This window comes from Bos mutus, chromosome 10 (assembly GCF_027580195.1).
Source record: "Bos mutus isolate GX-2022 chromosome 10, NWIPB_WYAK_1.1, whole genome shotgun sequence".
In the NCBI taxonomy this organism is placed as follows: domain Eukaryota; kingdom Metazoa; phylum Chordata; class Mammalia; order Artiodactyla; family Bovidae; genus Bos; species Bos mutus.
Window position 1 is genome coordinate 58,350,781 of NC_091626.1, and position 1,013,720 is coordinate 59,364,500.

Here is a 1,013,720-nt window from a genome sequence, read left to right on the forward strand (position 1 = left end):
ACAAACCGGTACAGCCACGGTGAAAGACATTTTGGTAGTTTCTCACAAAACTAAACATAGCCTTACCACCTGACTCAGCAATTGTATTCCTAAGAATTGTGTTCCAAGACGGCATCATCGATTCGATGGACACTGTCAAAAACTGGAAGTAACCAACATGTCCCTTAATAGATGAAAGGATAAATAAACTGCGCTACCTCCACACAATGAAGCATTCCTCATTTGATTAAAACAAACAAACAATCAAGTCATTGAAAAATATGGATTTATCTTAAGTGCATATCACTAAATGAAAGAAGTCAGTTTGGGAGAGCTGCCTACTATATGGTACCAAATATATAACATTCAGGACAGGAAAAAATATAAACCCGATAAACATATCACTGGCTGCCAGGAGTTGAGGGGGGAGGTGAGGTTGAGGAGGTGATGTGCAGAGGATTTGGGGGGGAAGGTAATTCTGTGTGATACTGTAAAGCAGATGCAAACTAGGGAAAAAAATTATTTAGAAGATTACAGAATGGAACAAAAAGTATGATGACCCAACTGTTAGGTCCACAAATCAAGGCAAATTGGAAGTGGTCAAACAGGAGATGGCAAGAGTGAAAGTTGATATTCTAGGAATCAGCAAAATAAACTGGACCAGAATGGGTGAATTTAACTCAGATGACCATTATATCTACTACTGTGGGCAAGAATCCCTTTGAGGAAATGGAGTAGCCCTCATAGTCAACAAAAGAGTCCAAAATGCAGTACTTGGATGGATGCAATCTCAAAAATGACAGAGTGATCTCTGTTCGTTTCCAAGGCAAACCATTCAATATCACGGTAATCCAAGTCTATATCCTGACCAGTAATGCTGAAGAAGCTGAAGTTGAATGGTTCTGTGAAGACCAACAAGACCTTTTAGAACTAACACTCAAAAAAGATATCCTTTTCATTATAAGGGACTGGAATACAAAAGTAGGAAGTCAAGAAACACCTGGAGTAACAGGCAAGTTTGGCCTTGGAGTATAGAATGAACCAGGGCAAAGGCTAATAGAGTTTTGCCAAGAGAACACACTGGTCATAGCAAACACCCTCTTCCAACAAGAAAAGACTCTACACATGGACATCACCAGATGGTCAACACCAAAATCAGATATTCTTTGCAGCCAGAGATGGAGAAGCTCTATACAGTCAACAAAAGACCAGGAGCTGACTGTGGCTCAGATCATGAACTCCTTATTGCCAAATTCAGACTGAAATTAAAGAAAGTAGGGAAAACCACTAGACCATTCAGGTATGACCTAATCAAATCCCTTACGATTATACAGTGGAAGTGAGAAACAGATTTAAGGGACTAGATTTGATAGAGTGCCTGATGAACTATGGACAGAGGTTCATGACACTGTACAGGAGACAGGTATCAAGACCATCCCCAAGAAAAAGAAATGTGAAAAAGCAAAATGGCTGTCTGAGGAGGCCTTACAAATAGCTGTGAAAAGAAGAGAAGTAAAAAGCAAAGGAGAAAAGGAAAGGTATATCCATTTGAATGCAGAGTTCCAAAAGAATAGCAAGGAGGGATAAGAAAGCCTTCCTCAGTGATCAGTGCAAAGAAATAGAAGAAAATGATAGAATGGGAAAGACTACAGATCTCTTCAAGAAAATTCAAGATACCAAGGGAACATTTCATGCAAAGATGGGCTCAATAAAGGACAGCAATGGTATGGATCTAACAGAAGCAGAAGATATTAAGAAGAGGTGGCAGAAGAACTATACAAAAAAGATCTTCACAGCCAAGATAATCATGATGGTATGATCACTCACCTAGAGCCAAACATCCTGGAATGTTAAGTCAAGTGGGCCTTAGGAAGCATCACTATGAACAAAGCTGGTGGAGGTGATGGAATTCCAGCTGAGCTATTTCAAATCCTAAAAGATGATGCTATAAAAGTGCTGCACTCAATATGCCAGCAAATTTGGAAGACTCAGCAGTGGCCACAGGACTGGAAAAGGTCAGTGTTCATTCCAATCCCCAAAGGCAATGCCAAAGAATGTTCAAACCACCACACAATTGCACTCATCTCACATGCTAGCAAAGTAATGTTCAAAATTCTCCAAGCCAGGCTTCAACAGTACATGAACTGTGAACTTCCAGATGTTCAAGCTGGTTTTAGAAAGGGCAGAGGAACCAGAGATGGGACTGCCAACATTCGCTGGATCATCAAAAAAGCAAGAGAGTTCCAGAAAAACATCTATTTCTGCTTTTTTGACTGTGTGGATCACAAGTGGAACTGTGGAAATTCTTAAAGAGATGGGAATATCAGACCACCTGACCTGCCTCTTGAGAAATCTGTATGCACATCAAAAAGCAACAATTAGAACTGGACATGGAACAACAGATTGGTTCCAAAAGGAAAAGAAGTATGTCACCCTGCTTATTTAACTTATATGCAGAGTACATCATGAGAAATGCTGGGCTGGATGAAGCACAAGCTGGAATCAAGATTTCTGGGAGAAATATCAATAACCTCAGATATGCAGACGACACCACCCCTATGGCAGAAAGTGAAGAACTAAAGAGCCTCTTGATGCAAGTGAAAGAGGAGAGTGAAAAAGTTGGCTTAAAGTTCAATGCTCAGAAAACGAAGATCATGGCATCTGGTCCCATCACTTCATGGCAAATAGATGGGGAAACAGTGGAAACAGTGGCAGACTTTATTTTGGGGGGCTCCAAGATCACTGCAGATGGTGACTACAGCCATGAAATTAAAAGACGCTTACTCCTTGGAAGAAAAGTTATGACCAATCTAGACAGCATATTAAAAAGCAGAGACATTACTTTGCCAACAAAGATCCATCTACTCAAGGCTATGGTTTTTCCAGTGGTCAGGTATGGATGTGAGAGTTGGACTATAAAGAAGGCTGAGCACCAAAGAATCGATGCTTTTGAACTGTGGTGTTGGAGAAGACTCTTGAGAGTCCCTTGGACTACAAGGAGATCCAACCAGTCCATCCTAAAGGAAATCAGTCCTGAATATTCATTGGAAGGACTGATGTTGAAGCTGAAATTCCAATACTTTGGCCACCTGATACAAAGAGCTGACTCATTTGAAAAGACCCTGATGCTGGGAAAAATTGAAGGCAGGAGGAGAAGGGGACGACAGAGGATGAGACAGTTGGATGGCATCACCAGCTCAATGGAGATGAGTTTGAGTAAACTCCGGGAGTTGGTGACGGACAGGGAGGCCTGGAGTGCTGCAATCCTTGGAGTCACAAAGAGTCAGACACGACTGAATGACTGATCTGATCTGAACCCAACTGTGTCACAAATGTATGAAACAACTTTATTATAATAAACAGGCCGGCGGGGGTGGGGGGAATAATGCTAATCCTGGTAACTCTGAAAATTAGTAGAATCTGTAACACCAAAGGAAATAGGAACTGCACACAGCACTGTACTCTAGTCAATAAAGACTCTTCCTTGGGGACACGGGTTAATAATTCTGATATCTATACACATATACTGAAATTGAACAACTAAGTTAAAGGATGGCAGATGGCAGGAACCAGATTTCTCATTGTTGGAGTATGAATTTACAGATAAAGAAGGGGAGATGGCTAGAATGAGCCACGCAGTGGTGGACTGGAGCTGGTGATATTAGTATGCACTCATACTTAGCTTAATACACATACAGATGGACATATACAGAAAATTTTATAGGCATGTGTATATACACAGATAGGGCTTCCCTCACAGCTCAGTTGGTAAAGAATGTGCCTGTGCTACAGGAGACCCTGGTTTGATTCCCGGGTCAGGAAGATCCCCTGGAGAAGGGAAAGGCTACCCACTCCAGTATTCTTGGGCTTCCCTTGTGGCTCAGCTGGTAAAAGAATCTGCCTGCAATGTGGGAGACCTGGGTTCCATCCCTGGGTCGGGAAGATCCCCTGGAGAAGGGAACGGCTACCCACTTCAGTTTTCTGGCCTGGAGAACTCCATGGACTGTATAGTCCATGGGGTTGCAAAGAGTCGGACATGACTGAGCCACTTTCACATATACACAGATTAGTATACCCACATATATTTCCTTGCTCTTTCGGCTGAGAGGACCTAGAAGCAATGCATCCCCACAGCAGTGAGCATACCTAATGCCCAGATCCTGGTTTCTAATACTATTCTCCATGAAAGGAACCAGGGCTGCTTGGAGAAGTGGTAGATTCAAGGACTGGAGCAGGAAATATACAAGATGAGTTTGGAACATATTGTAGCTCCAAGAAATAAAGAACTGCTGAAAAAAATTGATGTGTCACAGGGACACAGTGTTGTGGGAAACACACTGACTGAATCATCAGCATGAGTTATTTTATGACAGGAAGCTCTGGTAAGGAACACAGAATTAACAAGCCACCACCAACCAGAAGAATCCAGGTCAAAGGTCAAAAGGAGACGCCACGTATCTTACCACCTCCTAGAATCCTTCTTGCTGGCATCCACTTTGGCTGAGCAATGCATGCACCATGAGGAAGGGCCCTGAGTCAGAGAGACTGGCCGAACACAGCCCAAAAACTAACCCTATGACCATAAAACCCGAGACTGCGAGCCATGTGGCAGAGGAGTCCTCCTGGGTTCCCTTACTCTCCTGTTCTTGGCCCAGGTGCCCCTCCCCAATAAAGTCTCTTGCTTTGTCAGCACATGTGCTGAATGTGCTGAATTCTTTTTAGACAATTCATTTCTGAGTATTAGAGAAGAGCCTCCTTTCAAGCCCCAGAAGGGGTCCCCTTTCCTGCAACAATAGGAGTCAACTGAAAGAGCTCCTTATGGCCAAAATGGGAACAATTAGAGCAAGAAAATTAAGTGGTGTTGGATTACAACCTAAAACATGAAATAAGTATCCATGAGGCCATACTGATATAAACTACTAATTAAATTAATGAAAAAGGAAAGGAGACAAATCCACTCTGCAGAATTCCAAATAACTTAAACAGATACTCCATCCTCAAAGAGACGGCATGTAACCCCGCACTTCTTAAGTCACTTCCTTCCACAGAGGACAGCATGGAAACAGGAGGAAGGAGTAAGACAGCAACCTAAGACAGGTGATCAACGTTAACATCTAAGTGATGTTACAGTGATGGGAGGACCTTTGGTACAAGATGAGGAAGATGGCATCTTATCTCTGTAGACTTCCTCCAAAAATATACTAATCTAATCATGAGGAGAACATCAGACCAAATTCCAACTGAGGAACATTCTACAATATATCTGACCAGCAATCCTCAAAACTGCCAAAGTTACCCAAAACAAGAAAAGTTTGAGTAACAACCATATAAAAGAGCCTGAGAAGACACTACTACATATCATATCGTGGGTGGGATCATGGAACAGAAAAAGGACGTAAGGGGAAAACTCAATAAACTATGGATTTAAATTAATAACAATATATCGATGCTGGTTTATTCATTGTAACAAACATATCACACTCTCATGTTTTTAAAAAGGGAACACTGGATGTGGGAATACAGGTACTCTTTTACTATCTTCACAGTAATTTTGTAAATCTTAAACTATTCTAAGATTAAAAGCTTGCTATAAAGAAGTGTTAACAGTTTTTTCCCATTTCACACACATGCACACACACAAAATTAATGAACAGATTTTTCTTCCATTTTTATTAAAATTCTGCTGCAGAGGCAGTGGATAAGTTAATTATCAACTCTGTTTGAGTAAGAGAATAAGAGATTTGGGTTCCACTTCTTACCGGCCATAAGATTTTGGGAAAGTCGACCTTGCTGAGCCTCAGTTCTCTCGTCAGTCAAATGGGCTCATGATACCTATTTCCAGGCATGCTGGCGGAATTAAACATCATAATCTACGTTAAACACATAACACAGCACTTGACACAGAGTAAGCGCAAGAGATTGCTGCTGTTACAAGCTAGCCAGTGTGGACTGATTGATAAAACAAACGTCCTGGTAGTATATAGATTTAAACAGAAAAACTCAGAATGTATAAAATCTCTATACTGGGTTCCTTATTGTGAAGGAGGGAATAACAGTTTTTCTCTTAACCCATCAAACATCAATATCAGTGCCCGAAAAATATTCAATAGGTACTTACTCCAGGTTCAAGCAATACAATCTAATTCATAGAGAGCCAGGTTCAAGCAATACAGTCTAATTCAGAGAGAGCCAACCTCTATGGGAGAGATACGGGTTTTTTCCTTCTCTAATCAGCTCAGTCTGTCTCCTGCGCTCAGCCCACACTAACGGATCTTTAGTCTCTGGCTCTGTGGGTGCAGCCTGAAAAAGGTGCTTCCTCCCCGTTCCCTGTGCCTTCTTTTCTCTGCCTCTCCTCTTGCTCCTTCACTCCCTCTTCTCCCCAAACCTCCCTCCCATGCCTATCGGCAGAGACCCATCTCTGCTTCACGGTCAAGTCCAGAGACTAAAACCCTACACCCAGCAATGACTCATGCCCACTAGCAAGCCTCCTTATATGCTACGAAACTCAGCGGGGACATTTATAAAGCTTTCATAACAATGTGGGGAAATGCTTATGTTTTATGGTCTCATATTTAGTGAAGGCAGGTCCCCAAATTTAATATACCTTGTGTTCTCTAATATCTTTAAACATGCATGGGGATTTAAAAAAAAAAAAAAAAGCTATACTAGACCTAAATGTTAACAATGGTTTTCACTGGATACCTGTTATTTTTACATGTTTTTCTTCATAATTAAAAAAACATTTTTCATGTTTTCTACATCATGTTACTATTATAGTCAGGAAAAAAACTTACAGCTGTGGAGCCCACTGTAACAATTGCTTCTATTTGTCTAAAACAGAAAGGTTATTTTTTAGGTTATGCTGTATATGTGACAGTCAAGTTGATTTTATATGATTAAACTGTTTTTAAAAAAGAAAGAAAGAAAAAGCAGTAGCTCACAGGGGACTTTCATTGTAAAAGGCCTGCTTCTACTCCTTGGCCCCAGCAAGGCAGGCTGCAGAACAGGAGGAGAGAACGGTTCAGGAAGAACCACCATATACACTTCATTTCCTAGAAACATTTTACACACATATTTGTGAGGCATGGAAACTCTACATACATGATTATAAAATTCCCCATCCATAAACCTACTTCTCACTTATATAACACATTCTGTGATGTCCCCAGAAGTGACTCCTAAGGGCCTGGCCCCAGGAACAAGAGTGAAAGCACTGCCTGGAGCTAAGACTCACCACGCTGGTTTAACACTTCCATCTGAAATAGACACCACACACTGCGGGCTTCTGGCCTTTTCCGTGTTTGCCGATCTTGTGGGACCAAAACTCCCCTGAATCTAGGCGGCCTGCTAGTCCCTACAGTTTCTATGATTATCTTTAACTTCAGCCATCTGACTTACAGCAGCAGACCTGGATCTAGACACAGGCTACCCACTGGGCACCCCCAAATCTGTGTTCTTTGTTGGGGTGGTGGTAGAAAATGACTGATTATTTAACTCACCTCTGAAAAGGGAGCCCTCATAAACCTTTGATATCTAAGCCAAAGTTTCATCCTAAAATATAGCAAGGCAGGTTTGAATGGCAGTTTGAACTGTGCTTACAGGTAGGTTTTTTCCAACATAAACAGTACGTGTGTTTTCACTATATAGATCTTTAATTAAGTGTGAGGTAAAGTGTGCATTCAATTAGAGATCACGCTATGCGGGATCCAAAGAACTAGGCCTTGAATATGGAAAAAAATGAAGGCAGGAGGTGAAGGGGACAGCACGAGATGGCTGGATAGCATCATCGACTCAATGGACATGAGTCTGAGCAAACTCCGAGAGACAGCGAAAGACAGGGAAGCCTGGCGTGCTGCAGGCAGTCCATGGGGGTCGCAGAGAGTCGACTGAACAACAACGAGGGCTTGAATTCGGATTCTATCTAAATTCTTTAAGCTTCCAGCTCTCAGGTGAATCGTGTACCAATTCCTTTGTTTTCAAGACAGCGATAGAGCATGAAGGATTTCCATTCCATGGGAGGTCAGCTCCCCTAACCCGCGCGTCGTTCAAGGGTCAAATGACCTATCTTACCTGGCTCTTCCAGTTAAACGTCTAGAATTTAGTTTCCAGTAACGCTGCCTATTGAGTTATCCTCAGGCCCAGAGCAAAATTTCCCCGCCAGGCTGCTGGGATGGCGAGCGGCCCACAGGACGCCGAGCGTGCAGGACTAAGGAGAGTTGTGATGAGTCTCACCTGCGGGAGGGCAGCCGTGGGCACTTGCACGTGGCGTGGGCGGAGCCACTCGCACCCTCACCCCCACCCGACTCCTTGGCAACCTGGGGCGTGCTCCGCTCGCTCTCCGCCCACCTCCCGTGTGCTTCAGGCCCCAGCCCAGCGCTCTAGGCAAGGTTGCCTAGGGGACCGAGGGGCGCGTCCCGCCCACCTAGCTTCTCCTGCACCTGCCCGCTCACCAGCAAGTGTGGTTCCTCCAGGGGAAGATAGGAGGCTTTCTACTTGGAATATCTTGAGGGTTGCGGCTGCAAAACGCATTTCACCAGAGAAGACTGAAACCAGAGAGCGCTCATCAGCCAGTGTGGGAAATCAGTGCTCAAGAGCAGCTAGGGTGCTGATGTTGAGCTAAATATCAGTGCTAAACATCAGCTAAGGACCACGGCAGCTCATATACAGTCCTGTTCCTCCACCTTGAAGGTACCTACCAAGCCCTCCAGTGCCAGTTCCTCGCCACCTGCGCCTGATCACGCCCTGCTGAGTGTCTGGCGTGGGCCTCTCAGGCCGGCACGGCCCACCTGCACTACAGATGGATTCCGGGCGAGACAGCCCCATGTGGCTGATATTCGCTCCTGCTTCCAAGAAGCAACAGGCTTCATTGGGTCTGAGAAAAGGGAGGCAAGGGCCCAGTCCACTGTGAGGCAGGGATCTGGCATTAGCCAGCCCTCTGCATTGCTCACTTCTTGGAGACCAGCAGTTCCACCTGAAGGAGGCCTTCGATCACAGTAACAGAGGAGAACTGCAGTCTCCCCCGAAGTTGGCTTCCTGGGCCAGCCCTGCAGTGTGAACCTGAGACCCTATATCCCACGATCTTCTCCCGGCTCCCTGCTGCCTGGAGGACACAGCTGGCTCTTCGTGTAAAGCCCATGTGCAGACACTGAGCCCTGATGCACAGGGTTCCTACTGCACATTCCCTACCCCACCCAGTGGGCACCAGTGCCCACCTCCTGGACAGTCCCAGAGCTTAGCAGGAGCCCCATGGCTACAGCCCCATCCTGCTAAAAATGGGATGGGGAACCAGCCCAGCCCCAAGAATAGCTGTGGTTGATATTTAAACTGATGGACATTTCATCCCTGTGCAGTACTGAACTCACTGTACAGGCTGCCTCAGTGGGAGAGAGTGGCCACGAGGCTTGCAAACGTCAAACTGACCTAGAGGTTAGGTTCTCAGAGGGAAGAAAGGTCAAGTCGTTTCAAGAGAACAGCCTGTGCTGACCAACCACTGTTCTTCCAGAGCCCCTGCCCTCTCAGGATTGCCCATTCCTTGAAGCTCAAAATTTGCCTTTCCATTTCAAGTACAAGGCAATAAATACTTACATTCACGTGGGAGAAAGCAGTTGCTAGACCAGGAGAAAAGACAGTTACAAAGCCAACTGATTTTGTAGGAAGCATGATTTCCACCTTATTTTGTTAACTTTGGTTGTCTCAGTCTCTGTCGCTTCAGGGTGTAAGCTGATCACCATCTAGTCAGGAAAGCAACCTGCAGGGTTTGTGGGGACATGATATACAAGCTGAGGGAGCCCTTTGCACCCAGGAGAGGCAGGTTCTCTCAAAGGGAGGGCTCTGGGGTGAAAGGAGGAAGCAGTCTCTTCCCGGAAGAGCTGAGCCACGTGAGACTGAGTGGGATAGTGCTAAGTGGAAGACAAGGCTGGTGAAATATTCCATGCTCAGGCCAGCAAAGGCCTGGATTTCTATGTGCAGATTTGGAGGTCTTGGCCAAGGGAATAAACAAAGGATACAGAGGCTAGGAATAAGGCTGATGTGCATTCTCTGCATCTGTTCATATTAGAAACTAGATGTGAACTATGCAGAAAGCTCACATTAAAATAGAACTGGCAGTTATCGCACTGAAGAGCTGAGAAGTTTTGCTTCCACCTCCTCCTCTGTTTCATCTATGCTCTGAAATAATTTTCTATGGTTTGTTTTCCCAGCAATTTGGAATACACTATCCAGAGAGCATCCGTCACCTTCCTACTCTTGCTTGAAGATTCTAAATGGAACCTCTAACTTAGGCTCTTCAAAGCACAAAGTTAGATCTCAATCATGGAGCTCTGAAGTATCTGGAATACTTAGGATTTATATGGAACAAATATTGTAAATTATAAAATTTCAGAAGAGAAAGAAGTCAGGAGGTACACATAAAAAGATTCCCTTCCAGCAGTTCATCCTGGCATGGGGGCTGTCCTGGTGACTGAGGGAAGAAATGGTATAGAATCAGAGCAAGACTGGAAAATAGATTTTACCATTAGGCAGGGCCTTATTCCCCCATCCACTACACCAGTCACTAAGCTGTTCCCAGATAGAACCAGTACTGTGGTGGGCAAGTTTTTAATTCCCTGCAAACATCCAGGCTCCCCGTCAGAGGTCAGGACACTCCAGACGCTGTGTGGAGGTTGGTACCGTTCCTCATCCCTGGGCACTGCCGTGTTCAGTCTCTGAAGCCCGCTGTCCCACGGCCAGGCTACTTGCTAAAGGCTTGCTGCTTCTTCCTTTACTCCAGAACCCTTCCCTGGAAGACAATACAGGTGTATACATCTTCTTGAACAGGACTTTGGAAACTCAAAAGCTGCCTAAATCTTCCATGAAGCAAGGGGAGCCTGATTTTTACTGCCTGAACCTCGGTCTTCCCTTGTCAGGATGGGGAAGGAAACCTGCCTCTCGCTCTATCCTATGAACTTACTGCCAAGGAAACAAGACCTCATTCTCAAAAGGTTGTCCTGCCAAAATGTTAACAGTGTGATTAGTTCCAGTTGGAGTTCCAGTTGATTCAGATTTTCTCCTTTATACTTTTCTGTAGTTTTGAACTTCCTATAGTGACTCTGCTGTCTTCTTCCTGTATGTCAGGGAAAAAGTACAAAAATAATAAAATTCCTGTTTTAAGGATTGTTGTTGTTGTTCATTTGCTAAGTTGTATCCAACTCTGTGACCCCATGAACTGCAGCACTCCAGACTCCCCTGTCCTTCACTATCTCCTGGATTTTGCTCAAACTCATGTCCACTGAGTTGGTGATGCCATCCAACCATCTCATCCCTGCCTCACTCTTCTCCTTTTGCCTTCATTCTTTCCCAGCATCAGGGCCTTTCCCACTGAGTTGGCTCTTCACATCAGGTGGCCAGTTTCAGCATCAGTCCTTCCAGTGAATATTCAGTGTTGATTTGCTCTAAGATTGCCTGGTTTGATCTCCTTGCAGTCCAAGGGACTCTCAAGAGTCTTCTCCAGCACCACAATTCAAAGGCTTTAAGGACTACCTCTTACAAAACCCTTCCAGATGTTTTATCCCAGGTGAGAATCAGCTACTGTGGACCACCAAGTACCTTACCTGTGCCTCCATCCTAGCCTTTATCACTCTATATGGTCAGCACTGCCTTGTTCTTCCAATTCTCAGTGATTAGTTCAGTCACCAGCATATAGCAGGCTTTCTACTGAATATGTTAATAAGTCAATAAATGAATAAGTGAATGACTGACAGATCCTGTATTACCTGCTCAACTCTGGACTTTAAAATGTTTCTTAGTCATAGATGAGTTCATATCTATTAGTCATAGATGAGTTCATATCTATCTATTAGTTCATATCTATTAGTTCATTTTAGGACAAAGGTGATCCTTTAAGACCAAGATGGTTTTCCCAAGCTCAGAAATCCAAGAAATATGGCAATTTTGCTGATATAGAAACCTAAAACCTGTTTGAAATATTTATGTATTCCTGATCCAAACTCCTTGCTAATCCTGGTATTAATTAATCTTTTACAATTATTAATTATCTTTAATAATTAATTAATCATACTTGGAAGTATGATAGTCTTGGGCTCTAATGAATTACAGCTAGGAAAGTTCTAATTGTCCTTACCTACTACTTGAAAAGGACAGTCACCTCCACAGCCAGGTTCCATTGACATAACATCTTTTATGGTTTGTTTCTTATTAATAGAAAACTGATGGTTCTATTACCGAACAACAAGGGTTGCAGGGAAGGGCTAGTGACCATTCTAAATACTCAGCCCACTTCTCTATTGTGATTTCAGGGGTTTAAGAATGCCCTCTTGAACCCCAGCCATTCTCCTTTTCTTCACTAACTCCTTTTGTTTCCATGATATGGGAAAAAAGCCTTCATTCCAAGATAAAGCCTCCCCTATAAACTTACCTTCAAGAAAGACACATGGCTAACAACACTGTCAAGATTTCACCAGCATCCTACAGACACTGAAAGGAGAGAGAGGCCCTGCAGAGACCAAGCAGGGGAGTTTGGAGAACTTAAGTCTATCCTTAATCAGTCCCAGTTTTGCCCAGAGCTTACCTAGCTTTCAGACTAGACATAGGCTATTTAATGGTAGAATCTTTGGGTTGGGATTTCTCTAAAGCCTATATAACGTGGCTTCTGGTTCACTCTCCCTTTACCCTATACTGTGGAGAACAAGACTAAGCAGGATGATTAGGGACGCAGAGCTGGTAACAGCACAAATGCAAAAGAGGACTTGCAAAGGGGGAAGTGTGTTTTTTTCTGTTTTAAGAAACCTGCTGACATAGGGAATGCTCCCATTTTTCTGCAGAAATGCCGCCTTCAGTGGACAAAATTCAGCCACAATCAAGCTAATTGAATGCACAAATGTAATATTTTTCCAGGGCACCTCCAATTTAATGCTTGATGAAATCGTGTCTTTCGCATATATTTACAAAAGCTTTTCTTCATCCAGAAATGTCCGTTAAAATTGCTTATAGATGCTGAGATAGCAAATCACTCTTCTAATGTAATGAGATAAGTCATCTCTATAAACTTTGCTTGCTCAAATGTACTCGCATAAAAGAAATCAGGCTACAGGCTTTTTTCAATAAATAGAATGAACAACTAGAACTTGATGGCTATAGCATGTTCTGCCTCATTGCTAAGAGATGTTTAAAATTGCTCCCTCTCTCTCTCTCGAGCAGCGCAGTTTTCATTTTGGTAGTTGATGGAAAAAGGAGGTCAGATAAACTGATGTGGATAAGAAGCCAAAGCCGTTTGTCAAAATGTGGGGAGAGGCCTGGAGATTGGAGTCATTTTAAAAACTAAAAATTGATTTAAAAGATTTCTGTCCTCAAATCATTTTTCTTGCTAAATGTAGCCACTTTGTGAGCCTGGTTTCCTCTGCTCCAGTTATCTTTACCAATAATTTCTGCCAAGGGAATTTCACCTACTGGGAAGAATTGTATGTACAATCATTGGTGCATATCCTGGTAAGACAGGTCCAAAGATCAGAGTCCATGGTAAAGATGAGGCCTTGAGAGCTTTAGCCATCTGTTTCTTAAGATTTGTCTTCCAACTCTAATCTGGAAGCCAACAATGTGACACAAAGGTTTAGTAGGCCATCTCACACACCCCCAGGGTCACCGTATAGGGCTGGTACGTATGGCTGCTCAGGCCATGCACTGTGTAACTCTGAGGGGACACACCATTCACATAGGCTGCAATGTGAAGGGTGTCATCTGGAGCTGTGCAATGTAACAGTCCTGTCCAGCCCCACCATGCGAGTCAGGGGAGAAAAAAAAAAAATCATATCTTCTCATTCATAGTTTAATTAGTTTAATAAGTTCCCATGGCTACACTGCATGAATTTATCTTTAACTTCTCCAAGAATACAATCAGAGTTCTTATTATCAGCTGCCAAAGTATGAAAGCCTGCCTGGTGCCCTTTTCCTTCCTTTACAAAGTGAAATTGGGAGAAAAGTCAAATCCCCAGATGGTTCTTTACTTCAAGAAACAGTTTGGACAGTGGACTGTGGAGGACACGCTGGAATCCAGAATATGAGACCGAATTCCACGTGCTGTTTTTGTTGGTTTTGGAAAACACTAGGCAGCCACTGGTCCATTCAGAGGAGATAGCAGGCAGTGTCTGGAATGGTTCTCTGGGGGCCTTCCTTTTGCCAGTCTGTCTTTCATACCTGGTGGGGGGTGTGGACCACCCAGACCAGGGGCTGGGAGCGCCTGCCCAGCCCTGCCTTCTCCCTCCACTTTTCTGTCTGCTGGTCAAACTGTGTGATGGGAAGAAACAAAGCCTAAATACTGCTCAGCCCCATCCCTTCTGAGGTCAACACCAGACTATGGGGGGGAAGCAGAAAGTCTCCACTTTGTAGGCAGTTCTTTGAACTTTGCCCTCAAGCACATGAAAAAGTCTATTTTGGGATGAGAGGAATCAAATCTAATATGCATAGGAGGAGACATTTGAGAAAAACCCCTATTTTTAGCCTAACTTGCATTATTCTTTTCTTTTTATTTTTTATTGAAGGATAATTGCTTTACAAAATTTTGTTTTCTGTCAAACCTCCACATGAATCAGCCATAGGTATACATATATCCCCTCCCTTTTGAACCTCCCTCCCATCTCCCGCCCCATCCCACCCCTCTAGGTTGATACAGAGCCTGTTGGAGTTTCCTGAGCCATACAGCAAATTCCTGTTGGCTATCTATTTTATATATGGTAATGTAAGTTTCCATGTTACTCTTTCCATACATCTCACCCTCTCCTCCCCTCTCCCCATGTCCATAAGTCTATTTTCTATGTCTGTTTCTCCATGGTTGCCCTGTAAATAAATTCTTCAGTACCATCTTTCTAGATTCTATATATATATGTTGGAATATGATACATATCTTTCTCTTTCTGACTCACTTCACTGTAGAATAGGTTCTAGGTTCATCCACCTCATCAGAACTGACTCAAATGTATTCCTTTTTATGGCTGAGTAAGAGTTGACTCATTGGAAAAGACCCTGATGCTGGGAGGGATTGGGGGCAGGAGGAGAAGGGGATGACAGATGAGATGGCTGGATGGCATCACCAACTCGACGATGGACATGAGTTTGGGTAAACTCCAGGAGTTGGTCATGGACAGGGTGGCCTGGCGTGCTGTGATTCATGGGGTCGCAAAGAGTGGGACACAACTGAGTGACTGAACTGAACTGAATATTCCATTATGTATATGTACCACAACTTCTTTATCCATTCATCTGTTGATGGACATCTAGGTTGCTTCCATGTTCTAGCTATTGTAAATAGTGATGCAATAAACATTGGGATACATGTGTCTTTTTCAATTTTGGTTTCCTCAGGGTATATGCCTAGGAGTGTGATTGCTGGGTCATAAGTTGGTTTTATTCCTAGTTTTTAAGGAATCTCCATACTGTCTTCTATAGTGGCTGTTCAATTTACATTCCCAACAGTGCAAGAGCGTTCCCTTTTCTCCACACCCTCTCCAGCATTTATTGTTTGTAGACTTTTTATAATGGCCATTCTGACTGGTGTGAGGTGATATCTCATTGTAGTTTTGATTTGCATTTCTCCAGTAATAAGCAATGTTGAGCATCTTTTCATGTGTTCGTTAGCCATCTGTATGTCTTCTTTGGAGAAATGTCTGTTTAGGTCTTTTTCCCACTTTTTTATTGGGTTGTTTGTTTTTCTGGTATTGAGTTGTATGAGCTGTTTGTATATTTTAGAAATTAATCCTTTGTCAGTTGTTTCATTTGTCATTATTTTCTCCCATTCTGAGGGTTGTCCTTTCACCTTGCTTATAGTTTTCTTTGCTCTGCAAAAGCTTTTAAGTTTAATCAGCTCCCGCCTGTTTACTTTTGTTTTTATTTCCATTACTCTAGGACGTGGGTCATAGAGGATCTTGCTTTATCGAGTGTTCTGCCTATGTTTTTCTCTAAGAGTTTTATAGTTTCTGGTCTTACATTTAGGTCTTTAATCCATTTTGCATTTATCTTTGTGTATGGTGTTAGGAAGTGTCCTCATTTCATTGTTTTACATGTAGCTGTCCAGTTTTCCCAGCACCACTTATTGAAGAGGCTGTCTTTGCCCCATTGTATCTTCTTGCCTCTTTTGTCAAAAACAAGGTACCCATAAGTGCATGGGCTTATTTCTGGGCTTTCTGTCTTGTTTCAGTGGTCTGTATTTCTGTTTTTGTGCCAGTACCATACTGAACTGATGACTATAGCTTTGTAGTATAATCTGAAGTCAGGAAGATTGATTCCTCCAGCTCCATTCTTTTTTCTCAAGACTGCTTTGGCTATTCTGGGTCTTCTGTGTTTCCATATGAATTGTGAAATTTTTTGTTCTAGCTCTGTGAAAAATGCCATTGGTAATTTCATAGGGATTGCATTGAATCTATTTCTACCATTTTATCTTCCAGCTCACTAATTTGTTCTTCTGCTTCAGATATTCTGTTGATTCCTTCTAGAGTATTTGTAATTTCAATAATTATGTTGCTTGTCTCTGTATGTTCATTCTTTAATTCTTCTAGATCTTTGTTAATTGATTCTTGCATTTTCTCCATTTTGTTTTCAAGGTTTTTGATCATCTTTACTATCATTATTCTGAATTATTTTTCAGGTAGTTTGCCTATTTCCTCTTCATTTTTTGGACTTCTGTGTTTCTAGTTTGTTCCTTCATTTGTGTAGTATTTCTCTGTCTTTTCATTATTCTTTTTTTAACTTATTGTGTTTGAGGTCTCCTTTTCCCAGGCTTCAAGGTTGAATTCTTTCCTCCTTTTGGTTTCTGCACTCCTAAGGTTGGTCCAGTGGTTTGGTTAAGCTTCCTATAGGGTGAGATTTGTGCTGAGTTTTTGTTTGTTTATTTGTTTTTCCTCTGATGGGCAAGGCTGAGTGAGGTGGTAATCCTGTCTGCTGATGATTGGGCTTGTATTTTTGTTTTGCTTGTTGTTTAGATGAGGTGTCCTGCACAGGGTGCTACTGGTGGTTGGTGATGCTGGTTTTGTATTCAAGTGGTTTCCTTTGTGTGAGTTCTCACTATTTGATTCTCCCTAGGGTTAGTTCTCTGGTAGTCTAGGGTCTTAGAGTCAGTGCTCCCACTCCAAAGGCTCATCAGGGGTTTATCTCTGGTCAGGAACGAAGATTCCACAAGTGGTTTGTTATGGAATTAAGTGAGATTAAAACAAATATCCAAAAACAAGAAACCAAAGATGAACCCCAGAATAATGGCAGTTCCAAAATCAGGCAAATAATAATTAAAATAATGGAATATACACATATACACCCATGCTGCTGCTGTTGCTGCTAAGTCACTTCAGTCTTGTCTGACTCTGTGCCACCCCATAGACGGCAGCCCACCAGGCTCCCCCATCCCTGAGATTCTCTAGGCAAGAACACTGGAGTGGGTTGCCATTTCCTTCTCTAATTCATGAAAGTGAAAAGTGAAAGTGAAGTCACTCAGTCGTGTCCGACTCCTAGCAACCCCATGGACTGCAGCCTACCAGGCTCCTCCATCCACGGGATTTTCCAGGCAAGAGTACTGGAGTGGGGTGCCATCGCCTTCTCTGATACACCCATGAGCAAAGTCAAAACAGTCCAACAAAAATAGAGTACAGTAGATTGACCTGGCAAACAAAGGAAACCAAAAATTATATTTACCAGTTAAGAATGAAACTAATTAAAGCACAAATTGGAAAACAAAATTAAAGCAAGGTGCCAAGTGGGGAATAAAGCAATGAAAGCAAAACTAACAAATATGTTGAGAGGAAAGGAAAGAAAGAAAGAATAGATATGCAAAGTTAAATAGAGGTAGATGAAGAAGATTTTCATACATTAAAGATTAACTGCAAGGGGAAAAGAACAGTAGGAAAGGCAAACAAAGGAATACATGTAGAAACATATAATAGGTTTAAAAATTAAAAATATAAAAAAGAGAAAAGAAAAAAACGGAAGAAGAAAGAAAATAAGGAAAAGGAAAATTCCACAGAACTGCAAAAGCCCAATGTAGAGGCAGAGGTTTATAACAATAAAAAAATGTGACTGAGGGGCAAAAAAAACTCAAAAGCTTAACTGGATTTCATATTGCCAATAAAATCAACAAGTAAAACAGAGGGGGAGGGGGAGAAAAAAAATCCAAAAGATTCTACAGAACAAGTCAAAAAGTAAGAATAATGTTTTTACTGAGTCATTGCTGTCAAGAGTCCTTTCCCACAGTGGGAGTCAAAGTCCACCTTCCTTCCCTAGGATGCCCTCCATCGCTGTGCTGATCTCTGGACCTGCTGTGGGGGCAACTCTAATCTGGTCCTATTCCTGTGCGTTCTTGCCTTCAATGTCCACAGTTATCAGCACTAGTGCGTTTTCTTTTGTGGGAGCTCTCAATGGCTTTTTATATATTCCATAGACATAGAGGCTGTCTAGTTGACCGTGTGGATTTAATCTGCAGCTTGTACAGCTGGTGGGAAGGTTTTGGGTCTTCTTCCTTAGACACACTGTCCCTGGGTTTCAATTGTGGTTTTATTTCCACCTCTGCTTGTGCATCATCCGCTGGGCTTTGCTCCTGAGGCTGCCCTGGAGGACTTGGGTTTGCCCCTGTGAGGCACAGGTGTGGAGGTGGTGCAGCTGCTTGGGTCGCAGGGATTCTGGCAGCACCAGGTACTCAGGGGAGTTGGCGGCTAGGGCAGCAGGAAATATAGTGCTCTAGAAGGGCATGGCAACCAGTATTGGCCAATACACTCAAGTATTCTTGCCTGGAGAACCCCGCTCCCTGACAGAGAAGCCTGGCAGGCCACAGTCTACAGGGTTGCAAAGAGTCAGCCACGACCGAAGCGACCCTGCACGCACAGACAGAAGACTTTTTTTGCCTGTGGCAGCTCGGCCCCAGTAAGAGTTGAGCGTGAAGGTGGCGCAGCTGCTTGGCTTATAGGGACCCTGGCGGTGCCAACTGTGCAGAGACATGGACTGCCTTCGCCACAGGAGTTATGGCCCTATCAGTCTTTGTTCCAGCTTCTTGTAGCTGGCGCTCAGGCCTCTTTGGCCAGTCTTTCTCCACAGCTCCGCCGGTTCAGGCACTTAAAGGGTTCCCTTGCCTGGGGTCCTTCTCTGTTGTTTGGTGCATCAGGCACATAGAGGAGCCCCCTGGCTGGGATCCTACTCTGTGGATCGGAGTAGCAGGCACTTAAAGGGGCACCCTGGGTGGGGTCCTATTCTGTAGTCTAGTGCCTCAGGCACTTGCTGGGCCAGCCTCTCTATTGTTCAGCTGCCAATGCTGGCCTGTGTGGGGAGAGAGGCTACGGTGATGGTTCCACCCCCTATGCTGGACTCAGTGGTATCGCCTTGCTTCCACGGCTGCTGGGCTTTCCTCCACAGACATTTCCCCCCACAATCTCTTCCCTCACATCCCCTCGATCTGTCTCTTCACAGTCAACAGCAGCCCTCACCCTGGGATTGCTCCACAATCCCTAAACTCCAGCTCCTAGCCGCTGCACCTTCCAGGGAACCAGCGTTCCTGTCTGGGGTATATATGGCTGTGGCAAGGACTGTCTGATTCTCATTCCATTTAGGGTGCCACAGATCAGTTGTTTCACTCTCAGCCTTAAATGTTTTTCCTCTGCCTCAGACAATTGCCCTGATGTGGGGATCGGACTCCTGCTTCAGTTCCCTGACTCATCGAGAGCTGGTCCAGTCCCACTAACACTCCTGTTTTTCCCCCTGGTTCCTTCGTCCTACCAACGGACGTGGTTCTCTATATTCTTTTCCACTGGTCAGGTACTCCTGTTCACTCTCAAATGGTATTCTGCATGCATTTCTGTGTCTGAAGATGTATTCCTGATGTATCCATGGAGAGAGATGTACTCCAGGTCCACCTACTCCTCTGCCATCTTGTTTCCCCCCTAATTTGCATTTTAAAGAATATCTCATTGGATTTACAGGCACTTCTCAGACCACTTAGGGACTCAAAGAGTTACGTTCCATCTGAGTTTCTACCTAAAGTTTGCCAAAGGTCAAAACAGCAAATCAGTCAGCTCACAGATGTCTCATCATGTGCTTAATGTGGTGGTGTTTTCACCAGATCTGAGAGCTGCAAAGTGGGGCAGAGGTTCTCCAGATTCCCCTCTCTGTCCAACCAGCCCATTTCACACCTGCATTTCCATTACTGCCTAGACCCTGCAGGCCACTGAGTGCACTGGACATTAGCCAGAAGTCAAGAATTAGCAACTAGCAGAGCATCCTCTACAAACAGGAAATGTAAGAATTTAAGGATAGTTATCAACACTGCCCCAGCCCTACCCCCAGCTGAGGGGAGATACCTGTATGAGTAAGCTGTCCGCAGGGTCCTGGGCTAGAAGCCTAAGAACAGCGTCTTCACCTGGTGAATGGAGACAGATACATCAACACACATACCTGTTTAGCTCGCAGCCTAGCCTATCCATGGAAGGAAGGACCAGAGACCACGTGACTCTAGGAAGGCACCTGGCTGGTTGGGAGGAGAGTAAGAGGGAGATGTGATTCTCACTGCACTGACCCTTTGTGCCTTTTGAAATGTGAACCAGGTGTAAGGATTAGCTCTCCTCCATGATCAAGACCGTGTGAAGTGTGTGGAGAGCTTCCTCCCAGCTGTAACACTCTCCCTTAGATTTCAGGGTGAGGTTGAAATGTTTCCTTCTCTGGGTCATCCTTCTCAATCCTCCCAGGCAACACCGCTTTCTTCTCGGTGCACCTGTCCACTTGTGTTACACTGCCTGGACAAGAATGCTGTAGCCTGACTCACTGACATGTGAGCCCTAGAGGTTGGGACAGGATGTTGTTTATTCCTCTGACTCTTATGGGAACATTTGCAGTATTTGCTGAAAACACCATCCCACCCTCTTCCCAGTTTGAGGCCCCTGCAGATGCTGGTTTTCACCTGTATAAAGATGAGCAGAGATGAAGGGGTCATTCTGGGATTTCTCCCAAAGAAATTTCTTGGTTTATCCCTTGGGTAAACAGAGATGCCCAATACAATCTTCTGTTTATAACGAAAGGTGAACCCATCCACTCTTGATATGCTGCCTGTGCTGTTCCAATACACTAGGTGCTAACCACGTATGGACATTGATTATTTGAAATGTCAATAGCATGACTGTGGAATTAACATTTTAAATTATTTCATTTAAATAAATGTAAATGTAAACAGCCACATCTGGATAGTAGCTACCATATTGGACAGCTCCTTTCAAGAGCTTTCTTCCTCGAGGGGGCAGCCTTACCAGCTGAACAAGACCACCCTGAAGCCTGTCTTGATTTTGAAACAATTAACTCAGAGCAAGGTCCACAAGTACCTGTTCCAACAGTAAAAATTCAGTTTATTCATCTGTTTATGACACAGTACTCGAGAGGCAAAGTGTTTCACATCATAGATTTCACTTCCAAATCCTTGGAATGTTCATTTCTTTGGCTATAAAGAGGGACTAGCCGGGAAAGCCAGGTAATGCGTAGGAAACTAAACTAACAAAAGAGCGGGTGGGGTGGGCAGCGCTAATGTCATCCTCCCGGGGACGGGCACAGGGGGCTGTTAGCCGCGAGCTGACTGCGGAGAACTGTTAGCTGGAGCACGGAGCAGCCGTCCTCGATGCTTGGGCTGTCGCGGGGCTTCAGTCATCCCCACCACACAGGTACAGCAGCGCTTTCTGGTAGTCGCCCTTGGTGTCTTGCTACAAATGGCCGAGAAAAAAAGAAATTCTAGGTCAGGAGACAGATCCAAATTCTGCAGGAACAGAGAAGCAGGCCCACGGCACATGGAGGCCCTCTGGGACCTGCCCAGATGCCCCCACACCATCAGAGGATCCTCAGAGAACGGTCCAGGGGGGTTACTGCCACAAGCGTAGAAAACAGGGGGTTCTGGGATTAACATGGTAAGTGACCAGAGGACAGAACCTGGTCTGCTCCTCCTGCACTGAGGTCCTGCAGACACCACCCTCTTTCTCCCCGGCCTGCACCGTTCCAGAGAAGACACACGAGGCCCCTTCCTGTCTCCCTGTGTTGTTTTGTGGACCTGTAACGTCACGTGGGAATAAGCTGATGGATTAAGGAAATAATTACTTAGAGTCTAAATGGCCCCAGAATTTTAAACATATGCCCTATGAAACCTAGTTGCAGTGAACTCAGCTCTGAATTCATCCCTGGTGACCACTGACATGCCTTTGACATTTTCAGGATCTTTCAGAAAAAGGGGTTTGCAACATACGTCTGAAATAAACACAGTGGGGGGACCACGGTGACTGCAATCAGTGCTTATAAAAGGATGCTCCATCCCTCCCAAACAGGGACAGGCTACACCAGGGGAAGAGACGGGGGTTCCGAGTGAGGAAATGCTGCCCAGGCTTATCACAGAGGAGTTTCAAGAAATGCAAATATAATAAAATGCAGTTTGAATTGCCTGAAGTCTTTTCAGGATGTTAGCAAGTCTTACAGGATCACTGTCATGAACACCAACTATCACTGTAGAATAGGTATGGGAAATATAAAATATTTGCCTGATTCTTTAACTTTCCAGGACACGTCGTAATAGCACTTTGAGAATAAACCCCTGATATTTGATGAGTAGCATCTCTCCCCTGGCGAGTTAGGAAACAGAAAACCACCAATGGCAGAAAACCGCCATTGTTCTGACGGACACCCGCCTGGGACCCCCAGCCCTCTGATGGCCAGGTGGGGCCTTACCTGAATATAGTAGTACAGGGACTTGCCGTACTTTTTCTTGAATTCAGATCTAATTTTCAACATGTCCACTTCACTGCGCGAGACCATGATTCTAATCAGGACCTTGTCGCGAGTGCCCTTGCCCTGAAAATCAAATTCATACTCCCAGTTACAATTCACTGACAATGTTAATCATTAAAAAGGAGTCTAGCGGGGACTTGGTGATCCAGCAGGGTAAGACGCCAAGTTCCCAACTCAGGGGGCAGGGGTTCAATCCCTGATTGGGGCACTAAGATCCTTAATAAAAACTAAAAAAATAATAATTAAAAAAAAAGTCTGGTCGGTTCTCTTGCACATGGAACTGATCTAGGTTCTTGATGCTGCCCTAAGAGATTACAATGATTAACATTGAAACTGCTGCCTAAAGAACAATGCGCATCTTAGAATTCCAAACACACAAGGGGCACAAACCCCTGCACACCATGCATTTAACAAATGTGAACTGAGCACTAACTACTGCAAGGCTCAGAGTTAAAGCCAGCGAGTTCACCCACGTAACACAAAGCTCCTGGCTCTTGGGGGTTCGGGGAGCACACGTAACCATGTTCACCACAGCTCCGTGCCATCATGAATGGAACAAACAGTAAGGACCACTGAGTTTACTTCCGGAACCTTACACCAGAGAACAGGTCAAACGTGACATGGAACCTAAGGGGAAAGGGAAGTGAGGCCGTGTGGATCAGAGGGTGGCCCAGGAAGAGGCGGCAAGGGCTCAGAAGCACAAGGCACATGTGACAAGTGGAAAAGGGGATGGGACTGTGGGAAGAGACGGCCACTGAAGGGAAAATCGCAGGGCTGGCTTTGGACTCACACAGACTCAAGTTCAAGTCTGGCTTGCAACCTCAAGCAAGCCGCAAGCTTTCCAAGCTCCATTCTCCTCCTCTAGAAAGAAGACGGCCACACAAGCCCCGTAGGTTTTTCAGTAATGATTTACGATGAGGTCAGCAGCACAATGCCTCCTGCACAGTGGTTGCTCAGTAGCCTCTCTCCTCCTTGCCCATCCTCACCCTGGGGCACCAGGGGGGAATCACTGAGAAAGCTGAGCAGGAATCTAACGTGATCACCATCTGGCATTTTCCGTCTTGTGGCACTCTGTTTTCTGCCTGTCCACAAAAACGCACTGAAGTAGCTGGGAGAAGCCGAAGACTGAAAACCACTGGATTGCGGGCTTCCCTCTGTCGGGTGCAAGCACAGCTGACCAGTGTGGCCACCCAGACAATGGGGTCTCTTCCGCCATCCATTAGTTAAGGAGACTTAGTGTGGGGCACAAAGAAAGAAAAGCCTAGTGCGGAAACATGGACCTCTCGGCAGGCTGCTCTTACCTTCATGGAGTCATACAGTCTGTCAGCAAAATACAGGGGCTTATTCTGAATGCACTGAACTGCGGGGAGAAGAAAGGGTCAGCAAATGGGCTGCACAATGGGAAATGCTCAGGGAAGACCGGGGATCCTCTGAAGCCCCGAGGGCTTTCAAATCAGGGGAGTCTGAGGGCCACAGAAACTGACGCATATATGTGTGTTGCCCCCAAGGAGACAGCCCTTTCCCTGGTTATCTTATTCTGCCTGGGCAGCTCTCCATTCTACCAACATAAGCCCTTCTTCAGTCCCACATCTTAAATTCATACGGTGAAGATTATGAAACTACCCACAACATGTAAAGAAGTCACACTTCCCAAAGCCACCTGAATTATCAGGATGGTCATTCGTTACTGCTCTGCTTCAGCACAGTGGACTGAAAGCTGATTCCACTGGGACGGGGCAGTGGCGGGGGCGGGGTGTGCGTGTGTGTTTGAGTGTGTGTGTGTGTGTGTGCACTTGCTTACCCAGATTCAGAAAGGCATTTTCCAGGTCTCCTTTGACCTCCTTCTTGATGCTCTCCAGCATGTCGTAAGGGCTGTAGCTCTTGTACCTTTCAAATACTAAAGAAAAGCAACAAACAATTATTGTAACAGAGCCACTAAGAGAGCTGTCAGTGGTCACCCACAGAGTTACACGTCACACACACATGGATGATCACAGCATCCTGGGGTCAGGGACTGCCTTGTGAGCCAGGGCCAGCACTGCACCAGTTGCCCTGGGACAGCCCTCCCATGCATCCGTCCTGAATGGCACAGCTCAGGGCATGTATTTTGACCATCTTCATCTCTATAGAGTGGAACCCTTTTTATCTAAGCTACAAGAAACAGTACATAGCACCCAGCCAAGTCCATTATTTCAAAAAATTTGGCAAGATAAAATGACCTAGACAAGAAGAGGCAGCCCACCAAACAGGCACCAAACATGGAAAACATTTAGGACAAAAATAAAGCATCCAAAATGGGAGAGAAGGTTGAATGGACTTGGTGAGGAAAAATGCATGAGATTACAAGGTATAGAGTAGAGAAAGAACTCTGTTCTGGCAGACCCGAGCCCCAGCACAGACACCTGCTGGCAATGACCCAACTGAGAGGGCCCTTCATTCAGGCCCCGGACTCTAAGACCTCCCCAGAGCAGCACCCACCTTTCTGGAGGTGGCACACGCTCCGCTCGGTCATGATGCTGATCCACTTGGGAACATCAGTTCCTTTCCTCTTCACACCAGCATCATAGAGATCCTATGAGCACAACCAGCCAGGAAAGTTAACCCCACAATCCAGAGAGCAAGGTCGTTAAAAACACATCATGCAAAAAAAAAACAAAAAAAATCTATGAGTTCAAAATGCCAAATGAGAAAGGAGGATGGCACTGCAGGCACAGGAAAAATGTGCTATTTTCTTGATCAATGTCAAAGTCTTGATTAAGAGCAGGCTTCCCAAGGCACAGACATGCAGTATGAGACTAGTCTGTGCATGAAGCTGATGCTGAACCAGTCTTCCCTGAACGCCAAGGGAAGAACCAAGAGCTCATCTACAGAAGGACAAGCCAATGCTCACTAGTGCCTCCAGCTCACCTCCATGTGGCCCTTCCATCTACTGAAGACAGCTGCAGGCCAGGTACCTACCCTGGGCTTCTTAGAAACTGAGAAAATGATGTAGCTGGGAAAAAAGCTGCTTCAACCACGTCCTCAGTTTCTAGAAAATTTAGGGGCTACAAGTAATGCTAAGACTGTCAAGGAAGGAGGGAGAAAGGCTTACGCAGGAGCCAATGCTCATTGAGTGACCGTCCACTATCTGGGCGCTGCAAAGCCTAACTTCCATTTCTTTATTAAAACGCTTTTTCTACCTTCTGCTAAAAGTACTCTGTGAAATATACTGAATTTTAAAACTAAAACGAATAACCTTGTTCTTCAGCTCCTCTGAAATACACTGAGACATCTGTCGACCCTCTGGGAAAGGCAGGCAGTTCACAGTGATCTGAATCAGCTTCCCAACCAGTTCTCAGTGATTATGGGATGAGAAGCAGCAGGAGTTCCATTTGGCCAGAAAGGAAGGAAGGACCTCTGCCGCCCTCGTCTTCTCCCCACGACCCGGGGCGGTGAGCTTGCCCGCCCCTGGCCCCGCCCCTACCACCGTCTTCCACTGCTGTGTGCTGTATATACTGTGTTAGGGTTCATTTGCAGCAACTGCACACCAGTGCGCACAGCTGTAGCACACCCTGCGGAAACTGGTTCCTCCATACAAGCAAAGCCTGAACGAGCAAATGTGAGTCAGATGCTGATCCTGTAACTAACACCGGCATTATAAGGTCGTATAACTATGGCTCCCAGAAAGTGAAGATGAAGCCCACAGGTTCTTTGACGTTTCTCCCTCCCAAACACGGAGCCTACCTCCTCTCCTGCTGTCTGGAGGCCAGACCTAGGGCCTTGCCTCTAAAGAACAGAGTGTGACAGAAGTGACAGCATGTGGCTCTTGAGATCACATCCTAAATGGCATCTGGCTTCCTCCTGACAGTCTCTCTCGGATCACTCTCTCTGGGAGAGCCTGCTGTCACGCTGTGGGATCACTCAGACAGCCCCTTAGCGAGGCCCATGTGGAAAGGGACTAAGGCCTCCTGTCAACAGTCACGTGGGTGGGCCATCCGGGAAGCCTCCTGATGCAGTCAGGCCCTCAGAGGATGTAGCCCTGGTCAAAAATTTGTCTCCAACCTCAGGAGAAGCCCTGAGCCAGAACCACCCAGCCAAGCCACTTCCCATTGCCTGACCCACACACACTGAGGGGTAATACATGCTTGTGGTTCTAAGCCACTGAGTTTCAACGTAATTTGTTACACAGGACAGATGACTACATAGACGATCCAGAGACTAGGAAACAAAATATCAAACCAAGAAGCTTGGCACTGACCCTGGCATCCTGGTCAATCAGTTCATAATCAATGACAGAGCCATCCTCTGCTCTCCGACCCTAAAAGAAAAAAAGAGAAAGAACATCAAATTTATATCTTTGTACATTTTAAAACTGAAAATGTTGATTTCTCCCAACTCATGTAAGCCACTATTTACTGAATGGACACCCTCTGAAAATTTTTCTTCACTTAAAAGTCTAGGCAAGACCAAGGATTGCTACAATAATTGAGGCAGTGAAGTGGGGCGCTATACCCTCTGTGGTACCCATTCCTGGGCTAAGCACCTTACAGAATCCACCCTCTGTCCACCCCCCAAAAAGGTAATGATATTTAAATTCCTTCCCTCGGAGAGCACACAATCCCAAAGGAGAAATAAGGATGGGATAAATGGTAAAGCAACACAGTATCTGTGGCTCTAAGCAGATGAGAAATGCAAAAAAAGGAAGAAATCCATCAAGTAGTATCATCAGCAAAGTCTATGGACAACGGGGTGCAGCTGAGGTAAACCCAAAGGATGTGTCAGATGAGGGTGGTACAGGGGAACGGGAGAAAGCCCCTCCACACAAGAGGAAAGTCTCAGAGGACTGAGGTGAGCAGGGGGAAAGCCTGGGGAGGAAGATTAAGGGAGGGCCGGCGGACAGAGGATGCCTGAAGGCAGTTGAGAGTTTGTATTTGATACAGCAGAAATGAGTTTTGATCAGGGTACGAGTAAAACGATACAAGTGGATTTCAAAATGATGGGTAGGTGGCCACACTCAGGGCAGGTGGTAGAGAAGGGAGCTAGGGAGGGCGGAATGGAGCTGTGACAGCAATGGAGGTGTGGGTGGAGTGTCCCCACTTGTCTTCAGGGTTCCTGGATGAAATTCCTCTTCCCTCGCAGAGTCATTAATCTGCACGTGGGTCAGACCTCAGACTTAGACGGAAGTGCCTTTCAGCTACATTAATGTGTTAACCTTGGCAAACAAGCAAAGACCTCCTCTCCAGGCAAACCACTACCTGGACAAACTATCCCTTAAGAAGCGATAACAGGTGAAAGAAACAAGAGGGTCACTTCCCACTGGGTCCTAAGTGATGACAGAGGCAAAATGACTTTCCCCGAGTCACAAGGCTGGCACACAAATCCAGGCCAGGAGCTAAGAGCTGCCTCTTCCTCCTCTGGCCCCAAAGTCCACCTGACCATACGGTTTTGCAGGATAAGAAATCCTATTATACAAAAATGACAACTCTGCAGTTGAGAGTGCAAACCCACTGTCAAAATACAGCTGGAATTTCTGAGGCAGGCCCAGAGGACTGAGTTAATTTGCTCCTGAGTATAAAAGGAGGTATGCAGCTTGCATTGGGAGGAAGCAAGGACAAAGCAACGAACTGGAAACCAACCTTTGCGAGGGCGACCATCAGCTTGCGGAAGTCGCCAGATGTGTCGGAAACGATGTCCTTCTCCAGATCGGTCTTGTACACTTGGAAAACAACACATCTAGTTTAACACTTCCTGCCTACACAGCCAGCCACCCCACCCAGCCCCTGCCCACTAAGCCTCTGAAAAGCAGAAATCTGTGGCAGCGTGGATGTACCCCTAAAAATGAGGGTGGATTCTCAAGAAGGAATTTTACCCTCATAAAATCAGAACTAGTATTACTGTATTTTTATCAGTGATAAGGGATACACAGAGCAGGATCAGACAGGGGATCCTCAAGCTCAGCTTTGATCAGGGACCTCCTGTCTAGCTAAAATACTATTTCCCAAACTTCTTGATTACACTTATTTAGAACATCAAACAAACTGGAGGATACATACACAAACACACACAAAACTGTGCTTTATATCTACTGATTGAGAAAATGCACAATGGTAAAAAACTAGTAAGAATTAAAGGGTACTTTTGAATGAATGTGTTTTACTACTCAAAATAACACCTATGTTGAAATGAAGTACCACATATCAGGTACGCTGCATCATTTACTCCACCTCTGGCCTCCTATACTGCTTGGTGCACATGGGTTCTTTTGTCTCCTGAAACAATGATCCACAGTCAAGTCTGGGAATCTTCTCAGCAGACACTGGACAGCACTCAGTACATGAAATCCATGGGGGATACTTTCTACTTCTCCCCATCAGATCTCTTTTGTTTCATAGTCTCTGCTTTCCCTCCCATATATTCTTCTGAACTAGTTCTAGGGGGATGTAGTCACAAAGCCCAGGCCATCAGGAGATGGAGGAGAGTGACCTGGTCACAGCAAACCCCTGGACAGTCCAGATGGCAGGTGTTTATACACACGGAATCCAGGGATCCTATCCTGAACACCAGACCAGGGGGCCAGGATAGTGGTCCCGGAAACAAGGTGGAATGGGCGCACCATGGAACTGGGGCTACTCACTTTCCTTGTAGACTCTGTTGATTTCCTGCAGCTCCTGGTTGGTCCTTGAGCAGATGATCTCAATGAGAGAGTCCTCATCAGTCCCCAGCCCCTGGGAACCAGGCAGCAGAGACATTAGCAGGGAAACCCCTCCCGGCCACTAGCCCACTTCTCTGAACTCAATCAGGTAAATTGCACACACAGGTTCGGTCTACAGTGCACCCCTTTCTGCATTCCTCCAGAGGGATCTGTACTGATTCCTTGGCACAAGGTGATGTTATATTCTATTCCTTTAAAAAAAAAAAAAAAGCTTCACTAGAATAAAGGATGGTTTAACTGGCATGTTTTTTTAGCTCAACTATATATATATATATATATATATATATATATATAAAATAAATATAAATTTCCTTACTATATATACACATATAGTGAAATGGGAAGAGACAGTAATGGAATACACTAAAATGTTAAAATATAGCCCTTTTTGGCAATGGGTTTATAAAATGAATAACTTCATCTTCTCCTTATGTTTCTTTATTTTTCAACTCCTCTAATAATCAGCCATTATTTTCATAGAAAAGAAATCATTTTCTTTATTACACAATTCTGCTCATTAATTTAAAATAAAGGAATATAGAAATTTTGAGCTGTCATTGGAGGTCAGCATTGTTAGATTGAAATAAGTCTTTGACGAGGGAAAGGTATAGATAAAATTTTTAGCTTTCCCTCTTTGAAATGTAAAACTGGGTTAATGTTAAAAATTTCATTCTTGTACTTCCATTTTTGCTTGATTACTATGCACTCTTCAGGCATTTTAGAGAAGCAAAAGGAAATAATGAAGTGCCAAATAAACCTAGACACCAACACTTTATTAAGGAATGAGAATTTGATGGGTGATGTATTCAAATTTAATATATACACTTTTGAGCTGGCGTGCCAGATAGCTTGAAAGGACTCAATGAAACATGTATTTCAAAGCTGGCTTCATGATCAAAGTCAAGATTTAATAATCAGGATTCTCTAATACTCATCTTTCCGAATATGGAAATATCACTTTGAACTAAGCAGAATTACAACTGTTTAAAATGTAAATCAATTATAAGGTGTTAATACAATAAGAAACTTACTTATCCACATGAGAAGTGTGTCAGCTATTAATTAAACTTATTAGAGTTTATATGCCCCTAAAAAAGTAGTTTGTATAATATGAGCTAAGCCTCAGGTTAATAGTTAATTCTGAATTTTATTCCTCAATCTAATCTATGAGCCAAGGCCTCTTCTCCCAGAGTTTTTAATCATGGTTTGTAGAGGTGCTTGCAAAACCAAAATTTCTTCCCTTAGCAAAAGGTCTACACAACATTCTATACAAATATTACACAGAGACTACGAAGCATCTTCAGATATTTTAAGGGGCAGTTTGTCAATCTCGAGGATGTAAAAATAGTCTAAAAAATAACTCATGCATTGGAAGAAATGTTATTTCTTAACATTGTTGAAATATAAAATAGGTATAGCAACATAGATTTGTTTTCTTGCATCAGTGATATGCCCATTTTAATATAGGAAAATTCTGACAGTGTTTTTTCTCTATATTTAAAAGTGACCTTGGCGATTTCAAACTTGGCCCAAGCTCTCCACAGACTGTCCACAGTTCCCATCACAAGGGCAATGTCTACTGTAACATATGGCAGATACTGCCAGTGGTACTGCCAGAAGTCAAAACAGATATTTTTTTAAGCATTGTTCAGTTAATGTCACTTGGAGCTTTATGGATTTCAGAAGGGTACTCAGCTGTGATAGCTAATGGACGAGCTGGCCCAAGGTCAAAGATCCAGCAGGCAAAGTACGTTTCATTGGGCCCAGTTACAGAGATTACAATGGCGATGGACAGCTCTTACAGGTCTGTTTCAGGTCACTTATACCTAATAACAGATTCAAGTAAAACTGCACAAATCGCAACTAAATGAATTCTTGGAGAAAATAAGATAGACTGATCTGAAGTGATGATGGTCAGAAGAAACCCAGGAGAGGCTGGTTCATCCACGGCTCCAAAGGTCCCAAGACTGAGTGTTTTCAGTGTTCTTTTTATCAAGCAGAATCTTTAAGTGTTGTTGACATCTTATCATTCTTAATTATACCTTCCCTCCAACATAGTCTACTTAGATAACTCAGAGCAAGTCTGCTCAAATAAACTGAGCACAACTTAGGCTTAAGCCAGAAAACTGATTTCAGAGCAAATAGCAGCCCTGAGCTATCAACTTCTGGGCCCTGAAAATGCCTGGCTGGGAAGCTGCCTCCCTTTCGAAGTGTTCTATGGGAGAAGTGATGACAACTGAACTGTAACATTAGCTAGTGACAGGCTTACAGGTCTGTCTCTCCGTTAATTCAGAAATGGCGGCATCACAGAAAACACACTCGGACTTAGAACTGCAGCTTTTCCCTCTATACTGAGGCTTTACCCAGCTTTACCAGCAGAGGGCAGTGACACATTATTCAAAGTGTCACAGGCACCTTAGGAAAAGGATTCTATGCTTTGCTGTAACATGTGTTTATGTTTCTGTATCTATTGCATTTATGTAACACTTGATGTTTTAGGTACACACAAAATACAGGGGCACTTGAAACCTGGAATTTTTACTCTCTACTTTAACCTTAAAATCCATGTTCAAAATAACTGCAAAAATACAAACACCACTCAGCAGTATATGCTTTGAAAACACAGGAGCCATTCATGATCTGAAATCTCCCTTAATATCCACAGTGATATTCTGATTTTGCCCGAAATTTGAATCAAACAATGGGACCAGCAAGGAGAAGGTCAGAAGAAGAAACAACCAAAAGAGCATCAGCAGATTTCTGTTAAGCTTCACTTAACAAAAGCTATGAGTTTTACTTTTGCCTTAATGTCATAACAAATCTTTTTTAAGGAGGAAGTGTAATCAAGGAAGTAGTTTTTCCAAATGGTATTCCAATTGCCCAGGTGCCAAGCAGTAGCAGCTGGTAACTGACTTCTCTGCATCATGAAATTTCTTTACAGTCTTAAAAAAAGTAATTGAAATATTTTTGGTACAAATCCTGAGACTTAAAGCTTCAGTTCATTCCCCCAAAATGACTCCAAATGAGAATTCAACAAAACTGAAAATCACCTAATTATACTCAGAAAGCTGTAATTCACAAATATTAATGGCAGATTTGACAGAGATTGCATTTTACACGTTTACCTTCATGGACGCTTTCAGCTCAGAAGCATCATACTGAGCAGGTGTTTTCAATAGGCCCAAAATCACTGTCTCCAGGTGGCCAGACAAGGCTGACTTCAGTGCTGATGCAAGTTCCTTCAGAAAAACGGGCGAGAACATGGAAAAGTTGATTAGTAACTGATAGTCCCTTTAAAACTAATAAGACAAAAATAGAGGCCTGTGTTTGTAAAGCAGGTTGTGATTCTTTGACAACTCTGGGGTGTTGGGTCAAAGTATTCTTCAACAGCATTCCCTTTGGCCAGACCCAAAGGTCAGAAACTGGAAGATCAGACCTTGCTCTGATAAAATCCAAGCTGATTCTGCCTTCTCCCCCATAAATAAAATGAAACCAGAGCGGCACACAAAGCCTCAAAAAGCTATGAGTGAATGCCTTTCACAACTTGCTTACACTTACCCGTGATGCAGCCTACAGGGGGCAGGGCCCTTTCCAGGGTCAAGGGCCTTGCTAAGAAGGAGGTGGTCAGAGTGGAGAGCTGCCAGGGAAGCAGAGCCCTCAAGGCCTGCTGATAACTTCCTGTAAAAGACTTTGTGCAACTGTGCCAGAGGTGGTTCCAGAAAGTCTCCAGTTGAAACCAGAGGCTGCCACGTGGCTGAAAGTAGGCTCATGAAGTTTTCCTATGCAAAACACTTCACCTATTGAGAGAACCTCTGTTTTCCATGCCAAGTTGGAATGGTGTTGACAGAGGTAGTGAGGATAAAGTCCCCCCATTCACTCCTTAACTTCCCCATTGTGTACTGTTTCTTAAAGGTTCCACTGTCACCATAAAAAATCCACTGACTGATTTCAAGTCAGAGGCCTGAGTCAGCAACACATATGCAGACAGATATCCCAATTCAATGTGGCTTTTACAGATGCTTCCTCGGGGATTAAACCTCCTACAAACCATGAGCACTGAGTGATGGCTGAACTCTCTTGTTACAATAATTTTTCTTCTTTCTTTTCACTTTTTCCCTCTTCTTCTGTCCCTTCTTTCTTCCTTCCCTGCTCTCTAGCAGCACCATGGCATCTATGATGTTTAGCCTCTAGAGGTGTGTGCAGGCTTTAAGAGGTGATGTGCAGCCTGCTTCAGAGAATCTTCTCAAATCATTCACAAATGTCGAGAACTGAGATGGGTCTCAGAGATAGTCTGGACCAACCCTCTCATCACCTACTTTCTCCGGCTTCCCCAAGTCCTAGTAACACCTAGCACTTAGGAGGGGACTTTCAAAGCTACCCCTTCCAATTATAGCACCACTTTTCCAACTTGAAACTTTGAGGTTAGGTAATTCCAAATTTAGTCTACTCTTGACACTTCCCTCCATCCATTCTCTGTTCAGATCGCAAATAGCATCTGGGCACCTACTGACTCCTTCCACTTCTATAATAAACTTCTCATGGGCGGTCAACTTCCTGCTTCTCACACTGTCAAGCACAGGGCTTTATACCCTGCAGAAACTCCAGATATGTTTGACAAATAAAATACGACCATTCCTTATACAGAGAAACCTGGCATCTGCTCGAACATGAAAGAAACATTAAACTCAATCCTCTGCCCCAGCACCTGTCCACTTCTACTAGCTGTGCCCATGGTTCCTCTTACCCAGGCAGCCTTGGGCCCTATTGTTAAAGACTCTACAATACAGGGCTTTTCCCACTATTATGCAAACAATAAGGTTTTGCTTTGAGGATTTCCTTCAGAAAGTATCTCAAGGGACTTCCCTGATGGTCCAGTGGTTAAGACTCCATGCTCCCAATGCAGGGGGCACAGATTCGGGGAACTAAGTTTCCACATGTCACACAGTGTGGGCAAAATAAAATAAAAACAAGTGTGCAAAAAGTTATCTTAAGTATTTTATGTATCTCAATTTAAAATATAACAACTCTCCTTAGTCCAAGGCTGACAGACATCAAGAAGCAGTAGGACAGTGAGCTGACCCCAGCCCACAGCAAAGCCTATGAAGTCACCAAATCCAGCATGATTCTGCAGTATATTCCCTCCAGCAGGGTATGCAAAAGCTTGGTTCTCTATCTATCTCATATGAAATTGAGATCCAGGCTTCTATGATTCAATGTACACTTGTGTGTCCACACCCAACTGTGTTCGAAGACCACGCCCTGTAAGTGACAGCTGAAGGGGCAAGTACAGGCGTTTTGTCCAAGGAGGTGGGCCTTCTGCTCCAACTGAACTCAGCTCTACCAGCTTACAGATCCTTTTGGGAAAGGAGAGAAATAAACACTCCCTTCCATGCCTCACTACAGTAGGTTAGTAAAAGTCTAGCTGGAAGAATGGAGAAGGCAGTGGCACCCCACTCCAGTACTCTTGCCTGGAAAATCCCATGGACGGAGGAGCCTGGTAGGCTGCACTCCATGGGGTCGCTATGAGTCGGATGCGACTGAGCGACTTCACTTTCACTTTTCACTTTCACATAATGGAGAAGGAAATGGCAACCCACTCCAGTGTTCTTGCCTGGAGAATCCCAGGGACGGCGGAGCCTGGTGGGCTGCCGTCTATGGGGTTGCACAGAGTCGGACACGACTGACTCAACTTAGCAGCAGCAGCAGCAGCAGCTGGAAGAAGAGCTTTATTGCATATGAGAGGAAAGAAACCACATGCTTTCCTATTTATGTCCTTTCCAACTGTTTGAGAGGTTGGGCTTGGGCTTGACCTGCAAATCCCTGGACCCTGGGGGTCATGCCACCCCAAGTGTAGAAACATCTTTTCTAGAATCCTTCCAGCTTACCTCCACTGTGACTACCATCTTTTCTAGAATCCTTTCAGCTCACCTCCACTGTGACTATGAGTGAAAACTAAAACAGAAGCTGCAGGAAGCCATGCTTACGGCACTGTCCAAGAATAAATCAAACGCTTTTAATAGCAAGAAGTTAAAAATAAAGCAGCTTGTCCTTAAAAATAAAATTTCCTAACACCGTGACAAAATAAAGGATGAACAAGTGCTAGGCTGATCTTTAACCGCTAGCAGACAAGTAAGTGAAAAAAAACAGAGAAGACCCTTTCAGCAATGGCAGCATGGCACATTGAAGATGGCCTGGAGACCAAATAAACTACACTAACTAAACCCCGGTGGTTCCAGAGGTCTTAAGAACTCAAGTGAATTTTTTTTTTTTTACTTTAATGAGAGGTGCATGTCAGGATCAATACTCAATAGAGGTTAGTGTCCTAAGATTAAATTAAAAACGTTTTATCAAGAGCCAGCAGAACTCCTGAAGGTGAAATGAGTGGCTACATGTAGAGAAGCGCATGCCCACCACAAAGTAAGCATTCAGTAAATGATACCTGCTGCTGTTGTTCCCCAGACTTTCTATTTCTATTTCCAGAACTGCTGCCTCTACATGCTCTGGCTTGGAAGAGGTTGTGGTCTTTATGGAATGACCTCCAAGCACCCCAGGGGCCACACATGTGTGAGCTGTGACTCTTACAAGGATGGAAGGGGGAAACCTTGGCTCCCCTACGGTTCCAGAAGGCGCTTGCTGGTAAGAGAATTCATGAAACGAAAAACTAATGGCTGAGGACCTGAAATTCAACAAGCAGTGCCCTACAGCCCTGCGCCTGCTGTACCTTCTTGGTCCTTCTCTGGTAGGCGAAGGCAATATCCTGTCTCTGTTCATTGCTGCGGTTGGTCAGGATGTTGACGATGGTGACCTCATCCACACCTACGGAGATACAAGTTGTGAAGTTACTCAACCATATACTCTAGTCCTTTGGGTTTACAAAGAAGGGTTTAAGCATTTTTTCTCAACCTGATATATATATATAGTTCTCTAAACTGAAATATCAAGACATTAAGGTTTGTTCTCTTTCTTTTTGTCAGCACCCTCAACTCAACATGTACATCCTCTTTTTTTTTTTCCTGACAACCTCAAACCTCAAGCCCAATTGGACCTCTAAAATATCTGTATTTAAAAAAAAAAACTACTTTATTCATAAATTGCTTTCTGGAATCAACAGTAGGAGGTGCATTTGTGGGCTTCAGCAGTCAAATGAACAACAAAGATTTAGAGGGATTTGAAATGAAGGTCCCGAATTGCCATTTAACTGGGGATTTAACAGACAGTAACTGCAACCTGAATTAATAGAGACAATTATTTATATTTATTGCAGGATTATAGCTATATAAGCAGCTAGGTATAATTTCTATAATTATAGAAACTGTCATGACAAATGAGTCAGATTTAATATGGCAGTTGTATTTTAATAGCGTAATTGATTAATACAATTCTACTTACCGAAGACTAAATTGTTTTGTAAGGAAAATAAACGTTCCACTGCTTTTAATCTTCAATAGGCAATTTTAATAATCAATTTTATAACTTTATTAAAAAGAGTAAGTGTTTTAATCTAAATTAAATCTAAATTGGGAGCTTTGAAGTGCCACCAAAATATTTTAGTACCTATTTTAATTTGGATTTACAAAGATAAGCAATGCCTTCTGGTATCTGAAAGTTTCCAATTTTACATCAGAAATACTCCTAACATGCCATTTAACTGAAGAAAGCACAATTTTTAAAATTCAGAAAGTGAAAGGTCTCTCTCCTGACTGATGATGACTTTGTTTAATAAAAGGAAGAGCCTTTGCCATAATAGGATAGGTAATTTCTGAGTGAGAGAGAGCACAGTGGTGAAGCCTACAGGGTCATACATGAATTGCAAACAGCCTGGCCTAAAGGAAATCAGGAGTTGCCAAAGTCAGAACTGTCGTGCTCTGAGGCAGAGGTCATGAGCAGACTGACAGAGAAGATACTTTAAACTCTCAAGTGTGTTAGAAAGATCAAAAGCAGAAAGTTAGAATTTCTGGGTATAAAAATAAATAAAATTTATTTTTGTATTTATATACTCATTTCTAAGTGATTTTATACCAATGTTAGGGCTTCCCAGGTGGCTCAGCAATAAAGAATCTGCCTGCCAATACTGGAGACACGGGTCCTATTCCCGTGTCAGGAAGATGCCCTGGAGAAGGAAATGGCAACCCTCTCTGGTATTCCTGCCTGGGAAATCCCAAGGACAGAGGAGCCTGGGGGGCTATAGTCCATGGGGTGGCAAAAGTTGGGACGCAACTTAGCAACTAAACAACATACCAATGTTAGTCAGTTACCTTAACTGCATTTATACCTTCAGCCAGTGTTAATGTTGACACCCAACTGCTGAATATGAAATTATTTCCAAGATGCTTATTTCAGCACTGCATATAATAAGTAAACAGTGAAATGTCTAATAACTGATTAAATGTTTTTGTTCATATAATGGGGTACTATATAGACATTTTAAATGATGGTATTAACTGACATGAAAAAATGTTCACAATATACTGTTAAGGAAAAAAATGGGTTGCAAACCATATGCCTAATCTACCCTGATTTTTGTAAAATGAATGCTCATGTGTGAGAAAACACAAAAACCTCTTTATACCAAAAATAAATTTTTAAAATTTCTATTAAGAGTATAGCTGATTTACGGTGTTGTTAGTTTACACCAAAATTTTAATAGTGATCATCTGAGTGGTAGGATTATAGATAATTTCAAGTTTTCATCCTTTCAATTATCTAGAGTTTCCAAATTCACCGTGATGAGCATCAAAAGGGTATTGTGAAAAAATATATACACTGTGAATGGCATATAACCACTGATTAAGAGTCAACTAGTGATTTCACCTCATGAGACTCCTAGTGTAGTTCTAAATACTTTGGTTAGAATAAAACATGATATGCATGATAGCCAGGAACTGTATCTGTATCATTCTCTTTGGTTTCTAAGACATCCTAATGCAAACCATCTTACGTAACCTTCACGACAACAACGTGGCAGGGTGGCTATTTCTCTTCCTAGTTTATAGTTGGGGAAGCTGAAGCTGAAGCTGCTGTTACCCATGGAAACATCTGCCCTCCTGGGGTCCTGGTCTCTACACCAGGATAAGGGATCTGAACCATGACCTCCAGTTCTGCTTCCACAAAACACTAACACATAAAATTGAACTTGATCTTACATTTAGTCTCAATTAGGTCCAAGCCTGATAGATTTCTTCACAGACTCATCAAGGCTTTTGGGACTACTTTAGGGTATGTCTGGGCACGTGGGTATGCATGGCTACCCACACAAGTGTGTTCACAGGTGCTCTCTCTCAATAGTCTATACCTCTAACTTTATATTTAAAAAAATGCTTGTTTATAAATGTCTTTTTATTTGACACTTAACTTTCTTACCCAAATCTGAAAATGCTGGGAAATAACAAAATACAATTATATCCTCTAACCTCTAATAGTTCTGAAACCAACTGGGGTTGCTGACCTGAATTCAGGCCAAGAAAACTGACCCATAAAAAATTATTCTTCCCTGGAAACAAATACAAGGTTGTGTTTGTGTCAGAATAGGTCCTGAGCCCACCTGAATGACAGTCACGTGAAGCTTTTATTAAAAACACAACACCCTGGGCCCCATCCTGAGATCTGATTAAAGACGCTTGGGGACACGGGACCTGGGAAGCACCATTTCAACCAGCTCCCTGGTATTCTTTTAGAATCACCACTAGAGGTGGAAAAGCATGTGTAGGGATTGGAAAGGCTGCTGGCAATCTGTCTTGTGTATATTAAATTGCTTCTACCACCTGCTTCATACCATTTCTGTCCTTTATTGAGCCCATCTTTGCATGAGATATTCCCTTGGGATCTCTTATTTTCTTGAAGAGATCTCTAATCTTTCCCATTCTATTGTTTTCCTTTATTTCTTTGCATTGATCAATGAGGAAGGCTTTCTTATCTCTCCTTGCTGTTCTTTGGAGCTCTGCATTCAAATGGGTATACCTTTACTTTTCTCCCTTGCTTTTCACTTCTCTTCTTTTCACAGCTATTTGTAAGGCTTCCCCAGACGGCCGTTTTGCTTTTTTGCATTTCTTTTTCTTGGTGATGGTCTCAATCCCTGTCTCCTGTACAATGCCACGAACCTCCATCCATAGTTCATCAGGCACTCTGTCTTTCAAATCTAGTCCCTTAAATCTATTTCTCACTTCTACTGTATAATCATAAGGGATTTGATTTAGGTCATATCTGAATGGTCTAGTTGTTTCCTCTACTTTCTTCAATTTAAGTCTGAATTTGACAATAAGGAGTTCATGATCTGAGCCACAGTCAGCTCTCGGACTTGTTTTTGCTGACTGTATATGCTTCTCCATCTTTGGCTGCAAAGAATATAATCAATCTAACTTCAGTGTTGACCATCTGGTGATGTCCATGTGCAGAGTCTTCTTTTGTGTTGTTGGAAGAGGGTGTTTGTTATGACCAGAGCGTTCTCTTGGCAAAACTCTTATTAGTCTTTGCCCTGCTTCATTCTGTACTCTAAGGCCAAACTTGCCTGTTACTCCAGAAGTTTCTTGACTTCCTACTTTTGCATTCCAGTCCCCTATAATGAAAAAGACATCTTTTGGGGGTATTTGTTCTAGAAGGTCTTGTTCAATTTCAGCTTCTTCAGCATTAGTGGTTGGGGCATAGACTTGGATTACTGTGATATTGAATGGTTGGCCTTGGAGACGAACAGAGATCATTCTGTCACTTTTGAGATTGTATCCAAGTACTGCATTTTGGATTCTTTTATTGACTATGAGGGCTACTCCATTTTTTCTAAGGGATTCTTGCCCACAGTAGTAGATATAATGGTCATCTGAATTAAATTTGCCCATTCCAGTCTATTTTGGTTCGCTGATTCCTAAAATGTTGATGTTCACTCTTGCCATCTCCTGTTTGACCACTTCCAATTTTCCTTGAATTATGGACCTAACATTCCAGGTTCCTATGCAATATTGCTCTTTACAGCATTGGACCTTGCTTCTATTACCAGTCACACCCACAACTGGGTGTTGTTTTTGCATATCAATAACCTCAGATATGCATATGACACCACCCTTATGACAGAAAGTAGAGAACTAAAGAGCCTCTAGATGAAAGTGAAACAGGAAAGTGAAAAATTTGGCTTAAAGCTCAACCATCACTTCATAGCAAATAGATGGGGAAACAGTGCAAACAGTGACAGACTTTAATTCTTTGGGCTCCAAAATCACTGCAGATGGTGACTGCAGCCATGAAATTAAAAGACGCTTACTCCTTGGAAGAAAAGTTATGACCAACCTAGACAGCGTATTAAAAAGCAGAGACATTACTTTGTCAACAAAGGTCCGTCTAGTCAAGGCTATGGTTTTTCCAGTAGTCATGTATGTATGTGAGACTTGGATTATAAAAAAAGCTGAGTGCCAAAGAATTTATGCTTTTGAACTGTGGTACTGGAGAAGACTCTTGAGAGTCCCTTGGACTGCAAGGAGATGCAACCAGTCCATTCTAAAGGAAAGCAGTCCTGAATGTTCATTGTAAGGACTGATGCTGAAGCTGAAACTCCAAAACTTCGGCCACCTGATGTGAAGAACGGACTCATTTGAAAAGACCCTGATACTGGGAAAGATTGAAGGCGGGAGGAGAAGGGGATGACAGAGGATGAGATGGTTGGATGGCATCACCGACTCAATGGACATGAGTTTGAGTGAACTTTGGGAGTTGGTGATGGACAGGGAGGCCTGGTGTGCTGCAGTCCATGGGGTCGCAAAGAGTCTGACACGACTGAGCAACTGAAATGAATTGAACTGACTGAACTGACGAACTGCTTCTGTGAGGTGCAGGGTCAGCTACAATCTTAGGGAAAGAAATGCCTACCTTTGTTCAAAACCCAAGTAAGAAATAACACCTGAAGAAAGTTCACTCCACAAACTTCAGTGCAGTCCCATGCTCTTGATCAATGAAACCTCTCTTAGCAATCAAACAATCAAACACAGCAGTTTAGCGTTTAGCCAAGAGTCAGAATCCAATCCAATTATTGAAACTCCCCATAAAGAGCCTGCGTGGTTAACCTGAATCTCACCTGGGAGGCAGCAACGGCTATAGTCTGAAGGCATCTCAGTGTATTTAACTAAATTATTCATCACGCAAACAGCCTGCTGTGATGCAGTATCTAGCATGCTGGGACCCCTGACCAGTGAAGGATCTGATACATTACACAAATGCTAATACCAGCAACTACAGAGACAACTGAAAATGATCTACCAGTAGAAGCCCCTCCTCCTTCTGAAAGCCTCACCTACATCAGCTGTTTCTCCCCTACCTTTGTCTTCAAGTTTCAAATCGAACTAGAAAGAGGAAAAAAAAATCACTGGGCCCAGGATCAATGGTTGAGTCAAAGCCACTTAAGGCATATCCTACGTTGGAACAGTAGGATGCACACATCTCCCAGTGGGATTTAACCATCTTATCTTCAGAACACCGCTGCTTCCTCTCAACCTGCTATCGTAATTGGTGAGACGGTAATTCCTGCGGAAAATGGTTCAGTCCAGGTTGAAGCTGCAAGGGTCATCCGGTGACTCATCACTTCTGCCCAGGATGCAGCTGAAGGATGATGGCCGAACACTCAGCTGCCTATGTCAGCACAATCACCGTCAAAAAATACACAGCGAGTACCAGCGCTCCAGGAAACCTCTACACTGAACAAAGTTAATCCCGGCGCGGGTGCCTCTGCCACTCTGGATCTGTACTCTCTGCTCTTTTGTGCCCGTATGAAGGGTAGTGTTTGCTGAGAGAAGAAGCCTAGCTTGAAAATAAACTGTGTGAGTGAAGCAAAAGCATAAAGAAAACAACAAACTTGAATAACGCCTCTTTCCTCTTCCCATTCTTCTTGTGTTGGATATGGACGGTCACAAAGTAATGTGAGCAAAGCCTCAGCCTGGGAGACAGTGACACGGATGGGCGATCCCACAGAATGTGGGTGCAAACACAGTAAATTCTGTGATTCAGACAGATTTTTTTAAATGTTTTTTCAATGTAGTTTTTATTTTATATTGGAATATAGGTGATTTACAATGTTGTGTTAGTTTCGCTGTACAGCAAAGTGATTCAGTTATACATGTCCATAAATCTACTCTTTTTCAGATTCTTTCTCCATATAGGTTATTACAGAATACTGAATTGAGTTCCCTGTGCTATACAGTAGGTCCTTCTTGGTTATCTATTTTATATATAGTAGTGTGTATATGTTAATCCTAGCCTCCTAATTTATCGCTCCCTCCAACCCTTCCCCTTTGCTAACTGTAGTTTTATTTTTGAAATCTGTCAAGTCTGTTTTGCAAATAAATTCATTTGTATCATACTTTCAGATTCCACATATAAGTGATATCATATGGTGTTTGTCCTTCTCTGACTTACTTTACTTGGTACGATGATCTCTAGATCCATCAATGCCACAAATGGCATTATTTAATTCTTTATTACGGCTGAGTAATATCCTGTCATATATGTGTATCACATCTACTTTATCCAGTCCTCTGCCAACTGACATCAAATGTCTTTTCAGCACGAAGAGAAGTTAAAATTTTCAAGACTGATGAGGATCTAAGACACACATTTATTTGGCCCCTGAGAGAAAACAGCACAAAAGGTTTTAAGCATTTATTCCTTGAATGAAAATGGCTGGCCAATCTTCTCAGCTAACTATACAAATAGTCCACTCTGAGCTAGGGCATCTGGAAAATCAGTCTCTGATCTAAGTGCCAGTCACCTGAAGCCACAGTTCTGGCAAGAGATACCACAGGAAGGCACCATTGACAAGTAGGGTTCACACAGAAAACTCCGGGGTCGTGGGTCTCTTAAAACAAAGAACACTTGCAGTCTAAAATAATGGCTGAATCCAAACCCACAAAATGGGCCTCCTGGAGTCTCCTCCTCTCTGCGGGTGGAACCCCAGGCCTGCTCCACACGTGGCATTCCATGGAAAATGTGCATCCTTACTGACCATGGCAAGGAACCAAGAGGCCATTCTGAACAGGATGCTGACTCACATCTGCCAAGACACTCTGGTTGCACAGAGAAAATAGATTTCATTATGCTTGATAAAGGACTCAGGAGGCCCTCAGGGCAGGGCTGACTGGTTAGAAAATAAAGGAAAACTGCCCAGATCTGCTCCTTATCTAGATCAGAGGAAAAACCAGGACTTGGCTTAGATTACTGGGCATATATCAAAGCTCGGAAACCACCTTTGCAATAAGGTCAAAGGAAGGCCATGAGAGAAAGACTCATGGGTTTTATTAAAACAGTATCAACTATTCACTGAATACCTACAATTTACCAGACATTTTACGAGGTACTTTGTACAAACAAATCTCTATTGCAATTGTCACCATGTCTGTGTGTGAGGGGTGTTATGGTCACCTCCACTGTACCCAGTGAGGAAACCAATGCTCACAAGGCAAGGGCTCACCCAAGGTCACACAAGTAAGTCACCTGCAGAGCTGGGATTCAAGTCAGGATTAAAGACCTGCATTGGGCTGTTCTGCTTCCTGTTAGAGAAAACTAACCAAAACTAAAACATGAGGCAAGAGGAAGGGAACATGTCCTCTGAGTGCAGCTAACTGCCCTCCAAGACTTTCTCCAGGGCTCACTCTCACTCGACTGGCTACTCACCACTGATTACAGCACAGGCTCTATGGCTTAGGGTTTCACTTGTAGATTTTGGTCCAGTAGAAAGGACAGTTCCCAAGATTATGGCTTCAGTGCTCTCAAATTCATGAATGGTCTTGTATCCAGCCCAGTAAACTTCTCTCATTCTTTTCTCAGTGCTTATAAACAACCGGCCTCTCAAATTTCCTTTGAACCAGCCCCATCTCAATGAATTAATGTTTGACATGTGTTTATCCTGTATCCATGAATATCCTGTATACTCTTATGAGTCACGTTTGTACCTTTCTGGAATTATACTGTGGTGCTTTTTTACATGACACTCCTCCATCTTGTTCCTAAAAATCATCTGACACAGTAATGCATCTGTTTGTCTATAGAACTGGATTTACTATTCAGAACATACAAATGTACAACCATCAAATAATCTTTAGATAACATTTGCCACACAGTAACAATGCACAGCCACTGATGAGATAACCCCACTGAGGTTTCTTTAGGAGAAAGAGCTAGAAGACCCTCTTCTGAAAATAGCCACTCGTAACTCAGCAGGAACCTAAAGTGCCAACAAGAGTGGTTTTAGGGACAGGGAAGCACGTGCATGCACACACACACACACACACACACGCACACCATTGCCCAAAGTATCCTTCCTCCCATCTGACACGGTGCTACCTGGCCTGATTCAGAGAAAGCACAGTTTAGCTAACTACCTCTAAGAAGAAGGTTCGGCTGAGAAATTAAATTTCTTCTATTTCCATTCTGCTCTGGTCTCACCTCAGCTGAGTCCCTTAGAAAGGATTTAAGCATCATCTCTTTGGTAATCCCACTGGATTCTTTAATAATCTAGAACCCTGTCGGCCTTCTGTGCATAATCACATTTCTGCGATACTACAGGACCAGCAGAAAAACACAAGGGCCACTGCTCAAGATCCAAATCAAATAAAACTGCAAACGAAGGATCGTGCATAAAATGCAAGCAGCAATTTGTGCCCTGTCGCTCTATCAGCCTCCTGAGTCAGAAAGTAAAACATCCGAACAGATGCAAGAGAAACTGCCACACTCACCCTGAGCTCAGCTGACAGAGAAGTTACTATTTATTGCCCCAGCACTGCAGACACCAGATAAGAATGTGGTGACTTCCATGGTCCCAGGGTGTCACCGGTATTTGATTTCCTCAATGGACAAGAGGTAACGGTTTTTTACAAAAGAAAGAACTGAGAGGCAGGCAACAACAGCCAATGCCTACAATGAGAAAGGCACCAGGGACTCCTTTACCCAGGTTGCACAGGCTCCTTAGCTTGAGTGTGGCATCTACATACCTGAGTAGACAATGATCTTCTTGAAGAAAATCAGAAAATCTGTGCCCGCAATAAAGGTGGCTATGACTCAGCACTGGTCACTTTGTTCCCAGCAGTGCTGTAAGATGAGAACTCAGTCTAGAGTAAACTTGAACACAAAAGAGAAAGTCTTCAACGGGAAGGTTGTGTTCCCTTCTATTCAACTTCCAGGATGGTGAGAAGGCCCTGGGCTATGTGAGTCACAAAGGCCGTTCCCACAAGCGGGCTAGCACCCAAACTTGGGGGTTCTTGGTTTGGGCTCTCACCTCCAAAGCCCCTCCCAGAGGAGAGAAGCTACTTTTCCCAGCCAATCTGCCTCCCAGCATCTTCAAGAAAATACATTCCTAATTGCTGTCTCAACTGAATAAATATACCTCTAGGTATGCAGGTGAAATGCAAAACACACATCCAGACTTGCTTCCCACTGCCATGGGATGTTAGTCTCCTAGCCATGCTTGAAAACTTAAGCAGTTCCATTTTAAAAGTATAAGAAAAAAAAAGTGCAAAAACTTGCAGCATTTATGCTTCTATACTTGTGCTAATAAGAAGTGGGGGAAAAACACCCGCTATTGCAACCCTTCCGGAGAACACAAATACAGCTAAAATCAAAACTGGCAATAATAATAGGGCAACTCATTACCCTCCCCTTCCAGAGAAAGAGAGACCAAAGCTGTACCAATTTATTGGCACTTACTCTTACTCTCGGGTTGTGCTGCTTCTAATTACAATCTATTTTATGGAGTCTAGATTCATCCTTTTCTAATTTAGCTGACTTTCCTTTCTAGTTATTTGGACCCATATGGTAAACCACTCACAGCTGTGTTGTACACTCCACAGTATATATTTAACCCAAGGCCAATCTAGACCAAGAGACTCCTACAGATTTAAGTCTCAGCAACCTCTTGTTAATTAAGCAATATTACTACTTTTGCACGGCTTTATTCAGTTTCTAACTAGACATTAATTGAGGTAAGTAATTGCAGAGTCTACCTCAAGCCAGAACATACACAAAACAATCATGCCTTTGGTTGAGGTGAGATACACGAAATACTGAGACCCCTTAAAACCAGAAACAAAGCAGACTTTCAAGGCATGAGCTAAATTCACTTTGGAAAAAGGGACCCAACCTCACTAGGGGACTGTTAATCCTTTGTGGATATGGTCCGGATTCCGGATCTGTCTTTTGCTGCCTTATTTTGCCAGCCACGTGTCCACACTCACCTTTAAGCTCTGGTATCTGTGTACATTTTCACTACTATACAGGTTAACTATGTACCTTCTCACATGATCCCAGTGGCCTGGGTGTTAGAAAAGGTTAATGAAATGAAGCCCTCACCCTCAATGAACTCACATTCTAGTAGGAGGAGACAAATCCGTAGATAAATAACTTTAACACAATGTGACAAGAGCTATAAATGAGATGAAAAGTATTATGAGACACAGTCAAGGAATAATTGATTCTGCCTTCCTGCTAAGAGAAGGCTTGGAGAAGAGGCTGTGCATTGGCTCAAGAGACGAGTGAGGGGACTTCACTGCCGGTCTAGTAGTTAACACTCCACGCTTCAAATCAGGGGATGGTGGGGAGGAAGGTTCAATTCCTGGTTGGGAAACTAAGATCCCACAAGCCATGTGGCATGGCCAAAAAAAGTTTACCAAAAGAGAGAGAGGGATAAGTGGGAACTGCCCAGATGTTAGAAGTGGGATAACACTCCCACTAGAGGAGGGCTGCACACTCCTGAGAGAGCAAAGGCTCTGTGTGGGGCATGAAATAGCCTGGAGATGAGGCTAGACAGAGACTCTGTCACAGATGAGGCAAGGAGGCTCTTTAGAAATAAAGACAGATGCCCTCGCAGCCCAGATGAGAGATTTTAAGGGCAGAGGGCAAGGGAGGGATGAGAGCTACTTTGAGGCCTTCTGACCAGTCTATGCAGCACCACCCTACAGATCTCAGCCAGGTCTGCCCCTGCTCACACTCCCCACTGCAGGCTTGCCCCAGTTCACAGTTCTCGTGTTTCACAGCAATGAGTAACCCTCAGGCACAGGTGACCTGCTCGCAGCCCTTCTTCCTTAGAGCACTCAGATGACAGGACAGTCGATGTACGTTAGGCAGTATAAGTAATGCCCAGCATGCTCTACATTTGGCACACGCATAAACACGTATGCACACACACCTGGGCTACACCATCTGAGAGGGAGGCCACAGAGAGGCACCTTTTCATGGCCCTTTGGCTTTTGTTTGTATCAGCATTTGAGCTTTACCCTTTGTTTCCTTTGATATCAAGGAAGCACCAATTATTTGCATTGTGTTCTGGAAAAGGGTTTGAGGTGGAAGCTGGGTAAGGTGTGGCACAAGCTTCCTAATTACACTTAAAGTGAAAGGCATTCTAAAAGGGAAGGTAAGATCTCAATTAGCTTTTTTTTTTTTTTTAAGTAGTGTTAATATCTTAAAAGATCAAGAAGGAGAAAAAAAAACAAAAAGGGATGTGACTTTCTCAACTATAGCTGACCCTTGAACAACTCAGGGATTTAGGATGCTGACCCTCCCCACAGTGGAAAATCCACATATAACTTATAATCCACATATAAGTCAACCCTCCACATAACTGATTTCATACCCATGCATCTAACCAACCTCTAACTGTGTAGTACTATAGAACTCACTATTGAAAAATATCCATGTAAGTGTAGTTCAAACCCATGTTGTTCAGGAGTCAATTGTAATCACTTCATTTGTTTTTAATTTGGTTTATTGCTTCCCGTTACAAAGGTAATATATGTCATCATGGAGAATTTGGAAAATACAGAATATATTGAAATTATATATGTATATATATGTATATACACACACACACAGAACAATGCTTTATCTTTCTGACATAAAAAAATTGTTGTGGTGTGATCACACTGTATATACTATTTTAGGAAGAGAGAGCTTAACCGTGAGGCTCGTGAGATCTTAGTTCCCTGACCAGGGGTTGAACTCAAGCCCCTGGACCACCAGGGAATTCCCTGTATATACTATTTTATGTCCATTTTTTTACGCAATTGACAAATCTAAGGTGAAATTTATGTTAAAATGAGTGTGCCAAAAGTTGCACAAATCTGTGAATATACTAGGGAAAAAAACAAACATTGAATTGTACATTTTCTATAGGTGAATTGTATGGGATATGAATTTTATCTCAATAGCAATGTAAAACAACTGTTTATAAACTTTACTTTTCATATTGTGGTGACAGTCTACAGATATTCTGTGTAATATAAATAGAGCTATCATAATTTACTAAGTCACTCCCCAGCTAGAAGAGAGACCTGGATTTGTCACCATCATGACCAATACTGACAGTAACATCTTTGCTACAACACTGAGCTCTGTATGGGTATCACAGTCTTTCCTCTCAAGAGTATCTTAGAAGAATTTAAGGTTCTAAATATACCAAAAATCTAGAAATTATTTTTAAGGGTCAACAGATTTAAGAAAATTCAGTTACTCTTTAAAACCACCAGGCACCAAAAATAAGTAAATAAAAAGCAGTCCTAAGTGGGACTCACTGGGCATTACGTTTGGGAAAGAAGACAACAGGGGGCCAAAAGCTGGACCTACAAATATGACATATATCTGATATCTCTAAAATCACAGATAGAAAACGTTCTCATGCCTGAACACAACTTATGGCAAAGTAAGAAGTCTGGTCCTGCCAAGTGGGTGGCGAAATGTTAGGGTGCGTGAGAACACAGCCCTGGGGCTGGACCGAGTCACATTCAAATCCCAGTCTGAACCACTGTCAAGAGACCTGGAGCATGTTAATCCTAAATTGTGTCCTCCATATATTGGGGATGATAGCACCTAGCATGAGAGGATTAATCTGAAGTTTACCTAGGAACAATGTTCCTGAAGTGCTTGGTGCCATGCCAGCCCATGACGAGCAGCACTCAATAAGGAGCTCCTGCAACCCTGATAACGGTGATGTCAGCTGCATTTGACCAAACGGGAATGTAGGAATCCAAATCTTAGCTTTCCAGACGTTTCTGCTTAGAAACTTGAGTATTTTTCTACTAACTCAGAAAGGGCCTGAAGGTATTTTTATTACCCTGGGAGTTTCAGCTGTTACCAGAGTTCACTTGCGCAATCTTTACATTCCAGTGCGCTAAAAGCTTTCTCATGCAGGGATAAAGGCAGCCTTTGTCTCAAGCTTGTAAAAGGCACCATCTTTGTTAGATGAGTGAGCTGTTAAACTTCGATTGTATCTCTACAATGGCTTGTTGGGAAACCCTAGGAATATAGGCACATCCAAATAGTGAGAAGGGGTGAGTTTAGAGGAGAGCAGACTGTGTGTGCGTGTGTTAAGGTAACATACTCTGAGTTGTCTATATGGCAGGCACCACGCTACATGCTTCATACTTCACAACAACCCTGTGAGGTGGGAACTTTTATTAGCTCCCCCTTTATAGTAAGGAAGTTCAGGCTTAAGGAAGCGAAATGTTTTCCCAGAGTCTGCAGTTAGTAAATTAGTGGCAGAGCTAGGATTTGAAGCCACAAACACACATGCTCTCATCCACCAGGTTCCACCAAGTAGAACTGACTGCAGGGAGATAAGACCTGCAGATTTTAGTCTCACTTCCTGATTAGTGACTTCCTGACTTCCCAGGCTGGCCTTTGACAAGTATGGTCATTTAAAAGCACCAAAAGAGATGGCTTTTTGAAGGTTAGTTAGTCATCCAGGCCAGACGTGCCCACAGTGTCCTCATGGAAACTAAGGTTGCTTTGAGGCTGATGACGCAAGCCTATGTCGCATCAGAACCACAGGACCTAAAGGATCTTTCTACATTCCTTCTTATCCCCGGAAACACAGTATCCAGTTTCTCCAAGGGTTTTAGGAAAGGTGACTATGCAATTTATCCTGCAAAATATGACAGTTCTGAGGGTGCAAGGGGGCACAATCAGTAAATATGCAGGCATAACGGGGATATATGGTGATCCCAGTTTTAGGCCCCCCAGGTTACCCTGACTGAGGTCAGGTCTCCAGTCTGCAGTGACCTGTATGTGAACTGTTGGGGTGTGTCAACAAGCAAAAACACTCTATTATCCTAATGTCCTTCGGCTCATCAGCAGGGGATGAACCAGCAGTCAGAACAGCTGCTGGATCACATCTGTGTCTCTCAAGCTTTGCATGTAAAGAAGTGCTTTCTCCAAAGGGGGGAAAAGAGTGTGGTGAATCACAAGCATCACCACAATCATCACAGTGTTTCCAGGGAGCCAAGGATGGAGCAACCCCAGAGGTACATGCTTCATCAACAGAAGCCTGGAAGTCTGGTCACAGGCTTTTGTAGATACAGAAAACAGCATGATGACCTGAACAGGTCCTTGCTCAACTCTACCCGCAAAATGCTTTATCTGCTTTATTTCAGAACGGAAGCTTTTATGCCTCCTGGTCCTCTCTTACTCATCCTGGAACTCTAAGAAATACAGTCATCCCGACAGCTCTTTAAATCTAAGCTCTAGGCCCAAGGAGTGACATAACTTGTGGAGTTAAAAAAAAAAAAAAAAAGCCTGGATTTTTTGCTCATTAGATCAATCTAAGAGCAAAGCAGCAAAATGTATCCAGCAGTTTTCCAACAAAAGTGATGAAATTCAAGGGGACTTAGGACCACAAAGAGGCCCTTAGGGATCACCATGACCAATCTCTTCCTTACAGAAGGGGTACTGAGGCCTCTGAGCTCAAAGCACACACCCAGGGCATCAGGCCTCCTGGCCCTGAAATATAAGCTTATATCCATGTCACTATGCCATTCGGTTAACTTCTCATCTTTAAATCTTCTCTCTCCAAGGGGAGGAGAGAGGGAGGAAGCTGGAAAGAAGAAGGGAAGGATGGGATGGAGTAGGTTTGGATCACTTCATTAAAGCTCAATGACAATTTCAAATGACCAATGTATGAAAATGAAAGACAGAGACTAATAACATTTTGGTGAGAGTCTGACAAGATGATAAACATATGGCTTACCTTTGGTCTTGATGGCTGTTTCAATGTTCAGAGCATCCCGCTCAGCATCAAAGTTAGTGTACGCTTTGACTGACCCGTATGCACTTGGAGGTGTGGAGTGCTGAGGTTAAAAGACAAACACACTGAAGTCATACACATTTAGAATCTTTTTGTTGAAATGTCAATTACTAAAATTTTTTATCCTATTGTTTTGTTTTTTAGCAATTCACATCATTCTTAGGCCAGGGAACTTGTAAGTATTCTTTGTTTCCAATGAGAATTCTTCAAAGCCTCAACTAGTTAAGAATTTGATAAATCTATTTTTACTTTTCATCTTAATTTTTGTGCAAGCTCAAAGTGGACAACACAAAGCTGGGTACTTGAAACCACCTGTTTCTCTGGGGAAGGCTTTGAAGAGCACAAAACCGGGCTGGCAACAATTTGAAACAAGCTGGAAATGTGGAAATGCCTGAATGACAAGTGTGTTTTGCCAAGTTTTTGCTACAGGCACATGAATTTCCACTGGGCCTGTATCACAGTTCTTTAAAAAGCAAATGCAGAGTGCCTGTCTGCTTTTCTCTATCAGATAAGTGAGGGAAGTGTCTTCCTCCTACCCCTACTTTGGCCACAGCCGTGGCACCAAGGTGGTCAGGCCACATGGCCCACATCCTCTACATACTGGCCAAGTCCCGCCTCTTTTCTCTCCTCTCTCTACCCTCCCTTCTGCTGTCTTTTTTTTTTTTTAACTTTTTACTTTATATTGGGTGTATAGCCAAGTAACAATGTTATGATAGTTGCAGGTCCACAGCAAAGCAACTCAGCCACACATGACATGTATCCACTCTCCTCCAAATTCCCCTCCTATCCAGGCTCACTGAGCTCTACTCAATGCCACATAACATTGAGCAGAGCTCCCAACGTATACATATTTCTCCAGACAAGACATACAGGTGGCCAAGAGGCACATGAAAAGATGTTCAACATTGCTAATTATTAGAGAAATACAAATCAAAACTCCAATGAGATATCACTTCACACCAGTCAGAATGGCCATCATCATAAAACCCCTCTGCTGTCTTTCACACAACCCCTTCCACCAACTACTCTTCCTAGAATTTTGTTTTTCTGTCTTTTAAACCATGCACTCACTCTTGCTTTCCAGTGCTTTTCAAGGCCCTGGAAAGCTGTTCTTGATACTGTTCTTGATCTGAGGGCCCCACCCTAGACTGAGGTAATAGCACAGTTTTACATCAGTTCTCCTTTCCAAAGTGTTAACTCTTCTCCTTTGAAATGCTCTTACAGCTTTATTCCCCCTTGCTATCCAGTCCGAAAGCAAAGGACAGACTAAACAGCACTGGCAATGTTCTTTAGGCTGGCTGAAGGGCGGTGGAGCTATCCACCACCTTCAGCACCAAGGCTCCCCCATCCTGCCTCCCCCTAGAACATACGTCCCATCATACATGACTTTGTCATGGCTCGGTTTCTGGAAAGAGTAAGAGACTGAGTCACCCTGACCTACCTTTCCACACACACACATCACATTACAAGGCATCCCAGCATTTACTATTAATAGCAGGGAGGTTGAACAGGTAAACAACTAAGATGCCATCCTTTCAAATGGCTCCCAGGACAAACCCATGAATCTAAGTTCATGACTGGACAGAATATTTTAAACTAACTTGTGATCATCTTGGCTAAACAGTAAATCCAGTTAATATATATAACTGAAACCCAGTGGATTATCAAGGTGTTTTTCATTATAATTTCACTAAACTTTTCAGTAATTAACTCAATGGAAATAGAGCAGACAATCAAGAAAAGGTAAGGACAGAGTATTATTCTGAAATACTGACTAGATATGTTAGAGTGGCTACAAAACAAGTAAAGAAATCTATGGGAACACATTTTCCTATTTATTAACAATTCCAACCATTATTTACAAAGGCAGGCAGTCTAGTCATTGAGCCATATGAAATGTGGCTTCGTATAGCAGGTGCTATGTCATCTCATTTCAAAAACAACGGTGAGTAGGGAAACGTTTTGCATATTTTTATATCTCTGGAAATAGAATTAAATGGGCAATTGAAGCAATTACCTATAAAATTCATTTACCCGAAATTCAAATTAAGAAGGAAAAAGTAATGTTTTTCTTCTCTCAATGTGCTAGAGAATACATGACATTTTCTGCTGCAGTCCCATCTCTGCACACCAAGAAACACATCATACCTGAGGAATTTCAAAGGCCACATGAAAAGCGCTCTTATGAAACCTGATACTAAAAACGAATTAATGATCTACTCCATTAAGAAAAAAATTATTTAGACTTGTCTGGACCTCAGTGTGCCACTTGTATGGTTGCCAGCAACAGTATGCACAAGGTCCAAGAGGAAAGATGAAAATGAGGGAGGCTGTATACGCCATACGACTTGTGCTTGCACCAATGACATCATCGGAACATTTTATTGGTAAACATCAGGGGCAAAGGATTCTGTTCCTCGTGACCCAGGCTGCTGGTGACCCACTTGAGTGCTTTGTATTTTAATTTCAGTGACAGCATATTTTGAAATATCTCTAAGATATGCCTACAGACCAGTGTCACTGCGGAGTTTCTGTAAAAGCCAGTTCTGCTAAGATGACCTGGAAGATGTATGGTATTACTAGGTAATTTACACATTCACAACTTTATATTCTACTTTATTCTAAAAGCATTTGCAATGACTTATAATTTTGAATATAGCTTTCAAAATTTTTGACTGTAAAACGAAACAAAAAAACCAAATGCATCAGAATGTCTAGGTTCCTGTGAAAGACAAATACAATTCTGAGCTCCCTGGAAGCCAAAGCAAAAAAAGCATCACAATGAATTAGAATATAGAATACTTTTATTATTTAGTTAAAAAAAATTCTAGCGGTTTTAGAGAAAAGCTTTTCCAAAACATGCAGGATCATTTTCAATATGGCTGCAGCTTGATGCAGCCATTAATAAAATCTGAGGGCGTGATGCTACAAGTTCTGTGTCATCATAACAAGTACTATCACTGGCACGTTAAGTATATAGCAGGATAAAGTTCCAGGCACATCAGTGTCACCAGTGCATGCCCAATTTTGATCTGACACCAAAACAGTTTCTGGAGCCATAACATTTCTTTCAAACTGAACTACCAGGAACAGCTAAAGTAATGGGGAAGACAGGAACCAAGAGGGGAACGAGTATCTTAATTCCGTCCTCATTTTCTTTAGATGGACAAGAAAAGAAGGGGCACAGTTACCCAGAGATGCCCAACTATCAAAAATTACACAAAATGAAAACGATATACTTACATCACCCTCCAAACTGAGCTTGCACAGAATTTCATGAACGGTAGACATTTTGAAAGAAGCTGGAAAAAAAGTACAACAAAAAGTCCTTATTATGAAGAGACTTTCCCTTCCCCTGAAGCACAGCAATTCATTATACTAATCTCTGCTTCTTGGACCATTTCATCTGGTGATACTAGAGTAATATTTGCAAATAGATGCAATTCTCATCTTGTGACTCAGAAAATTAAAGCTGAGAGATTGTTTGCATTGTTTGGGATGGACTACAGAACTATCTAGTTTTGTTCCTGCTCTGCTCAAAGAGAACTTGGGATGACTGACTTGTAAATACAAAAATCAAAATGCTTCCCAACAGCAGTGCAACTTGTCCAAACAGGATGAGGCTGAATCTTTTGGTTCTCCTAAAAAACAGTAATCTTGGCAAACTAGCCATTACTTCAGTATTTTTCACCAGTAATTTAATATATGGAAAAGGGTCTGCAAACTATGGATGTGAATTGAAATCAACAGCATTTCATGGTGGCTCATTCCTAAATAGAGCCCTTTATTACTATCCCTAATTATTCTCTTAGCTCACCAATGATGAGAGGTATTAGAAGACATTAAACTGTTGATGAGAATGACAATGGACATATCTTCTGATGTTAACTCATCCTATGAAAGAGTAATAATCCTTGTATTTAAGATTCAAAATGGCTGAAATGATGTCATCTTCCAGTTAATACACTTAACCCGGCAGTGATACCACAGCCTGATGAATTGGCTTTCCAGCTTTGTGATCACAGTTCTCGGAATTGATGCACCAACCCCTGCCAAAAAAAGTGCTCAACTGGCAAGAAATTTACCTCAGCCGAGACAAGACAGATCATTCAGCAGCAGCCTCCCCAAAATAAAGAAAATAGAGCAAAGCTGTGTCCTCAAATAGTGGAAATGACCTCTGAACTACAGCAACTCCTGTTTTGCTCTTTTATTATTATTTTTATGTTTTTATATATTTGCACCAGGTCCTAGTCATGGCATGTGGGATCCCTGATCCTGGGGAATGCAGGATCTTCAGCTGTAGCATATGAAATCTAGTTCACTGAACAGGGCGAGAACCTGGGCCCCCTGCATTGGGAGTGCAGAGTCTTTGCCACTGGACCACCCAGGAAGTCCCTGCTCTTTTTGCTTAATGTTCTCTGATCAAGGAAATAGTTTCCATGCAATTCAGCTTTCTGTTTTCTTCCAATAGTTGGCTTAGTTTACATGTTTTCATACAACTGGCTTGGAGGGAGTATTTTGACACAGACATTTTCTCATTTATCAGAAGGCTCTGAACTAGGCAGATTCCAGGCTCTGTGGGGAGTGAGTTATAAGAATGTAAGAGAAGAGGATTTGCCTTTATTTGTGGTTATGGAAATATTTCTGCAAGACTTTCACAATGAACTTTGTCCTACACCAACTCTTCTCTCTCGACTGATGCTTATAGAAACTTTTTGAGCATGGCAAAAAAGAAAGTCACAGGTATTCCAACTCCTCCATTCCCACAACTCTCAGACACTATCACATACACTCCCAATCCCTGCAATATACCCCACCACTGGGATATAATCTTAATTTGTAAAGTTGTCCTCCATAAATAAACTGTGGTACATCCAGACAATGTAGTATTATTTAGCACTAAAAAGAAATGAGCTATCAAGTCATGAACAGACACAGAGATAACAAATGCATATTACTAAGTGAAAAAATCAGTGTGAAAAGGCTACATATTGTATGATTCCAATTATATGACATTCATGAAAAGGCACAACCATGGAGACAGTAAAAGGCTCAGTGGTTGCCAGGGATTAGAGGGTAAGGAGGGAGGGAAGAACTGGCGGAGCATAGAAGATTTTTAGGGCTGTGATACTATAACAGTGGATACATATTATTATACGTCTGTGAAAACCCATAGAATTTACAACACCAAGAGTGAAGCCTAATATAAACTATGGGATTTGAGTGATAATGATGTGTCAATGTAGGTTCAGCAATTAAAACAAATGCACTGCTCTGGTGGGGGATCTTGAGAGTTAAGGAGGCTGTGTGTGTAGAGGGGATGCTGGAAATACACACTCTGTACTTCGCACTCAATTTTTCTGTGAACCTAAAACAGCCCTCAAAAGTCTACTTTCTTTAAGAGTAGCCAGACTGTCCAGGGGCTTCCCCTGTAGCTCAGTTTGGTAAAGAATCTGCCTGCAATGCGGGGAGACCTGGGTTCAATCCCTGGGTTGGGAAGATCCCCTGGAGTAGGAAAATGAATACCCATTCCAGTATTCTTGCCTGGAGAACCCCTATAGACAGAGGAGCCTGGTGGGCTGCAGTCCATGGGGTCGCAGAGTCGGAAACAACCGAGTGACTAAGCACAGCACATCGCACAGACTGTCCACTAGCCACCAGCCACACGGCAACCAGACAGCCACCAGCTATCAGACACTGAAAGGTGCTCAGTCCAAACTGAGATGTGCTCAAGGAAGTGTAACATACACACCAGATTTGGAAGACTTAGCGTGAGAAGGAGACTGTAAAATCTAATAATTCCGAACTTCACCTTGGGCCAAGAAACATTTTATAGGGTCACCGTAGTATCCTGCTGAGATTCACCAAAGCGGAGGTGGATTCCTAGGACATGGACCACCTAGCCTTGACTCTCACTCATGGGGCTCAGTCAGAACTGGACTAAGTCTGCAGTGAGGGATAAACTGTTATCCTCTGCCTTGTGGAATTCTAGGCCTCATTATAAGCAGCTAAGAAATAAAAACGCCAAAACAAAAAGACCAGTAAATCACAACTGTTTCTGGATGGATTTATTAGACCAGGTACTTCACATCAGTTCTCATATTTAGGAATCCGCAGCCACAGAGGCAGGTGAGGTTCTGCCAGGGAGTTCTTTCAAGTTGCCTTTCCAGCTCTGAGCACCAGCCTGGGAGACAGCTGTCTCACCGTGCCCTAGATAGATCCCTTGGTGCTGTACAAACCACAGAACATGAGATTTAATAATCCTTCTCACACCCACAACACACTAACACAGAAAATCAGATTTTAAAAACCAGATTTCCCTTCCCATTAACTATTTTGGCTCTTTCATGCCACTATCAACTACATTCCTCTATTTTATCTTGTCACAACAGTTCATTATCCAGCCTTCTGCAATGTTCTCTTACTCCAGCTCCATCCAGCCCTCTATCTATTCCCAGCAAAAGTGGACTTGAGGGACTTCCCTGGTAGTCCAATAGTTTCTTAAGAACCCACCTTTCAATGCAGCAGTTGTGGGTTCGATCCCTGGTCAGGGAACTAAGATCCTACACGTCGGAGGGCATCTCAGCACACACACCCCAACTAGAGAAGACCACAAGCTGCAACTATTGAAGCCTGCGTGCCACAAGGAAGAATCGGCACAGCCCCCTCAAAAAGAAGAAACAACAAAGTGGACTTGAGCCAAAGTGTCCCTTGCTTCTCCTCAAACATACTGTAACCACTCTAATCCACAGCATCTTGACTCGTGTCTCCTGTCTCTTTGTCTTCCCCTCATCTTCTCCTAGTTACAGACTCTGCCCATTTCTCAAGTCACTAGCACTTTGGCATATGCTTTAATAGAGTGGCTGCGGCCCCCTCCCCGCAACACCGTCTCCCACCTTTCAGTATCAGAAATACTTTCTGATACCACTCAACTTACTTGCCGTGAAACAGTATCCATGTAATCAAATGGCAACTACATAGCACAATTCAACAAAACGGTCATCTGCTGGACAGAGTCCCAGTTCCCCAACAGATTTAAGAAGCCTCTTCACACTTCAGGTGCTAAAGAAACTTTCAGAAACAGCAAATTGATATTTTGCATAATTAACATTGATATGTTACTATTTACAAGCATTCTGCAGAAAAATAATATCACAATAACCAAAAAACAAGATCCACGAAGCTTGCTATTTCTCCATGCAAGTGTCTTCTGCATCCATATAAATACTTCCTACTTCATGCAAGCTTAATGGCAAAGACATTTTCACCTTAGAAATAAACATGGTCCTAGTTCTTCACTACGGCCAATCCATTTATTTCTTCACTATATCCTGGTCTCCTCACTATATCCAAGATCCTGGCAATGCAAAGTCATTTTGCAGATGACTAATTAATCTCCAGAAGAAACAGTCGGCTTTGCCACTCATAATATTTGTTAAAACATTAGCTTAATATAGTGCTTTTGATTAATGAAAAGATGTCAGGGTGCTGCTACCCTTGAAAGTGGAAAGAGGAAGTCTTGGCAGGGCTACTGTAGGTTACAAACACTGGTGACACCCAGGAAATCAATCAACAAGCCCCTAACACACACACACACACACACACACACATTCTCTCTCCCCTTCTCAGCCTGCCCCTCATTAAAAGCTGAGACAGACACACACAAAACTATGTAACACCGACTTCACTTCTGCAGGACCTTCCAGCTCTCTTCCTTTCTCGGCCCAGGAAGACAAGACCAGGTCACCCAGCTAATGACGAAGGGAGGCAGGGGCCCAGGTCCAGGTCCTCAGACTCAAGGGCCCTTTCAACTTCACCACAGTGGGTCTTCATTCCAAGAGGTTAAAAGAGAAGAGAAAGATAAAAGCATGCATGAGGCTGGCTAAATACCTAAGAGGTGACATACTGACTAGTTTGAGAAGGGCAGTCACTCACTCTGGAAGGCTCAAGCCAGAACAACAGAGGAAGGTCGGAGGAGATGAGACGCGTGTGAATGTTCCGGGGGTGTGAAGACACAAGGCCAGGTTTAAAACCAGCCACATCTAATGGGGTAGCATGTGGGGGCCTGAGAGGTAAGTTTCTGGATGGTGCGTATTTAAGTGTGGCTGTGGAAAGGGATTTGACCCCAATACTCACAGTATCCATTCACAGTATTTGCTCTGGAGGCTGAATTTTCTTACTGAAACAATAGCTTTGCCTTGGTGTACCTATTGTTAGGACAGTAACTGTCCATACCATCGGGGACAATTCCACCCCTACTGACCACTCAGCACAATGAAAAATTCATAAGCCCATTATAAGCAGAACCACCACTTCTTTTCTGGCAGATCTCTCTATGGAACATGAAAATGCCATCACTGGTTCCAACAATGCAACCTCACCCAGATCTCCAACTGGTTTCAACTTGCAGGAAAGAAAAACACAAAAATCAGCAAATTCAATCTGTTGATGAGTACCTCCACATAACTGAGAAGGGCTGGGTGACTAGACAAGGCTGTTAAAATTACCTTTATCAGGTAAAGTTCTTTAAGAAAATAACCAGAGGGGTACAAGGAGACTGACTGAAAGAGCCACACCCATTTCAAACTGGCTTGAAATAACTCACCACTGGGAAGGGAACTCAGACACCCCACCCTAATGAAAGGAACAGACGGTTTCCTCTGGCCTTGAAAATATTAATAAATGAGGCTGTTAATTGCCTGACTACCAAAGATTTTAGAGTGCAAAGCTAGACATTAAAGAAAGCTGTGCAGCTGCTGGAAAACAGGCAACTTACATCGAACATAAAGACTATCTTAAGGATCACTTAAGAGTTTATCTTAAAAAAAAGATTATACTGTACTTCAATGCTTCACTTCCACAACACAGTTACAAGTCGTACAAGTAAAACAGCCTTAAACTCTCCGCTAACCCCCACCCAGTAAAAAGTAAAACAAAGTTTGCAAAAAGGTGGAAAACAAAAAGTAAACCCAGAAGTTAGCATTTCAAATAATAAAAACAAGTTCTACTGAGAACCAGATCCAGAAAGCCCAAATAGCAATTTGTACAAACAAACAAAAACACACTGCAACAGGCTCATCTGCACAGCAGAACCTGAGTATAACCCAGCAGTTTCGTGGTCACACCCACTTTCAAAATGTGGAGTGTTGATGTGTTACCACAAAACACATCCCTAGCAACCATGATGAATTAATCAGGAACTGGATGATACAAAGGATTTTTAAAACCAAAAAAAAAAAAAAATGGGTGAGGGTGTGGGGGTGGAGGGCTGGGATTCCCCACCAAGCCCTTGTTTGCAGTCCTGTGTCTACAGAACCAGACTGAAATTTTAAACCAAAAGCAAGGAAAAAAAAAAATGCATGAGTCGGGGGGAAGAGGTGGAGCTCCCACTATACTCCACTCTCCACCCCTTCCCCAAACCATTTTTATTTAACAGAACCTTTCTGAAAGCACCCAGTTTTCCCCTTGGTTTTTATGGTCTTGATTAATGTCTGAGTCACAGGCGCAAGTCATTCCCGAGAAATCCTGGAATTCTGCCCAGTGGCCTTGCTCAAACAGAGCAGGATGGACACAGCAGCACTTGCTCTGGCCTGTCCCTTTTGCTGCCTGATCTGAATCAATATTTGTTTGCTAACTTCAGACACAATGCAGCCCCGAGCTCTCAGAGCCTCTCAGTCAATCTCCTGATGCAGGGTTAGAGTAGGCGGAAAGAGACAAGCAGAAGAATGATGTCACTTGGCTCCAAGCACTCTCAGGGTTGAGAAATCAAGGTCTTCCCATCTACAACTCAATTTCAGTGTTTTATGGCCCACATATTACATTTCCAGTGGGGCCCTGCTGCTTACAGCAAGAAGTCCACACAGCATTCAAGATTCTCCACACTCTGGACTCTACCCACTTTTTCTTAAATAAAGCACATGCATACACACACACATACACACACACATGTAAAAACACTCAGCACTGAAGTCGGATTGGATTGGTAATTCTCCAAACACACTCACTGCTATTCTGTGACCTCCATGTCTGGGTTTTTCAAGTCCCCAGTACTGGGAATGCTCAATGTGGATCAGCTGACATCCTCATGCAACTTCAGGGTACAAAAATTACTGTTAACTTTTCTCCTGCACCTCTCCCTGCTCCGGGTTCCTGTCTCTTGGCGTGTCTGTGAAGTATCAGAGCTGAGAGCATAAAGTCAGTCTTCTACTCTGTTCACCCCCAGGGTTCCCGTCTTAATCATCGCCATTTCCCCATAGGTCTGAGCACAGTGCTCAGCAAACTGGAGGTATTCACTGACATTTTGGTGTGTTTTACACACACTGAGTCTTTCCACATTCTGTCCTTTCTCCCTTCTTTTCCAATACACTCTCCTTTCTCAATTTTCTTTCTCTTCCTCAGACTGAATCTCTCAAACGCAGTTCTAGTTCCACACATACAGAGCTGGAGGCGTCAATTCCCAGCCTCTATTCACATCTTTGTAATGTCTGGTAGATCCATTCAGGGGACAGACTCTTTATCGTGATCTGCAGCTCTTCCCAACTCCCACAGCCCCTCATTTATACCACCTTTATATCATCAGGGCCCCCTGGGTCCTAGCTCTGTCCACAGGACAATGTGGAAAAGTAACCTCCATCTGCCATGGCAAGCAAAGTGGGAAAGGAGGCAGGAGGGAGTAAGGGTTTGCAAGTGGCCTTGGGACTCCGATTTCCTCTGAGCTGGGAGTGTGGAGACGGATGTGGCAGGTAGACACAGGGCAGGGAGTCCATGTGACAGACACTCCCTTGACTCAGAACTTTCGGCACCAAGCCTGGGAGGATAACTCAGACCACTTGTATGCTACTGACTTCTCTCTGACAAGACTAAACTAAGATGGTTTAAAAACCTTCAGGCTGTGCCCTAAAAGAGAGCTTTGGGGGTCATCTCAGTGGACCCACTGAGAAGGGCGAGCCTGGGCACCTCCTGACCCCTTCTGCTGACCTGCTCCCCAGCTAAGTAGACGGGGACCACATCTGGCAACTGGAGGAGGAAAAAGAGACCCGACAGTGAATGAGTCGGGTAGGGGGAATCTTTTATTCAGAGACTGCTGTCCTCTGAGGTAGCCTACAATGAGAATAGGGTGTGGCACCAGGGGAGGAAAAAAAAAGGAGTTGGATTCCAGTAAGCAAAAAAAAAAAAAGAGTATTCCATTTCTGTTCTTACAGTCAAATCCAGAAGGCAGGTTAAGTCATGATAACAAGCAACAATACTTTGCCTAGCAGGTTTTAAACATGAAGCTCAGGTCTGTGGAATAGCTGGATTAAAGGGGAAATGAGCCCCAATCAAGTTCGGAAGCTAATATTAATTTGGGAAAACGTAAAGTTTACAATCAATTACTGCCTATACAATTCACTCATTTTTGTTTTTCTCCTCACTAGATTTAAAACCTAAAGAGCAGAGTGGTGCTTTTTTTTTTTTTTTGGTCTGTTTTGTTCACTGCTGTATCCCTAAGTGCTTATACTAGTGAGTGGAACATGAAGTGAAAATGAGGTGTTAGTTTCTCAGTCATGTGCAACTCTTTGCGACCCGATGGACTGTAGCCCACCAGGCTCCTCTGTCCATGGGATTCTTCAGGCAAGAATACTGGAGTGGGTTGTCATTTCCTTCTCCAGGGGATCTTCCTGACCCAGGGATTGAACCCAGTTCTCCTGCATTGCAGGCAGAGTCTTTACCATCTGAGCCACCAGGGAAGCCATAGTGGAACATAGTAGATGGAATATCTGAGTGGAACATAGTAGATGCTTAATAAATACTGTCGAATGTAGAGATGTTTAAGGCAGCCCAGGAGAGCCTGGGATATTCATCTGGCATACACACACCCTCAGTTTGTAAGATATGCCTCAGCAGGCCCACAGCCCCACACAAAGGAAGGACAAAGGCCAGATTCTAGGTGCATCGGTGCAGGAAGAGCCTACAAACCCCCAAATCAATAACAATTGTAGGAGGATATCTACCTTGCCAGGAAAAATACTTAAATTAGAAATCAGTCAGGAAACTAATGGCCACGACTGCAGACGTATCAATCGATACAGTATTTTTAATAGCTCAAAGGATGTTAAATATTGACACCCCAGTCCCAAACCAAGTTCATGATCAAAGCCAGTGAGTCAGCAGTATTTCCTGGGCATTTACAACAGGCAAGCCATTTCGCACTACAGGAAATCACAAAATCTAGGCAGTTTCCCAATCATAAAACTCCAACTAAAAAAATTTAGCTTGATGGTCACACCCTTCCATGGCAGTTGCAATTTATTTCTGGGGAAAGCCTTGACTTAAGCTTTGAGATAACACATGGAGTTAGGGAGGCGAGTTCCACAGGCAGTGATCTTAACGCCCCTGACCAATAAGGATACCGAACCTGGCCTCATCTGAGATCTTCCTTCACGCTGCCTGGATGTTATATGGCTCTCTGATTCCATAGCCTCAAATGTTATAAATTGCAATGTTTAGGTTCAAAAAGGTGCCTTGCTATTTTTTAAATAACACAACTCCCCTGAGTTGCTAAGGATTTTAGGACCACCAACATTCCTAATACTGAATATTAACATATATTGATTCAATCTGCTACTCTCCAGCGGGGTATAAGAACAATGAAGGAGGAATGGGAGGAATGCATCAGAACTGGATAAGCATGGTCGGGCTTTTGCAATATGTCAGGGAGGAGGATCTCCAAGGAGGCAGGAGGAATACAGAGAAAAGTAGAGATGGTGATAAGGACATAATTACAATTACAATAATGTGATCAAGGCCAGCATTAAAACTAAGAAGACTTCCAGTAAAATATTTCAGTGATTTTTTTCTTCTTACCTACACATCTTCCCTCCCACTTCCCACCACTCCCAACCCCCAAGCTGGGCCTGTTCTATCAGTACTTTCTATGGAAATGCCTTCTACAACATTGCTTCAGTGCGACAGTGCCTTCTACATTCCAAATGACCAAGTTCGGGACAGGCAAAGTATGATACATTTTGGATAGAACCTATCAAAACAATCAGTATGAGCTCAAGGGTCCAGAACCCTGGACTCCATGACCTTAGGGTTCTGGATAAAGACCCAGTAAGTCCCTATGAGGGTACTCCTCTTTTATACACAAATTGAGAATACCTTCCAACAGCTTTAAAATGGCAAACCTTAATACAAAAAGAATGATACTGCTTTGGTACGACACAACGCTTTCAGGGTGCTTTACAAATTTATTTTTGAATGAACATGTTTTGGAACCTTTGATAGTAACCCTCAGGGGCAATTCTTAAACTTTCACCGATAAGGAAATACATGCCCACTTCCCACCGTCTTAACAGCGCCTTGATGGAAAACAGCCCTCCACACCAGGCGCTAGGACCGACCTCACAGAGCTACAGGGAGAGGCCTAGGGGGCCACGCCCTGTTCTGTACCCTCTGTCTTTGACTCATTGTCGCATCAGCACCAGTAAGTCAGTGACAACTCTGCCCACATAACCACGGGGGACACTTCCTTCCTGAAGCAAAAGTGGTCGAGCAAATTGGAAACTCTTCAGATACACGGAAATCAGAAGTGCTCTCCTACAGGATAATCTAGACAAAGGAGAAGTAGCTGAGGTTCTTTCGTTCTGTTCCGTTCTATAGGGGCAGGAGGTCGCTGCTAAAAACCCCTACCCCTTATCGTCCGACCAGTTGCTTCCCTCTTGCCGGTTGGCACAATTTCCACAAATGCACATTTGTTTCAAGTCAACTTGCAACAGATGGGGATCACTTTCTAGACGGTCGTAAGGCTCGTGTTTAATGTGGAGGGTGTCGCACCCTCTGCTCTCCTCCCGACCCGGGGCTCCTAGGGTGGCCACACCCAGCCCCCCGCATCGCCTGGCGCGTCTGGAATGTGGTGCCTCCCTCTGGCCCCCTCCCCGGCGCCACCTCGTCTGGCTTCCTAAGTACACTCAGGAGGGATGCCCGACCCCTCCTTCTGCCTTGCATCCCCCATGCCAAAGCACACCCGGCGCCCCTCACTCCTGTCCAAATCTCCTCGCCACTGGGCACCGCCCCCCCCCGCCCCTCCCCCGAGCCCCTAGTGCAGACGATCCCTCCGGCCCTCTCCCGGGTCCCCGTCGCCGAAGCTTCTCTTTGCAAGGCTGACTCCTTCCCTGCCTCTCCGCACCCCACCCCTCCACCCCGCTAGCTCTGCGGCCTCGGGCTGTAGCGGATGGGCGGGCGGGGCGTCCCGCTTACCTGGGCCGGGCGCAGTGCGCTTTGAGCTTCCCCAGAATCTGAACGGAGCCGGCTGGCCTGGGTGGGGCTTTTATAGTCACCACATCCTCGCGGTGCACTGGAGGCCTGCCCTGCCCCGCCTTCCCTTGCTCGAAACCGGACTTGGGGGTGACTCACCCTTCCCGCCCCGCGCGCCGGCCAGGGCCGCCTCGCCCTGGAACATTCCCTGGGCCGCGCCAGTGGGAGTGGCCCCGCGCCCACTGCCGTACCCTCCGGTAAAGCGCCGCTGGGACCTCCCTGAGGCCTATCAGCGGCCTCTTTTTCCTCCCTTTCTCTGCTTCTCCAGCGCCACGTCGAGTTCTCAGCCCTGCCTCAGGTTCATATCAGTACAGTTGCAAGACTTTATAGTAGACTATGAGGTTGTTTTTTTTTTTTTTTTTTTTAAGGCGTCGATGCAATGGAAGGAAGAACAGTTCCAAGAAACATAAATCGTGATTCCCCTGAGCTGGGCCGTTGGCATCCAGTCCTCGGTTACCGTCTGCAAACATATTAGCTTAACCTCTGACCAGCCATTCCCGGGAGGAGCGCTGGGAGGAAGAGTTCCGCAGTGTCCTGGCTGGCAAAGGATTCCTCCGCCTTGGGGCACGCTGGTACACAGGGAGCCACTATGGCTGTTGGTTAGTGGGTGGGAGGCTAAAGCCAGGAGCAAGATCCCACCCTCCAGGCCGGGGAGGCGCCCGTTCCCCAAACCTCCCGAGACGCCGGGCCTCCCGCGTGTCGGGCAGCTGTGCGTGTCCTCGTGGCAGGCAGTCCCAGGCTGGGTGGGGACCAGTGGCTTTGAACCTTGAGTTCCAACAAAGAAGTTCCTCCCTTCCTTCTTTCCTAACTGGCTTTTTTTTTTTTTCCTCTCAACCTCAGCTCCCTGGCTTAGTTTTGCTATTTCTCGCTTTTTTTTTCTCTGCTTCTATGAACCACCGTGGCAACAAGCACGCAAATGTGATTTTGTGTGTGATTGTGAAAATACTGTACTTCAAAGTAGCTGGAAAGTTTTGCTAAGAATCCCAAAAATCTCGCTCTGCACCTCTGAATTCTTTCCTTTCACACACCTCACGTAGTAGCTCTTTCTCCTGATGCTTCTATGTTTTAATCTCCTGTCTCGCTTAACGTCTGTTTTTACTTTCCAGTTGAGCGTCATTTCATTCCTGGGAATTAAGAAATGGCGAGGCCAAGACATCATTGCCAAGCTCACAGTAAGTCCAGACCACAAATGAGGTCTCTAAACACTCAGCCCAGAGCTCACTGTTACCCGTTTCTTCCACTCATAATGAAACATGATAGACACCGTCAGAAGGACAAATAGAAAACAAAGCAATTCTGTTGATACAATCTCTGATTTACATTTGCGTTCAGTTGCTAAGTCGTGTCTGCCTCTTTACCACCCCACGAACTGTAGTCCACCAGGCTCCTCTGTTCATGGGATTTTTAAGCAAGAATACTGGAGTGGGTTGCCATTTCCTTCTCCAGGGGTTCTTCCCCCCCAAAGATCAAACCTGCCTCTCCTTAATTGGCAGGCAGATTCTTTACCACTGAACCATCAGGGAAGCCCATTTACCTTTCAGTTCAGTTCAGTTCAGTCGCTCAGTTGTGTCTGACTCTTTGCAACCCCATGAATTGCAGCATGCCAGGCCTCCCTTTCCATCACCAATTCCCAGAGTTTACCCAAACTCATGTCCCTATGGGGTCACACAGAGCTGGACATGACTGAAGTGACTTAGCAGCAGCAGCAGCATGTCCATTGAGTTGGTGATGCCTTCCAACCATCTCATCCTCTGTCGTGCCCTTCTCCTCCTGTCCCCAGTCCTTCCCAGCATCAGGGTCTTTTCAAATGAGTCAACTCTTCGCATGAGGTGGACAAAGTATTGGAGTTTCAGCTTCAAAATCAGTCCTTCCAATGAACACCCAGGACTGATCTCCTTTATGATGGACTGGTTGGATCTCCTTGCAGTCCAAGGGACTCTCAAGAGTCTTCTCCAACACCATAGTTCAAAAGCATCAATTCTTCGGTGCTCAGCTTTCTTCACAGTCCAACTCTCACATCCATACATAACTACTGGAAAAACCATAGCCTTGACTAGACGGACCTTTGTTGGCAAAGTAATGTCTCTGCTTTTGAATATGCTATCTAGGTTGGTCATAACTTTCCTTCCAAGGAGTAAGCGTCTTTTAATTTCATGACTGCAGTCACCATCTGCAGTGATTTGGGAGCCCAAAAAAATAAAGTCTGACACTGTTTCCACTGTTTCTCTATTTCCCATGAAATGATGGGACCAGATGCCATGATCTTAGTTTTCTGAATGTTGAGCTTTAAGCCAACTTTTTCACTCTCCTCTTATAGCTCCTCAATTCAGGCTGAAATCTTTACAACCAGAAATTGTGTTTTTCTGCCTACTCCCTGAATATTTTGGAACAGAAGGAGACCATAGACTGACAATAATGGTGGGCTGGATTCTGTCTCCGTTCTGTTCTCCCGGCTGGTTGCACAGCCTCTGATTCCCAGTTGTGCTGTGATAGGCACTCTACAGAAGATAAGATTTAATTCAAATCATGTGGAATACCTAGGAGCCAAGTATCCAAAAGAATGCTTTTGCTTATCTAGGGCATCTAGCAAATCCAAACATACAGATCTGTTCAATAGCCAGAGTCGGCTTCATATGCAGAACTTCACATTGGTGTTTTCATAAAGAGGAAACTGTTGCAGGTCATGGATTGCTCTTTCTGAGGAATGTGGGGCCAGTTCTGCCAGTTGAAATGAGCTTTTGAAACTCTGTGCAAAGATCCTTTTTTCTTTCTTTCCCGCCATGGTTGGAAGAATGTTTACAACAACAAATCTCAGATTATGTCTCTGCTGCTGTGCATTGTCCTCCAAAGCCTTGACTTTATTTTGTTCACGCTTCATCTGCTGTACTTCAGCACTACTAATTGTGCCGAGCTAGCTCCAGTACTTTTGGCTGGAAAATCCCATGGACGGAGGAGCCTGGTAGGCTGCAGTCCATGGGGTCACTGAGTCGGACACGACTGAGTGACTTCACTTTCACTTTTCACTCTCATGCATTGGAGAAGGAAATGGCAACCCACTCCAGTGTTCTTGCCTGGAGAATCCCAGGGATGGGGGAGCCTGGTAGGCTGCCATCTATCAGGTTGCACATAGTCGGACATGACTGACGTGACTTAGCAGCAGCAGCAGCAGTGATAAGATGGAGAAGGCAGTGGCACCCCACTCCAGTACTTTTGCCTGGAAAATACCATGTACAGAGGAGCCTGGTGGGCTGCAGTCCATGGGGTTGCTAAGAGTCAGACACGACTGAGCGACTTCACTTTCACTTTTCACTTTCATGCATTGGAGAAGGAAATGGCAACTCACTCCAGTGTTCTTGCCTGGAGAATCCCAGGGACGGGGGAGCCTGGTGGGCTGCCGTCTGTGGGGTCGCACAGAGTCGGACACGACTGAAGCGACTTAGCAGCAGCAACAGCAGCAGCAGTGATAGGCACTCACTAAAACTTAGCAAACGATAGAACTATTCACCCAATAATAGAATGTTAGAGCAGAGAGGGGCCATAACAGGCTACTTATCCAGTCCTTGATTTTTATAGATGTAGAAACTGGAGCCCGAATAAAGTCTCCTGCCCAGTCCAGAGATGGAAGAATGCACTCAAGTTACTTATTGCAGTTTAACAAATTACCACCAAAACTTAGTGGTTCAAACATAAATAAAACCGTTTGCTCATGATTTTGCAATGTGGACAGGACTCAGGGGACAGCTAGTCTCTTCTCTAATGTTGGGTGGGGCTGCTCAACCGGGGCTGCAAGATGGAAAGGCATTTCACTCATTTGTCTGGTGCCTCCACTGGGGCTGTTGGAATGCCTGGGAGCAGGCTAGATTTCTCTGTCCCTTGGACTGTCATCTGCCAGGTCCTCCTCTACACCGGGATAGTAACAGCAGCCGGCTCTCAAGAAGCAAAAGCTGGAGCTGCCAGGCCTCAGCTTGTGGGCTACCCTAAAACAGGCTGGATTGGTTTTGTGGGCTGTAGTTTGCTGATCTTCACTTTAATCTGTCATCTGATCAGTCTTTGGCTTTGCCTTCTGGCCTCTTGATTCCACTCTCTGAGATGTCTTTCCTTTTCCTTAAGAATGGTCCATATTTGTTCCCGAGTAGTTCTCTCAATCTGCGTCATGCTAGTAGAGACTCGAAGGCCCAGAAACTTCTTTTCATTTTTGAACTGTTTCTGTGTCCAACCTGGCAGTCCTTTCATTAATATAATTATCTTTAAAATTCTGTGGGCTTTCTATACATCTTATTGAGGTTCCTTCTGTGCTCCAAAATTTATATCCGATGGAATTTTTCTCAAAACTTTTGAGGAATTTCTGTAAATTTTAATGAGGCTTAACATCCAAATGCTCTAAAATTCACATTGATTATTCATATTGATTATCCTTTTTAAAAAAGATCTCTCTGAGTTTGTCAAGCTGGAACAATGCACTTAAGATTCTTAGAAGCCCTGAGATGGCCTTCAAAGTACCACATTAAATCTTTCTGGAATCTTAAAAATAAATAAAAGGGGACTTTTCTGGTGGCGCAGTGGATGGGAATCTGCCTGCCAATGCAAGGAATCTGGGTTCCATCCCTGTTCTGGGAAGATCCTTCATGCCTGGAGCAGCTAAGCCTGTGCACCATAACTCCTTAGCTTGCACTCTAGAGCCCGAGCCACAACTACTGAGCCTGCAAACCACAACTATTGAAGCCTGTGCTCTGCAACAAGAGAAGCCACTGCAATGAAAAGCTCATGCACTGCAACAAAAAGAAGCCCCCACTTGTCAAAACTAGGGAAAGACTGTGCAAAGCAACAAAGATCCAGTGAAATAAAAAATAAATAAATTTTTTTGGAAAAAAAAAAAAAAAGATTTTGCAACCACACGATTTGATCTTTATCCTGGGGCCATTTCTTATTTTCCAAATCTTTCTTTGGCTAGAATTCTGCTTAAAAGCCAAACATATGCTTACTTAGTACTTTTTTTTTTTTTCTTTTTACTTTATCATACACAGCTAAAAGAACACCACTGGCATTTTCAGCATTCTGCCTGGAAATCTCCTTGGCTAGATTCATAAGTTCATTAGGCACATTTTCTATCACTTGTGTTACCACAGGCAACAGTAACATTAAACATTCTGCCAACACATAACCTGGGCTGCCTTTTTTCCAATCTTCCATGGCAATTTCCTTACCACTTTTCCAAGCTCCAGTAACAGTCTTCTCTCTAGTTACAGTCTGGAAGTAAAGTCCATGTCACATATTTTAGGTTTTTCTTTCAGCAACACTTCATGTCCACATTCTAATTTCTGTTTCAGTCTCCCGTTACTAGGAAATAAGCCTACTTCCAAATATTAGAAACTTAGAACAGCAACAAATGTATTTGTTCTGATTCTATAAAGGGCAGAGTTCATGGAATCAGCTCGTCTATGGTCTATTTAGCGTTGTTTCAGTTCAGTTGCTCAGTCGTGTCCGACTCTTTGCGACCCCATGAATTGCAGCACGCCAGGCCTCCCTGTCCATCACCAACTCCTGGAGTTCACTCAGACTCACGTCCATCGTCAGTGATGCCATCCAGCCATCTCATCCTCTGTCGTCCCCTTCTCCTCCTGCCCCCAATCCCTCCCAGCATCAGAGTCTTTTCCAATGAGTCAACTCTTCGCATGAGGTGGTTAGGGAGACTCAAATGAGGCTGGAAGATCCATAAAGGCCTCCTTCCAGCAGAGTAGTTATTGACCTTCAAAGGACTGAAAGTGGAAGCTACCAGGCCCAGAAGTGAAACAGTGGCACTTCCCTGCATCCCATTGATCAAGGGAAGTGATATAACCCAGATTCAAGGGAAGGGGAAATAATTTCCTTTTCATAAAGGGAGTGATATATGTCTACATGAGTGGAAGGAATTGTTGGCAACCACTTTTGCATACAATCCACCACAATCCTTAAACTAGTAAGTGGCAGAACTAAATCCACTGCTTTTTCCATCACACCATCTCTCTCACACACCACCACTGCTTCAGTAAGAAGCAGGCTGTCTCTAAGTCCTCTACATTATATGGTTTAGAGTTTCACTAACCATAAAGCTGTTCTTACCTTGAAACTTGTTATACACAATCAGTATATAATAATGTATTATATTTGAAGACATGGCCAGAAGAGGAAAAATACCTATTTGGAAAACCTGATATCCAGAATATCAGAATATTCAGATATCAGATATATCACATATCAGAATATCAGAGTAATAGAAAGAAAAATAGGGAAAATGAAGGGGAGAACATCACCAAAAAATAACTGAAGACAATTTTCTAGAACTGAAGGCTATGAGGCTTTAGATTGGAAAAACCACAAGTAATGGAAAAACAAACCTAAGACACATTATCGTGAAATTTCAGAACACTGAGCGGGGCCAGGGGAAAGATCCTAAAAGATTTCAGAGAGATTTAAAAAACAACTCATTTATGAAGGGTAAGAACAAGACTGGCATGATACTCAAGACTCAGATCTTAGTTTCCAAATACTATTCCCAGTAAATAAACCAGTTCTTAAAGCAATGGCTGGATCCAGAGATGGAACAGAGAAAATCCATGGTGAGCTTTGTGCTAAATGACTGATGGTAAAAAATCAAAAAGACAAAAGAGACAATTTAAAGGAGTTCTCACTGGTTAAAACTGAGGGTTATTTGAGCATCATACTGAATAGTGATAGGAACTGATGATACACATTGAATAGTAGTAAAATAGAAAATACAGGAGTGGACAGCAGAAGTTCTTAATTAGAGAAGAATGCTAACTTATAAATGTATCAGGAAAGATAAATACAAAAAAAAATCATTATTTTGCAACTAGAATTCCATACCCAGGCAAACTATAAATCAAGAATGGACTTCCCTGGTGGCACAGGTGGATAAGAATCCACCTGCCAATGTAGGCAACATAAGTTAGATCCCTGGTGTAGGAAGATTACAAATGTGATGGAACAACTAATCCCATGTACCACAGCTAATGAAGCCCATGTGCCTGGAGTCCATGCTTCACAACAAGAGAAGCTACTGCAATGAGAAGTCTGAGCACCGCAACAAAGAGTAGCCCCAGCTCACCACAACTAAGAAAGCGTGCACACAGCAACGAAGACCTAGCATAACCAAAAATAAATTAATTTTAAAAAGAACGCATGCATCATTAACATTTTTCAAAAATATTGTTTATGCCTACGTGCCCTATGTTAATTTCCTAACACTGCCGTGAACAAATTGCAACAAGCCTGGTGGCTTAAAAGAACAGAAAAGTACTCTCTTGCAGTTCTGGAAGCCAGAAGTGTGAAACTGAGGTAGCTGCAGGGCCACACTCCCTCCAGAGGCTCTAAAGCAGAACTCTTCTCTCTTCCAGTTTCTGGTGGCTCCAGTCATTCCTTCTGGCTGCATCACTCTAATCTCTTCCTCCTACTTCTCAAGGCCCTCTTTTCTCTTCCCGTGTTTTCTCCTCTTCTGTCTTTCAGAAGAACACTTCTCATTGGATTTAGGATCAATCTAGATTCAGTTCAGTTCAGTCGCTCAGTCGTGTCTGACTCTTTGCGACCCCATGGACTGCAGCATGCCAGGCCTCCCTGTCCATCACCCACTCCCAGAGTTTACTCAAACTCATGTCCACTGAGTCAGTGATGCCCTTCAACCATCTCATCCTCTGTCGTCCCCTTCTCTTCCCGCCTTCAATCTTTCTCAGCATCAGGGTCTTTTCCAATGAGTCAGCTCTTTGCATCAGGTGACCAAAGTATTGGAGTTTCAGCTTCAAAATCAGTTCTTCCGATGAACATTCAGGACTGATTTCCTTCAGGATGGGCTGGTTGGATCTCCTTGCAGTCCAAGGGACTCTCAAGAGTCTTCTCCAACACCACAGTTCAAAAGCATCAATTCTTCAGTACTCAGCTTTCTTTGTAGTCCAACTCTCACATCCAAACATGACTACTGGAAAACCCATAGCCTTGACTAGACAGACCTTTGTTGGCAAAGTAATGTCTCTGCTTTTTAATATGCTGTCTAGATAACTGAGGATAATCTTTCTTCATATCTGTAACTTATCTTCAGATCTGTAACTTAATTATATCTGCAAAGACTCTTTTTCTCAACAAGGAAATATTCACAGATTCTAAGACTGAGGATGTAGACATAGCTTTAGGGCACCACCATTCATCCCACTATACACCCTCATCTCAGGAGACTTCTGAATGGTGTACTTCACCAGAACAAGAGAATAAAGCAAAATTAGGAAGCAGTGGATTCAGAAAACAAGGGATTCAATGCAAAAATAAGTGAACAGAATTCCCAGAATGATGGGGAGGAGAGAACTTGGAATGAGAGCTGTGCAGCAGGCATTCAGGGCAACCAGTGTAGCTTGGAGAAGGGGACTAATGGCTCTAGCACACGTGCCTCGGAAACAGTAGGAGGAAGCAATTACCACAGGGGTTTCAAGTTACTGAGAAGAAATTAACAGCTCCATTGAGCATGATAAGGAAAACTATCAATGAAAAGCTCTGGGAAAACTAAAACTTGCTGCAGCATGCTATAAACTGAATGTTTATATCCCATCCATGATTCATATCTTGAAATCTAACCCTCTACATGAGGGTATTTAGAAATGGGGCTTTTGGGAAGTGAATAGGTCATGAAAGCAGAACACTCATATGAGATTAGTACTTTTATAAAAAAGTCCAGGGAATTCCCTGTTGGTCCGGTGGTTAGGACTCTCTGTTGTTACTGCTGAGGGTCTGGGTTCAAAATCCCAGCTCAGGAAACTAAAATCCCAAAAGCCACGTGGGTCCTCATCAGATCTTGATCTTGGACTTACCTACCTCCAGAGCTATGAGAATTTGTGGCAGTTTGCTGTGGCAGCCCAAATGGACTAAGACACACATATTATATTCTCCAAAGATGACCCATCCCAGATGCTCCGCTACAATTCTACCACTTTTCCCTCAAGAGGAGGAGGATATGCCCAGTTCCCTTGAATCTCATGACCTGTTGTGAATTATTTGACCAACAGAACACAGCATAAGTCATGCTGTGTGCCTTCTGAGGCTAGATCATGATTGCATTTCTACTTTGTTTACTTGAGACATTTGCCTTGGAATCCAGTCACCATTCTATGAGGAAGCACAAGCAGCCTATGGAGAGGTTCCAAAGTCTACGGCTGACAGGCAGGACCAACCTGACATAAAGCCATCTTAAAAGTGGGCCATGCCAGAAGCAGGGCACTCAAAAGCTGGGGCTTTGGAACAACCCAGAGGGATGGGGTGGGGAGGGAAGTGGAAGGGGGGGACACATGTTCACCCATGGCTGATTCATGTCAATGTATGGCAAAACCCATCAATTATCCTCCAATTAAAATAAATTAATTTTTTTTAAAAAAGTGGACCATGCCAACTGAAGTTGAGTAGAGACAAACCTCTTCCACCAAGCTCTGTCCAAATTGCAAATGAGTAAGCAAAACAAATGACTGTTTTAAGAAACTGAATTTGGAGGTGGTTAGTTATTAATATACAGCCAAAAGGAGTTGCCATGAGAAGATAATGAAAACATAACACATTATGTTATGCTTAGGTTATGTTTCTGTAATTTTAATTCTATAAACAACATTAGAGAAAAATAATGTAATCATTTGTATGTATAACATAGGTAAGGAGTAAAATATCTCTTTTCATTAAAACATAATAAATGCTACTTAAAACTGAAAAATTAAGAAACAGTGGAATGTTATTCAGAAATAAATTGGTGAAACTCCACAAGAAATAGCTGCAAGTGCTGAAAATATTTGGCTTCTTGGAGCAGAAATTGTGAGTACTGTGGATGAGGGTGAGTAATTTCTCTCTGTGTGTGTGTGTGTGTATGCTGTCACGGAAGATCCAAATTCCTGACTTCATTCTGATTATTTTCTTTAGCAACCTTTTTCTTCAAAGTGGGCAGCAATATACTCAGCTAAAAGATTACAATTTTCAGCTTCAAGAAAAGCTCCTTAAAAAGAAAACAGCAGTTGACATGGTGTTTTGGTTTGTTTGGTCTGGTTAGTAACTTTTACCTGAAATCCCCTTTCCTCCCTACTTCCTTTGCCTAATACTTGCTGTGATATCTGGAGCTCTTGCAGTTACTGTGGGCACTGAGAAAAACTAGACGATGGAAACTAGGCACAAAAGATGGAGAACAAAAACCTTGAGCATGAAAACAAAAAAGCATAGGGCAAAAAGTCAAGAGGAGACTGTTTTCCTGATGATTGTTAAGCCATGAGTTCAATCCTGGACTGCTTTCCTCCAGACTTCTTTTACATGAAAGAAAAAAAATTAATTTGTACCTTAAAGTACTTACATTCAGTCTCTGTTACTAACAAATAAGCTGAACACTAACTTACATAGAATTATATAGAAATCTTGTATAAATATGTGCCTTGTACAACTATTCTCTTGTATAACTTAGCTGAAGATAAAAATTAGAAGAGGAGGGAAGATGAAAGGAAGAGGGAGAGGGAGAAAGGGAAGGAAGGAAAGAGGAAGGAAAGAAAGAGGAGAATCAGAGAGAATGAGTCAGTAAACAAGAATGGGGCTTGGAGTGAACCCAGTCCTGGGGTCTTATTCTGTGTCTGCTTCTTTGACAACCTCAGTTTTCTCACTTGTGATACTGCAAGACAAATGTAAAGATTAGACAAAGTATTAAAAAGTGCCTAATGTATTGTACTGTTGCCAAAAAAAAAAAAAAAAGGGGGTATTTCATTGGCTTTTTGAGTTCTTCCAGCATCTAGCCCTGTTGAACTCATGGTAAGTCTTCAAGAAACTTGTGTTGAATTAAGGTGCTTTCGGTGTGGACAAACCACAATTTGAGATATTTTTCAGGGAAATGTATGCCTCTTTTTCCCAGTTGTAACATATACTTTTGGTCTCAGCTCATTCTATACAAGGCATCCAGAAAAGCTTTCCAAGAAATAGTTCTGATTACATGACCCCTCTCTGGAAATCCTTCTCGCTCCCCACATCTTTCCCTTCACTCCCACTTTGCACCCCTGCCAATCACACTCATGCCTCCACAGGCCTTTCTTCAGATTGTTTCCCTGCCAGGAATGCCCCTTTCCACTTTCCTCGATAGTGAGTTTCTTTCCCCCCAAGCCTCAGAGCAAGTATTTTCTCATGAAGGAAAACCTTTCCCAAGCTCTTCAGGTAGACCTGGCTCTAATCTGTTTCTCTTGATATTTTTGTGTCCCTCTCCTCTCTATCATTTTGTATTCTTATTCTTTTATTTGTTGGTCTCGGCAACTAGCCAGGAGCTCCTTGAGGACAGGTCTTTGGTTGTGCTGACACTGTTTTTACCCAGTACCTGCTGTTATTGTATTTCTCTCCACAAACACATTACTTTGTCCTTATTCAAACTTAAACATACCTGTTAAATATTAATGGGCTGTTAGTATCCAGAGTGGCTGGAAATGGCTGAAATAGGAATTCCTAAATGTTATCAGTGAGAAGACAATTTAGGAGTATCTATCAATATTAAAAATGTTAATACTAGGGAATTCCCTTGTGGCCCAGTGGTTAAGACTCTGTGCTTCCAATGCAGGGGGCACGGGTCTGATTCAGGTGCTGTGGCCAAAAATAAATACAATTTTAAAATTAAAAAAAAAAAAGTCTTGGGGGCCCAGTGGTTAAGAATCTGCCTTGCAATGCAGGGGACACAGATTCATTCCCTGATCAGAAACTAAGATCCCACATGCCACAGAGCTACTGAGCTCACACACCACAACTTAAGAGTCTGCACGCAGCAACAGAAGATCCCGCATGAAGCAATGAAGATCCCGCATGCCACAACTAAGACCCGACGCAGCCAAATAAATATTTTTTTAAATGTTCATACACTTTGACTGAGTGATCTTGCTGCAAGAAAGCTATCCCGAAAAGGGTGTATCTTATATGATCACAACATATGTGTGTAAGGATTTTTATTGTAGCGTTAAAAGACTAATATACCCTAAATGCTTATCAGTGAGCCTAAATTAAAATGATAAAATATCTGTATTATCAACTGAAGCTGGAATAGATCAATACGGACAGTTTTCAAAAATACAGAGTAGGGACTTCCCTGGTGGCCCTACTCTAGGCTAAAGCTAGCCTACTCAGTGGCTAAAGCTCCCTGCTCCCACTGCTGGGGGCCTGGGTTCAATCCCTAGTCAGGGAACTAGATCCTGCTTGCAGCAGCAAAGATCAAAGATCCTGCATGCGTCAACTAAGATCCGGTGCAGCCAAATAAATAAAATTTTCTAAAAAATTTAAAAAATATAGAGTAAAACAAGAGAAAGCAGAATGTCAGTGTAGCCTGTGTCTTGTTGGCATGCTAAGTTACAATACTAATATATAAAACATTATAAAAACAGATTTGGCTACAAATATCCACCCTATTGTGATGATTCTTACATTAAATTGCTGAGATATTGGGATGCTTCCTGAGCCATCATAGTGGCATCTTAGTTCTTACCTCAGCACATTTTGCTGCATTTTTATGGTTTGGCAAGTAAGAGGATAAATATTTCAAATTCTCCCAGCCTCTATCATTCCTTCAAGCAGTATTTTCCACAGATGTTGTACAACATATATACAAGTATTTGGTGCCAAGTGTCTGGAATGATCTTAATTCTATAATAAAAAATGTATCTTTTAGTCATAAGAGTTTGCTCAAAACAGTATTCATCATAAAATAAAATGTTTAGTGAGTATAAAAACACATAGAGATAGCTACACCTTGAACATTTTCATCTTTATTAAATATCTACTAGATACTTTTTTGAGTGTTTTGACTATTTTTAAACTTTAAAGACCTTATGATTTGTGAGTTAAAAAGTCAATTAGACTAATAATACTAATTTTGAGTATTTATATTGTTATATATGTATATTTATATTTACATATGTGTGTAAGTGTATACATATATTGGAGGGATATACACCAAGCTGATACTGGCTAGCTCTTGGGAAAGAAGAAGATTGGTGTATATGTGTAAAGGAGAATGCTCACCTTTTATTTTATACACTTCTTTATATTACTTGATTTTTGTTAACAATGAATATATGTTACTTCTTTAATTGTAAACATGGTTTACATAGAAAAAATAAATATAGCTAGTGAAAAGAGGGCTTCCTTCTTTAAAGGAAGATTATGATTATGACATATTAAGATTATGACAGTCTGTGCCAGGCTTTGGGGAAAACTTCCATCTTCTTGATGGTATTTTTCAAATATATTTAAGAAAATACAATTAAAAAATAATAGAGTAAAAGTTATATCACAGCACCCTCTGTGAAAAACTCAATCTGTGAGAAAACCATCTAGTAAAATTTCATTTGATTTTGATTCTTCTGATCATAATTTATGATAATACAACCTATGCAGGGCCAACGCTTACACAGTTCATATACTATACAGAAATAAAAAGGTTTGCTATACAAACTGATATAATAAATAAGATATATTGTGGCATAAGGTTTGTGGAAGGGTAGATTAGACTTCTTTATTCAGATAACCTTTGTCTTACTTGTAGTATTTTATTTCAGGGCACCATAACTGCTTATGTATCAAGCTGTACCATCCGACTGGGAGCTCCCTATTCATCTTTGCAACTCCAGCACCTGACCCAGTGTGGGCACATGATAGGCTCGTCATCTTTCAAGGTCTGACTTTGCCGGACTCTTCTCTATTGCTGAGTCCTGTGCTAATCATCATCAACCTCAGGAGGAAGAGGTTCTGGTCCTAGTTCTGATCCTAATTGAGTTTACTTGAACAAATCATCCAGGATCTATGATTCTGTTTCTTACCTGGAAAACAAAATGAGGCACTTTGACTAGAAAATCTTCAAATTATCTTTTAACTCTAAAACTCAATCTTTAATATGCAAATATGACTGATTTAGGCACATTAAAGTATATAAGCACATGGATGTTACTAAACAGAAACAGGTCTTATCTATTCATTAAAACAGACCCAACAGGATTTCTAAATGGATATATTTTGAACAACAAAATTACATCTCTTTACAGGGAGATCAATAGATCATTTTTTATTGAATACAATTGGCCACCTTCTTTCTCTGCATTCCATTTATGTCCAGATTAGGAAGTGTACTCCTTGTGCAACTGAATATATTCATATAAAGTTGTTTTAATTCAGATCTTTGAGTCATGAGACCCCAGCATGTTTTTCATCCCTAAGTTATTCAAATGCATAGCTGTGACTGAGAAACATCAATTTAAAGTGAAATAAAGCTGTTGGGATATTATCAAAATAAAATGAACTAACAGGCAACTGTTGAATCTCTCTCATGTTGCAAAGGACTTTAGATTTTTAATAACCTGAACCTGTGATAACATACTTAGGTAACTAGATACGGGACATTATGCTGGGCATATTCAGATGCTATCAGCATTGATTAGGTTCAGAGTCCTCCCCATTTTGTAAGGGGACATTGGCAAAGAGCAAGCAGTATGAAGCTGGTTTTGCAACCTAAGAGGCCAAAGCTGGTGCAGGGATGCTATAGAAGGATGTTGGAAGCTAGGAGAGAACTAAGCTAGGCATCAAGGGAAGAGCTAAGGACATTATGATCTTTTAAAAATTTTAAAGGACAAAAAGCAAAGATGAAATCAAGGTTATGTAGCTGGAAAAACACAGAAGCAAACAGAAGGAGAGAAGGAGCCTAGCAGACGAGCTCCAGGTGAGCTGACGTGGCGTCTTGCCACACTTGCCTCTGTGGCCAACGGACAGTGATACCTGGTGGCCAGGCTTGGTTGATGTGAAGAGCAGACATAGACGCTGAATCATCTCTCCCACTGCTTCAACCAACAATGCAAAAAAAGAAGACAAAAAGGAGAGGAGAGGAAGAAGATGACGGTGGAGGAGAGCACTGTGAGGGAGGATACTGTGACACGGGGGAAAGGGCTGAGAGTCAGCACTCCTGACCTTGACATACCTGCCACCGCTCACCAGCTCCACCTGAGTCTCTGCACCCAGGGACTAGGCATTTTAGCCCAGATCTTCAGTGAGGCTCTCGCTAGCTCTTAAATTTGTAAGACCTAGTTAAAAACAGAGTTTAAAATTCTTTAAGACTCCATTAAAACAATCAGTGAAAGATTCATCATCTGACTTTATTACTCAAGCAGCAGGATTTTAGTTTGACTCCTTAACACTTTGGCAACTGGTTGTCCATGGGCCCTTGATAAGAATTCCTGATTGCTTTCTAACAGGGTGGATCTCAGGACTGTGTTAGAAGCAAAAGGCAAACAGATGGGTGGGCTGCTCTAAACAGCTCTGGTTGCACTTTTTTTCCTTTTCTTTTTTCAAATGAGAAGTTAGTCTTCCCCAAATCCCAATGCTCCACTCCCTAATTTGGAGATGAACCAGATGATTTCACTGGTCTTTCCCTTCTCTGGTTTCTGTGACTCATCAACTATAGCAACCAGGGTGGGGTTAAAATAAACAACGCTAATGCTCAGGTTATGCTGTAGCTCAAAAGGAAGGAATCTGAGAAAAACTGTTAAGATAGTCAAAGAATGAAAAAAAAATAGGACTCATAGTACTCCTAACTCATTCATCTTTCCCAGGAGGTCATCCTATATCCAGTGCCCCCATTTTTCTTCTTTAATTAACAACTACATGAATGTTTTGTTTATTGATGTGTATATTTTTCTATGAAAACTGGTAAAATGGTTAATGTAGTATAGAGAGAAGCCTACTTGATTTTGATCACTCACATCCCCGAAAAAGCTCCAGAATCTATCTGACTATAGAAATCAAGGCAAATTCATTCCATTTAACCAACATGAAGTATCCACTATATGCCAGGTACTAACTAGGGCAAGATTCTATATAGCAGATGCATGACAGGAAAAAACACAGTAACTCCAATTTCAAGATCTGGTGGAGGTAAATGAATAATTGTAATTTCACAAATGTATCAGAAATGAAATCAAAGTGCTAGGGAAGCCCAGGAGCAGTTAACCTTAGAGAAAGGAATGAGATAGTTCCTCTTGACCAATGCATTCAAGGTTACTCATAGCTATTAATACTTGAAGTCATTGTGAAAGCATAAAAGAGGAAATGTAACACATACCAAAGTATTCCATATCCATGTGAAGGATCAAAGTACAGAGACATAGCTGTTAATTCTTAAAAAAAATCATTCCATTACAAAAAAAGGCACAGAGGATTAGTCACTGGAGAAGGTGTGTCTACTTATTTAATGACACTATTGTGAAAACTGTGGAAATATTTTTGAAAATTTTTCACTTAAGTGTTTCCCTCAGAGCCCAAGGCAAATCCTGGTCACTTGAGAGTTTTCAGGAACAACTTTGAGACAAGGCTCATGACTCAGAGAGTAAAGGGAGCAGAAGATACTGCCAACAGGGGTTAAAAATGCATGAAGGGGTGATCAGGTCCTCGTTGGATCACGTTGTTCAATGGATGAGTAGTATCTTTTTTTTTTTCTAGTTTTAAGGAAATTGATTGTTCTGATATGAGGTCTGAAGTCAGCCCAATGAGGTTTTCAGAGTTTTTGAGATACTAAATATTCACAGTTATGTAATGCTATTTAAAAGTGGTTTCTTCCTTTTTTTTTTTTTTTAGTGAAAATGTCCAAAAATATAGTGGACTGAAATGGAATCTTCAATAATGACATAAATGAGGATTGAGGTATTTATATACCAACAAAAATTCTCAAAAACCCAATACTCCCACGGGCAAGGGAATGGTCAGGTTTGCTGCTGTTTCCAATGAATGACATCAGCTACCTGTAAGTCTCCATCAAAATGAATTCAGTTAATACTGTTAATTTCTTTTCCCTTCCAGAGCCTGTGGTATTCATGTGGGCATTCCGGAGAGCTGCAGCAAACTTAAGACGGAAACCCAGACAGCTGAAGAGGAAAGGGATAAGGCACAGAGTTACTGATCAGCCCAGAGACCTCCACCAGTCAGGCCTTACAAAGGATGACTACTCGCCTGGAGCTGCAATTATTCATCCTTCATAAACAGAGATCGCTTCTCAGAATTGTTAACATTGCTTCTGTTAGTCTTTAAACAAAGCGGTCTGTTTATAAGTTAGGAACATTAAAAAAAAAAGTCATCCACCTTGTATTGTTTAAAAAAAAAAAAAAAAGAAGAAGTCTGCACACACTCGATACCAAACTGAAAAGGAATGGAGAAGAGATGGAGGCATAGCCTGAGACCCACATGGGTTTTTAACTGGCTAAGTTCAATTTTCTCTTTCAAGGCTGTAGTAGCCATTTTAAATATTTAAACATTAACATAAATACCACACAAACATCAAAGCGTTCTGGGGAGGAGGTCATGCCATTATTTACCCAAATGCTCAAGTCTCTGAGGGAGGGCACCTTGGGTTTCAGCTTGGGCTCAGGTGCTGGGCTCACTTTCTCTTTTTTTATCTTCTAGACGCCAGAGTCCAAGCATTAAAAGGTAAGGAGAGTCCAGCAAGATAAAAGAGTTAACCCTTCTTTTTTAAGTGACCTTCTTGGGAGGATACCAACTTTTCCGCCCCCCAGATTTAGAATCCACTTCCAAATGATACAACTGGAATTTAATTCCCCAAAAGAACAACTTTTGCAAAGGAACCTTTATCCCATTTAGTATAGCTTTGAGCTCTAGAGGAAGGCGAGCCATCTGACTTACCCTGCATGAGGATCTGTAGTACTGATTACCACCAGTTCTGATATGTCCAACTCCAGTAGACTTAAGATCTGCATCGTCCATATCATTGACTTGGCCACCTCGTTACATATGTGGGGGCAGGCGTATTTGGTACCGCAGAAACAAAGGTGAACAGATTGCCAGTAAGACTGATCACTATAGCCTCAAGTTTAGGCTGAAAAAATAGCCTCCCTTGATTTCTCTGCCCTCAGATTGCCCTAGTTTCCATTCCGCCTCCCAATCTAGCTGACATATTTCAGCCACAGTTTCCATTATAGAAGTTTAATCATGTGGCCCACCTCTACTGCCAGCCTCATTAAAAAGCTTTTGATTATTCCCCATCTCAAGACAAAGGCTTCTGTCTCTAAGAAGGCACGTGGGGCTTTTTATTGACAACTGCTCCCCACCACATTTTCTTAGGTATCTTTCGGTTCCTTCCCCATAAATACCCATGGCCAGGTCTTAGGCACCCTGGAAGGCCTGCCATTCCAACAAGCGGTGCATGTTTCTACCTCTGCAGCATGGATTTTACTGTCCCTCAGCCTGAAATTTCCCTTCCCATCTGACAAACTCCTTTCAAACTTCAGCTCAAACGATACCTCTCATTGATGTGATCTGACAATACTTCACATTTATACAGTGACTTACAGTTTAAAAATAACTTTTATATACATATATATATATGTATTATTTATTGGAAGGCCACTAGAGCCTGTAGAAAATGATGGGAAGGCATCAAATTCTGGATTTCACAGATGAAAAGACACAGGCTCAAAAGGGGAGAGATACTGCCTTAGCAAATGGTACAACTGAGACTCATTCAGTGCTCTCTGCTTCCCACTCATCGCTTGCTTCTTCCAACAAACTCTGTACTGGTTACTTCTAAGATGCAGCCTCTCAAACCTCTCCAAGTTACAGCTGACAATTCCCCAACTGCTGGATGTGAATTAACTTTAGCAGGGGCTCCTGAGAGGTGGAAGGCTTGGCTGACAGCAAACTCAGCACTCCCTGATATGCAAAATGACATTTTGGCCTTAGGCACTTAGTAAGTTACACAGTCCTTGCTCCTTAGGAGTAAAAGTTTTCAGGCACTAGAGTGTAGCATTAAAAAAAAGCCAAACTGAATTAGGAACTGACCTACCACTTTATTAGCTTCCCAACATGCATACATATAGAGACATTCAAGCCTGATGCACTGTGATTTCAGTCTCCCTTATCCTCTTCCTGAACTCAAAAGAACTCATTGTGCAATTCTATGAGGTTGCATGTTGGAATTGGACAGAGATTACTTCCCGCTGCCCACTGTGGCACTCGGGAAATTATAATTTGCATCACTTTTGGTGGGGCAGAGAGCAGATATACTTGGGAAATACATTCAATTATTTATTTTTCACATTAGTAAAACACTGTTTGCATATTGTTGGAACCCAAGACTAGTTAAAAATAAAAAACAAACTCCATAAAATACATTCCATTTCTTATTTGTATAGAAATTGTTTACTTTCTCATTCAATTAAACAAAGATTGTAATCACTTTATTTTGGACTCATTTCTCACTTTCAGTTGAAAACTTCAGGAGTAAATTTAAATATTGTCTCATGGAAGATTATGCAGTCAGTTAAGACTGTTCCTGGACACAACATGCTATTTATTCGGAGTCTCATCTAACAGGTTAAAATTTAAAAAAAACCTTACAGTTTAGTGTCTGCAGTCTAAGTTCGGTAGAAGTTTGTTGAAAAGCCAGTTTGCAGAGTGGGGAGGAATTGAGTTTACTTGACATTGGAGAACATCCCTGGAGCTGGAGTGGCTTCCAGAGTTGTGTGAAAGAGTAGGTTTCTTTTCAGCATGCCAGTGACTTGTACATGGGTGGACATGGGTATCTCTCTGATAAGCTTTTTTTTTTTTTCTGTCACAGAAAGAATCACAGGTTACATATTCATGGCCAAACAAGTTTTGGGTGCTAGAAAGAATGTTTTTAAGAGGTTTTAAACACTGTATCTTCCAACTATTAAATCTAACCTGAATTTGAACTTACCTTGTCGCTCTTAAATGAGATATAGTAACATTAAATGAGTTAGTATTATAAAACTGTATCCAAAACACGGAACTTCAGTGTTTTTTGAGAGGTAGGTGACTGGTATGGCCTTTATTAAACATGAATTTTTATTAAATTTTTTTTTCTTTTTTTTGGGGGGGTGGGTAGGGGTGGGCCTCATGGGATCTTAGTTCCACAACCAGATATCGAACTCTGGCTCTCAGCAGTGAAAGTGTAGAGTTCTAACCACTGGTCTGACAGGGAATTCCCTAAATACAAGTTTTTAAACTTCTTTTCTGTGCAGGGTTCATAGCTGCCCATAGACTTGCCCTTGTGAGTAAGGGATCTAAGACTGAGTTACAGACAATTTAGCTACATGCTGGAATATGGGGAGGGTCTTATCAGCACAATTTAATAGGTGTTGATGGTGTATCTGGAGGCTGGCTAGTCCTGAGTTTGGTCTTGGGTTAGACATACATGTATACAAACGTAATTGTTGCCTCCAAGGAGCATCTGTTTACAAAATACTTGAAAGAGAATAATGGAGGTAAACAGCTGAAATTCAAAATTGTGGTATTATAATAGGCAGAGTAGGAATTTAAAGCAGAAAAATTTTGTTTTTAGGGTGTTCAATTGTAAGGAATTTTCATGTCTGGGACTCTAAAAACATGAGCCCCTAATTCTCTTACCCTTGCCGTTTCATTTAGGCACTTCTATTGCCTGATTGATTATTAAATCTAATTAGCCTTTTCCCCTCAGTCGTCATCCTTCTTGACTTTCCTATAATATCTGACGCTGGAACAATACATTTTTAATAAACTATCTCTAAAATAATCTCAAATTTATAAAGAAGCTGTAGAAATAGTACATACAGCTCCTGTACACCTTTCACCAAGACTCCCTGTTAACGTTTCTCTGCCCAAGTCCCTCCAATCTGAGGCTAAGTTGTAGACATGATGTCTCATTACCATATTATACTTCAGTGTCTATTTCCTAAGTACAGGGCATGCTCTGACATAACCACATCGAAGGAAATGAACAAAGATGCATTCAGTTTAGTTCAGTTCAGTTCAGTTGCTCAGTCGTGTCCAACTCTGCGACTCCATGAATCGCAGCACGCCAGGCCTCCCTGTCCATCACCAACTCCTGGAGTTCACTCAGACTCACGTCCATCGAGTCAGTGATGCCATCCAGCCATCTCATCCTCTGTACTACCATGTAATCTACAAACTCCATTCAAATTTTGCCAACTGTTCTAATAATGTCCTTCACTGGACTATACAAACCAGGATTATGAGTCCCATTCAGTCAGTCTTTAAGTAGAACAGTCCTCCAGTGTTTCTCTTTCTTTCACAATCATGACATTTTTTAAGATTACTGACCAATTACTTTACAGACTATGCCTTTGGGTTTCCCTGGTATTTCCTTATAATTTATTTGGCAAGAACATATCACAAAAATGATGTGTTTTAGGTGCACACCTAGAAACACACATTGCTGATTTGTCTCATTACTGGTGATATCAACTTTAAGCACTTGGTTTAAAGTTTCTGCAAGGTTTAAGCATTAAGTAAACTAATAAGCATGTTATGCTTATTATTAATATCTGAGTGTGAGATTCTTTATGATTACTCAAATATTCTCATCTGCTATCAAGTTTTCACCCATTGCATTTAGCATTCTTTGATGGTTTTTAGCTTATTATTATTGTAATGGTTGCAAATTCGTGAGCTAATTCCATCATTCTCTCTAGTATATTGATATTCTACTACAGAATATTCCCTTTTGCCCCATTTTTAATTCATTCATATAAGTATGAACTTGTAGACTACTATTTTACTCAAAGGATTTCAATCTGTTACTATCATTAATTCCTGCTCAAATGTCACCAGACTTGGGAACTCCTTTAAGCTAGCTCCTGTATTCTCTTGACATGGAACCATCATTCTGTGAGCACATCCACACTTGCTAGTACAAGCTGATGTTCCAGGTTCATCTTCTTCTTTTTTTAATAATTTATTTTTGGCTGTGTTGTCTTCATTGCTGCACGGGGTTTCTCTAGTTGTGGCGAGCGGGAGCTACTCTCTAGTTGCAGTACACAGGCTTCTCTCATGGAGCAGGGGCTCTAGGGTGTCTGGACTTCAGTAGTTGTGGCACATGGGCTCTGCAGTTTCAGTTCTTGGGCTATAGCGCACAGGCTCAACAGTGGTGGTGCAGTATGTAGAATCTCCTGTATTGATAGGCAGGCTCCTCAACTACTCAACCACCAGGGAAGCCCTCCAGGTTCATCTTATAGTTTCCCTTCCCCATTCTCAGAACTAGTAATTTCTCCAAGGAGCATCAGTTTTAGTGATGAATGGGACTTAGAAACCAAGGTCTGGATACCGGTGCTAGGTATGTTCATTACTACCAGAGGGCTGTTGCTTCCAGAGCCTATCAGCAGAATTAGGCAGTATGGATGCATATGTACACAAACACACATCTATTTCACCATCTCTCTATTAAGTACCATGAATTCATTTCCAATTCCAAATCAATACCACAGGGTTTATTCTTGCTTTCCTCTTTCCCATTATTCTTGGTGTATTTGCTTGCTCAGTTAATTTGGTATATAACTAAACTCCCAGCCACTTGACCCAAAAAAAGGGGGAAGTGGAGGAAAGAAAAGAAAAAAGGCCACCTTGGTTCCAGACATGTCCCAGTTTCTTAGTATGTCAGCCCAAAGGTGGGCCCCTAACTTTCCTGTTTCTCTCTCCTAAGTTGCAGACCACATCTTCAGTCTATAGGTTCTGAAGGATATCACCTGAATCATAATGCCGACATTTGGTTGAAAACATATCTAGTTGTCTTTTCACCCCATCTATATTCTCCCTCTAATATTTTCATAATATAAAATAATATGAAGTCTTTTTCCTTTCTGAATAAACCATTATATTATAACTCTTACAAATGATGTCATTTTGCTTAAAAAGCCTTCAATATCTCTTTACTTTATAAATTTATTATTTTGGCCATGCTGCACAGCTTGTGGGATCTTAGTACTGCCCCTAGCAGCGAAGGTGCAGAGTTCTAACCACTGGACTGCCAGGGAATTCCCTCTTCACTGCCTTTAGAATCAAACCAAACTATCTGGGAACAATAGTCAATCCCTTCCACTACCAAGCTTTAACTTAACTTCATCCTCCATTTATCATCCTTTGTTGTTGTTCAGCTGCTAAGTTGTGTCCAACTCTGTCACCCCATGGACTGCAACACACCAGGTTTCCCTGTCCTTCATTATCTCCCAGTTTGCCCAAATTCATATCCATTGAGTCAGTGAGGCTATCTCATCCTCTGCTGCCCTCTTCTTGTTTTGTCTTCAATCTTACCCAGCATCAGGGCCTTTTCCAATGAGTCGGCTCTACGTGAGGTGGCTAAAGTGTTGGAGCTTCAGCATCAGTCCTTCCAATAAATATTATTTAGGGTTGATTTCCTTTAGGATTAACTGGTTTGATCTCTGCTGTCCAAGGGACCCTCAAGAATCTTCTCCAACATCACAATTTCAAAGCATCAATTCTTTGGCTTTCAGCCTTTTTTATGGTCCAACTCTCACATCCATATATGACTACTGGAAAAACCATAGCTTTGACTATGCTGCTGCTGCTAAGTCGCTTCGGTTGTGTCCGACTCTGTGCGATACCATAGACGGAAGCCCACAGACAGAAGCCCACCAGGCTACCATCCCCGGGATTCTCCAGGCAAGAACACTGGAGTGGGTTGCCACTTCCCTCTCCAATGCATGAAAGAGAAAAGTGAAAGTGAAGTCGCTCAGTCGTGTCCGACTCTTAGCGACCCCATGGACTGCAGCCTACCAGGCTGCTCCATCCATGGGATTTTCCAGGCAAGAGTACTGGAGTGGGGTGCCATTGCCTTCTCCACTATAGGGACCTTTATCATGCTTTACCCTTACGCTTATTAAATGAGCATCTTAGCTACTTCCTAAAATCAGTTCTTTTCATAAAAATTTCTCTCACGCTCTAATGCTTTGCTTCCTCTTTATCCACATTAGTATTTTATTTGTTTTTCAAACATAGCTTAAAGGTCATTCCTACCATGAGTTTGCCTTACTTCTAATTATCCCCTCATTCCTGTCACTATTGTGCTACTTGAATATCCTTCTCCGTGTTATAGCTAATCGTGTATACTTATCTCCCCAACTAGATTAGGAAATTCCCTTAAGGCAGAAACCAGTATTATCTTTAAATCTCAAGAGACTGGTATAGTATACCCAAATGATGCTCAAATCTGCACTATCAATTAAAGAGAGGACAAAGTTTTGACAGGTGTTAATAAATGCAAGAAGATATAGCTTTACATGGTAAAAACATGCAGGTAGGGACAAGAAAGGCTAATCTGTGTGTTGGTAAAGCCGGGATGGAGCAGATGTTGCCTTAATGCAGGGTTTGGGAGAGATCTGAGACCCGTGGCAATGGTGTGGCACTGCCATACTGGAGTGTGCTTCTTGAAGTTAACATGCACACACTCTCCTGTGCTGTATACTTTTGAGTAAGCAAAACCTGGGATAGGGAATATGAAAAGATTAACTTTTCCCCTCTAAGAAATGCGTTTTCAAGAAAGGGGAAGGAGTGATTCAACTCACTAACCACAGAGTCTTTAGGTGTCTTCACTTTCAAAACATCAATTAAGTCACACTCATATTCCCTCTTCCCAACCCCAGCTCCTCAGAGGATTGACAAGGTTATACCACGCATGTACAACAATAAAAACCAACCCTTCGTAGGTCCTTGCTTGATCACTTCTAGCAGTAGCTCATATATAGAAAGCAAACATATATGCCAAGGTAACTGAATCTTCCTATTTGTTGAGATAACCTGGAGACCCATCCTAGAAATATGTCTGGGCCTCGACACTTTGAGTAAGCTTTGCTCAGCAGATCACCCTCAATCTCCAGATAGATGTGTATGTGTCTGTCCTTATGTACTCTGATAAGAAGTCTGCACACTAGCCAAGGGAACACGACAGTGGAAGTGGAAGGATCAATGAAATGCATAGCCTTTATTTCTACATCTCAATGATAAGCTCAATAAATCCTGACATAAAATATTCTAAGGCTTGATTAAAAAGTACCTGCATATATCTATAAACATGAAAAACTGTCTTAATATCTCTACCTGCATGTACATCAAGAACTTCAACTTGGGAGCAAAATATTAAAAAGTGTTCCCTCTCTACCCTAAACATGTGCCTCCTTCTGATGTCTTTAAAATGTGCATGGTATCTAAACAGAGAATCCAAAAGAAATGAAAAGAAATAGGTTAACCTCCTTTGTAGTTGAAAAAGTAGATCCAAACAGAACTATTTCCAAGTTTTGCAATGAAGATTTTCATTGTTTCCACCTCAGTTTCTTATTCTTTAACAATTATAAATCTGACTTCCATACTGGCCACTTTAATAAAATCCTCCTGTTACTAAAGTTCTATGGTTTTCCTGGGGCCGCATTCACGGTCCATTCCTCATTCATTCTTGCTATGCCTTTCTTTGCTCTGATTTCAATCACCACAGATACACCAAATCTGCACTTGAGTTTAAAACTCAAATGATCAACTATCTTTGACACTATCTATCCCTATCTCAGATTTAATATGTTGGTAATAAGACATTAAAAAAAAAAAAGTGTCCTTTCTTTTCTCTCTACCCTAAACCTAATCTTTCTATATGCCTAAAGTCTTCAATGGCATTGTGGAGGTTTAAAAATAGGCTCACTAAATCTTTCTATACTCCTCCCTTGTGAATCCTCAGTGTGGACTTGGTAACTTATTTCTAACAAGGAAAGTACGGCATAATTGACTGTACTTGACTTCTTGGACTGAGCCATAAAATACACTGCGGCTTCCTTCTTGCTCTGTCTTGGACTGCTCACTCTGAGATAAGCCATCTGCTATGTCATGAGGACACTCAAATAGACCTGTGGAGAGGCACATGTGGTGAGGATGCGTTACAGCTGACAACCAGTGAGAGACTGAGGAGGCCCACCATGACCACGGTGAGCTTTCCTGGAAGCAGATGTTCCAGCCCCATGCAAGCCTTCAGACGACTGCAGCCCCAGCCAACAGCTTGATGAGACCCTGAGCCTGAGGCACCCAGGCAAGCTGCATCTGAACTCCTGACCCACAGAAAGTCTGAGATAATTATTTATGGACTTGCCTGGTGGTAGAGTGGATAGGAATCCACCTGTCAATGCAGGGGACACGGGCTCAATCCCTGGTCTGGGAAGATTCCACATGCCAAGGAGCAACTAAGCCTTTGCACCACAACTACTGAGCCCACATGCTGCAACTACTGAAGCCCATGAGCCTAGAGCCTGTGGTCCACAACAAGAGAAGCCACTGCAATGAGAAGCTCCTGCACTGCCACAGAGTAGCCCTGGCTCTCTGCAACTAGAGAAAGCCTATGTGCAGCAATGAAGACCCAGCAGGGCCAAAAATAAATAAATTTTTAAAGAGAGTCTTAAAACATACCTACTCTTTAAAAAAATAATAATAATTTGTGGTTTTAACTAGCTAAGTTTTGGGCTAATTTTTTTTTTTTTTTTTTTTTGTTCCCTGTGCTATACAGTAGGAATGTATTGGTTATCCACTTTGAACACTCTGATTGTTAAAGTTTATTTATTATTATTTTTTTTATTTTATTTTTTTTTTTTATAGCTAATGTAAGTGGAAGCCAGGATTTGAAACCATGTCTTCCTTTTTCTAACCCCTTTCTCCAAATTAGACTAATCTTTCATTTGATTATGCCTCAAGTTCAATATTTATTAGTTACATTATAATGATTTTCTATCTCCTATACTATAGTTACAAGGACATGTTTTCAATGGAAGAAAGAGACATTTTAAATGAAAAACATTTATCATGTTTCAGTAATTATCCTCAAACTCAGAGGAAACAATGAAATGTTAAGAACAGTAATAGGCTTGAGTGATAATTTCTGCCAATTCATAATTAGCCCCTAAATCTATGACCTTAGCCAAGCCACTTATAGTCTCTGGGCAGTAGTGTATATATGTGAATGCTCTCCTATATTCCAGGATTGTTATGGAAGTCAAACAAGTGTGAAAGCAGTGGCCATCTTCCCCAAATCCCTTATTTCCCTCTATTTTTTCACATCATTTAACATCTTATTCCAAAACCATGTCATATGATGTAAATATGTAAGTTCCGTAATTAAACCAGTTTGTAAACTCTGCATGGGCAGAGAGGCAGATAACTAGTTTTTAATGACATATCACAAACTTCTAAATTAGGTGTGGTAGGGAGTAGAAAATCACTTTTCTGGAAATATTATATACCATGGGCTTCACAGGTGGTGCAGTGGTAAAGAATGTATCTGCAATTGGAGGATAATTGTTTTACAATATTGTGTTAGTTTCTGCCATATATCAACATGAATTAGCCATAGGGATACATTATATCCTCTCCATCTTAAAATTCCCTACTTCCCACCCCATCCCACCCATCTAGGTGTCACAAAGGACTGGATTTGATCTCCCTGTGTCATATAGCAAATTCCCACTGGCTATCTATTTTACACATGGTAACATATGTTTCACTGTGACTCTCTCAATTCATCTCATCCTCTCCTTCCCCCATTGTGTCCATAAGTCTTTTCTTTATATCTGCATCTCCTTTGTTGCCCTGCAATTAGGTTTGTCAGTATCATCTTTCTAGATTTGGGTTAATATAAAGTATTTTTCTCTTTCTGACTTACTTTACTCTGTATAATAGGCTCTAGGTTCATCCACTTCGTTAGAATTGACTCATAGATGTTCCTTTTTATAGCTGAGTAATACTCTGTTGTGTATATGAACCACAGCTTGTCTGTTCAGCTGTCAGTGGGCATCTGTTGCTTCTGTGTCCTAGCTAGTGTGGGATAGTACTAGTTTCTTATATAGTAATAATAGCACATCCAGCCCAGAATTCAAGGGATACAAGTGATGAAAGGAAATGAACGTGTTAAGCAAGCCCTCCTCTTGCTCTAGTCACACTCTTCATCCTTTCTAAGTAGTGTATTTACAAAGTATCCCATGAGGAACCTGGAAGCCATATTTTACTCCCCCTACAAACTATATCACCAAGTTGTCAGTTTTTTCTCTTATCACTTGAGCCTGGCCCTATTTTTATTACTTTAATTCATTTTTCAATTATTATAACATAACTTTGCAACTTTTCTACTTCCCTACAGTCTTTCCCAGCTCCATTCCATTCTCTACACTAATGCCAACAAGAACTTTTTCAAAATTATACCTGATCATGTTATTTATTTTTATTAAAAAATCACTACTTGTTCCCACACTGCAGAGGACAGAATTCAAATGCCATAGCATCGCACGCCTGTCCCTGTCCTATAGCTCCTTCTCTCTCTCCCATGCTCACAGCCTACACTCTGGCTGGCGGTCACCTCTGCATATGCTGCTTTCTTTTTGTGTGGAAGACCTTTCATTCTTTCCTTGTAACTCTTACTTATTTTTAAAGGCGCAGCTCAAGGTTTATCCAGACCTTCCTCCTTAATTATCAGGTCCTGGTTAGATGACTTCCTTACTTTACTTTCTTGGGGTACTTACCACAAAGATCAGTATTGTGTCTGCCACTAGAAGGTTAGCTCATGGGAAGACCAAAATCTATCTTTGATACTGAGATATTCATCTATTCATATATTCAAGTTCTATCTACTGAGCGACTTATGTATTACGTATGTTATACACAAATGAACAAAACATATATGCCCCGCCTTGGCATAGCTTGTAATCTATTTAAGAAGAAAGACAGTAATAAGTACAATAAACAAATATTCTGATACATGAGTAAGAATTTTATGAGAGTAAACATGGGGACCAATTTTAGGTTGTGTGGCACACAGGTACACTCAAACATTTACTGAATGAAATGTTTATACCTTCACCACAGAGATTATGTAGGCCAGGCTCATTATATCCTTGCCAATACTGACTGTTTTTGTTTTTTTAAAAACATCTTTGCTCGTACTGTCAATGTCACTTTCTTGCTTATACATTCTCAGTACTAAAAATCAATAAAAAGAACACAAATTCAAATATACATTAAAAAAAAGAAGCTTGATTAAGCACAAGTGGAAAACAAAAACTAGCTTTATATATATTATCAGAGTTACTCTAATAGATGGCTAAGATAATTTTAAAATAATCTCTTATAAGATCACACATTTTATTGAGTAAAAACTAAAACTAAAAAAATGAAAGTCATGTCTTTCTGGTATTCAGAAGTCTAAAGTAATCATTGCTTAGCTTTTCTAAAAGAGAAAATTACTAGGGAATCCCTGCCTCTCCCATGGTTCACTGCCAAATGATTCACAAGTAGAGTATTTCAGGAAATATGGGTATGTGACAAAAGTTAAAAAAAAAAATCATGACTATTGAAACAAAGCTTAATATTTTAAAAAGGGAATGGCAGGATGAGGAAACTATATATTAAAATATATAAGACAATTTCATTAATAACTAGTCATTAATTTAAAATATTATATAACCAACCAAAAAACTCAAAACAAAACTTGGTAGTAAAAAGAATATTTAAATGCTACTTACAACAGCTGAGAAGGTCACTGGGGCTAATTTCCTATATTAATATAAAATGCATAAAAAAATTCCAAAACCAAATTTTGCCTTGGATTATAAAGCTTGTATTTTATAAATTAAATGAGTTCATCCCTTCATAAATACAAATAGTTGGCTATAATAACATTAAATGATTGGCCCTTTCCTAAATTCACCTTCATGGTCCTGAAAATTTTAAATTAATTAGTATAGATGAGGAAAAAGAGCTTCTGTTTTACATGTTAGTCTTTCTAGTTGAAATATGAGATTTCTCTGGAAAATACACTCATCTGTTTGTTTTTAGTAGTGTATTTCAACACCTAGCCAGGATTTGTGCCAAGGGACAGAGGCAGTCACCGAACCTGTTACACCACAAGCTTTTTTTTTTTTAAACAAATTGATGATTGCCCAACAAAAAACTGTTAACTTTCTTGTGAATTTACATAGGCAGAGAGCTTTTTATTTTTCTTTTTGGCTTCTGCAATGGAATTTCACCAGTTTTTAAAGGTATTAACTTTGTAACCTGCAACAATCATCATTTTAAATCAGTATAGAAAAACTGTCAGATAGGTCAGAAATAGGGTTTACGTAAGTCAAAATTATCTCTGACAGTAGCAAGATTTAACCTTCTGAGCAAACCCCAATAGACCAGCATTACAACTGAAATGATTAACCTAATGTGTAGTTGCTAAGTCATGTCTGACTTTTTGAGACCCCATGGACTGTAGCCTGCCAGGTTCTCCTGTCTATGGGATTCTCCAGGCAAGAATACTGGAATGGGTTGCTATTTCCTCCTCCAGGATTAATCTAATACATAATGATAAATATTGCTCTTGAAAGAGCAAATTATTTTCCTACTTTTTTTTTTGCTAAAGGTCTAGTATAAAAATATTTTCTTCTCTCTGTATTTCCCTGCCACGATAATGCTAAAACATATCTATAGTCTCCTCAAACCTCAGGTGTTAAGGGCATATTAGCCTGTTTGAGTTGGAACACTGCTTCACATAGTCCAAGCGTTTTTTTAAGGCACTCTAAGAACTCTCAAGGACAGTAAAACAAAAACATTCCTGTTGCCTACAGATCTTTCAGGTATATTTTCCCTCAAATTTTTCTAAACTAAATGTTGTGATAACTGGTTTTTCTTTGTTTTCCATGGTACAGTCTTTAAGTTATTTTTCTTTTACTCGAAGCCACTCCTTCATTTTCAACTTGCTGAGCAGGCAGGCTTTTCGTTTCCACGGAAACTGAATTCCTGTGGCTTCGGGTAGGCATTCTTGTCCCACCAATCTAGGAGAAGCAGCAAAGAACAGGACAGTTTAACATGTTTACAATACAGTCAACTCTATTGTTTACACATGAAATAATTACCCTTCAAATTGTCCTTTATATATTTTTAGCCTCTAGCCACTTAACTGCCTCTATGCAAGCTTTAATCTGACAGTTTTAAAGTACGACAATTTCAAATAACAATCAGGGAAGCAGACAGATCAGGGTAAACTGAGAGAAGTAAAGAGGAAAATCACTCTTTTGTGATTTTTTTAAATTTGGAAAAGTTTGAAATGTTAAATGAGGAAATGAAGGAATGACAGACCTTTAGAGCAATGTGCTTACAATAATGAAACTGAAGGGCAGTGGAAAAGAAGAAATGAAAACTAAGAAGGGAGGGAAAGGAACTATAAGAAGGTCAGCGATGGTAAAGACAGAGAAGAAATTATGAATTCGAGAAACAGACAAAGAGTAAGAAAAACATAAGAGTCCAAAAGAGAAGAAAGATACAAAGAATAAATGTGAAAGGAAGAGAAAATAAGACTCCTGTTTGAAACGAAAACTGAAAAATACCCAACAAAAACTGTAGCTAAAATGACTTAAAATACTGATAACTCATTCTGTCTATTCTTTCACTTGTTCCAACTAATTAACCACATTTATGTATTTTCTTGGCCAAAGTTAACAATGTACAAGAAGTTGTCATTTCTAAAAGGATTCTCTCAATAATAAGAGTGGAGAATTGAAAAATATAAACAACCTTTGTAAACCATAAAACCACTGTAAATTACAAAATAATCCTCAGTATCTGCATTCTAGCTATTTCTCCAAAGGAATTGTGGACATTTGCAGATTAATACAGAAAGAAAAAAAAACAGGAAATATCTACATGATATACAAGCGATAGATGTTGTGGAGTGAAATATTGAGAAGAATAGAGGACTCAATAATTTTTGACTCAAAGATTTTTGGCAGCAGGAAAGGAAAAGTCAGATTCACTCACAGAGAAGAAAAGTTTTCCTTCAACTAAACTCGAACTGGAACTTCTTACATGATACAAAGAATGGGCTACATGGTAAACAGTATCTCTAACAATGGTTTTACAAAAGTTTCTGAGAAATATCATTCAACTGTTATTTCTAGGAAGGATGCTATAAAGAGTATAACATTAATTATAACTAAAATATTGAGTTATAAAAAATACTTAGCATTAAAACACAATTTACTTAACATTTTATTGTACTTTTAATAAGGCACTGCAGTCACTAATTACTAACACTTGTTTTTATATTTTTCCATATCCTACTTATCAATTTTTAATTGCATCACCATAATTTTATTCTATGTATTCTTCTGCAAATTGCCTCAAATATTTAATGAAATAAAAAAGTATACATAAAAACTGAAAAAAAATTATAACTCTGCTTTTCATAGGAACATAGGGATTTAACTATGTGGTTGCCTTGCTCATGCCCTCACTGGGCAGGCTAATAGAATTTTCTTTAGTTGACTATAAACCTAACAAAAAACAGAAAGTTTTGCTAAAATGATGGGTTCACAAGAGCATACAACTTTACCTATCGTTCCAATAAACACTGTTTTTAGAATGGTGTTGTGATTAACATGGCAAATATGGACACCAGGTTGAAATGCATAGCGAAACAGATTAATAATAAACAACCTAGTGGAACATTTTATTTCAGAAAAGATCCTACCTTTTGTTGCGCTGTGGGACCCAGTGACTTAGGTGGAAAAGTACAAGGTATTCTTCCGTGATGGATATGATATGGTAACAAGAGACTGGGATCTAAAGGGACCCAGGGAACCGAGAGGCTGGAAGGCACACCAGGAAGGCCACAATGTGTTTTATGCAAGTTGTACGCTGTCCTAGTAACTTTTCCATCAGAGGTTTTGTAGATCAGGAGCGAAGAATCTTCTGCGGCGTGAGACAACAAGTAGGAACCCTCCTGCAAGCTAAATTCACACAGTAAAACTCAACTCACTGATTCACTGTGTCAATTTCAATAGCATTTTCTTAATCATGACCTATTAATAAAATAAAAAAACAATTAGGGGAATGGGACATCATCTCTAAAAACACTCTGTTGATCAAATAAGATTTAAGAATCTTCTAATCTATTTTCATGCCTTTTTAGCAACTAGTTTTAGTTCTTATTCCAAGTTCAGGATATATAATTATTTTCTTTTCATTGTTATGTCAGTCAATTTGGAAGTTTTCAATAATTTAATGGGAGACAAATAGTCTGCCTAATTCTCTAATTCCTGGACAACACATAACGAAAAGTACACAGACATATGAGTATGTAAGAACACATACATACCGTTTCTATACACAACATTTAATTAAACAAGCACTGTAACTACTTTCTATCTACTAACAGGTGAACAGAGATAGAAAGGTGAATGTGACACACTACACTGAAAAGTTTAAAATAAAGCGGCAGAAACAGTTAACAGAACAATCACAATATGAGGGGCCCTGAGAATAATAGCAACCTAAGCAGTTAATAGGTACTGAATGTTTATCATGAACTAACTGTTGCACTGTTTATGTCCTTTTTGTCATTAAATCCTACACAACAACAACAACAACAACAACAAATCCTACACAACAAATCTTGAAGGGATAAAATTAGTAACTCCATATTAGAGACAAACAAAAATTAGACATATTAAGTAATTTGCCCAAGTTCTGAGTGCAGGACCTGCATATAAACCCAGGCAATCAAACACCAAAAAAAACCCATACCCTTTATTGTGATCCTCTACTATCACAATAAGAAGTTCTGTCAAATTTGCATTAAACCCTTTCTCTTTAGAAAGCTTTAAGGAATTCAGTGTACCAACATGAAGAGGTAAAAGGATATGATTGACATCCTGTGTGTTCCTTTTTTGTTGTTGTTTTTACACTCTTCCAGTGCAAAGGTACTATGGAGGATATCAGTTCTTCCTCACAATCTATCATTAAAAACAAGGATTAATCATACTTATAAGTCATTCTTCTCTAGAATTTGTGAACATTACCCATCAATGGCTTGTAAATGTGATTAAGGACACAATGTAACAACAAAAGCAAAAATGTGAATAATGTACTTTGGAGATGGAGTAAGGGACTACAATCTAAGAAATATAGGTATTTTTCCAAAGAAGGCATCAGATCAGATCAGATCAGTCGCTCAGTCGTGTCCGACTCTTTGCGACCCCATGAATCGCAGCACGCCAGCCTCCCTGTCCATTACCAACTCCCGGAGTTCACTCAGACTCACGTCCATCAAGTCAGTGATGCCATCTAGCCATCTCATCCTCTGTCGTCCCCTTCTCCTCCTGCCCCCAATCCCTCCCAGCATCAGAGTCTTTTCCAATGAGTCAACTCTTCGCATGAGCTGGCCAAGTACTGGAGTTTCAGCTTTAGCATCATTCCTTTCAAAGAAATCCCAGGGCTGATCTCCTTCAGAATGGACTGGTTGGATGGCCAATACCATTAATCATCAGGGAAATGCAAATCAAAACCACAATGATATACCACCTCACTCCTGTCAGAATGGCTATCACCAATAAGACAATAAATAAGTGTTGGCAAGGATGTGGAGAAAAAGGAATCCTTGTACACTACTGGTGGGATTATAAATTATGCAGCCACTATGGGAAAGAGTAGGGAGGTACCTCAAAAAATTGAAAATTGAACTGTCATATGATCCAGCAATTCTACTCTTGGGTATTCATCATATATCAAAAGATATATAAACACCAATGTTCACTGCAGTATTATTTATAAAAGCCAAGATAGAGAAGCAAGTTAAGTGTCTACTGATGAACAGATAAATAAGATGTGATAAAAGTACAATGGAATACTGCTGCTGCTGCTAAGTCGCTTCAGTCGTGTCCGACTCTGTGCGACCCCATGGACTGCAGCCCACCAGGCTCCTCCGTCCATGGGATTTTCCAGGCAAGAGTGCTGGAGTGGGACGCCATTGCCTTCTCCGACAATGGAATACTACTCAGTCATAAAAAATGAAATCTTGCATTTGCAGCAACATGGCTGTATCTAGAAGTTATTGTGCCATGTGAAACAAGTCAGAGAAAGACAAATACCATACGACCTTACGTATATATGGAATCTGAAAAGCAAAAGAAACAAAAGTAAGATAGACTTACAGACACATAAACAAAAGGGTGGTTGCTGACTGAGGATAGTATGTGTGTGGAGAAACAGGCACAGGGGGCTGAGGAGGTACAAACCTCCAATTATAAATAAGTCACAAGGATGTAACACACAGCATAAAGAATATAATTGTAACAACTTTGTATGGAGATATATGGTTATTAGACTTATTGCAATCACTTCATAATGTATGAAAATATCAAATCACTATCTAGTATACCTGAAACTAACATAATATTGTACACTAACTATATTTCAATTAAAAAAGAAAAGAAATACAAGCAGCCACTAGAAGCTGAAAATTAGGCAAGGAAACAACTGATTCCTAAGAGCCTCCAGAAGGGGCCAGCCCTGCTGACACAAGTTTAGTCCATTGAAGAGAATTTCAGATCTTTGAGCTGCAGAACTACAAGAGAATAAATTTGAGTTGTCTGAAGCCATTAAGTTTGTGATAATTTGTTACAGTGGCAATAGGAAGCCATTATAATATCTGTACAGAAAAAAATGTTTAACTGTAAGCTCAGTAAAGCCAGATGTTATTATATTTCCTTCCTATTTATATTTTCACAATTCCACTTTGACACAACAGAATAAATTTTGTATTTCTAGGTTATTTTCTGTCTATTCCTAACAAGATGTATTCAAAGTTTTTTCACCCAAGAAAATTAGACATACCAATGAAAAACGCCTCCAGAGTACTTACCTACTTAATTTTCTTAGAATGTGTTGGAGGATGTTAAATAAACTTGAAATCCTATTAAACAGAAGAAATCCAAATAAAATTAAGGAACAAAAAAACTTACTCTTAACAACTGTAACTCCTTGGGAAAAGAAATGTCTCAATAACAAAACAACAGATGAAATAATGTAAAACAAATATCTAAATGTATTTCTAACTTGACTGAATTTTAGTATTTACTTCATTTTTGCCATTTTCTGATTTCCCTTAAAAATCATAAAGTATTTTGGCTTGTGTCAGTCAGAGCAGTGATGAGTAAAGAGATCACTATTTTAAGCTATGATTTTTTTTTAAAGAATGTATTTCCCTTTGAGTTCGTGTTTTTTAAAAAAATGTTTTTGTTTTTATGGCTATACCACGCAGCATATGGGATCCTAGTTCCCCCACCAGGCATCAACCCCCCTGCACTGGTTCATGGAGTCTTAACCACTGGACTGACAGGAAAGTCTCTCAAACTATAAATGTTTTAATAAGTTTCTAAGTTTAAAATTTTTGAAGTTTAAAACGTCTTTAGCAGAATTAATCTGCAGAGGAGTTTGCCTTTTAGAGATGGTGGTGGTGAATTTCAAAGAAATTGAGAGGTACTTTAAATGAATAAGAGGAAATGAAATATAAGATATTGATTTAAATATCCCTTCTAGACCTACATTCATTCCCTTGATTATTTATTTAAAAAATGGTTTTCATTGGGAGAGGTAGAGCAGGCAGTGCATAAATGTACGGAAAAGCTTTTCTATTCACATATGTAAATAAAAAGTTACCCATCAAAAGAAGTAATACTTATAACAGATGTTTAAGTATAAGCAAGGAAGTCAAACTTGAATCTACAGCCTTCAAAAACTATGACAAGCCCCAAAGCTGGAACTACAGAACTAATATAAGTCAGGGCAATTTCCCATCCTTTCAGATGAATCAAACATATTAACTACCAACTGTCATCCTAGCTCAGCAGTGTGCTCTGGGGAAAGTCACTCCAAGTTCCAGTTTCCTCATGTATAAAATGTAGATTAAAGGTACCACCAGTTCTTCCTGGAAAGTTGTGAGATGCAAATTAAATTAATTTCAATCTGATGTACAGTAACAGTTGGTAGAAGAACAAATTTTTAGAAGTTAGAATACCTGAATGAGTGTATATATCCCTGAGCTCAAAGTCTGACTGGCCTATTTATTCCCACCTCTGGAAAGAAGTGAAATATGTTTGCCCATACTTCACCAAGATGGAAGACTCCTCTATTGTTTTAGCCTCCTTTGTCTTAAGTAGAAATACTGGTGCCACTAGAACATTTAATTTGGAGATGGAAATGATTAATGTAAAATGGATCACAAACTGGGTCAAGGAAAGCCTCAATTTATAAAAGGATGAAAGTCTTGAAAATAAATAATTTAAACCAATATTTAGTGATAAAGGAAAATTAATGATCACGTTAACAAGCTTTTAAATTCCTACCACAAAATTTCTTACTTGAGTGCTGAAAGTTTTTCTTTCAATTCTTCTGAGGTAATTTCTTCAAGCAGGAAAAGCTTTGATGTAAATGCATCAATATGTCCTAAAATAAAAGATCAAACTTAAAAAGAACAATTGCTGTATTTAAAAATCAAAAAAGCTAAGTTATCCAATCTTTTTAAAGATGTTTTTACACAATTGTCATAATTATAAAGGAACTTTATATTCTAAAAAGAGAAATAGACATTTTATTAAGTTTATTAAGTAAAGCTGTACTTTAAAATAATACCAGAAGTCAGATTATAAAGGAATATGTATTAATTCTAAAATATTTGCTGAACATAGAAAAGTTTATACATGTCCACATCAAAAAAATCATCTCTAAGTCTACAATTTAAGAACTGTTGAAACAGTGGTTTCTAATTTCTAGTAAAACTTTCATTTTTATGGAAATTAAATTTTTAGAGAGCTTCCCAGGTGGTGCTGGGGTTCCCAGTGGTTCAGCAGTAAAGAATCTGCCTGGAATGCAGGCACCATAGGAGATGTGGGTTTGATCCCTGGGTCAGGAACATCCCCTGGAGCAGAGCATGGCAACCCACTCCAGTATTCTTGCCTGGAGAATGCCATGGACAGAAGAACCTGGTGGCCTACAGTCCACAGTGTTGCAAAGAGCCATGACTGAAGCAACTTAGCATTCATGTATGCATGTACCATAATATTATAAAAGCAAGCAGATAAAATATAGTTTGGGTATGATAAATACATTACTCAGACAAACTTGGTTAAGGTAAAAACTTGGCTTAATTATTCACAATAGCCAAGATGTGCATAACCTAAGTGTCCACCAACAGATGAAAGGATAAAGGTGTGATACACACACAAATAATGGAATATTATTCATCCATGAATTGGATGCTAAGTGAAATAAGTCAGAAAGAGAAAGATATATACTGCATGATAACTTATATGAGGAATCCGGGGGAATAAAAGTCAAACTCAAAGAAAGAAGTAGAAAAGTGGTTCTCAGGGGTTGGGGGCTAAAAGGGCACAAACCTTCAGCTACAAGATGAATAAGGTCTGAGGATCTAATGTATAACACAGTGACTCTAGCTGATAATAGTAGATTATATAACTGATATTTGCTAAGAGAGTACAACTCAAATGTTCTCATCCAAAAAAAAAAAAATACCTGGAGATGATGGATTTGTTAATTCAACTAGATGAGAGGAATTCTTTTACAATGTATACATACATCAAATCATTATGATGTATGATTTAAATATCTTAAAATGTTATTAGTTATACCTCAATAAACCTTAAAAAAATCTAGCTTATTTTTTAATTAAAGCACATGATAAGATTTCCTACGATTAAAAAAAAAAAAATCAAAATAGTCTGCTCCAAGTCTTACTTTCTTATAAACATGACCTAATTCTAGAATTCAAAGAAACAAAACAGCAAACTCTCATGATTACACTTGCACATGTTCTCCCACAAAACAGGTTGAGACACAACACTGAGGCCTGGGAATGTGCCAGGGAAGTGATACAAAAAATGGCGTTTAGTTAAATGTTATATAATCACATTCATACAAAACCCATGTTATTGCACCAGTCAAAAACATCAATCGCTAAGAGTATAATATTCACTAATGCTGAAAATAGTATCACTTTAATTTTTTTAGCTTCCAAAATTTGGTTATCAGAACACATGACCTGGATAGTTGACATCAATCATAATACAAAAAACCTGCAAATAATTTAGTATCTCATTTCTTGTCTTGCCCCCTTTCATTTCATCTGCTTTGTGCTCATAAAAAAGAATTAGAAATATTTTTACCAGATACTTTTCTTCTAAGACAACAAATCTTTTCCCATGCCTACTTATTCTTTCCTGTGCCAAGTTTCGGTTTCACCTCTGCATTTCTAACACTCATTACACAGTGACGTTTCTAATAAAAAGGACACAGTTTAATGGTTTAAAGACTGTCAAAAGGCAATAAATATTAAGCACAATAAAACAGTTTAGACATTTACTAAATGTGTCTTTGAGGAAACTCACAGGTCTTACCTTTTTAAAGCAATCTCAATGAAAAGTATGTATTATAGTATATGTCAAATACAGTTAGTCTAAAATATACAGAGAATACTGTACTAAGTTCCATGAGGGCTTCAATTCTCTCAACATTGGAACATTTTAACCAGTGGGCCTCAAATGAGTTCAGATGTTTATTTCCTCAGTCCTTGGGGCAACTGCACAAGACTTGGGATGGCAACAGCTTTCTGGCCTCGTAGACTCTTGCATATCACAGTATGCTATCCAAATACTTTTTTAAGTGTGTCAAGGTTGGAAAGGTTAGTTAATACAAATCAGGGCTTTACATACATGCATGAATTCATACATATATATATACACACACACACACACACATACATGTATATAGGCAGTCCCTATTCTACATGTAGTAGGGGATGATAAAAATAATCATGCATAAGTCAAAATTATGCAAGCGATTTTAATAATCAATGGGAAAAATTACAATTGCTCCATTACCTTTAAGATTTTTTGATCAAAACATTATAAATTCCCCATCAGTAATAAATGCATGGAGAAATGAAGACAGTAAAAACTAATCTTTATTTAGTAGACTATAAATTGCAAACACTGAGATTTAAAGTATTATTTCATTATAAAACTCATTAATAGTAGTCTGAATAGTGCTTGTCACTTTCTCCTGTTACAACTTATGATAGGGAGCAAGCACCTTTTCTATGCTGTGGAGGGGTTTCACACTTGCTGATTATTGTTGGATCAGCTCCCAACGTTATACCCTTTGCACTTTTAAGGTCATGAAATATCTCAAAGTGTTTCTTCAATGTAAAATACTGTGCCAGGGTCATTTCTTCATCCTTTATGCCACAAGCACTTTCCTTATTTATGTGAGTCAGTTCACTTTCACTAAGTTCCTCTGGTGGCTCATCTTGTCTCTTGAACCTCAGCAGTGTCAACATTTCTACTGTCAGTTATTTCTTCTATAACTCCATTTATATTCAATTCAAATTCCATTTGCAGCAGTATGGTCTTTTGTTTCTTTGCTGTGCTTTAATCTTTGTTGGCCAATTCCCTCTTCTGATTATCCACTTTTACAAAACATCATGTGAGTTTATCACTGGGAGACAAGGAGGGAACACAACTAGACATTTTGCTTTCTATGCATGATCTCAGTAACAGGTACACAGCGACCAAAAACACTGACAGACTCTTAAAGGAGTGATATGATTGGTGACTGGTCATGACGCAAGTCTGTTATTTATGTAGTGATCTGTGAACTGAAGAGTCAGCAGTAAAGTTGGTAGTTTACACAATTACAGTTAATATGCCTTTGTAACTGACATTTGTGGATATCAGAATAGCACAAAGGAAGGACTGCTTGTATGTCGACTGCAGAATTGATATACATTAGATAACTGAAAAGTAGATACAGAAGTTGTGGTAAGATGACTTTTGGAATTTTCTTTAGGGAGTACATATTAGTGTTTGGGGCAAGAGGGAAAAAATAACACAGCAATCTAAAGGAAGAGAAGAACATGTTCATAGCAAAGCAGGGAAAAAAAAACAAGTATTTTTATTCTACCTAAAAAGGAGACTAGGAGCTACAGGAAAGGTATTCAAGGTATGGTCCCTGGACTACCAGCATTAGCACCACCTGAGAACATGCTACAAACGCTAAAGTCTTAGGTTCCAATTCAGACCTATCGAATCAGACACTCCTAGGGTCAGGGCCAATAATCTTCAATCTAACAAGCTCTACAAACGACTGCGACACACAGTCAGTTTAGATAACTGCTGAACTGGAGTCCTATAAATCAATACACTCTTCAGTTCAGTAAGTGACATTTTGTATCTCTTGTGTTTTGTATGATACGCTGTATCTGAATCTCTCAATCACACATGTAAACTCTACTCTCACTTTTCTCTCCAAAAGATGTAATGTCAAAAAAAACAAAGAAAGCAAGCTCTAACGCACTGGTCCCCGGCTTTGATTTCTGAGAAGAAACTGTCTTAAATTTCTTTGAAATTTTGAGATCATAGAGCTGGGCAGGGAAAACTAACAATGAAATGCCACAGTTAAATGGAGGAGCGGCTAGCAAAGGTTGAGTGAGGAAAACACAGGTCACAACTTAGAAAGGACGAGGGTGCATGATTGCATGGGAAAGAAATAGGAGCACGTGGAAATTTTCTGGTTAAGATTTTATCCCAGTTTCTAAGACACAATGAATTATTTGTATTCAGTCACACTGATTAACATTGTTATACACACAGTGAGTGCTTCATTTTTGTTACCTCTGACCTCCTCCCTCCCCGTTTTTTCCTAGCCCTGTTTAAGGTTTACAGCAAAGTTATAAACACTTAAAAATTGTGACCAGGACTTCCCTGGTGGCACAGTGAATGAGGATCTGCCTGCCAATACAGGGGACACAGGTTTGATCCCTGGTCAGGGAGGATTCAAAATACTGCAAAGTAGCTAAAGCCCGTGCACCACAACTACTGCACCTGCATGCTGCAACTACTGGAGCCCACGTGCTTAGAGTCTGTGCTCCACAACAGGAGACGCTACTTAATGAGAAGCCCGTGCACTGCAATGAAGAGATGCCCCTGCTCGCTGCAACCAGAAAAGTCCAGCAACAAAGACCCAGCAAAACCAAAAATAAATAAATAAATACTTGAAAAAAACTGACTAAATTCTGATCCTGCCACTGGTGGACTCTGTGGCATATATGAGGGTTTCTTTTTGTTCTTGTTGTTGCTGTTTTAAATAAGCAGCATCTTTCATTTTCAACAACAAAGTCATCCTTAATAAACCTGAGGATTCTATACAGCACAACTCTGAGGATGACCATTCATATGGAATGGACTGGGCACACTGTTTCTTGGACGGTGTACAATGTGGAGATAATAAAAATATTTTCTATTTTATATGTAACAGAACTCTACAACAACATTCAAAGGAGAGGACCACCTGTCACTCCACTTACTTAACATGAATAATGTTTAGTTTTTAATTTCTTTAGAGAAAAAGTAAAAGCTATAATATTTTCTTCTTGTATTCCAATGGCTTGTCTTACACACATCTAGGAAAAGTAAAATGAATAAAGTATATAAATTCTGTGGTTTGTTATCTACCATTTCCCTTCTCCTTGACTTTTTACTGTTCCTTCAACCAATTATGCAAGCCAACTTCACTCTCTAAAAAATACTTATTGAGCACCTCTGTGTGTCAGATACTGTTCCAGGTGCTTATGATGTATCAATAAACAAAACAGACAGAGACAGGCCATAAATACTATGAGTGATTAAATTACATAATTTGTTAGTGGTTACCAGAAAAAGGGAATGGGACTATATTCAGAGCCAAAAAACCAGAAGAAGAAACACACTTGGAGATGTGAGTCTGGCACTGAGGGCTGCTTCTCTCTTAGGAGCACCTGTTAATCTGGAGAAAGCAACTGAGACCTAAGAGATGAACCAGAGTTTTCAATAATCTCTCAGGATTAGAAGAACAAAAACTGCTCTATGAATTACATAAACAAATGTTCTGAGTTGGGACACAGGCTCAGTGCTTCTCTACAAGGACTTATAGCTTCAACATACAGTGGCACACATGGATAAGATTTATTATAGCAAAAGGATACAAATAAAAGGAGAATCCAAAAAAGGCAAAGAAGTGTGGGATAAAGTTCAGAGAAAATGAGATGCTATCTTCAAAAGTCCTTTGTTGGCTTTCTATTCGGGATGATAAAAAAGCTCTGGAAATGGACAGTGATGATGGTTACATGGCACTATGAATGTACTTAATCACAGTAAATCATGCACTAAAATCATACAGTAGGACCTCCCTAGCAAGCCAGTGGCTAAGACACTGTGCTTCCAGTGCAGGGGGCATGAGTTAGATCCCCGATCGGGGAACGACGAGCCCACATTCCGTGACCATAAAATAAACAGATAGTTTTTAAAAAATGTGTAGTAAATTGTACCCTGGAATTGTTAAAATGGTACATTTTATGCTACAAACATTTTTCTACAATTAAAAAAAAAAAGGCCTTTCTCACTGGAGCCACACAAGATCCACTTAATTCCTCCAGCAACATCTTTTTGTACCAGATAAACTTAATGAAGACTCAGCATTCAATGCTTTTATTGGGGGATGCATCATGCAGGCAACCCTCTGCCTAACACATACCAAAATTCCAGACACTCAGCAAGCAGATGTTCAGAATAAGCCATAGTATTTATACAAACAGTGTAGGTACAATGAGCCCTCCTTATCAGCTAATGGACGTTTTACATCAGCGTAGGAAACTGTTTACTAGCCAAGTTCCCAGATGCTAGCAGACAGCCAGCCTTGCAAGCAGGTTTTTCCAAAGACTGGCAATGTCAGACCATGAATGGCAATATCCCAGCAGTAAGTGGGAAACATACTGGGCTTTCTAGGGTGCAAAGCCAAGCTTCAAACTACCTAACTCCCTGTAATTGGATTACAGTGAATCCAGATTGCTAGTGTAGTCAAGAGTAATACAGGAAGACAACACTGTAGCTTTGACATCAAGTCCAGAATTTTTCATATACAATTTTCTGGCCCCTGATAAAGAATATTCTGACATACAATGAAGAAACATGGAATAAACAAGAAGAGAGAAAAACAACATGGCACGGAATGAAGTGTCCCTGTAAAAAGATATGCTGAAACCCTAAATTCCTACTCCCTCAGAAAGTGACTTTCTTTGGAAATAGAATTGTTGTAGATGTAATTAGCTATGATGGGTGGACCTTTAATTCAATATGAATGGTGTCCTTATAGGAAAAGGACAGAGACATACAGGAAAAAAGATCCTGCATGATGACAGAGGCAGAGATGAAAATGATATATCTACAAACCAGTAATGCCAAGGATTGCTGGCAAACACCAGAAGGAAAAAGGGGCAACAAAGGATTCTCTCTTATAGGTCTCAGAAGGAGCATGGCCTTTTAAAACCTTCATTTTAAACTTCCAGCCTTCAGAATTGTGAAACAAGAAGTATCTATCGTGTTAAGCTATCCAGTTTGTGGTACTTTGTTATGGAAGCCTTATAAAACTAACACACACACAAATAATAGAAAAGACTTGCAAAGACTCTAGATAACAGAGGTATTAGATACAGACTTTAAAGCAATTCTGCCTAATACACCTAAGATGGATTCACTGTGCCTAAGACATAATGCTTTTGAACTGTGGTGTTGGAGAAGACTCTTGAGAGTCCCTTGGACTGCAAGGAGATCCAACCAGTCCATCCTAAAGGACATCAGTCCTGGGATTTCTTTGGAAGGAATGAAGCTAAAGCTGAAACTCCAGTACTTTGGCCACCTCATGAGAAGAGCTGACTCATTGGAAAAGACTCTGATGCTGGGAGGGATTGGGGGCAGGAGGAGAGGGGGACGACAGAGGATGAGATGGCTGGATGGCATCACTGACTCGATGGACGTGAGTCTGAGTGAACTCTGGGAGTTGGTGATGGACAGGGAGGCCTGGTGTGCTGCGATTCACGGGGTGGCAAAGAGTCGGACACGACTGAGTAACTGAACTGAACTGAAGACATAATTGAGACTTTTTATAGCAATTATACAAAAGAATTTCTACAGAAATGTATAAAAAGAACCAAATGAAAAGTCTAGAACTAAAAAAATACAGTAAATGAAATTAAGGACTCAGGTGATGGGTGAAATAGTGTATTAGGGATAGTTGAAGAGGAAATTAGTAAACTAGAAGAAAATACTGAGAATCATGCATGAGGAGTCAAAAGGAGGGTAAATACAGAAGAGCATGTAAGGGATGTTCAGAACACAGTAAGATGTAACATAATACAACCTAGATCCAGAAGAGAAAGCAAATGAGCAGGAAGTGATGTCTGGTGAAGATAGTGACTGAGAATTCTCCCAAACTGGTAAAGGTCATCAAATCACATACCAAGGAGCAATATGTTATAAAATGAACATGTACAAAGGAATATTTACAACAACAAAAGACTAACATAGGTACAACGTAGGACAATTGTTGAAAGGGGGAGAGATAAAATTTAAAGTCTGATAAAGAAAAGAAACATATTACTTGCAAAGCAGCATAAATGGATAAACAGCTGACTTTTCAACAGAAACAAAGCCAGGAAACATGGAGTGGGGGAGGGGCAGGTTGGGAGTCTGAGGTTAGCAGATGTAAATTACTATATACAGGATGGATAAACAACAAGGTCTTACTGTATAGCACAAGGAATTATATTCAATATCCCATGATTAAAATATAATGGAAAATAATATAAAAAGAACATGTGTATATATATATATATACACACACATACACGTATATATGTAGTGTAACTGAATCATCTTGCTCTACAACAGATATCAACGCAACACTGTAAATCAACTATACTTCAATTTAAAAACAGCAAACATTGAACTGATAATTAGAAACTCCTCTAAAAGAAAGCTCTAGGCCCGCAGGCTTCACACGTCAATTTTACCAAACATTTAATTAAGAAATAACACTGATTTTTACAGAAATTCTACCAGATAACAGAAAAAGAGGAAACAGATCCCAAATCACTTTAAGACATAAACTTAATCTTAATACCAATACCTCACAAGGAAACTTACAGGTCAATCTCACTTATAAACACAAATGGCAAGATAAATATTAATAAAATGAATCTACCAATTGTTGGACAGAGGCATGGGGTCGCAAAGAATTGGACATGACTGAGTGACTGACAATTTCACCAATATTTAAAAAGAGTAATATATCATGAGCAAGCCGGAATTATGGCAGGAACACAAGTTTGGATTAGCATTTTAAAATTAATTAATATGATTCATCACATTAGTAGAATAAAAAGGTTATACCATCATATAATCTCAATAAATACAGAGAAAATATCTGAAAATTTCTTTTTTTACCCATTCATTATTAAAATTCTTAACTAGGCATAGAAAGGAACTTCTTTCTTCAAACAAAAGGCATACACAAACACCCATACAAAACACTACATAAAATGGTGAAATGTTGAAAATCTCCTCCTTTAAGATTAAAGACAGACAAAGACGCCCATTATTTATCTTCTATTTGAATTCTAGGCAAAGGGAGCAAGGAATAAACAGGTATAATGATTGTAAAGAAGAAGTAAGATGGTCATTATTTGCCAAGAACATAATTGTTTAACTTGAAAATATAAATTATTAGAATGAGCTTAGCCAAGTTACTAAGATACAAGATCAACATACAAAATTAATATGCAAATAAATCCTGTATTATCAGTAACAGCCTAATAAGAAAATAAAATTTCAGAAATATCATTTATAATAACATATCAGCCAACAACAAAAATATTTAACAAAAGATGTGCAAGAACTTTACAAAGAAAATCATAAAGATATTAATAGAAATTGAAGATATAAATAGAAGAATATCTAAAGTTCACAGATTGACGGATTTGTTATTATAAAGCTGTTAATCTGTTCCACATTGACTGAGTCAATGCACTTCCTAACAAAAAGCCCAATCTTCCTGTTGCTGTTGGCTGAAACTGACAAGCTGATTCCCAAATCTGTAAATGCAAAGAGCCAAGAATAGCCAAGAAATTCTTGAAGAAAAACAAGCTGACACGGAACTACTCCATACTCTGTAATGACCTATATGGGAAAAGAATCTTAAAAAGAGTGGATATATGTGCCTGTATAACTGATTCACTATGCTGCACACCTGAAACTAACACAACATTGCAAATCAAATATACTCCAATAAAAATTAATTAAAAATAAAAAGTTGACAAGATTTGCTTCATCAAACAGTAAAAGATTTTATAAAACTAATGCAATTAAGACAGTGCTAACTGTCTAGCTAGAGTAATTACTCTAACTAGAGTAATTAAAACAGGATAAAGAAATAGGGAGTCCAGCTTAGACTCATATATATAACTCAAGTAAAATGGGACAGCAGAGAATGGATAGTCTTTTTCAATAAACGGTGCTGAAAACTGGAAAAAAAAAACAACTTAATATTCCAGGCAAAAATAAATACCACATAAACTATGTGTCTGGAAAATAGAAAATAATTTTAGGAAGGTTTCCAGAAGATGTTATATTCATGATGCTGCTGTAAGGAAGACTTGTTAAACCAGGCAAAAAAACACTAATCATAAAGAAAATGGCTAAATATTGGTCTTTATTAAATCCAAAAGATACCATTAAGAGACTGAAAAGGCAAGAGCAGGAGAAAATTACTTGTAACATTTAAAACCAACAAAGAACTAACAAGCAAATAAACAAAAACTTGACAACAGTGAAAGAGGTTTGAAAAGGCAATTCACAAAAGTGAATATCCAAATGATTATTAATCATATGAAAAAGTGTCCAACCAAGGAAAAGCAAATTAAAACAATAATGAGAGGGGGGAGGGAGAGAGAAAAAAAATAATAATGAGATGTTAATAATACATACCCACCAGCGTGACAAATTAAATTGATAATGCCAAGTTTGGGCAAGGATGTGGAGAAGATATAACCCTCACATGCTGCTAATATAAGTGTATACTGGTATAATCATTTTGGAAAGCTTTCTGGAATTATCTAACTGAAGATAATGTAGCTTAAGCTATTACCCAGTAATTCCACTCTCAGGTATGTGCCCAATAGCAATACATACACATTGCTCTAACAGACACTTATGTTCATAGCTGCATTAACAGACACAACCGAAACAGGCTCCCAAAGTTAAATGCATAAATAAATGGTGGTATATTCTTAAAAAGGAAAATGTGAAAAAGAAAAATATTGTTACATACAACATAAACTTGAAAAACTATTAAGCAAAAGAAGGTATAAATGAAAGAACTTTATAATTCCATCCGTACAGAGCTGGCGAAACCCAAATGATTACGTTAGAAGGCGGGACACTGGTTATTAGTGGAGAAGAAGAAGGCTATATAGGCAAGTGGCAAAAGGTGGGTCTCTGGCAGTTTTCAGCTTCTTGATCTGGGTGTGAGTTACAGAGGTGCAGACTTTGTTATGTAATTCCTTGAGCTGTACATTTTTCACTTTTCTCCTGCATTGGCAGGTGCGTTCTTTACCACCTGGGAGGTCCTTTTCTTTTCACTTTTCTGAATGTATGTTATACTTAAAAAATAACATATATGAAAGAAAAATATTATCAAAGCAAAGGTATATGTTACAACTGACAGTATTTTAGGACAGAAGTAGTACTACGTAGATCTTTTTGAAAATTATGCATAAATATAGAGAAGTTCTTAGTTTTTTGCTGTTGTTTTAGCCTGCTTTTAATCTTTGGTTAAGAAATCCTTTTTTACTCTCATATTTTGATCTAAATTTTAGGTTAATAGCCATTTTTTCTCAGTACAAAAATATACAAAGTATAACTTCATTGTCTTGTGGTATTTATTTTCATTAAGGAGAAGTGTACTTTTAGGGCATTATATTACATAATATAATATAGAGAAGGACAGGGAAGTCTGGCATGCTGCAGTCCATGGGGTCGCAAAGAGTCAGACATGACTGAGTGATTGAATAACAAGAAAAATTACATAATCATTGTAAGAAAAAGGATTTGTGTAAAGAGGCCCTGAGGTAGATTCAACAAAATGTTACTATTATTACTATTTTGACTGCACCCTGTGGCTTGCGGTATCTTTTCCTCAGTCAGGGATTGGACACAGGGCCATAGCAGTGAAAGAACTGAGCTGTAACCACTGGAATGCCAGAGAATTCCTTGAACAAAATATTATTATGTCCATTACCCACAGATGAAAAAGCTGCAGACTCAAAAGCTTAAATGATTTTGCCCAAAGTAAAAAGAAAACTGTAAAGTATGAAGTACTCATACACATATCTTCTGACTCACACATTCAGCATGATTTTTAAATTCCATTATAAATGAAAAGCACAGGCTGTGGAATCAGAAAACACATGGATACAAATCCCAGATTTCCCACAAACTGTAATCTTGAGCAATAAACTCTATGAGCCTCAGTTTCCTCATCTGTAAAACAAAGACAGACAACACTTATTTTACAGAATAGTGAGGATTAGTAACAATGGATATACAGTCCTTGACCTACATCACATACTTCATTAATGACAGTTAGAAATACTGCTGCATTACTTTATATATAGAAAAATACACATATATATGTATATATACACACACACATACAGTTTCTGAGGAAAATTTTGGAGTATTTCAAGTGTATTATATTATAATTTGGTTTGAGAGTGGTACATACATAAGGAAGCAAAAGGAGAGAACAAAACAAAACACACAGCAATACCCTAAGAGCTGTTATATTGGGAGCCTAAGAGGAGCAGAAGCTAAAAGGACAAGAATAGTACAGGGAGGAAGACTGACACACAGAATCAAAAAACAGAATACTTGAAAAGAAAGACATTACTAATTTCAAGTGTACTGTTCAGTTGCTAAGCCGAGTCCAACTCTTTGTGACCCCATGAACTGCAGCATGCCAGGCTTCCTCGTCCTTCACTATCTGCTGGAGTTTGCGCAAACTCATGTCCATTGAATCAGTGATGCCATCCAACCATATCCTCCTCTGTCACCCTCTTCTCTTGTCCTCAATCTTTTCAGCATCAGTCCTTCCAATGAATATTCAGGGTTGATTTCCTTGAGGATTGACTGGTTTGATCTCCTTGCAGTCCAAGGGACTCTCCAGAGTCTTTTTTGACATCACAGTTCAAAGCATCAATTCTTCAGCACTCAGCCTTTTTTATGATCCAACTCTCACACATGTACATGACTACTAGAAAAACTGTAGCTTTGACTATAAAGACCTTTGTTGACAAAGTGATGTCTCTGCTTTTTATTATGCTGTCTAGGTTTGTCATAGCTTTTCTTCCAAGGAGCAAGCATCTTTCAATTTTGTGGCAGAAGTCACCATCTGCAGTGATTTGGGAGCCCAAGAAAATGAAATCTGTCACTGCTTTCATTTTTTCCCCATCTATTTGCCATGAAGTGTACACTATAACTCATATCTAGCAAAGCATCATACAGGTAAAAACAATTAGCCTTTATTTAGATGTCAAAGGGAAATAATAAATACTTTTGAAGACAGATGTACCAAATAATATTTTGTATACATCTTTTACCTCTTGACCATCTGTAGATAGGCACTCTTCTTTAAAACTAAAACCACTTAGTCTACACAATGTAAGGTAGAACTACAAAATACAGAGACTAAGTAATGAGTCACACATGCTACTTTAGAGTCATATCTGATATATAACTTATTTTAATTATATTGTCATACCAGACACCACGAGGACAAACTATTACTGTTTTTATCTTATTTCCTGAATGCAACTGTAGCAAAAACTTATTTAGGAGTCTATTCTCCTAAACTCCCTTCCTGTTGCAACATTTCTCTTAAATTAAAAGAGTAATAAAATAAAATTGTAAAAAACCTCAAAACTCACAGATGTTTTTAAAATAGTATTTTGAAACATTCACCCCATATAAAAAAAAAAAAAACCCAAACAAAGCAAACACATCATATAAGAATACATAAGTTTCTCACCAAACAGTTGTCAAAGACACTAAAAACACCACCTCATTACATCAAAATGAATGGCTTATCAGGATTCACTGATGATAAACAGCATGTAAGGCAATGATTACTTATGACTTTACAGAGTACAGTAGTCCCCCCTTATCCACAGGTGATACAATCTAAGAGCCCCCAGTAGATGCCTAAAACTGATAGTACCAAACTTTACATATACTGTTTTTTTCTACACATACATACCTATAATAAAGTTTAATGTATAAATTAGGCACAGTAAGAGTTTAACAGGGCTTCCCTGGTGGCTCAGATGGTAAAGCGTCTGCCTGCAATGCATGAGACTGGGGTTCGATTCCTGGGTCGGGAAGATCCCCTGGAGAAGGAAATGGCAATCCACTCCAGCACTCTTGCCTGGAAAATCCATGGACGGAGGAGCCTGATAGGCTACAGTCCATGGGGTTGTAAAGAGTCGGACACGACTGAGCGACTTCACTTTCACGAGTTCAACAACAGTAACTAATTATAAGATAGACCAATTTTAACAATATACTATAATAAAAGATTTCTGAATGTGGTGTGTTTTTCCCTTCCTCTCAAAATATCTTACAAACTGAATGCCTTTTCCATTTAAATTAATACTTATCTGCTCTGTGACAATAACCTTGCAGTATGAGGTTTGTTTTGCAGTTTGACAGCAAAACAAACATGAATTCTTTATCCTTCATAACTTCAAGACAGAAGATTCATTCTGACCACAGATCTTTGCCACACTGCATATAAATTTTCTTTCCTAATTAAGAAAAGAAAGCTGAAAACTTTCACCTTTTCACTTAAAGGAAGCACTCTGCAGTTTCTCCTAAGCATATCTAAATTCCCAGTATCACATACTCTTGCACTTTGGGGCTGTTAAGTTAAAAAAGGGTTGCCTGAAGATAAGCACTGATAACTGGGATACTACAAAGTGACTAATGGACTGGAGAAACTAGAAAAGGGGTGATTCACATCCCAGGCACTATACAAAATGGTGTGCTTTTTAAAACTTACAATTTGCTTATTTCTGGAATCTTTCATTTACTATTTCAGACCACAGTTGACTAGTTGAAGATAACTGAAACCACAGAGTGAAACTGCAATTAAGGGGTGACTATTGTAGTTTTGATGAAGTAAATCATATAGATATAAATGACGGTAGTTTTATTTGTTAAACTTTACATTAAAAAAAAAACTTAAATGTTTAAGTCAAGAATGTCTATTCTCTGTTAGTACTTTAAAAAGGATTTCAATAGTGAGTTTTTGCTCGGTCCCCTCCTAACACAGACATGGCTGACAATTGTTTTCAAATAGTTTACATGAAGACTGTTGGTGGGTTTCATGGCAACAGGTCTTTGGAGGAACACTGTAACTGTGGTTGTTGACTGAAAACTACAACAACAAACTTCTGGCAGTGTATATGAAGAGGCAGGAAGAGGCTAGAGCACCACCAATCTTTAGCTACTTCCTTTTGGGGTTAAGTAGAGAGAGGGTGGTCATGTATGATGTGAGAGTTGGACTGTGATGAAAGCTGAGTGCCAAAGAATTGATGCTTTTGAACTGTGGTGTTGGAGAAGACTCTTGAGAGTCCCTTGGACTGCAAGAAGATCCCACCAGTCTATCCTAAAGGAGATCAGTCCTGGGTGTTCATTGGAAGGACTGATGCTGAGGCTGAAACTCCAGTACTTTGGCCACCTCATGTGAAGAGTTGACTCATTGGAAAAGACTCTGATGCTGGGAGGGATTAGGGGCAGGAGGAGAAGGGGACGACAGAGGATGAGATGGCTGGATGGCATCACCGACTCGATGCACATGAGTTTGGGTGAACTCCAGGAGTTGGTGATGGACAGGGAGGCCTGGCGTGCTGCGATTCATGGGGTTGCAAAGAGTCAGACACGACTGAGCGACTGAACTGAACTGAAGAGAGAGTGAATCGATGATCTTATTAATACTCTCATAAAACATGAAGACAAAATATTGATTAACCAAAATACAGAAAAGGTTTTCAAGTGAGTGACCTATTTTTGGATCAACCAAGAAAAGCACACTTATAAACACTTAATTACATACCAGAAATTATGCTAAGTACTACAAGAATATAAAGTTTCATCAGACTCTGACTTTAAACCAGTTATTGTCTACTGGGAAGATAGTGAAGTGAAAGTTGCTCAGTCGTGTCTGACTCTTTGTGACCCCATGGACTATACAGTCCATGGTATTCTCCAGGCCAGAATACTGGAGTGGGTAGCTTTTCTCTTCTCCAGGGGATCTTCCCAACCCAGGGATCGAACCCAGGTGTCCCGCATTGCAGGTGGGTTCTTTACCAGCTGAACCACAAGAGAAGCCCAATGGGAAGATAGGACAGGCTTTAAAAAAACAATTAAGTAAAAAAAAAAAAAAAATTAAGTAGAAAGCAACAAACCGTAAAAGTGGTTAAAAAAAGGCAATGCATTGAGATATCAAAGGAAGGAAATCACATGAAGGAAGGGCAGCTTGAGAAGTCTGGCATGCAGTGAAATATAAGGGATGAATTGAGAAGTATAGGAGTAAGGATTCCAATGGAATGGAACAACATCAGTAATGATTATCAAGTAATCCTTTGTGTGAAGTATGTTAACTGTATATGAACCCAGCCAACACAAATTAAGATCCTGCCTAACTATTCCCCTAACAAAAAACAAAACAAAGTAAATAAACTCTTTCATCAAGATAATATGTGAGATTTAAAAAATAATGGCATAAATTTAAGAAAATTTCAAAAAATATATTTTAAAACCAATTATATAGTACTTTTAAAAGAAGCTTGTTAGAAAACACATGTATATTTTTTCATTACACTCCTATTTTTTTTATTTTTTAACTTTACAATATTGTATTGGTTTTGCCATATATCAACATGAATCTGCCACAGGTATACACGTGTTCCCCATCCTGAACCCTCCTCCCTCCCTGTACCATCCCTCTGGGTCCTAAATATCTTAAAAATAAAATGATTACATTGACATTCATATGCAACTAATAAAGAAGTAGCAGAGAAATCAAAACATATGATAATCACTACTCACACTCTGCTATTTAACTCTGCAGTAGAAATGTTTTAATAGAAAGAAATACTAATACAATCAGAAAAGTGAAAATTAAAAGTATAGAATTTACAGATGAATTGAACTGTGTATATTTACAAAGGAATTAAAAAGGAGAACAAAGCCTCTTGTTTAACTTACCAACATAAAATGAGGAGTTGGAATGCAATAAACTTTCAGTCCATAAGCGACAGAGTTCACTTTCAGTCAGAGCTTCAACTCCATAACAAGCTTGATACTCCACTTTTGGTAGTACATAAACTGGAAATTGCTGCAATTCAAGGTTATACTCTTATAAGGCTTTATTAATTTACTATTAACAGTAAATACGTTTGCCTATATAACTTTGCCACTTTTCAAAATGCTTTCAGGTAATCTTATTTCATCCTTTCAAATACAGTTGGATGCAGGCAGAAATATGGATAGAACCCTTAGTAGACATGGGCAGTGGTGGATAAAAAAGAGATCGTGAACCAAGAGCCTCCCCTACTGCTGCTAAGTTGCTTCAGTCATGTCCGACTCTTAGCGACCCCATGGACCGCAGCCCACCAGGCTCCTTCGCCCCTGGGATTTTCCAGGCAAGAGTACTGGAGTGGGCTGCCATCGCCTTCTCCGTCCTCCCCTACCCCCAACCACAATCAACATAGCTCTCCATACATAAGCATATTTTCTTTCTGTCACTGAACATGACTGACAGGATACTTGGAATAAAGCCTGGGTTACATAATTGCCCAAAGGTTCAAAACTAGAAGCTGGGAAGCCATGACTGTAATACATACTAATCATTCTCAAGAGGGTTAAAAAAAAGTATGATTTTTTTTGCCCGTTTAAACCATTAGTCACATCATCTCAGGCTTAAATACTCTGAGCAGCTTGTTTTCATTCTACGAATGTGTGAGCACTAGTACTTACATTAATACACATGGATGTTGCTCTCTTCATTAATACAAAAGACTTTATTCCAGACACTACGTACTTGACAAATTAGCCATTTAGCGTTTATTGGTCAGGACTGTACAGATTAAGCAAAATGACTATACCTACGACTAGTCTAAATGAGATGTAAGAAAATCCATGCCTGTAAAATAATATAATGCTAGTCATGTTCACTGTGCTCATATTAACTCATTTCTGTCAAAGAAAATTCTAATATTAATAGCAGTCGCTTCATTTCTAGCTGCAGAGGGAAAAACACATGATTTAAGGAACTTAAAGTTATATACCCAGTTAGTACTTGTGAGATTGGGCTTCCCTGGGGCTTCCCAGGTGGCTCAGTGGTAAGAATCTGCCTGTCAACACAGGAGATGCAGGTACTGCACGTTTGATTCCTGGGTCAGGAAGATTCCCTGGAGGAGGAAATGGCAACCCACTCCAATATTTTTGCTTGGGAAATCCTATGGATAGAAGAGCCTGGTGGGCTACAGTCCATGGGGTTGCAGAGAATCAGACATGACTTAGTGACTGAACAACTTCTGAAATTATACTAAGCTGTCATTCACTTTTGTACTTGAAACTACTTCATAAATGTTTCAGAATGACTGATTTTCATAACTGGCGAATTTAGTGGGCCTAAAAAAAGATCTTCACGATCCAGATAATCACGATGGTGTGATCACTGACCTAGAGCCAGACATCCTGGAATGTGAAGTCAAGTGGGCCTTAGAAAGCATCACTACGAACAAAGTTAGTGGAGGTGATAGAATTCCAGTTGAGCTATTCCAAATCCTGAAAGATGATGCTGTGAAAGTGCTGCACTCAATATGCCAGCAAATTTGGAAAACTCAGCAGTGGCCACAGGACTGGAAAAGGTCAGTTTTCATTCCAATCCCAAAGATAGGCAATGCCAAAGAATGCTCAAACTACCACACAATTGCATTCATCCCACACGCTAGTAAAGTAATGCTCAAAATTCTCCAAGCCAGGCTTCAGCAGTATGTGAACCGTGAACTTCCTGACGTTCAAGCTGGTTTTAGAAAAGGCAGAGGAACCAGAGATCAAATTGCCGACATCCGCTGGATCATGGAAAAAGCAAGAGAGTTCCAGAAAAACATATATTTCTGCCTTATTGACTATGCCAAAGCCTTTGACTGTGTGGATCACAATAAACTGTGGAAAATTCTGAAAGAGATGGGAATACCAGACCACCTGACCTGCCTCTTGAGAAATTTGTATGCAGGTCAGGAAGCAACAGTTAGAACTGGACATGGAACAAGAGACTGGTTCCAAATAGGAAAAGGAGTATGTCAAGGCTGTATATTGTCACCCTGTTTATTTAACTTTTATGCAGAGTACATCATGAGAAATGCTGGACTGGAAGAAACACAAGCTGGAAACAAGATTGCCAGGAGAAATATCAATAACCTCAGATATGCAGATGACACTACCCTTATGGCAGAAAGTGAAGAGGAACTCAAAAGCCTCTTGATGAAAGTGAAAGTGGAGAGTGAAAAAGTTGGCTTAAAGCTCAACATTCAGAAAACGAAGATCATGGCATCCGGTCCCATCACTTCATGGGAAATAGATGGGGAAACAGTGCAAACAGTGTCAGACTTTATTTTTGGGGGCTCCAAAATCACTGCAGATGGTGACTGCAGCCATGAAATTAAAAGACGCTTACTCCTTGGAAGGAAAGTTATGACCAACCTAGAGAGCATATTCAAAAGCAGAGACATTACTTTGCCAACAAAGGTTCATCTAGTCAAGGCTATGGTTTTTCCTGTGGTCATGTATGGATGTGAGAGTTGGACTGTGAAGAAGGCTGAGCATCGAAGAATTGATGCTTTTGAACTATGGTGTTGGAGAAGACTCTTGAGAGTCCCTAGGACTGCAAGGAGATCCAACCAGTCCATTCTGAAGGAGATCAGCCCTGGGTTTTCTTTGGAAGGAATGATGCTAAAGCTGAGACTCCAGTACTTTGGCCACCTCATGTGAAGAGTTGACTCATTGGAAAAGACTCTGATGCTGGGAGGGATTGGGGGCAGGAGGAGAAGGGGACGACAGAGGATGAGATGGCTGGATGGCATCACTGATTCGATGGACGTGAGTCTGAGTGAACTCCGGGAGTTGGTGATGGACAGGGAGGCCTGGCGTGCTGCGATTCATGGGGTTGCAAAGAGTCGGACGCGACTGAGTGACTGATCTGATCTGATCTGAACATAATGGTGGTGTAAAGAATAATTCAAATCCAGTAAAACTTCTGTGAACAATAACTTTGGTTCATTATTACCTTTGAATATTGTAAAATTCAACAGCAGTGCTTCTTAAATTTCAATGTGCATGTGAATAACTATTTTAAAATAAATGTGGAATCTGAGGTGAAAATGAAGTCTCTACACGTGTAAAAAGCTGTTGTTCCTGGGGCCAAAGTCTGAGTAGTAAGTTCCCTACAGTGTCTCTGTAATTTAAAAAAAAATTATGATTAGGATAATATTATTGCTGTGTGCTAAGTCGCTTCAGTTGTGACTGACTTTTTGTGGCCCTATAGATTCTAGCCTGCTACGCTCCTGTGTCCATGGGATTCTCCAGGCAAGAATATTGGAGTAGACTGCCTTGCTAAAATCACTTAATTGTATAATACTTCTTCAGTAATTGGTAATCTGCATTTAAGGTTGCTTATAGTTGCAAATAAAACCCAGAGATAAAGAAATGAAGGCTCAAAGGGTTAAGATACGTGCTCAAGGACACATAACCAGTTCACAGCAGAGTTGGAAAACGAATAATTGAGAAAGAAGATCCTCTTTTGGATCATGAATAGGTAATAGAATTAATTCAAGATTTCTTTTCAAATTAAAAAACATTACTCTTTCTGAAGAAAGTACTCTGGGGGATTTTCTTTGATAATACTGTCATATCTACAAAACTAAGTCTTGAATCTGGTATTAATTTATGTATTCTACTGCCATCTCCAGGAAGCCAAGGGAAGGAAAAGTCTGAATATTTTATGTCAGTACTCCAAAATTAAAGTGAAATTTTAAGTACAAAGTTCTACAATTATATAAATTAAACTTACTGTTTTCTTTATCCCTTAATTGTTCACTTCTAAGTGAAAGCTTCTCTTGGTTTTCTACCTTCCAATTTATCACATAAACCTTCCAAACTTTTACATACATTCCGAAATATTTCATGGCTAGTATCCTGTCACTAGGATAGTGACATAGGTAGTATCCCAATAGGCACATTTCTGTTGTTTCCTAAGATTCAAGCACCTTCAGGATACTTTTCTCTGGACCGACAATGCCAATATAAACTTCAAGATAACTAGATCTAAGTTTTTTAATCCCTTCAGAATATCACTCTTAGGACATCTGGTTAACCAAGACAGACAATAATATAATAATAAATCATTCAGAGGTATTTGGTCTGGATTTCACAACTACATGTAGAACTCAGTAAGTTCTAGCTTCATCTTGTGTTCCAAATTAGCCTCTTTTTCATCAATTGAGAGTGGCTGCTGTTCTAGGTTCCCCTCTGTTGTACAAGATTAAGCAGAATCTTGATGAGAAAAAATAAATGATACTGGAAACTAAAATCTCAACTACAGTAACAGAGAATTGAAGAAACAAAGGGAAAACAAAAAAGAAGAAATGAGGTTCTTGAATAGCAGAAGTTGAAGAGACTTCTGAGTGTTTTAAAACTTGGTCTAAACCAGTTGGTTTTTAAGAAGGAAATGTTAATGAGGATGCATTTTTACCTAACTGGAGTTCAAATACTACCACTTCAAAATTTTAACTAGTGCCTCAATTTCCCTTCCCTAACACCCTCCTCTGTCCTCATGTCTCAATTTTTTCTCACTTATTCAATATTTGTTTATTGAATTTCTATGGAACAAAACATTTGAGAAAAACAGATGACTAGGATATGATTCCGAAGGGAACACATTCTACTAAGGAATTTATAATATGTATACTAAACTATTACATATAATGATATATAAAATAAGTATTTGCTGAAAATTTTAAAATTATACTCAGGGTTTGACATAATGAGAAACAGAAGGCTTCTATTTAGCTATTCTTTGGTGGTTTTGATATATTTTGATGAAGAGTGAATACTCTCCTATAAGGTTTTACAAATTTCACTTTGGTCAAGTGAATGACAATGTCCTTAACAGGTTATCTCACTGTTATAAGCTGGTAGGTCAGTGCAGAGTGGTATGGGCTCACAGAAATGATGTTAGCCTCCAAATAATCAGATAGCAGGTAAGAACGAATGAAATAAAATCTTGAAAATACAATCCAAAGCACTGACGCTGGATGTATTCAACATGTGCATGCTATGGCTATTAACTTCATCACAGTTAAGTACAGATGAGACAGGAAAAAAATTACTAAATAAAATCTTTTAATACAGAGGATACTTGTATTTATAGAAAAGGAGACTAAAATCAGACCTATAGCATTTTGTCGTTCCCTATGTTCTCTTTTAAAAAACTCTCCACCATACATTTAATTCAAAACCAGCTGGTTTCTAAAATTTCAAGTCTGAACCAGTGATGAGTACCAATTATGAGAACTTCTCTTTTCCTCTTCTTTTTTAAAATTCAGTTACACCTTAATATGATAAAAGTAGTAGTCAGAGACTTGATCCACAAGGGTCAATGCTGGAACATCACAGTTCCTTAACCCCAAACACACTGACATTCTACAGTGATCACTCAGCATTCTTAATGGGTGGCAGGTTAAATAGCAAGAAACAGATTATCAAAAAAGGAAGGAACTGGGACTTCCAATGTAGGAGGTGTGGGTTCAATCCCTAGTTGGGGAACTAACATCCCACATGCCTCATAGGATGGCCAAAAACATTAAAAAAAAAAAATACAATAAAAAGAAAAGGAGGAAGAGAGGGAAAAAAAGAAGGAAGAAAGGAAAGCAGGAGGAGGAAAGAAGAGGGGAAGGTAAGAAGGAAGGATGGAAGAAGAAAGGAAAACGAAGGAAGAAAAAGTGAACTATGATAAAATGGACACACCAGAAAAAGTCTTATTAAGAAACAAAGGAGAGACTTCATTATTTCTTACATAATCATTTATACCATAAAAACTCCTCTTTACCTAAATTCATTGGTTACATACACAAAAATCGAACTAACCTGAAAGAGAACTTAAAATATCAAATATAACAAACTGCCAAAAGAATCAACTACTCAAAGTGTAGCAAAAACTTTAAGAAAAATATTTATACCAAATCCCCAAAGAAACAATAGGGGAAAAAGAAAAGACATTTAGTCTTCTATCAAGCCTGGGAAGACATCCTCAAATGTTCATGAACGCCCACCTTTCAAAATGTAAACTTCTAAAATAACTCAAAAAGATTCTTAAAGAAAGAAAGAAAGGGGCCAATAAAGGAAAATCCAAAATCACAGAGAAAGCTGGAACATATGAGCCAGTCTAGGTCAAGTCTATAATGGTGCTGTTTTTCACAAAGTTTATATATAGTCCACACAAGTTATCAGCATTCATGATTATTACATTCAACTAAACTTTATTAAAAGTGTTTTTAGTATTTTACTAAAAAAATCTCAACCTGAAAAAACTACTCTAAGAAAGATCAATAACTTAAAATCAAACTTCATCACAATGGCATGTTCAATATTTGCTGCCCACCTACTTATGCTACGATATCCCAACTCCCCAGGTAACAACTTACTCTTCTGATTTTCTTCCGTTTTTTAGAACGTGGTCTGGTCTCTATCCTCTGGACGCTGCATCGCACAAGTAACAACAGGTCTTGCAGGCTAAACAGCTTATAAACAAAATTTCCTTCCTGAGGAGCTACATATTCTGATGTATCTTCAACATAGTCCTGAAGTTCATATGGCAATCCTTTAAAAATAATTATATTCATCATTTTTATTTTAAACTACATTAGCCCTTTATCCATCATAATCCAAGATAAAACAATTGAACTACCAGCTTTCTATTTCCTCTGACCATTACACTATTAGCATTTCTGTTTACTTCAACTGTAACTCCAGCAAGAGCTGAAATCAAAGCTTTAAGGTTCTCTTCCTTTTATTCTACTACCCTCACAAATATATCAGTGAGACAATGTCTGAAGTAAAAAAGTTTTAAAAAGTAAAAGTTTTAAAAACTAGTGTTATTCATAATAGAGACAGACCTGAGGTGCAGCCATGTATCTATTTTACAAAATGAAAAAGTACAAAACTGCATTATAACATCAAGAATAAGTAAATTTAGATTAATACACATTTATCGTGATTTTTGACACACTTCCCCTTCATCATTCGGCAAACCACATTATCTATAGCTTACTGGCCATTGTAAATGTTGAATAAACACAGGTTACAAAAAGCCATACAACTGTGGGTGTGTTTTTGGAGTGAAGGTTTTTACACAGTCAATGATAGTCCATTTTCCAATCAAAATGAACCATCAATGACTATGTAAAGATCATAAACTTTATTACAAAGAGAAGGGAGGGGAATGAGGGGGAAAAAACCTAAGGACAAGGAACAGGCAAAACAGTTACTATAAAATTCTTTGTAAATATTTACTTACGTCCTTTTGGCTTCTGAAAGGCAGAAGGCCAGATAGACTTTGGCCAGCTACAGGCATCTGATGGAGCAGAAGGCTGCTCAGAAATAGGAGGCTGTTTAGAGTTTTCCGAATTCATTAAGGGCAATTCAGGTATTTTTCTGGAAATTGGTTTTAAGAGTTCATCCTGCATTTTTAAAATTTCTCCAACTGGATCAAACTTTTTATATACTCGTTTGATAGGTTTTTTTAAAACACATGACTCTTCAGGACAAGTACTATTGGTCTGGTTTCCTGTAGAAGTCTGTCCTGAGGAAGAATTTAGGCTAGCTGGTTTAGAACTTAAATTAGAACCCACTTCAGCTGTCTTTCCATGACTATTACTTTGACACTCCATATCAATGATTAAACAGTCTTCATCTGTATCACTACTGTCAAGAACTACATCTTCAGTGTTCGCTGCTTCTGATGTAACAGTCTTTTCCTTTGAATTAGTGTCTGTGTTCTCTAGAACATTTACTCTTTCATCAACACTCTCCATTTCAGTGGCCATATCATTTTTACTAGAGGTTTCAATTTCCATAGAACTTTCTAATTGTAAGGGATCAGATGTTTTCAAGTCACTATCTTGCACCAAAGGCTTGTCAGAATTTGATACCTTTTCACCACATGGTATAAATCTCTGATCATCTTTATTTTTGGACTCTTCAGGGCCACTGTCTATCATACCAGTCACCAGCTGTTTCTCCTTCTGCAACTGTTCCATCAGAATCTGAGATAAGCTTCTAGAATGAGCAGAAATGTCTGGTGAAGTTGGTGCCTCAGATGTGTCTGCTATGCTGGGGGCTGTGAGTGTATCTGTCATGGGGGCTACTGTGGAGGTACTTGCTGGACTTGGTGACTTTGATGGTTTGGTGGTGGTTGCTCCAAAAGTTTCAAGTTCTGTGACATCATCATCAAACTCCAGATCCAAATTTTCTAGGGTCTCAATTTTTCGGCACTCGTTAACTTCATAAGATATCTTAAGAAAATATATTGGCAAACTATTAGCAACAATTCTAGGCCACCCCTCACCTATCAGTGACCCATCACAGACATAGTTCATACTCTTTAAAAGGAGAAAGAAAAGTCGAATGGTTTTGAAAAGTTCTTGCTTTGACAGAGTATTGGCAACTATTACCCTTATCCTCCCAATGAAATGTTGACAAAACACAGAAAAAATTTCCAAGTTGCTATACCACAGGAAACGGGAAATACTTGTGAACTACTACATCTCAAGAGGTATTCCCACTAATCAAAAACAGGTAGGACCTCAAAGAAGAAATGTGAGGCCAAACAGGAAGGCAGTGGATTTCCCTTCACACACACTTTATATGCTCTCGCAGGGACTTAGGTGACCAGGAAGAAAGCCTCTTGCCACTCTAAGGAAACTGCAACTGTGGAAGAGTCACCAGCCTCTAACATCAATCAGTACCTTTTTTCACACATCCACTCAGGGAAAACAACTCTCAGCAGTATGAGGAAAAATGGATAGGAAATGGTTTTACTGTATCTTGGGACATGAGGCCATTGAAGGTTATAGTTTTTACGTACTGTTTTAGTCGTGGAAGAACTCCAGACAGTTTTAATTTATTCAGGAATAAACTGTCTTGTCAAGTAGCAAAATTTCTCCTTAGTCTGGCAGAGTATTTTGGATAAACACCATGAAATTGTCTTACAGCTTAGGATTTGAGAGAAAAATACTCTGACAGCCTCAGGCAGTGAGTAAGATCTATCTGTGTAAATCACCTCTCTGAAACTCAATTTCCTCATCAGTAAAATAATGATAATAGGGTCATCATCTTAGGTTTGTTCTAAGCATTAAAAGTGCAATTATATATAGAAAATTTCTTGGTATAGTCAATCATAGTAGTTTCTCATTAAACAATACCACATTTAGTAAAAAAAATAAAATAAAGCTATACACTGTTTACGTGAGGCATTCTTACACAAACAGGGTTAAGGAGAAACAATGGGACATGACATCAAGAAATAAAGGATTAACAATATTAAGTGTTAGAGAAAAGTCAATGCAAAAAGCATTGGATAGAAAAAGGAATCCTATGTTGAACAAAAGATGAAGTCCAGGAAATTCCTAGACAGTCCAGGGGTTAGGACTCTGTACTACCATTGTCAAGGGCATGGGTTCAATCCCTGGTCAGGGAACTAACATTCCACAAGCCACAAGCCACATGGCTTGACTGAATTAAAAAAAAAAAAAAAAACCTAAAAGGAAAAAGATGAAATCCATGATGAATAGATTGATTTGTGACATGCCAAATAACATTAAAATTGTCAAAACTGAAAAATAAAAGAAAAATTTGAAAGAAACAACTGTACTTGGTCAATGATACACTATTTCTAAGTAAAGAAAGGGATGTAGAAAATATGAATATTTAATAACTGAAACAAAGATACATGAATGACTGAAAACATACACATAGACTACAAAGATATACCTTTTCCCGCCCAAGGATCGAAGGGGTATTTCCAAAGACGGACTACAAATTAATACACAAAGAAAATATCAATAAAGTACAAAGCAGAATCTACTAAGGTCTGACTGTTTAGAAGGAAATAAAATTAGAAATCATTAAGCAAAAAGTCAACAAACAATAATAAATGCAAGCACTTGGAAATTTAAAACTGCCCAAACTGTTGGATAAAAGAAGAAATTAGAGAGATAATTACTGATTATTTAAAAAGCAACAAAAATGAGAACAATTATTAAAAATCAGAAATATCATTCATAGCCTTTTCAAGAAATAGGTGAAGGATAATATATTCAAAATAATGAAATTTCATAAATATAAAACCAAAATTAATGAACTGAAAAACAATGCTATCATTCCTGACAGAACAAATTTGGGTAAAATTAAAAATGGTATTTATCTATAAATATGTGCTTATAAAAGAATTCTGTTAAACATATTAATTATATCAATAAAATTAACACTTCCTTAATGTCATGAAATACCTAATCGGTGTTAAAATTTTCTAGTCTGATACATTTCTTTTTACAACTGTTTATTGGAATAAGGATCCCACCAAGATCCTGACTCTACATTTGGTCGATGTCTCTCAATTTTCTTTGTCAACAACTCTCCCTTCAGTTCAATTCAGTTCAGTCGCTCAGTCACACCTCTCCCTTACTCTCTGCCAATTCCGATATCCACCAGATATTTGTAGAAGAAACTAGATCAGTTATCCTGTGGAATTTTCCACATTCTGGATTTTGCATCCCCATGATATCATTGAACACATGCTTCCCCTACATTTCCTATTAAATGATCTAGTAGCTTAATCAGATTCAGGCACATTTTTAAAAAATCTTCATATGTTGTATGTGGTAAAGTATACCTCCCACTTCAATCAGGAGGCTAATGATGTTTGGTTATCTTTCTTCTTGTGATACTACAATTGTTCTGTTGCTTCATCAACTGTCAACAACCTATTCTATCAAAATTCCTTACTGATCTTTTAATGATTTTAGCAGTCATTGATGATGATCACTGCCTAGATTAACTATCTCATTAGGAGTTGCAAGGTCTTCTCTGGTGGCTCAGAAGGTAAAGAATATGCCTGCAATACAGGAGACCAGGGTTCAATCCCTGGGTCAGGAAGATCCCCTGGAGAAGGGAATGACTACCCACTCCAGTATTCTTTCCTAGAGAATGCCACAGACAGAATTCTGGTGGGCTACGGCCCATGGGATTGCAAAGAGTCGAACTCGACTGACTGACTAATGTTTTCACAATCACCTAGAAGCTGCAAAATGGTAACAGTAAAATTCTAGCATTACCGTGAAATACAGTTTGTACTGGAAAAGACAGATATTTGAAATTTTAAAAGTTTTCAGAATAATGATACACTAGCATCCTCTGAAGGTGACTAACACTCTTTTAAAAAGATATTATTTTAAATTCATGGATTTTAACATATTTCATATGTTTCCAGCTACTGCAGAGTTGTTTTTTGTGACAGTCAAGCTAACACATCTCGGGTCAACGGGAAAACCTTCAAGCATCTTTTTTACACAATTGCAGTTTTATTATAAGATTTTTGCTTCTTTGATTGGCATTTGTACCTCCTATGCTACAATTCTTGGTATCTAATACAAACATAAGTACTTGTGTGTTTTATCATACTATCTAATACGTTCAAAGTAAGAACAGCAATATCATTACTAACAATGTGATTGTTAAATGAAATTTAAGATTTTTTGGCAATTCTTTCTGAACATGATATAAATTTTTGGTCACTAAATTATCTGAATGACCATTTTCACTTAATATATATTGGATATCACATTATAGTTGCATACCTAGAGCTTTCTGATTCTTTTTATAGGCATACTTTGGAGATATTGTATATTTCAGTTCTAAACCTCCCCAATAAAGCAAATATCACCAAAAAAGTGACTCACACAATTTTTTGTTTGTTTCCCAGGGTATATAAAGATATATTTACATTATAGTCTATTAAGTGTGCAATGACTTTATGTCTTTAAAAGTATATACATCTTAATCAAGAAATACTTCACTGCTAAAAAGTGCTAACAATCATCTGAGCCTTCAGCAAGTTGTAACAGTAACGTCAAAAATCACAGATCACCATAACAAATATAATTATTTTGAAATATTCAAGAATTACCAAAATGTATCACAGTGACATGAAGTGAGAAAATGCTGTTGGAAAACGGCAATGAGTGACCTACCTGATGCAGGGTTACCAGAAACCTTCCATTTGTAAAAACCCAAAACAGCATCTCTGAAGTGCAGTAAAGCAATGTGTGCCTATAATTGTTGCATAGTAGGCTACTGAAGATGTACAGTTTATTTAATTAATACCCTATTAAGGGACATGAGGACTGTTTCCAATAAATACCTTAGAGCTGATATGAATATCCTGCACAAACATTTCATTCTTTTCCTAGTGCACCTTTGAGCTACATTTCTAGAAGTGAGAATTCTAGAACAAAGGATGAACATATTAGCTTTCCTCTGTTCTGTTGGTACATCTTTTTCTTACTATTTCTGACTGTAGAAATGTTACAGCAATCATCTTTTTTTCCTCTAATAACTTTGTAAGAACTTCCATCAACAATCCTCTTTCGCTTCTCATGTTTAATTGAGATGGGTTTATCTGTTTAGATTGTTACCTGTAGGATAACAATCCTGTGTGGGACTGTCCCAGGACAGCATTCATAGACTCATGGCTCTAAGCCCATGTTTCATTGTTACCACTAGATATGTATCTGTGTATGAAGGTTGGTTTTTGTTCGTGTGTGCATATAAAATCTTTAGTACATTCTACTATCTGCTTCCTCTTTTCCCCTCTACCACAACTGTCTGAAAACTTATTTTTCCTTTACCTTTAATGTCTTGTTCTGCTCAATAGAGACTTTACCACTAATGATTTTTCCCGAGTGAAGGCTTCTGTCTCGGAAGGAACTTTTGTTTGTTAGTTTCTCGAGTTCTTAGGGCCCACGTCATCTCAAAACTACGTTGAGATCCTGAGTGTCCCTGCACTCACCTACAAATTAGAGTCCATCCACATTATCTTCATTTATTTTCACATCTTTCACTATCCTCTTTCCATCTGAGATTATTTTCCTTGTGCTTAAAGAATATCCAGGCTTCCCTGGTGGCTTAGTGGTAAAGAATCTGCCTGCCAATGTAGCAGATGTGAGTTCGATCCCTGGGTTGGGAAGATCCCCCAGAGAAAGAAATGGAAACCCACTCTAGTATTCTTACTTGGGAAATCACATGGACAGAGGAGCCTTGAGGGCTACAGTTCAGAGGGCTGCAAAGAGTTGGACATGACTTAGCAACTAACCACCACAACAAAGAACATCCATTAGTGGGGGTTTGCGAGTAGCAAATGCAGCTTTTATTAATACCTGAAAATATCTTTACTTAATTTTTTATTATTTAAGGATATTTCACTGGCTATTTTCTCCCACCACAATATACTGTCCCCACAAGTCTCCTGGCTTCCATTGTTGTTTAGAAGTTATTTGCCAGTCAAACTCTCAGTCCTTTACAGGCAATGTGCCTTTTGGTTCTTTGGTGGCTTTTAAGAGTAGTTTTTGTCTCCAAGTATGGTTTTGTCCCTTTCTCTCTTTCATACCTTCCTTTTGGGTCAAAGTATACTGATGTTGGACATTCTCACTATATTCTCTATACCTTGTGCCCTATTCTCCATATTTTCTTTTCGTTGTTTGTGTTTCATTAAAAACAGTTATTTCAGACCCAACTTCAGTTTATTAATTCTCTTATCAGTTTTACCTAATGTGCTAATAACCATCTTTACAGAATTCTTAACTGTACTTGATATATTTTTCACTAAAATTTTTTTAACTTAGGTCTTTTTCAAATCATTGTTTGTGATGGTTCTTGCTCAGAGCATCCAGTCTCCTTCAGTGTCTAGTTATCTTTAAATGCTTTCTGGATGCTATATTTGAAAGTTATTTGTAGAAATAATATGGAGCTCAAAATGTCATTCTGTCCCTCTAAGAATTATTTTCACTTGCTTTTGCTAGGTATCTGGAGATACCAGCAATCCAAAAGCATCTGAACCCAAGTTCAAGGCCTGAAAACCCAGGATACAATCTATGAGAAAGCCAATTTATTTCTGGTTCATCCTTATTCCTGGGGTACAGCCCTGCAGGGTCCAAGCTCATGGTGGAAAAGTGACTGGTCCTGTGATGCTGCCAAAAAGCACATTTTCTGTTGCCTCTTTAGAACTGGCAAATATCATTAGGGCAAAAATTACCCTACGTGACAGGCTTACCAACCTGGATTCCAGTTTTCTTTACTATCTCAGTCCTATATGTTCCCCTTATCTTGTTAGGTCTTTGATGATTCTAAGAAATAAATTTATATAATAAGTACAGTGTTTTTCAATTGACATCAGTAATGGATGGTCCAAATTATCTGGCCTGCCATTACTGAAAGAAGTTACTCCGTCATTTTTTATCCCTCTTAACCTACTTCATTTTTTTCATAGTACTTGTTACTGACATTCATCTCATACCAATGTAAGTTTTAGGTAGATTTTAAAATGTAAAACAAAACAGAAAACAACCTATAAAAACTTAAGAAAGGTTGGAAGTGCTTTATGACATACACATCATAAAAACATTGAAAGGCAAATAGTAAACCAAAAAATACATAGGCCAATGTGAAAAACAAAAGGTCAATATTCTTAAAATAGTATGAGTTCTTATGTGTAAATAAGAACTACATTTTCCTATTTTATTTTCTAATCTGGCTTGCTCTCTCATTTTATTCAAGTCTTTTTTCATATTTCCTGTCCTTGGAAAAGTGTTCCTGATCATGAATCCTATTCTCATCTCTTTTCCCTAACCTGCTCCATTTTTATGCATAGCATTTATTAATATTTGTTTTTGATACAGTTTTAATTATGTGTCCTGACACTGATGTAAATTCTGAGAAAAAAGAGGCTTCATTTTTATTTACTGTTGTATCAGTGCATGCAATAGTATCTGCTCAATAAATATTTGCGGGATAAATAAATAAAAGTTTTGTAAAATAGAATGTCTTACTCTAATAATCATGGGAAAATATTTTACAATACACAAAATAATAAAGGTTAGTATTTATGAAATGCCAAGCACTGTTCTAAATGCTTTAGATGCATTAACTCATTTAATCTCAAATAATTCTACAAGTTAGGTTATCATTATGCATGCCTACATGCTCAGTTGTGTCTGATTCTTTGTGACACCATAGACTGTAGCCCACCAGGCTCCTCTGTTCATGGGATTATCCTGGGAAGAATATTGGAGTGGGATGCCATTTTCCTCCTCCAGAGGATCTTTCCTGCTCAGGGATCGAACCTGTGTCTTCTGCAGCGGCAGGCAGATTCTTTATCACTGAGTCACCTGGGAAGCCCAGGTTATCATGATATCCATCTTATAGATAAGCAAACTAGACACAGATTATATAGTTTGCCTAAGGTCACATAGATAATAAGTATATACTAATAAGGATTAACAATTCTGCTAAATACTTTCTGCATCAAACTCATCTGATCCTTTTCATACCTAAAAACTATTGAATACTAATGAAACCAATTAAATAAAACCATTACCACACTGACCGCCATTACTGAGTTCTTAGTATATAAATACTACTAAAGGCTGTGCTCAACATTTTATGTATAAATATCAAATTTAATCCTGACAGTAATTTTATGAAGCAGTAATTTTTATCATCCTTCTTCCATAATAGAAGAAAACTGAGGCTGAAGGAGGTTAAATAGCTGTCTAAAGTCTAGATCCACCAGGGGTTCAACTTTAACTTTTAATCTAACGTTTATATTTTTAATTACCAGATTTAGAGACTTGTAGTAAAACATTACACTTTAAAAGGATAAACAAGTACATTCTCTTAAGGAAAAAAAAAATAAAGTGTTACATACATCCATTTCAGATATATATTCTTCTGGTTTGTCCATAAATACTGCAGACACTGGAACAGATGTATTTTTGGACATCATGAATTTTAAAGGAACTTCATGGAAGATTTGATTTCTCTCTCTCATTGTCATTTTCTTTTGGGGAAGTGGTGAATTAATATAAATTACTTTAATTGGTTTTGAACCTTAAAACAGAAAAAGAATAGGAGTGATTAATTTGTAGTAGTCATAAAAAAATAAAACAATATAGGATGTACAACAGAAGAATTACTAAACAGAGAGACACAGGATAGGAAAGTGGAAGCACATGTCCCATACATGTGCCTTGAACATGAAGAAATTCAAAGACTCTTAGAGATGTAAAGGCAAGAAATTCTTACTGGCAAAAAAATATGTTCTGTTTCTAATAAGTTTTTAGAGGATTTTCTGTTATTATTAATATTATGCTTTTACTGTCATTATTACTCAGTTACTCTTGAGTTATACTTTCAAAAAGTGATAAAATGGTTACCAGAGAATATTTCATATTTAACCCTAACTTGTAGTTTTATTTTTAGACACAGTCCTTCATTTACTAGAACTGTGCTATTACATATAAGAATATTAATTCTAGAAGATACAAAAATCTATTACATATGAACAAAAACAGAAAGGAAAAAATATTTTATACAGAATTCATGTGTAAATATTAATTTTACCATCAAGAGAGAGACTATGTTTATAAGTATAGACTTACTTTAAATCTGAATTCCAATAATAGGTAAGTAAACAAGCCCTAGAAACCAATCCATTTGAGACTGTCTAATAAAATATTACATTCCTTTCATTTCAGTGAAAGACAGAAGAACCTTTCCCATTTCATATGCTTCTGGCCACCCTAAACTATAATTTTTTTCTCTACTTCTCACAAACCTAGCATGCATACAGGTCCTAGAGATCTAATAACTCACTTATGAGAGTCAATTCTAGAGCAGCACTATGTAATAAAAAGTTCTCCTGAACATAATTGTCAAATTTATATCAACCTTAAATCAAAACTTAAGCTTTTTGTATTTGACAAATGACCACCTGTATTTAGAGAGCTTAAAAACAACTGTTTGAACTCCTCTTTTGAAAGCATTACTTGATGTGGCAAATCACACACCTGCAACAGGTATTACTTGAATACACACTGGAATTTCCCACTGTTCCTTGTAGCTTGGTCCGTGATTATTTAATAAGGTAAATAATGACTGACTAGTTAAAGCTATCTGAGGGTGGTATCTTGCAACAAGCTTCTCTGCATTTGGGTCTTCACTAATGTCCTGAAAAACAACGTAAGACTTGTTACTTGATTATACTTTTGGAAACTTTGACTAAGTAATGAGAAGAAGGGAGAAATTAAGAAAGGATACTTTAGAACAATCAGTTTACATGTACTTTATGAGGTAAAAAAGATTACCTCATAAAGTTTTAAGGAAGATCCCAAACCATCTTACTACTTACATAATGCATAGCTGCAGCTATTTGTTCTGGTGTTTCAATGGCTGGTATGGTATCTTTTGACAGCTGCAACTTTGCAGGCATTGAGGGAAATACTGTTTTCACATATTTTACACTTCCCTAAATAAGAAAAAAATGAATGTTTTATAGAAAAATCGTGATGTATTTTTTTCCTGAAGTATCGTTTCATTAAACTTAAAATTCTTCATTCTACTAAATGCAAATTATCAAATTTAGAGCCTTCTTAAGACAAGACTTTCATGTTTTTACTTGACAATCACCATATATGTGTTTTAAAAAAAGGATCCAAGATAAGGATGCCATGGAATTTTCTCTGTCACTTTAAATTCTAACCTCTCATTTTATTCAGTACAAGTCAAAACCTGGTGTAAGAGAAGATATCTTCTCCACACACATACTTCCAATATGATTGTGAGTAAAATCCTTTAAAGAGGCTTTTTGCTTGTATTCAGGAACATTAAAAAAGGTAGAAACTAAGAAAATCAAGAAATAAAGTTGGTAGTAATAATTTTTAAAACATCAAATACTTGTAGCCATACAATAAAAGGGGACACATATGTATCGCATACTTTAAAAATTACATCTTGCTACTGCTCAAAATTTAAGCATAAATACTGAAATATATTTAAATTATGTTTCTATGTGAAATATAAATATTTCAGACAAAAATATGTTTATTTTTATTTTCATATGGCAAAACTTACCAATGCGAGAAGAGTTTTTTCTAACTTGAATCCCATCTCTATTCTGAATGGGAAGAATCCCATTAAGCTGGTGACCTCATGGAGAGTATAGAATTCTGGATACTTTTTCACTTGTTCAATACAAGCTTTTAAAATTTGCTAAACATTAAAAATTAAGAGAAATTCATTTTTACTGTACTTCTCTAACAATGCAACAAAAATAATTTAGTTACATATGATTATATAATTGTTTATTTCAAGTATGAGCCTCATTCATTAACTGAACTTCTAATAACTCAGGCATACTGTACATTCTTTATTTGATTCAAACTCTTATTTTTCATAACAATTCTTTTTAGCTTAATTTCTTAAAAAAAATGATGTTTAATAATCCTAAAAGTAGCAATTGTATTAGAATTCTCCAGGCCAGAATACTGGCATGGGTAGCTTTTCCCTTCTCCAGGGGATCTTCCCAACCCAGAGATCAAACCCAGGTCTCTTGCACTGCAGGTAGATTCTTTACCAGCTGAGCCACAAGAGAAGCTCAAGAATATTGGAGTGGGTAGCCTATCCCTTCTTCAGTGGATTTTCCCAACCCAGGAATTGAACCGGGGTCTCTGGCATTGTAGGCATATTCTCTAACAACTGAGCTACCAAGGAAGCCCTAGAATTTAAAGTTAGAGAAGACATATTTTCTATGCTACTTAAGAAACTGTCAAAGAAATAGAGACATGTGAAAATTTTAACACACTTTGTGGCAATAAAATCAGCTACATGAATGATTAGAAATAAGTTTAATACCCTAAAAATATTCCCAAGCACAATGAATTAATGAAGTAGTTATCTTACAGGTTATTCTAATCTTCAATCTAAAAACTAAATGAGGAAGGTTATAACTAATTTGTATTTTCTTCTCTCTAAAATGTTCTCAAAATATTAATGACTTACAAGGAAATGTAATGAGGAAGGAAAATTCACTGTTTCACCCAAACAGAATATATTCCACTTGTGATGACACGTAAATAACTCAAAGAAGCACAGCAATTTTGGAGGGGGTAGGGGAGTTAATAATGTAAAACCATACACACTACATTATCATCTAAGATACAATTGTCTCTCGGTATCTCTGGAATCTTCCATGGACACCAAAATCTGAGGATGCTCAAATGGCTCACATAAAATGGTATATAGTACCATCAGCCATCCATATTGACTGACACAGAACTGGCAGACATGGAGGACCAAATGGATGTGTTTTTTCTTCATCTCTCAATAAACTTTAATCTGAACCTTTTAGAATATAGAGTATCACAAAAGCTTTCAGCAATAAGTATACTTTTATATTTTATATCCCCTTTCCCTTCAGACATTTATAAAATGTGTCATTACAAATCAGTATCATTACTCTAATACCTTTTCAAATATAATTTCATATCATCTTCTCCTCTTCTTTAATCTTCTCTCCCTGCTATCTTTCACAGTTTTCCCCTCAATTCTATGCTTTTTAATAATGACTCTGATATTTAATTCAGGATATTATTTGCAACTGGGCTTCACCGGTGGCTCAGATGGTAAAGAATATGCCTACAACGCACAAGACATGGCTTTGAGCCCTGGGTTGGGAAGATCTCCTGAAGAAGGGAATGGCTACCCACTCCAGTATTTCTGCCTGGAAAATTCCAGGGACAGAGGAGCCGGACAGGCTCCGGTCCATGGGGTAGCAAGAGTTGGATGTGACTGAGCAATTAACACACACATACACACACATATTACTTGCAGTTAAGGCATATGTAGGATAATATGGAGAATCTGTTTGATTAGATATTTATCTAAACATCTTTCTTGGTAAAACTCTGTTGAGTGTCACAGTCTTTAAGTAAGTTTACTCAGTAATCATGGCAAAAGAAAAATTCAGTGTAAATCTATGACAGTTTTATACCTATACTCAGGGGCTGGAATCAAGATTGCCGGGAGAAATATCAATAACCTCAGATATGCAGATGACACCACGCTTATGGCAGAAAGTGAAGAAAAAGAACTAAAGAGCCTCTTGATGAAAGTGAAAGAGGAGAGTGAAAAAGTTGGCTTAAAGCTCAACATTCAGAAAAGTAAGATCATGGCATCCGGTCCCATCATTTCATGGCAAATAGATGGGGAAACAGTGGAAACAGTGGCTCACTTTATTTTCTGGGCTCCAAAAATCACTGCAGATGGTGATTGCAGCCATGAAATTAAAAGGAAGGAAAGTTACTCCTTGGAAGGAAAGCTATGACCAACCTAGACAGCATATTAAAAAGCAAAGATAATACTTTGTCAACAAAGGTCCCTCTAGTCAAGGCTATGGTTTCTCCAGTGGTCACATATGGATGTGAGAGTTGGACTATAAAGAAAGCTGAGCGCAGAATTGATGCTTTTGAACTGTGGTGTTGAAGAAGACTCTTGAGAGGCCCTTGAACTACATATAAGGAGATCCAACCAGTCCATCCTAAAGGAGATCAGTCCTGGGTATTCATTGGAAGGACTGATGTTGAAGCTGAAACTCCAATACTTTGGCCACCTGATGCGAAGAGCTGACTCATTTGAAAAGACCCTGATGCTGGGAAAGATTGAGGGCAGGAGGAGAAGGGAACGACAGAGGATGAGATAGTTGGATGGCATCACTGACTCAATGGACATGGGTTTGGGTGGACTCCAGGAGTTGGTGATGGACAGGGAGACCTGGTATTTTGTGATTAATGGGGTCGCAAAGAGTCAGACACGGCTGAGTGACTGAACTGAACAGATATATTATATAGTATTAAAGGTATTTCACAGCTGGTAGGTATTAAGTAACTAAAAGATCTTAAAATATTTAATTTAAAAATTTTAATTAATAATTTACTTACGTTGGAAAAACAACTAAGTGAACAAATGAGGTTAAGAGATTCAGGCTGATCCCCATCACCCACCCACGAATATTATTTAACACTCAAAGTATCCTGAAAATTAAAAACACCAAAAACATATACATGTACACATCATTACGAAGAAAGATGAAAATGATTATGCTCCAGAAAGAGAAAATACATTTTCATACATGTTTCAAGCTTAACATTTAACAGACACTACTTCTGGCAATATGCTAAAGTAGTATCTTGAACAGCACTCCTATCCAAATAACACAGATGCTGGCTAGGTTACAACTAGCAATTTTCATGCATTGCTGGGCTTGGTAAAAGCGAGAAGAATCTCCAAGAATCATAACTAAATAAACTCCAAATACCTATAATGAGGAAAAACAGGAGCAGTGAGCAGTAAGAAACACATGAAGTGGCTTGAGAGCAAATGTCTCAACTAGTTCTAAGATTAGGTAGGGAGATGAACATCAGAGTGCTACATTTAATGCTTGAGAAGCAGAGATCTTAATAGATATATATATACCCACATTCACAGCAGCATTATTCAAAACAGAAGCAAATCAAGTGTCTATCAATGGATAAACAAAATGTCCATATACATACAATGGAATATTCACCCTTAGAAAGGAAGTTCTGCCACACACTACAGCTGGATGAATCTTGAGGACATTATGGTAAGTAAAGTAAGTCAATCACAAAAAGACAAATACTTTATGATTCCACTTATATGGGGGTATCTACTTTGGCCACCTCATGCAAAGAGTTGACTCATTGGAAAAGACTCTGATGCTGGGAGGGATTGGGGGCAGGAGGAGAAGGGGATGACAGAGGATGAGATGGCTGGATGGCATCACTGACTTGATGGACGTTTGAGTGAACTCCGGGAGTTGGTGATGGACAGGGAGGCCTGGCGTGCTGGGATTCATGGGGTTGCAAAGAGTCGGACATGACTGAGTGACTGAACTAAACAGCAGACAAATTTAGAGACAGAAAATAAATGGTGTGTGATACAGTAAGAACTAGTTTGTGTTTGTTCCTTATTCCTGACACATAGCTCCTAAAGCTCTTGGAATCTCCTAAGTGATAAGAATGTCTTCTTTATGCTAATAAGATGACAAAAGGCCCATAGGCAGCTAGTCACAAGTAGCCAACGATTTGATCAAGCATACCACTAAGTAATCCCCACAGAAGCCCCCCCTCAACAATCTCAAGAATGGGATCCAGAGAGCTTCTGGGTTGAAGACACGGAGGTTTGGGAGGGTAGTGTGCTTGGAAAGGGCATGGAAGCTCCGTGCCTCTTCCCTCACAACTTGCGTTATGCATCTTTCTCTTCCATTTGGCTGTTCCTCAGTTGTATTCTTTATATTAAACTGGAAATAGCAGGTAAAATACTTTCCTGTGTTCTCTAAGCCATTCTACCTAATTAATGAACTCAAGGCAGGGGTGAGTCATGGAGACTCTAGGCTCAGTGTCTCAAGAGTTGGAGAATCGATTGGTATGAGGGAAAAATCCCACATAAATGGTTTCAGAAGTGTTGTGAATAGAAACAGTTCAGAGACAGGGATAGTTTCAGTTTTACAGGATGAAAAGAGTTCTGGAGATTGGCCATACAAAAATATGAATGTAGTTAATACTATAGAACTGCACATTTAAAAAATGATTAAGCCAGTAAATTTAATGTTATATGTATTTTACCATAATTAAAATGAATTTTTTAAAAAAGGTAAGGAAATTCTGACACAAGCTACAACATGGTTGAATTCTGAAGGCATTATGCTAAGTAAAATAAACCAATCACAAAAGGACAAACACTGTAATGACCCACTTTTATAAGGTACCTCGTGAAGTTAAATTCATAGAAATAAAAAGTAGAATGGTGGTTGTAAGGGACTGTGGAGGGCAAATGATGAGTTATTTAATGAATATAGTTTCAGTTTGAGAAGATGGAATAGTTTGGGAATAAAGGATGAAAATCTATTCACAACAGTGTTCAAGTATTTAATGCTACTGAACGATCCTTAAAAATGGTTAAAATGGTAAATTTTGTTATATATTTTACCACACCAAAAAAAGAGAAATATAAGACAGACTGAAACCTAATAAGTTTGGGAATCCCAAAAAAAGACTTGAGAAAATGAAAAAGAAGCAATTAATTGAAAATGGCTGAAGGAGGTGGGAGGGGAGTTCAGGATGGGGAACACGTGTATACCCATGGTGGATTCATGTTGATGTATGGCAAAACCAATACAATATTGTAAAGTTTAAAAAAAAAAAGAAAATGGCTGAGAATTTTAAAGAATTGATTATGAATTTAAATATACAGATAAAGAGACACAATGAACCAAGTAGAATTTTCTTTTTATAAAGTACATTGTAATGACACTGTAATATATCAAAAATAAAAAGCAATCAGAGAGAAAAGACAAATTCCGTAAAAGAAATTGACAATTAAACAATACATTTTTCAATAATACATGAGCCAGAAACAGGAGAATTATATCATCAAACACTGAGAAATAAAACAAACTGTCAACTTAGAACCATGTATGGACTAAAGCTATCTTATTAAAATGAGAACAAAGTAAAAATATTTCCAGGTAAATAAAAAAGAAGATGGTTCACCACCAGGAGATTTTCACGAAAGGAACATCTAGAACATAAAGCATTTTAGGAATAATGAAGAGGATCTCAGAATGTATATTTGAAAAAAGGAGAGGGAAAGGCAAAAAAAGGTCCAAATTTGTAGTTAAATGAAGACAAATATTGCCCACATAAAATAATAATGCAGGTTGGTTTAAAAAAGAGACAGGATTATCATATGACCCTACAATCACATTCCTGGGCATATATCCAGAGAAAATACACTGTTTGAAAGGGATAGGGGTCAGTTAGGTAGTTCGGTATGGTCATGTACACACCGACATATTTAAAATGGATAAGCAACAAGAACATGCACGTGGAACTCTGCTCAACGTTAGGTGGCAGCCTGGATGAGAGAGGAGTTTGGGGGAGAATGGATACATGTACATGGATGGTTGAGTCCCTTCGCTGTTCACCTGAGACTTCACAACATTGTTAATGGGCTATAAATCAATACAAAATAAAAAGTTTTAAAAACTTTTATTTATTTGGCTATGCTGGGTCTTAGTTGTGGCATGGGGTTCCTTCATTAGGGATTGAACCCAGGCCCCCTGCATTGGGAGCATGGAATCTTAGCAAGTGGACCACCAGGTAAGTCCATTTTTTTCTTTAAAACATACTTTTTCTAGCTCCATAAACTGAAATATTCTCAGAAGCACTGATCAATGTAGGTGCAGTGAGCATCCCCAGTGCCCAGACTGTAGTCTTGAAATACCACTAGAAACTAAGGCTCTAGGAGCTTCCTGATTCCAGGGCTCAGTTAGGTATTGTACAAAACAAGCTTCAAAGACTTCTAGAATGACTCGAAGCCAGTATGAAGAACCCATCACTGTTCAAAGCTGGTATTATCTGAGTTTCAAAAAGGATAATTGTAGTGGACTAAAACCCATCAAATATACTTATCTTCATGATTTAATAATATTTTTAAAAAAACAGTGATCACCATTGTAAAGTAAGAAGGGGCCAATTATGTTTTTGAAAACTGATAAAGAATCTAGCAGTTTTTCTTCTACATGAAAAGGGAAGCCAAACAGTAGATGAGGAAAAATATCTTCATAAAATTATTCCAACTAACGAATAAAAATAAATGATGCAAATAGAATCTTATAATTTTGCAGACCAAGTGAATCAATGAATCCAGGCATTAAACATCAATAGCTCCTAACATCTCAAAATCAGACATTATATGTCAACTGATTAAAGAATACACCACCATCTAAATATGTTCAATCCCTTTGGCAAGACTATAATTCTGATCAAGTTTTGGATCCAGTTGACAATTTCTAAGAAATACAGAGCAAAGAGGAACATGTTGAGGATTATTATGAATATGTAATTATCAAAATCTAGACTATAGGAAAGTCTACAGGTCAAATGATCCAGGTTCTTGATTAGATAGCTAAAGGGAAAAAAAAATATGGGGGGTAACTGGTAGATTAAAAGAAACTGTTTTATCAGGTAAAGGAAAAAACATCCAATGTATACAGTAGTTTCCTTTATCCAAGAGGGATATACTCTAAGACCCTCAGTGGATGTCTGAAATCATGGGTAAAACCAAATATTATTTCCTATCCATATATATCTATGATAAATTTAAAAATTAGGCACAGTAAGAGACTAAAAAAAAATAAAAACAGAATTACAGTGATATTGTAATAAGTTATATGCATGTGGCCTTGGCCCTCAAAATATCTTACAAAATCAAGGTCTCTTCAGTCTTAACTAAGCACTGCAGCTGTAACTTTGGCAGTTTGAGGTGGGGCAACAAAACACAAATTTCTTTTTCCTTCATTATAATTTCATGGATAGAAGATTTGTTTCTGATGTAAATTTTAGCAACTTCAGCATATGATTTTTGTTCTTTCCTTACTAAATTGAGAACTTTCGCCTTTTTACTTAAAGGAAACACTCTGTGGCTTCTTTATGACATACCCAAATTGCCAGCGTCACTACAGTGGCATTACTGGGCTATTATCAAGCAAAGTAAGGGTGACTTGAACACAAGCACTGTGTTACCTCAACGGTCATCTGATAACCGAGGTGGTTACTAAGAGACTCATGGGTGGGAGATGCTAGACAAAAGGATGATTCACATTCCAGGTGGGCTGAAGCAGGATGCTGAGAGTTCATCATGCTACTCAAAATGATATGTGATGAATTATTTCTGCAATTTTCCACTCATGGATAACTGAAACTGAGGAAAGTGAAACTGAGTTGAAGGAGGGACTACTATTCAAGCCATAAAACTTCCGTATTTACAATATTCAAAAAACTCCCACAGATTAGTAACAAAAAGGGAAAATACAATAGAATAAAGGGAAAAACCTGAACAATCAATTCATAAGAAATGACCAAAAGACACGTGAAAAGATATACAGTCTTTTGTACAGAGCACTCTATCCTCTAGCTTGATTAAAACTAACATGACTAAGTATCAATTTGTTGAGAATGTGGAGTGAAAACTTCTCAAAACCTGATAGGTAGAATGTAAAGTAGCGTAACCAGTTTGGAAAACAGTCTAACATTATCTACTGAAGTTGAAGATGTGCCTATGCTATGCCCACAATTTCATTCCTAATCACATATCCAGCAGAAATGTGTGCACATGTGCAAAGAGACATGTATTGACAATTTTCACAGGGGCACTGCCTTGAATAGCTCAAATCTAGAAACAGTCCCAATTTTTAAAAATTTATTTATTTTTTAATTGAAGGATAATTGCTTTACAGAATTTTGTTGTTTTCTGGCAAACCTCAATATGAATCAGCCATAGGTATACATATATCCCCTGCCTTTTGAGCCTCCCTCCTATCTCCCTCCCTATCCCACCCATCTAGGTTGATACAGAGTCCCTGTTTGAGTTTCCTGAGCCACAGAGCAAATTCCTGTTGGCTATCTATTTTACATATGGTAATGTAAGTTTCCATGTTACTCTTTCCATACATCTCACGCTCTCCTCCCCTCTCCCCAAGTCTGTAAGTCTATTCTCTGTACAAACAGCCCAAATGTTGATCAACAGAATATACTATTTATGTGCATTCGTAAATGTACAGAAATGAAAATGAATGAAATACAACCACACACATATATATACGTGAAACTCACTAACATACTATTGAGTAAAGCAAGAATTTTGTTCACATAGTACAAAAGGGGGGACTCCCCAGGTGGTCCACTGGTTAAGAAAACACCTTGCAACGCAGGGTATGTGAGTTTGATCGCTAGTCAGAGAACTAAGACCCTACAGGCCATGGAGAAACCAAGCCTACATGCCACAAGTACAGAGGTCAGCACACTCTGGAGCCTATGTACCACAACTAGAGAGTCTGTGCCCTGCCATGAAAGATCCCACATGACACAACAGAGATCCCATGTGCCACAACTAAGACTCAATGCAGCCAGATAAGTAAATACATAAATATTAAAAAATAATAATTCACATAAAATTTAAAAACAGACAAAAGAAAGCCTGAACGACCAAAAAAAATTTTTTTTAAGGCATGGAAATTATCAAAGAAGTCACTTGGCACAGTGATTATTTCTTCAACAAGGGAAAACACTATTTAGGAGGGATATACAGAGGGCTTTCAGGTTAATGGTAACATTTTATTTCTTGACTTGGAAGAGTCACAAAGGTGTTCACTATATAATTATTTGTTGGAAAGCTATATATATTTGTTCTAAATACTTTCCCATAGGTACATTTCATACCATAAAATTAAAATTTGAAAACAATAAAAAATTAGTTAAATATCAGTGAGTCTTTGGGGTGAGATATAAAACGTAACAAGACAATGTGCTGCCAAGTCAATCTGGGTAAAAAGACTTAAAGCTGATTGCTAGCTATCAAATAATGTACTTTGTTAATAAACATGTTTATTTTATAAAAGTGGTAAAATACCCTTAAAATCTACATCTTAACCATTTTTAAGTGTAGATTTCAATACTATTAAGTGTATCACATTGATTTGTACAGAGACTAGTTTTAAAGGCTTAAAAATAATTCAGACTAGGGTTGATATGTTTAGATGAATACTACAACTCTAAATTTTTACTGTGTCCACTAAATGATGGGAGGTTGCAAGGCAGAGCGATTTCCATGCATTTTTTATTTTTGCTAATATATCTGCATGAATAATTTAAATATAATAATAAAAAATTATCTGATGAAATTTATCATCTGGTGGCTGTTTACCATGAGGATAGTGAACACAAATTTATGATTCAGTTCTAAAGGATCATTCAGATTTTTAAGGACTAAGATAACCCCTTAAACCCCATTCTCTCCTAAGGCAAATCAGTTCATCACATTAAATCATCCATATGAGTAAAATACAACTCAAATACAGTAGCTAGATCATTAAAAGAAAATATATGAATATACTGTAGTGTCTGATTTTGAGGTGTTATTATTTCTAGTATTTCCATCACTTAAATACATGATGAATAAAAGACCTATATACAATTTGGTCTCTAATTTGACAACATTAATATATACTTTTGGAAAATCATCACACATTTTAAAATGCTGCTATTGCCTATCACTTGGCAGCTTAAATAAATGTGACTTTTCTTTACCTCTGTGACGAGACAAGCATCGTCAGAAAGCATATTATAATCCTGGGCACATTTCTTTGCAGAATTCTGCAAAAATTTTAGGAATTCTGTAACTTCTTCATTCACATGTTTTTTCATTTCCTGATTTTGAAAAAAGAAATAGACACATCTTGGAATAAGATGCCTAGTTAAAAACAATCACTTCTCAATCAATGCATTAATAATTTGAACTTAAATTATCATATCCAAAGCAGAAATCACAAAACAGTTAACTGTGCAAAAAGAGAAAAGCTGATGACTAACACTACAATCAGAAATTACATTAATACAGAATTACAGAAATACATTAATTTTAAATAATTTCAGAAATACATTAATTTAATAAAATGTTCTGAATTAACATAAAAAGGGACAAACACTCAAATGGAAAAATAAGCACACATATGAATAGGCAAGTTACAAAACAAGAATTAGAAATGGCTTATAAACACATGCAAAGTGTTTATTTTCATTAGTAACCACTATAATATAAAGCAAGAGATTGCCATTTTTTCCCCATATGTTCAGTATTAGTGAAGATATTCTGGAAAAACCTTTGTACAATAGTGGTATATACAAATTGGTTTAAAATTATTGCAGAACGATTTGCTCATGTATAACTGCAGCTCAAAGCCTTAAGAACATGTATAGTTTTTCATCTTGTAATTATATTTCTAAGAATTTATCTCAAGGAAATGATCACAGATATGAACAATGAGTTTGCAACAGTGATGTTCAACACAGCAACACATAACTGAGAATTCGGAAACTACTTAACTAAAGTAATGATTACACAAAAATTTTAAAGTGATTCAAGGTAAAGTTCTACTACTAGTACTTAACGTGAACTAGGGTGAAATATACTCAGAACTAGAGCAAAATGCCTTAACTATAATAGAATAAAGAACAGAATTAAAGCATTAATATTCTGTCAATTAAATTCCTTTTATTTTTAATTTTTATTAATAATATTTATTGTACCTAAAAACAAATTTAAAATACTTCCTAACTTTTAAATATTTTTTATGGAAGTTGAAGAACAGAATACGTACCAAGTATTGCAAGTAGTCATTTTTATTTATTCCAACAGTTTTGGAATTTGGAGGGACTTTTGCATATTTAACCAATAAATCCACATAATTTCTCTGTTCTCTCTGTGAGAAACGAGAGAAACGAGGATAAGGAACTCTTGGTTTTGGAAGAAGAACCATTCCAACTGTGGTTTTAACTTTTTCCTTTGCTTGAGCTGCTGAATTAACTGTCGGCTCATTTTCTACAGAACCTGCTGAGGCATTCAAATTTTCTCCTATACGTCTGGAAAAAAAAAATACAGTTTACAAATATGTGCTTTTCATAAGAAGATTACTATCATGAAACTTCATGATTCTCAATCACCAGGGAGAATATAGAGTGATTAACAGACTAAATTCTGGATTATTATCTAACTCTGCCACCTGCATTTTGATATTTAGCCATTTAGTATAAATTAAGTATTCTGTAGGATAGGATCATATCACAAGTCTACCTTCAATTATCTGATGGAGAGGAAGAGGCATATCCTGAAACAAGTTATTCAGTTTGGAAGTTTCTCCCCTTTATTGAAGAGGGGTTAGTTAATCACTCTTGCCAATTACATATGCAGGTATTTTGGATTTACATTTTATTACAATGCAAGTTGCTTTTTAATACTTAAATTCTTCAATAAGATATATCAGTTAATGTAGTGAACAAAAGCCAAGAGGAACAGGATAGGATGAGGTCACAAACTTGCAGTTCACAAATTCATTGAGATTCTAAATTTTCTGGTTTCCTCTGCATTTATTATCTCAAGAATTAAAAAGAAAGTCTGAACACTATGTGGATATATTCTATGGAAGCAATAGTTGTTTGAAAAAAGTTGTATAATCCTCTATCACTCATGCATGTGGCTGAGTCGATAGAAATGTCTTGTATAAATACAGGAAATCTTGGCGTGCTGCTGCTGCTGCTGCTAAGTTGCTTCAGTCGTGTCCAACTCTGTGCAACTCCATAGACGGCAGCCCACCAGGCTCCCCCGTCCCTGGGATTCTCCAGGCAAGAACACTGGAGTGGGTTGCCATTTCCCTCTCCAATGCATGAAAGTGAAAAGTGAAAGTGAAGTCGCTCGGTCTTGTCCAACTCTTAGCGACCCCATGGACTGAGGCCCACCAGGTTCCTACGTCCATGGGATTTTCCAGGCATGAGTGCTGGAGTGGGGTGCCATTGCCTTCTCCAGAGAACCTGTTACCATATTTATTTCTAAAATGCTACCCCCAATTAAAAAAAAAAATCACCTTATTAACCCAGTTAAGGTTCATGAACACAAATTTCTTACCTGGTACATATTCTGTCTCTGTTATTGCTATTCAGTGTTATAATCTACATTTTTCATAAGAGTCTTAAATTACACACACAAAACTACATTTTCTTAGCCTCTGCAACTTTAATTTCCACCACAGTAACTGTACCCTACCTATGATTTGGTTCCAAACTAAACAACAATAACCAAAAGGAAGGGAAACTAATGATAGGATGAATGTCTGCTGATTCATTCTTCATTCCTCCATTCATTAGTACTTATTTTGAGTGACTACCACACGCCAGCCCTATGCTGGGTAGTAGACATACAACCATACAACCAACACTGAGTGCGATAAGTCTCTACTCTCTAGGATTTTATAATCAAGTGGATCAGGCAAATGGATGGGGAAGAAAGAGAAGTAAATACGTACATCAATACAATGTGACTATGGAGACCTTGGGTTTCCAAACTGAACATATTGACTAGGTGACTGGGGAGAATCCTAAGGATATGGAAATCAGGGATTAAGAGGAAGAAAGGGGAGGGGAAAGAAAGATCCAGAGCAATGATTTTCAATCTAACAGTATTAACCCTCAGAGCATTCTGAAATCCTGTGCATGTATCTGGGTTGTCCCAAAATAGAAGAATAGAAGGCATTTAGAGGTCAGGAATACTAGATTTTTATAATGTGTGGTAGTGTCCTGCACAACATTCAGAGGTCATTTCAAACTTTCCCTTCTCATATACAAATAAGTGTGGTCTGTTATTATTATTGTATTGTTATTTATCCAGCAATAAATTTTACTTTTATTATGATTTTTTTTTGTGATACAGTTTATCTTAAATCCAATTTTATTCATGTCAGCTGGTGCATCTGACTACTTCATTAAATCTTCTACTGCAGTAGCATCTACTATAGTACATGATAAAAATGATTTTCCTTTTATTTCATATAAGGCATTATTTTAAAGTATTATGTCTGTGGCTACTAATATCTATGAATTTCAATTCATAGCAAAGAGGTGTCTTATTTCTTATTAACATTTGTCACACAAAGTAGGAGAGTTTCAGCCTCGTAAGTCTGAGAATTACCAATATCAGTGTCTGGATGAAGGGTGAGACAAACCCCATCTAAAACTACCACTAATGTGTTTTAGATCACCTTTAAAATACTAGAATAAATATGGTAAAAATTTCAAAATTCTTAAAAAAAAAAAAAAAAACTTAAGAGTCCCCCCAGTAAGCAAAGTATTCAAGACTACTCTTTTAGAACTAAACTGTATGGAAAACTAATCAAGAGAGCAGGTTAGTGAACAGAAAAAGAATATTGGAAATTAAAATAAGGATGCTTAGATTGGCTCTGAAAATAATAGAGGTGAAGACATACTTAGCTACTAAAGTTTCTCCAATAACTGTATAAAAATAAGCATATTTTAGGTTAACAAAATGAATATTAACTGCTGATCTTGGGAGAAATGTATTACAGAAAATTGATTTCTCACTAGAAAATGTCTTGAGAGCTATTCAAACCTAACAGTATTGTGTCCGCAACTCTTAACAATACTGCTTCACAGCTGTCTCTCTGAATATGAGAACATGTCTGTCCTTGTGGCACCAACTGGCAAATTTAATTAAGCTGCTGCAGCAACAAGATGCTGACTCAGATATGCCAGCATAGAAATGTCAAGAAATTCTAGCAGTTTAAATTGGCTACATTCAGCAAAGAATGAAATGGCAGTGCATCAAGATCATTTCTGTGTGCACTGCTGTCAAAATCTTCATCAGGGCGCAAGCCAAAAGCATCTGACAGGGTTTCTCTATCCACATTTACAGCATTATATTTAATTTAAGTTGATAGTTTGAAGTTTTCTTCCTTCATTTTGTCAACTACCCATTCTCCTTTTTTACCTTAAGTTTCCATGAAAAAAAGGCAGAATTCAAAACTTTTTGCTTCCTATGCTTTAAAGTCTCCTGGTTTGGGTAGCTTCTTTAAGTAGCATTTGGAAATGGTACTTCTAGCTCCCATCTCAAGTCTACCTGTACCCACTGAATTTGATTTACTTATGTACATTAAACATGGTAAAATTTTTTCTTCTTTTTTTGTATTTGAAGCTACTTTCCCTTTTGCTGCCTTAAAACTCAGTTATAAATATCTATAACCAGAAACTAATTTTTTTAAAGGCAAATTTTTACCTTTTAGTGGAGGGAGAAGTGTTGAATAAAAACCTCATGTTGTTAAAAGTAGCATAAACAGAGGTATCACTATTTTCCCAAATATGTTATTTATAGAACATAAAAATTGCAAAATTAGGACTAATAAATTTACATTCTTTCTAGTTTTTTTCCATCAAGAAAACTGGTAATTAAATATAGTCTGAAAGTTCATTCTTACTATAAGAAAAAAAGATTTTAGGAGTTAAGTGTACTCAGCTTCCAGTAATATGTCCTCTCCTTTACATATTTCAGACTATAACCCACACTTGGGATATGCTGAACAGAACCAGATTGACAAAGAATCATAAAATATTTAAGAAGCAGAATGAATAAGACTAGTACTGGAAATTTTTAGTCTCGAAAGATGAGGCTGAGATAAAAATTAATAAAAGTGAGTTTTTTTTTATGAGTAAAGATATATGTGCACTAAATCTCAGGACATGAGTATTGGTAGGCATTCTTAGATTCAAATAAACAAAGGCAATTGTTTAACTGGTAATAAGTTTTAAGAAGTTAGTTATCTCCAAGAAGTGGTACAAGTTGGATAACAGAAATAGCTTCTGAAAAATATTCATAGATGCACACTGATAAGGAATTTACAGTCTTAACCTTTTGTAGTTGACACTTGCAAAGACAATAATTTCTTGCACTTTGGCAAGAAATGTTGCTCCTGAAACTGCCTCTTTAACGCAATTCTGAAAACGTCTTATTAATACAATTTCTGCTTGCCTTTATTTGAACTTATCTATTTATCTGATGGAATCAAAAAAGGACTTGTTTAATGTTTTTAATGGCAATCTGGCAATATCTATAAAAATTAAAATCACACACGCCTCTTCCTTTCATAGGAACTTATCCTTATAGCAGCATGTATATAAAAAGGATGCTGTTTGTAATAGTAAAGGAATGAAAACAGCCTAAATGAACATCAGTGGTAGTAATGAATTGATCCCACTAAGAAATACCACAGTCACCAGAAAACTAGAAGGAAAATTAGAGAGTGAGATATCTCCATAGAAAATAGCTCATTATCTTTAGAGGAGTAGTTTTAACAGCCTAGTGAGGGTAGGAGACAGATCGTAGTGAGATGTTTAGTGAAAGCAAGTGCAATGGGATGTGCAGTAAAGGGAAGTTGTTCTCCCCGCCACCCCCGCCCCATTCTGTTTCTCAAACAGATGCTCCAAATCTGTCTTTTGGCTGAAGCATTTAATCCATTTAAAGTAATTTTTGGTAATGCTATCTTGTTAACTGTTTTCTGTAGGTCTTACAGCTTTTTTGTCCCTCATGTCCTCCCAGCAAGCATATACAAGTACAAAGAAGTCTAAGTACAAATGAGAGAAGAGGTAACAAACTAACTAGGAGGGAACGTGAAATTCAGGGATTGAGACAGGACAAACTTGTGCATGCTTAAATACTGATCAAGAGAGAAGAAAGAGGGAACAAAGACCTGATGGTCTAGTGGTTAGGACTGAGCTTCCACTGTAGGGGGCATTGGTTTGATCCCTGGTTGAAGAACTAAGATCCTGCAAGTTTGCACCACTTGACCAAAGTATCCCCCACCCAAAAACAAAAGAGAGAAGTGGGAGTAACAGGGGATGCTAATTGACAGGATATTGAAAAAGTAGAAAAGATGGGGTCCCATTCCATGCAGAGAGTGGAAATATGTTTCCTCCATTGCAAAAGGAGTGGAGAAAGATGAAAGTAGACATTGAGCTCTCCTAAGGGAGCTCCCCAATTCTTCATCTGGCATATTATCACTTCTTTCTAGTAAACTTCATGACTCAACTTTAAGATTCATCCACAATAGAGTAGAAGCAGCCAATCACAAAGGAAAGAAGAGCTGTTATAGGCAGGTAAGCAGTGAGAAGGGGAAATTATTATTGTCACAATACACATTTTCATACCAGAAATTTGGACGTATGACATCTATGGCAATTTGGTGGTATCTATTAAAATACAAAATGTTTATAGTATCCGCCCAAATAATTCAATTTCTATAAATTTATCTTATAGAAATAATTACAAGAAATTTATAAATGTTACTGTTTAAAACTGCACAAACATTTTACAATGTAAAACTAACTAAAAGAATTAAAAGTATCTCTGTAAAGTAATATGTAGCCATAAGAAGACTGAGGTAATATAGGGGCACAAAATACCTGAAGTATTATGTTAAATGAAAAAAACAAATTGCAAAAGTTTTATAGTGTTTATAGTATTTATAGTGTGATTTCCACCCCCACTCCCCCTCTTTTTTGGGCCACATACTGCATGGCTTGTTCCCTGACAAGGGATTGAACCCAGGCCCTCAGCAGCAAAAGCATGGAATCCTAATCACTGGATATCCAGGGAACTCTCCCCATTTTAATATGCATCTGTTCACGTGTAGAGAAAGGTCTTAAAAGATGTTACATATGTACACCAAAGAGTGGTCTTTTGAGGATACTAAGTTCTTCTATTTTCTAATTTTTACATTCCTATAATTCAAATGTTTCATAGTGGATATAGACAGATATAAAACTTCAAGTATCAGAAAAATATCAAATATGGATATAAATAACCAAATAAATAAGCATATTACCTGCTAGATAAAATACATAGTTCTTTTAAACTTGGAGCCATGGACTGATCTTTATAATTTTCTCGAGAAAAAAACGTCTTAAGACCATTTTTTGGTGAAACATCCCTGAAAAACAAAGTAATTTACTTGGATTTGACAACTGAAATATCAGGCTAGATTAACAAGCAATTACAACTGCAATTTAAAACTACATGTCCCTGACCTCTCCTTTCCCAGAAAATCACCTCTTAATATTTTAACTTCATGCAGCCATGAAATTAAAAGAAGCTTACTCCTTGGAAGGAAAGTTATGACCAACCTAGATAGCATATTCAAAAGCAGAGACATTACTTTGCCAACCAAGGTCCGTCTAGTCAAGGCTATGGTTTTTCCAGTGGTCATGTATGGATGTGAGAGTTGGACTGTGAAGAAAGCTGAGCGCCGAAGAATTGATGCTTTTGAACTGTGGTGTTGGAGAAGACTCTTGCGAGTCCCTTGGATTGCAAGGAGATCCAACCAGTTCATGCTAAAGGAGATCAGTCCTGGGTGTTCTTTGGAAGGACTGATGCTGAGGCTGAAACTTCAATACGTTGGCCACCTCATGCAAAGAGTTGACTCATTGGAAAGACCCTGATGCTTGGGAGGGATTGGGGGCAGGAGGAGAAGGGGACGACAGAGGATGAGATGGCTGGATGGCATCACCGACTCGATGGACATGAGTTTGAGTGAACTCCGGGAGTTGGTGATGGACAGGGAGGCCTGGCATGCTGTGATTCGTGGGGTCGCAAAGAGTCGGACATGACTGAGCGACTGAACTGAACTGAACCAGATGTATGAGTTTAGATGTTTTATTTCTTGTACAGTTTTTAAGCTAGGCCCATTTTGAAATTCTCCAATTTCAATAATCAGCTTTGTTTTTTCTTTTAGTACTCATCTTAGGCTCTGTGGCATAACATTAAGCTGTTTGATTGCTCAAAGAAAATGCTTCTCAACTTATTTTTGTCTCATTCACTATTGTGCTCGGCCAAAAAACACTACAAAGACTGATTATCCAACTATTTTTGTTTATTTGGCAAATGTGATCAATAGTGTGCCTCTACTAAAACCACCTGTAAGGTCATATATGATTTTCCATATTGTAAATAACTTACAGACTAACATACTGTTGTCAAGGCTTTCCATCTAGTAAGCATCAAATAAATGCTGGTTGAAGGAAACAATTTAAAAATTAAATACACTGAGACCCATTAATCTAGGGATGCCAAAAATTAGTAGGATTCTATAGAAAAGGACAGTTCCAAGGTCTATAATGCAATGCAAAGGCAATGCAAAGGCCCTGAACCACACTTGGTTTCACCATGTCAACGGTATAGAAGAGCATCTGTGTTGCATTTGAACATATTTTATAGCAAGAAACATAAACGAGCATATCTCTAGGAACTTACAACAGAACAATCTAATCAAATAGCACCTGCAGCTGGCCATTCCTAAAATGGGAAATTCTAGCATATTTGTACCATATTCATTTCTATTTTTAAAGGTGTTTATCTAAAAAACAATGATTAACATACAAACAACAAAATTAAAAAATCTTATTTGGTATACACCAGGGTAGTTTCTTATTACTTGCTATGGTACTGTATTTGTGACATCTCATTAAATTCTAAAATTTTTGCATAACATACAAAACAAAGTCACAGGCCCCAGGGATTGTGAGCTCCTTGGAGGAAGGGAGCACTGTTTGCAGTAAGCAAGTACTTATTAAGCACATACTGATTTTATTTGATAAATTTGACATGTTACATTTTGTAAATTGAAGGTGTATAGCATGTTACTTCAATGACATTTCTATATTGTAATATGATTGCCAGTGAAGCAATATGAATTATATTACATCATTATACACAATATCATCATCTACATTATACTAGAATACATACTGATTGAATCTTTGAGTCAGGTGCTATCTTAGCTATCTTTGTTATCTCTTATATTCTCCTCTGCTAGCAAACTCCTTCACTAGTACAGATGCTCAGTTAATGTGTGTCAAATTGACCTAAAGCAGCACATACATTAGATTTCTAGAGTCCTTTATTTGGGATGGTCTCATACACTTCTAAAATAGTCTATGCATCTACATTATCACTTGATATAGAGTCCAATATAAAAAAAAGCTTGTCAGTTCTTAAAGAAGTTCTATTACTTGTACAGATATGGGCTAGGTTCTTGAATACAAGAATATTCCAGTATTTCTCCTTCACTAAGACCAACAATAAATACAAGATGGACTTATATATAGAAACAATCTACGTGCTTTGGGAGAGGAAGTACAGTCAAAGATAACTCAAAACTGCTCAGTAGGTGTAGACGAGAATCGTGAACTCTTAAGCCATTGAATTTGTCCTCTTGTTTCCTCCAGATGTCTTCAGGCCAGATACCCTCCTTTCCTAACCTAGTCACCAGACCCACTCAATCTTTGTTGTGTAGGTGCCTAGTCAGTCCCTCAGTTGTGTCCGACTCTTTAAGACCGCCATGGACTGCAGCCTGCCAATCTCCTCTGTCCCTGGAATTTTCCAGGTAAGAATACTGGAGCAGGTTGCCATTTCCTTCTCCAGGGAATCTTCCTGACCCAGGGACTGCACCTGTGTCTCCTGAATTGGTAGGTGAATTCTTTACAGCGGAGCCACCTGGAAAGCCCCTCAATCCACTTTAGGGAATTACAAACAGATGTAACTCACCAGTTCAACCTTGGTTCACCCATGGCCATCATGGAAGTCATATTCCTAGATTTCTCCTTCACTCTAGTTCACAATTCTGCTGCCTGGCAGTGCAGGCTCTTAAAGGAAGAGGATTTCTCCAGAATTTGCACTCAACTGAGGAAAAACCAAAGATCAAAAACAAAATCAGGTGATTGGCGGGCCAGATACTGTTAACTCAGATGAGGCAAGAACCTGTTCCTAACACCTACCCTCACCCGACACAGACACTTAAAAAAAAAAAAAAGAGCAGACAGATGAATATTTCCAAGGTCTTTGAGGAAGAACCGCGAAGCTGACACAGGATCAGTCCTTCTCCATTTAACTTATTCCAGGAACTTCGCGAAAATAAAGATGGAAACAGATTGGCATTCTCATTGTTCACATATTAAATCCCATTAGGGCACGGGATGTATGTCTTGACTCAGCCCCCTGCCCCGACTCCCTTACTGCCAAAATAAATCATGCTTCCACCTTCCCAAAGATAATTATGGGGCAAATTCTGGCGAGCGATGAAGGGCAGAAGCTCTGGATATCAAGAATCTTTCAAAGAGAACCTCCCTTTTGCGAAGACTGAGGTCTAGATAACTTAAGTGGCATTTAACGGGATCAAGAAGAGGAATCACTAGCACTACAAATCTGGTCTGAACATCAACATTCCAAGTTCAGTGCATCTCCTGTCACCCTGTGCGTACAGATAAGAGTTTGTGAGCAACGCAGTCAAATGCTAGTCTCTCAGTAACGGACGGGCCTCACCTGTTCCTACTGAACCCACCTTCCACACTTTTGCCCAGAGAGGGGCTGGGGCAAGAGAGCCGAGGAAGACACAAAGAAGGCTGAGGGAAAGGGAACTAAAGGAGAAACAAGGTTCCAGGGAGGTAAGAAATCTGCCAGCAAAGCCGGAGAACAGGTCTGCGCTAGCATCAGCTGTGTGCAGGGTCCCGGCACGGCCGCCATGTTCCCGCCTCCCGACTCTCACGAGCGCGCCCTCCCCACCGCGTCTCCGTCACGAAGCTGCCTTGCCGCCCACCTCGTGGTCCGCGGCGGCTCTGGCCCAGACCGCGACCCCACGGAACAAAAACACACTCCCCAACCGTCTCCTTTCTCTCGTGCGTGCGCGACCTAGGAAGGCCTTATTTAAAGGAGGCGGTGGCGCCGCCTCGACCCTGCGTGATGGCGTCAGCAATGACGCAGTGGGCGGGACCCTCTCCGGGTCCCCAGACTCCTGGCAGTCTGCCCTGGAAGCTGAGAGAGGATTTGCTGGATACTCGCTTGAGGGGCTGCCGCTGCTAAGTCGCTTCAGTCCTGTCCAACTCTGTGCGACCCCATAGACGGCAGCCCACCAGGCTCCTCTGTCCCTGGGATTCTCCAGGCAAGAATACTGGAGTGGGTTGCCATTTCCTTCTCCGGGCTGCATGTTGTCCTAGAAAGTCCTCCACCTTGAGGGTATGGTAAATTGGAAGGACAGGTGACAAGTACAGTACTGGAAATACCCAGACTTTATTGTGACTTTACTCAAGTGTCTTAACTGACTCATCAATAAAAGAGATATTGTGAGCACGTGTGTGTAAGCGTGGAGCACCTATTCAGTAGTTTTTTGAGAGGATTAAATGCATTTTCCTATACTTAGAAAAGCATTACAACCATTAAGCTGTCTATTTCTCTTGACTAGCAGTAACCTTTTACCAAGAAGGTTTGCTTGGTTACATCTCCCTTCCAGAATATCACATGTATACTGACCTGTCCCCTTACCTCTTTGGTTCCTTAGAGCTAAGAGGCAGTCTCTTGGATTATACTCTTCAGTAAGTCCTTAAATAAAATTGAAACTCACAGCTCTCATGTTGTGTTTAACATTACAGATACTATGGGAACCCAATGAGGAGGGAACTCATTCTGACTGAGACAATTTAGAGACTACTTCAGAGAAGAAGTTTCATTTATCTGGGTCTTGAAGGACTACCTCTTGAGAAATTTGTATGCAGGTCAGGAAGCAACTTAGAACTGGACATGGAACAACAGACTGGTTCCAAATAGGAAAAGGAGTATGTCAAGGCTGTATATTCTCACCCTGCTTATTTAACTTATATGCAAAGTACATCATGAGAAACGCTGGACTGGAAGAAACACAAGCTGGAATCAAGATTGCCAGGAGAAATATCAATAACCTCAGATATGCAGATGACACCACTGTTATGGCAGAGAGCAAAGAGGAACTAAAGAGCCTCTTTATCAAAGTGAAAGAGGAGAATGAAAAAACTGGCTTAAAACTCAACATTCAAAAAACCAAGATCATGGCATCTGGTCTCATCACTTCATGGAAAATAGATGGGGAAACAGCGGAAACAGTGTCAGATTTTATTTTTGGGGGCTCCAAAATTACTGCAGATGGTGACTGCAGCCATGAAATTAAAAGACACTCTTTGGAAGAAAAGTTATGACCAACCTAGACAGCATATTCAAAAGCAGAGACATTACTTTGCCAACAAAGGTCCGTCTAGTCAAGGCTATGGTTTTTCCAGTGGTCATGTATGGATGTGAGTTGGACTGTGAAGAAAGCTGAGTGCCAAAGAATTGATGCTTTTGAACTGTGGTGTTGGAGAAGATGCTTGAGAGTCCCTTAGACTGCAAGGAGATCCAACCAGTCCATTCTGGAGATCAGCCCTAGGATTTCTTTGGAAGGAATGATGCTAAAGCTGAAACTCCAGTACTTTGGCCACCTCATGTGAAGAGTTGACTCATTGGAAAAGACTCTGATGCTGGGAGGGATTGGGGGCAGGAGGAGAAGGGGACGACAGAGGATGAGATGGCTGGATGGCATCACTGACTCGATGGACGTGTCTGAGTGAACTCTGGGAGTTGGTGATGGACAGGGAGGCCTTGTGTGCTGGGATTCATGGGGTTGCAAAGGGTCGGACATGACTGAGCGACTGAACTGAACTAAACTGAAGGACTACTAGGAGTTCACTGGATAAAGGGGCTGTGGTTTTGGGGGTGTGAAAAGCACAGAAGTATGAAACAGTGTGCATGCTATGGGGAGAACAGCTACTGTATCACTGTGTTGGGCAAGGTGAAGGCCCTTAGACCAGGGAAAAGGGAGGGGCCTAAGAGGGTTTTTAAGGCGTGCTAAAGAATTTAGAACTTTGGACTTATTCTTTGAGTTATAGGGAAAACACGGTGTGTGTGTGTGTGTGTGTGTGTGTGTGTGAGAAACAGTTTTTAATTGAGGTGTAATCCATGTTCCATAAAATTTACTTCAGTTATGCACTGATTTTTAGTTAAGTTCACAGCTATGCAGCTATCAACACTACCAAGTTTTAGAACATCTCCATCACCCTGAGAAATCCTGTGTGCTCCTTTTCAGTTAAGGAGCCCTGAGAAATCCTGTGTGCTCTCTCTTCCCACCTCTGCTGCTGCTACTGCTGCTAAGTCGCTTCAGTCGTGTCTGACTCTGTGCGACCCCATAGAGGGCAGCCCACAAGGCTCCCCCGTCCCTGGGATTCTCCAGGCAAGAACACTGGAATGGGTTGCCATTTCCTTCTCCAATGCATGAAAGTGAAAAGTGAAAGTGAAGTCGCTCAGTCGTGTCTGACTCTTAGCGACCCCATGGACTACAGCCCAGCAGGCCCTCCATCCATGGGATTTTCCAGGCAAGAGTACTGGAGTGGGGTGCCATTGCCTTCTCCACTTCCCACCTCTATCTCTGGCCAAACACTAAGCAGCTTCATAATTCGACAGAGTTGCCTTTTCTGGATGCTTCAGATAAACAGAATTATACAGTATATAGTCTTTTGCATCTGGATTCTTTTCTCCTAGTAGATCATCCATTTTTGAAGATCATCCATGTTGTAGCAAGTATTAGTAATTGTTTTGTTGCTAAATGGTAGCACATTTATGTATATACCCATTTTGTTTATCCTGTCGACACAATGAATGTTAGATGGTTCCCACTTTCTGGCTATTATGAGTTATCTTGGTATGAACGATTGTATACAAGTCTTTGTGTGAAATTTGTGTTTTCATTTCCCTTGGGCAGATACATAGGAATAGAATTGTTGGATTGTATGGTAAATTTGTGTTTGACTTTTTAAAAACACTGCCAAATATTTTTCAAAGTGATTGTTCCATTTTATTCTGTGGATATTCAAGCAGAAGAAAGATTTTATTTCATTTTTGCTAAACTGAGAAATAAACTCGTAAGTTGTACAAGAAGCCAATTTCATTTTGAAAGAATTTACAAGAGTAGTTACTCATTTTGAGTTTATAAAATGGTTCAGTGGACCACAATTTCAAAAAGAACTTTGATTGCAAATGCAAGTACCTGGCTAAGTGAAGTTATCAGACTTGTTATGTGTATTTCTTCTCGTCAACCAAATCAAGATAGAGAAATGTGCAAGATCATCTGTTTTTTTTTTTTAAATCAGTACCACGTTATTTTCCTACCCCTCAGCTAACAAGCTTCCTTTTTTGCTTTATCTGAGATGAACTTGGCCATGAAGTGAAGCTGGTAACTACTTCACTCAGGGAATTTCTTGAATTTACAATCATCCATAAGGTATTTTCAAAGTGAGAATCCAGAAATAGCCCCCTAGCAAAGACGTTTCAATCTAGTAATTGATTCAGAAACTAATGGGAGAAATATTGTTGCCAATAGTAGTTTGTTCTAATTAGGCTTTTCAGCAATAAATGATACTTCAAGTGAGGAGGAATTATCATTACTCCCGAAAAGCCAGAGAAATGCTAGCTATGCTGTCAGAACAGAATGACTTAAGTATTCAAATTTTTCTATTCAGAATATAATAGTTTTGAAGTATATTTTATTGGATTCTGTATAAGATGGTCTCTGGGCTAAAATAAGACCCCGAATTAACTGTTCATTTGAATACCAATCTTTTTTTTCTTTTAATTTTTAAAATTTGAAGTATAGTTGATTTAAAATGTTGTGTTACTTTCTAGGTTATCACAGGATTTTGAATATATTTCTCTGTTCTATTCCATAGTACCCTGCTGTTTATTTATTGATACACATTAATAGTTTTTAACTGCTAATCCTAAACTCCTAATTTATTCCTCCCTATCCCCTTTCCTTTTTGGTAACCATAAGTTCGTTCTCTATGACTGTGAGCCTGTCTACATTTTGTAAATAAGGTCATTTGTATATTTTAGATTCATCATTTAAGCGTTACATATGGTATCTGTTTTTCTCTGACTTATTTCACTTAATACAATAATCTCTAGGTTCATCCATGTTGCTCCAAATGGCATTCTTTCATTCTCTTTTTTTTAATGGCTGAGTCCACTGTATGTATGTACCACATCATTCTTATCCATTCCTCTGACAAAGAAGAGAAATTTAGGTTGCTTCCAAGTCTTGGCTATTGTAAATAGTGCTGCTATCTTTTTAAATTAGAGTTTCCTCTGGATATTTGCCCAAGAGTGAGATTGCTGAATCACATGGAAACTGTTTTTCCATTTTTAGATTTTTTTTTTTTTTCAACCCCCATACTGTTTTCCACAGTGGTTGCACCAATTTCTCAGCAGTTTTTTTCCCCCTCCACATTCACTCCATGAATGCTAGTTATTTATAGGTAGCCCCTAACTATCCCACAGAGAGAAAGTAATGATAGCTAAAATAATTCCAAGTAGGATAACTAAATAAGTATCTGTCTTTAGAATACAATGTGTATTTTATGGAAACAGTAAAGAAAGAATGGTAGAAGATAGATGTGAGACTTGTTAGGGGGTGACTATTGTAATTAACTGTGAGGGAGGCTAAAATTAATTTTTGTTCTGTAAGCAAAGAACAAGTCACAGTTGAAGCATCTTCTCCCCTACAAATAAATCATTCTGGAATTTTAAATATTGTTTGAGAAATCTATCAGGCAGATAAATAACAAATGGATTACTGAGACATGACTATATCTTACTAGAGTCAATATTTCCCCTCTAAAGGAGAAAAAAATCCAGAATCATAGTAAACACACAAAGACTTTTGTTAGCTCCTTAATCATAGATAAATGACATTAAGAAAACAAGCTCACAACTGATGGTACAGGAAAAGGATAAAGTGGCTGTTAATCTAGCAAGAGGCTTCTGCCACTCTTGGATGTTTAGGTTTGCGTCCAGACAAACTGGGGATCCATCAGTGTGATTCATGATGTTTGTTATATGCAATGACTTTGGGGATCATTTCAAATATTTATTTTACTAAGTGCAAGAGACGCTTAGGAATGTGGGTGGAGGAAAAGCCCAACTCAGTTGCGTTTAGTCTGACTTCAGTCTGACTTCCAAATATTTTATAATGTCAATGTCCTTGAGATTACTTTGAAAATAATTTATGATGAGGCTTTGCATCATTAAAATCATGTGATATTTAGCTGAAGTTAACTCTATTGGTTTACTCCTATCTGATCTACTCAAGAGAAGGGGCCAGGCTGGGATGGTACAATGATAGCCCAGGTAAAGTCAGATTTTTAAAAAGTCTTTTGCATCTTTAAAGCCTTTGGCATCATTTTGACATTCTCCTTTAATGATTTCTAAAGCAAAGATGACAAAGTGTGGTGTGAGTTCAGGTTTTCTCCCCTCCTACATTCAGGGTAGATATCACCGATCAGTCATGGCACTCCTTTGAGAATCCTCATTTCTGCAATTCTGGCAGCTACTATCAATCAATAGATGTTTCCTCACAAGTTGAAATTTCCTTCTTTGCCTTTTCTGATCAAAGGGTAGCTCGATCCTTGTATATGTTTTGTTCCCTGCAAAATAGAGACAAATTATATTTTTTAAAGTACTACCTTATAGACCAGTGCTTCTCAAACGTTAATATGCAAACCAATCACCTGGGGATTTTGTGAAAATGCACATCCTGTTTTAGTAGGTCTGGGATGGTGCCTAGGTTTTTGCATTTCTGACAAGGTCAAGGTCATGAGTGATGCCACTGCCACAGGTCTATGGACCCACTTTGAGTAGCAAGGTTGTCCTACTCCATTCTATGGAGACAAGGTAGAAAACTGTACATGCAATTCAAGAACCAAGTAAAAGAAAGAAAAATGAGGCAAGTGTTCCATTAGAAGCTGAAATTTTATTATAGGATAACAGTACATAAAGCACATCTAAAATTGATGTGTTCAATGCACTTTTAATAAAGGTAATGTAATATTAAAGGTACAGTTTCTAAGTACAATATAACAACATTCATATTAGAATGAAAATCGGAGTATTTAAAAGACAACATTAAATCTCTCTTTTTTACAGCTTGTATTTACAAAATGAATCAAAATATTTTTTTTTAAATTGAGGACTCAATAAAATAACAAACGGCTGGAAATAAGCAGACTACTGTAAGAGTGAATTGAAAAGAAAACCCAATGTCAGTGAAAAGTTGGATGATCCTCTAATAAAGATCATTAGCAAAGTTTTAGTACAATACTATTTTTTAGGATTCCCATAAATGGCTTGCATTTTTAGTGTGGCAGAAAAGGAGTTTTTACATACTGTACACAAAACAGACAGCGCATATTTATAGGTACAGTATTACTGTTTCCGAACTTGCATGTATATTTACAGAAGGCTGAGTTTGTTACTCACAGAGTTTTGTGAAATTTGTGTGCTTAATCCTCAAGACCTACACACAATTAGAATCAGCATTTCATGTGGTCTTTGAAAATGTGGCTTTAAAACTTGGTTGTAGAAGAAAGTATTAACCATAAGGCTTGGCATACTTTATAAATTTACCAAAACAACCCAGGAAAAAAGGTGGAATTGGGGCACACTTGTTGTTATTTAACAATTATCAAATGCTGACATGTGCTGGCCACTGTGCAGACACAAAGAGATACTATCTCTATCCTTAGGAACCTTAGGATATGAAATGGTGCTAAAAAAAAAGTTTCAATCCCTTTCTAAGCGAAGCAATAAGGAATGAAATAATTTGTATTCAAAGAGATTTCTCCCTAAACTGTAGCCAATTCACTTTAAAAGGTTAACTATAAGCATTAGCTCTCATTAACCACATGATTGCATTTATAATTAAGGTAACAGCAACTCTTCCATAAAAATGGAAAATGTCTAGAATTGTGGGTAAATATTCAGTGCATGGAAGCCAATAGCCATGGCTTGAGAATTTATCACCTTCAATTACAAAAAGTGCAGTAAACAGAAACATTTGCTTTCTATTTATAAATTGCTCAAAAATCTTTGCTAAAGATCTTACAAATTCAGTAATATTACAGAACAATTCTAATCAATATTTAATAAGGTTAACTACATCCTTAGTTAGATATTTGATATACGTGGATTTTTCTTTTTTAAGAAAGCCGATAGGTCTTGGGAGAACAGGTGAAAGAATTAACTAAGCTCATTATTAAATGACTTTTAAATGAAGGTCCTTCACTCAGTTCATGGAACTGGTTGAGGTCAAGTTAACACAGAACATCCCTTGTCAAAGCTGCTTTATGGCCCATGTTCTGCCATGATAGCGGATGTCTCTATACTTCTCATGGCTCAGGTAGGAGGGGAAAGGTTTATTCTGCCATCAAGCCAACAAGGATATTTTATATAAATGTGTATTATCTATTATAGGAGCTAAGTACACAACTCTGTCAGGTGCCAATAATAAGGTGCCTTAGTAAGGAAAAAATAATACTCCATTAAACTAGAGTGTTTCTTTAGGATCTTGAAGGCCTGGCAAATTATTTTTCAGCTTAGGAGATATGGTATAAAGCCAAGTAGCAAACATAAAGTAAATGCTAATACATTTTCATATATCCATATTTATAAACAAATTCACCCTATAGATGTCAAATATCCATACTAAGGAAGTAATTTTATCCTAATTAAATACACTCTAGAATAATTTATATCATGATATTATGTATTTAAAGAGAAAAGCATGTCCCAAATCCAGCACTCTGATACAGCTGCCAGTTGGGCACAGGTAGATATATATATATGTATATATATACAAATATATAGTTATACTCAGTGAAATTAACAAGACCCAAAGGTGGTATTGTCTAGGAATAAAAGGGTTTTTTTTTGTTGTTCACAAAAGTAACTTATCTAGCACCACACATCAGAAAAACACAAAAATAGCACACTCTAGTTCTAAACAGCTATGTCTAAAATAGATTATATAGTAAAACCAGTATTATACAGCATATTGTGGATTTGATAAACAGATAAATATTTGCACTGAGTAGGCTGTTTATAATATAACATTTTCTTATCTATACAGAATGAAAGCCAAAAAGTTAACTGTATAGAGATGTGCAGAACAACATTAAATATTATGACTCAAAAGCAGGGACGAAGGTAAATTTGAAAGAAGAGTAAGAGAGAAAATGTTTACAGGCCATTACAAGTTCTTAAGTTAATAGTAAATAAGGAATCAATTGCTCAAGTTGAAGAAAGCAGTAAACAAGAGATTGCATTTACATGCAGATGTCTAAAATTTGTATTTTTTTAAGTCTATGCACAAAAGTCATTTGTTTTATTGCTTGACATTCAGTTATGGCTAGATTATTTAACCTATTTTTTTTTTTTTTTTTTTGTACTTTGGAAACAAGAATATTGTTAAAGGTGCCATAAAAATGGACAACATTGAAAACGGTTTGCAAATAAACCACCTAACACTGCAGTTCTTTATACATATTAAAAGCCTTGTCTGGGGTTTGTCGTATGTTAAATATATTTAAACTGGGAAAATATGTTGTTGCTTGAAGCCTCCCATTGGCCCAAACATCCAATACAAAAACACATCTCCACAAAAGGAGCAGGCAGACAATACAGGTACATTTAAAGAAGCAGCCAGCTAATGTCCTAATGTTTAAAAATTTACCACTGTTTTATATGAGATTTCAAACCATTGTGGCTAAGAAGAGAGTTTTAGATTCAGGAAGATGTGTACAGTACATACAGATTTGTGTGTGTGTGTGAAATCATATTCACTATATTGCTCAAGAACTATCTGCATTTACATATGCAATCTGTTCAATGATAACCAAGTTCATAGGAATACTATTCATCCATGTTGAAGTAATGAGGAGAAAGGAATCACACACGAACACTGCAAAGAACTTAGTTGCTCTTGGAGAACAACATAATGGCACACGCAGCATGTCAAAGCTAATAGGAAGCTATCTTTCATCAGTTCTTAGAAGGGAAAGAGAAAAAGAGGTGTGAAGTTTGTTGTGGCAAACACTAAATGTCAACAGTAAATATGGGTTTTCTAGGCATCTCCTTAAAATTCTCATATTCACCTTCTTAACACAAGCCTCCACGTTATGTTGCATTGCTGAAAAGACATTGTTTCTATTTGGACTGAATATTCTATCATTCATTTATAAATAAATAAATGACTGAATGTATTTATTGCTCTAAGTTCTGAGGGTCTGGTTAAACATGGAGATCCCCTCCATCTACAATATCTCCTTAGTATGAAGCCAGCCTTCCGGATTATTTTAAAAACTGTACTGAGAGCCTGACAAAAATGAGCTCACTTACACAAACAAACAAGCAAACAGACCCAGAAGTGAAACCAACTACTTTGTAAAGATAGTGCTTGCCAGCCTTATCTTAAGAATAAACAATAATAGGAAGGTCTCTTTCATCAAATCTGGTGGAACCTCTATAACAATACTAGTGTTTTGGGAATACAATGAAGACGTGTATCACAGACTGTAATAGATGATTTACTGTTGCAACTGCATTTACGGGCATATACTCTGATCTATAGGATAAAGTTGTTTGTATGGGCTTCTGCTGTGTCATACGGAGAAGGCAATGGCAATCCACTCCAGTACTCTTGCCTGGAAAATCCCATGGGCAGAGGAGCCTGGTAGGCTGCAGTCCATGGGGTCGCTAAGAGTCGGACACGACTGAGCGACTTCACTTTCACTTTTCACTTTCATGCATTGGAGAAGGAAATGGCAACCCACTCCAGTACTCTTGCCTGGAGAATCCCAGGGACGAGGGAGCCTGGTGGGCTGCCGTCTATGGGGTCACACAGAGTCGGACACGACTGAAGTGACTTAGCAGCAGCAGCTGTGTCATATCTTTGTAAGAACGAGAACTAAATGGTATAATATGTATGTCAATAACTTCTGTGTGTGTACATGTATGTGTGTATATACATACATATATATATATATATATGTATATGGAGAGAGAGAGATTTATGCCAGTTTTCACAGTCTTTATCATCAAAACAAGGTGACGGTTTCTTTTTTATCTAAACAACATGGAAAGTTATCCTAAATTTTGCTTTTCCATGGGGTAAGAAAATATGTAAATCTTCTTGTAAAAATGTACTCTAGGTGTGGAAGAATCAAAGCGAACAATTACACTGAGGTTCACTGAGGTTATGGAAAGTAGCATATTGAAATAATTACTTTCAAAATGTTTCAAAAACATAAAATGTTACCCTAAAAGCTAGCTCATGTTGCTGTTACATTGGTGGGTTTTGTTTGTCTTTATAGCCATTTGCTCTTATATTAACTCAACAGATTACAAATGTGGAAGTAAAAGACAGTTAAAATCCCCCAAAGGAATTTTTTTGTTTGTTTGTTTCTAGAGGAGAACACAGTGAAAATAGGAGTTACTTGCTGGTATTTGAAAAGAAAAAAAAAGGTTTCATCTTTTACCTCTCTCACTGCACTGACAGGCAGGGCTCTTATCTCATGACTGCTTCTAAAAATTGTTATCCATACTATATAGAATTTGAAATACCTTTTAATATATAATGATATAAATAAAATATATCAAGAATATTTTAATTATTAGAGAAACGGTGAGTAAAGTACGCAGGACTGTACTTTGAATGATGCTCTTGGTTGATTATGACCTATTAGTTTATCTTTTGAACATACTGGCATCACTTTATACTGCTCTGGAAGTTATTCAATGTTTTTAAGCACATAAGACTGAAGAACATATACATTTTGAACAAAACAAAATGAACAATAGTGAGGTTTACACACACGCAGTTCTACACAGTTCACTTGTGCCTTGGAGGGATAGTATTATCATAATTATTAACAATACAAAACACAATTTTGTCCCAGTAGTACTGGCCACCCTGTTTTAAGAGTTTTAGAAGATCCCTGAGCACATTGTTTGTTTCTTATAACCCGAACTCCAAAATGATAGGGCTTCTATTATTGATATCAAGATGGATTGTCATTCACAGTAAGTCAATCGTAAGGTGCTTATTTACCCTTTCTTTTTTCCACCAATCAGCACAAAGAACTGTCAGAAAATAATGTTTTATTATTATTATCTTCAAATAATAGCATTGGAAGGACACATGATTTAAACAATCAATGTTGGAAACAGTGGCTTTAGGATTATTATCTGGCTGCCCCTCAACAATAACAAGTGATTCAATCGACATTCCTTAGCCAAAAACAAAAGAAAAAAAAAAAAAAAACCAAGAAACAAAACCAAAAAAACTGTACAAATATGTAATTTTCCCTGAGGGATCAAAGTACACCTGGAAGTGCTCTATGTACATATTGCACTAGAGAGGAATGAAGAACATGTGCAAAAAAGCAACAATGAGAGAAGCTTACCTCCTACTTAGACCTTTTCATTAAAGATTCTACTAGGCTGTTTTGCATTTTGGAATGTCGGAACACAAACAGCTATTCCTTAAGTCTAAAACTAAAAACACGTATTTCTACTATGGCACATTCAATGAAATAAAAAGTTCTCCAAAGACAGATAGACAAATTCCATCAAGAAAATAATACAAAGTTTGTTTGTTTGTATTTCTTTTTTTAGAAAATTACATTACTTTCTTTCTTTGTTTCACATTACAAAATCTTTTTTTTCTTTACACAAATCACATTTTATTGCAGGAATATTTCAAGTGCCATCAAATATTTATAGAAGGGTTAAAAAAATAGAAGTCTCTCTAAAGTGGTCCAGACAAGGCTTTGTATAGAATAAATCTTTTTTTTTCCATCTTCTAGTTTTGATTTAAGTATTTTGAATACATTTTCTTTTCCATTGACACTTAGTAGCCTAGAAGCGGTCCGACACATACACATCATACATACAAAAACCACACACACGCGCGCGCACACACACACACACACACACACTCCCTCCTCACCTGACCCTCAGCCCATCCCCATACGCTCACAGAGATCTGAATATCCACACTATAAAGAACAACCAAACTTAGAAGCAGTGTCTTAAGTAATGTTTTCTTTAAGTTAGAAAGGGTGAATTAGGATGCTGAAGACTTAAAAAAAAATCCACACCTTTAAAGCAAATTAGGATGCTGAACACTTAAAAAAAAAAATCCATAGCTTTAACCACAATTTGCAAACTGCCCCCAAAAGCACTTTCATCTGCACTTTTGATTTTTGTGACCAAGGCCAGTTTCTTCACTACACAGTGCAACCATTTGGACACCACTGTAACCCAAGGTATTCAGGCTTTGTGCAAAAGCCTTATTTACCAGACGTTTAAAAATTGTATAAGAGGCATCACAGCAGTCAGGATAACAATGATGTGATTCCAATCTTTAAAAGACTATTGGACATTTGAGTTTAGGCAATTTTAATTACAAGAACGATTAAGAATAATTGTTCTATATCAGCAAGTATTTTGTGTCATCACACAGGTATTTCTATAATAAGGAAGAAAATAAAAATACAAAGTTTTTCACATCCTTCTCTGCACTTCATATTTTTTCAACAAAAACTGTTTAACTTCAGATCCCAACTTCAATCCGTATAATAGTTGTTCCCTCATTTCACCGAGCGCGCCTCTACTACTCTGTTCCTACACTGTCGATGTACTTCGTCTTAAAGTCCACACCCTGTTTTCTTTCACAAAGACCTGGTAGCAGCATCATGTCAATGTATCTTGGTTTACTCCAAAAGCAACGTCACCATGGAGTGACTTACTGAGATTAGAGCATCATTTTTTGTTTTTTTTTTTTTTTTTTTTTTTGCATTAGGTACATGCAAAATCCTTTCTGGGAAAAGAAATTTATGTTCAACATTGTATTCTCTCTCACCCTCAGAGAAGTCCAATTAGCTCTCATCATTTCACAAATGGACACTGGAATTAGGTTTAGTTGCTCTTTAATGCGCTAGCACCTGAGGCTGGTCATATTCAGAAAGCTTTGGTTAAAAAGAAGTTAATAGACTTTAACAAAATCATCCCCAAATTTAGTGAATCAAAATGACAAAGAAACAAAAACAAACCCAAACCCAAACAAAACACACTGTTTCTTCCCAACAGGAGAAACAACAGGGGGAAAAAAAAAGGATGAATAAATAACTGAACTAAAGTTGGTACTCTATTCAGAGTATAAATACTATTGATTTTTCAAGGAACTATATTTATTTAAATTAAAAATTTGATTTAACCCTTCTTGCCCAAATATAAATACTATATGCTGGTAGTTACCTCTCTATATAAAGTCACATAAAGTTTTATATGCTTGTAAGAAATTTAAGTAAATACTATTCTCATCTTCTACTCACGCTTATACCCTTACTGTATTTTTTAAAAAAAACTTTTTTAAAAAGATGTTATTTAGGCTTCATACACACTTCTGTGTGAATAGTTCCTTCCCCTTTTCCAAGTCCCTCAGGAAACAAGTCAGAACGTCAGTGGAGTTAAAAACAGAGTGGAGGGCTCTGGGTGACCCAGCAGGAGTTGAATTCCTGCAGAAGATTGGAGGACGGGGGAAGAAACCCTGGTGGTAGAGGAGATCCTTTCTTCCCTGTAAAAGGGTGCTAGGAAATGTTCACCTTTACACTATGGGAAGATGTTCTCTCTTTTCTATAGACATGGTCTTTGATGTCAGGCCAGAGGTTTGAATCCCACTTCAAGTGTGACTAAAATCTTCTAAACGCCTACATTCCCAAAGGTCACTTATTTTAGAATATGCACACTTGTCTTATCAGACTGTTCCTTTCCCCTTCCCCACTACTGGGAATTATGTAAAAAACAAAAGACACACACATACACAAAATTAAACAAAAACAACTCAATATTTCTCACCTGAATCCAAAAGCCAAACTGTCTTCTAAAGATTTAATAAAATAAATTACAGTCCACAGTTTTCTAGTGAAGATAAATACAAAAGAAAATGTTTGCAGCTTGCATCGACTTCACTTTAAAGACTTAACAATAGTTAACATTTAAATAAGAGAAACTGGTTCAACATTGTATGTTTCCTTTGCCTTCCTGTCCATTGACTGTGACATATGGAGAAGAGTGTTCTAGAATGACACCATGGAGAGGCAGTTAGTCTAGAAACCATTCACTCTGAAAGTCTCAGGGTTCCTAGATGATACCAAGAACATAAACATTCACGAAGTAAATGCTTCATGTCTTCACACATGGGGAGTGTGCGTTTGCTCCAGACAAACTCTTTGGGTCCTTCTTCTACTAAAAGCTAGATTCTGATAAATATTCTGGTTACTGATCTGTTCTTAAAGCCTAAGAATTCCAAGTTGAGACTGAGTCTACTCAACTGTGTGGAATGAGCACCCCCCACTCCCCAAGCTCCATGAGGTGGCATGCTCAAAAGCTTTGGATAAATACTATGCACGAGGGCGTAAATCCACCCTAATCAATCACTCAACTTTGTATGAAGCATAAACACATCTATCCTTAAACTCATCCAAAAAGCAAAGGACAATTTAGGGAGAGTTCTGTGTCTAATTCCAAATTCACGTGTAAAAAAAAAAAATGAATCCAACAGCATGATTTCTAGATATGACCAGCCAGTCTTTTAAAAATAATTGTGTAAACAGCAGCATAAATACCTCCCGACGTACCTTCCAAGCCTTCTCAGTTAAACTTGTGTTTCTGGTGCACATGCGACACGACAGTGAACACGCTAGCATTTAATTTAAAGAAAAAAGGTGCAAAATGAAAGTGCCTTATCAATTCAACAGGAAAAGCTACTCCAGTAACTACATTTTATATTAATTAAAACAATATATAAACAATATCTCTTTTTAGCTATATATAGTCTTCATGCCCATTTACCCTGTAATATATTATAATGCTATTGTTGCTAGTGCCATGGACCCTTTTCGTGCCGTCCTGCTGACTGGCAATAATCGGTGAAAAAAATAAAAACTTCCTTCATGAGACAAAGAGCAAGTTGTGCAAAGTAATGCCGCAACCTCCGCTATGCACACCAGTCACCGATTAGTGCTGGACCCTCTGTGGTTACCGACAGATGGGTGATTCTGTAGAAAGTCTGTGGGCAGTGAGCTACAAGAAAAGGACATCTTCCAACTTTAGTACCCGCCTTCTGTTGTAAACAGAGGTCAACGATCAAGAAGTCGAGACAGAAAAAGGGTCCATATCTGTAGGCATAATGGAAATCATATGCATGAGAAAAACAAGTTCAACTTTTATTTGTTTTCATTGTTTCCCCTCCTTTGCCTGACCCCGATCACCAAAGGATGTGCAGCGTGTTGGCGCTCCAGGTCTGTGCAGGGCCATATAAAGTGTCTCGGTTAATTGATTTGTTTGTTTGCTTTTCATTGTTTGGACTTCAGACATTCTAGAAGTGCTTAGATGATACATTTACCCATCAATCTGCATGGCTGGCTCAAATTCTGAAGTGAACAACTCCTTGTATAATGGAGGAAAATGAAGTCGCACAATGTCTGGGTATATTGCTTTAAACGCCATGAGCTTTTCTGTATGCCGTCCACATAAGGCTCTTAATGTAGACACCTTGCATATTAACTGTAAGTGGAAGAAAGGACATGGGGTCAGGACAGAAGAGATGCCAGAATCAAAAATCAGGGAATCTGGACGATCGTCACAACACTGTTTACAATGATGAAACACACTTGAAACAGCTTAAACATCTAGTAATAGAGGGATGGTAAAAATAAATGATATAGAATACCAGGTATATGTTAAATATGATTTTGAAGACAAATATTGTCTTCAATAATTTGTAACCCGAAAAGATGCTCATAAACAAAAGAACTCAAGTCTCTTACTTACTCCTCCTATTCCAACATGCTTTCTGCTCTGTCATCCTGAACCCTGCCTTTTACCACTGGGGAAAAGGAAGAGATGTGGTGACAGAGAACAGAGAAGTGGGCAAAGGGGCAGCCACGGGTAGATAAAGTCACTGCTACTACAGGCAAAGCCATCTGTTACATATTTTATGCAAAAGGAATACTGGCTCACTCCAATGACAACAAGTTTCTTCTCTAGAAAGAGCTCTGCCTAGAACAAAGCAATTCTGGGTCTGAGCAAAAGGTCCTGGTTTGGGGGAAAAAAAAAAGGTTAACAGGACTGGTGGAGTCTCAGCATGGACTGTTTACCTGCTGAGGACAGTAGCATGACTTGCACAAATGCTTTTTAAACTCTAAAGCACTGTGCAGCACAGAATATTCAACTCAGAACAATTCACCAGAGCATCAGTCTTGACTCTGTGTTATGTTAGGTGCTCTCTATAATCAAAGACCCGGATGGTATCCTGGCATTGGGGCCAGAAGATGGAGAAGAGGTCTTCTTCCATTTCCCATTCTGGCCTCAGTGTCTCATTTAATAGATGCAAAATCAAAAACAAACTGCAATTAACCCCCAACTTCTTTCTGACCTTGCCTAGCTATCAGGAGGAAAGAATGAAAGTAAACAGGAAGAAAATCCCAAAACTTTCAAATCATGGTCTGGAACAATAAAACAAATAATCCAAGAAAGAACGGGGCTGATTTTTCTAAGACTACATACATACTGCTAGCACCAGCACCAAAGGATATTAACCTATTTTAAATTGCCATCCTAATTATATCTTTACTGTGAAAGATAATAAGCACAAAAGAAATCTTATGTTTTGCATACAGGGTAGTAATGAGAAACTGATGAAGAAAATACAAAAGCCATTTATTGTTGATTAAATAGAATGAAAATTAAAATGGATGGTTACTCTGGATGCTTTAGTCCTTCATCACTTCCTTCTTCTAAATTCCAAGATTTAAATTCTAAGTTCTCTAGTTTATATCAGTATGGGACATTAACTCTGCTTTCTGCCCATCTCTTATGGAACAGGGCGGGGGGTGGTTTCAGAATGATTAATAGTTGAAAAAAAATTCTATCATTGCTCCGTTATTCCAATAGAACTTAACCTGAATTTTGGCACAAGAGAATTTTTTGAAATGGAGATACTTCTTTCTTTTCAGTAGCTTGTCGCTTACTGAGAATTCTGGGGTCTGGTGGGATGACTTACAAACATGATTGGTGTGATCATTGGCAAGGGATAAGCCAGCTGTGTCAACTGGAAACCTTTAGCTCTCACCTTTGTTAGTATTCCATCTTCTCGGTGATTCTTCTGTAGGACATGTTGAAGAGCTAGCTGAATTTTCTGTTGCAGCTTTTCAATTTTTACCTTTTCCTGCAGCCATGAGCGATCTAAATGTGAAAAACCAGACTCCTTAGTATTCTTCTAACATTCTGTCAGAAAACCCAATTCCTCCTGACTCTTAGATATAGATTATTATACCACAATACAGAGTCAGGGACTATTAGGCCACCTTCACCCCTCATTCAAAATTTGCTCCTAAAGAAGAAGAAAACTAATCTATGACACAAAACAGAGTGCTAAGCCTTTCCATTTTTACTAACATCTGAAGGAAAGGAGGGTCCTCCTCTTCCAAAAAGATAGTCATTTAAATCTAAAACCATGCTCAAACAAGTGCAAATGAAACCACCACAGCCCCTCAACACTTTCTAAAAGTTACGTTTCTGAATGAAATACTCATATCAATTCACCTAGCCATTACAAAAAATATGAAAATTGTCTTATAATTACAAGGCAACTAAACTTGTCAAGAGAATGCCAAATTAATTAAGGTTGTTAGTTTAGGATAGAATCTTTATGACTAAGAAGTCCAAAAAGAAGATAGCAAATTTTCAAAAGTAGTTATCACCAAGAGGCAGTACTGGTTAAAAATAGAGATTAAATTTAGATAAACTTGTGGATGACATCCAAATGGACTTTAAGAAAAAGGAGAAGGTTTTAAACACCACGTTATCTTGGAGATTGGTGTTAAGGAGGGCAAGCCTACTCTACCACAGCGTTTCTCTTGTTATCAGAGGTTAATTGTAGACAGGATTTTATTCAATTCTCATCTCTTAAGGGTTTATCAGAATAGCATGAGGTCTTCTTAAAATAGGACATGTATAAATGTGTGTAGCAGAGGGATTGTTACCTGAAAAACTGAAAATTAGATTTTAACAAGGATGGCAGTCTCTCTTGGTATCCCCCTGAATATCCTATAGCCATTATAAGTTGTGTACTTGTAAAAATTCTTTACCTGGACAATTGAAAAACCATTAGATTTGGTTATCTTACCTGCTGACATCAGGACAAATGCAGAAAATAATGCAATTTCATCTTCAGTCAGGTGCATAGAACATAAACTCTTTCCAAATTCAAATACAAAGCTAATAAAGTCTTCACAACCTGCCAAAATTAAAGACAGGTTAGGATTTTAGTTATTATCCTAGGAAAAAAAGATGGAAAAAAGTGAAGAGAGATCTACTAGTTGAAGATCAGGGAGAATACCAATAACATTTCTTGTAGTTTAATACTTTCAAACCTTAAAAGAAAAAATCAGTTTAGCTACCATCACCATTACTACCATCATTCACAGAGGGAACTTTAAAAAATATTGTAATTTAAGATATATACATGTATTCTTTTATTGATCACACCACATGGCACGTGGGATCTTAGTTCCCTGACCACGGATTTAATCAGTATCCCCTGCAGAGGAAGCACAGAGTGTTAACGACTGAATTGCCAGGGAAGTACCATTGGCAGTAAACTTTTATTAGGTGATTACTATGTCAGGTGCTGCTCTGAGAGGATTCTTTGAGCATTCTATCAATACTACAACAGCCCTATGAAGAAAGTATTATTGTTACTACCCCACTGTAAAGGCGAGGAAACAAACTTGGGAAGAAAAGGAATGTACTCAAGATTTCACAGGTAGGAAGTAACAGCCTGAGATTCAAAGCTAGATGCCTAACTTCAGAGCCCACACTCTTAACCAACAGTCTAACAGCTATAGTCTGAGATGCTAATTTCACTCATTTTTTGTTTTCCTTAAAACAAACAAGAGTGTTAACATGCTTAAAAATGAAAACAAATGACACTTTATGGCAGTAAAACCATTATAATTATTATAGAAGTGAAAACACAGAATGAGAAAGTCCCATAAAATAAAAATCCACCCCCCAAAACTGGTTAAGTTTGGTGTCTGTTCTTTCAGATTTTCATATTATGTGCATATAGTTAAATGTCAATGGGCTATTCTCAAGTATATATACCTCTCAAATATATATTCTCAAGTATATATGCCATTTAATTGTTTTTGAAATCATTTAACAACATATTTTGGATACTATCCCAATCTTAGTGACTTTATCTCACTTTATTTATAGACATCTAAAATAATTTATTTCTAAGGTATATGCCACAGTTTCACTTAACTATACTTTCTTTCCCTGATATCTCATTAACATTGTTATTTGAGGGGTATGGAAGGGCAGACTTTCAGGTCTTTGCTTGATTTTATGTAGCAAATCATATCTTCCAGTTTACTGAATAACATCCCTGCAAACCTCGTTCTTAAAATTTGGAAGGGAACTGGAAGAATATATAACATACATTTCTTTGATGACCAAATAGATAAAATCAAACTCTAGACCTTTACATGTCATATGGACACAAAGCATTTGAGCTGTGTAAATTTTCTATGGTAATTAATCAGAAAGTATTATTAACACAGGTATGCATTAGTATATAACATCCTTTAACTCTTATATCCAAAAACCCCACGATTTCCATTTTGTTTAAGAGTTATCACCCAAAAAAAAAAAAAAAAAAAAAAAAAAGCTATCACCCAACTCCAATTTTTTCCCCTAGCCCTGATCTGAAGACCAAGCACCCAGAGGTTTTCTTACCTAAGGATTTGAAGACATCGGGGCTAGCATATTTCCCATCGAAGTACACGGTATTGTTCTGAGAGTCAAAGGCACGGCACATTCTGATAAATACCACCTCTAGAGAACCTAAGCAAAGGCAGAAACGGAATGGGTTATTCTGTCTTGGTGAGTTGATTTTGACCTTAGAGACCCCCTTCTGAGTCAACAGGGCTGGGCTTAGCCCATGGGCACTCAGTTACTTATCTCTCTTTTTTTTTTTAATTTTATTTTTAAACTTTACATAATTGTATTAGTTTTGCCAAATATCAAAATGAATCCACCACCGGTATACATGTGTTCCCCATCCTGAACCCTCCTCCCTCCCCATACCATCCCTCTGGGTCGTCCCAGTGCTCTAGCCCCAAGCATCCAGTATCGTGCATCGAATCTGGACTGGCATCTCGTTTCATACATGATATTTTACATGTTTCAATGCCATTTTCCCAAATCTTCCCACCCTCTCCCTCTCCCATAGAGTCCATAAGACTGTTCTATACATCAGTGTCTCTTTTGCTGTCTCGTACACAGGGTTATTGTTACCATCTTTCTAAATTCCATATATATGCATTAGTATACTGTATTGGTGTTTTTCCTTCTGGCTTACTTCACTCTGTATAATAGGCTCCAGTTTCATCCACCTCATTAGAACTGATTCAAATGTATTCTTTTTAAGGGCTGAGTAATACTCCATTGTGTATATGTACCATAGCTTTCTTATCCATTCATCTGCTGATGGACATCTACGTTGCTTCCATGCCCTGGCTATTATAAACAGTGCTGCGATGAACACTGGGGTACACATGTCTCTTTCCCTTCTGGTTTCCTCGAATAGTCAAAGCAATCTTGAGAAAGAAGAATGGAACTGGAGGAATCAACCTACCTGACTTCAGGCTCTACTACAAAGCCACAGTTATCAAGACAGTATGGTACTGGCACAAAGACAGAAATATAGATCAATGGAACAAAATAGAAAGCCCAGAGATAAATCCACGCACATATGGACACCTTATCTTTGACAAAGGAGGCAAGAATATACAATGGATTAAAGACAATCTCTTTAACAAGTGGTGCTGGGAAATCTGGTCAACCACTTGTAAAAGAATGAAACTAGAACACTTTCTAACACCATACACAAAAATAAACTCAAAATGGATTAAAGATCTCAACGTAAGACCAGCAACTATAAAACTCCTAGAGGAGAACATAGGCAAAACACTCTCTGATATACATCACAGCAGGATCCTCTATGACCCACCTCCCAGAATATTGGAAATAAAAACAAAAATAAACAAATGGGACCTAATTAACCTTAAAAGCTTCTGCACATCAAAGGAAACTATTAGCAAGGTGAAAAGACAGCCTTCAGAATGGGAGAAAATAATAGCAAATGAAGCAACTGACAAACAACTAATCTCAAAAATATACAAGCAACTCCTACAGCTCAACTCCAGAAAAATAAATGACTCAATCAAAAAATGGGCCAAAGAACTAAATAGACATTTCTCCAAAGAAGACATACAGATGGCTAACAAACACATGAAAAGATGCTCAACATCACTCGTTATCAGAGAAATGCAAATCAAAACCTTTTGAGGTACCATTTCACACCAGTCAGAATGGCTGCGATCCAAAAGTCTACAAATAATAAATGCTGGAGAGGGTGTGGAGAAAAGGGAACCCTCTTACACTGTTGGTGGGAATGCAAACTAGTACAGCCACTATGGAGAACAGTGTGGAGATTCCTTAAAAAACGAAATAGAACTGCCTTATGATCCAGCAATCCCACTGCTGGGCATACACACTGAGGAAACTTATCTCTTTATTTAAAAGGGCAGAGTTCACTAGGGTAATTAAAGACTTCTGCCTAAGCTAAAGCCTGTATTACTTAAGAGAAATTGTGTCCTGCAAAAATACAGTCTTGGAGTTGCTAGAAACACATGTGTGCGTGCGTGCTCAGTTGTGTCTGACTCTTTGCAACCCCATGGACTGCAGCCCTCCAGGCTCCTCTGTCCATGGAATGTTTCAGGCAAGACTACTGGAACAGGTTGTCATTTTCATACTTCAGGGGATCTTCCTGACCCAGGAATGGAACCAGCGACTACTGGGTCTCCTACACTGACATGCAGATTCTTTATCACTGAGCCACCTGGGAAGCCCAGAAACACATAGAGTCCTGTTATTAAAACAAACAAACAAAAAGTCAGGGCTATCTCTCTGAATTCCATAAACAGCCATCTTCCTAACAACTTATCAAAACATCCTGAGGACCTGGGGCACAGAAACAAAACACAAGTGATGGTTAGGACTGGGGAATGCAGTGTGTCTTTCAAATTAATCTTTTCACAGAGAGAAGAAGCAAAATGGAGGGAATGTTTCCTTCAAATAACTCAAACATTAAAAAAAAAAATTCCTTAGTTTCTGCAAGTGAAACCTGAGCTATTATCATTTGGAGAAAAACTGTTCCCGACACCTTCCTTACCAAGCATTTCTTTAATAAGCTGGTGAAAGCAGGTTAGGAAGAGATCTCAAAATTCACTTGCAAAGCACATACCTGCTTTGAGAAGCACAATTTGATCGTTTTGACATAGTTCCATAAATCCATCAATGCGTTTGGCAAACTCCACCACATACTGTATAGCTTCTGTAATTTTGATGGCACACAATTGCCACATCACCTCCCGCTGCTGTTGAAGAGGGAAATACATTAACATCCACGGTTACCCATATCTTTGACTCAGCTGTTTTAAGTTTTCCTATTGTGTACAATCCTTCTTTGGAAATAGATTCCCAAAAGCTAGAGGATTTAAGAATAAACAGTTGGGCAGTTACTTGGGTTACAATGATTGCTCCCAAGTTCTTTCTCATCTTCTTCAATTTCTCTCTTGCCATGTTGTTAGCAAAGGGCAGGGGGGAGATGTTATGGTCATAAAGGCAGCGGAAGATGAAAGCCCATGTGAGGAAAGTCACGCATGCCGCTGCTTTAACCCTGGGCCACAGAGAGCGGGAAAGTAGAATCTCCTTTTAAGCAATTACCTGGCCTTGGGGAATTTCATACCACTTTACTTGAGGAAGAGAAGAAAGGGGAGTCAGTTACATTTCCTGTGCGCCTGCTATGAGCTGGGTGTTTTCTGACATCCTTGTCTCATTTCACTTTCACAAGAACGTTTTCTCATTTGCCATAAATGAACACAAACACTCAAAGAGGTTTCACAGCTAGGGGGTACTGGAGCTGGGATTTAAACCCCCGCATTTCTGGCTCTGAATCCTGTTTTGCACACCCTGTGGCTGTTTAATGCTTTCCTGCTTCCCATTGTAACTGTGGCTGCTGGTGCTACCTCAAAGGCAAGCAAGGTGATGTGCTGCTATTTCCCAACCTGTCGTGCTTAATGCCTTTTTATACAGCCACTCTCCAGTTTAGTTACAGGCTAACCTGGGTCCGTCTTGCTGCTCACTTACTTTCCCAATCGTAGTTTAAGGCTGTTTCCACCAATATAAGGGGGTGGGAGAAATACTCAATCAGGAGCCAGGGCTCATGGTCTAGTCCTGATGTTTTCAACCTCCAGCCGTAAGCTAAGGGATGTTAGTTTCCTTGTACGTTAAATGAAGAGGATTAACCTAAATAATCTCCACGGCACTTCCTAAACCAGCATTTCCATGATTTGGAGGGGAAATTGAAGCATTTTCTTTTCCTAAGGGCAGAATGGATAATTAAGTGTCCCCCTTCTCCAGCCCTGCCTTCCCATTTGAGTAATCTGTTGAGCAGTGTGTTTTATAGAAAAAAAATGAGTAGCAGCTGCACTACTTCTCAGTCTCATATTGCTAGATTCAGACTGGAGTTAGGATCATAGCTTCCAGATCTTTTTTTTTTAAACACATATTCTCTAAACTCCTTCTTTTTAACCTCTGAAACCATGAGGCTAAGATTATTTTACATCGACTTCCAGACCGTGAAATCTCCCATTGTGATATCGGGAAAACTCCCAACTCATTGAGGCTTTTGCAAGCAGCTTAATCTAGCCCCCTGTAGATAAATGATGGGACAAACATGTACAGTTATCAGAACAACAGAATCTCTGTGCTATTTCTGAAATTTTGCATAGTGACATTTCAGTAAGGTGACAAAGCCCCAGGAACATAATCAGCTCTGGAAGAAAGATTATTAAATAGAAATCTTGTATCTGATGAAAGACATTCATTTTTTGGTCTGTTTGTATTCAAATCTTTTACATTTCCCAGCATTGCCTCAATCTTAGGTAAAACTGTTCAGAGTCTACCTTGTTTTGATAATTCTCAATCTCCTCCTGCAGAAAGGTCTGCCACGTTATCTGCTGGAGCTCTTCTCTCAAGTATTGGCAAGTTTCCAGATGTGATTTAGATATATTCTGTGCAAGGTGTTCTAAGGAGAAAAACAGGAGATCACGACATGAAAAGCCATTCTTCTTTGGATAACCAGTGTTTTCCCTACTCAATTATTCAATTTAAAATGTAACAAGTATAAAGCAACAGGCTGAACCAGGTTTAATTATCTTGACATATTTAAGTAAGTAATCTGGAACGATTCTGTGTTTTAGAGCAGGAAGAAGGACAGGCAAAGCCAACATTTAACAATAAGACGGCATGCCTTCAAAGACCCTGCTAATCTTGACCTTCTGTGCCTTTACACTAGTGTCTGGGAGTAAGCAAATATCGACCTAGAAAAGTTGTGAAAAATGACTGACACAATCTCTACTTGGCATTTTTATGAAGACACATCTGCCACATACATTTATGGGGAGGGATTACTCTTGAAAAATTGGGAAATGGTATTTTGTATGACAACAATTATGTGTGGTATTTGTTTTTCCTGCAAAATTCAGAACAAGCATTGCTGAAAGCCTACCCAGTCGTTATATATATAGTGTGGTGGTTAAGAGCTGGACTTTGCAGCCAGATTGACTAGGTTGGAATCTCAGCTCTGCTATTTAGTAGTTCTGTGATTTTAGGTAAGTTACTTAACCTCTCTGTGCTTCAGTCTCCTGATATGTAAAATGAGAAAAATAGTACCTATTTCATAGAGCTTCTGTGAGAATTAAATGAGTTGAGCACTCAAAATAGAGAGGATAACACAGCATCTGTTACATAAAACATTTGTTCTCATACTGAAGTGTAAGGATTTTGGAGATATTAAAGAAATAGAAGCCAAACAAGCTTCTCAAGGAACTTATAATCTGGTGAACATGTACAGACATGCGGAAAGGACAATTCAAGACATTAGACAATAAAGCGTGAGGTTGAATTATATCAGAAGAGAAAGAAAAACAAAGGTAGTAGGTGCTATCAGGGAAGGGAGAGATGAGGAAAATTAGGCGATGCTTCTTGGCAGAAGAGGAACATTTGGACTGGATCCTGAAGAATGGGGAGGGTTTGGTAGGCAGAGGCCAGTGGTGTGAGGCAGTGGGCCAGTTCCACATTCGAGGGATGGTAATTGAAAGAACAAATATGGCATTTGTAGGAGATAGGAAGATGTGATAGAATGATGATTCAAAACAGGAATATTGGTAGGTAAGAGTCCAAATCCTGAAGGATCTGAATGTGGAGACTGAGAGTATGGACTTGACTGACAAGAGGAGTCAGTGGGATTCTCAAGGGGGAGCTCACATAAAGAACATTGTACTGGGAAACAGAACATGTAGTTCTGCCACCGGGGGACTGAAGGATGGAGAGCCTGGAGGACCAATTAGAAGGCTGCTGAAATCCAGACGTAAGGGACTAACAGCTTGAAATACGTTGCTAATAACTGTTACGGAAGGGAAGGACAATTAAAGACGTATTTTAAGGAAATCCCCCGGTGGTCCAGTGGTTAGGATTCCAGGCTTCCACTGCCGCAGGTGTGGATTCAATCCCCGGCTGGGGAACTAAGATCCTGCAAGCTGTGGGTGTGGCTATAAAAAGAAGTATTCTAAAGAAAAATTGATAAGATTCCAAGAATACAAAATCATACCCCAGAGTGATCCCCTCCTTGCATCTTGAATATAGAATAAGAAAGTTATTTAGAACAATGGTGCCGAGCGCAAACTTAGGAACTAATAAGACTATTTATTTAGAAATTTGTTACTGCCTTTCTCAAACAGAATCAGACTTGTTTGTGTGAAAACAGAGCCAGGATCACGTAAATGAAGCTTGAAACTAGAATCTCCTTAGAGAAACTGAAACACAGTAAACTCAACAACCCTACTTGGCAACACACAGACATGAAAACAACATAAGTAAACATCATAAACAATAAAACACAGATGCAAGGAAAAAATACAGGAAAGAGACAGAAACTGAGAGGGGAAAGACGGAGAAACCAGCAAATTATTTGTCTTAGAATCAGTGATGCTTGTGAAGAGAAGTGGGGAGTAAAGACAAAAATAATGGGGAAGCATAAACAAGAAAATAAATGTGTAAACAGTAAACCAATTTTTATAAATAGGGGGGAAAAATGATGTAGATGAAGGGTTCACAGGGAAGCTGGGAGAATCCTGGAAGGGGAAGAATGGGAAGAGGCTCTCGGTATTATCTTCCAGATCCTGCTTTTCTCTAGTTAACATGGTCAAGCATCTTCCTGTTTCATTTCATCCTAAAAATTGTCGCCCCTACCTGTTTGAGTCCAGCTTTTAGAAGCAATAACAAATGATGCAATGTTCCATGACCAGTAGAGGGCAGTGGCTGCATTCTCACCAGCTGCCTTTGATCGAAATTCATACTTGATTTGGCAAGTGTAAGATTTTAGACACTTTCCTATTTTTAAGTCTCCATTTCAGCAAAGAAGAAAATTCTCAGATGGAGTAAAAGCTAAGGAGTTAGTGCAGTCTCTCAGACAAACAGTCTGGTATAGTGAAATACCTTGGAACTAAGAGTTGCTGCTACTGCTGCTGCTGCTGCTAAGTCGCGTTAGTTGTGTCCGACTCTGTGCGACCCCATAGATGGCAGCCCACCAGGCTCCCCCATCCCTGGGATTCTCCAGGCAAGAACACTGGAGTGGGTTGCCATTTCCTTCTCCAATGCATGAAAGTGAAAAGTGAAAGGGAAGGCGCTCAGTCATGTCCGACTCCTAGCGACCCCATGGACTGCAGCCTACCAGGCTCCTCTGTCCATGGGATTTTCCAGGCAAAAGTACTGGAGTGGGGTGCCATTGCCTTCTCCGTGGAACTAAGAGTTAGGAGACCTCTTTTCTGGTCTGAGCTCAGTTGGGTAACTCATTTTGTGACAAGCAAATCAGTTCACTTCCTCAACCATGACTGTGCATCAGTAGAGCCAAGGTCTAGATACTTCAGATAGAAAATCCTGTCTTCTAAGTCACAGATTTTCATAGTGGGATGGAACTTTAGATATTATCTGGTCCAAATCCTCCTCACTTTGTAGGTAATAACATTAACAATGATGATGAAAGATGACACTGAGGTAGAGTTTACTATGTGCTATGTGCACATATACACACACACATACATATACACGTACACAGTCATACACACACACACAGACACACACACACACATTTTATCCTTAGTCTTTATGACAACAAATCTAGGGAGAAAGATACTAATGACAATTGTACTAATTATCCCCATTTTACAGATGAAAAAACCAAGCCACAGTGAGGTTAAGTGACTTTCAAGGTGTCATAGCTGGCAAGCGGACAGTGATTCAAACATATACAAAAGCTCCAGAATCCATGCTCTGAATCTTTACATTCCATGGGTAGGGAGATTGCAGCTTACAGAGATAACGTGACTTATACTAGGTTGTACAACCTACAGCAAAGCTAGAATCACTCACATAAGCTGACTTCTTGTCTCATGCTTTGCCCAGCTGTCTCTCATAGAAGGCTTTAGTAATTATAGTAATAACTGCAATTAGCTGTTTTATTTTTTATTTCTTTTTCTTTCTTTTTTTTACTACACCACTTGGCTTGCTGGATCTTGGTTCCCTAGCCAGATCTGTTTGTGTGAAAACAGAGCCAGGATCACCTAAATGAAACTTGAAACTAGATCCTCTAACCAGGGATGGAACCAAGGACCCATGGCAGTGAAAGCACCATGTCCTAACCGCTGGCACGCCAGTGAATTCCTGAGTCAACTTTTTAAAAAAATGAACATAGATTGTTTATCTGGAGTATGTAACTCAGGTACTAAGTGTATTGGGTGGGCCAAAAAGTTTGTTTGGGCTTTTCCATAAGACGTTACAGAAAAACCCCAACAAACTTTTTGGCCCACCCAATACATAAAGGGCAAAATTTCACAGCCAGAAAGTCAGATATATTTCACTAAAAGTAATGGAGTGTAGATACTATTACGGAAAGAATTGATCTTAGGATATGTTAATTTACAATTTTTTCCAATTGCACAAGTGGTTTCATTTGTTTCAAATCTAATGACAAAATTTAGCCTAAAATGAAGTTTTTAGTTAAAGAAAGAGCAGGGACTTAAACCCTAAAGGAAATGTCAGGGAATTTTTGGAGAGCTTTATTTTGGAGAGCATTAGCAAAGTCTTTGACCACTTTTAAGCCACTCTTAACCCCTCAAACAATTTTACACATGTAAATGGGACAGAAAATCAGAACCCCATTACACCCTTTTTCCAGTTAAATTCTTGTTTAGTTTTGGGTTTGCAGAAAATCCTGATGATGACTTAATTTTATTCATTGTGGGAAATGCCACAATACATGTGAACAATCCCTAGTTTAGGAGAAAGTGGAGAATGGAGGAAAGCACAGGGCTCCCAGGCTCACTGGAGGTGACAGCTATGGAAGAGGAAAGAGCTTGGTCAGGGAAGAGGGGCTGGGGAGGCTGAGTGCACTTTCAGCCCAAGTGCCACGTTCAGGAGCCACACACAGGCCAAGCTGTGTGGGTTACCTCCGGGTTGAACATCCGACAAGCAAACAGGAGAGATTCACTCGTATTTCTCATCAAGTGGAAGCACACCTAAAGTGAGTCAGGTCATCTTTCATGATATCATGTCAGCTTTCAATCAAATCCTTATTCATTTCTGAAAAATTTACTTTCATTACAGCTCTGCTTAAGGTTCAGCCAACCAAGATCTCATGACAAAAACGGAAGGTTTTTGTTCTAGTTCAAGAAAAAAAAAAAAAAATCAAACCTACCTCTGCTCAGCTTGGCTTCTAGTTCAGAGGTTTCTCTGTTAATCAAAAGAGCTGTGCTACACCTTTAATGCTGTGCAGTGGTTAAAGACCAGGCTTAAAATGTCCCTGCTCTTGAGGATTTAAATTTAGACCCATAAAAAGGTGCTTGTGTAAAAACCGTAAAGAACATTCAATTTGTTATATTTGGAGAAAGATTTTACTGGAAATATAAATTTCACTTAAAAACTGTTTTGTGGGGTACAGAGGTAGAGGAAACCATCTAAAGAACACAACCGTTATTTCTGTGAACCAAGGACATCTGTGCTCAAGTCAGAACCTGCTGGTTCTTTTCCATGTTCAGTCTTCCTTCTCTCCTGGTCTTCACTTAGTCACCCCCACAGCAACTAATTGAAATATCCCAGAGGATTATAACCTTGTATGAGGAACCACGGGGTGAAACAGATCAATTTCGCAAACAGCAAAGGTCCTTATCAAAGTTTCTCTAATAATAGTGCTGTACTTAAAAATCGATTAAATATAACAGAGGATGTTATAACACGACTCCCTTGAAATGAAAAGCTTTCTATTGTCTGTGCTAACATTTCTAGGTCACATCTCCCAAGAAGCACCAATGTCACAGGAATGAGGAAATGACAGTTTTTTTTTTTTTTTGCATGGTGAGTCTTCTATGGAATATATCAGTTTTGTCATTAACATCCATCACCAAAATTTTGGAAAGTAAAGAAGCCAATTTCCCTTTACTGTTTATAGACTACATCACAGTTGCAAAGGTGAGATGCATACAGGGACTGGGAAGTGATATAAATGCCGAGTGGGATGGACCCATGGAAAGGTGGGAGGCCTTGACTGGTACCAGTTGGTTGTTGACATTTACAAATACTGACCCAGTGTAATCAGATCATTTTTCTCCCCTCCCACAAGAAACTGAAAATCTGAACTTTCAGATGGAATCCTCCAGGTTTAAATTTTTAGCAACTAATTCAAAAATTGAAAAGCTCTGCACTGGTTAAAAAACCATGTCTATGGGCCAGGTTAAGTTGGTGGGTTGCCATTTTTATAACTTTCAGTATAAATCAAAACTTAGAATATAATGAAAGCAAAGGAGTTGGTGGGGCCATTCCCTGAGCTTATAGTTTTCTATGGAATTTAAGACTGCTTTAAGTTCATGTTGTCTCAGCTCTGAAGCTGAGAGGTCAGTCAGTTTCTTGGACATGTGATGGGAGACAGTGGATAGACAAAAGCAAGGGGAAAGGTAGAATTATGAAGTGCTTCCAAGGGAGACTACCCTGCTGGCTCAGATGGTACAGAATCCTCCTGCAATGCAGAAGACCTGGGTTTGATCCCTGGGTTAGGAAGATCCCCTGGGGAAGGGAATGGCTACCCACTCCAGTGTTCTTACCTGGGTACTTCCACGGGCAAAGGAGCCTGGAGGGCTATGGTCCATGCGGTCACAAAGAGTTGGACATGACTGAGCAACTATCACTTTCACTTTCCCAATGGTAAAGGTGACTTGCCCTTCTGCTGCTGCTGCTGCTAAGTTGCTTCAGTCATGTCTGATTCTGTGCGACCCCATAGACGGCAGCCCACCAGGCTCCCCCGTCCCTGGGATTCTCCAGGCAAGAACACTGGAGTGGGTTGCCATTTCCTTCTCCAATGCATGAAAGGGAAAAGTGAAAGTGAAGTCGCTCAGTTCTGTCCGACCCTCAGCGACCCTATGGACTGCAGCCTACCAGGCTCCTCCATCCATGGGATTTTCCAGGCAAGAGTACTGGAGGGGGGTGCCATCGCCTTCTCCAGAATTGCCCTTCTAAATGCATGTTTTTTGTTTTTTTTTTCTGTGGGGCATGTGGGATCTTAGTTCCCTGACCAAGCATTGGAAGCGCAGTCTTAACCAATGGACAACCAGGGAAGTCCCTAGACGCATCATTTTAATATCATAACTTAGAGGAAAGTCAGACATATCCCATTTCCTTCAAAGGCATCAGTAGTACATCCCAATGGAAACACAGAAGCCATTACCTAGTTCTGCCATGGACACAGTTGGGGAAGTCTCTCCATTGGTGAAAGAGCAGTAGGGGAAGAAGCCTGATGCTGGTGTGTAGTCACATATGGGTTCTGGTTTGATTCCATTGATATCAAGACCTGACTGGTCCGGGGAAGGCTGTATGTCCAGGTAGAAGCTGCTGACGGCAGAGTCTGCCTTGCTGCCCTCGGGGGTGTGCCCGTCAATGTAGTTGCTGAGGTCATCGTGAAGCTCCGTGAGCCCGTTGGCCGAGATGTTATAGGTGGGAGTCAGCGGCTCGGCCTCTCCAGGCTGCTGTTGGTGGTCTCGCTGCTGCTGCTGCATCCGGTGCTTCTGTACTTCTGCATACAAGCTGTCTCTCTGCTTTTTCGACATGCGGCCAAATTTTACAGCTGGAAGAAAAAAGCCAAGCCACACCATATACAATATGTTTTTCTCCATGATCCTCTCTGGTATGCTTTAGGACTTCCTTTGAAGTTGCAGATAATTTTAATCAAAAACCACATAACCACCAAATAAGGACATGATCCAGAGGTGAAAACGGTCCTACCTCACATAGGCTTGCTCCACATCCCTGACAGCAAAGATACATCCTGGAGGAGCTAAGTTTCAGAAACAGACCCAGGGCTGGTAGAAGAGACCTAGAGCAATGATCAGCTTGGTTTTCATGCTGTCACATAACCCTATGCTCAGTGGGAGCTACTGGACTGCGGTTTGATGGGTTTGTTCCCTCTCGACCCAGGCAGTTGGTCTAGACACTTCTTTTCTTAGTGTTCAGACTCGAGCACAGGGATGCACAAACTGACCGGTCTACATCAGGGCACAAGCAGTCAAATCTCCACATGCATTCATTTCACTAATCCGTACACTTAGATGAGTTTCTTTCTGATCAAATAGCCAAATCTGGGGCTTCCGGAGCAAGCTCAACAGACTGCATGAAGCATTTGCAATTCCCTGGGTTACACCTCTGAGTGTACCCCTCGCCTGCTCCTGGGTCATGTGGCCCCTTTGAAACCCTTGGACCCATCTTAAAAGGATACGTTCTGCTATTCTCATTGAGCCTCAAGTGAAAAAGAATATTAGGATTTTGGAAGTGGTAGGCATGGACAGAGGGGCCTGGTACGCTGCAGTCCATGGGGTCGCTAAGAGTCGGACACAACTGAGCGACTTCCCTTTCACTTTTTACTTTCATGCATTGGAGAAGGAAATGGCAACCCACTCCAGTGTTCTTGCCTGGAGAATCCGAGGGACAGGGGAGCCTGGTGGGCTGCCGTCTATGGGGTCGCACACAGTCAGACACGACTGAGTGACTTAGCAGCAGCAGCAACTGCAGCTCTGGGGAAGATCCCTGCCAGGAGAATTTGTGTTCGCAGCCCTTCTCTGTGCCATGTGTCCCCACGTTTAAAGTGGAACAGTGACTGGAGTAACTTTCCAGTTCACTTAGCATTTCAAATGATTTCTCTTGAAACATCGAGATAACTGAGAAAAAAAAAAAACCTGTGATTTCCTGGTCTGAACTCCCCCACTAACCCATTTATTTCTCAGCCTAAGTAGGTATAGATAAAGCCTCTGGCGGAGGGACTAAGATCTCCTGATTATGGTTAAATTTACACCCGACTGGGTAGATGAATTCACACATTTGACCATCAACAAAATTCTGTGAGTCTTGGGGCAAGAGGCAGGGTAGATGGAAGTGAAGTTGGGAATCAGTGCCCAGCCCAACTTGTGGGATCCTTTTCCTGCTAAGGAGGATGTGGTTTCCTTTTGCCTAGAGGAAACAAGTGAGCAGGATTCTGGGCAACTTCCAGTATCCATGGCTCAGGTGACAAATTGGGTGGGACTTGTTAGATAGCAGTCAGGCTGATGTGGGCTATGAATTTCAGGCCTAAAACTGTCGTCGTTTAGTCGCTAAGTCACGTCCGACTCTTTTGCGACCCCGTGGACTATAGCCTGCCAGCCTCCTCTGTACATGAGATTTCCCAGGCAAGAATACTGGAGTGGGTTGCCATTTCCTCCTCCAAGGGATCCTCTGCAACCAGGGGTTGAATCACGTCTCCTGCATTGGCAGGTGGATGCTTTGCTGCTAAGCCACCAGGGAGGCCCTGTCTAAAATTGTATAAGCCCCCAAATTCACTCCAAGCCCACAATAACATGAGCTGTCACTTATATACAAAATCTTCACAAGGCATACTGAAGGTACTTAATTCTTTTTGAAAAGAATAGTCTAGAATCCCCAAAGGGATTAATACCTCTAATTAATAGGGGGAAACTGGTTCTGCCATGACTCTGAATTGTGTTCTCTTTTCTTAATGTTAAAAACAGTAATCACACTATCCCCTAAGTGAAATAAATGGATCAGGTTTTTGTTTTTTGTTTTTTGGCCACAGCACACAGCTTGTGGGATCTGAGTTCCCTGACCAGGGATCAAACCCATGGCCCTTGTAGTGGAAGCATGAAGTCCTTACCACTGGACCACCAGGGAATTCCCTGGATTAGGTTTTGAGAAAATGCACACCCATCTGTGATTTTTTAACTTACAGACTCATAAGAGATAAACCTAGTTGTGTGAGTTCAGGGCCACTGGAAGTTGAAATCTGTAGAGTTGCATATCACAGGAATTTCAGAGGATATGGTGTAAGTTTTATGACTTGCATCTTCTGATCCGCAAAACTTCCCTTTGCTTCTACAAATTCTAAGAGGCAATCCTGTGTACAACTTGTGCCTGGGTAGGTCCACAGGCCCGAGAACTTCTGATTCTAGGGAAAGCAGACACTCAGAACACCTGTCTAGCAGCCTGAAAGGTTTTTCAGACCCTTATTTTTCCAGGGTCTGAAACTCCACTGGAAGTGATGTTTCCTTCAGAGGGATCTCTCACGGTAGCCAACCAGCCAGTATATTCAGTAAAGTCCTTAAATGTATCTACTGTGCTATCAGCCCAATTTTCTTATATAAGAATAGTCTTGAAATCTGGTGTTGATTATTTAGTGCACTGAAGACAATTTTCCAGGAAGATCCTAAACTGTTTTGCAACTGTTAAAATAGCTTGTTTTAATGAAAAGAACATTTGTCATTGAGGCCTGCTTTGCACTATTTCCACACATACTGGATGTACAAATATTTGACTTTGGATCCAGTTAGCAATAACAGCTAATGCGTCCCAACTGCCAATAAGCTGACTAGTATAAAGCACATAACAATTAGCTCTGCCTTGTGTTTTCTATGAGAAAAAAAAAAATGCTTCTAGAAGGTATCCTTTTTCAGATCCTCAGGTGACACCTGAACCTCCCATCAATTCATCCACCTGCAATGACTTAAACATCAAAAATCTGAAGGTGTTCTGACCACATAGACATTTCTTCTCCATGCCCCCCATCCTGCCCTGCATCAGCCAGTGAGCTGACTGGATGGTTTATGGACGAGAAAGTAACTGCTGTGATACCCACAGGGATGCCAGAGGAGGGAAGACTGGAGGGGGTGGTGAGGGACAGAGGGGACATATTCTGGCAGACTTGGGTCCAGGCTTCAGAAGGTACTTTCACAACCCTGTGCTATTATGCAACATAGGCTGCGAGAGCTCACCATCTCGAGACATCCCCACGGCAAGGCATTTCTGTAATCGACAGTGCTGGCAGCGGTTTCTACTGGTTCGATCAATCAAACAGTTCTTTTGACGAGGACAGGAGTAGGTGGCATTGCTTTGCTGACTTCTCCTGAAAAAGCCCTGTGATTCAGTTATGAAATAGAAAACAGGTTAGTGTCAGCTTGAGCTGAATGATACTAAAGGCAGGAAAGGAAGCGCCCGTCGGCATGAATATTTAATGGAGAATTAAAGTTGTAGCACAATCATCCTGGAAACCATTAATGAAATTAAAGTCACTTCTTTTTCCTTGAGTAAAATGGGTCCCCAGAGCCCAATCCTCTGTCCCTTACACATGCAAAACTTTCTTTAATTGCAATAGACATTTGCTTATGTAGAAGGAAGAGGACCAGGCCCTGTTCTTGGCTTCTAATGATTGAAAGCTATATGCTTAATAACAGTGGCACAAAGGCACTCATCTTTAACCTTCACCTCCAACACATTTTTAGTAGAATAAACAGAATGCTTCTCCGTATGCCCAGAGACGAGAAAGTGCTAACCTAAGCGGACACTGTGGCAGTCTCAACTAGACCAAATAAATCCACCACTCTTTAGGTATCTTTCATTCCCCAAGTCAGAATCTACTGCTCCAAGAAGTTAAATGACACGTGGGTGGATTATCTTGGCAGATCAATCAGACTGGGAATACTCTACCCTTGAGAGTTTGGAAAAACCATCTTTTCAGAATCACGGACTTTCAGATTGAACAAATCTGAGCTGATGTTCATCAAGTCCCACGTTATTTGTTAAGCACTGTTTTGTAAATAAGAAGGTGTAATAAGATGCATAAGGAGTACTGACCTCAAGGATTCCATTCATTTACTCATTTATTTATTGATTCATTCATTTTTGCTAACTCCTTGAGCTAGATTCTTTCTAGCTCATTAATGTTCATTGCTTAGTCTTTTCTTAAAGCTGTCAGTGTTCCTTTTAGTTACATTTTGGTAGCAATCCGTGAGTTTTGGTATATAGTATTTTCATGATTATTCAATATGAAACACATTCTAGTTTTCAATAGATCTCTTTTTTAATCCATATGTTATTTAGAAGCACATTTTAAAAAGCTAAAGTAAGGTTGATTTACAATGTTGCATTAGCTTCTGGTGTACAGCAAAGTAACTCAATTAGATATACTCTTTTTCAGATTCTTTTCCATCATAGGTTATTACAAGGTATTGAATATAGTTTCCTGGGCTATATAATAGAAACTTGTTATTTATACAAGCACATTCCTTATTTTACAAATATATGTGGGGTTTGTTTCTGGTTATTGCTTGATAGTTGACTTATGTCTCATTGGTTTTGAAAACTAGGAATGTATTCTGGAAAAAAAAAAAAAAAAAAGGTAACCAGAGCCATTTCTATGAAGCAGAACCATGAAGGTTACAAAAGTCTGTTATCATCTTTAAATCTTTAATGGCAAAGATAGTTGACCATGACCAAGGGGACACCAGTACCAAAGGGTAAGGTAAAACCCTGAAGAACGGATAGAATGACAGAGTGCTGGGCAAACTGATAAGAGTGCTCTCTCACCAGAAGATTTTTCTGAGGCCAACTTGGCAGTTATACTAAAATCCTTTAAAAACATGCCTATCCACTGAACTAGAAATTATTCTTTAAGGAATATATTTTAAAGGCATGATAAGAAAGGTACAAGGATTTACCTACTTGGATGTTCATCACAGCACTATCTGTAAGGTAAGACACATTTATAAACATGCTAAATGTCCAACAGTAGTGAACTGGAAGAGTCATGTTGGATATCTGTATATTCAGCAACCACTAAAAATGGTATTTCAGAAGTACAATTATTGACATACGGTGGTGACAGAAATGTACTACTTAATAAAAAAAAAAACAGCTAAAGAACTAAACACAATATAATCCAATATTGGAGGGAAAATCCATATATTTAACACAGAAGAAACCTTTGGAAAATTATGCCCTCAAATGAAAACAAATGCTGATCTTTTTTTTTTTTTTTTTTTGGTTTGTTTATCTGTGCTTTTTGATTTTTCTATACTATGTGAGTGGAAAGGTATTCGAGCTACGCAAGAAGAACTATTCACTACATCTGCTTTTTTCCCTGACAGCTGGGGACTCTGTGGATTAAGTCATGGTTCTGATGGATATAACCTCGGTTTCCAGTTTTTTCCTTTTGGAGACCAACCTAGGATGGGAGGGGCAGGCACTGACCTTTTACCAACTCTCTGATGTCTACCAAGCTATTCACTAACCAACGTGGGCAAGGTTAGGGGCCCAGGATCTCAATCTGTCTCTCTACTATACTTCAAATTTTCCTGATATCAAGTCTGATCTCTACTGTGAGGCAATCCCTCTTTTCTCAAAATATCTAAAGCTGTTTTTCTTTTTTTTCCTTAATGTGTTTCCTTTCTCTGTGACAAGAAAGTGAGAAGTAAAACTTTCTTTGGCACTTAATAGACTTCAAGAAAATATAAATGGTAACAGAGGCAGACGATCCTTAAAAAGAGATACCAAGAGGTCACCTGTCTATGTATTCGGTCGAGTCAGGGACATATAATCTCTGCCAAGGCTGAAAGGTATTTCGTTCTTTCTTGAGACTATACCACTCCATGTTTGCTGTCACTGCAGGGGCTTGTTTGTTTGATCAGTTGCTCAGTCACATCCGACCCTTTGTGACCCCACGGACTGCAGCACGCCAGGCTTCCCTGCCCTTCACCATCTCCCAGAGCTTGCTCTAACTCAGGTGATTGAGTAGGTATTGCCATCTAACCATCTCGTCCTCTGTCGTCCCCTTCTCCTCCTGCCTTCAATCTTTCTCAGCATCAGAGTCTTTGCAATGAGTTGGCTCTTTGCATCAGATGGCCAAAGTATGGGAGTTTCAGTTTCAGGATCAGTCCTTCCAATGAATATTCAGGATTGATTGGTTTCATCTCCTTGCAGTCCAGGGGACTCTCAAGAGTCTTCTCCAACACCACAGTTCAAAAGCATCAATTCTTCGGCGCTCAGCCTTCTTTATGGAAGTGGAAGTGACAAACAGATTCAAGGGATTAGACCTGATAGAGAGCTTGAAGAACTATGTACAGAGGTTCACAACATTGTACAGCAGGCAGTGATCGAAACCATCCCCAAGAAAAAGAAATGCAAAATGGTTGTCTGAGGAGGGCTTACAAACAGCTGAGAAAAGAAGTGAAAGGCAAAGGAGAAAAGGAAAGACATACCCATCTGAATGCAGAGTTCCAAAGAACAGCAAGGAGAGATAAGAAAGCCTTCCTAAATGCACGATGCAAAGATAAGAGGAAAACAATAGAATGGGAAAGACTAGAGATCTCTTCAAAAATGAGAGATACCAAGGGAACATTTCATGCAAAGATGGGCACAATAAAGGACAGAAACGGTATGGACCTAACAGAAGCAGAAGATATTAAGAAGAATACACAGAACATCTATACAAAAAAGATATTAATGACCTGGATAACCATGATGGTGTGACCACTCACCTACAGACAGACATCTTGGAGTACGAAGTCAAGTGGATCTGAGGAAGCATCACTACAAACAAAGCTAGTGGAGGTGATGGAATTCCAGCTGAGCTATTTCAAATCCTAAAAGATGATGCTGTGAAAGTGCTGCACTCAACATGCCAGCAAATTTGGAAAACTCAGCAGAGGCCACAGGACTGGAAAAGGTCAGTTTTCACTCCAATCTCAAAGAATGTTCAAACTACCACATAACTGTACGCATCTCACATGCTAGCAAAGTAATGCTCAAAATACTCTAAGTTAGGCTTCAACAGAACGTGAACTGAGAACTTCCAGATGTGCAAGTTGGTTTTACAAATGACAGAGGAGCCAGAGATCAAATTGCCAACATCTGCTGGGTCAGAGAAAAATCAAGAGAATTCCAGAAAAAAACATCTACTTCTGCTTCATTGACTATGTTAAAGCCTTTCACTGTGTAGATCACAACAAACTGGAAAATCCTTCAAGAGCTGGGAATATCAGACAACCTTACCTGCCTCCTACAAAACCTGTATCCTTGTCAAGAAGCAATAGTTAGAACTGGACATGGAACAACGTACTGGTTCCAAATTGGGAAAGGAGTACGTCCTGTATATCATCACCCTGCTTATTTAACTTATATGCAGAGTACATCATGTAAAATGCCGGGCTGGATAAAGCACAAGCTGGAATCAAGATTGCTGGGAGAAATATCAATAACCTCAAATACGCAGATGATACCAGCCTAATGGCGGAAAGTGAAGAGGAACTAAAGAACCTCTTGATGAAGGTAAAAGAGGAGAGTGAGAAAGCTGGCTTAAAACTCAATATTCAAAAAACAAAGATCATGGCATCTGGTCTCATCACTTCATGGCAAATAGATGGGGAAACAATGGAAACAGTGAGAAACTTTATGGTCTTGGGCTCCAAAATCACTGTGGATGGTTACTGTAGCCATGAAATAAAAAGACATTCCTTGAAAGAAAAGCTATGACAGACCTAGAGAGCATATTAAAAAGCAGAGACATTACTTGCTGACAAAGGTCCATTAGTCAAAGCTATGGTTTTTTCGGTAGTCATATATAGATGTGAGTTCGACCTAAGCAGGGGTTTAGTTTGTGTTTCCTTTTGCTGATAAAAGGGAAAAAAAGGGTCTGTGTCACAAGGATTCTGTTCCATTTTGTTCTCTAATCACTGAATATGAAGAATGTCTACACGATCTCTCTTTTTTTCTTTAAATGGAGCCAGTATATGCAGACTGCACCATTATCTCCCAGGACCTCGTCTATAGACCAAATCACAGTATGTGCCACCTTTCTTTCCAGGTTCTTTTGTACCTTTAGTATTCTTAGGATCCTTTACAATGTCTCCACTTTCTTAAAAACTAAGAAATCCATGTCTAGACACCACTCTTGAATAATGCTTGGGTCATTATCAAAGGGAAAAAAGGTTACTCTTTAGGTTTTACACATTAAACTTAAGTGAACATCAAACCACCACTAATCAAGTTCCAAAATGTTAGCACAGAAGCCATATACAACCACCAGTTTGCTCTGCTAAAAGGGAACCGTGAGGGAATAATGATAATGATACTGGTGAAGATACGATGGAAGGAGAGATCTTAATGAATGCATTATTTTAAATATATTTTTTAATGTGGACCATTTGTAAAGTCTTTACTGCATTTGTTACAATATTGCTTCTGTTGTTCGTGTTCTGTTTTTTTGGCCATGAGGCATGTGGGGTCTTAGCGGATTGAACTCACATTCCTTGCATTGGAAGGTGGAGTCTTAACCACTGGTCTGCCACGGAAGTTTTCTAATCATATCTATTTATACTGTATTTTCAATGCTTTCACATCTTGAGGTCTTGCTAACTCAGAGTCGATTACACTTCCCAGGGCTACCTAGCTTCTAGAAATAGCAAACAACTTGCCTGGAAGCATACAAGCAACCAATCCGGAGACTAGACCGGTCACCGCCTCCCAGGTTTTCCTCGCCCTCTCTCTGCCTCTGACTGACACGGCTTCTCACTGTGGTCCCCTGTGTGGCATGCTATGCCTCCTATTTCTGCTGCTGCTAAGTCACTTCAGTCATGTCAGACTCTGTGCGACCCCAGAGATGGCAGCCCACCAGGCTCCCCCGTCCCTGGGATTCTCCAGGCAAGAACACTGGAGTGGGTTGCCATGTCCTTCTCCAATGCATGAAAGTGAGAAGTGAAAGTGAAGTCGCTCAGTTGTGTCGGACTCTTCGCAACCCCATGGACCGCAGCCTACCAGGCTCCTCCGTCCATGGGGTTTTCCAGGCAAGAGTACTGGAGTGGGGTGCCATTGCCTTCTCCAATTTCTAGGGACTTATGTTATAACCAATTTCTCTCCCTTCATGGCAGTCATGTTTGTGTCTTAGGTGTCTTACCATATCTGATTAACACCAATCCCAGGTAGCATTAAAGCGTGCTGATTATTTGCTCATCACCCTGTGCTTTATATGGATTCCATCACTTAATTTTTTTAAATTATTGGAGGATAATTGCTTTATAACGTTGTGTTGGTTTCTGCTGTACAACAACACTAATCAGCCTATATCAGCCTATGGACCAGTATACATGCGTCCCCTCCCTCTGAAGCCTCCCTCGCCCTGCCATCCCACCCCTCCAGGTCATCACAGAGTGCCGGGCTGGGCTCCCCGTGTTCTGCAGCAGCTTCCCAGCAGCTAGCTGTTTCACAGATGGGAGTGTGTACATGTCAGCGCTGCTCTCTCAGTCCGTGCCCCTACTCCTTCCCCCGCCGTGTCCAAGTCCGTTCTCCACGTCTGGGTCTCCATTCCCGCCCTGCAAGTAGGCTCATCAGTACCATTTTTTAGGTTCCATATATATGATTAATATATGACATTTGTTTTTCTCTTCCTGACTTACTTCATTCTGTGTAAGAGGCTTTAATTTTGACAAGGGCAGCCTGAGGCAGGCACTATCATTTTCCTGGTTTTTAGGTCAAAGAACCTGAGGCTTAGAGAGGCACTAGCTCAGAACCCAAACCCCCCCTCTCCCCCCCCCCCCCCCCCCAGCGTGGGATAAAGTCAGGATCTGAATTCAGGTGGTTTAATTCCAGAACTCACACTTTTATCCCTTTTGTTGTTCTTCTGCTTCTTTTTGTGTGTCAAAAAGGATTCCCACTTGGGGGTTCTTACAGAAGGTGACCATTAAAGGAAGCAGTGTCAAGACACAAGGTATGCATGATCAAGGAGCAAGACTGATCTGTTCTGAAATTAGTTTTCCTCCCGGTTAACCCCTTTAGCTGGCCATGTTGTCACTGCCCAGGCATTTAATAAATTCCTCTTCTATAGCCACCTCCTGATGTGGGTTATTCACACAAGAAAGTCAGTTTCACAATTTCATGATTTTTCCCTCATTTATCACCAGGAGGGTTATGTCCTCTTTAATTCACCCTAGTTATTTCTAGATTACTTTGGCTCATTTAGAAAACAAAACAATAACAACAACAAACTGAATCCAAGGCGCAGTCACTATCTTTAAAGATGTCTGAGAAATTGTACCACCTATTTGCAAGACAAATCCATGAGGCTTTCCACATGCTCTTGGAGCAATGGTGCTGAGGCCGGAACCAATACGTGAAAAAGGACTCCACTTCTTTAGCTGTCTCAGTTCCGAAGGGCTTGGGGAAAGCAAACGTGCAAATAGACACACCTTACTCTTTACAATCCCATTTACTTCTCACTGAGTCATTTGAGCAAGTGCCTGTGGAAAGTTCAGGGAGTGGCAGCACTAAGAACCACAGAAAAAACCTTTCTTTTGGACTAAGTTGACAGCCCACAAGGCTAGCTATCAAATACCAAAGGGGAGGGGTCAGGCAGGTTTATAAGGTGAGAGCCATGGAGGGAGGGAAAGGGTAAGCCTAGGTGAATCAGACACACCAAACTCTGCCTTTCAGATAGAACGAGGGCTTGGTGTTCCTTTCCTGCCCCTTGTCTCCCCTTAAAACAACAACAACAAAACTCCACAACCCTACAGGGATTTCCCTGGTGGTACAGTGGTTAAGATTCTGAACTTTCAATGCAGGGCACATGGGTTCAATCCTTGATCAGGGAACAAGAATGCCACGTGTCACAAGGCACGGCCAATAAACAAAAAAATAAAAACTCTTCATTTCAGTATATTCTTGGGGTTTCTCAGAGGATTTGGGCAGTTAAACTGATGAAGTATTTAAAACGAATGAGTATATACGAGGAGAAGGATTAGAAGGGCAGAAAGGAAGAAAGGGAGAACGTATGGTAGGTATCTTCTTTCATAAAGCGAGAAGCCTGCTCATAAATGGAGAAGCCAGATCTTGACTGATGTGGGACCTGGAGAGGGTCCCACTGATAAACGAGTAGGCTGGGATCCCGGTCCTAGGGGTGGGGAAGCTGGCGGCCACACAGAGAGCAGTGACAGCGCAAGGCAGAGCTTGGAGTTTTTGGGAGGAACTGAGGAGGTATGGGTAGAGAAGAAAGCGCGGAAGCTGCGAGTCAGCTGGGACAGATGTTAAATATACAATGGTGGAGTTTCACTTCTAAAAGCTGAGCTGATGAATGACTTCTTTGGCTTTCTGAAAAGTTCACTTTTTATGGCTGTCCAGGTACATGGAGATGTGCCATTACAAACACGGTGGGCTTGAGCAGGGGGCCACCATGATGACATTCAGGATACTGGTATTTGGTGCGACTGTGGCACACTACCACCACCTAGTGGCAGCAGACTCACATGCAGTTATTGCAAACAGTACGTTAGAATATGCAAACAGCCTTTAGAGATGAAAGGAAGTTGAGATTACTTGACTCAGTAGTTCTCCAACTGAATGTGTATCAGAATCACCGGTGGAACTTTTAAAAAATACACCTAAGATCTTCTGAACCAGAACATCTGAGGGTATATTCGCTGACATACATGCTCGTTTGAACAATGTGAAAGTGCCATTTTTGTAGGTCAAAAAAGACAACGCGTCATTCTGTATGGTAAACATTTTAACAAAGCTTCCTGAAGACTCTGCTGCTTTCCCTTTGTTAAGAATCAGGGATCTACTCTAGCTCTCTGATTTTGCAGATAACAAAAATGAAGCTGAGAAAGCTGAGTGACATGTCCAAGGCTTCCCCGTGGCTTCATGTCATTGCTGGGACTTGAACTCCAGCATCCTAATTTTAAGTGTAGTGCCTCCCACATAAGCATCTCTCCTGCAGTGTTGGGCTAACAAAACCCATGTTACTCAGTCTTGATTTCCTCACATTCATCAACCTTCCACCTCCATTTCCACTGCCTCAAAGAGAATTTGCCAGTGTTTCCTGCCTTATTTCACCAAGCCTTTCAAAGTGCCTTCTGTTGAGTTTTATTTCTAACTTCTGCCTCTGTTCTTTGGAAAATTCTATTGCCTAGTTAAAAAAAAAATTATTTGGCCATGCTAGATCTTAGCTGTTGCATGCAAGATCTTCTATCTTCACCGTGGGATCTTTAGGTGTTTCATTGTGGGATATAGTTCCCTGACTAGGGATCAAACCTGGGTCCCCTGCATTAGGAGTGCAGAGTCTTAGCCAGGGAAGACTCTACTGCTATATAAAAAAAAAATCTGGCTGTATACTCTGAAAATTTTCATTGATCCCATTAGATTGGCGTTTCCTAGGATGGGGACAGAGGCCATGGGTATGGGAGAAGGCTGATACTGGGTTGCAAGAGCTGAATGTCAAAATTTCAGAAATTTTGTGAACCAATTGTTAAACATAACCATTATTAAACATTAACTTGACATATACATACTACTATATATAAAATGGGCTTCCCAGGTGGCTCAGTGATAAGAATCTACCTGCCAAGCAGGAGATGTGGGTTCAATCCCTGGGTCGCAAGATCCCCTGAAGAGGGAAATGGCTACTCACTCCAGAATTTGTGCCTGGGAAATCCCATTGACAGAGGAGTTTGGTGGGCTGCAGTCCATGGGGTTGCAAAGAATCAGACACGACTTAGTGACTAAACCACCACCACCATATATAAAATAGATAACCAACAAGGACCTACTGTACAGCACAGGAAACTATACTCAATATTCTGTAATAATCCATATAAGGTAAAGAATCTGAAAAAGAATGAATATATGTATATGTGTAACTTAATCACTTTGCTGTACATCTGAAACTAACACAACCTTGTAAATGAATTATATTTCAATAAATTTTTTTTAAAAAGTGATGAAGAGAATGATAACAATGCAGGTTCAATTTAAAAGTATGTCATGTCTATAGCCATCACATTGTGAAGGGCACAAAAAATGTGAAGATCGATCCTTCCAATTTTTAAAAACTATTATCTGATTCAGAAAGTAGTTGCTCACATCATCACTGACAAATGAGAGAAGTTCCAACACATGCTTTTCCTTGTTTCACTTTCCTCTTATTATTGTAAATGAAAAATCACATTGACGCTATAGTCTTTCATCAACCACAACCACAAGTGTGGATGTAAGAGTTCAGCAAAAATCAATGAGTGTATTCAATGAGAATCATCTGTCTACACACATATTATACATCATATATATAATATCTACTATATATTATATGGGTGGCTCAGATGGTAAAGAACCTGCCTATAATGTAGGAGACCTGGGTTCGATCCCTGGGATGGGAAGATCCCGTGGAAAAGGGAATGGCTACCCACTACATTATTCTTGCCTGGGAAATCCCATGGAGGGAGGAGATTGGCGGGCTACAGTCCAAGGGGTCGCAAAGAGTCGGACACGACTGAGTCCAACACTTTCACTTTCGTTTCATATATTATATATTCCGTTTATAATAATGTATTGTCAATTGCACTACTTGTAAATTGTATGTAATTGTATCAGTGACATACATACTACAGTTATGTACATATATATAGACACTGTTTTCCAGAGAGTTGATTGTTAAAAACTGACCAGCGGGTGACTGGACTGAGCCCAGTCCTTGCTGGATGCTCGGCTTTCCAACAGGCTGTCTAAGTGGCTCCTCTCTATTTTGGATAGGCACATACCCAGAGTTGTGGCTTGGCCTTCTACAGCCCCATCATCCCCACCACCAACACACACATATACAAACATTCTCCAGAAACTTTAGCTGGATGGCTTTATCTTTTTAAAAAATTAAACTATAGCTGGTTTACAATATGCCAATTTCCTCTGTACAGCAAAGTGATTCAGTTATATATGCCTTCTTTTTTATATTATTTTCTACTATGTTTATCATGGGATATATTTAAAAAATATATTTATTTATTTATTTTTGGCTGTGCTGGGTCTTCACTGCTGGGTGGGCTTTTCTCTAGCTGTGGCAAGCAGGGGTCACTCTCTAGTTGTGGCGTGTGGGCTTTTCACTGCAGTGGCTTCTCCTGTTGTGCAGCACAGTCTCCAGGGTGTGTGGGCTTCAGTAGTTGTGGCTGCTGGGCTCCAGAGCTCAGGCTCGAGAGTTGTGGCGCACAGGCTTAGTTGCTCTGTGGCATGTGGGATCTTCCTGGATCAGGGACTGAACCCATGCCCTGTGTTGGCGGATGGATTCTTTACCACTGAGACACCAGGGAAGACCCTATCATAGGATACTGAATATAGATTTCCTTTGTGCTATACAGTAGGACCTTATTGTTTATCCATTCAATACATACTGAATGGCTTTATCTTTATTCCGAACAGAACACTTCCAGACCCACTGATTATTTTCCCAGTCTCTTTTCCTCCAGTGTTTCCTTGCTCAGGCAAGGGTACCACCCTTAACCCAGATATTCAAAGCAGAAAGATGGGCCTCCCTGCTCCCTCCCCATCCACATGCATGCAGTTACTAAATTAGGCTGTTTCTGGTCATCTTCATATTCCTCAAATCCATCTACTTTTCTCTATCTTCACTGCAATTTTCTCAGGTCCCCACACCTGCCATCTTCTGAATGGGTTATTACACAGCCTAGGACTTGGAGCAGTCAACAAACACTTGCGGAATGAAAGACCAGAGGAAAAATGATGCCATGATAAAAACCTGTGGTGACAATCACATGGTGAGCTCCTATTCTATACCAAGCACCGGGGAGCACGCTTCACAAACATGATTCACACGCAATTCACAGCTTTACAAAGCAGGTATTTTTATGTCTATTTACAAATAAGAAAATTCCAGTTCAGAGAGGTTAAACCATCTTTTCAAAGTCACACAGCAGTTGAAGGAGAGGCGCCAAGATTTGAATTCTTGAAATCTGGGTACATCTTAACCCAAAGGCCAGAGAGTTCTTAATATACTACCCAGAAGACATGCATACAAAGATACGGGGCAGACCAAACAAAAACAGATAAACAACAAACAGGTAAAAAAGCCTCACTTTTCAGTTGTACAAAGTTCCATATAATGGTTCAGACATAAGCTGAGGGAGATGGCATTTTATAGGGTATCAAATACTAGGTTTATACAAGTAGGAAAACAACTTTCCTTTGCTAGGTCTTTTTAATAAAAGGCTTTGAAATAGACGTGACATTTCCTATTGGGGTTATTAATGTCTTCGCCCCCAAGTGGGCCTTAGCGGCAGAGACCTGTAAGTGTGGCTGGGAAGGTGTTGGGGTGGGGTTCTGGCTCTCAGGGGCTCCCCTCCTGCTCGGGGCTCCTTCCCAGGGAGGCACAGGCTGAAATGCTGATCTGATGTTTGGTCTTTTGACAATTTTCACTTAATGAATTGATTCCTACAGTTCATTAACATACCCACTTCCACTTCTGTATACACATATGTCTTAATTAGCTGCTCATTGGCTGTTTAATTACAAGAAAACAGCTGACAGCTGCCTTGCTGAATTCTAATGGCAGACGCGTTGGAACGGCTACACATTTGCTTTTGACAACCGAGATTTATTCATAACTCTATGATTTATTGTGAATGCTCATATGCCTGAGTGGATTATTGTATTTTCCAAGCCAACTGAAATGTTGGGATCTGGGAGACTATGGAAGTGGGAATCCCTCTCATTTCACTCCCGAGGCTGAGAAGAGCAGAGAATCCTAGCTGGAAAGGTATGAACTCAATTTCAGTTTTATTTATTTTTGGAACTTCCTGTTGGAATGTTCAGAAGTATGGGGGAGAGAAAAAAGACGTATCTTTGGATAAACGTGGGCTTGAAAGTTAAGGATTTAAAGTTAAAAAAGAATATAACTGGCAACTTAATTTTACTGAGGGGGAAAGAGGGCATGCATAAATTAAAATCAAAGAAAGGAAGAGGCAAAAGAAATGATAAAATTAAAGTCGGGGGAGGCAGGAATAACATTCCAAAAGGAAGCAAAAGAAAAGGGAAATTTGTTCTTTAGGAAAAAAAACAAAACAAAACAGGAAACATCATTTGCCAAAGTGAGCTGGTATGGCCCCACACTCAGGCAGCTGGTAGCAATAAATCATGGCAAGATGGATCTTCTCAACCACTTTTCCGTTCAATAGTGACTGAACTCCCCGTAGAATTGTACGTGCAAATGCTCTCTGATTAAAGCTGACCTCATGTGTTGTATTTGGTAAGAGATGTCTGTTTTGCCATACATCTGGTGGTCTGCCATGCTCAGATCCAATCCTGGTGACACATTCAGCAACAGTGATTCCCAAGCAGGCATGAGAGGCCTTACTCTGAGCCAGACACCACGGTACACCCTATGCACCACAAGCTCACAAGCCCAGCATTTTCTATGAGCAGAGGCATGATTAAGATCAAACCAAAGGAAAAAAAAAAAAAACCAAAAAAACTAAAAACAAAAAACCCCCTCAAATACCCAAATCATCTTGATGCAAATTGGGGTTTAACACATCCAACCACTTGTGCATTTATTTCATCACAGGCCTGGAATATGTTGCTAAATAAAAAATTTGTTCTTACCACCTGTCTAAAACAGAAATGAAATTCTGATGTCACAGGATGTAATAACAGCCAAATATAATTTTCATTTTAAATGGCTAGCTCTAATACTGGGGCCAAGTGCTATAAAGTGCTGAAGTAAAAATGTTGAGCATAAATGTACTAATGCTGAAAAGTGGACAAGATTGACCCAGGGTGAGTGAAATTTTACAACTGAAATGAAAATATTAGAACCCTTAAAAAAGAAAAAAAATTTGGGCCTAAAAGGAACATTTGTGGATATGTGTTTTTAACCTAAAACATAAGCAACTCCAGAAAATGCTTTAACTCTTTAACAGAAAAAAAAAAAAAGTACTGATTTATATGTTCTGGGATATCTCTGAAAAGACTTGCTAATTTCAGAGAGAATATTTGTTAATGCAAAAAAAAAAAAAAAAATCCAAGTTCTCCCTTTCCTGGGTGGAAGAGGAAGCTTTTCATAAGACATCATCTTAAATGTATTAATTGATGAATAAATATTTGACACATTCTTAGACTTATCACAAGGTAAAGGGTCTTAAGTGTAATCAGAAATCAATTTACTAACTTCAGTACTCAACTGTACATTATTATTTAAGAAGTCAGGGACCTCCCTGGCAGTGCAGTGGTTAAGACTCCATGCTTCCACTGTAAGGACCATGGGTTTTAAACACTGGTTGGGGGAACTAAGATTCTGCATGCCGCGTGGCATGGCCAAAAACTAAATAAAAATTAAAACTGGCACGCAAAAAAAAATCTATGATGGACAAAAGCGATCAAAATTTAAAAAAGAAGTCATAGTTGAATGATAATTATAGTTAACACTACCATATGATATGTAAGAAAGTTGATATGAGAATAAATCCTAAGAGTTTTCATCACAAGGAGAAAAAATTTTCCCTTTCTTTTTTTTTTTTTTTTATTGTATCTGCAGTTAACCTTTGAACAATGCAAGGGTTAGGGGTTGTAAACCCTCATTTAGTAAAAAATCCAAGTTTAACTTTTGACTCCCTGCAAACTGAACTACTAATAACATAAATAGTTAACAAAAATTTTGTATGTTGTATGAGCTATATAATGTATTCTTACAATAAAATAAGCCAGAGAAAAGAAAATGTTATTTAAAAATCACAGGGAGGAGAAAATATACTGACAGTCCTCTGTTGTATTTATCAATACCATAAGTTTATGTCCTTTGTTTTCAAGATGAATTGTCTGTCAGTATCTACATCCATATTGTCATATACAATACAGGAGATGTTATATGCATTACCAACAGTAGACATCAAATATGAAAAGATAACATTAAAAAGAAATTCATATTTATTTACAATTTCTCCTCAGTATTATTTATTGAAAAAAATCTGTGTGAGTATAACTCAGTGGACCCATGCAGTTCAAACTCAAGTTGTTCAAGCATCATATGTGTATGAGAAAATGAATGTTAGCTGAAATTATTTTGATAACCATTTCACAACATATGTAAATCATACCATCATGCTGAATGACTTACTTATACAGTAACGTATGCCAATTATTTCCCAACAAAACTGGGGGAAAAAGTTATGATAGAGCCCCAAAGACTGAGAGAATATGGATGAAAAACTGTGTGTGTGTGTTTTAATCTTGAGATAAATGTTTCATCATTATCCTCTAAGCAGCCACTGTATCTAATACTGAAGGTAGGAACTGAAGTCGGATGATAAACAGAACCATGGCTCAAAAGAAAAGTGAAAAGGAAAGTGAAAGTCACTCAGTCATGTCTGACTCTTTGCAACCACATGGACTGTATCCATGGACTTCTCCAGGCCAGAATACTGGAATGGGCAGCCTTTCCCTTCTCCAGGGTATCTTCCCAACCCAGGGATCGACCCCTGGTCTCCCCCATTGCGGGGGGATTCTTTACCAGCTGAGCCACCAGGAAAGCCAAGAATAATGAAGCAGTAGCCTATCCCTTCTCCAGTGGATCTTCCCGACTCAGGAATTACACCAGATCTCCTGCATTGCAGGCAGATTCTTTAAAAACTGAGCTACCAGGGAAACCATATCTCAAAAGAAAGCCTCAACCATAAACACTTCAGCATTTGTATTCACTTTGAAGAGCCAACCTGAACCCTGAAAAGCAGCCTCTCATTTTATTTCTGGCCTTCTCCTCTGTCTCCATGCTCCAAGGCCCAGCCCCTCCTCCCTGGCAAGCATGCCCAGCCTACATGACACCCTCTGCTAGTGCTCACCCAGGGCTGGGACTACTTTCTGTTCCAAAAGCTCAGAAACATCTTTTCTCACAGAGCTAAGCCCTTCTAGGCCTGGATTCAACAGTCTTCTGAAATGCAATATTCAGGGCTCGCCCAATGCTAATACATTGTTTCTTCATCATTTCCAAAGAACAAGGGCAATATTTTTATAATAAAAACCTTGGCATAACAGAGCTCTTAAAAATTTGGGATGGCATACTGTCTAACCTTATCTTCCACTGTAGAGAGAGTAACCCGCTGCTGCTGCTGCTAAGTCGCTTCAGTTGTGTCTGACTCTGTGAGACCCCAGAGACGGCAGCCCACCAGGCTCCCCCGTCCCTGGGATTCTCCAGGCAAGAACACTGGAGTGGGTTGCCATTTCCTCCTCCAATGCATGAAAGGGAAAAGTGAAAGTGAAGTCGCTCAGTTGTGTCCAACTCCTAGGGATCCCATGGACTGCAGCCTACCAGCCTCTTCTGTCTATGGGATTTGCCAGGCAAGAGTACTGGAGTGGGCTGCCATTGCCTTCTCTGAAGTAACCCGCTGCTCTTGTTAAACCAGGCTACTACATCTTGTCCCTAGAATACAACTAAGACTTGCCCATTTTTAGGCTCTGGATGCCTAGTGGATGTGTGCTTCGTGGGTCACATCTCAGACTGTGGCCTCACCCTAGTATTGCATTCTTCATATGCTACAAATGTCTCATCTCCACAAGTAGACTGTGAGCTGCATGAAGGAAGGATTCGGTCATCTTTTTTTTGGTTTGTTTTTGGCTGTGCTGCATCTTTGCTGTGGCAGGTGGGATTTCTATAGTTTTGCCACTCAGGGGCTTTCCCAGTTGCAGAGCATGGCCTCTTGAGTGCAGAGCCTCAGCAGTTGGGCTTGTTTGCCATGCGGCATGTGGGACCTTAGTTCCCCAACCAGGGATCGAACCCGAGTCCTCTGCAATGGAAGAGCGGAATCTTAATCACTGAACTGCCATGTCTATAGCCACACCACCCTGAATGCACCCAATCTCGTCTTCTGTGTCTTTAGATTCCTTATAGCATTTATAAAGCACCCAAGGGGGTGCTCGTATTTTCGTTGTTTATATTGGCAGAGCTACATATCAAATTATGAATGGTCACAAAATCAAGACTGGACCCACAGATGTCCTGGAAATAGTGTCTGACTATACAGAGCACATTGCTCAGGCTTGCCCAAGAATAACGACCAGAACCAGTACTCAGTGAGTGCTTCTTACACTAGCACTCTTGTGAGTGCTTCACCTAAACGTGTGCAACAACAGAGGCACAGAGAGGTTGGGTGGCTGCTCAAACTGGTAAACAGCAGAACTCTGACTTGAACCCAGGCAGTCTGGCTCAAGAACCAGAACATAAGTCTGACACTGTGCTGTCTCTCTGCACACAGCCAAAGGGATATAGAGAGAGTGAGCTGGGAATACTCAGGAACCAGAAAAAGAGCTACCAAAACACCCACTTGTGCTGTTCATGTGTAATGCTTACCTGAGCAAGTATGTGGTGAAGACAGAATCATTTCAGTGACTATATATAGGTCCTATGATTTCTTGTGGCTTCAGGTTGTTTTTAAAATGCAATTCAAAATACATTCACAAAGTGATTTTTTTCAGACAAAGACTGAGTCACTTTTTTTTCTCTTATTAGATATCTATTTATATATCTAATCAGAAAAGTGAAAGTGAAGTTGTTCAGTCGTGTCCGATTCTTTGTGACCCCATGGAATGTAGCCTACCACACTCTTCTGTCTATGGGATTTTCCAGGCAAGAGTATTGGAGTGGGTTGCCATTTCCTTCTCCAGAGGATTTTCCCGACTCAGATCGAACCCAAGTCTCCTACATTGTAGGCAGACGCTTTACCATCTGAGCCACCAGGGAAGTCTAATCAGAAATTTTCCTTAAATCTGATGATTCTATCACAGAGATAAATTATCGACAATCTGTCATCATACAACCATCTCCATCTGGTTAGAATATGATAAATCATTAACACCACTGGCAAAAGTAGAAATCTCTTGACTTCACTCCTACTAGAGATAAAAATGTTAGTTGTCATGTACATACCACCATATATAAAACAGATAACCAACAAAGACCTACTGTATAGACTAGGGGATTATACTCGGATATTAAAGAATCTGCCTGCAATGTGGGGGACCCAGGTCAATCCCTGGGTTGGGCAGATCCCCTGGATAAGGAAATGGCAACCAACTCCAGTATTATGGACAGTATTATGCACATCCCATGGACAAAGGAGCTTGGTGGGCTACAGTCCATAGGGCTGCAAAGAGTTGGACATGACTGAGCAACTAACACACACATAAGGGAAAATAATCTGGACAAGATTCTGAATAACTGTGCTGTACACCTGAAACTACCATGACATTGTAAATCAACTATACGTCAATTAAAAAAAAAGTTAATTGAGGCAGAAACTATGGTACAGAACAAATACTACATTCATCAAATATAAACACATACCACTGTATAGATCCTAGACTGGGCATAGGCCCAATCTGTTAATGAAATTAAGTTTTAATTGTTTTTGATATTTCCATTGTATAAAGTCAATAGTGATGAAAAACAGAACTGCAGACAACCAAAACCACGTTGGCACTGAGGCTGCACAAGACCTGGAAGGGAATCTAGGAAAATGACAACAGGGAAATAATAGCTGCCCTTTGCTTTCTTATCACTTTCATTTTTGTCATAAATAAACAAAGAAAACACACATCGTTCCTGCCTCTGTAAACAGTGGTACTCAGGGAATCAATTCAAATCTTTCTGAATAGCATGTTGTTAATCTTCAGAACTGCTGGGGTGTTTCCTATGAAGTAGCCTGTGCCCTCTCCCTGGCCCTGCCAGGTTCTGTATTCAATTCAATTTGCCACATTAAACTATGTGCGGCATTACTGAGAGACACAGACGGAGTGAGCAGCTTTGTCTGCTTGGGACCTGTCCACTTCAGAAAACACCTAGGTGACAGGCAATGCACAAAAGTCAAGTCTGCTTGGAACTCCTGGTAGAGGAGCACTGCTGGCAATTATCCTCCAATTAAAAACAGGAAAAAAAAAGAGAAAAAAAGAGGCTATGCCATCCCCTACAAGGGACAAGAAGGTGCAAACACAGAGTGAGTGAGGATGATGTGTGACAACTGTCCAGTCACATCAGCCAAATTAACCTCAAAAATCAATGAAATGACAGCTGTCATAGATCCCTCTCTTCCTTACAGCTTGGGGTAACATAGGCCAGGCAGCTGATTTCATTTGTTTTAATTTTAATTTAGTAACTAATTTGGAGGGAGGGCAAATTGAGGAAATAATTTATTTTCCTTGCTAATACAGAAGCTTGAGGTCTTGAGGGTTACCAGAGAGATGAATAATTCAGTTTCCTTTGAGTAGAAAGTTCTCTATTTCTAAAGATGAGTGAATTAAAAAAAAAAAAAAGTATGTAGTTGGTGTGCGGAAATCTCAAGCTTCCCCAAGATGAGATCGATATGAAGCATTTGTACACTTACAAAGTGGTAAATGTTACGATGAATGATTAACAGTAAAACAAGACATAAGGATGCTATGAGGGAAATTTCTCTTAAGTCTCTTCAGTAGTTACTTGTGTGTGAAGGTGGTTTTGCATTTTATGACATTGTATTTTCTGATTTCACTAAAGGAAAGCTAACCAAATATGTGGATTTTATTTTTTTCCTTCAGCATCCAAATGCTTTCGGGCTAATCCAGGCCTGGTTCAGTAGCAAGCAACTGTCTCAGAGGCCTCCTGCGTGTCTAAATAGCTTCTCTCCTGTTTATCTTGCACTGTTTTATCCTGTAAGCAAGCTGTCTCAAGGCCCTTCCAAGATAAGCAGGAGGATTTAAATCTTAATAAATTGAAATTTGAATAACAGAGGCAATCTAGGTGCAGGGGTCTTGAATGATTAGGAGAAACGTCTCTATTTTCCATTCCCACATTATGCGTGTGCTGTCCATGTTGCCCTGTGATCAGCATCAGTAATGATTAAAATAGTAACAACAGCAAGAAGACTATTAGATTTAAATAGCACTTTTCAGCTTATAAGGACTAAGTATAGTTTTTACTTCTATTCTTGGAACAGTTCTAAAAGACAGGAAGGATGTCACTTTATGGATGAAGAAACAGAGTCACTAAAAGAGGCAGACGTGCCTAAAACAATAGAACAAGTGGCGGCCCTGGGACCAGAACTCAGTTCTTCCCAAAAACCTTGCCACAGTTTGACCAGATGTATCAACATCTGTGTGCCAACAATAAGATTTTCAATCGCATTCCCATTAAACTTATCGGAAACACCTTCTTATAAAGCTTATAACAGGGACATTACGGAAGTCTAGAGTCATCTCTTTTTTGAAAGAAGATAACCAGAGAGATACCAATGCTGGGATTGGAAGTGACAAATGAGCCACACTCAAACGCTTCTCTCCAGCCTCCCATTATTTTGATGGGAGGTGTTTTATATGTGTGTGTGCCTGTGTGTATACACACATATATCTATATATAAAACTTCCTTCACTGTAATGAACACCCAATGCTTATTTCGTCCTGTTGTTTCTCGTCACTCAAAATGCCAAGGGGTTGAATTTTTAGGCATCGTAGAAGTAAAAAATAAAAGTCACAAAGATACCCCCACCCTGAACATTAATAGAAACAACAACAACAATTGAAAAGGCTTACCTTGCAGCCTTCACATGTAATGACACCATAATGGATTCCTGATGATTTGTCTCCACAGATCTTGCATGGAATAATTTCAATTTGAGCTGCAACAGAAGCACGCAACCAGTTAATTACATTTTCTTTTAAACACCTTATAAAAGCGTTCCCTGATCAGCATTTGTATCGTGAAAACTAATAACCTGCTAAACATTATACTGCATTAACTATTCATTGCTGAACTGTGAGGGTCCCCCTAGAGCCCTGGACTAAATTATGGCTGCTCGTTATATAATAGCTTTCAGGTTATTAAAATGGGTCATTTGAGAAGGTGTTTAAGAACCCACAAGAAGACTGGAATCAGCATTTCAAAGCCTTCAAGAACTGGAGAGTTCGCAGTTTAGGCCTCAGAGCAAAGCAGATACTAAAATGTTTCCTCCGATCTCATTTTCCATCATTATTTTTAAAAGGTCATAAATCTGTGTTGGCTAGAGCATTGTAGCTTGGCAGGTGAAGAAAAATAGACTCCAAAAAGTTAAGACTACTTAGGAAAACGATTCAATTCAAGATATTAATAAGTTACATATGTTGGTAAGAATTCCTTACTCATCTTTTTTTAATTAATGGACTTGCCATGTGTTAAAAATTAGTCCATTTGTGTATGATCAAAACCTTTCAACCATAACGTTAATATCCTATCAGAATTTAACAGTGATGAATCTGGACAAATAGAATATGTAGCTTCTGAGTTATTTATGCTGAAAATTGATTTTCTGGTATAGCATGCATGTATTTCTATCTAACTGATTACTTAAAGATGTCTCATACTGGAGGAATAACCAAATAATTAATATATATTACACCAAAGTTCCCAAATATGATAAAGCACATTTCTAAGCAAACATACTTTATCTTGAGCAGAGTTGGAAAGAGCATAATTAAGGATCAAAAAATAACTTAAGGAATAGAATAATTAGGCAAAACAAAGTACTTGGACCACCTCTTAAATATAATTTATGTGTGAAATAAAGAATCGACACTAGGCTAAATATACAGGATGGTAACATTCACCAGTTTACCTGAAACACGCCATTACACTAAATTTATTTCCATGGTTTTCACTACTGGATATGTTAGATTATCTACTAAGTCACACACATAAACACAAATTGCAAGTGCCCAAGTATACTTCATTTTCATAAAGACCCTACCTAGTGCTATGCCTCACACAAAGCAATGACTGGTCTAAGGAATGTATCGATATTGCATGATGTAACTAACACACGTACACAGAGTCCAATGTCATATTGAGCCCAATTTCTTCCAATGTCATATCACATCATATCCAGGGGTAATTTCCACAACCACTTACTCTAGATCTGATGTAATGTCATATTCGATACTTTGAAAGAGCACGCATTACTGGACTTAACCTCATTACACATGATGTGTTCCCGTTAACTTCCTTCCAAGGGGACTACAAGTACTGCAGGGTCTTTTAGTGAGTCCTTTTCCTATCAATCACTTTTAGTGTTGACTTACTTAGTTTCATGGTCCAGAGCTAGACACTGTTCAAAATCTCACATCCAATAAACGTGCCATAAACCCAAAGCCTTCTAATACCCCAATAATGGTGTCTTTGTACATGAATGTCTATTTGGAATTATGCAGCTTAATATGTTATAAGATCACACTCAACAAAAAGATCTTCGAGTTGGTCTCCTCATCTTAGAGACTAGCTTGATTTCTTCAAGGAGAATTCATTGTTAAATCTAAACTCTAGTAATGTTACACACTTTTGGCTCCTCCAATATTTTTGATATATGGTAGAGGCACAGTTTTATGCCATACATTGTTTGCAGCTCTAGAGAGAGAAGATTTTGCCCAGTGTTTTTTTAGAGACAAAAGCCAAGTGGTAATAGAAAAAGCCTGAAAGGTGGTATCAACTGAAAGTTACTGCCTGGATTCTCCTATGTGGATGAACTAGTCTGTAATGAGAACCAGCCTCCCCCATCCCAAACCTTCAGGAAGAGAATAAATAGACAACACAAAGTACTTGAAAGTGTTCATCATTCAGTCATGTCTGACTTTTTGCGACCCCATGGACTGTAGCCCACCAGGCTCCTCTCACAATGGCATTCTCCAGGCAAGAATATTGGAGTGGGTTGCTATTTCCCCCTCCAGGGGATGCGATCAAACCTGGGTCTCCTGCATTGCAGGCAAATTGTTTACCATCTGAGCCACCATGGAAGCCCCATCTATTAAATTCAACTGATATAAGAAATAAGGAAGACAGAGCTGCTTCTGCTTATACCTCACCTCAAACTGTATTAAGAAAAATTAGACAAATCTTGTTAGGCTTTATAGTTTAAGTCAGCATCAAAGTGAAAAGCAATATTAGCACTAAACTTGGGCCTTTCAAGAGTTATTTTCTTTAAAAAAATGTTTATTTATCTATCTTTGACGGCACTGGGTCTTCATGGCTTTGTGCTGGCTTTCTCTAGCAATGGGTCTCCATTGCTGTGAGCTGCATTGTGGTGATAGGGGCTGTTTTCCATTTTGGTGTGTGGCTTTCCATTGTGATGGCTTCTTTTGTTGCGGAGCATGGGCTTCAGTAGTTGCAGCACATGGGCTCAGTAGTTGTAGTGCATGGGCTTAGCTGCCTGGAGTCATGTGGGATCTTCCCGGGCCAGGGATTGAACCCATATCCCCTGCATTGGCAAGGGAATTCTTAACCACTGACCACCAAGGAAGCCTAAAGGTTATTTTCATTTCATCTTAGCAATGGGGAGGTCAAGCATACCTATTTAGTCCTCTATAAGATAGGAAAAGCACGAGGCAGGCCAGATAGGGAGCACTGAGTAGAACTATATGTATCTGGATCAAATGGAAAATGGTGTACAGTTGTTCACTGCCTGGATTGCTAGTGGATGATCCAAGAGAAGTGCCATGATGATGTTTAAGGCAGTGACCAAACTGCCTACTAATGGCTCCTGGAATCTTGAAAGTGGTCTGGAAGCCTGGTAAGGAAGGGTTTACTCATGATGGGGGTGCCCCTGGGATTGACACCCCAACCCAGAACTTCTACCCTTGGGATGGCTCTCAACCAGGCTGGGAAGAGGTTGGGAGTCAGGGTGGGAAAGTCACTGTGGTATAAATCCAGGGTTTGGTGTTACTACCACAAAGGACCATTGGCTTACGTCAGGCTCCCAAACTCCTGCTGAATCTTCAGTCTTGCTGTAGCTCTGGAGGGCACTCTAGCTGAGACATATTTTACAAGTCTTTATGGAAGCCAGATGCTTCCTATGAATGGACTCACTGTAGACTAGCCTGCACTGTCCAGCGAGGGGCGAACTGCCTAGACCTTTGGTCCCTGTGCTGTGTTTGTGCCTGGCTCCAGTGGGCAGTGTTGGCCAAAGATTCCAGGTTAGAACAAGCTTCCCTACGAATCTCGTGGTGAGGTGATGGGAGGGTTCGCCAAAGCCAGGTTCTGATATTTTAATTCATCGGGTTAAACTATTCTTCTAGCCTACCTCTTTGGGTGGCTCTCTTAGCTCAGAAGACAATTTCAAACACAAGCGCTCTTTAGGAAATGACTAAAATCCACTTGCCCCCAAAAGCAAATTCTCTGAAAGTGATCTGATCACATGTGTTGATCTTTCCAGAAAGCAAACATTTGCAGATCAGAGCAGGGCACTTACTCAATCTTCCATTCAATCCAACAATGCACAAAAAACCACCTCCTTCTATCTTTTTCAGTCAAGGTACAGAATTCAGACATATCAAAGAGGGAAAAAAAATAGTCAATGCCTCACAAATTTTTCAAAAGGAAAGCAGTTCAGCTCCACAAATTGGCGTTTTCAGACCAATAAGAGGGAACAGGACAAAAATCTCCCTGCCCTTCGCTTTCCATCCCTCAGGCTTTTCCATTTTCTAACAGGCAGTGTTGTGTCTTTTCAAAATAATCTTCTTGTAACAAAAATTATGAGTCTTGGCCCATATATATACTGCAGATATTAACTCAGCCAGTATTTCAAAGGATGAAATCTGTCAGACACCACTACTGTCACAAGTATATTGATTAAATTAGTCCACATCCATATTCATTGCAGCAAAGAGAGTTTATTGTGTAGCGCGGAATAGCTGAAGCAAGACGCACACATATAATCATGAATTGGCTTAACAATGAACAATCTTGCTATGAAAAATTCTAATTTGCCCACATTTTCAGCTCTATTGCCTAAATAATTTGCTCTTTCATGCACCCTAAATAATTCAAGCAGCTCTCCACACCTGCACAGGCAAATTTCTGCAGTTTTCAAGGAGCTAACAACAAGTGGCAATGGGGCGTCAGGAAATTCTGGAATGCAGGTGTGCTAATTAGCCAAGTGGTCCTTAGGCTGGGCTGTCATTTAGCACTGCACCTCTGAAAGAAGTTTGCTTTCTACTTTTCATTATAGAAGATAACAAGACGTTGGTGTTCTCAACCCCTGACTTGTTTCTCAGACTTATTTCTGGTGTTATCTTGGTCCAGAGAAAAATGCCCATTCTTCCCAAGAATTAAAAAATACAAAAAATTTTTACAAATGTAATTGCACAAGAGTTGTATCCATCACTTTAATCTGTGGGTGAAGAGCGATCTCTCAACAATAATCTAAATGGATAGATAGTAATCAAAAGAAAGAAAAAGAAAGTTGCTCAGTCGTGTCTGACTCTTTGCCAACACCATGGACTGTAGCCTACCAGGCTCTTCCATCCACAGGATTTTCCAGGCAAGAATACTGGAGTGGGTTGCCATTTCCTTCTTCAGGGGATCTTCCTGACCCAGGGATTGAACCCCAGTCTCCCGCATTGTAGGCAGACGCTTTACCATCTGAGCCACCAGGGAAGTCCAGATAGTAATCAATAATATCTCAAATATTCAGGCTTATAACATGTCAGGCGTTATCTAATCTGCTGTTCTAACAACCCTACAATGTAGGTGGTATCATTGTGATCATCATCTGTATTTTTTTAGATGACAAAACTGAAGCTCAGAGAGGCTAGATAAGTTGCCCAGTGTCAGAGAGCTAGGAAAAGGTAAGGCTGGAAGGTGGACACATTTTGTCTTTTTCTCTAGCTCAAAGTCTTGCACCCCTTTGGTCCTGCCTCTTCCTCATACTGCACAGTCAAGTTGAATGTCTCCAATACCTTCAAACATCAGGACAAACTGCTCCCGGTAAGAAATCATTAACCGAGGATCAAAAGACATCCCATAGGTAATCGAGTTAAACTTAATACTACTGAGAACTGATGTCAAGATGTCTTTCTAGTTTATAACTGGAAATAATCATCAACCTTCTGAGACCATTCTTCTCAATTTTATAAAATACCAAGTTTGGGGACCTTAGGGTGACCAGTACCAATGCTGAACACTTCTTAAGACCAGGAAAGTTACTTCACCTACCTCTCAGTCTCAGTTTCCTATTTGAAGAGTCAATGATATAATGTCTAAATGACATAGCACATACGGCCATTTTATATATGTATTCTATATATATGCACACCACACAATTCTTAGAAAGAGTTGGCACTCAAAACACAGTTATTATTATTGTTATTGTTGATAAGAAATCCTGCCTTATAGCGAAATGAAATTCTTTTCTGCGGACTTTAAGCTCTTTCCAAAGTGAGAATAGAGAAAAGCAGCTTATCCTCCAAATAATATGACAGGCAGTTCATACCAGCTACCACAGCAATCCTTTACAACGTTGGCACTTAACTGTTTGGTACAGCACAGCACATGTTACAATCAATGTGGGATGTGTCATAAGGCATTCATTGCTAATAATAGCAAAAAAAAAAAAAAATTAAAGATTTTAATGGCTCATATAAAAAATAAACTAATACAGACCTAAGCTTATCCCAATAATATCTTTCACTCTAGCTCACTTGCATAACCATATACTTTCTTGAATTGGGCTGAACAGGGTGGGATTACTGCTAGACTTGCTAGGAAATGGGCAAGCCCTGGGTACATCCATGACAGTATGTCACATGTATGAATGCCAAGCAATTGTGTGTGTTTTGCAAAAACTGTCAAGAACTGCTGCTTAAAAAAAAAGTAGTTTTACACCGATCTGTTGGCAGCATTTTTCCTGGAAGGCTGAGAATATGGAGGACTTTTCACCTGCTATGTTACATATTCCTCTAAAGTTTGAATTTTTTTTACTACCAACATGCATTACTTTTGTAAGCAGAAAAACCAATAAAGATTAAAAAGAAAAACCCTAAGGCATTTGATTTTATTTTCAGCAAAAATGGCTTGAGTCCTTTATGGATTAGTCACTTTATTTTATCCCCTGTTTAAAACTGCTGGGGTATTAAAGGCTTCAGCAGCTGCCTGGATGGCGGTCTGGCTTGCGTGTCAAGGCCAGCTGTGGGGGGAACAGGGAGTCTTCACCTGGTTCCCTGGAGGGACTTTGGTGACTCCTGACTTCCACAGTTTTGTAGCCCCTCTGGTCTGGCATCACTAGTTTCAGGGTCTCCAAGGACTCTGATGGTGCCCTGCTGAGGGGGCAGAAGTTGGGGCTGAAATTCACCTGCTTGTGAGCCCTGCTGCAGAGTGGCTGGGGTAGCCTGGAGGAAGGGAGCCTTTTTCTCTCTCCACGCTCTGACTGTTGTTGCCCAGGGCCCCAGGCCACCATCAGGGTTTGCAGAGAGCTCACAATGCAGCTTCATGGTGGGAGAGAACAGACTGTGGGCTTCGAACAGTCTGGCATATTCTGTCACCCTGGGCCTAAGGCTTGGAGTATAGCATGCATTTGTTTCCCAGGCCAGGCATGGTCAATAGTCCTCCTGGGTGAGGAGGACCAAGTTCCAATTACATACCCTGCAAACTAATAATCAACTTGTTCTGCCATTTTGTCTACTAAATATATACTAAATATAATACTGGTATGTGTTCCTGGTATAGTCTTTTCTTCCACTGACTTTTGGATTTTCTTCATTATAGTACTTGATCCTAGTTGAACATGACCAAAGCAATGACTCCCCTAATAGAAAAGTCCTACCCCTTTGGTCGAGCTGTCTTGTGGTCATTTCTGGCAGCAACGGTAATGCTTGATATTTGCAGAGTTCTGTAACAGTTTTTAAAGTTTTTGTCCTCATTGGCTTCTTTTGGTTTTGGTGTTCACAACAACTCTGAAGTAGGCAGATGGGTCTTATTAAGCCCCATTCTGCACATGTGGAAAATGAACCTCAGGAGGGTTAAATGGCTTCTTCTCTATGTCTAGATTCTCAGGGTTTAATTGTAGAGGCAGCCACCAAAGAGGGGAAAAAAAAAAACAATAAAGCTTGGTGTCTCTTTCTTCCTCAGAATTATCTGATGCCTTTAGGTTTATGTCATCGTCAATCTGGGGCTCTCAAGGGGAAATGCCATGAAAAAGTAAGAGGTGGAGGCTGACCCAGCTCAGAAATGGAATTGGCAATCCTCCTGCATTTCCCTGTGACCCTCAACTCCCTGGGTGGCCTCAAGCAAGTCGCTTACATCTCTACTTCCTCCATCTATAAAATGGGAATAACTCCTACCTCCCAGGCAGGTGGTGGTAAATGAATGCTCACAAAACTCTTTGAAGATGAAAAGACCTATATAAATGGGAAGCTTTAGGAAGCTTGGCATATCATCCTTGGCAAGGACCAGGACGCGGTTCCCTCACTACCCACAACAGGCTCTGCCACAAAGAGAGTAAAGAAAAACCCAAAGAACTGTAATTTTCATCTGCTAACTAGACTCAAAGTTTTTCTTTGTTAGTTTCCAAAATGCCTTCCTGAGGGACTGTGTGTGTGCATGTAAGTTGCTTCAGTTGTGTCAGATTCTTTGTGACCCTATGGACTGTAGTCCACCAGGCTCCTCTGTCCATGGGGATTCTCCAGGCAAGAATACTGGAGTGGGCTGCCATGCCCTCCTCCAGAATCTTCTGGACCCAGGGATTGAACCCACATCCCCTTAAGTCTTCTGCATTGGCAGGCAGGTTCTTTACCACTAGCGCCACCTGGGAAGCCCCGAGGTGACTAATGAATTCAAATGTCATTATCTTTGTCTCAGCTTGACAGACACATAGATGGAGAAGTCACTTCTAACAGTGTCACAAGCAAAGTCACTGAACTAAGCCTTTCACCAGGACTTGGGCTGTCTTGCAGAGGGATCATGGAAATGGCATGATTTCTATATTTTATACACAATAAACACGTTACCCTCTGGCATTCGAATCCTCGGTATTAAGTTTATGTCTGACTCAAGTGTTAGTCGCTCAGTCCTGTCCAGCTCTTTGCAACCCCATGGACTGTAGCCTGCCAGGCTCCTCTGTCTATGGAATTCTCCAGGCAAGAATACTGGAGTGGGTAGCCATTCCCTTCTCCAAGGGATCTTCCTAACCCAGGGATTGCACCCAGGTGTCCTTCATTGCACGCAGATTCTTTACCATCTAAGCCACTAGGGAAGTCTGACTCAAAGGACCCTGTTAAATTACAGCCACGCAAAAAAAAAAAAAGTCCTGTACCTTACTTCGCCTTCCCCCACCCCACCGAAGGTCTATGCCTTTTGTACTATTGAAAGCCACCTCTTAAAAGCTTTAACTTGATTGTGGTTTCTGCTGAAAATGTAACAGCTTTTTAAAAATCATTTTTAAAAATAAAACTGTTACATATACTTGCCAAATACTTACACATAAACATACTTCAAACTCTCCAACAGATCAAGCATTTGCAAAGGAAATCTAAAATACGACAAAATCAGAGTTTTGAGACAGTAACTCTTTCCTTCAGTCTTTAGCAAGTAAAACTTAGGCACTTAAGAGTTAAAACTCTGGGCCAGAAGGCCCCATATGAATTCAGAGAAAGCTGAGCCGTGTATGCAGGAAATCTCTGAAGAATGAAGAAGATAGGCACATGCTGTCATGTGGCTTTCTGTGAATATGCAGGTAGTTCTGACAACGGGAACTGAGTATTAATCCTTTGTGATATGTTTCTATCTCTGCTGGATTAAGCTTTCCAGAGAAACTGACTCGCATTCCCTGATGCACATGTGTCTTTGCTAAAAGCCAAATCCAAAAGGGTACTTTTATCCCTAGACAGGGAAATTATGTCAAATTGGAGAAGAAACAGATTTTTCATACAGAAGATCAGTGGATGGTTTTGATTTTTAGATCAAGTTCTCTTTCTTGAATTTTCCTACTACACAGCCATGCACAGAAGACCTCAATTTAAGGCAGCATACTCTTTATTTTTTTTTGGTAATTATTGGTGACCAGCTAAAACTTAGGACAAAATAATTGAACAGTAAGAGAAATTGCTTCCTAATTTTACTTATCCAGGAGGTCAAATGCTGAATAAATTCTCACCCAACAAAAGATGATGCTGTTAAAATCAGCAACACAAATACTTTTCTCTTTTTTGGGGTCTTTCCTAATCTAACCTCCATCACTTTTGTGAACAATGGGAATATACTTGTTTTTGAGGATTCGTGGGGTTATGTGAAATCAACGATGAAGACAAGGGTAACTGGCCATTCAGCTAATTATTCTCAGTTGGGATAAGCCCCCTCAGTGAAAACAGTGTCAGACTTTATTTTTTTCGGCTCCAAAATCACGGCAGATGGTGATTGCAGCCATGATATTAAAAGACGCTTACTCCTTGGAAGGAAAGTTATGACCAACCTAGATAGCATATTCAAAAGCAGAGACATTACTTTGCCAACAAAGGTTTGTCTAGTCAAGGCTATGGTTCTTCCTGTGGTCATGTATGGATGTGAGAGTTGGACTGTGAAGAAGGCTGAGCGCCGAAGAATTGATGCTTTTGAACTGTGGTGTTGGAGAAGACTCTTGAGAGTTCCCTTGGACTGCAAGGAGATCCAACCAGTCCATTCTAAAGGAGATCAGTCCTGGGTGTTCTTTGGAAGGACTGATGCTAAAGCTGAAATTACTTTGGCCACCTCATGCGAAGAGTTGACTCATTCGAAAAGACCCTGATGCTGGGAGGGATTGGGGTCAGGAGGAGAAGGGGACGACAGAGGATGAGATGGCTGGAAGGCATCACCAACTCGATGGACATGAGTTTGAGTGAACCCCAGGAGTTGGTGATGGACAGGGAGGCCTGGTGTGCTGCGATTCATGGGGTCGCAAAGAGTCGGACACGACTGAGTAACTGAACTGAACTGAACTGAAGATTCTAGAATTAACTACGTTTTTTCAAAATAAAGTTCTTAAGAGATTTTCTAGGACCTTGAGATCAGATATGTCTAACCAAAATCCTTCTCTTAAGTTTCTCAGTGTGGGTTAAGTCATTTAATATCAGCAAGAAAAAGAATCCATCTTATCTTACTAACAGGTTAGACTATGATCAAGAGAATTTCTTAAAACCTTTTATTCCGACAATAGACATATGTCCCTTATATAATTCTGGATAATACTAGACCAAAAAAAAAAAGTGTCATCTGACTCACAGAACTGCAGCTAATCTTTTCTAGCGATCAACCTCACTCTAGATACCCATTCCTTTTTTCCCCTTAACAAGAGCAATTGTGCCACATTTAGGTTACGTCTTCCTTTGCTCACAGTTGAGAGCAATGGGGTCAGCTCTTTGCTTTCATCATTCAAGGTCTGTTTTTGACAACAACAGAAAAGAACATCTTTAAAACCAAAGCAAATCTGTAGATCTTATCTAGTTTCTGCTTTACCAAAAACATCAAAATTACTCTAACTGCGTTTTATGAAATGACCTTACTTTACACCATTACCTCAAAATTCTCACACCCAAGCCCAAGAGATAAGCACTCTATTTTACAGCCCTCTTAACTGTGTACCTGCCTATGCACACCTCAAATTATAGTCATTCTATGATCTTGGTAATTCAATTTACAAGATTTTATTTTCCAATGGATACTTGAAATGTTACAAAAATGAACAAACCTGGTGATTCAATTACCAGTCCAAAGACAGAAAAATCCATTGACACAGTATGTGTGTGCTAAGTTGCTTCAGTTGTGTCAGACTCTTTATGACTCCGTGGACTGTAGCCCACCAGGCTTCTCTCTCCATGGGATTCTCCAAGCAAGAATACTAGAGTGGGTTGCCATTTCCTCCTCTAGGGGGAATCTTCCCAACCCAGGGATCAAACATGCGTCTCTTCTGCCTCCTACATTACAGGTAGATTCTTTACCACCAGACTAACCTGGGAAACCCCATAGAAATCTATTTGTTCTATATGATTTCTTATGAGTCTGGTCCCTTGCATGCTTAGCATAGAGCATCACAGTTCCCTGAATAAATCAATCAAAACATTCTGTTTGTCTCAGAATCCTCTTTAAAGGGCCAAAGTCTCCTGCCTAAAAAGTCAGCAACTGAGTGCAAACTCCAACTGCACAATTTCTCTGACTTCTTAACAGTGCTATAACCTGCTGAAGATGTGCAGAAGTAGGTCAGAATAACAAGAATCCAGGTTAAGCCATCATACCTCATCAGGCAAAGGAACCTATTGTTTCTTTCCATTAGCTTGGTTTTCGTGAAGATCAATTACTGTTCACTGGATATTAGATCATATTGTTTAAGAAATATTCCCTAACCAAATTGTTTGGATTCATGCCGGAAAAAAAAAAAAAAAGAAAATAACTTGTAACTTTAAACCTTGAAAATACATTTGCTTTCCTCTATATTAAGCCATTGAAGGCTAAGATGATAACACATGCATAGCCACAGAAACACAGATCGGTGACACCAAAAATGTCGTGCTCTACAGATCATTTCAGGGGGTGACGATGGTTAAGACGATTGCCTCACAGCCCAGACCCCTACTCTACCTTCGCACTATTTCCCACTTTACAAAGTCACCGTAGAATTAACAGGAAGAATGGAGTTCTGGGCAAGAGATCAAGGAAGGCTCTGGTCTTTATTAAAAATCATAAGCAAATTATTTAGACTTGCCAGAAGCAGAAGTGTAGATGTTGTCATACTAATCATTTTAAGACTTTAGGATCTTGAAGGATTAGTGACCAATTCCTAGAAGACAAATTCCACCAGGTTTCCACCTCTAATTTCCAGAACCTACCCAGTAACATCTAAGCAACAGATACCGCAAGTTCTAAGCCTCTGAATACAACAGTGCTGTATTTCTGGATTACAGGCCAACGGTAATTTTTCTTTAAAAAAATTCTCTTTTATAATGTTTCTCTAAGATAATCCACTCAGCCAGACATAAGAATGATCAGCAAAGATCCCAAGGAATTTTTTTCTGACTATCTAAATGCGTGTTCTTTAAACGTGCTTATTAAAGAAACATTTCCATTCTTAGTTACAATATATAACATCAATTAGACAATAGATAACAATATGCATTGATAGCTGAAGCACAGTTGTTTCTTTTGTCTGTTCCCAAGGGCAGAAAGCAGGAGCGAGTAGCTCTTTCCTCATTGGAAAGGGAAATACAAAAAAAGGCAGCAGAGCCTTGAGGATATTAAGCGGTCGTGAGACAGAAGGAGAATGGAGGCTCCAGACCAAGCTTAGAGATCATCAGATTTATTTTAAGAAGGTCTGACATCTAAGCATCAATTCCCAGACCATAACACCTAATAAATGTCACGTTTCTGTGCAAGAAAAAAAAAATGTATATCTTGGGGGTTTATCTTGAAACTATTTTTATGTAAGTCATACACTAGGGGTGGGGTAAGAATGCCACAGCCGTGAGAAGATAGCAAGATAAGGTTCACAGCACTGTCCTTCCTATTCCATTTTCAGTTTCTGCTCCTCTAATCCAAGGAGCTTCTTTTGCCTGCAGACAAACATTTCAGATGACATTTTATGACTGTCCTGCACAGACTCCTATCAGCTAGCCAGCACTTAGCAATGTGTGTCTCTGTCATTTAAGAGAGCCTGAGTGAGCATGACACTATGGTTGGCATATGTGAATCTTTCTAATTTGCAGTAAAAATGCACCATTCACACACTTTGGTACTTTGGTACGGCGAGGTTTTGAAATCTACTTCACAAGCAATGGCAGCACATTTCACATCAGATAGAAACACACTCTGATTGCTAACAGCTGCTACAGGCACATCTTACTGTCAGAGCGAGAGCTCAGAATAGCAGGTCCTTTTTAATGCCATTGGCTGCTACCATCTTAAATCATCATAACACATACACACACGTCCCACACGCTCACACATGGGGGGTCTCTCCAGCTATAAGTCTCACCATCACTAGCTGGGAACCTGCACCACCAGGCATGCCAAGAGGGTACATAGAAGCCACAAGCACACTTCATCTTGTTACATCAGCTTTCCTGTATGTGAATTAAAGATGACAGTTAACCCCCCCTCCTTTTTTTTTAAGGGAGAAAAAAGAAAAGTCCAACCTTGAAAGTGAAGAGGAGAGGCTCACTTTGCAAACTCTAGAGGATGGGATTGAATTCCTGCCCCGTTACCTACTAGCTTTGTGAACCTGGGTGGCTTTTTAAAATTTCTCTGTGCTTTATTTTCCTCACCTTTAAAATGATCCCTACCTCCTTACTGGGTTTCCCTGATGGCTCAGCAGCAAAGTATACGCCTGCAATGCAGGAGATACAGGTTCGATCCCGGGTTGGGAAGATTCCCTGGAGAAAGAAATGGCAACCAGCTCCAGTATTCTTGCCTGGGAAATCCCATGCACAGAGGAGCTGGATGGGCTATAGTCCATGGGGTCGCAAAGAGTCAGATACACTGAGCACAGCATGCATACACACACATCCTTATTATAGGGTACCCAAGTGCTTGTAGAATAAGTGCATAGTACACGTGTGCTTAGTCGCTCAGTTGCGTCTGACTCTTTGTGACCCCATGGACTGTAGCCCACCAGGTTCCTCTGTCCATGGGAATTCTCCAGGCAAGAATACTGGAGTGGGTTGCCATGCCCTCCTCCAGGGGATCTTCCCAACCCAGGGATCAAACCCAGGTCTCCTGTGTTGAATGTGGATTCTTCATCATCTGAGCCACCAGGGAAGCCCATGAATACTGGAGTGGGTAGTCTATCCATTCTCCAGGGGATCTTCCTGACCTAGGAATTGAAACGGGTCTCCTGCCTTGCAGGCCGATTCTTTACCAGCCGAGCTACCAGCGAAGACCAAGTGCATAGTGTAACATAGTAAGTGCTTAAAAAATATTAGCTATCAACATCATCATCATCACCTATCTTTCAAGGACAGTAGCATTTGGCAGGGGCTGCTACTGGAATTGCAGGAATGAGCAGAAGAGAGAGAGGTCATTATATTCCTTTTCAGATACAGTGAGTTCAGCAGCACTATTTCTGCTGCAGAGGCCTTGTATGAGATGTAACACCAAGCAGGTACAAAATGTGATGGAAAGAAACCATTGGGGATCAAGCAGCTCCCCCACCTTCTAGGTAAAGCCCACAGCAAGGCTGGCATCACGAAGAGATGGTAAGCAGAGGAAGTGGGAGCAAGGCTTCTAAGCACTGTGTGGTGAAGCAGGGAAAGAACACAGCTACTGGGTTAGGAGGCTGCGAAATTTACCAGATACTCGTGAAATTTTGTGAACCTCTTTCTCCAGGGCTCAGCTTCTCTCTTAGGGAACAGTATAGATATTCCCTGCCCCAAGGTGCAGTGTTGCACTGGATAATCTTCCAGATTCCGTCCTGCTATATTTCATAGCAATATGATGATTTAGAGTGAGTTGAACCCTTGTTTCCCCAACAGTTTGGACATCTTAAATGGCAAAACCCAGCAGGTGTCATCTAAGGTGTCAGGAAAAGTAGATACAGAATGTGGAAGAGAACTCCATCTGGAAACCAGTTTGTCCATGTTAATGGCATTTGGTCCAGGAAAGGGAATGCAATGAAATGTTCTCACCAAGGTCCAGAGTAAAAGCTCTGGTAGAATACCCACAGGAGCTAGAACACGCTGTTTCTATACACCTGCTCCTCTTTTTTAGGCCTTATTATTTATTTTTTAATAAGGTTTATTACTATCAATCAAAGAGAATTCCTTTCAATATCATACCTGTCATGAAGAAGAGACAGGACAACAAAATGCAAACACGATGTGGATGGAAAATATTTTTTTCCCTTCAAGGTAAACAATTTCATTGAATGTCGTAGGGGAGAATTAGGATGCTTTAATTTTTCTCTCTCTTTCATTGTTGTTGTTCAGTAGCTAAGTTAACATCCGACTCTTTGTGACTCCATGGACTGCAGCACACCAGGCTTCCCTGTCCTTCATTATCTCCCAGAGTTTGCTCAACCTCAAGTCCATTGAATTGGTGACGCCATCCAACCATCTCATCCTCTGTCATCCCCTTCTTCTGCCTTCAATCTTTTCCAGTATCAGGGTCTTTTTCAGTGAGTTGGCTCTGTATCAGGTGGCCAAAGTATTGGAGCTTCAGCTTCAGCATCAGTCCTAGTGAATATTTGGGGTTGATTTCCTTTAGGACTGACTGGTTTGTTCTCCTTTTATGGAAGGCCACAATAGGTGTGCTTTTGCTTTAAATCCTTAGAGGCAAAGACTATATCACATCAGTGTTCTTGTCTGGAGAGTCCCAGGGACGGGGGAACCTGGTGGGCTGCCATCTATGGGGTTGCACAGAGGCGGACACGACTGAAGTGACTTAGCAGCAGCAATGCAAATCTACTTCCCATTGTTACTTGTTTTTCAAAACAAAACTATCTCTATCAGTGAAGCATTTTAGGACCTCAAGCTACATAGTTCCCAGCAATAATTTTCTTAGTCAAGGACTAAGTCCGAGGCCGTGTCGGGGACCATCAGGACATAGAGAAGTAACTTCGGAAGCAAGGTCTGGTGGTATCATCAAAATGTACTCATCAAACAAAAAGAGACTTTCCTGTGAGATGTTGTGGAAACCAATGCCCAGAGGGGTGACTGGAGTCAGTCTGCTGCTGCTGCTGCTAAGTCGCTTCAGTCGTGTCCGACTCTGTGCGACCCCATAGATGGCAGCCCACCAGGCTCCCCCGTCCCTGGGATTCTCCAGGCAAGAACACTGGAGTCAGTCTAGTGCTCCAGGAAAATTAACCTAACTACTTTCCATTTCCTGCCCTGATCTTGCCTTTCCTGTTATTTAAAGGGACCGAAAGCAGCCACAGGCTTCCCTGGTGGCTCACCGGCACAGAATCCTGCCAGCACAGGAGACGCGGGCTCGATCCCTGGGTTGAGAAGATCCCCGGAAGGAGGAGATGGCAACCCCCTCAAGTAGTCTTGCCTGGGAAATTCCATGGACAGAGGAGCCTGGTGGGCTGTAGTCTATGAGGCTGCAAAAGGGTCGGACATGACTTAGCGACTAAACAACAAAACAGTTACTGAAAGCAATTCCCCAAAAAATAGAGCTCAAAAAAATTAAGGCTTAGAAAAAAAAATCATTTGCATAAGTGTACAGATGTTCAAATTGAAATTCTGAATGGGACGGGATTTTTTCAGGTGCGTATCCTTGGTAACTTTGTTTAAAAAATCAGTCATACCTCAAACACAACCACCAATAATCAGAAAGATGGCTAGCACTTATGAGGAATTATTATTTGTTTAAAATAAATTTTGAAAATATGTCACAAGTATAAGCTTGACCAGGTCCTTACCCATCCCCACCCTCTAAAATAAACAAATAGCTTTTCTATTAAAGCCAATTTTCTGTTCTTGGAATTAGCTTTTTGAGTTGTCAGTTAGACAAGATGAACTGATAATTTACCAAAGCAGGTAACTCTACCAGAGAAATATCCAAATGTTTCTTTAGAGTGAATTACTTCATCTATGAAAGAGCAATCCTTTCCCATCTTTTGGTCTATTAAGCTAAATGGTGCTCAAGAGAGAACACTTCATTGCCCAATTAGACAGGACAGTTCATTTTAAAGTGAATTTATTATTTTCCTTTCTTTCCTCATTCCTTTCCTTCTTGACTTCTGTACATTACTAATTCATTTCAAAGAATGTTTTCTCAGGGCATAATTTTACAAATATTCTTTGAGAACCTATATCAAAGTTCTGGGCACTCTGCAAAAACATAATGCTATCTGTAAGGCAGGGAGTTCTCAGGCATAGTGAGTGAGAACAATGATTTTAAAAGGTCTGAGTGACTTTTATGTCGTGTCCTTCCAGGGGCTTTCCTTAAAGGGGCTTTCAGGAAGAGATTAAAATGGGGAAAATCAAACCCTGAAAGCGGTCTTTCAAACTCTGAAAGACCCAAGGCTGCCTTTGGTCTAACCTATGTCAAAGGGTCCAAGGGTTAGGGAACTCTCAGCCCCATCGGATACCATGTTTCTTCACTCCTCTCCTAACCTGATTAATAGCTATGTTGCTTCTCTAGCCCTACTGACTACCAGGCCCATGTCCTATTCAGCTAAAACCGAGAGATGGGAGGTAAGAAAGGATGATATAGGAAAATGCTGAAAACCCTGAAGGTCAACTAATGAACTCCCTAAACTCATGATGTATTTTATTTTACCTCTTTTTTTTAAACATTTTTCAGCAGAACATTTTTGTTTTTTATTTTAACTGTAACCAAAGGCTCTTCGGATATCTTGATATCAGTGATATCAATGAATTCAAAGAAACAAATTCTATCAGTTTTTTTCAAGATTCAGATCATTAGTGCCTAATACACTGAACACACCCAAGATCTGTACATTTCCAATGTGCTTTCTCTGACCCACTCCTATCTGCACTGTAGCTTGGTTCTTTGCCCTCTTAATCTACAGGCCCCCATTTCAACTGCTTTTAAAGGCACAAGTTAAAAGAGGCAACAAAATGATGTATTTTAACATTCTACGGATTTAAATTTGTATTCATTGTTATTTGAATTAATGTTTAGGCAGTCTATGGAGAGAATAATTGCTAAATGGGGGTGGAGGTCGGGAGATGAGCCACAAAGACTTTAGCAATGGGCTTAGAGGGCCGAAGGGTCTGAGATCACGAAGGGTAGATTTAAGAATGAACACTTGGTCTAGCATTGCTGCCGCTATTTCATGCCCCTGTAGCTATTTTCCTCCATCTGCAACAAGTCAAAACAATCCCTGGGAGAAAGGCACAGGGACAAGAAAATTAGTAACAGTTTTACATATTATCCAGTAAGTGGCATTTGAGAAACCTTACAAAAAAGAAACTTTAAGAAAGTCCATTTTTATACTCTCAAACACACTGAATTGTGAAACAAGACAAAACATGGGTAGGACTTCTCATGGAGAAAACGTCAACGCCATACCTCACATTTCCCGTCAACTTTTTTTAGGGTGCTCTCGTCTCGAACCCCGTGCTGAGTAAGGAGGTGAGGTTCGCCCAGCCCGGAACCAGGGAGCTCTGCACTGTCTAGCACTAAGAGCACCAAGCGGCTCCACAGTGCTTTAGAACCTAACTCTGTCCTCTTAGAGACTTCTCAACCGGTGCTGCAGTCAGAATTCTCCTGTGATCACCATCGGGTTATGACAGTGAAAATCATCATTCTGTGGTCTTCCCAGGCAGGAGTGTCCCTTCTGTTTTGCCTCCATTTGGCTTCCCACCCTTGCTGCTTGCTGTACAGCTGTGTTAGTCAGTGGAACAGTAATTCTGACATGAAAACATGTGCGATTGAGATGGTTGTCTGGACAGTGGACACATACTGGGTGTGTGGAGGTGCTCCTGTGCTGTGACAGAGGATGGCTTCTGACCATCCTTCATTTCTGTTGTAACCATCATGCGTGCGTGCTCAGTGGTGCATGACTCTTGTGACCCCACGGACTGTAGCCCACAAAGCTCCTCTGTCCATGGGATTTTTCAGGCAAGAATACTGCAGTGGGTTGGCATTTCCTACTCCAGGGGATCTTCCTGACCCAGGGACTGAACCCCCATCTCCTGTGTCTCCTGTATTGGCAGGCGGATTCTTTACCATTGAACCACATAGGAAGCCCCTTTTGACCATTATCTACATATTAATTTTCTGGAAGAAGACAATTAGCTGCCAATATTTTCTTCCAGCAAAATCACTGGCACCAGCCTCTACCCTAGAATGAGGACTGATCTTCAAAGTATGATGCTATCATTACCACAGGCCACTTTGAACTCCTCCTTTGGCAACTGCTCTTAGTGCCAACGGGATGAGAAAGACAACTTGTCACTTAAGAGTCGCTTTTTTTTTTTTTTTTAAAGGTGCACAGCCTGGCTTGGTCTCTTTATTCATCCCAGTAACGACTGGCTGTTTTCAAAAATGAAATGTGCTTTTTCAGAGGAACAATGGTCACTATGGAGAATATTCAAACTTTGCCAGAGGAATGGAAAGTGGTTCCAGAAAAGAAATCACGTATTAGTTTTTGGCCGTGACAGTGCTTTTGGCACAGAGGTTTAGCCTCCCCGGTTGACTGCTTTAAAGGGGCAAAGTTCACGTGGAAGCATACCTTCTAGTACATTTGTTAAAATAAAATCAGCCTCATTACCTAATAATCTAAATGACTTTGGGAGGAACTTCTGAGTCACCTATTTCCTCCTCCTTAAGTTACTGTTCAATTCGTGTGGACTTTGTGGAAATTCTGATTTCATGACCCATCACTGCTGCATTAAAATATGCTTTCTGATGTCATGTTCTGAAATAAACTAAGTTGTTTGTGACAACTACCTACACACAAATTAGAAAATTATATGACAAGGAGTTCAATACAGCCTGCAGCAGGGACCCAGGTTATTACTGGAAGTCGCCATTGGCATAGTTTCTGGTTTCACAGTAAAAGAAGACGACTTGAAAGTACTCGGTGGTTTTGATGCTCTTCTGAAATGAAAACATTCAGTGAGTGCATAGCACTGGGTTGTCATTAATGTCAGCCATGCGAAAACACTGTCTCCATGAACACAACAGTCACTCCCCATCCAGACCATGGCTTTCCACTCTCTGGTATTTTGGACATTGTGCTGGTACTTTTCCAAAAGAGAATCTTTGGGCAATCCAGTCTAGGTACTCGAACAATATAACACTCTTCAGTGAACAAGTGGCCTGAATTTGCTGAAGTTACTCAATAATTTCCATGAGAGAACATGTTCCTTTCTGAGAAATACTGCAACTGAGTGATGAAATCCTCAAACTTTGAAAGGCAAGAAGTATAAATACTACATTTAAAGGTGCACAGGATGGGAATTCATTGTCAGTCCAGTGGTTAGGACTCCATGCTTCCACTGCAAGGGGCACAGATTTGATCTCTAGTTGGGGAAATAAGATCCCACAAGCTGTGCAGTGCACAAAAAAAAAAAAAAAAAAAAGAAGGTACGTAGGGTTGGTTCAAAATAATTTAGTGGATAAAAATCAGATTTTATCAAATACCAGGATATCAGAGTAGCTTTACATTGTTCCCATTGAACTTCTTAGTAAATATGGTTGCACAGTCTTATTGATCATAGCAGAAAACTCTGGCATTCTTGCTATCGTTGATGATGTATAGTATCTTTTATGTACAGTGTCTGTTGCCTGACTATACTGTAAATAAGCAACAAAACATGATACTTCATCTCAAAGTTATGAGGAATGAGAAATTAAGAATGTTGTATAGGGGGGATTTAACAGAACATTAAAAAACAGTTGCCATTTTTTTTTTTTTTTTTTTGCTCTATGCAATCAAGTTGGGCACAAGAGAGAAGAAAATAAACTTATTTTCTGAGGTTTGAGAGTGTTAGGAAGTGGTATCTGCTATCATATCATCAGTGTATTTTGCTTTTGTTATTCCCACCCCTCCATGCATTGCCCATGAATTAATTTAAGAAACAAGGAAGGCATCATGGAATAGGCAAAATTTATAATCTGTGTATCAATAGTTTCTTCCTTTAGTGCTCACCAAAAAGACATAAAAATTTGTTTTTGGCTATAGAATCATATCTGGAAAATATCAATAGATGTGTTCTCAGTTATCAATTCTCTTCATCTGGACATTAAGGAGATTAAAGTTACTGGAGGCATATAATAAACTTTCACTGCAAAAGAATCTTTCTTGACATCATTTGTTTTCCTTAAGGATGGTCAGAAAAAAGATGTATATGGAAGTATATATTGTCATGTAAATGGTGACTCTCAAAAGAGATGAAGGAATCTAAATAGCACTGTCTTCATTCTGAAACAATAACAGTTCAATGGCTGAATTCACACCTTAATATTATACCAAACGCAGGCTTATAAAAATAAGTTTTCAGTTATGTGAAATCATTACCACACTTACAGAAAACAAGAGGAGCACTGTGCAGAACCACAATGGTTTTGGTGCTCTTTCTGCTAATTTAATTTGTGTGAAAGACGTGCTGTGTGGACCACTTATTCTATATCACACCAAACCAACACCTTTAGAAGAACATAAGACAGCTATGAATCAAGTCACATCTTTTCATCTTTCAGATTTCTACAAGATGTCTCAGGGTTCCATAGTGATGTCGACTGAGGGACACGATAGCTACGCAAGGCCTGTGCAAACATTAATACACCCGTGTGGAAGAGACGGACGCACATTTATCTTCAGCACTTGGAAATTGCTGGTAAGAGTGATTCAGTGCCCTTGCCTCTTGTCTTGATAATCTCGTATCTTTTAAGCAAAAGGAAACAAATACTGCATAAGAGCCTTACCACACTGACCTCAATGTGGAGTAAAATGACAGATACCAAGGAAGTAGAAGCCAGGCGTTCACACAAGTGATTCTGATGGTTTGGCTCCTTCTGGTCTCTGCTCAGTTCCTACATCTTGGTCAGCAGATGTGACAGACTTAATTAAAACCTGCTATTTCTAAGGTTTAAGCTATTAAAGATGGTTTGGGTGTATGAAAAGCCATCTCTGTTCTCATTTCATTAACAGTCTCCATAAGAGGCCATCATACTAACTGTCCATACTAACATTTCCTTCCTCTGGAAGGAAAGTTAGAAAACCCTGAATAATTTCTCTTGCTGCCCTTGTAATGACACCTCACCAGCAACCTTCCTTGTCTGAAACTCTTTCTCTGGATTAGACAATAAAAGTATGATTCTCCTCTTGTGAATCATAGTTTTTGTTTTGTTTAGTGTGCTCTAAGGAATTAAATTTAACCTTCAGACAGAATTCCAGGTCTGTAAAGACCTCTGAGATCACCCAATCACACCTCTGACATTTTAGCTAAGACAACCTGGGCTCAGAGAGGTACAGCGACTGTCCCAAGATTTCCAAGTTGGTGGGAGACACAAGAGAGAGTTCCTACCCACATCTTCTCAGTCTCCAGCCATCCTTCCCACTAGGTTGACCCTTACCTCCTCATTTCACAGATGAAAAAAACAGAAGCGGTATCAACAGAAATCACTCACTTGGGAGGAGTGAGCAGAGGTTAATTTATCAGAGTGGCTAGTGGAGGTCTTGGCAGCCACAGTGGGCCTGACCTTGATGACATGAAACACAGGACAGTTCATGGGTCACGGCGGTGGTGGAAGGGAGATGCAGAGAGCTTTGGAATCACAGGCACAACAGCAGGCAGCTGGGGGTGGAGAGAGTTATCAAGGGGGAGAAGGTCCTGGCAGACTGAAAAAAATTATACTGTTACCAAAGAGGAAAATGATATTGAAAGAAAACTGTTCACTGGACATTTTCTCCCAGTCTCAGTCCTGGCCACCATGCACTGCAGATGTACCTCCTGCTGCTGCTGCTAAGTCGCTTCAGTCGTGTCCGACTCTGTGCGATCCCACAGATGGCAGCCCACTAGGGTCCTCCGTCCCTGGGATTCTCCAGGCAAGAACACTGGAGTGGGTTGTCATTTCCTTCTCCAAAGCATGAAAGTGAAAAGTGAAAGTGAAGCCGCTCAGTCGTGTCCAACTCTTAGCGACCCCATGGACTGCAGCCTACCAGGCTCCTCCGTCCATGGGATTTTCCAGGCAAGAGTACTGGAGTGGGGCGCCATTGCCTTCTCCGGTAGACGTACCTAGAGATACAGAAACTTGACTCGCCTTTACCACTTCCTGGAAGGCTAGATAATTATTAGCTGTCTCTACTCTCCACATGTTGAGAATGAAAGGTATATAGAACAGGGACCAGTCTTTCCTCCTCATCCAGTATCCCTAGTGCCTAGGTTCATGCATGACACACAAGAATGAACAGATTAGAGAATTTCATCGCCTGCTTCTAGAGGGAATGAAAGGGTTGTTGAAGCTATCCTAGACAGTTCTAGGCATTTCCTTCGTGGAAACCATGAAGAGAACCAAAATAAATGAAAGAATTCCTAATTTATCATAAAAACAAAACAAACATAAATCACTTGGGTAAAGCAAGTGATTCTTTTCTGAACTACATTTACTACATTTGCCACCCAAAGTTGTCAAAGGAACTTACAGGATTGAAAAAAAAAGAAAAAAAGGCCAGGGTTAGGGGTGGGGAGGCAAGGAGGACTCTAAGGATGAGAATTGTAGTAATACTCTTCTAACATCGTGGGCTGATTCACAGGTGGTCAGCACGTGGATGGCCTGTGTGGGCTGTCAGATGGCAAGAAGTAGCTTTAGAGATAGAAATCTGGACCCAAAAGCTGAGCAGGCCACTTATTAACTCAGTGACCACAGGCAAGTTATTTAACCTCCCATCCTCCATTGTGTAATTTGTACCTCAGAGGTAGTAGTAATGACTTCACAAGGTTGTTAGAAGGCTCAATGTCTCAATGTAAGAAGATATATAAATGACTATCTCAATGCCTGGTACAAACTGGTAGCCCTGTGATTACATGAGCTATTGGTCTTTTTATCTGATCTCAGATAATACTCAATAATCAAAGTCAATCTCCATCTGCTTTTCTGAATCAGGTGTTACTGCTTTATCCTGAGATTACTATAAGGTCACGGTGGCAAGTGGGTTTCAGCTCATTTTCCCAAGTCAGATGGATTTCTAGTGGATGCTTAGGATGTTGGTTGTGATGAACCGTGCTCTGGTTGATTGTGATGTCTGCCAAAGGTGTGGGACCAGGCTCGTTGGTGCTAATATTAGAAGTGGTAAGCCTCTTCTAGTGTCACAGAGTAGCAGCTACATTAATATTATATAACAAAGCATAAAGAAACAGAAAGAAGGGGTTAAGAGTCAGGTGGTCTGGGTTCTAACTCTAGCTCTGTAACTAGCTAAAATGATTTTGTTCCAGTCATTGCTTCTCCATGAAATCACTTTCTATTCAAATTCTGTGATTTACCAATCTTGATTTTTAAAATGCAGGCAAAAAAAAAAATACATAAGGCAGGGCCTGGCCTCCAGGAAGTCCTTGATGGTTATCTGTTGAGATCATTTGAACAAAAAATAAAAGCCCAAGTTTGTCACACAGAAGTGTAACAGTTAAGTATTTTCTGTCCTCATTCAAAAAGTTTGACTCTTCCTACCAATGAAGAATAAATTTGAAAGGAGAAAAAAGTTACCATATTTTTGGCACTAAAAAAAAGAAAGATCAGCTAGTGCTTAGGGATGCTCTAAGAAACACAAGGCTGTTGAGAATATGGCAGCTCTTTAATAACCAAGGCACCATTTAAAAATAGCTGAAATTAATTACAGAGCTAATGACCCATTGAAAGGCCGATTTAAATACCAAAGACAGCACTGAACGATCATGGAAAATATGTTTTAAAAGGGTTTTAGAGAACAGAAACCAGGAACAGCAATTGAAACAAAAACCGCATTATCCAAGGACACTAGCTACTTTGGTGAGAAACATTCAGGATGTGAACATCTCAGGGGAGTTTTCAGACTGGGTAAGAGAAGCCACTGGGATCCAGAGAAAGACAAGCAGATGTCACAGACAGTACCTGGTTGGAAAAGAAAGGCCTCTATTGAGCATTCACCCTTAACAAACAGCTCCCTCCATCCCCCAGACTTTTCCCCATCCCCGTCCTGGCCCCACCCCTACTTTCCTGATATCCTTACCCATCTTTACAGTGCCATAGGATAAAATGAAAATTTCCACAGAGAGGAAAACAGATACTTTAATAAGTCTCTGTGGCTATTTTAGAGCTGTATTGTCTCCGTGAGTTTCCTGCGTCTCGGTCCTCTGTGCCTTGCATCCACACCACCATTGGCCAAAGGAGAGGTGATAATCTTCTTCGGTGTGCCCTACTTGCCAGCAAAAGCGACACGGCTGCACTTTTGTAGCTTCTCTCTGTACCAAAATGGCCTTTCTGCATGTGAGTACCCGGGGAGCACACCGGGTGGCCAGAGCTGGAAGAGTTTCATTGCTTCATTCATGCCCATTTATTAAGTACATCACTCCTACCCCTGTTTACTGCAGCCCAGACGTGCCTTGCAGTTGCCTCACTGAGTTAAAAGTGCAATGGAATCAAAAGGTTCCAAAGCCCTTGAGATCTCAAGGTGGAGAGGTGGGGGTGGTGGTGAGGCACTCTTGACGTATATTGGTTTCAAGGAGCAAATATAAATTTTAGTATAAATTGCTGCTCACAATAACGCTTTTAAACCCACAATTATTTATACTGTACTACTCGAGGAACCCTATAATTATTCCAAAAGCGCTTGCCAACGTCTGCCCTGTTTCATAATTGCCAGCACAGCCTTGTTGAAAAGAATGAGTGGCTATGTTTAAATTCTGTTTGGTATTAGGTTCTTGTTTGAAACGAGAAGTGATTGCACGATGGACGTTGTGATCTTCAAGCAGAATGGGGCCAGTAAAGGAAAAAAGAATTGTGTTCACAGGTGGGAAGAGAGGGAAGACCAGAGAACACTCAGATCACTTGACATTTTCTTCTACTGCTTTTCTAAGAAAGACTGTCATCTGTTGAGCAAAATGACTTTGAAGAAACTTAAAACAAAATGTTTCAAGCAATAGTTACTTGAAAGAAAAATGATAAACCCTCTTTTCCATCTTCCCCTCTTCTACCTGTCCAGAGAACATCTTTCCACTTCCGGCCTTTACTTTCAGTGAATCTGGGTAGTGACTGTGGAACCACAGCTTACACATCTCGAAACACCCATCTGTAGGTCACTTGACTTTGTTGACCTATTTTCTGCTCTTTCTGTTACACAAATCTCCCCCACTTGAAACAGGAGGTTGTCTACATTCCCAAGAAGCAGGAGGGTTTCCCATTAACTGTAATGGATGCTTTTAGAGCATCTGGCATCTCAGATGAGTATTTAGGGGAAAAAAATGGGATACCTCTTGGGTGCTTCTTGTCTTTATTTCATGCTCTCTCTCCTTCAGACCCATCCAATTGTTTGTGGGTGGCAGGGTGGGGTGGGTGGTATTCCCTCTGTGTGTGTGTATATATGCACGCTAAGTCGATTTAGTTGTGCCCCACTCTTCGCAGCCCCATGGACTGTTGTCCACCAGGTTCCTTGGTCGATGGGATTCTCCAGGCAAGGATACTGTAGTGGATTGCCATGTCCTCCTCCAGGGGATCTTCCCGATCCAGGGGTTGAACCCACATCTCTTACATCTCCTTCATTGGCAGGCAGGTTCTTTACCACTAATGCCACCTACATTCCCTAGTCATCTCCAAATGAAACCTATCCTCAAAGCTGAAGGCTCTCTCAGTTTGTTCCATCCTCAACTTGGTGCTATGTAATGACTAAAGGGGTGGGATGGGGGGTGGGAGGGAGGCTCAAGAGAGAAGGGATATATGTATACATGTGACTGATCTACTTTGTTTTACAGCAGAAACTAAGACCACATTGTAAAGCAACTATACTAAACAAACAAACAGAACTGAGGGTGCTGGGGATAGGTTTATGAATAGGAACAGGGAGAAAAAAATCTGGCCTAAGTGATAACTTTGGATTTTAAACCAGTGATTCTTACCTTATCCCATGCCCCTTCTCTTTCACAAGCCCATCATAGAAACATAGAGAACTAAGGTAGTTATCTGAAAACAAGTTTTGTAAAACTCACCTAAATATTTCAGGGAAACTTTTTCCTACTCTGAGGATCCAGGCTATCTCCCTAGTTCTGTTTATTCTGTAGGTGAAGAGAGTACCATTGACTACTCCTCACACTCTGAGAAGGTAGGGCAGGTGAAAGTGCTGCGAGCCCATCAAAGTCAGCAGCCACGAATCCACTGGCCACTCACAGAGGTCCTCTACACCTGGGACTTCATGCTTTCCCTTTGCTAGCCATCATTCCAGGTTCTACTGGAGATTCCATGTTTGATTCAAACTGTACTTCCTCCAAAAAGCCTTCTAAAATGAAGAAACCTTGCACACAAAACAGATGTTTCCCTCCACCATTCATGGATCCAGTGTGAACTTCCTTATCTTCCTTTTATGAATATGTTACCTTCCCATCTTCCCTCCAGGAACATTTGTATGTCCACACTAATTCAACGATAAATGACAAGGAACAGATTTATTGGAGCATGTATTTCCTTCCTTTTTTTTTTTAATTTCCTTCCTTTTTTTTAAAGTAAGAAGTGGATTTATTTAGAGAGAATCACACCCCACAGACAGTGTGGGCCATCACAGAAGACAAGAGGCCCTGAAATATGGTGTGGTTAGTTTTTATGGTCTAGGTAATTTCACAGGCTAACAAATGGCAGGATTATTTCAACTATTTTGGAGAAGCAGTGGACATTTTCAGGAATTGGGCCACTGCCCACTTTTCACCTTTTATGGTTGGCTTCAGAACTGTCATGCTGCTGGTGGGTGTTTCATTCAGCCTATGCTAAGGTATTACAATGAGTGTGTAATGAAGCTCAAGGTTTACTGGAAATTGAATCTTCTCTCATCTTAGACCTAGTTTGTTCTAACCGGTTTTTGTCATGTTGAAACATAATTTCTGCAACATCTCCAAATGTCTGAACATCCCCAAATGCTTGAACAGCAATAAACACCCCACAGTAGTCCTTTAAACAGTCAACTCCAACTTTCTGATTTTATTTTCTTGGGCTCCAAAATCCCTGCAGATGGTGACTGCAGCCATAAATTAAAAGACGTTTGCTCCTTGGAAGAAAAGCCATGACAAACCTGAACAGCATATTAAAAAGCAGAGATATTACTTTGCCAACAAAGGTCCATATATATTTTCCTGTAGTCATGTATGGATGTGAGAGTTGGACTATAAAGAATTGATGCTTTTGAAGTGTGGTGTTGGAGAAGACTCTTGAGAGTCCCTTGGACTGCAAGGAGATTCAACCAGTCCATTCTGAAGGAGATCAGCCCTGGGATTTCTTTGGAAGGAATGATGCTAAAGCTGAAACTCCAATACTTTGGCCACCTGATGTGAAGAACTGACTCATTGGAAAAGACCCTGATGCTGGGAAAGATTGAAGGTGGGAGGAGAAGGGGACAACAGAGAATGAGATGGTTGGATGGCATCACCAACTCGATGGATATGAGTTTGAGTAAACTCCGGGAGTTGGTGGTGGACAGGGAAGCCTGGCATGATGCAGTTCATGGGATCGCAGAGTCGGACACGACTGACTGAACTGAACTGAACTTTCTGATTTAATTCCACTGTCACCGGATGTCCTTTTCTCCTTTTGTACTAATGAAATTCCTCCTCCTTCTTGCTGGCGGGAAAATTTTTCTGCTACTTGTATTCTTTCTGGCCAGTACTCTGATTCTGTGAAGGCTAAACTTCAAGTTGTTGTGGAAGAATCTGCCTTATTCCTCTACAGTCATACCTAAAATTAACCCACTTCCTTAAGTAAGATCTAAATTGCACACAACAGTTATGGTTACCTGGGAACTAGAGAGTGGGGCTTTTTGGCCCTAGAAGAGGATGTGTAAGATGTGGTTTGGCCTTCATTTGGAAGCAGCAAACATCACAGAGGTCGTGGTTACATGACAGGAAGGGCCAGGATGGTGAACACTGTGTTTTGGCTAAGTTACTTTGTACTATTATGTAATGAAGTACAAGCTCAGCCTTGCTTGAGTTTAAATAACCAGAGTCAACTGTTACAAGCTCTGGGATGGGAGGATAAACACAGGAAATTCTGTCCTCCGTCCTCCCGTGTGTCAAGCCCACCATTCATCGGGAACATATTCCTTTGGGCTACGAGAGAAACATCTTACAAATCGGAAACAAACAGAAGTCGTTTTCTAGATAGTTCTAAGAATGCGATGAAGTAAATTCTCCTAACTGCGGAAAACTTTGTGAACATTATGTATTTTAGAGCATCACCAGAGCAAACAGCAATGAATCTCAGCTGATTAGAGCCTTACTGAGTAATTTGGGATAGTTAAATTTTCTAATAGTTGCAGTTTTATCCAAGCAAGCACATAAAAACAAAGGGGGTAGTTATTCTAAATCTTTGTTATGAAATATTTCTAAAATCATGAGATATGTCTCTTCTTAGATTATTTAGAATATAATTTGCTCTTTCCTGATGATGAAGTATCATTACAAAACTTATTTTCAAATTTACTAGAAACTTTTCAAAACAGTACAAAATTATATGCTGTAATACTCTTAAGACCATTTATATGACATTTTGCCCCAAAGCTAAATGCCTTAGTCTCTTGTCCCTTTTATAATTTTTCCCTCTTTATCAGTTTTTTTTTCTTCCATCCATAGACATATGCTAGGTGTTATGAGGCCTTCCTTTTACTTATAATTAATATTTTCTCTTAAATTAGCTATGTGCTTGGAACCCTACCAGATAATCAAACTTGTCAGAGGACTCATATAAAAACCAGTTATAAATAGGATGTATTGGGTCTACAGAGATTTCCTCTGAGTCAAGCTCATGAGCTGTCATACTTGAACTTTGGGACTCTGTTTTGGCAACCAAAAGGCCTGTTTGCTTACTGCCTAAGTCCTCACATAGTTCCTGATAGATGAGGTTGCAAAAGGACAGATTTATCATAGGTGAAGTACTGTTATAGCAGAAAGGCAAACAAAGTTATTGTAAGACCATGTTCTACAAGCTACCCAGAGAAAGTGTGTGCAGAGAATATAACAATCACCTTCTGTTACTGGCATTAGGGCCTGATAATTATAGAAAGCTCATTCAGTTTATGAAAGTTTTTCAGACACTTCTCAATGCCTTCAAGTAGATATGTTTTAAGGAACAGCAAATTGATTTGATATTACTTTAGCAAGATGAATTTTATGCTCTCCCCAAATATTCCAAATATATAGACTTTATAAATTCTGGCAACTGTCTTTTTTCCTTTGTTATAGATAGCATCACTGACTCAATGGACATGAATCTGAGCAAACTCCAGGAGATAATGAAGGACAGGGAAGCCTGGCATGTTGCTGTCCATGGGTGGCAAAGAGTCAGACACAACTTACTGACTGAACAATAACAACAGTGTAGTCAAAAGCTACTATTGTTGATATTTTTAAAGGGCTCATTTAAATTATAACAAGAAGTCTATGAATGATTTGAGTGTGTGGTTTGATTTCATTTTGAACCATGTCAACCAATCATCTGTCATTCATATACAGCAAAGCAAGAAGTTTATCAGAAACAAGTCATTATGTTTCCTATGAGACTATATTAAATTTAAATCTCTCTAGAGAATCTGACTCACTTCTGAAGGAGATTTAGGTTGAAAATGATTATGCTGTTCAGTTGCTCAGTCAAGTCCAACTCTTTGAGACCTCAAGAACCACAGCATGATAGGCTTCCCTGTCCTTCACTATCTCCTGGAGTCTGCTCAAAATCATGTCCATTGAGTTGATGATGCCATCCAAGCATCTCATTCCCTGTCGCCCCTTCTCCTCTGTTAAAATCTACATCACTTAAAAACGCAGAGTAACAGGAGTACTGAAAAAACTGTTTTTCTTTTCTTTGGGTTTCTTTTTGTTTTCAACAGTGCTTTCTGAAACAATCAAAAATCATGTGCTCTAACCAGGGTCAAGTTGCCCGAGTCACACCCTTAATATTTTATGAACACAGAAACTGAGCTGCCATTTCATTTTTTAAATGTTTATGCTTAATAACTGTATTCAAGTAGTTATCTTCCCTCTAATGTGGCTGCTTGGGCAATTTGTGGATTTGCCCTTAGCAGCAGCTGCTAATATTTAACTGTAATTTTAGACTAAATCTTTTTTCCTATTTAAAATTTACACAGGCTTACTGAACAGAATTTAGAAAATAAAGTATAAAAGAATGTTTTCACAGTCTTCACTCCTAGAGATAATCAAGGTTTTAAACATGTGTATGCCTTTATGCATATATCTTCACATATACATTGCAATGGTGATATTTTAACATATGAGTGCTTCCATACACAAAATTTTAATTTGAACTTTTTGAATATTAGAAAACACAAATATTTATAAACAATTGACACAATTGCAATTCTGATAATAAGTGATAAAGAATATTTTAAACTCTTTAACTTTGAAATGAATACAATAATTTCACACAGTGTTGTCGATCCAGGAAAACTTAAGGAAGGTGCTTTAACCACAAGATGGTTCCCAAGGTTTTGGACTTCCTTCCATAGATTCCAAAGTGTAAAATACCAAAGCATTTTTTTTTAAAGGGTCAAGTAAAACAGAAGGAAAGTAAATATAAATCCAAAACTATATCCATAGAAGTTGAAATTCTCCCAAAATGAACACAGAGCCAGTCTACCAAAGCAAATCCAAAATGAGGCGCGTATTCAAATATTCAGACAAAATTCCATTACTGAAAAAACCCACAACACTTGCTAAACACCTACTATGTGCAAGATGCTGACTATGCAAATACCAGATGTGCCAGACAACTTCCCAGCCCTTTTTGCTTCTCTGCCTAAATGGATACACCCACCATTTTCCATGTGGGATTACACTCCCTGTATTTTGGCTTAAGTGTACATTTATTCTAATGGACAGAAGATACTAAACGGGCTTTGATTTAGAAGGTATCTCATTTCACTTCAAAATAAAGTCTGCTTTCTATGGTGACCTAAATGGGAAGGAAATCCAAAAAAGATGGGACAGATGTAAGCATATAGCTGATTTACTTTGCTGTACAGCAGAAACGAACACAACATTGTAAAGCAACTATATTTCATTAAAAAAAAATGAAATCTACCTTATGAGTTTGATAGGAAAGTTTCATGAGATTTTATTTTAGCCCCTGTGTATATTTTCCATCTATGGTAGTGCTGAAGATCACAGGATTTCTGTTTTGCCACTTATATAAATAGATCTTAGGAAAATTTCCTTAAGCTTCGGTTTCTTCATATGTAGCATGGGGATTTTTTTTTTTTTTTTGACAACACCTTTAATTCATGTTTTGCAAAGAATGATGCAGATGAAAAGTATTACCAATATTCAAGGTTTTTCTTAAAAATTCTTTGTAAATACAAATAGCACATCATAAAGAGAGTTTTTTAATTGATATTTTCATACATTTTTTTTCCTCTTTACCATATCCCATAGCCTAGGGGAAAATGTAGACAAAGTGGAAAAGTAAAAAAGAAAAATGAAGAAATCAAGAGGGATATAGCCTGCAGAGCTTTTTTTTTTTTTAAGTTTTAAAAATTTGACTTATAGGGGTCTTACCACTCCCTTCATTTCATGGTGTTCTAAAAACAAAATGAGATAGTACAGTGCCTGTGGGACAAAGGACTCTGAGTAAATGTAGGAAACTGGCTTTCCAGGAGTTCAAATCATGGCTTTTCCTGTGTAGCAACATCACAGACATTGCTTATCAGAGAATGTGGGTTCTAATTCACTGTGGTTCACTCTGAGTTGTCACTGGGAAATTGGTTCCAATATGGTGGATACACACATCGGTAAAGTGAAAAGTGTTAGTCACGCAGTTGTGTCCCACTCTTTGAGACCCCGACATGGACTGTAGCCCACCAAGCTCCTCTGTCCATGGGATTTCACAGGCAAGAATACTGGAATGGGCAGCCATTCCCTTCTCCAGGGGATCTTTCCAAACCAGGGATTGAACTCAGGTGTCCTGCATTGCAGGCAGATTCTTTACCATCTGAGCCACCAGAGAAGCCACACACACATTTATAACAGTGGCCTATATATTTATTCAACAGGGATCATGGCCCTCAGGACTGGGTGAAATGCTCTCATGGTATTTCATGGCCTTGGATCCAGCCTTCACTTGTCTTCTCACGTGCAACCCCCCACCAGCCTTCTAACTTAAGCCTGCTTGTCACCACACACTTCATTCCTTTAGCCTGTGAATTACATGTCCAGACAATGACTCTGACTGTTGAGAAATGTGTATGCTTACAATCAGTTCACAGCATGGCTATGGAGACATGGTTGAGGGGCTTATTAGGGGTCAGACATCCTAATGCAAATCCCAGTTCACAAATCCCTTGCACTGTGTGGCCTCATGCGAATCACTCTGTCCTCTCCAATCCTCAGCTCCCCTTATCTGTAAGAGGGAAGTAACTACAGTTCCTACGTAGGGAGCTATTAAAAGTGGAATGTAACCAGGCACGTGGACTACTAAGGCCAGGGCCTGGAAGATAGAAAAGATGCAATAAATGACAGCTTGTGTTGTTACTGTTGCTGACTTTATCCTAACGTAGTATCACAGCTGGCCCTCCGACTAGGATCTTCTTCCGGAGCTGGTTTTTAACTTGCAGGGGTGATAACTTGCAGAGAAGCTGCCACACTCTCTCATCCAGTTTCTTTTACTTCCACTTAGGAGAGAGCTTGCTAGGGTTAGGAGTACAATGGAGGCCTGCAAACAAATTGCTTTCTTGTGTTTGAAGTCTCCTGGGCTGTCATAAATCTGATCTTTTGGTCTCATTAGAACAATCCTCTAACCATGAAAGATAGGGGCCCACGGGAGAAAGTTATCTTCCACTTGCTGAACTTTCAACAGATGTACTGTTCAAATGTATGTGGGAGAATGGGAACCAGAGAGGATTCTAGATTAAATAGTTTTCTCAAAGTAAAATAATGACTACTCTCAGGAAGTTATAGCAGAGCCTACAAATACTGATATTTAAATCACTTGATATCCGAATGACACCTGAGTTAAAACCCTACAACCAGGGCAATAATAGCATCATTATACATTTTTGTTTCAGTCTTTGGGGCTTTTAATTTCAGTGCCACAACCAATTGCTTACAGACTGCTATGGGCAAGCAGCGCCCTCACCGTGAGCTCAGTGAATATTATCTATTGTGTTCTACCAGTATCTTAGCAAAGAGACCAAGTGTTCCCAGAAACCTTAGTCTCTGCATTCATCCACCAGAGCTCTGAAGAACACCGTCTTCTTCCCATGTGGACTGATTTCAAGGGGTAACAGAGGTTGCACAGAGGACACTACAATCAAAGTTAGATAAACTGGTGGATTCCCAAGAATTCTTCCATAAAGGTAAATTCCACAGAAAAGACACTGATCTGTTTTTTCTTTTTAAAGGAGCTGTTTCTTATAACCAGAAGCTCAGGAACTGTTGCTATTCAAACAGGGTTGGTTTCAGACAGTGGTAGAAGTGGCAAAAGTAATTTTGCAAATGTGACTCACAGTGTACATGCTATATGCAAATCTATTTTTATGTATTCATTAGGCATTTGGAATACCTCACTGCTGAATAATGAAATATACTGCATTTGTCCAATATCTTCCCATTTGTACCATATTTATATTTAGCCTTGAGCCTGAGCCTATGTTATTCAACAAACAACTCTGTCTCCTTCATAATGGATATTCTCCAAATGAATCTGTTTCATGTTAAAATTAATAATAAAGGTAGTTTTTTAAAGCAATAGGCAGCAAGCGACAGCAACTTCTGAAAGCATAACCAAATGCGGATGACTTAATTATTAGCTCTACCATCTACACAGAACCAGGATTGTAATAAAACTCAATTTGGCTCAAACACATATACCTATCATTCCTGTTTTTAAACAAAAATTTGCTAATTGTGATGTGACCTGAATTGAGAAAGTCAACACATCCCTTTGAACAATCACTCAAACACTTAAAGAAAATAAATTGTCCTTGAATTCAGGCCAGGTATTTGATCTATTTATAAACACCACTTGCCTTCTGGCTTGAAAACAGAAGTTAAGACTGATATAAGTTTCTTGCCCACCTATCCCCTTGATGTTGGTAAACTGTTAAGTAAGCATTTGGGTAATATAATGCAAAGTTAATAACAGAGGTCTATAATTAACATATGCTCCTATATGCACTCTAAAAATAGGGTACCAATGAAAGTCTTCTTATTAGGCAATACGATCAAGAATTAATTGGTTAATGTCTATATAGCCCAACTATATATAAATAAACTGTATGATTATTATAATTATGAAGAGTACAGTTCAAAATCCACTTCAAGTTCAAAGAATAGTAATTTATATGTCTAAGTACAGACGCAAATACTTAACTATGTAAAAACACTATTTTAATGCTATTTCAAATGTTTAATAAGTATTACTCATCTCTGAAGTTTTATATTTTTTTCTCTTAATAAAAGGTCTTAGATGATGCAAAATTTTCACAATTCCCTTATTGCCATTAATAACATTATCTGAATGTTATTTTAATTTGGGGGGAAAGCTGGTCATAGGAAGGGATGAGAGAAAGTTTGCCAGTTTGAAAGAAACTGCTGTATTAGTCACAATGCGTACTGGTGGATAGTTAAGGGGAAGGTGATTTAAATTTACTGAAAGCTGAGTTTACATGCAGGAGAGAACAATAAGTAAAGTTGGGTTCCTAGTCTCCAAGTCTTATATATTTCTTGAAATGGAGAGATGACTAGATGAATACGTGGTAAGTTGTAAAGATCATAATAACATAAAACACCAAACCAGATTTTTTTTTGAGAGAATTCAGGAAGCTTCTTTGTCATTTGATCTGGGCAATGAGTAGTGAATATCACAGTTCAACAGACAACGAAAGTTGAGATGGGAGTGAGGGAAAATGCCAGGTTGAGGTCCCCACATATGCATGTGTGGTATGTTCTAAGAAAGGGTGGAGAGAAGCTAATGTCTGGAAATTAGGTAGCCAGGTTGGTGAGACCTAATCTTAAGGAAGCTTGAACACTTTGCAAAAGAATGTGAACTTATTTTCTGAGTCACTGAGAGTTTTCGAATGGAGCAAGTGGGCAGCCTCTTCAGATCCATGACTTTTGTCTCATCTGCTCTATGTTCAATGGCATAAAGTGTATGAGTTTTAAAATTCGTTTTTAAAAGTTAATAGCCAGGGAATTTCAATAAAAGCCCAGGTCTCCAGTTTTTCTTGAAAAAAGCAAAAGACCTGGTGATGGTGGACTAGTTATTCTAAATGGTGACAGGTGGTCAGAGCCAAGGGAGGTGGCTTGCTCCAGATGGCACATGTGCTGTCCAGTAGCCCAGGTGCCTCTTCTCTCTGCCACCCTCACATCACCTGCCCAGGGGCACTGAGCATTTGAGTCTGTGCCTTCCTTTTAAAGAGATGTCCTCTTTCAACAGCACATGTCTTTCTACCACTGCAAGCAGCATGAATTAACTTTAATGAGTTAATTTACATTGATGATCTCTGAGTTCTTTGGGGCTCCTCCTGCCAGTGAGGTTTTCCATTTATACCTTTATTTAAAAGGGAAGATAAATACTTTAAAATAAAAAGTACTTGGGTTGAAAAGGCAGATGTCATGTGTGAGGGGCCCACAGTGAACACAGGGTAAAGGACATGCTCTGTGGCAGGATTTCTCAACCTCAGCACTATTGACATTTAGGGCTGGATAATTATTTATTTTGGGAAGCTGCCCTGGACACTGTGGAATGTTTAGCAGCATCCCTGGCCTCCACCCACTGGATGCTAGTAGTACTCTCCAGTTGTGATAATCAAACGAGTCTCCAGACATTGATAAATGTCCCCAAGGAGTTAGAATCGCTCCCTGCTGAAAACTGTTGCTCTATACGGAGAAGGGTTTCCAGGAAAACAGGCTCTGGATATAGGAGTTGGGAAGATCTCCTGGAGGAGGGTATGGAAACCCACTCCAGTTTCTAGAGAAACCCATGGACAGAGGAGCCTGATGAGCTACAGTCCATAGGGTCGCTCAGCATCTGACATGGTTGAAGCAACTCAGAACACACCCACAGAGGAATAGCGCTCTGCTGGAAAAGGGATAGGATGATGCCCTGTACCTCCTGCTGCTGCTTCTGCCTCTGTGCACCCTTCCGTTCTGCAGAGATAAAGCTTACCCCAACCACTGGGAAGCAGAACAGCCAGGCAGCCTCAGCGAGTGATGCCAAAATTGGCCCCTAAGGCCCCACCTACCTGTGAGAACCTTCAAACATCTCCAGGAGGTGGTGCGGCAGCGAGGGTTCCTCTTTCTATGCTCTTTGTTACTGGGATAGTTAAGGGAAAGAAGACAGGAACTGACATGATTTACTCTCAAGACCCAAACCTCTCCATTCATATACCCTGGCCAAGTGTTAGAAAGCCTCTGAGGACAGAGGACGCCTCTTCACCCCAACAAGGTAGTGGCGAGTCCACACTGGGTGTGACCAGGGAGGGCAGAGCTTGCTGCGTTAACTCTTGGGAGAGGCCAGGTACAATCTTGGAACACATTTGACCACTTCCAGGGCCTCCCTGTCTTCCAAATCTAAGGCCTCCGACACAGAGCTCACTTATCTGAGATCACCTTCGTTTTTCTGGGAATATAAGTTTATCTTGCATCTAAGCCTTATCCTCCTATCAGCAACCTGTCAGGGTGATTTTGCATGCTTCCCCAGTATACATAAAAAAGAAGAGCTTCTTTTGCATGGTGGAAGAGTGGGCAACTTTTGAATGACAAAGCCAAGAAGTAGGTAAAAGTTGATGGGAGAGTTTTTATATTTTTCACATGGATTTCCCAGGTGGTGCTACTGGTGGAGAACCTGTTTGCCAATGCAGGAGACATAAGGGATGAGGGTTCAATCCCTGGTTTGGAAAGAACCCTGGAGGAGGGCATGGCAACCCATTCCAGTATTCTTGCCTGGGAAATCCCATAGACAGAGGAGCCTGGCGGGCTGCGGTCCACAGAGTTACAAAGAGTCAGACACGACTTAAATGACTTAGCATGCACGCATGCATAGATTTCAGGTTAGATTGGTTCTGAACTAAGAAAAAAAAAATACTAAGGTTATGACATTTCCTGGATTATAAAATAGAGTGTAAAATAAGCTGATGATATGACTTACAAAATCAAATTTTTGTGGTTAGTGCTTTTCACACTTCCTTCTTTTGGCATATAGAGTCTAATCTAATTTCTCTCAGGGGAGAGGTATTATACAGAGAAAATTGGTTGAATTAAATTAGTCAATGAAAGTGGCTTGCTCATTGTGCCCTCCTTCTCAAAAGAAACCAAAGGCTCCATATTTTACATAATTCAAGTCTTCCCTTTAGCAAATAGGGAGTAGATACTCAATATGGTTTAACTCATGACAACAAGGATTCTGGTCCTCATGATAATTTGGGGAGGGGTGATGGGTAAAAGTAAAAACTGGACAACAGCAAAGAAAAATGACAGTTGGTCTTCTCATTCAGTAAATAATAAGTAAATGAAATCCCAGGCACCTCCGCAAACAGATATTGTGTTGATAGTAATGACAGTCCAAAAGGATGAGCCAGCTTGAACAGGAGGAGGATGAACAATACAGGGGTAACAGAGGGACAAGGACAAGGAGGGTTTTGAGTAAGTTAAACCTACTGGTGACAAAGAAGGGACAGAGAGCAGGGCTGGCCAGCTGAAGCATCCTTTTATGCACAAATCAATAGAAGCTATTCAATCCAATATGGTTTGATTTAGCAGATATTAACTGCAGCTAAAGTGATGCAAATACGTCAGTGAGTGGAGAGTAAGAGAAACAGGAGAAACCCACATTGACTAGAAAGGAAGAGAACAGAGACTGACATTTAGAGACTAGATTAAAAGGACAGGAAAATGTAGAGGACAGCGAGACGATGTGAGCATGACATCCTTAGACAGAAGGGAGGTGAAGTGGACAGATCCAGTGATCCCCTTCCAAGAAGAGAGAGAAGATAAGTGAGTCTGGACCACAGGTCACACAAATACAGCACAGGCACTCAGTAAGTATTTGTTGCATAACCAGACACGAAAAGTTCCTTCCTTTCTGGATCTGATGACAGCTTACGGTTTTAAGCAATATCAAATTAACAGGTTTTTGCCCTTTGGAGATGATTTTAAAACATCTATCTATTTAGAGAAATTTCTACGAGCCTCATCTTGTACCCCTGACACCACTCCTGTCATGGATTCAATTAGGGGGTCATGCTACAGTTGCTGGAACACTGGACTGACAGGCAGGAGACCAGGGTTCCAAAATTGGCTTTGCTGTGAAGTGTATGAGGCTGGGGCAGCCACTTAACCTTTTCGAGTTTCTGTTTCCTCTGGAGTAACAGGAGCGGCCCAGATCAGATAATGCTCAGGACCCTCTTGTGATCCTACGCATGCGATGATGTACATTACCATGTTAATCACGTCTTTTGCTCTGTTTCACTCCTGCCTCCTAAGCCCAGAGTTGAATGGCAGATAAAAGTCATCTTTTCCACTCTCTCCTCATTTTGCCTGCTCGTGGCTTGTCAACAGTATTTTATATAATCAATGCTGGAAATGTTTACCCATCTGTATTATCTGAGGGTTGTTATTTACTGTTCCTGCTATTATTTTTTTCCCCCTTGGGGAGGAATTTCGATGTGCCCCTTGCCAGGAGACCACAGCAAACAATGAGGATAGATTTTCACAATACTCAGCAGGAAGGGACAGAGTTCTGCTGGCTTCTCTGACACAGTCTGAACTCATTGTGATGGTGTATTTGAAGCGGTTTCCTGTGTTTTTCTGTGTTTTAAAAAACTAAATGAAAGCCCAGGGCTTCTCTGTGATGCTGCTGTTAGCTGGAATAAATTTTTGTTCCTTTCCTATGAAAATACAAATAATGACGCAAACGGGCGTTTTGATAAAAATGAATGGCCTTCTTACTAAAGAGTTAAACAGACCCATCGCATCACTCATACAGCCCTTTCTGATATAACATTATTTCCAGTAAACTCTTTGCAGATCTCTTAATGAAACACAATCAGTGAAAACAATTCTAGAAGAAAAGTAAGGAGATGCTGAGTCTACTTAACCTGCCACTAGCTTATCCTGGGCAGGGCATTTCATGTCCCAAGGACTTGCTGTGTACAGATTGGACTAGATGATTTTTGAAGTTGCTATCTGTCAAATATCCTATAAAATGCCCGACTAGCCAAGGGACTGTTGTTTTTAGCTATGTCACTTTCCATGATCAGAATTCTGCTTCCATCTGGGGAGTTATCAAAACTCATCAGAACACTATGCCAACTCCTAAACTGACCTCACTGCTTTTCTCATTAAACTGTAATAATCCATGCAAAATGGCAGAGTGTGAGTTATATAAACAGAATAATGCCCTAACTTACATATACCAGAGCATGCTGCACGGGTCATAAATTCCAGCACTCTGAGATGGGGAGAAGGAGGCTTCAGCTCTAAGTTCCATGCATTAGATTCCATAGATTCTGCAGAAAAGATGCTGAGTGTACTCTCCTCTGTTTCTCAGTACCCATAATCTGAATTTGGGAGTTTACTTAAAATGACATAACAAAGTTGAGTAGCCTTAAATGTAGAAAGCAACTCAGTATAAAGTGGGTTTAAAGTGGATTCACTGGTTGGAGAAGATGCTGGCCTGCATTTCACATGGCTCATACAGGGCAAGCGGGGAGAATGACTTTGAAATCTGTATGGTGAGTGGAAGAACCCACGAGAAACCAATAACAAAATGGGCGTGATACCTCACATTTGCAGATTCTACCATGGCTTTCCCAAACACTTGGATAATGTGAGCATATTATCTAACCACCAGAAATGCAGGAAGCCTAGCTCAAAGAATTTAATAAGCCAATGGCTATTACAGATACTGGACTATTCTGCCTTTATCAATGGTAGCCAGAAAAAAAAAAGGGTGGCATGTAAGTCATACTCCTGCCCATTGTTTAAGAAAATCTATAAAGAATAAAATTAAATTACATTAGGGATGAACAACAAGGTCCTATGGTATAGCACAGGGAACTGTATTGAATATCCTGAGATAAAAACCATTGCATCTGCGTTCAGTTGTGTCCGACTCTTCGTGACCCCGTGGACTGTAGCCTGCAAGGCTCCTCTGTCCATGGAATTTTTCAAGCGAGAATACTGGACTGGGTTGCCACTTCCTACTCCAGGGGGTCTTCATGAGCCAGGGATCAAACCCACATCCCTTGTGCCTCCTGCATTGGTAGGTGGATTCTTTACTGCTGGCACCAGCTAAACAATAATGGATAAGAAGAGTACTTTTAAAAAAGGATATACATATAAGTGAATCACTTTGCTATAGAGCAGACATCGACATAACATTGCAAATCAACTATATGTCAATAAATATATACATTGGGTCACCTTAAAGAGACACTATATTATGAAGCACTCAGTGATGGGCCAAGCACCAGAAAGGTATTATCTCATTTAGTCCTCAAAACAATCCACTGAGGGGGAAGTTATTATTAGCCCCACTGGCAGATGAGAGCTGAGAGAGGTCAGTAACCCGTTTTCAGGTCAGGGAGTCAAATTCCTCTCTTCTGGATATGTCTGCTCAGTGCCAAGTGTTGATCTTGAATCCGTGAAGGAGAACCAACCTGAGAGGCAGCTGGCAATGGTATTTACTGCTTCACAGTTTGGGCCTAAGTCCTGACTAACACGGATTCGATTACCAAGTGTATCTTTAAATAAACGTGTGCTCCAGCCTCCTGAATTCAAACAGCAGGCGTCCATGGCATAATTACGCTGGCTGTGACACGAGCCTAGCTGAGAGTGGATTTTTATTTTAACAAGCTTGAGTAGGTGCACGCGTGTGGGCTGGGCTTTTTGCTTGCTAGTCAATACTTGAAAGCGGGCTCCAACCTTTAATTTAAGCATTCGCTTGTAGCACCAACAGGGCTACAGGGTTTCCAGTATCAAAGACATGCTCCTCCATCCTTTCATGGCCCTGCTTCTGTAAGCAGCGTGATTGAACTGCAGCACCACAGAACCTTGTTTTCCCTCCTCCCGGCAGCGCAAACACTGCTGCCCCATTCATCTTGGCGACATCATAATGAAGTCCCCGAATCAATTTCTAACAAGCAAAGCGCAAAAATCCACCGAAGGAGTCTTGTGGCAGATGCCTTTCATATATCAACAGCTCATGAGAGGTGAAGTGCCTGCACAGAAACCCAAATTGTACCATAGAAGTGTCTTTTGCTACATCTGAAAAGTGTTTTTTTTTTTTCTCCCCTTCACTGAAATGATTAAGAGAAAGGAAGATACTGAGAACATCTGATTGTTCCTAGTGATTCCATGTGCCTTAAAAATGCTGGGTGACCTCCCTCTGTGGTTTACCATCACCTGTTTTAAGAGAACAACCCCCTTAGAGTGACAGCTGGGGCCTTTCATGGTCTGAACCCCACCACCTCCTCTAGCTGCTTCGGCTCCTGCAGTCCCTGCAGGCCACTCAAGTACCTGATGCCCCCAAACTCACCTCCCTTGCTGTATTGCCTTTGAGAATTTTCACAAGCTCTACCCTTTGTTGGAAATATCTTCCTTCGCTTTACAGCTCAGCTAAGCCTTGGCCTCCTATAGAAAGCTGCTCCTGACTCAGTCTGATTCTGGCTGCTCCTGTGTGCTTCCAATAACCTGCCCCCTATTACTCCAATCTGGCAATTACACTGTATCACGATTTTATTTCCACCTTGGGTTCTCACTGGCTTGTGAGCTCCTTGAAGGCAGGGACTCCATCATCCCTTCTCTCTGCTTCTAGCGCTTTGTACTGCCACACAATAGACGCTCAATGAATACCTGTGCAAATTTTGCCTACCTGCCATTCCACCAAAGTGCTCTGAAGGAGCTCACAACCCCAGTTTGCTGGCAACCCAAGTCCAGAGTCTGGAACCATGTATCTCTGTGAGACCCCCTTGGTGCTGTGCTGTTGGGTCAGAGTAGCAAGGAGGTTCAATGCATGGGCTCAGGAGTCAGACAGGCTTGACCTCCAAAGGCTGCTATGTGCTAGCTCCGTGGTTGTAGGTAGGTTGCCCTGCCTCCAAGGGGGCATGAAAGGCTCACAGGGGCATGAAATGTGGGGATCCATTTCACACAGCTTGGCACAGAGGAATCACTTTAAAAAATGACAGTCCGAGGACATGTATTACTGTTCACCGTGGCAGGGCTTGGTTGGTGTAGAATTAAGAACCTCTTAGGCTGTATGATGAGAAATACCATCAGAGTTTGACTTCCATCAGCCCCTATCTGACCAGCTCACATAACTCATGTCTTTGGGCACAAGCAAAGGCCTTGGTAAAATGCCAGCGAGCGTCAGCTGAGATCAGACGGGATGAAGTCATTACCCTGACTTTAAGTTTGTGTACACGGTGTGTCCTATTCCCCCATGTGACATGATGCGGATGGCATTATTTACCATAATGTTTGTTCACTGCCTACGATGGGCCAAGCACCTCTTACAGTGAAACATTGTAGAAAGCACCTTGGATGTGTTACTGTCTACTTTCCAAAACACATGAGGTTCACGTTATTATTTTTTAATTTTACAGTTGATATAATTGAGGTATATGTGTAAAATAGAGAGCTAATGGGAAGCTGCGATATAACCCAGTGAGCCCAGTCTGGAACTCTGTAACGATCCAGAGGGGTGGGGATGGGAGGGAGGCTCAAGAGGGAGGGGGTATATACATATACGTATGCTGATTCATGCTGTTGTATGGCATAAACCAACACAACGCTGTAAAGCAACCATCTGCCAGCTTTAAAAAAACAACAACAACTGAGGTTTAGAGATGTTACATGATTTGCCTAAGATCTTTCAGCTGGCATGGCATGCAGTATTACTGGGACTTAAACTTTCTACTTGGAAAAATTTCCAAATCCATCCATGCTCTTATACTTATGCCAAATTTCTCATATTCCTTCTCTATTCGTTTCCCTCATATCACCTGGAAGATCTGGGAGAGAATGGGATACAAGATGGAAACACTGAGTTTAAGGAGAGGGAAGAGGAGGTGGTCTGGAAAGAGGCACCACTGGTCTTTAAGTGCTGGAGGGCAGGGGCAACTTTGCCCTTGGCTGCTAAGCTAGGTGACCACTGGGAGCACTGAGAAAATAGATGATACACTTTGAAAACACAGCCAGTGGGCTCAGCCCATCCTTTCCTAAAACCAGACCCTTTAGGGAAGAGCTAACGATACTAACCGTCTCAACTGATTCACTTTCTCCTCCTATCTTCCTCCTGGATCATTCAAAAGCCAACATTAGAAAAAAAGAAAAGGAAAGAACAATGCAGAGGTGGCTACTGTGAGACAGTTATGACTCTGCACACATATTTGAAGTCTACAATGCCATTAGTTCTCCTTGCATCAGGTCACAGACTCAGTCTTGTTTACGAAGTGGTGGTATGAAGGAATTGAGAATAAACAAAATGTGTGTTAAATGAGAATGAAAAATTCCAAAGCTTAGAGTACAGAGAATATTTTCAGTACTGTGAGCGTTTTATTTACAAAAGGGTACTAGAATGCCCCCACCTTTTAGTAAGCTTGTTATCGAAGTGCAACATACACAGAAATAGGCCCAACTCACAAATGTAAGCTTGATGAATTTTCACAGTAAACACTCTCAGATCAAGAAAAAAAAAATGCCTTTTGGGGTTTTTAGTTTTTCTATGCTTGGGTCAAAACTACTGACTAATGCAAAACTAAACATATAAAATTCATGATTTTAAGTTAAGTTAGCAGGAAAATGTTAGAAATTGAATAAAATACAATGTCTATGAAGGGCCATTTTACTTCAGAGAGAATTAATTATCTCAGAGATTTGGAGGCAATTTTGTTTTCTCTGTAACTACGAGTAGGCCTGCAGTTGAATCTCTAACCCTTCTGACAGAGGTGAGGACTTGGCCTTCCCCACAGCTTTTCTAAGGAAGACAGGATGCTACCTTCATTTCCTTCCTCTCCACTCCCATCCTTCCCTCACGTTATCACTGTGTGTTGTTCCGAAGCGAGGTCACCTTACTCTCCTGCTCTCCTCAGCCCTCCTGATTTTGAGCAGATCCAAGAGGAAATGAGGTGATCTTTCTCCTGGCCAGGCTCGCTCTGGACCACTGCAGAACCTCTATTTACACATGTTTCAGCTTAACCTTTAATTGGTTAATAAAACTACGATGGGAGTGAGGGGTCCTGATTACTCCGACACTGAGCTGGCTCTAGGGGCACCAATTCCTCTCTAAGCTGCAGGAATGAGAAGAAAGACCCTGGCAATGCAGATCTGTCAAAATGCCTTTGCTCCCAGTCAACTGACCATCTGCTGAAAGGAAACCAAATGGAGCCAAGACCTGTTTGCCCCTTATTTGATAACAACAAAGAGGCCGATGGCCCAGCAACAAAGGCCATGATTATAAAATTAAGAACAAGCATTTGGGCATTGCTTTCTAATTATTTTTCACAAGAAGTTTCAGGGAAGGTCGGACTTTCCTGTAGTTCATCAGTATAATGGAACTAATTCTGTCAAGCGCATCTGAAGTCAGTTGAAGGCTCAGCCTTCTTGTCACTTTCTAGGTGCCAATGGCTATCTGGGCAGAACTCTTCTCTCTTGGAGGGGATCTATGGGACTGGTGAACCTCAAAGGAAGGTACACATCACTTGAGGGGTGGCAGAATCTTGTGAGTTTTCCACCTCTACACACAGCAATAAAATTCTCCAAAGCATTCATATTAATGACAAACATCTCACATCTACCAGGACTTGAGATCCTTCTGAAGTTGTACTCATTGTACAAAATGTTTTTCGCATATTTTTTATTAAAACAAAAGAGAGAGAGAACAAAACGGCCACCATAAGCAATGGCTGTCCACAACCAATAAAGAGAAAAATATTATAAAGAAATGGGGATTAGTTCTTGAATTTACATTTGAAAGTGCTTTGTTTGGTATATAATCTGGGGTTTGTCTGCTAAATTCTGCCTAAATATAAAGTGCATCTCTATTGTTACTTTGTGCTTTGTCACAAAATCTTTTATGCCTCTTAAACTGTAGAGAACAGTTTTCAAACTCTGGCTGTCTGGATCATTTCATGCTCTTATAACAGCTTTTGTGTATTTGGGCTAAATATCAATACCATATAAGAAATTAAAACTGAAAACACTGAACAATATGTATCTATAATTAATTTGAAAATAACAATAATAAACTCATTACACATTGACACAAGGTATTTTTATGAAAAATAGATATTTACCAAACAAAAGGTTAGTAAAAAATGCCATTATTTTTGCATCTTTAATTTCTGGCTTAAATAACCCAGGTATATTCTCATACCTGCTTCTGCATTGGATTTGTTGTGTTCTTTTGGTTGAAGTAGATGAAGAAAATCTGCCCTCACACAGATATGAAGGTGGAAAAGGGAGGAGCATTTTAATAGTCTTTTCAGGTAACTCTGGATTTTCTGCTTTGATACTATACCAAAACTCAACAAGTGGCAGTTTCTTAAAGGTTAGTTGAAATATGAAACCTGAAACTATATCAATAATTTTCTACACCCTCTATTAAATTCAAATATATTGGTATATTTTGTACTTTGAATGATCTTTTATATCCATCCATATTTTTATACTAGCATGCATTGGTCCTTTGGATTCTTTACCATCTGAGCCACCAGGGAAGCCTGTGAAAGTATTGGTATTAGATAAATGAGTTACATAACTCTTTTAGAGGCTGACATGTTACATCACCTAATTTCATTATCAAATGGGAATTATATTCAATAATCACATTTATTGATATCACCACCTACATTAACAAAAACCTCTACGTTATCAGGATACTGTCAAGTTCATGGTGTTGGATAAAGGTGTTCCAAAATTTGAATATGTGCCTGAAAGTATCTGGGCAGATATCTACTAGTAACAGATACTGTCAACTTTTTCTTGAGGGCTTCCCTTGGTGGTTCAGTGGTAAAGAATCTGCCTGCCAATGTAAGAGATGTGGGTTTGATCCCTGGGTCGGGAAGATGCCCTGGAAGAGGAACTGGCAACCCACTCCAGTATTCTTGCCTGGAAAATCCCATGGACACAGGAGCCAAGTGGGTTACAGGCCATGGAATCACAAGAGTCAGACATAACTTAAAGACTAAACAACAAACATTTTTTTTGAAATGATGGGCTTACTTGATCCATTTTTGAGAAAATGTAGGATGTGTATGTAAGTCAGAGAACTGTAGTCAGTTGTTCTAATAAGAAAATGGCCCGGGGTTGCCTGCATTGCAGGCGGATTCTTTACCAACTGAGCTATCAGGGAAGCCCTTAAGAAAATGGCATTCCACCAAAAAAGCACTGAGTTTAGCTTTTCTTTTTTTAAAAATCTTTTGGCCATGCCAAAATGGCATGTGGGATCCTAGTTCCTGGACCAGAGATTGAACCCGATCTCCTGGCATTGGCGAGGTAGAGTCTTAACCACTGGACCACCAGGGAAGTCCAAACTCAGCTCTTAACTCAAACAGTGGCAGAAGTACTTTTCCCTGGAGAACAACATCCTTCTTTGGTGAGGAGCAGAAATGCTCTCTGTGCTTTCTGTGCACTTCCCATTTCGTCAAAAAGACTTGTACTCAAGGGTCAAAATTTAATAAGCTTAATAATTTTTACTGCTTCATCAGGACAGCCTCAAGTGAACTTGGTAATGTTTTTTTTTTTACCAGAGAGTCCACATTAATAGTGAAAATGACTACTGCCTTGATTCCTGCAAAGGCACCAAGAGTTTTACCTGCCTTGGCACTATCAATGCAAATGGTCAGTACAGTCAAAAGGGCAAATAATGTCTTAGTGTTATTATGCAAAGAGTTTTAATCTCTTGGAGCCTCTGAAAAAACCTTGGGGACCCCCAGGGGTACCCAGATCATCACACGTAGAGGACCACTGCTGTAGAGGATAGCATTGGTATAAATCCACTCTCTAATCTGCTCAATGCTCATGTCCTTGTGGGGTTCACAGAAAGAAGATTTAAAAGGTTTATTTCTGTCTCCACATTCCTGTGCTCCCCGCTTAAAAAAAATTCCATTGTGGCAATCCAACATAAATTGTGTGTATAGAACAAAGAAACAGCAGTACTCTTGAGTTCATCAGCATTTTTCTCCCTGACAAAGAAAGCTACTCTAACAAGCTACTGGGAAAACTATGGTGAGTTATAGGAAATATGACATCCTCAGTCCCCCTCTATCCCATGTAAGTCCCAAACCACCCAAACCTTTCACTTCGGGGATATTTTGGATGAGCTCTTCATAGTGTCCTCAGAAATAATTGGGTGTCCTAATTCAGCCACATGCAAATTAATGCTCCCCTAAAGAGGCCTTATTATAATTTCCAACCCTTGATGTCTACATAATCCCCTATAGTTCTTTAACTTCTTGCTTTCTAACTTCTGTTTACCGATGCACTACTTTTGTCAGCTCGGTATAGCATCAATTAGTAACACAGCTGTGTTTATTAGGTCTCCCTAGAGCCTTGAGAAAGCCGCTTTGTATTTATTAATGATTACACAGAGCACTACTATTTTTCAATAGCATTTAAAAATGAGTAAATTACTGAAGATGAACGATAAAAGAACTCCAGATTTCAAAGGCAGGGGAAAAAAAAGCATATTATTTCAAAATACCCATAATGCTTGCATAGTTAATTTTATTTTCAATTTAATAACAAGGAGGGGGGGAATCAAATCTAGACTCTTCTTCCTGTTCTACTTTTGGTATTCTTGAGGACACACCATTGGCTTTAGAGATTGAAGTACAGATCTGGTGATTAATGAAGAGCCGGTTTAACAGGTCTGAATTTCATTATCACACACACCTGTTAGGTAACACACACCTGATTCAGCAAAAATCCACCCACAAGGCGAATGTTGAAAAAATTTAAAAGAGAGAACTCCAGAAACTTAGGTCCAGCTTTTTGTCAAGCATAATTCAAAACAACCAACCTGAAATGTATCCAATTTGTACTCTCTTATCTTGTGCCTAATTCCCCGGACCCTATTAGGTGAAGTCAGAGCTGCCCATGTCGGTATGGAATTTGCTCTTTAAGGAAACCAGAGGGACCAATCTCTCCAGCGATGAGTTTCTCCTAACCAAACTTAGAGTGATGGGGAGCAATTACAACGCTCATTTGCCCTCCTTTCATATTCCTGGTCATTTATGAGATGAAAACTATGATCGGCAAAAAAAAATCACTTTGCATTCAAGAGAGGAGCTCTGGGAGCTCCCCGTGAGCATCTGGCTACCAGGCAGAAACATACCTCTGTGCACTGCCTTTGTCTTGCGCTCCCTCTTTGATGTGCAAGTCACTGGTGGAGTAAGCTGTGATCGCTTTGATGTTGAACTTCTAGACTTTATTGTTACTAGCATGCCTACAAGGAGAGCTGTCAGTCATGTCTTACATCTGAACAACCATGTTTCTTTACGGCACCTCTTTACAAGCATCAATCCTTAAGTACATGTTTTCCCATTTCTGCTGATTACCACACTATCTTTGTTGGGGGAGGGCTGTGCTCAAATATAACTACAGCACCCACATTTTCTGTAAACACCCTGAGGCGTCATCAGATGGCTGGTAACCAACCTTCTTCAACAAGAGAAGCCTGAGTGCAAAACATATTTCTAGCAAATGAAAACATTCTGAAAACACTCAAGCCATCTTAACAGTCAAAATGAGGAGTTTAGCCAATATTTCCCCTAAGCAGCCATTGAAATCGCATGGAAACTTCTAAAAGAGATTCTGAAAGCAACAGCAGCAGGGGGCTTAGAAAGTCTGCCAAAACTTTGAGACATCTTAACTCATATTAAACGACTTTGTTTCTCTGCAGTGGTGGAAACAAAAACACTTCTGTTCTACATGATTATGCTTGTGATAGAAACATTGCTTTTGAAATAAATTTCTGCCAATTATTTTGTTACATGGTATCATTTTTCAGAAGGTGCTTGCTATTACGGATACAACTTCAGTTACAGGAAGATGGTGTTCCATAATTTTCTGTTTTAGGAGAATAAATGGATGTATATCATGTGTGTCCAATTTCTGAAATACATACATGCAAAACAGGCAATGTGCTTATTCTAAAAAAAACAAACAAACAAAACTCTGTTGAAAAAGACACAGCTCTAATTTCATGTGCCAGCTCCTATGAGATTTACTTTTCAAACTCTGTTATCACTTCTGGAACTGCCTAATATTATCAAACCCTGCTGGGAGATTCCACACAAAAAGGAAATAAAGTTAAGGTGCTTACATATCATGCTGGTTTATAATGAACTGCTATCTTTCTGAATAAATGTTTCAATGAAACCCAAGTTCTTAGAGATACATGGTCACAGATGAGGAAGTACAATGATATTTTTCAATGACAGACTTCAGTTCCATAGTTCTCTTTTATAAGCTGGCAACACATGAGATACACTGTTTCTGCTTGTTTTTTTAAAAAAGAAAATGCAAATAATATACGGAGAAGACTCAGTGTCTTTGGATTTCTGGCCTGGAATATTTGGTAACAAATAAAATTTCTGTGGTGTGCAATGGTTAAGACTATTCCAGGGTTTCCATTTTTAAGCAGTCTCTCTACCCCAACCTCCTCGGTTTTAACTCAACCATCAAAAATGGAAAAGGTTTTTGGCTAGAATTTGATAATATATGACTGTAATTTACCAGAACTAAGTCTGGGCCTTAATATTAATGAAAATTTGTTCATTCTTAAACTTAGTTAAATAATTGGCAAAAAGTAATCACCTTTTTCTACCTTAAATTTTCACTTCCCGAAGGAGCTGATCAGCTGATGGAGGCACCCCTAGCAATGAGGAGATAAGACAAGGAATAAGGAAACTAGAAGGGAATTGTTATGGACAATAAACGTGGCCCTTTTCTTATTTTAGGAAACATTTCCACAGAATGGGAGAGGTGGAAAGCTCTTGATGGCTACAAGTTTCCCCAACTTTACAAAAGGGGAAAGCCAGCAGTTGAGGGGGTCTGACAAGTACTGAGTAGCTGACTTGGGAAGAGAATCCATGTGTCTGCCCGAACCCTATGGGGTGGGGGTGGTGGTTTCCACTACCCAACGCTGCTGCCCTGACTGGGACGGATGACTCACACGTTAAGTAAGGGTGTTGGACCTTGGAGGTTTCTCCACCGCAGTCATCTGGACAGTTTTTTTTTTACACATTATCAGTACTTGAGACCCACCTCAGACCAATAAAATCAAGAGCTTCCACGAGTGGAGCCTGGGCTCATATTCTTCATAAAGCTTTCTAGCCAAGTCTAATGGGCAGACAAGGCTGAGCACTAAGAGAACAGATGACCTCTAAATTCCCTCCTGGGTTATGGCAGAACGTTCACCACCTGTTAGAAAAAAAAATCTCGGATTTTGTTCCCTCCTGTTCATCCACGAGGCCGTAAGCAATTCTAAGCCATTCCACTTTCTGTGTTGGCCATGCTCTTGCCACTATCTGTATTTCTCTAGTTCACTTATGTTTACTTAGGTATCATCTGGGCTTCCCTCATAGCTCAGGTAAAGGATCTGCCTGCAATGCAGGAGACCTGGGTTTGATTTCTGGGTCAAGAAGATCCCCTGGAGAAGGAAATGGCAACCCACTCCAGTATTCTTGCCTGGAGAATCCCATGGACAGAGGAGCCTGGCAGGCTACATACAGTCCATGGGGTTGCAAGAGTCGGAAACGACTTAGCGACTAAAGAGAGAGAGGTATCATCTGCCTCTTTCCGTCAGAACATACACTCACAAGACCACAGATGAACGTTGCTGTGCTCGGCGTCGCTCCCACAGCATCATGTCTGCCACATGACGGGCTATGGCGCCTATATTTTCCAAGGAAGGAGGGGGCTGGAGTTGGTGCGGAAGGGGGTCGGCCTTCCCCTGCTCACCCAGCACAGTTCCACTTGTATCTGTTTCACCAGACTAGAATCTAAGTTGCACGAAGGCAAGATTGTGTCTGTGACATTCAGATTTTGCCATTCTAAAGCCTGGGCACTGGCAGATACAAGCAGGGTGCTCAGGGCTTCAGAAACACCATCTTGTAAATAGGAAACATTTGCAAGCTTTCAGGGCTCTAAAACCTGTACTTTGTTGCTGGAAAAAAAGCAACATAGAAAAAAGTCATCACTGTTTCCACTGGAGTCGGCCTTGACTTCTGCAGCACAATCCTCAGCCTGCCCCCACTGAGTGGTCACCATGGTGGTGAGACCCAGCCCAGTGGCTCACTGAGGGCTAGAAAGCCAGAGAAACTGGCTTTCTGATAGAAACCCTGAGCAAGATTTCTGCAGAAGAGGAATATGGTCCTCTCCCGTTTGGGCCACTTCAGGTAACAGACTCGGAGTCTGACCACTTGTTCCTACCCACTAGTTGATAGAAAAGCCAGAAATAAGACTATCTCAAATGTGTCTATAACATGCACAATACGGCAGAAATTACTCATAGTGGGCACCTCTTCCACTTTGAAAGGAGACTTCAGTGGCCTCAAAAAGAAAGTGTCTGCTTACCTTAATATCCCTGACCTTCTAAGTATCCTTACCTCACGGGGACCAGGAGAGGGTGAGACCAGAGCAGCAGTTTTCAAACATGTCAGATCCTCAGTCCCCAAGGGGGGCTTTTACAGGTTCACATTCCTTGGCCTCAGCCCAGACTATCAGAATCAGAACCAGGCAGGTAGGGATGGAGACTGGGCATTTGTTTTTCAAATGTTTCTCAGCTAACTGTGAAGATTGATGATATTTGAGAACCACTGAAGGGTTGGAGGACTCCACTGCCCAACTGTGCTCTGATAGCAAGAGGGAAGTTTTGCAAAGTGAGCGAGAACCATCTGAATTGGCAACACCTGAGACACCTTTTAAATACTCACCTTCCCGGCTGAGACCAGGCTGACGGAATCAGGGTCTCCCCAGGAATCTGCCTTTGTAACTCTCCGGGTTATGGGTAGCTGTCCAAAGTTTCGGAGCCACTGCTGAGGCAGGATTTTAGAGCTACTCTGTGGCTTATTTGGAAGGAAATCATGTTCACATGTAAACTGAAGGACTAACTTTATCCAATTACATTAATGTTTCATTGCATGTTGCAAAGTCTTTGTTTTAAATGGCGTGGAGCTCAGAAACTACAGACCTATAAGCTCAGTAGTCTTGGAGCAGCTTTCCCTGGTTAAGCACGGCTGCCAGTTTCTCAGTACAGGTCTTTAAATGCTGATTCATGGCTTAAGATGGGGAGGGAGGTGTGTTTGTTCTGTTATGAAATCACAAGGGTGGCACCTGAATAACGCAGCACACAGTAGGCACTTCATAAATATTTGTTGAGACAAATTCAGTTTGTTATTTATATCCAGAGTTCTACTGAAGATATGACATGAGATAGAGAAAAGATAAAAATAAAAACCCCAATGACTGAAAAATGAAAATAACATTCTGTGAAAAAAAGGATATTTCTCATGTGGTGAAAGAATCACACTTCTGGGTGGCGCAGTTTGAAAAACGGTCTGCTTCAAGACCAGATCTGAGACTTAACCACAAGTCTTCACTGCTGAACCACTACCTTATTTCTATGATGAAAAAGTTTAAACAGTATGTTTTCCTGGCTTTTAAAAAAAAATTCCCTTCCTTCTTTTTCACGTAAAGATGAAATTTCATCTTTCCAGTAGGAACAAGCCAGCACTGTCATCCTTTAAAATCCTGGTGATTATCTGTTACTGCGATCACCCTGGTTATCACGGCTCAGCTCACAAACCTCAACTACTTGAGCAATGCAAAATTCATGTAAACCTGCATTCTCCTCTCTTCCCATAGCACCAGTGGCAAATGACATTTAAGGAAATAGAAAAATCAATACTTATTTCTTCGATTCCAATACAGAAACCAGATTGTTTCATAACTGTTTCACACTCAACAGACCACAGAAATCTAAGCACACATTTCATTTGTATTATTTATCCTAAAAATGACACAAATGAATGCTTACCTCTACTTCGTGCAGTGTTTTAAAGCATATGTGATATGTTATATAAACCTGGGTCATACATTGCTCTATTTCTTTGGCAAATTGTGTATACTGAGGTGAGCAGGATGCTATAGCACTAAATCTTCAGAAACAAAACAGGTTAATAGATTTGCATCCACTGATAAACTGTTTTATTGCCAAAAAGAGCTATAGTAGTTTACTTCTAAGTGTCTCCCTTTTTGGAAAACAAAAAACTCCCAAAACTTTAGATTTAAAAAAGGAAAATTCTGGATTTCTCTGATCAAGATGGCTGAAAATCTCTATTTAAAAAAAAAATATTTAATGGTTGGGGAATAGAATTAAGGTTGAAATTCTTTTTTTTTTTTTTAAAAAAGGATTACCACAAAAGTCATAATAATTGTTTACTCACAAACCAAATATCACTTAAATATTTACATTTAATATGGAGCCAAATGAAATTTTATAAATCATCTTTAATCTATCTTAAGTTTTAAAAAAATATTATTTTCTTCAAGAAAACTTTAAAAAATTTATTACCTCTACTACAGATACATTTCTATTAACCATGCACAACGATAAATTACACTTTTGAATCTGATGTAGAACGCCCCACAGCAATGGAGAAAGTAACTTCAACCTTTGACCTTCTCCACTAGCCTGATGGGAAATTCATTGGCACCATTACCGCTTTCAGCGTTCCATGGGAAAGTACCCACTAGAGGGCAGCCTTATCTCAGCTCTGACACTGGAGAAAAACGCCTCAGAAATGCTCCAAATGTTCCTTTATTTTTTCAATATCCTTGATTTTCTTGGATATTTAATATCAACTTCAGTTCATCTAAAAGTCCTTCTAAGTAGGTCAAAAGTCCACTTCCAAAAATTACAGTGGCATCACAAAGGCCATTCATGACATGGTCAAAAGATACAGCCTAGGTCATGTATCTCAAAGAAATTAAAACAAAATTTAAAATCTTTATGCTTTACTACCTAGTGGGTTAAGTGCTGAGTCAGTCATATCACAACTAGGACTATGGTTGTGGTACAAAAATTTGGTATAAAAATTTTAAGAAATTCTAGACAAACTGAAATGTGTTTGAGGAAGAAGCTAACCAAGGATGCTGGAAGGCTGACTGTGAATAGAATGGAGTGGATAGGGAAAGCAGAGACTGAGAATGTAGTGTGGGTATGTTTCATACTCAGTCTTCAAATAACTGACAATCTTTCTTTCATATGAAAGATGGATTAAATGTGTTGTGATTACCCCCAAAGAAAGAAACAGAATAGAATCAAAGGATTAAAAGTACAAAAGAGACCGCTACGCTTGATATAAAAAGAATTTTCATATTCAAGATGGAATAAGCTTCCTCTAATGATAGTGAGCTCCCCATCACAGGAGGTGTTCAAGCAAAACCAGACAATTCTTGGCAGGAAGGCTGCAGAGAGAAACCGAATGCCAGTAGGGTGTGTATCGAAATGACATTTTAGGTTTCTGCTCTTCCTAGGACTCTATGAGATGATGCTTGTTTGCTTTCAGGCAGACAGCTCAATCCAGTTGCCAGAGAAATAAACCCCAATCAAGTGAGAAATGAGCTTTTGCAGATCTATCTGCTCGGAAACTTTGACTCTGGTTTCCTAAAAGACAACAGATTTCTCAAGATTACATCCATGATCATGCCCTTTAACTGTCACGGAAACAACCAGGACAGCACTCACAAGCCCAAGGAATCAAGAGCTTTCTACTCCATAAAGGGATATTAAAGATGTATCTGTGAATGCTTCCTTTGCCTAAAGATATGTGGATGTATAGATAAATCTCCAGCTTGATTCTACCATGATGGAGATAGGTTACACAGGTTAGCTATGTATCATAGTATTCCATATTCTTTAGGAAAATAATGCTTGCATTTCACCCAGATCCTCTTATAACATGCAGACTTAATGAAAATCGTGGATGAAGAGAACTAATGGTAAGCAAATAAGAATAACCCCATTTGTACCAAATTGATTTTATTAAATAGTAATTTAAAGATATTAAGCTCAGCAAAGCATTACATAATTGAATCTTTTTCCTTATAAATGCCAGAGTTATAATTTCTACTAACTAGGGACAAAGTTATATCCAGGACATTTTCACAGCTTCCTCCAAGAGAGGCAGCGTGAAGACAGCAGAAATTAGGGCTCTAGTCCTTGCTTCACCATTTACCAGCTGGAAGAGTTTGACTATAACAAATAACCTTTGTTAGCCTCAGTTTCTTCAACTAAAAACCAGGACAGAGTCAATGACTTTTTAGGGAGGATTAAATGAGACAAGAATGTAAGCCATAAAGCAAAAACCAAATATAGATTAACATCCTCCCTGTATTTATGAAATGCCTCATAAATTTCAGAGGCAATGAAATCAAAAGCAAAAAATCAAATTGCTGGCAAACCTAGGGAATAAGTTTGATATTACTTTTTTAAAAAATTTATCTATTTTTCAATTGAAGGATAATTTAATTATCCTTTTGTTGTTTTCTATCAAACCTCAACATGAATCAGCCATAGGTATACATATGTCCCTCCCTTTTGAACCTCCCTCCCATCTCCCTCCACACCCCACCCAACATTACTTCTTATACAAAGATTTTAAAGTTATTGGGTTACTTCCTTATAATATGATCAGAGCTAACAAATGTCACTTAAAAAAAAGAAAATCTAGAAACCAAGGATTTCAACTGCTTTCTTGTATTAATATTTTGCCTGTTGGCTAATTTACCCTATTGTCTGTCAGTTTAGACCTCTTATCTCTAGATATAGCGTTCGGACAATGAAAAACCATGTTCCATCATGTTACAGACGATATGACAGATACAGAAAGCTCTGACTGCAAATCTCTAAGTCCATGCCTCAAAGGCTGGTGTGAAAGGGAGGTACCCTTAGTGGAGGAGCTAGAAGTGGGAGAAAGGAGTAGATCATTCATCAGTGGGTCAATATGTGGTCTCTGAGATAATATCAAATGTGAATTCACACCTGTCTTGTCACTGGTGGGCCTCTCCAAATTATTATTTTTAAAGCAGAGAAATATAAATACAGTGTAGCTGCTAACTCTGAGCATCTAATTATGATTTATAAAATTAATAAATATAAAATATATCGGTTAAGGTAGGCTTGATTTCTTATTAATAAACACTGAAAATTTAGAATCCATGCAGAAAACATTTCTACAATGAAAAGTATTTATAGATATGTTCCACTCATGTTTTTTATTTTATAAATAATGTTACTTTTATTATTTTTTATTCTTGTTTAAAATTGGAATACAGTTGTTTTACAAAGTTGTGGTAGTTTCTGCTGTATAGCAAAGTGAATCAGCTATATGTTTACATATATCCCCTCTTTTTTGGATTTCCTTCCCATTTAGGTCAGGGCAGAGCACTGAGTAGAGTTCCCTGTGCTATACAGTAGGTTCTTGCTAGTTATCTATATTATACATAGTATCAATAGTATGTGTAGATATATATATATATATCTCAACCCTAATCTCCCAAATCATCCCACCTTCCTTTTCCCCAAGGGGTTTTATTGATCACTAAAATAACTTCAGAAAAATTTTAAGACAACTGAACTCTACCTCTGCAGATCTATCTATCCATTCAGTAACTTTTTCTCCCATAAAAGGTCATTTGTAAATGTTATTTTTTTAGGTGCCCCAGAACAAATTACAAATAGCTGGGTGCTATTGCAGATGCTCTGCAATTATCTACTTGCTGATCTCACCCATTTTATTGTGATTCACTTGACTGGGAGGGAAAGGTGGGAGAAAGAGAAGTCTGGTAAGAACTATTCATATATTTACCTATATATTTACTAGATAGTAAAAAACCCTAACATTTAAATTACATATGTATTTAAATATATATGTACATAGACATATTCAAAGGACTAAGTCTATTAAAGACTATCATTTTATAACTGGGCAGCATTAAATAAATTATACAGTACTCAATTCAAATCGAGGGCAAAGTGGTTTACTTGAGTATGATATTGCTTTGCATTTCAAGTGATGTGACTGAAATATATAAAATCAAGAGACTGCTCATGCAAACAGTGCTTCTAAAATATTTTCAACTTCATAGATGGTCTGAACTCCCTCTATCACCCATGGGCAAATGAATTCAGAGACCTTCCTTGTCTATAAAAGAAGTGACCTCTCCTTGCCTGCTAAGCACTCTGCTCACTGGAATAGCCATTTGGGATTTCTCTTTCCAAGATCCAGACATTACTCTCTCCCAATCCTACCCATCAAAGGTCATGAAAGTGGAACCAAAGTCCCAGCTGAGGAATACTACTGACACAGTGCTTAAAATAAGATGAGGGATAAATTCAAACTTCATTTGGGAAAGAGAAAGTCCACACTCTTCAAAACTATAAAATCACATTTATTAGACTTGGAAACACCCCTAATCACTTACATATTCAGTATTTTCAAAGTAGTATCATGCCTTGTGTTTGCGCACAGACTGTGCACACGGAACAATCTATTATGGGACAGACATTCCCCTTAAGCCTCCCTTCACTCTCCTAACTCCATTTACATGAACACTGGCTGAGGGCTCCTAGGAAGCAAAGGGGGCATAATCTACTGAAACTGATGAGGCACTCGCATTTCCTTTCAGCACTGGCTGCCGCCTGACATTTGGCCAAAGCACTTTTGTGATGAGCAGAACAAGTGCTCCCCTGATTATAAATGTTATCGCTGGCTCTCTCCGTTTGCCCAAGAAGCCATCCAAATGGTATTGGAATTCTGTTGTTAATTAAACAAAAACAAAACTGAAAGATGAGACTAGAGTTGCTCCAATGAAGATTTATTACTTCTAAGCATGAATCCACTTTAAGCCTAAACTTATTTGACAACGAACGCAGAGGAAGGATTTTCTTCTTTCGTGAGTTCAAAAGGCCTGATTTAATGATGTTTAAAAAACATCAGTAAATCACCAACAAAGCGAATGTTTCTCTTTTATGGTGGCTTGTTCTACCCTCCCCCTGCTACATGCATATACATACTGAAAAGCTATATTGTAAAGAGTGTTTCTGTTTCATATGAAAAAAATCTAATTATACAAACTCCCTTCCATATGGAACCAATTTAACTATTAAAACTGAGAGGCAGCAGGGAAGTATTTAATATGATTCTGGGCCAGTTTCCGCCCCCCTCTTCACTCCCCCGGCACCTTAAATCTGATATGGAAATATTTACAGCATTCCTTATTTTACCAGAAACTATTTTTCTTCAGTTTAAATATGCATCAGAGCAAGATAACCCTATTAAGACACAGGATATTATGATCCTTGGAATGAAATATTCTAATTGTCTAGATGCATCGCCCCCTTTCCCCGGCCTCCCCTCCTCCAGCTGAGCTTATAGAAAAACTGCATTGCCAGTGTATCTGAGCCACTTTTCCCAAAGCACAATACTCTGAATCTATTATCTTCTGGCAGCCAGAGGTCACTCCAAGACAAATGTGTGGGCTAGAGCTCTGGGGGGTGGGATACGGTGGTGGTGTGATTCCCCTGATAATAATCACCAAGTGATAGTATGGAACTTCGTTTTGTACTAGAACTACAAAAGCAAAAGCCTAAGTACTTAGAAACATCAAAATTAAGTTAAAATCTTAAAACGCACTTTCCTTATTGTTTGGTGGTTACTGTTCATTAGGGGAAATTGTCTCTGCTTCTTACCCTTCCCCAATCGACACCAATTATATCAAATAAAATAGATAAGGACTAGGATTAACACCTCCCCAAATCTATTTCAAGCCGTAAAAGAAAAAAAAAAAAAAAAAGGAGGAAAATGTCTTAACTACAAAGGCTGTCTGAATCGTTTTACAGGATTAATGAACTGCAGGAAATAGCATAAAAGTTTTTTTGAGAGGGAGGGGAGGAGCATACACTTCTACAAAAAAAGTCGGTAAGAAAATCTTAAAATCATTTTGGGAAGGAAAAAAAACAACTTCAGGCTTAAGAACGTGGATCACAGGGAGGTCTCCTCCCTTTTCCTTTATCTGATGCATATTCTAAAAATGATTAAATTCCATTTCCCTCAAACCACCGGGGAAAGGACAAAAATTTTGCTCTGGGCACGTCGGATAAGCAGATTTCATCTCAAGCAGCTCATCTTAGCGTCCAGTACGTTTCGGCCTGTTAATAATTAATAAAAGAGATGCCACCCAATCTCTAGTGAAGAAAGGCAAAGCTCGGTGATCCGAAAGTAAACCTAGGCCAGATACCGAACCTGTTTCCTTCATCCAGGATTGCAACAAAACCTCCACCTTAGCAAACGTTTAACGAGCGCCCCGCGCCCGCTCTGATGGGCAGACCCCGCAGGACTGTCTAGGTCTGAGAAACTGCGGCGCGTTAAGGGAGCCCGGTCCGCGGCAAACAGATGGGGCTCTAAATCCCCGCTCCCAACGGCCGGGTCTGCGAAGCCACTCGGGCAGATTAACCACCCCGAAGAACCTGCTGGCGCACAAGCGGGCGGCGGGGTGCGAGCTGAGTTTCTCTCGGGCTGTTGGCTTGTCTCGGCTTCTCCCGACCGCGCAGGCGACTTCCTGCACACCTCCAAACTTTGGCTTTCTCATTAGAAACTTCCCTGACTTGCCACGGTTTCTTTCCTCCTCACCTAGGGGGACCTGAAGCCAGTCCGGTCTCCAGCTAGTCCCCCCTGCCATCCGGCCACCAGCCCGGCTAAGGACTTCTGATTAGGGCCGGCGGCCGGGCGAGGAGGCTCGACGGAGTCTTGACCACGACTTAATCTGCGCCCGCCGGCTCCTCGCCGCCGTCTAACCTCCACTACTGCCCGCGAATCCTGTGGGGGGTGAAGTTGCTTCCCCACATCCATTCACAACCCAAAAGTATCAAGTCGGGGTGCGCTGCGGCTGCGGGCGGCCCCCGAGGGAACCTTGGCACGTTCCAGAAGCCCGTCTCGCTAGGGCCTGGGCGCTTTCGGAAGTGGCCGGGGCGGGCACGCAGCGCAGACCGGCCGCATGTTCCCCCCGGCGGCCGCCGGGCGCTCGCGGCTGCCGGGCCGCAGAGGAGGGGAGGGCCCAAGGCCCGGGGCGCTGACCAGTCCCCAGGGATGACACCGCACCCGCGCGCACGCTCGGCCGGGCCTGGCCGCGGCGCTTTCCCTACGCAGGCCAGAGCTGTCCGGGGTGCGGGCCCTGGGGACCCGTCGCGGGCGCCCCCGGCTTCCTCCTAGCTCCTCAGACCCTCCCCTCCCTGCCAGAAGCGCGGCGACTCCCAGCAAACTTTCTTCCGGGAGCCCCGCCGGGTGCCAGGAGGACCCGGGCGACTGACAGGAGCCAGAGGGGACAGAAGTTGGGGGGAGGGGGCGTCCAGCCCCTGCGCCTTTGCCCCGACAGGAGGCAGGCAGATCCCGTGACCCGGCTCAGGGGGCGCCGCTGCAGGGGCCCAAAAAACCCTGGCGGGGTTCCCGCGGCCAGCCCCGGGCAGTACGTGCGCTCGAGCAGGCGCGCCCACCCCTCCCCCTGCACGCCCGCCTCCCCGCCCCCCGGAGCAGCCAGCCCACCCGGCCCCGGTGGGGCGCCCGGGCTCACCTTTCATCGCTGCGATCACAAAATACATCATTTAAGCCGCGGTGAGGAGAGCGCAGGGAGAGCGGATGGTCCGACCCCGGAGCCCCCTCTGCCGCCGCCGCGCCGCCGCCGCCCGAGCCACAGCAGCAGCTGCAGCAGCTGCCCGCCCGCCGAGAGCCATCCCGAGCCATAAGAGGCTCCATGTGACCGGCTGACATCACGGCCGCCGCTCTGTTTACACCGCGCCCCTCCGCTTCCTCCCCGGGCGGGAGGCGGGTGGCGGGAGGCGGCGCGCCCCAGCACCGCGCCCCGCCCCGCCCCCGCGGGCAGGTGAGCGGCCGCGGCTCCTGAGCGCACCCGGGCTGGCGTTGCCCTCTGGCACCCCCGGCCCGCATCCGGACCCCCAGCCTTGTGCCCGCTTCCCAGGGCACCTGTGGCCTCCCGGGCGCTCTGTGCGCTCAGCGCCCTTCTGATCGCGCATCTACTTTCTCCTTCGACCCCTTGGGCAAGAAGGGCGCAACCTGACACTACTTTCCCGCTCCCTTCCCGGCCCTCCCAGGGGTGACAAAAGCCCCAACTCGTTGGCGGAAAAGCAGGGTATGTTCGGTCTGGCGGGGGGCGAGGGGTGGGCTACAGTCTCTCTAACTTCCAACTTCCCAGATCACCCCAGTTTTATTCGGAAGGTAGAGCCCCCTCCGGGGCGGTGGGGAACGGAGTCACCCAGGCAGTTCCAGGAGTAATGGTTTCCTCAGTCTTTCCTGGGAGACTCGGCCTGCGAAAAGGCAATTCCGCCCACCTAGACATTGATATTTCTCATCCTGCCAACATTTAAGGTCCTGGTTTACACCTCTCCCTTCCTGCAGGACCACTGAAACCTGGAAGGAGAACAGACAACTGTGTGTGAATCACCTAAATGTACTCCAGTTGCCAGCCGATTTGAGCCACTAATTTCCCAGGCTCTTCCATATCCACCATTCTCTCTAGAGAACCCATCTACAAGTGGAAAAGGTTCTAGGTTTCACACCCTAAAAGTGAGATGTTTCGGTACTTTAGACAGGAAAAAAAAAATCACCACCACCACCACCAAATAACCAAGCAACCTCTAAAGGTCAACTTTGTGAATTTTAACTTGCAACTAAGGCTTAATTCCCTCCAAACTTTGAAGCTTAATCCTTTTAACTGGCCTTGTAGAAACTCAAACCATGATATTATTATCAGATGAATTTCTTTACTATGAACTTCAGATGCTACATACCCAGAGACCAAATTATTTAAAATTTCAGCATTCTTTTCCACAGTATTGAGCATAGCAGAAAAAATTATCAAAAGCCAAGTTTGTTACCTACTACTGTTTCTTTACACAATTTCAACTCTGCTTTCTTTTCTGATGGTCTATGTTTCCATTTACAACTCAGATATTAGATGGTTATTAGTTGTTGCATTCATGGTAATTAAGCAAGAAGAGTCCTAACATTTTTTCCCATATAACTGAGTTGTCCTTGCCGCTGAGTTGGGACTCAATTTAAAACACATGCAGACAATCAGCACTGCAAAAACTAAGATTTATACTCTCCCACCCTCCGAGCCCCCTTCAAGGTAAAATTTACAGAGTGCTCTAATTTAGAAGGCTAAAAAAAATTCATGGTACCTTAAATCAAGCCATACCTTTATAAAAGTTTGATTTCAGCTAAAGTTATCCTAACAGTTTTTTTCCCCTAATAAAGCCCCCAAATCGGAAATCATAACAGTGTGAAGCCAAGACCTACCCATGTTAACTCAGCTGTCCAGCCATGGCGAAGTGGACAAGAATTTCAAATGAATCAACCATACCCACTCTGATGTTTACAGTGATGAAATTAAATCACACCACGTTCCCATGATGCAACTACATCTCCCAGTGAGGCAACGCCCCTCAGTTACACGGACACTATCCTTCATATGTGGTTCTTGATTTCCCTTGTCCTACCGACTTTAATAAGGACAGGTAATGCCGAGCTGTCCTATTGGTAGGTTCTGGGTACAGTTTTCTTTCCTTTGTATTGTTAAAGGATGGAAAAACATCAGAGACTGCATGCTCCTAGGGGTGCTTTTCCATACCCACTGCAAATGAATCCAGATAAACGACTCTGAAAATTCAGCGTTACTTTAAAACAGCATCCTGCTTTAGAAAATAATGCTTTGAAAATGACCAAATCCATTAGCTCCAGCCTGCCTGTCAGACATCTGACTCCAAGGTAAATAGTCTTACATTACTAGTAATCGGTATTTATTTCCAGACCATTTCAAATGAAATCAGTAATCGGGAATGACATGTAACATGACATATGCTCCTGCAATTACAAGGAGAAGAATCATTCATCCTATACATATGTCCCCAATAGAAATATAATCTCATAATACTTAAACTTGAAATATTTATACTTTTATTCAACAAAGACATTTCCATGATAATGTAACACTGACCTTGCCCTTTAGAAATGTATTTCATTCTCACCATACAACTAATGAGCAACAGAATTTCAGATATTAAATCACAGTAACCTTCCTGTGTGGCTAGATGCTATTTGTAATACATGCCTCTATTAAATGCATTTTTTCATTTTCAACACAGCTTTTAACCCAGAGTATATTAGTGTTTATATCAACACAAAACTCTCATGAAACTTCAAAGGTAAATATGAGAGGTTTTCTTTAAAAACTCTCTTGAAATACAACTTTTCCACAGAGTTATAAGTCCTCAACCAAGTAAATTAGTCAGGAATGAAAGGATCTGTATTTCCCTTCAGTACTTCCACATTGAAGCCAAAAAGGAAGCACATTTCGGTGCAAACTTTTACCAGCTAAATATTAAAATACAGGAATAATTATTTGGTTTCTATAAAACACACACTCCTGGAGTACCAACTATGGGGGTAAAACAGTGTTAAGTAGTTTACTCTTTCCATTTGAAAAAATTTTACCAAGTGTTCTGAAGGAAAAAAAAAGCATAAAAAAATTGATTACAGGAAGGTAATTAAACAAGATGAGAACTCTTTACCATGAATGGGATTATATCATACATTAATTCTCAAGTCAAATAGTTCTGTTGGCTAATCTCAGAAAAAGAAGGCATACTACATACTGAAAAAAACATGTAATTCAACTCAGAATCCTCTACAGACAGCTCCACGTGGTGTCCCTATGTACTGGGTTTCACATTGGATCTGTCACTTAGCAAGGAAGTGGAGGGACATGACTGATGGCAAGTTATCCCAAAATGCCCATGAGGAAAGCTTGCTGGATTTCTGCAGGAGTCTAGACTGGAGTATAATCAGTAAATTAGTGCCTATCTTCCCATTTTCAGAAGTTAAATAAGGAAATGATACTTGACTTTAGAAAAGTACATTTGACTTTCTGCCAAACAGAATCTGATCTCATGGTATACACCACACTGATTCACACCTGGAGTGCTACTGGGGAGAATGGCAAAATGACCGGCTGACAAACTTATCCAGAATCAAGTGGCTCCCCATGCAATGTTTTCAAAGTTGGCTGATGCACATGAGAGGGAAGCTACATTTTGACTCTGAGGTTCTCTCTCGCCCGGGTCCTGGTTCTCTCTCTCCAGTATGTGGCAGCTTGCTAATTCAATTAACTTCTTTCTAGCTGAACAAGAAAGGGATCAGTGAAAGGTTAATATGGTCCTGGGCAGCTTGATTCAGCTGAATCCTTAGCTTCCATGGCACTGTGATCTGTAGGAGCTGAGCCGTTTGGGCCAACATAAATCTAGGGGACCAGGTCTCCTACTTACAAACAGGGTCTGAGAGGTAGTTTGAGACCCTGGTGTCTAGGTCTGAGACCTAGAGAGTTCTAAGTAAGATTACTTGGGAAGCTAAAGAGTAGATACAAACTTGCCTACAAATGATTACAGCCTTGCTTAGTTTTGAGTCTGAAAGTGTCTCATAAAGAAACATTTATAAATGGAATAATGCTGTTAAGACCTGGACACCAAGGTGGAAGAGGGGTCTCTTTCTTTACGTGTGTTAATGAAGAGGGGTGATCAGATTAATATAACCTGTTTTATTCATGATTTTAAAGCAAATATAGATGCCAGATTTAAATGTACATGTATGTGTGCACATACATAGTCCATGAAAATAGTGAAATTGATGGTATTTTGATGGCAAGAGACATCTTCAATTTTATAAACACACACACACACATATATATTTCTTATATTTCACATCATCAAGCACATTTACTGAATATTTATTATATGGCTGGCCCTCTATTGGAGAATCAAATAAGAATCAAGATTTATTCTTGAGAAGCTTCCTAATCAGGTGGCCTGGGCTCTGAAAACTCTATGCAGAAGTCAGTTCCCTGAGTTGGAACTTCCCTAAAGAAAGGCAGTGTCTGGCCATCTGCTGAAAAGATGTTTGCACAGTGTTTCACCTCTCACAGTTGATGAGTGGCTGTAAGTCATTAGTGCGGCGGTTAGGATAATAGGATGTTGGAAGTGAAGGATCTGGCTGAATTGAGACAACGGTGAAGGGATTCTGAGATTCTCGGAACCACGTGTCTCACATATCTATTAGGAAATTCAAGAACTGACAGATGTTTTGTAACCATCACAAGGAGGGAAAGGATAAAGTTCACAGGCGTTCAGACCTAAGCAACCTCCACAGAGTAGGTAGGTGGCGGGTGCCTCGCTACACACACACCTGCTAAGGGCAGCGAGGAAGATGACTCATATCGCAAGCCAGAGGGACTGCATAACTGTGTTCCCAAGGGATATCTTCCCCCTGCTCCTACAGCTGGCAGCGGAACAGGAAATGACGAGTCTGTTTAAAAAATTATTTTATTAAAGTATAGTTGATTTACAGCACGTTAACTTCTCCTATACAGCAAAGTGACACAGTTTATATATATATATATATATATATATATATATATGTGTGTGTGTGTGTACTCTTTTTCATACTTTTTTCTATTTGGTTTATTATAGGATATTGAATATAGCTCCCTGTGCTATACAGTAGGGCCCTGTTGTTTATCTTCTATGTATAATAGTTTGTATCTGCTAATCCCAAACTCCCAATCCATCCCTCCACGCTCCCCTGCCCCTTGGCAACCACACATCTGTTCTCTACATCTGTGAGTCTTCCAGTTTCATAGATAAGTTCATCTGTTTCATATTTTAGATTCCACATATAAGTGATATTGTATGATATTTGTCTTTCTCTGTCTGATTTACTTCACTTAGTATGATAATCTCTAGGCCCATCCATGTTGCTGCAGATGGCATTATTTCATTCTTTTTTATGGCTGAGTAGTATTCCATTATATATATGTGCCATGTCATCTTTATCCATTCATTTGTCGATGGACAATCAGGTTGTTTCCGTGTCTTAGCTATTGTAAGGAGTGCAGAAACTTAAGATTTTTCTTTTAGTTAAAGGAATATAGGTAGTAGAAGCAAACTCAGAACTTGGAGCTCTGGGTTCAAGTTTCACACTTGTCACTTAGTGTTCTATGTCACCCTGGGCAAGTCATCTCTCTTCTCAGGCTGTCGGGCCCCTGAATGTAGAATGAAGGAATAGGAAAGACTTCAAGGGGCTCCTGCAACTCAAATATCCCATGACTACTTTCAGGACCATGTCCTAGCCCCTCCTCAGAAACACCTTCATCCCTTTCTCTCTACTGCGCCATGTTGACTTCCTTCTCCAAGGAGCCTTCCTTGTTTCACTGAACCCCGAAGAACGATACCATGAGCTCTGGCATTAGATTAAACTGGGCCCCAAACCAACCTTTATCCTACTCACTAGCTGAGTGAGCTTGAGCAAACCTTTGTTTCCTCATATGTGAAATAGGATAGTTGAGCCTTATAGGGACACTGGAAGGAGTAAATGAAACAATTTAAAGAAAGGACAAAGTGATTATCTCTTAGCAGGGTTACAAGAGGAAATACTATCACCACCCCATATTGTTATACACACAGACCATGTGCCTGGTAAAAAATTATTGACCTTAATAAGGATATACGGAAATGATTATCAGCAAGCACTTTTGATAAGCTTAGAAATGTGTGTGTGTGTGAATGCACATGTGTGTAATAAGTATTTATTATGCACCTGCTAAGTATTGGGAATATAAAGATGAATAAAAATTAAGTTAGCCCTTTGCATAAGGGACCTCTTTTTATGCACTATTTTCTATAAGACTGCAAGCTTTTTTTTATGTCTTGCTTCTTATAAGAATGCAAGTTCCCATCCAATGAACAACGATAAACATCTGTGCATTACATTGTGCTGGGACATGGAGAGGAAAGGAAAAAAGATTAAAATGTCAGACCTTTCCTCAAGGAGCTTGCAATCTAGTAGGAAAATGAATGCAATGCTCATATTGTAAGGCAGAAGATGTGACACATAGTCTAAGCCAGGTGCTATGTGGGTCAAGAGTAAAAGAGGTTACTTTGTGCAGGGTTAATCTTAAACTTTATGAGCAGAAGGACTTCATGGAGGAGGTACCACTTAAACTAGACTTTGAAGACTAATCAGATTTTAGTAGACAAAAAAAGGAATAAAGGCCCTCTAAGAAGGAGAGCAGAACACACCTAGGAGCACACATAAGAGCACAGACAGAAATCACGCATGTTTTACTTAAGAAAACGTGATGGTTTAGAGTAACACGAAGTACATATAGATAAGGAGGGGAAGAAAGCTCAAAATATAGGCTGTAGGTGTTCCTTTTGCTTTCCTTCAAAGTGCCTAGTACAGAGCTTTGCAAACTATACTTTATACATTCAGAGAACAAGTTCTGAAAAAAGAATTGAGGGCAGAAGACAGGAATCGCACTTTCAAAAATAAATCTCTTTACGGCTTGCCTATTTCATAGTCTTATTCTAAGGATTAATAGTTGGTTTGATAGTCATAAAGTTAAATTACACTTAATAAAACACATAGAGCAAAAGAGTTCCACATCACAGCACACTGGGGAAGAATAAAACTGGAAATGGGTGTTATTTCATCAGAGCGAAAAGCTAAGCAGAGCATTTTAAGAGGAACAAGATAAATTGAATGTTATTTGATTTCATATCTCATCCATTTCAGTTCTGAAAATGATCTGAGACAGTTCTATTAATACAGATGCTTCGTGTAGAGGCCATATTTTTAAAGGACTCTCTTAAATATAGATATATATATATATTTCAAATAATGGAGAGAAGATAAGCAGTTACAGATGGTTTTCCCTATTTTTGTCATGCATGATCAAGGACCACAGTGTAACGTGGGCTTCCCTGGGAAATCTGAGTCTCGCAGCTAGGAATGTTCCAGGAGCAAAGGCTGGCATTATTTTGCTTTCACAGAGAAAATATGTTCCTGTTCAGTCAAGCAAAGTAATCAATTATTCTGCATTATGAAATACTCATTTTATAACTATTGACATTTCAGACAGTTTTGCCACATGTCAATAGTGGTTTGGAGGCTCACATTTGAGCTGCAGTTCACAGGATGGAATTTACTGGGCTGGCAATGTCGGGTCAGGAGTCTGTTTGCTGCCCTCAGAAGTACACTTATTATTTATCTCTAGTCCTGCACAGTGGAAGTACGCTGTGAGGACTGAAACAAGAACAGACTTGAGGGTGTTTCTCTGCTTTCATTGAAAAAAAATATTAACTCTTCTAAATATGTTAGATTCATATTAAAATTCTATACTTTTCTCTTGAGTTAAAAAAAAAAAGATTCCTACATTTTGTAAGGTGGAGGTTGACTAAATTAGGTATTCCATTCAGAGGTTCCAAAATTCACATGAGATTTTGAGTATCCAGTTAAAGCTTGTGCCCCCCAAAGATGATTTTCTGAAATCAAAAAGGCTTTCCAATAATTATATCACACTGAAGCTCTTGCTTTTACCTCACCTGTTGGTTCACAATTCTTTGGAACGCATTCTTTAGCAGGCACTTTTTCATATTGAATTCACTCAAAACTCTCTTTTGAGGAAACTGACAGATAAGTAACTTGTCCAAGAACACAAGGAACCATAAAAAGTGGAATCTGGGGTGTGTACTCTTAACCAATACGTTACGACTCTCAAACATTTTCTGAATTTTCCTTTAATTGTGCACTACTCAGTATTTTGAAAAAGGCAAGCTGACTTCTTCAGAAATTAAAATTGACTAATAAAATGTAGGCATATGTGCAAGAACTTCCTTTATCCCTAGCTCCTGTAATTGAGCAGGGTTAGCGTGTGCCATTATGAATTATTGCACAATTTAGTAAATTATTTAATTACTTACTAATGAAGAAACATACTGTACATGGTTGCAATTATCCTGTTTGAAAACAATGTTGTCATTTGTCCATTTAAGAAACACTTGCTACACATTAAATTAACTCATGAGGGGAATTCTTCCTCTTTTGGAAAAATTAAACCACTCTAAATATTGGCAATGGAATGGGACACAGGAACAGAAGAAAACTAACAACTTAAAAAAGCCTAAGTTGGCATTTCCAAAAGACTTCAGACAAAATAACAAATCTGCTGGAAACACACACAAAAAATAATAATTTTAGACTTCATGTTCTTCTACAGGAAAAGCACAAGATAGAGATAGTTACTGATTTTACTTTTCCAAATTGTATCAAGGCTGCTCTTTTTATAAATAATTTTTGCAACATGTCGTATAATATAGCATTTCCTGCACCTACTTTGGAGAAGGCAATGGTACCCCACTCCAGTACTCTTGCCTGGAAAATCCCATGGATGGAGGAGCCTGTTAGGCTGCAGTCCATGGGGTCGCTAAGAGTCGGGCACGACTGAGCGACTTCACTTTCACGCATTGGAGAAAGAAATGGCAACCCACTCCAGTGTTCTTGCCTGGAGAATCCCAGGGACGGGGGAGCCTGACGGGCTGCCGTCTATGGGGTCACACAGAGTCGGACACAACTGAAGCGACTTAGCAGCAGCAGCACCTACTTTAATCACCGAACAAATGGTTTACGCAGCATAATAATCTTAAGCAGAGCTACTTAGTTTTCAATACACTTTGAATAAATCATTGTCTACATTTATTAAGTGATTACAGTCATGCGTGGCCTCGTTATCTGTATAAAGACATAGTACATATACAGCCTCAAGATGTTTTGGCAACACATCTTAAGTAATATAGAGTATTTTCTTTTTTACTTTACCACATCTTTGGTTCTTGAAATATAACAGAGATAATGTGGCAGAGCCACTGTAAACAAGGAAAGATTTCAAAAAGACACATCAGAATTGGGAGACACTCAAAGATGTCATGCGCGCTGCTTCCGAGACCATACGCTGCTAAACAGTTTCCACGTGTGACAGTTGCCTATCATTGCTGTTGTTGTTCAGTCGCTAAGTCATGACTGACTCTTTTGTGACTCCATGGACTGTAGCCCGCCATGTTCCTCTGTCCATGGGATTTCCCAGGCAAAGATACTGGAGTGGGTTGCCATTTCCTTCTCCAGGTGCCTATCATTAAAGAATCATATGTAAGCAAGAAAAATGATATTACATTTCTTTCTTTTGTTGTGTTCCTACCCCAGGGTCAATATGCCATATCACTGGGTAATTTAAGTTAAATGAAAGTTTTGTTCTCCTATGAATAACACATATATTAGAGCTATAGTATTGTTGTTGTTGTTTAGTCGCTCAGCCGTATCCGACACTTTGCAACCCCATGGACTGTAGCCCACCAGGCTCCTCTGTCCATGGGATTCTCCAGGCAAGAATACTGGAGTGGGTTGCCATTTCCTTCTCTAGGGAGAGTTATACAGGGAGAGTTATAGTTTACAGAATTCACCACTTGCCAAAATACAGTAAGGAACTATTTCCTATAAACCAGTAAGAACTTCAATAAATTTGAGCATTATGAAACAATAGAAAGGAAAACATATTTTATATGTTCACAGTATTCACTGCTCAATTTATAGTGTAACATAAATTTCTACATCGTATTTATTTTGTACTCACAGTGTTTTATCAACAAGAACACTAGTAAAACACATGCTTTAATAGTATTTTCTGATGTTACCTTGGCAAACTAGAAGAACTATATTTTGATCAAAATGCATCCTTAGATATGTTTTTATTTCATTTCTTATAAAAATATAACATATACAGTAAAAGTCACTCTTCTTAGTGTATAGTTCTATGAATTTGACAAAGGGTTTTGATTTTGTAATGACCAACACACTCAAGATATGAAAGAATTCCATCTCCCTTACCTCCCAAATTCTTTTGTGCCCTTCTGTAGCCAACTTATTCCCCTTCTCCAAACCCTGGTAACCACAGATCTGTCTTCTGTCCCTATATTTTTGCCTTTAAAAGATATCATTTAAATGGAAAAATATATTAATGTAGCCCTTGACTCTGGTTTCTTTACTCAGCACAATACATTTCAGATACATTCCATCAACAAGTCAATAATTTGCTACTTTCTATAGTTGAGTGGTATTCCATTCTGCAGTTTACTCATTTCCTAATTGAAGAACATTTATATTGAATCCATTTCTTAGCAATCACAAAGCAGCTATGAATACTCATGTACAGGTTTTTGTGTGAATGTAAGTTTTTATTTTACTTGGGCAAATATCTAGTTATGGGACTTTTAGATTATATGGGCTATAGAAGTTTAATTATAAGAAATGCCAGGGTCTTCCCTGGTGATCAAGTGGTTAAGAGTCTACCTTCCAATGCAGGGAATGTGAGTTGGATCCCTGACTAGGGATCTAAGATCCCACATGCCTCAGGGCAAGGAGGCCCGCACATCACAGCTGCTAAGCCCCAGTGCCACAACTGGAGAGAAGCCTGTGCTGCAACTAAGACCAGATGCAGCAAAAAAGAAATAAAAAACAAATAAATATTAAAAAGAAATATCAAATGGTTTTCCAGAGTGGCAGCGCCATTTCTTCATTCCTTATTAGCAATATGAGAGTTCCAGTTGCTTCAGATCCTCATCAGCACTTGTTATTGGCAGATATTTATCTATCTTGTTATCTGAGGTAGTTATTTATAAAGTTCCTGGGATCACTGAATTCGTGAATACTGAATAATTATTTCTAGGAAAATATGAGTTTTCTAGGAGCTTCCTATGAGCCTGTGTTCGTAACATTCTTGTCTGTTGATCAAGATACAACCTTATTTTTTTGTGCTTCTACTTGAAGACATCTTATTTGACATATTCTATTAATTCACTAACATTGAACCCACACGCAACAGCAATGGACAAAGCTTATCAAACGTGTATTTTCTCTGTAGGGCACATCACAATGGGAACACTAGCCAGCACTTCAGCACTGTGCTTGGGGTCCACTTTAAACAGCAGTATCACCAACAAAAAGCAGACAAATGAGAAAAATGTGGCACTGAGGCGACTGTGAAAACAGGACACTTGTTTACAGTATGAGAGCTGAAACAAGAAGGCAGAATGTTGCCTCATCTGATCTCAGCTGGGAACATGTGTATCAGGATGCTCTGTGCTTGCATAAGTGTGAGAAAAGGCAGTATTTTTTTTTTTAATAGCTGAAGTATAGTTGATTTACAGTATTGTGTTAAGTTTCAGGTATGCAGCAAAGTAATTCAGTTATGCATAATTTCAGATTATTTTTCCATGATAGGTTATTACAAGATATTGAATGCAGTTCCCCGTGCTATAGAGTAAATCTTTATTGCTTATCTATTTTATGTATAGTAGTGTGTATCTGTTAACTCCACACCTCTAATCGCCCCTCCCTTTCTTCTTTGGGAGAGTTTGTTTTCTATGTGACTCTGTTTCTTTTTTTTTGTATATAGTTTCATTTGTTTTATTTAGATTTCACATATAAGAGAAATCATTAAATATTAATTTTTCTCTGACTTACTTCACTAAGTACAATATTCTCTAGGTCCATTTATGTTGCTTCAAATGGCATTACTTCATTCTTTTTCATGGCTGAGTAATGTTAAGGGCAGCAAATATTGATTCTGGAGTTATAAATAAATTTTGGTGAGTAGGCAAACATGCAAATATAGAACGTGCCAATAATGTCAATTAACTCCATCTATCTATCTATCTCTATCTAATCTAACCTGTCTTGCCATCCTATAGTCTCAGTTTAAATGTCACAAACTTTCAGGATATCTTGTCCAAACTGTTAGCCTCCATCAGATGAGCTCCAGGCTCCCACTGGCATCCTGTTCTTTCCTTTCTAAAAACCTGATTCTTCACATTGTATTGTTTTTGTGTTTTATAATCATTTGTTCTTTCAGTCTTTTTCACTGGACTTTAAGAGGCAAGGATTTACCTTTGTATCTCCTGTAACATGAAGATTTAGCACAGTGCCTGGTTCCTTTTGGATAAATATTTGTTGAATAAATGAATGCTTCTTTCAAAGCAGCAAATATGGTAAAAAGAGAACTAGAATTAGAGTTGGAAAATCTGTCTTCCCATCCTAGTTCTAATACCTCTTGGTTGTGTGACTGGTGACAAGTTACTTATATTCCTAGAGCCTTAGTTTTCTCACCTGTAAAACTGGAAAAAACAAGACTCATATAAATATATAAAAATATTAAAGCTTTAAAGTCAGACAATCAACATGAAACCATTACTATCTGGCACACTGTTGGTATCCAGTATTCACTGGATTGGAGTGTTTTATGAACCACAACTAGACTTTTATAACTATATGAGCAAAATAAAATATACTGATGACTACTATGAACAGTGAGTTTATTTAGCCATCCACATACTACCAACTCTTCATGTATTTAGTTTTATGAATTCAGGGGACTCCAACAGTGAAAATGATTTTTCACTTTAGAAGTAGAAGTTTTGGCACTTCATCAAGCCACACTCTTCAGGATCAAAGGTTATGTATACTATATACTATGAATATATCTTCATATGAACTGATGATATATCTGCTACATTTCAAAAATATTTTCTGAATGTTTAAAAGTCACTCTTCAATAACACAGGGTTCTTATTCTTTGCTAACAAGATTTTTTCTCTTTCAAACACTACTGAAAAAACAAAGAATTAAATTTAAATGTAAGCATATAATGATTCTGCCTGAAATGTTTTCTTACAAAGATCTATTATGTCCCTTAAGATGTCAAGGCAATAAAAATCAATCATTTCTATAAAATTATCACAATCCTTTTTTTGTGTGTAACTAAGGGTAACAAAATAAACTAAATGCTCAAGTCCTGTTGAAAAGAAATTGCATAAACAATACGATGGTTACATCACTCAAAATTTATACAGAGGATTGCCTTACAAAATCATGATGATCAGATATGATTAAGTGACACTATTTAAGATTATTGGTCTTTAGTGGATACAAAGCATGATGACTCACTGGCAAAGCAAGCTAATGGTAGGGAGGGAGAGATGTAACTTTATGTTTTGATTACAAAGCAGAACAGATAGTAAAACCTCAGAATCAATAATCACCATTTTCTATGAAACTTTCATTGTTTCCTAAATTAGATTCATAGTAATTTTCTTGGCGATGACATTTTTTTTCAACACATACATTCTTATAAGTAACCTAACCACAGGCCTAAATTAAACCTAGAGTTTAAAACATTATTTGCTGACAGGCATCCTCCAAGTGTTTTCCACAGAGAGACATCACTTCCGATTGTTTCCAGGCTATTCTAAATGATCTTGGACAGGGCTACTGAGTGACTTGTCAGGGAACAGGAAAACATTATGACACCATTTCTCCAGATTTCTTCCCAGAACATGAAATATTTGGGATCTCTCTAATGGAATCAAGGCTAGTTTCATGTTAAGCGTCAGTTTTAACTGGGGGAATGCTTCTAACATATGGCCGCTGGGCTCTGACTCACAGCAACCTTCAAATTCTGGCCAAAATGTCTGTTTCCTGAGATTGTGTCTGAGGGCCTGCACATCCCTGGTGGGGCCCGGGAGGCTTCAATAAATGCTATTGTTGGAACAAATGAATGAATGAAAAAGTTCCTAATTAGCAGCTACAAATTCCTCCATCAACAAAATAATCCCATAGGAAAATGGCAATGGATTTGGAATTCATATTTATGAAGAGTTCTATTTTCAGCCCCTTTACAATTTTTTTCTTCATTTCTGCTTAACCTGATCTTTGATTTTTTTTTCTTTTAATACAAAAACTAAGGTGTGAAAAGCACTGAACCATTTTCCAGAACATGAAAGACAAGTGCAGTTCTTGGAAAGTTTCATTTGTATGTAGCTTGTGCATGAAAATTATTTTTAAATCTCAGTTAATCACCAGATATTTTCTGAGAACAGACTGTGGGGGAGGCACTGTGTGAGATATTTGAAAAATAAGGTTAAAAACATCCTATCCTTGCTTATGCACCAAGAAGTGTTATTAAGACTAGTAGAAAGTGTGCAGGTTCCGGAATATCCACAGGTGAGGCAAATGTTTATCAAAGTGTCACTAAACTAGAACTGCTATCAAAGGAGTATAAATAATTGTTATCACACTTTTCATAATTAGTGAGGTCTCACTTGAAAACCTTATGAAATCCAACATAGAAGAAAACAAAACAGAAAGATCCACAAAGATACCACTAAAATTCGAATAACTAAAGCTTGTATTTGTGCTTTAAAAAAATCCCTCAGGCATTTGCTTGGAGACTATTTACTTTTATGTAAGACACAGTTCTGACAACCTTGATATCTGATTTTCTAGTATACAGAATATATTAAAAAAAAAATCCCAGCAGAAAGGGGTAGAGAGTTCTGCTCATAGGAATAAGGAGAAATGATAAATACTAAAGGAAGAGGTAAAAAAAGATTAAAAGTTAGACCTAAGAACTCAAAAAATATAGCAGCATGGGACTACTTAGCATAGGGGCAAACAATGAACCACACCTGCAAAGTCTCCGAGGCCATCCTGCATCACAGCATACTACACACGCCATCATAATTAGTGTTTATCATGACTTTGAAATATTAAGAATGGATTAACCCATGATCTCTAAGAAGCCAGGGACTTACATAATATATTTTGAAAGGCTTCTCCCACCACCGAACAGAGTGAGATAGTTTAGGCACTTAGATAGACTTCAGAAAATTAATTTACATGTAGTATCTCATTTTCTAATAAGTCTGTGAGTGTGGTATTGATATACATACTTCAAATAATAACTCTAATTACATAAGACCTTACAATTAGGGTCTAGGTTATTTCAGTTTCAGTAAGCAATATTCTGAAGCCAGTAGGAAAAATAAAGGCCTTTCCATAGTAGGAATAACTGTGTTCTACACCGGCATTTCATTCAACTGTATCATAGCCAAATATCAATAAAATAAAAACCGTTTAAACACTCCCTCTATTTTTAAAGCAACAATGTTTTTGTAAATGTTTACTTGAATTATGAGTATTCAGGGCTGAGGTTTAAATATATATCATTATATTAAGATACTTGCTATTTATATCTTAGTAAAGGCTATTTATATAATAATGTTTAACCTGCCCTTATTCTGGAGAAGGAAAAGTTAGTCAAATAAGTTCAAGGAGGGGTAAAGAAAGGAAAGAAAAACACATTGGCCTAACTTGGCATTGCTTTCATTCAGGGCAGGTGAAGTGATGGGTTTTGAAAAGGACGCTTTTTACATGCACACACATGACACCAACACCCTTCTTCATGGCTGCGATAATTCTTTTTCAAAACTGTAAGCCTGTTTCCAGGGCAGCTGCAAAACATCCGTGAACACTCGTTAATTTATTGGAGTCATGGAAACTGCTGCCTCTACACCTGCCAGCTACATCCACATTGTGCAGACTCCACAATGCAGGAGTCGAAGGTGCCGAGATGAATTCTCTTCGCTCCAGGCTGGCTGGAGGAAAGGGGAGCCGCTGCTCAGGCCAGGACCGTACTTTCGGATTTCTGCTGCTTTCACTCCATCTATTGTCCAGGCTCCAGAATAATGCTTTCTGCATTAAAATCACCATGCTGCTGCTGCTGCTAAGTCGCTTCAGTCGTGTCCGACTCTGTGCGACCCCATAGACGGCCTTTAAATTGCTATTAAATGTATTATTACCTTCACCACTATTGTTGTTGTTAATGAGAATGCAGTTTAAAGGCTACCACTGGGCACTCACCAATGGCTGGGGAAAGACAGCAGGCAGGGTCAACACCCTCACTTACGGATGGGGTAGATGAAGCTTGGAGAGGTTTCCCAGCTTAGCCTGGGACACGGAGAAAGGGAGAACTGAGAATTCAGCCTGGGTTTCTGACTCTTGGTCCAGTGCTCAATCAGTTTTGCTACAGGCTGGATATTGAGAACTGATTTCTTATTCTTTAGGAATTTATATCCCGAGAAACTCAGATTGGCAAGTGTAAGGAAAATTTCCACTGTAGTATTTCTGAAAGTGAAACATGAGGCTATCGTATTCTTTCAGAAAACTTTGGTCACTAATTATATCTTCCTTTCAGTTCATACTTTTTTGTGTTACCTATTTATTCCTGCCACAAGAGATAATTTACATGGCTCTTCAACAATATGCCACCAATAAATTACCAATCAAATGTTAATTATTGGACCTCATGACAATCCACAGAAAACTAACTCATATGATGCAGGTTATAAACCAAGCCTGATCATATGATTGTTGTTTCATAATTTCTAGCCTTTTCTAAGTGATAGAGATTCACAGAGTGCTTGCAAGGGGCCCCAATACCCATTACTACAATGGCCTCAGAAGTTAAGACTAGCATACTTTGAAGTTATATCTCATTTTTTATGTATCTTTTTTTCATTAATCAACTTAAAATTTTCTGGTACTTTATAATATTTTATCTATTCAAGTTGGGAAGGGGGTGGTCCAGACAGGCCGTATTACAAGTGCTTTCCAGTAGCATAAGGGAGTGATTCTTATGATTAATTCCAAAATTCCTTCCACATTGAAAGGGTGCTCATTTGACATCTCTGCTCTGGCCCATAATCTTGCTCTTATCAGCCTTTGTTTGGTGTAAAATACTGAATTAGTTTATAAAAGAACCATAATAAGTTACCTTTAAAAGTTATATTATTTGATAGCAGGGCTTTTGAAATAAAATGTTAAAATTTTAATTGGGCAAAATAACAGGTGATATTTATTTATGGCAAGGATTATAGACAGAACAAAGTGTGGCAGCTCTAGTGTAAAAGTCTCAGGTAGAGATACCGCCAGACCCAGAAATAAAATCCTCAAGGTCTCATTCCTATTCAATGTTCTGATCATTTGGCCACACTCTAGGAAGAGACAATAAATACACATCCATGGAAAGTCCAGAGATGGAAATGAGGTAGTCTGACTTTCATCATTTGCAATGATCAGAGCTGAAGCCATTTATAAAGATACCGGCCATAACAGAAACCTCTGCATGTCGACTAAAAATGGGAAGACAGAGAAGAGGTTGATAAAAACGAAATCATGATATACTCATCCTTATCCTATCACCAAAGTGGTTGCCCAAAGAGGGGTCTCCACAGTGGTGTGATGAAAGGCATAAATCATGGACCACCCACTGGGGCAGCCAGGCCAGAGAGGGGAGGAAATGGCCTTTTCCTCAGAGGGCTGAATGACCGGACTCGCTCGGATGAATAGATAACACCATCGCGGAACAGACAGCAGAGATGAAAGTGGAAACCAACGAAAACAGAAGAACGGAGGAAAACCATCAAAGGCGTGGAAAATAACAAAAGTTCAGGGACTGGTGGGATCAGCACCCAAATGCTAAAACTGCAGCACGAGCGAGCTGTTTGAAGCTGCTAAAGGGATTGAATACAATCTGGAATGAACAGAATTTGCCATCAAACAGAACAGAAGGGCCACTAAGAGACCTCAAGGAAGGACAACCTAATGTAACATGAGCCCTGCTAAGAGCTCACACGGCAATGTCCTTTTGAACATCTCAATCATTCTAAAGTAGTGTTCAAAACACACACTCACACATGCATGCACACACACATAGTCCGGAGTCTGTGGGGAATTTTGATGGGAGCTGCTCATCAAAACTCTTAAATAATGCAAGGCAATGGCAATCTATCCGATCTTCCACTCCGAGGACCCGGAGCAGAGAACAGACACGGGTTTTATCAAAGCAGCCTCTAATCCTTCCAGCACATCCGCAATGTCCATCTCACCAGGGGCGACCTTCTGAGTGAACTTGGGGAGAGATATGCTCTTTGGTTTTGTCTGGGTTGCAGTTTAATTCAGCAGGAAGCAGGCCATGGCTGGGAACCACAGCACAAAGAAACCCACGGTAAGGAGGTGAAAAATGTAGGACTGATCGACCATAAGTGAGATGAAATAAGTGACTGGTAGTTTTTTATGCGACCAGCAGAATTAAAAAAAAAAAAATACAATGGGTTATCACTTTTATGGCTCATTTCCCATTGCTGTTACTAAGTAGGCAATGACAGAAACAGCACAATTGAGCAATCACACACAGATCAGAGAGAGAGAGAGTAGAAGAGAAAATGAAAGAATCAGAGAGACTCTTGAAGACTGTGTCCTATCCAGGGCAATCATCTGAATAAAAAAGTGTCAATTTCACTCAAATATAGTGCATATAAATTGCACTGTGAAGACATATAGACTTAAAAATTGTTCTGTTTTTATGCAGATAATTGTCTCTAACACCTCTGGATTGAAAGAGTTTTGGTTCATTTAAGGTAAAAAATCTTCAGATGATCAAAAGGGATGCATGTATTTGTAATAAAGATAAGAAATCATGTTATCTAAAGTTTATGAGCCAGTGGTTTTCCCTGTGCTAACCGTTAACCTAATTTTGGACCAAAGGGAGGGAGGAGATATTCCTTAGAAGGGATAAGTCAAAGGAAATCTGCATACGAAGGGAAATAAACCAAGTCTTCCCACTTGATTATCTTCACTCTGTCGGGCTGGGTATCATTACATAGGCAGTGGGGAACAGAGAATTCTTTACTCTTGAATGGGTTCAATCTTGCAAAAGATCTCCAAGCAAGTCTCTAGAACAGGAGTGGCTGGAGCCAGGTTCTGATTGCTTCCATTACTTTTGGCTGTTGATTCCATATCCCATCAGGCGTCCAGCACTGAATCAGCATGAGAAAAGGGCACAGAAGGAGGGGAAAAGGGGATTCAATTCAGCATATCTTTAACCCTCCTCAAAGATTCTGGTGTTTGTATACTACTGGATTCCTACCAATATGAAAACACGTTTCTTGTTATTATTCCATTCAACATTTTACTTTCTTTGTCCCAGTGGAAAATAAAATCGCCACCTGTCTCCACCTCAATCTTAAGCTCAGCAACAATAAAGAAGGAGTCTTCTTTGCACGATGGGTTTAGAGTCGTCTGAGCACCTAGTAGGTGCTCAATAAATACTAGCCAACAGACAGGGCTCTTTTCTTCCGACAGCCTCCCAGAGATGCAAACTGCTTTGGGAAACCTGATGAAGAGGCCCGCCTTTCTGGCAGAGCCATCCTCACTCTTTCATCACTGTACTCAAAGATATTACTGATGTTGGTCCTCTGGTTTAGCTGCTTTTTTCCTCTGACTGGACTAACTGAGTCTACTCTGCTCACTAGCTGTCACTTCAGAATCCTGTCATGCAGCGGAAGGCCAAAGGACATTTTCCCCTAAGTCCTTTTAACTTCCTGGCATTCCGTTTTTCAACCCCACATTAAAGGTGCTGATGTTTCATCCTAGTCCTACCAGCCAATGGGTGGCCTCAAGTTAGACTAGTCAGGGCTTCTCTCCGCTCTTTCCCTGTTGGGCACAGGGAGAAGGAACCCAGAAAAATGTTTCCTCAAGCTCATTTTGTAATTTTCCCTTGGATGCTATCACTGAAGTTCTGAGATCATTCACTAAGAAACAGACACACTTGAAACTAACATACAACAGATGTCAACCTAGGGCCACTGTTGGCCAGCAAGACCTCTTTCTTGCAAGTTCTCAAAAAAAATTTTTTTTCCTTTTTCACTTTTTTTTTTCCCCTTCTGCTCTCACCCAATGCTCAGTCATCTTATAATCCATTAAAGCTGGTATACCAATTCAGTTTCTTTTCCAAGATAAGACCTGCCAACTTGGAAAACAAAAATGAACCTCCCCTAATGTTGGCAAGTTTCTCCAAGTCTCAACTAACCCCGGGCAGAGATTGGTGGATGTGAGCCCAGTTGAAGCCTGAGGTGAGAGCCATCATTTTTTACCTGCTTTAGCGAACAATCTTCTGATACGTTCTTCAGTTCTCATCCTTGGTATATTCCAGGCCCAGGAATTAGCAAGCCCAGAAGACTGGAATTCTTCGCAGTTTAGCAGAGCAAGCCATCTGTCCCTAGAAGCCGAGATCTGAGATGCCCCTGCTCCCATAAGAATCTCTCTGTGTTTCTCTGATTTACTCTGTTCCCTGTGGTAAAAAATTAGTTTATATTTTAAGGGCTTTGGAATGACTAATTTCGACTAAGTTAAACAGGGCAGAGTAGTGACTCCCGAGTGACTCGATCTGTGATTCTTAGGAGGAATTTAATGGACAGATTTTATTTTCGTTCAGGGTGACCTCACTGATCATTGTGTAAAATGCTGCTTCTTTATTTTTTTTCCCTTTAAAACAAAGTCATCACAATTTTCTAGGCATTTTGTAGCGAAGAAAACTCTAATTACATTTATGTTTAAGGCCACTGTTCAGAAATTACTATTTTTTTTAAAGACCTCTATTTTAAAAAGAAAAGTGTAGGTGAAGGTGATTATATCTTTCCAAAGTCAGTAAAACAAATGTGTTGCATAAGACATTTCAATTCAATTAAGAGAAACAGGTCAGATGCTAAAATATTAGTAAAATCAATTATGAGTAATAGGCCTCCTGTTAACATGTATCACTACAGCTGCCTCTCTCATAATTTTTGAGAACATTTACATTTGTTTCATATTCTCTATGTGCCTGTAATATATGTACGTGTCACTGACTGTAAAACCTTGTCCATTTCCTTTTCTTCCTTGCCTTTCCTCTCATATGCCTTGGAAATGATGCATGGACTAATATTTTTTTAGTGAAGATTTTTCGAAGAGGAAAGTCAGGTGGCAAGTTGAAAAGAGCTCTGAATCTTGTCCTGTCACCTGTCAGCAGGGCAGGGAGCACCATCCCTCTGAACCTTGGTTTCCTCATCTGTAAATGAGAGTAACAGTACTTTTCCCCCAGTTGCTGTGCGACTGGAACTCAGCTTATTATAATGTGCCCACCAGGGTGTCAGGGACATGGTGTTCAACGATTGTCTCTTTCTGATCTTTGAAAAGATCAGAGTCGTTTGAGTATGGAAGAGAGCATATTAGTCATAACATATCAAATATGACATGGCAACCCACTCCTGGATTCTTGCCTGGCGTATCCCATGAACAGAGGAGCCTGGCAGGCTATAATCCATGGGGTCACAAAGAGTTGGACATGACTGAGTGACTAACACTTTCACTTGCACTTTCAGGGTCATTAAACACAACTGAAAAGAGGATGCCAAAGAGGATATTTTCCCTTTATTTTTACTGTTTATTAAAGGAGCACCTTCAAATTCCCATATTGATAACTTATGAAAAGGCAGCACTAGGGGGACAAAAAAATTTGCCTCTGTAACTTCCATTAGCCTTTCCTTCAGACAAACAGGTGAAGCCTGATATGGGGAAATTATATAGGAAAAAAGTAATACCACTATGAATCTATACTATAATTACAAAAACATAAAAGTGACCTATATGCATATGATAAAACATCAAAGAGTAAAATTGGAAATATTTTTGGTAGATGAGTGAAAAAAATGGGTACATTTTTTTCTCCTGTATGTTTTATCATCCATATAATGAAGTTAGATGTTTAGGTGGAAAATTGGGTGTTTGTTTAGGTTGGTGGGCTATCTGTTTGGCTTCATGGGATGTTTTCCTCCTAAGAACACAGACTGAATGTGAGTGTTGATGGAGCTGAGGAAGAGGAAGGAAGGACAATTTTGGAGCATGGCCACCTGCTGAGGGGAACAGACTTAGAGAAAATGGTCTATATTTAGAGGTCGAGTAGGTGGAAAATAGAAATGAAAAAGTTGTAGAAGGAAGGCAAGTAATACAGTGAGGAACATTAAAGCATTGATTATTTTGGGGGTGTGCATGTATACTTTTGAAGAAAAGAGGCATCCATAAAGTGCATTCCCTGAAGAAGGGAATGGCAACCCACTCCAGTACTCTTGCCTGGAGAATCCCATGGACAGAAAAGCATGGTGGGCTACAGTCCATGGGGTCACAAAGAGTCAGGCACGACGGAGGGACTAACACTTCCCAATTAAAGTGCATTGATGAGCTCAATACCTCTTGAGAAGGCCCCAAGTAATCAAGAGTTTAGAGTATAGTTCACACTGGCACTTCCCTGGTAGTCCGCATTTCCAATAGGGGAGTGCAGGTTTAATTCCAGATCAGGAAACCAAGATCCTACATGGCACAGCCAAAAAAAAAAAAGCATAGCTCACTGACACCCTGCTTACAATGGCACTGTGTCTACCTTTGGTCCTACAAACTCTGGGAGGTATAGGGCAGCCTGGCACAGCAGGAAGGACAAGGCTTCAGGGCTTGACAGAAGCAGCTTGGTTCAAGCCCACCTCTACCACTCACTAGCTATGTGGGTTGGGCAAGTTGCTTAACATGTGAAACTCAGCTTCCTCAATTAATATTCATAGTTATACTTAATAGTTACCATGAGCTTTAAATGTGATTACACACACAAACACACATACACACCCACATACATATAAAATGAGTGCAACATAGTAAATTACATATCTATTCTTGCTATATGGATGAGAAAAAAAATAAGAACTCCCATCCTGAGATAATAAGCAAATTAGTAAGGTTAAGGTTGTGTCTCCATCCAGGTTTCTACGCCCAAGGAGGGACCAGGACAATTTTCTCCAGAAGCCATGCTTTAAGAGCTGCCACTGAAAAGAGGGAGCGCCACCCCGCAGGCCCCCACTCTGCTTTCATGAACGTGGGTGGGGGTGGATTAGTTGCCATTATCCACAGTCCAAAGTCCTAATGCTCTTTCGTTCATCTTAGAGCTGGAGCACTTGGCTGAGCTGATCGCTCTGATTCCTGTATTTTGAATCCTGTAATACACCACGCTTGGGGTCAGGGGCTACAGATAAAGGGGCACGGGGTGGCTGTTGTTCTCTACTGAGCCCTGACACAGACTGCTTCTAAGTCCTGGAAGGTCTGCCTCTCTCCTCGGGGAGGCTGGTAAGAGGACAGAATCACACCCCAGCCGGTATCTCTCGCCTGCACCTTGCAACATGTATAAAATGAGAAAGGAAGGGAAGGTGCTCCCCTAAGTCTCATGAGATGAGGACTCTGAGCTGGGAGCCGGCAGGTGACTATACCTGAGGCTCCGTCAGCAGTCGGGGCACAGAAGGCTAGTGACGCCCTGTGAGTGTAGCCAGTAAAACCCACGACAGGCAAGAGCCTGGTGGGCAGAGGAAGAACATGACCACACAAGAACCAGGGTCTGCCAGGGGCGGCTGCTCCCTCCCAGTACAGCTCATACGGAAACTGTTTATGTTTTCTGTTTGCCAGAAAACCCTCTGTGGGTTGCTGAACCTGTTTGTCCTGAACTCCTAACAACAAACACATGGCAACCAGTTCTCCAGATGACAAGTCCTTTTGTTAATGAGCAGAGAAGGACTGACGAGGCCCTGCCGCTGTGAAAACCCTTTGCTGCCTGGAACCTGGTGGACAAAGGGTAACAGGGCTGCTTTGAGAGGGGGTCTGTTTTCTTCCTCTCCATCTCACTCCTTCACATGTGGGCAACCCAGAAGCAAACGTGTAGGTAAAGTGTTAGCCACTCAGTTGTGTCCGACTCTCTGCGATGCCCTGGACTGTACCTTCGTCTATGGAATTCTCCGGGCAAGAATACTGGAATGGGTTGACATTCCCTACTTCAGGGATCTTCCCAACCCAGGAATTGAACCCAGGTCTCCTGTATCGCAGGCAAATTCTTGACTGTCTGAGCCACCAGGGAAGCCCTAACCCAGAAGCATGCCCATCTGGATATGTCTCATTCAGGTGAGATGAATTTATTTTATCCCCAAAGTGCCACTGCTCCAGGGGAAGTCAATGCAACTCCGTTCGACTCATAAGATTCAGTATGAGGATTAGAAAATACAGAAAGTTTTGTAAATATAGACACACTTATATACATAAAACACTTTCTGTTTTATGCATGGGTGCATATATACATTCACATATATGTAGCTGTGGTTTGGGGAATCAACAAGAGTAAGGTCAATTCGAGAACATGTGACTTGAGAGTGGTAATTAAATACAAGTGATGATTAAACCCCATAAGGGTGTGCATCTCTCCAGGGTGGTGTGGTGATATGTCTTCAGGGAGTATGAGACAGATGCTAGCACATGCATCTCCTCTCCCCTTTCTGTCCCCTTCTTGTCTATTAAAATCTGTCTCTCACACCCGCCAGGTACCCTCCCCATTGCACCAGGGGTGTTGCTGGTTGGCGATGATTGAGAAATTTCGACTTTTGTTCATTGCTTTACCCAAATCTGCTGTTAACCAAACACAGGAAAACATCCCATGTCATCCTCAGAAAGGTTCAGAGAGAAATCAAGAGTCTGGAAGAGCCCCAGAGAAGTGTTGATGGGAGGTCTCGAGGAATTCCTGTGGTCACAGGGTTTAAGAGATTCTGATCTTAGAACCAAAATAGACCCTAAATATGTCAGAATGGCGTTCCAGGAAAAGAGCTTGGAAAAAGGAAGCCTGTCAGGTAAAAATAAACTGATTTTCTCTGAACAATCTTGTACTTTGTACAAGTAAAAATGACCACACCATTCTATGCCTGGGGCAGATCCAGGGTCAGTCTGGCTCGCCCAAAGGTGTCCCGAGTCCACAGCAAGGCTGTCGGAAGCCCCTTGTTCTCATCCCAGTGTCATGCACACACCTCTGAGCAGTTCTCTGCGAGAATAACTTAGAGAAGCTTCGATGGAAATGCTCTTACTGTGAAAGACAAGCTTCATTTAAAAAGACAATGCATTTCATGAAAACTTCTGGAATACAGAAATGCTTTAAAGCAACATCAAAAACCAGAAAACAAAAACCACCAACAGCCCCATGATCTTTCCCTTTTAATCTTACGATAACTTACCAAAGGCAGGGCTTATATGTAGTGTTTGCTGGTGAACCCATTAGAACGAGGACTGTCTCTGTCTGACTCAGTGCAAAGTCTCGGAGTCCACTGTGCCATACTAGGCACACAAGGCATGCCATTTTTGTTGCTCATAAGGAAATGGCAACCCACTCCAGTGTCCTTGCCTAGAAAATCCTGTGGACAGAGGAGCCGGGTGGACTAGAGTCCATGGGGTTGCAGAGTCAGACACGACTGAGCACAACTGTTGATCAGTCATGCAGTGTGGGGGATCCAGTGGGTTCCCAATAGGTGCTTGTTCACTAATCAAGGCAAAATTTACACCTGGCGCCAGTGAAATGTGGGGCCTCTACTTTTACCTGAGAAATACAGAAGAAAAAGGTGAACTCTGTACAGTCTCGAAGGGCAGCAAAGTCTGAGGTAGCCACTCAGCAAGAAGTAGAACAGTGACAGTGACAGTGAGAAGCCCTCTCAGAGAATGCCCTGCTCACAAGCTTCCTCAGAGGGACTCACAGCAGAGCTGTCATGTGCCAAGTCTGATGCTTGTAACGGTTTCATAACACAGTGGGTGACAAGCCCTATTACTCAGGAAGAGAGAATAAAGCAAAAAAATAATATATACACTCACACAGAAAAACCTGTAACTGTGAGCTTCTCCACAGCCCAGTCTTCATTAAGTCTTCAAACATGCCCCATGGAGGGCAGAAAGCCTGGCTCCCTCTGGTCCTTGACAACAGTTGCTAGGCTTAACTTGGGGCGGAGCTGTTTCAGAGGTAGGGTGCTACTGTATTAGAGACTGGGGTAGCCCTGTGTGCAGCTGGGAATGAGAGATTCCTGGAAAGGGTGTTGTGCTCTTAAGAGTGATGAGGAAGTCAAACTCTGCTTCTCAAACCTATTAAGTCATAGAGAAGTGACTGGGGTTTGTATCTGAGGGCAATTTTTAATGATCCAATTGGGACAGGACAACTATAGATCACAGATAAGTTGTTAAATATCCTTCTAATTATTACCACATATGTTTTCTTTTCTTGACCATTTAGCTTGCCTGGATCTTCCCCATTATGTTCCTGGAGGTGAGGCATATGTAAATGGGGACTCCAACAATGTGATGGCAACGCCATACTCAGAAATAGTGATGGAGCAATGCCTGAGTATCAGGACTCCAGCCTCTCCCAACTTTGACCAAGACCAAGAGAGGACCTCTGCTATGCTTCCTCCCTTTTCTGCTTCTCATCTACCCATATAGCCTCCCACAAACACTCAAGAGTACTTGCTGACACATAGCACTTACGCACTTACATATACACTTTCTGAAGTGTGTCCTGTTGTGTACACTCCAGGCACCTGGCACACAGCACTGTCCAATAAATACATCTGTCCCTTAGCATCCATAGGGGATTGGTTCAAGGACCCCCACAGATACCAAAATCCAAGGATTCTCAAGTCCCTGACATAATATGGCATGGTATTTGCATATATTCTATGCATATCCTCCTGTATACTTTAAATCATCTCTATCTTACTTATAATACCTAATACAATATAAATGCCATGTAAATAGTTGCCAGGACCAAGAAAAATCAAAGTTTTCCTTTTGGAACTTTCTGGAATTTGTTTTTCAAAGTAATTTCCATTGATGGTTACTTAAACCAGTGAAGGTGGAGCTGCACGTCAAATGTTGAGTGATTGAATTAAAATATTAGGAGGCAGGGTTCCTACTCATGCTGTATTTGACCCTACCAAGCTTTGATTCATTATAAAATTATGGGGATACAACTTTCTCCATGTATTTATTATCCATAAAAGAGCTTTATAAAAGTTAGGACACATAGGTAATACGTTTTTCATACTGTGGTGACAAAAATAAAAATAATTTACTTTCCCATTTCAAGAGAAAAGTCATCTTTCTTGTGAATTTTATTTTTGAAACACAATCCGTTCCTCACCACCCCCCAATCCCCAACCCAGAATAACCCTCCAAATATCAGTTCTCAAAATTTACTTAAATGAGATAAGAAAGGACAATTTCTTTGAAAAAAAATTTCTTTTTTCTGTCTTGCCCATTTCCCCAAATCTCGCTAATCTGCTGGGGTTGAAGCTGGTGTATATATATATATATATATATACATACATACATACACACACACACATATATACATATTTATCTTTCCCAACACCTCCTGCTGATACACGCCCAAAGGTACTCAGCTTAAGAAGGGAGTGGTCTTCGAAAACATAAACTAGGTGTTCCCTGTTTAAATGAAAACTTGACAGATATTCTCACAGGGAATCCTGGAACCTTTCCCTCAGTAGCTGTACAAAGGTTAAAACTTGTTCCTGGCAAAGGACTTCACACGGATGTATCCTACATGGATCGTCCCTTCTTGTGGTTCACTAAACTCTAATTGCAATCATGTCCATCGCTTACTGTAATGTTTCATAATGAAAAGCACTCTCCCCAAAATTCAATACACAGTCATGGCTTCTTTGATTTAAAGTATGATTATGGTAATAAAACCATGACAAAACTGACACATCTCCTTCAGTAGATTATTCTTCTTTGGAGACAAAGGCGAGTTCTGATTACTCTGATAATAGAGTATCAAATTTAGAGTCTTGTACTTCAGCAGTCATTTCAGCTTTTTTTGACCAATTTTGGTGTAAAATATCTTGGGGCTACCACTATGGCTATCCTGTATTATAGATAATGTATCATGATGACTCCTTTGGGGTGCATTTGTAATTAGTGCATTTGAAAAATATTTTTTTTTGTTTTAATTGCTAAAAAAATTAAATTCTACTGCATAAGAATACCATAACGTAAAAGGGAATTGAGAAACTCACAATCCTGGAAACTTAAACACATTAACTACTTTGCTTCTTCACGGGTCTCCTTGAATTGAAATCTGTCTACATTTACACTGTATTTCCACACTCCCCCAATGCATCTCTATGTTATCACTTCACCATATGAGTCGTGACAGATTGGAGCACAATGGTTAGGCATCCTGAACCATCACTAGGGCTCATGAGATGGCAGAACAAGCAAACTACCCAAGACTTTAGGGCTTTATAATTTTCAGCTGTAGAACCATAGACATTACTTGAGACAGCTTCTGGAGAAGGTACATAATATCTTTGCCTGTATTTTCAGGCCTCAAAGCCCAGGAAGCTATTGGCCATACAAGGCTGATCCTTTTGGTTCCATTTATCCAAAGGTGACCTAATTTTCAAAGAGTTCCATCTACCTTCTGTAAGGCTTTTCCCAACCATTCCTGCCCGTAAGAGGACACTCTCTTACTTTCAACTCCTTGAAGCTCTCAAGGTCACCATCTCTCACCTTCTCCTTTTGTTGCTAAAGTGTAGATGTTTCACCTCCCTAACCAGATTCTACTGTACTTAGAGGGAGGAATGTTCTTCAGACTTCTCTGGAGAGCATGGGAAGTATTAATGCATATTTATAGATTGATCCAAACAACAATGTGGATGAGATCATTGCCAAATGGAAAAGTAGGTAAGTAAAAAACAATGTATTCAAAAGCAGAGACATTATTTTGCCAACAAAGGTCCGTCTAGTCAAGGCTATGGTTTTTCCAGTAGTTGTGTATGGATGTGAGAATTGGACTGTGAAGAAAGCTGAGCGCCGAAGAATTGATGCTTTTGAACTGTGGTGTTGGAGAAGACTCCTGAGAGTCCCTTGGACTGCAAGGAGATCCGACCAGTCCATTCTGAAGGAGATCAGCCCTGGGATTTCTTTGGAAGGAATGATGCTGAAGCTGAAACTCCAGTTCTTTGGCCACCTCATGTGAAGAGTTGACTTATTGGAAAAGACCCTGATGTTGGGAGGGATTGGGGGCAGGAGGAAAAGGGGACGACAGAGGATGGGATAGCTGGATGGCATCACCGACTCGATGGACGTGAGTCTGGGTGAACTCTGGGAGTTGGTGATGGACAGGGAGGCCTGGCGTGCTGCGATTCATGGGGTCGCAAAGAGTCAGACACGATTGAGCGACTGAACTGAACTGAAAAAACAGTGTAGACTATATGAAAGGGGAAAAGATATTGCAGTATTAGTTTAAACAAGGGCAGAAACCCAGTCCCAGCCTCTATGTTACTTGACCTTTCTGCATGGCCCAAATTGAAATAATAATACTAACAGACTTCATAGGCTGTCATGAGGATTAAATGAGTTCATGTTTGAAAACTGTTTTGAACAATTGCCAGGCATGCAGCAAACTGCCAAATAGGCATTTGTTACATGAAAATGAAATACCATCACAATGTCCAAACTTACCCTGCTGCTGCTGCTAAGTCACTTCAGTCGTGTCCAACTCTGTGCGACCCCATAGACAGCACCCACCAGGCTTCCCCATCTCTGGGATTCTCCAGGCAAGAACACTGGAGTGGGTTGCCATTTCCTTCTCCAATGCATGAAAGTGAAAAGTGAAAGTCAAGTCGTTCAGTCGTATCTGACTCTTAGTGACCCCATGGACTGCAGCCTACCAGGCTCCTCCATCCATGGGATTTTCCAGGCAAGAGTACTGGAGTGGGGTGCCATTGCCTTCTCCAAAACCTACCCTAGTCCTGCTCAATAAAGGTTGAACTCAACCACGGTCTTTGTTTTCAGACATCTAAATCAGCATGGAGCAGCTGCCAGGGTTAGTGGGTGACAGCGCCTTCCAGAAAGAGCAGCTCCAGGTAACACAGCTCCACGTTCCAGTTCAAGGGCTCTAGAAGTTCCCAGGTTCTGCCACAAACTCAGCAGGAGCGCTCCCTGGATAGGGACATGTGGCTTTTCTGGTTAGCCCACGGAAGAGCGGTTGCGGAGCACCCTGGCGCCCGCCGGTGGTGGCTGCGCGGCGAGGGGACAGCTTAGAGCCCCGCCCCCGCCGCGCCGCCCGCCTGGAGCCGGCACGGAAAGTTACTGCGTGCTAACGTGGCAGGAACCATTGAGCGCCCGGGGCTGCCAAGTGCTGAAATCCTGGGCTGTGTTTCTCATGCTCACAGGCAAGGCTCTTCTGAGAGTCTAGTCTATACACGTCTCCGGCACATAACTGTATTCTTTTAAGCAGTTACTGTATTTTGGAGCAGAGGGAGGAGAAAAGAGTTTGAGGGAGTGGCCGGAAGGCAGGAGCCAAGATCCCATTTTTTTTTTTTTTTCTTTCTGCCTGCCCTAAGATGTTCCTAAGATGGATGTATAATCTCACCTCCTGTATTGTGTACCGCTGAATTTTCGGCATATAGATTTAAAGAAACAACAATCTCTTTATCAAGTTCAACTAATCTGAAGTTTCCATTCTATGTGATCATTCTTTTTTTTTTTTTTAATTGGGATATAGTTGCTTTACAATGTTGTGTTAGTTTCTGCTGTACAATGAAGGTGATCAGATATATATATACATATATCCCCTCCCTCTTGGACCTCCCACAACCTCTATCCCACACTCTGAGAAAACCATAATTGAAAAAGACACAGGAACCCCCAATGTTCACTGCAGTGCTATTTACATCAGCCAGGACATAGAAGTTGCTCATACATTTTTTTAACAAACATTTCCTAAGCACCGGCGATCTGTCAGTTACACAAGGGGCCCTGGGAACCCTGAGAAGCTCACAGTCCAGTGTGGACAGACAGTATAAATGGTAGCTGTGTGTTAGAAGGGCTATCACCGTGGCTGCACAGAGAGCTGCCGGGCAGAGAAGTTTTTTTTCTGCCAGATGGGAGAGAAGACACAAAGGCTTTCAGGGGAGCCTTGTTAGAGCTGGGGCTTTGAAGAATGACTCTGGTGAGAAGGTCACCAGGTGAACAAATGGCCTAATTAGGCTGTGATATACATTTATCATCTTTGTCCCATACCTGCTTTTTCAAGGGAAGCTTTAAAAATACAAAAACTGGATTGGAGGTTGGAGGAAAGTCTTGTATCAACATTATATTCTCTGATTATGATCATTGTACTGTGGTCACAGAAGAGAGAGACCATATTCCTAGGAAAACCACACTGAGAAAGAGTAAAGGGAAATGTCTTCTTCCTCCCCATCTCTCTCTCTCTCTCTCTCTCTCTCTCTATACACATATCCACACATTTGTGTATGGTAGGGGGCAGAAAGAGAGACTGAGAATGAGACTGATAAAGCAAATAGGACAAAATATTAACAACTGATAAATCTGGATAAAGGGTACTTGTGCTATACTTGCAAATTTCTATAAATGTGAAATTACACCAACACAAAAAGCTAAAAAAAATGTAAAGTGCAAAACATACTCAATTTGTTTGAAAACTACCAGAATGATAACGTCTTTCATTACCATCATTCTGAAAGGCAATAATCAGAACACCCAGGCCAGATGGACGCAGCAAGCCACCTAGGCCTTGGGGACTCTGGGGAGTGCAGCATCTTCTGTGGTTACCTCTTCACTCCCCCACCCTGTTCTTTTTTCAAATTGATGTATAGTTGATGTACAATATTCCCACTCTATTCTTTTTTCTTGAAACCGGTCAGGACAGCGGTGAAGCCCATAGCAGGTGTGGTCTGCAGAGGGTCTTGAAGGAAAGGGCCTAAAAGATGCTGCCTGTTCCTCTGCAGTGGAACCCCCCACCCCGGGAACCTAGAGGAAGCAGTGCCACCAGGAGTGGGCAGTCAGATTAGTAAGGGTTTGTGATCTATCAAACAATATTTTTTTATACTTGCTTTCAATATATTTTAAAAAGCAGAAAGCAAAATTGTATAATAATATAAATAACAGCAGCATCAGCAGCTAACTTATACCAGAAGCAGACTATATTCTAGGCACTTTGCTAACTACTTCATATGGATATTTCATTGGTGCTCCATAATAGCTCCATGAGGTGGGTACTGTTAATATTCCCATTTTACAGATAGGGGAACTAAGGCCCAGCTACTCAAACAGTGGAATTGGATATATATAAGCACAAGTGGCCAGGCTCCAGTGCCTGGGCTCTTGCCCACAGTTTTATACTCTCACAGTTCTAGTTACTAGTTTACGCGCATGTAGGCTCAGAATTTCAGAGGACATGGAGAGAGGAAGAAAGCAGTGTGACTGGGGCAGTGGGACTGCAGTAACGGTCACTCTCATTTCATTCTTCAGTGTTATTTGTGTATAATTTTTAAAAATCAACCCTATGAATGGATAATTCCTGATCTGGTAGATGTAGTTTGGGATATGTGTGTCTAACACTGAATCTATGTCACTAAATAAATTACAGCTTCTCTGTGCCTTGGTTTCTGTATCTGAAATATGAGATGCTATTTGCTAACATTTTCCCACTAAGATACTTGCTCTGTGGTTGATATTCTGGGCGTAATGTGTGTAGAATATGGAGATTGTGGAGACTATGGGGTAGGGAAAAGGTAGGGAGGAGTAGGGTGGAGTGAAGCAAATATCTTTGAAGACAGTTACTTACCACTGGGATCAGATATGCATGAGGCAGCACTGGGCTTTCTGACAGTCCAATATGGGATGAAAACATCAGATCCAAATTAGACCTTCCCCTCCACTTGCAGGCCTCCCTTTTTTTCCGTCCCCTGCCCTGTCTCCCTTCTTCCTTTCTTTTCCTGGGCCAATGGAAGTTGTGTTCTGCTGTATTTACATTTTCTCAGATAGAAAAGAAGAGCAGAGACTCAGACCTGAGAGAATATGAGTGGCCTGAAGGCCTGAGCACACATCTCTTTGCATCCAGGGACTCACTCCTGGATATCATTTAACTCCTTTACCACATGCATGGAAGAGACACTTTTCTATTTGCTGCTTATACACAGATAATTCACTGGAAAAGCATCTAAAAAAAGGAAAAAAAAAAAAAAAAAGAAAAGAAAAATTAGAGCAACCAAAGTTATTTACTGCTATGGTAGAAACTATGCTGATCCATTTGCATTCTCTTCCGGGTCACCTTTCAGACAATCTGGCTAGAAAGCAAAGTTTTCATTTCTCTGCATCATCCATCTAGGTTCAACGATGCTTTTGAGACAGCCAAGGGAATGATGATTTAATGTTGTCAAGTACTTTGAGATCTCAGACAAAGAAACTCTGTAAATACTGCGAATTACTGGGCATTACTGGCCCCAGAATCCATCCCTCAGTATTATCAGGGCTTTGGAAAAATTAATGAAGAAATGGGTTCTGACATACTGGCAGCAGCAATCGCTTCTGTAAAGATTAAGAGACCCTCTGAATTGAGGACTGTGGGACTCAGTGAAAATACTCACCCAAGAATTCCTTTCTTTTTTTTTTTTTGCAAATTGAAACCACCAAAGATGAAAACCCACTGCAATATGAAAAAGAAAGAATTAAAGCTTTTAAAGTCAAACTGTAGCAGGGAGAGGGCAAGGCTTTGTGTGCATGTACATATCTGTACAGGAGCAGAGAAGAGAGAGATATTCGGAGAGACAGACTGGGCTTCAGGGAAAAAAAGAGCTGGGCAAAAGGCTTTTGCTCATATGTTTATATTTGCTATAAAACTAGATCCTTTTAAAAAACAAAAACAAAAAACCATATGCATTCTGGTTGGTGAGGGTGTAGGGCAAAAGGCAGTCACATACATTCTTGGTGGGCATGTAAACTGGTAACATCTCTATGGAGGACCCCTTGGCATTATTCACTGACATTACACATGCATCTTTCCCATTATCTTAACAACTCCACATCCAGGGATTTATCATGTACATCTATTTGCATATATACGAAATGGCATATTCTTGAAGCTATTTGCAGCAGTGCTGTTTGTATTAGTCAAGTTTGAAACAACTTTAAAGTTGATTAGTAAAGGATTATGTAACTTTTGGTATATCCATAAAAGAGAGTATTACCCAGTCATTAAAAAGAATAATGCAGTTCTGTATGGACTCTATAGAATTAGCTCTAAAGATGTAGTGTTCATTGACCTGGTAGTCCAGTGGTTAAGACCCTGTGCTCCCAGTGCAGGGGGCACAGGTTTGATCTCTGGTCAGGGAACTAGATCCTGTGTGCTGAAACTAAGAACTTGAATGCTACAACTAAAACCCAGTACAGACAATTAAAAATATATATAGTGTTAATTGAGGAGAACCAATATGTAGAACAGTGTGTTTGTGTGTGTATAAATATATTTGAATACATATGTTTGGATTCATCATGCTCATATATTCATAGAATGGATTATTTCTAATAGATTGCATAAGAAACTGATAGCTGGCCTAAAGATAGGGCTCACCTCTGCTTGAAGGCTTCCCAGGTGGCGCCAGTGGTAAAGAACCCACCTGCCAATGCAAGAGATGTAAGAGACATGGGTTCAATCCCTGAGTCAGGAAGTTCCCCTAGAGTAAGAAATGGCAACCCACTCCCCTATTCTTGCTTAGGAAATCCCATGGACAGAGGAGCCTGGTGGGCTGTGTTCCATAGGGTCGCAAAGATTCAGACACAACCCAAGTGACCAAGCATGAACACACTTCTGCTTTACATGCTTTCAAATATTGTATTGTGTACCCTTTCAAAAAAATTAAATAAACAGTGTTAATGTGTGTGAAACCACTGATTAAATGACAAAGTAAAAAGATGAACCTTTAACCATTTTCTGGGGGTGGGGCTGGGTAAGATGTATTTTCAGAGCTCTCTCAACACCTGACTTCCCTGGTTGCCCACAGCTCAATTCGGGTGGGTCAGCCTTGGAACAAAGACACACTAGGCTAGGGGATGCTCATCTCAAGGCTGTAGGTGGAGTAATAAGATTTCTGTTCTCCTGAGAATCTAGTAAGAACAATAAAATAATAATGATCTCAAAAGTAAATATGGAACACTTAGGTGTCAAGCACTGTGCTAGGAGCTTTGTGCAGATAATGTTGCTTCAATCCCACCACAAACCATGATGCTGTGTGTGTGATTACCTCCATTTTACAGGTCACTGTAGAGGTCCTTGGTCCCATGGAGCCATGGGGCCCTTGGAAATGGAAAATCTGCTGCTCCCCCAGTCTCACTGCCATGGGCAGCACAGCATCTCTCAGGGCCTTGGCTTCTCCCTCTATGTTTGCATCTCTTCTCTGACACCAGTTGGTTTATTCGCTATCTGCTGGGCTCACTCACTGATGTTGCTTTCTCAAGTCCTTTGAGCGTGGTCCTTCGACACCCTTCTCCACCCCCAGTTCTCAGCTGCCTCCTAACTGCCTCCTCTTCTTGGACCACCTGTTCTAGTCTCATGAAAGATGACTTGAGAAGCCATCCCCACTGAAGGTCAGCCACTTCCAGACTCGAGGGTGGGCTGTCCCAGGTCAGGTTCCCATTCTGCTTCATTTCCCTGTGGCTGAGGGCTTGGGGTTAAGTCTTCTCCTTCATTCATCAAACCTTTTTCTGAGAGCTGACCTCAAACCAGGCACAGGGACACTGGGGGTGCAGCACCAACAAAGCACAAAGCCCTTACTCACCCTGTGTCTCCTGGACCTGCAATCATGGGGGTGGCAGACATGCTGGCCTGGCCAGTTAGGAGAGAATAACCATGCCTGGCCACTGAGCTCTTGTCTCCATCCGTACATTATAGCTCCTGTGGTTCTATCCTCCTGGTTTTCTATCCACCTCCTGAAACTTGGTCCAGTCAACTTCAAAGTCCAAGATGACCAAGCAGATGGCCAGCACAGCTGGGTGGAGAGTAATGGGAGGGAATTCTGGTGGACAATAATGCTCAAGCCTGAGCCACCAATAATGAGGTTACCAACGGTTCCACCAAAACTGGGCAGCAAATACCCAAGTGGTGCTCTTCTCGTCTCTTCCTTACTTCTCTTCTGTCAATGCCAAACTGCTTGAAAGGATTCCATGCTGACCTTTCCAGGCTTGTCTTCTACATTCTTCAAACTCCAAAAATCCTTCAAAACCCAGCTCCAGGCATTTCCCTCCTCAGTGAATCAGCCCTTAAATTCTTAGTGACAATCATGGCTGCATTGGGGCTACTTCTGTATTTGGTACATAATTTTATTATTACTCTTATTGTGCTATATTGCAAGTGTTTATGTCAAAGTGTATTTTCTTGACTCCAGTGTAAACTCACAGAAGACAGGTTCCATGTCTTGATTATTTATTTTGAATTTAAATAAACTATTTTAGAAGAATCTTAGACTTATAAAAATGATACAAAGATAATACAGAGAGTTGTTCTATACCCCTTGCCTGCTTTCTCCTATGGTTAACATCTGGCTTTATGATGGTATGTTTACTATAACTAAGGAATCAGCAATAGGTTGTTACTATTTTTTTTAATGTTTTTTACTTATTTATATTTATTTATTTGGCTGTGCTCGGTCTTAGCTGCAGCATGCAGGATCTTTGATCTTCACCGAGGCATGCAGGATATTTAGTTGTAGCTTGCAAACTCTTAGTTTTGGCATGTGGGATCCAGTTTCCTGACCAGGGATAGAGCCTGAGACCCCAGCATTGGGAGCACAGAGTCTTAGCCACTGGAGCACCAGGGAAGTTCCTGGGTTGTTGCTATTAACTGATTTTCATAGTTTATTCAGATTTCACTAGTTTCTCCCCTAATGACCTTTCCTAGTCTCAATGCAGCTAAGCACCACATTACATTCAGTCGTCTCCTTAGCCTCTTCTGGTCTGTGACAGTTTCTTGAACTTTTCTTGTTTTTGATGACCTTGACAATTAAAAAAAATATTTATTTGGTTGTGCTGGGTCTTCATTGCCTCGTGGCCTTTTTTCTAGTTGCGGTGAGCAGGAGCTAGTCTCTAGTTGAGGTACATGAGCTTCTCATTGTGGTTGCTTCTTTTCTCTCAGAGCACAGGCTCTGGAGCATTTGGGTTTCAGTACCTGCAGCACACTGGCTCTGTAGTTGTGGCTCCCCAGCTCTAGAGCACAAGTTCAGCACTTGGGGCACAAGGGCTTAGCTACCCTGAGGCTGTGGGGTCTTCCTGGGCCAGGGACCAAACCTGTCTCCTGCACTGACAGGTGGATTCTTTACCACTGAGCCACCAGGGAAGCCCTGACTTTGACCGTTTTGAGGCATATTTGTCTATGTGTTATAGAATGTTGTTCAATTTGGGGTTCTCTAATGTTTTCCTCATGGTTAGACTGGGGTTTCTTTATTTCTAAGCAAAATATCTAGAATATATCACCTACCACAGACCAGGCTTTTGATTTAATGGTGAATGAACTGACTAGAATTCAGCTGTTTCTTTAGCACGGTACATATAAATGGAATCTTGATCAATGCTCTTGGAGAGATGAAGTATGGAACCCAAGTCTTGTAAAGATCTTCCACACAGTTCAGTTACAAAAAATAGCATGTGTTAAATAAGGAGAGCCACAGAGAATTACCTGTGGCAGCTCAGAAGATGGATTAATCAGCCTGAGTGGGTGAAGCCAGCCACGTCTCTGAAAGAAGGGACTGGAAGAGCAGGGAGGATTTAGAGAGGCCCTTTTCAGTTCTCAAACACACCCTCGCTCCCTCCTGCCTTATGGTCTGCTTACCTGCTGAGCCCAAGGTCTGGAAGACATTGCCAACCCCTCTCCTCTCACGGCTGGCTTCTCACTGCGGACTATATTATCAAAGATATGCTCCAACTCTGTGTGCTGCAACTACAGAAGCCCGAGCACCTGGAGCCTGTGCTCCTCAGCAAGCGAAGCCACCACAATGAAGAGTAGCCTCTGCTCACCGCAACCAGAGAAAGCCTGCGCAAAGCAATGAAGACCCAGGGCAGCCACAAATAAATAAATAAAAATGTAAAAATAGGCTTCACCAGTCTCTCTCAGCAACCTGGTTTTCTTCACAGCTTTTGTCAACGTGTATACTGATTATTTCTTTACTGTCTGTCTCTCTCACTGGAATCTAAGCTCCTTGAAGGCAAGGACTGCATTTTTTAATTCCCTCTGGCAGAGCACATGACCCACAGAGAGAGGCACTCAAGTTATCTTGCTGAATCGATAAAGGGTTGATTTTGGATGAGTCAGTCAAGACATGAGACAGTGAGAAAATCCATGAGCCCTGAGAGGCACTGGGATGGAGCAATGACCTGGGTAGGCAGTGGGATGCTGCCAGTCCATGAGGCTGATCACATGTGGTGTCAGGTGACCCTGAAGGGGCGGCTTAATTTGGGCAAATGCCAGCAGTGTAATAGGTGTGGGCTGCAAAGAGGCAGAGGCCATCCAGTGATTTTCCATCTTAGGAAGGCCAACGAGAGTTCACAGTAAAAAAATGGAGGGTCAGGAAAAAGTGGGGTCAAGGGAGGGCTGGGGGCTATAGGAACGTTTGTCCAAGTTGAGAATGCACCCCACCAATGAGAATAACACAGAAGCTTCTGGAAGGCAAATGGGGTGCCTGGTTTAACTGCTCTGGTGTTGGCATAAATCCAAGGAGCCCAAAGAGAAAAATAGGGGACTCACATCAATGCCCCCAGGTAAGAAAAATAAAATGGAACATGAAGACTTGTGATTTTTGCTCTAGGATTTAGTATTAGTAAAGGACAGCCATCTGTGGAAGCAGGAGGAAATCAATGAGCATCTGGACTCAGGACAGAAAGGATTTCATTGAAATCTTGGATAATTTCCACCATGTTTTCTACATGGTTACAAAGGACAGAATTGGAGTATATGCTGATTATCTTGAAAAGTATACACATTCCCATATGAGTTCAATTTTCAAATGCTGACCAAAGGACAGTGTTTCATAGATTCTGACTGGAACAAGCCCAGTGGGAAAGGGCCTAGAAAGCATATGGCAAAGAGACTCTGAGTCCAGAGTATGATTTAGAAACTAAAGCAGTATGTGTCATCTGTGTTGGTTGGCTGGTTGGTTGAGTCACTTAGTCGTGTCCGACTCTTTGTGACCCCATGAATCGCAGCACGCCAGGCCTCCCTGTCCATCACCAACTCCTGGAGTTCACTCAGACTCATGTCCATCGAGTCAGTGATGCCATCCAGCCATCTCATCCTCTGTCGTCCCTTTCTCCTCCTGCCCCCAATCCCTCCCAGCATCAGAGTCTTTTCCAATGAGTCAACTCTTCACATGAGGTGGCCAAAGTACTGGAGCTTCAGCTTTAGCATCATTCCTTCCAAAGAAATCCCAGGGCTGATCTCCTTCAGAATGGACTGGTTGGATCTCCTTGCAGTCCAAGGGACTCTCAAGAGTCTTCTCCAACACCACAGTTCAAAAGCATCAATTCTTTGGTGCTCAGCCTTCTTCACAGTCCAACTCTCACATCCATACATGACCCCAGGAAAAACCATAGCCTTGACTAGACGAACCTTTGTTGGCAAAGTAATGTCTCTGCTTTTGAATATGCTATCTAGGTTGGTCATAACTTTCCTTCCAAGGAGTAAGCGTCTTTTAATTTCATGGTTGCAGTCACCATCTGCAGTGATTTTCGAGCCCAAAAACATAAAGTCAGACACTGTTTCCGTATACCTATATAAATAATTACAATGGTTGAACTCTGCCTATTTCTCATCCAACCCAAGTAACATCCCTGAAAAAGAAAGATAACGATGATCTGTGTGTTTGGAATTCCAGAGGGACTGTTGGTGACAGAGCTCATGGGTTCCCTGGGAGGACCAAGAACACAACCAATCTTCCTCTGACAAGGTAGGAATGGGCAGAGGAAGGCATGAAGAATGGCTCCACTTCTACATCTGAAGATCAGAACACGAGATCAAGCAATGTGTCTTTGTCATTTTAAATCAACAGACTTCGAACCTCCAGTAGGTAAGCAGATGAGTCCTGTTCCCTGACTTGTAACGTAAGAATTTCTCCTCTCCTCTGTACCACCTTAGATCAGGGGTAGAAAGGAACGCAAGTATTAACTGCTGCAATGCCTTCGGAAAGAAACTAATGTCCAGAGGACAACATGACCTGCCCGGACTCACCTGGTAGATGGCTTTGGGGCCAGGATGGGACCATCTAATTCACCTTTCCTATCCCAATCCTCAGCAACCCACCTGGAGACTGACCACAAAATTGCCTCTGATTCTACATTTTGGGTTTCACACTCCATTCATTTGAATATATTCAAATATATCAAGCACTGTTCACTATATAGTTGTTTCCCACCGCCCCCCACCCCCCGCCCCCATACGTTTCTTCTATAACAGCCTTGAGGTGGCTAGGGGAGAAAAACAAAACAAAGCACTCTTCACATTCACATTCATTTAAATGAAATGCACACCAAGTATCTGGCCTGGACTCTTGCTTTCCCTCCCAGTCTCCAGCTTGTATCAGTTCATTTCCCTAACAGAAAATAGGCGTCGACTTTGCAGATGGAAAGTAAATTTCCTTGCAGATATTACCAGGCAGGTTACTAGCACTACTGGACAGTTTTATTTTTATTTTTGTTTCAAGGTAAGGTGGGAACTCCACATTTGCCAGGTAGTCTGGTGAAAAAAGGTAGAGTTTAATTCTTTTAATTTTATTTTTTAACTGAAGTATAGTTGATTTACAATGTTGTGTTAATTGCAGGCATACAGCACAGTAATACATATATATATATATGTCAGATATATTTGTGATTCAGATATATTTATATGTAAGTACATATATTTTTTTCAGAGATATATATATATATATATATATATATATATTTGTTTTTCAGAAAGACTTCCCTGGTGGCTCAGATGGTAAAGCGTTTGTCTACAATGCGGGAGACCTGGGTTCGATCCCTGGGTTGGGAAGTTCCCTGCAGAAGGAAAAGGCAATCCACTCCAGTACTCTTGCCTAGAAAATCCCATGGACGAAGGAGCCTGGTGTCCATGGGGTTGCAAAGAGTGGGACACTACTGAGCGACTTCACTTTCACTTTCACTTTTCCCTTACAGGTTGTTACAAAATACTGAGTATAATTCTGTATGCTATACAGGAGGTCCTTGTTGGTTATGTATTTTATATACTGTAATATGTATATGTTAACCCCAAATTCCTAACTTATCCCTTTCTCTCCTTTTCCCTTTGCTAATTATAAGGGTGTTTTCTATGTCTATGGGTCTATTTTTGTTTTGTATATTAGTTGGCTGCTAAGTCACTTCAGTCGTGTCCGACTCTGTGTGACCCCATAGACAGCAGCCCACCAGGCTCCCCCATCCCTGGGATTCTCCAGGCAAGAACACTGGAGTGGGTTGCCATGTCCTTCTCCAATGCATGAAAGTGAAAAGTGAAAGTGAAGTTGCTCAGTCGTGTCCGACTCTTAGCAACCCCATGGACTGCAGCCTACCAGGCTCCTCCGTCCATGGGCTTTTCCGGGCAAGAGTACTGGAGTGGGGTGCCATCGCCTTCTCTGGTATATTAGTTTACTGGTATCCTTTTTTTTAAGACTCTGCATATAAGTGATATCTTATGTTGTTTGTCTTTCTCTGTCTGACTTACTACACTTAGTATGATAATCTCCAGGTTATCCATGTTGCTGCAAATGACATTATTTCCAAAGGCAGTGTTTCTAACTTTGTATTAGCTTTAACATCAGAGGGCAAAACAAAAAACAAAGAACAAGTATGCCGGCTGCGTGCTGAATAGAAGAGCACCTCGCAGGATCCTGGCTTTCTGCTTCTCTTCCCACATACAAACTTTCAAATCCTGAAACATTACGTGGGTTGAAGGGAATTACTCTGCAGCGCCTGAACTGTCAGCTTGGAAGTGGGTAGCTGAGGTGACTTGGCAGGACCTGCCTGTAAACATCGGTTATCAGCTCATTCGCAAGGTAAGCCAATTGGCGGCAAGTTCACGTGTTTCACTCTCCTCTACATTAAATTGAAGGTTGTTGTGCTTTATAAAAAACCCAAACATCTAAATATTTCACATTTAGATGAGAAAACTAGACAACATAAAGACAACCATAAGATTATGTCATTAGTAGCCACTTAGGTGTATTGCATTAATAGTCACTTATAGGTATGGGCTCGGAGAAGGCAATGGCACCCCACTCCAGTACTCTTGCCTGGAAAACCCCATAGACGGAGGAGCCTGGCGGGCTACAGTCCATGGGGTCGCTAAGAGTCGGACACGACTGAGCGGCTTCACTATATTTTTTCACTTTCATGCACTGGAGAAGGACATGGCAACCCACTCCAGTATTCTTGCCTGGAGAATCCTAGGGATTGGGGAGCCTGGTAGGAGGCAGTCTATGGGATTGCACAGAGTCGGACATGACTGAAGCGACTTAGCAGCAGCGTAGGTATGGGCTACTTAAAGTCAGATTTCACTTCCTATGTATTTTCTAAAGGGTCAGATAGTATTGGGTGTGGGGTTGCCAGACAAAATACAGAATGTTCAGTTGGACTTGAATCAAAATAAATTTGAATAAAATTTTAATGTAAGTATGTTCCAAATACTGCATAGGAGAGACTTTTATCCATCAACACTGGGTCTGTTACTCAGCCAGTTTATTGATTATTCAGATAATTTTTGCCTCTGCTTCCTCCTTTTTTGACCTTTCAGTGACTTAATTTTAGGAACCCCATTAGAGGGTGGAGAGAAATACACAAATCAAGCACACTGGGTGTCCTACTTACCATCAGCTGAGGCTCATGTTTTAGTACGGGAGGAATTTGATACTTTGGATTGAAAATGGTGATTATCTGCATTCTCCCTATTACCATATAGACAGAATTAGCCACAGACTGATGTTTTCCAGAGTTTGGATTTTGCAGAGCAGTAAAATGTAAAAAGAAAAGGAAATTGTGAAATTGTGAGAAGATCAATATATGGTTGCCAAGTTTAACTTTGATCAAATAAGAATGTTAAAAATACCACAACTGCCATCTTCAATGATCATTAATTCATAAGAGAAAATAACATTTGAATATTTCCGAAGTAGGAAAGATGTACTCTTAGAAGAATAAAAGTTCTTAAATAACTTTGGCAGGCTTCCAATGAACCCATCCTTAGTTTTGTGGAAACTTTGTTGCAGTGTGGTACCAAGTATGCCACAGGAGCATAAAACCTGCAGCAATACTGCATATCATACAGGTTTGTGCTAATGGGGGTGATCACAGAGTGATCAGTTTGGATTTCGACAACCTTAAATTAATAGCTAATTTAAGATTTCATTTCTGAGACGCATCTTATTTGTATGGGAGTCTGTTGTAATTTTTCTCAAACCAGGAAGCATTTTCTCAAATTAAAAGGTATAGAAAATCCTTTTCTAAATTTCCTTTGGAGCATAGCACACTGTAGATACTCTTCCTCTCTCTTTCTCTCTAAAATGAATGCTTCAGGAAATGGATAATATGACATTGAACTTCAACAGCTTCCCTTCCTAAGAGAGTTCAGAGGTCTTTGAAACCACAGGTAATGAAGCCTCCTGGCTCCCGTGAGCTAGCAGAGTGGTGACCCTGGCTGAGAAGAGTTGGCCCAAAGGCAGGTGTAGGTGGTGGCAGTGCTGGGAGACCGAGTCCCCAAGTTCAGAGTTTCCATCACCCTTCCCATTTTACACAAAGGAAAAGGATGGTATGAACGTGGAGAATTGCCTGAAATTTCTGAGTAATTAATAGAAACCATGGTTAAAATCAATTGCCCAATCCAAGTCTTGTGGGTAATTTTTTTCTGTCCTTCTTCTGCCTGAGAAACCCATATGAAGATTTCTTGCCACAGGAACTTTTCTTTAAATAGGACTGAAATTCAATTTCATAAGCCGCAGAGAGATTCAAAGTATTATTTACCCATGATCTTCAGATATCTTTCCTTCTCCCCATGCTTGAAAGTTGGAAACTTTTTGGGGTCTCTTGGAGTCAAAGTAGTAGACACTGAACTCACAACACACACACTGAAATATACATTAGCATATGTTCAAAAACATGAAGAATACCCCCAACTTTTAAAATATTTTGATACACTTTTATTTTTCTAGTTATAGGGTTATTTGGTGTCTTTTGATTCTATATATTCGCTTGATAAAATTGATATTATCATAAAAATATTTCTCACTTTATAACCATAGCTTTATTTTAAAACATATACTACAAATCATGTGAAAAATATTTTTACCCCTCATTTTAACAAATGATAATCTCTGCTTTAGGGCAGTGGGATAGAGGGCCTTTTGTACATTATATTTTCCTGTGATGATGGCACTTTCATAAGTAAAATAATTGTTTATTACTTTCATATTAAGTAAAAACGAAAGATAAAAAATACATGCACTTCCATTGAAACTAACTTCAATCCAAATTTTAAGTATCACCTCATAATTGAAAGTGAAAGTCACTCAGTCGTGTCCGACTCTTTGTAACCCCATGGACTATACAGTCCACAGAATTCTCTAGGCCAGAATACTGGAGTGGGTAGCCTACCCCTTCTCCAGCAGATCTTCCTGATTCAGGGATTGAACTGGGGTCTCCTGCATTGCAGGTGGATTCTTTACCAACTGAGCTATCAGGGAAGCCCACAATTAAGCTTACCCGGTTAACCACCGTCTTCTTCCTGACCTACCTGAGAAACTCAATACCCCTTCTGTGTTTGAGACATTTGTCTTTCTGAGAGAAATGCACCCAACTTTTTTTGTTTTTTAGCTTCTCAATCTCAGCTCTTCTGTAACTACTGTAGCGCAGGTATTTTCCTCCCTGCCCTTTTCCACAGCAGCTTGTTTTCATTCCCCTCTCTTTGTTATTTGCCTTACTGAGAAATTCTGACATGATGACTTCTTTCAGGCTCAGCCAAATAGAAGTGCGAGATTTTGGCTTGGATTCCACACTGATGTTTCACAGAAAGTCAGCTCTGGTTCCAGGTACTTGATAAACATCTAACTTCTTGCTGTTTCTAAGTGATGATCATTTTGGTTAGCAAGTGCGCAGCCCTTCAGACATCGTTCCCTCCTACACAACAAGTAAGTTAATGAACCCCATGGAGTGTGGCCGGCTCTCTACTTCTTTTGAATGTTTTCTGTCACCCGGGCCAAGCTGCTGCGGCTGGGACTCTGCACATGGGGGCTGCCTCAGGGCAGGTGGAGGGGTTCAAATAACCGTGGCCCTCACGTTGCAATGTAAGGAGAGCTGTTAGCTTCCACCCTTCCCATGTGTTTCTCTTCCTAACCACCAAGTGTGAGGATAATGTGCTATTTTTATTTATTTTCAGGGAGTGAACATGAAATCTTAGGGTGATGGTGGCATATGGCTGAATTATGTCTTTTTTTAATATCACTTTTTTTTTTTAACAAATGAAGTATATGTGTGTGTATTTTTTTTGGCTGTGCTGAGTCCTCAGTGTATTGCTTCTCTAGTTGTGGCATGTGGGTTCAGTTGCCCTGCACCAGCTGGGATCTTAGCTCCCCGGCCAGGGATTGAACCTGCATTCCCTGCAATGGAAGGTGGTGAATCATGTCTTTTAGTCCTGACTCAAATAAATTAGACGTTTTTGGTGGTTGTTGTTGGCAAGAGGGGAAAAAAGAGAGATTTGAACCCAAAGAAAATTAGATTAAACAGCTAGATTTTCCTAATTCCTGGGTTCTAGATATAAAGAAAACACAGCACAATGAATAATATAATCCAACTGGAGGAAGTTGTAATCACTGACATTTTTTTCCTGGCCAGACACCCCAAATCTGTGTACTTAGATTTTAATTACGTTTGCCCCTATCCATTTAAAATATGCTTTCTGCAATCAGAATACAACAACAAGATTTAAAGGGAAAAGAACCAGCTATAAAGCTTTCCAAAAACATCTACAGCTTCTTGGGCAGTGATACTTTCATTCAGGGATCCTGTGTGGTCTCATAGAAATGAATCAGAGACTTGGCCCTCCATTTCCTCAGAAAGAAGCATGCTTAAAATCGTTAGAGTAAATGAGGTGGACAAAGTACAATCTGCATTTTGCTTTTAATTTCAACTAAACAAACAAACAAACTCACTTTGGACTTGCCGGAGAAAAATACTGAGCCTGTTCATCTTCCTTCCTCTGCCCAAGTCAACTCTGGAATGACTGAGTGCATTTTCAGACCCGGCTCTCGCTGTGATTGTAATGCTGTTAATAGCGATAGTGATCACAGGGTTTATCACTTTAAGAGTCACCATTTTAAAACACCAAAATAAACTTTTTTAGGTTGACCTTTCCCTTTGCCTGTTTGGCAAATGAACTCCCTGATGAAGCATGTTTATGCCTATTTAGAAATGGTCTACAAGGTGGGCAGAGAAGTTCACCCAGGTCCTTACAGAGACCACTCCTTTCCACTGTAGGAAATGTGTGTTTTCATTCCTTTCAAGTCTCTCTTCTCAGACTGGAAAGGACAGATGGAAACAACCCCATCTTGCCACTCTTGGAAAGGTGGTGGTGGGGGGGTGTCCTGCTAGTATTCCCTGGCTTTTATTTAGATCATTTGTGGGTGAAAGAGAAGAGGAAACTAAACCTTGAGGAAGAAGAAGAAGAGCAAGTAGCCACCTTACAAATCACCTAGCAATCTGCCCTTTGGAGTAAACTGACTCACAATAGCTAGAGTACCTTTATGGATCTGAAGTATCCAGTGGTCTCTATTCTCAAGCAGAACACAATCTAAGACTGTTGAAGAAAGATGCCTACCACTGATTCTTTTTAAAATTATTATGATAATTTATAGAGGAAGAAAATAATTATTTTTCCTGTACCCATCTTCCTTCATGGCTGGGGTTCCGCAAATTAGAATGATAAAAGACAGATGAATAACAAGTTTCTGAACTCTACACATAGGATACTCAGTGATGAGAAACTCAAAGGAATGGTCACAAGCTGAGCTTCTATGGCATCTTGTGTGCCTGCGTGCTCAGTTGCTTCAGCTGTGTCCGACTCTGTGTGACCCCGTGAACTATAAACCCCCCAGGCTCCTCTGTGGGTTCTCCAGGCAAGAATACTAGAGTAGGTTGCCATTTCCGACTCCAGGGGGTCTTCCCAATCCAGGGATCAAACCCTCGTCTCTTGCGTCTCCTGCATTGGCAGGCGGGTTCTTTACCATTATTGCCACCTGAGAAGCATTCTAAATATCCTATGGCATCTTAGGAAAGAACAATAAATTTATAGAGAAGTGACAATACAAAGGAGAAGGGTTTTAGATTTCCAAGGGTGGTAAACAGTAGGAAGGTAAATACATGGGGGGAACCAATGGAAAATAAAGATTGTTTTAGCCAAGTTTGTTATGTAGATTCCCCTGGTGCAGTTTCTGGGCTGGTTAAGTCTAGAGTTGTCTCTGGTGGTTAAGAATCAGGTTACTACCCGTTCTTCCTGGTAGTAATGGGGAGGTCACAGGGCTTGTCTACTGCCTGTTTTTTCTCAGTAGTTTTCAGTTCAAAATAAGCCTTTTGCCAGAGTGGCAAGTTTTGGGTGGCATACTCTGAACCCCATTCAGGTTCAATTTCTCCTTCCTAAAATTAAGACATATACATGGTAGAAAGTTTGGAATGTATACAGAAGTTTCAAAAAGCATGCACAAACATGACTAAATCTTATTAGTCACATGCAGGCACATTTAGGAATGGTTCCAGTATTTTTTCCTATGCTCTTTTTTTCTTCACATAGCTGAGCATTCCTTACACAGGATTTCACATACCATGTTTTTGTTCAGTTGATCAAAAATGTTTTTCTTATGCTATTATTCATTCTTTAAATATTATTCTAATGGTAATATAATTTTCTATGAGTATATCATAATTTACTGATAATTTTCCTAATATTAGACATCTCGGGTATACTTAAATAAATATTTTGTGTGTATGCACAAATCTTAGCACTTCAAATTATCTCCTTAGGGCAATCTACCAGAAGCAGCAATATGGGATGAAGAATATAATTTTTCCAGTCTCTAGTACATATTACCAGGAAGGTTATATCAATTTACATTAATACCGTACATTAATGTCTTCCTGAAGCTCTGACTGCATTGATTAATGTCATTTTAAAATCTTTGCTATTTTGTAGTGTCCCTGTTACTTAACTTTGTATTCGCTGGTGAGGCTGAGGATTGTTTAGTATATAATTAGCTATTTGTATTTTCTCATCTGTGAATGATCAGTTCATGATCTTTGTCCATTTTCTCATTGATTTACTATAACACTTTATAAAGCACAGTTATTAGCTTTCTTTGTGTCTCAATTTTTGAAAAAAAATATATCTTCTTACCAGTTTGCTTTTGCCTTCTGATTTTTTTATGATTATTTTTGAGGTATAGAAATTTTATATTTCTCTATATTTCAATTTATTGGCCTTTTGCCCTGATATTTCTTCCATTGCTTTAATGTATATAAAAACTTTATCCATCTAGACTAGATAAATATGCAGAAATGACATTCTTCTAGTTATTTAATAAAATTTTCAAAAATAGTATTACTTAAATCTACCTAGAACTTAATTTGTTACATGGCATGAGGAAAAATTCCTTTTTTCCTAATAAACTAACATCCTGGCACCACGTACTGACTCTTTTCCCCACAGTTTTTATATGTATTCTCTATACACGTATTCAAGACTATTTTTAAAAATGCAAGATTACATTTCAGAGTTTTCTACTGATTTCTTTGCTTATTCTCTTACCAGTAGTTTCTCCACCCCTGATTTTTCTTTTTTGAGGTTCTTTTATCTTTTGCGTTAGACTCTTTCCACTTAAAAGGTGGCCAAGATGATGCACAAAGAAGACTGTTTCAAATTACTGGAGAAAGACAATCGCTGCCTTTACAGGTTTGGGTCTTAGGTGAAAAAGATACAGTGTTAGTTCCTGCTATGACACAGAAAATCAGAAAGGACTTTCTTAGCTTCTTGACAGTCATAGTAGTAGTAATATGTAGAAGAAGAATTACGTATCTTTTTATTCATCTCAAGAGAAGAAAATTTCCACTGAGGACACTAAGACATTTAATGTTGAAAGATCATCTCTGCTTCTAGGGCACCAGTAAAGATTTCAACCCATGTATCTGCAGAAAATTGCCAGAAACTGTCACAAAATGAAAAATGAGAGAAAGCCCGGTGGTCCTGCTAGGTTTCTATAAGGTATGTGCCAAATAATTTTTTGTTTTTAAGGCTTAACAGTGAGTATCTTAGGATGACAGAGTTATAGTTGAATTTTTCTTCTTTAATTTCATTATATTTTCATTTCCTCTCAAATTGCATTTTTTCCCCCTTCATAATGGTCTGTTGATTAACTTCTGAAAATACAGTACTGGAAGCCTTAGTCCCAACAAGTGCAATAGTACCAAAAGTGTATTTTCTGTTTCTTCACCTCTTTTCTTAATAGACACAGCAACACTAAAACTCATCTCATTAGAACAGATTTTGTGAAAATGAGAAAGGACATTTCTAAACCAAGTGCTTTTCCTCTGAATAAGATTTAACCCAAAGAGAGGTTTGGGACTGGAAGAAGGAATGAAAAACTACCTCTTAAAATTTCTATATCTAAAGCTAATAGGAATTCTTTTGCAGTAGCTTTTTTTGTTTTCCTCTTGACAACCAAGGATTGATACATCTTGCATGTTAAAAAGTAGAAGACTATCAGTAAGCACTGACCCGCTACAATTTATTTTCCTTGTAATTTCCCTTTTTGTGATACAATTGGAGCTCTTTTACTGTCTTAAAATTTTCCATTTTTCTTTAATGGTCTCTACTTTCCTCTTTTCTTAGCTCTTAATTGTTCTGCCTTTTCATTAGTAGATAATTCTTTCTGGTTGACCAACAGTGATGGGGGTCAGAGTCATGGACAATATATGATATCTGGTTTTGTTTCACTCGAGAAAACTTAAAACTGCGCTTCAGCCTAAAATTAGTCACTTTAAGCATAAATGCTAGTCAGCCTCTGTGGTGGCAATCATTTAGTTGTTGTAAGCACTTCAGAATACCTGGTGTAATATTTTCACACACCCGCCCCCGCACCCGCCCCCCCCCCAAAGCAAGTTTATCTTTGTTCTTAAACCATAAGCTGCACTCGGTATTTCTTTTCCATGGCACATTGAAAAGAAATAAAAATCAAGTGCCGTACATATCTCTTCAACACATAAACAATTAGGTAATAGTCCATTTCCCCCTTAAACATTTTATGCTTGTTTTCCTATCTTAGAGTCACACTTAAAAGCCATCAAAACACCCACAGAACCAGTAGCTCTTCATTTTGGGGGCATGGGGAGTGTTGGGCATGGAAGGTGTTTGCTCTACCATGGATGTCCATGTAATTTCTTGGAATGAGGCTTCTGATGGATAACCCAGGGAGATGGAGGAAGCTTCTTTCAACTCAGATACTGTCAGGGCCAATGTGCCTTTCAGGACGCTGTCTGTGAGATTCTGAACATTGAAAGTGTAAAAAAAATTGAGCTGGACAAATCCTTGTCACCACTTTTTCTGCTAAATATAGATGAGTTGTCATCGGGTTGCACAAGCAACTTCCAGCTACAGCTCCTCTGGAAGAGAAGCCGGCACGGGGCTTTTGTCTCTGTTAAAATGCATAGAGAAGAAATGGCCCTGACCTGGGTGTTGTGGGGAGAAAGGAATCTAGGTTTTGGTTAAATATATAAGGACACACTGTAGGGGAGGATGTAAAGCAAAGGATGGTATTGGCTTAAAATCTCATTAAACAGTGATAACTTGGAAGAAAAGATGGACAGAAGGAGTGCTTCCCCTGGGGTCTGTGTTCCAGTTCCTCCTCTAGTACTGCTTTGGAAGCAATGTGGGAAAAGGACATGAGGTTATGAAATATGGCATCAGATGGTCCTGAGCTTAAATCTTGGCTTAATCTAAACTTCTGTTTGATTTGGAGTTACTTAACTTCTCTGATGGAGAAGGCAAGGGCACCCCACTCCAGTACTCTTGCCTGGAAAATCCCATGGATGGAGGAGCCTAGAAGGCTGCAGTCCATGGGGTCGCTGAGGGTCGGACACGACTGAGCGACTTCACCCTCACTTTTCACTTTCATGCATTGGAGAAAGCAATGGCAACCCCCTCCAGTGTCCTTGCCTGGAGAATCCCAGGGACGGTGGAGTCTGGTGGGCTGCCGTCTATGGGGTCGCACAGAGTTGGACACGACTGAAGCGTCTTAGCAGCAACTTTTTTGAGCTTCAGAATCCTAATACATAAAATATTAGGTAAAATAATATCTCATGGTCTTACTAGGATTAACATTAGGATTAAAGTACAAGGCATATGTAAAATAGATACCTGGCAGGAAGCTGCTGTATATATAGCACAGGGAGTCCAGCTCAGTGCTCTGTGATGACCTAGAGGGCTGCGATGCTGGGGGGAGGGTGGGAGAGATGCTTAAGAGGGAGCAGCTATAAGTATACATATAGCTGATTCACTCTGTTGTGCAGCAGAAACTAGCGCAACATTGTAAAGCAATTATACACCAATAACTTGTTTTAAAAAGTAGATGGTACTACTAATCGATTAACTTGTGTTGGTGCCTGTCTCCTTATCCCAATTGAGGCAAATAATTTAAGCTTTCCTGAAAAGAAAAATGGAGAAGGCAATGGCACCCCACTCCAGTACTCTTGCCTGGAAAATCCCATGGATGGAGGAGCCTAGTAGGCTGCAGTCCATGGGGTCACTAAGAGTCAGACACGACTGAGTGACTTCACTTTCACTTTTCACTTTCATGCATTGGAGAAGGAAATGGCAACCCCCTCCAGTGTCCTTGCCTGGAGAATCCCAGGGACGGGTGTGCCTGGTGGGCTGCCGTCTATGGGGTCACACAGAGTTGGACACGACTGAAGTGACTTAGCAGCAGAAGTAGCAGAAAAGAAAAAAAGCTTGTTTTTCTCTTATCAAATCCTATTGTTTCTACCTTCAAAGTATATCCAGAATTTGTCCCTTTTTTCCCAACCCCAGGGCTACCAAGCTAGTACAAGTAACTCTCTCACCAAGGCCATTGTCAACAGCTTTCTATCAACTTGCTCTCTATTTCTAAACCCTGTACAGTCCATCACTGCAGAACAGGCAGAGAGAACTTTCAAAAACCGCATGTTAAACCATGCTATTCTCCTACCTGAAACCCTCCAATGGCTTCTTACTAACATCCAAACCTCATCACAGCCTTCAAGGCTCCATGAGATCCAGCCCTTTCTACCTCTTTCCTCTTTGACTTCATCTGCCATCACTTTCTTCTTTTATTAATATTTTCCAGCTATATTGGCCTAATTTAACTCCCCAGAACACATCATGTTTATTTGTACCTCAGGCCCTTTGTATGTGCTATTTCCATAGCTTGGAAGAAGTTCTTTCCGTATTCTGTTGTGGCTGAAACCTTCTCAACAGTTAGGTCACACGTTCCCTTCTAAAATTTTTCATCCCTGGTCAAGTCTCTATCACAGCTCTATTTCATTTTGTTTTTTCATAACACTTATCACTAAATGAAATTATTTTACATTTGGCTTCTCTGATTCCCCCACTAGGGATGTGAACTTCATGAAAGAAGAGGACTATACTTTTTACCTCTGAATAAACGGAACACTCAGTCAGCATGTGGTGAATGAATTCTGAATAAATATGTAAAATGGGATAATAACTTCCTAAAAGTTTGTGACTGGATTTGACAGTCTTTCTGTGTCTTTCCGTTTCTAAAGAGTCTATGTTTCCTCGAACAGCAAGACAGAATCACAGAATAATTTTTAAGAAATGTAGTTAGGAAATTGTCAAATATCCAACATATAGTTATTCATATTAGTTTACCCAGTCAAAGCGTTTTGTATATGAGATTTAATGAAAAATTTGGAAGGACTTATAATTTGCATGTCAACAATTTGGATATGAAGGGATCCTCTTAAACTACTATTTAAAAGCTGTGTTTCTTTCAGTAGCATTAAGGTTTTCCCAATCATCCTATTTACAGTTGGCTTAGCATATCTGTAGTTCACAGATCTTAGAAAGGAATATGATTCTACAGCATATCACATCTGCTAAAGGAAATGGCTCAGGTGAGCACAGGCTGCATCCATGGCATAGTTGTTCAGTTCAGGGAGTTATTCATTCCACTTCTGGGGCTGGGTTGTAAGGGGGAACACTGTGCAAACTGGATCAATCCTAGGGAAGGAACTGGAAACTCTGGCAGAGGAACAAAATAGGAAGGACTAATTGAAATTAGGCCTAATTGAACTGAAGTCTGATAGTTGTCAAATATTTGAAGGTTTCTAATGAAAAGATGTTATGCTGTATATGCCCTAGGACAAGTCTAGAACTGACTATTAGAAGCTACTGGGAGGCAGACTTTGGTGCCATCAATGAAGGATTGATGGTCAGTCAATCCTAAAAGAAATCAACCCTGGATAGGCATTGGAAGGACTGATGCTGAAGATCCGGTACTTTGGCCACCTGATGTGAAGAGCTGATTCTTTGGAAAAGACCCTGTTCTGGGAAAGACTGAGGGGAAGAGGAGAAGGGGGTGACAGAAGATAAGATGGTTGGATGGCATCACTGACTCAATGGATATAAGTTTGAGCAAACTCAAGGAGATAGAGGACAGGGAACCTGGCATGCTGCAGTTCATGGGGTTGCAAAGAGTTGGACACTACTTAGCCACTGAACGACAATAACCATGGAAGGAATCTCTAACAGTCAGTCTGCCCAATGGCCTGCTTAGAAATACAGTGAACAGGTGCCACCGCTGGATGTTTATCTTTTAAACAGGCAGACCACTATCAGCAGTGCCCTACAAAAATCCTCCTAATTATAGATAGGCAAGTTCTCCTGGAGCTCATTTCACAAATTGCTGGCTTGCTAGTTGAGCCTGATATGGTGTGATTTGCATCATATAGTGTTCTTTCTAGTATGTAATGTTGAGGACGTGATGAGTCTGTTATGGCTAATAATTTAGGCCCAGGAGATTTTGAATTTCAAAAGTAAAGCTAGAATCTCATAGACCCACGGTTTTACTTTTTGACCTGGAAGCAAGTTACTGGCTATTTTTCCTACCCAAGAGATTTCTTATCTGGAAGGCTGAAGCAGGCGACTCCTCTTCTTGGTGAACTATAGCGTGTGTTCCAAAAATAACCCTGGGTTTAGGGATAGAAGATCAAGCCGAAGAGTTTAAGGGTTGAATTAGATCGCCTTTTAATTGGCAGCTTAAGAGCTATCTGTTGGGCTTTTCCTCTCTCTTCTGGCGTAGTTGGGGGTGGGGTGGGGTGGTGGTGGGGAGGGGGAATGGTAACTCGAGGCAGAAGCTGACCCTCTGCCCCCGTCAGGGACATCCCCCAGCCTGTCCCCTCTTTTCTCCTTTCTTTCCTTCCTTGCCTTTCATTAGCAACCTCTATGAGCCTTTGCACACTTAGCAGGAAAATGAACCCACTGTATTTTTGGAACCCACAGAGGCAGCCCTGAGGGAAGTTACTGTCTTTTTGCAGCTAAACAAAAAGGTGTGATATCATTTGCTGACTCTTCTAGAATGGGAAAAAACAAAAAAAAACGAGAAGGAAGGTTCAGGACAGTGTGTGGCCTCTTGGACAGAATCTCATGACACGGGCTTCTCTGAGACTTATTAGTAACTGAAGCGGCTGTGCGAATATCTGTATGTTTCTCTCACCTTCCTGGGAAGTTACTAGAATAACATGGGAAGCCATCAGGAATTTTTTTTCTTCTTCTTAAATGATTCATTTTGAAAAACTAGTTTCACACTGCTTTGAAAATGACTCGGGGACAGGACTAGTTTGAGAAAATTCCTTAGAGCCCTTTGCAAGGTTCCCTGTAGATGGCGGATGAGGGAGGGAGAAGAGGATGATTTTACCAAGAGTTTAAAAATATATGTATTTGTTTGTATTTGTGGCTGCACTGGCTCTTCAGTGCTGATGGGCTTTCTCTAGTTGCAGTGAGCAGAGCTACGCTCTAGTGGTGGGGGGCAGTGGCTTCTCTTGTGGAGCGTGGGCTCCACAACATGTGGGCTCAGTAGTTGAAGAACGTGGGTTCTGTTTCCCCGTGGCATGTGGGATTTTCCTGGAAAACAGATTGAACCGATCTCTCCTGCACTCAAAGGCAGATTTCTAACCACAAGACCACCAGGGAAGCCCCTCATCAAGGATTTTTAAGAGCTGGGAACACCCAGTGGACAGGTATGGGAGTTTTTATCATGGGCCTGTAATGATTTAATCACATTACAAGAGTCTTTGTAAGAGACAAAGACTACCAGCAACAAAGATTTCTTGTGAAACGAGGTTTTTGCCTCTTGCTGATAAAATTCCCTGGGAGCAGTATCCTGTTTTGGGGGGCTACAGGCCCTCTCTTTTGGAAGAGCATCATATTTTGAAATGTCTTTTTGTTAGCAAAGGCAACTTCATTTTCAGTTGCCATCTTTTATATGGGATTTTTTTTTCCTTTTACAGTGATGGACTTAAAAAAAAAATACTACAATATATCTAAAACTTACAAAAATGCAGCAACTTGGTGAATGCATATCCTTACTCCCAAGATGTCACAGCTGCTAGTTGATCTCTTCTTTAAAGAAAAAAATGCTACTGCTGTGCTTTCCTATTCCCACGCTTCTTTCTTCCTCTTTCCTGAGACACAAATCCTGTGCTTCAACTGGTGTGTGTCCTTCCACCCTTGGCCCTTTTGCAGGCCTTACCAAATAACCATTTTGTTTAACAAACTTGGCCTTCAGGATATTTAGCCAGGCTTCCATGATGGGTGGATAATACCATGCAGTGGGCAGTCAATGGGCCTGTCTTACTGTAACAGCAAAGCTTCCTTGTATCTAGCATTCAGGGCAGAATGACAATAGAGTCAAACACTAGGATAAGACAGACCTTTTCAAAGTACTATTTAATTGATTAATCAATTCATAGAACAAATGTATTGACTGACCGCTTATTGCCAGGGACCATGCTCTGTGTAGAGACATGGTGAGTCACAGACAATGGAAATTATAAACACTATAATTCAAACTTTCTCTTAGGAAAGGGAATGTCTTTGTTTAGAAAAAATCCACTAAGAAGCCATGACCTGGACAAGGAGGGCAATAAGAACCAATAGATGACTTCACTAAACTGAGCAGGACTGTGGAGTAAAGGAGGAGAGAGGAGAAGGAGAAGGAGGAAAGAATAACTAGGGATCTTAGGGTAAGAGAGAGGCAGAGAAAGACAGAGATACAGAGTGGGAAAAAGGACAAAAGGGCGAGAGAAAAGGACATGTGACAAATGGCTAAAGTGAAAAAAAAAACCCCAAAAAACTACAGTGTTTCAGCTACTGGAAGGCTTCAATAACAAGGTCACTAAGGGTGAATTTGAAGTTACCTGTGTTTCTGTGAAAGAAATCTATTGCTTGGTAGTCAATATCTTCTCCATACCCCAGTAAAATAGATTTTTAATCAAGTAAGGGGTGGATTTTATATACATATTCACATACCAGTACAGTTCAGTTCAGTTGCTTAGTCCGTGTCCGACTCTTTGTGTCCCCATGGACTGCAGCACTCCAGGCCTCCCTGTCCTTCACCATCTCCCAGAGCTTGCTCAAACTCACGTCCATTGAGTCAGTGATGCCATCCAACCATCTAATCCTCTGTCGTCCCCTTCTCCTCCCGCCTTCAATCTTTCCCAGCATCAGGGTCTTTTCAGATGAGTCAGATCTTCACATCAGGTGGCCAAAGTATTGGAGTTTCCTCTTCAGCATCAGTCTTTCCAATGAATATTCAGGACTGATTTCCCTTAGGATGGACTGGTTGGATCTCCTTGCAGTCCAAGGGACTCTCAAGAGTCTTCTCCAACACGACAGTTCAAAAGCATCAATTCTTCAGTGCTCAGCTTTCTTTATGGTCAAACTCTCACATCCATACATGACTACTGGAAAAACCATAGCTTTGACTAGACGGACCTTTGTTGGCAAAGTAATGTCTCTGCTTTTTAATATGCTGTCTATGTATATATATGTGCATGTGATCTATATGTGTGTATATATACATACACAAATATGTCCACATATATGTACCTAATGACATTGTATAAACTGAAGTGCATCAGTGAAAAGCAGAAATTCAGCACCAGAGGTGCCCATGAAAACAGCCCTGGTGCCTCCATCTTATGCTCTCAAACCTTAGAATTTTCAGAGATCCGACAAGGTCTTGGCTTTCCATGTGACCTAGGGAAAGTGAATCAAGAGCTGTCTCAAAGGGCAGAGAGAGCTTATTTGACATCACAGTTGGGAGCTGAGCTTACTATTTCAGTTTTAGACTGTAGGTAATAGGGAACATGATTTGAATCCAGGGGTGGATTCTGAAGTCATGATTTATCAAACCTCTACCACAGTTGCCCAAATGCTCTTTTCCCTTGTTTCCAACTAGCACACACCTACTCATCTTTTTAGATTCTATTTAAATATCACTTATCTGTGAAGCCTTCCCTGACGCCCAGGGAGGGACATTTTCTTCCTCTGAATTTCCGTCTCTCTCCATACATTATCTTTCTCTAGTACACCATATATGACATGATATCACATGGGATTGAACCTATATACAACCAAGTAGACCACATGGTACCACTTTTGAATCCCCACAGCCCAGCAAGACATATGGGTCATTTACAGAATACAACCTGGTGATATAAGTAAGAAAGGGAATCTTACAAGTGGACACACAACTTCAGAAAGAGCAGAACTCCAAGCCCCTAAAGAGAGTGGTGGTACCACTCTCTTTTCCATCTCTTTGCTATTAGACGCCATTTGTCTTGCCCCTTGTTCCTATTTTGAATAAGGACCCATTGCTCCCAGAAGTAAAGGCAATGTAATAGTCACTTGTTTGTTTATCCCCTGAGCCAAGACCCAGGGTGACGAGGCTGGATTGCACACGGGGTGTGGGCATCAGAAACTGGGAAGTCTCACCCTGCCTGGCCTGTCTAGCTTGTATGCTTGGGCAAGTCACATAGCTCCTGTGGGACTCCCTCTCCTCACCCTGTGGTAATGACTGGCTTCACAAGGTGGCTACAAAGCTTAATTAAGGATTGAGAAGGAGGCAGAAAATACAAAGTGCTTCATACATGCAAAGGATTTTTCTCCCCATATTTATTTTTGGCCTCAGTAGGCTGCGGTAGGAAATGTTGATGACCTGGAAGAAGAGTCTAGCAAAAACTGTGACTACTATTCTCATCCTAAATGGCTCCCTTGGTACTGGTTGAGGCATGGACCTCATACTTATTTCTTCTATTCCAGTACATTCTGTGACCCTTACTGTTAACTTCATGTGTACAGTTTTCTACCTACTGGCCTCAGTTTTCCTGACTCCAAGGACTTTCTTTATGTTTCCTTTATGCTCAGATGTATTGTTGTTGTTTAGTTGCTAAGTCATGTCCTACTCTCTGTGAGCCAAAGGACTGTAGCCTGCCAGGCTCCTCTGTCCATGGGATTTCCCAGGCAAGAATACTGGAGTGGGTTGCCATTTCCTCCTCCAGCAGATCTTCTAGACCCAGGAATCGAACCTGCATCTCCTGCATTGGCAGGTGGGTTTTTCACCACTGAGCCACTTGGGAAGCCCCTCAGATGTATTATGATGCCTTAAACTTTAATCTCAGTCTCTGCACTATCAAACCACTCTTAGAAACAAGGTTCAGCGATAGTACACCAGAGTTTGTGAATGAATCCATAGGGGCTGGTCCCTGAGCCAGAAGACACAAGGGCTTGTGAAGCCTTTCACAGGTGACCCCCCAACTCTGCCTGGCTTCGTAAATGCCCACCTCTCTTCTGAGCACTTGGAGGCCTCAGTAGAGTCACAGTTTCCGTTGCTGCCAGCGCCTGAAGCCTCATTGCCAGTTTTTTTTGTTTTTTGTGTTTTTTTTTGCTAAACAATTGAGCAAAAGAACAACTGATCCCGAGGCAACAGTGAGAAGGCAGGAGGGACACAAAGACAAACCAAAACAATGGATTGAGTTACTGCCTTGAAAAACTTATTCCTACTGCATTTTGTGTGTGTGTGTTTTAATCACAGAGGCCATTGCTATACTAGGGATATTCAAAGACCAAAACTGTGGAGAAAGAAGAAAAGATTCCAAAGTTATATACCCTAAACAAACTTCGCATGCGGTATTTGTCATTGAGAAAAGAATCAGGCCAGAAGGATAGGATGTGTGCTCAGTCATGCCCGGCTCTCTTGCGACCCCATGGATGGTAGCCCTCCAGGCTCCTCAATCCATGGGATTTTTCCAGGCAAGAATACTGGACTGGGTTGCCATTCCTCCTCCAGGGGATCAGGCCAGAAGATGGCTATTATTTACACAGCACCTCCTCTGTAGGCTGTCTTCAGAATCCCTGGCCTCACTCCCTAGGAGACAGTTGGGTCAGCCATAGGGATCAGGTGAGGAGGTAGAAGAATGAACAGCTATTGCAGGTGCCCAGCCAGGTGCGCTAATGGCTGTGGTGCCACCAAGGCTTATACAAGGAGAAGGGAGAACATGGGCCAAAGGGGAAGAGGTAATGTTGACTTTGATCGGCTAACTTGACAGGAGGCCGACTGAGAGAGGACAGGGAGGATGGGAGAGGAGTCACTGCTGAAAGCATGACAGTGTCCCATGTGTGTGCAAGTGACTATGAAGGTGGCTTCCAAATACAGTCCTGAAGAAGGTCAGGATAAACAGGAAGTTTGATAAGCAGTAAACCATATGCTACCTTAAATAGATACACACGTATTAAAGAAGGTTGCTGTTAGTAGAATATGATATATGTCCTAACTATGTCGATATTGGATTAATACAATTTCTCAGATGTATTTAAAGATCACTTGAAGAAAATGAAAAAAAGAACAAAATAATGCCATTTGCAGCAACATGGATGGGGCTAGAGATTTTCATACTAAGTGAAGTAAGTCAGAGAGAGAAAGACAAATTTCATATGTTATCATTTCTATGTGAAGTCTTAAAAAAAATGATACAAATTAACTTATTCACAAAACAAACAGAGTCACAGACATAGAAACAAACTTATAGTCACCACGGAGGAGAAGGGGGGTAAATTGGGAGACTGGGATTGATATATACACTCTCAGTTGTGTCCGACTCTTTGTGACCCCATGGACTGTAGCCCGCCAGGCTCCTCCGTCCATGGGATTTTCCAGGCAAGAATACTGGAGTGGGTTGCCATTTCCTTCTCCAATATACACTCTAGTATATATAAAATAAATAAATAATAAGAACCTACTGTATAGAATAGGGAACTCTACTCAATACTCTATAATGGCCTATATGGGAAAATAATTAAAAAGAGTGAGATATATATATATATATATATATAAAACTATTCACTTTGCTATACACTTAAAATTAACAGAACATTGTAACTCAACTATACTTCAATAAAAATTCAAAAAAAAAGAAATTGCAAAAAGAATTTTTGGAATTTTAACCTTGGGTATCATAGATCATCTTCTTAGGAAAATGTGGCTATTGAAAATATTAAATTTTTTTCAAGCCAAAGCATTGTAACTGATCTCCCATATGCTAGGGTAAAAATTTATGCTGAAGCCCTGTTATAGAAAAATACCACATGCTATAGATAAACATAGAAACCAGCTAATCACGACACATGAGAGGAAATGTAGCATGTTCTGAGAATGGCAAATATGTTGAAACATGTCTGCCGCAAAATATGGGTTTAACAATCCTCTGAAAAACAGCTCTTTTGCACGGGGCACTTATACTTCATGGAGGGTTCTCAGTTTCAAATAAGGTTCATTTTACATACTTGGATGATGGAAACAAAAGACACTCTGGAAACATACTTTTAGTTCTAAGAACCTCCTCTCTTTTTTGGGAGGAGAGGAACTCTCGGTGATTCTACATATATATCTTACATTCAAGAAATGGAGGATGGAAAGCAGTGTCAGGCAATTCCAACATTTAAATGGCTACTTTAGCATCTAGCTATTAAAGGAGTTCAGATGAATTGTTAGTTATAAAACAGGTTTCTCAATCTACATCCCACTTCGAGGTCAACTCTCGTCACAGGTGCACTTGACTGTGAGGCAGTCGTAATCTCAGAAGTAGATACGGCTGCCAAGTTCAAGTTGCCATGACTCTGAACATAGTATAACATTCAGCCCTGAGCCAGAGTTCATAACTCTTGCGGCTGTTCAGATGAGGGCCCTTCTTAGTACCACTTTGGCTCACACCCACTGGCTACAGTAATGCAGCAGGTGAAGGACTTAAGTGTCACTCAGTTGGTTTCCAGTTGCTTCCAGGAAAAAAAAATGGCATATAAGATTCTTGCATCTGACACCTGGCAAATTTCCCCTGTGTTCACAGGCCACAGGCAGGAGATCTGACCACTGTTGTCACGGCCTTAAGTGACACACTTTGAGGGGCCCTGTGATACCCAGAAACCTGGGGACATTTTGGAGACAAGGTATAGAAGACTCTACATGTATCCAAAAGCCCCGCCAAGCACCTTAGCCCTGACATGCCACTTACGAGCTCTTTCAGCTTCAGAACATTCTGCTTTAGGAGTTGTCAGCTTGACATCATATTTTGGTTTTTATGATGTTGATACACATCTACTAGAAAGGAGGGCAAAAGGAAAGGCTTGCCTCCATCGCTTTCTGCAAATGAGCCCCCTACTTTGCCCCTGGGTGTTTTCTTGAGCTGTTTGTCTAATCTGGACTGAGCATCTGTGGCCTTGAGGTTCCACAAATACTAAAATAATAAACAATAGTACTAATTACCAGTAGGTTCCTCAAAAAGCAAGAGAATCACAAACTCACCTCAACCTGGCCTTTGTTTCTCTGGCACATGAAAGGTCAGAATGCTATTTTGCCATTTTTGCATAGTCATTGAAGTTGTTTTCCCCTTGTGGGATCCAATCTTCAATGTGAAAATAAATCTAGAAACTTTCTGTTCACACGCTTTTAGGTGTGTGCCCTGAATGACACACTCCAGGAGGTAAGCACGAGTCAGGGTAAACTGGCCACATCCTTTATCTTTTGGGACCTGAGAGTTAGCAGAACTTTATCTTTATGATGAAGTAGCCTTTAGAAGTGGGTATCGCCGAGTTCAGAATGCGAACATCATTACTGAGAAAAGGCACTTTCTTTTTAAACAGAGAAACCAACAGCCATGCACTACGAAGCATAAAAAAAAAAAAAAAAAGCTGAGCTCTAAGCACACCACAAAACAAACAAATATTCAGCTGGGTTTCAGGAAGTTTAGAGAGGATCAAACAAGCCTTTCTCTACTGAAGTTGTTCAAGAACACTGGTGCTTACTTCAGTCTCAGTTCCTATTTATGCTGCTGGCTTTTATACACTGACCTCAGGAGGGCATTCCAACTTCAGGTTACTCACACGTATCTTCAGAAAAGAAGGTCTGAGCATCCCAACCCCAGCGTCAGGGAGGGGAGGCATGCGGATTTGAATTTGTTTCCAAACCACCACTCTGTCCTTGAGGTGAAGATATCTCAAAAACCAGAGAGAGAAATTACACACAGAGAGACACACACACACACACACACACACACACACACACACACAGTGAGAGCGAGAAGGCTTCCTCATGGTGTGAACATGCCTGTGAGGAGACCATCTCTTCTTGTGGGATGAAACCAGGAGATGACAGAGGCTATTTGTGGAACCCTTGTGGAGGTTTCCGCTCAGAAAGAGCTCGCAATTTTCTGCTGGTCCCTGGGGAGGCAGATTTGGTAGACAGTTGAATTTTCAAGCAAATGATCTTCCAGAATAAAAGAGGAATGATGCCAACCCCTTGCAAACAATATTCTTGTTTTATAAACCTATTACCTTTTAGTTCTTGGCATCATTCATGCTTTGGATAGTGTTTTTAATCCCCATTTGATGGATTAGGAAATTGAGGCTTGGAGATTCCCAAAGTCACATGATAAATACATAGAAAAGCTAAGATTCACACCTGGGTCTTTCTGCCTCTAATGCCTGAGGTCTTCCCAACATGCTATATCAGCTCCTAGCTGCATCCTCCCTAACAAAGCATATTATCCTTGGGAAGAGAGAGAAACTTTTGGAGAACTAGAAAAGAGTTTTGACTGGGAAGTAGGCAACCCACTCCAGTGTTCTTGCCTGGAGAATCCCAGGGACAGGGAAGCTTGGTGGGCTGTCATCTATGGGGTCGCACAGAGTCATACACGACTGAAACGACTTAGCAGCAGCAGCAGCAGGCACAAGACAGAGGGAAATGTTGACACTTTGGTCATTGTTACTATGTCCCCACCTTTTCATGTAAATATACAGAGATTTCTTCTTAAAATCTGTAAGTTGGAACTTGGTAAAATTTAAGTCCCATTCTCCAAATGGTGCAACTTCACATCAGAGATGCAAAAGATTGAAAAGCTACTATCTTCAGAAGAGGCAAGTCTGAAGGATGAGCAAACCTAAAATCACATAAATACCCATGTTGCTCTGGAGAAGGTCTCAGTAAGGTTTATCCACACGGCAGCAAGAATGAGTCTTTCACAGACATATAGATGGCCAACATACATGTGAAAAGACGCTCACTGTCACTAATTATAAGAGAAATGCAAAACAAAACTACAATAAGGTTCCACCTCACACCAGTCAAGAATGTCCATCATTAAGGAAAACCAAAAGCTACAAATAACAAATGCTGGAGAAGGTGGGAAGAAAAGGAAACCCTCCTACGTTGTTGATAGGAATGTAAATTGGTGCAGCTACTATGGAGAACAGTATGGAGGTTCTTCAAAAAAACTAAGAACAGAGCTGCCATATGATCCAGCAATCCTATTCCTAAGCATATAGCCAAACAAAACTACAATTTGAAAAGATCTATGCACCCCGACGTTCATAGCAGCACTATTCACAATAGCCTAGATACAGAAACAGCCTAAATATTCATCAGCAGATGAATGGATAAAGAAGACGTCATACATACATACCATGGAATACTATTCGACCATAAAAAGAACAAAATAATGCCACTTGCAGCCACGTGGATGGACCTAGAGATTATCATACTAAGTGAAGTAAATCAGACAGAGAAAGACTAATACAATGTGATATTACTTACATGTGGAATCTCAAACATGACACAGTTGAGCTTATTTACAAAACAGAAATAGAATCACAGACACGGAGAAGAGACTGGTGGTTGCCAAGAGGGAGGTGTGATGAGGGAGGGATGTATTGGAAGTCTGGGACTAGCAGGTGCAAACTATTATATGAGTGGATAAAGAAAAAGATCCTACTGTATAGCATGGGGAACTATATTCAGTATCCTGTGATAAACCATAAGGGAAAAGATATGAAAAACAGTGTGTATATATACAAGTGATTCACTGTACTAACTATATAGCAGAAATTAACACACCATTGTAAATCATCTACACTTCAATAAAGTAAAGTAAAAACAAAAAAGAATCTTCCACAAGCATAGTGTTTCTGTTTAGGTATCTCTCACCCCATACATGCCTCACTATGTCATTAGCCACTTGGCTTACTCTGGAATTTAGAAAAAACTTGGGCTGAACAACTCCCCACTTTTCGTTATTGAAGAATATATTTTGGTAATACAGCCTCTGAAACTCTTTTACAGTAGGACATTGATGTGTACCCCCTACCTGGACTCCCTTCTCCCATGAGATCAGTACCCTCAAGTACACGAGAAGGCTCCACTCCAGGAGGCAGCCTCCTCCCACCCTAATCTTTTTAAAAGCTACAACATGTCCATAAAGTTGACTATCCCTTCCAGGATTTCCAACAGCCATTTTAGTCACCTAAATCTGAGAGAGAGAAATTTACAGTCCACTTTAGGTTTACGTGGGGAGCCATAAATATCAGGCTTGAGCCCTGAGGGCTAGAATTTCATGGGCCACTGAGTGTGTCACCAGGTGGAGAGCTGTCAATAGCTGGATGTGAGCTACTCAGAGATAACCACAGTTGACCAGGCTTAAGAAAGTGTAGCCCTGATCAGAGTTCCTGATCACCGGGCCACTCACCGGTTCATCCCTCCCTCTTTGGATGTTCTGTCCCTTGTAGCCAGGAAATAATGCACAAGTTACTTATGCCATCTTAAGCCCAGTTTTTCCAATCGTAAAATTATTAAAGGTAATTGATGGTATAAGAAATGTATGCTGCTGCTGTTGAGTTGCTCAGTCATATCCTACTCTCTGCAACCCCATGGGCTGTTGCCAGCCAGGCTCCTCTGCCCATGGGTTTTCCCAGGCAAGAATACTGGGGTGGGTTGCCACTTTCTTCTATAGGAGATCCTCCTGACCCAGAGATCGAACCGGAGTCTCCTGCATTGGAAGGTAGATTCTTTACTGCTGAGACACCAGAGAAGCCAGGAAAGGTATAGCTAGGGCCAATAGGGAGAGGTTGTAGGGAGATAGATTTCCTGGTTAGTAAACAAAAGAACCTGCTAAAAACCAGATTGGCTCAAAAATAGAATGGGCTGCTGTGAAAAGAGATGAAGAAGTAAACATCACTTGCAGGCTTTGTGCTTAACCTGGATGCTGGGTGGAACATTCTGGGTAGACGTGGGAACTGAGAGTGGCTACTGAGAATTTCCCTGCTAATCCTGAAATTCAACAGTTCTACAATTTGTATATGCGTCTTTCCAGAAAAGCCGAGATAAATCCTCTCAAAATCCCCAGTGGAGAATCAAAATAAAATGACATTTTTTTTCTGCCTTTCATTTTCCTTCTAGAAAACTAATCCCTCCCACGTTTTTCCCCCTCCACTCAGTTGGTGGAGAAGAACATTTCCATCAGTGCACAGAACATATTTAACCATTTTGAAACACTTAACACTTAACACAAACCACATGGCCATACATTTTAATTACTTCCCACTATACAAATAGTTCCATTTTTAGAAGAGTCAAAATTCTGCCCGCTGTCTCTTGCTCTCTTTCTCTCCACTGTGTTTCTGTCCTGGACTAGCCCAGCAGCGTTCTCCCATCCTGCTCTAGCACTGTCTGAGCCCGTGGCACCTGCCAATAACAGTGATGACAGACTTGGACGCTCACGCAGGTTTCCAACAACAGAGTCCATTCTGTAATCACCAGGGTTCAGCCAGCAAGCCTGACCTGAGTGACACTGGATTTTTCACCTGAGATGTTACACTGTGGGCTTTCATTTCTATAGGTGATGAACCACTTTGAAAGTTAATTTTTTAGCTTGCTAGGAGAAATGACCTATGAGCCCACAGACAAATCCCACCAGATTGGGCAAAGACAAAACCCTTGTTCCAATTCTTGAGTTTGCTTAGAAAACTGCCTGTCAGGTATGAGTCATAGAGACAGGGTCATCCTCTGGGAGATTGTGGACCTGTGCTTGGGTGTGTGTATGAACATATCCAGGATAGGAAGTGAATCATAAGTGGATCTTACAAATGGTGGCTAAAGGGAATGTCAAGGGCAGCCTTAAACTGGAGGAGGGCCACAAAAGATAAAGGATACCATGCAACAGGGGAAGAGAGGAGGACTAAGCCAGCCTCCCCCTCATCACAAAATGATGGTTACACAATGATCACACATTGATCAGCCAGGCACTGAGAAAGCAGGTGCTTGTACCCACACGATGTTATTTATTTGACTAGGTGCTGTCATCCCCACTTAACAGATGAAGCTCAGAAAGGTTACACAGCCTGCCCACAGCCATATTCCCCAAGGTGGTGGCAGAGGTGGAAGGGGACCCCACGACAGTGCCTCTGAGGTTTCATGGCACTGCCCAGCTTTCTGGTGCAGAGTATGACTGTATCTGCCTCTCGGGCTCTGTCTGAGCACCTTGCTTCATGTTTTGCTGCTGATATTTTATTACTATTCCTTGATATTAATGGCCAGATTCCTCCCCCTCCAAGTCAGTTCTCTTATTTCCTAATGTCATAGTTCATGCTTCTGAATCCCAAAGACACAATTTTTCACATTCAAACTTTGAAAACTACAAAGTACTTTACGTTAGGGACAATTAAAGTCCCAATGGGAGCATCGATTCTGCCTGGAGACCCCTACTTGTGCAACCAACACTGAAGATGCAGGTGTAGCTTTTCTTCCTCTGCCATGGATGCTGCCTCTGTGGATACTTGGGATTTAGAATGTCTATCATCTTCATCAAAGATGCCACGAATAAAGACTCATTGACCAGAGTTTCTCACTGGCTAAAGACGGAGCAATCTTCTTTCCTTCCTTTGCAAATCAAGATTCCAATCTTTTCACGTGGAAATATGGATAATGTGCCAGTTAAGATTTATACTCTAAAATATTTGATGGTATCATTAACATTCGGTCTTCAAGGCAGAGTTTTGTAAGAGGAAGATTTATTTTAAAACTTGACACAATTTGAATTTAACAGACATATTTTCTCTACATTTTATTTTCCAAATGTATTCCACTGAAACTATATGACTGGAATAAAGCGTCAAAACAAACAGGCAGACTAGTAAGCAAACAAATGAAAAATGTACTGCATTTCCCTTTGCTAGGCAACTAGAACCTAAGATCTCTGAGGTTAGAAATGCTGTGCAGTTTGTTGCACAAGGCTGAAAAATGGCCCTCCCTCCCCGAGACATGTCCACATCTTAATCCCCAAAACCTGTGGCTGTGTTATTTTAGATGCAAATGGGACTTTGCACATGTGATTAAGTTAAGGATCTTGAGACAGGGCGATCATTCTAGATTACCTTGGTGGGCCCAATGTAATCACAAGGTTCCTTCTAAGAGGTAGGTGAGAGGGTCAGAGATATAGAAGGCACAATGACCATGGAAGCAGAGCAACAGAGACAAAGGCACTGGAAGATGCTCTTTTGCTGGTCTTGAAGACGGAGAAAGGGGTCATATGGCCTGGAATATAGGTAGCTCTAAAGCTGGAAGGGTCAGGAAGTAGACTTCCCCTGGAGCCTCAAGAAGGAGCTAACCCTGCCGACAGCCTGATTTTGACCACTGAAATTGATTTCAGACCTTTGAATTCCAGAACTTTAATGAGTGTGTGTTAATCCCATGCTTGTGGCTTGTGGTGATATGCTATAGAAGCAATAGGAAACTAATATACTTGGCTATCATTTATTGCATCTCATGTCTAGCATAGTGCTTGGCATATAATCTGGACTCATAAATGAATATTTACTGAATGAATTGAAAATATAAGTGAAGGAAGTCATGAGAATGGGATGCTCAGTTCATGGCAACATTTTTTTGGTTTAAAAATTTCCCTATTTCTGGAGAGGACATATGTATACCTGTGGCTGCTGATTCATGTTGATATTTGGCTGAAAACAACAAAATTCTGTCAAGTAATTATCCTTCAATTAAAAAATAAAAGAAAATAAACAAATAAAAAGAGGACTTAAAAAATTCCCCTATTTCTAAGGACAAGAAGAACAGTTCTTAAAGCTCAGCTGGGTGGATGGTTACCCAGTTATCTATGACAAGACCTCAGAGTTTAGGCAGTTTTGCATTAGCTTTTCAGGGTCAGCAAGCTCTTTCCTGGGAGCAGATCCAGGAGGCCATGGAGCATGATAAGCAGCCTTTAAAGGTCAATTGCTTTAAGAAAACCTACTTAGGACTTCCCTGGTTGTCTAGTGGTTAAGACTCGAGGCTTCCAATGCAGGCTCGATCCTTGGTCAGGGAACTAAGATTCCACATGTTGTGCAGCATGGCCAAAAGAAAGAGAGAAAGAAACTTATTTAGTGCTTTGAAGGACTCAAAGCCCCAGGAAGACAGGGAGGAAGAAGAGGCAGTGTCTACACTGTATAATACAAATACCAGAACCTTGAAGAAAGTCTAGTACACAGTTGGCTCTCAGGAAGAAAATTGTCAAATGAACGACATTTAGAGCCAGTGTATAAACGTGACCCTGAACCCCTGCCCAACCCCTTTCCCAAAGCCTTGTACAGCAGACATCAATTTCCCACCACCTCTGCCTGCTGTACCTGTTTGCATGTCATTGCCACCAGTTTTTACCTGTATAAACTAAAGAAGAGCAAAGGAGGGCACCTTCTAACCTCAGACACACACACACAGACACCCCCACATGCCATGTGTACTTTGGCCACAGGGGCTGCAGACCATATTAATATACCCCAGCTTTTCTGGGACCCTCTCGCTTGTTCAATTTTTACAAGTCTTATAATCTAAAGAAAAATGAATTAAACCATTCTAGCTGATTGTAGAATAGTTACTCTAAGGAATTTAATACTTAATGATCATATTAGTGATTTACAGTAACTTCTCATTCAGGATTCTTTTAGATTTATCATAGAGGTAAAATCAATACTTTCTACCAAACTGGAGAAATTTAGATGATTCACTTTTGAAATATAGGGATAGAAAAATAATAAATGATAAAGACTAAAAATAACTCCAGTTCTTCCAATTTAAGATCTGGCTGACTCTGAAGATGATAATTTAGGAAGGGAGACAGTCCTGCTTCTTCACGGCACAGATGAGGAAAACTGAGGCCCTGGGGGCATTTCTCAGATCACCCTGGCCATGGGGCCCAGGCCTTCTGAGACCTGAATCCAATATGCACATTTGTCTGCCTCACGTCATTTGATGATGGGACAATGGGTTTGAAGCACATAAAAATAAACAGAGAACAATCTCATTTTCAAGGTGTTTGTAGTTTAGCATGGGAGATAACACAGCTATATCTAAAATTATGACACAGAATAAACAGAGATAACCTCTATAAAAGTGGTATAGATTCAGAAGGACCCCTGAAAGTTTTTTTCCCCCAGTTTCTTGTATAATAGTAATTAAACTTGTGAAATATTGAAATTCTTCCTTTACTCAAGATTCCTTGAAATCAAGTCTGTGGACTATAACTTAGTTAAGGATTTCACAACAGACCATACTTGGGTATCTGATTTGAAGATGCAAACAACTGAGCCAGACCACACAACACACACTGGATGAGGTCTTCTGGGCAGGTGTCTCCCATCTACCCAGGAAAGCCAAACCGAAGAAGGCACTGGGTCAAAAAGGAAGGAAGTGTAAAGGATAAATCCACTGACCACCACCCAAGGAGGCCAAAACAGTCTCTCCTCCTGAGTAGTCGTGGCTGGTTTCAAAATAAAAATAACACACTCAAGCTGTGATAGAGGAAAGCTCTTGGTTTGGAACCCAACTACAAAGTATCAGCAAAGAGAGATTATTACCCACTAGAGACTCTCTTTTAGGTATAATTAGAAGAAAAGAAAGGCCGCTGAACAGTGGGATTTATGAGACATATGGGTCACATGTCCACGGCACTAGTTGCTTGCAAAATTGGCTGTGTGGGTTGGCACATGGTACCGTGAATATTAGAAACCACAAATCTCCAGAGTTTCCTGAACAAAGGAAAAGGCCTTGTCTACGGATTGCCAGCTTGGAGGTCAGCTCATGAAAAAGGCCCTGGGTGAGCTTCAGTGCTACCTGTGCATTTTCTACTTTTCATTCTCTCCCCTCCCCCACTTCCTCCTCCTCATCTTCCCCTCCTTCTCCTCTCATTTTGGATGTGGACATCTCAGTGGGTCTTACTGTAATTAATGATGCTTCTGCCAACCCCTCCAGAGGAAAGAGGCCCTCTCCATGACAACGACCAGCGAGGGATCCACAAGCAGCTCTGGATAATGGGACAGACCACATTTCCTTGAGGGAAACAAAGGGAAGCTGATTTTTTTTTTTTTTTGCCCCTGAAAGACTAGAGGAGTTACTCCTCTATCAGATTATGTTGCATTCAAAGGCCTGAAAAGGAAACAAACCTTCCTCTATCCACAAGGCAATTCTTGAGATGCTGAGCTAGAGGAGGGACCCTTTAGAAACTTCTTGGGAACCTGTCATGGAAACCAACACTCCCGTGTTTTCATTTGTCCTAAGATAGAGTCTTCTACAGGATCATTATCTTGAGTTCTAAAAAGTAAAGTAGATTCTTTTAGTAGGCGTAATTTGAAGGGGAGAAAGGAAAAGTTGAAATGAATTTTTCAAATCCTCAGGATGAAGTATCCCACGGACAAGACAAATAGCCATGTTCGTGCACCGAATGCTCATCTACCTCTGCCTGGAATGTTCTGTTTTCCCTTCACCTCCCTTCATGCTCTGAAATGTTACTTAGCTACATCTTCATCCCAAGTGATTTCCAGGAGGCCCCAGTTTTGAGCGGGGCGGGAGTCCTATGTCATCTGTTTTCTTTGCAGCACTTGTCTCCAAAACACTTAGATTTGTGTACTTTTCTGTCTCCGCACCCCTGCCTCCAAAAAAAAAAAAAAAAAAGGGAGTGGAGGTAGTAATAAAGATTCAGTGTTTTCTTTCTCTGTCTCCAGTATTTACTACACATTAGGAGGTCAGTAACAGCAGGACCATTCTTGAATGAAAACACAAACCCTGTGGCTGGTCTCTCTATAGATAATACTAACATCTATCTATATTTCTATTTTCCCATCTATTTATATAATTATGTTTTTAGGAATTAGAAGGTTGCTCTTTTTAAAACTCTTGAAAATATTGGGTAAACATTATTTTATACGTGCCAGTCTGATCTTCTACTTTATCCCAATGAGCTGCTCTTATGTACAATGCAAAGAAGAGGAAATTTAGCAGGGAAGTTTGTGCTGAAAAGAATTTGGCCACAAATGCTAAACAGGATCCATTTTTCCAGTTAGAGAAAAACATCCCTATTTCAATTGTGATATTTGGAATTTCAGCTTAAATTACAGAAGGCCTTGGGAGAGGCCTTGTACCAGAGGCTGAGGATGCTGTGGAACCACTAGGCTAAGTGTATCTTCCTGTCAGCCTGGATTGTTGTTTGAGTATATTGACCTGTTCCTGACGGAAAGTCTATGAAAAGCCAGAGGAGGAAGAACAGGCTATAAACCTGCTGCAAAGCATTAACAAGAACAGAATTAAACATTATCACTTCTGGGACTTATCGTACAACTTGAAAATGGTGTTCAATAAAAGAAAAGATAATTTGGGGCCACACTATCCAGAATGAACATCTGACACATAGTCACTGGTCTGGATTTAGAAAACTGCTTTGATCCCCAGAGAATAGATTGTTAATGAGTATTTTTAAGGACAAGATTGAGGTAGCATGATAAGAGTCAAAAAGGGTACTGGTTTCCAAGGGTTCTAGTCTTGCTTCCACTCCTGTAAAAGCAACTGGAACTGACTTTGAACAAGACATTTTCTAACTCCCTGAGAAACTGTCCACATTTCAAATACTGGAGGGGAAACCAACAAATAAACACTCTGATCCATTCAATTCTCAAATCTGGGCCTTTAAGACCATTGAAAAGGTTTATAAACAGAGCAACTAACACTCATATCTTTTTCTTTTTAAAACTTTTTATTTTGTTTTGGGGTATAGCTGATTAACAACATTGGGATAGTCTCAGGTGAACAAGCGAAGGGACTCAGCTGTACATGCACACGTGACCTTCTCCTCCAAACTCCCCTCCCATCCAGGCTGCCATAGAACATCGAGCAGAGTTCCCTGTGCTATAAAACAGGACCTTGTTGATTATCCATTTTAAATAGAGCAGTATAACACTCGTATCTTTTCCCTACCTAAAGTGAAGATCAGGGAGCCTTAAGACAAAAGGCCATTTTTCTTACAGGCATGATAACAATTCATGTAGAATTTTTACAGCAATGCATGGATTTAAAGAGATTATTATCAACTTTCTGAATTTGACAAGCTCATCAGTGTCACTTCTTTCTCCTTAGTTTTCCAAGGTGATCAAATCTCCAATGTAAAAATCATCTTTTTATAAGTCCCAGACAAGAAGGTTAAAAAAAAAAGTAACCTATTAAAACATTTACAGTTTATTAAAAAATGGAGTAGTATAATACATCTTCATGTACTCCTTCTCTCTTCCCTGGTAAACATTTGGTCACTCTGATTTCATCTATCCCCAGTTTACTTTTTTTCTGGAGCAATTTAAAGTAAATCTTAGATATCTTGTCATTTTACCCATAAAATTTTTAGTATTCATCTCTGATAGAGATTAAAGAAAAACAAAACCAACCAAACAAAAAAAACCCTGCCAGGCCACTATTTTACCTGACAATATTATTTAAAAAATCTTTTCACGTCATCTAAACTACGAGTTCATATTCAAACTTCATCAACCATCTAAAAAAGTTATTTTTCTGTTTTAGCTTGAATCAGCCTCTAAACAAAGGCAGAAGTGAAACTGATTGTGCCCAACTCACAAGCCTTTGTCTTTCAACTATTTCTTTTAGGCGCTTACATGACTTAGGCACAGTGTATCTGGTCACAGATATCTTGTGAAGGCTGCTTTCATTGCTACTAAATATTTCATTATTTGAAATGCCCTGTTCTATGAATCAGATACAAATGTAGTTAAAGGCTCACTACTGGAAAGATACCAAGTAATTCTCACAGCTTTCTCTAATGCATGAACAATTTGGGCAACTTTAACTGCATGCTTTAAAGATATTTTGTTAAATTTTATAATATTCGCAGGAGGAATCCATTTGACAAACCCTAGTGGGCCTTTATTTTACCCGTATAAAAGCTGAATGCCCTGAACTGTACAGCAGCCCAATGGCAAATGTAGTGTTTTCATTTGTAGCTTCATCTATACTTTAAAAAAGAGACATTTGAAGGAACATAGCCACAAAGCGGCCAGCTTTTAAATAGGGAGAAGAGCCCTAAACAGTCGTGGACTCTGACTTTTCTGGTAACACACAGGCACTGCTATGACACATAACTAGAAACACTGCTTTGTAACCCAAGTCTGTGTTTTAGAATACACACTGAAACAAACAAACACGTCTATTTAGAAACCCAAACCAAGCCCTGCCGCTGGGCATTGGTATCAAGGATGTCAGAGTGGCTGTTCAATCCAGGTGAAGTAGCAAGACTCTATCCCTTCTCTTGGCAAGAAAGTAGAAGCTTCTTGTCTGATGCTGCACATGCCCACATGAGGAGCAACCATGAATTTAATTTTCTTAAAACAGAAGCATTTTCAGACTTGTGTTTTCCTGGACAGCTGCCTGGTGGTTGTAATACATAATAAGGGCATGTAATTGACAGTAATGTGAATCACTCACAAATTCTGGCTATATATATATATGGAGCTACTTTTTTTCCAGGAAAAAGTTAAGGAGCAGATTCATCTTGTCCATTGAAAATAGCAATTACTTTTCATTTCAGCTCATTAGCTAGCTTTATATGTATATTAAAAAAAAACACTGTGATTTGCACTATCAACTTATATTGCAAAGAAGTGGCGTGGGTACACAGCTCATGCAATGGGATGATCTGGGTCAGACATAATCTGTGAAATGGCAAATTTAGATGGGTTACTTGATATAGCATATATGAGACTCCTCTCCCAAGAGTCAGTTACAAGAGACTGTCCTGCCAATGATTTTGCCACTTGAAAAGCTGCCATCTGTCAGGACTTTGTAATTATTATGGTAATACCCAGGGCAGACTGATCAGGCTGCCATTGACATTCATGGGCAGCTTCAGAATTCCTTTCACAAGACCTCAGGCACGGGATTTCCAACATAATGGCTGGGGATTTTCCCAAGTAGGACCTCTTGGAACCATGGAAGCTTTCAGACAAGGTAAAGGGTGGCTCCTATCTATTAATTCCTCTTTGGATAAGGGACAGAATAATCTGAATTAACTTCACTATTAACCTGAAAGGGGCCCTCTTTTCTAAGGCAGAGGCACAGAAACTGAACTGTGGAAAGTCATGAAGCTGAATGCCATTGAGATAAACCCTGACTCCATCTGAACTCGACAGGTTAGGGAATTTGTTGGTAGCTTCAGCATCTGTGAAACTGGAAAGCTCTTGTTCAGATCTGCAAGGTGTTTTGAGCTTCTGTGTTCTGAAGGCAACAGGGGTGTTGATCTGTGGAAACTTCAGAAAAACATAAAGACAAAGCTGGGGCTTTGAATGCGGGGGTTTGTGTTGCAGCGGTGGGGGTGGGGTGGGGTGGTGTATCTTGAACTAAGGTGAAAAGAGTGGAAACACTTACATTTTCCCTCCCATTTATAATACTCCATGAAGACAGTTTGGATTAATTTTTCTCAGATTGGGATCTCTCATTCTTAGGAGTAGAATTAAAGTCAAATTTCACTACATCAGAGGTTATGTTGAGATGTTAAGTGAAACTAAAATTCATTCTGTACTTGACCACTGACACTAGTGAGAAGCTTTTTCCTCTACAACAGCAGTTGGGGGCTGGGATTATTGGCTCATCATGGTTCTCATCACTGACAGCTACCACTAATCTCTAAGCTAATTCTGGAGTTTATTTGGCAAGTAGTTGCTGAAAGGCAAAATGAGGGTGGAGTCCCATAAACCACAAAAAAAGAGAGACATGATGTACATAAAATGGCCCTGTGAAATATTTCAGATACTGTATCTCAATTATAAAACAGTAGCAGACTGTCAAAATCCGAAAAGTAACATGTAACACGTGCTAAGTAGGCATCGTCTTGTTCATATGTGAATACATTTCACATGAGCCCAAAGAGTTGGAGATGTGTTATCTATTTCTTTTAATTAAGAAAAATGTGTTAACTCTCTGGAATGTCCATGTGTGGAAAAATAATGCATTATGTGGAATTGCACACACATGATTTATAATGCACATATCCAGGACCAGAAATTCTAATGAAGAACCTTATTCAACAGAAAAAAATATTTTTTTTCTTTAGCATTTGCAATTCTGGTATACCATAATGCTGAGGCCAAGCATATATTTTATTAGTTTAAATCCTAGCTAAGCAATAAAATGTGTGTCATTTTAAATAAAGAAAACATGTTTTCACAAAATTTAATGTCCATTTTGGCTCCCCTGCAAATGCTATGGTGTGCCACCCAGATTCTTCCCTGCAGGATGGAGGCCCTTATTTCCCCCAGGGCCCAGAGTGTTGACTGCCAGTGGCTCACAGCTGACTTGTTTTCTGACCCTTGTCTTTAGCTAAAGGGAGCTGCCTTGCCCAAGATGATGCTTTTCTCTGGGCGCAGCTGGCATCCAGTGGCTGGCTGATTTAGAGTAAAATATCCAGTCCCTTTGCCTCAATCTAGGATCTCTCTCAAAAACTGTATGCCTGCTTCTGATCTGTCTGTGGTGTCTGCTGAACTCCGGTTGCAGCTACATGACAGTTCAATTTCTCCTGCCCAATCCAGGTTCCTTCACCCCTTATAGCTGTTGTTCCTAAGAGTATTCCCCAATCAGCTTTCTGTATATAAATCTCAGTTTCTCTGAGTCTATTCTCTAGGGAACCCAATCTAAGATCTCCATTTCTTTAAGGATACCTTAGTGGAGTGACAAGTTGGGAACAGTGATGAATTTCAGATGAGAATAGTGTAGAACTTCCCTTTATTCAGTGTGAGGTTATCCCAGCCTCATCTTGATGCCGAGGGTTGGTTCCAGAAGTTTCCTAAGTCTGGCATTTCGAGGTGAGCTAACTTAATGGTGATTATACAAGAAATTTCATCATGGGGTTTTACTCTTGTATGAATACAGGCAAATGATGGACAGTATGTAGATGCTTAGGCTATATGCAGAATGTTAGAAGTTGGCTCTTCTCTCTTGGATTAGAAGTTAACCCAACTGTTCAGAGTTCTTCCCTATAAGTGAGGCTCTGGAACAGATCGGCCATTAAAGAGGAGCTTAAGCACTAGGAGAATCTGTGAGAATGGGACCCATATTGGTCATTTTATTCATTAGAAATCTAACTTAAGAGAAGCACATCAATAGAACCTCAGGTAAAGCAATTTAGGGCAATAAAAACATAGTCTTTTAAGTGATACTGTCCCCCAGTGGCTCCCATAATGAAAATGAGAACATTTTCCCATCTCTCAAATCATCCCAATTATACACAGGATTAGGTAACTTCCACAAATCAGGCCATGGAAAGTTCTTTGATTTAGAGGTATCAGTCAGAACTCTTTTTTTTTGGCAGAGGGATGGTGGTGTGTATGCATGAAGGCATAACACCTTTTCCTTTTCCAGTCTGTAAAACCATAGGTTCAGTTGCCTTTTAGGACAGTTTCTACTTTGATTGCACTTCGCTGTGTGAAATTGCAGCATGAAATGAAGATAGTCCCTCTCCCTGTGTTATTACAAACCCCCATCTACCAGTGCAAGTTCAATGCATGAAGCAGGGTACATAAAGTCGGTGCTGTGGGACAACTCAGAAGGATAGGGTGGGAAGGGAGGTGGGAGGGGGGTTCAGGATGGGGGGACACAGGTATACCTGTGGCGGATTCATGTTGATGTATGACAAAAATCATCACAATATTTTAAAGTAATTATCCTCCAATTAAAAACAACAACAACAACAACAACCCTCCCATCTGAGAAAGGAAAGGGATGAAAGAGGCTACCAGCGATGACGCTTCTATGAAAAAAACTTCAAGTCCCTAAAAATCTCCTAGGTCCATCCTGTTGTCACTCAGCTTGTTAACAGATGCAAAACAAAAGAATTATTGTGAAGCTGAGAAAACTTGGATTTAGATTTCATATGAAGGGACGGACTTTACATTAGAGGCAAAGAACCTTCATTCTCTGAGTATAATCATCCCAAAGTGCTTTTTGACCTTGGAAGAAAGAAAAAAATCAGTGTTAAGGTGGAATTGGTTAGGTCATCGCCTAAGGAGGCATAAAAGGCCATCAGGAAATAAATTAAAATTAAAATAGATTCTTTTATTGGGTCACATCTCATCCTTTCATTTATAAGCAAGGTTTCCACTCAAGGAATTGATACTGCAGGGGATAATCTTGCTCCTGATGTTTTGTCTCAAGTAAAAGTTACAAACAAAGCTGGGGAGGAAGCTGCACATAAACCTTGAAAAACAGCGTTCCAAGGAATAGCAGACAGAAATCATGGTTGTGTGCAGCTACTTACCAAGTGGACAACGGTTTTGAAATCAATGGTCCCTGCTAAGTTAAGGAAACACACTTAAACATTCCAGACCAGACAGACACAGCAATGTCACATGTTCTGACCTTGAAAAATAAATGTCATTTCTTTCCAGAATTAACTTTAAGATTCAGTAAGTAATCTAGGATTATCAGAACATATATTTCCTAAATTGTTTAACAAATCTAGATCGCTTTTTCCTCTAGAGACCAGACAGATCCAGGATATTTCCCTTGATAGAACATAGTCTCCATTCTTGGGAAGATCAGCCAATTCTCTTTTCTAGAAGGTAGCTTTCTCCTTTGCATTTCAATAGATGCCAATGGTAACTGAAAATGTCTCTTTTCTTTTTACTCTATAGATTTGATGATCTGGTTTATAAAATCTTGTGTGGATAATGCAAACAGTGTCAAAAAGGTCACTCCAAAAAATAACACACTCTGAATCTTTACATACTATATGAATATTTTAAAATTTTCTGGATGAGATTTTGGCTTAAATCTTACAAACTCCTAATGGAAACCTCAAGGCAAGCAGTCATAAAAGAAAATAAAACAGAGAAATTTGATCAATTAAAAAAAAAAAGCAAGCAAGCAGTCTTGAAACTGAGACTCAGAATATATCTAGTAAATTGTCAGACATTAAGAAGCCCTTTGAGTTCTAATATTGGTTTCCAAAGTAATATAGTACAAATCTCACAGTATCATTTCAAATAATAAATATCTGTTCTCCCTTATAGCTGTTAACAAGGAAAAGATTATTTTTTCCTATAATCAAATGCGTAAGAAGAGTGGTCTAAAATTGTATGTACACACACACACACACATTTAAGTCTACAGAAAGGACTTTGCTTGCAGTCCAGGGGTTAAGACTTCAACTTCCAATGCAAGGAATGTGAGTTTGATCCCTGGCTGGGGAGCTAAGATCCCATGTGCCTTGGCGTCAAAAATCCAAAATCCAAAACATAAAACAGAAACAATATTGTAACAAATTCAATAAAGACTCTAAAAAATGGTTCACACACACACACAAAAAAAATCTTAAAAAAAATATAAAGTCTACAGAAATCAATGGAGCACATGGTAAATACCAATAACTCTGCTAAGACCAAGATACACCAGGATAATTAAAGCATATCTAGTGAGAAAAAACTACAGAACTACAACTAATCTACAGTACATTTTCTATAGTGTCACCTTAACAATGTTCCCTGGGGGCAGAGGAGCTGTTAAATTAATTTAGCAAGGTGGGATCAGAGAAGGCTTTGCACAGATGTTGCTATTTGCACTGGCCTTTGGTGGAGCAGTAAGACTTCCATAGGCATAGAATTCGGTGAAGGCCATTCCTGGACAAACAGGGTGCAACAGAAGCAAAGGCACTGAGGTGTACCCGTGCACAGAGTCATCTAGGAACTAGTCATGGGTAGTGGCAAAAACTGCCAGCACAGCCAGGGAGAGAGCAGTGGAAAGATTAACACCAGATTGTGAAGGGCCTTGTTTCCCATACTAAGTATTGATAGTTTCGATTCCTCAGGCAACAGAGCGCCCCAAAGGTTAAGGAGGTGGAATAAGATCCTGCTGACAGTGGAATCCCAAAGTTTTTCTTTTTCTTTTCTTTTTATTTGGGAGAGGAGGGAGTACAATCTGCTGAATGTAAAGGTTGTATTTTCTAATCTATCTGGTCTCAGAGAACAGAATTCAGCCAAGGCACGTTCTTTCTTCTTTTTAAAAAAATATTTATGTATTCATTTATTTGGCTGCATGGGGTCTTAGTTGCAGCAAGCTGGATCTTTCGTTGTGGTGCAAGGACTCTAGTTGTGGCACACGAGCTCTGTAGTTATGGCATGAGGGCTCAGTTACTCTGTGGCATGTGGGATCTCAGTTCCTTGACCAGGGATCAAACCCACCTCCCCTGCATTGCCAGGCAGCTTCTTAACTACTGGACCACCAGGGAAGTCCCAGCGATGGCATGCTCTTAGCACATGATCCCAGCACCACAAGGCTGACATCCCCACTAAGAGAGTTACAACAGTCCTTCTTATTATTGGTGCTCTACTCTATTCACATAGCAAAGCGAGAGGGGTGCCAAGCCACATCTTGAGAACCTTGCTCTGCAGATTTACTGCCTGACAAGCCTTAAAGTTAGAAAACTATTTCAAGTGGAATCTGTCACTAACAGCTTTATACGGTCTGTTGTTTCCTGAGCACCTGGCCACTGGGAGACCAAGTCTGAGGAACACATTTCCTATGGTGAGCCTTCCTGACAACTGCATTATCATTGCTCACATGATATATACCAGTTCATCAAAGCTCTTTCAAGCCAGAAAGCCAAGCTGATGATGTGAACCACCAAGTGATTTTTCTCCTAATAGCCTACATTTACAGAAAACCTTTGAATTTATACAGTACATGGGTAGCAAAGAAAGCAACACTAATTTTTTATTTTGATTTCCCTTCACGACAGTCCCTTGTGGCAGGAAAATGTTTAGTCTGCAGATAGACACCTAGGACCAGAGAAATAAAATAATTAGACATCATGGTTTTGATGGCATTGGGGCAGAGTTAGCAGTCACATTCCTTCGGTGTGGTTTTCCAAGGGAAACCGACAGCCTTGCTCCCACAGCAGACTTAAATATCCTCCATCCATGTTGATCAATTCGATGTCTGAGCCCGAATGACAAGCTCAACTGGCAATAATGCCTTGGACAGGATTTTAAGCGACATAATCAACTGGAGAGGGACTTGTGTCAGTTAGACTTTGTCTCCTTAAAAATCAAGAGTAACAGTGGTGAGAGAGAAGTTTTTAACAAGGAGGAAAACCCTAGACAGTTGTCTCTGAGATTCTTCACCACAGCTTCAAGGACAACCAGGAAAAGAGCTGCTATTTGAGGCAACTTCATTATAAAATCATTTTTAATAAGCAATCTTAACAAAGAGAGGGAATACTCTTGTGGAGAAGGCCTCCAGGGACCCAGAGGCTGCCCAGTTAAGTTATTAGGAAGTTTCACACAAGGGACCAAACAGCTATTTCATTGGCCTCGGGGGACAGAGTTTAGTTTTCACCTGTTCTCTAGAGGCACTGGTGTTATCCTGTCTACGAACAGCAGAGACTGGTAACAATCAATTATCTCGATGCCCCAACTTGGTGAGGGAAAGTGAATTTTCAGTTTTGTCGACGCAAAAAGACACGGTGAAGAGAGACAGATAAATTACCGTGAGATGGTTCATTATATACTGAAGACTTTTCTGAACGTGCAGCCAATAGAATGCTACATCTGAACCTCAGTGTTAAGTGTAACAATAGAAACCCATTCTTGTGAAATTAAGAAAGAATAACAAAGAGAAAAGGACATATCATTAGCTAGCTTTGAACTGTACTGTGCAGTCATGTGAGGGAAATAATTCTTTGTGCTTATGAAAAATAATAAGGCTATTTACTTTGTCTATGTAAGGAGTGAGCAAGATTGGGAATGTAGGGTTCAAATTTTTAGAAAGCTCAGTGTGGCTGAGTTGAAAAGGGTTGGAAAGACATGGGCTCTTGGTATATTACAGTTGCCTCAGCCAATTAGCAGTACGAATGAAAGAAAGCAAAAAGAAACATTAGCCACATAATTGAAAGTGTGTATGTATTTTTCAGGTTTCACTGTTTGCTTCATTCCTCTGATTTTAATGAAATGGCAAGCATTGGTCTTAAAATTAGACCTTCAAACTGGGAAGATGGAGAGAAAAAAAATGAAACACTTTTTCTTTAATAATTAGAACAGCCTTCTCTTTTTGGACTAAATCTTTCCTGCTCAATAAGCACTTTTTTTACACAGGTGATCAGAGGAAAGACCAGAAAAGAACCTCCATCTGAGGCTAAGAATTTTGTTGGAGTTCAGAAAAGGGATTGAAGTATGGAATGTGTGATTCCTATGATACTCACTAAATGACAGCAATAAAAACATTGTTTACAGGTCACTGTGCTTTTCACACCCATTTCATGGCTTCCCACTGGTTATGAGATAAAGCTAAAATCTTATCTCTGTTCTTTACATCCTCTCTTTTTCTTGTTAATACTCTACTGTAGATAGGTTTATACAACCACCCACCCCAAGTCCTCCATCAATCTACCTTCCAGCTGATCTTCTAGCTACTCACTACTCTTCCAGCTGATCCAGTTCAGCTCCCCACCTGGGTTGCCTACTCAGACAGACAATCCCATTGAATCACAGCCCTGCATTCTTCTGCAACTTCTTCATTACTAAAAGTTCCTCAAGTGTCCTTTCTACTCAGATGTAGACTAAACTACTGGAGAGTGAGGATTAAGAGTTAAAACTTTCTGTTTTATGCTGTGCCTAACACACTGCCACACACAGAGTAGGTGTTAGGAATATTAAGCTAATAAAATCTTTCTGACTCCCGACTACCTGCATTTGGTACAGGGATTGGCTGTGGTCTGCTTTCTAGCCTTCCCTCCTTAGATTCCAGTCTGGATCATCCACCATAGAGTCTCCTCCTTCTCTCCTCCAAAACAAGATGATTAAAGTAAAAGATGTATGGATTAAGTCTCTCTGAATCGAAACCTGAATCTTGCACATTCTTGCCGTTTCTGCTCTTTTTCTTCAATATGCCCTCTAATTTATGCCTGACTGTTAAGCATTTAAGACATGAGGGGCTAAAATCCATGCCTACAATTTCAACAAAGCAAAACAAGACAAACAGAGCTATCGATCCTACATAGGAATAATGTGTACCCAGAGGTGGAGGTGAAGTGGGTGGAGAACTGTGAGGAAACTCTAGCAGTCACAGGAAAAAGGGTAATTGAATAGTGTGGAAATGAAAAACTTAGTCATCATTTGTGCAGTTATAAACATCAATTATAATCAAAAGGACCATGTGACTGAATTCACTAACTTCCTGCAAGTATATTTGATAGACCTAGTGTGCAATTTTTTTGTGTAATTCATTAAGTTCATGTAGACAGTAACTTTCTTCATATTTCAGACACTTTGATAATATCTGTGCTTCTTTTTAATCCTTTGGGTGCAGATCTCAATAAAGAGAGAAGCTGGTATGACTGCAAACCCAATCCGAAATTCAGGTACTCTCAAGCATACTTGAAACCCAGATGTTTAATTCTCCTACACATCCCTTTGATATACATTTCAGTTCCCTAAGGAACTTTTAGCTTTCATGGTTTTGTTTGTTTTTGGTTAGGTTTAGGGAAACCACAGTATCCTGAATTGTTCTACCTCTTAGTGGCAATGATAGTTGTACATGAATTATCAAGCTGATCTGACAAAAGAATGCTAACGTGCAATTTTCTTATAAATGCCGTAAATAACTGTTAAAGGTTTTGTTGCAGTAGAAAACAGGTTCCTGCTGTCAGAAATACATATTACTGCTAGTGCAAGGAGCATGACTATCTTAGAAGCAAAAATAACCATTTTAAACTATCATTTTATCATGGAATCAGTTGAGGTGTATGAATAGTGGTATTAAATGGAGGTTTGTTCTTTGATGAATGAGATTAGGTTGTTAAAAAATAAGTAATAATGTATTTATATTATTAGTCATCATACAGACCTGGTTCATAAACAGAATACCCAAACATGTGCAATAATAATTAAACTCAGTTTCCTTTGAAAAAAAAGATAAATAATGATCATTTTAGTTCAATTGGTTTAAATTAACTTTTTCATATAGTGGGAATAACATACCCTTTTTTCGTAATCAGTTGATTCACCAAGGTTAGAAGTCTTTACAGGTAAAACAGTTATAAAGTAAAAGAAAATCTGAGTCCTTTGTAGGAATGACTATTATACTTGACTTTCTTCCTATATTTTTGAGTGGAACGATCAATCTAAGGAATGAAGTTCTTTACTTCACTTTGTGGTTCTGTGGGTTGGCTTAAACCCTGGCTTAAACCACACACCAGCTGGTTGTAGAACCCTGGGCCTCAGTTTTCACCTGTAGAGGGGGGATAGTAGCAATACCTTGCTCACAAGATTATGGGAAAGATGGAATGAAACAACACATACAAATTGTTTAGAAAAGCATCTAGCACTTAGCAAGTGCTCCGTGGTGATTACCCAATGCCGATATTGGAGATAACAATGTGGCACTCATGTGCGTGCAAGGAGTCAATCTACTCCGAGTCCTGGCTCTGCCCATTTCCAGCTAGATGAATGAATTTGCAAGTTGTCTCACTTCTCTAAGTTAAGTGACTGATCTCTCAGACAAATTTTCTCATCTCAACTTGGGGGTACACGTAGGACAAAGCTCATGGGGCCAATGAGATTAAATGAGATAATTCATGTAAAGCACCGAACATAATGCCTGGAATATCAGAACCGCTTAGTAAGTGATAGCTCCTGTTGCTACCACAGCACCTACTGGAACCTTCACCATTTCTATCACCACTGGTATTACTATTATTACTGAACTTGAAGTAACACAAAATCCTGAAAAGACATACAGCTCTTCTTTAACGATCAGCGCAATCATGTACAAGAGTTTCATTAAATGTACAAGAAATCCATCAAGTAGACACCAGCACTTGATAGGCCAAGCATTTTTATTTTCTAGCACTGGTCATAATTTTGTTTTTGGCCATGCCACGTGGCATGTGAAATCTTAGTTCTCTGACCAGGTATCAAACCCACATCCCCCGCATTGGAAGCACAGAGTCTTAACCACTGGCCCACCAGGGAAGTCTTGTGACCATGGACTTTAAAAGAGCTATTCACCCTATGAGCTATCCACTCATCTCAATTCACCCTTTTGAACCTATGTTCTGAAATGAGAACACAAATACTTTTTGTCCAAATTCAGTTCACAAATCTGAGGTCCATAAACAGCCAATATGAACCAGTTGGATGCTCTGATGGAAACACTTAGCTAAAGATTCAGATTTTTAATGGAATTCACAGATCCCCACCATGAATGGTAGATTTTTAGACTATGTAAATCTCCTACCTTGGAAGAACTGACTGGCAGGGCCAAATGTGACCCATTTATATCTTAATATGATGAGACAGAGGAATCCTATATAGTTCAAAGAGCTTGGCTCTAGACAGTCAGGCTGAGTCTAAACAAGGCAAACGTCTCCAGACGGTTCAGGGGATTTTTACTTCCTTGGATTAACTGATCTTGAAGGAACAAAGTAGGGATTCCTCTGGGTGAGAATAGGGGGAGAGGAGGAGGAGCAAGAGTCATTTTTAGCATCCAGGGTTAAATATTCACTGCTCCCTTCATTGCTACTGTATGCTTGGGTCACAGTGTCAGAATCCTGGAGGTCTCCTAATTCTTTTCTCCTCTCTCACTTTTCTGGCTTAATCTGCTTTCCAGTTATGAGCTGAAACTTCTGGAAACTGTACACTTAGCCTTTGTATTTTCAGATTATTTCCTGTGATTATGTGTTCACACTTTCCTGCAGTCCCAATCTTGAACTAAGTGTGTAAGCTCCTTGGGGTCAAAGAATCTGTCAGTACATAGTAAATCCTTAATAAACAATTGTCCATTGAGTAGCCCTCTAAAGAGGCCAGCACTTGTATTTTGGTCATGCTCCATCAGTAGCAAACTTAGTGTCTGGGATGGTTAGTGGTCTCAGCAAGCTAAGAAATGAAACTTCTGGCAACTGCGTGAGCACTAGTTTGTGGCTGTTGGTCAATGCGTGGATGAGAGCTGGATGAAAGCCGACTGAAAGAACTTCAGTGTGGCTTCTTCTCAGGTCTGTCCTAATGAAACATCCAGCCAGCAATTGAAATTATAATTGCCGTGAGTCACACCATGACTCACATTGGTTGTCACAGCAACCAATTAACTATACAACCAAAGCACCTTCCATTCACTTTGCCAAGAATGGTTCTTGAGTTTTCCTGGACTGTGAAAACACTGTGGGTGAGCCCCAAGTTTGGGGTTGCTAAGAGTCTACAACCAAAAGGAATGGCCTCAAGGAAAGGAAAAGAAAACAAGAAAATAAGGCAAGTCTAGTTCTCAGACCTCCTGAGTAAACAGCAACAACCGTGACAGACTGTTGGGTTCACTTTGCGATATCAGCAAATATCCATGGAGAGGAGGCTGAGGCCTCAAAACTAATTTTCTCTAAGTCAAATTTAAAGCCAAGTCTCTAGGGGTAAGAAGTGAATACATTAACCAAGTCTGCTTGGTTAATGTAAATAGTTTTTTTTCTTTAAAGATACAAAAGAGTTAGTTGTCAAAGAAATATTCTGATTTGTACTAAAATATTTTTACTTTTAAGAACTAAAATCTATTTATAAATAACACAGTGCTTTAATTTTTTTATCTTAGGTGTTCAGTTCAGTTCAGTTGCTCAGTTGTGTCCGACTCTTTGTGACCCCATGAATCGCAGCACGCCAGCCTTCCCTGTCCATCACCAACTCCCAGAGTTCACTCAGACTCACGTCCATCGAGTCAGTGATGCCATCCAGCCATCTCATCCTCTGTTGTCCCCTTCTCCTCCTGCCCCCAATCCCTCCCAGCATCAGAGACTTTTCCAATGAGTCAACTCTTCACATGAGGTGGCCAAAGTACTGGAGTTTCAGCTTCAGCATCATTCCCTCCAAAGAAATCTTAGGTGTTAGTCTGATGCAACCAAACATTTGCAAATGTACTAAATTCACTTTTGATGGTTATTTGGGTTAAAATGCAAAGTTCCAGAAGGTTCAGAAGCATATTCTATTTTTATTTACTAGGTAAAACTGATTCTCAGTGGGACTACACTGACAAATTTTCTTGATTGCTTACTGAGTAACTTGTAATTTTTGAATGTCTGGAAGTCCCTGAGTGTGGAAGAAAGCAAGGAGAAGAGACTTAAACAAGAAATATAAGGGATATGATTTAGGAATATAAATTAGGGTGTTGGGGTTAATATATATATATACACTACTATATATAAAATAGATAACCAACAAGAACCTACTATATAGCACAGAGTAGGGAACTGTACTCAATATTTTATAATAATGTATAAGGGATAAGAATCTGAAAAAGATCTATCTATCTATCTACCTCCCTATGTATCTGAATCACTCTGTGCTGTACACCTGAAATAACACATTATTGTGACTCAACTATACTTCAATAAACAAAAATCTCTAAAAAAAGAATAAAGAATATAAACAAGGATGAGAACAGGAGGAAGTGATGATGGTCTATTGACACTCTGGAGGCAATCCAGGAGCCAACCAGGTATCTCTCTGGTCTACACTGTGGCGACTAGATGCTATATTCCCTAAGATGATGACAATGATGGTAAACTCCCTAGTAGCTGGAAATAGCTAAGATTATTATCTGTTGTATTTTTCACTTTTTCATCTCCTTATATGTCGTCTTCTAACATTTTAGTGAATGCAGAACTACCCATGCAGAATTAGATTAAAAAGTCAGGAGCAAATGAACAGTTGTCCTTGGCAAATAATAAAAACAAAGACAGCAGTGGATTCCAAGAAAAAACATATTTATCCACATAGTACTATTTCAGCAGGAAAGAGACCAGAACAAACTTGTGAATCACCGAAGCTAAAGCAATCTTGGAAGTGTCCAACCAAATACAGGTGCTATATAATCAACCATGAAAATTAAATTCTACACCACGGTAAAATTTCTCAAGGACACCCCTATCCCACAAATAAAAACTCCCTTTTATGTTCACACACCAAAACCCATCAGGAACACTTCCTGTTGACAAGCAAAGAACATCGCAAGCATAAGAATTCCTTGATCTGTCATGATGACTTCATAGCAGAAGCCCCCAAACTTGGCCTTTCCTCACCTGCCAAGTAAAGCTAATGACACTGATGGTGCTGTCCCAGGAACTGAGGATCAGTGGTCTCCAAAGACCATGCTTACGGATTTCTGTGAGGCCAACAGATCTCTTTTCCTGGGAATTTATGGCTTAACTCACCCCAAACACTTTTTTTTTTTTTTTTAAAGAAGCAATACCTGTACTTTCCAGATAACAAGGTGGCCTAAAATGTGATCAAGTGTCACAACTATTCAGGTTCATTTTGTAGTTCTTACACCTCTGACTGGTGTACCTGTGAGCTGACACTCAGGTCTGATAATATATTCTGCAACTGTACATGTTAATTTGTAAGTGGAACAATCTCTCTGTGAGGGCAGTTAGGAAATTCAGGTTGAAACTGCTAATGGGAGGTGACTTCAGCTATGGGTGATTATACAGTCAAGCCTTGACCGAAGTTTGCCAAACCCTGGCTAAAAGTAGAAGTCTCGAGACAGTCCGAAAAATGAATTCACACTTCCCTGAGAGTGAAACTTTTGAAGAATAGATGTCAAGATGATTTAGGAGGAGCTGGAATTTAACATCTTAAGAAAACTGATCAGCAAGTTGGGAAAGTTCAGTTTTCAAGAAAAATCGGACAGATGCTAAAGAAGTCATTTGGGTGATGGTTATTAGAGGAAGAACTGATTTGTTTTCCTCCTCACAACTTGCAGGACCTGTAGAGACACTAAGATCAGAAATATGATGGTCTGTCTGCTAAGCTTAGTGACAAAAACAATCTCCATGTTTAAGTGTCATAGAAGACTTCACTAACATGCAACTTGGACAGTTCAATTTCTCCTTGGCATGTGCAAAGTTTTGTGTCAACTGTCTATTCAGATGCTATTCTTCCCAGCTTGTCACTGGGACATTTTATCTTGGGCCCTGTCTCCACATCATGAAAGTAAACATCAACCAAAAAAACCAAGATGATTTCCAATCTAAATCGTTCTTATAAATGTAATATTGAAGCTACACAATAAAGGAAGTATGAAATCTTTCTACATTTACATTATGCTTAATCCCTAAGAATTTTCCTGCTGATTTTCATACTTAGAAAGGCACTCAAAATCTACCCACTCTGGCTATATCTTGATTTTGTTTTCAAGCAGGTATATCTGATAGAGTTCAGTAAGCCTCCATTGAAAGACCAATCTGTTACATTGCCTGAAGTGCGACCTTTTCTCACTAGCTACAACTCTCATGCTGTCACCCAAATCCTTCCATGAATTTCAATCCAACCACAGGTTATTATTTCTGCAACAGGCCAATGAAATTATTCTTAGGGATGACAGTTCCTTGAAGGTCCTTATGGATAGATGGTCTTTATGTTAAGTAACATCTCTGGTCTCTGTCCTATTCATTGAATCCAATGGAGTTCAACTAGTGGTTTTGTTCGCTTCTCCAGGAGCCAAGTCATAATGCAAACAGTCAGCGGCTTTCTGTATATTGCCAGGTGGCCAGGAGTCCATACCCCAAACCGCCATCAGTAGTAGGCACAATCATCCGCCCCTGTTCAGGAGAGGCCCAGGACTGAGCTAGCAGAAAGACTGAATTACTTACCACCTCTAGAGTGGGTCCCACCAGGCCAGGGACGAGCTCATGGGCAAGGCTGTGCAAGGAAGCGCTCTGTACCATGCCTGCCCTGCGGATATACAGAGGACTTCAGTCTCCTGCACTGTCAATCTCTCAGTCATCATGAGCTCAATTATGCACCGACAACAGCAAGAACAACAACAACGACGACGACAAAACAACCCCCAAAAAACTAAGGGCCACAGACTATCCTGGTGGAGGGACAGCCAGCTGGAACTGTGCATTGAGAGATGAGGTGCTGTCCTGAGCATGTGTCCATTACGGGCCTGAACTTCCCTCTATCCTCAAACTAACGTTCCACTGGAGCCCACGGGAGAGCCACGTGGAGAGACTGCAGGACTGGGACCTAAGAGTCAGGCAACCATCAAACTGGGTGGGGTTGTTGGCTTTTGTGCTTTTTTTGCTTTTTATGTTTGTTTTCTACAAATACAGATAGACAGACAGACAAATCCAAGAGCAGATTTTAAGAATCAACCGAGGCACAAGATAAACTACTTTGATGGTACACAGACTTTTTCCCCCTCCAAATGGTTCACATAAAATCAAAACTTTTCAAAGCATACATAGGAAAAATTGGAGGACACGTCTCTGTCGGCCCTAAATTGTGCCATAAGTATCTCCATTGCTTGCCTTAGAAGGATGCCCAAACATATCTCATAGGTAGCACGTATCTGTGGTCTAAAATAGTTATCAAATTCTAATGACACTCTTAATTCGAAGTCTAAATAATATGCTGGTCGAGTACAGCGAAAGTTGACTGCCTGCCATCAATGACGTTATTGATTTCATCCTGAGGTTCAAGGCACAGTCAAATTTGCTCAGAATGCAAATCACAACACTTTACATTGACGTGAGTTTGCAAACTTATGGTGGAGTTCGAATGAAGGCAATTGATGAAAGCAGTTGAACCTGAGAGGTGGGAATGAATACAGAGGGTAAATTCAGCACACGTTTCCACATCAAACTACCCATGCGATTTACCAGGGCCCACGAAGGCCACACTCAGGGTCAACCGGCAGCACCCAGATTCCTGGTCAGTATCTCTGCTCCACAGACACAAGTACAAAACAACCTACATCGTGAATGGTGAGGAAAAGGAAACCCAAGTTTAAAAGAAATCAAGGTGATGTTTCCTAGAAACATACCGACTCCTCTAAGAAGGATCCAGAGTAAGGGTGACCAGTAAGTAATTAATTGATCCTCCCGGCTAGATTGTATGGTTTTTCTACAGATGAATGCCTTGAATTGCTAGAATGTATCACACTACGCCTAGACCCTGTTTAACACACACTCAGTACACACAGGTGGAGATGTACCACTTCCAACCACTACAGGTAGAGAAGTATGACCTGTACTGACCATGGATCACAGTTGAAACATTAGTTTATACTTGGAAGGGCCACAGCAGCCAGACATATGCGAATTCCAATTCTGCAGAAAACTTTGGACAAGAAAAAAAGATGCATTACTTACATGTATGTGTCTTCTTTGTTACTGAGATACCTAGAAGAGAAGAAACAAGGACAAGGGTGAGAAAGCGGCCTATGTGTATTTCTTAGAACATACATCCTTCCCAGTGTACTCTGAAATACATTTTGTTCAGATGGGGATGGAGAGGGAAGATGAGTTCTCATTTCACCTACAACATCACGGGATCTACCCCAGCATAATGAAATCATTCACCATGGGGCCAGCAAGCATTGCCTACTGGCTTAAGAGATTCTGTGGTAAAAAAAAAAAAAAAAAAAATAGCAGCATAGACAGTGATTAAACAGTGAGGGAAGACTCTTATTTTTGATTTTAAAAAGGGAAGATGATCACGTTTATAGGTAAAGTGGGAAAGATTGAAGAGAAATATTTGAGAGTGATGCCAACTTACTCAGACAAGATGAACCGAGCCACGGAGCAATTAATTTGCTCTGGCCATTGATTTCATGTTTACTTTTTAATGAAAATGACTCTTGCTGCTTACATGAAGCATAGCATTTAATGGGGAGGGAAAATACATCCACAAAGTGGACCTCTCTGTCTGTACTCATTAAAGTCAGAAGGGGGATGAACGCTACTTCTGCAAATGGCAGCAGAATGCACACAAACCACGTGAAAACACGAGGGATTCATGAGTCAGCACCCCTGAGGCTTCCAAGCTGCTCTACAGAGAGCAGGTGAGGAATGGAGCTGGGCAAGATTCAGCACATGAGGACCTCAGAAAGATAATGTGAACGCATCCTTCAGTGAAAACAGTGCTACTGCCATTTCAGAAGTGTTCCACTTATTAATTCTGTATGCTTCATTCTTCTTGGGGGATATTCTTAAGACGAAATAGGCTCAAAGTCATAAAACTCTTGAAAACATTTAGCCTGTGACTAAGAAATGCGGTAAACCTTAAATGTGTTTTTTTCTTTTAAGTTATTAAGAGAACTATTTAACCCTCCTCTAGAAAGTAACCTCATTGAAAAATTTGGCACCCACATCAGACCTATTACTTAGCTATGGGATGTATCATACAGGGAAGAAATCTGTTGTGAAAATCCATGGTAGACATTAAAAAAAAAAAAGTGAGTGCCAAAGTTGTGCGCCAAGACCAAAATCATACACTTGTTCCTCCCACAACTTTCCAAAGGACTTATTTAGGGAAGCTGAAATTACATAGCCCAACTCAAATTCTTTTTCCCCCCCTTTTTATTGAGGAAAACGAAACTATTGTTTTTCATAGTGTTTGAGTTGGCTTTGCAGAGTGAAGTTAAAACCCTCTGCAAAGAGTCTTAAAGACTCTCTCACATGGGAACTAACCAAAGGGTTTTAGGAGTTTTTGAAATAAGCTTTTTCATGGGAAGGGACCTTCTCCCAACAGCAACAGGGAGTCAAATTGAAAATCTGAATACCATTTGCAACTCCAGCTCATGACACCAGCACCAATAAATTGATATATGAGTGCTCTTTCAGCATTATGAGAGCTATATGTGTACTTTCCTTAGGAAATAATGCTTTCTGTAAAAATCACTTTGAAGAGAAAGTGCTTATGCTGTCACTCCTGATTATTCAGAACCTTCACACAATTGGATTTAACACAGCCCCAAACGCACCTATCTATATTCGCTGAGTGTGGAACAATTTTTCCTGACATCCAAAGGCCTGATGAAAATACCACTGCTTTGACTTTTCTACTTAAATTTATTATACAGTGTGATGCAGTGTTCTCATCAAATATTTTCATGACGATTATAATGATAATAGATTTTGAAAATCTTTCCAGGAAAACTGCTTGGTCTTTGCGATCAGAATAGCACAGAGCTAAAACTTCTCATATCTGTCTCCAGAAGAAAGTATGACTTCTGCAACAGCACAAACTCAGCCTTTTTTTTTTTTTAAACTGCCAATTAGTGATCAGTATAAATAACTGGGGGATACATCTATACAAGAGCTGCCAGATTTAGCAGAAACAATACAGGATTCCCGGTTACATTTAAATTTCAGACACTAATAACTTATCTGAAATTCAAATGTAACTAAGCATCCTGTATTTTATCTGGCAACCCTAACTTATACAAATAAAGTGTAAATTATATTCATTACAGCAAGGAAAAATATACCAATAAATTAGTAGATATAATTTTATGGAGAAACGCTTAAAAAACACATCCCTCTCACATAAGTAATATCTTTTAAAATGCATTACAACTCCTAAGTATAGAGACAGAACTGTGTATAACACTTAATTTTCTTTTCCTTTGTTTTTAACTTAAGAGCCATTATGAAGTCAAAATTCTGTTTTCATAGGATAGGAAAATGAACTGAAACAATTTGAACACATAAAAGACAAATTTAAAGAAACAATCAGAAAATTTCATGGAATTCCTTACTTCTTATCTCCTTAAAAACAACTGTGATCACACTAATGTCTTACAGTAGTCTTTTCTCTATAGAAGCTCCAGTACTTCAAAGTAACTGACTCCATAGAAGTGGGGAAAAAGGAGAAAATGTTCTTCTCATTGCACAAATGTGTGAACTCTGGAAAGTTTAATGAAGACAATAAAAATTTTCTGTGGAAAGTTAATATCTGGTGGGAAGTGAATCCATGGTATGTATTTAAAGCTCTCTAAGGAAGTAAAAGACTGGTACTTGAAAACTATAAGACACTGATGAAAGATATTGAAGATGACACAAAATGATGGAAAGATATATGATGTTCTTGGACTGGAAAAAATAATATTGTTAAAATGATCATACTACCCAAGGCAATCTACAGATTTCAATGGAATCCCTATCAAAATACCAATGACATTTTTCATAGAACTAGAACAAATAATTTAAAAACTTATATGGAAACACAAAAGACTGAAACAGCCAAACCTTGAGAAAGAAAAATGGAATTGGAGGGATCATGCTCTGTGACTTCAGAAAATACTATAAAGCTACAGTAATCATAACAGTATGGTATAGGCACACACACAAAATATATACAGATCAGTGGAACAGGATAAAACGCTCAGAAATAAACCCACACACTATGGTGAAGGAATCTATGACAGAGAAGGCAATAATATACAATGGGGAAAAGATAGTCTCTTCCATAAGCATTACTGGGAAAACTGGACAGCTACCTGTAAAAGAATGAAATCAGAACACTTAACACATATACTAAAACTCAAAATGGATTAAAGACCTAAATATAATACTGGAAACCATAAAACTTCTAGAGGAAAACATAGGCATAACACTCTTTTACATAAATTGTAGCAATATTCTTTTTGGCTCTGTCTCCTAAAGCAAAGGAAATAAAAGTAAAACTAAACAAATGGGACCTAACTGAACTTAAAAGCTTTTGCACAGGAAAGGAAACCATCAACAAAATGAAAAGACAACCTACCTACTGGGAAAAAAACACTGCAAATGATACGACTGATAAGGGGTTAGTATCTAACATATGTAAACAGCTCATACAATTCAACATCAAAAAGGCAAACAACTCGATTTAAAAATGGGCAGAAGCCCTGAATAGACATTTTTCTAAAGAGAAGAGGCAGATGGCCAACAGGCATATGAAAAGATGCTCAAAATTGTAACCATCAGGGAAATGCATATCAAAATCACAGTGAAATATAACTTCACACTGGTCAGAATGGCTATCATCAAAAACATATCACTCAGCAATCAGCTCTATAAATAATTTAAATGTACAGGGCCCTGTCCCCCAGCCTTAGCTAAGCCACGAAGCCCCACCAGTGCTTGGGTGAAATAAATCCTTGAGAGGCCTGTGTACCCTGGCTTCTGACCAGCAGCCATTTCTTCATCACCCCCTCCCTTAAATGGGTTGGCTGGTCTTCCATTTTGCTTTCTTGTCATTTCCTCAGAGGCTGCAAGATCCCTGTCTTTCTTGCTATAGAGCTTATCATCCCTGAGATCAAGGCCATCTATGTTGCCCATCTTTGTTCTCAGGTGGAAGGGGTAAGCCTTTTTCAAACCTAACGCTCCCAGCAGTGACTCAATCAAGAATTCCAGGATAGTTGGGTTTTCTAAAGATAAATTATGAGTGTTTAAGAGAAAAACAGCTCTAATTCAACCTAGAAGTGAAAAAGAATAGACTTTTTAAAGGCAACTTAAAAAAAATTATTTATTCATTTTTGGCTGCATTGGGTCTTAGTTGTGGTTTGTGGGACCTTTCGCTGTGGCATGTGGGCTTCTCTCTAGCTGGGCCCACAGGTTTCAGAATGTACGGGCTGTGTAGCTATTGTGTGTAGCCATCATTGCCCTCTGGCATGTGAGACATTAGTTCCTAGACCAGGGATTGAACCTAAGTCCCCTAGGCAGATTCTTAACCACTGGACCACCAGAGAAGTCCCAAGGTAGCTTTTAAGATAACTGGATTTGGAGTCCAGCTGACCTGAACTTAGGTTCTTAGTCCATCCACTTTTCTTCACTTGGCAGAGACCCTGGGCAAGTTACTTCACTTCTCCGGTCTCTACAATTGCGTATAATCAGAATAATACTCAAAAGGCTGTTGTGAAAGTCAAAATAAAATAAAAATGTGTAAAGAGCTTTACATAGTGGGAAGTGTGATATAAATGTTAATTATTAACTTCAATAAAGGATGGGCAACCCACACAGTCTTGCTTTAACAAAGATGAATTAGAATGTTCTACCAAAAGTTATGCCTTAGCTTCTTATGGTATCCTGGGTTTCATACTGGTTATCAGATCAAGGGCTCTGACTTCAAAGTGTGTATCTGATGAGCGTAAGACAGAGAACTAAGTTTCTAGAAGTAAGTGGACTCTTATTCTAGATCCCAAACTCCACTGGATTTTACTCTCTAAAATCAAGGGAAGATACTTGCACATGGGCAGTTGGCCTGCGTGGACAAAGGACTTGGATCAGTACCACCAAAGCATGTCAAACCAAGTCCAGATGTTGTGAAGGCTTTGATCCACTTCCCAACGTCTGGGAAGTGACGGCGATATCCTTCCCCAGAGATCTGCAGAGGCATGCGCTCTACAGAGATTGGGACTTCATGGAGTTGTGGAAGAATGATGGCTGGAACCTGGAACTAACTTTCTAAACACAGACCACTCATACACCCTGAGCCAAAAGTGACCTTGCTGGATGATTTGGGAAAGTCATTTAACTTCTCTGGGGCTTAGTTTTTTCATCTGTAGAATGAGATAGCTGAACTACACGATTTCTTGATTTCCCTTCTAGTGTCTTGATCAGTGACTCCTTGCCCTGCTTTCAAGCTATCAAACCAAACTTCCTCTATGCAACAGGCTGCCAGGTCTATTTCTCACTGCGAAAAAAATCTAATGTAGCTCACAATCAAAGGCAACCCCCTGAAACTTTTCTTCTTTTTACCTTTAAAAACCAAAGAAGAAAGAAGGCAGTATCCACAAAAGGTTATATAAGGAAAAGATACACTTCTTTTGGGTGATATTTTAAAATTATCTGGGCTAGAGAAAAATGGTACCTTTTGATAAAATTGTGAGACTCCTTATAATCTTACCCTGCTCATTTTATATGTGTGCGTGTGTGTGTGTGAGAGAGAGAGAGAGAGACAGAGAGAGAGGGGGGGAGAGAGAAAAACATCCCTAGGTAATGCTTTAGAGTAATTTCTAACTTAACAGTGTGATAACAATTTTAAATTGCCAATTAATATCCTTAAAACTAAGGGCAAAAAAATCTCCACAACAACTCTTCCCAAACTAGAACTTTTTTTTTTTTTTTTTTTAAACTTTACAAAATTGTATTAGTTTTGCCAAATATTGAAATGAATCCGCCACAGGTATACATGTGTTCCCCATCCTGAACCCTCCTCCTTCCTCCCTCCCCATACCATCCCCCTGGGTCGTCCCAGTGCACCAGCCCCAAGCATCCAGTATCGTGCATTGAACCTGGACTGGCAACTCATTTCATACATGATATTATACATGTTTCAATGCCATTCTCCCAAATCTTCGAGAAAAGGGAACCCTCTTACACTGTTGGTGGGAATGCAAACTAGTACAGCCACTATGGAGAACAGTGTGGAGATTCCTTAAAAAACTGGAAATAGAACTTCTAACACAGCAAGATTCCTTGACTCTATTTAGCCGACCACACTTCAGAGTAATGAAAAGGAAATGTCATGAAAATACCACAGATTCATCACTGTCATGGTTATCAGTAATTTCAGAGTTACAGTTATCATGGAGCAGCGTACTCGAGGAATGAAATCTGATATACCCCCTTGGTGCCAAGTCTTTGACCAATTAAATTCCTCCATGGACTTCTTATTGTCTCTTGGTTTCCAGGCAATGGTATCAAGTTTAACTTTTTTTTTTTGTAAGAAATGGCATCTTTCCTCCTCTCCAGACATGCCAATTACCATACTGGCATTTGTGAGACTCCCTCATGATGAGATAATAATTGTTGAGATAGAGATATTCGCAACATGGATAAGGTCTGTGTTAGAATAAAAAACAAAAGGAAAAGCAAACACAACAAAAAATAGCTGAAATAACAGATATGCTATCATATATAAAAGAGATAAACAACAAGGACCTACTGTTTAGCACAGGGAACTACATTCAATATCTTGAAATAACCTATAATAAAAATAATTTGAAAAAATATACATGTATATCTACATATATCTATACATATCTGAATCACTTTGCTGTATAATTGAAACACAACATTGTAAATCAACTATTCAGTTCAGTTCAGTTCAGTTGCTCAGTCATGTCCGACTGCTTGAGACCCATGAATCACAGCACGCCAGGCCTCTCTGTCCATCAATTCCTGGAGTTTACCCAAACTCATGTCCATCGAGTCGGTGATGCCATCCAGCCATCTCATCCTCTGTCGTCCCCTTCTCCTCCTGCCCCCAATCCCTCCCAGCATCAGGGTCTTTTCCAGTGAGTCAACTCTTCGCATGAGGTGGCCAAAATATTGGAGTTTCAGCCTCAGCATCAGTCCTTCCAAAGAACACCCAGGACTGATCTCCTTTAGGATGGACTGGTTGGATCTCCTTGCAGTCCAAGGGACTCTCAAGAGTCTTCTCCAACACCACAGTTCAAAAGCATCAATTCTTCGGCGCTCAGCTTTCTTCACAGTCCAACTCTCACATCCATACATGACCACAGGAAAAACCATAGCCTTGACTAGACGGACCTTTGTTGGCAAAGTAATGTCTCTGCTTTTCAATATATTATCTAGGTATACTCCAATTAAAAAAAAATAAGATATTGTGGAATTTGTCTTTTCTTCTTTTTATTTTTAAATATATCAATGTTTCCCTATTTCAAGTGGCTGTGTATGGTGGGGAGGAAAAGAGGTGCCGAAAGATAATTTACAAAATTTTTACTGGGCCAGCTTGTTTCATGTGTCTACAGTGACCCCAGCACACTGACTCTTGGTTTTATTTCTAGAAAAGGAGGGCTCCAAATACAAAGGCCTTTGCAATATTCATTATCCCTCCTCATGAGATGCCTGAGTTAAATAAGATGCCTATTGTTTAAGCTGTGGTCTTGGGAAAATGGCTTGTCTCTTGAACCTCTGTTTTCTTATCCATAAAATGGGAATAAAATTCTCAGTGCTAGGTTTATAGTAAGACTTAAATAATGTAATTCACATGTGATGCACAGTATAGTGCCTCTTTCCTACTAAAGATGTTTTTAATTGCAGATACTCTGCACTGGATAAACAGAGAACAATCCCTGGTAGGGGGGTGGGGAACTCAGGCAATGCCCATTAGAGCACCACTGTTTAATGGGTGGATAATCTGGTAAATAAATATTTGAGAGCTCGGGCAGAACTTTCAAAATACAATCTGGAAAATTAGGGCTCCCTTCTGCCATATTATCAACAAGCATTGTGATAAGGTTGAGATCGTCTGGTCCACCTGCTCCCTCCTGTACTTCTCTTTCACTTCCTCATCATAAGGAGCTGGTAGTTAAAACAGCGATCTATACGTAGCATAAGAACATGAAATAAGAAACAAGGCCCAGCATGTAGGATTTTTTTTTGAATGGCTAACAACTGTTTCATAAAGAAAACATATCACTTTGTGCTGGCATCTGGCCCACTGTCACCCATTCTGACTTGTCCTGTGAGCTTGTTCCATTCCACACTAAGGAGGGCAGAATCAACATAGGATTCAGAACAGGAGCACAGCCCGAGAAGGTCTCGGCCAAACAAAATGATTTTACAAAACAACGTCCTTGCCTAGGACAGAAGAGCTATTAATGATAATCAGTACATATTACTGAAAGTGCTCCAAGTAATCTCTGGACTTTGTTTTAAAATTTCTTAATGGACACTAATGCTTAGGGTTCACTCAAAAGAGAAATAAATTATGCGCCAGGGTTGTGGGGACCAAGGACAACGTGAGGAAGGCAACAAAGCGTTAGCAATGTTACGACAATCAAACGTTTTGTAATTGCATTAAAAAGCCTTTAAAATCAGCAGAAATACTAATTATGATAATAAATAATACTTTAATGTGAAGTTTCTTTTCTGTTAGATCTGAGCCCAGGTTGAGTAATTTTTATAATAAAACTTCAGTTCTTTTACCAATCAAGGTACATTTTACAATACACACACACACATAAATTTACAGTTTAGTTTGAAAAACGATTATGGGAATGAATAAGAGAAATTTTTTTTCTGTTTTTTGAATGAAAAAAAATTCTTATTATTGCCCTTCATCTCTAGGTCGTATTTCCTGACATATGTGCCCAGAAATATCTTTTAATTTTGGGCAGGCAGGACAGAGTTATGCTTGCTTTCAAGTCCTGCCTTTATCTTTGACAAAACAGTTCCAAGGACAAAACCTTATTCCTGGTCCCCCAGCGAAAGTAACATAAAGAGACCATCGTCTATCCTAGAGAGAAATTTTGAGACTAAACATATTTGGGAAACATCCGTCTTCTCTCTTTGAGATGGTCATTCAGTGCATTATGAAAAGCCCATACCTAAGGAGGGTAATTTCTCCTCTTATGGCTTGCTGGTGCCAAATGTATGATTAGTACTAGTGGACAGTAAGAATAATAGGAATCTTTATTCTTTCAAATTTATTTCCTTTTATCAAGTCTCTATCCTGAAAATGGAGCTACCCATTAGATATTACTCCGATGACTTAAATTTGATCTTGGCTCTAGGCAGAGATATGAATGGACAACGGTTAACACTTACAGCTGAGCCTTCTGAAATTGAGTAGTTTTAGCTTATAAGTGAATGATCCAACGCAGGTAAAATTCAGCAGCTTTTACCATGCTTTCCCAGCAAATGCTTTCCTTATATGCCTATGAAACCTGTTGAAATTGCTTATCTTTGCCACTAACAGGTCAAGTACTGACTTGTACGGTCTGTAGGAGACTTGTCTGGATGCTATCAGACTCATGGTCACAGCTTTAAAGCCCACAATTTAGAAGCTACCAGAGTTAGTTGGTTGCTTCATCATCAAAGGTGATGAAGTTGGGGCCCCAAAGCAAGTCAGGCTTCTCATATATTATGTCCTTGTATATGGATACTTCTCATATATTATGTATGTCTTTGTATACTTAACACAATCATATTCCATGGACCATGTTTTGTGGTCAGCATATCAGGTCAAGGCAAGTAATGATGGAAGAAATCTCACGTGGTCTGCAGCCACCTCAAACCAGTTTGCTACTACTGTGAGAAGTATGGATAGAGCAAGGGTATATTGGGTATGTCAGATGAGGAAACAATTCCACATGTTTACTCATGTGCTGACTCACCTAGAAAGGAGAGGGAATCTAATGAAGTGGAAACAAGGAGAATGTGGTTCTAAATCTGGAGGAAAGGAGCTCCACTCTCAGAACTAAAAACTCCAGAATTCAATGACGGATATCAAATGAATATTCAGAAATGGAGAGATGGCTTCAGTTATTCCTGAATATATAGGATACCAAGAGTCTATAAAGGTTTTGAAAAATGTTAACATTATCATCATCTTGAAGAAAGATGAAAAATCCAGTTAAGTCAACTACATAGCCTTTCTCTTCTCCTCTGAGTACAATTTTTGGCAGTTTGTCTGGATTGACCACTGCTAGGTGACAATTCAAGAAGCAGCCACCAGGGCATATACTTTGCATTCACAGAACTGGTAGAGTATGATCATTATTAGAGTAGACGCAGAAACTCTTTTCCCATATGAGATTTAGAGTCAAGAAAACTGGATCCCAGGTCAAGCTCTGTCACCTGCCAGCTGTGTGAGTTTGGCCAAAATACTTAATCTCTCTTGAGCCTCAGTTTCCTCATCTCTGAAACAAGGAAAATTTTTTTTTTTTCTTTTTCATCTGGCAATTCAACTACTGGAAATGTAGGCTTAGGAAGTAAGTATGGATTTTCATCACAACATTGTTTCCATTAGTAAAACATGAGGGGGGAACAACTCAAATGTCAATAGTAGCTGATGAGTTAAACTTTAAAAAATGTGTGTTTACATAATGGAATACCCTACTATCATTAAAATAATGAAAACTTAATCACATAGAAAGATGTCTTAAGAGAAGACTAAAAAATATACACAAAATTAATAACACTGGTTATTTTTGAGTGGAGAAATTAACAATGATTATTATTTAATCTTCATTGTTTATATTTTTCTAAAGTACCTATAATAAAGCCCCACAAATAAAATTTTAATAATAAAGAACAGTCATCATTAAAATGAAACTATGAATGGAAACGTGACAATACTGGTTTTTAGTATCACAAACATCACCTCTCTGAGACCAGTAGGAGACCAAGTTTCTTATGGCAACTACTAACTGTATTATACATTACAGGAAATTCTATCTGCAGCCTTTAGTGTATGTGTGATGGCATAGCTGGCAACTATAGGAGGCCCCATGGTGATGGGCAATCTCATAGTACATCTGACCCTTGAACAACTCAGGGTTAAACCACATATAACTTATAGTTGGCCCTGTTAGTCCTCCATATCTGTGCTTCCTCCACTTCTATGGTTTCTACCTAACACCGGACTGCATAATACTGCAGCCTTTAGTATTGAAAAATATCTACCTGTAAGTGGACCTGCAGTTCAAACTCATGCTGTTCAAGGGTCAATTGAGGGACTTCCCTGGTTGTCCCTGGTGGCTCAGACGGTAAAGCGTCTGTCTACAACGCGGGAGACCCGGGTTCGATCCCTGGGTTGGGAAGATCCCCTGGAGAAGGAAATGGCAATCCACTCCAGTACTATTGCCTGGAAAATCCCATGGGCAGAGGAGCCTGGTAGGCTACAGTCCATGGGGTCGCAAAGAATCGGACACGACTGAGGGACTTCACTTTCCTGATGGTCCAGTGGTTAAGAATCCGCCTTGCAATGCAGGGGAGGATGGGTTGATGCTTGGTCGAGGAACTAAGATCCCACAGGACAAGGAGCAACTAAACCCCAACACAGACAATTAAATAAATAAATTTATTTTTAAAGGGTCATTTGGACTTTGTAAAGTAGTAATCAAATCACCAATCAATATGCTGATGAAGTTCTGAAAAATAACACTTTTTAAGTTCAGTGTATTTTACATAATGTTCTAGAATGCAGTGAGAAACTTGGACTCTGATATTGAACAAATCTTGACTCCTGGGCAAACAAGCATCCTTTAGCTATTTAATAGAGATTTTGTTTATCCTGATCACCAAGGGTATCCGACTGTGCTATTAGCACATTCTAACACTCAGGCCCCCATAAGTTTGTGGAGATCTCTGCAGAGCAGGTGTGACCTCAGACACTGTTCACAAATTCCTCAAGGTAAGAGGTGGCCCTTTCGTGAGTATGCCCTGAGAGTCTCTGGGATTCAAACACCGTGTAATGTGATCAATCTTTGACAACAGAAGGACCCAGGCTGCAAGCCTGGCTTCACCATCATCAGTGAAGTCATTTCACTTTAGGCGAGTTTCTTAGTCTGAGCTTCAGTTTCAATATCTGTGGGGTGAAGGTAAGAATATCTTCTTTGTGGGGCTTCTATGATCAACAAAAGTGTACACACCACAAAGCTGAGAGCTGTTGATAGTTCCTGAATTCCATTACCTAAACTAGGTATCTTACACCAATGCACTGGAATGACCCCATAGAAGAAGAAAGGAAAAAGGGCCTATATGACCCTGGATTGAGGCATTAAGGTGGCACCATGCTTCAGAGTAAACTATGGGTTCTTTTTGAGACTGATATACTTTGTTATAATTTGTTTGATCTCAGTTAACGCAGCTATTCTCTGCTGAATTTTTTTATCCAGCCTTCCTCCCTCCATCCTTCCGTCTTTCTTCCATCTTTTTTCCCCCCTAGTCTTAAGAAGGTTGTAATGACTTGAGCTATATCTCCCAAGAAGATATGGTCAAGTCCTAATACATGAATGCGACCTTATTTGGAAATTGGGTCTTTACACAGATGTAATCAAGATTACATATTCTTGGTCATATTCGATTAAGGTGGGCCTTCAGTCTAGTGACTGCTGTCTTTGTAAGAGAAAGGAGAGGACTTCCCTGGTGGTCCCATGGCTAAGACTCTACAGTAACAATGCAGGGGGGCCTGGGTTATATCCCTGGTCAGGAAACCAGATCCCACACACTGCAAATAAGATTGAAGATCCACAACTAAGACCCAATGCAGCCAAATAAATAATTTAAAAAGAGAGAGAGAGAGAGAGAGAGAGAGAGAAAGGGGGATTTTGATCCAGTGACTCAGAAGACACACAGAGAAGGTCATGTGAAGATGGAGGCAGAGATGGAAGTGATGTAGCTACAAGGCAAAGCATGCTAAGGATTGCCAGTACCTACCAGAAGCTGGAACAGAAGCTTCCAGAAATTCTTCCCTAGAGCCTTCAGAAGGAGCATGCCCCTGCTAATTTTGGACTTTCAGCAACCCTAACTGTGACAGAATACATATCTGCTGTTTTAAGCCACCCAGTTTGTGGCAATTGGTTACAGCAGCTCCAGGAATTAATACAAAGGTCCACAAAATTTTAAGAGTTTAAGGAATCATGACAATACGCTGGATTTTCCTAAAACAAGATAGGGCAGTTTTCCTGCTACCCCTTCAAACCCATTCTGCAATCTTCCACAGCAGGTGCATTTGAGATGGGTGAACAGAGGGCCAGTTAGAGATTGCATTTCCCAGAGTCCCTTTGGGCTGGGAAACGGCCACCATACTAGGTTCTCCTCAAGCACTGGATGTGTAACGCCCATGTCACTTAAAAGGAAATGAAGGAAGCTGCTCACCCAGATCTCCTCTCTCTCTCTTCGCACAGACTGGAACCTGCATTAGCCATGACCCAACTCCAACCATGGGGGAAGGGCCATCTTTGGAGGCAGGACCCTGGAGCTCATGAGCTGGGCTTCCCTAGCAGCCTCCATTGGCTGACACCCCACAGATGAGAGAAGCAAATCTCCTTCTCACAGATGCCACTGTGTTCTTGGGTCTCTTAGCTACAGCAGTTTTTAGGCTTTATCCTAAGAAATACATCTGATTATGAAGTAACTCTTATTTACAGTTTAGAACCACCAAATGTTAGATCCAGAAGAGTTTCAAGAAACTGTATCTCTCCCTGGATAAGGACTCAGAAACTTTAGGGCCTGAGAGCTATTAGGTGATGAGTTCCAAGTCAACTGACCAATGAGAAGCAGAACAGAGAACAGTGCTCAGCTCTGTAGCCTCTGAGTCTGCCCACAGTTGCACAAGATACCTCAGCAGTACCACCAGCATCACTGAGAAGTGTCACTAAGGCCAGACTGAAATTTTCAGCTATTAATAAGAGCATGTAAGTCTCCTGCAGGAATTTGAGGTCCAGGTCTTCCAGGACCCAGCCCACCTGGTTCTCCACCTCACGTCCTCTACCCTCTGCCTGGCCTAGGTCACTCCTCTACACTGGCCTTCTTGGATTTTTCTCTAAAGCACTGAGCTTGCTCTGGTCTTAAGTCCTTTATGCTTATGACTCTCTCTGCCTGGTTCAGTTTTCCTCCTGACCCCTCCATCACAACCATTCCTATCTCCACTCACAGGCCACTTCCTCCCAGGATGCACCCTGACCAGCTCACCCAGAATTGTGTTCCCTGCCCCATTCTTCACTTTGCTTTTACCTTTCTTCACAGTATTTCTCTTCTGGCAGTATATCAAATGATTGTTGGGTGCCTTTCCAACAATGTCAGCTCTTGCAGGCAGGAACTTCGTGTTCTTGATTTACCACTGCGCTTTTCAGTGCTTAGAATGGTCCCTGGCACAAAGGAGGATCTTGAGAAAATTTGTTCAGTGGATGAAGATGGCTCCCAAAAGCCATGTGTCTAGTTTACCAACTGTGACCCCAAAGCTTAGTCCTCCAGAAATGTACAGAGGGCACAAGGGGAATACAGATGGTGAGGCAAGTGCTAAATGAGATGGTTTAAAAGCACAGGAAATGTTTTGCACAGGTGAGGAGAAACCGGAAGGCTCCATACAAAAGAGTGAGATGGGGAGAGAACACATACGGACCCCAGCACCCACAGCAGAGGTCAGGCAATCAATAGCAAAGTTAAAATGGCCCTTTTAAACACCTCTGATAAAATCAATTTGGTCATTACCAGAGCTGAACACGGGGCACGTCGGCCTCATCTGTTAGCAAGATCTTTATGATCTTGTTAACGGATCCCGACATAGAAGCTGTAAAGGTTATAACCCAACTTGTAAAGCTAATCTCACATTGGCTGTGGGATAATAAAGAACCTACAGAAAAATTCCCACTTAGCCATATGCTACAGCAAGAAGTAAGGGTTTGTGTGGCTAACAGTTTAACTCTCCCACTGCCGAGATGGAGGAAGCTATTGCGGAAGCAATGATTTCAGTACGCAGGGTCCTCAGATACAACAGCTTAGAGGTTGGGTTTAACAATCTCCCTTCTATTCAAAATGACTTAAAAATAAAAGCCAGGATGCTACCACCACTGAATTATGCTGGGATCAAGAAGAAATAGCAACTTGGCAAAAGACTCTTTGCCCAACTTAGTTTTTTTTTTTTTCAAAGGTAGTTCTGTTTTGGGAAGCAGCTATATAACACAGGGAGCCCAGCCTGGTGCTCTGTGATGACTTAGAGGGGTGGGATGGTGAGGAGTGGGAGGTGAGCTCAGGAGGTAGGGGATAAATGTGTGGTTATGGCTCATTCTCATTATTGTGCAGCAGAAACCAATGCAACATTGTAAAGTATTCGCTGATAAAAAATAAAAAAAGGAAAGAAAATAAAATCACACTATTTAACTGGTTAAAAAAAAAAGATAGTTCTGTTTTATATTTGTATATCCATAAGTTTAAATCCTTGTATTATTATTATTTTGTATGTGAGTTTGGGGGCATTCTTCTTAAATTATGCAGCCTCATTTCTTGATTCATATCTTCCTGGATCATATGGTCCAGGGCATGTCTATGGGAGTAGAACAGAAAGGGAAAAACCAGTTTGCGCTACACAGCCAGTCCAGAAAACACAACAAAATATCACAAAACCTTTCTGAATGGCCTTGAAAAGGAAACAAGGGGATAGTGTGAGTGCACCAGGCATTTAGTTGCTACTGAACATGAAATATGTGTGGAAGATATGATACAATGTCTGAAATTTGATTTAAAATGCTTCAGCAAAGAAAAAAGGGCCAGATAAAGCAAGTATGGCAAATCTTAAGTGTTGAATCTGAGTGTTGGGTTTGCCAGAGTTCATTGCAGTGATGGCTCTCTTTATGCATGTTTGAAGTGTCCATGCCAAAGCCTTTGACTGTGTGGATCACAATAAACTGTGGAAAATTTTGAAAGAGATGGAAATTCCAGACCACCTGACCTGCCTCCTGAGAAACCTATATGCAGGTCAGGAAGCAACAGTTAGAACTGGACATGGAACAACAGACTGGTTCCAAATAGGAAAAGGAGTCCATCAAGGCTGTATATTGTCACCCTGCTTATTTAACTTATATGCAGAGTACATCATGAGAAACACTGGGCTGGAAGAAGCACAAGCTGGAATCAAGATTACCGGGAGAAATATCAATAACCTCAGATATGCAGATGATACCACCCTTATGGCAGAAAGTGAAGAGAAACTAAAAAGCCTCTTGATGAAAGTGAAAGTGGAGAGTGAAAAAGTTGGCTTAAAGCTCAACATTCAGAAAACGAAGGTCATGGCATCTGGTCCCATCACTTCATGGGACATAGATGGGGAAACAGTGGAAACAGTGTCAGACTTTATTATTGGGGGCTCCAAAATCACTGCAGATGGTGATTGCAGCCCTGAAATTAACAGATGCTTACTCCTTGGAAGGAAAGTTATGACCAACCTAGATAGCATATTCAAAAGCAGAGACATTACTTTGCCAACAAAGGTCAATCTAGTCAAGACTATGGTTTTTCCTGTGGTCATGTATGGACGTGAGAGTTGGGCTGTGAAGAAAGCTGAGTGCTGAAGAATTGATGCTTTTGAACTGTGGTGTTGGAGAAGACTCTTGAGTCTCTTGGACTGCAAAGAGATCCAGCCAGTCCATCCTAAAGGAGATCAATCCTGGGTGTTCATTGGAAGGACTGATGCTGAAGCTGAAACTCCAATACTTTGGCCACCTCATGCGAAGAGTTGACTCATTGGAGAAGACCCTGATGCTGGGAGGGATTGGGGGCAGGAGGAGAAGGGGACGACAGAGGATGAGATGGCTGGATGTCATCAACTCGATGCACATGAGTTTGGGTAAACTCCAGGAGTTGGTAATAGACAGGGAGGCCAGGTGTGCTGCGATTCATGAGGTCACAAAGAGTTGGACACGACTGAGCGACTGAACTGAACTGAAGTGTCCATAAGAAAACAGTCCTTATTGATGGAAAACTTTAAACAGTGGCTCTGTCTCCCTCACACAGAGTTTGTGAGTGACTGCCTGTGCAGGTGGATATGTAGCAGTCATATTTCTTCAACAGGTAAAGAAAGTGTTACTAAAGCAGGTTTAACGCTTTGGAGAGCAGATACCTGAAGAATATTTACTTATTTACTGAGTTATTCATTTATGTTCTTATGAAAAGGAATATGTCATCACTTTTATTCCTCCTCTTTAATTCTCATTTACAATGAGGTCTTAGTTTTTCCAATCATGACATTCTCAACCATGATACATTGTAGGAACATACCCTCATTGGTTGATGAGGGAATATCAGAATGCATTAAGCCACATGAAGGAAACACTCAGTAGAACACAAACCAGGAGACCTGACTTTGAACCCCACCATCCCTTTGTTCTCAGCAGGCCACATTTTGTTGGCTGGATAAGGAGTCCCATTGGTGGTATATGATAGCAGCCCAACCTTTCAAGCTGGCCAGCTAAACCAAACACAGACCTAAATAGAATCAGACGTCTCTTGTTGATGATCCCAAACAAAAAACCTGAGAAATCCTGGCAACCCTATTAAGTGGTTCTTTTCAGGTAAACAGCTGTCTCCAATTTGCAGTTCAGTCTCTCTCTAGGTAATTTCTTTTTCTTTTTATTTATTTTTGTAATTGAAGGATAAATGCTTTACATAATTTTGTTGTTTTCTTTTAAATCTCAACATGAATCAGCCTTAGGTATACATATAACCCCTCCCTTTTCAACCTCCCTCCCATCTCCTGCCCCATCCCACCCCTCTAGGTTGATACAGAGACCCTGTTTGAGTCTCCTTAGCCATACAACAAATTTCTGTTGGCTATCTATTTTACATATGATAATGTAAGTTTCCATGTTACTTTTTCCATACATCTCACCCTCTCCTCCCCTCTCCCCATGTCCATAAGCCTATTCTCTATGTCTGTTTCTCCACTGCTGCCTATATATAAGTTCTTTAGTACCATTCTTCTAGATTGCATATATATGTGTTAGAATACAATATTTATCTTTCTCTTTCTGACTCACTTCACTCAGTATAATAGGTTCTAGGTTCACCCACCTCATCAGAACTGACTCAAAGGCATTCCTTTTTATGGCTGAGTAATATTCCATTGTATATATGGACCACAACTTCTTTATCCATTCATCTGTTGATGGACATCTAGCTTGCTTTCATGTTCTAGCTATTGTAAATAGTGCTGCAATGAACAATGGAATACATGTGTCTTTTTCAATTTTGGTTTCCTCAGGGTATATGCCTAGGAGTGGGATTGCCAGCCATATGGTGGATAAATGGCCATTTATTCCTAGCTTTTCAAGGAATCTCCATACCGTCTTCCACAGTGGTTGTATCAATCTATATTCCCACCAATAGTGCAAGAGCGTTCCCTTTTCTCCACACCCTCTTCAGCATTTATTGTTTGTAGACTTTTTGGTGATGGTCATTCTGACTGGTGTGAGGTGATATCTTATTGTAGTTTTGATTTGCATTTCTCTAATAATGAGCAATGTTGAGCATCTTTTCATGTGTTTATTGGTTATCTGTATGTCTTCTTTGAGGAAATGTCTGTTTAGGTCTTGTTCCCACTTTTTGATTGGGTTGTTTGCTTTTCTGGCATTGAGTTGTATGAGCTGCTTATATATTTTGGAAATTAATCCTTTGTCAGTTGTTTCATTTGCTATTATTTTCTCCCATTCTGAGGGTTGTTTTTTCACCTTGCTTATAGTTTCCTTTTCTGTGCAAAAGCTTTTAAGTTTAATCAGGTCCCACTTGCTTATTTTTGTTTTTATTTCTGTTACTCTAGGAGGTGGGTCATAGAGGATCTTGCTTTGATTTATGTCATCGAGTGTTCTGCCTATGTTTTCCTCTAAGAGTTTTATGGGTTCTGGTCTTACATTTAGGTCTTTAATCCATTTTGAGTTTATCTTTGTGTATGGTGTTAGGAAGTGTTCTAATTTCATTGTTTTACATGTAGCTGTCCAGTTTTCCCAGCACCATTTATTGAAGAGGCTGTCTTTGCCCCATTGTATATTCTTGCCTCTTTTGTCAAAAACAAGGTACCCATAGGTGCATGGGTTTATTTCTGGGCTTTCTATCTTGTTCCATTAATCTGTATTTCTGTTTCTCTGCCAGTACCACAGTGTCTTGATGTCTGTGGCTTTGTAGTATAATCTGAAGTCAGGAAGGTTGATTCCTCCCACTCCATTCTTCTCTCTCAAGACTATTTTGGCTATTCGGGGTCTTTTGTGTTTCAACATGAATTGTGAAATTTTTTGTTCTAGTTCTGTGAAAAATGCCATTTGATAGGGATCGCACTGAATCTGTAGATTGTGTTTGGTAGTATAGTCATTTTCACAATAATCATTCTTCTTACCCAGGAACATGGAATATTTCTCCATCTGTTTATGTCATCTTTGATTTCTTTCATTAGTGTCTTATAATTTTCTGTGTACAGTTCTTTTGTCTCCTTAGGTAAGTTTATTCCTAGATTAATTATTTTTGTTGCAATGGTGAATGGGATTGATTCCTTAATTTCTCTTTCTGATTTTTCATGGTTAGTGTATAGAAAGGCAAATGATTTCTGTGTATTGATTTTGTATCCTGCAACTTTGCTAAATTCACTGATTAGTTCTAGTAATTTTCTGATACTATCCTTAGGGTCTCCTACGTACAGTATCATGTCATCTGCAAATAGTGAGAGCTTTTCTTCTTTTCCAGTCTGGATTCCTTTTATTTCTTTTTCTTCTTTGACTGCTGTAGCTAGGACTTCCAAAACTATGTTGAATAACAGTGGTGAAAGTGGACACCCTTGTCTTGTTCCTGATTTTAGGGGGAATGCTTTCAGTTTTTCATCATTGAGAATAATGTTTGCTCTAGGCTTATCATATATGGCCTTTACTATGTTGAGGTAGGTTCCTTCTATGCCCATTTTTTGAAGAGTTTTAATCATAAATGGGTGCTGAATTTTGTCAAAGGCTTTTTTCTGCATCTATTGAGCTTACCATATGATTTTTATCTTTCAATTTGTTAATATGGTGTATCACACTGATTAATTTGCATATATTGAAGAATCCTTGCATTCCTGGAATAAACCCAACTTGATCATGGTGTGTGAGTGTTTTAATGTGCTGCTGAATTCTATTTGCTAAAATTTTGTTGAGGATTTTTGCATCTATGTTCATTAGTGATATTGACCTATAGTTTTTGTGTGTGTGTGTGTGTGTGTGTTGTCTTTGTCTGGTTTTGGTATCAGGGTGATGGTGGCCATGTAGAATGAGTTTAGAAATGTTTCTTCCTCTGCAATTTTTTGACAGAGTTTTATAGTCATGAGCTCTTCTCTATATGTTTGATGAAATTCTCCTGTGAAGCCATCTGGTCCTGGGCTTTTGTTTTTTGGGAGATTTTTGATCACAGCTTCAATTTCAGTGCTTGTAATGGGGTTGTTCATAATTTCTATTTCTTCTTGGTTCAGTCTTGGAAGATTGAATTTTTCTAAGAATCTGTCCATTTCTTCCAGGTTATCCATTTTATTGTCATATAGTTGTTCATAATAGTCTCTTAAAATCCTTTGTATTGCTGCATTGCCTGTTGTAACCTCTCCTTTTTTGTTTCTAATTTGGTTGATTTGATTCTTCTCTCTTCTTTCTTAATGAGTCTGTCTAAAGGTTTGTCAATTTTATTTATCTTCTCAAAGAACCAGCTTTTAGTTTTATTAATCTTTACTCTTGCTTCTTTCTTTTTCATTTATTTCTGCTTGGATCTTTATGGTTTCTTTCCTTCTGCTAATTTTGTTTTTTGTTTTGTTTTTGTTCTTTTTCCAGTTGTTTTAGGTGTAATGTTAGGTTGTCTATGTGATGTTTTTCTTGTTTCTTGAGGTAGGATTGTATCGCTATAAAGTTCCCTCTTAGAACTGCTTTTGCTGCATCCCGTAGGTTTTGAGTTGTCTTGTTTTCATTGTCATTTGTTTCTAGAAATTTTTTTGACTTTCCCTTTTGATTTCTTCAGTAACCTGTTGGTTATTTAGAAACATGTTTAATCTCCATGCGTTTGTGTTTCTTACTGTTTTTTCCTTGTAATTGATATCTAGTCTCATAGCACTGTGGTCAGAAAAGATGCTTGATATGATTTCAATTTTCTTAAATTTACTGAGGTTTGATTTGTGACCCAAGATACAATCTATTTTGGAAAATGTTTCATGTGCACTGGAGAAGAAGGTGTATCCTTCTGCATTTGGATGGAATGTCCCAAATGTATCAATGAGATCCATCTCATCTGATGTATCATTTAAGACTTGTATTTCCTTATTAATTTTCTGTTTTGATGATCTGTCCATTGGTGTGAGTGGGGTGTTAAAGTCTCCTACTATTATTGTGTTACTGTCAATTTCTCCTTTTACTTCTGTTAGTTTGTCTTATGTATTGAGGTGCTATTATGTTGGGTGCGTAGATATTTACAATTGTTATATCTTCCTCTTGGATTGATGCCTTGATCATTATGTAGTGTCCTTCTTATCTCTTGTAACCTTCTTTGTTTTAAGGTCTATTTTGTCTGATATGAGGATTGCGACTTCAGCTTTCTTTTGCTTCCCATTTGCATGGACTATATTTTTCCTTCCTCTCACTTTCAGTTTATATGTTTCTTTAGGTCTGAAGTGGGTTTCTTGTAGACAGAATATATATGGGTCTTGTTTTTGTATCCATTCAGCCAGTCTGTGTCTTTTGGTTGGAGCATTTAATCTATTTACATTTAAAGTGATTATTGATATATATGTTCCTATGCTTACTCCTTGGAAGGAAAGTTATGACCAACCTAGATAGCATTTTCAAAAGCAGAGACATTACTTTGCCAACAAAGGTTCGTCTAGTCAAGGCTATGTATGGTTTTTCCTGTGGTCATGTATGGATGTGAGAGTTGGACTGTGAAGAAGGCTGAGTGCCGAAGAATTGATGCTTTTGAACTGTGGTGTTGGAGAAGACTCTTGAGAGTCCCTTGGACTGCAAGGAGATCCAACCAGTCCATTCTGAAGATCAGCCCTGGCATTTCTTTGGAAGGAATGATGCTAAAGCTGAAACTCCAGTACTTTGGCCACCTCATGCGAAGAGTTGACTCATTGGAAAAGACTCTGATGCTGGGAGGGATTGGGGGCAGGAGGAGAAGGGGACGACAGAGGATGAGATGGCTGGATGGCATCACTGACTCGATGGACGTGAGTCTGAGTGAACTCCGGGAGTTGGTGATGGACAGGGAGGCCTGGCATGCTGTGATTCATGGGGTTGCAAAGAGTCGGACACGATTGAGCGACTGATTTGATCTGATCTGATTGCCATTTTCTTAATTGTTTGGTGTTGATTTTGTATATCTTTTTTCTTCTTTTCTATTTCTTGACTATGTAAGTCCCTTTAATATTTGTTGTAAAGTTGGTTTAGTGGTACTGAATTCTCTTAACTTCTGCTTGTCTGAAAAGCCTTTTATTTCTCCATCAATTTTGAATGAAATCCTTTCCAGGTACAGTAATCTTGGTTATAGATTTTCCTCTTTCAGTACTTTAAATATATCCTGCCATTCCCTTCTGGCCTGCAGTTTCTGCTGAAAGATCAGCTGTTAAGTGTATGGGGTTTCCCTTGTATGTTACTTGTTGCTTTTCCCTTGCTGCTTTTAATATTCTTTCTTTGTGTTTAGTCTTTGTTAGTTTGATTAGTATGTGTCTTGGCATTTTTCTCCTTGAGTTTATCCTATATGGGACTCTTTGTGCCTCTTAGACTTGATTGACTATTTCCTCTTCCATGTTGGGGAAATTTTCAACTATAATCTCTTCAAAAAATTTCTCATATCCTTTCTTTTTTTCTTCTTCTTCTGGGACCCCTATAATTCGAATGTTGGTGCATTTGATATTGTTCCAGAGATCTCTAAGACTATCCTCAGTTCTTTTCATTCTTTTTACTTTATTCTGCTCTTCAGAAGGTATTTCCTCCATTTTATCTTCCAGCTCACTGATTTGTTCTTCTGCTTCAGATATTCTGCTATTGATTCCTTTTGGAATATTTTTAATTTCAGTAATTGTGTTGTCTCTGTATGTTTATTCTTTAATTCTTCTAGGTCTTTGTTAATTGATTCTTCTATTTTCTCCAGTTTGTTTTCAAGGTTTTTGATCATCTTTACTATCATTATTCTGAATTCTTTTTCAGGTAGTTTGCCTATTTCCTCTTCATTTATTTGGACTTCTGTGTTTCTAGTTTGTTCCTTCATTTGTGCAGTATTTCTCTGTCTTTTCATTATTTTTTTTTAACTTACTGTATTTGAGGTCTCCTTTTCCCAGGCTTCAAGTTTGAACTCTTTCTTCCTTTTGGCTTCTGTCCTCATAAGGTCTAGTGGTTTGTGTAAGCTTTGTATAGGGTGAAACTTGCACTGAGTTTTTGTTTGTTTGTTTTTCCTCTGATGGGTAAGGCTGAGTGAGGTGGTTATCCTGTCTGCTGATGATTTGGCTTGTATTTTTGTTTTCTTTGTTATTTAGATTAGATGCGGAGTCCTGCACAGGGTGCAGGTGGTTGGGTGATGCTGGGTCTTGTATTGAAGTGGTTTTGTTTCTGTGAATTCTCACTATTTGATACTCGCTAGGGTTAGTTCTCTGGTAGTCTAGGGTCTTGGAGCCAGTGCTCCCACTCCAAAGGCTTAGGGCTTGATCTCTGCAGATGTCACTGAGTCCCTTTCACCTCCCTTCAGTATGATGACATCAAGTGGAAATGGCATGCGTTTGGGAGGCAAGAGGCTGACAAACAGGAAGCACAACTGAGCCCGAGCTTTGTTCAACCTTGATGGGGACCTCGATGTGGTCCCTTCCTCTGTGTGAGCAGGGTATCTTTTTTAAAAAAATTATTTTATTGAAGTATACTTGATTTACAATGTTGTGTTAATTTCTGCTATACAGCAAAGCAATTCATATATGTGTGTGTGTGTGTGTGTGTGTGTGTGTATGTGTGTGTTCTTTTTCATATTCTTTTGTTATGGTTTATTACAGGATATTGACTATAGTTCCCTGTGCTATACAGTAGGACCTTGTTGTTTATCCACTCTATATGTAATAGTTTGTATCTGCCAACCCCAAACTCCCAGCCCATCCCTCCCCCTCTTCCCCCTCCTCTTTTGGACCACAAGTCTGTTCTGTGTGCCTCTCTGCAGGTAATCTCAGTTCACCATCTAGAATAGCAATCTGATCCTCATTTAACAAGATGGAGTGATCTCCATCAGGATTTTTTTTCTTTTTTTTTTCTGAGTCCTACATTAAAAAAAACTCATTTGAAGATTATTCAAGGGCAACTTGCACTTTGCTGTTGTAACAATGTATTCACTCTTGTACACTGGACAGCAGATTTTCTACCCATCTTCTGATTCCCTCACCTCCCTCTGTGAAGTAAGTAGTGAGGATATTGTTAAACCATTTTTTCTGTGAGAAAACAGTGTCAGAAAAATGGAGGGGCATGTTCAAGGTCAACTGGTCTCTGTACGGTAGAGCTGGGGCCAGAGCTCAGCCATGTGATGTTTTCAGTGGTCCATGCAATTATTCCTTCATCTGGTTGAATCCTTTAAGGGCTCCTCCCGTGCCCACATTAAAAGCCAAAAAGCATCCAGCAAACGGCATCAGAGACACCTGAATCCTGGCTCCAGGAGCTCCCTGTGTTCTCTCATCATCCACACCAGCGCTAACTTTTTCACTACTAGGCATTCTGGCTTTACAGTCTGACTGTCCCTTCTTATTCTGGGCAGTTAGGATTGGATTAATCAGAGTTTAGATGGCTTACTCCTGCACAAATAAGTGCCCCTTGTTCTACTCCCTGTATCTGTGAACAAGATGGAGGAGCCTTGCCCAAGTCTCTGGGGCCCTCCTTGCTGCAAAGGGGAGAGATGGGACCCCTCGGATATTTTATTATCTAAATGCATGGGGATCCACTCTGCCACATATAGGCCTCTGCTCTGCTCTCTGCCCTTCTAACCCACAACATTAAAACAGCACTCTCAAGGCCTTTATGAGTTCAGAAATCAACCCATATCCAGTGACATAGCTTTAGTTATCTCTAATTTCAGAACTGTCACTTATTTTGTCCCGGAACCAAATGAAAATGTGAAACTGTTTGAACATCTAGTAAATAGACAACATATGGACAAACAGATCTTTCAGCTCAAAGTGGAATTTGCTCAAGTATGAAGCTTCAGACTTGTCGTCTATACAACCTGGTTGAGTGGATGATTGTTCTCTCCCAGACCATGTTGTCAGATACTAAATTAGATGATGGGGATACAGCAAGACAGCAATGATCCCTTACTCAATGGTGCTTAGGAGGAGATGCCTACAGTATGGGAGTATCAGCCCAAGCCACAACCAGTGACCCAAATTCCATTCTGGTCATCCATTTCACATCAGTCCCATTCATGCTCCTGGAGGTCATTTCTTCTCCCCAGGGAAGTCCAACGACTGCTCTTCACGTCCATGAACTTCAAGAACAGAAAGTGTTTGGGAGGAGGGCATGGAAAAATGTAGCTTATGTTCAATTAGCCCTGCCCTTAGCACATTCCTTTTGCATTGTTGGTCACTTGAGGGCCTGTTGACTTTTTTCAGGGCCATCAAAGAATATACACAACAGGGACTTCTTCCTGCTTATATACTTTCCCTACAAACATCTTGGGTTTTATTTTGCATTTTAAAAGATTCTTATACATGATCTAAATATTCCAAATAATTCCTGCAATTGTTATATGATGAACATAACTGATTTAGTGTTCTTTATTTACACCAATCAAGCCTGTGCCTCAATTTCCAAAGTTGCAGAACAAATAAACCATTTCCCTGTTGCCACTGTGGGATGTCAATACGTCACGTGGCTTTAAACTTAGACATTAGGAACCTTTCAGCCAATTTAACATCTTCCTGACTGTTAATATTTTTTCCCCACCAGTCATGTTTGGTATCACTTACTGAAGGGTGATTTCCATATGGCTATAAAAAACATACTAAAGAAGCAGGCAAACTTTCAGGATTTTAGTTTGAGCAAATGAAAGCAAAGTGACTAATCAGAGTGAATATGACTCAGTCAGGAACATCCACAGCAGAATGAATCAGCCTCAGACAGCGTCTGGCACAAAGTGCTACGTCTTCTACGACCACCGTGTCTCAGATAAAGTACCAAGCTGCACAGAAATCCGACAGCACTTCTAAGCTGACATGAGTCTTATTATTATTATATATTATGCTGAAACTCTGAGCCTTCCGGTAAGTCATCATTTTATATAGTTGGAACAATGACAGTCAAATCCCGCCACAAGTGGCACTGTCAACTCTTCTGTGAGGACTACCGTCTCCTCACAGTGACATTCAAAGTACAGAGTCTCCTTCATCTAAAGGAACTGTCCTATCCGCTCGCTAATGGGAACAATTCATTTAACCTGCACTGGAAGTACAGCCAAGGAATGGAGTGATGTGTACATGATCCAGGGGGAATCGGCCCTCCCAGCCGGCCCTGCCCACCATTTGATTCACTGATGAGAGTTCTACTTTCTTTCCACTTAGGCTGACTTACAAAAAAAAAAAAAGGACATTCCAGAAAAATTCAGTTACCTATTTAGCCAAATCCCCTCAAGCGGCTGGCTTGGATTAAATATCAACTTCCTAATTCCAGAAGCTGAGGAACAGGAGGCCCACATTTCTCTGATTTTGTATCATTTTCATGCCCCTTTCACTTTCCCCTCTCCCTGCCTCAGCCCACCGCAAGGCCACGTGTGTCTCTGACAGGCTGCAAAGCACGGATTCCTCATCTGTTTTAACGACGGGGGATGCTTGTGCTTTCACTGCAGTGCATCCTGGCTTCTGAAAATCCTCGCTTTTCAGGACCCTCGCTCACTGCCACTGACCCCCTCACCAGGTTACATTTGCAGAGCCAAGATTCTAGAAACAGCACCTACAATCATTAATGTATTAAACCGCTGTCCCAAAATGACTAAATGCATTATTTCTGCTGCAGGAGAAAATGCTGAGGGGAAGCAAGAGCAAAAGTAAAGGACCCGATTTTCCTAAACTGGAGATGGCCTCGGAGGCATTTATATTTTGAAGGACACAGTAGCAATTCTTCTGATCATTTTTTTTGGTAGGGTTTTTTGAATATAAATTTTTATTGGAGTATAGTTACTTTACAATGTTGTGTTAGTTTCTGCTTTTCAGCAAGGTGAATCAGCTATAGGTATACATACATCCCCTCTCTTTTGTATTTCCTTTCCATTTAGGTCACCACAGAGCACTGAGTAGCATTCCCTGGGCTATACAGTAGGTTCCTATTAGTTACCTATTTTATACATAGTATCAATAGTGTATACATGTCAATCCCAATCTCCCAATTCATCCCCCCACCCCATCGCCTGCTTTCCTCTCTGGTGCCCACACATTTGTTCTCTATATCTGTCTCTCTTTCTGCTTTGCAAATAAGTTCATCTGTACCATTTCTCTACATTCCACACATATGTGACATTATACAATATTAGTTTTTCTCTTTTTGACTTACTTCATTCTGTATGACAGTCTTCTAATCCCTAAGTCAATGAGTGTGAGATGGTCCCCTTAAACCGATACAATAGAGAAACAATACCTGCATTTAGTCTGGGAAACATGGAAACTGTTTTCTTAGATTCTAAAGGGTTTCACAGGGGACCAAAAGTGAGGGTCTGATGTCTAAAAGGAGACTTATGCTCAGCCCTCACTCTTGACTGGCTAAGATGATAAACAGGGGGAGAGATTTCTGAGCTACAATGAATGAAACACAACTCCAGCTGGGATGGATTCCTTTTTGTGGGATTTTGAGCAATTTCCATATCACAAATTTTACCTCTAGTTAGGTCTGCATTGGAGAAGGAAATGGCAACCCACTCCAGTGTTCTTGCCTAGAGAATGCCAGGGACGGGGGCACCTGGTGGGCTGCCATCTCTGGGGTCGCACAGTCGGACACGACTGAAGCGACTTAGCAGCAGCAGCAGCAGCAGCAGCAGCAGGACTTCCTTAAGAGATAACTAGTGCCATGGCAGTAATGTAATGCCATGGCAGTAATGTAGCCAGAGCTACATTAACCCCAACATACTGCTTTTCCAAAAACCACAAACCTAGGGACTTCCCTGGTGGTACAGTGGATAAGAATCCACCTGCCAATGCAGGGAACATGGGTTTGATACCTGGTCTGGAAAGATTCTACATGCCTCAGAGAAACTAAGCCCATGCACCACAGCTACTGAGCCTGCATGCTTCTACCACTGAGGCCAGTGAGCCTAGGGTCTGTTCTTCACAGCAAGAGAAGCCAACACAAAGAAAGAAGCTTGTGTACTACAATGAAGAGTAGCCCTAGCTCACCACAACTTGAGAAGGCCCATCTTCAGCAACAAAGACCCAGCTCAACCAAAAAAAGAAAAAACACCAAAGAACTCCAAGTTAGATGCTCTGTGTCCTACATGGCTGCCCAAATGAGGCCTACCCTCACCCCAATCTCCTCAGTTCAGTTCAGTTCAGTCACTCAGTCGTGTCCAACTCTTTGTGACCCCATGAATCGCAGCATGCCAGGCCTCCCTGTCCATCGCCAACTCCCGGAGTTAACTCAGACTCACGTCCATCGAGTCAGTGATGCCATCCAGCCATCTCATCCTCTGTCGTCCCCTTCTCCTCCTGCCCCAATCCCTCCCAGCATCAGAGTCTTTTCCAATGAGTCAACTCTTCGCATGAGGTGGCCAAAGTACTGGAGTTTCAGCTTCAGCATCATTCCTTCCAAAGAAATGCCAGGACTGATCTCCTTTAGAATGGACTGGTTGGATCTCCTTGCAGTCCAAGGGACTCTCAAGAGTCTTCTCAACACCACAGTTCAAAAGCATCAATTCTTCAGCGCTCAGCTTTCTTCACAGTCCAACTCTCACATCCATACATGACCACTGGAAAAACCATAGCCTTGACTAGATGGACCTTTGTTGGTAAAGTAATGTCTCTGCTTTTGAATATGCTATCTAGGTTGGTCATAACTTTCCTTCCAAGGAGTAAGCGTCTTTTAATTTCATGGTTGCAGTCACCATCTGCAGTGATTTTGGAGCCCCGAAAAATAAAGTCTGACACTGTTTCCACTGTTTCCCCATCTATTTCCCATGAAGTGATGGGGCCAGATGCCATGATGTTCGTTTTCTGAATGTTGAGCTTTAAGCCAACTTTTTCACTCTCCACTTTCACTTTCATCAAGAGGCTTTTTAGTTCCTCTTCACTTTCTGCCATAAGGGTGGTGTCATCTGCATATCTGAGGTTATTGATATTTCTCCTGGCAATCTTGATTCCAGCTTGTGCTTCTTCCAGCCCAGTGTTTCTCATGATGTACTCTGCATATAAGTTAAATAATCAGAATGACAATATACAGCCTTGACATACTCGTTTTCCTGTTTGGAACCAGTCTGTTGTTCCATGTCCAGTTCTAACTGTTGCTTCCTGACCTGCATATAGGTTGCTCAGGAGGCAGGTCAGGTGGTCTGGAATTCCCATCTCTTTCAGAATTTTCTATAGTTTATTGTGATCCACACAGTCAAAGGCCTTGACATAGTCAATAAAGCAGAAATAGATGTTTTTTGGAACTTTCTTGCTTTCTCAATGATCCAGAGGATGTTGGCAATTTGATCTCTGGTTCCTCTGCCTTTTCTAAAACCAGCTCGAACATCTGGAAGTTCACGGTTCACGTACTGCTGAAGCCTGGTTTGGAGAATTTTGAGCATTACTTTACTAGCATGTGAGATGAGTACAATTGTGTGGTAGTTTGAGCATTCTTTAGCATTGCCTTTCTTTGGGATTGGAATGAAAACTGACCTTTTCCAGTCCTGTGGCCACTGCTGAGTTTTCCAAATTTGCTGACATATTGAGTGCAGCACTTACACAGCATCGTCTTCCAGGATTTGAAATAGCTCAACTGGAATTCCATTACCTCCACTAGCTTTGTTCGTAGTGATGCTTTCTAAGGCCCACTTGACTTTACATTCCAGGATGTCTGGCTCTAGGTGAGTGATCACACCATCTTGATTATCTGGGTCATGAAGATCTTTTTTTGTCCAGTTCTTCTGTGTATTCTCGCCATCTCCTAGTCACAGCCAAAACCCCAAATTGGACCTTTCTACTGATGTGTTACACAGTGGATATTAAAAGCAAACAAGGTATCATCTAACTAGCTGTACTCATGCCTCAACATGCAGTGTTGTCCCTCCTTTTAGAAACACTGGTGGGCTCCTATTTAACTTTCCGCTCCCCAGCACTAGAAAGTTCAGGGCCAGTCACACACTGCAGAGTTTCCACCTGCCCTGAAACAAATAAGGCTTGGTCTTGTGTTAATGCAACCAGACCTTCTGCTCAGTACAATCTGGGGTCTAGGGTGACCCTGAAGAGACATCAATTTCTCTTTTTTACACTTTGTTCCAATTTCATGGTTATTTTTGTTATTGCAAAATCCAGTGCTTTATGATAAATTTATAGAGTGCCTAGGGGGATAGCCATTCATATTGTATAACATCTCATTCACGGTTCCTCCGGGATGGAAATGCGGAGTTGTACCTCTCAGTCAGCCAACAACTCTCCCCTGTGAAGTTGCTGTCTGACGGGACAAATGAGGCTCCTGTGGGATTCCGCACGCACGCAGAACATGAAAGGCGACAGCGCGAACGCGGTGCCGCTCCACTCCTGAAGTCGGATCACCCAGGCAAGCTGGAAAAACTCCTGTGTTTGTACTCATGAAATGATTATGTATTTTATTGCAGAACTGGTAAAAGTACCGATCTCAAGTGATTTTTACATACTTGACATGCTGAACTTGATGTGTTGCCCTTCTTCTTTCTTTCCAGAAGTGTCAGCAGCCACAGTCCTATACCAAGGAGTGGAGAATGCCATAGGAGCAGCAGACCAGCACAGCCTGCCGGGGATGATTTGAAAACAAAGAGCCCAGCTAGATGCTGGTTTGCTTTTGATTTTTACCATGGGCTGACAATTCTAAACAATGTCAGTGATAAAATATTCCTTCCCCAGGGCCAGCCACTCCCATCACCTGCCCCTGTTTGATATGCCACTGGGAAAGCCTTCCAGTATTTTCTTGAGATCCATCATCATTTAAAAACATAGAAGTAATGTATATTTACTGTAGAACATGTGGACAGATTTTTAAAGATTTAAGGAGAAAATTAAAATCCTATTAACTCTATCACTTATTAATAATCATAGTCCTTTATGCCAATTCCTTTTTTGTTATTAAAAATAATTCTACTCTAATTATCCTTGTTACATGTATCTTTATTAATATATATATATTTTAAAAAGAACCTTCTTGAAAGCTTAACTTCTAAAAAGAAATGAACATATATCATTAAGATATCCTGTGGAAAAGTCTTCATCAATTTATAATTCCTAGAGTATAGTACACAGAACATTATCGTCAAAAAGAAATTGATACTCAGTTGGCTAAAAAGGTATCTCCTCTAAATTTATATCTTTATTTACTTATGAGATTGTTTTCTCTAAGATTGTTGATTTTTATATTCCTCTTTTGCTAGTTACCGGTTCATAATTTCTGCTTATTTTTGTATTGCAGTATTATTAGTCTTTTACTTACCAATTTATAATAATTCTGCAAAGATAGTCACATATTGTTTATTTCTTTTTCTAAATTTTGTTTCAGCTCAGTCGCTCAATTGTGTCCGACTCTTTGCAACCCCATGGACTGCAGCATGCCAGGCTTCCTGGTCTGTCACCAACTCCCGGAGCTTGCTCAAGCTCATGTCCATTGAGTTGGTGATGACATCCAACCATCTCATCCTCTATCGTCCCCTTCTTCTCCTGCCTTCAATCTTTCCCAGCATCAGGGTCTTTTCAAATGACTCAGTTCTTCATATCAGGTGGCCAAAGTATTGGAGCTTCAGCTGCAGCATCATCCCTTCCAATGAATATTCAGGACTGATTTCCTTTATGATTAACTGGCTTGATCTCCTTGCCATACAAGGGACTCTCAAGTGTCTTTGTTTGAGTTATTATTTTGTTTGGATTATTATTTTTGCATGTGCAAGTTAAAATTTTTTATTTTATTTAAGGGGATAGAATCAAATATAGTGGTCTTTTATTTATAGTTTTTGCCTTGTTTATATGCACATAAAGACTTTGTCTATCCCCAAAATATATTTGCCTATATTTTATTTTTAGAATTTTAATTATTAAAAAATTGTTTTAATTTATTTTCACTGGGTCTTAGTTGTGGCACATGGGATCTAGTTCCCTGACCAGGGATGAAACCCAGGCCCCCTGCTTTGGAAGCATACAATCTTAGCCACTGGACCAGCAGGGAAGTCCTTATTTGCCTATATTTAAAAAAAAAATTACTATTGTGATTGTATTCTTTATAGCTGATTTTAATTTTTAAATGGAATTTAATCTATTTAATCTTATCTATAAGATGCACTATTTTTCTTTCTTTAGCTTAAGCTTGTAGATAAATTATTCTACTCCACTTCCCGAGATTTGAGTCTAAACAATACACCAACTATCTTATGTCTTTCTTTGTTCTCCTCCCAAGTGAGATATGTCACTGTGTCTGTCATGTCAGGAAAAAAGTCAGGAATATCAAAAGGCTTAGATCCAAATTCTAGACCAAAAGTTTTATGTATAGAATTTGAGTTAGTTCACTCCTTCCTTAGAAAATGAGGCTAACATTAAGATTTAAAACATTCATTTCTTAAACTCATTTTCACCAAAAAAGCCTAGGCACATGATTTGTGCATAAAAAGGTGATCATAGGGAGAAGCAGAGAACTGTAGCACCAATGTCTAACACTTTCTATAGCAGTGTTAGAAACTGTCGAGTTTCCCTCTTATCTGTAGAATATTTTGTTTTTGCTCCCAGTGAAAATTACTGGTGACATTTTAATAGTTACCAGTAGTTTTCCAAATAGAGCCGATTCTATAAATTAGGCCCATGTGCTCCTTACCCCAGAGAAGGCAATGGCACCCAACTTCAGTACTCTTGCCTGGAAAATCCCATGGACGGAGGAGCCTGGTAGGCTGCAGTCCATGGGGTCACTAAGAATCGGACACGACTGAGTGACTTCACTTTCACTTTTCACTTTCATGCATTGGAGAAGGAAATGGCAACCCACTCCAGTGTTCTTGCCTAGAGAATCCCAGGGACAGGGGAGCCTGTTGGGCTGCTGTCTATGGGGTTGCACAGAGTCGGACACTACTGAAGTGACTTAGCAGCTTAGCAGCTCCTTACCCAAGTTTGTTTAAATCAGAATTATATTCCAGAAGCTAAGCGGGCTTCATTCACTGATTTCCCACAGTACACAGAACGTGCTGTGACACTCTCAATGCTGTTCTGCTAGCTGATCTGCTTTTTGTCCAGGAGGAAATCCAGGGAGGTCAGAGAGACAGGAAGGACCTTGCAGAGAGGCCTGTCCTGTCCAGATGTGGGAACTGTGCTCATTAGGAGACATGAGGGGGTGGGTGGCTGGGGAAAGTACACATTTTATGAAAAAAAAACAAAACAAAACCTAGAACATGGTAAAAAGTAATGTGCACTCTGGGCATCAAGTGGGATTTGAATAACAATTTCCCATTCTATTCAAAAGCATCCAAGATACAACAACTCTTCTTTATTGTTCCCTTTCACAAGGACACCTGCCAGCAGAGCGGTAATAGAGAACATGATCTTCAGCAGCAGTGCTTCCCTTAAGTGGAAGTAAAACCTACAAAGGGGAGGGGAGCAGGCAGGCTGACCTTGATCCAGTCCCACCAAACCTGCCATCTTCAGTGTTGCAGAAGCTGGAGGAAGCAGAGCCAACGTGATGATGCGTAAGGGACAATTTTTACTCTGTTCACAGGGAACTGAAGTCCAAGGGACGTGGGAACTGAGTATAAACTTGTCATTCTCTACTTTGTGTGTCAGTGTGGAAGGACAGCCTAGTAGATACAGCAAGGAAAAAGTCAGGAATCTTCACTGATATATTTCACCAGCAATAAACATTTTCCTAAAAGAATGCATTATCCAAGGCATCAAGGAAGTTACTTAATGAAGAAAGGCACCTGGTTTCCCAGCCTTTACAGCTCCCCAAGTATTCCATGTTCTCAAAGACCTCTGAGCTTTCTGGTCCTCTGTTTTCTCTGCCAGGAATGCTATATACCTTTTTTCTTTCCTGGGCTAATTCCCACAAAACCTCCAAAGACTCAGTGCAGACTCCGTTTACCAGCACACGCAGACTCTGCTGCTTGTCTCCTGCACCCAGCTCACCCTTCATCTGGTCTCGGTTTATTGTGCAGCTTCATCACAGCTCACAGGTACTGGTTAAAGGATGGGCGGGACACATTTCCTCCACAAGTCTACGAGCCCAGGTGTGGGTCTGCATCGACCTCTAGGAAGGGGTGATTTTTCTTTTTTAAAAAATTATTTTTGGCTGCACTGGGTCTTCAAGCTGCATGTGGGCTTTCTCTAGTTTCAGCGAGTGGGGGCTGCTCTCTAGTTGGCGTGCGGGCCTTTTATTATGGTGGCTTCTCGTTGTAGAACGCAGGCTCTGGAGCTCAGTGGTTGTGGGCCACAGGCTTAGTTGCCCTGCAGCACGTGGAATCTTCCCAGACCAGAGACTGAACTCATGTGCCCTGCATCGGCAGGCGGATGCTTAACCATTGGACAACCACCAAAGTCCAGGGGTGCTTTTTCTAAATTCCCCCAAAGTTGGCTCTCTTCTCCCTGCTTACCATTTTCAGAGCCGTCATGCCACATTACCTTTTATTTACTTAATTGTCTAAACACATCTCTTATGTACCCTCTATTACCCACCACACTCCCTCTCAAAGATAGAAAATACTACCCCTTCCTGTTAAGTACAGAGACTTTCGTTTCTGAATCTTAAGGTCCCGCCATTGCACCTGGCACATGTTGACTCCTTAGAAAATACCTCTGGGATGTTTGCTGAATGAATCAAAGGTCATTCTGTCAATTACACCACAATTAAAGGAAAAACAGTGAATGCCTTCAAGAAATGCACAGTTCTATATGAGTACCATATCTTCTGATAAGCACCGTGACACGCAAGACAATGCTTCATATGTTAAGTATCTGAAGCATGGCTTGGACAAGAACCACCATGGATCAAAGGGCTCTGAAGAAGTTAGAAGGATTTTCCCAGAGGAAGTGAGATGGTATGACTGAGAAACTTTTACTTGGAGATTCGATTTCTCTAAAGTTAGGGTAAAGTGGGAAATGAATTCAAAACTCACCAGTGTACTGCCTCTCCTCTGTCCTTAGAACTGTGAGCACTCAGTCACACACTCAACAACATTCAGCTGTTACTTACCGTGTGTGAACCCCTAGTGGTGCCCAGACCCTGCTCCATAGCACATGGTATAGGAAGTGCCTGCCCTTCCTGCAGAGGCTCTGATTTTGCCTGGTCTTGTCTTATGCTCCCATTTTTGTACAAGAGAAAGACGGTACCCTCCTCGACCATATCACTAGTGTGCTCATCACGACCTTCAAGGTCTGGGAGGAAGACTGAAGAAGTAGTATTTGGAAAGGGCTGTGGGTACCACAGGGACTCATTCATCAGCCTCGGATCCTCACAGACCCCAGGATACATAAGACAGCAGCATCTTCTCCAAAGTACACACTCCTGCGATTTCCTCTGAGTCCCTTCCAAGGAAGACTTAATTTGACCCAACTAACACACTGGATCCACTCCCTAAAAGACCGTCTTCCCAGGCTGGTGGAGGATAAGGACAAGGACTTTGGGAGGGAGGTAATTTAGGGTCAAAGCTGAGAGTGCAGGCAGATAATAAGAGTCTAAGGCTGGGATCAGCACTTACCATCTGTGACATATTAGACAAGTCATTTCTCAAAACCTCACTTGTCTCATCTGCAAAACTGGCATGGTGGTGTCCACAACCTATGTATGCAAACTATTCAGTAACGACCATGAGAAACGAACCCCTTTAGGGGACAGCTGTATAATCTTAAGAAATTATTGTCATTTATAAGATAGTGTGGATAATACCTTGCTGGGGAGATTTTTATAAGGATTAGCTAAAATAATTCATGTGCTAGTTTTTGCCACAAGGCAAGCCCTAGAAAAATGTGAACTGTTAAGATGACTGCACTGAGATCTTTCTATCAGGCTAAGTTTAAAATTCTTAAATCAGTTTGGGAGGAAGCCTCACTTTCCATGGCAAACTTGTTTGGAATGGGCCTTTTCTCTCCTGCCATTTTCATTCAAAATATCTGTGGCAGAGCTGCGGAATATTCTGATACGTCCTCTTGACCTCTATCCATAAACAGCCTTTCTCACAATGAGATGTTCTGAGTTTAGGAGCCTTGCTATTTTCAACAAAGAATTAATTGCAAAGTAATTAAGTTTAGAGCAGGGGAATAGATGAACCCTGTCTATCACAAAGGAACAGTGTGGATGGTGATATAATGAAGCAAGGAGACGATGCTTTAGATTAACACACACACACAATCTCTTTTTGAAAGCACACAAAGAAGCCTCCCATCACTTATATTGACAAGATAAATCTAAGCTGCTTAAAGAAGCACTTAATTTTGTTCTCATTAAGTCCCAGGGTTAAGGGCTTTACCCTCAATGTCCATGGAAGCAATGTTAGGTTTTCACCTTGGAAAGTTCTCTGAGGCCCTAAGTCCATTGACAAATATAGCACTAAGATGTGTGACAGAAACATGCATCGGAAAGCCAGCTGCATTGCTGGCTACATTCCCACTTGGCTCCACTTTCCTCAATGAACAGAGAACGTGCAGGGAACACCAGAGGGGCACGAGTGTTTACCCCTTTGTCTTGAAGCACGGATATTTGCAATTAATCAACAGTGGATACTGAGCAGGGTAGATGAGGACAGTAACCAGCAGGTTTTACCACTAGAACTAGGAGACTTAATCTGCTTAAGGGCAATTAGGTTGCTGTCACTCTAACATTTTTTTTCCAGTTGCTTTAGGGACCAAGAAGATAACCAGCTCACATCACACACCTTTTCTAACTGATGTGAGTGGGCAAGGTGCTGGAGAGGTGGTGGAGGAGGGAGATGTAGGGTGCACCTTACTCATCCCTGAGTGTTGATTAAAGCAGTATATATCCAAATACCATATATTTGAGCCTGGAAACGTTCTACCTGGGACTTAAGAAAAAAAAAAAAAAAGAGCACTCACAGGAAAGAAAAGAAGGATGATAGCCATTCTAACAGGTGTGAGGTGACATCTCATTGTGGTTTTGATTTGCATTTTCCTAAAGTTAGTGACACTGAACATCTTTTCATGTGCCTGTGGCCATCTGTACATCTCTGGGAAAAATGAGTATTCATCTCCTCTGCTCATTTTTTAAAGCGGGTTGTTGTTCTTTTTCTGTTGTTTAAGTTGTATGAGTTCTTTATATATTTTGGATATTAACCCCTTTATTGGGTATTTGACTTGCAAATATCTTCTCTCACTTGGTAAGTCATATTTTCATTGTGTTGATGGTTTCCTTTGCTGTGCAGAAAGAAAGGAAAGAAGGAAGAAAATAAAGGAAGGAGGAAGGTCCAGAAGGAAATATAAAAATTTTAATTGTGTGTCTAGTGCTTTTCTTTCTTTCTGCTCTTATAGCTTTTCTGTTATTTAAATAATGAATGTTGTTTCACTTTTATAGTGGGGGCACTGAAATGAATTTGATTTTGATATTTTATTAAAATCTCTTAAAAAATTGATTCTAACAAAACATGCTTTAAACCCCCTCAAGGAATCTTACCTCTACCTGTAGGCAATACAGTTGTGACAAAGATGGGTGGCTCCAAACTTGAATAGGCAAAGCTTAAAGTCAAGGATTTTTCCAAAGTGTCTATATTTTGGCTTTTTTTGGGTGCTTTTTCATGGTTTTGGGTTGGAGAGGAGTTGTGGGAGGAGCTATATCAGGCTGTGGTTACAAAGAAAGAAGGATGTGGCCACACTCCTTTCATCACACCCATCCTAAGAGCAGACACAACCCACAAAGCCTGTTGTCAGACTGCCTGGGTGGCTCCCTGAAGATGCTGAAGGCACCCTCCGAGAGGGTGCGGTTGAGGAGACTGAGATGCAAAAATAAAAACAATCACCCGAGCTCTCTCAGGCAAAGGTTTCTGTTGTCTCCTTTCTCCCTGCCTTTACTGTCCACAGAAGCTGACTGAGTTTTGCTTAAATCACTCAGAGAAGCATTAACTTTCTCAGAAAATAAAATAAATGGAAAAGATAGACACTTGAAAAAGATGGCCATAAATGGACTGGAGAGAACGAGGAGCTAGACCTGAAGTTGTGAGTGCCTCAGATGCATAATCTAGGTCGGACAGGCGCCAGTTCACAGCATGCAGTGTTAGAGACACTTTCAGCAGGCCTTATTGGCTACTGATTCAGTTCATCCCACGGTTACATTTTGGATTACAATATACTGGCTTCAGATCTTCCACACTGAACGCCCCTGACTCATATCATTCTACATGGTGAATGAGCTTGCACACGATGCCACATTGCTCTCCACACTGACCTACATTACATGTTCCTGTGAATGAGTTTAATGGATTAAGATCTGATTCGCATGAGCTTCTTCTGCCTGTGATGCTGGAGGCTGGATGCTCCCCATGGGCTCACAGAGGCACTACAGATACTGGCTATGGGTTTTCTTCTCTAAAATTCACTCCAACACTTACTTTAAGGTCCCTCTCTCTCTCTCTCTCTCTTTTTTTTTTTTGGTCTTGTTTCCCACTCTGTGCTTTGTTTTGCTTGCCTCCAGCAAGATTCTTATTCTCACCGTGGAATTTTCTTGCCAGACAAAAGGAAGAAAGAGAAGAAAAAGAAAAAAGGAGCAGTTCCCTACATACATAATGAAGAAATCCACGCAGTTTGCACCTCACTGCAATAAGTTATCCAAAACACAGGGCACGTCAAACTGGCTTCACGTGAAGGCTGGGCTTATATAAATGCCGAATAAGGCATTTTGACACCATCTGGAAAATGAGGTGAATAGAAAAATGGAGACTGATTTGAGTCTTTCCTGAAATTTCTGTGGACTGGAGTTTAGATTTAAAAAATTCTATTCATAACTCACATTATTAATTTGTAAGATATCAATAAAGTATGAGTGTCATGATGACCCTATGACTTCTAAGCAGTTACTCAACTACAATGTGATTTAATCAAAGGATTCAACAATTTTAAGGGTCAAAAGGCCTTAAAATGAACACACAGAGAAATGAAGAGCTATCTTTACCATATAATCGTTATGGATGAGACAAGGGCATTCTATAAGATCAGAGGGAAGGTGATAGTGGTGTCTATTTTCTTTGGTAACTAAGTCCTTAAAACAAGCTTCTTGAGTTATGGCTAGGAATCTACCCTTTTCTTTCACCAACCAACTTGCTTTTTTTTCTATGAGTATATATTCCATTCTGGAGACCATAAGAATTAGGAAAACTGGGAGATAATTCCTCTAAAGGGAAGCATAATCTATTTGCTTAATGATCCTACAAGGAGCTAATATGTTTCATCCCTCTTAGAAATAATAATACTTTGCTTTTATGTAGAAGCTTTCTCCAAGGAGCATAAAGTATGTTAGAGATACTATCTAATTAATCCTCTAGGGTCCCAGGTGTAGTACTCTTCCCTGGAAAATCCCATGGACAGAGGAGCCTGGTGGGCTGCAGTCCAAGGGGTCACGAAGAGTCGGATACGACTGAGCGACTTCACTTTCATGCATTGGAGAAGGAAATGGCAACCCACTCCAGTGTTCTTGCCTGGAGAATCCGAGGGAAGGGGGAGCCTGGTGGGCTGCCATCCATTGGGTCGCACAGAGTCGGACACAACTGAAGTGACTTAGCAGCAGCAGCAGCAGGGTCCCAGGTGGAAGGGAGGTGGCTACTATAATGAAGGTTTATCAACATCATCAACGTGTCTCAGTTTAGGAAATGGAACTGTACCAAGAGTGGTAAAAAGAGCACACGCTTAGGAACTTAGGCTAAGGGCTTCCCAGGCGGTGCAGTGGTAAAGAATCTGCCTGCCAATGCAGGAGACGCAAGACATGCAGGTTTGATCCCTGGGTTGGGAAGATCCCCTGGGGTAGGAAATGACAAACCACACCAGTATTCTTGCCTGGAAAATTTCTTGAACAGAAGAGCCTAGAGGGCTACAGTCCATGGGGCCGCAAGGAGTTGGACATGACTGAGCAACTAAGCACCTACACGCTCTGCATGACCTTGAAACACCTCATCAACTCATTGAAAAAAAGAATCAAGTTTGATACTGTTGCTAAATGAACAACAGGACAGGACAGTTCGACCGGATGATTTGCCATTCCCCACAGAGTGCTCATGTGGCCTGAGCTTTAATGGGGCTGCCAATGGAAATATCCACATTTCCTGGCTTTTAACCTGGTGGTTTCTTCAGAAGGCAGACTTGGATCCCACTGATGGTGTGGATAGCTCAAACTTTCTCTGCACTGCTTGACATAGGGCTCTCAAATCGTGCACTAGCTGTGTGCCTGTTTTTGCCTCTCACTGTCCTTTTAGGTATAGTGGATCATGCTGGTGTCCGTGGCCTTCTGCGTGTGTTTCTGTATGGTATTTTGGGGCAAGGTACCTTTGGGAAGAAGGGGATGGGGGCTTGAATGACGGGTTTGGTATTCTTTACTAAATCAACAGGAACCATGCCACAAGTCTGCATCTCTTGAATCGAGAGGGATCTGATCTGAGAGTCCTGGGAGAGAATGTATTGGCCCTGTTGTCTTAAGGACTATTTCATTTGTAAAAATTCTACTGGCAGAATCCATCTTCTCATCATTACACACCCTCCCTGGAGATAGAAGCCTATATCAGCGTGTTGATCAATAACTGATGCACTGAAGATGGTGCTTCAGCAAAGATGGAGCAAGCCTGAAAACAACAGCCCGAGTAGCACTTTTTCAGCTTCAAACTCTTCTAGGGCCAAGTTCTCTAGGGAGTTAGGCCTCAGCTAAAATCACTTTCACAAAAGGAAAACCCCCCAAGAGAAAATTCCAATTAATAAACTGCTTGCCTCTGATGTGAACTACATTTTTTTTGACACATTGCTATAATAAATAGTTCCTGATTCTTACCTAGCTCAGGAAATGTTGTTACTTGTTTTTTTTGTTGTTGTTGTTTGTTTTGAGACACTAACAATGTCATTTGTTTGGAAAATAGAGATATAATAGGGTGTGTCTGAGGAAAGAGACCACTTTGCTCAACTTTGGAACTTAACAGGGTGACTGATGGTCCTCAGTTTTTGTGGGTATCTGTGGGTCTTGGTTTGCTAGTGCTGAACTGGGTACCTGGTGAAGCAACTCAGAATGACAAACTAGTTTACGGCTGGCTATTACAAAGGGAAGACCCTTCCCCTAATCTCTGAATTAACTCACTGACTCTAGTCTGCCCCTCAAAAAGCAAGAATAATTCCCTTTAAGCATCCATGATCTTCTACTTCTTGAAGTTACTCTTGTGGTTCCCTAGGACCACCTCCTTTTCTCACTCCCACATCAATCCTCTTTTAAGATTCTCCTTGGCTACTTCCTCTCCAACCACTCTTTCTTCTTTCATTGAATTCCCACCTTGTGCCCAGTTCTTAGCTTATACACTTGCCATTCTCCAGCCTAGAATATCACTCCATCCCTTCGAATTTATTCTATCTCCTCTTTGACACTGGGATCCCACTCTAATCGTTCCCAGATCTGCTCCTCATCCTGATGATCTCAGGAGCCCTGTAAGACTTACATAAAACTAATTGCATACATATTTGATTTCATGTTTATCACCAATTTGCACACATGATTATGGACGTTGGCTCAACGTGCTCCTGGCAAAGAAACTTGGCTCCTTGGACTGAGGCATCAAGTTTAGGCTCTGGTAGGAAAAGAGAGTATCTATTGGGTCCTCTGAACCTCCCCACAGCACTTTGGCCACATAGGGTCCTTCTGTTTTATCTGTGTCTACTGCCCAGTGGGAACTTTCCTAAGCATCTACCTTCATTTTTAAAAAAAGTGGGGGGGGGGAGTATACTTGCTTTACAATGTTGTGTTAGTTTCTGCTGTACAATGAAGAGGATCAGCCATACATATACACATATCCCCGTCCTCTTGAGCCTGTCCTGCTCACCTCCATCCCACCCCTCCAGATCATCACAGAGCACTGAGATGAGCTCCCTGTGCTATAAAGCAGCTTCTTACTGTCTATTTTACACATGGTAGTGTATATACTACCAATACAAGATAGTATATATATCTATATATATACTCCAATACTTTGGCCACCTGATGGGAAGAGCTGACTCATTTGAAAAGACCCTGATGCTGGGAAAGATTGAAGGTGGGAGGAGAAGGGGACAGCAGAGGATGAGATGGTTGGATGACATCACCGACTCAATGGACATGAGTTTGAGTAGGCTCCGGGAGTTGATGATGGACAGGGAGGCCTGGCGTGCTGCAGTCCATGGGGTCGCCAAGAGTTGGACACGACTGGACGACTGAACTGAACTGAACTGAGTGTATAGGTGACAATGCTACTCTTCCAGTTCATCCCACCCTCCCCTTCCCCACCCGTGTCCACATGTCTGTGGTGCCTACCTTCTTTTAAATATCAAAATGTCACCAACTTCTCATTCAAGTAGCATTCCACTGTGGCTCAGCATTAGGAGTTGAGCTTCTTTGTCATTTTATGCCTGTGTGTGTCCCAAGGTGGGTGGGAGGAACATTTAGAAATAGCTTCTATTATATAAAGGGCCAGGAAGGAATTTTCCATACTATTTGGATAAAAATACTTTCGCTCCGCTCCCCAGATGCTCCATAGAAATTCTGACATCTTCCCCTCCCTCCCAGGCCCTTTCCTCTCTCTACACTTTGGCCCTCCCTGTTCCCACCAGAGTATAGCAGCAACATGGTGGCTAAGTCTGTTTGGTATTAGAGTTAGAATTATTTACATCTTACAGCTTAGGCTTGTTTATGCAGGAGAATTCTGAGAGGAAGTGAATCAGGAGATCTGTCCTCTAGCAGGGCATCCAGGGGTCAGGCTGAAAACAAGTACTGATGATAAGGTAAAACCCCATGCCGCACAGTCAGCTTCACTGCAAACCTTGAACAACATAGGCCATGCAGGGAAAGAGCCTTGATATGGCTTTGGTGCAGCTAGCAAAGGGTGTGTGAGCAGTAGACACACACCAGCAACAGTTCCTGAAATCCACGAGGATGGGGAGAATCACAGAGGCAGTCAAAAAACCACTGAGCTGCAGTCCCTTGCTCCAGGTCATCCTACTTCCAAACTTACTGCAGAAAGCTCAGTGGTAGGACTCTACGATGTAACATACTCTAAACTTTCCTCCCTGTGTTTAACAAACTATATGTATACTCCTCTTTGAACTAACTATATTTAAGTTTCTTAAGCAGCAGTAATTAACAGCCACGACTATTACCTGGGTTTCTACTATGCATCAAGTATTTTACATACAGATCTCATTTAATTCTACATCACTGAGAAATCATTATTACTACTCTCGTTTTACAGATTTAGAAATCCAAAGAGGCAAGATAACTTCCTAAAATCTCCTAGCTATAAAGTAACAGACCAGGGCCTCAAACTCAGGCCTGTGGATTCCAAATTTCATCGCCTTTCTTTAGACCTTCCTCCTTTTGGCATGATGCAAAATGAGGCCATGACCATGGCTAGAGGGTGGGGCCTGAGGGTTTTGATATGAAGGGAAGAAGTAAATATCAAGTGTTGGGTTAACTGGAGTTTTTAACCTTGATTTTATGTCTCAGGCACACTTTGGGGTTGGAGACTTGTTAAGGTGGAGACTAGATTCTAAGCCAGGCTCTGCCACTTTGGAAAAAGCCCCCATCTTGCCTTGCACTTGGACTTGGAGAGAAGGATTCCTCCTTACCCTAGGAATGATCTATATCAAACAATAGAACAGATAACATAGCACAGGGAATTATGCTCAATGTCATGTGGCAGTCTGGATGGGAGGGGAGTTTGGGGGAGACTGGATACATGTATATGTATGGCTGAGTCCCTTTGCTGTCTACCTGAAACTATCACAACATTGTTAATTGGCTACACTATAATATAAAATAAAAAGTAAAAAGACAAAACAAAACCAAAAACAAAACAGATAACCTTCTACTGTAAATACTCAAGCAGACTGTAGTTAGATATCCAATTAGGATGCGGTAAAGGAGACATTTAAGTCTCTACCAAGGCAAGAACTGTAAGACGAGGTGTTGGCTGTTAATGGCTGGGTAGCTTTCACTTGGCATATTTACTCTTACTCTCATTGTTGTGGCCCAAGTTCCCCATGAACTTGGGATAGGCATGATGGCTCCATGGTGTACTGGTCCCAGGCTAGAGAAGAGGGAGGGCAGGCCCAGCATGAGGAACCCAAGCCAACCTTTGCCCTTCAGGACACAAATGCAGTCAAGACCGGAAGCCCCTACAGCAGAAAGGGACCTCAGTGATGGCTACTTCAGTTCTATTACTTAGAGGTGGGAAACCAAGGCAATGGGGAAGGAAGCTTCTTGTGTAATTGGTCCCATGGCTAGGGAGAGGTGCACTCAGTCTAGAAGCCCAGAGCTCCTGCTACCCTATGGTGCCAGGGCTTGCCCAGCCTCTCTTTTCCCCTGCAGTTCAGTTCAGGCAAACTGATCTCAGAATAGAGAGGCATTGCTTCTGTAATGCCTCATAACAATGGGTCACTGCTGCCCTCTCTATGTGCAGCTCCCAACACAGCCTCCATGCCCTCAAAGTCCATGCATCTCTTCTCTCACTTGGAATTAGTCATGAATGTACATTTCTCACTCCTATGTCTAAATGCCTGCTTCTACAGGGCTGGGACCACGTTTCTTTCTCTCCTCACTGCCAACTTCTTTTTGCTCAAACAACTGCCAGCATAGAGCAGGCAATCAATACATATTTATTAAATAAATGAATGTATAATGAATAAATGTCAAAAAGTTGCCGACAGTACTCAAGAAGATGGACAGCCTGAGGCAGTGGTTAGTTAGAAGCCAAGAGAAAGAAGGGGTAATTTAAGGTGACCCTTCTTCCCCATTACTGTGCCCTGCCTTCCATGAACACACACACCATGAACCAGAAAGGCTTATTTTTAGGGATCTATTCTTTGGTTGTAAAGGGAGCTAGATTGAGGACTGCCCATCTTGTGAGAGGGCTTCCCTGATTGCTCAGATGGTAAAGAATATGTCTGCAATCTGGGAGACCTGGGTTTGATCCCTGGGTTGGGAAGATCCCCTGGAGAAAGGAATGGCTACCCACTCCAGTGTTCTTCCCAGGAAAATCCCATGGACAGAGGAGCCTGGCGGGCTATGATCCATGGGGTCGCAAAGAGTCAGACACAAAAAAGAGATGAACACTTCGTCTTGTGACAAGCACCCCTAGTGGTGGGTTTGGTTTTGTTCCCATTCATTCCTTATTCCCTCTCACTGTTTTCGACCTTGCAGTCTCCCCTGGTCCTGAGACCCACTAATTTAAGGTCTATGGGGAGATGATAGTTCCTCTAGGGCAGATGGTTTAATTTCAGATTAAAATGCCAGTTGTGCTGACTATTTGTGACCCCATGGACATGGGATTCTCCAGGCAGAAATACTGGAATGGGTTGCCATTTCCTTCTCTAATTTCAGACTAGTCTTCCACATTTTTCAAAAGTGTCCAGCAACACACTTTTGCATTCAAGACCTACTAGAAAATCCTAAAGTTTAAAACACCTTTACTGAAACAAATTAGATAATAATGAAAGGCCAAATTCCTCAGCCTTCCCACACTTACTCTCAAGATGCTATAAATTATAGTAGCAGCAGTTTCAATTCTCTTTTTTTCCTGTAACAGTACAATAACACTATTTTGTTATAGGTAATCTAATAATACATGGATTTTTTTTTCTCTTTTAGACATGAAATCTGAAATGTCAACAACGGTATATTTTTCTTCCATGAATATTAGAAGTGATGTTTGTTATCTTAGAAAAAAAGGCTGATATTTTCAAACGGAACTCACACTCTAAATAGGATATGTTGAAAACATCCTTGTGGTGGTTTAAGGAGGAAGATTTACTCCAGAGGTGACATACTAGTGGTTTTCTAGATGTTCTATTTGGATTAAAATGGCTGTTTAGCATGTTTAAAAAATTGAAGTATATTCCAATATTTAATCATTCATATATTTCCTTTAAGAAAAATATATAGTGTATAATTCAGATCAACTATATAATGTAACTGTATGATAATGGAATGTAGGCTTTCTGTTGCCATCTTGCTATATTCAAGAAAAGGTGGAATATATATCTATCTATGTATTAAAATTTACATGTACCTGGAAATCCTGTCCCTCAGTCTAGGAAGTGCAAAATCTCTATGCTCCAGAATATCAGACCTCTATTCAACAGTGAGGGTGGATACTTTGAACCTCAGTAAAGCAAAAACAACAATGACAACAACAGTTAAGGTTACATTAATCAGCAAGGCAAACATTTTTTTCATTTCTTTTATTTTTTTCAGACTGTGGCCGAGGTTCACTGGCACTAAATTGTAATTGTAAATGATCACACTATATTGTTCTAAATTAGGTAGGAAGATTATAGTCATTAATACAGTCATCTTCCACAAGAAAATGAATGTGCTAAAGCCAACAATCCACGCCAGAGAAGCCCAGGAATTCCGCCTTTTATTAGGCCGCCTGGCCACCTGGAGACTCATTCCTCTGATCACAGCAAGGAGGCTCAAGAGGTTGTCAGGTTTAAGGAACCGGCTTCTTGCCTCCTCCTACCCCTCTTTACCCACTAAGAAAACCAATGGCGCCTTTTATCAGTTTGGCAAAAAGACAAAGGGAATGTTTAACTCTGTACTTAAAATTCCTGGTTCCTACTGTCAGCATTCCTAGTTCTTAGAGAAGACTGAATGGGTATTTGAAGAGTTTTAGAAACTGACATTGCACAGTGGCAATGAGGAGGGAAAGATCCAAACTTCAAAAACAAACAAACAAACAACAAAAAAAACACCTTAAAATATACTTCCCCATATATTCCACTCTCTCCAATTTTCTCTTTTCCCCAACCAAGTAGTAGATGCCCTTAGGAATAATACCATAAATTCAATTTGGTTCAGTCGCTCAGTTGTGTCTGACTCTTTGCTACCCCATGAATTGCAGCACGCCAGGCCTCCCTGTGCATCACCAACTCCCGGAGTTCACCCAAACCCATTTCCACCAAGTTGGTGATGCCATCCAACCATCTCATCCTCTGTGGTCTCCTTCTCCTCCTGCCCTCAATCTTTCCCAGCATCACGGTCTTTTCAAATGAGTCAGCTCTTTGTATCAGGTGGCCAAAATATTGGAATTTCAGCTTCAACATCAGTCCTTCCAATGAACACCCAGGACTGCTCTCCTTTAGGATGGACTCATTGGATCTCCTTGCAGTCCAAGGGACTCTCAAGAGTCTTCTCCAACATCACAGTTCAAAAGCAACAATTCTTCGGCGCTCAGCTTTCTTCACAGTCCAACTCTCACATCCATACATGACCACTGGAAAAACCATAGCCTTGACTAGACAGACCTTTGTTGACAAAGTAATATCTCTGTTTTTTAATATGCTGTCTAGGTTGGTCATAACTTTCCTTCCAAGGAGTAAGCGTCTTTTAATTTCATGGCTGCAATCACCATCTGCAGTGATTTTGGAGCCCCCAAAAATAAAGTCAGCCACCATTTCCACTGTTTCCCCGTCTATTTGCCATGAAGTGATGGGACGGGATATGATGATCTTAGTTTTCTGAATGTTGAGCTTTAAGCCAACTTTTTCACTCTCCTCTTTCACTTTCATCATGAGGCTCTTTAGTTTCTCTTCACTTTCTGCCATAAGGGTGGTGTCATCTGCATGTCTGAGGTTATTGATATTTCTCCTGGCAATCTTGATTCCAGCTTGTGCTTCTTCAAGCCCAGCATTTCTCATGATGTACTCTGCATAAAAGTTAAATAAGCAGGGTGACAATATACAGCCTCGATGTACTCCTTTTCCTGTTTGGAACCAGTCTGTTGTTCCATGTCCAGTTCTAACTGTTGCTTCCTGATCTGCATACAGGTTTCTCAAGAGGCAGGTCAGGTGGTCTGGTATTCCCATCTCTTTCAGAGTTTTCTACAGTTTATTGTGATCCACACAGTCAAAGTTTTTGGCATAGTCAATAAAGCAGAAATAGATGTTTTTCTGGAGCTCTCTTGCTTTTTCAATGATTCAGCGGATGTTAGCAATTTGATCTCTGGTTCCTCTGCCTTTTCTAAAATCAGCTTGAACATCTGAAGTTCACGGTTCACGTATTGCTGAAGCCTGGCTTGGAGAATTTTAAGCATTTCTTTACTAGCGTGTGAGATGAGTGCAATTGTGCAGTAGTTTGAGCATTCTTTGGCATTGCCTTTCTTTGGGATTGGAATGAAAACTGACCTTTTCCAGTCCTGTGGCCACTGCTGAGTTTTTTATATTCTCAACCTTTCTGTGTTCAAATCCTAGTCACCACACTCAGGTAAGAGTGGGCTTAGGTAAGTAAAAGACTTCCCTGGTGGCTCAGATGATAAAGAATCTGCCTGCAATGCAGGAGATCCAGGTCAGAAAGATCCCCTGGAGAAGGGAATGGCTACCCACCCCAGTATTCTTGCCTGGAAAATTCCATGGATAGAGGAGTCTGGTAGGCTATAGTCCATGGGGTTGCAAAGAGTTGGGAACAATCACTATCGGTAAGTAAGCGAACATCTCCATGCCTCAGTCTTTCTGTCAGTAGAGTTAACATTAGTCCTTGATTCTGCCAGCTGTTATATGGGAAGTGCTCAATAGGAGCTACTGCTATTATTTTAGTTTTCTAAAGAAAGCACCAGATTTCTCAGACATACACCTTACAACAGGACTTACAATATACGGGGATAGCTGCCAGCTGGTAGACCACTGACCTGGAGCTTCTCAGGCTAGAATTTCATAGAATAATACAGTTCTGTAACCATCTCCAGTGAGTGAGGTGCCCTTACTTCTCAAACTGGATCCTGTAGTACCCCAAGGGCAATTCTCTTTCTTGTTTAAAGGATTATTCTTCCTAGACGGAAAATTGTCAAAATGGACTTCTGCCTTCCCAGTTTGACAATATACTGATGGGAATTGTGACTGGATAGAAAAAGAGATCACCCGACGAGCCTACTGCTGCACTTAAAGCAAGTCTCCTTATTTTGTAGACTGAATAATGGAATCCTGAAATTCCAAGGCCAGAAGAGGTTGTACCAGCTCTTTTTCTGTAGAAGTGCCAGAGCCAACCCTTGAGAGTTAAAGAAAGAGGACCCAAATCTCTTAACTGTTTAGAGGCAAGGGTGGGGCTAGAATACACATCATGTGACTTCCCATCAAATGAGTTTTTCATTTTACAGGCTACCTCTGGTAGTTGGCTTGATTGACTACACTATTGGACAATGTTAGCCTTGCAAGATTCTAACTCTAGCTCTTTTTTGCAAGACAGGATCAGCTTCCACAGCTATGTAACACATCCCAAATCTTCTCTAGTAGGTTCTGTGACACAAAGCCTTGGCCATGCCTCCAGTGTATAATCATTTCTACAAAAAGACCTACCAGGAGCAGGAATCTGATACACAAAACACAGCTAGGAGGAAAGGAGCAAATACGACGCAAAAAGAATTTCACTTGTGATGGAAGTTTGAAAACACTGAATACTGAGAACAATCAACGTGATGTGGCACATTTAAAAAGATGCATCTTTTTCCTTTGCTAACTACCTTGAAAAGTTTCCTGGCCACAGGCGGATGGTGAATTCTTGTTTCGTTTTTCCAAAGATCTTAGCCTACTGAAGGGGACTAACTTTGAGATTGTCTAAGGAGAATAGAAGCAACCTAGGCAAACCAAGCTATGAAAACCACAATTTTATTTATTCCTTAAGGCTTGCATTCGCACATATTGTGCAAATTGGTCTCTATGCTAAAAAACAACAAAACTCAAATTATATTTTTAGAAAGGGAATATAATGAAAACACAATTGAGTTTTCATTAACCTTGCAAACAGTGCCCAACAATTTCTAACAAGTTCAAAGGCTAGCTTTTTCAAATTCCATGTGTGCAAGGGCACACACATACTCCTGGTTTAGTAGTTCAAAAGCAACCTAAATGCTGGAGGAGAGACAGACTTGTTTCCTAGTTCAAGCCACCAATCTAGAGATTCACAGTTGGAATAAATTCTGTTACACTTTTTTTTTAAATAAAAAATTATGATTCTCCCTCTCAGGCTAATGCAGGAGAATCGCCTTTACCCAGAAATGATCTTACGCTACACTAGAACTACTCAGTCAGCATCGTTAATTATCATTTCCCACAAGCCTTTAGGCTAGTGCTTCTCAAAGTTTAATGCACATACGAATTGCCTGGAGATCTTGTTAAAAATGCTGATTCTGATTCAGTAGGTCTGGGGTGGGCTCTGAGATTCTGTACTTCTTACAAGTTCCTAGGTGATGCCACCACTTCTAGTCCAAGGACTTAACTTTGGGAAACACAATTCTAGATGAAGTCCACTTAACATTGTTCTCACCAGGGCCAGAAACAGGCCACACACAATTACAGAAGAGCAGGATTCTATGAACTACTATGTTCCCTGAGAATCTTCCCTCCTTGCCAGACCTCCTCAGTACCATCTTCCTTCCCTCTCTTCTGACTGTACTTGCAGTTAGTAACCCAAAGGAGGCAGTCAATCACACTGGCACAAGGAAAAGATGATGCAAGACTTGGGCTTGAAGTTTCAGCAACACCCTTTACTAGCCAGACAATTCTCATCTCTGAGCCACATCTGTATTATGAGGCTGAAGACACTCACCCATGCACTTGTTATTGTGAATAAATGAGGAAATGTACAAACAGTGCCTTGCACAAATTAAGAGTTCAACAAATATCAGGCTCCTGTCCTCCTTCATTTAAAGTGTCATGCCCAGAATCAGTGCTTCATGCATGGCCCGTCAGTGCAGACTTGAAGCGAAGATGGGGTATCACCTCTAGCATGCTACTAACTTCTGCTCGTGACACGGGAAGTTGGAAGACAAGGTGGGTGGAAATAAAGGTACAATCTTCCTCTCCTAGCAGCAAGCATAAAACCTTCATCCTGCTTTAAATTCTGTCATTACTCCTAAATTGGCATCTTTGGATCTCATCAATGATTTAATTAACACATTATTATTAAGCTCCTAGTCTGTGGTAGACACTGAATCAAATATCCAGAGGAAGCTTCCAAATGCAGCCAACTTTCAGATTAGTTGTATTTCACATAGGAAAACTTTGCATAACTGATAAAAATGTTGCATCTGAATTCTAGTATTTAATGTTTTCTAGCTGGGACCTTCCTGTCAGTGAAGGTAGGTCAACGTGGCAAAATCAGCATAATTAAAAACTAGTTTCAGAAAAAAAAAAAAAAAACTAGTTTCACGTACAGGAAGAAATAAACGGTGGTCTGAACATCAGTAGGAAAACATTTATCTTGCTCATCCATCAGCCACCAATGGGAGAATCTCCTCGAGTGCTCAGGTTTCTCACCTCGTCCTTGATGCGACATCCAGATGCAGCCGCTCTGCCTACCGGTTTTCTAAATGCTCTTCTCTTGCTCTGGAATTTAAGGTGAGCATGACAGTAGAGAAGTAAAGACATTCACCTAAAAATAGGGGATCCCCACTTATAAAAGGAGCCCAGTAAATGAAAAAAAAAAGTTGGGTTTACAAATTGAATAGGAAAAACCACTTTAGAAGAGGGTTTTCTGACTGGATGTGAATGCGAGTCTTGGGTTTAAGCACATTCGGATGAATAGTGGTGGTTTTCTAAGTTGGACTTTCCTGTCAAAACTGCCACCATGTTGCAAACAGACTTGAAAAAGATAACTGGGGCCCCAGTGGAAGAGTGAGAACTTAACACACAACGCTTGGGTTGCAGGAAATTCACCTAAACATCCATGTCTTGACCTCCTTCTAACCCAAAGCGCACAGCCTGGCAGACAGCCGGGGGGGAAGTCATTAATATTGGAAAAGGGGGCTCACCAAGACCATGTGCCTGTCACTGATGAACACCAAAAGGAACTGTACAAATATTTATTGCAATAAAATAATAAGTCTGTCACAAAGCTGAGGAATTTCCACAATAGACACAGGGCACTAAGTCGTCACCAAGGCAGTTTCTGTTTAGTACAGGCTCTGGATCCCTTCTGAAAGTGAAGTGTGGAAGTCAGAGCTCAAGGACTGGCTTTTCTTGAGCTTTAAAAAAAATGATCAGCAGTGTGTGTACGTGTCTATGTGTACCTGTGCATATGTGTTTGTGTGTATGTGTGCATAGATGCACGTTTGTGTGTGTAAGTGTACACGTGTTTGTGTGTGTGTGCATACGTGTGTGTGTGTGTGTGGCACTTTTAGATGATGGTTAACAAGATTAAAGCTTCTAAACACATCATGCAAACCACTCACTTATGATCCACTGCTTTTCTTCCTTGGTTGACTCTTTGTAAATTTGAAAATGGACTCAAAATGACTACATTAAGGAATTATTTGGCCACCTCATGTGAAGAGTTGACTCATTGGAAAAGACTCTGATGCTGGGAGGGATTGAGGGCAGGAGGAAAAGAGGACAGCAGAGGATGAGATAGCTAGATGGCATCACCGACTCGATGGACATGAGTTTGAGTGAACTCCGGGAGTTGGTGATGGACAGGGAGGCCTGGTGTGCTGCAATTCATGGGGTCGCAAAGAGTCGGACACAACTGAGCGACTGAACTGAACTGAACTGAAGGAATTATTAATTTTATTTTGCTTGATAATGGCTTTATGGATATATATATGTAAGGAATTATTAATTTTCTATTGTTTGATAATGGCTGTATGGATATGTATATGTATGTATATAATTTAAAAGAAATGTCTACCTTGAACTATTTATTAGTGAAATGACCTGATGTTTTGGATTTTCATTAAAATATTCCAGCAAAATTAAAAAGTATATGCATGTTTTTGGGGTGGGGGAATTGATGAAACAACTCTGGTACCATGTTGATTGCTATTGAAATTGTATGATGGGTCCACCAGAGCACTGCATTGTCTTTCAACTCTTGAGTATGTGGGGACATTTTTACAATAAAAGTAAAAAAAAATCCACCCCCAAATACTGGAGTGCGTAGCCGTTCCCTTCTCCATGGGATCTTCCCAACCCATGGAATGAACCCAGGTCTCCCTAATTGCAGGCAGATTCTTTACCGTCTGAGCCACCAGGGAAGCCCCCCAAATAAAGAGGGTTTCTTTAAAAAGCACTAAAAATAGTTTACACAATAATACCATCTTTTGTGGTGAAACACAGGGAGTAAGTGCAAAAACCCAAGAGCAATAATTAATGGCCAATCCTACGTGCATTCCATTAAGCCCAAGCAGCTGTCACAAACATCTTAATTTAAAGAGTTGGGGTTTGGGGAATCGTGGCACTGCAAAGAGCTATGTCCTGCTGCTGCTCCACAGAACTGGTACATATCAGATCCTTAAATTTTTAAACACGGCTTTCATGTTTTCAAGAGCTGAAAAACCTTTGAAAAGTCAGCTTGTTAGGAAATTCACCTTGCAGACTCCTGCTTCAAGGGTTGGTTGGGTACTGGCAGCGTTGGTTTGGGGGTGGGGTGGATGTTCACAGGTCAGATAGCTGTGTCATATGGTGGGAAAGAGCAGAGAGATGGCTCTGAATGTATGGGGCATAGCTTTGTTACCTAATGCAGGACAGACCACCTTGTTGGAGTGCTGTTGGTCTACAAACCCTCCTTCCTTTATTTTTTCCTCTCCCAGTTTCTGTCCATAATATTGGATAGCGGCAGCATTTTTGAAGGCAGGTATATGGACTAACCACGAAGCAGGAACCTAGAATTCATTCCCCTCTGAGTGCACTACTGTGAATCTTTAGGCAATGACCTTGCTTCCATGCCGTCTCTGGGACACGGGAAAAGCATCCCACATCCATGTCCTTTCCACTATAATGGTGGCCCAAACCCTGCTACCCCAGAGCTAGATGGTAAACAAGGGTCCTATCTAGGTTGCTACATTTAAAGCAAACAGAGAGGTACAAAAGATAATCAACCCGATCTAAGTCAGCGATCAAAAAATCCAGGCTCCCCAGTTAAAAACATCTGAATGGGACCAATCACCTTTCTCAGTAGCAAATGTAACGATCCCCCTCAGTGCCTGCATTTTTTGCCTAAATAAGTAAGTACCTTGGGATTCTATGTATTGATGGTTCCCAGTGCAATAAAAAACACCTGTGTGCTGGCTGAACTTGACAAGAAAGGAAGCTTTCTGCCAGCCCAGAGCAAGGTCTCCTATTAATTTCTTAAATCGATCCTGGCAATATTATTATCCGGCCTAGGGAAGAACAGCTCTTTACTCATAGCATCAGATTTGAATTTTTTTTTTTAAACAACAGTCTCTATTGCCCGTAAGGATGACTAATAACTGTCGGCTGTAATTTCCCAGAGTTTGCGGGTATGACTTCTAACAGCGCTCCTTGCGTTTCAATTTGCCATAGTTCGTCTGGGGGACTCTAAGGCTTTCAAACACAATTTAACCAAAACCCCCAGCTGTCTCTCAGTTCAGCCGGGAGAACTTTGTGGTACTCTTGAACTCACTACCTCCGCCCCCACACCCGAGAGTCTCCCTGGACGCTGCTTTCCTTCCCTGCATCACACATCATCAATCAAACAACCAGAGAAACGCAGAAACCTCAGTTCTCAACTGCAATCAATACAACCACCTTTCCTGGGGTAGTGCTGTGTTCGTTTTGAAGGTCACAGAATGAGTCAGGGGCAGAAGAGAGAAAAAGAGGCCACGGGTTCTTTGACTCCGTGTCTCAGAGAGATCAGCTTGTACAGAAAAATAACCTCATTAAAATGGACTGATCGCCGGGGAGCGGACAGTCCCAGTGAACAAAATTTTGCACTATCAAAATACTATTGTGTTATTTTACATCTGGTCTCAAGAGCTAGACAAATAAATTTGCCTGGTGTAAGTTCTGATTCACCAACAGATAAGAGGATAAGAGGAAACTGAAACCACAATAGCCAAGTACCTCTCGGAGGAGACCAAGGGTCTACTTCCATTACAATAACGCTCTTATTTACGCATTCTTATGTACATTATTTCAGTAAGTTATTTACTCATAGAAACCAGATTTGTTGAGTAGTACTGTATGTAAGCCACAGTAAAATGTGTCACGGGGAAGGCAGACCTGGGTATCTTCAAAGAACTTGGTAAATAGCTATTTCTTAAGTGCTCTTCCGTTCAAAAAATAATTGCTGGAAATTTTATTTCTGCTATCTATATATGAGGCTATTTAAAAGAAACCAGATATAGGAAACATTTACAAATAAAAAAACACTATAACAGATGAAGCAGAATAGGTCTTCTTGATTAAAACAAAAAGACAAAATCCTTTGTAGTTCAAGCAAAGATGATTTTCGCAAAGAGACATCTCTGTCAGAAGCACCTGACCCCTCACCCCAACAGAGCTTCATTCTTTAGGGGTCATTCCTTACATGCTGGTGATTTATTTTATGGAAGAAATCACTATAGAAGATATACAACCAGCTCTTTAGAAACACATCAATTGTTTAAATAAGCTATACATCTATATTTGTTTGTTTAGTAAATCCTTTTGTTATGGATTTAACCCAGAGTCTACATGACCACACTGGCTGCATTATACAAATACTTTTCCTACTGAAAACCTATCAAAGAAATAATAGCTCAGGATATCACTATTTCAATAGTTTACTATTGAAACTATATCAATAGTTTACTATTGACTCCATTCTCTTTTAGTTTGCTAAATACCATTTATTTTCTAAAGTCCTAAATTTCAAGAAAATTTCTATGTTATCAACATAATGAAATCACCTGTCACTGAAGAACTGAGTTACTGCTGCAGTGAGCAGACTGAAGTGGAAATGAAATCACAGAGACAACCCAACAAACCGAGGTGCTGCTGAAATGGTAGCTCTCTCCCCTCATCTGCTACATTATTTCTTAGAATTTAATACAAATGTATAAATAAATCGAGTGTTTCTGTCCTGCCTTATTCTTATAGAGGACTCACCTGCAGTTCTCTGAACTTCTGATTCTGATTAACCTTGAAGGGACCTGAACCCACATGCAAGAGGCTGACGACACCAGAAGAAAGCGGCCTTCTGAAGAATCAGAGTTCGTAGCTCATTTTTACTACTCCTGTCACTGTCTGACCTCCTGGACTCGAGGCCCTGCCCACCTAGGGTATCACCTCCCTTTGCTCCTCTGTGGTTCAGCTGACTTCCCTGGATTCATTTCCTTGTTGGCCTGAACTCTCTACACACTGGATCCCTCCAGGAAGGCTGGACTTCCGTCATTCCTGGGTGGCCAGGTCCTGCGGTCATCCCAGAAGAATGCGGGAAAGGAAGACCACATCTGTGGTGGATGCAGACCTTCTTGTTCTGCATCAGTGATGCCCAACATCAGACCCCAGGGTCCTCCTTCCCACTTCTCACCCTTTTCTCTTCATGTCTCACAAACAGCGAGAACATTTCCCAGAGAGGTGATCGGGATACAGTGAGACCCGGAGGAATTCTGGGCAGGAATTCTGCCCATGAACTTGTCACCACGGACTACTGAGTTTGTCTCAAAAGATCTTTGCAAAGATGGAACAAGTCTAGTTGGAAAAAAACTCCAGATGATTGGATTCTCTGTCCCCAAGCTCCTGAGATCTTTAAGGGTGTGGAGATAATGGAACTTCACTTTTCCCATAATAAAACATAGAAGTTTTCTTAGGCTATAGATCTCCTTATCCAAGGAAGGAAGCCAAGTAAGAGAGGGCCAAGGCTAGATTTTATTAAAAATTTAACAGTTAAGCAGCTACATATGGCTTAATATGTGGGCTTTTATTTCAATAGCAGCTGCCCTTGGTTTTGATGAGTAAATAGGTTGAAGGATTGACTGAAAAGAGGAAAAATAAAGACCATTTGTAACTTAAAACTGGTAGAGATAGATAAATGTGAGCCTCCCAAACCATTTACATACACACACACAGCCATTTTCTTTGAAAAGTTAGGAGAAGGGAAAAGTAAAGCAAAAGAAGGTAGGTTGGACTAGTTGAGCACTTTCCCAATGACATAATTTGAAAGATGACTTGAAAAGATTTGAATCTCCCTAAACAAAACAGATGGCAGATTCTAAACAAATAATTCTTGGAGATTTTCATACATTAAATAAATGTGGTATAGACTCCTGACAGGGTAATTCCCTAGTGTCCAGTGGGTAAGACTCCAGACTTCCACTGCAGAGGGCATGGGTTTGATCTCTGGTCGGGGAACTAAGATCCTACATGCCTAAGGCATGACCAGTATTGTAAAATAAAATAATAAATGTGTATATCTAGAAAAAAACAAACGCCTGAGATGTTACCAGGCTCAAAGTGATGGCTCAAGGCAAGCCAGTCTTTAACACCATTCATGCATCCATGCCGGAGAAGGCAATGGCACCCCACTCCAGTACTCTTGCCTGGAAAATCCCATGGATGGAGGAGCCTGGTGGGCTGCAGTCCATGGGGCCGCTGAGAGTCGGACACGACTGAGTGACTTCACTTTCACTTCTTACTTTCATGCATTGGAGAAGGAAATGGCAACCCACTCCAGTGTTCTTGCCTGGAGAATCCCAGGGACAGGGGAGCCTGGTGAGCTGCCGTCTATGGGGTCTCACAGAGTTGGACACAACTGAAGTGACTTAGCAGCAGCATGCATCCATGCATCTATCCATTCAAATAACAAATCAAGAAGTATTTAACGAGTGCTTACTATGCACAAGATCCTGTGTGAGGACTGAGGACTATAAGATGGAGCATGGCAAGGCCTCAGTCCTCAGGAGGGTGAGATGAAAGAGACAGCTTGGAGAATGTGCAGATTTGCAGGGTTCTCCTCCACCATCCCAGAGACTAAGAGGTCTATCTGTGTAGCACGACTCTGGACCCCTTGACCTTGTCTTAGAGACACTATATGCTTAGGTAAAGGTGTTCATCCTCTCAAAGCTAGCAAGATCTGACAGCATGCAATTTGTAAACTTCACCTCTAGCTTCATTTTATTATTTTACCCATATTTTCTTTCCACCCTGATTTCTTCACTGAATTTTTATCTTGTGTACCATCTGTACTATTATAAGCCATCTCAATGCCTCTAAAGAAATAAAGAGATTTAAATTCTTAAAAAAAATACAACTGCCCTACTCAATCACACAATATCAACGACGATGGTAATTTTTATTATTACTGGTAATGTCTATGGAGGAGTCCAACATGCCAGGCATCATTCTAAGGACTTTATAAGCATTTTCTCACTTTTCTTCATGATAATCACATGAGCCTGTCATGACTATTATTACTATTTTACAGATGAGGAAAATGAAGCACAGAGAATTGATGTAACGTGCTAGGAGGTGTGAAGCCAGGACTCACACCTGCACACTTTGCTTGTGGAGGGCTCCTTATGGCTCACCCAGGTTCAAGAGCTCTCCGGGTCTCCTGATAGAAAACAGGCCCCTTGCTTCCTGTTCTGACTCACCCTAGATTTGACACTAGGATTCCTAAATGGGCCTTAGCTAGCCTTGGGGCCTTCTTGAATATTGGCTTCATCCTCTCTGCGACCCTTCCCTGACCCTGTGGCTGGGTTAGCAGGAGGTTCTCACATCGGAGCACTTGTATCTCTGGAGGGTGAGCTCCTTAAGAACAGGGGCTGTGTTGTCCTCACTTTCAAGGTGTCAGTGCCTGATAGCATATACGAGCCATAGCAGCTGTTTAATTAACGTTGGTGTGGGTTGGTGAATGCATGAAGGCTCCATCACTTTGCCACAAACACTGTATAGCTCTCCCAGAGAGAGGCATCCAGATCTGGGCCCCCACCCTCTCGCACTGGTCCATTTACGATGGCAACCGTCGGGAGCTTCACCTACTTTATTTGGATAGTTCTACCTCTCTAGGTGCTGCTTCTACAATTAAACAACTATTAATCTGTGAGCTGTAAAGCTCATGCACCCAGGTTTTATCAAACACAGAGAAGCATATTTTGCAAGGAGAAAAGGTCTTCTTGATTAGTGATTATAAAATTGACTTGATTTCAATCTAACTTAGTATATTCAAAAGCACCATATTAAAAATTGGAATGGGCACTTTTAATTATCTTATGAGTTCAGGCATTTCAACATCTTCTCCTGCACTGCCCCCATCTCGATTCATTTTAAAGCAACGCCACCAGCACCAAAGACTTCCCTCTCCTGCTCTGACTTAGTCTTTCCTCTCTCTTATGTTCTATGCTCTTATTTCCTGGGCCACTTTACTTAACAATTAATCATGTTTTACTTAGAGATATAGACTATTGTGTTCAATTATTATTAAACTCTCATATTGTCATGGTCTCCATGTTTCTGGTCTCCTGTAGAAACTTCTTGACAAGAGACTGTTGTGAGTTGTGCCTTGCTACGTAGTTTAGTCACTCAAGTATTGATTCTATGGTGGTTTGGGAAAGTCCATGGAAAGTCATCAAAGGTGACTTGTGCCTCAAATAAACTGAATAGAAATGTCCTCCACTCCTGGCTATTTGTAAGTGAAGTGGAAGGAGGTTCTATGGAGCAGATACCAGCAGAACTGCAGAAGTTCTGGTCAAATATGAATGGCAAGAAAGGCAGAAGGTGAGGGTGGTGGTGGCGGTGGGTATTCAACATTTATTGAATGGCCACATAATATTGGCACTGGGATACATGTTTTTTATACTTGATTTCACTTTGATTTCTTTTAATAATCCCAACAACTCCCAGATACTGACATAATGCCCCTTTCCTTCTACCTATGATTATAATGAGATTCAGAGGATTGAAGTAACTCAGCCGAGGTCACACAGTGGTGGGGCTGGTATATGATTCCAAGTTTATCTGACTCCACAATTATACTTTTTCCTTTATAAAGCTTTGCAGAGTCACCTCCATCTGAAATGCATGCACCAGCTAGAATCCTCCTTCAGCTGGCAAGGCCAATAAATGGATGAGTTCAGGACCAATGGGGAAGAGATGTGGAAAGGTCTAAGTCCCTAGGCACAATACAATTGTAAAAACAAAGATGGCAAATGGTCCTCAACAGGTCTTCCATAGCCAGTTTTGAGCACCTACTGTATGCAAGGCAATATGCCCCAGTGCAGTGTGGAAAAGACTGGGGACAAAGTCCGATTACCCAGTTGCAGACTTGCATCCAGGCCAGCTGACCCAGAAGGCCTCCCTTCGCCTTCCATTCCCACCCAAAAGTCAGCATCCAATCGGGTCTGGAAAGACCCAGCAAAATTGGTCCCCAGCCTCCTTGCCTCCATCCTATGGGGCTGCAGACATGCCAGGTGTCTGGAGATAGCGGTGTGTGGCAGACGCCACCAGACTGCAGGCAAGCAGGGGGTTAATAGCTCATAAAATAAAACCCTCTAACACAAAAATGTTATTTTAATTGTATTACATTGAGGAGCCCTGAGGGTCGTGGGGTAGATAATCAAAAAGGACAAGGAGGAAATTAAAAAAGGGAAGAAGGCAATCAAAAAGGCCATTTAGGAGAGCCCCTTAATCCTCCATAGAAAGAACACTAATTATACTCCAGAATCTCCTTATAATTAACCCTGATATAAAGTGTTTTTTGAGCAGTAATAACTTTCACATTCACAACTGTTTGGATCGCAAACTCTGGTGAACGCCTCACAAACAGCAGCCCTCGCGGGTTGGCCACCTTTCCTCCCCTGCAAGCCTCACAATTACATGTCCACAACCAGAAAGAAATATTTCTGCCCTCAGCTAACTCCCCTGCTCAGTTGAACTCAGCCCATTGCTTTTTTGGCAGGAATAGCCCCAAGCGCAACTCTCCGTCCAGTCTCTTCCTTGTAATTGCTTCCCTGTGTTCATTGAGCCTTTACTAGGGCTTGGAATCCTGATGGGTACAAAGCCACTGAATTCCCAGCATACCTTCCTGAGCTCACAGACCCTTGCTTGGATGTACCTCCACTCCTAGGTCACTGGGCACACATTGCTGTAATCATTCTTAACATTTCCAGACAAAAGCAAGGATTCAGACAGACTCTGCCCAAATCCCATCCAAACTCGAGAGCCTCACATTCCTTGCCTTTGACAGCTGATCCCTTATGAACCAAAGCTCTAAGCTGTCAACTAGTTCAGGAGCAAAAGAGAGCAGGGAAGGACTGCAGACAGATCTATGCTTCAGGTGCGCGAGGATCCTTGGGAAGAAAGATGCCAAGGAAAGACAGCTGAAACCAGTGCTGCAAAGGAAAAAGGCCTGGATAGGTTATTTGGGCCTTTTTTTTTTTCTTAAGGCATGAAAAGGAAAAGAATCTGTCCCTGTCCTCATATGAACTGGCCAGTGCTCTCATCCCACCCAGTAAGAGAAGGAGCAGGATCTCAGATCCCATGAGATCCCCAGGGAGTAGTTTCAATGGGGCACCTGGCTGCCAAGTGAAACCCTAGCAGAGGTTCACAGGGCTCCTGACATTCACTTCACCGAGAAGGTATCCATCCCTTCTTTGAATGTCCTCCTGGACCAGCCTTCCCCTCCTCCCTCCAAACACAGTAAATGGGTTTGAAAGGTCTGCTTGCTCACAAGAGGCTGCCTCCCCCCTTTAACCAAAGATTAGGAAACCAAGGTCTGTGGAACACTGAGTGCAGTGTTTTTCCTCTTTATCAAGAGAATGCATGCCAAAGGAATTTTTCCATTTTTTCTTGCATGTTATGGGAACTAAAATCGTACTTCTACTTTCCATCTGGGGGATTATTCTTTATGTAGAATTTAACACAATAAGAAGATGCTTCCTTGTTTTTGTTTTTTAAACCCGAATCCATAACTGAGAGACAAATATTCTCTTACCATTCAATAGTACTGATTAATGATCTCTAATATGCCCAACTGCCCTGGGATCTAGGCAATATGAAATAGAGATTATATTGTCCCTGCTTGTGCAGGGACTATGCTGCTCCCATGTGATTATATATTTGATTGAGCAGCAAGTTATAGTTTGTTAATACAAATATAGGATGTTGGTTCATTTGCACTTTAAAATATCACTACTAAATAAATCATTTGTTTTGTCTAAAACACCTATCAGATCAGATCAGATCAGATCAGTCGCTCAGTCGTGTCCGACTCTTTGCGACCCCATGAATCGCAGTATGCCAGGCCTCCCTGTCCCTCACCAACTCCCGGAGTTCACTCAGACTCACGTCCATCTAGTCAGTGATGCCATCCAGCCATCTCATCCTCTGTTATCCCCTTCTCCTCCTGCCCCCAATCCCTCCCAGCATCAGAGTCTTTTCCAATGAGTCAACTCTTCGCATGAGACACACAATTCACTTATAAAGTTGAATAAGCAGATTAAAAATGAAGAATAGATTATGAGTCTCCCACTTCTTAAGATTTATAAGTACAATGCACATACAACTATAATACACTAAAGAGAGTTAAAGAGATCTGTGTTGACACCTTTGCTGTGTTCATTGATTCAACAAGTCCATGCTGAGTGCTAGTCATTTCTCCATACCTAAAGGTGAGGCAGGCATAGATTCTGCTCTCAGAAATCTTAAGAGTGTGGCTGAGAGAGAACAATTCACACTTACATATAATCAAATTGCAAATTCACACTTACATATAATTACAAGAGATGTGAAGATTAAAAAAAAATAATTTGAAGTTGCTGTTGTTGTCTAGTTTCTAAGTTGTATCTCTTTTGTGACCCCATGGATTGTAGCCCACCAGGTTCTTCTGTCCATGGGATTTCCCAGGCAAGAATACTGGAGTAAGTTGCCATTCCCTTCTCCAGGGGATCTTCCTGACCCAGGGACCAACCCCCAGTCTCCTACATCACAGGCAGATTATTTATCACTGAGCCACCTGGGAAGCCTCGGTGAAGTTGCTAGAAAACATAAAATATTATTTATCTCTTTTGGCAGAGGTCTCCTCTTAAATTATTCCATCTGGACAGAAAGTGACACTATTGTCTCCACAGATGGGATATTTACAACTTTCTTTGGTGGGGTATTTATTCTACTCTTGCCTGGAAAATCCCATGGACGGAGGGGCCTGGTGGGCTGCAGTCCATGGGGTCGCTAGGAGTGGGACATGACTGAGCGACTTCACTTTTTATATTTGATTAATAGTAGCAATAGGAGCTGGAAGCCCATAGAAAGAGCTGAAGCTGGTGCTGATCTTTTCCTCTCACTTTTCAGTGTTCCTGTCTTTGGGTTGCAGTCTTCCTCTTTGGCATCCTTTCGAGGCCCCCCCCACTCCACCCCATACTCTGGATACCTCCCACCTCTGTTCTGTTTCATCACAACTTCATCACTAAGAAGACTCATGAATGCCAATGAAGAGGACAACACATTAACTCGGAAGGCTCAATCTCTTGGTCACTCTCCTTATTCCAACCTCTGCTGCTGCTGCTAAGTCGCTTCAGTTGTGTCCGACTCTGTGCGACCCCATAGATGGCAGCCCACCAGGCTCCCCCATCCCTGGGATTCTCCAGGCAAGAACACTGGAGTGGATTGCCATTTCCTTCTCCAATGCATGAAAGTGAGAAGTGAAAGTGAAGTCGCCCAGTTGTGTCTGACTCTTTGCGACCCCATGGACTACAGCCCATCAGGCTCCTCTGTCCATGGGATTTTCCAGGCAAGAGTACTGGAGTGGGGTGCCATCGCCTTCTCCAATTCCAACCTCTAACAATGTATATTTTACAAGGTCTTCTGCAGATGATTCCTAAACCAAAAGAAAACTCCATATAAGAAGAGTTGGAGAGAGTAGGGTCAGAAGACTTGGGTTCAAATCTTAAATTAATTACTCACTATAGTGATCTGGCGGAGAAGGCAATGACACCCCACTCCAGTACTCTTGCCTGGAAAATCCCATGGATGGAGGAGCCTGGTAGGCTGCAGTCCATGGGGTCACTAAGAGTCAGACACGACTGAGCGACTTCACTTTCACTTTTCACTTTCATGCATTGGAAAAGGGAATGGCAACCCACTCCAGTGTTCTTGCCTGGAGAATCCAGGGACGGTGGAGCCTGGTAGGCTGCCGTCTATGGGGTCGCACAGAATCGGACACGACTGAAACGACTTAGCAGCAGCAGCAGCATAGTGACCTGGACAAACCCTTTTACTTCTCTGAGCTTCCCTTTTGTTCATTGTTAACACTGAACAGTAGCAGATTTACTGCGTTATATGTATTATGTAATACAAAGCTCTCATGAGTTATACAAACACATATGAAGACAATCATAGGTGGGAGGTTTAGTCACATGCAGGGAATCTTTTTGATAGGCGTCCTGTCTACAGTGCCTTGAGTAGGCTTGCCCTACTGTGCCAACAAATGGCACTGAATCCATCCCAGTTGGTTTGCAATAATGTAACATAGTCATTTGGTTACTTCTTCCTCTAACTATGCATTTAATTCAACCTACACTTTATACAGTCAGCGGTAGGGATGATAACATAATGTTTTCCATCGGATAATTCCCCTATCTGCTTTAAGGCTAGTTGCTGACAAACGGTTTAGTGTCAACATTAAGAAAATGGCTCATTTCCCTCTTTGCTGGTTCTATCTCTTGGGGTAGTAACACTAATGCCCTAAATCAAAGTGGCCCTTGTCATGACCTGTCACTTCTTACATTTCTCTCTTGTTGTAGAAGAAAAAAATAAGTAAAGCCACAAACAAGAGTAAATAGCTAGTGTATGGGAATCAGTTTTTAAAAAGTAGACCTTGATATCATTTAAAAATAGTCAGCAGTTCCAAACGAGGCCCCCAGCATCTTATCTTCCTTCAGCTGACCACAGGAGAGGGCCTAAAGCAGAAGATGCTAGAAAGCCTTCATCATGATAAAGGAAGATGGCTTTCCTCGCTCATTTCATGTGTGTGTACAGGACCCTGGGAGCTGATAGTTAGCAGCTGGAAAGTTTAGTGTTATCAAGGACAATAGGAAATGCCATTCTCCTCACTCTGAATAACTGCATTTGGTCCAATGACCTTAACCTTTTATGGCCTGATTTCTTTTGCTGTTCTCTTCCAATTAATTTCAATCATTCTTTCCTTAAAATATAGAGGTAATACATGCTGTCAGTAAAAGCTAAACAATACAGTCAGATGTAGAAATAAAAAATCAAAAGACTCCATCCATTTCCCCCCACATTCCCTAATACCTCTTCTCTCTTCTAAGGTAAAAGTTTTGTTTTATTTATTTGGCTGTGCCATGTCTTAGTTGGGGCATGTGGGGTGTAGTTCCCCAACCAGGGATTGAACCCTGACCCCCTGCATTGGGAGAGTGGAGTCTTAGCCACTGGACCACCAGGGAAGCCCCTAAGCTAAAAGTTTTTAATATAAAATGTTCTAGGCTACTTTATAGGCTTAAATATCTATATATATGTACACATATATGTGTGAGTGTTCACTTACATTTTTCTTTGCACGTTGTTTTGTAATTGTCTTGTTTTACTTAATGATATATCACAGATTGGGTTCCAAGTTAATATATCTGTATTTGCATCACTCTTTCTAACTGCTGTATAGTATTACTTGGAATAAATTGAAAGGCATGCTAAAGTCTAAATTGTTATGTCTCAGCAGTCAGCTACTTTATGTAGGAAAGGAATAGTTTTTCGACAGAAAGAACAGTATTTACATTGCTTCTTGACAATAATATGGCATATATTAAGGTTAAGCAGTAGCAAGTGGTGAAGCAAATAGCAGATCAGTCTGTCATTTTTACCTCAAGAGACCTGAGAACTCTGATGGGCCATTTAGGGTGAACAGCTATGGTGAAAATGGTCATCTGAACATGTGTGAAGGAAAGGGCCATGCCTCAAACCTCCAAATAATACACCTGAATTTCACCAATAGAAATTCATTCCTTTGGTCTAAAAATGGCTAACTCTGAACATTCTCTTTAAACATGCATGTTTTCCTAATGAGAGACCACTTGGTTGGGTGCTTTCCTTCCCAGAAAGCATGATTCAATCTGAAAATGCTGAGTGTTTGTGGTGGAAGAGAATTCTAAAACTGGGGAGGGGCAGATATAAGAGAGAGGGGATGTGACTAAAGAAAAAAACAAAAATAAAAACAGTAGGATTTCCAAATTAGCTGAAATGTCAGTCACCTTCCTACAGATGGGTCCCAACTGCTTACAAGCAAAAGTTAATTTCACCAAGCAAATAAAAAGAGACTCTTTTTTTTTTTATTTTATTTAACTTAACAATATTGTATTGGTTTTGCCATATATCAAAATGAATCTGCCACAGGTATACATGTGTTCCCCATCCTGAACCCTCCTCCCTCCTCCCTCCCCATACCATCCCTCTGGGTCGTCCCAGTGCACCAGCCCCCAGCATCCAGTATCGTGCATCGAACCTGGACTGGCGACTTGTTTCATATATGATATTGTACATATTTCAATGCCATTCTCCCAAATCATCCCACCCTCTCCCTCTCCCTCTCCCACAGAGTCCAAAAGACTGTTCTATACATCAATGTCTCTTTGCTGTCTCGTATACAGGGTTATTGTTACCATCTTTCTAAATTCCATATATACGCGTTAGTATACTGTACTGGTGTTTTTCTTTCTGGCTAACTTCACTCTGTATAATAGGCTCCAGAATCAGTTTGAATTCTGATTCAAATTAGAACTGATTATGTTCTAATTTGTCTAATCAAACTCAAACATTTGAATCAGTTCTAATGAGGTGGATAAAAAGAGACTCTTACGAAGGTGGTGACTTTCCTTTGTGGACTAGAACAGAGGAGAGATGGAGAAATACAGCGAGTATGCCATCACAAATCTACTGCAGCATTCTTTTCCACTGAACGAGGACTTGGCCTCAGATTTCTTCTGGACTCAGTGTTCCAGGTAGCTATTACCCAGTGACTCTAGTTGGTGCCCCAAACGAAAGCCAGTTTGTCATACAGTCATGGGAGTCGTTAGCTCCATTAAGACCAACCACGGGCTTGAATTTCACAAGTGGACAGTAACTGTGCGTGCCTGAGTGTTCAATCATGTCTGACTATGACCCATGGACTGTAGCCCACCAGTCTCCTCTGTCTATGGAGTAATGGTGTAAGATTAAAGTTGCTGTTGGGATTCTTTGTCAGCCAAGCATCTGCAGAGGACATATCCCAGGACAAACAGATCTCTGAGCTATGAACTGGGATCCTTCCCCACCAGACTGGAAGCTCTGTGTGGGAAAAGACTGCGTCTCCCTAGAGCCCAAGAGAACATCCAATGTGTACAGCAGGTACCGAGTTGAATGATCACCCAAATCAAGCATACAATAGAAAAAAACACATCTCCAGCAGACACTTGGTCAAAGAGGTCTTGAGAATTAACAAAAAGTTTGCCTTAAAACATCTCATTTGCACAGTGCAGCCTCTATGCATACACCCCCCCCCACCAAACTCCCTGTGATTTAGATATTGTCAAAGGATCTCTTATCTAAAATGATGATACTGTGTTTTAAAATATGGCAGTCATCAAGGAAGGCAGGAATGGAATCTGACAGGAAGGGCATGTGAGTGTCCAGTTGTTGGGTAATGTAAGATGGATTGGGAGGTAAGAATAAGCCAGCACCTTCCAGATTCTGCAGAGGTGGTGAAGCTGGCTGCCTACTCAGTAGTCAGGCTGCAGCTTTCCTCCCTGTGCTGAAGCCTTAACAAGTAACTGACTTCCTGCACCCAGTGCGCACTGAAGAATCTGCCATCACATTTAAGGAAGCCTTCTTGAAGGTTCAGGGCAGAAACTGTCCCAGTCAAAAAAAAAAAAAAAATCAGCAAATAAAAAGACTTCACCTAATTTGACCAGCTTTGTTCATCACAGCAGAGGGAGCTAAGGCAGGGCCATGAGCCTGTTTGAGATGGGATAAACAATATCCTTGTCTCTCTCATACATACACACAGCCACGCACAAATACACCCATACACATACACATGAAAACACACATATGTACTCACATCCACATATGCTCACACACTCACATATCCACACACATACACATGCATTCACACAGACATCCACTCACATCTATTCACACACTGACACATACACCCACATACACTCTCACACACATGCACACAAGAAAACACACACACACACACACATGCACAGCCACATTTACTCACACACCTGCTCACTCACACATCCACACACTGTCCTTGCCCTATTGCCAGCTCCCAGAGAAGCAGACTCAGATGTTGCCCCTCCGCATCATATTCTTTTCCTTCTCAACAAACATGGCTCTCTTTTGATAGAAATCACCTTCTTCTAAAGGGACAGTGTCACCCAGGGACTGTGTGGAAAATAAGCACACACCTGCTGTGCCATCGGCCCCTTTATTGGCAAGATGGTATTAGCCTGTTCCTCTGGAGGAATATGGCTCAGAACTTTTATAAGTAGGAGACTCAATTATGCTTCTTAAGGGCTCCCTAAATTTGGAAATAGAGCTAAATAAGGAAATACATTAGTCAATGTCCTTTTCAACCTCCTCCCCTACTTGTTTCTCAATCTTTTTTCTTTCTGCGTTCTTGGGGTGATTTGACTTAGTAAAACTGCCAGTTGTAGCACCATAAACAGGGCACAGCATTGAGATGAGAAAGAGGAAAAAATAAATGCCAAACATAGGTCTTCTAAGTATGATCAGCATATGGTTAAGGCTTCACCAAGCCAAATCACATTAATGCTGAGTCTACTCAAGGGTAATCAGAATCACAGTGAGTTTCCCAAGAAATAAAACATTTCAATACAGGAGATCTTTAAACCTTAACTAAAGTGCAAAGAATAATGTTGCTAATACTTGGGGATTACAGAGGTATCTCCCAAGAGAGTCTAGGGAAGTAAAAAGAACATGGCCTGAAAGGTTAAACTCTATGATCCCACATAGTCATGGCAGAGATAAGCAGTTACCTTATACAGGTCTTTCTGGAAACAAAATTTGATACCTGCTTGAATTTAGAAATACATCAAAAGACGGTATGACCATTAAGTCTGGCCATGGAAGCAGTGAGAAAGGAAAGTTATGGAGACAAGCTTGGGCAATGCCCTTCTAGGGACTTTTCAGGTTGAAGACCACAATCAGTTGTTGCAAGTGGCAAGGAAATAAGTTTAACTGCCTAATTTATGTATATTCAACTACATGCACATATAGAGAGAGGGAGAGGGAGAGGTGGAGGGGTGGATGAATGAAGGGAGGGAGGGATGGACAGAAGGAGGGAGGGATGGACAGAAGGAAGAAGGGAAGAAGAGGAAGAGAGAGGGGAATTGAGAGGAGAAAGAAGAAGAGAAGAGAGGAAAGCAGAGGGTGAGGGGGAGAGAAAAAGGGAGAGTGAGGTGGATATAGGAGATGTGACTCTGTTGAATCTTCAACCAGCCCCTGTTCTTGAGCCTTATTAGCATCTCTCTATGCTTCATGATTATCAGTGCTTAAATAAAGCTATTGTTCATTCACTATGACCCCTAACCAGTGTTTCCAAGTTTGATCCTTAAGCCAGAAGCATCAGCATCCCCTGGGAATTCGTTAGACGTGAAAACTTGGGTCCCACCCAGCCCTACTAAATCAGAAAGTCTGTGGGTGTGGCCCAGCAGTTTGTGTTTTAACAAGCTCTCTCAGTGATTCTGAGGCATGATAAAGTTTGAGGACAACTGCCCAAAACACAAGCCAACTACTGCATCTTTGGCACTCCACCGAAGAAATAGCTGGAGGAATCTCTGATTTACATAAACACGGGAACATTCGGGTTTTATACATCAGTTTGAGAGCTTGAGGGGTGTGGATCTGTCTTCACATCTCTGAATATTGCAAAGAAAAGTCTTTGAGTCTAGAGGGCTGAAAGGTGATCATGGCCAAGAGGAGAGAATCACTAAGGTAATGACCTATTGTTAATCTTCTGGACACCTGATCTCTCCATATGCTTGACAGGAGGGAGATTCTCCTCCATTTTTAGACACTTAAAGAAAAATAGGTTTCTGTGATTTAAGAGAGACCCACACCTTGGTACCACACTTCAGAAAGGTCTAGTGCACTCTTCCAAAAGCCCATTCAGCTCTGTGTATAACATCATGGTAACCCTGTGGCCACTTTCAGGTGGGGCTACAAATTTCTGTGATGCTTTTAACAATGGCTAACTAAATTGTTTTCTTGCAATCCAGTATATCACTCTGGTGTGTGTTTCTATACTACTTGTATTGTTTCCTGTTCTTTGCTATGTGCACTCAGAGTTGACTTGTAGATAACTGTGGGCAGCACAGTTGGGTATAAAAGAGTTATTTAATGGTGTTATTTCAGGTGTGCACCTTAGCCATGCAGTTTACAAAAGCAAATCCATGTGAGGTATAAAGCATCAGAGAGAAGAAAAAAAAAACAACAGTCACTGATATCTCTGTAGAAGACAGAAAGAAGCTGAGTCACTGAGCCTGCAATTCAAGAGAAGGCAAATATATCACAGAACAAAGGCTGAACCTCCACCCTGGGTCACAGGACATCAGCTTCAGAAATGTTCACCAACACAGAAAGATTTGTTGCTTACGATAAAAGACATCTGTGAAATGTCTTTCACTGAACAAAGCATCATCTGACCCCTAACTAAACATAGCTTGCTTTATAAAAGGTTGTTTTTTTTTTTATATAATATTGCCAAACACTATTTCTGTAGCTCTTTGAAGAAAAGAGAGACCAGTTAGTGTTATTGAATCTGTGGCAGACATCATTCTAATCTGTGTCGGGAAAGTATATCACTTAACATCTACCTGACTAATTTGTTATTTAGAAATAGAGATTAATGCCATTTAGTCAAAAACAAAGCAAAACAGCTACACTACTGAGTGCCTCCCAACTGTAGCATAGTACTAAGCGCTCTTAGGAAAAACAGAAAGGCAGGTACCACTTTGGCTTCCAGAAGAGATAAGGTACTCAGAAGTTCAGTACTGAAACATTTGTGTTTGGAGAAGGTTCATGTGAACTGGAATGTGGCAGGAGAAAGTTCCATGGAAGAGATGAGCTTTGCTCAGTAAGTAAAATTTAACAAGGAGGTTTGGCAGGAAATAAAAGCAAAGCAGAATAACCAAGACAAGAGTTGGTATTTTTTAAGATTAAAATTCAATTTCTCACTTCCGTTTGGGATGAAAAAAAGGCAAGCAGCAAAATCACCAATAGGAAGGTTGATTATTCACCATCAGAGAAAGATGTACTGACTTGACTGTCCACACCCAACTGAATGTTCTATTTCAAATTGTAAACACAAAGTAGATGAAATGTATCCATGCCCTTCACACCAGGGCATCATCTATATCACATTTCAGCTTTTAACATTCCTAATTATCTTGCTCCCTCATCACCTCTAAGAAGTCACCCAGGGATCAAACGGATGCTATCATTGAGGAATCAAACAGATGCTATCAGATGCAAGGACTGAGTCTGGGGGAAGAGTTGTGCTGGTTGTGGGGGTTGGAGGGAGTGAACAGGGATGTCAGTTCACTGCTGGCTAAGTATAGGGCCCAGATTCAATCTTCTGCCTTTCCCCCCGGTCCCAAAGTATCCTGGAATAGTACTTCCTGGTTGTGCTAAGAGCTTTCATCTTTGCAATGTCAGCTGGTTATAGGGACCTAAGGCGGATGACAGGTGCCAGCAGCATGACAGGAGGTCAGATTTATCAAGGAAAAAAATCTCAAAGCACAATCCCTTCTGTCTCTCTCTCTGAAAGGCATTGAGAAGAGGGGCCCTTTGGCACTTAGTGATATTAGGAAGAAGGACTCTCCTCCCAGAGGAAGACCTTTGCATATGCCAACATTCAGATGAAGAGTTTTGGCTTCCATTTCTCAGTCCATGATCTCTAATGTGATATTCTCTGATTTAGACACACGCTGATCTGATGTTCTTTTTTCTTCCCCCTCCTGAAAGCTAATTACATTTGCGGTATGATGATTTCCGGAACATCTTTGAGGAATTGTGAATCTGCTTTTGTGGCACTGTCTACAGCGTATGATTTGTGGGCCTGACTCACTTTCCCCCACTAGAACATCAGCTCCCCTGGATTAATCACCTTGGCATTCTCCAGCTACCCAGTACAGAAACGTGCCCAGCAAAAGTGCTCAGTGAATACACAGCAGGGAGACTTCAGGTTCTTTCCATTTATACACTGCAGAAGACAGAGTCTTGTTAAATCTTTATTAATTGATTCTTCCCACTTCCACCCTCTGTACCTTTTCTTAGACCTCCACCCCCCACCTCAACACACAGCTGTTCCTAAGTGCCTCAGCAACCAAGTATATTTTCACACCTGAACCCCTGCAATGCCTTGATCCTGGACCACCCTGTTATAATCATTTAACAATTACATATCACTAGAGAGGATGCTAATGGGGTAATGAGGAAGGGAGCAGTTCGCTTCGACTGGGAGCAGGGTACCATCATGTTACTCACGTCTGGTAGCTAAACGACATGACATCCCTTTTGGGAAAGTGATGGTGTCCACTCCAGTTTCCAGGAAAGAAGATTCCACGACCTCAGGCAGCCCATTTCTATGTTAAAAATGCATTGTGTCCCCTATGAACTGTGGGATGGTGTTCTCTTCCACCTGTTAGCCACAAAGACCAATTGAAGGCTGATGTCTAGACCAGGGCTTCTCAAAGTCTGGCCCCTATACCAGCAGCATCTGCATCACCTGGGAACTAGGGAGAAATGCAAATTCTCAGGCCCTCTCTCAGACCTACTGAATCAGAAACTCTGGGGGTGGGGTCCAGCCACTGGTGCTTTCAAGATGCCCACCAGGTGACTGTGATGCTCAGTACAGTTTGAGAATGGCTGGAGTATGGACTGGGAGTAGGGAGGTTCAAGTGTACATACTGTTCATCAATGCAGAACTACCTTTTATTTGACCCAAGTTTCCTGTGTTTACTGCTGCTTGTCAGGAAGAAATATTCACTTTAATTTCACAGTTTGTGTGAACTGTCAGCTGGAGAGGATGGGATACATTTTCATAGGCCACTAGGCTTGTGGAAGCTCAGGCTATTTGACTCCCAAGAAGTCAAATATGTCCTACCACAACCTAATTAATGAATTTGTCAAGAGCTGTTCCCCTTTGTGAGGATTTTAGCCAAGACTTCAGTGACAGCCCTCCACTTTTATGGATTTTAACTGCGTAATTAATAGGATAACAGTTACAAGTACAAGTTAAGTGCATATTATTTCCACTGGATTGGGTCATAAATAAGTCATATAGCTTTAAAAGTGAATGAAAAGAGACGGTTGAAAAGAAGGACCTATTGGGAGCTGAAGGAGGGAGGCCAGACTTAATTTTAAGCCCTACCTTCTCATTTTCGTGAAGCAAGCCATCCATAGGGGACCGGCTGAGACCGTGGTGGATTCTGTTTCACTTTGTGCTTCAGCACAGAAGTATTGGCACAAAGACAGTCTACCAAATGGAGACGTTCCAGAGTCTCTCTCTCCACAGAAATCAAAAGTGAAAACAGCTCAATACGCTGGAGGTAAGGAGGAGGGACAGAACAGCAAAGCTTCAGGAATAGTTTGCAACACAGTTACACAAGCTATTGGACGTTTGATCTCTTTTTTTTTTTCCTCAGTACCTGGGCCAACTCCCTCCCCAGCCACAAATTCCAGGGCTTCTCTCTAGCAATGGAGAGACCTCTCAATTCAACTCCTTTTCCGAATCAATGCCAGGCCTCAGGGCTGCATCACATCGCTGGTGGGCCCCGAGTGCTTTTATTTTCACAAGCCCTTTCCTCAACAACAACAGCAAATTTGTAATTATATTTGAGGACTCAATTGGTATAATGACAAATATAATCCAGGCTGGGTTTCATTATTATGTATTTATTATTATAGTCACTCAAAATTTAAACATTTTATTGGATCCTTAAAAGTATTGGATGCCTGTCAGTAGCTTCCTAGGGCTGCTGTAACAAAGTTCTGTAAACTAGGTGACTTAAGCATCAGAAATTTACTATCTCAGATAGTACCGATGATCCTACATGCAAGGCGGCAAAGGAGACACAGACAAAAAGAACAGAATTCTGGACACAATAGGAGAAAGAGAGGGTGGGATGATTTGAGAGAATAGCATTGAAACATACAGTACAATATATAAAAGAGATAGCCAGTGGGAGTTTGATGTATGACCACCTGGGGGAGGGGGGAAGGAGATGGGAGGGGGGTTCAAGAGGAGGGGACACATGTATGCCTGTGGCCAATTCACATTGATGTATGGAAAAAACTATAACAATATAACAAAAAACTAAAAAATATAATAATAACTATAATAATATAACTATTATTATAACAATAAAAAAGTAATAATCCTCCGATTTTAAAAAAAATGCAAAGAAAAAAAATCTACTATCTTAGAGATCTGGAAGCTAGAAGTCCAAGCTCAAGTTGTCAGCAGGGCTGTGCTCCCTTTGGAGGCAGTAGGGAAGGAAGCGGTCCAGGCCTCTCTCCTAGGTTATCGTGCTGCCTAGACTTGTGACAAGAGAATTTTAATCCTCACTCTGTGTCCTCCCTGTGTGCATATCTGTTTTCAAACTCCCCCTTTTTATAAGGACACTAATCGTGTCTGGTTAGGGGACCGCAGTACTCCAATACCACCTCATCTTAACTAATCACTATGAATGTGACCCTATTTTCAAATAAGGTCACATTCTCAGGTGCTAGAGATTAAGGATTTTGAGGGGACACAATTCAACCCATTGCGGGGTCTATGCCCTGTGTCTGCAGGAGAAATTGTCCATGCAAAGATTTCTCTGGGATGCTAAAGGGAAGATGCAGTTCTGGGGTTTCCAAAGTATCAGAAAGAAGAGCCCAGAGGTGAAAGAGGGAGATGTTTTACATTTTGTTTTAACCTCTTTTATTAAAAAATAAGTAAATAGGTTTTATGTATAACTGACATACAACAAACTGCATAGATTTAAAGGGCTTTACACATACATATGTCAAAGCTTATCAAATAGTTTAATCCTATTTTTAAAAGAAATACTTCAAGATTAAAAAACACTTCAGGAGGACTGTTCTGGTGGTTCAAGTGGTTAAGAATCTGCATGCCAATGGAGGGGACACAGGTTTGATCCCTGGTCTGGGAGGATGCCCCTGTCACGAGGCAACTAAGCTGGTGTGCCACAACTACTGAGCCTGGGCTCTAAAGCCCTGGCTCCACAACAGGAGAAACCACTGGCACGAGAAGCCCACACACACAACCAGAGAAAGCCCTCACGCCACAGTGAAGACCCGGCACAGCTGAACCAACTAAATACAAATGTTTTCAAAAATAAAATTTTTCAAACAGAATACTTCAAGGGAGACTTTCTGTGGATCAGCTCAATCTAGAGGAAAGTTAACTTCTCCCAAGACCCCACCTCCAGTAAGTCCAGGTGAGCCCTAACCTGCCTCAGTTCCAGATCAGGAGCCAGCCTTCCTTCACTCTGAGGTTTCCATCCTGAACATTTGCTGCTTGCTTCTTGGAGCTGTGCCCTCCAAAGAATTGAGAATGGACACAATTTCTTTCTTTTTTTAAAATCTGATCTTCACAGAGGCAATGCACTTCTCATGCTTGTTTCCCCACATTAACCCTTTTCTTTCTCCTGCAAAAACCGTCAATTTGCCCCTGGGTCTTAATGGATGTTCCAGTTGAAGACAGAGCTGTATCTTTTGCCCCCAAACACTACCTCTTTTCCCCACTCCTCTATTAAAAAAGAGAGAAAAAGGCTGAGGGAGACTGGGAAGGATACCCGAGATGATCACTCCCTTTGTTCCTTCCATTTTTAAAGTTACTATCAGCCCATGGCAGCAAAGGCCTCCAAATTCTTTCTCAGTAACTGGTTCAATGGTTTCATTCCCAAAGGATTCTAGAAACCCAAACAAAGTGCTGGCTGTCCTTCTTGAACCATCCCCCTCCCAATCAAAAATCATCTCACACAAAAACAGCCAAATAAAGCAGCACAGCCTGTTGCCCACAAAGTGAGAACTGAACAGTCCATGAATTCGGCCTGTCCCACTGAAACTGCAAAAGCTCCAGCTCATTTGTAGACACACAATTGGGTCTGCCAGCACCATTCACAGACCTGGATGTGAACTGGAGCCTAAGCTGTTGTTAAAGGCACCCAGAACAATGCCAGTTGGGCTGTATCAAAAGCCAGGCCGTCCCCAAGAGAAGGGTCTCCTAGAGTAGTAAATAACAGTAATGGCTTTGAGGGCATGTGTGCCAAACATGAGCATTCCATGTTCCCATGGAGGAGCACTTGATCCCACCTGAGGAAGGCTTTTTCTCTCTGCACAAATTATAATAAAATAATGGCAACAGTGACTCTTGAGTCATAAATCTCTCGGGTCTCAGTTAAGTTTTAAAAAAATGGGATATAGTGATATACATATGCAAGTTATAAACATACACAATGACTTGTGAAAGAAGCTAGTTCTCCTTTCTCCTCAAAAGAGATCCTCAAGTTGGTTGACCTACCAGACTCAGCCCAGAGCTTGAGCAAAGAAGCTGTGGTCCCTTTTGAGGCTGTTCATGCAGATCATCTCTATTTCCTGAGTTCAGTACCTATAAAATATAAGCCCCAAATGTCCTGCTAGGGCAGCAGAAATGGTGTGTTTTAGAAGGAATGCACAAGAGACTTCCCTGGCAGTTCAGTGGTGAAGACTATACTTCCAGTGCAGAGGGTCCAGGTTTTACCCCTGGTAGGTGAACTAAGATCTAAGATCCTGCATGCCGTGCAGTAGGCCAAAATTTTTTAAAAACAGATGAAATGGATGATCTCAGCTCTGGGTCAGTATATGATGAACTGCTGGAAATGTCCCAAGGTCCTCTCCAAATGCTTCAGCTAACTAAACCTATACAACACTGACCATGAGCAAATCATGTGCAACAAGAAGAGATGGTTCAGTGGACAAGTGAACTCAAATTCCACTTCTAGCCAGAAACTTCACACCACACAAGACAGATTTCCCAGGACAGTGTCCTCAGGAACAGTGGCTTCTGTGTCCTATGACCTTGAGCTGTCCTTTACCTTGGAGGAGCTGCCTGTGCATCCGTGTTTCTCCCTCCCAGAAAATGAATAAGACAGTTTCCTCTGTCTCATAACAATGGCTTTCATGAAGCCACCAGCTTCAGGCTTTCCTTCTACAGGCTATAATAACCAGGATCAGGGCAAAGTGAAATGGGAAAATACCTCATTGGGGCGAGAGTTTCCAAGGAATGGAATGAGGCAGAGGATAAGATCAGACTGACTGAAAATTTAGCTTCACTGACTTAATGGGTTCCAAGGACTTGGCCGTGGGGCTCCAGCCCTCTCCCTCCATTCTCATCTTTATAGTCTCAGAGCCTGTCTTACCCTCCTCACCTCTTCTTTATTTATGTGGGAGGCCTTGGCAACCTTACTTTCTTTGTCTGCTTTTCCTGACTTCCTAAATGGCCATGGTTGACACTCTACTCCCAAAATGCCTCACACTAACTGTGCAAATCTCCTTGGGAACCAACATGTCATCCCTTGCCAACTTTCCTCAGAACTTGGCCTTCCCTCCCAACTGAACAAAAGCTTCTCTCACAACATTTATATAACTCCTGCAATCTGACCTCCTCCAGGAAGCCACTCTAGATTGATTAGGGAGAAATGCAAATAATTCCCATGGTCCCAACTGGGGGAAAAAAAATAAAACAATAAATATATATAAACATTTCTCCAGGCACCACCAAGTTCCCAGATTATCCCTTCTCTGTCATAGCCAGTGAATGCTGTTATTCTTTTTAAAAAGTGAAAGTAAGATTAATGTTTTATCCATCATAAAAATGTCAGATGCTCACACTTAAACAGATACATAGATGCAGAAACTTATCTGAAGAATGTAAAAAAAAAAAAAAAACCCACACAAACCCACTATACAGAAATCACTTTTTACAAGATACACTTCTTTCCATAAATGCATTTACTCTTGATGGATATTGCCTCTAGGACATAGACAAAAATGAAGCTAATTAACATAGCAAAGGGTAAGTAGCTACTCATTAATTGGTCCTATTTACATGCCAACCATGAAAAGATCATTTTTATGCTTAAGCAGAAACTTCAAGCTTGACTAGGATTGTCATTAAGAAAACAGTGAGTGGAAACTTCGCGGGTGGTCCAGTGGCTAAGACTCTGCACTTTCAATGCAGGAAGTCTGGGTTCAATCCCTGGTCAGGGAACTAGATCCCACACGCACAACTAAAAATTCCATGTACTGCAACTAGAAGGTCTTGCGTCTTCTACAACTAAGACCTGGCACAGACAAACAAATAAATAAATGTTAAAAAAAGAAAACAGTGAATGGAAGTAAGATACTACTGTGAACCGAAAGAGGAATGAAGTTCAGTCCTGCTATTCATTTGCTAGAGACACTGATGAGTCTATCAAACAGGGGAAACACTGGTTTGAGTAAAGAGTGACTGAGGTTGACAGACGAAACGCAAGCAGGCCTGGGAAGCAAGTCTTTCAGTCTTTCTTCCCAATATCAGAAAGCGTGAGGCTAAGTCCAAATCTAGTGTGAGGATCTTCCAGGCACAACTGATGCATTGCCTTGAATGTCTGAGGCCACCATCTCTATGTCATATGCATATGTGACCAGGATAATAAAAGAACCACAGGGTCTGTCTCCCTCCTGCCCTCTAGGGAGAAGACAGCCTTCACCCAATTTGTTCCTGGGCCTGGTTGTTCCAATCAGAGTAACTGATTGGGGATGAAGGAGCCTAAAAGGTGTTGAGACTAACTGGTCATGCTGGAGAAACCAGACTCATGGAATTGGAAATAGTAGATTGGAAGAAAAGAGACAGGTGAGGGAAGGTTAAGAATCAGAAGACACTGGGCTTGAGAAAAAATCTGAAGATCTTTTTTTCTTTTGAGGCGGGGAAGTGGTTAGGGCAGCTGTCATATTGTGATGGATACCATTTTGGGAAGATAAAGAGATATTTCCAATACTTTGGCCACCTGATGCGAAGAGCCAACTCATTGGAAAAGACCCTCAGGCTGGGAAAGACTGAAGACAGGAGGAGAAGGGGGCGACAGAGGGTGAGATTGTTGGACGGCATCACCGACTCAATGGACATGAGTTTGAGCAAACTCCAGGAGATAGTGAAGGACAGGGAAGCCTGGCGTGCTGCAGTCCATGGGGTTGCAAAGAGTTGGGCATGACTTAGGGACTAAACAACAACAACAAAGAGCTACTCAGAAAATCTGCTATAAACTATAGATGGAATCTTTCCTTTAACATTTTCTGAAAAAATGTAAAAAAGATACAAATTACTTTAAAACTGCTTTTTGGAAGTCAATGCATGCTTCTTTGGAAGTGATGCTGTGCTGACACGAGGGACACTAGGCAGCTTAGTCTTGTATGGGTTACATACAAAAACTTGTGTTTGCTTTGAGCTCTCAGTTTGTAGTCGGCAGGGATCCATATCCATGGAGCTAATCTGAGCTATACATCCCAGGAGGCATCTTGCCATCATCTGAAAAGCTGTGAAGGAGGAAGCTGAATTTAAGTCCTGGTCCACCTTCTTTCTAACCATGTGGCTCAGGATACACCACTCCCTGAGTTCAGTATCCTCGCAAGTATTCTGTGGGCAACGATGGTGACGTCTGTCTGCACCATGGGCTTCTGTGAAGATCAAATGAGAAAAGTATATACGAGTGTGTTCTGTGGACTGTAAAGAGCTACCCAAATCATCAGGTGGTATGGCCTCCTGGACAACACAATATTCAGCTACTTACTGTAATTCACAAGAACAAGGGTGGCTGGGGGATTCCCTGGTGGCACAGTGGATAAGAATCCCCCTGTCAATGCAGGGGACAAGAGTTTGATCCCTGGTCCAGGAAGATTCCACATACTGTGGAGCAACTAAGTCCGTGTGCCACAGCTACTGAGCCTGCACCTAGAGCCTGTGCTCTGTAACAGGAGAAGCCACAGCATTGAGGAGCTGGTGCAGCACAAGGAACAGTAGCCCCTGCTTGACACAACTAGAGAAAGCCCACGCACAGCAATGAGGACTCAGGAGACCCATAAATGAAAAAAAAATAATAATCAAACAAACAAAATTATAAAAAAGAAAAAACATGGCAACTGGAATGATTCCAGAACTAATAGCCCAGGGCTATTAGTGAGTGCTCTCTACCCCTTCCTGGTATCTCCTCTGACTTGGGAGCCAGGGAGGAATAAACTCAGTCCTAGGAAATCTACTGGGAACTTCACAACTTCCTTACCTCATCTCACCCAGGGCCTCCACCACTGATTAAATGGAAATGCTGGAGGGCATCATGGGCCCGGGCCAGCATTCTGTTGAGTCCAGTCTATGCCTGGCCACCGCGCCCTGTGCTGATGGTGACTTCACCGGCTGGCTCCCATCTCAATGGACAGCTCTCTCTGAAAGGCCATTCTGTGACTTGTCCTGGGAGTACTTCATTCATGCTGGCTGACGTTCTCCCCCTTTCTGCTCAAAGTTAACCCTACTCGGCACAGAGCAGCTACAAAGAATGAATGAGACAGCAATGAGGGAGGACCTTGCACAATCTAAGTGTGTTTCCAGGGGGAGTTTTCTCTGCTTTCCAGGATTCCAAGAGAATGTCATCCAACCGCAGAGGCAAGGGCTTGGCGGGCGATGAGGGCCCGCCCCCCGTGGAGGTCTCTCCCCATATGTTCCCATCCCTCCCAGGAGCTGCACCTCCCTATGGAAGAGAAGCCAGACACATGTCTACCTGCTGTCTCAGAATCTGATCCTGCCTTTTTGTTTTTAGTAGCTGAGACCAAAGACCTGGCCCATTCCCTCCTTGGTTTGAGGCAAGAGGCCTTGCAATGGATTTTCCTGAGAGGCAGCCCAGAGGCTGGTGCGACAAGGAGCTGGCCTGCTTTCCTTGGACTCAGCCTGGCCGGTTCTGCCCTCGCCCTGAGCCAGGCCAGCAGGAATCACGGCCCAGAGCGGCACCAAGACCTTGAATTAAGACACAGGCAACTCATTCCACTTTCCTGGCTGTCTCAACGCTTCTGTCTTGTCGGTCTGTGTCTAAAACCCTTGAACGATTCCAGCTGCTGAGTAGGGCCTGTGGACACAGTGACATTTGGTTTCTGTTAGAACACAACAGATCAGTGTCTTCACCTGCTTCATTTTTTCCTTCCTGCACAAGGAGGGGGACAGAGGCAGCCAAAACCTGATGCTGCTGATCTGGAGATTTCCCATTTTGTTTCAGTGACTTCATGCCTTGGCCTGGCCTCTGCTGGATCTTCCAAAACCACTTGATTTCCTGTGTATTTCCAGCACTTGGCCAAAAAGAATGTACAGTATGAAAAAAATGTCTGTTGCCCTCAATTGCAGAGACCCTCTGGAAAAAAAAAATATCTGGAGGGTTTTTAAATAAAAGAAAATAATTACAACCTGCTGAGTGCCTTACAGAATCTATGAAACTCGACCTTTTCCAAAATATCATAGTATTTCCTGTGGCTTCTGTAGGCTAAGCCTTCATGGATTTATAAGACTGTGTCCAACACAGTCTCTGGGCTCCATTTTTTGAAATTGAAAAGTCAGATGTGAAAAGCACAAACACATCCTTCTGGAGGACAACATCACCAAAGGTGTTAAGCTAAAACCCAGCTGGAAAAATAGAGGCTGCCAGCTCTCAGGGTGGTGGGCCTCATGCATTTATTTTATTTTATAATTTTTTTTAATGAATGGAGGCTTGATTTTCCAGCTTGCCGCTCAGTTGTAGCTTTGCAGATGCTGAACATGGTAGGTATGTCTCACAGATGTGTATGTCATAGCTTACAACTATAAGGTGGGTTGAGAGTGGTTTATGAGCCTTGAGCTTCATAAATTCTAGTCTTTAGAACTCTCTGTATAAACATGGTGGAAAGTTGGAAAGGGAGTAAGAGAAAACATTCTGACCTTAAACTACCTATGATCAATGATCCAGACTCCTGCAAGTCTTTCCCAAGAGTAAACTGAAACCTTTTGAAAGAGAAACTCCAGGAGACAGAAGCTTCCACTGACTTTCCGGAAGAGGTGAAGATTCCAGGCTTCGGTTCATTGTGTGTGACTATCGCCCACTAAGTCTACGTGTGGAAAGACAAGATGAAACACACGCTGGTACAATTAATGGACACTTGAATCTGCACACACCATCTAAAATCCATAGTTATAAAAATCTCTCTCCCCTGGTGGTTTTGCAAAAATAATTCAGATTATTATTTTAACTTCATATTGTCGGCTGCCCACTTTAGTGAAACCTGTGGAATTAGGGTCTTTGTTTCCAGTGAGGAGGAGTTGAATTCCCTATCAAATGACTCTTAATAAACTAGTGAGCACAAATTCACTCATCAGCTCTGGTTAGTGTCAGCCTCAGGCTGAACTGTGAACTGGTGAACATTTGTTTTCACAGCCCCCCATCACCCTCTGTGTTCCCCTTGTTTCCCCACTAGGGACCCTGTCTGAAAGCTTGGCAGCATCCCAGGTTGGGAGAAGGCCCTCGCTCAGCTTAAAACTTACTTAGGAGTTTTCTTCTCTAAGAAACCAACAAAGAAATTTCCACGGAGGTGAGAACAGCTGAGTAGGGCCCACCTTCCAGAGGGCAACCATGTTTTAAACACCACAGGAGAGTCCAAAAAAAGTCAGATTCCTGGGAACCAATGTAAGCTATTGAGAGAGAGATTATAAATTAGGAGATGGGAATATTCAAAACTCCTCATCCACCAACTTCAGGGAAGTGGTAGAACGTTCTCAAGAGATAGAAGAGGAGGAATCTGCTTTCCTTGTGGTATGGAGTTTGAATGATGAAAGTGGAAGAAACTTAAAGGAACAGGCTGGAAATAATCCACACCTTTTTATTCAACCTTGGCCTGTTAAATAGAGAAATAGTAATACTAACAACTATTTTATATATAGAGAAAAAGGCTAACACACACCAATCACCTTCCAGAGGCATTTTATAAACTTCCTACAGTTCAGGCTGCCTCTTTTGACTCAGGACTTCAGAATAGATGAGACTTGTTACCATATGCCCCAGCAGTCCCACTCCTGCACATATATCTGAGAAAACTCTAATTTGAAAAGGTACATGCACCCTAATATTCATAGCAGCCCTTTTCACAATATCCAAGACATGGAAGCACCTAGATCTCCATCAACAGATGAATGGATAAAAAGATGTGCTATATATACACAATGGAATACTACTCAGTCATAAAAAAGAATGAAGTAATGCCATTTGCTGAAGAACTGATGCTTTTGAACTGTGGTGTTGGAGAAGACTCTTGAGAGTCCTTTGGACTGCAAGTAGATCCAACCAGTCCATCCACAAGGAAATCAGTCCTGAATATTCATTGGAAGGACTGATGCCGAAGCTGAAACTCCAATACTTAGGCCACCTGATGCAAAGAACTGATTCATTTGAAAAGACCCTGATGCTGGAAAGATTGAAGGAGGGAGGAGAAGGGGACGACAGAGGATGAGATGGCTGGATGGCATCACTGACTCGATGGATGTGAGTTTGAGTGAACTCCGGGAGTTGGTGATGGACAGGGAGGCCTGACGTGCTGCAGTCCATGGGGTTGCAAAGAGTCAGGCATGACTGAGTGACTGAACTGAACTAAATGCCATTTGTAGCAACATGAATGTATCTGGAGATGATCATACTAAGTAAGGTAAGTCAGACAGAGAAAGAGAAATACCACATGATATCACGTATATGTGGAATCTAAAAATGCTACAAATGAACTTATTTACAAGACAGAAATAGACTCACAGACAAGAAAACAAATTTATGGTTATCAAAGGGGATAGAAGGGTGCAGGGGAGGTAAATTATGAGTTTGGGATTAACAAACTTCTGCTGTAGTAATATTAACTACTATATATAAAATAGATAAACAACAAGGACCTACTGCATAGCACAGGGAACTATATTCAATATCTTGTAATAACCGATAATGGAAAAGACTCTGAAAAAAATATGTATAACTGAATCACTTTGCTGTATACCTGAGACTAACACAATATCATAAATTAACTATATTTCACTTAAAAAATGGTTGATGAGGTATCACCTCACATGGGTCAGAATGGCCATCATCAAAAAATCTACAGACGATAAATGCTGGAGAGGATGAGGAGAAAAGGGAACCCTCTTGTACTGTTGCTGGGAATGTAAATTGATACAGCCACTGTGGACAACAGCATGGAGATTCCTTGAAAAACTAGTAATAGAACTATCATACAACCCAACAATCCTATTACTGGGCATATATCCTGAGAAAACCATAATTGAAAGAGACACACATATCTCCCAATGTTCATTACAGCACAATAGCTAGGACATGGAAGCAACCTAGATATCCATTAACAGATGAATGGATACAGAAATTGTGGTACATATATACAATGGAACATTACTCAGCTATAAAAAAGAATGTATTTAAGTCAATCCTAATGAGGTGGGTGAACCTAGAGCCTATTACACACAGTGAAGTAAGTCAGAAAGAGAAAGGTAAATATTGTATATTTACACATGCGTATGGAATCTAGAAAAACGGTACTGATGAATGTACTTGCAGGGAAGCAATGGAGACAGAGACATAGAAAACAGACTTGTGGACACAGTAGGGGAAGGAGAGTGTAGAACAAATTGAGAGAACAGCATGGAAACATATCCATTACCGTATGCAAAATGGCTGGGAATATACCGTGTGACACAGGGAGCTCAACCCAGTGCTCTGTGACAACTTAAAGGGGCCGGATGGGGAGGGAGATGGGAAGAGAATTTGGGAGGGAGGGGCACATATATACCTATGCCTGTTTCATGTTGATATATGGCAGAAACATATATGATATTGTAAAGTAATTATCCTCCAATAAAAAAATTAATGGTTAAAAAAAAGAATATGTGAGATTTTACCATAGGGACCCTGAGAAGGAGCGCTGTGCAGAGAGCAGCATTTTCAGATGCACAGTGTGTGATGGCTTGAGGGCACAAGCAAGGCACAGAACAGACTATGTGAACAGACCACGGGAAGTTCTCGGATGAGTTGTCCTGGGTTCCCAGGTAAGACACAAATCAAGTGTTGGTAAGTAGACAGAACCTTTCCTGTGTATATGCCTTTTCTTTAGGGATCTAATTCTTAGTAAGGCAACTCAGGAAGAAAAAACTAATGCTTCTTTGTTTCTAGGACTTGGCCCTTTGTTTTATAATTAATATAGATTCCCACCCAATGCATAAATGTTTAAAGCATCATTTATATTGCATCACTCACTTGTTAAAGTTTAAAATGTTGCAAATAGCCAAGAGTCTGTGCTTCAGTTACAAGCAAACTTGCTCACCCCGTGATCTTAATTGCAAACAAGGGACATAAAATTGACCACTAGGTGAATTTTACATTTGCTGTACATTCTTCGCCATTATAAAAAAGATGATTCAGTTTTAAGTCAAAGCCTAGATTAAATTATTTTAAGTTATATACATATCTGGACTGAAATGTGTGTGTGTGTGTGTGTGTGACTGCACATGGACATGTTTACATGATACACTATATACAGAAATGGGTGAAGAAAAGAGTCCCAATTCAATATTGGTGCAATTAGTTAATATGGATCTAAGGAGATATAAACCAAGACCTTCAGACATTAGGGATTTTTTTTAATTAAAATACAGTTGATTTATAATATTGTGCTGGTTTCAGGTGTACAGCATAGTCATTTAATTATTTTTTCTGATAATATTTCATTATAGGTTTTTATAAGATATTGGATATAAATACCCATGATATGCAGTAAATCCTTGTTGCTTATCTATTTTATTTATAGTAGTTTGCATCTGTTAATCCCATACTCTAATTTGTTCCTTCCCCTTCCCTCTTACCTTTGGTAACCATAGATTTGCATTTTATAGACATAGGGGTGACTTTATTAACAAAAAAGGGGTCCAAATATTGAAAAAGCAATCTGTTTTCAAAAAGTCCTATGCAAATAGAATAAGAATATTCCTCTCCTCATATCATTCTTAGATATGCTAAGGTTTCACATCTTTTGGTTCGATGGATTGTGCAGTAGCTGGAATCAAGGCAGGCTCTTTGCCAACCTTCATTCCCATCACTGGGCTCCTGACCTGTCCCGTGTGACCGAGTATCTCCTGATTCAGTAACCACGTCTTTGCCATATTCTATCAAGACCATCCCCATGGAAAAGAAATGCAAGAAAGCAAAATGGCTGTCTGGGTAGGCCTTACAAATAACTGTGAAAAGAAGGGAAGCAAAAAGCAAAGGAGAAAAGGAAAAATATAAGCATCTGAATGCAGAGTTCCAAAGAATAGCAAGGAGAGATAAGAAAGCCTTCCTCAGCAATCAATGCAAAGAAATAGAGGAAAACAACAGAATGGGAAAGACTAGAGATCTCTTCAAGAAAATTAGAGATACCAAGGGAACATTTCATGCAAAGATAGGCTCCATAAAGGACAGAAATGGTATGGACCTAACAGAAGCAGAAGATATTAAGAAGAGGTGGCAGCAATACACAGAAGAACTGTACAAAAAAGATCTTCAAAAGCAACATAATCACGATGGTGTGATCACTCACCTAGAGCCAGACATCCTGGAATGTGAAGTCAAGTGGGCCTTAGAAAGCATCACTACAAACAAAGCTAGTGGAGGTGATAGAATTCCAGTTGAGCTATTTCAAATCCTGAAAGATGATGCTGTGAAAGTGCTGTACTCAATATGCCAGCAAATTTGGAAAACTCAGCAGTGGCCACAGGACTGGAAAAGGTCAGTTTTCATTCCGATCCCAAAGAAAGGCAATGCCAAAGAATGCTCAAACTACTGCACAATTGCACTCATCTCACATGCTAGTAAAGTTCAAAATTCTCCAAGCCAGGCTTCAGCAATACATGAACTGTGAACTTCCAGATGTTCAAGCTGGTTTTAGACAAGGCAGAGGAACCAGAAATCAAATTGCCAAGATCTGCTGGATCATCGAAATAGCAAGAGAGTTCTGGAAAAACATCTACTTCTGCTTTATTGACTATGCCAAAGCCTTTGACTGTGGATCACAATAAACTTTGGAAAATTCTGAAAGAAATGGGAATATCAGACCACCTGACCTGCCTCTTGAGAAACCTATATGCATGTCAGGAAGCAACAGTTAGGACTGAACAACAGACTGGTTCCAAATAGGAAAAGGAGTATGTCAAGGCTGTATATTGTCACCCTGCTTATTTAACTTATATGCAGAGTACATCATGAGAAACACTGGGCTGGAAGAAGCACAAGCTGGAATCAAGATTGCTGGGAGAAATATCAATAACCTCAGATATGCAGATGACACTACCATATGGCAGAAAGTGAAGAGGAACTAAAAAGCTTCTTGATGAAAGTGAAAGAGGAGAGTGAAAAAGTTGGCTTAAAGCTCAACATTCAGAAAACTAAGATCATGGCATCTGGTCCCATCATTTCATGGGAAATAGATGGGGAAACAGTGGAAAGTGTCAGACTCCAAAGTCACTGCAGATGGTGATTGCAGCCAGGAAATTAAAAGATGCTTACTCCTTGGAAAGTTATGACCAACCTAGACAGCATATTCAAAAGCAGAGACATTACTTTGCCAACAAAGGTCCGTCTAGTCAAGGCTATGGTTTTTCCAGTAGTCATGTAAAGATATGAGAGTTGGACTGTGAAGAAAGCTGAGTGCCGAAGAATTGATGCTTTTGAACTGTGGTGTTGGACAAGACTCTTGAGAGTCCCTTGGACTGCAAGGAGATCCAACCAGTCCATGCTAAAGGAGATCAGCCCTGGGTATTCTTTGGACGGAATGATGCTAAAGCTGAAACTCCAGTATTTTGGCCACCTCATGCGAAGAGTTGACTCATTGGGAAAGACTCTGGTGCTGGGAGGGACTGGGGGCAGGAGGAGAAAGGGGACGACAGAGGATGAGATGGCTGGATGGCATCACCGACTCGATGGATGTGAGTTTGAGTGAACTCCGGGAGTTGGTGATGGACAGGGAGGCCTGGCGTGCTGCAATTCATGGGGTGGCAAAGAGTTGGACACGACTGAGCGACTGAACTGAACTGATCCTAATTTTCTTTCCAGGCCTCCCCCAGTTCTTTTCCTTGCCTCATAATCTTCTTGAATCCCAATCTTACCATCAACTTTTTAGATTTTCTGACTGTCAGAGGGCTTTAACACAGGAAGTCTGGCATTGATTGTGGGAAACTGGGTCTATTTTCATAACAATTCTTCATTATGGGGGAAGATAAGTCTGCACAAGAAAAGTGTGAACTCTGAAATCTTTTAAAGAGAAGTTCTGGTGTTTTCCAGCAAGAAAACAGAGGAGCTCTGTTCAACTGCTAAAAAGAATTTCCTGGGATACTTTAGTTAAGGTATAAGTGATTTGTCAATATTGTAAGTAACAGCTGATCTTATACTTCAGTAAATCTAGGAATCATCACTCAAGGAGTCTGTTAAAATGCATATTCCTAGGTCTCCCGTCCCTTCCCCCCAGGATCCTTATTCAAAAGTTTTGGGTGTAATTCAGGACTTTTGGACCTTCCCTCCCCATGATTCTTTCTTGGATGGAATTTTGAGAAACATTGCTCTATGTATTCAGTGAACAACATCCATGTATTAATCATAAGTTTTATTTTCGTACAGACTGTTATTGTTAGGAAAATATTTGCTGTCTTTAAAAAGCCTAGTGGGCTTCCCTGGTGGCTCAGTGGTAAAGAATTTGCCTGCCAATGCAGGAGATGCGGGTTCAAACCCTGAGTCAGGAAGGCTCCCTGGGGAGCTTCCTGGGGAAGGAAATGGCAACCCACTCCAGTATGCTTGCCTTGGGAAATCCCATGGACAGAGAAGCCTGGTGGGATCACAAGAATTGGACACAACTTTGCAACTACAACAATAACAACGAAAAGTTTAGTATGTTCCCCATGATTTCATTTGCATCGTTAATTTTTTGAGTAAATTATTTCTATAAAACATAGATGTAAAAATTAATGTAGCTTGATCCAGATTGAATTACTGCAAATTGTTCTAAGAATGGATGAAATGGAAATTAATAAGATTTCTGTAAATGATTGTTATTTTGCTAACTAATATTCTATGGTGGGGAGTTATGATATATATATCATATATTTGAATAATGAATATATATTCAAATATTTGAATATATATATGTATTCAAATTCTGAACTGTTGGAGATTAATTTCAAGACTATTTTTATACTATCTAAGAGAGGGAAAATACAGTTTATGGTCACCTAATTAATAACCCTTTTGGGCCAAATGGGTATGAACTAGACTTGTCCAGGTAAATGTTTCAGGGTATTTGTTGGAAAATGTATACAGTGTCTCCTTTACCAGGAGTATGACAGAGTGAAAACCTGCCCCACAATTTTAGGCATGTAAAGATGGAAATCTAAATAACACCGATAACAATAATAGCTAATATTAATCCAACCCTTTCTATGTGTTGAATGCTTTACATTCATTAGTTCACACAGTCTTCACAGCTATCCTACTCGAGCATCCCATTTCCCAGGTTGGCATCCTTCTATTATACTAGGATAAAGGAATGACTCCATTCTGATGTGAGGGCTCTGTGTGTGGAGCCATCTCAAAGCACTAGTGATCCAAGCAGAGAAGAAAGGCAGCGGGAGAACTGAACACGGAACAAGGCAGAGGAATGCAGGGAGCAGGAGGGCCGGGAGAAGTGCCGGCAGAGGCTCCAAGGGGAACGTCTTCCAAGCTCTTCTGGCTGGGTGTGCTTTTCCTCCCCATGGCGGGCATCCCTCCCCACACCCTGTCCACGTGTTCAACTGTTCACCCCCTTCAGCCTGGCTGTCATGTCCCCATGACTTATGGCAAATAACATCAGGAGCGATTTGCAGTTGTGTGAAGATAAATGGTGGGAATAAGAAGTGGGGAGAGCAGGAAATGGATCATCATTATGATTATTATTTTTATTTAATTAGGTTTTGCTATTCTAACAATAAATAACAATAATGAGAATGATAATAATGCTGATAAACCAACACTTAGGAAGCCAGGCACTCTGCCAAGCATTTAAAATATGCAATCTTATTTAACCCTCTGCTATTCTGCTCAGTGTTATCAGTAATCTGCTTCCCGAATTGGGACACTGGGGCATGAAGAAGTCAGAACCTTGACCACAATCACTGGCTGGAAGAGGGTTTTGTTGGGACTCAACTCTCAAAGTCTGACTGTGGATTCTGACTGCAGAGCTGGCATCCATGATCACTATGTGCTGGCTTTTCATAGATGTCACTTTCTTGCATCCTCACAGTGACAGGCAGAGCTGGGTGTTGCTATCCACTCCTATGGATAAGGAAACTGAGGCTCAGAAACAGTAATTTACCCCAGGAGAAGGGCAGAGCTGAAGTTCAAAATAGGACCCCAAGCCACTCATCTGGTGTCACCTAGATCATCCTGAGAAACACATTCTGAAATAAGAACGGGACTCTCTCTCTTGAATCTAGGACTCTATGTCCAGGCAGGAGCTGGTGAGAGTCTAGGAAGAAGAAAGGATGGGCAGAGAATGTTAAAAGATAGGCAAGCTGAAATATGCAGTACATCTCCTGTGGCTCCTCAGCAGAGTGGGTGGGTACCACCAAGGAGTTGGAGAAGGGTCACTGGAGTTAGGTGGAGAGGTTCTCTGACTTGCTAAAAAAAACAAAACAAAACTGGGGAGACAGGCAATGGCTCAGGTTGGGAGAAAATAAGAGAGTGAGGTAGACACAAAGGAAGACCCTCAGGCGAAGAGAGAAACCTCTTAGAACAGCATAAACATAACCCACATTTCAGGCATCAACAAAAACCCACTGATGGTCAGAGACCTCCATCACCCTGCCTCTCCTTTCCCCACGGCACAACCGGAAGCTCTGATTTCATAACTCCTTTTACTTCTGGATGATGCACACTGACAAATACAGTATGTAAAATGCAGGGACATGTGAAAAGAAAGTGTGGCAAGGGTTGTTTTCCATCTCCCAATAATAGCGTTTCAATTTGGTACCTAAATAAACAATCTATTTTAGTGGCTCCCCTTTGATACCTCGAATGTTCCCTTCTGTTATTTCTGGCAGTTCCCAATCCTGTGATGTGATTAGAGAGGATGATTACACTTACATAACAGCATCAAATTAATTTGCCGCCGAGAACAACAGGGGCAGGAAATCATTGGAGTTCTCAAATCGCTCCCCCCACCCCCACCCGCCTCGAGTTTATTTAAGTGACATCAAGGGATTAGAGCGAAGTCGGTCAGTAGAGCACTGTTGGGAAAACAACCAAAACATCGACGCTGACCTTGTAAACGAAAGAGGAACAGAGCAAATAATGAAAAGTGCTGGTCCCAGGCCTGGCACCAGGGCCATCAGATGAATCAGCCTTCCAAACACACATTTCCGTCTGCGGGTGAAAGACACACACTGTACCTTTTGGTGAAGATCATTTTCTCGGGCTACGTCCTGCCAACCAAGGACTGTCGAGACCGAAGATATTTGATATTGTGTTTATTTTTTTCTTTTCTTTTGGCCCCTTTTCAAGAAAAAAAAAATTAAGATGCCTTGAATTTTTTACCCCGTGAGCTCTGATCGAAACAAAACACAACAAAAAGAGAGAAGCGGGGAGAAAACAGAGGCAAACAGTTGTCTCCGCTTTTCTAAAAGAGAGGCAATAACAGCTCAGAGCACTATAGTCCACGATCTCACACAAGGCCAGAGGTTTACAGCAGAGGGTAAACAGATGCCTGGCTTGTAGATTTCAGTTCTGACACTAACCCTTGGGCAGTCGTTTAAAGTCTCTGAGCCTCATCTTGTCTTACCTAGGAAAGCATCTCTATTACAGAGTTGGTGTTCACCCATCCGTTCATGCCACTCATCCATCCATTCAACAAATACTGATTGAACAATTTCAACTCAAGAACTGTACTGACCAGTGGGAATACCATTTGACATTGTCTCAGCCCTAGGAGCTCATGTACTAACAAAGTGCGACAATAAAGAGTCACTGTACGCTATGTGGGCAGCCACCCACCTCATTACCCTTCATCCACGATTGTTTTTAAATCTCATGACCACCCTACCAGGGGAGGGATCACCATCCTTATTTTACGAAGGAGGAAAGGGAGCCTGGATACTTTAAGTAACTCTATGCCAAGTCATACTGGCAAGTGACTAGACTAGAATTCAAACCTGGATTTTCTGAATTTAAAGCTCCTCTAGGTCCCTTTATACTCTTTTGGAATCTGACAAACTCTAAAGCATTCTTCACATACAAAGAATTATTTTAACTGTGTTTATGCAAGATGTTCATGTACTAGACAGACACCACAAATGTAAAAATTTTGGTTGCTTTATTCCAGCAAATCTAGCTCTTCATTTGTTTTAAGGCAAATCATTTCTATGGTCTCATTTAATCCTTGTCACAGTGTTATTATTCCCATTACATGGATGAGGAGACCAAGGTTACACAATCTGCCAAAATTGGACCTAAAGCTGTCCTAGAACAGGAATACTGGTCAAGGGCTACTCCCTTGCCACCCCCTACCTACCATCACCAACCTCCTTTCAGTGAGAATGTACAGGTGGAGGTTGATGTTTCCAGTTTGGGCTTCAGTAGATTTCTGGATGCTGTCTGTGTCAGCCTTTCGGGTTTCCATGGCATCCTGTGTTTAGGTAGAAATCCACGTATGAACTACAACATGGTGTATTTTTATACTTGTCCACTTTGAATATCATTTGCTGCTTTTTCCACCTGGTAAAAATTTGCAGCATTTCCCTTCATCCTTTATTAACATCATCACCATTTATTAACATGGAGATTTCATCGTGGGTTCTTTCACTTAGCTCTTTTGTAAGACTGCTCTTAACATCAGTATACGGGAGTTTGAAAGTTGGTACTATTCCAATTAGATTATTATAACCTTGTGGTTCCTGTATATAAGCAATCATATATTACCAACAAAGAGACTTGTGCTAATTTCAACTTTAGCACGGAATCCATTGTATAACTTGATACTCCTTGTTCATATCTCTCCTCTAACGAATTCATAATATGGTTGTCGGAAAGATTTTTGTACCATTTTACGCTCCGTGGCTGAGTACACTGCTAGTCCTTTTGCCGAAATGCTTGCCACTGCACTTCTACAACCCTTTCCCATTCTCCAAGATCAGTTCACTCCCATGTCCTTGAAGACACACTTCTACAATTACTCTGCCAGCACCAACATCCCCCTACTCTGATTGTCAGTTTACTGGGCAGGCTCCTTAGTGGAGACCCAGTCCAAATCTCTTCTTATATAGATAAGGAGACTGGAGTCAGAGACATCAAATGACTTTCTGCTTGGTTTGTGGCAGGTGGGATCTTTTAGTTGTGGTAGGCGAACTCTTAGTTGCAGCATGTGGGATCCAGTTCCCTGATCAGGGATCAAACCCAGGCCCCTTGCATTGAGAATGCGGAGTCTTAGCCACTGGACCAGCAGGGAAGTCCGCCAACTTCCTGATTCTTGAGGAATCAGTTTCACTGTTTTCATCAGACCCCTTTGCTTCACCCCTGACGTTTGTGGAACTGTATAGCGTGTCCACAGTCTAGAATGGAGATCTGTCTCATTACCCCCATAAACCCGATGAGCTTCTGGAAGGCAAAGGCTGAGTATTTCTTATCACTGAATTCTACAGCATCTTTCACAAGTCCAAATACACAGTAGTCATGCAAGACGTAGTCGGGGATAAATTACTATCTATGGATGGTGCATTTGTTATGGAAACTGTCTGCTTCCCCATCCCCTGCTGGTTCTATCTCTTGTTTCTCCTGTTTCTCAAGCTCCCTCATCCATAGCGTTCCCCACCTCCGCAACCACACATTCATTCATCTGCCCATTCACTTTGTAGGAAATGCCTATTCTGTGCCAGGCACCATCCCAGGTTGGACATGCAGCAGCAAACAAAGCAAATTTTCCACCCTCTCAGAGCTCATCAGCCCTCAAAGTCCCCACCTTCTCCTCCTATGTGATGGTCTCCAATGCGAGGGAACCCAGAGCTGAAGAGTTGCTCCAAAAGTGTTCAAGTCGTTATAGGTAATGATGGCAGGTATTGTAATTTTTATTTAAATATCTGAAAAATGCTCAAACGTGTCCGACTCTTTGTGACCCCATGGACTGTAACCCACCAGGTTCCTGTGTCCAAGGGATTTCTCAGGCAAGAATACTGGAGTGAGTTGCCATTTCCTTCTCCAGGATCTTCCTGACCCAGGGATCAAACCCATGTCTCCTGCATTGCAGGTGGATTCTTTACCCATGAGCCCCCAGGGAAGGCCCCCATCCCAAGTCCCCACTATGGAGTGCTGAGCTGAAAACTAGCCACTGTCGCAATTTTAAATTGTATTTATTTAAAATGTTTTGTTGTTGTTGTTGTTGTTAGTTACTTACTTGATTAACTTGTCTAACTTTTACCCACAACTGCTTAGGTAAAGGTAAATAGAAGAATTCTGAAGCAAAAATTTGAAAAGTTTAAAAAGAGCATACATAGGGTAGAAATTCTGTAAATATAAACTTTAGGCTGTTCTTCACCAGATTTCAGAATTACATTTGATTGATCTCTCATATAACCCACTGAAATCTATCATTTTTAAAACATATTAATAAAAGAAATTTGATATTATATCCAGTTCAATTTCAATTATCTGTATATAAGTGCTTATCAATAGTGACCAAAAATCTTTATTTCACTATTTAGAAATAAAAGAGACAAAGAATAAAAATAAACCAGGTTTTCTTTTACCCAAAATGCAAAGTTTCCAAACATTACTTAGAAAAGTAGATTTGTCTGTTTTTGTCAATATTTGATGTGATGATGATACACACTTAAATTTCAAGCCACAATTTAAGATTCATTTGGTTTTCCAAGTAAGCACACTATTAAATGTCATTTTAATGTATGTTTTATAAATTGTCATTTCTTACATAATTAAAGTAAATTAAACCATGTGCATCACTTGTTAGATGGAATTCATTCAGAATTTATTATTATAACCATGAATATTAGCAAATATTATCTTCAATTAATTTTGTAATAAAATCTTTAATACATACAAATCTAAAGTGACACATATTTTAAAACATTAAATCATTTAATTTTGCATTACATGTGAAATGATCAGATGATTAAAATTTTCCAAAATAATATATATTCTTAATGAATTCACAAGTTTAAAAATGGTTAAAGAATGCTGTTCTAAGCTTTTTATATCCATTTCTGCTTTTATCATCCATGCTCCTTCTCAAGATGAACGTCCTCCTCAGCACCATCTATCATCCTTTCTCTGCCCTGTATAGTCAACTTTTTCCTTTCTACTTTCTTCTTTTCCTCAATCTACAAACATTATCAAGTTTCCCTGTTCTAAACAGCCAGCCAACCAACTGTAAGCAGCATCAGGAAAACTCCTCCTTAGTCCTGTCTTCCCCTTGAGTTGCTAACTTACAAGACACACTTCAGGGAAGAATACTTTTCTGCTCTCCCCTCCGCCTCAGGGCCTTTGCACTAGCTGTTTCTGTCACTTGGAATGCTCTTCACTTAGTCCTTCATGTAGCTGTCTGAGTCCTGTAGTTCAGCTCTCAGCTCTTCCACAAACTGACCAACCTTGATAAAGTGCCCATTTAATCCCCTCTCCACCACATCACCCTCTTCTGATTCTCAGTATTTATACTGTCTGATGTTTATTTGTTTTGGAACAAAGCATCGCCTGCTCCCTGGATGTGACTCCAGCATGAAAATGGTGTTTGGTACGTAGAAAGTTCAGTAGGTATTTGTTGAATAAAGGAACAGGTGAGCAAATGATGATCTGTTTCAGTCTCCTTTGCTTGCTTATTCCTTCACTCCTTTCCATCCTCTTCTCCTTTTTCACACTTTCCTTGGGTTACCACAGCCACCCTCATAATTCCAACACCCATCTATATGGAGATGGAAAATACAGAGCACAGTATATGCCCAGGCCAGACATTACTGGTGGATTTCAGTTCACTTTTTAAAACATGTCTAGTCCTAGTGTGCACGGTCCTCCAGGGAGGCTCTACTAACTGATAGGAGTTGTTCTCCAGATGAAAGCTACTTCTCTGATCTATATGCCAATGACTTCCCATATCTATGTCTGCAGCACTGGAGTTTTCCAACCCCCTTTACACTGCCTCCTAGACACCTTCGTTTGTTCACCTCCATCGTCTAGCACTGTGCCTGGGGGAAGGTAACCACTCAATAAATGCTTTGTGTCATGATAAGCATGTATTCAGTGACACTATCCACTCAGACAGTCCCTACCAGCTTGCCAGGTATGAAAGTGAGACTCACCTATTTGTCCTTCTCTGCTTTCAGACTTTCAGTGGCAATTTGCCAGGTCTGGAGCACAGTACCCGTTTGTAACAAGCTACACATTTTGGCCAACAGTTACACAATTTCACCCTTGAGTTCCTTCAAAACTCTTGGGCGGATGCCATCCGTTCCAGTGATTTATTCACACCTAGAGTGTCATTCCAGGACATCCTGTCCACTCACCATGGCTTGTTCGAACTATTTAGACTTTTCTGTTTGCAAACACAATTAGGGAGTGGGAATTCTCCTTTTCATTTCTTTTAGTAACAGCTAATGTAAGGAATTTACCATTACTCTCTCAGCTATTTTTTGCTTATCTTTAGAGTGGTGGTGATCAAGTGGGTCCAAGTGATCTAATTGACTCTCATTTCCTTACTGCCAGTGGTACATATTAAGAGATTGCTTTCTGATTGGCACAGAAGTTCTCTGCAAAGCCATCCTCAAATTCTCTTCAATAGGACTATATACCAATTAACTCTATGAAATTCAGGCTGATCACTCAAATGGATTAAAGAGCTTTCACATCTACCAACTCATTTATCTTCATAAAAACCCTGAAAGATTGATAAGATAGGCTAGATTATCATTTTATGGATCAAAAAATATCCCAAAACAAAAACAAGATTCAGAGAGGTCAAGAGCTTTGAGTCAGTAACTAAGCATAGATTAAAGAGCTTTCACATCTACCAACTCATTTATCTTCATAAAAACCCTGAAAGATTGATAAGATAGGCTAGATTATCATTTTATGGATCAAAAAAATATCCCCAAACAAAAACAAGATTCAGAGAGGTCAAGAGGTTTGAGTCAGTAACTGAGCTGAGCCTGGAAAAATTCTCTAGATTTACAATGCAGTGCTTTTTGTTTGTTTGCTTGTTTGTTTGTTTGTTTGTTTTCTTCCTATACCTTGATTAAGTTGAACTGTATCAACCTATTCTAATCCAATCTAATGCTCAATGAAATGTCATTAGGACAACTGGAAAGAACTAACTGACGTAAAATGGTTGATTCAGTGGCCACATGTAGCTATGGCCTCATGTAACAAAAATGTGCTCTGCTAAGAAATATTCCCCAAGGAGAGCCCGAGGGAACAGGCTGAGAGCCCTGACCCACAGAGGCCAGTCCAGACTGTGTTTGAGGGTGAACATCACATCACACATAAATGTATACACAGCACTGTGCGCTTCCAGGTTTAAACATGCATTCTACTAGATTTCATCTTGAGACTAATTGAATTCTCATGATAAGACCCTCCACTGGAGTCCAGGCTGAGGTGAACCTCAGGGCCACCTCTAGCAATTAAAGCATCACCAAGCAGAGGGGCGGGGGGACAGCGTTAAGTCAGTAGCAACCGCAGTTCCCACAGGGGGTAATGAGGAAGCTGAGTAGCTGGAAGGATTAAACACTGGCATTTCATTTTGAGGATCACATTCTGCGTGCAACCGCAGCTGCAGACCTGAAAGACTGGCCGTCTCAGATTTGCCCGTGAACAGAGAGAAATCTGCCTCTAATGTAATCTGACATCGTCCCTGCTCTCTGATTAACCACTTCTGGGGAGGCCTCGAAGAGGTGCATGCCAAATGCTGCCCTGTGGATCCCAGGGGCTGCTGGCTTCATTCTTCCCTCTCCCTAGAATTTCCCCAAATATTATCCTGCCAGCTAACCCTATCTGGCTGAAAGTAAGATATGGACGACCATCTCTGATACAATGATAAGCAAAAAATATTACCATTATTTCCCTCCCATCAAGGAAATACCAAATAATTTGTCATTTTTGTTTTCATTTCTTTGGTACAAAGATCAGTCTGAGAGTATTTGAGACTTACTAGTCAATTACTCAATAGTTGCTCAGTATTTAAAAAATTTTAATGAATGAATTTGGACTATTTTTTTCATAGTTTTAAATTTGTAACACCCAAAATAATTTTTTTTTTTTAAGTTTCAGTTTGCTTCATTATGAGTTCTGAGTTTTCTTAAATTTTTTTTTTGTATGTTCCAAACTGCCCTTTGGAAGAATGTTTTTCTAACTAATGTCAATTGATGATTGATGTTAAAATAAAATTCAGACTTTGTTGGGATAGGGGGATGGTGGAGGAGGTGAATGTGGGCTAAACATTCTCTGGACCCCTCACTGATTTGGCTCTTACATTCAGAGTATTTGCTAATGAAGGAGCACGGGTATGGGACTGAAAAAGGATTCCCTAGGTCTGTTAATTTATTGGAATAATTCATTAGCTGACACTTTCAGCTGTGAATTTAGCTGGTAACTCCCATGTCACCCCAACGTTATGTGTAAAAAGGGTAGTGTGGTTTTTGTGCAAGGACTTGCACAAGGATGGAATAAAGCCCTCTCTGCCATAGTTACCCTGACTTGAGGGAGATTGTTAATAAAGAGCTCTTCAGAGCCTTTCTTTTGTACAGCCACTATATGAATATTTATAAAGTATTCCATTGGTAAACAGCATTAAAATATAAACAGAGCATACCAAGAAATAGGAAGGCCATTTTCACCTAATACACGGCAGCGCTGTGACACGCTGGGGTTCTATTCCTGGAATGGCTACAGAACAGCACAGAAGGAACAACCGTTTGCTTAACAAACCAGGGGGCAGCAAATGGTATGGTTTGGTGGAACTTTAGTGCTCTTGTTAATTGCGTCTTCTGAGTAACTGAATGATATATGCATATCTACACACATAGACATGACTACAAATAGGCACCTGATATTCACAATCACCGAAATTGGCCATTTGAAACCACTCCTTTTGTAGACAGAAAGTAGTCAAATATCAGCACTTTCATATGGTTAACTTAATTCACACTGCCCCAAGTTTCTGGCCCTTTTCCTTTTGGGCACAGGTGGGGGTGGGAATATGGAATCCTGCTTAATGTGGGCTCCAGCTAGTAAGCTGGGCAGAGGAAAAGGAGTTGGGGGTGGAGGTGGGGACTTGAATGGAAACCTTCACAGAGACCAATTTCAGCAGATTCCCTGGACAGCGTCACCTCCTCTGAAGGAGTGGGATGGAGGACGAGAGGGTGGTACTCAGCCTGGACACCACAGGGGCATCCCAGCTTGCCAGCTGTGGCTGTGTGCTCTTCACTGCACACCCCTGGTACCTGTCATAGGTGTGTTAGCAATTTTCAAAGGGATTAATATACAATAAAATACGCTCAACAAGAAAACCACCCAGAACGCAATGAATCATTCTTTGATGATTCAAAAGGCACTTTGGGATCCTGTAGTGCCTGAGGGTCAGCATTACAAACATCAATTATTTTCTGGTGAATGTGTAGAAGAGCCAGTTCACTAGAAGTACTAGTTAAGAAAGTGCTGGGCGATATTATCTTACAATATTAAAAAAAAAATTATGTCCTATCCTAGGCCTTTTCTACTTTAAAGCTTTTGCCAAGACTATAATGCTTCTATTCTCCACAAAACTGGTTCATTTAACAGCTTGGAGAAATATCCATTCTACAGAATGCCTGAGTAGGTCAAACTGAAATCCCCCATCTTCCTAGGAACCACTTTTTGGATAGACTTCCACTCTTCTCCCATAACCATCTATATAGGCCTCTAATTACAATTCAAATCACTATATAAGAAATTTGGTTTGACAAAGCTGACAAAATTATTTTTTAAATAAACAGAGTCAGGTGATACACTGGTGCTTTGCTTAGTTTTAGATGTTCCTAAAACCCAGGAAAACGTGATTCAATCACACCCAAATCAATCACAAGCTGAGTTTCTCCCTTCTTGAAAACCACAGTGGCTGGTAATGAAGAGGAAAAAAAAAAATCTAGTCCTTGGAAATCAAGTTCATGGGCACTTTTGAAAACACATTAATTCAAAACATCTGCAAGGTTTTTATCTTTAAAAAACCCAGGTGTCTAAAACTTAAGAAGACAAAAATACATACATAAGATTTTAGAAAGCAAGTTTCTGAAAACAGGCTTCTAGCAGAAACAAATTTTCACAAATAAAACGTAGTTGGCGTTATGCATCTTTATTTTCCATGGATTCCTCCTGTTGGCCTTCAACAAAGAAGGATGGAATTTTTAGGTGAGTCTCATCAGATTTTCCAAAAGGCTAATAAATGAAATGAGGGGATTCCAAGCAAAATAAAGTCTCCAGGAGGCTTTCTGACATGGATCTATTGAAAAATTCCAGTTTTTCTTAATTTAAAATTTAATGGCAGTAGACCCAAAGTAGTCAGACCTTGAGGTGATGGTATCATAACTTCATGGTATCATATCAGGCTTGAATAACTCAAGACATACACAGTTGTATTTCTATGAAATGACAAGCTCAGGTTTTACCTAATTTGGAAAAGACCCTGATGCTGGGAGGGATTGGGGGCAGGAGGAGAAGGGGACGACAGAGGATGAGATGGCTGGATGGCATCACAGACTCGATAGATGTGAGTTTGGGTGAACTCCGGGAGTTGGTGATGGACAGGGAGGCCTGGCGTGCTGCAATTCACGGGGTCACAAAGAGTTGGACACGACTGAGTGACTGAACTGAACTGAACTGAGAAAGATTACCAAGAATTTAGCCAAAGGAGTACATGTTACTGCCTCTAAACATATTTAAAGGTTGTGTAAAATGTGTGTACGTGCACACACGCACACACAGAATGAATAAGTGTCTCCAGCTACTGCTAAGTCGCTTCAATTGTGTCCTATTCTGTACGACCCCATAGATAGCAGCCCACCAGGCTCCTCCGTCCCTGGGATTCTCCAGGCAAGAATACTGGAGTGGGTTGCATTTCCTTCTCCAATGCATGCATGAATGCTAAGTCGTTTCAGTCGTGTCTGACTCTGCGACCCTACGGACAGCAGCCCACCAGGCTCCTCTGTCCATGGGATTTTCTAGGCAACAATACTGGAGCAGGTCTCCAGCTTGCTAGCATATGTATTTACTCCTATTACTATGACTAGGTCAGCCTGCACATGATCTAAAAAAATGTCCTTTTTCTTGAAGTGATTGTGGCTTTGTAGCTGTTTTTTGCAACATCTACAAATTCAATACCAGCTAACTGCTACCCTAAAATTGTGTCTCCAAGAGAGACACTATTGGTGTTTTGTAAAGCACTGCTGCTTCCCCTCTCTCTCTGTTAGACATGGTCTAATGGGTTTAGAAAATGACATTCAAGATGCTGCTTTGCCAATTAGAACTTCCGCTACCTGATTCTTGAAGGACATAAGCATGCCTAATTGTGTGCTCAGCCATTTTATTAAGTTGTTTTGAGTGCTGAAAGTCTCTTAACCTTCAGAGAGACCCATATTCATAAAAAATAAATGTTTTGAGGGAAAAAAACAACTGGAGAAAAAAAAAAAAAAGACATTTAATTCCAAATGGAGGTTCTATTCATTTCTGAAACACACAGAATTTTACTAATCTACCAAAGCAAAAGCAGCCTACAGACTTGCACAGATATTTTCTGCAACCTGTCTTGACAATGTGGTAAGTGCTGTTCTGGGTAGCTAAGGGGGAAAGACAGCATTGTCTTGCCAGGGGCAGGACTTATTCCCAAACCATTTTTTGATAGTGAGAGATGAACAAATAGGACTTAGATGTATCCTCTCCCCTGGATTAATTGGTGCTCAGGCAAATTTAAATCTGGGGTCTTGGACTTTTCTGATGATGATGCAGTGGTTAGGAATCTGTCTGCCAGTGCAGGGGACACAGGTTCAATCCCTGGTCCGGGAAGATTCCACATGCCATGGAGCAATTAACCTCATGTGCTTCAGCTACTGAGCCTGTACTCTAGAGACTGTACTCTGAAGCCCAGGCACCTAGAGCCCATTTCCACAAGAGAAGCCACTGCAATGAGAATCCTGTGTACTGCAATGAAGAGCAGCTCCCACTCGCCACAACGAGAGAAAGCCTGTGAACAGCAATGAAGACCCAGCACAACCAAAAAATAAAAAATAAAAAAACTAGGTTTCCCTACCAGGGAAATTATTTCATGCAAGGAAGAGACTTCCTCAGTATCAAACTCCTTCTCTTTAGCTTTATTTTTTAAATTTTAAAGTATTTTTAAAGTTTTTATTGAATTTGTGACAATATTGCTTCTGTTTTCTGTTCTGGCTTTTGGCCTGGAGGCAGGTGGGATCGTAGCCCCCTGTCCAGGGATTGAACCTGCACTCCTGCAATGGAAGGCGAAGTTTTATTCAATGGACCACCAGGGAAGAGCCATCCTTAGCTTTCTTTTAGAAAGTTTCTTTCTCAGAGTTTAGGAGGTTACAGAATATGTTAAACTCTTGAAAAATCCTGAGGCAAAGGAGGGACAAGATACGCTGCTGCCAACCTTCCAAGGCAGCCCCTTATTAACCAACCCCAACTGGCACCAATACTATGGGTCCTCATGTGGGACACACTTAGTGTGATCACAATCTTGCCTCGGGAAGCCCGTGTGAGGACACAGGTCAGATGGTAGCTCCCTGATTCTCCCGCTCCATTTCAGAGATGTTTCCTATAAACTTCGGGAACACTGCCAGCTCCCTCCGGACCTGCCCCTCCAATTCTAGACCATCCACGTGTGTTTCTCACTTTGGGAGGCTTTTCTGTTCTGCTCTCTACCTTCTGGTTCCAGTGCCAATCACCACTCTCCCCCAGCCACCCCCCTCCCCAAAGGCTCTCCGAGGCTGTTCCCTTTGTGATTGGCATCTCATTAATGAAGAAGGGCTGGTGTCTCTCTCATTACAGTTACAGAGAGTGAGAGGACCTCAGAACTAATTTACTTGCTCTCACTAGGGAAGACACTTCCTTCCATCAAGAAGTTCACTTTCCTGCTGCCTGTGGCAATAAAAGAACCCGTTTTGTTTCAACATTAATAAGGTGAGAGAATAGAGAATTTCCAAAAGAAATTAGAAAGGCAAGAGGGTAGGTGTCGGCCCGTGGAAGTTTCCCAAAAGCAGGCCTGATGCTGGAGTTCTGAGAGGGAGTTTGATTCGCAACAATAAAGATGACTCTAGAAAGGCTGGCAGGCAGATGAGAAACTAGCCTCTCAGGGAGTGTGGGATGCAGAGCAGAAGATGTGGGTTCTAGTCCTGGGTCCTACGTCCCTGAGTGACCTTTGCTCAGTCTTTGACTTCCTCCAGTTCTCTGTTTTACTTTCAGTAAAACACAGGGAATGAATAAAGTGATCTCTTAGGGTTCTCCCAACTCTGAGATTTTAATATTTTATAAATGAGCCTCTGGACTATTTAAAACTTTTTTCCTGTTTGGAGTGAGTCTTTATCTCTGGCAACAAATTAGAAATTCCTCCAGAATTAAAGAGCATGGAATGGAAATCATTTGACTTCTCCAGCTGAAAAGGTCAACTAGATTCAGAAATGTACTCCAAGCCTGCACTGTCTACGTGGAAATCTAATTAGAGATCATACTTCATTGGCTGAAAGGGATCAAACTTATCCAAGCTTTCATCTAGATATGTATTTTTTTTTAATTACTCTGAGTTACTAATTCATTTATCTTTTGACTTACAGGAAATCCCACTCATTGATAAAGCTCCGCTTTGACACTCCTGCTCACATAACCTTCCCCAACACATTACTTTGTGATCGTGCCCTATATCATGTTGTGTTTAAAATGCCTTGTCGTTTAAGAAAGCATAAAAGGGACATCTTAAAAAATGTGTTCATCATGTAGCTGAGATGACTTCTGTGCCTGGAACCAGAAGTGTGCCCTCTTGATGTCTTGCCTCAGTGAATGGACGGCAGCCTAGAGATCATTACTGCCAAAGACAGCATCCCGTGTAGCCTTGATTCTATCTGAATGGGCATGTGGATGTTATATTTCAATATGGTTGGCAAAGCAGTGGAAATCAAATGCTTTCATTAGGCAAAGAATGGAAAGACCCTCCAATCTATAGCATATTTCTAATTCCGTTCTCTCTTGCTGAAACAGGCTATTGGAAAATAGGAGAATCAAGTTTACAGTTTGGTTTTGTACCTTTGATATCTATGGGTTCCTGCTCCCGAGATTCCCCACTGAACCCAGTGAAAATTAATCCCATGGGTACCCACTGATTTTGGCCTGGGAGATTACCTTAGAATCACGGTCTTCCTGTCATTCTCCAAACTCATACCTACTTGTACCAGTTCCTAAGTATTGCCCTAGGGTACTGACAACCTTTTCTCCTACTTACAGTTTTTGAATGAAATTAAAACTAATCCTCTCTGGCTTGGCTAGGTCTTGTGCAAGATTCCCACACCCCACAATCAAGGCCTTACGATGTGGTGGCAGAAGACAGAGCCAAGCCACCACACCTTCATCACGATGTGGACAAGGATCTTTCTTTTTTTTTTTTTGGTCTTCTGTGTAGCAGCTTTGAAAACCTGAGTCACAGAACCTCGCTTATGCAAATCATCAGGTTCTCCTTCTCAGCCAGGACATCAGCCCCTCCATTTCAAGAGGATGAACAAGACATGAGTGCACTTGAGAATAAAGATTAAAATCTTCAGCTTTTCCCCCAGAATCTCACTAGGTTAGTGTGTCCCGGCTTCACTTTCACCTATACCATGGGGCTGTAAATCTTCTAATGCTGGTATTTTACTCTGCGAGTAAGAAGAATAAGAAGAAAAAAAAAAGAATCAAAGGCAAGAAGGCAAGAGACAGGGGACCAATTTTCAGGTCATCCTTTCCTTCTTAAAAGAAGGGATTTGCCTGCAGTGTCTGTAATTTAGAAGGTTTTAATGAGTGGCTTCTAAATTATTTATTACTCATCGAAAGTCATAAACATCCCTGCCTAAACCATTATGAAATTATCTGGGCAGGAGTCAAATGGTTCAAACATTTGGCACTTTTTTAACTGGACTGTTGTTGAAAACAGCTCTGATCTGTGAATAAAACTTCTTTTCCTTCCTCGTTACCCAGGATTGTGTGTGAGCATGGGAGTCTGTATTTGATTACTGACATGACATAAGGCATCTTAGCTTTGTAATTTGTTCTTTTGCAGACTTCCAACTTCATAAGCAAGTCCAAAATTAGTAAAAAAAAAAAAAAAAAAAAAATAAAAAATTTAAAAGCTATCAGCAGAATATACAAACTGGATATTCAAGCAGAAGTGTTTGAAATGCCTGAGCCTCCTTTCAAAGAGCTTCCCGCTGTCAAGCCCAAACACCCAGACAGGTAGACTGCTGTGAAATATGTAGGCGATGCCTGCTGCCTGATTTTCAGATGGCGAGCAGGCATTTGAAAGCATCAAAGTTCCCTGTATAGATGTGTGTACATTAATCCCAGCTCCTCTGATCTCCACACTCGCCTATTGTAACTTGCTGTTTAATAGATGGTCAAACTTTGCCCTTCATAGACTGCATTTTTTTTTTTTTTTCCCAAGGATCTGCTTCTCTCCCAGGAGCTTCTTGCTGGGGCCGAGTTTTAAAAGTTTTTCATTCCCGGGCTTGTGCTATGGCACTGGGTCACCCTTTGAATTCTGCACTTTTGAACACCTCACTTGTTGGCTGGCTTTTCCTCACCCTGGTGCCGGTGTCTGTATGTGGCTCCACTCAGAGCTCTCCAGCCATGGAGCATCCGCCATGAGCCAGCCCTGATACAAATCATTAACAGCCACAGCCCTCGCCCTGTAGGAGCCTGTAATGTGATGGGAGAGAGGAGACGGACATCAAAGGCCATAAACTGGCAGCCCACAGGTCGTGGATGGCCCACAGAGCTGTTTTGCCTGCACTGTGTTTTAAATTCGGATTAGTAGCCAATATATATAAGAAAGTTGGGAAATTTTAGTTAGATGTCTGTACTTCCAGCTTCTCCTGGAAAATTGGAAGATGTGATTGCATGGGGCTTTCTACCTGCATGTGGCCTGTTTTAGATGTTCTTTCTCAACTCAGGTGAGCGACAGATGACATTAAGCACCTTGGACATGGCTGCCTTGTTATCTTTATGTTACCCGCTGGGCCACTGGCCTTTTGAGTTGGTGACCCGTGGTAAGGACACACACAAAGGCAGATAATGATAACTGGCGTACTTGGGAAACACCAGCAGATGCTAAAGAGATGTCATCTCATTTAATTGTCCCAACACATCGACAAGGCTAGGATTCTAATAATGGCTTCCCTGGTGGCTCAGTGGCAAAGAATCTGCCTGCAATTCAGGAGACCTGGGCTCAGACCCTGGGTTGGGAAGATCCTCTGGAGAAGGAAATGGCAACCTACTCCAGTATCCTTGCCTGGAGAATTCCATGGACAGAGGAGCCTGGCAGGCCTCAGTCCATGGGGTCGCAAAGAGGCGGGCACAACTGAGTGAATGAAACACACAACACACAGGATTCTAATACTCATTTTGCACAAGGGAAAATTGAGGCTCCCTGCTCTTAAGTAATTTGCAGTATTTCACACAGCTGATGAGTACAGACTTGGGTGTTGGAACTAGAGCTATAAGCTTTGAAGCACCTTTCCAATTAGCAATGCACACTTTCTGGGAAGGGTGTACCAAGAGCTCTTGGACCCACCCTCTCTTCTCTCATTCTCACTCAGTGATGCTGGGGCTCAGCCACACTTAACTTCTCACTGTATCCCAGACAGTCCATATCATTTTACCTCTTCCTGCCTTTGCATAGCCTTTTCCCTCTGCCTTGAATGCCCTCTTCTTACCTTTCCTTCTGGACTTGGAAATGCCTCCCCACCTTGCAAAACCCAGTTTAACTGTCAACTCCTCTGTGAAGGTTTTCATGAAACCCTGAGTCCGTCATTCTGACCTTGGACCTCTTGCAGCCTCCATTCTTATTTTTTCAGTGTCCTATGGTAGAAGGTCAAAGTCTCCTCTTGGGTGACCGCCAGGTCCTTAAAAGCAGGATTGTATCACATTCATCCCTGCACCCCACATGTCTAGCACAGGTGTTTGATATGCAGTAGGTATTCAACTCAGGGTGGTCTATGGAATGGAGTAAGCTGAACCATACACCTGTCCAAGTCTCCCTGGGGAAGTAAACTTAACTTGGAAGGGTCAACAGTACATTTCATGTAGGCATTAGTTTATATTCTCCTGCCCCATCACTGAATGCTGATTTATCCTCCACACTCAACACTTAACAAGACTGCCACTCACTCTCCTGGTGTCAGATAGCTGTATACAAGCACTACTTTCAATACCCAGATAAGTTTATCAAGTGGCTTCAGAATGAAAACACATTAGAAACTTGCTGGGTATCACGTGGATAATGAGACACTGGCATATGTGCACTGCAGGATCATGACACAGCTGTAAACTCAGTCAGGAAATGACCAATGCTACCAAGAGCCTGTGAAGATATACGAAAGGATGGCAGGTGTCACCAGGGGTGAGCTGAGGACTGGCCAAACATCTCTTTCCCGTACCCATACAAGTATGGGAAACTCTGAATAGAGAGATTTCCCTCCAAATCATTGGCTTCAACTGACCTTCCCAATTTTATTCTCTACTCCCATACTATCTCTGAACATGTAAAATAATCGTCTTGACAGCAAACCACTAAAGGCCTCATTAAATAACTTACGGAATAGCATAAGCATGGAATAAACCAAACCAGAGCCCAAAGCTTAAACTCCATCTCATGCCCGACTTGTAAGTAAGTGGTAAATTTAAGAGCAGGCACACAGACAAAGCAGGAAGGCTGGCCTTATAAAATGGATTTGTAGTCTCTCTAATGAACTCATCACATGTAGACAATGAGAAAAGAATGACCAGGCAAGAGGGAAGAGTTGACTTTGGCATTGAACTATTAAAGGTGAGAAACATGTCTTCTCACAGAAGGATTATTTCAAGAGAGGATACAGAGGAGAGGCAGTAGTGCATTGAAGGGAGTTGTAATCAGCATATTTTTGTTCCTCAACCTGAGTAAAGCTTCATTGAATGTGCACTCCAGGTGTGGCTATTCCTAAAACATAAACAGAGCCTGAGGAATTACGACCAACATCATCACCAGGCCCCTGATGCCCTCAGTATCATTGGATGTATGGTGGATTGGTGTATGGCGCAGACCATATTTTTTGAATTATTTTTCCTAGTGTTAAGGGAGGGCAAAGAAAGTCCATTCTTTTCCCTTAGTAACAGATTCTTAACTGTTAGTGCTGGAAGTAAAAGTACAAAGGGAAATTAGCTTCCATGATCAATATTTGTTAGGCAAAATACTCTTTAATTGAGTTAGCATGAAAGTAAATGTGCAAACTGCTATTTAAGATAACTGTCTTGATAAGCTCTGTGCAAGTATGAAGCAGAAAACCTGTTAACTATTTTGTTTCTTCTTTATTCACCAAGATCAGGTGCTCTTAAGGGATGGAAGTCTGGGAGAGAGGAATCTGGACCAGTGATATCTTGAGAAGTTTATAAAAAGAAACAAAAAATCTACTCTGTTGAAATGGTGACTGACATTTGAATATGTAGACCAATACTTGGTTAGGATTTAGGGGATGATCTTCAGTCAGTTCAGTTCAGTTGCTCAGTCGTCCCCGACTCTTTGTGACCCCATGAATCGCAGCACAACAAGACCTCCCTCTCCATCACCAACTCCTGGAGTTCACTCAAACTCATGTCCATTGAGTCGGTGATGCCATCCAGCCATCTCATCCACTGTCGTCCCCTTCTCCTCCTGCCCCCAGTCCCTCCCATCATCAGGGTCTTTTCCAATGAGTCAACTCTTCCCATGAGGTGGCCAAAGTATTGGAGTTTCAGCTTTAGCATCAGTCCTTCCAGTGGACACCCAGGACTGATCTCCTTTAGGATGGACTGGTTGGATCACCTTGCAGTCCAAGGGACTCTCAAGAGTCTTCTCCAACACCACAGTTCAAAAGCATCAATTCTTCAGTGCTCAGCTTTCTTCACAGTCCAACTCTCACAGCCATACATGACCACTGGAAAAACCATAGCCTTGACTAGACAGACCTTTGTTGGCAAAGTAATGTCTCTGCTTTTAAATATGCTATCTAAGTTGATCATAACTTTCCTTCCAAGGAGTCAGTGTCTTTTAATTTCATGGCTGCAGTCACCATCTGCAGTGATTTTGGAGCCCCCCAAAATAAAGTCTGACACTGTTTCCACTGTTTCCCCATGTATTTCCCATGAAGCAATGGGACCAGATGCCATGATCTTCGTTTTCTGAATGTTGAGCTTTAAGCCAGCTTTTGCACTCTCCACTTTCACTTTCATCAAGAGGCTTTTTAGTTCCTCTTCACTTTCTGCCATAAGGGTGGTGTCATCTGCATATCTGAGGTTATTGATATTTCTCCCGGCAATCTTGATTCCAGCTTGTGCTTCTTCCAGCCCAGCATTTCTCATGATGTACTCTGCATAGACGTTAAATAAGCAGGGTGACAATATACAGCCTTGACGTACTCCTTTTCCTATTTGGAACCAGTCTGTTGTTCCATGTCCAGTTCTAACTGTTGCTTCCTGACCTGCATATAGGTTTCTTAAGAGGCAGGTCAGGTGGTCTGGTATTCCCATCTCTTTCAGAATTTTCCAGTTTATTGTGATCCACATAGTCAAAGGCTTTGGCATAGTCAATAAAGCAGAAGTAGATGTTTTTCTGGAACTCTCTTGCTTTTTCAATGATCCAGCAGACGTTGGCAATTTGATCTCTGGTTCCTCTGCCTTTTCTAAAACCAGCTCGAACATCTGGAAGTTCACAGTTCATGTATTGCTGAAGCCTGGCTTGGAGAATTTTGAGCATTACTTTACTAGCATGTGAGATGAGTGCAATTGTGCGGTAGTTTGAGCATTCTTTGGCAATCCCTTTCTTTGGGATTGGAATGAAAACTGACCTTTTCCAGTCCTGTGGCCACTGCTGAATTTTCCAAATTTGCTGGCATATTGAGTGCAGCACTTACACAGCATCATCTTCCAGGATTTGAAATAGCTCAACTGGAATTCCATCACCTCCACTAGCTTTGCTCGTAGTGATGCTTTCTTTTTTTTTTTTTTAATTTTATTTTATTTTTAAACTTTACAATATTGTATTAGTTTTGCCAAATATCGAAATGAATCTGCCACAGGTATACCTGCATTCCCCATCCTGAACCCTCCTCCCTCCTCCCTCCCCATACCCTCCCTCTGGGTCGTCCCAGTGCACCAGCCCCAAGCATCCAGTATCGTGCATCGAACCTGGACTGGCGACTCGTTTCATACATGATGTTATACATGTTTCAATGCCATTCTCCCAAATCTCCCCACCCTCTCCCTCTCCCAGAGTCCACAAGACTGATCTATACATCAGTGTCTCTTTTGCTGTCTTGTACACAGGGTTATTGTTACTATCTTTCTAAATTCCATATATATGCGTTAGTATACTGTATTGGTGTTTTTCTTTCTGGCTTACTTCACTCTGTATCATAGGTTCCAGTTTCATCCATCTCATTAGAACTGATTCAAATGTATTCTTTTTAATGGCTGAGTAATACTCCATTGTGTATATGTACTACAGCTTTCTTATCCATTCATCTGCTGATGGGCATCTAGGTTGCTTCCATGTCCTGGCTATTATAAACAGTGCTGCGATGAACATTGGGGTACACGTGTCTCTTTCCCTTCTGGTTTCCTCTGTGTGTATGCCCAGCAGTGGGATTGCTGGATCATGAGGCAGTTCTATTTCCAGTTTTTTAAGGAATCTCCACACTGTTCTCCATAGTGGCTGTACTAGTTTGCATGCTTTCTAAAGCCCACTTGACTTCACATTCCAGGATGTCTGGCTCTAGGTGAGTGATCACACCATCATGATTATCTGGGTTCTGAAGATCTTTTTTGTACAGTTCTTCTGTGTATTCTGGCCACCTCTTCTTAACATCTTCTGCTTCTGTTAGGGGATGATCTTAGACTAACAGAATTAACATCCCTTGAATGTCCCAGTCACCAGGTTAGAAAAGTAAATTCTTTCTTTCTGGTCTTTCTGGGAGTCAGATATTGATGGTCCAAACCCTAACATAACTGGCTTGATTCTCTGAAATCTGAGGTCATTGAGAACCATCTTGAAAACTTACTATGAGCAGTTTATAAAGAACTCAACCATCGAGCTTTCCTGGTGGCTCAGTGATAAAGAATTCACCTGCCAATGCAGGATACACAGATTTGATCCCTGGTCTGGGAAGATGCCATGTGCTGTGGAGCAAATCAGCCCATGTACCATGATGACTGAAGCCTGCGCCCTGACGTCCGTGCTCTGCATCAACAGAAGTCACCGCAATGAGAAGTCCGCACACTACAACTCAAGAGCAGCCCCCACTTGTCGCAACTAGAAAAAAAAGCCTGCATGCAGCAACGAAGACCCAGAATAGCCAAAAATGATAAGTAAATACATAAATTATTAAAAAACAAAGACCTCAAACAGTCCAGCCTCTATCGTCTGGGCCTTCTCTGAAGAGGCTAGTTGGTCTTTCTCCTTCTTCTCCTCTAATAATAAACTACCCAGTGTCCCCCTAATCTCTCCCTACTGTTTCCTAGCCCCTGCATTTTTCAAGCTTCTTTCATTTTTCCTGTGTATGCTGACTCCCTAGTTCCCCTCTACTAAATTATGCGCTATTATTTCCACAGCCTGAAGAACTCACAGCTGAAGCATTATTTCTAACCTTATTTTGTATTCCTAGCATGTGCTATAACCTGTTTTGAGTTTTATTTGCAGCCAAGATGCTGACACAGCTCCAATTTTGTTTTCCTATTTTGATTGGGTAGGAGTGTTCATTACTGTGGTACCAGGGTACAGAAGAAAAGTCATTTTAAAAGGCACAGTTTATACCTCCGTTAAGGGACGTTTTGTTTCTGAATGCTGCCCGTTAATATTCTTAAAACTACAAATGTTCAAGAAATAGATGACGTGTTCCTGGAGAAAAAAAAAAGATTTTAATTAAAACTGAAAATTGTAGTGGTCCAATATAAATTTCCTATCATGCTTTTTTATGTCAAGCTTAAACAATTTGCCTGCAATGCAGGAGAACTGGGTTGGATCCCTGGTTGGGAAGATCTCCTGGAGAAGGGAATGGCAACTCACTCCAGTATCCTTGCCTGCAGAATTCCATGGACAGAGGAGCCTAGCAGGTTATAGTCCATGGGGTCGCAATGAGTCAGACACAATTGAGCGACTTTCACTTTCACTATTACATCAGATCTCCTTTTTACTTAACTTTCCAGCACACACAGGCAGGTGGAGAAAGCCTAGAAGTTGGGGGTTTGTCAGAAATGATGTTTTCAAAGCCCAGTCCCAGCTCGACATTAATCAGCCTTCCTAGGGTCAAATTCTTCATTAGTGATACTGTTGAATTTGTGGTAAATGTTAAGGCACATCTTATAACCAGGTAATTACCTTATAACCAGTTGATTCATGCATTTCACCTATAGGAAGTCCCTTAGACGGGGCATGATATTTCCACTGAGCATTCCCATAAAGAAACATATATGATGAGTAAGGTTTCATAATACCTCAGGTCTTTATATTTGATTTTTAGACTTCATTTTGGAAGAGATTTATCCTCATGAGCTTCTTCTATTTCAAAACTAGATGACCTGGTAAGATACAGGATACCACTTTCCCCTGAATTTTAGATACATAATGAAGAATTTCTCTATAAGTCTGTCCCATGCAATATTTGAGATGTAAGAATTATTCTCTGTTCACCTAAAATCAAAATCTAACTAGATGCTCTGTTTTGCTTTGTGTGTTTTTCTAAATCTGACACCCCTATCTGCAGTGTGTAAGAAGAGACAGGCCTCATCTCTTAAACAAGGACTTCTAAGCCTTTCCTTCATACGCTGACTCTGACTCTTTTCTCTCTGCCTTCTTTTCTTCTATATCTGCGCTCTCCTCCCTCCTCCTGTGCTCCATTTACCAGCCTCTGAGTTTGGGTTATTTTTCCATCTGGAAAGCCTCCTTTCCTTCTCTCTCCCTGGATTATTCAAAGGTACCTCTTCCGAGAAGCCTTCCCGGAACACCCAGCCAAAAGTAACCTCTGGCCGCATTTAGGTTCAACTTTCTCTCTGGACCGTACACTGGTACCTCTTACACGTGAGGAGCCTGAGTAATCATTTCCCCTGTATGTTGCACTCTTTCTACAAAGGCACAAGCTCCGGGGTGAAAGCAGCCTTAGCTTACCCCTTTTTGTCTACTTTATAGGGTCTAGCCCGAGGCTTTGTGGTCAGTGATCCCCAGATACCTAGTGGTTTCAAAAGTGACTATTGATTGTCACAGAGTCTATCCCTTGTGCAGCTTTCAGTTTGCTTGGTTTCTCGCATGGAGCGAAGGCATAGCACCTTCTCCACAGTATGAGCCACTGGCCACAGTGGACGCCCTCGCACGTGCATTCGGCTACAGGCATGATGAAAAGTTTCATGGCCAGACCCATTTCATGGATTTACTCATGGACACACAAGTAAGTAATGCAAAACTCCGTCTTCCAACGTCAGATGCCTCATCTGGGAGAAGGTCTTGGTACCCACCTGCCTCCCAGATCCTAAGGATACATGTGATCTTGGAAAAAGACAGGTAACATGATGTCTGGAGTGCATTTAGTGATGAGGATAAGAACACAAGATAAACGTCTCTATATACTGTTGAACCTGGATGTTTGGGTTTCTCAAGAGGATTTCCAACTTAACGCCAGCATCATATCTTCACATCATGACTGACAAGATGTGTCCTAGAAGTGACACAGGTGGAGAGAAAACCAGCTAGACAGCATGTGCCTGGCTAAGCTGGGGTCCTATGTGACAGACCCTGGGAATTTACACTCACAAGCTATATCGCACAATGGTCTGGATTTAGAAATACTCAGAGAAGGAAATTCTAGGAAGAACACAACAATAATACTGGCTTTAACTTTCTTGGAAAGCTATTTTGTTTTCATTTTTCGATTCTGCTTTTCTTTGTATGCCTATTGGTCACCACACCTCGTGGGAGCCATTAATCGTCTCAAGAACCAGAGCTCTTGGAAAGGGTGGCCAGGCAACAGGTGATCTGCACACCTTGTTAGGAACTTGCTTTCCTTTTTTGCTCTGGTTTCCTTGCTGCAAAGACAGAGGGGCTTTCATTTACCAGGGAGCCATACAGTAGGGTGAACGACCCACGGGGTAGCTAAGCCAAGACGGCCCAATGCTCTCACAAAACCTCCTGTAGCCACTGGATGGGCAGGCTGTCTATCTGCTGTATACCCGCTCCTCATGCCCACATTCCAGGCTCAGTGAATGGAAATCTAGTCTCACATCCACACCACAGCAGCACATTAAAATGTCTTCGATTAAGCCCTGGATTAGCATGTGCCCTGACTTTATCTTAATTGCCGATTAAGATTAATCCCTCTAGGGAGTTTTCCAAGGCTGCTCTATTACCGTGGGGTGAATCACTGAATATTTGGGGTTGTGAGTGCCATTTAGTTTCCTTGGACTAAAATAGGAGATCCAGACTCTCCCGGCCTCAGAGGAAGGGGCTCTTCATTGTTCTCTGAAAACCACCCCGACAGCTCATTTGCACCTAAAGTTTAGGGGGAATGAAGAAGCCTTGATCCATCGTGACAGGTCTATGCGAGCTGTAGCACAGAAAGCCATAGGCTTTCGGGTGGTCTCTTGGCTCTAAATGTCTATGGTGAATTTTGGCCTGAAGAATGATGTTCTAATCCACACAGTTTTGACTTTATTATTCACAGTGACTTGTTTAAACATTTTTTTTCCTCCTCTTTTTCTAAATGGATACATATACTTTGTCCTACGAACTGTCTGAGGATAACGTGTATACAGCTTGGTCCTTGAGCCTAAATACTTCAGTGTCTTTCTTAAGAATAGAAATGTTCTCTTACATAACCACAGGCATCAACTTCATAAATTACATGACTACAATGAACTGTATCTACCCTATCAACTCACTTTGAAATCGGCTTCACTAAATAATAACAAGGTATCTGTTAAGATCTGGTTACAAAAGAGAGGTGGAAAGAAATAATGTTTTCAAGGAAGAGTAAGAAAACTTTCTACCTTGAAGAAAGAGAAATGAGAAACAACCTGCAGTTTACACAGCAGCAGAAGAGCCAAGACAAGCTCAGGAACTCAGGCAGTCAGCTTTTCTGTCCTGCTAGAGTCTCTCAGACTGTTCTGCAGGGCCCCAGGGTCACGGGCGCCCTTCAGGGGTGGGCGGTGGAGGGCAGGGGCGGGCAGAGTGGCTGGAGTTCTCTCCCACCCATTGCCTCTGTCTTTTGAAGGAAAAAAAAATGCCATTGCTAACAAGCATTTCAAAACTGGTCATGAAGGAGCACACGTAGTTAAATAAAAGGCCAAGAAGGCCAACCTCTGGCCGTTGAATTGATAAGAGCTTAAGGAGTCAAGGAAGAACAGGTCAGTCTAGACTCTGCGAACATTAAGAGACATCCGCCCCACCGGACTTGACACTGCCCTGTCTAGATATGGAGACTTCCCCAGTGCAGCAGCCAAGAAATCTTTTTTTTTTTTTTCCTTTCCTTTTTATTGGTATGCTCAGGCATTTGTGTGGTGTGTAATAAAAACTTGACGATAGGGACTTTTTGGTGGTCCAGTGGTTAAGAATCTACCTTCCAGTGCAGGAGGCACAGGTTCAATTCCTGGTCGGGGAACTAAAACCCCACATGCCACGGGGCAACGAAGTCCACTTACTGCAAGTACTGATTCCACAATCAGAGAGAAGCCCACATCATGATGAAGACTCAGGGCACCGCAACTAAGACTCACCACAGCCAAAAATAATAAATAGATTAATTTTTAAAAGATGACAGCTGTACCTATTTCACATCCTTTCTCTTAGGTTTAAGATGGTAACTGTTTATGAAATGTTGTGTGGCTATCTGGGGAGGCATATATCAGGCGCATTCAGCAGCCATGGGAAGGCCACTAAGGCGGGACACAGCTCAAAAGTCCTTTCGTGATAGCATGTACCTCTGGCCCGACTCCAATCTGAGAAGCCGGCTGATACCGGTGGCCATGGCTTTTGAGATTCCTAACAGGGCAATCCCCTGCTTTATACACCAGAGAACCTAATCCTGTTACTGGTCGGATGAATCAGCTTTTTCTCAGAGTACATGGGTCAGATGAGTCTATTTAGTGCTTATCAATGTCAAGGTCAGCCTTACTTTTCTTCCTCAGATGCACTGCCCCCTTTCATGATGTCTTCATCTGAGAATGTCTTCATTTAGGAGCCATTACTGGAAACTGCTCAATTCTGAAAAGCTAACATCAGAGATCTCAGGAGGATCCTAGGAGGCCAACCTCCTTCTTGGATCCTCCACCAAACACACCTTTCTAAAGACTCTTCCTCACATGTTTGTTGGCATTCCTGCTTCTTCTTAGGAGAGTTTACTCCTGGAAAAGAGAAAGTCACTCCCTCATTTCCTTCCTTCGCTTACTGACCTGAGAAGTGACTAGTCACTAGCCTTAGCAGCACTTGGGAGTTCCAATGGATGTAGCCCTGTGAACGTCACTCAAATATCTCACAAATATCTCATCTTTCTTTACACTGAAGTCCCGAGAAAGGCCACAACTGTCAAAAGTATTTCTGAATGGACAGAAGTCATTTATGGTCTCTACGTGTTCTAGTCTGCCCCCTCCCACAGTAATCCTGTTTTCATCCTGAAGCAGAGCACAAAAATTGAGGACGAAGCGCTCTCTCTCTTAAACCCACATGATAGCCATGTTCCTTAGATTCTGTTACAAAACAACTCTTGGCTTTAACTGGAAACTTGAAAATTTAGGGTAATTGTAGTATCAATTCATGATTACTCAACACATTTCCTCAACTTCCTTTATGACTGATATTTTGAGTCTATTACTGTAACCTTCTCTGAATAAAGTGTGTTGTCCTGAAACAGTGGGGTCTGAGACACCCCACACCTCTAAGATTTCTCGTCTATGAATCACATGGTTGCCAAAATATCTTTCCCCTCTTCTTTCAATCCCTCTCTCTTAAACTCCCTTCACTTCTACTTCCTGGATCTGCCTTCGGCATCTGCAGTAACATGACTCTAAACGAATGGGATTTCCACGTTATTCTGGTCTGAGCTGCAAATGATTAGATTCCCTACCGAGCCCTGATGGCAGTATTACTAGGCTTTAACTTGATGAGACTGACTTCGTTAATAGAATTCTCTCTTCTGCTGTTTGACTATGTTAATGTTGCTAAAAGAAGAGGAAGAAAAAAAAAACACACCAAAAAACCTGATTTTCCTATATGTAAGCTATTTTCAAATTTACATGAGGGGTTCTCCTAACAGATCTGCAGTCTTCTTCCTATGGAGACACTAAAATTACGTGTTTGTTTTTCTCCCTATCTAAAAACCAATATCTTGTGAGGCACTCCACGAGGAGCACTTAGATTTAGTTCTGATTAAAAATTCCTCTTGGATATTTCTGTCCTAAGCTCGAAGACCTCTTTTCCTACTTTCCCTCTCTGCTCTTCATCCCTCCCTTATTACCCTTACTCAAGGCATTTGTGTACACAAGCACACGTGCGTGCACACACACACACACACACACGCGCGCGTCATCTGTGCTTACCTTGGAACAGATCTGAGCCAACATATTCCCTGGGGGTCCAGTGGTCTCTTTTCCTATTAATGAACAGTATGTTGTTGCAGATTCATGGAGGGCTTAATTGAATAAACATAGAAAGATGAATATGCTTATGGGATATCAAACCTCCTTAGGTTTAAAGTTACTGACATAGAAGAATGATCTTGTGTAGCATCCGTGTTCTTTCACAGTTGGGACATTATGGAGTACAATGTCACAGGGAAAATGTTGCCTGCATTGAGCTTCGACTCTGACTCCATCTTCTCCATCCCCAAGTGCTGGGGGGAGGCGTCAGATTTGCAGATGTCAGCAATGCCGGTGTGTGAACTAGTTCAACCTCAAATTCTGTGGCTTAGTCCTTATCGGTGATTCGACGGGAACCTGAAACTTTGTTGAAGGGGAAGGCATTTTGCTAGCTCAGTGAGAAGTTAGTTCAAACGGCAGCCAGGATATTGTGATCATCAACAAGCTTGAGGTGGAGGGACTCAAAACCAACTTGCAGGAGCGAGCATCTCCCCAGCCCCCAAACTCACACTTTCCCAGTCACTGTTCTGCTCTCCTTCCCTTGACACTTTCCATACATGCACTTCATACTGTGTCCTCTGCATTTCCAATCCCACACTCATGGGCAAAAAAAAAAAAAAGTCCACAATAAGAGAACAGAATCAAATTCAGCTGGTAAATCAGACAGTTGACTTTGCGATACGATTTAATAGGGACTGGCCCTTAAGCACCTCCCTCACTGGCCATGTCCTGGGCCTGACTCCAGTACTCCTCTGAGTTAAGGAATTAACACCATGAATTCCACCATCCTGAACCCATGGGAGGCATTGCTAATCAATCACAGAACTCTTTCTCATTCCTCATACTTCAAGCAGTCACCACTAATCCACTGGAGTTGACATGGCATCTGAATTCTATTTACCTTCCTAGATTAAGGCAGTGAGAAAGCCTGGACTTCAGGGGCTTACATTTCAGCTCCACTACTTAAAAGCAGTGTGATTTTTGCCAAGTTATGCTGTGCCTCAGTTTCATTAAGGGCAAAATGAGGACAATTAGAGCCTCTTTCTCATACGTTTTGAGTATTAAATGATTTAGCATTCTAAAATGCTGAGACCACTACCTGGCCTATCTCAAAAGGGATGTATGTGTTTGCTATTGTCATTATTGTTCAAATGCAAATATCACTCAGGAGGGAAGTGTTACAGTGTATTATCGCATTCCCTTCATATTAAATGGGTCTGTCAGACGGCTGGCTAGGTAATCTCCTAATAAGGTCTTTAGGAGGAAGAAAATAGAGTAGGGCAACTCTGTCCTGGCCTTTGGAAATGCCAATGGATGCCAGGTGGAGAGTGAAGGGCTGAGGAGCTAGGAACACAAGCTGAGAATTGAGTGAGTGCTGGGTAGAAAGAAAGGAGGGAGCATTACATAATTCACAACCCAGCTTTCTTGAAACACATGTGTTTTCCCAGCTCCTTTTAAATTAAGCAAACCAAACCGGGACAGCAGAGCTTAGATCCCCAGCCTAAAGGTTTGCAATCAAGCCATGGATGCAAAAGGCAGAGACAAGGTCTGGGTTCTCAAAGTTTGGGGTCCAGATCTAGTTGGGACAGTAGAGAAATTGTAAATCCTCTGATCACCGTCTGCACCAACCACTGTCCAAAGGCTACATCAAGACAGTGAAATCACCGTCTCTGGATTGATGGACTATTCTCAGCACCATACTGAAACCAGCAATTTGCCTCCCCTTTATCTGTTCTTTTTCCTCCTTCCCTTAGCTCTTAACACATTCTAACACAACTATATCATTTACTTATTTCTCATAGATTTTGCTAATTGTCTTCTCTCTGTAGGAATAGAAGCAACTCAAAGGCATGGATATTTGTCTGTGTTGTTAATATATTCCTAATACCTAGAATTGTGCCTGGTTGATAGTATGTCGTGAGTAAATATCTACTATATCAATGAATGAATGAATGTTGTTAGTTCTTAAACACAGTTCTCCATGCTAAAACATTGGAGCCCATTTAAGACGGTGGCAAAAACAAGACCACTCAAAACAAAAACAAAGTATAAGCATTGGCATAATTTAGTCCTCTCTAAAAAAGTATACTGTACTCCAATTACTTAAGTGAAAAGCTGAAAAAGCAAACAAATAAACAAACCCAGAACATTAACTCAGGAGGAAACACATATGCCTGAGCTAAACACAGAAAAATCTCCTTCTTCATCAGGAGAAGCCTCATGATATCATAGAAAATTCACTAGCCTAGATATAGGGAGGCCCTTGTTGAAGACCCAGCTTGGCACAAACCAGCTGTGACGACAGACAAGTCACTCTTCCTCTCTGGGCCTCAGTTTCTCCATCCACATTTAGCTTGATTCAATGCAAGTATTTAATGAATGCCCACTTAATCACCTCTAGTCCTAAGATGACATAACCCTATCCAGTCCCACTGGATACTAAGATGCTAAAATAGCCTACTATCTAAATGTGATCATTCATGGGTGAGAAATTTAAGCTGCATCCCCTCCCTTCATCACAGTGGATGAGGGGACTTCACTTTCACACAGACCTCCTTACTCAGCAGAGCACACATTTACTCAGAGAGGCCAGGTGCTGAGAGCCCCTGGTGCAGCTGAGTCCAGCGTTCACCTCTTAATCGGCACTTTGAGAGCCAAGAATCCAACAGCAATCTCGTGAGCACAGAGGATGAGTCCAGTGCCGATAGTCAAGGTGCTTACGGAACTGCTGAGCCAGGGGTGTGCCCATGCTCTTTCAAACGGCTTACAAAGCATCACAACAATGTGAGTGGGTTTACCACTGTCTTACAAAAGCACATCTGGAGGATCTCCGTGTTCGCCTGCACCCATGAATATTGAACCCAGAAAACTAAATCGATTTGCTGTTTAATCCAACAGTCAATACGAGCTGCTGTATAGACTCGATTGGCTTAAAACTCAAGCCAGCGCCTTCGGCAAGGAAAGTCGAATGCAACTGTGCAGCCTGGTATTGATACACACCACAGGTAGTTGTAAGAAACAAATATCCCAACTGTATTTGGTGGGAATGGTCAGCGCTCAGTGATCGATGTGGCTAATAATTTTTGATTGCGCTTACTGAAGAGCCGAGCATGGGCTTGTGAACTTCAAGGTTTAGGAAAATTCTCTAATGGGATATGGTTAAGATTTTGTTCCCATGCATAAGGATTCCTCTTTCTGCCCCTATTCTGACAGAAAGGTTAAACATCCCCAGCTCCTAAGAGCCACTGCCCATGAATGTGCTCTCTGTCACGTGTTACTCTGGCATCAAATCTAGCCCCATAGCACAGCCCAATTACCTGGTTGTAGACCAGTGTCTATATTTCACTGTTTGGCTGCTGAGTGACAAAAAGATAAATTAGAAGAGCTAGAAATTAAATTATACTGAGTATGCTTTAATGCCTTATGTGTAAATCCTCTGCCTGGCAGACTATCTGGTTTCCTCAGGGACTTAATGATGGCAGAGGGGCAGAGAACAAAATTTTCTGAGAACCAACTCCCTTTACCAAAGAATAAAATCCTCCCCCCGATTTCCCATTCCTCAGTTCTAAGAACCGCTGCCTGCTTCTTTGCATGGAAGGTGGCTATTCTTCTCCTTTTGCTTCAGGATTCCTAACTTAGAGCCTTAGAAAAAACACAGTGTCTAATGATCAAAGGGTAGCCCTTTTCAGGGAATTTGTCTTAATTTCATTACATTCTGCCTCCCCTTTGGGGGCTCAGCGGATTGTGAACTGTGCTTTGAGTTTCAGTTTGGACACACCCCAGAACTCAAAGTAAAAATGATATAGGCTTAATAACAACTTTGAGGGAATCCTTTTCAAGTTCAAAGTAGAGGGTAAACATTAATTAATCGGTTCCCCTGCCAGCACTGTGTGAGGTATAAACGACTAGCCCCATTTTATAGATGAGAACATTTAGAGTGGAGAGTATGAATGACCTGCTCCAAGTCAAGGTAGACTCTCGTCAGTGAAGGCATGAGCAACTTGGATGCTTGTGTACAGTAAGGGCATGCACGACTTTTCTCATTCACAGAAATTGATGAAAACCCCGTCCCAGGCACAGGCATCTGAGCCTAGCTCAGCCGATCAATCTCCTGCCTTGGTCAGAATAGCAACTCTCAGCTCAGTATGGCTACTACCAATTTCTGCCCTTAGTTTTCCAGCCAGAAGGGACTGCCTTCCTCTAACACAACTCAAAGAAACTCAGATCAAAGTCTCACCAATGGGTCATTTAAACGACAAAGCTTGTCCGACACCTCCCTCTAATAAGACTCCCTGAGTTTTATTAGCCCAGCTCTGCGATGGAAGTCGTGTTCAATCTAAGTTGCTTACCGCACCTTGGACCTGCAGCCTAGGGAGGTGTAAACCAGTGGCTGGATTATATAAGGGAAATGCCATTTGGCACAAGCAGATAGGTGGGTGCGTGTGTGCTCAGTTGCTTCAGTCGTGTCCAACTCTGCAAATCAATGGACTGCAGCCCACCAGTCTCCTCTATCCATGGGATTCTCCAGGCAAGAATACTGGAGTGGGTAGCCAGTCCCTTCTCCGGGGTATCTTCTCGACCCAGAGATCGAATTTGTGTCTCTTATGTCTCCTGCATTGGCAGGCAGGCTTTTACCACTAACGCCACCTGGGAAACCCAGATAGGTAGGTAGGTAGGTAGGTAGATACATGGTTAGGAAGAATACAGAGAAACAGGTCAATACATTTTATAACTTTTCACTATATGAACCTTTTGGCTAATCTTGGTCATCTACATCTGCTTTACAAAGACCAAGCTGGTGGTCACTTTGTAGGAAGCCGTATAAGGTTTTCCACAAGATAGTCCCAGCTGTCAGAGCTTTTGATGACCCTGACATGGTTCCATACCTCCCCCATGCCTTGCCTTACACTGATGAGCACTGATAGTATTTCTGTTGACAAAACATTGTGAAATAGTTAACTGAGTCCTGGGAAGAATTCTCTCTCTAGTTCATAAGCACCAAGGGGTTTTGCCTCACAGAGGGTGGCAACACTAAGATTTCAGCATTCCCTCATCAAAAACATGTGGATACATATTTTCCAAAGCACTTGGAGGTTTCCGGCAAATCTTTATACATCTCACAAAAGTACCTTCAGAAGCAACAACAGTCATCCTTCACAGAACACACGTGAAACATATCTGTTCCATAGAGAGATGGTAGGAAGAAGAGCTTTAGATGAACCATAATGAATATGGAAATTTAAGAGAAAACAGAGGGAAAGAAATTTCTTTACTACCATGCTGGGAGTGGAAAACTTTAGCCTAGTGGATCTCAACCCTGGCTGCTTATCAGAACCATCTGGAGGACTTTTGTAAACTCTCATGTCTATTTCAGTCCTACTGAATAAGCTTCTCCAGGAGTAAGACTAGACAGAGGGATATATATATATATATATTTTTTTTTTTTTTTTTTTTTTTTTAAGCTGTCTTCATAATTCTGCTGTGCGGACAAGTCTGGGAACCACTGGGCTGGTCTAGGGAGTACAGTTGTAGACTATGAACACCTACATGTGAGTTACATCACCTGTCAGGGAACACACAGATATTCCTTTAAAAAGAATTGGGCAGCCACTTCCATGTGGAATCTAAAAAATAATACAAATGAATGTGTACACAAAACAGAAATGGACTCACTGACATAGGAAATGACCTTACCGTATCCAAAGGGGAAAGAGGAGAGGGAGGGACAAATTAGGAGTTTTGGATTAACAAACTACTACACATAAAAGAGATAAGTAAAAAAGATTTACTATATAGCACAGGGAATTACACTCAGTCTCCTATAGTAACTTATAATGAATATAATTAGGGAAAAAATAACTGAATCACTATGCTGTATACCTGAAACTAACATAACATTGTAAATCAACTATACTCCAATAAAAAATAAAACAGTAACAACAACAAAAAATAATTGTTTTGGGGGGGCTCCTTGGGTAATTGCCTCTAAATTGCATCATTGTTCCATTAGTAATTTAGTTTTATTTGACGCTTCATGTGAGAAACTATTTTAAAATAAGAAATCCTTCACGCTTATTTTCATTTAAATGGACTCAAAAGAAACTATTTGCTTGATAGATGAGCAGAATTAGGGCTTATATGACTGACTCCAAAATAATTTAAGGTGAGAAGTTATTTAAAAAAACAAAATGAAACGAAACCTACGTGGCTGCATCTGTGACCTGTGCGGCTTGGTTTCCTCAGGCAGCTTGCATCCACACAGCTATGTAAGCACCACGCGTATGGAGGGTCCACTGTGTGCTTGGAAATGTGCTTGATCCTAGCAGTACTGGGATGGAACAAATACAATCTCCACAGGATAGGGTCACCCAGTCTAGTGAGGGAGTGGGTCAAATAAGTGCTGGGCTTCCCTGGTAGCTCAGTGGTAAATAATCCCCCTGCCAGTGCAGGAGATGTGGGTTTGATCCCTGTGTTGGGAAGATCCCCTGGAGAAAAAAATGGCAACCCACTCCAGTATTCTTGCCTGGGAGATCCCACGGACAGAGAAGCCTGGCGGGCTAGTCCATGGGGTCACAAAAGAGTCAGACATGACTTAGCGACTAAACAACAATGATAAAAAACTGGCTTTTATTTGTCTCCTCTCATGGGTCATGTAATCTTTCAAGTTCCATGTCTTATTTCATCCTCTCAACAATCTCATTAAGCAGGTTCTATTATTGTACCCATTTGACAGATGAGGAGCCTGAGACTTAGAGGACTTAAGTAACTTCTTCAAGGTCATAAAACCTGTAAGGGTCTTTCTGATGCAGCAGGCCAAATTTATATCTCCATCTTATTCTGCTTCAGAAGTACACAGAAGGTATGGGGGGCTCCGGGATGGGCATGGGGTACTTATTTGGGCTGGCTGTTTTGGAGTCAGGTGGGGAAATTTGAGCACATCTTTTTCTCTTGTTACATCAGCACTGCTCCACATCAGAGCCAACTCAGCATCTTGGGTGCCTGCCGCTTTCAAGATTGGTGTTAAGGAGTCTCCTTCTCCTTGAACTTGCCCATCCAAACAGACCCAGCAGTATGATGGTCAGCAATGCCTTTGTACTACTCTCTCGGTGGAGAAAATACGCAACCAGCGCGGAGTCCTCAGGCTGGGCTAAACGTAGTACCTGAGAGTCATTTACTTCAGTTCCCCAGGGTGGGACTCTGCCTGGCTTGCTTACCCACATTTCAGCAGCTCAGAGTGCCGGTCTGGCCACAGCGTTAGGTGCAACTGAGCTATAACTCGAAGTCATCAATTTATCCTCAAACTGCACTGCTTGCTGGCAAGCGTAGAGGAGACCAACGCACGCCTTTGCTATGGTTCAGTGAGCCGAGCTCCTGGGCTCCTGTACCTTGGCTGTCGTGTCAAGTCAGTTATATAACCACTGGGCTGAGTGCCTCCCTGGAGAGGGAGATGGGGCGGGTGAGCAGGAAAGACATTATTAGTGTAATGTTAAGAAAACAGACTGTGAAAGCTTCCCGAGACTTCAGCGTTTGGAACCGTAGGGTCCCCTCCAGTTTGTTTCCCATTTAATTCTGTCATCTTTGAATCTTGCCCATTTGAGCCTGGATGGCTGTGGGTGGAGAGACTGGCACAGCGAAGGGGCTCAGGCTCTCTCAAGTAGTGAGCTTATTTAGCCTTAAAATATGCCCTGTTGGACATATGGACACATGCTGAGGGGTGGGGGGAGGAAGGAGACGGGGAGACAAGTGGAGAGAGAAGCATGGAAGCATATACACTACCATATGTAAAACAGATAGCCAGCGGAAATTTGCTGTATGACTCAGGGAACTCAAACCAGGGCTCTGTGACATTCTAGCAGGGTGGGATGGGGTAGGAGATGGGAGGGAGGTTCAAGAAGGAGGGAACGTATAATACACCTATGGCTGATTCATGTTGATGTATGGCAGAAATGAAACCAATGTTATAAAATAATTATCTTTCAATTAGAAATAAATAAAAATTTTAAAATGTCCTGTTGTATGACTGTTATTTGGTAGACCGAATCCGATGCTGAAGAACATGTGAAAATTAATGCCCAACTACAGCTAAGGGAAGTGTACTTTGTCATAAGGTTTGCATTTATTCTTTTGCTTCTAAAGCCTCAATGTGGACAAACCGGAAAGATTGAAAGACTGGAGCATGAAAGGCCCTCCAGAAGTGCCCTGAAACTTTTCAACAAGGATAACAAAAGAAACAAACAAGTACCCACTTTGGCGACTTATTTTTGGGTTATACAAAAGTTAAAACCATTGATTTTTTTTTTTTAATTGGCGAAGTGGTCATATGCTATGTAGTCACTCCATATCATAGAAATCAATGCAAGTTTTATTTATCCATAGCTGTCATCTGCCCTCCAGCTCTGAGAAGTGGTTTCCCATTCATAGCCCCCACACCCACATGTGACCCTAAAACATTTTTAATGAATGGCATTTGATAAGTGAGCATATAGGAAAATGATCATCCCTGCCAGTAATAAAAAATTCAAATTAAAGCAACTTTGAAAAGGTAGTACTTTAGTCTTACTAAATAATGCCCTAACGCTGGTCAGGCTGCAGTGGAACTGATAGATTCGAATGCTATAGGCACTGAGTTAAATCAGCATAATTCTTCTTGAAAGAACTAAGGCAATGTGTAACAGGAATCATAGAGATACGCTCCCTCTGACCCAGTAATCCTTCTCCTGGGAGTGTATACGAAAGAAATAATCTGAAAGAGGCAGAAAGCTATACAAACTGTAGCACTGTCTCTAATGATCAAATCTAATCACACACACACACACACAAAATTCCGGAAGGAGCCTAATGTTGGGTAATTGGGGATGGCTTAACAAATTATGGGGTACTGATGATGGAATATTATGCAACTATTAAACTCCAAAAGGCACAAGGGAAAAATTTAAGATTTAATATCATGAGGATGATAGGATTTACTTGAATGTTTTTCTTTATCAGTTTTTAATATATAAAATAAATGAAGAGCATTATAGAAAATGCAGTGGGAGGCCTCTTGGACAATTATTTTCTGGTACAAATGGGCTTTTATAATACTAAGGATCTCCCAAATGAAAATACTGAAATATAAACGGTCACCTCTATGGTGGGGGAAGGCTTAACATATTGTATCTCTTACTCTCTAGTCTAAGTCTGGTATTTGGCCTTGGAGTCTCTTCTTTGTACAGGACCTCTTCCATTTATTCTAAATAAGATGACTTAGAAAGATGCTGAAATGGAGCCCACTCTCCCTATACCAGTCATATTAGCTTGCATCCATTTAGGTTCTGGAGGCACCCTTGGAGGAAGCCTAAGAAAACTCTCAATGCCAGGGTTTCAGAATCTCTAGATGGACAAATCTGTCTCTTATCTATCCTGAAATTAAGGGAACTCAGGTCTACATGACTGCTCATAGACAGGCAAAGAACTAAATCTCTATCCAGGATAATAAACCAGTACCACAGTGGGTTTAACACAACGATTTCCAGTCAAAGCAAGTGCAGCCATGCCTTTACTATGGACCAGTAGCTTCCTGTGACTGCCAGTAAGCAGTGTGGGCAGGTCTGTGCTTTAGTTTTCACTGGTCTGCGTCCAATCGGGGAAAACGAGTTTTCATGATGCTAAATACAGTCAAAGTAAAAAAAAAATTTTTTTTTCTTACTCTAAGATAGTGCCCTTTCCAGCTTTTTTGGTGTTAAAACTCCATCCTTTTGAGAAAAGACAGTGACTCTGGATGGGTAAATTTTTTTGTTTTTCGTTGCTTGTCCTCCTTTGTGGTAGAATACGTGCGTGTGTGTGTGTGTGTGTGTGCATGTGCGTGTGCGTGTGCGTGCGCTAAGTTGCCTCAGTCTGACTTTCTGCAACCCCATGGACCATAGCCCACCAGGCTCCTCTGTTCATGGGATTTCCCAGGCAAGAATACTGGTGTGGGTTGCTATACCCTCCTACAGGGGGTCCTCCTGACTCAGAGATCAAACCCACATCTCTTGGGTCTCCTGCAATGGCAGGCAGGTTCTTTACCACTAGTGCCACCTGGGAACCCTCCTTGGCCCTCAAAATGTTAGTGAAATCAAACTGCTACATCCCATACATTGACCTTGAATTCCCATTCAGTAAGGAACTGGAGATTCTGGACATCATTATTAGGCCATGCCACAGTTTAGTGAAAAGTTCTGGTCCTGTGTTGACTCTTCAGTGTGCTGTATGACTTATAAGCTTTGCTTTCATCACAGCTTGTGTCTGTCCTTCTGGGTTGTAAGCATCTTTGCTGAGGAACCACTGCATCGTGTTGTTGGTAACTAACACAGCATCGAGTATATCACTGTTAAATGTAGTCTATAGCTCAGCAGACAAAGTGGGTGAAATCTGAAGACCAGCTGTGGAACTGAGAAGAAAGCTTCTGGTGTGGGTTCAGCAGACCCGATCTGAACCCTGTTCTGCCACTTAACGGCTGTGGGATTAAGCAGCTAATGACCCTCTCCAGCTCCAGCTCTCACTATCTTATACCCAGATCGGATGCGTCTCACATTCATTCCCATGCCATCCCAAGCTCAGTGCTGGCCAGAGGGGACCCCAAAGCAATGGGCAGATCCCTCCACCTACCAGGTAAGGTAGAGGGTCACAGGCAGTTGTCAGTGAGCTCCGGTAAAAGACAAAATCAAATAGAAGCAGCATCCGCTCACATTGACTCACGATTATTGTGTTTGACAAGATAACCTGCACCCACTTGTACATTCATTACAGAGCTTCTGAAATGATTGTTCTTTGTCTGCTTGAACATAGGAATTTTGAATGAACAGTTTCAATGTCTGGTTTCACGCACTTGAAACTTAAACACTAGTGAGCATCTTTCTAACAGGTTTGGTCCTTACCTTCAAACGAGTCTATTGGAGACTCCAGCCGGGGGACTTGTGTGGGCTTGAAACTTGTGTGCTTTCTTCCTGAAGTCACTGATGCAAACAAAGAACCTTAAGCCTCCCCTTTCCAGTAATAAATGTTTTAAATAAATAGAGGTAGGATTTGAATTTTAATGGCTGATGAGTGAAGCTGGGAAAGATTGAAGGCAAGAGGAAAAGGGGACAACAGAGGATGAGATGGTTGGATGGCATCACTGACTCAATGGATATGAATTTGGGCAAACTCTGGGAGATGGTGGAGGATAAGGAGGTCTGGTGTGCTGCAGTCCATGGGGTCCCAAGGAGTCAGATACAACTGAGCGACTGAACAAGTGAGGCATGAAGGGGCAAAGAGAGTGTTGTAACTGCCATGTGTTATTTTTAAAAAATTCATTGGAAGATTATATCACATGTAGCACAGAGAAACATTAGATATTAGGCCCATTGTAGCATCGGAAGCTTCAGTAAGACCCCTCACCCATCTCTTCAGCTGCATTTCATGCTGCTCTTCCTTGCCTTCCTGGGATCCAGCTTCAGCAATCTTCAACCTGTTCCTCAAACACACGTTCTCTACCCTGCCCCAGGGCCTTTGCGCAGGACACTTCCTTTGCCTGGTTCAGCCCTACTCTTGTTTCCCATCATGCTCTTCTCAGGGAAGCATTCCCCCCTCTCATGCTGGGACAAATCTCCTGTTACATATTCTTCCACGATGTATCCTTTATAGTACTTGTTGCTGTTATTTTACAATTATTTGGTTTCAGTCTGATGAATTCCACTTCCCCCACAAGACTGTAAGCTTGACAGAACAGAGACTGCCTGTCTTTGCTCCCCATCTTATCCACATGGCAGGTGCCAGTGACTATATAAGTACTGATGAATGGAATAAATGCATCCCTGACAACCTCACCAAAATCCCTTTTTAATGACCTGTTTTTGCAAGGCACCCTGTGGAACAACTTGAAGGTCCTGGTTCCAGGCCTATGGTGGTTTTGGTAGCTGGAGAGAAACTCTTCAAATGCAAATAGCATCTCTGCGGTGGCATCAGCAAACCCAGGTGTGTTCCAGATGTGCCTACTGTTTGGACAAACCCTAATACCTTTTTCTTCCTCCATTCTCCATGTGTCAAATGGTAACTAGATCAGTGTGCCCTTTGCTGAATGGCCAGAGGATAAGAACAGATAAGAGAAATGAAAATGCCTTGCAAATGGAAATGTTGATTTAGAGGTTGGAACCTCTACAGTCTTGGACCTTCCTAGAAAAAGATGATGGAAGTGATCCTCTTAGGTGAGATATGGCTTGTGTAGCAGGAGGGGGATTGAGCCAAGTTGGGGGCACAGCTCAGTGACAGAGAGAGGGGGATACAGCAGGGAGCTGGGGGAGACCACCCTCCTGCCACCAGGGCTTTCCGAGGAGGATGATGGTTGGATGTCAGCGGCGATACTGAGTGACTTCGTGATAGCAGAGGCTCAGAGGGTGTGAGTGAGGGGGCAGGTTCTTCTCAAAAGCAAACCACCCATCTGCCCTGAGCTCCTTTGTTTCTCTAATGGTTCTTAGACCCCGTTTCAACTGCATTGGGCAAACAAACAGGAAGCCTCCTCTCTACCTGATTCTCACCAGACCAGATCCAGCCCTCACTTGGGGGCAGTTCCCTCTTGGTGTCTCAAGTGTGACAACCATTTAGCAATCTTAGGGGCAGCAGGGTGGAGAGTCCCGTGTGACCACAGAGCAAGAACCATTGCCTTGCTCAGAATAAAATGACTCGAGAACCACTGGGTGGGGTGTGAGTGGAATTGAATCAGTGGTTTCTAAAGATAGTCAAGATTTCCAGTCCATAGCTCACCAAAGGCAATGTCATCCCATGGTGGCTCAGATGGTAAAGAATCTGCCTGCAATGCCAGAGACCCAGGTTCAATCCCTGGTTGGGAAGATCCTCTGGAGAAGAGAATAGCTACCCACTCCAATATTCTTGCATGGAGAATTCCACAGACAGAGGAGCCTGATGGGCTACAGTCCATGGGGTCACAAAGAATCAGACATGATTGAGTGACAAAGGAGGAGCAGAGAGGTAAAGTAGCAAGCCCCCTGCTAGTCACTGAATGCTGGGAAGGTAGGCGTAGGCTCATCCCATGAGACCTAATGGGACAAGTGGGAGCACTGTTGGGTCACCACGTGGAGTATCAGAATGGAAGGTCCTGTTATTCATCATTTGGGAGCTCAGGGACCCTGACCCAGCCAAGAGACTGATGTGGCTGTCACAGGATTAAACACTGCTCAAGTCTCTTTCTTATTTGGAAAGATTCCCTCTTTACATGAAAATGTGGAATCAGGAAGAATCCTCTAAATGTGGCATTTCTGCACAACACTACACCCCACTACAGCCAACACTGAGAAGGGATGGCCATGGCCAGTCATCCTTTCTGGATGTCCCTTTGCAAGGGGTGGAGTAGGGAGAGCTACAATAGTGGTTAAGAATCTGTTCATCTCATTGACTGGTTAGATAAGATACTGCCTATCGGACTTCCCTGGGGGCTCGTCGTTAAGAATTCACCTGCCAGTTCAAGGGACAAGGGTTCAATCACTGATCTGGGAATATCCCACATGCCTTGAGGCAACTAAGCCCATGTGCCACAACTACTCAGCCTGTGCTCTAGAGCCGAAGAGCTGTGCTCTGAGATAAGAGAAGCCATCACAATGAGAATCCCACGCACTGCAACTGGAGAAAGCCCACTTGGCATCAGTACCCAACACAGCCAAAAAAATCAATCAATAAATTAATTAATAAAAATGATGCTGCCTATCTAACCAAGTGGTATGTGCAGTTGTTTTCACTAATTCTGCTGTCCTGGATGGAGCACTGACAAAGCACTGTGCAAAGCACTCAGAATGCAAAGCTGAATAGAGCACCACAACTGCTCTCAAGGAGCTATATCCTAGTTGGTTAGAAGGGCATAGAAGCCACATTTTACAGCTGCCGCTTGGCACACCTTTTGCTGTTATATGCAAGGTACTGTGGGGACTCAGAGAAAGAAGAAACTCTGCCAAGAGAGCCTGGGAAACTTTCCTGAAACAAGGTGTTGATGAGAGATTAGAAATTTACCAGGCATCAGAAAGACCATCGCTGAGTAATGCAATGAATGCATCCGTTGACTTTCAACCTCTCTGGGATACAGTGGTGACGAAACAGCCCTGTCCCTACCCTCACTGAGCTCACGGTCCAGTGGGGGTGGGAAAGCACATGAACAGTTAAACACACATTTGGGAAGTCCTACGAAGGGAAAGTAGTTTTCCCTGGTGGCTCAGTGGCAAAGCATCCACCTACAAGTGTAGGAGATACAGGAGACACGGGTTTGATCCCTGGGTTGGGCAGATCGCCTTGAGAAGGAAATGGCAACCCACTGCAGTATTCTTGCCTGGGACATTCCAAGGACGGAGGAGCCTGGTGGGCTAGAGTCCATGGGGTCAAGAGTTGGACACAACTGAGCACACAAGCACATATGAAGGGAAAGTACAAAGTGTCTCAGCAGAGTCCACCCCGGGAGTTGGTCTCATCTGGGAGATGGGAGAAGCTCTGCCAAAAATGTGGCATACAGCCGAGATGGGATGGATGCTCAAGAGTGTACGAGGCCGAGGGGCTAGAAACGCAGGCAGAGAGATGGAGCAGAGGGAACCTCATATGCATTCATTTATTCCCTGAACGTTCATGAAATATCTGTGAGTGTTGGTACAGTGCTCAGTACTGTGGTCACCATGATAAGCAAGAAACCTCAGTGAGTGTGCAGTGTAGTGGGGGAGGCAGATCATCATAACAGGATGTGCTACGCGCATGGTTGGGGAGGGGGAAACACCTCCCCCCCAGAGGGCATCGCATGTGCAAAGGCCAGGAGAGCAGAGCTCAAGACATGGGAGACAGAGGTCGGGGGTTCCTCACTCCCCTGGTCAATGGCTGCGTAGGGTGCTGCCTGGCCCTTCAACATGCTCTTCCTTGCTTAAGAATGAAACTCCTTTCTCCACCAATGGCAACGATGTTGCACGGAGAAGATGCCACCTCAGCAAATGCTGATGCACGCATTCTGCAGTGAGCTGGAAGCAGCTGGCCTGGCTTGGCCTGTGCCGCCCTCCCCTCCTCCCCAGGCAGGATCCACACTGTCATCAGCACCGTGGGGCTGATTGCTCAAAGAGGGCAGTCTTCCTGCCTCACTACGCCGAGCCTGCCTCAGCCCAGGCAGCCTGGCCACACCCGAGGCCCATCCAGACTTGCTGTTTGAGGGTCGAGGCCCCCTTCGAGGAGAAAGGCCCCCAACTCACTTAATAACATTTTCCCTCTGCCTGTCTAATTAACTCCGTCACTGTATCTGCAGTCAGATAAAATGCTCATTTCACACCACATTAATTTTTATCAGCTGAACATTAAGCAACACAAAGCTATCTATGCTTGGTTTAATTTACATACTGACAGACCTACAAAGCGTTACCCACAGTGGCTGCGAAGCAAATAAGCAGAACTGGCATCAAACAAGGCTCTTCAAAATGAAATATTGATTTGCAAAGCTGACAGTCGAGAAGTGTTGGAGGGAAGAGGGTGAGAAAGTAAGGGGTACAAGGGCTCTTTTTCCTTGAACAATTACTGATGGGGTCAACCAGGAGGTCTCCTGAAGGTCAAGTAGAGGGTTCAGTTGAGCTCCAGGATCTAGAGGATCAGCTGTGCTTTGGGGACACAGCCCCACAGAGTCCATACAGCTCCCTGGAAATGGAGATCTGTGTACCACTCTATTATCAGAGCCCCTGCCCCTCCACACACACACTCTGACATATCTTACTTCTGTAACTGTGCTCAAGCTATTTCTCTAAAAGTATATTCCTTCCCCAACTTCATAGTCAAGCTCAGGCATCCCCTCCTCCAGGAAGTCTTCCTTGTTCATCCCTCCTCAAAAGAATACCTAGAAGAGGGTCTGTATTGCACTTATCACAATGAATTTTAATAATCCATTTCTTATATCTATTTCTCCCACTGGTTGCATTTATGTAATTTTTTTTTTATAACTGGAGTGGGGCCTGAGAACCTGCATTTCAAATGTGTATGCCTAACCATGGTTTTTCTCCATCCATCCCCTGCCTTATTTGGGATATAACTGCCACATAACATTTGTGGAAATTTAAGGTATACAACATGATAATTTGATACACGTACCTATTGCTACATTTTTACTAAAGTTAATTAATTCATCTTTACCTCACATAATTCCATTTTGTTGTTGTCATGGTGAGAACATTAAAACTCGACTCTCATAACAACTTTTACCTATATAATACACTATAGTGAACTACAGTTACATGCTGTACCAAGATCCACAGACCCACCATCTTACTGCAGATTTTCTAAGAGCACACTTTGAGAACCTTGGTGATGTTAGAAGGGAGTGGATTGGGGGAACAGGGTGGGAGCTGGTTGGTAGGGGGGCTAGCAGAGAACTCTACTCTCCTGAGGAAGCTGGAAGCTGGAATTAGACTTGGACATGATGCAGCATCACAGCTTGAAAAAGATTCAGGACTGACAAAGGGTGTGGAAAACACAAATCTAAAACCTGGAGAGTAGAGGAGACTAGATTTACTTGGAAATACCTACGTAAATCCCAGTTTCAGACCAACTCTTGTCCTCCTGTGAGTTTCAACCTGCAGATATCCACTTTGCATCAAGCTGCCACGAGGGAGAAGAGCACAATACCTTCCCAACCATACAGGCCAAAGTAGGCTGAGTTTTCAGCTTTGCAACACTAAGAATTTTAGTAGATAGTCATGCATACGCAACACACAACATTCATGCTATGGTTGTACATGGCTCCCCCTAAAGAAACTTCTGGGCTGGCTTCAGTTTCACAATCATGCATGCCAGGGCTTGTAGATATCAGTTGGTTCTAGAATTACACAGTTTTTTTTTGTTTTTTGTTTTGCTTTCAACACCAGCACAGCACAATTTTTCAGAGATGTCTAACTCATAGAGGGCCTAGATCCTTCCTTTGGACCAAAAAGCTTCAAAATGATGGACTGGAATTTGTTTATTCAGTGGTCTTTAGTGGGATAGGAGCTTTTAAAGAAAAGTCTGCCTCATTTAGACTCAAATGTGCATAAGACCGACTGTGGACTGAGCCCAGGAAAGGTCATGGGCTCTGGGTGCCAGGCCTGGTTCAGGCATAATCAGCTGTATGAACTTGGACAAGTCACTTAAATTCCCTGAATCTGTTTCCTCATCTCTAGTATGGACTTAATAATATGACTTTCGCATCACAGAACTGTGATACTGAGTCAACGTGCTTTGAAAAATCTAAATCTAAAGAATATTGGCTTTTGGTAATTATCTACTAACCTTCCCACAGATAACAATGAAACTACCTATACAAAATAATTTTTAAAAATTATTTGAAGACAATGGAGTACAACCAAAAGCAAAAAGAAACTGGAAAAGAGCCTTTACCTGGAAACATAGGGCCTCCACTTGGTAAAATTTATGAATTTGTAGATTTTTGCCTAAAAACACACCCTAGTTAGTTTTTGACTCTGCAGAGCTTAAACTGTTAGAGATAAGATCTGAGTTTGGAGAGGAACTGAAAGTTAGGGGACCAATTCTGGAAGGGTGGAAACTGCAGAAGAACAAGTCACAACACCTGTGTATAAAATCTGCCCAAATTCTTGGCTGACTGCTAAACTTTGCATGCATGGGGAAGATCACAAGGGATTCAGTACAAAAGCAGCAGCTGAAGGATTAAAGAAAAGGGTTAGCTGTTGCTGACCACGGGGAAGACAAAGCTTGAGTTGGCTGAGTTAACCGGCTGCTTTAAAAACAGACAAACTCTTCAGAGGAACATAACAGAATGTAGAGTCTCTGTAACATATACTATATACTATCTAATCAAAGTCACTGGACATGCAAAGAAAGAGTAAACTTTAACCCATACTCAAGAAAACATAAGAAAAGGAGTCAATAGAAACCAACCCCAAGAATATTCAGATAGTGCATTCAATAGGCAAGAACCTTAAAGAAAGTATGTTCAAAGAATTGAAAAAATATATATGTATATACATACATAATGCATGAACAGATGCGTAACCTTAGTGACAAATAGAAACTGTGACAGCAAACCAGACGGAAATCCTAGAATTAAAAAGAAAAATGACTACAATGAAAAAAAAATTGCGTATGAGCTTAACAGGAGATTGAAGATGGTAGGAGAGTCCGTGTATCTGAATATGGATCAATAGAAAGTATACACTCTTTAAGAACAGAGAGGAAAAAATTGGAGAAAAGTGAGTAAAGTCTCAGAGACCAGCAAACAGTTTAACATACATGACACTGAAGCCCTGGAAGGATAGAAGAGAGATAATGGGCAGAAAATATATTGGAAAGAATGGCTGAAAACTTCCTAAATGTGGTGAAAGATATCAACTTATAGCTTCAAAAAGCTCAACACATCCCAAGCAGGATAAACTGAAAGAACCCCATACCTTGTCAAACATAGTCAATTTTTTTTTTGAAATCCAAAGATAAAGAGAGAATTTTGAAAGCAACCAGAGAAAAACAGACATTATATTCAAAAGAAACAACAATATGAATAATAGCCAACTTCTCTCTCAAAAAAAAACCCAAGTCCAAATAATGATGGAATGACTTCATTAAAATAAAGAAAGAAAAATTCAGAACTCTATATTCAGGAGCAAAGGCAAAATAAAGTCATTTTAAGATAAGCTAAAACTCAGAGATTCATTATCAGGAAACCAGCACTAAATGGAATGTTAAAGAAGCTCCTTAGTTTGAAGGGAAATGACACATAATGGTAAACAGATCTACAAGAAAGAATGAGGATCACTGAAGAAAAAAATTTTTCATGAAAATATGTAGTTATTCATATTTTCAGTGTTAAGCAAATGTATCCCATATAATCATATTTAACTGTATGATAAATGGCATGTAATCTCTAAACAGAATGTATAAATCCTATAAATTCTTTTTCCTGCCCCTAAAGAATCCCTTTCCTTTCAAAAAAAGTAAAGAAAACTTGGTTTTATTACCTAGCTCTGTGATCTTAGGCAAAAAGTGAACTTATCTGTGAATTTGTTTCTCCATTTATAAAACAAAAAGATGCACTAAATCTCAAAAGTGTTTTTCAGCCTGTACATACAGTGATTCTATAGTAAACTGGAGCAGTATATTAATAATATTCTCTATTTCATTTTTACTAATTATTATTTCTATATTTTCATTATTATAGTTAAGGTAACTTTTCTTAATGATGAGATGAACTCATAAAATTTACCCAAGGTAGTATGAACCTCAGAAGCTTCTTAGATACACCAAACCCTTCTATGACTCACAGTTCAAAAACAACCCCAAAGGTACTCCTGTTGCTCAAGTAATCAAATGAGGTTAAGTTCACAGTACATATGTGCTGCACATGGTCCAGCCTTAAACAGATAAAGGTAAGGTGGTTTGATGATCCCAGTTGTCAGATCCTTTCACGTGTGCAACATAGCGACACTGGAAGCCTGCTTCTTGGTCATCTTGGAACACTGGAGGAACTACATTAAGCCACATCAGCATGTGCTTCGCCGAGCGCAAAAGTTCACCATGCAAGTCCAGGCTGAGTGTGAAGCAGCGAGTAGTAAGGCCCCAAGGACTAGGGACAGTTAATTAAACCTTCAGTGTGCCCATGCTTCACTGGGGGGTGAACCTGTGGACATTCCAAGGGCTTCCTGGTGATCTGCCATAGAGATGGACTGAAGCCAGGCTAGACCCAAGGCTTGCTGGCCACCACGTGCTGGCAGGTTGCCTCTGGGGTGACCTTCCACAGTTACAAAGCTCTGTGACATTTAAGCAAGGGGACCATTCCCTCCCGCCTCAGTGCCTCTGACACTCTGCCGGAGTACGCCAGCCTTGGAAGGTTCTCGACTGAGTGTACTCTAGAACGGCTTCTCTGAGGACCTGGGTCCAGGCTGGCCCTCTGAGGTGGCAGAAGAAAATCAGAATAATTCCATCCCTTCATCGGCAGCAGCCGTCAAATTCTGCTGAGCACAGCGTGTTCAGTCGTCTCTTTTCTCCCTCAGAAAACAGTCACTGTGAATAACCTGCTGTTTGGCAACAGCTCTACTTAAAATGTCATGTTAATATGATTATTTACAAATACTGGTATAAATGAAATAAAGGCCTGACTGAAACAGAAAATTTCGAAGCCTAACACCATGGCTTTAATGAACAGAGCAGAGAAATGCTGAATAATTTTCTGCTTATTTTGCAGCATTCTTGATAAGCCCTTTCTCCCTCCTCTACATACATCCCAGGTTAAATTTTTCTTTTTTAATTTGTTCCAACTTCCCAACCCGTGGCCCATCGTGTGGTAAACATATCATTTGTGTTTTGAAGGACTTGGAGACATATTTGAAAGTTGCCGCTTCAGGACCATTACACCTACTTTTATGCTATCCTTTGGGGAGAGACAACATGAAAGCCTTAGGGGAAAAAATCTGGGTATATAACCAGTGAGCTAAAGTCTGCTTTCCCATATCCAAATCTCCACTAATGTCAAAGGCAACTGAGTCACTGTAGTTGCTGTAAACTGCCTGTGGGTTTCTGACAGTAAAATCCAATATATTTTCAAAACAAAAACTAGAATCTTCTAAGCCATGAGCCACTGTTTCATTTTTGACAGTGCAGAGTCACCAATGAATTAGAATCTGAGCAGAAAACAACTGGCTTTCTTTCCTGTTTTCTGTTTAGATGAGTGCTTTGACCCATCTGCCCGTATCCTTGACTTCACTGATCAACGCAGGTTAGGCCTGGAGTTTTGTCTTTCAACTTCCAGATCTTCACCCAAGCACATGTAGGAAACATGAGGTGGTGGGGCTGATCTCAGATATGTGTGTCTGAAACCAAATTCTGGACCTCAGTTTCTAAAATGCAACACCACCTCCCACCGTTTGCCAACCACATAAAAGCCTCAAGGAAACACTGCTAGAGCATCATAATTTATTTTTCTAGCACCATTTTAGGCTTTCCAGATGGCACAGTGCTGCAGAATCCAACGCAGGAGACTCAAGAGACCCAGGGTTTGATCCCTGGGTTAGGAAGATCCCCTGGAGGAGGGTGTGGCAACTCACTCCAATATTCTTGCCTGGAGAATCCCAGGGACAGAGGAGCCTGGAGGTCCATGAGGTCACACGACTAAAGCCACTTAGCACACAGCACAGCACCATTTTGGCATGGATATTTTTGGGTGATAGCAGCTATTCACAGTCACCACCCACTTGGTGTGTTCCAGCTCAGGAATAAAGACAAAGAATCCTTATCTACAGAACTAACCTAGGCGAAGAGGCTGCGAGTGAGGACAGGAATAGAGAGAATTCAACCTGGAGCCTCCAAGACAGTGGTGCTCAGCGTGGGGTATTCCCCACGTGCAGGCTGGCAGCAATGATCACTTTACTGCTATACTCACCACGAAACAACGGTAGTGGCAGCGATAAAACCTCAGCTCCTAGACGAGTGGCTTGTGATACGTAAATTGCTTCCACACTCTTCTTATGAACTGTCTCAGAAAAAGCGGCCAAGCCTCAGGAGAGTATTTTGGAGGGGGTTCAAAGCTTGACAGTGGTTTAGACTAGAAGCTCCTAGAGGGAAGCAGGCTCAGTTCTTGACCTCATTTCTGTTGGGCACAGCATGGCACCATGGTGGTATACGGCCATCTAAAAGTGTAATCATGAGGGAAGGATGTGGAGCAGCCACTGAACTCTTAAGTTTACAACTGTAAACAGTTTCTTCCCTTCCCTCACTCCACAATGAGCCAGCCAGAAACAACAGGTTTACTTGCCAACCTCACAAGTTAGAGGAGACTTTCTTTATGATACTCCCTAAGTATGCCTCCTCTCATCTACACCCTCATCCTTCCTTTTCCTCCAGTCCCACTCAAGGCAAAAGTACCTCATAGGCTAGATCACCATGGGACATTATTTACAGCAACTTATTACAGTAGAGATAGCTCTGGACAATTACCCAAATGGCCCTGTGCCTTAGTTTCTTCAGCTTTAAAATGGGAACAGTACTACCAGACGTCTGGCCTATATCCCAGGATTACTGTATCAGAATGTTTAAAGCTTATGTAAATATTATCAGCATCACTGCAATATTTTTCTAACCTCTGCATCCTCCAAACAGGAAGTGTGAAATGAATCTGTGGTTCATGACAGAGTGGAAAGAGGCCTGCATGAGGAGTGAGCCAGGGTCTGGCTGTGGTTCTGCATCCATCTCATTCTGTGTGCTGGAACAAGGCTACCAGGCTCTCTGGATTATGGACAGGGTGAGAGGCTAGCTCTGGTGGGACACATAGACTATGTCAGCTCAAAGGGACTCCTGAGATGGCAGAAGGACACAAAACTAGGCGGCTGGCAGTTCTGGTGCAGGCTGCAATCTTAGAGGTGACACCCTGCTGCTGCTGCTGCTGCTGCTAAGTCGCTTCAGTCGTGTCTGACTCTGTGCGACCCCACAGACGGCAGCCTACCAGACTTCCCTGCCCCTGGGATTCTCCAGGCAAGAACACTGGAGTGGGTTGCCATTTCCTTCTCCAATGCATCAAAGTGAAAAGTGAAAGTGAAGTCGTTCACTTGTGCCCAACTCTTAGCGACCCCATGGACTGCAGCCTACCAGGCTCCTCTGTCCATGGATTTTCCAGGCAAGAGTACTGGAATGGGGTGCCATTGCCTTCTCCAAGGTGACTCCCTAGATTCCCCTAAATGCAAAAGCTGGATTCTAAACTTAGAATCGTGATGAGGACTCAGTGGGAAAGGCTGGGCTGGGCGATGGCAGTGATTTGGCCTGTAGAAGCCTTTTAGCACTGAAAAAACAAACTGTTTTGAGAAATAAATCCCTTCCAGAGAAACCCAAACACCATTTTATACCCGCTAGGATGGCAATTAAATAGAAAAAGAAAAAAGAACATAAAGAGTGTTGGGAAAATGGAGAATAATTGGAGCCCTCACACATTTCTGGTGAGAATGTAAAATGGTATAGCCATTTTGGAAAACAGTTTAGCAGTTCCTCAAAAGGTTAAACATGTATTATCATATAACCCAGCAACCCTAGGTTCAATCCCAAATGTATACCAGGAAGAACTGAAAGCAGGTGTCACACAAAAACTTGTATATAAATCTTTATAGCAGCCCAACTCGCACTTGGCAAAAAGGCGAAACAACTTTAACCCTCTACCAATGAATGAATGAATAAACAAAATGTGGTGTATCCATACAATAGAATATTATTGACCAACAAAAAAGGAATAAAAGACAGATACAACTTGCAAGACGGATGGACCTTAAAAACATGATGCTAAGTGAAAGAGGCCAGACATAGAAGGCCACACGACAGATGATTCCATTTACGTGAAGACCTCAAATAGGTAAATATACAGACATCAAAAGCAGATTAGTAGCTGCCAAGGGCTGGGAGCTGGGAATGTTCCCAGTTTAGTTCGGGAAGGGGGCTCCTTTTGGGGTGATGAAAACATTATGGACTAGACAGTGGTGATGGCTGCACAATCTGTGATATGCTAAATGCCACTGAGCTGTGAAGTTTAAAATGGCTAATGTGGTACATTTTGTATGTCATGTACCACAATAAATTAAGAAAAAAGAAAGAAAAGCAGACAAAGATGGTGATGAGCTGGGTGGAAGGGGAGGTTCTAGAGCTCCGATAGCGGAAGAACCTTCAGAAGCATCTCTGCCACACAATGAGTGCTCTTCCAAGGGCCTGTGTTGTTGCTTTAATTGACAAATTTTCCTAACAAGTCCCAAGGAGATACAGGTCTTTTCCCTACAAAGAGGAAACGATCATATCTCCTGGCAGCTCATTACACATTCTTTTGGTACCATGAGTTGTTTTAAAACCGTGAAATTAGTTCTGGCAGAGTTTACAGAAAAATACCCATGAGATGAGACTGAATGAGTTATGTAAGACTCCTCGTACTCTGCGTATGAGATATTAACTCTATATTGGCAGAGCCAAGGACATAGATGTCTCTTACAAAGCAGCAGCACACTTTGGCCTCTGCCAAGACTAGCACGTGGTTGAGGGGGAGAATCAGTCATATGGACATGGATCTGGATGAACCCATCAAACCATCTCCTGTGTCTAGCCACATCCTCCTTCTCCACTTGAGGCCATGGAGGCACCCAGACAGGTGAAGGGAAGAAGGGACTCGCCCACAGAAATCGGTTCTACTAAAGTTCCAGACTTTTTCCAGGGGGTTGGTTGACACTCGGGTGTGGATAGGAAGCCTTTAAAATCAACCAGGTATCAAAAACATTAATACAATCATCACTGTTGGAGAGCTGTGTCATAGACCAGCCCTAGTTCAACTAGGAGGGTGACTACTTTGATCAATGGAGCTTGAATTCTGGCATGAAGGAGACACATATTACAAAGGTTTTACCTGGCAACAGTCACTAAACCAATGAGCGCTGAACAAGTTGCTAAGTTCATGAGCTCTGTTTCTTCCTTCTCTTCTTCCTATAGACATACACACACATTTAACCTAGAGTGTACCTCCAAAAGATACATCCAGATACATATGGAATATTCTACCAGTAAGATGTAATACTTCATGATTTCATTTATTTAGAAAATAGCAAGGAAACAGAAAACAAGTTAGGAAAAAAAAAAAAAAAAGCCTGCTCAAGGTATATGTCTCAAAGATCAAATACTTAAATCTGGAGAAGCCCTTAGGATGCTATTCAGAATTCATGGACTCTTATTTCATAGAGAAAATACAAACTTGGTTATCTGGTTCCTAAAACCAAACACTGGCTTCTGAGAAGGGCGAGAGGAAGCCCCACAGGCCAGATGCCCTGACTGCAGCAGTATGTGACTTCTGACCACGGAAGGAGGAAGATCCAGAAGGACTTGGAGCAAGCAGAAGTAATCAGAAATCGAATAGCCTGGAGCCAACAAACCTGACCCACCAGAACAGGCGTCCAACAGAGTACAAACCTAGGAGTCATGCAGACCCAAGTCTGAAGTCCAGACTTTGCAACTTACTTGCTGTGCAGTCTTGGGTAAGTTACTCCCCCTCTCTGACCGCTAGTTTCCTTCTCTTAATGAATAAGACAGCCCCATTTTAGAGTGGGAATAGGTATATTGACATACCAGGGTTATTGTGAAAGTGAGATGGTTTATGTAACAACATAACAAAGGCACCTAGTAAGTTCTCAAAAAAAAAAAACAAACAAGGATGTTTTATTTTAAAGACCTGAGGACATTAGGGTACCACAGTGTGGTGTGGTTATTCATGTTTGAAGTGAGAATCCTGAGTTATCGGAGAGCAGGCTAACCAGGCTCTGCTGGTTCTCAGTGAGAGGGCAGAGACTTCCCCTCTAACAAGGCTCTTCATCCCCTTCCTCCCTCCCCCAGGACCCTGGTACCTCAAGCATTCACTCCTTCAACCCTTCCCTGGAGCCCTGTTTTGACTTATTCCTTCTCTTTTCAAAGTTTATTCTCAGGTAATTATGCTTCTATGTATTATCTGAGTAAACTAGTTTATCCTAAGGTGTCAACATTTGATCCTAGCAAAGCAAAGTTTTCGTGGGTATTGGTTATCTCGGGGCACTGCCATCAGTCAAAGGAATCCACCCTCAGTGGTGACATTTCAGCAAAGGTGCATCTTCTCAATCACACCTGTAAGAAGTTTCTTCTCTTTGGCTAAAACATTACCATAAGGAGTCTGGGGGCACTGAAAAGGTTTAAGACCTGGATCCTGAAGGTACCTGTGTTCCTTATCAGAGTGAGAGTGAAATGGGTATCCTTTCAAAACATCATAGCTCTCCTTCGGATTGGTTCACAGTGACTTTATTTCTAATTTACCTTGGTCCAAAAACATTGTGGAGGAGAGTTCTGAATCTCTAAAGGAAACAAGGTCTTATGCTAAGAAGATCCCACCCCTGAAATACGAAGTTTATTGTGATGCTTTCCTGCTAAAATGCACCGAGAAGTAGCACACTTTTCTTTGTTCTTTTTTCACTTCCTTCTGCCATCTGATGTTCTTTTAAATACCCATGTGCTGGGACTGCCATTGCAGAGAGGCAGATAAGGATGGAGGGACACAGGAATAGACAGATGGCCGAAGGATTTCGGAATCTATCAAGATGTGTAGAAGGAATATCTCAGTCTTTTTGTCTCTGTCTTTCAGTACCTCTGACTCTGGCTTTCCCTTTAAAATGATTGCTAGGATCAAGTGGAAAATATTGTCCATATTTCATCTTCCCAATGATAGAGGCTCTGATTTCTTATGGGGATAGGAATCATGTCTGTCATATGCACAGGTCCATCTCTCGTACCTGGACCAGGGTCTGCAACAATTCTGCCTAATTCCTCTCAATGCTGCATGCAAGAATATTTATACTAGTTGCCTGAAACCGATTACAATGGAAGTGTTTACACCACAGAAATTGGCAGGCACTGAAAATCAGGACTTCCCTGCCCCCACCCACTTGGAGAGCCAATTATTAAACATTTATCAGCAAACTGCTAATAGGTCTTCCATAAATATTTGTTAAATAAACACAGGAAGAATGACAAGCTGTCCCACTTAATGCAGTCATTTCCAGCACCTCTCAGCCCCTTCCCACAGCATACCCTCTGTTAAGTTCTCAACAACAGGATGACAAACCTTAGGATTTGGTTATGAAGCAGAGAAAGAAATGCCAGGAAGACTAAGTTAAAACAACATTTCTCTTTGGTGATAGTGTCTCTGACTCAGCTCTGGCGGAAAGTAACAACCTTATAAACCCACAAGGAAGTGGAGAAGATTTCACATCATTTCTCATTTCTTTTGATGCTAAAAAGAGAATCGTTTTAAGTGTAGGGACAGGGCTGTGAGAGGAAGGATGCCTGGCTCGGAGAGAGCAATCACACACAGCAGCCTTCTCTCTGTGACCTCAGGGAGCAAGTGACTTTCTCTGAGTGTAGGTTTCCTTGCTATTAACTAGTAAACAATACTTCCTCTGCCTAACTTAGAGGGTAATCCCCTGTTGAACTCCTATTCATCCTCCAGAACCCAGTTCTCGTGCCTCTGCTCCTTCTGCTGCTTCAGAAGAAGAGGGCTTTGCCCTTTGGGTCCTTCACATCACTGCTGCCTTGATTCCAGCCTAACTATGCTGGGCTGCATAGAGGTGCTTATATATCTGGCCCCTGCAACTTCTGTCATTCTGCGACCTCCTCAAGGGCAGGGGGCCACTTTGAGGCTGCACTGCCAGTACCTTTCACAGTGCCTGGCACACAGTAATTGATCATTTCATGTTTACTGAAGTCAACCACTGAAAAACTTGAAGTGAGAGGACTTTAAAACTGCACATGTTATGTATGCTGCTGCTGCTGCTAAGTTGCTTCAGTCGTGTCCGAGCCAGGCTCCCCCGTCCCTGGGATTCTCCAGGCAAGAATGGGCTTGGCCAAAAAGTTTGTTTGGGTTTTTCTGTAACATCTTATGAAAAAATACAAATGAACTTTTTCAGCCAAAGCAATGTATAAAATATAAAGCATTATTATCAAGGACAGCCAGCACAGAAGTGTGGCACGTTCCTGCCAATCCTTAGGGATGGCCCTTGCCTGCACAGACCCTATGAAAGTGTTTAATCCCATAGCTGCCAGATAAAACTCATGAACACCTGGAGGACGGGTGGAAAGGATCAATTAGGAACTACAGAAGTATTCTTCTCAATAGTGGCCTCCTCCTCCTTCTCCCAATGTGTTCCAACAGCTTTATTCCACGTTCTGAACCCTCCCTGCCCATAGGGCTCAGAGGTAAGAATATTATATAAGGAATAAATTCTGCCTTCATTTGTTTTAATAAAAGAAACAGCCCATTTAAAGGAACACAGACATTAGCGGCTCAGATATTTCAGAATGTGAATACAACCCAGAGGCTCAGGAATACAGAACGGCTGTCTTGAGAATGACCATTTTTTCCTACTTAAAGCATTCTGGAAAATTGCTCCGTGTCCCCATGCCAAAATGAAAAAATGAAAAACATAAGGGCTATTTGGAATGTCTCTTTATTTTACAGATGACTTTAATGCATAATGTTATAAAGACATGGAGCTCTCTGGCCTCAAATGCCCTGATGTGGCTGCCCAAAGCCCAGAGAAGCAGCTCGCCACCGTGTGGAGTCTGTGAGCAGACCCTTGCAAAGCACACTCACCATCTCAGATGAGTTGCATCATCGTTCATGAGCTTTTTAGTTTTCCTCCTAAAATATAAGCCCTGCTGCTGCTGCTGCTGCTGCTGCTAAGTCGCTTCAGTCGTGTCTGACTCTGTGCGACCCCATAGACGGCAGCCCACCAGGCTCCCCCCATCCCTGGGATCCTCCAGGCAAGAATACTGGAGTGGGTTCCCATTTCCTTCTCCAATGCATGAAAGTGAAAAGTGAAAGGGAAGTCGCTCAGTCGTGTCCGACTCTTAGCGACCCCAGGGACTGCAGCCTTCCAGGCTCCTCCTTCCATGGGATTTTCCAGGCAAGAGTACTGGAGTGGGGTGCCATTGCCTTCTCCCATAAGCCTGCTAGTGTGGGATAATTCCTTAACTGTTTCACAGAAGAAAATGATGATGGTGGTGGTGTATTGCCGTGTAAAAAGCTGTTTTCATGTATATCTGCCCCCTTTTATTAGACATAACAACCATGTTCACTAGGTAGGGAATGAATTACTGATGTTACAGATGTAGAAAGGAAGGCTGAGAGAGGTGCCTTGGCTGGCTCCAGGGGTCATTGCCGGGCAATGGACCCAAAGCTCTTTTATGATGGCTGGTAGGAGTGGCGTGGGGGTGGGGAAGTAGAGAAGGAGAAGCATTTCTGTAAGTAGACAGAATTTGAAAGAACACAAGGGCTGGAGTCAGGCTGACCTGAATCTGCACTCAGGCCCTCCCAAGGACAGGTCTCCTGGTCACCAGCCAACTCTCACTCCTCTGTCCACAGTTTCCCTACCTGAAAATATGATTAAGAGTTCCCAACTCAAAGGCTGTTGTGAGGACCATTTGGGGTTGGGTAAGAGGTAGAAGAAAAAGTAGATGGTAGGGATTAAAAAAAATATTAGCATTACTTCTAGCTTGACCAAGGGCTCTTGGCCCTGTAAAGGGATTAATTTCATTCATCCTCTGAGATTCTGCCTGGTGGAAATCCTAAATATTTCATGAGGCCCATCTCTCTTTTACCCCTTTAGGGGCTAAGCAAAAGACAAGTTGTTCAAGTGTCTGGCTTGCATTTTCAGAAGGAAGAAACATGCCTGTCCAAGATACTCTGTGTGTGTGTGTGTGTGTGTGTGTGTGTGTGTGTGTGTGTGTGTGTTGGGGTGGAATAAGCCTGGTGGCCTATCTCTTCCACTCTTCTCAAATTTTGAAACAATATTCACTTGTTGTTGACAGACCATTTTTGTCTTTTTCAGATATTTCTGTGTCTACAGAAATGAAATTCTTTGCCCAGATTCAATAAGGCAGGAAATCAATTAAGGTTTTCATTTTCTGCTCAGCCTCAAAAGCAAGACAATGAGAGAAGGCCTAAGTAAAGAAAATGTGTACAGATTCCTGGAGGTTTCATTCTGGGTTCTATGTTCTGGAAAAAAAAAATAAAACAAGAACAAAGAGACTTCTATGTTTTATTTAAAAAATAAATGCTTTTTTTTTTTCTGTTTAAAAAAACGTACAAAGTCACTCCACTCGATTTTGATTAATACGGACAAATCTGACAGAGGAAAGACACCTCAATTTTTGAGAGACAGCCCTCCACCTAAGCTTGGTTTTTAAATGGCTACATTTAAATATTTCTTTCTCTGTTCATTTCCAAACCTGGGCCATAAATCACCCTTATGAACACAATGGTCTGTGCTATAGCAATTTATCATTTGGATAATGTCACCTGTTCAGGTGTGCATTAATTTATGCCTCAAATTAGCACTCGGGTTGGCTGAAATCTTCCCCTTCATCTGTACATCCTGAGCAAGAGCCCCGGGGGACCCACGTGCACAGCCCAGGGCAGGGAGGAACATCGGGACCTCTTTACTCTCAGCTGAAGAGGAAGAAGTCAGTGGAAAAACCTCGGGGCCCAAGAGTCCTGTCTAGGTGACTTGTTCAGTCTCCTCACGTTCTTCGTCCAAGGAAGGTATCTATTATGAGATGGTCAACAATTCCACCCCAAAGAGCAGACAACACATGTGTCAGCTTTTAAATTTTTGCTCAAAGAGAAGACAGGGAACTGAAAAGGAGTGAGATGGAGGGATGTGGATCCCTTAAGGCAGTGTCACAGATTGGAAAGGACACCAGAGTGGATGTCGGGATGTGTGGGTCCTAGTGCTGCTGCTATTGTGGGTCCTGTTGCTCAGCTCAGTATCATCTTTCTGAGCCTCAGGGTATCTAGTCATAAAATAAAAGATCTCCAGGGTCCTTCACTGATACTCCATGGCTCTAATTCAAGAGAAAGCAGCTGTTTATTACTACAGCCAATTATTTATTCCTACCTGCAACCCTTACAATGTAATTATTTTCTCCAGCTACCCCAAAATAGATGAGGTGGAGGTGACTGTAAGTTTCTGGGCCATAATCTGAAGAATTGGTTTTTACACATCTGGGTTGGGAAACCTTTATTTGGTTTTCTCCTTTTCTAACTCCACTTTGTTGTTTGTTTTTTTTTTGCTCTCCTCCCCTCTGCCCTGCCTCATGTTTCACTATTTCTTTTCTCCACATATCTCAGAACAGACAAAACACTAGCAGGAGCTGGTGTTTGTATGAGCAAGCATTCAAGAAGGGTTTGCTCTGTGTTAGGGATCACCTCATCATTTTTGAATACAACTATCTCTTTTAATGCTCCAAATAGCCTAAGGAGGCCTGCATTAATCCTTCTCATTTGACAGGTGAGGAAACTGAGACACTGAGAGGTAACTTGCCCAAGATCTCACAAGGAATGCTGCTAAGTCTGCTGCTGCTGCTAAGTCGCTTCAGTTGTGTCCGACTCTGTGCGATCCCTAGAAGGCAGTCCACCAGGCTCCCCCATCCCTGGGATTCTCCAGGCAAAAACACTGGAGTGGGTTGCCATTTCCTTCTCCAATGCATGAAAGTGAAAAGTGAAAGTGAAGTCGCTCAGTCGTGCCCGACTCTTAGCGACCCCATGGACTGCAGCCCACTAGGCTCCTCCATCCATGGGATTTTCCAGGCAAGAGTACTGGAGTGGGGTGCCATTGCCTTCTCCGTCACAAGGAATAGCAGAATTTGAATCTGATCCCAGGGCCATCTGACTTCCAAATGAGTGCTATTTCCTTAAGTGTTGAAGGGAGCAAGTTCAAGTACCAGGGTCCTTTAAAATGTGGTTTAGTAAGTTTGATTGCTTAAGCTCCCTGGTGATTATGATCACCTATAGTCAAGTGGGATTACAAATGTTTTCGAATTTCCACAAATGAGAGAGGTGCGACTACAAAATTACATATGCATGAGATTAAACGACTGATTGCAGGAGCTACACACAAAAACTGTCTCCTATCATTCTGGCCAAGGTTTATGCATTTGAATTGTACATTTGGAGATCCTGGCTCAGTTTACTCCTCTTAATAAGCCTGTGATCACAGCTTTTACATTAAAATCGTCTCTTCAACAGAAGAAACCTAAAATCTAAATTTATTCATTGTTCTTTTTTAATGGCCTCTATAAACGCATAATTTAAAAAATGATTTCCTCATGGCCCAAGTAAACCCCGGGGGAAACAACTTCCCAGCCACAGTTTTTAAAGGCACCAGTTCTGTGGAGGGCGTGCAAACTGTGAGAATCCCATGGACCCAGTCCTGAGCACATCCAGGGCGATGAATCAGTGCTTCCACCAGTCACTTCCCCAGTATGCAGCCTGAGTCCTCCCAGGCTCCTCTCTGCTCTCCCCTCCCCCTCACGTGGCCAGTCCCCTCTGACCATGACGCCACTCTCCACTGACAGGCAAGGGAACACCTGCCAGAGGGTGACTTCACCACACCAATCACTCTGACAACAGCCCAAATAAAACCGTGTCATTGAAACCACAAACAACAATGCAACAGGGTTGCAGAACTCAGAGTCACAGAAGAGGGGAGAGAGAGAGAGAGAAAAGAGAGAGAGAGAGAGAGAGAGCGCCTTACTGCCACAGACAGAAGACGATCACCCGCACTGTGACTTGGAAGATACACTCAGACAGTGCACCCAGAGGGGAGAGTGAGGAGGCAGAAAGCACTGGCTTTGAGCCCAGTAGGACTCCTTACTAGGGATGCAACCTCGGGAAACATTGATCCTCTCTCGGCCTGTTTTCCTATCTGTAGCTTGGAATAACATTAGGACCCAACTCATGGGGTTGTCCTAAGATACCGAGCACTTAGATAGAAAATGAAGTGCTTGCCATTTGATTTGAGTTCATTGACTTTCATTGTATTATTAAATTGAGATTTCATGGCAGGTCTGTCTCCCCTGCATATTACGGAACGTTCTGGAGCCTGGAGTGCCCCTCTTTGGCAAACTGCTGGCTGCACCATTCAGGAGGATGGGGAAGAAGCCGGCATTTCAGTCCTGGTTTTGCCTCTGACCACATGAGGGACTTGAGACAGTCACTTCACTTGGTGTCAGTTTCCATTTCTGCCAGATAAACATGTGATTGTCTAATACAGCATCGTTTCCTCTCCTTATTGTTCAGTACCAGACCATCAATATGAGTGGCAAAGGCACACATTCTAGGTGGCCAGGATCTGTCTCCTTTGGAACCTGGAGTTCTCTTCCTCCACACCTGCTCCGCCCCCAGGAATGTCAGGGCAGGCTGGGCAGGGCTCAGTGCCTGGGAACTGTTTGCAAGGCCTCCCTCCCCCTGCAGTTCTCCAGCCAAGGCCGGCATCCCTAATAAGCATTTTAGGCAGTGATGTGCCACTTAGAAATTTTTCCTTTCAGTAGGAAAGTCGGAACTGTCAGAGGAGTTTAACTCTTCTGTATCTGACTTCTTGGTAGGAACTCAAGAGGGGAAAAAAACCGCAAGGAGTTTTAAAAAAACAAAAACAAAACCATCAGGGCAAGAGGAAAGTCCATATTCTAGTGGCTGGCTGGATCAAAAATCATCCAGTGCACCCACGCTCTGACTGCAAGCTTATTTCTGGGCACAGAAGCAGCACCATACTAATTCTGAGCCAGAGAGGAAAGGAACATTTCAAACTTCTCTTGCCATGCCTTTTGGAATGCCATCCTTTTAGTTCAACAGGAGTTGCTCATCAGTATACTAATGGGAACTTTTAGATCACCTTCATTGTCGCCTCACCCAAGGAGATGCAGTGGTCATGAGAATAACAGCACCTCCCAGGATCTGAAAAGTCTTTACAGTTTCATAAAGTGCTTTTATCGCTATGCTCTCCTTTGATCCCTATAACAATGCTGCCAAATGGCCAACACAGGTATTATTATCCCCATTTCAGAGATGAAAACATATTGAGTGAAGTTAAAGATGAGCAGGTCAGGAGCAGAGCTGGGACGGGAGTCAGGGCTGGGACGGGAGTCAGGGCTGACTTCCTCCACTATCATCACGGGTCCCTGCCACCAAGTGAGCACCCTCCCATGCACAAAAAGGAGAAAAGTGGAGCCTTGAGGGTGTGGAGGAAAGAATATTAAGTGTGAGGGGCTTGGTTTCAGTTTTGATTCTGCTCTGAGCTGGGGGCCCTAGGACAAGTTACTTGCCTTCTTTGGAGGAAGGTTCCTATCTAGAACACAATGTTTTTCAGCTCTAAATTTCGAAACTCGTTCCCTGCCTCCTTGGAATGACCAAGCTGACATTCTGTTTGGGTTGGTAAACCGTATGGTAGTAGCAGTCTAAACGACAACCATCATTGGAAGTGTGCATGGGAAATTTTAATTCTGTTTGAAAAAATTCATGTTGGAAAGTTATATCTGCATATTATTGAAAAAGATAATTCTAGAAAACCCAATGGTCTTCTTCCTCCATTTCTCCATGCCCCAAGAACAACCAACCACTTTCAACTCCTTTAGCTGCTCTTTATATATTTCCCTCCATATCTCTAAATAACATGTTTATGTAACTTCTTCTCAACTTTTCAGTTTTAGGCTTTATCTATTGACCTTCCACTATGGAAGATGAGGTTTGTGCTTTCTTTCAACAACTCCCACCCCTCCCCCACACACATGCACACTTCCTGTCCCCCATGCTACCAATGGAGTTCTATCAGTTTGAATGGATCAGTATTCTGTGCTTCCGGTGTAATGACAGTGGAAATGCTACACTCTGCTGGGTTCTATTGTACCCAATGAGTCATCTTCCTTTTCTGTATAATATTATGTTTCTCTGGAGTTAATCAGGAACTGGTTTGCTTAATTTTCTAACTACTGATTACTTATTCAACCCCTAACTCTCCTCTAGTTGTGCAAGTCTCAGTACATTCAAACACATCAGGAATTCTGCCGATTTCACCTGCTTGAAATGATTTCTCCAGGAGCCTCTGAGCAGCTCTAACCTGGGCTAGTGCTGCTCTGGGCTGTTGCCCAGCTACTGGCCTGTGATTTCTCTTCCCCTGATCCTGGAAGTCTTCATTCTCTATTTTGTTGGCTTCCTTGTTTCTTAGAGTCTGTGGCTGTCTTAGCTGATGTTCTCATTTTGATAGAGCTTCCTTCAATAGTCTCCTGAGAGAGGGTGTGTGAGAGGTAAAATTTTGGAGATCTCATATGTCTGACAATGTTTTCATCTAACCTCACATGTAATTGATAGTTTGGTGAGATACAGAATTCTACACGGGAAATCATTTTCCCTTAGAATTTTGAAAACTTTCCTCCATCATCTTTTAGTTTCCAAAACTGCTGTTCAGAAGACTAATATGAGTCTCATTCTAGGTCCTTTATAGGAAACCTGTTGTTTCTCTTTGGGAACCAAGGGTCTATGCCTTGTCTTTGGTGTTCTGAAATTTCATCATAATTGTACGGACTTAATTTCATCCATTATAATAGGAATTCAAAAAACTTGACAGAAAACTTGTGTCCTTCACTTGAAAATTTTCTGAATCATCTCCTGAATTATTTTACCCTTTCCAACCCCTTCTATGTATTGTTTTTCATTTCTACTCTTAGATTCTTAATTTGTTAATCGTTTCCTTTTATTTTTGAGCATTCCTTCTTTTTTAAGAACATTCCATTCTTCTTTCATGGATGTCATATCTCCATTTATTTCTCTGTGTTTGTTAAAAACAGGAGTATTTTCCTTTCAGCTTTTTTCCCTCTCCCTTCATGTTTGTTTCCTCTAATTTGTTACTTTAAAAACAAACAAACAAAACCCCCTCTGTCTTTCATATCGGATGCTTTCCTCAAATGCTTGGTAATTTTTGGTTATCTGCTTATATTAAAGACTGGGGTATTAAAAAGCTAAGTATGATCTGGGGTGCACGAAAGAGGTTTATTCACTGTTACAGTACACGACTGGCCCATTTCCTCGGGGGAACTTCAGTTTGTTCAGTGTTTCAGTGAAGTTTCCAGCTCCTACTAGGAGGTATACATCTGGCTGCCCCTGTTTGGAACCAAGTTAGGGGAGGAAAGCACGAGTCTCCAATTAAATAGATAGATGTACCCTTAACTCCACTGCTTGTGCATGGTGACCCAGTATGCACATCCAAAGAATGATTTAGCTCAGAGGAGTGGGGCAGTTTCTCAGCAGGAATTTAGGATCAAATTTCTACTTAAACAGGTTTTTAAACAATATTCTATTGTTAATCCATGTTCTGCACCACTTTCAGACATAACTGGTGCCATCAATTCTTGGACCAGTTTGGTGATGTTCTAGATTTTCCCCATTACTGGATTGGAATTCAGCTTTCTTATTTGGTAAGTCAGTGACCTGTATTCCATTGGCTTTCCAGCCTCAAAAATAGTTGCTGATATATTCTCAAAATGTGGTCTTGTGGGTTATCCTTTAAAAAGGCTCTTTACAAATCATTCTAGTGGATTTTGAGGATAGAATAGAATTAAATATGTGTATTTAACCTGTTATCTCTAACCCTTTTGTTTAAGCTCCTTTATTCTGTCTTTGACATAGTAAAATAGTCAAATATACTTTGGACCAACAATATAATAACATTATTTGTAAAGGAATCTTAATCCACTGGAAAACTGACAGTTCCTTTGCGTCATTTATTATTGTCCATATTTCAGCTCTCATTTCTGCCTAGTACCTATCTGTAGGCCTGGTCCTGCCCAGTGGATTTGTAATTGGAGCCTTTCAAATATCTACTTGACCATTAATCCATGGTGAGCAATGTGCAAAGCCAGCCAAGACCAAACAATGTCAATTGTATTTACTGTCTCTTGGGCAATGGACAATTTTCTTTCTCAGGTTATTTACGAAAGCTGAATCATTTGCATGTCTATTATTTTAATTCTGGAATGGCTATTCCCTACCTGTTTAAAAATCCCAAGCCCCCAAATTTAATCAAGTCGTAGAATTCCTTAATTTGAAGAATTGTACAAATTGTGGGAAAGTGTGCTGAGGACCATGGCCCCTGGCATCACACTGCGTACAATTGAATTTTTGCTTCCCTCTATATGACCTTGAAAAATTGATTAACCTCCCTATGGTTTGGTTTCCCCATCTGTAAAATAGAAGCAACAATACCACTTCTCCTGTAAGTTTATTAGGAAAACTAAATGGAAATATGAGGGCAGCAGCCAAGAGGAGCTACCACACACCCGAGGTCAGGGGAGGCGGCCCAGAGGAGCAACCCCATGTCCAAGGAGCGGCGGCTGCATGGGTGCAGGAGGGCCGAGAGGAACTACTCCACGTTCAAGGTCAGGAGAGGCGGTCCTGAGGAGATACCCCTCATCCAAGGTAAGGAGCAGTGGCTTCGCTTTGCTGGAGCAGCCGTGAAGAGACACCCCATGTCCAAGGTAAAGAGAAACCCAAGTAAGACGGTAGGTGTTGCAAGAGGGCATCAGAGGGCAGACACACTGAAACTATACTCACAGAAAACTAGCCAATCTGATCACACGGACCGCAGCCTGGTCTAACTCAATAAAACTAAGCCATGCCATGTGGGGCCACCCAAAACAGGAGGGTCATGGTGGAGAGGTCTGACAGAATGTGGTCCACTGGAGAAGGGAATGGCAAACCACTTCAGTATTCTTGCCTTGAGAACCCCATGAACAGTATGAAAAGGCAAAATGGTAGGATACTGAAAGAGGAACCCCCCAGGTCAGTAGGTGCCCAATATGCTACTGGAGATCAGTGGAGAAATAACTCCAGAAAGAATGAAGGGATGGAGCCAAAGCAAAAACAATACCCGGTTGTGGATGTGACTGGTGATAGAAGCAAGGTCCAATGCTGTAAAGAGCAATATTGCACAGGAACTTGGAATGTTAGGTCCATGAGTCAAGGCAAATTGGAAGTGGTCAAACGAGATGGCAAGAGTGAACATCGACATTCTAGGAATCAGCGAACTAAAATGGACTGAAGTGGATGAATTAAACTCAGAAGACCATTATATCTACTACTATGGGCAAGAATCCCTTCGAAGAAATGGAGTAGCCATCAAAAGAGTCCAAAATGCAGTGCTTGGATGCAATCTCAAAAACAACAGAATGATCTCTGTTCAATTCCAAGGCAAACCATTCAATATCACAGTAATCCAAGTCTATGCTTTACAAATAGCTGTGAAAAGAAGAGAAGTGAAAAGCAAAGGAGAAAAAGAAAGATATAAGCAACTGAATACAGAGTTCCAAAAACAGCAAGGAGAGATAAGAAAGCCTTCCTCAGTGATCAATGCAAAGAAATAGAGGAAAACAACAGAATGGGAAAGACTAGCGATCTCTTCAAGAAAATTAGAGATACCAAGGGAACATTTCATGCAAAGATGGGCTTGATAAAGGACAGAAATGGTATGGACCTAACAGAAGCAGAAGATATTAAGAAGAGGTGGCAAGAATACACAGAAGAATGTACAAAAAAGAGCTTCATGACCCAGATTATCATGATGGTGTGATCACTTACCTAGAGTCAGACATCCTGGAATGTGAAGTCAAGTGGGCCTTAGAAAGCATCACTACGAACAAAGCTAGTGGAGGTGATGGAATTCCAGTGGAGCTATTCCAAATCCTGAAAGATGATGCTGTGAAAGTGCTGCACTCAATATGCCAGCAAATTTGGAAAATTCAGCAGTGGCCACAGGACTGGAAAAGGTCAGTTTTCATTCCAATCCCAAAGAAAGGCAATGCCAAAGAATGTTAAAACTACTGCACAATTCTACTCATCTCATATGCTGGTAAAGTAATGCTCAAAATTCTCCAAGCCAGGCTTCAGCAATACATGAACTATGAACTTCCAGATGTTCGAGCTGGTTTTAGAAAAGGCAGAGGAACCAGAGATCAAATTGCCAACGTCTGCTGGATCATTGAAAAAGCAAGAGAGTTCCAGAAAAACATCTATTTCTGCTTTATTGATTATGCCAAAGCCTTTGACTGTGTGGAGCACAATAAACTGGAAAATTCTGAAAGAGATGGGAATACCAGACCACCTGACCTGCCTCTTGAGAAACCTGTATGCAGGTCAGGAAGCAACAGTTAGAACTGGACATGGAACAACAGACTGGTTCCAAATAGGAAAAGGAATAAGTCAAGGCTGCATATTGTCACCCTGCTTATTTAACTTATATGCAGAGTACATCATGAGAAACACTGGGCTGGAAGAAGCACAAGCTGGAATCAAGATTGCCAGAAGAAATATCAATAACCTCAGATATGCAGATGACACCAGCCTTATGGCAGAAAGTGAAGAGGAACGAAAAAGCCTCTTGATGAAAGTGAAAGAGGAGAGTGAAGAAGTTGGCTTAAAGCTCAACATTCAGAAAATGAAGATCATGGCATCTGGTCCCATCACTTCATGGGAAATAGATGGGGAAACAGTGGAAACAGTGTCAGACTTTATTTTGGGGGGCTCCAAAATCACTGCAGATGGTGACTGCAGCCATGAAATTAAAAGACACTGACTCCTCGGAAGGAAAGTTATGACCAACCTAGATAGCATATTCAAAAGCAGAGACATTACTTTGCCAACAAAGGTCCGTCTAGTCAAGGCTATGGTTTTTCCAGTGGTCATGTATGGCTGTGAGAGTTGGACTGTGAAGAAAGCTGAGCGCCGAAGAATTGATGCTTTTGAACTGTGGTGTTGGAGAAGACTCTTGAGAGTCCCTTGGACTGCAAGGTGATCCAACCAGTCCATCCTAAAGGAGATCAGTCCTGGGTGTTCATTGGAAGGACTGATGCTGAGGCTGAAACTCCAATACTTTGGCCACCTCATGAGAAGAGTTGACTCATTGGAAAAGACTCTGATGCAGGGAGGGATTGGGGGCAGGAGGAGAAGGGGACGACAGAGGATGAGATGGCTGGATGGCATCACAGACTCGATGGACATGAGTTTGAGTGAACTCCAGGAGTTGATGATGGACAGGGAGGCCTGGCATGCTGTGATTCATGGGGTTGCAAAGAGTTGGACACGACTGAGTGACTGAACTGAAATGAACTGAACTGGAAATATAGATATAGTCACTTTTCCTAGTGACTGACACATAGAAAAAAACTCAATAGATGTTATCTAATTCTAATCATTATTATTCAATATTTTTAAGGATTTTGGAATAAAATTAATAGATATGCATTATGTGTAACTATGACTTGACAATGAGACACTCTTTCACCCCTCTGTGATATAAGAGAAATCATAGTGTTATGTGATGGGTAAATTATAAATTTAGCACCTGTTAAGTTCAAGAAGAAATACAGTCCGGTAAAACAAGGTCTCAGGTCAGAACCCTAGTGGGATATGACTGATGGAATGTGCACAGCGGATGGATGAGCAGCATCTAGAGGTGTGTCCTGCTATTATATTTAAAAAGGATACTGCCAGAGTCTGAACTATGGTGACAATAACTAAGGCATTTCTGCAGTACTGACAGAAAAAGTTGGGCTCTGGGGTAACAAAGAAATCCTTACATCTCAGTAGCTTAACAGAAAAAGCTTTATTTCTTGATTCCAGCAAGTCTGACATGTATCAGCAGTCCTTCGCTATCTTGCTTCTCTGCCGTCTGGAGCACGTGGTCTCCTAGGTCCCCACAGGAGAGAAGAGACATAGAAAAGGCACATCCATTCTGCAATGCCTTGCTTGAGAACTTGTACTGCATCCACTAATGTTGTTTGCCAGAACTCAGTCTTTTGGCCACAACCTAACTTGGGGAGACTTGGAAAAACCATAGCTTGTGTACCCAGAATGAGAGACAGGGTGGTGAGCAGAGAGCTTCACACAAGCCACTCCCTTTGTGGAGATCTATCTGGACAGCCAGCTGCTTTCTCTAGGGAACACTTTTCTGTCTCTTCACTGAGTACCCATGGCTGTGCACTGTGGACTGCCAATCTCTTTGCTCAAGTCCCAAGGAACCCCATAGGGACCAAAACCTGAAGCCTTTGTGATTAGTACTCAAGATGGTGAGAACCTAGGCAGGAATTTGCTGACTAAAATCTGGTTTTCAAAATGAGCCCTGCACCACTATATTCCTTGCCCTTCATCCCACCAGTTCTGCCTTATGGCTGAACTTCAAGATTCCAGTGGATGACAGTTGAGGGACTAGGAAGAAAAGAAATTAGAAAATTATATCTTTACGATAATTATTAGGTCAGACCTAAGGAAAACAATATTTTATATAATGTATCATAGTTAACACAAAGTAGTTTTGTCTCTGATACCTTATTTTATCATCAAAATAATCTGAGAATTAAGTAGCAGAATGATCATAATTTTACATATCAGAAAGTGAAAAAGAATGGAAGCACCACATTCAAGGTCACTCAGTAAGTTGCTGCTGGAAGTGACCTTGGAGCCTGGGTCTTCTCACTCATGTCTAACTTTGACTCTTCCTTTCTGTGTCTTGGGCTTCCCTGGTGGCTCAGACGGTAAAGCGTCTGCCTGCAATGTGGGAGACCCAGGTTCAATCCCTGGGTCGGGAAGATCCCCTGGAGAAGGAAATGGCAATCCACTCCAGCACTCTTGCCTGAAAAATTCCATGGACAGAGGAGCCTGATAGGCTACAGTCCATGGGTCGCAAAGAGTTGGACATGACTGAGCGACTTTACTTTCTTTCTTTCACTTTCTCTGTCTTAGTTGCTGGACAAACCTTATTCTGTGCTACAGAAGTAAATACGGTCTTTGAACTTAAGTAATTCAGAATTCATCTGGATAAAGAGGCCTACTGCATTTCATAAAACAATCTATAAAAAATTAGGAGTGACTATATAATTAGGGATTAATTGAGTTCTTCCGGTCCAAAGGGATAATTTTGCACAACAAAGACTGAAGTATTTAAATGGTCCCCAAACCCCACACAGTCTCATGTCTTCATGTCCTTGTCCGGTCTGCTCCTTCCATACTGAGGACCTTCTCTTAGTTCTTAGCCCAATACTCTCATCTGGTTACTGCTGGGTCACATGCTACTTTCTTCTCCCCAAATCTTCCCCAAGCTCCCCAGGCAGAGTCAGTCAGTCTGCCTTCTCCAAGGCACCTTGCACATGCCTCTTCTGTCCTGAGCACAAACCACATATGTATTCATATCGTTGATTTTGGGTGGAGGTGGGCAGGACAGAGATGGGCATCTTTTTCTCCTTTAGTTAAGTCTTTCATTTTCTGAAGGTAGGAATCAAGCCTTTTCCTGCTTTGCATCTCTAGGGTCCAGTGTATTTGCTGACATGAATGAAAGGTTCATGGAACGAAAAAATAAACAATCTGGAAGAGAGCACGGAGTTTAATAAGGAGCCCAGTATAGCCCCATTAGGTGTCTTTCCTAAGCTTGAATTTTGACTTTTGGAGGCAGGGAACCAGAGCTGAAGAAAATGGGTGGAAGAGTAGAAAGAGGCTGCATCAGTAGACGCTTACAAATTTCCGGAGTTTGTGACTGCAGCCATGAAATTAAAAGGTGCTTGTTCCTTGGAAGGAAAGTTATGATAAACCTAGACAGTGTATTAAAAGCAGAGACATTACTTTGCCAACAAAGTTGAGTATAATCAAAGCTGTGGTTTTTCCAATAGTCACGTACAGATATGAGAGCTGGACCATAAAGAAGGCTGAATGCTGAAGAATTGATGCTTTTGAACTGCGGTGCTGGAGAAGACTACTGAGAGTCCCTTGGACAGCAAGGAGATCAAATCAGTCAATCCTAAAGAAAATCAACCCTGAATATTTATTGGAAGGACTGATACTGAAGCTCCAATACTTTGGCCATCTGAAGCGAAGAGCCAGTTCACTAAAAAAGACACTGATGCTGGGAAAGATTGAGCGCAGGAGGAGAAGGAGGCAATAGAGGATGAGATGGTTAGATGACATCACCAACTCAATGGAAATGAGTTTGAGCAAACTCTGGGAGATAGTGAAGGACAGGGAAGCCTGGCATGCTGCAGCCCATGGGGTCATAAAGAGTCAGACACAATTGAGGGACTGAACAACAAATACTCCTGTCACCAGGACACAAAGCCCCCCATGCATGACCCTTCTGTTCTCCCACCCTTCTCTATGCTATTGGACTTTGTATACAATTTCTTTTTAATTAATTGATCTGGCTGCAATGGGTCTTAGTTTTAGCTCGAGGGCTCAGCAGTTGAGTTTGACATGGGTTTGAATGCCCCTCTGCAAGTGGGGTCTTAGTTCCCTGAAGAGGGACTGAATCTGCGTTCCCTGCACTGCCAGGCAGATTCTTGACCACTGGACCACCAGGGAAGTCCTTTGTTCACCAGTGCTGACCTGACCCATGCTGTGAGTCTCTTGCAAAGTGCTGCCTTTGGTGTGGCAATGAATCCGCTTCTCTGTGTGCAGAGAGTCCATGAATGTGGAGGAGCAGGAGGTAGAGTTAGCAGGATGGTTTCTGAGTGCTTCTCCCCAAAGTTCTCTCCCAACCCTTAAGGGGTATTCTTTGCTTAGGCACTGGGAAGATCTGACTCTGTGTGCAGAAGTGGGTCATGCAGAGTGAAAGGGGTTGCTAAAATGTAAAATTCCCCAACTTCTCTTCCCACAGTTTGACTTCAAGGAAGTCAACTAAGCCAACAGCATTTCAGTTGACTCCTCTATAAAGAATCTAATGATACTTCGCCCAACTCATGAAGGAGTGGCGAGGCTTAATTAACCAATGCTCATTTCTTTCAGCACTTTGGATGCCCTCCATGGGTACAAAATTATGTTATTACTTGGAATAATAATAATAGTTCCCCCTAATAATTCTGTGTTATTATTGCATTTAAGGAACTGTATTAGAGGCCTTCTGGATCTAGTTTAATACCTATAAATGTCTCTCCCTGGCAAAACAAGGGAGCATTGCCCGGTGATTATGGTTTGTCTCACATTTCAAAACTAGACAGTTCAAACCCTCAGAAGAGTCCTTAAAAGAGCCTGGCCAAGGGGGACCTTTTTTGATTTCAATTCGTTGGACCACTGAAAGCACTTAACTTTCACAAGGCGGCCGGCTTTCAAAGTGAGGGCTTGGCAACTCTGAGGGCCCAACCCAGCACTGAAAAGATAGGCGCAGAGCCCAGATCAGCAGGTCCAGCCTTCCCCTGCAGCCAGAGCAAGGTTCCTGTATCACAAATCCAATTATTGCTGCCCCCCGATTTATTTCCATGATCTCCCCCTGCTCTCAGAAACCCCGAGGCATGCACTCCTTTCAAGTGGTAGGTACCCTGATTGCGCCCCGATTTCATCTCTAGACACCCTCCCTTGTGTGCTCCGTGCCTCCATCCTGATGTTTTCTTTCCCCAAACACAGCAGGATCTCTCTCTGTCTCTCCGGTCCTTTAATAAGGTATTCTGCAGCCTCTGCCAGCTCCTTCTTCCCTGTCCTTACTTCCAACTCTCAGGTGGAGGGGTCCTCCTTCCCCAGTTCTCCCCAGTGTCCCACCACAGCCTTTGTTTCCTGGGTCAAAGCACTTGGCAGTGAAGATCACACTTTCCTGCTGAATTCCAGGTGTGCCCATGAAACTGAGTGGGAGCACAAAGCATGCCGATCTTGTGTTCTGCGTCTGTGCACAGTAGGTGCTTCATCAGTATTTGTTGAATGTGTGAAAGAATAGAGTTTCACTCTCTTTTCTCTTCTGTTCGCTTATATTTGATGCTCTGACTCTCACCCTTCTCCTTTCCTACTCTTCCCCAATCACGGGTAAGGAAAATGGGTAAAAAAGGGAGAAAAGGAAAGAAGGAGTAAATTCCTTAGAGAGACATATTGCAAGTGAGAAGGATGAGGAACAAGGCAAAGTGAGAAAGGAAGAGGAATTCCTGGGAGGGGAAGATCTGACGTGAAAGTAGGGGACCGGCACGGATTCTAATCTGCTCAGATTAGATGATAACCATGCTTAGATTTTCTTTTTCAGGAATAACTTTCCATACAAGAGAACGGGGAGGGAAGGGGGAACCTGCTAGAATACTTACTGTACATTATCTCCTTTATTATTTCACTCATGCTGTGAGACAGCAATGATTGCCAAAGGTAACAGAAGAAGGCAGAAAAGTTCAGAGAGGTAGCATGCCCTGCTCAAGGTCACACAGCTTAATAAGTGGCAAAGCCCAGCATGAAACCCAAATGTGGATGAATCCCATCCACTTAAAAGAGCAAGATGCCCACTCCACTGACAGAGCATTTTTTCTCTGGGACCCTCAAGTATCCCTTCTCTTTGAGATGCAAAAGAGAAAGGGGTAACATAACCAAAAAGAAAAAAACACCAAAATTTAGCATCCAGTTACATGTTAAATGCTACACTTTGAAGAGTGATTTCTTATGTTAGCACAAAAATAAAAAAGAATAAAAGTTTTCTATTTTTCTTTCATCAGAAGAAAAATGAGTTGAACTGATTTTCCTTGGCTCTTGGTTTGTCTCCCTTTTATTAGGTACATATCTCTGAGTCCCTTTGCATAGGTAGGCCCAATAAGCACGTCGTTAATTCCTCATCACAACAATATTTTCTGCCACGGTTTGGGCCTGGCGGACACAACCATGCTTATGCACTTCTGCAAAGCTAGCACAACGAAGCCCAACAGAATATACCCTTCACCACTGTTTGCCCTTTGAAAGGCTCTGTGACACCAATTAAGAGATGCTGGAAGTCCATTTGCTTACTGACATCTAAATAACTTGGTTGCAGTGTCTGGTTTTCGAGGTCTAAATTCCCCGTCCCTTTAGGGAACAAGATTAAAAACAAAAGTCCTGCATAGAACGAGCAACTGTCTTGTCTTTGATTTATGCTATTACAGGAACTGTGGTCCTTGAAAGAAACTCCATCACTACCATCTTGAGGACGGATGCAGTTAACTAATAAATCCTTCAAGAGATTGCTCTGATGCTGTTGAACTTTTCATGAAACAATAATGCAAAAGAAAGAAAGATTATTTTAAATAACATGATACAGATATATATCCGCTATGAAGTGAATTGAAGCTTAGAAATATCTTGTGTAAGAGAACCAAGTTGATCATCAATAATAACACATTTCTCCTGAAAATACTAGGTAACTTTGCCTTTCTTCATTCCTGGGCCTTTCTTTGTAAAGGGAAGAACGAGAACCAAAACCTATCTGTGATTCAATCAGAAAATGCAAATGAGGTCAAGTTTCTTACAGGCTTGTGAGATTTCCCTAGAGAAATTTCCACAGCGTCTGGGCGGCTGCCGGTGCCCTTCGGAGGCTGGGGCTTGTCTGTGGAGCGAAAGGCAGGCAGTGCAAGCCGCCTCCATCTTCCCTGGGACCGCGGGCCAGCTGGACATTGAATTCCAGTAAAGGACTTCTGAGAGCTTTGGGAACACTATCATCCAGGGGCTGGGGTCATGCTGGATGCGCCCAGGAAACGGTCATCTTTTTGCAGGTGCAGCTCACATCGTGCCTCTCTGTCCTGCCTCAGAGTGAGGACCCTGTACCACAAATGAGGCAGGGGGGAGGTTCCCTCTGCAGAAGATGTGCTAGAAGCGTCCTGCCTGCCTCTGGGAGGGTGATTCCACTCCTGTGAACACTCTAGGGAAACCTGGAAGGAAAACTCTCTTACACAAGCCCTCCACTTCCTGACAACTTAAAAAGTGTGTGTGTGCGTGTGTGTGTGCACACACACCATTTCACACAGCTCTGTCCTCTCCTGGGCCACAGAAGTCTGAAGCTATCCGGCTATCTTGCAATTGGGAAACTCGTCATTTGGGACAAGCTGACAAGTGAAGCTACGAGTCAGGACACTGCCCTCTGCCTTCCAGGGACCTGAGGGTGGCTCAGGGAATTTATAGGCTTTCTCTTTGCTCGTGCAGGTTCCAGCATGTGTTCTTTCAGTGGCTTTTTCTTTTTTTTTTTCCTTCCCAGAGATAGGTAAACATTTGCCCATCAAAACCACATGCTAGTTCCCTTAAGTTATAAAAGACCAGAGAGTATTTGGAGCTGGCCTTCTAGGGGCTGAGAATAGCTGAGGAAAGACAGAACCCGCCCCCACCCCCAACCCACCCCAGCTCTGAGCGAGCTGGAGGTCTCACAGAAAGCAAACCCTTGATTAAATGCTCCACACTCAGGAAAAGAGCTGGTGAGAATGAGGCCTACGTGGCTTGAAGGGAGTTTAAGAGTTGAGGTCAAAAAGTGCACTCTCTTTCCTGTTAAATTTTTTTTTAATGATTTTTGAGCTAAATGTGATTCTTCTGGCCTGGAGCTTTCACACCGAGAATGAGCATGGGGGTGGAGGGGCAGAGGGGGAGGGGGCAGGTGTACAGGTCTTACAGGAAACGCAGAGGAAAACAACACAGGTTTCCCCTAAGCTGTGAAAACGGCACGTCTGGAGGTCCCAACTCCACTACCAGCCAGCCTTGTCTCAGTTTTTCCTTTCTGAGCTTCCCTCCACCATGTGTGTCTCAAAGCAAAGATGCAGTTTACAGACATGAGAATGATGGCGAGGGAAGATTGTGAAAAGGCACATCCCCAGGCCTTGCTCTGAAGGATGCTGGATGTGGTCCAGAGGTCTGGAAAGAAGACAGCTGATTTCCAGTCTCCACCCGCCATTGCAGCCCACCCCAGCTCTGCTGCCTGAAGAGTTTAGACTTTCTGGACATGAGCATGACCAGATCAGCAGCTACCCCATTATCAGGGTACACCTCACTTCAGCCAGGTGTCCCAGTTACATAGTCCCCTCTGCAGGGCCTCCAGCCTTGGCCAAGATTGGCTCCTCCCACCAGCCCCAAAGAAGATTCCAGAAGCTGGCCAGTTGGCTATACAAGGGATTTACCCTTCATTGAAGATGCCCGCAATGCCTTCAAGCTTTCCAATTACTGGAGGTGGTGTGTGCTCCACTTCTAGGTAACTCCCCACCTTGCTGCAACTTCCTTCTATCTCCCTGCTCCTGGCAGCCTGCCCATCACCTTCAGGCTGACTCCGAACTTGCTCTTCTGATCAGCATGGTCTGAATCTCCTTAGATCAGGAACTCCTAGCCACCGTGCTTCATTTCTTGAGCTACCCAGATCCTAGTGCCAGGGGTTCCCAAAACCTTTGGCCCCCCAGAAAAGTGGGGCTCACTAGTCTTTCTCCCATCAACAAAGTGTCCTGAATAGGTCCATGTGACTGGCAACTCACCACATTTACCCTAGAAATAATAGCTCCCTCTACTGCATTCCCCAAAGGCTTGGGACAAACTTCTATCATTTCATATCATACTTCAATTATCTGTATCTATCTCTACGTAGGCTGTGAGCTCTCTGATGCCCAGGACTATAGCTTACTCATCGCTGCATGAGTATGGGGCCTCTTGATACTGAGAGAAACAGTTACTGAGCACTTACTACCAGGCAGGCCCTGTGCTAGGTGCTTTCAGGCAATATGCCACCTTATCCTCACAACAGCTCTCCAAGAGCAGCACTTTCATGAATTCCACATGAACAAATGAGCCAGCGAGGCCAAAGAATTTAGGTAACTTGACCCAAGTAACACAGCTAGTAAGTGGTCAGGTTAGGATCAGAATTCCAACAGTCTGACTCCTGAGTTCCATAGTAAGAGTTCATTCAAAGTCTGCTGAGTAAACTAAAAAAAATGTAAGCAAGAGGAAGCGACCGCAGAAGCACTGTATTTGAAGCTAAAAGGAACTTTGAGGCCATTTAGTCCAAACTCTGATTTTGTGTTGGAAAAACTGAGGGTCAGAGCAGTGTGGTGATGAGGGTCCCCCAGCTGTGGATGAGATGGCTAGGGGCAGAGTACGACTCTATCACCTACTCTCTGTGTGAGCCTGGGCAAGTTACCTAGCTTTCCCATTCCTCAGTTTATTCATCTATGAAGTGGGGATGGCAACACCAGAATTTATCTCATTGTTTGGTTGTAAGGATTAAATGAGATAATGCAAATTTCTTACAACTGGTATAAAGAAATGCTCTTTCTGATAAACACAGGAAAAGATGCTCAACATCACTCATTAGTAGAGCAATGCAAATCAAAACTACAATGAGATCACCTCACACTAGTCAAATGGCTCTTATCAAAAAGTCTACAAACAATAAATGCTGGAGAGTGTGGAGAAAATTGAACCCTTTTGCACTGTTGGTGGGAATGTAAATTGATACAACCACTATGGAGAATAGTGTGGAGATTCCTTAAAAAACTAGGAATAAAGCTACCATATGATCCAATAATCCCACTACTGGGCATGTACCCTGAGGAAACCATAATTGAAAAAGACATATGTACCTCAGTGTTCACTGCAGTATTATTCACAATAACCAGGACATGGAAGCAATCTAGATGCCCATGGACAGATAAATTGATAAAGAAGCTGTGGTATATATATACAATGGAATATTATTTAGCCATAAAAAAGAACACATATGAGTCAGTTTAATGCAGTGATGAACCTAGAGCCTATTAAACAGAGCAAATAAGTCAGAAAGAGAAAAACAAATAGTGTATATTAAAGCATATATATGGAATCTAGAAACAAAAATAAGTTTATAAGGAATCTAGAAAGATGGTACTGATGAGCCTGTGTGCAGGGCAGCAGTGGAGACACAGATGTAGACCCGGGGGTGGTGGAGAGGGTGAGACGAATGGAGAGAGTAGCATGGAAATATACACACTACTATACGAAGGACAGGGAAGCCCGGCGTGCTGCAGTCCATGGGGGCGCAAAGAGTCGGACACGACTGAGCAGCTGAACAACAACAACAGCTGTGTGTAAAACAGATAGCCAGTGGGAATTAGCTGTATGACTCAGGGAGCTCAAACGGGTACTCTGTTACAACCTAGAGGGGTGGGATGGGGTGGGAGGTGGGAGGGAAGATCAAGAGAGAGGCGACATATGTATACCTATGTCTGATTCATGTTGATGTATGGAAAAAACCAACACAATATTATAAAGCGATTATTCTTCAATTAAAAATAAATAAAAAATAAATTCATTGAAAAAAAGAAGCGCTCTTTCAATGTCAGCTATCGTTATTAGTAGCAGAATTGCCACACTCAAACTGACAATAATCTTTGAAGTCACAAATCCAACTCTGATTTTATCGAGGAGGAAATGAAGCTTCAGTTCGGGTTTCCTTGCACAACTAGCACTGCTAGAATTTGATCATTAAAACAAAAACAAAGCCCAGTGACCTCCTAGTTTAATGCCCTCATTTTGCAAACGAAGAGGCTGTATCCCAAGGAGTCAGATGACCTGCCAAAGTCTCCACCTCATCAAGGCAGAGCTGGAAGGGAACTTGGGCCTCCTGACGCTAGTTGCGCTGTCACAGAACTGTCGGCGAGTCAGCCCATTCCCCACCACCCGCTTGTCCTGGGCTTCTCAGTGCAGGAACAGTGAGTCCGACTGTCCATGACTCAAGTTTAGTAGAAACACTGCATGCTGGAGCTCAAATTCACGGCAAGCAAGTCCATCAAGCTCCAGTTCTTTCATATGACAGATGGGTAGGATTACCGAATCACATTGCAACTGGGGATTTGTGAGAGCGACACTGGAAGAAGGCGGAACTCCCTACCATAGACTGACCGGTGAGTGAGTGAGTCAGCATTTGTGCTGCAAGTACCTAAGCATGTGTACTCCAGCCAGCACTCGGCAAGCGACACTCACGCTCCCTGGGGCCATCTAGCATCAGTGGTTCTTTATTCTCATGTGCATTAGGTGCTTTGGAAAATGCAGATACCCAGACCCCAACCCAGATCAATGACAACAAAAATCTCTTGGGATGGGGCCAGTCATCATTATTTTTCCCCCACTGGTTATTTCTTTTACACATGGTGGTGTATATGCTTCATATTACTCTCTCCATCCGTTCTACCCTCTCCCTCCTCATCACCCCCAATCCGTGTTGGTAAGTTTGTTTTCTATGTCTGTCTCCATTGTTGTGAACCTAGAGCTGATTATAAGAGTGAAGTCAGTCAGAAAGAGAAAAACAAATGTCATATATTAATGCATATATACGGAAACTACTGAACCTGTTTTTCAGGGCAATAATGGAGACGTAGACAGAGATCGGGCATCATTATTTTTTAAGGGCTTCCAGGTGATTCTAATACATTCTGAGCTAATCCATAAGGTAATCCACCCGTAATATATAATACTAGGGTAGTGACTCTTAGAGGATAGGCCCCAAACCAGCAGTATCACTTGGCGACTTGTTAAAAATTTGGATTCTACCTTAGGTCCCTTCCATCATTTCCTCTCATCATACTCTACTGTTAGCTTTCATGCCATTCAGCATGATGTGAAATCATGCCTTCATTCATTTAACGTCTTTGCCTACCCTCCTCTATTCCAGACAGTAGCCTTGATGAATGAAGGTTCTAACCATGCCTGTTGCATTACTCAGAGTGCCTGGCACACAGCAGGAGAACTCAACAAATACAGATTCAGTGAGTGGATGAATGTTGAGTATGTATAGGTAAGCCAGAGGTACTATTGAATTTTTTCATTATTTCAGATTTAATTGCTATAGCCTTATTGGGTAGAACAAAAGCATATGTAACATAGTTATCTCCTCCAGAAATAAGCAAATGAGTTCAACTCAAGGAGCAGGCAACTGGAATTTTTAAACATCTACCATGAAAAGGAAAAGACAGAAAAAGTAAAGAACTGATATTGATAAGGAAAAAAAAAAGAAACTGATGTTAAAACTTTGGCCAAAAGACACTGTCTTGGCAAAAGTGTCTTGGCCAAAAGACACTGGCTTTGCCTTAATCACTACTGCTGCTTCAGGTCAGGTGCCTGGCTATTTATTAACTGTAGCTTTGGGGCATCCAGCATATTAATAAGTCCTTTGTGAAAAAATTACATTTAAGACATGGTTCAAGGCCTTTAAACTGTTACGAAAGCAGAGTTTACTGATGTGGAATTATAAAGAGGATAACATAAGTTAGTAAGTAGTGAAGTGTGATTTCCAGGATTCAGACCTGTCAAATGCTAATAAATATGCGTGCTGGTCCGATCAGCTATCCCAGTTCAGGTTCAGGGAAGATCCAAAAAAGAGATACACAGAGAGAGGACGCAAGACCTCCTGGCATAATCAGGGGGCCTTTGTGGAGGAGGAAGAGGTCCGGGATGTGGAAATATTCTTGACTCCACCAGGCTTTTGGAAGTTCACTGAGTCAGCATTTCTCCCTAGCATTGCATGGAGAACAGGCTTAATCTATGAGGTCAAGATAAACTTTGCTCTTGGATGGGGTTTAAGGGGTTCAAGTGAGGAGAAACAATTGTTGCTATGAGCATTAAATACCATTTTTCTGACAGAGGCCAACTGGCTCTTTTAAGACACACCATCCTTTGTAAAAGGGATCCTAAAGTTCCGGTAACTGGGGTATTACATTTAATAATAAAATCAGTGTTTCAAATCTCAGTGAACTAGTAGTGATTGAAGCAGACTGGCTGGATTCAAATCTCAGCTCTGCCACTTAATAGCAGTATGACCTTGGAAAAATTACATAACCTCCCATTGCCTCAGTTTCCCCATCTGTAAAAACGGAGATAATAATAGCACCTTGCTTGTACTGTGATAAAAATAATAGTACCTTACTTGTTACTGTGAAGATGAACTGAGGTAATTTATATAAAATTTCAGACTGTGCCTGACATATAAGAATTGCTATTCAATCTCAAACCCATGTAATCTGTTGTTTCGATCTATATGCCTAACCAAAAGACTATTCAAAATGAACTGTAACTCAGCTAAGGGACACGAGAGCAGCTGGTTAAGGACAAAATAACCTGATACTTATGGAAAAGGTCACAGAGGTATCTTCAGTGATGGAATATAAAATATCACCATACTGAAGCCCGCTTGCCCTAGAGCCTATGCTCTGCAGGAAAGAAACTACCACAGTGAGAAGCCTGCGCACGGCAACCAGAGAGCAGCTCCCACTCACTGCAACTAGAGGAAGTCTGTATAGCAATGAAGACCCAGCACAGCCAAAAATAAATACATAAATACAATTTTAAGACAATACCAATAAAGAAGGTCTGAATAGATTAAAGTAGGACAGGATAGCCCTGAACTTCTAGAACTGTTTTTGCTGATGCTTGGGGATGAATCAGGGGCCTAGGGCATTGTTGTAAGGAACAAAACATTACAGCTGCTGCTGCTGCTGCTGCTGCTTAGTCGCTTCAGTTGTGTCCGACTCTGAGAGACCCCATAGACGGCAGCCCACCAGGCTCCTCCGTCCCTGGGATTCCCCAGACAAGAATACTGGAATGGGTTGCCATTTCCTTCTCCAAGATTACAGGGTTAATCCTAATTGGAATCAGTTGACTTCCTCCCTCCCTTCCCTTGTCCCCGCCCCCAGCCGCCCCACCCCAACTGGTGCCATGGTAATAGGGATAGCTGGGTAACTTTCTAAATTTCTGTGCCATGTTACCAAGTAGAACTGGAAGAAAGCATGGCAGGGATGGCTTACCACAACCCATCACCACTTCTAGCACATGCGTAGGTACTTCTAAATCTGCACGCTCCATATACACGGAAGGTGTTAATGCAATGACTGCATAGGGAAGTTGGCTTGGATAAGAGTAGTAAAATGAAGCTTTTCTATAGAAGTCACTGTGACACTAACAACTATGCTCATTATTCATTAGACACCAGAATTTGAACTATGACAAACTATCTCAGAGCCTCATTCAGGAGGTTTGTTCGAATCACTGGAACTCCATAAGGGGTCTGATTCAAGGTGGCCTCATTTATAAGTCCCAAGGCTGGTGAACGCCTAGCACAATCCACAGTCAGCTCTGAGTAGGTCTTCTTTCTCACCCTATAGCTCCAGTCACCCCCTCCCACCCCAAAATGTGAATTTAAAATGATCTTTGATTGTATGATTTAGATCTAATTTATTGTTTTAAGATTTTTTTTTTAATGTGGACCAGTTTTAGTCTTTATTGAATTTGTTACTATACTGCTTCTGTTTTATGGTTTGTTTTTTGGCTGCAGTGTGGGATCTTAGCTCCCCAACCAGCTCTCTAACCCGCACCGCTTGCATTGGAAGGTGAATGCTTAAGCACTGGACCACCAGGGAAGTTCCCTAGATCTAATCTATATGATTCCTGGGCACAACAGCTGCCACAAAAGACAACACCAAAGAAGAGTCTCCCCACTGAAAACACACCCCTCCTCCCTAATGTAATTCCTGATGTTTTACCACGATAAATATATTACTTTGGTCTTCAAAGGCTTTGTACATTGTTAAGAGTCTTTTCTTAAAGGCAAGTAACACTGAAAGCAATTTAAGCCTTTACTAGTTCTCAGCTTATAAGCTAAGCTAAGGCAGGGCCAGTTGGTTAGGTGCCTTTCCAAACATGACTAAGAGAAAAGCCGTAGGGGAACAGAACACTGCTTGGGGATGTGGTGGGTTCCATTCTCCCTGAGAGTGGGACTCAGTCTCATTCATTCATTCAAAATCCTATCCAATCTCTATACAAGTACTGGCACATGCTTTATATCTGTAAATGTTCTTGTATTTTTAGAAGGAAGAAACTAAGGAAGAATGGAAGGAAGGAAAGAAGAAAGGGAAGGAAGGGAGAGAGAAAGAAAGGGAGAGCAGGAGGGGGTGGGGGGAAGGAGGGAGAGAGGGAGAGCAGATTGGAGGAAGGACTTATGAATGTCCAAACAACAAAGTACTCTTGAGACTACCTCCTGTACATACCCTTGTCAGTGTGTACCCAAAGGCACCTTTCCCAAGTGCTCAAGCACAGCCCACACATCGAGGGGCAATGTCCAGCCCGGCCACTGCCTCCTCTGAGCTCTGAGAGGGTGCTGGCTGTCACTGAGGACTGTTCAGGGACTCTGGCAGACCAGCTGCTGCTATGCTGAGCCCTGCACCAGTTCTAGGTGCTACACTTTTTTTAAGCACTTGATTTAAATGAAGAAAGAAATTGGCTTATATTTTTAGCAGCTCCTGCTACTAAAACTCATTTGACAAAAGTGCCAAAGGGACAGTTAAGTCTGAGTATGATTTTTTTTTTTCCCATGGAGGAGGAGGAGGGTATAATTTATCTGAAAATGACTGGTACTTTCCTGGCCTGGGGACATTATTTTACCTGCTCTCTCTTTTTTAAAGACATACATTCTTTTTTTTTCTTCCTATCAAATTTCAAACTGAAGATTATTTATTGTGTTTAGCTTTAGTTCCCAAGCCCTGACCAACCACAGAAAGGAAAAGGTGTGCAACCTCAGTTCAGAATCTTTACAACTTCCAATTATATTTCAGAATTAGGTGGATTTTATTGGGTAGACCAATGCCCTCCCCTTCCCCTACCTGTGGTATAGATATAAAGTCAAGTATCCTATAAAGCGTAACAGTAAACCTAACTGCAAAACAGGAGTAATGCTGTGCTTACATATACTGGGCACCAGACTCAAAATACATGATTTCAGAGCAGCTTAAATGTTTCTATCACTAACTTGCTTTACTGTCTGTCTGAGCTCCCCTTCATTACAGAGAGAACTACTAGAGTGAAGAAATCTTTTCTATAGTTAAGGCATTAGTCCACCAGAAGTCTCTGCTAAAAAGCTTATTACTTAAGAAAGGAACATTTTAACCCAATAACACCTTGACACAAATGACTTTGAAAGATGAGTTGGGTTACAGCAATGGAGCCTTGAGAGACTGAGAGTTTTGAAGGATCTAGGGCTGGTAAGAAAATATCTGGGTATAAAATCCCAAATGAACTCATTTGTTCATTTATTATTTGGAAGCTTTTCCCCAGAAATGCAAAATTGTGAAGGGTGGTTATGTTCCCCAAAGGCAGTCTAAAAAAGTATGTTTCAACCATAAGGCACTTGGAGTGCAATCCTGAAGGTTTCCCCAAACCACCCTTCCTGGCGAGGCTTCCACAGCAAAGTGTGTTCAGGGACCAGTTTGGGGGCCAAGACTCCATCTTCCCACTAAAATGATGTGGGAGATACCGAGCTGCCTCCTGGGAGACAGGGATCTTGAAGGAATCCAAGGGAGGAAGGAAATGCCTGTGTGGGTCCCTGAGAACAGGCCAGTTTCATCCGTGATTGTCTGCTCCCCAGGACCCCAGGGGTTATGGACTGTTTCTTATGACTGCTGTTTCTGGTCAGGATTCTTAAGGCCTTCTTTATAGCAGTTGGTAGTAGTATAGCAGTCAGAAAACTGCATAGTAGCCGATGTGTTATAAGCAGCCAGAGACACACAGTCTGTCCTTCAGGTTTGGAACCCCTGGTATACTGGATGCCATGTGTTAGGTGCTCAGGGAGAACTGGATGAAGTAAGAAGGAAGTGTGTACATTTCAGAGACAAGCTACTACCAACTATGTGGGCATTTCCTTGTAGAGCATCATGAGGGTGAAGCATAGGGGACATCAAGAGCGGTGGGGAAAGGAACAGACCGCAGAGGCTTCTTGAAGAAGGAAAAGGAGGAGATGGAGAGGGAGCTGAGAACAGAGCAGGCAGTCAGAGAGGAGCAGTGCCCAGTGTGAGGAGCAGGGAGCACAGATGGGCAGAGATTCACTTCCCTGTCCTCTAAGCCTTGACTCCAGACCTCAGCCTGGAGACAGCAGAGGAAGAGGCAGGTAGGATAGGAAGGTGGTCCTGCAGATGTGGTGGTCAATTCCAGGACGGGAAAGCTTGGGTTGGGGTCCCAGAAGGAAACACAGTCTAAGAGGTCGACAATGGAAGGGGAGGTGGAGACACTCTCCAGTGACTGTCAAATCTGGAATCAACCATAGCAGGCGGGGGCCAGGGGTATCTATTCTGGTACCTACACTCTCCTGCACAGCAAATGGATTCACTCCCTACCCTGGTCCAGAACCACAAGAGACATGGGACCCTTGAAGAGAAAACTCTTGGGAGGCACTTGGCAGAAATCACCCAGGATATATTTTTTTTATAACCTTAGGAATAAAGTAATAAAAGTCAAGTCTTGGTTAATAGCTTCTCCAAGGACTACGACTTTACACTCTCCTTCCCTCTCTTCTTCCTGATTCCCATTGATTTTGATTCTCTCTCATCTTCAGACAACGTCTTGCCACGGGAAGCTCCTCTCGTCTCTCTCAAACCTGTGCAAAGGTACAGAATTCATCTGCATTCATTATGGTCCCTGGGCAACTCATTTACTTTCATCTTGTGATATCCAAAGAGTTACTCATTTACTTAGATCATTTAAGGATTTTCCAGGAGTTAGTATTAGGAATCCCCTCCCTAAGACTTTCTGTAGAATTGAAAGCCCTGGCCTGGCTGTGGGGGGCGGGGGGTGGGTGGTGAAGAGGGAGGGATGCTGGTGGTGTCTCCCTGGGGTGGTGGGGGTGCGGTGTCCCAGTGAACAAGAGAGCCAGTCAGGCAGAGCACTTAGTGAGAATGGAGCAGGGAGGGGATGTCTTTCTTCTGGCCCAACCTGGTTCAGGCCTCACCTTTGCTTACTTGGATTATTGCCAGGCTGGAGACAGGATATGCCCCAGGGAGTTTCACAGCAGGAAGTGTTAGTCTCCCTTGGCATTTCTTTAAACCTTAGGGCTGACGGAATTCAGTGGGTCGCTGCTCCCTGGGGCACTGACCTGTTAAACTCTATCCCTCACTGGAGTGGAAGATGCTGGCCTTGGTTGTTGCATCAGTGATCAGGAGACAGTGGGGGTAACAGAAGGGCATTTTCAAGAGCTTCCGCCATCACATTGGAAGGATACTAACTTCTATCCCCTGCTGGGCCCAATTCTGCCAAAAAATCATGGTCCGCTCCTGTCTCTGGCTTGAGTTCTCACCCGAGAGGAACCCTGCAATAACTGGGGAGAAACTGCATCTGGAGGCCTCCAGCTCTGACTCCTTCCAGAGTCATCCATTCTTTAATCAGTACAAGCTCGCCAGGACAGCACATGGAAAGAACTGGTCAGTTCTTCCATGAGACTTTGTCATTTTATGAAGCAATTAACAGAAAGGGTAGGGCCAGACACTTGAGATTCCTACAAGGAGATGGGAGAAAGTTCACAAAGCTTCAGAAAATTCCTGAAGGAAAGGTCAGTGCCAGAGACAAACTCTTGCTCTGTTTATTAATTGAACCATCAATTAATTCCCAATTGGCTTCCCAATTAATTCATTCAGCAAACTCATACCTTATTCACAACACTGTAAGACAAGGAACATGCTCTCTCTATTAATAGTAGTTAACATGTCTTGACCATGTGGTTGCTTCTCAAGGATGGGACCAAGACCTGACTAGTTTAGCACTGTGCCTGGCATATAGTGGGAGCATAATAAACAGTTTACAAACAGATGAATGAATAAGAGAATGAATGAAAAAATTTAAAGTATTCCACTGAGCACATGAGTTTTGTGTTAGAACTCATTCAAAGGCAGAGTCAAATATTCACCCAGGATTTTTGCAGAAAATTATCTACTTTCACCAATCTCTTCACATATTTATTCGATGGCATTTTTGCCTTTATTCTTTAAAAAAATAAACAGCTTTTTATAGTTACAAATGTGGTATGTATTGCGCTAAAACAGAAAGAATAGCTGCTTACTTAGACAACGTGGAAAAGATCAATCGTTTCAAGGACAAAACCAGTTGTTCATAATCTCACCAATATGGTAACACTGTGAAGAATATCCTTCTAGTCTTTTTTTTTTTTCTATATGTACAAATCAATGAAATTGGAATCATGCCGCAGATGCAGTTTTAGATCTTGATTTTTCCATTGAATGTTCTATCATGAGCATTTTACCACACCATTAAATATTCTTTGAAAATGTTACACTTAATGGCTACATAATATTACATTACAGCTCTTCAATTCTTAACTAATGCAAGTTTATTGTCCTTAATAACTCCCTGAATCACTGCACAATCAAAATTTTTCCCAGGCTTCTGTAACCATCTCAGCGGCTGATGTGGACTGAAAATCTTTACAAAATGACAAATACTTTCAGGCAAGTAAAGTTGTTGCAAGTATGGCTGGATCTCATCTTCAGCTTTTCCCCTCCTCAAAGTTACTAATTCATACCAGCACGCTAATGCCTTTGGAATGTTTATTCTCTTCAAGTTGGAGGCTCCAGGGTACACAAGAAAATAGGCATAGAGCATGATGAGAAACACATGGCAATAGTCTAGTTGGTTCACAAAACACTTAAGCACTCAAGATTTACTTGGGCAGGAGGGACCACACCTCATTTTAGGAACAGAAATACTTTTGTCCAATACCACAAAGTGATTTTGCTTTAAAAAGTTATCTTAAGATATCAAGAAGAGAAAAACATAATTTTAAGTTGACACACAGTCCATCATAGGCTTGTATCATCAGTGTGAGACTAGGAGTACAGGTGAGGCTATGAGGATGGAAGAGGTAAAGAAGGGCCTTGACTTCCTTTATTTAGGGAAGTCCTGAATAAGTTCTGTCCTGGGTTCTCTTTCATTGAATGACTGGCTTCCTAATGTGGCCATAGGTGTTTTCACTCCTTAGGTCCCATCCCACCCCAATCCAATCTTCTTTGGCTTGTAGTTTGACAGTTTTTGTAAAGCAAATTTGAAATTCTGATTAGGAGGGTTTTGTGTGAAAAACCAACCCCAATATAGCCAGGACAAAGCTAGATGACATGTCTGGCAGAGTGGAAGTGAATGATCTCCCCATTCATTGGCCACACCTGTGTTCCATGGTCCCCACCCTAACCCCGACACATCAGCTTTAGGACTGATATCCATCTCCAAATAGTGTTGGGCACACAGCAGACCATTTTCTGAAAGCTGTGCTAGGGTGCTAACTAGCTAGTTAAAGGGATAGTCCTCTCCAGAGGGCAGGGTTGAGGCAAGTACTCAATTTCCTACCATGGAGTCTTCTAGAAACATGCAGTTACATACCTCTGATAACATTTAAATACAAAACTCTAGATCCATGTGCTTGTCCTCACCTCATTTAGTTCTTTAGAAATTAAGGAAAAGACACACCACCCCTTCAGATGAATCCTTCTCCAGTACTTTCTCATCACGTCATTTCGTGACTCCTGAACTCAAAACCATCCTGAGGACATGCCAGAGGTGCATTTGAATTTCCATGTCTGGCCACATTTGTGTGTTGCAATCAATGTAAGGGTATTACAAGAAACATTTGTGACCTATTAATACATTTTTTTTTAATAAATGAATAGAGTCCAAAGTTATCCCTATAAAACATCACTCACAGCTATGCCTCCTGGATTGGGAAAAGAAAAAAAGTTCCAGCTAATATGGTAGGATGTACATAAAGCCCACAGCCTGACTCCTGGGACAGTATTTGCCGAACTACCATTATGGATACAGCACCAGAAGTCACACAAATGGTTGTTGATCTTTATTAACACTATTCTCTTCTGCCAATAAAAATTTTTCTGTGTTAATGGCACATATAGCTAGTTATGGCTCAAATATCAACTATCCCCTTCCTTTGTAGGTATGAAGACTTTAGCTGGGCACAGGGTCACCCAAAATAAAGATTTTTATTTCCCAGACTCACTTGCAGCTAGGTGTGACTATGTGACTAAGCTCTAGCCAATGGTATGTAACCAAGGACGAAGCTTGTGACTTTCAGGTAGGCCCTCAAACTAGCAGGACAACTCCTCTCATTTTCCAGGGACTTCCTGGTTTTAGCACTGAAAATCCTGAAAAATCTAGTTCCTGGAAGAAGTGGAATATTTGACCATTATCTCCCCACGACCACTTCTTTCAGCCTATTTCCTGGAGCATGGACCATGTGGTGAGCCATCTTGGACATGGAGAAGAAGGGAAACCCTCGGAATGCCAGAAGGAGCTGGGTCTGTGCCAATTTCATGGAGCACAACTGCCATACCAGCTCAGATTTTTATGTGAAAGACAATCTGCTTCTATCTTATTAAAGGTCTCTACTACTTTCTCTCCAGCTCATCTAACCCACCAAGCCCCAACCATCTCTTCCACCATTTTGGGCTACCATGTTGACTGTGTCCTTTTTCTGGATTCTGGCAACACCTGTCATTACCATGTCTTTGATAATTAACCACAGGCTTCTTTGAATAGTCATTTATCTTACTTATATGTTTCGGTTCTATCTCTTGGGAAGATTCTAATATCCTGAGAGGCAATATGGTTGAGAACATGGCTTAGGGTTTAGAAGATCTAGGTTCAAATTTGAGTTCCAACACTGCTACGTGGGAGATCTTGAGTGATAGTTTCCTTATTTGTAAGGTGACAGTGATTATAATACTTCCTCTTCCTATTATACTATGTTGTTTTGAGATTACATACTGTGAGAATCGTTCATCGACCATCAGGCACCATAAACATGGTAACGGTTCTTGAGAACTGGTCTCTCTAATATTCACCAGATATCCCTAACACACTGATCATAGTGCCAGGGACAGAGTAAATGACAACTCCATGAATCTGCACAAAATCACTAAAGGAGGGGAAAAAAGGTAAATGTAACAGTTCCTTAAATATTACAAAATCAGGCTTTTCCTGGTCATCTACTCCTTCAAATGCAAAGAAGTCATGAAACATTGGGCATATATCAAACTGAGACCTCAGACCAAGTCTGCCATTGTGAGAGGTTTTAAAAAGCCACATCACTAATTAGTTTATGGCAATACAGTCAAAGCGCACAATCCAGTGATAAGAGGTTAGTTTCTATGAACAATGACACCTCCCTCCTCAGCCCCAGTTCTGTGTGTCCCTCACCTCAACATGACACAAGGAAAAACCAAATGGGGCCTGGACACATTTTATGTCAGGAAAGAAATGACTTCTACTCAGCAGGCTGCAAGAAGGAGCTGCTATTTTCAGGTGCTGTATAGCTTTGCAGATTACCAAGGTAATGACATTAAGTTTAAGACTACCTATTAATGGAAAGATAAATGTGAGTAATTCAGGGAGGCCTCTTCAGCAAACAGCAACCGAAGGATAAAAATCACCACAAAGCCTGAGGCAGAAGAGAGATGCTGCTTCTTCCAACAGCTCAGAAGATGAACCTGACCCCATCACAGACACGTACAGAGCTTCAGCTCATCAGTTGACAGAAAGCCATCTGTTGGCCCCAAAGATGGACAAGTGCATCCTAGACATAACTCTCTCTCAGTGAGGCTATGAGCTGATCCAATGGTACAAGTTCTCCTTCTTGATCCCCTTTTCCTCTTGGACTTTGTCAAGGCATATTTTCCCTGGGGACCCTCATTTTTGCATAATTCCCCCCTCCACAGTGCCCTCTTGGCATTCAAAATAGAAGCCAACAAACTCAGCATCACTACGCTACAAATGACTGATAGTTCTTTTTCCTAGAAATATTCAGAATTTCAAAGAGATAGGAGGTCTTAAACTCAGGGGGTAGACTTGTAACCATGGAGCTCAAGTATGTCTCTATGGATAGGGTGGGAGCAGCCCTGTAAGGGAAGGTGGTTTTGGATGGAGAGAAGACTCCAGTATCTTCAGAATAACATCACATGACTGCTGCCTGCACTATCTTTCCACAAAGCAGGACCAGAACACTGCACACAAATTGCTCTGATCAAATCAAGGGGCCCTAAAGGGGATCAGCCCTCGGCTTAAAAGCTCTTGGGCTATGAGTTAATAAGAATTTTAATAAAAATTGAAAGTATAGCCCTGGGCTGTGGTACAATATCTCTAAGGGTTGCTGGTGTTCTATCAGTCAATCATATAATGCATCTATTGTTTGTAAAGTGGAGAGGGTAAGCAACAACCACGTGGACCAGATAAGGTTTCAAAAACATAACCTGCAGGAAGATCATCAGCTCTCTGATTGGTCTTCCAGGGGCCTGAAACATACCTGAAAGTGAAGTCTTCCCCGCATGATAAGTTACCCATAAAAGAAACCTGTGTCCAACACACTTCACACAGCAAAATATTTTCACACACGTCTAATTATGAAAACCTGTGATTTTAATTGGTTATCATCCCTATTTTACAGATGAGGAGTCTGAGGGTCAGACAGGTGGTGGTGATGGGGTGGAACCCGATCCTAGGTCTTCTGACTCCTACCTTCTTTCACTAATTCCTCAGTGGTGTATTTGCATTTTAAACTTGGACTGTCTGTTTAATTACTACAATGCTCTGTTTCAGTTATGTCAATCAATGGGTATATTTCTTTTCTTCTTTCTTTTGTACTCTATTTCTTTTTTAACCGTTTTATAAGTTGAAGTATATAGTTAATTTACAATGTTGTGTTAGTTTCAGGTATACACCAAAGTGATTCAGTTATACATATATGTTTTTGTTCAGTCACTCGGTCATGTGCAACCCCATGAACAGCAGCACTCAGGCTTCCTTGTGCTTCACTCTTTGCTGGAGCTTGCCCAAACTCATGCCCTCTGAGTCGGTGATGCCATCCAACCATCTCATCCTCTGTCGTCCCCTTCTCCTGGCCTTCAATCTTTCCCAGCCTCAGGGTCTTTTCTAATGAGTCAGCTCTTTGCATTAGGTGGCCAAAGTACTGGAGCTTCAGCTTCAGCATCAGTCTTTCCAATGAATACTCAAGGTTGATTTCCTTTAGGATTGACTGGTTTGATCTCCTTGCAGTCCAAGGGACTCTCAAGAGTCTTCTCCAACATCACAGTTTAAAACCATCAATTCTTCAAGGCTCAGCCTTCTTTATGGTCCAACTCTCACATCCATACATGACTATTGGAAAAACCATAGCTTTGACAAGACGGACCTTTGTTGGTAAAGTAATGTCTCCGCTTTTTAATATGCTGTGTAGGTTGGTCATAGGTTCTATTCCAAGGAGCAAGTGTCTTTTAATTTCACGGCTTCAGTCACCTTCTGCAGTGATTTTGGAGCCAAAGAAAATAAAGTCTCTCACTGTTCCATTATTTCCCTATCTATTTGCCACAAAGTGATGGGACTGGATGCCATGATCTCAATTTCTTGAATGCTGAGTTTTAAACCAGCTTTTTCACTCTTCTCTTTCACCTTCATCAAGAGGCTCTTTAGTTCCTCTTTGCTTTTTGCCATGGGGGTGGTGTCATCTGCATATCTGAGGTTATTGATATTTCTCCCAGCAGTCATGATTCCAGCTTGTGCTTCATCTAGCCCAGCATTTTGTATGATGTACTCTGTATATAAGTTAAATAAGTAGGGTGACAGTATGCAGCCTTGATGTACTCATTTCCCAATTTGGAATCAGTCCATTGTTCCATGTCCAGTTCTAACTGTTGTCTCTTGACCTACATACAGGTTTCTCAGGAGGCAGGTGAGATGGTCTGGAATTCCCACCACTTTAAGAATTTTCTAGTTTGCTGTGATCCACATACTCAAAGGTTTTAGCGTAGTCAATGAAGCAGATGTTTTCCTGAAATTCTCTTGCTTTTTCTGTGATCCAATGGATGTTGGTAATTTGATCTCTGGTTCCTCTGCCTTTTCTAAATGAAACTTGAACATCTGGAAGTTCTCGGTTTGTGTACTGTTGAAGCCTAGCTTGGAGAATTTTAAGCATTACCTTGTTATCATGTGAAATGAGTGCAATAGTGTGGTAGTTTGAACATTCTTTGGCATTGTCTTTCTTTGTGATTGGAATGGAAATTGACCTTTTCCAGTCCTGTGGCCACTGCTGAGTTTTCCAAATTTGCTGGCATATTGAGTGCAGCACTTTAAGAGCATCATCCTTTAGGTTTGTAAATAGCTCAGCTGGAACTCCATCACTTCCACTAGCTTTGTTCTGTTCATAGTGATGCTTCCTAAGACCGTCTTGTCTTCACACTCCAGGATGTCTGGCTCAAGGTGAGTGATCACACCATCGTGTTATCTGAGTCAGATCATTATCTGAGTCATTAAGATCTTTTTTTGTATAGTTATTCTGTGTATTCTTGCCACCTCTTCTAAATATCTTCTGCTTATGTTAGGCCCATACTGTTTTGCTCCTTTATTGTACCCATCCTTCCATGAAATATATTCTTTTTTTCAGATTATTTTCCATTATAGGGCCTTATTGTTTATCTATTCTACATATAGTAATTCAGTTCAGTTTAGTCGTGTCCGACTCTTTGTGACCCCATGAACCACAGCACACCAGGCCTCCCTGTCCATCACCAACTCCTGGAGTCCACCCAAACCCATGTCCATTGAGTCAGTGATGCCATCCAACCATCTCATCCTCTGTTATCCCCTTCTTCTCCTGCCCTCAATCTTTATCAGCATCAGGGTCTTTTCAAATGAGTCAGCTCTTCGCATCAGGTGGCCAAAGTATTGGAGTTTCAGCTTCAACATCAGTCTGTCCAATGAACACCCAGGACTGATCTACTTTAGGATGGACTGGTTGGATCTCCTTGCAGTCCAAGGGACTCTCAAGAGTCTTGTCCAACACCACAGTTCAAAAGCATCAATTCTTTGGTGCTCAGCTTTCTTTATAGTCCAACTCTCACATCCATACATGACCACTGGAAAAACCATGGTCTTGACTAGACAGACCTTTGTTGACAAAGTAATGTCTCTGCTTTTTAATATTCTATCTAGGTTGGTTATAACTTTCCTTTCAAGGAGTAAGCATCTTTTAATTTCATGGCTGCAATCAACCATCTGCCGTGATTTTGGAGCCCAGAAAAATAAAGTCAGCCACTGTTTCCACTGTTTTCCCATCTATTTGCCATGAAGTGATGGGACCAGATGCCATGATCTTAGTTTTCCGAATGTTGAGCTTTAAGCCAACTTTTTCACTCTCCTCTTTCACTTTCATCAAGAAGCCCTTTAGTTCTTCTTCACTTTCTGCCATAAGGGTGGTGTCATCTGCATATCTGAGGTTATTGATATCTCTCCTGGCAATCTTGATTCCAGTTTGTGTTTCTTCCAGCCCAGCATTTCTCATGATGTACTCTGCATATAAGTTAAATAAGCAGGGTGACAATATACAGCCTTGACGTACTCCTTTTCCTATTTGGAACCAGTCTGCTGTTCCATGTCCAGTTCTAACTGTTGCTTCCTGACCTGTATACAGGTTTCTCAAGAGGCAGGTCAGGTGGTCTGGTATTCCCATCTCTTTCAGAATTTTCCAGTTTATTGTGCTCCACACAGTCAAAGGCTTTGGCATAGTCAATAAAGCAGAAATAGATGTTTATCTGGAACTTTCTTGCTTTTTCGATGATCCAGCTTAACTTTGTCTTTTCCCCTGTCCCCAGCCTCCCTGAATGGGGACCAGGACAGTGAAAGGACTGGTCAGTTAGAGGTAGATCCTGGGCTAGAGCCCAGAAATCTTATCTTCCCATCTTCCATGTCACAAAACCCATTTCTTTCTTGTTTGTTTTCTATTCCATATTTTCTATTTTTGATCATTGCATTATAATAGGAAAAGAAAGTGATTAGAAGGGAAAAAAGTAAAGGCTATTTGATTGAAGAAATTTTAGATACAGGATGGAGCTTGGCTAACGCAAGCTCATCCAAAGGTGGGGCTCTGATAATTATGCAGTGAGGAGGACGCACGCATATCAATCAATGGGCACTACACACAGCCAACCTCACCACTCCCTGTTCACGTCAATACAGGCTTGATAGCAGGTACTACAAGTTCAACATGTGAAAAACAAAAAGGAATGAGCCACCTCCTTCCATGGGAAGCAGTCTGGAGTGGAGAGATGCATCTGCTCCAAGTCAAGTCTCATGTCAGTCTGGAGCCTTGCCTTTGGTTTCCATGTGAACCACAAAGTTGGAGACAGCACACTATCTACTCCTCTAAAGAGTTAAGTGGGGGCAAAGTCTTCATTATCTCCATTTTCTTTGAAATCACAAAGGCCCCCACCTATCAAGTAAGCATCTGATTATTTCTTCTCATTGTGCCCAAATCCTGGATATCTCGAAGCCTCTGGAGGCAGCTACCTGTTCACTTTGCATGCGGGCACTTGCTATTGTGAAGGTGTGTCTTGAAGGATGGGCTATCTCACTCATGGATGGGTTATCTTCTTCATCTTTGCATCCCTGTTCCCTGGCATGCAGGTTGGCAGAGGAAGTGCCCACGAACGGTTTGGAAGGGACCATATAAACAAAGAAACTCAGCCATATGTTGTGGGATGGAGCACTGCTGGTTCTCCAGAATTTTCCAAGGTTTGGTGTCCCAGCTCTTCTTTGAATAGAGATTCCATTCTTGCCTATATTGATCTTTGAGGTCCTCTTGAGCCTTCATAGGCTGTGGATAACCTGGGCCCTCTACCTCCCTGACTGCCCTAATGCCATCCTTTTCCTTAGCACGCAGCTGCTCTGAAACTACATTCATAGTAAGTTTCATCTACCAACAGCCCTAGAAAACAGGTGCATTGTCTGCCCCACAAGCTTAGGCCTGATGCCTGCCTCCTGACTTGAGCCTGGCCTGGCCAGTAAGCGGCCTAGATTCTCATCCTGATTTTACCCCTGAACACAGATTGACCAAGGCAGTCCCTGGGTGTGGGATTTTTACCTTGGCTGTGTCTGCAGCACACCAAATATCTGCAACAAAATGGAAAAAAGCTAACCAGCTGTTCCTAAACATGCTGATGTCTGGCACGGGGACAAGGACTATCCTGGCATCTACCCCACTAACCATGGCATGCTCTCCAAGCAGGAGGGCTGACAGGTGTCCCATGTTGACTGTGGAGTCAGACTCCTGTGGTCCAGGGCTGCTGCCCTGTCTCTGAGCAGGGTGAAATCCAGCCTAAATACCACAGACTGAAACCTTTCCTTCTGGAAAATTCCTTTAGTGAAGAAGCATGCCGACAGTCAAAACCAACCCACCCAACCAGATACAACTGTCTCATATTTGTAGATGCCCCAAGTATGACCAGGTCAAGATTTCTCTTTCTGCTTTCAGTTCCCAGGGAGCACAGTTTAACCAAAACCACATTAAAAAGCTTAGTGTCTTCTGTTTCTGATTCAGTTCCCCTGAGTAATTTTCTTTTTCACACAAGAGAGCATTTGGATTTCCACCTGACCATCCTTGAAAAACATCAGTTCAACACATATTTGTTAAGTGCTTATGCATTGGGCATTGTCAGAATAGTATAGCCTACCTTTAATGAACATAATGACAATAAGACCAAGTGGTAATTACATTAATGATTAATGACAGTAATAATTGCTATTAGGCATTGACCCTTTATGTGTGTGCGTATGTGCTCAGTTGCTAAGTCATATTCGACTCTTTGTGACCCCATGAACTATAGCCCACCAGACTCCTCTGTCCATGCGATTTTCCAGTCAAGAATTCTGGAGTGGGTTGCCATTTTCTTCTCCAAGGGAGCTTCCTGACCCAGGGATTGAACCTGCATCTCCTGCATTGGCAGGCAGATTCTTTACCACTGAGCCACCAGGTAAACTCTACCCTTTATGTGTCTCACTGAATAATAATCTCTTTATTTGTATTTTTCATTGAATTTATCAGATCACACTAAAATATAAAATATTATCTTCCTGACACTCAGATTAAGTAACTGATTCAAAGCCACACAGTTTACAGAGGGTCGAAAGTCCAGATCAGCTTGCCTCTGGGGACCACACCCTCAATCACCGCACCATCATCACACATCCACACAGCACATGTGGCATAGAGGACCCTGAGTCAGTACAATGATTTCACAACTCTGGGAAGCACCATGCATGGTATTCCATGAGATTGCCACCTACAAGAGTCAACTGCTCTACAGCATACAAGGAAAATGATCCCTGCCTCCCGCCACCTTGCTGCAAGCTGTGAGACAAAGCAGGTCCATCCTGGCTCATGAAGAGGCTTTAGAAGTGCTGGAGAAAAAATTGCTATACAGGGGTGGCTATGCAAGTCTCTGTATCACCATCGTCTCTAACATGGAGGCTGGCAACTAAGAGGTGCTGTCACATTTTTCTGTGTGCCGAATTCAATGAATACATTTGAAAAAGTTAATGGAGGAGAAGGATGCCTAGACTGGAAGGAGAACTGAGAGTCACATTCTACTGTGCTTAGTACGCGGGAGCAGGGTCAGGCCAGAGAGTCCTCCTCACAGAAGGATCACCCAAGAGATGGGAGCTGTGATGATGGGCAGGGGACTCAGCCTGTGGAGCTGCCCTGAGACAGCTCCCCGTGGGCAGAGGAAGACCTGGGTCTGCAGCAGCAATGAGAACTGCTTGCAGGTTGAGCCCTACTTTGCTGAGCATTCATGATGCCAAATGCTACCTTAAGCTGGGGTCCACCTTGGTTTCTTTAGGCCGCCCCATTCTGGGGTGGTCCATTCTAGCCTAGGAGGGTTTGTTCATGGGGGGAGAGGGAAGAGGGAGTCCTCTTTCCTGTGACTCACTGGTTCCAGGTGTCTTGTCCTCCTGTCCAGATGTCCTCAGCATCTCATGGTCTCTTGTTTCAGGGGAGGGGTGCAGAGGGCTCAGCATGGTGCTGGGAAAAGACAAAATCTCCCAGGTTTTGAGGCTGGATTTGGTCCAGGTGCACCTGGCTGCAAAGCCTGGCTCTCTGCACTTAATCAAGAAGTCTCTGAACACTGGATTTGGAGCCACAGTACCTTATGTCCTATTCCAGCTCTAAGTGGCCATGGCTTGACCTTGGCAAAGCTAGTTCCCTACTCTGAGCCTCAGGGGTCCCACTAGGAAGAGGATCATGAGAGCTAAATGATTGCTACGCTCTTTCCTCTCCAGAAAGGGACCCTGCACAAGTCCAGCCATGGCGAGACTGACAGCAGAGACAAGGAAGGAGGTCTGTGTTAACCAGCACAGCTCCTCATCCAGCCCTTCTCTCTCCACATCCCAGGAACCGGTGGGTCTGGACTCTGGTCTGTAATGGGAGACGATGCGTTTACCAACTCCCAAAGCCTGCATCGGTGGCCCGCATCCTGCCTGACAAAGCCACCTGCTTTTCAGACCGTGGTAACTGCTCTCGAAGCCTGGCTGGCTGGAGCCCAGTGGATGGTTTTTCGAAAGCTGTTACCCCCCAAAAAGCAACACCAACTTGGGTGCGCAGATAACCATCTCTGCACCGTCACACCACACGGGGAGGGTGGGGATGATCTTACCACCTCCTTCCTCGACAACAATAGCTCCCGGAAGCCAGAGAAATTTGGGCACTGAAAGTAAAAACATTCACGGCACTTACCAAGTGTCGAGTGACTCTCTGTTAGCAACTGCAGCAGAGAACTGCAGGAAACACTTGTTTTTGTCTTTTCCCCTGGCCTCTCAGAGGCAGATCCCATTCACAGAAAGGCCGCTTGTCTAGAGACTCCATACATTTTGTGTCCGCTCTGAACACTCGCGGAGACTTAGGCACTGCAAGGTGCCCTCCCAGACCTCTTAGGTTGTGAAACCCCGAGGAATCGGGGGGTGAGTGATTCTGTGCTACTAGAGAGAGAGAGAAAGAGGAAGCAAAGTCACAAGCTGGATGGCTCTGTGGCAGTCACCGCCATCCAACCAGCGGGTCAGCTGGCAGTGCCTACTGGTGGTGGGTCATGATCTCTCCATTTTTTCCTTTTTGAGGCTCTTTCTCGTCTCTTCCTTCCCTCCCTCCCTCTCATCCTTTCCTGGAAGCTGTACTGGTGCTGGAGAAGAAGCACCTGCTGTTGCTTCCTCCCTTGCAAAGAAAAGGAAGATTTAAAATGTGGTTGAGAGATATCCCACTATTATTCTGGAAGTTAGAAAAGAGGTCAAAGGACCTGGTTTTTCTGTCCCTTTTGGGAGGGATTCTTCCCTCAGAAAGGGAGATGAGAAATGGTGAAATCTTAATTCTAAGGCCAAAGAGTCGACATTTTGGGACTCAACACCACCGCTTGCTTGTCAGTCATTTCTATCTCATTCTCCATGCTCCATCATTTCCCTCTATTTTCTATGTCCTTTTTTCCCTGGTGATTCAGTTCCTTTTTACTTATGAGGACAGTGTAAACCACCTACTCCCTCAGGGTATAAAACCATCTCAACTTCTTTCTGGATAAGCAGGACACAAATGTACAAGCCAGTCAAGGTGCCAAAGATGCCCTTGGGGTTTCCAGATCAGGGTCGCTTTCCCCCTGTCCCCACAGCAGCCCTACTCCAGGACAGCAACATGTCGTTCTTCCTCCCTTCACACCTCTGTTTGGGTGGATGTAACAAGGCCACATCCTTAAAACAAGCTTGGATCCCTCCTTTATCCTGCTCCACTGTCTGAAGGCTAAATTCCTATCCCTCAATTCTAAGCCATCTTCCTTTGTTTGTTAAGTTTTAATTGGAGGATAACTGAACATACAATGGACTGGTTCAAAATTGGGAAAAGAGTACATCGAGGCTGTATACTGTCACCCTGCTTATTTAGCTTATATGCAGAGTACATCATGGGAAATGCCGGGCTGGATGAATCACAAGCTGGAATCAAGATTGCCAGAAGAAATATCAACAGCTTCAGGTATGCAGATGATACCACTTTAATGGTAGAAAGTGAAGGGGAACTAAAGAGCCTCTTGTCGAAGGTGAAAGAGGAGAATGAAAAAGCTGGCTTAAAACTTAATTTTCAAAAACTAAGATCATGGCATCTGGTCATATCACTTCATAGCAAATAAATGGGGAAAATGTAAAAACAGCGTCAGATTTCATTTTCTTGGGCTCCAAAATCAATGCAGACAGTGACTGCAGCCATGAAATAAAAAGGTGCTTACTCCTTGGAAGAATAGTTATGACATACCTAGACAGTATATTAAAAAAGCAGAGACATCACTTTGCCAACAAAGGTCTGTATAGTCAAAGCTATGTTTTTCCAGAAGTTATGTATAGATGTGAGAGTTGAACCATAAAGAAGGCTGAGCACCGAAGACTTGATTCTTTAAAACTGTAGTGCTGGAAAAGACTCTTGAGAGTCCCTTGGACAGCAAGGAGATCAAACCAGTCAATCTTAAAGGAAATTAATCCTGAATATTCATTGGAAGGACTGATGCTGAAGCTGAAGCTCCAATACTTTGGCCACAAAGAGCAACTCATTGGAAAACTCTCTGATGCTGGGAAAGATTGAGGGCAAGAGGAGAAAGGGGTGACAGAGGATGAGATGGTTGGATGGCATCACTGACTCAATGGACATGAGTTTGAGCAAACTCTAGGAGAGAGTGAAGGACAAGGAAGGCTCAGTGCTGCAGTTCATGGGGGTAGGAAAGAGTCGGACACGACTTAGTGACTGAAAAACAACAACAAAATTGCTTTACAATGTTGTGTTGGTTTCTGCCTTACAACAACATGAATCAGCCATAGGTACACGTATGTCCCCTCCTTCTTGAACCTCCTTCCCACATTTCACCTTCCTTTTTAAAGTGCTTGTTTCTGCTTTTTCCATTCCATTCCCCCTACCACCTCCCTGGGCCCTCATCCATGGTGCTTGGACACTGACAGAGCCTCCTCACCAACATTCCTTCCTTCTTCCAATCCACCCCACATTGATGACAAGTGGAGAGTTCCCCCAACACCAGCTTCTTTTAATGCCATTTCCTGCTAGAGGACCTTCACTAGCTACCCATGGGCTGCAGGACAGTGTTCAAATTCCTTCCCTTGGCAGACAGGAGCCTCTACATTCTGGCCTCAACTTACTATTCTAGGCATTAAAAATAAGAGGTTTGTTGTTGTTGTTGTTTTTCAAGCTTACATTTATGGGACACTTCTACGCTCCCAAAACAGCATTAAGCACTTCATCTGAGTTTGTTCTCAGGAGAGTCCTACGAAGCCCTCTTACGTTCACTTCACAGATGAGAGAATGAGGCTGGCAGAGATGAAGGAACTAGCGAAGGCTGTACATTCAGTCAGTGGTGGCTTCAGTATTTCAACCCAGGTCTCGCTTTCATGCATTGGAGAAGGAAATGGCAACCCACTCCAGTGTTCTTGCCTGGAGAATCCCAGGGATGGGGAGCCTGGTGGGCTGCCGTCTATGGGGTCGCACACAGTCAAACATGACTGAAGCAACTTAGCAGCAGCAGCAGCTTATGATACTAAAGGGACTTCCAGGTGGTGCTAACGGTAAAGAACCTGCCTGCCAATGCAGGAGACATAAGAGATGCAGGTTCAATTCCTGGGTTGGGAAGATCCCTTGGATGAGGGTATGGCAACCCACTCCAGGATTCCTGCCTGGAGAATCCCATGGACAGATGAGCCTTAGGGTCTACAGTTCCTGTGGTTTCAAAAAGTTGGACGTGACTGAAGCAACTTAGCACACAGTTAATGATATTAAAACTCAGGCTCATAACCACCTCTCACCACGGCCCTTCTGCTAGGTTCAGCCTTTCCTGTACGCTGTCCTCCACACAGTCCTGGGGCTGCCACCTCCTTTTCACTCTGCCCTCTTTGTTCATCTCCTGCTTCTTTTAGGAAGCTCTATTCCTAGGGTGTGCTTCCCAAATTTCCAAACCCAAGGATCACTCAGGCAGGAGGTAGGGTTCTGACTCCCACCCCCTGCTGTTCAGCCCCAGGGAGATGGAGGGAGGGGCGTCCTCACAGGGCCACTGGGTGAATCCTCCCACTCCTTTCCATAGAGATCCCTGGTCCTTTCCCCCTAGCTCCCCTCAATTGTCTTCCCTCACGACTCCATTCTTGGCACCTCCCTGGCCCCTGCTGGGTCGAATTCTAGCTGTTTGATAATGCATTCTCTTCCTGTAGTTACACAGACGATCTCGCAAGGACAGTCATATGTATTTTTGTACCTTAAGTAGCCAGTTCAGTTCCTAACACATAGAAGAAACAGCAGAATTACCAATTTAAATTAAATAGAAATGTGTCTGCTTAAGCAAAATTTTGCTTCAAATTCCTAAATGGAAAAGCCAATGAAGGCGTCTTTTCTCCCCGCCGCTACTAGTAGAGTAAAAGCCTTATTATAAAGGAACGGTAAAGTATCATTTTACAAGTTGCTGCCATGAGCATATATACATGCACACATGAATGCACATGTGTGTACACACACACACACACACACACACACAGAAGCTGAGAGAAGCTGGTGCTTGGTGGCAAAGTGCAGAAAAGAAGATAAGATCACCACGCTGCAGAAGAAGGTGAGTCACATGATGATGCGGGTAACCCCAAGCACACACGATATCCTCGGCAAGGCCTAGCTGAAATCTAACCACATCATCTTTTCATGAAGCAGATATGAAAAAAACACAACTAAAACAATTACACAAAAGGTGGTTTAATACCTTCTTGCCTCGATGGTATCAAAGCTACGGACTCTGGGGCTACACTTGGGGAAACAACTCTCTGAGATAAGGAGATGAACTATCTGTTCAAGAGAAGGCACAGGAAGCCGAGGGGACCAGGCAACACATAATGAAACAGCTTGTGGCCAACACGCCATCTAAACCCAAGTGTCCTCAGGCGGCATGGGTTGTGTAAGCAGAGGAAGCTGAACTCACCCTTGTCTCAAAGTGAAGACTTTGTGGGTGACGATCTGTGTGCGTGTGTGCGTCCTCACTACACATGATGGCTGAGGTGAAATTCACAGTTCCCCCACCTGTGGCTGAGATGGATGTAAAAGGAAAAGGTTGCAAAGGTGAGATTGTTGTCATGCAGCAGCCTCGAAGTCCCTTTCTGGTGTGTGACTCGCTTGCTGAATGGCTAGTGGCCCATGAATGCAAACTGAGATACCAGCGTGGACAGATCAGGATGCTGATATCCTGGTATCCTGACGTGGTTAAGTCTGAATTCTCCGAGGGACAGATGACGATGGTCTTTCTCCTCTTTGAAGCTTGACTAACACCTGGTCCGTGTTTTACGGCAACATGGTTTCCTTTATCAGACTTCACTCTTCTCCAGTTCCCCAAGTAATCTTTCAATGATTTGGGACGGCTCCTACAACTGAAGAATGTGCCAGCTGTGATGGGCTTCAGGGCATTTAGACCCCAAGCTTTACAGGCTCAAAGAGTCGCTACTGAATCCCAGCTCTGCATCAGTCCTTTGGGGCAAGTTACTTAGCCTACGTCTCAGCTTTCTCATATATAAAATGGGAATAACAGAAACTTTCTCCCAGTTAAATCTCCTTTAGGAAATATGAGTTAATTCCTGAAAAGTACATAGCACTTTAACTTTTCTTTTTTTCATGAGCACAAAGTTAGACCTTACAAAATGGAGCTATAAATATCACCATCATTATAAACCATTCAAACTCTTCTGATGTCGAGAAGAGGATCTGTAGGTCCAGAGTTGGTGATTTATTCCTAGACAATTACTCTTGAGTGATCCAGTAGTTATTGCCCCTGCTAGATGATGACCAGACTGAAGGTAGTAACACTTGTAAGTGGCTGAGTCAGGGGCAGAACTCAGATCTACCGATTCACTGGCCAGAGCCGGAACCTATGCACCACGCTGGCACCACGTACTGTTGAATTTCTCATTGAGTGGTCACTTTTTTCCAACCAGGTCTTAAGCCTGTGGAAAGTAGGGACCTTCTACTTCTGAAATTTCTCCAGAGTGCACACATCATATGTGCTGGATAAATGCTTGTTAGCCAGCCAATTGTTTGCAAAGATCACAACTGATTTTCAAGGCAACACGTTTCTCCCCTACAGCACTATGTCCTCATCATTTTGGAAAACTCATCCAAGGAGGACTTGTGCTAATGTGCATCAGAGGGAAACATTCCACCCTGTTTTGGAAGGCAGCTATAGCTTGCTCCAGATTGCAGGCACAATAATTAGAGACACTGGTAATTTGACTGATGCTCTAAAGCCCCAAATCGCTTTACTGAAGCCACCTTTGTCCTTGCACATTAGGGCTTTTGTCACTCCATGTCAAAATGGCCAAGCTGCTTTCTGATGGGTCTGCCTTCTCATAGACCAGATGTGAGGGTCCAGATGCTAGTCTGCCAAATCCATCATCAGAAGGGAACTCAGCACCAGCCCTTCTGAAAGCCCAGCATGTTGTATAGATAGCTGGCTCTACATAGGATATTCTAATAAACGTGCTGTTATTTTTATTGTCTTGTACCATACTGAATGTTCCTTATAAGTTGGCCTTTACATAAACCATCATGACCTACATGTTTAATTCAGGTCTTTATTTTCTGTTTCACAAACCTGTTTAATTTAACATCACTGCAAAAATCTAAATGAATGTACATGATGTTCTGTTGGTACTAAACCTTTCAGGCTAGACTTTTATAGTTAGTATTGGAGGGGCGGGGAGGTGGTCACAAGAGGAGCACAAAAGAGCATGGGTCATAGCTTAGAAGTGCCTTAGAGAGAGTTCTTGCCCTCACAGCTGACATTCTCTCATTGCTCCATGGATTTTTCTCCTGTTCTTGACCTCTGCCCTGTTCCCAGTAATACTGATATAGTAAGATGAATAAATGGCTTCGTCTATAATGAAATGGGAGAGGTCTGACTTTCGCTAAAACTCTTCAAGGTATTAAACATACGAGGGGTGGATAGCAAGGTGAACCTTAACACCCATCATATGGATACAGACAGGTGTTCTTTGGAGGCTCCAAGAGGCAGGAGTTCACTTCCGGTCTGGAACTGAGCCCTGCCAGCCCCACCAAGAGACATATTCCTTTCCAGAATCTATAAATCCATTGTTTGCTTCCCAAGGTCTACTCAGAGCCTCTGAAGTTGGGGATGGTTAATAGGCATGACACAGGCCTGACAATTTCTGTGACACTTCACTGTCCACTTTTCCAAACAGCGCTGGAGTAGACTTTGCACAGGACCCTGAAACACTGTCTGGATGTGCACTGCCAAAAATGGTCAGACAGATGGCTACTGAGCAGTTACAATGTGGCTAGTCCAAACTGAGCAGTGTTGTAAACATAAAACACACACCGGACGTTGATCACATAGTACTTAAAAAAAAAACAATGCAAAACATGTTCGTATTTTTTTTATATTGCTTACATGTGGGGATGATAATATTTTGAGTATATTGGGTTAACTGTTTTATGAAGATTATTAAGATTAATTTCCTGTTTCTTTTCACTTTTTAAAATGGCTATGAGAATATTCAAAATTACAAATGTGGCTTGCGTTATATTTCTACTGGACAGCACCACTCTAGACAATTACCAAAAAACTTGTTTCCATTCAAGTACATATTCACCCAGTGAAAAACACAGCTCTCAGCTCCTCGTCACACTGAGAAGACAGACCACTCCTACCTGTGAGGTGGATGATGCCAAGCTACATGGGCTCTGCCTGCCTCTCCAGCTTCCCTCTGGGGACTCCCTTCAGTCATGCGGGTCATTCTTCTCAAGACTCTCCAGGCTCGCACCAGGCTCAAGGGCTTTGCAGGCTGTTCTTGCTATCCGAGATCCTTTCCTTCATCTGTTTTTCTCATCTGGGCCTCATCTCAAATGTCACCTCCTCAGAGAGGCCTTCCCTTCCTTCCTGTGGTAGGCAGGATAATGACTCCCCAAAGAGGTCCATGTCCTACTGCCTGGAACCTGTTGTTATGCTATCTTACAAGGCAAAAGAGAATTTCCAGATACAATTAAGTTAATCAGATATCCCAGATTATCTGAGCAGACCCCAAATCATCACATCACAAGGAAAAGAAGAAGGCAAAACAGAGTCAAAGAAGGTGATGTAATGACACAAAAGAGGTCAGAGACTTGCAGGTCTGGAGCCAAGGAATGCAGGCAGCCTTCAGAAGATGGAAAAAGCCAGGAATGGATTCCTACCTAGAGTCGCCAGAAGGAACACAGACCTGCCAACCCATTTTAGACCTCTGACCTCCAGAATAATAAGGCAATGAATTTCCACTGTTTGAAGCCAAAACAATAATGGTAATTGGTTACAGTAGCAATAGGAAACTAATATGTATCTTCCTCTGAGACCATGTGCTCCCCAGTCCCCAGGTCCTCCATTCCATTCTTCTAGGTTAAAATCACTGCAGATGGTGACTGCAGCCATGAAATTAAAAGACACTTACTCCTTGGAAGGAAAGTTATGACCAACCTAGATAGCATATTCAAAAGCAGAGACATTTCTTTGCCAACAAAGGTTCATCTAGTCAAGGCTATGGTTTTTCCTGTGGTCATGTATGGATGTGAGAGTTGGACTGTGAAGAAGGCTGAGCGCCAAAGAATTGATGCTTTTGAACTGTGGTGTTGGAGAAGACTCTTGAGAGTCCCTTGGACTGCAAGGAGATCCAACCAGTCCATTCTAAAGGAGATCAGCCCTGGGATTTCTTTGGAAGGAATGATGCTAAAGCTGAAAGTCCAGTACTTTGGCCACCTCATGCAAAGAGTTGACTCATTGGAAAAGACTCTGATGCTGGGAGGGATTGGGGGCAAGAGGAGAAGAGGATGACAGAGGATGAGATGGCTGGATGGCATCACTGACTCGATGGACATGAGTCTCAGTGAACTCCGGGAGTTGGTGATGGACAGGGAGGTCTGGCGTGCTCTGATTCATGGGGTCACAAAGAGTCGGACACGACTGAGCGACTGAACGACTGATCTGATCTGATCTGAGGTTACTCCTTGCATACCATTTCAGTTCAGTTCAGCCACTCAGACATATTCAACTCTTTGTGACCCTATGGACTGTAGCATGCCAGGCTTCCCTATCCATCACCAACTCCTGGAGCTTGCTCAAACTCATGTCCATTGAGTTGGTGATGCCATCAACCATCTCATCCTCTGTCATCCCCTTCTCCTCCTGCCTTCAATCTTTCCCAGCATCAGGGTCTTTTCCAATGTGTCAGTTTTTCACATCAGGTGGCCAAAGTATTGGCACTTCAGCTTCAGTCCTTCCAATGAATATTTGGGACTTATCTTATTTCCTTTAGGATTAACTGGTTTGATCTCCTTGCTGTCCAAGGGACTCTCAAGAGTCTTCTCCAACACCACAGTTCAAAAGCATCAATTCTTTGGTGCTCAGCCTTCTTTATGGTCCAACTCTCACATCCATACATGACTACTGGAAAAACCATAGCTTTGACTATACAGACCTTTGTTGGTAAATTAATGTCTCTGCTTTTTAATATGCTGTCTAGAAGGCAATGGCAGCCCACTCCAGTACTCTTGCCTGGAAAATCCCATGGAAGGAGGAGCCTGGTGTACTGCACTCCACGGGGTCACTAAGAGTCGGACACGACTGAGCGACTTCACTTTCACTTTTCATTTTATGCACTGGAGAAGGAAATGGCAACCCACTCCAGTGTTCTTGCTTGGAGAATCCCAGGGACGAAGCGACTTAGCATCAGCAGCAGGTTTGTCATAGGTTTTCTTCCAAGGAGCAAGTGTCTTTTAATTTCATGGTTGCAATTACCACCTGCAGCGATTTTGGAGCCCAAGAAAATACAGTCTCTCACTATTTCCATTGTTTCCTCATCTACTTGACATGAAGTGATGGGACTGGATGCCATTATCTTCGTTTTTTAATGTTGAGTTCTAAGCCAGCTTTTGCACTCTCCTCTTTCACTTTCATCAAGAGACTCTTTAGTTCCTCTTTGCTTTCTGCCATAAGGGTGGTGTCATCTGCATATCTGAGGTTATTGATATTTCTCCCGGCAAACTTGATTCCAGCTTGTGCTTCATCCAGCCCAGCATTAGCATGATGTACTTTGCATATTGAGTTAAATAAGCAGGGTGACAATACACAGCCTTGATGTACTTACTCCTTTCCCAATTTGGAACCAGTCCATTGTGCCATGTCCAGTTCTAACTGTTGCTTCTTGACCTGCATACAGATTTTCCAGGAGGCAGATAAGGTGGTCTGATATTACCATTTCTTTAAGAATTTTCTACAGTTTGTTGTGATCCACACAGTCAAAGGCTTTAGCATAGTCAATGAAGCAGAAGTAAATGTTCTTCTGGAATTCTCTTGCTTTTTCTATGATTCTGCCTTGTGAACTAGTGCGTGGCACATAGTCTCTGCTCCTTGGTGTGAATAAATAGTTGGTGGATGAATCAGTCAATAAATGACAGACACTGGCTACAGGAAAGATTTTTTTTCAACCAAATGGATAACATCTGAAAATTTTTAGGGAAAAATTGCACCTAAGCAGGTAAAATAAAGACTACCAATAGACACTGAAGAGTGCTTACTATTCACATGGTATCATGATGGTACTGCAGACACAAAGAACCTAATGATCCTATCTCTCCTACAGTCTCTGTAAGAGACACACACACAGGCACATGATAAAGTTATGACCAGCAGAGGGGTGCCAAACTGTCGGGGTAAAATGCCTGGTGAGGCATCAGGCATGTACAGTGGTGCACTGGCAAATCAGCTATCAAAACAATAATCACGACAACAACAAAGTCCTGATCTGTAGTGTGTGCCAATTTCTGTGGTGTAAAGACTCTTACTATGCTTGTTTATTTAACTTATATGCAGAGTACATCATGGGAAACACTGGGCTGGAAGAAACACAAACTGGAATCAAGATTGCCGGGAGAAATATAAATAACCTCAGATATGCAGATGACACCACCCTTATGGAAGAAAGTGAAGAGGAACTCAAAAGCCTCTTGATGAAAGTGAAAGTGGAGAGTGAAAAAGTTGGCTTAAAGCTCAACATTCAGAAAACGAAGATCATGGCACCTGGTCCCATCACTTCATGGGAAATAGATGGGGAAACAGTGGAAACAGTGTCAGACTTTATTTTTGGGGGCTCCAAAATCACTGCAGATGGTGACTGCAGCCATGAAATTAAAAGACGCTTACTCCTTGGAAGGAAAGTTATGACCAACCTAGATAGCATATTCAAATGCAGAGACATTACTTTGCCAACAAAGGTTCGTCTAGTCAAGGCTATGGTTTTTCCTGTGGTCATGTATGGATGTGAGAGTTGGACTGTGAAGAAGGCTGAGCGCCGAAGAATTGATGCTTTTGAACTGTGGTGTTGGAGAAGACTCCTGAGAGTCCCTTGGACTGCAAGGAGATTCAACCAGTCCATTGTGAAGGAGATCAGCCCTGGGATTTCTTTGGAAGGAATGATGCTAAAGCTGAAAGTCCAGTACTTTGGCCACCTCATGGGAAGAGTTGACTCATTGGAAAAGACTCTGATGCTGGGAGGGATTGGGGGCAGGAGGAGAAGGGGATGACAGAGGATGAGATGGCTCATGGCATCACTGACTCGATGGATGTGAGTCTGGGTGAACTCCGGGAGTTGGTGATGGACAGGGAGGTCTGGCGTGCTCTGATTCATGGGGTCGCAAAGAGTCGGACACGACTGAGCGACTGATCTGATCTGATCTGATGATTGATTTCAAGCTACAACTGTAGTGTCCTCTGTCACCCCCTTCTCCTCCTGCCGTCAATCTTTTTCCAGCATCAGGGTAATTTCTACTGAAAGGAAAGGGGGTGACAGAGGATGAGATGGCTGGATGCCATCACTGACTCAATGGACTCGAGCTTGAGCAAACTCTGAGAGACAGTGAAGGACAGGGAGGCCTGGCATGCTGTAGTGCATGGGGTTACAAAGAGTCCAACGCGACTTAGCAACTGAACAACATCGCAATGTCCCTGAACATGGCTATATACAAGCAGGGTCTTGTTGAGGAGGTGGGATTCAAACTGGATATGAAAACATTCGTAGGCTGATGATGTTCTCAGGAGGGGCATGAGGCCTGATGTACACAAATGCAAGAATCTCTAGGGCTTCAAAGTGGGGTCTCAATAGTCCCTGTGGCTCCAGTGGGTTTCCTGTCATTGGGACAAACAGAAGAAAAGCATCTCCCAGAACTCACGCAGAAGAGGGCTTCCTGGAGAGACGCAGGAGCAGAGAATCTTACTGCCAGGAGGACTGGGATGATATTTCAGGCCAGCACTCCTTTAATGAGAATGAGCATGGGGGAGAGCTAAGATCTCAGAACACCTGTGCTGAGGGATGAACAGTGAAAGAAGTCTGTGTTCAGTGGTCTGGTTATAGAATACCCAGATCTGAACTAGGCTGATGTCCTCACTCATTCTGCCTCTCGTGCTCTTGATGGATTGATACCACTGTATGCAGTTCCCCACATTCCTAGCCTAAAGATGAGCTGTCAAGTGAATTTGGCACAGTCCACTCAAGTTTCTCAAAGTAACCCTTTCTAAAATCTCCATTGTCATCCAGGCCTCATCCTCCATAATTTGTAAGGCTGGGAGAAATTATTCTGAGAATCCTAGCGTGGTATTTAAGAGGTTACTGTAGAGGGCCAGATGGTATGTCTGTGCGCTAAGCTGCTTCAGTCGTGTCCGATTCTTTGTGACCCCATGGACTGTAGCCCACTAGGCTCCTCTGTTCATGGAATTCTCCAGGCAAGAATACTGGAGTGGGTTGCTTTTCCAGGGGATCTTCCCGACCCAGGGATTGAACCCATGTCTACTGCAATGGCAAGCAGATTCTTCACCACTAGCAGCATCTGGGAAACACATAATATCCAGATTCAAATCCTGATTCTGCCTCTTACCAGAGAAGTGGAACTAGGACTTTAGGTTCCTCATATGGAAAATACTAGTAATAATATCTTTCTCATACTGTTTTGTGAGGATTATAAGATGCCTAAAGTACATGCAGCACCCTGCATGAGGCACAGTAAGGGCCTGGCCAATATGCACAGAGATGTAAAAGTCACGTATTTCTCTTTCTCCAGGTCCTGCGACATAGAAGCTAGTTTCCAAATAAGCTTTGCAGGCCATCCAGAGCCACCCGTCCACTGCCTTCACCCTGAGAAGGAAGGCCGTCTTCACACCCCTCTAGACACCCAGTCTGACACCCTCCCGGGCCCATGCCTTCCTTGTTGATCACTTTAAGAGCGCACATGTGTTGTGTGCAGGGGAGATGTTTTCCTGGCTTTGGGTGTGTTTCAATGAAGGACAAGGATGAGGCCATTATGAGAACACAGGGGCAACAATGAAAACAAGACTGCTTTCTGAAAAGCACTGAAAAGCTTTCTTTTGCCTGAATGGCCACTATTTTCATTCTTTCTCCCCACACAAAGCACCGGGGCCCACTTCATTCAGGCTGTTGCCCAGGGAGTGGGTGTGAAGACGTGGTGCAAACAAAAGAAGTAACATACTTCTGTTGTCAGGTCTCTTGTTCAGGGCTCTGCGAGGTGGACCAAGCCTCCCTGCCAGCCCCACTGCTTGAATCATCAGGAAAAACAGTGCACACACATATATAAATACAAAAACCCTACCTAATCCTTGACACGGTTACATGACGATTTACGAGCAGGAGCTGGATTTCAAAAGTCGGCAGAATATAAAAGCGCAGTTCTCCCAAGATGTTGGCAACTTGTCATCCCCTTTGACAATTTTAAGCGTCAATCCAGCCACTTGGGAAATGCAGTTCCTCTTGCCCTCAAGGAAGGGGGCAGGATTGCTTGAGGAAGAGGGGTCTCTGGGCATAAGGGCGAGCAGGTGTGAGGGTCAGCAGCACCGTCCTTGGAGACGAGGCCTGGTGGGGGGCATGTTTAAGGTACCTGAGTTTTAGGGAATTTTGGTCCCAGTGTCCAATCACACAACTCAAAGTAAGAGAGAAACACTGTTTCCTACTCAGAGTTTTCTGAAAATAAAAAGCGACATCCAATAGGGGGAGGAAGGAAATTTTGGCCTTCTGCAAGTTTTCCTTTTGACAGTGTTGTTGTTCAGTTGCTAGGTCGTGTCCGACTCTTTACGACTCCATGAAGTACAGCACGCCAAGCTTCCCTGTCCCTCACCACCTCCCGGAGTTGGCATTCTGCAAGCTTTCCTTTATTAAAGACAATTCAGTGGCTTTGGCTGATAGCTCTGGGGGTGTGTGTGTGTGAGAGAGAGAGAGATTTTTCTTCTCCACAGCAGTTTTCTGCTCTCCTTTGAACTTTTATCAAAACAGTTACTGTGCCAACCAGATAGAAAGTTCTGAGAACCTCTCTTCTGGATCACTGGACAGTTCTGAAGAAAGGGAAGTGGTTCTGGATAATGTCTCAGCTCCCTGAGGGCCAGGCTCTGCCACACTTCCCATCAGGTGTCCCCAGAGTCCAGCCTGTGCCAACACTGTGTTTGCTGAGTGAACTGCCGAAAGATCAACATCATGGCATCATGGTGCCATTTTTCTGATTTCAGTCTCTGTGAGGCCCTATCAGAGGAACCCCGGCCCAGCTACCTGAACCTCAGTGGGCAGCCTGTCCCTATGTCATTCAGCCATAAAATCACCTTTAAGAACCTATTCCCAGGGCAGGAAAAGAGACGCAGTTGTAGAGACTGGACTTGTGGGCACAGTAGGGGAAGGAGAAGGTGGGACAAATTGGAAGAGTAGTATTGGCATTTATACACGGCCATGTGTAAGACATATTATCATTGGGGACCCGCTGATGGCACAGGGAACTCAGCTCGGTGCTCTGTGATGACCTAGAGGGGTGGGATGGGGGTGGGGTGGGTGGGAGACCCAAGAGGGAGGGAATATGTATACTTACAGCTGACTCCCTTTGTTGTACAGCAGAAACCAGCACAACATTGTAAAGCAATTATCTTCCAATTAAAAAAAATAATAATAAAAGAATACCATCCTTACAGAACACCCACTACGTGCCTGGCATTGTGGAGTCCATGATACAAGGGTAATGTAACTCATGTTTGGGATCCTCTAGGAGCCAGCTGTTGTAAGCTTTGAGCTTCCCCACCCATCCCTACACAGGCTCTGGTGTTTGGTACATAGAGCAGTCGGCGGCCTGGCTCCCCTGCTGACAAGCAGGGTGTGACCCCTGACAAGTTTATAACATGCATACTGTGTATAACTTCCAGTCTCTCATTTATAAACTACTCAGCATTCAACTCCTAGGAGTGCCATGAGGACTCAATGAAACCAAACATGCGATCAGCCCACAGCAGTTGCTCAGGAAATTTTGGTTGCCAGCTCCTTTTTGATAACTAGTAAAGAAAAAAAAAATCAGGAAACAAGATGAACATGCAGAAAGTCATTTGGGAACATGATAGAGTCAGAAAGTCATAAAGAACGAAATGGAAGAGATGACAGGATGTTTGGTGTGGACTGAGCAGTCTGGAGCCCAGAAGGGGAATGATGGTGCTGGATGAGCAACCAGCTTTGTGAAGGACACAAAACTTAGATGGGACTTGAAAAAAAGGCTTAAGTAACCGTGGCTCCCCTTGAATAATAAGAGTTCTGGGGCAAAAATATATGCCGATTGAAAAAAATATCCGAGACTTCCTTGGTGATCCAGGGGCTAAGCTGCCACATTCCCAATGCAGGGGACCTGGGTGTGACCCCTGGTCAGGGAACTAGATCCTATATGTTGCGACTAAGAGTTCCCATGTGATGCCACTAAAAAACCCCACATGCTACAACGCAGATCAATGATCCCACATGCACGACTAAGACACAGTGCAGCCTAGTTAATTAATTAATAGAGAAAGAAAAAAGTCCCAGTGTCAGATTCATCTCCTGGGACCATAAGGGTAAAAAGAATATGAGAAACAAGTGTGGGCTGGGCCAGGTATACAAAGGCCCTGTTTCCCCCGGAAAGGTCATCCATTTTATCTTCTGTGTCTCTAATGGTGGCAATCAGTAACGTCCCCAACTTAGCATTGAGAGCACTCCTTTATGATAAGAGCCAGCCACACAGTCTCTCAGCACTCAGGGTGTGTGCGTGGAGGGAACCAGGCAGATTCACACTGTACATGCTTCCAATTAAAACCAACACAAAGAGGAAAAAGCAACACGAATGTCACAGAAAAGAAAGTGCTGCCACCCACTCGTGGCCTAAAGGTCACTGTGCCTCCGCCTTGGCCATCATCTCCAGCCACAAAGGTCAGGGGGGCTGTCTGCATTTCTGGGCAGTATGTTGGCTTTCACGAGCCCTCAAAATGACTACAGCTTTGACACCAAAATTAGTGATAAACTCTGAGGAGAAGACGATAATAGAGAAATGGAGTGACTGTAACCTTTTCCACCATCTCTCTAGTCAGTTCCATGAAGCAGAGTCACAAGGCATAAAACGAGAAGTTTCCACATTCTACAAAAGACTACAAGACTGCCGACTTAATTGGGTAGTGTAGCAAATGGCTAAACGATTGCCAACAAGAAGATGTCAAAAAAGGAGGAGGAAGTGATGATTAAAACATCTCATGACAGCACCTTGGTGTGGCAACAAGCTCACAACGTAGCTGGATAGGTTTTGATACAATAGTGCAGGGCATTTGCCATGTGCTTCCAACAAGAGTCCAATCGCTATGGCCCAGAATGGGCAACGATACCCCTATCCCACTGGAAAAATTCCAGGAATTTAAATGCAGAATGAATTGGAAGGACGCTGGACTTGGAGTTAGACAGATCAGCATTCAAACCTCAATTAGTGTCCACATTTGATAGGCAATTTGTATAATCTTTTATCATTCCTATGGATCCAGTTTTTGCATCTGGAAAGTTGGAATGATCTGAATATCTACAGCTTAAGGCCCTAGTGAAGATTCAATGATGGAAATGTCCTTTATACATTATCGGGTACAATACAAATACAAATAATAGTTGTCATTATTATTAGCTAGTGATAATGTCCATGCTGAGGTAATTCATATACACTCTGAGATAAGGCTGCTTTTCTATATTAGATACAAATTAGGAGAGAGGAATTTTCTGTTGTTGATGATTAAACGGAATCTAGGAGATGCCACACACACAACTATTTAGGTGGAATGATACATAAAACACAAGAAGAAAAATAAATCAAGGCACATAACAGGTATACGAGATATGACTTAATGTGGCCTTTGGTGGATGGGTATCAGAAACAAAATTAGCAACCTGTAGCCCTTCAGCTAAGCTTCCTAGCAACAGAAGCATACAAATAACAAACACTGATGCTCATCCATAAAAACACAGTAACATTAGGACGTGATACTGGTCCCTCCAAGAATGCTCTAGCTAAAGATGTTTGGCATTTTTCAACTTATCCTGTAGTGAAGAATCTGATGTTCAAAGCTGCAAAGTATACAGAATAAAGCAAGAACAAGAGTTTGGTCATTTAAAATATCTTTCCCCCTTCTTACCAGAAGGAAATCAATTGTAGAATCAGCGACACTTGCAAACATAGAGAATTACCCAACATAGCAACCAGGATTTTCTTTCTAAAGTTCTGAACCTGACACTGGTAAATATTTCTGAAAAAGACGCTTGTAGAAGTTTTGAGCCTAGCATAGTAATCCAAAAGTAGCTGACTCAGGCTCGAGATCTGGGGCAGAGCTTCAGAGCACGTTCATCTGTGTGGCTGACCACATTCACAATGCTGCTTTATTGGCCTGCATATAACTCACTGGTAGACACAAGCTATTTGGTAAGATGTGGGAGAAATTTATTCTGTCAAGCTCCCTGGAGCACTGGGTATCAAAGGAATGAGATGTCTCCTGGCCTTTCATGTTGCCAACTAGAGAGAGAGAGAGAGAGAGACAGTCTTAACCAGGGTGCAAAAATTTAGGATCAACTTTATGGTAATATGGAAACCACATGACAGATTGTCTAGGCGCCTCCATTACTTCTGATTCATTCCTTGGTGCTTCTTCTGTCTATAGCTACAGGAAGCCATATGGAGGAGATAAATAGTGCTCATCATGGGCAAGACTTTTCACTTGACGTGTATAGATCCCTTATCTTTCTCATCCCAAAAGTTAAGAATCAGTGCAGTAGAATTCCACCTGGTGGAAGTGGTCAGACTTAGTGATATAACCATGAAGGGGTCACCAGCAGAAACTGATGCTGAGTTATGTTTGAGTTGATGCTACCATGGTTCTCCCATCATGCAGGTGGAATGTAACTCTAGTTTTGGAGGACAAATGTGCTGTCTTACATTTTATTGATCATTCTTCTGAAATGCTGGCTTATTAAAAACTGGTTCCTAACCCAATCAAAAAGTGGGAAAAATACCTAAACAGACATTTTTCCAAAGAAGACATATAAACAGCTAACAAACACATGAAAAGATACTCAATATTGCTCATTATTAGAGAAATGCAAATCAAAACGACAGTGAGATATCACCTCACACTTGTCAGAGTGGCCATCATCAAAAAGTCAAGAAACAATAAATTCTGGAGAGGGTGTGGAGAAAAGGGAACCCTCTTGTACTGTTGGTGGGACTGTAAATTGATACAGCCACTATGGAAGATTCCTTATGGAGATTCCTTAAAAAAACTAGGAATAAAACCACCATATGACCCAGCAATCCCAATCCTAGGCATATACCCTCAGGAAATCAAAATTGAAAAGACACACGTACCCCAATGTTCATTGCCGCACTATTTACAATGGCCAGAACATGGAAGCAACCTAGATGTCAATCGACAGATGAATGGATAAAGAAGTTGTGGTACATATACACAATGGAATATTACTCAGCCATAAAAAGGAACTCATTTGAGTCAGTTCTAATGGGTGGATGAACCTAGAGACTATTATACAGAGTGAAGTAAGTCATAAAGAGGAAGAGAAATATTGCATACAAACACATATATAGGGGATCTAGGAGGATAATACCAAAGAACTTATTTGCAGGGCAGCAATGGAGAAACATATATAGAGAACAGACTTATGGACACTGGGAGAGGGGAAGAGAGGTGAGATGCAAGGTGAGAGTAACATGGAAACTTAATTATCATGTGTAAAATAAACAGCCAATGGGAATTTGCTGTATGACTCAGGGAACTCAAACAGGGGCTCTGTATCAAACTAGAGGGGTGGGGTGGGGAAGGAGATGGGATGGAGGCTCAAGAGGGAGGGGACATGTGCATGACTATGGCTGATTCATGTTGAGGTTTGACAGAAAACAACAAAATTGGGTAAAGCAATTATCCTTCAATTAAAAATAAATTAAAAAAGGTTCCTGTATTAAATTTGAAGTGCAAATAACTAAACTGCATATTTCTGGCCTTATTCCAAGTATACTGAATCAGGAATCCTGATGAAGGGTCTGAGAATCTAAATTTTTTAGCAGTATCAAGAAATCTTTAAACACACTGAAGGTAAATATGGCTATTTGATCCCTCCTTGTCAACCACAGCCCTTAACAGGTCTGAAGATCATCACCACCAATCCAAGAAGCCCATCAAATTGAGGAGGAAATTAGGGGAGATAATGAGAAAAACTTGGTATGATTCTCCTCCTGGCACACTTGAGGCTACAATGAAATGGCCTGATAGGTTTTTGTATCTTAAGGAGGAAGAACTCCAGGTGCCTCTCACTGCTCAGTATTTTATTTCTCTTTCAACCCTCTCTCTCCAGCAACAACACCCTCTGTATTCACACTGACCAGGTCTCCCTTTGACCAACAAATCACCTGTTAAGATAGAAGCTCTGGTAGCATATCCCCTGAATGGAGAGCCATTCCCGATTTGCAGAGCTGCTGACTTTAAAATTTGTGTTCCAGAACTGGAAAGGTCCCTGCTGCTGCTGCTGCTAAGTTGCTTCAGTCATGTCCAACTCTGTGTGACCTCATAGACGGCAGCCCACTAGGCTCCTCTGTCCCTGTGATTCTCCAGGCAAGAACACTGGAGTGGGTTGCCATTGCCTTCTCCAATGCATGAAAGTGAAAAGTGAAAGTGAAGTCGCTCAGTCGTGTCCGACTCTGTGCGACCTCATGGACTGCAGCCCACCAGACTCCTCCATCCATGGGATTTTCCAGACAAGAGTACTGGAGTGGGGTGCCATTGCCTTCTCCGATGGGAATGTCCCTAGACTATACCAAAATATTAATTGAAAAAAGCCAGATTTTACAAAAGCCACTTATGCAAATAAATCAGTAATTTTAACAGCTTGAAAAATACACATGTATAGAATTGTATGTTGTAGATGGATCAGTGGGAAAGAACAGAGTATTCTGTAGAGTGTGAAGACAGACTAGTCCTGGAAATTGTATGTTTTACTTCAAACAGGGTAAGAGAGAAAGCACTGTCTTTTTTTCTGGCCAATCAGAGAACATGCAGTGAAATGATAGAGACTGAGGTATCATTTCAGAGGTGGAGGACAGAGAGCCTGGCCCATCAGAGGAGTGTACGGGGTAAGAAAACAGAGGAAAAAGGGATGCTGTTCTGGCCATAGAGAAGCTTGGGAGAAAGCTCAGAGCAGAGATCGAGTGACTGCATAAACATTTTGCAAATCTGCCAGAAGAGAGAGGAGGAGGAATAATGGAAGGGCATCAGAAAGACAAAGAAAAATCATATTCCTCACCTGAGCACTAGAGGGGTGAGCACTGAGAATGTGATGGTTTCATCCATTCATTCACTCTTCACTCAATAAACATTTTGTGGGAAAACACCCAGGGGTAAATGACATATGGCTGGTGCTCTCAGTCAGAAAAATAATGAAATACATTTTCATTACAGTGGGGCAAGGGCTCTGGCAAATGGAAATTCAAGGACATATAGAGGAAGTGTGACTGCAGACAGAACATGTTGGGGAAAGCTTTCTAGATAAGGTGGCACCCATGAGGCTTGAAGGGAAAGAATGAGCAGAGATTTCAACCATAGGGGGAGGGGTGATCATGGAGAAGTCAAAGACTGAAATTCTCTTTGCTCATGCCCCCATCATGGAAGTAATGTGTCATATATGTCTTTGCTCTCTTCACCTTGAGCATCCCATCGACACAACGTGCCAGGCTTTGGAATAAAACCAGCAGTTTACATTCAGCCGAAGGTTACCCACAATGCTTTCTGGGAATTTGTAGCTGAAGGTATGCCCATTGCTTTCCAGTATAAACAGAGAAACTAAGCTGGCATCAGGACAGAACATGGTAGCATGGAGCCAAGGAGAAGGCCTGCCTGGCTGCTGAATACACCCTGCAAAATGGCACACAGGTGCTATCATGCAGCTATAGACTTCATCAGTGCGACAAACTGAAGTGTGTTGACAGCTGCGGTAAAACACACTTGAAGTTAAACATAATTAAGCAAAATGATTAGCACTAAATAGAAGCTGGCAGTGAAGAACTCTGGTTTCTGAAACTCAATGGCATGATCACAGCCTATTACAGCTGGGAAGGGGTCTCACAGATCACACACATTGTATCTATTTCACAGGAGAGAAAATAAGGCCCAGGGAAATGAAGTGAAGGCAGGCCTGAACTGCAGAATGATCTGAGCAGCTCACCTTAGCTTCTTAGGAATCACCACTTAGGAACTGTGGCTTCCTGGGCCTCAGTTTTTTCCCCTGTTAAATGGGGGTGAAAATGCTAGTTCCTTCACTAACTACTTGCCAGTGCAAGGTTTGAAAATGAGACCTATGTACATTTCTAAGCAAACTGTTGCTGTAACTTGTACGGCAAGGTATGTTCTGGGCCAGTCTGCTGGTTAGTGGACAGGAACGCCAGATATATGCCTTGACAGAGAAAGATCAGGTGAGATTTTTTTCTGAGTAAAAAATTGTTGGATTGCAATGCTTGGTCTCTCCCCATCATATCAGAGAGTTTGATAGGAGTTCATGTATGAAAAGAGACCTGCAAATACATGCAATGCAAACAGTTCTCATTTCTGGGAGGAATTCAGAGTGGGACTGGAGTGAAGCAGAGATGGGCAGCAGAAAGGAGAGGGAAAATCCTGGGGAAATGGTACACTCTGCCTGAGTTTCCCTCTGAATTTTCAGATGAGGATGGAAGGGAGGCAGGCAAGAGGTTAAGAAGGAAGGAAGGAATAAAATATACCCTCAACCCCCCTAAAAAAAGCAAAACCTCAGTTCAGTCAATACACAAGAAATAACAGCAAGGTTGTAAACAGTGCTGAGAATGGGACTGCAGGACTTTTTCATAGCTTTGGCTGGCTCACAATCCCCTCAGCATGGTGCTTCTCCGGGTTCCACGTCTCAAATGCTCTAATTATACTGTGCAGTAAAAAGAAGGCCTGGTGCTCCTAGATGTGAGTGATGGCTTACTTGCCACAGGAATGTTCTATGCTTTCATAGGCTTCATTCCCTGGCCCCCTGCCCCTCTTCCCCCACACCGGGCCTGGGAATGAACTGGGCACTATTTTAGATGTCTTCTTTGCAGGAAGATGACAAGCTTGTATTAGGTCTCGCCTCTTACCCAGGCTCTTATTTCTGCCTGAGATACTCTATTCTGGCTTCCCTACCTGTTTGTCTCCTGTTCACCTCCAAGGCCAAGTTTAGAGCCTACCTGGACTCCATTCAACTCAGCTTCTGCCCTGAGTCCCTGTGGAATGAATACTGTTCACCGGCCAGTCTCCTGGCCACCATGTGGTTGCCTAAAGGTAATAACTTTGTCTTCACATCTGTATTCTCTACATGCTTCATAGGTGGGGCTTTGCTTCTCAAAATGTTTATGGTCCAGCAGAATCAGCATTACCTGGAGCTTGTGAGAAGAGTCACAGGCTCCACCCAGACCTGCTAAATCAGAATCTTCCATTGAACAAGATACCTGGGTAATACTAATACACGGCCATGTTCAAGTTTAAGACGCTGGATGGAATAGGGTGGGGAACACTTAATCAGTGATCCTGGAATTTACTTGAGGCAATCAATTATTCCTGATGACGTTCTCTCTCTTCCAAGAGGACACCACCAACAGTTAAGGGAATGCAAACCCTCCAGCCCTTCTCCTAGCCCTGCAGTGGCTCCCTGCCGTGAACTCTGCAGAGCTTGGTGGCCAGTTTCCACGTACCTACCACCTACACCTTCTACTTTCAAAGAAACCACAACCTGGACCTGGAACAGAACTGGATGTGCCAAAAGGCCTGAGGACATTTCGTTGAACTGTGGCTGGCCTGATGGGAAGCTGGCATGGCCAGAAATGTTAAGAGTCTTTGCTCTTGGGGTTTCAGGCTTTGAGTTGCAAATTCAATGGTCCGGATCGAGATCAGATGAGTCAGAGAACCATCCAAACCTTTAGCTGGGGACTGAAACCAAATCTGTGTTCTCAAACCATTCTAAATGTGTTGATCACCGGTTAGAGTCTGCTGTACAATCCAATCCAAAAGAGTATAGTTATTTCTCTAACAGTGGATGTATTATTTGCTCATCAATGGAAAATCTAATTGTAGCATCAAAGGTCAAAAGTTGCGAGAGAAACTTGACACCTTTGAGACTATGCCAAACCTCAAGCTTTCAATAATATGCGCTTTCAGGTCAAACTATCTGAGGAAAATAGAGGCTATTTGACCCAAAGTCCAGCATAAATACACATGAATTATACTGTCCTTCAAAAATAGTGGAACTGTTTGACAGACTGTTAACAGCCTAAGCAGTTGGCCTTCTACCCCAGGAGATGATAGCCCACCTATGGTTCAAGACATGGCAACTCCTAGTTATGGCTCTGTGAAATATGGAGATATTGATGAAATCTGAAAAGTAAAGCCAAAGTCTTTAGCTTTATCTCTTAAGTTCCCCTACTGTGACATGCTACTAAGGATTGTTGTTGTTCAGTCGTTAAGTTGTGTCTGACTCTTGTGACCCCCATGGATTGTAGCCTGCCGGGCTCCTCTGCCCATGGGATTTCCCAGGCAAGAATACTGGAGTGGGTTGCCATTTCCTTCTCCAGGGGATCTTCCCCATCCCAGGGATTGAACCCACATCTCCTGCTTGGCATATAGATTCTTTACCAATGGAGCCACTAGGGAAGCCCTTACTAAGGATTATTTAACTATAAAATTCTAAAGTAACTGCTACATTTATCAAAGCTATTAATTCAATGTACATTTCTGGGGCACTCCCTGTGTTCTAGGAGAAGTTTCGGCATTTAGGATTCAGTCCAGGACTTCCTGCCCTTTTCCATCCATCACTGCCTTGCTCTTTTCAAACATCCAGTGACCAAGTATCAAAAATTATGCTAGGTTTGGGGCAGGAAATCCTCCTTGAGCCCCTCATGTCCCACCTGGGAGTGAACAGATTCATCAGCCAATAATGTAGAGGGAAAAATCCTTTAAGAATGATGAGTACAGTCCTTAGGGATATCCTTAACAATCATGCTCCAGCTTGAGTCCCTGAAAAAAGACTTTCGGTTGTAACCAAGAATGCCAACAATAAATCTTGATCCCAAAGACACCATTCCACAATGCTGCATCCTTACTGGAATTGAAAATTTGCGAGGAAATCACATGCACATCAGAGCTGATAAAGAGGCCAACTATTCATAACAAAGGTAGTAGCATAATGCCAATCACACAGCTCAGAAATATGTGGTGGTGGTGGTTTAGTCACTAAGTCATGTCTGACTCCTGTGACCCCATGGACTGTAGCCCGCAAGGTTCTTCTGTCCATGGTCTTTCCCAGGCAAGAATACTGGAGTGGGTTGCCATGCCCTCCTCCAGGGGATCTTCCCGACCCAGGGATAGAATGTATGCCTCCTGCATTGCAGACAGGCAGATTCTTTACCGACTGAGCAACCAAGGAAGCCCCAATTCCCCTCTTAATTTTTGTAAATCAACTCCCAGTAGAGGAGCTGGGTATGTTTGTAGCCTCAATCACCTACATTGGTAAGCCACCTTTCTAGTGAAGAGCACTTTCGTAAGTGTTTATTCATCTGGCCCTCAGAGTCACCCTGAGTAGCTGCTACCTTGCTATAATGTGACCTGGCTACTATGTGCAGGGTTGAGATGAGAACTCTCTTATACCATACTCCCAAGCAACAAAAGGCAGCTATTCCTCACTTAAAAAGTGTTAGAAATCTTTTTTTCTTTTTTTAATTCCTAGGAATGGATCATCTCTCTAAACTGCCTTCTGTTTTATATAATTTGACAGCATGCATCCTGGTGTTTTAGACTCTCCACAGTCTAGTAGCCCTGCAGAAGGAAATGGCACTCAGATTTAAGAGGACAGAAGGATCTAGAGGAATTCTAGGTCTCTGAGCTCTCCTCAACAGGTACCTAAGCTGCCCTAAAAACAGTTCCATAGTTTTAGGATGGGAAAGATAATAATTCATGGAGATGGTTAATTTTAAATTATTTTCACTCTAGATTTTATCTTGGTTCCAGTTGGTGACTATCCCAGCTTCCATTAACATGGAAAGTGACCACCCCAGAGAGACAGGAACTGAGCATTTTATGAATATCTTTTGTGTACAAATAGTTAACCTCTTTGGGAATTTTCTAAGCCTGTGGACTCTCCATTATTCAAAGGCAGCATTTGATTTTTACTCTCCTTGAGGTTCCCCGCTATGGGTCCTGGCATTCCTCTTCCTTATAAAGGTCAGGATAAAAGGGAAGAGGGCAAAGTAGAGAGACATTCAAAACTGTTTATCTGGGACTTCACTGGCAGTCCAGTGGTCAGGACTTCTCACTTCCACTGCAGGGAGCATGGGTTAAATTCCTAGTCAAGGAATTAAGATCCCACATGCTGCACGGCACAGCCAAAACAGAACAAACAGAAAAACCTCCAAACTATTTATCTGTTAACATTAACAATGGGATATATACGTTGGCAAAGAAAAGTGGGCAAGAGAAAGCAAAACTAATAACAGACAAGAAAGCCAATTATCCAATAGGGAGAGAGATTGCTTCAGAGGACAAGGATCTCTCAGAACCACAGCCTTAAGGACCAACACACTGCGGGAGGAGGGCACTGCCGAAAAGTGTTGAAAGCGATATGGCGGGCACCACTGGAGTTGAAACTGCATCCTCTCCCACCAAAGAAACACAAGCCACTGACAGGAACCAAGTGGAGAGTGACAGGCGTGTTTTGCAGCAGCAGAAGAAACAAAAAGAGGCACTCGTATGAGTTTTCATGTTATTTCAGTGAAGTCACAACAGGACAGTTTCCCTTCTGCAAGCTTGGCCGGAACAGCTTTTTAAAGGGGGGTGCATGAACTGTATGGGTTTGCTACTAGATTCTGAGGTCGGAGCCTTAATTAGAGTCACGACTATATTATACATCTATTTGCGTAACTGTTCAATTAGGAGTATAATAGCTGGGACAGAGATCTTAATGAGCTTCTAGTGTCGTGATGCCTCAAGACTGCTTTTTTTTTTGGTTATTGTTATTATTAAGCATTCATACAGGCTTTTTCCACTCTGCAGTCCAATTATACCGCTTCTCCCTTCAGACAGCTTTTAACGCAAGGCTAAGTTTTTGTAGGTCGATGACTGTGCATTAATGACAGTTAGCTTTCCCCTCATCGTCTTCATGGTGAGTTTGTCAACAGCTCCTTGGATCTACCCTTTGGTCAATGGAAACCTCTGGGAACATTGGGTCATAGGGTGAATTTTTTTGAGAAAACTGGTTCAGAAAGACCAAGTGACCTCCCTGATACGGTACAGGCAGTGACAGAACCAGGGCTGGGATCCCGGTGTTCTGATTCGCCATGAGCAAAACAATCAAAACACAGGTACACATCACAGTGAGGTCATCTTACGGCTACAATATAGGCAAGTACCCCAAGGGGATAATTTATCAAAAAAAAAAAAAAAGAGCAAAAGAATTCTCTTCCAAAGACGTTGTTTTGTTGGTCTTAACTCAATAGGCGTCAATACTGAATTTTTCTCTCCTCTTCACTACTTAGACTTGAGAACAGTTAAAGAGGGTAGTTACATTTTGAGTTAAACAAAAGAAGCAGCACTCAAACATATGCTGACTTAAGCAAATATGGTCTACGAAATCTGTACTCATTAAACTTCACAGATGGGGATGAGGTTTTTTTTGTTCGTTTGTTTCAGGAAAGGATTCCCTGCCTCAGTTTCCTTATATGTAAAACTGGCATAGTAATGGCAAGTTCATTAGTGGATTACTGGGAAGATTAAATAAAATAATATAGTTAAACTGTTTAAAATACTACCTAGCACTCAGTCGCAATCAATGTGAGCCCCTTTTGTTTTCTTCTTTTCATTATCACAAAAGGATAGCCAGAAGATTCTGCATACCAACCAATCAGAATCAGTTTTGTATTTGTAGGCGGAGGTAGAGAAAATTGGGTGGCAAGCTAGGGGTGGTGCATGTGCTAGTATTTTTAGATGATTTAAAAGAAAAAAAAAATGTACACCAGAGTTTGTGAAGATGACTGTTGAGAAAAAAACAATGATACTATTATAAGTTAATAAAGCAATTCATTTATGATGTGTTATTCAGCGCTTGAAGCATGAATTTCTCTCAAATATTCTCTTCAAAACCCATTTTTTGCCCAAGATAAATTGAAGGATAGTGTCACATTTTGAAAAATGTTATTTTATTGGCCATAATTTTTCATGGTTCCAATGGGGACCTGGTGACAGCCCAACACAGCAAATGTCCTTCATGTTGCCAACCTTGCTTTTTCTATAAAGCTGAATTGTCCTGGGACCACTCAAAATGTGATTTATTTGTCCCTGGGCCAGTAGAAGGTTCCATGTAGGTGAAAATGGATGTTTGGATAGTCAGAGAGAAATGGAATTGAGACCCGCAGGTTGATTTACTCAGTGGAAAGAGGGAAGTAACTTAGGAACATCAGACCACTCCACATTCTGACTACATGGGGTTCTGAATGACCCATGTACCTTGGGGATACACATGGACTTACATGTGATCTATCAGGAAGGAAGAAGCAGGGACACGATAAGAGCATCCTGGTGCTAGGCCTTGTACTTGTATTTGGTATACATTTACTCGCTCAGTAATTGCAACAGTCTAGTGAAGCCTAGCGGAGAAGGCGATGGCACCCCACTCCAGTACTCTTGCCTGGAAAATCCCATGGACGGAGGAGCCTGGTAGGCTGCAGTCCATGGGATCGCTAAGAGTCAGACACGACTGAGCGACTTCACTTTCACTTTTCACTTTCATGCATTGAAGAAGGAAATGGCAACCCACTCCAGTGTTCTTGCCTGGAGAATCCCAGGGACGGGGCGGGGCCTCGTGGGCTGCCGTCTCTGGGGTCGCACAGAGTCGGACACGACTGAAGCGACTTAGCAGCAGCAGCAGCAGTGAAGCCTAGGGTTACTGAGGCTAGAACATGTGTTCAAAGTCACAGACCATCAAGTACCGCCAGCATGGGTTTGTCCCAAATTTGGGCTCATTCAAAATGACCATTATACTAAGCGAAGATAGAAAAAGAACAACAAATATCCTAAATATTTCTTAAATGTAGAATCTAAAATAGGACACAAATAAATTTATCTAGGATACAGAAGCAGGCTCACAGACATACAGAACAAAGGGGATAGGAATAGCGGAGGGATGGATTAGGAGTTTGGAATTAGCAGTGCAAACCATTGTGTATAGAATGGATAAACAACAAGGCCCTGCTGTATAGCACAAGGAATTGTATTCAATATTCTATGATAAGAACCTCCTTGGTGGCTCAGTGGTAAAGAATCCAGCTGCCAAAGTAGGAGAGATGGGTTTGACCCCTGATCCAGGACGATCCCACATGCCGCAGAGCAACTGAGCCCGTTTACCACATTTATTGAGCCTGTGCTCTAGAGCCCAGGAGCAGCAACTACTGAGCCCACACGCCCTAGAGCCTGTGCTTTGCAACAAGAGAAGCCACTGCAGTGAGAAGCCCGCATACCCTAACTAGACAGTAGCCCCTACTCGCCACAGCTAGAGAAAAGCCCTCATAGCAATGAAGCCCCAGCACAGCCAAAAATAAACACATGAATAAAGTATTTTTAAAACATCCTGATAAACTACAATGGAAAAAAATATGAAAAAGAAATTATAAGTGTATAACTGAGTTGCTTTGCTGTACATCTGAAATTAACACATCATAAATCAACTATACTTCAATAAAATAAATTATTTTAAAAAAGGACCACGATGCTACCATTACTGTGGACACTTTGCCTTATCTCATCTCTTCCTTTGGGAACAATATGAGGCATCCACTTTCACAATGAATTTGCTGTTGTGGGGAGAAAATAAGAGGCTAGAGAAACTCGGGATAAAATGAACGGAGGTATGTTTCAATCTTAGTTTTCCTACTGCCTGGTCCAGTGCTTTTTCCACCACACTCCAGTCTCAGAGATGAGGAAGGAAGATGTCAGACAGACCTGAGGAACCCTGCACAGGGCTAGTTGTCAGAGAAACTGGGTTCCGGCCAGTCCGTAAAGGTGCAACCTGGCCCTCCACTTAACACCTCTGTTTCCTCACCTGTCAAGTGAGGAGGTTGAACGAGATGAATTCCAAGGTCTCTTTCAGCTGGAATATCCCATTATTCTATTATCTTTGTGCTCTGATAAATAGAAGCTGGTAGCCCTGGGCTTATGAATATTAACTGGGGCAAACAAGTGAAATTACTTTATGAAAACAGAGCTGTGATTGCTGCTTGGAGCCAAATTTGCCTTAGGAGACTCACTGTAAGCATTGGTAATGGGATTGCTGATGGCTCCTTGGCCACAGCCTACGAATGCCTTGCAGTTTCACTTCCCAGTTGGTGCCAAGGGTGAGTATCCCCCATGGACGCATGAAAGTGAAGCATAACACAGTTTAAGTAAAGAAATAAATCAGCCACGTTCAGCCTGACTCATCTTTCATCCATCTTCTCCCCAGTGCTTCTTCAGTCCAGCTCAGTGCAAAAGCCAATCCATCGCATCCCTTTAAGGCTCAGTCCTCAGTGATAAGTTGTCTTTCTGAACCTTAAGAGAGTTCTGGCTTTCTACACTCTAAACATTTATAGTCTAGGACTCAGACATCTCTATATGTTTCAAAATCTGAGATTTATAATGAAGATCCTTTTTGACATAGATAATATTTCATGTTTTGGGCCGGGGGCAGGGGGAGGGGGGAGGTGAAATGGACTGAAGGCCACAGGCTACACACATGACCTTTATTGCCCTGTTTGCCACATTTAATATTCTACTCTTGCGTTTTAACAAAGGATGCTGCAAAAATGACCACATGAAGTATATTAATGCATATCCTATAGAAATTCTGCTGAGAAGTTAAGTCAGTTCTCTCAATGCTCCCCAGGTGAAATCCTAGGAGCTAGATTTCTTTCACTATTTAACTCCAGGAATACAACTATCCCAATTCAGTGATTATTTTGTTAATAAAAGTTGTAAATTGACAAGAGTGTTTCTCCTTTTGTTTTGGTTGCCAAGAAGTCCAGGCCAAATAGGAAATGAGCTGGAATCATCTTTTTTGTTCCATGTGATCTGTATAGTACATTCTTAACTTGGTCATGATAGCTTTCAATTTTATTTGTACTAGCTCTGATTTCTTTTATATTTTGCCACAGCTGTATATCAGGAGTTTCCCTTTCCTTTAAGTTTTCTCCAATATTCTCTAAAATGAAGTAAAATATAAATAAATAGATAAATAAAACCCGCTGCTTCTTTGACTCTGAAATGCGGGCATCATGCCTGAAAATCAGCAAATACTCAGTAAATACATACTGCTTGATTTACGGGGAGACACAGCTCATAAAAAAGTACTTTCTGAGAGACAGAGCTGCTTAGAGAAGAGATGCATGGTTCCTGTCACTGAAAGTGTCTGTGAAAAAACTGGGTAAGTGCTTCAGCCAGCTTACTAAGCTCCAGTATCTATCTATAAAGTGGGAATAATAGTATCTCCCTTTGAGGTTGTTGTGAATAGCGTATAAGTTAGTGCATGTCAAGCACTCTAGCTCTTAGCACAGCGTCTGACACATACAGCGAGCCCTTGAAAAAAGCAGCAGTTATTATTAAAGAGGACTCATGCACCAAAAGCCATTTTATTAGCCTGCGTTCACTTCCAAACCCAACCATTCTGTTGGGTTAGCAAGCTTGCAGTCATCAGAAGAAGCTCAGACATGGAGTCACGGACCAGCCCTGCCACTGTGGCTACTGTGAGGATTTCCACAGTAGATGAGGGGCTGGATGAGGTAACTTTTAGGCTTCTTTCCAATCCAAAGTTCATGGTACTCAGATTTCAAATCTGTTCATTCAGCGACAGTGTAAGAGCGTTGGGAAAAAAAAAAAAAAGGGATTCTGGGGTCATTTTATAAGGCATTCTTTCTTCTTTCATGTGTAAATTTCATTTGGGACCTTATCAATTGGATATGAAAGCATTTTCCAGGGAAAAATACCCAGGAAGAAAAGAGTGGAGGAAACGTCGGACAGTGCTTCATGCCTTGCTGTCTAACTGTAAGGGAAGAGCTGTTTTCTCCGTGGCCTGCCACACACAGGCTGGCAACCTGATTATTTCTGGGAAGGCACAGACCCCACGCTTCAACCTATGAAGCCATTTGGATGCATGCTGAGCATGATGGACATTCCAGTTTCTTTACTGCCAACCTCACACTGCATCACCCCATTATGCAACCCCGTTATTGTACAGTCAAAGTTTCCCCACTATTTAGTAGTGTTCCTATGAAACCTTTAGAAAACTGAAATGATGTAAAGCAAAGAAGCAATCACCTTAGGACGCATCTTGCTAACGGGTAGGGAAAATAAATCGAGGGAAAGCACAGATGCTCACAGTTAGAAGCTATGGTAGCCTGATGCTAAGATGCTGAGTATGCATGTGTGCATACTCAGTTATGTCCTGTGGACTGTGCAGCCCATCAGGCTCCCCTGTCCATGTAGTTTTCCAGGCAAGAATACTGGAGCAGGTTGCCATTTCCTTCTCTAGAGGATCTTCCCAACCCTGGGATTGAACCCACATCTCTTGTGTCTCCTGCATTAGCAGGTGGGTTCTTTACCAGCTAGGCCACCAGGGGAAGCCTAAGATGCTGAGTATAGTTCCTAGGGAAGGAGCTTGGTGGGGCCACCCTTGGTGCTCAGGGGTACACACTGCCTCTGTAAGATCCACTGCAAAACAAACATGGAACATGGTTTTTCACTTTTCACCCTTTTCTCTAATAGTGAAAATCGTCTTTGGATTTCTTCTGGCTAGTGGATACAGATCAGATCAGATCAGCTCAGTCGCTCAGTCGTGTCCGACTCTTTGTGACCCCATAAATCGCAGCACACCAGGCCTCCCTGTCCATCACCAACTCCCGGAGTTCACTGAGACTCACGTCCATCGAGTCAGTGATGCCATCCAGCCATCTCATCCTCTGTCGTCCCCTTCTCCTCTTGCCCCCAATCCCTCCCAGCATCAGTCTTTTCCAATGAGTCAACTCTTCTCATGAGGTGGCCAAAGTACTGGACTTTCAGCTTTAGCATCATTCCTTCCAAAGAAATCCCAGGGCTCATCTCCTTCACAATGGACTGGTTGGATCTCCTTGCAGTCCAAGGGACTCTCAAGAGTCTTCTCCAACACCACAGTTCAAAAGCATCAATTCTTCGGCGCTCAGCCTTCTTCACAGTCCAACTTTCACATCCATACATGACCACAGGAAAAACCATAGCCTTGACTAGATGAACCTTTGTTGGCAAAGTAATGTCTCTGCTTTCGAATATGCTATCTAGGTTGGTCATAACTTTCCTTCCAAGGAGTAAGCGTCTTTTAATTTCATGGCTGCAGTCACCATCTGTAGTGATTTTGGAGCCCAGAAAAATAAAGTCTGACACTGTTTCCACTGTTTCCCCATCTATTTCCCATGAAGTGATGGGACCGGATGCCATGATCTTCGTTTTCTGAATGTTGAGCTTTATGTAAAAATTAACTAACAGAAGCTGAACTTTTGAAAAGCAGGGGATACCTGGATTTTGATGGTGGTGTCCTTCAGAAAAAGTACCACATCTAAGAAAAAGAACTCAAATGCTCAGTTCCCAGCATTTTGGCTGAAATGACCATGAAATGGCAGGGTCCCAATGCAACCATGGTAACCATTTCCCACTGACCTTTGTCTAAGAAGTTGTCAGGTAGCTGAATGGTGGAGAATGAATTGATGGGGAATTCTCCAGAGACGCAAAAGCCAGGCACTGATTTCATGATTTTAAAGATAGATTTTTCTTTTCCGTGAAAAACCCCAGAAGGAGTGTCTGTTTCAGAGGTTGGAACTCTAGGGGTCATCCCAGTAGCGCACAATGTAGATGGTCCACGTGTACCTGCATCTCAATGGACAAGAAATGGCAATCCCAGGCATGAAGGATGGCTTTGAATTTCATACTCCTTGCTCAGTCAGTCCTTTGGTTGGAAACAGGACTGGCAATTTCTTGTTGGTAGAGCTTCTTGAAATATGAATGGGCAGGTCTGATGACAAACCTCGTCCAACCACATGATGGGTGCTATAAATATTTGTTAAAAATCTCAAACTACCTCACCTGATCCAGGTTAGGGCTCTCCAAAAGCTCTTATAAAGGAGATTCTCCAGTCTTCAGATGGAGGTAAGAGAGGGTGGGAATAAATCCCAAAGGATAAGCAGGAAACTCTTAGTTACCCCTCTCCTTGAAAACCCATAAAATGGATAAGAAATTGCGTAGGTGACACTGACCCGTGGAGAGCGCTGGTCCTGACAGTGTATCCTCCTCCTCTGGGCCCCTCTGGCTTTTGAGTGTGTTGTCTTCGCACCCCCTCCTTCCGTGCTCCCCTCCCCACAACCTGGAGAGTGGAGACAACTCGGCTAGGACACAGTGTTGGACTCAGAGCTCCGAGTCATGGCAAGACAAAATGACTTTAGGACAGGCTAGCATTCTTCCTTGGCCTATTTATCTTTTCTTACCTGCTGCTGAAAACTCATCATGGTTGATTAGGCCAAAGCACAGATCTCTATGAAGTGATTTTTGCAACTATGGCATTAGAATTCAATCAGACCTCTGGCCAGGATTTCTTATTATTCATGATTTCACTCATAAGGTGATGAGTAAGGCTAGAGTTATTCTGTTATCAGCAGAACTGGCTACAGAAACCAGGTGCTATTTAGTGAGATATTTATTGAATGGCTGTTATGTGCCAAGCAGTATGCTAAGCGCTGTGGGGATATACAAAGGTGAGTTAAACATAAATCCTGTGCGCAAATTAATTGTACTAAATGAGGAGGAATTAGCTGCCTACTTATATAACTGGAGAGAGAAGTGCATCTAAGAGCCACAGGCAGAGATTTGGGGGATGTCAGAGGAGGCAATGATGAGTTTTTTCTTTACAGGGATCCCCAGTTTGCATAAAAGAGGGAGCTCAGATGCTGGTCCTTGATGAATCAGAAGAACCTGGACAAGGGACATGGGAAGGTGGTGGTCGTCGTGCAGTGGCAGCAATCATGGGAGCAGAGGGATCTTCTGCCAGGAAATGTCAATGTCCCAGGGGCGAAAAATATTCTTTACTGCTTGATGATGTGTGTGATGATTGTGTGTGTGGTAATGCTCAAACACTTTTGCTTAGAGACCTGCCTGTTGTCACAAAAGCATAAGACCTGGCAACACCCTGAGTTTCCTCCTCCTCACTGAGTGTTCTGGTTCTCAGCGGTTTACCTGCATACTGTGCTAGCTCAGTCCTCATCCTCACTAGTCAGAGATGCATCATCGATACAGCAGATGATCTGTCCCTGTAACAGTAGAACACGCCTGACTCTGACCCTCGTGGGAGACACAGCCTCATGTCACTCTTTTCTAAGACAATCAATGTGCTCTTCTGCCAAGAAGTATTTTTTGAACAACTTCCTAACTCTTTCAGTTACTCCACTAGTCCTGTCATAAGACACCTGACTTGTTTGTCAGAAAATTTGAGACGCAGAGGCTCTACTAGCCTGTGGAAATACAGCCAGCCCCTTTCTACTCCAAAGTGAGAACTTTGGAAGTGGCACATCAGAAGAAGACTGGGAAGTGGTAATTAGAAGGGGCTCCAGTGCACAACAGGTCTAGGGAAGAAGACGGTTGGAGAGATTCAGGCAACAGACATTGTGCATATTTTCCCAAATTACATTCCTGCTGCAGATCAAAGATTTTTTTTTTATCAACCACACCAAAGCATACGTTTGGAGGCCAAACTCTTCAAGGCACTTTAGAAGTATTTGGTAACTTTCCTGTTACATTTGGAGTTCAGCTTATAAGCCCAAGTTGTACTACGTGACCTAGCAAACAAAGCATTGCTTGTGGGACTAGAAGACTGCATCTGCATGAGGTTTGAAGTATTTTATGAGCACCATCTGTTTCAAGAGGTCATGGCTGGCCAAACCTATAATACCTGCCATATCACCATGTCAGATTTTGACTCACCCAATTTTTGTCTGCCTTGCTAAAACCATTCAGCCTAGGAAAGTTCATGAAGGGAATGTAGCACCTACATTACAAAGGTATTACTACTTAAAAAGGAAAAACTCTTCCTTCTATAGAAATGTCTGTCTCCAGTTTCACCAGGTTTAAAGCTTCTTATGCAGAATAGTCAGTTTCCATAAACCACAATCACATATAATTAAAAATACTAAGGATACAATGAAGTAAATAAATGTATAAGTGCAATGAAATACCCTGTGTTGGATCCTGGAATAGAAAAGGACATTAACATAAACCAAAGAAATTCAAATCAAGTCTGGACTTTGGTTAATAGTAATATGCCAGTGTTAATTTCTGAATTTTAACAAGTGAATCATTATTATGACGTTAACAATAGAGGAAACTGGGTGAAGGGAATACAGGAACTCTCTGCTGCTCTGTGTAAATCTAAAATTACCCTAAAATGAACAGTTTATTACAAAACTTGAAGGATGAACTTATACTTTGGAGAATAAGTCAGTGGCTCTGAGGGAATCTCTCAAGCCAGTGTGACAGAGCAGAGAGAACCCCAGCTTGGGAGATAGGGGACTCTGTGTCAAAGGCTCAGGAATACCTATAATTAGAGTGATGACCCTGGATCAGCCATGTAATCTCTTGTAGCAGTCACCTCTGAGAGGTTCTGCATCTGTCACAGGAGCATTATGAGGACCAAATGTAAAGATGCTTCAGAGAATTCACTGAAAACCTAAAAACACAACAGACTGGAAAGGTAGTCTGAACAAGCCACTGTGCAACATTTAGAGACACGATGGGAAAATGTATAGAGGAAACTGTTTGATCTCAACTCTGGAAGCTGTATAAGAGCAAGTTTTCAAATGGTCCCCAAGAGAAGACACCAGAGCGGCTTCAAGGCGCACAGAGGGGACTCAGCGGCCAAGGGCAAAGCAGGGCAGTGACAGCAGCAAAGGTTTTCTTTTCCAGCTCCTAGAAGCTCTGAGAATCCAGAGTGAAATCACCCCACTGTCTAGTGATGAAAGACGTGGCTCCTTCACAGGCAGAGGGACTCCTGCTGCCCCAAACTCTAGCAGCGCTGCTTGTTGAATTGTCATTCCAACAAGTCAGTTCTTTCCCTCTGGCAGGACATCCAGTCATTCTTTCAGGGTGCCCCCCACCTAGACTGTCAAGTGCAACTGCTTAGCAAGCCCGAAGGTCCTTCTCCCCTGCTCATGTCTTGTTCTCTCCTCCTTACACCCAGCTATTATCTCCCATTTGCTGTTTCTCAAGTGTTCAATGCTATGTGCCCTTCACCTGCTATCCTTTTCCCTGGAATGCCCTTCTCCACTTTCTCATAAGAATACCCTTCATCTTTTCTTTCTTTTCTATCTTTCATAATCCTTTGTGGTCTCATAGGCTTTCCCATTTTTCTTTCTTGGTTTTTCAGGTTTCACATCAAGTGTCAAATCCTAAAAGTTTCTTCTCTGATTTTTCCCCTCCTCCAATGTCTGCTGGTGCCTCTTCCTAATCTTTGATTTAACTATTCACCCAATTTTCTCACTGTCTTCCAATCTTTCACACCAATGTGCAATCTTCTATGGGTAAAGGATCTGTGTGTTTCTAGTATCCTAATCATTTAGCCACATATTTCAGCACAAACTAGGTTATAGGGATAAATATATCAGTGAATAAACTGGTCAAGCCACTTAGATCTATTCTCTAGAATAATTGCACATATTTCTAAGGCCAGGAGAACTTGGTATTGAATGTTACATGTTATTTCTACTGGCATAATTTCCAAATATGCTCATGCAACCAGCAATGAGCTGATATAGTTCAGATATACTAACACTGTGTTCAGAGCATTTCGCTGAATAACATGAGAATGACAACATTTTATGACTAAGTACCAGATAATAAAAGGAAATTAATTAATTCACTGCAAAGATAAATGACTGTAAGGACTGGGTGGGGGGCGGGGAAGAAAGCCACAGTAGCTATTATGTTTCTAAGTTTGCTCTGGAATGTAAAGTACCTTCCACTGAACAACTCCTATCTCCAATTAGCTGTATTAGCTCTATTAAACCTACAACTAGAGATACCTACCAACTGCTGTTCAAAACATCCCCAAATAATACATTCTGGAGCAAAACAAACAAACAAACACATTTTGCAGGTAATTGACAAGTGTAAAATATCAGGGAATTTATCTTTTGCAGAGTAATTCACAAAGGAAGGGGTAAATATAAAATGCAAAGAAGTCTGTCTATTCTAGACAATTACCAATGACTTACCAATTAACTTTATAGGGATTCAAAACAAACTAATTTTCAATGTCAGTGGTAATCAATGCTAATTTTAGTAAGCCAAAGCATCAGGTCCTGAAGTAGAGGTGGCAGAAAAACCTAAACCAACTGCTTATTTTATACATCTAGAGTTTCCCAGCCTTCAGTAAATACTGAGCAAAATTGATAAAAAATCTCATCTTATGAGTTCACTACTCATAAAATTCATATATTTGAATATTAGACTTTATAGGTTTTAGTCTTTAGGGGATAGCTCATATGAAAATTCTGTTTATTTGCAGACTGAAGCTGTGTCTAGGGCAAAGTAGAAGAAGTTACAAACAAAAGATTTTACCTTATTTTTTTCAAAACTATTTATCAAGCACCTACTATGAATCAAGCATTGTTCTAGCTGCTGGGAATGCAGCAGTAAATACAGTAAAGTCCCCAGCTTTATAGACTTCCATTCCAATATAAGGTTCAGCCAAATTCTCTGTAAAGGGTCAGAAGAGTAAATATTTTGAATTTGTACCCAGAGTCTCTTTTGCAATACTCAAATACATGCCATTGCAGTACCCAAGCGGCCACAGACAATATGTAAATGAGTGAATGTGGATGTGCTCCCATAAAATTTTATTAATACAGACAGGCAGGGGGCCTGATTTGACCTGTGGGCTGTAGTTTACAACTTTTGCTCCAGTTTGTAAAATTGCTTATAAATCACTGAAACTAAACAGCACTACAGACCCTATGGAATGATTTATAGAATTATAGAAATTTAGACTTCAGAAAGGATATTCACTTATCCTAAGCTTCATTTCGTCTCATGTGGTAGCATCATGGTTAAGTGTGGGGTCTTTGAGGTCAGCCTGCCAGTGTTCAAATCCTGTATTTTCCATTTACCAGAGGTGATTTAACTCCTCTGGGCCTCATTTTTTTCTCACTGATAAAAGGAAAAGGAGAATAACACCTACATCTCAGGAGGCTCTTGAGATGATCCAGGTAAACATGTATATGAGCACATGACTGGCAAGAAACTAACAACAAAGTCTAGTTATTCAACAGAACAACAATGGCAATAATGGTAACAACAAAAACACTGAGTTCAGGCTGGTGACATGACTTGTAAAATGTCCCATAGTGAATATCACAGTCCCAGTGGAAATCCAGGCACTATTTCTCCAAAGTTAAGATCCTACCTAAAACCACACTATCCATGAGTAATGAAAACTGGAAATGCTACAAATGGTAGCAGAACTCACTCAGGTCAATTTCCATTTAATTTTAGGGCTTCCCTCTGATATATAGAGAAGGATTTGGGGGAAATAGGCCCAAACCAAACCTTTGTGTCAGAAAATCAATACTGCCATCAATACACCCAATTGTGACACTACCAGTGGAAATTACCCATGGTCATTCAGAGGATAAACTCTGCAGTAGAGGCCTAAGGTGGGCAAGAGAACCCAATTTGTCGAATTGCATGAATGAAGCCAGGCCTTCAGCAGATTTACTGTGGACCAGAATGCCAGATGAGGTTAAATGTTTTGGCTTCTTCCACCTTGTGGCATGCTTCAGGAGACCATCCAATGAGCCCTTCAAAATATTACTTTTCATGATAATTATTTTCAACCTTTTGCTTGTTTCATTTAAGGATCAGATTCTCCAAAAGCGCCTTTGAACACCACAGTTGTTCAGTGTATTTAAGGTAAGCTATCCTCAGGGAAAGAAAAAAACCTAGAGCTCTGAGAGCCAAGGTTTTTGTACCACTATATCCTTCTGAAGGCCCACGTATTTCTACTATTTCAAATAAATCAGCCACAACAGCATAAATATTCTCTCAAGGAACTTTAAACTAATTAATTGTGAATGTGACAGTTAGAGTACAGAAAATTAACTTCCTGAGGTTGGTGCACAAAAAAAAAAAAGTGTTTTTTCTGAGGTTGCTGCTCTCTGGGATTTATCATTTGTGGGTTCTGACAGGAAGTAGAAGGGCTAGAAGACCACCGTGCTTGCAGAGTTGGTAGGATGATCCTTTTGACAATGATTTGCTGACTTGAGACATCTGGGCCATACTGGGTTTTATTCGATTTTAAAGTCTTTCTTCCCAGGCCAAAGACAATGTTCTCTTTGGAAGTCCTCTACATCACTGCCCTGGTGTCCCTACATACCGTCCTCTCACCTGTTTTTAAAACATTTGTTATCAGATCAAGGCAATGTGAGAGAGTCACATGATTTCAGTCCACTTGTGACACAATATATTGTACTTGTTGAGATTTTTGTTACTTCCTTTTCTGAGATCACTTGGAAGATCCATAAATTACTATTTCTAGGAAGTTTTTAAAGAGGGACTCCATCTAGTATTTGGGATTCCAATATTCATTTGTTTAATATATACATATAAGACATCTTCTTGAGAATTACCAGGTCAATGATGTTGTAGAAACATGTTTCTTTCCTCAAGGATGAGGGAGACTGATAGATGCCTTGGTACAATTCTACTTGCTAAGTGCTATTAAAGAGGTATTTATAACTCTCGGGATATTGTCGAAAACCTTTTAGAAGAAATGGCATCTGAATCTGAGAGTGAGAAGTAGTTAACTAGGGCAAGAAAACAGGCAAGCACCTGCCAGCCTAAGCAGGCATAAACACCAATACAGATTCTAGAACCTCTTGGGACCTAAGGTGGTCCTAGGAACTTAAACCTTGTGTTTTTCTTCACCTGCTTCAGTGTGGTACACTTATCCATCTTATATATCCAAGTCTCCCCAGGGTCCAGCATAGGGTTGCAATTTTGTAAAAATACAATTATGATGCAGAATGAATGAGTGTTATGACTTTTTTTGCAGGCCTTCTCCCCTGGAGTAAACAAGTTCTCCAAAGACAGGGAATGGGATTCTTTTGATGTGATCTAAGATACCTAGTTGATGAGTAAAAAACAATCAAGGTTTAGACAAGGATTCTAAGCCGATTCAACAAAGAACTGTCCTGTCAACAACATTTTTAAAACAACTGGGTATCTACATATAAAAGAATTAAGCTAGACCTCTACCTCACGCTGTGTATAAAAATTAACTCAAAATGAATCATAGTACTAAGTATAAAAGCTAAAATTATAAAACTCTTAGAAGAAAATATGGGAGTAAATCTTTATGATTTTGTATTAAGCAATGGTCCCTTAAATTTGATACAAAAAGCCCAAATGACAAGTGGAAAAACAACAACACCACAGACAAAATGGGACTCCTTCAAAACTGAAAGTATATGTGCTTCAAAGGACACAGTCAAGAAAGTGAAAGGACAACTCACTGAATGGGAGAAAATTTTGGAAAGTCATATATCAGACCTAGCACAGTCAATAAATTGAAAAAATTTAAAAATATATAAAAAGATAAAAATGGGCCAAGGATTTAAACATACATTTCTCCAAAGGACATGCACTAAAGGCCAATAAGCACATAAAAGGACACTCAGCTTCATTAATAATTATGTAAATCAGAACCACAATGAGACATATCTTTTGCATTCACTAAGAGAGACTAAAATCAAAATGACAGTAATAACTGTTGGAGGGGATATGGAGAAACCGAAACTCTCAAACAGTTCTGGCAAGATTATAAAACAGTGCCTCTACTTTGGAAAACACTGTGGCGGTTTCTCAAAATGTTAGTTACTGTGTGATCCAGCATTTCCACTTCTAGGTGTCAAACCAAGAGAACTGAAAACACATGTCCATACAAAAAGCTTTACATCCATATTTATAGCAATTTTATTTATAATAGTAAAACAATGGAAATAAAACCCAAATGCCCATTAACTGATGAATGGATAAACAAAATGTGGCATATCCATCCAATGGAATATTATTAGGCAATAAAAAAGAATGCACATGTATCACAGATAAAACTTATAAACAGGCTACTGAGAGAAAAGAGTCAAGGTTCCCCCTTGAGCCTCTCCTGCTCCCATTCCCATCCCTCTAGGGTGGAATGTCCTATCAATTCACTCATATGAAATGTTTAGAATAGGTAAATCCATTCAGGCAGAAAGCAGATGAGAGCGGCTGCTAGGAGCTAGAGAGAGAGAGCATGGGGAGTGACTGCTAGTGGATACTGGGCTTCTTTTTGGGGGTGATGCAAGCATTTTGAACTCATTTGATAGGATAATTGCAGTCTGACTATACCACTGAGTTGCAGAATTTGTTAGGGTAAAAATTTATGATATGTGATTTATATCTCAATAAAGCTGTTAGTTTTAAAAAATCATGGTAGATGTTATCCTTCATCATTGCCATCACTGTTACCATTACTGTATCAAATGTCACTGGACAGTGACTTCCTGCTAGCAGATGACTTCACAAAATAACTACTGATTAGATTTCTCTTTTGAAACTTGAGCCCACGGGAACTTTGTTTTAGAGCAGCCCATATATTCTATCTCTTTGGTATCTTTCCACAGTGCCTTGCCCAGGCCTGGGCCCAGAGTAGAATTCAGTAAATATTTTCTGACAATATATTATCAAAAAGCCAGTGTCTCTTCTGAATCCAAGAAATAAACAAGAATTTTTTAAATAAAAATACCAAAGTTCACATTTAAAATCATTTATTCATTCCAAGGTCTAATAATTCATTAACAATTTGAGGTCCTAGGCTGAGCACCAAAGAATTGATGCTTTTGAACTGTGGTGTTGGAGAAGACTCTTGAGAGTCCCTTGGACTGCAAGGAGATCCAACCAGTCCATTCTGAAGGAGATCAGCCCTGGCATTTCTTTGGAAGGAATGATGCTAAAGCTGAAACTCCAGTACTTTGGCCACCTCATGCAAAGAGTTGACTCATTGGGAAAGACTCTGATGCTGGGAGGGATTGGGGGCAAAAGGAGAAGGGGACGACAGAGAATGAGATGGCTGGATGGCAACACTGACTCGATGCATGTGAGTCTGAGTGAACTCCAGGAGCTGGTGATGGACAGGGAGGCGTGGCGTGCTGCGATTCATGGGGTCTCAAAGAGTTGGACACGACTGAGCGACTGATCTGATCTGATCTGATCTGCCTGGTTCCTGATGCTTACTATTTCAGAAGTGCAAGTAAGATAAATAAAATCCAGCAGTCAAACTGCTAAAAGAGAGACTCCACATTTATGCTACAGAATTATGCCTGAGTGTACCCACAATTTCTTCTCTTTGTGGATAATGGTAAACTGCCTAAATCATACACTAGTCATGCTCTAATGAGACCTGATTTAGATTCATTTCTAGTCAATGCAAACTAAATGTCTAAAATGCTAGAAATATCTAATAGCTCACCACAGTACACAAACTTTCAAAACAGAATCCGCTGAAGTAAGTTTGGGCTGGTGAAGAATCTAGTGTGGAGCCTAAATTAAGCTAAGAAAAATTTCCCATTTTAAGGAGGACAAAGTGACTTTCTCTCTAGCACTCACCCTCTCGGGACATGGCTAGAGCTGCAGATTCAGCATGTCTGTGCTGGTGGCTGGTGTGACTCAGAAGGGAGGAAACTCAGAGCCTGGAAACTCGAGATGTGTTAAAACTGCCTTGCTCCTTCGTGGGTCTGCCTGCTTGGCCTCCGGTGTCTGAGTCCTGGCCACTCACTGAGGCGAGTCCTGATTCCTGAAAGCCCTTGCTTTGGTAGGCAGCTCTGTTCTTCCTTTCATGTGTATTCTGTTCATTTAGCTTTGTGGCTAAACCCAGAGTTCCTCTGTCTGAAAGCCTGGCCCCAAAGAAGCATCGGCTATTACAAGCAGCATCACTATAGTGACCTACTCTGCTTATCTTTCTGGATGAAGTAACTCATGCCCAGAAGAGATATCCTTTTTCCCAAGTTACTGCAGTGGGTTGGTAAAAGGAAAATTTCCACTCTACAGTCCTCCCTCTAGGTATCCAGAACTGGGGCCTTGTCCTACCATCATTAGTCTTCCTTTCCTTCATTTGAGCTCCTGGGATTCCAGACTCCCCAGACCTCCACCATGGACCTACTTGCTCTTCAAGCCCCAACTCAGCCACCCATCAGCTGGAGTTGGTTTCAGAACAGGACCCAAACACCTCCAATGATCCTTTTGGCTTTTGGAGTCATGCTCTGGGGGATCCTTCAGTCCCTCTTACTGCTCAAGATGCTGTGTGACAAGGTCAAGCTGTTCCCATGTGTTAGAAACACATGCTTAACCTCCAGTGGTGGTGGTGGTTCAGTCGCTAAGTCATGTCCGACTCTTTTGCGATCCCATGGGCTATAACCCACCGGGCTCCTCTGTCCATGGGATTTTCTGGGCAAGAATACTGGAGTCAGTAGCCATTCCCTTCTCCAAGGGATCTTCCTGATCCAGGGATCGAACCCAGTTTCTTGCACTGTAGGTGGATTCTTTACCAACTGAGCCACCAAGCAGCAGCAAAGAACAGCCCTCTACATCTTAGAGTATATGATGATGAGCAAGAGTTGTGTGGGCCACAGTGCTGAGTATGCATTCTGGCTTCGCTAGTTGCTAGGTAGCCTTGGGAAGGTCTTTGCCTGTTTTGTTGTGTTTTTTTTTAAGGCTTCCTGAACTTCAGTTTGTTTATCAATAGCGTGGGAACAATTTTAGTACCTTCTACATGGGAATGTCAGGTAGAGTTCATGAGACGATGTATGTAAAACCCTTACAACAGAGCCTGTCACACAGTGAATGCTCAGAAACATTAGCCATTAGTGTTATTTGAGAAGAAAAAGCAAACAATTCTCCAAAGTCAATAGATGACACACCAAGCATCTACTTATTTACAATCTGATCATCATATAAATACATTATTTATATAACTTGAAGCATTTTCTTACAAAATACATTTAGTTTCCACAGTCAATTATTTGGATTATAGAAACAAATTGTAAGGACTTGCTTTAAGACAACATGATTGGTTACATCAGTGATTGGTTACCAGACATAAGGGGACATCAAAACATGTTTCTCTAACAGACTGAATCAAGTGGGACTTGGGGTCAGGGTTATTGAAATCTCTCTTACACTAAGAGGAAATGCTCTGAAGTGTTGTTTAACAGAAGCAAAAAAATTTTCCTTTTTCACCACTTGCCAAAAAAGACACGAACATAAACCTTCCACCTCTATGTGCCATTCTAAAATCCTATTTCCTTTAAAAACAAATATGAAGCTAGCATCATGAATGTGGTGTCATCTGAGTCATTAGAAGAAGGAGATTTATGAAAAGTGCATTTGTATTTCCTGTTAGCATGCTTTGAAGAAATAATCTACTCCATTAAGTCATGGGTCCCCTAAGAGGGCCTGTACATAAAATTTCTTTCACATAAAAGTATAATGAGCAAGTCTGCCACCCTCCGAGACTGAAATGCTTTCACCTAACCAACTACATCTCATTTTACTCCCTGGTTTCCAGGAACATTTAAGGCTCAGTGACTAGCAAGGTTGCAGGTCCGTCTCCCTCTCCCGCCTCTCCTTGGCATCGGTTTGGTATCCTTCTCTTCACATTTCCTTGACCCTCATCTCTCAACAATTACTTCTATTAGGTTAAAGCTACCATCACTTTTGTAGGTCAAAAGTCAATGAATTTGGCAATTTCATTTGATTCAACCCATTTTTAGTTTATAGATATGTGGTAGACTAGCTCAAAGGCTCTGTAAAAGGGGATAAGGTATAAATGAACGGTTTAGTTTTTAAAGACATTAAAATTCTAGAATAAAATGATTAACTTAATATGTGTCTACTTTGAGAAAACCAGAAATATAAAAATCTGCCAATGGGTTTAACTTTTTAACCTTAATTATGGGATTTCTTTCTTTTAATGAAAATTGAGGTAAGTACTAATACACAAAACATACTGCCATTCCCCTGACCATTTGATGCCTCAGCCACCATCTTGCAATCCTGTTTTAACCTTGGGGTTTGTTCTGTGAACCCCCTAAAGTTTTTTCAGAGCACAGTCTGAATAGTGATCTAAACAAATAATCACAACAGATAACATTAATTTTGAGACCGAGTCGTGAACCTTGTCCTCCCTGTGTCCTGCTTTTCTCACAGTGAGTCTTACAGACTCTTCATCATGACCTTCAGACTTGTGGTGCAACTTTATCACTGTCAACCTGGCCTCTGCCTTCTTGGCTGCACTTGCCTCTCGTCCACCTGCGATCCTGAACTCCTGGGGTCTCCTACACCACGCCTGTCCTGGGCATACCAACTGGGGCTATCTATCTCTGCTGGGGAGAGGTCCCTCACGCAACCAGAGGGTCCAGACAGACACAGGCTGACCAGTCGTGGCAGGACCCACAGCTGCCCCATTATTGCTCCAGAAGGCTGTTCTCAACACATTCCACCCTCCTCAAGTTCCACTCCCTGGATGAAACACTACTCTAACATTCAGTAAAGCTCAATGCCATTACTTCGAAAAGCAGGATGCTATTTCCACTACTAGGTTGGCCATTACAGCTGAGGCTCAAAGCACATTTCAAAGCCACTGTGCTCCCACCTTTTAATAAACCCCTGGGCTTCCTTTTACCATCAAAATAAAAAAAGACAGCTAGTGAAAGAGAAAGTGTTAGAAAACAGAGTGACTCTTCTTTTGAACAATAACGGCATTAAAAGTCGTCCTTGAGGCAGAGAGACCACTGGGGAAGGAAATAACACCTCAAACCAGGGAGCCGTTCACAAAAGGAGGGAACATTCGAAGCTCTTTGCAAAATGCTTCCCCATTTCTGCCTCCCCTTGTTCACCACGGGATGGATGAAAAAGAAAGATGATAAATATGTTTATAGAAAAAGGACCCATTCAATAATTCATCACCTTGTTGGCGTATAAGGACTCCAAAAGAAATTTGTTTTCCTACCTGCTGACCATGAATGGGCACCTGAGACTTTAAATGTGGCTCAGAGTATTGTCCTCATGTATACGTGTTCCGGAACTGTCCCCAGCACGCTGGCAGGGCCAGCACCCAGTAATGCTTCCTCCTCCATCAGCCCCGCTGTTCCCACATCTACCATCTTTTCTGTCTCCCACTACAAAGCAGGCTGGCTCCCACTCAAATTTTTGTTTTGTAGTAGCCATTAAAATGCAGTAGTTATGGAGTCACAGTATTTTTTAGCTTCTCCATTGGGAGCCGCTTTGTCCCCCAGGGTACACTTGGCATTGTCTGGAGACATTTGACACGGCCGGGGGTAGTAGTGGCCACTGGCGTCTAGTGAGGAGAGGCACAATGGTGCTTAACAGCCCAAAAGGCACAGGGCGGCCCCTACAACAAACGATTATCCTGCCTAAAATGTCAACATCACTGAAGTTGAGAATCCCTGGCCTATAAGAAACAGCAATAAAAATCTGTGAGGCCAATCTCTCATTTCACAGTTGAAGATGCTGAAGCTCAAGGAAGGGGAGGAGTGTTAGGATCTTTCCAGAACTCAGCCAGCTAAGAATCACAGCCGAGCATGGTACCCAGGTCAGGGATTCTGTTTTCCCTAGAGTATGTTTATTCTAAAAGGACTTACTCTTAAAATGGCCGGTAATCTCAGGAAAATAAAAAAAGAAAATCTGGAAGGACACATACCAAAATACAATCTGGGATTACCTCTGATTAGGACTGTACTGATTTTTCTTCTTTGTTCTGATATGTCCAGCTTGGATTTATTTTATTTTTTTTCCATTTTGTTATTTTTGCTTTTATAACAAATATTGACTGCTTTTGTAAGTCAAGAGAATGAGAAACTATTTTCATTTTGAAAAACTATATGAAATGCAGATTTCACTCCACTGCTTAATGTTTATTGCTGGCAAGGATATGGCAAGACCAACATTACAAGGTGGTAGGGTGGGGATTGTTAAGTGGTGACTCTTCTGAAGACAAACTGATAATGTGTGTTCAGAGTCTTTTAAAATGTCAGTCTTTCACCTTGTAATCATCTCTTAAGAAATGTATGCCAAGGAAAGGAAGAGTTTCAAATATTTTATGTACAAGAATGTGAAATGAAGTTTTATTTATAATAACAAAACACTGGGGATAATCCAAATATCTAACATGATTAATAAATTCTAGTTGGGCTTAACAAAATGTATAAATTACTAAAAAAGTGTTAACCTGACTCCAAAGATACGAGTAAACTCTGGGAGTTGGTGTTGGACAGGGAGGCGAGGCATGCTGCAGTCCACGGGGTCACAGAATCAGACACAACTGAGTGACTGAACTAACTAAAGATACGAAAATTATGAAATGTCACACAGTTGCTAAAAGTCATGTTATTACTTCAGTGTTTGTATTTCCGTTAAAGTCTGGGGGCTTCCCTGATAGTAAAGTGGTAAATAATCTGCCTAACCATGCAGGAGACATGGGTTTGATTCCTGGTCCGAGACCCACATGCTGTAGAGCAACCGAGCCCACGCATCACAGCTATTGAGCCTGTGCTCTAGAGCCTGGAAACTTCAGCTACTGAAGCCTGCATGTCCTAGAGCCTCTGCTCTGCAGCAAGAGAAGCCACCACAACGAGAAGCCTGTGCAACGCAAATAGAGGAGCCCCCGCTCACCGCACCTAGAGAAAAGTCCGTGCAGCAACGAAGATCCAGCACAGCCAAAAATAAATAAATAAACTTAAAAAAAACGAAAGTCTGTGAGTCCAAGGATCCTGCCCTTTTGATTCCTTCTGCATTCTTGGTACCCAAAGCAATTCACACAGTAGGTAAGTAATCATTATTGTGAAATGATTGCAATGCATCAGTGAATATGATTACCAGTCAGTGACAGTATTAAAGATAATCAGCATCTTTATTTTTTTTTTCTATTTTTCAAAGATTCTCCAATGAGCCTGTGTTACTTTTACAAAATATATATATATATATATATATATATATATAGGCTGTTTTGTAAAATATAAAAATACTGTCTTATTTTACTTTTTCTCTTTTCCCCCCAGTTTTATTGGGATATGATTGAATATAGCACTGCACAAGTTGAAGGTGTACAGCATAATGATTTGACTTATACACATCATGAAGTGATTACCACAATGGGTTTAGTGAATATTCATCATCTCATTACAGATACATTAAAGAAATAGAAATATTTATTTCCTTGTGATGAGAACTCTGAGCATTTACTCTCTTAACAACTTTCACATATAACATACAGCAGTGTTAATTATCTTTATCACTTTGGATAGTACATCCCTACAGTATTTAGATTGTTTTGTTTATGCACAAAGTAAAAGAATGTAGTAAAACTTAAGGACAAAAGGAGGAAAAGAGAAGGCAGCAGAAAAGGTCATTAGAAAGACCATTCGGCACTTGGGAAGCCGATTCCATGACGCACCTGAGGGGCACCATGATACAGCCGCCATGGATTCAAAATACAGGGATTGTGTACACCCGACTAGACGGGCAGCACCCCTTGCTCAGCGCTGGTTTACTCTTACAGCATTCCTCCTTCATTTGAGCTTTTCTCCCACTGGTAACACCAAGAACTAAAACAACAGAGAAGCCACAAATCAACAGACTCGTGTGGTCAGAGGCTCCAGTGGCCACAGGATCAGAGGCATTGTGGCGGTGGAGGCCGGGAATGCTTTTCAACTGGATGTGCGTCTGTGGCTGACAAATGGAATAAAAGAGCTGTGCTGTGGGGCTCAAAATAGAACAGAAAAAAGTATCCCAAAGAGAGAGAGAGAAGAAGAAGAAAATGACACAGACATGAGAGGCTAGCTTCTGGGACAACCTAAAAAGACCAACATTAACCCAGACCCATGAATATAATTCTCACATCTTTTGTAGAACTTTTTTTTTTTTTCCTTTTCACAAATGCCTCATTGGGACTGCAACCCTGAAAAATGTCATCTGCCCCTTTATTGGAATGGCTGGATCCTTATGTCACCTAGGTAGAAAAAATAATGGTAATGTTATATATTTGACTACTTGTGATTCTCCTGGTGGAGTGACTGAAGAAAATAAACAAATCTAAAAATATAAACCCACATGTGTGTATACTGATGGAATAAAAAAGTAAGAGTGAAGAAAGAGGGATACAGAGAGAAAGAGAGAGAGAGACAAGGAGAATGTGCAAAGCTTATAAAACTTAGTGGACACAGCCACCACTGTCTTAGGGTAGAATCAGCAATTATTGCAGTGGTCTGCAGGTTACTGGCTCTGTCAAAGGCCCTCTGCCCAAACCTGTTCTCTCTTGTCTTCTTTTTTCCCCCCAAACTTTGAGAAGCAATACATTTCTTTAACCAGAGAAAAATCCTTTCATTCTTCTATTAGAGATACAGCTCAGGATGAAAATGGCCCCCAAAAGGGCATGTGGGTCATGGGTGTCTCATCTTTCTTAAGTGCACATTTTAGGGACACGGGGGAAGGGTGAGAGAAACCATGGAGTCACAGAAAGGATAATAGGCTACAAAAATGAGTGCTATTTCCTTTAGAGTTTGACCCATAGCAAGCTTTGTCTTAAGACAGAGGCTTTTCACTTGACTCCATGGAAAGGGGCGTGTTTGACTACTCCCTAGATTAAAGATGGCAGTATATTCTTTGGCATTTTCTCCAACAACAAGTAGGTTCAATTTCCTCTCTCCTTGAATCTGGGCTGGCCTGTGATGGTCTCACTGATAGATTACAGCAGAAGTGATGCTATTGATACCTGCTTGGTCACCCTGTTTATTTAACTTATATGCAGAGTACATCATGAGAAATGCTGGACTGGAAGAAACACAAGCTGAAATCAAGATTGCCGGGAGAAATATCAATAACCTCAGATATGCAGAGGACACCACCCTTATGGCAGAAAGTGAAGAGGAACTCAAAAGCCTCTTGATGAAAGTGAAAGTGGAGAGTGAAAAAGTTGGCTTAAAGCTCAACATTCAGAAAACTAAGATCATGGCATCTGGTCCCATTGCTTCATGGGAAATAGATGGGGAAACAGTGGAAACAGTGTCAGATTTTATTTTTCTGGGCTCCAAAATCACTACAGATGGTGACTGCAGCCATGAAATTAAAAGATGCTTACTCCTTGGAAGGAAAGTTATGACCAACCTAGATAGCATATTCAAAAGCAGAGACATTACTTTGCCAACAAAGGTTCATCTAGTCAAGGCTATGGTTTTTCCTGTGGTCACGTATGGATGTGAGAGTTGGACTGTGAAGAAGGCTGAGCGCCGAAGAATTGATGCTTTTGAACTGTGGTGTTGGAGAAGACTCTTGAGAGTCCCTTGGACTGCAAGGAGATCCAACCAGTCCATTCTGAAGGAGATCAGCCCTGGGATTTCTTTGGAGGGAATGATGCTAAAGCTGAAACTCCAGTACTTTGGCCACCTCATGCGAAGAGTTGACTCATTGGAAAAGACTCTGATGCTGGGAGGGATTGGGGGCAAGAGGAGAAAGGGACGACAGAGGATGAGATGGCTGGATGGCATCACTGACTCGATGGACGTGAGTCTGAGTGAACTCCGGGAGTTGGTGATGGACAGGGAGGCCTGGCGTGCTGCAATTCATGGGGTTGCAAAGAGTCGGACACGACTGAGCGACTGATCTGATCTGATCTGATCTGGGGCTCAGCCTATACGAGGATGGTAGTTTTCACCATCCTGTCTCAGATCCCTGAACTGCCATGTAAGAAGCCCCTGGTAGGGGCTGTGGTAGGACCATGTGGAGATGACTTAATAACACATGAAAAGGGTTGAGGGGGGTCAGCTAAGTCCATGGCTTCCAGTTGTCCCTTCCAAGTTACTGGACACACAAGTAAATTCACTTTGGATTCTTCAGACAAACGTGTCTTCAGGTGAAAACCAACCAATGACTCCAACAGATGTCACCTGGAACAGAAGAGTAACAGCCGAGTCTTGCCTGAATTCCTAACCCCCTAAAAATTGCGAGGTGGGATAAAATGGTTGTGATTTTTTTTAAAAGAATTTTTGAAACACAGTTGATTTACAGTGTTGTTTTAATTTCTGCTGCACAGCAAAGTGACTCTTTTTCATATTCTGTTCCATTATGGTTTACACAGGATATTGAATATAGTTCTCTATGCTATATGATAGGACCTTGTTGATTATCCATTCTCTACATAACAGTTTGCCTCTGCTAATCCCAAGCTCCCAGTCTACCCCTCTCCGGCCAGCAGCCCCCTTGGCAACCACAAGTCTGTTCTCCATGTCTCCTAGTCTGTTTCTGCTTTGTAGATAAGTTCATTTGTGTCTTATTTTAGATTCCATATATAAGCAATATGATATGGTATTTGTCTTTCTCTTTCTGACTTATTTTGCTTAGTATGGTAATTTCTAGGTCCATCCACTTGCTGCAAGTGGCATTATTTCATTTTTAAAATGACTAATATTTCATATGATATATATATATATATAAATCTTATTTATAAAATGGTTATGTTTATAAGCCCAAAGTTTTGAGGTAGCATGTATACAGTGAGAGATAGTCTGGTCCAGGCAAAAGGGTGGTCTTGTTTATCCATCTTCAATGCTAGCTTTGCTTCAAGAAGAAATCACTGTATGTATTTATCTATCTACCTACCTATTTGAAATAAAAGATAAAACATATCTGTGTTCTTTACTGAATGTGATGCAGTGCAAATAGTGTCTGTCTTGGCTTAAGTTTTAGCATTCTCACTTGCCTGGTAGTATGACTCAGGCAAATCATTTACCACTTTAATCTTCAACTTCCTCATCTGTAAAACAGGAATGATAACACCTACTTGTCATTATGCTGTTATATAAGAAAGCAACTGTAACACATGAAGCACAGCAGCCTGCTCACGGCAGAAGCTTCCAGAGGCTGAGACCTCTGCACCGTCTTGCCTACCTTTGCCTCTATTCTCCAAATCTCAGCTAGCTTTTCTGCCACCTCATTTCCTGGACATTCTGATTTTTCCTGATGAATGACTGCCTTAATTTTTGTCTTGTTTATATCTCAGCCTGACTCACTGTTAGAATATTAGCAAACCTAGGGGATCTTTCAAAGAACCCCATCTGGTACATAGAAGGTCCTTAAAGTGAAAGAGACAAGACCTGATTATATAGGCATTTCCCCAACAAAATCAGACAACATAATTTTCTAATAGAAGGCAGAGCATCTAAAAACCAAATCAGATGCAGAGACAGCAGAAAACCAAAAAAAAAAAAAAAAAAAAAAAAAGATGCAGAAGAGCCCTGAGAATTGAGATGTTAAGAAAAAGAACTAGAAGGTCCTAATTGGGGAATTTAGTTAAGAGATTAGACAAAAATGAACAATTCAGCACCCCTCTGTATCTATTATTTCATTTCATTCCACAGCACATGAGGCTTAAGGTAACACTAGGTCTCAAAGGCAATGTGGAATGTCTTTTGCCAATGACCAAGTGTAGAAATATCCCACATGAAAGGCACCAACGCCATGCCTGGGTGGTTCCTGTGGTACTTTCCTTACACTTGCTTATGTTAAACTCTTTATAGAGTCTGCTTGCCAAGGGCCACCCAGTTACAACCATGGATTTTTATTTCTCCTGCAAAAATGTCAACCCATTGGTTTAATCAATCTATATAGCTTTGATCTCCATCTGAGGTGGGTCAACGGTAATGAAAAAAGCAGCCCTTTCTGCATAAACAATTATAAGTATGATGAAAAACCTTAAAAAAGAACTTAAGATGTTACTGAGATGACTGTGTCTTTATCTGGGTTGAGCAATGAATGCATTTTATAGCTACGACTTCTTCCTAGACAACCAGGTCTATTTCTGAAATGGTTTGGCACACTTGCTAAGTGTTTGTGGCAAAGACTTGGGTGACAACTAAAAACATTAAAATGCTTGCAATTGTAAAGACAAGATTCACGGTCACCATATTTAAACCTAACAGCCCATTAAAATAGCATCATCTGTGACTCTCTTTTTCTTCTGGACCACAAGATTACCTTCCTTGATAGTTTTTTTTTTTTTTTATTGCTTCTGGAAGTGATTTGCTCTTCATTAGGTTATCACAAATGAAAACCAAGACAGGTCAGAAGAGAGCTGGCTTCTGTGTTAGCAAGACACTTTCTTTTGCCAGAGCTGAGAGAGAGACTGATTGCTGGAATTAGAAAAAAAAAAAAAAAGGTTTCAAGTACCTCTCTGACGTCTGTGATCTTTTAAGAGAGATGTAAAGTGTATCAGATTTGCAACCCTTCCTGGCCTGAAGGGATCTAGTTATTTGGTCAGTTGTGAAGACATTCTCTTGTTCCTACTCTGACTGTCATGCTGTCACTAGGGTGCATGGCTGGTTCATGATAAAAGGAAACTAAACTGGGTCTTTACAGGAATTTCAGAAGTCTCAGTATTACCGGAGACCCGTACCAGGATGAAACCTGAGTCCAGTAAACCAAAGTGTTCTACATATTAGAGACAAGAGGAGAGGAGCAGGAAGAAAGAGAATGAAAAGGCCAAGAAGTAGGAGTACAAAATGGGTAGGAAAAAAAAGTATCTTTTTATTCACAGTCGATGTAACTCTAGGGACATCTATTATTTTTTTCTTCATGTTATACATTTGTGGTTATATGCCATTTGGGTAGCAAAGACGTTTTGAAAAATAGCCCACTCTCTCTGACACAAGACATAATCCTAGCATGAAACATTGGCTGTTCCAAACTACTAGTATGGACTGTCTTCAAACAGGTGCCACACCATGACCTTGGTCTGTTTGTAGTGATGAGTAAGAGATGAACCAAGGTTTCAGTGATGATGTTTCGTTTCACCCAAGAACAACCAGATTCCTCCCCTCTCCCTTCACATGTGCATGTGCTTAGTCGCTCAGTCGTGTCGGACTCTTTGCGACCTCATGGACTGTAGCCTGCCAGGTTCCTCCATCCATAGGATTCACCAGGAAAGAATGTTGGAGTGGGTTGCCATTTCCTTCTTCAGGGGATCTTCCAGACCCAGGGATCGAACCCAGGTCTCCTGCATTGCCGGCAGATTCTTTACCATCTGAGCCACCAGTGAAGCCCTTCACATAGTATTTCATATAGTCTAATCATGGGCATCTAAAAAGAAGGCTAGTGAGAACCAAAACAAAGATAAACTGAAAACTGGCCATACTCAGCCAACAAAAGGTATCCTGAGATAACCCAGTCTGCAGATGGGAAGGAACCCAGGATCACTTCTCTCTAGCCCTGCTGATCCTCTCCCAGCCTCACGCACATCCCTCGCCATGGCTGCTTCACTGCCTGGATTTGCAGTCCTTCATCTGAGCATGCGGGTCTGGTTTTGCTGTTGCTGTTTCATGTGACTCTTGTTCCATTCACTTGAGGTGGGCATTTCAACTCCAGGGATGCCCCCCAGGGGCACTAGACTGAGCTGACACAAGGTCAGCAGGACAGTGGATCTGTCCTGCCATCCCGGATGGCACTGACCTCTGGAGTAGGTTTACTAGCAAGTTCTTTCAGTGTGGGGGGGACAACATCATGTAAGTTACATGGGGTGGGAGCCAGGGCAGGCAGGCAGAGGAAGGCGTGTAGCCAGGTGTACATGTGTGTACATGGGCACACACAAACATGATAATCTTCTTGGGATCAGCAGCTCATGTTCAGTTTTCCTCTACTGAAGAAAATCAGACCAGCCCCCCAGGTAACAGAAGCTGCCAGCCCCACCTACACATGGCATTTCTAGGCACAGGGTGGCCAACGGCATCCTTTGCCTGCAGCTCCGTCCAGCACGCTGTTTCTGGCTCCCTGCAGACTCTCTTCCCCTTTAAGACTCCAGGCGGGTGCCTGTCAGTTCCAGGAGCAGAGAGACAAAAGCTGTCCTAGCTCTCTGTGATATGAGCATGCCACTTTGTAAGTCCTTCCTGACTTGGCAGCAGGCCTCCTGCCCTGAGGGGACGGGCAGAGAGACCGGATCGGACCATCACATGCCTTCTGCTCCAAGAGGCAGGTGGGTGGGAGCAGAGAATGGGCCTTCACTACAGGAAGAAAGTGTGTCTCCAATGCACTGAGAATCCCTGGAGCCTAGAAGATGCTGACACCATGAGGGATGTCTAAGATGAAGGAGGCCACCTCTGAGGCACCTTTCTGACTCTTTATTGCCATACCCCCAGCACCTGGCTTGGAGTTAGGTCTGCTCCCAGAGCCCCACAAGCATCCTGTGTTTCCCCGGCTATCATCCTGGCCCTACTTCCCACCAGACCAGCAACTGCTGATGGTAGGACTAGGTCCTCCAGGCCTGTGCTGCCAGCATTCTGTATGGTTCCAACAGAGAGATGCTCCCTAAATGTTTGTTGAAAAGCTGACTGTTAAGAAAAAGAAAGATAGTTTTCTAGAGCATCCTTTTGCTGAGAAGTGAGCTGGTGCTTAGAGAGAGAGAAAAGGAGGGGAGGAGGAAGGGAAAGAAGCCAACCTTTCTGAAAAACCCACAGGACAGAGAGCATCTTAGGCATCTGACATTCCTTGGTTCAATTTCTCCCAGAATCCCAGTGAACTAGGTCTCCTTGCTCTGCAGACTTGCTTATGGGCGCTGGGACACACATTTACTTGGGAGCGAACAATATGCAAGGTTGCATAAAGGGAAAGGCTGAACAGTTGGGGACAGTGACCACAGGAGGGACCTGAGTCACAAGCCTCATGGTGAGCTGGAATGAGAACAGGGCTATACAAGGGAGGAAGTTTGAGAGATACCAAGTCCTCCCTGGAATTTACATTTGGCCTGCCTTGCAGGCAAAGATGCAGAATGCTTGGATTTAAAATGTTAAAGGGCAACAGACCCAAACTGGGGAACGCCCAGCTTCTACCTTGCCCCCTTTCACCTTTGCCCGTCGGCAGAGTTAAATTTATACCAGGTGGAACTCATATGTCAAAACCGAAATGCTCTACTGCTGGAAATGGGAAACTTGACAACCCTGTGCATGGCAACAGATGTAAGAATGCCTTCAAAATGTCAGATTACTTCTGAAAACTGGGGGCAAGTTACAAAGAGATTCTAAAAGAGCATTAAGTATTTCCCAATTTTGGAAAGAGAGGGAAGAGTATTGTACATACGTGCATATACTCCAGAAGGCTCACTGCTCACAGCAGCCTCTATTATAATTCTCAGGCTCCATATTTCTATAATAAGAAATTCAGAGGTCATTGTCTTCTTTTCCAGTTGTCTGTGCCATACATGTTAAGTGTCCCTGTATCAGATCAATACTCGTTTCTTTTGAAATACGTATTTATTTATTTGGCTGTGTTGGGTCTTAGTTGTGGCACACAAGGTCTTTGCTGTGTCATGTGGGGTCTTTCATTAAGGTGCACAAACTCCAGTTGCAGCACACAGGCTCAATAGTTGCAGCACATAGGCTTAGCTGCTCCGTGGCATGTAGGATCTTAGTTCCCTGATCAGGGAAGGAACCTGCATTCCCTGCAATGCAAGGTGGATTTTTTAACCACTGGACCACCAGGGAAGTCCCTCAGCACTTGTTTTAAGCCATCTGATGTTAGAGTAAAGGCCCTTTTGTGATGATTTATCTTAACCCCCTTAGTTTATATTTGGGAAAATTGGGAGCTCAAGGAGTTTTCTCCAAGTTTTAGTAGAGGTCGGCCTTCTCACAGCATGTTTCTAAAATATGTCTAATCTAATGTCACTCCTTAACTGTCGACCATCCTAACTCTTCTCAGAAGGATACAGGGTACAGATCTTAAACAAGAAAGAAATTACACTTGGAATATTGCTTGTCCACACCATTTCAGCTTTTTCTTTGCCCCAGAGGCCTCAGCTGCAGAATCCTGAGCGTGTGAGCCATGGAAGGTAACATTCAAACAACATGTGTCTCCGAGGCCACCCTCGCATGGTCCGGGCCCCCGTCATGGGGACTGCAGAGAGCAGCTGTCATAAGGTGGGGCCAAGGGTTGTTCTGCTTGTGCCAGTTTAGTGGAGCCGTGATGTTATGCACGGAAATCTTGGGTGTTGCAATAATCCTGGATTATAAATAATTTAGCATATTTCTTTGTAAACTGCAGTCCAGAATCCTTGCAAATAAGAAAAGGATTAACTTTTTTAGAAGGACTTGCTCTTGAGACTTTAAGTTCAAGGCAGAACAATGCTTGCCGTGGTAATTCCATCTATTTTAAGATCACAAAACCATACCAAGTTGAAACCAGAGCAGAAGATATTAATGCAGTGCTCTCTCTGAAGTGCCCAATAGTGGGACGAGAAAGCTTTCAAAGGGAATTAAGTAGACAGAGAAAGCTCCCTGTTCATGTCCAAATCATAAGGAGCCAGCTGAATAGGATTCACAGTTCTCCGTGGGAAGAACCCACACCACCGCTAATGTTCAAAACAGGGGGGCGATGTCTTGGGAAGATCAAGGACCCAGAATTCTGCTGTCAGAATCAGCCGTCTGCCCATTAGAGCCTCAAAAGACCCTTTTCCATGGGTGAGCTGATACGATCCTGCAAATGAGCCCATTTTTCCTTTTCTAACCAGCCCAAACTCTATCTGAAGGAAGCGGTCATTATGTAATATTTCCCAAGCACCCTTGATGTAAGCTTCAGATCTGGGGTCTGTGTGTGTGTGTGTGTGTGTGTGTGTGCACAGCGGGAGAGTGTGAGGGGGCAGCAGAGAATAAGATGCACATACAAAGCAGAGAAACTGGCTGGGGAGCTACCCAGAGTGTAGAAGAACAAACAAGCGTCCAGAGCACGCCTTGGGTCAAGAGGTCAGCACCTGGTTGGGACACATGGATGGAGGTCATCAGAGGAACAAAGTTAGCCACAGAGAGTCATAGTCAGGGATAAATGAAGGGCAACAAGAGACAGATGCCGACAGATACAGGCTCAGAAACTAGCAGCTGCCAAGTCGGGGGCAAGGCAGGAGGGTGAAGGACTAGAGGAGCAGGTCAGTGAAAGCACACCACCAAAGCCTGGCCTCCAAGAGCCCCCATGAACCACTATCTGCCTGTTTTTCCAGCCTCATCTCTTGCTGTCCCCGTGTGACATCTTATATGCCACTACATTAAAAATGCAGCAGTCTCTGTGCTCATCTCCATTCTTGCCTGTGTTCTTTCCGTACTCTGCACCTAGGCAGCTCTCGCTCCCTTCTTCTAATAATATCTCTCATTCTTGAAGATTTAGCCGTAGAGTTACCTCCTCCTGGAAGCCTTCCTTGGTCCCCCAAATTTTAGGCTGGGTTAAGTACCACACCCTCATGCTCTGATGACATCATGCCAATTTCCCAGCTTCTGCCTAAGAAAGATGGCAAAGAGTTTTCATGTGAAAATTGTGAATTCTGAAAGGGTCACGGCTGACTTGAGCACTGTGTTCAGAACGACTGTGCGGCTTCATCTGGACTCATTTGGATAGAATATTGCCCTTCCTTAAGGATACCTGCCACTTAGGAGCACGGGCCACAATTTGTCATTCCTGATCTACAGCAGCATCTCATTTGCCAGATGAAGGCTCCTGAATCTGAAAGATGTGAAATATCTGCTTAGTTAACACAAAGTCTTGTGATTCCTTACTAAGTGCTTCTTTTAAGTGATAAGATTCCCCCAAATTCTAAAGCTGGGATATTGAAACTCTTAACAGATCCTTAGCTATTCCCAGAGGATGAAGATTACATAGTGATGGAGCCGTGAGGCAAAGCTTAGAGGTTTGGCAGTTTTGCTTAGACACCCCTCACCTGAACCTCTGTGTCTTATGATGTTTTCTCCTGCCTAATCCTCCACAAGTCCCTGTCTTCATGCTCTTCTCTAATCAGTGCTGTTGGCACTGCCAGTGCCTGTTACCCAAGTTAAAATGAAGACTTCTGAGCTGACTCTCCCAATAACACAAATACACCATCAAAATGATGCAGTGCCCGGCATCAGGCAAGAAAGTGGAGAAAGCTGAAGTCACCTTTTCAACTTCATCTTTAACTCCTCACTCTGGAACCTGAAACTTTCCTGAGAAAGAAATATACTTGGAATGGTTTCATTTGATAAACTCCTTCCCTGTCTTACCATGGAAGGAATTTTCCAGCAGGTTCCAGTTTCAGGAGGTTACAAGGCACAAGGGAAGGAAAGCTGGCACAGTCTCAGTCTGACAAGAGGTTTTCACGTTACCACTGTACTTAAATTTAGCTGGACTATCTCGTGATTCAATAATTCACTTTCCTGAGATGTTAAATAGTGAGGAATGCTAGTCACTCACCTACCCGTCCCCTCTCCCACCGTCCCTGCTTCCGTGAGGGTCTGTGATTAGAGATGAACTCTCCCATCATGACTCAACTTGGCAAAAGATCATCTAACCTTTCAACTTCATTTTGGCAAACTAGGCTGGAGAGAAGTCGCCAGGACGTCCCCCTGCGACACGCTTTAACATCAATGACCTGCTTCACCAGGTTACCTGAGGACACGGCTCTGAGCAAAGATGGGTGAATTCCCAGCACTGAAAGCAAGTAAGAGATGATGGCAGGACATCCTCCTTGACCCCCTATCCTGGGATACTCACCAGCAATCAGCAACTATGTCCTCTGTCTCACTTTGCTATGTTTTTAGCAGCTCAGTTTCCTCAGAGGACAGGGCAAGAGGGAATGGGATTAAGCTGGGAGCCCTGATTTTTCCGAGGGAAGAAGGTATTACACGTTCTCATTTCAAGGTTCTCTGAAGGGTTTCTGGACAACCAATCCCCTACCGTGATCCAGGCGCTATTATCGCTGGGTGCCCACCTTACTTCTGCACAAGAAATCAAAGCAGCCAGTTTGCAGTTAAATTTGCAAGTGGCTGAAAAGAAAAGATGCTGTTGAATCTGTCTGTTTTTCTTCAAGTCCTGTAAGAAAGAGGCTCAGAAGGGAAGCGGGGCTTGGAGGAAGGAGAAGAGAGTGAGAGAACTTCTGAATGGTCAATACATTCAACGGAAACTGTGCCTCAGTGGAAGGATGGCGCAAGGAGGCAGGTGGGAGATGAGATCCCCAGATCATAAATATTAAGGATGAAAGGACCTCAGAGGTCACCTGCTATAACCTCCTCTATTTTACAAATGGGTCTTCCCAGGTGGTGCTAGTGGTAAAGAACCTACCTGCCAATGCAGGAGACATAAGAGACATGGATTTGATCCCTGAGTGGGAAAGATCCCCTGGAGGAGGGCACAGTAACTCCAGTATTTTTACCTAGAGAAGCCCGTGGGCAGAGGAACCTGATGGGCTACAGTTCATAGGGTCACAAAGAGTTGGACATGGCTAAAGCGACTTAGTACACAAGCATTTTACAAAAGAGAAAACTAAAAGTCAGACATGCCAAGGGATTTGCCCAAGGTGACACAACTTGTAAACAGAGAAGCAGAATCTGGATCTAGCTCTCCCAGGTCTCCCATCCAGGGCCTTCCCCATAATCCACCCAAATGTTCATGAGGACGCCTGGGTCCTATAGAAGGACTCTACGTCCAACTCCAAGAGGTGGCCCACCATGCTCTTCTCCTCAAAAAACAATGTCACGGCTGCCCACTTTCTGTAAAAACTCTCTCTCTGTCTGTCAACCACATGGACATAGAGACAGCTCTCCCTGTAAAGAGCTCTCGTGGCTGACTTTTACCGTAAAGCTGGCAAAGCCATTTTGGTGATCATTTTTTCTAGCACAGAAGCTTCTTGACAAGAGGATTAAAGTAGGCAGCTTTCGAAAAAGTCTCAAGAGTAATTTAAACTCTGTATGTTAATCCTTGTCTGGAGTTTTGTACACTTGCGTGAAAACATAAATCTTGCCTGCCACACCCAATCAGCAATCCCATCACGGGTGTGGTTTACAGAAATTAAGAAAAAAAAAAATTAGAGTGAACCCAGTCATAAATTAGGACCAGGAACCTAACTCTGCAAGAGGAAGTTTTGGAAGTTATAAGCCAAAATGGAGTGTGGGGTCATAAAGCTGGGGATTTCTGAGGCAGAAGGTGGTAGTTTTTTTGGAGCATGGTTCCTTAGCACAGGTGTCCCCAACCTCCAGGATCTAATATCTGATGAGCTGAGGTAGAGCTGATGTAATAATAATACAAATAAAGTGAAAGTTGCTCAGTCATGTCCGACTCTTTGTGAGCCCATGGACTATGCAGTCCATGGAATTCTCTAGGCCAGAATACTGGAGTGGGTAGCCTTTCCCTTCTCCAGGGGATCTTCCCAACCCAGGAATCGAACCCAGGTCTCCTGCGTTGCAGGCGTATTCTTTACCAGCTGAGCCACACGGGAAGCCCAGTGCACAATGAATGTGCTATACCCGAATCATCCCAAAGCCATCCCTTCTCCCTGCTCCATGAAAAACCTGTCTTCTACAAATTGGTCCCTGGAGCCAAGAAGGTTGGGGACCTCTGCCTTAGTAGTTTTTTCCTGAAAAATAAGATGGGAATGGGACTGGAAAATATTGCCTCTCAATGTCAGTCTACATCAGAATCACCAAAGGAGTGTGTTAAAAGTCAGATTGCCAGACCCCTCGCCCCTTGACTTTCTGATTCAGGTCTGGGGTGGTGCCTGAGAATCTGCATTGCTAACAAGTTCCTAGGATACGCTGCTGCTGCTGGTCTGAGACCACACTCTGAGAACTTCTGGGCTGGAAAGACCCCCTCAGGCCTGCATTGGGGAGACACTTCATTACAAAATGGAAGACAGGATTCGAGGTGGAATTTAAAAATCCATTCACAGGTGCAGCAGGCAGGTGGGAAACCCCAGCACATGCGTGCGAGGGTCCCACTGTCATAGCATTGGCATCCAGCAGTCCCTTTTACAGGAGGCGGGCATTCCAGCTTTTTGAGTAACCTCTGAAAAGATAATGCCCCTCTGAGCAAAAGCAAACACCAGGAGGCTTAAAAACCTGGGGTCCCTGTGCCCGCTCCTCAAGCCAGCAGAAAATACATGTATGTCAAGAAAGTGCAGCGTAAATAGAAAGCAGGGCTTGATTTCCACCAGCCCGAGTCAAAGAATCTGCTGAGGAGGCCACATGACACACGAAATGAAACCCAGGTCCTTGATACCCAGAGGCCAGAAAGGGAATGGAAGATCCAAGAAAATCCAAACGTTCCTGAATCTCTACAGTAAACACTTCTGATCGGATCCTCTTGCTATTTTGGAACATACATGAAGTTCATTAACTGGTACACATTAAACAGGAAAAGGTAGAGGAAAACAAAACAAAACAAAACATGGTGCTGGAGGACAAATCAGTAATTGCTCCTTCAGAGCAAACCAAAGTTACTGAGAAAATCTCCTATAAAGGCTCTGTCAAAACAAGTCACTTAAGGATTAGTGAGAGCTAAATCCTCCGTCAGAGAGATTTTTCTCAACAGTCGTAAATGGGTTTTAGTATCAGAAAATCTTAGAAAATATACTTCCCCTGCCCCTACCCTCCTCTCGTAACGGCTCTTTCAATAGTTTGGCATCTTCTGGAAGCACAGTGTTTCCTTAGGCTGAGACTTCTTTAAAAAATAAAATAAACTCTGTCATTTGCAGCAGAGTCAGTGGCTGGAAATAAATTGTTACAGACACTGTATTTCAGAGGCTTGCCCATACAACACACATGTTCAAGTATAGTCCTTTCTTTTCTTGGCAATTTCCCTGAGAAAAATTAATATAGGGCTGTTAGAAGCTAATACTCCTACTTTATCTTTTTTATCTTTTTTTTTTTTTCATTTTGGACTCCTTCCTTAAGGTTTAACTGCTCAATTTGTTTGTTTGGTAATGGCAAGAGCTGAAATTTAAATTTCATTTTTGAACATGAGTAGCTGGTTACTTATTTTTTTAATTAGAAAAAGGCAAACCCTGAAAGCACTATATGTTTTCCAATGGTAGCCTATGAAGAGCACACATTTTAATGCTATCAGTAAAGGGTCATCTTATTTACTCTCTCTAAACCATCACCAGGACTTGTGTTCTATTTCTGAACAGTCTGCTCTGGAACTCCTATTGCTGGATTATGGAGGTCTGTCTCTTTCATTAAGCTAGTGTGTAGAAAAGACGTACTTACACCATAAGCTCTTAGAAACACTGGCATTTATCCCCACAAGAGGGGGATCAGGCAAAGGCATTTTCCTATCTGCCTCTTAGATGGTTACACTCCATTTTTTCTGACCAAATCTTTGTTCTTATATCAGCTCTCAGAGCTAACGCATCTAGATGTCACTGGTGCCAATCAGTGGAAAGCTAACACACTTGCAAAATGCTCCCTGTGTGAGTCAGGACTGATTTCACTCTTTGGATACAGACTATGTTTCAAATTTCTCATTTCTACCATTAGATCCCTTAAAAACATTCATCTGCCATGCAAAAATATTTTTCCTGACATCCAAATGGCAAATCTTAGTTACAAACCTGTTTTGAGGCATTAATATACTCGGCCATCCCTCAGCATAGTGTATGTGAGGAGGTGACCAAAAAAAGTCCCCAAATTGTTCCCATCCCAACACACCTTATGTCTAAAATTTTGCCACTGAAATCCTTTATGATTTTTAATGTCTGGGACTATCCTTTTCATATTAAATTATTCCAAGAGAACCTATTTAATCTATCGAATCAGTAAGACTATAGAGAATTTAGCAAGTCTTTTATTTTGGTGGTAAAGCCAAGAGAATTTAGGCTTGGGATTATACAGACCTGAGTTGGCATCCAGGAGCCGTGGTTTTCGAGCTCTGGGAATTTGGGCACGTCATTTCATCTCTAAGAGGCTCAGTTTTATCATTTATAAAAGGGGAATAATAATACCTACCACCAGGAATAAAGAAACAGGAAAAGCACTCTGCGTGGGGTCTGCCCCCTTGACAGTGCTCACTAATGTGAATTCCAGGGGCCAGTTGGGTGGGGAGAGTGAGGTCAGGGTAGATTATCCTCCTCAGGTTGACCAGAGGTAACAGAAACAGGGTACACTCTGGAAAGGGAGCTCCAGGAGGGGGCCACTCCAGTGTGTGTGTGAGTGTGTGTGTGTGTGTGTGTGTGAGAGTGTGTGTGTGTGTGTGTGTGTGTGTGTGTGTGTGTATTGTTGTTGTTGTTTAACCAACCAGCAGCAGTGGACACAAGTCCACTTGAGAGAGCAGACTGCAGAGCTGAGGAAACAGCCACAGAGGAGAGAGGACAGCGTTCTGCCCCCTCCATTCTCAGCTGATTGCCAGCACTACCCACAGTTTTACAAGTTTCACTCCAGTTCTGCCCTAACTTGATTACAAACAAGGCTTTTGCATACATTATCTCAAAAATGACACTGTGAGATCTTTGCCTTTGGGATTAAAGAGTAATCAGGATGTACACATCCATCTCCACTTCACTAACGATCAAACTAAAGAGTTGCCGCAGATCTTTCTCTTGTGTGGAGGGGGCATGACTGCTAGCTGGATATGTACAGGAAAGCCTGACCCAATAATCTTGGTCACATGTCCAGAGACCAGGAATGCCTATTTTGGCCGGGGTGGGTGGGGGTGGATGGATGGGTGAGGATGAGTTTCCAACAGCCTGATATACCATTCTTCAGGAAGAATCTGTTTTTGTGCTCCTCACCAAGTGGGTAGACCTGCTGTAGTTAAATACATATTTCTGAGCCCTGAATTGAAGCACTTGTTTTCCAAATGACTTACGAATTTTATTTACATGGTTGTTTTCATTATGTTGCTATGAAATTGCACGTTTATTGAAAAGACAAAGCTTAAATGATAGAGATGAACCTGGAAATATCACCATGCCCATCTACAGATAATGTGTATGTACAACGACAATGCACGTTCAGTCGCTCAGTCATGTCCGACTCTCTGCAATCCTATGGACTGTAGCCCACCAGGCTCCTCTGTCCGTGGAATTCTCCAGGCAAGAATACTGGAGTGGATTGCCATTTCCTCCTCCAGGGGATCTCCCCAACCCAGCGGTCGAACCTACATGTCCTGAAGCTCCTGCACTGGCAGGAGGATTCTTTACCACCGAACCACCTCCACCCCATAAGACCTGACAATTGTTACTCTCACATCTTCATTCATTCACCTCAATATTCTTGAGTCTCAGCTTAATCACAAAGTCATGCAACTGGGAAAGCAAAACCACACATAAGAGAGAGATGAAGACCTCTCTGTGAAAAGAACAGACAAGGCCCATACTAAGTTCAGTTCAGTTCAGTTGTGCAGTCATGTCTGACTCTTTGCAATCCCATGGACTGCAGCACGCCAGGCCTCCCTGTCCATCACCAACTCCTGGAGTTTACTCAAACTCATGTCCTTTGAGTCAGTGATGCCATCCAACCATCTCATCCTCTGTCGTCCCCTTCTCCTCCCGCCTTCAATCTTTCCCAGCATCAGAGTCTTTTCAAATGAGTCAGTTCTTCACAGCAGGTGGCTAAAGTATCTCTACTAAGTTAGAGAAAGGATTTGATGTTTCCCCTCAACCCCTATATCCTTCTTATCCTGGGTAAACAATGTTGAAGATGGATCTTAAGTAGGAGTCAAGAAACTATAAGATTAGAAAAGGATGCTCTATTTCTTGTTCATATTAGTAAGTGACAGAACGCATTCAAATTGAGTTCTAGTGACTCCAAAACATATGTGGGAGAGGGCCAGGATGGTCTGTAGGCTTTGGAGGGGTTCTGTTTCCTGGAAACATGGGCTTAAGGAATAGGAGTAGACAGAACTGGTGAATCTCTGAGTGGCTCAGGTCCTCTGTGGTTAAAATGGAAGCAGTCAGGGCAGAATTCTTCAGAAAATAAGGCAATACATTTTGAGAAATATCACATGGGGTTGGATGGGGAAGTACTACTAAAACAACTATTCAAAATTAATGTGAAGAAGTTTTACCCAGCATATAGTTTTCAGGGATCTGATAGGAGGGCATAGGAGATTGGGAGGGAGAGGACAAGCCACAATCATAAGCTTACTGATGGAGGAGACCATGGTAGAAATGCCCTAGAAACATTTAGCAAAGAGTCCCTGTGGGCAGCGACTTACCCTCACACCATTGTTAACCAATACAAGGGTCAAGGGTGATCCACATCCTACTTAGGAGAACAATAAGCAGCATTTCGTCTCCAGGCTATCATGGGTTGTCCACAGTACAACAGAAACCCTGCCTGAACTTGAGAGGTCGGCCAAATGCAAACATGTTTCACAAGCACTATTTTCCTACCTCATCTTCATCTATCCAGCTTTAGGATCTCACAGACAAGATCTCGGAGACGTGAATATGAACACATCATACTCAGAAGTCCTCAACACAGAAAATAGAGAACTCTGCATTCAGCCACCTGGGCTGAACTCAAAGCATATGTCCCAATATGGACATGGTACCTTCACAGCTCTTATCTGATTGCTGTGCACAAACGTGGATTAGAAATGACATGATCACTAACTTTCTGAGGGGGAAAAAGGGGAAATCCAGTAGAGTAACTGGGTAAAAAGTTAGTAATGAAAGGTAAGTAACCCAGACAGGGAGTTTCCTGAGCAAGCATACCCTGGCAGTTTTAGCCATGCTCCTCTGACGGCGCCCTTTTCTACTTCAGTTGATAGATATCTGACCCAGTGCTTGACCATCTACTCAAACCACCTCCTGCCATTTCACCAGGTAGGGACGTCAGCAAAAAGTCATTTCAGTGGAAGTAGCAACCCGCTTTCCAAAACAACCCTCCACACTTCAAACTAAACAAAGGACTAAGTAAACCCAGATTACATACAGCTTTATCAGGAGGAGTTTGTGTAATCTCTGAATCAACAAAGTCTGGGAAATGTGTGTACAGAATATCCATTATACAAATGTCAGGCCACAAAGTCAAACTCTTTTTTTGAGATGCTATTAAGGGCTTGCTAATCCAGCCAAGATGGAGAAGGGAATGGTAACCCACTCCAGTTTTCTTGCCTGGAGAATCCCATGGATAGTGGAGCCTAGTGGGCTACAGTCCATGGGGTCACAAAGAGTCGGACACCACTGAGTGACTAACACAATAATCCACCCAATAGAGGATAGCAGGGGAGGCCCAGGGTCTGGTAGCCTCCACCTTCTAGCCTGACTCTCTTTATGTAAAGAGCAGGAAAGCAAATTTTCCACAGAGTTATTCTCACTGTTTCCTGGAAAGAGCAAGATGCCCTTTCCCATCAGCCTGAATGGAAATCTTCTCTGAGCTGGTTTAGTTGATGTGGGTTAAGCTTGAATATCACACAGCTTCACAACCACAATACAACTGGGATCATTTGGTGCTTTTTAACTTTGTTGGTTATAACTTACAAAGTCCAAGATTGAAAGGGTCATTTATGGTCTGCCAAATAAAAAGTTTCAAAGTGAAATGGTTAAGTCACATCATTAGGGGAAGAAGAAAGAATTAAAATGTATACTGACATATAGAATTAAGTATGCTTATAAAATGATCAACACAGGAAAATATAAACAACAGCAGTTCGAAAGTACAGAGTTACTTGGATTGTCATGGAAGTCTTAAAAATGGACATGTACATGTATAACTGAATCATGCTGTATACCAGAAACATAACATTGTTAATCAACTAAGCTCCAATATAAAATTAAAATGATTAAAAATGTCATCTTTTTGATCTATGTGGAAACACATGGACTATTTCATTATTGCCGTCATATAGTCCAGAACACTTGTACAACAGGATGGATACTCTTCAAAATCAAATAGAGCTAAGTCAGATACCAGCTGACACATTCACTACCAACATTTGATTTGGGAAAAGAATTTTATTCTTGAAACTATCTCACAAGCCATAAAATGCAGACCATATGGCCTTCCTCATAGGTTTTTATACAGATACAATAGGATTACATGTATAGTACCTGGCCATGGCAGACACTGCTGCTACTGCTACTGCTAAGTCACTTCAGTCGTGTCTGACTCTGTGCGACCCCATAGATGGCAGCCCACCAGGCTCCCTGGTCCCTGGGATTCTCCAGGCAAGAACACTGGAGTGGGTTGCCATTTCCTTCTCTAATGCATGAAAGTGAAAAGTGAAAGTGAAGTCACTCAGTTGTGTCCCACTCTTAGTGACCCCATGGACTGCAGCCTACCAGGCTCCTCCACCCATGGGATTTTCCAGGCAAGAGTACTGGAGTGGGGTGCCATTGCCTTCTCCAATGGCACACACTACAACTATAATATTATCCCTGTCCCCCCAAATCCTTTAAGCAGAGAGATCTCATGTGTGTGTGTATACATTTAGCTTTGAAGTCATGCATTTAGCTTTGAGGTCACATAATGGACACATACTAAATACTTCTTGTCATTTATTCAATAACAAACATTGATTATTTACCTTTTGTACTGCCTGACCTATAAGTCCCCCAAAACATTCTTGTTTCATGATTAATGGGTCAGAATTTTTTATAACACCCCAAGTTAAAAAGTGGTCATGTATGGATGTGAGAGTTGGACTATGAAGAAAACTGAGCACTGAAGAATTGATGCTGTTGAACTGTGGTGTTGGAGAAGACTCTTAAGAGTCCCTTGGACTGCAAGGAGATCCAACCAGTCCATTCTAAAGGAGATCAGCCCTGGGATTTCTTTGGAAGGAATGATGCTAAAGCTGAAACTCCAGTACTTTGGCCACCTCATGCGAAGAGTTGATTCATTGGAAAAGACTCTGATCCTGGGAGGGATTGGGGGCAGGAGGAGAAGGGGACGACAGAGGATGAGATGGCTGGATGGCATCACTGACTCAATGGACGTGAGTCTGAGTGAACTCCGGGTGTTGGTGATGGACAGGGAGGCCTGGCGTGCTGCGATTCACGGGGTCGCGAAGAGTCGGACACGACTGAGCGACTGAACTGAACTAAAGTTAAAAAGAAATGCCCAACAGTTGAGTTTATTAACTAATTAGATCCAAATAAGTTAATTACATCCTAACAATTTAGTAGTTTTTCAGAAAAATAATAAATCCAATAAATGTAAAGAAAATAATATTTCATTTCATTGTGAAATAATCGGCAATATTTATTAATACTAAGAAGACACATGTGCCTGGTGGACACTTCACAAATTCTCAAGCCTGGGCACTAGCCTGGAAACCCCCGCCCTCATTTCCTGCTCCACATTGTACCATGTGGTGCTGCTTTACATGACAGCAACTGCCCAAACCCTAGCTTTGCAAATGTATGACATCACTGAGAAGAATGTCATGCATTCCAATAGTGAAACTAAGAACCACCTTGAGCTAGTAGTTCACATGCTGTCTGACAGATGTCAGGAATTGATATATTTTCCTCGACTATTTAAAGTATTTCCCAGCACTCTTTCAAGTTTGCTGCAATGCCTGGGGTGCCTTGGCTCATTGTCTGGGAACCAAAAAAGTAATCAATTACATCAAATCAGATTCTTCTCATCTGCTGCTGTACCATAAGAAACACAAATTAGACAACATCATAAATAAACTTAAACAGTAACAAGACTTGCTACAATGGAGTTCTGTATTTCTATTGCACATTTTAGCCTCTAATACTTCACCTATTCAAAGATATCTGACTTGTGTCGTATGGTCACCAGATTGACCGTGCAGTGAAGGTTCTGGGTATTTGAACAGGATAAACATCTACTTATCTTCGGGCTTCCCTGGTGGCTCAGTGGTAAAGAATCCACCTGCCAATACAAGAGATGCAAGTTTGATCCCTGGGTCGGGAAGATTCCCTGGAAAAGGAATGGCAACCTACTCCAGTATTCTTGGCTGGAAAATCCCATGGAGAGAGGAGCCTGGCAGGCTACAGTCCATGGGGACACAAAGAGTTGGACATGATTTAGTGACTAAATGACAACAGCAAAATCTTGATCTCAAATGTTGACTTACTTTAAAAAACATAGAGTCATGCAGAGTTGACCAGATGATCCTCCTCACTAGTGGGAATTCGTCAGCTCTGTGGATCAGCTTCCCGTAAGGTCATTCAGGGTGAACGAGGGGAATCTCCTTTCACATGTGAAAATAGCTCAATACCCAAGAACTCTGCTGGCACCTTAATTCTTCGGCATCTAGAATCCAGGCCTCAGGAAGCAACAGGGCTAGCCCTGCTCCCATTTAGACTCTACCCAATGTTGTGTTGTAGGCATGTCTACAGAGCTGAATGAGGGCTTAAAAACCTGTTCAGGGAGACAGTGGTAAGGACAGGTGCGGTGGGGCAGAATGTATATGCTGCATGTGCTCAGTGAAGACTAAAAGGAAAAACCCTGCTTCATAATGCTGGCTGATTTCCCTGTTACCAAGACCCCCACAGGGGAGGAGTGAGGTCCCTAAGTTCAGGGTGGGGAGAATTATCAGCCCACTCCCAGGCAGAGGGGTTTCCTGTCCTATACCTGCGTGCAGAAAGCTCTGAATGGAGGGATGTGTTCTTTGCTGAAAGGGAGAGACGCAAATGTCCAAATTTATTAGCTGCTAGTAGAAGATTTCTCTTAGACACATTAAATAAAATCGAAACACACACACACACACACACACACACACACAAAACCAAAAAGAGCACTGTGGAGAGTAAGCAGGCTAATCTGAAGCATTTCACAGAGGGGATGAGTCCTGGTCCTCCTACGGTGTGTGCGGGGAACCATCCTTACCTTGATGGCTGAACCCTGCAGCCCAGGGGAGAGTCAAGGGGACCATTGATCATGAGGCACCAGGCAGAGGCCCAGTAGGTCTCTTTGTTGTTCTGGAGGGCCCCAGGAGAAGACAGCATAGATTGTCCTGAGGAGTGGACCAGGTCATTGGAAGCGGAGGCTTATTACACAAGAAGCAAGAAAAACCCACCTCCACACTCTCCTCCCTGCAACTTTAAAGTAAATTAAGTAACACTGTCTTCCTGGGGGTATCCTTGGCAGAGATGAGCAGGACCCACTGTTCCTAGTGATGAACACATGTATGGGGCCCTATTGGCCTATTTGCCCATAAGATATATATATATATATATGTAAATGCCTTCTGGAATCAACCTGCCCGGTGAGCATCAGGGGCCTCAGAGTCCTAGCTCTGTCCACTAGAGCTAGGACCAAGGCCTCCTCAGGTCTGCCTGAGGCCCAAGGCATAGGACTTGGTACCCGCTGTCAAAGCTCTGTTTCATTTTGAAATTCAACTGGCAAAAACTATTCTATTCCACCAACTCTTTCTCCAAGCACTGTGCAACTCAAGGTGGAAAATTCAGAGACTTGCCGTTCAGAATGCACCATGCTATCCAAATGTGAATTCATAGACAAGGACACACAGAAAGAAAGAAACAGAAATGCAATTGTTATTACAGGGGTGATGATCTTCCTAGGGACCCTGAATTTGGAAGTAGGAAAAATAGAAGAGGACCAGCCTCCAAGTTCATCTAAAGTGATTTATATGAGGTAGAAACAAGTACACTACCTTGTAATAGGTTAGCATTTCCAGGGCAAACTCCTGCTATAAAATGCTTTCCTGGTCCGCTGATTAAATAAGCCTTTGGCATTCACATATAGTGTTAATCAAGTATCTTGTTTGTTTTGAAAAACAAGAGGCCAATAATAACAACCCTTGTGTTGCCATGATGTTCCTGGCATTCTCAGATTATGTGCCAAGTCTGGACTTGAGGCCCAGTGTCAGGAACAGCATTTGTTTGGCTCTTGAGGAATTTTCAGACCAGTTACTTGGTGTCCATGTTGCCTACGTAACTTGTAGTAATATATTTGAAATGAGTCAATCATTATGCCATCTGCACATTTATCCATCCCAAGATTCACTCTGGATTTTCCCAACAGCTTCCTCTCTTACTAGGTTTACCTTTATGATCTGGAGGTACTCGCTGGGACAGGATGGAGCTGCAGATACATGGTATGTGGTGTCAGACAAGTCTTTCCTGTAAGTATTAATTTGCATGAGGGTTAAAGAGCTTCCTCAAGAAGGGAGGTGTACTTGATCTTTAGGAACACTGGAGATTCAGATGTGTACCTACAAATATGATGGCTTGAAGAAGAGACGGGGAAGAAGGTCAGGAGGTGGAGATGAAAAATAAGGGTCATCATGGGAAAATCTGAGAGGGCCAATTAGACTCAGCCACAGTTCTGAGAGTCAGATGGGAAGATGGTCCCCCGCTCCATGACGGTGAAAAGTGAAAGTGAAAGTCGTTCAGTCATGTCCAACTCTTTGCGATAGCCTTTCCCTTCTCCAGGGGATCTTCCCAATCCAGGGATCAAACCCAGGTCTCCCGCATTGCCAGGGGATTCTTTACCAGCTGAGTCACAAGGGAAGCCTAAGAATACTGGAATGGGTAGCCTATCCCTTCTCCAGCCGATCTTCCTGACCCAGGAATCAAATTGGGGTCTCCTGCATTGCAGGCAGATTCTTTATCAACTGAGCTATCAGGGAAGCCCTCCATGATGGTGGCTGGTGTTTAAACCCACCCAGTAGACCTACTTCCCAGGAGCTGTATATACTTTGAAGAGAAAAGGGTTATGTGTACAAACTGAAAGAATTCTCTCATCAATTTCCAGAACACTCCGGGCTCAAACTACTTTACTATGGTGATGTACTCCTATAAGCCCAGAGACAGAAATATTCCTCACTTCCACACAGACTGCTATTCAATTGTCAAGGTAATGAAAGATCTGAACAGGTTGGTAGACTGGGCCAGCAGTTAATCATAAGAAGAAACAGAAGCACATAAGTAACACTCAAGAAAAATAAGAGTGGTGTGGTTTGGGGTGGGCCAAGACAATGGTGCTGACCCTAGTGGAACTTGGAATAGCAAGCAATCTAGTCCTGAGCGGAAGCCTCGGCTAATTCCTTAACAGACAAAAAACACCCCTTTGGGAACTCAAAGAAATGCTGAGGTTGGGATGAGTTTTGTAAGGGATTGTATTACCTGCACTAACAGGTGAGGGCTTGAGGCTCTGATCTTGATGTTAATAAGATTCATTCACACCCCAGGGCTGGAAAGGCCTGGAAACATTGTAGTTACATAAGTTTACATCAGCCCCTCCTCTTTTTTTAACTGACACAAAATCTTAGCCCTGTTATCATCTCTGATCTTGGACCACTTCCCTGAGCCACTGTGCAATGTGATCTTTTTCTGAAAGGCAGGGAGAAAAGTAAATTCACAGGTTTCTTTCAGAGTGGCCTGATATTCCCTAATTTGCATTGCTCTGTGAGTGCAAAGCATGATGATAAAAAATGTAATTCTTCACGCACGTCAAAGACAGCTCATTAGATCAACTTCCCCCCAGCCCGCCGTATATGTGTGTGTGTGTTTTTTTTTAAACAGGAACCACTGTGCTTTCTTTCAAGTGACAAGAGTTGTGACAGCTGCTCTAGAAGGTGTTCAATGGTTAATTAAGACACCGGTGTCATTGCTGAGCTCTTTTGTGTTTCGTAGAAAGCAACTGCTAAACAGATGAAAGTAGGTCTGAGGCAAGGGGTAGCATAACTATTATTTCAATTAATAAATAGCTCTAAAAGTGAAGGAAGTGATAAAGGCCTCCAGAGCGTCTGTATCTGCCCCGGTTCTGTCAGGAAAATTAAACAGAGTGCTCATGATTGTCATTGCTTCTGTTTAAGAGATCCAAGCGAGTGGGTCACCTGTGCTGAGCCGGTTAGTCTGCTGGTTCCTGGGGCACCCCCTAGTGACACATTTGTATACCCTGGCGCATCCATTGCTACAGAAAGGAACTGGGCCAAACCACCTCTCTTTCTTCCACCTACATCCTCTCCTCTCTTCTCCCCCTCCCCCTGCCTTCCACCGAAAGAAGCTCTAAAACGTATTTTCAGACAAATATCAGGAAAGCATTTATAAATATTTCAGAGGCGTTTCATAAATAAATAAGCAAATCTACAAAAAGACTTTCCTCTTTTAATGAGATCTTAGCTGTGGTATATGCCTTTTATTTGTGCATCATTAACACCAGTTGGGGAAATTTTTATACTGGACTCTTTTGGAGTGGGGGGAGGGCTCATAATATATGAAAAAGCCTGTGAATGCAAGTCTGAAATGTGTAGCTTCGTCCCTGACAGATTAGGCAGCTCTGGCGTGAGGGAATAGCTTTTACTCTTTTAAAAGTAAATACTAATCAATAGCAACTGTGCCGACAAAAACCTTCTGGCCGCCTAATTGCACCACAGCTACTCATAGACCCCAGCAGAATTTTCCCCTGGATGTAACAAAATTAACTACCAGGGGCTGAGCTAGTGAGTTATCACCAGCTCGCTATTCAAATGTAATTAACACAACCCCCCGACTGCCACATGTACCATTAAAGTACCATTTGTACGTGTAATTTCCAAACAGGGTCTGAAGGTCATGCCCACATTAATCTTTTCAACATACTCATCTGCACAGGAAATCAAACTGGCAGGGAGGTGGTCCCGACCATTATAGGAAATCTCTTCCTCTCGGAAATCTTGTTTGTAGTTTCTCTTCTGCAGCTTAATACCCTCTGTGGTCTCTTTGGCCATGTCAGAAATAACCAGACTGTGTCAGAGGCAAACAAGTGGTTTAAGCTGTCTTAGCTTTGGGCTGATCTAGCTGCTAGATATGCAGAAATCTTACTTGACAGGAGCTTGGGATGGATGCTATGGTCACTATTATTAGTTAATAATAACTAATATTTTTACCACTCATTAGGATTTTTTAAGGACTTCTACATATATCTTCTGAATGTATTATTATTACTGGTGATTATAATAAGAACAGTGGCCATTTATTGAGCACAGGCTAAAAGCTTTACATATATATTTTATCATTTAATTCTCACAACTTTATGAATTAGAAATTATTACCCCTATTTTAAAATCAAGGAAGTTGAGGCTCAGAGAGCATGACTCAAATGCTCTGTTCCAAGCATCTGGAATAATAAAGTGCCAGAATTTGAACCCAGGTTTCTGACTCTAAAGGTCCTTCTTTAACCACTATGGAAAGGACTGATAATCATCACCATCACCAGCAACATCAGCATTTTACACACATGGTAAACGAAGCACAGAGAGGTAAAGCAACTTACTCAGGGATACTCAGCATGTAAGAGCTTCAAAGGAGAGGAAACAACCAGTCATGGGGGTTAGTGGAATCTCTGACTCCCTAAATGCACAGCACAGCAGCCTTTCTGTCTTTGAACCAGTGGAGGTGTTGCCAGAGTTCCTTCAGGTCTTTGCTCAAAAACCATCAACTCTCCTCCCACCCCTACCTTTAGCAGGAGTGTCCTTGCTCAAAACCTGACACCTCACTCAACTTCAAGTAAGTTAACATCAGTCTTCAAGTTAAAGGGTCCAGAGATAATATATGAAGCTACAGTGAAGTCACTCAGTCATGTCCGACTCTTCGCGACCCCGTGGACTGAAGCCTACCAGGCTCCTCCATCCATGGGATTTTCCAGGCAAGAGTACTGGAGTGGGTTGCCATTGCCTTCTCCAGATATGAAAATATAAACAACAACAAAAGCCTAGATGGAACCAGCTGGGACCAAGATGGCAAGGAACTTCCACAAACCCTCAGTCTCATTGTATGTTGATTTGAGTACATTAGCATATTAAATATGACACACCTACCAGTGGCCATGATAAGCCATTAAGGACCAAAGAAGGATTGAAAGAGGGTAGCACCCCACCCCCTCAGAAAAAACCCTGCCCCTTCCCGGTAGACTAAGGCAGATACCTCACCTAATTGGCCTCACTCCTCTCCCTTTGTCTTTACTCTTTAAAATTAAATCCCTCTTGCTGGGTGGGTGAGGAGTTGATCTGTGAACTTATTTCTGTTTCTCCCTTCTTTGGCCACAAAAAAAAACTTGTGCTATGTCAATATCAGCTTTGGTTTCATTATTTGCCTACTCCAACCCTAACAGAAAAGGAATCTTTCCACCCCAAGGCAGAGAGCCTTGTTGAGCTAGGGCCTGAACAGGATCCATATGACTTATTACTCAATTCAGTAATAGAAGAATCCAGAAACATAGCCTATTAACCCATGCAGGACAGCTGTACAAGACTTTCAGCCAGAGGTCCTCTCTCTGGGCTCAGGGACCTCAACTACATAATATGCTCAGTTATACAGTCATGTTTGACGCTTTGCAAGCCCATGAACTACAGCCTGCCAAGCTCCTCTGTTCATGGGATTCTCCAGGCAAGAATACTGGAGTGGGTTGCCATTTTCTTCCCCAGGGGATCTTCCGGACCCAGGGATCCAACCTTCCTCTCTTGCTTTGGCAGGCAGATTCTTTATCACTGAGCCACTTGGGAAGCTCATAACAATGAATTAGATAAAAGCTCTCTTGGTCCCTTCCAGATCTATCATTTTAGGCTAATGGTGAATTCCTTGAGCTAGGAGAGGCCATACACAGAAATCTAACAGCATTATTTTCGCAAAACTTGCCCTGTACTGTCCCTATAAGAACCCAGATAACCATGTGGTCACAAAACCATCGCTTTATAAAAGGAGGCATGCTGAGCTGAGGATGCACATTGTTAGGTAACTTTGAGAAATAATCAGCCACTCCAGGAGCCAATAGGGAGAGAGAATATAGGCTGCTGTCCCTCTAGTTGGGATGTGTAACTGGGCAAAGCTGCCCAGTTTGTGAAGAGGTCTTCGCAAAGCCATTGAGGTCTGAAACTACAACTGGAAGTCTTGTAACTCTTCAGCTGCAGACTCTATTGTCAGAATCCTGTTCCTGGGAGCACAATATGTATTGAGGGTCCTGCTATGATAGTGGTTTCTTGACTTCTTCCATTTAGAAATGCCTGGTGCTGGCCTCTAAGCCTGGAGTCTGCCTGATGGCTCAGAACTCCTCATTTCCACCCAGAAGCACACAGGCCACTGCTCATGTGGTTTCTTTCTGGCCCAAAGCTCGCCCTGTTCCATGTCAGTGAAGCCCCTGTGTCGGAGACACCATCGGCCCAACTCTGAGGGGACACTCATGCCTGAGTTAACTGTGGTGTTTGTGTGTCAGGCGTAGAGGGGACTTTGATGTCCAGAGATCCTTGGCATCAATTTATCTCCATTTAAACATGCTTTCCCTTGATTCAGAATGAACTGCGAGAAGCAAAAATACTAATCAAAATGGAATGCAAATATCCAAGGCTCCTTTTTCTCAGAAATGCCCTATTTTCCCCCCTCCATGGTACTAATGTTTTAGAAATAGAAGGCACCTCTAGAGAGACAGGATAATACCAAATTTTTAAATCTGTAGAAAATGAGTACAGGGGTAGGCGGCACTATTAGTGCTACTAAAAATAAGCTTGGGGAAGCGACAATAAATGGAAAAACCAGAAGTCATTCCTTTTTTAAACTGCATTGAAAACTCTGTATATTCAGAAGCCATTTTCTCCAGAGATTCCAACAATAATACTTTGGATTAAACATTCATTTCCAGAGTGGTCTCTCTCCCATTCTATCCCCATCTCGACCCTCCCCTCATCACTGCCCCAGCAATGCAGACTAATTATCAAGCTTATTACCCACACAAGACCGTGCGGTTCTGCCAAATGAATATTGTGCCAAATGCCACAATACTGGGGCCATTATGCTATGCCTGGTGTTGGAGATGAGAATTATTTTCCTTTATTTTATGTTTTACAGAGAGTTCTAAGGTTGCTGTAGACAAACAACCCAGTGCAGGGGAGAAAGGATGTCCCCCTTTGACTGGATGTTCTTTCCAGTCTGTTCTGCCCGTGGTGGATGAGGTGCCTGATATCCTGACCTCCGGGAGGGGTGGGGGAGGGGTCCACTCACACCACTGTTCTCAGGGCAGGTCGAAACATGTCCCAAGAAGTCATGCCAGCCATCGACAGTTCTACTGGGCTGGAAAACTGACCGCAAATATTATCACTGCAAGGACACTGGTTCCGAATATTCCACCTGCTCTGTCTGTTCCAGACACCATACCGGATGCATCTGCTAGCCTCAGCTGTGGACTCTCAACTGAGCTGTACTCAGGCATCTGGGCATTTCTGGGATTTGAATAATTAAAAAAAAAAATACCAGAAAGAGAAGAGTCTCACCAAGCACTAAGTCTCAGGTGTCAATGCACTGGAGACCGGCTCCTTCATACCTACAGTGGGCTAGTAGACAAGGTCCGCATGAGCAGGAATCCCAGGGCCAAAATTTATTCCTGCTTTTCCATCTTCTTGAAAACTCTATCACAATATTTAATCCTCTCACACATAAATAAACGGAGGTACTCTTAGAAAATCTGTAGAAAATAGAGTCGCAGGATATTTATCAAGGGGCATGTATAAAGCAGCTGGTCCACTTCCTGCATTTCATAGAGGCGGAAACTGAGGAACAGAACTTGAAGGTTCTGAATTCAGCATGTGTTGGAGCTGGGAGAGTGCTCTGGCCAGGGCTCTGGCTCCTAATTCAGAGTTCTTACCACCATCCCGGGCCCTGCGCAGGGTTTCTGGTTTCATTCATGGAACCTCAGGGAAGAAAAAGGCCTCAGGTCTGACAGCAGTGAAAGGCCAAGATTTAGAATACCTCCCTCTTTTTCACAAGGCAAACTGGAACACATCACTATTTTTCCCTTCTTTGTTTCAGTCCGGGCATTTCTGCCTCTTAAAAGCAGCTAACCCTTCACCATGGAGGTGATGCAGAAATCTACCAATAAAATAAGCCTGAAAGCCCTTTGCTTCCCACAGAAAAATCTATATGTGCCCTTCAGCCTTATAATTGAGTTGCAAAGGGGAAAATAAAATTGTTTCCTAGCTGTGTGGAGCCATTCCACCCAACATGCCAATAAAAAGCAACTGATGTTTTTGTCCATGGGATGTCCAGGTTCAAAGTCAGATCTATGAAGCTAAACAAGGGCTAGGTTATTACCAACAAACGATTACACTCCGGGTTGTATTGAACAGAGCGCTATTTGAACTCTTGAGACTAATTGGAAGGGTTCTGAAATGTCAGTGTTGACGTCCCCCATCTAGATTCCCTGAATCACAGTGGAAACTAACCCTGAATCTGAAAAATGTTGCCATCCAGAAAGGCTCATGTTTCTAGCAAGAGATGTGAATATTAATCCTGGGTAGACAAATCACTTAGCTATGAATGTCCTGCTTTGCCATCAGATAGATAAGTAATAACCATCTACATTATCTTTTTCTGAAATTGATCAGGAAGATTGAGTAAACAATAATATTCTCTACTTGTAGAACATTTTAACTTGTAGAAATGCTTTTATTCAACTTCAATTACTCCTTGTGATATCTGTAAACAGGTGACTACCACCTGCCTCAAAACAGCCCTGTGTATTGGGGGGTACAGCCACATTTTAGAGATAAGCGTACTTAGACTCAGAGGGGTTAGGTGGCCCATCTAAGTCACACAACTAGAGAACAACAAAGGCGGGACAAACCTAGATTGGCTAGTTCCACAACCAATTTTCTGTGCAGGAAATCACAACACTTCCATCTTGGTACACAGGCGATGCTTTTAAAGGTTAAAAAGTGTGACACCATAATAGCTAATTAAAGGCATCCCCATCCTGTTAGTCATGGCACTGTTTAGCAGTCCAAGCCCCTCTCCACCAACATAAATCACCCTTGTATGACTACAGCTAGCTCTGGCAGCACCTGGCTGTTTCTGCTTCACTGATGGATGGATGAAATGGCTGGACCAGTCCTGCAGCATACCCTCTGCTCCCAAGGCCACTTACCTGGCCAAGTCCAAGAACATCGGACCAACCCAATCTTTCATCATACTTGGTCGGTTGATTTTACTTGTAGACAAAACACAAGGCTGCCTTCCTGGTGTAATTTCCAGGTTCTTATGAGAAACAACCTCTTCTTCAACTCTCTTCTAGCCCTTCCCCTAAGGCTTTAAATCCCTCAAATGGGGATCTAAAAATAATCATTCTACAACGAGAGACAGGCATAAAGTACAAATATATTAAAGAATCAATTCAGGGCAATGGACTCATTCACTAATGAATAAGTAAAATACTTAGCAATTTGGCAGGGGCAGGAGTGGGGGCGTGGAAACAAGAGGGGCAGAGACCCAAGAAGAGGGTCTCACGCAACTGATGTGGGGAGAGGTCACAGGGGTGGGAATGGGGCAGAATAAGGGTCCTAGGAACACTGAAGACAGTCCACTGACTGCAATGCCTATTGAATGTTCTAGGCACTAGAGAACTGGTTGTAGGATCTATTAACAGGTTGTTTGTTAAAATTTGTTAGATTTTTTAAAAAAAATTAAGCAGCTTTACTGAGATAAAATTGCTGCTGCTGCTAAGTCGCTTCAGTCGTGTCCGACTCTGTGCGACCCCTGAGACGGCAGCCCACCAGGCTCCCCCGTCCCTGGGATTCTCCAGGCAAGAACACTGGAGTGGGTTGCCATTTCCTTCTCCAATGCATGAAAGTGAAAAGTGAAAGTGAAGTCGCTCAGTCGTGTCTGACTCTTAGCGACCCCATGGACTGCAGCCTACCAGGCTCCTCCATCCATGGGATTTTCCAGGCAAGAGTACTGGAGTGGGGTGCCATCACCTTCTCCGCTACATACCATAAATTCCACATACTGCAAGTGTCCAGTTCAATGATTTTTAGTAAATTTATCAAGTAGTATAACCAACACCAGAATCTAGTTTTAGAAACAAGTTTGAAGAAATCGTGCTTTGAAAATGTCTACTTCTTCCCCATAACAAAGAGTATTTCCTTTTGTCCTGTGAACTCAAGGATTTATTCTTGCAAACAACTGCTTCACTTAGGTTTCCCTGGAGCACTGCATCAAGGCTTTAAAAAATCTGCCCTGTTTTTGTGGTTTCTGTGTATTGGGATTTGAGGTGAGCTCAGAGACCAGCCACTCAGTACTCAGACTCAAGGAGATATCCCTGGCCCACCATCACTTCCACAGTCTCCACACCCACTCCTTGGAGAGTTACAGGGAGCTCTTGGTCACATCTCCGGTTTCCAGAAGCAGGAGAACAAGCACGTGACCAGCCCCTCCACCCCAGCTTCCTACACCCACCCTTCCTGGAAAGGCATGGGGGAAACCGGCCGCCACCATGGCATTCCCTTCTGGTTGCCAGGTCCTCTTGTGGTTTCTACACTTCTTAGAGACTGTCAGCCCAACTACACACCACCCCCTCCTGCCCACCATGTGACAGGTCACACTGTCCTTTTTCTCAGGAGACCGAATCAATGACCTACCTCATTCCAGGTCTTTCTGTTTCACTGTGAGTCAGGTGCAAGACAGAAAGGTAGCCCTGTTTTAAGGCAAATGCTAGAACGAAGATACTGCTCTGTTTTGCTGCCATTGGTTAGCAGCAGACATGGGTAAAGAATGAGTGTGAGTAAATGTTTGGTTAAGTATAGAACCTACTTAAACCCTTTAGATTGATTGTTTAGGTTCAAAGTTACAGTTGTGGAGTGGGAGTCTATTTAAGAGAGCTGAGCACTGAAGAATTGATGCTTTTGAACTGTTGCGTTGGAGAAGACTCTTGAGAGTCCCTTGGACTACAAGGAGATCCAACCAGTCCATTCTAAAGGAGATCAGTCCTGGGTGTTCTTTGGAAGGAATGATGCTAAAGCTGAAACTCCAGTACTTTGGCCACCTCATGTGAAGAGTTGACTCATTGGAAAAGACTCTGATGCTGGGAGGGATAGGGGGCAGGAGGAGAAGGGGACGACAGAGGATGAGATGGCTGGATGGCATCACCAACTTGCTGGACGTTGAGTTTGAATGAACTCCGGGAGTTGGTGATGGACAGGGAGGACACGATTGAGCAACTGAACTGAACAAAAGGTATATACAGCCTTTATACATGCTATTCTCTCTTTTGAGAATCTTCTTTCTTCCTCTTGCCTGTCCTTCCATCTCACTGTTCTGCAAGCCCTGGCAACTGACCACTCCTTTCCCCAGTATCACCCCTTCCTGTGGAACTGAGGCTGATGGATCAAGTGTTTCTGTTTGGTGTCTGTCATCCTTCCACACGATGAATCTTACAGAAAGAGGACCATGTCCTTTTCAACCCTGGTGTCTAATACTATATCTGGTACATAAAAGACACTCCAAAGATGCTCTGCACTCAACTGATGAGGAGAGAATCATGAAAACAAACAGAGGCTCACATGCCAAGTAATTATTTCCTTCTTCAGGCAGCTGTGCTAATCTGCCAGACTTTACGTGACCAGGGAACCTTGTATGATAATTTTGTGAATTAAGAAATTGTTTTGGACTCAAGAAGCATCAAACATAAAGGGCAGTGTTAGATTCCAAGAAAAAGGGCTGCAGGCTCTGGGAAAGGAGCTTTCCAGAAGTACTTGTCCATTGGGAAAGTCATGGTGTGCAGACTCCTAGTGAAAGAGAAGACATTTACAGTCTTCCCAGATTTGGAAGAATAAGGCAAACACTCCTCCTTACAAACATCTACAGTCAGAGTTAGATCCACAACAAACAATATAAAGGTGTACTTTCCCTCTGTGTCTTATGAAATTGCCTTCACGATTTTCATTTTGTCTCTCATGTCCAGTTATCACACCCACCCGCCCCCCTTCCCCGCCATGCTTAGCACAGTATCCAGAACACAGAAAGCACTTAGTAGATACTGGAGATATGAATGAATATTTTATAGTCTGGCTGGCCTCTTTCCCCCAAAAACGTGTATATTTTGCTCCTCTGTGCTCTAAAAACGTAAGTGTGATGGAATGAATTTTCCACTGACCATCTCACTTGTCTAGGAAGCAGTCCACAAATATGTTAACAAATGAGAAATTAGCAAATCCATGCAAACCAAGGCCTGGGAGTACCACCATTTAGAAAAATAATGCAGTGAAGACTCAAAATCTCAGACATCCTAAAGTGAGTATCCACCTTTTGAATGAAGAAATGTCAGAGGATTCTGGGGGCTAGTGGGATAGCGAGAAGGAAGCAGGAATGAAGGGGAGGGAAGGGAACTAAGGCTTCTTTGGCATCTACTTTGAGACAGGTATCTGGCCACAGACCCCACTTCTCATGTCAGTTCTAATAATAGAAACTACCACCTGGTTATGGCCATCATGACTATATCCTTGAGGAGGTAAAGATCAAAGAGACTTTCATCCTACCCAAGGTCATCCACTAGAAAGTGGCCATGTTAGAATTTGCACACAGATTTGTTAACTCTAAAGCTGAGGCTCTCTCCAGTTCACCATGTATCCAGGCCCTAAAGTTCCTCTAAATCTGGAATTCCACAGGACAGGGACATGTCCTACTCATAACTGGAGCCTGTCCTCCTCAGTTCAGACCATGAGAAGCACTACCACATGTTTCCTGAGCTGCATCGCAGACCACAAGCATTAATACTCTTCTTTTCGTCTTAGATTCTTATTCATTTTAAAAAAAATATGAGTGATCTATGATGATCTTTTATTTATTTTTTGCCATGCAGCATACAGGATCTTAGTTCCTCAAGCAGGGATTGAACCTGTGTCCATGGCACTGGAAGTTTGGAGTCTTAACCACTGGATCTCCAGTGAAGTCCCAGCATTGACACTTGACAGAGAGTTGTCTGACTATAGCCCAGACATCCGAGGGAAGACACACGCCTACCCAGCACTGGCCCTGGAGGAAGTGCTTAGGCAGCACTGGATTCACTGATGGATCACGGAGTGCAGAGATGTTTCCTGGCTATTACACAGACCCTTGTGATCCAATCTTAGCAGCAACAACACTGGGGGCTTCAGGAATTCCTTCTCCACTTTCGAAAGGCAGCGTGCGAAATCTCCTCCCGATGGTTGCCCTGGCCACCCAATACGGCCAGTGCACAGCCTCCCAGGTTGTCCTGACTCCCTCTGTTCAACGTTCAAGACTGGTTTTGAGCAGCATGTTTAGTCTGGTGTGAAGACTGCGAGGGGTGAGCATCAGGCAGCTAGGTTCTAGCCCCTGCTTGACCACTGGTAGGAGCAGGGGTGAGGCAAGGGAGGGCTGAGGCAAGTCACTTTTACTCCCTGGCCCTTAGTTCCTCTTCTGTCAATTGAAAAGACTTGGCAGGTAATTCCTAAGCATTGTAGAATTTTCTATGGTGACACAAATACTCTGCTTTCTGCACTGCTCAATATAGTAGTCACTGGTTATCTCCATCTATTTATCTATCTGAACATACATACTAAGTACGTGAAGTGTGGTTGGTGTGATTCAGGAACTGACATTTTATTTATTTTTAATTGGAGGATAATTGCTTTACAATAGTGTGTTGTTTTCTTCCATAGATCAATATGAATCAGCCACAGATATACATATGTCTCCTCCCTCTTGAACCTCCTTCCCATCTCCCACCCCAACCCACTCCTCTAGGTTATCACAGAGTCCCTGGTTTGAGCTTCCTGTGTTACACAGCAAATCCCCACTGGCTATCTGTTTTACAAAAGTTAAAGTATATGTTTCAATGGTATTCTCTTAATTTGCCACACCTTCTCCTTCCCCAACTGTGTCCACAAGTCTGGGAGCTGACATTTTAATTTTTTATAATTTGTATAATTTAAACTAATATACAATTTACATAATCTTAACTAGATTTAAATTTAAATAGCCACACATGGCTAGTGGCTCCCTGTTGGACAGAGAAGCAAGAAGAAAGCTCGAGCTCTGAGAAGCAGAGAAGGAAGCAGCTTAAGGTAGGATTAAACGTTCCAGCTCACACAGAGGTGGACTGAAGTCCCATTCCAACACTTGCTAGCTATGGGACCAAGTCCAAGGTATTTAACCTCTTTAAGCCTTGGTTTCTTCTTTTATAAAATGGAGCTAATACTGGCTTCTATACACCTGTGTGAACACTGAATGAGATAGAGCTCTAAGTGTGCCGTCTACCACACAACCAGGGCTCTACACATGAAGGGGTGGGGGAGTTTCTTTCTCTGATTAATCCATTATTTCATTCACCAAAAGGTCACATCGAAAACTGAGTGAAAGGAGGGAAGGTTCAAAATCCCTTGGGTGGGGTCCTAGGGGAGGGGAAGCGATAGGGAAGGGAGGGGCCAGGGAAGAAAAGGCAGTTTTGCCTATTTCACATTTTTTCCCAGGGCTGTCCTGTACGTGTTGTGTGACGGACTGGGTCCAGTTACACAAGATCTAGCTAGATATTTAGATTCCCTGAGATGCACCTATGTTGTGTAATCTTCCCACTCCTGTAAAGGAATAGCTTTGACTGGACAGGGATTTTACAGGAGGCATCTTCACTGAGATTTCTGGCAAACAAGGGGAGAGTCCTTGACAGTCTACAACAAACGTGCAGTCTGATACATCGGGATGACACTTTCTGTGCTCTTTAACTGGTGTTTTCTAGCAAGAACAATTAAACAGAGGCCGAAAGAAAGTTATGACCAACTTAGACAGCATATTAAAAAGCAGAGACATTACTTTGCCAACAAAGGTCCATCTAGTCAAGGCTATGGTTTTTCGAGTGGTCATGTATGGATGTGAGAGTTGGACTGTGAAGAAAGCTGAGCACCAAAGAATTGATGCTTTTGAACTGTAGTGTTGGACAAGAATCTTGAAGGTCCCTTGAACTGCAAGGAGATCCAACCAGTCCATCCTAAAGGAGATCAGTCCTGGGTGTCCATTGGAAGGACTGATGTTGAAGCTGAAACTCCAATACTTTGGCCACCTGATGCGAAGAGCTGACTCATTGGAAAAGACCCTGATGCTGGAAAAGATTGAGGGCAGGAGAAGGGGACAACAGAGGATGAGATGGTTGGATGGCATCACTGACTCGATGGACATGGGTTTGGGTGAACTCTGAGAGTTGGTGATGGATAGGGAGGCCTGGCGTGCTGCGGTTCATGGGGTTGCAAAGAGTCGGACACGACTGAGCGACTGAACTGAACTGAATCACCCACTTGGCTAAAGTGGAAGCAGTTCATGAGAAAGTGTCTGACTTCTTTTGCTCCCAAAGTTGCCAACTGTGACTAGTTAGCATCACCTCCATCTTAATAAATAGCTTCCTATCCATGTGACTCTTACAAACCTCATTTAAATCAGTTGGAGGATTTTTAAAAATCCCAATGCCCAGGATATACCACATACAATGAAATGAGAAAGGGTGAGGGTGGGACCCAGGTACCAGTCCTTTTTAAAGTGTCCTGAATGATTCTAATACACAGCTTCGTTTGAGCACCAGGCATTTAGAGGGAGTGATCTGGGTAGAAACTCAGGAGTTAAGTCCATGGGGAGCCCTGATCTATATCACAGACTCTAGGCCTCATCAGATCATGCTGATATTCTATTTAGCTCACATTGCTTACTGCAACTAGCATATTTCTCAACCAACATGCTCTTTAACAAAGTCTAATTTGGGCCATTTCCACATTGTTAACGTTGACAGGGAAATGCCCCACGGAACTGGTGATGGGAGGGGTTGGTGCTTTAAAATCAAGCCTTGCAAAAGTATTAAGCTGGCTTCCGGAGCCCAAAAACCATCAACAGAGGAGTTGCTTCAACAACTTCTGCATGCTGCCACCTGGTGGGGCCTGCTCCCAACTTGATCATGGCTCCTCATTCTTGGGCTCCTGCCCCCTCCCCCAAAGAGATGTAATTTAGGAAAATGTCATGCATTTTCAATCCAATTTACTGGTGCCTTCCACATTGATCAGACTTCCTTCTCCTTTTTCCTCCCATCTGGTTAATATAATTATTGCTTTCACATGGTGAAGCCATTTTATGTAATAGCTTTGTTTGTTACTATGGTTACAAGTTAGGCAGTACTTTGGAATATAAATCTATCATCTCCCAAAAGCCACTTTCTATTTGTCAAGGTGCAGCCCTCACACGCATCAAAGAGCAAGCCAAGCAGTGGCATTCATTTTCTGTCTTAAGGAAAAGTGGCCTTTCTTGGCCAAAGTGTATTTGAAAGTCCTCTGAGTCTAGTGTGGACACTCCTTGGAAATTGCTGGGTGCCATCACCCTTTCTCCCCCAGGGGATTTTCCTGCCTGAGTGAGAGACCCATAAGAATGAGCTGAGAAAGATTCAGAAAAGTTGGTAACAGGGCAGCTCCAGCTTCTAGGCAGGAGCCCTTCTACTGCACAGCCAGCCAGAGTTGTTATTAGACTGTTCACTCTTGGCTGGTTTCTCAGCTAAAGGCAAGGCTGAGAACGTAATCTCCCCAGAGTTAAATTTCTTTAGGTGTAATCTGTTCCTCTCACGCATCTCAAGCCACGCCCCTTATTTCCTGATGGGAATGGAGTTATAATCTCCCTTTGGAAAGGCAAAAGTTTAGAGCTGGGTTCAATCTGCCACCCTCAAGTGATGAAGCGTGACCGAGTCTCTGCTGTGACAGTGCTTCACACCCAGCTGAATCAGACTCGGCCCTAGGAGGACAGAGTACATACGGCCTGTGAAGCAAGGCTTTCCTCCTTGTCTTGGTCAGAGATAGCAGCTAACCCTGGAGAGGTTTGTGGGCTTATAGCACCCTCTGTATGTGTAAACATCTAATCCTCATGACAACCGCACGAGGTCCCCATCATCTGGCCTCCCTCTCATTTTATAGAGGAGGAAATTGAGGCTCAGAGGGATTAAGCACTGTCCCCAGATCACAAAGGCCATACAAAGCCTGGCCTCATCACCTTTAGGGTCAGATTTCTGCTTAAGAAAAGTCTAAGGAACCCTTGCTGCCAACTCAGCAGAGGTTCACTTTCCCAATTCAAAGAGCAGGGACCAGGAGAAAAGAAAGAGCAGGGACTATCCATGCCTTCTTGAAGGCCTTCATTAAACCAAATGGAACAGACTCCAAATATCTTCTTCCCCGCCTTGAGGATAAATTTATTGTTTTGGTAGGCCATCAGTGAATTTCCAATGGCTATTAATTAACTAGCCATGTTATTCAAATTTATTATTGCAGAGCAGGAACATACTTATTTACACCACTCACATGGCAGGATAATTTGCAGTTATATAATTTCAATGTAATTACGATCGAAATTGCCAGGTAGAAACTAGGCACTTTGGAGGTGTGTGTTTATCAACAACTCACTACCTTGGAATTACTCACTCATGACATGAGTAGTTGAGGCCTCATAAGAAAGGCTGTTAATTGGGGACTTTATGTTTGTATTCCCAAATGACAGAAAAAGCAGGAACCTCAGAGCTACTAGAACTATTTTCTTCTTCTTCTGGTAGACTTCTGCAGTTCTGCAGGTCCATCCTGTTTGTGGGCATGTCTGGGGTGCTCTGGTGACAGGGAGGGAGCAGAAAGAGATGTGTGAGCTTTAGTGAAGGGTGCAAGCGCTGAACTGTACCAGGTTCGTCTCTGCATCTGTTGAACCTGGGCATGGGAAGGAAATACGGATTTGTGACTTGTGAAGGAGTGAGTGAGGAAGGTCAGAGAACCTACGCATGGGCTAAGGGGCACAGAAGTCCTGGTCATCTGCTCCATGAGCAGAATGAAAGCTGGAGAAAGGAGGCCAGAAGGAGAGGAGATGGTGGATTCCATATACACGAGATGTTACGAGAAAGCACGCAGCTTACATAACCTGTACTGGGCACGCGTCACCCCTCTCCTCTCCCACAGAAAACAAAAATGATCCCAGGGCTGGTTTTCTTGACCAGTGTCCCCCTTTCTCTATATTTCCTGGTAGTCCTGAGGCTGTGTTTATTGTTTGTAAGATGGGGGCAAGGGGAGGAGAAACCCACCCAACGTGATGATTCTCAGCTCTTCAGATGGTTCTCCGCTCAGCACACGTAGAATAAGATAAACACTGACTTTTAGAACTGCAAGGGGAGTTCACTGAACAGGAGAGAAACCTAGGCCCCTGAAGGGCTGAACTTATGGGCCCAACTCACCCAGCAGATGAATGCAAGAGCCAGGCCTGGAATGCACATGTGTCACCCGCCAAGTGATCTTCCATAAAGCAACTCTGTTGTGAGGGAGGAGCTGTGGATGTTGTCGAATATTATTAAACTAATATAAATAATGGCCGGATGGGGTGTGTCTCTGCAGCCATCCTAAAAGCTGCTCTGGCATCTTTTTTTTTTTCCCCTTGCCTTTTAAAATAACCTTACATAAAGACTCCTGTATCAAATCCTTCCAGGGGCCAAGAGCAGAGAGACATTTGTTCTTCCTGATGTGAAGTACCTCCCACCCCGAGATAACCAAGATAACAGAACTCCACAATCCACAACAATGCCCCCTTTTCTCCAGGCTGCTAGAAGGCTGAAGGCTACACTTGGGGCTCATTTGCTCAAATTTTCCTCAGGAAGGAGTTTTCAGGATCCTTTTCTTTCCTTCTCTTTCACTTGATACCTGCTTTTACATCAGGTAAATTGTTTTGATCTTTCTGTACCTGTGTTTTCATTATAAAATTTCCAGATGGAAGTGCAGCTATTAACCAGCCACAAATATAAATAAACAAGTAATAATCTTAAACCTTGTAGTTCAGTGCTTAAAGAACTAAATCTTACAGAATTCACAGCCATGTTGCAAAGGATCCCACCCACTCTAGCACCATGGATATACAATGTGCAAGAGGAGGAAAGCTCAGTTTTCATGAAAAGGAACATTAGGCAGAAGAGGCTGGTTCTCTTTCTCAGCCAGAAGCACCATCTTGCCCCACTAACCATTATACTGAGAACCTTGGAGTGGTGCAGTTTGGAGAGAGACCTATAATAACCTGAAACATACTCTACTAACAGCAAAGGAAATCAGCTGAAAATTTCCTGGATGGCTGCAGCATGCCTGGTGCTATACATGGGATCTAGCTATCCAGCTATCAATATGTATCCTTTCATCATCCCCCTCTCTCAGCTTTCTAGTTTGTTGTTGTTCAGTTGCTAAGTTATGTTCGACTCTTTGTGACCCCGTGTATGGCAGCACACGCCAGGCTTCGCTGTCCTTTACTGTCTCCCAGAGTTTGCTCAAACTCATGTCCATTGAGTTGGGGATACCATCCAACCATCTCATCCTTGGTTGCCCCCTTCTCCTCCTGCCCTCAACCCTTCCCATCAGGGTTTTTCCAGTGAGTTTCTTCATATCAGGTGGCCATAGTATTGGGGCTTCGTTTTTCTCTAAAATTGACATCATCATCCATACTTTGACAGATAAGGAAGCAGAGATTCGGAACTAACATTTTCAAGGTCAAAGAATAAATAGACATAGGGTCTGAAACCCATCCTCGTGTGTACATGACATTCACAATTTCTACTGCATCACTCATCCTCAGAAAATCACGGTCACCTAGAATTGTCAATAGTAGGCACCTATTTTAGATCGCTCTCAGGCCCAAGGTCACCAAGCTTGCCCAGTACCCAAACTCAACTCCCAGGAAGAACAGTTTGGGAGTGACAGATGTGAAGGATAAGGATGACCCAGCAAACCAAGGGGGAAAGCCTGTTTCTGGGGGTCATAGTTAACCACGGGCTATTATTAATACAACAGCTATTTTTCATCCTTCCAAATGAAATAGAATATTATTGCTAAAATAATATTCTAACCATTCTAACCATTGTTAGAATATTGGCAAATCTTCAAGTATGCACAATGTCAAGATGGATTTTACTAAAATTTTTATCTTATGAAAAATTTGTTGCTTTTGTTGATGGTTTAGACAGGAGTATCCATACTTCTGTTATATGATTTTTGGTATCCTATTATAGAATGAGAGGAATTATGTTAAATCACAGATGCAGGACACTTCAGAGCAGTGCTTCTTTTGCATTAAACTTATTTCAAGGAAGATTCATGAAGCCCTGAAGGCCTGAACTGGGACTTGGGATTCAGCGATGCTGGGTCAGAATATTTCAGGCTCAAATCTCAATCCTGGTTCTCCTTCAGAGCCTTTCAGGACCTTATGTCAATCCCTAGTCTTATAGAATTAATTATATATATATTTATATATATATTTATATATGTAATAGCTAATTTCTTTGTCTATTTAGACAGAAATGGGTGCTTGAAAAAACTGGAGCCTCTGGTTCACATGTGTGCCCCTGTGCCCCTATCATTCCCCTTTAAGGAAAAAAACCAACAAAGATCCATCCTTCTGTCCACCCAGGGACACGCATCACAATGCTCATAAATCCACTACTCATGATAACTCCAAAGTGGAAATACTCCCAATTCCATCAATAATGGAACAGATGAATTCTGAACATATTTCTACCATGAAATATATAGCAATGAAAGGGAAAGACCCATGTGAGGCATCACCACGGATAAAGTTAACCCACATACTGTTAGGAAAAAGAAGTCACAAATAAAAGAGCATGATTCCACTCACATCAAGCTCAAAACACATGCAAAACTCATCAAGGGTGCTAGAAGTCAAGACAGTGGTGACCTCCGAGGAGGCATTGTGATGGGCAAGGTCACCAGGTGGCTTTGGGGATGCTGCTGCTATTTCACTTTTTTATGTTAGTCTAGGTTATTTGATGTGGTCACATTAAAAAGTCATTGAGATGTACAAATATGATTTGTGCACATTTCTCTCTGTGTGTTATACTTCAAATAAAAGTTAAAGAAAAAGATCAGGGTTCAATTCCCAGCTCTGCCACGTGCTGTGTGACTTGTGGAATTCACTTTTCCTTTATGCTACAGCTTTTTCATCTGAGAAATCAGCGTAATACAACCCACTTACAGAGATGTAAGAATATAATAAGAGGCTACATATGAAACAACCAGCCCTGAACTTGACAAATGGTAGCTGCTCAATTACATTCACTATTTAAATGCTTTTTAATCTAAAGAGAATAATATAACAACCCCCCATGGACTCATCATCCAACCTTAATACTTATCAACTTATGGCCAATCTTGTTTTACCTAAATGTGTCTCCCCAACCATTAAATACTCAAAGTATAGTTTAAATAAATATACTCCAACAGCAATGGAATTCCAGCAGAGCTATTTAAAATTCTAAAAGATGATGCTGTCAAAGTGCTGCACTCAATATGCCAGCAAATTTGGAAAACCCAGCTGTGGCCACAGGACTGGAAAAGGTCCATTCTCTTCCCAGTTCCCAAGAAGAGCAGTACTAAAGAATGTTCAAACCACTGGACAATTGCACTCATCTCCTATGCTAGTAAGGTTATGCTCAAAATCCTGCCTGTTGTTACCATTACATGAACCAAAAACTTAACATATGTCCAAGCCAGGGTTAGAAAAGGCAGAAACACCAGAGATCAAATTGCCAACATTTGCTGGATCTAGAGAAAACAAGGGAATTCTAGAAAAACATCTCCTGTTAAATTGACTATGATAAGAAAGCCTTCCTCAGTGATCAGTGCAAAGAAATAGAGGAAAACAAGAGAATGGGAAAGACTAGAGATCTCTTCAAGAAAATTAGAGATAGCAAGGGAACATTTCATGAAAAGATGGGCTCAATAAAGGACAGAAATGGTAGGGACCTAACAGAAGCAGAAGATACTAAGAACAGGTGGCAAGAATACACAGAAGAACTATACAAAAAAGATCTTCATTACCAAGATAATCATGATGGTGTGGTCACTCACCTAGAGCCAGACATCCTGGAATGTGAAGTCAAGTGGGCCTTAGGAAGCATCACTAAGAACAAAGCTAGTAGAGGTGATGGAATTCCAGTTGAACTATTTCAAATCCTGAAAGATGATATTGTGAAAGTGTTGCACTCAATATGTCAGCAAATTTGGAAAAATTAACAGTGGCCACAGGACTGGAAAAGGTCAGTTTTCATTCCAATCCCAAAGAAAGCTCAAACTACTACACAGTTGCACTCATTTCACACGCTAGTAAAATAATGCTCAAAATTCTCCAAGCCAGGCTTCAGCAATATGTGAACTGTGAACTTCCAGATGTTTAAGCTGGTTTTAGAAAAGGCAGAGGAACCAGAGATCAAATTGCCAACATCTGCTGGATCATTGAAAAAGCAAGAGAGTTCCAGAAAAACATCTATTTCTGCTTTATTGACTATGCCAAAGCCTTTGACTATGTGGATCACAATAAACTGGAAAATTCTGAAAGAGATGGGAACATCAGACCACCTGACCTGCCTCTTGAGAAACCTGTATGCAGGTCAAGAAGCAACAGTTAGAACTGGACATGGAACAACAGACTAGTTCCAAATAGGAAAAGGAGTACGTCAAGGCTGTATATTGTCACCCTGCTTATTTAACTTCTATGCAGAGTACATCATGAGAAACACTGGACTGAAAGAAACATAAGCTGGAATCAAGATTTCCGGGAGAAATATCAATAACCTCAGATATGCAGATGACACCACCATTATGGCAGAAAGTGAAGACAAACTAAAGAGCCTCTTGATGAAAGCGAAAGAGAAGAGTGAAAAAGTTGGCTTAAAGCTCAACATTCAGAAAACTTAAATCATGGCATCTGGTCCCATCACTTCATGGCAAATAGATGGGGAAACAGTGGAAACAGTGGTTGACTTAATTTTTCTGGGCTCCAAAATCACTGCAGATGGTGATTGCAGCAGTGAAATTAAAAGACGCTTACTCCTTGGAAGGAAAGTTATGACCAACCTAGACAGCTTATTAAAAAGCAGAGAAATTCCTTTTTCAGCAAAGGTCCATCTAGACAAGGCTATGGTTTTTCCAGTGCTCATGTATGGATGTGAGAGTTGGACTATAAAGAAAGCTGAGCACTGAAGTATTGGTGCTTTTGAACTATGGTGTTGGAGAAGACTCTTGAGAGTCCCTTGGACTGCAAGGAGATCCAACCAGTCCATCCTAAAGGAGATCAGTCCTGTTTTTCCATTGGAAGGACTGATGTTGAAGCTGAAACTCCAATACTTTGGCCGCCTCATGCGAAGAGCTGACTCATTGGAAAAGACCCTGCTGCTGGGAAAGATTAAGGGCAGGAGAAGGGGACGACAGAGGATGAGATGGTTTGATGGCATCACCAACTCAATGGACATGGGTTTGGGTGGACTCCGGGAATTGGTGATGGACAGGGAGGCCTGGCGTGCTGAGTTTCATGGGGTTGCAAAAAGTCAGGTACGACTGAGTGACTGAACTGAACTGAACTGGAAGACTTTGACTATGTGGATCATAATGAACTGTGGAGAACTCTTAAAAGAGATGGGACTACCAGACCATCTTACCTGTCTCCTGAGAAACCTGTATGCTGGTCAAGAAGCAACAGTTAGAACCTTGCATGGAACAACGACAAGGCTGTTTACTGTCACCCTGTTTATTTAATTTATATGCAGAGAATATCATGAGAAATGCTGGGCTGGATGAGTTACAAGCTGGAATTAAGATTGCCAGGAGAAATACCAACAACCTCAGATATGTGGATGACAGCACTCTAATGGCAGAAAGTAAAGAGGAATTAAAGAACCTCTTGATAAGGGTGAAGGAGGAGAGTGAAAAAGCCAGCTTAAAACTAAATACTAAAAAAAACCAAGGTCATGACATCCGGACCCATCACTTCACAGCAGATAGAAGGTGAAAAGGAGGAAGCAGTGACAGATTTCCTCTTCTTGGGCTCTTAAATCACTGCAGATGGTGACTGTAGCCATGAAATCAGGACAATTGCTTCTTGGTAGGAAAGCTATGAGAAACCTAGACAGTGTGTCGAAAAGCAAAGGCATCACTTTGCTGACAAAGGTCCGCATAGTCAAGACTATAGTCTTTCCAGTAGTCACATATGGTTGTGAGAACTGGACCATAAAAAAGGCAGAGTGCCGAAGAATTGCTGCTTTCCAACTGCGGTACTGGAGAAAACTCTTGAGAGTCCCTCGGACAGCAAGGAGATCAAACCAGTTGATCTTAAAGGAAATCAACCCTGAATACTCATTGGAAAGACTGATGCTGAAGCTGAAGCTCCAATACTGTGGCCACCTGATGCCAAAGCTAACTCATTGGAAAAGACCCTGATGCGGGGAATGACTGAAGGTAGAAGGAGAAGAGGGTGTCAGAGGATGAGATGGCTGGATGGCATCAACAAAGCATTGGACTTGAACCTGGGCCAACTCCAGGAGATGGTGGGGGACTGGGAAGCCTGGTGTGCTGCAGTCCATGGGGTCGCAAAGAATCGGACATGACTTGGCGACTGAACAACACGTATACATCACTTTGCACCTCTAAAAATAACTCTTTTAAAAATTATCACCATGATATTATCATTAGGTACAGCTAGTACCACTGCACCTAACCATATAACCATTTATAACTGATTCAATCAACTCAACCCAAATGAGATATAGTGATGTGTAATTTTTTTTCATTGTTTCATTCAATCTCTTAACAAATCACAAAGGCATATTCTCTGACATGTACCCGCCAATCACAGAAGTCTTTTGTGGGGGGGCAGATGGAAAAATAGGATGAAAGCTCCTAAAAACAGCCCTAGTTTCTGTCTATAGCACTCTTCTGGATTTTTTAGAACCATGAATGGCTGCTGTCACTGTCAGAACCAGATCTGACACTGAAGCAAAGGAAAGACCCTCTAGCACAAGACTGTGACAATAAATGGGAGAGCAGCTCTTACTATCATGCAATACACAGAAGAAATCCTGTACAGGACACTCCCTGGAAGACAAGCAGGCGTGGCATCTGGTCTCAACTAAATATTTCTTGATTTTTTTTTTTTTTTGATGTAGACCATTTTTAAAGTCTTTATTAAATTTGTTACAATACTGCTTCTGCTTAATTTATTTATTTGGCCACGAGGTATGTGGAATCTTAGCTCCCCAACCAGGGATCGAACCTGCACCTCCTGCATTGGAAGGTGAAGTCTCAAGTTGATTCCTTAAAAAAAAAAAAATTGTCCCCTGGACTGCATTCATCTGAAGGTCCTTCCTTTCAAGGAGGCATTGTACTGCATTTTATGAAATCACCAGCTCATGTTCATGTCTCCTCTCACTAAATCATGAGTGCCCTGAGGAAAAGACCCTCATTTCATTCAACTGTGGATTCCCTACCCCAGTACAGTGTCCAGTACAACAGAGGCCCCAAACAAATGTGTGTGAGATAAATGAGTGAATGGGAATGAGCAGAGCCCGTGGGACAGGCTCTGCACTGGGAGCTGGAGGCCTGCAGTCTAGCCTTCTCTCTGCCTCTGACCCTTTCAGTGACCCAGAGCAAGCTACTAACTTTCATGGACTTCCAGTAATTCCTAGGATCTCTTCCAACTCTAAAAGAGCCTCCAGTTCTAGGATGTTCTTACTTTACTTACTATTGTGCTGTGATGACCCATTTATTAATTTATATCTGAGACCTAATTGCTGGGCAAAACTCTGATGTTTTTCAGATACCCCCATAGCAACCCAACTCTGTTTGCTGGTCGCCCTAGAGCTTCTTCACCGGTTGTGTTCCCAGCACAGATGATATGCTAACAAGCCCATCCAGGATGGCCAGGAGGAACCATCCCACCTAACTCACTCATGGCATGCTGTGTACTCACTGGGCTTCAACTAAGCTGCTCTGGAGGCTAAGCTGAGCAGGGACTAAAAAGGCTCCTTTTCCTCGCTTAGTCCATATCTGGCTCTGTTGTCCACAGAGCTGTGAGGCCTAGCCACCTGTAGATGCAGGCACAGGCCACTGAGTCTCAGGAGGTGAGCACAGGAGAAGTGAGCACAGGAAGGGTCAGCCCACTGAAATCTTACCAAGTGAAGAAACCCACTTAGGTACTAACTTTCCTCTCCTGCCATCCATCCCAGACCCTCCATCCTATTTCACAAGATAACTCTGGCTCTTAGCTGGCCAACTATTCATCTCCTGAAAGTGTTAGCTGATAACTTCTCTGAGGCTTAGGGTGTGATCAGTATGGGTCCTGGGAGAATGAAAGGGAGGTATTCAGTTATCTTTATTCCAGTCTTTTCTACTTGTTGAAAATGAAACATACAACTGGAAGGAATAGTCTCCTAATTTTTAAGAACTATTATGACACTACTATTAATATAGGCTCATGCTATAAAAATATAAAAATGCAGATTAGAATAAAGAACACTAAAGCTGCCATATACTGTCCACATACAGAGGCCTTTGAAATTAGAGCCTCTATTTTTTATATAGTTTTAAGTGTGTATATTTCTTACATGCCCATAATCATATTTTACCTACTGTGTTTTACTGAATTCTATTTTATTTCTAATGGAATATAAATTCTATTCTATTCTGTTTCATTCTAATTCCAACAGAATAGAAGCCATGCAGTTCTATTATATGGTTGCATTTTTAATTTGCTGAAGTGGAGAGTTACATTTTGAAAAGAAATTCTTAATAACAGAAAGCATCTAAGATATAAAGGATTGACTATTTTATGGTAAGGACAAATTTTGAAGGCAAAAGGTCTTTCTTAGCCCACCTTCAGATCTCCATGCAGAGAGGCCTCTTTCCCTGCTGACCCTCTCAACTAACCATTCACCTAACTGGCCTGTGTACCAACCCAGGAAACACCAAGGGCAGATCTGGAAAAAGAAAAGAACTGGAAAAAAGAAAACCTAGTCTCTAATCCAACTCTGTCTCTTGTTAGCTCTTGGACAAGTCACTCATTGATTCATTCAGAGTCCTAAAAGCACAAATACACAGTGAAATAAATTAGTGAATCACTAATACACAGGGTGGTGTAAAGAAGTAACCAGTTAATGTGGGGAAAATACTTTGTAAACTAAAGATCACAGGGATATGAGGAGTGATTCTTGGAAAGATGGGTTACTGTTTTCAAGGATTCAAAGGTAATCTAACCAGTTAGATTAGAGCCAACCAGTCCATCCTAAAGGAAATCAGTCCTGAATATTCACTGGAAGGACTGATGCTGAAGCTGAAACTCCAATACTCTGGCCACCTGATGAGAAGAACTGACTCATTTGAAAAGACCCTGATGCTGGGAAAGATTGAAGGTGGGAGGAGAAAGAGATGACAGAGGATGAGATAGTTGGATGGCATCAGCAACTCTATGGACACGAGTTTGAGTAAGCTCTGGGAGTTGGTGATGGACAGGGAAGCCTGGTGTGCTGCAGTCCATGGGGCCACAAAGAGTCGGACACAACTGAGTGACTGAACTGAACTGAAAGCCCCTCTGTATCGCATCTTGGCAGGTTGACCCTAGCTGCAGCCATAATTGTAGAGTGCTCCCTCAATAGCATTATTTTGAAAGTTGTCATTTGCTCAGTGATGGAGCATCTCCCAGCTGAAATTGAGTCACCTTCAGGCTATCTAGCCTCTCTAAATAGGATCAACTTCCAAAGGAGTGTTTTAAATGCTCCCACGCTCAAGCCTACAGTAGATGGCTGGTCCAGCAAGGCCGGTGGAGAGAGGTCAAGTTACACACATTGTCAGGAGCCACAAAGCACTGCTCTGTTGCCCCCTGCACCTCCCAGATCCCACAGAACAACACCACCGTGTCTGTAGGGCTGAGTCATAAAGACTCTGGCCCTGTAGGACTGGTTACCTCACAGGGGAGTTAGGCCATCCCTCACCAGAGGGCCCCATGTGGAATTTTGGCCCGGCCCCTCCACACTTTCGGAACAGCCCTTCACACCAACTGGGGCAGTAAGTGGCAGACAGGCCATTGGAAGTGGAGCACTTCATTTTTCTGGGCCTCAGTTTCCTCAGGAGGAATATGAGGGGGGTGGGCCTGATATGTGTCAGGATTCCTCCTCACTCAAAACACCACGGACATGTAAGTTCTTGTTTGCTTTTGTGTTCTGCTCAGTGCCTGTAATAACCTGAGTTCTTAGTGATGTTTGCTGGATGAACAAGCCATGAATAAACAGATAGAAACTCCGTGCTTGTCACAAGTGGCAACAGTGTTTGGGGAATTCTGCTGTAGCTCATCACATCGTGTCCAGGGATGACCAGACATGCTGAAGCCATATCTGGCCTGCATGCTGTGCCATACACGGGGGCACCCCGAAGGCAGCAAGATGGAATGTATTTAACCAGGCCTGCTTTGAGCACCCAGGACAGAAGGCTGTCCAATCAGGGACCAGTAAGCATTGCACAGGGCCCAGAAGAGGGAGTATTTCAGACAGGTACATGTTTTGCTGTTGGAGGCCTCTCTACATATGCATCTCCTACAGCTTCTGTGTGTAGTGACACATGGCTATTCAAAGACCAAATATCCCAAGATCCAGGGTTAGCTACCTTGGAGAAGAATCTAGAAAGCACCCTACCTGGCCTGGTATCAGTTGTTACCCTGACTATCTAGAACCTTCCAGGAGCCCTTGGCAAAGTCTCAGACTCCCATCAGGCTTACGGATTTGGCAGTGCTCAGAAAACAGTCACTGGGCAAACCACATACTGTTCCCTGACTCCATCCTGCCCCAACCCAACCCTTGGCACCCTGGTTTGCCAGTGACACAAAACACTAAATTACATTTAAAGTGCATCGACAAATCTTTGCAGAAAGCGTGTTTGGCAATACATAGCAAAACTATGTAAAAACTTCAAAATGTGCACACACTTTGCTTTGTGGCTTCATTTGTAGGAGAAATTTTTACAAGTGCACAAAAGTACATGTACATGGCTGCTCCTTAGTCTTATTTAAAAAAGAAAAATTGAAAGCAACCTAAGTGTCCAGTAATACTGATGTGTCAGTTGAATACATTATGATTTACTGATGAAATATATGCATCCCAGAAGGATGATGCAAAAATATATCATAAAAGATGCATACAAGATATAATGACTAAGAGTTTATGTGATAGAGCTCATACATTAAAGATATCTAGATTATTACACATGGAGAGATAACTAAAATGATTCTCTCAGAAATGTTAACTAATCACCTAGATCTTGAGATTTGGGCTAAAGTTTACTCTGTGGGACTTCCCTAGCAGTCTAGTGGTTAAGAATCCATGCTCCCACTGCAGGGGGCATGGGTTAGATTCCTGGTTGGGGAATTAAAATCCCACATGCCTTGTGGCACTGCCAATAAATAAATAAAAATTGAAGTAAGCATCTTCAAAAAAATCTTACACTGTACTTATTTTTCCTTTTCTCCTCTCTTCCTTCCTTCCAATTGCTTGAACTCTTTACTATGAGTATGTTCTTTCTTAACACTAGAAAAAAAATTATTTTCATTTTGGAATAAGAAAGAATTTCACTGACAACCTTGGAAAGGAAAAAGAAAGAGTGGAGATCTCTCTCCAAATAATTGACATGGATTTCTAAAGCTGTAGGCACTAGTCACGCTCATTCTTCTCACTTAACTGAAGTACTGGGCAGGCATGTACCAGTTCTTCCAAGGCCTTTCCCTTCCAGCTGCCTGCCTAACAATTCCTAAAGCCGAATGAGGGTTTCACAAACCCTTATTTTTGAACAAGTCCTAAGGATGCCTTCTGTGTGAATTGTGGAATGGAGGCAAAGAATCTACTCTCCTATCCACTGCAATGTGCATTTATCATGGTCCGTCTACATTCTCAGCAGGATGCAGCTGATCCAACCATTATTATTAAAAGTACTTCTATCAACCGTTAATACTGACGCTGCACCTTCACCCCGGCTCTACTTCTAACATACAGAAAACCCAATCCTTACTGAATGTCAGAGTCCATTAGAGACCATCCAGTCTAATGTCCTCATTTTACAGAGCAATATACACATTTTGGAGAAAAGAACTCAAGGTGGATGTTGACAGAGACTGGATTAGAACTCAGGTCTTCAAGCTCTCGCTCCTATCTATGCTCCCTCACCTCCCTCACAGTCAGGCCTTTGTTTCAAGCCTGTATCTCCTCTTGCTTGCAGTATTGCAATAGTCATCTAGCAGGTTTTTCCTTGCCCAGACTCCTGTGTCCTGGCACCAGAGGATCTCCATAAAATACTGATCTGATCATCTTTCTCCTCTGAATAAATCTCTACAAATGTTCCTCCTGTCCTTCAGGACAAAGTGCAGGCTCCTCAGCATTTCACAGGAACCTCTTCAAGATTTGGCCCTGTACCAACTTCCCCGTTAACACACCTATATTCCAGTTTATATAGAACCATTTATAATTTCTCAAACAGCTAAGGTGCCTATTTGCACTTTTACAGACACCCTTTGCTCAATCTAAAATAGTCTTCTACAATTTGTTTTTCCAGTAGTCATGTATGGATGTGAAAGCTGGACCATAAGGAAGGCTGAGTGCCAAAGAATTGATGCTTTTGGACTGTGGTGTTGGAAAAGACTCGTGAGAGTCCTTTGGACAGCAAGGAGATCAAACCAGTCAATCCCAAAGGAAAGCAACCCTGAATATTCATTGGAAGGACTGATGCTGAAGCTGAAGCTCCAATACTTCAGCCACCTGATACAAAGAGCTGACTCACCGGAAAAGACCCAGATGCTGGGCAAGACAGAAGGCAGGAGGAGAATGGGATGGCAGAAGATGACATGGTTGGATAGCATGACTGACCCAATGGATATAAGTTTGAATAAACTCCAGGAAATGGTGAAGGACAGGGAAGCCTGGCGTGTTGCAGTCCATGGGGTTGCAAAGAGTTGGACATGACTTAGTAACTGAACAACAACAATTTGTTTGCCCAAAGAACTCCTAGCCTTCCTTTAAAACCCAACTTAAATATACTGGAAGCCTTCCCAAAGCTCCGGGACACAATCAAACTCCCTCCCTCACGGTCCTGCAGATTCCTGGGAACGACTCTATGATAGCATTCAATGATAGTGGCATGCATTTACCTTCCCAATGGAGTGTAATTTCCTTGAATTCTTGAGTTTTAGCTCAGTCATTCATCTTATGAACACAGTTCTTGACACAAAGATGAGAATACATATTCAGTAAGATTTTGTGAAATAAAGGAATGACTTAGTGGATGAATGGATAGAGAAATGAATGAAACAATGCTATCATTCCTTTCATTGACAAGTACTTTCCACAGCATGGAGCCTTCTAGAAAACAACAGGGAATACATCCGGCACTTTAAAAGAGAGGCTTTTACAGTTTACTCATGGACCACAGAGGCCCCCTGGAGAAATAGCTGGAAACACTGCAGGCTCCCAATTGTCTGTAGAGGAGGGTTTACGACAAGGGACTGTCCCGTAAGTACTCTAGTGTAGTAGTGTAGTGTAGTCAAAGTCACTTGGTCCTGTCCGACTCTTTTCGACCCATAGACTATGCAGTCCATGGAATTCTCCAGCCAGAATACTGGAGTGGGTAGCCTTTCCCTTCTCCAGGGGATCTTCCCAACCCAGTGGTCGAACCCAGATCTCCCACATTGTAGGTAGATTCTTTACCAGCTGAGCAACAACGGAAGCCCAGTAAGTACTTTACTTAGGGATTAAATTAGTGTTTATGTGCTAACCAGTTGTTGAAAACACAAAATTCTAGACTGAAAACCCATGGAGGCCAATAGCAAGACCATGCACACCCAGTATGCCCACATTCCCCCGGAACAAAATACATGGCAGGATCCTAGTAAAAATGATTTGCCCAATGAATAAACTAATTAATAACCAGACATGGAGAGGTTAAACCTATACCAAAGGAAGTGAAGGGCAAACTGTTCTTTGTTTTCTTAGAACTGAAAAGAAAAACTCTAAGGTCATGCCATCTGATACCCTCACTTCACAAGGGACAAATCTGAAGTCCAGAGAAACTGCGTGACCTTCCCAAGGTAGCACAGCAAGGTCATGAATGAGCGAGACCAGTGTCCAGCTCCTCTAAGCGTCTCCACTGTACGGTCTTCCCAGACGAGCAAGACAGGCCACCACGCACAGAGCTGTCAGCACAGACCTTCTCTTCTCTAGAAGTTGCCAGACAACAGCACAGTCTGAGCGTGAGGTACCCAGCTAACTATCCCCAGAGACGTTCACCTGAGCTCCCAAAAACAAATCTGGAATTCTTTGGTGAAGAGCATCTCTAGCCAAGGAGCAGAAACATTAGTACAGCCCTCCCCTCTTTCCTCCTTTGTTCTCTGCTTTGAGCTGGGTCCACTGGAGGAGTATTGTAAGGTGCCCCTGCTGGGTCTACAAGGCCCCTTTTCGGTTCAATTAATGAGCCATAAATAACCCAATGAAGGTGTCAACAAAGAGGGTAATTTATCATACCTTGTCAGGAGGGCGAGCCTCGCTCGCAAACGCTCATTCACCCGTCTGGTGCAACATGTTAAGATTTATTCCTGGCCAGGTCCCTCCTCCTCCAGCCCTCCACCTCCCCCCCGCCAAAATTTATCTTCCACAGGAATCCTCACAGGTGTACTGCTTTGACAAATAAGCTATGAAGTCTGGTATTCATCACGAGCTGGTCTTTGTTGGGATGAAGGCAGTAGGAAATAAATTTATTTGAGAGAGAAGGTAATACTTGTGATTCAAACATGCTCAAGGGGAACACGGAGGTTATTTCCATCGTCCTGGTTCTGCAAGAGGAATGAAGGAGATAATTCTTGGACAGCCTCTTTCTTCATTATTTACTGTTTCGAGGAAGCAGAGCCAGGACTTTTCTGAGAGGGCACCCTTAGCTGCCAGCCTGGAAGCTCTGGTCACAAACGCTGGGAAGTCTTGGGCAGGGAAATCTGACAAGGGAGTGCAAAGCACTGTGAGACATCTCAGATGCTCAGAATGGCAGCACCAGGAAGCTTCCCACATTTGCTAGTCAACTTCTGTCTTCCCTCAGAGCACAGAAATGTGAGTTTGCAGAACAGCCGTCTGGGAGTGCTTATTAAAATACAGACTCCCAGTCTCCCCATCTTCTAGAGATCCTGATTCTGGAAGTCTAGTGAGGAATCCAGGAATTTATATTTTGACAAACTCTCCTCTCCTTTTGCCTTCATATAACTCAGATGCATATGTTTGGTGTACACGTTGGATCAAGAAGTGTGGCTCAGCATCCCCAGGGCCATCCATTTGAAAGTTCTGCAGTGACAGGAGTGTTCATTGTCTGTGCTAATACTGTAGGTAAGAGTCAACTTGTGGCTATCAAGCATCTGAAACACAGCGAGTGTGAGAGAGAATTGCTTCATTTGGTTTAATTTTAATTATTTGACATTTAAGTGGCCACATGTGGCCAGTGGCCCCCATATTGGATCGAACAGCTCCAGTCCATCACTCTGCATATTTGAATTCTGAAGAGCAGGTACAAACTGAAAAATTCACCATTCATACAAGACCCACTATACCAGTTTCCTCCCACTCCCCCTGATTTTCCAGCTAATAAAATACTGCAAACTCCTGGGGGGTACCCCATGTAGTCACTTAAGCTCCTCCATCCTCTACTCCCGAGGTCTACACGCATGGAGGGTCAGAGCAATCCAATCCCTTAGGCACTTGCTATGTGGGTGTGACGGGGAAGCCTTTTAAATGAGACATAGTCTTGGTCCCTTAGCACCAGGTCCTTCCCTTCCCAATACAGGAGAGAAGATAAATACACAAGTGACCCAACACCAGATGGCACAGTGATCAATGCTCTGAACAAGCCCTGGGGTTGTAACAGAAATCACTGACAGAAGCATGGGGCCAGGAGTCTAGCCCCACGCTGGTTCGTGTTGTAAGCACTTGGACAGGAGCCCTGCCTTCTCCACGATGGGATGAACCGGACACCTATCAGGCAATGGTGCCCAATTCATGGAGAGAACTCAAACTAAATTCCCTCCTTGAAGTGTCCAAGGCAGACTGCTTACTGTCTCTGCCATGTTGAGATGGGTCCCACCTATACAGTCACACCAGCCTAAGTGACTGTCCTCACCTGTTCCCCGCAAGCCTGTCAAGACTGGGTGACCTATGGAGACAGAGGGTCCTCTCAAAGTCCCAGGGCCTCACCCAGCAGCTGATGCTGGTGGTGACACAACCAGGAGGGAGTAAAGTGAAAGAGCCCCATACTGACTTAAGTGAGGTTCCCTTGCGTCTTCCTTAAGGCTGTCCATCAGATGGACAATGGGCCCTGAAAAGTAGAAACTGGTCTGCTTCCTGATGGTGAAAGAACACAGGTGTTTCCCCTTTATAGGGATGTGAGAGGGACACACCCTCTCACATATATGTAGTTATATATATAAAGGACAGGGGTATAAAAGCCAGATAGGCTTCCCTGGTGGCTCAGACAGTAAAGAATCTGCCTACTAATGCAGGAGACCTGGGTTCAATCCCTGGGTGGAGAAGATTCCTCGAAGAAAGAAATGGCAAACCACTCCAGTATTCTTGCCTGAAGATTTCCATGGACAGTGGAGCCTGGTGGGCTACAGTCTATGGGGTCATAAAGAGTTGGACACAACTGAGTGACTAACACTTTAACTTTCAGTAAAAGACATATGGAGGGGAAAGAGGTCAAGGGTATGAGGAGGAACTGTGAACCCATGAGAAAACTCTACCTGGGAGAGTGAAGGGTGCATCTGACTGCTGCTGCAGAAAGGGTTCAGGCCTTACAGTAAGTGGGGCCAGCCAGGTCCCACCAGGGAAGAGGCCTCCAGAGGTGGGCTGCCTGCTGGCCAGAGGCACAGGGCTCCCTTTCCAAAAGGGGAGGAAAGGGTAACCCATAGACCATGACTAGATATTCCCTCCCTGCTCAAGTGCTTTTCCTAACACACCTGTCTCCCTGGGAAGGCAGCACCCAGGCTTGTAACTGCAGGGCAAGAGCTGGGGAGAGGAGATGCCTGGCTCTAGCTGGCTAAGGTCTCGCTCTGCCAAGCTCCAAGGCTCCTGGAGTCTTTCAAGTCTCCAGCATTCAATTCTCCTTTCTTTTCATCAAGTGGCTTTACTTTGCCTCCAGAAAACAGGCACTGGTACCAAGAGTTGTGTGCCTGATGCCAAGACTTTGGGCTCCCGAGTAGCTTGTACTGGGTCAAAACTGCTTTTCCCTGCAGGGGAGAGAGAGGGCTTCATACAGGAGAGCTCCCTAGAGGCCCCAGGCCACCAAATGAAAGGGCAGGAAAAGAAGGGGAAACTCTCAGCCTTCTCCCTTGTGAGAGCCCTGCTGCCTTGTGAGGGTAACAGATTAGAGCCCAAACATCTGGCTGAGATCTCCAGCTAAATACTCACTTGATCAACATCAGCTCAGTGTTAAGCCACTGTGTTGGCTTGGCACCCCAGCTTAATACCTGCTGGCAACTAGGATCAAGAATGAGCCCCTGGGACCTGTTCTCATCCTGAATCCTAAAAGCAATCTGTAGAATGATACTGAATCAAGAGATATTTTCCAAAAAAAACAAAGATCCAACAGCAGAGGGGCATCTCATCTTTGGAATAAGAGAGCAGTACCAATGTCTTTGAAGTCACCCTGAAAAACAAATCATGGTGGTCCCCTGAATGGCAAGATTTCACAGTACTGGGCTGGCCAAAATGTTTGTTTGGGTTTTTCATAAATTCTTATGGGAAAACCTGAATGAACTTTTTGGTCAACCCAGTGTTTGAAACTTTAAGTTGGTAACTAAAGGAAAACCAGAAAAGGCAGAGTCACTTGAGAGGCAGTAAATACAGATGTAAGAAACAGAGGGGCCATGAGCGGACTTGGGCCCAATTCTATCCCTACCAGGAGCCTCAGGCATGTGGTACTCAGAGGAAGGCAGATCTTTGTAAAACGCGGGACATTCTGGATCTCCCTAAAGAGAAACCATTAGGAACCATCAACTCTTTCTGCAGTCACACATGTTCATTGGGAATTATTTAGTCATGGTTGGGGAAACTGAGACCACCTTAAGAACAAACACCCAACAGGTGAATAAGTATATAAAGAAGTTCCATCTGTTTATCTGTCACTGCCAAGTGCCAAGTTTCTCTATGAAGTGCAAGGAACAATTTCCATGCAACAGCTCAAGAGATGCAACGTGTGTTTGCCCAAAGCCATGGCACAGTGACATGCGGCACCTTTCTGATCTCACAGGCTACCAGCCATTTGGCGGGGTGTATACCTGGCTGGGAAGCCTCCCAGGAAACCACAGCTCCTGCAAATGACTCAATAGGTGGTTCGACTCCTGTGAGTCAGGACCAAGCCCATGGTCCCTGTGCCAAGGCTCCCTGTCATGGTTGAGATGCTCTGGGCTTGGATGACATGAAATACTGAGGACCTCTGGTGTTCACCTACAGAAGGATGGACTCTCTTTCTGACAAGTGACCAGGACGGCAGCTGACATCATTCAGTGGCCCTTCTCTTGGAGAGCTGGGCCTTCTATATCAAGCCCGATTTGAGTTTTGATGGCTTTCTACATTAGGTGACCTTTTAATTTAAGAGCTCACTCTTGGGACTCCCCTGAAAGTCCAGTGGTTAAGACTCTGCACTTCAAATGCAGATTGAGGGTTTGATCCTTAGTCTGGGAACTAAGATCCCACATGTCGAGTGGTGCAGCCTAAATAAGTAAATAGACAGATAGATAAAAGTTCAATTTTCCTTCTTACCAAGGGCTTCCAGGTTGCCTCCTAAAGTCATGAACTGGTGGACACAAAATACCTAGTTCTAAGTTCCTACGGTGAGGAACCTGAGGAAGACACTCACTGGAGGCCTTAAGTTCTCCCCATCTGAATTTAATCATCAGTTCAATTGTTCTCCAGCACCATGACAATCATACCAATATCCACCTTAACTTTCCACAGGCTCTCCCACCGATGGAATCACGTCCAAACTTCCTGGCTCGGTATTCAAATTCCCATCTATCTTTCACATCTTCTCTTTCTCTATGAGTCTACCTGTAACCTATGTTTTGGGAAAACCGGAACACTCACTCTTCTCTCAAGCAACTGCCTTTCCCATCCGTCATGCTGTGCCGGTCCCTTAACTTGAAATGTCTTCTCTCTGCCTCTTGAAATTCTGCCCGCCCTTCAAGGCTGAGGTCAAATGCCACTTCCTCTCCCACACACCTTTCCCCATCATTTTTTGTGCAGCCCCTTTGATCTCACACCACACCGTGTTGGTACTTCCCTATCGGCCCACAGCACCTAGTCTTGAAGTGCCAGCCTTTGTATGAATGACTTGCATCTCCTCCTGGATGGCATATGATCCTTAGGAAATGATGGGCGTGAGGAGGGAGGATATTATTGTTGTTGTTGTTGTGTCACTCAGTCGTGTCCAACTCATTGTGACCCCATGGACTGTAGCCCACCAGGCTCCTGAGTCCATGGGATTTCCCAGGCAAGAATACTGGCATGGGTTGCCATTTCCTTCTCCAGGGATATCTTCCCGACCTGTGTCTCTTATGTCTCCTGCATGGCAGGTGGATTCTTTACCACTGAGCCACCTAGAAAGCCTAGGAGAAAGGATACCCTATTCTTATTTCCCATTATGCCCACGTTTACAATTTGTACTAATTAGCAGATGAATGAATTTAGAAGATGCAGATGAGGGTTCTAAAATTATCTACACTGTGGGACTTTGTTCCATAGGTAGCCATACCCCCATAATAGAAGGTATACCCAGCCATGTGCTTTTCATATGGATAAAGCAGAAGCCTTGGTGCGATCCATTCTGTTGGCTTTGCAATGCCTTTGGGTGTGTGCACACAGACTCCCGGGAGCCAAGCCGCCTCTGCTCTGAAATGGCCCAGAGCACGGACTCCCTTGTTTCTCAATATGATGAGAAGCACACTGGAGTCTTGGAGCTGACAGTCTTCCTGGTAAAGACGTACCTACTTAGCAGAGCCCCACTCCACCTCCACACCACATGGATCAACAGGGGTCACAGTGCCCTCTGGGCAGCGAGCCAGCTGGCAATCGGAAGCTTGGTTTTGCTGTGTTCCTGGGTGGCCTTGATCTGCGTTAACAAGACTCCTGCTTCTGTATGACCAGTTAACAAGGAGACTGGCGTGCCTGGTGCATGGAGACCCTATCCAAATCTTGTGCACTTGGCCCAGAGGCATCCAAATTTGTGTGTGTGGTGGTGGCAGGTGAGGGAAGGAAGAGTTTCTAAAGCTCTCCTTTCTACTTGCCCTCAAAACACCAATGTTCCCAAACTTTAGCAAGAGTCAGAGTCACTGGGTGGGTGTTGCTAAAAATAGGTTGCTGGACCAAAACTCTAGAAAACTCTGATTCAATAGCTGTGGATTGGTGCCTGGGACTCTGCATTTCCAACCAGTTCCTAGGTGATGCTGACAGTCAAGGTGCAGGGCCCACGCTTTGAGAACCATTCTTCTAGGCCCAGGAAGGCAAGTGACAGCTATCAGAGGCTGGGCTAGAGTTATATGATGTTATATGTCTGCCAATGCAGGAGACGTGGGTTTGATCCCTGGGTTGTGAAGATTCCCCTGGAGAAGGAAATGGCAACCCACTCCAGTATTCTCGCCTGGGAAATTCCGCAGACAGAGGAGCCTGGCGGGCTACAGACCGGGGTCACAAAAGAGCTGGACACAAGTTAGTGACTAAACAACTCTGCTTCCAGGTTCTGGCCCACAAAGATGGGCCCTCCTCCTCTGCCACAGAAACCACCTTTTGGAAGCCCACACCTGCTGAGACCATTGGCTTCACTGCCTCTTCCTTATAAATAAAACTCCAACTTCCCAGCCAAGCTTCTACTGACAAAGCTCTAACTGTGTGCCAGGCACTGTTCTACACCCTTTGCCCATATTAACTCATTTAATCCACATAATTCTATGCAGTAGGTACTATTATTATCCCCATTTTAGAAATAATGAATCCCACAGAGAGCCCTCAGGAAATATTTTCTGAATGAATGGATAAAGGGACACGCATAAGCATTGACACCATGTACTACAGGAGGCTGTTTCCATGCCAAGGGAAGCCAGCAGAAAGTGAGGAACTGGCTTGCCAACCAGTTATTTGTTCCTGCACTCCACCAAATAACCCGTTTGCCTGCCATTGGCTGGATATTCTGGCTTTGTGTAGACATCTCCTGGCTGGGAGGAAAGCCAGAGTTAATCCCTCACAAAGGGTTGTTTAATAATAACCAGAAACTGGAGAAGAGCAGAAAGGAACACAATGATCCCACACAATCTGAGGAAAATGGACTGTTCAGGCCCCCAGTGCCCACCCTGTCAGCAAGGGCCCCTGGTGGGGCCTGAGGTTTCTTAATTTTTATTACAAAAATAGAACATGAATATGTCTCTCCTGATTATCACCACCAAGTGCGCTGGGAAAAACATCCACAGATGCATATTACTCTAATGCAGCACTAATGCCTGCATCGGAACAGAAAACCAGGTCATCTTTGAAAGTCTATAAATGGACAGCCCTCTCTGTCTATTACTTATTTATGTTTCCCGCCTTTTGCTTAACCAGCCTTCAGGCCCAAACAGGGAAAAAACACCATACATAAAGCTACCAGTATAGATAAATAAAACATCAGACTCACACTGGTAGCTTCAGCCCTCACTGCCTTGGAGGGGGTGGCCTTCAGCAGCTAAATATTATACAAATGACCAGCAAAATGCAATCCTATAAGAGGAGGCAGGTCATTCCTAAGGTATGTCTTCTTCCCCAAGGATATTCAGCTTTGACTTTCTGGACAACATTCTTGTTGGCTGTGGATGGAAGACGATGATTGCAAAGTGAGTCTGAACCCAAATCTCCTTGAGTTGAATGAACTGCACTTGATGTTGAATTCATCACCAGCTGAAGTTTCTGGATCGCCTCCAAAGCTTTCCCCACTGGCCTTCCCTGCAGTCACCCAGCCTCAGAGTTCACCAGGGTTAACACAGCCATGGGGAAGTCCATACATGAGAGAAGTCATCAGAGTCTCCCTGTGAAGTTCCAGCAGAAAGACACCAATGCCTGTTTCAAGCCTAATGGATGTCCCTGTGGGATCTATGGCACTGGAGGAAGACCTTCTGGGGAAAGGGAAAACGCATCTCTGGGAGCAACATCACTTGCCTTGGGTCTGGCTTCTCCCAACAGCCCTCCCTGAGCTGGAACAGACTAGGTTTTACTCTCACCCCATTCTCAGGGTAGCCTGGTGTGTAGAATGGCTTGTCTGCAGAGATCTGGTGTGATGAGCAGCACAGAGGCACATTTCCAGAGACATCCTGGATGAAGAAGCAGAGGGCATCCTTATTAGGCATTGAGCCCCCACTGCTTCAGAAGTGAGAATGTTTGCCTCAGCATCCTCCAGGTCCCCCTCACTACCATCAAGCTTCTCAAATACAGGTCACAGCTGCTCTATCCAGCCCCAAGAGCAACTGTGTGGAGGAACCGATACGGACTGCTCTGCCCTCGACCAAGTGGTGGGAGCGCTCAAGAAACAAGCCCTTGTCTTCATTATGTCCTCTTTTTCTAGTGCAGAGAATTAAACACCTCTTAGCTAGGTAGAAAAATTGGGCTGGTGAAATGTATGAGACAGGCATTTTGATGGGGCAGGAGAAGATGGGGGGAATTTTCAGATGCCAAAGACTCTATTTCTGAAACCACTCAAGTGACATCACTTTAACAAACAGAAAGCCCTGAGTGGAGCTGAGGCATGATTATCAGATAAGAGGAGTGCTAGACCTTACATTCTGTGATGGGAGGGGTGTGTGTCTTTTATTTTCCTGATTGTAATTGTAAGCATTTACCTACTGCTGTGTTCCAGGCGGTGTATGGAGTGCTTTTTGTTGAATTATGGATATGGAAACTGAGGCACACCCATGGCAAGTGGCCAAGCGGGGATGAAAACCCAAGATCTGACACCAGAACTGACTGCCCCCTTCTGCTACAAAGCCTTTGGCTGAGCTCAGAAGCACACCAGGCCCAGTATAGGCATTCTCTGATGGTCAGCACAGAGCTTGAACACGGAGATGCTCAAGAGTATTTTCTCTCCAGGTGATTCTCACTGTTCATTTCATAAGCTTTTATTTTGGGGAGAAAGGACTCACCCTCATCCAGTTGGAGAGCCAAGTTCTTCCAAGCTAGAGGAAATCCTGCCTCATTAAAGCCATGTGTTACCAGGCAGTACAGGAAAAGCTTATCACAGATTTCCTGAAACTGGGTGTGACCAGTTGGTTCAAAGCCTTACTAATAGTGTTCTGTACTTAAAAATGTATGACTGGTCCTTAGAGCCTATTCTTAGGGGTGATTTCTTCAAACCCCTGAACTTCAACCTGGGTCTTCATAACACAATCGAGTCTGGTAGCACCACAGACAGCAAGGAGCAGCAGAGAGACTCCTGAAGCAGACAGGTGTGAACTAGGACACCCGGGCTCCAGTCTCAGCCTCCCCCACCACTCCCAACCAGCATCACCATCTTCATGACCTTGAGCTCGTCACCAAACCACTCTGACCATCCATCTGTGCTATTTATTATCAGCAAAGTAGAGATGATAGCTATAATTGATATAAATCTACAAATCTCAAGAAGTTTACAATCAGAATCAATGAAGATACTATATGTGAAAACCTAAGAGCAAAAATAATAATAGCAGTGATGATAACTAACATTTCCTGATCTCCTCCTATGTGCCAAAAACTCCAATTAAGTAGACACTGATATCTCCATTGCTGGTGAGGAAGAAGGTGAGGCTTAGTGGAAAAGAACTGGCAGAAGTGAAATAAGAACCCAGGTTTTTCTAACCCATGCATTTTTAGCAGGGTTGAAAAATTGGTTCTTAAGGGCAAAGAAAAATAATCTTATTTTTCAATGTATTCAGCACAGATATACATACAATATGTAAAGAAAAATACTGTGTATCTGTGGTATTAACATTCCATGGGGAAGGCAATTAGGAAAAACAATCTCTAAAAAGGCTCCTTGGGAGGCAATAATGAAGAAAAATTTGAGAAATACTTGTCTAATTTAACTACATCATGCCATCTCCCATAACTAATAAAGATTATTATTACTATGCTATTAGGCTCCTACAATGGAATCTCAGATGCTAGGTTCAAACATGGTCCTAGAGGAGGCGGTGGCCACTGTGGATGGTCCAGCTCTGAGGTCGTGTGCAAAGAATTAAAAAACCTTGATATTTAAATTCCAAAGGGTAAATCTTCCGCAATTCAAAAAAGAAAGTTAATGTATCCCGTCTTTCCTCATCAATGGTACCTACTTAGATCAATTTCCACAGACCACAAGAGGGAATAATTCACTGTAACACTTTAAATATTTGGATTGGCCAAAAACTTCCTTTGGTTTTTAAGTTTAAAAAAAAAAAATTGTTTTCATTTTTACCAAGAACTTTATTGAACAACATATTCACCATTTTGTTCCACAACCTTCTATCATTTTTGAAGCAATTTCATAAATCCACCTTCCCAAAACTTTGTATCTTTCTGAGTAAAGAATTGTTTAAGGTGCCTTTTATAGATTTCCAGGAAACTGAAGTATTTTTTCCATTAAGAGAATTTTATAAAGACTGAAATAAATGGAAATCCGAAGGTGCAGTGTCTGGTGAATATGGTGGAGGAATCAGAACTTCCCAGCCAAGCTGTAATAGTTTTTGCCTAGTCATCAGAGAAACATGCAGTCTTGTGTTATCCTGATGGAAGATAATGCGTGGTCTGTTGATTAATTTCAGACACTTTTTGTCAAGTGCTGCCTTCAGTTGGTCTAATTGGGAGCAGTACTTGTTGGAATTAATCATTTGGTTTTCTGGAAGGAGCTCATAATAAAGAACTACTTTCCAAGGCCACCATACACACATCACCTTCTTTGGATGAAGACTGGCTTTGGTGTGGTTGGTGGTGGCTCATTTCACTTACCCCACAGTCTCTTCTGTTCCACATTATTGTACAATATCCACTTTTCATTACCTGCACGATTAATTTTAAAATGGGAATGTTTCCTTATGATTAGCTTAGCTTATGCGGAACCCAAACATCAAAGCGATTAACATAACCAAGCTGGTGCAAATGATTCTCAATGCTTGTTTAGGATATTTTGAGTATGTCAGCTATCTTCTAGCATGGTATAACATTGATTGATTTCAGTTAATGTCTAAACTTAATCAGTGTCAACTCCAACTGGTCTACTTGAAAATGGAACATCATCCAGCAAGAAATTTCCAGCATGAAACTCTGCAAACCACTTTTGTCACATTCAGTCAGTCACAGCACCTTCTCCATACACCACACACATTTTTTTTTTCCCATTCAGTTGTGTTTTTACCTTTCTGGCAATAATAAAGTATAGTATGCCCAAAATGTTGCTTTTATCTTCCACCTTCAATATTTAAATGGCTACACAAAAATTTACCAATTTTGCTGTTTCCTTTAAAATGCATGCTGATATGACAACTATCAGAATACAACTTAACAAAATTGTTTTGAATGACAATAAAGACAACTAAGAGCTACCAAAGCCAAAGGATGGTTAAAAAAAAAAAAAAAAAAAAAGAACTTATTGGCCAACCAAATTTCTCCCCAATGAAACATTGGGAAAAAATAATTTAGAACGTCATTACAATTCTGACTAGATCTGCCAGTGGGGCCATGGATTTCTCCCTTTCCTTTGCTACTGGAAAAACTGGAGATGTAGTCATGAAATTAAAAGATGCTTACTCCTTGGAAGGAAAGTTATGACCAGCCTAGACAGCATACTAAAAAGCAGAGACATCACTTTGCCTACAAAGGTCCATCTAGTCAAGGCTATGGTTTTTCCAGTGGTCATGTATGGATGTGTGAGTTGAACTATAAAGAAAGGTGAATGCCAAAGAACTGATGTTTTTGAACTGTGGTGTTGGAGAAGACTCTTGAGAGTCCCTTGTACTACAAGGAGATCCAACCAGTCCATCCTAAAGGAGATCAGTCCTGTTTTTCTATTGGAAGGACTGATGTTGAAGCTGAAACTCCAATATCTTGGCCACCTGATGCGAAGAGCTGACTCATTAAAAAGACCGTGATGCTGGGAAAGATTGAGGGCAGGAGAAGGGGACAACAGAGGATGAGATGGTTGGATGGCATCATTGACTCGATGAACATGGGTTTGGGTAGACTCCGGGAGTTGGTGAGGGACAGGGAGGCCTGGTGTGCTGCGGTTCATGGGGTTGCAAAGAGTCAGACACGACTGAGCGACTGAACTGAACTGAACTGAACTGATGTGTAAATTCCTACCAGTATCTGTAGATTAAGAGAAAAGGAACTGGTCCATCCCCTGATCATTAAACACACCAAGCTTACTCATGCGACATGCTCTCAGCAACATGTAAAAGTCCAGTCATTGTCAATGGCGAATCAAGTGTCTCTGAGTTAACCTACTATATCCCACTCTCCTCCTTTCCTTCTTTCCGACGTCCTGCCTAGGCATCCCAGCCGCTGATAATACCCATCATTGGTCTCCCCATACTCACTTCCCACCTTTTCCCTGACCTGGTATTCCACTCACAGATTCATTGATTTTATTCATTTGATTGTATCTAACAAACAGTGACCCTATACTCACAACGAAACAGGCAGTCTCTGGACAAGGCAGTCCTGCGTCTCTCTAGTCTGAGGTGCCCAACCATCTGGGCCAGCATGACCCCAATTCCCCACTGGACAGGGGTGCAAGAAAGGAGGGATTTGCAACAATCAGAATTTCAGTTTGTACAAACTGCCTTTGAGGTGCTTTTCTGACTGCAGCCTGGCAGGAGTGCACGTGCTCACATGTAACGCCGGGCCAGGCTGGTCCTGGGGTAGCTGTGATAATCAATCCAGTTGCCACAGCGGCTGTAAGTGTTCATTTACCACTCTGCGACCTGGAGCAATAATATATTATGCTTTTCACCAGCGGGAGCCATGCCAGCTGCAGCACGGGGCGGCCGTGTCGGCCATCAGTCACCTCTCTCCTTCACAACCTTTTGTTCCCTGCTCATTACAGTGAATTATAACAGGGGGACAGCACATTTTTCAGAAGAGTCTCTCCTGTTAGGTCTAAGCACTAACTCATCCCAGGTTGTTCCAAGTCGGCTACACCAGCTTGGAACAGTATCGCCCACTGGGCTTCCCACTTTCCCCTCCCTAAGCACTTAGAATGGGTGAAAAACAAATGTGTGCATTTTTCTACAAGGCAAGATAAAAACCCACTCAACTCTACCTACTATAAATATTGAATACCACATTTTGTTGCACTCTGTCATGTCCCCAAAGGCCTGTCACGACGGTAACTTGCTTTATAGCTCACTAAATAGGCCATCATGTCAAGTTTGGGCCTTGGCACTGGTGCTTTGAGATGAGTAGAAGATCGCTTCTCAAGGGGCAGATTGGAGCATCAGAGGCAACACCTCCACCCATCAGCATTTTTTGAAAATCTCTGACTGTGATAGTAAAGGCAAACAATCTAAGATCATAAAAATTAGAAACTGGGTCAAGTATTAAGTGACTAGGAGAGATCAAGAATAAAACTATTGACAAAGATTATTCTGCCTAGCCCCCAACTGGAAGCAACCCAAATGGCCATCAACTGGTGAAGACAAGAACCAATTGTATACCTTATATCCTGTATGAGATGGAATACCATTCTAGCAATCAAAAGAAATGAAATATAAACGCACATAATGACATGGATGAGTCTCAGAAACATTATTCTAAGAGAAAGAAATTGAATACAAAAGACTATATTCTATAGGACTTCATTTCTAAGAAAGTCTAGAAAAAAAACAAAACCATAGTGAGAGAAAGCAGATCTGTGGTTGCCAGTGGCCAGGGCTATGGAGAGGGATTTAAGAGAAAGTGGGCCCAAGGGAGCTTTTTTAGGATAAGAGAACTGTTCTCTATATTGATTTTGGTGGAAGTTACAAGGTTATACACAATTACAGAAACTCATCAAACTGTACACTTCAAATTGGTGATTATATTGTGTATAAATAGGACCTTAATAAATGGAAATATGGCAAAACAAAACCCACAAGCAAACATTGCTGAATAAGAGAAAGGGCACTGACTTTTCTTCCTATGTGACAGAGCCCAACAAGAGAGAAGTGATATTTGATGAGGGATTAATATCCAAAATAAACAGCTCATTCAACTAAAAAAAAACAAAATCCAATTAAGAAATAGGCAGACGACCTGAAGAGACATTTTTTTTCCCCAAAGAAGACATACAGATGGCCAATAGGTACACAAAAAAATTTTCAACATCACTAAATCATCAGAGAAATGCAGATCAAAAACCACAGTGAGATATCACCTCACACCTATCAGAATGTCCATCACTGAAAAGACCACAAATAACAAATGGCAAACGGGTGTTTAAAAAAGGGAATCCTAGTACACCATTGGTAAAAATGTAAATTGGTGCAGCCACTGTAGAAAATATTGTAGAGGTTCCTCAAAAAATCTAAAAAGAGAACTACCATATGATCTAAGAATTTCACCCCTGGCTATATATCTGGAGAAAACAAAATCACTAAATCAAAAAATGCACTCCAATGTTCACAGCAGCATTATTTACAATGGCCAAGACACAGATACAACTAAGTGTCCATCAACAGAATAATGGATAGAAAGATGTGGTACATATGCTGCTGCTGCTGCTAAGTCGCTTCAGTCGTGTCCGACTCTGTGCAACCCCATAGACGGCAGCCCACCAGGCTCCCCCATCCCTGGGATTCTCCAGGCAAGAACACTGGAGTGGGTTGCCATTTCCTTCTCCAATGCATGAAAGTGAAAAGTGAAAGTGAAGTTGCTCAGTTGTGTCTAACTCTTAGTGACCCCATGGACTGCAGCCTACCAGGCTCCTCCATCCATGGGATTTTCCAGGCAAGAGCACTGGAGTGGGGTGCCACTGGTACATATACATGATGGAATATTACTCAGCCATAAAAAAGTCTGAAAATTTTCAGTTTGCAAAAATATGAATAGACCTAGAGAGTATTATGCTAAGTGAAATGTCACACAAATGAAGATAAACACTGTATATTATCACTTACATATGTAATCTAAAAAATAAAATGAATGAATTTAATAGAGACTCACAGATATAGAGAACAAACCAATGGTTTCTAGTGGGGAAAAGGAAGCAGGGAGAGACAAGGTAGGAAAAGGCATTAAGAAGTACTGATAAGTACGTATAAAATAAATACGCAACAAGGACAGCAAGGTGATATAGCCAATATTTTATAAGACCTTTAAAAGGAGTGTGAAAGTGAAAGTGAAAGTCGCTCAGTCGTGTCCGACTTTTTGCAACCCCATTGTCCATACAGTCCATGGAATTCTCCAGGCCAGAAGACTGGAGTGGGTAGCCTTTCCCTTCTCCAGGGGGTCTTCCCAACCCAGAGATCAAACCCAGGTTTCCCACATTGCAGGTGGATTTTTTACCAGCTGAACCACAAGGGAAGCTGTAAAAGGAGTATAATCTATAAAAATATTAAATCATTACACTGTATATCTGAAACTAATATAACATTGTAAATCAATTATACTTCAAAAAAAAAGCAAGAAGCAAGCACTGGTATTGTATAGGAAAGTGAGTTATACTCATTAGGCAGAAATGAATAAGCCAAACTTGTGGGCCTGAACATTGTAAAGAATAAGCACTTCATAATCTCTATTGTATGATGATAAACTATATAGACCACCACTGTGACAGCAAAGTTTGGTAAGTTTCAGCTCAACTTCTGGTTAATTCAAGCTGGGTCTAAAAGACACTAAACAGAAACAGATTCACAGACTTAGAGACAAACTTATGACTGCCGGGGGGAAGGGTGGTGGGAAGGGATAGTTAGGGAGTTTGGGACGGACACATACACACTGCTATATTTTAAATGGATAACCAAAAAGGAATGGGTGAATTTAACTCAGATGACCATTATATCTACTACTGTGGGCAAGAATCCCTCAGAAGAAATGGAGTAGCCATTATAGTCAACAAAAGAGTCCAAAATGCAGTACTTGGATGCAGTCTCAAAAATGACAGAATGGTCTCTGTTCGTTTCCAAGGCAAAGTATTCAATATCACAGTAATCCAAGTCTATGCCCCGACTGGTAATGCTGAAGAAGCTGACGTTGAAGAGTTCTATGAAGACCTACAAGACCTTCTAGAATTAACACCCCAAAAAGATGTTCCTTTTATTATAGGGGACTGGAATGCAAAAGTAGGAAGTCAAGAAATACCTGGAGTAGCAGGCAAATTTGGCCTTGGAGTACAGAATGAAGCAGGGCAAAGGCTAACAGAGTTTTGCTAAAAGAACACTGGTCATAGCAAACACCCTCTTCCAACAACACAAGACTCTACACATGGACATCACCAGATGGTCAATACCAAAATCTGATTGACTATATTCTTTGCAGCCAGAGATGGAGTTCTATACAGTCAGCAAAAATAAGATCAGGAGCTGACCGTGGCACAGACCATGAACTCCTTATTGCCAAATTCAGACTTATATTGAAGAAAGTAAGGAAAATCACTAAATCATTCAGGTATGACATAAATCAAATCCCTTATGATTATACAGTGGAATTGACAAATAGATTCAAGGGATCAGATCTGATAGAGTACCTGAAGAACTAAGGACAGAGGTTCATGACACTGTATAGGAAGGAGAGATCAAGATCATCCCCAAGGAAAAGAAGTGCAAAAAGGCAAAATGGTTGTCTGAGGAGGCCTTACAAATAGCTGTGAATAGAAGAAAAGCAAAAGGCAAAGGAGAAAAGGAAAGATATAACCATTTGAATGCAGAGTTCCAAAGAATAGCAAGGAGAGATAAGAAAGCCTTCATCAGTGATCAATGCAAAGAAATAGAGGGAAAAAATAAAATGGGAAAGTCTAGAGATCACTTCAAGAAAATTAAGAGATACCAAGGGAACGTTTCATGCAAAGATGGGCTCGATAAAGGACAGAAAGGGTATGGATCTAACAGAAGCAGAAGATATTAAGAAGAGGTGGCAAGAACACAGAAGAACTATTCAAAAAAGTTCTTCATGACCCAGATAATCACAATGATGTGATCACTCACCTAGAGCCAGACATCCTGGAATGTGAAGTCAAGTGGGCCTTAGTAAGCATCACTACAAACAAAGCTAGTGGAGGTGATGGAATTCCAGTTGAGCTATTCCAAATCCTGAAAGATGATGCTGTGAAAGTGCTGCACTCAATATGCCAGCAAATTCGAAGAGTCAGCAGTGGCCACAGGACTGGAAAAGGTCAGTTTTCATTCCAATCCCAAAGAAAGGCAATGCCAAAGAATGCTCAAACTATTGCACAGTTGCACTCATCTCACACACTACTAAAGTAATGCTCAATATTCTCCAAGCCAGGATTCAACAGTATGTGAACTGTGAACTTCCAGATGTTCAAGCTGGATTTATAAAAGGCAGAGGAACCAGAGACGAAATTGCCTACATCTGTTGGATCATCGAAAAAGCAAGAGAGTTCCAGAAAAAACATCTACTTCTGCTTTATTGACTATGCCAAAGCCTTTGACTGTGTGGACCACAACAAACTCTGGAAAATTCTTAAAGAGATGGGAATACCAGACGACCTGACTTGCTTCTTGAGAAATCTGTATGAAGGTCAGGGAGCAACAGTTACAACTGGACATGGAACAACAGACTGGCTCCAAATAGGAAAAGGAATACATCAAGGCTGTATATTGTCACCCTGCTTATTTAACTTATATGCAGAGTACATCAGAGAAACCCTGGGCTGGATGAAGCACAAGCTGGAATCAAGATTGCCAGAAGAAACATCAATGTAGATGACACCACCCTTATGGCAGAAAGCGAAGAAGAACTAAAGAGCCTCTTGATGAAAGTGAAAGAGGAGAGTGAAAAGGTTGGCTTAAAGCTCAACATTCAGAAAACTAAGATCATGGCATCTGGTCCTATCACTTCATGGCAAATAGATGAGGAAACAGTGGAAACAGTGTCAGACTTTAATTTTGGGGGCTCCAAAATTACTGCAGATGGTGACTGCAGTCATGAAATTAAAAGATGCTTGCTCCTTGGAAGAAAAGTTATGACCAACCTAGACAGCATATTAAACAGCAGATACATTGCTTTGCCAAGAAAGGTCCACCTAGTCAAAACTATGGTTTTTCCAGTAGTCATGTATGGATGTGAGAATTGGACTATAAAGAAAGCTGAGCACTGAAGAATTAATACTTTTGAACTATGGTGTTGGAGAAGACTCTTGAGAGTGGATCAAGGAGATCCAACCAGTCCATTCTAAAGGAAATCAGTCCTGAATATTCATTGGAAAGACTGATGCTTGAAGCTGAAACTCCAATACTTTGGCCACCTGATGGGAAGAACTGACTCATTGGAAAAGACCCTGATGCTGGGAAAGATTGAAGGAAGGAGGAGAAGGGGACGACAGAGGATGAGATGGTTGGATGGCATCACCAACTCAATGGGCTTAAGTTTGAGTAAACTCTGGGAGTTGGTGATGGACAGGGAGGTCTGGTGTGTTGCAGTTCATGGGGTCACAAAGAGTTGGACACAACTGAGCGACTGAACTGAACTAACAAGGACCTACTGTACAGCACAGGGAACTCTGTTCAATGTTATTTGGCAGCCTGTATAGAATGGGAATTTGGTGGAGAATGGATACATGTATATGCATGGCTGTGTCCCTTTGATGTCCACCTGAAAATATCACAACATTGTTAATCAGCTATACTTCAATATAAAATAAAAAGTTAAAAAACAATAAAAGACACTAAAATGATGGAGTGATTAATAACCAGTGGTTGTCGTTTAATCTTCCTGGACCTCAGGTTCCTTGTCTTCAAAAATGACGATTTGGATATAATGGCGTTAAAACTTAAAAATGGTAGAGTTGTGTCATCTAGCTCTTGGAATGCGCCCCTCCTTGCCCCTCAACTAAATCTGCCTGGTTTCAATGTGGGCATTTTGTAGAATAGAGAGCCTGCAGGACTTGGAAGGATGATTACCAGTGCCTCAGTCCACAGTGGACCCTAAAAATGAGACACTCCCATTCTCACTTCCCTCCTGTGGCCAGATTCTATTATGTTCTTACCAAGAGGGGTTCGTGGAAGATCTCCAGTGACTTATTTCCCTTATTTTTAGTTCCTGGGTGAGTGCTTACTTTGCAATCTTCTAGGTCTCAAGACAAGGAATTTTTTTTTAATCTCACTTTTTATGTAATTATGAGTCATTAAGCACATTAGCATCAGAAACCCAAGCTCCCCCTCTTATCACTTTTTCATGTCTTCAAAGATTCTGCAGGTAAGGAAGGGCTTTAAATATTTGCCCTTGAAGAGAAAAGACATGAGAATCTGATTGCAGTTATTTGTAAGAAAATGGTTTTCAAAAGCAGAGCTTTTAGAAAGTTCATTGCTGATCTTCACTTCATCCACCAGTTCAGGGAGCAGCAAATCTCCTTTGTCATAAAACCTGCTAAGTTTTCAAGCAAGCCCTCCTTTCTATAGAGTTGACTGAAACTTAATCCATAGTATCTTGAGAAGATTCTTCTTAATTTTCTGAAAATGTTGTTTTTCGCCCTCCCCACCCAGACCCCCGCCCGCCACCGACTTAATGGATCTGGCCACAAACTAACATATTAGCAAAAGCCATAGCTAACTGTAGAAGTAATCTGTTCCTATTGTTTTAGTTGCTAAGTTGAGTCCATCTCTTTTGCAACCCCTTGGACTGTGACCCACTAGGCTCCCCTGCCCATGGGATTTTTCAGGCAAGAATGCTGGAGAGGGTTGCCATTTCCTTCTCCATGGTATCGTCCCGACTCAGGGATCAAACCTGAGTCTCCTGCATTGCAAGTGAATTCTTTACCATCTGAGCCACTTGGGAAGCGCCCCTCCCCCTTTAATGTTTGATACTCTAAATACAGTAGGTATTTCAAACCATACAACTAATGTAGACACTGAGTCCTAGTGAGTTCATGTCCCAAGTCAGTCAGACCAGATCCATATTCGATGCTCTTCTCTCTGCTTATTTTCAAAGTTGAGAACCAAGAGTCTGTTTACATTTCTATTCACAAGTCTCACTGTGTGTGTTAAGCAAGATATTCTGCAATTATTTGTCCATGGATTAAAAAGGTGTGTGTTTAGGTTTCTCATGTCTTGCACTTTACTTCCCATTAACGACGTAGCCTCAGGAATGCGTTCCTGTGAGCATCCATTCATGAGTGACCTGTAATCAGTTCATAAGATGATCACTTAAAAGAAATTTCCTGATACCAATGATGCTTGAAGCCCAGCTACTGGAACACTGTGTGACTGTTATGTGCATATATCTACCAACATTCTGTTTTCTCTTTAACCTGTATCTCCCTATCGTCCCTTGAAACATTATCTTTCACCTTTACGTTGATGTGCAAAAATGCAGAGACAGACAGACCCTAGGATGGGGATGGGGATGGGGAGGACATAGGCAGCTAAGCATCACAAGAGAGAAAAAGAGGCAAAATCTCACCACTTCAAGCCTGGCCCTTGCTGCTCTTACCCATTATGGAACAAACAAGGCTAGTGATATCATGGAGCCCACAAAGCTCTGTTAGAGTTGAAACAGCAGCTCACTGAAGGTCAAATTTATTAGATCTTCCTTTTTAACCTTGCAGGATGGTTGAAGAACAACTTCCTATTTTTACCACGCACTGTCTTCTGCAATTCCTTCACCTAAACCAAGAAAATTGTGACAAGGAACTTGTATCCGTCTTTGCGGGCATCAAGTTCAACTCTATGTCCAAGTCACTATGCGTCTTCTTATTTTGAGACTGGTTAGTAGTTCAGAGAGGCGATTTTGCAATGATGTTGCAGGCTGCTAAGTTCTGCAGGACACTTTAAAAGTGGACTGCCAGGCTTAGAGTTTCACTTTTCACTTTTTTTTTTCTAGTTTTCACCCATTAAATTAACACAAGAACTTCATTTGTGAGTCTATTCTATCTTATTCTGGCTCTTGCAGTCACTCTTCTGGGATGCTCACGCTCTTTGCTGTAATCAAGGTCACACTTAAAAAGGGATTTTATTTGATTGGAGTTCTGAGATGGTAATGTTTTCAGTGTAAAGGTTCAGCTACTGTTTAGAGGACTGGACTTATATGAGGGTAAGACTGAAGGTCTCGACTTAGAGAATGAACCTATGGTTGTTGGGGGGAAAGGATAGCTAGGGAGTTTGGGATGGACATATACACACTGCTATATTCAAGATGGATAACCAATAAGGTCCTACTGCTTAGCACACAGAACTCTCCTCAATGCTGTGTGGTAACTTGGATGGGAGGGGAGTTTGGGGAGAGTGGATACGTGTATATGTATGGCTGAGCCCCTTTGCTGTTCTCCTGAAACTATCACAACATTGTTGATCACCTATACCCCAATATAAAATAAAAAAGACTGAGAGTCTCAGGCCAGGGAGGATCTGCATGAGTCCTCTTCTCCAAGTAGGATATCTTTCGACCACAGCTGGCCATCTAGGGGGCCAGGCAAGAGGATCTGTAACATGAGGATAAATACATCACCCCTGTTAGCTAAACAAACCATAAAACAGTGGCCTTTGCCATGTTCTATCAGCTGACCATCACTGTGAAGGTAAAACCACACACACTCACACAAGGTCATCCAACCGTGAGAGAAATCCTATAAACTGAAGAACTGCAACATGGGCTGAACGTGAGAAGTACCTGGGGAGCTTTAAAAACTCCTGAAGCCCAGCCTATCCCACTCCTGGACCCTGGGAGTCTGACTTAACTGGTCCGAAATGGTGCATAGGGCTCAGTATTATTTCAAAGTCCCTGGGCGAGTCTCATGTGCATCTAGGTTTAGAGCGCCTGCTCAAAACCCAGCCAGTGTGAGTCAACCTGGCACTAGGGACATGGCACAAACTGCTTAATGGACACGGCTGCATGAAGAAAAACCCCCAGTGTGTGAATGGTAAGCAGCAGCATCCCAAATTCCTCAGTGCTTCTTCCTGTAGTCCCAGAGGGCAGGAAACCCTTTCCAGTGATTGCTTCCGAAGGAGACTTGACACACGTCAGCGGCAAGAGTGACAGTGAACACCAGGCCTGTGGCCCAGGATGCCACAGGACCGGCAGAGTCTAAATCCCCACCAACAGTGACCTGGGTTTAGCAGCAGGCAGAGGACACAGTCATATCAGAGTGTCTGCAGGGTCCAAAGCGAGAAGATGTAATAGATGCTCAATTCAGTTCAGTTCAGTTGCTCAGTCATGTCTGACTCTTTGCCACCCCATGAATCACAGCACGCCAGGCCTCCGTGTCCATCACCAACTCCTGGAGATTACTCAAACTCATGTCCTTTGAGTCGGTGATGCCATCCAGCCATCTCATCCTCTGTCGTCCCCTTCTCTGCCTGCCCCCAATCCCTCCCAGCATCAGGATCTTTTCCAGTGAGTCAACTCTTTGCATGAGGTGGCCAAAGTATTGGAGTTTCAGCTTCAACATCAGTCCTTCCAATGAACACCCAGAACTGATCTCCTTCAGAATGGACTGGTTGGATCTCCTTGCAGTCCAAGGGACTCTCAAGAGTCTCCTTCAACACCAAGTTCAAAAGCATCAATTCTTCGGGGCTCAGCTATATTCACAGTCCAACTCTCACATTCATACATGACCACTGGAAAAACCATAGCCTTGACTAGATGGACCTTTGTTGGCAAAGTAATGTCTCTGCTTTTGAATATGCTATCTAAGTTGGTCATAATTTTCCTTCCAAGGACTAAGCAATAGATGCTAGAGATGAGCAAAACCAAGAGGACTTAATGACAACAACAAAAGCCAACAGCTCACTTTGTTTTTAGAGTGGAACAAGCCAGGAGCTGCTTGTCTTAAGAGCAGAGGGTGGGGGGAGGGGGGCTATGCCTGAACATTCCCAGAAAATTGAGAAATTTGGGGTTGGAATGGACAGACAGTCTATAAAAGACCATTTCCCTCCCCATTCTCTCTGAAGATCCAAACTCATGATCTTCTCAGCCACTGATGTCATGGGGGGTGGGGGCGGTGGGCAGGAACTCTTTTGTCTCTTTTGTAAGGGAAATATCTGGATTCCAAGGTTCCTGCTGAAAGGAGCTAGGTGCTCCCAGGCTGACATGGGGACAGAGCAGAACGCAGGCTTCTTGCAAGCAGGTGGGTGGTACTAGCTGGCCAGCCTAGGCACCTGGCTCATTCAGGAGACAGAGCTTGTTTGAGCTCTTGTAGGGGGAAACAGCACTGTTATATGGTGGCTGCTGCAGACAAGAAGGTGAGGGGAAGGAGGAAGCTCTCCAGGCTACAACTCTACATCTGCCAAAAACAGAGCTTGTTAGAAGGAATAAGGCTTCTCAATAATAAGGGAGAGAAAGGATTCTTTCTCCAAACTCCTTCCATTCACCAACGTCCCAACGTGCAAAAAAGACATTCCATTAAGAAGTGGTATTAGAAATAAAGGAATAGAGTCACAACTATGTTTTGGAGAAGGGAAAATAATTGGTTCAGGCAAGAGGCACCACCTTGGCAAACCCAAGACAGCTTGCATCAGGGTATATGCTTGTCTATTATACAACAAATGGTAATATCTGAAATAATGAGGTGACCCACACTTTTGGGAAAGCCTAGGACCATCTAAAGTCACCCAGCTGGCCTGAAAAGCCAGAAGCAAGCCCGGCTCTCAACTCAACTCTCAACCCATGAGACGAAGGGCGTCTGCTACCTGCACCTTTCCCCAGGTAATGGTGGTAATGAGTTCTCCAGGAAGCTGGGCACTCTGAAGGCCAGGGATGTGGCAGGGTTCCCACCTCCAGCCCCCAGATTTACCCTAAGCTTCAGGTAAGTCTGGGCTCTCCCACACTATGACATTCAGTGCAAGGTCTGCACAAGTGGGACCAAGGAGCCTCCAAGAAGAAGATGCATTCTAAGGAGAAAGTGAATCAAAGTGCATCTATCTGAGTCAGAGAATGGGCCAGGATCTGAGGGAGGGGTGACTCTGAGTGGACCAGAGCATCTCTGGCCCCAACTGTCCTGTGCTTCGTGGGAGAACGGCCACAACTACATGAGTGAGGAAAAACAAAATGAAACAAAAACGAGCAAAGACCACGCACAGGGAGAGCCTCTCGGAACAAGGGCATTCTGGCTGCTTTGCTGCATTCACCTCAGCAGAGGGAGCTGGTACCTAAGTGAGGGTGTTGGGGGAGCAGCAGCGCTGATGGCACCTTGAACAGACAGGACACAGGGTCTCCGGGACTCTGGGGCAGCTTTCGGTGGGCACTGGAAGTGTCATCAATGCGCTCACCAGGCAGCAGCTACCCATCCCCTTGGCCACTCATGGGCATCTCTGGCAGTAGATGATGTTTTCCTTGGACATTAACTAATCTGCTGTTTTTACCATCAGTAGATTCAGAAGGTGTCACCACTGAAAGACCACAAGGAACACGAAGGCAGCCAAGATGACTAGGTCACCTGAGATACATTCTGAGAATCCCAAATTACTTAAAAGGTCATTTAGGAAGGGGAGGGATTAAAGTTCTTTCCAGAATGGGTGGGAACACAATGATTTGGTGACCCTATTTTTTATTCCCAGGCAAACACGACCCAAGAAATACAAGATACAGGAGTTAAAGAAGGAAAAGAAAACTGAACGGAAAATTTTCTCTTTTTCTGGTGATGCAAATGCAAGGCATCATCTATCACATAAGAGATGTGAGTTTGATCCCTGGGTCGGAAAGATTCCCTGGAGGAGGACACGGCAACCCACTCCAGTATTCTTTTCTGCAGAATCCCATAGACAGAGAGGCCTGGCGGGCTATAGTCCATAGGATCGCAAAGAATCAGACATGACTGAAGCAACCTAGCACACACCTATTCCAAAGAAACAAAATCTTTTTTTTTTTTCCTCTCTCTCTCCCCCTCCAAGATGCCAACATTTATAAATGAGTTATAGGGCTTACTTCTAGAAGGAAAAACGTTCTCCATGGTTCATTTCCTCAGTCACTCAACAAAGAGTAAGTAAAAAGAGATGAAGCTCCCAGCTAGTGCCAGCCTCTGACGGAGATAAATAAGAACAACAACAACACAACATTTAATTCATGCCAGACATTTTAACACATGCAACTGCATTTTTTCCTTATGACCGCACTGTGACAAGCATTGTTTATTCCTATTTTAAAGCTGGGAAAACTGAGGAATAGAGACGTTAAGTGGCTTCACCAAGATCATACAAACATCAAGGGGCCAGAACCAGGTCACATACTTGGATTTTCCAATTCTAGCTCCAGATTTTTGCCATCCCCCCACCCCTAAGTAACCCCCATGTGGAGTACAAAAATATGGCCCTACTTCAAGCTTTTAGTGAGACATGAGACAAAGCAGAAATAGGGGCAGAGGTAGAGATCAAACATACGCATACCAGGAGGGAAAACAGAGCGTAGGATGAACTGGAGATTGAGATTGACATATATATACTACTGGTACTATGTATAAAATAGAGAACTGATGAGAATTTACTGTTTAGCACAGGGAACCTACCCAACAAGTACTACTGGTTCAGGGCTTCCCTGGGGGCTCAGTGGTAATGAATACGCCTGCCAATGCAGGAGATGTGGGTTTGATTCCTGGCTCAAGAAGATCCCCTGAAGGAGGAAAATGGCAATCCACTCCAGTATTCTTGCCTGGAGAATCCCATGAACAGAGTAGCCTAGTGGGTTATGCCCATGGGGTCGCAAAGAATTGGACATGACTGAGTGACTGAGCACAAGCAGTGAATGAGGAGAAGAAATAGGAATATTCTTGCTAAGATGAACCAGAGTGATGGCAAACAGCATGACGGTGGTGGCCAGCCACTCATTCTCTCTTCACAGACAGCTCCAAAGCAACTAGCATGCGCCCGGCCCTCTGCTATGTCCAGGAGCACACATCCACCTAAGCCATGGTTTCTCCCTCCAAAAGCTCGCAGCCTCACGTGGGGAGGCGGTTGAGCCTCATGAAGGGAGGCAGTGGAGCCCCACGTGATTCCCAAGCCAGCCAAATTGCCTCTCCTATCCACAATGAAAATGTTGTCAGTTCCCAGTCCAAATCTTGCTTGGCTTCTCAAGTCAGGCTGCTTATCAGCACTGCCTCACAGAGATAAAACCTCTCAGCATAGAGCTAAAGGGGAAAAACTCAACCTGCAAAAATAAACTGCCCAAACAGCGTTTCCTCACAGCTTCACTTCAGCACCTGGTATCACTGCATTATAGGCTTCCTAGATGTCTCAGGGGTAAAGAATCTGCCTGCCAGTGCAGTGCACACAGGTTCAATCCCTGTGTTGGGAAGATCCTCTGGACGAGGAAATGGCAATCCACTCCAGTATTCTTGTCTGGAGGATTCCATGGACAGAGGAGCCTGGCAGGCTGTAAGTCCATGGGGTCACAAAGAGTTGAACAAGACTTAGCAGCTAAACAACAACAATCATCCCACTCAGGAGGATGCCACATAGCTCGCAACCTGATCACTAGAGCAGCTGCTCTGAATGAGAACATGGGACATCAATGCAGAGATGGCTCCACTTCTGTTCTCATTGCTGAGACCTCGTCTGAACCCTGGAGTTTGGACTCTCCCTGCAGGACACTGGGGACAGGTGAAGGGGATGCTTTGTAATTCTCTCCTTGGCACCTGGAGTCTGGCTGCAGACCCCATGTTGGGGAGTTAGAAAAGGCATTGACACACTCCTACAAATCACCAGCATTACATTTTCCACTCTGCAGCCTCCTTACATCTTTATCTGCACTTGGTTTCTAAGTGAAGTCAACTGATAAAGCTTCAATTTCATACCATCTGTTATGTGTCACAAACACTGGTTTTGCAAAAGGGATGAAAAGAATCTTTTAAGGCTACGGAAACTTTCTGAATAGTTTCAAGCTCTTCAGGCTAGAGGTTAAATCTTAAAGAGTCTCTGGATATACTCAAAGGGAAACTTTCCATAAATGTGGGGGCAGGACTCCCATCCTTCTTAGATGTGGATGGTGAAGGCTTTTGTTCAGTTGAAGTATGTTTTGGGAGGAAGGTTCTGATTTGGTCCCCAGTGAATCCGGTATCCATCACCTATGGGCTTATATGGGGTTTCTGCTGGATTTAACAAGAGTGAAAAGAGCCTGCAGCCAAAAACTTCAAGGGGAAATCCTATTCAACCCCCATGTGGCAGGAGAAACATCACTTTTTCTTGAACACATTCTATGAGCCCAGGCAGAACTAATTATTTCTCTGGAGTCCCTCAAACACTGTGTGGGTATTAATCAGCTCTCATCACACTCTGAGCTGAACAGTGAGCTCCTTGAGGACAGGGCCACCCTTTTTCTCACCACCCATCCAGGAATTGGCAGAGTTTAATTCAAGGTAGTTATGAAAGAAAACTGGGTATTTTTCTCTAGTTATTTCCTGTGTTGACATTTATGTGGGTTTTCTGTTTCTCTAAAGATGATTGCATTTACATGTATTATTTCAGATTACTGAAATTTCAGATGAAGAACTATGAACATTATATTATTTTACATGTAAAACCTTCAGCATACGATGGCTACAAAGTAGGTGCTTAATACATATTAACTGTTAGTTGCACTGTTACCATATACAACGTATTTTGTTGTTGTTGTTCAGCCTCTAAGTCATGTCCAACTCTTTGCAACCCCATGGACTGGAGAATGCTATGCTTCCCTGTCCTTCACCATCTTTCAGGATTTGCTCAAACTCACATCCATGAGATGCCATCCAACCATCTCATCCGCTGTCGTCCCCTTCTCCTCCTGCCTTCAATCTTTCCCAGCATCAGGATCTGTTCCAATGAGTCAGCTCTTCGCATCAGGTGGCCAAAGTATTGGAGTTTTGATATATAGAACATATATATCATGCAAATATTTTCAAAAAGATGCTAAACACTTTCAGGAATTCAACAGTAAACACAAATTCAGATGTGTACAGTATAAAGAAATTTATGAACTATTTTTTATAAAGTTTCAACTGCTGTGTTTTGCTGGTGAAGAAATGGAGGCTCAGCCAGGGTTAAGTTTGTCACTCAAGGCCATAGAGCCAGGATGGAACCAAAGGAAGAATCAGAGGCAGCGAAGCAGTCTGACTTCCAATCCTGATGTCCCAAAGCCTCTTTGGTTCTTCTCTGCAGCATTCTAATATGTTTTTAGTTATCCATTCTTGTTTATTCCACTGAGTAAAGGACAGTTTACATATGTACGCTCTCTGGAGGGGCCAGATGATGTCTGAAATTGCAATAATGGTAGGCAAGCTTTTAAGCGGGATGGTGTATTATTGAAAACAGAAAATCATAAACAATGTTGTAATCGCTGGCACAATTTTAAACAAGATTGCTTTACCTGGTTTTGTTTTCTTTCCTGCTAGATAATTTCACCAGCAGGTTTGTAACAAAAAGAAGCAGAGAAAGTAGTGTCTCTCCCTAGAAATTTAATAGCATTATGTGCAGGGATGAATAGAAGTATTTCTCTCATTTTGATCATGCCTTGCCCACAGTATGAACTCGATAAATGCTTATTCAATCGAATTATTATTACAATAGCTTGTTGCTTTTTTCCAGTGGGCAATAATAACTTTCATTTGTATGATGCTTTCACGCTTACAAAGCATATTTTTCATGTATTACCATTTTATTCTCACAGCAATTCCAAAAGGTAGATATTAATTTCTTCCTTTTACAAATCAAGAAGCAGAGGCCCAGGTAAGTTAGATCATTTGCTCAAGGTCATAACTGTTCACAAGGCGTTGATTTGTTAGGACACAATGACGATATAGGGGGGAAAAAGGTCTTTTAGGGGAGACAGTATGGCAGAGTGATTAAGAGTTTGGGCTTTGGGGGTTTTCCTGGTGCCTCAAGTGGTAAAGAATCCACCTGCCAATGCCAGGGGCATGGGTTCAATCCCTGGTCTGGGATGATGCCACATGCCAGGGAACAGGTAAGCCTAGGCACCACAACCACTGAACCTGCACTCTAGAGCCTAGGAACCACAACTGCTGAAGCCCATACACCCAAGAGCCTGTGCTCGGCCACAAGAGAAGCCACAGCAATGAGAAGCCCATGCACTGAAACTAGAGAGTAGCCCCAGTTTGCTGCAACTAGAGAAAAGCAAAGCAGACTGGAATAGTCCCAGCTCGCTCCAACTACAGAAAAGCAAAGAAGACCGAACACAGGCAAAAATAAATCTTTAAAAAAAGAAACAAAAAAAAGAGTTTGGGCTGTGAACTCCAACTGCTTCAGTTTATTTATTTTAAAAAAAAGTTTTGTGGTAGAATATACAAAACAATATTTAATATTTTACCTATATTTAAGTAAACAGGTCAGTGGCATTAAGTACATTGTTGTGCAACCATCACCACTACCCAGCATCGCCAACTGAGAGCCTGCCTGTATCCAGCAAATTATAACTACTAGTCTACTTTCAAAGACGTGTATTCAATATTATCACATCTAGTCTGCTATAAATAGTAGAGGAGGTTGTGAGTTAGGGGGCTTCCCAGGTGGTGCGAGTGATAAAGAACTCCTTTGCCAGTGCAGGAGACGAAAAGGATATGGGTTCAATCCCTGGGTCAGGAAGATCCCTGGAGGAGGGCATGGCAACCTGCTCCTGTATTCTTATCTGGAGAATCCCATGGACAGAGGGGCCTGGTGGGCTACAGTCCATTGGAGTGCACGCGCGCACACACAACACACACACACACACTGTGGGTTAGGGGTGGAGTCTATGGCTCAAGCCTCTGAAGGCCTGGGTGTGAGTCCTGGTCCTGCCCTCTATCATTGACAAGATATGAGAAGTTCTCTCATCTTTGGGGTGGCCTTCTGCTATGAAACGGGACAGTAACTCTAGTCCTGTCACAATCATAGTGTTGCTATATGAAGTCAAGTGACATTTGAAGGGAACGTACTACACAGTCTATTAGGTGTGATGAAAATACATTCATTCATTCATTCACAGCTTGTGGCAGCACATCTGCTGAGTGCCAAGCTCCGTGTTGAACACTGGTGATCTAAACACCCTAAGGGTGCAGAGGAGACAAACATGTAAAATGACAAAGGATTACACTAGGATATGGATTCAAGTAAGGTTCCAAATAGGAAAAGGAGTACGTCAAGGCTGTATATTGTCACCCTGCTTATTTAACTTATATGCAGAGTACATCATGAGAAACGCTGGACTGGAAGAAACACAAGCTGGAATCAAGATGGCTGGGAGAAATATAAATAACCTCAGATATGCAGATGACACCACCCTTATGGCAGAAAGTGAAGAGGAACTAAAAAGCCTCTTGATGAAAGTGAAAGAGGAGAGTGAAAAAGTTGGCTTAAAGCTCAACATTCAGAAAACGAAGATCACGGCATCTGGTCCCACTACTTCATGGGAAATAGATGGGGAAACAGTGGAAACAGTGTCAGACTTTATTTTGGGGGGCTCCAAAATCACTGCAGATGGTGATTGCAGCCATGAAATTAAAAGACACTTACTCCTTGGAAGGAAAGTTATGACCAACCTAGACAGCATATTGAAAAGCAGAGATATTACTTTGCCGACAAAGGTCCGTCTAGTCAAGGCTATGGTTTTTCCAGTGGTTATGTATGGATGTGAGAGTTGGACTGTGAAGAAAGCTGAGTGCTGAAGAATTGATGTTTTTGAACTGTGGTGTTAGAGAAGACTCTTGAGAGTCTCTTGGACTGCAAGGAGATCCAACCAGTCCATTCTAAAGGAGATCAGTCCTGGGTGTTCTTTGGAAGGAATGATGCTAAAGCTGAAACTCCAATACTTTGGCCACCTCATGCAAAGAGTTAACTCATTGGAAAAGACTCTGATGCTGGGAGGGATTGGGGGCAGGAGGAGAAGGGGACGACAGAGGATGAGATGGCTGGATGGCATCACCGACTCGATGCACATGAGTTTGAGTGAACTCCGGGAGTTGGTGATAAACAGGGAGGCCTGGCGTGCTGCAATTCATGGGGTCACAAAGAGTCGGACACGACTGAGCGACTGAACTGAACTGAACTGAAGATATTATTACAATGTGCCAATGGCTGAAGTAGACACCTTGGGGACTCCAAGATCACTTTAAAAATGTGAAGGCAGCCTGCAATCTTGTTGGAGAGGAAAGATTAACATCCTCATAACACCCCCATTTAGGAACTTTGCAAAGAAAGGCGGGTGAAGACACCACTGTGACTGTTAATTTTCTTCTGGGAAGAGGGAAGAGGCTCTAGGAGGCAGAGGGCCTCTTTACCTAGAGTCCCATCAGCTCTATAACACCATGTGATTCCTCAGCTCTCTCTCCCATTAGGGCAGTGATGTCTCAGGATTTGTTGTAGTTCAAGTAGACACTGATGGAAGACCTTCTATGTGCTAGCCTTTGTGTCTGTTAAACAGAGATGGAAAGGACAATTTGCTCAGACCCCAAGGGGAGGGGACTGCAGTTCAGTGGGGCAGGCACACTCAGTAATTATTCTAGAATAAGGCACTCATGGATGAGATACAGGTAAGCAAAGAGCTCAAGTGTTAAAATGGTGAAAGGCCCCTTGGCCCAAACGGAGAAGAGAAAACTTCCTGGAGGAGGTGACATCTTAGTTTGAAAAGTTAGGTAGATGGAAAGAAAATGATGGGGGGGTGGGACTGGTAGGACAGAAAAAGGAAGGATGCAGACAAAAGGTAAAAACTATTCTGCAAAAGAAAACCACTTAGCCCAGTGAACTGCTGCATGTTTTCTCTCAAATATAAATACGTGGTCTCAAAATATAATCACATTATGTCACCTACTTTTCATGGTTTGTCTTATAAGGAGCTTTGTAAACATAACTAATAGTCAAAATTACCTGTGAGGTATGTTTGATATCAGAATCATCTTCTTTTATTTTCCTGAACCAGAAGGGAAGAATTAGTGATCCACTTTGATTCAATGTCTCTTTTGAAAACATTCATCTGCTTTATTTCTCCAACTGCATAAATAAATTATTCAGAAACCTGACTATGGGAGCATACAAATCTAAAATCTGAGCTAGAATATTGGTGGTCAAAGGTTCCTCTCTCATTATAGAAGATGTTTAATATAAATATTAATTTTCCGAAAGTGGTGATGGCAGAGATTTCACACAAAGAATGTTCATACTGGATTAAACATTAGACTCAAATTACCTGAGCCTTCACATGTATGGAGAATCAAATTCCATCTCATTCTGATAAGAAGCGGCCCTGGGGAGTCATTCTGGATTTAGCAGGCTAATGTGGTCCACGGCCTCTTTACCAAAATATATGACTGTCGAAAATATTACTGTGGCCTAATTGCCTTGGCAAGAGGTGGGGAAAGAAGGAAGTGGGATTTTATAATAACCTACATGATATAAATTTTGCCCCAATATACAACTATTTATTAATTGCCTAGTATATGCTTAGCATGACACAGATGCTCATTCAATGATACCTTAGAGTACTTACTCTTCCCAAACCCGCCCCTCCTCTCCCCAGAGAAAACTGAACCACAGAGGAATAAACATCTTATTCAAGGTCACATAACTAGGATTTTGTAATGGTTGTTGTGAGAGTAAATGAGATAAAACATATGTTAAATGCTTAGTACAGTGATGGATACCTAAGCAATAATGTTGGCCACTGTCATCATTAAGAAAATCTGACTTAGCTTATGTCCACAAATATGTATCCCTTGGAAAATGTACCCTATGGGAATAAGCTTCCTGATTGTTGGTCAGGGTATGACACGATGCTTGACATCTACTTGACAGGTTTACATAGCAACTTGGCTCAGGCACACTCTTAAGGGGTTGGCAAGACCCAAGACAGGGAACGACTCTCTCACTTTCTGGGTCACGTGGGCTAGATTCTCTCCCAACAAAACAAATTATCACAAGTCTTCAGACGCGGCCAAAGTCTGCATATTGGCACATCTACTAGACCTGTACCTGCTAATAGATCCCATGGACACGTTCCAAAGCTAATTACATGCCATATTTTGGAAACTTCGAACACCAGGATTACTAGCCTGCATAGTACAGACATTCCTATTGGGCACTATTGTGCAGAAGGAATAGTAATTCAGCGTCCCTTCTCTTTCCCTTTAGGTCTGTTGGACAGAGGACTCTATCAGCTATTCTGTGTGACACATAGAGACAAACAGAAATAGAAAAAAACCAAAGAGGTCAAAGAAAATATTTTTTGAAAACACTGTTTCCCTGAAACATTCAGACAATGGCAGTTAAAGTGGGTGGCTTAGCCTGCCTAATTTGAATTTTGGAACTCTGAAGGAGAGGCTTAGGAGACCTGGGCTTGAGTCTTACTTTGAGCAAAAACTTGATACTGACTTTGCTTCCGTTTCTTCATCTGTCAACAAAAAGTATCCCACAAAATCAGAGTGTCCCAAAGTGCCACAGAACACAAATGCTGGGAGATATTTCTAGGAGACATGACAAAAAGGGTTTCTTTACCAAAACACACAACACCAACAAAACCCCATAAATAGGGCTAATATTTACATCCCTTTCTAAGAGTATCACAATGCGAAGGCAGTACCAGTGTCAAGTCGCTTCAGTAGTATCTGACTCTTTGTGACCTCATGGACTGTAGCCTGCCAGTCACCTCCGTTCTTTAGATTCTCCAGGCACGAATACTGGAGTGGGTTGCCATGCCCTCCTCCAGGGGATCTTCCCAACCCAGGGATCGAACCCAGGTCTCTTATGTCTCCTGCATTGGCAGGTGGGTTCTTTACCACTAAGGCCACCTGGGAAGCCCATCACAATGCTAATGGTAGTTTATTGAAGATTCTGAAATTGCAGATGCAAACAGACCTGGGTTATTGTTCTTCAAGTCACCATGTCCAAATTTAGTGGACCGTGATACGTGACACCTTAAACATCTTGGGGAACTGGTAGCACACATTTTTAGAAATATTGGATTAAATGCTCCTGGAGGTTCCCTATGACACTGGATGCTGTGATCCTTGAGAGAAGCTTTCATTTTTGCCATGGAGGTTTATGGTAGAGACACATGATCTGTGAACATCTCTCTCAGTTCCTCTCCCATCTTGCACCTAAGATCCCAGCACTGCCCACGGCTCGGATTGGAAATGGGAGTCCGGGAGCTCGGCACAGGAGGAAAAGTACAATGCCTCTACACTCTCCAGCAGCCAACAGGGACTGTATAATTGTCCTCTGAAGTCCCCAAACTACATGGAAGCAGGGCTTTCTCTGGAATGAGGAAAACATTTCCTGAAACTAAGACTTGAGGTTTTAGATACTTCTTCCCAGCTGATGGATCCACCTGGTTTTGTATCCCCTGCTCACTGTTACAGAGACTAGTTTTGGGACCCCCTCCCACTCCAAGATGATGATTCCATAGAGATGAGTAGATAGACTTTATCATAACATCATCAGCTTATGGCTGATGCATTTAATAAACATATTACTCTTTAAAAATTCCCATGGCCAAGGGAGCCTCTGGAAGCAAAAGTGCTTTTCATTTTCCTTGTCCTCCTGAAGCCAGCCTCAACGCTGGGTGACTCTTGCGGGAAGCAGGGGCTAGAGATTATGTAGCACTTTAAGTATGTACTGATTTAAGTCACACATTTATACACCTGATTAAAATAAAGCACCATTCCGAAAATGGTCTGGTTGAAGGTTTGAGCCACTGGGACATGTGACTAGAGGCCTGTCCAGGTGATCTAATGATGAGGGCAGGGACTAGAGATTTAAATGGCCAGGGAAGATAAACTGCTGACACACTAGCTTTCCCTTAAAATCCATTTCCACCCTGCCACACCCTGGCATGCACACACATGCACACACAGCTCCTAAAAACACTTTCTCTTTTCCTATTGCACAAAGTGCTCACTCCTCTGGGTGACTCTGATGGCCCCCCAAAGGCTGGCTTCACTTGATTCCTTCTGCTTGAAATGCATTCCCCTCATTCTCCACAGTTCTGCTCTTTGCTCTCAAACAAGCTTTATCTCACCATCATTATCACTGTAGTTAAGCTCCGTGCTTTTCAGGTGTTAATTCAGGCAATCCTCAAAGGCATCCTTTGAGACAGATACTATTGGGTTGGCCAAAAAGTTCGATTGAGTCTCTCCATAATATCTTATGTGAAAATCCCAATAAACTTTTTGGCCAACCCAATCTTATTATCATTTTTTACAGTTAGGGAAACTGAGGGATGAAGAGAGCAAGTAACTTGCCTGAGGTCACACAGTTAGGCAGATTTACAGCTGGAATTTAAGACCAAGCCATCTCTCTCCAGTCATCACTCTTAAGTATCAGTTTATAGAGACTATGCCTATCTTGTCATTTTCTCCAAATCTGACCAATCCTTTAAAATCAAGCACAGATCCCACCTCCTTCATGAAGCACATTCTCCGAGTTCAGTCTGTCTTCCTCCAATTTGCTACACTCTCACTGTCTCTAACTCCTGCTGTTGTCATGCCGAGCTGTGTGTGTGAATGACTCCTGATCTGACTGTGAGCCTCCTAAAGTCAGGAATCAGGCTAAGTATTAGGTCTACATCTGCTATAAAGCCCTGTACAGAATGCGGTGCAGGGTATATCACGCTCTGAAAGAAACCTGTTCACAGGTGAGTTCTGTGATGGCCTTTTCGAGGCACTAAACAACCATGCTCCATCTGCCCGTTCCCACAACATAGACATACCAGGTCCTGTGAGCCAACATCCACAAGCAAAGAGATATAAGCTAACAAGGAGAAAATGTTTATCACTCAACGATATACATGACAGACACTTCAAAGTCAAGAGCCAATCCTCTAAAGCAAACACTTTTGTGTCACCATGAAGCATCTGAGCTGCTACTGTAGATTTGGCCTAGGATATGAATGGGCAGGAGCCTCTTCCCTTTGTGAGACGCCTCTGGCTCTGAATAGTCCAAAGGCAAGGAGAAGGCAGGAGGGGGAAAAGCCATTATGGTTTTAATGGTTTAATCCTCAGATATATGTTGTCAGCCTGGCCTACCTCCAGGAGCACTGAGAACCGCCAGCTCACGCCAACACAAGCTCCAGCTAAGTTGACAGGCAGGGTAACAAGACACAGATTGTATAACCTAAGGAAAGCGCAAAGCCCTCAGCAGGGTTCTTCTCCCTGGGGTCCCAGCCTGAAAGCGGTAAGTGATACAGGCACCACGGGGACCAGCTTAGACACACAAACATGGAAGGTCTGCACATAAGGATGGGGCAAGGTGCTGGAGCTAGAATTTTGTTTGGCACAGAGGACAGCCACAGATGTGTGGATTCTTTGGGGACCTGGAAAGTAGCCCCAGTCCGGACCTGGTGCAGCTTTTTCTTTGATTGCAGTTGCGTCTGTGAGACAGGAGGGTATGAGTGGCTTGCTTTGAATTCTGAGAGCCTTTGCTTTTCTGGAAGTTTTTCAGTTGGGCTTTTCTTCAATGCCTTCAATTATCACAGTTCACATGATTATATTCCCAGCACCTCCACCCAATAGCCACAAAAGTTTGGCATTTCCTGTACCTGCTTAAAAAATGGCCTGGCAGTAGCCTGGCTTTTCAGCTCCCTTTTTTTTTCCCCCCATCTAATGTAGGCTTTAATTTATTTCCCCCCAACCCCTCTCTCTAACTGCTAGAAAAACAAGAGATTACTGCAGATGGATGGAAATATTTTTTCCGCTTCAGCATTTGCTGTCAGAACCAAGTACTGGGAAGGTTCTCAGATGGTGTCTCCGGCAGCATGGAAATTCCCAAACCCATCTTAAATTATAATCACCTGGTCTCCAAAGAAACAGATCAAAGAAGCCGGCCTATTTTGAGAGCAGTCCCTTGACAGGGCCCTTGGAGGATTTTTTTTTTTTTTAATTTGTTTTTGGCTGTGCTAGGTCTTCATGGCTTTTTCTACTTGCAGTGAGTGGGGGGTACTCTCTGGTGGTACAAGGGCTTCTCATTATGGTGGCTTCTCTAGTTGTAGAGCATGGGCTCTAGGGCACACAAGCCCAGTAGCTGCAGTGCACACACAGCCTTAGTTGCTCCTTGACATGTGGGATCTTCCTGGAGCAGGGATCGAACCTGTGTCCCCTGCATTGGCAGGTGGACTCTTAACCACTGGACCACCAGGGAAATCCAGCCCTTGGAGTTCTCTCTGAGGCTCTCCCACTATTGGACTTTATCTTAGCCCTTTGTGAGTTGTCCTCAACACTCTAGTACCATTTCTTGTACATCATGAAATGAACACTCGGCGGCCTTAACATGTCCTGGTATTCACAGCTATCAGGAGGCCTGTACTCTAACACTTATTAGAAGGGTGACTTATTAGAAGGGTCTCTGTCTGGAGGTGCCTGCAGTCAAATAGGGAAAATATAAGGCTTGCTCAGAAGAACTGGAAGCAAGAGATAAAGGCCAAATAAGTGGTAGAAAGTAAGTGTGAATTCAGAAGAAATGAAATAGAGAAGATGAGGAAGATGGTATGGCGGTAATGCCACCTGTGGCCATGAAAAAGAGATAGGGTTTTGAAAGCTAGGGAGACAGTATTCTTGGCATGAATAAATGCATCTAACAACTGCCATACGTTCCACCACCACACCACCTAGAAATAGCCATTGTACTACATGCCATATACTCAGATGCCATACATACACCATCTCATTTCACTTCCAAATTTGTAAGGTGGATGTGACTATCTCTATTTAAACTTGGAAGAGATGGAAGCTTTCAGAGGGTAATAGAAGAGCCAATAAAAGTGATCAGCTCTGATTCTAAAGCCTGTGCTCTTCGTGCCTTAATGTACAGCAGTTAGAAGGTCTACTCTGCTTGTCTGACACGGGGCATGAGAGCTTCAGAGTGGAGGTGAGGGGCGTGGGGTAGGGGGCACTGTTCACTCAGCCAGAGTAGCAGTGATAAGGAGAGTGGGAGCAAATGGTTGAAAGGGGCCAAGTTAGGGGACTTCCCCTGTGGTCTAGTGGTTAAGACTCCATGCTTCCAATGGTCAGGGAACTAAGATCCCACATGCTGCAGGGCACAGCCAAAAATAAAATAATTAAAAAAGACCAAGTTGGGAGGGAAACTCAAGAAGTTTCCATCAATTTCCCTTAGATGTAAAGTTGTTAATTGTTTCTGGTGGACAGGAAAGTGGCTTCCTCTGCTTTTCAGCCCCTTGGTCTCCTGGCGGTGGTCAACTGGTGAAGAAGAGGTTGCATTTACTAGTAAGCTTCCTCTCCCATCCCTCTTCTCCCTGCTCAGCTCACTGAGCTCCTGGTGCTTCCCTCAGCTTCATCCAAAACCCTTCTAAGCATCTTAATGAAAGAGTTCTTCTGAACACTACAGAACTCAGCAGGAATGGCCCAATTAGCTCTGCCAGCACATTCTGGGAGGTTCTGATGGGCGGGTGTGGACCTCGGTCCTGGTTACCACTAAGAAGCTCAGACACATATGTGTCTCAGCTGCTAGGGGATGGGGATCCTTTCCCAATCCTGCTGCTAGGATATTCAAGGGGAGGTTCATCAGTGGGTGGTTTAAAATCAAAGATTTATATCAGAAACTTCCCTGCTGGTCCAGTGGTTAAGCCTCCATGCTCCCAAGGCAGGAGGCATTGATTCAATCCCTGATCAGGGAACTAAGATCACTCATGCCACTTGGCATGGCCTATATATATACGTGTGTGTATTTGTGTGTGTAATTATTCCTCATTCCTGACTTGAGGGAATGGAAAGACAAGAAAAGCAAAGTGAATTTAGCGTCTCTTATTTGCCAGCAACATTATACCCTCATATTTCCACTCATAGAAACTTCTTCCAGCCCCATGGGGTGGGAATGATCCCATTTAATAGACTGGGAAATGCTGCCCATAAAATCCTAGTAACGAGTCCTGGTTACAAAGCTTGTAAGTGGTCCATCTAGTTTCAAATAGAAGTCTATCAGGTTCCTGGCCGACATGGCCTTCCTACACTGCTGAAGCCCTTCTGGAGCTCATATGGATTGTTTTTGGCAACTGTGGCATTAATATGTCCTCCTGGGCAAGAAGAAGTACAGCCTCTAGCTGAGGAAGACTGGCCTGCTTTCTTCTGGGAGCAGGGATCCCAGCATGAGTCCCACTGGCACTGGTCCCAGGATGCAGGTTTCGCAGGTGGAAGGGAGGGTGGGGGCCTGTGTGTGCAAAAGGCCCTGGGAGTTTCCTGAGGGAGCGAGCCTTGACAGCCACAGTGCTAAGGGCCAGGGCCAGGGCCCGAGGGGAAAGACATCATTCAGAGCTTTCATCTAGCTCCATTCCCTGTGGCCTCAAATGTGAGCCCTGAGTCCTGAAACTAGAATAAAAGAGCTAAGAAAAACTGCTGGGGCCTGAAGAGTGAAAGGAAGGCAGGGGTGCCTTTGGCAAACAGGGTCAGTACAGCCAGCAGGAGTTGGAGTGTGGGGTCCCGCTGGCACAGAATGAAACGGCCTGAGTAGTTTTCCGGGCCAGTTTCTGAGTGAACCAGGAGAAACGAGGGGGGGGGCATTGGTCTCTGTCTCCACGCACTGCAGCCCTAGAGGCAAAGGGTAGTGAAGGTGCTGTTGTGGGAGAACAGGAAAATGGCAGCCTGGGAGGACTAGCTTTGGAAACACACCTGAGTCACCTCTGGGTGAAGCACTTACAAGAGGGTGGGGGAGCAGGGCAAGGTCTTGTTGGAGATTCTTGGGAACCACAAATTAAGCAGATTTAAACCATGTTAATTATGCTGCAAGCGTGTTCTTCAGACCAAAGAAAGAAAGCTTCTCTTCCTCCTTCTCTCCTTGTAGCAAACATATGAGCACCAACTAGGAACTGGGCATAGACTAGGACCAGACTCTAGAGATACTGAAAGAGCTAAGGGAGGGTCCCTGTGAGTGAGTATTTGCCATCTGGTGGGACTCAGTGAAGTAATTAGCGAATGTAACTCAGGACAGCAAGTGGTGATGGGATGGCCATGTTGGCATCCACCCCTCTCAGAACAGAATAACTCCTCGCACCTTTGCATGGGACTTCCTGACGACCAGTGGGAGGGTGGTTCAAGACATGAAGGAAGATGGGCTATGTTATTATTCAGTGAGAGACAATGGACTTTTCAGCCAGCACTAAAGGTAATCAGAACCTTTCACATGGATGCCTGAAAGACCTCCATGAAGTCAGCTTTCCAGGCCAGCAGGACTGACACAGGACCTCTTGTAAATGCACCAATTTCTGCGTCCTTTGAGCATCAGCGCAGTACCATGTCCGCCACAAGTATTTGCAGCATTTGACTTCACATCTTTGAGCACATGCTCCACCCTTCCTTCCCAGCTTTAATTTTCAACACCCTGTCATATAGCTTCCCAATAATAGAAAAAAGAATGGCAGCATACCACCCTCTTCTCAGTACTGCTTCTCTCACCACGGAGTATGTGTCTTGATGTTGTCCTGAGTGGTCGGGCACAAATCCAAATGCAGAATCAGCAATGGTCTCTGCCCACTGGGCTTAAACTCTTAAGTCTGAGCATTAAGGAAACATCTAAGCGCGTAATCACAAGAGACAAAGCCAGTCTTATCCGGCAAGAACTGAACATGTCTGAACGAAAGAAGGAGCGAGCCTAACACGAAGCCATTTCCCTTTGTTGTAAAACAAGACAATTCAATAAACATGACATCAGGGGAAGGTGCCCTCTGGAGAAGGCAGAAGCCTCTTTCACATTGATGATGTTATCAGGATGCAACAAGAGTTGCATCTTGATTTCTCTTTTTTTTCTGTTTGTAAGAGCTTTTTATTTTTTTTTCAAGAACTGATTTCTCTTTTTATTCCCCGACACATTATCCTCACTTCTTACTAAAAACCTTATTTGTTGCCACTTGAGCAGGCTGGTCGATTCCCTGTCCACATTTGAGCAGTTAATATATTTGTACTAGTTTGTTAGAGCTGCTGTAATAAAGTACTGCAGACTGGGAAGTTTGAACAAGAAATATTTACTATCTGGAGGCTAGAAGAACTATCTGCTATCAAGGTGTTGGCAGCATTGGTTCTGCCTGAGAGCTGTGAAGTATGGAACTGTTCCAGGCCTCTCTCCTTGGCTTGCAGATGCCCTCCTTCTCTGTTTCCACATTGTCTTCCTGCTATGTTATCCATGTCCACATTTCTTCTTATAAGGATACCAGTCATGCTGGATGAGAGCCCATTCTAATCATCTCTTTTTAACTTCAGTACTTCTTTGAAGACCCTATCTCCAAGTAATATCTCATTCTGAAATACTGGGGATCATTTCAACATATGGATTTTTGAGGGGTGGGGAGGTAACACAATTTGACCCATAACAATCTTCTGTAGAGATGGCTTTCTGATGGGTTTCTGGAAGACAGTATTTAGTTCCTCAGTTAGTTTGCAAATTCTACCAGTATCATTCATTTCCATTTTCACAAAACTTAACGGTGAGTTAACAAAAATTGTAAGCTCCAGGAAAACCACAATTTGAAAAGATACATGCCCCCCAATATTCAATGCAGCACTGTTTACAACAGCTTAGACAAGGAAGCAACCTAAATGTCCATCAACAGATGAATGGATAAAGAAGATGTGGTACATATACACCATGGACTATTACTCAGCCATACAAAGATGAAATGATGGCTTTGCATCAACATGGAAGGACCTAGAGATTATCATACTAAGTGAAGTCAGAGAAAGACAAATATCATATGATATCATGTACCAGTGGAATCTAAAAAATTACACAAATGAAAACTTATCTACAAGACAGAAACAGACTCACAGACATAGAAAACAAATATGGTTATTAAAGGGAAAAGGTGGGAGGGGAGAGATAAACTGGGAGTCTGGGGTTAACATACACACACAACTATATATAAAATAGGATCAACAAAGACCTACTATATAGCACAGGGAACTCTACTCAGTGCTCTGTAATAACCTATATGGTAAAAGAGTCAGAAAAAACACAGAGGTACGTATATGTATAACTGAACTGGGACTTCCCTGGTGGCTTAGTGGTAAAGAATTCACCTGCAATGCAGGGGACATAGGTTCGATTCCTGGGTTGGGAAGATCCCCTGCAGAAGGGAATGGTTACCCACACCAGCATTCTTGCTGGGAAATCCCATAGACAGAAGAGAGTGGCATGCTATAATCCATGGGGTGGCGAAATAGTTGGATACAACTTAGCAACTAAACAACACAAGTGAATCACTTTGCGATACACCTGAAACACAACACTATAAAATCAACCATACTCCAATACAAAATAAAAATTAAACAAAAAAATTTGTAAGTTTCATGAGAGAAGAGATTGTGCCTGTCTTATTAACCACTATTCACTCCTAGAACAGTGTCTGCCACACAATAGGAATGTATTAAATATGAGACAAATGAATAAAAGGACTAGAAAGTTCCACCCTGGGAATTACATGCCTCTGACCTCCCTGAGACTCATCTCGCCTTTACGAAACAACTTTAACGTTGGTTTTCGGTATAAGAGAAAATACTTCTGTATGGTTATTAAGCCTGAACACTTGTAAATAATGTTGCCCCAGCCATGGAAGTAAACACTTGCTAGCCCTCCATCAGGCAGGCAAAAATACGCTTTGAGTGTGAGTGAATAACACTGATTATATAGTTCACCAAGGAAGTCAGCTCAGCGTAGCACCAATTTTCACTGCATCAAGGTCAAACTGGGCGCTTAGAACTAACGTCTGTCCTCTCAGCCACCATGATGTTCTTCAGGCGCATATATCCCAGGTCATATCTTCAGAATATCCCACTCATCCTTCTGCCATCTCAGCAGAATTATCCTGGAAATACTCTAAAGCAATGGATTACACAAAATGACCTTCCATGAGTCCAATTTCAGCCACCTACAAATGCAGATGGATCGTAATCCATAGCAGGAATTCAAGTGAAGAATCAGCCCCATCATTACTTAAGGTCCTTGCTACGTGGGTATATTTTGAGTAGATTTTTCAAAATAACATATAATTATTGATATAAATATGCATATGTTTTTTATGCATGGGCAGATGTAGCTATATTTATATGCATGTATTTGTAAATACATGTTTTAAAGTATCATGTGTTCATTGCAGCATCTACTTCATTACCCCCATCCCCAAATTTCCCATCAAGAGAGCCAAGGGAATTGGGAATCAGCATCCACAAGATGTGACACCACCAAATGGAGCTAGAAGAGGCAGCAGCAGTTACAGCAAAGAAGGGCCCGAGTCCCTGGTTATGTCGATCACTGTGACATGCTCCCAGCTCCATCCATGTGATGGATGGGTCTGTAATTTGTTGTTGCTGCTATTCTGGCACACATTTGCAGAAACAAACTCATTCACGGTTCCCCTGCTGAAAGCTCAACCATCCGAGTGCCACAGGAAACAGACTTTGGCATTTTAGCTGCTCACAGACTGGGTCATCCATAAAAGTTTAATTTTCTAAAAATATTCAGTGAGGTGCTTTTCCTGAATGAGATGGTTTCTGGCTCATGAACGTATTTATTTGAGTAAATAGGAGGAAGATCGGTAAGTCAGGAATCTAATCAGCTATCATGCAGTCCATCTGGTTTAATTAGCGAGTCCAGCAGCTCGCAGGCACCTTTTTAGTAAAAGGCTTCAGAACCAGCTCCCTTAAAGGCAGAGGTGCTTCTGAATGTGGTTTCAAATGCTTGCCTTGTTCCCTGCCTCACATAGCCCCTTATCAAATTCCCATCACCGAACAACTTGAGACACATCACAGCATGCTTCTAAAGGGCATGCCAATGAAAGTAAATGTGGCCTACGGGAACCCCATGAACCATCACGGCTGGTCCCTCCATTTATTTGATCAGCATCGATTAATTAAGCATGCATTGGACCCTACTCTATGCCAGGGACTGTCTGAATGAGGCTTTGACCAGCTCTGGTGGGGGTGACAAGTGTGTCAACAGATGATTTCTAATTGCACGCTAGAATAGTGAGGTAGCCCCAGGCATGGGACCTGATGAAGGTCTGACCTGACTCTGGATGGATAACTGGCAGCAAGTATGCACAGGAGAGTGAGGAAGATTCTTAACCAACAGTTCTTAAACTTAACCATGAACCAAATCCACTTGGAGAGCTTGTTCAGGTATAGATTGCTGGGCCCTAGCCTTGGGTTTTTTAATTTAGGATGTCTGGAGTGGGGCCAAAGAGTCTGTGTTTCTAACAAGCTTCCCACTGACTCTAATTCTGTCAGTTCAGGAACTGTACTTTGGGAAAGGCCAGCAGTTCTCAGCCTGGGTTCACAGTGGAACCACCAGGAATTTCAACAACTACTGAACGCTTGGGTCTCCTCCCTAGAGAGTGTCCTAATCAGTTTGGTATCCAAATTGGACATCAGGGATTTTGAGCATTTGTATTTTAAGAATTTCAAACTTACAGAAAAGTTACAATTACGGTACAAATAGCTTTTTTTTACTGAACAATTTGGAAGGAATTGTTGATTTGGTGTCCCATCTTCCCTTCTTTAGAGTGTGTATTTTCTTCCAAACAAGAACACTCTCCTACATACTTACAAATCAATATCAAAAAAAAAACAAAAACAAAAACACATGGATATATTATGATCATTCAAGCTTTGCCAAATGTTCAAAATAAATGTTTTAATATTTATTTATATGGCTGCCCCAGGGCCTTAGTGGCAGCATGAGGGATTTTTTGTTGCAGGGCATGTACTATGTAGCTGTGGCTTCCAGGCTCGCTAGTTGTGGCATACCAGCTCCAGATCAGGAATTGAGCCAGTGCTCCCTGCACTGCAAGGGGAATTCTTAACCACTGGAACATCAGGAAAGTTCCCCACTCCCCAAATTTTTAATTGCAAAAGAATCTGGTTCAGATTACATGTTGCCTTTAGTTGTCAGGTTTCTATTTAGTCGCCTTTATTCTGCCAAAGGTTCCCAGTCTTTCCTGAACATTCATACCTTTGACACTTTTAAAGATGACAAGCCAGTTATTTTGTAGAAATATCACTTAGTTTTGGTTTGTCTGATGTTTTCTCATGATGGGACCCAGGTTATACACCTTTGACAGGGCAATCACAGTCGTGATGTAGTGCCTTCTTATTGCAAGGTAGTACCTGGTTTCTCTTTGTCCCAATATTGATAATGTTCACTTTCATTTCTTGCTTAAGGGGGTGACTACTAGGTTTCTCCTCTGAAAATTTACTCATTTTCCTTTTGTAATTCATCAGTCCTTTGTAGGGAGGTGCTTTGAAATTATGCAAATATCCTGTTTATCATTAAACTTTTAATTTACTCATTAAGGTAATTTACATCAGCATGAACTCACCGTTTCTTATTTTGTTCAGTAGGTTATACTGTTCCTATCATTATTTGTTTGAGGCCAGTGGGAACCTTTTAATCTGGCTCTGATTCCTGGTTTTTCTAAATCTTGCCAGTCAGTTCTAACGTGCAGCCAACGTTGAGAACCACTTCTGTAGATAGAGCAAAGTTTCGTATTCAGAGGACTGAAGACAATGAGCACAGCTTCAGGGAACTGCAGGGTTTCAGCATGACCGGTGGGCAGGATGGAGATGGGGGTGGAGTGGCAAGAGATTTAGGGTTCATTTGGGCCCAGACTATCCCTTCATCATCCTTTCCAACAGTGAGATCCTAGGACTTCCCTGGCTGTCTAGTGGTTAAGACTCTGTGCTTCCAATGCAGGTTTGATCCTTGGTTGAGGAACTAGGATCCTGCACACTGTGCAGCATGGCCAAAATAAATAAGTAAAATAGATAGAAGTCTCATTAAAACAATAAAAAAAATCCAATGATGTCCTATCCCTCTGTGTACATGAGGCTGTAAGCCCATACATCATGGAAGTGCTGCCTTGCAGTTAAGAGCACAGACTTTAGGTGAAGGGATTTGAGTTCGTGCTCTGACACTTCTTAATGATGCAACCTTGAGCTCATTACTTACTATGGACTGAATGGTCCCCACACTGACCCCAAATTCTTATGTTGAAGCCTTCACCTGCAGGGTAGCTGTATTTAGACATGGCGCCTCCAAGGAAGTAAAGTTAAATGCAGTTCCAAGGGTGGGACCCTGACCCTAGGAGACAGTATCCTTACAGGAAGAGATACCAGACCTTGCTGTCTCCCACCTACCCACCCCCAACCCTGCTCCTGCACAAAAAGAAGGCCACGTGAGCATTCAGCAAGATGACTGCCATCTGTGAGCCACAGAAGCCTCAGAATGAAATCTACCCTGATGGCACCTTGATCTTGGATGTTAAGCCTCCCGAAATGTGAGAAATAAATTCCTGTTAAGTCACCCATTCTATGGTGTTTTGTTTTGGTAGCCCCAGCAAACTTATCTGACCTAAGTCTGTTTGCCACCTTTAAAAAAAAAAAAAAGATACTAATGGTCCTACCTCCTGGAGGTCTGATGAGGTTTAAATAAGAAGAAAACATCAAGTACTTAGCACAGTACTGCCTTTGAGTTATTTCTCTTCCTTGACTCATCCTCAGCCACACCTGGCAAATTCCCACGCCCCTGCCTTTGTCTACAATCAGGTCAGTCCCGCACACACTGTCTGAGCACAGTGCACCAGCACTGTTCTAGGCACAGCGATACAGAACACAACAAAGCACTGCCTCAGGTCCAAATCCAAGAGTGAAACGCTGCCCACGGCTGCCCTAGGTCAGGAGTCGTTTCAGATTCCATCTGTACTAAAGGGTCTGATTCACTATGGTTTGAAACCTGTCTCAAGGCTTTGGCCTAATGAGAAAGACAGTAAATCATATGATGAGACAATCTTCCATACACTCCCTCGGTTTTCTTATATTCATATGGTTACAAAGTCCTCCCCCAGCTTACTAGTAACTAGTTCAAGGTCTGCAAACTAATAGAGGTCTTTTTTTTTTCCTTGCCTGTTAAAGAGAATTTTATTCCCCCTGTGTGTTGGTCTGAGATACTAGATAATGACACTGTAAAGTGAAAGCAACTTTAAACCAACTATCAAAAGTAGAAACGCCTTGCTGTGCTCCGCTGACATTCAGATGGGAGGACAGAAAAAGTCCTGAGCCGCAAGCAACCAGGGCTTACGGCAAGTGACTCATGTTAGAAAAACCATGGTTACAACTTTATACCTCCTCTGGGGGTATAAACAAAGAAGTAACTTTCCTTTTTTTTTTTTTTTTTAGTTGAACTAAGTTAAGATGAAGGAGTCAAAATAAAGTTTGATGAGATAAAAGTCTTTAGAGTGCAAAATTTTGCCCGAAGTTCATATTTAAGCATTAGAAGGAAGTCACGCATTAGACTTTCTAGTTTTGGCTCAGGTTATTTTCACGCAAGGCTTCTCTTCCGATCTCTAATAACTCCATGTATATCTCTCTTACCATTGATTCCCGATTTCCTCCAGGATTGAGAGACTTTTGAGTATAAGCCCTATTTAGTTCTGTCCTTACGAAAGGGATCCCTGTTGGTGCCCCCAGGGACCCAGCACGAAGCAGGTCTGCGCTTCCCTCTCCCAACTTTGCAAGCCCCTAACTTCAGTGGGAGGCTGGACACATTGCCAGGGGCAGCAGACATCCACCATTCAGCCTGGGGTTGGGACACGCTGGGCTTTCCGCTTTCTGCTGGAAATCCCCACTCTCAATGCTTTTTCTCAGTATCTTTATGATTCTTTTCCCTGTTCCATTGCAATTCAATTTTCTCCCCTCTTTTATCATTCTTGACCTCAGAACTAGCTTTTCTATTTATAGCCAGCAAGCTCCCTCTTCTTCCTTCTTTAAAGCATTTTTGCAAACCTCTGAAACCTCTTCCACAAATATGAACGGTGGATTAAAGACCCTGAAGAGTCTTTCACCAAGGAGTCACATTCTCCTTTCTTGGAGCCTTAGGTAAGAATTTTCAGGAGAGACCTGTATGCTATTTCAGTTCATAGACAGGACTTGCTCACATTGGGCCAGCAAGGAGGCTTGGAGCTCTTAGCATTGCCTCTCCCACCACTGGGCAGCCTGTGCCAGGGCAGTGGTTTACAAACTGGGTTCTCTGGAACCTGAAACCTCCCTGATGGTACCCTCTAGGCCAAGAATGAGAAGTAGAAGGGCAGGAGAGAAGAGTGGATGGGGATCATGCCACCTATTCATGCTTCAAACACAGATGCTCTGCTTTTATCTGCCTCAAAAATTGGGTTTTTTTTTTTTTTTAAGATTCCATTGGAAATAAAAATAGTTTCACTGCTAAAATATTTTGCAAGCCACTGGAAGAGTGGGAAAGCATATAGCCAGATAGACTGGTTGAATGGTGGCACATCTTTCCTTTAAAAGTAGATGGAATTTACGTGTTGGAAACAGCCAAAGATCACTTGGAGTCAAAACTGGTGAAAAGATAAGTGAGCACAAGGAACAAAAAAGCAGATTGTGGCCATGATATGAAAATACTGTATATGTGGGCAGCGCATGAAGTATCCCTCTAGGAGAAAGAATCCTAACCAAGCATGTGTGACATTGTTGGAACAAGTACACGTAAATTGACCCAATAAGGTAATAGTGTTGTTTAGAATGCATTTACTTACATAAAATTTCCTATTGGTCATGAGAATGGCTGTGTGTGTGTGTATTTAGTCTCACTGCTTTAAAATCACAGTTCAGAATTTCTCTAGATAGTCTTTGGGGAAAGGAGGCCAGAGTGTTTAGTCTGGGTTCAAATGCTGCTCTGAAAGTTATGAGTTGTATGACTCCAGAAAAATCATTTAACCTCTCTCAACCCAGTTTCCTCATCTGTAAAGCAAAAATAATATCACTTAATTCACGAGGGTTTTTTGTGGAGGTGTAAATGTGGTAAAACACGTTACCGCCTCAGCAGCCTAGGGCCAGGCACAAGGTAAATTCTCTTAATATTTGTTGTTCTTGCCCTTATTGTTATTATGATCATGATCATTATCCTCTGACCTGAGGACTCTCTACCATATCTAACCAGCTTTCTCAAGAATCCTCATCTTTCTTCAGATAATAGATGAGGCCCTGTTTTCAAAGATTAAAAAGAATTAAAAATGGAGGCAGCTTTGCTAAAATCATCACATGACTCATAGGAAATCTGGGATTAGAACTCAAAAGTAGAGGCAGTTTGAGCAGCTGGGCAAGGGGAGGACATAAATTAAAGCCCTACCCACCTCGTCTCAGTGGGTGGAGATGTGAAAGAGCCATCAGAAAGGTTCTGGAAAGGAATGTGGAAGATGACAAAACATGAGAGAATTCTAGAATCACAGGTTTACTGAATGTCAAAGGGAGATCTGTGAGAGCCCTCCCTCCAGTCCATACAACAGTATGGCCCAGAGAGTTTAAGTTACTTGCCTAAGGTGACACAGCTCATTGGTAGAAGAGCAGGATAAAAGCTCCTACCTCCAGTTTCAGGGGCCACTGACTTTTCCCGGCCACCTGCCCAGTTTTACTCAGAGTGGTGTCTCTGTGAACTGCCACTGCCTATAAGGGACGAGTGGCAGAGGGTGAGCAGCCTTAGCCTGCTGCTCTGAAAATGCTCTGATTTTTCAAGTGTGCAGCCTCAAAGCACAGCCTGCAGTTCTTCTGTCTCACCTTCTACTAAAAAATGTTCACTCTGAAACTTGTAACAGCAGTGACCTCTGACAGGCTGGCACGTCCCAGCTGTTAACATTCTTCTGCTTACAACAGAAGTTGCCCTTAAGACCCTTGTAGCCAGGCCTGGAGAGGGGGTGACTCTGTCAGGGCCAGGCCTCAGGAAGAACAGAGAGCAAAGTCACCTTGGCTCTGGGACTGGGAACCACTGGCCACTCAGTCCAGCTTCCTGCCTCCTCTCCATCCTGTACCTGTGCCTTACAGATATGAGATCCTGACTCTGGCCAATCCAGAGAGAGACCCTTTTGTGTGGAATTGATCTTAGCAATCAGCAACCAGAGCCATTGTACAGGGGACTTGCTCCACCCATCCCTACCTGTAGGACCCTGCATTTCATACTTCTTTTCATTGATTTCCTTTAGCTAACAGGCTGCTCCTTGAGTCACAGGACTAAGTGACCCAGATGAAGAGCCCTTTGGAGAAAGAGTGTGGACAGCCTGGAAGGATGATGCCCATGGCCTGATCCCCCATGGAAGGAGCATCAGGTCCCCATGACTCACCTCGGAAACCTCTAATGAGCTTGGGTTTCATATCCTTTCAGGCTATTAGGGGACTACGGTGAGAAGTGTGCCAACAGGATCCATACCTGAAAACCCCAGAGCAGCTTTCTCACCAGCTCCCCTTTGCCAGCTCATGTGGATCAACCTGCTTCACCCCTCAAGTTCCTTGTCTATAAACTAAGGCAAATGTCTGCCTTATCCATCTTTCACCACCCCCTCCCCATTTGTAGGTTGCGCTGGGTTTTTGTTGTGGTGCTTGGGATCTTAGTCCCCTGACCAGGGACTGAACCTGTGTCTCCTGCACTGGAAGGTGGGTTCTTAACCACTGGACTACCGGACAAGTCTCAAACCTCTCCCCTTTACACAGCCACCAGGAGCCTGGGGACAGAAGGCTATGTCTTACTAAGGGAAGCGTTACTGCCCCCCTGGGTAGCAGGGAAGTTATTCACTCTGTGCTTTACCTTTGTGGTTTCTGAGTTATCAAGACCCTTGAGAGTCAAAATATGTGAGAAACACAGCCTTCTAAAGACCTCATTTGGAGAAGGAAATGGCAATCCACTCCAGTATTCTTGCCTCCTGTGGACAGAGGAGCCTGGTGGGCTGCTGTCTATAAGGTCGCACAGAGTCAGACACGACTGAAGCGACTTAGCATGCATGCATGCAAAGACCTCATTTACTCCACACGCACTGAGCCTGGTCTCTGTCCCAGGTTCTGTGCAAGGACACAGGTGGGAAGAAATCACAAACCAGGCCTCCAAGGAGCCTTGGATAAACAGCAGCATTATGTGACTTAAATGGAATGTCTCATTATATGGACAACCTCTCCTCTTAGACCAGGGCTGAGGGGACCAAGGCACCAGGAACATTTTCCTGGAGGAAGGGAATCTTGAAGGTAATTTGAGATTTGCCAGGATTCAGCCTGTGGATAAGGGGAGGTGGCTCCCCTCGGCATTAGGAAGAGGACAGGAAAGGCCGACCTGTCCAGGCCAGGTGCGGGTGGTGGTGTGAGGCTGGGCTGGCTGAATGGGTATTGGGCCTGGAGAGTGCAGGTCAGAGAGGTGGGCCAGGGCCTGCAGACAGCCCTGAATCCGCCTGTGGCAGGGAGTGTGGGGAGGGGGAGACCAGTGGGATTTCAACAAGGGGAGTGTCACTCTGTGGGGAGAGGAGAGGGAGGAAGGCGACAGGGCAGGGTGAGTATACATACTGCCTGTGGGCCCCTTGGAAGCTGCTACCCTGATCTGGGCAAGGAGCAATGAGGCCTTGACAATGCAACTGATCACAGCACAGAGTAGTGAAGACAGGCGAACATTAAGTCAGGTCAGGAAAGAGGAAATGAGCAAGCCAAGCAGTGGATTCCTGTTCCTATATCACCTGGCCTGTCAAGTCTCTTCCCAGGCTGTTTTGCCATGGTCACAGCATCTTCCTGGGCTTGTCAATAAACCATTTTTTTTTATATAGTTTATTTATTTATTTAGCTGTACCAGATCTTAGTTGTGGCATGTGGGATCTAGTTCCTTGACCAGGGATCGAACTTGGGTCCCCTGCGTTGGGAGCACAGAGTCTTAGCCACCGGACTATCAGGAAGTCCCTTTCAACAAATTCTTACAGAACTTCCCAAAGCCCATTTCCAGTTTGCCGTACTCAAATGACAATTAAGAAAAGCTGGTCCCACAACTCACTATGAAAACCACTGAAACAAACATGTGGGACCACATTCTGGATCCGAGGAGTGTATGGAACATGGGTTACCTGTGATGAAACACCTCTGCAGCCCGCCTAAGCTGGTTTCTGGGGCAAACTTACTCTCATCTAGGAAGCAGGGAGGAGAATGCCTATGTCTAAAAACTCAGAGGATTAAAAAAGGGAATGGTTGTAAATAACAAAGAAGGTGCCAGGCAGGGTGCCAAATATGTGGCCTCCAACATAGTTCCCTGATGGTTACATGGCTGGCATGTGTCCCCTAATTCACAGTTGCTGCCACCACTGATAAACACACACAGGAACCTATTTCACCTCCCACTTTCAGTCAACAGCTGGGGCCTACAGTCTGAGAGGTTTTCTGGGGTGGGGCCTTTTCAGAGGCCTTTGACTCCCACAATGCCCGCCTGTCCCTTCTCCACCCCTGAGCAGGGGTTAGCTGGGGTGATGGGATCAGTTGGAAGGATTCATGTAATCCCTTCCTTCTTTAAGGTACCTTCTGATCACTGAGCAATTAATCCACCACCCAGCCCAGGGAGGCCAGAGCGGATTGCCATTCCACTAATGAGGTTGCTGAGCTGTGGCTCTAAGCTGGGATGGGCCAGGTGGGGAGGAGGGTGGGGGATGGGCAGGGAGCTTAGCATCCTCAGCTACCTGACTCCCAGGACAGCAAAATCCCTTTAAGGACTCAATGCCTTGGACCCTCTGGATCTTCACCCAACACTTCTGCAAATTCTTCTTTTAAGAATCCAACTCTCCACCCCAGTAAAATGGAAGCTGAAAAGATAGAGATCAATTCCTACTCCAGTAGAAGGGCTATCAAAAGGAAAAATCTTGACCATTTCTGAGCCTCAGATTCCTCATTTATAAAATGAGGGAGTCAGATGAAATAATCCCAAAGAGTCTCCAGACAAATGCAGATCACCACAGAGTTAAATGAAGACAGATTTTTCATACCCAACCATTCTGCTTGTGTCTGAGCAGCCCAGGCCAACATCTACAGGCACAGTTCAAATTTGCCAATTTGATCTGCCCACATGGATGCTCGCACATATGACAGCTGATGATGGAGAGAGAAACGTTAGCAAAGTAGCCCAGGCAAAGCCCAAAGACCCCTTTAGATGCCGAACAGGAAAAGAGGTGATCATCTTAGGAGGAGACTCTCAACAGGCACACTGCAGCCCTTAGAAGACCCCCACTCTTCCCGGCATCCATGAAATCCTGGCTCCAGTAAGGTGGGATTACAAGGGGCTCCATGGAAGCCAGTAATTCTTGCTGCTGCGGAGAGGAAGCCACACAGGTCAGCACCACCACCTGTTGCAGAAGCAGCAACAGCAGCACAGTTATTACCTTGGAAGCAATCTTCCCTTCCACTCTTAAGTATTTTTTGAGTATCCAGCCTATGCCTGCAAGTAAATGTCACCTCTGCTTAGAGAACTATATATCCAGCTTGCCCAGGACAGTGTGGTCTACACCTGTTCTATAAGCATCCCTTATGGACAATAACTAGGGTGACTACAGGCTCCACTGAGTTGTTTTCAAAGTTTGTTAGAGGGAAGGAAAAGGGGGTATAGAACCATTGATGATTAAACTCTAAGACTATTTTCCAAAATCAGAAAGACTGTAAGTTTTTGCCCATAGACGTTATCATATATTTAGTTCAAGGAATAGATGGGGAAGGGATATTAAATACAATTTAGTATTATAAGATTATAAGCAAGAATGGTATTCCATAGCCTTTTCTAAAAACAAATGTCAGTTTCCAGCATAACAAAGCACCCTGTATTTAACAGTATTGTGTTAAAACCAAATGTTTATTCATACTCATTTAAAATATTTTCCAATGAAAAGAAAGGTTTTCCTGTTTTTTAATGAGAAAATCTAGCTTTAAACAATTGAACATCTGGAGTATAATACTAAAAAATAGAGGTTGAAAACAATTCTAAAAAGATTTATGTGTTTAAAAAGAACAAGTAATGATAATAATAGCAATTCATTGATATTACTGATAGTATTACTAATTATTTTAATTATTTTTAAGAATTCGAGTTATCATCATCCTCATTTTTATAATTACTACTAACAATTATCTACTTACAAGTCTTACTGGAGAAATATGTACTGTGTAAGGTTTGTCCACAAAGTAATTTACACAGTGCAGAATGTAACACATGCAAAAATAATAAGATATTGCATGTAATAACCAGTGCTACTCATACAAAGTATAGTTCATGGTTCAGAGCTGATCTATAAGCTTGTTGCTACCAGTTTGAGACAAGATAAATATAGAACTTGGGAGGATTGTTTAGAAACTTACAACATTTTGAGAATGTGATAGATCCCTTCAAAAATGAAAAGTGTTAAGGAATTTGGTAATAATAAATCTAGGTTTTTATATTTTACATGTCTTTTTATTTCATTTTTCTGGTAATTCATTTTTATAGTGTAATTGAGTCATAAATGCAGGAGATAATTTTAATAAGGGCCCAAAATGTAAACCAAAATTTTGTTAAATAAAATTCCTATGTCTACACTTATTCCTAGACAGAGATGGCTGAGCTCAAAGAGTCAGAGAAGGATTTTAAAACCTCAAACGCAAGAGGTTGTCACTGGGGAGAAAACTGAGGCCAAATTGTACGTGAGTGTATAAAGCCACATTTATAAATAGTTCAGGGCCCAACAGAAGTGTTTTAGGTAGCAACTGGGGAGTTAAAAAAAAAAAAGTAATGCTCTGCGATACATTAGAGGAAGGTAGGAACAAATCCTTCACTATAGAAAGCTTAAGAAATACTAATTTAGACAATCTATATTACTTGGTTTGGGAAATGAAAGGTTTGGGTGATATCTGCTATAGAGTACCTAACACTATATAGCAAATGCATATAGCAAATGTACCATATAGTACATAGTATATGTAACAGTACATTGGAGGAACAGAGTGGACCAATTCTGTTCGTGTTGGAGGAACAGAGTGATCACTATGGACTATAGTGGTTTGAGCAGGATTTATGGAGCAAGCAGCACTTTAAATTGCAACAAATTATAGGTGAAGAATAGGAGAAAATCCCAGGATTGAGCTGCCTAAAATTGGGAAATAAAAGGCCTATAAATTCTCCTAAGGTTTTGCATCTCTCTTTTCTTAATATAGGCACCCCTTTCCATTATGATGACTAAGATCAGGAAGTGGATTAAAATCTTTTCATTTCCTCCTTGGCTTTGAAGTTCCTTAAAGAAGGGATTTAGAATATAAATAGTGTGATTGGTAGAATCTATGAGTGAAGGAGAAAACGTAAATTAAATGTCTTCTCATTTTCAAAATTAAATAGAAGAGCTTGCTCCTGCCTAAAAGAAAGAAAAACTAAATTAAAATGTTTGGCACTGAAAGTAATCAGAATATTTGATCAAATTAAGAAAAACTAAACCCATCTTAAACTTCAGTACCTTTATTTTCAAAAGTCATACTTTTATTTGAAAACATATAAAGACAGTGTTTGGGCTCATGTATGAAAAATTAATCTTGTGCTAAAAGGTAGACAAGGGGCTCAGCCTGATATGCTTTCTTAAATCAAGGAGTTATTCAAAATCAAGAATTTACATAAAGCTAAATTAAAACCTCTATAGCACATGAAGCCTATGGGAACAGGACTGTACCATGGCTAAGCCAAATCAAGTCACTTAAACCTAGAGATGAAGAGTTCCAGTCCATGAGAAGCTAAGACTTCCCGGGGGGCCCAGTGTAAGACAGATGTAGGCAGGACTAGGACACAGGACCCTGGATTGGGACTTAAATGCCCTGAGATCACCAAATTTCTAACCCGTGACACTTCCTTGTGTAGGCTTCTCTCACTGAAACTAGACATTGCAAATCATCCGTTTCCAGCTACTTGCCTTCTCACATTCCTGAACAATTTAAGGTCTTCTCATCAACTACAAGAAGCAGGCAATTGTCAATGGGTAATGGAACTTCAGACTTGGGATCACCAGGTGGCAATACAAGGCTGTTAGGGGGAGGGTGAAGTCTTCTGCTCAGGTTCACTTTGCCCAGCAATACATAAGTCCTGAGTCTTCAAAAGGCTCTGAAAGTGCTTAGATCATAAAGTCCATCACACATTGTGATTACTATTGATGTACATTTGTCTCTAAACACAGGAGAGCTTTTTCCAAGCTATTGGCACAGGGTCTGGTTGAGGCATAAGCCCACACCAATTTCCACTTTTTTCCCTGAAATATTGGCTCTGTCTCCATTTAGGGGACATAGAGAAGTACCTAAAGTTGTTGGGACTTTCATTTAGCACAATCCTCAGATTGGGGGATTGAAGCACTTTGGATCAGGTTACTTCTGATGTTTAGAAAGGTCAAATGCTTCTCTAGCAGAAGTTAAACAAGGCTCTTTATGGAAAGACTATAATCACATGAAACGGATGGGAAGATGCTGGCAACATGCTGTGGTCAGCTGGGGAGATTGGTGCTCAGAACACATTATAAGACTGAAGACTTGGGGCTGCAAGGCCTCATTCTTTCCTCCCACTCCACATGGATTTTATCTTTACTGTTGGGTGATGTCATTCTCCTCTCCAGGCCTTTATCCTGGCTGTTAATCCTTGCCTGAGGATGGTCTTTCCCATCATGGTCACCCAAAATACACTTGCAATCTATACAAGTGTGTTCATTCTTCCAGGTTCAACTCATGCTCTACCTCTTCGACAAAAGTTTCTTTCTAAAACACTACTGGGTGGTAAGAAAACCATGGGCTTTGAGGCTGGCCAGGTCAGAAGCGGGCAAATTACTTGAGTGATAGACTCATAACTATAAAATTCTGGATCATCGTGAGATGCAAGGATTTGAGGTGCAAAATATGGTGTTTATTATAACTTATTATTACAGCCATCTATTTGGCTGACGGTCTTTTCTCATGAATACCCAAACACAACAATCAGAGCCACATCCTTCACACTTATACAATGGTGCAATAGTTAAGCAGTTTTGGCCTTAGCTCCCTAAGAATCCTTGAGGGCCATGACAGCATCGAAGCAGAGAGTCCGTTATACTGAGTATCCACTTAACGGGATGCTTGCTTTTGATAGGTACTGAACTGTTTTCACCTTGCTTACTTAACTCATATGCAAAATACATCATGTGAAACGCTGGACTGGATGAAGCACAAGCTGGAATCAAGATTGCCAGGAGAAATATCAATAACTTCAGGTATGTAGATGACACTACCCTTATGGCAGAAAACAAAGAAGAATTAAAGAGCCTCTTGATGAAAATGAAAGAGGAGAGTGAAAAAGTTGGCTTAAAACTCAACATTCAGAAAACTAGGATCATGGCATCCAATCCCATCACTTCATGGCAAATAGATGGGGGGGAAATGGAAACAGTGAGAGACTTTTATTTTGGGGGGCTCCAAAATCACTGCAGATGGTGACTGCAGCCAAGAAATTAAAAGATGCTTGCTCCTTGGAAGAAAAGCTATAACCAACCTAGACAGCATATTAAAAAGCAGAGACATTACTTTGGCAACAAGGTCCATCTAGTCAAAGCTATGGTTTTTTCAGTAGTCATGTATGGATGTGATAGTTGGACTGTAAAGAAAGCTGAGTGCTGAAGAATTGATGCTTTTGAACTGTGGTGTTGGAGAAGACTCTTGAGAATCCCTTGGACTACAAGGAGATCCAACCAGTCCATCCTAAAGGAAATCAGTCCTAAATATTCACAGGAAGGACTGATGCTGAAGCTCCAATACTTTACCACCTGATGAGAAGAACTGACTCATTGGAAAAAACCCTGATGCTGGGAAAGATTGAAGGCAAAGGAGAAGGGCACAACAGAGGATGAGATGGTTGGATGGCATCACCAACTCAATAGACATGAGTTTGAGGAAGCTCTGGGAGTTGGTGATGGACAGGGAAGTCTAGAGTGCTGCAGTCCATGGGGTCACAAAGAGTCAGACACGACTAACTGAACTGAACTGAACTGGACTGCTTTCATTTAATTCTCCAAATAGTCCTGGAAAGAAGAGATTTTTACCCCTTGTTTACAGATGAGGAAACTGAGGCCCAGAGTCACTGATTACCTCTTGGAGGTCATGCAGCTAGTAGTGAGCCTCTCTGGCCTTGAGCTCAAGTCCTCTTTAATCATGGCAAGTGTTTTCCAGAAAGTAGATGCTCAAGTACAAATTCTGAATGACTGATTAGCTGGACTGCATTCATTCCCCTGGCCCAGTTGCATTCTTCTTTTCATGGCATCTTTACTTGCTGTCCTCCTTGTTGTTGAGAAGTACATACCCACTTCAGCTCTATTTTCACTCCTGCCACTGCATGGAACATCAGCATAATGCTGTACAATGCTAAAGACTGAGGCAGTTAGCAAACCACATTTCATGGGGCAACTAACTGAGAAGAGCAAGATCAAGGTTGCAGGCAGAACCCCTAAGCAGGTCTGGTGGAGTCAAAACAGTGCTTAGGAGAGAGCAGATACTGATGGCAAATGATAGATCACCTATTTCTAGAATCAGATGGAAATATTAATTTCCCTTGGGGTGGAAAAACCAGAAGCAAACATACCTGCCATCAGTCACAGCATGTTAATGGCAGGGGAGTTACATTTGATGCTTCTGGAAACGGACCCATAACCTCATGGGTCAAAAGGCAATTACCTTCATTCGGCTCAGGAAATGCCTATTTTTCAATAAGTAAGTGTACTGTTTGGGGATTTTTGTTGTTCTGTTGTTCTGCCTCTGTTGGAAAGAATATATAAAAGTCATAGCCAAAGGCTGAACACTTGCCTCGCTGACAAACAGCCTATCGACCATGGAAAATCCTGTTGCTAAACTATTAGAACTATGACTCTCTGCTTCTTTGGCAAATGCCTGCCTGAGATGAAGTGTTCCGCACCGCAGCTGTCTGCATCCTGCCCCATCTCTCTATGGGGTGGTGCTTAAAGGCCACGTGAAGCACTCTAGACAAGGCATACAATGTGTTTCGATAGACACAACATGGTAAAGGGCTGGCCTCTACTGACCCACTCCAGGCGCACAGAAACTGGGATTCACACCCCTCCCTCCTCATTTCCACTCACTCTCAGCTGAAAATACTATCATCTCACTCTCCTTTTCCACCAAAGAATGAATCATCATCCAGAAAGAGGGAGGGATGGACAACAGTAAAGGCAGAATAAAGAACAGGGTATTTTTTGAGTGCTTATGTACACGTCACCCTACTTAAATTCTAATAGCCTTCAGAGTGAGAGGTATCCTTATGGCATTATTTTTAGAGGTGCAATCCACACAGCATACAATGAAGCACTTTACAGTGTGCAATTCAGTGGCATTTAGTATACTCACAATGTTGGGCAACCATCCCTCTCTCTAGTTTTAAAACATTCTCATCACTCCTGAAAAATACCCCAAGCATCTTAGGCAATCATTGCCAGTCTTCTCTCTCCTCATCACTAATCTGCTTTCTATTTTTATGAACTGGTCTATCCTGGAAATTCATAAAAAACAAATCATATCATTTGTGAACTTATGGGTATGGCTTCTTTCTTTGGTGGAGTGTTTGTTTGAGGTTAATTCAAGTTGCAGGATGTAATTCATTCTTTTATGTTGCATAATTTTCCATTGTGTGTGTGTGTGTATAAAACATATGTGTGTCTGTGTACATGTATATTATCGGGGGCTTCTCAGGTGGCACAGTAGTAAAGAATCCAGCTGCCAGTGCAAGAGCTGAGGGGGTGTGGGTTCGATCCCTGGGTCAGGAAGATCCTCTGGAGGAGGAAATGGCAACCCACTCCAGTACTCTTGCCTGAAAAATTCCACAGACAGAGGATCCCACTGGGCTACAGTCTATAAGGTCACAAAGGGTCAGACACAACTAAGCGAATGAGCATACATTATGTCATATTAATATATATATACATATTAAGTTGCACATTTGTTATCCATTTATCAGATGATAGATTGACATCTAGGTTGTTTCAACTTTTTGACTACTATAAATGATGCTGCCATAAACATTCACATATAATACTGCAGGAGGACATATGTTTTTGTTTATCTTGAGTGTAGATCTAGGAGTAGAACTGTTGCTGAAGCCACTATAAGATGGGGAGACTGAGTCTGAGAAAAAAGAGGTACCCTGCCCAAGGTCATTCAACTTGTTATTGGTGAAACCAGGACCGGGACCCAGGTCTACCTGGTCGTCAACTCTATAGTCCATCCACTAAAGCTAGGGTTTCTTGGGCTAAAAATTTACCAAAGAGTTGTTTTGTAGACTATGACTAACTTTTAACCTCAACTCCAAACACCTTGAGGTCATATGATTAATAACATGAATTTAAACACATGGAAGTAGTAGTTTCATTCAGTTCCTGCTGAGATCTGAGCTTTTTGTTTCCTAGGCAAGTCAATAGCAACATACTTTATCTTATTAGATCAAATATAAGTTTTATTTTAAAAAGCTACCATTATACCCTAATGTAGCCTTTATGTACTCAGAGAGCTTGATGAGATAATAAATAAAATCTTAATTTGACAATTAATAATATAAAAGTATTAGGATAGTTTGGCATTAGGAAGCCTTGCATGTGATTTTTATTTTTATTAGCCATTGTTTTAAGGTATAATTACACTTGTCTCACATTATGACTGGGCAGTAACTCAGTCATTAAGAGGTAGAAAATGAGTAAAATTTCTACTCTGGTGCTGTTTGCAGTAAATTGAAGAAACAATAAAAAGCAAAATACAATGTAGAGTTGTATACAGTGTCCAGAAATAAAGTAACTCTTTCAAAGCCTATTACTCCTGGATAAGAAAAGGCTGATCAAACGGTAAATACATTTATCTGGACTATTTATGAGAAAAACTTGTGAGACAGTGAACTCTGGAAGATTTGGGGTTCTCTGAATGAAGCAAAAAACAGTTTAAAATATGTGTAATAATAACTGTTGTTTAGTCACTAAGTCACGTCTGGCTCTTTTGCAACCCTATGAACTGTAACCTGTCAGACTTCTCTGTCCATGAGATTTCCCAGGCAAGAATACTGAAGTGGGTTGCCATTTCTTTCTCCAGGGGATCTTCCTGACCTAGGGATTGAAACCGGGTCTCCTGCATTGCAGGTGAATTCTTTACCACTGAGTCACCAGGGAAGCTATGTGCAATACACCCACATATGCAATTACAAGGGTATACCCTCCGATGTGTGAACACACAGCTCCTGCACCTGAACACCACCAAGAGCACAGGCAAGTTTCCTAGGCTTCCCACAAAGCAAAAACTTCTAACTTGAATCATTATTTTAACAGGCACCAGTTCAACACTTGAGAGTACCAAGCACTAGATGTTGTAAAGGAGTTAAAGTAAATGGAATCTCAAAATACAACACAGGCAGAAATCAGTTATAAACCTTATCTACCTAGCAAAAGTGAGGTTATCCAGGAGATGGTGAAGGACAGGGAAGCCTGGCATGCTGAAGTCCATAGGGTCACAAAAAGTCAGAAAGGACTGAGCAATTGAACAACAATCAAAAAGGGAGTTCAGTTCAGTTCAGTCGCTCAGTCGTGTCTGACTCTTTGCGACTCCATGGACTGCAGCACGCTAGGCCTCCCTGTCCATCACCAACTCCCGGAGTTCACTCAAACTCAAGTCCATTGAGTCAGTGATGCCATCCAACCATCTCATCCTGTCGTCCCCTTCTCCTCCTGCCTTCAATCTTTCCCAGCATCAGGGTCTTTTCCAATGAGTCAGTTCTTCTCATCAGGTGGCCAAAATATTGGTTTCAGCTTCAGCATCAGTCCTTCCAATGAATATTCAGGACTCATTTCCTTTAGGATGGACTGGTTGGATCTTGCAGTCCAAGGGTCTCTCAAGAGTCTTCTCCAACACCACAGTTCAAAAGCATCAATTCTTCAGTGCTTAACTTTCTTTTCAGTTCAACTCTCACATCCATACATGACTACTGAAAAAAACCATAGCTTTGACTAGACAGACCTTGTTGCCGAAGTAATGTCTCTGCTTTTTAATATGCTGTCTAGGTTGGTCATAGCTTTTCTTCTAAGGACCAAGCGTCTTTTAATTTCATGGCTGCAGTCACCATCTGCAGTGATTTTGGAGACCCAAAAAATAAAGTCTGTCACTGTTTCTATTTTTCCCCCATCTATTTGCCATGAAGTGATGGGACTGGATGTCATGATCTTAGTTTTCTCAGTGTTGAGTTTTAAGCCAACTTTTTCACTTTCCTCTTTCACTTTCATCAAGAGGCTCTTTAGTTCTTCTTTGCTTTCTGCCATAAGGGTGGTGTCATCTGCATATCTGAGGTTATAGATATTTCTCCCAGCAATCATGATTCCAGCCTGCGGTTTACTCATGATGTACTCTGCATATAAGTTAAATAAGCAGGGTGACAATATACAGCCTTGACATACTCCTTTCCCGATTTGGAACCAATCTGTTCTTCCATGTCCAGTTCTGTGTCTTCAAATCCCATGTCATCCTTATCTATATATTAACTAAAACAACAAACGACTGTTTCTTTCAGATTAGGAAGAACAAATTTTATTCACTTTCATTTTTTCAGTAACTATTGGATGCTTACTGCAAAAATAAAACATTTAAAAACAAATGTAGACCCTGTGGAGAAGACACCAATAATACCTAGGAGAAAATAAATAACCATCTCATTCTTTTTCCTAGAAGCAAGTGGGAAGATAGCCAAACTTCCTGTATCAAGTTGACTTCTAGACAGACGAAAACCAAAGAGCAAAATATAACAACATTAAAGCAAGTAGGACTATTTGTTGAATGAATGAATAAATGAAGGAAAGAAACACTAGAGACAGAACCAAGAAGTAGGTAGAACTTATTTGGAAACTAGAGACTGGGTGAGGGGAGTCTCAATGTGGGTCGTCAGGGAAGTGATGGGCGTTGATTAGTGACAATAACAGAGGACATTTCAGGTCATTTTAGTCATGCAAAGATTAAATTGACAGGCAATATACATTAAAAAAATTGTAAAAGTTCTAAGAATTTTGTGTCCAATAATATTAAACCTAAGAGTTTTTCCCAATAAAAATGACTCAAAAGATGAAAAAAAAGATTAGAAGTATTAATAGTACTGGTTTAAAAATAGAAGTCCCAGTGTTATTTAAAATGATAAAAAGGTAGAAACAAACAAGAACTGAAATACATTAATAATAAATATTAAACATTTAATATTAATAAATTATTGATAAATTATTGTCTAACATTATAAAATTAGAGAATTATGATAAGTGAATAAATGCAATTAAGTCCTTGGAGAGGCAGATGTGAACCAGTGTTAAGTTAAAAAGATTGTATACCAATCTAACTATTATTAATATAATATATGCTTCTAAATATTTTACTACGAAGCACAAGAGTTTCAAACAGGGAAGAAAAATGGATTCCTGCTAGAGGAAATGGCACTGAAAAGCCCATGGGTTTGGAATGATGGTGAAGAGAGTTTGAAAATGAGACTTGTCTTGGGACAGCATTCTAATCAAAGGAGGACTTAGGCCATACTCATTTCTGCTTAAGAACTGAGCTAGGGATGAAGTTAACCTAAACTTCGACAGAGATGCTAACTGCAGTCCTTAGGCCTTTTGTTGTGGGCAGGGCTATGAGCATCTCAGCTTCTAGGAAGATACCACAGTCCTTGTGGTTTGGGGACTTACCATTTCATGAACCTCCTCATGCAAGGAAATGCAGTAACTACTCGGCAGGGAGGTGGGGGTGGGTGAGGTGGAGAATAAACTAAATTCACAAACTGATTCCAAATGCCTACAAGCAGAGGCACTACCACCAGAAGGTTTTCATTTGAAACCACTAATTCCAGAACAAACTGGTCAACAATTTGCAAGATGGCGCTGATTTCTTGCAAGATTTCTCTTCAGCTGAAAAATTTACTGTCTCATCCCCAAGCTTGGGGGCTTACACAGGCCAAACTTTGCAGATATAATTCTAAACTGGGGAAATAAACAGAATTTTCCAGAACAATCCAGATACTGAGTAGCTATCCTTTTGCAATATCCTCTTATAAAGTCACCCCTACTGTCCCTCTCCTGCCCAACAATCCAACTCAGTCGCTCAGGGTGAATAAACCATAATAGTAGATACGGATTCCCATGAATGTCCAGGAAAAAACACATTAGACATTCATGGAAAAGACTACATTTGCTCTGGCAGATTTAAAACCACTGTAACATTTTTGGCCCCAAGGGTGTTGGATGAGCCATGTCCCATGTGTTAGTAATTCATCTAAATGTTCCCACATAGTTCAGCATTTAAGTAAAATATTTGTTTCCATAAGAAAAATAAAAAGGAAAGGTGGTATTCACAGGTATGAAAGTGAAAGTGAAGTCACTCAGTCCTGTCCAATTCTTTGCGATCCCGTGGACTGTAGGCCACCAGGCTCCTCTGTCCATGGGATTCTCCAGGCAAGAATACTGGAGTGGGTTACCCAATTAAAACACACACACACACACACAAAACTTTCAGTTTGAAATAATTTTAGATCTACAGAAGAATTGCAAAAATAGCTTAACTGTCTCTTGGTATCCATAGAGGATTCACTGCAGAAGCCCCTATGGATACAAAACTCCCCAGACCCTCAAATCCTTTAAATAAAATGCAATAGCACAGGTGGCCATCTATATCCATAGGTTCCACATCCACAGATTCAGACTTGAGTCTATGGAGGTGGAACCCTTGGATAAGGAGGACCCACTGTACAGAGAAATCCCATAAACCCTTTATCCAGCTTACCCTAGTGTTAACCTCATGTATAACCATAGTACATTTCTCAAAAGAAATCAATATTAGTATATTACTATTAGCTAAGCTTCAGACTTCATTCACATTTTGCTAGTTTTTTCCATTAACATCTTTTTTTTTCTTCTTTCCAGAATCCCACATTGAATTTAGTCATCCATGCCTTTTTCTCTTTTTTTTTCCCTCAATCATTGACAGTCGCTCAGTTGTTGTTTTTCATGACTTTGATACTTTTGATGAGTCTCTCAATTTGGGTGTGTCTGATGTTTTCTAATGATTAAATTGAGGTTATAAAGCTTGAAGAAAAATAGTTCAAGGGGCTAAGTGCCTTTCTAATCATGACTTAATCAGGGAACACATAATATTAACATGATTTACCAGTGGTAAGATTAACCTTGATCACTTGTTTGAGATGGGGTCTGTCAAATTTCTACACAACCTAACTTTACTTTCAGACAGAGTTGTCAGATTTAGCAAATAAAAACACAGGACATCAAATGCGACATATGTATACTAAAAAATTATTTATTTTTAGTTCAAATTTAACTGGGCATCTTAGATTTTATCTGGCATCCCCACATATTGTAAAGCAAAAAAATAAATAAATAAAATGATTTTTGCATTAAAGAAAAAAAATCATAAATGTTTACTAAGCCCCTTACCTTGCCATAGAACTCTCCTTACTCTACTTTCTAGAGACATCCCTTGCCCCAAAGACTGCAGTATAGATAAGAATTCAGTTGAATTCTTAAACCAGTAACCCTCAAAATCTAATATCCACTAGACTTCCTTAGCAGGTTGGGTCCTATCACCAGAGTTTCTGATTTAGGGAGTCTGGCAGGAAGCTCTAGAATTTGCATTTCTAACAAGTTCAAAGAGATGTTGACTATCCAGGGATCATAGTTTAAGAAGCACTGGCACTGGCATGGAAGGGAATCTAGGTACCTGCATTTCCTTCATTTTCCAGAGGATTAAAGATCTCCATAACCTGTGCACTAAAAGTCTGCCACTACAACTCACATAGGGTGGGTCCTAACTGACACAACACACTTTCAGCTTATGAATAACTCATATAAAAGAATAGGAACAGGAACTTCCCTGGTGGTCCGGTGGTTAAGACTCTGTGCTCCCAACGCAGGGGGCCTGTGTTTGATCCCTGGTCAGGGAGCTAAGATGTTGCGTGTTGTAACAGCACAGCCTGAATTTTTAATTTTTTTTTTTAGAAAATATACTTAAAAATAAATTAAAAATTTAAGTTCTATTTTTTCCCCCAAGAATAGGAACAAAGATAGTTAGAAATCCTTTGTCCTCCAGTTAGAGAGCAGGATTCAGTCTAGATCTTGTTGGGTACTACAGTGGGATGACTCCTCTCTCCTGCAGCCTCTGTTGTTGAGAAGGTTCAAGTTCATTCCCATGAGCACCTAACCATCTGTTGCCAAACTTCATCTCACAATGAGAGCCCACGGCACCATGGAACTTGTCAGAGAACCATCCCCACAGGTTGTGGAGATGCAGGTAAACAGTTTCTGTTTAGAAATCAGAACGCCCTGTTTCACAGAAGGAAATACTAGAGATGGTAAGCAAGTCAAAAATCAGTCTGGAGTATAAGAAAGTTTACTTTGGGCTGGTTTGGGTACTTTGGATACTTAAAATACTGTTTCACTGTGCTTATAGAAGGCTCTCTTGGACTCAAAACATCCAAGTGCTTCAGCAGAAAACAAGTGGTCCATAGACTGAAGGTATCTCACCCACCAACACCCTCTTCATTAGTCACCAGAATATTCTGAAATGGAAGGAATGGGCACACTCGTCTACACAACTTACCTGTCTTTGGCATTGGATATCTAACAATGTAGATAGAAGTTGGTTACGTACGGTTTCTCATTGCTATGCTCAGCTGTTACTTGGATAAGTGGTAAGTTTTCTAACTTGAGAAAGCATACTACAGGTCTTTGAAAAATAGCTCATTTGTGCATTCTTCTAGCATCCCACCAGGCACTCCATACACAGAATCTCATTAATCTTCACCAAATTATTGTGAGGAAGGTATTAAGGATACCCTTTCAAAAACTGGGTAAGTAACTTACAAAGCAAGTTACAAACCTGGGATCTAGCGTCAATGTTTTAGACATGCCTGTACAATCAATACCCCATTTAATTTTCAATCAGCCCAATCCAAGCTTGTCCAAGAGACATAACTTCAATCTCTTAAGCCATCAAGTAGAGTATGTGGTATTCTTTAACTAGACATCTATAAACAATTCTACTAGGAGGTTGGTTATAAAGACAACTTGGAGGAGGGGTGGATCTCTGTTCACCACAACCCCCCTTTCACCAAAAAAAAAAAAATCCACTTTTTCTTATAATGTTCCACTAGACATACAATTTTCAAAGGAAAATGAAATACAATCCATACCCCAAATCTCTAAAATCCATAAAAGGGGAAACAAAACCTTAGTTTTATCTTTCACTGGATTTAAGCCCACCAAGTGTTATTTGCTAACACTTTGGGTTAATGAGAAAATCAATCTGAGGATAAACAAAAATCCAATATCATGTCCAACTTTTCATTTATAAAAGCCACCTTTAAGAAAGAGTGATCACCAAGTGTGGTTGTCAAAGGCTGTTCGGCATTTACTTGCTTTTGAGCCACAGATTTCAAAATGAAGGGAATAGAATGAAACATCACCAATCCTGAAGCAACAAGACAAAAACCTCTCATAATTTCTTCTTTATATTCTGAAGACTTCAGTGAATGTAAGATTTCCAGGCTTTTACACACTCAGTTGAGTTCAGTTCAGTCGCTCAGTCGTGTCCGACTCTTTGCAACCCCATGAATCACAGCACGTCAGGCCTCCCTGTCCATCACCAACTCCCGGAGTTCACTCAGACTCACGTCCATTGAGTTGGTGATGCCATAAAGCCATCTCATCCTCTGTCGTCCCCTTCTCCTCCTGCCCCCAATCCCTCCCAGCATCAGAGCCTTTTCTGAGGCTCTGATGAGGTGGCCAAAGTACTGGAGTTTCAGCTTCAGCATCAGTCCTTCCAATGAACACCCAGGACTGATCTCCTTTAAAATGGATTGGTTGGATCTCCTTGCAGTCCAAGGGACTGGCAAGAGTCTTCTCCAACACCACAGTTCAAAAGCATTAATTCTTTGGCTCTCAGCTTTCTTCACAGTCCAACTCTCACAACCATACAGGACTACTGGAAAAACCATAGCCTTGACTAGACGGACCTTTGTTGGCAAAGTAATGTCTCTGCTTTTCAATATGCTATCTAGGTTGGTCATAACTTTCCTTCCAAGGAGTAAACGTCTTTTAATTTCATGGCTGCAGTCACCATCTGCAGTGATTTTGGAGCCCCCCAAAATAAAGTCTTGACACTGTTTCCACTGTTTCCCCATCTATTTCCCATGAAGTGATGGGACCAGATGCCATGATCTTCGTTTTCTGAATGTTGAGCTTTAAGCCAACTTTTTCACTCTCCTCTTTCACTTTCATCAAGAGGCTTTTTAGTTCCTCTTCACTTTCTGCCATAAGGGTGGTGTCATCTGCATATCTGAGGTTATTGATATTTCTCCCAGCAATCTTGATTCCAGCTTGTGATTCCTCCAGCCCAGCGTTTCCCATGATGTACTCTGCATATAAGTTAAATAAGCAGGGTGACAATATACAGCCTTGACGTACTCCTTTTCCTATTTGGAACCAGTCTGTTGTTCCATGTCCAGTTCTAACTGTTGCTTCCTGATCTGCATACAGGTTTCTCAAGAGGCAGGTCAGGTGGTCTGGTATTCCCATCTCTTTCAGAATTTTCCAGTTTATTGTGATCCACACAGTCAAAGGCTTTGGCATAGTCAATAAAGCAGAAGTAGATGTTTTTCTGGAACTCTCTTCCTTTTCCCATGATCCAGCAGATGTTGGTGATTTGATCTCTGGCTTTTTCTTTTCTAAAACCAGCTTGAACATCTGGAAGTTCACAGTTCATGTATTGCTGAAGCCTGGCTTGGAGAATGCCTTTTCTAAAACCAGCTTGAACATCTGGAAGTTCACAGTTCACGTATTGCTGAAGCCTGGCTTGGAGAATTTTGAGCATTACTTACTAGCGTGTGAGATGAGTGCAATTGTGCGGTAGTTTGAGCATTCTTTAGCATGACCCCTCAAATGTGGTAGCTATTATTACATGTACCCTGGTACTAATTTTCCCTAAAAGGACTTAATGGAATGCAACCAAGCATTGGTGTAAATAATCAGATCTACATCCCTCTTCTTGAGCTTAATCAAAGTGTGTCCCTTCTCCTCTGACCATCACTGCTTGAGCCACAGGACAATGGGGTCTAGCTGCATTCACCTGTGTCCTCCATCACTGGCTTTCTCTACCTCTTTGGGGTTTAGTCCTTTCTATCTGGGTTGGGAAGATCCCCTGGAGGAGGGCAATGGCAACCCACTCCAGTATTCTTGCCTAGAGAATCCTATGGACGGAGGAGGAGGGCAATGGCAACCCACTCCAGTATTCTTGCCTAGAGAATCCTATGGACGGAGGAGCCTGGCAGGCTACAGTCCATTGGGTCACACAGAGTCAGACATGACTGAGCACACACGCCCGTGTCTTCTCAGGAGTATTTGACAACAAGAAATCCCATCCTCCTTCTCAGAAAGCTGTATGATTTTAACCCAGGATTGATGAAACAGAGAAACTGCAATCCAGAAATGAATAGGCCCAAGAATAGGGGCTGGGATGCGGGGCGAGCTCTGCAGGTGAGGTGGTGACGGGAATGAAGACATCTCAACACACGTCTTACTTTGGGTCCTTCCATGCCCTTGTCTATTGTAACCACGGGCCTGAATGAACTCACAGGCCTCCTGGAGGAAGCCAACTTTATCACCCTTTTGAAGACCCTTCGTTTTAACAAGTGTGGTTATTCCACTGGGGCATTGGGGTGTCAAGGGCCAGAAGCTTTAAAAAGGAAAGAAAGAGAAGGAAATCAGGAAGTGGTGTAACAAAGGCCTAATTATAAGGGAGGAGTATCTCTCTACAGACAGGTCACTGGACGGATGCCAAGGGCTCTCGCCACATAAAGAGAAAGATTGTTATAAAAAGATTTTTAAAAAAAGAAGAAGAAGAAGAAAGAGGCATGGCAGTAGAGACTGCGAGGGGGTGGGGCAGAGAATAGGGAAATGAATAAGAATAATGACTTAAAAGCTTTTTTTTTTTTTTCTGGTTCTCTGCTTCCTTTCTGCAGATGCTCAGCTGAGCCAGTGCAGCTGGCTCCCTGACAAATGTGGAAAAATCAGCCAATCTGAGCTGGTTGTTAGCCATCCAGGCAGAGGCTCAGATACATGAGGGGCTGTCTCAGGTGTGGCGGGTCTTCTGGAGACACTGCTGGGAGATTCTCGGCCAGAGCGTGTCCTCCCAGACTCCAGGAACTCAGCAGCACCCCCTTCCACCTCTGGGCTCCAGGTTCTAACCAAGGTGACATTGAGGGAGGGCTCTTCCTCTGTTTGTTACCCTGCCCCACCTCCAACATCCTCCCCTAACTGACAAGCTCTCCTTTCAACCTGCTGGGGTTTCTTCCAGCTCATTCAGTGAAAAGCCTGCAACACCAGGACTCTTGTCCCAAGGCATCTTAGTGTACATCTGACGACACAACTCAAGGCCTCCAGAAAAATGCCTGATGCTCCTCTGTCCATGCAATTCTCCAGGCAAGAATAATGGAGCGGGTAGCTTTTCCAGTCTCCAGGGGACCTTGCCCACTGTGAGATCGACCCCACGTCTCCTGTATTGCAGGTGGATTCTTTACTCTCTAAGCCACCAAGGAAGCCCCTATTCCTTTTCAGATCACCATGTCAAACTGCAGTCTGTGGACACCCAGGCAGAATACCTTGGAGTTTCCCCATAGGATAGTGAAGGCCAATCTGGGAATGGTCACTGAGACCAAAGAGTACGCCACACACATTTATGTATACATTATGTCCCCACATGGAATATGAACATGGAAATACATCTGATCGTTCAGCTCAAGAAAAGCAATTAATACTTTGAATCAAGTTCAAGACAAAAAGAGTATTATTGTAAGGAGCAGTCCAAGTTCCTTATTAAGCTGTCCACTTTTCCTGTGATTCTTGTTTATGGACTATTTGATAATTAAATAAAAAAGGTCAAAAATTAGGAACTAAGATACTAAAAGAAGTGCTCACATAAGGGAAGTTTCTAGAGGGATGGAAATGTTCTAGATCTTATTTTGAGTGGTGGTTACACGAGAGTAAATAACTGTCAAAACTCACTGAACTGAATAATTAAGATCTGTGCATTTTGTTTTAATTATACCCACATAAAAATTTAAAACGTAAGGCCTCATGTTCCAGTTCTGTGTCTACAGCTATACCAGCCTACTGAAGCAGCTGCCACTGTACAAAAATGCACAGATAAAGCATACATTGTGTCACTTCATCAGTTATCCTTTACATAATGGAATACTTCCAAAAGAAATGAAAATAATTCCTATACGACCCTTAAACACTTTTTAGAAGCTTGTAATAATCCAGAGTAGCTCCGAAAGATTTATTTTTGGAGGGAGAAATGATTATGTTGCACACTACATATGAACTGACTAGTTACTGCTATTCTTATAACCTGAAAGCGAAGGTTGGCCTGGTTGGTCTCAAAAGCCTTGATGCGGGGAACACTGGCTAGTAGTGTGGAGGACAGAGAAACAAAATGTGTCTGTTTGAACTACTACTGATTTTTAGATGAAATGAGAACACTTGTTTAATCCAGTAAGAGAATAAAAAAATTTAAGAGGTGCAGAAGTACATTACGATATGTAAAATAGATAGCTAATGGGAAGTTGCCCTATAGACTAGGGAGCTCAGCCTGGGGCTCTATGACAACCTAGAGGGGTGGGATGGGGTGGGAGGTGGGAGGAAGGTTCAAGAGGGAGGGGACATGTGTATACCTATAGCTGATTCATGTTGATGTATGGAAGAAACCAACACATCACTGTAAAGCAATTATCCTCCAATTAAACATAAACTTTAAAAAAAGAGGTGAAAAGGCACTGTGTTATATGGTCTGATTCCCTCATCAATGAACATAGAAACTGAGGCCCAGAGAAAGAAAGCAATTTTCCCAAGAACACATAGTCATTTTTTGCCAAACACGGATCTTCTGACTCTCAAGTCTGTCTTCTCTGTTCAGTTTTTCATTATTCCTGTTTAAATGCTGTCCTCTAATAACATTTTAAAGCAAGTAGGATATTTATATCTATCAACTCTCCAAAATATATTTGTACTAATATTTTAAAACATCTTCAGAAAAATATTTTTCCTCTGAGAGAGGTTGTTTCTCAAATAAACTATGTTCTTAAAATTAAGAGTCTAGTGCTATACTCAACTACTCTCACTTATCTTCTTAGAAAGCACCCATGTATATCTTCTCTACAATAGTTAGAGCTTTTTAAAACTGTAGTTCATGTTTGCTGATATCCCATCCCTAGAACAAAGATTCTCAAAAGCAATTTTATTACCGTAAACCCACATTTTTCTCCCGTTTGGAGCCCAGTGTTATCCTTTAACTTTACTTCACTGATTCCCAAGTCATCCTTTTCTCTGTAGCTCTAAGAAATGCCCATGATAAGGTAAAAGAATCATATTATCATGGAAACCAATTCTTATGGTTAATATGAAAAAAAAAATACTTTTGCTCATGTCTTCAAGATAATGTTCCTAAAGAGCGTGAGTTGCAATGAACAGATGCCGATAAGATGGTCAGATCCCCACTATCCACAATGAAGATGGGTAACTTCCTACCCACACACAAAAGTGAACCCACCAGAGAGACAGTACTTGTTTTGGGGATCTAGAATCCAGTGTCCAACTATCCTGGTTAATACTGTAGTGACAGCACCCCAGAACAAGAAGGGAGCTGAGTAATCACAAGGGGCAGTGGATTCCGAGCAGTTTTTTTTTTTTTTTTTTCCCCTAGCAGAATTTCTTTTGAAATTAAATCTTACTTGGACATCTGACATAGAAAACAAATTTGAGTAATAGCTGTTTGTGGGGTAGTTAAAAATCCTCACTGTTGGATGGAAAGATTCATCTTCCTGTTGGTGGGACTTTAAAACACTGCTGTGGGAGGTTTCCTGGAGCACTTAAATGTGGGAGTTCTTCTAAAAGTAATGGGAGCTTCAACTGGTAAGGTCCTTCCCACCACTGGCAACCCAGACTCTTAGAGGATCCCTTCCACAACACAGAGCTGAAATCTTTCTCCTGGTAGCTCTTTATTCATGGATATTAGTTTACCTTTAAGGTCAAATTTTTAAAATCCCCATTTCACAGGGGGAAATCTTCACATATTCAAAAGGAGCAGGTGTGTTGTATCTTAGACATGCTCATCCTAATACAGAAGGCTGTGTACACACCTGTCCTCACACAAGGTGTTCATGCTCAAACCACCTCTGGTCCCCACCTCTCCTTGGCCCCAGTCCGACAGTGGCTTCATGTATTCGTGTAGGCTGGGGGCTCAGCTTTCAGCTTGTGGCCATTTAGAATTACATCAGACTCTGGGGACAAATTCTAAACAGATTTAATATGTTAAAAGAAAATGAAAACAGCTGAACTGCAGGCAAAAAAAAAAAAAAAAGAATCTGCTCCTCATCCCTCCTCAAAGGCATCCTAACAGTAAGAACTACTTTGAGACCACAAGGAAGACTTCCTGTTCAGTAACGTTCAGTGTTTAGAGCAGAGCAACAGCTGGAAAGGCAAACTTTTTTAGCATGAATGTTTCACAGTTCGAATCACTTAACAGATGTAAAATTATAGGATATACTTAGCATTGAGGGGTTTTTTTTATTATTAGCTAAAGAAGATCTTTTTGGAAAATACATTTGATGTTTAGTCCTTCTTGATGACGATGGCAAGAATTTTTTTAAAATGTTCATTACACCAAATAAAAATGTTCATTATACTAAATCATACTTTAATCAGTTTTACATGTGTTTTATACAGGTTTACTCAAGATTAACATTTTAAGGCAATACATACACTAATTTTAAGGTTGAGAAGAGACTATCCTACTGACCAGCCAACTAGTAAAAGATGAGAGGAAGCGAGGCTAGAAATGCCATCAGATGCAAAGTAAATATTCTATGACTGAAACTGACAATCACACTGGTGAGAGAAGTCTGAAGATAAGAGATGTCCAGGATCAGAGGAGAACACTGATCTTAAAGGAGAACACTCGGGAGATCAGGGGAAGGTGATGGCTGGCCACTGCCCTCTACGGAGTGTGACTGAGCAGGACCCTATGAGGCCTTTCCAGAACAGGCCCCCACATCCATGTTCTCTGCTTGAATTTTGTCTATAGGAAAACTTTAGTCAGAGAATAGATTTAAATCAGAGAAGTGAGAAACTGCAGAAAAGAAAACAGTCAAGCAAGACAAAATAATAATACTTTGGCCATTAAACAAAGTCAAGAACATTTAGTTTTTCCTCAAGGACTATAGATAATATTTTGAGCCAAATTCTTTGAACTGTTTTGCAGAGACAAACTCCCGCCCGGTTGAAGAAGTTAACTGTTTGCTGCCCACGAGCACATAGACCTCAGACCCGTTGGAACCAGAAGGTTGATGAGGCTGACTTACGATTACCTCACCACCAACCAATCAGAAGAGTGTCCACAAGTTGATCACACCCTGCTCCTTGAATACTGTAAGACTCTTTACTACACCCTCCAGGTGGGACATAGAGTTTTCAGGGCATTAGCCCGCTGTGGCCCTCTTTGCCTGGCAAAGCAACAAAGCCATTTTTTCTACTTCACCTAAAACTCTGTCTCTGTGTTTCTATTCAGCACTGGTGTAGAGGCTGAATTTCGGGAACAGGAGGGGCAGAGGGAGAAGAGAGGATATACTGGAAGACAGAGCTAGATGGCTAACTAGATGGAAAACAGATCCAGTGAGAACAGATTAGTGGAATTAGGGTTGTTTTCAGAAGAAAAGAATGGAGAGAGTAGCATGGAAACATATACACTACCATACGTAAAACAGCCAGTGGGAATTTGCATGACTCAGGGAGCTCAAACCAGAGCTCTGTGACAATGTGGAGAGGTGGGATGGTATGGGAAGGGGTGGGAGGGAGGTTCAGGAAGAAGGGTACAGATGTATACCTATGGCTGATTCATGCTGATGTATGGCAGAAACTAACACATTATTCTAAAGCAATTATCCTTCAATAAAAAATAATTTTTAAAAAAACAGGCTACTTGACTATCAACATTTACATGACTGACTTTTAAAGAGACTTCTGGAAAATTAAGTGAAATCAAGAGACATTTAGATGGGCATTTGGGGAGGAATGCCAGCCAACAGGAAAGTGGTGAGTCATGGAATTAGGAGGTCTGGCTGGCCCCACTGGAAACAAATAAGTGAGGACACTGCAGATAAACATCTTGCTCTCTACAGGCCTCAGTTTCCTTACCTGTAAGGCATGAAGCTTGCAGCAAATGGTTTCTAAGATCCCAAACAGTTTAAGAGAATATTTTATTTATTTAACTTGTAATCAGTTCAGTTCAGTTACTCAGTCGTGTCCGACTCTTTGAGATCCCATGGACTGCAGCATGCCAGGCCTCCCTCCCTATCACCAACTCCCAAAGCCTACTCAAACTCATGTCCATCATGTCGGTGATGCCATCTGACCATCTCATCCTCTGTCATCCCCTTCTCCTCCGCCTTCAATCTTTCCCAGCGGCAGGGTCTTTTCCAAGGAGTCAGTTCTTCGCATCAGGTGGCCAAAGTATTGGAATTTATGCTTCAACATCAGTCCTTCCAATGAGTATTCAGGACTGATTGCCTTTAGGATTGACAGGCTGGATCTCCTTGAAGTCCAAGGGACTCTCAAGAGTCTTCTCCAACACCACAGTTCAAAAGCATCAATTCTTCAGCGCTCAGCTTTCTTTATAGTCCAACTCTCACATTCATACATGACTATTGGAAAAACCATAGCTTTGACTAGACGGACCTATGTTGGCAAAGTAATGTCACTGCTGTTTTTAATATGCTATCTAGGTTGGTCATAACTTTTCTTCCAAGGGGTGTCTTTTAATTTCATGGCTGCAGTGATTTTAGAGCCCCCCAAAATAAATTCTCTGTTTCCCCATTTGCCGTGAAGTGATAGGACCAGATGCCATGATCTTAGTTTTCTGAATGTTGAGTTTTAAGCCAGCTTTTTCACTCTCCTCTTTCACTTTCAGCAAGAGGCTTTTTTCTTTACTTTCTGCCATAATGGTGATATCATCTACATATCTGAGGTTATTGATATTTCTCCCAGCAATCTTGATTCCAGCTTGTGCTTCATCAGCCCGGCATTATGCATGTTGTACCCTGCTATAAGTTAAATAAGCAGGGTGACAATATACAGCCTTGACATACTCCTTTCCCAATTTGGAACCAGTCTGTTGTTCCAAGTCCAGTTCTAACTGTTGCTTCTTGACCTGCATACAGATTTCTCAGGAGGCAGGTCAGGTGGTTTGGTATTCCCATCTCTTTAAGACTGTTCCACAGTTTGCTGTGATCCACACAAAGGCTTTGGTGTAGTCAACAAAGCAGAAGTAGATGTTTTTCTGGAACTCTCTTGCTTTTTTGATGATCCAGTGTATGTTGGCAATTTGATCTCTGGTTCCTCTGCCTTTTCTAAATCCAGCTTGAACATCTGGAAGTTCACAGTTCATGTACTGTTGAAGCCTGGCTTGGAGAATTTTGAGCATTACTTTGCTAGAGTGTGAGATGAGTGCAATTGTGCAGTAGTTTGAACATTCTTTGGCATTGCCTTTCTTTGGGACTGGAATGAAAACTGACATTTTCCAGTCCTGTAGCCACTGCTGAGTTTTCCAGATTTGCTGGTATATTGAGTACAGCACTTTCACAGCATCATCTTTCAGGATTTGAAATAGCTCAACTGAAATTCCATCATCTCCACTAGCTTTGTTCATAGTGATGCTTCCTAAGGCCCATTTGACTTCACATTCCAGGATATCTGGCTCTAGGTGAGTGATCACACCATTGTGTTTATCAGGGTCATGAAGATCTTTTTTGTATAGTTCTTCTGTGTATTCTTGACACCTCTTTTTTTTTTTTCTTTTTTTAAAAATTTTAATTGGAGGTTAATTACTTTACAATATTGTATTGGTTTTGCCATACATCAACATGAATCCACCACAGGTTCTTAATATCTTCTGCTCCTGTTAGGTCCATACCATTTCTGTCCTTTATTGTGCTCATCTTTGCATGAAATATTCCCTTGGTATCTCTAATTTTCTTGAAGAGATCTCTAGTCTTTCCCATTCTATTGTTTTCCTCTATTTCTTTGCATTGATCACTGCAATAACTTGTAATAATTATTTTAAAAAATGGTTTCTTACCACTTTGAGGGTTAATTGGTATAACAGCATATATATTCACAGTGTACAATTTGATCATTATTTTTAAGAAAATTTAAGTGTAATTGCAATGTTGTGTTAGTTTCAAGCATACAAGTGATTCAACTATCCATATATATTCTTTTTCAGGTTCAGATTCAAGAGAATTGTTTAATTAAAAATAACCTAAAAATGAAAATAAAAAAAACCTTGTCTCAAATAAGAAGGTTAATAAAGACTATCAAGTAGATTGCTGATGATTCTTCATTTTAAATTTCCTTACTAAGTAACAGGTGTCTGAGCCAATAGTTTCTTGAATATCCTCCCATCATTCTGGTTCTAGGCTGCCTTTTCACTGCTCACCCATCACTGCATCAGTCATTGCTGTGATTCAGATGATACTTTCTAATCCATGATCTGTTTGAGGAAATGATGCTTTTGAAAAATGAATTACAAATCCTTGTGGGAAAAGAATAGTGTGCAATAGGAAAGTCATTAATAACTCAACTTGGAGCTCAACTTCCCATTTGGGAACAGCAACCAGTTAACAATATGACTGCTGGCTGAATAAGGATTGGTCTTCAAGAGGCAAGAGAAAGGGGGGTTTCTGTTTCTCTTTCTCCAAGAAAAAGCATTTGGAGCTGAAATTTTAGAACCCAAAGAATGACACTAGAATGTATCAGTTGTTATCCTGGGCCAGTTTGCTTGGAATGGATTTAATCTTACAGTACCATGGGGAGACACATATTTATTATCTCCACATCCTAAGTGAGGGATCTAAAGTTCAGAGGTCAAGAAGTCTGTTCTAGGTCACATAAGCAGACTGAGAAGTCACCCTCTCCTTAAGTATCTACTGAGTCCTTACTGTGTTCTAGACATTGGGTACAGTGGGTGGTGCCACCATGGCCTGTACCTGATAAGAGTTTTCATTCTACTAGGGGAGGGGGGAAGAGTGAGCAGCTGTGAACACACTAGCTAACCATGAAGATATATTCTGTAGCATAAGATATGACATAAATAAGCCCAGGGAATATGACAGAGTATGACTGAGGGGCTACTTCTACATAGTAAAGGGAAAAACAACTCTTTGAAGAGGTGACATTTAATCAAGAACAGAATGACAAGAAGGACCAGCCATGCATAGATCTGGGCAAGAGTCAGATCAAATGAACAAGAGAAAAGGGCATGGGTTATATGATGGAGACAGCAAACAACAAACAGAAGGTAGCCAGAAGAGGCAGCCAATGGGCAGGAGAGGCAGCTGGGAAGGCGCCTGCTGATTAAGAAAGTCCTCTCTCTACTGGGCTGCTGAGGTGGGTCATCTGGTTTCTCCCTTGTTTTTTAATAGAAGCAAGGGGAGGGACACAGAAGCCATGTTCAAATTACAGGGGCACCTGCACCTATGAAGGAGGAGGTCATTGTAGGAAGGCTGGGTACCACATTTTAGCATCCTGAAAGCTTAAAGCCACATTCTGCTTCATGTGCCAACTTTCTCTCTCAGCTTTCATGTCCCAGGGAAAGGTGCATCAGTGTGTTGGAGTTGTAGCCTCTGATCCTATAAACCACTCCTAAGTAATGCAGAAGCAAGGTAGGAAGGAAAAACATCCCACTGCGATCTCAGCTGTATTTCTTCCACATGGCAAGTTTCATTTTGTTTAATTTAACAATAAACTCATTATATTAACTCAATTCAATAGAAGCAGCAGGGGGATTTCTCCTAATTTAATCTTGGGCTTTGAGGAGCCTTGCTCGGTGCTAAAACAATGCCATGCAGAGAGATTAAAGGACTTGTATCATGTTGAAAAAAATACCTTAGAGTTTCTGAGCACAGCCCACCTGTAATTTAGGAACTAGTCAGCCCACTTCTTACTTTATCCAAAGCATCATCTAGTCAGAGAGCTAATCTCTGCAAGCAAATCATTCTCATGAACCATGTCACTGTAGGGTTTAAACTCTGAGAAGAGATCTTTTCATCCTTGGAGCTGATGCTCCAATTTGAAAAGGAGTTATTGGATGCACCCAGCCAGGGAATATAAATATCTTGTGCTTACCAATGTCACAAAATGGGTTTTCTGTAAGTCGCTTGAAAATACAAGGACGTAACTATCTAACATCTATCATTCCATGTCCATTGTGAAAAGCTATATAGCAGGCAGCCTTTATAAAAGGTTGTTTCTGATGATTAACCATTATAAGAAAGAATATCTACCCTAAAAAAAATCTTAAGGGATAGAAAAGACTATATAATCTGCTGATACTGTGATTTGAAATCTGGAGATTCCATATTCACACACACATACACAATGGCTAGAGACCAGACAATAGTTTTTGTCCCCAGATGGCAAGGAGAATTAACAAACTCATTAATTAGGATCCCGTTGGTGCTGGTATTGAATATATATGAAGGCAGGCCCACTTGAGGGTTCCATCTGGGAGATGGAACTTTTGAAATTCAAAGACAAACTAGATTTATCTTTGGTGCCTTCATGTGCTGAGCGTGGTCCTACTGACCATTGTGGGCTGGTGTGTATCTATGAAGCCCATGATTATTTATGGAATCAGGCAAGTTTTAAAGTTTATTTCATGTCCTTTCAACTACAAAATGCAAAACAAGGTCACCATGGGAGGCGGAGGAGAAAAAAGCCAGCTCTGAGGAAGACTTTATCCTTATCCCAGATTGCTTTTAGAAGAAGAAAGAAATGGCTGAAATGTGAGAAAAGGTATGGATAATAGTTTCAGTTCACTCCAGCAGTGGCTAACAAGGTCCAGCCTCTGTCCCTGGTGGGAAGGAAATCAAACAGAGGAGTTGGTAGGAGAAAGGCCCAGGCCTTGCTCTGGCTGAGGTTTCTCCTTCTCCCCATCTGTCTGTCTCCGGCTCTCTCTCATACAGACTCAGGCTGAAAGTCTCTCTATCAACCTCTCAAAAGATGAGACACCTTTTCTCGAGGTCAAAAGTAAAAGTTTTTGAGGGGAGCGGGGAAAGAAACCAATATCCCAACATGGAGGATCTGAAGCAAGAGGGAATTCTTTCACAGGTTTCAGCTCCCAGAGTGAAGGGAACTCAGAGGAGATGAGGTTTCAACTCTGCAAAGCAAGAAAAACCCTTCTCACCCTGTCAATTTGCAAACAAAAAGATCTTTCGAGGTTTAGGAAATTTTTTTTTCTATTATTTAAATTCCTTGTTATGTGTTTGCTTTCTTTACTGACAGCACTTCTTGTCATGGGAAAGTGTAATTTGCTGGAAAGAAAGTCAGAGAAAGGGAAAGGGGGAGGAGAGGGGCCAGGCAGGGTGGGAAGGGGGAGAGGCAAAGACAGAGACCAATACCAGAATTCAAACAACACAGTAAGAGGGCACGTCCTATTATAGGGTTCTTTATGCTTAAAATGGAGTCTATTCTTCCTATCTAAAAATAAGCCTGTGACCTTTTGCATTCTCCAGACCATATGTATTTTTGCAACATCCAGAGTCCCAAGGCACACCAGGCAGTGTGAGAGCTGAGGGCTGTCTGGTCCAGGTCCCTGGAGCTAAGAAGTACACCTGTCAGAGAAGCAGCAGCCAGAATCAAGAGAAAGAATCCACAGAGACCTGGGGGTGGGGAGCGGGGGGGCGGGCACTCTGAACCCAACTTTCTCTGTCAGTCATTGACTAAAGCTCTTATGCATACACACCCGCTCCAGGAAAGCTGAACTTTAATTTTATGCCTCCTACAGAAAAGACATGATACAAACTTGGGAGGAAATAACAGTAAGCATCATAGGAACAAACACCTGCACGCATTCTCAGTGTCAGATTTGTTTTTTAAGTCCAAAGAAATAACAAAGAATGTCAAACCTCACTTATAATCAAAGGAACGCAAACTAAAATATGTTACACTTTTTTAAACTTATCCAATTAGCAAATATGAAAAAGAAATATAATACCAATGTTGGTGAGAGTTTATACAAACAGACACTCTCATGTCTATTTAGAGTGGGAATATAAATTAGTGGAATTTTCTGAAGTTAAATTAGGCAACATGTTGGAAATGCCTTAAATGTGTGGATTTCAGTGTAGCAATCACACTTTTAGCAGGTAATTGCATCAGTCATATTCAGTAAGTTGTTCATCCCAGCATTGTTTAGAATAGAAAATGGTTGGAAACAATCCAAGACAGCAACAGCTGACAACCGGTTAAGTCAATTGTGTTATATGTGTACAATGGACGTGATTAAGAGTCATACTTAGTGCAAAAATAACAAATGAAATGAAAAAACTGTTCAGGAAATGTTGCTAACCAAAGTGGGAAAAAGTCTAAAAGAAAGCTATCTACCTATCTATGCACCCATCCTACCAACCATCCTGCTTACTGTGTGCTAAGCACTTAGCTAAGGACAGCTGCATTACCTCCTGTAACACTTCGAACAATCCCATGGAGTATGTACGTACCATTATCTCCTTTTCATAGATAAAGAAACTGGTAAACAGGAAAGGGAAGATTAAACTCAAGTGGGGGCTGGTCTCAACCACACAAGCGTACTCTCTGCCATGACAACGACCATGTGTAAGTTTAGGAACATATGTCCTTCCTTGGGAATACATCCACTCTAAACTATCCACAGTCATCTCTGAGAGGTAGGCTTCCAGATGATTTTTGATTACTGCTTTGTGCTTTTCTGTGGTTTTCATGATTTCTACAATGAGCATGTATTTCTTTTGCAACTAGGAAAAAAATGAAATGAGCTCTCCTTCTGAGATGATATTCTGACTATAATTGTCTGACTCCTTGAGACTCAGGAAGACTCAAGAAGAGCCAGGAAATAGCAAACAGACTCTTACCCAGATGGACTCTGGAGCCAGGCAGCCACTTACTGACCATGTGCCCTGGGCAAGGTCACTTAGCCCTCTAATGTAAAGTAAGAAATCAATGTGCTCAGGCATCCCACATAATATTGGTTCAATAAACACTATTTCCCCTTTCTCTAGCCTGACTGCAACATACCAATTCTAGAAGTGGTATTCTCCAAGCCATGCCTAATACATAGTTGTCGTCTTAGGGAAGACCACTGACTCAAAATCAAAGGGAAATATACCCTTCCTGAAAAATGCCTGATTATCAATGTCTGTTAGATTCAACTGACCTATCTTTCTCCTCCAAAATTTCAGCCTTCTGTGAATTATAGTCCTGGTGTTTTAAAGGTTATTTTTTTCTGTTTTACAGTGGTCTTCAAACTAGGAAATGTATACAAAAGAAGTGTTACAAATATCCTCCAGGAAGGATGTGGACACATGGTTTTAAGAGAATTAACTTCCAGAATCTTTATTTCTCTAAGATTCTTTCCTCAATTTGTCTGTGATCACCTGGGTTGAGGAGTTCATTCCAGCAGACTCACCAGACCCCTTACTCCTCCTTCACCTCCTTCTACTTTGCAGCAGAAAGACATCACTCTCATCCATCACAAATCTACTGTGCCACCCTGCCTGGAGCCATGAACAGCACTGGAGGGCCCCGGAAAGGACCAACTTGATACATGAGTTAAAAGTAAGCCTCCTATCATCAAGGTGACTAATAAAACCAAGGTGGGTAGGGCTCTAGGTTTTTGTAAAGAAGTAGACAGCCCACTGGGCTTCCCTGGTAGCTCAGTTGGTAAAGGATCCACCTACAAATCAGGAGACCCCAGTTCGATTCCTGGGTTGGGAAGCTCCCCTAGAGAAGGGATAGGTTACCCACTCCAATATTCTTGGGCTTCCCTGTTGGCTCAGATAGTAAAGAATCTGCCTGTAATGCAGGAGACCTGGGTTCAATCCCTGGGTTGGGAAGATCCCCTGGAGGAGGGCATGGCAACCCAATCCAGTATTCTGGCCTGGAGAATACCCATGAACAGAAGAGACTGGCAGGTCGCCAGGAGTCAGACACAACTGAGCGACTAACACAGCACAGCACAGACAGCCCATTAGAGCCTAGGAAGTTGGTGAAGACTATCAATGGTCGTACAGTCTTCTCACAGCCAGGCCACAAGCTCAGGGTTCCCCAGCGCCATTTCTCAATCTCAGGGTCTCTCAAATATCTCTCTCTCCCCTTTTCTGACAGATATTTATTGAAAAATTATTCCCTCAAAAAAATAAGAATAACGCCCTACTTTATGTACAGGGAACTCTATTTAATACTCCGTAATGACTTTTATGGGAAAAGAATCTAAAAAAAGTATGTGTGTGTTATATGTATATACATATATGTACATATAACTGAATCACTTTGCCACAGAACAGAAAGGGACACACGTTGTAAGTCAACTATACTCCAATAAAAAATATTAAAAAAAAAAAACACCTATCCTCACAAAGCTACATTTTAGTCAAATTCTCAGTTGAAATCTGAGTTCAGAAGAGGTGTGGTTATCACAGAGATGCCTATTACTATATCAAGAAACATGTCCATTGAAAAATGAAGTCAGATTTTTTCTGACACAAAATAAATCTGACTTGGCTGGCTGATTAAATAATGAGGACAGATAATTAGGGTATATTATCTATGCATTGAATGAAGTAAATCTGCAGATCCAAGGTTTGATGAATATGTATTTATAGAATGTGATAAAAAGCATTTTTTACCAAAATTATATAAAAATATTGTCAGGCCAAGGTTTATTGAAATTAGCAACATTTTAAAATTAGCAACAGTTTCAAAGTAGATCAAGTTAAGCAGCATATTAGTAAGTGAAAGAGTAATTAAAGAATATAATTTTTAGTCATGTAATGTCATAGTAACACCTTTCTGATAACATTTTGGGGTATATACTGAGAAAGTTTAATGTTTAACAAATGCTTTTTGAAGCCAGGTGCCCACTAATTCTTTGATTTTACAAAAATCAAACAAGACCTAACCAACTGAGAGATGACTAAATATCACTGCTGGGGATGGTTTGTTTTCAGTTTGGTTTGGGCTAATTTAAGAGCTAAAGATAGAAATGATATTGGTCTCACAGAACTCCATCTGTGCCATCACATAATATGTAGACAATGTTTCTCACAACTTACATCATAAAAACCAAAACTAGGAATAGAAATGATGTTGAACCTTTTAAGCAATAAATAATATTAATCCATGTGAGCCACTAAGGAAGCCCAATATTCATCCATAGGATAAACTAATTGGAAGTAAAGCCTCATCCATCTCATTAAGAAAGACATTTTCAATAAATTTTTACTCTGTGTTTTTAATAATTATCAAAATATTGAATACACTTAAGTTGTTTTCATCAACTTGGTACTAACGTCATTGCAATAATCAGTCTGGAATACCTTTAATTACTTAGAGCTTTTGATCACAGAACTTCTAAATTTAAATTTATTTTTACATATGCTTATTGCAGAGGATTATGACAGCAGTATCAATAAAAGACTTTTAATCATAAAAATATATAACAGGATAAAATATCACAGGGGAAGTATAATAGAAATACAAGTTTTAAAAAAGATGTGAAATTTTTGCCTGTTAAAGAATAGCTTATTTGCGTATTTTTAAAAATGAATGATGGTGAATATTCCCTGTAAACATTATTTAGATTTCACTGAATGACTTTCAAAGATGATCACACCACCTCACTGAAAAAAAAGTCAATATTTATAATTATGTCCTTTTCAGCTATTTAAATCTAAGATGAAAAAAATGTTAATGGTAAATTTCAGATCAGTTCAGTTAAGTCACTCAGTCGTGTCTGACTCTTTGTGACCCCAGGGACTGCAGCACGCCAGGCTTCCCTGTCCATCACCAACTCCTAGAGCTTACTCAAGCTCATGTTCATCAAGTCAGTTATGCCATCCAACCATCTCATCCTCTGTTGTCCCCTTCTCCTCCTGCCTTCAGTCTTTCCCAGCATCAGGGTCTTTTTTAAGGACTCGGTTCTTCACATCAAGTGGCCAAAGTATTGGAGTTTCAGCTTCAGCATCAGTTCTTCCAATGAATATTCAGGACTGATTTCCTTTAGGATGGACTGGTTGGGTCTCCTTGCAGTCCAAGAGTCTCTCAAGAGTCTTCTCCAACACCACAGTTCAAAAGCATCAATTCTTCAGCACTCAGCTTTCTTTATAGTCCAACTCTCACATCCATACATGACTGCTGGAAAAACCATAGCTTTGACTAGATGGACCTTTGTTGGTAAAGTAATGTCTCTGCTTTTTAATATGCTGTGTAGGTTGGTCACAGCTTTTCTTCCAAGGAGCAAATGTCTTTTAATTCCATGGCTGCAGTTACCATCTGCAGGGCTTTTTGGAGCCCCCCAAAATAAAGTCTGTCACTGTTTCCACTGTTTCCCCATCTATTTGCCATGAAGTGATGGGACCTGATGCCAGACATTTTCTGAATGTTGAGTTTTAAGCCAACTTTTTCACTCCCCTCTTCCACTTTCACTAAGAGGCTCTTTAGTTCTTCTTCACTTCATGCCATAAGGATTGTGTCTTCTCTATATCTGAGGTTATTTATATTTCTCCTGTCAATCTTGATTCCAGCTTGTGCTTCATCCAGCCTGGCATTTCACATGTTGTATTATGCATATAAATTAAATAAGCAGGGTGACAATATACAGCCTTGACATACTCCTTTCCCAATTTGGAACCAGTCTGTTGTTCCAAGTCCAGTTCTAACTGTTGCTTCTTGACCTGCATACAGATTTCTCAGGAGGCAGGTCAGGTGGTCTGGTATTCCATCTCTTTAAGACTGTTTCACAGTTTGCTGTGATCCACATAGTCAAAGGCTTTGGCATAGTCAATAAAGCAGAAGTAGATGTTTTTCTGGAACTCTCTTGCTTTTTTGATGATCCAGTGGATGTTGGCAATTTTATCTCTGGTTCCTGTGCTTTTTCTAAATCCAGCTTGAACATCTGGAAGTTCACGGTTCAGGTACTGTTGAAGCCTGGCTTGGAATTTTGAGCATACTTTGCTAGCGTGTGAGATGAGTGCAATCGTGCGGTAGTTTGAACATTCTTTGGCATTGCCTTTCTTTGGGATTGGAATGAAAACTGACCTTTTCCAGTCCTGTGGCCATTGCTGAGTTTTCCAAATTTGCTGGAATATATAGTGCAGCACTTTCACAGCATCATCTTCTAGGATTTGAAATAGCTCAACTAGAATTCTATCATCTCCACTAGCTTTGTTCATAGTGATGTGCTTCCTAAGGCCCACTTGACTTCACATTCCAGGATGTCCGGCTCTAGGTGAGTGATCACACCATCGTGTTAATCAGGGTCATGAAGATCTTTTTTGTATAGTTCTTCTGTGTATTGGAGAAGGAAATGGCAACCCACTCCAGTGTTCTTGCCCGGAGAATCCCATGGACGGTGGAGCCTGATGGACTGCTGTCTATGGGGTCGCACAGAGTCGGACACGACTGAAGCGACTTAGCAGCAGCAGCAGCAGTCTGTGTATTCTTGCCACCTCTTCTTAATATCTTCTGCTTCTGTTAGGCCCATACCATTTCTGTTCTTTATTGTGCCCATATTTGCATGAAATGTTCCCTTGGTATCTCTAGTTTTCTTGAAGCAATCTCTAGTCTTTCGCATTCTATTGTTTTCCTCTACTTCTTTGCATTGATCACTGAGGAAGTCTTTCTTATCTCTCTTTGCTATTCTCTGGAATGCTGCATTCAAATCGGTATATCTTTCCTTTTCTCCTTTGCCTTTAGCTTCTCTTCTTTTCTCAGCTATTTGTAAGTTTCAAAATTCTTTATTAGGGGGTAAATGACTGAAAAAGAAGAGAAATTCAATCTACTTCATTTAATGGCTATGCTTTTTCCTCTATGAGACCCAAGAGAATGACATTCATTTTATTGGGTTTTAGGGGCTAAAGAAAACATTTGATTTAGTCCTCTCAGAGATCTGGCCTTACCCTCTCTGCTGCCACAGGCCAGATGTTGATTGCCTCACCCATGAAGCACCTCACACCTGCTGCATGGGGCAGCTCCGAAGCCAAGGGTGACATCTAACACTGGGGAGCTCCCTGATGGTGGAATAAATCTGATTCATAGAATGAAAGTTTCCCACCTGTGACTTAAAGTAATAGTCAAGTAATTAGTATTTATCATTTTGGGGAATGGAAAAAATCCTATGGAAAAAAGTCAGCATGCAGATAGAATTCTCTTTTCCTCATATGCTTTATCCTTGACTTTGTTAGGCAAAAATTCCACAAAAGCATACTACATTATTTAGGAAGTTGCATGCATGTACCTACCCTCAAGAAGACGTGGAGATAAATGACACAGAACATTTAGCGGGATGCACACATGGCCTTTCCTACTCTCTGCCAACTCTGACTAGGGGAAACTTCTGCAATAGGAAATTACTCACTCAACACAATTAAAGAGACGGGGGTTGTGAGAGAATCAGGTCCTATCTCTCACCATCTTAGCCTTTCAGAGTCTTGGTTTTCCTATCTTTAAATTGGAGTTCAAAAGGACACCTGTCTACTGCTGTGCATAACTGCTTTGAATGGCAAATTAGAGTACAATCCTAAAGAATACCATACACCGTGACTGATTCATCACTTTGAGTCTTAAATGCTTTTCTATGCCAACATTTTTAGAAGAACAACCTTAACTCAGTATTCTCCATTCTCTTCTCTGTCCTGCTATCACCTCATTCTCCATAAAGCAGTCCATCAGGATGGAAGGATGGATACAGAGAGGTGCTGCTGATGTCATAAACACAGACCAAAAATTTACTATAGGGAAGAATCATACCACAATGAAAGGCTAAAGCCTGAAGCCCTCATTTCACTACAATGAAAGAAACAGCCGCAACATGAGCACAGTCCTCTTCTTAAACAGGCATGGTTTGTGTAGATGGATACATTGTGATAAAAGACATTTCTACCTTGATTCATCCTTATGACACAGAAAAGAAAACCTGGCAAATGAATTTTCACTTTTCAGGTCAAGACTAAACACTGATTTCAAGTCAGATGGATCGTCTTAATAAAACTGTTAACAACAACGAGAAACAGAAATATCTGATTTGTCCTGACTATGTTTCAATCTTAGCAATCTTCAGCTGCAATCCAGGAGCCAAGATCACTTAACACTTTCTTTACTTGATTTCTATACATAATGCCAAAGCTCTCTCTTGAGGTAAACACTGTAAGTCCTGACATTATTAACTCAGACAATTGGCACATAAAAGTATCCTAATTCATTAATTTGGTAATTGACATTCAAAGTTTTGGACATGGGCTTCAACACTGCCAGTCTAGTACTTATTCGTAGGAAATAAAGACAAAACTGTAACTATGCAGATCTGGCCACAGCTTGAAAAAAATCAGGGTTTAAAATTCTCTGAACATGAAAATGAAAAACACAACTAATAAACAGTTGTGTCGCCTTTTAGTCTTTGCCCCCAACTGCACTGCTTCATTTTTAACATATGTTTAACTGCTATTTTTTTTTATTAAACTCATATTTAGCCAGAGAGGAACAAGCTAACCACATATGCTTTGGGTTATATACTAACTATTCCCTGTCAGATGTTGAGTTAAAATGAAAAGACACTGGGAGAGAAGAATTAAATTTATATCTAGCTTATGAAAATCCCTAGCTTTGGGGAGGAAGAGCCTATGGTTGAAAGAATTTCGGATCACTTTTGTATAGAGAATTTTTTAAGGCACACCACAGCCTGAGTCTGACTTTCCTGGTGGCTCAGAAGGTAAAGCGTCTGCCTACAATGCAAGAGACCTGGGTTCAGTCCCTAGGTCGGGAAGATCTCCTGGAGAAGGAAATGGCAACCCACTCCAGTATTCTTGCCTGGAGAATCCCATAGACAGAGAAGCCTGGTAGGCTACAGTCCATGGGGTCACAAAGAGTCGGACATGACTGAGCAAATCTAATCCTATCATGGAGAGGTTCTGTTTTGAGTAGAGTCATCTTGAGCCCCATTGAAAAGGTTCTTGAAGCACTGAAATTATCCCCTTAGTGTCCATCTATAAGCTATTTCACACTCTAGACCATATTCCTGGCTTGTAAGGTCCTCGTGAAAACTAGTGACCTGGTAATACAAGGACCCAGTTGCACATGGCTGCTGCGTAATGCACAGCAAACAAAAAGAACGATCCATGACTTTTCAGAGCTGGGAAGTTAGGACTGCTGACTGGAAGCAATGAAATGAATTGACTCCTTGAGATGTTTACATTATGAGCCTAGTTCTTCAGTTCTGATTTGCTATCATTTCAAGACCCTGACTTAGATTTCGTTCATCTTCTTAAGCCAAGCACCTTCACCCCATCATGTCACTTCAACACTCTAAGACTTGTAAGATGATTCCCATGTGAAGGAAAAGGAGTCTGATGAAGGTCAAGAAACAAGTCAAAGGTCATGCAGACAAGGAAGGGGCAGATCTGGGAATCAGAAACAGATCTTCTGATTTCCAAATATGGCATTCTTCCTCTTGCCTCATTCCACTGCATACACATCTAGCTTCTTAGCCTTTCTTTTCTCTCTCCATTTCCTCCTTGTCTTCTCACCATTCAGAGCTTTATCTCTTCCTTTATTAGCATCTATTACCTCATTATTCAATGTGTTTCTCTCACTTTGTACAGGTATTAAAGTTCCAGGATCCTAGGAGAAGGATGGAAATTGGAAAAGAAATTCTAATTATAATGACATCCCAAAACTAAGGATGTCGAGACTAAGAAAATAATAAGACATTTTGCATTTGTTGTTTATTTTTAAATGTATAAATCTTTTCTATGTTGTGTGCTAGACGAGTGGTTTCAAATAGAAACTCCAATCTAAAGAGGAAACAGAAGTGACATTCCCTTCTATTTTCTCAAAGGAGATATTGGGAAAATACTCTTACTGAAAGTGTATCGGTGAAAGCTTTCCTATACACATCCCCCAATAAGGTTTTAAAGAAGTATTAGCGCCCTGACACTTATAAAGTAGATTGAATTACTCCAGCCAGTGCTGGGTACCTTGCATTTACCCAGGTCACTTGAGCTATTCTGATTTATGAGGGTTTAACCCCGAGCAGGGTAGGTTTAACCAAGCCTGCTACAAGTGCCCACTTACGGATTCTTTCAGCAAACAAGAGGAAACATTCTTAAGCTAGAGTTCACGTCTTGCCAGGAATGATGCATTAACTCGCAGAGAATGTGCCCTCCGTTTTCTCCACAGCTTACCTCAATTTACATCACTATCAAAGCTACAGAAAGGCTGAAAGATGACCTCATCCAGCCAACTGCATGGAAAGCACAGGTAGGCAATCCAAGCTTCTCAGTGATGTAAAGCCGCTGATTCCCCTCTAGGTAATTATAGAAACTTGGCTGTAATCTGATACTTCCAACATATTTATTGTAAGCCTCGGGGCCTCAGCTTCCCTACCTCTAAAATGGACATAAGACAGCATCTATGTCACAGAACTGTTTGGAGGATTAAATGAATTCATTCAAGCACAGCCCTTAGAACATGCACTGGAAGATGGTATTAAGTATCCCATGCTTTAGCAAATATTAATGCCTTCTCCATTCATTCCTACGGGACACCCACATTGGTGTAAGAATTTCTTTTTTTTTAAATTATTTATTTATTTGGGTATTTATTTATTTAGTTGGGTCTAGTTGTGCCATGCAGGATCTTCATTGAGTCATGTGGATCTTTTATTGCAGCACATAGACTCTCTCTAGTTATGGAGCTAGGGCTCAGTAGTTGCGGTGGCTTAGTAGCTCAGCAGCATATGGGACCTCAGGTCCCTAACCAGGGCTCAAATCCATGTGCCCTGCTTTGCAAGGCAGATTCTTAACCCCAGAACCATCAGGGAAGTCCCAAGATAAGAATTTCTGTTGACAATCTTCCTCCCCACCCTGAATGCCAGTAATAAAATACTAAATTGTCCTGCTGCCTTTTTCTCTCTCAATCCTCCCCTTAACTAGCTAAGATTCAGTGCCAACATGATAACCAGACAAAGGAATTTGTAAGCCACCTAATGTATTTTCTCTCACAGATACAGGAATGCTATAATTCAAATGAAATTTACATGTCTCAGGAAGATCCTTAAGGAACTACTTTAATGGAAATTTCAGGTAAAGCCAGAAAATGTTTTTTGACGAGATACTGCTTCTCAAGAACTCAGCAAAAACTCTTTCACTAACATCCTGCTGCTGCTGCTGCTAAGTCGCTTCAGTCGTTTCCGACTCTGTGCGACCCCATAGACAGCAGCCCACCCTGCTCCCCCGTCCCTGGGATTCTCCAGGCAAGAACACTGGAGTGGGTTGCCATTTCCTTCTCTAATGCATGAAAGTGAAAAGTGAAAGTGAAGTCGCTCAGTCCTGTCCAACTCCTAGCGACCCCATGGACTGCAGCCTACCAGGCTCCTCTGTCCATGGGATTTTCCAGGAAGAGTACTGGAGTGGGCTGCCATTGCCTTCTCCAAACATCCTGATGAGTTGGCTCCAAATGTTAATCGCCATCATAAGCAAACAGTATCTCAGGATGACAAACCTCTCTGAAATCTTGCTGGGGTCACGTCTTCAATTTAGAGCATTGGGCACCAAACTATGAGCCAAGGAAACAGAATTCCGTCTCCAGGGCCATTGTTTACTCACTGAATTGTGTTAGACAAGTCATTTGCAGGCCTCAATGTCCTCATCTGTATCATGGGAACAGTAATACATCCCCGTGATACAGGGAACTATATAGCCCCAGAGCCAAATCTGCTCCGCCACCTCTTTTTATAAATAAAGTTTTATTGGCTCACAGTCATGACCATTTGTTTAGGAACTGCCTATGGCTGCTTCCCTGCGCTATTACAGCAGACGTGACAAGCTGTGACAGAGATCACACGGTCTGCAAAGCCAAACATATTTAACCATCTGACCTTTTTTACAGAAAAAGTGTGCCGACTCCTGCTCTGGAAGACTGCTGTGAGAAACCAATAAAATGACTGCTCTGGAAGTGCTTTGTAAACTGTGATATTTATGTAAAATGTAAATCTTTATTACTGCCTTTTCAGTGTTTATAGGCAATTACTGTGCCACTCATCCTGTGGCTGCATTCTTCCAAGCTAAGCAGTCCCAACCACCTCCAGTCTTTTCCTGTTAGGTCAAGTTTAAATTTCTTTCACTGCCTTTGTTCCTGGGTGGGGTATTTTTGGACTTGTTCCAGTTTCCCCTGCTCATTTTTCTTATAAATTTTAATTAATGTATAGTATACTGGAAAGGTTATTATCTGGTTCTCAAGTGAAATTCAAGTTAATATAGCCAAGAACTGGGTTGGCTTTTAAAATAACAGCTCTGTAATGAAGTGCTCTTGGTCAAGTAGAAAGAGCACAGTTCAAAACCAGTTAAGTCATTCATGAACTGTGAACACTTCAGCAAATGATTTAACCTCTCTCAACCTTAGCTTCCACAGCTAGAAAATGAGAGAACAAAATTATATGGGGCTTGGAGACGTATTGCAGAGATAGTGTATTTGTAAATAAAACTGACTTATGAAGGATGCCTGGCACATAGTAGGTTCCAGGACAAGACTATGAATGTCTTCGACACATCTCTGACCTCTCTGCAACAGTAGCACTCACACAATTTTAAATTTGTGAGTCCATTTATTGGACATAAGAATCCTGCCTTACATTTGTTCCTATTGAACTTCAACTTGCTTTTGATTTATTGAGGTCACTCTGACTTCTCTTTCTGTCTTCTGAGGAGTTAGAATTTATGCCTTTTGGAATTTGTGTTCTGTGAACCTTATTTCCAAAGGATGAAAGAACAAGAGAAAACACAGGTTAACTAGGGTTATAAGGCTACCTGTCTAAGGCAAAAGTTAAGTGTAGATTTGGTACAATTATTCAAAACCCAATATGACAAAACAGTTTAGCTGTAACTATCAGAGCCTTAAGAAGTAAAATATGTTTGCCTCTCAATTTTTCACTTCACATTGCTAACACAGACCAGACCAAAGGGGCAGAAGGACATGTGGGTGGCCAAAATGAGCAGTAGGATTGGGGACAGAAATGAATGGGAAACATGTGACTTTTCTCTCCAGAAAGCTCCCACCAGTTTTTAAATGCTGCTGCCTTTCTAAGGTTTGTTTTGGGATTGTTTTAATCTGAGACATTTTATCTACTAAAACCTTAATTTTTCTGCTCCATTTTCTGCATTTTCCTCCAGCATCTTTGATTCCCAGCATTTACAACCAGCACCAGATCTCCCCCATTAGCCTGGAGCTTGTTAAACTACCGCAAAATAAGATATAAGCACCTCATTAATTACCATCATCAAGAGAATTAGTGAGCCTATTGATAAATATTAAAGTTGCAAATTCTATCTCTAAAGAATGTATTTGCCATGCCCAGGTACTGGCTGCCTCACTGCCTGAGACAGATCTCAATCACAGAAGACAAGGAAAGCCCTGGCAGCAGATTCTATTTTAATCCGAGGATTTGAGGAGGGGGACTTGCCTGCCAATTGAGGATTAGTTGTGAGTTGTTTTTTTTTCCCCCTCAGAGTTTTGCAACTTTGAAAACCAGCTAAAAATGCCTATGAAAATGCCTAAATCAGCATTGTGGGAATCATTTTAAAGGTGTTGACAAAGCCGCTCCTATAAAGTGATATTAATGCAAAAAATTTTAAGAAACATTAATTTTGTTGAAATGCACAGAAAAATGTTTGGAAGGAAGTCTTTTTGCTCAACTGCAACTTCTAATTTTCTAATAACAACAATAATGATTACGCTGATTAATACTGATTGAATAGTTATTAAGTACAAGGGACATGTGTGAGAACTTCACCTGCTCATCTGTTGCCCCCACAGCTCCAAGAGGCCCGTTCCATCATCATTCACATTTTACTCATCAGAAAACTCAGGCTTAAAGAGGTTGACAGACTTGCTGCAGATCACAAACAGCAGTTTTTTAAAATCAGCCACATACATGGGAAGATACTATCCAATTCTGAGAATATGTTCCAAATGACACAAAATAATTATACACTTGTAAGGCACCCCACTCCAGTACTCTTGACTGGAAAATCCCACGGATGGAGGAGCCTGGTAGGCTGCAGTCCATGGGGTCGCTAAGAGTCAGCACAACTGAGCGACTTCACTTTCACTTTTCACTTTCCTGCATTGGAGAAGGAAATGGCAACCCACTCCAGTGTTCTTGCCTGGAGAATCCCAGGGATGGGGGAGCCTGGTGGGCTGCCGTCTATGGGGTCTCACAGAGTTGGACACGACTGAAGCGACTTAGCAGCAGCAGCAACAGAGCCACTGGAAAAGGAAATGGCAACCCACTCCAGTATTCTTGCCTGGGAAATCCCACGGACAAAGGATCTTGGTGGACTACAGTCCATGGGGTCACAGAGAGTTGGACACGACTGAACAACTGTACAACAACAACAGAGTCATTGCAGTCTTAGGCTGCATTATTTGAATTAAAGGGCCCAGTACGAAGGAGGTGATGTTTTGCCTAACTCCTAAGACCTTAGCATCCATCTGGGTATCTGTGTTCAGGAGTGTGAGCACAGTTATTAAATACATGGGATATGGATACGGGCAGAGGGGCTGAGATAATGAGACTTGAATCACGACACCTGAGAAATGACTGCAGGAACTTGCAGTGGTTGCTTGGACAAAGAACAGGACTGGGCTTAGTGAGAGATCACAGACAGGGTAGTAAGTAAGAGCACTGACCTGGTTTTAAGTCTCACCTCTCTCTCTCATTATCAGCATAATGTGAAGTATGTTATTTAAGCTCTCTAGGTCTCAGCGTTCTCATCTCTTAAGATGACACTACCATGGCACTTTAACTCAGGGGGTTCTTGAGAAAATCAGATGTGATATTGGGTTGACCAAAAAGTTCATTTGGATATTTCTATAACAATTTTATGAAAGTGGAAAGTGTTAGTCGCTCAGTCATGTCCGACTCTTTGTGACCCCATGGACTATAGCCAGCCAGGCTCCTCTGTCCATGGAATTCTCCAGGCAAGAATACTGGAGTGGCTTGCTATTCCCTTCTCCAGGGAATCTTCCCCACCAGGGATCAAACCCAGGTCTCCCTCATTGCAGGCAGGTTCTTTACCATCTGAACCACCAAGAAGCCCCTATGTTATGGAAAAACCCAAATGAACTTTTTGGCCAACCCAATAATACAGGAAATATATACACAATCTCCAAAATCACTGCAGGAAACTGGGTTCCCAGGGTGAACAGGTGGCATGTCAACAAAGGCTTCCATGGTCCCAAAGATTTGGGAAATATCAACTTAAGGAATATTCAGCAAGATTTTTATCCTAGGCGTTGTGGCTCTCCAAGAAGTGGTAAAAGCAGGTAACAATTCTCAGACATGTTTCGCTAGAACCATTTTTTAAGAACATTCCTTGGAAAGTGTGTGTTCTGCCGGACAAGCTCTGGGTCCCCTCTCTACAGAAGAGCCTACACAGCAGAAGCTATGCACATCATCATTTGATGTTGATAAACCACACTCCAGAAAGTCTGCCCAGAGGCTTCAGGACCAATAAGAGGGAGAGAAGGGCCCTGAATGACATATTTGGGAGGTGCACCACTGGGCAGGTTGAAACACAGGAAATGTGCCTGGTAGCCCAGGACATAAGTCAAGAGGCAGCTCATTCTGAAGAAACTGGCAGAGCAGTCCCCTGGTAAAAGATATTTTTTTTAAGTAAAATGGCCCAGATAAACCTGAGATTCATTAAGGGAGGCCTGAAAATAAGGTTGCCCCATATAGACTCATCCAAACACATATGAATGAAAAAAGAAATGAATGAACACTTTTATTTCAAGGTTATCCCCTCTCTTTTAACGCATATGAAAAAAATCACGCCATTATTATTACCATTGATAAAATTATAAGTAGCAACAAAAAGAGTAACAGTGGAGCCTTTCTTTTCCTATTTGAGTAGATCACATACATTGGATCCTTTTGATTCCCATGTCCTTATTTGCTGGCTTAACCTCAAGGGCTCTGTCGGAATGTGTTACACACAAACAAGTTCCAAATAAGAGATGTGACAGAATCCAGGACAGGCTTTGGGTAGACATGGATTTTCACATGCTTATTTTCACATGCTTATTCAAAATATTTGCTGTCAACGGTACTTGGTTAAAGTGATTGTTACATACAGCATGGCTAACTTTTTAATGTAAATGAAATGCAAATGTATGCAATGTTATCTTTAATGCAGATGTAGCAGAAAGTATTAAGATATGCTGAGAGCCTAATTAGGTCCTACATCAAAAACTATATATAAACTTGACTCCAGTGTCTCAAGAACACAAATTGAATCTAGAAATCCCAGTTTGCAAGCTTAAAAAAAAGATGTACATATATATTTTAAACCACAATTCTTTTTCTTCTCCCTTTTCTAAGACTGAACACTTAAAAGGATGATCTTGGACAGACATTTCAGCTTGGGAGAGGGGGTGTGGAGTGGGTGGGAAAGGAATGACTTTCTAGCAAAAATCAGGAAGCAGAAAATCAATAGCAACACCCTCCCCCCCAAAAAAGCAAAACAAAGCTGTCTGTGCTTTCCGTCTTCATATTAAAAATGATGACTTGCCAGAAAAGCATATTTTTGCATTTATTTCCATTTCTAACCTTCCCAGAGACAAACACGCGTGCATTCCTTCCTAATTGCTGGTACAATAAAACCTTATGAATTCCAGCTCTGCTTATTCTCTGTGTTGAGCATTCCGATTGGGGTGGGGCAGGAGCTGACCTCTTACCTATGGGGTAAGTGGGTTGGTAAAGGAAATAAACATTGTACTGAAGCTCACATATTCCATTCTGGAGGGAATAAGCCTTTCTCCAGCCTCTACAAACGATGTTACAGAAAAGTGGTTAAACTATTCAACTTCCTTTTCTATTCATTACAATGGATCCCTCCCCCTAAAACTCTCTATAATGCTTTGTGAACCCCTTATTAATTCTCAGTGCATAGTAGGAAAGTGATAAAATTGAACTTGTTTATATTTGTCTCTAAATCCGAGCTGCTCACAAACTCAGAGGGGTCCCATCTTCTGATTCCTCAGCCATGTGGAGTGGGGTTAAAGTCACAGCTTCCTGGGGCATCTGAAGCATTCTTGACTGTAACTTGTTCTATGTACTCCGATGGCTCAGGGGCCACACAGCATCTGAGAGCTTGTTCTCTCTTTTAAGGGACTTTTCTCTTCCCACTGACTTCCAGGATTGCTTTAGGAATTGAAAGAGGGGAAAAGAGATGCTAAAAGAGTTTGAAAATGAATTGAAAGTACCTCATAAATGTAAGATGTCACAGGCCTCCAAACTGTGAACGGACTTGTGTGTATGTAGTGAAGAAAACATATACCATATATTACTTGCATACACGGATATGTATTTTCATCCATGAGTATTTATTGATCCCCACGCATGTATATATTAAGCTCGTAGCACGCCTATGATGTGCACAGGTACACATGTATATGCATATACCTACCTATGGGCAAATACAGATGTATAGATAAATATACTAACCTTAAAGTAAAGATGTTTATAAGACATGAACATATATGTATATGATGTACTCACACAGATCTACTCATACACTTACTGCTCATTAGTACATATATATGCCCATATGTGCCAATTCACACATCACATGTGCATGTATCTGAGCTGATTAACCTGTGCCCTTGGCATCAGAGGGACCTGAAATGGCTCAGGACTAAATCTAGACCTCTGTGCCCAGACTGAAGGGCTTAAAGCAAGCAGAGCTTATCCTGCTCTATTCCCCTCTGAGTTTTCTTCCATCTTATCTAATACACCCTCTGAAAGGAAAGATCTTTTTTAGTTCTGCTAAGATCCCCAAATGCTCTTAACATCTCCAAAGCTCTCTAATACAAAAGGACCCAGTTGCTGCGAGGCACAAGAATTGCACTGGCTTCATAGCTCCACGGAACATGCCCAGCGGAATACATTACACACCGCTCGCTCCAGCACGGCTCTTCTGAAATTGATATTGCCGGCATCACTCGCCCCAAATTTCTAACATTGTCATGATAACCCCATTTGTTCTCAGGCTGTGCTTCTCACATTTTAAAGGAACAGAAATTTCCCCATGTCTGTCCTTCATCATGCCCTTTCTTTAAAGAGGAAATACGTCTTCCCCTGGGTTCCTCCTCCATTTGGTGGACTAATTCCCAGTTGCTTTTGTCATTAGTTATCAAGTATGTAGTAAACATTACTGTCCTAACAATCTGTGAGATTTTAAGAGACAAGATCAGAGGCCAGTGGAAGATTCAGTCTTTGGCTGAATGGTTTGGTTCAAATGACAACCGCTATGGATGCTCAGAAGACACAGAGGCCGTTCTGGGATGAGCCATGGGGAGGAGTTGGAAACTGAGTGATCCTGGTGTCCCACCCCTCCCCCATGAAGCAAGACGCATTCATGCTCTTCACTCTGATGATGAGCTACCTTCTTCAGGAGGTTCCCAAAGGCATCCTCTCCGGCAGCCTGTCAATCACCTTACGCCTTCAGCCCCTCCTCCCACTTCCATAGCACAGCACCCTCCAGGGTCCTCTCTCACTTCTCAAACATCTTCTGATTCCTGCTTGGTTCCAAGTACACACCCGTGGCCAACTTCCTGACCTCTGACCTCTCCTCCTTCCCCTACATCCTTCACCATCTCTCTGATGGCTTTAACCATCAAGAGGGATGGCTAACTTCTCTCAGGAGCTCCCTATGCACATTTCCAGGCATCAGCTGAACACCACCACAGAACATCCTTCTGTGAAGAGTCTGTGAAAATCAGCTCTGAATGCTGCCTCTTCCTTCCAGATCCCTTCGGGGCTACCACTCCCTGAGATGTGTGAGTGCGAAATGCCTCACAAAGCCTTTTTGGTTTTCTCCTCTTTCGGCTCCCGCATTAGGTCAGCTTGCAAGTGTCACCTCCGTGGATCTCCTCTCATGTGTCACTTACAATCCATCCTCTCTCCTACCATTCACATTCAGGCCTTCCCACCTGAGGCCATGATGAAACAGCCCTCTGACTCAGAAGTGAGCCCCATACCAGTGGGAAGCACACAAGCCCTGGACAAAGATGAACCAGGGTCCTCATTTCAAGTTGCTGCCTCTTCACGATCCAGCTTCGGACACTGTCTCCATGCCATTCGGTCTCTATTCTTCCATCTCTAAAATAGGAACCAGGCGCTTTTCTTTTGACTTAGAAAATAACGATGCCTGCCTGCTGTACCACCACCAAGGTCTCCCTCCTCCAAGTAAGGTATTTCCCATATCTTCACCCTTAGAGCTTCTGATTCAGAATGTCAACAAAAGCTCCCTCAATCTGCATTTTGAAAAGTTTCTCAGGGCATCTTGGTGCACAATTTGATTTTGGAGGCTCTGTTCTAATCCATCATAGACCATGGAGTCAGAATTACCTTCCTAAGGCATAACTCAAGTCACATTATTCTCAAGCTAAGAAACCTTCAAGTGCTCTTTAATTTTCTGAGGACATTTTTGTACCGCTCCCCATATTCTCTACCTACCCAATGGTAACTGATCCTTGTTACAAATTAGGTTTTTTCTTGGTCACTATCCATCATGATGAACTTAGTTGTAAATATAAAAATCCAATTGACAGTGACCTAAACAAATTAGCATTTATTTTTGTTTTTCACTTGATGAAGTCTTGAGGCAGAAAGCTTTATACTTTGTCAGAGGTTCCACAATGTCAGGGCTCCAGGCCATAGGCAGTAATTCCCTTGGTCTTTCTCTCACTGAGAAGAAAAGACAGCTGCAGCTTCAAGCATCAAGTCCACACTCATGGTCCAAAGCAGGAAAGATCTGCACAGGCAGACTCCTCAAGGGTCCCCTCTTTTGCCTCAATGGCCATAACTGAGTCACACCATTACAAAAGGGGCTGGGAAGGTGAATTCTATTGTGTAGCCTCGATAGCAGGGGGCCAGAAAGAGAGAGTGAGCTTTGTGAATGGCTTTAAGCAGCCAATCAGTAGAGTTCCCTAAGTGCACTCTAGATGTCACTGCCTAACTCAAAAAAATCTTCCTTCCTGAACCTGTCTACTTAAACAGTTACTGTGAATATTTAGTAAGCCCTGGATCTAGTAAGAATATTTAGTAAGCTAGGCTTTAACCCTGGTTCACACACTTTATAGTATTAGCTTTAAGTCTGCACAGTTACCATAAGATAAAAGTATCATTACACCCATCTCACAGGTGAGGATACTGAGGCAGAGAGGTATTTAAAGCAGGCAGGCTGACTCCAGATTCCATACTCCTGTCTGCCCTGCAAGGATACAGCTTAAGGACAACCTTCTCCATCAAGAGTATCTTGCAAGCAGTCCTCACTAGCTACACTCTGCCTCCTTCAGCTCTCAACGGTACTTCTAATGGCTGAGGCAATGATGTCATTCAAAGCAGGGCATGTGTGAAAGTGAATGGAAGCACAAGGAACAATGACACCAGGGAGTCATGCTGTTCCTGGCAAACCAGGGTATGCGAACATCTCCCCCCACCCCGGGGTTTCAACCTCCAGAAGGGTGCCTGTGGACACACTACCTGAGATCCTACTTGTGCAGTGAGGTCTGTGGGCAGGGACTAGCTGTGCATGGTGTGCACATCCCCCTGGTAGGCTTTGTATGATGTTCTGCTCAGAGAAAGTGCTCTTGGTTCATCAGCCATGTGCTGATCTGAGGGAACCTTGGAATGCCAGCAGGATTTGCTTACGCAAAGGGCCACAGGGTGGCAGCTAAGAGGAGTGGGTAAGGTACAGGCTCTATAGTCAGACTGCCTGTATTCAAATACCATGTTGACCACCTGTGGGATCTAAGACTGGAAATAACTTACTTCACCAGTTTGTTGCCTCAGTGTCCCTTTCTATAAAATCATGACAACATGAAGACACTTATCCTACAGGGTACTGGCAACCACTGCATGAACTAATGCATATAAAATGCCTGATGCAGATAAACTAAAAATTTTGGCAACCATTAATTAACATACACATTAATTAATCTGTAGGAACAAATGTATTTCAGCAGAAATGTGAGTGGCAAGTGTGTCACATGCTAAGATACTGTAACAAGATCACTTAAGATTGGCTATGTGGCCACTGGGCTTGAGCTGAAGGGCATTATTATTTCCCCAATGCTTTGATGAGCTCAAGTTTCAGAGGACCATCTTTGTTTTCATGCCAGTATCGTCAATGGTACTCACACAGACACATTGTGCTGATATCTGCTGTAGACTCAGCAAGACGCAAAACCCACAATGCACTTAGAAAATTCCATTTCACAAGGCCTTAAAAGTGAACTGAACAAAAGCCACATTTAAATTGATGTCCAGCACTAAGAACTGGTGAAAAGTGAAAGTAGTGTTAGTTGCTCAGTTGTGTCCGACTCTTTGCGACCCCGTGGACTGTAGCCCGCCAGGCTCCTCTGTCCATGGAATTCTCCAGGCAAGAATACTGGAGTGGGTTGCCATTCCTTTCTCCAGGGGATCTTCCCAACCCAGGGATTGAACCCGGGTCTCCTGTATCACAGGAAGATTCTTACCACTGAGCCACTGGGGAAGTATTATTATTATTATTCATTATTATTTTGGTTGCACTGAGCAGCATGTGGGACCTTAGTTCCCTGACTAGGGATTGAACCCATGCCCCCTACATTGGAAGTGTGGAGTCTTAACCACTAGACTGCCAGGGAAGTTTCAAGACTGTACACAGGGTGGGAGAGCTCACCACACTTATCTTCATCAGTAGGTAACTCCCAGGCACTGGGGAAGAAAACGAAGAAAATGAAAGTAGCCAATGTGAATACACTGATGTGTACAATCATGGCACTCTCCTACCCAAGCTCAGTTCAAGGCCCAGTTACACTGCACTGGGCCCACTAAACTGGTCTCTAAAGAGTTTATGGGAAAAACGGTAGAGGCACGAGAAAGAAAATCGATTGTGTGCGTGCCTGGCGCTGTTTGAGGTTCATAACATACTCCTGATTTTTCAATACACACAACCCCTAGAGAGGAAGGCATTAACCCCACATGTTGGGATCCCAGTTGAGGACACCAGCCTAGCAGAGGCACAGGCAAAATTTGGGGGAAAATAACTTCATAATCTGAAAAAAATCGTTCAAGTGGCAATCATCTTGGGCGAAAGCAGAAATCTGCTTCATTTCCTGATAGATTCTGGTTGAACTTTTTTGTTTTGTTTTGCTTTTTCACATTCCATGTTTTTGCAACTTGGTCCAGGCCCAGATCACCCATCTCATAATTCCAGCAGCCAGGACTCAGACCCAGGTTGCTGTGATGCTAAAGCCCCATCGTGTACAAGATGATGAGCCCATGCTGGACTGTGGTTACTCTGGAATGTTCTAATCACTTCCTCAGCATAGCAGCACAAGACCTGGTTTCTCCTCAGACTTCTCATAAGACTCATCTCTGTCCATATGTCAGACAGGGTATTACTGAGCCCTGTGGAAATGTCTCGCCTGAGAGACCTTTCAGCTCCCAGAGAGCCACTCATCCTCTTGAAGGGCAGCCAGGCCAGATTCCCAGATCACACAGCTCTGTGGTGACACGACACAGGCTCATCATCTCTGAGGTGGTGGGGCAAGCCCTGCTCATTTCTGAGAGCGACAGCCCTTGAGTCTTAGCATTTTTCACAACTTCTAGAGAGGAAAATGTGGTTTACATCATCTCTGTGACTAAAGCATATAACGGAGACCACAGGACAGCCCAGAGCTATGGAGCAGAAGACACACATTTATGAGAAGTCCCTGGGCTGAACGTTTTAAACTCAAAAGAGCCACCAGAGAACGGTTCTGAGCTTAAAAGCAGAGAAATCTGGTCCAGCGTAAATGAAGCTTATTAGGATAAAGAATCAGTGCAGAAAAATTAAATGAATAGATGAAGAAAAAGTTTAAGGGAAAAAAACTCTCCCTACTACCTTTTACGAAAGGAGTGTGGGCAGCACGGGAGGGGGATCGCCTTTTACCAGCCGAGCGGCAGCAACGCTGGATGGGGCTGTCTTTGTGCACACAATTCACCATGCCCACGTTCTTTCAGGCCCCACAGTAATGCTCCTTGCCGTGTATTTGAATTAACCAGACCCAGAGGATAAAACTTTCAAATTAAACACATTCCTAAAGGATTTCAGGCTCATTGTGTATGCACCAAGGAAACATAACATCCTAAAAATAATACATACACAGAGAGAAGCACATTTTCCACGAACATTAAAGTGGAATATGAATTATGACCCAGCTCATGGGAATAGACATCTGATTACATGCAAAATGTAGCTTTTGTAAATAACATCAGTCTTTGTGAGCTACCACAATTATTATCAACCATTTAATTTTACTCCCTAGCAACTCATCCATCATTGTTCAAAGTGTCCACTTTTGGTTTTTTTCCCGTCTGATTCATGAGGCTCCAAATTTTATAAAGTTCACCATGAAAGCTGTGTCATTTACCAACCCAGCAGCGAAGGAGTTCATGAGATTACGAGATTCACTAAAGCATACACTGCATTGTGTATCTGCTATTTTGGGATGTACTCTGCTGGCGAATTGCTAGAAGCAGCACAATTACAACAGTAGCCATTCTGTTAGATTTTTATACAAAGGAATTGTGAAAATGTGTTTACGCTTTGGGTATTTGGGTATTTAAGAGCAAACTGACTCCCAAGAAAATCGAGTATACTTCATCTCCCTGACTCTCTCGCCCTCAATATTTGACACTATTCCATGAGTTACCATCCATGAAGCCAGTTGGTTTATGTCATATTTAATATGCTTGCCTTATGAAGAGTGAAATAATTCATGAAATAAGTCAGTTGCCAGCCTTGCAAATTCTATTTCACAACAAAGTAGTGAGAAATGTCTATCAATAGAATTAAACTTTTCTAGCTGGCCTCCAAATTTGTCCTAGTCTATTTCTGTTTTCAACTCTTAAAAACCAGACACAGGAAGTACCTATGGCTGATGACCTTGTGTTCCTATAGGAATTGCTAGGGAGTACATCTGAGCAACGCTGTCCTTTACACCCAATAAAGACTTGGCCTCACAAAACACGTTGCACTTCCTCTCCCTTGAAATTACATTTAAGTAAGAGGTAAGGATTTTCACTGGCTCCCAGAGGCCTTTGAGTTTTAACTCCATCAGAAGTAAGCTTAGAAAGCCTTCTGGCCTACAAAGTGTTAGTTGCTCAGTTGAGTCCAACTCTTTGTGACCCCATGGATGGTAGCCCCCCAGGATCCTCTGTCCATGGGATTCTCCAGGCAAGAATACCGGAGTGGGTTGCCATTCCCTTCTCCAGGGAATTTTCCTGACCCAGGAATCGAACCCAGGTCTCCTGCATTGTAGGCAGATTCTTCACCGTCTAAGCCACAGGGGAACAAAAAACTGTTGTCAAATATCTCCATGCAGCTTCGATGGCATTTGTCATAGTAAGTGAGCTGTATTTGGTTAAACTATAAACGCTGTGTGTGTGTGTGTGTGTGTGTGTGTGTGTATTCTTTGTTGGAATACGAGTCCAGTGTGGGCAAAGCACCATTATTTAACTGTTCAGCAGATAATTTCTTTCCTGTCTTGGCATGAAAAAGTATTAACTGGAAGGGCTGGGAAAATTTTATGCTAAAGGAATTCATTTGCATGAAAATATAGAAGTAGTAAAAGAAATAAAAGAAGAAGTGGCCTTTTTTTCTTTTTCTTTTTAAGCACCTACTTTGTGTCAGGCATTGGGTTGGAGTTTTGTTTGTTTTGTTTAATCCCTAAGTATCCTATTGCGATTGATAATAATTATTCTCAGTTTTAAAATTAGGAAACTGGGGTTCAGGGAAAGTAAATGTCATGTTCAACTAAAAAAGGGTAGAAGTGGAAGTTAAATCCAGGTCCATGTAACTCCAGAATGCAAGCTATTTCCTCCAGTCTGTTACAACAAAGGTTTTTAAATTCAGCCATAATCTTTAATGGGACTTCCCTGGTAACTCAGACAGCAAAGAATTTGCCTGCAATGCAGGAGACCCAGGTTTGATCCCTGGGACTGGAAGATCCCCTGGAGAAGGAAATGGCAACCCACTCCATTATTCTTGCCCAGAGAATCCCATGGACAGAAGAACCTGGTGGACTTCAGATGGCATCAGATCACAGAGTCAAACGCGAATGAGCGACTAACACATAATCCTTAATAATTTTCAATATTCAACTTTAATTCTCTACTTGAAAAGCTGTAGTTAAAAGGAGACCCCAGATCTGCCAAAATGAACAGGCAGTGTCTAAACTTGTGTAAGTTTACATGAGATTTGATATCAGAAGAACTGTGGGATAAAGCCCAAGTTATTTTTTCTCTCAAAGCCTCAGTTTACTCATCTGTAAAATGGTTAACTGTAGTGCCTGTCTCACAAGGTGGTTGAGACAATGAAATTAACATTCACACCTGAAGCTCACAGCATAGCACCTAACCCAGTAATTCAGGAAGCAATTTGGGAAAGGAGGTAGCTACTGTCATTCCAGCAAAATGCCATTCAAGCAAAACGTTGACCATAAACTATTTCCCACACTCTACTGACAAAGAGGAGACTCACTAAAAAAAAAAAAAAAAAAAAATCCCCAGACAACCGACAGAAGGCTGCCCCAGTAATAATTTCTTTTCTCTTCCCATCTGCTAGTTACCTAGGCCACTCCAGCTCTGTGAGAGCCTAGCAATGCATTAACTTCTGCACGCTTCTCTGCTTCTGCCTGTCATGGTTACTTCCATATTTTTGCAACTTAATTCAAATAAATACATACAATAAATGCTGAATTCTATTAAGAAATACAATTGAGTAAAGGCCTGCTGGAGGCAAGAAGAAGAACAGAATGGTTTATGGCAGGCCCTTCTCATCTAAAGCACAATACAGGCCATGCCAGGGAAATTCATACAAATGGCTCAAATATCTCCACTGCCAGATGCAATCTTGTTTCAATGAGCAGAATTAGGATTTATTCATTGAACAAGTATCTAATGAGCTCCTACTGTGTGCACAGCCCTGTGTGAGCAGTTGGGAAACCTTGGTGAGCCTGAACAGATATGATCCCTAGCTCCTCGAGTTTATAGTGAAAAGACCAGCATCGCATTAGGCCAAGAAGTGTGCAAACAAATGTAAAGCTGGAGCTATGAGAGACATCAGCAAGAAGAGAGAAACAGTGCAGTGAAATTCAATCCAGCATGATCAGCCTGCTTCCACAGATCAGGGAAATTCTCTGCAAAAGGGATGCTCAATTCAAGATTTGAGGAATGGCCCCAGTGTCCATCAATTGATGGATAAAAAATGTTAGACTCTTTGCAATCCCATGGATTGTAGGCAGTTAGGCTCCTCTGTCCATACAATTTTTCAGGCAAAAATACTGGAGTGGGTTGCCATTTTCTTCTCCAGGGGATCTTCCTGACCCATGGATCGAACTCAAGTTCCCTGAATTGACGGTGGATTCTTTAATGTTGAGCCACCAGAAAAGCACCACCTAGTAGAATATTATTCAATTGTATGAAGGAATAAAAAAGTGCTTCACACTACAACATGGATGAACTTTATACTAAGTGAAAGAGGCCAGTCATAAAACATAATGTGCTGTAGAATTCCACTTAATTCAAATGTCCAGAATGGAACATCTAAAGTGACAAAAAATAGATCAGTGGGCAGAGTAAAGAGTAAGTGTGAGTGGGTATGAAGGAGTACTTACTAACAGGTATAAGATTTATTTTGGAGAGTGATGAAAATATTCTGAAATTAGATAGTGGTGATGGTTGCAGAACTCTGCGGCTGCTAAGTCTCGTCAGTCATGTCTGACTCTTAGCGACCCCATGGACTGTAGCCTAACAGGCTCCTCCATCCATGGGATTCTCCAGGCAAGAGTACTGGAGTGGGTTGCCATTGCCTTCTCCTGCAGAACTCTGAGAATATACTAAAAAGACACCGAATTTTACACTTTAAGTGCGTGTGTTGTATAGTATGTGAATTTTATCTCAATAAAGCTATTTTAAAATATTGGAAGGCTGAGAAGATAATGAGTGGGGAAGCAAAGGGGCTGCACTTCGTGGAAGCATGGAAAGCATGGTAAGAAAAACAGGAAGAAGGCCAGTGTGGCCAGAGCAGGGAAGGTCAGACATAATCAGTCCACACAGGATCCATCGGCCAAGTTCATCTTAGTCTGTCCTAAGCACAGTGGGATACCATTAAAATGTTTTAAACAGAGAATTCACATTCTTAAAAGATCACTCAAGCTAAAATAAGGAGAATACACTGCAGGGGGCCAGAAAGGAGTAAGTATGATCAAATCAGATCAGATCAGTCGCTCAGTCGTGTCCGACTCTTTGCGACCCCATGAATTGCAGCACGCCAGGCCTCCCTGTCCATCACCAACTCCTGGAGTTCACTGAGACTCACGTCCATCGAGTCAGTGCTGCCCTCCAGCCATCTCATCCTCTGTCGTATACATACACACAAACCAATTAAGAGGCTGTTAACCGTCCATGGCAATTGGAGGGGGTACTGAAGGATGCAATGAACAGCTTAGCAAGATGTTTAAGACAGTCAATCAAAAGAACAAGGTGGTAGATTGGTATTTAGTAACCAAGAGAAGAAAGTAGGGAGAGAGTGGTTCTAAGAGTCCACAACTCACTGGAGAATGTTAAGCCTGAGATGTGAATTTGTGAGCAACATAAGAGAGGGATAAGTAGAACAATGCATGTGTATGAACATGGCTCAGGGAAAAGATAAGAAGGCCTGAAACTGAGCTTTGAGGAATTTCAACACTTAATAGGCTGATACTTCCCACATAACTGGAATCTAATTGTTAACACAAATAAGTGTCATTCTATGAACCAGTGAAGTAAGTGAAGTGAAAGTCGCTTAGTTCAGTTCAGTTGCTCAGTCCAGTTTGTGACCCCATGGACTGCAGCACACCAGACTTTCACTCCATCACCAACTAGAGTTTACTCAAACTCATGTCCGTTGAGTCAGTTGAGTCCATTCAATTATCTCATCCTCTGTCATCCCCTTCTCCTCCCGCCTTCAATCTTTCCCAGCATCAGGATCTTTTCCAGTGAGTCAGTTCTTCCTATCAGGTGGCCAAAGTATTGGAGTTTCAGCTTCAGCATCAGTTCTTCAAATGAATATTCAGGATTGATTTCCTTTAGGATGGACCGGTTGGATCTCCTTGCAGTCCAAGGGTCTCTCAAGAGTCTTCTCCAAAACCACAGTTCAAAAGCATCCATTCTTCGGCGCTCAGCTTTCTTTATAGTCCAACTCTCACATCCATACATGAGTACTGGAAAAACCATAGGTTTGACTAGACAGACCTTAGTTGGTAAAGTAATGTCTCTGCTTTTTAATATGCTGTCTAGATTGGTCATAATTTTTCTTCCAAAGAGCAAGCATCATGGCTGTAGTTACCATCCGCAGTGATTTTGGAGTCCAAAAAAATAAAGTTTGTCACTGTTTCCATTGTTTCCCCATCTATTTGCCATGAAGTGATGGGACCAGATGCCGTGATCTTCGTTTTCTGAATGTTGAGTTTTAAGCCAACTTTTTCACTCTCTTTCACTTTCATCAAGAGGCTCTTTAGTTCTTCTTCGCTTTCTGCCATGAGGGTGGTATCATCTGCTTATCTGAGGTTATTGATGTTTATCCCGTTAATCATGATTCCAGCTTGTGCTTCATCTAGTCCAGCATTTCTCATGATGTACTCTGCATGTAAGTTAAATAAGCGGGGTTACAACATACAGCCTTGACGTACTCCTTTCCCAATTTGGAACAAGTCTGTTGTTCCAAGTCCAGTTCTAACTGTTGCTTCTTGACCTGCATACAGATTTCTCAGGAGTTAGGTAAGGTGGTCTGGTATTCCCGTCTCTTTAAGACTTTTCCAGAGTTTGTTGTGACCCACATAGTCAAAGGCTTTGGCATAGTCAATAAAACAGAAATAGATGTTTTTCTAGAACTCTCTTGCTTTTTTGATGATCCAATGGATGTTGACAATTTGATCTCTGATTCCTCTGCCTTTTCTAAATCCAGCTTGAACATCTACAAGTTCATGGTTCACATACTGTTGAAGGCTGCCTTTGAGAATTTTGAGCATTACTTTGCTAGAGTGTGAGATGAGTGCAACTGTGCAGTAGTTTGAAGATTCTTCGGCATTGCCTTTCTTTGGGATTGGAATGAAAACTGACCTTTTCCAGTCCTGTGGCCACTGCTGAGTTTTCCAAATTTGCTGGAATATTGAGTGCAGCACTTTCACAGCATCATCTTTTAGGATTTGAAATAGCTCAACTGGAATTCCATCACCTCCTCTAGCTTTGTTCATAGTGGTGCTTCCTAAGGCCCACTTGACTTCACATTCCAGGATGTCTGGCTCTAGGTGAGTGATCACACCATCGTGGTTATCCGGGTCATGAAGATCTTTTTTGTAAATCTCTCTTGTAAAGTCGCTCAGTTGTGTCCAACCCTTTGCGATCCCATATACTATACAGTCCATGGAATTCTCCAGGCCAGAATATTGGAGTGAGTAGCCTTTCCCTTCTCCAGGGGATCTTCCCAATCCAGGGATTGAACCCAGGTCTCCTGCATTGCAGGCGGATTCCTTACCAACTGAACTACCAGGGAAGCCCCAACCAACCTATAATCTCCAAATGCATTAAGATCATGAAAGTCAAGAAAGATTGAGAAACTGTCCCACACGAAAGGGAACCAGAGACATATAACAACTAAATGTAATAAATGATTAGGTAGTGGAAACTTTTGCTATAGAGAGACAATTTATTATACTATTTATATTTACATATGCACACATATGTACAAATAGCAAAAGAATTGGGATAACTGGTGAGACTTAAAGGGGTTGATGGACTTGAAGATTGCAATGTATCAGTGCTAATTTCCTGGTTTTGATGGTTATTATCATAGATATACAGTCCCTTGTAATACAGGGATTATATATACTAAAGTATTCCAGGGTAGTAGGGCAAGAGGTTGGAAACTTAAATGATTCAAAGGAAAATTAAGTTCTTTGTACTAGTCTTGCTACTTTCCTGTATGCCAGCGGGCACGATGCATTTGACACAAGATTACGGAAGAGAAAGGACAACCAGTGGTGTATGGACCTGAGAAGGAAGTTTGAGAAGACTTGATAAGCAGGAGAATGAGACTGCTAGGCAAGTTTGGGCTCGTAATCCAAATGGTGATTATGGACAAAGCAACATACCTTTGAACCACATTCAAGGACTCTGAAAAGAAATCATTTTAAACTGATTCCTTAAGCTAATGGTCCCCAACCTTTTTTGGCACCAGGGACCAGTTTCATGGAAGACAATTTTTCCATGAACAAGAGCAGTGGGTGGTGGTGGGGTGTTGGGGGAAGGTTTGGGGATGATTCAAGCACGTTACATTTATTTGCACTTTATTTCTATTATTATTACATCAGCTCCACCTCAGATCAGCAGGCATTAGATCCCAGAGTTTGGGGATCCCTGCCTTAAGTGATATGTATATACAACTTAGAAAACACATTTATTTCTAACAACAAACTACATTTTAAGCTGTGTCTTCTTCAGTTTTGAGGGAAACTCAAACTAACAATTGTAAAAGATGTTAGGAAAGATAGTTTAAAAGTCACAAAGCAGTAAAATTCAATAAGAGTATATACATATGTATGTATTCATGTTACATACATGTATTTCATTTTAACAAATTATTCCACAGGTTGTGTAAAACATTATCCAAATACTTCAAAACCAAAATTGTTTGATTTAGTAACTATTCAATAAATAGTTTCTAAACCAAACCAGGTCTATTTACCAATTATTAATCTCTTGATAGTTTTTGGGCAATGGGAAAGAATGGGCAAGAGAAACAGTTGCATAAAAACATGAAATCCCAAGTTGTTTAGTCAGTTGAAACTATGATATAAATAAATTTTCTCTAAATATCAAATTCATTGAAATGAGATGGTTACAAAGTGTAATTTATATTCTTCCTTCTCCAGATCTCACTATCCTTCAGGTAAAGTGTAACTTTACTTTGACGCATCTTCACCTACAATCTATAATGTTCGCAAAACACAATGCATCCCATTAGTTTATTTCAGTTATTTCCTTTCTGGTCTACAGAATGGAAATACCCTTTTTGTTTTAGCTTCGATGCATTTTTTGAACTAATACTTGACTTGAAGTTAGCAACCCCCTGAACTACTATCAAGACTGGGAACATAATGAAGTTGTATGTTTTAAATTTCCATATAGGAGATTGTTAAAGATCTTAACAAATTAGAGGTAAAGGACAGAATTAGAACTGGATCTACTGAATTTTAGGTGTGTACATGATGTACTATGAAATCGAAAAAATAAAAAATATGTGTAGTATGATTTTATTTCCATATCAAAAAAATTCCCAGAGATACCCCATAAGTTATATCCATGCATATGTCCATGTATGTCAGCAAGGAGAAAAAGGTTTAGACAACAGTCTACTATGGCTGTTCCATCATGATCCAGGGTGCGAGAGCATGAGGGTGGAACCACAGAAATGGCTATAGCACGTTCTTATGTAAAGTATTACATACAGATGTTTCTGTATAACAGATAAAGATGTTCACAATTTTGTTCTCAATATCAGTGCCATCCTTTCTGAAGAGTTCAAGGATATTTGTCCCTCCCATTCATCCTGCCAAGAACAGTCATTTTATCACCAATTATCAGAAAAGGTTTGCCTTTGAAACAGTGTCTTTTTGTGTCACAAGAGAAGTACACCATGAAAGGGATTACATTTTACGTAAGTGATGTTCGTCAAATTTAGCATATGCTCTGCCCACGAAGAACACTTCAATAAATTGACTGGTCTTCAAAATTATATGCAGGGCACTTGAAGCTGGTGGAATCACAGAGAGAAGCTTTCCAAGTGGCTCACATCACATTTACTCAATTGCGGTCACCACTTTTATGGATCATAAAAGAAGCTATAAAATGTAGCCCCAAAGTCATCTAAAGAAAAGAGTTTTGATCAGAATGATAAAGACCCTCATCTCCCTCTCCCAGCAAATGAAACAGAATCCTGCAAATCATGTCTCTCCAGCCCAGAGGAGGAGTCTGTGGAATATTTTGCTAACTTGCAACCTTTAGAGAACACAAAAAATAAAAAGTTGGTTTCCAAGTAAACCCCAAGCCCCTAAAAAGTAAAAACCCAGAATTTCATCTATATTTGGTAAACAAGAGTAGACCAAAGCATGCCTGTCCTATCTTTTCAGATGACGACCACAAGGAGTTTAATCACAAAGTAATACACTCAGGCTGGACCAAGTATACATGTTTAAGACATTTTACATTCACAGTTTGAAATCATTCTGAAAAAATGGAGAGAGAGAGGAGTTTAACACTTAGTTTTATAACATAGTCCAGATATCTACAGATTCCTGCCCTAGCTTCAGCAAGAAGTAGCTTCATACAGATCATAAACTAGAGAACCTAGTTTTCATTCATGGACTATAGAGCCATACAAGAAATCTTCCTGCACAGGGTCACAGTGGCAGCTTGGGACAGTAACTCAATATGGGACCATTTATTATGTCCACACACACACTTCATAGTTATACAATATTGTGCAATGATGGCTATCATTTATTGACTGCCTACTATGTGTCAGACACTCAGCCAGATGCTTTATACACTTTGTAGTATTTACTCCTCAAACAACTCTGCAAGGTAGGCACTATCTTTTCTGTTTTATAGAGTTGGAAACAGATTCAGATCTGCGATTTGCTTCAAGTCACCCAGCTGTTCAAACAGAGGACTCTTCAATTTTCCAAGTCTGCACTCTCTTGGCACCACCCCAAGGACTCTGTGTGGGAATAGGTTTAGGCTCTAGGCTATGGGTACACGACAAGGCAACCAGCTTCTTTGATACAGCAGGAGTAGCCTCAGGAAAATAGGAGACAGCGGTGCTGAACTTTCCTGTAATTCTCACCTTCCTTCTGTTCTGAGATTGTTTGAAGGTGAAGGTGAATTCTTTCAGTCGTGTCCAACTCTTTGCAACCCCGTGGACTGTAGCCTACCAGGTTTCTCTGTCCATGGGATTCTCCAGGTAAGAACACTGGAGTGGGTTACCATTTCCTTCTCCAGGGGATCTTCCTGACCCAGGGATTGAACCCAGGTCTACTGCATTGGAGGCAGACGCTTTAACCTCTGAGCCAGCAGATTGTTTGGAGAGAAGTAATTCTTCCCAACGTGATCCTTCTAGTTAAGACCTAGCTCATTCCTAATCAGAACATAAGCCCAATAAGAGAGGACTCTCATACAAGTAGAAGTTTAGAGCCCCAAATGGGTAGTTTTATGCTCCAACAAAAACAAGTTATGCTACCAGTTGGACCCTCCAAATCTATAAGACCTCCTGACATATACTTTTCTCCAACTCCATCGTCAGCCACGGGAGAAGCAGGGGTTGATTCTTCCATTATCTTCAAACTGACCTAAAGAAGTAGCTCCATGTAAACAAGACACTCAACGTTCCAGAGTCTGTGAATTTAACAGCGGGTCCTCTCCAGGCATCACTTACGGTTGTGCTGTTCAATGTGCTCACCATTAATCCATAGAGCTAACAAACATGTGAGATGAGGCAAGTCCAAACTGAGATGTGCTCCAAGTGTGAAATACACACTGGACTTCAAAGACTAAGTATGAAAAAAAAAAAAGTAAGATATATTGTTAAAACATATTATCAAATTTAATTTCCTGCTTCTTTTTGCTTTCTTAAAATATGACTACTAGAAAGTGTAAAGTTATCTATGCCACTTGTATAATAATTCTGTTGGACAGTGTTGGTCGAGAATGAAGGCTGACCACTGCTCTTTAAAGACTGCTACAGTTCTGAAACACAGACAAGTCCTTCTTGTTTTGTTCAGTCTTAAAAGGAAGAACTGCAACTATATTAAGTCTTGGGTGGACTGCAACTTAGGGGGGAAAAACATCAAGTAGGTGAATTTGTAAGGAGTGAAAGAAGGGGAAAGAGAGAGGGGAGAAGAAATTGTTTTCTTTGAAAAACATGATTGGTGATCTGTTGGTTGGTATCAAGTGATTTTCAAAAGAGTATCAACATCCAGTTGGAATTAAGTTTCTTCCTAATTCCCAAGGTTGAGTCAAGTGCAGTATATACAGAGGCTATTCCTGGACCTTCGTTGAAAGCTACTGCCTTTCCAATTGTTTAGCTGATCACTTTTGAATGATAATTATAGCTCATTGTTGTTCCCTCTTAAAAAGCATTGACATCCATCCAAAAAATTACAGCTTACAGTTCAGGGAATATTTATGTGATATTTATAGCCTGTGAAGAAAACCCTGGGGAACTGCCAGTAGGGAGGATTATTTATCAATTTCTCATTCTTCAAGTTTGAGTCTTCTTGAGATTCATATCCAAAGGATATTTTGTAATCCTATGGAACGCTAACGTGTGAATATAATTTGGCATATGGGTCAAGTTCAAAGAAAAATTCATTTTCTTTGAAAAATGGTGGTGATAGTGGTGGGGAAACCTAGCTGATCCCACCTAAAACACAGCAGACCCAAAAAAACACGCTCAAGGAAGACACAGCAGACCCAAAAAAACACACTCAAGGAAGTAGTGTTATATATTTGAAGAATTTTCTTAAGTTAGCCAAGAAAAATAAAGTAAAATCAAGGAGGGAAAGCTGGAGTTTCAATTTCTGGAGACTACTTCCTGGTGATATGAAAACAAAAGTTAAATTCAGAGAGATTCAATTCTGAAGTTAGTATCGCATAAAAAACAATCGAAAATATTTAACTATGTGCATATGTTTGTACACAAACAGAAATAGATATAAACAGACCTTAATTAGCGTTGTAGACTTTAATTATCTTCGTACAGTAATTGGGAATGGTTTTGTTCTGATTTATTCCATAACGCTTACTGTGTTCTGTTAACAACTCTTTTTTCCCCTTACAGCCCGTAATAGAAGGCTTTTACTGCGCACTTTATTGCATCTGCTTTTCATTTAATGACCATTGTTCTGGTCTGTCAGAGCAAGCAGCTACACAACTTCCCAAATCTGCAAGATTAAGCAAATATTTTGACAATGCCTAGACTTTTTTCTCTCCTTTCTTTTTTTTTTTTTTAACTGAATAAAATTAAAAAGAATTTTTACTTCCCCACACAATGGTAGGCGAGTTCTTAAGCCAAAGAGTACAAAGAATAAAGTGGCAGTTAAATGTGCTTCATGTGGCAAAATACATTAAGTCATTTTCTGACAGTTTCACTTAAGAGTCCTAAGAATCCGGCCTGAACCACACAGCTGAGGTTGCCAGAAGCCTCCCTGGACAACAAGGAGGTCGCTGGACCCCTGTGGCCAAGCACCTGGAGGCTTTCAACTATGACTAGCTTCTGGAACAAAACACAGGTCTCCTGGTTACCTTGGAAGGCCACGGAAGGTAAGCTGAATGACAGCTGTCCGAATCACTAGAAGACATCATTAAAATATAGTTTAGATAACATACAAAATTCCAATACTGATTGCAGCAAGATAGGATTATGACCCTACCCACAGAAGGCGGCTACACATACAAGAACACAAGCATTTCTAAGAGACCGGGGACACAAAGTTGGGGAAGGAGAGATGGGGAAAATCCATCAACCCATAAGCATTCATTTGTCTTATAAATATTCTAATAGTAGAAGGCAGAAAATACCTCCAATCTGTAAAAAAAAAAGTAAGTGCTACTAAGTATGTGAGGTAATGGATGTCAACTAAACCTACTGTGGTGATCATTCAGCAATATATGTGTGGTCAGTCACTGAGTCATGGCCAACTCTTTGCAACCCATGGACTATAGCCCTCCAGGCTCCTCTAGCATTTCCCAGGCAAGAATACTGGAATGGGTTGCCATTTCCTTCAGAGAGAGAGAGAGAGAGAGAGATCTCAAATCATTAAGTTGTATACCTTAAACTTATACAATGTTGTGTGTCACTTATATCTCAATAAAACAGGGGCATGGGAGAAAGAAATAAACAAGAGATAATGGCAGCCTTGGCATGTGGTGATGGCAGTGCCTGTTCCTGGAGTGAGGGACAGGGTGAAAAATAGAAGAACTTGAAACAGTCTCTGCCCTTCAGAGTAGTTTATGAAACCAGGCACAGAAAGGTAACTAGCAACAGAAAGCAAGGACTGAATTAATCCCAGAGATATAAGCCTCTTAAAACTTTCACGTAGGGAATTTCTCCTTGGATGCAGCACCTGGCAGGGAGAATTCTTGCTAAGAGGGCAAAACTCTGCTAGAAAGATAGGAAAGATGGCTTGACATGAATGAGACACAGAAGAGCATCAGCAAAAATAAAGCAAAGATCAAGAGCCCTCTAGAGGAGGTAGAGCTTTGTCTTGCTGCTACTGGATGTGGCATACTGCCACTGGTTTGCATTTACTGCTGCTGCTGAGTCGCTCAGTCGTGTCTGGCTCTGTGCAACCTCATAGATGGCAGCCCATCAGGCTCCTCTGTCCCTGGGATTCTCCAGGCAAGAATACTGGAGTGGATTGCCATTTCCTTCTCCATTTGCATTTACTACAGTGAAGGAAAGAGTACAAAGCTGGAAGTGTACTTCAGGAAGATCTAGGGGAAGGCCATCAAGTTCAAGGGTAAGCCATGGACATGTTGCCTAAGGATTCTTGTGGAATGTGCCCCTCGATACTCCCTGCAGTGCTAACACCACTAGCCGAGCCCTTAACTAGGACAAGTCTTTACCTAGTCCTTAACTAGTCAAGTCTTAACTAGGACATGACTTTTAGTGAATGCCTTGAATGAGTTCTCAGACTGTTCCATTAAACACTCATTTTATCAGAAAAGTCTGGTAACTCTCTTTAAAATTGTTTTCATGTTATCACTGATGGTTATTTCTAGAGTTAAGCAGTACGAAGAAACAAAAAACCCTAGAGTCTTGTCTTTCATTTCCAAGTCTCAAGGAGTGTATTTACCTTAGAGCAGAGATTATAAAGTTGTGGTATTGAAATCTCTTGTCCCTTCTCCTCTCAAAACAAGAACACAAACTAGTATCAAAGCTCCTGAAGCTCAGAACAGAATAAAACATCTTCGTACAGATTCACTGGCCTTAGTCAAAAGAGTGAATCAGCAGATCTGGAGTTATCTGTATTTTTCACAAACATGGGAGGTGATTTTGACTTTGGTAGGATTACTCTATGTGATTCTGCATATTTTGAAGCAGGCGGTTGAGAAACTAAATGTTGAAGTTCCATTACCAAGACACAACATGGTAAATTTCAAGAGCAGGGTTTGGAGCCAGACCCTAGGCTTTACCACTTCCAGGCTGTCTAACCTTAGAAAAATGACTTAATCATTCTGTGTTTTAGTTCTTTTCTCTTCAAAATGGGACAATGATAGCTGTGAGAAAGAAATGAAAAATATAGGACTAAGCGTAACACCAGGCACGAGGTAAACGTTCCAATATCTTAGTTGCTCTTAATAGTGGATTCCTCCAAAGGTGCATTCAGCTAATGAGCCAGATGTGGGGGGAGAGGGTAAGTCGAAGCAGAGTCCGGTAGAAAAAATAAACAAATGTGGCTAAGCATAAAATTTGGTCCTTATTAGGTATCCTCCCATTATCATCTCAGTATGGTCAGTGCTGTTCTACAAGCTGTAGGACATCATTAAATTATTCATGGGAACTTCCCTTGCGGTCCATTGGTTAAGAACCTGCTTCCCATGCAGGGGACACAGGTTCTATCCCTAGTTGTGGAACTAAGATCCCACACACCTCAGGCAACTAAGTCTGCAGGCCCCAACTACAGAGACTGCATTCTGGAGGCCATGTGCCACTAGATAGAAGCCCACACGCTGTAACTAAGACTTAACACAGCCCCCCCAAAAATACTCATGTATATGGAAAGCTTTAGATATAACATGAACCTCTTATAACACAAGATTTCCTAGCAACCTTCTCTGGCACAGACACAGCTATGGGCCAGGAAACAAAGCCACTGAACCTCCAAGCACAGGTTCCACCACCTCACTGTATGGGAATCCTGTTAAACACTGGTCTCCAAAGAGATGAGCTTGCAATGCAAACCCAGTGCATTCAGTTCAACTAGCATTTATTGAGCCCCTGTGATGATCAGGAACTCCATGAGATGCTGAGGATGATATAAAGAGAAAAAAAGAAAATGAACCTGTCCTCAAGGACATCATAATCTAGAGTGTGAAGGGGATGTAGTTGTGGATGAACACTGTAACACAAGATGGAAGAATGCCACATGAGCAGAGAGGAAGCAGTAATTAACTCTAATGGGGGCAGTTAGGAAAGGCTTTCCTTAAGAGCAGAGGTAGCATGCCATTCTAAGAGATCAATAAGGCAAGTCTGTGAAACAAGTTTAATGACTTTTTCATTCACAGAAACAACCCAGGAAAAGCCTGAAGGACCAGTCCTGTCTCTGCAGTCACATGAGTGTGATTTGATTAAATGTTTGTTGTTACTACATCACATTTTAAAAAATGAATATGAACATTTATCTACTATTCCATCTTCTTCAAAGAGAAAAAAAAATCCTATAATTCTTTTTCAAAAGCAAATCCTCTAATAACAATTCAAGAGCAGTGAATTAGTGAAGGTATCACCTACTAGTTGGCCAAAGCATAACCCTGAACAAAGCCCGCATTTTATGTAGCAATAAAACCTGAGGGTTTTTTTTTCCCCCTTATAGATGGCTGCTTCTTTGTACCTGACTACGATCACTAATAATTTCTTCAGACCAGCACAGGAAACAGGTATTGATCACAATAAGCCACCACATCCACAAACAACTGCTAAAGCAGGTTACGGTCTCCATGGAAACCCTCCAATAGAACCAATCTGAATTCAATTTCAGAAGTAATGAGAGCAGATAATTTTACACTCGATCAATCACTGTCAGCCGCCGTTATCAGCCAATCAGTCATCATGTCAGTCAATCACACTTTCGACAAACTTCTTCTGTGGCGTGGTCAGACGAGAATGTTTTGACATCCAGGAGCAACACGATCAAATTGGCTTGTCTCCCCTGGCAGGAAGCCCAAGACACAGCGATGCATTGTGTTCGCAAAGGCAATAAACAGATAGGGCAACCAAAATACACTGATCGTGGGAGCTTCTAGGCAGCAGTTGCAGTAATGGTTACAATACTTTAGATAGAGAAGTACTTTAGCCCCAAAGGTCATAGAATTTAATCCTCTCATTTAAACCTAAAAAAACAGAGGATCAGAGAGGTTAAAATACCTGCCCAAAGCCACACAGTGGAAAACCCAAGAGAGAAAACATGCGCTTTCTCCCAGCCCAATGCTCTTCCAGGATGTCAGGCTGCTGTTATTAAATGCCTTCTTTTTTTGTAAGGCAAGTGGGATATTTGAAGGTGAGGTTCCAGCTCTAAATAGAGTGCCCAGAGCCTGCAGGAGACTCACAGGATACTTGTGGGGCTTGTGTTTTAGAATCATCTCAAGCCTCTCTGTTTGGGGTTAGTTAGTCCTTGACCAAAGGCAACTTCCAGTTTCTAAGTGGGGAACAAAAGATGTTTAAATACTACAGGGCTACCAAATCATTGTTACAAAAATTACACTTTGATGAATTTCAGGCAGGACTATCATGAACACATTGGTTGCATTTCCTTAAAAATGCTGGGTTAAATTTGAGGGGGCAGTCTGCTCCTGGCAAATATATTTGGGCTCTTGTCAACCTCAAACATTAGCAAAGTTATCTTGGACTTCTCAAAAACCTGCAAGGCATTTGGTTCAGCGATTCTTTGTAAATACAGATTTCATCATGAAAATCTCAAATATTCCAAGATTCCTCTGTATTTTCTCAAAGAGATGCTTTATTAGTTTTCTTTTTTTTTCTTTCCTACTGTATTATTGCTGTGCCCATTCCACAGGGAGACAATTTTCTGAGGTTTATGCTTACATTATTTCTTGGTAAAATGGATTAACTTAATGGTTCTCAAGCTTCAGTATGCATGGGAATCCACCAAAGTTGTTAAAACTGAAGATCCCCAGACCCTTCCTCTAGAAATCTTCATTTAGTTGGAGGGGGAGGGGGCTGGGCCCAGGAACCACCTTTTCATCAAGGGGCCAGGTAATACCAATGAACTTCCTCTTCAACCATCCTGGAAAATGTCAGTAACTAATGATATCTGGCAGCAGATTTGGGTGATTATTTTGATGATGACGTTTCATGCACATTTCTCCCCAGACATTTTCAACTTCATCACTTGTATCAGAAGAACACAATTTTAACGGCCTCTGATCACAAGCTTTTATACATCTATAACCATTTTCTATTTGTTGTAAGTAGGCATTATCTTGGGCTTCCCTGGTGGCTCAGATGGTAAAGAATCTGTCTGCAATGCAGGAGATGTGGGTACAATCCCTGGGTTGGGAAGAGCCCCTGGAGGAGGAAATGGCAACCCACTCCAGTATTCTTGCTGGGAAAATCCCATGGACAGAGGAGCCTGGCAGGCTATTGTCTGTGGTGTCACAAAGAGTCTCACATGACTGAGTGACTGAGCGCACACACACACACACACACACACAGGCATTCTCTTAAACAGGTAGATGGTATACAAGGCACTAATTCATCCCATCAAAATCTGTCTAAGTCAAATGAGGTGGAAAAGCAACACAGATATGGGTTCAGGCTAGATATGAAACCATTAATTAGAACAAGAGTCATGTGGCAACTTTAACATGAAATGGCTGTTGGATTTCTCTAGTCTGTTTGCCTGATCTGGTCTCAAAATTCCTGCTTTATCTTCTTGCAAAACGGATATAAGGTTTTTGCTTATTTCTGGATCAGTAATACTGATTCCCTGCCTGAATTTCCTTCTTAGTTCAGTCTTTGTCTTTCACTTGTGTGTTTTAAGACAGTTCATGTTTCAGGAGTGTGTGCCAATAACAAGTATGTTGTGTGTACACTAGGTAGATGGTACACCCTGTGAGGACAGACACAGCTTTTTTTCACACTTCCACCCTCTGAACATGGGAGACTGCCTGGCACAGAGTAAACACTCAGTAAGTCTATGTTGAATAAATAAATCAAACTAAAGATGATTGGATGATACGCAGTAAGTAAAAACTCACTTGTCTGGATATTGAGTGAACAGAGCTAGTTTTAAAAGTCAAGTTTATCATATTCATCAATGACTACTCATTTTCTCAAAGGTTGCTCTTACTGATGAAACTCTTAGTTAGGTGCTGTTTATGCCACAGAAACCAAAAGGAAAGGCAATATTTTAAACATGCCCTCCTTCGTAACGCAAGCTATCATATAGATTTTTCTTTGCAGTCTTGAGCTTGTTTCATTAGCAGCAGCACCAGCAGCTGTCTTGATGGAGAAGGCAATGGCACCCCACTCCAGTACTCTTGCCTGGAAAATCCCAGGGACGGAGGAGCCTGGTGGGCTGCAGTCCATGGGGTCACAAAGAGTCGGACAAGACTGAGCGACTTCACTTTGACTTTTCACTTTCATGCATTGGAGAAGGAAATGGCAACCCACTCCAGTGTTGTTGCCTGGAGAATCCCAGGGACGGGGGAGCCTGGTAGGCTGCCGTCTATGGGGTCGCACAGAGTCGTACACGACTGAAGCGACTTAGCAGTGGCAGCAACTATGTTTGAGTGTCTCCTGTGGAGGTATGGGTCAGCACTGGACTGCTACATGGGCAGGGACTCTGGGTGCAGAAGACCTGGGTATGGCATAAGTCCTCTTGGAGGAGGTCGCCATTAACACCACCATAGAGCCACCAGAACTTACACAGGACTGGGAAACAGACTCTGAGGGCACGAAGAAAACCTTGTGCACACCAGGACTCAGAAGAAAGGACCAGTGACCCCACAAGAGACTGACCCAGATATGCCCGTGAGTGTCCAGGAGTCTCTGGCAGACGTGTGGGTCAGTGGTGGCCTGCTGCAGGGTTGGGGGACTAAGTGTAGTAGTGCATGCATGGTACCTTTTGAAGGAGGTCACCATTATCTTCATTACCTCCACCATTTTTGGCCTCAGGTCAAATAACAGGAAGAGAACACAGCCCCGCCCATCAACAGAAAATGAGCCCCGCTCATTAAAGACTTACTGAGCATGGCCCTGCCCATCAGAACAAGACCCAGTTTCCCCCTCAGTCAGTCTCTCCCATCAGGAAGCTTCCATAAGCCTCTTATCCTTCTCCATCAGAAGGCGGATAGAACGGAAACCACAATCACAGAAAATTAACCAATCTGATCACATGGACCACAGCCTTGGCTAAGGCAATAAAACTATGAGCCATACCCTGTAGGGCCACCCAAGACAAGTCATGGTGGAAAGTCCTGACAAAACTTGGTCCACTAGAGAAGGGAATGGTAACCACTTTAGTAGTCTTGCCTTGAGAACCCCATGAACAATGTGAAAAGGCAAAAAGATAGGACACTGAAAAGATGAACTCCCCAGGTCGGTAGGTGCCCAATAAGCTATTGGAGATCAGTGGAGAAATAACTCCAGAAAGAGTGAAGAGACAGAGCCAAAGCAAAAACAACATCCAGTTGTGGATGTGACCAGTGAAGGAAGTAAATTCTGATGCTGTAAAGAGCAATATTGCATAGAACCTGTAATGTTAGGTCCGTGAATCAAGGCAAATTGGAAGTGGTCAACAGGAGATAGCAAGAGTGAACATCAACCTTTTAGGAAACAGCAGACTAAAATGGATGAATTAAACTCAGAAGACCATTATATCTACTACTGTGGGCAAGAATCCATTTGAAGAAATGGAGTAGCCATCATAGTCAACAAGAGAGTCCAAAATGCAGTTCTTGGATGCAATCTCAAAAACAACAGAATGATCTTTGTTTGTTTCCAAGGCAAACCATTCAATATCACAGTAATCCAAGTCTATGCCCCAACCAGTAATGCTGAAAAAGCTGAAGTTGAACGGTTCTATGAAGAGCTACAAGACCTTCTAGAACTAACATCAAAAAAAGATGTCCTTTTCATTATGGGGGACTGGAATGCAAGGAACCCAAGAAATTCATGGAGTAACAGGCAAATTTGGCCTTGGAGTACAGAATGAAGCAGGGCAGGGGCTAACAGAGTTTTGCCAAGAGAATGCACTGGTCATAGCAAACACCCTCTTTCAACAACACAAGAGAAGACTCTACAGGTGGACATCACCAGATGGTCAATACAAAAATCAGACTGATTATATTCTTTGCAGTCAAATATGGAGAAGCTCTATACAGTCAGCAAAAACAAGATCGGGAGCTGAGTGTGGCTCAGATCATGAACTCCTCATTGCCAAATTCAGACTGAAATTGAAGAAAGTAGAGAAAACCACTAGACTATTCAGATATGACCTAAATCAAATCCCTTACAATTATACAGTGGAAGTGACAAATAGATTCAAGGGATTAGATCTGATAGAGTGCCTGAAGAACTATGGATGGAGGTTCGTAACATTGTACAGGAGGCAGTGATCAAGACTATCCCCAAGAAAAAGAAAGGCAAAATGGTTGTCTGAAGAAGCCTTACAAATAGCTGTGAAAAGAAGAGAAGTGAAAAGCAAAGGAGAAAAAGAAAGATATACCCATTCGAATGCAGAGTTTCAAAGAATAGCAAGGAGAGGTAAGAAAACCTTTCTCAGTGATCAGTGCAAAGAAATAGAGGAAAGCAACAGAATGGGAAAGACTAGAGATCTCTTCAAGAAAATCAGAGATACCAAGGGAACATTTCATGCAAAGATGGGCACAATAAACGACAGAAAGGGTATGGACATAACAGAAGCAGAAGATATTAAGAAGAGGTGGCAAGAATACACAGAAGAACTATACAAAAAAGATCTTCATGATCCTGATAACCATGATGGTGTGATCACTCACCTAGAGCCAGACATCCTGGAATGTGAAGTCAAGTGGGCCTTAGAAAGCATCACTACGAACAAAGCTAGTGGAGGTGATGGAATTCCAGTTGAGCTCTTTCAAATCCTGAAAGACGATGCTGTGAAAGTGCTGCACTCAATATGCCAGCAAATTTGGAAAACTCATCAGTGACCACAGGACTGGAAAAGGTCAGTTTTCATTCCAATCCCAAAGAAAGGCAATGCCAAAGAATGTTCAAACTAATGCACAATTGCACTCATCTCATACGTTAGTAAAGTAATGCTTAAAATTCTCTAAGCCAGGTTTCAACAGTATGTGAACCATGAACTTCCAGATGTTCAAGCTGGATTTAGAAAAGGCAGAGGAACCAGAGATCAAATTGTCAGATATCAAATCGGATCATCGAAAAAGCAAGAGAGTTTCAGAAAAACATTTACTTTTGCTTTATTGACTATGCCAAAGCCTTTGACTGTGTGGATCACAATAAACTGTGGAAAAGTCTTAAAGAGATGGGAATACCAGACCACCTTGCCTGCCTCCTGAGAAATCTGTATGCAGGTCAAGAAGCAACAGTTAGAACTGGATATGGAACAACAGACTGTTCCAAATAGGAAAAGGAGTATGTCAAGGCTGTATATTGTCACCCTGCTTATTTAACTTACATGCAGAGTACATCATGAGAAATGCTGGGCTGGATGAAGCACAAGCTGGAATCAAGATTGTGGGGAGAAATATCAATAACCTCAGAGATGCAGATGACACCACCCTTATTACCATAAAGCAAAGAAGAACTAAAGAGCCTCTTGAAGAAACTCAAAGAGGAGAGTGAAAAAGTTGGCTTAAAACTCAACATTCAGAAAACTAAGATCATGGCATCTGGTCCCATCACTTCATGGCAAACAGATGGGGAAAACAGTGGAAACAGTGACAGACTCTATTTTCTTCAGTTCAAAAATCACTGCAGATGGTGATTGCAGCCAGGAAATTAAAAGGTGCCTCCTCTTTGGAAGAAAAGTTATGACCAATCTAGATAGCACATTAAAAAGCAGAGACACTACTTTGCCAACAAATATCTATCTAGTCAAAGCTATGGTCTTTCCAGTAGTCATGAATGGATGTGAGAGTTGGACTATAAAGAAAGCTGAGTGCTGAAGAATTGATGCTTTTGAACTGTAGTGTTGGAGAAGACTCTTGAAAGTCCCTTGGACTGCAAGGAGATCCAACCAGTCCATCCTAAAGGAAATCAGTCCTGAATATTCATTGAAAGGACTGATGCTAAAGCTGAAACTCCAATACTTTGGCCACCTGATGGGAAGAACTGACTCACTGGAAAAGACCCTGATGCTGGAAAAGATCGAAGGCTGGAGGAAAAGTGAATGACAGGATGAGGATGAGATGGTTGATGGCATCACCAACTCAATGGATATGAGTTTGAGTAAAAGCTCCGGGAGTTGGTGATGGACAGGGGAACCTGGTGTGCTGCAGTCCATGGAGTCGCAAAGAGGCAGACACGACTGAGTGCCTGAACTGAACTGACTGAAATAGAAACATTATTAGAAGCTGAAATTAATTGTAGATACTGGAGGAGTAAAGGGCAATTAGGAAGGGGGATGGAAAGATTAAAACAAACAAAAACAAAACCTTCACAACGTTATCTAGCTTCCCTGGTGGCTCATATGGTAAAGAATCTGCCTGCAATGCAGGAGAACCCAGGTTTGATCCGTGGGTGGGGAAGATTCCCTGGAGAAGGGAATGGCAACCCACTCCAGTATTCTTGCCTAGAGAATTTCTTGGACAGAGGAGCCTGGTGGGCTACAGTCCAGGGGGTTACAAAGCAATTAATACTTTCAGGGTATTTAGCAGTTGGTGATCTAAAAAGCCTGTAAAAATTCAGGTAACTTTCAAAACTCTCTTTACTACCTCCATTGCAATCGCTCCCAGGCTCATGCTCTCTCTACATCCTTCAAATGACAGAGACAACCCTTAGGAAAGTTACTTATGGGCTTCACAGCCTGACTGAAAACAACTTTAGATTTTGCAAGAAACAAGCAAACTAGAGGAGAAATGAGCTCCATGAGATATCAGAGATTCTTCTCATCCCATTAAGGAAAACAATGTCTCAACACTGGTTGAGACCTCATTGACAACTGGGTACCACGTTAAACTCTTCACACACCCTATCCCAATGGATGCTTACTGTGTTTCCAAGAGGTAGAAATCAGTATGCTCACTTTACAGGGAACCATGGTTCAGCGAGCTCCATCCCAGTGGCCAAACTGATGAAGAACAGTAAAGCTGAGACTAAAATAATAGCAAATATTTACTAAGGGCTTAGTTAACATCAGTCATTGTTTCATGTGCATTAATTATTAACTCCTCTGATCCTCACTTCAACCGTATAAGGTAGGTACCTCGATATCCTTTTTACAGGTCAGAGAATAAATACAGAGAGATTAAGTAACTTGCCCAAGTAGTCACAGCTGGTAAGTGGCAGAGCTGGGATTGGAACCCAAATGGTCAGCTTTGGACCCTGTGCCTTAACTACCAGACCCCATCAGTCTCTATAATAGGGTCTAGGTTGGCTTGTTCCAAAGGCCAGATTTTTTCCAGGATACAATGTTGATTCATATTTCTGGAGAAAACAAACAAACAAAAGGCATACCTTAACCAGAGCCCCATTAAGACTCCGCCAATATCATAAATCATGCGTTCTTTATTATACATAGAGACATCCTATGTGCTTGTAATTAAAGGAACCGTATAATTCATTGTCCAATCCAAGACTCATCTGAGAGTGAAAGGGCGTGCTATTAATAATTATCCAAGGACTACAGATGTAACCTGGCACCATCCCAGGTGCCCAAGAGAGTGTGTTTACCCAAGTAATGAATGTGTCCACACATGCGATGTGATATAGTCAATTTCAGACCTTCTGATAAGCTTAGCTGGATGACAACTGTGAAGTCAAATGCCTTCTGACACTGCAGGCCCACCCATTCTCTCACTCCAAAAGCTGCTAGCCCTTGCTTTACCTAATGCGTTTCTTTTAACTTGTTTGCTCACAAAAGGCTGTGCGTAATTGGTCAGCCACGAGAGATTAATTTGTACTTAGCTGGCTGAGCAGACGCCGTGATAACTCAATAGCGGATGGTGCTGGCACACGGACCTGAGGCTGCTCTTTAGAAGCCTTCCCACCAGCTCTTCACCCTTCACACCATCCCTCGCAAGCCTGCCTCTGTGGAAGTTATCAGCCAAGCCCTTTACTACCTCATTTTTGTCTGCCTGAATGAATTCTGATATGTAGTTTTCAATTTTCTCATGGACCATTTTAAAAATGAAAACACCTGTGAAGACACCCAGATTCTCCCTTTCTAAAACAATGCAAGAAAGAACCAAGCAGTTGGTGTGCATAATGAGCAGGAAAACATAGAACTAAGCAAGAGCAAGGTTACATAGATCTTTCTTCTCTTTCATGCTATTTACGACTATAATCAAGATATTGGAGAAGGAAATGGCAACCCATTCGAGTATTCTTGCCTAGAGAATCCCATGGACAGACGAGCTGGCGGCTTACAGTCCATAGAGTCACAAAGAGTCGGGCATGACTGAAGTGACTTAACACACATAATCAAGGTATACACTTACCTGTCATGAACTTTGTAAAAATGAGAGAAGTTTAAAAAGTTACATAAATCAAAAAGTGCTATATAAACGCTAATTGCTATCATTGCACCAGCCCTGAAACCTGATTTCAGAATTTATTTTAATCAAATAGAGGCATTTAAAGTCAAGCACCAGGCACAGGGCCTGAGAAAACTCGACCTAACCTTGGAAATGCATCATGTTCTAGGTTCGCACCTATAACACGGTCTCCCAGAGCAGCCATACTGGCCACATCCCGGGCACTGTCAGCAAGGATAAAGTCCCTTCAAAACACTATAGAAGCAGAGCACGGGGGATAGGGAATAGAAAAGAGAGCAGATGAGCAAGGTAAAGATTCTGTTTAAACATCCTCCAACCTGGTCCCTTTGCTCTGACTGGTGGAACCAGGAGGTGGAGCGGGGACTCATAAGCACCATGCATTGTGCTCTCAGCTCACGTTTTTACCGCGCTGGCCAGGGTGTCAAGACAACCTACAATGCTGCACAAGGTATGGTACCCAGAGTAAAGCTGTCTTCAAAAAATTGGACAGCAGGGACTTCCCTGGTGGTCCAGCGGTTAAGAATCTGCTTTGCAACGCAGGGTACATAGGTTCAGTCCCTAATCAGGGAACTAAGACTCCACATGCCAGGGAGCAACTAAGCCCACGAGCCACAACTACTGAGCCTATTTATCACAACTAGAGACTCCATGCACCGCAGTGAAAGATCCTGCCCAATGCAACGAAGATCCCATGTGCTGCAACTAAGACCCAACACACCCAAATAAAAAATAATAATAATAATAATAAATTAAAAAAAAACTGGACATCAGACACAAACCTGGACAGAGTCAGAATGCGGCCCTGGCTTCTCCTGTCCCCTTAACTCAGCAGCAGTTTGAGAAGAGTCCATTTTAATGGAGCAGGATGGGCTTACCAGGTAAGAGGGAAGGAAATCCCACCCACCCACAAACAGCGAGCATTCTCTGATTGGAGGACAATGGGCTTGTGCACTGGGATTTCTATTTCACTTATTCACATGGGGATGGGAAACAAGCTGGTCTACGATTCGTATCACTGAGGCTGCTCCTCATGAAAGGAGATCACATAGCCCTGCAACTGGACTTCTGGCCCAATGGTAGCATCATCTGCATTTCTGAGTCACTGTGCTGCGCTCCCCAGGGATAAGGGGAGTGCCTGGACCTGCCCTGGGGCACACAAGAGCCAAATGCTGCACATGAACTTGAGTACTCGGAATGTGGCTACTCCCACCTGAAATGTGCTCAAGATGTGCAAAACCCACACCTGCGTTTGAAGACTTCAAGTGTGTCTCTCAACAACGTTTATGTTGATTACTTGCTGAAATGACGGTATTTTGAACACACTGGGTTAAGCAACACAGTCCTTCAAAATCCATTTCACTTTTTTTTTTTTTTTTTTTTTAACATGGCCATGAAAACATTTAAAGTTGCCTCTGTGGCTAATCAGGCCTCTCTGGGGGCTCAGCAGGAAAGAATTCACTTGCAAGGTAGGACATGGGTTTGATCCCTGAGTCAGGAAGATCCTCTGGAAAAGGAAATGGCAACCCCCTCCAGTATTCTTGCCTGGGAAATCCCATGGACACAGGAACCTGGCAGGTTACACTTCACGGGGTGAAGAGTTGGACACAACTTAGCTACTAAACAACAACCTGTGGCTAATATTTGTAGCTCAGGCTATGTTTCCTATGAAAAGCACTGGTCTAGACCCTTATCAGCTGTGATGTGCTCCATGGAACAGAAACACCATCATCAACTGGGAGCTTGTTAGAAACAAAGAATGTTCAGCCCCACCTCTTGATCTACTGCCTTTTCGTACTCCATGGGGTTCTCCAGGCAAGAATGCTGAAGTGGTTTGCCTTTCCCTTCTCCAGTGGACCACGTTTTGCCAGAACTCTCCACTATGACGCATTCATCTTGGGTGGCCCTATACGGCATGGCTCATGAGTTAGACAAGGCTGTGATCCATGTGATGACAGAGGACTAGATGGTTGGATGATATCACCAACTCAATGGACATGAGTTTGAACAAGCTCTGGATGAAAGACAGGGAAGCCTGGTGTGCTGCAGTCCATGGGGTCTCAAAGAGTAAGACACGATTGAGCAACAGAACAACAACTGACCTACTGAATCAGAATCTGCATTTTAACAAGATTCCCCAGGTAATTTGCATGAACTTTAGAGTTTGAGAAGCAGTGCCCTAGGGCCTAGAATATTGCTTGGAACTCAGTAGGCACTTGGGAAATATTTGTTAAATGAGGAAATGAGCTATCTCTAGGAAGTAGCTGCACAGAGAACACTTGGGGGAGAAGGGAAGGTCCTCTCCTGGCTTTCTCTTTAGCTCACTAATATTGATACCCTTGTCAGATTAATCACTTTTTTTTTTTTTTTAGCAGGCACATAGTATCAGGTCTTAAGAAAAACTGTGGTCTCTACATCCCTAGGTCCTGGGAGCTGGTCAGAAATTAAGGATCCTGGATCTCTCACCAGACTCTCTGGTTTGGCAGCAAGACTGTAAATAGACCTCCTAGGTAAATGATAATCACAGTACTGAGAAGCTAAGGGCCAGCTCTCAATAACTTCACAGAAGCAAGAAAGCAGAGATCAGAAGAGGAGGACTTAAAGGAACCAAACTGTGCAGGTTGCTTCTCCGGGCCTCTCAAGGTACCCAGAGCATCCAAGGGGAAGCACAGAGGAGAGGCCTTAGACAGGGGAGGTGGAGCAGAGCAGGAGGACAGGACAAGGCAGGCCCTGCGGCACAGGGCGCACGACCGTGTTTGGCCAACCAGAGAACTGACAAAGGATTGCTCTGCATCCCAACTCTGCACTTCATTCCTTTTCTAGACCTAAAATCCTCGACACAGCTGGAATGTCTGATCACGTTAGCTATAAAAACATACACTCATAAAGCTGATTTTTCTAAATCAGAAGCAAATGCTCAGGGAAAGGGACGTCATGGCCTGTGGAGAACAAAAGTCACAACTATTGTCTCTGTCTCCTGGCATTCACTCCCAGACATCCGCAACTCCCCACCCAGCCACCCTCAGGCCAGAAAAACAGAGGTTTGGGGCAGGCGGTGGGTAGACAGAAAAAATAGCGGAGGCTAAGAAATCGGGGAACAAGGCAAAGGATGAAGAAAAAGAGACCTTGAGAGGAAAAAAAGTGAAGTCCTGAAAATGCCATCAGAAGCTGCAAATAGATGGTGGGGAGATACAGAGGAAATGGGAGTGGGGCAATATAAAGCAGTGTCTTTTAAAAAGTCTCCCTGTTAGTGAGCAAGAGGAGGAAGAGCAGTCCATGTGTGGCCAGAGGGCACACAAACAGGGCTGGCGCGCCTACAGTCCCACCTTTCTTCCCCTCCTTTCCTGTAAAGCATCATCTGCTCTTTCTCAGCTCTGACAACTGTCCTAGGGGATGGGCTCCCCAGGCAAGCGGTGGGATACAGCCTGTAGGTTTCTATTAGAGATAAGCCTCGTGTGAGGGGGAAGGTGGACTTGGGAACACAGATGTACATCGTAGCCAACTTGCCTGCCACCACACTAGGGCAGCTTGGAGTTCAGCCTGCCAGAGCTAGAGGAAGCCAGAGAGGTGCTGCCAAGGTGTTCATGGTGAATGGAAGGTGTTCCCCACCTCCCAACACCAAGTAGCAGGGCTCCTTTGCCAATTGTGTTTCATGTTTCAATATCTTTTTAAGAAAACCAACCAATCCTACTTGGCCTGGGTGCAGTATTATGCACCAGGCTCCAGTACTGGCACTGGAGAAAAGGAGACAGAATTGCTCCTAGCAAGGACTCCAACAGGATCCGTGAACTCCGAGCAGGGAAGGAAGGAACGGCCTCATCAGTGTGAACGCCTCTGGGTTCCTCCGACTTCGAGGCTGCTCTGATGAAAAACAAAGACCCTCTGGGGCATTCACAGCCAGCTTCTTGCCAGACAGCACATCTTATCAAGGTGGAGTTGGCATTTTCAAGCTGAAGGACCTCTCTTCTTTGAGAGCATCTTTTACTTCAAACGGTATCTGGGTCTGATGAGAGTGCTAGGGCAGTCAGATGGGCTCAGTTTAGGTGACTCACTCCAGCATTCTTGCCTGGAAAATTCCATGGACAGAAGAGCCTGGTGGGCTACAGTCCATAGGATTGTAAAGGAAGGACATGACTGAGCACACATACATATGCACACACCTCCAGAATCCCACCTTCTCCAAAGGGCAACTGGAACTTCTCCATGGAGTGTTTCTTACTGTGTCCTTGAGAAATATATCGGAATGAGGGTGTTCAAATTGGTCAAGGAAAAATCCAGTGAAAAATTCACAGGCATCACTTTCCTTTCACTGCATTGCTCCTTGCCAAGAATGACAGTGTTATATTTTTCCTTTTTCGTATGTCTGACAGTACACAAAATATCCCACTCCATTGTTGCCCCATAACTCTTCATATCCTGAATGGACTTGGAAAGAAAAGTAAAGTTGGCCACAACTTTTTGCTGTGGTTTCCCCAACTATAAAAAGAGAACAGAGTCATTAATTCGGGATTTCTTGCAGACCCATTTGCCAGGATGGACCATCTTAACCAAAATGCTTATTCTCATGGTAACAAAATGAAGGACTTTAAAATTCTCCAAGCAGTGGAAGTGATGCGTGTGTTTATGTAATCAGAGATTTAGACATGGCTTTGGAAATGAGCACTGGCCTAAAAGGGGATACCAGCATCCAAACAGAATGTGCGATCCATGTGTTCAAAATGGAGCTGAGCTTCATCTGACATAGTGCATTTTAAATCAGCATCCTTCATGAAGTCTTCCTTGTAAACTGCATTAAAAAATGAACAGCACCAAGAGCACTTTAAAGTCGGATTATGATGGTATCACTGGTTAAATCATATGCAGGTCTGTTCAGCTTGTTCTCATCCATAAGACTGTGAGAACTTGTGCCGAAGTCACCCAGTTCCATTGATCTGAGTGTACATGTTCCCCTAGCAAATGAGAGCTGAAGACTTAATCCTGGTTTCCTCCTTCCCATCAGCCAGGCCTCCAGGGAGGTCACTGGCTCAGCCAGACCTGGGAACAGAGGAAGGCCTAGAGACGTCTTCTGACACAGGGTCTCCGCCTTCTGTGAAGGGTCACATGGAGAGGAGGATGAGATCCCTTTCTTTGGGGAGCTGCTCCCCTCTTGCCCACACCCCAGACCTCGTAGTGGCCTTTGCCCCAAAGCCCAGTGAGCATCAGTGCTGAGCAGCCTGCCTGTTTCTGGTTATTCTCCTCAACAGAGACAATCTGCCGGCATGCACAGTTTTAGAAATTTCATCAGCTCAGGACACAAGGATATTTTGACGTCAATTCCAGCAAAACCCATACAGTCCCCTCAAACAATTTCTCATCTGTGTGGGAGGCCTAACGGAGGTTTTAAATAGTGGCTGGTGGTGAGAGTTGGGTTTTGGCCTTACTATTTACAGTTTCTTCTACTTATGACTCAGAGCACACACCGTATCCTGAAGCTTAATGGGAGACAAGACCCGCTTCTGGCCGCAGGTGCAGCCAAGGGTCATCTGCTGCAAAACACAGAATCACCTTTGAATCCCTTTCTTCACATCAACTTCCCCTTCCGGTCTCCATTATGTTTTTGTATGGTGGATCAATCTGCATTTACAAATCCTTACTTGGAAAAAAGACGCCCATGGAGGCAGCCACTCCGAGGTGGCCCCCTGCATACTCCTTTGGGTCTGAAACACCACATCCTAACATCACATCTGCTGAAGTTGACCGGACCTGAAACACTGGCAATGCGGTGTTTTTGGAGACTGTGGAGAGTTCTCTTGCCACAATTCTCTTGTTGTCGTCAAAAGCAATTACATGTTTCAGATGATGAAGAGCACTGTCATGAAAAGCTGGCATAGCAGCCAAGGAGACAGATGTATTAAACCACACAGCTTCTAAGAACTCCCACTTAATGCTGGAGCTCAACACAGGGAGTGCACAGCCATATCCCCTGCTCCAGCACCCTCCCATTTGGATTTAGTGCATCAGGCCCATCTTGGATGAGATGCTAACTTCTTTTGGTGGACAAATACAGAACTGTAGAAATCAGTCATCATACAGGTCCATGCCTCCAGTGAAAGTAACACTTCTGTAAAGGCAAATACTCTACCAATAAAAGATACAGTGGGTTTGACTGTAGTTAGTCAACACCAAGAAATCCAACATTTCCAACTGGTCATGAAGGACATACTGGTAGGTAAGAGGTTAATTAAGTGACATCCTATGAAAAAGGCATTCTATGCTCACAGAAGAAGGGAAGCTGGAGGTTAACAAGGTGAATAGTGTTTAACTGCACGACTTCTCAGAGCTCTTAACATATACTAGGTGTTGTGAAGTTTAAGAGGCTCGAATCAGTGTATATATGTATATACTGTGTGTATGTAGCTTAATACTTCTAATACGTATTGTTTTTTCCCCCAAACCTTCCTAATGCCTTCAAAGTTGGTCACATGGCACCATCACTTTCTATCCACCCTAAATACCTCATTCCTCCCTTCCTTCCTTATCCTTTAATACCCAACTCAGAGGCAGTCCATCTGCATTAACTGCTCAGTAACCTTCCTACCCCCTGAGGTGCCATGGTATATGGCTCGTGGTTGTTCAGAGCAGAGTGTCAGAGCTTTAAGCACATGAAATGCTGCAGCAAGTCTGTGAGCAAGGTGTGTTGGGACAACTTGCCACCTCAGGGAAGTGCTGAGGTTAAGTAATATCCATATGGGAGAACCACTCTAACAGAGTGGTCACTTGTCACATATTCCTGATTTGGTCCTTGTTCATCACTTCCTAGGTATACGCTTTGTTTTCATAAGCTGCTGCTGCTGCTGCTAAGTCGCTTCAGTCGTGTCCGACTCTGTGCGACCCCATAGACGGAAGCCCATCAGGCTCCCTGTCCCTCGGATTCTCCAGGCAAGAGCACTGGAGTGGGTTTCCATTTCCTTCTCCAATGCGTGAAAGTGAAAAGTGAAAGGGAAGTCGCTCAGGCGTGTCCGACTCTTAGCAACCCCATGGACTAGAGACTACCAGGCTCCTCCATCCATGGGATTTTCCAGGCAAGAGTACTGGAGTGGGGTGCCATTTTCATAAGCTAGTTAACCTGAAACCTTGTTTCCTCAATGATAACCTGGGATCACTATACCACTGTGGTAAATATTAAAGGAAATTTAAACAATGTCAAACAGTTGGAGAGTACCTGGCACATAGTAAGTGCTTGATAAAAAGTAGGTTTTATTGTTATCACAGGCTAAAGTGTTACAGCTCAAACTAAACTCCAACCTTTTGGCTTAAATTCCGTGATCATTTCCCTGATTCACCCGCCTGCATTCTCTCCACTCTGCCAGGTTGCTTCCTCGTACTGTTGAGAACACCCACTGGCACCCACTGGTCTGTGCCTTGTGCTCTTTCTCACATATATGCCCTCCAACCTAGTGTGTGAGCTCCTTAAGGACAGAGACCATATACAATGGCCTAGTGCCTTCCCATGTTATTGACAAAATGCTTACATTGTCAACAAGGAGGTTATTTACAATTAAATTTTACTAGCCATGGGAAGTGTCTCAACGTTGACTTGAGAAATTTGTTAGAAATATTGATCCTAGGAATGAAGTGGGTTTCCCAAACTGTTTAGAGGGCAGGAGTTAGCTATGCTTTCAGTCAAGGACCAGATAGAAAATATTTTAGGCTTTATGAATCATGTGTACCTGTGTCAGTGCTCAGCTCTGCTCTTCTGTGAAAGTAGCCACTGACAATGAACAAAACCATGAGGCTGGCTCTGTTCCAGTACAACTTAACAGGCAGTGGCCAGGTTTGTCCCATGGGTGGTGGTGGTTTTCTGACCCCAACTATAAGGATGGTAAAAAGTGTGGTTCAGGGAAATGGGTTAGTGGTCAAATCAAATGGGTTTGTTGTATACTGATTTGAGTCTTTTAATGTCATAATGCTCATTACCATACGTAAACACACCTGCATGCACACATGTGAAATGAAAGTGTTAGTTTCACTTAGCTGTGTCCGACTCTTTGCAACCCCACAGACTGTAGCCCACCAGGCTCCTCTGTCCACAGGATTTCCCAGGCAAGAACACTGGAGTGGGTTGCCACTCCCTTCTGCAGGGGATCTTCCCAACTCTGGGATTGAACCTGTGTCTCTTGCACTGCAGGTGGACTCTTTACTGTCTGAGTCACCAGGGAAGCCCACGTGTGTATACGTGTGTACGTATATATGGTAGGTTTTCCTAAAATCTCCCTGATCACTTCAAGGTGGAGGATATACGTATGAATGTATACATATTGTATGTGTGGGGGTCAGGTATGAGCTGGTAAGGAGGAAGCAGAGACACAGTCTTGTGGGGCATATTGATCATGAACTTGAAAGCCTAAGCTCTCGCAGCAACTGTGTTTCAGCAGCAGCCTGAGCAGGATGAATGGTGGTGTGCAGAGGTTTACACTCAGGATTCCTAAACCATAGCTTCTCTTTGACTTGGAGTCAATCCAGCGATCCACTGCTAACGGAATCTTCTGCTAGACCCGAATGAATTGTATTGGTGCCTCTGGATAGGTATCCTGTCAGGTATAGCATCAAAGCATCCCACCGCAGTTACAAGCTAGGCTCCACGAGAATAATACACCAGGGCAGTTATGCCACCTAGTGATGCCTGCATGTACTGTTCTTATCCCGAAGAGAGCTGGAAAGGCTTCTGGGAGGGCTGGCATTTGCTATTTCTGGCCAACACTTCCACATGCAAAGGAGTCCGAAGCCTCATCTTGACTTTGAAACATTCCTTGTGGCTGCATTAGCCATTCCCCGCAAAGCTCAGAGGATATGATTGACTTCTTGCTAACAGGGAGAAGCCCAGTTTTGCAGCACAGATTACCAAGGAATTGACAGCACACACATACACACTCCCATCCTGCCCTTCAACAGAGAAGGATGATACATCTTCTCCTGTATATGAATTTGGGTGCAATATCCTGTTTTCCTGATTGTACAGCCTCAAAGTCTTCTGTATACAGCATTTCCTTTCTAAACTACACAAAAATGCTATTGTCTATGCTAATACAGTCAGAAACAGAAGAGACACAGGGTCGGTGGTGCGGATTTGTCCACCATCCCAGACTGGCAAGCGTCAGAGGTCCTGGCTATTAGTTCCATGTGGATGTAGCTTACACACGCAGAGAAGTATCAGTGTTTTCATAAAATGAGACCAGTCCTCCACCAAACCCAGTGGCAGAGGGGAAGATCTCTTGAGCCTCACCAAGGTTTAGGAGAAACTCTGGCCAAATCATACTTTTTCTCTCCCTTTCATTTCGGATTCCTTGTAAGAAGTCTACCACACAGCTAGAATCTGGATGGCCAAGCTTCATGCATGTTTTTCATCCTGCAAAATACAGTAAACTGCAGCAGTAGCACTAACACAGCTTTCAAATAGTGGTTCTAGTATCATACGATGCTGAGATAATAAGCTATGACTGTGTGTTTTCCATCAGGAAGGAAAACATCAGTCCAGGAGAGAAATGGAGGATGAATGACATTTATCAGATTGCAGTTCCTGAAAACGGATTTGCTTCACTAGATCAAAGACAGCCCATTTCTACACATCATCATCAATTCTGTGGGAACCATCCCAGACACTCTAAGTGTGTGTTTTGAGACAGGGTAGCTGATTCTCCTTCTGATTATTTCTACTCTGGGACATTCTTGATGGTCTCTGTACAGTTCATCAACACAAAAGCACAAAAGATGAACATACAGCTCAACAGGGAAGAGAGATGAAAGCTCCAGGCAGCATGCCATGGGTGCTGGTCATGCTGTGCCTGGCACGAAAATGTCCAGTTTGTATCCCACTTACCCACTTGTGAACCTGGTACAGGATTCCAGAAGGGACGTCTTTTTGCCTAATTCTCCTTCTTAAGTGTCTTTTGGGGAATAAATGGTAGCATGGTATAAATAAAGCATCCTAAAGAAAAATCAATTTCATGTTCATGCTCACTCATTTCCTTTATATGATCAAAGGTGTGACCAGATCTATCACCCCCGCTTTTGTCCTTGGAGTCATCATACCTGTGTGGTCAGGAAGAGACATGCAATTAGAACTACTCGGTCACTTCCTTGGAATCATCATACCTGTGTGGTCAGGAAGAGACATGCAATTAGAACTACTCGGTCACTTCCTTGGAATCATCATACCTGTGTGGTCAGGAAGAGACATGCAATTAGAACTACTCGATCACTTGGTTTTCATCCAAAGCCAATAATCTCAAATCCTCATAGTTTTAAAATGCTCATCGAAGTGGACTGTTACTCTCTGCATACAGCTGTCAGCTGTGAAAACATTCTTTTTTGGACACAAAAATCTGGCTTTTGCCCCCTTTCCCCCCAAGACTCGACGGTGGCCTACCGACTCACGCTGACAAAAAGGACACAGATTCCCTGTGCACAGGTGACCCCTCTGCTTCAGAGAAAGCTCAGGGAGAGGCATCATCGCTGGGAACACAGCTTCATGACAGCCACCACGCAGACTCGGAGCAGTTACACATGGACAGACCCATGGACGGCTGTCCTGGATCTCCCATCACAGTTGGCTCTGAAGTTTGTGTCTGGGGAAGAGCCCCTTCAACAAAGCTGGATGTACTGCCTTTGAGAATGGCTCTCGGAAACAAAATTCTTGCTTCTCCCTTCTGGAAGGGCTATGGGGAGACAACACAGCTGATGGTTATTTTTGTAGCCAGAAAACAAGTAGAATAAGAGTCAGGCATGTGTTCAGACAAATGTGCTCCTTCAAGGCACTCCTCAGTCTGCACGACAGTGGAGCATGCTTAAATCCCATTTGTGCCCTCAACACTCCCAAAGCATAATATACCTACTGTATCCTTGGGGAAGATTTCCTTCTACAAAAAATTTCAAAATTATAGAAAAGGGAGAGTAGGGAACATCCTACTTGAGTTGTTCTGTTTCCTGCAAAATTATTTCTTTAAAAGGAATCCTTTCAAAGTAAAATAGACTACATGACGTTTTTATCCCAAAGCTGCTGGGTGGTAGGTGTGACTTGGAAATCTGCAGTTTTGTTGCAAGCAAACCTGCTTGGGTTGAGCATGAAGGCAAAAAAAGCAAAAGGGATGGTGATGAACAAATGGCAAGGTTTAGGACAGACTTAGCATCTTCATAGTTAATTGTTGCTTTTACATGTATATAGTTTCCCCTGAAGACAAGAGGACATGTATTATTATCAGGTGAGGAACAGAAAGAGCAACGCAGGAAGCAAAGAACAGCCACCAGCTATGCTGTCTCCTTGCGTGTGCACACGTGTGTGCTGAGTTGTGCACGACTCTTTGCGACCCTATGGACTGAGCCTACCAGGCTCCTCTGCCCATGGAATTTTCCAAACAAGAATACTGGAGTGGGTTGTCTCTTGGAGTCCCTGAAAACAATTGAAAAGAACTTCTGCTTTCTAAACAACTATCCTCCCTTAGACACAGAAGAGTCTACCTTCATCATCTGGCACGGCCATATTCTATTTCTGAAATGCCTCAAACGATATCTAGCATCTCCTCACAGAGAGGGAAATGAAGGGTAATGTGGACAAGGCTAGGGCCCCAGGATCACGATGAGAACCCCCAGACCTTGTCTTTCTCATCCCACCAAGACTTAAGAAACAGCTGCCCTGGGACTTCCCTAGTGGTCTAGTGGTCAAGACTTTGCCTTCCAGTGCAGAGGGTATGGATTCCATACCCCATCAGGAAGCTAAGAGCCCACATGCTTCATGGCCAAAAAACTGAAACAAAACAAAAGCCACACTGTAACGAATTCAATCAAGTCTTAAAAACAAAGAAACAAACAGCTGCCCTTCTGAATTAGGCTCCAATCAATACTCAGTGTTCCAATAAAGTCCCTCCACTGAGTGTTAATATATTTATCAGTAATTATTTTAAATACTCTATTTTTGAGAAACTTGAAGTATGGGAAAATGATACCATCAAACAACGCACTGTTTATGAAAAAGGCCAAAGTCTCTGGGCTGTACTGTTAAAGTAATGATTGACTTTCCCATGAACTTTCTTCCATATAAGTTGTGGTCCTTAGTACCGGGAACTATATAGTCCATATCTTGTAATAACCTAAAATGGAAAAAAATCTGAAAAATAATAAATTTTTTTTCAGATTGTTATATACAACTGAAAAACTTTGTTGTATATGTGAAGCACTGTAAGTCAACTATGTGCATTGTGCTAAGTTACTCCAGTTGTGTCCAGCTCTTTGAGAAATCAACTATACTTCAATTTTGAAAACACACACATACACACAAAAGACACAGTCTTCATGGTCTTGCACTTTGTCTGAGTTCATTCAGTTGGCTATGCCACCCTGATCATCCTAAGCTTTCTCTGCTCCTTCCCAGTTCTCTTTTTAAAAACTCGTAAGTCAAAAAAGAGTGGATATATGTATACAGACAGCTGATTCATTTTGCTGTATAGCAGAAACTAACACGACGTTGTAAAAGCAACTGTAATCCAATAAAAATTAATTTTAAAAAAGCAAAAAAAAATTAAATATTGGGAACCTGAATTTACCCTTTCTGTAGTGAAGTTTAATATGGTGGGTTTTAGTATGTTTTCTGGGTTGGTTTTCATTCAGATTTTCCTTCATCGTTCCTGAGAGCAGTTCCTGAAGCAAGCATGGCTTCCCTGAGTGGCCAGGGCCACTGTGAGGATTAGTATTTATTTTGCAGCTTCTGTTTATAGAGCACCTAATGCTATTCAGCAGAAAATCGCTTCATTTCCCAAAGCACGTGTTTTTGTCTGCTTACTCCCCTACCTCGTCCCGGGCAATTTGTGCAGGTGTTTCGGCCTCTTCAGGTGTTTTCAGATATTCAGGTCATCTGCTAGGCCATTATTAGGTCCACCACAAAAAAATAAATTCAGAAAGAAAAAGGCTGCCTCAAAGATTCTAGCTGGTGTTTAAAAACAAAATTTAAATAAAGTACACAGGCAGAAAAGTTTGATCATCCTGAAATATTACCACCCATCAAAATGTCCCCTCCTGTATTTTTAGAACCATGTCAATGACAGTGTAGAATAGCACTGCTAATGTCTATAGGCAACAAATAGAATCATTTGGGTTTGGGAAATGTTTTTTAGAAAAAGTGGCTTTAAATAATTAACATCAGGGCATTCTTCCTCCCTTCTGTGTCTAGTAAAGTAAATACCTCTTGACAGGGAGTATTCCTTTATGGAAGCCCTAACTCCAAACTTCAAGTTCAAGGTAACTGCACTATTATTAAAAAGTGTACTTCAAATACAATGTTTCAGAAAATCATACTGTTTATAACAACAAATATTCAATTAATGTTACCAACTTAATTGCATTAAAAGATTCATGTACTACTACTATCTTTGGAAAAAAAGTAAAGGAAAAGAAAAATACTAAGAAGGAAAGCAGAAAAATAAAAGAACTAATCAAGAAAACGGAGGCCAGTTTTGGACAGTAAACTACTAACTGGCTGGCTCCTACATTAGACACTTTTATCTGAGTTTTCTGATTTAGCCTAAATACTATAGTAGGTATCAACAACCTTGTATCAAATGAAGAAAACAAGGTTCAGAGAGACTAAGTGTCTTGCCCAAGGGCAACAGCTCTCACATAGAAAAGCCAGAACTTCTATCTGGGTCTCTCTGAATCCCATGTTCCTTTCTTCATTCACAATGACTCTCAAACTGGAGACAAGAAGGGGAGAAATTAAAGCCTGATCCATCCAAGACAACAAAATCTAGGATTACTCAGAGACATTGAATTAACCATATTTTGAGTAAATATGTGTTTTCCAGCCATTGGATCAACTATGATGTGATTCAGACTGGCTTTTCTGAAAGCCAAAGATACCAGATGGACCGTCTTTCAATCTGGTGTTTTTGTCATTTAAACATGGTCCTAGAAATCAAAACAAATAGAAACATAAAAATCTTTTTTTTTTTAAATATGGGCAATCTGTCCCCCAGAGTAAAGACAAAGAATGACAAACAGTTACCAAAACCAGTCCTATAAGAGATTAGGCCTAAATCTATGATGAACCTAGACAGTGTATTAAAAAGCAGAGACATCACTTTTCCAGCAAAGGTCTGTCTAGTCAAGCTATGGTTTTTCCAGTAGTCATTTACAGATGTGAGAGTTGGACCATAAAGAAGGCTGAATGCCGAAGAATCAGTGCTTTTGAATTGTGGTGCTGGAGAAGACTTTCGGAGAAGGCAATGGCACTCCACTCCAGTACTCTTGCCTGGAAAATCCCATGGATGGAGGACCCTGGTGGGCTGCAGTCCATGGGGTCACTAAGAGTCGGACACGACTGAGCGACTTCATTTTCACACATTGGAGAAAGAAATGGCAACCCACTCCAGTATTCTTGCCTGGAGAATCCCAGGGACAGGGGAGCCTGGCAGGCTGCCATCTATGGGGTCGCACAGAGTCGGACACGACTGAAGCAACTTAGAAGCAGCAGCAGCAGAAGACTTTTGAGAGTCCCTTGGACAGCAAGGCAATCAAACCAGTTAATCCAAAAGGAAACCAATCCTGAATACTCATTGAAAGGACTGATGCTGAAGCTCCAATATTTTGGCCACCGGATGCAAAGAGCTGACTCACTGGAAAAGACCCTGAAGCTAGGAAAGATTAAGGGCAGGAGGAGAAGGGGGCGACAGAGGATGAGATGGTCAGATGACATCACCGCTTCAATGGACATGAGTTTGAACAAACTCCAGGAGATAGTGAAGGATTGGGAAGACCAGTGTGCTGCAGTCCACGGGACTGCAAAGAGTTGGACAGGACTTAGTGATTGAACAACGAACAACAACCATGAAGAAAGGCAGTCACCCCTCCAGTTTCCTTCTGCAAGAGAGTCATCAATCACTACTTCTGCTGTGTGGAGATAAAGGTCCCCTGACGTGGGCATCCAGAGGGCTTCTGACAGTACTTGGCCTGCTCCACCTTTCCATCTGCCTTCCCTTGTGCCCCCTGACTTTTCCAGGTATGTCACAAAAAAGCAACAATGCCTTTAATAATCTATACTTGACAAGACTGGAAATTAACCTTTTAGTGAAATCTTTCACATTGAATGTGAAACAACAGAAGCAGTGGTGATGTGACATTTTTGGTAGGTGAGCACATCAAAGGCGCCCGCCTCCAACCATCTCCCTGAACACCCAAGGGTATCTCTGGCTGCCACGTCTCCTTAGTCTCGACAGGCGCAAAGCAGAGAGGAAGGAAGCCTAAGCAAGTTCGCCGGATCCTCCACACAAAAGGAAGGTATTTCAACCCACTTCTACTTCAATCTTATGCACTTCATTATGCCTGGCTTTTTAACATTTAGGTAAAAAAGGGAAAGACAGGATGAAAGATAAAAAACATTATTTCTGACTGCCAAGCCCCCAAATGCAGAAATACATGGACACGTGACTTCAAACCCCTACACATTCCACCTTAATCTTTCTGCTGGCAGTTTTCAGAATGATCATGTTTAGTATTTTCTGTTGGGAAGGCAAGTGCCTTCAGCATTTCTTCAGATGTCAAGAAGCATTTTAAAACTGAAAGCACATGAAATCCGGAATCAGCTCATAACACTGTCATATAATAATGAAAGAACAAATAATTATGCTCATCTCTAAGATGCCCATGTTCTTGCATCCCCATAGTTAGCGTCTAAGGGCCACAGTGAGTCACACACGTGTTCAGTGCAGTCGCTCAGTCGTGTCCGACTCTTTGCGACCCCATGAATCACAGCACGCCAGGCCTCCCTGTCCATCACCAACCCCTGGAGTTCACTCAGACTCAAGTCCATCGAGTCAGTGATGCCATCCAGCCATCTCATCCTCTGGCATCCCCTTCTCCTCCTGCCCCCAATCCCTCCCAGCATCAGAGTCTTTTCCAATGAGTCAGCTCTTCACACGAGGTGGCCAAAGTACTGGAGTTTCAGCTTTAGCATCATTCCCTCCAAAGAAATCCTAGGGCTGATCTCCTTCAGAGTGGACTGGTTGGATCTCCTTGCAGTCCAAGGGACTCTCAAGAGTCTTCTCCAACACCACACTTCAAAAGCATCAATTCTTCGGCGCTCAGCCTTCTTCACAGTCCAACTCTCACATCCATACATGACCACAGGAAAAACCATAGCCTTGACTAGATGAACCTTTGTTGGCAAAGTAATGTCTCTGCTTTTGAATATGCTATCTAGGTTGGTCATAACTTTCCTTCCAAGGAGTAAGCATATTTTAATTTCATGGCTGCAGTCACCATCTGCAGTGATTTTGGAGCCCCCCAAAATAAAGTCTGCCACTGTTTCCACTGTTTCCCCATCTATTTCCCATGAAGTGATGGGACCAGATGCCATGATCTTCGTTTTCTGAATGTTGAGCTTTGAGCCAACTATTTCACTCTCCACTTTCACTTTCATCAAGAGTCTTTTTAGTTCCTCTTCACTTTCTGCCATAAGGGTGGTGTCATCTGCATATCTGAGGTTATTGATATTTCTCCCAGCAATCTTGATTCCAGCTTGTGTTTCTTCCAGTCCAGCATTTCTCATGATGTACTCTGTATATAAGTTAAATAAGCAGGGTGACAATATACAGCCTTGACGTACTCCTTTTCCTATTTGGAACCAGTCTGTTGTTCCATGTCCAGTTCTAACTGTTGCTTCCTGACCTGCATACAGATTTCTCAAGAGGCAGATCAGGTGGTCTGGTATTCCCATCTCTTTCAGAATTTTCCACAGTTTATTGTGATCCACATAGTCAAAGGCTTTGGCATAGTCAATAAAGCAGAAATAGATGTTTTTCTGGAACTCTCTTGCTTTTTCCATGATCCAATGGATGTTGGCAATTTGATCTCTGGTTCCTCTGCCTTTTCTAAAACCAAAAAAAGTTCTAAAACTTTTCTACACACACGTGTAGAAACCTCCAGTTTCTCTCCCCTGTCACTTTCCTTAATACCAGAAACACAGGAGAAGAAACCACACACAAGATATTGATCTTTGTACAAGGTCACCTTCAGGACCCATCACTGACAGAGCAGTCATTAGGCTAATAATAGACATTTGGGACTCTACAGTTCTGAGAATTTCTCTCTTCATTCATGGATCAAACCAAAACACTAGTTAAAATAGACCACCATGGATGGGGAAACTTGAAGGATGCTTGATTAGTTCTGAACAAAGTTTAAGGAGAGATTCAGTCACAGATTTAGGTACTAAGGGTTTCAAGGGCACTTCTTCCATGAGTGTGGTTTGTTCCTGACTGGATAGTGTGTTTCCTGTTTTTCAATTCTGCCCCCTTATGGCTAGAGCAGTCAGGGAGGCCTCACAGAGGAGAACTTCAACTGGACCATGGCTGGGGCGGTGGGTAGGCTGTGGTGGGGGGGGGGAGTGGGGGCGTGGATCTGGCGCCCTGGTAGGAAACAGCAAGAACAGAGGAGAGGACAAGGTATGAGGAAGGAGAAAGCATTACCTGGAGGGTCCGTGTTTAGAGAGGGGAGATGAAGGTCAGACAGGCACGTGAACCAGACAGGAGGTTGGGCTAAGGTTCAGAGTTCATTCCCAAAGCCACAGGGCACTTCCAGGGCTTCTCAGCACCTCTTAACTGTTTGCTGAATGGCTAAATGTGCAGGAGACGCAAGTTCAGGAGGAAGGACATGTCTGAAGGCACATTACTCTTGCTGCCAGGTCTGGGATGGATGTGAACGGAGTTGGTCCATGGGCAGGAAACAGGGAACATGATGTAGGTAAGTGGGAGAAAGGCCCTGTTTCAGGCAGTGGCAGAAGAGAGCCAGGTGGATGATTTTAGGAAAGTCAGGAAGGTTGCAGACGAATAGAATATCAAAGGGTGAGACTGGGAAGAGAGGACAAAATTGTGGGTAACTGGGTGATTACACCGAGGAGACCAGAAGAATAATGACAGCATCGAAACACAGAGTTCATGGTCACTGGGCCCTGGCTTCCAGGTCTATCACTTTGTATTTTAACCAGATAAAACACCTTGCATTATCATTAGTCAGTGTTGTCCATTAGACAATAATCTAGACAAGGACAAAGCCTGCATCTTACTTGCCTTCATCTGTTCCAAGTTTTGGAAGCACAATATCTGACACAAAAGAGTTCAGATGTTCAAAAAATACTAGCAAGTACAGGAGACTCTGTTTTGGAGAATGATGAAGTTGTCAAAAATCAGGTGAGTTTGTAGTGACGAAGCATTTCCCTAGCCATGACTAATGGTGACATTGGGGATAGAGAGGCTGTCTCTGACTTCTTTCATAACTATGGGCCTTCTCCTGACTAGAAATATCCAGTTACTCCTGCATCTTCCCTCCTAATGTCTATCAGGGGCATCCTTTGTTTTCTAAGGTGCAGATGAATATTCTGGCTATCAGGACACACCCTTCTCCTGGAAGAACACAGAGGAGATGAAAAAGCCAGTAACTGAACCTCAAGGGTGCCTGCATCTTGGCAGCAGGAAGAGAAAGATAATCTAGTTGTTTTAAGGAACTCAGACCAACCAAGATTCATGCCTATGGAAGGAAACACTTAAAATGCTGACCACCTGAACCACTGGACCTCAGAAGATGCTCACTGCATACCTCAGAGTGATGCTTACTCAGCTATAAATCCTATTTCTCATGGCTTTGAAGGCTAGTTCACTTTCTGATTCCCTGCCTACCAAAGAGTTATTCATTTTTATTAATTTATTTATTTTTGGCTGTGGTGGGCCTTCATTGCCGTGCAGGCTTTTCTCAAGTTGCAGCAAGCAGGCGGCTATTCTCTAGTCGTGTGTGGGCTTCTCATCGTGGTGGCTTCTCCTGCTGCAGAGCACAGGCTCGAGGGCAGCGTGTGGGCTCAGTGGTTGTGGCTCCCGGGCTCTACAGCACAGGCTCGTAGTTGTGGTTCACAGGCTTAGTTTTTCCTCAGCATGTGGAATCTTCCCAGATCAGAAACTGAACCTATGACTCCTGCATAGGCAGGCGGATTCTTTACCACTGAGCTACCACAGAAACCCACCAAAGAGTTATTCAAATGTGCCTATTTACTACAAGACCATTGTATGAGCAATTGCATGTTTGTGTCTGGAGGAACGGAAGTTTGCAGTTACCTTCTTTACTTCATTCAATATCTGCTTTGAGATATGTTATTCTGATTTCTATCAACAGAAACCTTTCCTTCATAGGAAAATCAGAGCTCAGGATTTCCTACTACCTATGCTGCTGCTGCTGCTGCTAAGTCGCTTCAGCCATGTCCGATTCTGTGCGACCCCATAGACGGCAGCCCACCAGGCTCCCCCTATCCCTGGGATTCTCCAGGCAAGAATACTGGAGTGGGGTGCCATTGCCTTCTCCACCTACTACCTATGGCATATAATAAAAGATTCTTCATCGCAATTTTCTTTACCTGTCCCCTAATAGGGCTTCCCTTGTGGCTCAGCTGCTAAAGAATCCGCCTGCAATGCGGGAGACCTGGGTTCGATCCCTAAGTTAGGAAGATCCTCTAGAGAAGGGAAAGGCTACCCACTCCAGTAATCTGGCCTGGAGAATTCCATGGACTGTATAGTCCACAGGGTCGCAAAGAGTCAGACACGACTGAGCGATTTTCACTTAACTTAATAGGGATCAGTCGAAAAGCTGAGCCAAGGACAGATGGTATCGAAGAGAAAAATTAAAGTAGACACAAAGCTCTCGTTTGAGCAGCCAATAACTCTAATCAAGAGAAGGGGATTTGGTTACATTCAATAAACCAGTCCATAAAATATAAAAGATGGATCAAAAACCCTTCTGCATTTGAAAAAAAACAACAATGCCCTTCTGATAAGTGCCACCCAATGATTAGTTCCATGGAGGCAGATGTCTGTATTATTATCTGATTAATCCGAATCACCTATTGCAGAGTATAGCTCCAGAGAGGTACCCCATTACTACTTGGTGAGTGAAGAGACTGTAAACTAATTCCTTGCAGAGAGAGGCAAATTTCACCTTTCCCAGGCTCTCCCCCTACCATAGCTGGCATCACACTGTGTCAAGTGAGCACGTGATAATCATGCTGGTCCTCTGGCATCCACACCCCTGTCTCACTGTTCTCCTGGCCCACTTCCCCTCCCCATGGTGCTCTGTCTACGTCAATGCACTGTAGGAGCCCCTTCTCCCTGGCCCTGTCCCAAGTGGCTGCCATGACAACCCACCCTAACAGCAGGCACTTGACAAGGGCCTTCCCCTCCACCTCAGGACAGGAGGCAGTGTGGAGACCCTGAGACCCACAGGAGGGGAGGAAATGAGGAAATCCCATCCCCAGTTGCCATCACCTCCCTTGGTCAGACTGCTCAGGGAAAGCGGGGACTCTGTCTCTGGGGTTTCCACTTTTCCATCCCAACAGCCTGTGGGAGAAACAGGATGCATCAGTGGTCATATCACCTAAATTCTTTTTATTAAAACAAGCAAAATGGCTAAAATCCAGCATCCTAGATAATTTCAATATCCAGCCTGAATCTAAAGGCAGGTATCCCTGAAGTCTTTATGAGGCACGAGGTGCTATTTTCCGCCCCCAACCCAGAATTTGGCATTGAAGGACAAGGCAAGAAGTGAAGTCAAGGTGCGGGTAGCAGGCATATCTCTCATGTGTGAGGATAGGCAGCATGGTTGCTGTTATTGGGTGTGGTTGGCACCTGGTACACAGCCTTCTTGTCTCATTCCTCACTCTAAGGTATCATTCTCTGACTAAGGTTCCTTCCTATGCATAAGCCCTTTATGATTTATTCATCCCACTTATATTGAAAATAATTCAAATTTACATAGCCTTTCTCTAAATTTCAAGAGTTTAAAGGAAATTTAAGCTACTGCTTTAGCTGCTGGGCAGAAAGGGACTGCAAAGAGTAAGGCATTATGCATCAGTGCATCAGCACCTTGGTACTCAATAAATGGTGGTGGCGGTGGTGGTTCAGTCGCTAAGTCGTGTCTGACTCTTGTCACTCCATGGACTGTAGTCCACCAGGCTCCTCTGTCCATGGGATTATCCAGGCAAGAATACTGGAGTGAGTTGCCATTTCCTTCTCCAGGGGATCTTCCCGACCCAGGAATCGAAGCCAGGTCTCCTGCACTACAGGCAGATTCTTTACCAACTGAGCTATAAGGGAAGCCCAACACTAAATGAATAAATGTTAATGAGTTAAATAGAAATACTAGAAGTGAAGCCAGCACCCTGCACCAAGGGCACTGTCCCCTCTTTACTAGGTCTTAGTTCCTAAATCCTGAGACGGCACCAGAGTAACGCCATGGCAACAACAGGGACAAAGTCACTTGCCCACACAACACTGCTGTTGTTGTGTTTGGCCAAACCTTGGGCAATGCTTCCCACTTCTTGAGTCTTTCTCAATCCTCTCCTCAAGATCCAGTTCTATTTCCCTAAGGCCTCCTGTCCTTAGGGACTTCCCGCTTCTCGACAGCGCTGCACAGTTGATTCACCTCATGTGGAATTTAAAATCAGAATAAGCACCCCTTTTACTTTCTGAGAAAAGGTGTGAGGTTTGGGTGATAAAGCCTCAGGAGAGCCATGCAGTGGCTTCCAGCCAGTCATGCTGATGATCCCCATCTCTATACCCAACCGAGTGGCCCAGATACCAGTGAAAGAAAGAAAAGTCATTACTTCTGCTCCCTTGGCTGGAAAGGGGCATTTCTCTGGACTGGTGTTCCCCTGGAGAGGCCTCTGGGGGTCCTGAAAATCAGGTCTGTTTAAGAATATGAACCACTCTAAACCAGCATCCTGCAAAAGCTTACAAGGTCAGCAGAGAGCAGTGGGGAGGGGCTGTGCTGGCCGGGATGGAGGCAGGGAAGAGGTCTCAGAGGAGGAGACCTGGAGCAGAATGTTGAAAAAAGAAGGAGTGAACCCAGTAGAGAAGATCCAAGAGGGCACTTCAGGCAGAGGGAACAGCCTGGATAAAGGCTCTGCACGTTTGTGACCACTGCTTCTTCGATGAGCAGCCTTCAGCCATTTGCAGGCAGTAGGTGCATTTCACGTGTGTATTTGTGCATTTGGTGGCCCCATGGCATTGCTACCTGGAGTGATGGCAGTGGCATCCCCTTTTATCTCCTTCATATGTAGGGCAGGGATAGGAGTTCTGTGTCTACAGGGAAATAGTCTCCATCCTTGAGGGTGAGTGTTTCTACGCTTACTACCAAGGTCCGAGGACACGCTCCCTTCAAAAAGCCTGTGATAAAGTAAAACAAGGTATCCCACTTCAGGTGAGTTCTCCTTCCATACTGGACTCTTCTAATTTAACACAATCATCTGAAAGCAACAGAATTTACAAAGCTTGGGTATCTCACCCAAGACAAAGATCCACAAACAGACCGTAATGTAAAAAGGTCAGGAGTGGGCACTCAGATCAGACACGTTCACCGGTGTGCTTGCTGACCTGCAGGACACATCTGTGAGCACCAGGGTGGCCACGCAAAGCCCAGCAATCATGACACACCATTCAATGGCGCCGCTGACAACAAAGCTCCCCTTAGAGACCAACGAGTATAGTATCCAATGCCTTCATGTGTGGAGCTGCTATTGTCCCTAAATAAAAATTCAAGTTCCACAGAAAAAGAGATTCCCTTCATCATGGGTTATCTTATTTCACAAAAAAGAAGCTTGTTAAGAAAGATGGGCATGGAAGGAGACAGGGAGAAGACAGCCACAGCCCCATGAGACAATACTATAGAGTATTTACACCTATCAGTGTAACCTGATAATGCAAAAGTTGTGTCATTCAGAACCTGGTGTAAATGTTGAGCACACTTTATATTGTATTATATAAATGTAAAGAGTAATTCAGATAATGTTCCCTGGCCTTGTATTTGTACAAAAGAGAATTTTTGTACATCAACATAGTCAACTAATAGTTTGGTAAAATAAAAGAATAGCCTGGAATCAGATTGGCCTAATTGAAATCTTTGGTCTCCTATTTACTAGTTGTATGTCCTTGGAAAATCTTCAATGTTTCAAAAGCCTCATCTTTAAAATGGGGATCTTCACCCTCACAGGCCTGCTGAGAGGCTGAGACGGTTAATGTATACCAAGTGTTTAATGCACTGTCTGGCACATGGCATGCGATCAATAAATATTAACTATTATGAGTATAAAAGAGTAGGAACATTAAATGATACCTTTTCAACTTAAGAATCCTAGGTGATTCCAAACTGAGTTTCCTATGAGAACAGTAAAAAAATAAGCCAGTATTGCTTCTTTGGTTGCTCAGTGGTAAAGAATACACCTGCCAATTCAGGAGACGTAGGTTCGATCCCTGGTCTGTGAAAATCCCCTGGAGAAGGAAATGGCAACCCACTGCAGTATTCTTGCCTGGGAAATCCCATGGACAGAGGAGCCTGGTGGGCCACAGTCCATGGGATGGCAAAAGAGTTGGACACAATTTAGTGCCTAAACAACAACAAAACAACAACGAAATTGCAAAATAAAGTAAGAACATGTTGGCCTACATGTTAAACTATGGAAAACACTGGGAAAGTCAACTTTAGTCCTGGTCCTGAACTACCTTTCTGTATTGGGCCTTCCACTAGGTTCAGAATAAGCTTTGGTAGAATTACTGCGGGATAATGCCTCAAACCCCTTCCAGCCATAACATCCTGGAGTCAACCTTCAGGGCAGCTGTGATGGCAAAGGTCAACTCAGTACATTTCATAAACCATAATTAGAGGACAGTGTGATGGGGCCTATTGGCTGTGTTATGTAATTAGCCTTCTGCCTCAAGGGAGGGAGTGCCTGTGTACAATTATGCAATCACATTCCGAAAGGAAAGGCACTAAGGCACATCAAATCACAAAGAAAAACAACTCTCATTCCTTGGAGCCACAGTTTCCACCTAGGAATGCTGTCCAGGTAATTTGAGTCTGCACCTTCTTAGCACCAAATATTTGAACAGCTCTTTATTTTTGTAATACCTGGTAATACAAAGGGCACATTTACATGGCCCGTTCTTATTGGCTTTATATTAAACTGGAGAGCTATAGCCCATTATACCTGTGCTGTAACCTGGTACCTCCCGCTTAGCCTAAAATCCTAGTGCAAACTTTACGGTTTTTAAACTTTGGAGTATGTAAGATTCACCTAGGGAGCTTGTTAAAAATGCAGACCCTCTCCCTCCATACTGATTCTTCAGGTCTACTGTGGAGCCCAGTGATGTGCCATTTTCACAGCCTCCCCAGATTCTCGACATGAGTGATGCCTCTGCAAAAAGCACTCTAAGACTCATTTTGAGTAGCTTTGGGGAGACCATGTAAGTGGCTGAGCAACCATCACCACCGAAACTGAGACTTGTGCACTTCACCTCACCATCAGGTAGCAAGAAAAACTAAAACACCATCTGTCCATCTCCTTTCCTGGCACAGAAGTGGAACTGTAGAAATTTCCAAGATTTAAAACAACTTGGGAGCACTGCCTGAACCTCTTTATCGTTTTCAAAACCTTCATCCCATCCATTCTCAACTTCTTAGATGAAGGGTATCAGATACATCTATTTGCTCTTGCAAAATATTTAAAATCCCTTAGCTCCTTTATCCCTTCCCAAACCTTCCTTGGCTTCGTTAGGTTGTTCTTAAGGTATATTGGTCCAGCTACAGATCTAGTATAAATGGCCAGAGACATGTTTTTGATTTTGATCCCAACACCCTCCACAATTACACCCAGCCTGCCTTTTGGACCATAACCACAATTTGGTCAGTCTTCAGAGAACTGTCCACAGTAACATGTAAACCCATTTACTGGGTTATCACCTATAATTCTGGCTGCTCACCTCCAAGTGCAATTTGAGTTATCTTTTCCATGTGCTTTGTTTATACAGATGCTCTTTGGCTTCTTTTCTGCACACATGGCTCATGTCAGATCAGTATTTCACTATTACATCCAGAAGTTTCACTACACACAAGATTACATAAAAGCGAACAAATGGACCAGCGTCTAGAGGCCTGTACTGTTTATAATCTTCATTCAAAGAAATGACATTGTCTATCTACCCATTGTTTCCTGTCTCTGAGATAATCTCCACCCTTGAGACTGTTTCCTCTGATACCATGTTCATTAACAATTGTAGGAGGAGGACATATCTGGAAAAATGTGCTATGTCAATTGCATTTATTCACCAAATTCTCATGACAATTGCTCAATTGTTCCAGGTTCTTTGACATCTTAGCCTTGACTCCAGCTTACCGAGTATTTAATTGTGCTGTGCATTTAAGTCTGCAAGCAAGGCTGAGTAAGTGCTGCCCATTGTCCTGTAAGCCTGAGTCATTCATTCAGTCAATACAGACCTTTCTGGGAAAAATGAGATTACCTCACCCACATCAAGAGTCTTAGCTTTTGGGAACGACCACACTCAAGTATGTACCTATCTGTGCAGTCCAGTTCTTCAGTGTAGCTCACTTAGCCCTGGATTTACAGCCCATCACCCTATAAAGCAACAAAATTATATTGGGCACCCAAACAGTTAAAGCCTTTCCCCTACTGACTAAGATGCAGAAACAAGTACTCTTGAAAAAACAAAGAGAAATTAGTCTGATAATGAAAAACCACTGAAAGCAATTTACAAACCATTTCCCCTGACAGTATATAAACTGTTAATATAATGTACATAATTCAGGGTCGGTCCTTTTTGGATTCCTCCCTTCTAATCATTCATCTTTCTAGCAGCAATACTGACACCTGAATCTTTTCTCATAGTTTCAGAAGGATATATGGTAGCAAACATAACTATGCATTGAATGAAGCTAATGGTTTGTATTGTTTATTCAATGGAAATGTCTCTTGTAATTAAAAATAAAGGTTGATCAAGCAACTGTGAAACCAAATATTCACAGAATCCAAACACTTGTGCAAAGCCTAAATTGGTGCTCTGCACTTTTAAATAAACAAACTAGGGGATCACCACAAATAAAAGGGAACTTAAGTGGTAAAACTACTATTTCCTTAAAAAACTATGCAAGCCAAGAAAGAAGTTTTGCAAAATAAAATTGAGTGGAGGCTATAATAAAGGGGGAGCCCTGATATCCCAAAGAAGAGAAAAGCAAAAAGAAATTTCAGAAAGGATAACAAATTAGTTTAGCAAAGTCACAATGAGCGAGGGCAGACACAAATAAAGGCAGAGGATGCAGCGTCCAAGCAAAGAGGAAGGGGCGAGTGGAAACAGCTGGAATTGTTCAGCTGTGTCAACATTCGGCTGTTTCACAGATTGACTAGCAAAGTGTCATCTGAAACCAATTACATTCCCAAAACCCCACGGACCCAGTTCATAACATTGATTAATCCACATTGTGAAAAAATCCCCAAGCAAGACTAGAACAGCTGTCAGCCCTTGGAGCTCAAAACACACACACACACACACACAAAACAGCAATTGCTTAAGAAAAAGAAAGGAAGAAAAAGCTCCTCTTGAAATTTTAGGGGTTTTTCAGAAGGTATGCCTACTGAAATAGAATATAGATTTAAAACCGCTTCTACCAGTGCCTGTTTGAGAACAAACGACTATAATTAGAAAAGCAGGGGTTACATTAAAATAAACCGAAAGTCCATTCCCAAAATCAGAATGAGCTGCCTCCAAGTCTAGAATACCTTGTGTCTTTTTGCTCCTTTTTGGGTATAACACTACGCATTTCATTTTTCTTAAGTGCTTTTCTTCCTTCTCATTATCTTAAATGCATTGCTCCCATCAAAATATATATTTAATATATTTTCTAATCAAGACATTTTTAATACTTCTGTCACATTTCACAAAGGGAGAAGTAAACACAAAGTCCTTGATTTGCAAACATGCAGCTTGTTCTTGAGTCGAATATACAAACGGCCACCACACCCCTGCCACGCCTCCTCTCCTTGTATGGGAGCCTGTTACGGTTTTCACGAAGCTTTGGCCCTGCCTCTGGAGACAGCAGGGTTAGATATCCAGCCACCAGGCACACAGAGGTGACCTGGACACTACATAAATGGCTATGAAAGGCCTTAAGAAGTTCCAATTTTGTACTTGGTCTGCAATCTCCACAGTGATACCATAGAAGCTGTAAAAGTCTGACATCCTTTGGATGGATTTTTTTTCTGCCCACAGAAATAAAATATAGGCTTACTCATTTGTTCACTCATTCAGCAAACATTTGTTGAATGTTTACTCTATACCCAATACTGGGTTTCAGCATTCACTTTTTATATATGTGCAAAAGCACTGAAAGTTTTAGTGACCTGGGTGACCTGCCTAAGGCCATACAAAGAGATTGTGCTCCAGTCTGGACTCAAACCCAAAGCCACCTGATATCTAATTCAGTTCTCTTTCTAAAAAACCATGTTACTACATTATGCTTAACATAGATTTTCATAAGCTAGATAGGGAGCCCCCAAAGCAAGCAAAATATAGTTCCTACAGGGGAATGCATTCCAAGTTACAAAAAACGGTACAAATAGGACTTTAAGGACATAAGCAGTTCATATATTCAGATTACACTCTAATTTTGCTCTTTTCCTTTCTAAGTATCCCATTAGTAATCTAATGGTCTCCTGTTGAAATGCCACTCTGTAAATTTTATGAAACTGAAGTATGCCTTTGATACACGGATCCTTTTGCTTGTGTTTCATAGACTAATCTCTATTACTAGAATTCACTTTTTCTCTGTAACTCAGACCTTTCAGAGAAATACAAACCTTCATTCCATTGGTATATCCTTGGATTTAAAAAACAAAGGAAAGCAAACAAACCACAATTTACTGTCAGGCAAAGGAACCTCGGCTTATTCTTTGGATTTCAGAATTGGAAGGCCAACATTAACAACAGCAACTTATTTCAGATATAAAGAAGTCATGTTACTAAATACTGTTCTTCAAACCATAACATTCTCCAAGCTTTGCAGTAGGTAACACCTACACTGGGTTTTGTAGGACTTAAGCAAGTCCAAAAAAGTAATTGGGGTGGAGGCAGGACAAAAACAGAGCAATAAGAAAGTCTCTAGACAGACTCTCTAATTCTTTTCACTATTTTTTTTCACTCTAGAGGATATTTATAATTATTGTTTTTTAAATGCTCGTGATGCCACAGATAACGAACACCAACTGCTCCCCACAGAACTCTTACTACAGTACATGTTTATAAGAGCAAATTATTGTTTATACACAGATAGGATTATAAATGAGGGGAAGAACATTACAAATTACATGTTATTGAAAAAAAGCCAGAACATTTCCATTTCTTGCTTTTCATGAAAAAACATCATTACCTGGATCATGCCGCCTTCTCTCAGTTCCCTCACTGGACACTGGCATGGATAACCCTACAAGATTAGAGTAGTAAGTTTATGTTTTTATGATATGATTTTAGAACACAGGGTAATACCCACAGTGATAGGAGCAAAATCACTCACATTTCCATATTTCAAACTACTCTACGAATCATTGCAATAGAAAGATTTTAACTTTAAGTGCTGGACAAAGAGATCATCCGTCCCGAGAACTACATACATCTAGGACCTTCAAATAAATCCCTCCTAAAAGGCTGATCTTTTAACATTTAGAACTGAATCTTAAAAGAACCTGAATGAAGTTTTGTACAAAATGGGGTCTTTTCTCTGCACATTTAGATTAATAAAAAGTGATATTGTTTTTACTTTCTTATCAATAGTATCTACTTTATAATGTGAGCTCTGCTCCTGGAAATAGTATTTTTGTGAACTAACATAGGGTCAACTTATGTATCTACCTCAGGCTACCATATGACCTTAGAGAGGACTGAGAGACCACAGAAGCAGCATCTTTCTATTTGGTTCTAATACTATTTTCAGGATTAAATGAGTTAATACACATAAAGTCCTCAAAACAGGTTATGGACCATAGTAAAAGTCTTGGAATAATGTTACATGTTCAGTGTTTCCACTCCACTGGAGTTCCAGGAATCTACACCTGGGCAGGCCCAAAGTGGTTCTGCAGCAAATGAACGGAAGACTTTTTTTAAGGTATGGCTTCCGATCCACTTCTCTCTACCATCGAAGGCATCTTTTCCTGACTCATTGCAGAAAAGGAGTTGAAACCGAGCAGGCAGTTCACCTGTGCTCTGAACTACAACTGGCAGAGACCTGGAAATGGCGTCTTCCCCACTGCTTCTATGCTATAAATGGCCCTCTGAACAGCTTTCTGAGATTCATATGCTAAAAGACTCTTGTTTGATTCTAAGGCAAGTTTGAAGGCACTGTGCAGGTGCACCATTTACCACAACAAGCTTCCTTACTGCTCCTGTTATTTAAAACCAAGATACTCACTGACCCTGTAGGATTATGAACAGCTCACACCTCAGATGCCTAGATGCTCTCAGGGTTGGAATGGATATTAAATGTTGTCTAGGCCCACCACCTTGTAGCACTGTTAGGCACAGCTCAGTGCTTCAAATTTCTCAAATGGCATGAACTGCCTACCCATGGCACCACTGTTTATCTTGTAGGGCTATTAACTTCCCTTAACCCAACAGAGTTTAAAGGATACTGGGCCTAGGGGATAAAGGGAAATAGATGAGTGGAGAGCCCCAAGAAAAGCTCTCATTTCTATTTGTCAGGTATCCAACTTAAAGCAAATATTAAGGGACTTGGAGAAAGGAATGGTAACCCACTGAAGTATTATTGTCTGGAGAATTCCATGGATAGAAGAGCCTGGCAGGCTACAGTCCATGGGGTCACAAACAGTCAGACACGACTGAGTGGCTTCACACCAGACCTGGTGGTCCAGTGGCTAAGACTCCACATTCCCTTTGCTTGGTATTATCATGGGAAGCAAAGCAGGCTCCACCAGGACCTCCACAGTCATGCCAACACACTTTGATCTAAAAGCCATTCATAAAAAGAGTAATGTAATTTGAAAATACACATTGAGCACCTATTCTTTCCAGACTCTGCCCTGAAGTAGTCAAAGCTTCACTGAATGATAGAGACCTGGAAATAGACATGAGATACAGGCAATTATTCTGTTACTCTAGAAAGAAACCACTGCTTCTAAACTAAACTAAAGGCAGCACATTTACAAATGGGTCCAAAGGAATTCTTGACCTGGAATTGATTCTGATATTGAAATATCTTTAAAGAAACAGATCGTGTCTACCAGTTGCTTACAATTTATCAAAATCCCCTTTCCACCAAACTAACTTTCTTCCCATGAGGAATGGGTAAAAATTCTCATTATCTACTGGACTATTTCAGATAAATGTCATGAAGGTGGTAGGGTCCTTCTCAGTGTTGAAGTCCCTTCTCCTTTGCTTCAGGTGAGGTAGAGGCTATGGTTCCCAAGCTGTGGGACTGCAACTAACTCACAGGAAAGCCATGGGATATTTTAAAAAGTCAAGGGTAGCATAGTCTCTGTCAGTAGCAGACACTGCTACTAGTAAGTTGAAACTATTAATATATGGAACTGTTGCTATTTCTCTTGGTCTAGGGAGTGAAAAAATTACTGAGACACAAAGACACCATGAGCTGAGAATGTTTGAGAACCTTAGGAATTGGGCAGCGGGTTGGGGGTGGGGGTGGTGGTTCTCTCCATCATATCTCAACAACCTCAGAAAGCAGGCTTAATAGTGTCTCTACTCTTCAAAGTCACCTTGAAAGGAGGTTCTAAGAGAGACTTAATAGATTATCACTGTGTAACATGTCACTTCTGATTTAGTAAAAAAAGATGGGCCTGTGGAATCGTAGTTAGAGGAAGTCTTAAGATGGTCTTCAAACATGTTATGTGCCTGGCATGTAATATATATACATATATACACACACACACACACATATATATATAAACACACATATTCTTTTTCATTAAAAACCCTTCCATCAGGGAGTTTAGGTCTTTTGAGGATGAGCTGCCCATTCTCCTTGCTTGGTGCCCTCTAATAAATAGTATATTCTCCTTCACCACAACGTGGCAACAGTAGCTTGGCTTTGTTGCATGTTGGAGCAGCAGATGCAAATTTGGTTCTGTAATGGGGGCATGCCCAATGTGATGGGTTAGAGCCTGGCTGTCACTGGACACGATCACAATGGCAAAATTGTTGTCCTCTCACACAGCCTCCTAGGCTCACCTCCCTCTCTTTTACTGGCATCTATGGAGAAGACTCAACTCAGGTTCCTGCCTTTATCTGGTCTTCACACCCTGACATTGGTCACAGGCTTGGGGTTCCAGCTGCTCATACCTGGGCTGGGTGGGTAGGTATTGGGATGGGGAGTCTGACCACAAAATGGAGATGGGAGGACTCACTTAGATTAACATGATTCAGCCTTGTCTTTATCACCCCTTACCAGAAAAGCCCTACAGTGTGTGTATGTGTATATGTAAATATATCTGTATAAGAAACTAACAAAGTGCTCTATCCCCACTGAGCTCTGATTTTTGGTGGTAGGGCACCTTCATCTTGGAGTCTGTTTGAGTGAAGTGAGTGAGTTTGGGCAAAATCCCATCTTGACCTGTCTCTCAATTGAGCAGAACGTCCTATGAAACAGATAGGGCAAATATAATTAGCTCTGGCTTTGAGATGAGCAAACTCAGGTCCACCTGAATTTAGTGAGGTTAATGGATTTTCCCAGAGTCCCCAAGCTCCCAGAGCAGGGCAGTTCCTTGACCCAAGTCTTCCACATCTAAAGCTCTCTGTCTCCATGCCACTGCTGCCTTGGTTTTGAACAAGAAATCAGTGCCCTTCTCTTCCTCAACATGCCTACCCAGTGGAGAAGCAAGAAGACATTCTCTTCAAGGCAAGAAACATCCAGGTTCACCCATATGGTTCTGTGGAACTCTACTGGGCTTCCAGGCAGCCCTAAAACATCCAAAGGCAGAAGTCATCATGTTGACGCCCTGGAAGGCTATGTCAAAGTTTGTCCTTATCTCTAGGAAGTTCAGTCCTCACCCTTCTAGTCTTGCTGGTATTACAAGTCTCCTTTCCACAGAAGAAAGGAGAGGCCTCTGCAGAGACATTTAAGGGCCAGGAAGGATGTAGACCTGTGCTTCTCATACATGAGCATGCATCAGAACTACAGGAAAGCTTGTTAGTACACAGGTTGCTGGGCCCGAGCCCCAGAGTTTTCCAGGGTAGGGCAGAAGCATGTGCATCTAACCTGTTCCCAAGTGATGCAGAGGCTGTTGGTCGAAGGACCACTCTGAGAACCACTGATTATATAGTGAGTTGTCTCTCCCAAGGGCCTGGTTTATTGGTCCACACACACCAAATGCTTCTTGAGACACGTCCAGGAGGGCATTCACTGATCATCTTAACAAAATCATTTAAGTGGCTTCTCTCTTCAGCTTTGTTTTAGACCCAATGCAATAGAAGTTAGATAAAAGTCTCTGCCTTTTAGAAACATAGAAGCTAGATACGGACAAAATTCATGTAGACAGGCCTAGAAATACTGCCGTATTCTGATTATGATAACTCTCCCAGAATAAAACAAAAGGCTTACAGTGGCAACCTCACGTTTCCTTGGGGGGGTCTCCAAAGACTGTGCTTTCTAATTTTCAGTGATACCATCATGATCCCGAAGATCATTAAGCAGCTGTTACAGCTGTGTTTAATCACAATCCTACCGTCATATTGAGTGGCTCTGACCTACTGACATGCGAGTCCTTGGCCTCCATGGAGTCGCTCTGACAGGCAGAAGTGGCTGCAGAAGGCAGTGATAGAAATGGGTTTAAATGCTGAGACTCGTGGCATCAAAGATCTGTGAACTGTTGAGCTACACAGAGGAATCATCAGAATAATGATCATTTTTCTCTACCCCCTCCCTCGCTTGTTCAAAGAAAAGAGCCCTTAATTGCTTCTTGAACTACACACAAGTGGGCCATTGACTGTGACTGTAATTCAGCCGAGAGGCAAGGAAAAGTCTAAAACGGATTTTGTTGAGGCGATGTCTTAAACACAGAAAACGCTGCAGAGAGCTCGCCACACACAGGACACTGCTAGGTAGAATTGAGAACAGCTTGGTATATATATGGTCAGCAGTCAAAGCCATCTTTCATTATAGATGATACCAGTGTGGTCAAGGCAGATGTATTTTTTTAAGTGGAGAGGGGGCGAGAGAGATAAAGAGAGGGAAGAAAATGGAATAGAAGTCGTATTAGAAGGATATCCCATTGCAGATGACCTAGCAAATTCAGATTCCTAAAGAAGATGACACTGTTTAAGGAAACTGATTTCTGAATTCAGTTGTTTACTATTTACCTATCTCTTTACACCCACATCCCAGGTATACGTGACATCTGAAGGAGTCTGAATCATTTCCTTCCTCTGGAATGCATCAGCCTAGAAAGGGTTATGGACTTAGGCAGCAACTCTCTGCCCATACTGTCCAGTTTGCCAGCCATTCCACTCAAGGTCATGGCAACAGGGACTAGGAAAGGAGCGCCAGCAACTGAGAAACCTACTGCCAACTACATGCCTACATGCTCATCTAGGAAGAAAGCGGACCTTCCAAGGAAATCTCCTTTTCCAAAATGTGCTTTTCTAAATTCTCTGTGCCGTTAGGCCTCGTAAATAAAAAGTAATGCCTAATACATCTCTGAAGCCTCTCATCCCACTCCATCCAGAGATCTCTTTTTTCCATAAAGGCCTTTTGCACCCCCTGCTGGGTAGCTCCTCCATTCCCCTACCCTTCCATGGAAACCGGCCCACTCACCGCACCTACATGCCCTGCACTGGGGGAGGTTAGAGGGAGGGCCCCCACTCCTGCTCTGCACAGAGTAGCTAGGTCACATCCTCCTAACACTCAAGTAGAACCCTGTTTGCAAATAAGCCTCAGTGGTGAGAGCAAATGAGTGATACTGACTTCCTAGTAAAGCAACCCCTGGATAATCAGAAGAGTAGGTGATAAAAATTAGCATTGATTACTTACTATGCATGGAGTCCATATTAAGGGCTTTAAACACTTTCTCTCAGTCAGTCCCAAAAATAACTCTCCAACCATGATCCCCATTTTAAAGAGAAGAAAATGGATGCACAGAGAGAGTAAATAAGTTACAGAAGTCATAGTGATAGCTGTCATCTCATGATGTGAATCCACATCTCTGAGTTCAGCGTCCAAGCTTTTATAATCTATTTATGACCATAAATGGGGCACATGCCGCACTGGGACAAGCTGACCATCTGGAGGGTATGTGTTCTCACCTATCTCATGGAGTCAAACACTTACATATCTACTACATGTTGGGCAAAGAACTTGATGCCCTTTTCATATTACTTGTACACTTCACAATTCTAAAAGGTGAGCTGTTTTATCCTCATTTAGCAAACAAGAAAACCCTGAGTCCACACGACAATAACTCACCTAAGTTTCTCTGGTGGTAGGGACAGGACGTGAAATTAAAAATCCCATGTGCTTTATTAACTCACAGCATATGTATTACCATCATCCTCCTGACAAGTACAAAAAAAAAAAAATACTAACTATAATCCAGGACTATTTTAAGACAATAACCTTGAAGGATCTTCTGAATTCTACACATCAAAAATGATGCCACCAATTCATTTAGATGGTGTCTTCAAATTTTCATATAAAAGGTACTCACCTTTTAAAAAAGCAATAAAATGGAAATGTATTAATAGATCAATTAAAGAGACGTAAGTCACTTATTTCATTACCAGATCTCAGATGTAGTTCTACATTGTTCATCTAGTTTGTCTAACTTTTTTCCTGACATAAGCCTGACTTTAATTCCCTGGTGGCAGGATACACTCTCTCCCTCTCAAGCAATTATAATGCCACTTGCATAACGAAGTAGCATACGAAGATTTCAAGGGTCTCTTAACAGTGGCTAAATTTCTCATACATTCACTCGTTCATCTACTACTGAGTCACGTACTCAGTCTCAGAAAAGCTCCGTAGAAAAGGCCCAAGTGTAAATGTCATTGTTGAATTCCTTCCAAACTCATACAAGAAGGACAGAAAGGGGGTTAAGAGATAGAGCAGCCCCTCAGTTGGCAAGCATTGATTGAGAAGGTATAATATGCCTGCTCCATCCTAGGCATGGGAGGGCTACCTAAAGAATCACTGCTTCTCATCCTCAAAGAGCTGGCTCAGAGCTGGAGTGGGGAGATGCTCAGACAACACAATATGGGTTATTGGGTTTCATGGGCTTCCCTCTTTCTGGCTGGAGCACTTCTGGTGGGAGGTGCTAAAGAGCTCATGTTCTGAGTTAGACTTGGTCTAAAACCTGGCTCTGGTGCTTTCTTTCCTGTGCATCTGTGAGCAAGTTGCTTCAACTCCTGCAGACTCTGTGTCCATATTTGTAAAAGGAGATGACAGTACTTATAACAGGGCAGGAAGGAGGAAGCCAGTCTTGTAGAAAGAGGTCGGCACATGACCAGCACATGGCCAGGACTATTAAAGTTAAGGGCAGCACAAAGTTGGCAAGAAGGGAGCTGGCTGGTCCTGTCCCATTGCAGGTAGCTCAGGAAGCCACTTAGTTCCTGAAAGCTTCCCTCTCTTACTTCTCCAGGCAGGGGTTGGAACTCTTTAGCTTGGTTTCAACTCCCACTTCCCTATCCCTGAACCTCATGCAAACTTCACTTGGTTAACCTGTATTCATCCTTCAGCCCAACCTGAACCTCCCTTTCCATTTCTCACTGAAACTCCCACTCCCTCACAAGAGGCATGAGTCACCCCTGATGCTCTCCAAGCACCTAAGCTCACCGGTAACTCAGCAGTGATCACTCAGAGTCCCTGTGTGCCTGCCTACATCCCCTACCAGAGTGTATGAAACTGGAAGGCAGGACCACACGCCCGGGGCTCTCTGCCAGCTCCTCGTTTGATAATGGACAGTAGCAGGTGCTCGGTAACCATTTGTTTAGAAGACACATGAATGAACGCAAATAGATACCATGTCTAAACCTGTAATAAAAAGTACATGGCTCAAGTGCGGCATCGAATTCTGCTGTCCTGTCTCGCACCTGGTGTCATTACATCTCTGGATAAGTAGAAACACTTATGGTGTCAATCTGAGGCCTTTCTAATACGACATCAGCTGCTTTTCCTGCACATGGTGGGCAGTTATGAGATTTGGCCAACTTTCTCCTAGTCAGTTCACCATTGGTCAACAGAGGTGTTCATGTGGATGCAGTTAAGATGTTTATGCCAACGTCGGGCACAAATAAACGTGGAAAGAATTCAGGTCAGTCCAACCATTAGTAACAGTATCTTCTTGCTCTCCTGGGAGCTGTTTCAGATTTCGGCTGCATCCCCACCCCTACATAGAGAGACCGGGAGAGGGCTGCAGCTTCTAGAATTACAACCATTTTGTCAACTTGTCATTTGCCTCACTGTCTGGCCGGTGCCTCTCCCTCTGGGTCCAGAGACATTCTGCACAGGAAGAAAGCAATAAAGTGAACACAGGGCCGATGAATTCTCCAATCTTCAAAGTACCTTGTTCTGTCCCACAGAACATACATATTTCTGGCAAGCACCATGGAGAGCCTCACATTTGTTACCTCCTGCTCTGCTGGGAATCAAAGCATTTACCCCCCATGAGATGTTTTTTAAAGGCCCAAGGGCACTGGGCCATCTTATCCCCACTCCCTTGGTGAGCTTCCCTGACTACATGAAAATACCTGAAAAGGCTAACTTTGTCTGTTCCATATTGCCTTAAAAATAAGAATACTCTTAACCTTTAGGGATTTATATTTGGAAAAAGGAAATGAACTAGATACAGCTTATAAAAAAAAAAAAAGGCAGGAAGGTGAGTCATTTTTCAAATTATTTACAAATTTGGGATGGAAAATACATATATATTTGCAGATATTGAATACGATGAACTGATTTGTTTCATCATTTCTCAGTGTACCATACCTTTGTTGGTTATATTTTACTTTCCAGAGAAAACTGAGTGGGGCCCATAGCAGGTGCTGAAAACCGACTTGATGAACAGAGTAGCCAGAATTTATAATCCGTAATTAGTTAGAATTAGCCTGGGGAATAATAACTAAAATTCTAGAGAAGTGGGAGCCAGAAGATCCATATTTAGATTTCAGCTTTACCACCTCCTAATCATTCCCAAAATATGGGCATAACAAACAGTCCCTTCACAGAGCTCTGTGATAATCAGACGTAACAGAATTTTGTAAAGTGCTGTATGTCTCAGTAGTAACGGAGATCTTTCCAGTTCCTCATCATGATTGAAGGGCAAATGTCAATGGGGTTGCTCTTTCAGAGAAAGTTACAGTTAGGTATTTTTTGAAAATGTTAAATTGTATTTATAAATAAATCTCCATCAATGGTTTCTTTAGGTTTCTTTTGGCTAGGACATTCTAGAATCCTAAGGGAAATGATACAACACAAATCATTGACTTGGTCAGTTTAATACTGGCTCAAAGAGTTAGAAAGTATTATCATTAGAAGAAGTTTAGAAAACAACTAATTCTAATCCAACCTCTTCATTTGACTATCATGGAAAGGGAGGTGAAGGGAGGCTGAATAAATTCCCCAAGATGACACAGACAATCATGGAGCCAGGTTTAGACGGGAGGGCTCCTGACTCCTGCAGCGTGACCCATCTTCAGTGCTCCACACTAAACAAAACCTTCCGTTTCAGCTTTCCACATGAAGCCAGCATCTGAGGCCACAAAAGCAGCCCTCTCAAAAAGGTGTGGAATCGCTGTGAAAGCCGAGTCTAAAGGTTGCAGATCATACCCAAGGGCTCACTGTGGGATCCTTTCTCTATATGTCCACAAAGGGCAGACAGGACTCACACCCCCTCCCTGAAGCCTGACCTGGCTTCTCTCCCCATCCCCATATCTCAGTGGGTCAAATCAGCTTCAACCACAGTGACCATGTTATCAAAATCCCAGGCAGAGTAATATTCCATTGTATATATGTGCCACATCTTCTTTATCCATTCATCCGTAGATGGACATCTGCTGCTGCTGCTTCTAAGTCGCTTCAGTCGTGTCCAACTCTGTGTGACCCCATAGACGGCAGCCCACCAGGCTCCCCCGTCCCTGGGATTCTCCAGGCAAGAACACTGGAGTGGGTTGCCATTTCCTCCTCCAATGCATGAAAGTGAAAAGTGAAAGTGAAGTCGCTCAGTTGTGTCCAACTCCTAGCGACCCCATGGACTGCAGCCCACCAGGCCCCTCCATCCATGCGATTTTCCAGGCAAGAGTACTGGAGTGGGGTGCCATTGCCTTCTCCAGATGGACATCTAGGTGGCTTTCATAAAAAAAAAAAAAAAAAAAAATGAACTTGTGTCAGTGAGGTGTATGAACCTAGAGCCTGTTATACAGAGTGAAGTAAGTCAGAGAAAAACAAATGTTGTATGTTAATGCATATATACGGAATCTAGAAACATGGTATTGATGAACCTATTTTCTGGGAAGGAAGGGAGACACAGATGTAGAGATGGACTTGTGGACACAGCGGGGGAAGGAGAGAGTGGGACAAACGGAAGAAGTAGCATCGACATATACACACTATCGTGTGTAAAACAGACAGCTGCTGACAAGTTGGTATATAACACAGAGAGCCCAGCTAGGCGCTCCGTCATGACCTAGAAGGGTGGGGTGGGGGAGGAAGGGAGGCTCAAAAGGGAGGGGCTATACGTACAATTATGGCTGATTTGCCTTGTTGTACGGCAGAAACCAACACAACATGGTAAAGAATTTTCCTCCAATTAAAAAATAAAAATAAATCCCAGGTAGAATCCAAAGGAAAAGATCCAGATTATGAAATGTCTAGTTCCAGAAGGTACCAGATAAAAGAGGAGCTCTGTTCCTCATCTTCACTTGGGCCTGAAGCTGTTCCCCAAAACACACCTGTGTACACTCATGGACATTCTGGAATGGGGTAGTTCATTTCTTAGCCTCTCTAAGCCTGAGGCTGGAAATCTCTCTGTGTTCAAAAACCCCATGCATTTCACAAAATCCTCTGGTGCAGGAAAAGCCCGATTTGAACAGACCCAAATAACCCCCAAATGCTGTGGACGGCACATCTGTTACAGTGTCTGTTCATCTGGAAAAGGAATCTATAGCACTCGAATGCTGACAGGGAAACTGGGAGAAAAAGGGAAAGACACCTTGGCCAAGTCCCCCCACCCCCACCAAGCATATTCTCCCTTATGGAGATTGCTCTCCCCCAGGAAATAAAATGCATCAGCCTCAACAAACAGGACACAGAGAAGATGGAGGACACAGACCTCTAGATCAAATCCAAAAGCTGAATAATAAAGAACACAAAACGACAGGATAATTCAAGAGTCATTTCTGCTTGGCTCAGAGTGATATTAACAGCACAAGCCTCCCAAGTTACCCCTGTACAGAAAGCTCTTTCCTGGTTTTACTAGTGTTCAAGACCAGGAACTCAGCTGGATGGAAGTGGGCAAGAGGCTTTCCACCACAGAGATGATTTCCTGTGGCCACCTAAAATGAGGGGCACCCAAAGGTTCAGGGAGCTCTTGCACCCGGATGGGGCCCAAGAGGGATTGTCTAGGCCACTTCTCCACTCGAATTTTCTGCTAAGACTCTCAGTAAAGGCAAACAAATTATTTCCTTCCTCTACTTTAGAATGCTGTAATCTATTTAGCTCTTTTCAGGTTCATTGGGAAAGCACAAGATTCTTCTAGACTCCATTAACCATGCTTGCAAGAAGCCCATCAGGCTGGTTTCACCCCATGTGGCAAGACAAGACCTTCTAGGTACCAACCGTACAGACCCAAAGTCAAAAAGTGAGAGAAAAATCACAAAGCCTCTGGGAAAAGGACCGCACAGACTGCTGAGGTCCCTTCTTCAAGGGCAAGGGTCATCACAGGAGAAGGATAATGTATTTGACCTTTCTTAGAGACGTCTGGGGAGAAGGCAATGGCACCCCACTCCAGTACTCTTACCTGGAAAATCCCATGGATGGAGGAGCCTAGTAGGCTGCAGTCCATGGGGTCGCTAAGAGTTGGATACGACTGAGCGACTTTACTTTCAGTTTTCACTTCCATGCATTGGAGAAGGAAATGGCAACCCACTCCAGTGTTCTTGCCTGGAGAATCCCAGGGACAGGGGAGCCTGGTGGGCTGCCGTCTATGGGGTCGCACAGAGTCGAACACGACTGAAGTGACTTAGCAGCAGCAGCAGCAGAGAGGTCTGGATATTGGGAAACATGCCACACTTTTCTCTGGGACTTGCTGTATCTTTTTAGAAGTGTGTGTGTGTGTGTGTGTGTGTGTGTGTGCGCGTGCGTGCGCGCGTGTGAGAGAGAGAGAGAGAGATTTTCTAAATTTCAAGTAGTCTCTTGCCAGTTTGAGTTCTCTTGGCAGAACCTTCAAGTGTTCTCAGTAACAGATGCCTGGAGGAGAAGGAAGCTAGGAGTTCTGCAACAGAGCAATGCACCGAGTTGGGGAAGCAGCTGCTCCGCTCTAGTCACTGTGTATACAACTTCACCCAAAGTGTTTAGGAAACAGATCATTCGGGAGCCTCTACCACCTATTCAAAATTCAGGCCCTTTTAGTTCCACTCATTTTCTTTCCTCTATGCTGTTTGTTTTCTGCCATGAGTTTTAGCAATCTGTTTATGTTGTGTGTGTGTGTGTGTGTGTGGTGTGTATTTCCCTCTCTAGCCTGGCTGAATTATCCCCAAGTGACTCTTAATCCTCAACAGTAATTCCCAGTGATCGCACTGACATGATGGTAACAGGAGAGCCCAGGCTCCTCCCGCCCCACCTCACTCCCTCCTCCCTTGTTGCTAAGCTCAGCGAGGATGTTCCAGAGAGCTGTTTATTTACAAGATGAAGTTTGAGAGCAGGGCCACCAGGCTTTTAAGTGGACTGAGGCTGCCCAGGGTAGGAGAAGAGCTAGAGCTCACAGTCACAAATCCTCCCATTTCTTCCTGCCTCCAGCACCCCTCCGCCATAGCATAAGTGTTGGTCCCATATCATCACTCTTTTTAAGGCCCTTGGTCTCCTCACAGTTCATCTAGACTGGCACTGTTACTGAACAGAGTGCTGGACTAGAAATCAGATCACCAGCTCCCCATGCCCAGCTAGCTGGTTTAAGGTGGCACGTTTCCTGCCCTTGATTTCCATAAACATTAAGAATGGACTAGATGGGACCTCCTTGGTGGTCCAGTGGTTAAGACTCCATGCTTCCACTTCAGGGGGCACAGATTCAATTCCTGACCAGGGAACTAAGATCCTGCATGCCAGGTGGCACAGTTGAAAAAAAAAAAAAGACTAGACAGAGCTGACTGGTGAATCAAGTACTTCTCAAACTTGACCGTGCTGAATAATCAGCTGGAGACCTTATTAAGACAGATTCCTTGGCCAACATGTAAAGGTTCTAAGTCAGTAGTTTGGCCATAGGGCCTGGGATTTTGCATTTCTAACATGCTTTCTAGAAGGTCTGAGGACCACACTTTGGGAATCACTGGCCCAAGCTATCTTCCAAATGTTCTACTGGTCTGTCACCACACACACTGGCACGTGAAAAGTCAGAATATTTGGTCCTGTGATGAAAGTCACAGGCCTCTTCCACATTTAGCGTTTTTCTCTTAGTCCCAAATTTTGATCACTTATTTGCAAAGATAAGGAGCAAAGACATGGGTGAGGAGTGCCACTGGCTTAGCGTTTAGCTGGCAGCAGCTACTACACCTGGGAGGGCAACTTGAAAACCATGTGAAATTACAAGATGGAAACAAAAGAGCAGAGGAGGAGGCATAAGAATACATTGCATAGGCTCCACTTGCCAAGCTGTTATCCTGGGTCATATTTTTTGCCAGCTGCATAAGTCACCTGGAAGGGTACACTGCAAATGCAGTGGTCTCACTCACTGTTTGGAAACACATAAAAAATAACTCCAAAGCAATATAAAAAGTAGTGTTACAAGGTACACTCTCAGATATTTACCCTGCTCTTAGCTCTATAATCCTTTTCATATGGTGAAACCAGAAACCTTTCTGCCGTACACAACCTAACCATGACCCATGAGGCCTCTGTAACATCCTGCTAGAGCATGCCCATTTTTACAATTATGTAGCCTGGTGTGAAATGGAGAAAGCACTGCACAGGGATGCTGGGATTAAGTCTAAGAGGAATTCTGATTCTAAGCTCCTGCATTCAGACGCCTCAACATTTCTGCTCATCTGAAACTCTACTTATTCAAATACAAGAGCTCATGCTAAGACAAAACTTTAAAAGAGAACTTAAAGAAAAGAACTCAGGATAATGCCACCAGATCAGTGTTTGTCCTCTCCTCTCTTCAATTGTTTGCTGTAGTGAGCAGCTGTTATGAGGAATGCATCCTATGCAACTGATGAACTAAAATCAAATAAATCTTAAGAATCATGGGGGAAAAAAAAGAACCAGGGCACTAGGATAAAGAATAAAATTTTGATTTACCTTTTAACACTGTAACTTGATTCGGCCACTTTAGAAATTGCCAAGTAGAATGGGAATCAGATAAGAGGTCCATTCCCAAAAGGTCTGAAAAGGTTTCCACAATTACCCAAAAGCATTTTGAAAAATCTGTATTTGTTTGAATCAGGGGTTAGCTATAGCCTGCTGCCTACTTTTGTAAATCAAGTTTTATTGGAACACAAATTCTCTTATTTACGGATTGTCTACTGTCAGTGTACAAGGCACACTTGAGAGAGCATAACGACCTGAAGAGCCTAAAATATTAACTATTTAGCCCTCTACAGAAAAAATTCTGCCAGCTCCAAATAATAGAAAAAATAATAATAATGACAGCAATTTATACTCCAACTATCTTATAAATTAATTACAAACCTGTTCAATCAAAAAACTATCACCCATTATTAGAGTCTACAGCTTCTTCCTGACTCCCAATAGTGTCTTCAAATGTAAAGTAACCATGCTTTGAAATTCACTCAGCTGTTGAACAAACTTTTGAAAGCCTAAATCAATCTAAGGGCTGAAAATTTATTCTTATGCCAGATCCACCAAAAAATAAAGCACAGCCACACTCAACACGAATTTCTTCATGTGATTCGAGTCATATAAAAACAACATACGAGAAGGAAGGCAAATTGGGTTTTTAAAGCCATAAGTCTGCACTTGGCAGATAAAATGCCATCTCAGATAATCACATTTGATTGTCACTAATGTTAATATATGTCGATAAGAGTCGAGCGCCGCACACCAGAGGTTAGGTTTACTGCTCACATGCAGATGTTTGCTATACTGAATCTCTGCCATAACCCTGTGGGAATGGCATTTTTTATGTGTTCTGCAGTGAATTTATGGCCAGGGAGCCATAAATGTTATAGTTCTTCAAACCTTTTGCTTGTGGAGATTGTCACAGTGATTGAAAAGGAGAAAGACACAGATGTCTTTTGTTAGCGGGCCATTTCCAGACCCACTCAAGGATGCAGCCTATGTCAGCTCCGCAAGTTCAGGCCATCTGAATTATCAATGCCACACAGGTTTGCAATCTCCCATTATCAACTTGCTTCAGTTCAGATCTGCATTGAGTTGGCAAGGCCCATATGTACCAGGTCCTGGACTAGGCCCTGAGACAAGGTTCCTGACCACAAGGCACTCACATGCTGGGTACAGGCAATATACACAGCATGGAAAGTGCTGTAACCACCAGAGAACGAGGCAGAGTGTCACGGGGGCTCTGCATGGACAAGAGCAGGGGCCAAGACAAGAGCTGTGCAACATTGCTCACAGGAGGTCATGTCTGAGCCAAGACTTGAGAGATCAGCTTCAGGAGCATAAACAAAGAAAGCTCTGTGTGTGTGCATGCATGTGCAAGTGTTACTCATGAAAGAAAAGGCAGGAACAAAACCACATGTGCAAGACCCATGCTGACGTGCTCAGAGTATCCATGGCATTCAGCACTGGTGTAGCATGAAGTGGCAGGGGTTTGAGGGGAAAACAGTTGTGTCATGTGGGAAGAATATGGCCTTGAGAGTGAAAAAGATCTTAGTTCAAGCTCTAGTTTCATCACCCACTAACAGTGTGACCTTGAGTAACTTCTAGAATTTCCATAACCTTCAAAGTCTGGTTAGTAACATATACCTCTGAGGGTTGGTATAAGGGTCAAGGGAGGTGATGGGTGGGTCCTGAGAGCAAATGGGCTAGTAAACTGGTAAAAGAACAACACAGCCACCAGGGAGGACATACACCCACTCTGTAAAGCAAGAAAGAAATTTTTTTTTTTTTTTAAGAATTCCATCCATAGCTTCTTCCATCAACACTGAATAATGACGGAAGGAGTCATTTAAGAAAGAAAAACCAAAGGCATGGCAACATTGCTTGAATCTCCTATTTTCCTGTGTCATTGTCAGGCAGGTGAAAGAAAGGCCATCAGGGAGACGCTGAATCATGAACACAAGGGACACCTCTAAAATGGCAGCGTCGTAGGGGGACCTTCCCAGCGCCTAACCCAACACAAGCTCCACATGCATCCACTGTGTGCCCAGTACTTGTCCCTGCATGAACACCAATGGGGTGTGAAAGAAACCTCCCCTCAACGTAACATAAAGCCCACTTCTGACTCGCCAGGAGCTACATGACAGATGCAGAGGTTCTTTCAAGCAAATGAATCAGCACCTCAAGCATTTAAAAAAAAGTGGGGGGGAGTAATTTAGAACTTTCAGTTAAGATGAGCTTTGCCAGTTTCTCTTAGGGAGACTAAAAAGCCCCTAATGATGATGAGTAAATGCCTGTGCTCTGGGGAAACATTAAAGATGAGCGGCTACTCTTCACCAAGGCCTTCCTTAATTCTGTGTGAGAGGGAAGTCTGCAGAAGAATACAGCCCTTGCTAACTTGGGAAATCATCCTGTCTCCTGCAGCTATGGCTTTGTTCATGCTCTTTCTTGCATGAACAACACGCACGCACGCACACACACACACACACGGAGAAAAGGGGATGAATCATCATGTCTGCAGGGTTGAGACCTCTATCTTTTATAAACATCATGCACGATGGAAGGGATGTCTAAATACGCAGACCATCCTTGGGGACGCCTTCTAAGCAGTCTCCAGGCAGAAGCCCGTGGAGCCCAGGAGGAAAGCCGTGGCAGAGCCACAAATGGAGAAGATCCCCCTAATCGACAAATTATCCTTCAAAGGTTTAGAGTGACCCCTTTTTTTTTTTTTTTAAGGAAGGAAGGCCCATCCAACTGCAGTAAAAACCATCACTGCAGACTCTGGGTCCCTAGAATCAGGATTGATTTGAGGGGTTTCTCTGAAGCCCGCCAGCAATAACAAGTAGCAAGCTCCTAGTATGCCACTGGGGGAGCCACAGTTCGTCACTCTGGTGGTAAACACAGCTTCCCAAAGAGGACTGCTTTAAAAAAAAAATCCCCAATTATCATGCCTATGACCATTCTGAGGGCAGATCGAAATAAACAAATGAACCATGCAAAGGCAGCCTCTAATTACATTGCCCAGAGGCCAGAATTCACACTAGCCCTGGTCCCTACTTCCCAGTTCAGAGCACCAGACAGGGCCAGTCCAGGGTCTTCTCCCCAAAGACTTATTTTTCCCTCAAGAGAAGATTCCCCATTCTTGACTTTCAATAGGTAAGAAAAGGATGAAGTTTTGCCCTAGAATGGGGTGAAGTGGGGAGAGCTTCAGACCTGAGCCTGGGTTCTGGGGACTAACTCTTTCACTAGGGTACTGCTGAGTGCATTACCTTCAGGACCTTTGTTATTTTTTATTCTATTCAACTCTTTGGACCAAGAGATGATCCTAAAACTCCCTGCCAGCTCTAAGTTTGTTCAGGATACTAAGTGAAAGTAACGCAAATCAAGTTGACTCTTGGTGGATATGAATGAGTCAGTTGCCAACTCAGTGTCATTTAAAGGTGGAAAAAGTGGGAGGGAAAAAAAAACAAAAAACAAAACAGGCCTTGACTGGGGATCCTTGAAAATCTTGCCATTTAGTGACTCTTGGATGAAAGACTGAAAGCTGCTGAAATGTACTCACTGCTTCCTCTCAGAAAGTGTGACCATTATCAGTCATTTAGTCATTTACAGAAGCAAGCTATCCAGCAAGTCAGCCAAAAGTTAGGTAATTGTGGTGGTGGCGGCAGGGGGAAGGGGGGCAGAACAGATCTTAAATTTGTAGCCCAGGAAGACGACAGTAGCCACAAGTCCAAGTATGTGTATATCACAATGCCTGCGGTACATACACAAGAAGGAACAGGAGACAGGCTACTGAATTAACATGGATTCTCAATCTCTCAGTGTGAAGCAGGCATCAGTGGCCTCCGACTCGCTGTCATCTGCCCCTATACATAACATGCCTCTGTTTGATACCTTCTGTCACTCCCAAAACGACCCCCAAAATTCACTGCCTCAACACACACCGGCATTTGTGAGTTTCAGAACAGCCAAAAACAGCGTCTGAAAGCCTTCCAATATAGCTCTGTCCCTCCTCGTACCTAAAATGATCCACTGTTCCATTTCCATAGGCTTTTCTTCAGCAGATTGACAAGGTAACATCTGCTTCAGAAACAGATGTTTATGCCAGAATTCTCTTCTGCTCATTAATGCTTTTCCGGTTAACATCTAACTATCTCACTCATTAGTTCTTAATAATACTTTTTGTATCCAAGCCATGCCAAATACGCGCTCTTTAGAGCTCTGTATTATTGTTGCTTCTGTTGCTGTTGAATTACGCTGCTGAATAAAGGAAAAGTAAAAATAAGCCCCTCTAAGAAGGCTGCTATGTGTCAGAGCTCTATCTTTGTGAACTGAACAAGCTGAAATCAATTAAAAGTGTGTGTTTAGAGAATGCATCTCAGCTGTCTAATTGCACCACCTCTGCTTTAGGGCCAAAGTTTGACTTCCTGCCAAATTGCCATCAAAATGGGCGTCCGTCAGCGCTGCTACAACTGCCACTTGTCTGGGCGTGATTCAAGAGCTTGTTCAATGAAGGAAGCCCAGGCTGCTCTGGGGCTTGGCGCACAGGCTCCTACTTCCCAGAAGCAGGCCTCAGCGATGGTGCCCAGACAAAGGACACCACAGAGCCCTCTGGGATGAGAGTTCTGGGACTGAGTTATCGATCCCACCCAGCCCCCGTGGTCTGACAGGCCTAACAGATTAACTCTAGGGAGCATTCACATGATGGTCTCTACTGACCCACATGCAAGTTCACATAAAGAGAACTGCTTCAAGGAAAGCAGAGTCAACACACCTCTGCTGAGTACCTAGCTAGGTACTGTTGATCCATCCATTATTAAAACCACAAGCACTGTTTCTACGGTTCCATACCCAACAGAAGCAAAGGGAAAACAAAAGGTTCAGTTTTTCACTATTTGTAATACAAGGGCACAGGTTAAATTATATTTGAAATACTTTTTAGAAACACTTTTAAATACTTCCTGGTGATCCCAAGGATGGGCCTTTACGTTTCAAGAAGTCAACACCATAGTCAAACAACCAAACAAACCAAGAGAGAAATAAGGCTACTGTTGGTCTGTAAGATAAGGCAAAACCCAATCCTCTAGGGAACCTGTGCCAACACAATGTATTGTTTGGGGTTAGGAGAAAGAATGTTTAATAAATCATCAACTATTGTTTCCATGGTTACAACAGATGTATAGTCACCTATATTGTTTAGCTTGGTGTGATCAGTCCTATAGGAAAGAAATGATTAAGGCTCTTGGTGATAAGCAAATATGGAATTCAGTTTACTTAAAGGCTGGCATACTATCCAAAAAATCTGAAATAAAACAGAAATTTAAATCTAATCAAACAAATTATCAGTCTCCAGACTTCTTGGTAACCAAGGTCTTTTGATTCCAATGAACTTGACTGCAGCTCCATAACATGCTCTGTTCTTTTTATAGCATGCTCTTTCCTTTTCACTGAAGTGGCTGCTTTTCAGCAAAATTACTTGGCAAATACTGCTTTATCAAGTATAAATCAGATATGCTACTCTGGAATCTAAACCCACAAAGGATATGCCCCAGAACACTACATAAAAATGAAAACTAGAAATACCGCATCATTGCTGCCAAAAGAAATGGAAAAATATGAATGAGAATGATCCCTGGGTGTGTCTTCCATGAGATTCCACTTAAATAACATTCTCCACTTATTTAAATCTCTACAATCTGATGGGCTTACACAGTGCAAAACAAAATCACATTTTAGGAGGAAATTAAAATGTTCTGAACTGCTCTGGATGGTGCTGGCATTGTGTAAGGAATGGTGAGTACTAACCACAGTCAGAATCTCTCTGCCTCCAGTTGGCAGATACCATCTGAGGTTTCAAAGCAATGTGCGAAGGGAGTTCAAACTAGAGACTCAGGGGCCTCTCCCCAGCTCCTCTCTCCAGATACAGTCCAGAGGGAGCCAGGCAATTGTGTAGGGGAATGATGATGCAGGTGCAGACCTATGACTTTTAACCCCCAGTCCTCTGGCCCTTTAAACACCCCCCACCTCCAGACCAGTCTCCTGCTGCCGTCTTTACTCACTGTGAGCACTGCTGCCTAGCGCTGCTGGACTTCTTTCCTGAAGCAGTATTACTTTCATCTTCTTGGACTCTCTGGTCAGACCGATATCTGATAGCTCTCTCCTGTGACTGAGGTTACAATATTTTCTCAATTATCCCACAACAACAACAAAAAGACAATATTCCATCTTTAGTAGTTTTCTAAATCTTAACTAGAAAGAAAAACTTCCTTTCCTATGACTGTTCGTTTTGTTTCTTTTTTTTAAAATAAAGGACTGGCTTTTGTTGTTGTTGTTTTATAATTTTAGTTATTTGTTTGTTTATGGCTGTGCTGGGCCTCCACTGCTCATGTGGGCTTTCTCCAGCTGCAGCACGCGGTGGCTACTGTCTAGTTGCAGTGTGCAATTTCTTACTGCAGTGGCTTCTCTTGTTGTGAAGCAAGGGTTCCAGGGCATGGACTTTAGCAGTTGCAGCACATGGGCTCCATAGTTATGGCTCATGGGCTTAGTTGCTCCTCGGCATTGGGATCTTCTTGGACAAGGGATTAAACCAGTGTCCTCTGCATTACAAGGCCAACTCTTAACCACTGGACCACCAGGGAAGCCCTGCTGGGTTCTTTTTAATTTGAATACATTAGGTGCTATTAGAGACCATCCTGGACTCAGTTTCCCCAAGACACAGAGCAAGGTCTAGCACTAGGAGGTCATCAGGTATGGGTCTATCAAGGCCATGAGTCAAACAAATGATGTGAGGCCAAAGGCATACAGCAGGTTATCTGGGCATTATCCCCTAAGCCTGGAGATGTGGCCAAGCAACACAGTTCTATCTCCACCACCAACGGCTGAGCTGTTGGTTCACAGGCAGCTGAGCATGGCCCACCCATGATACATTTCTTGGTAGAGTGGTGACTGCAGGTACAGCAAGAATGATCATCTGGACATGCAAGGTTGTAGCTCTTCTTGAGGAAAGCAGATTTCACATCAACCCCTGGGGGCAGGGGGTGGCTGTCACAAAGCTGTCCTCATTATGACTGACAACTTGACAGCCATCTCCAAAGCTAACAAACTGAGAAGGGGAAGAAGGTGCAAGGCATGACTGCTCTCTTGCTCCACGAGGTCTCTAAGTAGCCTTATGTGCCGTCAACAATCACTCACCATTAACAGAGGTCTAGAGCTCCACGAAACAGGGTTTGAGCAGGGTAAGAGCTGAATGAAAGTAAAACAATGTCCATCACACTCATAGACCAGAAGAGAACAGAGATGACTTTGGGGTGGGGGTGAGGGGCGGGGGGGGTGAATTACAGACTTACCTGTTTCCATTGCCAATCCCACGAGGCCCATGATGGCCTGAGATCTTCACCAAAGCTCAACATGGCCCAGGGCTTTGGCTTCACCAAAGCCCCAGTTGTAGTACTTGAGCCCAGGAGAGACCCTAACACTGATGAACTTGGCAGGTTCAAGGTGCAATACTCACTGGAGAGATCCAGCCTTTTCTCCTAAGGACAGAGGATGAAGAGGCTTTCATTTCTCTAAGAAGGGGTGACTCTTCCCTTAGGTGAGTAAGCCAAAATGCTGAGATTTCTGTATCTTTCAAGGAAACCTCCAAGTACTGCGAACTCTTGCCCCTAGAAACAAATCTCTAAATTTAGGTGGCAGAGATTCACCTTCAAGTCACAGGAAGATCTAGACCATCAAATTGAGCTTAGAGTGCTATTTTAATCTCTCCCACTCTATTTAATCAAGTGACTACAAGGTATAAGCAGAATCCATGTAACATTCACTCCCTTGTCTATTTGAATAGATAACAGTACAGAACCCAGGCTTTTCTAGGCCTCATCCCTAGGTGATGACCCTCTGGCTAGATGGCAAACCAAGGAAGACAGCTCATGCTCTCAGAAAGGGAGTTCCTCGTTGACGGCCTCAGCTCTCTCCAACAAGATGTGATGAGACCCACAAATGCACCAAGCACATCTTATTTGTGTGGCTCTATTAGGAATGCAATGCTGCATCAGACAAGTGACCAGCCCTCTGGGTGCTTACATTTTAGTAGGGAATAGAGAACAGTTACACACATAACTTGTAAGCATGGGGAAAGATACATGTCATAAAGGGAAGAAATAAGTTATTTTCAGCTTAGATAGGAAAGATCAGGAAGAAATGGGAAATATTCTTTGAACAACCAGTAGGTATCCAGTTGGACCAGATGCGGGGGTTACAGTAACACATATAAGTCACATGCTGCACTTTGAGGGGTGTAATTCATCCAATAGACAACTATCTACAATAGCTGTGACGTAGAAGACTGAGAAGAGACATACATGCAAAGCACCTCAGGAATGAGAAAGAGGAGCTGTTTCGCCGAAGTGAAGAGATGAATTCACTAGAGTTGCTATCTGAGCTGGTTAATGAAAAGGAAAGCCCACATTTCATCAAGCAGAAAAGAGACAAGAATTCCAGGGAGTAGGCACTACATCTCCATGAGGGCTCTTTTTTTTTTTCCCCCTTCTCAACCATCCTTGATTCTTGAGGGTCTAGCAGTGCCTGAAACATCATGGATGCTCAATCAAGGTTACTGAATGAGTCAGAGAATTCAGGACACAGATGGACACAATACCCTTTGGGGGCAAAACTGTAATCAGGGGAATCTCTGGGAAGACTCTTGTTTTTGAAAAATGCTTCCAGCAGTCTAAAGCGTGGGAGTGAGCTGGCTCCATCAGGGAGAAACTAGAAGGTTCGGGTAGCAGAATGCTATACATGGTCTGAAGGGCCAGCAAGACCAGGATGTGCAGAGATGATCATAGAAGGCAGTTTCCAGAAATTTTTCAGATACTAAATACAGGGATTTATTACCCAAAAGATACTTTTCAGAGTATTTGTCTCTCTCTGTCTTTTTTTAAAGGCATTACCTTTTAAAAGATTTATTTTCTGGAAATAAAGAACTTTTCATAACACATACTAACGATTTAAAAATAAGCTACATACAAAACCAAAAGACTTTGATACAACTAAACAAGGTCAGTGGCTACCCATCTGAGGAATCCTGGCAACTTTGTAAATATCAACTCAGTCTGGGGGCTGGGCCCTGGTGACAAATGCATTTTCCAATTTCATGGAGAATGAGATAAGACAGCGCCAAGGTTGTGCAAGGATACAAAATCGCAGAGTACATAAACTGGAGGTTTTAAACACTATTTTTTAAAGCAGCAGAACCCTTACCTTAAAATCATAGGCCATAACCAGCAGGCAAATCAGATATGCAACAAGAACGTTTGTTTGAGATGGCAGAGTAGGGGCTGGGGGACCCTAGGGGGGCATCATTTTCTGTCCCCTCTCAGCCCTGGAGGCAGCCCACGGAGACCCTGAATGAACCCACCCTGGAGTCCCCTTGGGACACCAAGTACTCTCCTCAATTCAGGAAGACTTCCCAACTGGCCCAGCTTGCACACCAGAGACCCAGGTCCTCAGAATGACAAGATGTACTCCAAAGCCATCTGGATCGGACTTCCGGCTGCTTCTTGTATAATCACCAGTAGGTCTGGAAACATGAATCATGGACAACAAAGGAAAACTCCCCAAATCTGTCCACATGTGGGAGAAGTGAGAGTAGCACCAGGTGGGTTCCTCTTGATGAGTCCTGGAGCTAGGGTTCTGCAGAGGAGATACTGAGAGCCCTAGGGCAGCACCTTGCCCAGGCACTCACACACATGGGGGAAGGCTGCAGCCAAGCCAGAGCCCAAGGCCCCAGGACTTCTACAGGGCTCTGAGGCATAGTGGCTGTGTCTGCCAGGGTCCCTTATGGAGCTGCTGCTTGCAAGGGAAAAACTGAAACTGGGCATATCCTGTATCTAGCACTCTGGTATATGCATGCAATGTAATGCAATGCATTGCGGGGTGAATCCAAGGACATTTGGATCTTTAGCAGAGACTGACAAGCTCATTTAGTAGCATCCATTCACAGTCCACCAGAAAATGCTGAATCTCACTTACAGACATGGTGAAATTCAGGCAAAGACAGCCAAACAGTGCTGAAAGCTATTTTGGACGTGCATATTTTAACACCATAAATCTTTATTTTTCTTAATAAAAGGAAAATTATCTGTTACAGCAGAGAAGGACCTACGAGAGAGGTTATAATCCCCATTTCAGAGATGGAGAAACTGACAAGGGCAGGCTTCCAGACAGGGAACGAATGCCGAAACTTCCTCATGCACAGCAGCCGTGGAGCGCACACAAAGGGCCTCCACAGTCAGCAAAATGCAGCCTCTGGGAGCCTACGGAAGGCAGTTCGGAGTCATTAAAAATCAGTCCTGTCGCATCCCAAAAGGACATCTGGATAAACACGCACTGGGGAGACATGACTAGCGGGCTTACCTGAGGAATTTAATCCAAGGGTGCTTTAAATTCACAGTACTTCTGCCCTGGCCTGCGCTTTCCCTACTGATAGAGTGGCAATTCTCTAAGCACTTCACGGGAGAATTTACTTTCATGTCTTTCTCACAAACCCTTTCCAGGAAATAAAAATTAAGGCCACTAATTGTATATAAACCACTCCATCTAAACAGTCTTTCTCCATTCTTTCTGATTTTCTTTTCCTGATCCTTTTTAAATGGATTTCACACTCTAAAGGTTGCAGGCTGACATCCTCAGGGACCAGTCTTATCCATTTATGTGTAGGATCCAGAGAAGATGCTTGCCCTCTCCGCACACAGACTAAGCAGATGGAGAGGAAGGAGGGAGTGGGGAAGAGCAAGAGAGACAACAGGGTTACCAGAATCCAGGGCTGTCCTAGTGAAAAGCAGTGCCCACGGTAACAGCAAGTCTACTCCTGAACTGGCATATTAGCAAGGCTTCTTTGAAATAGCGGGGACCTATTTTCTAAAAGGGATCTTCCTTGGGACCTCAGTGGTAAAGAATCTGCCTGCCAAGCAGGAGATGTGGGTTCGATTCCTGGATGAGGAATACTCCCCTGGAGAAGGAAATGGTGACCCACACCAGTATTCTTGCCTGGGAAATCCCATGGACAGAGGAGCTTGGTGGGCTCCAGTCCATGGGGTCGCAAAGAGCCAGACACGACTTAGCGGCTGAGCATACTTTCTAAAACATATGGATCTGAATATGCAGCAACGTCTTTCATACTTGCATTGAATACAGTAGAATGAGAAAGAAGCTCAAAAAACCTCCAAACTCTTTCTGATTCAGAGGTTTCCTCCAAACCCCTTATGATTTGGTCCCAGGTCATCTCTTCAGCCCCCATGTTCTCCTCTTCCCCATCCCCTCATGATTCCCCCCGAACACCCTACAACCCAACTGTACCACTGTTTTATCCTTTGTCCTAAAATGCCCTTCTCCAGACCTCCACCCCCTTCACCTGATTTAAAAGCCCAGCCCTTTCTTGGCAAAGCCTTTCCTGAAACCCACTGGCAGGTCTGAGTGTTCTCCATGCAGGGAACCACACACCTCACAAGCCCCTCTAGTCTCTGCTCCCATTCACTGTGTACAATTACTTGTGGAGAGTCAGCTCTCCCCACCAGGTGATGCGTTTCTTGACAGCGCAGTCAATGTCTAATTTATCTTTGTGTGGTCTGGAAAACTTTGGAAGCAAAGTGCCAGACACACAGCAGGTAGTCAGAAAATGTATGCTGAAAAAAAGATGGAGACTGCACTCCTAGCTTGACTCAGCAAAACAGACCATTTGAGTGACACAGTCGGATGTGTGAAGAGTTCATTGCAATAGCAAGAAATTGGCAACCATCTAAACAGCCCTCAATAGGATGAAGTGTAAATAATCTGCCCACATTAGGGAAGACTCTGCAATCACTGATAGAGTCTATTGATAGAGGCAGGTCTATGTTACTGACACGGACAAAGGAAACGGAATAGCGTGTGGAAAATAATGGAAAAATAAATAGGGAAGTCTTAGCTATAATTATCCTGGAATGACAAATGATACTGCAGATTTGAGAGGTTAATTCTAATTTTTCTATCCTATGCATTTTCTTAAAAGTTTGAATTTTTACAAATATGTATTATGCTTGGAACTTTCTAAATGGATTTTTAATTTTTGAAAAATTTTAAAAATTTCTATTAAGTTGAATCTTTTAAAAAATGAAGTACAGTTGACTTACAATGTTGTATTCATTTCCAGTGCACAGTAAAAGTGGTTCAGTTATACATCTACATACACTTTTCCATCATGGTTCACTCCAGGATATTGAATATAGTTTCCTGTGCTATAGAGTAAGACCTTTTTATTTTACTCATTCTATAAGTGGAATTTAATAGAGGTGTCCAGGTTAACAATCCTCACAATTAAATCCATCTGGTAGATGAAACACTCTGTTATGGACCCAACAAGTTCCTTAAAGTATAAAGACAAAATAGTGGAACCATGCTGTGAGGGCTCAGGACATTTTCCATCATGTTTTAGATCAGCTTCTCTCAGGCACAAACAATGCTTTGGAAAACTGCCCTGATATGCAGACTTACTTCAACTCAATAGATATCTACTGGGCACTTCCCATGAAGAAGGCACACATTCACAGCAATGGATGCAAGAGGAAAAGTGAATGACATAGAGTCTAGCATCTCCAGGCTCCTCCTCTCCAGGGTAGACCAACACCAGGCCTCTCAAACAAAGCAGAACAGGAGAAGCACCACACCAAGGAACAAGCAAATGGGAGGGGAAATAGTTTTAACAGGATGACTGGAAGATCTTGGGGAAGAAAAAGATGGAAACAGGGTCCAGAAAGTTTAGACTGACCAGCCAGAGACAGGGGAGAATTAGAGAGGTGTCTGCTTGTCCCGCTATCTTGCTGACCTGGCACTATGGACTTCCGGCCAGTTCATCTGGGATATTTAGAAAATCCCAACTTTCAAGGACTTTCTGCATACAAAGTCAATGCAACACACACACACACACACACACACACATATATATATATATATGCATGTAAAGCTCTATCTGGGCTATAAATCACTTCACCTGCCATAAACCACAAGGCACTATACCAAGTATTAAGCCTGACACACTCTTGCCTTCCATTCCCAGGGTACTGATGTAGCTCTCGAATACAGGGTCATCTCAGTGTGTACAAAATGCCTTGGCAATTTAATTCTTACTTCACAGTTTAGAAAACTGATACCCAAGGCAAACAATCTCCTGAGCAGCCAGGAACTAAGCTTCAAAGTTCTGTGCCTGGTTTAAATCCTATTTGCTTATACTAAACTCCAGCTGATATGTTGGTCTTGGAAGAGAATTACTCCTCCAATGCTTAACAACCACCTGCCAATGAGGGAGATGTAAGAGATGTGGGTTTGACCCCTGGATCAGGAAGATCCCCTGGAGAAGGGCATGGCAAGCCACTCCAGTATTCTTGCCTGGAGAATTCCACGGGCAGAGGAGCCTGGGGGGCTACAGTCCACTGGTTTGCAAAGAGTCAGACATGACTAAAGTGACTTAGCACACATGTGCTTAACACCAAGCCATGAGGGCTTCTAAGTCTCTGATTATCTAGAAAGACCATCAGTGAAAGGTATCAACAAGGGAATGCAGTGAAGACTGGAGGAAAACCTCCCTCCTGGTACAGTCAGGAAAGAACCAAGCAAGTGTTAAACAATAACTCCTCATTCGTGTTGCTTTAAAGCAAACATAAGTCCTCTTGATTACTGTTATCGGAATGTCTAAACTTTTTAAAATAATAAGTACCACTTAGGAGCAATTGTTATTTCAACTGTGAATTAAGATCACAAGTCTTTTGTTTAAAATACAATCACGGGTTCTACCAAACCCTTCCAAAGGTGCACGGCTGTGATTTGTTTGCAGGCTATGTATGCTTCAGTGAAATTTTTCATTTCAAATTAGGTTGGTTTATGGCAGAAAGGGCTAAATGAAAAGCCATCATCAGACAGATCAAGAAATGGGGCCATTCTTTACCTAGAAGGAGCAATTAGCTGAAACATCTGGGAAAGTTTATCTTTCATATACTGTCGATTTTAAAAAGGTATGAAAGAATCATTCTAAAAACCTCAAGAACACACGTAAATACTGTGCACCCCAGTGATCATTCCTATCTGCCTATTTATTCAAATTGAAGTATGAGTTGCAGATTTTCCTTGAAAGAGATACCATACCTTCCAATATGGAATTCTACAATGTGCTTCTGGTTCTCAAACTCCCAGCACAGGCAGGCCTTAGAAAGCATCACTACGAACAAAGCTAGTGGAGGTGATGGAATTCTAGTTGAGCTATTTCAAATCCTGAAAGATGATGCTGTGAAAGTGCTGCACTCAATATGCCAGCCAATTTGGAAAACTCAGCAGTGGCCACAGGACTGGAAAAAGTCAGTTCTCATTCCAATCCCAAAGAAAGGCAATGCCAAAGAATGCTCAAACTACTGCACAATTGCACTCATCTCACACGCTAGTAAAGTAATGCTCAAAATTCTCCAAGCCAGGCTTCAGCAATATGTGAACCATGAACTTCCTGATGTTCAAGCTGGTTTTAGAAAAGGCATAGGAACCAGAGATCAAATTGCCAACATCCGCTGGATCATAGAAAAAGCAAGAGAGTTCCAGAAAAACATCTATTTCTGCTTTATTGACTATGCCAAAGCCTTTGACTGTGTGGATCACAATAAACTGTGGAAAATTCTTCAAGAGATGGGAATACCAGACAACCTGATCTGCCTCTTGAGAAATCTGTATGCAGGTCAGGAAGCAACAGTTAGAACTGGACATGGAACAACAGACTGGTTCCAAATAGGAAAAGGAGTTCGTCAAGGCTGTATATTGTCACCCTGTTTATTTAACTTATATGCAGAGTACATCATGAGAAACACTGGGCTGGAAGAAACACAAGCTGGAATCAAGATTGCCAGGAGAAACATCAATAACCTCAGATATGCAGATGACACCACCCTGATGGCAGAAAGTGAAGAGGAACTCAAAAGCCTCTTGATGAAAGTGAAAGAGGAAAGTGAAAAAGTTGGCTTAAAGCTCAACATTCAGAAAACGAAGATCATGGCATCCAGTCCCACCACTTCATGGGAAATTGATGGGGAAACAGTGGAAACAGTGTCAGACTTTATTTTTCTGGGCTCCAAAATCACTGCAGATCGTGACTGCAGCCATGAAATTAAAAAATGTTTACTCCTTGGAAGGAAAGTTATGACCAACCTAGATAGCATATTCAAAAGCAGAGACATTACTTTGCCAACAAAGGTCCGTCTAGTCAAGGCTATGGTTTTCCTGTGGTCATGTACGGATGTGAGAGTGGACTGTGAAGAAGGCTGAGCACCGAAGAATTGATGCTTTTGAACTGTGGTGTTGGAGAAGACTCTTGAGAGTCCGTTAGACTGCAAGGAGATCCAACCAGTCCATTCTGAAGGAGATCAGCCCTGGGATTTCTTTGGAAGGAAAGATGCTAAAGCTGAAACTCCAGTCCTTTGGCCACCTCATGCGAAGAGTTGACTCATTGGAAGAGACTCTGATGCTGGGAGGGATTGTGGGCAAGAGGAGAAGGGGATGCCAGAGGATGAGATGGCTGGATGGTATCACTGACTCAAGACGTGAGTGTCAGTGAACTCCGGGAGTTGGTGATGGACAGGGAGGCCTGGCGTGCTGCGATTCATGGGGTTGCAAAGAGTCGGACACGACTGAGCGACTGATCTGATCTGATCTGATTTACATATAGGCTCCCCTGGTGGCTCAATGGTAAAGAATCCTCCTGCCCATGCAGGAGAAATGGGTTCAACCTCTGGGTCGGACAGATCCACTGGAGAAGGAAATGGCAACCCACTCCAGTACTGCTGCCTGGAAAATTCCATGGAGCCTGGTGGGCTACAGCCCATGGGATCACAGAAGAGCTGGACATGACTTAGTGACTAAACAACAACAGTAATCTATACATAGATATACAGGAAAAGTACTTTGTTCTTGGCTTGTTCATAGCACTCATTAATTGTCTGTAGAATGAACAAACTTAATAGGTAATGACTGCTTACATTTATCTCTATGGAAGCACCAGCAGGGACACAACGACCTGCTCTGGCGAATTCATTCGATTATCTCCAAAAATACAGTCTATCTTGTCCTCCACTGGATCCCCCACAGGAGAGGGAACAGCTTCCTTGGAACATTACCTCCCTTGTTTAATTTTCTAGATAAATTAGGGAAGATCCAAGGAGAATGAGAGATGTAGGCTCATATTTCACAGGCATTCTTAATAGTTATCAGACATGACGCTGTTGTTAATCAGACATATGTTGATTGCTATTTATTAAAATGTTACTTATGACTTCCAAAGTAAAACATACATATATCCCCTATCAAAAGAGAAAAAAAAAATCTCCACAACTATTTTTATCAAGTCTGTGTATCCTGTTCAGATCTATTTTTATTTCCAGCAAGTTGAATTCACTCCATTTTTAGTGGCAACTCCTTTAGGAAACACTCAAAACCTGTGTTTTGAGAAATGAAGTTAATGGGCCAGAACTGGTTTATCATGAAATACTCATCAAGTCAGGAAATAAAGTTCAAAGCCTTCTGCCCTTAGGTGAAGGGAACCGTTTGCAGGACAATCTCAGAGTAACTATCTAAAGGTCATTTTCTAGAGTTAGTAAAGAGAGTTCTAGTAGTGATGGACTTGGATTCCGTACTATTATTTCCTGTCATACATAATTTATAAAGGAGAGAACACATTTAATGTACTCAATAAGTGGTCAATCACCCTAAATTACAAACATAATTCAAAAGAGCTCGTGCATATATATATATATGGCTAAGTCCCTTCGTTGTTCACCTGAAACTCTCACAATATTGTTAATCGACTATATCCCAATACAAAAAGTTACAAAAAGTTTTAAAAGAGCCAGAAGTCAGGCCTTTCCTCTGTTTGCCACATCTAGTTATGAGGGGTCAGTTTTTAAACGTCTCCCAACTAGAAAGAGCATTTTTGAAAAGCTGGCAGAACGGGGGTTCCACACAAAAGCAGCCGAATGGCTTGCCCTTGCTCCATGGCAGGGCTCCCAGTACCCAGAGAGCAGGCATTTGTTTGGAACAAGGGTCTCCACTTCCCCAGAAGGTGAAGGGCAATGGCACACTCCTGCACTTCCAGACTCTCGTTCTCAATGTTACTTATCAGCCACCACATTATCTGTCACCAACACGTGCCCTCATGTTACAATTAACTAGATCACAGCTTATCTTACACTCCTTAGGTTAATGTCTGTCTGATGAGATTTGGGAATGGTTAATCACTTGCCTGGTACATGGATTCTTAGCAGCTTTAATTTCAGAAAAATATACTTACTACTTTACCTGGAAGCTCAGCACAGGAGACCATTCTCAGGCCGCCTCGTCTGTTACTCTACTGAAACAGTTCTCCTACTGTGTGGAATATTAGCTTATTATAAGATAGTTGCTTCCACCCAAATCCTCTTGAAAATGCAGGCAGGCCTTATTCTTGCTTGCACATACTCACCACTCATTAAATATTTGCAGAATGAACAAATTTAAAAGGTAATAACTGTTTAAATTTATCTACATGAAATTACCAACAGGAACAGATCAACCCACTATAATATATCCATTCAATCCTTCATTCTTTGATGTAATCAATACTGAAAGGACACTGGAAACACTAAGATGAATTAAACAGATACGGCCTCTGCTCTTAGGATGTCGACAGTTAATGGAGAAGAAAGACACTGAACAATCATACAAATGATAGTCCAACTGCAAACTTTGACAAAGGATATGAAGGAAAAAGCAGGGGTATGTAGCTGCCGCTAAACCGCTTCAGTTGTGTCCAACTCTGTGAGACCCCATAGACGGCAGCCAACCAGGCTCCTCTGTCCCTGGGATTTTCCAGGCAAGAACGCTGGAGTGGGTTGCCATTCCCTTCTCTGGGGGTATGTAGAGGTAGTAAGAAACCTTGAGACACTGAGGAAAAGACTATTTATTCAGAGATTGGAAGAAAGAGCAGGAATTCAGCAGGGGGAGAGAAAATGGAGAGAGGATAAGAAAAAAGTTTTCTAGGCATTGGCAACAACATGTCCAAAGGGCCTGAGGTGGAAAAAGCTTGACACATTCAACAAACTGATAAGTAAGGATGACTATAATTTAGGAGTAGGACAGTGAAGCAGGAATGACTGTGGAAATCTATTCTTTCCTCCTTTGAGGCAAGTGAATAACCTTCCTTCCTTTAAAATTGGGCTTCCCTGGTGGCTCAGATGGTAAAGAATCTTCCTGCAATGTGGGAGACTTGGGTTTGATCGCTGGGTCAGGAAGATCCCTTGGAGAAAGAAATGGCTACCTACTCCAGTATTCTTGCCTGGAGAATATCATTGACAGAGGAGCCTGGTGGGCTGCAGTCTACGGGGTCTCACAGAGTTGGACATGACTGACTGACTAACACAAGGTTCCTTTAAAATTACAAAACAAAATCTACGCAAGGCTTCTGTAAACCTGTTGAAGGATCTAATTTTGTCCTCAGGTTAAAGAAAGTCTTCCAAACAGAAGAGGGACAGAATCAGACCTGCATTTCAGAAACAACATTCTCCCTTCTCTGCCTTGGTGGAGGGAAAGGTGGGGAGTAAGAGCACAAGTGGGGGTTCAGCCGGAGGGCCCTGGGAGTCAGTGGAGACCACGCCTGAACCAGAGTCGGGAGTGGGGGTGTGGGTTTGGTATGAATGTTGGAAGAAGTAACTTCCAGGATCCTGGAGGATGGATTCAATGTGGAGGTGAAGTAGACAGTGTGTGTCTGTGGGTTTATTCATTCTCAAAGCTACCTAGACCACCAGGGGCAATGGCAGTAGGCCCAACTCCCAAACCACCCTCCAAGCACACACCTGGATGGGAGGTTTGTTGGAATGCATGGTAACAAGCCTGAGGTCTGGACCCTAATTCTGCACAAGCAGTACGTACATTTCTCCCAGCCCTCGTCACAAGTTCTCATACCTTGGTCCAGGTCCTGGCTGCCCTAAAGAAAGTAGCTGGGCTCATCCTTGTCAACAGAGGTCTTGGGGTTTCCATGTGAGGAGCCCCTTCCTCAGCTCTATCAACTTGACACGCTCTGTGCTGCTGATGACTGACTACACAATGTCACAGGGACAGTGAAACCTAATCTCTTCTCTTCCTGGAGTGGCCTGTAAACATCCTTCCTTTAAAATAACAAAATAAAAGCCCTGCTTCCCACTGTGAGTTCTGGCCTTGGCTGCCCCCACGGTCAGGGCTACAGCTGAGGACCTCTGGCCTCCCAAGCTTTTAGTGGCTGCTCTTTATTCCCTCTGCTCCATTCCCCTGACATCCAAAGCTCTTCTTAAAACATCCTTTGATATCCAGTTTCCCTTTCATACGGCCCCTACTGTCAAAAGCACGGTTTTGTTTTCTCGCTGGAGGACTGATCCAAATTTTTCTGCTGTGCACCCACCACTTCCTAGCTGTGCTCTTCCATCCCCACGCCAGACTGGTCGTCCTCACAAGCCCCCAGCCTGCTCTTCTCCAGTGCCACCTCCTACTCTGAAAGATGCCCCCCACTTTTCCTTCTGTTAATATAAAACAGTCCTTTTACCTTTTCCCTTGCTTGACTACTCTTTCCTCTGTGACAGTATTTTTTTTTTTTTTTTTTTACAAAACCAGATTCCTCCCAATAAAGAACTGGGTGCTTTCCTGAAGGGACCACCAGATAAAAGCCCTAGAAAGACACAAAAGGGAAGTCGCTCAGTCATGTCTGACTCTTCGCGACCCCATGGACTGCAGCCTACAAGGCTTCTCCATCCATGGGATTTTCCAGGCAAGAGTACTGGAGTGGGGTGCCATTGCCTTCTCCGAAAGACACGAACCACACTCCAATTCCTCTGTCTCAGAATCAACTTGATCTCTGACTTATAATGTCTCTTAACTTCGAATGTTCAGTTGGGTTAAAGCTTGACAAAAATTATGGCGTGTCTACTGTGTATTTGGCATAGGATATCAATGATATTTCTATTCAAACACCCTCACATCTTTCTCACTTCTTAGTCCCTGCACTAATTTTGGGTGGATAACTGGAGACAGGGTGCTCTGGAGTGGGAGGACAAGGAGGAGCAAACAACATGCTGGCTAAACACAGGAAGGCAGAATGGGACAGGGGTTTCACTCCCCAAGGGGACGGGGACGCATCATCGGGTGGGGAGGACTAGCAATGAGCATGGGGGAAGGGACCAGGGAGCCAGAATCATGATTGCATGGCTTATCAGCTGCCGGACAATTGAGAGTTAACTGGATGAGAACTTGAAGTGGGGGAGCTTTTTGCCCACTCTAACCCCTACCCTAGTACATTGAGGGCTGAGAGTAATGACTTCCCCTCACATGATGTCAACCATGGGTTGAGGGCTTTCTCCAAGCCCTCGGAGGGTGGGTGGGACACTCAGAAGCAGAGTCCTCCCTCATATCCAGCTGACTTTGCAACACAATGCCAAGTCACCCATACCTTCCATGGTGTCCAGCTCTCTCTCCTCCAGGTAGCCTCTGTGGGCCACTGCAGGAGAGCTCGCAGACCCGAAGGCAGTGGGTGCAGAGAGCTCAGGGATCCATTCTAATTCCCATGGCGCTTACACTTTCCTGGCAACTCACCCCCAGAACAGATCCCAAACACTGCGGCCAGCAAAGAACTGGATGAAGGCAACACCAAGATCATTTGCATGCTGGGGAGAGGCCATACCCCATCCCATCCATTTACACGAGCAGAATGTGCCCGGGGACTTGGCCCTCTGCAAGCACCACAAGTTTTACAGAATGAAAGGGGAACAATAACCAACTCAACAAATCCAGAGGGAATAAAAGAGGATTTCTTCCCCTCCCATGTTGTTCACACTATGCCAATTACAAAATAATTCACCAGCTTATTTAATTTCCTTAAAACTCTGAACACCCTGAGTTCATAAAAGCGAACTTCCTTCTGTGCAGGAAGGAAGATGTATCTCATATGAACAAGGCTGCATTTGGGAAGGTGGGAAAAGCCACACCTGTTCTTATCCTCCCCTCCCCCTTTCTCCCCACTCACCTGTCACCTTTCTGTGCTTCTCCATTGCAAAACCGGCATTCCTCTCACGGTTGGCTATGCACAAAATATCCTTCTGTTCTCCTAGTCACATCAAAGCACCTTCACGCTATGCAGACAGGTCATCGAGGGAATGCAGAAAATTAACAAACCCACCTAGGTTATTTCTATTAAAATTAGCCCCTCAGCCTGTAGGCTCTGTCAGTTTCCATAGAACACAAACTCTGACAAGTCTGTTGAAGACTCTTAACCTTTCCAGGTTGTGTCAACAGCTTGCAAACACAACAGGAGGATGGCACCTCCGCATTCAGTCTTCTCTTTTGAAATAGAGGAAATATCGGGGTCCAGTCACTAGCAGATTTCACCTTTATCTTCATCCTCTGTCTCCTTGCTCATCACCCACTGCCCCCTACAGGGCATACAACCACCTAACTGGATAAAGACTGATGCCTTACAATTGTCTGTAAGGTCCTGACAGAGGTCTTACTCATCTCTTCCTCCATATCTTATTGCACTCTCCTTTTCACCATACTCAGCCCCACGGAAGGTTGCTTCCTCACTTCTTCAAATAGGTCAAGTTCCATCTGTCCCAGGGCCTTTGCACAAGCCAGTCCTCTGCATGGGGCCCTCTTCTCACTTACTTAACCCTTTCTCATCCCTTTGGGTATCAACTCAAAAGTCACTTCCTCAGACCAGGGGACGACTCACATTTACCCTGTCATAGGTTTTATATATTTAAGGTGTGTTCCATAGCTGGTAACTATACATGGCATTTATAAGACTATTTAAATAAAACTCTATCTTCCCTACCAGAATATAAGTTTCATGAGAGCAGGAACAAAGTACAATTTGCTCTAACACAGAACTTGACATATAGTATGTGCTCAGTAAGTAATTATTTTAGCATGTTATTCTTACAGTTAAAAATTTTCCAGTAGCTCCCATGACATTTCACAAAGTCTGAAGAAATCTCACCAAATCATAGGAATTCAAGTGGATTTCTTATCAATCACTTGAATATCCTTCTCCTGCCAAGGTCATTGTACCTCATCTGAATTGATCTCTTTCTCCCCCTCTGCCTGTTCAAACCTAATCAATCCATAAAAATGTAATTACATAGGAGGTGGTTAACCCAGTGGGAAGAGCATCACTCTGGATTGGAGTCCTAGATTGAAATTCAGCCTTCACTACTTTTTGTGTGACCATGGACATGGCACTTCCATGCCCTAAACTTCTCTCTTATAAAATGGAAAATATAAGTGACATTTTTTCAAGCTTTCAACACAGTTCCTGGCACATAATAGATACTATATAACTATCAGTAACCTTATACAATGTGAAAAAAAATGCCTTAGTTTTTCATGTTAGACCGTCTTAAGCCGAAGTCCATCTGCCTAAAAGTTGACATACTGTAGAAGCAACATGAGTCAAGTTCACACACAAAACTCATTGCCAGGAAAATCAAGAGTTATTGTCACCAGCTGGCATGGAGACCCTCATCACAGGTATATGGGCTCATTTCCACTGAGGTCGTACGGAGCCTAGAGGTAGCTGCGCTGTCTGTGGTAGCAAAGCAATTCATGTTACAAAGATTTCTTTCCCAAAGTGCCCAACAGAATCCTAGCTTCTATCAAGGCTGAGCAAGGAAATCAAACCAGTCAATCCTAAAGGAAATCGACCCTGGATAGTCATTGGAAGGACTGATGCTGAAGCTGAAGCTCCAATACTTTGGCCACCTGATATAAAGAACTGACTCATTGGAAAAGATCCTGATTCTGGGAAAGATTGAGGGCAGGAGGAGAAGGGAGCAATAGAGGATGAGATGGTTGGATGGCATCACCGACTCAAGGGACATGAGTTTCAGCAAGCTTCAGGAGATAGTAGAGGACAGAGGAGCCTGGAGTGCTGCAGTCCATGGGGTTGCAAAGAGTCGGACCCAACGTAGCTACTGACCAACAAGACTTCCTAAGAGCAACTAAACGCAGAAAGACAGGATAAGGATGGAAAACAACTTTTATAGAAAAGCAGCTATGTGCTAGGTACTTCCTCAGACTCATTTAAGTCTTAATAATCCCAGAAGAAGGTGCTGAGCCTTCCTAGAAGACCTGCTCTCCTCCTACACACATCTTCTGAGCATGGTCACTGAACAGCCAGCATTTGTCCGCCTTGGCCCTGGCTACATTTATTTCTAAAGTGGGCGTGTATTTCCCTGTTTCCAAAATCACTAAAGTAATTACTTGCTGTATCCAATGGGTTGGAATCACCTCTGCTCTGCTTGTTCCTAATACACCCATCAACCAAATCTAAACACACAGGAGACCAGTGATAGGAGCATGAGCTCTTTTTGCATGACTGCCTATTTGAACAAATTCACAAAGGCCTCCAAGTGCCAGTAAGATCACAAGAATATAGAGGTTTAAAAATGATAAGTGGCAGTTTTGCCAATATGTACAGAACTACAGTATTTTTTTTAAGGAAGTCCACTATTCTCCATCTCCCCAAAAGTTCTTTGTTCTTTTGCTCTAACAAAATAAATTATCCCTCACCTTGGGCAAGTTGGTAGGAACGTGAGAAAATTATATTAAATCAGACATCCTTGAGATCAAAATAGATTGGAACAGGGGTTCTCTTTGTTTAAAATAGTTCTTCAAAGAGAAAGCAAAAAAGCTTAAGGGAAGAAAAAAGTTGTCAAACACCCTCCAGCACTTTGGAAGCACCTAAGATCTAGGAACAATTGATATGTTAATTAAATTTACTTTTATCTAGGATAGGTGTTTGCTGGTCAGGGTCCCATTACCCTGTGGCACTTTTCGGTCTCTTGAATAAAATTTCATTTCTTGAAAGTCATTAGAAAATGCTTCCTTTACTCTATTTCAGAGTGGCTTCCTCTCCCTTAATATGCTTTAGTGAGACCTCATCGGACTAGGATGTTAACATTATAAAGTTCATCACCCAAGTTCAGGGAGAACATGCAACCCATTAAGTTCCTCCACCCTTGGCCTTCTGTCCAGATAAGGAACCAATCATCTCAGATAAGAAGAAAGTTAGGCTTTTTCACCATTGAGTGATTAACAATTGTGTTGACTAGCTGCCAGAGTGGGCCCTATCTAGAATTGTAAATATCTAGAGAAGGAAAATCCTTTTCAGCAATAACCCACTTCAGTAATCTATTTCAATCTATTGCAAAGCCTTCACTGCTGAAAATTCTTCCTCATAACCAACATAAATCCCCTGGGACAGTTTAACTCTGATTCTATTCCAGGAAAGATGCCCTTTCCGGGTTCTTGAAACATCTTCCTCATACTGGTCTTGGTCTCAAACCAATCAGGAAAGAAGGTCAAGCAGAGTACGAAACTGAGAGCATCAGGAATTGAATGAATCCAAACCTAAAAGTATCCAAGGGGTAGCCTGTGGATTTGAAGTCAGTTGATGTTACTTGACTATAAGCTCACATTTTCTTTTCCCTTAAAAAGCTAATGGCATCCATGATATCATCACTATCAGAATTTTTATTTTCTTCTGGAATAGGGGTTGTTAAAATATGAACTGTGGGCTGAATGCCCGCTTTTATAAATCAAGTTTTCTTGGGACACAGCTGTGCTCATTTGTTCATGTATTATCTATGACTGCTTTCTTGCTACAGTGAAGGACAGAACTGTAACAAAGACCCCACTGCCCACAGATCCCCAAATGTTCACTGTCCGGCTATTTACAGAAAAAAGTACGCAGCCCTTTGTTACCATCAAAGTGCACAGTTTCAAAATACTAGTCTAAGACCCAAAGAGAAGCCTTTGGCTAACTTAAAAACCAAGGCCAACGGTTTGCATTTTGAATGCAACAGTGATAATGATGAAGAACCAACATCATCACCTTGCATATGACTCAATTTACCATCAGCATCTACAAACCCAGTTTGGCCCCTTTCATTTGACTATCTTGTCATAAAATTGGGAATGTACCACTACTGCCTGTCAAAAGCACTGAATAGCAGCACCATAATAACAGAAATAACCAACCAGAGGCACCACACACATGATACATTATCAGGTGATCAGGATAGAAGCTCCACAAGGGCAGGTTTGCTGGCTCCATTCACTGTAGACTTCTCAGGACTTTAGAACAGTGAGTAGCACATTGTAGTTATCCAACGAATGTGTGTATGCTCAGTCACTCAGTCATGTCTGACTCTTTGTAACCCCACGGACTATGGCCTGATAGGCTCCTCTGTCCATGGGATTCCCCAGACAAGGATACTGGAGCAGGTTGCCATTTCCTACTCCAGGGATCTTACTGATCCAGAGATCGAACCTGCATCTCTTCTGACTCCTGCAAGGTCAGGCAGATTCTTTGCCACCGAGCCACCTGGGAAGCCACCGGTACCCAACGAATGCTTATGGAATAAGTGAGAGTTCTCACAAAAATGTCACAGAGCTCATTCTGGCATTAGGCAAAGTGGCCAAGCAGAGATGTAAAACCCCATGGTTTCAATCCCTCAATGGCTCACTGCCTGTGCCCATATGTGGTTCAATCGGCAAGCCCTCTTCTAGCCCATCTTGTTTTCAATTAAATAAAGACCCCTCGGCAATGGGATAACTAAATCTAACCTGATTAAATGGTAAGCATTTATTGGGGGTTGATTTACTTAGTACTGCATTAGAAACTACAAACCTAAAAAGAAACACGAGATGTTTTTTGCCTATAGCACATGCAGAACAATAAAGCTATTAAAAATTTGAATTCTGGGAAAAAACAAACTGCCCAACTTTCCCATCCTGGCTCCATCATTCATTTGTTATGGGACTTTGGGCACGTTATCCAACTGCCCAAACCTCTGTTTCTCCATCTATAAATGGGAACAATTATAATATCTAACCAAGGGTTGTTGCACAGTTACAGTGCAACACTTACATACTCATATTAATTATATATTATATAACATATTAATTATATTAATACTTATATTAATGAGTGGCTTACTATACATTTTTTTCATAGAATTACTGCCTTTTATTCTTCTATTGTCTCCTGGTCTTACTATATTTCTTTGATATTTATTTTCTATGGGAAAATAAGAAACCTGCAACTGAGGCAATTAGTGAGCAATAATTTATCATTCATAATTTTGAAATTCCATGTGTGGGTAGGGTTTATAGTTAGAGAACAGAATCCTTTCTAAGTCCTGGAATGCTCTTTCCCTAACACATCCCTTGGTTAATTTCCACCCATTGTTTAAGTCTGACGTTCAGTGTCATTTCTCTGGAGCAACCTTCCCTGACCAATCCATCCTCCAATTGGACCAGTATCCACCATATGGTACCCTCTCTGCACCCTGCACCTCCTTTCTGTAGAGACACCACTACTGAAAATACTTGTGCAAAAGGCTGTCAACGGCATGTATGAAGCTATTGGTTTCTGTGTGAATCGTCTTCACACACAGGAAACCTCCATAAACGTTAGTGGATTGAATGACTGTGTAGTATGGAAGCCGAACGAAGCAAGAGAGCATTGTGGGCTTGAAGAGTTTGTGGGGAGGTGAAACTGGGGGTACTTAAGAGAGTAAAATTAAGAAATGAAGAAAGCTGACTGGTTTGCAGGTCTTAAGTTTTTTGTTTTTTTTTTTTAAGGTAAGAAACAACAGCAGTATGTAATTTCTTGAGAAGAATGTATACAAGCTCATGCTCAATCTCAGATGTTCCTTTAGGTAGTTAATGGAAGAAACTGAGCTGGGCTGGGTCTCTTCTTTTGAGACAGAGGTGAGATTTTCAGAGAACATCCATGCCAGCTGATGCACAGGTTCCTTTGCACATCTCTGAAAATTATCAGTGTATTCCTCAAGGAGGGAGAAAACATCAGGAGGGAGATTTTTCCATTCAACATTGACTTGATCATCAAAGGCAATACTATAATACAAAGTAATTTTTTACTCTGTTAATTCAATATGGTTCTTGAGTTGTGACTATTCATGTGAAGTCTGTTACATATATTAAATATATATATACACACAGAGACATATACACACATATATACAATCTCTTCCTTCTGTTCTCTAATTAGCACTCATTAAAAACTCTGAAATTCTGTCACTAAAGCACAAGGTAAGTGTTCTACTAAGACTCTCATCTATGCCTTGCTTCTCAGGATATTATCAAGTATGTCCATTATCTAGGGAAAGTACAAACCTTATCTCCACTTAGATATCAGAGATGGAAGATTTTAAAAACTAAGCAAAAAGAATGAGTCTTAATATGCAATGCAAATGAGTGAATTTTACAAAAGGCAAAGATAAAAAAATTATAATCCCTTTGGCATGTCATTAAGCAAATTCTTCCTGAGGATTATGAGTTTTAAAAATGCTCTGAACAATCCATTCATTCATTCAACTAATATATGTTGTGCATTCATTTATTCATTCATTCAATTCAACTAATTTCCCAAGCACCGTTTATGGACAGTACTGCTGGGTGTGGGAGGTTGGGGTCACTGGATTCAATGTGTAGCTGAGTAACGAGCGCCCATTGAGCCAGAGATGACGTCACCCTTCACTTTTCAGAGCACTTGTGTACCAGGAACCACATAGGTCCTCAACCTGGCCATTACCAGTCTGGAGCAGGAAAAGTACAAAAACTGAGAGTAAGCCTTTATAACCTTTCACATAGATTTGACAGTGTAATTTTACCTCTGGTAACTCTAATAGTTAACGGGGCTGGTGTTTTTTAATTGTCTTTGTTTTCAATTTTATCCTATTAAAGTTATCAATCCACTGTAGACTGAAGGCAAAGAGAGACCGAGAACCTTGCCTGAGGGAAGGAAAACTGGCATAGAACCCAGGAGAAAGAGAGAACAGGACAGAGAGTGAGCAAGAAAGCTGGAACAAGGAAGCAATGAGCAGTCCTTAAAGGCTTCCTGGAGGTAGTGGCATTTGAGGCAAGTCTGACAGAACAGGGCAGACCTGGGAGAAAAGACCTTTTGAGGCAAAGTGAAAGGTTGAGGTTCAGAAGTACAGGGTTTTTATAGGGTACAGCAAGTACCGAAGCCTCTGTAAAGCAAAGAGGAGAATAATAACTATAATCATGGCAAATATTGGGAATTATCTTCTTTGTTCCTTCCAATAACCCCCAGGGACACTGACCTGTGAAAATGGTTCCCAGATAGATGAGGAGGCAAGGGTGCATCCTGGGCAGGCAGGAGACTGATGCCACTCAGGGACGGATGGACCCCAAGTCTGTGCCTCCCACTGGATGAGGGAGGGTGGGGCCTCCCTGGGACTGAGTCGGGGTAGTCAATAATCTCTTCAGACAGAAAGTTATCCTGGGGGTTCTTTTGAAAGGGTAAGGTGAGCCCAGGAATGAATGAACAGATGAGCAACAAACACGGGTTTCTCCAGATCTAGGAAGATTCCCACTGCAGTCTACCTCTTCTGAGTGACCTGCTGAAACCTCCAGTGAGCTGGCTGCATCTGGCTCCTGCTCGAGTAGCCACCTCGTGCTGGTGAGATGTTGTGCCAACAGCTATTTAAACATAGATATTCATCTAATCTTAAAATATGCATGCTCTGCTATCTACTAGTTGGGCTTCCCTGGTGGCACAGTGGTAAAGAATCTGCCTGCCAATGCAGGAGACCTGGTTCGAACCCTGGATCAGAAGATCCCCTGGAGAAGGAAATGGCAACCCACTCCAATATTCTTGCCTGGGAAATCCCATGGACAGAGGAGCCTGGAGGGCTACAGTCCATGGGGTCGCAAAGAGTCGGACACAATTTAGCAATTGAACAAATACAGCAACCTACCAGTTAGTATAGAAATGCTACACTTGCTTTTATTTAAGTGTGATGTGACGTGTATAGATGATCTGATCTTAAGCCCGATGGCCTCCCAAGAGGCAAGAAGAGATCCCGGCACAGCAGGTAGGGACCAGGAGATGGATGGAGGCCCTGATTTCTGGATTCAAGATGTGGACTTGGAGCCTGAAGATTGGAAGGAGTTAATGCAGAGCATAAAAATCCTATGGGTAGCTCTTTGCTTCCACAAAGAACATTCTTTGGCACAATAGAACAATACTGTGAAAATGACCAAGCTACTCATGTGGCCCTAGGTCACAGTCCTCTTGGGGAAAAAAAGCTGGGCTGAAACAACACAGTCAGCTCTTCCTAAAACAGGTTCCTATGATGCCCAGACATTCCCAAGTCTGCACTTTGCAGGCAGAGCCTTAAAATGTCTAGCTAGGGAATTCTTGAGTCTGCTTTAAAATTTTATATATATTAAAATACTAAACATAATATTTAAAATTTATAATATCAAAATATCCACACATATATATATTCATATATATACACATATATACACCTCCACCTTTTCTTGAGACCCTGCATGTAAGAAGGTCTCGTCCACTTACCAGTTTGGGAGACACTTCAGCAACTTCTAAGATGTCAAGCACCATAAAATCAAAGTCCCTGTTATTGTGGTAAATTGGCCTTCATTGCCAAAGCAAAACTAGAGACAGAGTTAACCATTGTAGCCACGAATAGCTGTTCTTGAACGGCCAAGAATCATGATTTTCAATGTTTTTCCATCCAAAAGAGGGGAACATTACTCACCAGGGCCTGAAACCGTTTCCTGCCCCATGAACCTAAATTCCTACGCTAGGAAGACAGTCTCCACAGAAGCCCTTAAAACAGAAATGTCACTCCACAGAGTTCTCGTTGCGGCCAACACAGCTCTAGGTTTAAACTTGACTGCAGAGACTGAAAATCTGTCTCACCACAGAAGCAATGAGAGACCTTTATTTTTGAAACGCCTGGAGACTGATGTCATTGTTCTGCCTCTTCAATGTCACCAATTCCCAAAACCCAAGTGAACTCTGGAGAACGTGACAAAGACCTGAGATTTCAGTTTTATCCCATGGCTGGCATGTATTTCCAAATTCATTTAGTGCTCAGGTAAGTCTCAGCTTTAAAAAACATGGTGAGGATAAAGACTAGATAGTTGACTCCACTGGTGTCTGTGTCATAGGAGGGGGACAACACTATTAATAAGATTTTCAGCAGAAAAATGCACTGCTGTTAGGCAGGGTTCTCCAATTTCTTTACTACAGCCATATTTACTATAATGGTTGTTGCCGTGATTAAAAAAAAAAAATGTCATTAATACATACCTCTAACACCGGAAAGAACTTACTGGTGATTCCTCCAGGAAAAATTCTATAGAATGCTATACCTAAAAAAGCGTCGAACAGGTGCTGGTCCATGACCCACCCCTCCCCCACTCCCCAGGAGGAAGTTGGGTATATAAATAAATGGATTTTCTGTGAGGACAACTATCCCTACATCTTGCTCTAGTTACAGCAATTAGCCTAAGTAGGCTTTGTTATTACTTAGTCGCTAAGTCATGTCCAACTCTTTTGAGACCCCATGCGCCATAAACTGCTAGACTCTGCCCATGGGCTTGTCCAGGCAAGAACACTGGAGTGGGCTGCCATTTCCTCCTCCAAGGGATCTTCCTGCCCAGGGACTGAACCCGTGTTTCCTGCACTGGCAGGCTGATTCTTTATCACTGAGCCATTGGAGAAGCCCACTTAGCAGGTTCACCCCTTCTGACTTATAGTCCTGGCCAATGTATGTCCACCGGGACATGGCCACAGACAACCCCCCAGGGTCTCTGGACATTGGCTTTTTTCCCAAAGGGTGTGAGGACTCCTTCGTGACATCAAAATATGATGTTAACTTCCAAATCATTAAAGTTATTATTTTAGCCCATTAATTGAGAATGCTCATAAATTATTTAGCCATGCTTCAAATATTTATAAATTGCAAGGCTGTCTACATTTATTTCCCAAAGAAGACTATAGAAGATGTGTGTGCAGTGAGTGGGGAGGTGCTGTTTGGTGGTGGGAGGTATCCTGATTCCCACATCCCTGGTGAAGACTCTGAGGTCCATGGGAATCCAGCACCCACAAGTTTGGCATCTCGGGTTTGGCTGCATGAAGACACTGCTCCCTTTCATATCTCCAGAGTACAGGAAGGAGCTGGCTTTCAAGTCTTTTAATTTTGCCCCTTTAACTGGGATGCGCTCCACTATGGAGGCTTTGTAACGGATATTCCAACGAAATGCAAATATGAGCCACATTCAAGGGCGCCATTTAAAATGAAAACCCACACAAGATCTCTCGGCAAACCACTGGCTTTAAAGGGAGCCTGGCTGACTTGAAAGGCAGGACACTTGATCCTGGATGCACTGCACCACCCGGCTTCCTGCCATGGCTCTGCTGGTTCTGACCATGGAATTTCCAAAACAGACACCCTCCAACAAAGCCAAGAGCACATTTTTGTGGCTACAGAGTGAAGTGAGGTTTCTCTTTATTAGAGAGAGATGGCATTGCTACATGCATGGACTAGTTTTCCCTCAGAGGGTACCAGTCTCAGCAAGCCAGCCTCCCAAGAGAAGTGCAACAGGAAGAGAAATACCACATGATTCAGGCGCCACATGGTTTGGGAGGCAAGCGGGCTCCCAAGAACCCTGGGAAGGAAGAAGCAATTTCAGCACCACAACTTTTCTGGAGCCAAAGGAACATGGACTCAGAACTGAACGATGCAGTGATTATTCCACAAGGACCACCCACAAAGCAAAAAGACATGAAGTTATCAATGAGGGGGCTTCCTTGATGGGGGAATCATGAGCTCACTTCTGTGATGGCAGAGAAGAAAGCTACTTGCGGAAGGTGAAGAAGAGTGAGCCATGCGTAGGTAAACTGGTTCAGTGGCTCAGTGTAAAATACAGACCTACCACTAGTGAAATGCCTCTGTAGGCAACCCACTGCTGGTCCTACAACACTTTCTCGAAAACACTGTCTTGATGGAGAATGAACCATTTTAGCAGTAATGAGCCAGATAAATTGGAAAGGCGAGATGACTAGGGATAAGTCTGTAGTCATCACTCAAGTGTGATACAAGATGGCTTTGGAATGAAGATGGTGGATATAGAAATGTGAATTAATATGGAACCCCAGAGAGAGGCCTTCCCCCTCCAAGCAAGATATCAGACTTACTACCCAACTGTGGATCTGACTGTAACATTTTAGGTGGAGACACTACAGGATAGGGGTTGGCCATATGCACCACTGGCCTAAAGAAAAGAAAATTCTAGGATAACCACAGAATAAAAGGATCCCCATTTTGTCTCTTCTCTTGAAACCTTCCCAGCACCAGCACCGTCCCTGAACACCCTATTCTTAGATACCCCATGCCAAGTCAGGGTATCACCATTCCTTAGAGGTGAACTGATAACGATGATGCAGTAAAACAGGGAAGTCACTCAGCTGATGACAAGCATCACTGCAATGTGACCTCTCTGGCTGGAGGGAAGTGAAGCTCAAACAAAGCACTCACTTTGTGAAGGAGGCCATGAAGGCCCGTGAGGATACAGTCCCCCTGGGGAACTGAGAACTGGGCTCTGTGGCGCTGGGTGAGCCCTGTTGTGGCCTCTGCCACTGTCGCACCGGATAAAGCTGAAATGATTTTTCTGAGCCTCGAGATTCTGTATTTGTAAACAGAAGAGATATAACTAAATGGCTCCTAGGTCCCTGGGAGCACTAAATTCTCGTGTGATCAGTGCTTCTGAAATTGGGCTGTGTCCAGGTGGAGAAGTTCATTTACCCCCTATCTGGCTTACGCTCACAAAAGGGAGTGATTTCTTCCCTCTGAGGCTCTCATCTTGCCCATTATTCAGAGTGAGCTGCCTCCTGGAGTGCTGTCAAAATACATCAGCTTCAAAGACAAACACACACCTTTCAATCCAAGGCCAAGATAGTTTACTGTATAATTTATGATAATGTTAAGTCTGCTTCTCATAAATGTTAATGGTTCCACTTTTTCCCTTCATAGATGGGTAATTCTTAGAAAAGCAGCTGGATGCTAAAAGTTACATTTTTTTTTTTAAACAACATAACTGCCTCAGCCAACAAATCGGATTAAAACAAAATCAAACCCCACTAGGTTGCAGGCACAAAGACTCTGTTAATGGCAGTAAGTAAATCCAAAATGAAACCATTCAAAGTTCTGTTCTCCTGAGCATCTACCATGATTTTGTTAAGTTCATAGTCATACACCTTTCTCCATGTTAGTGTGTACATACTAACAGAGAAAGAGTTCATTATCTTACTCCACCTTCTTTCTATTCCTATCAGTTGCTGAATTTGTTGTACATCAGTCTAACATGTCTAATACGTCTGAGTGCCACCAGAGTAAATTCTTTCCTGCTAAAAATATTTTGCCATCCAGTCTTCAACCTTTTCTCATTTATAGAATTAGCAAACTTTAATTTGAAGTAGAAATGCCATCCCTTCATCGTTTATACCCTATAGAATTGCTTTGACTGTTAAGTGTGTTTGAGGAAGGTTCTCTCAGACATTAGGAAGATGGATTTTGAAATCACGCGAATCTTTCAAACTCATTTTCTGACAAAAGAGTCAATTTCAGTTTAGCTACTGAAGGTGAGGCTTTTGAAATTCCAAATTTTGAACCATCAAAATAAGACTGTAAGTCTTCTAAATTACTGATTCTACAAAATACAATACACAAATTATAACCAAAAAAGTTTTCAAAATTCCGCACTAAAACACCCACAAAATCATATGAAAGAAATAAGTTAAATGTCTTCAAATTGCTTGGTCTCAGGATACCAAGGTTCTAGTTTCTCTTCCACTTGATAACTCTGTAACATTATTCATTTATTCTTTCATTATTTCATTCAACTAAGACATACTAAATTTGACAGCAAGATCCTGCTCTGGACATCGGTTATAAAGAGATGACAGAAGATAGTCTCTGCTTTCAAAGAGCCCACAGTCTGGGGGAGAAAGAGACATACAAACAGATAATGCTACAATGTGGTGGGTATGTTGATCAAGACCTGCAGAGAGTATAAGGAAGAAAAGTGGGTGGTGATGAGGGCAGAATGTCAGGGTTACAGGGTGTTTTAAAGAAGGGGATGCCTCCATGGAGCCTTAAGATCTGCCCTGTCTTGGCTTCCCGAGCCAGTTGTGAGGCTCTTGTAAGATAAAGCCTGGGAAAGGGCCTTGTGAACTATAGCACAAAAGAGTGGAACTGGGATTATTTTCCATGGTGAGAAATAGTGAGCAGCAGCATAATGAATGAGTTCTTTGGCATCTCTGGCTGTTAAGGAAAACATCCAAACATGATTTGCAAGAGGGTTTTTAAAAATCCAGTTTCAGCCGATTTTCTCAATTTTACCTGTATTTAGAGAGGACTTAAAATGAAAGGACTATACATCTCCATTTCACAGATGAAGAAATTTTGGCAAAGAGCCCCCAAAACTGGGGAAGACTACAAAGGAAAAAAGGTCCAAGAGCCACTCAGGCCCAGGGGTGGTGATGGTGGGAGATGCTATTTTCCTTAAATCATATTCTTTTTTTAGAAGATTTTTTTTTTTGAATGTAGACCAGACCATTTTTAAAGTCTTAATTAAATTTGATACAATATCGCCTCTGTTTTACATTTCTGTTTTTTGGCCCTGATGCATGTGGAATCTTAGCTACCCAACCTTGGTTCAAACCCACACTCCCTGCATTAGAAGGCGAAGCCTTAACCACTGGACCATCAGGGAAGTCCCTTAAATAACATATTCTTCTCAAGGATGACACTCCTGCCAAAAATGGGAAGAGTGATTTTTTTTTTTTGGTTCATAAAAATACATCAGAAAGTAAACAACATCCACATTATAAACATCCCAAATACCTATGAAACACTTTTCTCCACCTCTTTCCAAGGCAGACAGAACACAGCAGGTGTTAAGACTCAGTTCATCTTTCACTTGAGATGAAGGTGGCCCTCACAAGCTTGTCATAAGTGCCCCTGATATGGATTTGAAATACAAGAGGAAATAAAATGAAAAGAAAGAAGGAATCTGGGAGGGTTGGGATTCTTGGAAGACACTGTAAAGACAAGATATCCACACCAACTGGGGAGATTCAGTGAACACAGAAGGAAGGGCAGCCACTGGGCAGAATGAACCAAAGCACAGGAACCAGCAATGGCCTCGTCCAGGGACAAGACAGCTTCCAGAGAGGTCATCAGGAGTCACCCGTGACCAGGGCTTGCCCCATTGCTGCTTCCACAAAGAAGAATTAGACTTAACTGCCCCTGTTCCCCGGAGAAGGCAGTGGCACCCCACTCCAGTACTCTTGCCTGGAAAATCCCATGGACGGAGGAGCCTGGTAGGCTGCAGTCCATGGGGCGCTAAGAGTCGGGCACGACTGAGCGACTTCACTTTCACTTTTCACTTTCATGCATTGGAGAAGGAAATGGCAACCCACTCTTGCCTGGAGAATCCCAGGGACAGAGGAGCCTAGTGGGCTGCCGTCTATGGGGTCTCACAGAGTCGGACACGACAAGCGACTTAGCAGCCCCTGTTCCCTGAACCCCCTCCATCACAGCTAATTCTCGTGTTGAGAAGCGAATGGCCAGGTTGATAAGAGAGTACCAGAGTTGACACATGTATTCCACGCATGCTCCGTTGTGCTTGCCCTGGAGAGATGAAGAGCCAGAGCAATCCAGTCTTTGTGCTAAAGAAGCTCCTAGCTCCCCACACCACCCACAGGCTCAGTAGCACATAGTGCTCGGGGCAACAAAGGAGGAGGGTGTGGTTGCTGGGGGGCACCCACAAGGGGAAGCATAAGAGCTTTGTGAAACAGATGATGAGAGGAAAGAGCCTGGGCCCAGGGGTGTGAAAACACACAGGGCATTTTGAGGAGGGAGGAAGAGCTAGTGTCAGATCCAGTGTGGGTGGCCATCTGCTTGGGCTGTGGTTCTCAGCCCTGACTGCCCATTAGACATAACAGGAGAAAAAAATACAGATGTCAAATGTCCAATGTGGTGTTATGGGTGGTAGCACATGGCTGTGTTCCTATGTGAAAATTCAAACCATACCCTAAAGATTTGTATACTATACTGTCTTAAATCACACCTCCCTAAACAATTAAAATCCCCAGGTCCCATTTCAGACCAATGAAGTCACAACGGAATATGCAAAAGCAGGACTGAAGATCCTTGTCCTGGGGGAGAATTTTTTTTCTTTTTTTTAAGTCCCCTCATTTTAAGGTCACAAATGTTTTTTAACAGGAATTAAAAAGTTATATTCCACTATCTGCTAGGGAGAAATTAACAAAAATAAAATGTATTGAGGGTCCTTTCAGTGATCTTTTTTAAACAAGCATTAGCTTCAATCCTTTCACACCACCTTGTAAAATAAATAGGTTGAGTCCCCTTTAACAGATGAGGAAACTGAGGCTCAGAGAAGTTACTCTCTTGTCAAAGGGCACACAGCCATTAAGAAGCAGAACCGGGGGCTCTGTGTTGCGCAGGGATGAGTAATTTTTCTAAAGGATCCATGCATCTTTTCTGAAGCGAGTTTAGTAAATACCATCAAATGACATACACATCAAATGACAGGGAGCCCACCACCTTCTCTGACTCAAGCTCTAAAAACTTCTTAAAACAGGAGCTTTTTGCTGCTTATAGGAATTATTTCTGCAAACCAGTAAATCTGAAGTCAGCAATGCTTAAATTGCTCCTTGAAGCCCGTAGCCACTTGCATGCCTCTTTGTCTTTGGTCGGGGGGGTGGGGGTGGTCTCATCTGCAATTCATTTCAGCTTCAGTCTATACCAGAATCTCCAATCTGTCATGCCAAGAGCAAGAAGAAATACCCTCCTAACAAGACTCTGGGCAACACTAGGGCTGCCTGCAATCTAGACTTTCAAAGAGTCATATTCTGCAAGAGCAGCTAACGAAGCTCACAGGAACAGGAAAAACTGCACAAAAGCAGAAAATGACAATTTAGAACGTACACCCATGGAGTGATGGCATTAAGGAAATCCTCAAAGCCCCTAGCAATGTAGCTGTCAAAAGAAAAAAAAAAAAAAAGACTTCTTATACACACACACACAAAGGCCCAAGCTATAATAAGGATCCATATACATACCACAGGTTATGAACATTACTGCAGCATTTAAAGTGATAACAGTGCAATATTACCTAGTGTATATGAAATCCTGGACAATAAAAGACAGGTTGCTTAAGCATAAAGGCTGACAGAGTCTGGAAACACCAGGGAAATAAGAAGCACATGCAAGAGAAAAATATTCACTTGTTATTTCTGGGCCACTTTTCCTGGTGCTTGCAGGAGAGTAAACAGTGTTTCCAGATGACATCTTAGTAGTTCCTTGCATTCACACAACTTCCTTCTTTCCCAAGCCCAGCTCTGCTGTTTGAGCTGCAATGTTCTGGCTGCCTTCATTCCATCTTATTCCTTCACTTCCCATTCTATTTCTACAGTTTCACAATGGATAACAGAGACAGGGAGGAGGGGCATCAAGAACTAAGAGGCACTTGAAAAAGGACACGTGTGGAAACCTATACACCCACCATCTCTGTAGAATCCAGACATAAGGACTATATAGAGAAAGTTAGAACATACTAAAAAGCATCCATTCCAAACTCCTGACTTTAAAACTGAGGAAACCAGGCTCAGGGCAGTGGGATGAGTTGCCTGAGATTACAAAACTGGCTTCCTGGCCAGAACTGGATCTAACAAAGTCATAATTTGTTCTATCCTTCCCAGCTATCTTATAAATAATGTACTGAGGGTATCCCTCACACAGACAGTGTGACTTTTTTTCTAAGCTAGTCAGGGGTGGATCTTAAAGCCAGGTGTCTGGAATCCTCCTCGGGTATCCAGAAAAGGACTTACGTTAGGTGTGTGGCTGGCAGGCAGACATCTCTACCTATACCAGGCTTCATTAGTCCGATTCATCCCAAGCGGAACTAAGGCATCCCTCTCTGTCCACATCTCGACTAAGGGAGACCACATTACTGTGTAAAATATATTCGGGTTGCTTAAGGCACATGCTGTACTGAGAAAACTGAGACAAAAGGCTAAGGGTGTTTGGGCAGAGGCAAGAAGCTGTATTACAAAGGTACATCACTTTCATATTCATTTGCACATTTTTCCTCATAAGAAAATTAGGCTTTAATGTAACCTCAATTTCAACCTTGTTGCTTTACTGCCTAAAGCCCATTAGAGAGCTATTTCCCAGGGCCAGGAACTTACGATTGAAGGTCAGGAGGCTTGAGTTTTAATCGACTCATGATGAAACTTCTTTCCCGGGGCTCCACTCCACTGTCTGGCTCTGCTTTACTATGGGGAGGCAGGGTGCATCCTATATAGGTAGTGGTAAGTTTTCTTAATACACCAAAGGCTCAGTTAACTGCCTGTGTGGGTGTGCATGCATGCACTGGGCAGTGGGGACAGGGCTTCTACAGACTCACTGACAAGTATGCCTCAAAACTTGGAGAAGGAAATGGCAACCCACTCCAGTGTTCTTGCTTGGAGAATCCCAGGGACGGGGGAGCCTCGTGGGCTGCCGTCTATGGGGTCGCACAGAGTCGGACACAACTGAAGCGACTTAGCAGCAGCAGGTGCCACCTTGTCTGTGTCTTCTTCCTCCTCTCCCTTCCCCTGAGGTAGACAGGTGTGTCTAATCCACTTTAGGATATAGATGAAGAGACTCTGAAGAGTTTCCTATGGCTCAAAACAGAGGATTCCCACTCTGCCCCCCAAATTCCTCAGACACTAAAACTATCTTGTCCCCTGGAGGAATGTTCTTGTCCCCTGGATCTTAAAACTTGGATCGGTATGGAAAGGACCTAGGTGGTCTTTAAAATTGCTGATCCTTCAGCTCCCCTAGTCCCTCCTGATTGGTCAGGGGTGCAGCATAAAGCAATGGGATTTTTTAACCACCTCTTCCCCTCCTCCCAGGGTAACTGTAATAAGCAGGCAAGTTTGAGGAACACTACTCTGGCCTAGGGTCTTCCAAGGTGGCGCTAGTGGTAAAGAACCCACCTGCCAAAGCAGGAGATCTAAGAGAAGCTGGTTCAATCCCTGGGTCGGGAAGATTCTCTGGAGAGGAGAATGGCAACCTGCTCCAGTATTCTTGCCTAGAGAATTCTATGGACAGAGGAGCCTGGTGGGCTGCAGTCCATGGGGTTGCACAGAGTCGGACATGACTAAAGCAACTTAGCATGCACCCACGCTCTGGCCTAGGTGAGACTTCGAAGCATGCCTCTGACATCAAATGTTCCCTACCCCCCGCCCACCTCTACCCAGGAAGAGGGAAAGCTGTCTACACCCTCCATGCCCAGGCCAACCTTTCCAGCCACTTGCCATCTCAAGGTAGGATCCTGGGGAGAAGACAGGGACAATTCACTGACTGCTTCTGAGTCCTTTATGTTTCTTTTTCTATTAAATAAAATGCTTATCAGGCCTCAGACTTCCTTAAGTACACGTGAACAGCCCTTGGCAGCCCATGCAAGGTTCCTTACCCCTCAGCAGCCAGGACCACGTGGGCTCTGCTGATTCCCTTCAAAGCACATTTCCCTCCCTGCTCCCCAAGGCGAGGCTCCCACCTCTTGGCCAATTATGCAGCCTGGCAACCCCCACCATTAAGGTATCAGCTCCTTTTCCTTAAAGCCATTCCCTTATCAGGGCTCAGAGATAATGCCAACACCAGGAAAATACTATTTTTATATTCCAGTGGGTACAGCTTATAATAATTCATGCTGGTAGGTTTTGTTTCCCATATATGCGGATCCTGACTGCAGTCTACCTCCAGGCAGGAACAAAATGCATGCACGTTGGAGGCAGTGGGGGAGGCTCTTGCCTGCCTCAAATGCCGATTCAGCACACTCTCTGTCCCCTGAAGAGTGAAGGGTGGAGGGGCTGCACACGTCCAGCTTTTCATAAAGCAACTCAGCAAGACTAACAGCAGAAGGCCAAACTTGAACATGGCTTTCTAGCCAGAGAATCACAAAAGGAAAAAATCCTGGAGTTCCCGATACAGGTCACTACAAGTGACCTATTCTCTGCATTTATTCAACCAGTTTTTAACTTTCTTTAAAAAAAAAAAAAAATTCAGCATCACTCTTCCCTAATTATTTTTCAAATCTGGCCTAGAAGTAATAAAAAAAAATCAGTCATAACCCAGGTGCTGCAGTGAATGAGCCTCAGAACTCTGAAGAACAAGGTATGCCTCCCTAGGCCTCAGTTTCCCCATCTGATAAGGAGATCACACTTCACCAGGTGACTGCTAATCTTCCACACTGACCTCACAGGACTCTGAGACTGTAATCCCTTTCTATTCCATTATCATCTTTAGGTCTTCTTTCCAGCATCTAATCTACAGCAGGAGCTGACACTGTTATCTTTCCTTGTACAGTCCACCCCAGTCCACCTCTAAAAGGGTGTGTTTGGGTTGGCAGAGGAGTTGTATGCATGTTCAGTCGCTCAGAGGTGTCCGACTCTGCAACTCCGTGGACTATAGCTCACCAGGCTCTTCTGTCTATGGGATTTCCCAGGCCAAGAATACTGGAGTGGGTTGCCATTTCCTCCTCCAGAGGGTAGAGGAGAATCAAAATGACTTAAAATTTTTTAAAGTTTTTATCAACTCTTCTTATTATAGCATGGTGGTATAAAAATTAATTGGCTATAAAATATAAAACTACTTCTTTTTCTCCAATAATATCATATTTTACATTTATTAACATTAGTATTATTATCAAAAGCCAATTATTACATAGTTGCAAAAAGCACATCTTTTGAGAGCAAAAAGGATGAGGAAATGCCAGAAAGTTATTAAATACTCTACATGTATATGTAAAGTAATGGAGTTTTGTAATATTCTTGGTATTACAGGTAGAGAGGTATTATCAAATTACAAAATTCAAGACTGCTGATATTGTTTTTCTGCAGAGCAGTTTAGATTACAAGATATGTACATTCCACTGTTCTGAATGACGTTCAAACAAGTGGGCATAGTCTATTAGATTTGTTAGAATTCATGCTTATTAAACTTATTTCATGCTTATTATATATCAAACTATTCCATTTATTAGATTACAATGGATATGTTATTATTTGATCCCAAGTATTCCCTTTCATAAAAATTAGATTAGAATAACATAGTTTTATTATACTAGTTCAAATTATTCTATGAGCAGTTTTTTTAATTGACAATGCTTCTGACTCCTTTAGCAAATACTGCTAAATTTTTGTTTCTTTTTCTGTCCTTCCCCATTTCTCCTCCTAGCTGAATAACAACTACCAACAAGGATGAACCTAAAATTTCTGTTTTACATCAAGCTCTGCTATCAAATGCTTTTGATTTGAATAAAATCAGTGCCATTAGCACATTTTAAAAATTCAATTAGCTAAAAGGTAGTGAAAAATTGTCACATTTACTGTGAGCAATATTGTAATAGCCACAGAACTGTAGCACAGAAGTCAAAAAAGCAAAATTTTTTGGTTGAGAAGCCATACTGTAATACTAGTTGACACCACTATTAATGTCATTTTTTGAGGTCTCATATTACATTAAATTATGGCTCTGCAGCTGTGAAATGAGTGCTGGGAAGATTTCTGGTCACTCCTCTCTAGAAACTCCCTCTTCAGGGCTATGAGGAATTAATCTTCATTGTCATTAACCACACCTCCAGTCAACAGTCAGACCTTGATTTTCCCTATCTTTGAATTAACAAAGCGCCCCCCCTTTTTTTTTTAAGTAATTACTATATGGGGACAGTGAAGAATGCTTAAATGGGAAAATTACCATTATCCAGAGAGTTGTAATTAATAAGCTATTACTTGTTAATAGAAATCACTTTCTATTCCAGATTCCAAGTACATACGCTTCATGACTTACTTCATTTAATAATCATACCTGCCCCCTGACACACACACAGACATGTATACACACCTAATAAAAAACTACTTATCTTCATTTTACAGGTTTAAAAAAAGAAAACTGGAATTTTAAGAAGCTAAGTATTGAGTCCAGGGACTCAAGACTGGGAAGAAGCAGAATCACTGTTGGAACTCAGACAGACCACGGTGAAGCCCATGCTCTCTTCACCGGGCTGCAGGGCTGGAAAGTGAACGTGTTAGTCACTCAGTCATGTCCGATTCTTCACGAACCCCACGGACTATAGCCCACCAGTCTGTCCATGGAATTCTCTAGGCAAGAATACTGGAGTGGGTTGCCATTCCCTTCTCCAGGGGATCTTCCTGACCCAGGGATCAAACCCAGGTCTCCTGCACTGGAGGCAGATTCTTTACTGTCTGAGCTAACAGGGGAGCCCTATACAGCTGGGGTGAACCACAAAACAAGATAAAACACCCAACAATAAAGTGACTTAGGTTGTTAAGTCAATAAACTAAGGGAAACAACACAGCATGCATTTTATTCTCCCAGTATATGTTTGGTGGAGAACAAATTGCCCTGGGAGAGGTACTGTATAATTTCATTTGGAGGATCATCCTTCTGCAGCAGCAAACAGAAACACACACACTAAAATCAGATTGCAATTAAAATCCAATTATATTATATTACAATATTAGACACCTACCCAGGAAAGATTCAGCAGGGACCTTCTCTGGAAGGCAGTGTGTCACAGTCTTCAAACTGTTTCCAAGTGTGCTTCTGACTCTGCCCTCTGACCCTGAGCATGTGGTAAACAATGCCTGGCAGCCTTTCTCCAATAGCAAAAGGACGTGGTTTATTTCTCATGACAGAGTAACTTTAATAACACCATTACTAATTTACTTCAGAGGATGACATAGGAGGAATATTAAGTCTTTCTCATGTATATTATCAAACAAATTAAACACAGCATTTCAACTGGTGGGAATCAAGAGATGGAGTTTGTGTGCAGTCAGGAAAATCAGGGTCACAAGAAAATGTCCCCTGTGTGACTTCACATCCTCTATGCCCTTTGTTTCAACAACTTGTCATTTCACTAACTTAAAATGTTCAGCAAATACTTATTCCAAGAAATAGTCATTTCTCCACCACCCAAGATTTTCTTCCCTCATCACAGGATTTACAAATCCAATTTTGGGTAATAACAAATATGCAGTCTATCTGAAGATGTAAGAATTTCCTTCTGGTGGCCTTCTAGAAGATCTGCACTGCTGGCATTTAGGCTGATTTTCTTTCATTTGAAAGGACATTACAACTACAGAACTCAGGCTTCCAGTATTTTTCAACAGTTGTCTTCAAGTTCATTTGTCATCATTAACATGGGCCATCCAGAAAATCACCCAGCAAAACTCCATTCAGCCGTCCGGCTCTCTATTGAGGACAGAACACTAGGGCTGGCTCTCAATATTTTTAATTTATGAAAATGTCTAAAGGCCAGAAGTTGAACCCCCACAGTTCCTTTGTAAGTGGTCTGGCATAGACTCTAGGTCTACACTATATGCATCTTCTTACAGCTACAGGACAGGTGCTAATTAATCTACCTAATTATGTAGTCTGTGGAAGAGGCTTACCCATAGGATTCTAAATCAGAAGGAAAAAAAAAAGGACGGGGAAAGGGAGGAAAAATGCTTTTGGTTTCACACTGAAACAATTTTAGGAGTCAGCTTCCTTGTCATTTCCACTTTAGTTGGATTGATTCTTTATTTCTCCTACATCGTGATTGATGTGTCTTTTTTTTTCTCTTCCAGGTGTACACCTAAAAATCACTAAGGAAAAAAAAAATGGTAAACTGACCTGAGGATGACTGGTTAGTCTTTATTTTTTTCCAAATAAAGAAAAAAATCCAAACAGCACACAAAGTCCAAATCAATTCAATGAAACATGCAAGACCCCAAATGGTGCTGTTCCTCCAACAGGCTTCTGTTTGTAGTTAACCACTCACAGGGCTCATCACTAGAATTCCCCGGGTACCCATACAAATGAATTTAATTACAGATATCATGAGCACGGGCCTCTGAGGCTGTGGATTACATTAGGTAACTCAGGGATGCTGGGAGAGAGAAAACCTGGGGTGTGCAATGAATTTTGTCGCATATACTCCCTTGGTCTTTCCAGCTTTACGGAAGGGCTGAGGTGTTCTTTCTGTGGTTCTCAACTGCCAGGAACACATATGAATGCTATGGTAACTGTCTGAAAAGGGGAGAGGAGAATGCTTTCTGAATTTCCTCCAGGGGAATAAAAGCAGATCACAAGGGATATATTCTCTCAGGGCACAAGCTAACATTGGCAAAGCATCCCGAGAGAAGGAACATCAAATGATAAGTGAAGTCCAAGGGCAGGAGCAGACTGTGGCCGGGAAAAGAGACTCGCACATTCAATGCTACACACTAACTTCCACGCCGCCCACAAAGAAACACAGGCTACCACAGGCATGTGTTGATGTCCCATTCCCTTCTCTGAATGCCCCCAATCCTTTGGACAATAACAATTTAGTGTCCTGAATTAAAATAGCTGAAAATATTTTATTTAAAATAATTTAAGAATTCACATGTCTCGTTAACACTAAATGACTTTCCAGCTGGGCAGAAAATCAAAATCTGCATTTGGCAGTTTTACAAGTCATTATGGAAATATGTCTACTCTTTATTTGATCTCCTATTTCTAGATATGGTCTTCACTCCCAGATATTTTTCTCTTCTGTGGATTACTGCAAGTATCTGAAGAGGCTTACAAAAATCAAGCACCATGTGTGATCTGAGGGCAAATTAAGAAAAAAGTAAACTACCTGGCAATTTAAGATAACATGTTTTTAGGAAAATAATGACAAGTGAAAGAAGCCAGACACAAAAGGCCACTTATTATATAATTCCATTTATATGAAATGTTCAGAATAAGCAAACACACAGAGAAAGATTACTGGTTGCCAGGGGCTGGAGGGACGGAATTCTGGGAGTGTTGGGAGTGACTGCTAAGGGGACAAGGTTTCAGTTTGGGTGTGTGCAAAGGTTCTGGAACTAGAGTGGTGATGTTTGCACAATACCGTGAATGTACTTAATGCCACTGAATTGCAAATTTTTTAGCAGCTAAAATGGTCGGTTTTATGTGTATTTATTTTATCACAATTAAAATGTGACAAGGTTTTTCATTTCTTTTTTAATTGGAGCATAATTGTTTTACAGTGTTGTGTTAGTTTCTGGGGTACAACGATGCGAATCAGCTATGCGTGCGTGCGAGGTCGCTTCAGTTGTATCTGACTCTTCGTGACCCCATGGACTGTAGTCTCTCAGGCTCCTGGTCCATGGAATTCTCCAGGCAAGAATACTGGAGTGGGTTGCCATTTCCTTCTCTAAGAGATCTTCCTGACCCAGGAACTGAACCTGGGTCTCCTGAATTGCACAGATTCTTTACCAACTGAGCTACAGGAAGTCCCTTTACACATGGTAGTGTACACAGTTGGGGATTCCCTGGTGTATACAGAGTCAATAGTGTGTATAACATATATAGTCAATGCTGCTCTCTCAATAATGTTTATAGGGTATATAGTCAATGCTACCTTCTCAATTCTCTCCTCCCTCTCCTTCCCTCCATGTAGGAAAAAAAAAAAAACAACATGACAGAGTTTTAAATGGTAAAGTGCAAAGTCTGGGTTAAAATGAATGGCAGATGAATCAAAGGATCAAAAACTCTGGGTACTTGACGACCCCACCAGGTCTTCCTGAAGGATTAGAGAAAGAAATGCCTCCATCTACCTTCTTTCCTAATTCAACCTTCTTATGCTGTTTGTCTGAAGCTCAGACATTCAAGATAGAGAAGACAGTAAGGACAAAATTCCACCATCTCTCCTTCCCTTCTTCACTGAAAAGTCCTCAGAGTCCAGCTAAGCAGGTAACCAAACCATAGCCAGCTAACAAAGTTTCAGATGTTTTCAATTTCTTAAGATTGTTTGCAAACAACAGGAAGTTGAAGATGACTGCTCATCAATTCCTAAATGCTCTGACAGCTATGACCTGATCATGTCTCCTTTATCAAGAAGGAAGGAGAAAACCAGGAAGGAAGGAAAGGAAGCAGAAAGACAACGAAGAGTAGGAGAGATGACAGTATCTGTAGAAAACTTCTCTTGAACCTTGAATGCCTAATTACTATTTTTCCATTGGTCTGAAGAGGCATAATAATCTTAGTTACAATAATGCTGGCATGATATTTTACAGTTCCTCCATCTATACGCTAGCAGCAAGTCAGATGTGTCTGGGAAGTGATGATATACACATAAATATCTGATGATTGGGAACGGTAATTGTCTCTACACGATCTACGAAGAGGCTGGAAGAGGCTTCCAAATCCTCTATAATCCCCTCATCTTACAGATGGGAAAAGAGGTCCAAGGAGATGAAAGAAGGTATCTGAAGACCTACCAGGACAATGTTTTAGATGGCCTTTGAAGATCGAGACAATGAGAATCAAAGAATAAAGTGAAAGCTTTGTCATTAGCAGTGTGAGATGTTTTGGCAGTAGGGTGGTGGTTAAATGCAGAATTTAGAATTAACAGACAGGTTCAAACTGTGTATTTTGCCACTTAATAGCTAAAAGTACTCTGAGTAAATAATTTTATCTCTTTCAGTCTGATTTCCTCATCTATAAAATGGATTTTAATTTATTTTTAATGTTACCAAGAGGATTAAGTGAGGAAAATACAGATCAAGGGTTAGCACAGGACTTGGAACATATATCTTCAATACATTAGTTGTTGGTGACGTTGCAACCATTGAAATCCACTGTGCAATGGCTTTTCCCTATATATTTCTTTCAACTTTATGTATAGTTCAACATATTCATGATAAAGTATTAGGAAATGAATTGAAAAAAATAAACAAAAAAAACTAAGTGATGGCTTCAAGAAGCAACAAAGAAGAACAGGCTGACGTCTGTAGTTCTGGTATTAATAAGACCCAGCTCATCAATAGTGGATGAAACTCAGGTCTCTTGTCTCCAGTATAAAAGATTTCCCAATACTCCATGCATATAAATAATTTTAGCTCATATACATATTTCCCAGGATGCACCCACTACCGAAACCCTCTACAGTATTCAGTGACACACAACAGAAATCATCTCAGAGCTACCTCACCAGTGTGTTTTAGGGGAAGAATTAGAGTGTGTTCTGCTTGAGTGGCAAGGTCAGACCACTTTGAACACTAGGTGTGAACATGACCGTCTCAAACATTCCCACTTTGCTTTACCTTGGGCCTATTTCAATAACTTTCCAATGGACCAGATCCCGTTCATGTCTCAGCAAAATGTTTCCACTATTTGTGTATTTATCTGTTAATGCAGTTGTTTTTGAAGTTTTTGATCCACATGTGGGAGAAGTCAATCTAGACTCTTTGTCAAGGAAACCTTCTAGCAGATTGAAGCAGCACTAGCAGGGGCAGTGACTCCAGCTTCTCCGGAGGGAATACAGCTGCAATCTCTTCAGAAGCCAGTTTAGTGTTGGGTGCCATGGCGGCTTTGATCATTCATTGGAAAATCCAGAAACCGGGGTCAAATTACTAATGCTACAAAAACAATAGCATTAATAGCCAATGTTGCTATACTGTTTACTATCTGTTAGATGGTGTCCAAAGACTTTTGATATATTAATACGTTAATCACACAATGAAAGTCAACATTTGAAAATCCAAGTCCCACTTTTGTACAGTGTACAAACAAACAGCCTGAGCCGAAGTTCCAGTGCTCACAGCAGAGTCAGAGGGAAGGAGCATGGGATGATTGAGAGAAAGCAGACCTGACTCCTGATTCCTGCCACCGAATGGTTCTAAGTGTCATTCCTGTTCAGTAAAATGTCATCATTGGCAAAGGAGAAGTTTTCATTTGGAAAAACAGCACTGAACTGGAACTGGGGGGTGGGTGCTGAGATCCTGATTACTAGAGGATCTGGAACATATGCGCAGACTTCATGTCCCTCTGGGCATTCCCCATCGCCTCTCTCTCCCCCCTTCCTGCCCTCCCTCTTTTTACAAAAGAGAAATCAGATTTGCATTCAAGCCTTTAAAAAAGAAGTACTTTGCTCACTAATCTGTCGATTCTCTGTATAAAATGGAAGCAGAAATTCAGTGAAATGCATAATTCAGAGTGGTTTATAGAAACCATGCCATTCCAGAAAAATAAATTCAATTCATCTTAATTTCCCCAAAGTATAACCACATTAAATGCTAGCATACATACATGTCAACAAGAAAACTATTAATTTTTTTATATCTTAACGGATGTTTGAATGATCAATAAACCATGACCTCCATCATGGCAAAACAAAAACAATTCCACAAAGTGTCTCCTATGTTAGACTGTTACTGCTGTTTAAAAAATACTGTCTCCCATAGTAAAGTATAATCATCTTTGCTCCTGTTTTATAGGCATCAAACATTCCAGTTCAGACTTTTCCTTCTTCTCAATATTATCTTTAATAATCTCATGGTACTGCAATAAGTAATGTTGAAAGATGAATGATAAAAAGTAAATTTCAATGTGCTATAATTATAATTCTTTGAAAATGAAGTATAATACTTAAGGACTTGTTCTTTAGTGATTATAAACATACATAGAATTTCCTCTGGCTTTTAGATACATTTGCCTGTAACAGTACTGCTGTCAGAAATGCAAACAATTGAAAGAACAAACGTCGACTTTACCTACTGTTCTATAAATAAAGTCCAATTGCACTGCTGGCAGGGGAAACACGGTCCATACGTTTGGTACCGTCATTTGCCGGGTACAGTTATAGGACTGACCTGTATAAATGTGTGCCGTTTTCATTGGTGACACTTTTATAAATATCAAGAACTTGCTGAATAAATCCTGCTATATATCTCTTTGGATCAAAATGGAACACTCCACTGTTGTGAAATCTGACAGTTAATAAAAATAGCCTACTTTTCATTAGATTTTCTTCCAACTATGGGATCACAATAGTTTGATAGTAACTAAGCATGCTTCAAAAGGCAAACTCGTCAAAAGTGAAAATATTAGGAAACGTATAAAAGAAACAGTTTTGTTTCCTATCCCCAAACCCACATTTTCTTTTTTTGAAGTACTTTCCAAATTATTAGTATGTATGCAAAATACTGTCAATCAAATAATATATATAAGGTTCTGCACCATAACTGCTAATGCCCTCTGGGAGTATAAAGAGAAAGCAGTTTTGAACACCTTCCTGAACCTTTTTACTACGGGATAGCAACACAAATTGGCATTGCCTAACTCTCACTTCAGTAATAATTATAGTAACAGTAAAACAAGTTAAATTTACCCTTTCAGCAGGTTTACATAACGATCTTACTGTGAAAACAAAACTAAAACAAAAATGATTCAAAGCAAGAAGAATATGGACAAGCATACGTAACGAGCAAGAAACCCAGGAAGTGGCCACCGACTGATGGGAGAGGAAGTTCAGCAGGCGCTGTGATGTCATGCAAGACAGGAAAAGGGCGGAGTCAGAAGTCAGAGTGGCCAGGGGAGCCCAGACAGACCCAAGGTCCATTGGCTCCCAGGGAGGGACTCTCAGACCATGGCTACATCTATGGCCACATTTATGGACTACATCTGTGCTCACATTTATGGACTACATCCATGGGCTACATCTATGGTCACATTTATGGACTACATATATGGTCACAGAGAAGGTAAACCTACCTTCTCTGCTCTCCTGCAACTTGAAATCAATCAGCCATTTGTTGAAATGGACTGGTTTTCTACAGCATCCTACTTACGGTTCCTTGCAAGTTCCAAGAATCTGGGAACACTTGCCTTCATGCCACAAACCCTTGGCCCTACCTTTTCTAACACCTAACCTTCTTTCTACTCTATCACTAGGTTCAATGAAAATGATTCTAAGGGCAGCACAATACACTGAAATTTTCCCCAAGGCAGGCAAATTCTTGTGAACATCTTACCAAAACCCAGCTGAAAGAGGAAGCCCAGTTTGTTTGTCGAAAGCACTGGCTGGTTTCTTTTATGATATGCCTGACTCCTTGCAGGCTCAGGCAGGGAGATCATGGATTTCTGGAATCACAGTCGACTAAGTGAGCAGCCCTGAGATTTTTTCTTCAGCATTAGAACTCTTAGTTCACACCCACATTTAGCACCCTCATTTAGACATTTACGGCTCATTGAAACTTTACTTACCTCCCACAGAAATCTTCAAGTCTGAGAACAGGCTTGGCCAGGCCAGTCTCAAAGTGTTGAATGCTCTACTGGACTTTCAGGGCTTACTGACGGTTAACAGTGTTAATATAAAAGTTTCTTAGGCTGGCCTAAAAAAGACTTCTCCCATCTAAGAACAGCTAGTCTAGGGTTAGCAGAGTACGGGCCCTGCAGCTACCAACAGCGCTTGAACACCAGGTCCCTGGTAACACTGCACCCTGGTTCTTCATTGATAAGGCCAGAGGACAGAAACAGGCCCTCGCCAGCTCTGTACGGCAGCATCAAAAGAACACATATAAGTCACTAAGTAATTATTAGCCTTGATAATTAACCCATAAGGAATTGAGCAAGAATTCCTGTTCTCAGTCCCTTGAGTAGGAAAAATACACAAGTATGCAACGATTCAAGTTTGATTTCTAAAAAAAGGTAAATGTGCATCTCATTTTTAGATAACCAAATATACAATTTTCAAAACCTCACTGAGACCTGTTCTGGTGTCCTTGGCCCAAGAAAGATAACATAACTATGTGGCTGACAGGTGTGATTATACCTGGAGTGTTTCTATCTATGTTTTGATGGTCCTTCAGAGAACGCAATGGCAACCCACTCCAGTACTCTTGCCTGGAAAATCCCATGGACGGAGGAGCCTGGTAGGCTGCAGTCCAAGGGGTTGCTAAGAGTCAGACATGACTGAGCGACTTCACTTTCACTTTTCACTTTCGTGAACTGGAGAAGGAAATGGTAACCCACTCCAGTGTTCTTGCCTGAAGAACCCCAGGGATGGCGGAGCCTGGTGTGTATTAGTTCAGTCCTTCAGTCGTGTCCAACTCTTTGTGACCCCATGAATCATAGCATGCCAGGCCTCCCTGTCCAACACCAGATCCTGGAGTTCACTCAAACTCATGTCCAACGAGTCGGTGATGTCATCCAGCTATCTCGTCCTCTGTCATCCCCTTCTCCTGCCCCCAATCCCTCCCAGCATTACGGTCTTTTCCAATGAGTCAACTCTTCACACCAGGTGGCCAAAGTACTGGAGTTTCAGCTTTAGCATCATTCCTTCCAAAGAAATCCAAGGGCTGATCTCCTTCAGAATGGACTGGTTGGATCTCCTTGAAGTCCAAGGGACTCTCAAGAGTCTTCTCCAACACCACAGTTCAAAAGCATCAATTCTTCGGTGCTCAGCTTTCTTCACAGTCCAACTCTCACATCCATACATGACCACTGGGAAAGCCATAGCCTTGACTAGACGGACATTTGTTGGCAAATTAATATCTCTGCTTTTGAATATATGATCTAGGTTGGTCATAACTTTCCTTCCAAGGAGGAAGTGTCTTTTAATTTCATGGCTGCAGTCACCATCTGCAGTGATTTTGGAGAGCCCCAAAATAAAGTCTGACACTGTTTCCCCATCTATTTCCCATGAAGTGATGGGACCAGATGCCATGATCTTCATTTTCTGAATGTTGAGCTTTAAGCCAACTTTTTCACTCTCCTTTTTCACTTTCATCAAGAAGCTTTTTAGTTCCTCTTCACTTTCTGCCATAAGGGTGGTGTCATCTGCATATCCGAGGTTATTGATATTTCTCCTGGCAATCTTGATTCCAGCTTGTGCTTCTTCCAGTCCAGGGTTTCTCATGATGTACTCTGCACAGAAGTTAAATAATCAGGGTGACAATATACAGCCTTGACATACTCCTTTTCCTATTTGGAACCAGTCTGTTGTTCCATGTCCAGTTCTAACTGTTGCTTCCTGACATGCATATAGGTTTCTCAAGAGGCAGGTCAGGTGGTCTGATATTCCCATCACTTTGAGAATTTTCCACAGTTTATTGTGATCCACACAGTTAAAGGCTCTGGCATAGTCAATAAAGCAGAAATAGATGTTGTTCTGGAACTCTCTTGCTTTTTCCATGATCCAGCGGATGTTGGCAATTTGATCTCTGGTTCCTCTGCCTTTTCTAAATCCAGCTTGAACATCTGAAAGTTCATGGTTCACGTATTGCTGAAGCCTGGCTTGGAGATTTTTGAGCATTACTTTACTAGCGTGTGAGATGAGTGCGTTGTGCGGTAGTTTGAGCATTCTTTGGCATTGTCTTTTTTGGGATTGGAATGAAAACTGACCTTTTCCAGTCCTGTGGCCACTGCTGAGTTTTCCAAATTTGCTGGCACATTGAGTGTGGCACTTTCACAGCATCATCTTTCAGGATTTGAAATAGCTCAACTGGAATTCCATCACCTCCACTAGCTTTGTTCGTAGTGATGCTTTCTAAGGCCCACTTAACTTCACATTCCAGGATGTCTGGCTCTAGGTGAGTGATTACACCATCGTGATTATCTGGGTCGTGAAGATCTTTATTGTACAGTTCTTCTGTGTATTCTTGCCACCTCTTAATATCTTCTGCTTCTGTTAGGTCCATACTATTTCTGTCCTATATTGAGCCCATCTTTGTATGAAATGTTCCCTTGTTATCTCTAATTTTCTTGAAGAGATCTCTAGTCTTTCCCATTCTGTTGTTTTCCTCTATTTCTTTGCACTGATCGCTGAGAAAGGCTTTATCTCTCTTTGCTATTCTTTGGAACTCTGCATTCAGATGCTTATGTCTTTCCTTTTCTCCTTTGCTTTGTGCTTCTCTTCTTTTCACAGCTATTTGTAAGGCCTCCCAGGCAGCCATTTTGCTTTTTTGCATTTCTTTTCCATGGGGATGGTCTTGATCCCTGTCTCCTATACAATGTCACAAACCTCCATCCATAGTTTATCAGGCACTCTGTCTATCAGATCTAGTCCCTTAAATCTATTTCTCACTTCCACTATATAATCATAAGGAATTTGATTTAGGTCATACCTGAATGGTCTAGTGGTTTTCCCTACTTTCTTCAATGTAAGTCTGAATTTGGCAATAAGAAGTTCATGATCTGAGCCACAGTCAGTTCCCACTCTTGTTTTAGCTGACTGTATAGAGCTTCTCCATCTTTGGCTGCAAAGAATATAATCAACCTGATTTCGGTGTTGACCATCTGGTGATGTCCATGTGTAGAGTCTTCTCTTGTGTTGTTGGAAGAGGGTGTTTGCTATGACCAGTGCATTCTCTTGGCAAAACTGTGTTAGCCTTGGCCCTGCTTCATTTCTTACTCCAAGGCCAAATTAGCCTGTTACTCCAGGTGTTTCTTGACTTCCTACTTTTGCATTCCAGTCCCCTATAATGAAAAGGACATCTTTTTTGGGTCTTAGTTCTAAAAGGTCTTGTAGGTCTTCATAGAACCGTTCAACTTCAGCTTCTTCAGCATTACTGGTTGGGGCATAGACTTGGATTACTGTGATATTGAATGGTTTGCCTTGGAAACGAACAGAGATCATCCTGTCATTTTTGAGATTGCATCCACATACTGCATTTTGGACTCTCTTATTGACCATGATGGCTACTCCATTTCTTCTAAGGGATTCCTGCCCACAGTAGTAGATATAATGGTCATCTGAGTTAAATTCACCCATTCCAGTCCATTTTAGTTCGCTGATTCCTAGAATGTCAGCATTCACTCTTGCCATCTCCTGTTTGACCACTTCCAATTTGCCTTGATTCATGGACCTGACATTCCAGGTTCCCCTGCAATATTGCTCTTTACAGCATTAGACCTTACTTCTATCACCAGTCACATCCACAACTGGGTATTGTTTTTGCTTTGGCTACGTCCCTTCATTCTTTGTGGAGTTATTTCTCCACTGATCTCCAGTAGCATATTGGGAACCTACCGACCCGGGGTGTTCCCTTTTCAGTATCCTACCATTTTGACTTTTCATAGTGTTCATGGGGTTCTCAAGGCAAGAATACTGAAGTGGTTTGCCATTCCCTTCTCCAGAGGACCACATTCTGTCAGACCTCTCCACCATGACCCTCCCATCTTAGGTGGCCCCACACAGCATGGCTTAGTTTCATTGTGTTAGACAAGGCTGTGGTCCATGTGATCAGATTGGCTAGTTTTCTGTGATTATGGTGCCGCCGTCTATGGGGTCACACAGAGTCGGACACGACTGAAGCAACTTAGCAGCAGCAGCAGGAGAGTAGGCAATTTCCTTCATCAATATATCACTTCAACAGCTCCCATCCTTCGCTGATTATCACCTCCAGAAACATGGCCCCTTCCAACATCCCATGTCCTGAGAGATTAAGAGAATTTACCATGTAAGGTTATTTTTTCTTTGAGTGATAGAGTTGAAAATTTAAACAACTATTTGGTCTATTAGGAAAAGCACATAAGAATTCTTCTTTTGACCTTAACTACCTGTTTAATCAAGGGGAACATGTTTTTATTCTTCAGTATCTAGATAATCATTCCATTCTTTCCTTGGTTTTCGAAAGTGGGTATGAAAGTCAACAATCCTGGTTAATAATTGTTGTTTTTGTCAGTCACTAAGTCACAACAATAATTGTTATTGTCAGTCACTAAGTCGTGTCCAACTCTTTGTGACCCCATGAATTGCAGCATGCCAGGCTCCTCTGTCCTTCCCAATCACCCAGAGTTTGCTCAAACTCAAGACCATTGAGTCAGTGATGCTATCTAATCATCTCATCCTCTGCCAGTCCCTGCTCCTCCTGGGCTCGATCTTTCCCAACATCACAGTCAATAAATTAGCTTCCTATTAAAGATGGGAATACTTTGAGGAACAGAAAAAAAAGTCAAAGGATATCAGAGCTGGTACTCAGACCAGACACTGTAAATAAATGAGAAGATAGGTGATTTACATTAATTCCCAAACAGAGGTAGAATGCATCTATTTATGAAACCAGTTTAAGGTTTTTTTGTTCAAACTCAATCAGTTCAGTTCAGTCGCTCAGTCGTGTCTGACTGTTTTCTATCCCATGCACTGCAGCATTCCAGGCTTCCCTGTCCAGCAATTTCTGAAGGTTGCTTAAACTCATGTCCATTGAGTCAGTGAAGCCATCGAACCTTCTCATTCTGTTGTCCCTTTATCCTCCTGCCTTCAATCTTTCTCAGCATCAGAGTCTTTTCAAATGAGTCAGTTCTTTGCATCAGGTAGCCAAAGTATTGAAGCTTCAGCTTCAGCATCAGTCCTTCCAATGAATATTCAGGACTGGTTTCCTTTAGGATGGACTGGTTGGATCTCCTTGCAGTCCAAGGGACTCTCAAGAGTCTTCTCCAACACCACTGTTCAAAAGCATTTAGTGCTCAGCTTTCTTTATGGTCCAGTTCTCACATCCATACATGACTACTGGCAAAACCATAGCTTTGACTAGACAGACCTTTGTTGGCAAAGTAATGCCTCTGCTTTTTAATATGCTGTCTAGATTGGTCATAGCTCTTCTTCTAAGGAGCAAGTATCTTTACCCAGGGGTTAAAAAAGTAATTTAAAAAATTAGTATCTTCCTTCCTTTTTAATCGGGAATGAACTCGGTCAGGGGCATCATGATTTTAATAGTTCAATCAGAATCTGATACAGACTTTCAATGCTTAAGCAGTAGAAGAACTCACTTTAGCTGTTCATTTCTTGAGGGTAGGACCATTCTTGAAGATCAAGAATCCTTATAAACCACAAAAAGTAGGCTCCCTTCCCTTTTTTTCTAACAGTAACCAGTTCTTGTTCTTCTTTATATTGTTTTGTTTCTAGCATGTATACTAGTCAAATGTTTAACAAAACTTTTGTGTTGTTATCTGTTTATATCATAACTTTGGAGGAATAATATGATACATTCCACTTACAGCAAGTGCAGACACAACCTACCAATAAAGCCTTATTTTTTCCCCAAAGTGTGAGAATAATATCTAAGTGTGAGAGCTTTTCTCACACTTTGATGCTATTCTCACATTTGTAACATCAGACTTTTATTTCTACATTTCAAAAAGCCAAATAAAACCTACCACCAAATACTAAAACCATGTAGCTACAAAAGACCAACACACCCTTATGCACAAGTACTTTACCCAGCCCCAGGTAAGTGTAAAGCAGGACTATTAGAACCATAGGTGATGAACTCAGAGACAGCTGAAAGTGACAACTGGATAATCTAAGGGACACCAAGCAGAGACATTACTTTGCCAACAAAGGTCCATCTTGTCAAGGCTGTGGTTTTTCCAGTGGTCATGTATGGATGTGAGAGTTGGACTCTGAAGAAAGCAGAGCGCTGAAGAATTGATGCTATTGAACTGTAGTGTTGGAGAAGATTCTTGAGAGTCCCTTGGACTGCAAGGAGATCCAACCAGTCCATCCTAAAGGAGATCAGTCCTGGGTGTTCATTGGAAGGACTGATGTTGAAGCTGAAACTCCAATACTTTGGCCACCTGATGCGAAGAGCTGACTCATTGGAAAAGACCCTGATGCTGGGAAAGATTGAGGGCAGGAGAAGGGGATGACAGAGGATGAGACGGTTGGATGGCATCACCGACTCAATGGACATGGGTTTGGGTGGACTCTGGGAGTTAGTAATGGACAGGGAGGCCTGGCGTGCTGCAGTTCATGGGGTCACAGAGTCGGACACGACTGAGTGACTGAACTGAACTGAAAACAGTTCAGAGACACCAGTACTGATCAACCAACATGAGGCTGGCATTAAGTATGATGGTCACAACAACAATGGCTATTATAACACAAAGTCCTTGTGAAGCACCTGAAAGTTCATTCACAGTGCTTTCATGTACTGGATATTATCTCTTCCCCAAGTTTATGCTCTTAAAATCAGGTTCATAACTGCCATATTTACTTTAGCCAAAGACAAGATGGCCTCACTTTCACATATAGATGTTTCTTGGGATTTGCCATGTAGGCATCCACCCATGCCAAGCAGGCATGGTCTAACAGCCAATGAGCAGTGAACAAAGCTAGTGAAAAGCAGGAGCATGTATCTCTTCAGACCTAGATAAACATGGTCCACATTTCTCAGTATAAATGAAAAATAAGATTTTAGCAAAACCTGTTGTTGTTTAGTTGCTAAGTTGTGTCTGACTCTTTTGTGACCCCTTTTGTGGACTGTAGCCTGCCAGGTTCCTCTATCCATAGGATTTCCAGTCAAGAACACTGGAGTGGGTAGCCATTTCCTTCTCCAGGGAATCTTCCTGACTCAGGGATCAAACCTGCATCTCCTGCATTGGCAGGCAGATTCTTTACCACTGACCTACCACAGAAGCCCTGAACAAAACCTAGATTTACACTAAAACTGTCATCTGAATTCTACCAACTTGTTCAGTTGTATTTCTCTGCAGGCTTTTGATCACTCATTTGGTCCACAGCATGTACAATGCAGAAGCAATAGTAGCTGCTGGTCTAACATTCAAAGGTGTTTTCTCTCAATGAAGGAAAGAGGCGCAAATCTGGACAATGAGGTTCAACTGCCTTTTGTGTTTGTGAAAAGTAACTGTCTTAAAGGAACACGCTTTAAGATATTGCCTGCAAAATTCGTATCTCTCACACACATTCTCATTTATTAAATATCTCCTTTCTTGGGCTTGCCTGGTAGCTCAGATAGTAAAGAATCTGCCTGCAAAGCAGGAGGCCCAGGTTCAATGCCTGGGTGGGAAAGATCCCCTGGAGAAGGAAATGGCAACCCACTCCAGTATCCTTGCCTGGAGAATCCCATAGACAGAGGAGTCTAACATGCTATGGTTCATAGCACAGAGTCAGACACATGTGCCTGTACCCTGGCTGAGCTCATAGTTGAAAGGCATCAGACTGCAGTGCTGAACCACCCCGCTCTTGTCAGTACACTAGGCCTTATAAATGCAGACATTCTCCAGCACCACAAAGCACACCTCCTCTCCATGCTCAGAACAGAGCTCAAATATATTTACCATTTTTAAAATTTAAAACATGTCTGAAATGAATGCCACTCTTGCTGAACAATCAATTTGCATTAAGTTAAATTAACACAGTAATAGACAGCTATAAAATTACACTTTTCATGCACTGAATTTAATGATGAAATAATAGGTAGTAACAGGTTACAATTCTGACATAAATATCACACAATGAGTAAATCCACTCAACAGTAATGAAAAACTTTCAATATCCCATTTCCTGAGAAACAATATTGAAAGAGCAACAAATAAATTGCAAACTTATTGTCCATTAGGACAACATAATTTTCTTCTGGAAAGAGAACTACAAGGAGCTGTTAACCTGAGCATATGGTTATAATGGAGTTTTCTGGGTTTGGTTTATATTGGAGAATTTAATATAGTATCATCCCTATTTTGACATGTTGTTGTAGTATCATTCATCTTTATGGTTAAAAAATGATAACTTGCATGCTTAGATTAGGACAAGAACAAAGGTGATAATTATTGGCAATCCAAGAAAGTGAGAAACCTATGTATTTGGTGCTTAAGGTTCATTTGGGTTTTTAAATTAGACATGATTTTTTTTTTTTTCTAATTATCTATGTGCATAAGACACTTTTTTCAAAAGTACTTTTAAAAAAAATGACATGTAGACGTGGGATGAAGCTAGATCTTTCTGTGTAAGCTGAATGATGTCTGAATAAAAATATTCAGAGCAAGCAGACTTTCCACAGTATGAAAACTTACTGCTTCGGGTTGGCTGTCACTACTTCCCTGGGGCAAAGAAGACCACTCTGAAAATGTTCAAATTTCAATGGCTGCCTGTTCTAAGCACAGATCTTTGGAAATCTTTTGCAAAATGTGTGAGCTTTTGTATCGCAAGGAATCCAAGTTCCTTCATGCCTTAAAATCAAACTACTACACCAGCAAAAAATACTTGTGAACCACACATAGAAAAGCTCCCATAAGATGTGGGGAAGGTCTTACTCTGCACAGTCTAGACTACTGTGTGGAACACTTGTGTGCCCTGGATATTAAGATGTACTATGAGTGAAAAAACATGCTGGGGGGGGAGGGGAAGAAAGTTCTGCAAATACTGGACTCCACAAATTTTACAAACTGTTTCTTTTAACTGCAAACATGTCAGGCTTAACATGCTAATGTGCAATGAGAAGCAACCAGGGGAGATAAGGCAGGTAGTGTTTCCCCAAACTAAACTGAACTCGGATATATTATCCACAAGGTAACAGTAACGCTCTCACTGATTACCAGTGTTCCATGGAACGCACTTAGGGTAACACTTGTTTAACCTAATAGATGAGAAGAACTGGTCAATTTGCCTGGAAAAAAAAACAAAAACAAAGACCAAGTCTTCTTTACTTCCTTACAAAATAAAAACACAAACACACCAACAAATAAAGGAACACAAAATATTCCTATTCAAGGAATCAGACTGGGGAAAAAAGAAGAAGAGGATTTTAACATCTCAACTTATGAATAAATTAAAGGAAAAATTTTTGATTTGCAGGTAAGAAAAAGTCATCAAGGCAACCAAGGCAGGGACCACCTGAGTCAGCAGCCCAGCAGCCCTGTAGCTTTAAGGGAATAAAGTCACCCAGGGAAGCAGATCCCCTTGAAAAAGCCTAGGAGTTTGATTTTGCAGGATCTTCAGGTAAACCCCTGGCTCACTTTTCTCTTGATGAAATCCAGCTGTTCTGCCCTAGTGGCTGGTACCAGGCATGGGTGACACAGCGGGGCCTAAGACCTGAGGGGAGAAAACAACCTAAAAAAAAAAAACACACACACACACAAGAAAAACAATGCTCCCCAAAAGCTTTTTTTTCCCCCCCGAATTCTAGCTTTTTTCCAGGTTCTCTTCAAAAATACTATTTTCAAAAAACTGGACTAAAAGGCATTGTTACCTGAATGGAAGTTCCTCTCATCCCAGGAAAGTTCTGCTCTATGCTGGAGGACACCGTTTGGCACCTCCCAAGACTTCATTTGCACATTCTCAGTTGTTCTGCTATAAATGTAACCACCGGTATGCATATACATTCACGGTACACTGAATGCACAATGCCGAGCTTATTTTTTGAGAGAGAAAACTGCTCCTCTACGTGTCAATTGTCTTATTTTACCAGAATCTGCTCACTTCCAAAAAATGCAAAGACAGAGGAAGAAAACTTGGTTCTGAGTTCACTTGCTTCCTGTTTAGGCAGAAGGTCTAGCATAGTCCGTAAAGTTTTCAGCATTACCGTGATTCCTTCAAGGCCTCCACGTTCTGGGTGCTTTTCAACTAAGCTACGAATTATGTAGCCTGGTAGGGGTACTGAACAGACCAGCTCGAATAGATGCGCCTCGCTGACAACTCTTTGTTCAAATCCTACTCATGGTAAAGATTCAGTTTAAATGTCATCTTCAACAAATATTCTATGATGTTCCCACCCAGATGTGAGCCCTCCCTCAGTCATTAATGGTGCTCTGCCAGAACTCTCAGACGATGCCTTGAGAGTGCTGGTTTTTAATTTTTTTTTTAATTGAAATAGAGTTGATTTACAATGTTACGTTAGTTTCTGTGGTTCAGGAAAGTAATTCAGTTCATACACATATATGCACATATACGTTTCTTTTCTAGATTCTGTTCCATTTGGTTATTGAGTAGCATTCCCTGTGCTATACCATAGGGCCTTATTGGTTATCTATTTTATACACAGTAGTGTATATTTTTTAATTTCAAACTCCTAATTTATCCTTCCCTATCCCTTTCTCCTTTGATAGCCATAAATTTGTTTTCTATGTCTGTGAGTTATTTCTGTTTTGTAAATAAGTTCATTCATATCCTTTTTTGTTTTTTAGATTTCATATATAAAGTGTATCATATGATACTTGTCTTTCTCTGTCTGACTTCAGTTTAGTTCAGTTGGTCAGTCATGTCCGACTCTTTGCGACCCCATGAATCACAGCACGCCAGGCCTCCCAACTCCCAGAGTTCACTCAAACTCACGTCCATCAAGTCGGTGATGCCATCCAGCCATCTCATCCTCTGTCGTCCCTTTCTCCTCCTGCCCCTAATCCTTCCCAGCATGAGGGTCTTTTCCAATGAGTCAACTCTTCGCATGAGGTGGCCAAAGTATTGGAGTTACATAGTGGTAATTAAACAAGAAGGCCTTCAGACTGAAGTGGCTCTAATTTCCTGAAAGCCTACATAAGCAAATCAAACCTGAGCCTGTAAATGTCTCAAAGTTACAAAATCAAAATGCTAAGGCCGACCAATTACAAACAGCCAACTAGGCTTGAGGCTCTAGCCAGTCATGTGACTTAAGCCTTTTTGGGCTTCTGTACTTCTCATACCCCTGGGTCCTGCAGGCAGGCCTTCCTTCTAACCACTTCTGGTTTGGTACTACCAAATTCGAATCTATTTTTCAATCAAATTTAATAAATTTAGTCAAATCAACTCAAATTTAATAGGCCCCAGTTTACCTTTTAATAGAAAGCAATAGAACCAGGGAAGCTAAGTTGCAGTGGTAGATGGAAAGATGAGCAATTGTTCAAACCGTGGGGGAAGGGGTGGAGCTGGTCAGATAGAGAACCCTGAAACCTTTATTAAAAGATAAAAATAGCCAATGTGGGGCCAGGGGTAGGGGGCCCAGGAAATTTAGAGCAGAGGCACAGGGGTTCACCTCAGGGGCATTTCCACAGGGGTCAGGGTTTTAACACTGGTTCTCTGGGGGAAGAGAGAAAAGGAAGAGAAGAAACTACTGTACAAAAAAAAAAAAAAACCTACTATATATTCATATTTGGGGAATATTTTTAGTCTTGTGTTTTTGACGTGTGAGCTGCCAGCACAAAATACACCAAACACCTTCCTAACTCCCTCAAACCAAATAAATAAATGAAAAGAGAGGCTGCTGAAAACCTTGACAAGCAGCTTGTCAAGAAAAGCTGTTTTTCACACAAGAAACCTCCTTTCAGAACCCTAAATCCTAAACTCTCATTCTATTTGCAGTACCCTTATCTGTTAGTATCACAATGGAAAAGTGTAAATTGGACCCTAAAAAAAAAAAAAAATCCTCTTCATTTTTAAAGCCAAAAACTGATCAAGCAGTTCTGTCCACATCTCAAAAGGCTGTATTCACATTTCAGATATATGGATAGAGATGTATAATTTAGAAAGGAGTACATATTGATTTCTGGTGTTGAAGCCACACGCATAGATTTGTCTTATGTATGATGTCCTTCAATTTATAAGTAAATTTTTATGATCAGTTAAATTTGGAATTAATGTAGAATTTGGAATAAATTTATCAGAACTATGTGTGACTGGAACAGGTTTAAACCAATACACATGTCATTAAGCAATCTCTGCCCTGTTATAAAGTCTAATGTAATTTCTCAGAATTAGCAAGAGCAAAAGAAAAATCTGAAAAACCAGCAAAATGATCTAGTTTAATACAACTGTCTGGCATGAGAAAGAGGGAAAAAACACTAGAAAAAAAGTGCCATTCTTTAATAATTTTTAATTTTAGGAATCTATTGGAGGAGAGCAAAGATTGCTGAGGCTGAATCAGATGGTACGATTACTTGACTTTCTAAGTATAAGATTGACCCTATCCCTAATAGTCAGTCAGATGTTGGGAACATGGTCCTATCAGACATACAAAAAGACCCAGCAAGCCCATCTGGTAGGTCACTGCCTGCTCTTTGGGTTTAAATGTTATCTGATCACCCTGTCAAATATAAACAGGTCATGTTTGGCAGACACAGAACCAAACCATGACCAATTTGCACTTGAGTTTGGATTGACCTAACAGTTCCTCAGTAAGGAACTGTCACACAAAGGGCACATTTTCGTGGGAAGGAGAAATGACAGTCCTGGCATCTGGCCAGTGAGTACTGCCAGGTGGGTCCTGGGCTACACGGGGAAGGGGCAGGAGGCTCGGGTACGGGAAGGGTCTGTCAAGTAGGGTGCACAAAGGAACTCTGACACCATTTACCCTTCTCACATTTTCCTACAGGGCAACTATGTGAATAAAGAGTTACAATTTCAGACTGCACACAATGCAGCCCAATTTACAAAGACTTGTTTTGAGTGTTGTTAACCCTAAATATCTCCAAGATTTTTCAGTGGGTTTCCAGAGTGTTCTGGCTGATATCCACAGCTCCCCACCTTCTCACAGAACTCACACACACACTTTTCATCTCCTCTGGCATCTCTTGCTAACTAAGGGACATATCTGTTAGACTTCCATCTTGCTTCTTCAGCTTGAATAGGATGGGTCTTCTTGAAAATTATTAACTATAACTCATCAAATACTCTCCTCCCAAAACATAGTTAGGGATGCACCGAAAAAGACACTAACAATGAACTGTTTCACGCTGATTCAAATTAAAAGACTCAAATATATATTCAAGAAAGAAAACTCCCAGTTTATCTTTTCAAAACACTGATTTCAAACCTGACAAAATACTCCAAAAAATGAAAATTCAGATCCAACTTATAAATAATTATGTAAAAATATTAATTCAAATATTAGCAAACAGAATCCACCAGCACAATGAAAGAATAACATACCATGACCTAATAGGACTAATTATAAGGATACCAAGCTCTTTCAAGAACAGGAAAACTACTTTGATAATTCATAGTATTTAATTCAAGAAGCTAAGGGAAAAAAAACCATATAATCATCTCCACAGATGCTAAAAAAGAATCTGAAAGACTTACAGTCACCAATGTGTTAACAGACCAGGAATCTATAAATACTTCATAATTTTTTTTTAAACTGAAGTATAGTTGATTCATAATGTTGTATTAGCTTTAATACAACAAAGTGTATTGCAAAGTGATTTAGTTATGCATATTTCATATATTTATTCTTTTTCAGATTCTTTTCCATTACAGATTACAAGATATTGAATATACTTCTCTATACTATACAATTGGTCCTGTGCTATACAGTTGGTCTTGTTGTTTATTTCATATATAGTAGTGTGTGTATCTAGTCATCCCAAACTCCTAATTTATCCCTTCCACCCCTATAAACACTTAATGTGAAAAAAAGATATTTTAAAAACCAGAACAAAGCTTAACAGTGACACATAAACAGCATTCTCATTGAGACAAGAATCACCACTACCAATACTCCGTATTAATAATTTTATACTTTCCAATTAGCACCAGCCAGTGCAGTTAGGAGAAAGCCATTGTTATGAACAGAATGTTTGTGCCACTACCTGAAATCATACAAAGCCCCAAGCCCCTAGGTGTGGCTTTAGTAGAAGTAAAATGAGGTCCTATTGGTGGAGCTCTCATGCAATTAGATTAGTCCTTCACAAAGAGATACTCAGGAGCTCTGCTTTTCCTCTTCTCTCAATCTCACCTTGGATTTCCCAGCTGCAAGTATAGAGAAATATAAATTTGTTTTCTAAGCACCTTTGTCTACAGTATTTTGTATGGCAGTCCAAGCAGAGTAACACAGTGACGAACACTTAAAGTTGAAAAGCTAGAGGCAAAAATATTATTTTTTGCAGATGATACATTTACAAATCTAGAAAATCAAAGAAAATCAACCAAAAATGAATAAAACCATTGAAAGAAAATTAAGCTAGTTGATTATTAAATTAGATAACAAGTAACAGCTTTTCTTATAAACACAGAAGTCAATTAAATGTAAAGAAAGATAGTATGTACAAGAGAACACATAATTTCAAGAAATTTCAAAGTGTGCAGAATTCCTAAGAAAAAAAACATCCAAATCCCACAGCAAGATGACAAATAGACAAACTGTTCACAAATGTGAAACTCACTGTAAAGATGTTACTTTCTCCTAAGTTACTTTATAAATTTAAAGCAATCCAAGTAAATATGCCAGTAAGAATATTTTTGAAATTTGGCAAGTTAAAATGCACATAAAAAACTCACCTGTAAGAACTGTCATGAAATATATGGTTATTAACCTCACTGGATATTAAAACATACTGTGAAGCTAAGGTAATTAAAACAGTTTGTTACTAGAAAATCAAATCAGAAAAATGGGATAAGAATAGTTCAGAACAGACAATACATATAGAATTATATAATACAGTTGGCATTAAAGATGTGGGAGAATGATGGATTACCCAATGAATATCCTGGGTACAAGTAGCAAGTTCCCAGGGGGAAAAACTTTGCTGGTTCCATTCTCATGTCTTACATCAAAATAAATCCCAGATGGCTCAAAAAATGTAAATGTAAAAAATAAAGTTGTTAGAACAAAAAAAGAACATTAAAAAAATATTTTTAGCCTAAGAAGGCCTTCCTAGGCAAGGGACAAAAAAACAAATGCCATAAATTTAAAAATAAAGGGAAAGAAAATTGATAAATTTGCATCAGCATTTGAAATGTTCAAAAAGCAAAGAGTAGCAACAAGAAACAAAAAAGCAAATGATGAAGCAAAAATACTTATAACTCTTAAGTGAGACAAATGTCTCATTTCTCCTAAATAGAGTATCTTCATATCTTTTAGAAAAAGACCAAGACCATGGAATAAAGTTAGTATTGTATTGCATTTTGGGCTCTCTAGGAAGCAGATAGAGATGGAGAATAGGGTGCAGGAGGCTTACTGGAAAGTGTTCTGAGGATCAACACCCACTGGGGAAAGGAGGAACCACAACCATGCAAAAGAAGTTGGGCAGTGATGAAATCCCAACAAGAACTCCATTAGTTCCCCACACAGCTCAGGAGCTGGGAATACCAAACTGGCACCAGAGGAGATAGGTCTCTCCAGTCGTATTGATTAAGAGCTGAATATGGATATTCCAGGGCCAGGGAGAGAGACCTCTGGCTTAGGGGGACCTCGTCAGTTGATGCAGTTCCCCAAAAGCAAAGGATGTGGCTAATAAACATACTAGAAGATACTCAACTTCATTCACAACTAAGAAAAGGTTAAAATTAGTACCATTTTTCCTATCAGAGAGGCAAAGAGTAGATGGCAGCCAATGCGGAGTGGTCAGTATTGATACTTACAACACTGGTGAGAGGAACGAGAACCCCAAGACCTCTTGTGCAAAGATGCACACAGAAAGGACAGAAATGGTATGGACCTAACAGAAGCAGAAGATATTAAGAAGAGGTGGAAAGAATACACAGAAGAACTATACAAAAAAGATCTTTATGACCCAGATAACCACAATGGTGTGATCACCCACCTGCAACCAGACATCTTGGAATGCAAAATCAAGTGGGCCTTAGGAAGCATCACTACAAACAAAGCTAGTGGAGGTGGTGGAATTCCAGCTGAGCTATTTCGAATCCTGGAAGATGATGCTATGAAAGTGCTGCATTCAATATGCCAGCAAATTTGGAAAACTCAGCAGTGGCCACAGGACTGGACAAGATCAGTTTTCATTCCAATCCCAAAGAAAGGCAATGCCAAAGAATGCTCAAACTACAGCACAATTGCACTCATCTCAGGTGCTAACAAAGTAATGCCCAAAATTCTCCAAGCCAGGCTTCAACAGTCTGTGAACTGTGAACTTCCAGATGTTCAAGCTGGATTTAGAAAAGGCAAAGGAACCAGAGATCAAATTGCTAATCATCAAAAAGCAAGAGTATTCCAGAAAAACAGCTACTTCTGCTTTATTGACTATGCCAAAGCCTTTGACTGTGTGGATCACAATAAACTGTGGAACATTCTGAAAGAGATGGGAATACCAGACCACCTGACCTGCCTCCTGAGAAATCTGTATGCAGGTCAAGAAGCAACAGTTAGAACTGGACATGGAACAACAGACTGGTTCCAAATAGGAAAAGGAGTATGTCAAGGCTGTATATTGTCATTCTGATTATTTAACTTATATGCAGAGTACATGATGAGAAACGCTGGGCTGGAAGAAGCACAAGCTGGAATCAAGATTGCCGGGTGAAATATCAATAACCTCAGATATGCAGATGACACCACCCTTATGGCAGAAAGTGAAGAAGAACTAAAGAGCCTCATGATAAAAGAGGAGAGTGAAAAAGCTGGCTTAAAACTCAACATTCAAAAAACTAAAATCATGGCATCTGGTCCCATCATTTCATGGCAAATAGATGGGGAAACAATGGAAACTGACAGACTTTATTTTTTTGGGCTCCAAAATCACTGCAGATGGTGACTGCAGCCATGAAATTAAAAGATGCTTGCTCCTTGGAAGAAAAGCTATGGCCAACCTAGATAGCATATTAAAAAGCAGAGGTACTACTTTGCTGACAAAAGTCCGTCTAGGCAAAGCTATGGTTTTCCCAGTAGTCATGTATGGATGTAAGAGCTGGACCATAAAGAAAGCTGAGCACTGAAGAATTGATGTTTTTGAGCTGTGGTGCTGGAGAAGACTCTTGAGAGTCCTTTGGACAGCAATGAGATCAAACCAGTCAATCCTCAAGGAAATCAGTCCTGAATATTCACTGGAAAGACTGATGCTGAAGATGAAACTAAAATACTTTGGCCATACTGATGCAAAGAACTGACTCGCTGGAAAAGACTCTGATCCTGGGAAAGACTGAAGGTAGGAGGAGAAGGGGACAACAGAGGGTGTGATGGTTGGATGGCATCACCGACCCAATGGACATGAGTTTGAGTAAGCTCTGGGAGTTGGTGATGGATAGGGAAACCTGGCATGCAGCAGTCCATGGGCTCGCTAAGAGTCAGACATGATTGAGCAACTGAACTGAACTGACTGAAGACTTCTTTGGAGGAAAATCTGGCCTAACTTGCTAAATTCAAAATGTACACATCCTTTGCCCCAGCATCTCCACTTCTAGCAAATGCTCTTACCAACTGATTCATATGTATATCCCAAATATGAGCAGAGCCTATTAACCCTAGTTACTTCTGGGGATTCAATCCAGAAATAAAAGGAGAGGAGATGTGTTTCATTGTATACCTTTTGATGCTATGCTGATTTTTCCCCCTGTATATGTATTACTTTTAAAGCAATGATCTGAAAGAAAATCTGAACATGAAATTTAAGTATCTACCTAAAGAGATATTATTATATATTAAAATACTTCTACATTTAAAAGAACCCTCTTTTTGCTTCCATACTATTATAGTCAGACATCACCTGGATTCTCTTACTATCACTGTGGTAAACTTACTCCTATATGCAGGGAATCTGTTTAGAATTTTTAGCTTTATTTACTTTCTTATAAGAAACTACACTATCTGAATGCAAATCCTGATCGTTCACAACACTTTCAGAAAGCAAACTTGAGGTACTGAAATACTATGCACTAATTATGCTAATAGGCACTCTAATATATATTCTAATTTAATTCTTACAACACTATGAGTTACGTCTCATCATGCCCATGTTACCGATATGCAGAGCACACAAAGATGAATTGACTCAAAATGGCCAGGTCCAGTTGACATCTAGCTATTCACCTCTTTCCACAACATCCTTCTATCTCCCACAGTGTTTTTCTTTTGCCTCTTCAAATATTTTGGAAGCAATCACTGGTATCCTAAGTGGTTGGTATGATTTTAAGTGGCATGCTTTTCATCTTGAACAAAATTGAGAAACAGTAATAGGTAAGTATCTCTTTCTAGCTGAGGAAGCTAAAATTTCACATCCTAGAATGCAAGTCTTCATTTTCCTATCGTTTCCTTTGAGTACACTTTCATCTGCTCCTAAACCTTTCCCTAAAAGAGAATTCACAGTAGGTGGATCTCTGCCCATCTTCCTGTCCGGACTGCCATTAGACAAAGGGTTAGAGGAAGTATGTTCTGCCAAGAGAAAGGGCAGGAGTCCAACACCATTGTTTTCCTGTTAGTCACTAAACTCAAGGTTGAACAAGGGAAACCCATGTATGTTTGGGTGAACTATTTCAATCGGAGGAGAGACGGGAGATGAACCAAATTCTGAGACAAAACAAAACAAGAAGGGCACAAAACGAAGGATGATTCTTACACGTCAAGATCATTGAATGAGTTTGGGGATGGTGGGTACACTGAGTTTCTGAATGCTGGAAGCAACTGCTTCCCAAATGAAAATAGCCAATGCTACTGAAAATTAGACTTGAACCAATGACACATCATTTTAAGATTCTAATCATAAGCAATCAGAGTGAACAATGCGTTGGCTTCAATGTATATATTGAGGATTTTGAACCTATATAGTGTTGTTATCCAGAGGAGGAATACTATCGCTTCCGCTGCAGTGACACTTTTTTATCGTTTCGCCCAGACCCTTCAATAGAAATTGCTGTTTCTCACTGCCGACCATCTGTTGCCATTGACACGAAGGGTCTACATAAATCCCTACTAGTTTCTGTACCTCAGAAATGCCCCCTCCCAAAGAAAAACGTAAATTAATTGCTGCGGCTTTCAGGGTGGGGGAGGGGGTGGATTTAAACACTCCCGCTCTTCCCAATACATGCACACGTACACCCAGCAACTTTCAGTTATAATTTAGAAAATGGATGCAGTTCAGCAACAGTTAAAGACTGATTCCTTATGCTTTTTGTGCATTTACATAATTGATTCGCTAGATAATGCACTCTGCTTCCTTATTTAATAAACATGTTAATGATTTCAGACAATTACTCAAAACTGCCTACAAGTGTCTGCCTAAGAAAAGCAACAAAAAATAATTAAAATGAAAATACACACCAAAAGGCACATCCTTCATCTCACATTACACAAGATATTAAGTCAATATGTCACCCTGTCACCAGTCACTTGCTACCTGCTGTTATACATTTATTCAAATTCTAATGTATTAGCTGAAGCTGATACATTGGTTAGACACCCAAGCGGGCAGACACACAGAGCAAGAGAATAAACCTGGTGCTTTGTCAGGGTAGAGGCAGTAAAAAAGCAGCCGAGTAGGGGGAGACCATAAAACACAGGCCAGAAACAGAAGGCTGAAGCAGACGTTTTCACAAGAAAGCCCTCTCCAGGCTATTCGTGGTAGGGGGCAGTCACGGGGGAACGAAATGGATTCCATTTCCTCTGCCACCCCTGAGTGCTTGGAGAGCAGTGAGCAGGCCAAGCATCAAAACAGGTCCAATTTTGGCAGATGCCTCATGCATCCTGGCCCTTTTCAGGCTGTCTTATTTTATTTCCCAGAACTTTCACATGAGTCACCCACAAAGCCAAGGCCTGAGCCGCAGACACTTTTACCATCCAAGGGGACTGTGAGGATGGCGGTGGCAGGGAGGTAGAGGAGTACTGAAGGAACCTGTTGGCTGGGCAGCCATGATATGGCCTTCTCTGGGGCATGGCCAGTCCACTTCGGCTTGGCTCCTCAAACTTCTGATGGAAGCCAAGTCCCCAGGGCACAGCAAGTCCCAGCTGCCCTCCCCAGCCCTTGGTGAAGTAAAAGGAGGGTCACCTAACGGGTACAATAGGACACTGAAGGAGTCTGGGCATCTCCACCTCTTGCTAGATGCTGGCTGATTTTGGTTCAGGAAGTCCTGACTCCAGCCATCCCAGAAGACAGAAGACTTGGAGACCAAAGACAAAAAGATGAAACTGAAAAGAAACACGGGCCCTCCATCAGTACCTCAATCTGCTACAAAGGAGGGTAAGAAGGGCACACAGGCATGTACTCTTCACCAGGTGACCCTGCTTTCAGGTTTCAAAGTCCAGGCACACTGATCTCATGTCAAAAACAGGAGCCATCAGTGGGCAAGAATGTGTGTGCAGGTGTGTGTGTGTGGTGTGTGTGCGTGTGCGTGTATGTGTGTATCCCCAATTTCCAGAGTTTTGACCTCCCTGCTTCATTGCATCAGCTCAAGCTGCTTAAAGCCTGGATATCATATGGAGGAAATGGTGAGAAATAGAACAGAAGCAGGAACAAGAACAGCTCATTTAGAAACACCTTAAGAAATATGCACTATTAGGAAGGTTATAGAGAGCCACAAGGGGATTTTTATTTTTATTTTTTTTTAATTTGTTTTCTTACAGAGCATTTTAAACCGAGAGAGACAGGGTCTCTGATTTGTTTCCTGGAGCCATCACTGTGGCAATAAGGTGACAAGTGTTGTGAAGGGGATACAGAGATCAGCGAGGAGGCTGTCATAGCAATCCAGGGAGAAGGGGACTGAAGATGCGGACCAAGGGTACAGCTGTCGCAGACAGGTGGGCAGCAGCGCAGGCTTAGAGAGGCAGCATCACATTTCTGAATATCAGGCCAAGATAGGGAGGTAGAAGGTGATGCTAGTCTCTCAGGGATAAAGGTAAACAGGAGGAGGAAGAGGAGGGGATGGCAAGCACTGCTTTGCGCATGTTCGCTTATTGATGCCTACTGCTGCTACTGCTAAGTCGCCTCAGTCATGTCCGACTCTGTGCGACCCCATAGACGGCAGCCCACCAGGCTCCCCCATCCCTGGGATTCTCCAGGCAAGAACACTGGAGTGGGTTGCCATTTCCTTCTCCAATGCATGAAAGGGAAAAGTGAAAGTGAAGTCACTCAGTTGTATCCGACTCTTAGTGACCCCATGGACTGCAGCCTACCAGGCTCCTCTGTCCATGGGATTTTCCAGGCAAGAGTACTGGAGTGGGGTGCCATTGCCTTCTCCGATTAATGCCTAAGATACACCCAATTTGAAGGTTTCAAAGCCAACATTGGACTTCCAGCCTGCAGTTTCATTTCCCCAGATATTAAAAGCAGTCCACTAGACTACAAGGGCATGGAAAGGGTGACCTGCTCCCTCGGTCACTGCATCACCTCGCTCACTATCAAAAAGCTCCCCTTCGTCTCCAGAAACAGAACCTAGGCATGAAATACAATTGATCTACTGCTCCAAAGTATTAATAAAAGACCTAATTAATTCAAACCACCCCTCCCACCCCCAGAAAGAAAGGAGAACAACAAAAGAAGAGTGGGAGGAACTGCCTAATAATGTTTATAGCATTCTTGCAATTTCATGGCCAATTCATTAAGGTCAAAAAGTAGAGCAGTTAACACCCTGATCAAATGTTCCATATTATTACAAGGTCCTTGTAAGCCTCCTCAGTAGTTATATACTTTAAAGTTACATACTCATAATGAAATCATGAAGTCTGACTAGTCTAAGAGGAAAGGAGGACTGGGTAATCTTCTGCATGCATCAAAAATCTACCCACATGATCCCTTTTGAAAGCTGATTAAACCAAGGAAGCTCACAAACCCTGCATACAATGCACTCGATCTAGATGTACCCATTTCAGACCCCTTCCCTTGTGCCTGTCAGATGGGATTCCCTTGCCGGCTTCCAATCAGGCAACTTGCTCTGTTCCTCTTGATGATATTTCTGGCAAATGGAAAGAGGCTACGTTTGGGGATTCCAAATGCTAAAGTTTACAGAAGCTAATGTAACTCAGGTGTTAAGGACTTCATCTAGTTGGGTGATGTGTGCTATCACTCACAGCGATGATAACCCCTTCACCAGCTTCCATGAGAAACTCAACCATTCCCGTCCTATGGTGACTGTGCACATTACTCAAGAGCTGTGAGGCTGTAAGGTAGAGTCTCCACTGGACAGTCTTCTTCCACATCTCCCTGTGCCCACATCTCCCTGGTCCCTCTTGTCCCTCTTCATCTACAGAGCGACCTTATCTTTGGTTTGAAAGCTGGGTGCCCCAAAGGCTTCCTTCTTTCCTACAGAGAGCTTAGAGACAAGTGTCTCATCGAAAGAATTCCACCACCAATGACTAAAAGTTATTCAGCTGCTAAAAAGATACCCTTCTCTCTAAATTATTTCCTTTTAAAATTTTTTTAATTTTTCATTTCCTCCCAGAGAGGGCTTGAAGCAGCTTAGAACAAAGGACAGATATGCCATAAAGAAAATCAGTTCCACATAAGGAAGAAGTCAACATACTGTTCTTAAAATGATCAGTAACTGTTGAGATTCAACACAAACATTAGCCAGGGGCTTCCAAGGAGCCACGACAAAAGTGAAACAACTGTCAGTGAAAAGTTGCCTATTTCTTAGTATCAGAAACGATCCAACATACTAATACCCCAGAGGAGAGAGCTTCAGGGCAGCTTTCAAAACATCGACTTGGGAAGGCTGAGTCATTGGCTAAGAACTCTCATTTCTTCTCTATAATATCCACATGACTTGCTCTATTTTATACCCTCTTGATTTTCTTAATTATTTGAATTAAGAACAGATACTGGACCAGAAGTCAAGAGTTCCTTGTGTGATGCCTAGCTCTGCCATAACTAGCCAGAGAGCCGTAGGCAAAGAGCCTCACCTTTGCAGGAAACCAAGAGACAAGAATCAAGACAGTCCTTCTAATGCCAACCTTACATGGCTTTTAAGATGACCATCACTGGTTTTGAAGAGTTTAGAAGCATCATACATGGAAAACTTTTTGTGTGAAGAAACAGGACTAAATCTTCCTTCTAAATTAACTCTAAAGTTTACATTTTTGGAGAAATCATACGGCAGTCTACAATTTATGTAGCAATAAGCCACACCCGGTGGTGGGCATTCTACCATATTTCTTAGAAGTATGAGAAATACACTATTAGAAAATCAGTTGTGAAGTATTTGCCAGCCTCATGATTGATCCTGCTTGGGCTTTTAAAGCTTATCTATATCAATTGCCCATCTTCTAAATGGGATGTACAATTTAAAATAATTCTTTTGGAGAGTGGAAGATGGCAGAAGAGTAAGATGGGGAGATTGCTTGCCTCCCCACAAATACATCAAAAACTCATCAAAATATGGAACAACGCCTACAGAGAAACTTCTAAATGACAGCAGAAGACCTCAGGCTTCCAAAAAGAAATCAAGCCTATACTGTAAAGCAATTATCCTTCAATTAAAAATAAATAAATTTTTAAAATTAAAAAAATATTCCTTTTGGAGCTACTTGCACAGAGATGAACATACATGGAGAGCATGTACATAAAAAAAGATCATCTCAAATTTGGTCCATATTTAATGACCTTCTTCAGCCCTGCCCATTGCTAACACTATTATGTATAACAACCTTAATTTAAACCTACAGTCAAAAGAAAACAGCCCTAATGAAACACACTTTCAAATTAGAGTTAAAATCTGTCTCCTAGACCAAAATATACAAAAGGTTCTTGCTTATATTTTTAAACTTCATGTGACTTATTTAAAGATTCAAGGTTTTCACTGAAATGACGCAGAGATGACTAAACTTTCATTTAGGGTAAACAGTAACTCAGGAAGAATTCTACTGATGCATTTGGATTAGTTTCAATACTCTTCAGCAAAACACATGGAAACAGGATTGGCCAGGGCAAACTACACTTTCTTTTGTTCTATTTAAGGCCAATGGTCTGAAGAAAAAAAAAAAAAAGTGCTTGTTTAAAAAAAAAAAAAAAAACTGTCATTTTTCTACTTTTAAGAAGAAATTTGTAATCATTACATTGCTTCAGGTGCCCTTTGGTGGTTTTCGTTTCAATTAAACTAAACAACTATACTTATCTGCAGAGGTTTTTAGTTCTTGGAAGGCAAGGACAACCTTATGGAGACACAATATAGAGGCATTAGAACTTGACAGATTACATGACCCAGGATGACAGTTAATTTGCACACGTGCTGTAACTTCCTACCCACTGTCCACAGCAGACATCACCGGCCAGTCATGGATAGCATTCATTTACTCCATGCCCAAATGTGGACTCAGATTTCTTTTCAACCCAGCACCGTAGGCAGTTAATACCAATTGACAACACATGAGGTGAAACTTTCAGCATTCTGTGATGTCGACAAGTCTGATGTTGACAAGAAAACACCAAACTCCAAGTTGGTTAAGATGCACAGTGGTTAAGCCTGAGTCAGGACTACACTCTGAACTCTACACCCCTGATTCAGTGCTCTTTCACTAGACACCAACGACAGTGTTGTAGACCTAGTAAGTCATCGTCAAATGGGATAAATGAACATATAAACATTTCCCTTGTGTTCATTAATGCCTCCTGCTTTCTTTGGGGAAGACTGATATGGAACAGTGCTCCTAATCATTATCAAGTCATAATATTTGGGTACCAAAAGAAGCTTAGTACGTAAATGAAAAGTAGCAAACCACTCCTGGATTAAAAAATACAGAGCATCCCGTTACTACACATCTCATGACTGCCAATCCAAGTACACCACCAGTAAATCCTGCAGGATAAGTACTGTGTGTGTGTGTGTTAAATTGCTTCAGTCGTGTCTGACTCTTAGCAGTATTGCGTGTGCGTGCGTGCGTGCGTGTGTGTGTGTGTGTGTGTGTGTGTGTGTGTGCTGAGTTAAGTTGCTTCCATCATGTCTGACTCTTTGCAACCCTATGGACTGTAGCCAGCCAGGCTCCTCCTCTGTCTTTGGGATTCTCCAAGGCAAGAATAATTGCGTGGGTTGCCGTGCCCTCCTCCAGGGGATCTTCCCCACTCAGGGATGAAACCTGCATCTCCTGGATTGCAGGTGGATTCTTTACTGCTGAGCCATCAGGGAAGCCCTAAGTACTACATACCTGATTTTGCCACTAGAGATCTGTGACACCTTAAACTGAATATTCCCTTTCCTAAGCAAAATCATTTTCATTTTTAAATGGAAAGTTTTAAAGATCCGATGTACAATACCCTTTTTGATGATGAAACAAACATTTCCTTTAAATACACCACCTATTTATTCATAGCTTAGTGTAAGCAGAGCGCTATGATCGGTGCAAGGCAAAAATCAACCAACAAAACAGGATACTGCCCTCCAGTCTGTGTGTCTTCTATTGGCAGATGGTTGGGCTTCCCTGGTGGCTCAGACAATAAAGAATCTGTCTGTGATGTAGGAGACCTGGGTTTCATCCCTGGATGGGGAAGATTTCCTGGATAAGGAAACAGCAACCCACTCCAGTATTCTTGCCTGGAGAATCCCATGGACAGAGGAACCTGGCAGTCTACAGTCCAGGGGTTGCAGAGAGTTGGACATGAATGAGCAACTAACACTTCCACTTGTCTTGCCACTTGCCATGTTCATGTTGTAAAGAAGGCCCAGTTTGCTTTAGAGGTGGTGAAAATAGCTGTTCATCTTTCTCCATCAAGCTGTCAGTCATAGTAGCTTGGGGAAAATCCTAGTGTTATTTCAAACACTTTCTGCAACTCAGTAGCTTCTCTCCTCTATACCTAAACTAAACACAAGTGCACATACTTGCTGTCCCCTCCCTCAAATGTCCCAATAGGGAATGAAACCAGGGAAGGCTGTGGTAGAGAAGTCAGTGTTATAAACACATTTTAAATTAACCTTTTGGGGAGCTTGGGATTGACAGGTATGCACTGCTATATTTAAAACAGATAATCGACAAAGACCTACGAGTAGCACCAAGAACTCTGCTCAGTACTCTGTAATAAACAGGAAAATAATTTGAAGAAGAATAGATACATGTATATGTATAACTGAATCACTTTGCTGCACACCTGAAACTCATACAACATTGTTAATCAACTATAATTCAATATAAAGTTTTCATAAACATCTTTTAAATGGGCATTTTTCTAAAGTCTGTGACCCTAACTCCCCTTCCCTCAAAGATTCCCCCAGTTCCGACCATGGAGAAAAAGATAAGCTCCTGCCCAACTATGAACGACAAGAAGCTACCAGAAGCAAGTGGCAGTCCTTGAGAAAGATGACAAAGATGTGAATCCACTGTGAAAAAAAGAATCACTATAGGTCTAACATATTTTCTTTTAAATCGATCATACTTTTGAACAGAAATCTACTATCTTTTCAGTTTAAATTTTGCAAAAAAAATTCCATTGTGTTTCATTCATTCAACAAATATGTATTCAAATCTACTATGTGCTAACTACTATTGGAGAAGCTGGGCCATTCAGCAGTGAACAAACCAGACAGACTTCACTGCTCTTACAGAGTTTACATTTATATAAAAGATAAACCAGGAAAGCAGCTCCTGTGTTTATCCATCTGTCCTCCTGCACACTCATAGGTATTTCTTAGGGAACTACATGCCTTTCTAGGTTAAGCTAGGAGAAGAAAAAGATTCTAACATTCAAGCACTAACAAATGAACAATCAATTCAGAACAATCAACTACAGGATAATGGGCGACAGTCAGGGGAGGTAACAGGGCTTCCCAAGTGGCTCAGTGGTAAAGAATCTGCCTGCCAATGCAGGAGACCTGGGTTCAATCCCTGGGTCAGAAAGATCCCCTGGAAAAGGAAATGGTTACCCACTCCAGTATTCTTGCCCAGGAAATCCTATGGAGAGAGGAGCCTGGTGGGCTACCGCCCATGGGGTTTCAAAAGAATCTGCCGTGAGTGACTTAAGCCACTAAACAACAACAAGGCGGGTATGAGCAAAGCACTTCAGACAGAGGAGTCATCAATGTTCTTGACATTTTAGGGGAAGACAAACCACAGCTGGACTGGGCTTTCAAGGAGGAAAGGCTTCCTAACAGAGTTCCATCAGAAAGATCGTCATGAGCGGGCAGAGAAGGCTGGAAGATCCACAAGAAGTCCTGCAGCCTGAAGCAGGCATGTAGGGTGGGAAAGGATTCTGGAAGGGCAAGCTGGAGCCCCAAGGGGCTGGGTCTTAACACCAAATCCAGGAGTTTGTCCTTGAATCAGGGAAAATCACATGATAAACTCATTTCTGGTTAATATTCTGTTCCAAAAGGCTTACCCTGTATACTCCTTAAGTGGGATGGGATGGTTTGTCTCTCAAGATTTTGATCCTTTTCCAACCTCTAGACAAATGAGGGAAATTCTGCTGATTCTTACCAGGAAAGGACATGTGAGTGTGACCAGCCCAGGCTGGATGGGGCCCAACACACCCAGAGAGATAGTATTTTCTTCCTTTCAACCACTTCATCCAGCGAGCAGCTGCTAACCCACTAGCTGTGCCAAAGAGACTCCATGGGTCCAATGGCTGTTAATGGGCTTTATTACCTTGTTGAGTACCTCAAACTCCAGTTACTAATTACAGGGCATAGATGTGAATGTTTGGCAATATAATTTTTGTTAATTGATTTGCATGAGGGGATTTGGGCATGACATGCTCTAAATTTTCTTTTGGCTCTAAAACACCATGACTCTTCTCTATGGCTATATGCATCAGTAATGACCTTGTGTATTCTGGATCATGAGTTTCATGCATGGGCTCCCTCTTCAATTGCTCAGAACCCTTAGGAGCAGAGTGTTATGCAAGGACACACAATGACATGGAGGCCCAGGCTAGAGAGCCATTCTCAGCCATTACACTCAGGGGATCTTCCTGATGCAGGGATAGAATCCAAGTCTCTTGTGTCTCCTGCATTGGCAGGCGGATTCTTTACCACTGTGTCACCTGGTAATTGCTTCCCCTGGAGGAAGAAATGGTAACCCACTCCAGTATTATTGCCTGAAAAATTCCATGGACAGAGGAGCCTGGCAGACTACAGTCCATGGGGTCACAAAGAGTTGGACATGACTGAGTACACATTCATGCAGTACCTAGGCCAACAAAGGAAGGATCCACAGATAAATTGACTTGATGCTTACACCAAACTTCCTTGAGGCCATCTGCCAGGTACTAATATATTGCTAAAATAATATATACCAGGCAGGCTGCTCTGACTCTCAGGCCCATAAGCTTTTTTATGCCCTGGTTTTCAAAGCGAAAAATACCATTACTAAGAAACTAAGCTACAATGCTCCATTACCAACCAAACTTCTGGGGAAGAGGTCAGTGGAAAATCTCTGGAATGGAAAGAAATATTTCTCAGTGACTCTAGATGACCTGTCATTCCAGATGTGTCATCCACTATTTGTAGCTAAGAACAGGACACCTTCTCAAGTTTTCATTCAATTAAGGTTTCCTACAAAAATTAAAGGGACTAAAGGCTATCACTTAATGAAGCTCCTCTTGCAGCCCTATATTCTGATATGGATTCTCAAATGAGAAAGAATACAGGGATGCGGGAGCTAAAATTCCCACTTTATCTATGCCTCCACGTGGGTGTGTCTCCTGCAGGGAAATGTCATTGGTTATGTCATCCATTATGTCTGCCACGTATTCCAGCAGAATATACACGCTGGTCCAACAGTAAAGAGCGAACTGAGAAACATGAACAGTGATGGTTCTGCTTCCTCCGTTATGGAGGGGACGTCAACTGGGGCAAGATCTTTGGGCTACTCAATGATACAGACATTATCATTTTCCTGGTTCACAATATTGGAACCAACACCTCTTTAGGCATGTAAACTGTAAACACAGCCAAATTCCATTTAAGGCACCAAAAGTGCTTCCATTCTAATAAAAGAAAGAAGGGAGAAAAGTTAAACAGCAAAGCTAGAACAGTTGCTTGGTTTTTCCTCTTTAAATGGATTCTGGCTGTTTGGAGAGTTACAACCGCAGGCTCTTGGGCAATAGACATCATTCAAATGGGAAAGATAAAGCAAAATACACTTGTGTGTGATGCTTGACAAACTCTGTAGTCAGCTGTGAGGGGGAAAAAATTCATTGTTTCCTCCAATAACGTTAATTATCCAACCACAGCAGAAACTTGACAAAGGCTGATGAGACGTCTACATATAGCAAATGTGGTCAATCACTTGGTACAGTTCCAGAAATTCTGACACCTCAAGAGAGTGACTTTCTCCTCCTCACACTCGAGGTAAAGGGTGACCCTAGCATTTTCAAGGCAGGAACAGGAAAGTGTGTCTTCCAAGCTTTGTGTTCTGGAAAATGGGATCAATTAGAGAGACAGATGCCACTGATGCCTCAGAATCCAATAGGCAGGGTGTTAATCCAGCTGCAACCATTTACCCACCACATGACTTTTCTGGAAGAAATTCCCTAAAACTTTTGCAGACGAAAAATCTCATGAGCTGCTCAAAGTCAAGGGCTGTTCCTACTCTTTACTGGGTGACAAGCCAGTTGCCTGTCACTTTTTTTTTTTTACGAGTATAAAGCAAAGCAAAGAAGATTTAAAAAAGAAAGGGGGGTAGTCAAGAGAGGTATTAACATATTTAAATAGCTGTTCTTGTTACCATGTTTAGGATAATTCTAGAGTTTTTTTGTTGTTGCTATTTTGTAATTTTTGCAAAGGGTCCAATATTGTGTAGAAGAGAAGTCTGCCAGAGACAGTAGGTTCCTTGAGTTGTTTCTTATAAGCAAAAGGAAGAAACAAAGGGAAGTCTCCCTTCTCCCCCAAGAGGCCTGAACCCCCTACAGCACATGAGTCATAAATTAGCTCATGGAAGAGGCTGCTCCATGGAGTCTTGTCTATTATGTTCCCCAGAGACAGGGAGAGATGGCGCCAGAGAACAGCCCAGCAGGAATCTGTGGGAGTGAAAAGCAAACAGGAAGCCTGAGACCTTAGGAGGTACAGGCAGTTTGGGAAGGAGGAAAATTTTGGGAACGATGGCATTCTACGCACCATCCTCTAGGTTAGGGCCATGAAATATAGCCAAGGCTTGGAACTATAGAGGCCCTTGGAGCTGGAGACTCCTCTAGACCCCTCCACTTTACAGATTATGAGAAAGCTGAGTGGAGAGAGCTTAATAAGCTTGTTGTAAATCACCATGTCTGTGACTGAGTAGTCACCCCTAACAAGGCTTTGCTTTTGAAAACGATCTTCCAGAATGTAAACCACGACCTGCACAGATTCGGCTCAACACCCTCTATCTTCTGGAATGAATGGGAAGAAGGGTGTTCTTATCGAAGAACCTGGGGACTGTCAGAGCCTCAAGTCCCTTCTCAATCACCCCAACAACAGTACGATTAATACATTTTCAAAGGAATGTTTAACTCAATCATTGCTGTACAGTAGAAATGAACACAACATTGTAATATTGTAAATCAACTATATGTCAATAAGATCAATTAATAACATTTTCAAGGCAGAATGTAATTGATTCTTTTCCCACCTTCAGGAAACCCCCCCAAAACAAACCCACACACAAAAACCCCACGTTGGTACATGGAGTAAATCTTAAAACACAAGACTTAGGTTAGCTCCTGGCACACGGAAGGTACTCAGTATGTTTATGGGATTAATAAATGACCAAACCCAAGTACTTTGGCCAAATGGGAACAGATGATATCACTGGAAACATTGGGTCTTACCACCTCCTGGGGGAGAAAATAGCTCTTTAGTCTGATATAAGCAATGCCATGAATGCAAAAAAGGGACTTCACACAAGAGACAGGTCATCCTGGTCACAGTAACCAACACTGTCTGATACTGGAGAGCTCAGTTAGCTCCTGGTGTTTCATCTATCAAGGGAAAAAAACACCTTTTAATCTAAGAGTTATTGAGTAGAACAAATAAAACAGTGAGTATGAAACCAAAGGCTTAAATACTGGGCAGAATCAGGTATTTGTGCTATACAAATACCATGTATTTGGTCCTCAGAGCACCTTGCAAGCAGCTTGATTATAACTTATCCAATTGTTCTCAAATAGCCAAGATTTAAGAGACACACCCACCCTCAGGAGCCAGGCACTATGAAAAGTAACTGGCTTACACAGCTGAAATAGAATCCTTGTGATTCATCTTACATGGATCTGCCCCCCTAGTGTTTATGGTGACTAGCCCGAGACTAGCGACTGCCACAAAGTAGGCTATCACTATAGGACTGTTGAATAAATGGATGGGAAATGCACGCATGCAAGGATGAATGGATAAAAATGAAAGCTGCACCAGCTAACCAGCACACACTGCAGACCCATGTTAGTAAAATCCCATAATCCACGGAGTTGCAGAGAGCCACAACATCAGGCCTCGGAGGTATGTGTATGTTCCTTGGTTGAAGCCAAATCCCAACCTCTGGAGAGCATGAGAGCCACTGACTATCCATGAGAGAGTGTGCCAAGGCCCAACTCCAGCTGCAAGTGGATGCGTAGGAGAACTTCCCCAATTCCCTTTCAAGAGAGGGTGCAGGATCACTATCTCCAACGGAGTGCTGATCACATGGCAGACTAGGAGGCCAAGCCCTCGTCCAGAGTGGGGATGAGCAATTCTATCCTGACAGACGTGATCTGCAGGGTGCCTGCAGTGACAGTGCAGAGTTTTCCGCTCCTCCAGACAGCAGGGGAATATGTGCTCATCTGACGTGGCTTAAAGGAAAGTCTGACAGTCTCCTCCCTGGCGGGGTCATCTCTCCTGGAAATCAGCCAGGATGTTTTTCTAAGTCCTGCCTTCTCAACTATGGAGAACCGGTGGGGGATGGGCAAGCTGGAGCATTCTTCGGATATTAACCTTCCATTCCCCCTCCAGGGTAGATGATATTGCTCACAGGCACATTATTTTAACCTACTCTATGTCTACATAGGTAGGAAGCTCATTACTTTCTGTGCAGCAATCTTTGCCTTTTTTGAATCAACATTCTTTGGGCCCTTGTTATGTATTAATACCAACCACCTTTCTAGTGCTTTGCAAATATCACTGATTCACTTCTCATCTAATCCTTTGAGGTTGGTGCCATTATTCCCCTTCCCCTCACTACCCAGTTTACAGATGTAGTAACTGAGGCTCCAAGAAGCTAAGAAACAGCTCACCATCTGGGTAATTGCAAGAACTGTCATGTCAGGTAAAACAGCATTTGATGAAAGACTTGAGAATAAAAGAGCTCCATTCCTTTTTAGGAGTGAGTCATTCTGAAGCAAAAAGTCTCTTGTATTTAAAGGATGGGACCAGTGAGGGAGCAGTGAGGACCACAAGAAAAAAGTACACCGTTAATATTGCACTCACATTTTTATTAGCACCTGTAGCCAAGGACAGAGGCTACAAAGGGAAGCACATGACCCAAATGTCATAGGCTTTTCCCTTGGATTCAGCCTCAGTCATTTGAGAACTAGACTTCAGTAAACAGAATAACTCACATATAAATATACAGACAGGAGATATATATAGAAATCGATAGAGACAAAGCAGGTCCTCTGAGTCAATATCTTAAGAACAACTTCCTACCCTTTGTTAATTAGAAAATAACCAGCTCTGGCAAATTCTCCTACATGAAATGCAAGGGGGTAACTCATCCCATATTAAGAGTTTCAGTTACCAGTCTTTTTGAAGATAAAGTCCCAGCCTTTGAGACCCTTCTCATAAAGAAATGGCTTTGCCTTTCCTATGCATCCATCTACTCTGGTAAACCATGATTAAAACATTAAGCCAAAAAAAAAAACAAAAACAAAAAAACATTAAGCCATCATCTAACCTAGATGACAAAATTTAATCCTGAAACTCTACTCCCCATTTTCTTCTTACCATGTTATCACCTACATCTCTCTCTTTCTTCCATCAGAAGTCCTTGTCAAAAACTGATGGTTTTTGCATACTAATTTCACCACAAATACCTGATCTGAATTCTAAGTAATTAGCAAATCGGGTAACCTGAGAGATGCTGATCTTTTTTTGTAACCACAAAAAAAGCTTTTCACTGAAGATATTTTAGTTCAAGAACATTTCCAATCAGGAAACCTCACATTGTGTTTCAAAATACCCCTCAGTGTTGCATTCATACATTCTGGCAACATACTGACTGAGGGTAATAATGTACTTCACATCAATCACACTGCATTTTGAACGGACAGTGGCAATGACATATTATGTATATTTCACTAGTTTGGGCAGTTGTCCACAAAGAATACTAGCTATCACCAAATTCATTTTTTGAGGTTCAGCTCTCTACTGTAAATGAAAAACCTTTGTGCATTCAAGCGGGAATACTTGTTTACTGAGATTTTCATTTGTGAGGCTCTGGAGACCGTAAACCCCAACAACAACAAACACCATTCCTATCCAATTCTGAAAAATCAAACTAGGATGTAGCAGACTGAGAAAATAATTCATTCCCTTCTCTGTGATCACCAGCGAGGTGACCTCAGTTTCCTTGTCTGTAAAGTGGGAACACTAGTAGGTACATACCTCAAAAGCTGTTGTGATGGATTTTTTAAACGGGAGAGTTTTATACAAACTTAAAGCAACACACTATATAAGCTTTCATGGTACTGACAGGGAACACTAAGACAAGAATTGACAAGACCAAGTTAAAACAAACAAAAAACAGCAAAGCTACATAAACCTGCCTCTAATTACCGATACTAGTAAAAGCTGTTCTCTGTTTATAGCTATTAGCTTGCTAGGTTTTTAGCCTAAGGTAACATATGTAAAGTAACTGAGGTGAGAAAGATGGTTTTTTTTTTCATAATTTACAAGTTCATGTTATGTTAAAATTTATTTTCACAGCACTGTTGTTTTAATGTTGAAACATTTCACACTATGGCGTCTTACTATTGAACTTTAATACTCAGTAAATAAGTTTATTCTTATTAGTATTTTCAATAAAAAAAAAAAAAAAAAATCCCTCGTAAAACCGCATTCTACAAATGGTAAGAAGAGAGACAGTGGTGAGGAGGCAGTCAGGCTCCAGGCCTGGTCCTGAGGTGGTCTTCAGTACCTGCTTGATGAATAAATGGAGGAGTAAGTACAGCGCAGAGGTGATAAGAAACTGGCAAGAGAAGCACTTTAGATCTGCATGCTATTTTAGAGCCATCATGATTGATCATAGCCAAGACAGACAAATCTCTGAGTGGGAACTTTTAGGGGGTTAGGAAGACAACTGTCTTCATCAATGAAGATGTGAAAGTCACAAACACAGAGTTAGCACAAAGAGAAAATTTTTTTACTGAGTCCCAACCAATAATCTGTTCAATGAAGGGAGTTTCCATTAGAAATCTGGGGAAGATGTTTCAGGGGATGTACCACTTTAACATGCCCACTTTGCACTGGGGGAGCACAGATCTGCTTCAAGCCAAGATCGCTTGAAAAGCTAATCATACCCTTGTCCAACACTAGGGCAGGAATTCTGCTACTTTGAGGTGGGGCCAGCTGCACAAGTGTGGAGGGGGCAGGGAGCGGGACATCTGACTCAGAAGCCAGGTCTGCAATACTAGGAAAAGCTGGGTTGCTCCGATAGAAGCTAAAGGAGGGGAGATGCTGGAACCTGAGCATCTACTTGGATCCCATGTGAACCCCACCCTCCCAGGTCCCAGTGGGTCTCAGGAACCAAGAATCCTCAAGAGCAGGGGTTGTCTTTCTGAGTTTCTCCAACAGATTTTCAGTGATGTGGGGCCCCAAAGCAGGTAGAAATTACCTCAAGCCAGGCTTTCACATTGATACATTTTAGGAGAATTTGGTATTTTGTTTCTTTATAGGGGGTTTTGGTTTGTTTTCTGGGGCAGGGGTGGTTTGGTCATCCTGCCTGGCATGTGGAATCTTAAGTTCCCAAACCAGAGATCAAACCCACATCTCCTGCCATGGAAGCACGGAGTCTTAACCACTGGACTGCCAAGGACATCCCAAGAATTTCTTATTTTGGATTGATAGACCTAGGTTCAAACACTGGTTTTGCCATTTTCCAGCTGGATAAACCTGGGCCAGTGCAAAACCTTTCTGAGCTCAGTTTTGTCTTCTTTGAAGTAAGGTACCATTTATCTCACTGGTCGTGACAACCTTATGAAATGACGTATGTGCCTCTACATAGTCTGTGTTCCATAATGTCATATCTTTCCTTCGTGTTTCATTGTTTTGACTCATTGTGTTTAGTCACACATAAGGACAAAAATAGAATCTTCAAAAGAAGTTCTTATGAATTCTTTGAATTTTTAAACATCTTAGATTGTGTCTAGAATAGAAAATTTTAAGATGTTAATTACCTGCAATTTCTTCTCACAATCAACATGAACTTGAATCTATTATTCTAAAGACCATTGGTCTTCCTACCTACAGAGGCCACTTTAGAACAAAAACCTCACAGGTCTAAATTAAAAAGTTGTTTTGATACATTGTGGCGACAGTTAATGAATTATGAAATTATTATAGATGATATAAACAGCCACTGATAACTATGTTTTTGAACTTTTAATCATATGGGAAATGAATAAGCTCTAATATTTAACATAAAAGGTTGAACATAGATACAAAATAGAAATTTATACATATACTAAAATGCCATTTCTAGGATATTTTATTGCTTTCTATTGCAAAATATGGAAATATTTTGCCTAGAATAAGAAATTAAGGATGGTTTTAAAAATATTCTACAGTGTAATAACGAGTTTCTATAACTATAATGAACTTGTTCTGAAATAGACATGTATTTTTCCCCCGTCATATGTGCACACGCCAATATTCTGCAGTGTAACAACGGTTCTATAGCTTGAATGAACTTGCTCTGAAAGGGACATGCAGTTTTCCCCATGTCAATGTGCCCTGGGTCATCAGAAGACCCAGAGAAAGATGTGTTCGGTGACCACCTTGTGGACTCTCTGGTTCTAGGTCACATTACAATGGTGATAATTTCTAACAGCCAACTTTGGTGTTTATACCAAACGAAGTGAAAAAAATGGTAATCCCAAAAAAAAGAAACACATTCACCTGTATTTTTGTAGAAACCAGTCTTGTCAAAAGGCCTGTCAGGCTACACCCAGAAGACCAGTTACGGGTGTAGGACCGTTCATGAGGGAGATCCTTCCGGCAGCAGCATTTCTGCTGCCCAAATCATAAGGGCACTTCCCCACCAGGCTCACAAGCAATGGTCTTGGTAAAGGGCTCCACCAAACCTGAGCAACATCAGGGCAAGGTGAGAGCAATCCAGGGTTCTTTTAGCCCTGACATTTCAAGTTAATTTTTTATAAATTATTAGAGTTCAAGGGCTGGCTCACCAAGACCAGCAAGCAGCCTCATCTCAGAGCTGCTGCTGCTGCTAAGTCGCCTCAGTCGTGTCCGACTCTGTGTGACCCCATAGACGGCAGCCCACCAGGCTCCCCCATCCCTGGGATTCTCCAGGCAAGAACACTGGAGTGGGTTGCCATTTCCTTATTCAATGCATGAAAGTGAAAAGTGAAAGGGAAGGCGCTCAGTTATGTCTGACTCCTAGCGACCCCATGGACTGCAGCCTACTAGGCTCCTCCATCCATGGGATTTTCCAGGCAAGAGCTAAAGAAGCCAAAGTCCAAGACGAAGGTTAAGTGTTTTATCCACAGTCTCAGTTAGTCACAAGCTGAGACCACTAACAAGGTCTCCAGACACACAATCCAGTGCTCCTTCAGCTGCATACAAGCTACTTTGTGGCCAGTTTCTAGCTACTCAATCCTCATTATACTTCAATATAAAACTAGACAAAAGCCCATGATCACTGAGGAATCTGGCAGAATGTAGAACTGTCTTATGCTCCATTTAAAAGGGTTGGAACAGGTCTTCTAATCTGTGTGTCACTCACTGCACGCAGAAGAACAGCTCACAAGCTGCTGAGACCTGATGTAGCCAAGGTAAGTCAACGCATCAGTGAATCAATGTCAATGGCTGCAGGTAGCCAAAGAATCACATCCAATATAGTTACACATGATGATTTCTTTCTATCTATTCCCGGGGCGGGGGGTGGGGGGGGCAGGTGGGGGAGGGGTTACCAAATTCTGCTTCCTCTTCTGCAGGTATCTGGATCTTTGTGTGTCTATGCTTGTACACATCGGTTGTTTCAGTATCAGTTTACCAAAGCACAGAAGGTTACATGGGAATTAGGCAGGCCAGTGTCCTAGGTCCTGGAGGAGAAACCAAGAGCATTCGTGTTCCAGTTCAGACCAGGTTAAGTCAGATCTACTACGATCTTTTCAAGGGCAAGTCATCATTCCAAAAATCATCAAGGCCTCAGGGCAGAGCATGTGGAAGGTTCTAGAAACTGACAATTAGACAAGGCAAGAAAGCACCAGCAATTAACACTCAGACATGAGCCTAACCTTCAAAGTAAGAACAATCTGTGCTCAATACTTTCTCCCAGAGCAGTGGGGATGTGGAGGGAAGAGAGAAAATTGAGTCCAGATGTGTGGAGATGTTGGTACACGTTGAGCTAAATAATCAATGGTAGCTGGTTAGGGAGGAGAGAAATTTGAGCTGCAGTTTTGCTCTGGAGCAAAGATGACTTACACAGAATTCTTGCAGGAAATCTGGTGTCACCTTCTCATCTCAAACCAATGCATAGCCTGCCGACCATCATACCCAACATCCTTCAGAGAGCGTTTCATAGGCAAAGGATTGCCCTAAGCTCTTTACGTACTGTTCCCTTCCAAAGAGAGGCTGTTATCTCCCTGATTCACATGGAGAAGCTAAGGCTTGGCTGAAATCACGTGACTTGCCCAAGGTAACAAAGACTAATTTGATCTAAATTAGTCAGATTACTGAGGCCGGGCTCAATAAACTTCTGGATAATTTAATCACATGTCTGCCCAAAATAAACAACAAGGGAAAACCCCGACAAGCTTTCACAATTGAAGATTTCATCTCTTACTGCAGTGTGTCTATCCTTGGAACAGCCAACGTTTAGCCAGGTGGTTCAGTGACTTCTCAGATCAAAAACATGTGGGGAGTCCATTCTTAACTAATGTATTCATGTGTGCTTTTTTCTGACTTTGAGGAAAAGGTTTCATCAGCACTTTTAAAGGTATTTCCCATGTTTATTGCCTTTCGGTAGTCCTCAAACCCCAAAATTGGCAGCCTACTAATTTTCCTATGTGGTAAAGCTGCTCTGTTTCAGACTAATTAGGGAGAAAGGGGGGATGGAGAACCATTAGAATAAAAGGAAAAATGTTTGCTTTTTCCTGAACAATTAGGTATCATTCTTTTTTATCAAGAACAACAGAAGCCTTTAATGGAAAGGCAAGAAGGATCTGTGATGACGACATTACCTGGCACTCTGTCAAATACCTACAAGCCCCTTGCTCCTGTGAACTTGCGCTGGACCCTCTCTCCTCCTAAGCAGAGCTGGAACCACTTTTGCTCCACCTCTGACACAGCAATCCCAAATTCTGAATCCATCAGGCCTAAAGGAATACTTATTCCTCTGCCCCAGATCTGCAGATTCTAAAGAAGGTTCCCATTTTAAGAGCTCAAAAGATCTAAAAGCTGCACATTTTGATTTTTAAATTATTAAAAGAGAAGTATGGAGGTATAACAGAAAAATTAGACTGTTGCAAATAACAGAAGCGCTCCCCAAAGAAGTCCCGCTCAATTCCAAGTGCCCATGTGTACCAAGGAACACAGTGCTGTTTTAAAAAAGAGAATCTTTCCCAAGCCCGACTAGGTGTCCTGCACCCAGGACGACCTACCCCACTCCCGAAGCTCCTACTTCGAGGTAGGCATCCTGTGTCTCTTCCGGGGCTCTACTCTCAAACCCCAAAGAATCAACTGCTGTCATTGTGAACACAGCATTTGTGTCTTGTAGGAAGAACGCCGTTTCATTCTTTTCACCTTCCTGCTGCTCCAACCTGGAGAGGAGCATCCCCAGGTTAACATCACACCGAGCACCCAGTGACAGAAATCAGTTTTTCACCAACTTTAGAAAAAGACCATCAACTGAAACACTGATCGTACACACAACTCCAGCCTGCATCCTTTGGGGTTATTTCTTGCTGGAATGACAGCCCCACCTTCAACTGTTCTGAAGTAGCTACATCTACCCAGGTCCACTCTTTATTTTATAGCTGTTCATAATGTGAACAGCATTTTATAGCTGTTCCACCTCTTCAGAGTCTAGTCCTTTATCTCTTTCTTATGATCCAAGGTCTTTATCCCAGACCAAGGCCAATGCTGATATTTTCAGACTCCTTCTTCCAAAGAATCTTTACCCCAAAGAAATCCCATTCCAAACTCCCATGTGTCAGACAGACCAAAGGCAGGCTGCCTGGTTAGAGCTAAGTAAGGGTGGGGCCCTACCAACCTTTTTAAAGAAACGTTTCCTTTAAGAAGTTACTGAGGAAGCTGATGAAGAGAGACAAAAGGTCGATACTGACAGTATTCAGGACCTGATAAACTGGCCAGTTTCTATTAGATACACACCACATGACCAGGCACTGGTGGACAAGAGGAAATAAGACTACTTGGAACACCAGAATAATGTTCCCCTGTCCACCTTCTGAATCTGACTAGAGAAAAGGGCTGGGGCCAGAGGCAGAAATAAGAACTGACACAGATTGGGAGCAGGAGCAGCAGAAAGGAAGAGGAATGGGGAGGGAATCAGAGGTAAACTGTACACAGCATTTGGACTTTTCAAAGAAACTGCACATCCCTGATAACTATTATATCACCTTATAAGAGTTGTTTGACTGAACTTCACAGCACCACTATATGAGATTAAAAAAAGAGAGAGAGATGGATTAAAAAACCTAGCTTTACAGCTAAGGAACATGTGGCCTTAAGTCATCTTGCCCAGTTACAGAGCTAATTAGGGGTGGAGCCAGAGCTAGCACCCAGACTTCAGGACTCTGCAAAGCACTAACTCCCAACACAGAGAGGGCTCCATGGAAAGCAGACAGATTCTGTATGCATTTATCCACAGCTACTCTGCCGGCTAAAAGCTAACACAGTTGTCTTTTTTTTTTTTTTTAAAGACTTTTTCCTTACTTCGTCTTCTCGATCATATGTAATCCTCCCCAACCACCTTCCCTAACATCCTTACTGAAACAACAACTATCTGAGCCGAGCTATGCTCACTCCTTCAGCTCAGCCCTCCTTAGAATTACAACAGAGAGTGAAAAAGTCCTAGTTGCCAGAAGATGTTTCAAATTGGTTATAGTGATTAAAAAAAAAAAAAATCACTACATCGGCTACATCTCCAACTCTTCTGTTCAAAATCCAGTTCTTGTTGCAATGACATCTAATCAGGCAATGGAATCAGCTGAAATGAAGGCTTCCATAAAAATCACTGCTTATTTGGTACTCAGCAGTTAAGTCTCTTAAATGTCAACCTGGTAGGAATTAAAGTTTTTTATTCTTCATAACAAGTCTCAAAACTATCAAGTGCTCTCAACTTTCAGCTGAACCCAGATACTCGTATATTCCAGAGGATATAAATGTTCTTTATCTGCTGGGTTTGAACAATTTTGAATTACTCAAAGAAGCAGTGTCCACATCATTAAAGATACCCAGGTTAAGACTAAAATATTCCATGCCTTATACAGATATTTATAAACCTTCGGAATTCTTTGGAGATAGAGAAACCTTGCCTAGGATTTTTGGCTTTTGACGCAGTTTTTCTACAATCGAGACCACTAACCCTACAATTTGGCTGTGCAACCACTAGGCAGTGATAGTGTGCCAAAACCCAGAACCAGCAGTGCTGGGATCAGTGGACTCTCCCCAGGGTTCCTCTACCAAAAAAGCAACCTGCAAAACACAGTCCCCACTGAATTCATTGCCACAGTTTAACTGTTACTTTTAGCAAAGCATTTCAAATCCTAACCTGGCATTCAAGGCCCTCCAAGGTGGCACTAATTCCATAATCCATACCCAATGCCAGTATTGTCCTACACACACGTATTACATATTATTACAGCCGCATGTGATTCCTTGTTTCCTGCACATTCACACAGACACAAAAATAGTCCTAACATGTCCTGCTTCTAGACATGTGCTCTTGCTCTTCTGATACACTTGGAAATTCCCCCAAAGGCCACCCCCTTTCAGGCACCTCTAAAATACTTGGAAATCTTTGCTCAGACCAAATTATTTCAACTGAATCTCAGAGCTGTTAGTATTTATCAATACATTAAATGTTTCCCATAGAAAATTTGTAAAATATAGACTCAGCAAGAAGAATTTTAACAAATCACCCCCCCACTTCAACACTCTGATGTATCCACTTGATGACATTAAGGTGTGTTATATATTCATTCTCGATCTTTTTAGGATAAATGCGTGTTAATAAGAGCTGGATCACATAACCTGCTTTATCCACTTAGCTATATCTCTTGAACGGCTTTCCAAGTCATTAAATAACTCATGAGGCATTTTATGATTCCCCCCAGGAGTCAACTCAGTGTGGTGGAAAATATATTGGGCTCAAAACCAAAACCAAGTTTCACTCCTGGTTCTGGCATGGACTCGCTGGGATTGGGCAAATGAATGAACCTCTGTGAGCCTCATTCTACAAAACGGTGTAACATCCACCTCAGCATCTCTGACTGCCTAAAGGAGAGAATTTATGTGATGATATCTAGCATGGAACCTGCCTCGGAGTTAGCCTCTGTAACTAGCCATTTCTTTCCTGTCCACCTCAGTCACTGGTTTCTTTCTCCTCCCAAGCCCCATTCTTCTCTGTGCCTCCCTATGGCTCTATCCTGCTGGTTCTTCCCTGAGGGAAAGGTGTGAAAATGCTGTATTCTTCCTAGCAGGGCCTAAGAAGGCCCTTAAAGGAGGAGCTGGCCTGCCTCCAGGAACTAGGTCCTGCAGCTGCCAGCACAGTGCTGGCCAGCCAGTGCTCACTGCCTCTACCTGAGCCACTGCTATTCTGGCCTGTTCCCTCCTGCGTCCTGTTCACAGCTTCAAACACAGTCTGGGCTTCCTTCAGCCTCTCGCTTGCCTTTGATATTAAGAACATTACGTGTGCAGGGGCCACCACAGTGCTGTGAAGTGACTGTCCTCCAATTAAAATAAATAAATTGAAATATATATATATATAAAAAAAAAAATTCAGTCTGGAGCTTGGGTCTTCAGGGTCCTGACGACACCTCTATTCTTGGCAGCCTCCAACCAGAGCAGCTCTCGTGGTCGGCAGTTTTGCTGCCTCTTCTCCAGGCTCCTGAGTCTTTGATCCCAGAGGATAAACTTACTAAGTGAGAGGACAGGCAGCGTCTTCCCTCCGCCCCTCCTCCATCTGGGAGATGAACAACACACTTTAGCTGTGAACTATACCACAGAGGCTTGCTCCAGTCTTACAAGGCTTTCTTCACTTCAGTGTTTCTTAAATGTTATATTCCCCTGCCCCCATTTTCATGAAAAAGCACTTTGGGGGAGCTCTTTTTTGAATCATCTGAGAGATCTGCACTGGATGCTAAAGCCTCTTCCTGTTTTCCTCTCAACACCACAGCAAGAATCTGTCTTCCTTTAAAACCACCTTAGAAAAGAGAGATGGCTCACATTAACGGTACAGCATACTTGGGAAGAAAAATTCCTCTCATTTCACCCCAGCGTTGAGTCTGCTGTGGACCTTCCTGCCAAGGTCCTGTGGACCTTCCTTCTATTCACTAAGCAAGTGAATAGAAAAGAGGGCCCAGAAGGCAGTCAGACTGTGCCAGAGGCCCCCTCCTGCAGACGCAGTGTGTATCATGAGGGCGGCAAGCATGGGCTCTGGAGCCTGATTTCGGCATGATTCCCCAGTGTACCACTTCCCTGGCTGAGTGACCCCGGGAGAGCTGCTTTGTCTTTCTGATCCCCAGTTTCCTCATCTGTCAAATACACACAGTAGTAAGACTTCCTACATTATTTCCTACATTATTTTTCACATGGCTGCTGGAACAAACGACCACAAACTTAGTGGCTTAAATAACATAATAAATGTATCACTTACAGTTCTGGAGCTCAGAAGTCCTCAAAGCAAGGCGTTGACAGGTTGTGTTCCTTCTGGAAGCACTGGGGACAGTTCATTTTCTTCCTTTTTCCAGCTTCTAAGAGGCCACCTGCAGTGTGCGCCTCACGGCCGCTCCTGTCATCTTCAAAGCCAACAGTGTAGCATCTTCAAATTTTTGCCTCCCTCCCTCTCATGTGTTTGGGCATGCTCTGTCTCCTCACCCCTCCTCTCGAACTCCAACATCAGTCTCCTTCTCTAACTCTGACCTCTTGCCTCCTTACAAGATTCATGTGATTACACTGGGCCCACCCACATTATCCAGGAGAACTCCCCCTTCAAGGTCCTTAACTTACTACATCTGTGAAGTAATGTACTCCCGTGTTCAGAGGACTGGGAGGTAAACACTGTCAGAGGGTCATTATTGTGCCTCCCATCCTTCTCCATGTAAGAGAAGGGTGATATGAAAATGCAAGAAGAGAATACACGTCTAGTCCCCTGCACACTGCCAGGCTCCCTGAAAGGATTCGCACAACGTCAGCCACGGTTCTCGCTATAAAGCAACAGTAGCTTCGACAGGAGTGAGGGAAACACTTGTTCATGCTTACATAGGTAAACTGGAACCATGTGGTCAAATTTTAATGCAAGCCACAGGAAGTACCATTGGGGCCCCAGAGACCTCCCTTTGGTTTCACACTCTCATCCTTCATTTTTGAAAAAAAAATGTTTACTAGGCATACACGCGATATCACTATTTTTCACTCCTCGTACTAGACCTAGGCTGCACAGTTTGCTTAGGTTATTCAGCTGGTGACTGGCAAGGAGAGGCTTTGAACCCCTTTTGGTCCGACTCAAGAGCCTATCCTTTTCACACACACCAGGACCTGGTAACTCACTGGCTCACAGGCGCTCTGGTCATCAGGACGCTGCAAGGCCGACCGGGCCGGCAACCAGCACACTCCTTCAAGGCAGAGAGCAGGTCTGTGCTTCTCTCGTGTCCTCTTGGTCCTCCACCCAGTGATGAGCACACGGGGATGTGGGCTGTGGAGCCTTGGTTATTTTTTGAGGTGCAGGTGATTCTGATGAGATGGACAATCGCCTCTTTACCAGAAGCAGGCATCAAAATCACCTGGAGGGGCTGAGAAGCCAGACTGCAGGCCCCACCCCCAGACTTCGATAGGTCTCAATTTGCATTTCAAATAAACTCTCAGGTGCAGCTGCTGCTGCTGCTGGTCCAGGCTGACACTTTGAGAAACACAGTTCTGGATGGTATGGAGGTAAATTTAGGAGAGGAGAACAGATGGCTCAGGTCTGTGGGATCCAGGCTCCCTGGCCCCCACTCACTCTTCCCACTTTTTTATTTTCACAGACCTGCTAGGGCCACCTGACTAAGACGTCCAGCAGAGGGGATGGGACCCACAGCACACTGCTCACTCCATCGGCAGCCTCCCCACCCCTACTTCTCCAGGTGGCCCTGATTGAAAGCCTTAGGTTTGTACTATCTTCAGAGGAGAGGCCTGGGCAGGTCCTCACAGTCTCTGCAGCTCAGCCAAACAATGAAACCTAAGATACCAAGGATCAGCTTTGAGAATTGAGGCAGCAGGGTAGTGGGAAGATACCCTTGAAAGGGCAAAAGTTCTTGTGGTCACAGATTCTCAACACCTTACCCATGGCTCAAAGTCATGAGTTTGCTGCGTTCGAAGAATTTGGGAGCCAAGTTCTCCAGTGTGCTCTGTGGTGGTGTTTTTCTTTTAATTAATTTATTTTTAATTGGGGGATGATCACTTTACAATATTGTGTTGGTTTCTGCCATATATCAACATGAATCAGCCATGGGTATACATATGTCCCTCTTTCTTGAACCTCCTCTCCCCCTCCCATCCCATCCCAACCCTCTAGTTTATTTTTCTTACTAATTTCTATTGGGGTATAGTTGCTTTACAATACTGTGTTAGTTTCTGCTGTACAGCGAAGTAAATCAGCTATACGAATACATCTGTCCCCTCTTTTTTGGATTTCCTTTTCATTTTGGTCACCACAGAGCACCGAGTTCCCTGTGCTATACTGTAGGTTCTTATTAGTTATATATTTTATACATAGTATCAATGGTGTATATATGTCAATCCCAGTCTCCAATCTAGCCTCCTCCCCCACAAACATTCTCTATGTCTGTGTCTCTATTTCTGCTTTGCAAGAACATGGTGGTATTTAGATATGACCCTCCAGGCTGAAGGTCATGCACATCAGCCTATTTTGGAATAGCTGTTGATGAAGATTTTTTTATGCTTTGCTCGGGGGACCAGTTGCAAGGAGGAGCTTTTTATGAGAACAATACATATCACAGACATCTGAATATATTTCCATGAGAAAATAAGGATGAAGGAAACCAAAAGATGGTGTCGTTTTCTTACATGGCAGATGAATATTTAACATGCTCGGGCTTATCTTTAAGGGGGAAAAAAAAGACCCTTTGCAATTTGACATGCTTCCTACAATAGCAATCCATACACAAAACACCAAACACTACAGACACCCATATAAATACCATGTATTTCATTATTCCCTTATTACAGTGGCACAAAGACCAGCTGCTACATGAAATATCATGAAAACATAAATTACTGGTTATAAATAGCATATTTAAAGCATGAGGCCATCCAGAATGGGCTGGTTTAACATAGGCTGCTGAGAACGAGTCCAAGGAATTGATAAGACAGGCAGGGAAGTCAGGCAGGGTCTGCACATGGCAGGAGATCAGCCAACAGAAGCTGCAAGAGGGGCTCTCGAAACAGACTTGGAGGGGGGTACAGTGGAGCTCTCAGGAGCCCCGAAGAACAAGTCCACTTTCTGTTGACCCTTGCCACCCCAAGAGGGACCAATTCGCAGACTGCTTATCACCACTATTTTTAACTTCCTGGCAGGCTAACCCCGTGCAATGGGAAAATCGCCCAAAGTAAATACACACTCTCCCTTGATTCTTCTCCTGGCGAGTAATTTTCTATTATTTTCCGTTAGAACCATTTCCAGGATAAATCATGCTCCAGTGTGAGCCTGAGTGTGAGAGTCCTCTAAGGAGCCTCCATCCTAAACTGGGGAGCTCAGAAAAGCTACATCTTTGCTCTCCGCTCTAGAGGCTGTGTCCAAACAAGCCCTTTGAGAAGCTTTCCAGGCTTTTCACCTTCCAGGCTCCTTTGTTATTTTTATTTCCCTTGAGTTTTGCTACTAGACAAATTATGGATTGTCATATATAATTATCTTTCCATGAGACAGATTAATATGAATAACAGTTTTTGAGCTTAGAAAGAGAGAAAAAAAAAATTCTTTATGTCAGGCCCTGCATATGCATTCTCTCATGAAATCCTCTCCATGACTCTCTGAGCTGGGCACTACTGTTTTTCCCTTTTTTACATGCAGGGAATAAAGTCACACAGAAGTAATTTGCTTGCGATCATGCAGCTGGAAGGCAGTGGAACATGTCTGAAACTCAGCTCTGTCTCCGAACTCCATGTTTTTAACCACTGCACGGTGTGGCCTTACCTTACAAGCTGCCACACCATGTTAACACAGTTCCAAAGTTGACACAGACTAAAGTAAGGGCTAGATAATAAATGCAGAATTTGATTTAGATTTTTTGAAACATCTAACACAGTTTGAAGACCCCCAGTGAAGTCTTTGTGGACCCCTATTTCTCCCAGACCTCCCATGAGGAATCCCTAACCTGGAACCATTCACATATCATTTGCCATGTACGACTTTATGTCTGCACAAAAAGAGCTAGTTAAAAATACTGCCTGCTTCCCTGGGATCTAAGACAAATCAAGTCCAAACTCTGAATGACGTTCAAGGCTCTTCTTAACCTGGCCCTCGCTATGTCTTCAAATCCATCTTCTAGAACCATCTGGAACAAGAAGTGAGAGGAGTGAGAATGTGAAGCAGAACCAGGAGATCTTTACAGGCAGGTAAGGTTGGACTTCCCTGGTAGCTCAGACAGTAAAGTGTCTGTCTACAATGCGGGAGACCCGGGTTCAATCCCCGGGTGGGGAAGATCCGCTGGAGAAGGAAATGACAATCCACTCCAGTACTATTGCCTGGAAAATCCCATGGACAGAAGAGCCTGGTAGGCAACAGTCCATGGGGTCGCAAAGAGTCAGACATGACTGAGCGACTTCACTTCACTTCACTTAAGGTTGGGCAGCATCTCCATCCTGACCATGACTCTACACAGACATGGTAACTCTCATCTTCCAAGGCAACTCACCATGTATTAATAAAGGTACACTGCCTACTCTCTCAGCTTTGTTCTTTGCTCTGGACCATTCCCCAGCCTGTCCCACCCTTTCTTCTTAGGCTCAGTTCCCAAGCCTCCTCTGGGAACCTTGCCTGCTGTCTCCTGTTAGAAGCTGTCAGGTCCCATCTGCCCCCACAGCACCCTGCTCACATTCTGCCTTCTATTGTGGAGAGCTGCCCCCTAGTCTGACCCAGTGGACAGTAAGCTCTTTAAGCACAGAGCTGTTTCTCACTAACCTTCTTTGCTGCCCCCTGCTCTTAGCACAGGCAGCAGTCAAAGAAGGTTCTTAATAAAGATTAGCAGGTCTGATTTGTCACCAGAGACCAGGAGTAGCTACTATACTAGGAATAGGAGGAAGGAGGAAAGAGAAGGGAGAGGGGTTCACACAGGAATTAAACAAAGAGAAAAAAAAATGATGGTTCATTTTTTCCTTTAAGAATGTGAGCCAGGATTAATAATGTACAAATGGTTCTCAGGAACTAGTATTTCACTGTGATCAAAACGTCCCATAATAAACTCTGACATAAAGTTTTAATGTTTGCATTTGTCATCATTATCAACCGCTTCATTCACACCCAAAATAGAGCAAACGTCTCCTGAGCCCAACTGCACCTTCCCAGACCCCAGGAAGCCTTGGCATCTGTCCCCTAGGGGACCAGAATTTACTGATTTCTAGCTAACGTTTACTGAGCACCTACTGTGTTCCAGGAACCAGAGCCTCTATTTATATGCATAATATCTAATCCTCATCAGAGCCCTCTGAGATATTGTGATCACCATTTTCTAGATAAGAAATCTGAATTCAGGAGGTTAAATAACTTGCCCACAGCTGCATAGTTAGCAATGCTGCAGGTTGAGCTCAAATATGCCTTACTGCAAAGCCCATGTTCTTAGCTATTCTACTAATTTTTAAATAAAAACATCCTTATGATTTTTCAGAGTATTAAGTTGTGACATCAAAATCCTAGTGGAAGAAAAGGCTCTGGATCTAGGCTAGAAAATACTCTTTCAAAGGACACAGCTTCATCATGGGAACTCACCAGCCAGGGCCACAGGACTCATCAGGCAAAGGTTTGAGTCTGCTCAGGCACACTTCTAACTAAAGATGCCACAAGGGCCATGTCTTCAGTGCTGAGAACCCTGGACTCAAGGGGACCTGGAACCTCGTCAGCACTGAGTCTCACAAGGTTTCACATAATGGAAGGGTCAGGGAGATTCTAGACATCCCCAGTCTCACCTTCATTTTGTAGATGGGGAAACTGAGGTCCGTGGAAGTTAGGCATTTGCGCAAGTCATAGAGCTAACAAGGGGGCTTCCCTAGTGGCTCAGATGGTAAAGAGTCCACCTGCAATGCAGGAGACCCAGGTTTGATCCCTGGGTTGGGACGATCCCCCGGAAGTAGAAATGGCAACCCACTCCAGTATTCTTTCTTGGAGAACCCCATGGACTGAGGAGTGTGGCGGACTATACAGTCTGTATGGTCATGAAGAGTCGGACATGACTGAGCAACTGAGCACAAGCACATGTGTTGACTATATTCCCAGGTCAACAAGATTTAGTTCCTTCTTACTCAGAGACGCATCACTCCACTGCGAGGAGCGGGCACAATGCATTCAGACAGCCTGTTACCGGTAGACAGTCCGATCATGGGGTGTGCCTTCTGCAGGCCACCCCACTGCCACTGAAGTAATGAACCCTGCCAGTATGGGGTCAGGGATAATTCTAACTCATTTAGTTTCACATGGATCAAAATGAAAACCTGGTCTAAATGGAGTCTATGACTACGCCACCTTGAACTCGCCTGATCTCATTTAGTGTTCATAGAGGTTCCATTTCCTGGCACATCTGATGGCTAGCAGTGTCATTAAAGCAGTCTATGAAAATAAAATATTTTTACTGAGTGGCATGAAATTGGATGAACTGATATTCCTGCATCTGCAAAATCAGAAAAAGGTAGTACTTACCCTATAGAACCTATGCATTTCAAAATCAAATGAGATAATACATATGAAGTGCCCAACACGATGCCTGGCACACAAATATGTTTAACAAAAATAGTTAACATGGGACTTCCTGGCAGCCCAGTGGTTAAGATTCCTTGGGCCCTGGGTTCAATTCCTGGTCAGAAAACTAAGATCCCACATGCTGCATGGTGTGGCCAAAAAAAAAAAATGGTCACACTATTATGGTTGCTATTGAACTTTTGGCAGACATTGACATACGATCAAAAGAGGGACACATGTTATGATATGAAAGTTTTTGCTTTCTTTGTCTTGACCTCTTTGTTACACATGTTTGTGGAAGACCTTTTCCCATAGGTGTGAGGAAGAGGATGGTGGACAAGAGAGGACCAGGGTGAGTTGGCCTCAGATGAATGCTGGTGGTTGAAGGTTAAGACACTGAAGAGATTTAATCCCCACACAGCCATTCAGTGTGTATAACAGGCATGCGGTGAAACGACAGAAGGAATTTCCACGTTTGAATCTAGAACACTTCTGCACCCATGAATCATGCTACCTGTAGCAGAAGGGAAGAGGAATTGCTGCCCTGGGTTAAGGTTAGAGCATCCGGGTGAGCACAAAGAGGCCTTGTGGAGAATGTAATTAGCAAAGCAGGTAAGTGGGGACTTGTGTTTCCAGAAATCTGTTTTTAAAGTACTAATAGCCTTGGGTTTTTCACCCTAGAGAACGTTTTACATCTTTGAATATGTTTGCAATTTGTGTGATCTGCACACTCCAGATTTTGTTTTGCAAGGGGAACTTTTAAGTCACTGCATTATTACTACAAATAATTAAACCAAAGACTAATTTGTGGTTGCACACATGTTCACAACAATGTGAAAAATACTCCTGTCAGCACCAGGGCCCAGTTTCCATCACATCACTGTTTTACAATTTAATGGGCCTCTGAATGTTGCAAATCTGAGGAGAAAAGAATAAAGAAATTTTTTTAAAGCAGAAAGTAGGAAGAAAGAAGAAAGTAAAAAAAAAAAAAAAAAGAGGAAGGAAAGAGGAAGAGAGAGAAAAAAAAAATTTTCCTTCCATTTCTTTATTCTCAAGAAAAACTTCCAAGAGCTCCACTGGAAAGTGTGTTAGAATATTCTCTGTTAATGGTATTTTTAAAAGAGAGAGACAGCAATGGACCTAATGTGTGTTTTTCAAAATCCTTTGATTCTAAATCCATTCAACTATAAATCTGGGTTCTTACTTCAAAAGCTAGATACATCCTGACTTTCCTAAAGTGACGCAAAATATTCAATCCTAGGCCAAGAAAAATCCCAAACCAACCAACAGAAGTCAAGGAAAATTGAATACAGAAGCTTTCAACTTGAATTATTCAGGTCCAAGGAAATTAAGTCTTTCATCTTTTCTCTCTAGTTAACTTTTAAAACATTTTAAATACTCTGCCCTAAATATTTCAGAATATAATCCAAAAGTGATCAAATTCCATTATATGAGTTGAATAGTACAGATAAATATATCAATTTTTATCTGGAATATGCATACCCATTTCTTCCACAAGTATTGAAAAATACTGATAGTACTGTGTCTATTCAAATGCTTTTAGAGTACATTGGAAAGCTTTTTGATATTTTGATTAATTTAACCCTAAACCTTCCATCTAAAATAAACCATCACCCCAAAATACTTCTAAAGATAAAAGATACTCTCTAGGAAGAAACTACAAATTATGAAACCCCTTTTGCCAATAAACACACCACCACCAGACAGGGATAAAAATGATTTATGAATTAGTTTAAATGGAAAACAACCCCACATATAACTGACAAACAGAAAACTGCCAAGAGACATGGGATAAGCAGAAGCATCACACAAAGGGCACTGCCCGTGAGTAGCTAACTGCCTAGAATATACGCAACTCTGGAAATAGCTTTTATGGGATGAAACATTTTCATATACCTGGCACACCATTTAATGGTTTTCCATGACTATCCCTCATTCATATACTTTGGCATGAAGAAAACATAAATACAGGAGGTCTCTTTTCTTATGTGGACTTAAACCCAGAAAAACAGTCTCGTGAATTATCTGTGGATTTCTCTTTTGGAGCGTAGGGTGGACGGAAGACCACTAGTCTGTAGTTAGCTTCCTCTCATTCTTTTCAAACACCTCCAGCATTTCAGCATCTCCCCTCTAGGGAGAATCAGGGCATCATTTAGCAAAGCAGTTCCCACAGGTGTAGTCCTTGGATCCCTCTAGGTCCCCAAGACTCTTTCAAGAAACCTATGAGGTCAAAACTATTTTTATCATAATACTTGTCACCAGTAGAGTTTTCCACAGGCTACGTGATGTGTATGGCCACAGACTGAATGCAGAAGCAGAGTTGACAATCCAGCTGTCTTCTATTAAGCCCGACATAAAAGAGACTATTTACAAAAACACAAAAGAATACCATTCTTCTGGTTTTGTTTTGCAAAACAGTTTTTCTTTATTATAATGTTTTTTATGCTAGGATGCAATGGGTTTTTTTTTTTTAATAAATATACTGTTAAAATTTTTTCCATTTCCAGTTCTAATATGGCAAATATCAAGTAGCATTCACATAAACAAAAATTCTTGAAGGTCCTCAATAATTTTTAGGAGTGTAAAGGGATTCTGAAACCAACAAGTTTGACAGTGATTCAGTAGCACAATCCTTGACTTATAGTAAATGCTCAATACACAAATACATGGCAAATTTACTGATTAAAGGGCACTGAATATTTTTCAATGTGCAAGAGACTCCAGAGTTCAGAATATGAATATGGCCAGTAAAGGCCCTGGGATGACCATGTTCAGGCCTCTGCACCTGCTTACAACATGATTTATTTTTTTTAAAGATGATAAGAACACAAATGTGTACAGCCAAAACAAAGACAGAATATCCCTAGTAAATGTGGCTCAAAGACAGGTAAAGGCAATAAAGGAAAGGAGGGCAGGAATTGGTGGGGATGGCTTCTGATAATCAGTGGATTTCCTTTATCCATCCTATCACCACCTATGCTTCATTTCAGGGGAAAAAATATCATCTATTAATTCAGAGACAATGTCCTTCCAAAGGGGTTTATGGGGACTTCATACACACACTAATTAAACTACATAACATCCTGAATGGTTCAAGTCCTAAGATCCCACAAGGTCACAGGGTCATCTGTGTGGACCAATTAGTTAACTTTCTTGGGTTCCATAGTGTTCATGTGCCTCTCCCAATTTTTATTCCTGGAAATGTCTTCTTCCTCTTGCAAAATCCACTTCCGACAATACCTCCTCCAAAAGTTTTCCTTGCCTTATTTCCCAGAACAAATTAAAAAGTCCTTCCTCTGCCTAACCTCTGTACCTTGCACATACGTCTGTGGCAGCATGGGGCACATACTATGGAAATTCCCCATTCTCACTGTCTCCTTAGCTCACGCACTGTCGACCTTTGTGTTCCAGTACCTATTGGTGCCAAAACATTGCAGACGCTTTAAAAACCCACACAAACCCTAGTCAGTCACCTTACAGACGCATAAGACAATTCCAGAATTAAGTACAAGGCAAAAGAATAATAAGGAAGTTATTACTCAAAATTCCACTTGTTTCCAGCCAACTAGAAATCCAGCATGGGTGTCTTAGTGATGGTGACTTAGTCTTGCCATGTTTGAGAATGAAGAGGAGCCCACTGAAAGAAAGCCGTCTCCTAAAAATGTGTCTCCTGGAAGAAAGTATAACTTTTCATCCCTTCTGAAAGGAGACAAATTGCAAATGGCATAGGCAAGTATTGCAAAAGATAAATCAAACCAAGGCAAAAACTCACAAGGCAAAAAGATGTGCTAAGTGACTAACAGTCAATTAACAGGACAGGACTGGAGAAGAGGGGAAATCTATTTGAATGTTTATATGACATCAAAGAAGGCTGGAAAGTCATGCTCTAAAATCAACCAGGCTTCATCACCACCTTTTAAGTGACATACTCATCAGCAAAGAACACAAGAACACACATTTTCATTAGTACAGTAAAGAAAGTATTTGTATGCCTATGGTTAGCATTGGCAAAGAAATGGGTAAAGTAGGTTGTTTCCATGTTTACCTTTAAGAATGTGGCCATATGGTAAGAATTAAGATGCTGCCCAGAATCTAATATGGAAAGATGTCTTCGTGCCTCCAAAAGGTGAGGGCAAAACCAGTAGCACTCAAGTGGAAACTTGAGATTGGCTAACTAATGGCCATCTAATCTTATGAAAAGCTACAGAGAAGTTTTGAAACACGAAGAGCCTATTCATCCTCATAACCACCCTGATATAATTGTATATGTATCCTTGTGCGGGACTTTGAAATTAGCACTTTCTCATTTATCAGTCTGATTTCAAACCACCCTTATTGGATATCTCAATTATCTGAGACTCCAAGGTTAACTAACAGTTGGACCCTCTCCATATCTGTTGTCTTTATTCCTCATTAGAGTTGAGAGTTTTAGCCCAGGGGAACTCTCACTATGGAACCCCAGAGTGCTAGAGCGGAAAGCCATCACAGAAAATGACTAATCTAACCCATCCACTTTGGGAAAACTGAGGCCCAGAGAACCCTTACCCTGGGGTCACACAGCTAAGGACTGTCAGAAACAGGGCCTCAACACAGCCCTTCCTGCAACACAGTACTATTTCATCACACCAAAGCAAAGAAGTATAGATGCTCATTTGGAAATGTGTGTTTGGACAAATCGCTAGCCCAAAGCACCATTTCCTCCCTACATAAATAAAAGCAGTGCTTTCCACCTGCCACCGCTACCCTGGGAACATCCATAGCACGTGTGTTTATTCCCTCGAGCTGACTGCAGGATGATGGAAGACAGACTATGACCGCGAAGCAGCAGACCTGATCCTACGAGGAGGCAGCGAGAGGGAGCCCCAGCCAAGGCTGGGAGAGCTGCCACACTTCTGGATGTTTAGAAAGATGGGCTGTTTGTCTAGCCCCAAAGTGTCTCTCCGAAGTGTCCACTGTTCAAAGCGGAAAAGAGTGATTTTACAGTGGAGAATACGGTAGACCTCATCTTCTCGAGGGGACAAAGACCTACATTCCCTGAAATGGAGCAAAGTGGAATCCTGTTCCCCTGATGTGTCAGGAAGGGCTCTGCCCCACTGTAGGCTTCCCCAGAGCCTTAGCCTCCACTTAGCCATGAGGAAACATCAGATCACCCAACCTGGGGTTCGTCATCCTAGAAAGTACCTGACTAGTGCTCTTCATGAGGGTCAACATTATGAAAAACAAGGAAAAACCAAGGAACTGTCCTTGCTGGAGGAGACTAAAGAGACAAGACAATAAAATGCAATGTGGGATCCTGGATTAGATTTTGGAACTGAAAAAGGACTGGTGGAAAGCCGGGTGAAATCTAAATAAAGTCTGTCGTTTAGATGGTGGCATCATGCCAATGCTCATTTCTGAGTTTTGGTAACTGTAGCATGGGGATGCTGTGGAGGTTGCTAACTTTGTTTGAGGAGCAGGCAGGAGCTCTTTGTACTATCTTTGTAACAGTTCTGCAAATCTAACATTATTTCAAATATTAAAAGTTAAAGAAAAAAAAAAGTGGCCCATGGCTGGGTAGGAGACATAGCTGATGACTTTCCAGTCCCTCCTCTCAACCGCTTGTTAGAACCACTCACTCTTCCCTCTTTGTTTGGAAGGAATGTGGCACAAGTTCTTCCTTCTCCTTTATTCTGGGTTATCTGTATATCTTCAAAAAATGATGATGTTTTAAGAGCAGAGAGAATCTTTATCACTGCTAGGAGCATTCCCATGTCCTAAGTTTTCACAAAGTAAATGCTCAGAAAGTCGGCTAGAGGAATGAATGAGTGAATGCACCTGCTTCCTCTGGATGAGATGAGACACACATTCTGCTGTATTTTATGATTGTGCCCAGTCTTCCCCATCCCATGAGTTAAAAGGCACAAGCTGCATGTAAAACCACACTTCTTGCTTCACAGCACCTCATATGGCACACTGCCCTCACCCACTAAATGTTTAAAAAGCAAATGCTATTCAAAATCCCCTTGCTCTTTGACAAGACTGCCTTTCACCTCCTTCTCAGTTTGGAAACGTGTTGAGTCATCCTCCCAAACTTTGTGCCTTGTATCACCTTCTCCAGTAAGCCTCCTCTGGCCACCCCTCAGCCCTCCCCGTAGACTAACCCCTTCCTCCTCAGAATTAATCACTTTCACCTCTGTGGTACTTATGTACCTGGTACATAATTTTGTTTTAGTACTCATAACACTCTGTTAATTACCTATTTACACATCCATCTCCCCAACTATAACAGGAGCTCATTGAGAGCAGTAACTTGGCTTTATTTATCGCGTACCCTCAACTCTGGGGACCGTACTTGGTATGTAGTCAGTGATACAATAAATGCTTACTGAATCAAAGAGTGACTGTTATTCCCATTTCCTGACTCTTGCCCAGGAATTTACTGCGATGGCAGACACATAGGCCATGCAGGCGTTACCCAGAACAAGGGGATGAGGGCTGCAAAGACATTCCAAGGGTCTTTTTCATGACTGCAGCAAGCTGGCAGGTTGGAGGCATCAGCATAGGTGTGAAACATGAACGATGATCTGCTGACTCTGACCTGGCTGAGCCTCTACAGCCAACTCACTGATACTTAGCCTCCAGACCCGTTGATCCAATCTTTTCTTATTGCCCTGTGAGTCTTCATGCTCAGTAAGAAGGACAGGAAATAGATTTGAGCAACCAGACCCGAAGGGTGTCCAGTGATGCCAGTGTCACCATAGTATAAAGAAAAAGTATATAAATCTGGCCAGAATTTCCTCATCAGAAACCTCATCTCAGCCAACCCAGTATACAGAGTGATGGGCTTCCTCTGTTCGCCGCCTCACTCGTGCCTTCTGAAGGCTCCTGGACTTAGGCCAGCTGCTCGGCCATTTCCCCTAAGCTAGAAATCTTCCATTCCTCATTGTGTCTGTCTCCCTCGACCCCCACCACCAAGTGAAAGCCTCACCTTGTTGACAAACAACTGCAATAACCTAAACAAACACGCCTCTCCATCCTGGGACAGGGCTCAAATCCCGGCCTTTGTTATCTCCTGCTCAGCCTGGGGCGGGGGCCTCTCTGGTTTCCCTACAGACCACCCAATACGAGACTCAGGCACAGCAAAAACCTCAGCTCCTCCCCCAGCTCTGGTGGCCCCACCAGGGGGTGGTCTGCAGTTGCCTCCTCCCTCTGGTGTCTTACATTACAAGCTCCTTGAAAGGCTCAGGCTGAGACCTGCTCTGCTACCACTCGCCTTTCCTGGGATGTTCCACTCTCTTTCTCTCAGCGATAAACTCCTAAACACCCTGCACGGCCCAGCTCGAAAGTGCCTGGTTAACCTTTAGCCTGGAGAAAACACAAACACACGGAATCACTCAGGACTCCGTGTTAAAGCCCTGTCTGTGGCTGGCCCCCACCACACGGTGAAGAACTGCCCATCTATGAACTGTCTCCAGGGTACAATTTTTCTGTTTCATGTAATTGCTTAGCTCCTGTCACTTAAGTTTTCACATGCATATGTGTTGTGCCTCTGCCTAGATGGTAAGCTCCTCCCTCCCTCATATCTCCCAGCACAGCTCTCTGCCTACCTGAGTCATTTAAAAAGATGTGCTGGGGTGGGAAATGACCGAAAAACCATCTTGTACCAGCAGATGAAAGCATCCGGGATTATACCTGTGGTCCTCAGCCCCTGTGTGAATCAGAAACAGCCAGGAAGCTTGTTAAAAATGGAAGTGCTTTAGCAAGGCCTCTGCAGATTTGGACTCAGAGGATTAGGGAGGGTTCTAGAAATCAGTATTTTCCACAAGGTCCTCCACGCCTGTGAGTTAACTGTGAAAGTAAAAGTGAAAGTCATTCAGTTGTGTCTGACTCTTTGTGACCCCGGGGACTATACAGTTCACGGAATTCTCCAGGCCAGAATACTGGAGTGGGTAGCCTTTCCCTTCTCCAGGGGATGTTCCCAACCCAGGGATCAAACCCAAGCCTCCCGCATTGCAGGCGGATTCTTTACCAGCTGAGCCTGGTAAAGGGAAGCCTGAGTAAACTGTGCTGCTCCCCAAACGTAAGAACTACCCACTCCTTCACCCATCAGGTTTGAGGAGCTTGAGTCACCTGCTTGCCCTTCAAGCTTCCTCCCTCTGAGGTCAGGGGTCAGAGGTGATGTCAGAAGGAGTCACTAAAGGAAAGTCCAGGCCCCTCCGTGACAGCTTCCCTCAGGAACTGGCTCCTCACCTCAGAAGCAGCAGCTGAGAGAGGTGATCGTATCTAGAGAGCACACAGGCTACTTCTCTGCTCTCTCCAAAATGCCAGTGAGTTTGAAAGGCACTTTGTCCAATTAGAAGTGTGGAGAAATATTCATCCTGTCCATGACAGAGATGAAGTGCTTCTTTCAAAAGCAGCGGTGGCAGCCTGCCAGGTTTAAGAAGTCCAACTATTCCACACCGAGCCAGCAGTTATTAATTAGTTTTATTAGTGGCAGGTCTTTAATGCAAAATGACAGAGGGAGAGCGCAAAGATCCCCGTCGCTACTAAAATACAAATTGTCCGGATTTAGGTTGTGTTGTTCCCCAACATGTACAGGCGGCCAGCCAGGCCCAAGCGGGGAACAGAGGACGCAGCCAAATGCCTTTCTGCAGAGTTCCGGACTATTAATGGCGTGACAAAGAGGCTCGGGTTCTTACCTCAGGTAGCTCTCTAGGGGAAAATCCACCAATTTCAACGATCGAGGAGGAAGAGGGAGAGGATGGGGATCTAAGGGGAACCCCAGGAGCATGAGGAGGGGCTGTGGTGGGGACAAGACGGGGGCAGGCCTGCGTCATCCACGCTGCTCAATGTGCCCCTGCGAGAAATGAGCGTTTCCAGAGAGCAGAGCGGGGCTACTTTGTGAAGAATTAGTCTTACACTGTCAACCTGCTTTTTATGACCATTAATCACATTTGTATTTATAAGCACTAAGACAGGATAATCAAATCTCATGCTTCAAAGCATATGTTTATCACCGCAGGCATAAAAAGGAAGGAGAAAAAGTTTACAAGCCTGCACTGTTGGCAAGAGCTGCTGTTTATCTGGTCGCTTCCCCAGAAGCCCCCTGGGGGGCTCTGGAGAACATTCTGTGAGGGAGAAGGCAGAACTGCCCAGTGTCTCACTCTGTCAGTGTTTCTACTTTCCTCTGCACTGGTCTGAAGGCAGGAATTTAAAGACAGTCCCCAAACAGCCTCTCCCGGAGATGCTCACCTAATACAGCCCAGAGCTCTTGGCCTCAGGCCTTCCAGACCTTTCTCCTTTGCCTCATGAAGGGGTTCCTCACAGACTCTGGGCAGTGCATTCTCCCCCATGCCTTTTCTTTAAGCATCCTACACATTTCCGGCGGTCCCCGAACTGCCCTGTAACCCAACCCTAAGCTCCCTATGCTTTGAAGAGGTTTCCCATACCACCCACCTCAGTAGGCTTCCTCTAGACCAGGCCAGAGACAGCAGAACTTTTTCTGTCAAGTGCCAGATAATAAATATTTTAGTGTTGTTGCTGTTTTTAATTTAGCAAAGATTTAGTTTTTTAATTTTATTGGAATATAGTTGACTTAAAATGTGTTAGTTTCAGGTGTACAGCAAAGTGACTCAGTTACACATCTATCCGTTCTTTTTCAGATTCTTTTGCAATCTAGGTTATTACAGAATACTGAGTAGAGTCCTCTGTGTTATACAGTAGATCCTTGTTGGCTACCTATTTTATACACAATAGTATGTGTATGTTAATCCCAAGATCCTAATTTATCCCTCCACTCACCCCAATACTTCAGTCTTTGCAGGCCCTGGAGTGTCTGTGGCAACTATTCAACTCTGCCCTGGTAGCTTGAAAGCATATGTAGACAATATATAAATAAATGGGCATGGCTGTGTGCCAATACGGAGAAAGCAATGGCACCCCACTCCAGTACTCTTGCCTGGAAAATCCCACGGACGGAGGAGCCTGGTGGGCTGCAGTCCATGGGGTCGCTAAGAGTCGGACACGACTGAGTGACTTCACTTTCACTTTTCACTTTCATGCTTTGGAGAAGGAAATGGCAACCCACTCCAGTATTCTTGCCTGGAGAATCCCAGGGACGGGGGAGCCTGGTGGGCTGCCGTCTATGGGGTCCCACAGAGTTGGACACGACTGAAGTGACTTAGCAGCAGCAGTAGCAGCAGTGTGCCAATAAAACTTTATTCCTTACAGGGCAGAGGGTGGGCTGGGTATGACCTGTGGGTTGCAGTTAGCTGGCTCTTTCTCTAGAACAGCAGGGCCTGATCCAGGAACCCAGGTTCTAATGAGTTCTACAAAACTGGATGGAATATTTCCAAAATGCTGATAGAAAAGTTGCATTTGCATTGGCCATAATAGCTCAGATTAACCCAGATCTCCTGGCTGGAACCATATCAACTACTTAGTTTGATAATATATACCTCCCATTGTCTGATTAACAAATATTGGGAAGTAACCATTATATGCAGTTATGCTATGCTATGCTAAGTCACTTCAGTCGTGTCCGACTCTGTGTGACCCCATAGACAGCAGCCCACCAGGCTCCCCTATCCCTGAGATTCTCCAGGCAAGAACACTGGAGTGGGTTGCCATTTCCTTCTCCAATGCATGAAAGTGAAAAGTGAAAGTGAAATTGCTCATCGTGTCCGACTCTTAGTGACCCCATGGACTGCAGCCTACCAGGCTCCTCCGTCCATGGGATTTTCCAGGCAAGAGTACTGGAGTGGGGTGCCATTGCCTTAGAGGGAATCTTCTAGAGAAGCATGTGCTGATATGCCCTGTTTACATATAAGCAGTAGGACCACTTTTACTATCTGTTCTCTTCCCATCATGAACCCAGGGTCCATGTAAACAGGGCATATCAGCACATGCTTCTCTAGAAGATTCCCTAGAGCAGCTCAAAACAGTTTTAATGAAGGAGGACATCTTCTCCTAACATATGAGTAACACAGGTCAGTATGAAAATGTCTTATCATCATTATCAATATTAAGAAGGAAAATCTGGAGGACTTACTGAGAAAGGAAATATTTTACAAGCCTTTTCAGAACCAAAGGCACTACCAACCCAGGCACAGATTTTCTAGAACTGATAGAAAATGAAAAAACTACACAGCTCTGGGGAAAGAAAACAAGGAGATCCTGCTTCTCTTGATGATTTACTGAGTGATAACTGAGGAATAAAAAATGTATCTTCTTCCTCTTTGACTCTTCAATGTTAACACGGTACTGAAATGTTTCTTTTTTAATTTATTTTTAGTTGGAGGTTAATTGATTTACCATGTTGTATTGGTTTCTGCCATACTTAAATGTTTCTTGAGTGAATAAATTTTTACATCCATGCTTGATGTTATAAAAGATTCAAAAGTGAATGTGAGATGAACTTTGTTTTCCCAGGGTTAATGGTCTAATAACAGAGAATTTAAAAGGACGTAGACATAAATAATACACAGCATCTATATGTAGGTGCTGTGTTTGCAGGTTCTCACTCAGCATCTTTGGGTCCTGTCTTAGAAAGGATATACTCTAGCCTTCTTATCTAGCTTCCCAGCTCCTAGTAGATCCATAGTATATGATTCAAAGGATAGTAGAAGAAGGAGCCATATGAGGCTAGCACAATGTCTAGGTCCCACCAAGATAGAGAAATAGAGCCTAAAAGGGGCTACAAATGCTAAACACAGAACTATTATCTGTAAGTATTCCAGCATTGTTTGCAATGAAAGGAAAAAAGAAAAAAAAAAAAAGCACTGCAAACAATATACATATTCATCAACAGGGATGAATAAATTAACATGTATCTATACTATGGGAAATTTTGCAATCCTTAATAAAAAGAATGAATTAGATTTATACATGTTGTCTTGCAGGCCATGATACATTTTGAAGTTCATCTGCTCCTCACTCTGAAAGCCTGTTGAGGCACATTCTCATGTATATAAATAAAAATTTTTCTCTCCATCAATTAGTACTTTGGCTAAGAAAAAAAAATCAGTGTGTCATGCTTTAAGAACATCAGTGTGCTCAGACCTAAACTGAGGAAACACACACACAGAAAAACTGTAACTCCTCACCTTGCAAAGGGTGGCCACTAACAAAAAGAACTTCACTAGGTTTTCTAAAATGGAGCGTTTCCCAGGGTACATGAAAAGCATAATGTCTCGTGAAAACTAAATAGATTAAACTTTACAGAGATTTTCTGCATAAGGTAAAGCCCACCTTTAAATATCAGAAGATGCTTTTGCCAAAAAATAAAACCATGAAAGAGTTCAAGGAAGAATACATAAAGAATTCAAGGAAGAACCTATATATGACCCAATGGGTATATTAAAGAATGCTTGGATATATGTGTGTGTATGTATGCATAATTTCATATATCTTTTACATAAAGCACAAATGCTTTCATACTATATATAAGAACACTATTTTCCTATTGACTTCCTTTAGAAAAACAAACACTCAGTTGATCTTCAGTAGCTCATAACAGTGTAACTTTTAGAGTTTCTGGCCTTTCAGCTGAGAAATAAATGGCCTATAAACAAAGACTAAATGCGTCAGAGAGATATTTTGTATATTTGGGTTTTCACTGGGGAAGCAGTGTTGTGTAGTGGAAGGAACATAATCTTACCAGTCGAAGAGACCTTTGTTGAAATGCTGGCCCCACTGCTGTGGCTTTGGGCAAAGCCTGAACCTCTGTTTCCTCATCTAAAAATAGAAACAGAAGCCCTTCCCTTGCACAATCAACTTGAAGGATGGAAACACTACATACGAAGCTTCTAATACCACTCCTGGCCTAGAGCGCACACTCCTTGATTGTTACCTAGATGACTTTCACAAATTCATGATATCATCATCAGAAAGAAAAGAAGAGAGATCCACTCTGATCTAGAGCACACCTAGCAGGTGAGAGTGAAAAGTGAAATGGGAAGTTGACACCACCACCCAGCCCCTTTCGGGCTCACATTGATGTGTACCAGGACACTAAAAGGCTGGCTACTGGATTTCTCAGGCTGTGTCCAAACCACTTCAGTCAGAACCAGAGCTGTGCAGAACACACTGTCAAGCTTTAAAATATTCATCTTCCCTTTCTACCCTCCCTTCCAGTGGAATGGAGAGAGTAACTGCTGATCTAGGCTCTCTCTCTCTAAACAATAAACACAATAAAGTGACACTCAGGCAGCCACGACTCAAGCACCAACCCAAGGACACAGCCTCGTAACCCCAAATACAGCTCTGTCCATCAAGGCAGCTTCAGCAAGACCCATGCTGCCAATGGGCTCGTCCATGAATTCTGCTTCCCCGTGTTCTGTTAGTCTGGCTTCTATTCTGAAAACCTGGTGGCGACAGGAATATTTAAAAATCAGGTCTGCAAAGTGCTATCAGGTCTGAATGCCAACGACTGTTGCCATTCAAGCTTCACTTCTCGTAGAAGAGGCTGCCCGGAATGAAGATCACAACTGCAGGCCAGGCTCAATTTCAGCCTTGCTTAATGGCGCACAAGGTACTGAGGTGATAGTCGAGAGAGATGCACAGCTTTTAGGGGGTAGCTCTCTAGAGAGTAAATTGTGTGCAGACAGAGGTCAGATCAGCATGGGTCATCCTTAACCAACACATGGCTATTTAAGTGAGTGCTAACCTGTGGTTTCAGCCATTGTGATTTATTGAGAAGGGTGGTGTCAATAATGCAGAGGACCTGACCACTGGCCCTTAATTCCTCTCATTTAGACAGGCTGCTCTTCATCATAAAATAGTCATCCTGTAAATTAATGTGTTTTATTTCAAAAGTGACAAGTTGTACTGGCTTGTGCTTCCAGGCAAATTGCTCTGGATTGCCGGTTTCCCAGCCAGGCTACAAGTGTTCCAGCCCACTTGACCCCCTGGTCCAAGAGAAAATCTAAATGGGAGGCAAAGATGACAGATCTACTATCCCTACCTGGGGCCCCCCAGGCACTCCATGCATCTGCAAAGGCAGACCTGCTACAAAATAGAGGGGGCTGTGCTCAGTAACTGGGCCTCATCTGCAGCTCAGTGCTGAGCCTGGTCTTATCTACCTGGAAGCATCTCAAGTACAGGTACCTACAGGACCCAAGGTGGCTCTTAACTTCGCTGAGACCCAAAGTCAGTTGGGCAGTGAGTTAGTCTGTGGCTTTCCTGGTTGCTCATATGGTAAAGAATTTGCCTGCAATGCAGGAGACTCAGGTTCCATCACTGGGGAAGATCCCCTGGAGAAGGGAATGTCTACCCACTCCAGTATTCTTGCCTGGAGAATTCCATGAACAGAGGCGACTGGTAGGCTACAGTCCACAGGATCACCAAGAGTCCAACACAACTGAGCAACTAATACTTTTCCCTGCTTAGCACTCAACAGTGAGTCAGGGAATGATTGGCACATGTGGCTCCCAGTTCACATTCAAACCCCCCGTGTCCCTCACCCATCGTATGTGATTGAGTTGGTGAGCAGAGCACCACCCAGCTCCAAGTCTCTGGCTCTCAGAGAGCCCCTTAAAATCTCAGAGTACGTATTTTCTCATCTGTAAAATAGAGCTAACACCTGCCTCCCAGAGCTGCTGTGAGGTCCACCAGACAAGGTATCTATGGCAGCGACTGGCCAATACAGAAGTGCCTGCAAATATTAGTTGTTGCTATTACTATTACAACTTCTTAGTGTTGAAACTTTCAGCAACTCTCTATCACCAAGAGAATTAACAAAAACCCCAGCTGTCAGGACCCACCACAGCACATTCCCTCTCCCTCCTTATACCTCCCTCCTTCTCAGGATGAACCAAGTATTCCAAACATAAGTCTTTTGATTAATCTTAAAACACATGATGCCAATTCCCACCCCTTTTATTTTTGTTCGTATCATCCTGAAATAGACCTGTCTTCCTCCCAGCTCAGCCTATCTAAATTCTATCCTTTCATCACACAATAATTTGTAGAATCTACTGTGTGCTCACAAGGCTAGACACAGGACTCAGGATGGCTGCTGAAGGTCATACAGCCCCCATTAGAGGCTGTTAAGGGTGCAGGTTGGAGGTCACATGACCAAGCCTAAGCCAATGAGCATGGTTTTAAGGATTTCACTAAGTTCCAGGGGGGACGCAGTTGTACTTTTCTCCTTGGATCTCCTGCTGGAGAGGAAATGCCTGAGAACAGAGAAAGGCCAACTCAGAAACTCTTTGGCTGTCCTGATCTTCCCTTTAAACTTTCTACTTACACGAGCCCATTAATTTCCTTTTTTGGCTAGCCTGAGTTTGTTTTTTCTCATTTGAACTCAGAAGAATTGTGATCAATACCAATATGAACAGTAGCTCCATTTGAATGTGAAAAACATCTTGTTAATTACTTTACATGTGTATCTTTTAATTCACCACTTTTACAGTTGTAGATCTGCTAAGAACCAGAGAGGCTTCATAATTTTCCCAAGGTTGCACAGTAGTGCCAGTGTCAAATGCCAAGACTCCCAGCTTAATGCTCCATTACCACCATCAGTTATCGGAGCCACTGACCGAAGTGGATGGCTTTGAGGCATAGGAAGGGTTGCCTGTCTTCTAATGCCCGGTTTTCAAGAACTGCCTTAGTTGAAAGGGGCCTCATAGCAATTCTCCACAGCCCCGAGGAGTGCACTGTTACAAAGCTCACCTCCCGCTGCCCTTCACTCACCCTGGCAGCCAGGCCAGACTTATAATGAATGGCCAGTGAGAAGTACACTGAAGTCCAACATGAATCAATGAGAGCACTAATGAAATTGCTTCAAGTTCTAGAGCAGAAGGTAAGTTGAATACAGTTCAGAGATGTACAACCCTGTGCCCTTCCAAGTTCCCAGAAAAGAAAGGAAAATACACATGGGTAGGGGGTGGGGAGAACAGGTACAAAGCAACACATACTTCTTACAATGACTTAAAACGTGTAATAATCTCTCAGACCGTTTTGTTGGAGAAAGCAGCAAAAGTGATTTTATAGGTAACGGAAACTCAGTCTAGCTTTTCACCATTAGTATCTTTGGATGAAACGCTGGACATTTCAGTGTGCTATTAAAAGAGTTTCCTGAATATTATTTTATCATGACTTCAAGTTTAGAGGTTATTAGGAAGTAGAGAGTATCTGTTAAAAGCATAGGTAAAGCCACATTGCCTAAGTTTGTATCCTGGTTATACAATTTTCCAACTGTTGTGACCTTGGGCAAGTTAATTAACCTCTCTAAGCTCCATTCTCCACATCTGTAACACAAGGATAATAACAGGACCATTCTCATTTAAGTGTCAAGAGAATTAAATAAGTAAAATGCTTAGCCCTGTGCCAGTCAAAAAAAAATTAGCCCTTTTTTTTGTCATTAGAAGTAATAAAATTGTTAATGTTATTTTATGTCATCAAGTATTATTTTTTTGGTAAAACAGTGATTTCGTTAGGATCTGCAGTGGCACATAGGTGGATTTATGCCATCCCTAGATGATCCCCAGGTTGCTTTATAATTTTTTTCTCTGCTTTCTATAGTTCTTTTGACTCTGCACGTTTTCAGACTATGAGCCATCACTGCTGTCAGCCTGGACATTATTTACATCCTGCTTCCGATTCACAATATAGCCAAGCTTGTGAAAATTAGGTGTGAAACAAGACTCTTATCATTAGGCTTTGCAGTAACTTTCTCGGCCACTAGAGGTCTACCTGCTATTTAGAGGTTCACTGCCCTGTTGGGCTTCCCAGAAGTGTGCTGGTGTCTCCTGACTTTCAGGTTTAAACAGACCAAACCACATTAGATAGTGCAGTGATTTCCTTAACTTGGTATTCAGAGCTCTGCACAGTGGGGTTCAGATCGATATTTCTCATCTCCTAGTCCACTATTTTCCATATTCAAATCATCAGCCCCAGACAAAGCATATTCTACTGTTGCCCATATCAGCCTTGGGCCTCTTCATCTTTGAGCATTTGCACACACTCTTTGCCCCCACTGATAGTCAAATGACACCCACCACACCCACACCCACACCCACACATTCTCCAGTGGTCTTTCCATCTACCCAAATTGTTTTCATCCTTCAAAGACTCATCAAGGTACACCTGCACTTCAACTTAGTGATGTAGCCCCTCCTTTGAACTCAGTGAACTTCGGGTCTATATCAATCCTTAGCCAATGAGTCCTGGACTATTTGTGACAGATCTCAAACAATTACTTGGTACCTTGATTTAAATCAGTACACAGTCATGCTTTGCCTCTCCAATGAGCGTGTAATCTCCTAAGGCCCCAGAGGTATTTTATATTCCATATGAGTGTCCAAGAGCAATTAAAAGAAAGTCTGACCATTTAGTGAGCATCTCATATGTACCAAGCACATTGCTGGCCATTTTATAATCTTGATCACAATGCCTGTTCTGTGCTGTGCTGTGCTTAGTCGCTCAGTTGTGTCCAACTCTTTGGGACCCCATGGACTAGCCCGCCAGGCTCCTCTGTCCATGAAATTCTTCAGGCAAGAATACTGGAGTGTTGCCATGCCTTCCTCCAGGGGATCTTCCCAACCCAGAGATCAAACCTAGGTCTCCTCCATTGCAGGTGGATTCTTTACCGTCTGAGCCACCAGGGAAGCCCAAGAATACTGAAATGAGTAGCCCATCCCTTCTCCAGGGGATCTTCCTGTCCCAGGAATCGAACTGGGGTCTCCTGCATTGCAGGAGGATTCTTTACCAGCTGAGCCACCAGGGAAGCCCAATCAGCATGCCTATCAGATGGACATTTCTATTGTCTTTGTAGAAGTTGAGCCTTAAGGACATAAAATTACTTGTTCAAGACCACACTGTAGGTAAGCCAAAAGCCAGAGTTCAAAGCTATATCTGACCCCCAAAAGTCATGTATTTTTGCCCCATCAAATCACATCTATTTAGCATCGCAAGCAGTACTTCCTCAATGAATATTTCGGGCTTGCTTGAATAGTTAAGGAGCAGCTTGTGCTGAATATCTGGCAAGATCAGACCATTAACCAAGCAGTAACATGTGTCACCAGTCCTCAGTACCCCTGAGTCTCTGTGTGACAACTCAAGCAGCCCAGCAGTCCCCCAACGAGCCAAGGCTGCTTAAAGATGGAAAAGCCTTCTCTGGCTGAAGCAGCCCTGAAGACCCTACGCCCGATCCACCAGCCCACTCCAGGCTGCAAGGGCTCTAATGACCTTCTCAGATGAAAGCTGGGGAGGTGAGAGCCACAGAGAAGTGACACAAGAGCACACAAGGCAATGATCAAAGAGTACACGGAGCCTCACATGCACATTTTCCCTGCGAGGAGCTTTACAATTCCAGCAGCACTCCGGTTCGGTTAGCCATAATATTATGAAAGACGCTGCAAACAACTGGATTTCATTTCAAACAGCATAAATTAACAAATTGCACGTGTGCACACAGCATCTGCTAACCTAATAATTAAGATATTACAAAAAGTCACCTAATGGCACCCAAGTCAGGATAATGGGATAATTGTTACAGTGCTTCAAAAAATTTAAAGACATATAAGCCGGTCACCCATGGAGCACACCAAACGGAAGGTTGCTTTTTCATGGTCTCTTTGAGCGCCGTGTTTGGATTAGCACGATGTGAAAGGCAGCAACTGCTGTTATGTAACTAAACCCTGCATATACAGTTGTCAGTCTGGGTAAATTTAACTCTGCAGGTTTAAGGCAGAGCTGGCTTGCCAGAGCAGAACTTAGGAAACAACAAAAATTTAAAGCCACACTGCCCTGTGGGCCACAGAGGGCTGATTAGAGAGCGGCTGGAGAAGGCCACCCTGGCCAGCCCGTGCCACGCCAGGGTACTAACTCCCTGTAATAGCTGCTTGGAAAGCAATGAGGGCTGACAAGAGCATCGTTGTTCAATTACCAAGCTGTCTGCATTTTCTCTCCCCCTACATGGCAATAAAGGCACTTAGGGGGCCTGTTATAGTTCAGAAGGAAAGGCACTGAAACCTAGCATCGGGAGAGGCTTTAATAACAGGCGGCTTTGCAGCAAAAACAAAGTGGATCCCCATCCCCAGGCAAGAGTTCCACCATGGCCATGGCATGGCCCAGGTTGAAGGGGGTGGCACTATAGCCTGGGTTCTAGGCCTGGCCCTGCGAGGCCGGCCATGGGGCTCAGAAGGAGCTAGGCCATCTCCCTGAACCGCATGTTTGTCAAATGCAAAATAAGAACGAGGGTTAACTCTCCAGGAGGCCCTTCCAAATCTATCATTTCTCCCTCTGGTTATATCGGCAGATCTTTATTCATTACAGACAAGGAATAACTCTGCAGGGAACCTCTCATTCTAAACTGGGCTGTGTCAGGTGAGGCCAAGAGAAGGACATTCACTGGGAACTGTCAAGATGTCAAAAAAGATAAATCCACTGGACCATGCTGGCAATCCTCTTCACTCCCCAGCAGAACTCATTATGAAGTGGGTTTGCCCTGGACCCCATCCAAAGAGCCTTGGTGAACTCCATCTAGACAAAGAGGTGCCCACTGATAAGAAGTTCTCCCCCTGCACAGCTCAAAATCTGATGTTGAGGGCTATGGCCAGGAAAGACCCCATGGCCACAAGACACCCCCAGCGAGTTCAAGGGAGGCTGGAGAACTGTGTCGGTTTATTTACTGTTTGTTTCACGTGGTGTGAGGGGCATATTTTACAAGGACAGAGTGGACTGGAAGAGATGCCGAAAAAACTCACAGCATGGAGAAGACTTTCCACTCTGTTTTGTAAATTCAACAGGGCCAGGGCAAGCGAAAGACTCACCTCAGGCATAAAATTTAAAGGGGGCCAAAAAACCTAGTGATCAAGATAAATAGTATTTTAATATAATACTTTAAAATTTAATGTCATGAAAAAAAAAATCATGATAAGCAACATATCAGAATAAATAAAGAGACAAGCAGTCCGGGAATAAGAGCACAGCCAGAGTCTCCTAAAAGCGTAAGTCTAGTTTGTGTGAAATAAACCATCATAACATCTTCCCATTCCGTTTTAAATTTAGATCTAAGAAAATAGATCTAAATTTGGGCATCTGGGCAAATGACCACTCACGAATTATCCACGTTCCCGCCCCTGTCCCATGCACATCTGCATTGGCTACACATTCTGATCATGGATATTCAGGAATGAGTATGATTCTGCAGAATCATGCTAGTGGGAGATGCCAGTGAAGGGGCTCTGGCTTCTATTGCTAAGACTGGACTGTGCAAAAACCCTCAAAGACGACTCCCAGGGAAGTTTGTGTCCTGGAAGGAAATAGTCTCCAAAAAAAGGTATATTCTAAAATGACAACTCTTTAAAATAATTACTATTTAAGCATTGATAAAGCTTTGGCCTGCTTTATATTTTCCTCTAAAAGGAAAAGCTGACTCTCTCTGCAGCTGTATATTTTACTTCGGTGGAAGCATAATTCTAAGGATGCCACTCCTCACTCAAGAAACTTCCATGGCTCCCAAGTGCCTACAGACTTAAATACAAACCCCAAAGCCCAAAGTAATCAAAAGTCTTACTCTCTACACAAATTCCTATGATTCAGCTTTATTCTTTTTTCCTCTACCCACATTCCAGCAGGCCTGTCTTTTTCCCCACTCCGGTTTTCCAGCCCTCCTGCCTCTGCCGTGCCCCCTAGAATCAGAAAAGCTCTTCTTTCATCTGCCTGGTCATCTCTCCTTCTCCAAATCTGACTCATTCTTCCCATCTCAATTCTACAACTGCCTTCTCCATGAAGCCTTAGAGCTCTGCTGGGTGCTAAACTACAGGATGAATTAACTTTAGTAAGAAAGAGCTGCAAGTAGCTTTGTACTTCAGTTTAACCCCAAATTAACCAAGGTACTTAATTAACCCAAAATGCCCCACTGTCAAAGCATACTGATTCTTCCTTCTTTGCCCTCAGGAACAACACCATTGAAGGGGAGAAAAGAAAAAAAAAAGGAAAAAAATAAAGCTCTTTTTCCTCATTGATTCCTTCTAGAACAAAGGAAGTATTCAATCAATGAAAAAACAAACACATCCAACTTCTAGGAAAGATGAAATATGGAAAAAAAGATCTGTCCAGTAGTCCCAGATACAGATGCAACAGGAATATTCTCTGGGGATGCTGAAGAACACACACACACACACACACACACACACACACAGAAACACATACCACTCTTGGCCCGCAGGGGAGGAAAGAAAAATTCCATTTCGAGTTCTGAAGCTCAGCTGAAGCCCTCGGCTCTCCCAGGCCTGCACTGCCTGTCCCGGGTGATTTTGCTTCTGCAGCTAAGGGCCTGGTGCTCAAAGCCTGATTTTCCCTGAGCAGAGCAATTCCAAACCATCTTAGTCACACAGATAGAAGGTGAAAGTATATTCCAACCAAACTACTGGACTGAGGTTGGGTTTATCAAACCAATTACGCCAAGATGTTATGGGAAGTGGGGGGGGATGTAATCACATATGACAGGGATGATCAAAACTGCTTACACAGTAAATCAGGAAACTGATAACAGGCTGACAACGGCATCTACCTGACTGAGGAATTTCAGGCTCAGATTCCCCAGGCTTGTAAAACAGAAATAACAACACAGAATAAGCTGTGCGGCACTGCCGGGCACCTGGGCACCTTTGGGGCGAGGCTGGGAGGTGAGGGAGAACCTGGTGCTGGCAGTGGGAATGGGCAAAGCAGCCCTTCTGAAACCACCTCCCAGACCGTGGTTTGCAGGAAGCAATTTCTCATTGCACTATTCAAAAACATCTTAATGGGTCCTGACCTTGGACACCACAGAAATACAGCACTGAGTCAGGGGACTCTTTGGGGAGCCGGAAAGAGACAGACTGAAGGCAAAGTTATCCAGTGCAGTCGAAGACTGGTGACTGCCGAGCGCTACCCGGCAGAAGGCAGGGAGAAGAGTCACTAAGCAAGGTTTCCCGCCTAAGCTGACTTACTGAGGAATGGCCTAGAAAGCTATGTAGGCCTTCTCAATGGATGGACGCGTCCTACACACTGAGAAGGTCTCTCTCCTTTGGGGACCCCGCCTCTCAGGTGTCCAGAGAGCCATCCAGGGTAGGCAGGCTGTGGAGAGCGGGGTCACTGGGCATCCCAAATAGGAATAAATTAACTTTGGGGAACACAGAGTCACTGCAGGATCTGCGGGGCCCAGAGCAAAAGCCAATTGCAGGAGATACCTAATGAATCACTGACAGGACACCAAAATAGAGGCCCTAAATAAAGCAGCTGACCTGAAAAGGAAATAAACACCTGCATTTTAAAGGAGGGGGTCGTACTCTGTGCATCACCCAGCTTTGTTTTCCGTTCACAGTGTGGTGTCTTAAAACACCCTAACAAGTTTGGCTGACTCGGGGCACCAGCTTAAACTTTATCAAGGCCTTCGACAGCCGTGATTTGCATTAAGTTCAATGCCGTCCTTTTGGCAGTTGATGCACTTAATTGAGTGAAAAAAGCTGTCAGTCTAAAGCCCCAGTCCCAAGGTAAATTCACTCTGAACTAACCATCTGCCAGGGCTTCTCCCAGGGTAGTCAACACTTATCATCCAGAGGACTAGATTCACTTCCTCATAATTAGATCATTCCTGAATTAAATTGATGGTCCCAGGAAAAAAAAAAAAAAAAAAAACAATGCAAAGTATGTTTTGAGACCAGAAAGGAGAAACTGGCTGGTTTTAACAAACGCAAGAAGCTACATATTTTTTCACAGCGATAGAGAGGCACAATAAACGATTTTTCTAAATAAGGCTTCATAACAATTATTATCTTCCATGCCACCCTCGTCATTTACATTCGGGTTTTTGTTTTGGAAGCTGAGGCATTTTCTTGCAAGCACCAAGCGCAAACTCAAAGGATGGGTAGCTATTGTCTTCAGACCCAGGTGCCCAAGCAAGGTCAGACCAGGTTGACCAATCTTATTAAATGTTATGAATGTCAAAGTCTCAGTGAATTTGTTGGCACATCCACGAACCTGCTACTTCTCCAAAATAAAGGGAAAGAATTATCGACTTTTTAAAAAAATATATATACCCCACAGTAGCCACAGTGGCTGGAAAAGCTCAGGGAAGAGGCAGATAAAATAACTCACTAAGTGATAAATCTGGAACCAGGCCCCCAAAATAATGCAATCATGCTGCAAGCCAAAAAGAAAAAAGGAGGTAAAGAGACGAATCGAGCGAGTAGGATTCTGAAGGTTTCTCTGTAAACATGATTTCATTCTCTGCCAGTAATTGGGTGATTTGCCTCTAGTCCGATTCAGTCCTCTGGGTACTTCACTGCACAAGGTTTTTCAAACCTTGCATATTAACTCAAAATTTTCCAGGAAATACTTCTGAATTAACGAAAGTATTTAGTAATTCTTTTGTTCTTCAGAAGTTTGCACAGCACTTGGTTATCCTTACATCTTTGATGAGACCGAGACAGAAAATAGTGAACCACTGTCTCACAAGGCCTTCTCCAGCCACGGACCAGGAAAGATTAATGTAACTCAAAATAGAATGAGACCAACTCATTTTTGCCTGAATATCCAGATTAGACATTTTAGGGCCCACTTTTGTAGAGAAGTGATATGAGAGGGAAGAGAAAGGAAGATGGACAGAAGCAGAGAAAGGTCCTCAAAACATCACAGACTAAATAGAACCTGAGAGATTACCTTACATAATATTTCTACTACTTGCCTGATTTTAACAGCCACCTGAAGCATGTGATAAACACACAGGGTTTTTAGACCCTCCTCCTAAAGATTTAGATTCAGGAGGTCTGGGCTAGGTCTCAATAATCTGTTGTTTGGCAAGTTTACCAGAGATTAAAACTTTGGGTAAGACACAGAGGCCAGAGCCAGATAAGCAATGGCATCATGATCCACTGATGGCCTGGGTTGTGGGGGGACACATGCTCTGTATACACATACCCTGGGGAAGGGGCAGAGGCCCGGGTCCTAACACCCTCACAAGGACAGGAGCTGTCACCTTGTGTCCATGATAGAACAAAAGCTAGAACTGAGATCTCTACCAAAACAGAGATCCATAAAAAGCTTCCCACTCGTGAAATAAGCACTATAAGAACTCTACCCCTGATGCAGGCAAGTGAAAAAGAAACTTGCCACCTACTGAGAATTCCAGGTGGGTAACAAAAAAAAGTCTCCTATAAAAAGTTGTAAATCTTACACCAATGCAATATGCAAATGTATCCAGGTTCTGAATTTATACTACTCTTGCGCTGTTAAGATAGGAACACTTCTATAGCTCCATATATTCAGGACTCACTGATGAAAAATTCTGATTGAAGATGAATTTGCAATCAACAAGTACATAAGGAAAAAATCTATTATACATAAGACACAAATTTAAAAAATTAGCACCATATGAACTTAATAGAATGTTATAGCAGGTTCCAGAAAATAAGTAACTCTGAATTTACCAGAGGTTAAAAAAATAAGAAAGAGGATAAATAATGAAGCGACAGGCCACTATGGCAAAAAATAGACAAATTTTAAAAACATTTCCACAAGGGACAGATATTAGTCATTTAAAATTAAAAACTCAAAGAATGTGAGACAAAAAGATGTGTTTGGTATGTCTGGTATGTTTCCATTCATACAAAACTCAGTACAAGCAAAACTGATCTATGATGATGAAAGTTGAAAGAACGTTGAGCCTTGCAGAGTATTGTATTGCCTGAGAAGCTGTTCAAGGGAGCAGGCGATGCACTCTATCCTGACCCGGATGATGGTTACATGAGAATATTCACAGGTGATACTATAATTACTTCCTTATATGCATATTAAACAACCACATTCAACGGGCAGTGTAGACACAAACTGAACACAGAAGATTAGCGAACTCAAAGAAAAAAAGCAAGGAGACAGCCCAGAACATTGAACAGAGAGAAACAGAGATAAGAAATGAGAGAGACAAGAAACAGAAGATAAAACGAGATTTCACACACATCTGAAATGAGTTTCAGAAAGAGAGGAAAGAGACAAAGTCTGAGAATTTTCCTGAAGGGAAGGAAAGAATTATCAGAATGAATAAGCACACCAAATCCTGAGCAGAATGAATTTATGAATCCATGCCTAAACATATCATAGTGACCCTGCTGAACAGCAAAGACAGAGAAAATCTTAATAGCAACCAGTAAGACAAATTACCTATATAGGAGCAACAATTTGACTGACAGCCAATATATCCTCCACACAATAGGTGCCTCCTGCTGCTGCTGCTACTGCTGCTAAGTTGCTTTAGTCGTGTCCGACTCTGTGCGCCCCCACAGACGGCAGCCCACCAGGCTCCCTCGTCCCTGGGATTCTCCCGGCAAGGTGCCTCGTACGGTTGGTCAAAGGCTACTGCTAAGTTGTTGACAACATGGAAAATGTATTTTGTTTGAAATGACTGCCAGCGAGAACATTTTTCTCGCTAAGAACATTTCATGTTAAATGCATCCTTCATTTACTTCTTCAACAGGTTTTTACTGAGCACCTCCTATGTGCCATCCTGGTCAAGGAAATTCCCTGTTCTCTAAAAGCTCAAAACTCTGGATTCAGGTGAGTGATAAATGCTTTGACAGAAGAAATACAGGTGCTCTAAAAGGACAAGGAAGTATATCTAACCCAGAGGAGAGAAGTCAGGGAAAGCTTCCAGGAAGAAGCACATCCAAGCTGAGATCTATCAGATGAATAGGATTAACAAGGGAGGACATTAAACTCTGTGAGAACAAGGGCAGACTGCCCACAATGTTGTTTCCCTAGGATTCAGAATAGTACCTGGCATCCAGAAGGGTCTCTTTAATTACTTATTGAACAAATGAATGAGTGGGCAAATCCATAGAGTGGCCAGAATACAGGTATAAAGGAAAGAAGGCGGAGGCAAGGAAACACTGCATGTTTGAGCCCTCAAGTTCAGTAGGGCTAGAGAACAGAGTACGGAGGTAAGTGTGGGGAGAATGGGATGATGGGGAGACAGGTGCAAGATAAGCTCGAAAGCTAGACAGGAACCCTTTTAGGATATGTAAAGGGTTTGGATTTTATTTTAAGAGCAATAGGAATTCAAGGAAAGGTTTTAAGCAAGGGAGTGGTATATTAGATTTGCATTTGCAAAATCACTCAGGTCCTAGTGTCAATGTCAGGGAAGTTAGCACTGTTCTATAAGGAGAAAGAATATTTCCTCACCAGCAATATGAGGAACAGCTTTCAGATTTCCACCCAAAAGAGCTTGAGAGAGAAGAAGGGAGGGAAGGAGAGAAAGGGAAGAAGGAAGGCAGGGGAGAGGGGCAGTGAGGTGGAGCGGGAAGAGAAAGAAGAAGAGACCCAGAGACTGTGCATGAACAGGTCTAAGAAATAAACATAAAATCCTGGCTATCCGCATCCTGCAGTGGGTGTGTTTTCCAATCAGCCCTGAGACTTACGGCAGAGATAAAATAGGAAAAGAATATGTCCCCATCTCCAGCGGAACATTCTGTTCAGGCTTTTCAATCTAAAAACTTCAATGTGCCGGTCGGCACCGATGCTGTTCTCATGTTGTTTGCCCTGCACTGGGCCAAACTCTGCCCCAAAATACCAACGTGTCACATGTGAGCCCAGGCAAGTCTTACTAACTTTATGAAGTCTGGGTTTTTCCCCTTCTTGCAAAAGCAGTGAACCAAAGAAGGGTCCATGGTAATAATTATGATTTTCCTTGTACAAACAGCTTCCACAACAGGGGCGGCAAGCCCACAAGAGCCTGGCTGAATAAAACCATGCCCCAGCCAATGCCAAGTTCAGCATCTTCTCTGCTGGCAGCTCCTGTTGGGATTGCAAAGCGCTGAAGGAGCAGGGGAGATTCTGAGGATGTGTTCACAGGCCCTGGCACGTGGTACACTCAGCATCTTTAATATTCACAGCCCACGGCACATGCGGCTGCCAAGCCACAATCAGGTTGCTCACAACAATCCGTTAAAGTTACTTGTCAGGATCGCAAGCAGGAATTCCTCCATCAAGATCGGGGCTTCATTCCTTCCAGTCAGCCGGAAGTCAGCCAGGACAGTGAGGAAGAGTTAAATTGCGAGGAGTTCTCTGGGAGGACCACCTTGGGCCTGGGAAGGGCAACAGGATACTAAGAATGAAAGGAAAACCTGCAACCACAAGGATGAAGAAGCTGCCACAGGAACAAACAGCCAGAGGGCAAGAGAGAGTAAAGAGCCATTTCTAGGGGCAGCTGTGATCAGCTGACTTGGCTGAACACTGCACACCTCCAAGGAGCTCTGCCTGCCCAGACTGCAACCTCCTGCTTTTGCAGATGGAGAGGAACATAAACAGAGATGGAGAGGGCCCCAGGGTCCCAGGGCTGCTGTCTAGACACACTTATCACAGTCAGGGGAAAAGGAGGTGAGCTGTGGTAGGCAGAGTCCACATTCTGGGCTCTGACTAAGCCACTGGCAGAGGCCTCAGTCTTCTCATCTGCAAGATGGGGGATCATAATACTTGTTTCTGAGGAAGTCAGAGAGAAGTTTAAGGGCTGAGCTCAATATACCCAGGGCCTGCTCATCCTCAGGAAAGTCTGGAAGCACCCAGCCCTGGGCAGGCTTCTCTGCCCACACAGCTACCACAGCTCAGACTCGGCACAAGGGGAGTTCTAAGGTCTACTAAAGGATGTCCTGGTTTATCTTTCTCAGCACCAACCTACCATATGAATTCAACCAAAGCAAAGCTTTCCCAGGACCCAAGAGGCAGGGTGTGATGCTCTAAACATACTTCCACCACTGGGAATAGTAAACAGTCTAACATCTAAATTCCAAAAGATATTACTGATACTGTTTATAATTAGCATGCTAAATAAAACAGAATCAGGCTGCTGGCTTTCAGAGGCTGAGCAGTGTTATGCAGGTGGAAGAATATATGTGTGTGTGAATCTATGTGTGTGTATATACACACATATGTATATATATACACATGCACATGTGTGTACACAAATGTACACATACTACTCATGGGTCCAGCTTCTGAAATTTAGACTAGAGTATGGCTACAAAACACACTGATCCCGTGGAAGTGAGAAGGGCAAAGGGAGTAGCCTTCCCCTTCATCCTCCATGACGCACTGGCCAAAGATGGATTCCATGAAATTGAATGGACCTGGGAACAGCTAAAGATGGAAATATAGATTAACCACTTTTCAAGAGCTAAACTCCAAACTGGAGAATCATTTAAGAAGCATCCAGAATACTAAGTTGCTTACCCTTCATTAGCTAGAGGTTACCAAATGGCCTACACATCCCATCTTCACTCACAACACAAAAAGAACACCAAATTTCGAAATCTCCAGAGCTGTCTAGCCTATGGTGTTTTTTCCCTCAAAACTAAGAGCCTGAATGCTGAACTCAAGCATCTTCTCATCCTATCTACCTTTCCTTCGCAATTATCCTTAGTTGTCTCTGTGATTCAGAGCTAAAGAATAAAGCACGAATTTCTCTGCAAGTGTTTCCCTCTCTGGATTTGTGGCTCATAATAATTCTGATGATTTTCAGAGAAAAATGTTGAAAGTGACATACTGGCCAGTGTTCTTACCTCTTGTTTCCAAGTATTTCATCACCCTGCATGTAAAACAACAAGCAGACTGTCGTTGGGAAAGCTTTTGAGTCAAGTTCCCTAATGGGACACCGTACATTTATATTAGTTGTATACCACAAAGAAGGGTCGAGTGCTTTCCACTTACCGATAGTTACTATGTGGTTGTTTAATCACAGTGGACCCAGCAGCATCAGTCCACTGACTTGGAAGATTTTAAGGGGTTTAAAACACAAAATTCTGGCCTCTTCCACTAAAGAAGACATGAGATACAGAATTAGTATTTTGCTAAGAGAGATCTGTTAGCTCCCTATACAGAGCAGGCTACACTGAGAATGCACAGTGAGAATATGTGTTCCACAGGACAAAAACAGAAGAAAAAGTAAACTGCCAACTGATGAATGGATAACAAAATGTGGTATATCCATACAATGAAATAGGATTCAGCAAGAAAAAGGACCCAGATACCAACATCTCCTACAACAGAGATGAACTCCAAAACCATGATACTAAGTAAAGTAAGTCAGACACAAATTACCACATAGTATATGACTGCATTTAAATAAACATCCAGAAAAAACAAACTCTAGAGTAGAAGATGTGCTTTGAGTCAAAGGTCAACATTTTGGGAAATGTAGAGAATATTGGACAACCTATGAATTAGTTATCCTCTGCTTGCTTCAGTGCTTGTATATTTCATTTTCTCATCTTCTCAATATTTGTTTGTATGTGAAACCTATGCCTGTGTATGACCTTCAGATGGAAGATTCTTTCCTAACCCAAGAGAGTCACAGATGTGTGTTTTAGAAGCTGAATCCACTCTAAAGTTCTCACTGCTTCAGTACCACTAACAGCAAACATCCTAATTCAGACCTAGCCACAGGGACTTGTCTTTCTAATAGAAATGTAAAATAGATCTTTATTTGCCACAAAATTAAAATGTGATCCAATTATGCAGAATAGGAAGGGACTTATTGTTGAATTACATTAAAAAAATCACCCACACTAATTTAAAACAATGATGCCACAGCTTTAATTACTACTGTAGCTTTCAAACAGTACAGGAATAGGACGAGACACAGTCTATGATAAAACATACACAGAAAAATAGGATTCTGTTTAAACAAACAAATAAGCAAGTTAAGAATTTTAAACAACTTTTGGAGACAAATTGACAACCCTGGAAATTATTAGAAAGCTTTAAGTGTCAACCAATATTACAGACTATAGGTATGTGCCCCCCTCCCTCAAATTCATGTGTTAAAGCCATAACTGCTGCCCCCTGTGATGATGTTAGGAGTGAGATCTCTGGGAGGTAATCAAGTTTAGATCAGGTTATGTGGGTGGCATCCTCAATGGGGTTAGCATCCTTATAAGAAAAGGAAGAGACACCAGAACTTTCTCTCTCCATCATGTGAGGATACTGTAAAAAGATGCCCCTCTATAATCTAGGAAGAGGGCCCTCATTAAGAACCAACTCTGCCAGCACCTGGGTCTGAACTTCCTAGCCCCAGAACCACGAGAAAATAAACATGGTATAAGCCACCCAGTCTACAGCATTTTGTCACTGTAGCCTGGACTAAGACCACCAAATACTTCCTTTACAGCTGTGCAGACCTCTGTACAATTCACTACAGTGATCAAGGTGATTACACAACACCCCTTTCTCAGGAACTCGATCAGAGGTTAGTTATCCATGTGCATTAAAGTACGTGAGAAAATATTTAGCCTTCCTAAATTTGCATTTTGCAAGGGGCTATTCTTGCAGTGACTTACTTATACATTTATAGCCTATCTCCCAATGCTTTCGCCTTGGCATAAAGTAAAAATTAAAATAGAACTGCATATTTAGCTCAACTTCCCTGTCACAGAACCAGTCCTTAACTTTCTAAAATGTATGACTTTAGCTTTAAAACAATGCCCATCTCCAAACTACTTCACTTTTCAGTTGTCTGTATTCACTGGGGGCAGCTGGATGGATGTGCCCAGGATGCTGGGGGTTCCCCCAGGAGGCAGGTATCTCCTCTGAAAATCCAGGTGAAAATATGCAGTTAATGAGGAGGGACAGAACTGTGCTGACCAGTATGAGTGGAAGCTCAGAATTTAAATATACCAATGACCTCAGGCTCAAGAAGGCTCCAAATTGGCCCAAGGGATCAAACTTGTCCAGCCAGTCTTTGTCTAACAAAGCCCCAAAGTCTTCCCCATTCCACCTGACTGACCCAGGCGATACCTAAAGTAGAAAGAAAAATTCCAAAACTGAAGGCAGTACTTGTACAAGGAGGTCTGTGAGCCCTAAAGCAGAGAATCTTTGGGGAAGGAACAATATTCTTTAATTACAGAGCCTAATCCCATACCTGTGACAACAGAAGCAAATAAAATAACCTCAAACCGTACAATCTCTAAACTATCAAAGCCTATATACATCCTAATTTTCTCAGGTGACACAGTTTACCTAATCTGTGAAAGAAAAAGACAGAACTGGGAACAATAGAAATATGTAAGGTGGGCTAAAGTTATGGATATCTTGTTCTTTGAGGAAAAAATAAAAGTAAATGGAATAAAATGAACTCTCTGAAATCTTGAGTAATAAAGCAGAAAGATTACACCACTCTAAGACAACTAGGTTTATGGTCATAAAGATCTCCTCTGAGCCATTTCTTCTCAGGATGCTTATAGAGCCTCAACTGTTTACAACCTGACATTGGACCCTTTCAGCAACCTTTTTGGCACCAAATTGTAGAAGACAATTCTTCTAAGGACCAGGGTGGGGCGGGGGTGGGGGGGTGTGTGGTTTGGAGATGATTCAAGCACATTACATTTATTTGCACTTTATTTCTATTATTATTACATCAGCTCTATCTCAGATCATCAGGCATTAGATCCCAGAGGTTGGGGACCCCTGCTTTAAAACATAATCCAACCTTATGCTTCTTCAGTAGGAGCCGTAACTCTCTTCCTGTATCTCTGCACAGAAAGGCCATGGCCCTCAGCTTCCCCTGGCTCTTGGGATGGTGGCCAAGTGAAAAGTCAAGCTGGAGAACTCCCCAAGGTGGGTCTCAGGTAACCGGCTGGTTAGATTTTATCTTGCGTGGGTGAGCTAGCCTCACTAAGCCAAGGAGGCACTTGGCTTGGGCTGAGAATGATTTCTGTTTAGGTTTCTTCAGGCCTTGATTCTAAACAGCCAGAAGAAAGGCTCCGCTGTCTCGAAGGGCACCTTTCAAGAGAAACCAAAATAGGACGCTTGCTGAACAAAAGGGGACTGTTTGGCCACCAACGTGCTGAACGGGGTCTGCCCGTAGAACTGGAAGGGCTTTCTTGCAAAGTTAAAAAGACTGAGAAGAAAACAGCAGCAAGAAAAGATTCATCCAAGAAATCACCCACTCCAAACCTTCCTTCCCCCACATAAGTGCCAACGGATAAAATTTAAACCTCTTTGAAGAAAAGTCCAGCCAGAGCTCAGCTTTCAGGTCTTAGAAGGCACCAGCGTCCCAAGGCCTCCCCACTGTCAGATCAAACACACACAAAACAGTTCCTGATACAGGCTTGGTTTCCCCCATACCATACAAAACAGAAACAGGCTTTTGTGTTAATCTACTTACTGCACGGTGGGGAAAGGACTCTAATTTCACAGCTCGGAGATAACACAAATAATTCATGTGACATATTAGCGGAGTATCTGTGGGGAAAGTGTTTAGTTAGAGCTCATTGAAAACAATAGGAGCTTGGCCACCACGTCAGAAGGTGAAGAGAGGGTCCTTCCAGCAGGCTAAACCCCCTCCTGTCGCACACCTTGGAGTTGTTCCAAGTCAATGGGGCTCCCTAATTACACAGCACTTCTTTATTCTTTAGTCTGTCCATGGTCTGGGACATTATCAACTTCTTTCCAGGGCCTTCAGAGGCCACTGAATACGTGAAAGGCCCCTGCAAACTAAGTGCCATCAGTGTGCAGACCAGCAATTCCACTAGAATCATCAACATTGTCTCCACCTCCTTACCAACAAACTACTTGTGTTGTGCATTTCTCTGTCTCTTAATGGTAAACTTAAAAATAAAAAATATTCCCTTATCTTCCCTTGTTTCCCATGGCTAGACCCATCCTTTGAAGATCTCATGTTCTTTCTCAAGACCTTCTTTCAAGTTTTTCTCCCATGAAGTCTTTCTCCCAGGGCAGTGTGGAGACCTCTTCACAGCGATTATTCATTCTATTTCTCCCAACCTTGAGGTTCTGCCAAGCATGAAGCAGATTCCCTTTAGAGACAGGATAAATCAATCCTGGGCTGTGCAGAAAGTTTTTAAAAGGTGGGGGTAAAGGGCAACAACTCTACAATCATCAGTTAGACATGATGGGAAGGAGACCACCACCCAAGCAGATAAAACTCAAATGCAATCTGGAGCATCGATATGCTTTAAAACCTCACTCTGAATTAAAGACATTCTTGGTTTGGGGTGTGTGTGTGTGTGTGTGTGTGTGTGTGTGTGTGTGTGTGGCGTGCCTTGTATAGGATTTCTGAGTCTAAAGCCAGTTTTTTATGATACTTTTCTCTGTCACTGTACCAATTCCTCCTCTTTACTTTCTCAGCCATACCCACCTGAACCTTAGGTGTATTTTCTCAGTATTGCATTTCAAAATCCAGCAACAAAACCTGATGTAAAAATTTCACCTTCAAAAATGCTGCTTCATAACATCTCCACCCCAGCTATCCCTCCTGGTTAAATGATTGTTTGTTTGTCTCTTTAATTCCACAGCTGACATGCTGTCTCATACTCCCAGCCAGACCTACATTTCCAGCTGCCCAGAAGACACGTCCCTGGCACCTCCAACTCAGCCCATCCAAAATGGAACCCCTGTCGTCAAGCCATCCCAGCCAATAATCACACCCAACTCTGGGGTGACTCGCTGCTGTCATTACTTCTATCATGCACCTTCAATTTCACCTCTGAGCCCCATTCCAGCCCCAGCCTGCAGTATGTCTCTCCAGAATCACCACGGACATCCCCTGACTTGGCTCCTTCTCACCATCAATCCTCCACCCCAACTTCAACATACTTAGGCTTAAGTACTCTGTGTGTGTGTGTTCAGTCTCTCAGTCATGTCCAACCCTTTGCGACCCCATGGACTGTGGCCCACAAGGCTCCATCCATGGGATTTTCCAGGCAAGAATACTGGAGTGGGTACCCATTCCCTTCTCCTGGGGATCTTCTTGATCCAGGGATCGAACCCGAGTCTCCTGCATCATCAGGTGGATTCTTTACAGACTGAGCCACTAGGGAAGCCCTTAACTACTCTATCAAAAAGAAACAAGGTATTTTTCACTTGCTCAAAATTTTGCCCTAGAAAAAGGTCCAAAAAGCTTAGCTGGGTCCCTGCCTTCTTTCTCCATCTTCATCTCCTGGTCCTTTCTTCGGCAAGGCTCAACTGCACTCATCAACCTAAACGTCTCATGAACCTGCACTTCATGAAACTTGGCCTCAAACACCGGCTCACTTTTTGCCCTCTAGCCAAATCACTCGCCATTTTTCAAAAAATTAGGCAGATGAACCCAGTGAGCTTCCCCTGATTCCTTTTGAAGTCTTTTTGCCCTCTTATGTGCATTATAATTTTTTAAAAATATTATAGCCCTCTCCATATTTTTTTTTAAATTACTAGTTAATGTGTCTTTTCTGTTCATCAGTTCCTTTCATTCAACTCTGTACCTCCACTGACCAAGAGGGGATCTGGCACATAGTAAGTGCTCAATTAATACCTGATGCATCAATGAAAGAAGGCAATTTACTGCATCACCTTTAAACATCTGAAGCTTTCGAAGAATATCAGATTTTCTTGTCTCATCCCTGTTGTGCCTTGGCTGGCTCATTTTTCACATATTGATTCTAAACTGTACCGTCACTAGCATCCTGAAGGCATTCACTGAATGCCCAAATAAGAGACAGAGATGTACAGAAGACTCAAGACGGTCTACAACACTGCCCTCCAGGAACTGAGACCAAAGAGAAGATAAACTGAGCTGATGCAGCAAAATGTGACTTCAATAAAGGCTGTAACTAATTAACGCTAAAACCAGAGTGTGTTTGCTACTGAGAAATAGTAACGGACAAGACCAATTAATACCAACATGTTGTCAAACACCATGGTAATTTTCATTGTAATATTTTATTGGGAATGATATGATACTGATTTTTTTACCAAAATCTGCAATAAACTTTCTTTACTATTTTCTTAATCCAGATGCCAGCCATGGATGCTGTGTACTTTCTCCTCAAATGCTCATGGAGTTTAAAAATCAACACGGTTGATCTGAGATACAGAAAATGCTCAGTTGTTTATGAAGAAAATTTGCTTTTGATATTTTTGATTGTCAGAGTAAGCATTATATAATGAAAGGTAAATATATCTTAAACTATATAAAATCTCAGATTCCCTGGTGGCTCAGACAGTAAAGAATCTGCCTGCAAATGCAGGAGTCCCTGAATCAGGTAGATCCCTTTGAGAAGGGAATGACTACCCACTCCAGTATTCTTGCCTGTGGAATTCCATGGACAGAGGAGCCTGGTGGGCTACAGTCCATTGGGTCGCAGAGTTGGACACAACTGAAGCGACTGAGCATGCTCACATAAAATCTCAACTCTTCGGATGAGGGCTTTCTGGGGTTTCAGATCACCAGGTCGGGGTGCTGACTGACAATGCTACTGATGTACAACAATGGAGTGAGGGCAGGTGAGAAGTGCAGAGCACCATCAAAATCCCTTCCAGATGGCCTCTGCACGAAAACATGGAAAGGGGGTAATGGAGTCAGAAACCGAGTCCAGAGATGAACCAAGTAAGTCTTCAGGACCTCCCTGGACATGGTTGGAAATCCATGTTCATTTACTGCCAAACTTGCCTGGTGATGCCAATCCTCCTGCAGGTTCAGGGCTAAAGTCCCTGGAACCAAAGTGAAGAGTAATTCACATGCCCCACTGGGAGCAGCCATATCTGAGGCTGCCTTCACACATCCCATTTCTGCTCAAGGGTTAGCTAATGACTTAAGGCATAAAAATATGTCTTTATCTTTCTGCTATGGCAGAAGCTGTTTGGCCAGTGTTCCTTCTTGGGAGATGAATGACAGAATAAAATGACCGCAGTTCTGGGTCCTTAATGCTTTTTCCCCAACTTGAGACATGTCCATTAATAGAGGCTCTCAGACATGATAATAAGGATGAAAAGGCTGAAACGAATACACGAAGCCTTGTTTTCAAACGTTATCCTTGATACTATAATTGACTTGGTCAGCCATAACTGATACCTGTCCCCAGGCAAACCAACCAAGTTGTTAAAAAGGCAACACAAGCAAGCACTTTAATGCTAATCACGCATTTTCTTTTTGATCTGCCTGACTGGTACAATATGTATATGCCTGTGTGTGTATATGTGTATGAAAATATGTGTATATTTGAAGATATAAAAACTTACTTTTTCACTGAACAGCGGTTTATTTTCATTCCCTGACTGGTCAGTATTATAGGATTGGGGCTTCTCTGCTAGAGTCTGCTTCTTAAAGACCAGCTACTCTAAGTCTGTATGTGTGTATCACCCACACCATCACAATACAGATTAGACAAAATAGATGCTTAATGGTGTAATTCACTTTACAATAGCACTATTATTACAGCATTACTCTATTTTCATTACTACTGCACATTAGAATCAGCTTCCAACATGTTTGAGTGAAGAAATAAAACAACCTAATCACTGTGCCAATTAATTCTGTAAAAGTCATATAGTATATCAAAATGAAAACATTTTCACAGCATCCCAGGAAGACAGGATTCCATGCCTGACTCACTTCCTCTAGCTTCCTACGCTTCTACCCCACCACACTTTGACCTAGCCTAGTCCAATTACAAGCCAAAAATCAATCAAAGACCCTTAGCAAGCTTAACTGATTCTCTAAGAAAGGATATTATAATCCATCAGCACACCCTCATCTTGTGCTAACATTATTTTCCCAGATTTACCCAACGTCATTGTAGTCCCAATAACTACTCTTTCTCACGCTGTTCTCTCATCAGCTCAAATACTGTAACAGCAGAGTGATTTCAAGCAGGTTGTGAGTCTCAGAGAGTATTGCTTACAAAGTGCATGTAAATTATTAGATTACATTACAAGTGAAAGACTCAGCAGTGGGTCACCATAGTGGAGCATTAATGTAGAGCAAGTTGAATGGGAACCCTTGCAGACAGGCTTCTCCAATGTGATTTTTTGGCAGGGAGGAGAAAGTGACTACGGGGGAAGGGAGGACAGGCAAAGATGGGGTGCTGAGAAATGAGACATGAGAGAACACCGAGCACAGTGGGTGGAGGGTCCTCCCCCAGCCTCGATGGTTGGAGGGGGCAGTCAGCAGTACTATGGGAATAGGGAGGACAAAGGGGAGGGGAGCAGGCAGAAGTGGGACTCTCCTCTTGTTCAGTTGCAGGTATGGCGTATAACCTCTGGGAAACCCAACAAGTGGCTGATGGGCTTGAACTTAAGTGATTCATCCGAACTTGGCAGGATCTAGCCTATGGCAGATGAACTGAGGGACTGGCATAGGATCCAGTCCAGGAGAGAGAACTGGTAGTTAAATGAAAGGCCCTTGATGTCCTGGAACTCATTAATTTCACAGAGCAACCAATCAGAAACAGGAAGCAAAAGGGGCTGCAGACCTGAGGAGATGGGGAGAGGTAGGTGGAAGGGCTCTGCTTCTGGATGTGCTTCACCATCACCACCGTCACCAGAGTGACACTGGATGTGTGCCAGGCATCACGCCAGAAGCTGTATGGGCATCCTCACAGGTGAGCTTCTCAAGCACCTTGGGAAGCCAGCATCATTAACATCCCCAGTTTTCAGGTGACATAAGGAAAAGACTGAGTGGTGAATGAACTTACCAAAGGTCACACAGTTAGCACACCTGGGCCCCACTCCCAGCAGGCTGGTAACAACCACGCAAGCTGTTCATCATGGTCTGAGCTGCTCAAGACTGGAGCAGGCCTGGGCCTGCCACAACAGAGGGCAGGATTGGTGGACCCAAGAGAGACAGAAGTGGGACAAACTAGGGTGGCTGGGGCCAAACCCAAGACCCAGTTGGAGGTAGGAGCAAGTAGAAGCTGTGATTACAGAGCTGAATATTCTAAGAAGTGCAGACCTGAATATTCTGAGATGACAAAGAGCTCTCCAGGGCAATGTGGGAGACAATCTGTACAATTGATGAGCACCTACTTTTTGCAAGGCGTTGAGCTGTGAAGGAATACATCATGGAGCTCATCTTCTTGGGAGGACCTGACTCTTGCCCAGGAAATAATACTAGAAGACAATGTAAAGAAACCTGGAAAGGAAGAAGTGACATGTTGATTGAGTGAGCAAGGTCATCTATGTGTCTGAACACTGTAAAAGAGAACTACAAGAGGGAGAGCGTGAGTCTTATCAGGAGCTAGAATGACTGTAGGATCTCAGGAAGCAAGGAGATTGGACCAAAAGTGGGAACTCAGATGGGGAAGAGGAGGAAGAGGAGGAGGAGGGCCTGTACTAGTGAGAAAAGAAAGTGAAAGTGTTAGTTCCTCAGTTGTGTCTGCCTCTTTGCAACCCCATGGATTGTAGTCCACCGGGCTCCTCTGTCCATGAGATTCTCCAGGCAAAAAAACTGGAATGGGTTGCCATTCCCTTCTCCAGGGGATCTTCCCAACCCAGGAATCAAACCTGGCTCTCCTGCAACGCTGGCAGATTCTTTAGCCCTAGCCCATACTAGGAATAGAGAGAGATAAAAGAGGCTGAGGTCAAGACAGATGTGGAAGAGAAACCTTATAAATCTTTGGTCAAAGGAGACCCAGACAACGGGCTACACCAAGATGTCACGAGGAAAACTTAAGATCAAGCAAGGCAGGGATTCTGAGTTCCCTAGTCTATTGCTTTCTTCCCAGAGCTTACTTAGCACAGTGCCTGGCACAGAGAAGGTGCTCGGTAAAGTTTTGTTGATTGAAAGAATACCACCCTCGTGCCTGTACACAGTGATGACAAACTGCAAGCAAAGGGATTCCCAGAATCTATATGCTGAACCAGACTAGACAGATGCGTGTCTAAATGAAATAGGATGTTAATGAGCATGTTCTAAAAGGGCATAAAGATCCTGAATGATTACAAATAACAAGTATTTACCTTATTTTCCCTCCCTCAACTCTTCCTTGAAATTATAATAAAGTAACACTTGGAGTCCCACATCAGTAACTATGGAAAAACCTCCCTCCCTCCTTCCTTCCCTCCCTTCTTCCCTCCCAGTCAGGCCATGGCCCACAGAAAGGCTGCTTCAGCCTCATGCCAAGGATACGGGTTTTCAACTTCATGGAGCCACCCATATAGACGGTGAAACCAATCTGGTGGCTCACGACTTGTATTTTGTCTTTAAATAATAGAGGAAAAATAACAGAGCATTGCAGGTAATGGATAATTTATATGCAAAGTTTATTGATGTGTGTGATATATCTGTGTACTGGATTTCAATATATTGCGTTTTTCTCATAATAAACACATGAAGGACACTGCACTAGAAGGGCAAGAAATTCCAATATGAGGACACTTGTTTTCATATCCAAGCTGAATGACTTTTGTTTTCCTGGCTAAATACAACCATCAAAGGTGCTGCTCTTTGGGCCAGAAAACTTGCTTCATCCTGAAACATCATGAAATTCTCTGCAACATACTAAAAGTTCAGAATCAGTTCCCTCAAAGTAGCATCAGTTTCAGAACACACAATCTCTTTGAAAAAAAATTAGATTTATTTTTTTTCCAGTTACAAAAATAATACACACATTAATGCAAGAAACTCGGAAAATAGAGAAGGGCAGAGAGAAAGAGAAACTCATAGATAACCCCACTATCCAGAGATGACCACTTTATCATTTCATCATTTATGTACATTTGGGCCCATGCGAACATATACACACACACACACAGTTTTTATAAAAATGATCCCATTCCATGCATACTACTATGAAAGCTGTGACTTTTCACTAAGCACAAGATCCCAAGCATCTTCCACTACAACATGAGTTTTACTGACTACATAGTATCCCATTTGCAGACTTGCTCAGGAGCATCCCCATAAACAGCCCAGATAAACCCTCTGCCTTGAGGAAAGATGACAGCTGCTGAGAGACGCCCTCCCCCACTGTACAGCTAGGGCTGGCTGCCTCCAGCTCCGGAGAGTTTAAAGGCTCTAAGAACAGAATGCCGTACTCTACATCCCTTATTTTACTTTCTATTAAATCAGAGCAGGAGATGCAGACACAATTTTCACTATGCCCCTGAATGGCTTTACTGGCAGAGCCACAAGCTTACTAGCTAATTTTTAAAGAATAATAAAAATGCCCGATGGGATTAAAAAATAATAATACTGAGAATGTTCTGCTATTGATGCACAGCCAAGACAAAGTGTGTTGACCTTCAAACGTATCTCCACCTAAGGCTTGGTTAACTGATACCTATTGTAATAGCCTCAGAGGGGGGCATCTCCTGGTGGAAAGGAACTTACTGGAACTTCTGAGCATCTTGACACAGCATACAAGTGGAAGGAACATTGTTAGGGAGGAAGAAGATCTGCGTTCTAGTCACAGCCTTGTTACCTACTAGGAATGGGGCCTCAGGCATATTCTGACCTCTGTGAAAGCCAGTTTAAAAGGGGAGAGAGGGTAGATGAGATGATTCATAAGACCCCTGCTGGCTCTAACAGGTTTTAGTCTAATAAAACATGACCAATGGCAGTCTCATGAGTGAGCCCTACATATATGTGAACATGTACCCTCACGCTCAAGATTAGACATCAAGCTTTAGAATTTTCTAGAGTCCTCTCAGGGGAACCCCATTTGTTATACTGAATCTCCTGGGAGTCTCGAGAAAGTTTAGCAGCTCACCAATCTTGAGGCACTTTCTGTGCTTATTCAAAGAAACGTGCTTATCCAAAGTGGGTCACGAGTGCCAGAAACGGTAAAATACAATTCCAGCAATTTCACCCTTGTCAGCATCAGTCAACCAATATGATCACTGAAAGAAGCATCGTCTTTGATGATCAAAGTATTTCATTTGCCGTGCTTTCCCCCTGCTTCATTACCTGCACAATTGAGAGTTATGGGCAGTTCACCCTTCCAGGTGCCCTGTCCTTTCAGATATATTATCCTTGTCATGCAAACTTTCCTGGGAGTACATGCTGTATTGTCACTGTGGCCTTCTTACCATCATTCACTGGCTTTATGATTGTACAGTGAAAATGAAAAGCAATGCAGTTTATTTAAAAGTTTTTAAACTTGTGAAATATACCCTTGTTTCTTCTCTGATTTGACTCTCAGAAATCCATTAACTTTTAAGCAGTCACTCCTCCCCATGATTGGCATCGATCTTAAGGGATGATACAGGTCTCTTTGCTCCTGGAATGGCGGCATCCCATCAGGGCGTCTCTTCTCCATCTCTGTCCATTTCTTCAGGTTTCTTTAAAACTAATTAGAAGAGTCAATAAACACGCCCGCCAATTCCCTTAACACACTCGGAAGCACATCGGCCTGCCCTTCAGACCTGTTCTTGTTCTGTTGCTCCAAGTATTCCCTTACCTGCCTTTGTCAATTGGCATTCTCGACAAGTTCGTCATAACTTCTCAAAGTGTCAACTTTTCCTCTGTTCATCGTCCTTGTTAAAGATAATTTAAAATTAGAAAGGCACGTTCCCAGCCATTACAGAGTCAATGCTAATTTCATTCTCTTTTGCACGTAAGTCTCCTTCCCTCTAGAGATTCCCTTCCTTGGTTCGCAGCCCCCACTCCCCAGCCCCCAAAAGGCAGCATCCTTAATCTCTGTACGCACGACCCCCTTCCCCTGTTCCACCACTCTTATCTTCCCTCCTCCCAAATACTTCACCCAGCGAAACACACTTTAGTATGTGGTTCTCCTTCCTTCACTCCACTTCTGAGAGAAATGTCTGTGTCTGGAGATTGTAAAGTCACCTTCAGGAAAGAGGCATACAGTCGGCTGTCAATTAATCAGGATAAGACAGAAAAAATTACAATGTGTGCAGTTCTACTTCTCGGTACATGCATTTATGCTTTGGGGATCAAGAGGATTTCTCGCGCACAACCTAAAATTCGCAGGATACCTTTTTGTTGGCCTATAATGAATTCTCTACCTAGCAGCAATTCTCTACCTAGTCGTTAATAGTCTGGATTATTTAAAACAGTGATTAGCATACTTTATTATAAATTCAAGTGTTGGCCCCTCCTGTTTCTCCCCCATTCCGTTTCCCCTCTATTCTTTGCAACCTGCCTGATTCTCCTCAGTAGCACTCTTTGCTTATAAGTCAAATGACTCTATATGTATTAATTTTTAGTCCCACATTGAGTTTGACACATAGATTTTAAGCCAGTTTATTCTCCCCCATTAGGCACAGAACCAAACATCACCATTCTTGTCACATACACAAGTCCATCAAGTTTCAGGGTGTCATTTATACACCCTTTTATTGCTTCTTACTTCTTTCACACACACCTACCACTTACGTACAGCAACTTCACAACATTCATATTTCATAAACTTCATCAGTATTCAGCCAAATCCTCCCCCGAAGTAAGCTAGGTATTTTTAACAGTGCGCTGCCTTCTTTCACAGGCGTGAGAATCCTGCACTGGGCGGTACCCTTCCTGGTGCCCAGGAAGAACCTCATCTATCACGGTCTGTTCACGGATGCAGGCACTTCCTAACTGTTTTCAAAAACTTCATGATCATTGATGATCAAAACTCCGATGCCCAATCACGCAGTTAGAGATGACTGGAGGCTGGCGATTATAAATCCTCTACACCTTGATTATTCCTCTGAGCTCCAGGGAAAGCAGCATGGGTGTAGCAACTGCCTGGGAGGGCCTGGAGGCCTCCAGCACTTCTCAGACTGTGTGGAACCTGTCCTCTCCATTGTTGTGGGCCCTACAGACAGTGCCTCGGAGGCCACTTTATGTGGACAAGACAACCACCAGGAGACTGCAGGGCCACGCCACTGCCAATGTGCCACAGCACATAATGTGACGAGACGGTTTGTAATAATGATGTGTCAGTGGAGGCCATAAACGTATGTTAGGAAAAAAATATGTTCTTCCACCAACACAAGGGAATTGCTACCTATAATTCCTTTTAACATTAGCACGCACGTAAGAGCCAGACCTGGAACGGAGCCTGCCTAACCCACGGGGTATGGTACATTTATACTTCATTATGCCTCACTCCACTTTTCTAACCATTTCTTGAGACAACCTCCTTGGTGTCTTTACTCCAAAAGCAAAGTAATAACAACAAGGCTGTCACAAAAGAACACCAAGACTCCCAAGCTGAATTTTCGACAGTAGGATATCAAAGATATCACAAGATAACTACGGACAACCATTAAGTCAGCTGGGAGGGCCCTGAGAAAGTCAGCCCTTGATGATGCGGTACCACACTGTCCAGCGAACAAAGGCCTAAGCTTGGATAGACAGCTTCCTCTGGGGAAATCTATATGCTCTTTATTGACATTCTTAAAAGTCTTCCTTCTAACTCTAGAACTTCCTAACTTTCAGGGTTGATGAAACCCTTTCAACACATATAAGGAAGAAGCAAAATTAGTTGATATTTCTGTGTACCATTACACAGGGAAAAAACTGCATAATGTTATGGTAATACAGCACATAACTTATTTGTAAATACAATAGCTTTGCTAAATTTTTGAGAATGAGTTTACATTTTCTAGAGAAAGAATTAGCGCCTAGACTTGGATTGAAATTTTAAAGTAAAAACCTTAACTAACCAGAATCAACTAACTGACATGAATTTCTATTCTGCTACTTGCAACTCAGAGAGCAAGGGAGGTAAATAACAAAACAGACAGATATTGAGGATTTAACCAAAAAAAAAAAAAAAAAACAAGCAAACCACCAACCATTTCCAAGCTACAATCAGGACAGATTTAGCCCAATCTCTAACACCGTCTCCATTTACAGTTCTATAATGTACAATCAGAACTCATCCTCAGAACAGTGAGCCTGCGGTACCCTAAGGATCCCCAAATCTCTAAGAAAGATTCAATTACATCCCCAGTGTTCTTCCCAGGGCAGGAAAGGGGACCAGCACACTTTCAAACACATTTGATAAGGAAAAGACAAGAAGTGCTTCTGCTCACTGTGCCAGAAAAACAAATTCATCAGTGATGCTTTGATACTCTTATAGAAAAATCATGGTTTATTGTATCTTAATCAATGCTTGAACACTCATTATCTGGAGAGTTCTGGGCAAGCATTAATTCACAAGGATTCAATTGTATTTTTCTTAACATACAGCTTAATAAGATGGGTGAACATTTTAACAGCTCATTTCAAACCAACACTTGCCCTTCTGAATGAGATACCAAGGGAAAAATAAAACAAATCTTCATTTAAAAAAAAACATTTTATTTTAAATGATGGAAGGGAGAACATCTTGGGGAGACAGAGAGAAGCAGAGAGGAGGTTGTTCTTAAATTCTCAGCAAGGAAGACAGTCTTCATTTTCAGAAAGGTACTGTACATTCGAGGTTGGTGTTCGCTCTGGCACCTGAAGGCCTTTCAAAGCAGACTCTTCTGGCTGTACAGGAACCTATCTCTAATCTGGGATGAATGGGTCAGGGGTCCCTCCAGGAGGAAGGATGCTGTCTACCTCAGAGTCTCTGCACACTGGCTTGTACAAGACAAAGAGGATACGATATTTGAGAACAGTGGCATTTTCTATAAAAAATTTTGCACATGGGGCAATCACATTACAACTCTCTCCCAGATACCTGAAATGTAGTTAAGTATTTTGCTTCCACAGACAGAAATACATAGATGAGCTTAGAAGGAGACTGGAAAAATGGTGGGGGTTGGGGACAGCACCTTCAGAAAAAGTGGCACGTGCTATAATGGCCCACACTCCATCAACAGGGTTCTAAGCAACACCCAACTTAGTCAGTCCTTCCAACATCACACACACAACTTCTTCAAGGTAAGAATGGGAGAATCAGGAGAAAACTGTGCATCTTAACTCAGAAGTGACCGAGTATGGCTCATGGAGAACACCTGGGCTTGCCTGATTCACAGTCCAAAGGCTAGCTCTGGACAGGAGTCAGTTTGCTTTCAAAAACGATTCAGCTGTCACCAAAGACCTTCTGAATATCTGCATTCGGAGGCACTATCTATTGCAATTAACAATCCTATACCTCCCTACATCCCTCTTAGGAGTCTGGTGTAGAAACAGCAGTATGCACTGTACCCCCCAGCTCTACCGACTTGAAAACACAAGCTTAATGTCTCTTGGTTAGGGGGGTCCGTCCCTGCAACCTCCATATTTCAGTTTCAGAAACCAAGATGTTTTCTAAAGCCAAGGGCTCCTCTTAACACCAGAAGATTTTGGAAAATTCCAGCAGGTGACTAATATTTAAAAAAAAAATGTCTGCTGTAAACATTTTTAGCCACTCAGGATTTGACTTCTGGATTAATAATTCAATTCTTTTTAAGAAAGAAGGGGGAAGCAACAGAAAAGGTTTTCATAATCATCCTCAAATGCATTTTCTAAAATTATTCTATTACATTTTTAAAGGGTATAATTATAAATGTTTTTATGAGCAATTTACTGGAAAATGAAAGTCCCTTAGTTTAAAAAATAATTATTCCATCCCCCTGGCACAGAATTTTATCCCAGCCAGTAGCTCCTTAAACTACAGGGCATCATTTGTTCACTGGGGAGAGCCAGGTCCACGTAAGAAAAGCTCATCTGAGAATCAATCTCTAGAAAACGCTCGAAATTGCCAGGCAAGAGCACCGACCAGAAAGTGAATCAGCCTAGACTGAAGTGGTGAATTGTGGAGAAGTACTTTGAGAGGCAAAGATTCCTGTGGGTCTAGAAGTCCTCAGGGCTACAACTAAACTTGTTAACTGATTATAAGTCAATCTAAGCTCAGCTTCCAGGGGGTTCGATCTCAACCCAACTGAGCTTTTCAGTGTTAATCCCATCTTTTGGCTTCAATTTTTCCCTTAGGTCAGCCTGCCCTATCAGCCATCCACCTGCAGCACTGGTGTTCCAGACCACCGATGTGGCACACAGTCCCCTGAGGATAACTTTAGGGAGGTAGAATGTGTAAGTTTCTGGCATGCATATACTAATGAGATTGTGGAAGAGGGTTTTTAACAACAGTTATGTCACAATGCTCAGGGCTCCCTGAAGCCCCTGAAAGCCTTGTTAAATTAAAGATTCGCTGTGGTTCTTCCGCTTCATTCTTACTTCCCATGTTGTCTCCTGCCTTTCTTCCCTTTCATTGGGCTGAAAGATGGGCTGAACAACAACAGCCATCATTAAAAACACCCTGAAAACAAAACAGTTCTGCTGAAAATGCTAACATACCCTGCCCAGTTGTAAAAAGAAAGGGAGGCCGTCTTTCAGATTATAAAGTCACATATTTGATTTTGGAAGTGCAGGCACTAATGGTGCACGGTCCATTCACCCGTGGATTCCCAGGAGTTTAGAATCCAGCAATAGCTTCAAGTCTACCTAGGTAATGTCTCATGAGGTCACCTCAATGTCATGAGAATCCTGACCACAATCTCTGCAGACTGCAAACACTGGCTGCCTGGAAGCTAACCCCGCTACCTCCCAGGAAAGCATCCCCCAGATCAGAAAGCGGCTCTCTTCACCCAAGGCCAAAGTCTCCACTCAACCCTCCTTGAGGTTGAAAATGCTGATTTTAAGGTGATGGTGTTTGCTTTTCCTTTTGCGTTGTGTGCCTGTATGCTTTAAGTATTAAAAAGGCGTAATCACCTAGTGTGTAGGTTAATTTCTTTCCGATATTGTAATTTATGCAACATTAATACTGGATGCCAGCTCCAATTTTCTTGCCGCTTACACTCTGGGAGCCGACTTGCATATTCTGCCAATTCCATTACATCATCTGAAAACCCAAACATTTCCCATTTTCAAATCACTCTCATCTACTGAGCATACTTACACATTCCCTCTTTTTCTCCCTAGCTCACATGCACAAAGATTGGTACCCCCGAGGAGCAGACAGTACATCTGAGGTTAAAGTCTGCAAATGCACATAATTTCTGGAAGCTATTACTACTGCTGTGTTAGCTAAAGGATGCCTCCATCTCTGACCTTCCTTTTCCATTCAGACTGTTATATAACCGAGTGCCTGCGTGCAGGATGTGAGTTGAGTGTTTGGGCCTTACCTCCTCTCCCTCCCCCCATTAACTCTCCGGAGGGATGGACAAGAGGTGGGTTCAAAGAAGAGGGAGTGGGGGGTGGCCCACTAGGGGGCAAGGGGATGTGGGTCAGCAGGTCAGTTGCACAAGATGCATCCTATCTGCACTTTGTCCCTCTTCCCTTGTTGCTGAGCCTCCGGGGCTGGTGGTACCGAGAAAGCCCCATCGGTTATATAATTTGCAAGAACAGCAAGTTACGGATTTGCTAGTCGGTTCTGCAGGCTGCCACCCTGATCTCTTGCAAGAACACCTTCTGGCAAGAATGACACCTGAAGATGCTAATAACACACGGGAGGGGGATGGCTAAGACAGAGGGGGTGGCAGCACAAACCAGAAATTAGTGCGACTTCCTACATACTATGTTCCCCTCTTCCAAAAAAAAAAAAAAAAAAGCCTCAGAAACACATGAAGGGGATTTTCTCCAGTGTTTCTGATTAACCCTGTTACATAACCCGCTCGCATTCCAAATCCACCGTCTCAGGTCTAAATATACTCTTTGCAGCCAAAAGCTCTCTACACACAAACTCACCCAGCTAGCGGCAAGTCCCGGCCCCCGGCCCCATCGCCCTTCCTATACTCCCGACCCTCGCTGCCCCCTCCCTCTCCCTTAAACAGCGGTTTGATGTGTTCGCTCTTCCGAAATCGCCTTTAATTAAATGTTTTTCGCATGTGTCATCCTGATGGCTTTTACTGTACTCGAATTCCGTGAATGGGAAAGCGCCTGGACAGGGGGTGTGGCTAAGGTGGGGCGGGGGGGGGGGGAATACTGTAAAACAGCCAGCACATGATCAGCCATATTCCTACCTCCAACTCTAACATTGAGAGGAAAGGAGGGGCTCTGGGGCCCCCACTTGCCTCTTCCAGCTCTCCCTATCTCTGCCTGAAGCTGAGTGGCAAGAGGAGGGGGTCCGCTGGGCCAGTGCCCAAGCCGGGGCTGGAGATCTCTGTCCCCCAGCCCTGGGCGGCTCGTGCGAGCTGGCTTCCTCCGGAGTGACAGGCGTGATTTATACATTATTTACAACAGTAATTAAAGCCATCCTGTTCTTTATAAACTCTGGGCGTTTTCAAATAACCCCCCTCCCAAAGAAAAATCCCACACCAGGTTCCCATACCTTTAAAAAAGAGGAAAGAGGATGAGCTTTTCCCAACACTCCACTTTAATTAGAAAAAAAGCAAGGAGGGGTCATGGAGCCGCCCCCCCGCCAAACAGACACACACACACAGATCCTACAAATGAAGTGTGTAAAACATTGCCCGGGGTGGGGGGCATCGATCGCACTATCCAACAAGCATTCAACTCGCACTGACCATTCCCAGGTTCTTGCAGAAACGCTTGGCGAGGGAAGGATTTCCCAGGGCTGAAATAAGTTTGGGTGCCTTGCGATCTTTCTTTTTCTGCTTGTTTGCTTTTGCAGACGCTCACTCCGAATGCGCGTGGAGCGCCCCACAGTACCGCCGCCGCCGCCCCGGGCGCGCTGACGCGCACACGCCCCCCGCCAGCCTGGGCGCCGGGCTGCGAACCCCGGGTCTGCAAACTTGCGCACCTCCCCTCGCGGCGCCCGCCAGACAACTTGGCGAGCACCTCACGCGCCAGCACCCCGCTTCCCCCAGCCCTATTTCCAAATCCCAAATCCACGGCTGTGCTCCAGGGAAGGTAACCACGTCGCTCCCCCGCCCCAAGTCCAGAAGCGCTCCCTTTCCACTCCGGGGGAGGGGGGGCTGCCCTGATCTCTCACTTCTAACACCCCTTTCACCTCTGCGGGGGGCCGAAAACCCACCATGTCTCAGGCTGCCCGGGCCGACACTGTCAGGAGGAGAAAAGGTAAAAGGGGAGGAGGATGGCCATCAAAGGGATTTTTTTTTTCCCCCCTCTTAAAAGGACACTGCCGCTTTAAAAGTTTCTTTCCCGGGCCCCCACTCTCCGGTCCTCCGTATTTTGGGGGAGAGTATTTAATTTGAGCAACGCGGCTTTCTTCCTCTCTTTGCAGAAAAAAATCAAAGCCAGGGGGGTGAGCCCGCCGGCTGTCAACCCTCCTGCCGCCTCCCCCGCCCCCCTCTCCTCCCGCAACCCGAGAACGGGCTGCAAAAGTTTGCAACATTTCTGGGGGGCGGAGGGGGGAGGGGAAGGGGGTGCTCCGAGCTCCGGGCGCCGCGGCCAGCTAGCGCGCGGCCCCCGACCCCGCGCCCCGGGCGCCCGCTCCCGGCCGCCCCCCGCTCCGAGCCGGGGCTCCCGCCGCCCCCTCCTCAGCCCCTCTCACTGCCTCCTACCTCTGCTGGTGCTGGAATAGCTCTGTCTGCGCACCGGGGCGGGCGGCTCGCTCTTGCGGGCGGATTCCTGGTTCAGCGGGGTCTCCCTGGAGCCGGCGGCCGCGTCCGAGCCGCTGCTGCCCGGCTCGCTGGCGGCGGGGTCGGGGGCTGCCGGAGCTGACTCCATGTTTTTTCCCAATGTAGAGATCGCTGGAGATGGCGAGCTCCGAGACTCCCTCTATCTTCTGTTTTCAGAGCAACTCTATGGTACAAAAAAAAAAAAAAAAAAGGGAGAAGGAGACCGGGGAGAGCAAAAGGGAGAGAGCAGGCGGCGGCTGGCGGGCGAGCGAGAGCGCAAGGGAGCGCGCGGAGTGTGTCTGGGTGGACGTGAGTGTGCGCCCGAGAGGGGATGGGAGGCGGGTCTGGCCACAGGCAGCGCTAGCGAGAGCTTCTCCAGCCGGCCCCCACACCCACATTCCCCACCCTCCAGACCCCAGACCGAGAGCCGCGGACTGGCTGCCAATTTTGGGAGGTGGGGAAAAGAGTGGAGGAGGAAGGGAGAGCCTCCCGTGCCCCAATCCTCCCCTTCCCTCGGCCCAGGGACAGCAATTAAGATTCGTGAGATTGATTCTGTACCTACTTCTGGGACTCTCTCGGGAGCAGAACTCGTCCCCATCAGCAGCCAGCCTGGGAAGAGACAAATCCGATTATCCACGTTGGGGACCCGCAGGTAGCTCCCCGCCAGCCCAGCCCAGGACTGAGGAGATGCTAAAAAGGACTTCGACCTGCGCTGGGGGAACTGAGGGTGTGGCACTTCTTACTTTGGGATGGGACGTCCAGTGGGTTTCCCGTATCGCTTTGATGTAACTGTGTGAGTTTAGCATTGCCACGGAGAGCCAATTTCTGGTGTGGTTGGAAGAGGTCCCTTTCAGCTCCTTCTCAGTTTTCTCCGAGAAGGGTCCAGAAACCACTTGGCAGGGCAATTTCTACTGGAGAAAACTTTGGTCTGTTTGGTCGATGACTATCTAAGCTGGATGAAATATGCCACATTGCATCTAGTTCATGCGTAGCTGCTAATTGTCAATTCCCATGGTACTACTGCTATTAAATGTACAGTCTCATCCATAAAAGATATACTAGAGAGGCGTTAATAACATCTGGATGATAAAATTCAGATAATTAACAGCTTTTAATAAGTCACATCATTGTAGGCATCATTCTGCACGCCCAGCTTTCACTGAAACTCCCAGCACATAGTAGGTGCTGAATGAAATCCAAGGGTGGCAAAGAACTGCAGCAGTGTTACTTTGATCCCAAACTCCAGTATGAAGGAACAGTACAAATTGGATGAGTGGAAAATATTCAGGTGGTAGTAGCTTGATTTTCTTGTCTCAATACTCAATCCACCATTTCCTATTGCCTGCGGAGACAATGATGAAATCAGTACATTTTTAACACATACCCCCACCTTTCTTTCAGAAGATTTACAAATTTTGACAACAAAAAATATTGTTATATACCAGAAGGTGACATAAATATGTGTATTTAGGGGGTGGGTGGGGAGGGAATCAGGGAACATTTTGCTTTTTGCTAACTTCCTGGTTTGGAAAAAAAGACTTTTCAGAAATAAGAGGAAAAAAAACCTAGTTAGATAATAGCCTAAGAGGAACCGCCATATGCCCAACTTCACACATGGTTTGTGTTACTGTTACTGATCTTGGTCTGATTTCAGATACACAATGCTATTTGCCATGGTCTGTGTGTTAATCAGCAAAACCTGTGGTCCACTCTTCGGAGTGATGTAAATGAGATGTGAACAGTTTTGATACCTTAATCCAGTCTCTGCAAGGAACCCTGGCTTTTGGCTGTCTGTTGGCACCTACAAACAATGCCATGATCGTCTCCTCCCTGCCCCCCAAATCAGATGTGTGGGTTTCCCCATACATCAAAGCACAGATTTCCAGAGCAGCGTTCACACCTTTTGTAACAGGTTAGTGTTAGCCTGTTAATAAAGTTCTTGATGCACCTGACCTAGCTTGTCACATTTGACTTTTCTAAGTAAATATATCAAATATATATATCAAAGTGCATAGTGTAATGAACAAGTTCCTCTGGGACAGTAAGTATGTCAAAACACATCCATGGCCCCAAATATTTTCAAATATTTGAGAGAAAAACAAACTTTTCCTATTACATTTCACTAATGATTCTATTTGGGATGCAAGCAGCTTAAAAAATATCTATGGCTCATTTTAGCTACCAGTAGCAGCTTATTAACATTTTGGGTGAAATTTATTCCCTTGGGCCTTTAATTGGTTCCTTTGCTATTCTCCTTTGACTAAACTGGTATTTGTTTACCCAGGAAAAACTGTCCTGAATATGGCCTTAGTGACCTTAGTTAGAGATAGAGTCCATATTCCCCTCAGCGGTAAATTGCAGCTCCCAAAAGCCGCTTCTCCTGCCTTCCTAAAACAATTACTGCTTCTGCAATTTAAAACAATTGGGAACGCAAGTGCTTTCCTCAAGGGAAAAATAAAAGTGAGTTAGATACATTCCTTGACTGTCAATCATTGTTGCTAAGGTGTAAATCACTTGGATTGGGGAAGCAGTGATTAAGATTATATTTCTTTCTTTCCCTCATGTCCCTTCCCTGATTACTAAGTAAGGCTTTACAATTTTCCAAATATTTGGAAAGATGGCAGCCTTCCTTAAACTCTGTTCATTGAGAAAGGGCAGTACTGTTTGCTTAAAAATGGTTATTTTACTTTGCACTACTGAGTTGAGACAATGGCTTAGAAAAATCTGTGCTTTGTAGAAGAGAGAAGCCTAAAAATCATTCTTTGCAGACTTCTCTTGCCCTCACCAAACTCACCAGAACTCCCCTACCTCCTTTTTAATCACAGACTCCCCCTACCATGATGACTCCATGTTTTTCTTATTCCAAGGTCATTACCAGGAACCTGGAGAGTTGGCTATGACTCCCCTCTCTCACTTCTGCCCTTCACTTTCCACAGCCTATTAGACTTGCCAGGTGCTTTCAATTCTAACTCTGTGATATCTGCCCTTCCTATCTTTGGCTACCATATCACTCCAGTTCCAGACATTATCACTCACCTAAACTATATCTTCCAAATAGTTGGCCTTCGTTCTTATAACTATTCTAATCCATCCCAGAAAGCATTGCCAAGTTCATTATCCTGAACTACAGCTCTCATTTCCCACCATGTCACTCCCCTGCTTACAAGACTTTAATGGCTCCCTATTGCCTATCCAATTAACCACTAACTAGTCAACAAGCTATTCAAGGCTCTATCTCACTTATCCCTGCACCAGGGATGGCAAATTGATCTCATCTCATGAGGCACTCCTGAGGTCAGTTGAAAAGATGTGGGCTGTGATTGATGAATGCTGTCTCACTTGGGTGGAGGACTAGGAGCAGGATACTGGTGCCAGGAGTCTGCCAAACTGCCTGGCATCCTTACATACTTCCTGCAATCCATGTGGAAGGCCACGCACCACTTCCCTCTCCTCCTACTTGTGGTGCAGGATACACGCAGAGACATTTGCTTCTGCCTCTACCCTGGTGGCTCAGTGGTAAAGAAACTGCCTGCCAATGAAGGAGACACAGGTTCAATCCCTTGGTCTGGAAGATCCCTTGGAAAAGGAAATGGCAACCCACTACGGTATTCTTGCCTGGGAAATTCCATGGAGAGAGGAGCCTGGTGGGTCACAAAGAGTCAGGCATGACTTAGAGAGTAAACAACAGCAACAAAACAACTTCTCCTGAAATGTCCTTTCTGCCTTCTCTGTTAACTGAATCCCTACATTTCTTTAAAGGTCTGTTCTATTGGGTTAGCCAAAATGTCCATTCCAGAGTGGATTGCCATGCCTTTGTCCATGAGGGGACTCTTCTATACAATTTTTATTTATTACAAACTATATATTGGAGTCACAGAAGGCAATGGCACCCCACTCCAGTACTCTTGCCTGGAAAATCCCATGGATGGAGGAGCCTGGTGGGCTGTAGTCCATGGGGTTGCTAAGAGTCGGACACGACTGAGCAACTTCACTTTCACTTTTCATTTTCATGCACTGGAGAAGGAAATGGCAACCCACTCCAGTGTTCTTGCCTGAAGAATCCCAGGGACGGGGGAGCCTGGTGGGCTGCCGTCTATGGGGTCGCACAGAGTCGGACACGACTGAAGTGACTTAGCAGTAGCAGTATTTGAGCAGTATTTGAGCTCTCTTAGTATTTTGCACCCCTCTTAAGGCACCTGGTTCACCTTGTGCTGTGGTTGGTTGAACATCTGCCTTACCCTCTCTGGTGGAAGATCCATTCCTAGAAAACAGGGGTTTACCCTTGCACACAGTAGGCACACATTAGACTTAGTGGATTTGAGAAATGGTCTTAATCATAAGGTAGAATGTCCACACAGTGATTCCATTACACAACATGAATGAAAACCTAAGTGTTTCAACTTTCAATCACTTGAAATAAGCCTTTCTTTCTTGGGTAAAGGATTAGTTGACATGTATGGGCTGTTAAAATTTATATATGCAAAAATTTTGTTGACACTTATTTTCTTTGCGTTTCTTAGAGAGAAAGACAAGGAAAATTATGGAAATATATAGATTTTCCTTGGGCAAGGGGAGCTTTCTACAACATGCCTAAGAAAAAGAAGACAGAAAATTAAAACCAAGTGCCCAGGCAACAAGTTTCCTTTCTTTCAACAAAGCCTCAAGAAACTGAAGCTGGACATGATGCACAAAATAGAAGAAAGTCAAAAGAAAATGTAGCAGCTCTTGGGCATGGGAGGGGCTCCCCTATCCTGCTGCAAGGTTTGTAGATTTATAGTCAGAGCCACCCCAACTAGAAAAGTCCAGATTGAGAAGACCCCTTTGTTCAACCTTTATTTTTTGTACAGTTATTGCCACCTCTTCTTAATATCTTCTCCTTCTGTTAGGTCCATACTATGTCTGTCCTTTATCGAGCCCATCTTTGCGTGAAATGTTCCCTTGGTATCTCTAATTTTCTTGTACAGATCTCTAGTCTTTCCCATTCTGTTGTTTTCCTCTATTTCTTTGCATTGATCACTGAGGAAGGCTTTCTTATCTCTTCTTGCTATTCTTTGGAACTCTGCATTCAGATGCTTACATCTTTCCTTTTCTCCTTTGCTTTTTGCTTCTCTTCTCTTCACAGCTATTCGTAAGGCCTCCCCAGACAGCCATTTTGCTTTTTTGCATTTCTTTTCCATGGGGATGGTCTTGATCCCTGTACGATGTCACGAATCTCCGTCCATAGTTCATCAGGCACTCTGTCTATCAGATCTAGTTCCTTAAATCTATTTCTCACTTCCACTGTATAATCATAAGGGATTTGATTTAGGTCATACCTGAATGGTCTAGTGGTTTTCCCTACTTTCTTCAATTTAAGTCTGAATTTGACAATAAGGAGTTCCTGATCTGAGCCACAGTCAGCTCCTGCTCTTGTTTTTGCTGAGTGTATAGAGGTTCTCCATCTTTGGCTGCAAAGAATATAATCAATCTGATTTTGGTGTTGACCATCTGGTGATGTCCATGTGTAGAGTCTTCTCTTGTTTTGTTGGAACAAGATAATCATGATGGTGTGATCACTCACTTAGAGCCAGACTTCCTGGAATGTGAAGTCAACTGGGCCTTAGAAAGCATCACTACGAATAAAGCTAGTGGAGGTGATGGAATTCCAGTTGAGCTATTTCAAATCCTGAAAGATGATGCTGTGAAAGTGCTACACTCAATATGCCAGCAAATTTGGAAAACTCAGCAGTGGCCACAGGACTGGAAAAGGTCAGTTTTCATTCCGATCCCAAAGAAAGGCAATGCCAAAAAATGCTCAAACTACCAAACAGTTGCACTCATCTCACACAGTAGTAAAGTAATGCTCAAAATTCTCCAAGCCAGGCTTCAGCAATACATGAACCGTGAACTTCCAGATGTTCAAGCTGGTTTTAGAAAAGGCAGAGGAACCAAAGATCAAATTGCCAATATCTGGTGGATCATGGAAAAAGCAAGAGAGTTCCAGAAAAACATCTATGCTATGCTATGCTATGCTAAGTCGCTTCAGTTGTGTCCGACTCTGTGCGACCCCATAGACGGCAGCCCACCAGGCTCCCCCGTCCCTGGGATTCTCCAGGCAATAACACTGGAGTGGGTTGCCATTTCCTTCTTCAGTGCATGAAAGTGAAAAGTGAAAGTGAAGTCGCTCAGTCGTGTCTGACTCCTAGCAACCCCATGGACTGCAGCCTTCCAGGCTCCTCCGTCCATGGATTTTCCAGGCAAGAGTACTGGAGTGGAGTGCCATTGCTTCTGCTTTATTGACTATGCCAAAGCCTTTGACTGTGTGGATCACAATAGACTGTGGAAAATTCTGAAAGAGATGGGAATACCAGACCACCTGACCTGCCTCTTGAGAAACCTATATGCAGATCAGGAAGCAACAGTTAGAACTCGACATGGAACAACAGACTGGTTCCAAATAGGAAAAGGAGTACATCAAGGCTGTATATTGTCACCCTGCTTATTTAACTTATATACAGAGTACATCATGAGAAATGCTGGGCTGGAAGAAGCACAAGCTGGAATCAAGATTGCCGAGAGAAATATCAATAACCTCAGATATGCAGATGATACCACCCTTATGGCAGAAAGTGAAGAGAAACTAAAAAGCCCCTAGATGAAAGTGAAAGAGGAGAGTGAAAAAGTTGGCTTAAAGCTCAACATTCAGAAAACGAAGATCACAGCATCTGGTCCCATCACTTCATGGGAAATAGATGGGAAAACAGTGGAAACAGTGTCAGACATTATTTTTGGGGGCTCCAAAATCACTGCAGATGGTTACTGCAGCCATGAAATTAAAAGACGCTTACTCCTTGGAAGGAAAGTTACTCAGTAGTGTCCAAGTCTTTGGGACCCCATGGACTGTAGCTTACCAGGCTCCTCCCTCCATGGGATTCTCCAGGCAGGAGTACTGCAGTGGGTTGCCATTTCCTTCTTCAGGGGATCTTCCCAACCCAGGGATCGAACCCAAGTCAGAGATCGAACCCCGGTATCCCGCATTCCAGGCAGATGCTTTAACCTCTGAGCCACCAGGGAAGCTTACTCCTTGGAAGACCAACCTACATAGCATATTCAAAAGCAGAGACATTACTTTGCCAACAAAGGTCCGTCTAGTGAAGGCTATGGTTTTTCCACTGGTCATGTATGGATGTGAGAGTTGGACTGTGAAGAAGGCTGAGCGCCGAAGAATTGATGCTTCTGAACTGTGGTGTTGGAGAAGACTCTCAAGAGTCCCTTGGACTGCAAGGAGATCCAACCAGTCCATTCTAAAAGAGATCGGTCCTCGGCGTTCTTTGGAAGGAATGATGCTGAAGCTGAAACTCCAGTATTTGGCCACCTCATGGGAAAAGTTGATTCACTGGAAAAGACTCTGATGCTAGGAGGGATTGGGGGCAGGAGGAGAAGGGGACGACAGAGGATGAGATGGCTGGATGGCATCACGGACTCGATGGACGTGAGTTTGAGTGAAGTCCGGGAGTTGGTGATGGACAGGGAGGCCTGGCATGCTGCAATTCATGGGGTCGCAAAGAGTCGGACACAACTGAGCGACTAAACTGAACTGAACTTTGTTCAACCTGGAGAAAAGTGAAAGTGAAATCGAAGTCACTCAGTAGTGTCCAACTCTTTGGGACCCCATGGACTGTAGCTTACCAGGCTCTTCCCTCCATAGGATTCTCCAGGCAAGAGTACTGGAGTGGGTTGTCATTTCCTTCTCCAGGGGATCTTCCCGACCCAGGGATCGAACCCAAGTCAGAGATCGAACCCGGGTATCCCGCATTCCAGGCAGACGCTTTAATCTCTGAGCCACCAGGGAAGCCCTGTAGATTTACATTGTTCCAACCTGGAGAAGGAACAATGTAAATCTCAAGTCCCCTTAGAGGGGAAGAGAAGAGCCAGTCTTGCCAGATGTTTGCAAGTAAAAAGGAAGATGAAGGCCTGCAACACCCACTCTGGATAATCCTCTCCACCTCTCTTCCTATTTTGTACAAGAGGAAACCAAAATGCAGGGAAGTGACTTGCTGAAGACCACCCAGTTAATCCATCCTGCCATGGATGTGGAATCCTCTGATTACCTGAATTCAAGATCCAACTCTGCCACATACTAGCACTGTGGACAAGGATGTCACTCACCATTTTTATGATGATATTTCTTCAGGTACAGGTATGAAAGTGAAAGTGAAAGTGAAGTCACTCAGTCGTGTCCGACTCTTTGCGACCCCATGGACTGCAGCCTTCCAGGTTCCTCTGTCCATGGGATTTTCCAGGGAAGAGTTCTGGAGTGGGTTGCCATTTCCTTCTCCAGGGGATCTTCCCGACTCAGGGATTGAACCCGGATCTCCCGCATTGCAGGCGAACGCTTTACCCTCTAATCACCAGGGAAACCCAGGTATAGATGAAGGTTATTAGGAGGGTTAGATAAGTCAATCCTTCTAAATCCTTCCAAAATGCTTGCCACTCAAAATGTTGCTATCATTGTTGTTAGTGTTAGTCATTCAGTCATGTCCAACTCTTTGTGACCCCATGGACAGTAGCTCACCAGGCCCCTCTGTCCATGGAATTCTCCAGGCAAGCATACTGGAGTGGGTAGCCATACCCCCTTATCCAGGGGATCTTCCCAACCCAGGGATTGAACCCAGGTCTACTACATCACAAGCAGAGTAACATCTGACCCTCCAGGGAAGCCCTAATTACACATCTTTAATAAAATAATTAATTATATAAAACTTCATTATCCAATGCAGTAAGTACTGGCTGCATGTGGGTATTGAGAACTTAAAATGCGGCTAATTCAGATTGTAATATATGATAAATGTTACATATCTACATTAGATTTTGAAGACAGTACAAACATTCAAAAAAACTAAGATAATGGGATCTGATCCCATCAGATCAGATCAGATCAGATCAGTCGCTCAGTCATGTCTGACTCTTTGTGACCCCATGAATCGCAGCACGCCAGGCCTCCCTGTCCATCACCAACTCCCAGAGTTCACTCAGAGTCACGTCCATCGAGGCAGTGATGCCATCTAGCTATCTCATCCTCTGTCGTCCCCTTCTCGTCCTGCCCCCAATCCCTCCCAGCATCAGAGTCTTTTCCAATGAGTCAACTCTTCACATGAGGTGGCCAAAGTACTGGAGTTTAGCTTTAGCATCATCCCTTCCAAAGAAATCCCAGGACTGATCTCCTTCAAAATAGACTGGTTGGATCTCCTTGCAGTCCAAGGGACTCTCAAGAGTCTTCTCCAACACCACACTTCAAAAGCATCAATTCTTCGGCGCTCAGCCTTCTTCACAGTCCAACTCTCACATCCATACATGACCACAGGAAAAACCGTAGCCTTGACTAGACAAACCTTTGTTGGCAAAGTAATGTCTCTGCTTTTGAATATGCTATCTAGGTTGGTCATAACTTTCCTTCCAAGGAGTAAGCATCTTTTAATTTCATGGCTGCAGTCACCATCTGCAGTGATTTTGGAGCCCAGAAAAATAACTGGGCTAAAAATAGTCTGACACTGCTTCCACTGTTTACCCATCTATTTCCCATGAAGTGATGGGACTGGATGCCATGATCTTTGTTTTCACTTCATGGCAAATGGACGGGGAAACAATGGAAACAGTGACAGACTATTTTCTTGGGCTCCAAAATCACTGCAGATGGTGACCGCAGCCATGAAATTAAAAGACACTTGCTCTTTGGAAGAAACGCTATGACCAACCTAGACAGGATATTAAAAAGCAGAGACATTACTTTGCCAACAAAGGTCCATCTAGTCAAAACTACAGTTTTTCCAGTAGTCATGTATGGATGTGAGAGTTGGGCCATAAAGAAAGCTGAGTGCCAAAGAATTGATGCTTTTGAACTGTGGTATTGGAGAAGGCTCTTGAGTGTCCCTTGGACTGCAAGGAGATCAAATTGGTCAATCCTAAAGGAAATCAATCCTGAATATTCATTGGAAGGACTGATGCTGAAGCTGAAGCTCCAGTACTTTGGCTACCTGATGCCAAGAGCTAACTCTTTGGAAAAGACCCTGATGCTTGAAATACTGAAGGCAGGAAGAGAAGGGGATGACAGAAGATGAGATGGTTGGATGGCATCACTGACTCAATAGACATGTATTTGAGCAAGCTCCAGGAGTTGGTGACGGACAGGGAAGCGTGGCATGCTGCAGTCCATGAGGTCACAAAGACTTGGATACGACTGAGTGACTGAACCGAATACAAAAAATGTAGTGTCTCATTAATAATTTTATATTGATTGCATGTTGAAATGACAATAGTTTGGATATACTGGGTTAAATAAAATACGTTATTTAAATAATTTCATCTATTTTAACTTTTTAAGATCTGGCTACTAAAAACATAAAATTACTATGTGGTTCACATTATATATCTACTGGGCAGGGGTGGTATGGAATATATTAACATATGGTACATAGTAGGCATTCTAATGATTTAACTAGACTAACTGCCAGGTTTCGTCTGAGGGCACCATTGGGTCAAGAGTTAGCATCTATCTTGTTATTTTACAAAATGTCAATTGTGCTCCTGCTTTTCACAGGGCATTAAGCTGGGTGCTAAGCAAAACTAGTGTGTTTTACAGGGAAAGTAAGATGTGCTCACCAAAACTAACTGGCATTCAATGAGAAGGCTCTAGCTGCCCTAGAGACCGCGGCAAAGAGAGCTAATAATCTCCCTCAGGGAATGAAATAGTAAGGGCTCTGCCCTGAGCAGCTAATGTTCCCTTTGTTCACTTCTGAACCTGAGGCTGTGGACTTTGATAAGAAAAAAAGGTACTTGACCACATGCAATTGCCAGGGAACCTAAGAACAGGTGTCCTGCAGTCTGATGTTACCAACCTGAAACACCTAAGCTTCCCCTGGGTGGGGTGAGGTGAGGTGATGTACTGGGTCAGTGTTTGACAAAGAACCACCATGAGCCCACTGGTATTGAGCTCACTACCCTCCCTGATTGGCTTTGGAAAACACAAGGGGAAAGAAGCCTAGATTGTAAGCTCCGTGAAGGCAGGCATTGTGTCTCACTTGTTCCCCAGTGCATTCTCAGCGCTGAGCTCTGTGTCTAGCACATTGGTAATTGCAGTATTAGTTGACTGAGTGAGTGGATGAGGTTTTGTTTTGTTTTGTTATATATAAAGAAGCTGTGAATATATCAACAAATATAGGAGCACAATTTATTGAATACCTATTTAATACTAGATTCTAAATACCCTTTCATGTTTCATATATACTTTATACATTAGGCTCCTCTACTTTGCCATGAAGCAATTTATTTAACTTCTCTAAAGATCCATTTTTCTTTCTATAAAATGAATTTAATCACCTTTCTTTTTTTTTAATTTTATTTATTTATTTTTTTAATCACCTTTCTTTTTGACCACTTAGAGCAGAGTTGGTGAGGGTCACATAAGGTAGATGAAAGTGACTTGGGAATTCTTAGAGGAGTCCCTCCAATAGAACTGTATTTGTGTTACCCAATATGATTGGCACTAGCCACATGTGGCTATTGAGCACTTGAGACATGGTTAATGTGAACTAATATTTTTTTTTCCTTTTAAATAGATTATTTTTTTCAGGGAAGTTTTAGGATCAGCAAAATTAAGCAAGAAGTGCAGAGATTTTCCATATACTTCCTGCTCCCACACACTCACTGCCTCTCCCACAATAACATCCCCCACCAGAGTGGTACATTTGTTATAATCAATGAACTTTTATACTGACAAATTATTATCACCCAGAATCCTTAGTTTACATTAGTGTTGTCCACTCTATGGGTTTTGACAAATGTATAATGATATGTATCCACTATTATAGTGTCATACAGAGTAGCTTCACTGCCCTAAAAATCCTCTGTGCTCCACCTGTTATTTATCCTTCTCTCCTCCCAACCTCTAGCAAATACTGATCTTTTTATTGTCTCCATAGCTTCACATTTTCCAAAATGTCACACAGTATGTAGCCTTTTCAGATGGGCTTCTTTCACTTGGTAATATGCATTTAAGTTTCTTCCATGTGATTTCATGGCTTAACAGCTGATTTCTTTTTAGCAACGGATAGCATTCCATGTCTGGATATACCATGGGCTTCCCTCATAGCTCAGTTGGTAAAGAATCTGCCTGCATTGCAGGAGACCCCAGTTCGATTGCTAGGTTGGGAAGATCCCCTGGAGAGGAGAAAGGCTACCCACTCCAGTATGCTGGCCTGGAAGGTTCCATAGACTATATAGTCCATGGGGTCCCAAAGAGTCAGACACTACTGAGCGACTGTCACTTTCATTTATCCATTCACCAATTGAAGGACATTTTGGTTGCTTCGAAGTCATGGTAATTATGAATAAAGCTGCTTTAAACATCCACGTGCACATTTTTGCTTGGACTTGAGTTTTCAGTTCCTTTGTGTAAATACCAAGGGGCCCAGTTGCTGGGCCATATGGTAAGAGTGGGACTTCCCAGGTGGCTCAGAAATAAATAATTAACCTGCCATGCAGAAGATGTGGGAGACTCCCTGGGTAAGGAAGTTCAATCCCTAGGTAAGGAAGATTCCCTGGAGGAGGGAATGGCAACCCACTCCAATATTCTTGCCTGGAGAATCCCGTGAACAGAGGAGCCTGGCAGCTACAGTCCACAGGGTTGCACAGAGTTGGACACGACTGAAGCAACTGAGTATGCATGCATGGTATGAGTATGTTGAATTTTGTAAGGAATTTACCAGAGTGTCTCCCAAAGTGTTGTTATACCATCTTACATTTCCACCAGCAAATGAATTAGAGTTCTTGTTTCTCTATACCCTCTCCAGTATTTGGTATTCTGGAATTTGACCATTCTAACAGGCCTGTAGTGGTATCTTGTTTTACTTTGTGTGTCCCTAATGACATATGATGTAGAGCATCTTTTTATATGCTTATCTGCCATCTGTATACTTTCTTTAATGAGGTGTCAGTTCAGATCTTTTGCCCATTTTTAAGTGGGCTGCTTGTTTGCTTGCTGTTATTTGTATATTTTAGATACCATTCTTATCAGATATGTCTTTTAGAAATACTGTATTTTCTCCCAGTCTATGGCTAGTTTTCTCATTTTCTTGACACATCTTTCAATATTAATTTTAATGAAGTTCAGTTTATCAATTCTTCCTTTCACAGATCATACTTATGATGTTACATCTAAAAAGTTATCAGTGTCCAAGGTCATCTAGATTTTCTCCTTTGTTACGTTCTAAGAATTTTACAGTTTTGTGTGATGCATTTAGGAATATGATGCATTTTGATTTAATATTTATGAAAGGTTGTAAGGTCTGTGCCTGGGTTCTACTTTTGCATGTAAGTGTCCAAATGTTCAAGCACCATTTATTAAAAAGACTCTTTAGTGTATTGTCTTTACTCCTCTTTTAAAAATCAGTTGACTTAATTTATGTGGGTCTATTTCTGGGCTCTCTGTTATGTTCTGTTGGTCTGTTTATCTATTCTTTCACCAATACCACACTGTCTTGATTACTGTAGCCTGGAAGTGGATTATTTTATTTTATGCCAATTAAATTGAAATAGCCATATGTAGCTAGTGGTCATCGTAGTGGATGGTGCAGGCCTTTCATTTCAAGTTTTAATCTTTTGAACTGCTGAGCCACTTTCACATGGATAGCCATTAATAGGTTTTAGGTTCCACAAATATTTATTTTACACCCACTGCAGAAAGATGCTGTAAGGGATTCTACGATGAATCAGGTAGATTTCATATCCTCTATGAGAAGCCAAGACAAGTCAGTCAGCACCTGATTTCTAAGCTATGTAGCATAAAATGCCATGGGACAGGTTCAGATCAAGTGCTAGGATTTTATTTTATTTTTTTTTTTTTAATGAGCCAATACAGTCTATTATTATTAAGTAAAGCCCATAGTTTACAGTAAGACCCCTACACATGAATCTTCAAGTTGCAAACTTTCAAAGATATAAATAAGTTCACATATCCAAACATGTAAGTTAGTTCATATGTCAGGTATACATTGTCATATGCATGCATCCTTTACAATTTGTTGTGTTTTGTGTACTTTACAGTTCTGTATAGAGTACAGTAGTACAGGATCTTTATTTCAAGACCAAAATGTCCAGAAGAAAGCATAAAAGCAGCAGAATATAGCCAATTGTGTTAGCTGGGTATCTTGGCTAACTTTGTTGGACTTACAAACATGCTCTCAGAATGAAACTCATTTGTATGTAGGAGACTTACTGTACATAATGTAAGCTTTGCAAATGTATAAAATGTATCCACCATTACTTTTCAACAAGTCTATTCATTTTTTAACTTGCTATAGCTATCTACTCAGCATTAACCTCATAGCAAAAGATTGAAGCATTTAGGCATTAAAGTCTTTTTTTTCTTTCATTTTCTGTTTGAAGTGCCCAGTGCCCTTTTACAACTACAGGCTTTGTAGTCATAAATTACAACAATTCTGATTCATACACAGGTAGAAATACATGAATCATAGCATCCCAATATGTCTCTTTCCTCAGGAGAGTCTGCAGTAGAAACCCTGTCTAGAGAGTTGACCATTTAAACCCAAAGGCATGACTTGCTAAAGAAAGAGACAATGTCCCCTGTTGGAGAAATCGAGGAAGGCTTCTTTGAAAAAGGAGCTTTCCATGAGTTTTTTTTCCTGGAGTCAGGACTTAAAATACACATTTAGGAAGTGGTTGTGGGAATAGATGAACTTTTTGCAAGGAGAATTGAAACTGCTGACTACATTTTTGTTCTCCAAGTAGACCTACTCAATGTTATATACAGGTATTTTTCCATTAAGGAACTATATAAGAATCTTTTTCTGTACAAGGCAATGTCCCAAACAGAATATATCTCAAACATACATACTTTGCATTCCAGTCATTTGAGAACCCTGGCTCTCGAAGGGTGGTCCCCAGGCCAGCAGCCTCAGCATCACCTGGAAATTTGTTAGAGGTAGGAATTTTCTAAACTCAAAAGCTTTTGAATTGCAAAGGAAACCCACAGAATGGGAGAAAACATTTGCAAATGATGTGACTGACAAAGAATTAATCTCCAAAATATATAAACAAAGACCACCTAACTGGTAAATGCACATGCATAAATAACTATGAATTCTAAAGGAGGGCTCTTCTTGTGAGAGAATACATCCAGGCCTCTGTGGGCTTAACTTGGCCTGTGTCTCCAACACAACCACAGAACCCCCTACCCGCTCCCCATAAGGAATCTTACCATAACTAAATCTATACCAGGCTCATTATTTTGGTCGCAGTTATACAGAGAGCGTTTTTTCCCCATTTTTCCACAAAAACTTGGATACAGCTTTAATTTTAAAATTAAAAAGAAAAAGGGGGGCAGGGAGGGAAAAACACCCCGGTTACACTAGCCTGGGGGACTGATGATTCAGAATGCCAGTTCTGTCCTGGTGAAGACAGATGTTTAGATGGAGAGCCTGTGTGAAACTAAGTAAGAAATCAGCAGGAAATATTTTCTGCTTAACGGATCAGAAGGGTGACAAAGACAGTAACACGGTTCCAAAAAGCTACATCATAGTAGATACTATGGGTCAAACTTTCCTTTAAAAATTGTTCTAAGTTGATCCTCTCTTTCACGTCATAAGAAATGTAGTTGCCCCCCAAATGTAGTTAGCCATCTCACTCAATAAGTTTTTTCAATTTTACATATATCTGTTATTTCACAACAATGCTAGATGATAACGAAGCACCCCGCAACTTAGTGCCTTACAGACACAAATATTTCTTTCTCCTTCTTATGTCTACAGGCACGTCGGGGTTTGGCTGGGCTTGGCTTCTGGTGGCTGACTGGGTTTATGTCTGTTCTACACATCTCTTATTGCTCTTGGGACAATGGTTGACTGAGACCTGCTTTGTTCAAAGGCAAGTGCACAGGTCTAACATGCATGCATCACATGACCTAACAGCCCATTGGCTAAAACAAGTCATATGACCAAATCCAAAGTCAAGGGGTGAGGAAGTACCCTCAGCCCACCAAGAGGTGAGGGCAAGGATCTGAAATGTATACCACTACTTACTGTAGGAGACTGAACAACTCGGGCCAATAATTCAATCATCAGAGATGCCTTATCTGAAGACCAGAAGTTCTCAAACTTGGCTGAACACTGTAATTACCTGGGAGTTTTAAAAATTACTTCTGCCTGGGTCCCATCCTCAGAGATTCTGATTTAATAGGTTTGGGGTGCAGCTCAGGCTGGGAGTGGTAAAAGCTCCCCTGCTAAGTCACTTCAGTCGTGTCCGACTCTGTGCGACCCCATAGACAGCAGCCAACCAGGCTCCCCCGTCCCTGGGATTCTCCAGGCAAGAACACTGGAGAGGGTTGCCATTTCCTTCTCCAATGCATGAAAGTGAAAGTGAAAGTCAAGTCGTTCAGTTGTGTCCGACTCTTTGCAACCCCATGGACTGCAGCCTACCAGGCTCCTCCCATCCATGGGATTTTCCAGGCAAGAGTACTGGAGTGGGGTGCCATTGCCTTCTCCAATCCAAAAGTTCCCCAGGTGACTCTAAAGAACAGCCAACTCTGCTCAGCCAAGTCTGAGCACACTGGTGTTAAACCAAATGCTATCAACAAAACAAATGAAAAAAATTTGACCACTGTTTTGGAGAGGTCACTTTCCTATTCATTTTTGGGACTCCCTGTCTTTTAAGACCGTTTACAGTTAAAGCACAATTATTGTATCAGATGCAATTTCTGTTCCCTCCAGTGAGCAGCCTCAGGTCAAATTCATAAAAAGGTACCATAGAGATTTTCTTAGCATTGAATGCTAATGAATTGCTGGTGAGTCTGTTTGTTACTTAGCTATCATTAAAGTGAAAATGCTGGTGTGGGTGCTAGTCGTTAAATGTCTGTATTTCTGGAGAAGTTGTGTACAGGTGTATAGAATCCTGCTCTTACTAGAAGGTAGGATGTACAGTCTCAAGGCACAGGATGCGTCCATAGATAACACACACATTTTGCTTTTCATGTGTGTGTGTGTGTGTGTGTGTGTGTGTGTTAGTCACTCAGTTGTGTCTGACTCTTTGTGACCCCATAGACTGTAGCCCACCAGGCTCCTCTGTCCATGGAATTCTCCGGGCAAGAACACTGGAGTGGGTTGCCATGCCCTCCTCCAGGGAATCTTCCTTACTCAGGGATTGAACCTGCATCTCCTGCAGTGCAGACAGATTCTTTACCATCTGAGCCATGAGGGAAGCCCACTTTTCATATATGTTCATATTTTCAGGACATATGTACATTGAGAGTTTTAACTTTTCTTTCTGTCTTCCTCTCTTCCTTCCTCCCTACCTCCCTCACTCGCTTGTCTGTCTTTGTTCCTTTCTTTCTTCTCATGCCTTCTGGCATTCAAAGTTCTATAAAGCATGGAAGTTATAAAGGACCCTATAACTGATCTTATAAAGATCTGTTCTAAGGGAGTTGTTTTCTGCCATATATTTTGGAAAGAGGATACCTGGGGCTAATTAAAAGCAGCAGGTTTACTCTTCTGTAAACTATGCTTCTTCCCAGCAGAGTTTTAGCCACTTAAGGGTCTCAGTGTATACTTACTCTTAAAGCACTCATGTCATTTATTTCATCACTAATTTTATTTCACAGTTTTCATTTTGGGATCTTGCTAAACCTCTTTACGACACTCTGAAAATAAAAATATGGCAATATACTCCCCTTCCTGAATTTTTTTTAACTGTGTGTAAGAAAGCTAATATTTTAAGGACCAACCTGAGGTTTAGAAAACTCTTCGTATCTTTCAGAGATCATCTAGAAATAGTGATCAAGCAAAGCATCCTCCCATAATTTCTCAATATGTTGCCTGGCTCATAGATGGGCTCATTTGTTGGAAAAAGAAGATAAATCATCGGTTTGCATATTATTTTCCCCCTCAATTGAATGCTGGCTGTCAAGATACTTGAGATTTTGAATAACCAATCAAATTATTAATTTTTGGATGAAATTCCATAATGCTGTGGCTAATTGTGGATGCGTGTGGGAGTGCAGACTTGGCCCGGGGGCGGGGCGGGGGCGGAGGGGGGAGTGCTGTGTGAAACTACAAAAATGTCAGTGTCAAGGAAGAAAAAAAAGATACATCCGCCCTGGAGATGAGTCACTGGAAACATATTGGATACATTTATCAGAGTAGGAAGCACTATAGAGTCAATAACATTTCAATTTGACACTTACTTCACATCCAAAAGTTAGATCCACAAATATTTTCTTCCCAGGGACATGTTGTCATAATAAAGAAAATAAAGCCTTGGGTCTACCAGCTGTTACCTTTCGTACTTATTGCATGAGGATAATGACCCAAAAGTATAAATCATCATGCACAAACCACTCTGTCACTGCAGAAGGATGGAGGTAGGAGTCATAATACTGCCGCCAAAAGGCTGTGTGGCTTTGGAGAAGTTGCTCAAAATCTCTGGGTTTCAGTTGTCTCATTGGATGAACTAGATGATATCCAAGAGCCCTCTGCAATTTCATTTAATTGCTTAAAGAATACTTGGCACCAAAGAGGGAGCTATGTTACAAGAGATAGAAATGAGCAGATGTTCAATATGGAAGATTTTTCTGGTGGAATGTTCTGGTGCTAAGGAAGTTCATCAAATGGAGAAATAACACTGTGGACCCAGAGAACAGGAAGATTTCTTAATTGTCAGCAAGGAAATTAGAGAGGTCAGTGTGGACTTGGCCAAAGTCACTCACACAGTTGGTGGTCAAATGCAAGAAGGACCCAGGACCTCTATCTCCCCATTGAGCACCCCTTCCCCTTTGCCCCAGGCTGCCTCATGGGCCCACATTCAACAAACCAGACCTTACTGGCTGACAAATCCTCATTTGGCTGACAGGTCACTTGAGAACACTATGGGTTTCACTGTGAGCAAGAAGGATCTTTGAGGGCAGACACAGCCTTTAAGATGGATCACAATGTGATCCCAGTGAGTGTGGCCCCAAATGGGGTCAATATTTTACATTCATTGTCAGCCACACCTTAACCATAGGATTCTATAAGGTCAGCAAACGGCCTAGGCTTTAACCAAACAATCATGCTGGATTTGAGTTAATTTGAACGTGGCCCATTTGGGCAAATAGAGCCACTCTTCAATCTCAGGGGTGTCCCAGAGAAGACAGTTGCAACTTGGAATCCTTACCTGCATGCTTACTAGGCTGTGGCTTCAGGGAAAAGTTAACATGTTTTGAACCATACAAGGAGTATCACTTATGTTATCACAGTGCCAAAAACTGGGTGATAGAATCCCTGTTTTCCAGAGAAATTTAGCCCAGATTCTTAGAGGGGTTGACCAGAAGCTCTATAGTTAATATTCAGCAAGCACAGACTTTCAGTCTAGGTCTGTTTAATTGTAATGCCTATGTTCTTTACATGATATTTTCTTTCTAATATAAACAGTAATAAAATGAAAAATAAAAACAAACCTTAAATATTGAGCTAGGGAAAATGTAGAAGAAAAGGGGGAAGATGGGTGGATTTATTGAAATAAACAAGAACTTAAAAATCTGGGTCCAGATTCCAGTCTTTCTTCTTGATCATCACCCCATCCACCTCATCAGCACATATTGGATATTATTATACAGCTAAGAGCTACTGAACACTAAGCCTTCAAGTTGTTTAAACAGATTTGCTGTACTTTATACATATTTCTCAGATAATGATGCAATGAATAGCTACTGCTATCATTCCAAGTAATACTTGGGGAAACTGAAGCACAGAGAGAAGATGAGTAACACGATCAAGATTATACAACTCATGGGTGGCAGAGCTGACCCCCTTTCCAACTTTAGATGACAGCAGACTTCCCTTCACTGCCCACTAGAATGGTTCAGATTTCCTGGACAAATCGCTTGAGGGGAAGGGGAAGGAGGAGGACTGGAGGAGGGCGAGGTAGGGAGTAAATGGGGGGGTGGTGGCACCTCCCTCCCTACAATTTCCAACATCCCTGTACTTCCTGCTCTGGTCCTTCATGTTGTGTTCCACTTCAAAACCGGGAAAACACACTCAAAATGTGTTAAGAATAAAAATGTATCATAATACAAGAGGTCCTATGATAGGATGGTCCTGGGGTTGGCTAATTCCACCCTCAGTGATATCAACAAGGGCTTTTCCATCTCCCTACTCTGCATTCTCTGAATGCCAATTTGAGCCTCATGCAACCTACCTCTTGATGACAATATGACTACTCCAGGTTTCATGTCCAGTTGGGAGAAGAGATTCATCTTGTCCTCTGATTTGTTGTTGTTGTTGTTGTTTGTTTGTTTAAAGAGAGAACCTCCAGAAACTTCTGAATAGATTTTCACTCATGACTATTGGCTAGACTGAGTCACAAGCCCACTCCTAAACCAACCACTGAAAAAGGGAATGGGAGTACCAGAGTTAGAGACATTACTTTGCCAACAAAGGTCCGTCTAGTCAAGGCTATGGTTTTTCCACTGGTCATGTATGGATGTGAGAGTTGGACTGTGAAGAAGGCTGAGCACCGAAGAATTGATGCTTTTGAACTGTGGTGTTGGAGAAGACTCTTGAGAGTCCCTTGGACTGCAAGGAGATCCAACCAGTCCATTCTGAAGGAGATCAGCCCTGGGATTTCTTTGGAGGGAATGATGCTGAAGCTGAAACTCCAGTACTTTGGCTACCTCATGGGAAGAGTTGACTCATTGGAAAAGACTCTGATGCTGGGAGGGATTGGGGGCAGGAGGAGAACGGGATGACAGAGGATGAGATGGCTGGATGGCATCACTGACTCAATGAATGTGAGTCTGGGTGAACTCCAGGAGTTGGTGATGGACAGGGAGGCCTGGCGTGCTGCGATTCACGGGGTCGCAAAGAGTCAGACACAACTGAGTGACTGAACTGAACTGAACTGAATAGAGATTCATTCTAAATTGTTGGAAGATCACGACTCCTGAGGGAGGGATACTGAAGCACAAATGCTTAGAGAGCCAGCTACTTCTGCTACAGAACCTTCCACTCCTCAATTGGAAATGGGGGAAATGACCATTGCTCCTTTGCAGGACTGCTACGAGCATTAAAAACATGTAACAACATTTTCTATAGTTAAATACTCTGGAGATATAAGATACTCATATTCCTCTAATATAAAGTGAGGGTCAGAGTCCCCTGGAGGGCTTGTTAAAACAGACTGCTGGGCTCTAGATTTTCTGATTCAGTAAGTCTGGGTGGGGGTCTGAGAATTCATCCATCTAACAAGTTCCCAGGTGATGCTGCTGATGGTGGTCCCAGACCACACTTCAAGAAGCACAGCTCTAGACTGTGAGTGTCTTGAGTGTAAGAACCAGGTTCTTATTATATTTATATCCCTGGTACTTCAATGCCTGGCGCATACAGTTGTTGTTTAATCATTCAGTCATATCCAACTCTCGGCAACCCCACGGACTGTAGACTGCCAGGCTCCTCTGTCCATGGGATTTTCCAGCAAGAATACTGGAGTGAGTTGCCATTTCCTTCTCCAGGCTATCTTCTTGACCCAGGGATTGAACCCATGTTTCCTGCATTGGCGGGCAGATTCTTTACCACTGAGCCACCGGGGGAGCCTGGCACATACTGGTAATAACTGGTAAGATGGTAATAAGAAGAATTAATATTTATTCTGTGCTCAATACTATTAAACATTTTTCATACATTTATTCATTTAATCCTTACTGTAATGCCCCGAAGATGGCAATTTTATTACCCCTATTTTACAGATGGGTAAAGTTCCCTGATAGCTCAGTTGGTAAAGAATACACCTGTAATGCAGGAGACCTCGGATTCCTGGCTCACCCACTCCAGTATTCTTGGATTTCCCTTGTGACTCAGCTGCTAAAGAATCCGCCTGCAATGCAGGAGACCTGGGTTTGATCCCTGGGTTGGGAAGATCCCCTGGAGAAGGGAAAGGCTACCCACTCCAGTATTGTAGCTTGGAGAATTCCATGGGCTGTATAGTCCATGGGGTTGCAAAGAGTTGGACACTGAGCGACTTTCACTTCAAAGTGAGGCATAGTATAGTCCATGGGGTTGCAAAGCGTTGGACGCTGAGCGACTTTCACTTCAAAGTGAGGCATAGAGGCAGGAGGCTAATATGTAGTAGAGCCAAGATTTAAACCCAGGTCCATCTCAATCAAGAAACTGTGCAATTAACTAAGACTTTATGCTAAATATAATAAGTAGTGGGTAACTGTTGAGTGAATGAATAAATGAATGTCATATCCTCAAAGAAGGAAAAGTAACAGGGTTATATGTTGATGGGCGCTGGAGAGAAGGCAGGACAAAAGCATTGACATCTCTCTGGGACCATGGTCCAGGAAAAACCCTTGATATCTGGGGTCCTGGGCAGCACAGCAGACCCCTCAGGGAGAGATGGTCCCCAGGGAGGTGTCTCTAATCAGCACATACTCAGCTGAGTTCCCTCCTTCACTCATTCACCTTGGCTTATCTCCCACTGACACAGCAGCCCAGCATGAGAGTGTGATGGAAACAGAAGAGCAAGCAGGGGGCCTTGCTCTTCCCACTTTCCACCCTAGGCTGTCCATGCATTTCAGGCAGAATTCTGAGAGTGCATCCTTGGATGCGAAGGAAGCCCTGTTACAGATGCGCTCTCACTCCTCAAGTCACCAGGGTACCATCTGGTAAATTGCTGCTGCAAAGCACTGAATAGTACCCTAGTGGCCTCACAGAATGATTGTATCCCTAAAAGTGTTTAATTTATCTCTGGGGGGAATTTACACCCTGGGGAAAATCTGGTTAAATATATAAATGAATCTTCTAACCAGCCAAGATTGAAGATATGAAATCATAAAGCCAGAAGGCTCTCCTCAAGGGCAGCAGCTTCTGCCCACCCTCCCAGCACACTCTCACCACCCAGTCTCAGGCAATGGTGACATGTTTGTTGATTTCAAAAGAGCACAAGCAAGGAGGTTCCAGAAGATCATTCCACCCATTGACCTTCAGAATATGTCTGCTTATCTAACTTAGACCCTATCAGATTGGGCTCATTTCAACCTTCTCTGCCTCCAGTGGTGATGAGAACAGATGATTGGCATACTCTTTGAATCAGAACTTTCTGCAGCTTTACGACTGTCATTAAACTTCCTGTAGGTCTAAAGCTTTTGGGGTTAGGTCTCAATGTAACGACTCTTTTTAATTCCTCAATGTAAGATAAAAATGCCAAGAGCCACTTACTGGAGACTTTCAACAGTGTCTCCATCAGGATAGACTGTTATACAGTGAATGTAATCAACTGTCCAGTCTTAACAGCTTATAATAACCAAGAACTGTGTCTTGCTCATCCTAATATTCATTGTCCATCAGAGGTGGGAAGCTACCCCTCATAATACCACTTCAAATACTGCTGGCCACTGGACCAGTGAGAAATCAGGTCAGGGCCCTTCAAACTTTCACCTGAAGTAACACTTGGCACTCCAACTATACTATGTGGTCATGTCAAATGTGCTCGCCTTACTCAGGGGTCAATGAAGGGAGAGCCTAACACATTTTCAGAAGGAAACACTGGAAATATTTGGTAAACCAGCTAATGACGGCCAGACCATAGGAGGCAATCCTGTGCGAGAACTTCCTTGAAAGATATTTTGGTTCATATATCTAGGAGTGCCTGTAGAAGGGTTCAGCCAAGTTGTGAGTATGTATATGCTATAGGAAGATGAATCTATAGGTCTCTCTTTTTTATGGTATGTGCAATTTTGGGGGAACTATGTCTATTCCCATAAGTTAATTCCCACCTCCTACAACAGTAACCCAGTCAAGAGCCAGAAGAGAGGGAGGGAGATTTAAATCAGGTGAGCTAACGCTTGTTCTGTGTCATCCTGTGCTACCTGCTGAGAGCACAGAGTGAATACAAACTGTCTCTGGTCTTAAGGAATGTAGAGTTGTGAGGGACATATGAATAAATAAATCCATTGTAGTTCATTACACCATGATGCACAGGCTCCAGAATCAAAAAGACCTGGATTTGCACCCTTAGTTCTGTTTATTCAAGTCTCCTCTTCAGAAATTGTCCACAGACATAGTAACCTCCTTGAGAAGGCTTGTGAGAACTAACATAGGTAATCCATGTAAACATTTATGACACACAGTAAATGCAGTGTTTAAAATAAACATTTTATTTGAATAAAGATGCTGATAGTTGCAGAAGCACAGAGAGCCTCCGTGCTAGTATTAGGGATCACGTTCCCTGGTGGCTGAGATGGTAAAGAATTCGCCTGCAATGTAGGAGATATGGGTTCAATCACTGGGTTGGGAAGATCCCCTGGAAAAGCCATGGCAACCCACTCCAGTATTCTTGCCTGGGAAATCCCACGGACAGAGAGCCTGGTGGGCTACAGTCCATGGGGTTGCAAAGAGTTGGACATGACTGGGCAATTAACACTTCCCCTTTCACCTTTTTTCTGAGAAAGCAGCACCTGTGCTGTGTTGAAAGGTGAATAGGAGTTTGTTAAGAAAAGAAGGAAGGTAAAGACTTTCTTAACAGTAAGGGTAACATAACCATGGTCTGGGGCCAACATCAGAACCTGGGCAAACTGTCTGCAAACCCTAACTTTGCCACTTGTTAGCTGTGTGGCATTGGGTGAATAATTTCAGCTCTCTAAGTCCCACTTTTCTGACATCTTCCTTGCTGAGTTATTGTGGGTACTTGATAAACTGGAGATGAAATAAAGGAAGGAGTGAGTACATGCCAGAATGGAGGTGTGAGATGCCAGTACTTTTGTCTACCCTCCATTTTTACGGATGCCTCAAATCAACAGAAGCTGGAGGTGCTCACTCTCATTATTCCATGAACAGCAGGTAAAAGAAAAAAGCAGTTTCATTGGCTGAGGTGGAAGACAAGGGCAAGAATAGAGCTGTGTGTTTGTTTGAGTTCTAAGTGGTAGGCTCCTTGGTAGCAAAGGAAGGTAATTGACTTACAGTTCTCACTAAACTTAAGAGGCTTTAGTTTGTGCCAGACAAAAATTAAATAATTAGCAAAGAATGTTCACTTCCAACATCCTCGGCCAACTGCCTATTTCTCCATAAAGATGGGCCCCCAGGGAACGGAGAAGGATGTAACTGCAATTAAATAGGTGCATAAACCTAGCAAAGAGCTGTCACCACAGTGCCAGAGCTTGGCTGGGCTCTATTCTAGATAACTCACCATCCCCCATTTATACTATGAGCCAAGGGAAAAATGTATCAAAAAGGTGGCAAGCACTCCCAGATTCACCCATTCTTAGAAAATAAAAGTCAAACAAAAGAGGGCCTTCTAAAGGGTTGCCAACAAAGGATGATTATTGTGCAAAACATGGCTGGGAGGATATACTATTTTCTTTAAAGTCTCAAAGTCACTTGCCCAAATGTGAAAGATATGAAATGTATGTATGTCAACCTCCTGAAATTCTCAGATTCTCTATTATCTTGCCCATAAATGGACATATATGCCTCCTACAAGCATTTATTGAGTGTTTACTATGTTCCAGCTCCAGTGTCAAGTCCTGTGAATAAAACATAAGCTCTCTTCTATGTTTCTATATCATTTAGGATTAAGTTTGGCTATATATAAAAGTAATCTAATCCAGAACAATGATGTTTTACCCTAGTTAGAAGTTAATTCTGCTTCTTGGAGAGAAGGAGCAGATAGTCCAGGACTAAAATGCCAGCTCAACAAATTCAGGGACTCAGGCTAATTTTGTCTGATTGCTCTGGACTCTTTAACATGATGCCACAGAATTCAACATTGCTGCTTTAGCTCCTGCCATCATGTCCTCATCCTAGCCAGCAATAAAGAAGTAGAGGGAAGGCAGGTCATGCTTTCTACCTTTAAAGACATTTCAGAAAAACCAGATAATTCCCAGCTTCCAGGAAGTTTGTAATTAAATAGTCTTTATTCTGATTGGTCATGTACTCAGCTAAGAATTGGGAGTTCTGCTACTAAGGAGGAAGGCAAGAACCGATTTTGAGGGATAAATAACATCTTTTGTCACAGGATTAAAGAGCTTTCTTTCTTTTCTCCATTGTCTTATTTGTAATCAAATCATTGAAGTAGCACCACTCTCCTCCAAGAGGAAGGAAAAGCCCTGGGCACAAGTGTGTTACAGAAAAAAATATGTCTTGATTTTTTCCTATCTTTTAGATTACTAACAACTGAAACTCTTGTATGAAAACCCGAACAGGAAAATATAAAAATATCAGAGAACTTTTAAGGATGTCCTTCGGGAGATAACAGTTTAGGTTCTTGAGGAAAAGTAAACTTTGATGCTTACCTCATGCTAGACATATAAAAAGGAATTTCATAAAGATTAAAAATTCAAATATGAAAAATAGAAGTATTCTATGACTACACTTAGGATGTTACATACTTAATTTAGAAGTGGCTGCTGCTGCTGCTAAGTCACTTCAGTCGTGTCCGACTCTGTGCGACCCCATAGATGGCAGCCCACCAGGCTCCCCGTCCCTGGGATTCTCCAGGCAAGAACACTGGAGTGGGTTGCCATTTCCTTCTCCAGTGCATGAAAGTGAAAAGTGAAAGTGAAGTCACTCAGTCGTGTCCGACTCTTCACGACCTCATGGACTGCAGCCTACCAAGCTCCTCCATCCATGGGATTTTCCAGGCAAGAGTACTGGAGTGGGGTGCCATTGCCTTCTCCAAATTTAGAAGTGGAAAGGGTCATAAACAGAACACACATACACACATATACATGTGTATAACACACATGCCACACCATGCAGAGATGGCATATTAGGAAACATATCCCAACTACAGACATAATACAAAGGTAATCACATCCTTAATATAAGGAAAAGATGACAGTTTCAAATTAAAACATGACAAAGGGCAATTCACAAAACAATAATAATATAGTCAAAAACAAATTGATATAAAGAGAGAAAAAAATCACAATGAAAACTATTTTATTTTAACCCATATTCTACTCAATAAGCCTGAGCTCTCTATTGCACTGGAGACAGGAGATATGGCCTTATCTCTCCATATTTCATGAACAATGTAAAAGGTCTTCAAGAGTCATTTGGGCTGCATCTAATTTTTTTTGTGTTAAGTGCTATCTTTAGAATATAAGCATCATATGAAATGCAACTTATCTTTACCCAGAGTTGGTGAAAAGTTGGGGAGACAGACTCTCTTCACACATATCTGGTAGGAAATATAAGTTTATAGAAGCTTTCTGGACAGGAGTTTAGCCATGCATGAAGTTCAGCAGCCTGGGAGGTATTTAAGAACTATAGCTTGTTCAACAAGCAACAGGACAGATTGTTAGGAAAGTTGGGTAACAAATCAGTGAAGCATTTAAAAAAGACAGGCTTGTGAGTTCATCACATTTAAATACTTTGATTATGTGTCTCAATAGAGAAGTGAGCCTATAAACCACTATTCTCAGGTGGGTCTTGGACATCTTGGTCTCTGATAATCTATCACATGTTCACCAGATCTTTTGCAGTTTCAGAGGAAAAGGTTTTAAAAATTCTGTTTATATACATTTGAAATATGAGGTTAATTATGATTTTCTAGAGATTGAGTTATAACCTGAATCACTATATTCTTAAATGTTGGTTATGCACTAATAGAATTGTATTATTCTATTGTAGCTAATTTCAGGTAACTGGTACAGTTGTGTATGTGTGTGTGTGTGGGCATGTGTGTGCCCAGTGGTGTCCAACACTTTGCAACCCCATGGACTGAAGCTTGCCAGGCTCCTCTGTCCATAGGATTTCCCGGGCAAGAATACTGGAGTGAGTTGCCATTTCTTCTTCCAGGGGATCTTCTCTACCCACAGTTACTACTGGCTAAAACATTTTTGTGTCTCTTATATGTTATCATATTTGTTTATGAAATATGCATTTATTATTGTTAGTCTATTATTATATTTCCAATAAATTAAAATGATCACTAATTCAGAAGTCACTGACTGAAGCACATGAGTGGTGACAAAACAAAAAACAGAATTCAAAACAATGTCTAAAACATGAAGAGTGAACAGTCCCAGTGCAGACACTGTGAGTCTGTGTGTTAAATACACAATAAATTTTAGTCTCATATAGCTAAAAGTGTGATGATTTTTCACACACATTCAAAAAAAGAAAAAGATAATAGAGAGAAGTGTGATGAATCTGAAAATTAGATTTTATTGAGCCAGCCAGCCATTCACTCTCAATTCTGAATGTCTCGTCTGATGTGAAATTTTCAAATAGTGATAGAAAACGCATTAAAAAAATCTCTAAACATACTGACTTCTCTAGTAAACACATTTAGATTTTCCATAATATACACAAAATACTGTTTTCCAGCACAAAATGGATGTTTGTTGTTGCTAAAGGCAAAGAAGAAACCAAAACTACAGAAGTGTCCTTCAAAGTCTCATTCTTTACAGCATGACAGGAAGCAAGTGTCCCTCCTGAAAAGCTTATAAAGTGATCCCCAATATAACAAATATTATACTTAGAACAAGCTATTGGAAAAATTCCTTTATCAAGGGATAAAGATGGACATGGCAAGACAACAGTGGCATACGATGTAAAAGAAAATGATTTTCTCACATAGCAAAGGCCCACAATCGGGAGAAAAATAGCCATCTATAGTGTACATGTCAGGTCCTGACATATTACGACATAAACTTTTGTTTGTGAATCACTAACAAATTCACGTACAAGAGTTTAGGTAATACCATTTTCTGAACTAAGATAAAACTGGAAAAGGTACATTGTAATAAATATTGATGGAACACCAGGCATGTACTCAAAAAAGAAATTGTACTACCTTGGGCTTCCCTGGTGGTCCAGTGATATGAGGGGACACAGGTTAGATCCCCGGTCCAGGAAGAACTTATACGTGAGGGATAACTAAGCCCTCCTGCCACAACTACTGACCCCGAATGCTCTAGAGCCCATAAGTCACAACTACGGAAGCCCCCGTGCCTAGAGCCTGTGCTCCGTAACAAGAGAAGCCACCACAATGAGAAGCCTGAACACCATAACTAGAAAGTAATCTCTGCTCACGACTACAGAAAGCCTGCATGCAGCAGTGAAGACCCAGCACAGCCAAAAATAAAAATAAATAAATTTTAATAAATGAATAAAAATTTTAAAAAGAAAATGTATTACCACAGACACTCAAAGGTTTTTATCTGAACACCAATCCACAGACTGATTATTCAAAAAAGGCAATTGGGAGTGAATGATGTTCCTTTTGATCTTGATAAAATATTGAAGGAACTATTGACTTCTGTGAATATAAGCAAATCAGAGCCACGAAAGCACATTTGTTTTTTCAATTTGCTATGCTAAGAAATGGACAGCAGGTACAAGAATGTTCTCCTGCGCTGATGCGTGCTTGCTGTGAAATGGAAAAGCACGCACCTGGGTTACTAAAAGCAAGGGTTACGCAAACTCTCCAACGTCATCTTGAAAAAGAATAATAAAGCTGGAAAACTTCTAACTTCAAAGCTTACAATAAAGCTACAATAATCAAGATGAGGTGGTGTTGATATAAGAAACAAACATCAATGGAACGGACTAGAGAGCCCAGAAATAAACACACACTTACGTCTTCAACTGATTTTCTTTTTTTCAAAACCTTTTTTCTCGTATCGAGACAAAATTCATGACATATAATTTTATTGGAAGGACCTATGCTGAAGCTGAAGCTCCAATACTTTGGCCACCTGATGGGAAGAACGACTCATTGGAAAAGACCCTGATGCTAGGAAAGATTGAAGGCAGGAGAAGGGGATGACAAAGGATGTGATGGTTGGATGGCATCACTGACTCCATGGACGTAAGTTTGAGGAAGCTCGGGGAGTTGGTGATGGACAGGGAACCCTGGTGTGCTGCAGTCCATGGGGTCACAAAGAGTCAGTCGGACATGACTGAGCACCTGAACTGAACTGAAAATTCATGACATAGAATTTCTTATTTTAAAATATATAATTTTAAATTGTGTGGGTTTTTAAGGTATCTTTGCAACATTGGCCAGCTATCACAAATACCTAATTGCAGAACATTTTCAGTCTTCCAAAACAAAACCTGTACTTGTTAGCACTCACTCCTGGTCCCCATCGCCCGTATCTCCTGGGAATCACTAATCTAGTTTCTGTCTCTATGGAGTGGCCTATTCTGCATATTGCATATAAATGTCATCATATGAAATGTGGACTTTAGTGATCTGGCTTCTCTTAGTGTAATATCTTCCAGGTTCATCCATGTGGTAGAATATATTCGTACTTTGTTCCTTTCTTTATGGCTGGGAATATCCCACTGTACATCTACACCACATTTCATTAATCCTTTCATCCCGTGATGGACATTTGGTTTTTTTCCTATTGTTTGTCCCTTATGAATAAAACATTTACTATAAACATTTACTATTATATGAACATATATTTTCAATTCTCTTGCATTGTAACTAAAGAGAAGAATTCTTGCATCATATGGAAACTCTCACTTTCTGAGAAACTACCAAATTGTTTTCCATTTGGAAATAGCTATACCATTTTATATTTCCAGCAACAGTATATGCAAGTTCTAGTTTCAACAAATTCTTGCTGATACTTCTTATTTTTCCATTAAAAAATTACTATGATGACAGCCATTCCGTTGCTGCTGCTGCTAAGTCGCTTCAGTCACTTCAGTCGTGTCCGACTCTGCGACCCCATAGACGGCAGCCCACCAGGCTCCCCCGTCCCTGGGATTCTCCAGGCAAGAACACTGGAGTGGGTTGCCATTTCCTTCTCCAATGCATGAAAGTGAAAAGTGAAAGTGAAGTCGCTCATTTGTGTCCGACTCCTGGTGACCCCATGGACTGCAGCCTACCAGGCTCCTCCATCCATGGGATTTTCCAGGCAAGAGTATCGGAGCGGGGTGCCATTGCCTTCTCCGGACAGCCATTCTAGTGGACATGAAATGATATCTCATATCTCATTGCTTTGCTATGCACTTCCATAACAGCTAATGATGTTGAGAATATTTTCACGTGCCTATTGGCCATTTCTATACCTCCTTTGAAGAAATGTCTATTCAAATTCTTTGAACAATTTTTACCTAGGTTGTTTATCTTTTTATTGTTAAGTTGTAAGAGTTCTTTTTATACTCTGGATATTAGATTGACCCTTAACACACATAATTTGCAAGTATTTTCTCCTGTTCTATGGGTTGTCTTTTATTTTCTTGATAGTGACCTTTGATGCACAATGTTTTAAATTTTTTAAAATTTTTTTTTAAATTTTATTTTTAAACTTTACAGTATTGTATTAGTTTTGCCAAATATCGAAATGAATCCACCACAGTTATACATGTGTTCCCCATCCTGAACCCTCCTCCCTCCTCCCTCCTCCCTCCCCCCTCCTCCCTCCCCATACCATCCCTCTGGGTCATCCCAGTGCACCAACACCAAGCATCCAGTACCGTGCATTGAACCTGGACTGGCGACTCATTTCATACATGATATTATACATGTTTCAATGCCATTCTCCCAAATCTTCCCACCCTCTCCCTCTCCCACAGAGTCCATAAGACTGATCTATACATCAGTGTCTCTTTTGCTGTCTCGTACACAGGGTTATTGTTACCATCTTTCTAAATTCCATATGTATGCGTTAGTATACTGTATTGGTGTTTTTCTTTCTGGCTTACTTCACTCTGTATAATAAATAATAGGCTCCAGTTTCGTCCACCTCATTAGAACGGATTCAAATGTATTCTTTTTAATGGCTGAGTAATACTCCATTGTGTATATGTACCACAGCTTTCTTATCCATTCATCTGCTGATGGACATCTAGGTTGCTTCCATGTCTTGGCTATTATAAACAGTGCTGCGATGAACATTGGGGTACACGTGTCTCTTTCCCTTCTGGTTTCCTCGGTGTGTATGCCCAGCAGTGGGATTGCTGGATCATAAGGCAGTTCTATTTCCAGTTTTTTAAGGAATCTCCACACTGTTCTCCATAGTGGCTGTACTAGTTTGCATTCCCACCAACAGTGTAAGAGGGTTCCCTTTTCTCCACACCCTCTCCAGCATTTATTGCTTGTAGACTTTTGGATCACAGCCATTCTGACTGGTGTTAAATGGTACCTCATAGTGGTTTTGATTTGCATTTCTCTGATAATGAGTGATATTGAGCATCTTTTCATGTGTTTGTTAGCCATCTGTATGTCTTCTTTGGAGAAATGTCTATTTAGTTCTTTGGCTCATTTTTTGATTGGGTCATTTATTTTTCTGGAGTTGAGCTGTAGGAGTTGCTTGTATATTTTTGAGATTAGTTGTTTGTCAGTTGCTTCATTTGCTATTATTTTCTCCCATTCTGAAGGCTGTCTTTTCACCTTGATTATAGTTTCCTTCATTGTGCAAAAGCTTTTAAGTTTAATTAGGTCCCATTTGTTTATTTTTGCTTTTATTTCCAATATTCTGGGAGGTGGGTCATAGAGGATCCTGCTGTGATGTATGTCGGACAGTGTTTTGCCTATGTTCTCCTCTAGGAGTTTTATAGTTTCTGGTCTTATGTTTAGATCTTTAATCCATTTTGAGTTTATTTTTGTGTATGGTGTTAGAAAGTGTTCTAGTTTCATTCTTTTACAAGTGGTTGACCAGTTTTCCCAGCACCACTTGTTAAAGAGATTGTCTTTTCTCCAGTGCATATTCTTGCCTCCTTTGTCAAAGATAAGGTGTCCATAGGTGCGTGGATTTATCTCTGGGCTTTCTATTTTGTTCCATTGATCTATATTTCTGTCTTTTTGCCAGTACCATACTGTCTTGATGACTGTGGCTTTGTAGTAGAGCCTGAAGTCAGGCAGGTTGATTCCTCCAGTTCCATTCTTCTTTCTCAAGATTGCTTTGGCCATTCGAGGTTTTTTGTATTTCCATACAAACTGTGAAATTATTTGTTGTAGCTCTGTGAAAAATACCATTGGTAGCTTGATAGGGATTGCATTGAATCTATAGATTGCTTTGGGTAGTATACTCATTTTCACTATATTGATTCTTCCAATCCATGAACATAGTATATTTCTCCATCTATTAGTGTCCTCTTTGATTTCTTTCACCAGCGTTTTATAGTTTTCTATATATAGGTCTTTTATTTCTTTAGGTAGATATATTCCTAAGTATTTTATTCTTTTCGTTGCAATGGTGAATTGAATTGTTTCCTTAATTTCTCTTTCTATTTTCTCATTATTAGTGTATAGGAATGCAAGGGATTTCTGTGTGTTGATTTTATATCCAGCAACTTTACTATATTGATTGATTAGCTCTAGTAATTTTCTGGTGGAGTCTTTAGGGTTTTATATGTAGAGGATAATGTCATCTGCAAACAGTGAGAGTTTACTTCTTCTTTTCCAATCTGGATTCCTTTTATTTCTTTTCTGCTCTGATTGCTGAGGCCAAAACTTCCAAAATTATGTTGAATAGTAGTGGTGACAGTGGGCACCCTTGTCTTGTTCCTGACCTTAAGGGAAATGCTTTCAATTTTTCACCATTGAGGATAATGTTTGCTGTGGGTTTGTCATATATAGCTTTTATTATTCCTGCTTTCTGGAAAGTTTTTATCATAAATGGATGTTGAATTTTGTCAAAGGCTTTCTCTGCATCTATTGAGATAATCATATGGTTTTTATTTTTCAATTTGTTAATGTGGTGTATTACATTGATTGATTTGTGGATATTGAAGAATCCTTGCATCCCTGGGATAAAACCCACTTGGTCATGGTGTATGATCTTTTTAATGTGTTGTTGGATTCTGATTGCTAGAATTTTGTTAAGGATTTTTGCATCTATGTTCATCAGTGATATTGGCCTGTAGTTTTCTTCTTTTGTGGGATCTTTGTCAGGTTTTGGTATTAGGGTGATGGTGGCTTCATAGAATGAGTTTGGAAGTTTACCTTCCTCTGAAATTTTCTGGAAGAGTTTGAGCAGGATAGGTGTTAGCTCTTCTCTAAATTTTTGGTAGAATTCAGCTGTGAAGCCGTCTGGACCTGGGCTTTTGTTTGCTGGAAGATTTTTGATTACAGTTTCAATTTCCGTGCTTGTGATGTGTCTGTTAAGATTTTCTATTTCTTCCTGGTCCAGTTTTGGAAAGTTGTACTTTTCTAAGAATTTGTCCATTTCTTCCACGTTGTCCATTTTATTGGCATATAATTGTTGATAGTAGTCTCTTATGATCCTTTGTATTTCTGTGTTGTCTGTTGTGATCTCTCCATTTTCATTTCTAATTTTATTGATTTGATTTTTCTCCCTTTGTTTCTTGATGAGTCTGGCTAATGGTTTGTCAATTTTATTTATCCTTTCAAAGAACCAGCTTTTGGCTTTGTTGATTTTTGCTATGGTCTCTTTTGTTTCTTTTGCATATATTTCTGCCCTAATTTTTAAGACTTCTTTCCTTCTACTAACCCTGGGGTTCTTCATTTCTTCCTTTTCTAGTTGCTTTAGGTGTAGAGTTAGGTTTTTATTTGACTTTTTTCTTGTTTCTTGAGGTATGCCTGTATTGCTATGAACTTTCCCCTTAGGACTGCTTTTACAGTGTCCCACAGGTTTTGGGTTGTTGTGTTTTCATTTTCATTCATTTCTATGCAAATTTTGATTTCTTTTTGATTTCTTCTGGGATTTGTTGGTTATTCAGCAGCATGTTGTTCAGCCTCCATATGTTGGAATTTTTAATAGTTTTTCTCCTATAATTGAGATCTAATCTTACTGCATTGTGGTCAGAAAAGATGCTTGGAATGATTTCAATTTTTTTGATTTTACCAAGGCTAGATTTATGGCCCAGGATGTGATCTATCCTGGAGAAGGTTCAATGTGCGCTTGAAAAGAAGGTGAAATTCATTGTTTTGGGATGAAATGTCCTATAGATATCAATTAGGTCTAACTGGTCTATTGTATCATTTAAAGTTTGTGTTTCCTTGTTAATTTTCTGTTTAGTTGATCTATCCATAGGTGTGAGTGGGGTATTAAAGTCTCCCACTATTATTGTGTTATTGTTAATTTCCCCTTTCATACTTGTTAGCATTTGTCTTACATACTGTGGTGCTCCTGTGTTGGGTGCATATATATTTATAATTGTTATATCTTCTTCTTGGATTGATCCTTTGATCTTTATGTAGTGACCATCTTTGTCTCTTTTCACAGCCTTTGTTTTAAAGTCTATTTTATCTGATATGAGTATTGCTACTCTTGCTTTCTTTTGGTCCCTATTTGCATGGAAAATCTTTTTCCAGCCCTTCACTTTCAGTCTGTATGTGTCCCCTGTTTTGAGGTGGGTCTCTTGAGGACAACATATGTAGGGGTCTTGTTTTTGTATCCATTCAGCCAGTCTTTGTCTTTTGGTTGGGGCATTCAACCCATTTACGTTTAAGGTAATTACTGATAAGTATGATCCCGTTGCCATTTACTTTATTGTTTTGGGTTCGAATTTATACACCGTTTTTGTGTTTCCTGTCTAGAGAATATCCTTTAGTATTTGTTGGAGAGCTGGTTTGGTGGTGCTGAATTCTCTCAGCTTTTGCTTGTCTGAAAAGCTTTTGATTTCTCCTTCATATTTGAATGAGATCCTTGCTGGGTACAATAATCTGGGCTGTAGGTTATTTTCTTTCATCATTTTAAGTATGTCTTACCATTCCCTCCTGGCTTGAAGAGTTTCTATTGAAAGATCAGCTGTTATCCTTATGGGAATTCCCTTGTGTGTTATTTGTTGTTTTTCCCTTGCTGCTTTTAATATTTGTTCTTTGTATTTGATCTTTGTTAATTTGATTAATATGTGTCTTGGGGTGTTTCACCTTGGGTTTATCCTGTTTGGGACTCTCTGGGTTTCTTGGACTTGGGTGATTATTTCCTTCCCCATTTTAGGGAAGTTTTCAACTATTATCTCCTCAAGTATTTTCTCATGGTCTTTCTTTTTGTCTTCTTCTTCTGGGACCCCTATGATTTGAATGTTGTAGCATTTAATATTGTCCTGGAGGTCTCTGAGATTGTCCTCATTTCTTTTAATTCGTTTTTCTTTTATCCTCTCTGATTCATTTATTTCTACTATTCTATCTTCTAATTCACTAATCCTATCTTCTGCCTCTGTAATTCTACTATTTGTTGCCTCCAGAGTGTTTTTAATTTCATTTATTGCATTATTTATTATATATTGACTCTTTTTTATTTCTTCTAGGTCCTTGTTAAACCTTTCTTGCATCTTCTCAATCCTTGTCTCCAGGCTACTTATCTGTGATTCCATTTTGATTTCAAGATTTTGGATCAATTTCACTATCATTATTCGGAATTCTTTATCAGGTAGATTCCCTATCTCTTCCTCTTTTGTTTGGTTTGGTGGGCATTTATCCTGTTTCTTTACCTGATGGGTATTCCTCTGTCTCTTCATCTTGTTTAAATTGCTGAGTTTGGGGTGTCCTTTCTGTATTCTGGCAGTTTGTGGAGTTCTCTTTATTGTGGCGTTTCCTCACTGTGTGTGGGTTTATACAGGTGGCTTGTCAAGGTTTCTTGGTTAGGGAAGCTTGTGTCGGTGTTCTGGTGGGTGGAGCTGTATTTCTTCTCTCTGGAGTGCAATGAAGTATTCAGTAATGAGTTATGAGATGTCTGTGGTTTTGGGGTGACTTTGGGCAGCCTGTATCTTCGAGCTCAGGGCTGTGTTCCTTTGTTGCTGGAGAATTTGCTTGGTATGTCTTGCCCTGGAACTTGTTGGCCCTTGTGGGGTGCTTGGTTTCAGTGTAGGTATGGAGGCGTTTGATGAGCTCCTGTCAATTAATGTTCCTTGGAGTCAGGAGTTCCCTGGAGTCAGGGTTTGGACTTAAGCCTCCTGCTTCCAGTTATCAGTCTTATTTTTACAGTAGTTTCAAAACTTCTCGTTCTATGCAGCACCATTGATAAAACATCTACATTAAAGATGAAAAGTTTCTCTACAGTGAGGGTAACCCAGAGAGGTTCACAGCATTACATGGAGAAGAGAAGAGGGAGGAGTAAGTTAGAGGTGACCTGAATGAGATGAGGTGGAATCAATAGAGGAGAGAGTGGGCTAGCCAGTAATCACTTCCTTATGTGCACTCCACAACTGGACCACTCAGAGATGTTCACGGAGTTATACAGAGAAGAGAAGAAGGAGGAAGGAGACAGAGGTGGCCAAGAGGATAAAAGGGGGGAATGAAAAGGAGGGAGACAGATCCAGCCAGTAATCAGTTCCCTAAGTGTTCTCCACCGTCTGGAACACACAGAAATTCACAGAGTTGGGTAGAGTAGAGAGGGGTTAGGGAGGAGACACAGGCGACCTGGTGGAGAAAAAGGAGAGTCCAAAGGGAGAGAGAGCAGTCAAGCCAGTAATCTCGCTCCCTAGTGAAAAACGGGTCCTGAAGACTGGGTTCTTAAAGGTACAAAATTGGTAACAAATACATAAAAGCAAAAATTAAAAATCTAGAGTTTGGAATTTCAAAAATATGATGTTAAAGAAAAGAAAGAGAGAAAAAACGAACAAACAAAAACAAACAAGGTCGCGAAAATTATAAAGAAAATATAGGTACAAAATTGATAACTAATACCAAAAAGCAAAAGTTAAAAATCTAGAGTAGAGTTTTGAATTTCAAAAATACAATGTTAAAAAAAAAAGAAGAAAAAGAAAGAGAGAAAAAAAACAAACAAAGTTGCAAAAATTGTAAAGAAAATACAGGTACAAAATTAATAACAAATACCAAAAAGCATAAATTAAAAATCTAGAGTAGAGTTTGGAATTTCAGATATACAATATTATATAAAAGAAGAAGAGAAAGAAACAGAGAAGAAAAAAAAGTCACAGAAATTATAAAAATAACTATAGGTACAAAATTGATAACAAATACCAAAAAGCTAAAGTTAAAAATCTAGAGTAGAGTTTGGAATTTCAAAAATACAATGTTAAAGAAAAGAAGAAGAAAAAAAAAAAAGGTCAAAAAAATTTATATATGAAGTTTGCTTTAAAAAAATAGGGTTTTTTTTTTTTTTTTTGCAAAGTAATAAGGTTATAAAAGTGAAAATTAAAGGAATAATAGAGGACTTAAAATTTTTTTTAAAAATTTAAAAAAAAAAGAGAGAAAGAAAGAATGATTGTAAAAATATATCTAGGACTTTCTCTGGTTTTGTTGTGCGTATTGTGGGTTCAGTTCATTTTTGGCTAGTTCCTTGGTCCGACTTATATTTCTCAAGATCTATAGGCCCCTTCCTATGTAGTCGGTACTAACCACAGGGTTTGAATCTATTGCCTGTAGCTTCCAAGGCGGTTCTCTCTGTTATAGCTTCTTCTGTTTGCTGGTCTCTTCGGTGTCTGGTTTCCACCCTGACACAAAGGGGACGGTGGTGGACACATTTTTTTTTTTAGGCTCACTTGTTCAGTCGCGCCGTGGGGAGGGAGGGATGCTGCAAACAAATGACACTGGCGTGTGCTCGCAGTGCCTCAGCCACACTGGGTCTACCCCCACTCACCGCGTGTGTAGCCTCCCTGCCCACACTGCTCAGGCTCTAGGTTGCTCCCCTGGGAACCATCCATGGCCGGCCCTGGGCTGCCTGCACCTCCCAGGTCCAAGCCGCTCAGGTTCAGGCACTCGGGTAGTCCTCAGAGGCCCAGACTCGGTTGGGCCTGCGTTTTGTGCCCTTCCCAGGTCCAAGCAGCTCAGGTGATGAGGTGTTTGGTGAGTGTGATTGCTGCGGCTTATCGCCTCCCGCTGCTCGGTTATCTAGGTGTACAACCGGCGCACCTTCTCAGGCAGATGTTGACCGTCCAGACCCCCAAAAAGTTTTAGTTAGCAAAGAAACCTGCTTACAGTTTTATAGATAATGTCTCTCTGGGGCTGTGATTGTCCCCTTCCGGCTTTGGCTGCCTGTCACTGGAGGGGGACGGTCTGTAGCCGGCTATCTCTGTTCAGTCCTTTGTTCCATGTGCAGGCCTGGCGGTGTCTTAGGTTAGGGCTGGCTTTTCGCGTGGTAGATATCCCACAGTCTGGTTTGCTAGCCCAAATTATTTCGCTCAGATAGCACTCAGGGTATTCAGGCCAGATCCTTACTCTAAGCGATACAGCCGCGCCGCGCCTCCCTGCCCAGCCCCCTGCTTGCTAGTAGCGTGTGCAGGCATCTGCGCTGCTTCTCCGCTGGGGGAGTTACCGTAGGGCTCGCAATCTGCAGGTTTTAATTGTTTATTTATTTTTCTTCCCTGTTATGTTGCCCTCTGTGCTTCCAAGGCTCGGCACAGATTCGGCAGTGAGAAGGTTTCCTGGTGTTTGGAAACTTCTCTCTTTTTAAGACTCCCTTCCCGGGATAAAACTCCGTCCCTCCCTCTTTTGTTTATTTTATTTTATTTTTTGTCTTTTATATTTTTTCCTACCTCCTTTCGAAGACTTGGGTTGCTTTTCTGGGTGCCTCATGTCCTCTGCCGGCATTCAGAAGTTGTTTTGTGGAATTTACTCGGCGTTTAAATGTTCTTTTGATGAATTTGTGGGGGAGAAAGTGTTCTCCCCATCCTACTCCTCCGCCATCTTAGCTCCTCCCCCACATTGTTTTAAATTTTGATGAAGTCCAACTTACTCGTTTTTATTTTGGTTGTTTGCGCTGTT

The 1,013,720-nt window shown here is 41.8% G+C and overlaps 3 protein-coding genes across 9 annotated transcripts; all 3 read right to left on the reverse strand.

Annotated features, from left to right (window-relative positions):
• Positions 1–21,302: 21,302 nt before the first annotated feature.
• On the reverse strand, positions 21,303–65,811 carry ANXA2 (annexin A2). The gene is made up of 13 exons (XM_005903845.3): positions 65,712–65,811; positions 54,717–54,775; positions 51,417–51,516; positions 36,159–36,253; positions 32,563–32,676; positions 29,360–29,450; positions 28,362–28,441; positions 26,984–27,043; positions 25,225–25,318; positions 24,548–24,643; positions 24,048–24,106; positions 22,687–22,809; positions 21,303–21,677 (listed from the first exon to the last, which is right to left on the reverse strand). The coding sequence occupies exons 2-13, from the start codon at positions 54,762–54,764 to the stop codon at positions 21,618–21,620; spliced, it is 1,020 nt and encodes a 339-aa protein (XP_005903907.1). The 5' UTR covers positions 54,765–54,775; positions 65,712–65,811; the 3' UTR covers positions 21,303–21,617.
• A 28,552-nt stretch (positions 65,812–94,363) lies between these two features.
• On the reverse strand, positions 94,364–161,495 carry ICE2 (interactor of little elongation complex ELL subunit 2). 3 transcript variants are annotated; one of them, XM_005903843.3, is made up of 16 exons: positions 158,676–161,322; positions 157,628–157,762; positions 154,911–155,015; positions 148,848–149,109; positions 147,778–147,897; positions 137,684–137,821; positions 136,962–137,078; positions 136,621–136,780; positions 135,480–135,661; positions 127,017–128,013; positions 126,145–126,320; positions 119,645–119,774; positions 102,797–102,881; positions 101,299–101,349; positions 98,128–98,386; positions 94,364–96,433 (listed from the first exon to the last, which is right to left on the reverse strand). In XM_005903843.3, exons 2-16 carry the CDS (start codon positions 157,666–157,668, stop codon positions 96,311–96,313), a joined length of 2,946 nt encoding a protein of 981 aa, XP_005903905.1. In that variant the 5' UTR covers positions 157,669–157,762; positions 158,676–161,322; the 3' UTR covers positions 94,364–96,310. The 3 variants fall into 3 exon arrangements, with proteins under 3 accessions (XP_005903905.1, XP_070234100.1, XP_070234099.1); XM_070377999.1 differs by lacking the exon at positions 94,364–96,433 and having other exon boundaries at positions 98,245–98,458; positions 158,676–161,482; XM_070377998.1 differs by lacking the exons at positions 94,364–96,433; positions 98,128–98,386; positions 101,299–101,349; positions 102,797–102,881 and adding an exon at positions 112,190–115,769 and having other exon boundaries at positions 158,676–161,495.
• Positions 161,496–161,768: 273 nt separating this feature from the next.
• On the reverse strand, positions 161,769–974,240 carry RORA (RAR related orphan receptor A). 5 transcript variants are annotated; one of them, XM_070378001.1, is made up of 14 exons: positions 974,043–974,240; positions 811,385–811,438; positions 365,843–365,872; positions 213,744–213,829; positions 193,363–193,504; positions 189,780–190,175; positions 182,911–183,032; positions 181,188–181,320; positions 178,616–178,723; positions 177,000–177,110; positions 175,944–176,056; positions 174,216–174,376; positions 172,667–172,729; positions 161,769–164,397 (listed from the first exon to the last, which is right to left on the reverse strand). In XM_070378001.1, the coding sequence occupies exons 1-14, from the start codon at positions 974,206–974,208 to the stop codon at positions 164,361–164,363; spliced, it is 1,722 nt and encodes a 573-aa protein (XP_070234102.1). In that variant the 5' UTR covers positions 974,209–974,240; the 3' UTR covers positions 161,769–164,360. The 5 variants fall into 5 exon arrangements, with proteins under 5 accessions (XP_070234102.1, XP_070234103.1, XP_070234104.1 ...); XM_070378002.1 differs by lacking the exon at positions 811,385–811,438 and having other exon boundaries at positions 161,770–164,397; positions 974,043–974,238; XM_070378003.1 differs by lacking the exon at positions 172,667–172,729 and having other exon boundaries at positions 161,770–164,397; positions 974,043–974,238.
• Between the last annotated feature and the right edge of the window lie 39,480 nt (positions 974,241–1,013,720).

Bases quoted from the DNA above. Each gene is read 5' to 3' on its own strand.
- ANXA2 (XM_005903845.3), bottom strand. From the start codon at position 54,764: ATGTCTACCGTTCATGAAATTCTGTGCAAGCTCAGTTTGGAGGGTGAT. The intron at 27,044-28,361 runs GTTGGTTTCCAG...TTTTTCTTTTAG, and splicing joins TGATGGTCGCCCTCGCAAAG to GGTCGGAGAGCAGAGGATGG. The intron at 24,644-25,224 runs GTGGGTGCTGCT...GCTTTTCTTTAG, and splicing joins CGTGTGCCACCTCCAGAAAG to TATTTGAAAGGTACAAGAGC.
- ICE2 (XM_005903843.3), bottom strand. From the start codon at position 157,668: ATGACTTCCATGATGGCCATGGGTGAACCAAGGTTGAACTG. The intron at 135,662-136,620 runs GTGTGTGATTTG...TTCTGTTTTAAG, and splicing joins TCAAGTAATACCTGTTGCAG to GTTCAAAACCAATTAAAGTA. The intron at 126,321-127,016 runs GTAAGTAAATAT...TTATTTTTAAAG, and splicing joins CTTTCAGAAGCCAAAAGGAC to GATTGCCATATGAACTTCAG.
- RORA (XM_070378001.1), bottom strand. From the start codon at position 974,208: ATGGAGTCAGCTCCGGCAGCCCCCGACCCCGCCGCCAGCGAGCCGGGC. The intron at 193,505-213,743 runs GTAAGCCTTTTC...ACTGAATCACAG, and splicing joins TTACATGTGAAGGCTGCAAG to GGCTTTTTCAGGAGAAGTCA. The intron at 174,377-175,943 runs GTGAGAGCTAAA...TTCCACTTACAG, and splicing joins AAGATGGAATACTAACAAAG to TTAATATGCAAGGTGTCTAC.